This window comes from Muscardinus avellanarius (assembly GCF_963383645.1).
Source record: "Muscardinus avellanarius genome assembly, chromosome: 5".
Classification (NCBI taxonomy): domain Eukaryota; kingdom Metazoa; phylum Chordata; class Mammalia; order Rodentia; family Gliridae; genus Muscardinus; species Muscardinus avellanarius.
Window position 1 is genome coordinate 113211579 of NC_137790.1, and position 1127884 is coordinate 114339462.

The 1127884-nt window shown below is 39.1% G+C and overlaps 5 protein-coding genes across 7 annotated transcripts in view; 2 read left to right on the forward strand and 3 right to left on the reverse strand.

Annotated features, from left to right (window-relative positions):
* Positions 1 to 401932: 401932 nt before the first annotated feature.
* Positions 401933 to 971527, forward strand: B3GALNT1 (beta-1,3-N-acetylgalactosaminyltransferase 1 (Globoside blood group); the record flags this gene model as incomplete). Its single annotated transcript, XM_080695486.1, has 2 exons — positions 401933 to 401961; positions 970507 to 971527. The coding sequence occupies exon 2, from the start codon at positions 970532 to 970534 to the stop codon at positions 971525 to 971527; it is 996 nt and encodes a 331-aa protein (XP_080551612.1). The 5' UTR covers positions 401933 to 401961; positions 970507 to 970531.
* Positions 515628 to 526011, reverse strand: OTOL1 (otolin 1; the record flags this gene model as incomplete). The annotated part of the gene is made up of 4 exons (XM_080696884.1): positions 515628 to 516517; positions 517340 to 517411; positions 520542 to 520631; positions 525648 to 526011. The coding sequence occupies 4 exons, from the start codon at positions 526009 to 526011 to the stop codon at positions 515628 to 515630; spliced, it is 1416 nt and encodes a 471-aa protein (XP_080553010.1).
* SPTSSB (serine palmitoyltransferase small subunit B) lies at positions 687830 to 688060 on the forward strand (the record flags this gene model as incomplete). The annotated part of the gene is made up of 1 exon (XM_080695697.1): positions 687830 to 688060. One exon carries the CDS (start codon positions 687830 to 687832, stop codon positions 688058 to 688060), a length of 231 nt encoding a protein of 76 aa, XP_080551823.1.
* On the reverse strand, positions 789506 to 815564 carry NMD3 (NMD3 ribosome export adaptor; the record flags this gene model as incomplete). Of its 3 annotated transcripts, XM_080695539.1 has the most annotated exons (15): positions 789506 to 789636; positions 790120 to 790190; positions 790885 to 790991; positions 792551 to 792623; positions 793503 to 793615; positions 796803 to 796948; positions 798439 to 798556; positions 801762 to 801858; positions 802911 to 802989; positions 804568 to 804658; positions 804982 to 805110; positions 805906 to 805986; positions 810721 to 810817; positions 813556 to 813690; positions 815521 to 815564. In XM_080695539.1, the coding sequence occupies 15 exons, from the start codon at positions 815562 to 815564 to the stop codon at positions 789506 to 789508; spliced, it is 1512 nt and encodes a 503-aa protein (XP_080551665.1). The 3 variants fall into 3 exon arrangements, with proteins under 3 accessions (XP_080551665.1, XP_080551667.1, XP_080551666.1); XM_080695541.1 differs by lacking the exon at positions 813556 to 813690; XM_080695540.1 differs by lacking the exon at positions 805906 to 805986.
* Positions 971528 to 1004915: 33388 nt separating the features above from the next.
* Positions 1004916 to 1127884, reverse strand: part of PPM1L (protein phosphatase, Mg2+/Mn2+ dependent 1L) — a gene marked incomplete at both ends in the record, with an annotated part of 299492 nt that continues 176523 nt past the window's right edge. The window contains 3 exons of the mRNA XM_080695487.1: positions 1004916 to 1005262; positions 1011522 to 1011683; positions 1091360 to 1091534. Of these exons, the coding sequence (XP_080551613.1) occupies positions 1004916 to 1005262; positions 1011522 to 1011683; positions 1091360 to 1091534 (684 nt within the window). The remainder of the gene's footprint in view (positions 1005263 to 1011521; positions 1011684 to 1091359; positions 1091535 to 1127884) is intronic.

Here is a 1127884-nt window from a genome sequence, read left to right on the forward strand (position 1 = left end):
AGAACTTTTTAAACACCAAAATCCTTACTAAGGTTTAGAAACATTGGTGATCCTGGAAGTCTCTGATTTTATTGACTGTATTTTCTTTAGCAATCACTAAAAATTGGCATAATTGTGCTTAGCTTGGTTTTTTTTTGTAATATCTTGTTAATGGCAGCCAATAGCTGTCGACACATGTTTGTATTTTGATTATTTTATCTACTCATATAGATCTACTGGCTCAAAGAAACATGTGATCTGATTTCAAGTTATTTTAAAATATGCTTTTTAGCAAATATCTTGCCACAATATAACACATTTTACCAGTCTTTGACAAAGCTTCTATGACACTTACCACACCATTGCTAAATATTCCTATATTTTAGAATTTGTTATAGTATCAGCTCATTGCCAGTACAATTTTCTGTATTAAATGCTAGATTTTAAAATACAAAACTCTACAATCTGCCTTGTTGTATTTCTCCCTCAAATTGCAATCCAAAATGAGTCAGCACAGGGCTGCAGAAAGGGATATAAAGAGGCATTTTTGTTCCATGCAATTCTTAGGGACCTAGTCTTTTTCGTGTGCAGGTCTATAACTCTCTAGGGAGATGTTAACAAACTTTCTGGAAAAGGCCACTTTTTATTTTTTATTTTTAGGTTATAGAGTTTTAACCAAACTATGCAACTCAGCTAGTGTAGCAAGAAGCCAGCACTAATGAATAAACATGGGTCTGTTCCAATAAAATATTACAAAAATACATTTAAAAAAATCCAAACTTTATATCCAATAAAATATTTGCATTACAAGGTGACCAAATGGATTAAGGTCATGTATGTAGACAAGAGAATAAACATTGCATGAAATATTTTATGCCAGATTTTAAGAGTCAGGCCTAGAACCGGCATAGATCACTTATATCTATATTCTGTTACCTATAATCCAGTATCATGATTATTTGGCCATAGTCAAGACAAGGCTATTCATGCACAATGTGCCCAAATGTAAAAGGACAGAGTACAGAGTTAGCATGGTTCTGCTGTGCAGATAAAAAAAAAATACCCTAATATCCTCTAATATACTTTGAAATCATTGGTATTTTAGACAGCTGAACAATGTCAAAAGAGGGTTACATTAGTTTTCCACTTGTGGAAGTAGTCATTCTGGGGATGCTACATACGTTATATCTCCCTAAAAAAAAGGAATAGAATGTAAAACTTACGATTTTAGGTACCATGTTAAGCGTTTTAATATAATGGCCCCCCAATTTTGTTGATGGCATGCCTATAATGTATATTTGACCATTCCTATTACACAGAGAAAACTGAGGCTCAAGGAAATTTTATGACTTGTACAAAATTACAGCTAGTGCTGTATAGCTAGTGAACTAGGTTTTCTATATTTCTTAATCTAGCCTTATTTACTTTAAGCTATGAACAGCTCCTAGAAGAGTGGAAAACATACTTCTGGTCTTCCCTGCGGTTCTCCACAGCAAGGAATTTGACTTTAATAAAGAGGTGACAAATTTCTATAGGTACTTAGCATAAGAAATATTTTTACTCCAACATGTTCTATTTTTTCTTTTACTTTTTTCATACTTTTACTGCCACATTATGGTTTTACGTTACAATGTAGTTTATAGTGATAGTGACGTACATGCACACGGCACTTAAAAATAAATGAGGAGTTTGTAATCTTAATCCCCGAGCTTGGGAGGCTGAGACAGGAGGATCGCACGGGTTCAAAGCCAGCCTCAGCTACTTACTGAGGCTCTCAGCAACTTAGTGAGACCCTGTTTCCAAATAAAATATAAAATAGGGCTGGGAGTATAGCTCGGAGGTAGGAAGCCTCTGGGTTCCACCCCCAGTACCACCAATAAATAAATAAATAAATAAATAAATAAATAAATAAATAAGGAAAGTAATATTATGTAGGGAATACAAAGACAGTTAATACTTCAAAGGGAAATATTTTAGTTAAATATGCATTAAAATGATTTTTTGTTTGTTTGTTTTTGTTTTTGTTTTGGTGGTACTAGGGTGGAACCCAGAGGCTTTCTACCTCCGGGCTATACTCCCAGACCTATTTTTTATACTTTATTTGGAAATAGGGTCTCACTAAGTAGCTGAGGCTGGCTTCGAACCTCTGTGATCCTCCTGTCTCAGCCTCCCAAGCGCAGGGATTACAAGTGTGCACCACCACACCCGGTACGTTAAGTGTTTTAAACCAAGAAAATTCCTCTTTTTAAAAGACATTTTCCCTCTTGACTATTGTTACAGATAATCTTCCATGAGTTAGGATTCCTCAAATAATCATTGTTTCTTTGTAGTCAAATGATTTCTTTGGAATTACCTTCAAAGTAAAACCTTAGCTCATGCAATTCTGGTATTTTTACAAACTTTTCTGATATTTTTCAAGCATCTTTTGTTCTAATAATATCTATTGTGCACACTGAAAAACTATCCATTGCCCTCTGGGTGGCTCAGCTCATTGGGTGGAGAAATGATTTTGTTCTTAATCTTCAGCTGTTCCCCTGGGTTGGTAAACCTCAGGCAGTAATGTTGGATTAACAGGGGGCTTCAAAAATATCAGATAATTATTTCTGGAACCATGGATGTTACCTTTTATCAGAAAGTTTTTACAGATATAATAAAATTTAGGTGTTAAGATGAAGAGATTGTCTTAGATTATCTGGGTGGGCCCTAACTGGCGTTGCAAGTATCTTTTTTTAAGGTTTATAAAATAACCTTTATTTTGTAAAGTTAATATATGCACTACAGGAAACAAAACCACAAGAAGCAAAAAACAAAGTCATCCAGTCACGAGCAGCTTGATTGGCTGTGGCCTTCCACTCCTGTGTACACATACACAACATGCCATTTGTGTGATCAAGATCATAGTATGTATTGTGCTTTTCCACACATCAATATTCAACTCAAAATCTCAAAATTACAAGAGTATTTTCAATAACCAAGGATATAGTACACCAACACAACCTGTTAAAAAAGTAATTGCGACCCTGCCTTTCTCGGGATGAAAACTTTTCTGAAGATAGAAAGAGCAGTAGGCCATTGGATAGACATACTGGCATTGCAAGTATTCTTAAACGAGAAAGATTAGACAGACACATTGATAAGATAAGGCAATGTGAATACAGAGGTGGACACTACAGAGATATGGCCACACATCACCAAATCCAAAACCTCCGTATCTAGAAGAAAAGTAAAGGGATTTTTCTCTTACAGTATCTGGGGGAGTATAGACATTCTGATTCCATTTATATTGTTTAAAGCTACCAAGTTTGTGTCACAGCAAGCCACAGGAAACTAGTACAGTTGATAGGTGAGGAATCCCAGTGCAAGGACAAGATCTGGAGTGTAGCAAACCATGGAAAGGAAAAAAAATTCTCTCTTCTCAGAATGTATTGTTTCAATCCTTCCACTTTATTAATCTATATGCTTATTGATAAAAATTCTTAATGCCATCCTTAATGTCTGCCTTTCCTACAGCTTATTTTAGTGTTTTGAATAAAACAGCATTTTATTTATCTGCTATAACCCATTATTTGTGTACATTATCCAAATCATTCAACCATCAAACTGTGATTTTTCTAAGCAGTATGTTTATTCTGTCACTCAAACTTTCTTTTCTGCCTTTGTCATATGATCTATTTTCTCTATACAATTGATCAACATTTTCTTACTAATTCCTATGTTTTATTTCCTCATATTTCTTTTTTTTTAAAAAAAAAAAAAAAGAGTTCCCAGATGTGAGGGGGCGATCTGGCTGCAACATCTATCACCCCATTGATCGCCAGGGTTGAATTGGCTGATCTGGCTGTCTAGGTGGGTGTCCCCTTCCTCCCTCACCACTCCATGTGAGACCTTTCCCAAAGAGGAGGACCAGTCTTTGGTCAAGGGTATAAAGTAGCTGCACTCCCCTGCTAGAACCTCCAAACAAGCTCTCAAGGTCCATTTGTAGGAGAACGTAGAATAGTCAATCTTCCAAGACTCCAGACACACCCAAATGAGATGCCGCACATGGCAGTCTGCTTTCTTTAAAAATAAAAAAATAAAAAAATAAAAAGTTGAAAAAGAGTCCCACTGCTTGTGTCAAACAAAACAATCTAAATGTGGATTCTAATTTATATTCCCAATCTTACTTTTTTTAAACTTGTAAAGAAATTTTCAGACCTAGACAAACTGAGATTCCTGAGTATGATGATTAATCTTGATTTTCAATGAGATTGGATTGAAAGAGATCCAGAAAATTAATATAGCACAGTTGTGGGTATATCTGTGAGGATGTTTCTAGGGACTGTTGGTGAATGGGACAGGAAATTGAGGAAGGAGACCTACCCTTTATGTGGGCAACACCATCCAACAGAACTGGGAGAACATGCAGAACATAAGAGTCAGAGAAGTAAGCCTGACAGCATGCACAAGCCTGTTCTCCGTTAGGAGCATCTGTTTCTGCTGCTATCACCTTGGACACCAGACTCCAGCTTCTGTCTTTCAGCAGGGACTCACATTAACAAAACATCAGGTTTCTGCGCCTCTTCAGCCTGAAGAATGCCACTGTGAGATGATCCACCTTCTTATCATGTAAGCCAGTCTAATAAATCCCCTGTTAAAATTATGTGTGTATATGTATACATATTCCTATATCATCCTAAATATGCATACATATACACACAAGGATAACAAAAGATATATATATGTATATATTGTGTATATATATATATATGTATGTATGTACATATGTATTTTTGGCATATTTTCAGTCAGGATCCTATAGAGGAACAGAACCAATGTGTATACAAATGCATATGTCTATATGTATATGTGTGTGTGTGTTCTGTTCCTCTACAGAATCCTTACTGGAATAGCATGTAAAACCAAATATCTTTATATGCAATTCAATAAATGTCATCAAATGTAGAAAGCTATTGGTTAGAATTTCCTTAAATGTTTGCTCTGAATGACAATTTAGCAAAAACTTAACCTTTAAATTGCAATTCATTGTCATAATATGGAAAGCAAAATAAAGAACCATGACAAGACAGAATGGAGGAAATTCAGTTTCTAATCTTTCTTTCTTTATTTCTCTGTCATTTTTACTCTGTTTTTCCCTTAAGTCTAAATAGCCCTTATCACAGCGATTCTCCTAAGAATTAACAAAGAATGAAAGTAGGCCACTTGAAAGTACAAAGATATCAGAGACAGAGAGAGTTATAGAGGAAACTGAACCTCAGTATTTATCTTCTACTATCACTTCTTCTTTTTCTGGTATTAGATCCATTCTTCAACAAAAAGAAAACATCCCAAAGAATCACTGTTTACATATTTAATCTAAATGCTGTCTTCTATTTTATAATCTACATATTCACGGTACATGCATAGTATAACTTTGTGCCACAGAGAAATAACTATTATTAACGTTCCTGATATAGTCCAAAGAAATGTTCAGAAGAATAGACAGATATAAAGCAATACGTGTCTTGCTATGACTAAAGAGAGTGAGAAAATTCATATCTAAACTCATGCCAAAATTTGGCTGTGAAAGGCTAGATGTTACCCAGCTTGCAGCTCACTAGTTGGACCATTGACTTGTGGACACTGAGGAAAGATACTTGGAAACAAGCCGCAGGAGCTTCCTGGTGGTATCTGTTCTCCTTACCACCTAAGTCTCACAGATCAACACAAAGTGAGTCATGGAATGTTCTGGGTAGGTTGCATGCCATGAATTTACTCAAAGATGAAATTATCAAGCTCAGAAAACTTAAAGATATCTTGATAAGTAAAAATCACACTTGCTGACCTTTAACACAGACAGAAATGGTATCTTCTTTATACAGGCCCAAAACAAACCTCTCTGCTTGGAAGAAGGCTATACAAATACACTGGAAAAGGGTCTATAATAAATACAGTACCTCTGCTTACAAGATGTTTTAGAAACATGAAAAAAAATAACAGAAAATGTTCTCACAATAGCTTCCTTGACATGATGAAGAGGGAAATTTTAAATTTTGAGATTCATAAGTGATTTGTGAGTTGATAATAAAAATAATCAAGCAAATGTACTCAAATTTTTAACTGAATTTTACACATTTCCATAGCATGTGAGCTATCTACACTTGGCTTTTGACTAAGGTTTATCATCTATTACCCACTGACGACCTTTAAAATAAATATATACCAATAAAAAAGGAAAAACAAAAAAAGAGATTCTGTACAATTGCTACTAGGATATCAGTTATATATGGTACAAACTTAACATAAAGGTAACTGTGGTGTATTTTAATCATCCATTGTTGCTTTGTCTTAGTAACTTGCTATTTTAATGTATACATTATCATGATGAAAGAGTGCATGCTTTCAATGTAATGCTTCATTTTTATGTTAATCTATTTTTAACTATTACATAAAATTCACTTTATTTATTTGTTCTGATTTCTCTGACTGTGTCTGTGGTGTCAGTAATGCCACCACGTGGAAGCATATCTGGATGCTGTGTGGTAACTCTGACCGCCATCCAAGTCTCATGTGAAAGAAATGCCAGGGAAGTCAAACTCAAGGTCGGTGGAGCCAACAATTGGTAAAGGGAGATGATCAGAATAAAAAAGAGTACATATCCTAAGCCTTAATTTAATCTTTTTTTTTATTTTGTTTAAATTGAATTGGCTGTTTCAAGTTAATCCATGATTGTTAGCTAGAAACATCTTGAATCTGTTGCGGTATGATTTCATGTCTACTAAATGTGTATAACTCATAAAAAAGAAAGTGTCAGACCTGCTTATCTGATCAGTGTCTACTTAGTTAATTTTTATTCTTGCAGGTTGGAGACTAACAATGTAAACACTACTATCAAGTTATACAGTCTGGTGACTGCTCTGAAATCACATGCACTACAATAGCTGTGGGCATCTGCTAGTAAAAAAAGAAAATCACCCTTTGTCTATGTTCTTAATTTCTATAAGAGCAATAAAAGTTCTTTTCAGAAACAAGAGAAAAGTTTTTCAAATGTCACCTGTAAGTATATCTTCTTTGAGTATTTTGCTCCATTTTTTAATATTCTATTTCTAGATGTGTAAATATACTTATATGTGTGTGTTTGTGTGTATGTGTGTTTGTGTGTGTGTGTGTATTTATCAGTAACTTTTCCATCTTATAATACTAAGATATTTTTACTAATGGCATGGTACTATATCCAATGACTGTATTATACTATATTTTTCTGTTTCTAAACATACTTTTTAAGTTTCCATTGTTATACATTTACAGTGCATATGACTAAAAATATGCAAGAGATATCTTGTATATAATTCCTGCTTACCATTATCACTCAGAAAGAAATTCGAAAGGAAAACTACTGTATCAATGTTAATAAGTATAATTCTGTCAAAAGAATGAAATTATGTCATTTGCAGGGAAATGGATGGAGCTAGAGAATATTACACTAAGTAAGTTTAGCCAGCCACAGAAGTTCAAGGGTCTCATGTTTTCTCTCAGATGTGGAAGCCAGAGAGAAAATAGGAAACAAAGGGACCTCAGATAAATGAGAAGAGGGGCTGCTAGAATAATGGAAGGGGATTTGGGGAGGAAGTTGGAGAGGGGGAAAAAGGACAGTTAATGAAAAAAATTCAAATGATGCTATGTCTATATATGAATGTAGCACTATCAATCTCACATGTACAGAGAGGAAGGGGGCAGAATCAGGAGGAAAACATATCAAGTGCCATCTACATGAACATTTGTATCACTTTGAACCTCACCATAATGTGTAATTATGATGCACCAATAAAAGTATATTGAAAAAAAAAAGTTGCTCCTTCTCTCTTACTCTGCCTCCCACCAGCACACCCTGAATTCTCCAGACAAAATGTGGAGTAAAAGCTCTGAAACCTTTGGAACTGTGAGCAAATAAATGTTCCATCCTCTATAAGTTAAAAAAATAAAGTTGATGAAAACTTTTATTATATAATCATCAAAAATTTATCTTATACTTTTTTTCCTTTAGACATAGCACCCTCACTAACTTTTATGGTGACACAAAATCATCCCACATTAAGATCAAGGACACTGTTCTTTCCACTAATTAGCTGGAAGAAATCAGGTTTGAAGAGCTTCTTTATCTTGTTAAGAAACAATTAGTCTCCAAGAATGATATTTGGTACTCTGTGTTCACTGCTGGTTATAATCTCCATAAAAATTAGGTAGAAAATAGGTATTATTAATCAAGTATTATAGATAAGTAAATTGTGTCCCAGAAAGGTTAGGCAATTTATTTAAGGTCAAATCTAGTAATGGCAGAGCTGGAACTCATGCCCAAGGCCATCAGACACCCTGCAACACTGTTTTTATGAAAATATTGAAGACTGAAAGCATAGCCTTCAGTGGATGAAACATTAGACATGTATAAAGAGATATGTATGTGTGTGAGAGAGGAGAGTTATTCTCAGAAACCCTCAAATCTCACCTCTACACAACCATGCTCTATGGTAAATTATAATACTATGACTGTCAAAGATTTTAAGTGATGAATAAATCACACTCCAACAAGTCTCTTACTTCAAGATTAGCATGCCGTGATCTCTTCCATTTAATCCATCCTTAAATATTTATAGTTAAATTCAATGTTTAAATCTCTACAGATTTCCCTTACTATGGTGGTATACATACAATTGCTTATATACAGCATACACAATATATACACATAATTGCAATACACCAATAAAAGCTTTTTTTAATTCTGTGAATTTTCTATTTCAAGTACATATAAAAAATGTTCCTCCCAATTTTTTAAATTGTACTACATGGTGCATTCCAATCTATCCCATTGATTTATACATTTTTTCAACTAGTCTAAAAGGGTATTGATAGCATGTTAGCCTTTTCTATGTGTATTAAATGAAACTTTCTTAGAAAAATTTCCGTAAGTCATTTCAGCAAAAAATATTGACATTGGTATAAAATTTACTATCTTTTCCTGGACAAAAAAAAGCTCCAAATGAAATCTCAAAGATTAGTATATAACAATGGTTTTAGAAGTTTCAACACAGGATAAAAACCAGAATTGTACAATGTATTTTAGTTTACCTTCTAACTGGATTATTAGATATGCTTTGTGACCCACTTTCGTCTTGACAGATATGTTTTTGTGATTTGTACCTAGTTAAATCCTGTGCAGTTGAATCTGGTGAGGAAAACAAAAAATACAATGCTCATTTATTCCATCTGAATCACTATATAAGCCACTCCACCTAAAATAAAATTTGCTGAAAAAAAAACTTCAAAAGAGATATTTTAAAATATAATTTTTGAAATCTACCAAAATATCTTATAAATTAGTTATGGTAAAATATTTAGATCTTTCTATAGAGGAATTTATTCATCAATACTTAAATTTTTTTGCAAAAAAATCTATATTTTATTTTATTGGTGCACTATAGTTTCACATAATAATGTTGAATCATGTTGACAATGGCATATATTCACACATTACTTGGTGCCCTCCCCCCTCACTTTCCCTTTACCCTCCCTTCCAATATTGAGTGTCCAGGTTAACAATGTTATATTCACATGTATACACATATTTGAATGTATCTTTTCCAGTAATAAACCTCAGCATTCTTCCTATCATATCCTTCCTTTCTGGCTTCGCTGAGGTTTCCCTTCCATTATCTGGAGTCCCTCTGGTATCCCCAATACTCCCTAACTTGAGCATATTAGAGAAAACATACGTCCCTTCTCTTTCTGTACTTGACTAATCTCTAATAAAAGGCTAATATACAGAATATACAAAGAGCTCAATAGACTCTACACTAGCAAAACAACCCAATCAAGAAATGGGCAACTGAATTGAATAGATACTTTCCAAAAGAAGAGACATAAATGGTCAATAGATACATAAAAAATGTTCAACATCATTAGCCATCAGGGAGATGCAAATCAAAACTACGATGAGATTCCATATACCCTAATCTGAATGGCAAGCATAAAGAAGTCAAATAACAACAAATGCTGGTGGGGATGTGGGGAAAGAGGAACTCTTTTACACTGTTGGTGGGAGTGCAAACTATTTCACCCACTATGGAGATAAGTGTGGAAATTTTTTAAAAACTGGGAATGGATCCACCAATACCACTACTGGATATCTTTCTAAAGGGGTTTAAATCAGAGGACTTCAGTAACATATGCATACCCATGTTCATAGCAGCACAATTCATAATGGCCCAAATATGGAACCAACCTAGGTCTCCATCAACACATGAATGGATTGCAAAATTTTGGAAAATACATACAATGGAATTCTACTCAGCTATAAAGAAGAAGAAAATCATGTCATTTGCAAGAAGGTGGAAAGACCTGGAGAACATTATGTTAAGTGAAATTCTTTTAAAAGTACACAAAAATTAGAAGATGGAAAGACCTGGAGAATATTATATTAAGTGAGAACAGCCAAGCACAGAAAGAGAAGAGGCATATATTTTCTCTAATATGCTCAAGCTAAGGAGTATTAGGGATTCCAGAGGGACTCCAGATAATGGAGGAGAAACCTCAGAGAAACCAGAAAGGAAGGGTAGGGAAGAAGAAGACCGAGGTTAATTAATGTAAAAGCTACATTTGAATATGTGTACATATATGAATATAACATTGTTAACCTGGACACTCAGTATTGGGAGGGAAGAAAAAGGGGAAGCAGGGGTGGTGTGTGAGTTACCAAGTACCATGTGAATATATGCCATTGTCAACATGATTCATTTTATGATGTGAGACTATAGTGAACAAATAAAATAAAAAAGAAACAAAAGAAAAAATAAAGAAAAAAAGTACTCAAAAATTAGCCAGGCATGGTGATGCACAACTGTAATTTAGTATTTGGTAGTCTTAGACATGAAAATGGCAAGTTTAAGGACAGTCTAAGCAGGTAGTAAAAATTTGTTTTAAAATAAAAATAAAATAGGGCTAGTGGTATAGTTTGGAGGTTGAAAGCTACTGTATTCAATCTCTAGACCACAAAAAAAAAAAACATAAAAAATTTAGCTATATGGACATTATAAAGTTTCTTCTTTCTTTTAGAAATTTAATACTTTATTATAGGGGTTTGAATCCCTCAATAAACAAGCTGTTGTTGACATCAGAGTTTATCCTTAGGGAGCTACTTTCTCAAATAATAGATCAGGTTATTATTTCAACAACCGTCAATAGCAGATATTGGCATAAATGAACACATAAGGTTAAAAATAGTATTTAAGATTTATGGAGAACTGATTAGGTGCATACACTTTAAACTAATCTTATGAAGTTAGTATTATTGTTCTCTCCATGACATGGTGAGAAAACTGAGGCAAGATGTTTATAAAGTAATAATGGTTGCTATAATAAGCAAACTATAAAAGGGATGATGGCTCAAATAAAATAGAAGCTCATTTCTCTTTTACTTAAAATCCAGTCGGGGACGGGCGTGGTTGCGCACACTTGTAATCCCAGCGTTTAGGAGGCTGAGACAGGAGGATCGCACAGGTTCGAAGCCAGCCTCAGCTACTTAGTGGCTTTCAGCAACTTAGCGAGACCCTGTTTCCAAATAAAATATTTAAAAAAGGTCTGGGAGTATAGCCCAGAGGTAGAAAGCCTCTGGGTTCCACCCCTAGTACAACCAAAAAAAAAAAAAAAATTAAATAATAAAATAAAATAAAATTCAGTCGGGATTGGGAGATCTTGGGTGCTGGGTAATGAAAAGTTGATAACTCTTTTTAAGTGTTTGCAAAAGGGGAAGGAATTTAGAATATTAAAAGGGACATTCTTACTGAACGTGCCTGTAAGAGAAACCACATTTGTGCATACACCTCATTAACTAGAAGCCAAGCATACAGTCTTACCAATCTAAAAAATAAAAAAGTAATGGTGTCTCTTAGTATTCAAAGAAAGAAAAAGGAAGTGATTTGATGTTACCAGTTTCTATGTATAGAATCAACATATTTAAATAGACAAAATTATCTATTTTGTGATCATTAAAGCAATCAGTATTGGAAATTTAGAAAATAGAAAAATAACATTTTTGAAACCACCATTTTGAGAAAACCATTAGCATATTTTATGTTTCATTACATATTTCAGTACATATATTTATATAGTTGATATTGTCCTAATACATTCCATTTTTACAGTCATAAAATTATTTTAAAAGGGAACATAATATGTAATTTTATGGTATATATTAATATAGTAAGTAAATCTTCTATAGTTGAGAATTTAGGTTATCTCTAAACGTATCCTTTAATGAATAAGTCTGTCATGTTCATAATTACATTTTAGAAATATTATTTGAATGATAGTTTTTCATAATTTTGGTATCAAAATCCAAAGCTATAAAAGGTTTAAAAGTATATACCAAATAATTTCACATAACAACCATTAGAACTCTGATGTACCAGTTCTGTTTTTTTATAATTTTATCAACAGTATTATCATCCCTCATGGATATGTTTTATTAATTTTATAAATTAAGTAGAAAGTATTATACTACTTGATTATAACATTTTATTGCCAGTAGTGTCATCAAACATTTAGGGATGTTATTACAAACACTATGCATATATAAAATAGCTATATTTTTCTGTTTGTAAAATGTTTGATTTGTTATCTCAACTTCCAAGGATTATAGAATTTTAGACATTTAGACTTTCTTTTACAGCAGGCTTCAACTTTGCTGAATCCTGATTCTAGACTATCTTGAGCTATTTTATCATACTGAGTCTAAATTTCTTCTACCACAACAATTTGGATAAACTTTCACCCTAATAATCATTAAAATATGAAACATACATGTAAACCACAATTTTGTTTATAGTTAGCAACTAATAAGATTGTTCTTTCTTAGAAAAAATAAACAAGCATACAGTCTGTTTACCAGAAGTTAGCTCTTAATATTACCATGACTTTGCCACTGATCCATAAAGTTACAGTTATAAGCTTACTAGGCAGTAGGTAAACTATATTAACTCATGCAAAAAATATAAATGAAAAGTTTACAATCTGGTAACCATAACTTGATGACAAAATTACAAAATGGCCAAAATTTGTTCAGAAAATAAACCATTTTCAATGTTAAAGTATTAAACTCTGCCTTATTTTTCATGTCCACAGCATTGTCAGTCTCAATCTTCATTTATTCTATTCCAGATACATTGGTATTTAACAGGAGACTATCACAGTTAGTATTAAGATGCTCTAAACAAATGAATATAGATATTTGGCTCTTTTCCCTTAATATTTACATACTCCATTTCATTAGACAATTATGTTCTATGAACCTTAATCTCCTAATCATAGTATATTATATCTATATAAAATCTGGTTTTCTAAAAGCTCAGGTAAAAAATGTCCTAGTCAAAGCAATATTAATGCACATAAAAACTAATTGAAAAAATTAATATCTATTCCAAGTTAGAATAATAGAAACAACAAAAAGAATAATGGAAAATTTAAAACATGATGTAGTTAACATCAAGAAGTTGGATTCTTGAGCTGGGTGTGGTGGTGCACACCTATGATCCAAGTGCTTGGGAGGCTGAAACAGGAGGGTGTAGGTTCAAGGAAGGTTTCTGCAAATAGTGAGACTGTCATCAATCTAGCAATACCCAGTTTCCAAATAAGAAATAAAATTGTGTTGGGGATGTAGCTCAAAAGTACAATGCCTCTGGGTTCAATCCCCAATACCCCCAATACCACCACCAAAAAAGAAGAAGAAGCTGGTGTCTTCTGATTCTGACTCTGAAAGATAAAGTGACTTATCATCTCAGCAAGAATAATTATAAAAGTTAGGACACATATGTAACAAAGGTCTTACAAACACTATGCAACAACTAAGGCAGAGTTACTATTCTGGAAAAAACAAATGCATACAAAATGAGCTCTACATTCATGCTGGCTTTATTTCTGATGACATTTCTAAGTCATGACATAAAAAAAACAGAGCACGGTAGAGATCAACTGAGAAGAGAGAATAAACTCAGAGTTCAGAGTTGTCTAAATGACTGAGATTTGAGAAAAAGGAATCAGAGTAAATGAACCCAAAATATGTGTAAAAATGTTCCTTTGAACTCCTAAATACTAAGATGTGGAGAGTCCTAATCAATAACAGCCACTGGAAGACTTGAGACCATGGTAGAGACTTGGGAAGTTTTACAGTACTAGAGAATTACAAAGTGAAAAATCCTTGATTAATATCTTCAGCTTCCAGGTTATGCCTCCAGAAATCACATGAGTAACACTCATAGGAATAAAAACTGCATAGCAGGCATAAAGGCTAGTCACTGGAAATAAGAACTTTCCTCCTAAAGGTTAGTTTACCTTAAAAAAAAAAAACTTGAAAGTATGCCTCATTAGTAGCAATGAGGTCCACTGGTAATTTATCTATCTGCCAAATCAAAGCTTCACACTCTTCAGAGAATTATAAGAGAATCAAGATTCTTCACCATGAATATATCAATCAAAGTGTCCAATATGCAAACAAAATTCCTAGGCAAAAGAAAATTCAGGAAAAAGTAATTTATAATTAATAAATAAAACAGGTAAAAGAAACAACAAAAGTTAATTCAAGTATGGGAATGAGAAAAAGATAGGTACTTCAAAAATATATTATTATATTTGAAAATATATGAAACAATAGAAAATGAACACACTAGAAAAGTAAAATTAAGAATAGGAGCCTCATTTGATAGCTTTAACTGCACAATGGATGTGACACAAAATGTTATCATTTAATTTGAAGAAAATAATTAACCTAAAATTCAGAGAAATAAAAGCAGAGTATAAGAAACACATATAGCTGGTAGTGGTGGCACATGCCTGTAATCCCAGGGGTTGGGAGGCTGATACAGAAGGATCACAGATTCAAGGATAGCTTCAGCAAGTAATGAGACTCTCATCAACCTACTGAGACCATGTTTAAAAATAAAATAGGGCTGAGGGAGGTAGAATGCCCCTGTGTTCTATCCCTATTACCACAAGGGGAAAAAAGAATCAGGATACTATTTTAAGTACTAATATATGTCTAATAAGAATCTAAGAGAAGGGAAGAAGTACAAGAAAAATTACTTAAAGAAATAAAGGCAATCATTCAAAACACAAACAATAACAAATGCTGGCAAGGATGTGGAGAAGTGGAAACTCTAAAACATTGTTGGTGGGATTGCAAATTAGTGCAACAACTTTGGAAACAGTATGGAGAATCCTCAGAAGAATGGGAACAAATCTACCATTTGATCCAGCAATACCACTTCTGAGTATCCACCCAAAGGAAAGGAAACCAAACTACCAAACTAATGCACGTGTATCTATGTTCATAGCTGCACAATTCACCATAGCCAAACTGTGGAACCAGCCAAGATGTCCACCAACAGATGAATGGATTACCAAACTGTGGGATATGTACCCAATGGAATTTTACTCAGCCATAAAAAAAAAATACAATTGCAGTATTTTCAGGGAAATGGATGAATCTTGAGGACATTATGCTAAGTGAGATTAGTCAGTTGAAAAAAGTAAGGAATGGGATGCTTTCCCTAATATGTAAAAGCTAGGGTGAATGGGGTCATAGGAGAAACTCCAGGTGAAAAAGGAGATCCTATTGAGGAGCAAATAAGGCAACCTAACTGGTGATGGGAGGTGGGGAAAGGGAAACGCTTTAAACCACATAATGTACTTATTTATATCGAAGTCAACCATTAAACCAAGCATGGGAGGGATGTGGAGGGAGTGAGGTGGGGATTGGGTGGGGGCTGGTAGGTGATGTGTGCATTTATGTCTGCACAAGTTTTTTATCCCATTATGATGTATAAAAACAATGCATTAATAAAAATAAAAAATAAAGACTGAGAGTTTAAAATCATGTGGATAATAAAAAGCTCAATTTTAAGAGTCATCAAATTATAAACAGAATTACATGAAGAAATTGGCATATCACAGCATCAAAGCCAAAGAAAAAGAGGTTCACAGCAAAGAAGCAAAACAAGATAACAAATGTTGATTTAATAAAGAAGTATGAAATGTTCCACTTTTGGACAAGAACAGACAGGTAAAAACAGCAACATTTAAATAGTTCAGTTTTATTACTTTGTCAAACTTTTTTTTTCTCTTGTTCTTTTTCTCCATTTGACATCAATAAAAGTTTTTTTTGTTGTTGTTTGTTTGTTTGTTTGTTTGTTTGTTTGTTTTTTATGGTACTGGGGGTGGAACCCAGAGGCTTTTTATATCCGGGCTATACTCACAGACCTCTTTTATATTTTATTTGGAAACAGGCTAAAAGTTTTAAACATCATGAAATGATTTTGCCCAAAAATGGAGAACTGGCACCAAAATAAATGAAAACAGACAAACAAAAAAATACCCCAAAGGACACACAGAAAACCCTAAATAAACCCTCAAGTTTTACATATCACAAGAACCGCCAACTCAACCCCCATGCACCAATCCACCAACACAGAAGACCAACCGCCAATGACAGGGTTCACTACCTCTTCCATCCCCTGAATTCTCACATTATTTCCCAATTGCTAAAACCAAGGCAAAAACATCCTCTTAGTGGTTAGAAAGCATCAGTTGCTTAAGTGAATTCATGTCAGTGTTCCATTTATGGTTTTATAATAAAACAACTTTTAAGGGAAAAAAGTATGGAAGCTAGAAGATTGTCACAGATAACATTATCACTGCTATAATCTAATGCAACTCACCAAACAACTTGGAGGAAAAATGATTTATTTTCTCACAGTGTTTTGGAAAGTCTGGCTTCCAGAAGCTGATATCTGCAGAGGAAGGGGGAGATCAAGGCTCTGCTCTCATGAGAACAAGCAAGCAAGGGAATTCAAAGACACAAACACAATTCCTAGGGCCACACTCTCAGGGTCTACCTTCTCTAGCCACACTCCACTAGTTGAGGCTACAACCAGATAAATCCATTGATAAGATGATAACCCTCATGACTTAACTCTATCAGCCCTGAGCTCCTTAGAGCATATTCTATACCTGACAATAATGATAATTTAATCACATCTTAAAAGAAAATTTTAAAAAATGTAAGTTTAGATTTCTGTACCTAGCACAATTAGCTTTCAAAAAAAGAATGTTAAAAATTAAAACACCTCCAGTGAAATAATGAAAGAATTTGCTGTCAATAGACCATAAAATAAATCACTTTTTTATTTTTTTGTTTTTGGTACTGGGTATTGAATGTAGGATCAGTCTAACTCCGATCTAAACCCTTAGCACTATTTTATTTTATTTTTTTTAATTTTGAATCAGAGTATCAATAGTCCCAAGAATCTCCCTAAATTGTGGAGACTGGCCTCAAACCTGTGATCTGCCTGTCTCAGCCTCCCAAATATAGGGATTACAGTGTGTGCCATGAAACCCACTTGAAAATAATTTTAGAGGAATCAGAGAAATGAAGAGCACTAGACAGGGTAAATATGGGATTAAAATAAATAACCTTAACACACATATCATTATAAAATGAAACAAAGGAGATGATGAAGTAAATAAAAGAAACTCTCATAAGGTTTTTCATAGTTTGGAAAGTAAGAATGGTACTGGTTAACTATATTAGGTGCTATTTATAAAAATAAATTTTATCTCACTAAGAAAATATGAATCAAATCTTTCATTTTATATATGTGTATATATATCATACATATATAAAGTTGTAAAGATAGAAAAATATAGAAATAGAGACTGATAATAAAATAAATTCCATTTAAAATATAATAATAGTCTGTTGTATATTTAAAAAATGTATTCACCATGTCATTCTTACATAATTAGGCATATGGTATACAAACTGAAATATATAGTTTTAAAATATATTTGAAATTTTGTCAAAATCAGTTGAGAAGGGAAAGTCACCAGCTGCATTGTGATTCTTTTAGCTAGGTCTTGAGGATACCCTGTCTTTTCTAGTTTTACGTAATGACTTAATATTTTAATATGGTGATTTAAAAATGACATCTTAGCATTACATTTAAATCATACACACACACACACACACACACACACACACAACTTTCTAAAATGACACTTCTCTCTTCCTCTCTCTTCTTCTCTGTCTCCTTCTCTATGCCTTACCACTCCTTTATACCTGCTGTTACACACATGCTCCCTCCTTTATGAGTAGAAAATATAAAAATTTTAGTTCTTTTTTTTCCTGTTTGTACTTCTTTGATTTCCTTTTCTTGCCTTATCTCTCTGAATAGAGTCTCAAGTACTATATTGAAAAGAGGTGGTGATAATGTACATCTTTGTTTTGCTTCTGTTTTTAGGGAAAATTGTCACAGTTTTTCTCCACTTAATATGATGTTGGCTGTGGGCCTAATATAGATTGCCTTTATGATGTTGAGTTATATTCTTTCTATTTCAATTCTCTGAAGTGCTTTTAACATAAATGAATGTTGCATTTTGTCAAATGCTTTTTAGCATCTATTGAAATTATCATCAAATTTTTTGTCTTTGACTCTGTTTTTGTAATGAATTGCATGTGTTGATTTTCATATGTTGAACCAGTCTTTTTTTCTTGTGATGAGGCCTACTTGGTCATGGTGTAAGATTTCCTTGATGTGGTTTGGAATGCATGTTGCCTGTATTTTGCTTAGCAGTTTTCCATCTCAGATCATCAGTAATATATGCCTTTAGTTTTATTTCCTTGAGATGTTTACTTGGTTTTAGTATTAATGTGATGTTGGCTTTATAGAATATATTTGGGGAGTCTAGTTTCTATTTCACAAAATAGATTGAGGAATATTGGGATTAGCTCTTCTATAAAAGTTTTATAAAATTCACTTGGGAAATCATCTTATCCTGGGCTTTTGTTTGATGGTAGGCCCAATTGCTGCTTGGATCACTTTGATTGCTATTAGTTGGTTTAAACTTTTCATAGCTTCTTGACTCAGTTCAGAAAGGTTGTATTTATTTAGAAAGTTATCAAAGTTATCAATTTCTTCCAGGTTTTTCATTTTGTTGGTATATAGTTTTTCAAAGTAGTTTCTGATAATCTTCTGGATGTCTACACTGTTGGTCATAATATCTCCTTTTTTATCTCTTATCTTTATAATTTGGGCTGATTCTCTCTTTTTTGGTTATATTGGCTAGTGGTTTACCTATCTTGTTAATTTTTTTTTGAGAAACCAGCTTTTGGTTTTGTTGATTTTCTGTATTGTATTTTTTTATTCTCTAATATCATTGATTTCTGCTCTGAGTTTAATCATTCCCTGTCTTCTTCTAGCTTTAGAGTTAAACTATAAGGGCACAAGAAACTAACAGGCAGATCAATACATGCATTGCATTAAACTGAAGAGCTTCTGTAAAGCAAAGGAAACTATCAAGAACCTCAGCGAAAGGCCAACAGAATAGAAGAAAATTTTGCCAACTATCCCTCTATAGAGGACTAATATCTATAATTTACAAAGAACTCAAGAAACTCAGCACTAAGAAAACAAATAGTCCAATTAAAAACATGCAGGTGTACTAAATAGACACTTCACAAAAGAAGAAATTTAAATGGTCAATAAATGTTTGAAACAAATGTTCAACATCATTAGCAATCAGAGAGATGCAAATAAAAACTACCCTAAGATTTCATCTAACTCAAACTAGAATGTCAGTCATTCACAAAACAAACAACAAATGCCGGGGAGGATGTGAAGTAGGGGGATCTCTAATATTTTTGCTGGGATTACAAATTAGTGGCAACCACTTTGAAAAACAGTATGGAGTATCCTCAAAAGAAAGAGAAGGAACCTACTGTATTATTCAGCAATACCACTTCTGGGTATCTATCCAAAGAAAGTAAACCAAACTACCAAACTAATGCATTCTTATCTATGTTCACCGCTATCCAATTCACCATTGCCAAACTACGGAACCAGCCAAGATGTCCATCAACAGATGAATGGATTACAAAATTATGGGATATATACAAAATTGAATTTTACTCAGCTATAAAGAAGAACAAAATTACATCAATTGCAGGGGAATGGATGGAACTGAAGAATATTATGCTAAGTGAGATTAGTCAGTCACAAAAATAAGAAATCAGATGCTCTCCCTAATATGTGAAAGCTAGGGAGAAAATGGGTCATAGGAGGAACTCCAGACAAAGAAGGAGAAACTACACATGAGCAAATAAGGTAACACAACTGAGGGGGATTGGAAAAAAATTGGAAAATCCCTAATGTACATGATGTACATTCACAAACATATCAAAATCAATCACTAAGCCAAACATGAAAAGGATGGAAGAGGGAGGGAATGGAACGAGAATTGGGGAAGGACTAATTGGGTGTTGTGAGCATGTATGCCTCTAACATCTTGCATTGCATTAAGATGTACGACTACCATGCACCAATAAAAATTTTTATTTTAAATAATACTGATTAGCATTTTTATAATTTTTATTGGTGTATTATAGTCATAAATCTTAATGGTATACAAGATGTTAGAGGCATAAATGATAACAGAAATAATATATTTTTCAAAGAACATACTTTCTAAAAGGAAGCAAAACAATAGCCTATTTTATCCAGTTGTGTGCAGGTATTAATGGTGAAGTATGAGGTGCTATAGTCAGATGATTCCAAGCCCAGATCTCATTTCTACTATTCACTGAAAGTATGAACCATGGACAAATTTTACAACTATATGTCTTTCTTCTATAATATGAAAATAATCGTGCCAGCCACCTCGATTTTTAAATAAATTAAATGAAATAACATACCTAAATCGTTTAGCATAGAAGATGATGCATAGAGAGAGTTCAGCAAATGCATGAAATACATTATTATCTTCATATTTATATTTAAGATAATTAAATATGAATAAGCTCTTCATGTAAACATTAATCAATGAAATAGAGGATTAATAAAACATTTTAGGCCAGAAACATTTTTGTTAGTATGCATTGCAATTATGATGTGATTATACCTACTTATACTGGTCATTAAAAATATTAATAAAAGAGCACACATTTATACATGCACATTCATACACACATGCAAATTCAAAGCTGGCATAAGCAGCAAGATGAGATCGAGACCTGATTTATAACTGAGCCAGAAGTCTATATATTCTGCCAGGCACACTGATTTTAAGACCTCCTTAACTTCTCCATCTAATTAATTAAAATGCTAATACAGCAACTTTATGCAAAGGTGAAGAGTCATTAGTTAATATTTGCAAAGCATTCTGAAGTATTTTAAAAGCCTTACTGTGCTGTAAAAGAGAAAAGTTCATTGTTTCACATGTACAGCTCTTCATGCCATTTTACTGTGTTCTCTGTTTCTTGTGGCTGTAGCTTGTGTCAGATTGCCAAGGAAGTAGCGTTTTATAATAACCGTTCTCACTCATTAAGTGTCAGCTCCCCTTCCTAATAATTAGCCACTGTTCATAATAAAAGATAAACGAACATCTAATTGAACCTTAGTATAAAGCAGATGATGCTGCAATGAATGGAAGCAACTTTTGAAGGTTCTGTAACTTTTATTTAGGTGGGTGAATAGAAAAATCAAGAAAATGATTTCTGAAGCTAAGAATTTTGTCAAACCAGCCATGTTTCATTTCACTGGTAAGAGATAAAAAGACATTTTCTCTTTGCTGTTATTGTGCACAATCTCAGTACAGGGGTTCAAGAGTTCACTGGTTAGCAAGAGGATGAGATACAGGTTGAGCAGGAGTGGCTTCTTGTGTCTACGGGATTTAGGCTTCCGTGCTTGGAAGGAAGGAATATGTTCTCAACCATGGTGATGTGATTAATTCGTGTTTCTCTTCATTGAGTTTTTTTATTTTGAATGGAGCTTTTTATCGCCAGCCTTCTCCCTCATTTTACAAGAGAACTTACCTGTTTCCCGTTGGATTATAACATAGGTGAAAGTGGTAACTTAAATGTATTTAAATTGGCTGTCAAATCATGATTTGGTAAAAATCCATTAAAATAATCTCCCAAATGCCCTGATGCATTAAACATTTGCAAGTACACCTATATTGCAGGAAGGGAATGTGTTTATCTCTGTTTTATGAACAGTATTCAAAGGAAAAAAAAGGAGCCCAGAAATTGACAGCTGGTCCAGACTGAATTTTCACATACTGAGTATGTGCTTTCACCAAGCTTCTGTTCTGTTTGTATAGATAATAATGTGGCTCTTTAATTAGTTCTGGGAGGCATATATTGTAGGCTGAATGTTACCTGGAAAGTATTCAAAAGACGCAGGTTTTTATTTTATTTTTCTCTTTGGGAGAATATTCTTTAAGAAATGAGTTCCATATATTAGAAAACCTATTCTCTTCATAAAACATTAAAGGACTGCAACAATAAAATCTCTCTTTGCCATTCTGCTTAATTAAAATCTAGCTCTGGAACACTCGAGTGCATATAACTTAGAGTAGGTATGAAACTGCTAATAGGCAAACTAAAAAGTACCAAGAAAAATAAGATATCAGAGATCACTAATAGGCTCACTAATCACTAATAGTAAACGACCCCATGCAAGTATTCACGTGTATATTATGAATAACTCCCTCTCATATCGTTATGCATATCTTCACATAATGTGACTTATATATCTAATATTTGTTAAAGGAGACCAGCTATTAAAATACTTTTTTTTTGGTGGTACTGGGGTTCCTGGGAGCCCTTCTACCTCCAGGCTACACTCCCAGACTCATTTTTTATACTTTATGTGTGTGTGTGTGTGGTACTTGGGTTCCTGGAAACCCTTCTACCTTGGGGCTACACTCCCAGATTAATTTTTATACTTTTTTAAATTTGGAAACAGGGTCTCTTAAGCCATCATGGCTGGCTTCGAACATAAGCAATCCTCCTGTCTCTGCCTCCCAAGCGCAGGGATTACAAGAGTGAGCCACCACGCCCGGCTTTCATATTTTTTTTTTTGGAAACAGGATCTCCTAAGATAGCGAGCCTGGCTATGAACCTGTTCGATCCTCCTGTCTCGGCCTCCCAAGTGCGGGGATTACAAGCATGCACCACCATGCCAGGCTGTAAAATACATTTTTAAAATCACTAATTTCACTAAAGTCATTTAACAATACTAACAAATAAAAATAAATAGGTCCAGTATATCATGTCTTTAAGGTACCAGTAAATTGTTGCAATTGTTTAATTGTTGTATCTATAAAAGGTACCCAGAAAGTTACTGACTTTTTAATTTATGGCTAATATTTTTCTCTTTTGTTTGCAGTACTGGGGATGTAACCCAGGGGCATTCTACCTCTGAGCTACACCCCCAGCCCTATTTTTTATTGTTTATTTTGAAATAGGATCTCACGGTGTTGCAAAGGGCTGTTACTAAGTATCTGAGGCTGGCTGCAAACCATGAGCCTTCCAAGTACTGGGATTAAAAGTGTGCATCGCCATGCCCAGTTTATGGCTAATATTTTAAAAATATTTATATTATACTCATATTCATAATAGTCTGATTCGGTGCTACAGAAATTGCAAAGAAAAATAAGAAATGTCATCAATGATCTTAGATTATATGACAAGTATTCTAAATAACTAAATGGACATTTAATTGTTAAGAGATAGAAGGTTGTAGATTAGGGGAGAGTGAACATTTTCTACTGAGAATGAATGTTTAAAAACATAATTAAAAACATTTAGATAATAGCTGAAGATTTAGACTCATTGAATGAAGAAAAGCAAGTGACTGTGTTTACCTGAAATAGGCATAAGAAGGTGAATCATGGGGAGGAAGTTGAAATAGAACAGAGAAGTGGGAGTTGAAAACCAGATCAAGGAAAAATATTGAGTGTTTGACTAAGGCTTTAGAACTATATTTAATGGAGGAAAAAGATCTAAAAATGCTGTTCCCAGTGGCAAAAGTAATAGTGAAATTTTTAAGAAAGGGAAATGTTCTGAAACATGAGCTTGAGAGGCAAAACAAGCCTAGGTAAAATGAATCCATTACTTAAAATCTATTTACCTTGCCTAGGTAAACTCTTAAAGTATGTGAGTTACACATGTATCACCTACATGAATGATTTTTTAAAAAAAGTTTATGTACAAAACTTTTTATGTGTGTGTGTGGTACTGGGGATAAAACCCAGGGGCATCCAATCTCCAAGCTACACCCCCTTCCCTATTTTTTTTTATTCTTTATTTTGAAACAGTGTCTCACTGAGCTGTAAAGGGCCTCACTAAGTAGCCAAGGCTGTCTACAAAGCATGATCCTCCTGTCCCAGCCTCCCAAATGCTAGGATTCCAAGTGTGCACCACCAAGACCAGCTCAGAACTTTTTTCAAATAGAATCAGCATACAATAATCTCTATTCTGAAGGCAAATTATATGAAGGAAAAATAGTCAAACAAGAAACAGAAACTTAAATTATACAGTGATTGTAAAAACTAAATATAGTGCTAACAATTTTTTATTAGAAAAAAATTAAACTGAAATGTTATGGTGCTATTATTTGTAGTCAGAGTAGCACTCAATCTCTCCATTTTCCAGTTATATTGCGTGTTGTTTGTAGATAAGTGGATTAATATTTTACATGTATCTGCTTTGAAATTTTAGGTGCATCTCTAAGACTAGGAATCATGCTGTATGCTTCTTTTATATTCTACAGATATGACTAGCTTAACACTTTTTACAAAACAAATTTTCTATAAACTCTATATGCATTTCTGTAATTGTAAGAACATCAGAAGTCCTACCCACACCAAAATGTTCAGGCCTTACTTCACTGACTGACAATTATCTGGTTTTTACATGCTTAATAAAATGTAATTGCTATCCAGTGACACACTGAGCTTCTTTGGCCCGCTAACTCTTTAAAAAATATACACTGTAGAGGAGAAGAATTAGAACAAACTCTAGAAATTTCCTAGTACAGTAATTCACAAAGTGCCTTCTGTGAGAGGCAAGCCCTACAAACTATTTGAGAAAAAAGACTCTGTGGTCAAAAAGAGTTTGGGGGGTATTATTATAATATTTTCTTGCCAGTGGTAAACATGTACCACTATAGTGAAGAATCTGAGAAGATTGCTAGTGAAGAACATGGCTTTGTTTTCTTTAAATCCGTAGTTTTCAAAATTACTCAAAGAAGGTGTTTTCAATTTCCTTTAGTCATACTGATCCACAGAAACATATTAGGAAACACATAAATGCACATGCCTTGTTTCCTCGAGAAATACAGTATGAGAGTGAAGACCCCACATTTGCATTCAGATGGCCCTGTCATTCACAATCTCTGGCTTTAGAGAGGCCACATTAGTTTTCTAAGCATCTGCCTCCTCATCTTACACTGCAGATAATAAATGTACTTACTTTGTAAGGTTGTTACAAGAATTAAATATAAAGTGCTTGCCAGCTACCGGTTCATATGATGAATCGATAGCGTCAGATATGACAATTTCAGCAAGAAAGCAAGTATATCCAGGGATATGAGGCAAATTGGCCCAGGTGCTAGGAGCACTTCGCCAGCACAAACACCAGGCCCGTGTGTGTGCTTAGATTCCTAATCAATTATCAGCCATCTATACAAGCAAGGATATTTTATGGGTTATAGGACACAGAAAAATAAATACCATAATATGTATGGCTCATGAATTAGTAAAGTAAGCCTGGATCAGATATCCCCTGGGGCTTAATGAAGAGTAGGAAGGAGTTACGAGGAGGCAGAAAGGTTTCCAGATCCTGGCTTGCCTGGTAGGATGCAAGAACAACAGTAACAACAACAACAAAACCAGTTGCGTGGCTTAGGACATTGGGAACAATCTTTGTGTTCTTCACAATTTTATCCAGGCCCAATTCCATTAGGGATTTTCTTTTTTGTTTTTATCTAACAATGAGTGCTCTCACTCATGACTCTTTCAAAACTCATTGTTGCTCACAGACTCCTCTCTCTATTCCATATCTCAACTCTAACTTCCGGCTACTCAGGGTGGGATGGTGGGACATGGACTCCTCCAACTCATGTATATATGAGTTCAGGCCTGCTTCACAGTTTTGCTCACTGATTATATTGTGATCAGAATAATCTATCAGCCAGGTGGAGGCCTAGGCTGTTGGGGTGAGGCTGGAGAAGGTGTATTCCTGGGAAGAGCGGCCTTGGGCCCTTGAGGGTTATTATGGTTCTTCCTCCCCTGGCATGGTCTTTTGCTTCTGATCTTCATGATGGAAGCAGTGAAGCCTTGTGCTCTCCCTCTATCCAGTTTCTTCTGCCATGCCCTGAGATCCATGGTCCTGGCCTCAAATGGACTGCACCACCGAATTTTCAAAAAACATGGGCAAATAAATCTTCCTTTATCTAAGTTGTATGGCCGGGTCTTTGGATTATAGCTATGAAAATGGTAACTACTATACCTACCTTCTTTAGAAACAAACACATAGAAAATTTTCAAAGGCATTTAAGTGAGTAACCATAAACTCACCTAATAATTAACTATTGTTTCTTGGTATAGGTTTATTTTTTATTTATTGGTAGTGGGGATTAAATTCAGGGGTATTCTACATCCAAACACTTTTATTTTGAAACAGGGTCTCACTAAGTTGCTTGGCCTTGAACCTGTGATATTTCTGTCTCAGCCTCCCTAGTACTAGGATTATAAAAGTGGACAACCATGCCAAGCTTTTTTCTCTTTTAAGAAATAAGGTTATACAGATACAATAAGACCCCTGGTCTAACCACCCACTGCTTCTGTTTTCTCCCCTTCTTCCCTCTCTCTACCAGTAACCATTGTCAGGATGATGGGTTATTGTCCCTGTGAAGTTACATAAACCATTATTATCTATAAAGGTATTACTAATTAATATGTAGCTTTGCTTTGCATGCTTCACAACCACAAAGTTATCCATTCTGTTCTTTATCTCATCCCTTTCCCTCAATAATCTATTCATGTTAAGCAATGGATTGCATTCCACTATATTTATATACACAAAAATTATTCTCACTGTTTTCCTTTGTTAAAAAGTGTGAAAGTTCCTTTCATCATTTCCTAATTATACAACTTGCTGCAATGACCATTCTCACTAATGTAAAGAGTTATAGAACACAGCTACACATAGTGAGGCTTACCTTAAAAGTGTGAGGCAGAAACAAGCAGTACCTCGAACCTGAAACAAACGAGAGTTTGAAACAAAACAAATCTCATCATTCAACTGTGCATTCAATTTTGAAAAGCACTGACTTGCCTCCTCCTAACTTTAGGTACCACTATTACCAGCCATTCCACAGCTAGGTATTCTCACAAAAATGCAAGCATCTTTCTAGGAAGTGACATTGTAGGTATTTAGTAAATACAGATTTCAACTCTCCTATAAAACTGCTCTATAAAATAAATGTATCTATCTGCATAGCCAATAGTAATGTTTGATAGTTTCCAATTCTCCATATCCTGGACAAAAAAATACTATCGCCAAGTTTGCTATTTTTGAGATAATTTAATGGAAATGATATGTCAATACCATTTGTTGTCTTTTCTAGACCATTCATTGTTGTTTTACTTTAAATTTCCCTGATTACCTTAATGTTGAACATTGGTACAACTCACACCCCTTCATTTGTGAAATTTCCATTTATGTATGTGTCCATTTTTTTGAGGTATTTGTCTTTTTATTTTTAGACATTACTCTGTTGTGAATACTAGTATTTTTTCAACATACTATAATTATCTTTCCCCAGTAAGTGGTTTTGTTGTTGTTGTTTGTTTAATTTGTTCATAGCACCTATTGTTCATAGCACTCCACTCAGAATTGTTTAATAAGGTCAAGATTATTAGCTTTTTTCCTATGCTTTGAGATACTTTTATCATATTAAAAGAAATCTCTCTATGTCCACAAAACCACTACACTCCTTGTCTATTATTAAAAAGTCCGTTCTTTCCCCTTGGCATTGCTCTGCCTCCTGTTCAACACAGCAAACCTCTGCATAGGTACCTCAATTCTGATGAAATATTATTTCTGCTTCCCTGTAAATTTTAATTTAAAGTAGCTTTGTAATACAGTAGAACTCAGCTCAGGACTTATTTTGAGATTTACGTATCTTAAGACTATTTTGTGAAGTGCACACCAGTTCATTATATGGAATCTGTTCTGATTACATTACAGTGCACTGTGATGGTTAAGATTGCTACACAGAATGACTGCTGGCGATTTATTGGATTTATGTTTTCATTTGTACATGTTCCAACATGTTGGTGTGATTTAGTTCTAGAGGTATCTATTTTTTATTTTCTATTCCCAGGGATTGAACCCAGGGCCTCTCACATGCTAGGCAAGCACTCTATCACTGAGCTATATTCTCAGCCCTTTTTCTTTTGAGGCAAAAACTTGCTAAGTTGTTCAAGTTGGACTCAAACCTGCAATCCTCCTGCCTTAGCCTCTCAAGTGGCTGAGATTATAGGCATGCATCACCACACAAAGATACACATATCATTAAAGAGTAGGTAAATGCATTTGTGTGCTTCTATGTGTGTACGTGTGTGTGTGTGTGTGTGTGTGTGTGTGTGTGTGTGTGTTTCTGTGTGTATGGGCATGTGTGCAATCCTAAATTTTTGTAAAAGGGTATTGCTAAATTAAAGTGTGATGATGACCCCAAACTTGAGATCATCCAGTCTCAGTCTTCCATGTAATAGGACTTTAAGTGTGTGGTAAGTGTGTGCTACCACACTGAACACAAATGTATATTCTTAAAAGCCAATATGATCATGTCTTTCAATAAGTTAGTATTCTGTGTTTACATTTAAAATTTCCATTATTAAAATACACCTTTCAGTTATTTAGAATTTATTTTAGATTAAGCTTTTTACATTTTAACAAATTTTTAAAATTTATCAAAAAATACAATTATACCATCTATTTATTTAATGGTTAACCGTGGTACCAAGTCTTTGTCTTGTAAGCTTAAAACTAGTGTGCCCGTCTTTGTTCCATTTTGTCTTGACTGCTCTAAAATGAGAGTTTAATTGAAAAAATTCTAAACTAGAAATAATTTTTCTTCATCACTTTGAAAATAACTGATTCATTTTTGTCTAGTCTTTAAAGTTTAAATCTAAATTACCAAAGATCAATAGCAACAGTCTGCTTTTGTAAGACATATGCTACTCTCTCTCTAGAAAATAAACCAGTTCTGGTTCTGTAACAATTTGCAGTATGATGATGATCTGTCAAGTTATGGACTTATTTTCCTTTATTTGGCAAAGTATTCAAATGTTCTTTTCTGTGAAAATTCACATTTTTTCCAATTTTAGAAGACTCTGCCATTTATTATCTCCTCGGAGCTTACATTCTAAGTTCTTACTTCTATATTATGTGTCTTTTTTTCAATCAGAAATTTTTAAATCCTCTCCATCTACTATCCATGTCCCTTAAGTACTTTTCTATATTTTATTGTTCTCTCCTTTTCTTGTGTTTTTGCTGAATTCCCCAGAACTAGATTTTTGTTCATCGATTCTTTCTTTACTAATATTGAGTCTAGAGATTTTTTTCACCTATTCAATATAGCAGATTCCAAATACTATTAAATTGTGGACACAAATATAGGGATTGATATATATATATTTATGTATAGATACCTACATGGGTATATCAGTATATGTATATTTGTCTGTATACAGATATATTTTGTAGTTTTGCCCATTCTGCATCTTTATTTTTAATTTAATAAAATTATTTATACTTATTAATATTCTATATTTATTTTTCCCATTGTTCTGTAAAATTATCTTCATCTAGAGTGAGTTCAAGTTACTGGTTGTTTATTTTGTTAACTATATTAGATATATATTTTTTAAATTGAAGCTGTAGCCTTACTTTTAATGTGATGTATACTCGTTTGTCTTTCATATCTTTTGTTTAGATAAACTACCACTTTCTCTTTGCTCATGTGATCCTATAAGTGAGTTTTACAGTTCTGCCTTACAATGGCATTCCAGATATCCTTTCCCACAAGATTACTTGGAATATCTAAGCTCAAGTTGCTGGAGTCACAGGAGGAAGGCTGTAGTTTCTTAGATGCAGGGCTATGTCTTTCAAATCACATCCTTCAGTCCCCAACTTCTTACAAAGCTGTGCCCAGACAACAAGCTAACGATTTTTTTTTTCAGTTACCATTTCTGCATGTTCCTTCCCATATCCTGATTTCTATCTCTTGCCTTCCACCTCCCTCAACTCTAGTCTTACCAAGAGCTCTCTTTACTGTTCTCCAACCTGGAAGAACTGGTTTCCAGGCCCACTTGCCCTCTCTGTGGTTTGCATCTGGCAAGCCTACAGCTTTCATTCACTTAGAACTTTGCAAGTCTCTGTTCTGTTGCTAGCAATCAAAATATCTATTTTGGTTTTTTTTTTCTTTTGCTATGTTATATTTTATCTTTATTTTTATTTCACCTAACATTGTTATGGGCTTTGAGTAGCTGACTATACAAACATGAACTAAAGAAACCATCTTGTTCAGAAGAAATAACCTTTTCAATATGCATCATCCTACCACTTTTCTTGTTTATATTTTGTTTCCATATTAATCCAGATGATTTCTAAAAAAATGAAAAGATCTTCTCTCCCTACAAGGCAAGGGGTTAAAGAGGGTCATGAGCATTTGTTTTTTAATGTTTTTGTTCTAGTACAGGAAGGTAATAATACTCATTATATTTCACAGTTTTTTAAATTATGAGAATAAAGCAAGTTCCTAGCATAGCTCTAAAATTGCATCCTTATTATTAATCTTTTAATCAAATTTTCCTGTTCATGGTTTAATAAACATCCTCACATCTTTTTTATAAATAAACAACATGAATCAGCTCAACTATTAAAAATGCATTTTAGGAATTAAAATCTCACAACGGTTTCCTCAGTAACAATAAAAGAAAAAAAGAAAATCACTCATTTTTTTCTTTTACTTTATTCCTATGAACAATTTATAAACTATTTTTATTCATAGAACTATGAAGTAGTCATGTTGGAAGATATATATATATATATATATATATATATATATATATATATATTTTTTTTTTTTTTTTTTTTTTTTTTTTTTGGTGGTACTGGTCTTCCTGGAAGCACTTCTACCTCCGGGCTACACTCCCAGACCTATTTTATAATTTTTTAGTTTAGGAAACAAGGTCTCTTAAGGCAGCGCGCTGGCTTTGAACCTGCACAATCTTCCTGTCTCCACCTCCCAAGCGTGGGGATTACAAGCATGTGCCACCACACCTGGTTAGAAGAGATTTTAAGGATGACCTTTTTATACTCTCTCAATTTATAATGAACAAACCATTTGGAAGCAGTTTATTCAGCTAATGAGTGATAAAAGGAGTCTTAAATTCTTGCTTTATGTCTATAAAATACTATTTTTATTTGAGGTATTTTCTCTTATTTTAAAAACATAATTCTCACTGAATTCTATTGTTTTAGGAACCTGGAACAAAGATTTAGAATGTAAATTAAGGTAAAAGTAGGTGGATACAAAGTGATTTCACATCCATCCCACTGCTCTAATCTAAACTCTGAATATCAACCATTTATTTGTTTAAACAAAAAGATTAGTTCCTGCTTGCAAAATCACCATCCTATTTCCAGTTTTAACTTCATTCCAATTTTAACTTCATTCATATATTTCCAAGTATATTTAACTTTATTCTATCATTAAAGAATAAGAGATAATAAAATTTTATTCAAATTTATTACAAAACACAAATCAATTTATTTTGGCAGTACTAGGAATTGAACCCAGGGGCATTCTATCTTCAAGCAACAATCCCAGCCCTATGTTTTTATTCTTTATTTTGAAACAGGGTCTCAATGAGTTGCAAAGGGCCTCACTAAGTAGCTAAGGCTGTTCATAAACCATGATCTCCTGTCTCAGCCTCCCAAATGCTGAGATTTCAAGTGTGTGCCACCACCCAGGTTATAGATCAGTTTCAAGTCTTCCAGAAGATGTCCTATGTAGTGACAAAGGCAGTATCAAAAGTACTGAAATGGTACCTTAGAGAGAAAGCAGAAGTTACAATTATGTTTTTTCACTAATGTCTCTCCCCTTGTCTTACAGCTTTGTGAGATAAGAAAAATTGTGTGAATGGAGGATTCAAAATGGCGACTGAGGGACACAACAATTCTCAGTAGCTGAAACAAATAAAGTTCAACTACTTAGATAGCAGTGTCTTAATCAACAAAATAAATACATCCCAGGAACCAAAACATATCCAGGTACCTCAGCGGAGACTCTGAACTCGAAGAAGAAGAAGAAGAAGAAGAAGAAGGAGAAGAAGAAGAAGAAGGAGAAGGAGAAGGAGAAGGAGAAGGAGAAGGAGAAGAAGAAGAAGAAGAAGAAGAAGAAGAAGAAGAAGAAGAAGAAGAAGAAGAAGAAGAAGAAGAAGAAGAAAGATCGGGCACCAGACCTACTGCAGATACAATCGGGACCCCCCACGGCAGGCTGCCGGCCCACCCAAACTGCACTCCCGAGCTCTGACTGAAACCACCGCAGCAAGATAATCCAAGACGGAAAACGGACATAAAGCCTCACCTTAAGCAGCGAGCAGCACCCACGTCAGAATTCTGTGTGCTCACCAGCAACTGGATCACAACGGCACAGAAACTCCCACAGACGCCTTGACCAAGGAAGCCAGGTACCTGAGTGTGTCCAGGGAAAGGGCGGGTACTAGCGTGCGCCCCAGGCCCAGAACTGGCCCAGAGCATCTGTCCCACGCCTCAGAACACAGCACTGTCCTCACTCACCCTGTCTGCGCCCCGAACCCCCGCTAGTAGTCAGTGCCTGAGCCACCCCCCCCCTAAATCGGAGCCTACCATGTGTGCCTAGCTCCCGCCCCCCACTGGAGTCCAGATATCCACCTTGCCGGAGGCCTGCTTTCCAGGCGATGAAAGCTCTGTGCGCCCATGAGATCTCTTCAGGCACCCAGCTTCTATGGCCCGCAGGAGGCAGAGATCATTGCTGGACACCTCGCAGCGCCTGTGCCCCCCGGACACCTGTGCACCTATCCCGCACCCCTGGCCCACCACTGGGAGTTCCCGCCCACCCGGCAGCCTGATACTCAGTTCTAGTCTAAAACACAGCCCAATGCATCATGAAGGAGCATAGCAGTAAACACTAGGCAGCTGCACCCACCCACACCTGAGAAATAGCATCTCACCCAGCCTGCACTCTTGGAACTGGCAAAGCTCTGGAAGTAAGTGTGGGCATCCAGGAACAAGCAACACTTTGCCCAGGGCACATCTTGGGACCACACCGGCTAGCCCAGTTAGAGTTTCCAGAGACACAGGAAAATCCAACGAGACACAATATCTGCACAGGACCACAGGGGGAGGTTCCAAGTCTACTTTGGACACCCTCCGCTCCTGCTGTAGGGAAGCACAGGCCGGAGTCTAGGGCGGTGAGTGCAGAGGTGCTGACTACAGCTTGGAATTACGCAGAACCTGTGAATTGTACAGAATGTAATAACAGTGACACCAGACATCCTGACACATAAACCCAAAGCAGTTAAAGGAAAGAAAGGTGTCCAAACACTCAGAGTTACTTAAGAAGATAAAAATAGAGTACAAAGAAAACTAAGAGACACTGGATTATATTCTGAAATCTACCAAAGCAATCAGATACGCAAATATTATATGGATCTGACCCCATATTCGTAAATAAGTAGGACTGTGTTTTTTTTTTTAATGTTACTGTGGATGTTTTGTTTTGCTTTTACAGTGATTTTGTTTTGTTATGGTTATTGCTGTTTTATTTTTTCCCCATCCTGCTTTTACTTTAACTTGCTTTTTTATATATATTTGATAGTTTTCCTTGTTTTCTGATTTCATACAGCTGCTAGTTCCTTTTATTTTATTCTTGTCCTTTTTTCCTCTTTATTCCTCTTTCCTTCTTTTTTCATTCTCCTCCTTTGGTTTTTCCTTTCTTTTTCTTTGATTACATAATAGTCTTGGTATCTTGTGTGGATTTTTTTTATGTTTGTCTGTTCCTTCCATTACCCCTCTTACAAACTTCCCCACACTAACCTATACACTCTTCTCCCCCAAAACTTTCCCCCATAATATACCTCCTTATTTAATACTCAAAGTATTTCATATCTCCTTACTTACTCTACTAACGACAAGAGTCCTACTACTTAACTCTCTCTCATTCTCAGCAAGATATTACCTTATCATACTTAAAGTCTTTCTCAACCTAAACATATCCTCTACCTAATCCGACTCCTTTACCCATCACCCCAGCTCCTCCCACATCACCCACCCTCAACATAGGAAAAGCTCTGCTGACTTGCCAATACCCCTAAACTCCTAATATTAGGAATGGACTAAGCATAATACTCACGAACGATGGGTAGAAATCAGAAAAAAAAAAAAAAAACAGGACAGAGAATGCTACAAATATGAGAACCAGGAATTATAAAGAGACAGCAGAAATCATGAATACTGACCTACTAGAAATGCAAGAAGGGGAGTTCAGAATCTTGATGTACAATATGATGAAAGGATTTAAAACAAGTATAGAGGAGGTGAAAGGTGAGTTAGAAACACTAAAAAAGAATCAGAAAGAGGTCTGGAATGAAATGAAAGAGGCAATAAGTGAAATGAAGACAGCAATAGAAAGAAATTCTGGAAGATTAGATGAAATGGAAAACAGAATATCAATATTAGAAGACAGTACATCCCAAACCGAAAACACAGTCAGCAATATTCAGAAATCTTTACAGCAACAAAACCTAAACATCCAGCAAATATGGGATAATATGAAGTGTCCTAATTTATGGATAATAGGCATTGAAGAAGGGATAGAGGTGCAGACCAAGGGCATCTGTAATATCTTCAAGGAAATAATCTCAGAGAATTTTCCAAATATGGAAAGAGTCTTGGACCTTCATGTCCAGGATGCATACAGAATTCCCAAAGAAAGACCACTCCACGCCACATAATAACCAAAATGACCAATATAGAGGCTAAAGAAGGAATCTTAAAAGCAGTGAGAACAAAAGGACGGGTGACATATAGAGGCAAAACAATATGAATCACCCCAGACTATACAACCCAGGTCATGAATGCAAGAAGAGACCAGTACGACGTGATTCAGACCCTGGAAGAAAATAACTTCCAACCCAAACTAATCTACCCAGCAAAATTACTATTCAAGATCAATGGTGAAACCAAAGTCTTTCAGGATAAACAGAATCTCAAAAAATTCATGAATTCAAAGCCAACACTAGAGAACATTCTTAAAGAAATAAATCATAAGGAAGAAAAAAGAAGCAGACTTAAGAATCAGAGAAGAGAGGAAGTTAATAAGTGGGTCATTTAAGTAATGAAGAAAGATCAAACGACCCAAGAATAGACAGAACACAAATTGGCAGAAAAAAAATAATATTTCAATAATATCTCTTAATGTCAAAGGACTTAACTCACCAATCAAAAGACATAGACTGGCAATGTGGATTAGGAAACATAATCCAAACATATGCTGTCAGCAAGAAACTCACCTCACAGCCAAAGACATTCACAAGCTGAAAGTGAAAGGATGGAAAAAGATATACCATGCCAACGGTGACCAAGAAAAATCAGGGGTAGCAACCCTGATATCCAACAAAACAGACTTTAAAACACATCAAAAGAGACAAATCAGGGCACTTCCTTTTATTAAAAGGAACAATACACCAAGGAGATATAATAATAGTAAATATTTATGCCCCAAATGTAGGTGCAACCACATTTGTAAAACAAACCCTTCTGGACATAAGATCCCAAGTAGACCCAAATACAATAATTCTGGGAGACTTTAATACGCCTCTCACACCACTGGATCGATCCTCAAGGCAAAAGATAAGTAAAGACGCTTTAGAACTAAAGGAAAGCATAAACCAAATGGACCTAATAGACATTTTCAGATTATTTCAACCAGGAACTACAGAATACACATTCTTCTCAGCAGCCCATGGAACCTTCTCCAAAATAGACCACATCCTGGGACACAAAGAAAATACCAGCAAATTCAAAAATTGTTATATAATTCCTTGCATATTTTCAGACCACAATGGAATAAAAGTAGAAATCAACAACAGGAAACTCGAAAGAAAGTATTCAAATTCATGGAGAATGAATGATACACTATTGAATGATGAATGGGTAAGAGCAGAAATTAGGGAAGAAATAAAGAAATTTATGGAAACAAATGAAAACAGAGATACAACCTACCAAAATCGATGGGACACCATGAAGGCAGTATTGAGAGGAAAGTTTATTTCATTGAGTCCCCACATAAGAAGGACAGAGAACCACCAAGTAAAGAACCTAATGACACAATGCAAGGACCTAGAAATTCTGTAACAGTCTATTCCCAAAGGCAGCAGAAGGCAAGAAATCATTAAAATCAGAGCAGAAATAAATTAAATAGAGAACAAAAAACAATTCAAAGAATCAATAAAACAAAAAGTTGGTTCTTTGAAAAGATTAATAGAATTGATAAACCCCTGGCCAACCTAACCAAAAGAAAAAGAAAATCAACTCAAATTATCAAAATTAGAAATGAAAAAGGAGATATCACCACAGATAGTGAAGAAATTCAAAAGATTATCAGAAACTACTTTAAAAATTTATACTCCAATAGACTTGAAAACCTGGATGAAATTGACAGATTTCTAAGCACAGTTAACCTTCCTACACTCAACCAAGAGGACATAGCAAGCCTAAACCAACCAATAACAACCAAAGAAATAGAAACGGCAATAAAAATTCTTCCACCAAAGAAAAGCCCAGGCCCAGATGGGTTCCCAGCTGAATTCTACAAAACCTTCAGTAAACAACTAATATCAATACTTCATAACATGTTCCGGGAAATTGAAAGAGATGGAACTCTTCCAAATTCCTTCTATGAGGCCAGTATCACATTAATCCCCAAACCAAATAAAGATACTTCAAGAAAGGAAAACTACAGACCAATATCCTTAATGAACATAGATGCAAAAATTCTAAACAAAATACTAGCTATACGCATTCAAATCTATATCAAGAGAATAATACATCATGACCAAGTCGGTTTCATCCCAGAAAAACAAGGCTGATTCAACATACACAAATTAATACATGTTATTCACCACATAAATAGAACCAAGAACAAAAAGCACATCATCATAGCAATAGATGATGAAAAAGCATTGGACAAATCCAACACCCATTTATGTTAAAAACACTGCAAAAAATTAGGATAGAAGGAAAGTACTTCAACATCATTAAGACAATATACTGTAAACCCAAAGCCAACATTATATTGAATGGGGAAAAACTGCAAGTATTTCTGCTAAAGTCAGGAACAAGACAAGGATGCACACTATCACCACTCCTTTTCAATATAGTCCTTGAGACTCTTGCTGTAGCAATAAGACAAGAGAAGGAAATCAAAGGAATTCACATAGGAAGAGAGGAATTAAAATTATCCTTATTCGCAGATGGCATGATCCTTTATCTGGAAGACCCAAAGAACTCAACCAAAAGACTTCTGGAGCTGATTGACAAATTCAGCAAAGTCGCAGGATACAAAATCAACCTAAAGAAATCAGTGGCTTTTCTTTATGCCAACAATGAATCAACAATGAAAGAAACAAAGAAAACAATTCCATTCACTCTAACTTCAAAACCAATAAAATACCTAGGAATAAACCTAACACAAGATGTAAGAGACCTCTACAACAAAAACTATAAAACATTAAAGAAAGAAATTGAAGAAGACCTTGGAAGATGAAAAGATCTCCCGTGCTCATGGATAGGCAGAATAAATATCATCAAAATGGCCATTCTGCTAAAACTGATCTATAGATTCAATGCAATTCCCATTAAAATACCAACTACATTCTTCAGAGACCTAGGAAAATCAATCACGAACTTTATATGGAGAAAGAAAAGACCCAGAATAGCCAAAGCAATTCTCATGCAGGAGGCATCACAATTCCAGACTTCAAACTATACTATAGAGCAATAGTAGTAAAAACAGCATGGTACTGGCACAATAACAGATATACTGGCCAGTGGATTAGAATAGAAGATACAGAAACAAACCCACACATCTTTAGTCAATTAATCTTTGACAAAGGGGCCAAACACATACGCTGGAGAAAAGACAGCCTTTTCAACAAGTGCTGCTGGGAGAACTGGCTAACCATTTGTAAAAAGATGAATCTAAACCCCTATATCTCACCAAACACAGGAATCAACTCAAGATGGATCAAAGACTTAGAAATTAGACCTGATACTATGAAGTTAGTAGAGGAGAACACAGGTTCAACACTAACAACATATTGGCACAGGCAGTAACTTTCTCAACAAAACCCCCAAAGCTCAGGAAATTAAAGCAAGAATAAACAAGTGGGATAACATCAAACTAAAAAGTTTCTTCTCATCGAAGGAAACTATCAATAACCTAAAGAGGAAGCCTACAGAATGGGAAAGGATCTTTACCAGCCTGATACCAGATCTTTACCATTCTGATAGGGGGCTAATATCCAGAATATACAAAGAACTCAAAAGACTCTACACTAGCAAAACAAACAACCCAATCAAGAAATGGGCAAATGAACTAAATAGACACTTCACAAAAGAAGAGATACAAAGGGCCGATAGATACATGAAAATATCTTATTCATCATTGGCCATCAGGGAGATGCAAATCAAAACTACACTGAGATTCCACCTAACTCCAGTCAGAGTGGCAAGCATAAAGAAATCAAACAACAACAAATGCTGGCGAGGATGTGGGGAAAGAGGAACTCTTTTATACTGTTGGTGGGAATGCAACCTAGTTCAGCCAGTTTGGAGATCTGTGTAGAGATTCCTACGAAAGGTGGGAATAGATCCACCATATGATCCAGCTATACCACTCCTGGGTATCTTTCCAAAGGGGTTGAAATCAGAGAACTACAGCAACATATGCATACCTAGGTTCATAGCAGCACAATTTGTAATAGCCAAAATATGGAACCAACCCAGATCACCATCAACAGATGAATGGATAGCAAAACTATGGGAAATACACACAATGGAATTCTATTCAGCCATAAAGAAGAACAAAATTTTATCATTTGCAAGAAGATGGAAAGCTCTGGAGAACATTATGTCAAGTGAGATCAGCCATGCACAGAAAGAAAAGAGACCTATCTTTCCTCTAATATGCCCAAACTAGGGAACATAGGGTATACCAGCAGGACTCCAGATAATGGAAAGGAAATCTCAGCAAAGTTTGAATGGAAAGATAGAAGAAAAAGAAGGCTAAACTTGATTAATGAGGGTCTATGTCTGTATATGTGTAAAAGTATGAATATAACCTGATTACCCTGGACAACCATTGGTGGGAGGGGGGAAGGGAAAATGGGGGCGGGGGGGAGAGGGCACCAAATATAGTTTAAATGTATACTATTCATGTTCAATAAAAAAATTGTTAAAAAAAGAAAAATTCTCAACAATAAGAAACATGCAGGAGGGATTACAATCCCAGACTTCAAACTATACTATAGAGCAATAGTAGTAAAAACAGCATGTTACTGGCACAATAACAGATATACTGACCAGTGGATTAGAATAGAAGATACAGAAACAAATCCACACACCTACAGTCAATTAATCTTTGACAAAGGGGCCAAACTCATGTGCTGGAGAAAAGACAACCTTTTCAACAAATGGTGCTGGAAGAACTGGCTATGCATTTATAGAAAGATGAATCTAAACCCCTATATCTCACCAAACAAAGAAATCAACTCAAGATGGATCAAAGACTTAGAAATTAGACCTGATACTGTGAAGTTAGTAGAGGAAAGCATAGGTTCAACACTACAGCACATTGGCACAGGCAGTAACTTACTCAACAAAACCTCCAAAGCTCAGGATATTACACACAATGGAATTCTATTCAGCCATAAAGAACAAAATTATATCATTTGCAAGAAAATGGAAAGCCCTGGAGAACATTATGTTAAGTGAGATCAGCCAAACACAGAAGGAGAAGGTACATATGTTTCCTCTAATATGCCCAAACTAGGAAACACAGAGGATACCAGTGGGACTCCAGATAATGGAGGGGTAATATCAGCAAAGTTTGAATGGAAAGATAGGAGAGGAGGAAGGCTTATCTTGATTAGTGAGGTTCTACATCTGAATATGTATAAAATTATGAATATGACATGGTTAACCTGGACAACCATTGGTGGGAGGGGGGAAGGGAAAATGGGGGCAGGGGGGAGAGGGCACTAAATATAGTTTAAATGCATACTATTTATGTTCAATAAAAAAATTGTTAAAAAAAAGAAAAATTGTGTGGAGTTCAAGCTGCAGATAGATCAACAGCCACTACCTAGTGTAACTGGTATAAAAATGTCTGCCCATAACCTGCCATTGCTTTTATAGACCTCAGCATGCTGGTCCAAATTTTCAGAAGCAGAATTCATAATAGTTTCTTCATCAGGACAGTTGTTTTTTGCTGACTGGCATTAATTATTATAATAACCCACATAAAAGGCACAACATGGTTGCCATTATGTTCCTTCCTGTCACAAACAGGCTTTGGTTTGGACTTGATAAGCACATAAGAGAACATTATCTTAGGGCAGCTCATGAAATTTAACAAATAGAAACTAATTATTTTTTAATTAATGATTTTTTCTATTTCTGTAGATCTTATAAGGCATTTTTTAAGACAAAACTTATAGAGGCTAGAAATAGAAACAGAGAGAAATCTTATGTAACCACCACCTTAACAGAAGGAGGACAGCAGTAACGGACATACCAAAGAACATGGGAAAGTGTACAAAACTTAGCTCTACACATGCCAAGACCTCGCCCTCAGAGATGAAGGTCATGGCTGGCCTTGGTCAGTTTAAAACATTATTAATGCTGTCTTTGTAATGCTCAGTCTTATTTTCTAAGAAATTGCTTCATTTCACAGCACCAATTTACCATGAAAACTAGAAGAATGTATTACCCCAAAAGTCTCTCTTCTAATCCCAGGATCCATGCTTGTGCCAGATTTTTTATAATAGAGGGCAGATTCATAAAAAGTAAACAAGCAGAAATTTTATTCTCCTTGTAACCCAGAAAAAATTGCTTTGATTCTTAGAATCTTATGGAATGAAAATTACATAAGATCTACCCCACCAGGCTATTGTAAAGATCTGTACAGATGATACACATAAAAGAGTATTATATGAGCTGGGTGTGGTGGCTTATGCTCGTAATCCCATCATTTGAGAAGCTGAGACAGGAGAAGTGCAGTTTTTGGACAGTCTTAACTACTTAGTGAGGCCCTTTGCCACTCAGTGGGAGCCTGTTTCAAAGTAAAGAATAAAATATAGGGCTAAGGGTGTGGCTAAGAGGTAGAATGCCCCTGGGTTTCATCCCCAGTACCTAAAAACTAAAGAGTATTGTAAGTAGTAATGTCACATGATACTAGTCATGTATATACCAGCACAAATGTAAATTAGTATACCATCTCTGCACATTTAATATTTTCTTTAATTATGAATATCCAAATAGGTTTGAGAGCAATGACTAGTGACCAGGATCTAGAGGTTCTTTCCCCTAGCCACAGAAATAGGTATCTGCCTTCTGTACCTAGAAGTCTAACATTGTCTCTAAGCCAACACTAGTAAAATTCCATAGTTGGCAAGACAGGACATGAGAAGTGGCATGGAATCATTATAATGTATTCATCAACAAATAGAAAAAACAAGCTTGAACTGACTTAGGGACAAATTAATTTATTAGAGCAAGATGTAAACTGGCATTGGACATAGGTAAATGAAAGCACCAAAATTATATCCTAAATCTATTGCTTTCTAACTTTTGTTTCAGCCTGCTTCTGCATAAGCTTCTTTCTTAGGACTATTCTGTCCATATTGTGGGATTATGACCGGACTTTCATCCCCCTAGGTCCCTCATTTCACCAGAATGTGTACTCTATTTTTAATAGAAGAAAAGCTCCTATGGATAGTCTGCATTGAAGATATCTGGAAGGTGTGATTTGAATATGAGTAATTGAGAATAGAGAATAGATAGTTCTCCAGAGAAAATCAAGTTGCTGTTATGAGGAGAATGGAGAATGGATGCTAGTTACACAAAAACTACAGTTGTCCCCTTAATGCCCTAGTCTCCATCATTAGAAGCATCCTGGGTCCACTCCACTAAAGTTTTATCCCTCTAGAGCCCACTTTGTATTTGGATATTTGCTATTTCCAAAAATCATATTTGACTGCCAAGTATACAATTACCTTTATAGTTAACTCAGAGGCTTATATTAAACAATTTATACAGCAGCAGGTGTTGTATCATGAATAGAAGAAACAAACCCTACATACAGAATTTGACCTTGCCAGCTCCCACAGGAAAAGAAATCTGCTTTATGCACAGTTGAGGTTGAGCTGCATGATAATAATGTACCACACAATTGCTTGTGAGCTGTGCTAAATGCCAGGTTTTACAAGAGTCAGTATGATATTTCCCCTAGAAATGGAGCTGACAATTATTTTCAAATTTAATGCTAGTTAAAACTGATTGTTATAGAACAATTTCTCTGTATAGTTTTGGAAAGAAAAGTGGGTTTTCCTTGCAATAACCAGTTTACATAAAATCAGTGTATTTCTATATTTTACATTATTTTTTGTGGTGAAATGGCTCTGTGGAACTTTGGAAAAGGAAAATTGGTATCCAATCCCATGGTACAATTTGCAAGTCTATACTTGGTGAATTCTCTCACTACCAAGGGCTCAGTTGGCCTATATGCGAAACAGGAATGCCTTCTAACTAGTTCATTGTAGGAAGTTTAACCAAAGGATCTTTTGCAGATTTTCAATATAAACAAAGGTACTGGTATAAAATGCACAATAAACCTAAGATTATTACTGTAGGTTAGAAGTTAAATGTCTCCCCAAAGCTCATATGTTAAAGTCTCTGTCTTCAGGGTGGCACAACTAGCTGGTAGCGAGGCCTTGTAAAATGTCCTCATGTCCCTGGGGATGTACTCTCCAAAAGGATCGTGGAAACCAAGTCACTTCTTCGCTTTTAAGTAAGCCTTTGGCTCCAACATAAGTTCTCACCCTGATGTACCATATGGAAAAAAGAACTATAGTGCAACAAATGTTAGTTGTTGCACTGTGGTTGCTATTTCTACTAATTATAATATGTGTTATTTTGGTGTTTAGATTAAATGATAAATTCAAAAAATCTTTTTCATAGATGAGGTCATTGTTTAATAGAAAATCTCACCACTAAACAGATGCAAATCTATATAACAGAATAAAGATAAAGTAAATCTTACTCTCAATATAAGGTATAAGTTGCTCATAGATAATTATGCGGATATTTCCTAGCATGCGCAGTATGATTCTGTGAGGTCTGGGAACAGTTTATATAATTAACCTGCTTATTATTGAAACCTTTTCTGCCCATCTCAATGTACTCCTCTTGAATGCTCTGCCCTCTGAATGTCCCTTAACACACACACACACACACACACACATATATATATATATATATATATATATATATATATCCCTTAACATAAATATTTTTAATGTGGGTTTCAAATTTTAATGTTTAAATATTTCATGGTTTCAAGGCAGAAACACTGATATGAAGTATTTTCTTAATAAATTTGGCCAGACTACATAAATTTTATAATTGCACTTCATTAAGCTTCTAATAACTTGACATAAATGCCTTTTGACTATTCATATCTGACACTGTCCTAGGATCTCCCACTTGAACTATTTTTATTATATTTTACACATACTAATAAATGAAGTAGAAACATATATCTTTAGGCTAATAGAAAGTTAAAATCTAAGTGTTTAAGCATGACTTGAATTACAGACAGATTATGATGCCTTTCAACCTCAAAATGGATCTTTTTTTAACCTGAAGCCTCTCCAATTGTAAGTATTAGTTTTAATACTTTATAGTTTTGAAAGTATTCTGACATTTTAACGCATACTGTTCCATTCCGTAACTAATGTTTCCTCTGTTTTAGTTCAAGGGAACAGAAACCAATGAAGCAAGAAAGCCTCACTTTGGTGCTAAATCATGCTGTTCCTCGTCTCAGCACAAATTTGTCTACCCCGACACACACTTCTACAGCTCTCACTATCACAAGGATTCTATTGGTTTTTCTTTGGGGCTGTCTAGAATCAACTTTTAGGGCAAGTGTAACACCCATAATTAGTAAATACACACAGTTGTATTCTTGTAGAAGCTTGATGCCGAAAGTCTAATTTTGCTAATTTATATGCTATACTTCCTAAGTAGACATGATATGCCAGCACCAGATGTGAAAGCCTATAAATTACAACAAGACTCATCCCATTTTATGGAGTAAAACATAATAAAAATTCTATAAATAGGCAAGACAAAGTATTGAAAAAGCAGTTGCCCAAGCTGTGATACATGCACAATTGCCTATAGACCTTGTAATTCATGGAGGTGTTGAGTTTCAGCTCAAGCTTGGGGGCTTCTGGCCACTTGATCAGCATCTTGCCCTTAGGATTTCAGGCATCGTTAGCCAGCCCCCACAACTGTTATTAGCAGTTCCTTGGGGAAAAAAAAGTCTTCTAGTTTTCCTCTCAAGCTGAACTTTTTATGTAGAATCTGATTAACTAGTTACTGTTTCTTGCATGAAAAAATAAAGATAATATGGAAACTATACGTATTTTGTTATTGATACAATGTTGGAATGCCTTTTATAGAATGAGAGGTCATCAGTCTACCAGCCTGCAGATATTTTATTAATATATATTTCTTTATGCCTATAATAAAAAGAATATAAAATTAAGAGCACAAAGAGTTCTAGATTTAAGTCTTAACTCTGCAACCACAGAGCTGGGTAACTTTGGAGAATTGTATAATGTCTGTCATACTATAAAAGGTCCTGGATTTATATAGAAGTAAAGCAGGTGTGAATGCAGGCTCTCCTCTGACTCCTAAAAATACTGAGAATGCATTTGTTTTTATGCTCATGTGCCTTTTCAAAGATCTTAATAATTTAGTATTTTAAAAAGAAGAAAAGGACATTTTCTAATCATTCTAAAAGGCTGACTAAGCTGGATAGTGGTATACGTTGGCTCCAGAAATGATGTTATCTAGTTGGTCTTTTTTATTTGTCTTGATAATTGTAATGATGTTCTATAACATATTTGATCAACTGATACAATTGGTTTACTAATGTCTACCCATTTTTAAAAGCTTTGCTCCAGGGAAAATACTAGAAATAATGTGTGAATAAGATAGTCCCAAGCCTCGTCATTTTAAAAACAGTAAGCCAGGTGTGTCAGAGAATATATTAAAAATATTGATTAAACATGCTTGGGTTAGACTACATAAAAGTATCTTTAAGGGCCAAGAGCTATATTCATTTATAATTTTCCTGAAAAATACAATTTAACCACATCACTGACAGGTTTGTCAAGCAGAAGATAGTGAGTCAGCTAAGCAAACAAATACCATCTGAAAGCATCCTCCTTATGGTTTACTTATAAGTAAAATAACAGAAAAAAAAAAAGAAACCTGTGGACCTGTTTGGTGAAGCAATATTTCTAAAATTGAACTTTCTTAAATATCTTATATAATTTAACCCTTTTAAATGTCAACCATGCCTTGTTCTTCTGGGTTGTTTTGTTACTTGTGGGTTTGCTGATTGGTTTCTTTTAAAGTCACATTTTGTTAATGAGATATAACATGATACCTTTTGCTAATGAAAACTTGAGATCACTCAGGTAATCACAAGCCTTTGGTAGGCACTTTTCTTTATCATCAACAATGGCCAGCCGCTTTCCTGATTTGAAAAACTAAAAGAAAATCATTTGTTTTCTTTTTTGCTTATTTTATTTTAATTTATTTTAACTATCTCATATTTTTAGTTCCCTCATAAACTAGAAATCTAATATTATGGATAGAATATGTCTCTAGAATGAGGGGGCCAGAGGCAGAAATACAGGAGATGGAGGAACCAGAGAAAGAGATTTAAATAGAGATAGAAAGAGAAAATGTAACATTTTCTTTCAACAGTGGGAGAAAAAATAATCTAGCCTTTAATTCCAATATGTACTAGCCCTATTTCTGTTGGTATTTCCTTTTTACTCCTTGCATTAGGTGAAGAGTGTCAGTTTTCTAACCTATATGTGCTGCCATAAAAGTATCGCCACAGATTTTACTTTCTTCTACGGGTGTTGATAGAAGAAACGGGACAGATGCTTGAAGCCTAACACCAAGTCTCTGTCTACTCCTACTAACAGTGATAATCAACACAGTGACCACCCCAACCCTTTCTTCTCACCCCAAATGTTTAGCAAAAGAGCTTTGCATTGTGGCAGAAGAAAATAACCAATTTAGAAGGAAACCTTTCAAATCATGTTATATCTGTATATGAAGGTGTTACCACCAGTCGCACTGACATGTATGGGGAGGCAGGAGTGGGGTAGAGTATAAAGACAAATTCATCAATACAACATGTATATTCGTATCACATTGAATTTCACTGTGATGTATAATTACAATACACCAATAAAAATATTTTGATAAAGCTAAAATGCTCAGAAACACTAGATAATTATATCTTCAGCCCTTTCAATTTTTTATTTTGAAACAGGGTCTTGCTAAGATTCTGAGAGTCTCACTGAGCTGCTGAGACTGGCCTTGAACCTGTGATCCTCTTGTCTTAGCCTCCCAAGTACTGAGATTACAGGTGTACACCACTATGCCTGGAGGTTGGCAGTAAGTTTGAGTAGACTTTGCATAGGAAGAAATTATTACTCATCCTTGAATAAGCATTTATTCAGAACTGACATTTGCCCAAAACTACTGTGTGTAGACTCTTATTGGCTCCCCTAATTGTTCATCTAAAGTTATTAAAAATTTAGTCTCATATCCAATCCAGTACAATGTATAGCTGGCAAAAGCATCAACGTAGTGTTCTGTGTAGAGTGGAAAATGTGTTGGCACCAGAAATCCCATCACTGGAGAGTATCCCTGAGGTTTCAATTTCCTCTGAGTTTAAGCTAACTGGACAATAGGGTCAGGAATGTTCAGCAGTCTGGGCCACACCCATTTTCTTTAATGTGTAGTTCCTTAATACATTCAGGAAAGTCTAAGCTGTTTCAGGGTGAAACTATGTTGAGGAAAAAAAAAACTCATTGCCTACAGATTTCCATTTATGTACCCACACTCCACAAAGAACTCTAACATGTGCCTCACTGTAAAACTAGTAATGTTAGTGGGGAAGAAAAATGCTCATGTGTACCTTTCCAATAGCAAAAGCTCAAAGTATTTAATGGCATTTAAATGGCACATTTTTTTCTTGAATTATTTCTTTTCCTATCTAAAAGTAGATAGAGAAATAGATTTACATGAAGATAGATATTCTCTTCAGAATATTTTCCCAGTATATGTAAACATGAATTCTATTTTACATGAGGACTTTTTAAAAGATGATGAGGTAACCTAAGATGATTAGGTCTGCTTTACTCTTCCTCCCAGTAAACTCAAAGATATACGAGAATGTAAAAGTGTGCTAAAACTAATGTTTGTTTTTGTGTCTACAGAAAACACTCTAATGTGTAGAACATACAAAGAAATAGGCAGTACATAAAAATAAGCATAGCCGTCACCACTAAAAAAAATGTGGAGAATTTATCTACTCAATAACAAAAAATATGCTATTTTCAATTAAATAGTAGTTTACCCCAATGCTCTTAATTTTAACAAAATCATTTTCAGATCATAATTAACTAGAAATAAAACTGTCTAATTGCTAAATGATGTTCAATAATTTAAAGAATTTCTCATTCTTAAACATGGATATATTATTCATGAATTAAAATTTTATTTGTATATTTCAAGATGGATAAACAACAGGCAATATTTAAGAAATAATAGTGCATGATTGCTGAAAAACTGAGAGAAACTATAAACAAGTTTACTCATTTAAAAAATGGTCCTTGCCTGGCATGGTAGCATATTCCTATAATCCCAGTACTTGAGAGGCTGAGACAAGGGCCAGCCTCAGATACTTAGGGAGACCCACAGAAATTTAGTGAAACTCTTTCAAAATATTTTTTTAAAAATTTTAAAAGGGCTGGAGTATAGCTCAAAGGTGGAATGCCCTGGAGTCAATCTTCAGTATCACAAACTAAAACAACATAAGAAATGTGTGTTAAATAGGAAGGAACTTAAGCATGAGCAGGGTTGTAGTAAATATTTGTCAAGATCCATATACATTTCTCCTTTACTTATACTGTTATATTAACTTCAATTACAAACTTTGTCTTTTTCACACATATTGGTACATTATAGTCTCACATCCTAATGTAGATCATAGTGATGATGAACACATGCACAGAGCACTTGGTGTCTTTCTCCCACTCCCTGTTCCCTCCCCCAACTCCAGACATGCTCTTGAGATTGACATTGGTATTCTTAAATATGTGCAAAATGTCAGTGGAAGTGCTTCCTTCATTAATGCTTCCTCTCCCCCCCCACCCTCCCCTAGACCACCTTCATCTCTTCACTGGGGTCCCCTCCATATCTAAAGCCCCTCTTGTATTCTGATTACTTCCTAGCTTCTCTATGTGAGAGAAAATATATGATCCTTCACATTCTGCGACCAGTCATTCTCCAAGTCCATCTATTTTTCTGGAAATGACAAAATTGTGTTTTTCTTTATTGCTGAATAAGATTCATTGTATTTATATCCCAGTGTTTTGTAATCCATTCATCTGTTAGTGGACACCGAGGCTGGTTCCATAATTTGGCTATTATTAATTGATCTGCTATGATAAACATGAATATGCATGGATTACTATAATATTCTGACTTTACTCCCTTTTTAAAAATACCCAGGAGTGGTATAGCTGGATCACATAGTAGATTCATTCTCAGTTTTCTAAGGAATCTACATACTGATCTTTATAGTAGCTGCACTAATTAGCAATCCCATCAACAGCATATGAGTTCCTATTTCCACATATCCTTACCAGCATTTATTGTTGTTTGACTTTTTAATGACTGCCAATTTCTTATGTCTACCATGGCAAATTACCAAAAACATGGTGACATAAAATTACCAAAAGCAAACAAAAAATTCTCAGGACTGCAGATATAGCTCAGTAGTACAGCATCTGACTAGCATGTGTAAGGCCCTGGGTTCAATCACTGGCACAAGAAAAAAATCTTCCAAGTTCTAAGAGCCAGAATTCTTTCTTTAAAAATCTTTTTACATTTGTTGGTGCATTTTTTTATTTTTTTATTTTTTTTGGTGGTACTGGGGATGGAACCTTTCTACCTCCGGGATATACTCCTAGAACTATTTTGTATTTTTATTTGGAAACAGGGTCTCTTAAGCCAGGGAGGCTGGCTTCAAACCAGCGCAATCCTCCTGTCTCCGCCTCCCAAGCACAGGGATTACAAGCGTGCGCCACCATGCCCAGCTATTTGTTGGTGCATTTTAGTTTCATGTCACAATGTAGCTCTTTGTGATAGTGACAAACATGCACACAGCACTTTTATAATTGCTTTCCTTACAGATAAGATTTATGAATCTGTTTTTTTACACACAACGAAGTTTTACTCATCCATAACGAAGAACAAAATCATATCATTTTCAAAAAATAAATGAAACTAGAGAATGTGATGCTAATCTAGATTAGTCAGTCTCAGATAGTAAAAAGCTGTATGCTTTCACTAGTATGTGTAAATTAAAGAGATTTTGGGAAACAAAAAAGACTTCCAATAAATAAGGAGGGATACTAGAAGAATACTGGCAGGGAATTCAGAGAGGATGATGAGGAGGTGAAAGGAAAGAAATAAAGAAGACAGTTCAAATATTCCTATGTTCTAATAGAAAGTTATCAATTTCAGTATTATTTATGGGGAAAGAGAGGGAGTATGGAGAGACCCAAAGGGAAACACACAGTCAGAACTGTGTGCTGAGTGTAAGTTTCTATCACACTATGAACCCCATTATGGTGTATAATTACAATGTGCCATTAAAAAATATTTTAAATGTCTATAAGAAGGAAGTTCCTGTCTCCTGATACTGCAATACTGATAGCTGTTTTCAGAAGTGAGTCCCAGCATGTAGTGTGATTCCTAGCAAACATGAGAGAAAAGAGACCAGTGGTATTGCTTCTTTCTATAAAAAGTTCAGAGAATCTTACAGTCCCTACAAATAAACACCAATACAGGGTTTTAATGACTTCTCCTTAGCACCCATGCTTACAAAATATACACCCTCTCTGCTCATATACTGGTAAAGCTCATTGTATAAAGGCACATGTGCTCAACATAAAAAATGAGTAGTGCTTTTTTATATTAACAATGAAACATCCAAAGAGAAAATCAAAAAAATAATCTCATTTTAATAGCATTAAAATAATATATATACATACATTTCACTAATAGGCAGATATACTTGTATATATAAAGCTATAAAACACTGATACAAGGAGTTGAAAAGCTACACACAAATGAAGAGGAGATACTCTGTGTTCATAAATTAATTAATATATGAAGTTAATTTTTTCAAAATATTCATACTAATTTAAACAATTTAGATTCAAAACAACCTCTATCAAAATGTGAATGGCATTTCTTATAGGAATAATCAAAACAATCTCAAAATCAATACAGAAAAACAGAAGGATCCCAAATAGACCAAGCAATTTTAAGAAGAACAAAGCAGAATACATCATACTTTCTGATTTGAAAATAAATTACAAAACTATAGTCATAAAAACTGTATGGTACTGACATAAAAACAGATGCACCAACCACTGGAACAGAGAAAAGAATCCAGAAATAAACCCTGCATTTATAATAAATTAGTCTTTGACATGTGGGAAAAGAAAATATAATGGACAAAGTATAGTGTTTTTAATAAATGAGGTTAAGAAAACCAGATAACCACATGCAAAATAAAAATATATGAAATTGAATTTCTATCTTAAAGCATAAACAAAATCAACCTAAAAGGGGTTAAAGATTTAAACATAAGACTCAAAACTATAAAACTCCTAAAAATAAACAACATAAAATCTTTGTAGCCAGATGTGGTGACACACACACATAATCTCAATACTTGGGAGACAAAAAAAAACAGATCCTGGGTTTAAGGGTAGCCTCATAAACTTATTGAAAACCTGCTTTAGAATAAAAAATAGAAATGGGCTGATGTCACGCAGAGGTAGAATGTCTCTGGGTTCAGTCTCCAATATAAAAATAAATAAGTAAAACTGTATTTAAAAACAACCAAGTATCATGAGATAGGAAGGACACATGAGTCTTTGAGCTGCACTTTATATTGAATGGAGGGGCAGGAATGACACTCTGTTGAGATAAAAGAATAAAATTAATTAGTTAGTAGGTCTCATAGTACACTCCCAGTACTTGGAAGGCTGATGCAGGAAGACCACAAGTTTGAGACCAGCCTCAGCAACTTAGCAAGACCGTGTTTCAAAATGAAATATAAGAAGGACTATGGTTTAGCTTATAGAATGCATCTGGTTCCTGGGTTTAATGTTGAGTACAAAGAGAGAGAAAGAGAGGGGGAAAAAGTACTTGACCATGATTGTGCTGATGATTTTTAAAAACGGCACCAAAACACAGCAAACATCAAAGGAAAAATAGAAGCTGGATGTGGAGGCACACACTTGTAATCTCAGTACTTGGGAGGCTGAGACAGGAGGATCCGGGTTCTCAGCCAGCCTTGGCAACTTGTGAGACCCTCTGCAAATTAGACCGTGTTTTAAATTTTATTTATTTATTTATTTATTTATTTATTTATTTATTTATTTATTTTGGTGTTACTGGGATTCCTGGAGGCCCTTCTACCTCCGGGCTACACTCCCAGACCTATTTTATTTTTGGAAACGGTCTCTTAGGGCAGCATGGCTGGCTTAGAACCTGCGCGATCCTCCTGTCTCCGCCTCCCAAGCGCAGGGATTACCACTACGCCGGCCACTAGACACTGTTTTAAAATAAAGAATAAAACATCACTCTGGGGATGTAGCTCAGAGGTAGAATGTCCTGGGTTCAATCTCCAGTACTGCAAAAAAAAAAAAAAAAAAAAAAAAAAAGGAGAAAAATGGACAAGAGAGACCACTAGAAAAAAGTAAAAACTTTTGCACAGTAAAGGAAACAGTTAACAAAGTAAAAATACAACCTATAGAATTGGAGAAAATATTTACATATATATAATACTATATTATATATGGCATATATATATATATAAAATGTGAAAAATGATTGACATAAAGAATATATAATGATCCCCTACAACTCAATAATAAAAATTTGTATAATCCTATTAAAATATGGGCAAAAGACCTGAATAGTTATTTCTCTAAATAAGACATAAAATAGCTAACAGGCATCCAAGAAGATGTTCAACATCGTTAATCTTCCCAGCAATGCAAATCAAACCCTGATGGCCCATCGTCTGAAACTTGCTAATGTGGCTATCCTATATAAAGCACATACTGGTGAGAATGTGAAGAAAAAAACGCTCACATAATACTGCTGGGATGTGATTGATACTGAAAAATAACATGGAATTCCCTCAAAAGGTGAAAACAGGCCCTGTATATGACCCACCAAAACCACTCCCAGTTATCTATCCAAAAGAATCTGAAAACCAACTGAAGAGCTCAATCAATAAATGGGCACGTGAACCATGGGGATAGTTCTCAAAAGAAGAAATAAAAACAGCCAACAAATATATGAAAGTCATTTTAGCAATCCGGAAACACAAATCAAAACTACACTGAGACTTCATCTCACTCTAGTTAGAATGAAACTCTAATAATAAGCTGGACATCATGGCACAGCCTGTAATCCCAATTCTTGGGAGGCTGAGACAGGAGGATGGCAGGTTTGAAGCCAACCTTAGCAACTTATTGAGAACTTGTTTCAAAAAAAAAAAAAAAAATATATATATATATATATATATATATATATATATATATATTTGAGCTGGTGGCAAAGCTCAGAAGTAAAATGCCCCTTGGTTCAATATCCATTAACACACACACACACACACACACACACACACACACACAGAATACAAATAATAATAAAAATGAGGATGAAGATGAGGGTAAAAAGGAACTCATATACACTACTGGTGTGATCATAAATAATTAGAGCCACTGTGGAGATTAGTATGGAAGCTTCTCAAAAGACTAGGAGGAATGGAAGGACCATGTGACCAAGCCATTTCTCTTTTTGGTATCTTTCCAAAAACATTAAAGTCAGACTCCTAAAGCAATACATGCATACCCATGTTTATGAGAGCACAATTTACAATAACCAACTTATAGAACCAACCTAGGTGCCTGTCAGTAGTGAATGGATAAAGAGAATATGTGGTATATATACAGAACGGAATTTTTCTCAGCCATAAAGAAAACAAAATTATGTCACTTGCAGAAAAATGGATGGAACTGGAAAATATTATGTTAAGTGCAATCACCCATACTCAAAAACTTTAGGACCATATGTTTTCTCTCATTTGTAGAAGCTAGAGAGAAGAAAAAAGAAAACAAAAACAGAACCTCATAAAAATAGAAGAGAAACTCGTAGAGTGGTGGAAGGGGCTCAGGGGAGGGAAGGGGGAGAGAAGGAGTAGGTATAGAGAAGGAAATAGACCCAATATTGTTATGAATGTATCTCCATGAATCTCACTATCGTCTACAATTACAATGCACTAATATTTTTAAATTAAGATCTCAAAGATAACTGCTGCAATCTTAGATTTATTAAAACAGTATTTATAACAGAAAGATATAGAAAAAATGAATGTCCATAAGAAAATTATGGATGAAAAATATGATATATATAAAATGGAAAATTGTTTGGCTATGAAAAAGGTTATCTTTATATCTGCCACCATGGAGATGAACTTAGAAGGCATTATAAAAATGAATTAAGCTAGACACTGAATACTAAGTATTAAAAGTACTACTTACATCAGGAATCTAAATAATGAAACTTATACAAACAAAAATAAAAATGACAATTACCTTGGGCAGAAAAAAGGAAATATCAAGAAATAATGATCAAAGGGTACATTGTTTTAGTTATGCAAGATGAGTAAGTCCTAGAGATCCACTATACAGCATAGCACATGTAGCTAACAACGTTGTATTGTTTGCTTAAAAAATTAAGAAGGTAAATCATAACTTCATACCAAAAATATAAGAGACGAAACTTTTAGAGATGATAATACATTTGTGGCATTGTTTATGTGGGACTTATCTTCAAACTCGCTAAGGTGGATATATTAAGTATGTACCACTCTGGGTATGTCAATCAATCCTCAATAAAATAAAATAGTAACATAAAATACAATACACACCACCCATCATAACATAACTTTGTGTCTTTAGCCCATGGACCTGTCTGATTTTAGTTTTCTGGGGTTGATGTTAAGTTAAATTAAAACACAAATGCCAACTGGTTAGTATAGTGGCGGCTATATGCTTGTTATTTAACAACTGTTGTTATATTTTAAAAGGAGATGAGAATTAACAAAAAATATTTAACAAACTAACTGGGACATATGAAAGACTTGATTCCTATCAAAAGAGTTTTGGTATTTTTGCTCTAATGGCGATAGTCATGATGTTGAGGAAACAAAACTCTTCACACTAGGTTCCAGGCCTAGCATCCCTGCACATCACTTGCTCTCCTTGTAGAACTGGACAAGTCTCTGAACTTGACTTTCTGCATCTGTAAATGGAAACAGTGATGCCTATTTCCCAAAGCCCTGGGAGGAACAAATGAAGTCATGTTCATGATGGTGTTCCTTACACTCATTGTAAAGGTGCTCGAGCACCACCTCGCGGTATCTGATGGTACTGCTAGTGACAACCATTCCATGAGGTTTGAAGTCAGCAGAATTTCAATGTATCACTGGTAGATATAGGAATATTTGTCTTGTCTTGGGAAATTTTTTCAGCTATCAGTAATATTTGCTTTAACAATAAAGTAATTCAAAATCCAGGAATCATTTCCCATTGAAACAACACCTAAGGAAATGCATTTCGAAAGGACTTTTAGACAATAAATCTAAAACTCAAATTTTATCTGAAAGAATCTGTATATATGCAGTAGCTTTGCAAACAAAGGGATTTGGGCTGCAGAGCAAAGAGCTTCCTCTATTCGAGGAGAGGATAAAAAATGAAGGGGGTCGGGATCAGAGAAGCAAAATTGTTCTGGTTCCTGCCTCTCACTAACTGCAACCTTCAATAAAATGTGGTAGAGAAGTGTCCAAACTAATGCATAACTAGCATCCCAGCTTTCCTTTTCTCAGGAAACCTCAAGGACAAGTTTCCAGCCCATGGCTACTTAATAGCTTCTCTACCGTGCAGAGCGATGCTTTCCAGCAGCAACTGCTAAACAAATAAACACAGAATGGGCCCTGTGTGACCCCAAGCAAATCATTTAACCCCACTGAGCCTCGTTTTTCCATCAGCAAAATAATACTACCCCCTGCCCACCTCCAAAGTGCTGTTAAGATAAAGGAGCTGATTCTCCGGGAGCACAGGGCGTTCCCGAGATGAGACACAGGGCGTTCCAGAGATGAGACACGCTCTACAGACTCAAAGTGCAATCACTTAATAATTTAGACATTTCGTGCAGATTTTTTGTTTTGTTTTGTTTTTGAGACTGAGACATTGAGTGGTTGTTTTAGAGAAACATTTTTTTTTTCTTTTATATATTTTCACTTAAGTAAGAATGATCTGCACAAACTAAGGGCCTCATTCCACAGTAGCAGAGGCACAGCACACCAGGTAGGAACTGGAAAGCTCTCTCAGGAACCTGCCATCGCCAGGCACTAGGATTTAGCTTTCTCCCATTGCAGGAGATGGGTAAGATTTGTAGCCATTAAATAAATATTTATTGAGCCCAGACTTCCAGACAGAAAAATGTCTAAGCTCTAAGAACACCCAAAAACTGTAGATGGGTCTTGCTTTTAGAACAATATAATTAAGACATCAGATACATAAACAAATAGTTAAAACATAGAATGTGTTAGAATTATTTTCGAGGAGTAAAGGCAGCTTTATTTAGAATAATGGTTTATGAAAACATGACAGTGAAAGTCACTGGTTTATTGTTTGGTTGCTTTTATTTATTTTAATTCATAAGAGCCACACAAACAAATTATGGATGCTAGTAGTTATTTGGAGCATTTAATGACTGACCAATACCTGGTAATAGAAAAATCACTAATGAAACAAAATACTAGCCTATGATTTTGAAGACCCACGTTATGAGCTCAGTTTTTGGAAGGGGGTGAAGTATTCTGGGGATTTAACCCAGAGGCATTCTATCTTCAACTACATCCCCAGTCTTTTTTTATTTTTTATTTTGAAACAGAGTTTCACTAAGCAGCTGAGGCTGGTCTCAAATCTGTGATCTCCCTGTCTCAGTCTCCCAGGTACTGGGATTATAGGCACACACCACCATGAACAGCTCTGAGCCAGGACTAATGGAGTGAGCCCAAGATACTTCTATATCTTATGAAACATTTCGGACACTGTATTTTTTTCTTATTTGCCTTCCTTCCTATCTCAGAAACCTTGTGTCTTTAAATCATTTGAAGCAAAGAGAAATTTATATTGTTTTCTGATGGAAAAGCAACACTATTATTAGGTCACCTGAGAGGTTCACAGACCACTTTCTAGAAATGGAGATTTCAGACCGACCCTTTGTAAAGCAGCAAAAACCTGCTTGCATTGAAGCTTCTTTGCTTTCTGGAAGATATCTCAGCCCTGTCAAATGTTTTTATGGGTTAGAAAACAGATTAGTGTAAGTGGAATGGCAGAGCCAATGACATTACAGTATGTAAATGAAGGACCACGACAAAGTTTCCTGAAGGAAAATGGATTAACAAGTTGGCTAAATCGGCTAAGTATGAAAAATTGATCAACAAAGTACAAAATAATGAACAGCCCTAGGATATTTCCACTGCTCAAAAAAAAAGAAAACAGATTATTTTTCATTTCGAAATCTCTGTTGTTAACACTGAAAATACTTAGGCCTCTATGACCCTGAAGAAGTTTCAAGTCAAGACTTCCTAGCAGAACACAGCGCACAATGAAATAGTTCAGACTGCCAGCAAAGGGCTGGGGACTGACAAGAAGCAAGCTGCCTGCTGGGTTGAGAACTGTCAAAACTTCAAAGAGAACTTGTGTTTTAAACAAGCCATTAATTGAGGGTGGCAGGAGGAGAGTACTGGGTTCCTTTCTACCCTGAACTTCAACTTTGGATTTTGAAGGAGTAAAAGCAGCTTTATTTAGAATAATGGTTTAATCAAAGCCCCCATTTCTGTGAGCTCATGTCATTTTTCCTTTGCAGCCTGCTTAGCTTCCTAGCACATCAGAAACAAAAGGCTCTCCTGGCAGAACAGCCCTGACACAGCCCAACTGCCTCTCTGCCAGGCATCCTGTGAAGCCCTGTCTTCTGTTTCTGGGGATGGGTAACCCCAAACCCCACAGACAAGCACGGGCCACCAGCTGAGTGTCCAGCTACCAGGGACTCCTCTCCCCTCAGGAGATAATGGCTGCATTGCTTCAGATTCTCCTCTCAAGAGTTTGTAATTGACACTTCAAGTAATATCAAGCTCGAACTTGGTTTGTCAGCATGAATGTATTTTCTCTCCTTTTCAAAGAAAGGCTTAAAGCTCAGTAATTAAAATGCTGATTAACTCTTAAATACTGAAGTGTTTTATTCTGCTTCTGAAAACTTCATGCTTCAAGCTGTGATTTTTTTTTTTTTTTTATGGGGGACCAGGGGTGTTTCTTCTTATTTTCAAATGCAGGGCATTACGAAAAAGGGCAAGTGAAGCTCAATTGCATGCACCAGGGATGTTATGATCACAAATGAACCCCAAGGAGGAGCGTTAGTGCTGTGGAGCATAAACCTTTGCAAATGCCAGTGGCTGGGAGAGATTGGAGCGCTGACCTTCAGAGATGGCTGGGGGGAGAATGGCGGAGGGATGAGCTATAAAAGTAGGAATGAGCCAGATCACAGGAAGGAGCTGGATTGAATTCTAAGAGTAATAAAGAGACGGCCAAGGCTTTTAAATAGATCTCCATGTAATTTAATATTTATAAAAACATATTTTAAGATTTTAATATGCATCAATGTGCATATGATTAGCACATATTTGATGTGTACTGCATGCCAGGTAATGTTGTAAGAGCTTTACATAGTGCCTTATGAAATGGCAATGACTGTTCTTTCATTGTGGTAAGGAAACTGGAAGGAGAGAAGGTTGAGCAACTTGCTTCAAGTGGCACACCTTCTATAGGGAAAGCGGCAAAGCAAACCCATGCAACGTGATAGCAGCACTAATGCCTTAACCACCATGCTATACAGAATTCAACAGCAACCAGTCTCAGGTTACTGATATATTCTGCATCCCCTACAAAAACTACGCCCCCAAAGAACTGTTATAGAATTCGATCTACTTTTTAGTCTTAAAGATAGATGCTACTATTAAGTAAGGTAAATTCTGGACTGTCCATTAATTTCCAATTTCCCAGTGAATAAAGGAACTCGGGTCCTTGTAAGTGTGCAGTGGTACCTTGCATAAAATTTCTGTAGGAAGCATCTCAGAATACTAATGATGATGAAAATAACAACTCGCATACGTGAGGCAAGATCCTTTTTATCCACATGTCCCCTTTCACTTTCGGCTCTAATCGATAGTCATTGCTCAAGAATTTTTTGTTTTTGTTTGTTTAGAGTTTTTGTTTGTAGGGTTTTTTGCTTTGTTTTGTCTTTCGAGTCATTGTAAACTGTTATTAACTGTTATTTTCTGTCCTGGAGGTAGGCATCAATTTTGCTCTTCCTGGTCATTCTTTCACCAAATCTTCTCTTCCCCTTCGAATTCCCAGTTCTTTGGATGTTAGGTAAGCAGGTCTCATCTGCTATTCCTCCCTATTAAGTCATAGTGACCCACCTGAGACCTCACCTTAGAGACCCATTGCTTTGTCCTAGGCCATCAGATACTCCTATCTCCTCTACCAGCTTAGATTCTATTACTTGTTAGTCATGCTCTTATGCATACATTTGACTCTGTATTACACGTGCCTAAAAGTGCCATAGAATTATAATTTGCTTGTTACGTTTGTGATTCTTGGAAGTAGGCAAAGGGTTTTGTATCAAATGTCCTTCAAATTCCACTTCTGCCCCAAGTGAGTGTCCACAATAGCCTTCAGTAGATTATTTAGAAAATATAAAACAGCCTGAGCTCTACCCCAAATGGAGTTCATCAATCCTTAGGGGATAGGTGCAGTTTAAAGTGTCTTGAAATCTTCTTTATGTGCCTGACCTGTAGTCAAGTTTGAAGGACTATTCCCTGCTTTTACCACTTTAAGCTACTAACCTTGTATCACACTTGAAATAATAGAAATGATTAGAATGAGTTCCTTCACCTTCCCACAGCGTATCTACAAAACCCTGTCAATTTCATCACCACGTGATACCCTAATCTGCCCATCTCCATTGGAGATCTCACCATCCCCAGTGTCGCAAAACTAGCCCAAAATCTCATCCTGGCACACCTGATCACGAGCTTCCCACTGGCCTCCGAAATTCTCTATGTGTCCTTTGAAAGCAATACCAACCCAGCATCTAGACTGACTTCAGATGTTACAAAGATTCTTTTATTTTTCATTATCATATTAAGAATATAATCCAAGTCCTATTCCAAGTCTACGAGACCAGTGTGACCCGTCCCCTGGTTAATACCTACACCCTATTCATTGTGCGTCCCTCCACTCCCATCACAATGAAGCTCAAATGCAGCCCCCAGCACTCCATAGATGTGGAGACTCTAACTGCTTGCTAGGAAACCTATTTCCTCCTATTTCCTTTCTCACCATACCTTGACTTTTCCTTCTTAATATTTTTTCTATAACTATATTTGAAGTTTATGTTTAGACATATAATGACTTGCATGCTCCATGAGGTCAATAACCATGTTCTATTCTTTACCACTACATACTTTGGTCTCTGTATCATGATACAAAAGCAGTATGCATATAGAAAATGTGCAGTGTTGAAAAAATATAAATTGCCTTCAGCTGCTTTTTAGGAAATCTTGGCAATTTGCTAGAGTATTTCTGCTGATGCCTAATGATATTTTTTTAAAAAATTAAGCCAAAACAATTTCTTTAATATGATTATAATGTTGTCAAACTATATTAGAAGCACTTCAGATTGGATTATATAATCATTTGGGCCATGTGGAAAGTGTTCCTTCTCAAAATAATTCATGCAAAATTATCTTTCCTAATGCCCAGCTCAGTCTATTCTGCAACTTCAAAACATTCAGGCTCACATCAGAATATATTCCCATCAAATAAGTGGATTATGGTTATCTGTCACTTTCTACTTTGTGACTTGGATATGAAAAAAAGACCTATAGAACAATTCAGTTTTATTAGCCAATTCAAATGGACTGTCTTTAATTGTATCAAACATTTCATTGAAAGTATTTCCAATTACATGTAATTTTACCTAGAATTTAATTCCACCTTCGTTGATTTGTTCTTTCATTAATTTTTAAGTTGGATGCTGCATTTACTAACTTGCAGTTTACTTTTATATACTAACAATTAAAATTGTATGAATAACACATTAATTGGATTGGCAAGCTATATATAGCCTCTGTGCCAAATCCAGCCACGTTTTGTGACCTCAAGTTGATGAACAGTTTTTGTGTTTTATTGGGGGGTTTATTTGTATAACTGACAATTTTTATAGTATATAAATACATATACTTGTTGAACCACACAAAAATAATGCTTTAATATAGAAAAATACTGGATTATATATTTAAATGAATGAACTGCATATCTCAATAAGACTTTATCATACATATTTTTGACAAATAGTTTTAAAGGTTTATAAGTACAAAATAAAAAGAAATATGTATACAGAAAGAGAAGGGACATATGTTTTCTCTAATATTCCCAATCTGGGGAGTAGTAGTAATACCAGAGGAACTCCAGATGATGGAGGGGAAATCTCAGCAAAGTTTGAATGGAAAGATAGGAGAGGAAGAAAGCTGAGCTTGTTCAATGGAGGAACTATGTATGAATATGTATAAAAGCATACATACAACATGATTAACCTGGACACTATTGGGGGGGAGGGAAATGGAAGAGGAAGGGGATGAAGCACAAAGTAAATGTACACCACTCTCAATAGGTTCCACTTATAAAAAATAAAAATTAATAAAAAAGAATTCAAACTCTTCAAAAATAAATGCATACCCAATGGAAAAAAAAAGAAATATGTAATACATCACATTGAGCTAACAAAATATTTACTCTCTTGTCCTTTTGAGGCTACTACTTTACTAAATCCTGATTTAAGAAACACTTGGGGACTGGGTGAGGGCTGGCTCGGTGATGTGGGCATGTATGTCTACACAAGTTTTTTACCTCATTATGATGTATGAATACAATGGACCGATAAAAATATAAAAATAAATAAATAGCACCAAATTTAAACATTTTTTTCTCTAGGGAGGATTTGCATTTAGTTTTTCTAGACATCTGGGAACATATTTAACTTGAGACCAATTTAAACTAAATTTCTAGCTGAAGTCATGTTTTGGCTAGTTTAGGCTGTTATAACAAAGTGCCATAGACTGTCTGGTTTATAAATAGAATTTTGTTTTTAGTTCTGGGGGCTAGAAAGTCTAAGATAAAATTACCAGCAGATTTGATGTCTGGTGAGGTGCAGATTTTTTGTTGATAGACAGTGGATACCATGTTGTAGTGTTCGTGCATGGTGTAAGAGGCAAGGAAACTTTCTGGGGTCTCTTTCATAAGGGCATTAATTCCACTGATGAGGGCTCTGGTCTGACTATCCATTCTCTTTCTATAGGCTCTTTGTCTTAATGTCATTGCACTGGAGTTTAAGATTTCAATATATAAATTTGGGGAGTTGTAAACATTTAGTCCATAGACAATTCACATCATATTAATGTCTGTCCTGGGCTAGAAAGGCTCTGAAATAACATTTTCTTTTTCCACTCTACCCCAAGCCACGAATGATATAGGCACATTTTCCATCCACACTCCCTGCATTATAGGTATTCCCACAGATTACACTCTATTATCACCTCTCAAAAGATTCTAATTCATGCTGATAGTACCTCTAAATCAATCAGAATCAAAAGCCAGCTCCAAATGTACCAAAAGCTATTAATTAGACCAGAAACTTCATACGGCTAGAATAAAATCTTGGGTTAACTCTTCAATATATAGTTGCAGACATCAATTTCCTCAATAATACTGCTAAATCTCAGGAAATAAATCCATGAACCAATAATTGGTATGGCATCAAATTAAAATTTTCTGAACAGCCAAGGAAAGAAACATTCAAATATGAAGAAAGCCTATGGAGTGGGAGAAAGTCTTTGCCAGGTACTCCTCTAAAAGAGGATTAATATCCAGAATATATAATGAACTCAAATGACCTAACACCAGAAAAACAAGCAACCCAGTAAAGAAAAGTGGAAAATTGAACTAAATGAATATTTTAAATAGAAATGGCTAACAAGTACATAAAAAATGTTCAACATCCTTAACAATCAGAAAAATACAAATCAATACTACACTGAGTGTTATGGTTAGATATAGAGTATCCCCTGAAGGGCTCATGTATTAGTTTATGTAATTATGTCATGAAAGTCATAATATGATCAGTTGTAATCTCTCCTTGTTACTGAGCATGTAGGGTGTGGCTGGCTGGAGAAGGTGGGTCCTGGGGGTGTGGCCTTGAGGACTGTGCTATTGTCTTTGAATCCTCTTGCTTGCTACCTCTCTTGCTTCTGGCCTTGGTGATATGAAAGTAGAGCTCTTGCTCTCTCCTTCTCTATGTTTTCCGCTACAATGCCCTAAGCTCCACAGACCTCAGCCTCACATGGACTGAAACATAAAATCTCTAAAATCTGTGAGCATATCAATCGTTGTTCCTCTAAATTGCATGGTCAGTTGTTTTGGATTATAGAAGTAAGAATGTTGACTAAGACACTTAGATCCCATATAACTCCAGTTAGAATGGCAATAATAAATAATACAATTAACAATAAATTATGGTGAGGATGAAGAAATATTGACCATTTACATTTACCATCTATTCAGTAGGATTGTAAATTAGTACATCCTCTCTGGAAATCAGTATGGAGGATCCTCAAAAGTCTCAGAGAGGAATCAACATATGATCCAGATATACCACTCTTTAATATTATTTCAAAAGAATTAAAATTAAAATACTATAGTGATGCATATATAACCATGTTTACAGCAGCATAGTTCACATTAGCCAAGTTATTGAACCAACCTAGGTGCCCATTGACAGATGAATAAATAAAAAAGAGGCATATGCACAAAATGGAGTTTCACTCAGTCATAAAGAACAAAATTATGGTATTTTCAGGAAAATGATGGAATAAAGAAGATCATTAAAGTGACATAAGCCTAACTCAGGAAATCAGGTATTACATAGTTTCTCTCATATGTGGAAACTAAACAGAAAGAAATGAAAAAAGGGGGGGGGGCGGCAGAACCTCATGAAAATAGATAAGAGTCCAAGAGGGTAGTGAGAAGGAAATGAAGGAAAGAGGAAAAGAGAGGAAAAAAACAATCTGAATAATGACATGTTCATATATAAATATATCATTATGAATCTCACTATCTTATACAATTATAAAAGACCAATAAAAATTAAGCCAATCAATCAGAATCAGAAAGGGTACTCAGTGGTCAATAAATATCCCCAGGATATACAAATAAATTTGAAAAATTGGATGAAACAAACTGCTTTAGAAAGACAACTTGTTAAAACTGACAAAAGATAAAGTAGAAAATTACAAAATGAAATTTCACTTGGCCATGAAAAATAAAATTATTCCATTGGCAGAAAAATGTGTGGAACTAGAAAATATTATGCTGCCATATTAACCAGTCATAGAAAGTCAAGGGTTGAATCTTTTATCTCATCTGTGAATGTTAGATAGAAAACAGAAAACCAAAGGGACTTTAGATGAGGAAAGAGACCAGTAGAATATTGGAAGGGGACTGGGAGAGGAAGGTGGGAGTGTATAAAGGATAATTGACAAAGAAAATAGTTAAGTAATGCTATGTCCATACCAGTACCAATCACATTAACATGTAGGGACTGGAGATAGTGCAGTGGGATCCAGATAACTGAGTGATTTGTGCATGTATGCTCAAATCACTTTAAACCTCACTTTAAATGATGTATAATTACAATGCACCAATAAAATATTAAAAACAGAAACTCAAAACATACAAATACCCTGGTGAATACTTCATTTTAAATTTTTTCAAAAATATAACTCCTGAACCACCACATGGTTTTATCCCTGAATTCTCCCTAACACTTGTATAAGAAATAATAGTTTACTAACATAAACTATTTAAGTAAAGAAGAGAAGTCAGGTGTGATGGTGCACACTTGTAATCCCAGTATTTGGGAGGCTGAGACAGGAGGATCACAGTTTGTGGACAGCCTCAACTACTTAGTGAGGCCCTTTGCAACTCAGTGAGACCCTGTTTCAAAATAAAGAATAAAAAATAGGGCTGGCAGGGTCCAGTAGTATTGAGAGAGAGAGAGAGAGAGAGAGAGAGAGAGAGAGAGAGAGAGAGAAAGAGAAGAAAAACTCTCCATTTTTTAAAGCACTAGTACAATCTTGATTCCAAAAGCTTATGAGGACAAAAAAGCAGCATTTCAGACTAGTTTCTCTCATTAACATAGTGTCAAAAATCATAAGCAATTAGTAAATATAGCTCAGCCATACATACCAAGGATAATATATCATGACCAAGTAAAGCTCCTTCCAAGAAGGCAAGGATGATAACTCAATTGCAAGAAAAAATAAAGAAGATATTGTGTACCTGGGTTTGGAGATTGAAATGTTTATGATGTAATTTAAAAGTAATCTTAAAATTCTCATTCTGAACCAACTTGAAGTAAACCATATTGATAAAAGCCAAACAAACTAAAGCACCAGGACATGAATGCAATTCTAAAATACTTCCAGAGTATATTTGTATAAAGGTCTTAAGCCAAAATTTATTCTTAACAAGCAATCTCAAATTCAGGCCTAACTTGAGTCTGCTATTGAATTTTACCTCAAAAAATAAAAGTAACTGAAATAATATTTGCCTAAAAGTTTCTTTGGTTCCTTTTCAATGCATCTTTTTAAAAATAAATCCAACGATTAAGTCATCCTTCTAACTTTATAATATTTTAGTGAATTACAAAATTGTTCTAGGCCTTTACATGCAGAAAGGATGCTTACATGTTCACATTATCTGAGAGACATGATTCTACTTTTTGTCCAGTATCATTAAATGACCATATCATCAACTTCCTGTAGTATATCCAGGATTTAATATCTACCAACATAAAAACAGTTCCACATTTTAACATGCTTAAATCAGATAGATTAAATATTTCTTTCATTAGAAATATTCCAGGTTTGTGTTTCAAGCAAAGATGGTATGAATTAATTTAGTTATAAACTAAATTTCATTGCTCTCAAAAGAGACTACTTCAATAATAAAAGAAACTATTTCTCTGGAGTTAATTAATTGAATGATATATTATATAATCTAATTTTGACATAGTCACTAAAATTTTCCAGTAGGTTATTTCAAATATGAGTCTTCAAATCTTATTTAAAGTGATAAATCATAGTTAAGATCAATTTAATGGTTTATCTCATTAAGATTTTGAATAAAGTATTAATTGTAACATTGCAACTAACCAATTGAGAACTTTATGGCTACATATACTGTTGTTAATCAAGTTTTATTTTCTTCATTGGCCATAATAAAGCACTGAGACATCCCTTAAAATGTTCATAAACCTAATTCATATTTTTACTTGAAACATTTTTTCAATCATCTTGGGAAACTCATGTTTTAAACAGATTGAAGTATTGTCACCTAAAGTAATAAGCTCAAAAATTAGGGTAATACATTATGAAGCAGACAAATGCAATGCTTTTGATTAAAATAAAACATTCTTGAATACAAAAAAAGTGTGAAAAATTGATCTAACCCCAGTATCTAGTTCATTTTTACCAAGTTTATTTTGCTATGTGTAGAAGAAATAAATCAAGGAATATCTACTTAGAGGTAGACTCACATAAATAATAAATCTTTCAATTGTCTTTTTTAAAAAAATAGTCCAAAGACTATTTACCCATGAGCATGAATCTACCCATATGGGTGCTGACATCCTTAAGATGTCTGAGGATGTAGTAGAAAGGAAGACTGCATTTAAGGAGGCAAAGTTCACAAAGCAGAAGACAGATTAACTGGGACTTTAGAAGAAAATCATACCACAAGGGCACAGCAGGGTCATGTATTCAGGTGACAGGTTTAAAGCAGAAGAGTATAAAAGTGGTAACAGAAGCAAAAAGAAAATCAAAACTTGAGCCTAAGTCAATGCCTGTCAAATATCTTGTACTTCTTAGATTTTTTTAAATAAATATTGACTGAATAGATGTTTCTTCAACAAGTGAGTTAACTGATGAATGAAGGTACTACCACATCTTCTGTTTCCTAGGATACCAGGGTTTAGAGGAAAACATAAAGGGTCACAGAAACAAGAACAGTACGGTTCCCAATGGCCTGTTTCTAATTCATTCATTACGTCAGGAAAACAAGAATATATTCTAATAAATGAGAGAGAGAGAGAGAGAGAGAGAGAGAGAGAGAGAGAGAGAGACTGACTCAAGATGAAACCCAGGGCCTCATGCATGCTAGGCAAGTGCTGTACCACTGAGCTATAATCACAGCCCAAAAGCTGATAAACTGAAAATGGGAAAGGAGGCCTGAAAAGTGATAAGCTTGTAATTGGTGCTCAGAGATTTTTTGGTGGATATAGGCAATCTAAGAGGAAATGCCTTCAGAAGCAGAAAGACATTGCTCTTTGGGAAGACTGCTTCCTAAATACTCCCACAATACCTTTTTTTCTTTTTTATAATTTCATTGGTGCATTGTAATGATACACTCTTGTGGAATTCAAAGTGACGCAAACAGTCGTGCACATGGTGCGTTACTTACATACTCCACATCCCACCCCACTCTCTGCTGCTCCCGCTTCCCTCCTCGTACATGTTAGTAAGACTGGTAGAGATAACTTCATATATGAACTTATTATTTGAACTGTTTCTTTTAGCAATTCTCCTTTTCATTCTCCTTACCCACTCCCTGAATTCTTTTCCACCATTAGACTGGGCTCTCTCCCCCATAATACTCAAAGTGTACTCATCAACAAGGCTGCACCTTTCCTGACTGAAGGAACAGTGCCTGGCATTTCACCACCACTCTCCAGCACTTGCAAGGGAGCTTGGTTCATAGGATATGTAAGTAAAATGTGAGTAAAACAGTAAGAAAGAAGAGAGAAAGGTGAAGAGGGCACGGTAGGAAGGAGAGAGGAAGAGAGGACCAGTATAGCTAGGCAGAGAAAATGAGAGCTGGATGTACAACCACCCACCCACACTGCTCCTTACACTTCACCCATGAGTCACTGTCCAGGTGCTGGCAAAATACTCCCCTCCTGTCTCAACTCAAAACTGTGCAAGTTATCAATGGATACAGTGGCACACTTCTGTAATCCCAGTATTTAGGGCCTGAGACAGGAGGATTGCAGGTTCAAGCCCAGCCTCAGAAACTTAGCAAGACCCTATTTCAAATTTAAAAAAAGTAAAAAGGCTGGAGATTTAGCACAAAGGTAGAGTGCCTGGATTTAATCTTTTATAAAGCGTTTTATAAAAATATATAAGTATGAAAATCATAATTCTAAGGCTTCTGGATCAGTCTTGTATCATATTTTCTTTCTTATTTCCCTCTTAAATTCATTCCTTCCTGACAGATTTTGGACTTCAGTTAATGTTCTAAAACTTTTTAGTCACCAACATTATAATAAAACCATTAGTTTTATTAATTTTATTCATATTCCATGACCTTAAAAGTGATAAGATGTTACCTGTGAGAAAACCCTTATTCCATTTTCTTTTTAAAATAAAAAACGTTTCCAATGTGCACAGCTTCTGTTGAAACTCTTGCACCCCTAGGGAGCTTAAAATCTTAATTCCGTAACCTGAAGTTAATCACCAGTTCTCTTAGCACATTAATAATTGCTCTCCATAAACAGTCTAGTTTGCCCATATTTTTTCATAAAATAGACCCCTGGAATGAAAAAAATCTTAAAAATAGGAAATTGTATATCAATCTTAATTCAACTCTACCTTTATTTATGAGTATATGGGGAAAACAATTCAAAGTCCTTATCCTGTGCCTTGGTGATGAGGAAGCATGGTCTGAATCTTCTGTGTACTAAGTCAACTTGATAACCTGCCCAGCTTTCTACAAGGTTGACGGGGTATGGGTTCCTGTTAGAGAGGCTTTGGAAGTCTTGGAATCCTGCTTATCAACCATGAGAAGAAGTCCACATCATTTAAGTCTCAGTAGTATCTCAGATGAGGGAAAGTACATCCTAAGATCTACTTTGAGGTTGTTTTGAAATATGACCACATAAAATACGCTATGCATTTGTACACGTTTAGGTCTTTTAGTGAACACTGTACAGAGAAAGATTGTTTAAGAATTAGGAAAATAATGCCAAGTCAAAGTTGCCTCAAATCTCAGAGTATATGGCATTGATGGCTTTGGTGTAGGTTCTAGAAAGCTCAGACTTCAGGCAGAATAAAGTATGAAAACGTTAGGCTAGCTTCTACATCTAGAAATCATTCCTAAGGATAAACTTTTACTTATTTGATGTGAATCTTTTTATGTCTCCTAGAAACATGTTAGGACATTTCCTGGTCTGCTGGTCGCATCAAGTGATATACTCTAAAACAGTTAAAGGTTTGAAAGAAACAATTTACCAAACAATCATGTGTAATCTAGAGTAAAATTAGATTAAGTAGAAAACCATCTTTTCCAAATATATTTTCTATTAGAGAATTATATTTACTTTTATTTTTCCAGTAGTGGGGATAGAACTCAGGAGCATTCTACCTCCAAGTTATACACCCAGCCATATTTTTTATTCTTTATTTTGAAGCAGAGTCTCACTGAGTTGCAAACGGCCTAAGGAGATGAGGCTGTCCCAAACCATGATCCTTCTGTCTCAGCCCCCCCCCCAAATGCTGGGATGACAAGCATGAGCCACCAAGCCTGGCCTTGTATTTACTTTTCATATGATCTATTGCTTAGATGACAAATTAGAATCCCGATTTACTTTAAAAAGACTTCTAGCTTATAAATTTACAGAGATCTGATGATTTATCTGCTACTATTTTAACTATTGTCCAAGTCAATTTAAAGTTTACAATTATTTCAATTGTCAGGTGGTCTCGATCATTCGTGCCTGTAATCCAAGAGCTGAGAGGCTGAGACAGGAAGATCACAGGCTCAGAGACTCAGTAACTTAGCAAGGACTCTGTTACAAAATAAAATAATAAAAAGGGGGTTGGGGTATAGTTGAAGATATATTGCCCCTAGATTTAATCTTCAGTACCAAATATATATATATAGATAGATATATAGATAGATAGATAGATAGATAGATATTGATATATATATATATATAGTGATATATATCACTAAGAATTAATTTATGTCATCAGTATAAAGTAAAACACAATAGTTCACTTTTAACCTATAAATATAGATACTGAAGCAATACACCATTGCTTCTCATTGTCAAATCTCTTATTTCTTTATAGCATGGCTTTGTTCTAAATGCAGGAATTTTTTTTATTATTTTCACTGGCAATTTCATTCCTCTTAGAGCTACCTCTGTTCATTATTTCTACTCTGGTCTTTTCTAGTCTGTGCATTCAGGATTGAACACCTTTCAAAAAAAAGAAAAAAACTTTTTGAAAACTTTTCTATGTCTGAACAGTGGGCTTCCTTTTTAATGCCTCGGTCAACAGGACCCGGTGCTTAAAGGGGAGTTTACCTACTAAAATGTTCTCATTGAATTTGGCCACCATCCATGCTTCAAATGCCAGCAGCTCTTCATGAGCCATGGGTTGTCAGCTCATTTCAGCTAAAAATGATTCTTACAGTGGGTTTCTTCCATTAAGTATGTTTAAGAACCAGTTAATTGTCAGCATGGTGTTAAAAATAACTTTTCCAAAGGTTCTCCGATTGCATTAAAGCCCCGTGCTTGTCACTGTCATGAAAACCCAGGATACTTACTGCAGCCACGCGCCCCTCTGCAGCCGTCGCCTGTCCTTTCTGGCAGCTGATCCACTTTTAGAAATGACAGTGCTGCAGCGATCCCAGCCTCTCTAAGAACCGTCCTGCTTGGTTTCTTTTTACTTTTCACCACAGGGGGAGAAAATATTATCAGAGTTCTTTATCATTATTTTCATTGGTTTTAATCATCATTGTCAAGCCCTAGATGTTAGGCTATATGTATTTTCATGAGGTTGTAGGGGGGGAAAAAAATCCACAACCTAAACAAAAATAAACAAATCAAAGCCAAAAAAAAAAAAAAACAGTATCCACATCAGCACTTTTAATATAGCTCAAATTAGTTTAGCTATAGCTCAAAAAAGCTCTTCGTTGTTTCAGGTTGTTAACCACAATGTCTTATAAAATGAAGAATGTTTACTGTCGTTTTTTTTTTTTTTTTTTAAGCCATTTCTTCCTTTATGAATTTGGCAATGAAGACTTTCAAAGATACCAGCGCGGGTTTGTTATCGTGCACCAGCTCAAGCTGTCAGGCCTCATTACCTCCAAGACAAAAATTACAGACTAATGTATTAAATGCTTGAATAGGGACGCTGGGCTCCATCTGGGTTCCGCGGGCGAGGGACGGCACCAGCAGGCGGCCCCGGGAACTGCAGCGCCCCTCCTGCTCGGCTGCCCCGCTCCCAGCCGGCGCTGAGAAACATCCCAGGCAAACGCGAATTGCTGGATTTATTGCCAGCAGTACCAGCCGCGCTGCTGTTCCCGTGAATGCAGCGCATTCATTTTAACAAACCCCATTTCAAAGGGTCTGTCAGGAAGCAAACGCGCTTCTTATCTGGCTGAATATTAGCATTGCAGCTCCCAGCATCAATTTATCTCCTTTAAAAAGGGAACTAGAAGTCAATCTGAGGGGTTTGTTCAGATTCTATAAAACAAATTGCTTTCAATGACTGCATAGTGATGTCATCCTGGCTGAAGTGGATTGATTCTTTAAAAAAACATTTTTAATTTCCCGGTCCCCTTTTTTTAAAACAGAAAATTTATTTCCGGTTATGGTAGGTAAGTCCTTGAACACATTTTGTATCCCCAAAATAGAACAAATGAGGTCACGTTTTAAAGTCCTTGGAGCTCACAGTGATGGCGAACTCACTCTCTTTCCTGGTTCTTCAACTTTGATGCACAGTCCTCTGCAAACAAAACCTCAAATGACCCCCTCCTGGCTGAATTTAAGCCTGAAACTCCAACCCGGTTGCGCAGATTTACTGTTTATGGTGGACACCTGGGAGATTGCCGCCGGCTGGCAAAACAGAATGCATTGGTCTGTGCTTGGGGAATAGGGGGCTTCACCCTGAAGTCCACCAGGAAGCTGCCCAAGCATGCTTCTCCCATTTCCAACTGGAAGATCCCTAACATTACAAGGGCCTGGAAATTTGTGGGAAAGCTTTGACCACTTGGAGGAGAGGTAAAGCAGGAACAGTAACAACTTTACCAAGACACTGGCCCAGGTGGGAATCCTGCTCTGCTCTTGGTCTGTTCTGTGACCTAACCTCAGTTTTCTTTCCTGTAAAATGGAAGAAAGTAATGCCTACTTCAGAGAGCTGTTGGGAGAATTAAGAGAGAAAATACATGCAGTTCACTTAAAATATAGCTTTTTTCAGGTCTGTAATTTCAGGGGCTGAGACAGAAGGATTGCAGGTTTGAGGCCAATCTTAACTACGTAGAGAGACTTTGTTTTAGCTTGTTTTATATAAATTGATTGGTGCTTTGCAACCATATGTCATATTGAGATTTAATGTGATAGAAACATACATATAAAAAGGGCCACAAGTGTAGCTCAGAGGTAGAATGCCCGTGGGTTCAATCCCCAGTGGAGGGACATTGCAAAACAGAGCATGGAAGACTGACAAATTCAATGGGTGTTAGCTATGATTACTTGATTTTGAATACTTTTAATCTATTAAATATTTTGCTGAAGCATTGAGCTTTCTAGTCATCAAATAAAAATGTAGGCTATTATGACTACTTAAAGCAATTATTTCCTAAGATCTCTCTCTCTTTCCCTCTGCAGCTCTCTTTTGATCAATTACCTTAAATGTCTGCTCAGCTAAGAGCAGCTTCCAAGTCGTGAGGCTTTGGTGAGTGCAGCTCACGTGGATGTAAGTTTCACCTTTCCCTTCAAGGCCCTCTCCCCACTTCTACAATCAGTCAAAATGATAATGCAACTCTTTATTCTCCACTTAAATTTTCTTTTCTGCTATTATAAAACAGTGCATCCTAGTAGCTTCAAAGTGTTATCTAACATAACACTATGTGTGCGTGCGTGTATGTGTGTGTGTGTATTTTGGTACTGGGGGACTGAACCCAGGAATATTTGGCCTCTCAGATGAATCCACAGCCCTTTTTATTTTCATTTTGAAATGGGTCCTTTCTAATTTTCTGAGGCTGATCTCAGACTTTCAATACTCCTGTCTTGGCCCCCCAAGTACTGGAATTGGTGTGTAACACTGTGCCTGGCTAATATGTACTTTCTTAGTTGAGCAAAGTTTCCACCAGCATTCTCACTACTGTGATTCAAAATACCTGACAACCACAACTTAGGAGAAGGAAGATTTACTTGGTCACAGATTTCAGAGGTTGTTGTCCATGTTGGGCCAGGTGAAGTCTGCGGAGCTCAGGGTATGGTGGTGAGAAGCAGAGGAAACAGGAGCAGAGGCACTCTGTTCTCGCATCATAGAGGCCAGAAGCAGAGAGAGGATGGGCAAGATGGGCTGTGTGGTCCAGAAGGCCACACCCCCAGGGACCCCTCCTTAGCAGCCACACCCACCTTCAACATGGCTCCCTTGTCTATGACATTAGGTCTGGGAGACATTCTAATTCCAAACCTTAACAAGCACCTCTCTGGTGATCATAGGTCAGGTGCTACAACACATAATTAGGACATAGTCTCTTCTTTCCAGGAAGGTACATTCTTGGAAGGTTAAAATCAAATGATAACCTAATGAATGAAATATAAGATGAAATGGTACAATGGCCATGTGAGAAAAACAAAGTCCTAGCAAAATAATGAGATTGCATTTGTTGTGAGCCTTGATGACTTTGATAGGCTCCCTTGAAACTGGACAAAAAGTAGGATGGGTTTGGGGAAGAATATTTACAAAAGACAGGGGAACAATTTAAACAGAGTAGAATGATTATATAAGAAATAATAAAAAAAATATTAGTAGGTTGTATTGTAAAGGATTTTGAACACTTAGGTAAAATTGTTTGTCCTTAAATTATAAGCAAGGAACCAATGAGTCAGGAGTGGTGGCACACATTTGTAATTCCAGCACTTAGGAGCCTGAGACAGAAGAATCAGATTCAAAGCCAGGCCCTCCACAAAATAATGAGATACTGTTTCAAAACAAAGAATAAGGCTGGGACCTAAGCCTGCTCAACAGCAAGGCCAGGACAGGGGCCTGCATTACAGCAAAGGGCCAACGGGTCCCTGCAACCATGTGGTCAGGAAGCACTTGAAGCTGCCGCTGTTTCACCTCATCTCTCAGTGGATTCCCAGATCCAAGTGGCCTCTATTAAAAAAAATAGTTGTGAATGGATCCTCCAATCAAATTTACTCACCTTCTGGCTTTCAGGATTACAGTGCTGAATGAGAATCAGTGCTGAAAATAAAAGGACTTCTAAGGTAGAAAGAAATCGTAATTGATCAGATGTGAAGAAGTAGAAACTCTAATACATTGTTGACGGGATTGCAAATTAGTGCAACCACTTGGAAAACAGTATGGAAGATCCTCAGAAGATTGAATATGAACTTACCATATGATCCAGCAATACCACTTCTGAGAATCTATACAAAAGGATAAAAACCAAGCTACCGAAGTAATGCATGAGTATCTATGTCCATAGCTTCACAATTCATCATTGCCAAACTATGGAACCAGCCCAGATGTCTATCAAAAGATGAGTGGATTGCTATGGGATACGTACACAATAGAATTTTACTCAGCCATAAAGGAGAACAAAATTATGTCATTTACAGGGAAATGTAAGGAACTGGAAAACAGTATGCTATGTGAGATTAGTTAGTCACAAAAAGAAAGAAATCAGATGTTCTTCCTATTATGCAGAAGCAAGGGAGAAAATGGGTCATAGGAGGAACTCTAGAGGAAAAAGGTGAAACTACAGATGAGCAAATAAGGCGACCTCACTGAGGGGGATGGGGGAGGAAAATCAGGAGGCCCTTAAATGGTAGATTGTAGATTGGGCAGCAATGTGAAGAAGGTTTTATGGAAAGAGATCAAGTAGCAGAACACTAATAAAATCCTGTTACAGGCAATAATTAGTAAGAGGTTAAGCCATAAGCATCCAGATGATTCTACACAGGTCTCCTGGTAAAATACTGATTAGAGAACTTTGTCCAATTCGGTACTTAGCAGTTTTGAAGGAGATGACAAGTTCTCACTAAGTAACCAGGCAATCCCTTCCTTTCTTGGGGCCAACTTGTTTCGTGTTCTCATCCCTACATCGTAGCTCAAGTGTCTAAAAGGGATAAAGAAACTAGGGTATATGCACACAATGGTGTTTTTCTCAGCCAAGAAATACAAAGTTATGTCATCTGTAAGAAAATGGGTCTAACTAGAGAACGTCACGCTATGTGAGATCAGCCAGTCTCTGAAAGTCAAAGGTCATACGTTTTCACTCATTTGTGGAAGCCAGAGAGAAATCAGGAGAGAAAAGAGACTTGAGAGAAAAGAGGAGACCAGTAGAAAAGTGGAGGGGAATCTGGAGAGGAAAAAGCAGAGGTCTGAGGGAAGAAATAGACCCAATAATGTTATGTTCATGTATCAAGGCGTCATTTCCAAGCTCACTAACGTGTGTGGGAAGGGAGGAGGCGGAGTGAAGGGGGTGTGCAGGAAATACAGCAAGCGATGGGCACATGGAAATGTGTGGCTCTGACTTCCTATAATCTGTAGTCACAATTCACCAATATGCTTACTAAAAAAAAAATTTCAACCTAGAAAACAGAAGTACCTGAGATGGCAGCTATCTTTCAGCTGCTCCTCGAGTTCAGCTCAAGGAAGAGGGCCTGGCAGCCTCCGTCTTTCTGTCCCACAAAAGAAAGCTTGAGCAGTTTGTAACGGACTCTTTCCCAGACCAGAGGATGCTCTCAATGGCCTTCAAATAGGTAAATAATATTTTTCCTGATTTCCTTATTTTTTTGTTTTTGATCCCTAGAAAATCAGCAAAATATTCTACTTTTACAAAGTAGAACTTGTTTTCCCTCTAATGTCCTGAAAATGTTCTTTCAATGCAATATGTCACTATCACTATGAAGGACATTATGATGTGAGATAATAACACACCAATAAAGTTAAAAAATGAACATTAAAAATAATAATAATCATTTCAGTAGCCCCCTGAAGGAAAGTTTTGTGCAGGAATTACCATCCTGCCACGCAGATGGGAAAAACTGAGACAGAGAGGATGAGTGGCTTGCCTAAAGTCGTGCAGCAAGTTAGCTGTGGGCTGGTCCTCTTCGCTGCTCCCAGCCCCTTGGCGCGATGATGCCTGGCAGGGAGGATGCTGCCTGTGCTCTGCAGGAGATGAGTGAGCCCTGACACAAGGCCCACCTCCGAGAGAGAGCGGTAGATACACACCACATCCTGAATGCCTCAGAAGAGCGCTAATCTCAGACAGGAAGATTGTCGGGTTGTATTTCCATCTCTCTCTGCTTCTCACACTTAAAAACTTTTTTATAAAGTTCTAACTAAGGCCGGGCGTGGTGGCGCACGCTTGTAATCCCCACGCTTGGGAGGCAGAGACGGGAGGATCGCGCAGGTTCGAAGCCAGTCGCGCGCGCTGGCTTAGGAGACCCTGTTTCCAAATTTAAAAAAAGTAAATAAATAAATAAATAAATAAATAAAGTTCTAACTAATCTTTACCTACCCTGTAAATATGCCTTCCCTTCCTCACTAAAGCTGTCATTTATGTTGCATAAGATTTTCCCAATGAATAACATGCTTTTCAGAATCCGATCATATGTTTTTCTTATCTCATGGCTTTAACAATAATGTTTAATAATGTTTCATACAAAAATGCTTAGGTTCCAGTATATATATATATATATATATATATATATATATATATTAATTAGAAATAGTTTAGGCTATAAATAAGAGAAAACACAGCTATTGGGAACTTTAACAATAAAGATGCTTTTTGCTTAATAAGAGGCTTAGAAGTTTCTGAATTGATTAATCAACATAATTATGTCAAAAATACCCTGATTTCTATGTGACCACTTTTCCTTTAATGATGCTGCTTCTCACCTCATGGTGACAGAAAGGCTGCTGTACATCAGATATCACATCCCTGCTCAAGGAGGGGGAAAGTGAGAAGTATTAGTACCAGGAAATGACTATCATTCTCTCTCTCTCTCTCTCTCTCTCTCTCTCTCTCTCTCTCTCTCTCTCTCTCCCTCCCTCCCTCTCTCTCTCTCTCTGAAAAAAGAATCTTTACAAGGAGCATTTTATATTAATTTCATTGACTAGAATGGAATCATGCAACCACATCTAGCTGTATGACAAACTGGAAAGAGATTATTTGCAGAAGGAAGAAAGGAAGATAGAGATGAGAACCAAATGCCAGTCACAATTCTTGTCAGTCAGTGGTAAACTGCGGTGGGAGGTGGGGTTACGGGAGATTGAACCTAGGAGCATTCTATCTCTGAGCTATACTTCCAGTCCTTTTTTTCTTTAAAATTTGAAATAGGGTCCCACTATATTACTGCATGCTGGCCTCAAACTTGCAATCCTCCTGTCTCAGGCTCCAGGTATCCAGTGTACAGGTCTGTGCCACCACTTCTAGCTTCAGTGACAACCTTAAAGACACAGTAGTATGCATACTCTTTATTTAATTTATTTTGTAAACAACATTTCTAGTAAGGTAAAATAACCGGGAAAATTTCAGAGAAATGAAGAAATTGAGGGGAATAAATGGAGAAGTACTGGAGGGAAATGATTTAACAAAAAGAGAAAGATGATTTTAATGTGACAGGTTACACTAAAATGGTATCTTTTATGAGAAAAATTCCTCTGTACTTTCGATACATCCTATGAAAATCACCCAGAATAAAGGGTCATGTGACTGAGCTCATATTTTACAATTTATGTCTTTAATAGTAAAGTCACGGCTGGATTATTTTACATAGATGGTCTCACATACCATTACTTGGGCCCTCTCAGAAAAATAACCTGTAACTTTGCAATCACTTTCTAAAGCATTGGAAATGAATACAGGGGGACTCAATTGCTATCCTTAGCCTGATTCCAATACCTGCTGCAAGTGCACTAAGAGATTCTCAATGTCAGTGCCTAATTGAGGCCATGGCACACAAATGAGATCCTAGAAGTGAGAAATTGCCCCCCTGGGTGTCCCTAGCAAGAGGAACAACCAATTTATCAGGATCCAGTAGGACTAATATCAGCAAACATGCATGGCACAGTGCAAGAAAGCATTTGAAACGGCACCTCAGAGCCGATAATGTGACGATTTCCGATGGCTGCTGCCGCTCTGCCTTGGCGTTTTAATGAAAATGGTTTATTTTTCAACTGTACCCTGAGGCAAGTCAATCAAGGGTGGCACTGGGTTGCATTTCATAAATAAAATAATGACGTCTAGCATATCTTAATGCCAGGCATATGAAAGGTTATTTCTTCTTGTACCCCAAGCTCCAGAAAATGCAACAAGTTCCCCTGGGTAAAGGGAGAAGCCCGGCTGAGCCTCAGGTCCTCTGTAGTCTTCAGATTCACTCCCCGATGATGTGATCAGCGACAGAACACCAACCCACCAAGTCACTCTAGGGATGCTGCAGGCCCTGTCCTAAGCACTTTGTATGTGTCTCTTAATGTATTTTTCCCAATAGCTCTGAGAGGTAGACAACATCATCCCATTTTATGGATTAGGAAACTGAGGGTCAGAGATACTGAGTAACTTGTCCAGGGTAACATACCTTAAGTCATCGGTCACAAAGTTACCTTTGAGACTAGTTATATAACCAGCCCATTTCTATCAAAGCCACTGCACTTCTTACCATACTCTCAGGAACTGTTCTCTTCATTCTGGGAATACGAGAAACCTCTTAACCCAGTAAATAAAGGTATTTCTAGAGTTAAAGCGTGATTTGAATAGTCACAGGCTTGCCTTAAGGCAGATTCTTAATGATTATTGAATTGAAATGCACTCTCTATTTGCTTGTGCACTTCCTTTATTTTCCAAGTGGAGCTGCCTTATTAAAATGAAAATGAATCCAATGGGATGGGGGGTCACATTCTTGCACTAAGAAGCCTTCACATACCCTGTGACATGTGGAGTATCCTCTAACAAGGCAGACCCAGTGGTTACAGGCACCCAAGTGGAGTCAAACAGTTCATAGCTTAATTGCCTTCTAAGTTTTTATAGCACTAAGAAAAGTCTCGACCCTACCAAGCAAGCTGGCAGAAAAATATGTCTTCTTAAAGCCTTCTGACCTTGAAGCACTCATCTTAAAAAACTTCCTCCACCCACTGGCTTCTGTGTTTATCCATCATCCTGTGTGTGAAGGAAAATGAGTCTACCCAGACGAGTTATGCCAAAAGAATGCAAAAAAAAAAAAAAAAAACGCTCCGGTGTATTTGTAGCCTGTTTCTTTTTTCTTTAATTCAAAGGAATCTTATTGCAAAAGCCACAGGAAAGGCCACAATGCTAGTATTTCCAGAGCCTGATGGAATTCCATCTAGGGAATATCTGTGTACCAAACAGATAAACATTCATTTACAAAAAATTCATTAAATCTCATAACAATTATTGACTCAGTTTTACCTAAATTATAGTCAACTGTTAAAGTAAATATTCAAAATTTTAACAGGGTTGTTATCTCTTGTTCTTCACCTTTAAAATTTATTTTTAATTTCCATAGCCCAGAATATCACTATATGAACATACACATATGTATACACATATAACACACACACCATTCAAACATAAAGGACTTTGATGTCATTAAAAACAGCAACATTGAAGCCGGGCGTGGTGGCGCATGCTTGTAATCCCTGCACTTGAGAGGCTGAGACGGGAGGATCGCACAGGTTCAAAGCCAGCCTCAGCTACCTATTGAGGCTCTCAGCAACTTAGTGAGACCCTGTTTTCAAATAAAGTATAAAATAGAAATATACTCTGGAGGTAGAAAAACCCTGGGTTCCATCCCCAGAACCACCAAAAAATAAATAAATAAATAAAGCAACATTTTGGAGCTCTTAATTATGCCACATCTTATAATACGATTTCTTGCTAGCCACTGCTTATTTGACCCTGTTTCCTCTTGTGTCAAATTAAGAAAATAGCACCAACTACAATTAATTCTCATTGCTAACATAGATATGTTCTATAAAGTCACTGTGAATGTTGAATTAGCAAATACTGACTCACTGAACCTAGGGAAAATAGAGGGTTAGCTTTGTGAGCCTCTGGTCTCAACATCTTCATCCTCCATGAATATATAACCTTTTTTATGAGTACTTCTATTTTAAAAAATGTTGGTGATTTATTAACTTTGAACTTGTGACCAAACACTCCATAACTTATATCTAAATGGAGTGCATCTAGGACCTTTTCTATTTTTCTCAGCAAGACACATTACAGCCTGTTTGCTTTTAAGAACACAAGTCAACACTTCAGCGTTATGTTGTGGGGGTCACTTTAAATAGCAAAAGCATTATCAAAAAGCACAAATACGCAAAGCTGCCTCACTTAGGTAGAACATGAAGAGCTAATTTGCTTCAGTAGAAGAGCTGACACGGGAAGGCAGGACGAAGCCTTGGTCAACTCAGCTAGGAAGACACATACGGCCTACCCAAACCCCCACCTCTCTGTTGGCACTGTATAAGTCTGAGAAAGATCTTGAAAGTGCTAAGGATACTGATTTGGGACTTCTGATTAATTTTAACAAGTAGGAAAATTTGAAAATATGGAGTTTGTGAGTAGCCAGAATCAACTACACTTAGTGTACCAGTATTGGGAATGGCCTAGGAAGATTTGAGAAAGCTCTAATTATTAATGAATATATTTCAAAAATCATTTTGTAGAAGAGAAAGGGCAGACCTGTGGAAGGACTTGGTTTCTGCCAGGAAGCAAGCAGCTATTGTAACGTAAATTAACCCAGCTAATTAACCTAGCTAAAGGTAATTAACAAGTGGAAAGAGAAGGGGAGCTAAGACTTCCTCATTCTAAAGATGGGTTTATATAATAATTGGCATCTAGTTAGGATGGGAGGAGGGGATTGATATTCGTGAAAGGAGAAACCTGGGTATAGACCAAAAGTTCAGTGGGAAAATTAAGGGGAGGGACTTTACCTATGTCAGAGTTACATAGGACAAGCGAGATGCAGGATGTCTTATCTATAAAAAGGTTGTTCTGGGTTTTTGTATTTGGGTGAATTCATTCGAAACACCCCCATGCCACTCCTGAATGGCATGAGGCTGGAACTGTCTTCTGTATTTCTATCGTTTTAATAAATTCTTTAAATCTTCAGCAAGAGTCCTGGGCTATTGCATATTTGTCCTTAGCTCGGGACAAGAACCCACAGTTGAGGGGAATTGTTTCCGGGAGCCTAACAAAGGTCCCCGGGGACAGTTTCCCAAATCGTTACATCTTACATCACAACATCTTAGGAATATTGAAAACCAAATTCATATTTCCTTAGATAAAATTCTTTTGATATGACAGGAGTCCTGTTTTTTCCATTAATGTGTGAAAAGTATAAGGACCTCCTGTTCCACTGTCCACAGGACTTCAGGCCTTAGGAGATTGATGGAGGACATGGACGAAGCCTGAGGAACAAAAGGTTCCGAGAGAGTTAAGGTGATATGGCAAAAGGCCAAACTTTCTGAGACCCTTGGTTGATCTTGGTCTTTCCAGAATTTCACGCCCCCGGCCCACCAGTGAGAGCGGGAATTGGCCGCAATCACACTTTTCATACTCTTTAACTAGGTCTCTTTGTTCCCCCTTGCTCTTGTAATTTCCCTTTAATAACTGTATTTTGTAAGCACATGACATATGTTCTATATCAATCACTCTGTATTGTACTTTGATGTTTTCTTTCTCATGAAGTCATGATGTTAGCATAGATGAAAAAGGGTATAAAAACTTAGTCCTAGAGAATAAAGTTGTCAGTTGTCCATCAGGCAATTGTCCGTGTTTTCATTTCTGGGCAGCTGCTCATCAGGCAGCTGTTCATGTGTCCATTTCAGGTCTCTCTCTCCCAAGTACCGGAGACGAATCTCCACAGGAGATGGAGAGAAGGCATTGCTCAGCAATGCATGATGGGCAGGCTGACTTAAAAGGATCCCAAAGAAAAGGCTCTTTTTAAATTTCTGTCATATAGGTTCCAAGTGATTCCCACTCATCCCTTTACTCAGCAAACAACTGAATATTGTAGGAAACTTCCTGGGGAGCAGGTATGAAACAGAATGCAGTATTGGTGCTTCCTTTGAGGGTTGTTCTCAGCTTCCCAGAGTTGTACATAGGCCAAATGACCCCATAACTCTATCTGCTCATACAGAAAATGGCAATGCAGGCTGTGTCTGCTTTCATTTGCATCTTCTCAAACGAGTCTGTTTTCCTGGACAGATCACACTGAGAACAGGATGTGAGGAGGAAACCAAAAAATATCCTCCATTCCCTTGGTGTTGGTCTAATGCTGAAGTACATGTGAGATCAAGATGAAAATTGTCAAAGGATGTATTGATGTTGATATGCTGTTAATGGTGGGACCAAAGTTACAGCACTTCATAGGTCACCAGCTTCATAAGGGAGTTGTTTGTTTTCCTGAATGAATGCCCATGATGAGTAAGCATCACAGGCTGATTTGAAGAAAGCTAATGTCTTTAAGACTGGTATGTGCTCTCTGTTATAGTTTAAGGATTTGGGGCATCAAGAGGACTAGGTAACAGCATTTATCATGCCTCAGCAAACAGCCTAAGTTGAAATTTAGTGCTGATGCAAGTCATTCATATTCCCAGAATTGAACGTTTAATGTGTAAAATTAAGGAACAACAACACAAGTTCATTTGCAGACGATCTGCGTCTGAACCTCCAGGCGGTGAAAGTAATTCACCTCATCTCCAGCTCTCACTGTCAGTGGGGGTCGCGCCATCCATCATTCTAGTCAGTGTGTGACAGCCAGAGTTTAAACTGGCCTCAGAGTTGTGTTTTCATCTTCCTTTTCTTAACCCTAACCATCCAATTCTCAGGAGTTGTCAATACTGCATGTTTATTCTCGCTGTCAGTTTATTTTACTATGTCCTGTAGGTTTGTTGCGATCCAACATAAATTTCATGTTTTCTTTTAATTATGTAAAATGAAGGGGAAAAGAAATTGCCCTGTTTCTTCTCATGTTAGTAGAGTACTAGAGTATTGGTAGGTTCTCTGCATAGCAATGCCATAACTTTTCCTATATCTGTAAATATTAAATTTGAAGTGGAAGGATTCAATATTAGCATAATTGTTCATCTTCTCCTTTCTTATCAGTTTAGTAATATTTTATCAACATCATTCCTAAAGGTTCCCTGTTTATTTCAATATGCCACCAAAATTAGCTAAACTGTGTTTGAAATAATAACAACAAAGCCTGGTTCTTACCTTTCTTTAGATCTTTCCCACACTTCCCAATTGGCTGTTTCTTATTATGATTTAGGGAGTTAATCTTGATTGTTTCCGAATATGAAGTGCAGGAGAGGTTACAAGTAAGTAAAGCAACTTAAGTAAATATGATTCAGAAATAAAACCATGACCCAGAGCAGTAAATGGCTATCTGAGTATAGTCCTGCGTGTCAAAAAAAATTATTAACAATTTTTCTCAATTTCCAGAAAAACAACAGAGGAAGGAAGGAAGGTATGAGGGGAGCAAATTATTACCTCAATACTATTACAGAAAAAGATGAGCTTGAACATTTGTAAGAAATAAAGATCATCATCTTGGTGGTCCCTGATAAACACCAAATTGCTGCCTAAGCCCGAAGTGAGTTCTTATCTCAACACTTCTATCTCAAAATATTATTAGAGTCTATCACCAAAACCTGCAGATGCTTCTGAGTATTTTCTTTTAAAATGAACTTTCAGGCAATGTTTTCACAAACCTAACCAACGGAACAGTATTTGCACAAGACAAGATTGATGGGGATTTTTTTGGACTTTTTACACTGGACTAGAAGGTGATGTGGTTGTCCTGTGGATTTTGAAATGGGAAAGGGTTGTTGTTATCAGTATCACCTGCCTAATCCTGAGACAACATGTTCCAAGGGAATGAGGGCCAATCAGTCCATTCTTAAGCACTTATGAAGGATCTGATATGTTCTAGGTACTGTGCTCAAAGAAGGCTGGTATTTAAGAACCACAGGTCCATACTGTCAAACCGCAAGGGGTTCTAAGTGGAATTTGTTCTCTGTCCAATGATTCAAGATGCCACATGTTATCTCTCCTTTTAAATTCAGAGTGGAAAGAAAAGTCACATCACTTAATCCTCGTATCAGCCTTGATAGGAATATCATTGCATTTATGTAGATGAGAAAGCTGAGGCTCAAAGAGGCGATACAAATTTAATAAATGAGCCGGGCGTGGTGGCGCACACTTGTAATCCCCGCGCTTGGGAGGCTGAAACAGGAGGATCGCACAGGTTCAAAGCCAGCCTCGGCTACTTAGTGAGGCTTTGAGCAACTTAGTGAGACCCTGTTTCCAAATAAAGTATAAAAAAGGTCTGGGAGTATAGCCCAGAAGTAGAAAGCCTCTGGGTTCCACTCCTAGTACCACCAAAAAAAACCAAAAAAACAAAAAATAAATTTAATAAATGGCATGCAATTTACAGGTGAAAAAATTGAAAAGGAAACACAATTCAATACGAACTCCATACTATGCTACTCTTCCGGAATCTACTGTACTGCACCACACAACCTCATGTTCCTATCGGGAAGAGGATGTCTTTTTTCAGTGATTCAAGAAGACTGTTTTATTCTGCTTGCATGCTACAATAAAAGCAAAGAATGGCGTCATAGCTGGAAGACAGATTGAGCAAGTAAGCAAGTACTTCGAGTAAGGAAAAGAAAGGAGTAAATTTACATTTCTCTTATTTCTAGTTTTGCCAACGGCAGCTGAATCTATAATTATTTTCCCAGATATTTTGTTACAGTGGATTTTCCAGAAAAAGATACACCTATGAACTACAGAAACCTACAAAATCCTGAGGGGAAAAAATGGAGGGTGTTCCCTTCTAGGATACTGATGCGAACAATTCCCAAAGGCCCAGGGAAATAATTTGTGATACTATGTCTCACATACTTATGTATTTTGTTTCAGTGATTGCAAATACCTTTGAGTATAGACTCCCCAACATGTTCCACAAGTGTTTCTCTTCTGCATAAAACACAACTTGCCAGGCATGGAGGACGACATGGCTCACTGAAGCCAGCAGAAGTCATTGATTCCTGCATTTATTTCATCCAGATTTCAAATCTATTTTTTTATGCTGCTTGTCATATAGGGTTGACATGTGTCACAAGATGCTGCTACATGCTGAAGTGGTGCATAACTATGAGAAAAAATAAAGGAATGATACATGCATTTCATTATTATGCTTCGTGCCTTATTTACTGTGTACTTAGACGATTACCAAATTTCAACATTAAAGGGAGAAATATAAATAGAATAAAATTCATTTTCAGTTAGACTTGGAAAAGCTAATAAACAGCAAAAATCAAAACTCAAAGAAATCAGTCTCCCCTTAGTCCTTTTTTTTTTCCTTTGCTAATTTTAAGCATAAATTTAGAAAGCTAATAACCATCCCTGGTAGTAAACACCTATAGTCCCAGTACTTGAGAGGCTGAAACAGGAAGATTACCAGTTTGAGGCCAGCTTCAGCAACTTAGCTAGACTCTTAGTAACTTAGCAAGACTTTCTCTCAACATAAAAAATAAAAAGGGCTAGAGATATAGCTTGTAGGTAGAATACCCCTGGGTTCAATCCCCAGTAACAGAAAGAGATGAGAATAGCATCTCAGCTCTTCTTAATATCTCTGAATGTTAGATTTCAGTCCCCGAGATTCTCATCTAATTGTGGCGATGATTTTTTTGAGCTATCTAGGGATTCCTTCATTCACTAAAGATCAATTTTTCTCATCTTTTAAATCCTGCCTCCACTCTGGAAATTACTGTGGGCTAAAGAAAATAATGATGAAAACAGAGGTAAAAATGATTTTAATCCAATGCTACAACATTTATTCAAACATTCCTATAATAATATGGTGATAGGTATATGATAGACGGATATATAGACATAGACACGGATGTAACAATCTGCATTTTTAGATGAAACAGTATTGCTAAGATACGTCAGTAGGATAGCATTAGCACAAAGTCAGTATAGCAAGGCTTGCTGTAACCCGGACACTCATGGTATAGGAAGGAAATCTAGATAGATTAAAAGCCAAGAGAACTGTTACCATCTCTGCTTCACTATGAAAATATATAAAGTAGAAATAAAGACTTACATGCCACACTTGCCTTTTCTGTCCTGACAGGCGTGCGCGCATGCGTATGGACTCCTGTCCCATGCAGAAAGAGAGACATAGTGCTGACCCGATCTGCTCACTGGAAAAATGTCACGTGCAGAGTGGAAACAAATAGACAAAACCAAAGATGACTCAAATGTTACTAAAGTGAAGAAACGCAGCATTGCCTGTAGGAGTGTATTGGATACTATTTGTCTACATTATTGGAACATTCCTTCTAGACACTTGGATTTGAGTTATTCAGAGAGAAAATCTTTTTTCATTTATTCCACATGGCTTACCCAGCTCCGTATTTAGCACTTTCTAATGTCTTTTTGGGCTCAACTCTTGCCACTATGAAAATGCCATTTCATACGTTGTGACCCACGCTTTAGTTCTCCAGTCTCCCCATGCTGTCTTTGGAGACTGGCCTTTTTGGGGATTAGTTCCCCTTCATTCATGTCCCTGTACCTAGTCCTTCTTACCTTTACCTGGCTAACTCTGACTCGTCTTTTAGGTCTCTACTTCAATTTTTTTTTTCCACCTGAAAATTCTTTTCACTAAAAAAATAAATAATAAATACATACATACATACATACATTCTGTGTTTTTCCTAAGCAGGAAAACAAAATGGGGAATCCAGTTTCCGCCATTCTCACACAGAGCTCCACTGTTGGGAACATCGCTCCTTTGAATGCTTCTGTCTGTTTGGCTTAGTATGCTGTTTCTCACAATGAGCTTCCCTTAAGAAATATTTGCACAGGTTGGAAATCTATTCATTCTTTATGGTAATTAAGGATTATTTCAAGCCCAGTATGAGGTGGTGCAGGCTTATAATGCCAGTACTTGGGAGGCCAAGACAGGAGGATCGCAGGTTCGAAAACAGCCTCAGCAAGGAGTGAGACTCTTATCAACCTAGTGAGACCCTGTTTCAAAATAAAAATAAAATAGGGCTAGGGTGTAGCCCAAAGGTAGAATTACCTGGGATCCCAGTACCACAAGAAAATTACAATTAAAAAAGCCAATTTTGATGACATTCAGATTAGCGATCACAACTACCTGCTACAGATGTGTCATGTTCTGAATCTGACAGACTCAGCAACCTCTCCATATTCTGCTGAAAACTAGAGGCAGAGAGGGACAATAGCTTCATACTGCAGTCACGAGGAAAGCTCCCTTTTCACCTATTAGCCACTAACACAATTTCATGCACTGCCAGTCTTTAATCTGATTCTTATGGATATGGATAGAATATCAGTCTAACGCCAGGGTGCTACAGAAAAGAGCCCCACAAGATGCTATTATAGATGTAGATATTACTTCTACTGCAGCCTGAGCTTGAGTCCTTCAAAGTGGATAAAGCTTCCCCAAGTCAGCAAAAATATAGTGCTGATTTTTTTAAGAAAAAAAGCATTTCTAATATATTTTCACTAGATCAAGAGTAGAATAGACATTTTTTTTAAATCTTAATTCTTTTTTCTCAGAAAACAAGACCTGCAAAGGAGTATAAATGTGGCAATTCCTGAAGGAAGAAGAAAACCCTCTAAAAAGTTTTTCTTCTAAAAAGAAAACCCCTTGACATTTGCTATAATTATTGCCAGAGTAGAGCTATATTATAAAGCAGAGTGAGGGAAATAACTAAAATATGGACAATAAAACAATTTGGGGCTGGGCATGGTGGTACACGCTTGTAATCCCCGTGCTTGGGAGGCTGAGACAGGAGGATTGCACAGGTTCAAAGCCAGCCTCAGCTACTTAGTGAGGCTCTCAGCAACTTAGTGAGACCCTTTTTCCAAATAAAATATAAAATAGGTCTGAGCGTATAGCCCAGAGGTAAAAAGCCCCTGGGTTCCACCCCCAGTACCACCAAAAATAAAAATAAAAAATAAAAAAAAATGGACCAAAAATAATGCATTCACATTAGGTGTTTCAAGTTATTGCTGAATGATTTAATATTTAGGGTAAATGGTAACTGAATTTAATGCAGTTCAAACAAAATTAACCACACCAGCCAGTGCTGTGGCACATACCCATAACCCCAGTACATGGGAGGCTGAGACAGGAGGATTGCAACTTTGAAGCCAGCAGCACACAGTAACTTAGTAAGACATTGTTTCAAAAAGGAAATTATATATATATATATATATATATATATATATATATATATATATATATATATATATATATATCTCAGTGGGTGAATGCCCCTGCATTTAATCCCTAGTACCCAAACAAAAACAAAAACAAAAATAAAAAACAGAAAAACATCAAACACACTTGCTGGAAAGCAGGAAAAAATAAATCTTTAGATGAAGATTGTGTTGGAGCCCCCAAAATATGCATAGACACCCTGTTTATAAACCAAAATGAGCCAGATGTGGTGGCACACACTTGTAATCTCAGTCCTTGGGAGGCTGAGACAGGAGGATTACAAAATCATGGCCCATCTCATCTATTAAGTGAGGCCCTCCACAATTTAGTGAGACCTCCTGTCAAAATAAAGAATAAAACGTAGGCCTGGTGATGTAGCTCAGAGGTAGGATGCCCCTATTTTCAAACCCCAGTATCGCAAAAATAAATAAATAAATAGTCAGTCTTTGTGGTGCATGCCTGTAATCCTAGTATTTGAAAGCTGAAACAGGAGGATCACAGGTTCGAGAATAGTCTCAGCAAGTAGTGAGACTCTCATCAACCTACTGAGATCTTGTTTTAAATTAAAAACAAATAGGGTTCAGGTTCTAGCTTGGAGGTAGAATGCCCCTGAGCTCAACCCCCAGTACCAAAAAAAAGAAAAAAAAAAAAACCACAACAACAAAATGAAGTTTTTAAAAGGGTAAAAAAAAAAAAACACATCTTGCATCATTTTAAAATATTAAACTATGTTTGGTTGAAGAAATATATATAGCTGATTACATTATTATACAAATTTTAGATGAACATAACAGGAAATATTAAATGGTTTCTTCTGGGGGAAAAAAATCCCAAGAATTGAGGATAAAAAATGTTTCCCATCTATATCTATCTATCTATCTATCTATCTATCTATCTATCTATCTATCTATCTTTTCTTAAGCCATGTTTTTCCCCTTAACCACATGTATTGTGGCAGTCACTGTTAATCGCTGTACAATAGTCATTCGTAACTTGCTTCTAGGAGAACACTGGTTTTGTTCTGGACAGCAGTGTTTCCAGCTTCAAGTGGAGGATCTCAAAGAGGCATGAAAATCTTGTCCCTTGATTTTCTACCCCCTTCGCCCTGAAACCAGAGGAAGCATGTACTTTGCATAGGCATACACGGGCACGAGCATGTGTGTGTGTAACTGAGAACTTAATCCAGAGGCACGCTACCTCTGAACTTCACCCCCAGCCCTATTTTATTTTTTTATTTTAAAACAGGATCTCACTAAGTTGCAGAGAATCCTGCTATATTTTTGAGACCAGCCTCCAACCTGCGGTCCTCCAGTTTCAGCCTACCAAGTGCTGGGATTACAGGTGTGGAACACACCGAGCATCCTTCCTCTTCTCTTTTTCCATAAATCCAGACTGATGGATGGAACTGGAGCAACAATCTCCTATAAACATGAGAAGAGATGGAAAAAAAAAACCACAGAGACTTTGACCCTGACATTGTGGAGCTAGTACATCAAACAGAACCCTGGTCTCTTTTTAAGATCTCAAGTCTATTACTACAAGAAGCAACAGCATCAGCTCACTGCAGACCAGCTGAATCCAAATCAGCATGTTGACAAGATCGCCAGGACCTCATGCTCACATTGAATATGAGAATCGCTGCAGCATAAAAAGTGCTCCCACCTGTTTATGCTGCCTGTTACTAATGAGGTTATCTACAGCTGAAATCACACCTATACATACTTATATTACTTCTCAATTTTAAAAACTACCTAAAACTTAAATAGATGTATGATGTAATAATGAAAAGTTATTACATAAACTTTAAAAAACTATGGAGATCTGTGTGGAGATTCCTAAGAAAGGTGGGAATAGATCCACCATATGATCCAACTATACCACTCGGTATCTTTCCAAAGGGGTTGAATTCAGAGAACTACAGCAACATATGCATACCTATGTTCATAGCAGCACAATTTGTAATAGCCAAAATATGGAACCAACCCAGATCACCATCAACAGATGAATGGATAGCAAAACTGTGGGAAATACACACAATGGAATTCTATTCAGCCATAAAGAAGAACAAAATTATATCATTTGCAAGAAGATGGAAAGCCCTGGAGAGCATCATGTTAAGTGAGATCAGCCAAGCACAGAAGGAGAAGATACACATGTTTCCTCTAATATGCCCAAACTAGAAAACACAAAGGATACCAGTAGGACCCCAGATATTAGAGGGGAAATACTAGCTAAGTTTTAATGGAAAGATAGGAGAGGAGAAAGGCCGATCTTGATTAATGAGGGTCTACACCTGAACATGTGTAAAATTCTGAATAAGACATGGTTAACCTGGACAACCATTGGTGGGGGGGGAGAGAAAACGGGGGCGGGGGGGAGAGGGCACCAAATATAGTGTAAATGTATACTACTTATGTTCAATAAAAAATTGTTAAAAAAATACTTAGGGCTAGCTGGATGTGGGGGCACATGCCTGTAATCTTGGTTCTTAGGAGGCTGAGACAAGAGGATCACAGGTTTGAGGCCAGCAGCTTAATGAGACTCTGTTCCAAAATTTAAAAAAGAAAAAAAAAATTAAAGGTCTGGGGGTATATAACTTAGAGTTAGAATGTCCTTGGATCTCTCTCTCTCTCTCTCTCTCTCTCTCTCTCTCTCTCTCTCTCTGTCTCTCTCTCTCTCTCTCGTTTCTCTCTCTCTCTCCTCTCTCTCGTGTGTATATGTGTGTGTGTGCCAGCCCATTTTTTAAACTTCTCTAAAATTTTTCTTCTTTACTCTAGAACTAAATTGTATCAGATGTTGGCTCTTTGATAATGCTATCAATCAAAGTAGACTCTAAATATACACATTTTTTCCGCGGGTGTTTAAACAGTAGATGCTGACTATAAAGCACAGACTGAAATCACCTGCATTTGGTAAAAACAAGCTTCTGCCACCAGCCTTCTCCTTTCCTGCTCATTGCTCAATTGAACTGCTTATGGGTCCTGGCTCTGCTGTAAAGAAATGTTGGGCTCAAATCCCAGGATTGATTTCACTGCAACAGGATTGTCAGCTACAGAGTTCAGTAAAAATTTTCTTCCTTCTACACTTATTTAACTCGAAGGGTCTGAAGTCTTGGTCACTAAGAGTTTTGCACTAACACGAATTTCACAGGAGAAGTAAAGGATCAGAAAGAGGCCACTGAATCCATCAGCTTGTGCGCATATTCTAAACGTATCTGCAGGACTGAAAATGTTTCTATTTGATAAACCAAAAAGCTAGGCCATGTATTCTATACACATATTTTGCTAAATGTGCACACAAGGTTAAAATGTGAAATGAGGCTCAGGAAAATAACTTATGCGTGTAGTTGCCACCAAATAGCACACAGTGTCACTGGCATTAAGGTATCATGACTACATTTTCTAGAAAGAAGAGAAGAAAAGATTTTTAAAGTAGCTACACTTTTGTTTTCATTCCAGTACAAAAGATATTAGAATGGTTAGAACGTCATAAAAAATCCCATCTAAATAATTGTGTAAGGAAAAAAGGCATGTTGTGTTTTTTTTCTTATTTTAATTCATACTACCTTCAGTGCCTCTTCAAGTGGCTATTCTAAGTCTGTGGGGTATCTCCTACTTCACTGAGCCCTATCTCTTTGCTGGTCACTTAGTGTGTGTGTGTGTGTGTGTGTGTGTGTGTGTGTGTGTGTTTTAAGTTACATGTTGAACTTGCACCATTTCCAGTGCCTACAGAATTGCAGTGGCTCTGCTGTGCTTGGACTGCTGCAGTTGATCCATGGATGTGCAGGAATTCTCTCACTTTGCTTCTGAGAGAGGAGGTTTGAAAGGAGAAACCAGGACTGAATCAATAAATTGCCCTGGGGCTCAAAGGGATTAAAATGCATGACCTTGGACTCCTGCCCACAAACATTACCTGATTTTGGAGAAGCCTCTCACCTCACTGGGATCATGGTCCTCGCTGGAGTCTTAGTTTGGCTCCAGATTCCATGACCTCTGGGTCCCCTCGCACCCATCTTAGCCTTTGGCCCTCCCTGCTCTTCCTGGCTTCCTCTATGACCGTGGCCACCCCTCACTGTCCTGCAGGAGTGGAGAAAATGGGTTAGAGTCTCTCAGAGTATATGTTTCATAACAGTGAAAATCCAATTGTGTGGGCTGTTCTAGCATAATTATTTTTTAAAACTATGGGTAAGAGGCAGAATCTCCAGCCCAACTTTTAATGAGTGAGGGACTAAATTGTCATACCTTTAAGCAAGGCTCCAGTTCAGAAACAGGCTTTTCCTCCAAGATTAATTACCACTGTCTGACACTATTACCCATTGAAATGTTTTATAAGCCCACAATGCTGAGTTTCAAAAAGTGTCACACACCAGCAATTCCTATTACTGAAAACCTGAATATGACAATTGAATAGAGTGTTGACGGAAAGCTGCCCCCAGGTGTTTCTTACCTGGCCCAGCCAGCACCTCTGCAGGGATGATGGACGCCGTGCTGACCTTGGCAGGACTACCGAGGACATCCTTCTATTAGGCTCAGGCTTAAAAGAAAACAGAAAGGCTTCAGAGAAAACAGAAAATAAAGAAAGATTCTGTTGTCAACAACCAAATGTGCTGCTTAGTATCACCTTTTCTATTTCTTGACACACACATTTGCATAGCAATTGCCAGAGAAAATCTCTTTTTTCCCTTCTAATTGGATTGAATTGCTCCTAGATCTGTCTTCTAGTCCCCAAAAGCAATAATGAGGGGGTGGAATACCTTAGGCTAAAAGACAGAATTATTTAAGATACTCACAAACTGTAATGCCTAGGTGCTAGCTCACTCTCTCTCTCTCTTTTCCCTCCTTCTCTCCCCCTCCAGGAGCCTTCCCAGTCCTTTTTCTGTGTGAATTTCCTTAGTTATAATTTTGCTTACAGACTTTTTTCTATATTATTTATTATTATTATTATTATTATTATTGTTGTTGTTGTTGTTGTTGTTGTTATTCTTTTGAATGTGCAACTGTATGTATGTGGTAGTGAGCTGTGATAAAGCGCAGGTCAGGAGAAACAGCAGCCCCTACTTTAGAAGAGCGTTGCTGTATTTGTCTTTGGACTACACAAACGCTGGGTTTGGAAAAGAGAAAGGAAGACAGATACCTTTGGTCAGAACTCCTTAGTGCCCAGTTTAGTTAGGGATCTCCATTTTCCTTTCTTTGCCTTCTCAGCATCTTCCCTTTTTTTTTTTTTTTTTTTTTTGGTGGTACTGGGGTTCCTGGAAACCCTTCTACCTCTGAGATACACTCCCAGACACCTATATTTTATATTTTTATTTGGAAACAGGGTCTCTTAAGCCAGCAAGGCTGTCTTAGAACCTGCAGGATCCTCCTGTCTCTGCCTCCCAAGCGTGGGGATTACAAGCGTGTGCCACCACGCCGGGCTCTTCTCCCTTTTTTTACCTCTCCTCTCCATTCCTCTTTCACTTTCCCTTTATTTCCTTCCTTCCTACCTCCTTTCTTCTCTTCCTTTTTCCCTTTTCCTTATCAATTCTCTCCTATAAGTGGGGAAATTTATGGGCACATATGCCTCAAAAAGATTATGTAATGCACTGTCTCTGCCAAGGACTTTTCTGGATGTTTAAATTAACCAGCTAAACAACTATGAAACCTGAGATTCTGCTCCATTTGTATTTTTGAATGATTCTTGGGAGCAGGATGCCTTCCTACCCACTCTTAGCCCAATCTGTATAAGCAGTGTCCATTCTGCTAGATTACCTAGCATGTTGGAATCACAGGTGGTACCTGGAGTCCCTACCTACAGCCATTTTCTTTAGCATCTCATCACCTGACCAATCACACTACACAAACAGAAATGTGATCGTTCTTCTCTTCATTGGCAACTTCCTTATCATCCCTCTCACCCATGTCTTGTTTCCTCTGCTAGAGCAAGAAAGAAACACAGAACAGTGATGCTTATTGTATCAGAGTTATTTCAGAGGGCCATGAAATTCAAAGTTAATTAACAGTACAAACTAGATTAGGTCATGCAATTGGTATAATGTTGCTGTTTTGTTTCGTTTTGTTTTGGTAACTTTGTAGGTGACATGAACACTAAATGATTGCATTATGGTACATCAAAGCCAGAGTATGGGCCGGGCGTGGTGGCGCATGCTTGTAATCCCCGCGCTTGAGAGGTGGAGACAGGAGAATCGCGCAGGTGTGCAGGTTCGAAGCCAGCCGCACGCGTGCGGCTGGCTTAGGAGACCCTGTTTCCAAATAAAAATGTAAAAATAGGAAAAATAGGTCTGGAGTGTAGCCCAGAGGTAGAAGGGCTTCCAGGAACCCCAGTACCACCCAAAAAAAAAAAATTCCAGGGTATGCAATTATTCTGAGTTATAAACAATTCCATAAAGAAGGGCTTTTCTAAAGTCTATGTTATAAAAAGGGTAAAAGGAAAGTAAGATAAAATTTCCCCCAATATAGAGTATAATGAGACCTTTGGAGGGTAAGTCTATGCTGGAACAAGAAAGGTAAATTCTGGATTAAAAGGGAAAGGAGGTATTTATTTCCTACTTTTAACAAGTACTCACAAATAACCATAAATAAAGTGATAAGTCAATCAGAGTCTTTGTGCTTGGATAGTCTTATATTTGTTATCACAGAGATAAATAAAACAAATACACACCACTCATAATTTACAATGGGAAGGGGGGTAAGTATTCAAAAGAGAGATCATAAGTTATTAGATCAAAAAAGAGGAGATCTTGACCTATCTCATCAGAAAGAAGCATTCTAACTGTGATCCAAAGATGAACAGAGACCTTCACTAGGCAAAGAAGGAGTCAAGAAAAACAATCTTGGCAGATCTCTCAAATAGGCTGTGAGAAGGAGGAAAACCTAAGCTAGTTTAGGAATTGAAAACTCAGTGTGGTTCTGTTAATAATACCAGGGAAAGAGTGGATTTATATTAGGTAGACAAGGTAAGCAACAACCAAATCATAGATATCTTCTACCACAGATTCTGTCTTTAAAGAAGGAGCAGTTGGAAAATGGAATCATTTAAACCATTTGAGAACAAAAGTGACCACACCAACTGTAAAATTAAGAACAAATTAGATGAGAGAAAAATTGGATATAGCAAGCCCTTGGCAGACTCAATCTATACATACAATATTTATTTAGCAATTATTATGGTTTGGACTATAGTAGTGCATTTTAAGAGAGAGAACAGAAAACCTGGAAGATATTTAGCATGAAATATCTATGGTTTGATGAGGATTGAATATGGGCCATGGATAGATAGGAGCAGTTGAATATGGTGGGACTGTTTACTCAGACAGGGTTCACTCCAACAGAATTGTTAGGGATTCTATAGTTGACACACTGGATTTAGTGTAAAGTATATGTGTCAAGCAGACAATTTATCATGGAGTTTTAGAGTTCAAAGAAGAAGTTTGCCCTAGAGGTTTAAAATTGAAAATAGTTGGCATATAGGTGAATTGAAGCCTTGGTAAACAGTAAAGAGAAGAGATGGGGAATATTTAAAATAAGAAGTATTCTATCGCCGGGCGTGGTGGCGCACGCTTGTAATCCCTGCGCTTGGTAGGCAGAGACAGGAGGATCGCGCAGGTTCGAAGCCAGCCGCGGGCGCGCTGGCTTAGGAGACCCTGTTTCCAAATAAAAATGTAAAAATAGGTCTGGGAGTGTAGTCCGGAGATAGAAGGGCTTCCAGGAACCCCAGTACTACCAAAAAAAAAAAAAAAAAAGAAGTATTCTATCAAATGTTGTGTGCATGTATGAGCCTATAACTTGAACTTCATTAGGAGGTAAAATAACAATGCACCAACAAAACTGTATTTTAAAAAATGAGTATCATTCCAAATAAGAAGAAGTGTAAAATAATGGGTGGATTCTGGCTATAAATCACTGGAGGTGAGCATCCTTTTAGAATGAAAAGGGTTATACCTGGAAGGAAGAAAGTAATACAAATACATGCATACATGGGACATTCCAAGAGGATGGAAGTAAAATCATCATGAACAGAAATTTTACATATTTATATCCACCGAAACAAATAAAACTATAACAGATACAAGGTAGGAATCCAATAAATAAAGACAGACAGCACAACAATAAAGGAAGAATGAAAACAGTCTAATCTGACAGTGGATTTTTGAATGAGGCTTTGGGAAGACAATGCTTTCTTTAATATATGTATGTGGTTACCCATTTTGATAAAGGAGCCTTTGGGTAATTTGGGTAACTGAAGTGCTACAACATAATTATTCATCTGTATTTAAGACAATAAACACTGCTCTTTTACCATTTGAAAGGGCATTGGGAAATATTCAGAGAGAATGTTCCATTTAAAATTTTAATGAATTTTATTATATATCATATCAATAAAATGAACACATATTTCAGATATAAAAAGAAAAAGAAAACATCTGCCTTGGTTCATTTCATTTCTTATTTGCTCATGTATCACAAAATGTCAGTTAATTAAATATGCTCTAAAAGTCAAATTATCACTTTTCTTCAATTGAGGTTTTTATTTTAATATTCCACTCGAAAGCATATACTTTTGCTCAAGGTTGCTATTAGAGTAATAAATAAGACAATGCCCCCAAAGGAAAGAAGCCTGACGACATTACTTTCCTTGGAAAAAAATGTCAAAAATAATAAATTTTAAAACAAAGCTAGGGCCGGGCGTGGTGGTGCACGCTTGTAATCCCCGCGCTTGGGAGGCGGAGACAGGAGGATCGCGCAGGTTCGAAGCTAGCCGCGCTGGCGTAAGAGACCCTGTTTCAAAAATATAAAATATGTCTGGGAGTGTAGCCCGGAGGTAGAAGGGCTTCCAGGAACCCCAGTACCACCAAAATAAATAAATAAATAAATAAAATAAAACAAAGCTAGGCATGGGGCATGGTGGTGCAAACCTGTAATTTAGTACTTGGGAAACTGAGATCGGAGGATAACAGGTTTAAGAAGTAGCTCACCAACTTAGTAAAAAATGCTGTTTCAAAAAAATAAAATAAAATGAGCTAGGGATGAAGCTCAGAGATAGAATGCACATGGGTTTAACCTCCAGTACGAGAGAGAGAGAGAGAGAGAGAGAGAGAGAGAGAGAGAGAGAGAGAGAGAGAGAGAGAGAAAGGGAGATATATATTGGCTTTGTAAAAAAATATTATAGCTGGCTTAGCTGGCTTGGTGGTTCACACTTGTAATTCCAGTACTTAGGCGGCGGAGACAAGAGGATTGCAAATTGTGGCAAAGCTTCAGCTACTTAGTGAGCACCTCCACAACTCAGTGAGAACTTGTTTCAAAATAAAAAGTAATAATAATAAAAATAGAGCTGGGAATGTAGCTAGGAGGTAGAATTCTCCTGAGTTGAAACCCTGGCATCACAAAATAAAATGGTTTTTAATGACTAATAATTTCTTAGCCATATATATTTTGTACATACTCTAGTCCCACCTCAAGATAAACATTGTTCCAATGCTGACGGAAGAGATCAAATACAATCATTTATGAGTAGATGCTTGGTTATCTTGTGAGTGTACTCAGAGAAACAAGTTACATGTAGTAATACACTCTCCTATCATTTATGTCCCTTGCTCCTCCAGTCTATTCTCCAGACCACTGACCAAGGCAAGTTTTCTGCCATTTGACCATATTGATAAAAATAAACTGGAAAATACACACTAGAACATGAAAGTTTTTACTTGAGAAACTGAGACCACTAATTTAATATACAGCCAGCACCTAGCTTTTCCCTGTGTGTCTTTATTCCTCCTCATACACTGCATTAGTTTTGCTATTCTATTATATCCCAACCACTTTTTTAGGATATTATTTTTTTTTTGTATTAGAGATTGAGCCTAGGGACATTCTGTCTCCCAGCTATACCCTCAGTCCTTTTAAATTATTTATACTGAAACAGGGTATAATTGCTGAGAATTTCATTAAATTGTTGAAGCTGGCCTGGAACCTACCATCCTCCTGTTTCAGCCTCTTACGTACTGGGATTACAGGCATGTACCACCATGGCTGCCTTCCTAAGAATATATATATATATATATATATATATATATATATATATATATATTTACCTTTTCTGCTCCCTGCAATATTTAACATAATGTTGATCCCTTGTGTGTGTGTGTGTGTGTGTGTGTGTGTGTGTGTATATACTTAGGTTAAAGCATATTATTATATATTGTAATTACAAACAATAGATGAAAAAATCTTCAAATCAGGTTTAATAGTTTGAATTTAATGCTTGAGTATAAGTTAACTCTTGAACCAACCTTGAATAGTGCTGTTTGATATCAAATTCACCTTATGAAAAATATTCCCTTCCATATACCATAAATGTACTTTTTAAAAAAATTCTTCAAAAACTTATGAAAATAAAATAAACTTCCTCAAGTTATTTTCTTTTTTCAAGAAACAATCATATTCTAAAATCCTAAAAAATCAATATCCAGCCAGTAACTTTAAGATCACCCCTAGCCAATGGATGTGGGAGCCATCTCAGTGGTCCTGACTCCTCCACACACATTCTGCTCACATATCGGTTTCTCAGGACCTACGCAGACCAAATCTAACCCTTGCCTATAGCACATCAGCTGAATGGGTGAGCTCAGTTTCCTCAGCAATAACAAATGCTGTGGAATTTTAAAAATGACAAGAACATAAAAACTAGTTACACACACACACACACACACACACACACACACACATTGCCACATACACATTAAGGTTTGAGCAAGGTTTCAGTCAGCACTCCTACTGCTGTAATCCAAAACAACTGGCCACACACTAACAGTCAGGAAGATTTATTTGCTCACAATTCCAGAGATTTCAGAGGCACAGTCCATTTCAGGCTCGGTCTGTGGAGCTCAGGGCATGGCCCCATGAAGCAGAAAGATGAGACACCAAGGCTTTGCTGTCACATCATGGAGACTGGAAGCCAGAAAGAGAGAACAGCACAAGGAGAGACCATCTATAATCCCAAGGCCACACCTTCAGATACAGTTCCTTAGCTAAGTCCAGCCCCTACCATCATCTACATTTTTTTTTTTTTTGGTGGTACTGGGGGTGGAACCCAGAGGCTTTTTACCTCCTAGCTATACTTCCAGACCTATTTTATATTTTATTTGGAAACAAGGTCTCAATAAGTTGCTGAGAGCTTCACTAAATAGCTGAGGCTGGCTTCAAACCTGTGCAATCCTCCTGTCTCAGCCTCCCAAGCGCAGAGATTACAAGCATGCGCCACCATGCCTGGCTTGCATGTTTTTATGTGGTCTATAAGTACATTCTAAATAAAAACAAAAACAGATAGGATATTTGAGATAAGATTTACAGCTTTGAATTCTTATTTTTATTGATCACAGTACTTAGGAAAAAAGGTTTAAGGAGAAAAGTAGCATATGTGTACCTAAACAAAGAAATTTTCATTTTAGATTAGCATACCATTTCTTGTAAAAAACAGTATATTAAAAAAATAAAATATTAGGGAAGAGTTGAGAAACATAAGATCTTTTCGAATTGATTCCTCTGGGGCTTAATTTTTCCATTTGATTCTGCTCTTTCTTTATTTTCTGTTCCTAAGACCCCTTGATGACCAAAAAAAAAAAAAAAAAAAAAAAGTACTACTGACTCTCTTTCTAGAGTCTTCTGCCTTCCTCTCCGAGCCCCAAGAGTTGTGGTTGGGTTTCTCTCAGATCCAAAGCTCTGCTCTCTTTTGTATTAAGCCCGTTGCTTAATAGCCTAGTAATGAAACAAAATAAAAGGCCACCTATCTATTTTGAAAATAAGTTAAGGAATGTTGCATAGTAAACTGTTTTCCTGATTTTTGTTCTGGGTTTCTGTAAGGGACTGTCTAAAAGTTTGGTATTTACATTGATTCTTCACATTTGGTACCTTCTGAGAAGTCATGTTATATGTGTCTTCATTTGACTGGCCTTAATTTATGTCCTTGATAGTAAAACTGTAGTTGTAAGGACAGCACTTCCCTGTTCTCTGAGTTAGTCTAGTACTTGAAAACCTAAGGGGGAAGTGAGAACCCCTGAAGTCACAGCCAGCTGGTCAGAAGTAAAGGTAGGTTGGGTTCCCTGCAGCTCTTGCTGGTGTAGAAAGAGAAGGGAGTTGGGTGGGGGCTGTGCCTTCAACCTGTGGTGTCTACAGCTGTAGGCAGTTAGCATCAAAACTAAAGAACAGGGTAGTTAGCCAGTTGAGAAAAGGAAATACTAAGAACTTAATTATTAATTCTTATTCATGAAAAATTACATTAATCTTTTTTAAAGCATCCACCAAAAAAGAAAGCATTTTACTTGGAGCACATATTCCATTATTACATTCCATCTAAGGATTTGTTACTTATGTTGATTTATCTTTTTATCTTCTCCTTCTTTCATGAAAATGGAATAAATAACTCAATCTGAATTATACTCATTTTGTGATAAGGTATGCTGGTAACTGTGATTAGGGGCTCTGACACATTTATAAGAAAAAATTGTCAGCCTGACCTCAGCCACAGAAAGAAAGAATGACTTTCTTTAACTTATAATTTCTGACTTTTTGCATCCTTCTATTGTAAAAGAGCAATCTCCTGTTAGCTTAGATAATCCTCTTCAGTGTTCCTATGATTATATTTAATTTTCTCAGTAAATTCAGCTTCCATCATAAAGTTAACTGAAACTAAGTTTCAAATAAGTAAGCAGATGCCAGAATTTCCAGGTCTGAGTTGGGCAATTATACATCTGCATCATTTGTATTGCATGAAATTGGAGTGATCAATACACTTTTCAAAATTCTTATTGACAGTTCAATAAGGGAATACAATGTCTTTCTCTATAGATTAATGATAGTCAAAATAAGCAACAATTTAATAGCCATAATTTCACTCATCTCCATAAATAAATATCATAACTCTTTACTTAATTTGCCAATAATGCCTAATATGTAACATATAAATTTCTCCTGATGTTTTCTTTTCCTTAATGTTTTCTCTTGGCAATAAACTATTAATCTGTGACCTTTTTTACCGCTTTGCATTAAATTTGTTTGTGAATGTGTAAACACACATCTGAACACATATAACCATACCAGTCCCCTGAACCCTGAACCACATACATGCTCTGTGTCACCTGAGTACTTGGAGTAAGAAATCAAAACGAATTTTTTAAATTATTAAAATGCTAAAATCCCACACATTTAATACCAGGCCCCTGTCACAAGACTAAAAGATAATAATAAAATAACTTTTCTCTTTAATATCCTAAAATCTGGGTTTTGAAATATAATTCAGTGATTCTGAATAAGACCCTGGTAACTACAAACAATTTCTGTTTAACTATCGGTGCCTCTGTGGCATTCTTTTTCATTCCCTATTTCTCCATCAGAATACTCTGATGTGAACACATTTTTCTTTTATTTCTCAATGACAGACAACTATGAATTTGTCTGGAAATCTTATGGACACATACTGTTAAGAAAAAGCAGATATGTGAAGACGGAGGTAGGTTGTAAGATCAGGAGGATCCACAGAGAAATGGGCCATCTTTTGGAGAATCTGATAGCAAGAAAATTTAAGAAATTATTAGTTATTTCAAAGCCATAATGGAAGACACCAAACCTAAATTTTAATATGTTTTTCTTGTAAGTTTTTGCCTAAAAACCACTTTGATCAGTAGCCAAGAGCAAGAAATAAAGACATGTAAATAAGAAGTCAAAGTGATATTTTGACATCTCTCTTTTATATATGCTGAAAATAATATTTACCTGCTTTCATAAAATAATACACAATATCATCTACCCAATTCCCTACACGACTTTGACTCTAAATATGAACAACTATGCAAAGTTTTAGAATTTTTCATTTAATGTAACATGAATATCATACAATTTAAAACACTGTGCTGCTTTGTACATACTGGAAGCATTAACATTTTTCCTTTGCTACTATGTAAGCATTTGCATACTTACAATGTGAAAGCTGGAAATATTAAAAAACTTGAGTAATTTTGCTAAATTATAAACCATTCTGATTTAGAAAAATACTGAAATTAGGAGCTACCATTTTGATGCAAGGGGATTACAATAAATATTGGAAAAAGAGAATACCATCTCTTCTATGTTCCCAGAAGTTCTCCTCAATAAATTTCCCTCACAATGTTAGGAAGGAATAGCAAAACCAGCCTCACTCTGACACCAATTTCAAGTTCAGAGTCTCCAAGACCACCTTCAGGTTTGATCATTTACTACAAGGACTCATACAAATCATTGAAACTGTTATGCGTAAGGGCCATGTTTTATTACAGAGAGAAGATACAGGTTTAAATGAGTCAAGAGGAGAGTGACATGGGACATAGTCCAGAAACATTTCACATTCTTCCAGTGGAGTGTGGGCATCACTAACTTCCCAGAAGTGATGTGGGACCACACACATGGAGCATCACTATCCACAGAAATTCCCCAAGACTTGAGTGCAGAGTTCTTATGGAATGCTGGCATGGTCGATGGCCTACACTGCTGACCCTTAGAATCTTGGTCAAGATGACAACATGTAACCTAAAGCTTTCACAATTTGGCCATCTAGTGTGGCCCAAGGATGTCTAGTAGACAAAAATACTCCTATCCAGCAACACACTGTAAGGACTTTGAGTTATTTCTTGTCCACACTATAAGGACTTCAAGTCATTTCTCAGAAGCAAAGAACAAAATCCAGAGCTTTCTTTGGGTAATGTTCATTTTTTACTATATAGTCAGGAATATTTTGTTTTTATACAAATATTAATCTTGCTTGTAGAGCTTCAGAAAAAAATTTAAAATGTAATTACTCTTTAAAATGCATCTTTCAATTGCACGTACCTATTACAAAATAAAATAAAATAAAATTTGCATTTTAAAAAAAGGAGAAAAAATAGTATATCTGTTTGCTGTGGAGACAATATAATAAGTGAGCAGTGAAGAAGTAGCAGCTTAGTTTTCATATATTCTACCAAAGAATGAATGCTACATCATGGAGAATGTATAGCACTAATTTGCCTTAAAAGACACTTATGACTCTTAAGGAGCATGTGTAGAAGAAAATGATCCTCAACAAATCCACTTTTACCATGGTGTCATTAGATGGAAACAATGGCTACTTTTGCTTATTTGTACAAATTTCATATTTCAATAAACACTAATTGATTTTTTAAAATATTTATTTTTAGGGAAGAATGTTATATATAAATCCCTAATAGAGTTCATCTAAAGCTATGACAACTGGTCCCAAAGAACTCATGTATATCTCTGTGCTAATAGACAATTCATCGATATCATGAATACAAATTGAATTAAAACAATTCCAATCAAAAGAAATTGGGGAGTTGGGGTAGGGAGGATAAATCAAGGACTAATGACCCTAATACACCAATTCCTTCCGCAGAATAACCCATAGAGGAAGTATCATTATCATTGCAACACTGTGTTCTTCATACATATTTTATAAACTAAGTTTTTCACATACTTTAGAGGTTAGCAGTGCATTACATTTTTGTCTGCTGCTTGATTTAACAGAATGAAATGCCCTAAAGGCATTTATTAAAACCAGAAAGGGAAAAAAATCCGATTACTGTTAACCTCTGCCTGTAACTTACAAAGGCTTTCATAAAACAAGTATCAAAGTGCACTCCAATCACAAAGTGAAATATAAGTTATGCTGTCACTCACCGCTCAGTGTTATTTAACATTTAAACACTAACATTAAATAAGTCTGTGTCAGCTTAAACCATGACATCTGTATTCCAATTTCCAACTTTCCGAGTCCAAATACATTTATATTTTATAATCTCCAAGATTTACAAAGATTTGTCTTTTAGCAAATAATGAGTACTTTTTCTTTGGTCTACTTCTAAAGTAAACCTATGTAACATATGCTATGTGTAAAGTGCTTTGGAAAGCTGGCTGCCCAAATACTATCAACACGATAAGACAACTCTTGAGTGTTTTCATTACTGTGGTAACAAACATCAGCCTGACAAAAACGTCTTAGTGTCTCCGAGAGAAAAAGGCGAGGTCAGAATTTGTTGAGTTTAAAGTTTGGTTTCAGTTGGATCTTTTAATGTGAGGAAATTGATTATGAGCTTGCAAGGCTTATAATATCATAGTTTAGGATTGCTGAAAACAAGAGGGGGAGCGTTTTGAGACCAAAGATTTGGGGATTTGGGGCTTAACTGAATGGTGCTTCCTATTGAATAATTGATATGTCTTTTTATAGGTTTCTCTTTGCAAAAGTCTCCTGGAGCCGTGGAGTTATGTTCATGAAAGAACTAGAATAGGAAAATCATGTTAAGTAGACAGGAAGCTGCCTGGAGGTGGGTAGATTTGCTTATCAGTGTCTTAATAGTTGTTGAAGAAAGTAACAAAATTGCACTACAAAGTCTATTTCTTCAAAGAAGCACCTCAAATATGGAATTATAGCATAAAAATATAGCTCAACATTACCATTTTAAACAGTATAAAATATGAAAACTGAAACACATAATAGAGAAACTTGGCAGGAATTTCTAATATTCATAACAAATACACATTAACAAAAATATTGAGTCAAATTATATTTGACTACAAATGTCTTTATGCTGAGGCTGGCGAGGCTGCTCAGTGGTAGAATGCTTGCCTAATATGTGAGTTGCCCTAGGTTCAATCCACAGCAGCACATAAAAAGAAGAAAAAAGTCTGCTTTTAAAAATAGAACCTGACTAAATCACTTAGAAGAGCATGTATCATTGAATCTACTGGTTGCATAAAATGATGTTCAAAATGTCCTGCTGTAAAGAACTAATATGAGAAAGAAGGGTCAAATGAAATTAAGGAAAAAATTTGAAGGTGGAAAAGATGATATCTAAAAGTATAGAATGGATTATATAGACTGCATGACAGAAAGTTTCCTACTTGACAGAAATTTCAACGAAGGTGGTTATATAATTGGTAAGTGCCCTTAGTAGTCTAGTAAGGTAAACACTGAGTGAAGATAGAAGTCAGCCAGGTGTGGTGGCACACACTTGTGATCCCAGTACTTGGGAGGCTGAGACAGGAGGATCGCAGGTTCTCGGCCTGCCTTAGCTACTTAGTGAGGTCCTCTGCAACTTAGTGAGACCCTGTTTCAAAATAAAGAATAAAAATAGGACTGGGAGTGTAGCTCAGTGGTAGAAAGCCTCTGAGCTGCACCCCCAGTACTACAAAAAAATAAAAGTAAATAAAGAATATAAAAGACAGAAGTCTTTCCAGGCATCTTCTCTTCCCACCTGTTAAAGAAGACCTTTCTATGCTCCATAGAGCCCCCTTTGGGTTCCAATAAGGGATGTGTAAGAAGAAAGGAGAACTGGGGAAATGACCAAGTTCTAAATTTATTAAAAAGTGAATAAAAATATGCACTCAGGAGGAAAGAAAAAATTTTTTTCATAAAGACACCAATCCCACTCACAAGAACTTTACATTCATAACCTAATTACCTCCCAAAGCCCTCACTTCTTAATACCATCTCTTTAGGGAATAGTATTTTACACATATTCTATAGCAAAAGGAAAATGAGCAAGAGACACAGAGAAATAGGAAGGAGCTTAGGAAGAGAGACAGGCAAGAGGCAAAATTTTCAGACAAATTGTTAAGGAAACATTTCTATGGCAAGTGTGACTTGAGGAGACATATGTAAATGAGGATTTCTGCCACGTGATATATAGTGGTTTTTTAATCCCCATATTAACTGCAGACACACACACACACACACACACACACACACACACACACACACACAGATGAATTGTATTGCCAACATAGGACCAGACAGAAAAAAAAACATCTATGCAACAAAGAGGCAAGAAAAATTCAATCAACTATTATTGAGTTATTACAGGAAATGTGGCTACTCTTAAACAAAATGCATCACTCCTCAGGGCTTAGACAAAGAGGAGCACCTGAAAAGGCATTTCTAGATGATAACATTGAGAGGAAAAAGAGAACAAGTGTGTTGAAAGTGCTCTGTGTACTGAACACAGTAGTTTTGCCCCATTTTGCTGTTATCACAGTACCATGAAGTGTCAATATTCCCATATTACAAACAAGGAAACTGGACTCGTCAGCAACTCAGACACTGCATTATGCAACCTGAACTTCTTTCAAATGGATTCACTTCTCATAGAAACTGGTTCATGCAATGGGACAGGGACAAGGGAAAACAGTCAGCTTCCTCTGAATTTTTAATCACCAACCTCCACTCAGAACTTGTGTATTCTAAGTGTATCTGTCTCACCCTCAGGCAATCCCTCTCACAAAAGCCAGGAGTAATGGATGAGAAGGAGGCAATCAATTCATCTTGGGAAATAAGTTTTAGTTTGCAGGGGGGAAATAATTTCCAGTTTCTGTCACCAGTCTTCTTCCCTTACCCTTCATCCCCTCTTAGGTCTCCAGATGGTTATTATACCATCCACTGATAGCATAACGTGCAAGGTAATATTTATCCAGATCATTGATGACATTAAAGTTCAAAAGAAGAGCTCACTGAGGAAGGGAAGATAGAAGTCACACTGAAGAAAGTTTGAAGAAAGACTGCTGACAAGGAGTTCTAGAAAATGAAAAACCCCTCTAGTGATCACAAATCAAAGGGTATGAGGATAAAGTAGACAGAGGATTCAATTTCCATAATTTAATGCAGCTGTGGATAAAATTGACAGAATCATATACATTAGTGGAACTTATAAATACACTCATTATGAGAGAAAAGGTCACACTTTATTAAATTTCATCATAACCCAATTTATCATCCTTGTAAATAACACAAGTAAATATAAAAATTCAATGTGTGGTATTTGTATTTTATTTTAAAAGTGGATGCAAAAACTGATCACTAGTTTCTTAAAAATCACCTAGATAGCATTGCTTCTTGGTATCTTCTACTCCCCAGATAGAAAGTGCTTTACATATTTTAGAACCTAAAAGGGGAAAGGTCAGCACAGCTGATGCATAAGAAATGAAAGTGATCATTTGGTTGATAATGTGGGTAGATACCTCATTATGCAGGATCATGTGGGCCATTGTAAGGATTTTGGACTTTCTTGTAAGAGCAAGAGAAAGACACGTAGAGTTCTAATAAAAGAGTAACAACATTAGGTTTATATTTTGAAAGATCGTTCTGGCTGCTGTATAAATAATGGATTGAAAGGGGTAAAGTGTGGTCTTGTGGGAAGCATTGTGGGGACAATTTCAAAGTGTCAGGGAAAGGTGACATTGGCTCAAACTAGAGAGGTGCCAGGAGAGAGAGGAAAAAATGAAAACTCAGAATTTTAATTAGAAATTAGAATCCATTCCTCTTTGGTGGTTTTGTGGATATGGAAGGGGAGTAACAAAAGTTCTAAGAATGGAGCTGAGGCATGTAGCACAAACAGTTGAACCAATAGGGCTGCCATATGCTGAGGTAGCAAATGCTTGAGAAAGGTCATCAGCTCCCAGGATGCTGAGTTTGAGTTGCTTGAAAATCATACAAGGGCAGGTGTAATATAAGTAGATTAACAAGATTTTATATTCAGAGGCGAGGTAGGCGCTAGGGATAGGAGTTTAGAAGCCATCAACATACAGACAGAAATTGAACTTGTGCAAATAAATGTGAGTACCCAAATAGAGGGGAGACAGAATGACAAGAAATCTAACAAGAAGCCTGGGGAAGTCCAACACTCAGATGTAGAGGAGTTATAATAGAAAAACAGGAGTCACTGAAACTAGAATGTGACAATGCAGGGGATTTTAATATGTTATTTCAGCTAAATTATATTAAGTAGAAAATGGATATGCAGTTATGAAAATATTCACCCCAAAGAGAAATTAAGTCTGAGGGTCTTCTTAGATGGATTCATTTTTAAGGTAGCCCACACTAAGTTAGGTTTTCTAGAAAGCCTGTGTAAAAACATAACCCAGGAAAATTTGATTTTCAGAGAGTGCCATTCATTAATACTATCATAAAAATATGGAGTTTTGTTGGGGTGTAGCTTAGTGATGGAGCACTTGCCTAAAATACAGAAGATTCAATCCCCAACACTGCAAACGAATAAAAAAGAAAGATAGAAAAAATAAATATGAAACTAGTACCTTATTACTAAAATATGAATTTAATAGATCAAATAAAAATATAAATTTAAATATTTTATTTCCTTCCATTTAATGTTTTATCAAAGATAAAAAATAGTTGACTTTTGAGAAAATAAAAATTGTGGTATTTAGGGCTGAGAATATAGCTCAGTGTCAGAGTGCTTGCCTAGTATGTGCAAGGTCCTGGTGTTGATCCAACAAACTCGAAATACATAAAGTAAGTGATGATACTTCTTTTGTTTCAAAATAATATAAATAATTTTCAAAATCTCACTTTGCAGATGAGAATACAGTAGAATCTGTTTTTAGGTGATGTAATAAAATAAAATTATGAGAATGCGAGGAAAACAGCCAAATGCGACTATAATTGGTGCTACAGGATCCAAGAGAGTGGAGTCCTATCTTTACATAGAGAAGAGAAATCTTTACTTGAGGATTTAAGACTAGATGGCCGCTACTATTTATTTTAGCTTCATATCTGTAACTCAAAGGTAATATGACCTACAAAATAAAGCTAAGAAAGCCAAAATAAATATTATTCCATTTAGTTAGTATCCGGGTCACAGAAAGTATTCAATAAAGATTTTTTCCTTGAAGCATGAAATTCAAATGTTTTAAAAGGTGATTCCATTGGTAAATAGAAGAGTACTTTATCTTTTAAAATGCCATCAGGCTCCACAGAAGATCGTGGGGGAGATGAGTGAATAGGGTGAGCAAGATCCGTAGCACTGGATAAGACTCCAGAGTCAAATTCCAGCTCAGCCTTTCACCAGCATGGAACCTGGCTAGCTTAGTCCAACAACCCATTCCTCGATTTTCTTATTCATAAAATAGAGAAAGAAACAGTTATCTGTCTCAGTGAATCGTGTAAGAGTTGCATCAGCTAACATATGATGTAATATAAGTTCATGCAGATTTCTTAGATGTAAAGTACTAAAAAAAAGTCCTACCCAAAATAAGCTCTCAAAAAGGATAACCTTTTATTATCTATGTTTTAGCCAATTATTCTGTGGCAGCATATAAGGTACTGATTTTCCCATTAGTCTTGCTAGTATAGGAGAGAAAGAATGACAATTCTTTTTTACTTTTCTCTTAGAAGCACAGCCAAGTTTATAAAATCTAAGTAAGCTCATCATTATCCATTTCATTAAGGGAAGTTTTCAGTTGCTTTAAGATCCATAGGTACAAATAAAGAAAAAACTCAATGAATTCATTGATCATGCCATTAGTCACATAAATAAATTTAATTAGGTCTCCCTAGAAAGAGATTGGCAAGTATCTAGTGCTTAGACAGCTGGAAGGAAATGGAAGGATCTGAATAGAGCCAGCGATTGCCAAAGACCTGAGAAATGGAACCATATTCTACCAAGCCCATGATTTTCTCTTGGGTCCATACAGCAGCAGGAAAATGGAGAGCTGCTGAAGAGCTTAGAGGCTGAACACTGAGTCAGCCTAACAGCACTTGTTCTATCAGACCAAGCATGTTGTAGGTCCCAACTCCCAAATTTTTTTATGTCTGTGGCTAGACCAGAACATACTTATTCCCCACAAATATCAGAATCTTGACATTTAATTGTGACAAAGGTAGTAAAATAAGTAAGGTGGTTTTTTTGCCATTTGGGGGCACATAAATTCTGAGAAATTCTTATATGCCAATGAAGTTGTAGAAGGAGCCAGTAGTAAGTAGTGCAGAATGGCCTACCAATACTGCTATGTGGGAACTTAGAAACGACTTTAATTTTACTTGGAACATTATGCTAAGTGAGAGTGGAAAGTTGGATGTTCTTTCCTCATATGTGGAAGTTAGGGACAAATTGAGACAGAGAGGGGACTCCAGACAAAGAAGGAGAAACCTTAGTTGAGTGAAGAAGATGATCTAATGAAGAAAATGAAAGCGGGGAGAAGGAAACACCTCAATGGTCATGATGTACATACACAACTTATCAAAACCAATCGCTGTTGCTGATCATGGGAAGGAGGAGAGGAGAAGGGAATAGGGCAGAAACTGGGGGAGAGCTCAGTGAGTACTGTGTTCAGGTATGCCTCTATCACCCTGAATTTCCACAAGATTTATGATTGCAATGCACCAAAAATAAAGAAAAAATGAAAAAGTGTGTGCATAAGAGAAATTATATGTGTATTATGCTAGAACCAGGAAAAGTAGAAGTATCTGATATCTGTAAAGAGCTAAAAACACAAAAGCAGAAAATAGGTTTCCCCCCAAAAAATAACCAATGCATTAATCTTAACGTATCATTTTTCTTTCATACTCATCCTTAGTTGTCAGGAGTTCCACATTCAGTGGTATGAATGTAATGCTCCAATGTTAGGAATAACACTGTAGAAACATATTCTGATTCATTCCATCAGCTCGCAAAGAGACCCAGTTGAAATTATGAAAAGAGATTGTTGTGTAGTCTTCCTTGTGTGTAGCGACCAAATTCTCTTTATCCATCCATAAGCTGATGGACACATAGGTTGGGTCCATAATTTGGCTATTGTGAATTGTGCTATTACAAACATGAGTATCATGTTTCACTATAAACATGTATATAAACATGTATCACTATAGTATGTAACTTTATTTTAGAAAAATACTGAGGCGTTTTATAGCTGAATCATATGATTGTTTCATTCCTAGTTTCCTGAGGAGACTCCATGTTGATCTCCAGAGTTGTTGTTCTGATTTATAGCCCCACAAGCACATGTATAAAAGTTCCCATTTTCCCACATCTTCACCAGCATGTGTTATTGTTTGTATTCTTGATGATTGTCATTCTAACTAGGGTTAAATAAAATCTCAGTGTATGTCTTCTCTTCTGTGTAGAAACTAGAGAGAAAATAGAAAGATGTGGAATTTTAAATAACATGAAGATAGTCAACAAGTATAGTGGAAGAGGAATGGTACTGGGAGATGCAGAAGGGAAAAGGAGGACTGAGGAAGGAAACAGTTCAAATAATAATGCATCCATATAGGAAAGTATTATTACCAATTTCATTAACATGTATGGGGGTGGTGGAAGGAAAGACTCCAAGATGCATGTGCATGTGTGGTTGTATCACATTGATCATCACAATAATCTAGAGTTGCAACACGGTAATAAAAGTATAAACATAAAAAGAGAAAGAAATTGCTTATTGAAGGAAGTCTGCAGATCTTCAGCATAAGTTAGATCTCTTAAGCATACATGAGCTTCATTGACAATGTCAAAATATGTTAAAAAAAGACAAAATGTCTAGTTAAGACAGTTATTTTCAAGTCACAGCAGTAATAAATATTAAAATTGTGTGGTTCCCTGAAGCAGCAAATGCTATTGAGAAATTTAAGAATGACTGGTCTGACCTCTATGCCCTGGAATCTTCTAAGGATGGTTCTACTTTGTAACTTACACCAAAGACTTTTACTTCAAACTCAACTATGAAAATGCTTCATAGTAAAGTAGACAGCTAAGCCGGGCATTTATTTTAGTAGGCATTCAGAGCTAATATTTTTTAAGTACATTTAGTGATAGTAGTAGATACAAAAACTTTTATGTAGACAGAACTTCCCCATTTATTTGCATAGTTCTTTTTAAAAGATTGAGTTTAGCGTGGTGGCGCAGGCTTGTAATCCCTGCGCTTGGGAGGCTGAGACAGGAGGATTGCATTGGTTCGAAGCCAGCCTCAGCTGGCTTAAGAGACCCTGTTTCCAAATAAAATATAAAAAATAGGTCTGGAAATGTAGCCCGGAGGTAGAAGGCCCCTGGGTTCCATCCCCAGTACTACCAAAAAATAAATAAATAAATAAATAAATAAATAAATAAATAAATAAATAAAATAAAAGATTGAGTTTAGTAGACTGAACACTGACCTCATGCAGTCTCAAAAGTATTTGCAATATTTTTGTGTTCCATCTAAGTATTACCATAACGTTAAAATTTAGGTTAATATTTGCTGAAGTTCAATTCATAAGCAAAATCATATTTGAAAGGGTAGAACAATATTTGGAATGCTTCAAATTGTTATAATCATTGAGTACCATCACTTTTTTGCACATAATATTCTCACACTGCTTTTAGAAGAAAAAAAATGGTCCCCATTGATCCTTCAACTCGTCATCCCATGATATGTAACCAATATTGTTCTCCTGGTGGAATAAAGAATTTTGTGGTCATACCCAAAATTCTACACTCTTTCTTTATTTAGAGATGTTTAAAAAGGCAAAGCCAAGCAGCTTGTTGCTGGCCAACGAGAAAATGGGAAATGTTTTACTTGCTTTTCTCACATGGCTGTCTGTGGATGTCAGTCACCTCTACCACCAATTATTACATGTGCATCTTTTACATTTTCTGGTGAACCCTAAGCTTTGGGAGATTTCAGTGGCAATAAAAGGTTGAGGAATTTTCCACAAAATAATATTTTTCAAATATTACATCTTACCTTCTTTTTGTTTGTATTTATGTGCACCAGTTTTAATATAAAAGTAAATTGGTTTGATATCTGGGCCAAGATGGTATATTTTGAGAGCTCCCTCTTCTTGTATAAATGCACAAATTATAAATAAAATATCTTTAAGTATCCGTAAATACCTATTGTGCTTGAAAAGAACAAAACAATCTCTGTAGTTTAAGAGGAGTATGTCTGTCTTTATTTTTCTTTCTTCTTTTTTTCAATACTTCTTTTGGCACATTGCACTGATAAATCATAGTAAAATTCTAAGTGTGGTACCTGTTTTTATTCATAACTCTTTTATAAAGAATATGAATGTTAGGACAGAAGAAAAAGGAAAAAAAGGAAAAAGAAGAGTGAGAATTTTAGAAGAAGAAAGCAAAAGAAAGGAAAGCAAATAATTATACTGCATCATCCAGAGACTGTCCCCATTCAAGGTGCTTAAAGAAGAAATATTTGAAAGTTAAACTCATAAAATATACTAATGAAGTTTATGAAAACACCTTTATTATGAAAACTGGTACCCATAATCTGCAAATAAAATTTGTTTTCATCTAAGAAAATAGAAATTAAAAAATATGCAAAAATCTTTTATGTAAATATCTTTGAAAATCATAGTAAATGTACAAGTTTAAAACACACTATAAAATAAATTGAAAAGTTATGATAGGCAAAGAAATTATTAAATATAGAGTCAAATATTTAAAAGGCACAATTGGAGATTTTAAAATAAGCATTCATTGTAATTAATATTTTTAAATTTTTGTGAAAGGACATTCACAGTAACATTCTTTCACTGGAGTGAAAACATTAGCTCTTACGTGTTTTCCTATATTTAAATGTGTTTATTGGTTCATTTTAATTGCACATGGTAAAGAGATTCACAGTGATAGGTTCATATCTGCACATAACATTATTTTGTCTGTTCCCTTCTCTGTACCTTCCCTTTCTTTATCTTTGTATCTCGTTGTTTTTTTTTAAAAAGCATAGATGAGCTATAGCAGAATTGACTAATTCAAGCAGCAAACCAATGCATAGAAACTAAAACTGAAAATATATGTAATGGCTTGGTTTAGGATATTCCTCTAGCTCTCTTGGAAACAAGATAGCAGGGCTTGGTTGCTAAGGAGGGATTCATGAGAGTGTGTCCTTGAGGATTATATAGTGCCTTCTTCTCCTTTTCTTGTTCTGGCCTAAGTGGTATGAGAGTGGAGCGCTCTCTCTCTCTCTCTCTCTCTCTCTCTCTCTCTCTCTCTCTCTCTCTCTTCTCTCTCTCCCTCCCTCCCTCCCTCCCTCTCCCCCATTCTGGACTCCACAATGTGAGAGCAGAGCATTCTCTCTCTCTCTCCTTTCCATCACCATGCTGAGCTCCATAGACCCAGCCTGATATGGACTAATCTATAAAGCTCCAAAAACTCTAAGCAAATAAATCTTCCTTCCTCTAAGTTGGGTGGTCAATCATTTTGGATTATAGCAGTGAGAATATTGACTGAGACAGAAATAAGTACCAGAGGAGTGAGATCACTTCTAAGTCTAACCATGTAGATTGTGAGCTCTTGAAACCATTCTGTGAGAAGTTGGAAGAGTCAGAATATGGATAGAAAGCTAGATGGTAGAGATTGTGCTCAGGAGATTTCAGAGGGCAAAAAGGGCTGGAAAGAAAAACAGTAGAGGCCACAAGTGTTACATTTTAGCAAATAACTTACTGGCATTTTGCCTGTGTTCTGAAACTTTGTGTGAAGCTGTATTAAAGATAACAGGCTGATTAAGCTGGAGGAAGAAATCTCAAAACAGCAAAATGTCAAACTACATTATGGATATTGATGTTCACATTCAGCAAAATGTACACTGAACTTCAGAATCAGAGTAAAGCACAGAGATTTTATGAATTTGCAATTTGGCAAAAAAAAAAAAACATGTGTAAAGCTGTGGCCCAAAGAAAATGTTGTGGAAGAAAGTAAGATGGTTGAAAAGGAGGAAGAAGAAAGGGTGGCCATGATGGAGGCAAGGTCAGTAATGGACAGGATGGAAGCAGGGCCATAAGCATACTGGTAATTTTAAAGGGTCAAGTCGCCTGACTATCTTTCATGATGGCTGTCAATCCCATTTATATAATGCTTCCTTTGCTGGAAAAAAGTGTTCATAGAGTCCCCCTTCCCTTCCCAGATTTCAAAGAAAGGACTGGAAAGCCAGGAAATGTGTGGCAGGGTCAGAGTTCCTGTAAGCAGGCCCACATGTGGCAATTTGTGAAGCTGTGAGTGTAAAAGTAAGGTTAAAAAAAATTCTGAGATTTAGAAATTATAGAACTGTGGAATGACTGTGGGGAATGGCTGCAAGTTGTGAGCCCAGAGCCAAGGTGGACGAGAAAGTATTCCACAAATTCCATTCAAGGAGGCTGATGGGCAGAGCTGCCAAGTGCCCTTGGAAATCACATCTCACCACCAGGTTCCTCAGATACAGAAGAGGAGCTGCAGGATCAAATGCTCTCTTGCTCTGCTGGATTTCAGTAGTGTTTGATTCCATTCCTCCTTCTATGGCCTCCTAAATGCTGGGATTACAAGTATGTGCCACAACACCTGGCTATAGGATTTCTACTTAAATTAACGCTTAAGTACTTCATTAATATAAATTATATTATTGCCAATTCAGATAAAAATAAATGCTTCCCAATTTCTATGTAGCTTTCAGATATGAGAGAATACATAAAACTATTTGCTTTCTGAGACTGGCTAGTCTTGCTTGATAGCATAATATTTTCAAATTCCATTCACTTTTCTACAAATGGCATAATTTTGTTCTTTTTATGGCTGAGTAAAATTCTGTTATGTTTATATACCATAGTTCTGTAATCCATTCATTTGTTGATAAACATGTTGACTGGTTCCATAATTTGGCTTCTATAAACATGCATGTATTGCTCTAATATTCTGACTTCAATTCCTTTGGAAAGAAGCCAGCAGACCTCAGAGAGAAGAGCTGAGACTCCAATGGAATGATGGAAGTAGTAGGGGAGGAAAGAGTGGGGATAGAGACAAAAAAGAAGGTAGCAGTTTAATTAATGCAATGTGTGTTTATGGAATTAACAATGCTGACCTTAATGACACGAGGAGGGAAGAGAAGAGAGTTTGGGGTCCAAAGAGAAATACACCAAATGTTGTATGTATCCATATTCCTATCATTTTATGCCTCAATGTGATGTAGAATTAAAACACACCAATAAAATTATCTTAAAAAATAAAAATAGGTCCTCTGGATGAGCATCCATTGCTACCAATTGTTATAAAATTCAGGATGATTTTACTCTGGAATAAGGAAGTCAAATTTTCAACATTCTATGACCTTGCTAGTTTAATAATCCTATTTCCAAGGATTGATGGGCCTCTACTTTGTATTTTTAGCCTTTATCATAATTTCATCTAATAGTGGGTATGAAACTTACTTTCAATGAATAGAGTTCCCATTGCATTGTTAAATCTGAATGATGAACTGTGAAAGCCATTTCTTGTTTTCTGAGTACTTTACAAACACAGGAACTAACTGCTTTTCTCAATACAGCATGAAGGATACCAGCTGATAAATTAAGTGCTCTGACAGGCAAGAAGCTAGAGATGCCAATCTCTACCTGTCTGAGGTAATGATGCAAGAAGTATTATCCACTGTTGTTCCACCTGCCACGTGGTGTTAAAGCACCTGGGCCGAGGCAGGTCCTTAAGCTTATGAGATACATGAAATTCAGCCAGGCAATGGAAAATAAGAGAAATTATAAGGTAAAAGTCTGAAATACTTTCACTACATAGAAGCTGACCAATATTTGAACATTCTAGTTACCATGGTTTGATTTTTTATTATTTGTTATCTGTGTTATATTATTTGTAACCCCTAACATTTAATAATAATTAAAGAAATTAAATAAGAGAAATTCATAAACTTACATACACATATTTTAAAATCAGAAGAGCTTAAAAGCTTAAAATGTTTAAGCCAAATAAATTAGAAAAGAAATAATAAAGAGGAAAGTCTTAATTAAAACAGAGACTTATAAAATATTAGACTAATAAAACATGCAAACCTCTGGTAAAATTAGTCAAAGAAAAAAGTGAGAAGGTATACACACAAATAATATATACATATAAAATATAGAGTTTTTAAATAATTGTACTCATGGTTTATGATATTAAATTCAAAACACTGGAAAAAACAGATACTATTCTATAAATTATAATCCACTAAAACTAACATAAGAAACTAATATCTCAATAAATTTGTACATTACACAAAAAATGAAGTATGTAGTTAAAATTCTATATGTATGTACACATACATGCACAATATACTATACCCAGATCATTTTAAAGAAAATTAATGCAAATTATTTAAGAAAATTAAAAATAATGTCTTAAAGAATCTAATATAGAGAATGAAAAAATTAAGCTAATTTGGTATAGTTAATGTAACTGAGAAAAACAGCTAAAAATGATACCAAAAGAAAACTTTTAGAGCCTAATTATTTAGAAATATAAAGTCAAATCTAGTAATGTGTATATAAAACATCAATTATAATGCCCAGCATAGCAGTGCATGCCTGTAATCCCAGTACTTGGGAGTCTGAGACAGGAGGATCACAGATTTGCCACCAGTTTTAGCAACTTGTAAGGCCCTCTGTAAGTTACTGAAACCTTATTTCAAAATAAAGAATTAAAAATATGCCTGGGAATGTAGCTCAGAGGTAAAATGCCTCTGGGGTTCAATCCCTAGCACTGCAAAATAAATAAATAAAATAAATAAATAAATAAAAAATCAATTATGATAAGATGGGGTTAATCCAAGAAACAGTTGGATAATATAATTTATTTAAAAAATTAAACCCATAAAACAATGTCATTTATGTACATGCACACACATAGTTAAGATATATAAATTTGTAATCACATATATTATAGGTCATATATAATATTTAATAATACAGGACCATCTCAGGAACATGTTGACACTGGAGTAAAAGGGAGATACTGCAAATGAAGAATTGAGATGCTACTTTATTTACGTTTTTCTTTCTTAAAGAGGAGAGTTTGAAGCATATATGGCAAATGTTAACATCATCTTAAGTTTTGGTAGTAAACTCATGAATATGTGTTATTTTGTGCTTCTCAGCTCAAATGTGAACAACTGCAAATAAACATTTTGCATTTTTACATACTAGAAACGGTGAGAACTACTGAGCTTCACTGCTATATGATTACATAGGGAGCAGCAAATATATCTATTTGAATATCTTTGAGAAGATTCGGTTTCTCCAACCTGCTCATCTTCTATCTGAATATTCATCTGGCTGCCGATATTCCCTGGAACCAAACACCTATTTTCAACACTGCACTCCAGCCTCTCCTTACAATGTACTTGGTGTCTCATAGCCAAAGTAAAACTGCTACAAAAGAAATAGCCAGTTTTACCAAAGGCAAGGTTGGGCTAATAATTTTACTGTGTGTGGAATAGAAATAAGTATCCAGGGATTCTAACTGGACCTTTGTGTTTTCCAAGTACCTGTCTATCTGTTGTCTTCATATCTTGAACTTCTATTTTTCCAGTGACATGTTTCTTTGAATAACTAGATTATTCTGTGGCTTCGGCAGGTGCCATTTGTTAGTTCTCCTCTGTATGTTCTTACACTCCACTCTTGTCCACTCAGTAACTTCTCCCCCCTCACTGTCCATTTCCCATCTTCAAAAATATGTTGAGACCCTGCCCACACTCCCCCACTATTACCTGACCCCTCAATTCCTTTTGCCCAAATAGATGTCTACTTTATTATTTTTAAGTTTGTATTAGTGCATTATAGTCATGCATCTTAATGGAGAGCAAGATTGTAGGGGCATACAGGCATACTTTACCCGATTAGCCCCTACCCAATTACCCCGCCTCCCTCCTTCTCATGTTTGACTTAGTGATTGGTTTTGATATGTTTGTTAATGTGAATCATGAACATTAGGGAATTTCCCTCTTCCCCCCTCCCATCCCCTCAGTTAGGTTGCCTTATTTGTTCATCTATAGTATCTTCTTCATCTAGATTTTTTCCTATGGCCCATTTTCTCCCTAGCTTCCACATATTAGGGAGTTTGTCTGATTTCTTATTTTTTCTGAACATTTAGCATAATGTTCTTCAGTTCCATCCATTTCCCTGTAATGACATATTTGTGTTTTTCTGTATGGCTGAATAAAATTCCATTGTGTACATACCCCACAGTTTTGTAATCCATTCATCTATTGATGGACATCTTGACTGGCTGCATAGTTTGTCAATAGTGAATTGTGCAGTAATGAACATAGACATGCATGCATTAGTTTGGTAGTTTGGTTTGCATTATTTTGGGTAGATACCCAGAAGTGGTATTGCTGGGTCATATGGTAAGTTTGTTCCCATTCTTGTGAGGATCCTCCATACTGATTTCCAAATGGTTGCACTAATTTGCAATCCCACCAACAATGTATTAGTGTTCCCACTTCACATTCTCACCAGTATTTGTTGTTCTTTGTGTTTTGAATGATTGCCATTCTAGTTAGAATTAGGTGAAATCTAAGGGTAGTTTTGATTTGCATCTCTCTGTTAATGATGTTGAGCATTTTTTCAAGCATTTTTTGGCCATTTGAATTTCTTCTTTCATGAAGTGTCTATTTAGTTCATTTGCCTATTTATTTTTATTGTATTACTAGTTTTCTTAGTGCTGAGTTTCTTGAGTTCTCTAAGTAACCTAGATATTTTTCCTCAATCAGAGGAGTAGATGGCAAAAATCTTCTCCCATTGTTTTGTTTCTCAATTGAGGTTCTTGATAGTTTCCTTTGCTATACAGAAGCTCTTCAGTTTAATGGAATCCTATATATTAATTCACCTTTTAGTTTCTTGTGCCTTTAGGATTTTGTTGAGAAAGTTTTTAACCTATGCCTATGTGTTGCAATGTTGGACCTATGCCCTCTTCAAGGAGCCACAAGGTCTCTGGTCTAATTTCCAAGTCTTTGATCCATCTTGAATTGACTCTTGTGCAGGGTGAGAAAGTGGAATTTATTTCCATTTTTCTACATATGGTTAACCAGTTTTGCCAACACCATTTGTTGAACAGGCTATCTTTTATCCAGTGTATATTTTTGGCCCCATTGTAAAAAAAATCAATTGGCTGTAAGTGTGCAGATTGTTTCTAAGTCTTCTATTCTGCTATATTGGTCTATGTATCAGTTTTTGTGCCAGTACCATGCTGTTTTATTACTATGACTTTGTAGTATAGTTTAAAGTCAGATAATGTGATACCTCCCTACATGGCTTTTGTTGCTCAGAACTACTTTGACTATTCTGGGTTTTTGTTGTTTCAAGTAAATTTAGGACTGATTTTTTTATGTCTATAAGGGATGTTATTGGTAATTTAATGAGTATTGTATTGAATCTGTAAATCCTTTTGGAAGTATGGCCATATTGATTATATTTATTCTGCCTATCCATGAACATTAAAGATGTTTCCATCTTCTAAGCTCTTCCTCGATTTTTTTCAATGTTTTATAGTTTTTTGTGGAGGTCATCTACCTCCTTGTTTAAGTTTATTCCTAAGCATTTTATTATTTAATGAGATATCCTGAGTGGAAGTGTTTTCTGAATTTCTTTTTTGGTAGATTTATTGTTGGTATATATAAAATCTTTCAATATTTTAAGATTGATATTCCTTTTTTGGAGAACTGGATATGGAAGCCAGGGGCATTCTAACTCTGAGCCAGAGCTACAGCCCTATTTTTTGTTCTTTATTTGAAACAAGGTCTCACTGAGTTGGAAAGTGCCTCACTAAGTAGCTGAGGCTATCTGTGAACCAAGATCCTTCTGTCTCAGTCTCCCAAATTCTGGGATTACAAGTGTACGCCACCACACCCAGCTTAAGATTGATTTTGTATCCACATAACTTTGCTGAATTTGTTGATCAGATCTATTAGCCTTTTGGTTGAGTTTGTTGGGTCTTCTTAGTATCATGTCATCTGCAAATAGTAAAATTTTTAGTTCTTCTTTTCCTATTTGTACTCTTTTAATTTCCTTTTCTTGCCTTATTGCTCTAGCTAGAAGCTCAAGTACTGTATGTAAAAGAGGTGGTAATAATGGACATCCTTGTCTTGTTCCTGTTTTTAGAAGGAATTCTAGCAGTTTTTACCCATTTAATATGATGTTGGCTGCAGGCCTATTGTTGATTGCCTTTATGACATTGAGGTATATTTCTTTTATTCCAATTCTATACAGTGCTTTTAGCATAAATGAATGTTGTCACACATAAGTCCCCATACAATAATACTGGGAGACTTCAACATCCTTTTCATAGTGTGAGACCGATCTTCTAGACAAAAGGTCAGTAAAGATGCCTTAGACGTCAAGAATACCTTCAACCAAATGCGCCTATTAGATATATATAGAATATTCCTCCCCCCCTACAGCAGAGTTCATTTTTTACTTGGCTGCTCATGAAACCTTCTACAAAATAGATCAAATCCTGGGTCACAAAGTGAGCATTAGCAAATTCAAAAAAATGTGACATACTTCCTTGTGTCTTTTCAGACCATAATTAAATGAAACTAGAAATAAATTATAAGACCCAGAGAAACCACATAAACATGTGGAGACTAAACATCATACTGCTAAATGAAGAATGGGTGATAGAAGAGGTAAGGGGTAAAATCAAGAAATTTCTAGATGTCTACTTTATAAAATGTAATTATTGTTACAAAAAACTTCCCAGGGGGCAAAGGAACATGTTTCTTTGCCCTATTTAACCAAGTCAGTGTTTATTCCATAAAATAATATCAAATATTAGTATGTCAATTATATAATATATTATATTATTAATATGCATCTTTCATTTTAATATAAAAATTTTACCACCTAGTATTATTAGATGCAAAGTTAAAAGTGTCCTGAAATAATCCTACTAATAGGGTGTTCCATCCCCCAACATATTTGAGATCTTCGGATAAGACTTCCAGCCAAACAATGCTTCTAAATTATATAGCTATACCTCTTTTGAGGTAAAGAGATAGGCAAATAATTCAATCTCTTACAAGAATTTTTTTTTCCAAACCAGCTTACTTCTAACTATCTGATATCCTCACACACACTACATGGCTATGTTAATGAAGGATATCAGAGTATTATTTCAACCATTAGATCAGTAATTTCAAACCTGTAGACTATAGAACTAGCCAGTATTTTGTTTGGTTGTCTATTTAAAATAAAATTGAATATGCATTTAAATGAGGCATGTACTGGTCTGTACACACACACACACACACACACACACACACACACACACACACACAATCTCACTCTCCTCATTGCCCCAGTCCTCTATTTGATTTAAATAGTTATGTTCTGTTCCTGGGCCCCACAGGTAATTCAGGTTTACAACTCTGTATAAAATTCTCAGAAAACTGAAGCCAGAGCTTTTCAAACAAATACAGCCCTCAACAATGAGAAAAGAGTGACCTTCCATCTACATTATAAAGAAGTCTTAAGTGATACCTTCCTTTTACAGACACTAGTAAAACATAAAAGAAAATATGGGTCCAATAAGTCACAAGGCAGCTGCTGTTTTTGTGAGTACTCTGGACATTTTCAGGAGAACAGAGATTTCCTTTGTTCCTAGTCCAGAATGGATGATGAATCAACTTCAGATATTTAGATGTAAGAAAAAATGTTCTATTTTGTTGGAGAAGTCTAAGAGTTTCAGCTAGAATTGATGCATTCACCTTGAGATGTCTGCCACCTCCGCCTGCAGCAGCTGAGGGCCCGGTGCTCAGAGGAAAAGCCCGGCTGACAGAGCACAGCCCAGAAAAACCCATCTCAAGTTTTATGAGTTCTTAATAGTTTGAATCACTTGTAGGTATTTTAGGTGTTTTTAATACCTGCTGTCAGTTTGGAAGTGTTTCTTACTCCGCAACTGGATAAGGACAATAAACTTGTCATGCAGGCAAATAACTATTCAATCTATTATTAAAACATACAATCCTAATAAATGGGAAGCTATTTAGGTCAATAGCCCTTCTCTAATACTAATACTTTCAACAATAATATGTCCTGAAAAGTGTGTGTTATATGTTTATTTGTATATTTATTTAATTTTGGGTACTGGGATTGAACTCACAGGTATTCTACCTCTGAGATATATCCTCAGTCCTATTTTTTATTTTATTTTATTTTATTTTATTTTATTTTATTTTTTGCAATACTAGGAATCAAACTCAAGGACATCCTACATCTGAGCTACATCCACAGCCCTATTTTTATTTTTTATTTTTTAAACAGGGTCTTAACTAAATTGCAGAGGTCCTCACTAAGAGCTGAGGCTCACCACTAACCTGTTCTCCTCCTATCTCAGACTCCCAAGTACTAGGATTACAAGTGTGTGCCACCACACCTAGCTTTATTTTTTTATTTTGAAACAGAATCTTTCTAGGTTTCTGAGGTTCTCACCTCAGAAAGTCAGCCAAGGCTGACTTCAAACCTGTGATCCTCCTGTCTCTGCTTCATAAGTACTGGGATTACAAGCGTCTGCCGTCAAGTTTATACTCTTATTAAGTGAATTATCAGAACATAAATTGTGTGGTAATATTCTAGTACTCTTTCTAAACAACCAAAGGGAACAATAAAATATGGAAAGAGATTTATACTATAAGCTTTTAATACTGTTAGTATATATAGACATATTAATGAAAAAACAACTTTACAGAAATCAGTTACGATAAAAAACTGGCTAACTCCTTCCTTCCAGGAAAAAAGTAAATATAAATCCAAATGTTGTGTTCATGGGAAAATATGGTAATGGAACACACAATTTTCATTTTCAAACTCAGAATTTTATTTAGACATCCAACTCTCATTTTACGTACTGAAATATATTTGTTAAAATAATTGATATCTATTAAGTATCAAAATGGTGCCAGATAATGTTGTAAGCATTACAAATAGTAAGACCTCTTCATTATAATTCAGGCATAGAGCTAAGGTTTTTTCAAGACATTAACTCAGCCTAGCTAAGTACCCTTGAATATTAAATAAGACCTAGCACTCCGAATTAACTCATATGTAACTGGTATCTGTGAAGATTGGAAGAGGTTTGATCTGAACTATGTTTTAAATTAAGTTAATTTTATTTTTTAATTTTAATTTTATTTATATTGTTGGGGGTGGGGTTGGGGATAGAGCCCAGGGCATTTGACTTCCAAGCTACACCGTCTGCCCTATTTTTTATTCTTTATTTTTTGAAACATAATCTCACTAAGTTGCAGAGGGCCTCAACTAAGTAGCTGAGGCTGTTCACAAACCACAATCCTCTGGTCTCCGCCTCCCGAATCCGCGGGTTACAAATGTGCACCACCATGCCTGGCTTCCAATTTATATTTTAATGGTGCTTTTTTATTTTTACTTTTTTATTTTATTTTATTTTATTTTATTTAGTACTGGTTATCAAACCCAGAGGCATTTTATCTCCAAGTTGTAGACCCAGCCTTATTTTCATTTTTTTAAAATTTGAAACAAAATCTCACCAGTAGCCAGATTTCCTCCTGCATCCCACCAATTCATCTCTTCTTTCTCCCATACTTATCAATGAGACTGGTAATGATACCTTCACATTTGCACATATTCTTTGATTGTTTTCTTCCTCAACCTTCATTCTTCCCCTTTCCACATCCCTCTCCAATCCTCTTCCACTATTCTATTCATACTGAAGGCATCACAATACCTGATCTCAAATTATACTATAGAGTTCTAGTAACAAAAGAGCATGGTATTGGCACAAAAACAGACACATGACCCAAAGAATAGAACAGAAAATATACAGACAAATTTTTCTACTTAGAACCAGTTGAATTTTGATGAAAGAGCCAAAAACATACACTGAAGATACAATAATATTTGGAACAAATTACTTTGAGAAAACTGGATATTCATATCTAGAAGGATGAATTTAGACCCCTATCTCTTACCTAACACAAAATTCAACTCAAGAATGTTTACAGATCCAGAATGTAAACCAAAAACTTATTTACTAGAACAAAACAGAATCAGCTCTTCAGCATCTAGGTACTAAGAGATTTCTTCAATAAGACCCCAAATTTAAATGTCTAATTTTATACTCATTTACACAACCCAGTACAAGAAGTAGCTATGCTTGTCTCCCTTGATATCTGTGGGAGGATTCTTAGGGAATATGTATGAAAGGACTTATCTGTATGTTCTCAGATGTCCTTCAATTTCAGGGAACCCAGATTTGTTTCTCACAAAACCAAGGAGTAGCATCACATTTAGACTACAAATACATATAAAGACATATATATGTGTTTTTTTTTTTTTGAGGTATTAGGAACTAAACCCAGAAGCATTCTACCTCCGGGCTATACTTCCAGCCAATCCTATCATTTATTTTTATTTTTGGTCAAACAGGGTTTCACTAATTTTCAGAGGACCTCACTAAATAGCTGAGGCCAGCTGTGAACCTGTGATCCTCCTGTCTCGGTCTCCCAATTACTGGGATTAATAACCATGCACCACCACGCCCAGCTTAGACTACATAAATTTTAACTCAGTATTTATCTAGCCAGAGAATGAAAAGACAGTTTTCTTTGTAAGCTCTCCATACACTCACAATCTGTAGTAGAATTCTGTGAGCTCTGTCTATTCTGCCACATAAGACAACTCACCAGCCTCCAGAAATGACATGACCTCCCAGCTGCACCATTCTACTCCCCTTGAGTTGCCTTCTTCTTGCTCCACCGTCCCCCACCTTCCCTTTAGATAGACTGGGAAATATATTTTAAGTGGTGGGGAGTAGGTATGCATGTGTGAAATGAGAAATAATACAGGTCCTAGGACAAAAGAAAGCCAGCTGGGGTAGAGTATGGACTCAAGTACTGTATATTAATGGTACTTTACTTAGAATTCAGAGTGCAAGCGATTTTTTCCCTCAAACTCAAGCTTTAAGTCTCATAAAATTTCCCATTTTATAGTTAATTTTTTCAAACCACTAAAATCAGCTACTTGCAAAGAAAATTTTAAAGCTTTAAAATCCAGCAGTATCTGTACTCTATTTTTTACTTTTCTTCCCAAATAAAATATGCTTACTTGTTATTGACAATAGATCAGTCTGCCAAGAAATTTTTATCAGTTTTTCCCTCCTACTGACTTAGAATAAATGGAAAAAAAATAGAAGAAATCCACACTCTAATTTAGGTTCTCCACATAGTGCAATTTAGCCAACTGGACAAAAACTCATTCAGAGAAATCAAAGCTCACTTCAACTAACTATATATCACCGTATCTCCAGAATCACTCATCTCCTGTTTATGGTCACTTGTAGAAAAGTCTAAAGCTTTAAGATCAATTCTCCAGTTAAAAACAAAACAAAAACATTAAAACTCAAAGCTTGCTAGGGTGGTGATGTGCAGCTCTAATTACAGCATTTGGGAGGCTGAAAGCAGATTCTTACAGGTTGAAGGACAGCATTAGAAACCTAGCAAATTCTCAGAAACCTATTTAGAACCTGTTTCACAATAAAAATATAAAACGATTGGGAGTTTAGCTCAGAGGTAGGATATATCTGAGTTCAATTCCCAGTGCCACAACAGACAAAAAAACACCACCAAAAAACTCTAAAAATCTTTACATCCACTCAGGAAAGCACACACACACTCACACACACACACTCACACACACACACTCACACACACACACACACACACACATGCACGCGTGCACACACGTGTGTGTATGTGTATGTTGCCATTTTAAATACTAAATTTTATAGAAACACATATATATCTATGCCTATAAGTAGCACGATTTACAATAGCCAAGTTATAGAACCACCTAGGTGTCCACCACTAGATGAATGAATAAAGAAAAATTTTCTCAGCTGTGAAAAACAAAGTCATGTTACTTGCAGAAAAATTAATGGAACTAGAGATTATGTAAAGTGAGATCAGCCAGTTGTAAAAATCTTTGGTTATATGTTTTCTCTCTTATGTGAAAGCTGGAGAGAAAAATGTAAACAAAAGGGGCTTTATATAATTAAGGAGAATGACAAGTAGTAGTAGAGTGGAAGAGGACAGGTGGAGAAAGGGAGAGAGAAAGAAATAAAGAACTGATAAATAAAACAATTCAAACTATGCCATTCCCATAGAGTAAGGTCTCTCTATCATTTCACTAATGTGTGTGAGGTGGTGGGTGATGGGGGGATCTGAAGGGAATATACCAAGCCCTGTTTACATGTTTGTTTGTTTGTGTGACTTTGAACCTTACTATGATATATATTTGTAGTGTACCAAAAATGCATATAACTTTGACTTGATTATAACACATTGCACATTTGTACTAAATTATCATGATGCACCCCATAAAGATGTACAAATATTATGTCTCTCTTTTCTGAAAGGCAAATTTTTACTTTTTGCCAAAAGAGGATGCCACCCACAGAAGTCTGGTAAGCAAGTACCACTTTAAAAATAGTGTTAGGATAGAAATTTCTATTGTGAAATGGAAAAATGAGAAAAAAAGGAAAGTGTGATGGGTCCAAAGGAAGTCTGAAACTTAGATAGGCAAATTTCATGAGTTATTAAAGTTTGAAAAGGTCTTCCTTGGCTCCATACCCTACCTCCAGGGCTACAAAGGCAGAAGCCCTACTCTCTAGACCTTCTAATTATACCGAGGTGGCAACATCATCCTCACAACTCAGCAGGACTCTGTGCATATGGTGAGTTTACATAAAAGACTCACTTATGCTAAGAATTTTTGGGGACAGAAATTGTGCTCCCAGATTTCTTCCAGTCAGCCAAATCCCTATGGCTCATTGGGTATTGGTCTCACCCTTCAAAATACAGGGAAAATGAATACACAGACCATTGCACTCTGGACCTATGGTGGGAGAAGTAGCCCTGAGGATCTCCAAATCACATGCACAGTCCTTCTTCCCTAGTCTTAAAGTAATGTGTTCTCAAATAGACTCTACCCTTATGTAATGGATTAGATTTGAGGTGTCCCCAGCCTTCATGGAAGCAGGGTGGCAATGTTGAATGCAGAGCTTGGTTGTAACCTCAGCAGTGGACAAATCCATTGCATTTATCTGGGTGGTGGCCCAGGCTGGTAGGCTGTGGCTGGAGAAGGTGAAGCTCCGGAGCTGCGGCCGTGGGTGTTATATATGGTTCCTCTTCTCCTCGCTGCTCTCTTGCTTCTTCTCCATGATGTGAGAACAAATCCTTGTTCTGTCCCTCTCGCTGCTTCCTGTTACCACCATGCCTTAGGTCCCCGTCCCCCAGCCTCACATGGACTGAACCCCAACGTTTCCAAGGAAAACTGTGAACAAAAAAATCTCCCTTCCTCCATGTTATGTGGTCACGCTTTTAGATTATAGCTGTGAAAATTCTGATAAATACACTTAAGTGGAGACTCTAAAATTTCCAGCAGTCTTTCATTTTTGTCTTACTGTTTTCTTTAGTCTCATCTCCGTTCCTGGGTTTTGTTGAAATAGTTGATTAAATTCATATGTCACATCCCTATCAATCTCCTCATCAAACAGTCACTTGGCCACAGCTTGACTGCTCTGTTCCAAATATGCCTTTTCATTGTTTACAATATGAATAAGCTGAGAAATGTCTCAATCTCTAGATGTAGAATAATTTTTTGCTGAATTGTTTATTGAGTTTTTATCTTTTTTCTCACACATTTTATAATAAGAAATCTGGAGAAACCAAGTAGCTTTCTCAAAATTTTTGCTTAGCAATCTCCTCAGCTACAATTTCAATATCATTGCTCCAGGGTAGATGTTCCATAAAACACCAAAATAGGAATACAAATCATTCAAATGACTTGCCATTATAAATGAAGATTGTCTCTTTATTGTCCAATAACATATCCCTTATTTCCAGATGAACCCTCATCAGAATGGCCCTTACCATCTGTATCTATACCAAAATTTTCTTTATGATTACTAGGTATTCTCTAAGACAGAGCTTACATCTTTCCTATTTCTACAGTTTCATTGAAATAGCCTTTAAAAATAAACTCCCAGAGCCAAAAATGGTAGCACACACCTATAATCCTAGTACTTAGGAGGCAGAGACAGGAAGATCACAGATTTGAGGATAGCCTCAGCACTGTAGCAAGACTCTCAGTAAACTAGCAAGAACTGTTTAAAAACAAAAAATTAAAAGGACTTCGCATATAACCCAAAGGTAGAATGTCCTGGGATTTAATCCCAGTACCAGACAATAATAATAATAATAATAATAATAATAATAATAATAATAATATAATCAATTCCCAGCCAGATGTGGTGATGCACACCTGGAATTCCAATAAGAGGCTATGACAAGAGGATTTCAGCTTAGAGACCATCCTCAGCAATTTAGAGAAATCCTCTTTAAAAATAAAATGGATGGGGGCTGAAGAGTTAGTTCAAAGGTAGAATTTCCCTTGATTTAATCCTCAGTATCAAAAAAAAAAAAAGAAAGAAATCAATTCCCAGAAATCTAGGCATTTACTAGCTAGTGTGAAACCCAAAGCTCTTCTAGCATTTACCCATTACTCAATTCGTAAGTCATTTCTGTTTTTAGCCACAAGAACACTTCATTTTATTGTGCTTTTCTCTAATGAACTTCACAGATATCCTGGGTTTTTTAAATTGAAGGTTTATGAGAAACCTATGTCAAACAAGTATATTGAAACTATATTCTTTTCTTTGTTTGTTTGTGTGTGTGTGTGTGTGTGTGTGTGTGTGTGTGTGTGTGTGTGTGTGTTACTGGGATTTGAACCTAGGAGTGTTCTACCTCTGAGCTATACCCTAGCCCAGTTTTATTTTTCTATTTTAAACAAGGTCTCACTGCATTGATGAGAGCCTTGCTAAATTGCTCAGGTTGGCTACAAATCTGCAATCCCCCTGTCTCAGCCTCCTGAGTACTAGGATTAGAGGGTTGTGCTGCCACACTCAGCCTAAAACTATTTTTAATTGTTCCAATGATTGTTAGTATTTTTAGCAATAAATTTCTTTTAAATTAAGATATATATATATATATATATGTGTGTGTGTGTGTGTGTGTGTGTGTGTGTGTGTGTGTGTATGTGTGATTACAAGCTTAATAGACCATACTTCAGTGTAAATATATCTTTTATGGAAATATATCTTTTATGGAAAACAGAATATATAACTTGCTTTATTATAACCTTTATTGTGATGGTCTATAACTGAACTCATAATAATGCTTAATTATGTCTGTATTTGTTACAATAGCACTCATGCTTTTTGGTACCAGTTTCTGTCTTAGTTACTTTGGACTAATATATTAAAATATTACAGTCTGTGTAGCATTTAGAAAATAGCAATTAATTTCTCGCACTTTGAAGTATTGAAATCTAAGATCAGGGTGCTAGCATGGTTGGGTTTTGGTAAGGGACCTCTTTTGGGTGGCAGACTATAGTCATGTATCATGACATGGTGGAAAAAGAGCTGGAGTGCTTTCTAGCATTCCTTGGACAAGGGCACTGAACCTACTCATGTAGGCTTTGAATTAGTCATCTCCAAAAGGCCCCACCTTTTGACATATCATATTGGAGATTAGAATTTTGACTTACGCATTTGTAGGGACACAAGCATTGGGTCCATAACATGTGGTATATCTTTATCCATCCCTTTATTTTCATGTGTCTTTTAAAAATAGCATGTAGTTGAATCTTGTTTATTGATCTTCTGTGACAAACACTGTCTTTTAATTGGTAATTTTAGACTAGTGATTGGCAATAAAGTATTTAACAACATACTTAGATAAAAATCTACCTTATTTGTTACTAATTTCCATTTGTTGACTTTTTTCTTTCTTCCAATTTTTGTCTTTCTAATCTTTTTCTGTTATTTATGGATTTAATATGGGAATATTGTGATTCTATTTAATCTCCTTTTTAAAAAGTCATATTGGTCATATTTTTAGAAATATTTTAGTGATTGACATAGAGATTATAATATGTATTTACAAGTGATCCAAATTCACTTTCAAATAACACTATACTGCTTCATGGGTAGTGAAAATAATTGTCTTAGAGTAGAACAATTCTTCTCTTCCTCCCTCTTATAACTTATATCATTGTTGCCATTCACTTTACTGTATTTAAACATATGCAAGCATATGAATATGGCCATTGATAGTTAAATAGATTATTTCTTTTTTTTTTTTTTTTGGTGGTACTGGGGTTCCTAGAAGCCCTTCTACCTCTGGCTACACTCCCACGGGCTACACCCCCAGACCTATTTTTATACTTTTTTATGTGGAAACGGGGTCTCTTAAGCCAGCACGGCTGGCTTTGAACCTGCGTGATCCTCCTGTCTCTGCCTCCCAAGCGCGGGGATTACAAGTGTGCGCCACCACGCCTGGCCTTATATAGATTATTTCAATCATTATTTTTAACAAATTGTTGTCTATTAGATCAAGAGAAATAATTTTAAAAACTTGATTGTCCTTATCCAGTGCCATTTATGTATATAGACTTAGGTTTTCAACCTGTGTCATTTTTCTTTTCTCTGAAGAGCTTTTTCTAATGTTGCTTTTAAATACAGATTCCTGGAAATAAATGTCCTTAACTTGGCCTAAGAATGTCTTGATTTCTTTACTTTTGAAGGAAGGTTCTGCAGGGCTCAGCATTCTTAGATGGTGCTTTTTGTTTCTCTTCTCTCAATGCTTTGAATATTCCATCCCTTTCTCCTCAGGCTTGTGTGGTTTCTGAGAAGTGGGACGGTATTCTTACTATTTATTTTCTCTAAATAAGTTGGGTTTTTTCCCAACCAATTTTTTAATCTGATTTTCTGAAGTTTGAGTTGCATGGTTTAACAAGGAACGTGTGTGTGTGTGTGTGTGTGTGTGTGTGTGTGTGTGTGTCTTCTTATCCCATTTGTTATTCTCTAAGATATCTGATTCTGTGTGGTTTGATGTCTGACATTAATTTCTAGAAATTCTCATTATTATTATTTCAAATCCTGCTTTTCCTAGTATGACATTTACATTGTGCATATGTAACACCTTCTGTAGTTGTTCCATAGTCCTTGGATATTCTGTGGTTATTGTTTTCTCCAGGCTTTTTACCTTTGTTTTTCAGGTTCATAGTTTCTATTATGGCTTCAAGATCAGAGATCCTATCTTCAGATGTGTCTAGCCTCTTAAGAAGCCTAGGCATTTTTCCTTTGGATTACACTGTACTATAGTACAACTTTTTAATTTTTTCTTAGGATTTCCATCTCTCTGCTCACATTATTCATCTGTTCCTGAATTATGTTAACTTTTTTCATTACATCTCTTAGCCTATTAATTTTAATTCTTGGTCTAGCAATTTTTTTTTTTTTTTTTTTGGTGGTACTGGGGTTCCTGGAAGCCCTTCTATCTCCGGGCTACACTCCCAGACCTATTTTTACATTTTTATTTGGAAACAGGGTCTCCTAAGCCAGCGCGCGAGGCTAGCTTTGAACCTGCACGATCCTCCTGTCTCTGCCTCCCAAGCGCGGGGATTACAAGCGTGCGCCACCACGCCCGGCTTGGTCTAGCAATTTTAACAGACATTTCTGTTATACCTGACTCTGGTTCTGGGACTTTTTCAGCCGCTTCAAGCTGTTTCCAGCTTGTCTTGTAATGTTTTGTTGAAAGGCGGACATGATGTTGTAGGATCCATGTTATTTCAATTACAGCTCAGATTTTTCTGTCCATGAAGTAAAAACAAACACAGTAAAAGAGTGTTTTACCAACGTTGCAGTGAGGTGCTGGAGGAGGGGCAGTCAGCTCTTTGCACTCCTGTGATGAGCTCTGGGCTTTACATGAGTTTCTCCTGAACCTCCTCAGTGCTTCCTAGTTCTTTCCCCACTTCCACTTAGGTTGGATAGGATGGCTGAAAGCAGCTGGGTATTTTCTGATTCCCAGATCAGTTATGCTCTAGTAAATGTTTCTCTTGAAGACAGACTTTCTTTAGAAAAATAGAATACTCTGATGGGTTTCAAAATGGTTCATTTTCCTATCCCCTTGCCAGAAGCACGCAGGGAATTTTCTTCTACCAGTGCCTAAAAAGATCCTGCAGGTAAAATGCAAAACAGTGAGGGCCTTCTTCTTGCTGGATTCCTTGGAGTTTTAAACTCACACTTGCTCGCCCCCAACTTCCAACAATTTATTAATTATCGTTAAAAGTTTTCCCACCCAGGCACTTCAGAGGTTTTGGTTCACGAGTCTGTGTTCTGGTAAGTTCTGATTTGCTGTCCTGTGACCTCACTTCTCTCACAGATCTAAGAAGAGATGCTGATTTTTTGTTTGTTTACCTTGTATTTGCTGTTAGAATTGAGTGGAGAATTCCAAGCTCCTTAAATGCTTGAATGGGAACCAGAAATCTCTCTCAAGTCCTTGTTGTAACCACTTCATATGCAAGTCTAGTCTCAACAGTAAGAAAAATATCACATCAATACTCTATCCACTGCCTTCTTTTGGATTCTGTGTTTGTTCCTTGTCACCAAAAGACCCAAACCGGACATTGCTTGTCATGGTTTGGATCTTAAATGTCCTGGTCACTAGCCTATGCCTCTAATACCTAATATCTAATATCTAATGCCTTTAGTGTGTGAGGCCTAGTGGGAGGAAGTTATATGCCACTGAGGTCCTGCCTACTGAGATGCTGAGACCCCACTCTCTTCTCTCTCTCTCTCTCTCTCTCTCTCTCTCTCTCTCTCTCTCTCTCTCTCTCTCTCTACTATTTCTATAATCTCCATCTCTCTCCCCTTCCTAGCTACCATGAGGTGAGCAGCTTTTTTCTCAACCACATTCCCCACCATTTTGTTCTGCTTTGCGACTGGCCCAAAAATAATTGAGCCAAGTGACCAGAACTGAAACCACTCATCCCATTATTCAAAATAAAACTTTACTCCGTTTAAGTTGATTAGGTATTTTACCACCATGACAGACAGTAACTAACACACTGATTAATGTAGCTTTAAAATATTTATTGTGATGGGCTCCATATTTTTCTAAAAGTGCATTACTTTCTATTCTCTTTCTATGTCTCTTTCTGTCTTTGGTCTCTCCTTGTTTCAGTGTATCCTGCTATCCTGTTTTTCTCTTAAATGGACAGCCCTAATGATATCAAATTTCAATTCTCTACAGTACCTAATCTAGTTTGTGTTTGATAATCAGGGCTTTCTATAACACTAGCCTAAACTATCTTACCATAACTTCTTAACCTCTTACAATATCTCTAAAGTTTTCAGTTCTCTTTGTATGGACTTAATCCTATTCTCCAAATACCTCTTTTCTTCTCCCAACTAGTCACATATAATGTTCCTTTGACTTTTAAATATCATAAAACATATTTCATTTATTGAGGCCAATATCAAGCCTTTCTCAATGTCCCCAATACAATGTCCTCAATCTCTCCCTTGTCTAACACTTACAGCAGTAAATCTGTGTGATGAATGACACTTACTGACAACACAGTATGGACAAATGTTTCTCTACCTTTTTCCCAAACGTAATGCAAGTTTATCAATGCTCCTAATGAACCTTTATTATTTATTTTCTCTCCCATGCATATCTAGAACACATTTGGAATAGGATAGGCATAAAACAGTCTGTACACCAGTAAAAATTATGGAAGCCTAATTTTTAAAAGTAAAAATGCTCTTTTACCTTTGAAGCTTAATAACCCAAATATGTGGTTCAATAAATATGTATACATGAACTAAAAATGGGTATTCTTCAAACTAACAATCAGAAAATCGATGATTAAAGTTAAACATCTCCAAAAATAAGTGACATTTCTGCTAAGTACATAATTATATACATATTACTTAAAATCTAAAAGTTAACAAAATAATTTATTGTAATTACTATTCATTTTTTAAATTTTATATTATCTCATAGAATAAATAACTACCAAGTAAATAAACTAAAAAAATAGACATTATAATGTCTAATACTTCACCTTTGTGAAGTATACCTTTAGTGTCACAGTAATAAAACTAATTCTGAATATAGAATATAGCTCATATGATGAGCCTTCTAACCATTTTGGAAACCAATTTTGAACCAACCTTGATACCATGTAACAAAGTGAGTCACATTCATTTTTTTAAACTAAAATAGGATTTATTAGATCATTCTCTGCTTCTTTTAAAGTACCTATCTTTCTGGTATTTTTTCTGACAACTTTCTAAAGAAAAATTTAGCCTCCAATGATAAAGACATAACCTTCTGATGTGTCATAGAAAGAAAATGCATTTGCTACAATCAGAAAAAAAAATTTCAAAAGCAAAGTTTCCAAACCTTTCTTATTCTACTGGTTGAAATAGTAGTCTACAAAATGAGTGCTTGCAAAATGGGTAGGACTGGAAAGCGTTATGTTAAGTAAAATAAGCCAGACAAAGAAAGACAAGTGCCACTTGATCGTACTCATTTGTGGAAACAACAAAAAAAAGTTACTAAAGATTGGAAAAGATGTGCATGTGAAGATATAAAATGGTAGTTAAATTTGACTAGTGCATGCTGTATGCATGTATAAAAATATCACACTGAAACTTCATTAATATGAACAAGTAATGCATGCTAATAAATAAGACAACTACTTTAAACATGCACCTAATATGTAAATTAGGTTCAGTATGTTGAATAATTTAGATAATTGTGATCATGAACCATATATAATGTCATGGGAGGGTGCTATATCAAAATGTTTATAACATTGAAAACAAAATATTTCATACAATATTGTACAGAATAAATGGATGGATTTCAATTCTGTGCAAAGAGCAATATATGAGAGTAAAAATATTCTGATGTGATTTGTTTCCTCAACACTTTACTAAAAGACACATTTTATATTCACATAGAACATATAGAGCTAGGTGAAACCTAACATTATTTATGTGTATATTCAAGGAATGTCAGTTTATTTCCACCAACTAAAAGCCATTAGAATTGTTGTTGTTTAAGGAATAAGCCCCCCAGGTAGTCATATTTTAATATTATGGGAATACTTTCAGCTATAGCAATTTGAGCTAAGAGATTTTCATGCAGATGTTACTAATATATGATCAGAATTTCTGATCTAACCTTGGTGGGGTTTTTTTGTTTTTTTTTTGTTTGTTTGTTTGTTTTTTACTCTTGAGACCAGACTTTTACAAAGCAGCTTACAAAATTAGACCAGAATTGTAGTAATGATAATGGTAACTTATTTATAGGTACTTTTTTCAAGGCATTTAAATTGTGACAGTTCAATAAATAAAACTACATTTAAGACTACATTACTGCAATGGCAAAACAAAGATGAATAACACAAAGACTAAAATTTTCTCAAGCAATGACCTTCACCTTTGTGATTCCTCTGTTGTTACTGATTTAGCTAAGTATCTTTACATTCTGAAATAAATGGTTTATCATCTGTTGTTTAAGGTAGCATTTTCACAGGTTTTATATCATTATAGTAATTTTATCCTAGGTATTTACACAAGTTCTGTCGACATTTCAAAAAATTACTTGGAACTCTTGTTTCAAGTTCTAGGTACTGTTCATTCCCTATAATTGGAGAATTTTCTCCCAGATATCACCATAGCACTTAATTGTCCTCAGAACTCACTGCTTCAGCCACAGAAGGAGCTTTTTCAATGGACAACTTGTTTGTTTGTTTGTTTGTTTGTTTGTTTGTTTGTTTGTTTGCAGTACTGGGGATGGTACCCAGGGACATTCTACCTCCATGCTATACCCCAGCCCTGTTTGTTACTGTTTATTTTGAAACAGGGTCTCACTGAGTTGTAAAAGGCCTAACTAAGTAGCTGATGCTGTCCACAAACTATGATCCTCCTATGTCAGCCTCCCAAATTCTGGGTTAACAAGCATGAGCCACCATGCCTAGCTTTATACAACTTTGTTTGTTTGTTTGTTTGTTTGTTTGTTTGTGATACTGAGAATTGAATTCAGGGGCATTCTGCCTCTAAGCTACACTGTCAGCCTGCTTTTACTTTTATTTTGAAACAGGGTATACTAGGTTGATGAGAGTCTTATTCCTTGTTTAGGCTGTTCTTGATCCTGAGATCTTGCTATCTCAGCCTTGAGTACTGGACTTAAAGGCATGAGCCACCACACCTCGCTTAGAAAGCCTTATTAAAATCTCAACCTGAGAGACCAACTTCATCAAATAAGAGGCAGAATTGTGTCTAGCTAATGACTGCAGAAAACCATCATTAAAAGTAATCACGTCATTCTCCTCAGGCTCAAATACCTCAAGATTGTAACCCCCAGACCACCCAAAATACCTAATGCGTGTGACTACAGCTGAATGTAAAGGAATCAAGACAGAACATGATTTCACACAATATTGTACAGAATATTGTGGGGTCATTTCCTGCATGGACCCCACTGGACACATCTCACCTTGTCAAGATCACTGATCACCTATAAATTAACCAGCCAAATTGATCAGCAAACTCCTGTGGCTGTAGCTGAATTAATCTCTTCTTTTAGGAATTTGAGTGGAACTCATCAAGTCCATGAGTCTCTGACTGTGCTGAGACTGGGCCTAAAGAGTATCGTGGCCTACAGTCATAGACACTTTTTTGCCTGTACTGACTAAGAACTGTACATATCTAAGGAGGTTCCAGGAGACAAAGACAAAAGTCTGATTATATGAGACAGGTTAAATAAATCAGATCGATACATCTAGCATATGCCTTATTACAAAATGACAGCAGAAGATCAAAGAAAAACTTCTCCACATCACATACTAATCAAAATGACTAACTCAGAGTCAAAGAAAAGAATCTAACACATATTTATAACAACAAAAAAGGATGACATTCTGGTAAAATACAATAAGCATCACTCCACACTTTTCAACCCAAGTCATGAAAGACTGGTATGATGTACTTCAAACCTTGGAAGAAAACAATTTCCAACCAAGACTGCAAAGATAATTCAAGGTTGACAGAAATAAAAAAAACTGTCAAGACCATTGGGAATTAAAAAAATTCATGACTACCAAGCTGACGCTAGTAAAAATGCTTAAAGAAATAAAACACAAAGGAGAAACAAGAAATAAATACTAGAACCAGAGGAGGTGTGAATTCCACTGAATACACAACTAAACAAAGGAAAAATAACAGTATATCAAGCAGAAAATATAACTCAAAATAACACAAAATATAAAAATCATCTCTCAATAATAACATTGAATGTTAAAGGTCTAAACTCCCCAATTAAAAGGCAGAGACTGGCAATGTGGATTAAGGAACATAATCCAACTATATGATGCTTGCAAGAAACTCATTTTACAGGCAAAGATATCTATAAAGGTGAAAGGATAGAAAAATATATACTATGCAAATTAAAACCGAAAACAATCAAGGTACCAATGCTCATATCTAATAAAACAGACTTTAAAACTCATCAAAAAAGATAAAGGAAGTCACTTATTACTAATAAATGAAACAATCCAATGAAAAGATGTAATGCTAGTAAACATACCCCAAATGAGGACTTTTATGTACTAACTTGTATAAAACAAACTCTTTGAGACATTAGGTCTCAACTAGACCCAAATAAAATAATATTGGGAAACCTCAATAAAAGATGGTGGAGACATAAACACACACACACACACACACACACACACACACACACACACACACAATCACCCAATTATCCCTTACCCAATTCTTGCTCTATTCCCTTTCATTTTCCTCCTTCCCATGTTTGGCTTAGTGATTAATACATCATGTGCTTTGAGAGTTTCCCTCTTCTCCTTCCCATCCCCTCAGTTAGGTCACCTTATTTGCTCATCTATACAATGCTTTTCATACATAAAGCACACTATAAACCAAATGGCTAATAGACATATACAGAATATTCCAACCAACAATAGCTGAACATTTCTCTCAGCTGTTCATGGAACTTTCTCCAGATTAGACTATATTCTGGGCCATCAATCATGAACCAGCAAATATTTCTTTAAAAATGTAATATTATTCCTTGCATTTTTTTAGATCATAATGAAAAGAAAAATAGAAATCAACAAAAGGAAAACCAAAGAAATTACATAAATACAAGAATCCAAATGATACACTTTTAAATGATGTCTGGATCATAGAAGATATAAGGGTTAAAATTTTTGAAATCCTATAATGAAATGAAAATAGAAATACAAAATATCAAAATATGTGGGATACTTTGAAGGCAGTTTTAAGAAGAAAATATAAAGCACTGAGTACCTACATAAGAAAAACAGAAAGTCACCAAATTAACAACCTAAGGACACACTCCATGGCACTCAAAAACTGCTGCCTATAGTAGAAGGCAGGAGATAATTAAAACCAGAACAGAAACAAACAAAACAGAGAACAATTTAAAATAAATAAATAAATAAGCTAGTCCTTTGAAGAAATTAACAAGATTAATAAACTTTAGCCAACCTAACCAAAAGAAAGAATCTACCAAAATTATTAAAATTAGAAATGAAAAATTAAACCACCACAAACAATGGGGAGATCCAGAGAGTCATCAGAAACTATCTTGAAAATCAATACTCTAAAAACTGGAAAATACAGAAGGAATTAACAGATTTCTAGACACATGCAACCTACCTAATCTGAACCAAGAAGACAGAGAAAACCTAAATTGATCAATAGCAAGCAAAGAAATAGAAACAGCAATAAAAAGACTCCCACCAAAGAAAAGCCCAGGTCCACATGAATTCCCAGCTGAATTTAACAAAACTATTATAGAATAAATAACCCAATGCTTCCACAATTACTTCATGAAATTAAAAGATATGGAATTCTTATAGACTTTTTTTATGAGTCCAATATCACCTTATTAAAAAACCAAATTAAAATTCTTTAAGAAAAGAAAATCACAGAACAATATTCTTGATAAACATATATAGAAAAATTCAAATTAAAATAACTCAAAACCATTAAAAAATGTACACCATAACCAAGTTGGTTTCATTCCAGGGATGTAAGGCTGGTTCAACACATGCAAATCAATACCATTCACAATATCAATAGGACCAATAACAAAAATCACATGATATTCTCAAAAGATGTTAAAAAGGCATTTGACAAAATCCAATATGTATTCATTTAAAAAATACTTGAGAATATCAAAATAGAAGGAACTTGCCTCAGTATTATGAAGACAAAATGCAATAAATCTAAAGCCAACATTGTATTGAATGTGGAAAACCTGTAGGAATTTTCTTTAAGATCAGGAGCAAGACAAGGATGCCCCCTATTATCATTCCTATTCAATATACTATTCAAGGCTCTTGTCAGAGCAATGAGGCAAGAAAATAATATAAAAGAATTTAAATTTTAAAAGGAACTGAAATTTTTTCTATTTGCTGATGACATTTTTTTTTTTTTTTTTGGCGGGTCTGAGGGTGAAAACCAGGGGCATTTAATCTCCGAGCTACACCCCCTGCCCTATTTTTTTATTCTTTAATTTGAAACAGGGTCTCACTGAGTTGCAGAGGGCCTTACTACGTAGCTGAGGCTGTCCGCGAATCGCGATGCTCTGGTATCGGCCTCACGAATTCTGGGATTACAAGCGTGCACCACCACGCCTGGCTGATATGGTCCAATATTTAAAAAAAAAATAAACAAAACCATATTTAAAAGACCCCAAATTCAACCAAATGACTTCTAGAGATCGTTACAGTGGGACAGCAAAGCTGTACCATTGTGAGATGTAGCCGCCGTTTCTTGTTCCGACCTATTTTAGAAAAAGTATAGTCCGAACTCTTTTTTGCTGTAAGCTTTAGCAATTTTATTATTACAAAGGCCGAAAGAAGAAACAGAGATTAGAATAAAGAACTATGTCATAAAGAGTGTGACATAGTGAAGTGACTTGAAAATAAGTCACTGAAGTTTTTGGATATAAAACAATTTTTATAAAGAATTTTATCTTGCATCTTTGCTTAACCAATCATCTTTCTGACCCGACTAGATCCACTTCTCCAAGCAAGCCTTTTGATGTGGGGATTCACTATCTTACAACTGACCAAAAGTCTTCTTCCTGTAGGTGTAAACTCAAATCATTTATTTTTATATTTATTTATTTATTTATTTATTTATTTATTTACTTACTTATTTTGGTGGTACTGGGATTCCTGGAAGCCCTTCTACCTCCAGGCTACACTCCCAGACCTATTTTATACTTTTTTTTTTATATTTGGAAACAGGGTCTCTTAAGCCAGAGTGGCAGACTTGGAACCTGCGTGATCCTCCTGTCTCAGTCTCCCAAGCGCAGGGATTATAAGTGTGCGCCACCACGCCCAGCCTTAATTTTTTAACATTTATTTATAAAATTTTTTATTGGTGCATTGTAATCATACATCTTAATGGGATAAAAGACTTGTGTAGACATGCATGCACACATCACCCAATTAGCCCTTACCCATTTATTTTCATTGCCCTCTACCCATGCCAAATTTTCCACTAGATGTTAATCTCTAAAGACATTTTTGGTTAATTTATTAGTAAAATGTATTTAGTATACTTAGTAGACACTCAATATTTTTTGAATCAGATTTGTTTATGTATAATACTTGTGTTTGATATAACAAGTTATTCATCTAATTTCTGTTTTCAGTTTCTGGCAAGAAATTCAAGCCCCTTGAAATTTCCTGAGCGATCGAGTATCTTTGTTTTAAGAAGAAGATGCCTAATCTGAGCCCCTGAATAGCTTCAAGGTGGAGGTATTCACCACAGAGGCCAACCATATAATTAGAGGGTTGAGCCCATTAGTCCTGTCAACTTATGAGAAAGGGAGAGAAGCTGAAGACTAAGTTCATTCAAGTAGCTAAAGATTTCATCAATCCTACCTATGTAATGAATTCTCAAAAAAATAAAAAATGAAAATCCTTTAGACATGGTTACTAAGTGTGACTTTCTAGTTGATTAACACACAATGTGCGCCAGGAAAATAAATCACCCCAACTCCATGGGAAAGGGCAAGGGAGCTCAGTACTCAAGATTTTTCCAGACCTTCTTCTATCTGCATTCTACACAATAAAACTGTAATCATAATTATAGCAACTTCCTGAGTCTTGTGAGTCAAGTAGTTCTGGTGAAGTGTCAAGCCTACAGGGGACTGTGAGAAGGTCCTCTCTGATGGTCAGTTTGACAGAATTGCAGGTGGCCTTAGACCTCCAGAATCTGTGGCTATTGTCTAAAGTGAGGGCAGCCCTGTTGGAGATTGTGTTTTTCACTCTGGGGAGCCTGATATTAGCTCTGGGAGGTCAGCATCAGAGCTGCAATAAATTGTAGCACCTCAGTTGGAATTGAAACAAAATACTGTGGGTTAAAAAACAATTTAATTGCATTTACAAAAGGGTGTACATTTTACTTTTATGGCGTCTGCATCCAAGGCCCAGTTTCTCAATTCAACTAGTATGGCTCACAATTAATGCACTGCATAGTTTTTAAGCTAACACTTTAATAAAGTGACAGAGAAATTCAATACATGTATTTCTTTTTTCTGTACTGCTGAACATTTGCCCTTATTTATTTTAAGCCAATGATATATACATATATTTATTTCTCTGAGTAAGTAAAAAAGGAAAGGACATATGAATTAAAAAGATATCAGAAAGTAAAATTTTGAAAGGCATTGTTTAAGGGTAATTCATCCATCATTAATAGTGGATGAAATATATTGCCGCTCCATGGATGCACAATGGGACTCATTAATTTTATGTATTCCATGAAGAGTTTATTTTAGTAGTTTATGGGTTAGCAAGGATAAGCAAATTAAGCAAAACTGTAGGCAGAGAGAATGTAGGTGACTCCTAGTACACTTTGTTTTCATAAGCTGAGATAAGAATCCACAATAGAGGCAATCGATTATTTCAAAAGAAATTCAAATTCAGAAATCAATAGCGGCCTTTCCTTGCACAAAGGGAATTTCTCATAGCAGCAATCAGTAACTAGGGCAACTTCTAACCTGATGCATTTAGCCAAAATGATTTCAATTTCTATCTCCAAGTATACTTTAGTGCTTCTTTTCCATCTTATTACATTGAAAATTTTTCATTAGAGATTCAAGGCTTTTTAGAAGTGAAAGCCACCATAGAAATCACTAGGAGAGAGAACATCTGCTGGAGACACCTTATGAAGTTAAATTTGAATTCAGGTTTAAACATATAACAAGGGCGATTGTTATACTAAGAGAATAAATATAGGTGTTGAGCTTTGTTTTCTTAAGGGCTCTAAGTATTTATTACATTTTAGAAGTGCTGGGCAGATTTTGTCCTTATGCCACTATAATATAAAATATATTTGTTAGCAAATCGATAGTGCAAAGGAAGAAAATGCTGCTTCTACTGAACAATAAAGGACAGGACAACTGCTGTTTCAATCTCCACTTTAGCTGCACTGTTTGCATTCAAACAATGAACTGCTAATTACAAGTGATTGCCATGTATGCATAAAAACAAGTTTTAAAAATATACATTCTACCTTGTCCTTCCGGAATTGCATCAACAAAATAGTTTCATGCCCTTGAACATAATGTAACTGAATTATATGTTTAAAATACATTTGCTGCTTCTTAACGTCAGATTAACCTCTTAGCCGGTACAAATTAGTAAAGTATTTCAGTGTGTGAAAAAAAGCAGCAACTGGCTGGAAATCTTATCTTCATCACTATTTTTTTTTGGAGGGGTGGGAGAATTAATTTGAAATCTGAGATAATGTTATTTAAAGGAATCCAGATATAAACCCAAAGTAATTAACTCCAATTCCGATATCATATTTACAGGTCTACATCTTTCAACCTTTATAGAGACGAACCTTTAAAATGACTTTTGAAAATGAATAAATAAAATAACTGAGCAAATGCCCAAGATATAGTATACCTTCTAGGAAAGCAGATTTGTGTGCACGTGGAGGGGCATGGGTGGTAGTGGAGAATGAGCCAGAGGCGCTCAACTTCTGAGCTACTTCCCAGTCCTGTTTTATTTTTTTATTTTGAAACAGGGCCTTGCTAAGTTTCCGTGTTTGCTTTGAACCTGCACTCCTCCTGTCTCAGCCCTCCAAGTATAGAAAAGCGGATTTTTAAAACATCATATGCATTACAAAATTTCTCAAGGTGAGCACTATTGCTATTTTGAGCTGGATAATTCTTTGTCATGAGGAGAAGTGCTGCCCTATACATTAATGATGCTGAACAGCATCTATGGCCTCACCCCACAACTCATCAGTGGCCACTTCCTGCTTCAGACGAGCCACTGAGACAGCCAAAAATGTCTACAGACACTGCCAAATGTCCCTTACGGATGGGGACAAAAAGCATCCCCAGTTAAGATCAGTGAATGGTTGTGTGTGTGTGTGTGTGTGTGTGTGTGTGTGTTTTAATTACAAAGCACCAAATTCAATCTCCAGAGAGTCCAATTCAGTAAATCTGAAATGATTTCTTGTTTTATAAACATTCCTAATATTCTCATGTATGTAATCCCTGGACTTTATTTTGGGAACCACTAAATTTTTGTTTGTTTGTTTGTTTGCAAATTACATCGATGAGGAAGGAAAAGACATCCACATGAGTCTGACTGAGTAGGCAGCCATCTGACCTTGACAGACTTACTAGCTACCCAAAGCTAAGGAAACAGCAGGAGAGTCGGAAATGGCCTGCTACCAACCAGAAAACCTTGTATTTCAAGCATCACAGTGTACAGAATGCTTCCATGAGTTTTCCCAACAATCCTCAAAGAGAGGTAGGAAAGATATTTTACAAAGCGGCTTCCATAACCATTCTTTTTTTTTTAATTTTCATTAATTGGTTTATTAGAGAGTTTGTACATTTTATAAAATGTGTTTTGTTGGACATTTATACAATTTTAGGGATTACCTACAGGTATCTGTTTATTTTTTAAATTTGATGTTTATTTTTATTTTACTAATTTTTAAAATATAAAATGTTTATATCTTTACATCTCCCATACCCATTCTACTTCATTAGGGTTTATATTTCTAGTGTCTATGATGATGAAAAACAACACAGCAAAACTAACGGGCTCTTACAACTAAACGGCATCCCTAGAAGAAACAGCAGCAGACATTGGCTGCCTCACTTATAATTTCACAATCAAAATCAGGCCAAATTCAAAGCCTAAACAGTTTTATATGTAAATAGAATTTTTTCTATGATTTCTATGCCTCTTTTCTCTAGCAGGTATAAGTAAATCAGTTCACTACAAATGGGCATTAAGGAGTTATAAACTCAACTACAAATGTCATAGAATTACAGATATAATGAATAGATATAAACAAAGTTTTAGAAACAAATGTTGAGCTTTATCCTCTATCAAATAACTTTGGATTACAGCACTCATTTCAGTTAATATATCACCTTCTTTTCAGGTTAAGCTATATTTATTGTTGCTATTGTTATCTCTCGATAGTCACGTTACTCCTTATCTAGTTTATGGTCAAATAAATTCTTATTTTCCATGATCTACTGTCAGATCTATGCTGCACTATGAAGCTGACTTTTATAAACTAAATACAGGACTATATGTTTGTTCCTGTCAAATTTATCTTCTTGGTCAGACCCAAATACCCATTCTATATATAAACCAAATAGCCAAATTGGTGACAAGGTTGGATGTAAATTCTCCTAAAGCTTGATATAACCCCTATCTTTCCTTTTTATCTTCTTCCAAATCATTATTAAGAGTTATTTATACTTCTGAGATCCTCTGAGCAAGATGGAATCATAAGGACATGTCAGACAAATGGAGCAGCATCGTAAATAACCAAGTGGATCAGCCTAGAGTATCCTGGCTTTCAACAGCCCTCTAAATAATGTCAGAGAAAATGTATTCATGTACTTCACCACCAGCTTCCAGCTCATCATCTTTCCAGACTTACTTCACATCACTTCTTATCCTCTACTCTGTGTGGTCCATCTCCAGTTATTTAACAGGATATTCCTACCTCAAGTCTTTTATTCATTCCTTTGATTCATATATGCATAACCTTCCCAGTCTAACAGGTTGATAACAGGTGAGACCCTACTGACCTTTCAGTGTCCGACAAACCCAGCCATGTGCCGCATAATGCTTGCCATCACTACCTCCTTCACTGCCCACCCTTTCTGGAAAAAGCTCTCTCCTTCTACTAAAGTCACATAGCGATAGATGAATATATCACTTTCCAGTCATCATTTAAAATTACTTATTTGTACATCACATCCACCAAAAATCTAGCATAAAACTTCTTATTTATGGATTCTTTTGTTGATTTAAATTATGAATTGAAATGGCACCTCAAATTCAAAACATTTAAAAAGTAGAAAAAAGTTACCGCTACGGCTAGTACAAACTGAACTGCGAGCTTAACAGTAAAAATTAGTGACATAATAAAAAAAAGTATCTCATGAACAATACTGCATTGACAAGAAAAAGAAGTTTAAATATGTCTCTTCTAACTCAAAGTTTATACGTGAGATCAGTTGATCTCACTTTATTTTAACCATCTCTTCCTTCTTGGAATCTGCATTACTAGTTTCACTCTTTCAAATACAGGACATCACTAGAGGAAATAGAGTTTTCAGAAAAAGTACTTCAGTAATGATGCAAAGCCTGTAGTGGTTAAGAGGTAGAAAAGAGGGTTTGGGCCAAAACAGCAAGTTTTCAACCAGTCCTCAGGTCACTAATGCATTTCAGAGCCATTTGACCTGGAATAAGCCTGGTGATTCCAACTCCACCTACACAGAGATAAAACCATTTAAAGGGACTAAGCAACCTTTTCCCTGAAGTACTCCAATACACAAGAATCAATCACTTAAGTCACTTAAGTTAGATGAAAGATAAAAAGAAGCTCAGAACTTGAGCCAGAAATTATTACTCTCTTTCCATGCTAAAATACAATTTAAGCTAGAAGAAGCTTCTCATGAAAATCTAGAGCCAAAGTGATAAGTTTATCTGAATTCATCAAGTTTACCTAGTAAAATAATAGTCAAACACATTTTAACAAATACTATTATTGCAAAAATAACTATGTCACAAAAATATAGTCTATGTAACTCAAATGCATGTTCTTTTTATATTAAAAAATACTAAAATGGGAATATTTCTGTCTGAATAAGAATTTGAAAAGACTTCTACATTCATTACAATGAGGTAATCTTTATTATATTATCAAAATAAATCAACATGAATTAAAAATTGGTATCAAATATAAATATAGTAACAGGTCTATGAAAATATAATTTATATTTTTACAAAACTGGGGATTCAACCCAGGAGTATTCTATCTCCAAGCTATACCCTCACTGCTATTTTTTATTCTTCGTTTTGAAACAGGATCTCACTAAGTGGCAGAGGGCCTCACTAAATAGCTGAGGCTGGCCATGAACCCGTGATCCCCCTTTCTTAGCCTCCCAAGTACTGTGATTACAAGTATATGCCACAAAACCCAACTGAAAACATAGTTTACTATTGTATTCATTGAAATATATACATATATCATAGGTCCATATCAATGTAGCTCATATTACATGTATCTGAAATACACACATGCAAACGTTCGCGCGGGTATGCGGGTGTGCGCGAGCACACACACACACACACACACACACACACACACTACTGTGATGTGATACAAGTAACAGATGCTAAGAGCCCACAGTTCTCTATATTAAATTCACCATTCACCACGCCTGGCTCTAACTCACTGTATGCCTTCTGATCACTCTACCTCTAGTTCGTTTTCACCAGGGCTGGAGTCCAGATCAGTGGCAGAGCACTTGCCTAACATGCTGAGTTCTATTCCCAGCACCATGAACAAATAAAAATAAAAAGAAGGAAAGAAAGGACATAATTTTGTTTTTAAGTAGAAAAGAGACATGGCTAGACTACATGAACTTTGGACAAGGTGGGCTTCAAATGCGAATGATCTATGTCTCTAAATATAGACAAATACATCTTATAAAAAAAGGTTTACAGAGATAAGATGATTTACATCTTAATCATAAGATTGCTAAGTGTTTTCTTCTTATCACTAACATTTAAATCATAAAATATGTAGATAAATAAGAAATTAAAAGAAAACCTTAACCTAGACCCCAGCTCCCACCAATTGATTAATTCTTGTCTTCATTTTTTCCTTACATACAAAAGTATAGAAAATTAAACATTAGTCCATTGAACACATTATTTATGATCATCAGTTTGATGCCAGACACCATTATTAGGCAGCTGGAAATGAAATGATAATATCGATAGACCATCATAAATATTATAGATCTTGTAACTAGTGAAGAACACAGATAATAAAAACAAAGCACGACAGATACAGAATATGGGCAGAGTTCTGGAGGAGACTAATAGCGAGAGTGAGAAGAATATCTTTGAATACTTGGAATATTGAAAACAGGCTGAGCCAACAATGGTAAATGGTGATAGGACACACCCAGCAGAGGGATTAGCAGGAACAGAGGACCTGGGAAGGGGAGGGAATTAGTGTGTTGGTCATCTGTATCTATTTATTTACTATATAGGGGCATGGAGGAATGTATTATAACTTCTACAAATTGTATTATGAAGTAGTTCCTTTTATATTATAATAAGAAAGACTAGCAATGGAGCCACCATATGACCCAACTTTATCACTCCTTGGTATCTTCTTCAAAGAATTAAAGTCAGAATAATATAGTGATACATGCATACCCATGTTTATAACAAAATTAACAATAGCCATGTTATGGAACCAACCAACTGAGTCGTACATCAATAGGTAAATAAATAAAGAAATTTGTGATAGATTTACACAATAAAGTTTTACTCAGCCAAAAGAAGAAAGAAGTTATGTCATTTGTATGAAAACAGATAGAACTGAAGAACATCATGCCAAGTGAGATAAGACAGGCTCAGACAACCCAAGGCTGCATGTTTGCTCTCATATGTGGAAGACAGAGACAAAGAAGAAAGAAAAAGGACTCCATGGAAATTAGAAGAAAGACAATTAGAGTAGTGAAAGGGGAATGCAGAACGGGGGAGAAGAGAAAGAAGGTATAGGGAATGTCAAGCAGTGCTACGTGAATATATGTATCATTATGCATCTCACTATCATGTACAACTACAATTCACCCACAAAAACTTTAAAAGAAAACCGTATGGATTGGGAGTAGCTCCTGCCACTTATCTCAACTCCACTGGCCACACCCTTTGATTACTAAATCTTATTAATTTAAAGCACATTAACTGATGTTCACTAAATGATTAAAAGGTGGCAGCTAATCTTCTAAGGATATCTTGATTATTGATGGATTTAATCTTTACAACCTTCCTCTATTCAGGCATGAAAGTCTTATTACTATAATATTATATTTAACCCAAAGAGGTTATATACAGACTGAGCAACTTGCAAAGAAACACAGTAAAAATTCTAAGCAGCACTGTGGATCTAGGGCTGAGGTACTTCTCCACTGCTCCCCAAACATCTGTTAACTCCATCTTCTTGATTAATATTAAAAAAGTAAAGTATCTCATTAATAATTTAACATTGATATGCTCAAATCACATTATTTCTGATATATTGAGTTAAGCAAAACACTCTTTTTTTGGTACTGAGGATTGAACCCAGGGGCTTTCTACCTCTGAGCTACACTACCAGCCCTATTGTTTATTTTTTATTTTGAAACAGGGTCTTACTATGTTGGGGAGGGCCTCACTAAGTAGCTGAGGCTGGCTGAGAACCTGCGATCCTCTTGACTCAGCCTCCCAAGTACTGGGACTACAAGCGTGCGTCAGCATGCCTGGATCAAAATACAGTTTTGAAAGTTGACTTCATCTGTGTAATAGAAATAGAGGAAAGAAAAGGAGGAGGTAATACACCCTTGATGAAGAGCAAAGTAGTGAAATAAGATTAACATGTAGAAATAACCTTTGTTTCCTAATTAGAATTAAGAAATAACAGAGTAAGTCCATAGAGCATGAAAAGCCAACCCTTGATAATATCTGTTTTTCAGTGTAATGTAGAATCTATATCTAAAAAAATGAAATGAAATTACTGTTAATTTTTATCTCATTTAGTGAGTTTTATAACCAAAAGTATCCTGTACTATTAAGATGAACTAAGATTCTATTAATTTGGCAAGGATGATTTTAAAAATATCAATGGCTTAACAAAGTTTCCTTCACATTTAATTGTCATAGCATGATTATAAATATGAGTCCATTTCTTAGATGTATTCAATGGCTCTATTAATTTTCCCAAGGTATTGTTTTACAAATTTTTTAAAGTCAAATAATTCTTTTTAGAAATAATTGTATTGTTCTTATTCTAGTCAATTTTCATTTTCCTTCTTGTTATCTGGTTTAATTTCCATATACATTTTGTCAATGACTTTTTCTAGAGTTAAGTATCTTGCCAGTACACATTTTTGTGCTTTATACTATAAGTGTTATAAAAATATTATTTTTTACTTTATAATCATTTACTTTCTATGTGTTGTATATTGTCCTAGATTTTAACTAGATTGATCCTCAAAGATGTTAGAATAATGACCCACAGATGCTAACACTGAGAAAAGAGGGGCATTTGAGTAAGGGCTATTATTCATGAGTCATTAGCCATTTCCTAAATAATTGAACTCTAGATGAAGAAGGCGAAACCAACCATAGATGAGCAAATAAGGTGACCTGAAGGGGATGGGAGGGGGGAAGAGTGAAATTCCCTAATGTGTATGATGTATATTCAAACACAATTGCTAAGCCAAACATGAGAATTGGGGAAGGGCTAAATGTGTAATGTGTGCATGTATGCCTCTACCATCTTGTACCTCATTAAGATGTATAACAACCATGTACCAATAAAATAAATAAATAATTTTCACTTACAGTACCCATTGCTTTCCCATAAAATGTAATTTCAAAAAATGAAGACAATTAAAATGTGAGTAAAGAAAACCCTTGTTTTTACAGGGGTGAAATTATAGTCAAGACAATATGCCATTTTAAAGAAAAAAATAATAATATATTACATGTAAAACATAATAGTTTATTAAATATAATAATATATGAAATATATTAAACATAATATAGTACCTAATTGTTGTAGACAAATTCTACATTTAGCAATTAGGAAAATTACCCCTCAAACCTATAAAGCAGGACATTCTGAGGAGAAAGACGTTTCTGAGAAGGTGAGGAGGGGCCAGAGAGAAGGAGGTAGAAGGAGGTGTGTTTCTGCTGTGAAAAAAAGGTACAATGCAGAGCTTTGCTGCACAATAAACCAGATTCTCTAAGCAACTGAGTCAAAACCAAGCCATCATTCTACAAGATATACAGAAGAAAAACTCAAAGCTGCAAATTATGTGCAAGACCTGGAGCTGAGATAAATGCTTCTATTTTAGAACTATCCAATATCCTAATTCTGCAAATTGTTTGGGAGGAGCAACTAGACACATGGTTCCCAGGTGTCTAAATGAACACCAAGCTCATTATTGCTGGTTTTTCCTTCCACAGATGCGTTCTCTGCTTCAGGCTAAGCAGATTCCTAGCCCAACATAACACTGACATGGATGGAGAAGACCACTGTAATTAAAGAACTTTGAAGAATTTTCTGTTGAAGTTGACATTGTCACAATAAGTAACATCTCTGTCGAGTTATCAATAGCTAAAACTCTTGGTGATACAAGTCTGTCATCACAGTACTTTGGAGGCTTAGATAGGAAGATTACAGGTTTGAGGCAAACCTCAGCGAGTTAGCATGGTTCTCAGAGACTTACTGAGATAGTGTTTCAAGATAAAAAATAAAATAGGTATATCTCAAAGGTACAATGCTCCTGGTTTTGATCATTAGCACCAAAAAATAAAATAAAAATACGTAACTAAAAATTAAATTGTAGTGGTCCTCTAGAATAATACATAGCTCATTATATGAAAAGTGTAAAAAACAAAGATTTTTAATGAAATATCAGTACTGGAGTATCTGAGCAAACTAACTATAAATGCATCATATGCCCACTTCTATTTGAGTCCAACTTGAGGCACTTGCCAAATGTTGCCTCTGAGCCTTTCTGAGTATTAGGCACTGTGATCAGAGTCAGGCGTCACAGATGAAAAGGGTTCCATTGTCTCCTTCATACAACTCAACATATGTATGGACCAGGTAAGCAGATTGTTAAACTAGGAGAGCACATTGTTGGATTACTGTTGCACTGATTTGGAACTGCTTCTATATTGATTTAGCAGACACATTTTGTGTATGGACTGCATGATTCACAGTCACATATGCTCTATCTTGGCTTGTTCAATCACTCAATCCCTATTTATACACCGAGCTGTCTCCTAATACTTGAGATAAATAAAGGGTCCAGCTAAATTGAATCTCTCAAATTAGCCATGCCTTCAATTGTGCCCTGGCTTTACTAATACACTGTCTGATAAGGTTTGTTCTCCCTAGATTTTCTCCCTCATTTCTCCTTTAGCTCCCTATGATGTATTGTTTTCTAACACTGAATTAACTGGAAGGGCCACCAAATACCATAACCCATAAACTTTCGACTACTCAATATTTGAAAAAGTGTGGTTTGTGAACACCTTCACTCGAATCACTTGATTCCTACACCAGTATAATCAAAGTGTGTGTGTGTGTGTGTGTGTGTGTGTGTGTGTGTGTGTGCGTGTGTGTGTTGTAAGAGATACAGATGGGGAAATAGTGTATTCTTGGTGGAATGAGGGCCCTTAAGGCGATTTTTATACCTTCCAGGATTCCACACTCTCCATGATTTATCCTACTTCAATGGTTGTTTCTCTCTGAGGCTTGCTTGCTGGTTCTTTCTCATCCACTAACCACTGAAGCATTGTGAACATCACAGAGCCATTTAAATTTCTCTCTTTTCAGTGAATCATTTCTTATATTCTCCTGGTTTAAAATGTCATCTGGTCACTCTGAAATCTAAGGTTCCAGCTTGAATATTTTCCTTGAAATTCTGTTGCCTACTAGACATCTCTTCCGAATGTCTGATGTCCTTCCAATTCAGGGCACATTCAAATTTGAGCTTCTGATCTTCCTCTCCAAATATATGACTCCTTCAATCTTTTCCTATCCGAACCATGGCAATTTACCAACCCAGTCACTCAAGCCCAAAGTAGGCCCTGTCCTTCCTCCCCTTCACTGCCTATATTTTCTGATTTGTTCACTTCATAGTTCTTATTATGTTAACCATTTAGATCTGGACTGTCTCCAAAAGGCTCATGTGTTGAAGGCATGGTCCCCAACACAGCAATATTCAGAGGTAGGGTTTGGGGGAGGCAATTGTATTATAAGGGCTATATCCTTATCAGTGAATTAATGCACTGATAAATTCATAATTTGATGGCATTATTGGGAGGAGATGGAAACTCCAAAAGGAGGAGCCTAGTTGGATGAACTGGGTCCCTAGGAGTTTTCCTGCAAGGGCTTATTTGGACTCACAGTTTCAGAGGTTTTAGAGGTTCAGTTTGTGGTCAAATGGCTCCAAGAAAAAACATGGGCGCATGGAGGAGGGATACTGTTTTCTGCTCATGGCTTCTGGAAGCAGAGAGAGGGAGAGAGAGGGAGAGGAAGAGGGAGAGAGAGAGAAAGAGAGAGGAAGAGAAAGAGAGAGAGAGAGAGAGAGAGAGAGAGAGAGAGAGAGAGAGAGGAGAGCCATGTCAGAATTATTTCTTGCTATGCACTGAGTCTAGAATATCCCCTAAAAGGTTTACATGTTGAAAGGCAATATAATATTCAGATGTAAAAAGATGTAAAACAATCTAATCAGTACTCTAATCTCATCAGTTGATAAATACACTGAAGAATTAATCATTTGAATATGTCTCCCAAGTGGTAATTTAGATAGGTAAGGCATGGCTGAAGGATTTACTAACAAGAATTGATCGCTAGGGTGTGGCCTTAGAAACTATCTTTCCCTGGTTGCTTCCTATATCTCTGCTTCTTGCCAACCTTAAATTGAGAGCAGCTTTCCTCTGCCAGGCTGTGCTGCATGATATCTGCCTTGGAGTTGGCTGACTATGGACTATACCTTTGAAACCATGAGCCCAAGTGAACATTTCCTCCTCTGTGTTATTTATGTCAGTAATAGAAAAGCTACCTAACGTAGTTTTCAAGGTCAGGCTTCTAGTGACCCATCTCTGCCAGCCATCTTCCACTTCTGAACCTGTTGTACGGGACACATGCTTTCAACACAGGAGATTCGGGGGTAACATTTCAAATCCAAACCATAACGTTTAGACCACACTCTCACTGCCATGATGCTCTACCTGACTACAGACCTCACAGCAACAGATCCAGCTGACCATGGACTGAAACCTCTAGAAATGTGAACCAAAACAAGCTTTCCCTCCTTTAAGTTGTTTTCATCAGGTATTTAGTCCCTGTGACAAAAGGCTTTAAACAAGCTTTCCCTCCTTTAAGTTGTTTTTATCAGGTATTTAGTCCCTGTAACAAAAAGCTAACTAACACAATAACAGACTATGTTTACTTTGGTAAATATTTGTCACTGACAACCCAACTGGGACAATTATTACCTGACTTTTTTCTCACCAATAAATCTTTTGTTCCTGGATTAATGCTTTGTACCCAATAGGCATTCAATAATTAGTCACTGGACAAATAAATGGATCAGTGCTTAATGTATAGTAGGCATTTATAAATATATGGTGGAAAAATTATTTTTACCTAATCATCTTCAAGATAATAGATTGATTAGCAGTCTCCTAAATTCCTAAGGAGTGTTTCTACCCTGTATTTCCAGGATTACTTCCAACCTATCTTGTTTATCCATCTTCCAACTCCACATTATATTCCAATGTGGAAATCTATGAGAGAATAAATGTAAATTCAACTTCAGTAACTAATATCCAAGCGATAAGAGAAAGGCTAACATCATTAGCATCATCACTACCATCATTTTCAAGTTATTGATAAGACAAAATCAAACTGGAAAATTCTTGCTATAACAAGTAATCTGTGTATGTTCCCAGGGCAGAATATCTTATTAACTCTGAAAGATCTGTTGGAATTGGGCTGCGGCTTCTAAACTGCATATGTATTTGTTTGGCTCACACGGTCTTCTCAATTTCTAAAATGCAATGCTAATATTTAAACAGCAAGAGAAAGCATATAAAAAGTCAAAATGCCTTTCTATTCTAAAGGACTAATAGGTCCAGCAGTGTTGGGCCTGTGTCTTAGCACAGCAGTCATTGGTGGATGATCGATTAGCTGCCCCCCTCCTGATAGACAATTCTCTCTCCAGGTCGCCACAATTCAATTCAATTGCTATCCTGCCACATTCTCTAATTCACATTACTTCCCGAGTCCCTGTGGGCACAAAAGTTGGCAACTATGACTTGAGATCCCATATTCTTGCAAACAAAACTAATACTCAAGATTCAGTCTGCTTAGTCCTGTAAAACAAAGAATAAAATCTATAGGCTAAAATATTACCTCTCCAGGGGAAATCAAAGAGCTAAATGCTTTCTCAGATTTGGAGCTAATAATTTTGTAAAACAAACCAAGCAGAAGTGTTATGTTATATGCTAATGTTCTCTCATTTATGATATTCTGCAAGCAAAAAACAAAATATATTTTTTGTTGTTTTATCCAAATCAATGATAAGGATCCAGAAGGTGGGGAGCACATCCTATTACTTTCAAAGGAGTTCACTTTGAAAAATCCTTTTCCTCTTATATTCATCACACAGCATGCATTTGGTGACAGATGGTCATCCCAAGTGCTGTGGTCTGTCTCAATATATAATGAAAAATATATAAGCCTTCTGTTGCACAGCATAGGCGTAGGGCTTAAACACCTGTTTTAAATTGCTTTGATACCATAAACATTCTTGGAAATTGGAAAGCCCTCTGTTTTAAGAAAGTGAGAGGTGCCGCAGCCAACTACACTAAATTGAGTAGGCTTGATCCAATGAACAGTAAAAGAGAAAATTATGCCAGTAGGTATTGGCAAACAGGTAATGGTGGTAATGATATTGCTGAGTGAGAATGCAGTTACAATCTACTATTGAAGAAAACTTGTATGTCCTCAGAGTGTACCTAAAGTGATGCTGTATATTTTTTTCACCTTTCTCAAGTTTTCTTTTAACTGTAATTCCTCTGGAATGTTCCTTAGGAGGAAATGTGAGTAATGATGTTTTATATCTATTTAACAGAAACCTTAGTGACATTCCTTAATATTATTTATTTCTATTTTCATCAAATGATTATCATTATTGCACTCAAGAACCAAACCACTGCCAGGGGTGTGGTGGCGCACGCTTGTAATCCCCACGCTTGGGAGGCTGAGACAGGAGGATCGTGCAGGTTTGAAGCCAGCCTCAGCTACTTAGTGAGGCTCTCAGCAACTTTGTGAGACCCTGTTTACAGATAAAGTATAAAAAAAGGTCTGGAAGTATAGCCCAGAGGTAGAAAAGCCCCTGGGTTCTACCTCCAGTACCACAAAAACATTTAAAAAAATAAATAAATAAGAACCAAAACCACTAACATTTCTGCTCATTCCACCGTTCTGTAAGAAGAAGAGATCTTATTCCTTGTTCAGTCTGCAGCGAAGCTGTCACTGCACTTTCCTGATTCCTTCAAGGAAACATCTGCCTAGTTGACGCTCTCGTAAGGAAGATCTGTCAAATTACCGAAGAGCTGCACGTCATCCAGTAATTAACCTGGAAAGATTGTCTAGCAATGTCGGCGTGCCATCACAAGCAGATGCTGTTACCTTTACGTCTCTGAAAAAGAGGTCAAATGTTCTGAGACATAGTTTGCCTTTTGTCCCCTTTCATTTTGTACTGTATAAAAAATTTGAGATGGTTTTCAGTTACTGATTGACTGATTAGATCGTTTAAAGGCAGGCTTATCTTTAGTGTAATTATGCGATTGAGGCTGACTTCGAGATTGGAGAGCTGCAAATAGCTCTGTGGAATGCACGTCAGTTGACATCGCCTTGTGCATTCACGACAGATTTATATGAGCACTATAATCAGAGACCTGCCAAATACACGAAAATAAGTTCAATATTAACAAGCAAACTTTGGAAACTGATCTCATTTTCCACATACAAGCACTCAGTGTTAAAGAATCACATAGATCAGGCAGAATCAATTATAATATCTTGTGCCCCTGGGAAATATCTGAAGGACTGATGCTGGACCAATGACAATTTTAAGGAAATAGAAGAGCATATACTGAAATCAACAGGATCAAACACTACTCTTTATTTTTGGACCATCAATACACTTTCTGCCCTTACATAAATTACTTCTCAGCAAATCTAGGAATTATATTTAGGACTCAAACCTCTTTAGGCTCTTAGCTGTTAAACTTTAAGCCTATTAGAGTAAATGTTTACTGCAATTAAGAAATAAACTCTTGGTTTTTTTTTACTTAGAAATAATTTATGTGCTGGCTTTTTTTTTTAAAAAAAAAAAAGGTCTGAAATGAAATAGCAGCACCCCCTCGAATCTATATTCTCTCTCAAAAAAGAGATAAGCAGCAAACATTTTGTGCATATTTCCAGAATTGTCAATGTGTGAACTAGAGATTATAATGCACTCTGTTCTGCACGTTGCTACTTTTATTTAACCATATATGTAGGAGAGCATTTTTTACTACCATACAAAAGTTGACCTTCATTCTGTTTAATAGATATATACTATCCCACTGCTAAATGGCTATGCTGTAATTTATTTAGATAGTTTCTTACTGATGATTGTTTTGTTTGCCCCCCATTTGTGGTTGTTAAAACAATGCTGCGATAAAAAAGGAAGGGCTGTCAAACAGCGTTTCTTAAAATGGAATAAATTTCTTTGAGAAATCGTGGGAAATTACTCACATTTCTGCAACTGAGCAGAGCCAGGAAACATCTAGTGAGGAAGGCTAAAGAAGAAATGCTATTCCTGTGACTGCTTCAACGGCTTTTCGTTTATTGTCAGTTCAAGCACAAATTGTTTCCAAATATTCATTTAATGCTCTGTCTTTGAGGATCTTATCAGTCAGTTGCTATCATAAGCTAAGGAATCCCACTAACACTCAAAGCAAGACCATATGAAGTTTCTAAAGCTTCTTTTGGGGTGTGTGTGTGTGTGTGTGTGTGTGTGTGTGTGTGTGTCTGTCTCTGTGTTTTTCTGTCTATAAACCTACTCTCTATTTTTCTAAATAGACACTTCACAAAAGAAGAAATTCAAATGGCCAATAAATGCATGAAAAAATGCTCAACATCACTGGCAATCAGAGAGATGCAAATCAAAACTACCCTGAGATTTCACCTAACTCCAACTAGAATGGCCATCACTCAAAACACAAACAACAACAGATGCTGGCGAGGATGTGGAGAAGTGGGAACTCTAAGACATTGTTGGTGGGATTGCAAATTAGTGCAACCACTTTGGAAAATAGTATGGAGAATCCTCAGAAGAATGGGAACAAATCTTCCATTTGATCCAGCAATACCACTGTTGGGTATCTACCCAAAAGAAAAGAAACCAAACTACCAAACTAATGCATGTGTATCTATGTTCATAGCTGCACAATTCACCATAGCCAAACTATGGAACCAGCCAAGATGTCCATCAACAGATGAATGGATTATAAAACTGTGGGATATGTACACAATGGAATTTTACTCAGCCATCAAAAAAACTCAATTACATCATTTTCAGGGAAATGGATGGAACTGGAGGACATTATGCTAAGTGAGATTAGTCAGGCACAAAAAATAAGAAATCAGATGCTTTCCCTAATATGTGAGAGTTAGGGAGAAATGGGTCATAGGAGGAACTCTTGGAAGAGGATCAGTAACTTTTAACTCTGTTTACATTGTCTTTGGATATACAATATTTTTCTTATTTTTTAGGGAGTTTATTTACTCTTTTGTTGCCTGTGCCATTGAAATCATATCCAAGAAATCACTTCCAATTTCAATGTTGTGAGGTTTTATGACCCAGATTTTCTTCTAAAAGCTTATAGTATTAAGATTTATATTTAGGTCTTTTATCTATTTTGAGTTAATATTTGTATATGTGTTAGGTAAGGGTCCAATTTTATTCTTTTTCATTTATTATTATTTTTCAACAATATTTAGTTAAAAGACTAGTATTTCTTCCACCAAAAGTTCATGGAAACCTTGTCAAAAATAACTTGACAATGTATGGAAGAATTTATCTCTAGGCTTTTATTTAGCTCCAATGGTTTATATATCTGCCTTTAGAACAGTACTACACTGTTTCAATTATTGTAGCTTTATATGGTTTGAAATCAGAAAATATACATCTTCTAGCTTTGTTCTTCTTTGAGACTGTTTTGGGTATCTAGAGTCCATATTCCATATCAGGATAGATTTTTTCTGAAAAATAAATAAATAAATGTATGATAGTTTCACCTAAAAAAAAAAAGAAAAAAATATTCTCTGGTAAGAAAGAAAGCAAAAAGAAATATTGAAATGTTATCTTTAAGTCATCAAAAGTTTGGTACCAGACAAATGAAACTGTTATGTGAGATTATCAATGTTAATATTGTATAAATTGCTATAATACTAGATGTCAACCAGTAAGCCAAGCGTGGGAAGGAGGGATGGGGAGGGAATGGGGTGGGGATCGTGGTAGGAGCTAACTGGGCGAGATGTGCATGTATGTCTACAAAAGTATTTTCTTTATACCACTATGATGTATGAATACATTGCACCCATAAAAAATAAATTTAAAAAATAAATAAATAAATAAATAAATAAAAACTATATATAGAGCTGGAGATACACGTCAGTAGTACAGTACTTGCCTAAGGAGTGAGGCCCAGGTTTAATCTCAAATACTACATGCACACACACACACTCCATATATATACACACATATTTAAAGTTGACTTACAGAATATTACTATTATAATTTATTATATATAATACAATGAATATATAAACATATTAGATATGTCAATCCCCAAGTCAATATTTCTGCTAATATGTCAGTGATTTACTCATAGAAATTTTTAATGAGCACACAGCCTTTTAAAAGTATTTAATTAAGAAAATAATATAACGCCAGGCGTGGAGGCGTGCTTGGGATCCCCAAGCTTGGGAGGCGGAGACAGGAGGATTTCACAGTTTCGAAGTCAGCCTTGCTGGCTTAATAGACCCTGTTTCCAAATAAAAATATAAAATAGATTTGGGAGTGTAGCCCAGAGGCAGAAGGGTTTCCAGGAACCACAGTACCACCAAAAAAAGAGAAAAGAATTATTAAAATAGCACACACACACACACACACACACACACACACACATATATACTCAATTTGAATAGATTTGACGATCATTATTATTATTATTCTTTTATTACTTTTTGTAGTCCCCAAACTTCTATTATATACCTTTGGTATTGTAATTTATAAGTAGTTTGGTTCACAGAATCTTACAAAAGAGTGAAGAACTAATGATATGTAAATGAGAATGTGGACATACTCTGCCTATCTAAATAAACATTGAAGTGAAAATCAAAAAATATTCCTTCGATTTTTCAATGCCTCTTCAATTTATAAACCTGTTTTTCACCAAAATTTTCTGGTGTTTTTAAAGAAAATATTGGAAAGAGTTTGGGAGAAATTAGCTTGTAATTGTGATATTCATTTGTAAGTCAATAACATTTGTCTTGAAAGGTCCTCTTTTGTCTTCTTAGGATGGAACCCAGGGGCATTTGACCTCCAAGCTACACCCCCTGTCCTAATTTTTTTTTTATTCTTTGTTTTTAAAACAGGGTCTCACTAAGTTGCGGAAGGCCTCACTAAGTAGCTGAGGCTGTCTGCGAACGGTGATCCTCCAGGTCTCAGCCTCCCAAATGCCGGGTTCAGGTATCTTACAAACCTTGACCTTACCTTCTCCCAGCATCCAAGATCAACCATTCAGACAAATTCAGAGAGAGAAGGAGCTCTCCTTCTACCAAGCATTCTCGCTCCATCAGAGGCACTCTATGGAGTCAATTGTTTACTATGAATCTTCAAGTCAATATATCTGCTCATATGTCAGTGACTTACTCAGTTATAGAAATTTTTTAACAAGCATACAGCCTTTTAAAAGTATTTAACTAGAAAAAATAAATAAGCTTTTCAATATGCCTCTGGATGGTCAGCAGTTCATTGTTTTGGGCCACTGTATTTCCATTTTAGATCTGTACATTTATTTTCTGTGTGTGTGTACCTTGTGCTATAACGAGCATGCTTCTTTTACCACATACTTGATGATTTTCAAAGAAAGACATCAATTGTGACTTATTTGTAATAATCTCTTAACCCTAACTTTTCATTTGTTTTGCTTTCTAATTTTCCTCTTCCGCAAATCTCCAATTGTTTTACTTAGATATAAAATGTTCCCTGAAGAGCTAATTTATTAATGTTCGGAGCTGATATAATTGAGTCCTGAGGATTATTATCTCAGTGGTAACCCAGGCCAGTAGGAGGTGGCTAGAAGTGGGGCCCTGGGGCTGTGGCCTTGGAGGTGATCTCTAGTTTCTCCTCCCTATGCTCTCTCTTGCTTCTGGCCTCCATGATGTGAGGGTCCAGGAGCACAGCTCCTGTGCTCTCCTTCTTTCTGCCTCCCACCACCATGCTTTGAGATCTGTGGTCGCTGGCCTCATGTGGGTTGAACTTGAAACCATAAGAAAACAAAATTTTCCTCTATGTCAGATTATGGCTGTGAAAGGGCTGATCAGAACACCAGTGTTGATTAATCTCCTTCTGCTATATCTGTCTGTTATCTGAAGATCTGTGTAACCTTTGCTTTCAGTGTAACACACTGCCTGCCCTATGCACTGAATAGAATATAACACTTGTGTCTCTGAACTTCCCCCAACAACAACAGAACCCCTTTCTTTACCTCCTGACCTTTGGTTAAAGAGGACCTGAGTGGGAACACTGGGAGAAGTTATGACTCAAAGAAAGAAGGAAAATATCATGATCCTTTCAATGCACAATTTTTGAATGAAAAAAGAATATATATATATATATATATATATATATATATATATATATAGCCGGGCGTGGTGGCGCACGCTTTTAATCCCCGCGCTTGGGAGGCAGAGACAGGAGGATCGCGCAGGTTCAAAGCCAGCCATGCACGCTGGCTTAGGAGACCCTGTTTCCAAATAAAAATGTAAAAATAGGTCTGGGAGTGTAGCCCAGAGGTAGAAGGGCTTCCAGGAACCCCAGTACCACCAATAAAAAGTTTAAAAAGGAATATACATATATATATGTATATTCTTTTTATGTAATATATATTATTTATATATTATATATATTGTTTATATATAATATATATATTGTTTATATATAATATATATATATATATATATATATATATATATATATTTGTTTATAAACAGGATACCCTCTCTTACCATTTTTTCAGGATTCCTCTCATCAACCTGGGCTACATACTAGAACTACATGGTGAGGTTTTAAGATTCATCTGATTACAACACACCTCAGAATGATTAAATCATATTCCTGATAGGAAGGGTCCAGGCATCAGTAGCTTCTAAAACTACCCAGATGATTTCATTGTCATGCTGCCTTTGAGAAACAATGTTTGGAGTACAGTAAAACCATCATTAAATATAAAAATAAGGATTTTTGAGAGGAAAGCTATGCTCATTGGTAATAAATAGTCTAGAGATTTTAGTTAGAAAGGTGACATTTCATTAGCATTAGCTGAATGTCTGTGATATAAAAGTATAAAGATATATTGCATGATTGGAGATTAACTTTGATTCAGTGATACAAGATTAAATAAATATTTGGTCTCTGTTCCTCCTTCCTGACATAGAGCTCCTTAAATTCCTTGTAGACAGAAGCATTAGAAGAATCTTCTGTTCCAATATTGGTTTTTGACCCTGGTTTCTAATAGAGAGCTCTTAAGACTTTTTATAATTCCCTGTGTATAGGAGCTTTTGACATGGAGCTGCTAAATCCCTTGGAATTTCCTGGGTGATAGAAGATTGTTTTTTCTAAAGATGTGACTCTTAGTGGGTTTTTGGAGAGCCTTAGGATGGTGGCTGGCTGCCAAGAGAGTCAGTCATGTGATCAGAGAATTGGGACTTTTAGTCCCAATCCCAAACCTCTAGGGAAGGGAGAGGACTAAAGGTTGAGTTGATCACCAGTGAAAAATAATTTAATCAACCATACCAATGGACTCAAACCTTAAAAACCTAGAGATGGGGTTTGGATAGCTGAACCTGTGGGGAAGACTGACAGGTGGCTAGAAGAAGGCATGGGCCTCTGGGTCTGGGTACCTATCTGTTCCATCAAGCTTGCTCATCTTTATTTCTTTTATTCTGTATTTGTAATTCTTTATTACAAGTGGACACACATAGGTGAAGTGTTTCTATGAGTTCTGTGAGTTGCTCTAACAAAGTAAATTCAAGAAGGTGCTTATAGGAGCCCCAAGTTTACAGCCAGTTGGTCAGCAATGCAGATCACAATTCGAGACCTGCTACTGATCCTTAACGTGAAATTCGTCCTGTGGGACTGAGTCCTTTGCTCATGGGATCTGATGCTACATCCCAACAGTGTTACAACTGAATTGGGTTGAATAAGACACCAAGTGGCATGCACTGGAGAATGTCTTGGTGTGTAGGAGGCACCCCCCACATAACACACATACACACGTACACTTACATCCAGTATCAGAAGTACTGTGTTCAGTGGTAGAGCATAAGAAGGGAAAAAAGTTTTTCTTTTGTCAGATTTACATAAATCCTTGCTATATATTAGATATTAGGTGTGTATACCATAGATTAAAAAGAAATTAAGGCTCAGGTTACTTGACTAAAGCTAAAAAAATTAAGGTCAAACTCCAGGACAACAAAGCCCAGAGTTCGTAGTCTTTTGTGCTGTACTAGAATTCTATCATATTGCTGGCACAGGGTGGATGCTCATGACTACTACAAATATTATCTCATTTCAAGCTTCCTACGGGTGCCTGTCATTGGATTGCATATCTGGCTCCTGCAAATTCTCTCAGAAGGAAAATGAAGAAGGGAAGGAGTCCTGAACATCCACAGAATTCTATTTTCCTCAGATCATCCATTCAATCAACAAGGCTCTGTGTCTTCGACATTCTGATAACAGAAAACAATTCCTTCCTTTTGCAGGCTCCCTCTCACATCACTACTAAGTCTCTCAAGTCACGTCCACTTCAATTTCAATTTTACCCTAGGACACAAGCACCTCAGCATGGACATTTCAGCAGCATATCAATGATAGAAAATTTAACATCCTTTAAAAGAGAGCTGGATGAAAACGATAACTAAATGCTTTTCAGCACATCCATGAATCATCTGCTTTCAATGGAGTGATATTTTAGAATTGCCCACTCGAGTTGACACCAAGTCTGAATGGTGAGGTCTCACCCATTCTATGAAGATAAGTTCCAATGCCATCAGTCTCTTTATTGCAGGCTTAGCACTAATGAAATTATTTCTGCTGCTCCCTGGCATGGACAGATAGAAGAATGTTTTCCTTGAAAAATACCAGAAATTACTTAAAAGCATTAACTCCGTACTTTAACAAAGCCTAATAAGCTGCATACCCTAACTGTATCACTGTGGCTTCTCAGAGAACTGCAAAGATATGGGACTTAACATTATATTTTCAATATTCAGTAAAAGCCAGTAAGCTTTACTTGGAATTCTTTACAAACTCATCATTACCAATACATTGGGAAGATAATAGTGCACACTTTATGGATCTGTTGTAAAGATTAAATGAGCAACAAAGAAATTAAAGATGACTCAACAAATTATGTGGCACTTAAAAAAATTAAATTAGATTTTAGCATTTTCCCCAACTTTCTAATAACTTACTAAAATGTCCTTAGTTTAAAAACCTGAGATCAAATTTCACTTGTGAAAAAGATTCAAATAAAACTTCTCATCTTTATAAACAAAAAAATTCACTTCTTCCAAGCAATGAAAATTATAAAATCCATTGCATTTTCTCTCTTTACACTGAGTATATCTTTTCAAAGCAATATGAAGCAGTATATTAAAGAAGTATAAGGTTAATAGAATAGAAATAAAATAATCTCTAAAAAAGTAGAAAAATAGACATTTCTTGTTCTTGAACTCTGAGAGAAAAATAATCCATGTGTTAATACAAGATAAACTGAATGATCTTGACTACTCTGCTTTTAAATATATACATGACGGGGCGGGCGTGAGCGGGGCTCCCTTAGGCATGCTCCCCCCACCGGGAAGGCCCCAGAGGTCCTGGCGGGATGGCCCCGACCCCAGGCAGGTGGGCAGGCGCGGGCAGGGCACCCTTAGGCGACCCCCACCCACCCAGAAGGCCCTGGAGGTCCGGGCCGCATGGCCCCAACCCACGCTGGTCGGCGGGCACAGGCAGGGCACCCTCAGGTGACCCCACCCCCACCCCAACCCCACCAGGAAGACCCCGGAGGTCCCGGGCTGCAAAGCCCCTACCCAGGGCAGGTGGGCAGGTGTGGGCAGGGCACCCTTAGTAGACCCCCCTCCCACCCAGAAAGAAAAAAAAAAGTCATCGCTACCAAGTGCCTGATCCCCCATCCTCCCCAAACCACACATACTCTCTTCTCTTATTTTTTTTTTAAAAAAGGGAAATGATAAAAGAAAAATATTCGAGAGGGGTTAAGATGGCCCTGGCGGCAGCTAGAATATTGGAGATGAAGACAAAACATGTCCATCTGAACATTTGGAAAAATTCCCTGCGAAGGAGGACTGCTGCTTCTCTACATCTTTAAGAATCCTGGACATCGCCTGTAAGGAAAGAGTCTAGCGGAGACCTAGGAGGAAGGCGCTAGCGGCAGCAGTGGCCGAGATGGCAGTGAAGACTTGTATTTGGGAGAGGCAGACATCTGATCCAAACCACCCTGATCCTCTGAAGAAATTATCCCAAAGGTCAAATGCTACTGACGCGCATGCTTAGGAACACTGGACATTATGTGATATGGGAAAAGAGCTTGGGAAAGATTTGAAATAGTGGAGGTAGTCGCTTTGGCAGCAGCAAGTAGTCAGGGGAGGCAGAGATCTGACGTAATACACCTGGAACTTTTGAAGAAATTACCTCAGAGGCAGAATACTACCACCACACACCCTTGGGAAAGTGGGTCAACCCGCTGGGTGAAGAGGGTGCTCAGATCGGAGGCTGCCGAGGGGTGAGGCCGGTGCCGAGGCCAGGGAGGCTGGGATCAGAGCATGCTGTGAGGCAAGGCTGCTACTGAGTCCTTCGAGGCCAGGATTGGAGCCTGCTGAGGGGTTAGGCTGGTCCTGGGGTCAGCGAGGGCAGGATCAGAGCCTGCTGTGAGGCAAGGCTGGTGCTGGGGCCTCCAAGGCCGGGATTGGAGCCTGCCGAGGGGTTAGGCCAGTGCCGGGGTCAGCGAGACCAGGATCGGAGCCAGCTGTGAGGCAAGGCCAGTGTTGGGGCCTCCAAGTTCGGGATCGGAGCCAGCTGATGCATTAGGCCAGTGCCAGAGGCAGCGAGGCTAGGATCGGAACCTGCCACAAGGCAAGGCCAGTGCTGAGACCTCCGAGGCCTGGATTGGAGCCTGCTGAGGGGTTAAGCCAGTGCTGGGGCCATCAAGGCCAAGATCGGAGCCTGCTGTGAGGCAAGGCCAGTGCTGGGGCCTCCGAGGTCTGCATAGGAGCCTGCCAAGGGATTAGGCCGGTGCCGGGGCCAGCAAGGCCAGGATTAGAGCCTGCCTTGAGGTATGGCTGGTGCTGTGGTTTCCGACGCAGGGATCGGCACCAGCCGAGGGGTTAGGCTGGTGCCGGGGCCAGCAAGGTTGGGATTGGAGCCTGCTGTAAGGCAAGACCAGTGCTGGGACCTACAATGCTGGGATTGGAAACTGCTGTGAGGCAAGGACGGAGCTGGGACTTGCAAAATCCAGGATAGGAGCCTGCCGAGGGGTTAAACCGGTGCCAGGGTCAGCGAGGCCAGGATCGGAGCCTGTCATTAGACTAGGCCGGTGCTGGGGCCTCTGAGGCCAGGAAAGGAGCCAGCGAGGGTTAGTTTGGTGAGGGGGCCAGCGAGGCCAGGATCGGTCCCTCCCATGAGGCAAGGCCAGTGCTAGAGCCAGCGAGGTCGGGATCAGAGTCCTCCGGGTGGCCAGGCCACTATTGGGGCCATCAAGAGTGGGATCGGAACTTGCAATGCGGCATGCACAGAGAAATAGCACAGAAAATAAAATACAGATGCTTCCCCTAATTAGCAAGAACTAGGAGGAAAGGGGTAACAGGAGGAGGTCGAGTAGTAGAAAGGGCCCTATTAAGAAGCAATTAATGTGACCAATCAGAGGGGAGGGGATGGGGGAGGATGGAATCTCTTTAAAACTCATGAGGTGCATAAACAATTTTATTAAAGATAATCACCAATTAAGCATGGAATTGAAGGAGAGGGAGGGAATGGGATGGGGATTGGATGAGGGCTTATTGGATGATATGTGATTGTATATCCTCTCAAGTCTTGTATTCCAGAGTGATGTATGATTAAAAAATAATAATAATAAATAATTGCCACAAAAAATAAAAAATAAATATATACATGAAGAAAAAACAGGTAGACTATTAAATATATAGAACATCAGATAGATAGATGATAGATAGATAGATAAACATTTCTCATCCTGCTTCCCCTTTTGCTACTTGACATTTGTCCTTCATTTAAAAATAAGTATTATTGACATTATAATGTCAATAAATTTATTGTAAGCTGCCTCAATCTTCTTGAAAACTGGAATATAAATAGGTGCATAGATATATGCACAAAACTGTTCTCTTTATTCCTTATGTTTGTTTCAACTTCAGAAAATAAAAATTAAAACTAATTCTATACAGTAGACAGTAAGGTTATAATAGCAAAGAAGATAAGCAAATTATCCTGAGGATGACATTCTTGAGCATATCTTTTCTTTCCAGTTGGGCAACAACAGTAAGCCACTATTGTGTTTGCTTGGCCCCTTGGACATCTTGAGTGTGCCTGAAGATGCAGGAGCACTGAATGGTAGAGTCATTTATTCTTTTATATGATACTAGACATCTATACTTTCTGTTTAGTAGATAGAAGCGCTACTAGTCCAATACCTCCTATGTGCTGCACAAATACAGTTAATTTCATCATTCACTATCTCTGTATTTGCCAATTGACCAATGGTTAAAATTGATTCATAAGTATTTTTTAAGAAGTTTAAGAATATGAAAATTATGAACAGCAAAATAATAAAGTATTAATTAAATAAATTGAAAAAAAACAAATAAATGAAAAGATATCTTATGTTCATGAGCTAGAAGAAGTAAGATAGTTAAAATGCCCTAATAACCAAAGCCGCTTGCAGGTTCAATGCAAGGAAAAAAAATCCCGGTATTATTCTTCACAGAAAAAAAAAATATAAAATTTCTATGAAATCACAAGACCCCAAAAGCTCAAATAATCTTGAACAAAAAAAAAACAAAGGTGGAGGTATCATACTACCTGACTTCAAAATATATTACAAAGTTGTGGGGACTTTAAAAAGTATGATATTAGTATAAGAGAGAAAGAGATAGAGATAGAGATAGAGATAGAGATAGAGATAGAGATAGAGAGAGAGAGAGAGAGAGAGAGAGAGAGAGAGAGAGAGTTCCATGGGATAGAGTAGACAACTTGGAAATTATTCAGTGCATTTATAGCCAACTGATTTTTGACAAAAGATCAAAGAATACACTTTAGGGAAAGAATAAACTCTTCAATAAATGGCACTTGGAAAATTAGACATCCATATGTGAAAGAGTAATATTAGATTCTAATTTCATCTTAGATATAAAAATCAATGTAAAATGAATCAATGCTTTAGATGTAAAACCTGAAACTGTTACATTACTAGCAGAAAACAAAGGAGAAATATTTAGGATACATACCTGAACAAAAAACAAATTGGATATGACATCATATGAATAAACAACAAAAGCAAAGCAAAAATAGGCAAATGGAATTACATCAAATTAAAATGTTCTGAATAGGAAAGAAAGTAACTAGAATAAAAGTCAACCTAGAGAACAGGAGAAAATATTTGCAAAATATACATCTGACAAGGAGTTAATATCCAGAATTTATAAGGAACTCATTATCAAAAAAATCAGCTTAAAATGGGTTAACAACTTGATTGGACATTTCTTAAGAGAAGATAAACAAATAGTCAATAGGTATATGGAAAAATGCTTGAAATCACTAACCAACAAAAATGCAAATCAATGAGATCCCATCTAGCCCCATTTGGAATTACCATTATCAAAATGACAATCAATCAATCAATCAATCAATCAATAAATGCTGCCAAGGATGTAGGAAAAAACGAAACTCTTATATACACTTGATGGGAATGTAAATTAATATAGCAATTATGGGAAACTGTGTGAAGTTCTTCAAAACAATAAAATTAACCCTACTGTATGGTCCAACTATCTCAATACTCTAAGGAAATGGAATCAATATATTAAAGAGACCTGATAGGGGCCCATGATGGGGGCCCTGACAATGTCCATCAACTTTGTAACATGGATAACTTTGTAACATGTAACTTTGTAACATGGATAACATATCCATGTTATCCATGTGAATATGTTATATTCACAATAAAATCTTATTCAAAAATTAAAAAGATGAAACTTTGTAAACACTGAAATAACATGGTTGAACCTCAAGGACATTATTTTAAGTTAAATAATCCAGCCTGCATTGTCTCACTCATATGTAGAACCTAATGATGTTACAGACGTTATGAGTAGAACGGTGATTACCTGAGACTGGGGAGAGAAGGAGAGATCAGAAGGGAAGAGGTTAGTCGATTGGTCCAGTGTTACAGTTCGATAGGAGAAATAAGTGTTCTCTTCCAAAGTGGATGAACATGGTTAACAATAATACATTGCATGCTGCAAAACAACTAGAAAAGAGAATTCTGAGTGTACTCACCATAAAGAAATGATGAAAATTTAAGGTGTTGAATATGATAATTACTGATCTGATTGTTTTCTAATGTATTCATAAATCAAAACACTACATTATACCCATAAATAGTGTAATTATTGTGCAATCAAATATTAAAATAAATATTTGTAACACCCAAATTAGTACTCAGTGTTTTCATAGGGGTGAAGACATGCATAGTTTGTGACATGCTACTTTTGAGTAACCAGACACGCTTTCAAGGTTATGGTTGAAAAATGTGGCAGCCTGCTTTTTTATTTCACTCCCATATTGTAAACAAGTGTTCTTGCTTTGGCATACCTCACGTCTCTCAGTTTTGTGCTTATTGTTGGTGATTTTATTGTTTAAGATAATTTACAAGCACTGTGCCAAAGTTCTGTGTAATATTTATAACTGCAAGAAGGCTATCGTGTGCCTTAGGATTAACAACAACATCAAAACTTGTGTCAGAAAAGTTGGGTTCAAGGATGAGTTGTAGATGTAGAAGGTGTCTATGAGTTGCCTGTGAGTTCAGGATTCGTGAATTACTAACATAAATAAGATATCTTTAGACAGAGACAGGTAACAAAGAGTGGCATACTGATGATTCTTCAGAGTACTGGACCAGAGGTTTGTTGGAATTTAGCTGTTTCTTGCTGGAGCAACAGGACAATTTTTGCTAATTTGATGTTCATGATGACTTTTTAGAACATAATTACCCCAAATAATAAGAATAAATGTTATTGTCATTTCCTAGATATACTCATGCAAAAAAATGTTTGTGATAAATAATCTTATATGAGAAAAGACAAAAAAACATATATATATACATTAATAAACAGGATGGATTTCAATATTAATTTATTTGAAGAAAATTAAATGTAATAAAGAAAAGAGAGTTTGAAGAATGGGACAACTTGAGGTGAAAGTGTTGAAGAAATACAAGTAGAGGATGCAGTGTTTGTGTCACCTCCTGAATATATATTGTTCAATAGTATAGTAAGAGCTGGAAGTATGAATTTAGGTATTATTGGCAAATAGTTGTCATTTAAAGGTTAGACATTGAAGAATGTGGTTACCCAGCAAAAGGGGTACAGAACTGACAGCAGAGTCCTGGATAGAACAACATTAAGGACAAATATAAGAAAAAAGAAGGCAGAAAAGAAAATCCAGAAGGAATCTCCAGTTGAAGTACAATAGAAAAAGCAGGCAGCTATTCCAATGTAAATTAACCTAGCTAAAAGCAATTAAGCAGTCAATAGGAGAGGAGAACTAGGTCTGTCTCTCTCTATCTAAAGACAGATCTTAGTTGAGGAGAACTAGGCCTTTATCTAAAGATGATCTACAAGATTGGATAAGCTAGCTAAGATGGTAGGAGGGGGTCACTTTCATGAAAGGAGACACCCTGCCACCCCTTGCTGGGGGAGGTACCTTACAGGGTTAAGGGGAGGTACCTTACAGGGAAGTTCACCACCTCAGAATTACATAAACAAGATGGAAGTCATGGGTATAAAAATTCCGGTCCACGTATAAGCCCTTTGGTGTATTCATTTCGAGTCACCCCTCATGCCATTTTGGCATGGGGCTGTATTTCTATTTTCTGTATTTCTATCTTTCTAATAAACTTCTTTAAATCTTAAAAAAAGAAAAAAAAATAGGACGTAAAAATATCTTAATTCTCCCATAATATTAGAAGAAGGATGTAAAATTTGTCTACATCACAATAGTTTTTATCATTGCATACTTAGTCAATCACTACTGGTTTTAAATATTTGCCTCTATGAATGTGATTATTTGCTCTTGGAATTTTATACTGAAATAATTTTTATAATTTTATTAAGCCAACAAGTGTATTATAAAATAAATGAATGTTCTTTTGCTGCAAGTAAATTATTCACTGCTGTAAGTTGCTGAGGCCTTTAATTCTTGGGCAGTGCAAAGGAGTGTGGCCATTCCAGCCACTGCCACCAGCAGGTGGCATAGCCACAGCCCAGATGCCAGATGTGGCCTCCCAGCCCTTGACATTCTCAGTTGTTTTTGGCAGATGAGGTTACCTATTCCTAAATTAAGCAATGAAATGCTGATATATGGCCACAGTTACAGATGGGCAAGTACAATAAACGTAATGATAATTTTGTTTGTTTTCTATGCCTCTTATTATTCCCATTACACAACAGAACTTAGGGAAATTTTATTCATTTTAAATCATTTGTAGCTATAAACAATGGAAAGCTAGGCTTACTGCCATCCACTGCAGGCGTAGCTCAGAGCTCTAAAGATGAATGCAGTACCCTCACTCCATGCAGTGTTAGTTCTTGTGGAAAACAGAGGCTGGGCTGACGAACTTCTGAAAGGAAAATGTCTCCTACCTCTGCTAGAATCATCATGTAATCTTTGCTCTGCAACCCATCCCTAACCCACACAAGCTCAGTTACATGTTTAGAAGCTTTCTTCTATTTTCTCCTTCATATCAAGGACTGTGTAAAATGTATCTCTCTCTCCTCAGCAACTCAGCACAGTGGCCAGTAAATTGCAGATTCTCAATAAATGTTGAAAAAAAATTGCGCCATCAATTTAACTGCCCTGCGTTCTAAATATTGTGTGATTTAATGAGCTGTCCTGCCTTCTAAAGTGTTCTGCGTGTCATCCAGAAACTCTTATTCTATGAGTTTAATTAATTAATTAGACTTTGTGCTTTTGTTCATTTTTTTAAAGGTCAATACCTATTTTGCATCACCTAATATAGACAGGATTCCTAAGTCTGGAAGAGGAGCTATGGTAAAGATCTTGCCCATGAGGAAATGACAGACTAGTGGTTTGATGAATAATCAAGACAATTAAAAATATCAAAATAAGAACATAAGTGCCAAACATATGGGACACATTAAAAGTACAAAGCAGTTCAAAAGAATGAAAAATTGACAGGCGCATTAATCACTAGGAAAGGTTTATTTAAAAAGGCAGAATTTAGGCTAAATCTCAAAGAAAAGACATGGAAGATCATGGTGAAGTAACAAGTCAGAGCAAGGGTCCAGACCTGGCAGTGCACAGAATACACAATAACTGCCAAGGACTAATGACTAGAATAAATTGCTGAAGCAAAAGATCAATGTCTAAAAAAGAATGGCAAAGTGAGAAAGACAAGTTGGAGCCAGTTCTATAAAATTTCTTTTTCATGCCCCAACTCAGAGTTTCTTTTAAAGTGGCAGAATGACTGAGCGTTTTATAATTATTGAATTTGGAACAAAATGTCTTAAGATAGCTTGCAATAAAGGAGATGTTACTGAAGGCAATGCATCTAGTAAGAATATTGTTAACACAATCTAGGAATTAGGAATGGTTATGCAAATGGATAGAGTGTCTTGGCTGATTAAGCAGGGCTGAAAGAGGAAGACCTAGAAGATGGCCTGGAGGTTTGGATGAGGAGAGCTAGAGCAATAATGATTGACAGATATAATGGAGTCAGCATAGATCAAAAGGAAGCTGTTCGGAAAGGAAAGAAATTTTGGTAGACCCATAGACTCCGGTGTTATCAAAGCAGCTGGTACCAAGAAAGCCGGCATGTAGGATGCAGATCAGAACAGAAATTTTTCTGACCTTCTTGAAATAATATGGGCAACTGGATCTAGCTTCATGCTGTATGTATGTTTTGAGTAAAGCTGTGCTTTGAGGCATTTAATACATTTTGTTAATATTTTGAACTAATGTTTAAGAGGAATCTATATGTGTCCTTTTGAATCAAAGAAAAAAGGGCCAGTTTAGAAGCTTTAAAAAATTCTAAGCATCATCATTTCCCTGCATATTTACCCAGCAGAAACAATGAAAACAGCTACCGATAGAGAAGAAAATGTGGTTCCCAAGAGAAAACCAGGCTGCAGAGACCAGGGTATTTACTGCAGTGCTATACAGATCTGTCCTCTCGGGAGGCTCACAAGTTGCCTCTGTTCCCTCTTGGTTAAAGGCACTAATAGGCCAAACAATCTATAAATGTCTTCCTAGCTCTAATTCTTGTTTCTACCTAACTCTTCTCTACTGAAGCAACAGTATCATAGCTTTCAAGTTTCAGATAAAAGGACACAGAGCAAGAGATGAAAAGCTCTTGACATTAAGAGCTCCCTGTCCATCAGGTAAGCTGCCTCCTTAGACTTGTTTAACAAGCATTTCTATACCTCTGATGACAAAGAAAGTTACTAGATGGCTGTTTAACACATAATAGCATCAATGGAAAAGAGAATTCTACGGAAAATTGGTAATAACCTCTTCCGTATTTTAATTTTTTTCTTATTGTGACAAATTCTTCTGGGGAGAAGTAAATCCATATTGTATTATTACTATATTAATCAAAGAAAGGGGAACAATATACTATTGTGCTATCTTATTCCTGATTTTTTATATACATAATATACAAAATCTTACTGAATCCTCAAACATTGCCATGAAAAATAATTTTTTTTCTTTTAAATGAAGAAGCTGAAGGCTAAAATACTCGAGTAACTTTGTCAACTGTCATTTGGTTAGTATATGCTAGAACTGAGCTTTGAATGCAGATTTTATTCCAAATTCCTTTCCTTGCTGTATCTCTCTTATTCTTCCAATTTAATGAAATAATATTATTATAATATCAAAAATAAGTATTGGTCTTTGTCCCTAGTTTCTGTGCCTAGCTCTTAAAGCCCTTGTAATTTCTGAGGTGGCACGAGTACCTTTCGTATGGTAGTGATATGGCAGGTACCTAGGGAACTTGATATAGTTTAACAATGGAAGCTGATTGCCAAAATAAAAGTCAGGAATGATTAGAAGTCTGGAACTTTCAGCCCCACCCCTGACCTGTGGGGATGTGGGGAACAGAAGGAGCTGGAGATCGATTTAATCACCAGTGGCCTTGGGTTTAATCAAAGAAGACTTTTTAATGAAACCTCTGGGTAGTTCTCTAAATAGTAAGGCCCCCAGGATTCCAGACTGGTGAGCACACTGAAGTAGAGCACACACAGAGAAAGTGTAGAAGTTCTGTGAGGCTCCCAGGCCAGACCTTCCCCCGCACATCTCTGCCACATGGCTGTTTTTTAGTTGTTCTCCCTTTTAGAATGTTTCTACTTACTCTTAGACACTGTATGTTGAAAGTATGTAATTTGTTTTTCTGTTTTGTTTGTTTGTTTTAATAAGAACTTATATCTAAACTTTTGCCTTAAATCTCAGAGAAGACTTTGGACTTTTGAGCAAAGCTGGGACTCTTAAGATTATGGACACACTTGGAGATAGACTAAATGTATTTTTTTTGGGGGGGGGTGTCTGGGGATGGAACCCAGGGACATTCGACCTCCGAGTTAAACCCCCTACCCTATTTTTTACTCTTTATTTTGAAACCGGTCTCACTGAGTTGCAGAGGGCCTCACTGAGTAGCTGAGGCTGTCCACAAACTGCGATCCTCCGGTCTCAGCCTCCCGAATGCTGGGATCACAAGCGTGCGCCACCGCGCCCGGCTTGACTAAATGTATTTTGCACTATGAGATAGCCATGAGTTTGGGAAACAAAGTGTAGAATGTTATAGTTTAGATTTGAAATGTTCCCAAAGTCCGTTATGTTAAACAATGCAGTGAGGTCAGGAAGTAGAACATAGCTGGGGGAAGTAGCTCCCTAGGAGCATAGTTTTGGAAACTATATCTGTCTGTTACCATCCTCCCCTCTCTTCATTTCTCACTACCATAACTGAGAGTGGCTTTCCTCTGCCACATGTCCTGTGTCCACAGTTTCTGCCTTCAATACAACTGACTATGGACTCGGCCTCTGAAACTGTGAATGAAATAAGACTTTCCTCCTCTCAGTTGTGTTCATCAGGTATTTTGGTCATAGCAATTAAAAAGCTGACTAAAACAGGGCACTCCCTCCTAAGTCTTTTTTTTTTTTTTAATTGTGAAGCATTGAAATATTCATAAATAGTGTGGTTAGAGTGTTCAAGAATAAAGAAGCTTATGACAAGTATTTTAAAATTTTTCACAAATGTGACTTTTTTCCTTAAGCATATCATATTTTCCTATATATTTAAATAACTATATTGTGTGCACATAAATATTTTTAAAAAGCCTAGAGACATAGAGACACAAAACTTTAAAGAGAGCAGCTGAAGGACATGCCAATTCAATTAAAGATAAAATATTGTTTTACTACATGTAAAAATATTTTAAATACCATGTTTTGAAATATTCATGCTTTTATTCTTTTTTCCTAGAAATATTTCACTTTCTTTTTTTAAGATATAAAGCTTCAAAGCATTTAAAAATAAAAGTATATCTAGGGCATCAAAGCATTTTATGCAAAATACATTTTTAAATTATACAAGCCTTAATGAATAAGAAAGATATGAATTCAATCTTTGCTAAATTATATGTTACCTCAAAAATTATGGTGATAGTGCTAAATAAATATTTCTAAAAATAAAGTATTCAATACCCAATGAATTCTAAGTTTATGGTTCATCTTTGGGATTAATCACAGGTCAGAATTTTTTTACTTTCTTTTCACTCAAACATAAAAGTTGAGTTTATGAGTTTTTATGTTTGTGCCAAGGGATTTACATTTTGAGAATTTCTTTTTACTGTGTGGAGAATCTTGTCTTAAACTATCATTATATACCACTTGTCACTACCAACACTAGATGCAGTGGTGCCAGCTGTTCCTCAGATAAAAATCTCAGCTTCAGAATTTAAATGCTGACCATCCTAAAATTTCTGCACTGCTTATTAGGCTGTCAATTTGATTAGTAATGAGAATCTCTAGTGGGAAATAACTTTACCTCTATATATTGTATGCACTGGCATAACAGCCTTGTAAGTTTGGCAGGGACTGTCCCCCATCCCCGCCAGGCCTCTCTCTTACTTCCTTAGGTAAAGGCTCCATTCTCTCGGTTTGATTCCAGAACTCCAGATACCATATCATTGTCCCAGGTCTTAGTTGTTCTGTTTCTTTCCTTTAAGTAGATTTTTTTAAGTATTATTTTTAACATAATACTTCCATTTACAACTCATTGGCCAAAAATTTCCCATATAGCTGTCCAATATGTAACCATAAAGATAGAACAATAACATCTAGTTGGGTTTTGAGACACATGCCTGTAATCCCAGTATTTGGGAGGCTGATTCAGGAGGATAGCAGGCTTAAGACCAGCCTCAGAAAAGTAGGGAGGGCTTCAGAAACTTAGTGAGACCCTGTTTCCAAATAAAGAATAAAATAAGGCTGGAGGTGTAGCTCAGTTCAGTTCTCAGTACAAAGAAAGGAGGGAAGGAAGGGAGGGAAGGAGGGAGAAAAAAAGGGGAAGGAGGGAGATGATATCTATTGAGTTATTAGTCAGCAAAGCCACAGATAAGTGTAGGTTATCCATCTCCAATGGCAGTGAATCCAATTTTTAAATTTCATGTTCCATCCGACTCAGCCTTGACCCACATGACCGAGTACTTTGTCCTGTGAAGATAGCTAATGCTTGGTGGTGTGTCAGACGTGGAGGTTGGCCCGCACATCCAGCATCTCTCTTTTCTCCTGCTGCCTCTCTAAAAGTCTGGAAGCTGACACTTAATTTAGCTTTCACTCAAGGAGTCACTCACATGACAGCCCTGGACAGTTCTATAAGAGATTGTTTTTGAAAAAGTGCTTCCCTTTCTGAATAAAAAGATACGATCTCAGCAGGAGAATAACTTTGGCTTTTGTACAGTCTACTCTTTCAGAGCATCAATGTGAAATCTGCAACAGCCATCTTGAATCATAAGGGGAAAAAACACAACAAAGAATGTCAAGGTGGTAAAATGGAAAATGCCTAGTTCCCTGGTGACATTTTGAATCCATGCACCCGCCCCTGATTGCCCATTTTGTAATTATCATGTGAAAAATATTCAGTATGTAAGTTTTTCCACACCATTTTTCCATTACCTCAAATGTTTTCTTAAATATGTAGGTGGCTTAAAAATTTTCCTGATTCTAACCTTAGATATAATTTTAATACCAAGACCCACTAAAATCATTGTATTCTGTCCCATAGACTTCTTCCATTCCATCATCTCCTTCCTCAGTTCCCTCCAGAGGTCCTGCTGTCTCCCCACTGCTAAGCTTATCACAGTGACCACCATCACTGGCCACTGCTGGGCTTATTGCTTCTGTCACTTTTTGTGTGGGTCGGGTACCAAGACAAACCAAATAGGAGGTGCATCCTTCCCTTCCTCACCATCCCGAAGTGGCTGGCACTCCTTTGGAAATTGATACACGCACACACACACAGACACACACACAGAATGAGAGATGGCATCTCCATTGTTTTATGGTCCTCTTAGTCTTTGCAATTCATCATTTCATTTCACCATAATCTTTAGGATTCAAATTATCATTCCAGCTTTGAAAAAAAATTGCTTAAATTCAAGCAGCTGATGATCAGCCAAAGCAGAATTAAACACCAAATATGTCCCTATACCCTATATTTTTTCACTTACTTTATTTTCTTTACTGAAAAGTACACCATTTCTAATTCTAAGTTGATTACAAGTGAGATGAAAGAAAGACAAAATAGGAGAAGTTTAATGATTTTTAAAGCAGCAGGTAAGTAGCAAAAAAAGAAGACTAGACAAATTAGCCTAAGAACTCAGAGGAAGAATAAATGCCAAAAGGAAGATTAAAAATCACCAATAAGATAAGTCATAATTACTTTCCTAATAAGGTTCCAACTGTTTGTCACAGCTCATGTTGTTCTTTGAGTAGTTTTCTAGCAAGCACTACAGCCACGGAATGAACAGACGACTCAACCCTTTTCAGTCTGAGACTGATTTGCAGGAGAGATAATGTAAGTTGCAGGAACCTGAGGGAGAAAGCGAAAATTGTTGCAGAGCATTGGAGATAATGCTGATTGAATACCATTCATTCCAATATGACCTGTCTTTCATCTTAATAAAGAACTCTACAATTTATGGTAGCATGTTTCACAGAAGGAGGTACAGTTATTAAATAAATGTAGCTAATTAAGAATTCCATTTACTCGGGAGACAGTATTTTCCAGTGCAAAGGGTTTTGGACATGGGACTAGATTAATTTGTCCCTTCATTCAATAAACATTGAGTGTTCTTTTAACGTGAGGAACTGTGCTAGGATTTGAGCATTTGATATAAATGAGATCTTGTCTACTAAAATAAAAGAATAAAATCAGTAGGGAGAGTAAGAAGGGAAGGAAGGCAGGAAGGCAAGAAGGAAAGAACCTGACATAAATTTGATTAAATTACCAATTCTATTAGGTCCTATATTATGGTATAGAAAGAATTACCTTGTTTATTTATTTATTCAAGAGAGTATTAAAAATCAGGCCTGGAGGTAATACTATATTGAAAAAGTTACGTAAGATTTCTATCCTAACATATACCTTATGGTCTAGAAGAAGCAAGGAAGAGTAAATAATGTTTTAAAGGTGATGTGATTCCTGCCCTGATTTTGTTACATTATCATAAGTAGGTCACGTAATTACTAATTATGTGGGCTTCACTTTCTTGATATGTAAAATGAAGTACCTGTCCCTGTCTTTCCTAACTTTCTAGGTTGTTGAAAACATTACAGGAGATGTTTCTAAAATAGTTCTCTTTCAGGAGCTTATAAACCATTTTACAAATGCAAACAAAAGTTTTTCTGCCTGGTCATCCTCCACCCAAAGGAATTTAGTAATTGAACAGGAAAAGTATAGGCTAGCAAGGCGAGTTCTATATTACAACATGAACTTAGCATCAACAAACACTAAGAAACAGGGAGCAAATGTGAAAATAAACTTTCCCAGTTTTTGTCTGATGGCTGTTTGAATTGAAAGCCTTTGTTATAACATGTCATAACAAAAATATTCCTATCATAACATCCATATAAAAGACCATCTTCATGGATGACTCTGTGCAGGTTTAGCCCTGAACCTTCTTAAAAAACAATACCCCATTCAGCTTAAAATGTGGTTGTTGTGCTAAAGGACATAGATAGGATGACTAGATGGCACGTTTCCTGTGATTAGACTCACACACTTTCTATAAAATTTACTATCCACCACAAGGAAGACTCATGATCTTCAGATCAAACCCAGTTTCTTGAAGAACACAATGACATTTTGAAATTTACCAAAAAAAAATCATGGTGCATATTATGCTATTAATTTATCCTGAGTAGATCACTAAAACAGGATTCCTTGTCTCTCTCCTGGAGAGTTTATATTCCTTGAACATTGCTGGGAAGGCAGGGAAAGAGTTTAAGTGGTCTCAGTGCCTTTTTTAGACTTCTTAGCTGAAGACAACATGATTGTCACAAATACTCATATAGGAACTTGAAAAATTCAGTAACTTAGTTAACATTCTTGAATTAAAATTATTTCTATGTATTGAGTGGTAAAGAATTTAACAAAATATTTCTCTGCCTAATTAATAATGGTAAGGGGGCTCAGCTAATGGTTGTAATATTTGAGGGCCATTGGTCAAGCTACTAAAACTCTGAGCCTCAGGGATAATATCTGTGAAGTGAGATTCTGGGTGTAGCTGCAATTTTTCTGACTTATTTATTCCTTTCTTATTCCTCATCCTTGCTTTTCACCCTCTCCCCTGATTTCCTTGAATCACAGGCACCACTGATTGACTTGGCAAATAAGGGAAGAGTCATACGGACTATGTAGAAGGGAATGGCAGAAGCTCAACTCACAGCCTGGGAGCCAGTGACTTTCTGTTCTCAAGGGAGAGGTAAAGACTAGTCATGTTGATCAAGGTGGAAAGGAGTGATAGAAATTAAATGTAAAAAAAAAGCTGGAGTCAGAAATGCAGATATATAAGTAGCTTAAAGTACAGGACAGCATGTAGAAAAATCCTAGTCAATCCTGATCCTAAGACAGTGGCTTCTTGCCCTTGACCTTTTTCATACTTTTTCCTTAAAGTGAGAAGCCTGGGAGAAAGGGGAGGTTACTGCAAGAGGATGCAGATAAGTGCCCAGGTAGCTGATTCAAGAAAGAGTGCAAACTTGTTTTGTAATAACCTGTTTTGTCCTCAAAGCACTCTTACTGTTTTGTTTTTGATCAGTTTGAGGGGCTTATTGCTGGATTACACATAGTCTTGAAAACACTATATTGTTTTTTGAAGATTTAAAGAAGTTTATTAGAAAGATAGAAATACAGAAAATACAAATACAACTCCATACCAGACTAGCGTGGAGGGTGACTCGAAATGAATACACCAACAATAACTATATTGTATTCAAATATAAGTTGACACAGGGGAGGAAGAAAATTGCTGAATGAATTCAGATGAAAAAGAGTTTATATCCCAAGTAAAACACCAAGCAGGTGTCCCAGGAGGGCAGAACTCCAGGGTAGGGCTTCAGTAGGTAGAGATGAAGGAAAAGATGGATAAAAAGGAACGTAAAAGAGTAAAGAAAGTAAAAACCTCAAGAAGCAAGATTTTTGTTTGGTTTTGTGCAGAGTTTTATTTGCTTGTTTTGTTAGATTTTTGTTCTTGTTGGTTTGGGGGGGCTAGAGAGCAGGCGTACAGAAGAACCAGAGCTCCAAAGAGGAAAAATTGGAAGATGGGACTGAAAACCATTACTTACTAAAACTTAGTTAAAATGAAAGGTCTCGTTCTGATTGAGAGAATGAGGAGCTTAGCATAGACCTAAAGGTGAGTCAGTGCAGATCAATCCCTTAATTCCATTATAATCACAACATCTTTGGAGTTTATTAAACACAAGCCATTGAATGGATATTGGGCTAGATATTTAGAGAAACCAAGTATTTGCAGTACAGAGAAACCTCATTGCTTTAAACTAAACACTTTCACACAGAAACACAACTCGCTCCTGCAATGCAGTGCGCATGTGTCTCAAAGAGTATATTATATAGCTCAGAGAGCAGAAGTGGGAGGATCTCCCGCAACACATTAGTTGACAACTGGTTCCTTTCTATTTTTCTATTAGTCACATACAAAAATTCAAAATGGCTTGAAGATTTGGCATTCTTTGTTGTCTGGTTTTCATAAACTGGATGTTTTTTTTTTTTTTCTTTTTTTTGCGGTACTGGGGATGGAACCTAGGGGCATTCTACCTCCAAGCTATACCTCCGGCCCTATTTTTTATTCTGTCTTTTGAAACAGAGGCTCACTAACTTGCAGAGGTCCTCACTAAATAGCTGAGGCTGGCCACAAACCTGTGATCCTCTTTTCTCAGCCTCCCAGGTACTGGGATCACAAATGTGGGCCGCCACACTCGGCTATAAATTTCTGGTTTTTGAAAAGGAATTTTTGTAAACATGTAGTACGATTTTGAAGTTTTGAAAGCAAGCTTGGTAAAAATAGAGAAAGCTGAATTCAAATCTATCTCAGATGAGCAAAGACCAATGAAACTACTCTGACAAAACCAGAATGTTTTGTCCTATCATATTTGCATGAAATTACGAAGAATTAAAACCAGAAAAATTTATGCTATAAGGAGAACCTTAGCGATCCTTTTGTGCAAAGCTAGAAAGCCTAACAAAAATAAGAATTAAAATTACCCATAAATTTAAAATGATTTAGTTTTTCTTCCCACATTCTAAGCATTGAAATATTCTAATTTTCTTGAGTAATGATAACACACAGAGACACAGTCAGTAATATAGAGTAATAATTATTCCTTACCATTTTATGGTGATAGAAAGAAATTGTGTCCCATGAACAAGATAAATATGAGACCATGCCGATACATAGCAGTCTGAAAACAGTTGAACTCTTAAATTTTACCTCCATGTAGAAAGGTATCTTAACATTAACAGAATCTAATTGTTTTGATAATTTGGATATCATTAACTTGTATCATATTTAAAAATGAATTTGACATCTTTCTTTGCTATAGCATCACTAATACTTTGGATTCATTTATTTTTTATTTTTTATGCTTCCGTTGGTGCATTACAGTCTCACATCATATTATAGTTCCTAGTGATAGACACACATGCCCACAGAACATGATGAGTTTTCCCCCAAGCTCTTTCCCCACTCCCCCTTTTTCTGTACAAAATATAGATATCAGCATGGGTATTCTTAAGTATATGCATAATGTCAGTGAAAGTGTTTCCTTCATTCTTTGTTACAAAGTATTTCCTGAATCATATGAAATTTTTTTTGGTTTTGGTGGTACTGGGGTTCCTGGAAACCCTTCTACCTTCGGGCTACACTCCCAGACCCATTTTTATACTTTTTTATTTGGAAACAGGGTCTCTTAAGCCAGCGGGGCTGGCTTCGAACCAGCGCAATCCTTCTGTCTCTGCCTCCCAAGCGCAGGGATTATAAGCGTGCGACACCACTCCCGGCTGAATCATAGGAAATTTTAAAAGTTACAATAGAGCCGGGTGTGGTGGCGCATTCTTGTAATCCCAGCATTTGGGAGGCTGAGACCAGAGAATCGCAGTTCGCGGACAGCCTCAGCTACTAAGTGAGGCCCTCTGCAACTCAGTGAGACCCGGTTTAAAAAAAAAAAAAAATAGGGCAGGGGGTGTAGCTCGGAGGTCAAATGCCCCTGGGTTCCATCCCCAGACCCGCAAAAAAAAAAAAAAAAAAAGAAAAAGAAAATAAAAATAAAAATAAAAGTTACAATGGGAAGATTATTGAGTTATTATTTGTGGTTAATTCTTACTTTTGTTTTATCTTAAAAATTTAGTTGGGTTAGCCGGGCGTTGTGGCGCACGCTTGTAAACCCCCCCGCGCTTGGGAGCCAGAGACAGGAGGATCGTGCAGGTTCGAAGCCAGCCTCGCTGGTTTAAGAGACCCTGTTTCCAAATAAAAATATAAAAAAATAGGTGTCTGGGAGTGTAGCCCGGAGGTAGAAGGGTTTCCAGGAACCCCAGTACCATAAAAAAAAAAAATGTAGTTGGGTTAGAAATCCAAACTTGCTTGAGAAGTCAGATGTGGTGGTGCACACTTGTAATCCCAGTACTTGAGAGGCTGAGACAGGAGGATCTACTGCAGGAAAGATGGAAAAAGGCTCAGAAACATAACTAAATATGTTCTAATGGGAAAAATGGAAATAAAAGCAATTTTTAAGAAAGCACAAAACATAACTAAATATATTCTAATTGGAAAAATTAGAAATAAAACAAATTTTAGGGGAAAATTGATTTTTATTTTACCTTAACATTTTTATTTCAAATTGTTAAACAAGAAATATAAGCCAAAGTACTTTCTTTTCAATTAGTAAAATAGCTCATTTGCGCCACAGGATACATTTGTTCAATAGCAGATATAAATTGTACTCAAAATTAGGTTTGCAAGAAATGTCATGATACATTTTGCACTTAAAACTGAATCTGACTATAAGCACAATCCATGTAATTCACCGCATAAGTAGAATCAAAGACAAAATCACACGATCATTTCAAGATGCTGAAAAAGCATTTGACAAAATCCAATTTGACCCATTTATGCTAAAAGCACTGCAGAGAATCAGAATTGAAGGAACATAACTCAGTATCATAAAGGCAATCTACAATAGGCCCACAGCCAATATCATATTAAATGGGAAAAAACTGTGAGAATTCCTCCTAAAAACAGGAGCAAGACAAGGATGTTCCTTATCACTACTTCTTTTGAATATACTACTTGAGACTTTAGCCAGAGCAATAAGGCAAGTAAAGAAAATTAAAGGAGTACAAATAGGAAAAGAACTCAAACTTTCACTATTTGCAGATGACATGATACTATACCTATAAGACCCAACAAACTCAACCAAAAGGCTTATAGAACTGATCAGCAAATTCAGCAGTGTCTGAATACAAAATCAATCTTAAAAAATAGGAAGCTTTTCTGTTTATAAACCATAAATCCACTGAAAAAGAAATCCAGAAAATACTTCCACTCAGGATTTCCCACAAAAAAAGATAAAATACTCAGGAATAAACCAAGGATGTAAAAGACCTCCACAAAGAAAATTATAAAACATTGAAAAAAGAAATCAAAGAAGACCTTAGAAGATGGAAAGATATTCCATGTTCATATATAGGGAAAATAAATATCATCAAAATGGCCATACTTCCAAAAGTAATCTATAGATTCAATTCAATACCCATTAAATTACCAAGATCATTCATCACAGACATGGAAAAATCAGTCTTTAAGTTCATTTGGAAGAACAAAAAACTCAGAATAGCCAAAATATTTCTCAGCAACAAAACCCATGCAGGAGGAATCACAATACCTGACTTTAAACTATACTACAAAGTCATATTAATAAAAACACATGGTATTGACACAAAAACACATATATAGACCAATGGAGCAGAATAGAAGACTCAGAAACAAGACCACACACTTACAGCCAATTGATTTTTTTTTAATTTAAATTGATTTTATAATTTAAAGGATAAAATTAAGTTAATATCTTATTATTTGTTTTCACTGATAGTGACATAGAACAATCAGATTATCTTTTTAATATGAATTTTTTTAACAATTTTTTTTTATTGAACATAAATAGTATACATTTACACTATATTTGGTGCCCTCTCCCCCCCGCCCCCATTTTCTCCCCCCCCCACCAATGGTTGGCCAGGTTAACCATGTCTTATTCATAATTTTACACATGTTCAGGTGAAGATGCTCCTTAATCAAGATCGGCCTTTCTCCTCTCCTATCTTTCCATTAAAACTTAGCTAGTATTTCCCCTCTAATATCTGGGGTCCTACTGGTATCCTTTGTGTTTTCTAGTTTGGGCATATTAGAGGAAACATGTGTATCTTCTCCTTCTGTCCTTGGCTAATCTCACTTAACATGATGCTTTCCAGGGCTTTCCATCTTCTTGCAAATGATAAAATTTTGTTCTTCTTTATGGCTGAATAGAATTCCATTGTGTGTATTTCCCACAGTTTTGCTATCCATTCATCTGTTGATGGTGATCTGGGTTGGATCCATATTTTGGCTATTACAAACTGTGCTGCTATGAACATAGGTATGCATATGTTGCTGTATTTCTCTGAATTCAACCCTTTTGGAAAGATACCCAGGAGTGGTATAGCTGGATCATATGGTGGATCTATTCCCACCTTTCTTAGGAATCTCCACACAGATCTCCATAGTGGCTGAACTAGTTTGCACTCCCACCAACAGTGTAAAAGAGTTCCTCTTTCCCCACATCCTCGCCAGCATTTGTTGTTGTTTGATTTCTTTATGCTTGCTACTCTCACTGGGGTTAGATGGAATCTCAGTGTAGTTTTGATTTGCATCTCCCTGATGGCCAGTGATGAAGAACATCTTTTCATGTATCTATTAGCCCTTTGTATCTCTTCTTTTGTGAAGTGTCTATTTAGTTCATTTGCCCATTTCTTGATTGGGTTGTTTGTTTTGTTGGTGTAGAGCCTTTTGAGCTCTTTGTATACTCTGGATATTAGCCCCCTATCAGAATGGTGGCTGGTAAAGATCCTTTCCCATTCTGTAGGCTTCCTCTTTAGGTTATTGATAGTTTCCTTTGATGAGAAGAAACTTTTTAGTTTAATGTTATCCCACTTGTTTATTCTTGCTTTAATTTCCTGAGCTTTGGAGGTTTTGTTGAGAAAGTTACTGCCTGTGCCAATATGTTGTAGTGTTGAACCTATGTTCTCCTCTACTAACTTCACCGTCTCAGGTCTAATTTCTAAGTCTTTGATCCATCTTGAGTTGATTCCTGTGTTAGGTGAGATATAGGGGTTTAGATTCATCTTTTTACAAATGGTTAGCCAGTTCTCCCAGCAGCACTTGTTGAAAAGGCTGTCTTTTCTCCAGCGTATGTGTTTGGCCCCTTTGTCAAAGATTAATTGACTAAAGATGTGTGGGTTTGTTTCTGTATCTTCTATTCTAATCCACTGGTCAGTATATCTGTTTTTGTGCCAGTACCATGCTGTTTTTACTACTATTGCTCTATAGTATAGTTTGGAGTCTGGGATTTTTGACAAATGGACCAAATATACACTGGAAAAAAGATAGCCTGTTCAACAAATGGTGTTGGCAAAACTGGTAACCACATGCAGAAAAATGGAAATAAATCCCACTATCTCACCCTGCACAGGACTCAATTCAAGATGGATCAAAGACTTGGAAATTACACCAGAGACCTTGAGGCTCCTTATGAAAGCATATGCCCAACAGTGCAACACATAGGCACATCTAAAAAAAATTTCTCAACAAGACCCCATAGGCACAAGAAACTAAAAGGTGAATCAGTGCATGCTATTGCATGAAACTAAAGAGCTCCTGTACAGCAAAGCAAACTATCAAGTACCTCAACCAAGAGTCAACAGGATGGGAGATTTTTGCCAACTACTCCTCCGATAAAGGACTAATATCTAGAATATACTCAAGAAACTCAGAACTAAGAAAACAAATAATCTAATCAAAAAATGGGCAAGGGAACTAAATAGACACTTCAGGAAGGAAGAAATTCAAATGGCCAATAAATCCATAAAAAAATGCTCAACATCATTAGCAATCAGAGAGATGCAAATCAAAACTACCCTGAGATTTCACCTCACTCCAACTTTAATAGCAATAATTTAAAACACAAACATCAACAAATGCTGGTAAGGATGTGGCAAAGTGGGAACTCTAATACATTGTTGATGGTATTAAAAATTAGTGGAACCACTTTGGAAAACAGTATGGCAGATTCTCAGAAAAATGGGAACAAACTTACCATATGATCTAGCAATACCACTTTTGGGTATCTACCTAAAAGAATGGAAACCAAACTACCAAACAAATGCATGCGTATCTATGTTCATAGCTGCACAATTCACCTTTATCAACTATAAAGCCAGCCAAGATGTCCATCAACAGATGAATGGATTACAAAACTATGGAATATATACACAATAAAATTTTACTCAGCCATAAAGAAAAACACAATTACATCATTTACAGGGAAATAGATGGAACTGGAAGACATTATGCTAAGTGAGTTTAGTCAGTCACAAAAAATAAGAAATTGGATGCTCTCCCTAATATGCAAAAACTTGGAATGAATGAGTCATAGGAGGAACTCTAGACAAAAAAGGAGATATTCTAGCTCTGTAAATAAGGCGACCTAACTGAGGGGATGGAAGGGGGAAAGAGGGAAATTCTCTTAAGCACATGATGTACTTTAAAAAACATATCAAAGTCAATCACTAAGTCAAACATAACGGGTAAGGTTTAATTGGATGATGTGTGCATGTATGTCTCCACCATCTTGCATCCCATGAAGATGTATGACTGCAATGTACCAATTAAAAATAAAAAAGAATAGCATACAGATTTAAGAGGTGGGGAAGAAACATTCTCCAGAAAAGTTCTCAGGAGGGATCTATGATACTTCTTAGAAAATGTACCTAGGGATTTTCTTGACCTCCTGGTATAAAATGTAACTAATGGAGTTATGTATAACTTGTTGACATGGCATAATAAAATCCCTACTAAACTTAAAAAATGTCAATAGTGGGATTGACCTAATTTTCCCTAGAATTTCTCCTCACCTATTTGCTTCCTTTGCTATTTGAACTTCTCATATACATTTTATATTACCCTACATAGTTAGAATAAACCCAGACCACCATCAACAGATGAATGGATAGCAAAACTGTGTGAAATAAACTGTGATTATTTTAAAAAATAAAAAGACTAAAAAATAGGGCTTTGGATTTATCTCGGAGGCACAATGCCCCTGAGTTCCATCCCCAGTACTGCAAAATGATAATTAATAATAATAATAATAATAATAATAATTAAAGTAAAATAATAAAATAGGGCTGCCAGTGTAGCTCAGAGGTAGAATGCCCCTGGATTCAATCAGCAGTTCTTTAGTGAGACCCGGTTCAAAATAAGGAATAAAAAATAGGGCAGGGACTATAGCTCAGAGGTCCAATGCCACTGAGTTCCATCCCCAGACCTGTAAAAATAAATAAATAAATAAATAGATAGATAGATAGATAGATAAATTAATTAATTAATTAATTAAGCCAGGCATGGTGAGGCAAGCTTGTAATCCCAGCATTTGTTAGGCTGAGAAAAAATTATTATGGTTTGCAGACAGCATCAGCTACTTAGTGAGGCCCTTTGCAACTCAGTGAGACTCTGTTTCAAAATAAAGAATAAAAAATAGCCTGGAGGTGTAGCTTGGAGGTATAAAGCCCATGGGTTCCACCCCCAGCACTGCAATAAATAAATAAATAAATAAATAAATAAATAAATAAATAAATAAATAAATAAGTAAAATAAACAAATTAAGTTCTTTGAGGAGCAGTCTTCATCCTTCTATTTCTGAAATTCTAAATTAATGAAGGGAATTATACCAGATTATCCCAGGAAAGCCCCTTAAGTGAGGAGATGTATTAGGCTTGATTCCTTAGGCAAGGGGAGTTTGGAAAAATTTGTCTTGGGGTTTGAAAGTGTCACTACCAAAGTTCTGTGAATTTGCAGCAATGCAAATTGGCATTGTTTCAGGAAGGTATGCTTGTTTAGAGCCCTTGGCCGTAGGGAAAGGATCCTTCTAGTAACATATACTGAAGGGTCACCAATCACAGAAAGAAGATAACTCATCCATTAGATCTGTTTCCTTTTTTCAAGATGTGAAAATGGGGGAAGGGGTGGTCGAAGGAAACTGAAATTCAAATCAACCCCATGGAAGGAGAACTTACAGTCAGATTCAGTTTTAAGTGCAAAAAGTATTATGACATTTATTGCACACCTTATTTTGAGTACAATTCATATCTGCTTTTGAACAAAGGCATCCTGTGGCACAAATGAGCTATTTTACTAATTGACTAGAAAGTACTTTGGCTTATATTTCTTTTTTAACAATTTGAAACTAAAATGTTAGGATAAAATAAAAATCTACTTTTCTTTAAAAATTGCTTTTATTTTCATTTTTCCCATTAGAACATATTTAGTTATTATTATTATTATTATTTTATTTTTTGGGTGGTACCGGGGTTCCTGGAAGCCCTTCTACCTCCGGGCTTCACTCCCAGACCTATTTTATATTTTTTTGAAACAGGATCTCTTAAGCCAGCACAACTGGCTTCGAACCTGCGCGATCCTCCTGTCTCCACCTCCCAAGCGCAGGGATTACAAGCGTGCACCACCACGCCCAGCTTTTTAGTTATTTTTTTATGCTTTCTTCCATCTTTCCTTTTCTTGCAACAGGTGTAAAAATCGCTACATGATCAACACCAGTCTTTCTTGTACTGAGTATCACATACCCAGAAAAACCTCCCTTTTAACTTTTGATAAAGTGGCATGAGTTGCTTGAAAATGCTTATGATAGAAAATATATTAATTAAATAATCATGGATCATTTAACTAATATAAATCCTCTATAAACTGCTGGGAGAAGCCAACTCAAACCTGGAAGTCAACACTGCACAGTGAGGTCATGTTGCTCTGAGATCACCATTATGCTAAAGTTTTTGTTGGTTCCCTAAAAGATGCCTCTTTTTTTCTTTTTTTCCATAAATAAATAAATTTCCTATTTGTCCAGTTGATAAATTAGTTAATAGAAGAAAATTTATTGCTTGTTATTAAAAGATAACTGTTTAGTCACTAATTTGCAATGAGATCTTTGGTAATTTGCAATTTATTGGATGAACTTTGGTTTTCTTAACTGTACCAAAAATGAATATAGGCTTCCTAACATTCCATTAATATTTTACATTCAAATTCACAGAATAAACACTAACTCAGATAAACCACTCTACTCTCTGCTGTAAAAGGCCCAGCTGGAGAAGCCCAGACAGTGACGATGAAGCTGAGTCTATCTCATGGCATGAGAATATGATTCTTCTCCAAAGGCCGGGTAACCCTCCAAAAACATCTGAGGACCTCAACATTAGTCTCATTGCTCTAATAGTTTTTAAATGTTATTTTTCAGATACATTTATTGAATGTATTGAAATATTAAATGATAGAAAAATGTAGGAGAAAAAATAACCTAAAAGTTGGAAATAAGGCAAAATGCTGAGGATGATATTTTTATAATAGAACATGTTCTAATAATTTTATTCTATTACTTCTTACTTTCTTTAGAAAATGCCACTTATGCAAAAGTGATTCATCCCTAGGTATTTTACAACCCTGTAAAGTCAGAGGTTACTTTCTAGAATATTGATAACGGGTGACTTTTTACCCCTGGCCTAGTAGAGAAAATTACCCCAAAGTTTATGGTTGTGTTCTCCTATAGAATAAAAACCTTATTTTATCATTCTTTTTTCCCTGACTGTATAAATACCAGTTCCTCAGACTCTTCAAGACAATTCTTGCCATTTTCCTTGTTACCTCATCAATCAGTTAACTGAAACTTTAACCTATGCTGGTTTTCTCTTTTCATGGGGCTATTTTTAAGGGCGTAAGAATGGCATTAGAAGGGGGATGCTCCTTCCTTTGAGGGAGAACTGACCACATCCCCTCTGCAGGCCAGTTCTTCATGCCTCTACAGCTCCAACTTGTCAGAACTGGTTCCCCTAGATGGCATTAATTCCGTGTCCATATGACCTATAACTAAGGACTCTTGTTTCCCACTGCACTCAGTTCCCCAGTGCAGAGTCTACCTACACATAAAAGTCTTCTTATTTCTGTCAAGAATTGGCTGATCCCTCTCCCCTTAGTTTAAACTGAAACAAAGAGCAAATCTTGACAATTCACCCATTATAATAGTATCTCTTTTTATTTTTTATTTAACAGAAAACAGCTCATCTCCTTAGCAGTAAAGAATAAAGTGACAGAAAATAAATGAGTTTCTAAATTTAAAACAGGCATTTTGTTGCTAAAGCAACCAGAATCTACAATTATATAATGCAGATAATCTCTTACCATAAGAACACAACCAAATGTATGCTGAAAATGAACTAATCTCAGAAATTATAATTATTGGAAGAAATGAAGAAATAACATTTTACAATTTACTAAAGAGTATAATGTCATTTAAGGTGATAATCTGCTATTGTTCTTTTTATTTCATGAAAATAAAAACATTTTTTTCTAAATATGCCTTTAGACATAGAGGAGATAAAACATAGGGGACCCCAGAAGAAAATCACAAGTGATTTTTTAAGATCAGACACTTTTATCATATGGCAACAGTTGCTATGGCAACTCCAAGCTTTATTGACAATAAAGTTGACTCTGGTTTTCATTTTATTTGAAATTTAACATACATGAATAATAAGTCATGATCAAAATATTGTAATTATGTTCATAAATGCACAAATGTAACATCAAATTACAAAGAAGTTAATGACTAGTAAAGATAGTTTCAATTGAGATAGACCTAGTAACTGTCAGAAATTGTATAATGTGGGGGTTGTTTTAGTTTTTAACTGCTTGATTTTGTTTTAGATTTCTTTCTCTTCAGTATCTTTAATTCTTTCTTAAAATAAAGCATTCTCATTTCCTCTTATATTTTAATATTAAATTTTATGATAGAATTCAAGATTATGAGAAAATGGGGCAAAGGCTTATATATTCTATCCTCTCATAGCCCTACTAAATTGTAAGAGACTAAGGGTCTTATACTACTCATTTAAATTACCTGAAAATAATTTTTTCTCAAAATGTTCCTATTAATACCTTTGTTGAAACGTTTGACTTGGCACCAGAACAGTTAAGAAATTAAGATTAAAAAGCAAGTTTGCCCTTGATATTGATTACACAATATCTATACATTATTTTAGAGTAAAAGTTCATGTCTGATATTGTAGGAAATATTGTGTTTTGTTTAATTTTGCTTCTCTCCAAATGACCTATTGTCTGAGTTAAAAGCTCTCATCTGTGGCCTCATAGTAAAAGGTTCTGCTGCCTGAATTTGTGTAAATATTCTGAACTTTTCAATTGAGAAGTGAAGCATACTAAAAACATGTAAGAAAGAATAAAAATAATGAAAATCTCTTCTCCCTCTCTAACTCTTCTTTCTTTCATGAACAATTTAAGGTCAAGAGCCAATAGATTGGGTGAAGCAGAGTAGACATCCATACCCTTTCCAGGTGCAGAAAGAGGGAGGAAGCCAGAGTGGCTCAGAGTAGGGTTTAGGCTCTAGGGAGTGAACAGGAAAACTGCCTACAGTGGATTGTAGGAGTCCAGAGTGGATGAGAGGGACTACTGTATAGTTCAGAATGGATGAAGGAAGACAAGTGCACCAGGGTCAGAGCCCAGAAGTCATTTTGCTTCCCAGACATTAGATGAGCAGCTTTGGTCCCCCCAACACGGCTGCCACGACATGCTGCCTCACCACAGGCCCAAAGGCTAGAGGGCCAATCAAACGGGTTGAATCGCCAAAACTACAAGCCAGAATAAACCTAAGCTCTTTGCAAGTGGATTATATCAAATATTTGTTATTGTGATGAAAAGCTAACACAAGACAGTTATAAAGAAGGAAAAATCTGGATTGAACATTGTGATATTGAGTTGAATAGGATATTTAACTCAAGGCTTCTAATATAATGTAACAGATACAGAAAGGAACATAGGTACAAATGTATGTGTGTATATATTGTAGAAGAAAAATATCTTTCCCATCATTAGGTTCAAAACAAAAGATGGGTTAACAACACAAAAAACAAAAAAAATGGTAAAAAGATAGATTAACAAGACAAAAAATATATATTTCTTGTCAGAAACAGGAAACCCTAGGTACCACTTTAATGTTTCAGTTTGATGAAGAATGGACAGGCCCAGTGAAATATGATTGGAGGACAAAGGGGTATCATCCAATGAATGTAGAAAGGCCAGTTCAGTCTTCTGAGTACCTGTGTTTTCAGAGATAAGGAGGTTCCTTTTCCCTAAGTCTGAGCAGGGTGCCTCTCACATGAACATCTTATATCCTGCTTCAGAGGAGGAGGGCTGTCTCTCAAATGTTAAAGTGCTTTTTAAATTTTGGATAGCATGTTCTAAAAATATACATAGTAGACATTATGTTTATACATGTGTATGTATTATATATGTATATATTATGTTTATTCTTGTATAGGAGACCAAATCATACTATTACAAAACATGCCTCTTTGTCATAAGGATGATTTGTGGCTGTAAGAAAGTGTAGATACAGGAGAAGCTTTGAAAACAAAGTAGAAGTTAATTTTCTGTAAAAGAAATGTATATCTACAAAGCGAATCTCTATTTTTGAGGCCATTTCCCTGTCTTATACAGGAAGCAAAATGTGATTCTAAATAATTAGAGTCTCTTATTAGAGGATAAGACACTTATCTAAATCATAACAAATATTACCCTTATCTTTTATCTCTTTCCTTGTTTCTGCCCAGTGGCTGGGCATCCTTATTCTCTGATTTTTTTTTCCTTACAGTAGACAATGATATTTATGCCTGAATTTAAAGCCTCATCTCAGTGAATTGCTCATTTTTCTGGGTACCTCCCATGTATGCATGAGATATACATGCTATTAAACTTCTGTTCATTTTTTTCCTGTTACTCTCTCTGTTATATAAAGGTCTTCCTGACTTAAGAAATGTGTAAGGTGGAGAGAAATTTGTTGTCTTCCCCTAAATATATGTAAATATGTGTGTTAAGTTTTTCCTAGTTCTCACTGAGAGCAGTGATGCCTCAAAAATAATAAGTATATTGGTCTTTAAGTATCATTTTCCACTATTAAAAAATCAGGGTCCTCAAGGATAGGGTATGGAAAGTATGAAGGACAATCATATTGTGTGAGAAAGTAGAAAAATGTTTAGAAATCTAAAGGTACATATCAATAATAACAAATAAAAGCCAACTTGAAGTGACCCCCAGTGGACAAATTAGGACAATTTTAAGCATTAGATGAAGAAATTGTTTATCCATTCATATATGTGTAAGTAAATTGAAAGATTGACAAAATAGTGTATTTGCATAGTTTTAAAGTATATCTACTTAAAATCTTTTTTCCTTCTAATGGGAAATGTCATTTTAGAGAAGATGCCTGGCTGACATCATTGCAGGGAGTTCAAGGTAGCCCCAGATGGGGGACCTCTACTCAGAAGTTGAAATCTTTGACAAACATCTTAGAAAAGACTTTCAAGAAGTGTCATATTGAGGCACAAGAAGAGATTAATTAGGAAAGCAGGAAGCACACGTTCAAGGGAGGATGTGGGCTCCTTCAAGAGTCAAAAGTGTTTGGGGGAGAGATCTCTGGGGGAGGGTACTTGGGATTGAACCCAGGGTCATTCTATCTTTTAGCTACACTCCAGTTCTTTTTTTTTTTTTTTATTTTTATTTTGAAATAGGGTCTCACTAAGTTGTGGAAGGCCTCACTAAGTTTCTGAGGCTGGCCACAAACCTCCTAAATACTGGGATTACAAGTGTGTGCCACCATGCTCAGCTTCAGCTCTTCTTTTAAAGGATATTTTGTGTGAGGTGGACATGGAAGGTGTACTGGGATGGCACCAGATGGTTTATGGTTGCCTGTCTGCTTCTCCATTGTCTGATCAATTGATAATACTGAAGAGGTACCTTATATTATTGGTTTGGGGTCTCCTTTTACTCAATCTACCATAAAAATGCATGTATTCGTTGGCTAATTAAGAGGGCACAGTGAAATTTTTCTTAGTGGGTGAATTTCTGGTAATTTTAAGATTGTGAGTAAAGGTTTGTACATTACCAGAAATTTGGGAGTGACAGTCCTGGGAAAAAGCTGGCTTGGGAAGTGACAGGCCTGGGAGGAACACTCAACCTGGAGAATGATGGTATGAACTTCAGCACAAGTATTTTTTTTAAGTTATAGTCTCCTTTTCTTTTTTTATGTCTCTCATCTATCTATCATCTACCTATATCTAACGATCTTTTATTTCCTCATTCCATTCTTTACACCACTGCAATCAAATAATCAAAGAGAACATCATCTGATTTGGGCCAAAATAAAATTGTGTACCACCATTGGATTCCATGAGAAGAATACAGCATCACTTCTATGATGTGCTGCCAGAATGAGCGCGTTGCATCCAATCATGAGGAAGAATCAGACAAACCTAAATTGCAGGACATTCTATGAAATAACTGGCTGCATACTTTAATGTATCAAGGTCGTGAAAGTCAAAGACTTTGCAGACGTTCTGGAATGAAGGAACTAAAGGCAATGTGTGATTCTGAATGACATCAGTTTCTTTATGAAAGATATAACTGAGAAAATTAGTAAAATTGGAACAGGGTGTGAGAATTAAGCGGCATTCTTGCTTTCAAGAATTTGACTTTCAAGACTTTGATGGGTTTCTCTTAATATATAGGAGAATTTCTTTGTAGGACAGGGCATCCTGTCTAAAACAGTTGCAGGAATCTTTTGGGAGGTAAAGTTATTTTTACTCCATTAAAACTTTTCTGAAAGTTTAAGATTATTTTCAGATTATAAATATTGTACTTGAAAATATTTCAAAGCAAAAAGGAGCAATTGCTTTAATTTTCTTCCTTTAGTCTTTTCTCCAGTCCATCCCATCACCAAAATTATAGCACTATAAGAGTATTACATTGTGACTTCATGATAGGAGAAATAATTTATTTACCTAGATGTGACTACAAAATTTAAAATCTCAGGTCAATTTCTTTTACCTATCCACTTTTTGCTGTTATAAACCATAATGTTATTTTCACACTGTTGCTTCTGGCTCTTTGAAAATATTTAAGAAAAATACAGAGTGACATAAAATAGGATAAGCACTGAGCCTCTTGGAATGTTATGTTTTTACTGATGCTACAAATAGAAATTCATCATAACTGACCTCCATGACATATGTTGACAAACTTACTTGAAGGAAGAAATACTATGCTAGGACCTAAGTGTTTTGAGCATAGTCACCTATATCTGTAAACTCATAGTAACTATGTTGAAACAGCTTGATTCACATTTGTAAAAAGGGATTTATAGTGATCAATTGAAATGTGTTTTTTTTTTTTTTTTGGTGGTACTGGGGTTCCTGGAAGCCCTTCTACCTCTGGGCTACACTCCCAGACCTCCTATTTTATATTTTTATTTGGAAACAGGGTCTCTTAAACCAGCGCAGCTGGCTTTGAGCCTGTGCGATCCCCCTGCCTCTGCCTCCCAAGAGCGAGGATTACAAGCGTGCGCCACCACGCCCGGCATCAATTGAAAATTTAAGAGTCAGGAATAATTGTAGCCGGGCGTGGTGGCACACGCTTGTAATCCCCGCACTTGGGAGGCTGAGACAGGAGGATCGCAGGGGTTCGAAGCCAGCCTCAGCTACTTAGTGAGGCTTTCAGCAACTCAGTGAGACCCTGTTTCCAAATAAAATATAAAAAAAGTCTGGGAGTATAGCCCGGAGGTAGAAAGCCTCTGGGTTCCACCCCCAGTACTACCAGAAAAAAAAAAAAGAAGAATTGTAACAATAAGCAATTGAAAAGTTGCACCAAGATTAATCTCTTAAAACTAATTTCATATGTTTAAATGACAATATGGTACATATATATATATATATATATGCTGTGTTGTGTTACTTCTCTGTAGAAATTTTTATTTATGCCAAGTATTTGCTATCCTGTTTTTGTGTCAATATATCTAGCTGCAACATTCAGTAATTGACAAGTATTTCAGTAATTGAAAAGAAGTTATAATCTTTTAAAACTATGGGTTTAATTAATAAATTTGGGATATGTTTTGGTTCTGTGTGCTATATATTTCTTATAATTTTACATTAAAGGAAATGCTAAATTTAAAATTTTATTATATCTACCCAAAAGAATGAAAACCAAAATACCAAAGTAATGAAGGCCTATCTTTGTTCATAGCCTCACAACTCACAATTGCCAAACTATGAACACAGCCAAGATATCCATCACCATATGAATGGATTACTAAACTATGGGATTACCAAACTATGTACACAATGGAATTTTACTCATCCATTAAAAAGAACAAAATTATATCATTTACAGTGAAATAGATGGAACTGGAGAGCATTTTGCTAAGTGAGTTAGTCAGTCACAAAAAGTAAAAAATCAGATGCTCTCCCTAACTTTCGGAAGCTAGGGAGAAAATGGGTCATAGAAGGAACTCTAGACAAAGAAGGAGAAACCACAGATGAACAAATAAGGGAAGGGGGAATGGGAAGGGGGGAGAGAGAAATTCCCTGATATACATGATGTACATTCACAAACATATCAAAGTCAATCACTGAGCCAAACATGAAGAGGAGGGAGGGGGAGGAAATGGGGTGGGACTGGGGAAGGGCTAAGTGAGCCATATGAGCATATATGTCTCTACCATCTTGTACCCCATTAAGACGTACAACTACAATGCAGCAATACATTTTTTTAATATTTTATATATGTTTTCTCCATGCTTAAAATACCACAACTATTATGCTAAATTTCTGTAACCACCACAACCACAGGTGAGAATGCCAGTGTACTGAGGTGAGTCAGTCCACTTCCAGCTGTGAGATGGGAATGTGTGCTCTATTACTTCCAAGGAGGGTGTATTGATGTGGGACAATACGAACAAACAAATATTGTTAAATAAAAAGAATGAACAATGAGCACTTTGCTAATTTTGTAGGTATCTTTCCAAACATAACTTGGTAATTGGCATGAAAACATCTTAAGGTTTTTGTTATTTTTTGATATACTTTGATAATAAAAAAATTAGTTTTGATTTAAATCACTGAATGTTACTTTTACAGACATGAGTATGCGCGCGTGAGTGCGTGTGTGTGTGTGTGTGTGTGTGTGTGTGTGTGTGTCCGTAAGTGAGTAGAGGTAAGGGTAATTCCTCAAGTAGAATATTTCACAAGTGATGTTGTTTGTGTACATGGCCACATTTCACTTTTCTCCCTAATGTAATTGATGTTTGATAACTTATTTGCATATTCTACTTCTTAAAAGACAGTGACTTTTATCTGTTAAGAAGAAAGTTTCAAGATAAAACTTGAGAGTAAAGGAGAAATAACGAAAACTTAAAGAATCTGCGGCACATGCAGTAACACTGTGGACAAAAGCAGCTGCTGTCTCAGTGAGTTGAGATTAACGCAAACATAAAAGGATCACCTCTTGCCAGCTTTATTTGGAGAGTCCAGCCATCCATGTGTGATGGAATAAATTTAAAAGTCCAGATGATGTAGGAGATACTTGCAAGGATGGGCCAACACATTCAGTTAGCTTTCAAATTTATTTTCTCACACATGGACGACCATTCAGTTCAAACGAAAGCAGAGAAGCACAATTCATCTACAAATATGTCCAAGAAATGTTTGGTTTAGTTTCAGAAAATAGCTTTTTTTTTCTTTTCCCTTTTCTTATTTGCCTGGTGTGCTTTAAAAGAAGTACGCAGTATCCTAACTTTATAGCCTAGGTATTAGATGACCAGACACCAGATTCACATAGGCAGTATAAAATCAGAATCTTAATTTTTTTGTGTGTGTGTGGTACTGCAGATGGAACCCAGGGGCATTCTACCTCCCTCCGAGCTGCACCCCCAGCTTTATTTTTTTATTTTTTGTTTTGAAACAGGGTCCCACTGAGTTGCAAAGGGCCTCACTAAGTAGTAGCTGAGGCTGTCCTCGAGCCACGATCCTCCTGTCTCAGCCTCCCAAATGCTGGAATTACAAGCATGAGCCACTATGCCTGGCGAATCTTAATTTTTTTTTTTAAAGGCAGACATAATAAATACACACCAAGAACCAATAAAAGAAAATACAAAAATGTATTCTTAACGGGACTCTCCTACATAAAAGAGAATAAACTCAAGTGTGTAGAAAGATGTTTTACCACCTAATGGTAAAAATTCGCCTTAAAATTTGTGAAAACAAATTCAATAACTTTTAGAGACTCTCTACTGCAACATAGGATTTCTCTGTTTCAGTTGAATTTTGTTTGAGGTAGATCCCAGGTAAATGAGAAAGTGAAAGCATCCATAGTTGTTTATTTTAAAAAGAAAGATAAATGTACCTCAAAATCAAGCTGCATTAATAGGGAAGCGAGAAGTAATGCAGAAAAGAAATTTGTCTTTTTGTTAAACTAGATTTTAAAAATTCATTAAAAAGAATGCAAACCTTAAGAGACATTTTAAGAAAATTTTGGCTTGTTTTCTTGGTTGGTTGTTACATATTAAATTTTTACCTCCATGAATTAAAAAGAAAAAAAACTATTTTACCGTACCATAATTTAAAAACAGACTCATATGAAGAAAGAGACCAAAATGATTTTTTTTATTTAAAAGGAATCTAGAAAAAAAACAAGTGTCATTTTTATCAGTAAAATATATATCAAAATAAAGGGAATAATTGATAGTTCTCTAAATAATTTAATACAAACACTCACCAATGGTGTGTTCCTTTGAAAATTTGAAGTTACTTCTATAGGCTTATACTAATTAAATAGTTGCAGATAGAGGGTAAAATATGTTTATGGCCTGCATCACTCCCGATTTTTTTAAAAATTTATATTTTTAGTACCAAATTGTTTAATGATTGTTGTAATAGTCATTAGTTCTCCAGAAAGACAGAAACAATAGAATGGATAGATAGATATCAGAGGAGATTTATCAGGGCAATTGGTTTATGCAATTATGAACGATAAGAAGTCCTACAGTAGGCTATCAGAATTTTGACAGGATAACTCTTAGGTCTGAGCACTTGGTACTAATGTCCAAGGTGTACCAGCTCCAGAAGGGAGTTCATAAGCAGAGGCCTTTTTGTCCTAAGTCCCAAATGGATTGGGTGGTGCCCACCTGCAATGAATGAATAAGGATCCACCCACTAATTTGAATAACAATCTCTTCTAGAAACACCACAAACATACCCAGAAACTTTACACCTATCTGATTCTCACTTAATTCAGTTTAGTAGTCACCTAAAATAATTCATTATACCGTATCTAATATTCAAGGGATTATATGTAATTAATAATATTCCTGTCAATGACCACTTAAAGAATATATTTTAAATTCTGAAAAGACTAGGATATTTGACTTCCCAATGAAGTATTACATGGATGACAATTGAAAGTACCAACAGGACTACATATCTAGATAAATATAGTTCATATGTGTTACAAGATTAATGTGAAATTATTCAACATTATTTTATAACATTTAACCCAGTCAATTAATATTTACTATCTATTATATGTCATGACATATTTCTAGGTAGATCCTGAGTACAACAGAGAGAAAAATAGACTAGAGTTTACTTTCTAGGCACAAGTAGACAGCAGTCCATTGGATGTTAAGCTGAGCTCATTATTGTAGCTGACTGTCATGATGAAGTACTAGTACACAAATTCTCTGTGACAGAAGGATAATTTGAGATAAAGTACCATTTCTCACATATCAGCTATATATAGATATAAGACTAATAACTTTATTAAGAATCAATACACTTGGTATCTAATATTAACTTTCTATGTTTTATTTCTTTGACTCCAAAAATCACTTGAGCTTTCTGAACCACACCTTTTTCATCTCAAAAACAAAAATAATAATAGCCAAGTATAGGGGAAAACAAAATTTAAACATGCATGGACAGGAATATAGTAATTTATGTCCCATAGGTAACCAGTGAAATTTGAAGCTCAACCATGCTTTTGTAAAGAGCAATATAAGATTATTGATAGAATGTTTAGGTTCTTACATTGAGGTGATGTATTAAATGATACACAGAACCTAATTTTTGAGGCACGTTGATGTTATCAATGTTTCAAAATTTGAAATACACAGATCTGCCTTTAAGTTCTCTCTGACCAGCTGGGGTTGATCAATCATCAAATGATAATCATCAAATTATTTTTTAAAATAATCTGTTTTTATTTTTTTCTTATGTCCAATTCATTTTAACTTTGTTATAAAACTTGTGATTTTAGAGGATATAATTATAACCAAATTAGTTTATTTTCACTTAGCTATATCATGTCTTTATATTGGATCTGCATATATTGTGTTTTATTAAATTTATTTACTCTTAATACCTAAGAGTGTTGAGCAATTTTTTTTTTAGTGAAGAGAGAATTTGACCTACAATAGCACAATTAAATAAGCAAACATAGCCACTAAGACTTGTCACTAATTGCTCTCTTTTGAATACATCAGCTTCTTGGCTAATATTGTATTTAACCTCACTTTGTACTTGTTTCTATTCCTGTTCTCTTGTCCTATCGCGAAAAAGAAGTTTTTTGGTGCCCCAGCCCAAGTCCTGGAAGGCCCGGTGCCAGGCAGGAGGCCGAATGGCGTCCCGGGAGGCCTGGTACCAAGCAGGAGGCCTAGTTGCATATCCCGAGGAACTCAGCACCGCTGTATGCGCCAGGGCCATAGTGCACTAGAACAGCAGATCGATCCTGCTCTGTGGGGTGAGGCTGTGGGACTCCACTCTTGGAAGGGAGAAGAAAATTTATTGCTGCTGTGTGCCTGATACCACAACCACTTCAAACCACACATACTGTCTTCCTTTATTAAAAAAAAAAAAGAAAGAAAGAAAGAAAGAAAGAAAGAAAGAAAGAAAGAAAGAAAGAAAAAGAAAAAATATTGGAGAGGGGTCAAGATGGCCGTGGCAGCAGCCAGGATTCTGGAGATGCAGATAAAACATATCAAGTTAACCTGGAACTTTTGGAAAAATCCCCGTGAAGGGGGACTGCTTCTTCCTTACATGCTTAAGAATTCTGTACATCATCTGTAAGGAGAGAGCTCAGTGGAGAACTAGGAGGAAGGCGGCAGCGGCAGCTGTGGCTGTGGTGGCAGTAGAGGCAAGTATTTGGGAGAGGCAGAGATCTGATCCAACCCACCCTGATCTTCTGAAGAAATTGCCCCAAAGGTGGAATTCTACCGTCGTGCATGCTCAAGAATACTGGACAACATACAGTGTGGGAAAGTTTTGGGAAAGAATTGAGATAGTGGAAGCAGCAGCAATGGCAGCGGCCAGTACTCAGGAGAGGCAGAGATCTGATGCAACACACCTGGATCTTTTGAAGAAATAGCCCCAGAGGTAGAATGCTACCACTGTGCATGCTCGGAAACTTGGGACAACATGTTGTGTGAAGAGGGTGCTCAGAAGAGAACCGAGATGGCTGTGAGAGCGGCATCGGTGGTTAGCATTTGGTAGAGGCAGAGATTCAATCCAATCCACATCATAATTTGAAAGAAATATCCTCAAAAGTATACCGCTAATACCGCACATGCTTGGGAATTTTGGAAAACAAACTGTGTGGGAAAGGTGTTCAGGAAAGAACTGAGAGGCAGTGACAGCAGCAGCGGTGGTGGTGACCAGAGTTTGGAGGGGCACTCAGATCCAGTCCAGTCCACCGTGAACTTCTGAGGAAATCTCCCCAAAAGTAGACTGCTCCTCCCACACATGATCAGGATTTCTGGACAACATGCTAAGTGGTAAAAGGGTTTGGAGGGTATCAAAGGGAGCCCCACATGGTTGGGGTGGGCCACCACACTGCGAGTTCTGGGAGTCATCAGCCCTCATGGCCACCAAGCTCCTCTGCGCAGAGTGGGAGGCCAGTGTATGTATGGAGCAGCAGAGCCTGCTCTCTGGAGTGAAGCTGTGGACCTCTGCCTTTGGAGGGAGGACAATTTTTTATTGTCACTGGGTATCCGGGGTCCCAGCTTACACAAGACATGTACTGCTCCCTCATATTAAAAAAAAAAAAAAATTGAAGAATACCAGACATGGTGGCACATGCTTGTAATCTCTGTGCTTGGGTGTCAGAGACAGGATGATCGCGCAGGCTCGAGGCCAGCCTTGCTGGCTTGAGAGACCCTGTTTTCAAATAAAAATATATATATTAAAAAAAAAGCAGGTCCCTGGGAGTAAAGCCCAGCGGAGGAAAGATTTCCAGGAACCCAAGTACCACCAAGAAAAAAAAAAAAGTGGGAGAAAAAAGGGAACATCTGTAGAAGACCTGCTCATAGTGGCAGAGAACAGAGCCCGATACACAGCAAGACAGTAAGGCTGAAGGTGGGGCCTCAGAGGCCAGGATAGGAACCTGCCGGGTGGCTAGGCCAGTGCCGGGGCCAGTGAGTTTGGAATCGGAGCCTGCCATGAAGCAAGGCCTGTATTGGGGCCTCTGACGCCGGGAACAGAGCCTGCCAAGGGGTGAGGCCAGTGCTGAGGCCAGCGAGGCCAGGATCGGGGCCTGCCATGAGGCAAAGCTGATGCTGGGGCCTCCAAGGCTGGGATCGGAGCCTGCCAAGGGGGGAGGCCAGTGCCAGGTTCAGCGAGGCCAGTATCAGAGCCTGCTGTGAGGTAAGGCAGGCACTGGGGCTTCTGAGGCCGGGATCGGAGCCTGCCGAGGGGTGAGGCCAGTGCTGGTGCTAGCGAGGCCAGGATCAGGGCCTACTGTGAGGCAAGGCCAGTGCTGCGACCTCTGAGGCCGGGAGCAGAGCCTGCCAAGGGGTGAGGCTGGTGTTCGGGGCCAGCGAGGCCAGGATCAGAGCCTGCCATGACGCAGAACCTTTGCTGGGGCCTCAGAGGCAGAGATCAGAGCCTGCCGAGGGGTGTGGTTGGTGCTGGGGCCAGGGAGGCTGGGGATTGAGTCTGCCATGAGGCAAGGCCGGTGCCAGGGCCTCAGAGGCTGGGATCAGAGCCTGCCAAAGAGGGAAGCCAGTGCTGGGGCCTCGGAAGACAAGATCAGAGCCTGCCATGTGGTGAGGCTGGTATTGGGGTCAGCAAGGCCGGGATCAGTGCCTGCCATTTGGTGAGGCCGTAGCTGGAACCAGCAAGGCCGAGATAGGAGCTCGCCTAAAGACGAGGCCGATGCTGGGGCCTCCGAGGCTGAAATTGGAGCCTGCCACAAGACAAGGCTGGTACTGGAGCCAGCGAGGCTGGGAGCAGAGTCTACCGGGTGGCCAGGCCGGTGCCAGGGCCTTCAAGACTGGGATTGGAACTTGCTAAGCGGCATACACAAAGAAATATCACAGAAAATGAAAAAAAAATCTGATGCTTTCCCTAATATGCAAAACTAGGAAAAAGTGGGTAATAGGAGGGAATCTAATGGAAGAAGGGGCCCTATGGAGGAGCAATTAAGGTGACCAATGAGAGGGGATGGGATGGGGGAAGATGGAATCTCTTTAAGGCACATGATGTATGTAAATAAATACATCAATATTAAACACTAAATCAAGCATGGGATTGAGGGAAGGGGAGGGAATGGGATAGGGATTGGATAAAGGTTGATTGGATGATGTGTACTTGGATATCCTAACAAGTCTTGCATTCCATTGTGATGTTTGACTACAATGCACCAATAAAAATATATTAAAAAGAAAAAAGAAGTTTTCCCAGTGCTTTCCTTAATAGTTAGTGAAATATTTTAACAGAACAGAAAAGGAAGTAAAAAAAATGATAATTATTTCCCTCAAAATATATATGTCTTCTTCCATTGAGTATAAGATGGAAAATATGAATCTGCCATTTCTACATACATTTAACCATGAACACTGCAGTGCAGAGACTTATTCTAGTACTTTCATAATATAGTTTGCCTACAACATGGTCAATGAAGGTAAATCATGGCAAAGATAATGCCATGGTTCAATAAATACATATCACCATGAGAAGACAATACAAATACATTTTCTAAACCTTTGTGTACATATATGTCATCATGAGACTGAATTCTGCACAATGAAATGTAAACATAAGGGATGAAAGACCAGGCCCAACCTCTAAAATGTCACCCTCGTTATGAGTGGCCACGTGGAATGCATATGCCACTAACTCAACACTGAACTCTAACTCAAGCAAAAAATACATGCTACTGCATTAGAATGCTAGAATTTTGAGCCCGTTTTATAAAGCCTAATCTCACAAAAGAATAGGTAGTTTAGGAAAACATGAGCCAAATCAATAATCTGAAGCTCCCCTACAAAAGAAATCAAATGTTTCAATACTGAAAGAAATAAAAATCAACAGTATATTCTTCCTATGGGATTTAAGGACTGTTTTAACCAGATTTACTTTTCCCTTAATTGCTAACATCAGAACTCTATACTTTTGTAAGATATGAATCTACTCTGGTAATATCAAGATAGAGGTTTCCCCGTCTTCTCTTATGCATGGTCTCTATTCTCCTGGGCCTTAGGTGCTCCCATCTTTAAACTGAAGAGGCCCTGCAAAGTAATCTAATCTCTAAGGTTCACTCGAGGCCTGTCTCAACTATTTTATCATAATCTGCATTTTGTGTAGGTAATAGGATTTATAAAACTGAATAAACCAAGAAGTTTGCATAAACTCATTAAGGAAAATAGGCCAAGTCACAATACATGTTTTGGAAGAATTTTATGAGGATTTTAATAATATAAAAATGTGGATGTCTTCAAAGGCTTAAGGAAGCTTATTTTGCTTGCTAATTTTGAACAGAAATCTGATATTTAAAAAAAGAAAAATTTTCTTCAAAATCAGGCTAATTGTGTATTAAAGTATGTTATACTCATTCAATGCATTATCTAATACAGTTTAAACCATAGGAATCATGGAAAATATGTTTTGCAGCAAGAAAATGGAAAAAAATATGCTTAGGCTAGAGGACTGGACCATGGATGCACACTGCTTGGATTTGACACTCTAAGTTCTAATCTGACTAACAGGTGACATGACCTTGGCACAAGCTACATCATCTAACTATGCCCACTGTCTGCAGCCATGGACTGAGAAGTTTAATAATACCCGCTTCAGTGCACGTCCATCATGCATGTTAAGTAAGTTAATATATGTAAAGTACTTGGAACAATGCCTGCATATAGTTAGTGCAATTTAAATTTGATGTTATTGGGATGCTCTGAACTTATATCAAAAGTATATTCTATCTTCTCTAATTCAAATAGCTGTGTTCACAGCTATAAAATTTAAAATATTTAAGAAAATTTCACTCTATTATTTTCAAGTGCTATAAAAATAGTAAATTATGTATCATATAATGCCATTTTTTTTCTTTAAACTTATCCTTTGTAAATTGCTGAGTACATTAGTAATATTGGGCTAATTCAAGTTGGGATTCCCTCATTAAAACTGTTAGTATTTGGCCTAAAACAAAAGGTTTATTAATATAAATATATTCAGGAAGCTAAAATGAAAATAACCAACAGTGTATAGATGTGTATAAAGGTTCCTATTTCTTCATATTATTGTTAGCATTATTTATTGTTTGTATTTTTGATAATTGACATTCTAACTGTAGTTAGGTGGTTTAGTTTTATTTTATTTTACTTTTGTAGTAAGCATTGAACCCAGACACATTCTACCTCCCAGGCATGTTTAACCTCCAACTATATATTATATATTATACATATAAATATGTAAATATGTACTATATAAAATATATAAATATGTATTTATACATATATTTTTTGAAACAGAGTCTCCCAATTGGACAGTTGTTAATTTGAAGACTAATCAAATCCATTCTTACCTATACACTTTGAAAATGCCTTTACCCAGGTTATACATTTATATGATCAGTTTTTATGACAGTAAAAGCTTAGAAATGATCTAAAAATACCTCAGTGGAAGGAAGGGATAAACATTTGTAGCATCTTCAATAATTAATCACTTTAAAACTAAAAATGAATTATATAAATATATAACTATATATCAAAAGTATTAACCATAAAGTTAAACATAAATATATACTCAATATGATATTATTTACTTAAAGATTATAACAAAAATGATATACTATGTATTATTTAGAAATGTATTCATACGCAAAAAGTAAGGAAAAGCATGAGAATGTACCAAATGTATTATTCACCCCAGAAATCCCAATAAATATTTGAGAAGGCAAGCCAAGTCCAGACTTTATGCATTCAAGGATTCAGCCTACAGTCATATGAATATTGAAAAGAAAACGTTAAGTAACAAGCTGGTGATATCTAGGATATGTGAGCATTAATATAAAATTTCAAAAAGTGCTGAATTTGGTCTCCTTAGAAACCCATCATCTGAACTACTTCCAAACATGTCTGTCTCTGTCTCTATTTCTTATGCATTCTATTTCAGAGAAAATTATAGTAAAAACTTAAACATCAAATTGAACTAGTCAACATAAAGTATGAAAATACTGGATAGAACTAAAAGATATATCAGAAGGACCATTTCATTCTGTAAAACAGGCTGCAAAACACACCATTGCTTGTCTCTCAGGCTGACAGGCCATATTCAGGGTTCTTGTAACAAGTTTCCATAAATTTATCAATAAAAAATTGTTCTCTCACATGCAAAATTGAGGCCATACCATCCTAGATAGGAAGCAAAAAAAAATACTATTTTGTATAATTTATGTGAGTTTCCCTAAATTTATCCATTTCCTTTTGCTTTCTAAATTTTTGGTAAATCCAGTTGAAGATATAAAATCAGGGATCTCGATATTATAACCACTTTTAAAATCCCCATTATTCTAGCCAATTATTTACAATTGACATTAGTATTTGTTTTAATATAACAATCAGATTACAGATGGCTTTATTTATCTGCAGCAGAAGTTCGTTAAGATCACCATCTTTTCATTGTAATAATTAGTTTTGACAATTTGCAGATCAGTCTGAGGCAATTGATCAGCAATCATATACATTAAACCTTCAAATAATGCATTTATTAAATCAGACCAGCAAAAGCAATAGTTGCTCTTAACAGGACAAGGTAGCTAACTATGACTTAGCAAGGACAGACTCAAACATCCTGATGCTTGGGCCATGAGCATTAAGCTGCACCATTACAAGAACCGATCCATTCCTGGCATTATGGAGAGGCAACCCTTGTGGACACAGCATTATTGAGACCCCCAGTCCTGACTTACTACCTCAGCACTCTCCAAGGATGATTACCTCAAGCAATGAGGCGTAGCCAGTTTTCATGGAGCAATGTATAGTTCTGAATTCATTCGGCTGCAAAGGAGGTAAATTCTCCTACAGACTTGCCTGCAGGAAACTAGTCTTAGACAATTGCTACCTCTCATTACCAAGGTTAGAAGCCAGAACTAACTTCTCTGATAAGTTTACAGATAGAAACACTGGCATGTGACAGAGTCTAGGCCAATGTGGTACATTCAGAGAGCTTCTATTTGGGAATCAGAAACCTGAGTATGTGGCAGTGGTAAGTAACTTTTCTTTTACGCAGAATGGTGAAAGAAAAATCAAGCCTCCCAATCAGCATGAACACAGTTTCTGCTGTCTGATATCTAGTGTCTACAGTGCATATTGCAGTATGTTTCCCAATGGCAACAACAAAGCATGTGTGCTGAAGCAGTACTCATAGTACTGGGGAATATTTTCTCTGACTATACAGCTTCATAATATACAACCCTAATTTTCCTAGATATTATATAATCTACACAATAAAATTTAACAAATCCTCTTCTGTTTAAAAAATCTAAGTAGCTTCCCTTGTTTCTAACCAGAATTCTGACAGTTATTTTCAGGCATGGCTTCAAATACGATACCCATTAGAAAAGAGACATCTGAAAAATTAGTCACATGGATGGGTTGGATTTTGAGGTAATAAAGATCCAGCCTCCAGAAATCCAAGAAATATGGTGATTGAATAATTGATTAAATTATCACCTACAGTTAACTGGAGTAAATAATTAAATTGAAGGGTGCTCAGAGGACTGAGAAATCAATAACATGAGTGCCATAAAGAAGTAGCAGGCTGGAGTGGGAAACTCACCAAGAGATGTTGTGTGCATATATGACTATGGCTTTGAATCTCACTTTGATGCATAGTTACCTTGCACCAATGAAACTCTTAAAAAGGCAATACTAACTCTGTTAGGCAAACTGTCAATTTTTAATTATTCTAGAGAATCACAAATTATCATAAACTAAACAATATTCTCAACTCTAAGTACAGTGAGAACTTTTTATGATGAAGCTGTAAGAATTTCTTGATGCCTTGCAGTCATAGTACTAGTGCCATAAAAAATGAAGTGTATCGAATGCCATAATATGGACATATATCTTTGCCAGATTCTTTAGGTGAAATTCAGACAACCAACTAGGCAAGAGTAGAGCCCTAAGAATTGAAATGGGTTATCACAAGAGAATTCAAATGACTCTGAGCTGCTGGTTGTGACTGAGGCCCTCTTACCAGTAGAGGCTGTTTCTCTTCTTCCTTTCCTGAGCAACACGTCCCTCTGTAGACACCTGTCAATGTCCTGAACTAGGGCTTTGCCCTTGCGAATGAAAGCTGATCTTCACGTGCCATTTCCCTTCACTATCTGTAAATCTTGAACTAGAGTCAGCTCTTAGAGTAGAGGTGAGGTAGGAAGCAACTACATGTTCAACTCCAGGTGGAGAAACTTTATCCACCAAAAAACATGTTTCCTAATTACCATTAGTAATTATAGGATGAACTCTAACATCACACTAATCTGGAAAGAAAATTATTTTAAATAAGCTAAGTTTACCATGATGAGTACACTTTATTTGTTTAAGAAAGTAAAGAGATGTCTAAATGTTTGCCAGGTGGGTTGACTGAAGCCTGAATTCATAATGCTAAATAAAGTTAGAGAAAACTTATTTAATAATGCAGAATAAATACAAGGTCTTAGGGAGCTAGAAAAATTGAAGTGGCCTTGTCATGGGTAGACTTATCTTCATTCTCCTAGTAACTCCAAAAACCCCAAAATGTCTTCATGAAGGCACTGAAAGTGGCATTTCCTTGGAGAGCACTATTTAAAAGGACTGAGATGGCTCTTCACTGCTAGCTGAGAATAGGCATTTTTTGGTGATTTTGAAATGGGCTATTTATTGCAAAAGCAATGAGATTGTACCCCTTGGATGGTGAAGACAAAGTAGTGGTTGTAAACAGAAAGAAAAACGAGGGCACAGTCATATTAATAAAGAGCAGAATCTGTTTGGTTATAAGAATGAGCTGCCGGGTGTGGTGACTCACGCTTGTAATCCCTGCGCTTGGGAGGCTGAGACAGGAGGATCGCACAGGTTTGAAGCCAGCTTAGTGAGGCTCTCAGCAACTTAGTGAGACTCTGTTTCTGAATAAAATATAAAATAGGTCTGGGAGCATAGCCCGAAGGTAGAAAGCCCCTGGGTTCTACTCCCAGTGCCACAAAAAAAAAAAAAAATCAATGAGAAGGGTCTTATAATAACATCAAAATTCCTACTGTGAATTTTCTTTTATGGCTTTCCCAAATGGCACTTGTATCAAATAACTAGGCTAAATACGCAGTATAGAAAGGAACATATCCGGACTTTTCAGGGATTATTAGATACTTGCTTTAAACTCAGGCAGTTCCTAAAGACACAGAATATTGTCCTCTACTGGTGAGAATATTTTTATTAGTTATGCACAGAAATTATCTCAAGTGATTCTTATGGAACTCTTACCCCATTTGTTCCAGTAAGGAACCATCTCAAAACATAGTGGCTCACTACAACAATAATTGTTGTGCTCATAAATTTGCCACTTGGACAGGACTTGGCAGGGGAAGCTCCTCTCTGTTCTATTTAACACTCAGCGTCTGGGATCTGGAATGATTTGCAGGATCATTCACTCATAGGTCTGGCAGTTGGTGCTTGTTGTTGGCAGGAACCCTAGCCGGAGTTGTTGGCCAGGGCTCCTACATGTGACTGTTGGGTACAGCCTGGGCTTCCTCAAAACATGGTAGTCATGTTCCAACCACAGAAGCATTCCAAGAAAGAAAGAAAGAAAGAAAGCCAGGAGGAAGCTGTGTCTCCTTTCCTGTCACAGCCTTGGCAACAAACTTTGCCATTTTTGGCACATTCTACTTCTTAAAGCAGCCACGATTTCCAGTGAAGTTCCAGGGGCAGGGAGATAGACATTACACATCAATGGGTGAGTAACAAGATCTGGAAGGATCTGGAAGAACATATGGAGCCAGAGATGTAAGTCATCCATTTTAGGAAAAGATAGTTTCCACATAATCCTTCGGCTATTAATCCAGTTCCATAGCATATAGTTGCAATGCACATACTCTGTAGCTGGAGAACACCTCACATTGTTCCCCAGGTAAATGAAAAGGCATAGCTCATTATATACTTAACCATTCAACTCCTTCTACTGTGGCAGTTGGTTATCAAAGAATCATTCTCATTTAGGAACAAATAAGCACTGTCCCTGCTTGCCTGTTGGACCATAAATATGAGTAGCAGTTTATTACTCTCAATGAGGCCAACAATATACATTCACTGTTGTATCACTGGGCCAATAGACTCCCTGGCTCTCTGTCAGAATTTAATGTAAAAGACTTTTATTTCTAGTCATCTCATAGAACACTGTGCTGTCTGCTCTACTGATAATACTAATCTCTAAGTCCTGATGCTCATAAAAACTTCTCTATATTAAATGCCATGGAAACAGATGGGTGCTGTTAGCTTGCTATCACCATGAATATTGGGGGGCATAGTAGAAAACTACAATTCAGAAATGCAGGTTTTAAAGAGAAATGGTAGTCTCTTTGGCTAAAAGTGACCTTTATTGGCTTAATATCAGTCTCCATTAGAAACTGAAATGCAACTTTAATATACCGGGGCATGCTGCAGCTTTAGCTGCCTCTTAAGCACTGAACTTTAGGCTCCTAAGTTGAGCATGCTCTCCAGCACCACATCACCAACTTCAGATCCTGAGCAGGCAGGCTAATGGCTCAGTGTTTTTATTCCCACTGCAGTACCGTCTCTCTTCAACCCACTTCTGTGACCATGTGGAAAGAGTTTTATGACTCCTGGATCACAGAAAAAACTTTTCAAGTTTGGTCAACAGCGAGCTCTGCCCAACAGGCTGGCACCAGGTTAAAATGAACTTCTAGAGCCCTATAAGCCCACTTGGGATGCGGTGGAGAGATAATTCTCCTGGTGGGCAGCATGAGTGAGGACATTCTCTCACATATTGTGGTCCACTTTTCCTGGAAGGAGAGATTGCATGAGGAATGATTGAAAGGCAATGACTAATGGTTCGACCAGATGGTCTGAGACAAAGAGGTTTGGATATACCTCTCAGAATTAATTCAGAATTTGAGAGTATTTCTGTCCCATGCAAATGTTCAACAGAAAGTTCCCACTAAAAAAGGAGGCTCTCAATAATTAAATGGATATGTTGTTCTAACATGTAGATGCCAGTCAATGTTTTTCTCCAATCCCAGCAGTGTTTACTCAACATGGTCATTTAAACAGCCTCCATGGTGGCATAAGGGGGTTTTGAATAAGCTCAACAAATGGCTTTCTCCCCACAGAAGCTAACTTGGCTGTTATCACTACTGAGTGCCCCATTTTATTTCTACAGCCATTCCTGAGTCCCAGATAGGATATCATATCCTGAGAAGACCAGATAGTCAGTTGGCAGCAAGCTGATTATTTTGGACCCCTTCCTCACAATGGAGTTTTTTTCTTATTGGAATTAACACTTATTTTGAATTTGGATTTGCATTCTCTGCTTGCCACGCTTCACCAGCAACACCATCTGCTAACTTATTGAATGTCTAGTCATCATCAAGTTAGCACAAACAATATTACTTCTGACTAAGAAAGTTTAGGAAAGAAATAAGGTAACAGGTTGAAGTTCATGGGATTCACTGGTGTTATGCCAGGGAAACACCTAGACTTAGGGAATAGTGAAAAGCTGTTGTGCATCACCATGGAGAAAAAAAAGATTGTTTTAAAAACTCAGTAAATATATCAACTGGAAGGCTGAAATTTAGATGCTCTTTATAATATATGGCCTAGCGTTTGATGTTGTCCTCTCTGCCAGAATACAAAACCTATGATCCAGGAAATAAAAATAGGAATGGTTCATTTAATCTAAGAATCTGTTTAAAACAATGTTTATTTAAAATAAAGAGTTAGCCAGGCATGGTGGCGCACGCTTGTAATCCCCGCGCTTGGGAGGCGGAGACAGGCGGATCACGCAGGTTCGAAGCCAGACCGCTGGTTTAAGAGACCCTGTTTCCAAATAAAAATATAAAATAGGTCTGGGAGTGTAGCCCAGAGGTAGAAAGGTTTCCAGAAACCCCAGTACCACCAAAAAATCAAAAAATAAAAATAAAATAAAATAAAATAAAGAGTTAAATTACTAAACATTAAAGTATGTTTCTTAAGATAATTACATTCGGTCTTCCAAGCTCTGATTATAAAAATTTGTTCTCAATATTATTATAGTATTTACATATATATATATATATATATATATATATATATGTATGTATGTATGTCACAGAAATTATTAGGGTCATTCTATCTAGTAATTCAGACCTTGACACATAGTAGATTCTCAAATATTTATAGAATGAAAGACTTTTGAATAATAAATTTGTCCTGTAAATTTTCTATATTCTCCCTTAATAAAAATTTTACACATGTTCTCTGAAAGAACATATCTAATATGTTAATATATTGTTATTCAGCAGTTTCTACTCTATTCCTTCTCTTATAGTGATTGTCTCAATAATTTCTATAGCTATTTTAGATATTAATAAAAGGCATATCCTTTATTGGACTACTTGACCCATTTTTATTCCATGGAAATAAACTATATCTGATATTTATTATTATTTGCCATGAAACATATTTCTACTTGGGTCATAATGAGATGGTTCTAACAAGAAAAATATAATGACATAATTTATTTGAAAAAGGAAAAAATGCTGTTCAAAGGAAATAAATGGATTTTAGATAGATAGTAACTTAAATGTTTACTCTCCTTAGAACTGCAAAGTTTCTACCTTGTTCCTGGGTTTCATTTTTAACAGTTTGGTCTCACAAATTAATCAAAACTATCTTTTGCTTTTTGTCACAGACATTTTCTAATCCAATTCCTGTAATGGTAAAACGGTGGGAATCTCAAACACATATGGGCTTACATTGTTTTTAATGGGAGCTGATCTCATGAGGTGAAATTCTTGATTTCCCACCTGGCTACCAGAGAGAAAGAGAAGCATAGAAAAAAATAAATAAATAAAAATGGGGAATTAAACTCTTCATGTAAATTTGCACCAACTCTTCAGAGAGCTACCAATTTCATGCAACAAAAAATAACAGCCTGTGGATGAAACCAGTTCATACCCAAAGGGAAATACATATTAAAATATTTGTCTAAAGCTCAAATGGCTCAAAAAAATTCAAGTCATGGGAGTTTGACAACAAAACTAATAAAAGTAAACCATTTCAATGTTGTTGAATTATTTAAAAATGAAATATTTTCTAATTTTATTTATTCAAATAAAAGGAAAAAAGTATTCTGTATTATCTAAAGTTGTCATCACAAAATAATTCATAGGATAGTTCAAACAAACTATAGTCTCCTCTCTCTCTCTCTCTCTCTCTCTCTCTCTCTCTCTCTCTCTCTCTCTTAGTGCTGGGGATCAAGCCCAGAACAAATTGATAGCTTCTTGACACAGTGCATCAATCATAACCAGCCAAAATTCTATATTCTATTTTATTATTTTCCATACAAAATAATAGAAATAAAGAATAAAGCTCAAAAAAGAAAGATCCAGTTAGCAAATCTTTCTTACTTCAAATCAACATTGTTTTGCAAGCTAAACATTTTGACAACTTCAGAATTAAATGATTCTGATGATGTAAATTATGTATGTGATACAGCTCCTTATCCCTGTACTAGTCAATAATCAGATTTATTTCATTCACTTGGTATATATTCTAAATTAAAGCAGAAGAAAACACTATTAGAAATAAAGATACCTCCATCAAGAAATCCAGCAGAGAAAACTGTAAATAACTAAGAATAAGAAAACAAAGAATGAAGCTTGTCTGTAATAGAGCATAAGTCATGCTGTGAGAACTAATCAGCATATTCTAATTTGAGGATTAAGGAATATTACAAAGATGCACTGTTGTTAAACCCTAAACCCTAAGGCTGTTGTATATTACTATATGTTCCAAAATGTTTGATACAGTTCTTTGCATATGATAGTTACTCAATAGATAATTACTGAAAATTTTGTTTGAAAAAATAAATTATTTTAATCTAAGACAGACACATAATATTCAGAGTATATAAATAATGAATTTTCACAACAAAATCAATATATCTGACATAGCTGCTAATAGGCATGGTTACAATCTTCCAAAAATAATTTAAACATTGTTATTTTAAGCTGAAACAGGATTTATGGCAACCTATAGTTAAATAGATTTTTATTTTGGTTGCACTTCCAAGACATTTACATGTGGTGTACATTTTCTATTTACTTTTTTAAAGCCCTAAAAGCAAATATGTGATGAAACAGAGCCACTGATCCCACTATATTATTATCATGTTTTGCAAAGATTGAGAGCCATTCTTTAAAGAGGACAATATTGACCTGAAATTTCTTATCACTTAAGGGTGTAGCAACTTTAGTCCTGGCACAATGAATATTAGGATCCAATGTAATGTTTCCTGGCTGTGTCATCCAGGCTTATTTTTCTACAACTAATACCTAAGGTCATTAATTTATAAAGGGAAGAAGAATGCTATTTTGTTTGTTTACTTGTTTTATTGTGCTTTTTCCCTTACTTGCATTTCCAAATACCTTAACTAAGAAATTTTTCTTATTTATTTATTTTAGTAAAAGTTTATTTTGGCTCGCAGTTTTGAATTCTCCGGTCCATAAGTGATTGACTGTTGCCTTGGGGCCACCATATCTTGGTGGGATCTCAGGGCAGACTAAAACTACTCACCTGAAAACCATCAACTAAAAAGAGTGAGAAAGAAACCTGAGTCCCACAATCCCCATCAAGGGCACAGCTCCAGGGACCTGAAGACTTCCCACTAGGTCTACCTTTTAAAGGCCCCTCTACCTGCCAATAGTGGCACATAAGCCTTTGGGGGACATTTAAGATCCACACTGTAACACCTCTCTAAGCATATAAGAAGTCTTTACAGATTGTGTTAATATCTGATCTCTATGCCAGGAAGTATTTTCAGAGGTTAAAAAAAGAGTAAGACAGCTAAAAGTAATCCACTATGGTTATCATCATAGAATCCTGGCAGCTATTGTAGTACAATAGCAAGCCACCTTTATTACAGGGACCTTTTTGTTCTTAAAGAAACATTTTTTTAAAATATGACTTAAGAAATATGGTCCAGGCAGAGACTAATGAACAGAGTAAAGAATCTCTGCTTTCAAAGGCTAAATGTTCTCCTCAAAGTATACATTTTATCACTCCTGGTTGTCAAAGTTTCCGCATTTGACCTTTCAAATTTTCAGAAATGTGAAGGGACAAAGCTATCCCTACTAATCTTCCAATCTCACTGCACCTGCTGAAGCATCTTGGTATCCACCATTAGGGAGATCTATGATAGGAGGTGAAAATCAGTAGCTTATCTGAGAAGGGTTGCGCTCCCTCTTGTGATGATGGATGAAAGCTATTTCTTTGTTAGCAGCAATCCTCCTTTATTGTCATGCAAGTCCTGCAGTGGGGACCAACCATATTTTTTTTCCTCGTTTGCTCAAGTAAAATGACACATCCATTCCACCCGGGATAGATTGCTGCAAGAACTACTCCATGTTCCTAAAAATGTATTTCTATGTGTGTTGTAGAATCTCCCTTATGCTACTTCTGGCTAAATTTAGATATTGATTCTCCTTGAAAACACAAAAAGCATTTTAAATTCCCAAACTGGGAGACAGCATAACTAATTCTAGCTGTGTATACCTCTATTCAGTTAGGTGATTTTATAAAAGCAGTTGGATCACTGTGTGACAATTTTCTTTCTACTTATTTAAAAAGGCTAAAAATAGAGAATGCATATCACATGTAAAGGTCTGCGAAGAGCAATAAAAATAAAAAGCTATCTAACTATAGGCTGCCATAAATTCTGTTTCAGCTTTAGAAAAAAAGGAGAGAATGGTCAAACCAATCTTAGAAAATTCATGTCTGAATTGAAGCTACCATAATCAATAGCACTGAAGCAAGGAATAGACACTACCAGATGATTTGGCAATAGAGCTTTTATATTTGCACTGTTTTATCTAATTATCTTTTATATTGTCTTCCTAATATAAGCAAATAAATATCTTATCTTCCTATTTCACTGTTAATAAATTTTACATAGAAAAGAACTACAAAAATTCAACAAGAAAGGCTACAATCTAACCTCTATTTAATTATTTTGTTTTAGAATAACTTTTTATTACCCCAGACTGGCCAAAACACTTTATCCAAGAAACCCATTCCCATCTAGAACTTTAATAATTCATTGAATTTGGGAGAAATTATTTTATATTACATTTATTTTTATTTAAATTTAATTTAATGTGCATATTACACTAATTTAGGTATGCATGTTTATTATTTACAAATTAATATAACAACTCAAAAGAAGGTTAGTAACCATTCAAGATTTGCTTACTAAGAACTTGCTAAGAAAAAAGACAATTTTAAAAATGTTAATTGCTGTCCATCAAGAATACTATAGAATAAAGAGTAACAAGAATGAAAAATAGAATAAAAATAAAGGTAGCTAGTCATGAAAGGCCCAGGCTATTGAAAACATTGAAAGTCAAACCAGTTATCTAAAGTTAGATTTATATTCACTTTGCAGTCATGTTTACTTAAATTGATTAGAGAACAGGCTTACAGGTAATATCAGCCAACTAAGGTAATTTATTTGGGAAAAAAAGAAATAAGTTTAAGTCTGCATGATCCCATGTGAAAACAAGGACACATAAAAATGACAGATTTTGAGATAAAATTCGGGTTAATGGTAAATGATGCTGATAATAGCTAGTATTTATTGAAACTGTGTTTCAGACACTAAATATTCTATAAACATTACTTCTGTGCAACCAACCAGGTCTGGGAAGCTGTGGATTCATTCTGGTCCATCTGTAAAAGCAAGGCATTGACAGGGAGTGAGAATTGGCTTTATTCCAGCAGTAGCCAGTTGAAATAAGAGGCTGAATACAATAGGGTTTCTTGAGTGACTTCTTCAAGGGGCTTCCACACAGTGGACAGTCCCTGTCCAGTTTTTGTACCAAACAAGAACAAAGATGGTAGCATGCCAGAGCCTAGAGTAAGCAAAGGTGGCACCATGCCAGGGCACAGGGTTAACAGAGGTAGTGACATGCAGTGTTAAAAAGGGTGGCACCATGTTGGACAAGATGGATTCTCCAAAAAGATGCTCAGTTTCTCTTCATATAACAGTGGCATTCCACAGAGAGAGGAAAGAAGCCTGACTAGCACCATGTTATCGCTGTCCCTACAGTTACCTCATTGTTTCCTGAACACAAATTTAGGAAGTCTGTACTGATGCTATAAAAATTAAACTGCCCGAAGTCACACAGCGCACAGGCAGTAGAGCCAGTATTCAAACCCAGGAAGATTAGTTCCAGAAGCTGAAACTTTAATGATACTGAAATACTGCTTCTTAGGATAACTATGTAAATACTGTTGGTTTCCTCCGGGCTAATATAGAGACACCTAATCTTTGTAATATTGAACTTCTGCAATAGAATGTAATTTTTATAAACTCAAAGAAACAGTGTGTAAAGTGATTATCATCTCTCTATCTAAGGATGAAGTGCATTGTCACAGCCTCAACATTTGTTCTCTCTTTATCCTTCAGGTTTATCTGCCCTATGTTACTTTATCCCTTCTTCCCCAAATCAGGTTCAAATTAGAGGAATGAAAGAAGTCACAGAAGAAAGAAAATAATAATAAAATCTGAAGCAGGGAAACAGAAAACAGTACAGAAGGAGAGAAAATTCAAAAGTGATACATAGTGAGTCATCATTACCTACATATGCCTAGTCTTTTATATTTTATACCTTTTACTCAAGATTTTTTCTTACTTCCAGGAAGGTGGTGACCAAGAAAAGCAGTGTTTATGAGTCCTGCTAACACTCAATCTCTATTGCCACAAAATCAGCGCTTTACATAGCCAGAAAACACTATAAGTAGAGAAAAAAAAACCATAAATACAAGGGACAGAGAAAAATAAGTCTAGAAAAACAACCAGAGACCAGAAAAGAAACCTGCCCACCTTGTGGCAGCAGGTCTAGCACGAGCGCCATCTTGCCTCACAGCACCAGGCTCCAGAGAAGAAAGGTAAACAAGGAGCTAAGGCAAGCAGCTGCAGATCAGTCCATTGTAATACAGCAGTTCTTTCAGCACAAAGACCTTCTAAAACTTCCAGTGGCCAAGCTCATCATACCATCCAGGGATTCAGAGCAGAGCTCAAAACCAGAAAAGTAATATACCAACCTTGCTGGGCGTGGTGGCACACACTTGTAATCCCCGCACTTGGGAGGCAGAGACAGGAGGATCACACAGGTTCAAAGCCAGCTATGCTGGCTTAAGAAACTTTGTTTCCAAAAATAAAAATAGGTCTGGGAGTGTAGCCCGGAGGTAGAAGGGCTTCCAGGATCCCCAGTACCACCAAAAAAAAAAAAAAAAAAGAAAAGAAAGAAAAAAAAGAACTACACCAACCTCAAGGCTGAGGGCATGACGGTGGTGCTATATTGCCAGCAACAGCAGCGAGTTCACCATGCCTGTAAGAACTCCAGACAAGTGCACAACAAAACCATAAGTCAAATTGTGGTGCCTACAGACGATGTCCCATTGCTGCACCCACAGGGACTAGTGCAGCTTTGATAAACTCCCTGGGTCTGAGATCTCACAGTTCTACCCAGTGAAGGAATAGTGGTGGCAGAGATACCACACCCTAGTTGCAGCTCCCCATTTGAAAACGCCCAGCCAGACACCCCCAGGGTTTTGCCCAGCCTCGACTAACTCCCTGGGTCTGAGACTTTGTGATACAACCCAGTAAAGGAGTAGTGGTGACTGAGATTATCATATACTCCAGAGATCAGAACACCATAAGTGAAGTCATGGTGACCTTAGAAGAACCCAGAGAAGGCACAAACTTCTGAAATTATGGGAAGAAAAAACAACAATGGAGCAATGAGCTCCCATAACCCCACAATATCAGAACCTGATAACACAGAAATGCAGAGATCTCCAGAAGATCAAATCAGGAATGTAATTGTAGAATAATACAGGACTTTCTAAAAGAATTTAGAGAGAGTCTGAAAAAAATAAAGGATGCAATCATTGAAGTAAAGGCATCAATTCAAGTTATAAACAATCAATTGGACCACATGGAGAATAGAATTTCACTCCTAGAAGATGATCACTCCAAAAACAAATGCAAGTTTATAACTTAGAAAAAAATTGACAGCAGGAATTGGACATTGAAGAAATTTTGGTCCCATTTTAGGAGCGCTAACCTAAGAATAATCGTAACAGAGGAGGGAAAAGAAGGTGAAACCAAATGGATCAATAATCTCTTCGAAGAAGTAATAGCAGCAAATTTTCCAAACATAGAGCAACAGGTCAATACATAGGTCCAGGAAACTTATAGAACTCCCTTTAGACAAGATTAGAGAAAAGGTTCCCCATGCCATATAATAGTCAAAATTATAAGGAGAGAATCTTAAAGGCAACAAAAACAAAAGGCCAAGTGACATTCAGAGGCAAACCAATTAGAATCACTCCAGACTTCCCAAACCAAGTCATGAAAGCCAGAAGGGCTTGGAGTAACATATTCCAACCTCTAAAAGGAAACAACTTCCACCCAAAAATTTCCTACCCAGCAAAACTATCTTCCAAATTATATGGGGAAATAAGAAGCTTCCATGACAAACAGAAACTGAAGGAATTTATGTCTTCAAAAACAGTGATAGAGAAAATACTCAAAGAGATTAACTGCAAAGAAGAAATAGGTAATATGCACCAGAATCAGAGAAATAAAAATTTTCATCCAGCAAACAACTAAGCAAAGAAGAATGAACAGTATTTTAAACAGAAATAAAATCTTAACATGTTACAAATTAAAAATCATCTCTCAATAATCACATTAAATATAAATGGCCTCAACTCCACAATAAAAAGACATAAAGTGGCAATATGGATTAAAAACCAGAATTCATCTAACTGCTGCTTGTAAGAAAAACACCTTACAAGTAAAGATAATAATAAACTTAAGGTAAAGGGCTGGAGCAAGGTAATCCATGATAACAGAAATCAAAGGCAAGCAGGAATAGCAACTATGATATCAGACAAGTTAGACTTCAAGGCCAAACTTATTAGAAGAGACAGTGAAGCTCATATTTTACTGGTAAAAAGGAACAATTAAGCAAGAGGAAATAACAATAATCAACATCTATGCCCCAAACATAGATGGAGCTACTTTCATAAAACAAACTCTTTGTGACATTAAATAAGACCTAAATCCCAATACAATAATACTGGGAGATTCAACACCCCTCTCACACCATTAGACCGATCTTCCAGACAAAAGGTCAGTAAAGAGCTTCAGACCTAAAAAACACCATTAATCAAATGGACCTGTTGGACACATATAGGATATTTAACCCAACTGCAGCAGAATTTACATGTTTCTCAGCTGCTCATGGAACCTTCTCCAAAATAGGTCACATCCTGGGCCACAAAATGAGCACTAGCAAATTCAAAAGTGTTACATACTTCCCTGTGTCTTTTCAGACCATAATGGAATGAAACTAGAAATCAACTATAAGAAGACCCAGAGAAACCACATAAACATGTGGAGACTGAACATCACACTTCTGAATGAAGAATGGGTTATAGAAGATTTAAGAGGTGAAATTAAGAAATTTCTAGAAATAAAAATAGAGATACAACATATCAAAACCTCTGGGACACTTTGAAGGCAGTATTAAGAAGAAAATTTATAAGACTGAGTGCTCACATAAGAAAAACAAAAAAATCTTCAAATAAATAACCTAACTACACACCTCAAAGCACTTGAAAAACAGGAACTGTCTAGATAAATACAACTTTCCTAAACTGAGTCAAGAAGATGTAGAAAATTTAAACCAACCAATAGCCATCAAAGATATTGAAGCAGCAATAAAAAGCTTACCATCAAAGAAAAGCCCAGGACCAGATGGCTTTCCAAGTGAATTCTATAAAACCTTTAAAGAAGTGCTAACCCCAAGGCTCCTCCAACTATTTTTGAAATAGAAAAAAGTGGTACTCTCCCAAATGCATTCCATGAAGCCATCATCACACTAATACCAAAACCAAATAAAAACAGTTCAAGGAAGGAAAACTACAGGCCTATATCTCTGATGAATTTGGATACAAAACTACTAAACGAAATACTAGCAACATGCATTCAAAACCACATAAAGAAAATCATACACCATGACCAGGTAGGGTTCATCCCAGAGATGCAAGGCTGGTTCAAAAGTTATCTACAGATTTAACACAATGCCCATTAAATTACCAAGATTATTCCTCACAGACATAGAAAAATCAGTCTTTAAATTCTTTTGGAACAACAAAAACCCAGAATAGCCAAAGTAGTTCTCAGCAACAAAAAACAAGCAAGAGGAATTACAATACCTGACTTTAAACTATATTATGAATCCATTGTAATAAAAACAGCATAGTACTGGCACAAAAACAAATACATAGACAAATGAAGCAGAATAGAAGACCCAGAAACAAATCCACACACTTACAGCCAATTGATTTTTTACATAGGGGCCAAAAGCATACACTGGAAAAAAAGCCCGTTCAACAAATGATGTTGACAAAACTGGTTAGCCACATGAAAAAGTTGGAAATGAATCCCACTTCTCACCCTGCACAACACTTAACTCAAAACGGATCAAAGACTTGGAAATTAGACCAGAGACTTTGAAGCTCCTTGAAGTGGGCATAGGTCCAACAATGCAACACATAGGCATAGATAACAACTTTCTCATCAAAACCCCAAGGGCACAATAAACTAAAAGGCAAATCAATACATAGGGTTGCATGAAACTGAAGAGCTTCTGTTCAGCAAAGGAAACTGTCAAGAACCTCAATCGAGAGCCAACAGAATGGGAGAAGATTTTTTCCACCTACTCCTCAGATAGAGGACTAATATCTAGAATATGCAGAGAACTCAAAAAATTCAACACTAAAAGAAATAATCCAATAAAAATATGGGCAAATGAACTAAATAGGCACTTCATGAAAGAAGAAATTCAAATGGCCAATAAATGCATGAAAAAATGCTCAACATCTTTGGCAATCAGAGAGATGCAAATCAAAACTACCCTGAGATTTCACCTAACTCCAACTAGAATGGCAATCAATCAAAACACAAACAACAGATGCTGGCAAGGATGTGGAGAAGTGGGAACTCTAATACATTGTTGGTTGGATTGCAAATTAGTGCAACCACTTTGAAAAACAGTATGGAGAATCCTCAGAAAAATGGGAACAAATCTACCATTTGATCCAGCAATACTACTTCTGGGTATCTACCCAAAAGACAGGAAACCAAACTACCAAACTAATGCATGTGTATCTATGTTTATAGCTGCACAATTCACCATACCCAAACTATGGAAACATCCAAGATGACCATTAACAGGTGAATGAATTACAAAACTGTGGGATATGTACACAATGAAATTTTACTCAGCCATAAAAATAAACACAATTACATCATTTTCAGGGAAATGGATGGAACTGGAGGACATTATGCTAAGTGAAATTAGTCAGTCACAAAAAGTAAGGAATGGGATGCTTTCCCTAATATGTGAAAGCTAAGGAGAAATGGGTCATGAGAAGAACTCTAGATGAAAAAGGAAATCCTGTTAAGGAGAAAACAAGATAACCTAAATGAGGGGATGGGAGGGGGGAAGAAGGAAATTCTCTAAAACACACAATTTACTTAAACATATTGAAGTAAGCCAAGCATGGGAAGGAGGAATTGGGAGGGAATGAGATGGGAATTGGGTAGGGGCTAAATGGGCGATGTGTACATGTGTGTCCACAAAAGTCTTTTACCCCATTATGATGTATGAATAGAATGCACCAATAAAAATAATTTAAGATTTTTTCTTTAAGTAATTTATTATTGACTTGAAAAGTTCATTATTAAGTATATACCCCTAATATACTAAATAGCATGGATTCTACCCCAGGTCTCCCACTTTCTGAGTTTCTATAAATATTCCTGAACCAATATGAGAGCAACTTCTTTTAAGTGTTCTTCTTTGATACTTGTTATAGTTTGAATGTAAAATTTCCCTGGTTACTCAGGCCCTAAATGCCATCATGTTGGAAATGAGTTGCTAGGCATCTGGCCAGGTAAAGTGTGTGTGTGTGTGTGTGTGTGTGTGTGTGTGTGTGTGTGTGTGTGTTACTGAGGATTGAACTCAGACACTTTCTACCTCTGAGCTATACCCCCAGCCCAATTTTATTTTATTTTATTTTTATTTAATTTTTTGCAGTACTTGGGGCCGAACCCAGGGGCATTCTACCTCCAAGCTACACCTCAGCCCTATCTTTTATTATTTATTTTGAAACAGGGTCTCACTACGTTTCAGAGGGCCTCACTAAGTAGCTTAGGCTAGCCATGAACCTGTGATCCTCCTGTCTGAGCCTCCCAAGTTCTGAGATTACAAGCCTTGTTAATTTTTAAATTGAGAGTGGTCCTTCCCCATTCACTTCAAGCAAGCACATGTCAGTCTTCTCTGAAAAACACCCTCCAAGACACACTGGGTATTAATGTTCTACCAATTATCTGAATCCCTCAGTCAATTTGATACCCCAAACTAACCATCACACCTTCCTTTTCCACCCACCTTCTCCTCTTTCTCCACCACCTCCCTCACTATTTCATTATGTCTCTGTTTTTGAGAATGACCAATGCAGCCCTTATACAAAGCATCTGGTTAGCAAAGAAACAACTCTCTTTAGGATATTTTCTCCTTAGAATACAATAAGCATTTTGGGGGGGTCTGAGGATAGAACCCAGGGGCATTTAACCTCTGAGCTACACCCCCTGCCCTATTTTTTATTCTTTATTTTGAAACCGGGTTTCACTGAGTTGCAGAGGGCCTCACTAAGTAGCTGAGGCTGTCTGTGAACCGTGATCCTCCAGGTCTCAGCCTTCCAAATACTGGGATTACAAGTGCGAGCCACCACGCCCGGCATAATAAGCATTTTAAAAAGTATTGACTGCCACATATTTTTTTCTTGGGATCTATGCAAAAGTAAAGAGATCTTGCCTTAGGAAATCTTCAGTATGTAAGATATTTAACTTGAGAAACAAATGTGGGCATGCATGCTACTATCACTCTGAACAGCACTATGATATGAGACTACAAAGCACCAATAAAAGTATATAAAAAGTTAAATAAACATGATCCAACAGAATAAGATATTTTACTGATGATAATATTTCACTTTGGAAGAGACATGGAGAACCTAACATTCAAGCAGTGCTGGTGGCAGTACAAATTGATGCACATATTTTACAAATGATTTGGGAATAGTCATTTTTAAGATTCAAAAGGGAATATATAACTCAACTCAGGAATTGTACTTCTATGAATGAAATGAATGAATAATCGGAGATAAATATAAATAGTTAATTATGATATTGTGTATCACATAAATGTTTAGAATAGGGAAAAGCAAGAAACCATGTAAGTGTTCAAAAAGAAAATTCTTTTAATAATTTATGCTACATTCATACACAGGATACAGCTATATTTAAAATGACATTGTAGATCAGCGTTTTCCTAACCCTTTTATTGGTAAAGCCATTTTATGAAAACCCTCTTGCACATAGCTGCAATATACAAAATAGATACAGGAAGAGCTCTTCTATTTGAAATGGAGTGAGAAAATGGAGAAAATTTATCTCTGCTCTTATGACCTATTATGGCTTTTAAAACTTTAGTAAATCTCATTTCCATTTTTAACATGAGAAAATTTCAAAATAGAGGCCAAGAAACAAAAGAGAGCTGGAAAAAAAAAACTTGAGTATAAATAAATTTGTTCCAAAAACTAGGTAAAGGGCAATAAGGTCAGAATCAAATATCAGAAAATCACATCCTTTAGTACTGGACAAGAATCCTCTGCAGGGTCCAGAGGAGGGTAGCATACGGCCTGCTGCTTTCTGAGTGTTACAGCCCACCAGGTATGCCTCATCTCTGGCTCCATCTGGGAAGGCAATTACTAGTCCTTACCTTCCTGATTATAAATTTTTCAGACTAGGAACATTTTACTGTTATTGATTTCTTTCAGAGTATAACTTAATATTGTACCACCTTCCCCTACCAACCCAACACCCATCAAGGGTAATGTGAAAAATAATGAATAGAATTTTTAAAAAAAAAGAGTCTTCTAAGGCATAGACTCAAATCCTGGATTTCATCTCAGTCACTTTATTCATTTTTGTTCTTGATTCTTGATATTCTCAGGTTACTTTTTGTAGAACCAGTTATCCAAGTCACCTTATATGCTCTACTCCTACACAAAATCAGAAGTGACAGATCACCAAAAAAGTGCAACAGAGTGTTGGTGATTTCTGAGACTAAAGCCCAGAGGTCCTTGTGGTTCCTCCCTTGCTCTCTTGGATTGGTTGCTCTTGGGGAAGGCAAATTCCTTCTGCTGAGAACACTTAAAACTTGATACACGACATGGAGACAAGGTGAGGGCCCTAAACAACAGAAGTACCGATGTGCCTATTGCATAAGTATGCCTTCCTGGAAGGGAATCCTGCAGCCCCAGGCAAGCCTTCAGATGGCTACAGCCTCAGCAGATAGAACAATGAAATTGCATAAGGATCTAAAGTAAGAACTGGTGAACAGTCCTCCCAGAATCTCTGCCTCACAGAGACCAACAGTGATTGTGATTAAGCCACTCTCTTATTGTGGATATCTGTAGATAATTAAAACACTCTTGTCCAGATCAATTGTGACAAGGACTGTCTCTCTGAATCTCAGAGTGTCCCCAGGCTTCTCATACACAAGCCTGATGTGCACAGTAGAGCAAGGCCAGGCATCACTCCTGCCAGCGTTTGACCATCCCCTCCCTTGCACTATCATTTAAAAAGAAATTCTAGTCTCCTTATAAAACTGAAAGTTTTTCTTTCTATCTAACTCATATATTTAGCTTTCAGGTTTTGATCATCTGCCTTTCCAATAGTATTTGTTGCCTATACTTAAAATATACTAAAAGGAAGATCTGATTTAAAAAAAATATGAAAGAAAGACAGCCATGCATGGTACCACATACTTGCAATCTAAATAATTGTGAGACTGAGACAGGAGAATCACGGGTTCAAGGTCAGTCTCACCACAGTTTAACTAATCTCTCATCAACTTAGCAAGAACCTGCTTCAAAATAAAAAGTTCAGAATATAGTTTGGATGTAAAATGCCCCTGGGTTCAATTTTCATTACCAAATGGAGTAGGAGAGAGAGAGAGAAGAAAAGCAAGAAGAAAGGAAGGAAGGAAAGAAGAAAGGAAGGAAGGAAGGGAGGGAAGGAGGAAGGGAGGGAGGGAGGGAAGGAGGAAGGGAGGGAGGGAGGGAGGGAGGGAGGAAGGAAATTATGACTCATACAATGTTGGTGGGATTGTAAGTTAGTACAAATACTATGGAGATAAGTGTGAAGGTTCCTCAAAAGACTAAGAATGGAACCACCATATGACTTAGCTCTTCACTCCTCAGTATCTTTCCAAAAGAAAGCCAGAATACTACAGTTATATATGTTTATGGCTAAATTGAGTTAATTTAGGTGTCAATCAACAGATGAATGAATAAAGAAAAGTGGCATATATCCACAAAGGAATTTCACTAAGTCACAAAAAGCAAAGTTATCTCATTTGCAGAAAAATGAACAGAACTAGAGAATATTGTGCTAATTTAGACTAGCTCCTCTCAGAAAATCAAGGGTCATTTGCTTTTTCTCATATGTGGAAGCTAGAGAGAAACTAGAAAACAAAGAGAACTTCAGATAAATGAGGAAAAGATCAGTAGAATAGACGAAGGGGACTGAGGGGTGTATTTCTTTAACTCATTTTACTCTACATCCGTTTTGGTTAATACTAAAACCTTAGTCATATCCTCTTACTCTTCATCCCTGCCAGGTATTGAGAATTGCTAACTCAAAGCAATGGTTGAAGCAATTACATTTCAACAATTGCTGTTACATTTAAAATCTTAGAAATATACCTACACTACATTGTTGGATGCTGTCAGCTGATTTATTGCACAAATATATTTTTTCTTCTACACAAAACCTTCATAAAGTAAGATAATAACCATTACATTGTGAAGGAACTTATGTGATAATTTTTCTTCTTTTGTAAAACTCTTATCAAACAACCTTAGAGATGTTACTTTTTAAATTGGATAAGTAAGTGATCTGAATACAAGTAGTATGTCACTCATCTCATCCTTCTTAGATCTGTAAATGTGCTTGTGATAAACATTCTTTAAAAGCAATCCATATGGAAGGATGTGATGGAAACACAAATTCAGTGTAATGAATACGGGCGATACTGTGCCAGGTGATTGGGGAAAGCCCTTCTATGTAGCACTTAAACCGAAATCTAAATAGAAACACATTTAAACAAGCAGCATAGGTAATAAGAGCAGTCCATCCTCAGGAATATTTCATTAAAGGTCTACAGAGAATAAATTGACACATTCAAACGCCATGTACAGATCATAGAGAATGAGAGATGTGCGTGTCTGAGGTTGAAGACAGTCACCTCAGTACCCTGTAGAAGCCTTGAAGCTTTAAATCCAAATTCAACTGGAAGCCACTGAAGAAAATCAGGTAGACAACTACCTCAAGTAAATATTTTGTAAAAGAAATCATTCTGTCTCTCATGAAAAGAACATAAATGATATTAAAACAAATTTGGGAAAGTAGGGATGGCAAGAATGCATTTGGAGAAAGTAATTCAGAAATAAATTTCAATAATCCAAGCAAGAAATTAAAGACAGGGGCTTTTTAACTAAGGGTTTGGACGAAGAGGCAGAAAATGTGAATGAATCTAGAATTTTTTGGAGGTGGAATTGATATGGTTTGAGAAAAAAATTCAGAAAACTGAATAAAAAATATGGGTGTTTATCCAATTACTCTGTGTAGTAGTATTTCAGGTGATTTTTATTCTGACTTTTATTCTTTTTAGTCTAAAAAATGTACATAGTAAGCAATGGTAAGCAGGAAAACTGTCCTAATTTAATGTCCAATATGTCTTATGTCACATGATTGCAATAATGTAAAATTACAGCAAACCCTCCCTCAGGATGAGCACTGAAATATTCTCAATGGTTTGATAGTACTACAAAATGTTCTTTCTTTTTCCTCTTTGGTGTAAATTGGGCACCTCTTCTTCCTCCTTTAATTTCTGCATGTAATTTCCCCCTCATTTATACCTTACATTCATTCTGTCATACACTCAGCAACTACTTACTAACCATCTACTCTGCCAATCACTCTACTAGTGACTGGGGACACAGTGTCAATCACAACTAAAAACAATCCCTATTTTCATGCTACCAATTCTGGCATGGGAGAGAAGATATTAGGCAATAAACATGGCAAACAATTAAAATACAGTTTACTAAATGGTTATAAAGGTGGATGCAAGTGAACTTTTATACCACCAAATACAACTTTTCAAATGCAAACAAGGAATTAAACAATATGGACTAAAATGCCATTTTTCATTTCTTCTTTGACCCCACCACCCTAAAATTATAGTCTCTTAATCTGATCTTTGCTCTCAAAGCACTTTACTTATACAGCTGTAGAGCACTTACCTGGTTATATTAGAGTTGCTGAACATATTCATGTCCTTCATTTTAAGCCTGGATTTATAAATAGACAAAGTCTGGAAATAGTTGTAAAGAAACAATTGTTCTTATATTTAATAAAAAAAAAATATACCTTGAAGCTCCTTGAAGAGGGCATAGGTCCAACACTGCAACACATAGGCACAGATAAACACTTTCTCAACAAGACCCCAAAGGCACAACAAATTAAAAGGAGAATCAATACATGAAATTGCATGAAACTGAAGAGCTTCTGTTCAGCAAAGGAAACTGTCAAGAACCTCAATCGAGAGCCAACAGAATGGGAGAAGATTTTTTCCACCTACTCCTCAGATAGAGGACTAATATCTAGAATATACAGAGAACTCAAGAATCTCAACACTAAGAAAACAAAGCATCCAATAACAAAATGGGCAAACGAACTAAATAGACACTTCACGAAAGAAGAAGTTAAAATGGCCAATAAATGCATGAAAAAACGCTCAACATCACTGGCAATCAGAGAGATGCAAATCAAAACTACCCCGAGATTTCACCTAACTCCAACTAGGATGGCAATCATTCAAAACACAAACAACAACAGATGCTGGCAAGGATGTGGAGAAGTGGGAACTCTAAGACATTGTTGGTTGGATTGCAAATTAGTGCAACCACTTTGAAAAACAGTATGGAGAATCCTCAGAAAAATGGGAACAAATCTACCATTTGATCCAGCAATACCACTTCTGGGTATCTACCCAGAAGATAGGAAACCAAACTACCAAACTAATGCATGTGTATCTATGTTCACAGCTGCACAATTCACCATACCCAAACTATGGAACCAGCCAAGATGTCCATCAACAGATGAATGGATTATAAAACTGTGGGATATGTACACAATGAAATTTTACTCAGCAATTAAAAAACCTCAATTACATCATTTTCAGGGAAATGGATGGAACTGGAGGACATTGTGCTAAGTTAAATTAGTCAGTCACAAAAAATAAGAAATCAGATGCTTTCCCTAATATGTGAGAGTTAGGGAGAAATGTGTCATAGTAGGAACTCTAGATGAAAAAAGAAATCCTATAGAGGAGCAAACAAGGCAACCTAAAGGAGGAGAAAGGAGGGGGGAAGAAGAAAATCTCTAAAACACACAATTTACTTAAACATATCGAAGTCAACCACTAAGCCGAGCAAGGGAAGGAGGAATGAGGAGGGAATGGGATGGGAATTGGGTAGAGGTTAAATCAGTGATGTGTACATGTATGTACACACAAGTTTTTTACCCCAACATGATGTATGAATATAATGCACCAGTAAAAAATTTAAAATAAATAAAAATAAATATCAAAAACCTATTACCTCCAATACTCTTAAAATATAAGCATTATCTAGTATTAATTATATAATGTTCCTTACAAATCTTATGTCTCAAAACAAGACATATTTGTAAATATAACTTTCTATTTTGAAAATGTGTTTTTCATGAACATCCTCTTTTGCGCTTCACAAACTTAGTGATTCTTCCTTCTGACCACCTCTAGGTTCTAGATGAGAGAAATTTATAGGATGGGCAGAACTGATTTTAACACACATTTCACAAATAAGAGGCCATTCTGCCACCCATTGGCAACCAGTCACATCACAGTCTGGGAAGCTCAGGGAAGTGGGAGACTGCTTATCTGGGGCTATAAAAAAAGAACACAGGTGTCACTACACTAAACTTTTTGAATGATTTGAGATTTTCTCATGAATTATCTAACAGCTAGGTGAAGAAAACCATATGTATTCTGCCTGTCTTCTCTTTTAAACTGTGAAGTCCAAGCTTCTACATGAACTACAAATTAATGTTGTTTTTTAAAGAGTAGAACAAATGTGTTCACTTAATATTCATGACCCAGTTGGTAATGCATCTTAAAAATTAATAGTAAGGCTAGCATTGCATGTTTAATGAAAGGATTTGAACATTTCTTATAATGTGCAATGACTAAGTTTATTTTATGTAATAAAAGTAATTCACCAAGTACAGTATGATTAGCTGTTAGCTGGGAAGGGTACTCACAAATCCCCATGCTAGAGGAATTATGATTTGGGGGTAAGCTATTTCAAACCTCAATAACTTTGTTCCCTTTGGGTTATGGTAGAAATATGGTTTATTGATTTTTCTCAAAACATCTAGTGCTTTTCAATGAAGCAAAAGTTTCAAGTATCTTCATGCAGTAATTTCAAAACTCTTCTCAAACTATAAACAAAGTTTTTTTCCCTATATAGTTTAGTGATTATGAAGCAATACACATTATAATGAGGATCAGGTTCTCCATGACAGCAGAAAAGAAATGTAATTATAGATAAAAATCATCATCCAAAGTAATACCTTTCCCAGAGAGTCAGTAACAGGCTTATTTAGCACAAAGTTTATAACCATTCCTTTTACCATCAGGCATTTTTTTAAAAATATATGTTTGTACAATATTAAGGCATATTAAAACAAAAAGAGTGTACTTCATGTTAAGAATAAAGTCTTTATATAAGTAAAAGTTGCAATTACTTCACTAATTAAAAAATAATTGAAAATTTACCAGATATTTGTTAAAATAATGAAGTAAATGATTTTAAACTGCAAATAAAATGAACTATTATACCATTTTTTAGTATAGAGCGTATGATTGGTAACATAAGTTTGAATTTCTTGACACATTCTATAAACAGAAGCTAACAGTATTATGGTTGATTTTCATTTTTTCTTATTAAGCTTTTTGGTATACTGGACAAAAAGTTATTTTTCTAAAAAGTATTATCTTTAAGATATCCATAGTATATCAATATTACTTACAGTATTGTTATGTTAATCAAGTATTTTCCTTATAGATGATGCAAAAATTACTCTTACCTGTAACCAAATTAACACCAACACGGCAGGCAGCCAGGCTTTACATGTATTTAAAATAAGTAGAGTTGGTCATGATGGTGCATGCCCATAATCCCGGTACTCGGAAGGCTGAGACAGGAGAATCACAGGTTCAATGATAGTCTCAGCAAGTAGTAAAACTTTCATCAATCTAATGAGACCTTGTTTCAAAATAAAAAAATTAAAAAAGACTGGGGATGTAGCTCAGAAGTAGAATGCCTCTAAATTCAATCACTTGTTCAACAAAAGAAATGTATAAAATAAGTAGAAAACATATGTACCACGCTGAAAAGTTTTGCAATATAGTTTTAAAAAAGATATATGAACTTTATTTGACTGAGAAAACTAATACTTACAAATTTGCTATATTTATTTGTCATACATTGTGATACTTTATATAACCCATTTCTTTATTTTTACACAACTGCAATCCAAGTTTCTGCTTTAGCCCCTTAATCTATAACAGAATGCTGTGTCATAGGCTCATTTGAAATGATTGTCTGTCTTTCATTAGACAGCTTGTCTCATCTCTGTAAACAAAATACCTGGCAAGAACAATTTAGAGGAGGAAAGATTTATTTGCACTCATAGTTTTGGAAGTTCAATACATAGTTGGCTGGCTCCAATGTACAAACCATAGAAGTAAAGCATGGCAAAGGGATGCTCTCCTCATCTCTTAGTCTCTGGAAACAGGGAGAATTAAAAAGACAGGAACCAATCAGGGATCAATATAGTCCAAAAAGTCCCACAATCATTAATTTACCCCTCTAGCCATGCCTTACCTAAGTTATCACCCAATAAATCCACTCAAATTATTAATCCTTCAGTAGATTTATCTATTGATAAGATTAGAACCCTGATTTAATGATCTTACCTCAAAATATTAGATGTGCTTTGGAGATTTGCTTTCAACAAATGAGCCTTTGGGGGACGTGCCAAACCTGAGCCTTAGCCATCCTTCACAGTCCTTCATTCATCCAGCTTTTGTTTTTTAATATCTATTGAATAAAAGTCTTTATGAGGGCACAAAATCGGTTCTTCTTTCCCCCACTCCTCAGATGGTGCTGGCCACATTTTTAAAAAATCACTGGACAGGCCAGGTGTGGTGGCTCACGCTTGTAATCCCCACGCTCAGGAGGCGAAGACAGGAGGATCACGTAGGTTCGAAGCCAGCCACACTGGCTTAAGAGACCCTGTTTCCAAATAAAAATATATAAAAATAGGTCCGGGAGTGTAACCCAGAGGTAGAAGGGTTTCCAGGAACTCCAGTACCACCAAAATTAAATAAATAAATAAATCACTGGACACAATTATTTTAAATTAATATTTGTGTTTCATGAATCACTCAAAAATAACAGGTTCCTACTTGTGGTCTACAGTAAAACATTTAAATCATTTTATTTAATTTTTCTCATTATCTCACTTGCAGTACATCTACCACCAAAATCTTTCTTCTTTTTACATCTGAGTTTCCTAAAATGCTCTCAAACCTGACTTTAGCTCTCCATCTTTCCTCATCCTCCACCATCTCTCACCTTCTAAATCTCTAAAATTTCTAATCAGGGCTTCTTTCAATTCATTGGCTCTGTCCTAATTCTTCTCTAAAAAGTTTCAAAGGCAGATGTGAAAACACAGAATGAAGAGAGAAGATTGGTAAATCTCCTGTGCCTGCCCAAAGAGTTTTAGTTCATCCTTTCAAGAGTGATGGGCATTAAACACATATGAGTGACACTATGATGAAAACAATATTTTGTGAAGGGCAAATGGGTGATGTTTTGCAGAGATAACTGGAAGAAAGGAAAGGAATTTGAAACTAGAGGATTTAAAAGCAGGCTACTATAAAAATTAACAATGAGGTGATGAGCACTTGGTGAGGCAGAGCCCATAAAAATGAAAGAAAATTACTTTATTTAAAAATAAAGTAATTTTCCCTAAAATTTTATTAAATGTTGTAGTGAGCAATGAGGGAAAAAAGAAATCAAAGATGATTCCAGTTTCAAGCCTAGATGAATATAAAAATAGTACAAATATATATGGTATCCAATATTATGATCTCCATCCAGCTTTAATATTAGAAAATTATTATTATGCTTAATCAAATTGTATAAGTAAAACTCAACATATTTTCAATGCTTTGTTATAAATGTTATTAATGAATTTTTGTTAGTCCTGTATTCACTAGCAAAGTACATACTGAAATAGCAGTAAAAAAAAAAAAAAAGTGCAGATTTGGCCCAAAATGAGAAAGGTAAGAAAAACCACTAAATGCATGTGTATATATGTTCATAGCCACACAATTCACAATTGCCAAACTCTGGAACCAGCCAAGATGTCCATCAACAGATGGATGGATTACAAAAGTATGAGGTATGTACACAGTGGAATTTTACTCAGCCATGGATGGAACTGGAGAACATTTTGCTAAGTGATATTAGTCAGTCACAAAAAGTAAAAATTAGGATCCCTAATACGCAGAAGCTAGAGAGAAAAAAGGTCATAGGAAGAACTCTAAAGGAAGAAGAAGAAACCATAGATGAACAAATAAATTGATCTAACTGAGGGAGATTGGAGGGGAAGGAAGGAAATTCCCTAATGTACATGCTATACATTCACAAACATATAAAAGTCAATCAATAAGCCAAATATGAAAAGGAGGGAACGGGGAGAGAATTGGGTAAGGCTAACTGAGTGATGTGTGCATGTATGCCTCTACCATCTTGTACCCCATTAAGATGTATGACTACAGTGCACTAATAAAAAAAAAAATGTTGGTCTTTTGCCTGCAACTCGAAAGAAAGAGAAAGAAAGAAAGAAAGAAAGAAAGAAAGAAAGAAAGAAAGAAAGAAAGAAAGAAAGAAAGAAAGAAAGGGTCATTCCATTACTTGTTAATCTTACCAGAGGTTGCAATCTGATACAATCATTGTTCCGAGCACAATAAAATGGTCTTCCTGGATACACAATAATCGCTGTCTTTAATCCAAAGAGGAAGTCTTATGTGTTCCAAGAAAGTATTATATTTGGAAATAAATTCTTAAAATGCCAGTAACCTAAGTTTGTTGATGGGACAAGCCCCAAGGGATTTGTCTAATTGCAGCCCAACCTTGACCTACATGATGATATTTGTAATAAAAGAATATGTTTAGGAGTTTGATATGCACCACTAAATACTGGGAAGAAGGCCTAAGAAACTGGAGTGGAGTGAGGGAGGGCACTCAGAGAGTATCATTCTAGGCTGTGTGTGTGAGGCTGGCTGGGAGAATCTGTGTCCATTATGAAAGTATACTATAACAATAAAAATCTGATAATGTAGTAGGCTAGGAGGAATAAAAAAAGAGTCAAGCGTGGTGGCAAATGATTGTAATCCCAGTACTTGGAGGCTGAGACAGGAGGATCACGCATTCATAGCCAGCCTCAACTACTTAGTGAGGCCTTCTGCAATTTTCAAAATAAAGAATAAAAAATAGGGTTGGGAGTGTAGCTCACAGGTAGAATGGTACTGGGTTCAATCTCTAGTACCAAAAATAAATAAATTATCTAAGTTAATTAATTAATTAACAAGTGGAACAGAGAAATGAAGAAAGAATGAAGAAAATGTAACTTTAATATAGATGCCTATGACAGGATTTCCTACTATCCTTACTCCTTAGGCAGGACTGTTAGTCCCAACTCCCTAAGGAATTTGTAAGTCTTTAATAGTTATCTTGGGCACTCTTAACTATCCTTGAAGAGGAATTTATCAATCAGAAGACAGAGACCACACAAAAGATACAGAAAGGTGGCCAGATGCCATACTGAAAACACAAAATACCATAAACTATTAATTATCCAACCTAGAAATTGTTAAGCAGAAGTATCTGTTTGTCAGAGAACAAAAATCACACACACAAAAAGTAATTTCCTCAGGCATTATTAGCTATTCTACTTGTAAATAGTTTAAACAAAAAGGTACCTATTGATAAAATAGAGATGATCCCAGAAGGACCCCAGAAGATGACCAAAACACCCTAAATAACTTTGTTACTACAGGACTGATGTCATCCTTGCATCCTTCCTCCTACCCACCCTTCCCAAAAGTTGTCTATGAAAAATGAGCCATGAAACCTCAAATGAGCCTTTCTCTGCAGAGATGGTCTGTGTTCTCCCTTGAATGTATATTTCTCACTATCCTAAATAAATCTGTGTGCTGAAATTCTTTTCTGTCAAGTAATCCAAGGACTCTGCAGATTCTGAATTATGTTTTCTTCTTTTCCCCACTGGGAACCACTCTGAACCTTGCCCAGAATCAACCCTGCTTCTGTGGCAATACCATCAAACATCCTGAATGCATATTATCCTAAGTTATAAATTTAGAGTAATTGTTTCTGTCAGAATTTTTGCTGCTATGACCCAAAATTCCTGATGACAAAAACTTAGAGGAAGAAAGACTTACTTCCTCATAGTTCAGGAGATACCAGGGGTCCAGTCCATGTTATTCTGAGTAAAGTTTGTGAAGCTCAGGGCATAATAAAGGGGAGGAGAGGGAGAGAGAGAGAAGAGAGAGAGAGAGAGAGAGAGAGAGAGAGAGAGAGAGAGAGAGAGAGAGAGAGAGAGAGAGAGAGAGAGAAAGTATAGTAGTGACTTTGCAATGGGCTTACATAGTTAGGCAGAATTTTCCTTCCCAGGAAATCCTTCTCTGTATGCTTCCTGGTGAAGTTGATGTGCTACAAGAGAGTCTAGAGGGAGATTTTGAGGATAAAATTGAGCCAGCATAATTTTTTTTTCTTAGATGTTACTTATATTCTGACTCATGTTGTCATCAGGCAGCACCCAAATGTGCAGCTGCAACACCTTCAGCATCAGTAACTCCTAGGCCAGGCTGCAGAACAATGGGTCTCTTAACTTCCCCAAGACAACTGCACAATCAAAAAGTCAGAAGCAGTAAGAACTACACTTAACTATACTTATGTCTGGCCTCGTGGAGGCTTCTAGCTGGTCCTCACTTTATCTGAACTTATATCCATCACTGTTCCAAGTGCTTATATGGTGGACTTCAAGCTCATCATTGGATCAGATGTGAAAAGGATGATCCATACAAAGACTGCCTGACCAGATTCCACAATTACCCAAGATATAATCTATGGGTGGCTGTGTGTGTCTGCGTGTTTGTACCTTGTGGTTTTGCTTTTCTGACTAAACCTTGAGGAATTTATTTATTATCCAATCTACTTACATGAGTGCCAGTCTATTGGTGCATTCATTCAACTAAGAGATTTTTAGCCCCTCCCATGTGTCAAATACAGTCTAACCACTTGAAAAACTGGCAATATGCCAAGTAACAAGCCAAATGACCCTTCTCCGTCATGGAACTTCAATACTTAAAAGAAATTAGCAAATAAATGAGGCAGCATAAAATGTTTGATAGTCTAGTTTCCCATTACTACAATAATAAATTTAGTGACTTAAAGTAATACACATTTATTATATTTCTTTCTTTGTGTACATGGGGGGTGCTGGGAATTGAACCCAGTGGTATTCTACCTCCAAGATATATTCCCAGCTCTATTTTATTTTTATTTTTATTTTTGAAACAGGATCTTGCTAAGTTTCTGAGAGCCTCACTAACTTGCTCATGCTGGCTTCAAACCTGTGATCCTCCTTTCTCAGCCTTCCTTAGTAATGGAATTACAAGAATGTACCACCATGTCCAGCCTATTTCTGCGATCAGAAATCTAAAATGAGATCTGACTAAAATCCAAGTATTGGCAGGGCTATACTCCTTTCAGAATTTCTAAGAGGAAATTGTGTCCTTGCATTTTCTGGTTTCCAAAAACTGCCCACATCTCTTGATTCATGCCTCTGCAAACTATACCATTCCAACCTCTGTTTCCTTGAGTTAGATACCTCTGCCTGCCTCTTCTAATGACCACTGTAATTACATTGAGCCCACCAGGAAAAATCAAGATAATCTTTCTGCATGGTTTAGATTTAAAAGTTCACCTCAAATCATCCAGGTGTGGAGGTGGGATATAACTAAAGGAGAAAGGTGGCTGGAGAAATGGCCTTGTAAAATGTCTGTGCCCCTTCCCCAATTTCTGGCCACCATTAGCTGAAAGGGGCTTTTCCTTTTCCAGCAGGCCTTGTAATCATGCTGCCAAAACTGATGTGGGGATCAGTGAGGATGTTCCTCAGAAGACTGGAAATGGAACCACCCCCATATAACACAGTTAGACCACTCTTGGTTATTTATTTTATTTATTTATTTTTTTGCAGTACTTGGGATGGAACCCAGGGGCATTGTACCTCAGCCCTAATTTTTAGTATTTTTATTTTTTAAGTAGGGCTCACTGAGTTGTGAAGGGCCTCACTAAGTAGCTGAGGCTGTCCATGAACTGTGTTCCTCCAGTCTCTGCCTTCCAAATGCTGGGATTACAAGTATACACCATGACACCTGGCTTCTTGGTTATCTTTCCAAAGGAATTGAAGTCAGAATATTATAGCAATATGTGCATATCCATGTATATCCAGCACAATTCACAATAGCCAAATTATGGAACCAGCTTAGGTGTCCCTCCACAGATGAATAGATTATGAAACTGTGGCATATACACACAATGGAATTTTACTCAGCTAAAAAGAAGATCAAAAGTATGTCATTTGCAAGAAAATGAATGATCTGGAGAATATATGAGAAGTGAGATCAGCTAGTCTCAGAAAGTTAAAAAATATATCTTGTCTCTCATGTTTGTAAACTATAGAGAAATTGGGAAACAACAAGGACTTTATATAAAAGAATAGAAACTCCAGTAGATCTATAGAGGAGATCAAGGAGAGGGAGGTGGAAAGAGGGAGACTTGATAGTTTAAATAATGCTACGTACATATATTAAATCACCAATACCAATATCAATAACATGTATTGGGAATTGAAGGGAGAGGGGTGTGATCCAGAGAGAAACACATCGAGTATGGGTGTATTTATAATCTTATTACTCTGAATATCATTATGATGTATAACTACAATGCATCAGTAAAATTCATTTTTAAAAACAAATGAAATTAAATCTTGCTGCTTATCCATCCCTACCTTGGAGACAGCTGATCATGGAATAACTTCTGAAACCTCTAAACCTATGAGCCAATAAGCCTTTCTAAGTTGTGCTTGTAGGTATTTTGATCAGAGCAACAAAAAAAGCTAACTAAAATACATCCTATGTTGAGATCCTTCATCACACCGGCAAAAATCCCCTTTACTATAAAAGACAACATAATCACAAGTTTCTGGGATTAGGACATGAATTTCAGAGTGGGGATATTATTCATCCTATTCTAGATAATACTTTGTTTTGAAAAATAGGATAGTTTTTTTTATATATAGTGTGATAGGAGATATCCTCTCTTGAACAGTATCTTTCAAGCAGAAATGAGAATGACATGAAAACAGTCTTCTGACCTAGAGAGAGAGGTGTGACAGATCTAAAGGGAAAAAATGGATATGGTTGAGGAAGAAAAGAGTCACTTTATTTATTGTATTTTATTTTTATGTGGATCATAGTGAAAATGCCATAAATTCAGACTGTGCTTGGTGCCCTCTCCCACCCCCTACTTCCCCTTCCCCCTTCCAACAATGAGTCCAGGTTAACCATGCTACATTCATATTTTACACATATCCGGATGTAGCTCCTCAATTAATGAACCTCAGCCTTTTTTGTCTCCTACCCTTCTATTTCAGCTTTGGTGAGGTTTTCCTTCCATTATCTGGAGTCCCTCTGGTATTCCTAATAGTCCCTAGTTTGGGCATATTAGAGAAAACATATGTCCCTTCTCTTTCTGTGCTTGGCTGATCTCACTTAACATAATGTTCTCCGGGTCTTTTCACCTTCTTGTGAATGACATGATTTTGTTCTTCTTTATAGCTGAGTAGAATTCCATTGTGTGTGCTTTCCATAATTTTGCAACTCATTCATCTGTTGATGGAGACCTAGGTTGGTTCCATATTTGGGCCATTATGAATTGTAGATCCGTCATACTGAGCAGGATGGATGCACCGTAGGAGAAGACCTAAAGAGATATTATGCTACTGGGTGTGATGGTGCATACCTGTAATCAAAGTACAGGGTACTGGGAGGCTGAGACAAGAATATGAGCAGGTCTGAGGCCAGTCTCACCAATTTAAGGAGACTCTCAGCAACTTAGTGAGACCCTTTTTTAAAGTAAAACATTAAAATAAAATATGGCAGGAGGCTTGGTGGTAGAATGCTGCAGACTCCATCCTTTGTTCAAAAAAAAATTAAAGAGGTGTAGGTTTGGAAAGTAGATAGAGAGATACATCATCTGATGCACCATTTTAACAGATGCTGGTTTTCTGGCCAAACCAAAATGGTAAAATTGACTGAAAAAATCAAATAGAATTTATTTCTTATTTTCTAACCTTGTTTTAGGTTCATCATAGTTCAGTAAATACTAAATATTTTTATACCTGATTAATCATTTTCTAATATGTGAACTATGGAATCTCAGGTCACATTTAAGGCATTCTAAATCAGAATCTGCATTTAATATCACCAGATGACTCAGAGGCTCAAGTTTCAAGAATCATTATAGTATGCCTAGAATCTTTGCATGCAAGAGAGTAACTTAGCCCAGGATAGAGGTAATGGGGGTTAAAAGTATTCATATGCAGGGTATGTTTTAAATGTAGAAGCATAAAAACACTATTGGATTTGCTGGAAGTGAAGAGAGAAGAAAATGAATATCTGTAAGGATAGCATGTCATTTTGGGCCTGTGTAACTAGAGCTGATGGTATTGCTACTTACTGAGAATATTAAAGAGAGTCTGATATTGTTTTATCTGTTATGCTCTAGATGCCTACTTGATATCCACCTGGCAATGTAAGTTTTTCAGTTAGCAGTATTGTTATCAGAGCCACCCATAGAGTACTTGGAACCCCAGGAAAGTATATTTATTTCAAGTGAATCCAATCAGTCAACAATGAGCAATAAGTCTGTGAGTTCTAAATGAGAAAAAATATCAAGCAAATGGAATATTTTCCAGGATTCTTGTTCAATAAAAACTATCCAGTCCAACCCAAGAAAACTAGTTGACTTAATCTGGGTATATTCAGATGTTACATATCCCATTTTACATATGCCAATCAAGAAAGGTACACTGGCTTGGTTTTACAGGTCATTCATAACGCCTTTACTTTCTTCTGGGTATTTTGGGCCCAAGGTTGGTACTTCTTACTATGAATTTCAAAGATGAGCTTGGTATTGAAAGTGTAAGTTTACAAAATATGACGGCATAGTTGTTACTTAAAGTCCTGAGAAACTAAATTCCATCACTTTGTGAAAGACTGTAGACAAATATGACATGAGAGCCAAGAGAGGACCCCAGGAGCTTACCACCATGTAAAGGGCAGAAAAGAGGAAGACCAGCCATGGAAGGATCTGAGACAAAGTAGACAGTGAGGTCATCTGGCAGCCAAAAAGACCAGAGGACAAAATGTTTCAAACAGGAGGAAGTGGTCAAATGATGTCAAATGCTGTTGATAGGTTGAGTAAAATAAGGTACAAAATGTGTGCCATTTAATAATAAGTTCTAAATACAGGCTTTATATTACTGTGGCATTCCATAGGAGACCCCCTTTTTCCAATGCAAAGATGGGGCAGACTACAAAGTGAGCCAATGAGACTAATGTCCCACAAACTTCATGCAGGATTTATTTCATGTCTTTGGATCTTGAAGAAGATTCATAAGTATATGAATAAATTATAGAAACATCACAGATACCTGCACACCATTTTGATAACTAACTGGTTAGCAAACAAAAGGAGCTTAGGTAAGGAATCTTCTCTACTTTTTTATAGTTAAGATAAATTATGTATTAAAAGAGTACTGTGGTTTATTCTTTCTTTGAAATATAATTTGAAAGTGATTTTTTCTTAAATAAAAATAGTATCACCGGGCGTGGTGGCGCACGCTTGTAATCCTGTAATCCTAGCGCTTGGGAGGCAGAGACAGGAGGATTGCGCAGGTTCGAAGCCAGCTGCGCTGGCTTAAGAGACCCTGTTTCCAAATAAAAATATAAAATAGATCTGAGAGTGTAGCCCAGTGGTAGAAGGGTTTCCAGGAACTCCACTACCACCAAAAAAATAAAAAAAATAAAAATAAAATAAGAATAGTCTCTACTTTTGGGGAGAAGACAGGTCATTCACACTACGAAGTCTATTTTTAAATTTCTTTTCTTATTTTTTATTCCATTTGATTTTTAATGAGATGATGAAGAAGTGACATTTTGGAATGAAAAGAAAAAGAAAATGTAAGGGGTGGAAGCAGACACCAAAGATGTGTATCACTTCCTTGAAAATATTGCTGAAAAAAGAAGCAGAGAAATGTGGAGTGAAATATATGACCAAAATGAGCCTTTGTTAAAATAGGAATAATCCCAGTATTTACAATGAGGATGAGAATTACTCAACAATGAAGGAAAATTTGTTGACAGAGGAGAGAAAACAGAAAAATTTCTGGAGCCAAGTACTTAAGTTAACAAGAGGAATAAGATACAAGTGTAAGTTTAATCTTTGGCCTTAGAGAAGAGCAAGGTCACTTAAAATTCAAAGTCATATTTGTCACTAATTAAAGAATTGATGTTCTGTTTTTATATGTTGATATCTTGTGAGGTTTTTTTTTCACAGAAAGTTGTTTTTTAATAGCTAAGAGTGTGGCATATAGTTGAGCCCTTCAAGACATCGACAGGACTTAGTCTCTAAGGCTGAAAACAGCAAAGTGACTGAGAAAATCCCATCTTACAGGGGACCACAGTATGAGCCCAGCCAACTTTACCCCATGGAACCCCTTCCTGTGCTGTGAGCTTGCTTTCAAAGCATTTTAAAGAATAGCTTGTAACTTTATTACTCATTACATTTAACCCCCATGTGTTTGCTTTAAAATGCATATACTTTTAGAAAATAATAATTCTATAGAACTTTTGATCAATATTCTGAATAAATTCTGAATCAAAGCTGCTCTTTTCCACAACTCACATTTGCTGGATGCTAATTATCTGAGGACTTGCAAATTAAAATCAGGTAATTGCTGGGAAGAGAAGTAGAGAAATGTGGAGTGAAATATATGATCAAAGTAGAGCCTTTGTTAAAATAGAAATCACCCCGTTATTCATAATGAGGATGAAAATTACTCAACAGTGAAGGAATTTTGTTGACAGAGTAAATATAACAAAATGACTTCTGTATTTCCATAAAATTTTTTTCCTTATCAGCTTTGTCCTCACTGTGATCAAAATACTTGACAAACACAACACAGAAGAAAAAATTTATTTTGGGCTCAGAATTTAATTTTTTTAAAGTTTTTATTGGTGCATTGTAGTCATACATCTCAATGAGATAAAAGACTTGTGGAAATACATGCACACATCACCCAATTAGCCCTTACCCAATCCCCATCCCATTCCCTCCTCATCCTTCCTTCCTATGTTTGGCTTAGTGATTGCCTTTGATATGTTTAAGTAAATCATGTGTTTTAGAGAGTTTCCCTCTTCCCCCTTCCCATTTACTCAGTTAGGCAAAGCCTGAGTCTGTCTAAGCCTCTGCTATGTCCAACAGCAGACTCCACTCCCACGTTTTCCAGGTTGTATCTCAAAGTCTCAGACCCAGGGAGTTTATTGGGGCTGCACGAGTCCCTGTGGACAACAGGCTGGGCTTTTTCCCGCAGGAATCACGACTTCATTTATGGTGTTAATGAGCACCACTCTGTATCTCTGGAGGATATGGTAATAATCTCAGATCCAGGGAGTTTATCCCAGTTGCAGGAGTCCCTGGGTTCCCAGCGCTGGGAGTTCTCCTGCAGGGACCACAGTTTGATTTACGATTTTGATGCGCACTGGTCTGGATCTCCGGCAGGCATAGTGAGCCCAGCTGCTGATGACAAGATGGCACTGCCGTGGTGCCCTTGGCCACAAGGGATGCGGGTTTCTTCTCTGGTATTGAGTTCCGCTCTGGATTCCTGGAGGGCGTGGTGAGCTCGGCCGCTGGAAGTTGTAGCAGGTCTTTGTGCAGGAAGAACTGATGAATTACAACTGACTGATCTGCAGCTGTGCACTTCAGGTCTTTGTATTCCTTTTCATCTCTGGAGTCTGATGCTGTGAGGCAAGATGGCGTAGGCGCAGCACCCGCGGACACAAGGCGCGGGGGTTTTTTCTTCTGCTCTCTGCTTGGTCTTCTAGTCTTTTTTTTCTCCGTCCCTTGTATTTATCATTTTTATTCTTCTACTGCTAGTACTTGCTGGCTTTGTAGAGAGCTGTTTTTGAGGCCATGAAGACCAAGTGTCAGCAGGCCTTGTAAGCACTGGCTTCTCTCAGTCACCGTCTTCCTGGAAGTCCTCAGAATTTTAAAGGTTTCAGTGGTTTGATTGGCCTGCTCCCAGCAACAAAATAGTTTAGCAGTGATGTTTTAGATAATGGTGAAGGAGTAAAAATCAGTTCATCTCCCTGTGGTAGGAGCAGGGAATGTAAAGAGAAGCAGTCAAGGACAGATATAGTCCCCAAGGCCATGCGCCCAAGGAGCTACTTCTTCTAGCCAAATCCTACCTCTGAACCTGGTTGCATTGCCTAACAGATAAGCTTTTGGGGGAGGGGACATTTTAAATCCAACTATAATAAAATATATTTATTTTAAATCAACTATAATAAATAAGTTTATTCATATATTGCATAAAATATATCTGTCTGACAGGAGCATTGTTGAAGATAATATACAAGCACTTATTTGGTATTCCCTTTTATTAATTACTCATGCTTAATTGGTAGCTGAGTTGTACATTTTTCAAAACAGAATTAATAGGTCCAGGACAGTTAACACCTTACTATTTAAAGTTCTGTTTTGGTGTGGAGCTGGGAAAAAAATTGTGGGTGGTATTGATGCTGCTGGTTATGCAAATCAGAAAAGCAGGATAAGTGAGAGCCATATCATTTCTTTGATGGATAGAAATGGGCTTAGGGTTGACAGGCAATCTAAAAATTACTATTACCTCTCATTATACCCTTCCAAGCATTTCCGTTTGTGCAGAACGGGATTTTAAACATCTTGATCAAGCAACAGGAATCTGCCTCATCTCCTGACGCCGATGATCATCTGGCGGGGCAATATTGTTGCTTTAAATGGCATCCTGGTGCTGTTTTGAAACGGCATGAGGCATTATTCAAAAAGTGGGTTGTGACTGGAAGTAGCCAGCGAAAATTTAAAGGTAAGTATCATTTTTCCACTCATGAAATGATCAAAGACTTCACACAGAGATGTGCCTATGAGGGCTGATAGACAGTATAAGATTCACTCTGATCTTCTAACCTCAAGATGAAAATTTAAATATCTTCAGCCATCTTAGAGTCATAGAGCTGTAGGGCCTTAAAACCCTCCAGTTTCAAAATGTTCAAATAAGGGAGTGGAATCCCACATTGTGATGTTATACACCCACCATCACAAGGTAGTTGCTGGCTACGAAAGACATTTGGCATGAGTCACGGACCATTGCTCCTTCAGCCTCATGATTTAGGGCATAAACATGATCCATGTTTCATTGACCTGTAGATACAAATTCCTGTAGTTTTAAAAATGAATTTAGGACAATTTATTTAAAATACTTCAGGCCTTCTGGTAATAAAGTCATACCGATCTCAAAGTAGACTTAGGTGATTTGGGTAAGAATTTTCTCAGGCTCTCTAAGTTCAGTTTACTCATCTATAAAACATGGAAAATAATGTCTACCTTCCAAGCCAGTTAAAAGAGTTAATTGGATTATAATTGCAATCTGTTTAGTTCAGTGTGTGGTATAGAGCAAGCCTTCAATAAACGGTAATGAATGTTATTGTTGTCATCATCATCATTGTGCAAAAAGCAAAAAAATGTTATATCATGGATTCAAAAGCCTCAAAGAAACCTTCAAGAATTTGCATTCATCTCTCTTGTTTTTATGCACCAGGGTTTAAATTTCACTTGTGCTCTGAATCTCTTCTCAAATGATTCTAAGAAACAAGACAACAACACTTCTTAGCAGGTTAGTATGGCCATGTAAATAATGCTACTTAATTGTTATAGTTATGTATAGTTGTTTTTCACATGAGAAATTTCTACAATTCTAAATCACAGCAGCTGACAGCTTCTGGGGATAGTATCTTAATTAAGGATCATTGTGCAAAAATCTTTTCTCTGGCTTGTAAGGGGGAGTGAAGCTGTTGGGAGCAGGCAGAAATGTATTAGAGATGGCCAGAGAGCAAAGGGCTTTTGTAAGCTGAAGTGTTCTCCTTTTTGCCTAAGAAAGCCCTCTGATTAGACAGAAAACTGTCGCAGGAGCATAAAAGCCACTTTCAGCACCATGCGAGCTCTCTCTCTCTACTTCTTCTTTTGCTTTTTCTTCTTCTTCTTCTCTTTTAGTTAGACCAGTGAAATGAGAATGATTTTTCTCCAGTTGCAGCTGCCAATTATTTCAGAAGTAAAAATTCAAGAAAGTCAGCAATGAGTCTCAATCAGGAAAAGCTTGAGATGATATAATAAAGCTGTACCTAGAAGTGGGTACAGCTTACGACTGGCTTCAGGGTTCCACAGTAAGACTGGACTTGGAAGCGACTCAATGAAAGGGAACTCGAATATTGCTTACTTGGGAGTAATGCCTGAATATTAGTAACACAGTTCTATTGAGATTAGCTGTTGCTAAGTGGACCTGGTGGCACACACACCTATAATCTAAGCACTTAGGAGGCTGAAACGAGAGGATCACAGGTTCAAGTTCAGGTAACTTAGCAAAAGCCTGTTTCCATATAAAAATAAAATTGGGTTAGGGGTATAGCTCAAAGATAGGTTTCCCCTGAGTTTGAAACCTCAGCACCACAATAAATAAATAAATAAATAAATAAATAAATAAATAAATCAGGAGATAAAAATCACTGTGTTTCATCTGTTTTTGGTATAGACAACATAATAAAAATTGTGCCTTTTAAAGAAATAAGTTTGAACCAAAAAATAAACAAACAAGATCTCCCCCAAAATCCTAAGATTCAAAAAATAATCATATTTCTGGGACTGTCTCTAATTCATTTGTAGCAGAAAATCATCTGAGAGGCCCTGTGGGATTTGGAAGATATTTAGCCTTGACATCTGACCTAAATAGGCGCATAAAATGCTATACCAATACTTAAAAGCACATTCATTAGTATTTTAATCATTGATGATATAACAATTATAAAATTCCCAGTGCATACCAGGCACAATAACATGTTTCAAGATTATAGGAAGAAAATAACACATAATCCGTGGCCTTAGAAAGCTTAAAGGGAGGAAATTGAGTACTAAATGAGGCATATAATTTGTGTCATAAAATGCATTACAAAAGTATTTAAGATGGGACTCGAAGTAGTATATTTAAAATCTAACCAAGAAAACTAGGAAAATGAACATTTTAAGAAAAAGGCCTTGAGGTGGAAGAGAAGTTGGATTAACAGAACTGACAGAGGGCAAAAAAGCTTGACTGACGGGAGGGAAGAGAAGGAAGGGATGTGGCTAGACATGCAGGTGAATGAGAGAGCACACAGGCCATGTAAAAAAAAATGTGTCTGTGTTGTGTTGGGGATAAGCCCAGGGGCATTCTGCCTCCAAGCTATATCTCCAGCCCAAATTTATACTCTTTATTTTGAAACAGGGCTTCACTACGTTGTGGAGGGCCTCAGTAAGTAGTTAAGGCTGTCCACGAACCCAGATCCTCCTGTCTCAGCCTCCCAAGTATTGGGATTACAAATGTACATTACCACGCCTGGCTCAATGTAAAAAATTTTAAATTTATTTTAAATGTAATGGGAGTGACGTTGGATGTTTCTCAGCAGAGAGAATAAAAGCACTACATGTACATTTCAGAAAGAATAAATTGAAAAGGCCAGGCATAGTAGCGCATGCTTTTAATCCAGGAAGCCGAGACCAGAGGATTATGGTTTGAGGACACCTTCAGCTACTTGGTGAGGCCCTCTGTAACTTAGTGAGACCCTGTTTCAAAATAAAGAATACAAAATACAGCACGGGCTGTAGCTTGGAGGTCAAATGCCCCTTGGTTCCATTCCCAGACCTGCAAAAAAAAAAAAAAAAAGAGTAAGTTGAAACTATCCTATACAGAGCATAGCAGCAAATATAAGAGTATGCAAATATAAGAGTGTGCATGTACAAAAGTTAGTAGCCAAGTGTCATGGGGTCACAAGACCAGCCGGAGGCTTAACTTAGGAAACAGATGTGGAATGAAGTGGACACATTCAGGACTTACCCTAGAAGAAGTACCTGTAAGCCTGGTAATAGATTACATGTAGAGTGTCTATCCAAGAGCAAGTCATTAGAATCTCAGGTTTATGATTGGAATGACAAAAGTAAAAGATGATGCCATTTGCTGAGATGAAAACCACAATAAAGCCACAGGGTTGAAGAAACGTGAGAGTAAAAGAGAGTAAAGTCCAGTTAGCAGAATGCTTCATTGTTGACTACAAAAGGGAAATAGGAAAGAGTGATACCAGGGAAATAGAAAAATCCTTATGGGAGGAGAATAACTGTGTGTGTGTGTGTGTGTGTGTGTGTGTGTGTGTGTGGAGAGAGAGGGAGAGGGAGAGGGAGAGGGAGAGGGAGAGGGAGAGGGAGAGAGAGAGAGAGAGAGAGAGGGAGAGGGAGAGAGAGAGAGAGAGAGAGAGACTCTATAGAGGAGAGAGCCAGGCAGGCACAATGCTGCAGCCCTATAATCCCAGTGTATTTAGGGAGCTTAGAAAGGAGGATCACAGGTATACGCTGCTTATGTGTACTCTGTCTCTCTCTCTCTCTCACACACACACACATACACACAAACAGACACACACACACACACACACACACACACAACACCCACAACACACATTATTTCTCATGTGCTGAAGTAAGCTTATTTAGTTCAATTTCTTCCTGTCTTGAAAGATGGATGGCCTGCCTTTCATAATAATTTTAAGTATTTTTGTTATTATTGTTGCAAACTCTCTAAATGATAACAAAAACAGAATACCTGTCATCTTTGGTGCTGTAGCTTTTGCACACCGGGATCTTACAGCATCTAGAGTTGGCAGAGGGATTGTAAGAAATAGTCACCCAGACTGCATTTCGCTTTGGGCCTGGAGTTTCAAGTACACACTTCACATTGTGTGTCAAGAATATTGCCAGGGGTTGGAAACAGAATAGAAACAAAAGATAGCAAAACATAAGACATAGTCTTTGCTTGCTTGAGAAGATGATCCTAGCTAGACAAGAAGCTCTGATACAAATCTCCTGTGATTATCTGGGCGTGGTGGCGCACACTGTAATCCTTGGGCTTAGGAGGCAGAGACAGGAGGATCCTGCAGGTTCGAAGCCAGCCGCACTGGCTTAAGAGACCCTGTCTCAAAAAAAAAAAAAAAAAAAGTCTATTCATTTCAGTTTCCCACTTCTTTATTGGGTTGTTTTTCACAAAAGAAGAGATACAAATGGCCAATAGATACATGAAAAGATGTTCAACATCACTAGCCATCAGGAAGATGCAAATCAAAACTACACTGAGATTCCATCTAACCCCAATCAAAGTGGCAAACCTGAAGAAATCAAACAACAATTGCTGGCGAGGATGTGGGGAAAGAGGAACTCTTTTACACTGTTGGTGGGAGTGCATAGTAGTTCAGCCACTATGGAGATCTGTGTGAAGATTCCTTAGAAAACTGGGAATAGATCCACCATTTGACCCAGCTATACCACTACTGGGTATCTTTCCAAAGAAGTTGAAATCAGAGAACTATGTTAACATATGCATACCCATGTTCATAACAGCACAGTTTGTAATAGCCAAAATATGGAATCAACCTAGATCTCCATCAACAGATGAATGGATTGCAAAATTATGGGAAATACACACAATGGAATTCTATTCAGCTATAAAGAAAAATAAAGTAATAGCATTTGCAAGAAGATGGAGGGAGCTGGAGAACATTATGTTAAGTGAGATTAGTCAAGCACAGAAAGAGAAGGGACATATGTTTTCTCTAATATGTTCAAGCTAGGGAGTAGTGGTAATACCAGAGGGACTCCAGATGATGGAGGGGAAATATCAGCAAAGCGTGAATGGAAGGATAGGAGAGGAAGAAAGCTGAGGTTGTTCAATGGAGGAGCTACATACGAATATGTGTAATAGCATAAATACAACATGATTAACCTGGACACTCTCTATTGGGGGGGGAGGGAAATGGAGGAGGAAGAGCATGAAGCCCAATGTAAATGTATAGCACTCTCAATATGTTCTACTTATAAAAAATAAAAATTAAAAAAACAAATTAAAAAGTATAAAAATAGGTCTGGGAGTGTATCCTGGAGGTAGAAGGGTTTCCAGGAACCCCAGTACCACCAAATCTCCTGTGATTATAGTTAGAGATGACTCAGTCATTAAACAGGATTTCTTGGCGCTAGTGCGCTCTCGCTCTCTCGCTCTCTCTCTCTCTCTCTCTCTCTCTCTCCCTCTCTCTCCCTCTCTCCCTCTCCCTCTCCCTCTCCCTCTCCCTCTCCCTCTCCCTCTCCCTCTCCCTCTCCCTCTCCCTCTAACAATATCTGGCATTTCACATATTGAAAGTGAGAAGTTGGGAATGGGAGCGAGACCATTTTGCTGTTTCTGCATGCTCAGGACATTCCAAACTTATACTCTCTCTTCTTAGATAAATTGTGCTTAACATGATTGCCAATGATCATCTTTCTGCCAAATCTAATGGGCAATTCTCAGTTCTTTCACTCAGCTTATTAGAAACATTGTACACCGTTGATTACTCCACTCTTCCCAAAAATTCATTTGCACCAACTGCAACTGAGGAGACTCACACTCCATCCAGGAAATCCTAAAGAGAAGGAGGCACTGAGAAGTCAGCCGAGTCTTTATTCAGCTTCAGTAGAATGAGCACCCGAGGAGGCCTAACTGGCATTACTGATGGCATGTTCTGCTGTCCCCACAGATACATTATCTTTTTGTAAGCCTTCTATCTTAATCTCTTTTATAGGAATCTGCTTTTTAACCATTTGTGATCTTTAATCATTTCAAATTATGGGGGATCAAACTTTGAACCTTTTCTCTTTCAATACCAGTTTCTTAGGTGAATACTTATAGTAACATGGAAAGAATCACTTTGTAATGATTAGGAAAAAAAATAACCTGGTTTGCTTGTGATTTCCAAACTCATATCTCTAGACAACATCTCCCTTTGCAAAGAGAAACTACTCAATGTATCTTTCTTGGATGAGTAGATACATTGTGGGATAAATAAAAGGTGAATTTTAAGAGAAAAAAATATACTAATATGGTCAGAATCATATCAAATTCAAAAGCTGGTAGACTTTACCACCTTAAAAAAATATGATTCTTCTGAAAAAAAATCAAGAAATACAAATGCTGCTTCGGAGTACCCATAGTTGATGAACAACCAATACCACCTAATACAACACAGGCAAAAACCAGGTAGATTATTGACCTCTGCACTTGGTAGTGCACTGAACAGAGGCACGTAGGCACCACCTACCTAAGGAATAAGTTACTAGCTCATTGCCTAGCTAATGATGATAAGAACATACCAAAACCAAACTACTTAAAGGCTGGGGAGGGAGAGGGGGGTCAGAGTTCCACTCTCCAGAGTGAGTGCACATTGTTTTTTCTTCTCTTCTTTTTCTATTTCCTAATAATTTTGTAACAAAGACTTGTTAGAGCTTCAAAAAAAAAAATAAAAGGACATGGAAATTGGACCAATTTAACACCAATTGGTGACTATAAGATTTAAAAATATTCTGATGTTTTGTCAAACTTGGGTCATGGAAGTTTAATATGGTTTGTAAGTCACATCACAGATAAATTAGCATTATGATTTCCATCAACAAAGAACTATACAGAAGCTAACCATGGTTGCCAGAGTCACTATATTTGCCCTCCATAATACAATAAATGGTAAAAGAAGGACTTAGAAGTACATACTAACTTGTATAGAATGACAGCTGACTCCAAGAGAAGCAGCGAGTAGAAATCCAGGATGATATTTTTTTGGGGGGTAGTGATACTGGGATTCCTGGAAACCATTCTACCTTCGGGCTACATTCCAAGACACTATATATATATATATATATATATATATATATATATATATATATATATATAATTTGTTTTAATTTGGAAACAAGATCTCTTAAGCCAGCAAGGCTGGTTTCGAACCTGCGTGATCCTCCTGTCTCCGCCTCCCAAGCATGGGGATTATTAGCGTGTGCCACCATGCCCGGCCAGAATGATATTCTTAAAAGCACCAAAACCAGCAGGTTTTGAGCCTGTAAAGTATGTGAATTCAAATTGTTGGAGTGCCTGGGAGTACTTCTGTCCCAGATACTGTAATGTCACCTATTCACATCCCCAGGATACAAGGACTGGCTATCAGATGAGCAATTGGGATGGACCATACCCTCAACAGAGCTGCCATCTGTAACACATGAGGTCGCTTGGGAAAGCAAATAGAGATGTTAACAGAAAAGAATAACTGTCCAGGCATGGTGTCATGCACCAGAAATCCCAGTACTTGGAAGAATGAGACAGTAAGATTGAAGGTTCAAGACCAGCCTCAGCATCTTAATGAGACACTCAGCAACTTAACAAGACCCTTTTCAAACTAAAAAATAAAAAGTGTTGGGGTTGTAGCTCAGAGAGATTATGCTTCTGAGTTCAACCTCCAGTTCCAAGAGAAAGAAGGAAAAATAAAATGAGTTACTGAATGAAAGAACAGATTTGAAGAAAGAAAAAAGTTTTTTCCTGATTTCCCTCTGGGGCCCTGAGATCTCACAGAAGATATCACTGGGTGTAGGTAGAAAGTCCTGAGAAAACTTCCTGGGGTACTTGAGACTCAAAATGGTCCAGAAACAGTTAAATATTTTCCTGGGTAAAAGGATATTTTTCACGTGATCTAGGAAACAAGAATAATGAAGGGGCTTTAGGTCAAGCCACAGAGGATGTGGAGCACGTGATATTGCCTGTATGAGTGGTGGAGCCGGCTTGTCAGGAATGCTGCCAGTGGGTGCACAACCAGGGGCTTTCAGTGCAGGGCAGTGTTCATTAGGATGATTTTCAATTCTTAAGACTTTATGCCAACTTACAATATGGGGCTCTTATATGTTAAATTAATTTTTCTGCTGCACTTTCAAATAGAATAGTGAATTAGCCTATTTATTTGTTTTCTTTGTTTACTGGTGTTGTTGTATGCAATGCTTCTTGCCTTTTATATTAGAGAGGCAAGATAATTCCCAAGGAGAGCAAGTATGGGTCTGAGTGAAATGCCTCATTCCTGTTTTCTCCTTAGTGTTCTATGAAAATTAGCATCACCTCTCGATTTGGAAATCAATCTATGGAGTTTTTTACTGCTGTGCTCAGTACAAGGTCTCAAAAGATGCCCTTTTCACAGAGAGAACATAGCAGGTGCAAACAATAGCTGTTATTTTTCATGGACACCACTACTTTTTGAACAAACTACTTAAATTGTGCAAGGCCATTTTAAAAATATTTACTAATCAATTCTTTTTTATACTTTGTAAGCACTTTGACATATTATCAAATGTATGCCCAAGCAATGTGTATTTCTGCTCAACTCCTATAGAAATATAAATGGGCATTTAGCTCTCACTGAATTATGGGGACATAGCTATCTGTATCATATTCTCTCTTTTAGACTATAGAATTCCATTTATTTTTAAAAATTTTTTTATTTGTGTATTGTAGTTATACATCTTAGTGGAGTACAAGATGGTATAGGCATACAGGTACATATCACCGACTTAGCCCTTACCCAATTCTTACCCCATTTCCTCCCCCTTCCTTCCTTCTCATGTTTGGCTTAGTGATTGGCATTGATATGTTTGTGAATGTACATCATGTACGTTAGGTAATTTCTCTCTTCCCCCTTCCATCCCCCTAAGTTAGGTTGCCTTATTTGTTCATCTATAGTATCTCAAGTTCACACTCCTTTAAAAGAAGGTCTTCCACTCGCGCTCCAAGGTCCAAAGTCTGCTTGATGACTGCTTCCCGGGAATGGTGCCGCCTTCCCTTCATGTTGTTATGCAGCTCAATCTGCTCCAGCTCACTGCTGAATCTATTTAAATACCTTTCAGTTAGTTCACAAGCATCTTTCTTTGAATATCACACTTTTTTGAGATCCAGATGACTTTGAAACCACTGCAGTTTTTCACCAATAAGGTTGAGACGCAAGACCCTTTCATTCTTCAAATTTCTTTTTTTTTTTTTTTCTTGTTTGAGTCTCTCTTGTAAACTGAGCTTCTTTTCTAACTATATGGAAGAATGACTTTTTTCCCCTGTCCTGTATTTCTTCCCTTTGGTATTTTAGACATGGCAATGATCAGGAGATCGGACCCCCCACCCCATCCAGCCCTATGATCACAGGCTTTGAGATTCCAGACATTTTAAATGCAAATAATCTGAAAACTTTTCAGGATTGGGACTTTGATCTGAAGAAATTGCCAGATATTAAAATGAGAAAATGTTGTGCTAGTAACGCGGTACCTAAAAAGTGCAAGAGGAAAAATATTTTAACTAAAGACAAAGATTTAGGGGAAATAAAACTAAAAGGTGAATCAAGTAACTCAGATGAAGAAATGACACCAATGGCCCCATTGTCCTACTTGAGTTCAAAGTAAATTATGAGAACTCTGGGTCATACTCATCAATTGTAGCAAATACTTGTCTAGATAGAAAATTTTGCTATTTAATTATTTTACATGAGAGTCCCATTTGCAGTTTTAAAAAATGTTAAGTTTTTTAAAACCCCAGATTGCTTTTCATTTACATTAAGTTTGATAAAATAGAATATGTATTAGTTTTCATTTACTATAGTGAAATACCTAAAACTGGGTACTTATTAAAAAAAGTGGTTACTGCCTTTTGATCATATATGATTTTTCTTTTTCATTATGAAAAGTAATAGGTTCTGAGAGATTAAATTGATATGTAACTTAATATTTCAAATATCATAAAAATAAGGATGTTCTAGAATTTTTTCTCCACAAAACTCGTTAAATGCAAGTATTCTTTAGGTGGTTTTTTAAAGGAGGAAATACAAATATATTTCAATATTTTCAAGAAAAGGAAAAAATGAATGTATATTAACTAAATATCACATAAGGCTTCTTAATAGTTTATATTGTTATGACAATTTTACTCCTGAAAATTAAAATAAAATATATTTGTATAAAAAAGTTTTTTCCAAATAGCTGAGCCAAAGCATTCTAACTAGTATACTCTTTGCCACTGCCATAGCCCTTGGCTGTTTTTGCCACTAATTTTTTTTTAAATCTTACTTCGATAATTCCTAAAGTTCAAGTGCATTGTAATCAACTGCTTAACTTTGAAGAGTCTGATGCCTCACTCTCACTCTCAGACACTCAGATTTAATTGCTATGAGATGAGTGCTGGATATTGAGGTTTTCAAATCTCCCCCGGTGATGCCAACATACAGTAAATACTGGGAACCTCCATTCTCTATTGCCCTGTAGAGGACCAGTTATGAACAACTGGATATAAAAAGCCAGGTGTTTCTTTCTTAACCCTAACTAGGGAAGCATTGTTTTCTAGAGATTTAGACTGACTCCAAGCAGGAGCAGCTGAAATCTGGGAGGTTGATATAAGTAATGATTGCTTCATCCATGTGTTTGGAATTGTCAAGTGTATAATCCTGGGTTGAACACGGTAAATAGTATGGTTAGCTCTTCATAACTGAAGTCATCTCCACGGATATTCAAATTCTCTATAAAGAAGGAGCCAGACTCTGTCTGGTTTAGAATTCCCCTAAGTCCTAAAAGTAGGAATACTCCTCATTTATATATCATAACTCAAAAGGTGAGTTTTTCAAATATTCTTCTAGCATGAAAATGACCTGTCATAATATTTAAACATTGCCAGAAACTTCTGAAATAGCAAAGCCTCTTGGGAGCCCTGTGTATTTAAGACATTATTTGGAAAGTAGGCACCATTAGTGTACTGAGATACATATTTCAGATAATATTCATACAAAATTTATTATTGAATTTGCTACCTTATTTATGTCTTCTCTACAATCTTAATTTGTTTCTGGAACATATAAATACAAAGAAGTAAAAGAAAAACATCTGAAGCTATGATTGCTTTAATGAAGCTGGTCTTGACTTGCATGAAGGACTTCTGTTAAGTTTCACTACTGATTTATTGAAAACTTTTTAATTCTAAGTTAAGATTCAATTGGATGAGAATTCAAATTACAATTGATATCTTAGGAAAGTTATTAAATCAAACATAGAGAAACTCTACTGAGATGTAATGCTACCTTTCTTTGTATCAAATATGCCTGAAAAATGTATCCCATCTATGTTAGCAGTGAATAAAAGCAATCACTATGTGGAAGAACTGAGACAAAAGGTATCTGAAAAGGAAAAAGGATTTTTCTTCTAACACTAATTAATTCACACAGTCCCTTGAACTGGTGAGCAGCCCTTTTGTGGTTTGAATTAATTTTCTCTTGGGGGAAAAATACTTGCTACTATTTTATTTTAAGACTAGAAAAAAGAATCCTTCCATTTGGCCAGGAAAGTTCAAAACAATTAGAATGAATGTCTAAATGAGTAAGAAGTTAATTCTTTGTCTTTCTGGGGAAAATAATGTGCTGAATTAGAAGAAATAGATGGCTGGTGCTGTTTTAGAGAAGATAGGCACAATTGATTCTCAGTGAGAATTCTGCCAGAATGCTTAATCTAGTTACTGTGTGGTAAGACAAGAGACACATCTGGACTATCAAGAGCCTAATCATACTTCTTTGGTTTTTTTCCACACATATTTAGATTTTTCTGCATTAGCAGTAAATGCTTGAATAAAAGTTTAAAAAGTATTTCAAATGATGTGCTCTTTGAAATTAGTAATTTTATTATTTTATTTTTTTAGATAATTAAGATCAGGTAATTCACTTTTCAGAGTAAGTTTTAGTTATTCTCTAACTCATTAATTTTTTGAGAATTGTTCCTTTAGCATGGGTTTATAAGCATTTGTTCTTACTAAATTGTCAACATAGATGAAATCTTTATATGTCATGAACGTATGTGTTCTTCCCCACCTTGGTATTGAGGATTGAACACAGAGGCATTTTACCTCCTAGCTACACCCCTAACTTTTTTTTTAATTTTGTTTTTTTGAAACAGGGTCACATTAGGTTGCTGAGACTCTTGCTAAGTTTCTGAGGCTAGTTTTGAACCTGAAATCCCTCTGATTTGGACTCTCAAGTATTGGGATTACAGGTGGGCACCACCATGTCCAATGTATATCATCTGCCATCTTCATTTTAAAATTATAATGGTTACCTTGAATATGAATTAAAAGTTTTATACAAAAATCAATAATACAAAAAAGATTTTTTCAATAATTTAAATATTTTTCTTTTTATAATTTTTATTAGGGGTTATGGGGTAGGGGCTAACTGGGCGATGTGTGCATGTATGTCTACACAAGCTTTTTATTCCATTATGATGTATGAATACAGTGCACCAATAAAAAATAAAAAAATTTAAATCTGCAAGTATTAGATGTAGTGTCTTAATTTTATTTACATAACTACATCTTAGGTCAAGTGACCTGACCAAATTAGTCAAATTTTTTCTGTCTCCAAATTATTTCCCTAAATGATATACCCTATAGACTCATTATTGACATTCTCTTCCTCAAAAGTAAAGAAAATGTCTCAATGCTTTTCCTATAGGTAATAATAAACAAATATTGGAGTGTAAATGAATAGAGTCAGGCTTAGCATCTGAAGGGGATATAGATAAATTCATAGTTGTTGCTTTCTTTTAGCTATTAGGAATTAAATTACTTATTAAGAGATAAAATAATTATTCAAATATAATCTATCCAAATATTTAAGTATCCAGTCTTTTTCAGTTTGCAGATGACAAAATCATACCAAACATATTTAGATTTTGAAATGTCCTAGACCAGAAAAATAAGCTCCACAGGATAATGTTTTTTAAAAGAATAATCTATGTTTGCCTGACAAAAAAGCAAGTTCTATTTTCAGGAGAAAGAAACAAATAAAACAGGGAAAAACTTTCTCTACTTTTAAATTCTAAAAATATGGTTGCCTTTATGTTACCTTTATTCTGGGATGGAGGTACATTTCAAAATCAGAAGCTAGGGCTCCGGAGAGTCAACATCAATTGAAGAAACATTAGCACTTCTGATCTAGGCTGGAATTCACTACTAGTCTGTGTGGTTCTCCTGTGTTTCCAATGATTCTGAGAGACTCAGATTGTATATAGTAACTCAATCCATCTGCACACAAAACACAGACCATATTTATATCTACCAAAGACTATGTATACTTCAGGATGCAGATATAGATATAGATATAGATATAGATAGATATACATCCTGAAAACCAGAGACTATATATATATATATACACACACATATACACACATGTATGTATATGTATGTATGTATATATATGTATGTATGTGTGTGTGTGTATATATATATATATATACATATATATATATATATATATATATATATGTATATATATATATATATACTCCTGAAGTGAAAGAGATATTTTCTTTATCTTTTCTATTCCATAAAAAGGCCATGAGGATTAAATGACCTATATAATCATTTGCAAGTGATAATACAGTTGTTATTAAAGGTTTGTTTATGCATTTGTATACACAGGTATCCCTATAAACATGTATGCCTTACCCATGTGTGGTTTAATATTGTTGAATACCCTGGACTACGCTTAGTATAAAGAATTTATTTAAGTGTATAATCTTGCTGGAGAGAAAAGATTTGTTTTCAAAGGTCTCTTGGGATAGTCTGAGAGAATAAACTTTGGTAACATATAGAAGCAATTCAGATATACATGGCCACAGCAGTTTCTCCTGCTGTGTAGGTGTCTCATTACTGGAGTTCTGAGAAGCAAAAATTCAAGATTAAGGAACCTGTGCACTCTTCCCTAGGGCTTCCCTTTGCCCACTAGCTGGAGATAGTGCTAACAGCCCATATCATTTATATATGAATTCTCTCTCCCAATGCCTCCTCTGTGGTTTGCCATTCTCTTAACTCCTCTAATTATGACCAGAGTTTATTGTCCACCTGCCTGGCTTTCCTTCCTAAAAATTTCCTGCTTTAGTTTCTGTACTGTTATTTCCACTAAGTGACCTACATATTCTGAGAGGGTATCTTTGACATCTTTTATGATGGGTCTCAGTCTTGGCCCTCTTGGTCATGCTGAACTGGTAAGTGGGTGTCTTAGTTTTCATTCTTCCAGAAATAAACCCTGAGAAATCGATTCAAGTGAAAGTAGTTTACTGGGAGATTATGTCAGGAAATATTGACAGGGAAGTGTGGGAGTAAGAGAAGGGAAGCCAATAAAAGTGATTTATCAAGCAAACTGTCAATGGAGGTCAAAAGAGCCCACCTATTGGGAAATTTTAGAAGCAATATAGATCATTCCCTGCCCATAACCCACAAGGAAGCTGTGTTACACATCCAGCACAGCTTATTTTCAGGACATGGTAACTCCTCAGTGCTTCTGGCCTATCTGGAGTATGACCAGATCACACACTATTGTCTAGAGAAATCCCTTAGGCAAAATACTTGCAGTGGGAGAAAGGCAGATGTGCCCAGAAATGATGACTGCCAAGAGGACATGTAGAGGCACCAATGGCATTTGTTTTGATGGACAGATATTTGACTTTGGAGTTGACATCTCATGCTATGAACCGAATTGTGTCCAATCCCTTCAAATCATATCTTGAAGCTCTTTCTCCAGTAGGATGGTGTTTGAAAATGGTGTCTTTGAGGAGTTTAGATAAGTCATGAGAGTTTGGATCATGTGATGAGATTACTGTCCTTACAAGAGAAGACACCACAACTCTCTGCCACCTGAGCATGCAACAAGAAGGCAACCTTTTACAAACCAGAAGAGTTCTCACCAGGAGCTGAGTCTGTGAGTTGGGACTAACCTCAGACTCCCAGCCTCCAGAACTATGAGAGAGAGATGCCTGCTGCTTAGGTCAGCCTATGCTTTATGGTCACCCTAATGATCTCTTAGTAACTTTTGGCACTCTTCTTTTGAATCCTTGGGACTTTTATAAAGAAAGAAATCAGTACACCAAACTCTATTTCCCCATTGATGAGGCTAGAAAAACCTGTTGAGACTGAACTAAGCTGGGCATGGTGGCGCACGCTTGTAATCCCAGCATTTGGGAGGCTGAGACAGAAGGATCACAGTTTGCAGCCAGTGTTGGCTACTTACTGAGGCCCTTTGCAACTCAGTGAGACCCTGTTTCAAAATCAAGAATAACAAATAGGGCTGAGGCTGTAGCTCGGAGGTAGGATGCCCCTGGGTTCCATCCCTATTACCACATACACAAAAGAGAATGAACTAGATTTGTCCTGAACAAGTCTCCAGTGCTAAGAAGGGCAGTGAGTCTTCTAGAAAAAAATATTTTGAGTTATATTAGCTTGAGATAGATTTTATGCTCCAGACAAGATTTTGCAATAAATGAAAGTAATAAATTGTTGGCAAAATACATGGCCAATGCTGAAAGTCCAGCTCAGGCTCATCACAGAGGCACAGGTTTGGGTGTTGGGTGCGATGCCAGAGCATAACAATGTCAACTCTAAAGAGCCCCAAGAGGAGTAGAGCACCTCTTAAAGCCATGTGTTCATGCAGTGGACCAGGAAAGCACAGTTGCAAGTCATAGTATAACATGACAATAGCAGTACATTTGCAGGGATCCTGTGCTCTCCTGGTACCTCACCATCTACCCTGTTCCTCAAATACTCTAGTCTGACTTATTTCAAGATTAGGAGAAGGGAAATTTTTCACTTAAAAGACGATAGACTTAAGTAGAGCAGGGTGGTGCACAGCTATATATAGTCCCAGTTACTTGGAAGGCTGAAACAAGAAGATGGCAGGTTTGAGGCCACCCTCTGCAACTTAGAAAGATCATGTTTCAAATAAAATAAAATAAAATAAAATAAGTTGTTTGTAGCTAGGCATTGTACTTAAGAGGCTGAGAGAGAAGAATCAGGGTTTGAAGCAAGCCTCAACAACTTAGCAAGACCTTCAGCAATTTACTGAGTCCTTGTTTCAAAATAAAAAATAAAAATAGGGCTAGAGCCAAAGGTCAGAAGTATAACAGCCCTGGGTTCAAGCCCCAGTATCACAAAAATGGGAATTTGGTGTGGAGATCAGAGTTCAGAGATAGAATACCTCTGGATTCAATCACCAGTACCACCTTCCCCCAAAATACTAGACTTAAAGTTATTTAGTATAAGCCGGGTGTGGTGGTGCACTCTTGTAATCCCAGCACTTGGAGGCTGAGACAGGAGGATCATACAGGCTTAAAGCCGGCCTCGGACACTTAGGTTCTCAGCAACTTAGTGAGACCCTGTTTCCAAATAAAATATAAAAGAGATCTGGGAGGGTAGCCCAGAGTTAGAAAGCCTCTGGATTTCATCCCCAGTACAACAACAACAAAAAAGAAGTTATTTAGTATATGAGAGATTTAGTAATGGATTGGAAGATGGTAAAGAAATAGAGCTATAATTGAACTTTGAGTTTATGAGGCAGGCTGTACCAGTTAAATGAGGAAAATAATTTAGTTTTAATTCAGTGAATTTGATTATTTTGTCAGGCTTGAGGTAAATTGCAATGAGTGTGATAGTATGTTGTAATCCTGTGATGGTGTTTTATATGAGATATAAAGGCTTCGCTATGACCCCTTTGCATGTGCCAACACTCTGCAGGCATAATTAATTATAACGTGAACTCTAAAATTCTGATGTGGGATGGATGATTTTTATGAAGTACAAGGAAAATGCTCAGCAAGTATCCTTTATGCTGGCTCCATTAGGAGTTTTGAGAAGAATTTTAACAGCTGATTCCATAAAATGTGCAGGTTGAGCCATCAGTAACGATAATATTCCTGACAACTCTGCATGTAAGCACCCATTTCATTTTCTGAAGAGACAAGCACCTCTAACTTATCTGCATCTTCTCATTTTATTTTCCTTAGTGTCAGGTTTATAACAACACAGATTTTCATTTTGTCTCAGATGACATCCTAGTTCTACAACTTTTTTAAAGATTCTAGCTTTAGTTTAATTTGTGCCAGTAAAAAGCGTATTTCTATATTTTAGATAGTTGAATTGAAATTAAACTTGATCTTTAGCTTGAAATCTGTCTTCTATCTAGCGCTTGACCAGTTCCAGTTATATTTTGTGGAGGGTTCTAAACTATAGGGTTTTTCCTCTGACTTTATTATTTAAGTCACCTTTATTGAGGAGTAATTTATGTATAATAAGCTTTATCTATTTAAATTGTGCAATTTAGTTAAGTCTTGTCTGATGATTGTACACTAGAGAACTACAGATCATCTCCGTCACTGCCAGAGGTATTTGTGGCCCTTTTGCAGTACTTTCTTCCTCCACCGTCACCCCAGGAAACCACTGATTGACTTGATTTTTGCTGTTATACAGTAGCTTGCATTTTTTAGAATTTCATATACAAGGAATATTTGTATATTCAGCATATACTCATATACATTCAGTATATACGCATTACTGTCAGGCTTTGACTCTTCCTTTAACTTTTTAATGAAATGGAAAAGTAAAAGTTTAGTCTTAAAAGTTAAGGCTCTTAAATAAACATTGACAGTCTCCTGCTGGAGAATCATGATCAAATTTATGACTATCTGCTCTAGCGTATGCTGCTAATTTGAAGGATCATCATGTAAAATTCTCAAGGGAGAGGTTACTTGTGTCAAATAGTCAGATATAAAAATATTGAATGCATCTGTGTTTTCTCCACAAAATATCACATTTGGTGAAGAGCTTGAAATTTCACATACTTATGGATATTCAACTTTGCTTTTAGTTTCGGGTTGAAGTTTAATAACTTTTTTTTAGGGCTGAGTAGAATCTCATTGTGTCATTTGTAGGAAAATAGGTGGAACTAGAGATTAAGCTAAGTGAGAATGGCCAGTCTCAGAAAGTCAAGGGTTGTATGTTGGAAGAAAAAATATAAAAGGCTTCAGATAAAGGGATTGAAGAAGGGATGTAACAAGAAAGCAACCAAGGAGGACCGAGAAAGAAAATAATTTAAATAATTATTTGACAATATGTAAAAGTATTGCTAGTGGTTTCACTAGCATGTGCAGGGAAAGAGAAAGAGATAGCAGGCTGGGATGTGGAAGGAAGTATAGAAGGAACTCTATGTGTATATGTTTGGATCACATTGAACCTCACTGTGATACAGAATTATAATGCACTAATAAAAGTATAAAAAATGATCTGGGCATGGTGATGCAGGCTTGTAATTCCAGTACTTGGAGGCTGAAACAGGAGGATCGCTTTCGCGGACAACCTTAGCTACTTAGTGAGGCCCTCTGCAACTTAGTGGGACCCAATTTCAAAATAAGGAATAAAAAAATAGGGCTGGGGGTGTAGCTTGAAGGTAGAATGCTCCTGGGTTCCATCCCCAGTAACACAAAATTAATTAATTAATTAATTAATAAAGTATAAAAGTGGAAATCAAATGACTTCAATAAAGATGGTTATGTTAATGCTGTTTCTTCCTGAGAAAAATGCCAATTCATGGGATCTTGACCAGTGAATTTGTCACTTATTTTCTGTCATCACATTTATTATTTTTCCCAACTGCTGAACAAGTATATTGAATTGGTTTATATTAGCTGCAAATCTAGAGCCAATGACATGACTAATATAAACCATAATTAATATAAAAACATTATAAAATAATAGTATACATAATATAAAAATGTAAGTTTAATAACTTCTTCAAACTTTTTTAAAAAGGGAAAAAAATCAAGAAAATAAACAAGTATTTTGGTAAGACTTGCTACTCTGCATAATGTAACACTGTTTCAAGGTCCTATAAATGGTTCAAATTTTAGATCACAGACAGGAAAAGGAAGAGTAGTTCTTTGGAAATGAAAATCTAGTAGGACAGGATCACTTTACAGTGGCCAAACCTTTGTTACAATTAGAAGTTAACAAATTACTTTGCCACTAATAAAAATGGGTAGGTAATGTGTGAATTAGATTCTAGAAGGTGAAAGAGAAAAAGTGAGCAGATAATCACTAGATGCTACAGAAGCAAGGCTTGCTTATTTTTTAGAAACAAAAATAAAGAAGCAAATTATCTTGTAGAAAGAAGCTTGATATTAAGAATGAAAACAAGCATAACACAAGAAATCACCTGTGAAAGACTGATCACACCTGAAACACCATATTGCTACTAGTGGACATGAAAGGCAGAAATCTGTTAATGAATAATGTTAATATACATTATTTACATTAAAATTGTCTCAGTTTGTTGGTGTGACCAAACCTTAGAAGGTAATCCTGAAGAATAAAACAACATAAGAGTAGATATTTATATATTAGGTAAAGGTTCCATTTGATGCAATCATAAACCTTCAAGATACTTTTCTAAAGTCACTGAAACTATTTTAGGTAGTGTTCTGGTAATCTGCTAAAAGTAAACCATCAATGACTAGATATTACCCTTATCATCTCTGCAGTGAATGGAAACACCATGAATATAGACACATTTTAAGTAGAAGATTGACATTCAAGTCATGCTGTTGAGTTTATAAAAAACTCATAATAGAACTCATACTTTTTAAAGTTGTAGAGGAGCTTTATAATAAATTCTTAAATATACTAATTTTTGTGAGGTCTAGCAATTGAATAAACTTGTACAACTAAAATTCTACTAATAACCATCTGCTTTATATTACACAAGGAAATTATAAATACACACACACACACACACACACACACACACACACACACAAAAGTCAACTCTTTCTCCACAAACAAGACTTTTAAACAAAATAGTTCACAAAGGACTATGCAGATGTGACTAAAAATATGTAAAGATATTGAGTTTTTTGTTTTTTACTTTTATTTATAAGTGGAACCTATTGAAAATGGTATACATTTAGGCTGTGCTTGGTGCCCTCTCTCCTCTCTTCCCCCTCCCAACAATGAGTGTCCAGATTAACCATGCTATATTCATATTTTACACATATTTGGATATAGCTCCTCCATTAATCAACCTTAGCCTTCTTCCTCTCCTATCCTTCCATTCTAGCTTTGCTGAGGTTTCCCTCCATTATCTGGAGTCCTTTGGTATCCCCAATGCTCCCTAGTTTGGGCATATTAGAGAAAACATGTCTCTTCTCTTTCTGTGCTTGGCCGATCTCACTTAACATAATGTTCTCCAGATCTTTCCATTTTCTTGCAAATGTCATGATTTTGTTCTTCTTTAAGATATATCATGCCAATGGACACCAAAAATGGGCAGGGGTAACAATGCTGATATGTAATCACCATTTTTAAAATGTAGGCATGGCTAAACAAAAATAAGTGTGGTAAATTAGAATATATTTAACCTCAAGTAAATGAGAGCACACAAATAGAAACTCATGGTCACAGGCTTATCAAGGTGATATTTTAGTTTGACCTCTTAATCTTAGATGAGATGCAGTTTTATTTGACTTCAAAGTCTGTAGAAAGGTACACATAAGGTCCATTTCTTACTCTTATTATTTGATATTTACGTGTGCATCTAAATCAACATATCAAATGCTTCTTTTAAAACTACTTGAGCTGGGCATGGTGGTGCATGCTTGAAATCCTAGTACTTGGGAGACTGAGACGGGAGGATCACACAGGTTTCAAGTCAGCCTCAGCTACTTAGTGAGGCTCTCAGAAATTTAGTGAGACCCTGTTTCCAAATAAAATATAAAATAGGGCTGGGAGTATAGCCTGGAGGTAGAAAGCCCCTGGGTTCCACCCCCAGTACCAATAAATAAATTAAATAAATAAATAAATAAAGCTACTTTGAAATACAAATAGGTAAATATGTAACTTGACTGTTTTAGATCCCATAAACAATTACAAAAATTTAACTTATTTAATTATAAAACTCTATAATATGTGCAATCATTATCTCCATTCTATAGATAAGGAATTTAAGGATAACAGGCCAAATTGCTTGCTAAGTGTCAAACTACTGCTAAGAGACGCACCTTTCTTCACCAGCAAGTTCTCTCTAAAGTTACTATAGCTCTTCATGTTGAATTGCAGTTCCTAAGCATTTCTGGTGTGATCGCTGCTCTCTCATCCAATCCAGATTATTATATTTGTAGAAATTAGGCAAGAATAAAGAAGTGGTTATACTAATTTACAACCCCACCAATGCTGTATAAGTTCCTATTTCCTCACACCCTCACCAGCATTTTTAATTGCCTGTATTCATGATAATTGCCATTATAAGTAGAGTCAAATGGAATATTGGTGTAGTTTTGATTGGCATTTCCCTGATTGAAAAGAATATTGAACACTTTTTCATATATTCATTGGCCGCTTGTATTTCTTCTTTTGAGAAGTGTCAATTCAGTTACCTGGCATTTTTGTGTGTGTTTGTGTTACTGGGGTTGGAACCCAGAGGCTTTCAACATCCGGGCTATACTCCAAGATCTATTTTTTATAATATTTTATTTAAAACCAGGGTCTCACTAAGTTGTAGAGAGCCTAATTAACTAGCGGAGGCTGGCTTTGAACCTGTGTGATCCTCCTGTCTCAGCCTCCCAATTACGGGGATTTACAAGCATGTGCCACCACACCCGGCTACCTGTTTTTAATAGCTTGTATTTTTAGGTAATTTTAGTTATTTATATATTCTAGATATTAGTCTTTTATCAAAGAAGTAAGTGGCAAATATTTTCTCCCATTCTCCTTTTCTTCAGACTTCCACTTCAGACTGATTGTCCTTTTCTGTGCAAAAGCTTTTTAATTTGATACTATCCAATATATTAATTCTTGGTTTGATTTCTGGAGCTTTGGGGCTTTTATTGAGGAAATGTCTACCAGTGCATTATGAAGACCAGTATAGAGATTTCTCAACGGACTAAGAATGGATCCATCATATGACTCATCTATAACACATCTTGGTAAATTTCCAAAATAATTAACTTCATACATAATACTACAATGATGCCTTCATATTCACAAAAGCCAAATCATGAAAACAACCCAGGTGTCTATCAACAGAAGAACAGATAAAGAAAATACACAGAATGGAATATTTTACTCAGCCATAAAAAAGAGTAAAATTATGTATTTTGCAGAAAAATAGATGAAAATAGAGAATATTATGCTGAATGAAATAATCCAGCCTCAAAAAGTCAAAAGTTGTATGTTTTCTCTCATATGTAGAAGCTAGAGAGAAAATAGGAAGCAAAAGGGACTTCAGAAAAATGTGAAGATAAACCAGTAGAACAGTGTAAGGGAATAGTGAGGGAAGATGAATGGGAACCATTCAAATAATGTTGTTTAAATATAAAAGTATCACTACCAATCTCACTAACATGTGTGAGGAGGGAAGAGCTTGAACCAGGATGAGGTGCAGAAGGAAATACACCAAGAGCTATGTGCATGTATGTTTGTATCACTTTGAGCCTCACTATGATGTATAATCACAATGTACCAATGAAAGTATAAAATAAAGAAAGAACTAATAATGGTGGTCATGGTGGTCATGGTGATAATGGTGATGGTAGTAATGGTGATGGTTGTTATAATGTGATGTTAGTTGTGTGTATGTGTTGGCATAAGCAAAGTGGAGATCAATGTCACTTGGAACTTCAGGCACAGAATTTGGAGCATGGATAATTGCAGTTATTGAAAAACAGTCAGTTTATCCAGGAGTCAATACATTATTAGGTTTTCCTAATGACACCATGTATGTTATAAGTCATCAGTCTCACATGTGCAGACTTCATGAGACTACCATCTCCATCTTGTAGGACTTGGCATTAGCCAAGAACCGAGTCTAATTTTGAGGTGCACATCTATGTGGGGTGAAATTCTAGAAAATCCCAAACATGATTAATGAGTTGGAAGAAATTTTATGAGAAATTAACAAATTTAAAAATATGAATGGGAAATGTTTTAGGGTATTGCAGAGAAGAATATTTATTTCTACTGAGATCCAAACAAGAATTTCACGAAAGCAGCAATGGATGAAAAGTTAAGAAATGCAGATATAAAACGACTGTTGAAGCTTCAAAATAGTTTATAATTACTTCTTCCTACACTATTCTTATAGGTAATATCCTAGAATTACCTGCTAAACTTTGTTAAAGCAGCATCCTTTATAAGTTTTTCTGCTAATATGGATTTCCCCTTTGACACTCAAATTTGATTGAAAGAATCAGGTAATATTTCTCCCAGCCCACATACCTTTCAAAACCACATTTTGGAGAAATCCTTTAACCTTATGCAGACAAATTAAATTTTTGTTAAGATTGATTAAACCTATACCTCATTGCAAAAATATACATGCTTCATTAGACATACTTGTACACTGCACGTAATTAAGATAAGCGGTGGTATCCGAAACCAATGGGTAGGTCTTCTTCACACCAGAAAAGAAGACAACCTTCACCTGAAGGCTAGGGTCCTCGTGCAAGTCCTCAGTTGTTGTACTAAGTGGCTCTGAGGACCTAATGAACATATGCATCATGTGACCTTTTATATGCTAATCTGTTCATAGTTGTCACATTCTCCTTTGAAAGCTTTAAATAAACACACACTAAACACACACACACACACACACACACACACACACACACACACACTTTGTCTCTCTTTTTTCTTCTTAGGTGTTTTTTTTATTTTTGTTTTATTTATTTGTTGGTGGTACTGGAGATTGGACCCAGGGGTGTTCTACTTACAAGCTCTACCCCCAGACTTATTTCATTTTTCATTTTGAAACAAGGTCTTGCTTGGTTCCTAAGAGTCTCAATAAGTTGCTGAGGCTATCGTCAAACTTGCCACCTGCCTGTCTCCTCCCAAGTACTGGATTCACAAGCATGCTCCACCACACCTATCTCAAGGTGCCATAATTTACAATTGGGTCTTTGATATTTTTGGAGTTCCTCTGCTTTCATTCAATATACTCTACAAAATTTTAGCTTCTTCAATTTCTTGTTAAATTCAAAATTGTTTATGACTATTTGCTGGTCCTGAGGTCATTCATTCAATCATTTTATTGATTCCTTTGTATAAATTTTTGTCAATGGGATTTCAGTTCACTCCTCTAGGGCAATATGCTACTCCTTCTAGCCAAAAAAAAAAAAGACTTTTCTGAGATTTATAAGTCGGGTTACAAAAAGGAAGATACAGATAAATATATAACAAGAGATAGATGATGATAGATAAATAGATGATAGATAAATATATATACAAAGGTACAGTACTTTTCTATAAATGTGATTAGAGATTGCTGCCCTAAATCAGTCACATTTCCTGAGTGCTCTAAAATGCATTGCACAATGTGACATACACTAAGTCAGAGTCAGGAGCAAAAAGCTGCAGCCTCGTCTTTACCACTAAATTACTGAGTGACATTGGGCAGGTCATTGGATTGTCCTCTGACTTCATCTCCTTATCTATAAATGGATCTGTAAAAATACTTGTCCTTCTGTCTTCATGGAATATTTGTAAGTATGCAAAGGTAAATTTAATGTTAAAGATTCTATAAAAACATGTGCAAACTAAAAATATCATAAGCATATGATTATATCCCAACATTAAATCTAGAGGTAAAATTTAATATAAAACATTATGATTTCTTTCCTTCCTACCTACAAATCTTTCAAATAAGAGCAGTGCAAAATGAAGGAAATTCTTCAACATCAATTTTTATGCCTAAGGGGTTAAATACATTTGTTCTAAGTTTTTGACAAGCTTTAAGTGATAAGAACATATGAGTTTAATACTGTAGATATGAGGAAAATTTGAAGAGGTCTGAAGAAAAAGTGAAAATTGAAAGTAATTTACAAAACATATATTTCAGATGGAAATTTTTAATTAAATAAAATTTGAGTGATGAATAAAAACTTGATTATTGCTTCAACTAATATAAAACTGAATATTGAATTTTAATCTATGAATAAATTCTGTGCCTATGACTTTTTTGTTTTACTGTAAAATGCTTTGAGGTGCTTGCATGACAAGGTATCCCATAAATTATGCTGTGTAACTTCATACAGTATAGTCATTATCAGAACTGTTCAACTTCTTTTTTTCTTTTCTTTTGTAATTGAACAAAGAAGTCCGAAAAAACATAAAAGACACAGGTCAGGATAGGCTGCCATGACTATTTCATTTTAAAGAGTTGCCTTATAAATGGGAAAATGTGTCAGATTTATTGTACCCAGTATCATTAACTGCCCTGAGTTTGGGCAAGAGAATTCTAAAACATTTGTTGTTTTTGTTTTAAACAACGTTATTATAACATTTTTAGCATTCAACCTAAAATTATTTTAAAATTATTGACCTAATAAGGGATGTGTGAGCTGAGCATGGTGGCACATGCCTATAATCCCAGTACTTGGGAGGCTGAGATAGAAGGATCAAAAATTTATGGTCAGCCTTAGCTACTTAGTGAGGTTCTCTGCAACTTAATGAGACCCTATTTCATAATAAAAAAAAAATAGCGCTGGGAGGTAGAATGTTTCTAGATTCAACCCCTGGAAACAACAAAAATTAAATAAAAATAAAAAATAAAGAAATTCTCTGTGCATGTATGTCACTATCACTATCATGTGAGACTATAATGAACCAAAGAAAGTATTAAAGAGGAAAAAAGAAAATGTTTAAGTTCTTCACTCACCCCTCAGCTCTATGAAGTTTTGGGACATGGAATCAAAATTCACATGAAAATAACAGACATATAATGCTAATTTCCCAGATTTTTTACTGAGTATTAAAAATATCCAATTCTTTAAGAACATAATATCATAAGGCTTAAGAGCCTTAACCATAGATGGAACAGCACTGTCTTTTCACAGAGGAATTAATTTTCTGATATTCAAAGTGTTTCAGGAAGATAACTTTGAATGTTACCTTTTTGATAACCCTTAGAGAAAGTGTTATATTTGATAATTCCTCATTTAAGAAGATATGTAGAAAAAATAGCAAGTGTTGGCTAGGATGTAGAGAAATTGGACATAAAATGGTGCCACTATGGGAATTAGTAAGGTAGTTTCTCAAAAAGTATAAAATATAACTGCCATAAAATCATACTTGAATATATATATAATATTTTAAATTCATATATATATGAATTTAAATTCATATATATATATATATATATATATATATATATATATATATATATATCCAAAAGAATTTAAAACAGAGTCTCAAAGGTGAAGAGGGGAAAAAAGAGTTATTTAATGAGTATAGAATTTCATCTTTGAAAATTGAAAATATTCTGAAGATCTGCTATACAACAGTATGAATATACTTAACACCACCAAACTATACACTTAAAAAGGGTTAAGATGGTATTTTGGAATAAATGCTTGTGCCCTCCGCCAAAAATTTATTGAGATCATTACTCCTCATTACATGATATTTGGAGATAAGCCTTTGAAAGTTAATTTATAGACGAAGCCATAAGGATGAAGCCCTCATGAACAAAATTAGTCCCCTTACAAGGTTCATGAAAGAACTTGCTTCCTCTTCCAATTTTCCATTGATGTTAGAATACAACACAGAATGAGTAGTCTGTAAACCATACTGGCATCCTGATCAGAACAGTGAGACATAATTTTCTGTTGTTTCTAAATCAGACTGTCTTTGGTATTTGTTAGACCAACCTAAACTAGACACATGTTAAATCTTATGTCATGTGTTTTCACTGCAATTTTTAAAGAACATAAATAGGATCTATTACAATAACAATGCCATGTTTAATGCCAATTGCTGTTTCAACCACAAATATTATCTTGTATTAATCTCCTAAATTAATAATAGCAATCTAAAAATAAACAACTGAGATAAACAACTTTAAAACTTACCCCAAGAAACTAACAGACTTGATTAGAAAAAAAAAAGAAGCTATGGAGAGGAAAAAAGAATAATTTGGATGATGGTTAATAAATTATTTTAATAGTGTTTTAGACGTTACAAAGAAGAAAAGATATTAATAGCAGGGTTAAAGACAGTAGCCATCTGACTTTTTATATACAATTTTAATTATTTTATTGTGAACCAAATATTTTATAGTGAGTTATGGAATTAGAATTTAAAGAATCTTCTAATGAAACATTGTGCAATTTCTTGGTAGTTTAATTTACATATGTAGGTATAGAGATATATGAGACAATAATTTCTCAGTTATTATTTGTTATATTAATACATACAAATAATAAACATGTCAGAACTCAACTTTTAATTACTTTGTAATGCTTTTTTGGACCCTTTATTGCTTGATGTATTGTCTAGTATATAAAATATTATTAAGGAAATGATACCCTGCCTGCTTTAAGGAACCAGGACTTGTCAACCAAAGAGAATAAGAGAACTATGACATAAAACTTATTTTTGGAGAGATATTTTGAAAGAAAGAAGTAAATAGGAAGTTTATCTTTTCTTATGAGACAAAACACTGAACTTATAAGTAAGATATTGGACAGTTATAATAATTTATAGGTTATATGAAGATGCAATTGTTTGACATAACAAAATAACATTCAGGATGAGAAATTTAACAGTCTCTCAATCAACAGTTAAACATCTGCAGGAGTATGTATCCACCCCTGAATCTCTGTGGTCCACCTCATAGAATGCTGTGTCAAAGGACCTTGTCATATCATACTTTCTTGTAGGCACCTGTATTATCCCACATCTGACCTGAATGTCCTTGGAACTTCTCTTTTAATACCTGATAGGTCCTAGTTATTCCAGGATACTGGTTAAAGTATCCTGGAATTGAGACAAATGAACCTTACTGAGAATCACAGTTCTCTGATTCCCTGCCTTCATAATTCACCTACTGTCATATTTTCTCACGTTTTCATCTTAAAATTTTAAATGAGTTGCAGCTTTCTCCTCTATAAAGTATAGAAATTAACGACACATTCACGAGTTTCTTTTAATGTTGAAATTATATAAACATGTAAAATACTTTGAAGGAATAATAGATGTCATTGTTCCTTTTGAGTCTCAAAATAACTAGTATTCATAATTTTGCTATTGAGACAAAGATCTTGAAGTTCTTTTTACCCAGACCCTGTTTCAAAATAAAAACAAAATAGGGCTGGGGTGTATGTCAGAGGCAGAATGCTCCTGGGTTTAACCTCCTGTATCACAAAAGAAAAAAAAATACTGAAAAATAATAAAAATTACTTTAAAATCAGTATTAAATGCACTTTAAATACTAGCTTATTATTTTTATACTTTTATTTGTGTACTATAGTCTTACATCATAATGCAGTTCATAGCAATAATGGTAAACATGCACACAGCACTTGGAGAGGCCCCTCCCCATTCCTTCACACTCCCTGTCCCCATCCAAGAGATTGAGATAAGCATTGGCATTCTCACATATATGCATAATGTCAGTGGAAGTACTTTCTTCATTAATACCACCACCACCCTCCCCAAGACCACCTCCTTTGCACCACTGGAATTTTTAAATTGTTTAAGTCGTATAGTTTGTGGTACTTTGCTATGGCATGCCTAGCAAACTAATAAAAAGATACAATACTTCAACACTCTTAAATAAAATTAAATTATCCCTGTGGACTTTTATGAGATATTAGCTTATATCAAAGGTCAAGAGACACATAACAAAGAAATAAGACTCTTAAATTTATGGAATGCACCTAACTCCAGGCACCTGTGAAATTAAAGGACTTACACGATTGACCCACATGAAGGGGATCAAGTAAAGACAAACTATTAAGTTAAAAACTGCTGGGATCAAGATCTTTATGAGATGCTGTCCCATAACAAGAAGTTTAATATATATACCATTAAAGCAATAATTCAAAGTGAAAAAATGTCATGTAAAATGTAAAGAATATTTTGAGTATTAACATATACTTAAAAATTAAACAAAAATTAACTAGCAATAAAAGGTTCCTTATGGGTAAAGGACAAAATTACTCATTCTAATAAGTATGTAATTATATATACTCTAAATATTTAATGCATTAATTCAAAACACAGGCATTTACTGAAACTCCAATGCTCACTTAACATTCAAATTTTATCCACTTTTATTTTAATTAAATTTTACTAATCAATTTTCCTAAGTCCCTTCTAATAGGCATCACAGTTAGTGTTGTAAGGAGCATCTATGATAGTCTTTACTAAGCTATGACACTGAGAAGGGAGAACTTCTAAGCCACTGATAACGGTTCTATAGGTCTCAGCTGTGTACTTTGTAGATATGCAAAAGCTAGATGAACAAAGAAATATTAATCTGAAAATTTTTAATTTTATCTTTGTACACATATTCACAGGAAAAAAGCACTTTGGGAATTTTCTAATGCACCAATACTGTGCAATTTCTTTTTCATTGGTGCATTATAGTCTCACATCATATTGTAGATCATGTTGACAACGGCATACATTCACACAGTGCTTCCCTGCCTCCCTATTTCCCTCCCTTCCAATACCATGTGTCCTGATTGACAATGTTATATTCACATGTATACATATAGGTAGCATTTCCATTAATGAAGCTAGTCTTCCAGCTCCCCAACCCTTCCTCCCTGGCTCCACTAAAGATCTCCTTCATTATCTGGAGTCCCTCTGGTATCCCTAATGCTCCCTAGCTTCAACATATTAGAGAAAACATGTCCCTTCTCTGTTTTTTTTTTTTTTTTGTGTGTGTGGGGGGGGTCTGTGGATGGAATCCAGGGACATTCGACCTCCGAGCTATACCCCCTGCCCTATTTTGTATACTTTATTTTTTTGGTTTGTTTTTGGTTTTGTGTGTGTATGTTTGTTTGTTTGTTTGTTTGTTTTTGGTGGTGGTACTGGGGTTCCTGGAAGCCCTTCTACCTCTGGGCTACACTCCCAGACCTATTTTTACATTTTTTTTATTTGGAAACAGGGTCTCCTAAGCCAGCGCACGCAGCTGGCTTCGAACCTGTGCGATCCTCCTGTCTCTGCCTCCCAAGCGCGGGGATTACAAGCGTGTGCCACCATGCCCTGCCTTGTATTCTTCATTTTGAAACAGTCTCTCACATAGTTGCAGAGGGCCTCACTAAGTAGCTGAGGCTGTCCTCGAATGGTGGTCCTCTGGTCTCAGTCTCCTGAATGCTGAGATTACAAGTGTTTCTTATTCTGTGTTTGGCTAATCTCACTTAACATAATGTTCTCCAGGTCTTTCCATCTTCTTACAAGTGACATAATTTTGTTCTTCTTCACTGCAATTTTGCAAGGCCTTTTTCATCTGTTTATCACAAATACACAAAAATTCATACTCAAAATATTGCTATTAATGCATTCACTCTACATTTGCATAAATAATTTGGTCTTGATCAAAAAGAGCATGCCACTGATTCTTAGTCTAAGAAAATATATGAAAGACATACTTAAAAATATGAGTGTTTGCCAATGATTAAATGATATGTCTCAACTCCTGTCCTATTTTCAATAACAGTCATTGATACAATGATGATGGTTATTTCCAGATTTTCTCTGCTACTTCTTTTCTTAAGACATATTCCCCTCTTCTGATTTTTTACCATAATCAAATTTCAGTTTTCAACTTTCATTCCCATGCATATGTCATTACTAATGTAAAAGGTCTTGTTAATGGTGTAGAAGCAGCATAGTGTAGAGGTCTAAGTTTGTTTCCAACAAAAAAAAAGACCTGACATCTAATCTAGTTCCACAATTTTGATTTCGAATGGCAGGAAGAGCACATGTAAGAATAGAGAAGGAGAGTGCTGATTGCTGGAGAAAACAGATTGATACAATACAGACCATAGGAGACAAGAATGGTCTTCACCAATGAACACCACAGAACTCCAAATACAAAGCCTTATCACAATTGACTCCAGAAATGAATGAGTGATTCAAAATGAAGACACCTATCAGTATAATTATCTTACAAATTAAAGATAAAAAAAATCAAATGATTTTATTGCTGGATGATAACATGAACTTTTATTAAATGATTATCTAATTACATAGAAGTCAAATAGTAACAGAGAGAAATTACTTAGAGAGAGGTCTTACCATAATACAACAGCAAACTTTAAGTGATAAATTAATTACAATCACAAGTAAGAATGTATTACAAAACCACCATTCATAAGCACTGTTTTTGAAGTTCTAGCAATTATTATAAAAATAAAATTAATCAATCACTATTGATATTAGGAGAGAATAGAATGTTTTAGGGGTAACCGTATTCTAAAAACTATAGTTAGTAAAAAAAAATTCCTACAAAACTTAAATGGGAATTTGGTGAGATGGCTGGTTCAAGATAAAGGCATATAAATGCTCATCCCTCTGCTCCCACTGCATGTATATCTAAATGTATAAATGGGAGGAAATTTTATTCTTTACATCATCAAAATAATAAAATATATTTAACAATTAACAGACATGATTCACATAAAGAAAACTAGAAATCTAACTCAAAAATGTAAAATGAAATCTCAACAAATAGAAGAAGTATTTTTGACAATTAAATTCTAATGTAAAAATCATCACGCAGTGGAAAATGAACAGATTATTTTGGGGTTTTTGAGATAAGCTCTAGAAAGAGTAAAAATAAAAATGATTAACAATGCTTAATCCTGGGATGTGAAGTCTGAGGTGTGGAATGTGAGTAGAAATGGTGCTTTCTGATTTCCATTTAATTTTTTTTGTAGTGTTTCAATTCTTCATTTATCATGTTATTAATCTAGCAATAATTACTTAATTTCTTTGAGCAAAAATAACACACTTTTAAGCATGTCAGAAGTAAAATGTTAAACAATTACAGTTGTGATTTTAGAGATATAAAATAGCTGTGAGTTTTTATCTTTACTATCAAACTGCCTATTTTATTGTTTCTAAACTTTAAATAAGTACCTAAATTTAAAATCAGTTATTGCCACATACTTATATGGAATCTTGGACTTTGCATATTAAGAAATCTCACTAAGTTTCTGCAAGCCATATTTTCTTAATGAAAAAATTACCTCAAGTAGGTATGTGGATATTATGAGACAATACATATCTAGTTAAAGGCATATAAATGTTTAGCCTTCTGCTAAGCTTGTACATGTGCAATGTTTATTAGAGATTTGACACAGAGAAGTATTTGATAAATAAATTAAGAATGTGCTCTTTGCCTTTCTTACCAATCAGTTAACCATGTAGACTTATCAATAGTCAGCTATATGCCCTAATTAGCATCTATGATCCAGGAGTAATTATTAATAGTACCATTCACTTAAAAAATATACCAGTCTGGTAGAAAGCTCATCTAGTATGGTGTGCACGTATGTCACTATCACTATCAACTACATTATAATGTAAGACCATAATGTACAAATAAATGCATAAAAAGACAAGATAGAAGTATGAGAACATGAAGGAAGTAATATATACCTTTCAAGCTCATAAAGTATGCTCTGATGAGCAAAAAGTATTGATTATATAGAGTATATATATTTTTATATAAATCATACAATTATTGAAAGGTTCAACTCAGTCACATCTTTAAGAAACCAAGAATACAATTATTAGGGTATAAGTTTTATAACAGATAAGACTCCTGGGAAGATGGTGACCAAGAAAAGTGGGGCTTAAGAGCCCCACTAACAACTAATCTCCATTACCACAAAATCAGCGCCTTTCATAGCCAGAAAACACCATCATCAGAGAAACAAAAAAATCACCACGCTCCAGAGAGAAAGCAGACGGAGAACAGAGCTCAGAGCCACAGAGGAGAAACAGCGGCCTCACGCCCGAAGCCGCGGCAGCAGCGTCATACTGCCAGCGGCAGCAGCGTCATACTGCCGGCGGCAGCAGCGACTTCACTGGACAGCTACAGCAAGCCGAGGTGAGCCACTGCGGAACAGCAGGGCGAGATTTCTCGCTGCAGGTAAAATCTAAAGCTCCCAGTGGCTGAGCTCAGCACACGCTGCAGGGACTCAGAGTGGAACTCAAAACCAGAGAAGAAAAAATACGCCAGCCTCACGGCCAAGGGCGTAGCAGCGGTGCCATATTGCCACTGGCGGCAGCAGCAGAGAATTCACCGAATCCAGTACAGCTACATGTGCGTACTCAAGAACAGTGAGTCAAATTGCGGGCCACAGAGGACAAATCCCAGTACTGTACTCCCTGGGACTTGACCCAGTGGGGGAGGGGCAGTGGCAGAGATATCACACCATAGGAGAATGTGCAACCTGGCACCCCCCATAGTCTAAAGCAGCCTCTATTGACTCTCTGGGTCGGAGACTCTGTGATACAACCCAGTAAAGGAGTAGTGGGGTCTGAGATACTACAGACTCGAGAGCCAGAACACCTTAAGTGAAGTCATAGTGACCGAAGGGAAGAACCCAGAGAAGGCACAAACTTCCTAAATCATGGGAAAGAGGAATAATACTGGAGCAATGAATGCCCACAACCCCACAACATCAGAACCTGATAAAACAGAAAATCAGAGATTTCTAGAAGATCAAATCAGGAAAATAACTGTAGAAATAATAGAGGTGCTTCGAAAAGAACTCAGAGAGAGCCAAAAAGAGATAAAGGATGCAATTAATGAAGTAAAGGCCTCAATTCAAAGCACAAACAATCGATTAGACCACATGGAGAACAGAATCTCGCTCTTAGAAGATGATCATTCCAAAAATGAACGCATAGTTTCTAATCTAGGAAAAAATATCCGACAGCAGGAATCTGATATTGAAGAAATATGGGCCCATTTTAAGAGAGCTAACCTAAGAATAATTGGAATAGAGGAGGGAAAAGAAAGTGAAACCAAAGGGATCAACAATCTCTTCAAGGAAGTAATAGCAGAAAATTTTCCAAACATAGAGCAAGAGGTTGATACACAGGTCCAGGAAACTTATAGAACTCCCTTTAGACAGGATCGGAGAAGAGGATCCCCACACCACATAATTTTCAAAATGATCAATGTGGAAGCCAAGCAGAGAATCTTAAAGACAACAAAAACAAAGGGCCAAGTGACATTCAGAGGCAAACCAATTAGAATCACTCCAGACTTCCCAAACCAAGTTATGAGAGCCAGAAGGGCTTGGAGTAACATATTCCAAACTCTGAAAGAAAACAACTTCCAGCCAAAAATTTCCTACCCAGCAAAACTTTCTATCAAGTTAGATGGAGAAATAAGAAGCTTCCATGACAAACAGAAACTGAAGGAATTTATGTTTTCAAAACCAGCGCTAGAGAAAATACTCAAAGAGATTAACTACAAAGAAGAAATAGGTAATACACATCAGAACTAGAGAAACAAGATTTTCCATCCAACAGACAACTAAGATTGGTTATCTGTGGAGATTCATTATTTATGTTAATCTTTTACCTATCTGTAAAGGGTATTGTTTGCCTTTATTGTTGTTAATTTTTAGGATTTCTAGTTGGAATATTAATATACCTTCAGATATAGCATTTGGAAGTATTTTATCCCATTCTATTAGTAACTGTTAACTCTGTTTACATTGTCTTTGGATATACAATATTTTTTTCTATTTTTTAGGGAGTTTGTATACTCTTCTGTTGCCTGTGCCATTGAAATCATATCCAAGAAATCACTGCCAATTTCAATGTTGTGAGGTTTTATGACCCAGATTTTCTCCTAAAAGTTTATAGTCTTAAGATTTATATTTAGGTCTTTTATCTATTTTGAGTTAATATTTGTATATGGGATTAGGTAAGGGTCCAACTTTATTCTTTTCCATGTAATTATTATTTTTCAACAATATTTAGTTAAAAGATTATTATTTCTACCACCAAGTGTTCGTGGAAACCTTGTCAAAAATAGCTTGACAATATAGGGAAGAATTTAGCTCTAGGCTTTTATTTAACTCCAATGGTTTATATATCTGCCTTTAGAATAGTACTACACTGTTTCAATTATTGTAGCTTTATATGGTTTGAAATCAGAAAATATATATCTTCTAGCTTTGTTCTTTTTCAAGATCGTTTTGGGTATCTAGAGTCCATTTTCCATATTAGGATAGATTTTTTTTCCTGAAAAATAAATATATAAATATATGATAGTTTCACCTTAAAAAATAGAAAAAAAATATTCTCTGGTAAGAAAGAAAGCAAAAAGAAATATTGAAATGTTATCTTTAAGTCATCAAAAGCTTGGTATCAGACAAATGAAACTGTTATGTGAGATTATCATTTTTAATTTTGGATAAATTGCTATAATACTAGATGTCAACCACTAAGCCAAGCATGGGAGGGAGAGATGGGGAGAGAATGGGGTGGGGATCAGGTGGGGGCTGACGGGGCGATGTGTGCATGTATGTCTACAAAAGTTTGTATCCCAATATGATGTATGAATACAGTGCACCAATTAAAAAAAAGTTTTATAACATACAAATAAATTATTTTGAATTTAGATTTACTATTGAAACTTTAGAAAAGCTTGAGTTAAGTGGCTATGATTTTTTGTAATCAAAGAAAACTCTAGATCACCCTATGAAAGGAAATAAACGATTCCTTAGGAGATGCAGGATTAGGTACAAGTATTTCTGTGCTTTTCCTCCTGCCCAAGCAGCTCATTGTGCTTCTTTGAAGGATATTTCAGGTGAAAAATGTAAAATTAGCTTTCTTACTATGATGAAATCTTATGAACTTTCTTCTCATTTAAAAAAGATGCTATCTTTTGAAAGATCATACTATAATTTCTTATTTTAGATTGGTGAGACAGACAAAATTAGAGTTTTACTTGTGAATTTTTAACAGACCTATCTGTGATGTCTAATCACCCCAGACAAAGATATTATGTTCTAGCAAAGTTGTACTTTGGCAGTGCCTCTGAAATTCAGGTCATAGTAATTAGGACTCAATTTCCTAGCCAATATGCACACAACGACCAGCAACCGGAAAACCCCTGTTGACACTGGAGGAGCACAGCCACTCTCAATCTGTCATTTCTAGAGTGCCTGTGTCTCTCTTCCTCACACATAACTGTCTTCCAACTAAGTGCTGAAACACAGGCATCAGGCTGTCAGAGAATAACATCATAACTGGACAAAAGCAGGACCTGGTGGTGCACAGTAATAATCCCAGTACTTAGGAGGCTGAGACAGGAGGATCGCAGGTTCATGACCAGCCTCAGCTACTTAGTGAGGCCTCCGCAACTTAATGAGACCCTGTTTCCAAATAAAGAATTTTTAAAAGGGGGCTTTGGTTGAGCCGGGCTTAGTGGCGCACGCTTGTAATCCCCGCGCTTGGGAGGCAGAGACAGGAGGATCACGCAGGTTCGAAGCTAGCCGCGCACGCTGGCTTAGGAGACCCTGTTTCCAAATAAAAATGTAAAAATAGGTCTGGGAGTGTAGCCCGGAGGTAGAAGAGCTTCCAGGAACCCCAGTACCACCAAAAATAAATAAATAAATAATAAATAAATAAATAAAAAGGGGGCTTTGGGTGTAGCTCAGAGGTAGAATGCCCCTGGGTTCAATCCCCAGTACCCAGTAACACACACACACACACACACACACACACACACACACACACACACACACACAGTAGACAGTAACTTCAATGTCAATACTGAGGTACTGAAAGAGACTTTTTAGTGTGTGTGGTATTAAAGAGTCTCTTTTCCAAATTCCTAGTCATATTTAATATTTTTAATGTCTAAGAGAATGTTTGCTTTTGTAAGAAATCTTTTCACTCCCTTAAATATATCGTGGTTACTTTTGCCCCTAAATGCTTACTTCTAAAGTTCTTTCCAAAAGAAGTGCATTTATCCACGATATCTATCAGCTCTGTGTATGCTACTCACTTATTTCACACTTGATGTTTTTCGTGATCTATGCATAACTGAAATCTTACCAACCTTTTCCCCAGCCATATCACAGGCTGGACTCATCCAGCTCCGTCTCTGACATAAAAACCTACTGCCTGACACACTCTCTGGGCTTCTGTTTATCCAACTGGCAATCTTTGTGCTTAAAACAATACAACAGCATCCAGCCATGGTGATATATGCCTGAAATTCCAGCATTTGGGAGGTTGAGACAAGAGGATCACAGGTTCAAGGCCAATCTTAGCAAGTTAATGAGACTCTCAGCAACTTAGAGAGACACTGTTTCAAAATTAAAAATAGAAATGGCTGGGGGTGTAGCTCAAAAGTTGGATTTTCCTGGAGTCAATCCCCAGCACCATAAAGAAAAAGACTCAACTGCATCAGGCACTAACCAGCTTTTCATCCAACCCATTTCCTTTTTCCATTAGGCCTATGGCTGTTTCCTGTTTTCCAGGCTTTTCAGTAGTTTCTGAAGTTTGACCATATAATTGAGTTGCAAACAGTCAAACATAAATCAAAGTTATAGGTGGCATTTGGCCTACCCCATTACAAACCTCCTAGGTGCATTTCTCTGTGTTCCTTTTCTTCACCCACAACTTGAGTCAGAGAGTCACATCAACCTCTAAAGGCTAGAATTACAGACGGCAAAGTCGCAAGATGTATTCACCTTATAGGGAAAAAGCATTCTCTAACCAGAAATACCTGCTTTGAACTATTACACAAGTGTTCTGTCAATGTGTATTGTTTTTATCCACTGGCATGTTATAATCTTTGTTTTAACCATTGTCCTTACTCAAAAGGACAATGCAGAAATCGGTATCTGAAATATTGTTAACTAGTGACCCAGCAGTGGAGAGCAAAGGAATTGACAATGTAGGCTAAAAAGGCAGACTTGTGTTACACAATGGCAAAAGTTAAAACTGTCACCTGAAATAATCTGGAGTGCAAATATCATGCCTACTGAGCCTGTATCTCCATGAAAAAGATTGTAAAACATTAAAAGTGTGAATTACTTTTTCATTCTGCTTTGTGCAAAGTATATCAATAGATGTGTTAATGGAAGAATTAAGTGGTTTGAAGTAAAACTGAAGAAGAATATAGATAACCGAGAAATGTAAGGCATCCAAGGATTGGAAAGCTTAAATACTCAACTGAAATTATACCTCAAGGCAAAGAATAAAAGACTGAAATTTATTTTGGAGGACAACTCATTACGATATTTCAGTTCGGCAAGGTGTCTCAGCCCTGACAAAATCAAATTGGAAGCTTTTTTTCCCCTTGCAAGCCGATTTGTGTTCCGGGTGGCCTAAGAGAATCCCATCAAACTGAAAAATAGAGGCAAGATATACTGAAGCCCCTTCACAAGCACCACCAGGAAAACATATTGATCAAGCAAATAAATGTTTTGCATTCCACACTCATAGATTTTTATTGGTTAACTTTGTAATTTTATGTAATGATATAACACTTTAATTTCCTTTTCAATCAACGTTAGAGTATTTTTTTGGCATTCTGTTTTTATACTTTTATGGGTGTATTATAATTATATATTATAGAGTATAAAAAGTGATACAAACATAAAATCTGGAAATTACATAAATATTTTAGGGACCTGGGTTGAGGGATTTGAAAGCAGGTCTTGCAAAGCAAGGATCTGATTAATAATGGGCAAATCACAACCTAACGGCTTTGGAGGTTTGTGCAGAGCAACAGCTTCAGTGAAAAAGCTGTTGTTGATTAAATGCTATCAAGCCTTATAATACAGTAAAAAGGGAATTTTCAGAAATAACAACTAACTCATGTTTGGTCTTAGTATTGTGTAAATAGGAATGGGATATATGCTTATCTTCGTCATTAACTTTGAGAAAACAAGTTATATTCATAGGCGCAGAAAAGTATGTCCAAGTAAGGTTTAACATAGTCACAAGAAGTAACATTGGTTTTAGTTAATTCCTCAACCTACTCTAGAGGCTAGATCACGTATCCAGGAACAGGATCAATACAAACACACTTCTGCTTGGTAAATCACACTCATGTACTAAGTTTCCTTGTTAGGTGATTATTTATAGGACCATTTGACATAAAAGTGGCTTCATGACAGCATTTCAGTGTCTGAAGGTAATGCATGCAAGCTCTGCAACCTGGGAAAGTAACAAGAAAAGGATTATGATCAGAGTTTATAATTTATTTCTAAACCAAGAGTAGAAAGTGTCCACATTAAAACTAGACAATAAATCCAATTCCCAATGTGAAGAATTTGTAGGACATAATGTACTTAGTTTATCAGATGTTTTAGAAATAATATAGGCTCCAAAAATGAGGCTAAAGCGAACAATATATCTAGGGCAGCTCTGCTTTGAATCGTCACCAGTTAGCTTCATGACTTTATCAAGCAAGGAATCTGGCCTTACGGCATTGTCAGATTCTGTCAGTACATGAGCTGTAACATGAAGACATGTTTTGTGCTTTTATAAGCACAGTTTAAAGCAAGACCTGAGAACACTTGAGGGGAAAAAGAAAAGATGTTCAAATTCTTTCTTGGTAGTTAAGATTTAGGGTCTCAAACTGAGGCTTGTTCTTCCTCATGTAAAGATTTCTTCTTTTGTTTTGCTGTTTGTATACTCTTAATGGTGCTTTGTGATTAGATACCAGATTGAGATTGAAAGTGATATAAATACACACACACAGCACTTGGAGTGTTTCCCTCCTGATTCCGCTCTGCTCTCCTTTTCTTCTTTTCCATACATGTAAGTTAGACTTGCAATGAAATCTTCATGCATGGAGAGAATTATTTGAACTGATACTTCCTCCCCACCTCCTTTCCCAATGCCCTTCCATTATTCTACTAGTCTCTGTTCTCTGAAATCTCTTTTGGTCCTAATTCTCTAGCTTCCACATACGAGAGAAAACATACAACCTTTTGGCTTTCTGAGACTGGCTGGTCTCACTTAACATAATATTCTCTGAATCCATCCATTTTTATACAAATGAAAATTTTGTTCTTTATGGCTGAGTAAAATTCTATTGTGTTTATGTTTATATAACATATTTTCCTTATGTGTGTGTGTGTGTGTGTGTGTGTGTGTGTGTGTGTGTGGTACTGGGGATGGAATCCAGGGACTTTCCACCTCTGGATTCCATCCCCAAATCATTTTTACATTTTATTTGGAGATAGGGTCTCACTAAGTTGCTGAGGCTGGTTTTGAACTTGTGCAGTCCTCCTGTCTCAGCCTTCCAAGTACTGGGATTACAAGTGTGCGCCACCAGGCTTGGCATTTTTTTTTATTCATTCATTTATTGACAAGCAAAACTGTATCAAAATGAATCCCAGGTGATATCAGGTACTATCCTGAATGTAAGCATTAATTTCTGAAATAATAATATCCAATCCAGTTTACAGATAGTAGCCAGAAAATTTTTCATGCACAAATCCATCTGTTGGAAGTCTCCAAATATTTTCCTTTTAAATGAAAATGCCCCTGGGACTTTCTAATTATTGTTTACCCTTATCTTACTGCTCAGTAAATGTGGATTAGAGTCAGATGGTGAGGTTTTTTAAATTAGGTAGATTGGCAGCTAGATCTATACTCAACTGACAAAAGGTGAAATTTAAGAAGTAATGAGGTGGTGTCTTATTTGGGGCTATCATCAGAAAATACTATACAGAAATGTAATTTCTCACAGCTTTGGAAGCTGGAAGTCGAAGACTGGGGTGTCAGAATGATTGCACTCCAGTGAGAACTGTGGGTACTTGAGGACTGACTGTGAGGTCTGGCCATGAGCTCATGCCAGAGAACTCAGAACAAAGGATCAAAGAAGGAGAAATGTCCCCTGACCCTTGCCCTGCCGTGCGATGACTTGGCCACTAGTACACCAGTCAGTGGTTTACACAGCTACTCCTATTTCCACTCTTTCTTGACCCATAAAAGGCCCCTAGCCTGCAACGGGGCAGGCTCTGACTCTTGTGGGATATATTCCCAGTCAGATGCCTCCTTCTAGGTTTTATTCCTAAATAAAGCCTGTTTCCTGCTGTCAGGCTATGTTTGGTTTGGTTGGGTTCGTTTGTTTGTTTGTTTGTTTGTTTTGCCCCTATGTACTATAATAAGAACTCTTATAGTCTGTCTCTTGTATGTCCTCACATTAGACACACACACACACACACACACACACACACACACACACACAAACATCCTTAGTTCTCTACTTATCAGGAAATCAATACAATCACCTTCAATAACTCATTTAAATTTAATTATCCCCCAAAAGTCCCATCTTCAAATACCATCATGTTAAGAGTTATGAATTTAAATTTTAGATTTACAGGAAACAAAATTCAGTCCAAAGCAGGTGGCTTTCATTTGTATGCCATAAGTTTAAAAATCACATCTCCGGCTCTATTTTTGTTAAAATTATGTCACAATAGCAAACTACTATGAAAAGTACTTAGATGATTTCTTTAGTCCTTAGATTCCAATGTCCTTTACAAATACTAAAACCTCTCATACTAGATGATAGGTCTACATGACTTAGGGCTTTGGCTATCTGGCCTGTTATATTGTAGTCTATCTCAAAAACTGCTTAGTAGTTGAACCCAAGCAACTAAAATATCAGCTAACTCATTAAAAGAACATGATGAATGGAATTAGGGTTTTTTACTTAGAGTCTTGTGATGTAGCCAAACAAATCTCAAGAAAATTATAATCAGATACTAGATGCATCCTGTGGAGTTGCTAGTGATACAGAAAGCAGTATTGAGCTGGTAATTCTGGTGTACACATGTAATCCCAGTACTGGGGAGGCTGAGATTGGAAGATTGCAGGTTTAGAGCCAACCTCAGCAATTTAGTGAGACCTTATTTAAAATTAAAATATAAAATAGGGCTGCAGGTATAGCTCAGAAGTATAATGTCCCTGGGCTCAATCCCCAGTAACAAAAAAAAAAAAATACAAAATAATGGACCAGTATAAGGACCACTATCTTCATGTATATCATAAGATAACAAGTTTATGTTAGCAAATCTGGATACTTAAAGTAACAAAGCATCTAAGACACAGCTGGAAAAATTAAACAATAGCATGAGAATTAAAACATGGCATTCTGTGACTCTAGTCAGCCAGATTGTATTCTGTAGGTCTCAGGCAAAAGCCACCTATGTTACATAGTTGCCAGTTTGACCTAAATTCTTGGAAGTGGTACCTTTTCAAATGATTATCTGATTTTGGAGTATTCCTATGAACCATCCGTTTGAGGACTTCTTCCAGGATTATTCCAATAAGGTGATGATGGTTTATATTTATAAAATTGGTGGGCATAAATTAAGGATATACCATAGTAAAAAACCTTCAAAGTTTTACTTTAGGGTTAATGGTTAACAGTGGCTGGTAATGTCTGTCTCATGGAGATTAAAAGGCTTTCCATATTTAATATCTCTTTCAGAAAACCAAATATCTACATTTAAACTCATGCAAGGGTTTTAAAGAGAATATTGAAGACAGGCTGTCTGTACCTGGTGATGATAAAATTGAATGCACTGTCAAAGTCTTGTGCAACATTTGGTGATGTCTATTTGCAACTGGACAGAGCCTTGGATTAAATGTTATATTCCTAAATTCATGAATCAGCCTGATTCCAATCTGTTACAAAACAGCAATGATAAACATGATAAGGAATCAGCCTCACTATAATTAAGGCCAGTGAAAATATCTTAGAACACAGCCCTGAAAACTTGGACATTTTCGTTTTAGGATCTCATTTGTTTCTTCTACCTTTCTCATAGATGGAAGATAATAGAGACTATGAAGCTCTTTGGTAAGCATAAAGATTTTGATAATCTCTTAAGTGAAAGTCCCAGAAAAATAGATGCCTCATCACTAGAAAGACAGGAAACAAATATCAAGCAATCTTTCACAACTATCATATCTTCGTTTTCTGTCTGTGAAATCTCTAATCAATACTGAGATTAAACAAACGATGACCGTGACCTATTTAAAACTCACTGTGCGTCTTTGCTAAATAAGATATATTTGGGAATTTTCAAAGCTTTGGATTGCTGGACACAGCGCGTTAAGGGTCTTGATGAGAAGCTGTGAATGGTGGCTGCATTGGCTGTTTCACATTATTATCTCTCAAGAGCAAGAATGTTCTGGAGCATGCAGCTAAGTAAATTTTTGTCTGGTCTCGATATTGCTTAACATAGAAACAGGAAAGTAGGCTTGGTCTCAGTAGTACAGGGACAAGATATTATATATTGGTTTCCATTTTCAAGAACAAAGATTTCAGGAAAAATAAACTATGTCTAGAAAAAAACTTTGGGAGTAGTTCTTAGCATTGGAGCATATGAGAAATACATACATCAGAAGCCTAGTAATTTTATGAGATAAATGCATTACCAAAGAAGCTGAGCTTTTTATTAAAATATATGAATTTTCTCAATCATTTTTGGTACTTATATTTGTAACTAAACTTTATTTTATGTGTTTTTATTACAGCATTATAGTCTTATATCACATTGTAAAGCATGTTGACAATGATAGATATGCAAACAGCATTTGTGACACTCGCCATGTCCATTTCCCCCCCTTCCCAGTACACAGCACTGAGACTGACATTGGTATATTCACTTATGTACACATAGTCGATGGCAGTACTTCCATTAATGAACCACAATCTTTATTAAAGATCTTCCATACTGTAAGCTTTCTCTTCAGAAACTTGATGGTTTCTTTTGATTTGTAAAAACTCTTACATTTAATCCCATCCTACTTATTCGTGTTTTAATTTCCTGAGCTTTGAGAATCTGGTTGAAGAAATTTCTACCTGTGCCCATATGTTGATGTGTTAAATCTATGCCCTCTTCTAGTAGCCTCACAGTCTCTGGTCTAATTTCCAGGTCTTTGATTCATCTCTAGCTAACTCCAGTGCAGGGTGAGAGGTAAAGATTTAGTTCCATTTTTCTATAAATGCCTAACTACTTTTTCAAAAACCATTTGTTGATAAGGTTGTCTTTTTTCAAATGTGTTTGGCCCCTTTGTCAAAGATCAATTGACAGTAAGGATTTGTTTCTATGTCATCTATTCTGTTACATTGGTTTACTTGTCTGTTTTTGTGGCAATACCATGCTATTTTTATTTTGATAGATCTGTAGTATAATTTGAAGTAAGGAATTGGTATGCCTCCTGCAGGGTTCTTTTGGCAGTACCGGGAATGGGACCCAGGGGCATTTTACCTCCAAGCTACACCCCCAGCCCTATTTTTTAATTTTTATTTTGAAACAAGGTCTCACTGAGTTGCAAAGGGCCTCACTCAGGAGCTCAGCCTGGCTGCAAACCTTGATCCTTTTGTCTCAGCCTCCCAAATGTTGGTATTACATGAGTGCACCACCAAGCCCAGCTTTTTGCATGGTTCTTATTGTTGAGAATCTCTTTGGCTACTGTGGATCTTTTGTTTCTCCACATAAAATTTATGACTAATTTTTCTAGGTATATGAAGAATGGCATTGGTATATTGATAGGGATTACATTGGCTCTGTAGATCACTTTTGGTAGAATGGCCATTTTAATAATAATTAATCCCACCTATGCAAGAACAAGGGAGATCGTTCTATCTTTCAGGATCTTCTTTAATTTCTTTATTTAGCATTTTATAATTTTCATTGAAGAGATCTTTTATCTCGTTGGCTAAGTTTATTCCTAGGTATTTTTTGTGTTTTGAGGTTATTGGGAATAGATTTTTTTCTCTATTTCTTTAGCCATGGATTCATTATTGGCATATGGAAAAGCTGGTGGTTTTTTTAGGTTGATTTTGTATCCTGCTATTTTGCTAAATTTGTTAGTCAGCTCTAGTAGACTTTTGGTTGATTTTTTTTTTTTTTTTTGGTTGTACTGGGGATGGAACCCAGAGGCCTTCTACCTCCGGGTTACACTCCCAAACCTAACTTATATTTTATTTGGAAACAGTGTCTCACTAAGTTGCTGAGAGCCTCACTATGTAGCTGAGGCTGGCTTCGAACCTGCACGATCCTCCTGTCTCAGCCTCCCAAGCGCGGGGATTACAAGCATGTGCCACCACACCCGGCTCTTTTGGTTGAGTTTTTGATCTTCTAAAAATAAGATATATCATCTGCAAATAAAGGTAATTTTAATTATTTTTTCTGTTTGAATTCCTTTGATATTCTTCTACTGTCTTTTGCATTGGTAAGAGTCTTGAATATATTAAAAAGGAGTGGTGATAGTGAGCATCCTTGTCCTCTGTGGTAACAGATATTCCCCATTCAATATGATGTTGACCTTGAGTTTATTGTATATTGCCTTAATGATACTGAGATACTTTTCTTCTATTCAGATTTTCTGCAGTGTTTTTAACATAAATGGGTATTGGACTTTGTCAAATACTTTCCAGCATCTGCTTAGATTATCATGTGATGGACACCTAGGTTGCTTCCCTAATTTGGCTACTGTGAATTGTGTTATGAACATGGGTTTGCACATATTACTGTAATTCTCTGATTTTGAGACCTTTGGAAAGATACCCAGAAGAGATCTAGCTGGGTCATATAGTGGTTCCGGACTTCCGGGAAGATGGCGACCGAGAAAAGTGGGGCTTAAGAGCCCCGCTAACAACAAATCTCCATTACCACAAAATCAACGCCTTTCAAAGCCAGAAAACAACATCACCAGAGAAACAAAAAAAAATCACCAGACTCCAGAGAGAAAGCGGACTGAGAACAGAGCCACAGAGGAGATCCTCACGCTCAAGGACGTGGCTTCACGCCCAAGGACGCGGCAGCAGCGCCATACTGTGGGCGGCACCGGGGACAGCCACAGCAAGCCGAGGGGAGCCGCTGCGGAACAGCCAGGTGGGATTTCTGGGCACAGAGGGCATCTAAAGCTCCCAGTGGCTGAGCTCAGCACACGCTGCAGGGATTCAGAATGGAAATCAAAACCAAGGAAAAAAAAAAAACGCCAGCCCCATAGCCGAGGGCATAGCAGCGGCGCCATATTGCCACCGGCAGCAACAGCACCGAATTCACCGAATTCAGTACAGCTACATCTGCGTACTCAAGAACAGTGAGTCAAATTGTGGGCCACAGAGGAGAAATCCCAGTACTGTACTCACTGGGACTTGACCCAGTGGGAGAGGAGCGGTGGCAGAGATATCACACCATAGGAGAACGTGCAACCTGTCACCCCCCACAGTCTAAAGCAGCCTCTATCGACTCTCTGGGTCAGAGACTCTGTGATACAACCCAGTAAAGGAGTAGTGGGGTCTGAGATACTACTGACTCGAGATCCAGAGCACCTTAAGTGAAGTCATAGTGACCCAAGGGAAGAACCCAGAGAAGGCACAAACTTCCAAAATCATGGGAAAGAGGAATAATACTGGAGCAATGAATGCTCACAACCCCACAACATCAGAACCTGATAAAACATAAAATCAGAGATTTCTAGAAGATCAAATCAGGAAAATAACTGTAGAAATAATAGAGGTGCTTCGAAAAGAACTCAGAGAGAGCCAAAAGGAGATAAAGGATGCAATTAATGAAGTAAAGGCCTCAATTCAAAGCACAAACAATCGATTAGAACACATGGAGAACAGAATCTCGCTCTTAGAAGATGATCATTCCAAAAATGAACACATAGTTTCTAATCTAGGAAAAAATATCCGACAGCAGGAATCTGATATTGAAGAAATATGGGCCCATCTTAAGAGAGCTAACCTAAGAATAATTGGAATAGAGGAGGGAAAAGAAAGTGATACCAAAGGGATCAACAATCTCTTCAAGGAAGTAATAGCAGAAAATTTTCCAGACATAGAGCAAGAGGTCGATACGCAGGTCCAGGAAACGTATAGAACTCCCTTTAGACAGAATTGGAGAAGAGGATCCCCACGCCACATAATTGTCAAAATGACCAATGTGGAAGCCAAGCAGAGATTCTTAAAGGCAACAAAAGCAAAGGGCCAAGTGACATTCAGAGGCAAACCAATTAGAATCACTCCAGACTTCCCAAACCAAGTTATGAGAGCCAGAAGGGCTTGGAGTAACATATTCCAAACTCTGAAAGAAAACAACTTCCAGCCAAAAATTTCCTACCCAGCAAAACTTTCTATCAAGTTAGATGGAGAAATAAGAAGCTTCCATGACAAACAGAAACTGAAGGAATTTATGTTTTCAAAACCAGCGCTAGAGAAAATACTCAAAGAGATTAACTACAAAGAAGAAATAGGTAATACACATCAGAACTAGAGAAACAAGATTTTCCATCCAACAGACAACTAAGATTGGTTATCTGTGGAGATTCATTATTTATGTTAATCTTTTACCTATCTGTAAAGGGTATTGTTTGCCTTTATTGTTGTTAATTTTTAGGATTTCTAGTTGGAATATTAATATACCTTCAGATATAGCATTTGGAAATATTTTATCCCATTCTATTAGTAACTGTTAACTCTGTTTACATTGTCTTTGGATATACAATATGTTTTTTTATTTTTTAGGGAGTTTGTATACTCTTCTGTTGCCTGTGCCATTGAAATCATATCCAAGAAATCACTGCCAATTTCAATGTTGTGAGGTTTTATGACCCAGATTTTCTCCTAAAAGTTTATAGTCTTAAGATTTTTATTTAGGTCTTTTATCTATTTTGAGTTAATACTTGTATATGAGATTAGGTAAGGGTACAATTTTATTCTTTCTCATGTAATTATTATTTTTCAACAATATTTCGTTAAAAGATTATTATTCTCACCACCAAATGTTCGTGGAAACCTTGTCAAAAATAACTTGACAATATAGGGAAGAATTTAGCTCTAGGCTTTTATTTAACTCCAATGGTTTATATATCTGCCTTTAGAATAGTACTACACTGTTTCAATTATTGTAGCTTTATATGGTTTGAAATCAGAAAATATACATCTTCTAGCTTTGTTCTTTTTCAAGATCGTTGTGGGTACCTAGAGTCCATATTCCATATTAGGATAGATTTTTTTTCTGAAAAATAAATATATAAATATATGATAGTTTCACCTAAAAAATAGAAAAAATAGATTCTCTGGTAAGAAAGAAAGCAAAAAGAAATATTGAAATATTATCTTTAAGTCATCAAAAGCTTGGTATCAGACAAATGAAACTGTTATGTGAGATTATCATTTTTAATTTTGGATAAATTGCTATAATACTAGATGTCAATCACTAAGCCAAGCATGGGAGGGAGGGATAGGGAGAGAATGGGGTGGGGATCGGGTGGGGGCTGACTGGGCAATGTGTGCATGTATGTCTACAAAAGTATGTATCCCACTATGATGTATGAATACAGTGCACCAATTAAAAAATAAATAAATAAAAAAAAGAATAATATCTTTGAGGGTAGAAACATGGCTAGCAAAAATTTCTACCTTAAACTTTTTTGGATTTTTTCTTATATTTGTTTCACAGTTGTTCAGTGTAATGTAATCAGAAATATACTAGGTGATATTTTCATTAGAGTTATCTAGACAAAAAAGCTTAGACTCAGTTGACATGTATTTTTCTTCATGCTTGAATCTGAAAATAATACCTAGAGATGGAATAGCAATCTTTGCAACTACCAGAAACTATAAAACCAACGTGTTAAAGATTTGTATAAAATAGAGATTAAAGCTCAAAGAAGCTTTTATGGAAAAAATATACTGGCTCTATATTGAATTTTAAGACTTTCGTCACATTAAAAGTAGCAGTTTGATTTAAAAAAATATATATATAGTGGTTCCACTCACAACTTTTTTTTCTTTTTTTGGTGGTACTGGGGTTCATGGAAGCCCTTCAACCTCTGGGCTACACACTCCCAGGCCTATTTTTATTTTTTATTTTTTGTTTGGAAACAGGGTCTCTTAAGCCAGCGAGACTGGCTTCGAACCTGCTCGATCCTGCTGTCTCCACCTCCCAAGCACGGGGATTACAAGAGTGTGCCACAACGCCCAGCCTAATTTGTTTTATCTTAAAGACTGTTTTTTCAGTTATGAACGTTGCTACCACTGGCCTCCAGCACTTGTCCTTATAGTGTCCAAACATGGCCAGATGCAGTTCCTACTACCAGAATGTCTCTAGGGGCTATCTGCTACTTTATGTTTCTACTATATCTGATAGTAGTCCCCACCCCCACCTCCACAGGAGTGATATGAAAAGTCTCAGACTTCAGTGAGTTTGTTTCCTTACTACACAGGTCCCTGTGGCCCTGCAGTGTTCTCTTCTGCTGAAATGGCTTGTTAACCTATGGTCTTGGCAAGCGTCACTGCAGATTACTGCAGGAAGAGATGGCTTCAGCTGCAGTCACAAGGTCCAGGTTTATAATCTGGTCTTCCAGGTTCCTGTCAAGCATGGAATGAAATGCTGACCTTTTTCCATTTTGGTCTGTAGTCATCAGCCTTACAACAATCCACAGTTTCTTCCTGGAGGTCCTGGGGGCTGTAGTGCTTTCAGCCAGCACCTCCTGCATGGCCTGGCCACCATGACACTGTTGCTGCCACTTCTCTGTCCAGCAGGTGAGATGCATGAAGCTCTTTGCAGTCCTCTGCTCTTTCTTCTAGTTCTAATTCTGCCACTTTTCATCTTTCAGTGTTTGTTGTGTTTCTCTTACTGCTTTTCTTATTTTCAAGAAGCAGCCTTCCAGGTGATTGAGTTCCACGTCTCAGCACACTGAATCCTGCTGTCTCCCTCTATGTTACCATCTTCAGAATCCCTCATGCCTTAGCGTACTCCCTGTGTACAGTAAAATTGCATGAGCACAGAGTGACCGTGAGAGCTGTCCAACTCTGAAATACACATGCTCCAGTTCCCACTCCGGTGTGGCTGTGGGAGATCACAGACAAGGAAAAAATTCTCATCTGCTGAAGCTAACAACTATGGAAAACACTAAACAAAAAAAAATTTTCCAGAGGCCAGAATCAAATCTTTACTATACCTCTCCCTCTAAAGTCATCAATGTTGTGAACCAGAGACAATTCTTTCTTCTCCAGTATTCCACTTTGGTCATGGGAGTTTAGAGTGGTTATCTCTTCCCTGCTTTACCATTGCACATGGGGCAGGTGTAGAAGCTATGAGTGTATGTGTATGTGTGTGAGGGGCAGTTTGTCCTCATTTTTCTTTTTTTGTTCATAGACCACTGAACAGCATGGATCCATATGCAGATGTGAAAAAGAGGATGTTGCATTGCAAAGAGATCGGGAATTTGGATCTAGATGCTGCCTTGGGGTGTCTCCTTTAGGTAATGTACAAGCACAATTTCTTGTCCTTGTATCTGAATGAAAAATAAAACTTGTTTTTCCTTCTCCTGTGACAATAAATACAATACCTAACACAGAGAACACCTCTTGGCGCCAAAATGCGTGTGGATTTTTGCATACATACACCAACCATGCAGTTTTCTGGTGGAGACCAATTGTGCGTATTATATTCAATTCAATTTCAACTCTATAAGCCTTGAGATAGCATTGACCCCACAAGTTGAAGGCTCGTCTCATAAGAATTTTCCTGCTTCAGATGTCAATCATAAGCCTCAGGTGTGACCTCTGCTTCTGACCAACGGGATCTGAGTCAAGGTGACCATGATCTCATCCTTGTGTTCAATTATCTGGGTAGAGGACTCATAGGACTCAGGGGCACTCTACTCATATTTATTTGTTACCAAGGACATAAAAGAATGATATATTAAGAGGGCAAAGTCTGAGAATGCCAGTTCCTCCAGCCACTTCCCTTTGTTTGGCAACCTGGAAGCTCTCTGAACCCTGTCCTTTGGGTTTATATGGAAGCTTCATAATGTAGGCATGATCACTGCTGGCTACTGATGATCAGCTCAACTTTCAGCCTCTCCCCAACCCACAGGTCAGGGGATGAGACTGAAAATTCTAGCCTTCTAATCACATGATTGATTCTCCTGGGAACCAGAACCCATTCAGAGTCTATCCAGGAACCCACCCTCATTGAAACAAGATTTTCCTATCTTCCGGAGAATTCCAAGGGATTCAGAAGTTCTGTCAGATGCCCTAATCACTCAGAAAAGTATAAAGTCTCATGTACTTTGTGTTAAGAGCCAGCATGAAAGACTTAATATTAGAACAATACTCATCTACCAGAGTTTTAAAAGCTTGGACTCAGGAAATGGGGTAGATGACAAATATATTTTCTTATAGCACACTATGTTATTTAATATAGTTACTGAATTAATTTCTCTGTGCTATGTTGAGTAATATTGTCAAAATAAAATTAGGCACTTGCAAAAACATACTTTTAATGAAATATAAGTGTGAAACAACTATAAGTAGTTAATATACATATATTCATAGACACAGACACATAAGTGACATAACCAAAACAGCAAAATATAGCAGAGACTAGCCAGCTGTATACCAGACTTGTTTTCTCTTCTTTCTTTCTGAAAGGACTGCCTTTCAGCCCAACAGGAGGTTATGTATGGCCACTGAGTTCTATCTAGCCAAGGGAACATAAGCAGAACATAGGATGTTATTGGGCTGTCATGCACTTTCCACATAGGTTTTACTCTTTTCTCCTCTGTGATTTGACGCAAACAATCACAGTAATCTTAGAAATCATTTGGTGGCAGTGTCAACTATGTGACCAAATACTTGAAAGTACAACTTAGAGGAAGAAAGGTTTATTGGGGTTCATGGTTTTATTCCATAGAGCTGTCTCCAAAACATAAATGGTGGCTGTAGAAGGGCACTTGGCAAAATACTGTTCTCACATCATAAAGGCTGGGAGCAGAGAGAGAAAGAGGAGGGGCCCATGGACATGCAGTTCTCAAGATCACATTTCCAATGACCCACTTCCTCCAGCTTCACCCACCTGCCTATCTTATCACCCAATAAATCCGTGTATATTGTTAATCCATCAATGGATTTATCCACTGATGAGATTAAAACCCTCATGTTTCAATTATTTCACCTCTGAACACTTCACAGTGCTAATACTTGAGATTATCCAGGGAACATTTTATAACCAAACATAACAAGTAGAATTATAAAATGTAAGGATTCTCATTCCTAACCATAATCAGTACATGAAGAAAAACCACCTCTTAACAAGAAATATAAATTGAATTGTTTTATATACTAGAAATGCTCATGTCTTCTATTGAGCCACTAGAAATTTGCAAAAACATTTGTTATGGCAACTACTGTTAAGGGGCGACCACCAGAGAAGACCACTGAGACATAGCTTAAGCCAAATAGAAAGTCTTTATTAACTAGCCAGCGACTGAACTGCAGGGTGTTTAGTCCTGAGTGCAGCCCCAAGCTGTTTTTAGGGCTCTTTTTATATGTCAAAATCACAAGCTCAGGAGGGAAGGGTTTAGGTTCCCACAGAATGGACAATCAACATTTTTTTCCAAGCAGAAAGTACAGAAATCAGGAACAGCATTGTGCAGGAGCTCAACAATCCCTGTCTGTCCTTTCTATTGTCCACCTTTTGACTGTTTTAAGGATAGAAAGTTCTCAGTGGTCTTTGTTGCTCTGCAGGTGTAAGCCAAGCAGGAGTTACAGAAACCAAAGACAGTTACGCGTGTCTAGCAAGGTACCTGGTGATGAACCTTGGGTGCCTTGGGGCCAACTAGGGGAACATCATGGTGTTACCAAAGCTAAGGCCTAGGCTCACTTTATGAAACTACTACATGGTGTTACTGAAACTAAAGACTCACTTTCTCACACTACCACTATTAAAATTAATGGATCTGGTAACTGCTCATCAGGTCAGATTCAGGCTCATGAACATCTAATTTAGCAAACAGAAAAAGTAGGGTTTCTTCTCAGAGTTCCCAAAGCCATTGCCCCTATGCTTCATGCTGTGAATAACTAGACAGAGTGACTACTATTGTTTCATTTGGCATCCCTCTGCAAATAGACTATTCGACTCTAACAGGCAAGAATTGCATTTTGGATTTTTTTCTTGTAGTAGTCCCAATGGAACACAATGTGACCACTCAATAATATCCATTGAATTCAGTTTAATTTTTCAGTGCTTACATTCAAACACAAACTACTTTCTTAGTTGCCTGAGGCCCCTGAAACTTCTTTCAAGCAAAGACTGTGCCTTGCTGAAGTCCATCTATCTTGGGGGAAAGTAAGAATCTAAAGAAATTTCTAATGGAGAAAAACAACTGTTCAAATGACAGGTTAGTACTGAGCTGTCAAAATCCACAAAGTACTTCAGAAAAATCCTTAATTCTTCTAAGTTCTGTAAATACATGTTAGTCTCAGAGCAGAATATTCTGTTCACCCTGCCATGAATGTGAATATACATGGAAATTTCTATGTTTATGGCCACAGGAAATTATATTTACAAAATGACTTAAAAATCAATAGTCACTCAAATATAGTTCAAAAAACCCACATTCTCTATTTTCAACATATTTGCCATTACTTTCTAAGTAGGTTATTTTTTAAAAAAAATGGCACATTAATAGGTACCAAACAAAATACAAAATTAATACCAGATTAACTGGCTCTGGATTAGTTCTAATATTAGGAAAATGCAGCAAAAATTGATTTGTGATTATTTAGCCATTTGTGTAAGAGTGTGGTACCTCTAGAGTAAGGCAGAATGCTTTCCTTTTTTTTTTTTGTAGTTTAATAGCAGCCAAATATCCAAGTAAACAAAACTCCTTTAGTCACAACCTGTAAGCCTGTTTCTGCCTTGTTTATCAACCACAGAATCTAAGCTAACCATGCCTGTGTCAGCGTTGTAAGCAAGACAGCCAAGGAATGTCAGTGACTTTCTGTGCCTTTAACTGTACCACATTAGCCAAGAATAATTAGCGATGGTCTGAAAGGAATTGGATTTTTTAAGGCAACAATTCACACTTCAGCATTTATGCAAATTTGGGTAATTTAAATGTATGAGATGATTAAGAAAGAATCTTCTCTTTAATTCCCCAAGAGTGTGCATGTTCTTTTCTCCTTATGCAAATTTCGAGGATAGTCTGTTCTTTGATTCTTTTCTTAGATCACCACACTGCTTAAAAATAAAACATTATAAATATACACAATGGAATTGGAATCTAGTCTCTGACTTTATATGGGACTATGTAAACACTTAGCAAGAGTGGTATTTTGACTCTTGTTTAATTGTGGCATGCTTACATGGAAAATAGTGATGGAGAAAAATACAGAGGCAGATATCTATGGAAACTCTTTAGAACGATTTGTCAAGTCTGATAAATGTAGTGCCTGCATCTAAACTCTTAAGTGCCTTACTGCTTTGTGCCCTTGCATCAATTAACATTTAATTTGACTTTTTAACAACCTCACTTATCAATAGTTTTTCATGCCTATGAAGTTAACAAATGTTGGCTTTTCAAAGCTGACAGTTTATGATTACTTATAACCAACACAATTTCAGAGTAATGCAGTAAGAGATTAATGGACCACAGGGATGAAGTCGTCACAGGGCCTGCTATAAAAAGAGGGATGAGACTACAGTCATGGTAAATATCTTTGGGATAAATGTATTTGAAAATCAGCTAAACAAATGTCAAGAGAAAAAACCTTCATCTTCATTATATTAACAGTCCTTTTAATTGTATACTTCGGAAGTGATATAAGACCTTGTTTATACAGAATTCTGTTACTAAATACCATATCTAATATTGGAAGTGAGATGAAAACAGGTGTGTCAAGGAAAAGTTTTATTAAACAGCATGAAGAAAGCAATAACTTTATACGGGCGTGGTGGCGCACGCTTGTAATCCCCGCGCTTGGGAGGTGGAGACAGGAGGATCGCACAGGTTCGAAGCCAGCCGTGCGCTGGCTTAGGAGACCCTGTTTCCAAAATGAAAATGTAAAAATAGGTCTGAGAGTGTAGCCCCGAGGTAGAAGGGCTTCCAGGAACCCCAGTACCACCAAAAAAAAAAAAAAGAAAAGAAAGCAATAACTTTAGATTCAAATTAACAAAACAGTATCACTATTTTGCTGCAGGAAAAAACACTAAGTTTGATAATTACACACACACACACACACACACACACACACACACACACACAAAAGAGAAAGAGAGAGAGACAGCCTTGATGTTTTAGAAATCACTGCAAAAAAGTTGCAGTAATAAATTAGTTGATGGCTAAAGAGAGTGATTCAGCTGTCCTTTCAAGGATACTCAAACCCCTTTATATATCTAAAGAAAATGTTTGTGGTCTCATAACTTATAGTTCTCTTCAAATTTGACTGAAATAAAATTCCAAAGAATAACTGAATACCATTTGAAGCAAGAGGACTATCTGGCAATAGCTCTAATTTCTCTTCAGCTCGATATTTAGCCTCTTTCTTCCTCACTGGTCCAAACAGAGGCATATCATACCTCTGCCACAGCAAGATGTTCTCGCTGCTGTTTTTAAGCAGGCATCTCTGGCACAGGTGAGTGTAGATAATGACATTCAGTGATACTGCCTGTGTAGATTGTTCCTCCAATGGATTTATTTCCTGTTTAGATCTTACCCTTCAAATAGTTCTCTGAAGAGATAAGCCAAAACATATTATTGAAAGACCAAGATAAATTCTGTTCTACCATTTCATAGAGGAAATCTTTTTAGAGTAAGTGTTTTAGCATAATGAGTCTATGACAGTTGGAAAATTCAGGAATTTCACTACTTGAAGCTATGTGTCTAAATTTTATACAGGATATTTTCAAGCACACTCATATTTTTATCAGAGATGGCTGACGCCAATTTTAAAAAGTTTCAAAACTTAAAGATTTTAACTTTTCAGCCTTTCTGTCTTTTAATGTACATGAGAACAAGCTGATCTCAGTTTCTATCAAAATACCAAACTGTCATACTGGAAAGGAGTTCCCTTTCCTTATCTTAAAAAAAAAAGAAAAACTAACATTTTTATGAGTTAAGAAAGTAAAGTTAATTCAGACTGCATGTACCTCAAAGATAAATGACCAGAGCAAAAGGTAAAGATTTATATGGGTACTTGAATATCACATAGACAGACAGACAGACAGACAGACACACACACACACACACACACACACACACTCATATTCATATATATATATATATATATATATAATATATATATATACACATATATATGTATATATATATATATTCTATGTGTATATGTATATATGTGCATGTATATGTACTTATAAAATAATGCAATTTAAAGCATATGTATGCATATATGTAAACACACATTTTAAATTGTTTCATTTATAATACAAAACAAAGTTGCCATCACTCACTTTATAGTCAAATTTTTCCCATGTATTAGTCAGTTTTCTGTCACTGTGACAAAATACATGAAAAAAAAACTTAAATGAGAAAAAGTTAGTTTGGTTCATAGTTTCAAAAGTTTCACTTCGCCGGGCGTGGTGGCGCACGCTTGTAATCCCCGCACTTGGGAGGCGGAGACAGGAGGATCGCGCAGGTTCGAAGCCAGCCGCGCTGGCGTAAGAGACCCTGTCTCAAAAATATAAAATAGGTCTGGGAGTGTAGCCCAGAGGTAGAAGGGCTTCCAGGAACCCCAGAACCACCAAAAAAAGAAAATAAATAAATAAAATAAAGTAGATAAAAAAAAAAGTTTCACTTCATGCTCACCTGGCTTCATTGTTTCAGGGCCTGTGTTGAGGCAGAACTTCACTGTGGGAAGCACATAGTGGAACAAAGCTGCTCCCTTCATCAAAACCAGGAAAGAGGGAGAGGGAGATACCACAGAAGAAAAGAACAGTGGCAGAATACAGCATCCAGAGAATGTCCCCGGACCTGCCTCCTCCAACTAAGCCCCACCTCCTATGGCTTTCACCACCTACCAATAGCCCATGAATTCATAAATAGATTAGCATATTCATGAGGTCAGAGGCTTCATACTGCACTCACCTCCCAAATGTCCCATCTAAACACCACTGCATCAGGATCAAGTCTCCAACACAAGAATCTTAGAGGGACCTCCCAAATCCAAATTTTAATTCTAACCTTCAAGATCTATTCAATTAAAAATAACCTTTCAGTGCCCTTCCACTACCCTTCTGTACAAAACTTCCAGAGCTTTTTGTTTAAAAGGCTCACCTTTGTTCTAACGCATTGTTTTTACATGTCAATCCAAGCACAGATTTGCTAGATCTTCTTACTTTCCAATAAAAAATTGAAATCTCTAATTTCAGATGAAGTTTCCTAATTTTTACATCAGTGGGTGGTTTGTGACATCTGCTCTGAAGGAGATTGGAGTAGGCTGCAAAAATGTTCCTATCCCTGACACCCATGCAAATTTTCTTCCACCTCCAGAAGAATAGGATTCTCACCCAAGAAATGCACACTATCTACCAAGAAAAATCTCATTTACATATACAAACAACAAAAATTCCCCCCAAAATTACAAGTGAAAACAATAGATAGTAGCTGGGTGTGGTGACGCATGCTTACAATCCCAGAATCTGGAAGGCTGAAACAGGAGGATTGCAGGCTCACAGACAACCTCAGCAACTTAGTGAGGACATCCACAACTTAGTGAGACACTGTTTCAAACTTTCAAAATAAATAAATAAAAAGGGTTAGGAAAATAAAAAGTGCCAGGGGTCTTGCTTAGAAGTAAAATGTCCCTATATTCAATCCCTAATACCACACATACACACAAATTAATTAATTAATTAATTAATAAAACATAAGGTACCAAATCCTACAAACAAATGAAAACTTCTTTATTATTTCAGGAAAGTAAAAATAAAATTATTGGACTCTGGTCTGGAACCGGATAGACAGGGGCTCACAGTCCAGGAATCCGTGAGCGACCGGCAGGTACGGTCCCTGCCAGCAAGAGGTCGGCCATCGGGGTGGCCCTGGGGGAAGCTGCTATTTGTGAGGAATCTGAAAGAGGGAGAGAGCCAGGAGTAGCTGGAAGGAGAAAGCATAGGCAGCCAGGCATAATGATGGACACAAACACAGTGTGATTTCAGCGATGAGAGGTACCAGGAAGAAAATGCATCATGCTATGGACATGGAGTAACGGAGATGGAGTTCTTGGAGATGGCCAGGAAGAGTATCTTGGAGAAATGACTCTAAAGAGGCCATTTGTGTGACCTGAGAGGGCCCACCATGGATCTGCATTCCAGGCAAGAGCAACGGAGCCCACAAAGACTGTGCGGAGGGAATGAGCTTGGGAGTCGTTGAAGAGCGCAAGGCCACGTGGCTGCCGCACAGTGCAGGGCCACTGGAAGTCTGAGTTTTACAGCTTCAGTAGTCAAACAAATAGTGAAAAAATGGAGAACCAGCCACCACTGAGGAAGCGGTAAAGCTTCTATTTACAGAGAGCATTTGGCCTGAATTTAATTAAACCTCATCGCATCTATTAGTTCTGTGTCTTTAAAATTTGGCCTGGACTGACATATACAAGGATCAAATACAAAGGCTCACTGACATATGCAAGGATAATTTCTCTAGAAATTTCCAAGTGAAAGAGTCTCTCCTTCAATACCTCTCATAAACAAAGTGTCTTGTAGAAAGGCCATTGCCTCAGGTGGGTGTGGTGGCGCACACTTGTAATCCCAGCACTCAGGAGGCTGAGACCGAAGGGTCATGGTTCACAGACAGCCTCAGCTACTCAGTGAGGCTCTCTGCATATTAGTGAGACTCTGCTTCAAAAAAAAGAATAAAAAATAGGGCAGGAGGTATAGCTCGGAGGTTAAATGCCCCTGAATTCCATTCCTAGACCTGCAGAAAAAAAATAAAAAGAAACGCCATTGCCTTGCAACTGGAAACTGAGCTTCCCCAAGACCACGCAAAACAGCAAAATCCACATACAGATAGGGCCTCTTCAAACCACACATACTATCTTCTTTAAAAAAAAAATAAAGAAGAAGAAGAAGGAAAAAATATTGGAGAGGGGTCAAGATGGCCGCGGGAACTTGGGACAACATGCTGTGTGAAGAGGATGCTCTGAAAGGAACTGAAATGGCTGTGGCAGCGGCAGTGGTGGTCAGCATTTGGTAGAGGCAGAAATTCAGTCAAATCCACATCATAATTTTAAAGAAATATCCTCAAAGGTATACCGCTACTGCCACACATGCTCTGGAATTCTGGAAAACAATCCGTGTGGGAAAGGTGTTCGGGAGAGAACCGAGATAGCAGTGGCAGCAGTGGTGGTGATCAGAATTTGGAGGAGCAGACAGATCCAGTCCAGTCCACCATGAGCTGTTCCTTCCACACATGATCGGGAATTCTGAACAACATGCTAAGTGGTAAAAGGGTTTGGGGGGTTTCAGAGGGAGCCCGCATGGCCAGGATGGGCTACCACACTGTGGGGTCTGGGAGTCATCAGCCCTCATAGCCACCATGCTCCTCTGCAGAGAGTGGGAAGCCAAGGTACATGTGGAGCAGCAGAGCCTGCTCTCCAGAGTGAAACTGTGGACCTCGGCCTTTGGAGGGAGGACAAAATTCATTGCCACTGGGTACTTGGGGTCCCAGCTTTTGCAAACGACATGTATTGCTCTCTCATACTAAAAAAAAAAAAAAAAAAAAAAAAATTGAATAATGCCAGGCGTGGTAGCACACGCATGCAATCCCAGCACTTGGGAGGTGAAGACAGGATTGTGCAGGTTTGAGGCCAGCCTTGCTGGCTTGAGAGACCCTGTTTCCAAACAAAAATATATTTTTAAAAAAAGCAGGTCTCTGGGAGTAGAGCTCAGAGGTGAAAGGGTTTCCAGGAACCCAAGTACCATAAAAAAAGGAAGAAAAAAGGGAATATCTGTAGACAACCTGCTCATAGTGGCAGAGAACAGAGCCCGATGACAGCAAGACAGAAATGGTGGTGCTGGGGCCTCTGAGGCCAAGATAGGAGCCTGCCAGATGGCTAGGCCAGTGCCAGGGCCAATGAGGCTGGGATCAGAGCCTGCCATGAGACAAGGCTGGTATTGGAGCCAGTGAGGCTGGGATCAGAGTCTTCCGGGTGGCCAGGCCGGTGCTGGGGCCTTCAAGAGTGGGATTGGAACTTGCAAAGTGGCATACACAGAAAAATATCACAGAAAATAAAAAAATTGGATGCTTTCCCTAATATGCAAAACTAGGAAGAAATGGGTAATAGGAGGGAATCTAGTGGAAGAAGGAGCCCTATGGAGGAGCAATTAAGGTGACCAATCAGAGGGGATGGGATGGGGGAAGATGGAATCTCTTTAAAGAACATAATGTACATAAATAAATATATCAATGTTAAACACTAAATCAAGCATGGGAGTGAGGGAGGGGGAGGGAGTGGGATGGGAATTGGATAAAGGTTGATTGGATGACGTGTACTTGGATATCGTAACAAATCTTGTAATCCATTGTGATGTTTGACTACAATGCACCAATAAAAATATTTTTAAAAAATAAAAATAAAATTATTAAGTATAATTAACATAACTAGAGATTTGGAAGAATAGCAAAGAAGGAAAAACAAGATTAGGAGAAAAAATAAAGAGAAGCAAATAAATTGAATAAGCTAAAGAAACAAAAGAAGAAGAGGTTTTGGTGAAAAAATATAACAATTATGAGGGAGATATATATATATATATATATATATATATATAAATCATATATAAAATCTTATTATATGTATATATAATTTCTTCCAAAATTAACAGAAAAAGTAATGGACTAAATGGTTGAGAAATTTAAGCCAAAGGTAAATTGTTGAGCTGAAACATCAAACATGAATAATCATTAAACAATATAGAAAGACAAAATGTTAAAAAAATTGTTATAAAATTTTAAAGATATAAAATTATCCCTGAAACATCAGCAATAAAATGAAGATGGGCTCCAGATTAAGAGGCCAAAGGAGAATCATACTGACCTATAAAAAGAAAGATAATTTTCCCTGACATGAAAAAAATTTAAGACTTCAGATGGAAAGATCTTTGTAAGTAATTAAGTTAGATATAGCCTAGTGAAAATTTTGGCTTTCGAGGTTAAAGAGAAAATTTCAACACAATCCAGAAAGACAGAGCAAGTTCTTCCAAAAACTGTCATTAAAGGATGCCAAAAAAAAAAGAAGTGCATTATCGAAATTCAAGTTTAAGGAAAATATAAAGACATTTTTAGCAATTTTATCGTACAAGAATTCTTCTGAAATAATTCCCCTTGAGAAATTATTCAGCATTGCATTTTGCTAAAATAGAAACTAAATAAAAGAAAAATAAAGACATGATTCAATAATATAAACATAACACATATAAATATATTAATAATATAAATCCAAAGAACTATTTTTGGTTTGGGTTTTTGTGGTAATAGGGAATGAACTCAGTGGAATTCTACCTAAGAGCTATACCCACAGCCCTTTTTTTTCTATTATTTTCTTTGAAACAAGGTCCCACTAGATTTCTGAGAGTCTCACCTACTTGCAATCCTCCTGTCTCAGGCTCCCAAAACATGAGGGAATTACAAGTAAACAACTGTGCCCTACAAAAAAAAAAAAAAAAAAAAAAAAAAAATCCCAAATCCACAGTACAAAAAAGAAAAAAGAAGAAAACTGTAAAGCCTTGAGTATCAAAATATTTAAAAGTTTTTCAGATCATCCTAAAATTCAATGGGTTTGACAAGCACTTTCTCATTCAGTGGCCAGGAGGTAATTTGCATGTAGGGTTGAAACTTTGGGGAAAGATCAACTAGAAATCATAGATTTAAGAGCTTCATTCACCTGGCAGAACCTTTTATTTGGCCCAACATGATGGGATTTTGTTTAGTTTATTTTTTCCTAAGCATAACATAAAATAACTTTAGTAATTTCCAGTTTGCCAGAGGGCCCCATCACTTCCTATTGCTTGTGCAGATCCAATTTAATTAATTACCTCCCTATCGTCTGCTGTGAAGGGAAGTCAAATTTATGCCAGCAGGTCAGATTACCCAGGAAAAAGAGAGTCAAAGAGTCCTGCAGATGCTATTTTTTTTTGAGGGAGGGGGTACTGGGGATTGAACACAGGGGCATCTACCTCCAAGCTACCTCCTCAGCCCTTTTTAATTTTTATTTTCAAACTGGATTTCACTGAGTTGCTGAGTGTCTCACTAAGCTGATGAGTCTGACTTTAACCTGTGATCCTCATGTCTCAGTCTCCCAAGTACTAGGACTGTAGACAGGTGCCACCGTGCCGTGCCGGGCCACCTGCAGGTGCTTTAAATGAATAAGCAGTGGGCAGAACTCCAAGGAAAGGAAATGAGAAGGAAAGGTAGGAGAGGTAATAGGAGAAACCAGAAAATGACTGTCATTTCATTATATGAAATGAATACAAACAATATCTGTACATACAGCTAGAAGCTTAAATTAGTCATTCTTTAGTGGATCTGAAAGTCATCTCTGGTTGGAAAGGTTGAAAGGGATACAGTTAATGGCATTGTATTGTACTTATTTACGTACTGCACATCAGGAATATAAAATATTGGCAGGCGTAGACTGAGACCAGAGTGAATCATTAAATGCTTTGCATCTAGCAAATAAGATTTGTAAGTTTCTACCTTAAAGTGATTTAGCAAGGTGTAAGTTGTATCGCCAACTCCACTTTACCCTCAACTGTAGCAAACACCTGCTGTCTTAAATGGTAAGAGAGCTCTCTTTTGCATGTCTGATACTACTTTCTCGCTTAGAGATTGTTAAAGAGTGCCAAGCAGTGCCACCAGCCAGCAACTAAATTTTCACACAGACTCAGACCCCAAGGAAAATAAAGTAAGTTCTAGAATACCACTCCCTATTGATCAAACTCTTTTTTTTTTTAAGTTTATAGCAATTAAGGAAAATAGCCAGGCATGACCGAGCACACTTGTAATCCCAGTACTTGGAAGGCTGAGACAGGAGAATCACAGGTTTAAGGCCAGCCTCAGCTATTTAATGAGGTACTCCACAACTTAGTGAGATGCTGCTTCAAAATAAATAATAAAAATAGAGCTGGGGATGGCAAGGCAGAGAGGACAGTTCGTGATAACAATACTGAGCCAGTTTTTTTTTTTTTTATTTTATTGGTGCATTATATTCATACATCATTTTGGGGTAAAAAAAAAAAACTTGTGTGTACATACATGTACACATCACTGATTTAACCCCTACCCAATTCCAACCCCATTCCCTCCCCATCCCTTCTTCCCTTGATTGGCTTAGTGGTTGACTTCGATGTTTAAGTACATTATGTATTTTAGCCAGTTTTTAAAACAGCAGAGATACCCCCTAACACTGGACTTTTTGTTAAGCTGATAAGAAACATCCTTGAGGTTTAAACCATTATTGGTCATATTTCTTGTTTTGTTTGTCAAAATATTCCAATAAAATATTATATACTCCAGTAAAAATTTTTGCTGACTGCCAGCAGCCATTCTCCTATTGTCTTCTTGCATGAAAAGAGTTCCACTACAAGAATAAAAATATCTGAGACTTTCTTTCCCATCTTCACTTGTTCAATAATGAGTATAAAATGCCACCCTGCTCTCTCACTTCTCAGAGAAAGTTGATGAGGATGTTTCTTGTTAGAAGTTTCATCTTCCTAAAGAAGATGTACAAGAAGCCTTCACTGTCTTCTGATACTTTAATAGGCTGAGTGAAGATATGAACTTGTAGCTATGGCAACCATCTCGGTGTCATGAGCAAAAAACTAACAAACTAGAAAAAAGTGAGCCATGACACCTTTGAACAGTTTACCAATACTGGCATCACATGTCTGACTCTACTTGTGGTTATCTGAACAAAATAAAGCTCTAAATAACCCAGCCTTAGTTGCTCATTATATTATTGTAGGTGAAAGAATTTAACTGAAACACCTAATAGAGTAATTGTAAGAATTTAGTGAGAAGAGACACTGTGGAAAAGGTTAGTTAATATGGCTAGCGTCAGCCAGGTGTGGTGGCGTATGCTTGCTTGTAATCCCAGTTCTTGGGAGGCTGAGACAGGAGGATTGCAGATTCACGGTCAGATCCAGCTATTTAGTGAGGCCTTTCACAACTTAGTGAGACCCTGTTTCAAAGTAAAGAATAAAAAATGGGGCTAAGGGTGTAGCTTGGAAGTAGATTCCCCTGGGTTCAATCACCATTACTGAAAAAAAATATAGAACTAGTGTTAGTTAAGTATGTAATTTCTGGCCAGAAGTCATCTCTTTTTCTTACACTATCAGGCTCCTTGTATTGAAAAAGTGCTGTAAGTCTTTTTCACTTCAGTCACATAATCTGATGAAGAAGTGCTTTCTTCTAACCAGAGCCAAACTACTAGGTCACACTTGGACCAGGAGTAGAAATAAGTTCTAAGCTGAGCGAGGCATTGTGCTTCACCACAATGATTACATTCATTAGTCAAGTAATTCACACAAATACATTCTGTATCCAGAAACTCCAGGCAGGGCAATTTTAGGCTCAGGTGGAAAGCTTGCCTGAGAAAATAAAGCCAATACATATAATAAAAGCAGAAAAAGAAAAAGAGCTGATTGCATTCAAGTTCCTGCTTCTAGTCCTCTGGGTCCCCTAGCTGCCCTGCTATTGCCTTAGTGAAATGTAAAAATATGTATCTCATACTGGAAACTACCCTAGCATTTTATTTGTGTGTGTGTGTGTGTGTGTGTGTGTGTGTGTGTGTGTGTGTAGTACTGGGAGTGGAACCCAGGAGCTTTCTACCTCTGGGCTATACTCCCAGACCTATTTTATACTTTATTTGGAAACAGGGTCTCACTAAGTTGCTGAGAGCCTCACTAAGTAGCTGAGGCTGGCTTTTAATCTACGTGATCCTCCTGTCTCAGCCTCCCAAGCGTGGGGATTACAAGCGTGCGCCACCATACCCGGCCTACCCTAGCATTTTAGTGAGTTTCTTTCACTTGAGACCAGTAGAATTCTGATCAACACATTGGTTCGCTACCTTATAAAATCTCACTCATTCTGGATCAAATGCCACCTACTGACAATGCTAGTCCATCATCTCCTCAGCATCTTTACTATTTCAGGCACTATGATGAACATTACAGATATAAAAATGGCAGGCATATTCTTTGCCCTCAAGTTGCTTGCAGTCTTCAGACATATGTGTCATAATAATTAACAGAGTGTATTAACCCCTTGAAAGTGGCATGGGAATATAGGAAGGGGAGCAGGTAGGAAGGCTATTTACTCAAACCCAGGGCAGGGACTCAGCAACTAAGGAATGATTTTAGGAGGAAGCCAATCAAGAATAGTATGGAAAGACATGTGGAATTCAGCTACAGAGGTTTAATCAAAGAGGTAACTGGATCAGGTAAGTGTACAATTCCAATGACTTTAGTGACCATTTCAACAAGGGACAGAAGCAAACTTTACTTTAAAAACTTTGGGGCTGGGAGTGGTGGGGCACACTTGTAATCCCAGCATTCGGGAGGCTGAGACCGAAGGATCGCAGTTCGCGGACAGCCTCAGCTACTTAGTGAGGCCCTCTGCAACTCAGTGAGAGCCTGTTTCAAAATAAAGAATAAAACATAGAGCTGGGGGTGTAGCTTGGAGGTCGAATTCTTCTGAGCTTCATCCCCAGACCTGCAAAAAAAAAAAAAAAAAAAAAAAAAATTGGTTGACTCTTGATTTCATCACTAACTTGGGAAATAGAGAAAGAGAGCTCACTTGTGGAAGAAAAAATGATAAATTATGGACACGATGAGTTTCAAGTACCATTGAGATATTCAAGGGATGTAATAGGAACTTTGATATATGGGCTGAAACTAATTTTTACAAAAGCAGGTTAGCCTAGAAATATATATTAAGGACTTATCAGCATATAGATGACAACTGGAGCCATGAAAGTGAATGGCATCATGAGAAGAGAATGTAGAGGACAGAAAAGGTTCAGAAATTGAACCCTGGGGAACATATCATGGCTTGAAAACCAAGAGAGGAGAGTTTCAGAGGAAGAGTGGCCAATAATTTACACCCAGAGAGAGAGAAAGACTGTATGTGTCAAGTTAAAGTAGTTCTAAAGCATGTCCTTTGAATTTAGCAACAACCTTGACAATAGCAGATTCAGTTTGTAGAATAGGATGATCTGAATTAAAGAATGATATTCACATGTAAGACAAGACTATAAATTACTGTTACTTCTGTGAGATGTTTAGTTACCAAGGGAAGGAGAGAGATCAGGTGGCAAATTATTTGTGTGTGTTTTGTATAATATCAAAAAATACTTAAGTATATTTATATGTTTAGAGGAAGATTTCCTAACAAATATAAAAGATAAACCAGGTATAGTGGCAGACACCTGTAATTCCATTACCGAGGGGGCTGTGACAGGAGGATGACAAGCTTGAGGCTGACTTCAGCAATTCAGTAAGACCCTCAACAACTTAGGAAGACCCTATTTCAAACGAAAAAATAAAATAGGGCCAGGGATATAGCTCTCATAGAATTTCCCTGGGTTCAATCTCCATTACAGAAGAAGAAGAAGAAGAAGAAGAAGAAGAAGAAGAAGAAGAAGAAGAAGAAGGAGGAGGAGGAGGAGGAGGAGGAGGAGGAGGAGGAGGAGGAGGAGGAGGAGGAGGAGGAGGAGGAGGAGGACGACGACGACGACGACGAGGCGGAGGAGGAACCAAAGAAAGTGTCAAATGAATAAGATGCTAAGAGGAATCAGAAAAAGCTGGTTTCAGCAATTCCTCTTCCTCAACCTTTCAAAAGTTTACAAGATTCTACACTACTTATACCCCCATTTCCTTCCTCTTTTGGTACTCTCACACATGCTAAGCACACTCCATCTTTGCCTTATGTATAATTTTTTACTACTCCTAGAAAGTATGTCTCTCAAGTATTGTATCATTCATTCATTCAGGTCTCTGTTTGTTTCAGTCAACATTCTTACTTTTGTAATCCCAAACAACTGATCACACAGTTAATTATAAGGAAAAAGATTTATTTATTTGCTCGCAGTTTGAGAGAATTCAGGACTTAGTCCATGTGAAGCCAGGTCTGTGAAGCTCAGGGCATGGTGGCAGAAAGCAGAGGGGAGAGAGTGAGGGCTCTTCTCATATCATAGAGGACAGAAGTATTAGAGCAAGTAAGGGGAGTCAAAGACAAAAGCGCAGTCCCCAAGTCCACAGCCCCATGGACTCTCCTCCAGCCACAGCTCACCTGCCCAGGTTTCCACCAGCAAATCAATTGCAACCCTCATGAATTGTATCAAGTCTGAACATGAACCCATGAGCTCTTCAGGGGACATTCTATGCCATAACACGGCGAAAATGTCACTTTCCATCAGGACTCTATCATATGAAGTAGCATCTCCCTTGTTCTTATCACATTCTGACATACTATAAATCTGCTCATCTAATTTTTTATTGTTTACATTCTTCCTCTAAAATATAGATTCCAAACTGAAATTTTAACCAATTTCTTTTTTAATGACAAAATAGGTACGAAAAGAACATTTATATTGAATAAGAAAACAAATAATAACAAATTACAAATTTAAAGTTTAAAAATACCACAAACATAAAATCTTTAAGAAATTAAAAGTGATATTGGGGGGGGGGTTCAAGATGGCAGATAGACAAATTGCAAAGACTGAGAGTACTGTAAGAAAATCAATAAATAAATTTCCCCTATTCTTTCTGAGGCGAGAGGACCAAGCTGGTAACAACTAACAATAACAGAAATATTAAAGATCCCAAGCTAACAGTCTCTAATTACTAGAAACAGCACCTTTTGATAAACATAGTAGCCAAAAGCAAAGGGACAGGCCTTGAGGGAATTTGCTTCACAGCTCTATGGCCAATATAGATTTCTCTCCAATCTAAAACTTTGAGACACTGATCATCACAATTACAACCTATGCTAGTATACAGCCCCACTCACCATTCCCTGCAATTTCAGCCCTAGCCAGTGGCAAAGGAGGCCTGTGCCTACACAGTTTTTTGGGGTTTTTTTTATTTTTTTTTTTTTTGCTGTTTTTGTTGTTGTTTTGTTTTGTTTTGTATTAGTCTTTTATTTATTTTAATTTTTATGTGGAACATATTGAAAATGGCATACATTCAAACTGTGTTTGGTACCCTCTCCCACCCTCCATTTCCCTTCTCACCCAAATAATGAGTGTCCAGGTGAACCATGCTATATTTATACTTTTACATATATTCAAATGTATCTCCTCGATTAATCAACCTCAGCCTTTTTTGTCTCTTATCCTTCCATTCTGGCTTTGCTGAGGTTTCTCCTACATTATCTAGAGTTCTTCTGGTATTCCTAATATTCCCTATTTGGGGCATATTAGAGAAAACATATGTCTGTTCTCTTTCTGTGCTTGACTGATCTCACTTAACATAATGTTCTCCAGGTCTTTCCATCTTCTTGCAAATGACCTGATTTTGTTCTTTATAGCTCAGTAAAATTCCATTGTGTATATTTCCCATAGATTTTCAATCCATTCATCTGTTGATGGAGACCTAGGTTGGTTCTGTATTAAGACAAAGATGCCAATAATCACTCCTATCAATACAGTACTTGAAACTCTAGCCTCAGCAATATGACAGGAGAATGGAATCAAAAGTATAAAAACAAGAAAAGAACTGAAATTATTTTTTATTTGCTGATGACATCTTTTACTTAAAAGGTTCATTAATCAGAAGACTTCTAGAAGGATGAATAGCTTTAGCAAAGTAACCAGATACAAAAATCAACTTATAAAGTCATTAGCATTCATACACATCAACCATAAATACACTGAAAAAGAAATCCAGAAAAACAATTCCATTCACAGTAACCTTGAAAGAATAAAGTACTTAGGAATAAATTTAACCAGGGAAGTAAAGAGGCTCAACAATGAAAATTACAAAACACTTAAAAAGTCTAAAGAACATCCTAGAAAATGAAAAAAATCTCCAGTGCTTTTGGATAGGCAGAATAAATAAAACCAAATCACCATACTACCAAAAACATTCCACAAATTTAATGCATCCTCTATTGCAAAATACCAAATACCACGGTCATTCTTCACAGATCTAGAAAAATCAGTCATAAAATTCATATAGAAAAACAAAAGACTCAGAATAACCGAAGCAATTTTCAGCAATAAGAACCATGCTAGAGTCATCATAATATCTGATTTCAAATTATACTACTAAAAGATAGTAATACAAACAGCATGGTATTGACACAAAACAGGAACATAGCTTAATAGAACAAAAGACACATAAACAAAGTCTCAAATTTATTACCAGTTGATTTTTGTATAAAGGAGCCACATGGATATGCAGGACAAAAAGACAGACTGGTTAGCCATACGAGAAATGATGTGACTAAACCTCAGCATCCCACCCTGCACCAGTCAGAACAAGATACATCAAAGTCCTAGAAATTAGACCAGAAACAGAAACTACTAGAAATAAATACAGGATTAGCTCTTCACCATATAGGGAATCGTAGAGACTTCCTCAATAAGACCCAAAAGTTCAGGAAATTAAAACAATAATTTTATTTATTTATTTATTTATTTATTTATTTATTTATTTATTTATTTTGGTGGTACTGGGGTTCCTGGAAACCCTCCTATATCCGGGCTTCACTCCCAGACCTATTTTATATTTTTTAGGAAACAGGGTCTCTCAAGCCAGCGAGACTGCCTTCGAACCTGCACGATCCTCCTGTCTCCGCCTTCCAAAACAATAATTTATAAATAAGATGGCATTAAATTTAAAAAGCCTCCGCCAGGCATGGTGGTGCACACTTGTAATTCCCGTGCTTGGGAGGTGGAGACAGGAGGATCATGCAGGTTTGAAGCCAACCTTGCTGGCTTAAGAGACCCTGTTTCCAAATAAAAAAGTATAAAAATAGGTCTGGGAGTGTAGTCGAAGGTAGAAGGGTTTCCAGGAACTGCAGTACCACCAAAAAAAAAAAAAAAAAAAAAAAAAAATTAAAAAAGCTTCTGTGCAGCACAGTAAATCATCAAAGTCTAGAGAAAATGGGGGAAGATATTTGCTGACCACTCCTCTGATAAAAGAATAATATCTAGAATATACGAAACAATCAGTAAATTTAACACTAAAAAAGCAAATAACCCAATCCCAAAATAGGCAAGTGAACTGAATACACAAATGGCTGAGAAGTAGATAAAAAGCTTTCAACATCATTAGCTATTATGGAAACACAAATCAAAACTACTCTGAGATATAATTAACTCCAGTTAGAATGGCAGTCATCAAGAACATAAACAACAATAAATGCTGGTGAGGATGTGGGGAAATAGGAACTCTAATATGCTATTGGTGGGATTGCAAACTAATAGAGACACTATGGAGATCAATGTGGATGACTGGTGTTCTGGTTATTCTGAGTTGTCAAATTGACTGGATTATGAAAGAAACACATAGTATCATGTGACTTAGATGTGTAGTTTGCTTATGTAATGGCAAGTTGAAGCAGAAATACTGCCCTGAATGTAGCCATCATTGTTTCTTTTTTTTTTTTTTTTTTTTTTTTTTTTTGGTGGTACTGAGGATGGAACCCAGGGGCCTTCTACCTCCAGGCTACACTCCCAGACCTATATTATATTTTATTTGGAAACAGGGTCTCTTAAGCCAGATGAGACTGGCTTCAAACCTAAGTGATCCTCCTGTCTCAGCCTCCCAAGTGCAGGGATTACAAGCGTGCACCACCATGCCCAGCAGCATCATTGTTTCTAATGGCACAGGATAAAACAACATAAAGGCATGCATGATTTTTTTCTGAGAAAAGCATGTCTGCTCTTGCTTGGGTTATCCGCCTTCAGCTCATCCAGCTGGCCTCTCACCATTGTGTCTCAGAGAGTTTCCTGGCCTTTCCATCTTGGATTGGGACTGCATTAGTGGTAGCTCTGAATCTGAGGCTCTGGCTTTTCAGCCGCTCAACCAGCTGCTGGTTCCTCAGGCTCTGTTTGGACTACACTGCTTCAGACTGTAAGGTGATTTAGTAAATCCCCTTTTCCCACATACATATCCTATGAGTTCTATCACTCTAGTGAATCCTGACTAATACAATTGAGAATAAAACCAACATATCACCCAGTGATATCGCTCCTGAGCAACTTTCCATAAGAATTGAAATCTGAATATTATAGTGATGCATGCATATCCATCTTCATAGCAGCACAATTCACAATAGCCAAATTATAGAACCATCCTATATGTCCATCAACAGCGAATGAATCACAAAACTGTGGTATATATACACAGTGGAATTTTACTCAGGCATAAAGAAAAACAAATGTATGTTATTTGCAGGAAATAGATGGAATGCAAGGACATTATTCTAAGTGAGATTACTCAGTCTAAAGAAATAGTTGTATGCTTTACCTAATATATGGAAGCTAGACAGAAATTCAGAAATAAGGGTAATAGCGGGTAGAAGGGCAGAGACTCCAGTGGTGTGACAGAGGGTGTTTAGAGAAGGGAAAAAAGGGATTGAGATGTAAAGAGTGTTATAGTTGAGGTAATCCTACATATGTAAACAAAATCACTAATTGCAATCTCAAGGACATATGTGGAAGAAAATGGGAGGTGGTGAGCACTAGAAGAAAGTGCTCCAAGAGTTGTGGGCATGAATGTTTCTATCACTCTATACCCGGTATGATGTATAATTACAATGTACCTAATAAAAATATCAAAAAGGGATATTTGCATTAGAGAATTGGCATATTTGAGTAATACTTCAAGCATTCTAGTAAACTAAATCGGAAACAGAAACAATTACATAAAAATCAGATGTCTCTGAGGATAAGTCATTGTTGTAACACATGAGACAAAGTTTCAGAGCTACTATATATTTCCAGCCTTGTAACTTTCAATGATGATTTTTTAAAAATTAGAAAAATCACTTCCTGTTTTCCATTTTCTTTAGCGGTACTGGGGGGTGGAACTTAGGGACATTCTACCTCCAAGCTACACTTCCAGCCCTATTTTTTATTATTTGAAACGGAGTCTCTCTCAGTTTCAAAGGACCCCACTAAATAGCTGAGGCTGTCTAGATCCTCCTGTCTCAGCCTCCCAAATGTTAGGATTATAAGCATGTGCCATCACACCTGGATCCCATTTTCTATTTTAAGTTTTTAATCATTATTTCAAAAATAGGTATTTTAAAGATTAGAAAACACATTTAGGTATATTTTTATAGCCAGGCATGGTGACACACACTTGTAATTCCAGTACTTGGGAGGCTGAGACGAGAAGATTGCAGCCTTACAACCAGCTTCAGCAACTTAACAAGGCTCTCTTCAACTTAAAGAGATCCTGTTTCAAAATAAAAACTAAAAAGAACTGGGGGTATAGGTCAGAGGTATAATGTCCCTGAGTTCAATCCCCAGTAAAACATACACACACAAACACACACACACACACACACACACACACACACACACATGCACACACACACACACACACGCGCGCACACACACACTCACGATTTACTTGAATTTCAAAGTCCCAAATAACTTACTGAGTTAAATAAATTTTGTGTCTCAAAATATAAATGAAATATTTAGAATATTTCTCCATTTATGCTTTACACTGAAGAATGGTCATAAGACTAATATTGCCATAAATCTGGATTCAATTCAAAGAGCTTTCTTTTTTCTATAATATGTATTGCTATTCCACAATGTGTCATTCACAAAGTGTTTGTATTGGATACTGATTTCCAGAGTCTAAACAGTTGACTGTCACTCAACTAAATGATGAATAGGCAAATGAATTAGTTAAGGAAAAGGACGTATCAGAGAAGTTAAACTAGATTAGATGTGAGTTGAAAACATCAGAGTGTCAGATGGGGAGAAAAAGAAGGAAAGGCCCAAGAGCAGACTTCCAAAGGTAAGAGATTCCTAGCAATGGCATGACGAGAAACTGTGGTTAGAGCTGACAGCACTTAGAATTGACATCTCAGAATACATGGAGCATTCTGGTGCCCAAGGTGTAGAACCTGAAGCATGGTGAATGGGATGCTCTTTGGAGTTCAGGGACTCAGGAGGTTCTTTCACTAAGCTGCTGGATGCTAAGGCTCTGGTAATGGAGTTTCCCTGGGATAATAATGACAAGAAGTGCTGTATAGAAGCGACAGTGAATGAGCCCCACTCTTTAGCAGACTAGAGATGTCCAGGGAGTCAATGTTGACAGTAAGTGGTGGGGTGGAGGGTGGACACCAGAATGGGGGCCATGCAGTCGCACAGGGAAGACTGGGGGCAAGGTGAGTTTGATTGGCCTGAATTCTCTAGAGGAACAGCATGGTGATACCAACTAAGAAGCTGATAAGGCTAGCAGTTTTTAAAGTGTCTAAAATTTTTTTCTTTATGATTCAGATAAAAGTGATGAGATGGTATTTTGATGTCCTTGTAAAATGGAGTCCCTAGGAATCTGGCTATAATAAAAAATCTAACTCCACTCTCTTTTTTTACTTTTATTGGTACATTGGAATTATACATTGTAGTGAGATTCAAAGTGAAACATACGTACTTGCACATGGTGAATTAGCCTCCACATCCCACCCCTCCTACCCTCTGTCCGCCCAGTACGTGTTAGTGAGATCAGCAGAGATAGCTTTATATACAGACATAAAATTATTTTAACCGTTTCCTTCTTCTACCCTCTTTTTCCCTTTCTCACTTCTTTATGCCAACCCCCTTCCACTGTTCTACTGGTCTCTTTCATTTAACTGAAGTCCCCTTTGTTTCCTATTTTCTTTGTGTTTTTGTTGTTGTTGTTGTTGTTGTTGTTGTTGTTGTTTTGGTGGATCTGGGGATGGAACCCAGGGGCATTCGATCTCCAAGCTACACCTCCTGCCCTATTTTTTATTCTTTATTTCAAAACTGGGTCTCATTGAGTTGCAGAGGGCCTCTCTAAGTAGCTGAGGCTGTCCTTGAACCGAGATCCTCCGGTCTCAGCCTCCCAAATGCTGGGATTACAAGCGTGCTCCACCATGCCCAGCTTCCTATTTTCTTTCTAGCTTTCTCTCACATGTAGAAGCCAGAAAGAAAACAGGAAGCAGAGGGAACTTAAATAATGCAGAGAGGGACCTACATGTAGAATAGTTGAAAGGAGTCGGGGAGAGTGTTAGGAAGAGGAAGAATGAGGAATAAAGAAGGAAACTTCAAATAATAATGTATAATATGTGAAAATATCACTACCAGTTTCACTAACTAATGTGGGGAGAGATGGAGGTAGGGGAAGAGGAGGAAACTACACCTAGTACTCTGTGCATGTATGTTTGTATCACACAAATTCACTGTGATGTATAATTGCAATGAACTAAAAAAAATAATTTTAACAATAGTTGATTTATTCATTTTTTAAGAAGATACAACAAAGTGTCATTCCCTCTGGGTATAAGATGATGATGATGATGATGATGAGGAGGAGGAGGAGGAGGAGAAAGAAGAGGAGGAAGAAGAGAAGGAAGAGGAGGAGGAGGAGGAAAAAGAAGAGGAGGAGGAGGAGGAACCACTTTGAAAACAGCCCCCTGCATGTACTCTGTCTCATGTAGACTCTCAGAGGTCAAATCATGATGTGCAAACAGTAAAGCAGAGTATACAGACCACTTTAGAAAGATCAGTTTCTCTGAGCTACTTCCAGCCCTTTATAGAATTACTAAACAGAAGACTTACTTGAAGATCTCTGGAAGTTCATTCATTTTCTCTAAAAGCTCTGAGAATGCTCAGAAATCCAGTTTGAATGGGAACCCACCCATATATTTTATGCTGTTTTTCAGGCAGTTAGTCTAATTAAGCCTCCTAGGCAGGTTAGAGTCGCCCTGTGGAAACTAAATTGAGTTTAAATACAGAATTATCTCAAAATCTATGAGCTTTTGATTGATGCTTCAGTTAATTTTGACAGCTGAAGTGGCTTCCTGCTTCTCTTCACTTTAGGAAGACGAATAATTATGGAAATAACCTCATTAACTCTTTGATACTAGTCATTGTAATTTATATATAGCTGATACTTTAACTTAAGTCCTAGGAGAGAAAAATAATCACTCCATTAGGCATATATGCTGCAGACTTTTGTCTAGCCACTTTACTCTCATACCCGTAGGCAGTGCTAGAAATACTAAATTGTACGTCCAATGACAGAGGGGAGATTAAGAAAAAAAATTCTGTTCAGATGGATATAGGCCTCATCAGTACCAGGACTTCTTACATCTTAAGATTTTCTTATTTTAAATCTCAGTTTGGCAATAGATTTCATCCTCTGTACCCTCCTATCATCTCAGGCCAGAAAAGCAAGCATTCCGTCACCAGAATAAAATCTTTAAAGAAAGGATTACATGATGAGCCATCAGAAAGAATAATAATAAATAAATAAATGCAACTTGGAGAATGAAAATAAATACTTCCTAGGGTTCATTTCAAACAGAAAGAGGAGACTGGACTAGGAACCTAACCTAAGTGTGCAAATGAGGTTATCATCAATACAGCACCACCAATGTCTTCTAGGTTCAGTCATGCTAAATTGCTAAAACTCCTCCATGTCTTTAATTTTCTAACCCTCTACACACAAAAATGTTGCTCATTTCACTTTAGCAAAAGAAAGATATTCAGAGTGAAAATAGTTGAACAAGAACTCTCACACCTCATGCGTCATCTTCAGTTTCCTCAATTATGAAACAATATCAATAATAGTACCACCTACCAGAGGCCTGGAAATTATCTCAGGTGATTTTAGTGCATAGGAAAGTACTTTTTAAGTGAAAAATCACTAAATTAATAATTGTTGTTAAGAACAAATACTAGATAGATTTTACCATTAGGTCTCTGAATCCTTGGAAGTGCAACTGGGAATAAAGGAAAGAATTTTGAAGTCAAATTGTAAAGCTGTCGGGGCCCACTCGGCTGGACCGAGATGGCACCCAGGCTTGTTGCCAGCGTGGACTCAAGATGGCGCCTAGGCATGTTGCCAAGTCACGAGGCTCACGAGGCTGGCGGTGCCCTGAGCCTGCGCAGTGAGCCCGATCAGGCGTCCTATGGGTGATTAGTGACGCAGCGGCTCGTGCTACCACCAGTCTGCCTATGAGAGGGTTAGAAATGTGCATGCCCTAGCTGTGGGAAGCTTGAGGTTGGTGGAGTGATGAGGAAGGGGTTATGAGACTAATATATTTGCCTGCTGTGCGCATTGAGAAAAAACGCCGGGGAACGCAGGGGCACGCCGGGGAAGCATTAATGAGGAAGCATCGTCAACAGACTCGGCGTTTGTGTCTTCTTTCTTGGGGCTCTGCGGGCCGGAGCCCTAGGGACGCAACATAAAGCTATGCCAGGCGTGGTGACACACGCTTGTGATCCCCGCGCTTGGGAGGCATCGCGCAGGTTTGAAGCCAGCCGCACTGGCTTAAGAGACCCTGTTTCCAAATTTTAAAAAATATAAAAAATAGGTCTGGGAGTGTAGCCCAGAGTTAGAAGGGCTTCCAGGAACCCTGGCACCACCAAAAAAATAAAAAATAAAATAAATTGTAAAGCTATGGTTCCTTTCAAACTTCATTCAAATAGCAAAATCAAAAAGAAAAAAGTATATCTGTATCCCCACAAGGAATTTGGTGGAAAGTTTGGAGTAGTCCTGGTAGCCAAAGAACAACACTCAAGCCACCTCCATTGTTGTGATTCGTGGGCCTAACATCAGTGTCTAAGAGCAGAGGAGTACAGTGACTTCTTTCCTCCTCTGTCAACTATTACCCCTGTGTTTTCAGGCTGTTGATATGTTGTTATCACCTCAAACACCATTTTTCTAGATTAACCAATACTTTCATTAAGGGACTGTGTTGTTAAAGATAAGAAAAAAAATATTAAACAACTTTGTTCAACTGGAATTTTACTGTATATAAGATTCTACTCAATTTGTTAAATACCTCGACTTATATAAAGTAGAGTAGTTCTAAGAAATACCAGTGAGGATAGTATTTCCACAAAAATATTTAACTTGCTTTAGGCAACCATAAAAAAAATCACGGAAGTAGTAGAACTATGCATTAATGAACCATACAGAACATCAAAATCTCTTCATCGCATGAGAATTCTACTTAAGCAGAGAATTACAACTTCTAGTATATGGAAAGGAGTGTTGTTCTGGAGTCTAGATTGCTGGTTTTCCTTTTTTAGTTTTGTTAAAATACATGAGACAAAATCTTGCCAAATGCTATTTCTTTTCTCTGCCACTATATTGCCCTTCAGGAGGATTTTTTAATCCACCATTTTTCATGGACCTCAAAGCATCTGAAAAACAACAGTGTCTGTGTCTGTAAACATGCCTGGGTTTAAGACTCATTGTCATTGCATATCTACCTCCATATTCTTGAATCTTTACTTAATTTCCAAACCTGTGTTCTCAAAGGTCTACCTCTGCCACTAACTACATAGGTGACTATGTCGTTTATCTCTCCAGGCTCCAGTTTTCTCATAGGTATTAAATGATGGAATAACCTTTATGATCACGTACAACTCACAAACTAGTTTGTGAATTTAGCACCACCTCAATGATCAGAAAGGCACATGCAGGAATTTGGATCTGAAATATCTACAAAGACCTATGTATTGAAGACTCAGTCACCAGGAAGCATTGTGGAAGGCAGTTAGGTCAATGGAGGATGCTCTTGAAGGAGATATTGGGACCTGGACCCTTCCTCTCATCCCCCTGTCTTTTTTGCGGGCCACCATAAGGTGAGCAGGCTGCTTCTGCCACGCACTTCCACCATGATATCCTGTGCTGCTACAGGCCCAAAGCCCCAGGGCCAAGTGATCATAGGCTGAAACTGTCAGCCTAAATAAACCTTTTCCCTTGTTCAATTAATTATCTTAGGTATTCTGTCACCGTGATAGAAAGCAGCCTAATGGCACATCATAGCCAAAATAGCCAAAATGTAAAGTTAAATCTGTTAAAAACCTGTTGATTCTCAGGTATTTCCAATGTTGATACCACCCAGGGACCACCTCATGGTCATAGTTGATTTCTCATCATTCTGCTAATTCTAAGGCCACAATATGCATCACATGCCATGTCCCTCTTTCCCATCTTCTTTAGAGAAGATGAATCTTCATTGCCTTTCTTGGATTGTTTATATAGTTCCCAGCTAGCAGTTTCTGAAACCTCTGAGTGGCCATCCCAAAATCAAAGTCATCTTCCTCAGTCATTCATGTGATGATGCCATTCTGATGACAAATTATTTTCCACGTCACTCAGAAGCTTATATTTCTTATCCTGGCATGAAAGGCACTCAAAAAATTAAACTTACACTGATATTTTTATTTCTACCTACTCCTCATCTCATACAGGTTTACCATTCCCCAAGCAGGGGTAGGAGGAAGCACCGACATCTCCATGTGGCTGTGAAAATCCCGTGAGATAGTGCAGACAGCTCCAACCTAGAACAGCCTGTGCTGAAGGAGCTAGTGAGGCTGTCCTGCACCGCTTGGTGTTCATGACTGTTGCAATTACTGTCAACATGTCCTGTGCTTTCCCACATCTGCCTTCTCCCCACCTCATTGGCGCTCACCTAACTCTGTTTCCCTGGTGGTGTCTGTGAAGAGGCTTCTGTACATCTTGCCTAAATTCTCAGTTCAGTGGGACTATCTTGAGGCCATCTGGAATACAGGCATTTTTGCATGGAAAAGAAAAGCTTTCGATCTGATTCTGTCAGTTCTGAGACACTGTGCTTACCCGAACAATCACAAAGAGCTACTGCCCTCCACAATCACTTCAGTCTTTAATTCTTTGAGGTGAAGTCTAACACCCATTGAGTCTTCTGGTTTCCCAGTCTTTCAAGGCCTTCGCCACCAGGTTATCTATAATTCCTCGTTGGTTTTCATTGGCTGTTCCTGCAAACATATTTCTTGTAGAATTTCTACCAAATTAAATCCTGCCTAACTTTTATATACAACCCTCCTCTCTTCTGAAATCTTCCTCAAAATGTTTCAAAATGAATCCTCTTTTGCATTTTGTTCCATAGTATATCCCTTAAAAACATATCGCTTCAATGTTCACTGTGTCTTAGACTATAGACAATTCATTATTTTAATAGAAATATTTCTTTAAAAAAAAATATATATATATATATATGATATTGTTCTTCTTTATTGCTAAGTAGAATTCCATTGTGTGTATATGTCATAAGTTTGTAATTCATTCATCTGTTGATAGATATCTAGGTTGGTTACATATTTTGTGACCTGGAGAATATTATGTTAAGTGAGATTAGCCAGTCACAGAAGCTGAAAGGCCATATATTTTCTCTCATATGTGGAAGCTAGAGGATAATCAGGATACCAAAGGGACTTTAGAATAATGGAAGAGAAACTGCAGTGGAGCCAAGGAGAAGGTCAAGGGGAAGCGATGGTGAGAGAGAGAATCAATAAAGGAATCACTTTCATTTATGTAACGTACATATGTGAGAATATCAATGTCAATCTCAATATCCTGTACGGGGAAGAGGAAAGTGGAGAGGGAGCCAAGAGAAAACTCACCAATGTATGTATGTCACTATCACTATAAACTACATTATAATGCGAGAATGTAATCCACCAATAAATTATTTAAAAACAAAAAATTCCTATTATGTGGCTTCTACTGTTTAGGTTTTTCAATATGAAGTAGAAAATAACACAAAAAAACATGTTTTCTACTGGGCATGGTGGTACCCTCCTGTGATTCCCGTACTTGGGAGACGGAGACAGGAAGATCACAAGTTCCAGGCCAGCCTTAGCAACTTAGTGAGGGTTCAGAAACTTAGTGTAGTTCAGAAGTAGAAAATACCTGATTCCAATCCTCAATTCAGAAACAAACAAATATGTTTTCTGATTTTGTCAAGCTCACATTCTAATAGGAAGAGATGGATAATAAATAATAACTGCATATTCCAACAGTTGTTGCAAAGTGTCCAGGGCAGAAAGAGGAGGGCCCATTTTATCCATTCAGTCTCCTCTCAGGAAGCATCCTGTGTCCTGAGACATTCTCAGTCTCCTTCTCTTACCTCCTCACCTAACACAGTGTTTGCCATTGTGCACAATGGCTTTGTGTTGGATTGTACACACACTAGAGAAAACAATATTTGGGGCAAAATGCTTGGAACTTTTGCTTCAGTTGCCTCCTCTGAAAGAAAAAATTATTGAGATGTATTGGCATTTTATCTGGTAGATGAAATAATTTAGTAACCATACATTGCTGTGTCCTGGACAATGAATATTCTCCATCAGATGCCATTGTTTGTCAGGAACATTTTCATAAGTCTTTTATTAATTGACTTTTCTTTTACACATGAGCTGGAGAAAAAGTACATTTTAAAAGAATTCAATAAAATATTGCTATTCTGGGCCATCTATGGATACATGCAAATAATTTGGGTATATCAAACTAGACATTTTATGGCATTCATTTAAAACAGACTCACCTTGGAAAGTATTAAACTTTTCTAATAGATTCTAGGACATCAAAGGGTCAAAAACTTGATCCAAAAAGTATAATCATAAAAATCATACCTTTGTATGAGTAATTTAAAAATAGTGGAGACATAGAAGGAATTCCATACTAAGAAGGAAAAACAATAAATGATCAAATAAGGTGACCTAACTGAGGGGGATGGGAGGGGAGAAGAGGGAAATTCCCTAATGTACATGATGTACATTAACAGGCATATCAAAGTCAATCACTGAGCCAAACATAAGAAGGAGAGAGGGGGGAGGGATTGGGGTTGGAATTGGGGAAGGGCTAAATGAGTGACGTGTGCATGTATGCCTCTACCATCTTGTACTCCAGTAAGATGTATGACTACAATGCATCAATTAAAAAAATTTAAAATAATAACCAAGTTCACAAAAAGTAGCTAGACATATTCACATAAATAGTAACAGAAAAAACTACCATCCTATCCCAGAGGTTGTGATAGAAAAGACCTTAGATATTTCAGTCCAAACCTTTATTTTATAAATTAGACCCATAGAGAAGAAGTGACTTGCCAAATGTGTCACAAAGAGTTGGCAGAGTCAGCACCAACCTCCAGCTTCCAGCAGTCAGCATAATTCACAAGAGCCAATTTATGAAAAGAAAATAGGTGTCTGTCAACAAATGAATGGATAAAGAAAAGGTGGAGGCTTTTTTAAATTTAAGTACTAGGGATTGAACTGGAGATTCTCTCTCTGAGCTATGCCCTCAGCCCTATTTTTTATTATTTATTTTTAAACAGGGTCTCACTGAGTTGCAGAGGGCCTCACTAAACATCTAAGGCTGGCTGTGAACCTGTGATCCTCCTGTTTCAGCCTCCTAAGTACTAGGGTTACAAGCGTGCACCACCACGCCCAGCTACACAAAGAAGTTTTAATTAACCATAAAAAAATTATGTCATTTTCAAAAAAAATGAAGGAACTTGAAAATGTAATGCTACATGAGATCACTCAGCCTGATATAGTCACATGTGGAAGCCAGATAAAAATAGAAAAAAAAGAGGACTTCAGATAAAATAGGAAAGATACCAGTCAAATATTGGGAAGGACATAGAAAGAGGATGGGGAAAAAGAAAAAATGAAGGTGGAAATATATCAAATAATGTTATGTTCATATATGAAAGTATCATTACCCACTCACTAACATGTATGGTGCGGCAGGAGAAGTCAGATAAGACCCAGCAGAAAATACTCAGTTCTGTTTACAAATAGAAATATATTACTGTGAATCTATGCTGTATAATTACAACATAGCACTAAAATTATTTTTAAAAGAAGAGAAAAAATCTTTTCTTTTTCTGCCTTCTGATAGAAAGAAATCTGTTGCCTCACAGAAGAAAATTATTTCAGGCCACAACACCTTTCTAAAGTACACGTATGTATGCTTTGATAGTTTCCTGCCTTTGGGTAAATATATGGCATTATATTATGCATATGTTGTTACCTGAATGACTTGTTTGGGTGTTTACAGTTTTCCTTGAACTTGACTCCTATATGTTAAGCATGACAAACTGTTGTCCTGACCAACCCTTTCTGCAGGAACCTATCGCACATTCCAGGTCAACCCTAACTATTCTCTATTTCACAGCATTGCTAGAGACGGCCTCCCCCAACCAGAAACTCAGCACTAATAAAGAATGGAGTCTTGAGAAGGAACAGAGACTCAGATGGAGTGTAATATGGAGACTGAATCCCAGAGGAGAAAATCCAGTCAAATGCTGAGAAAAGAAAAACATCCTAAAACAAGAGTGAGCAACAGCCGGGAGAAAACACTATCACCACCCTGATAATGGAGCTTTCAGACCTGCTCTGGGGAAATTCAACAGCCCATCGGAGGGACAGGAAGCAGACCTGTGCAAAACCCTGTAACTAGCCAAGACAAATCGATGAGACATTTTCAGCATCTTCACTGCACACACGACGCCCGAGACGTTTACACTCCTTCCTCTTCTAAATTGTTTGGGAGTTTTATAATGAGAAAATATGAGAAATCACAAAAGTAATAAGCTCACTCTCATATAGCTGTGAGGAGAATAAAATAAGGCCACTTCATAAAATTCCTCCTTTATGATATTTCCCTTTCAAAAATACCAAAGAACCTCTTCAGAAATATTAGTTTGGCAAAGGTTAACTTGCATTTGTGTTGCCCTGAGTGAAATGAAAGTTATTTTATGCTAAAACATTTGAAAAATGATGAGCTAAGAAAATAATACGGGTCATAATCATATGTGTAATCGCGCAGACTTGGCATCCTCACCGCCACCACCCAAACCTGGCCACCAGCACCATTTCACTCATTTCCAAAAGCAATGCCTGGTTCCAACCCTGCCCTACTCTGGTTGGATTTGCAAATATAAATCAGATTACATCTCCCCCCTTTCCTCTTAGAAGAAAGCTAATCTTTCTGCCTCAGCCACGGGCCCTGGCTGATGTGTCCCGTCCTGGCCCTCTCCTGCCCATCCTCCATCCCCCATGCTCACCCTTCTCCTGCCTTTCTGGGATTGCTACTGTTCTTCAATATGCCCACCTACCCACTTCCTTCCCATCTCAGGGACTCTGCCCTTGGTGTTCCCTCTCCCTAGAACACTCTCCTCCCAGGTCTTTGCCTCTCTCTCTCTAATGCTCCTTATGTGAGGGGCCCTTTGCAAAAAGAAAGACCTTTTCTCAATCACTACCACCACCTCCCCTAAGTCTCCATCCCTCACCATCTCACCCAGCCCTTGTGCCCCATCGTACCTGTCACTCTCTGATGCTATTTTATGTACATTCCTATTTATTATTTAGCACTATCTTATCTCACTCTAATGTAGGCCCCAAGCAGCAGGAATTTACCTTATTCAACATTATTACTCCAAAGTCTGCAGTAAGGCCTGGCACATAATAGATAGATACTCTTTAAGTAGTTACAGAATGAATCAGTGAATAGGAAAAACAATAACTGCACAGGATATGTATTTATACTATTTTAATACTAACACACACACACACACACACACACACACAGCATAAACTCCACCAAATAAGTTTTATTTCCATTTTCTTATGTAAGGAGAAAAGAGTTCAGAGAGGTTGAGTAAATTTCACAAAGTTATACAGAAAACAAGTGGCTGAACCAATAATGAAATCCAAATCTAAGCCAGACATGGTAGTGCATGCTTGTAATCTCAGAATTTGGGAGTCTGAGACAAGAGGATTTCAGGCTTGAGACCAGTCTTCAAAACTTAGCAAGACCTTCAGCAACTTAGAAGACCCTGTTTCAAACAATAAGAAACAATAGGGGCTATAGTTTGGAAGAATAATACCCTGAAACTTAATCCCCAATACAAAAAATAAAATAGAAAAAATAAAAATCCAAATTTAAATGACTCACAGGTCTCTTTTCTATTATGCAATGTAACGTTTGAGTATGTCAATAAGTTAATAACAATTGTAGAAAATATTACAAGGTATTTCTCAAGTGCCAGAGACCTTCATACGTACTGTGTATATATTACCACTATTAATTCTTAAAACAACCTGGTACTTTACCTCATCTCATAAATATGAAAGCTGAGGCATAGAAGGGGTAAGTAATTTGCCCAAGATAATAGAGCCAGTAAGTGCAAAAACTGGGAGTCAAGAATCGGACACCTGGAGGTAGAATATGCTTTTCTAATTTTCAGGTATACATGTGAGCTCAAATGGATCATTTGTGTCATTTCTAGAGTGAGACAAGTAAGGCACAATGATGTAATTGTCTCTAGGCAGATCACTTTGTTTCCACAGTTATTTTCCTGATTGGATCTTCTGGAGATCTCTGAATTTCTCTGTTATCAGGTTCTGATAATAAGGGGTTGTGGGCATTCACTGCTCTATTGTTGTTCCTCTTTCCCATGATTTCAAAATTTTGTGCCTTCCCTGAACTACGACTTCACTTAGGATGCTCTGTATCTCGAGCCTGTGGTAATCTCAGCTGCCACTATTCCTTGGGTTGTATCACAGTCTCAGATCCAGGGAGTTTATTGAGGCTGTGTGAGACTGTGGGGGGGCCGGGCTGGGCGTTTTCCCATGGGGAGCTGAGAGTAGGGTGTGTGGTATCTCTGCCACTGCTACTCCTTCATTAGGTTGGACTGAAAAATCTCAGACCCAAGGTGATTATCAAAGCTGCGCAAGTCCCTGGGAGTGCAGTACAGGGATTTCTCCTTTAGGGGCCGCAATTTTACTCACGTTTATTGTGCACGTGATCAGGAGCTGTCGCAGGGCACGGTGAACTCGCCATCGCTGCTGGCAATATGGCTCCGCTGCCACGCCCTCGGCCATGAGGCTGGAGCTGCTGGCAATATGGCGCTGTTGTCACGTCCTTGGCTGTGAGGCTGGCGCTGCTGGCAGTATGGCGCCGCTGCCACGCCCTCGACCGTGAGGTTGGCATATTTCTTTTCTGGTTTTGAGCTGTGTTCTGAGTCCCTGGAAGGTGTGACGAGCTTGGCCACTGGGAGTTTTAGATGTTCTTTGCGCTGAAAGAACTGCTGAATTACACCCGAATGATATGCAGCTGCTCACTTCAGCTCCTTGTTTACCTTTCCTCTCTGGAGCCTGGTGCTGTGAGGGAAGATTGTGCCGGGGCTCTGCAAGCATATTGCAGGCTTGATTTCTTTTCTGGTCTCTGGTTATTCTTCTAGTCTTTTTTTTCTCTGTCCCTTGTGTTTACATTTTTATTTCTCGGTTGCTAGTGTTTTCTGGCTATGAAAAGCACTGATTTTGTGGCAATAGAGATCAAGTTTTAGTAGGACTCATAAATGCTGCTTTTCTCAGTCGCCATCTTCCCGGAAGTCTACTTTGCAAAGTTCCTACAGGGGCATTACTGCCACACCCACACTGTCTCAGAACCAGAACACATAGGAGAGCTAGGAAATACTTAAAAGAAGCTGAATACTACTATGCTGGGAGCAAAATATTAGGAATAATACATTTTTTTTTCTTTTGGTACAGAAGATTTAACCACTTTGGTGTTCTACCTCCAAGGTATAACCCCAGCCTTAATTTATTTATTTTAAAGCAGGTTTTGATAAGTTGCTGAGGGTCTCACTAAATTGCTGAGGCTGGCCGGCCTTGAGCTTATGGTCCTCCTGTCTCAGCCTCCCAAATACTGGGATTACAGGTGTGCTCCACCATGCTCAGCTTAGGTAATGTGTTTTTAAGCATTTCAATTTACAATTTACAAAGCATCTTGGCGGAAACTTTCCTGACTGATTTTTATGAAAAAAAATATTTATTTTAAATAAAATGTCATGTAAATCAACTTAACTTATTCCAAATTATTTCATGAATGAGTACCAGTGGCTGGATTCCATACCCATTTTCAAGACAAGAAAATTAAGGATAAGGAAGTTAATGGGCAAGTATCAAATATGTCCTCAAGACTCAAATCTAGATCATTTGTTCCAAAGCAACCCTTACTGAAGGGGAAAGTTTACAGGAAAGAATCAGTACCACTGTCCCGGGGTTCTATCTTTAGAAGGCTCTGTTTCCAAGACTCTCCCTTGGCTGCTGTATGGAAACTCAAAATTTGAAACATTCATTAAGTAGTAAGATTTAACTGTACTGCCAGTTTGCTTAAACTGCATAAACAGTTTGTATGATAAACACTCACTTTCTGTCTTAGAATCTAGAATTTTAGTGAGCTAAAGTTCCCTTGGGGTCAACCCCTTGCAAAATTTCTCCATCTTTACTCACATTCCTACCTGGACATATCATTGCACACAAGTGGTGCATTTGGGGTGTGTATGAAAATGTATTTCTACTATGTTTTCACTACCAAATTTTATGATCTTGGTCTTTCCTTATTGCCTTTATATAAGGCCAAAAAAGAGACTTTGACTACTTCAACAACTTTGAAGCCGACTCCAGGAATCTCACCAAAAGCATGACCTTTCCGACCAAATCCAGCCAACAGATCTTTATCAGTTTCCTCAATGAAGTTCAAACAACCATCATTAGGTACAAAAGCTGTGATTTCCTTGCTGTTCTAGAAGAATGTGTTGTATGTGAGCCCTCGCAGAAAGGACTGAACACAGACCTGTGCATGAAGTTCTTTAGACTCTGCTTGAGAAATCTGATTTTTCCCTTACTGTCCTGCTGTAAAATGCCATAACTGTGAGTATGATGTTGAAATCTGTGCATCCTTCTAGTGGCGCATTCACTGCGCAGGTGGTCTTGGAGGCCCTTGAGGTGAAAGGTCATAGGAGAATAAGAGGAGCTCTGACTAAGGTGAAGGAGACAGAGTAGAGTGAAGGCCCCACTGTGTACACACCTGAAAACCAAGAGACTCCCTGGGGCTGCATCAGATCTCACAATTTGCACCTGAAGTAGCACGCCAGCACCCATGGCATGAAATTTGCCGATACAAATAGTGGGGCTATGCCTCTAATAAAGAATTGTTAATAGTTTATTCCCTATCGGGCAAAGAGGCAGCTTAAGCAATTGAAGTATAAACTCCAACATTTTCCAAGAGAGTTAAAATTAGAGAGGAGAATTTGGCTTTCCTTGGATAAGACTCTGCATACTGATTAGCAGCCCAAAGAGGCAAATTTATTCAAATCTACCTCCCTAAAATAAATGTCATCCTCCCCAGGGGAGTAAAATGGTGTGGAACTATATATAGGGTATACCATTTAAAATTCCTTTTTCAGAAAAATTTCTCTCCACATTCCTTTGTATTAGATGTATTTTTAACCTGGAAGGCAGCTGAACCTTATTTTAAAAATGGTGGCTAACTAGCCACGCACCGTGGTGCATTCCAGTAAGCCCAGAACATGGAAGGCTGAGATAGAAGGATTGCAGTTTCAAGACCCGCCTTGGCAATTAGCAAGGCTCTACTTGAGAATAAATATAAGAAGGAAGGAGGCATAGCTCTGAGTTCAATTCCTAGGACAAAAAAAGTGATGACTAACTAATCTCTTGATTCTTACTGATACCATGTTGTGGAACCTATACATCTAAATGTGCAATTATGTCATGCAATCTTTTAATAGATATCTACTTCATGACAAACTCACTTTGGTATTTTAATGATCCAGATCAAGATCATTTCTAGCCCAAACACACACACACACACACACACACACACACACACACCCCTCTATCAGTGGATATTTGAAATCAGAAAACACTTAGGTAGATGTGCACTCTTTCCTCCCCTCAAAGACTTTTATATAAAAGGCCCAGTAGTGCCAGGTGCAGTGGTGCACACTTGTACTCCTAACACTCAAAAATCTGAGAAAGGAGGATCACAGGTTCAAGGCCAGCAAGCAGCAATTTAGTGAAACCCAATTTCAAAATAAAAAAGTAAATAAATAAAATAAGGCTGAGGTATAGCTCAAAGAGAATGCTCCAGAGTTCAACCCCCAGTACCACACACAAAAGACCCAGTATCCCAATGCTGTTATCACTATATTTATAGGACAGGGCTAAATTGTATCAACAGGAGAAATAACCTTTACATATATTTGAGTAAACTACTTTGTCTTGGAGGAAAAAAAAAAGGGGTGACCCGGTTGAAAAAGTGTACTCTTTCTTTACAAAGTTGAGAGAAAAAGTGGTTGTAAGTAAAGTTTATACCATTTCCTTCACACACAGAATCTACCTCTCCACTCTGCCTTTGGGGTCATCAAATACTGACTATAAAAGGAGAGTCAAGCCGGGCATGGTGGCGCATGCTTGTAATCCCTGAGCTTGGGAGGCAGAGACAGGAGGATTGCATAGGTTCGAAGCCAGCCGCGCTGGCTTAGGAGACCCTGTTTCCAAATAAAAATATAAAAATGGGTCTGGGAGTGTAACCCAGTGGTAGAAGGGTTTCCAGGAACCCCAGTACCACCAAAAAAAAAAAAAAGGAGAATCAAAGTCTAGTATTTACAAGTTACTAGAATATCCAGAAAGAGAGTGAAACTTTTCCTTCTTTGGTCAGAAGTAAAGTTTCCTGGGGAGTGCTAGGTCAGCAGACTCCATGAGTCCCCAAATAGAGCCTCTGGAGAAAGCAGGAACAATTGAGAAGAGATGGAAGTCAAAACAGGAAGCACAAAAAAAAAACCAGGAAGCACAGCACATGGCTCCCAAGTTTCTCATAGGTCTATGTTCAAAGTGCCTCCTTCCCAGTGCAATGCAACGATTTCCAAGGAAAGCTGGGAAATCAGCACATGTGTTGGAAAGAGTAGCTTACTGTTTCCAGTCATCTTATGAACGGTGTAGGTGGTGATGAGAAGACATTTTCCCTAATGAAATCAATGCTAAGTGGCCAGTGGCATTGATCTCCAAGGGCCACCAAGACTTTTCCTGGAACATAGGGGACAATTAGGTAAGTCTATCTGGACCAGAACTTTCTAAAAGTTAGAAAGCATATTTCTTCTTTCATAGACCATTTTTACTCCAGGTAAGGTAATTGCTTAACAATGGGTTTCTCAATGAATAAAAAAATTGATTCGATTCCTTTATCTGAAATGCTATCATCTCTGCCTCTATTTACGGCTGTTAAAAAATATACATTACATAAATCCTTGAAAAAAATTTTCATAATTTCCCTGCCTACATATAATTTCTCCTCATTAAACTAACCATTGTGTTTAATTATTTTGGTGGTAACTATACAAGCTTAAAATAAAGACATCTGAGCCAGGCATGGTGGTGCACATGGAAGGCTGAGACAGGAGGTTGTGGTTCACAAACAGCCTCAGCCACTTAGCAAGTTCCTTTGCAACTCAGTGAGACCCTGTTTCAAAATAAACAATAAAAAATAGGACTGGGGGTGTAGCCCCAAAGTGGAATGTCTCTGGGTTCCATCCTCAGTATCACACACACACACACACACACACACACACACACACACACACAAAGACTTCTGCTTTACCTTACATTAACCTTTTCCACCACTGAACCCAGGTCCTCAAAGATCAATACATCTCCTGCTATTTGGCTGGGTTGTGGTGTAAAGCATAGTATTCTTGCTTATTGGGAATTCAGATCATCTCAATTTGATTTTATACTCATGCACATGGTCTGCAGGCTATTTTCTCCTGTTTCTACTTCTCACATAATAGAGTTATCTTTAAATAACATCACAATATTCATCCCCATTCTATTGTGTAAAACAAATAATTACTGCCATACTTAATAAGTATTTTGTATAGTTGTAGCATAATATCACACCATATTTCTATTTCCTGCCACTAATAGCTACAATCTTTACTTTTATGAACATTTTTACTACTTGGGGGAAGATCTGTTTCTCCCACCCCTGGACTGGATGGATATGCTCATTTTATCTCTTAACCTGATGTTAGGTATCACGCTGAACTGGATGCACTCAGTGGGAATCCTGAAGATAAAGGTTGTCTCACTGGATAACTCGTTAATCCACATCAGCCAAAACACATCTTACTTCTCATTTGTAAAATTAGATTTTAAAACCTTCATCATTATTTATTAAGCATCCACTATACCCTGGGAACTTAATAAAAGAAACTGCATTCAAAGAGCTTAAAAATAAGATCTCACTTGCAGTAAGAGGACATGGTGGGAACTCTCACCCCAGGCTCACTCCATTTCCAGTGCTTTACATATTAAAAGGCACTAGTTTTATATGAGTTCAGACGCACAATTTGTAAGAGGCTAGCCCATGATTCCCTAAGAGAAAGGTTGTATCTCAGTAGCAAAAAGTGCCAGGATTAAAGACCCCACAGCTGGAACAGTCTAATAAGAGAGGAAAACAATTTTAGTAGTGATTGCAGAGCATTAAAAGTTTTCCAAGAGATGTTGTGTGCATATATGAATATATCACTTTGAATCTCGCTACAAAGTATAACTAAAAGGCACAATAGATAATTAAAATTTGAAAAAATATTTTGCATCGAGTAGAAGGCCCTTCCTTTTGCAGAGATATGAATAAGTTTTACACATCAAGATGAACACTGTAAATACTTTTCGTATTTTCTTTAAGAATCTTCTGGTTTGTAATCACACCAAGTACAATAACCACCAAGTCTATATTCAAGTCACAAAATTCCACCTAAAACAAATCATGACCAGACTCTTAAACAGGCATATTTAAAAACAAATTTGAATTTGTCTACTTTCCACTCCACGCCGAGGCAGATCTATTCTATCCTTAGCTGTCTTATGTTCAAATCAAGTCAAAGAGAAGTAGCATTATTTACATAATCAATTCATCAAAAAAATCCCTTTTAAATTTAAGAATTTATTTTTATTTTTGGTCCTTTTTTTCATCTGTTTGAATTTATCTTAATGAGTGGGGAGTTTTTGTTTTTCCTTGCTACACTTGATTTTACATTATCAACACCAGTGTGGCACGCATCAAATAATGCTAATAAATATCCATGGTAAAAATCATTTTTCTAAATTTACAGTCTTTTTCGTTGCCCTTTTAACTTACAGCTTATAAAAGTAGAAGCTATTTTTACTATTTCTGCTCCATTTGTTGCATAGTCATAGAATTTAGAACTCATGGGAACATTGAAAATCATATAATACGATCCATTCTTTTTCCAAATAAGAAAAAGAAAGACATTTAATAGCAGTGCAACATCCTGCGATCCCAAACCTGTTGTTCTTACTCCTTTATTACACCTTCTCCTGCCACAAAGTGTTCCTAAGGGGGATATTTTCACTTTATTCTCAACTGGAATTCATTGTTTTTTTTTTTTGAGGAGGGACATCCCTTAGAAAAAAATTAATTAATCTTGGTAATCAAAATCTAGTTCCCCAGAATTTGAAATTGCACATATATAAGAAATTTTGCTCAGGTAAATGACTTCCTATTAATTATCCTCTAAATACTCCTTCATGTTTATAGAAAGAAAAACAAAATTTTAGTTAAAACTCTAAGAAAGTATTTGCTATTTGCAAAATATAGCTTCAGATGAAATGTTATTTACTTTTTCAAATACAATTTGCAGCTACATATAAACACATTTTCAATTGCAATAGAAAGTTTAATATTTTTCATTTCCTTAAGTAAGATTCATAGTATATAGAGAAAAAAGTTTGAAAGGAGGTGTATTTTTTTTTTTCAGTACTGGGGATGAAACCCAGGGGCATTCTACCTAGGAGCTATACCCTCAGCCCTATTTTTTATTCTTTATTTTGAAACAGAGTCTCACTGAATTGCAAAGGGCCTCAGTAAGTAGCTGATGCTGTCCATGGACTGTCATCCTCCTGTCTCAACCTCCCAAATGCTGGATTGACTACAAGTGTACACCACCAGGCCCGGCTAGGAGGTGAACTTAAAAGATGTAGTTTTCTGCTGGGCCTAGTGGCGCAGACTTGTAATCCCCACACTTGGGAGGTGGAGACAGGAGGATTGCACAAGTTTGAGGCCAGCCTTGCTGGCTTAAGAGACCCTGTTTTTCCAAATAAAATCTAAAATACGTCTGGGAGTGTAGCCCAGAGGTAGAAAGGTTTCATCCCCATTACCACAAAAAAAAAAAAAGATGTAGTGTTCTATTTCCTTATAATGCTTTCCTCAAAATGAAGCATCATCGTGTATCAAATTTAAAAATTAGCACTAACTTTAAAAAGGCAGTTGATTGTGTGTGGCAAAATTATACTCCAGAAAGATATAAAATCATCTGATAAGTGTAAAAAAAATAGAGTTAGCATTAAAATCTGTAAAATAAATAATAAATAAATAAATAAATATCCAGGCATGGCAGCACAATTCTGTAATCCCAATACTTGGGAGACTGAGACAAGAATATCACAGGTTCGAGGTCAGCCTCTGCGATTTTGTGACAACTTGTTTCAAAATAGAAAGGGCTGGGGGTATAGCTCAGAGGTGGAATGCTCCTAGATTCAATAACCAGTACCAAAAATAAAACTATAAAACAAAAGTTGCTATAAACCAAATGTGCTTTATAGCATACCTATAAGCCCAGTACTTGGGAGGTTGAGCCAGGAAGATTGCAGGTTCAAAGCCAGCTTCAGTAATTTAGTGAGCAACTTAGTTAAGACCCCGTTTCCAAATAAAAAATAAAATAGGGCTGAGGGGATAGCTCAGAGGTAGACTGTCCTTGGAGGGGTCAATTTCCAGCAACACTCATTCCACACAAAAAATGCAATAAGCAATAGCAATGTTTTCTTACTGTTTCTGGTTTTCTGAATCAATAGAAAAATATTCATTATAAAAGGTCATATAAAGGAACATTTACTTATGAAAATAGTATTTCATTTAAAAATATAAGATTAACTGTTTTTGATGGCACATATTATTAGTATGGATTAAATATAAATTCATAAATCTTTACAAAAATAAACCTAAATGTAAGCCTCTTGAAGTCAAAATCTTATACCTGTCATATTTATGGTTGATAGTTTCAGGATCTAACATGAGTACCTGACATGCAGGAAGTGCCTAGAAAAATGTTTCCACAAATGTGAAAGAAAGTGAGGGTACTTTCTGTACCATCAGAATTCGTAATAACAAAATATAAGTTTCAGTAGAAGTAGGACTTACTAGATGGCATTCACTAACCTCTAGTCCTCTCCTGAGACCCAAAAGTTCAAGTTCCAATCTCCTTGCCCAGAAGCAATCCTCCTTGGCCAAGACCATGGGGCAGACACACTGTGGTTCTCCCTGTTCACACAGGACCGCACCGGTGCCTGGACTTGCACCTCAGAACTATCATCCCTTCTTGCTCTGCAACCAGGAACAACCAATGTACAGTGCTCACAATCTGCTTTCTCCCGTATTCTATAATGATGTTTTCTCAGTGAGGGTTTAACTAAATGTTTCCTTCCTGAAGATGACGTAGTGCTATCCTTCCAGCTTCTATTTTCTCACTACCAATCCACCATTAAGTCAATATTACATAATCTAGATTTCTGTTATAGAAGCACCCAGTTTTAGTATAAACTTCTATACCTACCAGGACAAGGCTTCAATAACCAAAAGTAAAAATAAAAAATCTATAAATGACAGCCTACAGACACAACAAAAAAATTCATTTCTCCTTCTTACTACATGTCCAATTTGAGTCAGCCTGGAGGCTCTGCCTGTTGTAACCACTCAATGAACCAGTCTTACAGAAACCAATTGTAACATATTTTTTCAAAGAGTGTGAGCCACACAAAGAATATAGCAGACCACCTGAGATATTAAAACTTCTACTTGCATTTCATTGACAAAAGCAAGTCCCATGGGAATACATAACTCAAAAAGGAGGGAAATCACACAAATTACTATCCTATCACTAACTAAATAGAAAATCAAACATATTTTGTGTACAATGTTGATAACTAAACATCTTTGAGAGTATATTAGTTGATTTTCCATTACTGTAACAAAATACCCAAGGCAGGCCTCAGACCCTCAGCAACTTAGAAAGCCCCTGTTTCAAAGTGAAAAAATAAAATAAAAGGGCTGGGAGTGTTGGACAGAGGTAGAATGAATCTAAGTTCGATCCTCAGTTGCAATAAATAAATAAATAAATATTCTGAATGAGCACCAAAAATGACAAATATTTCCTTCATAATCTAAAATGATTGTTCTCAAATATTGATTTTTTAGCTTAGTCTAAATTGAAGATAAAAAAACTATCGAGAACTCAATGAATCATGTTTCGTGTTGTAATTTTATTTCATGGTGGATGAACCCTAAAATATCCACCAATAATTGTAATTTTCTGATGTCCACATCTGTGTATAATCCCGTTCCCTATAACGTGAAGGGATACGTAATGTGGCTTTAATAAAATATATTAAAAATGGATTAATTTTTATCTTGTTTCATTAGTTTTATGTGTGTGTTTGGTACCAAGGATTGAGTCCACAAGTGTTCTGTCTCTGAGCTAAACTTCAGTCCTGTTTTAAATTCTATTCTGAAATAAGATCTAGCTAAGTGACTTACATACTCATCTCAAACCTGCTATTCTCCTTTCTCAGCTTCCCAAGCACATGTGTACACCACCATACCCACTTGTGTGTATTCTTTTAAGCTGCTAAATTTGTGATTTGTTACAAAACAATAGAAATTAATATACTTGCTTATTGCAATTCAACTTTACTAATTTTAATTTTGCATAATTTTCTTACTTTTTAATTAATGTTTTTTATTTGGGTAATTTTAAATGTACAGAAAAGTTGTAAGAATGACACAAGAAAAACCAATACACACTTTAACCGTATTAATCAATTGCTCACATTTTGCCCATTAGCTTTAGTGTCTACTTGCTTACATATGTATATGTGTAAGAATAAAAAGGTTTTCTGAGCCATGTGAGAATAAATTGGAAAAGTTACTTCTCTACCCTGAAACACTTCAGCATGTATTTTTCCCTCTTAAGAATTTACACAGATGTATGGATAGTCTGGTAAGGAACTTGCAGACCTTTTCCCAAAGGACTCCTTTCAAATATGCAATTCAGCCAGGCATGGTGGCGCACACTTGTAATCCCTGCGCTTGGGAGGTGGAGACAGGAGGATCACACAGGTTCTAAGTCAGCCTCAGCTACTTAGTGAGGGAAGCTCTCAGTAACTTAGTGAGACCCTGTTTCCAAATAAAATATAAAATAGGTCTGGGAGTATAGGCTGGAGGTAGAAAAGCTCCTGGGTTCCACCCCCAGTACCACAAAAAAATAAAAAATTAAAAATATAAAATATGCAATTCACTTCCTGACCTTCCGTTAGTTTATATACTGTTCAACCGTTTCTGTGTGTCATTTTGACATTCAACAGGCTTGTAGTTCATCTTCACTTTCATTGCAATTTGTGTTTTCCTGATACCTGATGATGTCAAGCACTTTTTCATGTACTGGGTACTAATATGTTCCATTGTGAGGTATCTGTCAAGTCTTTTACTCATTTTTGCATTGCATTGTTTTATTGCTGAATTGTTGGAAATGGTCATATGTTCCACATAGAAATTCTTCATCACATAGTGAAGATCAATGATGCAACCTCAAACATCAGCACATGGGAGGCTGAGACAGGAGAATCCCAAGTTTGAGACAGGCACATGGCAACTTACTGAGACTCTGTTTCTAAATGAAAAATATAAATGGTGAGGGGCATCGCTCAGAGATAGAATGTCTCTGGGTTCAACACCAGTACCACACAAAAAAGAAATTCACTACTTGTATGTTTTACAAATATTTCTCCAAATCTATGATTTGTCTATTTGTCTTAATAATCACTTAAGTTTTGAATTTGATAAGTCCAATTTATCAGCTTTTCTTTATGTTTATTACTTCCTTTATTTTTATTAAATTTTTCTTAAATCAAATGGGTGTTTTCTAGATATCTTGAATTATTTTCTATTCAATTATGAATATTAATGACAGCCTGGCGTGGTGGTGCACGCTTGTAATCCCCGCGCTTGGGAGGCGGAGACAGGAGGATCGCACAGGTTCGTAGCCAGCCTCGCTGGCTTCAGAGACCCTGTTTCCAAATAAAACTATAAAAATAGGTTTGGGAGTGTAGCCTGGAAGGAGAAGGGCATCCAGGAACCCTAGTACCACCAAAAAAAAAAAGAGAATATTAATGACTTAATAACATATTATAGTTAGAAATTATTGTTTCCATTTAGATTTTACATTTTGTCTAATCAATATTTTTTAACAAGAGGCTATTTTGAGCCCTAGAGGATATTCGGTAATTTCTGGAGACACTTGTGTTTGTCATAACTGGAGGAAAGGGGTGCTATTAGTACCAAGTAGTACAGGCAAAGGATGTTTCTGAGCATCTTCACAGGATAACCCCCTCCAATAAAGAATTATCCCTTCTAACCAGGCATGGTGGCACCTACCTGTAAAACTAACTACATGAGAGGCTGAGGCAGGAGGACTGCAGATTAGAGACCGGCCATTTTAATTAAGGAAGATTTTATCTCAAACAGAAATAAAGAGGGTTGGTGATATAGTTCAGATGTGGAGCACTTGTCTAACATGTGTAAGGCTCTGAGTTCAATCCCAACTATACTTCCCCCAGAAAAACTTTACGAAAATATCAGTGGTTACAAGACTGATAAACTCTTTTTTAATATCTAAGTTGAGGCAAAGAGAGAGGGAACAATGGAACATATACCTGTGTTTCATGAACTTATTGCTGAGATTAAGTAATGTTTGAGCCAAAGAATAGTAAATAATAGCATGATTCACGTTCAGGGTTGTAGGTTAAGCTGAGATCCCAAGGACTTCCCTGGTTATAGGACTCTAAGTCAATGCTTTCTGTGGCTAAAGAAACAAAAATGAGAGTAGATTTGCTTCTTATACAAGGAATCACATTAGTGAAGGGTTACTGCTCAAGCTAAATTAAAACAAATCAGTGACATTTTTCCCCTCATTATGTGCACAAATCTCCCATAAAAATCAATGAAAGCCACATCTGTGTAACTGAAATCAGAATACGGCTAATTCCAGCTCTAACTTGCCATCTCTTCCAGGGCTCATAAACCCCACAATCGTCGTTCAGGAACAGGAGGACCCTGTGATGAATACGGCAGCCAAGCCAAGTCCTGGATGAGTCACCAGACCACACTGTTCTCTGGTTTATTAGGCAGCTGAGGAATCTTAAGGTTCTGGATGCAGTCACAACTGGAGCAGGACTCCAGGGACTGGTCCTGAATCAAATGCAGAGCCGCTGCACTGAAGAAAACGCCTTCCTCCAATTACCAAAGTGGCCTATATTTACCATAAAACATAGGAAACTATAAATAAAAACACGATATATAACAAAAATGCACCAATAAATGGATGCTAAAAAGAGACATGAAGTACATAGCAAAAATATAAACTTGAGAGAAAAAGAAAAACGTATGCAGATAAGTTTTTAATAAGTAACGTTACTATATATTCTTGAACACAGAAAAAAAAAAATAGACCACCATGAAGTCATTATTTAGTAGCCACAACTATTAACTGTATGGCAAATTCTTCTTTAGGAGAAAGTTGCCTGTATGCTTTATTTTTCCTTTTACTTACTCAAGACCTAGCTTATATGCAATTTTGTACCCTTGCTCTTTTATGGAACATTTTCCTATGTCTTTATTTAATAATATTGAAGTATTTTTTTCCTGTGTACTTGCTATGGCTTAAATATACTGCACCCATCCCCAAAGGGTTCATGTGTGTTGGGAATTGGTAGTGCTGAGAGGTGGGATCTAGTGAGGAGTCCTTGGGTCACTGAGGGACCTGCTTTCCAAAGTACATAAAATAGATTTCATTGGCTCCTGGACGAGAGTGAGTCGTCATTAATACTGAGCCCACTCCACCGAATCACTTCTCATCCTCCCACATGTGTAATTCATCATGAGGTCCTCTGCACAACCAAGTTAATGCTGTCACCATGCTCTGAAACCTTCAGAACCATGAGCTAGATTAAATTCCTTTTCTCTTTATAAAGTTATCCTCTCTCCAGTATTTCATTAAAGTAACAATGATATACAATCAGTCACAAGGTTTTATTACAACTTAACCTTACCAATTATTTATTTTATGTTGGCCATCTAAGTTTCTTCTAATTTTTCAGCATTTCAGATAACACAATAGCAATTATGTTTGTGAAGATATATTTTCATAAATAATAACTCCAAAGTGGGTTTATTAGATTATACCATATAAAACTTAAAGACTATATATATATATATATATATATATATATATATATATATATATATATTGGAAACAATAAATTCTAATAACCTAGGCAGCCACTTGTAATTCCGGTACTTGGGAGGCTGAGACAAGAGAATTGCAGGGTTTCTGTCAGCCTTAGCTATGTAGTGATGTCCTCACAATTTAATGAGAACCTGTTTCAAAATAAAGAATAAGAAATAGAGCTGTAAGTAGAGCTGGAGGTATTACTCATAGGTAGAATCCCTTGGGTTCAATCCCTGATAGATATATAATAATAATAATAATAATAATAATAATAATAATAATGATGATGATGATGATAGATAGATATAGATATAGATATAAATATGGATAGATATATATATAGATATATATATGGATTCAAATATAGATATAGATATATATCCAAAAATATTTAAATGAAAGAAACCTGGATTCCAGTCAAAAGATGAATGAAGAAAATGTGGTATATATATATGCATACACAGTGAAATTTTATTTAGCCATAAAGAAGAGAAAATGGATGGAACTAGAAAATATTATGTTAAGTGAGATCAGCCAATCTCACAAAGTCAAATGTCATATATTTTCTCTCCTAATGCACAAAATAAAGATAAAATAGAAAACACAGGAACTTCAGATAAATAAGACCAATACACTAGTGAAAGGGGGTTGAGGATGGGAGGTGGGGAGAGGTAAAAGGAGGATTAAGGAAAGAAATAGACCAAATGATTTTATTTCCATATATAAAAGTACCACTACCAATCTCACTAAATTTATGGAGAGGGGAGAAAGCAGAGGAAATATAGCAAGCAATATATATTTCCAAGTGATATGTGCTATACCAGTGATACGCACATGTATGTTCCCATTCCACACATTTTATTATATTATACTGGCCCTGGAAGAAGAAAAGCAAACAAGATAAAATAAAGATGGTCTTTAGGAGACACAGTGAGGAGAAAGAATCTATGTAGGATGTTGAGAAAGAGAAATAAAAACCTTCATAGTGGCTCTAGAGGCCAAAGATCAAGATTAAGTTGCCCCCTTTCATCTATGGGCTCATCTTGAGGGCAGGGCCATATGTCAAATGTACTTTTATTCCACAGTAGAAAATTCATCATTTCTTCTATGGAAAACATTATGGTTTAAAAGTAAAATATCCCTTGTGCCTTATGCTTTGGAGGTAGCCATGATCAGAGGTGGGTCCCTGGGGGTCTTGGCATCTGGATTTGTTCCTCATCCCCTCCCTTGATCTCTATGCTCTCTGCCATCATGCACTAAAGACGTGTAGCCGGGTGTGTGTGTGTGTGTGTGTGTGTGTGTGTGTGTGTGTGTGTGTGTGGTACACAGAGATATAGATATATAGATATACTTATATATCCCAATATATCTGTAGGTATAGATAGAGATCTTTAGAACCATGAGCAAATCTTTCTTCCTCTACATTGTAGTCATTAGGCATTTGGGGGTCAAGCAATAAGAATGATGACTGAAATAGTAAATATACACTCTTCATTATCCTTTTGGAAATGATTTATTCAGTAATTCACCAAATATTTATAAAATGCCTACTCTGTGCACAGAACTGTTCTAGGAAAGCACTAGGACGACAGTGGTGACTAAAGCAGAGCCTCTGCCATTGCTCAGTGTAAGCGCAAATATTTATCTATAAAAACAAACAGGGTCCAGTTATTGTTTGCTAATTTAATTTCTTTTCATTCTGCATTGAATGACTATTTCCTTTGATAATTAAATATTTTTGTGCTCCTTTAAATCTTGTTGACTGATAAAGGTATTTCACTCTACTTACTCTAGTCATAACCCCGGTGGATTTTATTTTTGAAAAATTGACCAAAAAAATGTAAATTTTAACAATGTGGGTGAAAACCTCTTAGAAATAGTGTTCAAATATATTAATTTATTCTGGCCACAAAGCACAGCAACTGCAGTAGTAGCAGTTACTTATCTTTGGGCAACTTCTCAGGAAAAGCAAATACTCCATAACAAATATTTATTGACTGCCTACTCAGTGCCAGGCAATATTCTAGAAATGATAAATACAGGTGTGAGCCTGTTGACAGAGCTCCTGCCAACATAGGCCTGTTTATAGGCTAGTTAGAGTCAAAGGTGAAATGGTCAACAATTACAATGGAGCATAAAGTAATACTGGTATTAATAAGTGTCCTAAAAAAATAAGACAGGAAAATTGGATAACACATTGTTAAGTGTAGGGGTAATGAAATGATCAAGGCATTGAGTTTAGGGAGATAACACTTTGAGATGAAATTTAATGATGAGAAAGCAAGAAATTCAATGATTTAAGAAAATATCACCATAGGCAGGATAAAAAGCAAGTACACAGGATTCAAGACAGGACCAACTTTTGTTTTCTCAAAAATTAAATTAAAGTTAAAAAACCTGGAGATCACCTGAATTCTACAAAATCTTTACAAAAGAACTAAGCCCAATACTTCACAAGTTATTCCATGAGATTGAAAGAAACGGAATCCTTATAATCTCCCTCCATAAAGCCAGTATCACCTTAATACCAAGACTGAATAAAGATATCTCAAGAAAAGAAAATTACAGAACAATATCCTTGACAAACATAGAAGCAAAAATTCTAAACAAAATATTAGCAATATACATTCAAAACCAAGTCAAGAAACTGTACACCATGATCAAGTTGGTTTCATTGCAGAGATGCAAGACAGGTTCAACATACAGAAATCAATACATGTCATTCACCATATAAGTAGACATAAGGACAAAAATCACATTATCATCTCAATATATGCTGAAAAAAACATTTGACAAAATTCAACACCCATTCATGTTTTAAATAAAACACTGCAGAAAATTAGAATAGAAAAACTTACCTTAACATCATTAAGAAAATATGCAATATACCCAAAGCCAACACATATTAAATGAGAAAAAATTGCAAAAACTTTCTTTAAAATAAGGAACAGGAAAAGGATGCCTGTTATCACCATTCCTTTTCAATATAGTACTCAGTACTCTAGCTAGAGCAATAAGGCAAGAGAAGGATATCAAAGAAATGCAAATAGGAAAAGAAGAACTGAAATTATCTCTATTTGCAAATGACATGATCCTATATTTAGAAGATCCAATAAACTCAACCAAAAGACTTCTAGAACTGATTTAAAAATTCAGCAAAGTACTGGGATACAAAATCAATCTAAAAATATTAGTAGCTTTCCTATATGCCAATCATGAATCTACAGGGGAAAAAAAATCCAGAAAACAATTCCACTCACAAAAAACTCAAAAAAATAAAATATTTAGTAATAAATCCAACCAAGGTGGTAAAAGACCTCTACGATGAAAATTATAAAACATTAAAGAAAGACATTGAAGTGAAGAAGATTTTAGAAGATGGAAATATCTCCCATGCCCTTAGATAGGCAGAGTAAATATTATCAAAATGGTCATTTTACCTTTTCCTTTCAGCATTATTACAACTATGATTTAAAGACTTCACCACATAACCTAGAGGAAAGAATTACTTTTTTTATGGTTTCAGATTTAGTCCATATGAGGCCAAGGACTGTAGTTCTCAGGGCATGGCAGTGGTAGGAGGAGAGCAGGAGAGCGTATGGGCTGTGTTCTTTATATCATGAGTGAGAGAGAAGGAACCATATATAATTCCCAAGGTCACACCCCCAGGGATCCACCTCCTCTAGCCACAAGCTACATGCCCATGTTACCACACAGGTAAATCCATTAAAATGGATTTACCCACTGCTGAGATTACAACCCTGAAGACTCAATTACATCAACTCCAAACACCAATTTGTGAGCTCTTCAAGGGGTCAATCTATATCTAACTATAACACTACCAAAAGTAATCTACAGAGTCAATGTACTCTCTATGAAAATACCAACGACATTCTTCACATAGCTAGAAACATCAGTCCTAAATTTCATATAGAAAACAAAAGACTTATAATAGTCAGAGCAATTCTCAGTAATAAGAACCATATAAGAGGCATCACAATTCCTGACCTCACAAATAGAGTAAAAAAAAACAGAGCTATAGTAATAAAAGCAGTATGGCATGACACAAAAACCCACATATAGACCAATGGAACAGAAAAATAAGTGGTGGCCTGAAACAAGAAAGGTCCCAAAGTTTTAAATTACACATATTATTTTATAATGAACAATTATACTTTTCTAATTAAATAAAAGTTAAAAGCACAGAAACAACTTTAAAATCTCTGCAACAGTGCTCCATACCAATTTTAAAACCTTGCAATAAAAAGACTAAGGAAATATATATATACTCTTTTCTGACATGGAAAGAAATCCTCAGAACAATTTCTCTAGACCTCTGCAATTCACTGAGGTAAAATATAATAGATGCAATAAATGAAAATTATGATATAAATGGCAAGACATATAAAATAAATTCCCTATATGACTACAAAGATATGAAAATAATGCATAACTTTATCACCCAATTTGGAAGGATCAATACAAGAGACTGATAGAATTTTTATTGAAAGCTAGATTCCACATGAGAGTTATGTAATGAAGACCATGTTTAGAAAATGTACATTATAGAAAATGCACATAAATTTGCTTCATGAGTTCACAACTTAAAAGTAAAATGTGAAAGAAAACAAATATTAAATCTCTTTGAGAACATAAGCAATAGCTTTACTCCTAGCCTAGCAAAAATTCTAAAGGCTATAGGCACAAGAATTCATGCTGTATTAGAGATAAATGTCATAGATCAAACAAGAAAAATTTAGCATTTTTTCCAAATAATTATTATTATTATTATCAATGTTCACAATTAAAATATATTTCTAATAATAATACCTTTAATTTGTTCATCGTTGCTTTTTATAATCAGATTATTCCATATTTATTTATATCTTATTTTAATCACCACTAAGAAAATGAGGTTACTTAAGATTGCATGGAACACAAATGAATAAACTAACTTAGAGTATAGGAGTGAAAGCAATTCAGGACAGAAAAATAGTAATTCTACTAATAAAATTGCAGCACAAAATCTTGAACCCTACTTCCATATAAAGGGCTAGAGTTATGAACTGGGTTTGCATATACGAGTCATCACCATAAAAAGAAGATAAAATCATAAGATTTATAATCTCAATTAAAAACTAACTTTAAGTGAATATTCTCATACCTTGGATCCATGGAAACCTTATAACTGGTACATCTCTGACTACAAAGCATTCACTCACTTTGCAATGATGCTCTATTCCTTATAAATCTTTCCAACAGTGCACTCTTATCTTAAAATCCTGATCCCTTAACTTAGCTTATAAGTACCTTGCCACCTGGCTCTTACCTATTTTTCTAAAATCATCTCTTATTTCTTCCAACCTCCATTTTCTCTCTCCCATTGTATTATAAAATTTGAGTCTTGCAATGCACCAAAGTATCTTGCTCTAACCATCTATTCCGAATAGAAACGCCATCTTCATCCTAAGTCTTATTCAGCATCCTAACTCTTTAATCGTCATTTCCCTAGAAAATCCCATTTGGCTTACCTCCTCTCAGTCATGTATCTCCATATAACATTGCACAACTCACCTTTTTCCTGTTTCAGTCTTTATTATTCTTTAATCACTTTGCTTATTGCTAATTTTCTATCTCTACAGCTGCTTTGTACTTCAGGCTAATTGTTTCAAAGTGTGGTCCTTGGATCACATCTAGGATGCTTGCTAAAAATGCAGATTCCTGGATCCTAATCCCAGGTTTAATCAAAATCTTTAAGAATAGAATAATAAAATGTGTGCATTTTGTTTTATTGTTTGTTTGTAATATTGTTTGTAATGCTGAGATGAAACTCAGGACATAGGCATGCTAAGCAAATATTCTACCACTGAACTATACCCCATCCAAAGAACATGTTATTTTTAGAAACATCCTAGACCAATTCTGTCCCGTTGAAATATAATGTAAGCCATAAAGACACCTTACATATTATTAATTTTTGGCAGCCTCATTAAAAAAGATAAAATGAAACAGATATTTACTATAGCATTTAACCTAAGATATCCAAAATATTAATTTATAATATAAAATTATCACTAGGCATTTTACATTTTTACATATTCATTCTTAAAAATCCAGGATGTAATTTATATTTGCTCTATGTTTAACTTTTTAGTAGTTACATGTCAAGTGCTTTATAACCACAAATAGCAAGTGGCTACCATCTGGGGCAAGACAACCCTAAATGATTCTATGACCAGCACCTAAACTCTAATAAGAGTCTATAACTGTTCCTTTTATCTTTTTAACTTTCACATATATGCCAGGCATAAAATAGACAATCAATCTATTCTTATTTTCTGGATGTTTGTTAAATGCTACATTTTTTGGTAAAACAGAACATTAAAAAGCTACTAAAAATCAGAACAAAAAACAGTCTTTGAAAGTTTTGAACCTGAAATATGACAAGCTGCAATACAAATATTTAGTCTGGTTCCACATCCACTTCCACCTTGGCTGTCATCTTGTCCTAGTATAATGACTTTGAGCTCAAGGGTAAGGGCAACTTGAAAACACCTTGAGCTGAGAGAAGTTGGGATAAGAAAATGGGAAAAGCGTAGGAGGAACCTATACTTCCTACGTATCACCAAAGCTTATAAAGATAACAGACACATCTATGCTTGTATTTCCGAAGCATCCTCCTCTGTGACTTTCAGCTCCATCCATGAATTCATGTCACCTATTCTAACATGTTTCAGTGTCAAGGTGGATGATTATTTCCCCCAGAAAGAAAAGAAGTGAGAAATTATTATCTAAACAGTGAACTGTTAATTATCAGAGTCTGTTAAATCTCATTCAACCAGGGAAATTTCTGTTTTCTCACTTTCTGGGAAAAAAGAAAAAGCAGCACTGCGCTTATGTGATTTATAACAAAGAATCTCATTTTTTTCTAAATGTCAGCAGATACTTTTCAAGTCTACCCTGAAAGAGTAACACAGCAACCTTGAAAGAAGGAACTGAAGAATAGAAGCCCAGCTTGACCCTAACTTCATTATCTCTATTATTTTTAATGTGCAAAACAGCAGTATCAAGTAAGAATAGATTTTCTGCATCCTGTTGACTTCAATGTAAGAGGACAAAACTTGTCGTTTTCCATATAGTAATCCAATCCATGTCCTGGTTATGCTATTTGGGGATATTAAATACTTAAAATTAACATCTTTAAAGGTTCCATTAACATTTCTATATTCAAAGGGAGAGAAATCTATATAAAATGACCTGTGCTGCTTCAAGGGTCACCAGAGAAGAGAAAGAAATCAGAAATGCTCTCTCAAAGCCAACTCAGAAAACACTATGTGAAATTCCAGATCTACTTTGGTTGCTATCACCTAAACACACACTCCCCTACATTCTACAGCCTGCATATTTCCTGCACTTGAATTCTTTCTAATACATATATATATATATATATATATATATATATATATATATATATATATATATATGTATTATATATATATATATATATAGAGAGAGAGAGATAGATATAGATATAGATATAGATATAGATAGATATATATATGCTCCTGGATGATTAGAAATTTACTGAGAGTCAAATATTTCTTTATTACTGTTATCTATTCTATTGCCAGATTCTCCCAAATATTTTACCTAGATGATTCTGTTTTCTGAATTTGTGCCCAAATTTCTCAACTCCTTCTGTGTCCTCTTGGCCCTCTTTTGTTAATCCCAAGTCACCATCTGGGCCTAAAGGCTGAACAGTACAGTGTTTTTCATGGACTGCATCCAGCCTCCACCCTCCAGATGGCACCAAGAAGCTTGACTTCAGGAGTGCACCACACCGGTGAGGTTTCGAGCTGGACTTCCAGAAACACTGCAAATAAAGCCATCACTGAAGGCAAGGTGACAGAAGTACATCCATCAGAAAAAGCAGGAAAGTGCCTGTGCCACAAAACAAGCCAGGATTTTGTTTCTTCATGGCTAAATAGAATTCCATTTCATGTATAGACCACATTTTCTTTATCCAGTCATCTGTTGACACACACCTGGGTTGATTCCATAATTTGGCAATTGTGAATTGTGCTGCTATAAACAATGGCTATGCCTGTATCACTATAATATTCTAACTTTAATTCTTTAGGAAAGATGCCAGGGAATTATGTCATTTGACAAAAATGGATGGAACTGGAGAATATTATGCTATGTGAGATCAGCCAGTCTCAGAAAGTCAAGGGTGTTTTTTTTCTTTTCTCTCATATGTGAGAGTTAAAGAGAAACAGAAAACACAAGGGACTTTAATTACTGTAGAGAGACCTGTAGAATAGTTTAAGAGGGTTGGGGAGGGGAGAGTTAGGGAGAGGAAAGAGAGAACTGAATAAGGAAACCGTTGAAATAATACTATGGCGTCATGTGAGCATACCACTAACAACCTCACTAACTCCTATGGGGAGGAGAGGTGGAGAGCATGATGGGATGCGGAGGAAGATACACAGAGCTGTGTGCAGGCATGTATTTAACACACTGAACCTTACTGTGATTTACAATAACAATGCAATAATAATTTTAAAAATAAATAAAGGCATGGTGGAGAGCTCCTCAGACATACCCAAAGTTCCAGCCCAGGTTCTTCCTTCTGCTCCCAATGTGATTTCCAGCTCTTCATGGAGCAAGGCATGTGGCAGTGTGGTTGCCATAATGCTGGAGGACCTAACATCATGCAACAAGGCATTTACAGTAGCTTAGGTTAAGTTGAGGATTGTAGATCATCATTAAGATTCCACCCTTGATTCCTCCAATGGAAGCATATCAACCACTGCAACAAGGACTTAGAGGCTGGTTTTGCTAAAAGCTCTGCTATTTACTTGGACCTGCAGATGCCTGTAGGTGCCATGCCCAAGAGGAAACTAAAGGCAATACAGAAACTTTGCATCTCTAGCTCCATTTCTCATCTGTCTCCTTATTCTGAGACTCTCTCTTGCAGTCACCTAAGATGCTAGGAACATGTATAATTGACAAACATTTTATGAAGACTTTTTGCCCCTCAGACAACAGCAATGACCCATCTTGAGATAATGATCAACCATCTTACAGTTTGACCAAGACCAATTAACTATGCATGCTGCTTGAACCCCCTCTTCTGTTCCTTTCCTATATAAATGTGAAGTTCTTGTCACTATTCCCTGAGAGGGCTAAGTATGTTTAACCCTCATGTCTTCCCAATATAGCCATGTTGGATAAATTTCTTACCCGCGTTTTTACATTACCTTTCCATTTGATTCCTGGGGCAAGTGGCCAGACTTGATTCATTGGTACTCTCTAAGATAGGCCTCAGGCATAGGACTCTAATTACACCAGCTTTTCTCCAGTTCCTGTCACATAGGTGTTATTTTAAAACTTATATAAAATTGAATAATCTCTTTCTTAAGTAAAACTTATAAAAGAGTACATATATTTTTTGTAGTTCTGGAGATTGAACCCAAGGGCATTCTAATTCCAAGCTACACTCCCAGAACTATTTTATTTAGAAACAATCTCAATAAGTTGGTGAGAGCTGTTGCTGAGGCTGGCATCAAATCCCCGATTCTCCTGTTCCAGTTTACCAAGTGCTGGAATTATAGGCGTGAGCCACCATACCTAGAAGAGTACATACATTCCTAGAGTGAGCAATTAACTGCAAAGACTTATCCTCTAAAATGTGAATACAAATTGAGACCAAGGTAGGAAACAAGGACTGAGCAAAGTACGTGGTTGTAGAATTTATAAAGTGACGGGTAAGCAGAATTGCGTTTGGGAAGTGAAAGACAGCTGCAAAATATTAAAATGAATGTAAAGTAAGCTAAAAGTTCCGGCAAACACTCAGTCTTCCAAGAACCTTGGCAAGGGCAAAGAAAAGGGTGAAGTCTCTACTTAGAAGAAGATCTCAAAGTCCCAGAAGAGCTCTAAGAGCAAAGAGAACAGCATTTGTATAAGATAAAAATATGTCACCCAAAAAAATATGACTGTATGAGCCCAGAATATGCCAACTAAAATATGCCTATTTAGAAGGATTATGTTGGGCCAAGTATTTTGAGAAAAAACACACACAGAATCAACTCGAAATCACAGTAGAATTACCTTTTTATTAAAAAAAAAAAACTTCAGTTATAGGAGTATCTCCCTCTCTGTACCAAGAAAGGAAAGATGAAAAAAAAACCTCAAGATGCTCATATTCATGAAGAGGACACGGACTCAACTCTATACAATGAACTTGGTCTTGTTTGCCAGTCCTTTCATGATCACTCTCCACAACTGTGCTTCCCCACATCTTCCTTTGCTTTTTTAAAAGTTACTTATTTTCCCCCACTCCCATGTATATGTGAAATATAAATGCTGATAAATTTTTGTGTTTTCCTCTTGCTAGTATCCCTTTTGTTGCAGGTGTTTTTTATGCAAAAACATACAAGAGTAGAGGAAAAGAATTTCCCCTTCCCTACATGTAATTATGACAGAGAAATAATCCAATTTACTAATAAATATTAAACTACAGGGTTTTTTTTAAACATTTGTGAAACACAAAAACAATTGATTATGTGTATGTGCGCAAACAAAATTTTAATCTCCAATATATATAACAACCACTCAGGCAATGTGGTCTGACCAAAATATTAAACTCCTCTTTCCTCCCACAAAATTGTAAAACCATTAGGAAATTATAAAACCCTATTCAGAATTAAATTATGGTGAGGCATAGTGGCACAAGCCTGTAATCCCAGTACTTGTGAGGCTGAAAGGAGAATTACAGGTTAGAGGCTAACCTCATCAACTGAGTGAGACCTTCAGTAACTTAGTGAGACTATGTTTCAAAATAAAATGTAAAATAGGACTGAGAGTGAGGCTCAGAGGTAGAATGTCTCTGAGTTCAATCCACAGTCCCCCCAAATTAAAATTAAAATAATTAATCATGAACTTTTAAAAATGGATGACAATAAAAGGATTTCATATCAAAACCTATCAGATAGAGCTCAAATAATACCCAGAGGAAAATAAGTAGACTGAAATTTATTCAAAATAAAAGAAGGAAGAAAAAAATTAGTGCACCAAGCAGAATTCAATTAAAGAAGCCACATAAAGGAAAAATCAAATAAGCATAAATAAGAGAAAAGAAAATTAGCTTAGAGAAAACATCATATTTAATGTTGAAATATTCAAAGAGGCTGAATTAAACTCAGGAACATTATTTAACATTGTCCTGGAGATAATAGTCATTATGCAATGCTACAGAAAATATGAGGCATAAACATGGAAAGGGAAGATAATATTAATATAGTGGGGGATTATATGATTGTCTTAGTAGAATTCAAAAGGAGAGAGTATTCTAAGCAGACTTAGATCATGGAATAAACTATAACATGGTCTCAGTCTTTTTAAGAACTTTTATTACAATCATGATCAAGGTAGGTTCTTTATTCATTAACACTCCACACAGTTATAATATATCACACACAAATTTATGATTTTGGAGGAGAGAGAGAAAGAGAGAGATTAGTATAACCTGAAAGCAGGTCGGGTAGTTTATTTACCATGGGGCTCAGCTGGCTGTATTGGGTCTCAGGTCCCGGTCAGTGATGAATCTAGTCCACATCTTCAGGCCTAACCTTAACCAGTGCTCAGCCAGAACTGAAGGGGAGGACTTGCCCGATGACCACCAGCAGAGCCAGGTGAGCATTCAGCCACATTATCCCTGTTGGGCATGGCTAGGTGACAAGGCTCCTTGGCCGAAGACACTGCAGGTTTTCAGCCTCAGGTGCCAACAACTATAGTTCGCAGTTGCTAGGGACTCCATGTGGTTGTCAGGATGCTCCTGGTCAGCAGGCCTTAGGCCTTGCATCTCCTATCATGGCTGAGTGTTGCCCCTGATCCTTGGGTGTGCTGTACCATGCCTGTGTGTTCTCCTAGAGTCACGGGAGAGTCAGGAGTATGGTGAGCCACACCCAGGTATTAACTGAGAGCTAAGTTCCTCTTTGGTTTTAATAGAGTCCTTTAAAAAAAAACATGTGCTACAGAGAGAGAGAAAGAGAGAGACAGAGAGAGAGAGAGAGAGAGAGAGAGAGAGAGAGAGAGAGAGAGAGAGAGAGAGAGAGAGAAGAGAGAGATGAATTAGTCTTGTATAGGAAGCCATGCCTTTCTCTGACAATGTAGAGGAGGTAAGAATTTGGCTTTACCAAGGCCAGAGAGTTCACCCAATTGGTGTGCATTTTCTCTGTGAATTAGATGAGTGTCTGTTAAGAGAAGGGAAGCTGGAGGTTGAGCAGAGGACTTGAGATTTTGTGAAAATCTAGAATAACAACAAAGAGCCATACTTTCTGACCAAATATCCATATTTAAGATGAATCTATAGGCCATAAATTCAATGACAGATGCACAAGTTCTGCAGGGTTGTTTGTCCTAGAATTTTTATAGTGAGCCTAGTGGAGTGGAGTACAACAAATTGTTTTAAGACAAGGGAAAATTTTAATAATGGATGAAAGAAAGTGAAAATGATAGAGAACTAAAACAGTGCCATAATCATTGGTTTGCTTTGTCATTATCAATCTGCTAATGTTACCAAATTACTACAAGAAAGCAAAATGTCCCACCGTTATCTTTTCCTTTGTTCTTTTATTTTTGTCTGATTCACAGTATAAATTAGATATTAAAATTTACTTAGAACAATATTATTTTGTAAGTGCTGAGCCTGTACAATATGACTCTTACACTGAGGACAAAATGGATTAATTTGCATTATTTTAATTACATATACATGATTCTAACTAAGATTAAAAAAATCAGACAAGGCATTCTTCCTTTTAAGTGTGTAAACAAAATATGCAAATAGAATTATTAATTTTTTCTGAATCTACATTTTTATCATAGGTTATCCCAGCTACAGTATGACTGATCTAAACACCCACATATGTATGCACGCACACACACACACACAGACACACACACACACACCTCTACATACAAAAGGTAATGATGATGATGTTAATTGTACAATTAAATGTACTCACTTTCTTCATATCATTAGGCCACTATACTTATTTAAGCATGTCTTTCTCTATTTCTCTTTTCTTGCTACACATTGAGATTCAATTTTCTCTTGGTGATGAGTGTGACAATAATAGTCATAACTTTCTATTCTATTTGAAGGTGGTGGACATATGAGTGAGTTCACTGGGGCAATAATTTCTAATTTATGATAGAGGATTTATGTGCCCCAAACTCTCATTTCTGCTAAATGGATTTGTGTATATAACTCTTTCTGCAGTCCTTTGAATCTAGACATCAGAAACTGTGTTTTGCATCAAAGTTAATACAAGTTGGTGGAAATTTCCCAGGTCCACAAACACCAGAAACGCAAGAGAGAACAGGCTCGTTGCAATGCATCTGTAATTCCATCATCTCCTGTGAAACAATTTGTTGTAAATTCAAAGGTATGATCTGCGTTAGGGAGGCTCAAGATGCACTGTAAATTCAATCTCATGCTCTCTAATGGGAATTTATCCTAGAGATGAGTACGGTACCCGCTGCTTGGCTGTATAATTGAGTAGGGCAAAGTCTAACTGAAAAAAAATCTGCATTTAGATAGCCACACATATATAAGAAGTCAAGATGATATCGTATTTTTAGAGATGATATAATTTTCCATGAACAGGGAATTGTTTCAGTATTAATACCTCTTTTGGTAACATACCACAAAAACCATTTTCTCATACCTGCTTTGTAAGGCAATAGATAAACTAAAACAAATACTTGCTTTGGTTCAAAAATTGCAGCAGTTAATCACCTTGCTTTCTAAGGAATCTGTGAAGGCTGAAGTTGTTAAGACTACTTACTATATTCAAAATTTAATGTGGCTTATGAAATATAAATTTATGTGATATACTGCATCAAACTGATTGCTTGGAAATTTAGCCCTTTTACTGACTGATTTTACCTATTATGAGATAGCCTTGAAAAAAGTCACCATCTTTCGTTGTGGTTATTAATTTTACCCCCTGGAAACAAAGCTGCAAGTCAGCTATTCTTCCTCCCAAAACCACTGTGAGAGTGGTTTATATGCTATAGATCTAAGTATCTCTGAAAATGTGCAGAGTGTAGCCAGCCTCACTGCACAGATTGTGTAACTCACTGTCAGCCGGGGTTATCCTTGAACTCATTCAATTTCCTGCTGAGCTTTGCTACTCAAAGTGCATACCATAGGTAGCAGCATCGACATCAGCTTGGGAAACAAAGAATAAATGCAGGCTCCATATCAGCTCTATTGATCAGAATCTGCATCTTAACACACTCCTGAAATATTTGTCTATGTATTAAAGTTTGAGAAGTATGGTCTCAAAGCCCCTCCTGAGATTTCAAGAGAATTCCTAGGGGCTTAAGGCTCGCGGGCACTCACTCTGACTTCTTTACATTGATAATGTTCTCTCTGCATCTTGCAACTATTTCTCTTATCTCTTTTTCATTTTCTTCAAAAAGAAATTAAGTTCTTTTACTGATTTATCACACACACAACACACAACACACACACACACACACACCTTGTAAGTTCTTAAATTGATGTAAAGAACAAAATACAATGGGCAATTAAGGACCTTATTCTATTCAGCCTACTGGTACAGTGACATCATCCATTAAAGAGAAACATCTGAAAGAAAAAAGAAGGAAACAGTGGTTCTATAGAAGATGGTAAACAAGGCAGTCATCTGCAGGTGCTATGAGAATCATGAGCAGAAAGGTGGATGGTGTCTTGGGATATTCGAGGACAAGCTGTTCCTTGTGGCTAGACACTTCAGGAACACAAAACATGGAGGATTTCTTAATCATTACTGTTTTCCAGGCACACAGGACTCAGGTCAAGTTCAACACCGTCAAAGACAAATATCACTTGTTGCTAAAAATCCTAGCTGCAATTATAAATCTCCTGAGTAAGACAGAGCTGTGCCTAAGAAATAGTTTCTGGGGGAACTTGTTGAAATTTTTCTATAAAACAGGTTGAACCATTTGTTGAGAAGTGATGGAAAATGTCCGTTGCTTTGGAGTCCTAAGGATCAGACATCCTGAAAGAGAGATGTGAGCCAGACATGGCGGTGCACGCTTGTAATCTCAGCGCTTGGGAGGCTGAAACAGGAGGATCACACAGGTTCGAAGCCAGCCTCGGCTACTTAGTGAGGCTCTCAGCAACTTAGTGAGACCTTGTTTCCAAATAAAGTATAAAATAGGTCTGGGAGTGTAGCCCGGAGGTAGAAAAGTCCCTGGGTTCTACCCCCAGTACCACTGAGAGGGAGGGAGGGAGGGAGCGAGGGAGGGAGGAAAGAGAGAGAGAGAGAGAGAGAGAGAGAGAGAGAGAGAGAGAGAGAGAGAGAGAGAGAGAGAGAAAGAGAGGTACTTGAGCATCATGAAGCCGCTTGCACCAAAATGAACAACAGTTTAGATGTTACCTCTGGATCTCAGGATCCAGAGAAAGGACTATGCCTTTCTTTAGGATGTCCAGGGAATGGGCAACTCAAACCTGTAGACTTCATCCATTACTAAACAGAAAGTGACTTCCTTTTATACCTATATAACAAAAAAAGTACCTTCAGGTACCATGTCAATTTTCCAAAGAAGACTTTGTAAGAATTTGCTCCATAGCATCAAGCTGGTGGTTTCTAATTGTGTTTGGTAATATTGGCCTAAATGGACATAATCATCATCATCATTATTATTATTATCAAATATGACATTCCAGGAGTAGCCTTCATCACATAACCAATGATTTTAAATATATCCTCATACAAGGAGAATATATATTTATGGAACCCATTCAAATAACTCTTACTCTGAAAATAAGAAAGCATGTCACATATGAAGAAAATATGTTCTTTACAAATGTTTTGTTTCATCTTATAAAAGCATAATCTTCTACTAGTTATGAGGTATAGATAAGGTAAAAAGAGAAAGAAGTTTTTTATATATCCCCCAAAAAACATTATAGCATCGAGTATTCCAAGCGAGAGACTTCCGTGAAGATAGTGACAGAGAAAAGCAGCATTTAGGAGTCCCGCTAACAATCGATCTCTATTACCACAAAATCAGCGCCTTTCATAGCCACGCCTTTCATAGCCAGAAAATACCATCAGCAGAGAAATAAAAACTGTATATACAAGAGTATTCCAAGCACCAGTAATCCTTCAGCAGTTCATTTAGTGCTGTATGGTTAACTTTGATTCTACTAATCTGTGGTTTGACAGTTTCATAATCCCAAAGATTTTTCAATTAGAATTCTTGAATTACTGACCTTTTCCTGTAATATGATCTCAAAGATATTTAAACAATGTATTAGAGCAAAAAAAATATGTAGATGACAAATGACTTAAAATAGCTATGGCTAATATATTTGTTAATTAAATACCTCAAAGTAAAAGAAGAGGACTGAGGTTTTATAGAAGTAAGTAAACAGAAATCATCTGAGTCTTAAAAGAGCCAAAGAGAAGATGGTAGAGTAGCTTATCTCAGGAAGGACAAAAGTAAAATTTCTCTTTTGTGGTTATCCCAGAGCACAAAATAGATTGGAGCATTTCTTAGTCCTGGCTGCATTCTAAGAGCACAGGACTCGGGCAAAGGGCAATATTGTGATTTTTCTGGTCTTTGGGAAAGGTTTAGGGAGACAGGAAATATTCACAGAGGGTACAGCCTTCTCAACACAGCTATATTTCCCTTACAGTGTCACAGTTCTAATTATCCCCATTTTCCAATCAAAACAAATGTAGCTGATTGCCCTTCCCTGCTAATAAGTGCTTTGATCATTCTACCTTGGTGTTCAGTCATGGACCTGTCTCTGGGCTGCATTTGACTCCATTCCATTTTCTGCCAACTTTCCCTCAGGAGAAAATAAAATTACCACTTTCTTATGCAGAGAAATTTAACTCATTTTTTTTCTATCCAAATGCTCTGAGCCTCCCTCTGCAGAATAAAGATTTGGACAAAGCTCCAAAATTACTTTTTGCCAAGTCTGCAATAAACTTACACAATGTGGCACCCTCTGCCCTACCTTGTGTTGGAGAGAGTAGGAATGTTTTATTCTTCCAGTAACAATTCAATAATCCTAGAAAATTATATAAAACATAAAAGTCCCACTGGGAATTGGAGTAAAAAAAAAAAAAAACAGTTTATCATAGGAGCCTTTCTCCTCCCCTTTCTACAGAGGTACTTCATTCTTGTTTATCTCTTACACACTTCTCAAGTCACATAAACTACATTTTCCATACTCTAGCTGTCTCAAATTTCACCCCAAAGAAAACAAACGGAGGCACATTCTCTTTATTCTCAGAACTTTGAGAAATACCAACTCATAAATAAATTTTGTCAAACATTGTTCAAAGATAACCTTGGAAGCAGCCAAAAAAATGAGAACTAGCAACTGCAGTTTATCCCATTTGGTGTTGTCATGAGGAAGGAAGCCATCACTCTCCTCCCTTGCTCACTCGCCATCCATAAAAACAGGTCTTTTATGCTTGCTACTTAAATAAGATGCTGCCTTCTGGAATTCTGTCTCTCTTTCAATCCTTCAACAAGCCAGTGAGACATAACTGTTCTCCTCTTGATTTCCTCTCCTGTGGTAAGCAGAGTCCTGCAAGTGGTCCGCAGCTAGGTCTGAGACTAGGCAAAATAGTCAGTCATGGAGTTGGATGGGAAATCCACTTTGGCTTTTGGTCTACATAATATTCTACAATTTGGCTCAACCAGTAGTGTTGATTCTTTTCTATGGTTCAAGAACTCAGGAGATGAAGGGCATGTTTATTTCACATTCTTAAACCCAAGAATTGGTCTTTTCTACACCTAATTTTGACCAGTCCTTTGAAATTCCTTTGAATTTTTGTTTTAAATTCAGCTACTTGTGTGAACCTGTCAAAACTTAACACTCACAACTTGGAGGCTCATTTTGCTCCCATGGTTTTCCACTTTAGTAATGCTTATCTTCCCTTTGAGTTGTCTTTTGTCTCCACTACTACATTCACTATTTAATAATTCTTTAGCTGAATACTTAGCTCACAGAGCTTTTCCATAGTAACAAGTCACTTACTACTATATTCATTTAATACTAAAGTGTTAATCACTGGTTCGACATAAGGTTATATGCTTAGAATTTCATTAACAAAAGAATCTTCAAGATAAAAAAATGACTCACTGAAAATAAAATGTACCTCTTAACTGTTCATTTAAAAATCATATACGCATGTAATAATATTCATGGAAACTAGTATTAATAACTTATTGGGCTATGTCAGGCACTGTCTAAGTATTTATTGTGTATTAACTAACTAGATATTTCCTGTGTGGTAAATGTTTTAGTATTCAAAGTAACTACAGGGCTAAGAAACTAAATAATTTCCCAAGGGCCCTTCTCTTCTCTAAGACTCTTCAACTCCAAAGCTTTTTCTCTTCTTTTTCTCTCTCTCTCTATCTCTCCCTCTCTCTCTCTCTATCTCTCCCTCTCTCTCTCTCTCTCTCTCTATATATATATATATATAGAGAGAGAGAGAGATAGATATAGATATAGATATAGATATATAGATAGATATACATATATACATATATATATTAACCAAAATAAGGTTCTAAAAATGGGTTCATTTGTTCATTTCAGTTCTTACTCACTAAATATATTAAAATTTCTTATAATACTTTTTTGTTTATTGTATCCAGGTTGTAAAGAGTTTTTAACATAGATATAATTATTACTAAAGTATATGAATTATTATTCCAGAACCCAGAATTTTACTCTTATTTATAAAGTAATTGGTAACATTTAGGAATCAAAGACCAGAAGGGAAAAAAGTTAAAGAAAGCGCTGGAAAGACTTTGTCATTATGAGAAGATGGACATTACAAAAGGTTTGCACACGGATCCTATAATATGAATAAGGAATATTGTCCCACCAGGATGCAGGTCACAACTGGGCATCCCAGTATTCTTCCCTAGATAAATGATTCCCTAAGCAAAAATCTTGAATCCTTCCTTTTTAGGTGCTTAAAGATGATTGACCATCACCTTTATAATTTTTTATAAAAATATTCATACTATGTACAAATAAAAAAAGAAGAATTTTATGAAGTGAATTTAATTGTTTCCTAGAGGATTTTTTAACTTTCAGCTTACTAACTTAAATGAAGACATCAGAGTGTCTTAAAGAATACAGAGAATTTTTCAGGAAAATAAGTGTTAAAGTCAAGAAATGCTTCATATATGTTCCTAGCAACAGATTTACTACAATTTATTTTCTTTCTCTCCAGTGATTTGTTTTCATGGAGTTATCACCCACTGAAAAGTAATAGTTTCTAAGATAAGGGAATGACAGTTCTTTTGAAATCCCCACATGGCCATAGTTTGAAAATTTGAGAACCATTGCCTTAATACACAGCTAGCCATGAATTCTGTATTCTCACAAATACAGGGAAAATGTCCAATTGGAAAAAATACACAATTTTTCATTAAAACTCTCCAAAGTTGGTTAGATTGTGTTACTTAATGAACTTTTCAACACCTTAAGGAGTTCTCTTTGCTATCTCAAACCCCTGACCCAGTCAGCTTCTCTCTGATTAGAAAATTATCAGAATACCAAGCATGCTCTATTTGTGTTTCTTCCAAAATCATGTTATCCAGTCCCAAAACGTTGCATACCCTTTAAACATCAAATATCCCTAAATACGGATTGCTAGCCCTGGCCTTGCCACTGAGCTCCTAACTCATATATACAACTGATTATTCATATTTTTAAATGATTAGTACATTCCTCACACATAACCTATTCCAAACGAAAATATTGAATAAACTTCCATGAGCATATGCACACACAATTTTTCCCTGTTTTTTATTTCAGTACATAGTACCACCCAATTTGTGATGCCAAAAGCCTAGTAAGATTCCACAGTAAGATTCCTTTATGTGACATACACAGTTCTCTCAATTTTAACTCCAAAAAATGAACCAGTTCTACTTCTTTCTTTCCCTATTGATGTCACCCTGAGCCAAGCTACTTTCTACTTTCCCTAGGATGCCTAGATTCCTACAATAGTCTCCTAATTGATTTTTCTTCCTTCCATCTTTTAGCACTCTCCACCCTCACATTCTTCATACAGTCTCTCTCTCTCTCTCTCTCTCTCTCTCTCTCTCTCTCTCTCTCTCTCTCTCCTTTTCTGCATAGCAACCAGAGGCATATTTTCAAAATGCAAATTCAAGCGTGTTGTCCCCTACTTAATATCTTTCAGTTGCTTACATCACTTTTATAAAACATCTCCTTACCTACATAGTCCCTACCCAACCTATGGATTCAGCTCTCTGAACTTCTCTGTCTTCAACCACATTTCTTTAATAATACCCATATCATTCCTACCTGGGATCTATACATAGTTTACACTGACTACAGTTCTCTAACCTCAGACCTTAAAAAGATTGACTACTTCAAATAATTCAAAAGTGTGAATGACACATTCTCAGAAGAGTGCAACCCTGGTTACCCTATTTGAGATTTCTTTCCACTTCTGCTCAATGGTACATCACTCTGCATGATGGTTAACTTTGTTTCAACTTGAGTGGCCAAAGAAATGTCTGGATAGTTGATAAAATAATATCACTGGTGAATCTGTGAGAGTGTTTCTGGAAAATATCAGTATATAATATGCATGTATGTGGATTTGAGCATCTTATTGGTTCTGCTTTTCTGTCAAACCCTGACTAATGTCCTCTGTGTTAGTTTCTCTGTAAGATTTACCATAATTAACATTATTGTTATCAATTATTTGTTCATATTATATTGTCAGTGTCTCCCAATAAAATAAAATATCAATGCAAAACAGAACCAAACTTTACAAGACCTAATCTGTTTATCAATGCATATACAGAATCTTAAAGCAGTACCTAACATAGGATAAGTTCTCGCTAAATATAAGAAGTAGGTATGAAGATGGGCGAATAGACAAGTGAACAGATGGATGATCTCATTAAGTTGCTGAGGGTGTCACAAAGTTTCTGAGGCTGGCCTCAAACCTGTGGTCCTCCTATCTCAGTCTCTCAAGTACTAGGATTATCACAGGTTATTGTTCTAAACACTATGCCTAGCTCTACCATACCATTTTATGCCACTTTATGACTGACCACTAATAAAAGTAAGAAATTCTTCTTTTAGGAATAAGGTTAAAAAGAAGTTGCAGAAGAGCTTTCCCAAGAGAGGAAAGGAAGCAAGGGTACTACCTTCTTCCCACAAGAAGCCTAGAGATCACAGACAATTCCTACGTGTGATTTGAGGGTGTGGAGTACAGCTCATAAGGAGGAGCACAGCTCTGATGCTCATGCCGCCACCCTGAGCCAACCTGGAGAATCTTAAGTGATGTTACACTGCTGTATCTGGGAGAATCCATAAACCAAGAATGCTGGTGACCTTAGAGCTGGACATTGCAAGTGAATGGGCTGTTCCCAAGAGCCTCCAGAAGGAGCAAAGACCTGGCAACACCTTGAGCTTAATGCACAGAAGCTCATTTTGGGTTTTAGAACCACACACTGTAAGATCTGTAAGATAATATGCTGTTTTAAACCACTGATATTATGGTAACTTGTTACAGCAGCAATGGGCAACTAACAAGAGACTTCATACAGAAGGCTGGTGTGTGTGTGTGTGTGTGTGTGTGTGTGTGTGTGTGTGTGTGTGTGTCTCCTTCCCAGCTTTCATGAGCTGAGAAGTTTCCCTCTGCCATGCCCTTGCACCATTATCCTCTGCCTTACCCTGGGCCCCAAGCAGCCAACCTATGACACCAAGAACCAAAATAAATCTTTCTCTGTCTAAGTTGTTCCTGTCAGGTGTTTTGGTCACAGTGATAAAAATACAACTAACAAAAATATTTGTCAATCAAGAAGCCAGGTCACTCAGACCCACTGGGTATTGTTTTACCTCGGGGGGAAAAACACTCATGCTATGATACTTTTATTGAAGATGAATAATTATGTTCCTTATTTCACTAATGGTTTGTATTTTAATATGCATAAAATGAACAACCTATCTCTTCTGAATGTCTACTTTGTCCTGGGCATCTAATTTTATATTCATTAACTCCATTAATTCTCACTGGCACCCTAGAATCTCAAATCATTCATAGTCCCCATAGTTAACTGTCTGCATCTAACTTTCAAACTTTTATTCTCATAGAAAAATAATCTTTCTTAACAGTTGCTAGGTGAATGTTTTCAGCTGCATTAAATTAAATAGGAAATTCATTCATTTACACTTTCTACTTATTAGACTCTGTCTTAATGCTTCTTCTCCATTGGGGTAAAAATCCCTTACATTTTGATGAGTTCCTTCTACAGTGTGAAGAATAACCCTTCTTCCTTGCTTTTTCTTTCACCATAAAGTTGACCAAAAAGATCAGCACTCAAATAACTTTTTCTCAAAATACAGAACGTTTATCTTTCCCACCCACCCCTCAATCTTAGTTAATAAATGAAACAGTTAAGGAGACAGATCAAGGTTGGGCATATTTGGTAAAAGCTGAGTTTCTGTCAGTACAGCCAGAGTTCCTGAAGCTATTTTTCCTTTAATAGACGTGGGCCATCTGTGCATGTGCCTGAACAGTTTTTATTAAAATCCCCTTCACCATAAATGTATTTATCTACAAAGCACTTTGCAAAATAACCTCTCTTCTGAAGCATCGTTTAATAAATATAGCAAACACAGCCAAATTTTTAAAATAAACAACTATTATTATCCATGCTTTTATCTAAACAAATGCAGCTCCGTGTCTCTCTCAGTGTTGAAAGCAAGCCTTCTGAACACATTAGAATAGGTAGTACTTTTTAAGGAAACATTTTATTTTCGATGTGGCTGCCTGATTTTGATCCAAAGTAGATTCAGCTATTTCTATCACACAGTGAATTTTGTCACAGTAGTGTTACCTTTCAAGGTGATGCTAAAACTGACCATGAAATTTTAAAAAATACCTTTATTTCACCATTTAGACTCTTCTTGGTATTCTTTCTGGCCAAGATAATTCTATTTTTAGAAGATTTTTCTCCAAACTTTTTATGATTTGTAAATATCTGCAAAGAAAATAGACACATCCCATATATTTGCCAAATATTTATAAATAGGAGATCCACTGCCTGGGCTCAACTGTGCTTTTAGGATGATAATCCTATTGTTAAGTTTTAAAATATATTATTTTTTCTGTGCTTGAAACTTTTATTCTGTAGTAACAGTTGGCCTAATGCTAATATAGTTACCATTTTAGAGTTGATGGGTCTATTTTCTTTGCAGACATTTACAAATCATGAAAAATTTTGGAGGAAATTCTTCTAAAAAGAGAATTATCTTGGCCAGAAAGAATACCAAAGAAAGTCTAAATGGTGAAATAAAGGTATTTTTAAAATTTTCATGGTCAGTTTTAGCACCACCTTGAAAGGTGACACTCCTGTGACAGAAATCACTGTGTGTGATAGAAATAGCTGAATCTACTTTGGATCAAAAAACAACAGGCTGCTTAATCCTTGCTGACTTGCTGTTAATGAGAATTTTCTAATCATTATCAATTTTATTTTAAATGGTTTTAACCTACACTTCTAAGATTTACTTTTATTCCCCAAATATTGTTACCCAAAAAATTTTTAACAGTATACTTTAAAGAAGTGAATAAAAAATAATTTTAAAACCATAAGATCCATACTCACAAATACAGAATTTAGACTATAATTATATTAATTGGGAATCACTATAGAAAGAAGACAACCTTCCAACTAGTACTGTACATGCAGGCAAAATATTTGGGTACAATTGTAGCAGGTGAGCCCTAATCCTTATGTAAGGATTGATTCAAACTTTTTAACACCTGACAGAAGTTTACGATATTCAACTTGAAAAGATCTTAAGTAGTTCCTCCTAAAATTTATTTTGAAAACAAATTTGTCTTAGATACTTATGTATATGCATGAGATTTTTTTCTGAAGAAGTAGTTACATGATAAAAAAAATACATTTAAAATTGCTGTCACTTACTGAAAGATAGCATCTTAATAAATTTTCTAGGAATATATTAAATCACTATCCCCCAGAAGAAGATTATGTGTTTTATACAAAAATTATATCAGAAATTTCTAACAGTCCTCAGTTCTGAAGCTATAAACAGTCTCTTGAAGTGAGATGGGAGTGGCCAGCCCACAAAGCTTCTGAGAGCCTTTGTTCAGACTGAAGGCAGAGGAAGGGGCTAGGAGTAGGAAAAGAAAAAATCTTTTAAAATAAGATGCCATTAAACAGCATAAGCAAATCTCCACTCCATTCTTGATTATACTTTTTATAGTTTTACTTGCCTATAGGCAACTATGATCTGAAAATATTAAAAGGAAAATTTCTGAAACACAGATTTAGTAAATTTTAAATAACTTATCATAGTACAGTACAGTTGTTCTATTTTAATGACAACCATTATTGTTAAACTTTTATTGTCCTAATGTATGCTAAAATGCCAGAGTAAATTTGATCATAGGTATATATATGGTTAGGAAAAATATACTATCATAAGTTTCAGTACTATATGTGGTTTTAAGCATCCACCAGGGATCATGGAACACATGCCCTTCAATTAATGGGGAACACTCTACAAATAGAGTATTCCTCATTATTATATATTAAATATAGGTTATAATATATTAAAATATCACTGGTGTGGTGGTACACAGCTGTAACTCCAGTACTTGGAAGGCTGAGACAGGAGAATGACAGGTTCAAACTCAGCAACACAGCGAGACTCTTAGTAACCTAGCTAAACCCAGTTTCAAAACAACAATGAAAAGAGCTGGGAGTGTATCTCAGAAGTATACTCCCCTGTATTCAATCCCCAGTACCACAAAAATTTAAAAAGCTGCTATATTAAAATATGCTAGGGATGTAGCTCAGTGGTAGGACATTTGCCTGACATACATGAGGCCCTGAGTTCAATCTCCTAAAAGAATACTGCAGTGACATTTGTATTGTAGACTTTCCCTCACAATAGTAAGTGCCCCAATATCTCCAGAAAGAAGAATATACAGCATCCAAATGATAATAATTGAATAAACTTATTGATATTAACAAATTCCTAATTATCAGCACATTTGTGTTCTGAGAGAGATCTATCAAATTCTATGTATTTTGCCATGTAACTGGATTCTCAATTCCTCTTCTATGTGTGTGGAGTGGGGGTATTAGAGACTGAACCCAGGAACATTTTTTCTCTGAGCTACACATCCATCCTATTTTATTTTCTATTTTGAAACAGGATTTCCCTAGGGGGATTCAAAATGGCGACTGAGGGACACAGCACTTCTCAGTAGCTGAAACAAATAAAGTTCAACTACTTAGAAAGCAGTGTCTTAATCAACAAAATAAATACATCCCAGGAACCAAAACAGATCCAGTTACCTCAGCTGAAACTCTGAACTCGAAGAAGAAGAAGAAGAAGAAGAAGAAGAAGAAGAAGAAGAAGAAGAAGAAGAAGGAGGAGGAGGAGGAGGAGGAGGAGGAGGAGGAGGAGGAGGAGGAGGAGGAGGAGGAGGAGGAGGAGAAGGAGAAGGAGAAGGAGAAGGAGAAGGAGAAGGAGAAGGAGAAGGAGAAGGAGAAGGAGAAGGAGAAGGAGAAGGAGAAGGAGAAGGAGAAGGCAGAGGAGGAGGAGGAGGAGGACAAAGATCGGGCACCAGACCTACTGCAGATACAATCGGGATCCCCACCAGCGGGCTGCCGGCCCACCCAAACTGCACTCCAAGCTCTGACTGAAACCACCGCAGCAAGATAATCCGAGACGGAAAACGGACATAGAGCATCACCTTATGCAGCGAGCAGCACCCACGTCAGAATTTTGTGTGCTCACCAGAAACTGGTTCACAATGGCACAGAGACTCCCACGGACGCCTTGACCAAGGAAGCCAGGTACCTGAGTGCGTCAGGGGTAAGTGCGGGTACTAGCGTGCGCCTCAGGCCCAGCACTGGCCCAGAGCATCTGTCCCACGCCTCAGAACCCAGCACTGTCCTCGTGCACCCTGTCTGTGCCCCGGACCCCCACTAGTAGTCAGTGCCTGTGCCACCCCCACCCCTAAATCGGAGCCTACCTTGTGTGCCTAGCTCCCGCCCCCCACTGGATCCCAGACACCCACCTTGCTGGAGGCCTGCTTTCCAGGCGGCGAAAGCTCTGTGCGCCTGTGAGATCTCTTTGGGCATCCAGCTTCTACGGCCGCGGGAGGCAGAGATCATTGGTGGACACCTCGCAGCGCCTGTGCCCCCTGGATAACTGTGCACCTATCCCGTGCCCCTGGCCCACCGCTGGGAGTTCCCGCCCACCCGGCAGCCTGATACTCAGTTCTAGTCTAATACACAGCCCAATGCACCATGGAGGAACATAGCAGCAAGAACTAGGCAGCTGCACCCACCCACACCTGGGTCCAGTAATAGCAGCGCACCCAGCCTGCACTCTTGGAACTGGCAAAGCTCTGTCAGTAAGTGTAGGCATCCAGGAACCAGCAACCCTTTGCCCAGGGCACATCTTGGGACCACACCGGCTAGCCCAGTTAGAATTTCCAGAGACACAGGAAAATCCAACGAGACACAATATCTACACAGGACCGCAGGGGGAGATTCCAAGTCTACTTTGGACACCCTCCACTCCTGCTGTAGGGAAGCACAGGCCGGAGTCTAGGTTGGTGAGTGCAGAGGTGCTGACTACAGCTTGGAATTACGCAGAACCTGGGAATCATACAGAAGCTAATAACAGTGACACCAGACATCCTGACACATAAACTCAAAGCAGTTAAAGGAAAGAAAGGTGTCCAAACACTCAGAGTGACCTAAGAAGATAAAAATAGAGTACAAAAAAAACTAAGAGACACTGGATTATATTCTAAAAACTACCAAGGCAATCAGATACGCAAATATTATATGGATCTGACCCCATATTCGTAAATAAATAGGACTTTTTTTTTGTTTACTGTTACTGTGGATGTTTTGTTTTGCTTTTACAGTGCGTTTGTTTTGTTATGGTTATTGCTGTTTTATTTTTTTCCACATCCTTCTTTTACTTTAACTTGTTTTATATATATATTTGATAGTTTTCCTTGTTTTCTGATTTCACACAGCTGCTAGTTCCTTTTATTTTATTCTTGTCCTTTTTTCCTCTTCCTCTTTCCTTCTTTTTTTCATTCTCCTCCTTTGATTGGTTTTTCCTTCTTTTTCTTAGCGGCTAGTTCCTTTTATTTTATTCTTGTCCTTTTTTCCTCTTCCTCTTTCCTTCTTTTTTTCATTCTCCTCCTTTGATTGGTTCTTCCTTCTTTTTCTTGATTGCTAGTTCCTTTTATTTTATTCTTGTCCTTTTTTCCTCTTCCTCTTTCCTTCTTTTTTTCATTCTCCTCCTTTGATTGGTTTTTCCTTCTTTTTTATTGGATTACATAATAGTCTTGGTATCTTGTGTGGATTATTTTTTTTATGTTTGTCTGCTCCTTCCATTACCCCTCTTACAAACTTCCCCACACTAACTTATACACTCTTCTCCCCCAAAACTTTTCCCCATAATATACCTCCTTGTTTAATACTCAAAGTATTTCATATCTCCTTACTTACTCTACTAACGACAAGAGTCCTGCTAGTTAACTCTCTCTCATTCTCAGCAAGATATTACCTTATCATACTTAAAGTCTTTCTCAACCTAAACATATCCTCTACTTAATCCGACTCCTTTACCCATAACCCCAGCTCCTCCCACATCACCCAACCTCAACACAGGAAAAGCTCTGCTGACTTGCCAATACCCCTAAACTCCTAATATTAGGAATGGACTAAGCATAGTACTCACGAACGATGGGTAGAAATCAGAAAAACAGGACAGAGAATGCTACAAATATGAGAACCAGGAATTATGAAGAGACAGCAGAAATCACGAATACTGACCTACTAGAAATGCAAGAAGGGGAGTTCAGAATCTTGATGTACAATATGATGAAAGGATTTAAAACAAGTATAGAGGAGGTGAAAGGTGAGTTAGAAACATGAAAAAAGAATCAAAAAGAGGTCTGGAATGAAATGAAAGAGGCAATAAGTGAAATGAAGACAGCAATAGAAAGAAATTCTGGAAGATTAGATGAAATGGAAAACAGAATATCAATATTAGAAAACAGTACATCCCAAACCGAAAACACAGTCAGCGATATACAGAAATCTTTACAGAAACAAAACCTAAACATCCAGCAAATATGGGATAATATGAAGCATCCTAATTTACAGATAATAGGCATTGAAGAAGGGATAGAGGTACAGACCAAAGGCATCTGTAATATCTTCAAGGAAATAATCTCAGATAATTTTTCAAATATGGAAAGAGACTTGGACCTTCATGTCCAGGAGGCATACAGAACTCCACTGAGACAGGACCAAAGAAAGACCACTCCACGCCACATAATAACCAAAATGACCAATATAGAGGCTAAGGAAGGAATCTTAAAAGCAGTGAGAACAAAAGGACAGGTGACATATAGAGGCAAAACAATACGAATCACCCCAGACTATACAACCCAGGTCATGAATGCTAGGAGAGACTGGTACGACGTGATTCAGACCCTAGAAGAAAATAACTTCCAACCCAAACTAATCTATCCAGCAAAACTACTATTCAAGATCAATGGGGAAACCAAAGTCTTCCAGGATAAACAGAATCCCAAAAAATTCATGAATTCAAAGCCAACACTAGAGAAAATTCTTAAAGAAATAAACCATAAGGAAGAAAAAAGAAGCAGACTTCAGAAACAGAGAAGAGAGGAAGTTAATAAGTGGGCCATTTAAGTAAAGAAGAAAGATCAAACCCCCCAAGAGTAGACAGAACACAAAATGGCAGAAAACAAAAATCATATTTCAATAATATCTCTTAATGTCAAAGGACTTAACTCACCAATCAAAAGACATAGACTGGCAATGTGGATTAGGAAACATAATCCAAACATATGCTGTCTGCAAGAAACTCACCTCACAGCCAAAGACGTTCACAGGCTGAAGGTGAAAGGATGGAAAAAGATATACCATGCCAACAGTGACCAAAACAAAGCAGGTGGTAGAAACCCTGATATCCAACAAAACAGACTTTAAACTACAACACATCAAAAGAGACAAATCAGGGCACTTCATTTTATTAAAAGGAACAATACACCAAGAAGATATAATGATAGTAAATACTTATGTCCCAAATGTGGGTACAACCACATTTGTAAAACAAACCCTTCTGGACATAAGATCCCAAGTAGACCCAAATACAATAATTCTGGAAGACTTTAATACGCCTCTCACACCACTGGATTGATCTTCAAGGCAAAAGATGAGTAAAGACGCTTTAGAACTAAAGGACAAGGATGCCCACTATCACCACTCCTTTTCAATATAGTCCTTGAGACTCTTGCTGTAGCAATAAGACAAGAGAAGAAAATCAAAGGAATTCACATAGGAAGAGAGGAATTAAAATTATCCTTATTTTCAGATGACATGATCTTTTATCTGGAAGACCCAAAGAACTCAACCAAAAGACTTCTGGAGCTGATTGACAAATTCAGCAAAGTCGCAGTATACAAAATCAACCTAAAGAAATCAGTGGCTTTTCTTTATGCCAACAACGAATCCACAATGAAAGAAACAAAGAAAACAATTCCATTCACTATAACCTCAAAACCAATAAAATACCTAGGAATAAACCTAACCCAAGACGTAAAAGACCTCTACAACAAAAACTATAAAACACTAAAGAAAGAAATTGAAGAAGACCTTGGAAGATGGAAAGATCTCCCGTGCTCATGGATAGGCAGAATAAATATCATCAAAATGGCCATTCTGCCAAAACTGATCTATAGATTCAATGCAATTCCCATTAAAATACCAGTGACATTCTTCAGAGACCTAGAAAAATCAATCATGAACTTTATATGGAGAAAGAAAAGACCTAGAATAGCCAAAGCAATTCTCAACAATAAGAAACATGCAGGAGGCATTACAATCCCAGACTTCAAACTATACTATAGAGCAATAGTAGTAAAAACAGCATGGTACTGGCACAATAACAGATATGCTGACCAGTGGATTAGAGTAGAAGATACAGAAACAAACCCACACAACTTTAGTCAATTAATCTTTGACAAAGGGGCCAAACACATATGCTGGAGAAAAGACAGCCTTTTCAACAAGTGCTGATGGGAGAACTGGCTAACCATTTGTAAAAAGATGAATCTAAACCCCTATATCTCACCAAACACAGGAATCAACTCAAGATGGATCAAAGACTGAGAAATTAGACCTGAGACTGTGAAGTTAGTAGAGGAGAGCATAGGTTCAACACTACAACATATTGGCACAGGCAGTAACTTTCTCAACAAAACCTCCAAAGCTCAGGAAATTAAAGCAAGAATAAACAAGTGGGATAACATCAAACTAAAAAGTTTCTTCTCATCAAAGGAAACTATCAATAACCTAAAGAGGAAGCCGACAGAATGGGAAAGTATCTTTACCATCCACCAGTCTGATAGGGGGCTAATATCCAGAATATACAAAGAGCTCAAAAAACTCTAAACTAGCAAAACAAACAACCCAATCAAGAAATGGGCAAATGAACTAAATAGACACTTCACAAAAGAAGAGATACAAAGGGCCAATAGATACATGAAAAGATGCTCTTCATCACTGGCCATCAGGGAGATGCAAATCAAAACTACACTGAGATTCCATCTAACCCCAGTCAGAGTGGCAAGCATAAATAAATCAAACAACAACAAATGCTGGCGAGGATGTGGGAAATGAAGAACTCTTTTACACTGTTGGTGGGAATGCAAACTAGTTCAACCACTATGGAGATCTGTGTGGAGATTCCTAAGAAAGGTGGGAATAGATCCACCATATGATCCAGCTATGCCACTCCTGGGTATCTTTCCAAAGGGGTTGAATTCAGAGAAATACAGCAACATATGCATACCTATGTTCATAGCAGCACAATTTGTAATAGCCAAAATATGGAACCAACCCAGATCTCCATCAACAGATGAATGGATAGCAAAATGTTGGGAAATACACACAATGGAATTCCATTCAGCCATAAAGAAGAACAAAATTATATCATTTGCAAGAAGATGGAAAGCCCTGGAGAACGTTATGTTAAGTGAGATCAACCAAGCACAGAAGGAGAAGATACATATGTTTCCTCTAATATGCCCAAACTAGGAAACACAGAGGATACCAGTGGGACTCCAGATAATGGAGGGGAAATATCACAAAAGTTTGAATGGAAAGATAGGAGAGGAGGAAGGCTTATCTTGATTAATGAGGGTCTACACCTGAATATGTGTAAAATTATGAATATGACATGGTTAACCTGGACAACCATTGGTGAGAGGGGTGAAGGGAAAATGGGGGTGGGGGGAGGGCACCAAATATAGTTTAAATGTATACTATTTATGTTCAATAAAAAATTGTTAAATAAAAAAACAGAATTTCTCTAAATTACTATACACTCCTGACCTCGAAACTATGATCCGTCTGTCTCAGCCTCCCAAGTCCTGAAATTACATGTGTGTGCTACCATGCCTGGCTGAAACCCCTTCAACTTCAATTGCCACACCCAGGTGTCTATATTACTCCTCACATTTTAATTTCTGCTTAGCTTCCCTCCTCTGCCCTATTCATTTCTTCTCTCCTTTCGCTGTTTTTCTATTTTTCTTAATTTTATTCCCAGTTCAATTTAACATACACTCATTAATTCATAATCTACTTGCCCTATTGTATATTATTCTCCACTCATATTCCCCTTTGAGTAGTAGAATGGTAGAGATGATCAATAATTACTTTTATAGTATATGTTGATATATGGTTTATTCTTAAACTTCCATTATTAATTGCAGGAACCATATCCTTTAAAGAGTTATTGGGGGTTGTATTAACACCTTGATTACACTGATTGTATGCTCAGAAGCTAAGTTGTACCTTAAACTCAAGACTTATTATAAATATCTAATTATTTTCCATAAGACTCCCACATAAAAAGATGAAGATGAATTCAACAGATGTGAAAAATCTAACACTTCTGAAAACATGGGGAAAGAGACTAATAAGATACATTCAAACCTTTACAGCCTTCAATAACTGAATCTTATTATGTCAAGGTAGAGAAATTTCCAGAGAGATAATTCAGAAAATTGGTTATTAAAAAGATCAGAGAACTAAAAGAAGACTTAAGGAATGAGTTCTGAAAGAATATACAGGATATAAAAGAACATTTGAAACAAGAGATTGTGGCTTTGAAGAGGAACCAAACATAAATACTGACCAAAATGAAGAACATAATAAATCAAACAAAAGAATTGTAAAAAGTACAGCCCCAATACTATACACCACATAGAAAACTTATCTTCATGTATCAAAGACAGAGTACATAATCTAGAACACTAGGTAATAAAGAAAAGACAATGATCAGAAGATTCAAGAAATATAACACAGTGTCAAGAGATCAAAACTAAAGGTAATTGACGTTGAAGAAAGCCTCAAGATACAAACCAAGATTGCTGTTTAGCAAAGCTAGCCTTAAGAATCAAAGAAGAACTAAAAATCTTCAAAGATAAGCATAAACTAAAAGAATACATTACTACTAAGCCAGCACTACAGAAGAGTCTTAAATAACATGCAGATAAGAAATTAAAAATAACTTCAGATACAGAAAAGGGATGAATCCCATTAGAAGAGTAATTAAGCAAAGGAGAACAAAACAAGTTTAATCAGTAGATATAAATCAGAATGGCAGAAAATAACAAACTCTCCATTATCTCACTGAATGTAAATGGTCTCCACAATTAAATGACATAGACTGGCAACAAAATAATTTTTTTTTAAATCCAACTATATGGTGTTTAAAAGAGACTCACCTTAAATGCAAAGATATCACAAACTAAAGGTGAAAGAATGTAAAAAAAATATTTCATGCAAATATAGACCAAAACAAGATGGAATAGCAACTGTCATTTCTGACAAAGCAGACTTCCAACCAAAGCCTTCAGACAAAGAGGGTCATTTTATACTGGTAAAGGGAACAATCCAACAAGAAAATATAATGATAATAACATTTGTGTCTCAAATTCTGGTGTCTCTATCTAAAACACTATATGTTTGAGCTGAACATGGTGGCACACTCTTGTAATCCCAACACTCTGGAGGCTGAGACAGGAGAATCGCACAGGTGTGAAGCCAGCCTCAGCAACTTAGTGAGACCCTGTTTCCAAATAAAGTATAAAATAGGTCTGGGAGTATAGCCCGGAGGTAGAAAAGCCCCTGGGTTTCACCCCCAATACAATAAATAAATAAATAAATAAATAAATAGCACTGTACTTTCATATTATTTATTTTTATACTGTGTGAGTGCAGTGTCCATTTCCAAAGATACATTATATACACACACATTTATACAGTCAGAACATCAAAAGTTTGATCTTTGGTGGCCATGTGAACTACTCTTCAAAAAACAATCAAATTCAAAGACTAGGAAACTTGTTTTCTATGGGTCCAGATTGTCATTTTTGGTGGTGGTGATTTTTACTTTGTGGGATATAAGTTTCTGCAGAACTATTCAATTCTTCCAAGGTAACAACAAAAGCATCCACAGCAATACATAAGACAGTGATGGCAGCAGTGTTACCACACAACTTAACAAACCCAGAAAGTGGTTTGGATTTGGCCCAGAGGTCACAGCTGGGTGACCCCTGTTCTAACTCATTTTGCTCATTGTCATTAATAATATTTATACTCCTGTATGATCTATAACTATTAGTGAAGTATGAGATACAGTTTTGGTTAAAACTTCAAAAAGATAAATAACTTCCAATGGCAAATTATATATCAAACACAAAAATTGTTATAAATCACATAATCGTATCCATTAGACATGGTATGAGCAAAGTTGTTTTTTTCTTCAAGGAACCTGTAGATGCCATGTATTCAAATGCTAAGTAAACTCAATAGAGTATAAAGCAATAATAAAATCTTACATTTTTTACTACAGCACAGATTATAACTTAAGGACACTGTTGAAAGCTAATTACACTAAGGTAATAAAAATATTACACAATGAAACAGTAAATATTGACATATAAAACCAGAAGAATTTATGAAACTATAAAATATGTTCACTCTTACCACAAACCCTAATGCAGTATATTGAACAGATAATAAAATTTTGAGTAGCTAATAAAAGGTAATTGTTTAGCTTTAATAACTTGTAAGCTACACTCCTTTGAGTAAGAAATTTTTTATCAGCACTAAGCTCAGTATTCTAGCTTATTAGTAGTTTTTGCTTAGTCATGATTTCAGTGATTTTTATATCCTTGTGCACTAAAACTATTGTGAAGGATTTCTGTGCATCTCAATTGACAAGAGAAATATTGTTTACCTTGATTTGCTTTCCTTGCAAGTTTGCAGAGAGCGCCGAAGCAAATTATCACAATTCAAGGCTATCTTTGGGTCATACTAAAACGTTTAAAACTTAACAGAAATTTAATAATTTTCATGTTGGAGAAAATGTCAGATAGTAAGCAATAGCGATTCAGGAAATATATATCATTTTTAAGGAATTTGGAAAAATATATATTGTTTTTAAGGAGCAATTTCTTAAGTATATAACAATTTTCTTCAGAATTCTATGTGAAAATACATACCTGAAATAAAATGTTTGAAGTGCAGTGATAGGAAAAGTTTAACTAGGGGATGTTAGATAACTCTAAGTAACTAAAGGGCCATCTTGTCAAATACCTTGATGGACAAAGTGATAGCAAGAAACCACCAAGGTGAAAACAAGTTCAACCACAATGTTCAAAAGATGGTTTCTAAAAAATAGTCTATTATTACAGTGTCCCCAAACACTTTCATTTGTAGCATCTTCACTCAGCCAACAAAAGATGACAAGTAAAAGCTGTGGCACAGACAGATGCCATTTTTATTTTTTTCTGGATCAGACCTCAGGCAGCGTATGTCAGTTTTCGTCTCTTGTTCTGAAATTGTCTGAAGAGTTTCATATCTTCCTTTGACATCCCATTTCAGCATTGCACTCTCATGTAATGTGACCATAGCATTTTCCTAAGAGACAGCCAGATTATCAGGGCGGTCTACAAATTTGAGTTTCCCTATAGTAAGGACTCTGCTAAATACTTTTGGATTGAATGTGCTTAGAATCATTAAATGGTATATTTTGAATTTTGAAGAACACACTAGTTACTTATAACTTAAATCTTACTTCTATGAGGTTTGCCAAGTTATATCTGTCAAATAACCACCTCAGTGCCCCAGCAGGACTTTGAGAACCTCATATCTATAATTTGAAAACATATCAGCTGCATTGATCTATATATTCTTATGACAATAAAGGGATGAAAACCAAGTCCTATCCTCAGGCTGAAATTAAAATTCTAAGAAGTTTAACTCTTAAAAAAGGTAGAAAACTCTTCATCAAAACATCGGCATAAATATTAATAATTCATCTGGTATAATGAAAAGGGTCAGGGAACAGAACAGCAAATCTTACAGAAAATATTTAAAATAGTGCAGTTGGTTTGATCATATAAAAGATAGAAAAAATACACATAAAAAATTTGAAAGCAAATGGCAAATGAGGGGCATACATACAAAATTACACAGTATATCTATTAAATATATGCAGATTATATAATATGTGTATAATATTTATTTAATAAATCAAATATGTCTCTTTATAAAATGGTCTATTTAAATAGCTCATAATAATAAGGTATCAAATAGAAAAAGTCCATAATCATTAAAAAACATTTTAAAATACAAATTAAAATAAAAATGAGATATTATTTTATAATTATCTTAGAGGCAAATATTAAAGACACTGGGAAAATGTCCAAAGTTGATACCAGAGTGAAGTATAATATACTTCAGAGTAAAAATATCATTAACATGAATCAAAAATTTATTTATTTTTTATTGAAAGTAAATATTATACATTTAATCTGTATTTAGTGCCCTCTCCCCTCCCTCATTTTCCCTTCCCCCCTCCCGATACTTAACACCCAGGCTAACCTTGCTATATTCGTACTTTTACACCTATTTGGAAATAGCCGCTCATCAATCAAGTTCAGCCTCCTTCCTCTCTTAGCTTTCCATTCAAACTTTGCTGAGATTTCCCTTCCATTATCTGGAGTCCCTCTGGTATCCCCAATGCTCACTCGTTTGGGCATATTAGAGGAAACATATGTCCCTTCTCTTTCTGTGTTTGGCTGATCTCACTTAACATAATGCTTTCCAGCACTTTTCATCTCTTTATGAATGACGTGATTTTGTTCTTCTTTATAGCTGAATAGAATTCCATTGTGTGTATTTCCCATAACTTTGCAAACCATTTATCTGTTGATGGGGGCCTAGGTTGTTTCCAAATTTTGGCTATTACAAATTGTGCTGCTATGAACATAGGTATGCATATGTTGCTGTAGTTCTCTGTTTTAAACAGGAGTGGTAAAGCTGGATCGTATGGTGGATCTATTCCCAGTTTTCTAAGGAATCTCCACACAGATCTCCAGAGTGGCTGAACTAGTTTGCACTCCCACCAACAATGTAAAAGTGTTCCTCTTTTCCCACATCCTCGCCAGCATTTGCTGTTGTTTGATTCCTTTATGCTTGTCAATCTGACTGGGATTAGATGGAATCTCAGTGTAGTTTTGATTTGCATCTCCCTGATGGCTAATGATGAAGAACATCTTTTCATGAATCTATTGGCCATCTGTATCTCTTCTCTTGTCTATTCAATTCGATTGCCCATTTCTTGATTGGGTTGTATGTTTTGCTAGTGCAGAGTCTTTTGAGCTCTTTGTATATTCTGGATATTAGACCCCTATCAAAGTGGTGACTGTTAAAGATCTTCTCCCATTCTATAGGCTTCCTCTTTGGTCACATATCAGAATACAGTAAAGTCCATGTGAAGACCTGGCATCTGAGAGTACATCTGTATTAACAGTCTGGAGAGTGCCCTTTTGTGTGTAACTAGACATAATAGTTCACTCGAAGAGCTTAATTACAGAAGCATAGATGCATTTGTTTGTTCAGAATGTCCAATATGCTTTATGAAAAGTAGCCACATTGCCAAGCCTATTAAAACACATCAAAATTAAAATATTATTTACTCTCTGGGTACAGTGTTAACATCCACAGAAATTAACAAGAGCATACTTTGATTAGTGCAGGCATAATAACACTTTTCCTTGCATATATTGAACAAGGTTCTTCCTCAAGCATAGATACTGTTAATACTTCCTCCAGCAGCAATCAAGACATTCTTACCAACACTGAAACACCTATACAGCTTTTCTAGAAATGAGACAATGAAGTAAATATTTTATAATACTAATTTTCTTATTCATGTGCAAAATTTTTGGATAGATGGTAACTTTTTATATGACACTGACATGTCTTACATTGTATGATATTCTTTAGCATATTAAAATATTAAGACTGTATGAATTATGTAGGTACTTTTGGAATCTACAAGAAATGAAATTTTACCAAATTCTATAAAAAGAAAATTGTTTTTGTTTGGTTTGGTTTGGTTTGGTTTGGTATGGGGATTATGAAGGACATTCTACCTCATAACTATACCTTTAGCCCTTTATTTGTTGCAGTTGTTGTTGTTGTTGTTGTTGTTGTTTATTTGTGTGTTTGTTTGTTTTGAAATGGGATCTCCCTAGGTTGTTGAGTCTCACTATGTTTGTGATCCTCCTGTCTCAGCCTCCAAAGTACTGGGATTACAGGCATGGGCCACCACACCCAGCAGAGAAAATTGAATTTGACTAAAAGTTGATGAATAAAGAAAATCATGTTATGATTTTTTTTAATTTTCTTAGTGATTAGAACTTTTATTATGCATAATCAATTAATCAAGCTTCTAAGCAAATGTTACATAATGCAGTCTTTACTTAGCTTAGCAATTTCTCATTGCAATTTTATAGCTAATTATTTTGTTAGGTTAACTATATACAAGATTTTAAGCAATACCCTTTATGATTTTGAAAAATACATTTTAACATGGAACTCTAGACAGTTACCTTTTAAATTCTGAGGAAAAGCCATGTTTAGGATTAAGTTTGCCAAAATAATGTTTCATTAATATTCTTTTCTATTGAAAAGAATATTAATGGAAGTTGGGCAATATAGTCAAGGTTTAAAGAAGTTAAAGTGTATAGGTTGAGATATTTGGGTTTTAGGAAATGTTATAGTAAATTATTCCATTTCTTGAATATTGGAGGATCCAAGAAATAATGGTGTGTTGCATCTTTTTTGTGTTACTGGGGGGTGGATTTTTAGAGAATATTTGCAGAGTTACAATAATATAAATGATTATTGTTTCATTCTGATCTGGCTCAGAAAGACAAGGTAAGAGATAGATGAGTGAGGTAGGAGAGCTAAATGCTTATCTACCTGGAGGGAAAATCTCAGCAAAGCTTGAACGGAAGGATAGGAGAGGAAGAAAGCTGAGGTTGTTCAGTGGAGGAACTACATACAAATATGTGTAATAGCATAAATACAACCTGGTTAACCTAGACACTTTCTATTGGGGGTGGAGGGAAAAGGAGGGGGAAGGGCATGAAGCACAATGTAAATGTACACCACTCTCAATATGTTCCACTTATAAAAAAATAAAAATTAAATAAATAAATAAATAAATAAATAAATGCTTGTCAACCATAACACATAATCAATAGTTTTAAATCTTTAAATAAGTACATATTTTAAATAAAAGTTAAAACCAAATAAAATTTACCAAAACAAATAAGAAGAGTAAAAATTACTCCTTAGCTCCTTCATGGCTTCAAGTATAATTCCAGCTGTCACCTTATCACCTGATCCCAATTTCTAATTCAGGAGACAAGCACAAATTACCAATGGATACACCATATAAAATGAAATTTACCTTCACAGACTCTGCTCATTCTCAAATTGGCACTCCTGGTACACACTCCATTACTTACCTACACTAAAACTGAATGTAATTTTGTGTAAGTAGAACCATAGCCTTGAGAAAGTCCTAGAAACCTTGGCAGAAATTAAAAACAATGACTCATTTTTTTCTACTTTATGAAAATCTGATCTGTCTAGTTTTCAGTGGATACATGCTAACTTGATAATTTCCTTTGTGGAACAAAGAAAAATAGTGGTGAGCTGGGGGACAGAAACAGAACAAAAAGAATGTTTTTTGTTTCCTTTTATACTGAATCTTATAGAACAAAAAAAAAGTGAAACTATAACAGAGGCCATATGCCTCATACCCACTGGCAAATAGGTGAAATATTTCCATTTAAGCATCACCACGTGGGAGGAGATACCTGGCCACAAACTGAGGCAGACTGGTCCCCTGACAAAGGAGTCTCTGCTAGACACCATCCAAATCTGTGCTGTCTTTGTTTTTGAAATGGCTTTCACTGTAATCAAAATTATTATTGGGAAATATTATTAAAAAAATTAAAGTTGAGCTGGGCATGGTGGCACACACCTGTAATTCCAATACTTAGGAGACTGAGACAGGAGGATCACAGATTCACAGCTAGTCTCAGCAACTTAGTGAGGCCCTCAGCAACTTAGTGTGTCCCTGTAATAAGTCAAAGTTAACAGGGATGGGAATATAGCTCAGATGCAAAATGCCCTTGGGTTCAATTCCCAGTAACATAAATAAATAATAAATTACCTAATTAATCAAAGTTAAATAGTAATTACAGCTAGCACTAAGATTATCACTTACTCAGCAGGGTGTGGTGGTGCACACCTGTAATCTCAGTACTTGAAAGGCTGAGGCAGGCAGATCACACAATTGATGACAACCTCAGAAATTCAGGGAGATACTCATCAACTTAGTGAGTTCCTCAGTAACTTAGCAAGACTGTTTTAAAATGAAAGCAAAAGTCTTGAAGGAGTAGTTTAAAAGTAGAATGTTTTGGGGGTTTAATTCCCAGTACCAAAAAAGGTAAAGAATGCCGGTCATGGTGGTGCACACTTGTAATCCCCGAGCTTGGGAGGCTGAGACAGGAGGATTGCACAGGTTTGAAGCCAGCCTCAGCTACTTGGTGAAGCTCCCGGCAACTTAGTGAGACTCTGTTTCCAAATAAAATATAAAATAGGTCTGGGAGTATAGCTTGGAGGTAGAAAGCCTCTGGGTTCCACCCCCAGTACCACCAAAAAATAAAAAAAAGAAGGTAAAAAACATAAACAGAACAAGGTATCCCTTACTCATTTCTTCCACGAGCATACATTGAATGCTTATTCTGTGCAGGCTCTGTTCTACATACTAGATGGAAACACTACCCTTGGGAGCTTTACATGACAGCAGAAGTAGCCCAGGAGGAACTCTAGATGAAGAAGGAGATCCTATAGAGGAGAAAATAAGGCGACCTAACTGAGGGGATGGGAGGGGGGAAGAGGGAAACTCTAAAGCACATGATGTACTTAAACAAACACATCAAAGTCAATCACCAAGCCAAGCATGGGAAGGAGGGAGGAGGAGGGAATGGAACAGGAATTGGGTAAGGGCTAACTGGGTGATATGTGGATGTATGTCTCCACCATCTTTTATCCCATAAGATGTATGAATACAATGCACCAATAAAAATTAAAAAAAAAAACATATATGCCCAGTGGTGAGAAGCACCATGACTCCTAAGGCAATCTCAGTGATAGAAATCGAGAGTGGAGTAGTTCTCTTGCCTATAGGGTAGCCAATAGAGACTTTTCTAACAAAGTGACATTTGAACAATAATTCACTCAATTCCGACCAATCCTTGCCCAGACACACAAATGTCTCTGGACTAATTCCAGCCCTTACTGCCCTCTATGCAACCTTCCCTTAGTTCTCCTTTGGGGAAACTCCTGAGTCTCTGCCAAGGTGAAGTTTCTCCTTGGTCATCAAGTTTAATAAATCTAACATATCTGATTAGCAAGTTTCCCCCATTCAAATGCAGAGTGCCCTTGGGTTCTGTACAGGTTTCACTACAGGAATTCTGACAATTGTCATTTCTCAATACATAGATGACACAGAATACCACATAACTGGACAAAATCACCCAGAAGTCAGTGAACTAAAAGATGTTACGAGGCCTGAAAAGAAAGTCCTGGAACCCTGCAGTACTTAGGAGTTCACATCAAAGATGGAAGCCAGCGAGAGAACTGAGAAAGAATTAGGGAGGTTGAAGGAGAAACAAGAGACTGCATCCCAGAAAGGGGAAAAGAATTTAAATGTTATTCTTCAAAAGAAATTATCTCTAAAAATTTAGCAAGAACTGAAAGTAGAAATATATTGCCATCAAATGGCAATAAAAAGCAAGGCTCGGTGGCTGCCTCTAATTCCAGTACTTGAAAGATGGAGACAGAAGGATTTCAGGTTCAAGGACAGCCTTAGCAATTTAGAGAGACTCCTAGAAACCTAATGAGACCCCGTTCTGAAACAAAACAAAAAGTAAAAAAGGGCTCTGGGTGTAGCTTGGAGTTAAAATGCCTCTGGTTCCAATCCCCAGTACACAAAAAATAAAATAAAAGTCAATAAGAACAAAATATGTAAAATACCTTGGACCCATGGATATTGACACATAGAAATAGCTTGAAAAATATTCATACAATTAATTCTAGACAGAATGATAAAATGCCAGAGCATATAGAAATAGCTCTAAATTAAAAGATTTTAGGATTGTGATTTTCAATCCCCTCTTTCTCCTCTTGGTTGACTGTGCTCTCAGCGTTTACACATTCCTCTCCTTCTTCAGCCCTGTTTGTTTTGTCCTTAATTAGTCTTCTTTCTTCTCTGCTTGTTCTGCTCCTTCTGAGTTCCCAGATTTGTGGATAACCTTCAAGAATCATTTCACATACCAATTCTACCCAGCCTTCTCTGAATCCACAGAAAGTAACCATTTGTTCTCTGAAGTACCACAATATTTGAACTCTAGCCTCCTCGTTTTAAACACTCTCCTAAGTTTGTAATTATTTTTATGTATAAATTTTCTCTCCAATTAAACGGTCTGAGTGAACAGGCCATGTTGGAGTCAACTTTGAATTCTCCATAGCAAATTACACAGTCTCTCAACCAATAAATACTGAAGTGTTTAAGGTAGGGGGAAAATGTGGAAAGAGGAAGGAAAAAGTTCACATGGTGTTCCAGCCACATGTAAAGGTATTACTACCAGTCTCACAAACAGCTATAGGGAGGAAGAAAAGGGAATGGGATAGATGCAGAGGTTATTAGAAGTGATGTGTGCATGTATACTTGTATCTCTTTGATATATAGTGTATATCTCACTATGGCATAATTACAATGCACCAATAAAAGTATGAAAAAGAATTGTAACCAAAGTTTTAAGGGGAGAATTCAAATATTGACCTTTACCCATCATAGAGTAGACTTTTATACTCAGTATAGTGCATGGACAGATGTCGTGTGTTAGACCGATGGCTTTCTTTTCCCCTTCATGGTTTGTATACATATTTTAGGTAAGGAACTTTCTAGCATAACATCAATTTTCTTAGCACTGAGTTCTTTATTTTCCCATGAAATGGTTTTACTCCCTGAAGCACATCCTTAAAGTATCTTGACTCTGCGTGTAATGTTTAGATTGTTTTATAAACCAATTTTAGGCCTATGATATATTTGTGCCATTTGTCTGAAAATACAATATTTTCAAATTAGCATAAGTTGACCCGAATATTTTCCCAAACTGAGCAGTACCATAATTTCAAATTTAGCCAGTAACTATTTTAAAGTCCTGAATATCTTCCTAGATTAGATTAGTTCATATTGAAATATACTTTTCAAAGGATGCATGTTTTAATTCAGAGATTAAGAAAACAGATTTTCTAAAAGCCAGTCTTATAACTTGTCTTCCCTGGCAACCTCACACATGGTGATATCAATTTTTACATTCATTTATCAACTGCCCTGGTCCCACATCCCACCTCTTGGGATATTCAGAATACACCTTTAATCTTCAAGAGAATGCTACTATAATTTAAACTTTGGAAAGAAAAGAAGAAAAACTGTATTCTCCAGAATGCTCCAGACATCAGACTCTCTGATTCCTCATACCAAAGAGTAGGAGGGCAGAGTTCCCTGAAGGTGCTGTAAGGAAGTGGGGGCTTGAGCAAAATGAAATATCACAGGAGCTAAGGAGACTTTGGTTGATATTTGAGTTTGAGAGCTGAAGTTCAAAGTGGCATTTTCACAATTTAAGCTGCATATTTAAGGAGGAAAAAGAAGAAAACGTCAAGCACTGAAAATCGAAATCCTCCCATGAACAGTCATTCTATTTGAAAAATTAGAGGCTTGTCAAATAACAGCCATAACATTTACGAACATGTGGGGACAGAGTAAATTAAATGACAAAATGTGTGCGAAATTTTTTGGTCCTTCCCACTAAGTGGAATAGACACACCAGTGGGTTGTCTTGTACTTTTCACGCTAAAGACTTGCTGAACAAGCTTTAACTCTGAATCCAGATCTCTGTGTGAAGAAGTTAATAGCAACTCTGATATAACAGGCATGTACAATCTTTGGAAATAGATAACAGTAGTTGATGGCTGTGCATTTTAAACCCTTTCAACATTTTTAGACCCTCAGTGGAACTCTAAGTACCTATCATCTACAGGTCATAAGATAATGGAAATAAACTACAAGTAAAATTTTGTGCAGATATACCCATATACACAGACATAAATATAGGTATATATGCAGTATATATGTGTTTTGTTGTTTGCTTTTGCAGTGCTGGTAGTCAAACCCACTGCCTTGTACATACTAGGTTCTACCACTGGACTACATACCCAGGCCATTTTATATGTTCAATCTAGACAAAAATTGAATATATTTATTTGAAATTGGACACAGCCATAAGCACCAGTAGGCTTTTAATTGTCTTCATCTATTGCCTCGTTCTAATAAATACCGTTTTTATAAAACACCTGTGCTCTTTAAAGGTTTAAGTGATATTGGTGTCAGAAAGCAGCATAATCAGCTAGCAAGTAAAAGCAACTTTGTGATGAGTTTCCCCTGTGAAGCAATAAAAGCCCGTGCAGTAGGAGGCTAAAACCTTGGAAAGAAAATGTCAAGTTGAGAAATGCTTTGACATAAAGATAATGCACAAATAAAAGGAAAGAATACTTGGAGAGAGGAGACAATTGAAAGAAAAACAATTTATGTGTAATATAGAAGCTTCTGTATACACTTAAAGCATAACGGGGCTGGTAAAGGTTTCAGAAAATGATGAAATATTTTGTTGATCGCATAGAAGAAAAGAAAACCTCAATGAAAAATCACCATTTGGAATGCCAAATTCAAACCAGCTCCAAACTTTTATGTTATATGGAACTCTATAAAATTTAAATTTATAGTGTGGTAAGCAGAACAGTGGGCCCCACAAAGGAGACCACATCCTAATCTCTAGAACCAGTGGACATTTTATCTTGCCTGGCAAGGGAGATTTTTTTCAATATGATTAAATTAAGAACCTGGAAATGTGGTATATATTCTGCATTATCTGAGTAGCGTCAATCTAAGTACCTGGATATTTAAAAGCAGAGAACTTTCTCTAGCCAGAGTCCAAGGGAAATTTAATCACAGAGGAATGAACAAGGAGATACAGCATTGCTGGCTTTGAAGGGGAATGGGAGCCAAGGAATTCAGGTGACATGTAGAAGCTGGAAGAAGAAGAAAGAGAGAAAGAGAGAAAAAGAGAGAGAAGAAAGAAAGAAAGAAAGAGAAAGAAAGAAAGAAAAAAAGAAAGAAAGAAAGAAAGAAAGAAAGAAAGAAAGAAAGAAAGAAAGAAAGAAAGAAAGAAGCCAAAATCCCAGAAAGAAATTCAGTCCTTGAATTTCAGTCCTCTAACATCTTGGCCTTAACGCAGTAAGACCTATGACTTTTGACCTCTAGAACTGTAAGTGAATACATTTGTGTTATTTTAAGCCACTGAGTTTGTGGTAATTTGTCATATGCTCCAAGTTTCTCTGTGTTATGGTTTGGAGCTAGAATGTCCTCAGGTATTGGCAATGCAAAATGTTCCGAGGTGAAATAATTGGATCATGAGAGTTCTAATTTCATCAGTGAATAAATCCATTCACAGGTGAGTACTTTGAATGTGTTTGTTGGGTGGTAGTGTAGGCAGGTGGGGTGTGGCTGGAGGAGGTGTGTCTTTGAGGGTGTGGTCTTGGGGACTGCATATGCCCATGGCCCCTCCCGGACACCCCCTCTCTGCTTCCTGCCTCCATGATGTGAAAGGAGCGCCCCTCCATGCACCCTGTCTCTACCACCACCATTTACACTTCAGAGCTGACCCTATGGACTGAAATCCCTGAAACCATGAGTCCCGATAAATGTTTCTTCTTCTTCTAAATATTGTGTGTCAGATATTTAGTTCACCACAGTGAGAATGCTAATGGTAATACTATAGCAATGAAAAATTAATAAACATAGTAAATTCCAGAACATATATTTTAAGGTACAATTTTTTTTAATTATACATTAATAAAGAAAAATTTTAAGTAGCTAACTCAATTATAGAGTGGCCTATCGTATGGCATATAAAATATGAGATAAAAATAGCTTGGGGAAATAAAGAAACTTACATATCGTTTTGGAAGTAGCCCAATTACCTATGTCCTCTTAGATGGAGAGCCAAGCAAATATGTTCTAATATGAAAAAGATGCCTAAATTTTATGTGAAGGTAAGATTAAATTAAATTTGATAAAATTTAATTTAAATTTGATAACGTGGGCCCCTATATAAAAGCAGCCACATTGTTCCATTCTATTTAGAATTAAGTACAAACAATTCTATAGCATAGCCTAACAGGTCCTATAGTATCTGAGCTTTAGAACCATGGTTTCTTGGTCTCTCTAAGCATCAACCTCCCTAATATATTTTCTTTTCTTTTCTTTTCTTTGGTGCTTGAGGTTGAAGGCAGGGGCACTCTGTCTCTGAGCTACACTCAAAGCTTTTATTTATTTATTTATTTTATTTTATTTTATTTTATTTTATTTTATTTTGAAGCAGGTTTTCACTAAGCTGCTCAAGATCTCACTAAGTTACTAAGGCTAGCCTTGAACCTGCTATCCTCCTGTCTCAAGCCTCCCAGAAACTGAGATTACAGGCCTGTGTAATCCTACTTTATTTTTTTTTTATTCTGAACTATGCAAATCACTCACTCCAGTGGTTTTTCACTTTGTTTCTCTGCCTGAGATGTGTGGGAAAGCATTGTGTGGAGTTCAGATACACAGACCCAGCACCCAGGGAAACAAGGGCATCAGTAACACAAGCCTTCAAAGAGAAGCCTGCAAGCTCACCAGAACCAGCTCGATGCCATCAGAAGTATGCAGAGCTCAGAATGAGTAAATGAGCCAGGGAAGAAGAATAAAAGCAGCATGACTCTAAATGTTGGCCATGATTTATAAGAGGCCTCATTTCAGTCAGGCAGCCAAGCTTTTATCGGGCGATCCACTTTTAATCCAGCTTTTGCTAATGTTAAAAAAAAAAATTGACCCTAGATATCTAAGGAGACCTATTTTCATCTGTCTAAACTATTTCATAAAACGTGTTTGCTTTTCCCATTGGTTTCTAAACTGCATGATCAATGACTGATATTAAGCATGCAGATAATAAAATCTTTACAATTGCTTAAATATGGTTACTATTTCTCTGTTGACCGTTACTAAATGATCCAAAGTCACTGAAAAATGAAATATGAAATGTCAATTTTTAAAAAATCATTTTTTATTATCTTAGTCTCCCCGTGGATTTTTTCCCCCTTCTCTGTTGGTAAAACTAGGAAGGGATAGATCACTATATAAACTATCTGGAAAAATATTATTCTGCAATAACCTAAATTGAAATGAGATTTTATCACTTGATGTTACACTCAAAGTCCAAAAAAGATGTGAAGGAGTTAGTACTAGTCCTTTGGCCTTTGTTAGTCTTCAGAAACTTGAAGATAAATGGATGTCTGAGTAGAGTTTGTAGAAGGAAGTTGTTGCTTGAACAAACACCGTGACATGACACCTTAAATGTAGAAGGTGTCCTTCAGCATCTTTAGTCATGGAACTGGGGAGACCCAATGACCAAAGGCATGGAAATTCCACAGCCTATTTGTTCCTAATAGGAGTTGACTAAGGGAAAGAACCTACAGATGTGTTCTTTGATGATGAGCACTAAGAAATAACCATAGAAAAGTGGCAGGGTGACAGAACTCACAGATAGGGGTAAGAAGGAAAATTTCTGTATACTGTCTGGGTCTAGTTTGAATCTCTTTTCCAAAAGTGAAACAGATCCACAGGTATACACACTTTGTGTGTCCAGAGGATCTTCTTCCAAAGGTAAATGCAGTAATGAAACAGTGGATATTTCCAGAAGCCTAAGGAACAAGAGTAGATAGGCATCTCACAATTAACTAAGTTATCTAGTGAACACGGTAACCAGAAGTTGACTTCCAAGACACTAGTGATGAGATATGATCTGTCCCCAAACTAAACCATGAATTGTACAAAGATCCAGCCCAACCCTCTGCTTCAGACCCCTTACCATACACATCACTGACCCCATGAGATAGTGAGGGAAGAAGGAGAGAAAGACACTGAGACAGGGACCTCATGACCCAGCAGTGCTGGGAACAAAACAGTGACAGTCATCTATTTCCAAACTGGGCTAGAAAAACACAGTCAAACTTGATGGGCCTCAGAACAACTGTGTTTTAAGCTAGAAATAAAAAAATAATAATCTTCTGAAGATCATTAATGAAGACTCAAGAAAAAAAAGCTCTTAGAAAAAAATGGATTTCTATTTTGCATATATCTGATATGAATCTATCAAATAAATACATACATGCATATATACATATTACTATTAAGTTCTAGCATCTCTTCCAAAACTAAAACTTTCATTTTCCAAATAGGCCAAAATTTGGAGAAATTACATAGATAATTTTCAGCTAAGTCATATTTGAATATCAGTTCTTTCCCCATGAATTAAGTACCATCTACGTTCCAACCTTGGCCAAATCATGGTTCCTGGTTTTTTATATTTATAATTAGGAAGTTGAACCTAATGGTCTAAATTCTCTCCCAACTCAATAATTGAATGATAAGGTAGAAAATTCCTCTCAGGTCTTTGCTTAGAATCAAGTTCATAAAGCCTTTAAGAAATATGGGACTGGTTTTCTTCCAGAAATGTAACTATCCCATGATTCAGAAATATCGAAACAATTTTTCTTGAAGGTATTTGTGATGCAACTATTCTATAACTTGATCTGAGTTTTTTTTAACAGTCTTTGTCTGATCCAGGATTAATTCATAAATGAATCAAGAAAAATGGGTTCTCACCAACAGGCCTCCTAAATGACATAAATGACAGAATGTCATTTGCCAGTTTTCTCAACAGAATGGCATATTAATGCAGGTTTTATTCCTTACATAAGACTTTCCTCTCCTAAGTTAGTTTCCCCCTGGAAAGATAAATGCTGTTGTTTGTTTTGCTTAGTAAAGATTTCCTAGGATTAGTAGCAGTTCCAGTATTAGCAAATTTGAAATACTGTATAAATCCCCAGAGCAGCTACTCTTTAAGTCTTTAAAATCAGAAGAGGCTAAGTCTCTCTTAAATCTCACAGAATGTGATTCCTGGTGATTTACTGTAACTCCCAATGCAGCCAAGTAGTGTCAATGCATTTTGTTTGAAAAGATTTCTTATGAAGGTGCAGTGATCCTGTCCCAATATGCAGTTCTGTTCACACTACTACAGGGTTCAGAGGAGTGGTAGGCATTCAGTGTTGTAAAGTGTTCTTGAAGCAATAGAAAAGCCCCAAAAATGTCATAATTTTCTATGGGGATAATTTCTATGCCACACTGACACTTTTAAATGTTTTCAATAGTGTTGATTTATTGGAAAGCTTAGAAAGGTAGTGCTTAGAACCAGCTTTCCCCATAAAATCTCAGTGACAGAGAATAACTTTTACATCTTTCAAACTGTCCATTGTGAAAGATTTTTTCATTACGATGAAAGTGTTTAGAGGTTTTTGATTTAATGTAGAATGATAACTCCCTTGAGTCTCAGACTTTCAGAAAGAACAAACAATAAGATGAACCTGTCCCCCAAGTGAGTTCTACAATAGAATCTTTTTGACTATCCACGGTGACAGAGTTCTGCCCAGGTTGCTTGAGTTCTATAATGAGAAATTCCAATTCTCATAAATTCAAGTTTTTTTTTATAAACACATTGCTTTGACCTTGTGTTTTCATAACAGAAAAAAACCTGTCACTCAGCTTTATTCATCACTGCTATTGAGGTTAATTTGGGCAGTATTCTCTTTAACTTTTGCAGTGAGAAAACACAAGGCCACTCCTAGAAACTTAACAAGATACTCTGATAAACTAACCTTAGAGTGCCATCATGTTTGAAGAGCATGAAAGTGGGAAGTAAAAAGAGTATACTCGGGGCCGGGATGTAGCTCAGTGGCAAAGCGCCTGCTTTGCAGGTGTGGCGCTCTGGGTTCGATCCCCGGTTCCAAAACAGACACACACAAAAAAGAGCCCCTTTAAAAAAATAAGCTAAGAACAAACAAACAACAAAAAAGAGTATACTACAGTGCCTGGAAATCTTAGAGATGGGTGTTTTAATAAGTTTTTTCAGTTAAAATTGGGGTACTACACAAATATAGTTAAAATTAAGAGTGGTTCCTTTAAAAATACCAATTTGTAATAACTCTCCTACCTCCTTTACATTCTCTAAGATGACCTTCTAGCTCCCTTTGCCTGAGTACCTTCTCTCAAACACCTGTTAAGGGAGGAGATAAACCTGGAATGAAGTGGCCAGCCATTCTGCTTTGTTCTGGATTAAGGCATTCCCTGGGCTGCCAGACTTTTGATGTTATGGCCAGGACGGAAAACCAAATGGGTTGGTAAGCATGCAGAAGTTTCCCGACTTTACTGTGCCTCCAATTTCCTGTAGGGATTGTTAAAACACAGACTTCTAGAACCCAGCTCCAGAACTTTTTATTCATATGATCTGAGGTAGGCCTGAAATTTGCATTTCCTACACATCCCCATGTGATGCTGATACTGCTTGCCCAAAAGCCATACTTGGAGAAACAACATGTCAGCACTTTCCTGGCCATAAACTGATCGGTCCCAGTGTGCACAGTTGATCCAAGCTGATCTTAGTAGAATGTCTCTCAAGAGAATTTGGCACCATGGCTCAGGGTATTGTACATTTTGCTCTACATCCAACACCAGGTACATAGAGAAAGATGGGTGTTGTGAGATGGTCTTGATACTTGACTATTTCCAGCTCCTTATTTCACCTCAATTGGGCTCAGCTGCACCTGCAGCCCTCCAGTTCCATGAGGTTCTCTTATTCTCTGCGGATATTAATTGCTGGTTTTGACTTTAGCTACTTTGAGCAGCTTATATGACATGAGCCAACATATCCCTGATTAAGATGAAAATACTCCAAATAATGGCAGGCTACAAATGGGGAAAACAATCTAAGTTCAATAAAATAGTGTATTGACTCTGAGAAACTTTATTTTATTCTATAAATTTTTAAACGGAGAAACCATTCTCATCATTCATATCATGACAGAGCTTGCAAATTTGATACATTTCTTACAGGAATGCCTCAAATAAAAAAAAGAAGTCCCTAAGGAAAGAAGTAAAAAGAAAAACTACCAACTCAGGTCAGTTAAAGATGGCCAAACAAGAAATTTATCACAAAAAACACAAGAGTTAGAATTTTTTAGTAAATGATGAATTAGGCTAAGTAGATTGGCATTCTATAGAATTTTATAGGCAACTCCTACGTAGAAAAACTGAGAATATTATGGGGTTTGAGAGAATTAGTTATATTTGTTTTAACTTATACATAAAAACATAACAATTATACATGTCAAGAGAATACAGTGTGATGTTTCAATATATGTATACATTATATAAGGCTTAAATCTGGTGAAACATAGTTACCTATCTCTTTGGACATTATGGTGAGAACATTCAAAACTTTTTCTTGTAGCTTTTAGAACTATACAGCATGTAATTGTTACATATAATAATCCTAATGCGAAATAGCACACCAGAAGGTTATGTTTTCTCAATGAGAATAGTATTTCTTTATTTATTTATTTGTTTATTTACTTTTGTCATACTAAGAATCAAACCCAGGGCCTCCAAGCAATACAAGCATTCTAGCTCTGAGCTATATCCTTTGCCCCAGAAACATGTTTTAAAGCCTATTGAAAATTTTTCATTTAAATAAAATTTATTTTAATTGTTGCATAGAAATTTTATATTTTAGTTTTGTACCATGTAATATATATATATATATATATATATATATATATATATACATACATTGCATAATTTTGAAAATTATATCCTCCAATATTTATCATTTCTCTGTCATTAAAACTTTCAAAGTTTTTTCTTGTAGACTTTTGAAATATATAGTACATTATTGTTGGGTAGAGTTAACCCACTGTATTAGCACACAGAACTTCTTACTTCAACATTACCCATTGGCCAACCTTTCCCATCACTGCCTCTCATCCCATTTATGTCCCCAGCCTCTGGTAGCCACCATTCTACAGGCAATGTCTGAGATCAACTTTTAAAGATTTCCTATGTGAGTTGGGATCATGTGGTACTTGTCTTTCTCTGACTGGTCTAAATCACTTGGCTTGATGATCTGCAGTTCCATCCGTGATGTCATGCATGTGGAATTTCAATATATTTTATCAATAAAAAGTATTCCATCATGTATATATACCATATTTTCTTTATCCATTCATTAGTTGACAGGTACTTAGGTTACTTCTATTTCTTGGCTATTGTGAATAGTATAATAAGCATGGAATGAATTTTATATACATCTAATATAAACTCCTAACGTCTATATATGATGATAATCTTCTGCTCTTTTGTAATGGTAACTACTTTTTATTATTCTCTTGCCAATTTGCTATTTCATTGGCCGATGCTTTTATATCTTTCAGAAATCTATGATAGTTACCATCATTGTCTCTTTTTAAACAGAGGCTTATTTAGGATGGCAAAGAGTACGTGTTCAAGGGAAAATGTGGGCCATCTCCAGAGTGAGACATGCAGTCTAGTGTCATGTTTTATTTTAATGAAAAACTTCCAGAATTTTGCAGTCGAGTATGTTAAAGAAATGTCAATCTATTCATGTGTCACCAACAATGAAAAAACTCCAAACTGTCCTACTAAATGTTAAATTACATTAACATGTTAAACTTGATATCAAATAATTCCTATATTTCAAGTAAATTTTACATATGTGTGTGTACATATATTTTTATTGAAAAGAACTGTGGGGATAAAAATCCACTCTTGCCTACCCATTACTCTACCTCTCTTAACTAGCAACAAAAATACCATCTTGTTCTTAAAGAAGACAATTTCAAAATGTCCCCCAATAAAGCCTTTCTAATACTTCACAGAATTCACCTTCAGGAAATGTCTTCATCGCTTTTCTAAACCTTTATCCTGCATTTTAGTTTGTTTCTTTTAATCTAGGAACAAGAGATCGGGAGCTCTGAATGACTAAAACATGTTCTTGAAAACCACCACAGTTTGTCTTTTTTCATATTCTCTTTGATACTTTAGTCTTGCAATCTTCTGAAACGACCTCATGTTTTGTGTTGCTTATTCAGTCTAAGACTACCAGTGTCCAGATTTCTTGATGTGTTAACTAACATTTAGTGATCTATTCTCCTCAATACAATCTTTTCTGCTATGGGTCCCTAGTTTAGTCTTCTTTGCATATTAAATACCTAAAAAGCCTCTTCGCAAGTGTGACCACTGGCTTGTCTCTTTCAAACTGTTCTTCCTAGTATAACTGCATGGGTTCACCCACTTTTTCTGAGTGATTTTGATTTCCTATTATGTCCTCTAACAGACCACCTACCATCTCCTCAATTCATGTTCCTGAAACATCCCAAAATATAACAAGTTTATTTTCTTTCCCATGATCCAAATAAACATACTATGATTTTCCAAAGTTCTGGATTTAGAATTGCTTCCTAAAATGTTATTTGTGACACACTCACAACTCAGAATACCAGAACTCACAGATATAAACACAGCGTTTGTTAAGCATATTTACAGTGTGGAGAATGATTACTGCTTTGTCATTTAAGCTATAATCTGCTTTAGTCCTCTATTTCTCTCTTTTAGAACTATTTATCAGAGTAATCCTCATCCAGTTTCATTACATCCTCATTAGTACATGTCTGTTATCTCCTTCCTGCCAAATCAAGAGTAAAGGTTCTTTCGGTTTTATGATCCCTGTGGGCAAATGTCATTCTTGGCTGAACACATCCAGTGCCCATAAGGTTCTAATAGTTGAAGTGCTTAAAGCACCTGCCATCCATCAAGGTTTATGATGCAGTTACCATAGCTACCAAAACCCCATGCATTCTTGATCACATAAGATCTCTTCTGTAGGAGAGGGAGAGGGAGGGGAGGTTTGCTAGGGAATTGTTCACATGAATTCAGGTCCAACTGAACAATTAAAAACAGGCAAGAAATGGTATAAAATGTAAGTAAAGTACAACAATAAATTCAGGGCCTCCAAAATATGCTGAGGCCAAATCAAGCTGATACTGGCTTGAAATAGATGGAAAGAAACAAGTCCATGTTGCCTCCCTTTATACTGCATCATGTCAGCATATGGCAAGGAGTATAATTTTTAAGACTTCCTTGGAGATAGCCTTTGGAAAAAAAATGTACTGGAGTACATAACTTTTAATCAAAAGTTACTGTGGAAGCCTTTTTCTTTTCCCAAAGAAAGTTTGCTTTTAAATAACAATACTAGAGTTGTATTTTATACCAAGCCTTTCATCCAAGAAGCACATAATGCTCTATAAACGTATTAATCTTCACAACCTTCCTGTAAAGCACAGGGGTAGCAAACTCCCCAGATGCGCATATTGAATTTTTAAAAAGCAGTTTAAGTTGAATCAATAGTCTATTCAGAATGGAAGGTTAAAAAGGTAGGCCTTGCACTGTGTCTTAATAATCAAAGTCCAGTAGGAATTTATTAGGCTGTGACAAAAGAAAAAGAAAGAAAAAAGTAAGCTTTTATACATTGCCTATGTGGCTTATACTGAATGCTACCTTCCACATTTTCAGTAGCATTAAAATGTAGAGAGTAATTTAATATTACTAATTTCAGTATGTCTGTTTGCAAATAGGAGGTAAACATTACCTAATCTAAGAATGACTTCCCATTTGGAAAATAAGAATCTATTATTTCACCATGCTACTGTTTTGAAAATAAAATTTTACAAAAATTCAAACTGAATTATTAAAATATCAAACATTCTGCTACATATTTAGGTAATCTTCATATTCTGTTCCAGTAGTTCCATTATGAGGATTATTTCTATTCCTAGGAGAGAAGGAGCAATTAAAATAAAGATTTATGCTATATTTTACAGAATTAGATATAAACACTAAGTAGTAAACAGTGAAAATATTTAACTAAACAAGAAGATTAAATATTATAAAGTGAATTGATTTGCTTATTTACCACTTAACTATACATCTCCTACTTTCCAGGGACAAGAAATATAAAGACAAAAGACATACTGTTATAAATGTCCTCCCTAACTTAGAATGGGCTGCGGTCTGCCGTAGAGCAAAAGCGATCGTTAATGTCCTGAGAAGGGTGTGCATGGGAGGAACGTCATCTTAAGGAAAGAATGTTCAAATTTTCAGTGGGGAAAATGAATGTGAAGAGTATTTCCCATAGTTTAAGTGAGACCTTATAAATTGAGTAGTGTTTGGCAGGTAGATTGAATATCAATAACACTAGTGAAAAAGTAGGGCCAGTACAGTGAGAGCCAGGAGTATTCAGGTCAACATTGTAAGACTGAGTTGAGGCAGTAGCTCTGGAAGGAAGAAGAGAATGGCTGGCTGAACCAAGGGGATGCAGTGAGTGGGCTGAAATTGTTTATCAGTCAGGATTCTCACTATTGTGACTCAAAATACCTTATAACAGCAACTTAAAAGAAGAAAGATTTATTTGTTCACAGTTCTGGAGATCTTAGAGGTCCCTGTTAGCCTGGGTCACATCTGTGGAGCTCAAATATGGCAGTGGGAAGCAGAGAAAGCACAAGCAGAAAGACTTTGTTCTCACATCATGGAGGTCAGATGCAGAGAGAGAGAAAAGGGAGGGGACATGAGGCATACGTAGACCCCAAAGCCACACACCCAGAGACCCCGTCTCTGCAACCAAGCCCTGCCTCCAACATGGCCATTCTAAATCCAAACCATTGCTGGGCGTGGTAGCGCACGCTTGTAATCCCTGCGCTTGGGAGGCAGAGACTGGAGGATCACGCAGGTTTGAAGCCAGCCGCGCTGGTTTAAGAGATCCTGTTTCCAAATAAAAATATAAAATAGGTCTGGGAGTGTTACCCAGAGGTAGAAGGGTTTCCAGGAACCCCAGTACCACCAAAAATAAATAAATAAGTAAATAAATAAATAAATAAATCCAAACCATAACAAGGGGCAAAAAAGAGTCTCAAAATTCTGATTTAGGAACCAGAAGGGTAAAATAAGGAATCCAAAACAAAACAAAGCTGTAAGATGTGAGAATAGTGTCATTTAGTCATAGATTTTGGGCTCGTGGTAAGTTGGATTCAAAGTCTGTGCCAAGAGCGACAGACATGAGGGTTGTGGCAGCCATCACTAGAGAGGATGCGTGTAGAATTCAAAAAGAAGAGCAAGGGCTGAGCCATATGTACTGACACACTAAGTATAGGCAGAGGAAAATGAGCCCCAAGAAACATCTCTGTAGAGAGAAAACCTGAAAAGAAACCAGAGGATTGAGCAACCTACATGCATGAGGATATTTTCCAGAGCAGGTCATATAGACTAAGGAGGCAGAAATCTGGATAGAACATCTTTAAAAGTGAATGAGAGCATAAATGGCAATGAGAGTTTAACTCTGAAGAGAAAGGGAATCAATTGGAGTAGAGAATAGGATTACAAAATATGTTTAAGGTGGAGACTCATGTAGACGTTCGGAAGACTGAAACTGATGTCATTGAGAGAAAAACTAAAATTATAGAGAAAGGTAATAAATGCTGAAATGAAGCAGCTTTTCTCACTTTTTTTAACTCTTCTTCTTGGATGTTTTATTTGTATTTCAGGGTGTGGTTTATTTTATAGTTTAGGAATAATTACTTGAATCTGAAAGGCAACTTACAACTTTTTAAATACTTTTCCTGGCCGGGCGTGGTGGCCCGCGCTTGGGAGGCTGAGACAGGAGGATCGCGCGGCATGCGCTGGCTTAGGAGACCCTGTTTCCAAATAAAAATATAAAAATATGTGTCTGGAACTCCATTACCACCAAAATAATAATAATAATAATAATAATAATAATAATAATAATAATTAATAATAATAATAATAATAATAATAATAATAATACTTTTCCTGGTGCTTTGTAATTACTCATCATAGTGAGGTTCAAAGTGTTACAAACACACACGCACACAGCACTCAGTGTTTTTCCTCAGATCCCACTTGCTCCCCACTCTCTGTCCATATCAGTGATACCTCCAGATATGGACACAGCATTATTTGAAGTACTCTCTTCACCAGTTCTTCTTTTATCCACCTCCTCCCCTTAGTCCCCTTACACTATCCTACTAGTCACTGCCTTCAATTATCTAAATAAAGATCCTTTGTTTCCTATTTCATCTCTAGCTTCCACATATGAGATAAATTTTTCCATTCCTAACTCACTGAGACTGGCTGGGCTCACTTAGCATAATGTCCTCCACTTCCATCCATTTTTTTGCAAATGACATCATTTTATTCTTCTTTATGGCTGAGTAAAATTCTTTTTTTTTTTTTTTGGTGGTACTGGGGTTCCTGGAAGCCCTTCTACCTCCGGGCTACACTCCCAGACCTATTTTTTATACTTTTTTATTTGGAAACAGGGTCTCCTAAGCCAGCGCTCGCGGCTGGCTTCGAACCTGCGCGATCCTCCTGTCTCTGCCTCCCAAGCGCGGGGATTACAAGCGTGCGCCACCACGCCCGGCTGGCTGAGTAAAATTCTATTGTGTGTATGTGCCATATTTTTGTTATCCATCCGTCTGTTTGTTGACAGACACCTAGGTTGATTCATAAGGTGGCTATGATGAATTGTGCTGCTTTAAACACGGATAGGCATTTTGACAAATGGCCTATTTGTATGGAGACCAAAAAAAAAAAAAAAATTAAGAGACACTTTAAAAAGGTTTTAAGGTTCTTAATGGGGTTCATCTTGAAGAGTTTGCTACAGAGCCCCATATGTTAGACAATGGCATTCAGCGAAGAATGTGTTTCTTGCCCTCCTACTCGGGAGCCACTCTTCCCAACTGCGTCGCACTAACCACTGTCCTCATAGTGGAGCAGCCCAAGAGCAGGAGTCTCAAATCAGAAGCGACCAACAATGCAGTCCCAGTCCAGGATGGAAAGGCCAGGAAACCCTGGGGAAATGCTGGTGAAAGTCCAGTTCTAAGAGCAAAAGGGCTGAAGTCCAGTAGTCCAGGTGAGAGCAGATGCACCTTCCTCAGGAAGAACCACACCTGCCTTCAGGTTGCTTCCTCCTCCTTCTTCTCCAGGTCTCCCACCAATCAGAAACAATGCAGCCCAGATTTGGGGCAGGATTTTCCCTTCCACTGCTATTCCACGTGCCAGTCTTCTCATCAACACACCCAAAGTCACTTAACCTGAGATGTTTCGAAGTCTAGTCAAGATGATAACACAGATTAAACATCAAATCGTTTATCTTTTTTAATTTTATTTTTAATATTTATTTATTTGTCTATTTATTTGGAAACAGGCTGGGGGTGAAAGGTACTGTGTTGCCCAGGCTGGCTTCACAATCCTGGACTCCAGCAATCTCCTGCCTCAGCCTCCCAAGTAGCTGGGACTACAGGTATGCAGCACTACACCCCGTGTGTCTCATTTTATGACTTTTATTCTGGACGAATTAACAACATCCTTTCTTCACATTTAAATGTGACTTCACCAGGCCCGGGGTGGCAGGGCACCCGTACTCAGGAGGCTGATTAGGAGGATCACAAGTTTGAGGCCAGTCTCAGCAATTTAGTGAGACTCTCAGCAACTTAGCAAGACCCTATTTCAAAACAAATAAAAAGGGTTGGAGGGCTGGGTGTGGTGGTGCATGCCTGTAATCCCGGTATTTGGGAAGCTGAGACAGGATGATCTCAGGTTCTAAAACAGCTTCAGCAAGCAGTGAAACTCTAATCATCCTCATCACATATTAGAGACTCCAGTTCTGGCTCGGAATCTGTTACCAGCCTGACATCTCTTGTATGATTTAGTTCCTAGGATTGCAAGTCAGTAAAAAAGAGAATCTTGGAAATCAACTTTTCTTAGATAAGCAATCTCTTACCTAGAATAATAGAGAATTTATTTAATTTAGATTCCACTTAGTAGATTTGAGAGAATTTGCATTGGTTTAATGATTTTAGTCTTCTTTTACCTTACTGAACAAAGCCTCTAAAATTCAGATGAGTCCTTTGATAAAATTTTATAATAAAAAATCCTAATAAGACTATGTAATATTTGCATAAGCTAAGAGAAAAGTGGAAGACATAAAGTTTAATATGTTATTATGTCAACTTTGTAAATCAAAACTTTTGTCAAAGGAAATATTGAAGGGAAATTTATAAAAAAGTTAATTATGGTGTGTGTGTGTGTGTGTGTATGTGTGTGTGTGTGTAAGAACTAAACCCAGAAATGTTCTACCTCTGAGCTATACTCCTAGCCCTATTTGAAACAGGTTCTCTTTAAGTTTATCAGTCGATGACCTCAAACCTGCAATTGTCCTGTCTCAGCTTCCCAATTACTGGGATTACGGTGTGTGCCAGCATGCCTGGCATAACAAGTGATTTTGAAAAAGCCAGTTTTTAACTTACACTTTTCAATTTTGATCAAACTTTCCAGAATAAATATTAATCTTATAATAACTTTGTAAGCTTTTTTTAAAGAAGAAATTGACAAAGATAAAGAAAAAATGAGATGAATAAAGAGGTGAAGTTAAAGGGCAGAGAAGGGGGAAGGGAAGGTACACTTTTGTGCAATAGAACAAGGACTCACAAACCACCACAACACACAGGAATAAGCATGGGAGCAGATGACCGCAGGCCATGGTGTTCTACCGATCATCCGATCATGTTTTACACACAAATAACTCTGTGTTTAAACCCTAAAAGAAAGTTGTTGTAACTTCTCAAGTTACGACGTTTACCTTTTATTCAGAGCAATGTAATCCTGTGGGAATGAAAAACACCTCACCTTGGGAAACCACAATCAATCGGGGTCCTTCTAATGTTGGGAAAGAAAATTTTGGACAGGGTAACATTTTCAGACTGAAGATGTTATGGGCTACAAATGTTATCTGGAATAAAATGTTATGTTCATGAATAAAATAAATAATAAAACAATCTTAAATTTGGCATGCGCTCTACTTGGGAACTTTTTTTGAAATCTGCCAATACATTCATACAGTTGACATTTTGCAGACCAAGAAAATTAGAAGTCATTGATCTAGCCATAATATTACATATTGATCATCACATTCTATGCCAGAGGCTTCTCTTTTTCTGTTTTATAAATCCTTTGACAGAAACACGTCCCCACCAAGAAATAACTCCCCCCAAATCCTTCACCATTCCGGCTATAAATAGAGAAAACCTTCATTGCCAAGTGCAGGCAAAAACGGTTTCATTTTGTGTGGTCCAGCCAACTGCAGCTCCATTGCACTACGAGTTATAAAAATATATTTCATTTTTATTATTTAGCACTGAAGCACAATGGAAACTTGGAGCTGCAATCAGCATCATCTAATTTTTCTTGAGCTCATTTAAAATTGGAATAGAAAAATCACACTCAATATTTCACCATTTGCCTGGACCACTTTCATTTTTCCTTTGGGAAGAAAAAAAGAGAAGGTATATATTCAAATAATTGCAACACTATCTTAGGAATTGAAATAACTGAAACAAAGCTTTCTAATGTTTTAGATCTCTGCAGTTTTCTTGATATATAGGGCCGTGCTTTTTTCTATTAAGTACTAGGCTTATGTATACTTTTCTAATCAACTCAGCCATGTAGGCAACCCTAAGCTGAAAAAATACTGAAGAAATATACATATATTTACTCTATGACTGTTATAGATAGAGAATGGCTGGGTTTGAAACTGAATTATTTAGAATATATTTGGTTTAAAACAAGCCTAGAGAACATTTGCTTACAACCAGAATACTATTTAAATTTATCTTACTACTTAAAGAAATTCTTCAAAAAAATGCCCTGATCTGATACATTTAAATAAATGCCACAGTACATATTGGTTAGAAATTTTTATTCTATTGAGGAAAATTTTTGATCTTCATCAAATTGATAAAAATACAAGAAAATAGTTTTCTTGAGACCTGAATAGGATTTCCACTCAGAATTGAAAAATCTATAACTAAATGAATAATAATTTTGTTGCATAATCCAGTACCCTTACTATAAAAAATGGTTTCTCTAGGCAATCAATAAGAAACATAAATCCTTTTCATCTGAGGACCAAGGAACTTGCCCACATCCAAGAAGTGAAAAGAAATTTATGTTTTAATAATTATACTGACTTTATTCTCCAAGATATAATATACTAGGCTGGTAATATAGAAAATAATTCTAGATTTGATTATTTGAAACATGTAGTAGAAAAGGAGATATGAAAAAGATAGTTGAAATAAGTTAACAGGCCAATACTTGATTTTTTATTTATATAAAGGTTGGTTTTGTAGTCAACTATTTTTTAAGAGAATGTCTAAATTAGATACTCATCCAAATATATTTTCATGATATTAATTTTCTTTCATTTTTTGTGGAACTGGGGATTGAACCCAGGGGCATTCTACCTCTGAGCTATACCATTCTTTTATTTAAAGAATAAAAAAGGAATATTTTCTTTTGAAACTGGGTCTCACTAAGTAGCCGAGGCTGGTGCAAGCCTTCAATCCTCCAGTCTCAGCCTCCCAAGTACTGGAATTACAAGCATGTGTCACCACAGCTGACTATGACATCAATTTTCTTATAAAACCAAATCCAAGGGATTTTTTTCCGAAGAAAATATTTTAATTATATATTTTTGATTATAGAGCAAGAAGCATATTTTAGATAATGGGTGGGAACCTTCTCTCTGACTCCTAATTGTCTTCTGAAACTAGCAGGCATTAATCATAAGTAGGTCCCTTTACCTGTGAAAGGCCTATATTCTTGTTTGTCCTTAAACACCACCTAAATGTAACACTGATGCCTATCTAAATGTAACAGTGTTGTATTGTTTTCTTTTCACAGCAAATTTTCAACTACAGCCACTATTAAGAGATGAACTGTAGCTGGGCATGGTGGTGCACCCTTGTAATCTCAGCATTTGGGAGACTGAGACTGGAGGATCATGGTTCGTGGACAGCCTCAGCTACTTAGTGAGGCCCTCTGCAACTCAGTGAGACCCTGTTTCAAAAAAAAATTTTTAAAGGTTAAAAAAATAGGGCTGGGGGTATAGCTTGGAGGTTACAATGCCCCTGGGTTCCATCCCCAGTGCCCCCTTTCCCCCAAAAAAGAGAGAGAGATGAACTGTTTTTCTTCCATGAAGTTTTTTCAATAACTCAAGGCAACATCCATTCTTACTTCTGGCCTCTTCTGGCAATTTTCCTTTGTTCACACACACAAAGCAATATACCATGCGATCTTAGGCTTTTTGTAGTTAAAACATGTGGCAAGCCGGGCGTGGTGGCACACGCTTGTAATCCCTGTGCTTGGGAAGCAAAGACAGGAGGATTATGCAGGTTTGAAGCCAGCCTCGCTGGTTTAATAGACCCTGTTTTCAAATAAAAATATAAAATAGATCTGGGAGAGTAGCCCAGAGGTAGAAGGGTTCCATCCCCAGTACCACCAAAAAAAAAAAAAAATGTGGCAATAAAATTATTAGTTTTTTGTTATTGTTGTTCTTTTCTGATGCTGAGAATTGAACCCACGGGCAATCTACCTCTGAGCTTCACCCCTGCCCTATTTCATTTATTTATTTTTTTGAAATAGGGTTTTGCTAAGTTGCGAGGGCCTCTAAAATTGCAAAGGCTAACTTCAAATCCACAGTCTTCTTGTCTCAGCTTCCAAAGTACAGGTATTACAGGCAAGCACCCCCACACTCAGCTGATTATTAGTTTTTATTAAAGTCTGTCTTACTTGTCTTTTATAAGTGTATCTTTTGATGCTGCCTTTTGCAAATTGAAGCAATAAAAACAAATGATTGAAATTTATTTTAAAACAAAAAATGTTATTTTATAGAAAATGTGTACTCATACTGTACATTTTATGAAGTATAAAGAAGAAAATACTCTCTACTCTTATTACGCTGAGTGAACTATATCTTTTCAAACTCTTTTCTATATACATTTAAATGTAACGATATTATTTTTCTTCCTTTTAATTTTGTTCAGTCAGTAGTAGATAATGGGCAAGAACAAAGACCCCAAATTATACTACACTATTGTGTAGATATGTTATTTAGTTAGTTCCTTTTTGGTGGATAAGTGAATTATTCTCTAGTTTTAAGAATGTTACTATGGGGCTTCTACATGTATGCCCACCATTTTTTTAGAATAAACTCTGAAAGCTGAGCACTAAATACAATAAAGTGTAAGTACTTGGTGCATAGTAAGTACTCAGTTAAGTTTAGTTACATAGCTGAAATTGCTAGATAAAAGAAATTGTATATTTCATTCATTGTTTAAATGGCCATCTATAAATTCTAATCAATTTATACACAATAAAAGTGTATAAAGAAGACACTGACTTCTTTTTTTAGTACTGGGGATGGAATTCAGGGGCATTCTACCTCCAAGCTACACCCTAAGCCCTATTTTTTTATTCTTTATTTTGAAACAGGGTCTCACTGAGTTGCAAAGGGCCTCACTAAGATGCTGAGGCTGTCCGCAAACCACAATCCTCCTGTCTCAGCCTCCCAAATGCTGGGATTACAAGCGTGCACCACCACATGTGGTGATATTTGTGATATTTGATTATTGTGGTAAGTATTACTACTGCTCACCAGTGTTGCCAGTTCCCCTCTCCTTCCAGGTTTGTCCTCCCTCTGGGAAATACCTGAAGCCTGTTGACTGCCTTTGGTCAATAAATGTGAAATGACCTGTGTGGGGCTGACGATGTGGCTCGGCGGTAGAACATGCAGCTAGCATGCATGAGTCTCTGGGTTCCATCACCATCACCAAGGCAGAAAGAAAAGAAAGAGACAGAGAGAAAGGAGGGAAAGAGGGAGGAAAACTTAATCATTCTAGATGGAACCACTGAAGAGCTCTTCGGCTGGCTTCTCTATCACACTGCCTCAGACAGTCACATCTTCCAGATGATGTTTCCACGGGAAGACAGATTCACTAAGTTGCAGGTTAGGGAACAATTGTTCCAAAGAGTCCTCCAGACCTGCAGAGGACTACAGACTAAGAACAATTTTGTTGCTCTAAGTCCCTAAAATCCAGATGTTGTCTATTGCCTCAGCATAATCTAACCTATCTGACATAATTGCCTAGAAGCTGAAAAGTTCTTAACATCTAATTGTTTTAGTTATTACTAGTATTACGTGCCGGAGCCAGCCGGCAAGAGTACGGGTTCTGAAGTGAGGCGTGAGGATGAAGAGTTATTAATCCTAACGTGGGGGAGCCGCCAGCCTACTATCTCTACTGTTCGACCCCTGTTCGTGGGTCAATATTTCCTACAGGTCGACGACTATGCCTGGGTCAGTATTCTCTATCATGCAGACGCTCCTGGCCAATGCAGCTTCTGGGTCAATCTCGTCTTTATTGCGCCGACACCGACTTTGTTTTTCCAGAGGTATTTATACACAGCTACAAGTCAATCAACATTCTCATGCTACCACCACCAAAATACAATAAAGACCAATACAAAACGCACACATTACAGATAAGTCAATCAGTACCCTCATATCATCACCACCTGATCTTCTTTCAAACCTCTTTGAACTTTCCATAACCCCAAAATCTTGTTGACTCTGGGTGAAAGACAGTCAGCTGAGTCAGAGACACCAATCTCGGGGAAGGCCTTAATGGCTCCCAACAATTACGCATCCTTTTATATAATTTTTTTTTTTGCGGGTCTGGGGACGGAACCCAGGGGCATTTGACCTCCGAGCTACAGCCCCTGCCCTATTTTTTATTCTTTACTTTAAAGCCGGGTCTCACTGGAGGATCGCGGTTCACGGACATCCTCAGCTACTTAGTGAGGCCCTCTGCAACTCAGTGAGACCCTTTTATATAATTTTAAGTGGAGGAAGGAACTGCCTAATATTTTTCTAGAGAAGTATTTTTTTTTTAGGTGGTACTAGGGATTGAAGCCAGGGGCACTCTGCCACTGAGCTACACCCCCAGCCCTATTTTTTATTCTTTATTTTGAAACAAGGTCTCACTAAGTTGCGGATAACCTCACTAAGTAGCTGAGGCTGTCCTTGAACCCTGACCCTCCTGTCTCAACCTCCCAAGTAGCGGGGTTACAAGCATGCACCATCATGCCTGGCTGATTTTTAAACATTAACATGACATTCAGGAATTCTGTGACAATTGAGAAATAACTAAAAATAAATAATCTCTGAGGCATTTATGAGCTGGCAAAGCATATAAGAATATATATGTCAAAATATTAAACTCCCCTCTTGTGAAACTAGCATATTTTTATTATCTAATGTATACTTGGAATGCTATGTTTGTTAGATCATCCTTTTTTTTTTTTTTGGTCTCTTTGGTCTTTATTTTATTTTATTTTATTTTGGTGGAGGAAATAATAATCTTTTAATTAAATATTGTTGAAAAATAATAATTACATGAAAAAGAATAAAATTGGACCCTTACCTAATCCCATATACAAATATTAACTCAAAATAGATAAAAGACCTAAATAAAAATCTTAAGACTATAAACTTTTATAAGAAAATCTGGGTCATAAAACCTCACAACGTTGAAATTGGCAGTGATTTCTTGGATATGATTTCAATGGCACAGGCAACAGAAGGGTAAACAAACTCCCTAAAAAATTTAAAAAAAATTATTGTATATCCAAAGACAATGTAAACAGAGTTAAAAGTTACTGATAGAATGGGATAAAATATTTCCAAATGCTATATCTGAAGGTATATTAATATTCCAACTAGAAATCCTAAAAATTAGCAACAATAAAAGCAAACAATACAATTTAGAGATAGGTAAGAGACTAACATAAATAATGAATCTCTACAGATAACTAATCTTAGTTGTCTGTTGGATGGAAAATCTTGTTTCTCTCCCTCCCCGTCCCTCCCTCACTTGCTTGGCTTAGTAGATCATCCTTGAATACTTAGTTAACTATCTTTTGAAAGGAATGCTGGAATAAAGAAGTCAAACTTATTTTTGTTCTCTACCCAAGCAGTGTTCCATGAGACTACAAAATAACTGGGCAGAATACACTGAATTATCTTATTTCAGAAGAAATGATTAATAGCAAACAGCTAGAGTTAAGCCAATTACAAGTATTTTCCGCCAAGGTGATTGCTGGTACATCTACTGATAAAATCCACCAGCTCCAGGCACATTTTATAAGGCCAGTTCTCATCTAGGTGTGACAGACTGAATCTTTGAACATCATCATTAAAATCAATGGGAGCTCTAACAGAGTCAGAAGTGTGGAATTGGGTGCCCCGGCTCTGAAACTGCTGAGGCTCATTTAATCCCACTGTTCATTTTGCAAGCAAGATGATTTATCCCATTTGACAGAGCAATCCAAAGGCTTTCTCTAGTCCAGACTATTCGGCCCTGAACTGAACGTTACAAAAAAACAGATACCTGCATAGTATATTATATTTTCCTGCTCCTGTCCACTCCCTTCCACATGAGAGGCACTAGTTTTAGCCATGTCAGGATGGAGGATTCATTACCAAGAAATAATCCCAGTGTGCCCTAAATATATGGCTCCCACTGAGGAGAAAGCACTTCTTAGTTACACAGCAAACGGGCAACCAAGAAGATTGGCTTGTTTCTCCACTGCCCTGGTAGCTAGCCCAGGGTGCAGCCAAAACATGCAGGCTCTTTGCCATTCTCAATTTATTTGGGAATCTTGTAGCCAGGTAAATCAACCAAGAAATGAATGAGTACTGAAGACCCAGAGAGAGAAAAATATCAAGGAAGAACTTCTGTGTGATTTTAAAATTCAAAGATAGATCTTAAAATTTAGGGGTGTTTTCATTGTCAGATGTGAGTAATTTGGGAATTATATAGTATTTTCAGAGTTATAAGTCCTCTCAGTGATGAATTCACAGTTTTGTTATTTTTCCAGTCTATAACATGTTGTTATAAGTGAAAATGTCAATAAAAATTCATCACTGAATAAGAAACTAATTAAAAATAGAGATATATGACAAGCAAGCCCCAATTTTTTCATTATTCATTTCAAGGGACATACAGCTACTCAAACTGCTGTGAAGGTTTCTCAATACTCACTGCACAGCAGTGTTTATCTGAATCTCACACTGGAGAAGGGCAGCTTTAAGGAACTTAACTGGGCTCCAGTTCAAAATAAATAACTATGGTAGGTTTGTTTATTCATATCCTCTCTCTCTCTCTCTCTCTCTCTCTCTCTCTCTCTCTCTCTCTCTCTCCTCTTTCTTTCTTTCTCTCCCCATGTCTTTCTTTCTCTATATTTATTTTTATTTTATATATTTTAACCTGATCTTACTACTGATAGAATTCAAATCCAAAATCACTAATTTAGTTCTATTTCTTCCAGAATATACAAGTACACTTGCTAAATGTACGTGGGGCTCCATTTGTCTGGCTGCTCCTTCATCCAGCAGTTTACTGAACACGGCTCTGTGCTGGTGTCTGCTGGGACATATGAAGAAATGGCACAGTTGCTGCCCCAAGGAACTCCCAGTGTAATCAAGTTGATAACTGCTAACCTTAGTGGGCCCCTGCCTGTGGTTTCATTTTCCACAGCTTCATTAACCCTAGACCAACCTTGATCCGAAAGTATTGCATAGAAAGTTCTAGAAATAAACATCTTAGGAGTTTTAAATAAATTCCCATTGACAGTTTATTATTGTATTTTTCTGTTTTATCGTTAGTTTTTATTGTTAATCTTTTACTATGACTAATAAATTATAAATTAAACTAATCATATGTTTAAAATATATGAATATCCTCTCCTTCCCCCATCTTTCTTTCTCTATATTTATTTTTATTTTATATATCATTAACCTGATGTTACTACTGATAGAATTCAAATCCAAAATCACTAATTTAGTTCTATTTCTTCCAGAATATACAAGTACATTTGCTAAATGTATGTGGGGCTCCATTTTGTCTGCTGCTCCTTCATCCAGCAGTTTACTGAACCCCTCTGCCCCTTTTCATACACATCTGGCCCTTTTTATTTTGAAACAGGGTTTCACTAACTTGCTGGAGACCTTGCTACATTGCTGAGGCTGGTCTCAATCCTACGATCCCAATGTCAGCCTCCCAAGTACTGGGATTACAGGAGTGCATGACTAAGTCCAGCTGCACTTATTCACTTTTTACTTTTTGTCAAGAATTTCATAACTCTGAGATTAACATATGTAAAAGTTAATTTAGGTGATCATTGCTTTGTATTATGCTAAATTCCTGTGTCTATTTCTTTTGGGCACAACTGTCTTATTTCCACTAAGTACCTCTTTTTATATCTACCTACTATACTCTCAAAGTGTTAATGACCAACTCCTCCCTGTGTATCTTCCCAGAAAACTTCTAGAAACAATGAAATAAAGAATAATAGTGGTTCAACCAGACTATTGGCAAAGGGGCTAGACATCTACCAAATCTATCAGCTGTGATCCATCCTGTTCAAATTTCTTTCATGAAATTTATTGGAGTAGCCTTTCTAGGTAATCAGAATGTCTCTTTCTCTTTATTTATAAGGGCTGAAATTTATCAAGAATCTTAAGTATTTTTTAATATTCTTCATTTAATAAAATAGCCCAAATATTATTTACAGAATTAAATTTAATTTGAGACATGATATATAGAGAATGGAACTTAAAAAAATAACTTCAGGAACTCATAAACAACTTGTTTTGACATGTCACCATATGGCACAAACCAACATGCCTGTGCTACGGTTGATAATGAATCCTTAGATCATAATTTTTTTCACATGGATTTATATCATCAATACATATGTAGTTACTGACAAGTGTCTGAAAAGGCTAAGCCTGCCAAAGACACATGAAAGCACTCACAAAAATAAGACTATAAAACGGCAGCTTTTGACACACAGCTTATACCACAAAGAGTCTGCCATGCGACTCTGACCCAATAATTTCACTCCAGATCAGCCTTCAGCAAACAGACCAACTTCTGGAATCTCCTCTTCAGTTCCTGGACTTGTTTTGTTATATTTGTCTCTAATTTGTAGCTTCTTTATAGTTTGTTTTTTTGAAGTGCTCTAATAATAGGATTTGTATATTGTCTGGTATACTTGTTTGGAATAAATTGTTAGAAGTGTTAGTCTAGTATACTTGTTAGAATTGTTAGTTCAAATTGTTAGCGTGAAGTGTATCGTATAATGTTCATTCATAGCTAATTAGCTTTGACAAAGCGGCTGCCTAGCATCTGAAACTAGCTTAACTTAGACAATTTTATCAATAATTTTCTTCATGTTATAATCTTTAAGTGGTCAATAAACCTTGTGACATTGTGGAAAGAAACAAATTGTGTGTGATGTGACATTGTTTTAAAACCTCGTGGCCATTGCTTGCCACACCTAATACAGGTGAGATGATGAACATCTCACTTTCTTTGTAAGTTTTACAATAAATTTGTTCTGCTCAACAAATTTTGACCTAAATCAACATTTTCTGGGTCAGAATTTTAGAAATTAAACTCTAAAATCATAAAGAGAGCTTCTAAGAACAGTATCGTTTTAAAGCTCAATTTTGCTACAGAGAAGCCAAAAGGGTATTAAAAATAGTCTGTTTTTAAGTCCAATATATTGTTTAATGTCTAAAAGTCAGAAGCTTTAGCATTCTGGCATTTTATATGTAATTTATACAAGAAGACAATAGGAAAGAAAAGCTAAACTGTACCCCTCACTCCACACTGTTGGTTCAGGCATTTTATGTTGACCATAAACTTACTCCCAACATAGATAACTTCAGTAACTTTTTTAAAACTTCTTCACTAAAGCTAGCTATAATCTCCACTGAAATAGTTGCCCTGGCTTTGTTTACCACGTGGATAAATTCAACCATAACTAATCCCTATTATCAACCAATAATGTATTATTCTCAGAAATTAACAACCTCATTAATCCCCTATATATCTTCCACTATTTTACTCAATTTAAAAACATTCACAGATACCTCACTTTGCTGAAGTTACATATGCCTCACACATGTTTCACCAAGTTTAGTCACAGGTGAGTGTTATGAGGTGATTGGGACTTGTACGAAATGAAACGTGATATCCGAACAAATCTGTTCCTCTCTAGAGGCCCAGGGAGTCCTCAGCCTTCTAAATTAGTCTACACAGGAATAGAGTAAGTTAAAAACGTATGCCCTTCTACATCTTGAATTTCAGTGTCTGCTCCAAATGGACCTGGGAAAAGCTTATTCTAACTGCTCAGGAACATTGTATTTTTTGTTCCTTTACACTGACATCAATGACTATATCTCTTTTACAAATCTCCAAGTCCAAAAGCTTCCTTGGTGTTTCACACCACCACAAAACAGGCCTGTCAAAATGCCCCAGATTTTTCTTGTTAAAAATTAAAAGACAGATGAGACTGCAAGTCCTTGCCTTTGTATTCCCTTTCTGGCATTGTAATTCCATTTTCCATTTTTAATTTTCCTGCTACCTCTGAGCTATAACCATTCTTTTTACTTTCTCCTGCTTCTCCAGATATGATTGATCTATATAACTTCTTATATACTGCTTTTATTAATTAAATTTTGCCTGGCATCCTTTTGTTGAGAAAACTTGAATGAGCTCAACTCAAAATTAAGCTCAACATTCAGTAGCACTTTTACTGAATCAGAATGTACTAATGATACCTATGGATAATACTTATTGGACATAAGTTTGGTATAGAAAAAATTAAGTTGTTTTTGGGGGGGCTTTATTTTCTTTTTGTGGTACTGGGAATAGAACCCAAGGGCATTCTACCTCTGAGCTATATCTCCCAGCCCTATGTTATTTTTTGTTTTCAAACAGGATCTCACTAGGTCGCTGAGAGTCTCACTACTTGCTGAGGCTGTCCTCAAACCTGTGATCATCCTGCCTCAGCCTCCCAAATACTTTACACATGTATACCACCATGCTTGACTAAGTTGTTTTTTTTTAATAAAGCCTACTTCTAGAATAAAAGAATATTATTGAAAATAGTTAATATTGCTCATATGTGACAGATACTCTAATATTCTGTCGAGATGGTGTCTTTGTATAGAAGATCCCTTTATTGTGTTACATGAACCAGTTTGTCACTATTGTGCCTTGTTAGGTAGTATCCTACCCTGTCTCCTTGTGTTAAAAGACATTGTAAGAAGTGTGTGTGGTGTGTGTGTGTGTGTGTGTGTGTGTGTGTGTGTGTGTGTGTTGCTGGGGATTGAACACAGGAGCATTCTAACCCCCAGCCCATTTCTATTTTTTGTTTTTAAACAGGTTCTTATTAGGTTGCTACTAATTCTTATTAGTCTTGCTACATTGCTAAGGCTATCCTAGAATCTGCAATTCTCCTGAATCACACTCCCAAGTTTGAAGATCACAGGCATGCTCCACCACACCAGACTCAAAAGACACCCTTCTTATGTACAATTTATAATAATTTTAAGATGATAAAATACACAGTAAACATCTTTTATGTAGAAATTAGATTTGCATGCCAAGTGTGGTATACACACTGATATTCCACATGCTTGAGAGGCTGAGACAGGAGGATCACAGGTTCGAGGATAGTCTTAGCAACTTAGCTAGACTTCCAGCAATCTAGTAAGACCCTGCTTCAGAACAAAAAATAAAACTGGCTGATGGTGCAGCTAGGAGGGAGAATGCCCCTGGGTTCAATACCCAGTGGAAAGAAGGAAGGAAGGAAGGAAGCCAATCATATGATTCTTAGCTACTTTCATAAACCATCATCATCTCTTCAGTGGGGAGTTCTCATTGTGCCAAGCTACTGAGAGTTGGCACCGTGGCTAGGGCAGTCATCCCTCTACCCCACATTAAAAAAATAAACTTAAATCGGCGTTGTCACATAATTTAACAGTCATCAGAAATGTCCCCATGATGTTGGAAACACTACTGCTCTCTCCATATAACCATGGGCACATTGCCTGTTTTAGAAAATAAACAAATTTGATATCCCTTCATTAACACATGATACCCTGAAAACAATTATACTTTGAATATATTGTATATGAATGCATGTAAACATATCCCTTTTTCCACTATTAACAAAAATCTGTCTGAAAATTTTTCAGAGTAAAGCCAAAATATTGGGGTATCAGGAATCAAAGATCTTTTTTTCTCATTAAACATTATCTCTTGTAATAGTATGCTTTATCATTATTTTCATATTCAGGAAATGTTCCCTTCACATTTTAAGGAAAAATATGGCATATTTTTTCTGTTCCAAATTTTAGTTATAAAAGTAAAAATCTTTGAGATAAATAAAAAATATTATTCTGCCATGCCATAAATATTCAACTGGCCTCACCACCACACCTCTGGCCTTGTTTCTGTGGTCTTTGTCTCTACCCTACAGTCCACAAGGAACTTAACACAGCTGCCTTTCTACCTCCTTGAAGGTGCTCATCAGAGTGAAAATTATGTCTCAGGGTCTTCGAATATATTTAGGAGCCTAGAATTACTTTCTAAGCTTCACCAGTGTGATCACAGACTGAGAAAATACCAATTTTCCCCAGGCAAAATCCTAATCCTCTTCTTGAGAATATCCTATTCACTTTTATATCAATCCTTAAATTCCCAACTCTAAAACTTAATCATTGTCAAATCGAAATATGTGGATGAGAGAATTACTCAAATGTGAAAATTAGCCATGGTCCAAATAAATATTATTTATCAACAATATATTTTGGGGGGTTATTGATGCTCACTATTATTTTGTGAATATCTGGAATATTAAAGTTTATAATATACATGAAAGCCAGGTGCATTGGTGAATACCTGTAACCCCAGTACTTGGGAGGCTGAGACAGGAGGATTGCAGATTCATATCCAGCCTCAGCAAGCTCATGAGCCCTCTGCAACTCAGTGAGACCCTGTTTCAAAATAAAGTTAAAATAAGCCTGGAGCTCAGAGATACAATGCCTCTGGGTTCAGTCCCTACTACCATGAAAAAAAAAATGTACTTTCAAGCATTTTATACATTGAAAAAGCATCATTTGGGGTTTTATGGGTGCCTGGCACTTATTTGAACTAATATATTTGTAATTTATAAAGAAAGGAAAAATAAGACTAATAGATCCCTTTCATCTTTATTTATTTATTTATTTATTTTTATGTGGAACATATTAAAAATGGCATACATTCAGACTGTGCTTGGTCCCCTTCCTCCCCCCACTTCTCTTTCCCCCCCCCAACAATGAGTGTCCAGGTTGGCCATGCTATATTCATACTTTTACACGTATTCAGATATAGCTCCTCCATTAATCAACCTCAGCCTTTTTCCCCTCCTATTATTCCATTCTAGATTTGCTGAGGTTTCCCATTCATTACCTGAAGTCTCTCTGCTATTCCTAATACTCCCTGGTTTGGGCATATTAGAAAAAACATATGTCCCTTCCCTTTCTGTGCTTGGCTGATCTCACTTAACATAATGTTTTCCAGGTCTTTCCATCTTCTTGCGAATGTTATGATTTTCTTCTTTATAGCTGAGTAGAATTTCCCAGTCAAGAAATGGGCAAGTGAACTGAATAGACACTTCACAAAAGAAGAGATACAAATGGCCAATAGATACATGAAAAGATGTTCGACATCATTAATCATCAGGGAGATGCAAATCAAAACTATGCTGAGATTCCATCTAACCCCAATCAGAGTGGCAAGCATAAAGATTTCAAATAACAACAAATGCTGGTGAGGATGTGGGGAAAGAGGAACTCTTTTACACTGTTGGTGGGAATGCAGACTAGTCCAGCCACTATGGAGATCATTGTGGAGATTCCTTAGAAAACTGGGAATGGACCCACCATATGATCTGGCTACACCACTCCTGGGTATTTATCCAAAGGGGTTGAAATCAGAGAACTACAGTAACATACAGTAACATATGCATACCCATGTTCATATCAACACAATTCATAATAGCCAAAATATAGAACCAACATAGGTCTCCATCAACAGATGAATGGATTGCAAAATTATAGGAAGTACACACAATGGAATTCTACCCAGCTATAAAGAAGAGAATCATATCATCCTTTCATCTTTTATAAATATAACGAGCAGAAACAGTGAGGAAGCATCTAAGTTGCTGAGGGTCTAGAAATCATCACACAGTTTCGATTTCAGGTATTCTTAAACACGAAGATAGGAAGATCTGGAGTATCATTTTGGCAACCCCACTTTGGAGAAAATAATGAAATTCTGCCCAGCCCTAGGAGACAGCCTAAAATTTTAGAGCCATGTGATAGAGTCAATATGAAATTTTACTTGCCACATTTAATATTAGTTTCTAGATTTATTTCAGAAAAAATTCAAATATAATAAATTTTTAAAATTCAATTAAGCATGTTGACAAATACCTGTAATTCCAGTACCTATGAAGCTGAGACAGGAGAATTGCAGGTTTGAGGGCGTTCTCTGCCACTTTGGGAGATTCTCAGCAATTTAATGAGACTCTGTTTCAAAATTTAAAAAAAAAATGGGATGGAGGTAAAGGTAGAATTCACCTGGGTCCAGTCTGCAATACAAAAAAAAAAGAAAAAAATTAACTTTCATGCAGATGGGAAATGATTATACAAACAGCAATATATGCAGGTAACTTTTTCTAGAGATTTACATATTTTTCAGCATTGCAAAGATGTTGGTTATGTGATATTTTTCTCCTCAGAGATACTCAGTGTTGCTTTGCTTTGTTTTGATGTGTGTGTGTGTGTGTGTGTGTGTGTGTGTGTGTGTGTGTGTGTTACTGGGGATTGAACCCAGGAGCAGTTTACATCTAAACTACACCCTCGGCCCCCCCTTTTTATTTTGAAATAGAATCCCACCAAGTTGCTAAGGATCTGATTAAGCTGCTGGGGCTGATCTTGAACTTGTGGTCCTCCTGTCTCAGCCCTCCAAGTACTGGGATTATAGGTGTGCATCATCACAGCTATATGCTATTGGATATTCCTTAAAAACACTAAGATGGATCTTTCTAATGAAGGACATACGGTCTCCAAGATCCTATTCTGTATACCACCGTGGTATAGGGGAACCATTTTTAAAACTCTTTTTAGCAAATGTGACAAATACACTTTATTTGCCAGCCATGAGATCACAAGGATTTGGGGACATTAAAGAACAGAATTGGACATGTAGAACATTAGAAGTCATGTGTAAATTAATGAACCATAGTTACAATACAATTTAACTATTCAAAGTTCTTTGATAGTTATCAGATAAAGAAAAGAAATATGCAGATCCTATTGGGCACTGTTTCATTTATTTCACTGTAATTCTTGAAAATGCCAGCTCTGTTTAATTTCTATTTCTAGTTATGAAGTAGGGCCCTAGGTTAACTCTATTATTTTCTCTTTATCACAAAGACAAGCTCTACAATGACTTCTTTGTCTTTTGGGAGCACTTTACCCTTAAACTTTTATTTTTAAATTAAATTAACATCCCGGAAATCTATTTAAGACTACATACATGACAAATTGCACCCCAGCCCCAATGCCAGCATCTGCATATCTACTCCAGTTCTTCTATAATTGGGACTCACTCAGAAGTTCTCTCTTTATCTTCACCAATTAGCTGGATGCCAGTGCTTAGGCATCCCTTTAGTAGGTAAAAGAACAGGAAATTCAATGCATTGTGAAAAAGACTAAGATAACCAGCTCCTGAATGGATGCCACGTCTGCTTTTGCCTCTGCTGCTTCTCGAAGATGCTGAGACCCACAATGCTGTGTATTAATTAGTCTTGCTAAGAAATTACCAGATGCATTCATAAATCTTTATAGTATAAAGGTGGATGAAGATGCTAAGTAACAGTATTATTGCCCAGTCGGCTCTCTCTCTGCTGGAGACTACTGATGCTTTGGTCCATGTGATGGAGAACAGCCCAGCTGACCTCTCACTGTGCACTTCAGGTACCCGTGAGGATGGCTTTACCTGGTGACAACACGCACTTTAGAATTTCACAGAATGGGATAAATCCTGATATGAAACTTCTCTAATCCTCAGTGAAATGTCATATATGGTTCATAGTGTTGTTGTGAGAATTCAATGAACTAAGGTATCTGAAAACATTTACTACAAGGTAAATTTCTGATTATATATTTCCAAAGTACATTACACCCAGCCAACTCTGGGAAGGTGAGTATAACAAGAAGGGCAGGGCAAGATACCTGAACCTTAATAGGCCAACATGGCTTGCCCCATCAGCAGTATCTGTCATTAGAAGAAAAAAAAAGCAGAAAACTTAATTAAAAGAAGGCCACATCAACCAATTAATCTTTCCTGAAATAGGCATTTTATGGTCATAAGGCGGTATAAATATTTGGAGAGAAAATTTTGGTGAAGACTCACAGTGCTCTTAACATCTCCAAATCTCGCAAAGCACAATTCCCCATCAGCTATCATTTCAAAAGCTGTCTGCCGGCCTCATCACACTGAAAAGCTGGTTCCACCTTCAAGCTCTAGACTCCTAGAGTAGCTGCAACGTCTTTGAGGATGGCCCAGGAGCTTCCCACAAATTCTGGGCTGTTGCCTAGAAACCACACATCGTTTCCGGGCAAATGAAGAAGTCGTCGGCATCCCTTCTTGGGCCACCTGCCATGCCAGCTCTCCTCAGTAGTTCCCAAGGGCTCTTCCTTTCCTGGAGGCAGGCATAAAAGCAGATTGAAACAGACTCCAAAACTCAGGCCGCCTTTCCTGCCTGCTCACCCTGTCTGCCACCGGGAATGCGCTTTCACTGGCAGTGCTGGCCACGCTGAGCCAGGCCCACGAAGACCCTTCATCAGAGTTTGTTGAATGAATGAGTTTCACTCGTGGTCACTGGAATGAGATCCAACCAGGTGTGAATCATGGCCCGGCCCTTTATTTTCTTGGAATTCTGTCAAAGGGAGACTCTAATCCAATTAGGAAATCAATATCCAGAAAATATCAGAGCTGTTTTAGCCATGCTGGTTTTGTTCAAGGTTATTATTCTATGGCATTTTTAATGCTTTCATATGACATTAAAACAATACTAGTGAGATGAAAAAAACTAAAATTAATGAACAGATTGACGTGACATAATACCAAATACAAAGAGGCTCAGAAAATAACAAAATTAATTTGAAAAGTTACTGCATTTTCAATCTTCTAAAACCATAAACTAATGGCTTATGTAAAAGGGACAAAAAGACCTTTAGAAAGGACAAGTAAACTTAATATAATTTTGAAAATCCTCTTTCTGAGATATTTGTTTTTAAAAGAATGAGGCTTAAGTTAACCTTAAGTGTTGTTATAACACCAAAACAATTTAAAAAATTAATGCCTTAATTTGGGCAAAATCAAATTTGATTATCTTGGGCCCTGATGGACTCCTTCATTTCTCACTGTAGGAAGCAGAGAATGAAATCATGCATACCAAATCAATCTCTCTAATTGCCTTGGTCACCATCACATGCCATTTGGACAGGAGTCTTGCTAAATAGCATTGAAAAACCAAATAAGATATGACATTGAGAGTAATCCAACTCTGTGTCTTCACCCATGCCAGTGTGATTTGAAGGGCAGCAGTCTGTTTTTGTAAATTCTAAAGATGTCCAAAGTGATGGAGAGTAGGAAAATATCTACAAACTTTTTTGAATGTCAGATCCAGAAATGCCCTTTGGAGATCACTAGTCCTGGTGCTTCAATTTCTAGAGAGTTAACGTTCCCAGTTAGGCTCCCTCTCTGTGAACCCACAACATAAGGATGTTCACCCTTGTGGTGGTAACTATTAGCTGGCTACAGACTCTGTGCATAATATATGTAGTGTAGCTAGCTAGATGATAGATATCCATACATATTATAATTTTGTTTATTCTTCTTTTTTCCTTGTCCATTTTCTGGTTCCCTGACACAAACACATGTACCATACCACACCATGAGCAATTGTTTTTAAATTCTTTGGCCACATTATTCATAGATGTGGTTCTGATCCAAGTCAGTAATTCCAATTAGAATGGCAATCATCAAGACAATAAACAGTAGTAAATGCTGGCAAGGAAATGGGGAAAAGAAATTCTTACACATTGTTAGTATGATGGCAAATTAGTACAGCCTCTATGGAGATCAGTGTGGAGGTTCCTCAGAAGACTCGAAATGGAACCACTATATGACCAAGATGTGCCACTCACCAATATTCTTCCAAAATAATTAAAGTCAGAATACAATACTAAATGAGTGTCTTATGCACATATGTCTCTACCATCTTATACTCAATTAAGATGTATCATTACAATGTATCAATAAAAATACTATAATAAAACATGCATATCCATGTTTATAGCAGCACAATTCACAACAGGCAAACTATGGGATGAACCTAGGTATCTGTCAACAGGTGAATGGATAAAGAAAATGTGACATAGACATACAATACAATTTTACTCAAAAATATGTCAATTGCAGGAAAATGGATGGAACTAGAAAATATTATGCTAAGTGGCATCAGTCAGACTCAGAAAATCCAGAGTTATTTGTTTTCTCTCATATGCAGAAGCTAACGAGAAAATATGAAACAAAAGACTTCAGATGAATGAAAAGGGAAACCAATAAAATACTGGAAATGGATGGGGGGGGAGAGATAGAGTGGGGAAAAGGAGAACTAATGAAGGAAATGGTCCAAATAATGCTGTGTCTATCTATGATGATATCACTAGCAGTCTCACTAACATGTATAAGGAGCAGGGAAGTGGGGTGGGATCCAGAGGGAAACACACTAAGTTCTAAGTTCTGTGTGCATGCATGTTGCATCACTTTGAACCTATTATGACACATAATTACAATGCACCAACCAAAATATATATATATTTTTTAAAAACTTGGTTGAACTATATTACAGAGGGTTTAAATAATTGCCATATTTTGAATTTGCACCAGCAATCACAGTGATGCTTTGGAATTCTCCTGAGTCCTTTCCTTCCATCCAGGCTCTAATTTGGGGGTGGGGAGGTAGGTGCCTTTCTCAGTGTGGTGCTGGCTGGGAGAGTAGATGTGGGAACTGTCACTAGAGTCTTGGCACCAGCATTGCCCAGTAGCATCTGCAGAGCAACACTGCCATCTGCTGTGGGGACCTTTAGATCAACTGAAGAAAAACCTGCCAAATACAGTGGGGTGCCTTTGTTCTTCAAAATGCAAGTCAAACTGCAATTAATCAACATTTATTAAAATTAATTCTAAAACGTTCATTAACTTTTAAGGGAATTACAAAGCACAAGGCATTACTGAATGTCTACATGAAGTGTTCTCTCCAGGAGAGAGAATAATACATTAATAGGATGGGAGGTGCTAAATCTGGGGGCCTCAGATGCTCTAGAAGCACTTATGTTGCTGCTTAGTAAGTTTTTTATTGTTGTGACCAAAATAAGCCAAATTTAGAGGAAGAAAGGTTTATTGGCTCACAGTTTTAGAAGTTTCAGTGATTGGTCCTTGACCTCAGAGGCCAGGCGTTCAGGTCGTGGCAAAGGAGGAAAAGACCTCTCACCTCCTGGCACTCAGGAAGTAGGGAGATGGTAGATAGATGAGAGAAACAGACAGACAGACAAGAGGGAGCTGGGAAAAGACAATCCCCAAGGTCATGGCCCTCAGTAACCTTCTCAAGCAACATCCTACTTCCAAATTTGGCTACATGTCCTAACATATGAGATTTCATGGGGAATATTTTATATCCAAACCATTGCAGTTTTTTATAAGCAAAATTCTTAATCCACCCTTTAGTTAGGCCTTCAGAAAACCCACAATGAAAACTTGCACATTATCTGTCAGATGTGTTAACCCACAATAGTCTACACATAACGTGCTATCTCAGCCATTCCCAGCAAGGACATTCTAACCAAGTCTCATTAGCTAGCGGATCTGAGATCTGTTTAATAATGTCCTCAGAAAGCCAGGTGTGGTGTCAAATGCCTGTAATCCAAGTACTTTGGGGGCGAAGACAGGAGGATAGAAGGTTCAAAGCCAGCCTCAGCAACTTAGTTAGACCCTCAGCAACTCGGTAAGACCGCATTTCAAAATTTTTATTTTTTATTTATGTGTTTTATACATTTGTTGGTGTATTATAGTTTCACATCATAATGTAGTTCACAGTGATAGTGGCATGGATGCATACAGGCCTTGGTGGAATTTCCTGGCTCCCTCCCTTCCCCCCTCTTCTCTATAGAGGATATTGAGATTGGCCTTGGTGTTCTCACATATGTGCATAATGTCAACAGAAGTGTTTCTTTCACTGATTCTCCTCCTCCTTCCTCCCCACCCCTCCCCTAAACCACCTCCCTCACTCAGCTGGGATTTCTCCTCCATTATCTGAAGCCCCTCTTTTATCCCAGGTGCTCCCTAGCTTCTGCATATGATAAAAAATACATGACCCCTCACTTTCTATGACTCGCTAATCTCAATTAACATCATGTTCTCCAGGTTCATACATTTTCCTGCAAATGACATAATTTTGTTCTTCCTTATTGCTGAGTGGAATACCATTGTGTGTATATCCCACAATTTTGTGATACACTCATCTGTTGATGGACACCTAGGTTGGCTTCATAATTTGGCCATTATTAATGGTGTTGCTATAAACATAAATACACATGTTTCACTATAAAAAAATAATTTAAAGAGCTATAGATAAGGCTCAGAGATAGAAAGCTCCTAGGCTCAGTCCCTAGTACAAAAACAACAAAAATGTCCTCAAAGAGCAGGACCTCAGAGTACTGATGACTTAGTCTTTATATCATCTTATATTTACCTCTTGGAAACATCAATAAATATATATATTCAAGCTCCCTGCTGAGGTTAATCTGTATAGAATCCTCAATATATTTTAGAACCATAACCAAACCTGAGGTTCTTTTCCCCTACATATGTAATTCTATTTTTGTAGACTTATAGAGAGAATTTTACTTCTCTTTCTTCTTAGAGGTAAAATATTCAAAGATCTGGACATAAAAGAATAAACTGTTAAAGGTGGACAGAGCAGGAATAGAAAGAAAAACGGGATTTTCATTGCTTGGGATTTTTTAGTTTAAGCCTCAGAAGTTATACAACAGCGCCACCCTAGGGCCCTTTGTGGAACAACAGGCTGGTCTTTAGGAGCCCAGTTTTCCCAAGGGTTGGCCCTGCTTTCTTACACAAGGCAGTTGTGCCAGAGGGTTAACCTGGCACATAATGTCGTAGTGTTTTAGTATTTACTTGTTTATTTTATTTCTTTTTTTTTTTTGCGTGTCTGTAGATGTAACCCAGAGGCATTTGACCTCCGACCTATACCCCCTGCCCTATTTTTTATTCTTTATTTTGAAACAGGGTCTAAGTTGCGAAGAGCCTCACTAAAGTAGCTGAGGTTGGCCAGGAACCGCGATCCTCTGGTCTCAGCCTCCCGAATGCTGGGATTACAAGCGTGCGCCACCACGCCCGGCTCTTGTTTATTTTATTTCTAAAGGTAAAATATCTTGAAAATACTATGTTGAGATACCAGAAACTCTAATTTTTTCTTTTTGTACTGGGAATGGGACCCAGAGACATTTTACCTCCAAACTACACCTACACGCTGATTTTATTATCTTATTTCGAAACAGGGTCTCTGTAAGTTGCAGAGGGCCTCACTAAGTAGCTGAGGCTGGCCCCAGACTTGAGATCCTCCTGTCTCAAGCTCTCAAGTACTGGGATTACAAGCCTGTGCCACCACACCCAGCTAGAAACTGCTATTTTATCAATCAAAGGTAGCTAACTAATATTTTGACTGGTTGATTTGTTTATTTTATGTTAAGAGGAGTTGAACTCAAGGGCATTCTGCTTCTGACCTACACCCTCAGCCCTTTTTATTTTTTATTTTGAAACATGGCCTCTTTAAGTTGCTGAAGCTAGGCTCAAATTTGTCACGCTCCTGTCTCAGCTTCCCAAGTATTGAGATTCCAGGCGTGCACCACCACCCTAGGCTGTGACTAGTCTGTCGGAGGATTTGGGTCAGCTCCTAACTATGCATGAACCCAAGACCTCCCTGGGTTTCACTTTCCATCTGTACAATGAATAGGTTGACCTATAAATCTCTACCATCCAATGCAGCAGCCAGTAGTTACAAGTGGGTATTTAAATAAAAATTTAGGCTAATTAAAATTAAATAATTTTTTACATTCAGATCATACATTATATTAGTCACATTTACATAGACACACCTGGCTAGTGGCTACCAAACTGGGCAACAGTGCAGACTGAGCCTCATAGCAGAACATTCTGTGGAACAGCCCTGGCCTATGCTTCCTTCCTTCCAAACTGAATCTACATGCTTACTGCAAAAACATTTAGGGCCCAATTTGATCAAGGTAAACCCATACAAACAATATCAGAAAAGCAAAATAGAGAAGAGAAAGAAAGTGAGGTTCCAGCTGGGGGTGGTAACACATGCCTGTAATCCAGTACTTGGGAAGCTGAAACAAGATTGCACGTTCGAGGCCAGCCTCAGCAACTTAAGGAGAGCCTAATTCAATTTTTAAATGAAGCTGGGCATGGTGGTACACGCTCATAATCCCAGCAATTGAGAGGCTGAGACAGGAGGATCACAGCTTGTGGACAGCCTAGCTACTTAGTGAGGCCCTTTGCAACTCAGTGAGACCCTGTTTCAAAATAAATACTTAAAAATAAGGCTGGGTGTGTAGCTTGAAGGTAGAATGCCCCTGGGTTCCATCCCCAGTACTGCAATTTTTTTTTTTTTTTTTTTTTTTTTTTTTTTCTGGGCATGGTGGCGCTTGTAATCCCAGCGCTTCGGAGGCTGAGGCAAGAGGATGCACAGGTTCAAAGCCACTCTCAGCTACTTAGTGATGCTCTCAGCAACATAGTGAGACCCTGTTTCCAAATAAAGTACAAAATAGGTCTGGGAGTATAGCTCAGAGGTAGAAAACACCCTGGGTTCCACCCCCAGTACCACCAAAAAAAATTTTTTTTAATGAAAAGGATTTGAGGTGTAGCTTGGAGGTACATGCTTCTGGGTTCAATCCCCAGCACGAAACACACACACACACACACACACACACACACACACACACACGTCCCAGTTCTAGACTTCCTGGTATCTTCATTGCTGCTGTTATCTGACAAGCCACTCATGTTTTAATTCCAGTCTTCAAACCAACTCATCTGCAAAATGAGAAGAAATCAAATGCCCGCATCCACAGTCAGCATTGCAAACAAGGGAGGAACTAATGTGCCGCATAAATTTTCAATGGTGACAGCTCAGGAAGAATTTGCTGCCTTTCTGAGTTAGCGTGTACAGCACAGCCCGCGCGGCCGGCTGCCCGCTTGTGTTAAGGAGATTTAGGTGATTTTCTACCATTGCACATTGAAGGTGTTTCCTAACAAATCAGCCATGGGCTGGATATTACAACAACTCTGGCGGGTCCCGACTTGGAGGCGCTCCAGAGAGCAAGATGCTGGGCCGGGAGGTGCCTGCACATGCGCATCCTGTGGCCCAAGCTGCGCGGTCCTGAGATGCTACTGAGATGCCCCTGGCTGCAAAGCCGCGCTCAGCTCGGCGCTTGGCTCCAGCCAGCACGGTCCCCGCCAGGGACCTGGCCAGCATTCAGAGCTGCTGCTATTTGTTGGCTTTTCCAAATGTTCCCCTTTGTCAGAGTGGAAAGTGTGGTGGGGGAAACTGTGGCATCACTAAGACCCGGGGCCCTTTTCTTTCCTTAGAGTTCAACACCTGAAGGAAAAAGGAAACCCGATGCAGACGTCTAGAGGGTGCGGGTCCCGTGGAAAGGACCATGGGCCCATGCTTTGAGCACAGCACTGGCCTCTTTAAAAGTTGAAGTCAATAGTGCTTCACCTTTCCCACATGTTTCAAGCGGTGATCTGTAAGGTGAGGTAGACTGTGGAAGAGGTCACCAAAGTGTCATCCCCCTCCCTCCCTCCCCCAGGTAAGGGATCCCTGTTAACCTTTCTGGAACACAGCCAGGCTGGACGAACATAATGTTCCCTGCCACCCAGGGCTGGATTTGGATTTGGGAGACGGCTCGCAGGGAGGTGCGAGTTGGTAAAGTGAGTTGGGGGAAGTGGGGCGAGGGCCAGGGTTAAAGACCCCTAAGGCACACCCACAACTGGGCACACTACGCTGGGTAGTGTGGCCCAGAGAGCCAGCCGCAATTGTAGTGGGGTGGGGGGTCTTTTAGATCAATAGCAGCTGGTGAACTGTCTTGTGGACACAAAAAAAACAGACTGGGTGCACAGCAGCTGTGTCCCCCATGCAGGGTGGGCTGTGCCCCTCAGTCCTTGCAGTCACTCACAATGGAGAAGGGACAGGGTGGGTCTGTTGACACTGTGTGGATCGCAAAAGACAGCGATAGCCATTCAAACCTTCAAGCCTTCTTTTTTCTTCTCAAGCACACAGCTGAAAAAGCAAACTGCTGACTGTCATGTCAGGTCCTACTGAGGTTTGGTGAAAGGCACTTGGGTTACCCAGATGTTCTCCCCATGGAAAGTCAGCAAGAGTGCCCAGTTTTCTGTAGAAGAGGCAGAAACACCTACATGAACCTGGGGAGGCTTACTCCCTGTGAAGTCCAGTGTGTTCCTGCAGGGCGGAGGTCCAGTAGGGCATCCTGCCCAGTGAGTACTGCACTTTCTCACAGCCTCAAGTTCTCCTGCCTTTCCCTGATCTCACCAAGAAAGGACAAGTCAGCCACTCACAGAGGCACAAACCTATAACCCAGTACTTTGGAAGGCTGAGACAGGATGATCACAGGTTGGAGGCCAGCCTCATCAACTCAACAGGCGCCCAGCAACCTGCAAGACACTGCTTCAAAATAATGTGGTTTGTTTGTTTGTTGTTGAGGGGTTGTTTTTGTTGTTGTTGAAACAAATTTTCATATGTTATTGAAACAATGTCTTGCTAAATTGCTGAGGCTGCTCTTCAACCTATAATCCTCCTGCCTAAGCTTCCTAAGTGTTGGGATTACAGGTAGGCACCACCAAGCCTGGCTTCAAATGAAATATTTTAAAAGTAAATTTATTTTGGTACTGGCGATGGAACCCAGGGGCATCCTACTTCCGAGCTATACCGCCCCCCAGCCCTATTTTTTATTCTTTACTTTGAAACAGGGTCTCACTGAGTTGCAAAGGGCCTCACTAAGTAGCTGAGGCTGGCCATGAACCACGATCCTCCTGAATGCTGGGATTACAAGTGTACGCCATCATGCCCAGTTAAAAGTAAAAAATTTTAAGGTGTGGAGTATAGCTCAGAGGTAGAATGCCCCTGTGTTCAATCCCCAGCACTTCAAAAAATAAATAAAGGGGGCAGGTTCGTAGTACTGGAAGATGCAAACACAGCTGTGCAGTGAGCTTTGAGGGGTCTACTCAGAGCATTTTTATATCCAGACATTAGAGACTCACGGTTTTAATTATCGGAAAATAAAAAAGGTAAAGTAGAGACAGAAAGAACATGGCCACAATCATGTGCAGACCTGGACGTCCTCCAAATGCCGGCACTATGCCCTGCCCCCACTGCGGAGAGAGCGCCAGGATTAAAGCTGCACAGGCCACAGCCAGGGATGAAGAGGTGAGGTCCAGTGTCCTCCTTCATCCAGGCTACAGATGAGTTCCCCTGCTGTGCCTGGCCTTGACACACAGGCAGGCATGCAGGAACCGCCCAGCTAAAATAGCGCAAAAATGGCCTTGCTGGTGACTCCGCTTTCTAATTCAGTTTTAAAGGCTTCATCTCTCCCTGATATCATTAGTTTTGACAGAAACTGTTTCTTTAATCCACCAGGTTGTTGAATTCAGTGAAAATAAAACAGAGAGGATAGACACGGATTGTGTGCAGCCAGGGGTTGCTTGCTTTTGCTGTTCCCTTTGCCTACTGTGGCCGTAGGATTCCCTTCCTAAGCCTTCTTCCCCCTTTTCCATTGAATAACATTAAAACCACATTAGAAAATACTCACACTACTGTTCTCATCAAGGAAAACACAAGCCAACTATAAAACTGGCATATCAGTCAGATTCATGTTACTATGACAAAATAGCAGAGGACAGATATTTCTGAAGTAAAAAGAGGCATGTTTGGGCTCACAGTTCTGGAGGTTCAAGTCCAAGATCTAGTAGATTATGAGTTGGGCCTATTGTGAGGGTGGCTAATCATAATGGAAACATATGGCCAAACGTTTTTAACCAGAGGAGGGGGGAGATTACAAGCAGGGTTCCACATTCCCCTTTAAGGACACCTCCGCTGACCTAAATAGAAACTTCCCTAGGCCCCAGCTCTTAAAGGCCATAGCACTCCTAATACCACCACCCTGGAGACAAAACCTTTAGCACATGGGCCTTTGGGGGATATCAAACATTGAAACTTTAGAAGAGAATAGAGAATGGTCTCCTGTTGCTAACCTCATCTCTGTATCTAGGCTAACCTGAGTCAACTGAGTAAACCTTTAATAAAAACCCAATATTAAGTAATAATACTCAGCTATGTGATATCTGCCCTAAACAGCGTTCAAAGTTGGATTAAAGGGAGTTGGATTACTGGGGATATGACAATCAAGAGCATGAGGGAGTCAAGAGCAGAATTCAAGCGGACATCTCTGGCCCAGGGAGATGGTTGCACAATATAGAAAGGGCATCCTAAACATCATGAATGGGATTGGAGAAGACGGGCATGGTGGCATACATCTGTAATTCTAGTACTTGGAAGGCTGAGACAGGAGGATCACAGGTTCAAGTCCAACATCAACAACTTTATGAGGCCCTGAACAACTTAGTGAGACCCTGTTTCAAAATTTAAAAAATAAAAATAAAAAGGGATAGAGTTGTAGCTCAGAGGTAAAATGCCCTGGATTCAATCCCCAGATCCACAGAGAAATAAAAGAAGAAAAAGAAAGAATGGGGTCGGGTACAGTCAGTCCTCAAATGGAACAAAAAGTCTGTATTTGGGATGAAATTCCAAGAGATAAAATGCCTTATTATTTACTAAAATAAATTATATGTGTAGTATTCTTGCTTAGTGGTTTTTATTACATCCATTCATCAAGAGAGAATTTTCACATAAAGATCTGTGGCCTCTTCTTCCCCAGATTATTGAATGAGATGCCTCAGAATCTCCATTACAGAACCCTGTTCTAGATGGAAAAAGGAGAAAGGCATATGTCTCCCTGAGATAAATCGCTAGGCTTGTGACAGTGACAATCTAGAATCACTACTGTTCGAGTAGAGACCATTTCGGCAAAATGCTGTTTCTTTTCAAAATGTATTGAGGTGCTAATCTGACATTTCTAGGCGTGTCCCTTCTTCATGCTCTTCTTTATCCAAGTATAACACGCGCCCCTTGGTGCGGTCCTCTGGAGTCAATCTTCATCTCTCGGCTGCTTATCCCTTCATTTTCCTTAGGCAGATAATCAGAGTGGCTGTCAATCTCCCAGGCGGGAAATCATTCAGGAGCAACACTGAAAATAGAGGTGTTGTCTCTTCTCCGGAGGGATGGGAAGAACAAAGGTTAAACAACACCACCCCCGCTGTCCAAGTGTCCTGAGCTCCTCTGTCTCCAATAAAAGTACCCGTGGCTTTGAATGGCATCTGTGAGGACTTAAATTGTGGTGTAGCGCTTCCCCAGACATGGCAAATCCCGTATTTTTTTTTTCTTTGAACCACAGGGAATTTGTACTTGTTCACATTGTAAAAGCTCTCCTCTTCTCTATACAGGTAAATACTTAAGATGAATGTAATCTTCTTCACTAGAATAAGTACCAGCAAAGAGATTTACACATCTGTTTCATTCTACAAAGAATATTATTTATGTGCATGTCCTTTTATTTCCCTGGCTCAATTCTTTATGCACAAATGTGAGAGGCGGGTCTGGAGGCAGTGGTTAAAAGAGTGCAGTAAAGCTGAAGAACACTTAACTGAAACGCATTCCTTTCTGATTTGAGATGTCCTCCTCTAGGAGTTAGAATCTGACTCTGCACCTGCTGGGAGAATGCAGGTGCATTAACTGTGCCTGTAGGAAGCACTGAACCTTGGCTTCGCTTCCTGCTGGATCTTCCTAAGGAGCTGAAGTAGGGCAGCAGCCCCAGAGAAGAGTGTCAGTTCCCCTTCATTGCAACTTGCTCTTACACACTTACTGTTTGCTCTCTGTTTTGGGGAGGGGGGCATGTAAAGACCAAGCACCCCCCCACACTGCACAATTGGTTTTTTTTCCTGTAATCTGGGGCCGTGCTGCTCATGGAGGTCCAGTTATTTTTTAGAGTAAATCTATAGAGGAGACAGCTATGCACTGTCTGCAGCTAACTGGAGAATCAGAGTGGGAAAACTCAGGAGCTTGCTGTGAAATCACCACGAACTCTCTGGAGCTCATTATTTGCATGAGAAGCAGAAAGCAGAGCACAGTGAATAAAGAAGAAGGAATGTAGCCACGTCTTTCTAGTGCCTTCTCTCTACCTTGTCCTCCATAGAAGGCTAGAGTTAAACGTCAACACAGCAGGACCAGTTCTCTATTCTCCTTTTAGAATTAGGTTTCAAGGGATTTCATTGTGAGTGTTCTTTTTTCCTACAATACAGGTTGTTCAGAAAACTCACACAAAGCCATTTTCTCCATTCTTTTCTTGAATTGAGTGGCCCCAGACTAATACAAATTATTTTGTATAAATGTTATGGTGATGCAATGAGGTAAAGCTAGCTAGACTGTCCTCCTTCCTTTGGATGGGCTTGTTTGCTTTGCATAGAAGATTGGGGTAATCATGCAATTTACGGGCCAAGCGTGGTACTAGGCAGCATAAGTTTGCAACCACTTTGAGTGTTCCAAGCAACTACCATAAGACAGAATAAAATCTATCTAGCTTTATGGTAGAGAAACTGAGACTCCTAGAGGTTAAATTATTGCTTGAGATCTCAGGACTGAAGCAGTGGCTATGGAACTTGAACCCTGGTCAGGTGACCCCAATGCGCATAGAAAATCCACTACACTCTACAACACCACTAAAATGGAAGGAAGACCCCTTAGGAAGTATGGCACACTCGTGTACATTTCCCTTCCCTCTTCATCTCACAGATGGACAGACCCAAAATAAATAACTAGCTTCTTCAAAGGTCCTTCAGTCAAAAAACGCAGGGAAGAGATAAGCAGATCAGTATTTGCTAACAAACAATATATTCTATACCACCCTCAAGAAAGTGTGTGTTACATACTCGCATGAGGGTGTACACCAATTATATCCTTTCATTCTTTCCAGAAAGTATCTGACCAAGAAACACCCAGGTTAGTGTTATTTTCCATTCACTTCTTTAAATTCCAGTGGAAGAGCAAAAACTTATCGCAGAGTGCCAGAAGTGGGTAGATTACACACAATTCAACCCTAAGAGTCTGTCTAATCAATGTGCTGGCCCATATTTTCCACATTTTATGGGACAGCAGGGAAAATTGTTGAGAAGAGCCAATTTGCAGCTGTGTTCTTAATTACGCCTTCTATGTGAAAGGAGGCAAAATTTTCAGCAAGAGACTGCAGCTGCATTGGTAAGGCAGGAAGACTCAGTGTTTATAGCAGATAACTGAGTGCCAGAAAGGTCCCAGATTCCAAGGTGGACTGTGCGACCACCTCTCGGCGTGGCCGGGTCAAACCACTTGACTCCTTTGTGCCCAAGTGGAGCCCACTGCCAAATCGTATTGGAGCCATAGGAGCTGACTGCAGGACAGATGCTCGATGCGGGTAGAACTTTTCTGGATAATTATATCCCCCCCAAGTCACTGTCACTTGCAAAACAGTGGAGTTCAAAAGTTTCTGCCTGTGCTGAGTATCTGTGAGCAGTTAGCACTGCTGAGTCAGAATTGTCTCTTTCACACATGGGCAATTTACTCTGGGCCACTTGGGAAGGAAAAGTGTAGGGTCCTGGTACTGATTTGCACCAGGTGGAGCGAGAAGAATCGAAGCCCATGAATGTAACTGTATTTTTCTATAACTGAACTTAATTTCTCTTAAGATCCCCCGTCCTCAAGGAGAAGGGAGAGGACATTTCAGAGACTACCCTATTTTTCCTTTGATCGTACACATATCAGACCATTTATATTGTTTGCAACAATTCTTTGGAATAGCTGCTGCTTCCTAGTCTCCATGTCTACAAGTAACATCATTCCTATGCTGTGTCACCTGTATGTATGGGTGGTCATTTTTGAGTTATCCTTTGCTTCCTAAAGCATGGTTCCTTCCATCAAGTGCTCCTCTTTATGCCTCTGGAGCACGGTCAGAGTTCTGTTGTTATAAAAACAAGGCTATTTGAGGCTCTTCGCCTCTCTTGGGCTTCTCTGAGGAACAAGGATTAGTTTACTGCTCCCTCATCACTTTGGCACTGGGAGAAGCTTCTGGTTCCCATAAGTAAGCAGCCATGGGTCCCCTCTCTTCTCGGCACTCCCCAGTGCTATCCAAATTCCTGTCCCCTGCCCTGCCCTGAGTGTGAGGAGAAATGGCAAAGGTCACAAAGAACATCTTTCAGAAGCACAAATAATCTCTTCTCTTATATTTACCCTCCAATTCTCTGACTCTTTATTTCAGGAAAATTTCCTCTGAGCTTTGGGAGAAAGAGAAATTTCTCTGGATATTTTCTAACTTCCAAGCCCTTTGGAGCCTGTGGTTTCTGTTTCTGGCTTAATGTTTCTATCAGAGGATGTTTTCTGATTCATACAGAAAAGAAAGTGGAACAATTCAAACCACATGGGTCAATATTTCAAACCCTTCCATCCTAACATCAAGTTTATTGGTTTTATCCTGAATGTACTTGGGAAAATTTATCTATTTTCATTCTTTCCCAAACTCTGCCAAGTGAAAAGATTTATGATGATATTTCCTTAGCACCTGGAGGCCTTCTCTCCTACCTGTATGTACTGGACAGGTGCACAGATTGTTAAAATATTGACATCTTTCATACTGATTGGATAACAGTGGCTGTCCAAAACCACAAATATTGACCTGCTATTCTGTCAGCTCCCGTGCCTCTTAAGGAATAAAATGTGGCACATGGAGGAGATATAAGACTTTTACTCTGGCACTGTAATGAGTATCCGCTCTCACTGTGCATTACCAGTTGCTAAACATCCTGAGTTTCACTCCTGACTACTATGTCCTTGAGACTTAGAAGGGGCAGAGTCTGGGTGACAGTTCCCGAATGGCCTGGCACTCAGAGGTGTGTATCCTTCCTTCAGGTAGGGTTGTCTGGGCCTGTGGGTTATTATTGAGCTGCTGGATGGGAACCCCCACTGATGAAACTAGAGAGCCCTATTTATTTATTTTTTTTGTGTGTACTGGGAATTAAACCTAGGGAACATCTATCTCTGAGCTATACCTCCAGCCCTATTTTTTTATTCTTTATTTTGAAACAGGGTCTCACTATGTTGTGGAATACCTCCCTAAGTAGCTGAGGCTGGCCATGAACCTGAGATCCTCCTGCCTCAAGCTCTCAAGTACTGGTATTACAAGCATGTGACACCATGCCCAGCTTAGAGAGCCCTATTGTGATGACTGGTCCTCCCTCAGTGGGCACCAGAGATGGTGTCTGAACCAACAAATTCAGCCTGATCTTCTACTGGCCATGATCACATGACTTTGACCAAGGATTGAATCTACGAATTTTTTCATCTATTTAGCAGAGAGTAATAACTCCTGTATCCTTGTAATAAAATATAAATTTAACAACTTTCCTTCCTCCCTTCCTGTCTAATTGGATCCAAAACTAGGTGTGGTGGAGCAGGAGTGCAGGATGAGTACAGAAGAACACAGCTGTACTCAGGATGACAGAAACTGGGTGATAAAGTGGCCGGTCATGTGGCCTGGCCAAGAGGAAAAGAAAGCCCCCACAGATGATAGCACTAGCCCTCTGAGGTGTGAACTCTGAGTGGGGTAAGAAGTTCTCTTATACAGAGTCCTGACTATACAGAGGGTAGTTGATCAAATAAATCAAAGATAGATAGATAAATATAGGTATAGGAGAAAGAAAATAATAAAAGTCAAGTTCTTCACTGTTGAAGAAGGGAGTCATAAATATAGAAGGAGATACAACCTTGTAATGAATAAACCTTGTAATTTGAACTGAATAGACACTTCTTAAAAGAAGAAATACAATCAGCCAGTAAACATATGGGAAAAAAATGTTTGGCATCATTAGCAATCAAGAAAATGCAAATTAAAATTACACTGAAATTTCATCTAACTCTAATTAGAATGGCAATTATCAAGAATACAAATAGTAAATGCTATCAAGGATATGTGGAAATAGGAACTCTTATACACTGTTGGTGGGATTGTAAATTAATAGAACCACTATTAATGGAGATTCCTCAAAAGATGAGAAGTAGAATCACCATGTGATCCAAGTATACATTCCTTGATATTTTTCCCAAAAAATTCAAATTAGAATATTATACTGATACATGTATATCCATGTTTATAGCAGCACAATTCACAATATACAAATTATGGAACCAAACTAATGTCTATCAACAAATGAATGGTTTAAGAAAATGTGGTATATACACACAATGGAATTTTACTTAGCCATAAAGGAGAATAAAATTATGTTATTTTCAGGAAAATGAATAGAACTGGAGAATATTATGCTAAGTGAGATCAACCCGTTTCAGAAAATTAAGGGGCATGTTATTTCTTCATGTGTTGAAGCTAGAGAAAAAATAGGAAACATAAAAAGACTTCAGATAAACATTTAGAAATAACAGTAGAAGAATGGATGAGGATTGGGGATTAGAGATAGGGAAAGGGAAAGGAGGATTGAGGGAGGAAACAGTTCAAATAATCTTTTGACAATATATAAAGCATTACTACCAGTTTCGTTAGCGTGTACACAGAGGGAGAAGGGGGAGCAGGCTGGAATGTGGAGACAAGTACATCAAGACTGGTATACGTATGTGTTTGTATACATTGAATCTCGCTATGATATACAATTACGATGCACCTTTTGAGTATATTTTTTAAAAAGAAAAAGAATTGGAAATATTAGTATAACCCTCAGGTTTCTATTACACTATTATATATATGTATAAGTATATACATAAATATGTATTTGCATATTCTGACACACACATGAATATGTATTGCATAGTTCTACAAAATAAAGAGGTCTGAGAGTGGGGCCGACCTCAAAAGCAGTGAGCACACCAAGTCACAGACCTTGGTTTCTAAATACCATTCTCTACTAAAAGAAAGTAGAATCACACCATGTGCTGTGCACATATGTATTTGTATCACTTTGAACCTATAATGTATAATTACAATTTGCCAATAAAAGTATATTTTAAAATAACCCATTTAGCTGTTAATTACACATCAGTGAATGAAAAACCAGTAGGTGAAATTTAATAAGAAGTGAAATATTTCCAAAGACTGGAAGTACTACAAAATATAAATTATTTATAAAGAAAAAAAATAGTGATTCCACAGTAGATAAACGTGATAAATCCCACCTCAAAGTAAAGATTAAAGTTAACATTGCCGGGTGTATTCATTTCAAGTCACCCCTCCATGCCAGTCTTGTATGGAGCTGTATTTCTATTTTCTGTATTTCTATCTTTCTAATAAACTTCTTTAAATCTTCAAAAAAAAAAGTTAACATTGCCAACACAGGAGCAAATAAAGTTTATATCACACCTGACAGGATGCAATGAAAAGAACACAGGATCACTTCTGTGATATAAATACCAAAAATACATAAACTAAATTTTTTTATAAGGAAACATCAGACAAATCCAGATGAGGGGTTTAAAAACACAAGTTGTGTGTTATCTTGAAAAGTAACAAGGTCAGAGATAGGCTGACAGTTTCAGATTGAAGAAGATTTTTTAAATGACAACTAAGTGCAATGTACAATTCTAAACTAGACCCTACAGCTTTAAAGGGCATTATTAGGACAACTGGCATAACCTTGAATAAGGTCAGAGGATTAGATAGGAGTAATACATCAATGTCAAATTCCTGGCTTTGATGGTTAGAGTGTGGTTTTGTAGAAAAATATCTTTTTTATAGGGAATATAAACTAGATATTAGGGTGGAGAAGATTCCTATCATCAACTTACTCTGAAAGTATTAAAGGAAAAGAATTCCTTGGTTGTTGCAGTTTTTCCTATAAATTGAAATTGTTTAAGATTTAATCCAGGTGTAATGGCACACGCCAGTAATCCAAGTTCTTAAGAGACTGAGACAACAGGAGAATCATAGTTTTGAGGCAAGACTTATCAACTTACTTAAGTCTTTATTTTAAAACAAAAATAAAAAGGGCTGGGGGAATATCTCAGAGATAGAATGCCCCTGGATTCAATCTGTAGTACAAAAACAGAGATAATCTTACTTAACATAATGTTATCTAGATCATTCCACTCTCTTGCAAATGATGTAATTTTATTTTTCTTTATTGCTGAGTAGAATTTTATTGTGTATATTTTCATAATTTTGTAATCCATCTCATCTCTTGATGGACATCTAGGTTGGTTCCATAGTTTGGCTATGGTGAACTATGCTTCTATGAACATAGGTCTGCATATATTACTGTAGCTCTCTGGTTTCAACCCCTTTGGTCAACCCCTTTGGAAAGATAGACAGTAGTGATATAGCCAGATTGTATGGTGGATCCATTCCTAGTTTTCTAAAGACTTGGAGAACATTATGCCAAGTGAGATTAGCCAATCATAGAAAGTGAAGGGTCATTATGTTTTCTTTAATATGTATAGGATAGACTTCCCGGAAGATGGTGACCAAGAAAAGCGGGGCTTAAGAGCCCCGCTAACAACCAATCTCCATTACCACAAAATCAGTGCCTTTTATAGCCAGAAAACACCATCACCAGAGAAACAAAAAAATCACCAGGCTCCAGAGAGAAAGCGGACTGATAACAGAGCTCAGAGCCACAGAGGAGATACACCAGCCTCATGCCCGAGGACACGGCAGCAGCACCATACTGCCGGCAGCAGCGGCGACTTCACCAGACAGCTACAGCAAGCCCAGGTGAGTCGCTGCTGAACAGCCAGGCGGAATCTTTCGGCGCAGGGAGCATCTAAAGCTCCCAGTGGCTGAGCTCAGCACACACTGCAGGGACTCAGAGTGGAACTCAAAACCAGAGAAGAAAAAATACGCCAGCCTCACAGCCGAGGGCATGGCAGCAGCACCATATTGCCACCGGTGGCAGCAGCAGTGAATTCACTGAGTCCAGTACAGCTACATCTGCGTACTCAAGAATAGTGAGTCAAATTGCAGGCCAGAGAGGAGAAATCCCAGTACTGTACTCCCTGGGACTTGACCCAGTGGAGGAGTGGCGGTGGCAGAGATATTACACCATAGGAGAACGTGCAACCTGGCACCCCCCCATAGTCTAAAGCAGCCTCTATCGACTCCCTGGGCCGGAGACTCAGTGATACAACCCAGTAAAGGAGTAGTGGGGTCTGAGATACTACAGACTCGAGATCCAGAGCACCTTAAGCGAAGTCATAGTGACCCAAGGGAAGAACCCAGAGAAGGTACAAACTTCCTAAATCATGGGAAAGAGGAATAACACTGGAGCAATAAATGCCCACAACCCCACAACATCAGAACCCGATAAAACAGAAAATCAGAGATTTCTAGAAGAGCAAATCAGGAAAATAACTGTAGAAATAATAGAGGTGCTTCGAAAAGAACTCAGAGAGAGACAAAAGGAGATAAAGGATGCAATTAATGAAGTAAAGGCCTCAATTCAAAGCACAAACAACCGATTAGAACACATGGAGAACAGAATCTTGCTCTTAGAAGATGATCATTCCAAAAATGAATGCATAGTTTCTAATCTAGAAAAAAATATCCGACAGCAGGAATCTGATATTGAAGAAATATGGGCCCATTTTAAGAGAGCTAACCTAAGAATAATTGGAATAGAGGAGGGAAAAGAAAGTGAAACCAAAGGGATCAACAATCTCTTCAAGGAAGTAATAGCAGAAAATTTTCCAGACATAAAGCAAGAGGTTGATACACAGGTCCAGGAAACTTATAGAACTCCCTTTAGACAGGATCGGAGAAGAGGATCCCCACACCACATAATTGTCAAAATGATCAATGTGGAAGCCAAGCAGAGAATCTTAAAGGCAACAAAAACAAAGGGCCAAGTGACATTCAGAGGCAAACCAATTAGAATCACTCCAGACTTCCCAAACCAAGTTATGAGAGCCAGAAGGGCTTGGAGTAACATATTCCAAACTCTGAAAGAAAACAACTTCCAGCCAAAAATTTCCTACCCAGCAAAACTTTCTATCAAATTAGATGGAGAAATAAGAAGCTTCCATGACAAACAGAAACTGAAGGAATTTATGTCTTCAAAACCAGCACTAGAGAAAATACTCAAAGAGATTAACTACAAAGAAGAAATAGGTAACACACACCAGAACCATAGAAACAAGATTTTCCATCCAACAGACAACTAAGATTGGTTATCTGTGGAGATTCATTATTTATGTTAGTCTTTTACCTATCTCTAAAGGGTATTGTTTGCCTTTATTGTTGTTAATTTTTGGGATTTCTAGTTGGAATATTAATATACCTTCAGATATAGCATTTGTGAAATATTTTATCCCATTCTATTAGTAACTTTTAACTCTGTTTACATTGTCTTTGGATATACAATATTTTTTAGGGAGTTTGTATACTCTTCTGTTGCCTGTGCCATTGAAATCATATCCAAGAAATCACTGCCAATTTCAATGTTGTGAGGTTTTATGACCCAGATTTTCTCCTAAAAGTTTATAGTCTTAAGATTTATATTTAGGTCTTTTATCTATTTTGAGTTAATATTTGTATATGGGATTAGGTAAGGGTCCAATTTTATTCTTTTCCATGTAATTATTATTTTTCAACAATATTTAGTTAAATGATTATTTTTCCACCACCAAATGTTCGTGGAAACCTTGTCAAAAATAACTTGACAATATAGGGAAGAATTTAGCTCTAGGCTTTTATTTAACTCCAATGGTTTATATATCTGCCTTTAGAATAGTACTACACTGTTTCAATTATTGTAGCTTTATATGGTTTGAAATCAGAAAATATATATCTTCTAGCTTTGTTCTTTTTCAAGATCGTTTTGGGTATCTAGAGTCCATATTCCATATTAGGATAGATTTTTTTTTCTGAAAAATAAATAGATAAATATATGATAGTTTCACCTAAAAAAATAGAAAAAAAATATTCTCTGGTAAGAAAGAAAGTAGAGAGAAATATTGAAATGTTATCTTTAAGTCATCAAAAGTTTGGTATCAGACAAATGAAACTTTTATGTGAGATTATCATTTTTAATTTTGGATAAATTGCTATAATACTAGATGTCAACCACTAAGCCAAGCATGGGAGGGAGGGATGGGGAGAGAATGGGGTGGGGATTGGGTGGGGGCTGACTGGGCGATATGTGCATGTATGTCTACAAAAGTTTGTATCCCACTATGATGTATGAATACAGTGCACCAATAAAAAAAGAAAAAAAATATGTATAGGATAGAGAATGACTGGGATACAAGAGACTCCAGATGATAAGAAAGCTCATGGAAACTAGGGTGGAAATATAAGGGTAGAGGTGGAGGAAGTCTTAGTTTCATTAATAGAAACACTACCATAGACCATGTGTATACATGTGAATATATACCAACATCAATTTGGGTACTCCATATTGGGAGGGAGGGAATTGGGGAGGGTGCACCAAGAGATTAGGCATGTCTATCATTATCAACAAGATATTTAAAGTAAAAGATAAGAAACAAAGTAAAGCATAATGTATAATATTAAGAATGAACACAAAAAATGTTTAGAAAGAACTAGAACTGTGTGACAGTTGCTCCAAGATGTATATGTGATGAACCATCTGTCCCCTTGCTCTGTCAAAACAGATGAGCTTCTTGACTACATTGCCTCACCCAAACACATATTTTCAAAAAGAAAGGGAGAAATATAGAGAACCAAAGATAAAATAAAAAGATTGTTTCTAGCACTTAGAGGCTGTACCTTGGCATTATTTTAAACAGTTATAATGGGCTTCTCTCGCATTATGAATTAGAAACAGGAAGCATGGGAGATGTGTCTTCGAAGCTAGAAGATTAAAATGTGCTCTAATAATGGTTCAAAGATATATCACTGTTAGGTATCTCCCAGAAACAAAATCAGTTAAAAGCAGCAATCCTAGCAATATTGGAGTTAATTATCTTTTCACCAACATACCAGCAAGAGCAATCTGACTTCTACTTACTTGCAGAACCCCTATATCTGAAAGATCCTTTAATTGCGCACACAGCTTATGCAAGGCAAAACCCAGTCCAATTCTCACATCTATTACCACAAGAAGAACTTCAAATTACTTTCCATGCCTGAATAGAGAAACTGTCTGAAAATGCTGACCCTAAACTTTTTCCTTTCTAATGGTAAAGAAATTGAAACCAATCCAGTAGAGGTGTCAAATAGAAAGAGAAATAAATTAACAAAGCACAGTGCGTTGGTTAAGAACACAAAGCCGAGAGCTAGACCTCACCAACTTTAGCTCTACCACGATAGTGCTGTGTAATTTTGAGAAAATGATTTGACCTCTCTGTGCTTCAAGTGTCTCATCTGCAAATTGGGGATGAGTATAGTAACTACTCTATATATCCTTTACAGGACTTAATGTGTTACTTTATGCCAAGTACTTCAAAGACTAATTGGTTGATGACAAGTAATTAATAAATGCCAGTTACTATATAAGTTGCTATGTATGACTTTGGTATATGATAGAACCACTGACCCCCTCAAAACTGAGTTCTAAGGTTCTCTACAGCTATCAAATAAAACCACCACTTTATACATTTTTATGTACTTTTGTTAATTTTTGAAAATGCTACCACCAGCTGATCCAAAATGTATTATTTTCTCTAAGAATGTTTAAAATTCAGTCTAACTTAATGGAGTGAAAAGAAAATGGCAGCCCATTGGTTTTAAGCTTTGGAACAGAAAAATACTTGAATGTCTAATTCAGAAGCTTCAGATAAGACCCTTACTGATGCCGTTGATGAAGACGTTTTGCACTTGTTCCTTCACTGGATATGTACATGAACTAGTAAGACAGAGCAGGCCAACCAGTGCATGGCATCTTTTATAGATGAGGAAATCAATGTTAAAACCAGGGGAGTAAACCTTCCCTGGCCACATGGAGCAGAGTTAGAATATGATCCAAGTTTGTCTGTAATTTGAAATCAGACTCTAAATACAAATCAAAGATCTCCAACGTGGAAAACATATGCCATGAAGATTTGGTGTTGCTCACACACAATTTAGTGTGGCTGTGAGTCTACTCCAATTCCACCTCCGTATGTTCAACAGAAATGCTTTCTTGCCAGAGGCACCTTCCATTTCTTTTTTATTTTCGGTACTTGAGATTAAACCATTCCACCTCTGAGCAATAGCCCCAGCCTTATTTTATTTTTTATTTTAAAACAAGTTCTCACTAAGTTGCAGAGGCTCTCACAAGTTGCTGAGGCTAGCCACAAGCTTGCGATCCTCCTGTCTCAGCCTCCCAAGTACTGGGATTACAAGCATGTTGCCACCATGCCTGGATAAGGCATCATCCATTTCCGCAGATCTTTAGAAAGGCTCCCAACAAAATTGCATTGAAGAGTTGTTCACACTCTTTCACATTTACAGCCAAATATCCCAATAGACACAACATTAAGGTTTGGCTAAGATTGTCCTCTAGAAAAGCTCATGTGTCTGCAATGCAGAAACATTCAGAGGTGAATTATTTGAACCAGGGATTTGACTTCAAGTTTGGGTGGTAACCATAGGTGGGGGTGGTGGCTGAGGAGGTGGGTTGTTGGAGTGTGGCCTTGTGGACTAGACCTGACCCTACCTGAGCTCCTGAGCTCCTGTCCTCTTCTCTTCTCTTCTCTTCTCTTCTCTTCTCTTCTCTTCTCTTCTCTTCTCTTCTCTTCTCTCTCTCTCTCTCTCTCTCTCTCTCTCTCTCTCTCTCTCGTCTGCTTCCCAGCTGCCATGAGCTGGGCAGCTCTCCTTCACCTGTCCTGACACCATGGTGTTTCTACTTGGGGCCAGCCAACCATGAACTAAGCCTCTGAAACCATGCACCAAACAAATCTTTCTTTCTAGATCATTCTTGTCAAATATTTTGGTCATGAAATCTAACTGATGCACCAGTAAAATCAAATGTTACTCAAAGAAGGTCAATTTTACTGCTTTCAGTGATTTAACTAGTTGTGTTAAATCAAGAAAGACACATTAGTGGAAAAAAATTACAGCAATTTAGTCTAGTGAAAAAAATTACAGTAATATTTAAACTGAACTGTTCAAATTTTGGGGGGGTTTAAGTATTATGATTATTTTGACCAATAAGGTCAGTAAATATGGACAATTTTATCTGTACATAAAGAAAAGTAACAATAACATATGTTCCCAAGAATACTTTAACATTGATCTCACATAGTGATCATAGTGATGAGAATAATCTTTTTAATTTCAACATGAGACACATCCTCCCATATCTAAAAATCACAAATAGGAAGAAGAGAGAACCTGACAATAATAACAGAAACCTTATTCTTTATATTAACACAAGATTTCTCTCACAACATTGCCATTAATTTTGTTTAACTAAGAATGATTCTCAAGGTAAATGAGTCTATTATATCAAGATTAAAAGAAGAGAAAACCAAGAAATTATACAATAAGAGGTAGGCACTTGTAATATATAAAAATATGACAGAGTCAGGCATGGTAGCACGCCATAATTCCACTACTTGGGAAGCTATGATAGGAGAATCTTAGGTTCAAGAACAGCCTTCAAATGTAGTGAGACCCTCAGCAATGTAATGAGACTTTGTTTCAAAAAAATCTTTAAAAAGGTTGTGGGTGTAGCTCAGAGGTAGAATGTTCCTGATTTAATCCTCAAAACCAAGTAAAAAAATAAAAAAATGATAGTATGCTGAGTGTGATATTGCACACTTTTAATCCGAGTACTTGGGAGCGTAAAGGAGGAGATTTTGGTAGGTTTGAGGTCATCCTCAGCAACTTGGTAAAGGCTTCAGCAACTTACTGAGGACTTGTTTCAAAGTAGAAAATAAAATAGAGCTGGGTATGTAACTTGAAGTCCTGGGTTAAGCCTCCTGTACCAAAAAGAGTAAAATAATTTTCTAGAGGAAAAATATGAAAAACAGTTTAAAGAGAATAGAAATAAGAAAAATATTTCAACCCATATATTCAATTAGGAAATGTCTAAGCCAGGCAAGGTGGTGCATGATTGTAATCCCAGGACTTGGGAGGCTGAAACAGGAGGACTATAGGCTAGAGGACAGCTTCAGCAAGTAATGGGACTCTCATCAACCTATTGAGACCTTATTTCAAAGTAAAAATGAAATAGGGCTTTGGGGTATAGCTTGGAGGAAGAATTCCTTTGGGTTCAATCCCAAATACCAAAAAAAAAAGAAAAAAATATTTATAAGGTTCAAAGAATTTCTACCACTTATAAGCAAAGAAACTTAGTTTAAAAATTTGGAAATCAATGTTTTACAATTTTCTTTGTAGAGGTCTTTTACCTCCAAGGAAGACCTGAGAATATGGAAAAATCTTCCATGTTCATGAATAGGCGCAATAAATATCATCAAAATGGCTATACTTCCAAAAGAGATCTATAAATTCAATGCAATATCAATTAAATTACCAAGGTCATTTCTCACAGACATAGAAAAATCAGTCCTTAAATTCATTTGGAATAACAAAAAACCTAGAATAGCCAAAGTAGTTCTCAGCAACAAAATCCATGCAGGAGGAATCACAATACCTGACTTTAAACTATGCTACAAAGCCGTAGTAATAAAAACAGCATGGTACAAAAACAGATACATAGACCAATGGAGCAGAATAGCAGATTAAGAAACAAATCTGCACACTTATAGTCAACTGAGTTTTGATAAAGGGGCCAAAAACATACACTGGAAAAAAAATGGAAATAAATCCCACTTTCTCACCCTGCATAAGAGTCAATTCAAGATAGATCAAAGATTTGGAAATTAGACCAGAGAACTTGAGGCTCCTTGAAGAGAGCATAGGTTCAACCCTGTAATACATAGCCACAGACAAAAACTTTCTCAATGAGACCCCAAAGGCACAAGAAACTGAAAGGCAGATCAATACGTGGGATTGCATGAAACTAAAGAGCTTCTGTACAGCAAAGGAAACTATCAAGAACTTAAACTGAAAGCTGGGCATGGTGGCCCACACTTGTAATCCCTGCAGTTGGGAGGCTGAGACAGGAGGATTGCACAAGTTTGAAGCCAGCCTCGGCTACTTAGTGAGGCTCTCAGCAACTTAGTGAGACCCTCTTTCCAAATAAAATATAAAATAGGTCTGGGAGTATAGCCTGGAGGTAGAAAGCCCCTGAGTTTCACCCTCAGTACCACCAAAAAAAAAAAAAAAAAAAAAAAAAAAAACCTTCAATCGAGAGCCAACAGAATAGAAAAATATTTTTGCCAACTACTCCTTCGATAGAGGACTAATATCTAGAATATACAAGGAACTCAAGAAACTCAGCACTAAGAAAACAAATAACCCAATTAAAAAATGGGCAAGGGAACTAGATAGACACTTCTTGAAGGAAAAAATTCAAATGGCCAATAAATGCATGAAAAAAAATGCTCAACATCTTTAGCAATCAGAGAGATGCAAATCAAAACTACCCTGAGATGTCACCTAACTCCAACTAGAATGGCAATCATTCAAAACACAAACAACAAGCAATGCTGGCAAGGATGTGCAGAAGTGGCAACTCTAAAGCATTGTTGGTGGGTTTGCAAATTAGTGCAACCACTTTGGAAAATAGTATGAAGGATCCTCAGAAGAATAAGAACAAACTTACCATATGATCCATCAATATCACTTCTGGGTATCTACCCAAAAGAATGGAAACCAAACTACCAAAAGAATGCATGTGTGTCTATGTTCATAGCTGCACAATTCACCATTGCCAAACTATGGAACCAGCCAAGATGTCCATCAATAGATGAATGGATTACAAAAGTATGAAATAAAGAAAAACACATTACATCATTTACAGAGAAATGGATGGAACTAGATAATATTATGCTAAGTGAGATTAGTCAATCACAGAAAATAAGAAATTGAATGATCTCCCTAATACGCAGAAGCTAGGGAGAAAATCGGTCATAGAAGGAACTCTAGATAAAGGAGATACTATAGATGAGCAAATAAGATGACCTAACTGAGGGGATGACAGGAGGAAGAGGGAAATTCTCTAATGCACATGGTGTACTTTAACAAAATTATCAATATCAATAACTAAGCCAAACATAAGAAGGAGGGAGAGTGAGGAAATGGGGCAGAAATTGGGTAAGGGCCAATTGGCTGATGTGTGCATGTATGCCTCTAAGATCTTTTACCCCACTAAGATGTAAGACTACAATGTACCAATAAAATTTTCTAAATGGCAATCATTATGAGTATTCAATTAGAGAACATTTGAATGAACCATAAACACGTGAAAAATTGTTCAGCTTCACCAGCCATCAAAGATATGCAAATTGAAACTAAATTGAAGTATTATTTTTCACCTGTATAAGAGTAATACATAGCAGACATGTATGACATTTTAGTGAAAGTATGAAATGTTATATCAGTTTGGGAAAATGATTTGGAGATACTAATTAAAATTATAAATATGTACCTTCTAAGCTCTAGAAATCTCGCCTCTATAAAAATAAAAGCACCAATAAGTAGATAAATAGATAACTTAGGCATTGGTTTTCTATTACTCTAACAGATTACCAAAAATCTAGTGGCTAATAATAATACAAATATTTTAGAACAGCATAAATATAATTCTGGAGGTCAGAAGTCCTTAAATCAAGGTGTCAGCAGGATTTCCTGTCTCTTCCAGATTTCTGAGGCCAGCCACTGGCATTCTTTGGCTCATAGACAGTTCTTTGCATCAATCTACCTCCATTTCTGCTGCTGCCTCTCCTTTTCTGACTCAACAGCTTGGACCTCTCTTACACGGACCCTTGTGATCACCTGGATAATCTCACCATGGCAAAATTCTTAAAGTCTACATAGACCCCTTTTTGCTATGCAAGAGACAATGTAAAGGCTCCAGGAGTTAAAATGTGGACATTTGTGGGAGACTGTTATTCTGCCTACTGGATTAATACACCACACACACACACACACACACACACACACACACACACACACACACACACTATTCAAAAGTAATTCAAGGGCAATCAACTCTCCATGACAAAGAAAATAAAGTTGGATTCTCCCTACATACCATAACTTAATTCTAAGGAGATTAAATACAGTAGAGCACAAAAAAAATGAATTTAAGAAAAAATACCTCAATAAAAGTCTTAGGGAAGTGATTCTTAATAAACACAAAATGACACAATATTTGTACTTCTGAGAATATATCCTACAGGAACTCAGACATAAGTGCCCGAGGAGACATGTACCAGTATTTTTATTATAGCAAGATTTGTAGTTTTCAAAAATTTATAATCTCCTAAATATTCATTAGTAGGGTAATGGATGAATAAAATATGATATATCATATTATGGAATATTCTATAGAAGTTAAATAGGGAGAGGAAAATAACTATAGCTAGTTATCTGAAACTATATTGAATAAGAAAAATAATTTTATTCTTATGGTCAAAACCCAGACACAGCACTCTTTCATTCAGAACAGCTAATGTCTGTACAGTGGTTTGTATGTCCCTTTGTGACCTGGTCCTCCACGTCTTTCTGATTGTATTCATGGTGCAGTTTGCTCCAGCAGCACGGGCCTCCTGGCAGACCCTAAACCTAAAAAACTTAGGGCTTTTGTGTTAGATGTTTTCTCTTCCCACCAATTTCCCTCATCATCAAATTTTAGTCAAATTCCTCCTAATCAGTAAGACCTGTCTTAACCACGCAAATTAAAATTGCAACTCAACTTCTCCTGACTCAGCACTCCCAAATCTCTTTTCCTGTTTGACTGCTTTTTTTTTCTATACTACTTACCAATTTGTAACACACCTAATAATCCAATTTTTATCATGTCTGTTATCTTACTGGCTATGTCCCCTGACTGTAGCATAAGCCCCATGAGGACTAACAGATGTTTACTAAGTCCTGGAATGGGGCACAATGTAGGTTACTGAGCATACAGGATACATAGTTTAAAAAAAAACAACACTGAATACCAATAGTAGAAAAGTAAAAGAGTAAGCCAGACATGGTGCTACATGCTTGTAATCCCAGTACTTGTGAGGCTGAGAGAGGAGCATCACAGGTTTGCGGCCAGCCTCAGCTAGTGAGTTCTTCCTCAATTTAGTGAGATCCTGTCTCAAAAAAAAAAAAAAGAATAAAAATTAGGGCTAGAGATCTAGTACCACAAAAGAAAAGTGAGAGAGTGAATTCTTACTGTAAAATATCATGAAGCTGTTTTAAAGGCATAGGAGGATTGAGGCAGAAATGTTTCAAATACTGTGACAATATGTGAAGGCATTACCAACAAATTTACTAACTTGTATGGAGAAGAAGGACGAGGTGGGGGTTGGGATGTGGAGAGAAATACACCACAAATTGTGTGCGTGTGTGTTTGTATCATATTAAACCTCACTGTGATGTATAATTGCAATGCATTAACAAAGGTATATTTTGAAATATGAGTTATAGCTATATCCACTGATTTGAAAGAAGTTTGTGATTGTGGACATAGGTATTGGTCTAGTTAGAAGCAGCTAAAAATTAAATTAATTTTAAAAATCAATAAAATAAAAAACCGAGAACATAATATTAAGTAATTACATCAGCTACAAAGATATATTATTACTGTGGTGTTTTAAACTTTTGAGTGGATATAGCCAATGATTAAAAATAACTTGAACACATGAAAATATTGATTATGTTTCTGTGGGCACATTCTGTCTCATATTTCTTGTTTCTTTAATAAGATTTGTAATAAAGCAACATTTTTAAAAAAGAAGAAAAGAGAGTTCTTGACCTTTTATATTTTCACAAAGGACTTCTAAAAAGAAGCATTTTCATTGATTTTTTGAAATGGAAACTACTTCCCATTAATGAATCTTTTTCACATGCAAACATATTCATATCTCATTCCATCTTCTCTGAGCATTATTAAATGAATATTTCCCAAAATAAACCTCTAATACACAGTACAAACCTGCCACTTGAGCCTACTTAGCATTGGTAACAGTAAAAACAGGTTCACCCAGTTTCTTTCTCAGTAATATTGTTATGCTATTTTATATAAGCAATTACTGTTAAAATTGCTTTCTGTAAGTTTGTATTATGGTTTTTGTTTAGCAAAATAAAAGAAGTCTTAATACACCAGTGGAACAAGTATTGTTAGCCTCCTCTCAGAAATGAAAAGAGACGCGTCCAGTGACTACCCAAGGTCACCCAAGGAGAATGGGGCCTAATCACACTGACCTCTGCTTCAGTGTTCTCCCATATAAAACTCTGGCAGTCACAATCCTGGAGCAGCTTTAAAAAGAATTAATGAAATATTTTTTCAGGACATTCCAGCCTTCAGCTGAGGTGATCATTCATCAATTGCTTTTCCCTGGAGATAGGAGAAAAATTGGATTTCATAACCACAAAATCATAGTCACCTCCCAAAAGTCACTAGTGGGAACAAAGACTGATGCTGCATGCTAAATGTTTGTGTTCCCCCAAAATGCACATGTTGAAATCCTAACCCCCAAGGCGATTCTTTTAGGAGCTATGGCCTTTGAAGAGTAATTAGGTCATGAGAGATCTACCTCATAAATGGGACCCCTGAGAGTCCTCTTGAACCTTCCACTGTGTGAGGCTACTTCAAGAAAGCAGCCATCTATAAACCAAGAAGTGAGGGCACTAGACACTGAATCTGCTGGCACCTTGAACTTACACTCCTGTAAGAGATAAATGTTTGTTGCTTAAGCCACCTGGTCTATGGATTTTTATTGTCAGCCTAAACTGATTAAATCAATCAGGATACCCAGGTGTGGTGATGGTGGGAGACTGAGACAGGAGGATCGCAGGTTCAAGGACAGCCTCAGCAAATAGTGAGACTCTCATCAAACTAGCAAGACCCTTTTTCAAAATAAAAATTAAAAATAGGGCTGGGAATGTAGCTCAGATGTAGAATGCCCCTGGGTTCTGTCAGGTTAGTTACAATGTCATCCACATCATCATCATAATAATAATAATTAATAACCACCAGAAGGTGGTTGATGGCAAACACAAACATTATCATGCAATATATGTTGCTAAAAAGCAGGCAAATTGTTTTATACCATTTATTAAGTTTCTACCCATATATTAAAGATGCCCTACTGTTCTTTTTATTTATTTTTCAATTAAAAGTAATTAATATGAAGGCAACTTTTCCTTTTGTTTTCCAGAGTAAAGTTATAGAAAGAACAAGTCATTGGGAAAGACCAAGAATAAAAGGCAAAAAAAAAAACAAAAGGAGTGAGCAAGTGTGATCAGAGCAGTGTTATCCATAGTGTGCTGCTACCTTCAGTATAAATCTGATCCAGTTGCCCTACTTTACTTGGTTATGTTTCTCTTTAGACATGCTTGGCCAGTGCTGGTTCTCTCCACTCTCATTTTCTGCTGGTGAAGGTCAGTCTCCATTTGTGAGATGGGTGACTTGCTACAAAGTGATTGTCACCATATAAAAAAAAAAGAGTGGTATCGCTGGGTCATATGGTGGTTCCAATCCTAGTCTTTGAGGAACCTCCATACTGATCTTCATAGTGGTTATACTAATTAGCAATGCCACCAACAGTGTCTCACAGTTTCTATTTGTCCACATCCTTATCAGTATTTGTGAATGTTTATATTCTTGATTATTGCCACTCTAATTGAAGTTAGGTGGAATCTCAGGGTAGTTTTGACTTGCATTTCCCTAATTGCTAATGATGTTAAACCTTTTCCATATATGTATTGGCTGATTATATTTATTCTTTTGACAAGTGTTAGTTCAACTGCCCACTTTTTATTGGTTTTTCTTTTGGTTTGCTTCTTTATGTTAAGTTTTTGGTGCAATTCACAATAGCTACATTGTGGAAACAGCCTACGTGTCTGTCAACAGATAAATGGATAAACAAAATGTATGCAGACAATAGAATTTTACTCAGCCAAATAAAACAAAATTATTTCATTTGCAGGAAAATGGATGGAACTAGAGAACATCATGCTAACTGAGATCAGCCATTCTCAGAAAGTCAAGGAATTGTATGCTTGATCTCATATGTGGAAGCTACAGAGAAAATAAGAAACAAAAAGGACTTCAGACAAATGAGTAGAGGACCAAATAGAATAGTGGAAGGGAATGGGGAGGAGTAATCAAGGGAAAAAGGAGAATTGATGAAGGGAACAGTTCAAATAGTGCTATGTTCATATATTAAAGGATTACTACCAATCTCACTAACATGTGCACAAGGCAGAGAGTAGGGAGGATCAGCCATTCCGAGATTTGCAGACCCTGGCCTCACATGGACTGAACTTTGAAATCTCTAAAAAACTGAGAAAGTAAGTCTCTCTTTCTCTAAATTGTATGGTCAGGCTCTTTGGATTATAGCATGAGAACCTTGAGTAAGACAGAAATCAGTACCAGTGAAATGGGGTCAATGCCATGCCTAAATCTGACCATGTGTTTTGTGAGTCCTTGAAACTTGTTTATGTGAGAAAATTGGAAGAACCAGAGGGCTGATAAGAATAAATATGGTAGATTTCAGGAGATTTCAGAGGGCAAAGGGAACTCCATAGAAATATAGAGTAGAAGTCACATGTTACATTCTGGCAAAGAACTTATTAGCATTTTGTCAGTGTCCTGAGACATTGTGTAAAGCTAAATATAAAGATTGTGGATTGATTACATTGGCATAAGAAATATCAAAATAGCAAAGTATCCAAACTGCGTTATGGATATTGATGTCTGCATTAATCCAATTGCACAGTGAATTTCAGAAGCAGAAAACAAAGTAGAGAAACTTTTAAGCTGGGCTTGGTGGCACAAGCTTGTAATCCCAGCATTCGTGAGGCTGAGACCGGAGGATCATGGTTCGCAGACAGCCTCAGTTACCTATTAAGGCCCTCTGCAACTCAGTGAGACCTGGTTTCAAAATAAAGAATAAAAAATAGGGCAGGGGTGTAGCTCAGAGGTAGAATGCTCCTGGGTTCTATCCCCAGAACCACAATTAAAAAAAAAAAAAGTAGAGAGGCTTTTATAGATTTTCAGTTTGTCCATAAAGACATGTAGAAAGCTGGGTCTCAAAGAGATGGTGCTATGAGAAAAGGTAAAATGCCTGAAAGGAAATTGAATGTTTTACATAAGAACAAATATGAAATGTGGTCAGGGTAGTTGAAGCCCAAGAGTGGAACCATGGTAAAAAGGGCCCAGTGGTGGTGACTACAATTTAAAAGGGCCCAGTGGTGTTAGCCAGGATTGAGACAGGCCTAGAGGTAGCCAGAACTGAGAGGCACAGCAGTGTCATCTATGATTGAGACAGACCCGGTAGTAGCTATGATTGACTACCGCTCCTGCTGGTGGTTGATTTGGGTGCTCAGAAAAGACTAGCTTTTCTGGTAAAAGTGGTCATCAAGGCCTGCCCCCAGGTTTCAAAGGAAGGTCTGGGAAGCCAGGCAACTTGCATAGGGTCAGAAACCCTGCAAGCAGGCACAAATGGTGCAATCTCTGAATCAGTAAGAATGAAGAAAAGATTGCCAAAAAATAATAATAATAATTTAGAAATGCCAGAAACATAGAATTACAGAAAGGGAAGACTGCAAACTGGAAGTCAGCAGTTCAGCCAGGCTGGAAGAATAAGTATGCCAATCATCACAATCAACCAGGTCACAGGTGTGGGGCTGCCCAAGGCCCGTTGAACATCACATCTCACCACCAGTGTGCCCTGGGTGCCAGACGTGAAGCTGTAGGATCAAATGCTTGCCCTGCTGAATTTCAATCGTTTTTGGCCATGCCATTTCTTTTTTCTATGGTCCTGGTCCTCCCTTTTGGAATGCAAACATTTACTCTGTGCCACTGTGTTAGATTCATGTAACTTGCTTTTTATTTTCTTTTACAGGGCTTCAGAGCTAAAAGTTTGCATTGAGTCTCACAGATTTTCGACTTTGGACGTTTGAGTGATACTAGAACTGTTGAGATTATGCAAACTCTTTGAGATAGACTAAATGTATTTTTCTTTCTGAAATGGGTGTAAGCTCTTCAGGGACCAGTGTTAAAATATTTTACTTAGATATATATAATGTCCCCTGAAGAGCTCATGTCAAATTTGATGGAATTAAATAATAATGGTTATAATTTCATCACTGTATGAATCCACTGTGAAGGGTTTCCTGAGCAATAATTTAGGCAAGCGGGGTGTGGCTGGAGAAGGTGGATCTCAGGGGTGTGACCCTAGGGATTGTGCTTTTGACTTTGAACTCCCTTGCTGCTTTCCCACTCTCCATCTCTCTGCTTCCTGCCACCATGTTCTGAGATCTGCAGACCCTGGCCTCACATGGACTGAACTCTGAAATCTCAAAAAAATAAATGGTGAGTAAATAAATCATCTTCCCTCTAGGTTGTAGGATCACAGCAGTGAGAACGTTGACCAAGACAGATTCAGATGAGAACACTCAAGCGCCGTGTGTGTGTGTGTGTGTGTGTGTGTGTGTGTGTATGTTTCTGCCACTTTGAACCTTACTATGATATATAATTACAACATAGCAAAAAAGTATATTTTTAAAAAAGAATAATGAAGGAGCCTCATCTAGTGACAAAATTTTCATTGCCAATTAACTTTAATACCACTACCAGCCTGTGCCACAAACTGAGGACAGAAGAGGTGAATAGGTACAGATGAAAAAAGAATCTCAGAGTACAGAATTTCATGGTATAGTTATACCAATGATACTCAAAATTTTTTTCTTTAATACTTTTATTGATGCATCACAATTATACATCTTAGTGAAATTCAAAGTGATATAAACATACATGTGCACATGTCTTGGTATGTTTCCTATAGATTTCATCTTGATCACTCCCTTTCTATACTTATTAGTGATATTTGAAGTGATGCTTTTATATGAGGACATACATATAAGTGACACCTTTATATAAAGACAGTTTATTGAAACTGTTTTTTTTTTTCTCAGCCCTCCTTTTTCTGCTGTCCTCCTCCATTTCTCTATCCCCTTCCACTATTCTACTGGTCTCCTCAATTATCTGAAATCTTTTTGTTTCCTATTTTCTCTCTCACTTCCACATAGTAGAGAAAACATTCAACCCTTTTGTCTTAGATTTCTCACTGTTGTATCCCAGTAAACCTGACCATGCAACTTAGACTGAGGATGATTTATTTTCTCATGGTTTTTAGAGATCTCAAAGATGGTCCATGTGAAGTTTGAGTGTGGAACTTCCATACCAGTAGGAAGCAGAGAGAGGAAGAGCATACAGGCTCTGCTCCTCTTATGGAAGTTGGAAGCAAAAGACAGACAGACAGACAGAGAGCACAAAATTCAAAGATAAAAGCACAATTCCTTAAGATTTCACCCTCATGGACCCACCTCCCGCAGCCACACCCCACTGGCCTAAGATACCACTCAGATAAAAATCCATTATAGTGGATTTATCCACCGATCAGACCACAACCCTTGCAACTTGATTCTTGAGCATTAATGCATGAGTTCTTTAAGGACCACTCTATATCTAACCTCAATACTCTTGACCTTCTAAGACTGGCCAGTCTCAGCATAATATCCTCTATTTCCAATCACTTTCCTGAAAATGACATAATTTTATTCTTTATGGCAGAGTAAAATTATATTGTGTGCATATACCACATTTTCTTTATCCATTTATCTGTTAGCAGACATCAAGGCAGCTTCTGTAATTTGGCTATTGTGAATTGTGCTTCTATAAACATGGCTTTGCATATATCACTATAGTATTCTGACTTTAAGTCCTTTACTGAGACCACATAAAACTATAGCACATTTTTCAGTGCATATATTGGCTTCCTATAACTAGATAGCTACTTTACACTTTCATAAGTAATCCATATCACCCTTCTCTGTCCAAAAACATTAAACTTTTTTCTCTAAAGTTAGGTAAGAGAGTTTGTACAAAGTCTGTGAAATGAAAGCCATGTGAAACCAAGAGGACTTAGGGCAAATCAAGAATGATGAAGTGTCAGATTTTAGCCCCAAGAAAATGTTATAAAAATTCTACCAAACAACTTTCCAAAGAGGCTATAAAACTATACACTCCTGCCTACTTAAGAACACCCTCTGCACCACCCCCTGGCTATACACACATTCAGAAATGTGGGCAGCTGCCTGTGGGTGATGTGATGACAATGGAGATGGTTTTTTAATGGCTTTGGCTTGTTCAGGGTTGACTCATTTTATATTGAGCTGGACCTTTAAAACATCTGTAAGTTACCACTTCCATTTTATGGAGAAGATATTTAGCTGAACATATTACAAATGTAATACTAAATGGTAGAAGAGCCATGAAAAATAAAACTTATAGTTATGGAGGATGTATTTCAATGGCGATAAATATATTCACATCATTTGATTTTATAGAAAAGTGAAAATTCTCTAAAATTAATTTGCTGAATAAAATAGAATATCTACAAAGTATACCCTATTAAAAACTCTTTTTTCTGTTACTATAAACAAAACTCTAATAAGATCAAGAAGGTAAAGTTCCTTCTTTGACAAAATTGAGCACATGGTGAGGCCTGGGGGGCGGGAGAGGAGAGTCAAAGGATTCAGTCCCAGCCCAGGGTATGATGCTGGTCAGAGTAAATAAACCTTAAAAGAGAAAAGGGGGTCTTATTCATTTATTTAGGTACTGGGATTAACCACAGAGGCATTCTACTGCCAAGCTACACCCCAGCCCTTTTTATTTTCATTTTGAAACAGGGTCTCCTGTTAAGTTACTGAGGGTCTCACTAAGTTGCTGAGGCTGGCCTTGAACCTGCTATTCTCTGCCTCAGCCTCCCAAATGCTAAAATTATTGGCATATTCCACTGTGCCCAGCTAAGAAAGGATTATTTTATCTATAGTTTTAGATGTCTCAGTCCATGGCTAGTCAGCCCTATTGTTTCAGTGAGGTGATACACCTTGTTGAAGGTGGAGAAAGAAGTTCACCTTCTTGGAATCTAGAATGCAAGGAGAATAAGCCCAGAATTCATGGTCCACCCTTACAAAAATATAAAAGCTCCCACCAGGCCTTTTAAAAATGACTCCATCTCCCAGCAGTGCTAAGATGAGGACAAGTCCAACAGTTATCTAAGGACATTCCAGATCTAAACACTAGCCTTAGCCTAGCTCCACTTCTACATGCAGGTAAGATACATTTTTTTTTACCTGAATGTAAGTTTCTACATTTATATGATAAGAGAGGAACTGAAAAAACCCCTAAGATTGCTATGAAGTTGAAATTATAATTAAATTTGATTTTTAAAAAGATTCACAAATGTATGGATCACTATTTGAGAACTAAAACTTTCACTATTTGCAGATGACATGATACTTACTTAGAAGACCCAAAAACTCAACCAAAAGACTTACAGAACTGATCAATAAATTCAGCCAAGTGTCTGGATACAAAATCAATCTTAAAAAATCAAAGGCTTTTCTGTATACCAACCATAAATCCATTGAAACAGAAATTCAGAAACCACTTCCACTCAGAATTTACCACAAAAAACTAAAATATTTAGGAATAGACATAACCAAGGAGGTAAAAGACCTCTACAAAGAAAGTTATAAAACATTGAAAAAAGAAATCAAAGAAGATCTTAGAAGATGAAAAGATCTTCCATGTTCATGGATAGGCACAATAAGTATCAAAATGGCCATACTTCCAAAAGTGATCTGTAGATTCAGTGCAACCCATTAAATTACCAAGATAATTTCTAACAGGTATAGAAAAATCAGTCCTTAAATTCATTTGGAACAACAAAAGAACCAGAATAGCCAAAGTAGTTCTCAGCAACAAAAACCATGCAGGAGGAATCACAAAACCTGACTTTAAACTATACTACAAAGCCATTGTAATAAAAACAGCATAGTACTGGCACAAAAACAGATACATAGACCAATGCGGCAGAATAGAAGACTCAGAAACAAATTCACACACTTACAGCCAATTGATTTTTGCTAAAGGGATCAAAAACATACACCAGAAAAAAGATAGCCTGTTCAACAAATGGTGTTGACAAAACTGGTTAATCATATACAAAAAAATGGAAATAAATTCCACTTTCTCACCCTGCACAAGAGTCTATTCAAGATGGATCAAAGACTTGGAAATTAGACCAGAGTCCTTGAAGCTCCTTGAAGAGGGCATAGGTCCAACACTGCAACACATAGGCACAGATAAAAACTTTCTCAACAAGACCCCGAAGGCACAACAAACTAAAAGGGGAATCAATATGTGAGACTGCATGAAACTAAAGAGCTTCTGTTCAGCAGAAAACTCTCAAGAACCTCAATCAAGGGCCAACAGAATGGGAGAAGATTTTTGCCACCTACACCACTGATAGAGGACTAATATCTAGAATATACAGAGAACTCAAGAAACTTAACATTAAAAAAAAACAAATAACCAATCAAAACTGGGCAAACGAACTAAATAGACACTTCACAAAAGAAGAAATTCAAATGGCCGATAAATTTATGAAAAAATGCTCAACATCATTGGCAATCAGAGAGATGAAAATAAAAACTACCCTGAGATTTCACCTAACTCCATTTAGAATGGTAATCATTCAAAACACAAAGAACAACAAATGCTGGCAAGGATGTGGAAAAGTGGGAATTCTAAAACATTGTTGGTGGGATTGCAAATTAGTGCAACCACTTTGGAAAACAGTATGGAGAATCCTCAGAAGAATGGGAACGAACTTACCATTTGATCCAGCAATACCACTTCTGGGTATCTACCCAAAAGAAAAGAAACCAAACTACCAAACTAATGCACGTGTATCTATGTTCATAGCTGTACAATTCACCATCGCCAAACTATGGAACCAGCCAAGATGTCCATCAACAGATGAATGGATTGTAAAACTGTGGGATATGTACACAATGGAATTTTACTCAGCCATAAAGAAAAACACAATTACATTATTTACAGGGAAATGGATAGAACTGGAGGACATTATGCTAAGTGAGATTAGTCAGTCACAAAAAAAGATTAAATCAGATACTTTCCCTAATATGCAAAAAAGATTAAATCAGATACTTTCCCTAATATGCAAAAAAGATGAAATCAGATACTTTCCCTAATATGCAAAAGCTAAGACGAAATGGGTCATAGGAGGAACTCTAAATGAAGAAAGAGATCCTATAGAGGAGCAAATAAGGCAACCTAACTGAGGGTATGAGAGGAAGGAAGAATGCACATGATATACTTAAACAAACATATCAAAGTCAACCACTAAGCCAAGCATGGGAAGAAGTATTGATAAGGGAAAGGGCCAGGGATTGGTTAGGGGCTAACTGGATGATGTGTTCATGTATGTCTACACTAGTCTTTTATCCCATTATGATGTATGAATATAATGCACCAATAAAAAAATAAATTAAAAATTTAAAAAGTATCACAGAAAATTTTTGAAGCACACAAGTTTTTAAACACCAAATGGGAAAATGAAATAAAACAGCTAGAACATTTATTAGTGATTGCATAATATCATATTCTCACTTATTAAAATTAAAACAAAGTTCAAATGACATAATAATGATAATAATAATAATAATAATACAATAATGTGGCTTATATCTTTATGCCAGTTTATAACTTTAAAACTCACCTAGCCCTCCCAATATGTATATTATTGTTCCTCTTTGGTTTGTGTTTTTTGTTCTGGTTTGGTTTGGTTTGGTTTTGGTCTTGGTTTGGTGTGTGTGTGTGTGTGTGTGTGTGTGTGTGTGTGTTTAAAAGTGTTTAAGAAAAAGTAACAATAGTAGGTGAGATTCTGAAGAAGTTGTAATCCTTCTGTCTTACTAGTGGGAGTATAAAATGGTAAGGTCACTGTAAAAAAAATAGTATAGTATTTCCTCAAAAACTAAATGCAGAACTAAAATAGAGTCAAACAATTCCATTTCTATATGCTTAAAAAAATTATAAAGAAGACTAAAACAGATGTACACACACCCATGCTCACAGCAACATTAGTCACAAGAGGCACAAAGTGAAAACAACCCAAATACCATTAATAGATGAATGGATGAGCAAAGTGTGGTATACAAATATAAAGAAATAGTATTCAGCTTTGAAAGGAAGAAAATTCTGACACATGCTATACACCATATAATGGTTTGGATTTATAACAACCCCTAGCCCTCACTGAAACAAGGTATCAATGTTGGAAGTGAGGCTTGGTTGCTAAGAAGGGGTTCCTGGGTGCCTGACCTTGGAGATTATATGATTATATAAGGTCTGTCCTCTCACTGCATGATTCTCTCTCTCTCTCTCTCTCTCTCTCTCTCTCTCTCTCTCTCTCGACTGCAGCTTATCCACTGCCACATTTGCCTAAGTAAATAACTTAAAGTGATCATCTCTCTCATTCTCTCTCTGTATCTCGTGTGTTTATGTGTGTTTGTGTGTGTGTGCGCGCTCGTGCATGCACACACATGTATGTGAGATATACTATTCTGTTATTTCTCTGAAATACTCTTGGTTAATATAGCACTTAAAATCTTAAATAAAAGTGAATTCTTAAAGAAAACTAATGTTTTTAATATTCTCCAGTAGAGAAATGAAAATTAAAAACTACATTAAGATACCATTATAGAGCTATCAAGATAGCTAAAATGAAAAATAGTGATAACACTAAATGTTAGCAAGGATGCAAAGAAACTGATGAGTCATATGTTGCTGTTAGGAATGTAAAATAGCAAAACCATTCTAGATAACTCAACAGTTTCTTTCAAAACTAAAAATGGGCCTGGCATAGTGGCTCTCATATTATTTGAGCTGTTTTCTTCTTCAGTCTTCCTTTTTTCTCTCCATGCCTCTCACTCCCAATCTCCTTCCTCTTTTCTGCTGGTGTCTCTATTTACCTTAAGTCCCCTCATTTCCTTTTTTCTCTTCAACTTTTACACATGAGAATAAATATTTGAGCCTTGACTTTCTGAGACTGGCTGATATCACTTACCATAATATTCTCTAGTACTATACATTTTCCCAAAAATGACATAATCTTTTTCTTTATGGCTGAGTAGATTCCATTGTGTGTATATATCACATTTCCTTTATCTACTCATCAATTGACAGACACCTAATTTGGCTTAAGAATTTAACTACTGTGAATTGTATGCTATAAACATGAGTATGCATGTATCACTTTGGAAAATATTTTAAGTGGTGGCTTCATCTCTGGTCTTTTAAAGAAACTCTATACTGATCTCCATAGTGGTTGTTCCAATTTACAATCCCACCAAGAGTAAATAAGAGTTGTCATTTCCCTACATCCTTTGCAGCATTTATTATTGTTTGCATTACTATCAACCTTACTAAATCTACAAGGAGGGGAAGTGAGGGAATTCAGAGAGATATGTAATGATATGCACATATGCATTTATATCACTTTGAATCTCATTACAATATATAATTACAATGCACCGATGAAAGTATTTTTTTAATAAGTAAAAATAGAAACAACAATAAAATACAGTTTGAGGCCAGCATGGGCAACCTAGTGAGAGCTTGTTTCAATATTTTTTAAGGGGCTGAGAATGCAGCTTAAGGATAGAGTGCCGGTGGGTTCAATCCTCAGTGCTACAGAAAACCTTCTTAGAACATCAAAACTGAAACTGATTACATGATTCAGCAAGTGTGCTCTTGAGAATTTATCCCAGAAGACTTATTTTATGGAGGTGCTTATACACAAATGTTCATGTTCTTTGCTTTAGCCCCAAACTGGAAACCACTCAGTGGATCAACAAACTATAGTACATTATACCATGGAATACTACTGAACAGGCCAGGAATTATTGCTGTATGTGTCAGCTAGAATGAACCTTAAATATGAAGAAAGTAAATATCAAGAGAATAGTATATGATTTCATTTCTGTAAAAATCATTAAATCACCTAATTATAGAAATGAGGACTAGCTTGGTGGTTGGCAGGGATTAGGAATAGGGAAAAAGCAGATATAATCACATGCAGAGGCATAAGAAATTCTTATAGTGATGTTCAGTTGAGACTCTTGATTGTGGTGGATACACAAAGTTAGACATGTGATTAAGTTACACAGTTGTACACATACACTGCATGTATAACTTGTAAAATCTGAGTAAGTTCATGGATGTGCCAATATTATATTCTTAAAGTTGGTATTGTCCTATAGTTGTGGAATATTGGCATTGAAGGTATGAATGGGGCACTTGGGACTTCTCAGTACATTTCCATGTAACTTTATATGAATTTATAATTCCCAATTTTAAAAAATTTACCTAATAAAACACCTTTTTTAAAAAGCAAAAATTTTCAACATCATTAGCAATCAGAGAGATGCAAATTTAAACTACATTGAGATTCCACCTAACCCCAACTAGAATGGAAGTCATCAAAAATACAAAGAATAATAAATGGTGGTACAAATCTGGAAAAACAAGAACTCTTGTACATTGTTGGTAAGATTTCAAATTAGTGCAATTGCTCTATATATCAATGTGAAGATTTGTCAGAAGATTGGTAATGGAACTATCATATGATCCAGCTATATCAGTCCTTTGTATCTTTCCAAAGGGATTGGAGCCAGAGTAATATAGTGATTCATGCATATCTGTTTATAGCAGCACAATTCACAGTAACCAAATTATGGAACCAGCTTAGGTGTCCATCAACAGATGAATGAATTATAAAATTATGAAATATATGTACAATGAAATTATACTCAGCCATAAAGAACAAAATTATGTCATTTTCAGAAAAATGGATAGAACTAGAAAATATTGTACTAAGTCACATCAGCTGGCCAGTCACAATAAAAAAGAAGAATCATTTGTTTAGCCTCATATGTGGAAGCTAGGGAGAAATTGGGATACAAAAGTGATTCCAGAAAATGTGAAGAAACCCCAGTGTAGCAATGGAGAGAGTCTAGGGGAGAAAAGCAAGTGGGGAAAGAGTTTTCTTGACACTATAACCATATACAAATTATCAATATTATGCCGATATTATGCCAATTTCAATATCATGTCCAAGGAAACTGGGATGGGAGCTGGGGAAAGCTCACCAAATGCTGTGTGCATATATGTATCCATCACTCTGAACTTCATTATGATGTATGATTTCTATCTCAATCAACAGTCTCTCTGTTTTGACCCAAAAAACTGACCACACAACTTAGAGGAAGAAAGATTTATTTGCTCATAGTACTGGAGATTTAAGAGGTTCGGTTTGTGTTGAGATGAGTCTGCAGACTTCAGGGTTTGGCAGCGGAGGAAGACATGGAAAGAGTAAGAGCTCTGCTACCATATATAGATGCCAGAAGCGAGAAAGAACGCAAAAGGATGAGGAATCACGTATAATCCCAAGGCCACACCCCCATGGACCCCTCCTTATCAATAATACCCCAGGTTCAATATAGCTGCTAGGTTTCTATGAGGTCTTAGGGGATGTTCTAAATGTAAATTATTATAACTACTATGCATCAATCGTATTTTTAAATGTTAATATATGTTTCTCAATTCTTTATCCTATTCTTTATCTGAATAAATTTTTTATTTCTTCTATAAACATGCAGTTTTCCCTATTCACTTTAAGACCAATTGTTTGTCCATTTAACTTTCTAACAATTTATTTCCCAAACAATAAATGCCTATGTAATGAAATAAAATTATCAGGAGGCAAATTTACATATATACTGTTTACAGGTTTGTGAAATGTGTCTATATGAAAGTTATAAAGCCTAATGAACAAAATAGTCAGTTTTCTCATGCAAATAATGTGATTCTATTATTTTAACAGTTTATGGCTCCCTAAAAGAAAAGCAAGCATGGGATCCCATATGCCACAGAACATCCCACCACCAGACATCTTTATCCACTGAGTTGGTACCCTTTCAATACAGAATTGATGAACAATCATTGCAGACAATCTTACTAAGCTACTTTGCATATTTATGAAGACCCTGTAGATTAATAAACTGTTGGATGGTAATGAAAGTTTATGAAGATCACTAGAAATATCAGAATAGCACTAAAGACACAATAAAACTTTGCAATTATCATTTAATTCCAAACCCATCTAAAATATTAGCCCTTTCTCACTTATAACAAAATCCAGTTTTTTATTCAGCGTCCTATTTATCTAATATTTAGTTGACTATATTGAAGTCTTGCCATGGCTTTTGTGTATGCAATAAATTTAAAGGTTTTAGTTTTCATTTTTTTCTACTTTTTTTTAATTTACTTTTTGTACTTAGAATTTAACTCAGGGGCATTCTATCTCCAAGCCGCACTCCAAATCCTTTTCATCTTCTGTTTTCAAATAGTGTCTTACTAAGTTGTTGAGGCTGGCCTCAAATCTTATCCTCCTATCTCTGTCTCCTAATTACGGGGATTGCAGATGTGTGCCACCAAACACAGTTTAGGTTTAATTTTTTGGAAGTTGACTTTTACTCTTTTCAGCTATACATATAAAAATTGATGGATAATTAGAAAGAAAAAAGGACAATGGTAGCTATAACTAAAAATATTGCACCATACCAATAAAACTGCAATAACACTCCTCCCAAAGCAAAAATACACAGTATCACACCGTGGTTTGTTACCAGCTAGCACATCATATTCTTTTGTTTTAAGCAGATTTTTACCACTTTAGAGCTTGCCTCTGTAGTGGCAATTATAGCAGGATTTTTTCATATTATACCAACAAAAAGAAATTGATGTGTTTTAATGATAGATTTTGAAGGAAGGATTCTAAAAATTGCTTGTGGGACTCCAGTTATAGCCTGGCTCTTTTCCCTCCACCAGTGACATCTACCTCCTTCCCCCATTCACAAGTCTGTTATGATCCACATGATCTCTCTGTGGATCATGGGACATTGGGACAACCTGCACCCATTTTCATGGTTGAGAAAGTTTGGAAAAGATAAATATCTAAAGCTATACTATAATCCCAGCCTATTATATAATATGTGGTTGTTAAAATGATTTATGCAAAAATCAAAAAAGTGTTTCTAAAAGTGTATTTTGACCTTGAAATAACTTACATCCGTAGGAGTTGCCCTTGACAAAATCATAGTGGAATTAAAATCTCTGCCTAACCACAAAATTGAGGTGAATATATTTTCCCTTTTTAAAAAAAATAGTCAAGCACTGTCTGAATGTATGCCATTTTCAATATGACCCACATAAAAATAAAAAATAAACCACCAAAAAAATAAAATAAAATGAATATGTTGTGTAAAAAATAGCCACTGCTTTTATACAGAGATGTACTCTATAAACCCAGCCAAAACTACTTATAAATCAAACTACCATAACCAAAATCTTTTTATATATATCCATATCTAACAATGAATGGATGAAGTTTGAGGCAGTTGAAGACAGAGAGAAAAAATGAGAAGAAAAACAGGTGCTATATTTTGTGTCTCTTGCTTTAGAGCCAAATTAAGTGATTTTTGAGAAGGCTCAGTTCATTGTTCATATTAAAGTAGGTGCTTCTCTCTCATATGAAGCTTTTACATCAAATCATGCAATCGAACCAGATTGACCTTCCAATATATCAGGTATAGAAGGATCCATAATTCACTTTCTTGATGATAATGATTTTTAACTTTACTAATATATGCCTTCTCTCTTTAATCACTTAAAATTGAGTAGGGTGCCGGGCGTGGTGGCACACGCTTGTAATCCCAGCATTTTGGAGGCTGAGACCAGAGGATCGTGGTTCGCCAACAGGATCAACTACTTAGTGAGGCCCTCTGCAACTTAGTGAGAACCTGTTTCAAAATAAAGTATTAAAAAATAGACCAGGGGATGTAGCTCGAAGGTCAAATGCCCCTGTGTTTCATCCCCAGACCAGCAAAAAAAAAAAAAAAAGAGTAGGAAAAGTTAACATCTTATAAATTTAAATACATCGTAAGAATAATATTTTCTGCTTAAATTCTATTTAAACAAATTGAGCCCTTTAGTTTCAACAAATCTTTTTTTTTTTTCTTGGTGGTACTGGGGTTCCTGGAAGCCCGTCTACCTCTGGGCTACACTCCCAGACCTATTTTATATTTTTTATTTGGAAACAGGGTCTATTAAGCCAGCGTAGCTGGCTTGGTACCTGCGCGATCCTCCTGTCTCTGTCTCCCAAGTGCGGGGATTACAAGCCTGCGCCACCATGCCCGGCTCAACAAATCATTTTCAAATAACTATTGTAACACCTTTATGTTATATAGGTTCAATGTCATTGTCTATCTTTTATAGATAAAGAATCTGAGGCCCTAGAAATTAAGTGATTTCACAAAACAACAGAACTAATTAACAATAGATTTATAATAAAAGCATAATATCCCATCCACCATCACTGTGCTTACTCAGAAATACTGTTTGCAAACACATTGCTAAATAAAGTTTATCCTAATTTTAAAAGTGTCTTTCCAAACAAAAGTCCATAGCATATATCACCTATTTGAAACTTTAGCTTGATAACCTCCATTGTATGTTATTACTGTTAGTACCTGCAATATACTCTTAAATTTATCTTTAATTAATTCAGAGGAAATCTTTGAACAGACACTTTTTTTAATGACTTTAATTGATTCCGAAGCCAATTATGCCTTATTTTTAGTCTCCTGCAGAGCCCAATTCTTAATTTCTTTTTGTGAAGCTTAACCATTTGTAAGAACCTTCTTTGACTATTTAGAAGCTGGATGTACACCCTTGATGAAAGAAATTAAGACAGCCTCAGAACTGACACCACTTACACAGAGACACCACTCACATGGAAAGTGAAGTCCTGAGGTTATTAGGAAATGTTAGAAAAATCATGACCTGATAATTTTCTAGCCAATGACAATGTAATACCCCATGGGAAAGATGGTCTTTTCTACTTCATACAAATGAGTCTTATATGTTAGCAATAGTTCTGTAGAAATAATCAAATACCTAGAAGATAATTAGCTAAACAAGAAAAGTATATAAAAATTTTAAATAGCTCTAAAATGGGAAGTTTCAATACCAAAAGTTAAAAGGAACATTGGCAACAGATGAGATAAAAATGAATTCATATCTTTAATTTATAAAGACCTCTTTTAAATGAATAAGAAAACAGTTGGGAAAAGAAAAATGAAGATTCTAAATGGAAACATTTCAAGAAAACTTATTAAGAGCACATAGAAAATGTTCAACCTTATTAATATTCAAAGAATGTTGGCAAGACTGTGGTGCTACCCAATGGCATTGGGGGCTGGAAAAATCCTTTAGAAAAGGAACATGCAGATATGTAGTAAGGGGAATACAAATGTTTATGGCATTTGGACCTAATCTCCCTACTCTTCACACTATAGCCTAGATGTAGCACACTCCGAGGTCACTGACGCATCCCCCATCCCAATCCTTCTCTGCAGGACAAAGTGTAGCTACCTGTCATGACTCTTTCCAAGAAGAAGTCCACTGAGTGCACCTTTACTCTTCCTTCTTCCTATAGTAAACAGGAAAGCTGGAGCTGTTTCTGTAGCAGACATTTTCTGGACATCAAAGGAAAAAACAAAAATATTATAGAAATATTGGTCTTGAAATCACTGAACCACCAAATCAATGTCAACAGCTATGCATAACTTCCAAAGCTCGCTATGTTCAAAAAACAAATACTTTTTTGTGTGAGCCACTTAAGGATACATAAAGGAATACATTAAACAGAAGGAAAAAGTGATATACTTATGGCTACTTAGAGTAAGATAGTTTCATAAGAGTGAAAAAAGTAAATAAAACTGTTTCTAATAATGGAGAGGTGTTCAGGAAATGCAAATCAGATTTCATCGATCAATCTGAATATCTTGGTGTGTCAGATGGATTATATTTCAGACCTCAATTTTTTTTCTGTATTGCCTTCCTAAGCCATAAGAATTTGCAGTTTTTTCTCAACACAAAAGCAGTTCTATTTCCTTCTTGATTCTGAGTTCAGCCTTGGACAATGAAATGTCACAGAGCCTGACATAAGTAGTCTTGGAAAGTATTTCTACAATTTACTCTTCTTTACATTATCATCTCGGCCATCTCCAAGAGAGTGATTCCAGGCTGTCATGTTGGCATGGAGACACATGGAGTCGAGCCAGGTCTTCACAGTTGTCTGAGTTGAGACCATTATAAAACATCTGACAACCTTGGCCACAGGAGGCAGTTATGCCCAGATCAGCAGAGCTGCCAAGATGGCCCACAGCTGACACAAGAGGAAACCCAGTGCCATCAACTGAGTCCATCCCCGAGGAGCTAACTCCAGAGACCTATGAAGTCAGTAGATATTTACTGTTGCATATCACTAACGTTTTGCAGTTGCCTATTACACAGTATTTCTGTGGCAATAGATAAGAGATAAAGTGTTTATAAGTTGCTAAATAGGTATTCATCCACTTAATATTCATTGATTATACCTAATATATCAGGTATTACATTCAGTGAAAAGAGGCAGGATACTGAATTGTATTACCCTGGGAAAACGAACTTGAAAATAACACTCATGTGTATAGAGGAAGTAAAGGCCATAGGTTTTGTTTGTTTGTTTGTTTGTTTGTTTTGTTTTGTTTTGTTTTTTGCGGTACTGGGGTTCCTGGAAGTCCTATCTCCGGGCTACACTCGCAGACCTATTTTATATTTTTTATTTGGAAACAGAGTCTCTTAAGCCAGCGGGGCTGGCTCCGAACCAGCGCAATCCTCCTGTCTCCACCTCCCAAGCGCGGGGATTACAAGCGTGCGCCACCACGACCGGCCAAGGTTTTTTTAAGGATGGGTTGATTTTGTCTTTCTTTAAAATGACTTCTCAGACACCATGTTTGTAGGCTGGTAGCATGCACAGGATAAAGGGTGTTATGGATTGGATATTAAATGTCCCCCAGAGAAGCCAATATGTTAAGCAGTACAGCCAAGTTCAGAGATCTGGCATATGGGCATTTGGCAGGTGGATAACTTGGCGTGTGGCCTTGGACACTGAACCTGTTCCACATATCAGAGAAAACAAACAAAAACTTTCTGAGACTGCCTATACTCCACCTAATAGTCTCTAGTTCCATCCATTTCCCTGCAAATGATATAAATTTTGTTCTTCTTTTTGGCTGAGTAAAATGTCATTGTGTATTTTTTAAGCCTCAGTGCAGCAGAATGATCTGGTAGGAAAAAAGAAACTGGGAGAACAAAAAGTGTTTGAAAAAAATGAGACAGGTCTGTGAAAGGAGGCTGGGTGTGGGTAATGCAAAGTAACCTTGAATTGTGCTGCTACTCATTATTATATGTCTCAAAGGGAAAGTTATGTTTGATCATTTTAAAAAGCATTTTGAAGTGGCAGCAGAGAAGAATTTATATAAAAGTAATACCTTGATGATTATCTTAATTATTGGTATTTCTGAAGAGCTTTATTTTTTAAATTCCTTTTTAATTTATTTGGGGTTCAGCATAGATTCAGGAATACATGGAAAATTTAAGTATCAGGAATAAAGAGATAATAATATAAACCAAAAATGCCCAAATGAGAAAAAATTTAAGTTATTTTCATGTACTCAATTTACAATTATAACTTTAATTAGAACATCTTAACTGCTCCATTACTTGATGTAGCTATTTTCCTACATCTATTTTTGCTGCCTTAATAGATTCTGCCCTAAATTGTAAATTCCCTAGTATCACTTTGGGAATAAAATAACCCAAAGAATGGATCAAACCAGAAATACATACATAAAAAATAATGGCAATTTTGGTTAAAACATGATTTAACTCCCTACCCCTGGTGCTGCCCTATTTTCCATGGAACTACAGAAGGGATTTTTTTTAAAGCATACTGAGAAAAAAGCTGATATAAATGATTTAAGAACTAGTTTAACTTTGATAATTATGGAATCAAAAGTCTTAAATGGATTTTTTGTTTGTTTGTTTTTGTTCTTTGTGCTTAGTTGGGGGTGTGATTTTGGACTGGGTATGAAACCCAGAGGCATCCTACCACCAGGCTATCTACCTCCAGCCCTTTTTTAATTTATTTGAAATAGGGTCTCAGTGTCACTAAGTTGCAGAAAGTCTCACTAAGTTTCTGAGAAGTGATTGAGGCCACAAACCTGCAATTCTCCTGTCTCAGCCTCCCAAGCACTGGGATTACAACTCCCTGCTAAATATCTTAGTTTTGAAAAAAAAATATGGAATGAGGTTGAATATTATTGACAACCACCATTTCTTTGACGTTACCAAAGCAAAGCATAACTTCTCTCAGGATCCCATTCCCTCTCAGTACATTTGGTGGGATTGGTAGTGATACCTTCATATATGGACACAGTAATTCTTTGAATGGTGTCCTTCACTCTCCTTTTTCCCTCCTCCCTCCCCCAATCCCCTTTCATTATTCTACTGATCACTTTCCTCGTTTATCTAAAATTCATCTTGTTTCCTGTTTTAAGGACTTTTTTAAAGTGGCAAAAAAAGGATGTGTCCTTTAGACAAAGCCATAGTGTCAGCTGCAAATGCCCCTCCTCAATGTTTCATCAGAAGCTTGGTAAGCAGGAATGGGGGAACTTCTAAACAAGGTGGGGAGCCTTTTGGGTTTCATCCTCTGTGTGAGAAGGCAGAGCAGACTGGGTTCTGACTCTGCTGAGAAATCCAGAAGGGCAGAGAGTAACTACTTTAGTGGGGGTCAAGAAGAGTTACCATTCATCGCAACTAGCCTGAAGTATTTCCATTTAATTGCTTTGGTTGTGTGCAAGTAAGAGCCAGCTTGAGGTCAGCATCAGCCCAGTCCAGTGAACAGAGAAAGATTGCAGGGAAAGAAGCTGGAGGTGAGGTTGAGAAGTCCTGGAGCACAGAGCCGTGCCCTCAATATCCTGTGGAATCCATCTTCTCCTTCTCCCCCTCCCAAGGTTACTAAGGTTGCTACGCAAAGACCGGCTACAACCTCCAGCAGCTGAGCTCACCACACCCTCAAGAGATCCAGAGCGGAGCTCAACTGCAGAAAAGAAACCCTCCAGCGAGGCTGAGGGCACTACAGCGGTGCCATCTTGCCAGAGGTGGCTGAGCTCACAATACGCACCAGACAACCAGACCAGCACACACCAAAATCATTAGTGAAACTGAGGCTGAAAAAAAAACCCTAGAGTAGTGTCAACCTGACCAGCTCACATCAGTACATTTCAAGCAGAAAATTTATTGTATCCTAACCCCTTGTCTCACAGCTTTTCTGCTTTTCTTTGTTAAGCATAACAAAAAGCTGTGCCAAGCACAGTAGAATGCGCCTGTAATCCCAATACCTGGGAGGCTGAGACAGAATGATCACAGGTTCAAGGCCAAAAGCAATCGGTGAGACTCCATTTCAAATTAAAAAACAAAATAAAACAGGACTGGGGGTATAGCTCAGAAGTAGAGTGCCCCTGGGTTCAACTCCCCAGTATCATAAGTAAATAATAAATAAATAGATAAATAAATTTTAAAAATTAGTTCAAGTTGAGGAAAAAATGGTAAAAGAAAAAAGGAAGACTTTTCTACTAAAAGGTGCTAGCAGAGGGAAAAAAATGACAAATCAATTTTTACTTGTAAAGAAGAAGATTCATTTCTGAACTAAAATCAGATTAGTTCTACAAACTTAAATTGTAGGCGAGTTCCGGGAAGATAGTAACTGAGAAAAGCAGCACTTATGAGTCCTGCTGCACTTGATCTCCATTGCCTCAAAAACAACGCTCTACAAAGCCACAAAATACTATCAGTTGAGGAATAAAAACAATAAATATAATGGACAAAAAAAGAGAAGACTAGAAGACCGACCAGAGAGAAGAAAAGAAACCTGCCCACCTTGCAGCAGCAGGTGCCACACCAGTGCCATCTTGCCTCACAGCACCAGACTTCAGAGACAAAAAGGCAAACAAGGACCTGAAGTGAAAAGCTGCAGATCAATTTGTTGTAATTCATCAGTTTTTCCTGCGCAAAGACCGGCTACAACCTCCAGCAGCTGAGCTCACCACACCCTCAAGGGATCCAGAGCAGAGCTCAACTGCAGAAAAGAAACCCTTCAGCGAGGCTGAGGGCACCGCAGTGGTGCCATCTTGCCAGAGGTGGCTGAGCTCACCATAACCACCAGAGATCCAGACCAGCACACACCAAAATCATTAGTGAAACTGTGGTCCCCATAGGAGAACTCCCAGCGCTGCACCCTCAGGAACTCACGCAGCAGTGATAAACTCCCTGGGTCTGAGATTTTGCAGTTCAATCCAGTGAAGAAGTAGTGGGGGCAGAGATTACCACACCCTTCAGATATCCAAGAGTGGCACTCAGTAACACCATAAGTGAAGTCATAGTTCCCTCCAGCCCGGAGCCCCCAGGGACTCCTGCAGCCCCGATGAACTCCATGGGTCTGAGACTTTACAATACAACCAGAGAAGGTGGGAGGGGTGTCTGCTGTTGGACATAGTAGAGGCTCAGACAGACTCAGGCTCTGATCAGTGGAAAGTGTAAGGAGAGACTTACACTTAACACTAAACCCAACTACTAGTATCTCGAGGATCACCAGAGACTTCCCAATCATGGTGAACAGAGAGAAGTAAGACTAGCCCAGCCCTAGCTATGGAGAACAGAGACTCCTACATTGAGTTTGGTCTCAGAGGCATACTCCACCAATGAAGGCAGGAAGAGACCAAAACTCCAAATGTGTGGAAAACATGGAGGGTGACCTGCACTTAATACTAAATCCAGCTCCATTGATATCAACCATCTGCATAGACTGAGAAAGACTCAGACAACCAGACTCACAGTGGAAAAGGTGAGGTGGCACTCGGTATCTGCACAGAGAGAGACTGCAGAGTATCTATCTGCACAATAGCCATTTATTTTAGAGTTGCATTAATTTGTTTCTGGGATTGTTTTGTTTTGTTTTTTTCTTTCTGTGTATATGAATGTGTATGCCTGGTTGTTTTTTTAACCCTCTTCCCAAACCCTCTCTCAAGCTTCTTCCTTTGTACATACCTACTCTCTTCTCTCTATTCCTTTTCTATCTTTATTCTTCTTTATATCTCTCCCATGTCTTGTATTAAATCACTTTATATCACTGTACCAGAAACTCTCCATTAGTAGTGGGGGCAGAGATTACCACACCCTTCAGATATCCAAGAGTGGCACTCAATAACACCATAAGTGAAGTCATAGTTCCCTCCAGCCCGGAGTCCCCAGGCACTCCTGCAGCCCCGATGAACTCCATGGGTCTGAGACTTTACAATACAACCAGAGAAGGTGGGAGGGTCTACTACTACATATTTACTATCCCTAATCTCTAGTATATACTACCTTACTAAACTCATACTCTCATTCTATTTGAGACTTTACCCTATCTGAGACTTTACCCTATTCTTCCACTTATTCTTCATTTCCTTCCTTACTCAACCTTCACTGTTGAATACAATACAGCTTGCCCTTGGATACACCAGCTGACAGCTAGAAACTGAGAGAAATCTATCAAAACCAACAGATACAAACTTCTGAAATCAAGAGAAGGAGGAATAACAATGAGCTCCCATAACCCCACAATAACAGAAACTGATAACACAGAATTGCAGGGATCTCCAGAAGGTCAAATCAGGAATGTAACTGTAGAAATAATAAAAACTCCCGAATAGAATTTATAGTCTGAAATAAATAAAGGATGCAGTAATTGAAGTAAAGGCATCTTCTCAAACTATAAACAATCAATTAGACCACATGGAGAATAGAATCTCACTCCTAGAAGATGATCACTCCAAAAATGAATGTATAGTTTATAACTTAGAAAAAACAATTCGACAGCAGGAATTGAACACTGAAGAAATATGGGACCATCTTAAAAGAGGTAAACTAAGAATAATTGGCATAGAGGAATGAAAAGAAGGTGAAACCAAAGGGATCAATAATCTTTTCAAAGAAGTAATAGCAGAAAATTTGCCAAACTTGGAGCAAGAGGTTAATACGCAGGTACAGAAAACTTATAGAACTCCCTTTAGACAAGATTAGAGAAAAGGTTCCCCGTGCCACATAATAGTAAAAATTACCAATGTAGAAGCTAGGGAGAGAATCTTAAATGCAATAAAAACAAAAGGCCAAGTGACATTCAGAGGCAAACCAATTAAAATCACTCCAGACTTCTCAAACCAAGTCATAAAGCCAGAAGGGCCTGAAGTAACATATTCCAAACTCTAAAAGAAAACAATTTGCAGACAAAAATTTTCTACCCAGCAAAACTATCTATCAAATAGATGGGGAAATAAATATCTTTCATGACAAACAGAAGTTGAAGACATTTATGTCTTCAAAACCAGCATTAGAGAAAATACTCAAAGAGATTAACTACAAAGAATAAATAAGTAATACATGCCAGAACCAGAGAAACAAGAATTTCTGTCCAGCAGACAACAAAGCAAAGAAAAACAAACAGTATTTCAAAGAGAAATAAAATCTCAACATGTTAGGAATTAAAAATCATCTCTCAATAATCACACTGAATGTAAATAGCCTCAAATCCTCAATAAAAAGACATAGTTTTAAAATGGATTAAAAACCAGAACTCATCTATATTTTGCTTACATGAAACTCACCTTATGAGTAAAGATAGTAACAAACTTTAGGTAAAGGGCTGGAACAAGGTAATCCATGCCAAAAGAACTTGAAGACAAGCAGGAGTAGGAACTATATCAGACAAGTTGGACTTCAAGCCCAAGCTTATTAGAAAAGACAAAGAAGATCATTTTGTACTGGTAAAAGAAACAATCCAGCAAGAGGAAATAATGGCAATCAACATTTGTTCTCCAAACATAGGTGCCGCTACTTTCATAAAAACAAAAACACTTCTAAATGAAGAATGGGTCATAGAAGAAGTAAGGGGTAAAATTAAGAAATTTCTAGAAACAAAAGTAGAAATGCAACATATCAAAACCTCTGGAATACTTTGCAGGCAATATTAAGAGGAAGGTTTAGAGCACTGAGTGCTCACATAAGAAAAACAGAAAATCATCAAATAAATAACCTAATGACACACTTCAAAGCCCTTGAAAAACAGGAACAATCTAACCCCAAAGCCAGTCAAAGACAGAAAATTATTAAAATCAGAGCAGGAATCAATGAAATAGTGAATAAAAAAAATACAGAAAATCAACAAAACCAAAAGCTTGTTTCTTGAAAAAAATAACAAGATAGATAAACTGCTAGCCACCCTAACTAAAAAAAGAGAGACTACTGACAGTGTAGAAATCCAGAGGATTATCAGAAACTACTTTGAAAAACTATACTCCAACAAAATGGAAAATCTGGAGGAAGCTGACAACTTTCTAAATAAATACAAACTTCCTAAACTGAGTCAAGAAGATATATAAAATTTAAACCAAACAATAGCAATGTAAGCGATGAAAACAGCAATAAAGAGCTTACCATCAAAGAAAAGAACATGACCAGATGGTTTCCCAAGTGAATTTTATAAAAACCTTTATAGAAGAGTTAATCCTGATACTCCTCAATCTATTTCATGAAATGGGAAAAAATGGAACTCTCCTAAATACATTCTATGAATCCAATATCTCATTAATACCAAAACCAAATAGAGACAGTTCAAGGAAGAAAAACTTCAGGCCTATATCTTTGATTAACTTAGATGCAAAACTGCTAAACAAAATACTAGCAACATGCATTCAAAACCATATCAAGAATATCATACACCATGACCAGGTAGGGTTCATCCCAGGGATGCAAGGCTGGTTCAACATACAAAAATCAATCTATGTAATTCATCATATAGACAGAACCAAAAACAAAAATCACATGATCATTTCACTAGACACTGAAAAAGCATTTGATAAAACCCAACATCCACTTTTTTTGGGGGGTCTGGGGGTGGAACCCAGGGGCATTCAACCTCTAAGCTACACCCCCTGCCCTATTTTTTATTCTTTATTTTGAAACCAATTCTCACTGAGTTGCAGAGGGCCTCACTAAGTAGCTGAGGCTGTCCGCGAACCACAATCCTCCGGTCTCAGCCTCCCAAATGCTGGGATTACAAGTGTGCGCCACCACACCTGGCTCCAATATCCATTTATAATAAAAGCACTTTGGAGAATCAGAATAGAAGGATCACACCACACCATCATAAAGGCAATCTGCAATAAGCCCACAGCTAACATCATATTAAATGGGGAAAAACATAGAGAATTCTCTCTAAAAACAGGAACAAGACAAGGATGCCCATTATCACCACTTCTCTTCAATATAGTACCTGAGACTCTAGCCAGAGCAATAGTCAAGGAAAGAAAATCAAAGGAGTACAAATAGGAAAAGAAGAACTCAATTTTCACAATTTGTAGATGACATGATACTAAGAAGACTCAACAAACTCAACCAAAAGGCTAATAGAACTGATCAACAAATTCAGCAAAGTGTCTGGATAAAAAATAAATCTTAGACTTCCAGGAAGATGGTGACCAAGAAAAGCAGCACTTACGAGTCCTGCTAAAACTCGATCTCTGTTGCCACAAAATCAGTGCTTTTCATAGCCAGGAAACACCATCAGCAGAGAAATTAAAAATATAAACACAAGAGATGGAGTAAAAAAAAAAAACTAGAAGAACAACCAGAGACCAGAAATCAAGCCCACAATGTGGCAGTGGAGCCGAGCCGAGCCGGCACCATCTTCTTTCACAGCACCAGGCTCCAGAGAGGAAAGGTAAACAAGGAGCTGAGGTGAGCAGCTGTGGATCATTCGGGTGTAATTCAGCAGTTCTTTCAGTGGAATGAATGTCTAAAACTCCCAGTGGTGAAGCTCATCACGCCTTCCAGGGACTCAGTACAGAGCTCAAAACCAGAAAAGAGATACGCCAGCCTCACAGCCAAGGGTGTGGCAGTGGCACCATATTGCCAGCAGCTCCAGCCTCAAGGCTGAGGGCATGGCAACAGCTCCATATTGTCAGCAGGGACAGCGAGTTCACCCACCCAGGACAGCTCCTCATCTGCGCGCATAATAGCTGTGAGTGAAATTGCGGCCCCTAAAGGAGAAATCTCTGTACTGCACTCCCAGGGACTTGTGCAGCTTTGATAACCTCCTTGGGTCTGATATTTTGCAGTCCAACCCAGTGAAGGAGTAGCAGTGGCAGAGATACCACACCCTACTCACAGCTCTCTGTGCGAAAATGCTCAGCCTGGCACCCCCACTGTCTCGCGTAGCCTCAATTAACTTCCTGGGTCTGAGACTTTGCAATACAACCCAGTGAAGGAGTAGTGGTGACTGAGATTACAACAGAAGAAGTAGTGGTGACTGAGATTACAACAGACTCAAGATACAGAGCACCCTAAGTGAAGTCGTAGTGACCCAGGGAAGGCACAAAATTCTGAAATCATGGGAAAAAGGAACAACAATAGAGCAATGAATGCCACAACCCCACAACATCAGAACCTGATAACATAGAAATTCAGAGATCTCTAGAAGATCAAATCAGGAATATAACTGTAGAAATAATGCAGGACTTTTGGAAAGACTTTAGAGAGAGTCTAAAAGAAATAAAGGACGTAATCATTGAGGTAAAGGCCTCAATTAAAAGTATAAACAATCAATTAGACCACATGGAGAACAGAATCTTGATCCTAGAAGATGATCACTCCAAAACTGAATGCATAATTTCTAACTTAGAAAAAAAAATCTGACAGCAGGAATCTGACAATGAAGAAATATGGGCCCATTTTAAGAGAGCTAACCTAAGAATAATCAGAATAGAGTAGGGAAAAGAAGGTGAAACCAAAGAGATCAATAATCTCTTCACAGAAATAATAGCAGAAAATTTTCCAAACATAGAGCAAGAGGTTTATACACAGGTCCAGGAAACTTATAGAACTCCCTCTAGACAGGATCGGAGAAGAGGATCCCCATGCCACATATTTGTCAAAATGACCAATGTGGAAGCCAAGCAGAGAATCTTAAAGGCAACAAAAACAAAGGGCCAAGTGACATTCAGAGGCAAACCAATTAGAATCACTCCAGATTTCCCAAAACAGATCATGAAAGTCAGAAGGGCTTGGAGTAACATATTCCAAATTCTGAAAGAAAACAACTTCCAGCCAAAAATTTCCTATCCAGCAAAACTGTCTATCAAATTAGATGGGGAAATAAGAAGCTTCCATGACAAACAGAAACTAAAGGAATTTATGTCTTCAAAACCAGCGCTAGAGAAAATACTCAAAGAGATTAACTACAAAGAAGAAATAGGTAACACACACCAGAACCAGAGAAACAAGATTTACCATCCAGCAGACAACTAAGCAAAGAAGAATATATTTATGTGTTTATAGGTTAAAATCTTTGGAGATTCATTATTTACTTCAGTCTTTTGCCTATTTCTAAACTGTATTTCTAAATTGTATTGTTTGCTTTTATTGTTGCTAATTTTTAGGATCTATATTTGGAATATTAATATACCTTCAGATATAGCATTTGGAAATATTTTATCTCATTCTATCAGTAACTTTTAACTCTGTTTACATTGTCATTGAATGTACAATATTTTTTATTTTTTAGGAAGTTTGTTTATTCTTTTGTTGCCTGTCCCTTCAAAATCATATCCAAGAAATCACTGCCAATTTTAATGTTGTGAAGTGTTATGACCCAGGTTTTCTTCTAAAAGTTTATAGTCTTAAGATTTGCATTTAGGTCTTTTATCTATTTCGAGTTAATATTTGTATATGGTGTTAGGTAAGGGTTCAATTTTATTCTTTCTCATGTAATTATTATTTTTCAACAATATTTAGTGAAAAGATTGTTATTTCCTTCACTAAATGTTCTTGGAAACTTTGTCAAAATAACTTGACCTTATATGGAAGAATTTATTTCTAGGCTTTTTATTTTACTCCACTGGTTTATATATCTACCTTTATAGCAGTACTACACTGTTTCAATTATTGTAGCTCTATAAGGTTTGAAATCAGAAAATGTACATCTTCTAGCTTTATTCTTTTTCAAGATTGTTTTGGGTATTTAGAGTTCATATTTCATGTTAGGGTAGATTTTCTCTGAAAAAAATGTACGATAGTTTTACCTTAAAAAAAAGAAAAAAATATCTTCTGGTAAGAAAGAAAGCAGAAAGAAATACTGAAATGTTATCTCTAAGTGATCAAAAGTTTGATATCAGAAAAAATGAATTTGTTATGTGAGATTATCATTGTTAATTTTGGATAAATTGCTATAATATTAGATGTCAACCATTAAACCAAGCATAGGAAGGAGGAATGGGGAGGGAATGGGGTGGGGGTTGGGTAGGGGCTAACTGGGTGATATGTGCATGTATGTCTACACAAGTTTTTATCCCATTGTGATGTATGAATACAGTGCACCAATAAAAAATGAAAAAAACAAAAACAAAAACAAAATAAATCTTAAAAAATCAGAAACTTTTTTGTGCACCAACCATAAATCCACTGAAAAAGAAATTCAGAAGCCACTTCCACTCAGGATTTTTCACAAAAAAAAAATAAAATACCTCGGAATAAACTTAACCAAGGAGGTAAAAGTTATCTACAAGGAAAATTATAAAACAAACAAACAAACAAACAAAAAGAAATCAAAGAAGATCTTAGAAGATGGAAAGATCTTCCATGTTCATGAATAGGCACAATAAATATCATCAAAATGGCCATACTTCCAAAAGTGATCTACAGATTCAATGCAATGCCATTAATTTACCGAGGTCATTCCTCAAAGACATAGAAAAATCAGTCCTTAAATTCATTTGGAACAACAAAAGAACCAGAATAGCCAAAGTAGTTCTCAGCAACAAAACTACAGGAGGAATCACAAAACCTGACTTTAAACTATACTACAAAGTCATTATAATAAAAACAACATGGTACTGGCACAAAAACAGATACATAGACCAATGGAGCAGAAGAGAAGACTCAAAAACAAATTCATACACTTATAGCCAATTGATTTTGATACACTGGAAAAAAGATAGCCTGTTCAACAAATGGCATTGGCAAAACTGGTTAACTATATGCAAAAAAAATGGAAATAAATCTCACTTACTCATCATGCACAAGAGTCAATTCAAGATGGATCAGACTTGGAAATTAGACCAGAGACCTTGAGGCTCCTTGAAGAGGGCATAGGTTCAACACTGCAACACATAGGCACAGATAAAAACTTTCTCAAAAAGACCCAAAGGCACAAGAAACTAAAAAGAGAATTAATAGGTAGATTTGCATGAAACTGAAGAGCTTCTGTACAGCAAAGGAAACTGTGAAGAACCTCAATCGAGAGCCAACAGAATGGGAGAGTTTTACCACCTACTCCTCCAATAGAGGACTAATATCTAGAACATACAGAGAACTCAAGAAACTCAGCACTAAGAAAACACATAACCCAATCAAAAATGGGCATGGGAATTAATTGAAACTTAACAAAAGAAATTTAAATGGCCAATAAATTCATAAAACATGCTCAACATCATTGGCATCAGAGAGATGCAAATAAAAACTACCCTGAGATTTCACCTAACTCCAACTAGAATGGCAATCATTCAAAACACAAACAACAACAGATGCTGGAGAGGATGTGTGGAAGTGGGAACTCTAAAACATTGTTAGTGGGATTGCAAATTAGTGCAACCACTTGGGAAAACAGTATGGAGGATCCTCAGAAGAATGGGAACAAATTTACCATTTGATCCAGCAATACCACTGCTGAGTATCTACCTGAAAGAATGGAAACCAAACTACCAAACTAATGCATATTTATCTATGTTCATAGCTGCACAATTCACCATAGCCAAACTATGGAACCAGCCAGTATGTCCATCAACAAATGAATGGATTACAAAACTGTGGGATATGTACACAATGAAATTTTACTCAGCCATAAAGAATTACATCATTTACAGGAAAATGGATGAAACTGGAGGACAATATGCTAAGTGAGATTGGTCCATCACAAAAAACATGAAATTGGATGCTTTCCCTAATATGCAAAAGCTAAGGAGAAATGGGTAACAGAAGGAACTCTAGATGAAGAAGGAGATCCTATAGAGGAGCAAATAAGGTGACCTAACTGAGGGGATAGAAGGGGGGGAAGAAGGAAACTCTTCAAAGCATATGAAGTACTTAAACATATCAAAGTCAACCACTAAGCCAAGCATGGGAAAGAGGGATGGGAAGGGAATGGGGTGGATATCGGGTATCGGCTAATTGGATGATGTGTGCATGTATATCTTCACAAGTCTTATCCCATTAAGATGTATGACTACCATGCACCAATAAAAAATTTTTAAAAATTGTTTGTAGGCATGCATTTTACTTAAGTCTGAGCAGAAACGTTCACTTAAATCACACACATTTTTACTCTGTGGCAGAAGAAAAGCATCTTCCACTAAATGAATTGTCAGTGGAGGCAAAAACAGAACTGCATTTTAAGTGTGTCTCTCAAATCATTTGTTCAATCTACAAGAAAAACAGCATGAGAATTTAAAAGCATTTCAAGGTTATAAACCCCAGGAATGCTTGCCTGACCGTGCCAGAAGATGAAGTTGTTTAGCTGCCAAAATGATATTTTTTAAATATTTTAATGGCTTTAGGCAAAATATACAGCCTCCATTCATCTTCACGTGGCTCATATCCCTCCACCTCTCCTTGGAGTCACTCCGTTCTTTCCTGCCTGGTCAGTGAAATCATTTGAGCTTCAAAAGAGGAAAGTTTCTGCCTTACAATAACAGAGATGGATTCCATCTAAATTCAAACAACTCTAAGTCAAAAACTTTACTCCAACATGCACTAGCTTAGGGACTGTGGATATAGTGCTTCTGAACCTCAAAGAGGTGCTATCGGTAAAATGTATTTAATATCTATTTTAACCAGGTCACTTGGAAGTTAAATCGGATTCTCTGTTCAAGGAACCCAGCACAGGGGGATGGCCCAGGAAAATTACCATCCTTCCTTCACTTCACTTTTTTATTGCCAAGTTCATTAGTTGAGAAAATAGAGTTGTATAAATAACTGTTCATTGTATATTGCTGGCTTTTCTTTTAGATGTTTTCAAAGCTTTGACAAAATTACATTAGGGAAAATTCCACCTAATTATAAATAATAACCAAAAATTGAGTTGACCTCAATTAAAATTATTTCATCCAAGACTCTTCAAAGCATTAAAGTTAATATATGTAATAATAGCATAATTAAAAAGTCAAAAGTCTTGTAATTGCCTTGTTTTTACATCAAGTAAAGGTAAATGCATAAAATTTCATAATTCTCTCCAAAGGACGGTGTTTACCTTTCCTTGGCCTCATCAAATTTTGTTTTTCACTGTCACATCATGGTCCTTTTTAAAATTATTACTTCAGTAACAAAACTTCAAAGTGATTAAGCTTTGTCTCTCAATGAGGGGTTTCATTGTTGGCTTTGCCATGAAATTATACATACTGATTAGCACTGATGACTCTCCAATAGTTATGATGTTTACTGATAGATCAAATCTGAGATGAAGATCATGCTTCTGGTGATAAAAGTAGGAATTTAAAGAAGAGTCAGAGCATCTCAGAAATTGGTATGATCCACGCAGTTGCCTAGTCCAATCATGCATTTGTGTGCAAACCCCTGAATCAAACCCCTGATAAATTATCATCCACTTTATAATTGGAAATTTCCAGTAAAAAAAAAAAAGAAAAGAAATCACCAGGACCTTGAGCATACAATTAAAGTTTCTGAAAAGTGTGACTTTTGAATTTTCTTATATTGGACTGAAATGAACTGATCATTTGAAATGCCCCCTCCAGTCTTGGCCATGTAAGCCTTGTTCATTATTTCATTAGTGCTTTGTAATTACACATTATAGGAAGATTTAAAGTGATACATTCATATATGTGCACATTACATTATTTGGTTTGTTTCCTTCTTTCTAACTTCCCCCGCTTCTCTTCCCCACTGCCCTTCTGCTATTCTACTGGTCTCTCCCCTAATTTTCTTCTTTTAATAAATTTTTATTGATGCATAATAGTCATACATCTTAATGGGATTAAAAAAAAAACTTGTGGGGATTTACATGCATACATCACCCAATCACCCCTTACCCAATCCCTAACCCTTTCCCCTCTCCCTCTTTCCCAGGTTTAGTTTCCTGATTAACTTTAATATGTTTAAGTATTGTGTGCATTAAAGAGTTTCCCTCTTCCCCCTTCCATCCTCTCAGATAGGTCACCTTAATTGCTCCTCTATAGTAACCCTTCTTTGTACTGAGTTCCTCCTGTTACCTATTTCTCCCCAGTTTTCGCACATTAGGAAAAGCATTTGATTTCTTATTTTTTGTGACATTTCACTGTAAATGCATATTTTTTCTCTCTTATGGCTGGGCAAAATTCCACTGTGTACACATCCCATAGATTGGTAATCTGCTCATCTGTTGAAGTACACCTTGGCTGGTTCCACAGTTCGTCAATGGTGAACTGTGCAGCTATGAACATGGTTGCTCATGCATTAGTTTGGCATTTTGGTTTTCATTCTTTCTGGTAGATACCCAGAGGTGGTATTGCTGGATCATATGGTCAGATCATTTGCCTTCTTCTGGGGATCTTCCATGCTGTTTTCCAAAGTGGTTGCACCAACTTGCAATCCCACCAACAATGTATTAGAGCTTTTATTTCTCCCCATCGGATCAATTAAAGTTTATTTTCTTCCTTGGAAGTTCTTCTTTTAATTTTCACACTTATTCCCACTTACTGAAATCCCGAAAGCCAAAAGGTGAGTAACTTCGACAAAATGACCCACTCACAACCAATTTTTTTTAATAGAGATCACTTGGATCTGGGAATCTGCTGAGAGATGAGGTGAGGCAGTGGCAGCTTCTAGTGCTTCCTGTCCACATGATTAGAGGGCCCCTCTGGCCCTTTGCTATGGAGCAGGACCCGGTCCCAGCCCTGCCATGTGAGAGGCTCCGGGCTCAGCCTCACTGGCTCCAGCTCCAGCCCCAGTGCACAACAGGTTCCAGTCCACTTCACCGTAGGCAGGACATCTACAGAGGTTCCCATTTTTTCTCCCATAATTTTTTTTTAAGCAGGAGAAAACAGCACTTGTTTTGCAGAAGCTGAGAACCCAAATTCATTTTTTTTTTTTTTTTTTTGGTTGTACTGCAGTTCCTGATAGCCCTTCTACCTCCAGGCTACACTCCCAGACCTATTTTATTTTTGGAAACAGGGTCTCTTAGGCCAGCGCAGCTGGCTTCTAACCTGCGCAATCCTCCTGTCTCTGCCTCCCAAGCGCAGGGATTATAAGCGCCATCATGCCCAGCCTGGGAGCCCGAATTCTTATCAGCAATAAATTTTATCTCCCCACCTAAAGCGAAGGCCCATAGCCTAAAGGGAAGGCCCACAGCCTAATTTTCTTAAAGTCTTTTATCTTTCCTTTTCACGAGAGAGAGAGAGAGAGAGAGAGAGAGAGAGAGAGAGAGAGAGAGAGAAGAAGCTTATCTCACTAAGCATGATTTTCTCCAGTTTCATTCATTTTATGGCAAATAGCATAATTTTGTGCTTTTTCATGACTGAGTAAAACTCTATTGTGTGCAAAAAACACAATTTTTTTATTCATTCATCTGTTGACAGATGTTGGGATTGGTCCTATAACTTAGCTATTGTGAATTATGCTGCTGTAAACATGAGTACACATGTATCACTATAGTATTCTGACTTTTACAATTTTTAGAAAGATGCCCAGGAGTGGTATAAATGAGTCATGTGATAGTTTCATTCTTAGTCTTTTGAAAAACTTCCATACCGATCTCTATAGTGGTTGTACTAACTTACAATTCACCAATAGTGTATAAGTGTTTCTGTTTCCTCACATCCTTGCTAGCACTTGTTATTCATATTCTTTGATGACTGCCATTCTACCTGGAGTGAGATGAATCTCAGTGTGGTTTTGATTTGCATCTCTCTGATTGTTAAGAATGTTGAACATTTTTTCATATATGTATTGGTCATTTTTATTTCTTTTTTGAGAAATATTTAGCTCAATTTTTCATTTATTAATTAAATTTTTTGGGTTTGTTTTGGGGGTGTTTTTTGAGTTCTTTATACATTCTGGGCATTAATTCTCTGTCAAAGAAGTAGCTGGCAAAGACTCTCATTCTACAGGCTCTGTCTTCACATCTGCTAGTAATTGCAAAGTCTCTGATCTAATTCATATGTCTTTGGTCCACTTTGAGTTGCATAGAATTGCTATGGCTATCCTGGGTCTTTTGTTCTTCCATATGAGTTTTAGGACTTATTTGTTCTAGTTTCTGAGCAATTCCATTGGTATTCTGATACGGATCACATTGAATCTCAGGTTGCTTGGGTACATGTCCATTTTTTACAGTATTTATTCTGCTTTGACAATATTTATTCCAAGATCATAGGAGGTCTTTCCATCTTCTAATGTCTTCTTCAATTTCTTTCTTCAGTGTTCTATAATTTTATTTGTAGAGATCCTTTGTCTCCTTGATTAGATTTATTTCTAGTTATTTTGAGGCTATTATAAATAGAATTATTTTCTTCCTTTTTCAGCAGATACATTATTGGTATATAGAAAAGCTATTAATTTTTATAATGTTGATTTTTTTTATTCTACTACTTTATCAATTCTAGAAGTCTTCTTGTGGAGCTTTTTTAAATTTTTTTATTGGTGCATTTTATTCATACACCTTTTTTTTTTTTTTTTTTGCGGGCCTGGGGGTGAAACCCAAGGGCATTTGACCTTCGAGCTACACCCCCTGCCCTATTTTTTATTCTTTGGTTTGAAACCAGGTCTCACTGAGTTGCAGAGGGCCTCATTAAGTAGCTGAGGCTGTCCACGAACCGAGATCCTCTGGTCTCAGCCTCCAAAATGCTGGGATTACAAGCGTGCGCCACCACGCCCGGCTTTATTCATACATCTTAATGGGATGCAAGATGGTGGAGACACTTGTGGAGCTTTTGTTCGTTTGTTTGGTTGATTGGTTTTCCTCTGCATAGAATAATTTCCTCTGCAAAAAGAGATAATTTAATTTGTTTTCCTATATGTATTCCTTTAATTTTCTTCTTTTGCCTAATTCCTCTGGCCAAACTTTTAAGCGCTCTATTGAGCAGGAATGTCTTGAGCCTTAGTGTCTTGTTCTGATTTTAGGAGAAATATTGTGTATAGACCCACTGATATTTTATCTGCTTAAAGGATCCTCAGAATTGATCCCTGCCAAAGGCTGTGTGTGTGTGTGTGTGTGTGTGTGTGTGTGTGTGTGTGTGCATGCACACATGTGTGTTTAATTTTCTTATTAACTCAATCTGGAATAAGAAAAAAATTCTTCTTCAATGTTGCTGAAAATGTGTCTGGAGAAAATGGGGCTCCTAATTCATTATGTAAAAATATAATTTTTTTTTCTAAAAAGCTCCTGAATGTTCTTCAAAAATGAATAAACTGCCTGGGTCTGATGGAACATACTTATAATTCTAGCTGCTCAGAAGGTTGAGTCAGGAGGATCTCTTGCTTGAGTCATGCTACCACTTAGCTTAGTCGTAGCTCAGTGATATATCATTGGCCTAGCATGTGTGAGGCCCTGGATTTCACACACACGCACGTGCGCGTGCACACACACAGAAGAAGGAGGAGGAGGAGGAGATGAAGGAGAAGGAGGAGAAGGAGGAGGAGGAGGAGGAGGAGGAGGAGGAGGAGGAGGAGGAGGAGGAGAAGTGTAGGAGGAGGAGGAGGAGGAGAAGGAGAAGGAGGAGGAGAAGGAGAAGGAGAAGGAGAAGGAGAAGGAGAAGGAGAAGGAGAAGGAGAAGGAGAAGAAGGGAGTTCTGGAAAAGAATCTGAGGACTCACGTGAACTGTGATGATCTTTGTGATGACAGTTCTATTAAGCAGGCCCAATGCTAAATGCCTGCGTATACATCACCAACACAGCAGGTACTATCACCATTCCCTTAATAATGAGAATGAGACATAGAGAGGTAAATTGTCCAAACTTATACTACCATTGGAGGAGGCAAGATTTTGACACTATCAGTTGGATCCTAGAACGCACTCTCTTCGCCTCTATGCAATTAGTGGCTTTCTCAGCCTCTGGAGTTAAAAGTTTCTAGCTTGTTTTCTGATTTCTTATTTTCAGAGACTACCTATGCAGTCAATAATCTATTTCTATTTTTCCATCTAGCATCCATTAGTTAAGCATGTTTTCATACCTTCGTCAGGAGAGTTGCTGAAGACTGTCTCAGCAGTATAGATGATGCCAATGCCAGGCAAAGTTACAAAATTTATGCATCCTTCTCTCTACCTAGTCACACCTTCCTCCACCTTACCCTAGAGAAGTGTACTTGAGCAGTTGTTGGGACATTGAACTCCTTAGACTGTTACTGGGCTGCTGATTCATTATAGATTGTTTCTTTTATATTCTTGAAGCCTAGTGCAAACAATTCAAATCAATCCTCAGTTCACAAACCAAGCAAACTTTTTCTCAAGTGGTAAGATCCAGAAAAAGAATAAGCCTACCCACAGCACACGGGTCACTTTCTCAATATCCAGATACAAACACACATTCATTCACATGTGAGAATAAATGAAAACAAAACATGTTAAATCTGAAATAGCATATACCATTTAGGCTATAGCCTCCAACTTGGGCAATCTGAGGAGCAGCATGAATGGAATTAGTTGACTTTTAATTTTTAGCTCAGAGCCTGTTAGATGTACTCCTATTAGCAAGAATCAATATTAAGAAATTTTACTCAGAAGGTTTCACACTCAAAATAATAGTTTATTGTTCTCTCATACAAAATTCAAAATGGTTAGGTAGTTTACTTCATTAAACTGTCAGCTGTCCAAATTTCCTCTACCTTTTATTCTGCCCTATTTTCAACAGGCTTCAATCTCAAGGACTAAGCATACCAAATTTAATTCCATTCATTGGTAAGGAAAAAGAGAAAGATATTTTCTTTCTCTTTCAGGATTTAGCAAGATGGTGAACCCATTGTTTCTATATCCTCCCACTTGCAAGCACTTGAATTTGTGGCCTATACACAAATGCACTGGAAGCTGGAAGGTATCACTTCCAGCTAGAAGCCATGTTTGCAGCTTAATATTACTGTGTAATAAGGAAGAATAGATATTAAGACTTGGTAACAACCTAGGTCTCTGATTCGTTGTGGCAGAACTGTTTTTCTTTGGACATTATCAAGAAAGCATGTTTTCTTGAATGTTGTGGCAGCTTGCATGATATGATGAAAGAATACAGCCAGCATAATAATAATAAAGACTGTTTCAGTCAGCATTCTCACTATGGTGATCCAAACACCTGACATGCACATCTTAGATAAAGAAAGATTTATTTGCTTACATATCAGAATATTCCATATTATGCTGGCTGCCAGTCAGGAGCCAGGGCTACAAGTATTCAGGACATCATATAGAGAAGCAGAGAGAAAAAGGGCAAAGCTTGTTATCAGCTCATGAAAGCAGGAAAGAAAGGAGAATCAAGAAGCCATAGCATCTGGCCTGGGAAAAGACTGTCCCCGGCCACCCCCTTCCCCAGCAACCAAGTCCTGACTACAACATGGCTGCCTTGTCTATCACATGAGGTCTGGGGGATATTTTAAATACAAACCATAGTAGACACAATGTAAAAAAATTTTTTAAAAATAGCAGAATAATAAAACTAGAAACGGGGGGATTGTTTTTGTTTGTTTTGTTTTTGTTTGGTGGTACTGGGGTTCCTGGAAACCCTTCTACCTCCAGGCTACACTCCCAGACCTATTTTTTGGGGGGGGTCTGGGGGTAGAACCCAGGGGCATTCAACCCCCAAGCTACACCCTCTGCCCTATTTTTTTTCTTTATTTTGAAACCGGGTCTCACTGAGTTGCAGAGGGCCTCACTAAGTAGCTGAGGCTGTCTGCTAACCACGATCCTCCTGTCTCTGCTTCCCAAGCGCGGGAATTAAAAGCCTGCACCACCACGCCCGGCTGAAACCTGGTATTTCTAATACTGGTGTCACTCAACCTGTGGACCACCTATTATGAGATAATAAATTTTCCTACTGACTGAATTAGGATTCTCATTGACTGAGCTGAAAGAACCCTGACTAGCAGGAAAACCAAAATCCAAACAAAATGAGGGAATAAAATTGGCGACTAGACATCAGTTACCTCATAATAATTTATAAATGAGGGCTTTAATTTATCTTATAAGATAGATCAAACTCCTCAAAAAATTCTTAGTGACTCCAAAAATGCTAGGAAGTAGTTTCCTATAGAAATGCTTTACATCATCTGTTTTTGGAAACATCTAATCCGATGCACATAGGTTGAGCTGCTGTGTGTTGAATTACAGTTTCTCTAAGCATGGTACACAGTTATATTTCTTAATTAGAGAGGTTCATTGTGATCTCTAAGTCTATAAAAATTGCTCAATGGCTTGGTTTTAAGTAGTGTTCACTGAAGCTATAAAAGTGTGAATAATAACCTAAAATAATCATCACTACACGGTAAGAACATCACCTAATCTCAGCACAAAGCATAAAAGTACAAGAAGGATCAGGAAATGTGATGTTCTGCCATGCTATGTAAAGTTCTACAGCTAGTTAAATATCCGCACAAAATACTCTGCATTTAAGCTATTCTAAATTTAAACATAATTCTATAACCAAGTTTTACTTACAAGTTTAGGCTTTAGACAGAACCATATTTACAGTTTCATTGCAAAGATTGAATTATGCTTTTCCCTCGCATGGAATTATGCTTTCCCCTCACATGGGGAAAATGACTACTTCTGTCACCTGAGCAGTTGTAAGAAACACACTGTTTGAACAAACAGAACATAAAAATGTGTCAGTAACACAGCGATTTTATGTATCTACACTGTAAAACACTCACCCTGTTCTCCATCCCCTTCTGATACCCTACAAAATATGTGTTCTCACATTTAAAGTAATAGTGCTTTAAATATGGTCACTCTAATATTGTCTAGATGACTAGTATTTGGAATCTTCAAACTATGATAGCTTGAATTATAATCTCTCCCCCAACAATCTAACTTCAAGTCAAGCATTGCTGATCATTGCTCTGTGTGCATTTCTAATATCAGTTCTCCTAGTGTGCATGAAAGACAATCTGAGAAGGTACATCTCCCAACCTTGTCATTTTCAGGAAAATGGATGGAAATTGAGAATCTTATGCTTAGTGAGGTTAGTCGGTCCCAGAAAGAAAAGGGCCATATATTTTCACTCATGTGGAAGCTAGAGAGAAATGGATAAGCAAAGAGTATTTCAGTAAATAAAGTGGAATGGGGGAAGATATTTTAAACTAGTATTTTAAAGATAAAATACTAATGGAATGGGGGGAGAGGACCTGAAAAGGGAGTTGGGGAGGAAGAGAAAAGGGAGATCTGATGATAGAAACTATTCAAATAATCCTTTGTTCATACAGGAAGTTATCTGTATTGATGTAAATATTATCTATGGAGAGGTGGAGATGCAGGGAGGGAAACACATAACAAATATTGTGTCCATAGTTTCTGTCGCTCTGACCCTATTATGTTTAATAACAATGCACCAAAAACACCTCCCTTGAAATCTACTGTTCTGATCACACTTGTGAGAGATACTGTAGGTTATTTAAGATTTTTTATAAACACAAATGCTTTTCTATTTCATAGTAGATTGACTCTATTAGCAAAGGTTCCTGCTGTTTTCCCACATCCTTTCCCAATGGAAAGAAGCATACAGTCATCCTTCAGTATCTGTGGGAGATCGATTCCCAGACCCCCTGTAGATACTAAAATCTATAAATGATCAAGTTTCTTACATAAAATGGCATGATATTTGCACATAACCTGCATGCATCATCAAGTATGCTTTAAATCAGCTCTAGCGTACTTACACAATGTAAACAAAATGTAAGTAGTTGTTAAACTATTTTGAGGGGGTAATGATAAGAAAACATCTATACACATTCAGTATAGGCTCATCTTTTCTTTTATATATATATATTTTATTGGTGCGTTATAGTCTCACATCATAATGTTGATCATGTTGAAAATGGCATATTTTCACACAGTACTTGGTGAACCCCTCCCACCTCCCCATCTCCCTCCCAATACTGAGTGTACAGGTTAACAATGTTATATTCACATATGTACACATAGTCACAGAAAGTGTTTCCATTAATGAACCTCAGCCTTCTTCCTCCCATCCCCTTCCTCCCTGGCTCCACTAAGGATCTCCTCCATTATCTGGAGTCCCTCTGGTATCCCAAATACTCCCTAGCTCAAGCATATTAGGGAAAACATATGTCCTTTGTCTTTCTGTGCTTGACTAATCTCACTTAACATAATGTTCTCCAGGTCTTTCCATCTTTGTATAAATGATATAGTTTTGTTCTACTTTACTGCTGAATAGAATTCCATTTATGTATTTCCCATAATTTTGTAATCCATTCATCTGTTGATGGACACCTAGGTTGGTTCCATAGTTTGACTATTGTGAATTGTACTACTATGAACATGGGTATGCATATGTTACTAAAGTTCTCTGATTTCAACCCCTTCTGAACAATACACAGTAGTGGTATAGCTAGATCTTATGGTGGATCCATTCCCAGTTTTCTAAGGAATCTCCACACTGATCTCCATAGTGACTGCACTAGTTTGCATTCCCACCAACAGTATAGAAGATTTCCTATTTCTCCATATCCTCGCCAGCATTTGTTGTTATTTGACTTCTTTATGTTTGCCACTCTCATTGGGGTTAGATGGAATCTCAGTGTAGTTTTGATTTGCATCTCTCTGATTGCTAATGATGTTGAACATTTTTTATGTATCTGTTGGCCATTTGTATATCTTCTTTTATGATATATCTATTCAATTCAGTTGCCCAGTTCTTAACTGGATTATTTGTTTTGCTAGTATACAGTCTTTTAAGCTCTTTGTATATTCTGAATATTAGCCCCCTATCAGAGGAATAGCTGGTAAGGGTTTTCTTCCATTCCGTAGGCTTTCTCTTTAGATTCTTGATGATTTCCTTTGATGAGCAGAAGCTTTTTAGTTTTCTATCATCCCACTTGTTAACTCTTGTTTTAATTTTCTGAGCTTTGGAGGTCTTGTTGAGGAAGTTACTACCTGTTCCAATATGTTGAATTGTGAACTTATGCCCTCGTCTAATAGCTTTGCAGTCTCTGGTCTGATTTCCAGGTCTTCAATCCATCTCGAGCTGATTTCTGTGCAGGGTGAGAGGTAAGGATTTAGTTCCATTTTTCTACAAATGGATAACCAGTTATCCCACCACCATTTGTTGAAAAGGCTGTTTTTTTTTTTTTTTCCGGTGTATGAATTTGGCCCTTTGTCAAAGATTATCTTTGTTTGCAGACAATATGATCCTATATTTATAAGACCCAAAAAACTCAACCAAAAGACTACTGGAGCTGATTGACCAATTCAGCAAAGTAGCAGGATACAAAATCAAGCTAAAGAAATCAGTAGTTTTTCTATATGCCAACAATGAATCCAAAAAGAAATAGAGAAAATAAATCCATAACTTCAAAACCAATAAAATACTTAGAAATAAACTTAACCAAAGATGCAAAAGACCTCTACAATTAACATGATAAAACATTAGAGAAAAGAACTGAAGAAGATTTTGGAAGATGGAAAGATCTCCCTTGTTCATGGATAGGCAGAATAAATATCATCAAAATGGCCATTCTGCCAAAAGTGATCTACAGAATCAATGCAATTTCTATCAAAATACTAATGACATTCTTCATAGACCTAGAAAAGTTAGTCATTAATTTCATATAAAGAAACAAAAGACCCAGAATAGCCAAAGCAATTCTCAGCAATAAGAACCATGTGGGAGGCATCACAATTCCTGACTTCAAATTATACTACAGAGCAATAGTCATTAAAACAGCATGGTATTGGCACTAAAGCAGGCACACAGACCAATGCAACAGAATACAAGATAAAGAAACAAACCCAGCCACTGATAGTCATCTTTTCTATTTTTTATATATGTTTGGTTGAAGCCGCAAGTGCACAACTTTCAGATACAGACCCTGACCACTTCTTACCTCCACAACTTGCTTTGGAAATGAAATTTGAGTGAATGTGACATATCACCTCCAAGAAAAAACTTCTAGAGGAATTGCAAGTTTCTTTATTCACCTGAACTTCATACCTTCACCATGACAACATTGTCCTAAATAATGACTGCTCCTTCCATGTAGGTCCCAGAATAAAAGGGTACACATGGGACAGAGTTGACTGCACTACACACATTTCTAGAAACTAGATAGAAGAACCAAGCAGAGCCAAGCATGAATAAAAAACAATGCCTATCACTGTATCAGCCCTTAGTATTTGAGGGTTGTCACTATAGAAAGAGCTAATGTATACCCAAATCTTCAGGAAGCATTTAAGTGGATATAGTAAATCTAACCTTCAATTCATCCTTTTGGACCTAAGACTGAATAATTAGTTGACCAGAAAACAATCAATTGAAAACTCAAAACTCCATTTTCTTCTTTACACTTTAACAGGATTTTTTTCTTCTCTCTTATTGGTAGAGCTGAATAGCCCAAAACTATTATATAAATCTTTGAGCAAGTAAAGGTAAGGAAAGGGGAAAAGCTACTAAAAAGCTCAAAATCCTATCTTCATCATACTATAGAGCCAAACTCAACACAAAATCCAGTTCCTTACATTTTAATTTTTATTGATTTTTATTTTCTTTATTTTGCGATGCTAGATATGAGCTTTTAATCTATCCATTTTAATTTTAAGCTATCTCTTAGCTCCTCTTCCTTCATAGCATCTGGGTATGAAGCTTCCTATGTTCTATTACAAACATCTTTAATGATACTGTCACATTCATCTCTGTGTGAATTCCCCTCGTGTTCATCAGTACCATGCACAAAATAGGAGAGAGAGAGAAAGATTGAGAGATTCAGTCAGCCTGACCAGTTGACCAGTGGCATAAGACTTTAAGTACACCATTTCTGGAATAATCTATTTTACTGTATTCTCATCAAATATGATCCACACAATTCCAACCATATCCCATTATTTGTAGTTCTCCAAATTAACTGATCTCTTTTTCCAAAATTTGAAATTCTATGTATAGGAGCCTCTTCCAGGAATGGCTTTCCTTTCTTCTTCACATGACAAGTACTTGATAGATCTTTTGAGACAGTTTAATGCCATCTCCTATCTTTTTCACTCAATTGCCAGCTCCATGAAGACAGAAATGCATCAGTCCTGTTCAAAGCTGTGTCTTCAGTATGTTGTCTGATGCCTGGCAGGAGGTAGGCAAAATTCAATAAATATTCAATGAATGGATAAGCAAATCAATCCAGAAGATACCCTGACTCTCCCAGACTCCTTGCAACCTCTCTTCTTTTCTATTATAATTAAAAGATATATGCTGGGTATGGTGGCACAAACCTGTTATCACAGTTCTTGGGAAACTAAAACAGGAGGATCATAAGTTCAAGGTCAGCAGGGCACAGTAACTTAGAGAGACCTACCTGTTCCAAAATTTAAAATGTAGGGCTGGGGATATATCTCAATGATAGAACACCACTGGGTTCCATCTCCAGTACTGCAATAAATAAATAGATAAATAAGTAAACAAATCAATATTTTGAGGAATTAACAAAACTGTATGATTATCTGTTGTAGCACCTGGTAGCTAACAATAAGTGCTAATGGAGTGAAATAATTCATAGCAGAAATAGACTTGAATTCATAAATCTGAGCATTGATTTTAGACTTGGGATTGAATAGTCCAGTTTGCTTAGGTTGGACATCTTTTAGAGTACAATCTCAGGGCAGAGATATGTAGACACTCCTTGGATATGGCTAGGCACATACTCCCCTCTCCAAATAGTTTTTCCAGTCCCTCTTTCTCATCATAAATTGCTTTCATTGATCTTACCTCTTAGATTCCTGCTTTTTTTATCATAGTTTTTAATATCATATTAAATCATTCTGCTGCCACAAGAAGTTAGACTCTGCTTTCAATCTACAATCACTAAATGTTTAAGTATGCTTTGCAATGCTCCAGTTAATTATTACTGCAATGCTAGCACCACTTCTAGAATGATAGCCTCCCCAGAACATTGTACCATAGGATTCCGAAAAAGCCAATCATTTCAAAGTTCTAAAACTAGTGATCCAGGTATGGTCTTATGTACCTTAATCATTTTTAGGAATTAATCATTTATTGTAAATATATTTCTTTCTTTGTCCAACATCTCTTAAAGCAAACTGTCTCAAATTCAAGAATAACTTTGAGAACTGACAGCATAATTGGATGTTAGAGATATAAAATAAACATTTCATTAGCCATCCTTTTTTTGTGATACTAAAGATTTAACCCAAGGTACATCCTCAGCCCTATTTTATTTTGAAACAGGGTCTCACCAGGTTAATCAGTCTCACTACTTGCTGAAGCTGTTCTTGAACCTGCAACCTTCCTGTCTAAGCCTCCAAAATTCTGAGATTACAGGCATATGCCATTATGCCCAGCTTTTTTTAGTACCTGGAATTAAAACAAGAGACACTCTACCACTGAGTTATATACCCATCCCCCTTTTTATTAAGTAGAGTCTTGCTCAGTTGCAGAGGGTCTTGCTAAACTACTAAGGCTAGCCTTAAACCTGTATTCCTCCTGCTTCAGCCTGTTGAGTACTGGGATTACAGACTTGCACAGCCAAGCCTAGCATCCAGCCCTTTTTAAATTTGCATTTTGAGATATGGTCTCATTAAGTTGCCCAGGCTGGCCTCAAGCTTGCAATCCTCTGTCTTACCCTTCCTACTGGCCAGAATATCAGTGTGCATCACTGTGCCTAGCTCATTGGCCATTCTTGTCCCCCAATTTCCTTCAAAAATATTCTCCATCAGTTTTCTAATTCCTTAAATACCATCAGCAGTTATTCTGTCTGCCTTATCTCCTCTTTAAAGCAGCTGGGGAATAATATGTAACAAAGGATTTTCAATCACATATAACTTTCTTTTTTAGATACGAATTTTAGTCCTACCAAGACAGGAAGCCAGCAAGAGAGCTTACGTTTAAGGATTTTGGAAATCCAAGGGAATGAATAAAAGTGAGAAGGATCAGAAGGCAACCTTGCCTTATTCAGAGAAAATTTTTAAAATAGAAATGAATTAATGCTTTGGTATTTGTCTGCAGACAATCTAAAGAACTCCTATAAATCAATAACAAAAAGACAGACAATCCAATAAAATTTGGAAATAAAATGAGCAACCACTTCCCATAAGATACACTAGTAGCCAATCGGCATAGACAATCAGATCTTCAACATTTGGAGTACGACTGATCCACACAATGTGAGTGATCTCCCAGAAAGAGTGTCAAGGGAAGAAATCAGGAATGAAAGAGCACAACTGCAGGATTCCATTTATATGAAGCTCAAAAGCATGCAAAGTTAACCTATGTAATAGATATCAAAGTGGTAAGGTGGATTGAGTTGACAAAAAGTGAACACAAGGAAGCCTCCCAGGTACTAAAAGTTTTCCATATCACAATACAGTGGTAATTTCATGAGCATAGCAATATGTTTAAAGACATCAAGCTGTGCATGCAATACTTCTGTTCTTTTTATTCAGATATATCACATTCTATTTTTTTAATTTGTTGGAACGTGAATGCTACCATCTGTGGGTCCTGGGGCCACACATTTCTAGGTATACAAATCAGACTTTGAATTTTCTTCTCTCAGGAGAAACTGGTGAGGTTATTACCAACATGTTTCCAGGCTCAGATGAGAGATATGCCTTTCTCTCCTTTGGTCCTTGACTCTACTAGGTTTCCACTTCTGATTTCCCTATAGAGTTCTTTAGTCTTCTTCCCCCATATCAATCCATGGTCTTAGGAAGAAAATTTAGAGTCCCACAAGGTAATACCCAATTGTGAAAATGTTGTTCTTGGATTTTTTTTTTTTTTTTGCTTAACATTTTTCTCTTGCTGAGACTGAACCTTTTGGAATCAATTGCTCACCTGGTACTCCTTGGGGTAGTTAAATAAGAACATCAATCAACCACCTTGCTGAATTAAGTGTTTTCTTGGTTTCTCCAATAATAGCCATGGCAGTGAGGTCTTTGCCATCCCTGTGATGAAAAGAAGAACCTCTGCCTTTACTTATCTGTGTCTTCTATTCAACTGTGAATTCCTTGGAGACAAGAAATTATCTCGTTTATCTTTGTGTCCCTGGCATTGAGCCTAGTGCCTGGTGCATAGTAGGTGCTCATTAATTTTTCTTGAATGAAAATGAATGAGAAAGACCTTCACAAAACCTTTTACCAGAGGCAATTTTAACTTGCATTCAACATCCAAGGCAAGTGGGTGTGCTGCTTTGGCAATAGCTCTGACATTGAATAATCTGGATGTTCCAGATTTCTTGTTGCTCATTTATCCTGGGGAAGGGGGGGGGGGGGCGAGCAGGAGAGGATGGTGTTTGCAGGCGAGGCAGACATATCACAGACTCATCACCCTGTGAGACGGATCAGATGAGGCGGCGGCAAGACCAAGGCCACCTGCCCTGCTGCTGTCTTCTGACTGCTGATGTTGCCTTAATCACTGAGCCGATGCAATTTCCTGCTGCTAACCTCGCTATGGTCCACTGGGAGGTCTCGTTTGTCACTGTCAGTACCTTTCAGATCAGCAAAACATCCATCTTGAGGTGGGTCCTCACACAGTGCCTTGCATGGGTGTAAAGTAGCACATGGCCAGTGTGGCAACCCAATTCAGCGACCCTGGGCGTCTAAATACAGAAGCAGAGCCATGCATTTTGGTAGATTAAGTCTATTAGCAGTGATTTTGAGGAAAGTGTCAATCCTGATATCATTTCAACAGAGTAACACTTAATTTTTATGTGTTCCTCGGCAACCAAACCACTATATATCTGTGAAATTCAGATGTGCTATGGGAAGGCACTAAGTGCATAACAGTAATGCAACTCACACTACTGTCTCTGATCCCACTCTGAGCCAAAGCAGTCTGGATTTTAACTTTTTCTTCCACCTGTAAGCCTTTCAGTTAAATTTCATACATACCTGATGGTAAAAAGAATTCTGAGCCCTACACAAAACATGCATACTCCCTTATATTTCACTCAAGCATGGCTTTCTTATTTACTTAACAAATACTTCTTTAGCATTTGCTATGTATCAGATATACTTCTAAGATTTTTGCAAACAAATAATGCAGCTGTGGCATCTAAATCTATTGATAAAGAAACTGAGGCACAGATGGACTCAATGTCTTACCCAGGGCCATATCACTAGTACATGAAATTCTAACCAAGTACATCCAGTTCCTGAGTCCATGCTCTTAACCATCATGGACAGATCACAGAAGATCTCTGAGTCTAAATGCTAGGCCAAAAGTTTCCAATAGTTTTCTGACTCTAATTTGTTCATTTACTTATTACTATGGCCAGATAATAGAGGATCTTTGTATCTAAATGTCAGGCCAAAAGTTTCCAATAGTATTCTGACATGAATTTTTTCATTCCTTATTCTTTCATCCCTAGCTCAAAACAAAGGAGAGGCAGGGGTGAGGGAATAAATAGTGGTTGATAAGTCATACGTTTTACATCTCAAGTTTTACATCTCATCATCATGTTTTGGATCTTCAGAAGCAGACATGAAGACAGACTTCTGGGTGCAGAATAAACTCCTGTGATGACAGAAAGAGAAGGCAGACTTGAGCAGGAAGATGCTAAACTGGAATAAAGCTCACAACACCTTAACCAAACAACAAGGAGCTCTGGAGTGAATGTGGACTGTCATGGTGACCTCAAAGGCCTAAAACACTGGGACCTTAGATACTGAACTTACTGAGTTAGCAGATTCTGCCCAGAGAAGGGCAAAACCTCAAAAAAGACTGTTCTGCGCAGCAAAGGAAACCATCAGTCTGAAAAGAGAGCCTACGGAATGGAAAGAGTCTGGAGAGCTTACAAAATGAAAAAAACTTTTGCCTACCAGAAGATAGATGGCTAGACTATATAAATAACTTAAAAACTTAACACTAAAAGAATCAAAATAGACAATTAAACTGAACAGACATGTCCCAAAAGAAAAAATACAAGTGGCCAACAAGTTCATTTTAAAATGTCCCACATCATTAACAATCGGAAATGCAAATCAAAACTACACTGAAATTCCACCTAACTCTAGCAATCATTAAAATTACAAACAATAATCCAGGCATGGTGGTGCACACTTGTAATCCCCGCACTTGGGAGGCTGAGACAGGAGGATCGCACAGGTTCGAAGCCAACCTCAGCTACTTAGTGAGGCTCTCAGCAACTTAGTGAGACCCTGTTTCCAAATAAAATATAAAATAGATCTGGGAGTATAGCCTGAAGGTAGAAAAGCTCCAGGGTTCCACCCCCCAGTACCACCAAAAAAAAAAAATACAAACAATAATAAATGTTGGTGAATATGGGAGAAAATAGGAAGTCTCATACACTGTTGGTGAGACTGCAAATTATACAGTCTCTATGGAGTAGGGAAGGTCCTCAAAATATTAGAAATGAAATCATCATATGACCCAGATATAGCACTCCTCAGAATCTTAACAAAAGAATTAAAGTCAAATTATTATAGTAATACACACATATCCATGTTTATAGTAGCACGATTCACAGTAGCCAAGTTATATAACCAACCTAGGTATATATCAACAGATAAATAGATACAAAAAGTGTGGTATATACACACAATGGAATTTGAATCTGACACAAAGAACAGAAGTATGTCCAGTGCAAGAAAATGAATGGAACTAGAGTATATTATGATAAGTGAGAGCAGCCAGTCTCAGAAAGTCAAGTGTCTTATATTTCTCTCCTATGTCGAAACTAAAGAGAAAACGGAAAACAAAAGGGACTTTAGATAAATGAGGAGAAAGACCTGTAAAATAGTGAAAGGGGATCGAAAGAGAGAAGTGGACAGGAAAAGGAAAAAGGAGAACTGATGCAGGAATCAGCTCAAATAGTGCTGTGTCCATATATGAAGTATCACTGCCAACCTCACTAACGTGTGCGGGTGAGATGGGATCTGGAGGGAAACACCAAGTGTTGTGTGCATGGATGTTTGTATCTCTTTGAACCTCATTCTCACGTATAATTATAACACACCAATAAAAGTGTAAAAATAATAAAACTTTAAAAAAAGAGATTGCTCTGTTGGTGAAGCAGACCCTGAAAAAAGGTAACAGCAGGAGTATGTCTGCCAAGAACAATCCCCACAGCAGGGCTGGTCTTTCCTGGAAAAGGATCCAGACATTTTCAAGTCTACTAAACTCAGAGAAAACAGTCAAGTCTTTACAATAGCCTAAAAGTGCTTTGCAATATGGAACTCTATTGTTTATCGGGCTTCACCCTCCCTCCTTCTTGTACCCTTGCTCACGCTGCCACAGATGCACTGGCCTCCTTGCCACGTGAGCTCTTATCTCAGGGATTTTGTTCTTGTGTCCCCCTCTGTTTTCTCAGAAAACAACTTGACTCACTCTTTTACCTTCTTTGCATCTCAGCTTAAATATTGCATCCTCAATGGGGCTTTTTCCAAGGAGGAGCAGTCCTCCTCACCACACTGTGCTCCCAATTTTTTACCCACTTCATTTTTCTCCCAAGCATTTATTATATTCTACCATGGTATCCAGGCAAAATCTTACAGGTGGTTTATTTATTCTTTTCATCAGTTCTGTGAAGATAGAAGTTTTTTCCTTCTCCTATTTTGCTTGCTGATTTATCCTCAGTACCAAAGGCAAGAGTCTGGCAAACAATAAACCTAATGAATTAATAAAGATGCAGAGAGCAAGAAACTGAGACTTCTATCTCTTCAGCATCTTCTACAACTTCAGGATAAGAAAGATAGCACCAAAAGTATTTCCTGTCCCAGAAGGAAGCACCATAAATATGCTAATCTCTCAGCCTATCTCTATTAGATTCAATCAAGTTCTTTTGTGATTGTTTTGTTGATTGTTTTGTATTTTTTGTTTTGATTTTTTTATTTTTGTCACTGGGAATTGAATCCAGGAGCATTCTGCTTCTGACTTACACTTTCAGCCTTTTTTATTTTTTTTATTTTGGAAAAGGGTCTCACCAAGTTACAGAGGCTAGCCTCGGACCTAAAATCTTCCTGTTTTAGCTTCCCAAGTACTGGGATTACAGATGTGTACCACCATACCCTACAAGATGCAATGTAATTTTTACTTCAAACAACAATAAACACACTGTTATTCCAGTTCTTAAAACAAGAACTCCTACACAATATTTCTGCCGAATTTACTTGGATCATATACCAGGCTGATCAGAGCACCCACCGAAGGTCTCCCTTATCAGCAAAGCCCAGAGAAGCTACTGGGTTCTGCCTGCAGTTTTATGAGCCCCCTTGAATCCCCTACTGAGATATTGATGGGTTCTGGCCCCCCTCTAATTCTCCTTCCCATTTAGGTTCTGCCTTGAGAATGTGTAACTACCAATCCTTTTCCTGTTCTACCAGACTTTTACCAGCCAAGCTTTTGAATAAACTCTACTCTCAGTTAAGAATAAAAGTGAGCTTTAGATTTATATTACATGAGTCCATGGATCCCTCCTTTCCAGATGGGTATCCTTTGGCATGTGGCTGAACCACTCTATGCTTTAGCTTCTCCATGTAAAACAGGTCACTTGAAGTACCTTAGATACCTAAAGCCTTACGCTCGGCACATTGTTAAGATCCAGGAAAAAGCAGTTATTACTCCATAAATCCCAGTGTCTCTCTTGCCTGCCTTGTCATTGGTAGCTGTATTGCTCCCAATTTCCTCTTCACCCTCGATCCTTCCAAGCCTTAAAGAATTCTTAAACCCTGGCCTTCTTGCTACATTTCAAAATCTCTTCTAAGTGAGCTTGCAGTTATAAAATGTAACAAGTCTTGGGCCTCAAAATGATCCATTTGGGGCCAGGTAAAAGATAAGAATAGATTGAGCCTCTACTCAGAAGAAGTATCATTTCCAAGCCTGTCACAGTGGTGCACACCTGTAATTCTAATAGTACTTGAAGGCTGAGACAGGAAGATTGCAGGTTCAATAAAGATCAGCCTTGGAAACTTATTGAGACTCTCGGCAGTTTAATGCGACCTGTTACAAAACAAAAAATACTAAAAAAGACTGGTAGTGTAGCTCAGAAGTAGAACATCCCTGAATCCAATCCTCAGTACTACTACTACTACTACTACTACTACTACTACTACTACTACTACTACACACACACACACACACACACACACACACACACACACACACACGAGGCATTCTATCCTAACAATAGAATACATGCTTCCCATAGTTTAAAGTTTTTCATTGCAATCCCCACTCGTGTGATCAAAAACCCTATTTCTTTTTCTCTTTTTTTTTTTTTCAGTACTGGGGATGGAACTCAGGGGCATTCTACCTCTAAGCTACACCCCCAGCCCTACTTTTTATTATTTATTCTGAAACAGGGTCTCACTGAGTTGCAAAGGGCCTCACCAAGTAGATGAGGCTGTCTGTGAACCGTGATCCTCCTGTCTCAGCCTCCCAAATGCTGGGATTACAAGGATGTGCCACCACGCCCAGCTATTTCTTGACAGAAAAAAAAACTGTATGACTCACTGAAACATGATGAAATATCTGTCCCTAGTTACTTCCAGTTGCCCTCTCTGCTTTCTGGCTGCCATGAGATGAGCGGCTGTCCTCGGCCACACACCGTGTCACCATGACAGCTGCCTTGGAATCAGCCAACTATGGACTGTATTCTGAAATCATGAGCCCAAATAAACCTTTCATCTGGTATTTTGGTCACAATGATGAAAAAAATCTTCCAAAAACAGTATCATCTTGAATACTATTAATCTTCATTCACTAAATATGTAATTAATATGCTGGCACTGGGAATAGAATGATGAACAGGAAAAATCCCTAACTTCATGGAAATTACTCTCTATGGGGAACAGAAAATAAACGGGATCAATATATGAAACACCCAGAATATTAGATGGTGGTGCTTACTATGGAGAAAAACAAAGCATGGATGAGTCTTGGCATGTGGACTGCAATTTAAAATTGATGGTCCAAGAAGGCCATAAAAGTTTGAGAAAGAAGACAGGACAGGGCCATCTAGACAAAATGGCACATGAAAATTCGTGCATGCAAAGGTGTCTGGTGGGTTTAAGAAGAAGCACTAAGGACAACGCTCAGAGAGAGAATGGAGAAGATAGCAGGAAATCAAGACAGAGGGCAAGCAAGAGACAAGACTACACAGGCTTCTCTGGTCTTAGTAAGAATGTGGCTTCCCTCTGAATGAGGTCAGAGCTTTAAAATTCTCTGAGCAGAGGGATAAGATGAACCAACTTCTTTTTTTTTAACAGGATTGTTTTGATTGAAGGGGATAAGGGCAGAAAAACATGATACTGACTTTAGATCTAAGTAAGAGGGACCTCTGCTCCAGGTCCACACTTTGCATACAATAAGCATATAAGATATACATTTTTTTTTTTTTGCAGTACTGGGGATGGAACCCAGGAGCATTGTACCTATGAGCTACACCTCTCAGCTTTATTTTTTAGTCTTTTTTATTTTTGAAACAGGGTCTCACTGAGTTGTGAAGAGCCTCACTAAGTAGCTGAGGCTGTCTGAGAACCACGATCCTTCAGTCTCAGCCTCCCAAATGCTGGAATTACAAGCATGTGCCACCACGCCCAGCAGATATACATTTCTTATAGTAACCAGGGACTCTTTATTAGGGATTTAGACACTGTTCTGGTATGGCAAAATCTGCAATCATCACATGCCTCCCTCCCATGGCGTCTCAGGTGCCCTGGGAAGCTCACTGGAGCCTCCTCTTACTGTATGTGCATCAAACAAATGGTGACCTTTGGGTTCCATTAAAAGAGAGGTTGTACTGCTACAGACATGGGTGTGGCCACTGCTTTGGAGTATGGAAGGAGTTGAGCAATGGGTGTGTGATTTAAGAGAAACACAACTTATCAAGTCTTTTCTCTGGAAAGCATAAATGACATAAGAAAGTGTTATATCTTAATTATGCTGAGAATCTCTTCTCTTTCTTCTTTGTTCCACCCCATTGTTCTTGAAATACTCACAAATTGCATGGCATTTGCAAATGATGCACACCTAATAGCTAAAAGACATTATTCAATATTAAACAAGTCATATTAATCTAATTTATAGTTATACAAGTACAGATAGAAAACTAATGGTGGACCTAGCTTCTAGAATATTATTTTAAGAGACAGTGAAAGGGCAATATAAATGATCATTGGTTTATATGATGAAGTTTGAATATTTTTACTTGTCTAAAATATGACAATGTGCCTTATGTAATCCTCATTAGAATATTTAAACATGATATATAAAATTTCTGGTTCATTTCCAAGCCTTATTGTCAATTCAGCTGACCAAAGTTTTCCAAGTTGAAATTAATTTTTAAAAAAAAACTAATATAATGACTCAACAAAAGTGATAAAATTTTATGAAACTGTCAACTGAACAGGAATTGCTATAAAAATCTGCTTATATTTGCATCATATATGCATATTGTTTTGAAATTGAATTTTTTAAATAATATCTATAGAATAAATACATAGTAATTCATGAATTAATATCTTTATTTTTTTATTTTTTTATTTTTTTATTTTTTTATTTTAACAATTTTTTATTGAACATAAATAGTATACATTTAAACTATATTTGGTGCCCTCTCCCCTCCGCCCCCGTTTTCCCTTCCCCCCTCCCACCAATGGTTGTCCAGGTTAAACATGTCTTATTCATAATTTTACACATGTTCAGGTGTAGACCCTCATTAATCAGGATCAACCTTCCTTCTCTCCTATCTTTCCATTCAAACTTAGCTAGTATTTCCCCTCTAATATCTGGAGTCCCACTGGTATCCTTTGTGTTTCCTAGTTTGGGCATATTAGAGGAAACATATGTATCTTCTCCTTCTGTGCTTGGCTGATCTCACTTAACATAATGTTCTCCAGGGCTTTCCATCTGCTTGCAAATGATATAATTTTGTTCTTCTTTATGGCTGAATAGAATTCCATTGTGTGTATTTCCCAAAGTTTTGTTATCCATTCATCTGTTGATGAAGATCTGGGCTGGTTCCATATTTTGGCTATTACAAATTGTGCTGCTATGAACATAGGTATGCATATGTTGCTGTATTTCTCTGAATTCTACCCCTTTGGAGAGATACCCAGGAGTGGTATAGCTGGATCATATGGTGGATCTATTCCCACCTTTCTTGGGAATCTCCACATAGATCTCCATAGTGGTTGAACTAGTTTGCATTCCCACCAACAGTGTAAAAGAGTTCTTCGTTCCCCACATCCTCGCCAGCATTTGTTGTTGTTTGATTTCTTTATGCTTGCCACTCTGACTGGGGTTAGATGGAATCTCAGTGTAGTTTTGATTTGCATCTCCCTGATGGCCAGTGATGAAGAGCATCTTTTCATGTATCTATTGGCCCTTTGTATCTCTTCTTTTGTGAAGTGTCTATTTAGTTCATTTGCCCATTTCTTGATTGGGTTGTTTGTTTTGCTAGTGTAGAGTCTTTTGAGCTCTTTGTATATTCTGGATATTAGCCCCCTATCAGAATGGCGGATGGTAAAGATCCTTTCCCATTCTGTAGGCATATTATATGTTTCCTTTAGGTTATTGATAGTTTCCTTTGATGAGAAGAAACTTTTTAGTTTGATGCTATCCCACTTGTTTATTCTTGCTTTAATTTCCTGAGCTTTGGAGGTTTTGTTGAGAAAGTTACTGCCTGTGCCAATATGTTGTAGTGTTGAACCTATGCTCTCCTCTACTAACTTCACAGTCTCAGGTCTAATTTCTAAGTCTTTGATCCATCTTGAGTTGATTCCTGTGTTTGGTGAGATATAGGGGTTTAGATTCATCTTTTTACAAATGGTTAGCCAGTTCTCCCAGCAGCACTTGTTGAAAAGGCTGTCTTTTCTCCAGCATATGTGTTTGGCCCCTTTGTCAAAGATTAATTGACTAAAGTTGTGTGGGTTTGCCAGTACCATGCTGTTTTTACTACTATTGCTCTATAGTATAGTTTGAAGTCTGGGATTGTAATGCCTCCTGCATGTTTCTTATTGTTGAGAATTGCTTTGGCTATTCTAGGTCTTTTCTTTCTCCATATAAAGTTCATGATTGATTTTTCTAGGTCTCTGAAGAATGTCACTGGTATTTTAATGGGAATTGCATTAAACCTATAGATCAGTTTTGGCAGAATGGCCATTTTGATGATATTTACTCTGCCTATCCATGAGCACGGGAGATCTTTCCATCTTCCAAGGTCTTCTTCAATTTCTTTCTTTAATGTTTTACAGTTTTTGTTGTAGAGATCTTTTACATCTTGGGTTAGGTTTATTCCTAGGTATTTTATTGGTTTTGAGGTTATAGTGAATGGAATTGTTGTTTTTATTTCTTTCATTGTGGATTCGTTGTTGGCATAAAGAAAAGCCACTGATTTCTTTAGGTTGATTTTGTAACCTGCGACTTTGCTGAATTTGTCAATCAGCTCGAGAAGTCTTTTGGTTGAGTTCTTTGGGTCTTCCAGATAAAAGATCATGTCATCTGTGAATAAGGATAATTTTAATTCCTCTCTTCCTATGTGAATTCCTTTGATTTCCTTCTCTTGTCTGATTGCTGCAGCAAGAGTCTTAAGGACTATATTGAAAAGGAGTGGTGATAGTGGGCATCCTTGTCTTGTTCCTGACTGTAGTGGAAATTCTTGCAGTTTTTCCCCATTCAATATAATGTTGGCTTTGGGTTTACAGTATATTGCCTTAATGATGTTGAAGTACTTTCCTTCTATCCCAATATATTGCAGTGTTTCTAACATAAATAGGTTTTGGATTTTGTCGAATGCTTTTTCAGCATCTATTGCTATCATGATGTGGTTTTTGTTCTTGGTTCTATTTATGTGGTGAATAACATGTATTGATTTGCATATGTTGAACCAGCCTTGTTTTTCTGGGATGAAACCGACTTGGTCATGATGTATTATTTTCTTGATATAGTTTTGAATGCGTATAGCTAGTATTTTGTTTAGAATTTTTGCATCTATGTTCATTAAGGATATTGGTCTGTAGTTTTCCTTTCTTGAGGTGTCTTTATTTGGTTTGGGGATAAATGTGATACTGGCCTCATAGAAAGAATTTGGGAGAGTTCCATCTCTTTCAACTTCCCGGAACATGTTATGTAGTATTGGTATTAGTTGTTCACTGAAGGTTTTGTAGAATTCAGCTGGAAACCCATCTGGGCCTGGGCTTTTCTTTGGTGGAAGAATTTTTATTGCCGTTTCTATTTCTTTGATTGTTATTGGTTGGTTTAGGCTTGCTATGTCCTCTTGGTTGAGTGTAGGAAGGTTAACTGTGCTTAGAAATCTGTCAATTTCATCCAGGTTTTCAAATCTATTGGAGTATAAATTTTTAAAGTAGTTTCTGATAATCTTTTGAATTTCTTCACTATCTGTGGTGATATCTCCTTTTTCATTTCTAATTTTAATAATTTGAGTTGATTCTCTTTTTCTTTTGATTAGGTTGGCCAGGGGTTTATCAATTCTATTAATCTTTTCAAAGAACCAACTTTTTGTTTTATTGATTCATTGAATTGTTTTTTTGTTCTCTATTTCATTTATTTCTACTCTAATTTTGATGATTTCTTGCCTTCTGCTGGCTTTGGGAATAGACTGTTGCAGAATTTCTAGATCCTTGAGTTGTGTCATTAGGTTCTTTACTTGGTGGTTCTCTGTCCTTCTTATGTGGGCACTCAATGCAATAAACTTTCCTCTTAGTACTGCCTTCATGGTGTCCCATAGATTTTGGTAGGTTGTGTCTCTGTTTTCGTTTGTTTCCATAAATTTCTTTATTTCTTCCCTAATTTCTGCTCTTACCCATTCTTCATTCAATAGTGTATCATTCATTCTCCATGAATTTGAATACTTTCTTTCGAGTTTCCTGTTGTTGATTTCTACTTTTATTCTTTTGTGGTCTGAAAAGATGCAAGGAACTATATAACATTTTTTGAATTTGCTGGTATTTTCTTTGTGTTCCAGGATGTGATCTATTTTGGAGAAGGTTCCATGGGCTGCTCAGAAGAAAAGTGTATTCTGTAGTTCCTGGTTGAAATAATCTGAAAATGTCTATTAGGTCCATTTGGTTTATGCTTTCCTTTAGTTCTAAAGTGTCTTTACTCATCTTTTACCTTGAAGATCAATCCAGTGGTGTGAGTGGTGTATTAAAGTCTCCCAGAATTATTGTATTTGGGTCTACTTGGGATCTTATGTCCAGAAGGGTTTGTTTTACAAATGTGGTTGCACCCACATTTGGGGAATAAATATTAACTATCATTATATCTTCTTGGTGTATTGTTCCTTTTAATAAAAGGAAGTGTCCTGATTTGTCTCTTTTGATGTGTTTTAGTTTAAAGTCTGTTTGTTGGATATCAGGGTTGCTACCCCTGCTCTTTTTTGGTCACTGGTGGCATGGTATATCTTTTTCCATCCTTTCACCTTCAGCCTGTGAATGTCTTTGGCTGTGAGGTGAGTTTCTTGCAGACAGCATATATTTGGATTATGTTTCCTAATCCACATTGCCAGTCTATGTCTTTTGATTGGTGAGTTAAGTCCTTTGACATTAAGAGATATTATTGAAATATGATTTTTGTTTTCTGCCATTTTGTGTTCTGTCTACTCTTGGGTGGTTTGGTCTTTCTTCTTTACTTAAATGGCCCACTTATTAACTTCCTCTCTTCTATGCTTCTGAAGTCTGCTTCTTTTTTCTTCCTTATGGTTTATTTCTTTAAGAATTTTCTCTAGTGTTGGCTTTGAATTTATGAATTTTTTGAGATTCTGTTTATCTTGAAAGACTTTGGTTTCACCATTGATCTTGAATAGTAGTTTTGCTGGATAGATTAGTTTGGGTTGGAATTTATTTTCTTCCAGGGTCTGAATCATGTCGTACCAGTCTCTCCTAGCATTCCTGACCTGGGTTGTATAGTCTGGGGTAATTCTTATTGTTTTGCCTCTATATGTCCTTCCTTAGCGTCTATATTGGTCATTTTGGTTATTATGTGGCGTGGAGTGGTTTTTCTTTGGTCCTGTCTCAGTGGAGTTCTGTATGCCTCCTGGACTTGAAGGTTCAAGTCTCTTTCCATATTTGGAAAATTCTCTGAGATTATTTCCTTGAAGATATTACAGATGCCCTTGGTCTGTACCTCTATCCCTTCCTCAATGCCTATTATTCGTAAATTAGGACGCTTCATATTATCCCATAATTGCTGGATGTTTAGGTTTTGTTGCTGTAAAGATTTCTGTATATCGCTGACTGTGTTTTCGGTTTGAGATGTACTGTCTTCTAATATTGATATTCTGTTTTCCATTTTATCTAATCTTCCAGAATTTCTTTCTATTGCTGTCTTCATTTCACTTATTGCCTCTTTCATTTCATTCCAGACCTCTTTCTGATTCTTTTTTAGTGTTTCTAATTCACCTTTAACCTCCTCTATACTTGTTTTAAATCCTTTCATCATATTGAACATCAAGATTCTGAACTCCCCTTCTTGCATTTCTAGTAGGTCAGTATTCGTGATTTCTGCAGTCTCTTCATAATTCCTGGTTCTCATATTTATAGCATTCTCTGTCCTGTTTTTCTGATTTCTACCCATCGTTCGTGAGTACTATGCTTAGTCTAATCTTAATATTAGGAGATTAGGGGTATTGGCAAGTCAGCAGAGCCTTTCCAGTGTTGATGGTGGGTGATGTGGGAGGAGCTGGGGTGATTGGTAAAGGAGTTGGATTAGGTAGAGGATATGTTTAGGTTGAGAAAGACTTTAAGTATGATAAGGTTATATCTTGCTAGGAATGAGAGAGAGTTAACTAATAGGACTCTTGTTGTTAGTAGAGTAATTATGGATATAAGAAATACTTTGAGTATTAAACCAGGAGGTATATTATGGGGAAAAGTTTTTGGGGGAAAACGTATGTAGGTTCGTGTGGGAAGGTTTGTAAATAGGGGTGGTGGAAGGAGCAGAAAAACATAAAAAAAAAAATCCACACAAGATACCAAGACTATTGTGTAATTCAAGAAAAAGAATGGAAAACCCAATCAAAGGAGGTGAACGAAAAAAGGAGGGAAAGAGGAAGAAAGAGGAAAAAAGAACAAGAGTAAAATAAAAGGAACTATCCACTGTGTGATATCAGAAAATAAGGTAAACTATCCAATATATATATATATATATATATATATATATATATATATATATATATATATATTTAAAAAAAAAGTTAAAGTAAAAAAGTGTGGGTTAAGAAAAAAAATAAAACAGCAATATCCATACCAAAACAAAAGCACTGTAAAAGCAAAATAAAACAGAACATCCACATTAAAAGTAAAACAAACAGTCCTACTTATTTACGCATATAGAGTCAGGTCCATATATTATGTGTGTATCTGATTGCTTTGGTAGCTTTCAGAATATAATCCAATGTCTCTTAGTTTTCTTTGTACTCTATTTTTATCTTCTTAGGTCACTCTGGGTGTTTGGATACCTTTCTCTCCTTTAACTGCTTTAGGTTTATGTGTCCGGATGTCTGAGTTCAATGTTATTTGTTTCTGTACAATTCACAGGTTCTACAAAATTCCAAACTGTAGTCAGCCCCTCTGCACTCACCACCCTAGACTCCTGCCTGTGCTTCCCTACAGCAGGGGTGGAGGATGACCAAAGTATTATTGGAACCTCCCCCTGAGGTCCTGTGCAGATATTGTGGCCCGATGGATTTTCCTGTGTCTCTGGAAATTCCAGCTGGGCTAGCCGGTGTGGTCCCAAAGTGTACCCTGGGCAAAGGGATGCCGGTTCCTGGATGCCCACACTTACTTCCAGAGCTCTGCCTATTCCGAGAGTGCAGTCTAGGTGCGCTACTTTTACTGGACCCAGGTGTGAGTGGGTGCAGCTGCCTATTGCTGCTGGTATGCTCTTCCAAGGTGTATTGAGCTGTGTTCTCGCTTAGAACTAAGCATCTGGCTACCAGGTGGGTGGGAACACCCAGCGGTGGGCCAGGGGTGCAGGATAGGTGCTCACAGGTCCAGGTGCACAGGCAGTGCGCGGTGGCCAGCAATGGTCTCTGCCTCCCGCAGGACGTAGAAGGTGGGGGTGCCCCAAGGAGATTTCCAGGGCACACAGGGCTTTCGCAGCCTGGAAGGCAGGCTCTGGCAAGGTGGCGGGGGCTAGACACACAGGCAGGCTCCGATTTAGGTGTGGCAGTGGCACAGGCACTGACTACTAGCAGGGGACCGGGGCGCAGACAAGGTGCACGAGGAGAGTGCTGTGTTCTGAGGCTTGGGCCAGTGCTGGGGGGGTTGGGGCTGTGGCGCACGCTAGGACCCGCACTTTCCCTGGGCGCGCTCAGGTACCTGACTTCCTTGGTTCAGGCTTCTGTGGGAGACTTTGTGTTGTGATCCAGGTGCTGGTGAGCACACAGAATTCTGACGTGGGTGCTGCTCGCTGCTTAAGATGAGGTCCTAGGTGCGTTTTCAGTCCCGAATTATCTTGCCGCGGTAATTTCAGGCAGGCAGCTGCGCAAGCAGTTGCGCAAGCAGCCTGCCGCCGCCGCCGGGCGTTCCGATAGTATCTGCAGCAGGTCTGGTGTCCGATCTTTGTTCTTCTTCTTCTTCAAGTTCAGGGTTCTGCCGAAGTACCTGGATCTGTTTTGGTTCCTGGTATGTATTTATTTTGTTGATTAAGACACTGCTTTCTAAGTATTTGAACTTTATTTGCTTCAGCTACTGAGAAGTGCTGTGTCCCTCAGTCGCCATTTTGAATATATATATATATATATATATATATATATATATCTTTATTTTATTATTTATCCAATCCTAACTTTCTCATCAATCACACATGCACAATAGTAAATCAGTCTTCTTTGATATTTTGTTTACTGTTGGTCATATTTTAAATAAAAAAGCATATATTTCAAAGTAAGAAAAATGAACATATTTAAATAGTTGTCTGTTCGATTGATTTATAAGTTTTAAACATTTAGAAATGTTCTGTTGAACCCCATTTGCATTTTAGCCCTGCGCCTCTTATACGTTATAGGAACCCATTAAGGACATTATTGCAATAAACTAGGCAATGAATTATGGTAGGTTGATGAGGGTTGTGGCCATGAAATTGTGAGAAGTCACAGAACTCTAGATCAATTCTGAAAGAAGCATTATAAATATTTCTTGCAGCTGGGCATAGTGACACATACTTGTAATCCCAGCATTTGGGAGGCTGAGACAGGAGGATTGGGGTTCATGACCAACCTCAGCTACTTAGTGAGGCCATTTGCAACTCAGTGAGACCCTGTTTCAAAATAAAGAATAAAAAAATAGGGCTTGGAGTGTAGCTTGGAGATAGAATGCCCCTGGGTTCCATCCCCCAGTACTGCAAAAAAAAAAAAAAAAAAAAAAAATCTGGCCTGGTGTTGTGGCACATACCTGTAATCCCAGTACTTGGGAGACTGAGACTGAAGAATCCATTCAAGGCCAGCCTTAGCAACTTAGTGAGACACAGTTTCAAAGTAAAAAATAAAAAAGGCTTGGGGTGTAGCTCAAAGTTAGAATGCCCCTGGGTTTGATCCTTTAGTACCCAAAAAAAAAAAAAAACAAAGGAAAGTATTTCTGTCAGATTTATTTAAGTGCACAAGAGGAGAGCTAAATGAAACATTTTTTGGCCTTAGCAAATGGACAGAGGTTGTCACTGTTAGTTAAGGAAGAATGTAGGCGGAGCAGTCTGGAAATTTCAGAAGTTGAATTTCTTCATAGTAAGCCCGAGGTGTGAGTTTAACTCTCAGATATTTATGTAGTTTAGTACTCAGGGCTGGCATTTATGTATATGTATTTGGTGGTCATGTCTAAGCATAGAGTACCCACCATGTTTTCTTTTGTTTGTTTGCTTGCTTACTGGCTTTTAACAAAAGAGGAGACTATGTATTGAAAGATGAGAAAAACTGGCTCTTTACCCTCATGGCAGAGAGTAAAGAACCTAGACTTACCTCCCAAAGTCATTTCCCAAGCAACTGCTTTGATTAAGATACCCTGGGAAAAGCTCATACGTACCATGAATCTCAGATACTGGTCCTGACTCTTAACTTCAGACTTTCTGCAAAACGTCCACCACAAACACAGGTGTGACACTGTCTGGTCTGAAAAGTCCCACACATGCATAGTTGCTTTTCACTGGCTCTCTGCACAGTTGCCTTTTTCATGAAATGCTCTGATGTCGTTGTTTTTCTTCATCTTCCCAGGGCAGTAGGCTGTCAAACTCCCAGAACTGATCCAACCCAATGGTGGAGACAATACAAAGAAAAACTAAACATCTAAGCATAAAAACCAGAGACAAAATTCTAAATTCCTGTATCTCTTCACTCCCTAATCCTTACATTCAAAAGGAAAGAAAATTTTGAATTGTAAACATCACTGTTTTAATCTCTTGCAAATTATCTTATACTTCCTCTGACAAATACAAGCACAGCCACTACTCAAGTAATATTTCAATCTAAACAAAAAAATAACTGTTAAAGGAAGAGAGAAATGTCTGCAGTGAACTTTACCTCAGCCATCTAGGAAATCCTTGGATGAGGAATTAATGCAACATTTCTAAAATTAATATCCTACAGAACTTTGTACCACAGGGTATTATTCAATGAGCTCTAAACCTGATGGGGTCCTGCCCGTCAGTGGCGGGGCTGATCAGGAAGGTTGAGTGCCGACGGTTTAAACACAAACACACACAAGCTGGGAGTCAAGTCAAGCAGGATCTCATTTATTCCTCTCCAAACAATGTATGTATAGCACAAAACCACGAGGGGAATTTCCAATGGGGAAATAGCCTAGCCTATTGGGATAAAGATCACTAGCACGTAGTTCACAGCCAATCCCAGGCCATTCATGTGTGAGAAAGCTCCTTTAAATGGAAAAACTACTCAATCTCCCCACCCATAATGAATGGGGAAACCATGCCTTTGTAACTTCCTCCTGACGTGTCTTAGCCCCTCTTCTGGGGAAGTTCTTAAACTTTGCCTAAGGCCTAGCCTGCAGGCCTCTCAGGCCGAGGGAGGCTGCATCTCTTTAGGCGCTGTATGTACACGCCCCAACATAAACCCATGAAACACATAGGATCATTGAATGAAATGAAATTAATCTAATTTCACTTCTGTGGGAATATCAGAGACTACACTAACATGCTTTATGAATCTTTAGGACATACATAGAGAATACAGCACTTCCAAAATTTACTTGATGTGCACCCTGATTTTTCTCTAGTCATTCATAACAGCATCCAGAAATGATATTCCTCTGGACACAGATTAGAAAACATTGTTCCACACTGCATAAGGATGAGAATCTCAAACATGAATGTTTGTCCAAGTCAGCAGAGCAAGGCCAGAAATTTCCTCATCGCTCACTCCTTGGCTTGATGCACTAAGATTTGCAGATTTGCCTAACTATACCTTCATAGAACTATGTTCAGTTTGAATCTAATAAATTCACTTTTGTAAAAATCAAGCTGCTAAATTATCCAATATTCACAGTTATTAAACATTCACATTGCAAATGAATTCCCAAGCCCCCACCTGTTCCAGCAATGTTATCACTGAATAACTGGAATTAATTACTATAGAGATGACGATAATGATGCTAAAGAATTTATCCTAATTAAATGTTCTATCATGAAGAAAGGGCTGGAATTTAGATCAATAATGATTTGATTCGCTTCTTTAATCTTTTGGGGATATTCAGTTCTTGTAGGCACAATAATTGGATAAATGGTTGTATCAATCCTATGACAGAGCAATATCTTTATCACTTCTTTTTGACATTTTACCCAATACCTTACCTACATAACATAGGTTATATGGACCAATACTTATATATAATAGAAGATATTTTGGTTAGTCTTTACCACGCTTCCTGTGAGTTTTTCCTGCATTAAACTCACTTGAGAATAGTCATCTTTGGTTGGAAAATCAGAAACTGAAAAAGACATGTCATCAGCTATTAGCCTCACATTCCAAAGAAAGAAGTTACACACAGTTATATGAGATAAAATAAAGATATTCAGAAGAATACATTTATTAGTTGTAAATCTCATTCATATATTCCATACAAATATTATTTCAAATGGCATGAGGAATAACATTATAATGCTAAATGAAAATTGTCAGCTACAAAGTTAGTAAACATATGTTCTTAAATATGGATAAATATTTTTAAGGAGATGCCTTAAGATAGAGGAATAGCAATTTAATCAGCATTATGCAATGATTCAACTTTGTTATTTTTATAATCATGAAATATGGATGTTATTGTTAAAAATGCTACTCTGTTAACTGACTTATTCCACTAACCCCAACTATACTCTTTTTGTGTGTGTGTGTGTGTGTGTGTGTGTGGTACTGGGGTTCCTGGAAACCCTTCTACCTCCGGGTTACACTCCCAGACCTATTTTTATAATTTTATTTGGAAACAGGGTCTCTTGAGCCAGCGCGGCTGGCTTCTAACCTGCACGATCCTCCTGTCTTCACTTCCCAAGCGCGGGGATTACAAGCGTGCACCACCACTACCGGCTCCAACTATACTCTTCAAGACCCATTTTTTCTTTCTCTTTTTGTGGGTCTAGGGATTGAACCAGAGGCATTCTACCTCTGAGCTACATCTTCACATCTATTTTATATTTAACTTTGAAACAGGGTCTCACTAAGTTACTGAGGCAGGCTTCAAATTTGCAATCTTCCAGGTGTGTACCACAGCTTCTAGCTCAAAACTCGAATTTATGGTGATATTCCAGAAGTTTCCTCTGAGTACAAAAGAAAGCCAGTAAAAACACTATCATCCTCAGTGCTGGTATACACCCCATTCCAATCCTTTGACACTTCCAGCCATACTTGGTCTCCTACACTTAATTTGAGGATGATGAGGAGAGAGGCCTGGTCTATTTCCTGGCCATAGAGGGTTTCTCTGGACTTGAACTGCTTCTTATTCTGGGCCACCAGGCTGATTCGAGCAGGTCGGCCCCTCACGGTCACGTGGTAGGAAAAAACATATGTCCCAGGAATACTGCAGTTAAATTTCCCAGTGACAGGGCTGTAATCTCCTTGGTCGTTAGCGAGAACCTTGTCAAATTTGATAGGGATGTTGGGAGCGGGGAATGGCTTTGATAAGGCAGCACTGAAAGCTGACTGCCGGGCTCTGGGCACATCGCCCTTAGATCCCTTGAAGCCTCGAGAGCCCTTCTTCCCAATAGGACCTCGGACCCCTTTGCTCCCAAGCTCACCCTTTGGCCCAGCTGGTCCAACAAGGCCAGGAGGACCTACCTCCCCCTTTTCTCCTCTACCACCTGGATCGCCTTTGGCCCCAGGCAGACCACCTGGGCCCCTTGGGCCCTCCATCCCAGGGTCTCCCTTCTCTCCTTTCATCCCCTCCTCACCTTTTTGCCCTTTTCCTCCCAGCCCGCCATGATTTCCACAGCAGCCTTTCTGCCCCATCTCCCCCTTCTCTCCCTTGGCCCCAGGCCCTCCGTTCAGGCCTGGGGAGCCCACAGGCCCCGGGTCTCCTTTGTCTCCTTTGGTGCCGTTTCCACACGGGTCCCCCTTTGCGCCTTTTTGCCCTTCGGCTCCTGCCAAGCCGACGTTTCCTTTATCCCCCTTGAGACCAAGTCCACCTGAAATGTAAAATTAAGACAATGTTCAAGATCATATAACCTAGAGACAGTATGCTATTACTACAGAGCTTCAAATATTGGAATTAAAACCTGCTAACTTGGACCTGGTTTTCGGGTTTCCTAGGTTGTGCCTAGGAACCATAAATTCAATGAGTATTTTATAACATGCCACACACTCAGAAAGGGGAAAGTCAATGTTTCCAAGAAACAATAGTTTATTTTCATAATTTACATAGGTAGTCTGTTCTTACTTTGAAGATAATAAAAATATTTGAACTAGAGTTGCCTCCTGTATTCCATTACGCTTTGTATTTTGAATCAACTCAAGCATTCTAAATCTCCAAACCATCCATCCAAACCCCAAATCTTACCAGGATAGAGAGTGAAGCCCAGAAATATTCAGGAAATTTTTTTTTTTTCCATTTCAGCTCAACAGAGAGGGAAAGCTCAGATATTTTTACCTAGTCTCTAAACTCCTAGATTTACTCCAATCAGCACACTGAATTATTGGAAGCATGATACTGATTTATATGTCCATCTCAACTTTCTGAAAACTTTCAGTACAAAAAGAGATTAACGCCGGGCGTGGTGCCGCACCCTTGTAATCCCGCATTTGGGAGGCGGAGACAGGAGGATCACGCAGCAGTTTCGAAGCCAGCCTCGCTGGCTTAAGAGATACTGTTTCCAAATAGGTCTGGGACTGTAGACCGGAGGTAGAAGGGTTTCCTGGAACCCCAGTACCACCAAAAAAAAGAGAGAGAGCGGAGATAATTGCCTTATTACATTTATGACTCCACACAATAGAGGTAGTTCGTACTATACCTTGTTCTCCTGGTTTTCCTGGATATCCTGGAACCCCACTCATTCCTTGGTCCCCACGTTCTCCCTTTAGTCCTAAAATGATACCAAGATTAACTTTTTTCCACTATATAATTTTTGATATACCTAAAAATATATATTTCACATCCATGTCACATTTCAGTGTTTCTTCTAACCAATATGGTTTAAAGGTAAAACAACATGGAGAAAGAATTTACTGAAGATCATTAGGAGTGTTTAATTCTAACTAAAATGGTAAACCATTTAAAGGGAATCAAAAGGCAATACCAAACTAGGAACGTGGACACACACCTGTAATCCCAGTTCTTGGGCACCGAGACAAGAGGATCGTTAATTCAAGCCCAACCTCAAACCTTAGTGAGACCCTTAGGAACTTAGTGAGACCCTTTCTCAAAATAAAAAGGGTTGAAATTGTAGCTCAGAGGTAGAATTCCCCTGGGTTTAATCCCTAGCACACACACAAAAAAAATCATTGTCAATCCCTTCAAGTACAATTCACTCTACATCTCATAAAACTCATCACACCCTGCTTATATTACATATATTTGTGTTTATGTTTATTGTAGTCAGCTTTTTCATGGCTGTGACCTTAATACCTGACAAGCACAATTTAGAGGAATAAAGGTTTATTGGCTCATGGTTTGGGTATTTCAGAGGTCAGTCCATGGTTAGCCAGCTCTAAAGCAGAAGCAACTGGCTGCAGGGCCTCAAGGCATGTTGGAGAAAAAATCGACTCTCACCCCATGGTGGCAGGAAGGAGAAAGAGAGAGGGAGTTAAGGAGAGAGAGAGAGAGAGAGAGAGAGAGAGAGAGAGAGAGAGAGAGAGAGAGAGAGAGAGTGTTGTGTCCCTGGACACAGTCCCCAAGGCCATATGCCCCAGTGATCCATTTCCAGCCACTCTACCTCGAACCTGGCTTCATTTTCATTGCCTAACAAGTGAGCTTTTCTGGGGGACATTTTATATCCAACTTTAATAATTAAAAAATAGTGAAAAGGCTGGGTGTTCAGATACTTGCCGTACCATCATAACATAGATTTTATATTGGGCCTGAGTAGAAGTTCCTCCTGCTACAGTAGAACTATACTGTTACAGACTCATTTCATTGTAAATGGCAATAGCTAATTTGTATGGAGAATTTATTGTTCCAAGCTCTTATGAGTTTAAATTATGTTTTTAATATTTATTTACTCATATGTTTACTAAATAAAATTTTCAGTTGATATTAATACCACCTCTTATATAACAGGATGGTTCATATAACAACACATTTCATCCATTACAGAGTTTATAGCATCTTCCCATCAAGAACAGTTGGGAAGATATTTTTGTGATGACTTTTATCACAGAAGAAATTGAAGTGTGGAAAAAAAGTTTATGTTTATACAGACTAACATGACCGCATATAACCTTGTTTGTCACCAGTCTGACAATTCTAATATTTATGATATGACTAACACTTTCCACTTCCTTTTTGTCAAGGAGAAGGAAATCCTAGATCAAATATAAAATGATAAGAATAAGTTCCCTCTAATTTCACAAAACCAACTAAAGAAATCCCACCATAGGTCACCTTAAGAATCTAACTCTTCTGTGACTGTTCCAACTATAACACAAAATTTGGAAATTAACTCAGAGATCCAGGAAAATATTTGGGTGCATTTTGAAAGACCCATACTCTGAATGGAAGTGAAAGACCCATTCCAGTCCCAATCCTTGTCAATCATCGAAGATTGACCTTCATTCAAGGATTTGGGGTTCTCAAGTTTATTTAAGGGGTTTAACTACTTACACTGAATTTACTCAATCAAATACTGCTTAACCAGAAAGCAGTCATTCAACTCATTTATTTCTCTTAACTTTCAGTCTTAACCAAGAGTCCAAGCTAAGTCTGAAAGTAAAAGGAAAGTAGAGTTGCCACTTTATATAGAGACTGGCTGAATGAATTTCTACTTTGATCCTCCATCAAAGCATATTCTTAAGAACCTTATGGTACTTCCCCGTATTTTCTTCTACTTCCAGAAGTCAAGCTTCCAGAATGTATGAATCACTGGGGAGGCTCATCACTCATCTTTCTTTCACAGGGTTTTCTGCTAGCATAATTCAGCGACAAAAGGATTAAATGCTTCCGAGAATAAAAATTGCATCACTGACAAGAGCAAAGTAGTTCTCTCTTACCTTAGCATCTTTTGTCAGTAATTACTGCACTGAATGTTCCAGCAGAAATGACTTAGGCAGTTCCCAAGCCATGTGGAGAGTGATATATAGATGATATTAGGTCTTTTGACGTGTGACACTGAGGCTAAAACATTGAACTTGATGGATAGATGGTATTTCTATACAGGCTGCCAGTATCCACTGAGGAATTTCTCAATGTCCTAGGGAATCTGTAATCTTTCCTCAGTCCCTACAAGCACTTAACCAACAGGGATTTCCTGGGGTATAAAGCCTTCTTTACTGTTACACTTATGGAATTATAAAATTTCTGAGCTGGAAAAGATCTATGAAAGTCTTCAAAACTATAAATAGTTGTTGATAGTAAATAGCCTAGAAATATCTATTCTGTTGTCCTCAATTTCCAGGCAAGATAAAGTCTCTGTTCTCAGCTTAATACTTCTGTTTTCAGTTATGTTTCTGCTCTCCATCAACTGCCTCTAGTTGCAGAGTGACCCACAGTAAATACTGAACTCTCTTTAGAAAGTAGGCAATACCCCTACGCTAACAGTCTAGAGCTTTGCCTGCTTTCATCGGTTCTATCTAGTATGAAATTAATTGCACTGAAAGAAAGAGCCCACATAGAGTGTATAGTAAAGGACCCTTCTTCCCCTGAGACTGACTGTGGCTTGTAGTCACTGGGTCAGCCAGGTAGCCAATGAAAAACAGAAAAACTGTGTGTGTGTGTGTGTGTGTGTGTGTGTGTGTGTGTGTGTGTGTGTGCAAGAGAGAGAGAGAGAGAGAGAGAGAGAGAGAGAGAGAGAGAGAGAGATGTTCCCAGATCCTTTTCAAATTTCTTAATTGGCTACTTATAAAGTTAATAGTTCTATTTTAAACTAGCTAATTATATTCTTTACATTTCTTAAAAAATTGACCCACCTTCAGGAACCTAATGACTTTGCAAATTACTCTCCTTAAAAATGATACAGAATACCCGTGAAGTTCTCATATGAAATGAAATGAATTACCTACCCTTTTCTCCTTTCTGGCCTTTTGAGCCTTGAGGTCCAATGACTCCTGGTGGTCCTGGAATCCCCATATTACCATCCTCTCCTTTAGGACCTAAAAGTGGGGTTTTAAGACCATCAAGACAGAAAAGTTCTCTGTTGAAATTCATTAGTTTCAGAGAGCAGGGAAATAGTCATTTTATTGAAACCAATAACTGTCAATGTCCTAATGATAAAATCTGTAGAAAACCACCTGCTATAGAGTTCTAAGGCAAAGATACTTTTGCCTGATTTGCAATTCTGTACTACCTGAATAGATAAATTGGGCCTATTAGTACTTGTCACTGTATTCATGACAGTGATCAAATGATTCAGGGAAGCAGCGCTGTATCAAACAAGAACAGAATGATTATCTGACACTTATGCTCATATGGACCACACTTTCAAATTAGAAGCAACAACATGGTACCTAGCACTTTTAGATGACCCTTTCATTCACTTAGAAGCCATTTTTGAGGATTTCTATACACAAACCACCCTACTAGGTGTTAGGAATAAACCATCAGTCTGTCAACAGTCCCTAACCCCACAAAGATGGAATTCTATGAAGGATAAACATTGAATAAACAATCATGCAAGTGAGTCAAAATTGCCACACTTCAGGTGATGGTACCAAAAAAAAAAAAAAATTGGAAAAGTCCTATTTTAAGAATGGTAAAAAGAACCTAACTTACAGTTATGTAATCACTCCCTGAGAAAATGGCATTAAGCAAGGACCCAAGTAATACACTAGGATTTCCTGAAGAAAAACAAAAATAGCAGGTGATTATTTACATAAAAACAAGAATTTTTTTTTTAAGTGGTGTTTTTAAATAACAGGAAAATAAGAGCTGGGCATGGTGGTACATGCCTGTAATCTTTTTTTTTTCTTTTTTTGCGGGTCTGGGGATGGAACCCAGGGGCATTTGACCTCTGAGCTTCACCCCCTGCCCTATTTTTTATTCTTTATTTTGAAACTGGGTCTCACTTAGTTACAGAGGGCCTCACTAAGTAGCTGAGGCTGTCCGCGAACCGCGATCCTCCAGGTCTCAGCCTCCCTAATGCTGAGATTACAAGCATGTGCCACCACGCCCGGCTACATGCCTGTAATCTTAGTACTTGGGAAGCTGAGACAGGAAGATCGCAAGTTCAAAGCTATCTTTAGCAACTTAGTGAGACCCTATTTCAAAATAAAAAACAAAAATGGCTGGGAGTGTAGCTCAGAGGTAGAAAAGGCCTGGACTTTTCTACCCACTTTGGTATTTTCTACCCAATACCAAAATAAAAAAAAAAAAAGTGGAAGTTGTGCTCAAGGCTGAGAGGAGACTGAGAGGCAGGTAGTGGTGAGATCAAGGCTCAAACCTCATTGTTCTCCCTGACCGTCCAAGCACTGCAGTTCCTCTGTCTCATCTAAACCACACAGGCACCTGAACCGAGGGTAATTATCCTTTCTGCATCTCCCATTGTGTTTTGAGGCATAAGACTCGCTTCCCAATTGGAACGATGTAGGGCCCACTTCTTTGAAAGTCATATCAGTAAGTGTACCTGATGAAATTATATCTCATCTTAATTAATATAATTAAGGCTGATGGAATGGAGGATATTATATTTAATAGAATTCCTCTCTTAAAGGATGTTGTATTTGTTTGGAAGGAAATCTTTAATAAATTGCTCACAATGGAGGTTAAGGAGGAGGCAGGCTCAGATGACCACAGGCGATGTTTAAGCTCCTCTGCCTGGAGAAGACAAGGATTGCAGGAGTAGAGGAACAGAGAGAGAAGAGGCCAAGGAAGAGCGACAGGAGCAAGGAAGATGGCCAACTACAATTTACAATGCAATGTCTCCCCGGCCAAGGCCTCCAAAGCTCCGATGTGGTTATACTTTTAAGGGAAATGTGCCCAGGCTGGCGTAGAGGGCACACAACTGCACATGAGGACATGAGGGGAGGAAGGTTCCCCTTATATCTAGGTATGATGGACATCTATGTTTGATTTGTGTAAACACCGCAGGGCTAAACATAAAGGCTGAGGCTTCAAGGTACACAAATTGGCTTGTGTTTTTTGGTTTTTGGTTTTCAGTTTTTCGTTTTTTGTTTTGTGATACTAGGGATGGAACCCAGGGGCATTCTACCTCCAAGCTACACCCTCAGTCTTATTTTTTCTTCTTTATGTTGAAACAGGGTCTCACTGAGTTGTAAAGGGACTCATTAAATAGTAGCTGAGGCTGTTTGCGAACCACGATCCTCCTGACTCAGCCTCCCAGATGCTGGGATTACAAGCGTCCGCCACCACGCCATGCTTAGAAATTGGTTTTGATTCCAGTTTCTATACTTACATGTTCTATAATGTCTAGTTTTTCAAAACACCCCTTAAACTTTGATGAGATCATCAGGTTAAATGTAATATTTTAACCTTTTTACAAGTATTAGAAATGCTACTAAAAGTCTAACTATTCATGACATGGAGTACCTATTATTATAATTGAACTAAAGAGAGAAACCAGAGATAAAACTTTAAATAAATGGAATTTTACCTGTTCTGGCTATTAGATATATCTGAATACTCCAAGATATGTTTCTTCTGAAGCTTTATAAAGTTAGACTCATGACTTCTAAAAGTACATGGTGGTACACATATTAAATACCAGTACTTGGGAAGCTGAGAAAAGAGAATCTCAGTTTAAGGCCAGCCTCAGCAACATCATGAAAACTTGTAGATGATAGACTGAAGGTGCCAAGGTTCAACTCCCAGTACCACATACACAGAAAAGTAGATAATGCAAAATGTGATGACTATTTTATGTGTGTGTTTGTGTGTTCATGTGACCAAGGACTAAAAATTAATGAAGAAAAATTAGAACGGTTGGATTTGAGTATGTTTATTTTTCTTTTTCACATTTTGTTCAATGCTGCTCTTATGCTAGATTTCTTATGAGAGGAAGAAAGAGAGAAAAAAGAAGAGAGGGAGAAAAGGGCCAGAGGAGAGGAAGAAATGATGTCTTCTAAAACACTAGTAAAGCTGGAATAAATACCTCTGAATCTCAAAAATAGAATCCTCTCATACAGGTTCAGAGCATTCCATAAGACAGAATCATACTCCTACCATGGCTCACTGGAAAAATGAGAATAGTTTATTGAACATTTATTTTCTTCCAGGCACCACACTGAATTCTTGAATGTATTACCTCCTTACTGATGATTCCAATGTCATTTTTATCCAATTTTACAATTTTGAAAACTGAAATGTAAATAAGTAATGATGCTTCCCTATGTTTAAGACCACAATAGACTCCATATTCTGAGCCATTAAGCACTTTGTTTTATGGCAGAACCAGACTGAGACAGATGGACTCTCCAGCAGGGTAACAACTTCACTTACCTTCAAAGCACTTGTCACATGAATTCATTTCTTTTTATCTGGCACTGAGAATTGAACTCAGGGTTTCTCTACCTCCGAGCTACACCCTTCCAGCCCTATTTTATTTTTTTTACTTTCAAACAGGATCTCCCTAAATTGCTGAGGCTGGCCTCAAACCTACGATCCTCCTATCTCACCCTCCCAAGTATTGGGATTACAGGCATGGCCACCGTGCCTGGTGACATATGGATTTAGAAGAGAGGGTGGGTCAGAATAACCCAGTCAATCCCACCATTGGATGAAATAAAAAGACCTGATGTCGCAGACCTCAGAGCTTGAAAAGCAGCTCAGCAGACAGCTGTGCTACTTGTCTTTGTTTGTAGGGTTTCCATGCCCAAGCAGCTTGCCAGCTGAATATGAGGCTAGGAGAAGTTCTGGTAAATATGACTTTCCCAGACTCATGGCTTTTCCAATAACATCTTAGCAACCCTGTAATCTTGGCGCCCCAGGCCACCCCCATCTCCTTTACCCCTTAATTCAGCTCTGTATAAATACTGGGCATATTTCTCAAAAGATCCCTACAATGGGAGAAAATGAATGAAAAGCTTGTGAAGATGCAAAATTACTGATTTCATAACTTTAAATTCTTTGGACAAAATGCAGCAAAGATTTGCATATATATATTTTTTCTTTAGGAAGGGTGAATTTGAAATTGACATCCTGATCTTAATTTTACCTTGAATTCTCACCACTATGTGACATGTAAAAGTCAAAATGCATTACAATAAAAATGAGAGTATAGTCATTATGTATATATTAAAGACATCTGAAATTTTGAAATACATAACCCACAGCGTTCAATGGAGAAAATTGCCGGGCAAGGATGCAGTGTTGCTTTAGAATTTCAATGAGAAGCAAACTGAATCCCACACTTCATTCTCCACCTCACAGGCATCCCATTTCTAATCCTAACTACAAATAACACTCAAAAAATCCATCAGTCAGCACACATTCTTACCAAGCAATGGAATTTTCATCTAACTTTTTAAATCAGCCGTTAATGAAAAGACTGTCCTGGTAATAAGCCTGTACAACATGTAGGGCTTTAGCGCCAGTGCTGGAGTTGGAAGCCTCTACCTTGGCTCCAGCGAGCCCTGCCCAATAGAACTTTCTGCAATGATAAAAATGTCCTGTAATATTGGTGATCCTCAATAAAATAGCCACTGGCCACACGTGGCTCTTGGGCATTTGAAATGCAGCTGTGATCATTGTGCTGAATTTCTTATCTTATTTAATTTTAATTTATTATTTATTAATAACCACACATGTGGCTGGTGGCTACCACATCGGGCAGCACAGCAGTCATCTTCAAGTGTCACAGTGTTACATCCAGGCCTGTTGCCATTCGCATGACTGTATAGATAGTTCTGGCACAATTCCATGCCCTGACCCATCTCTCCAAAGATGTACAAGTGAGGAAAGAGGGGAGGGGGAAAGGAGGCTTAAGAAAGGAAACATACCAAATAATATTATGTTCAAATATGAAGATATTACTCCCAACCTTCCTAGCATGTATGGAAAGGAAGAGAGAACCACACCGAAAGATGTCGTATATGCATCTGTCAATGAGTCACTTTGAATCTCACCATGATGTATTCTATGGCACCAATAAAATTCTACAAAAAAAAGAAGGAGATGTACAGATAAGGAACATGGTTCTCTGTATTTTCAAATACCTGGTTTTCCAGTCTTTCCAGGTTCTCCTTTCTGTCCAGCAACGGGTAAACAGCAATGGCAGCAATTCAAAATGAAGCCATCTGTGTCTAGAGTAAAGTTCTCAGAGGGAGAGAGAGTGGCAGTGCCCAGGGCTGACTCCAGTGCTGGAGGGCCAGTGAGCGGCTGTGCCGTCGCAGGCATGTCTCTGGAGGGTTTTCCCTCTTCTGCTGCAGGTGAACCACTGGATGGCTTCAGGACACTGGGCATCTCTTTTCCCTCAGATTTCTTCGTAAATTTGGCATATGGTGTGGTCTTTGCTACTGTATCTATACCAACAATAGCCAAAATAGATAAAAGGGCACAAAGCCAAGGAAACATCCACATAGTTGAGGCTAGAAGGAAAACAGGAATAGGAAAATATACACATTTTATATGAGTTTCAAATGAAAAGACTATGTGACATAGACAGATACTTTCATGAAAGAAAAATATGCATATATAAACCAGAAAAACAAACAGTATTATGCACAATATAGAATAATATACTGTTGATACATTTTATATGCAAATGTGTGCTTGAATCAGAGCAGAATATTTTATTTACTGGAAGTATTTATGATAGGAACACTTTGCCGCAGATCTCCTTTCTGGTGGTTTTCTCAGTGTTACATGTTCTAAAGCTGTGTTCTCAATCCTTCAAATTATCTTGCCAAATAGCAAACATAATCTATAATAAATGCAACATGACTTAATGGCTTATGTACCCTGTGGAAAACAAATATGTCTAATTTCTTGACTGACCTTACTCAGATTTATAGGAATCAAATACATCTGTATTAGATGGAGATGAAAAATATTGAGCTGAATAGTTTATTCCAGCAAACTCAATTATTTCAAGAAAAAATACTGGCGAAATAGTCTTTAAATCTACAAGGGATAATGGTCCTGTTGTGAGAGCACTCTCTTGGAATCTATTATAATAAATGGAGAGAGAGAGACAAATGAAAAATCATAAATTTGAATATATGATGTTCTTAGATTCTTTATATGACACTTAACTCTCCAACTCTTTGCTCTATAATTTGGGAAATTTTTTCTGAAAATTCACATTTACCTTTGTATTATTTCAATGGATCAAAGTGTGGTTATTCTTATTAAGGTTTTTTTTAATTAATATACAAAGCAATATGATATAAGGTCCCCAGTGAGGTGAAATAGTGATAGTTCACAGTATTTTACTCCCTATCAACTGCCAGCAGCCTAGTGTCTATTAACAAACAGCTAGCCAAGGTTAGAAATAAGTGGTTTTTGATAAAAAGGAAGGAGTAATTAGATTAATTAGTAACAAAATAAAGGGAAGGAAAATAAATATATGTTTTTTTAAAACCTACTACCTGTGAGTCCCTTCAGTTCAATCAGTTCTCAAAATAGCCATGCCAGGTAGGTGACATATTGTTATTCATTTTCACAGATGAGGAAGCAGGCACCAAGGGGTTACAGACCTTGCCCAAGGTCACATAACCAGTAAAGTATGGATTTAGGACTTAAATCCAAGTCTCTTTAATTTCAAATCCTAAACCCTCTCTACAAATCATGTGGCATTTACAAGGATGGGATTAAAGAACAATAAATCCAAGGGTAGCTCAATGGAACGGAGCTGTGGAGGAGACGGATATAAATCAAAGCAGATGAGAAAAGACAAAGATAGGATGCTTCCTTTCCAAAATCATATAAAAATGTTAACTTTCCTTCAAGTTGTCTTTGCTACCGTATTCATCTATGCGACCGATATTTAGGGAATATCAAGAATTCCTCAAGGGTTGAGAAACTGAATGTCATGACGCCAAGCATAAACCCTTGTCTCTGTCCTTTGGGAGATTATTGACTCATAAAGAGAGATAAAGGGAAACAAGAGCAAAGAGAGGATATGTGAAGGAGAGCGGATCGCACGGCCTCTGTCTCAACACAGACCCCTCTCACCATGCCCAACGCCTCCCAGCACCAGTGCTGGAAACACAGTTACCATGCATCAGCCAGCCGAATCCAGCCCCAGCAAAAACCAGACAGTGGAATATTGTTTACATTTAAAATAACTGAACTTTCATTAGCTCATACAATTACATTCAATAAAGCAATCATTTATTCAACAAATGAGTATTTGAACACTTAAGGAGTCCTGCACCAGCTCCTAGAATAGGAAGATAAAACCCAGCTCCATTCCTAAGGGATACTTTTCTGCAGTAAACATCCAAATAGCAGGCCCACATCTTTAGGCTATAGATAAATAGATCGGCAAAAGGCCCCAAGTGAAATATTATTAGTGGCTTCTAGAAGAAGCATTGGGGTTTGCAGAATGCTGATAGTTAATGCTCCAGGATATTTACTATGTAAAAGGGAGGTCATGTGGGAAAATAACCTTTCTTTTTTTCCTTGCTAGAATGTACCTGTGTTATTCATCCATATATTGGAGGCATGCTTTGACTCTGCAAGCATATACTGTAATGGGACCTTAGTACACCAGTACTGAGGGGGCCGAGCAAGAGATAGGCTGAGGGACAAAGAAGAAAGCAATCAGAATTGAGAATCTGGCAGGCATTGTTCCCCAGGTATGCCACACAAGAACCACTCAAGATACGTCTTACGGTGCCCACTTAATGGGCTATAAAATAGAAGCAGAGAAGATAAGTAGCCTTCCCAGAATCTCAGTGCTAGGAAGAAGTGGAAATAGGGTTCAAATATAGATCCACTGGACCCTTAAAGTCTGCCCACACACTTCCCACTGTGGCAGGCCACGGGTCGGGGGAAGGGTCCTGAGTGATTGGAGATGCTGCAGAACTCAAGTGAAATGGAGCCTAACTCTGAGCCATTTGGTTGAGGGAAGTGGCTTCATGCAGACAGGAACTGGGAAACTAATGGAAGAAATGAAAAAGGGGGGGGGGAGTAAAAGGTCCAACTCTGACAATGGAACACATTGCTGCTGGACAAACACGGTTACAGAGCAAATACAGCACATCTGAGAAGAGGCTGAAGGATTACAGAAAGCAATGACCGGAGCCAACTGGTATGAGGAAGGCGCTCAGTGCCCCTGTCTGAGGCATGAATTCTCCTCATCTATGCCTCTCTTGAATTATGAGTGCCTGCTTCTCAGTTTAAATGTCGACGTTAGCAGAGAATGTCAGTATTTAAAGACGATGATAAGTGTTTTACTCTTCCCTTATTGGAATCAAAATGCCTGCGACATAAAGGAGGAAAAGTTTATTTGGCTCACAGTGTGAGATCAGACGACCTGCACCAATCCCACAAGATATGTTCCAGTTGCTGTGTAACAAGTTAGCTCAAACTCAGTGTCTTAAAACAATGGCCATTGTATTTCTTTTTATAGGGGAAGATGTTGTTATTGCTGTTCTTATTGTTGTCATCGTTATTGTTATTGTTACTGTTGTGTGGTACTGGGAATTGAACCCAGGAGCATTCTACCTCTGAGCCAAACCCCAAGTACTTCTTATTTTTTATTTTGAGACAGGTTTTGCTAAATTGCTGAGGCTGACCTTGAACCTTCAATCATCCTGTCTCAGCCTCCCAAGTACTGAGATTACAGACAGGATTGCGTCACTGCACCAAGCTACAGCCATGTTATTATACTAATAATTTTGTGTGTCAGAAATTCAGGCCTGGATAGGCAAGCTGATTCTTCTGCTCTGTCATTCAGTAGTCTTCATCAGAAGGATGGGCTAGTTGGGAGAGGATTACCTACACGTGTGCTGCCTTGATAGAAATAGAAAGAAGCTGAGCTCATCTGGTACTATCAACTAGAGAGGTTGATGGCCTCTCCAGTTTGCCAGTCTCAATACTCGAACTTCTTCCATCATGGCTTAGGGCTCCCAAAGAGAAGGTTCCCACAACATGGAACCTGATAATTTATCAAGGTTCTGCCTAAAAAAAAACAGCACAGCAACACTTACATTGAATTCTGTAGTCAAAGCAATCACAGAGGCTAGTCAAACTCAAATGGAAGAGACATAGATCTCACTTCTCAATGGGAGGAAAGCCAATTTCCAACCATCTTGAATCTACCACAGAAGCACCAACACTGATTCTGTAAGCCACTGAATTTTAGTGAATTTAGGTAGAAAAAAGTTATATCAAGACTTCCAACTTTGAGCCCAACACTGTTTTTGCTGCCATTGAGACAAAACTGGCTCAGCAAGCTCCAATGAGAACCATCTCATCTTTCCCTCAGCAGCAACTCTTTGAACTTCTCAGTTGCCACTCAGCTTCCAAACCCTAAAGGTCTCATACGTGGAAACTGTTCAAACAGACATCGGGCTATCCCTCACTGAGTTGTTATTAGAAGGTGTGTGTGTGTGTGTGTGTGTGTGTGTGTGTGTGTGTGGTGCTGGGCCCATACTAGGCAAGTGCTCTACCACTGAGCTATGATTATCGATTAGATATGGAAGGGTAGAAGTAAAATACTTGAATCATAAGGGCTCTCATTTCATCAGGGGATAAATCTTTGGTTAATTACTAATTTGCATGTATTTACTGGGTGATAACATGGATGGGCAGAACATGGCTGGAGGAGAACGGTCACTGGCAGGATGGCCTTGTGGACATACATGTCTCTTGTCCCCTCCCCTTGGTCTCTCTCTGCTCCCAGCCTCCGTGATATGAGAGCAGCGTTCCTCTGCCCACAATGCCATCACTGCCTCCAACACTTATGCTTTGGAGTCAGTCCTACAAACTAAAATCATGAGCCCCAGTAAATCTTAAATCTTTCCTCCTCTAAGTTGTTTCTGTTAAGTGTTTTGGTCAGAGGGACAGGAAACTTGACTAAAACATCTACATCCCCATCTGTGAAAAAGAATCTTTGAAGATTTTTTTTTTTTAGTATCCTTTCTAACTCTGACATTGATGTGGTGTTACAACAGTGGGCACTCATCAGTACACAAAAAGTAGCTAATTTAATCATTTTTTTTCAAATTTAGGGAGCATTATGTTTATTCTAATGATGTATTCTTCTCTCTAATTAAAAAAATGCCCAACTATCTACCCAAATGAACAAAAACAAGCTACCAGAGTAATGCATGCATATCTATGTTTATAGCTACAAAATTCCCAGTTGCCAAACTATGAAAGCAGCTGAGATGTCCATCAACAGACGAATTAATTACAAAACTACAGGATATGTATACAATCAAATTCTAATCAGTCATAAAGAACAAAATTATGTCATTTGCAGGGAAATTGATGGGACTGGGGAACATTATGCTAAGTGAGATTAGTCAGTCACAAAAAGTGAAAAGTCAAATGTTCTCCCTCCCTTCTATGCAGAAGCTAGAGAGAAAACGAGACATAGGAGGGAATCCAGACAAAGGAGAAGCCTTAGATGAGTAAAGAGTCAACCTAACTAAGGGAAGAGAGAAGAGGAAAACACCTCAGTGACAGCATAACATACACAAATTCATCAGTCACTCACTGTGCTGAGCACAGGAAGAAGGGAAGGAAAGGGTGGGAACCGGGGAAGGGCTAAATAAGAACTGTGTGCATGTATGCCTCTACCACCCAGAACTTCAGCAAGATGTATAATTACATGCACCAATAAAGTAAAAGTAAAAAAAGAAGATGCTCAAGATTGGGAGGACATCCCTTGAAGATTTGCTAGTTCGTTTTCCAGTTGCAGTAAGGTGTTTATATTGACCTACTAGTATACATTGGTAAGATGAGTGACCATTTTTATGTTGAGATTAGGACCATGAATTACAAAAAAAAAAAAACTGTAATAGCTGACTATCAAATAATAGAGTATAGAGACTATCTGTAGATAGTCCTGAGTTCAAGGTTCAGATCTTCTACTTACTAATTGTTTTATTTAGAGAAAGTTACTGTATATTTTTTTTAATTTTGGTACCTCCTTTCTAAAATGGAAATAATAATATGCTATGATTTGGATACAGAGTGGCCCCCAAAGCCTCATGTTGAAAACATGGTCATGAATGTGACAGATTCAGCAGTGGGACTTTGGAGAAGTGATTGCTTCTTGAGGGCTCTGAGCTCATCAGTGGACTAATGCATTGGTGGCCGAAGGGACCACTAGGAGGTGGGACCTAGTTGAAAGAAGCAGATCATTAGGAGCCTTTCCTAGAGAAGTTCATTCCTATTCATATTCTCTCTCTCTCTCTCTCTCTCTCTCTCTCTCTCTCTCTCTCTCTCTCTCTCTCTCCCTCCCTCCCTCCCTCCCCTTTTCTTTCTCTCTCTTTTCTTCCTGGCTGTCATGTACCAGCTTTTCTCTGCCTTACCCTTCTTCCGTGATGTTCTGCCTTATCTCAGGCCCAGAGCAAAGGATCTAGCTGATCATGGGCTGAAAACTCTGAAACTGAGCCAAAGTAAATCTTTCCTCCTGTAAGTTGTTCTTATCGGGTATTTTGGTCACAGTGATGAAAAACTCACACGTAATAGCAGCTTCATCTTGTATGAGGCCATTACTATTAGCAATTTAATGAGATGATGGATGGAAACTTTTCATTATCATGCACTCAGTAACTGTTGAGGCTGTGTGTGTGTGTGTGTGTGTGTGTGTGTGTGTGTGTGTGTAGATTACATCTCATAAAGTTAACTAACTAGCCACAAATAATATTTTAAACAGAGACTTTTTTTTTCTATTCTCATATTATGCTGGGTTGCCTTTGGACATTTGGAACTGTTCCCATACCCTGCATTCCTTCCCTGAGATCTCAGGGGCTCAAATCCTGGGAACTCCATTTCCCAGATACCTTGCCATCACAGTTCCACTTTAGTTTTCACCAAGCAGAAAAACTTACAGGGGGGTGTGAGACATAAAGCAGGAGCCATCATCCTCTTGTACACAGCAGCCCGAAGTCTTGCGTATCCTGCAGCTCCTGCCCTGGACAGCAGTCCCAGCATTCTGATTCTCTGGAAGCTAGAGGCAGCCCTCTCTGGCCCTTACTCCTCCCCGTTTGTTTCACTCAGCATTCTCACTGCTGTGACCCAAAATGCCTGAGGACAACAACTAAGGGGAAGAAAGGTTTATTTGCTTGTGGTTCTGGAGGCTTCAGTCCATGTTAGGCTAGGTCACCTCTGTAGAGCTCAGAGCCTGGCCACAGGCAGCATAAAGCCAGAAAGGGGCATGTGGACATAAATAGTCCCTAAGGCCACACCCTAGTGATAGTTCTCCACTAGCCACACCCTACCTGCCTGCCTGAACACCCACAAACACATTGACTCATCAGATAATTTATTCACTGATGATATAAGAGCTCTCATAATCCCATTATTTCACCTCTGAACATTTTTTGTTGTGAATACATGAGCTTTTCCTGGGGACATTCTATATCTCAACCATAATACCCTTCAATGATTGAATAAGCACCTAATTAGCTATCTTAAATCTCTTTCTGCTTGACATACCCAGAGTGGCTCCAGACTAAATCCTATTATCATATCTTCTTCTCCATTTAATTTTACCTCCACCTCTCTTATTATAAACTCCCAACCTGCCTGCCTTGTTCTGTCTTGTATATAATTCTGCATTCTCTTTTTTTCTTAACTCATCCATCCTCATCTTTATCTACTAAAAAATTGTCAAAAGATTCTCCCACAATGTTTAAGCCTTCAAATATATCATCCATACCAGTATTGTATCCCAGTTGTATTCTCGCTGGCAATTCTCATAGAAACATGATGACTTTTGAAATAATTTTAGGCACACAGCTATGTGTGTATATATTGTACAGGCTACAACAGTGGTGGCGTTTTTTGCCTTAAGGAGTATGTTCTTCCCTTTTTAATTACAGAGAGTTATACAGTGGACCTTTATGTCTATAGCTTCCTTTTGCTATTTGATTGACTACGTTTAATTTCTCTCCATGATTCATTTAGACCAGTATCTTATGCTGTGCTACTTTCCATGCTCCTATGTCTCTTTCTCCCTCTCTCTCTCTTCCCCTCCCTCCCTTTTTTCCTTCCTCCTTCCCTCCCTTTTATTCATTCAATATTTATTATAGACCTACTCTCTGGCAGATACTGCATCATATGCAGAAATTATAGAACAAAATATCTGCTCTCATAGAGACTTCATTCCAATGGGAGTAACAAATATCAGATGACAAGCAAGTAAATATTGCAAACTGGAATGATGGAGAAAATAAGTATGGATAATTGATAAAGAGCAACAATGAGCGGGGCATGGTGGAACACGCCTGTAATCTCAGTGTTTGGAGACTGAGAAAGGAGGATCACAGGTTCAAGACCAAACTCAGCAACTTAGTGAGACCCTCATCAACTTAGCAAGACCCTGTTTACAATTAAAAATAAAAAATGGTTGGGGGTATAGCTCAGTGATAGAATGCCCTTGGGTTCAATCCCCAATAGCAGAAGAAAAAAAGAACAAGGAAAGCTTCTTTCAGAGGTGGTAGAGGAAACCTATCTGAGAAAGCAGCACTTGACTGATAGAAAAGGTCCGAGGAAAGGGCCTGAGAAATCAAAAGCAACCAGCTTCTGAAAAAGAACAAAGAGAAGACTCAGGGCTTTCCAACTAGCAGGATGCAGAGGTGCCTTTAGACAAGAGGGAGGAGTGAGGCCAGTATGCAGTATATGCCTTGGGTGTATGGAGTGAGAGGGAGAGAGATCAGGGTGGTTGTCTAGGGCACATTAAGCTGCAGGCCACCCTAAGCATTTGAGGTTTATTCTACAGGACATAAGAAGTCACCAAAAGTTAAAACCAGGAAGAGATTTTATGTGCTGTGTAGCTGTAAAGTGCCACCCTGGACAGTGTGGAGAGTGGCTGCAAAAAGGACAAAGCAATACGCAGTGAGAGCAACTGGAGGATATTGTGTTGTCCAGGCAGGAGATGATGGCGCTTATAACAGTCTACTGATGTTATTTCAAAATACAAGATTGACTCAGAGCCAGGAGCGGTGATGCACACCTGTACTCCCATTACTTAGGAGGCTGGAGGATCCTCGAGACAGGAGGATCCAGATTTGAGGATCCAGGTTCAACTACTTAGTGAGGCTCTCACAACTTAGTAAGACCCTGCTTCAAAATAAAGAATAAAAAATCAGGCTGGTGGTGTAGCTCAAAGGTAAAATGCTTCAATTTGATAAAAGGTAGAAGCATTCAATTTCCAGTAAACATGCTTACATACACACACACACACACACACACACACAATCATCCCATTCTTGCAAATAATTATTATTTCTATCTGAAAAGGGCAACTTCAACCCAGTTAAAATTAAGATTTAACTTCCTATTTTGACTGTACAGAGTTTCTTGGAATTTCTGTTTAATTGATATAATCTTGAAAACATGCAGATAAGAAAAAAGCATAGAATAAATTTAACATAGGGAAATTTTTCTGAAGAAATGGCTAATAATTATTTTCTTTTGGAAGTACGGGTTGAGGTTTGGATGTTGGTCACAGTTCATGTTTAAAACATAGAATAAAGCCAAGCATAGAAGTGCATGCCTTTAATCCCACGACTTGGTTCAAGGCCAACAATTTAGCAAGACTGTTTCAAAATAAAAATTAAAATGCACTGGGGGTGCAGCTAAGTAGTAGAGTGCCCCTGAGTTCAATCCCAGCACCACAAAAAGCAAAAACTATACACTGAATCAGAGGTAATTTTGTACCAGACAGGACAACATAGACATAAAAATATTTACATAGAAATGGAAATTAACAGGCGGGCGTGGTGGCGCACATTTGTAATCCCTTCGCTTGGGAGGCAGAGACAGGAGGATCCCGCTGGTTCTAAGTCAGCCCCGCTGGCTTAAGAGACCCTGTTTCCAAAAATAAAAAAGTACAAAATAGGTCTGGGGGTGTAGCCCGGAGTTAGAAGGGCTTCCAGGAACCCCAGTACCACCACCAAACAAACAAACAAAAAAAAAAAAGAAGAGTGACTTAGCCGGGCGTGGTGGTGCACGCTTGTAATCCCCGCGCTTGGGAGGCGGAGACAAGGAGGATCGCGCAGGTTCGAAGCCAGCCACGCGTGCTGGCTTAGGAGACCCTGTTTCAAAAATATAAAATAGGTCTGTCAGTGTAGCCCGGAGGTAGAGGGGCTTCCAGGAACCCCAGTACCACCAAAAAAAAAAAAAAAGGAAGAAAAAGAAAAGAAAGAAATGGAAATTAACAGTCTAAGACGATAATAATTCTTAGCTTATCTGAGTGGGTTTGGGGAGTTCAGGGAAGTCTTAGTTTCAGATTCTTATAAAACATCTTGAGTGAGATGAGCCTGATTGGAATGAAGGGCTTTCTCTGTATGAGGATGTGGAAGGGAAAGGACCTATTATGAGAAGCCTGAGCCCTAGTCGATCCAGGATGGCTTCTGGCTTGTGCGGAGGATGTTGGAGGCCCCCTGCGTCTCTCTCATTTAAATAAAGAATCCAGAGTGAGGTTGAAAGTCAGGAGCATCAGCCAAACCAGATCTTTGATGTCACATCCATTTCAGGCATGTTCACCCTCTGGATGAAGGTCCCATGAGAACACATTACACAAGGCTGTCCAGGAGAGAACAGGAAGAAGCCTTTTCTGCTGCTATAGCCGCCTTTTTCCTCCCAGAGCTGCACATCCAGTGCTCTTGGTACTGTGTTTGCAAACCACAAGAGAGTTTTTGATGAGCTACTTCCTCCTGCCTCAGTTCTAGTCAAGTCAGACAGGCAGATATTCTAGATCTCAGCTCTTGAGTTCATTCACTTATACATATTGGTATTGGGGATTGAACCCAAGGATATTCTACCTCTGAGTACACTTTTTTTTAAGATTTAAAGAAGTTTATTAAAGAGATAGAAATATAGAAAATAGAAATACAGCCCATGCCAGAATGGCATGGAGGGGTGACTCGAATGAATACACCCTGAGTACATTTTTAACCCTTTTTAACTTTTATTTTGAAACAAGGTTTCACTAAGTTACCGCATGCTGACCTCAACCCTGAAATAGAATTTTCTAATCTCAACCTCCCAAATACTGGGATCACAGGCATGCATGATGACACCTGGCTTCTCATTTTATTTTTAAAGAGCAGTTCCCATAGTGGTTGTCATCAGCTCTGATAGGCTTTGTACAACCTTTTGTGTTGATAGAAACAGCAGAAGCATCAGAGTTTCTATTGGCCCGTAGGAGGATATTTCTTCCTACGTCTAAATGAGTGAACCTATTACAACTTTATTAAGTACAGTGGATATATAACATTATATTCTACTGAGTTAAATGCTTCCTGTAGTTGACAAGCATGCAGTAAAATAAAAACATATTCTCAGCATTTTTTGCCCGATGGAAAGGAATTGATTTTGCTTTAGAGTATCGCATCATAAAGAGTGCAGCTGCTAATGTAGATGCATTTTCCTTCTATGCATGTCCATGCCATTCCTTTCTCAGTCCCTCCTCTTCTCATCCCACTCTGCTGTAAATCAGAGTAGTAAATCAGGAAGCCAAACATTACAAGTGTCAGTCAAGACCCATGGCATAGGGTGGGGTATGGAAAAGGAATTGCACTTACCAGAATAATCAAGCCAGGGCAGGACCCAGTAATAATTCAGGTGACTAGTTGATGAAAAAAATGAAGTCACCTGCCTGGATGTGTAGGTAGATAACAGTGTATATTAGATTTAGGCACAAAAGTAAGCCCTGCCTCCAGCTATGGAGAACAGTATGGAGGTTCCTCAAAAGACTGAGAAAGAAACTACTACTTGACCCAGCTATACCACTCCTCAGTGTCTTTCCAAAAGAATTAAAGTCAGAATACTATAGTGATGCATGCGTGTCTATGTTTAGAGAAGCACAAATTGCAACAGCCAAATTATGGGACCAACCTAGGTGTCCATCAACAGATAAATGGATGAGGAAAATGTGGGCATTTATATAGAATGGTGCACCGAGTGATGTGTACATGTACATTTGTAACACTTTGGATCTCACTATGATGTATAATTACCATTGCACCAGTACAAGTATTTTAAAAAATTTAAAAAGGCAAATGTGAAATATACACACAATGATATTCTACTCAGCAATAAAGAAAAACAAAATCATGTAATCTGCTGAAAAACGGATGGAACTAGAGAATATTAGGCTAAGTGAAATCAGCCAGCCTCAGAAAGTCAAGATCCTGTTTTCTCTTTTACGTGGAAGCTAGAGTGAAATTATGAAACAAATGAAAACATTTCAGATAACTGAGAAAGAGACCAGTAAAATAGTGGGAAGAGATTGAGGGAGGAGAGAAGAAGGATAAAGGAGACTCGATGAAGAAAACAGTTCAAATAATGCAATGTCCTTATATGAAAGTGTCACTACCAATCTCACTAACACATACAGGGATGGGGAGGGGTGACGTGTGGAGGAAAACACACCTAGTGCTGTGTGCACCCAGCTTTGTGTCACTTTGAACCTCACCGTGGTGTATAATTACAATGCACCAGTACAAGTATTTTTAAATCGGATTAAGCAAAGGCAAGAAAAATTATTACCACTTGGTTTCATCTTTTTCTTTTCTTCACAGTGATTCTAAGAATGTCTACTGTGTCGGTTTTCTTTTTTTAAAGATTGAGAACTAAAGGAGTTGGGAAAAGAAGCAGAACAAATGAATCTGTGACTGTGCCTCTGGATAATGAACCTGAAGTCAATTTTGCAGGCAGATATATTCCACTGGTTGTAAAACAGCAGCGGGAGCTGTGTGAGCTGTGTGTGAAAGCAAAAGAAGGCTTATGTGGGAACTCTCTCTCTCTTCTTGCTACTTAATTCTTCTGTGAACCTGGAACTGCTCTAAAAAGTAAAGTCCATTAATTTTAAAAAGAAAGAAAGGAATGAAGTCTGACCATGTGGATTGATTGGTTCCCTTATTTGTTTATAATTACCTATCAATGTTGTTTTGCAAATGTGGATTTGAAATTTAATATATGTCCATCATATATTGTCGAATCTTGAGATATTAACCAAAACCCATGATGGATCCAAACCAGGATACATATTAGAAATCTATTCTATGATGTAGATATTTCACTGAGATTTTATACTTCCTTCATATAAAATATGTATACAGTCTTTAAGCATAACCAGACCTAAACAAATCTCTTCACTTTTGTGGATAACAAGCAAAAGGATTATTGTTGATGGTTCCTCAGCAGGAAATTATTATGGGAAAGAAGTGGGAGTGAGTTCACTCCTATCATCCCGACCATCAAAGTGAGCCAGTCTCCCTGAGGGGTGGTTCTTAAAAAGCTTCAGGATGCTGGGTCTAACAGATGAGTGAGCTTTAAAGAAAAGGAGTTTGTCTCTGAAGCAAAAGATGGTATTTGTACTAGGTGATGGATATGGAATTTTCATCATGAGTAGCTTGCTATTTGTTGATAGTCTGGCTTCTTCAGTGTTGAAAGATGGGTGCTGATTTCTTGAATCAGCATATTTCCATGCTTATGTATAAGGAACTCAGATATGAAGTATAACTATTAAAGATGTGGCATGAAATAATTCTTTTATTATAAGAATGTTTCTAGTTACTAAACTTCCCTTTGTCTTTCATTTTGGCAATGTGTAGTATCAGAGAGAGAGAGAGAGAGAGAGAGAGAGAGAGAGAGAGAGAGAGAGAGAGAGAGAGAGAGAGAGAGAGAGAGAGAGAAAGCCGAGTGTGATGGTACACACTTGTAATTCCAGCATTTGGGAGGCTGAGACAGGAGGATCATGGTTCATGGGCAGTCTCAGCTACTTAGTGAGGTCCTTTGCAACTCAGTGAGATCCTGTTTCAAAATAAAGAATAAAAAATAGGGCTGGAAGTGTAGCTCAGAGGTAGAGGTAGAATGTCCCTGGATTCCATCCCAAGTACTACAAAAAGAGAAAGAAATCTAAACCCACTCCATGCTCAGTGTATATTTTGTTGACATTATATGTGTGTATATATATATATATATATTTCCAAAAGAAGTTATTTTTTCTACTGCCTCCCTACTTTGCTCTTATCTCATTAACACATCATGAATCTGTATTCCCAAAATGGAGTTGTTCTGAGCCGGGGTCTCTGCCTAGCACATGAACCTGGAGTCAGTCCCTGCCCACCAGGACTCAGAATCCTTGCATTAAAATAAAGGGTTTAGGCTAGATAAAGATATCTTTAAACCCTTTTCTAGCTCTAAAGTATTAACATTCTTTTCCCAACAAATCCTGGCTAGTCACAGGGCATGCTAGAGAACTAAATATTGTTTTGTCTTCATTGTCAAATGGCCCACAGCCTTCCAGGACTTTAGAGCCAGTTCATGGACATCCTGTGGCAGTAGCTCACATATCCTTTTAGAGGTCAAGGGCCCTCCTAGAGAGAGCTGAGAATCCCAAAATAAAAGATCTGATAAGAATCAGGTTTGGTATCAGCCCAAAGAAGAACAGAAGGGAGTCTGTCCCTGAAAAAGCTACCGAGAGACTAATGCATCACATGAAAAACAGCACTAACTTCCTCTTGCAGGACAGCCTTGCTATTTAATACCCCTAAACACCAAGGACAAAGAATGGCATTGTATAAGCACTGTAACTCAAGCAATTAGCCAGGTAATGGTCTGTGGGGTTCATTATAGCAGAATGTCAATTAAAACACTTGGAAGGAGATTATGCAAAACGCTTCCATTTCTAATCTTATAAGCTACCCAGTAAGACTAAATTATAGTAAATGTCATATTACTACAGTAGGTAAATGAAAATAAAATTCTTTTTCTAATATGAACTCATGTCTGATGTCTTATAACACCCCCCAAATTGAAAGAGCAGCCAAGTGTCTAGTCTTTTTTCTGCAATTAAAAAAAAATGGGATAAATAATGTCAGGTTTGAATTGAATATCTACTTTTCTACCTTGGCCTAATTAAATAGTTCCTTGCATATTTGTATATTTCTAGTTAATTGCTTTCTAAAAATTTAAAACTATACTTTCTAGTTTTATTCTGGGTTTCTGCTTATGAACTTGAGGAAGGAGTGAGAGAAATATGAATTTCACAAGAAAAATTGTTTCGTAGAAAAATCTTTAGATGAGATTTCTTCTGTTAATGACTTGCCTGAATGCTCACAGAAGCATAGCATTTCTTTTTTTTTTCCTTTTTCAGTGCAGATGTTTTTAGAAAAACTGATTCCTTCAAAATAGAAAATAAATGACAGGCTTTCTTTATGAAATTTCAAAACACAAATAGCATTTGGCATCCAAATAGATGACCATAATGATTTTCTCTGAATAATGATGGAAAGAACATAATATATAAAAATTAGTTTCTGTCCTAAAAACCCTCAAGTTTAACATTGCAGTTAATTTTTATTCATGAATTATAAATCCTTTACAAGAGAGTGAAAATAAAATGACCAATAGATCTACAAATGTAATGTTTCACAAATTCTGTTATAGGAAATTAAACTCATATTAAATTTTCATTATTATTCATAATTGTTCTGTAAAATACCACAGGCATTACATATTATAAAAAGGAAATTTTCTTTTTTCTTTACCAAATAATTGTTAAAATAGAAACTACATTCTTAATGCAATGGCCTATGATCTTGACTGAAGATAACCTACTATTATCATCTAAACAAAACTTGATTTTTAAGATCATTGCATATCATCAATAAAAGGTAATTAATTATTGCATGGTAACCAGAAATATGTAATTTCACCCCAGTAATCCCAATACATTAGAATTTTTTCTCCTACTTATTTCACAGATTTTCACAAATTTAATAACTTTAAAATTAAGAATGATTTTATATCACATGCTTCAGACTTCCACATTTCAAAAATCAATACAGAAAATAGATTTACTATCACAGAGGAATAACGGCCTTTTCTCAATTGCAGACTTTTACCATTTCTGTTTATATTCTTATTTCCTTGAGGTAAATGATGTTAACAAGACCTTTATATGATTGGATCTTATTGCAGAAGGCTCAATGGAAGATAAAATAAATCAATGTTTGTAATTATCTCCTACCTTATGAATGTTTCCCTATCAGCAATCCTTCTCCTGTATAGCACATTGAAAGTCCTATCTCATTTATCACTAGACAGGGGTCTGCTTTATTTCCTTCAGTTTCTGTGTGTACCCAATGAGAGGTGAGTGCCCTGTAATAAGGGGAGTGGTAACTTCCCAGGCCCTGGGGAAAGGCTCTGAAATCCAATGAAATGCAAATTACTTGAGAATGTCAAAGTCTTAGCTTTTCCCTGGCCTGAATTTGTCAAGTATTCTTCTAGTTTACAAGACCGTCTTTCATTTTAATACACTGCAACTCTCATGTTCAGTGCGCATTGCAGTTTTCTGGAGAATTGCTGATGTAATCTGTTATTTGGGTGATATTTGGGTGTTTAGAGAAATCTGTTTCCATTTCTGAGTGAGCCCTTACCTCAGGAAAATAGACACATGGGGAATATTTCTGAATGAACCCCCCCCCACCGCCTTCCCTTCAATGGGAGGGCCTACCATCCATTGAGAATTGACCAAGACTTATTATTAAGTTAGGATCCACATTTTCTCTCTGCAAGGGGAGTATCAGAAAGCACTTGAGGAGTGCTTTTTTTTTTAAGTTATTTGGGGCCAGGTTCATTTCTAAGAAGATATCCTTGCTATTATTTAGGAGCTACAATAAGATAATTCCAAGGGCTTATAAATTACAAAAATACTATTGGCTTCTTGATAGATCATTCATTCATTCAACAGTATTCATGAGAACCTACCAAATGTCAAACCCTATTCTAGATGCTGGACATAGAACAGGAGAAAGATGCACGGGTCTCTGTTTTCATGGCAATTATAGCTTAATGGAAAACATAACCAAAACTTAACATACAAATACGTAAACAGTAAATATTTTAAAAACAGTAAATATTTTTAAAACTTTATAACTTAGATTTTATATGTCCCCCAGACCTCATGGGCTGGAAGCAGCCATATTGAAGGCAAGACTTGGTTACTGGGGAAGGGTCCCTTGGAGTGTGGCCAGGATGGTGTTTTCCACAGACCAGTAGTTGCAGCATCCTGTTTTGTTCTCTCCCAGCCACCATGAGCTGACACAAGCTCTTACCCTTCTCCCTCTGCTCCCCACCATTATGCCCTGAGGACCTGAAGCCCTGGTAGAAGCCACTGAAACATACTAAAATCTCCAGAACCATCAGAGAATTTTGCTTCTTCTAAATTATGTGTATCAGGCATTAGATTATAACAGTGAGAATGCTGACTGAAACAAAAATTAATAAGAATTATGCATTGACTAAGATAAAGTGAAAGAATAAAGGGACTGGGTGCTGAAAGAAGGGTTTTCTAACAAGCTGATCTCCAAACTGCTACATTTTGAATGACAAAGTTACCATGTAGGTAAAAAAAATTTTCAGAAAAGAGAAAAAAGCATCCCAATCACAGAAACCCTAAGGTGGCTACAAGAGTATTATTTTCCTCCAAAAAAATAAATAAATAAAAACAAATTAAATCCCAGACAAGCAAAACGTGATGTGATTGAATTTATTAGCATATACAATATTTGGCCTAGAAAAGAGAGCTGATCATACATCAAAATAGAGAAAAGAGAGGGTGCAATGTAGAACATGGACAGAATTACCACCCATCCAGACAGTCTCAAGGAGTTTGAGCCAATGGAACATGACCATTCCAGACTAATTAGGGAGTAGATCGCCATTATGAGCTGGATGTAGCTGATTAGTTTAACCAGATGCCATGAAATATTTGATTAATGCAAATCCTCTCCTTATGATTTTACACTCCTCAAAGTGCTTTCTGATTCTCCCCTTGCAGAGAAAAAATCTGGATCCTAAGAAATCAAAGAGCTTGACATCATGACTGTTTATGGTAGGTTCCAAAACGGATTCAGCTTCCCTTGTTGCATAGGAATGAGTGCTCTGGTCATACTGATCATCTGCAGCAGCCCAGGCAGTTATATCTTTCATTGTAAATTCTTGAGCATTCCAGAAAGTATCTACCTCCTCAATTTAGTGTCTCTGAAGACCCTATCACTGCTGGATACAGATATGTTCAAATTTAATCAGGTCACTACCAAGGTATCCCCACCTGGACCCAGAAAAGCAATGGCCCTCTATTAGCAGCCAGTGCCTCTATGCTGAGGGTATGCCTATGGCTAATTAAGCAGGTCAACATTTGATTCTGAGATACTTGGCGGGCAAATATTAATTTCTTCATCTAGGAAGTAGGAAGCAGGGCTAGGTCTCTTTTCATAGATTTTTAATTATACAAGCAATATATCAATGAATTTTCTCTGTAAACACAAAACATTATGGAGAACAGCTGCGGTCTCCTTCTCCTGCTGCCTTGAGGTGAGGCTTATTATCATGTATGAATTTTTCCAAACATCTCAAGCATTAACATTATATGTTAATGTTAAGCATTAACATATATATCCATAAAAATAGGCAAGATTGTTCACTTGATGTTTAACAAATAGTTTCACTTTGTATATCTTATGTAACTTGCTTTTACTAAGGTGTAAGTCTTGGAAATTTTCCATATCAGAGCATATAGATCTTCCTTCATCTCCATAATTGTTACACAGATTTCCATGATACAAATGTGCTAAACTTTTGTTGGCTGTCCATCAGTTGAAGGCGATTTAATCTCTTTCCAATGTTTAGCCTCTACAAAATGTTGCAATAACTATGTACACAGAAAAATGTGCAAACCAAAGAGAGTTTGTCTAGAATAGCTCCGGAAAAGAGGACTATCAGCTGATAGCATCTGAGTCTAGCTCACCTAAGTCAGTAAGTGGACCACCCAATCAGAGTCATGGAAGTATATATTAAAAATAAAGCCAACTGGCTGGGTGGTATACTCCAGCTTCAGAAACTGAGACAGGAAGATGGAAAGTTCAGTCAGCCTCAGCAATTTAGTGAGGCTCTCAGCAACTTAGTGAGACCCCTTGGTTCAATCCTCACCAGAAAGGGAAGAGAGAGAGAGGGGAGAGGAGAGAGAGAAAAGAAGAGAGATAGAGAGAGAGAGAGAATGGAGAGAGAAGAGAAGTAAAGGAAGAAGGAGAAGAAAAAGGGGAGGAGGAGGAAGAGAAAGAAGAAGGAGAAGGAGGAGAAGGAGAAGGAGAAAGAGGAGAAGGAGAAGAGGAGGAAGAGGAGGAGGAGAATAGAGGAGAGGAAGGAAGGAACAAAGGAAGGAATGAAAAAAGAGCTGGGCATAGTGGAAAGCTGAGATAGAGGATCACAGGTTCAAGGCCAGCTTCAGCAACTTAGCAAGACCCAGTTTTAAAATAAAAATAAAAAGTGTTGTTGGTGTGCTTGTAGGTGGAGTATCCCTGGGTTTAATTTCTAGTACAAGAAAAAAAGAAAGAAAAGAAAAAACTTAAGTGAGAACAAAATTAAAATAAAGAAAAAGGCAGCTTCTCTGTTCCGAGCTCAGAATCTGAGCCATTTATCTATGAATGTGGGAACCAGAAGTTGCTTTTATTTTTCAGGATTTAGCTACTGTTTATTTTATATTATTTTATTTTATTTTACTTTTTAATATATTTTATTGGTGTATTGTAGTCAAACATCTCAATGGCATACAAGACTTGTGAGGATATACAAGCACACATCATCCAATTAGCCTTTATCAAATCCCCATCCCATTCCCTCTCCCTCCCTCGATCCCCTGCTTGATTTAGTGATTGACTTTGATATATTTAAGTATATCATGTGCTTTAAAGAGATTCCATCTTCCCCATCCTATCCCCTCTGATAGGTTGCCTTAATTGCTCCTCCATACCGCCCTTTCTTCAACTAGATTTTCTCCTTTAACCCATTTCTTCCTAGTTTTTGCATATTAGGGAAAGCATCTGATTGCTTATTTTCTGTGATATTTCTCTGTGGATGCCGCATTGCAGGCTCTGATCCCACTCTTGAAGGCCCCGGCAAGATGCCAGAATTGGAGCCTGCCGAGGGGTGAGGCCGGTGCCGGGGCCAGCGAGGCCGGGATCAGAGCCTGCCGTGAGGCAAGGCTGGTGCTGGGGCCCATGAGGCGGGGATTGGAGAAGTTAGATTTTATAGATGCATTTTAGATGGTTTTTTCAACTAAAATTGAAAACCATTGGACTAGGGGACTCTAAGGTAACTTCTACTATAAAAATATAGCAAAATGCCCAGTTAACCAATCACTTCCATTTGCTGGACATTTTGTTAAGAACTTTACACATGTTTTCTATTGAACAATAAATTTCACGGTCCAAATACAGAGCTGCCTTGCAATGAAATCTGGATTTCCATCCAGATTTGTGTCTACTAAGATACATGAGCGCCCATATACACAGTTCTTCACGCTCAAGTAAGCTGTACCTCAAGAGTCCTCTTTTATCCCAAACTCTGGCCTGGGACTGTGGTCTTCATCCATCTCTGCTTCCATCTGCTCTCCCTGAGACCTGGTTCTGATGAGTTCTGTCTCCCTAATGCATGCCGCCCCCTGCTGGAGGATGACTGGCCTACTGCGCTGACAGTCATTTTTCTGCCTACAGTTATTACTAAATGTAACATCTACAACCAGTGTCATTGGAGATGAGGAGAGGAAAAAAATCTAAATGACCAATGACCCATATCTATTGTGGGCCAGGAAAGTTACAGAGGAGCTGTAAACACAAACAAGTGATAAAACCATCTGAGACCAGTACTATTATTCCCACTTCATAGATAAGAACCCCAAGCAAATAAGAGTTATTTTTTCTCAAACCAGACATGATGGTGCATGCCTGCAAACCAGTACTTGGGAGGCTGAAACAAGAGGCACAACAGGTTTGAGGCCAGCCTCAGAAACTTAGCAAGATCCTGAGCAATTTAGTGAAACCCTATATCAAAATAAAAAGGGCTGGAGGTATAGATCAGAGGTAGAATGCCCCTGGGTTCAATCCCCAGTACCCTCTAAAAATATTGCTCAAGATAACTGAGCAGGGAGGGATAGACCCAGCATTCAACCCCAAGTCTGTCTGGTGCCAAAGCCTAGCTTGCCAGTCTGTTTTATACCATTTTCCTTCTCTAATCCACGTGTCTGTGATTTTTATTCTTCTCTCTTCCTGGGTATTTACACAGGCTTTATTGCTGAAGTACAAGAACAACCTTGAGCATGAAGTTTAAAGGAGTGTGGGTCATGGAAATCTCCATCAATTCGTTTAAGTGTTCAGCAGGCCGCACACATTATGCTGAGTCACGTTAGGAATTCATGCCAACCTATAATTCTTTACACTCCCTGGCATGCTGGCACTGGATGGATTTATGTGCCACTAAACTTAGAGAGCTTAAAACACTTCATTGCCTGAGCCCTCAGTAATGCTGATAAAATATATGTAGCTGCACTTATAAATCATTATCTTTACTTGCATTTAATAAAATTGAAAATAATGTTTTCCAAGAAGTTGTTGGACAGTTTCACTTCACCATTGACTGGTTCGGTCCCTTTTAATGCACCATATCCCTACACTGTTATCAGCTTTGCAACTATAGTAGATTATTTCATTAGGGTCATTTTTATTAAAATATTTTAAGATAAAATTAAGAGAATTTCTATCATTTATATGCTAGGCCAAATTCAGTTGAATGAAAAATGCCCTTTCTGTGAACTGAATAATTTTGTCACCACTGCCCCCTTTGTATGTTGAACCTTAATTCTCAACGTGATTGTACTAAAGTGGAGGTTTGGGAAGATAATTAGGTCATGAAGGTGAAGTCCTTGTGAATACGGTTAGTGGCCTTGTAAAAAAAAAAGACATGAGATCAGGCATAGTGGTATACACCTATAATTTCCAGCTACATGGAAGGCTAAGGCAGGCTTTCAAGTATGAGGCTAACCTGGGCAATTTAGCTCATTGTACCTCTAGGTTAAATTCCAGAGAATCTCAATCTCAATCTCTCTCTCTCTCTCTCTCTCTCTCTCTCTCTCTCTCTCTCTCTCTCTCTCTCTCTCTCTCTCTCTCTCTCTCTCTCTCTCTCTCTCTCCCTCTCTCTCTCTCTCTCTCTCTTCTTCTTTATCCCTCCGTGTTTACTATGGGAGAAATTATTTTTACCAAGAGCCAAATTACCTAGCACTTTACCCTTAGACCTCCTAACCTCCAGAACTATGAAAAGCATATTTCTGTAGTTGAAGCTGCCAGGTCTGTGTTGTTTTTGTGAGCAGCCTGTTATAGTTAGTTATAAAATGACCCCTGAAGAGCTCGTACATCGGTATTCAGAGTTTATGTACTTGAGTCTTGAGGGCTACAATCTCATCAGTAGACAAATCCACTGTAATGGGAATCCAGACTGGGATGTGTGGCTGGAGATGGTGGGTCCCAGGTGCATGCTTATAGCGATTGCACCTGTGTCTGTGACTCCTCTGGCTTGCTCCCTCTCTTGCGTCCAGCCTCCATGATGGGAGAACGAAGGCTTGTGTTCTTCCTCCCTTCCTAGGCCTCTGGCTGCCACGTCCTGAGATCTGTGGTCCCCAGTCCCACATGGACTGAACCTTAAAATCTCCAAGGAAACTGTTAGCAAATAAATCATTCTTCCTCTATGTTACTTTGTCAGATCTTTGGATTATCTCGGTGAGAATGCTGACTAAAACACAACCCAAGTTGCCTAAGACAGTTCTTGTTCTTTGATCTGTAAACTAAAGGAGGTAGGAGTGAAGTACCTTGATGCCTACAAATTATTTTTAACAGTCCCAAAAAGTTAAAGACAGATAAAACAAAAAGGGCACAATGTTAACAATTACTGTGTTTAAGTAAAAAACATGTGAGTACTCATTCTACTATTTTTCTTTAGACTTCATGCTTTGAAAACAAAACACTGGGATATTAGTAAGATTGCTGTATAACAGACATCTCTTAAAATGTAGTTGCTTACAAAGAACAGTATTTGTTTATTTCTCTTACAGGTTGACAAGGTGGCTAGGAAGCTCTATTTCAAGGTATAGGACAGGTTTATTTCTTCTCTGCATGTCTTATATTGGGACCAGTAGCTACCCACTGTATGCTCAATTTGTAACAGATTGCAGAGTTCAAGAAGGTGAGAGGACCAGACAATGTCTCCAGATGAGAATCTGTTCAGTCACATGTTTCCATAATCTATTAACCAAAGCAAAATACATGGTCAATCCCAACATCGGGTCTGGGATTATGCCAGTGTGAACCATAACAAGTGTGTGTGGAGGGTGGAGGGAGTAGTTGTTAGTTAGTTGTACAATCTATGTCAAGGTAAACATTTCTTTTTCTTTTTCTTTTTTTTTTACTGAGGATTGAACTCAGGGGCATCCTACCACAGCCCTTTTTATTTTGTATTTTGAAACAGGGTCTTGCTAAGTGGCTGAATTTCTCACCAAATTCCTGAGGCTAACCTCAAACTTGCAATCCTCCTGTCTCACCCTCCCAAGTACTGAAATTATAGGTGTGCACCACTGTTCCCAGCAGGGTAAACATTTCTTAAGTATCAAAAGAAAACCAACATCAGCAGAAGAGAAAGAGAGTATTTATATCTAAAACAAGCCTCACTGGAGAAATCAGGTTACAAAGTACAGTCTGATGGAGGTAGGAAAATGTATAGATGCTCCTATTAACTTTTCTTGAAAATAGAATGTGTGTAGTCAGGTAAGTGATGGTAATAAGGAGGTGCTTCATTACATACCACTGGCTTTCTGGCCACTTGTGAGCTCAGAGAATGTGGGCTAAAGCAGCTTCTCTAATTCACCATCCCTGCAGCGGGATATCCACCAGGTGCTCTGGAATAAAATTCAATCTGACTTATAACTTACTTTGCAATAAACTGTGCTTTCCCTACAATGAAGCATCTTAACCTGAAAATTGTATTTGCACTAATACAGTCTCTAAATAATACCTTTTCTTTAATGCCCTCACAATAAAAGTCCTACAGAAGTGTGTGTGTGTATGTATAGATAGATAGATAGATAGATAGATAGATAGATAGATAGATAGATAGAGATAGATAGATATATTGTTTTGACTTGCTAGGGTCAAACCCAGGGTCTTATGTATGCAAGACAAGTACTCTGCCCTAAGGTGTACATACAACTCATATGTATTAATTTTTTAAAAAGATGTGTGTGTCAAGGTGAAATTCAAATTAGAAGCAACAGAATATGACTTCATAAAATATTTTGTGTTCTTCAGGGTAGCATTTGCATGCAACAAAATTTCCTGAGAAAGCAACAAAAGAGCTAGAATAAAGATTCTTTTATAAAACAGCTACATCAGGAGGTGGATTATGTTCCTGACCCTGGACTCAGGGAGCTTGTCAGCTTTTTCTTTTAAGTCATTCGGGCCTGTTGGGCTTCAGTCCAGAAAATCTCTCTGCTTTAGTTCACTCTGTCTCTTCCTAACCTTTAATCCCAGATGTGTATCTCATGTAACAGGTCTGCACACTTGACCCTAACTTCTTTGATCAAACACAAATGAGAAAGTAGTTAAAGGAGAAAGCTTCTTTATTCAATGTACCATGGAAAATCTTCATATTTCAGAGCCCTTTGTTTTAACAATATAAATTCCCCTTAAATTTGCCTGCTTAAAAATTAAGGTTTCATTTTAATTTCTTGTGCCTTTGGGATCTTGTGGAGGAAGTTTTTACCCATGCCTATGTGTTGGAGTGTTGGTCCCATGTCCTCTTCAAGTAGCTGCAAGGTCTCTGGTCTAATTTCTACGTCTTTGATCCATCTTGAATTATTTGGGATTGCATTAAACTGAAGAGATTCTGTGAAACAAAGGAAACTATCAAGAACCTCAACAGAGAGCTGAAAAAATGGGAGGAGATTTTTGCCAGCTACTCCTCTGATAGAGGACTAATAGCTAGAATATAGAGAGAACTCAGGAAACTCACCTGCAAAAAAAAACCCACATATAATCCTGTCAAAAACAGGCAAGTGAACTAAATAGACACTTCATACACACAAAAAAATACAAATGGCAAATAAATGTATGAAAATGCTCAATATAATTAGCAATAAGAAAGGTACAAATCAAAACTACCCTGAGATTTAATCTAACCTCAATTAGAATGGCAACCATTAAAAACACAAACAACAACAAATGCTGGCAAGGATGTGGAGAAGTAGAAATTATAATATATTGTTGGTAGTATTGCAAATTAGAACAACCACTTTGGAAAACAGTGTGGAGGATCTTCAGAAGAATGGGAATGAACCTACCAGCAATACCACTCCTGGGTATCTACCCAAAAGGATGGAAACCAAACTACCAGTATCTATGTTTATAGCGGCACAACTCAAAATTGCCAAACTATGGAACCAGCTGAGATGTCCATTAACAGATGAATGGGTTACAATGCTATGGGATATGTACAAAATAGAATTCTACTCAGCTATAAAGAAGAACAAAATTATGTCACATGCAAGGAAATGGATAGAGCTGGACAACATTATGCTAAGTGAGATTAGTCAGTCACAAAAAGTGAAAAGTCAAATGTTCTTCCATATATGCAGAAGCTAGAGAGAAAATGACACATAGGAGAACTCCAGACAAAGGAGAAACCTTAGCTGAATGAAGGTGACCTAACTGAGGGAATGGTAGGGGGGAGAGGGAAACATCTCAACGAACATGGTGTACAGACATGAACTTATCAAAGTCAATCACTATGCTGAGCATGGGAAGGAGAGAAGGGGAAGAGAATAGGGTGGGAACTGGGCGAGGGCTCAATGAGTGCTGTGTGCACGTAAGCCTCTATCACCCTGAACTTCCGCATGATGTACGATTACAATGCACCAATAAAATAAAATAAAAATTAAAGTTTCATGGTATTTCAAAAGTCCCAAACTATGTGAAGTTAATGTTATTCTTTATAATATTCTGATTGCTATGAAGTTTTATCTTCCCTCTTATTAAAAATATTGTTGCAAAAAAAATTCATTTGTTTCCAGCTCTGAGAAAATTATGAATCTTAGAGTGGAAAATTTAAATGGTAGAGAGATTCCTTTTATTTTGTAATTCCATGTGTAAATAAAGTCAAAATTGAACAACAAGACATTTCACTATACTTGTTCATCTTTCAAGTTGACGGCCAGAAGAAAAGAATGATTATCTTTTTGGTTGCTTCAAACTTTTTCTAAAAAATCTATTTAGCTTTTTTCCCATTGATTCAAGCAATAAAATACCTAATGTTCCTTGAACAACTTAAATTTGAAAATTCTTTTTGCTTCCTGAAAAATATTCAAGTTTTATAACATTGAAGTTTTTTTCAATAAAGTAGAGTTCCAGAATATAGGCAAATCTCCCACTAGGGACCTTTGAAATATTGGAATATATCAGCAATTCAATTTAAACACTAAAAATAGTTTTTTTATATTGTACATTCTTCTAAAGTCTGATAGATTTACATGTTTCTGCCATAAAACGAATTAATATTTGCTAGGATGCATCCATCACTAATATACACAATATCTAAGTATCTGTTTGACATGGTAAGATGCCAATTAAAGTGAAAAAAACCTTTTCAGTTATTTGAATTCAATCAGAGCAGTGACTGTGTACATATGGAAATAGTCCTTTTGTTTTGTGACTGCAAAACAACCCCAACCATAAAATAATGAATCAAAAGTCTGCATGAGATCACTGGGCACAGTGGCGTGGAGCTTGGAGGCTCCCGGTGCTTGAAAGGCTGAGACAGGAGAATCACAGGTTCAAAGCCAGCCTCAACCACTTTGTTAACCCCTATTTCAATAAAATTGAAATAAAAATAATAAAATAATAAAAATAAAATAAGGCTGGGTTGTGACACCGAGGTAAAATATCCCTGGGTTCAATCCCTAGTACGACAAAAAACTGAGAAATGTATAAACTGATTTTTCCTCAGGTCCTAAGTCGCCTTAAGAGTAGCTGCTGCAGAGAGGTTAGGGAGGGGGAGATAGCTCCGTGGTAGAGTACTGGGGTAGCACACATGAGGCTCTGGGTTCAAATCTACCGCTGTAAAAAGAAAACAATCCCTAGCACTGTAAAAAGAAAAAAGAAAGGAAAGAAAGAACGCGACTGTATTTGCTTTCACATCTGTACCCTGAGCCTCCTGTCCCCACTCCTTCTGGGCCCTACCTCTGCTTCTCTGTCAGTGGAGGACGAGGGACAACTGGGAAACTAGAAAGAGACATTCATACACACAAGTCTGGGGAAGGAAGTCCAGATAGATAGGCACCAGGGGAATTCTACTGCTGAGTTAGACCCCCATCCCTTTTTATTTTTTACTTTGAAACAGAATCTTGTGTGCTGGGCATGGTGGAGCACGCTTGTAATCCCTGTGCTTGGGAGACAGAGACAAGAGGATCGTGCTGTTTTGAAGCCAGCCTCGCTGGCTTAAGAGACCCTGTTTCCAAATAAAAAGTATAAAATAGGCCTGGGAGTGTAGCCCGGAGGTAGAAGGGCTTCCAGGAACCCCAGTACCACCAAAAAAAAGAATGAAAAGAAAAGAAATAGAATCTTGCTAAATTAATTACCAAAAGCTGACCTCAGACCTGCAATCCTCCTGTGCTAAGATTTACATGTTTCTGCAATAAAACCAATTAATATTTGCTAGGATGCGTCCATCACTAATATACATCAATATCTAAGTATCTGTTTGACATGGTAAGATGCCTCCTAAGTACTAGGATTAAAGGCATGTTCCTTGGTACCCAGCTGAATATGTATTATCTAAAAGGACCCTGGCTTTCTCTCATGCACACTGAGAACTAGGGTGAGTTAGTGTGATAAACAGAGAGCTACTTTCTTGCACATAAGCCTGGACAGTTGCTCCTGGGGAGGCTAATCACACAAGCAACCTAAGCAAAGTAAACAAGCAAATACCGATAATGTCCCTGCTTCTGCGACCTAACACAGAAGACTCCTCTCTCAGTGATGACTGGGGCAGAAATGTGGGCCCTAAGGAACATCACAGATCACTCATCTAGCCGGCCACCACTAGACAAAAAGCTGCTTGGTGAGAGACAGAGATGCAACTTGTTCCAGCCTATTGTCACTGAATTCTTCTTGGAAAGGACACTGATCTCTTGTAAGCTTTCCCCAATAAATCATATGTTTTGCACTTAGTCTCTGAGAACTTTAGCCTTTCAAACTGATGAGCCCAGCAGGATGCCAGAGAAATCCCCCTGAGCATCCAGCCTATGGCAATTAAAAAGGGGATCCTAGACAGCCTTCCACCTCTATGTGAGGGGATAAGGTGACTGTTACCGGTGCCCAGAGGCAGCCATATGGATACCGTGATACCCCACAAGCACCCCTAAGTATGGGGAAATACTGTTGCTCATGGGCAAGCACTATAGTCTAAAGACAAAAGAAAGAGCGATGTAACGTAATAGCGGCTGTTGGGTGGGCCCTGCTCATGGCAGTGCAGTCAGCGATGGAGGCAGAGCCACAGGCCCAAGTCCATGCTCAGCAACCACAGGAGCAATTAAAGCTTCAGTGTGACGGTGCTCAACCCAAGCAGGGACTGCTGAGCAGTGGCTTAGTCATGTGAGGAGTGCTCATGAAAACTCGGAAGCTCTGGCAGATGCTTTGCTAAAGTCAAATCTAAACAATTACCATAAGCTAGAGCAAGGTAAATTGGAACCCTAGAACCAGCACCTAGGATGAAGGGTAAAAGGATGGGACTGAGCTGATTGAGGTGCCATTACCAGGAGCTGGAGAGTTCACAACAAAAAAGGTAGAGACAGATCTGCCACTTCTGGTGGGAGTGGATATTGAGAACCTGCCTCCTCCTGACCAGTGCTTTTCTCCCTGAAAGATTATCCTGCTGCTGAATTGGCAGAACTAGGGGAGAATGCCAGGCAGAAAGCCAGGAAAAAATGTAGCCAGACAATCAGGAACTATGATACATGCCTGTAATCCCAGCTACTTGGGAGGCTGAGGCAGGAAGATCATGGGTTTGAGGCCAGATTCAGCAACTTAGTGAGATCCTATTTCAATAAAAGATAAAAATATTTCAATAAAAAATAAAAAGGGATAGTGCTGTAGCTTGAAGGCAGAACATCCCTGGCTTCAAACCCCAGTGCCAATAATACAAGTAATGAAGATGACGATGATGGTGATGATGATGATGATGATGATGATGGTGATGGTGGTGGTGGTGATGATGGTGGTGACGATGATGATGATGGTGATGTTGGTGGTAGTGGTGATGATGGTGATGATGTTGATGATGGTGATGATGATGATGATGATGCAAGAAATCTGTTGCAGTTTTGGGATACTGATGCTGAAAACATTCTCATATCAGGGAGTGAAATTGGTAAAATTGTCATCACCACCACCCTCCTGGTCAGCAACAGTTATATTCATCTGTTAATGTGAACTGGGTCATCTCTTTATTATCCATTAGGCAATTATTAAGTTCCCTGTTGAAATACTTGGCCCAATATGGGGATGTTAAGCATGGAACCACCACCCTAATAGCAGTCCATGGAAGAACTGCAGGGCCTGCTGAGAGAGAAGTATAAAACAGGCTGACTGACTGATGTTGGTCTGACAAGAAAACACTCAGAGCAGGAATGAAGCTCGCCGTTCTCCACAGGGCCCCGGGGCAATGTTCAGGAGCTCTCGTGTCAACCCCGAGCCCTTTCATGGACCTTTCTGCTTCCCAAGAAATACAGGCTGAAGATCAGCGAGAAAGTGAAAAGATTCAGAAGCAAAGGACATGGACTATGGATCAGAAGGCAGAGAAAAGAGAGCAAAGGAAGTGCAAGGGGTCCAATGAGGAAAGCCAGCAACGACTCATCTGCACACGGAAAGGGAGGCATTGGACTTACTCTGAGGACATTTATATCACCCAGCTGCTTGTCTCGGGATGGTGGTGGCCGCTCCAGCCTGGTGGACAAAACTTGACACTGTATTGATGGTTGATGTGATGTAACTTCTGAATCTTTTCCCACCAAGACTCGGTGATTCATATAGTTATAGCACATCTCCGATAGAGAGGACAGGCCATCAACCCCTCCAAACTGCAGGCACCTGGGCTGTCTGACAAGTACTCAGGGGTCCTCTTGGGCACTGCTGCTATGGATAAAGCCCAAGTTTTCCTCCCCTAGGTCATAGGCCTTCTTGGGACTGTTGCAATACTGATGTTCCTCCATCACTTACTTGGCACATGTTAAAATCATTGTATGATTTAGAGAAAAACAAAAGCCCTATGGGGCTGGTAACCTGAATGTCTGAAGGCTTTTTCCCAAGTAAAAATAGTTATTTTGCAATTACAAGGCTTGGGCATATTAGTCTAGGACAGCCCTATAAATCAGATGTCTTTAGCTGCCCTGAGGGTTTGAGTAGGTCCAATGGCAACAGCAGACCAGTAAACAAATCCCCTTAATGTCTCAGTGCGCTGATGGCTCCCTCAGTTCTTTATCTTCCCAGAATAAAGATTTCAGAAGAGACACATGGAGAGGAAAAGCATGAAGTTTATTTAGCGAAGTGAGTGGGGCTGTGTTGGGATGGTAGAGATTAGCTCCTGAGAATCATGGAGAAGGCAATTCTGGGAGTGGAAACAGAATTGTCAGGGCATCTTCCATGTGATGTGTTCTGAAATCCAGTCTGAAAACCTCTCTTCTCACACAGTATACATTTGGGGCACTTACTCCTATTTTCATACCACAAGTTAATGCGCCTGCATTAAATTCTCCACGTTAGAAAGTTCCCCATTAGTGCCTACGTGAAACTCATGGGGACTGGGGAGTCTAAAACTGCACTGCAAGTGATATTAAAATGACATGGTCATTGCCAGAAGTTACTTTCGGGCAAGCTCAGGGATTGGTACCATTCATCAAGTCTGGCCTCACTGATGTGTTCACTTCCTGATATTGCTGCAGTCCTTTAACCACAGCTGGGTGGAGAGTGTCTGCCTCCCGTCTCCTGCAGGCTGGCCTGACTCATGCTTGGGTCCATTCGATCCTTTCCCACTGCCCTGCTTATCTCTCACCCAACTGCCTAACATTAGGACCTTGGTCACAGCTATGGGAGGGGATAAAAAGACATTTAGAAATGACTGCAATCGTCAAGTATGGTGCCACACATTTGTAATCCCAGTACTTGAGAGGCTGAGACAGGAAGATTGCAAGTTTTCGGCCAGCATCAGCAACCTTGTGAGGCCCTCTGCAACTTGGCGAGACCCTGTTACAAAATAAAAATAAAATCAGGCTGGGAGTATAGCTCAGAGGTAGAATGCCCCTGAGTTAAAAAAAAAAAAGAAAAAACAATTACTGCCACATTTGAAATTGAGTGTGTATCATGGTAACAGACAGCCATGTTTTTCTGCCAGACAACAAAGATGAGATAAATAAAATAAGTGGGATGGATGAATGTTATGCCAGGCTGATGATGTAATTGCTGTTTGTATAGAAAGATAGGTCATAGGTCAAAGGTGAGTGTGGGGTACATGCCAGTAATCCCAGCTACTCAGAACACCAAGTCAGGAGGATTACAAATTCAAGGCCAACTGGAGTGACGTAGTGAGACTCTGTCATCAAATTAAATAAAAAGGGCTGAAGGTATTGCTCAGTAATTGAGGCTTGCCCAGCATGTGCAAGGCTTTGGGCTCAATTCCCAGTACTAAAAAAGAAAAGAAAAGAGAGGTCACAAGGAAAAGACATTTCTCTGGCCCACAGAAAGCTCTGTCTGTCTGTCTGCTGTGTGTTTCTGTGACTCTTCCTTCACCTGTTCCATTAGGCAGCCATGACCAAGGGCTCAAGTGATGGGGTGAGCCTCTTGAGGGAGGCCACTTGCACAACAGTGGCAGGTTGAATTCTTTGAACCCTTGCCCCCATCAAAAGACTGTAGCACACATGGGACTGCCCACACTTGCAGAGGTCACAGAGAAGCCTTAGGTGTGCGGCATCCCTCTGGGCATGACAGTGACTAGGACACACTTTGCTGACCACAGGGTGCAAGAATGAACTGAGGCTTTGAATATACATTGGCATTTTCACTTACCTTATTACCCCACCCAGCTGCAGCAGGACTGAGTGCATGAATTAATGAGTGAGTGGCCTGAAAAAATACAGCAACTAAACATGGAAGGTATGGCCTTGGCTTTGTGGACCAAGTGACTTCAGATGGCCTTCAGGACCATCATTGAACATGACTCCATTACTCGGCCCAGTGCCTGCCTAGGTTGACACAAGACCCTGAGAATACCATCTCGACCCAAATGATGATGCTTAAGAACACCTGTACTCCACAAATGGATACATGATGCTGCCACTGCCACAGGACCTTCCGCTGAGCACCACATAGACTGCTGGCCTTGGAGATGGCAAAGAGGACCTCAGCGGTGTGGGTTTCTAGGCTCATGGAGAAAAGGACCAATGAGACCAGAAATATGGTATTGTAAACCTGGGCCTGGAACACAGGCTTGCACTATTCTATTCAGAATGATTAGGTTAGTTATGTATTGTTGAATAATAAAGATTCACCTCTGTTAACACTCACTGACAATGTCTTATATGTTATCCTTTGAGCTAATCTGTTGCAGAATGGGCAAATACTCTAATAGAGATACAGAACAGAACAGATTGTTGGGTGTACATCGAACTGCCCCTGTCCTCTTCCACTGGTCTCCTGCGGCACCTAAGGGACACAGCTGCTTAAGTGCCCAGACTTAAATGTAGATGTGCCTTAAATTAAGGATGCCAGATATTATGTCTTTTGCTTGATGTGTGAACAAATGCACATTCTAAACCTTTGCTAGGGTGCAGTGTGTTTGAGAACTTGGGATAGCTAAATGCAAACACAAGTGGAAATGAAAACATTCTCTATAGAACAAAACAATGGCAGTAACACTTCACCCTCTATAAGTAGGGGTTGGATCCTAGGATCAATGTAATTTGACCCTAGTACTCACAGACACAGACTACTAAGAATGGCAAATCCAAGCAACACTCGTGAGATCTATCCCCCCCCTTGAGGGTGCTTAAGGAAAGTGGCACTCACAAGTGGCCGTACCTGCCTTATAATTTATTTGAGTGAGTGCCTTGGAAATAAGTGTATATGCCAGCCTAATATTTCCTACATAATCCATGACCCCTACTATTTGAGACCTAGTAAAATCTAAACTCACTGCTGCTGCCTTAAACAACGCTCACAGGGCCAGAACTTTGCTTAATAAAGAAACTTCCCAAATGTGGAAGGTGCTTCAGAGTAGGACTGTGCTAGATATGTTAACTGCAGCACAGGGTGGTACCTGAGCCCTCATTAAAAAAGAATGTTGGAGCTGGGCATGGTGGTGCACGCTTGTAATCCCAGCACTTGGGAGGCTGAGACTGGAGGATTGCACAGGTTCAAAGCCAGCCTCAGCTACTTAGTGAGACTCTCAACAACTTAGTGAGACCCTGTTTCCAAACAAAGTATAAAATAGGTCTGGGAGTATAGCCTGGAGGTAGAAAAGCCCCTGGGTTCCACATCAGTACCACAAAAAAAAAAAAAATTTTGTGCACATAACCCTTATAATTATCATAAAGTATCTTTGGCTCCACATAAGTTGCAAACTCATAACTACTATCACAGGTAAACTTAATATTGATCCTATTTCCTCTTGGTTATAATTTCTTCTTGCTACCTGGAGGTATGTTGTATTCAGTCGACTTGCTCTCATAGAAGGGCTTATCACATTCTGTTGCTCTCCATATGGCTGTTGTGAGATTTAGCTACATTTGTGCATCCTGAGGGACAGTGAGAAAGATAGGAATAAGATTATAAAAGCACTCATCCAGGCATGGCGGCGCATGCTTGCAATCCCTGCACTTGGGAGGCGGAGACAGGAGGATCGCACAGGCTCGAAGCCAACCACGCTGGCTTAAGAGACCCTGTTTCCAAAAATAAAAAAGTATAAAATAGGTCTGGGAGTGTAGCCCGGAGGTAGAAGGGCTTCCAGGAACCCCAGTACCACCAAAAAAAAAAAAAAAAGATTATAAAGGCATTCAGACACATGGGGTGGAGTGTATCATTCCTAAAGAAGAGGAAGATAGTGAATATCTTGTCCCTAAATGTCCACTTTCTGCTCCCCAAAACCTAGCCAAATTGGAGAAACAACGAGAGCAAGCCCGGGCTGGAAAGTCAGATATATATTATCTTGAAGAACACTGGCTTTCTCTAAGGCACACTGGGAACCAGGGCAAGCTGACATTATCTATAGAGAGCTACTTTGTTTTGTACTTGGGAATTGAGCACAGAGGCATTCTACCTCTGAGCTACACCCCTAGCCCTTCTCTTTTTACTCTATTTGTCATTTATGATGACATTATATTACCTCTCTCTTCCTTAATACCTCCTGTCTACTAACTTTTTTTATTTCTTCTAGCCCACCTCAGGCCAAGTTCAGCCTCCTTCTCTCTTGTGCTCTCTTACAACTCCTGCCTCTTGCAATGGGATGATATAACCAAACATAGATCCTTCAACTTCTGGCTTTCTGGCTCCCACAACACTGAGAACTAAATATCTACTGTCTGTAAATTACTCTGAGATAATTCCTCTGTCTATGTATTTCTGGTATAGCAACACAAAACTCTTATCCAAGGCCAAGAATAGCTCTTAAAAGCTGCCCTTTTGTAAGAGAAATTCACATCTATAAAAGAACGCTCCAACATTTTAGAGTGCCAAGAAATGGGACTTTTCACCAATAGTGTAATCCCAAACCCCATTCTATAATTGGAAAAAAAATACCTTTTCCTAGAATTTTTCTCTTGAGATATTTCTAAGGACCACCAGCATAGATTACTTAGTGTTAGTTCTTGGTTATTACTATCTGATTCTTTTCAAAGAGTCCAGCAGTGCCTGAGATTTCTGCCCAGAGCAATCAGAATCATCCAGACCAATTTGCTACTGTAGTTCTTCTCTCATTGCTGGGCCAGGTAAGTTCAAACATGAGCTATACTCTGTGCCCAGAATCAATTCCCCTCAGAACTGCTCTAAGCCTGGCCCATCTACACCCCTTTGACTTTTCAAAAGTACAACTAAAAGCAAGCTCTCCTAACAAAAGTTCTCAAATTCTTAATTATTCAATCTTAAATGAACCCAAGTAAAGGACAATAATAGTCCTGATTAAATATCTTTTGGGAAAAACTACTTCTTTCCCCTCTTTTAGAAGTAAAATATGTACATATAATTGGCATTGCTAAACAGCACACAATACATCATTCTGATCCAAGGTAACCTCAGACTTTTATCTGAGAGCAATGAGGGGGTATTTACTTATCTTACATACCTGGAATGAAAGGGCCCATTCTGAAGAATTTCCTTAACAAATGTAAGTCAGTTCAAAAGCACTTTGTAAAACTAGACTGCCAATAATCCTGAAAGGAGCAGAGTCTTTAGTAAATCTCTTAAGAGGTAATATTCCTACTATATAGGTCATTTTAAATGTAAAAACAACTAGCTAAACATTTACCTATTATAAAAATAATTGAGGGACTTTTTACACATTTTATACACTTATTTTTTAAATAAATGCTATCTGGTGTTGGTGCAAATTTTAAAATATACAAAGTATATTTATTATATACCTTGTTCTTCCCAGAAACAGTTACTTTTCATGGCATTTTGTAATTCCTTCTAGAGATTATGGAAGAATCAAGATAGCATAATAACATAATATTTTTTAAGACCTCTGATCAACTTCTCTTTCAAATTAAAACTGACTTACCATATGCTGTTCTTGTCTTCCAATTTCTATATTTTCTTCAACCTGCTACCTTCCTATCAATTCCACTTCTTTTACTGCAAAATAGTGACTGTCTTACTTAATAGTGCCTTTGTTTTACAGAATGGGGAAGTTATATTTTTATTGGATTTTACACAATTAGTTGTTTTCTTTATCTCCTATATTTTTTTACTTACTCTGATTTTTAAGTTTTCTTGAGATGATCCACTTCTGTACAAATAGGACGTATACAGAATCAAGAACTGTGAAGGGTCTAAGATTTTAACCTACTTGCAAACTAGCACATTAGCCTCCCACAGTCTAATAGACTCTGGTAGAAGAAATGAGACTCCTGGGTCAGAGACAAAGGACAATTTATTGCTCAGAGCAATGGCAATAATCAGAGCATCTACATCTGTGCCAGCTTCCCAAACCTTGATCTCTACAGTATGGCATCCAGAGGGCAAGAGGCACCCGCCCGAATCTTCTAGAATGGGAAGTCAACTTATCCGACCTTTGCTCCTGGAGATTTCTTTATTACACTGAATAGTGAGCACAGTCTTTATCTTCCAAGCCTGTTTATCACACAAACATCCTTGAAAAGATAGTTCATAACAAAGGCAGTCAATTTCTCTGCACACAAGATTGCAGAAATGTCAAAGGCAAATGAAGAGTTTTCTCCAAGTGTAAAATGTGCTACACACTGGTAAGTGTATAATCCCTTCATTAACAAGCTCTTTTGACCACCTACTTTTTTCCAGGGTTCATAACAGGTGTCCATTAAAAGAAATAATGTATACGAAGAAAGTTTTAAATTGTGGGAAAAGAAGAGTTCACTATTTTCCTACTTCTGTAGTTGATATTTTTTACTGTTTGCCAATAGTAGTCATTGTATCCATTTCTCTCAACATCTATATTGATCTTTTACCATGACGGGTTTAGCTAAAGAGTCAGAGAATTAAAGCTTTGGGCTTTGTTTTCATTTGCACAAAACAGATTAACTTCTTTCTGCCTTCAGCCAGCTTTCCTGGGACTTTTAATCCTCTCCTTTTATAATGGGATAGAGAAAAGAACTGGTTAGGCTGGAATTCAAAAAGGCAGGGATTCTCAATTGTCAAATTAAATAATACTTGAAGACATTAAGAAATATTAAACACTAGGCTCATCTAGTGGATTGCTTTCTAATTTAAACTAACCCATTTTATTTTTCCAGGTTTTAATATGATACAGATATTATATGTTATATAATGAATAAGTTACTGTAACAGTATTTTAACATAAATTTATGTAAAAAATGTTCAAAATAAATAAATTGTTATGCAAATTCATAAATGATATCTAAATAGTTTATATATACCAAATTTCTAAAGTACCTTAAAGAATAGAGAATATAAATTATTCTATTCTTGTTATTGCTTATTTTCTCTATTTTTGTAGCTTATTGAAATATAACTGACATGTAGTAATTTGCACATACGTAAAGCATATAATTTGAAGAGTGTTAATATATAGATATATCCATAAAACCATCACCAAAATCAAGATGAACATTCACTCCCAAAAGTATACAGGTATTTATTTCTAATTCTTTCTTCCCTCTACTCCCATCCCCAGGCAACTAGACACATCTTCACTTCCTACAATTATAATTGCATAGAAGAAATAAATGTACTAGTTTTTGACTGGCTTCTTTCACCAGCGTAATATTTTTGCTTAAATTTATTTATGTTTGTATCTTTATCAACAATTATCTTTTGCTGACTAGAATTCTACTATATATGTATATGTGTATGGGGTATGTATCCCACAATTTTTATCCATTCCCTTGTTGATGGACATTAGTATAAGTTGCAGTTTAGAATTATCCAAAATATTATAAATATTATCATACACGATTTTTAACATGGACATACATCATCATTTCTTTTAGTTAGTAATAGTCGATCAGTTGAACGACAATGTATATATGTATGCTTAACTTTTTCATAGGCCACATTTTCCAAAGTTATTGTACCCTTTTATATTCTCATGAGCACACACCATGAGAGCTCCAGTTCTTCTACACCCTTATCAATTCCTAATACAGCTGTACCTTTTAATTTTGGCCATCTAGTAGGTATGTGGCAGTATCTAGTTGCAGTTTTGTTGTTGTTGTTGTTGGGTGTTGGGTGTGTGTGGGTATGTGGTACTGGGGATTGTGCCCAACACAGATCAGCTCAGACCATTTTATACACTAAGAGTTCAGAATGTTCCTTCTCATCAAATAACTTTTTTTTGATATGTCAGCAAGTTCCTAAAATGGTCACCACAGTAAAAATGGAGTCGCTACTGTCAGTTTTCACTCACCAACAGCCAAACTTTAAAAATGCATGGAGCAAGGCATATAAGGAGTGTGCAGAGCTCCCCTGCCCTCTCTGGGCATTTCATCCTCCAGGTGAGGTAGGAAAAAAGAAAAAAGGATAGGTAGAAAGGAGACCAAAAGGAAGGAAATAAAACCGTAATTACAAATCTCAGAAGCTCCAAGAACACTCCTATCTTAACTTCCCAAGATTGTTTTTTTTTTTAGCTCTAAATTCTTAAAAAGCCTAAATTCTTAGAGTATTGTGAACCTAGATGCTTAATACCTACATGCATTGCTAGTTTACACAAGGTAGATTCTTTAGATTAAGTAAAGCCAAAGGAAAATATTATTAGAGACCTATGATGTTGGTATATCCCAAAGTTGTCTATAGATTAGATGACATTAACCTAGAGATTCTGAAAGAACCAAATCATCTTTTTCTGCTCTAAACTCTGTTCTCTCACTAAGAAAATTGAACAGGCTGCTCATCTGCTTCCCGGGGCCTCTGTGGTCAGAGCCACTTTGGGATGGTTGCCTATTTGCTTCTCAAGGCCAAAGGCACATGGGTGAAATCATCTGGGTAATATTCTGAAGAAGAGGATAGGTGGGCAGGGCCATCTGGTGCTTCGGGGCCATCAGTAGAGTGCAGGACTACCCAGATGTTTTCTAGGGTTATCATCAAGTTGATCTTCTCAAGGTCTGCCACTCAGCTGCTTCCCGAGGACATGGAAGTGTGGTGGGGCCTCCTGCCTGGTTTGCAGGACTGGGTTAGCCGGATTGTTCAGGATAGCTATCAGGTTACTTCAAAGTAATGTAGAAATCATTCTTCATTTATGAGTTGTACCAAAAAAAAGAAAGAAAGAAAGAAAGAAAAGGCCAGATCTGACCTACACACTGTAGTTTGTCTAACCTGGTCTAGGACTGATTTGACTCCTTTCTTGATGCCCTGGTAGTACAAAGTTCTTTCCAGTCCAGCCAGTAGAAACAATCTATAATTGGCACTCTGTGAGCTCCAGGTACTGCCTGATCCTTCCTGGATAAACATTAGAGAGTCAGATCACCAGTACTCTGCCCTTCTACTACATATGCATTGGCCTCCATAAACTATAAACCCAGTATCCTTAACTAAGGCAACCTGCCAGATTCTCTTTGGGCTCTCTTCACTACAGTGAAGCCTAGAAACTATTTTTATCCTGTAAACTTGAGCAATTACAGAGCTCACATTGTGTTTTCTCAGAAATCACTCTCCTGTTCTGCACACTGCCCAATACTAGATAATCATAGTTTTAATATATTGCCTGATTATGTACCTGTTGAACATAAATATTTTCCCTAGTGATACCTTACAGACAGAATTGGGCATCAGGAACATCATTTTAATGTTTATTTATAGAGAACTAAATGTCAATGTAAGCGCAAACAAAAGCACCCGTTTACTTGTGTTCCTACAACTTATGTAAAGCAAATTATGCTCATAAATTGCATAAACCACCAGAAGACAATATATCCTTAGGACAACATTTTTTAAAATAAAGTTTATGTATAAGTATAATTTAAAAAAAAATAACTGTTATTCAATGACAAATTTTATTCAGTTACAATATTTTATGACAATTAGGAAATTGTCAAAAATAATAATAATGATAAGATAAAGCTACAGAATGTTGGGGTCTGCTCAAACTGCCAGACAGAACTTCCGATGAATCAGCTACATGTAGCGCCGAGCAGATACAGAGGGCGTAACTACTCTCCTTGCCCCCGCTAGCCCAATTTGGTAATGTTGAGCCTTATTGGCTCAACTAATGCTTCCGTGCTCGTGAACCCCTCGTGCATTGGATAATGATTGGCTCTAAGAGTAACCTTTAGCTTGATAGATTAGAAGAGTTTCCTGTTGGAAATCCCCCTTGCGGGTTTTTTTTTGCTTTAAATTGGGTTGCCTGAAGAAAATAAACGAGATCCTGCTTGACACGACTCCCAGCTGGTGTGTTTCTGTTCCGGCCGTTGGCACCCACCATCCTGCTCAGCCCCCACCGCTGACGGGCTAGACCCGTCAACAGAATATGCCTCACCCAGCCAATATGACTAGAAAATCTTCATATTTGCTTAATTTTTTTGTGATACTGTATATGGAACCCAGGGGCATTCTATTTCTGAGCTACACTCCCAGCCCTGGTTTTTTTTTTTTTTTTTTTTTTTTGGTGGTACTGGGGTTCCTGGAAGCCCTTCTACCTCTGGGCTACATTCCCAGACCTATTTTATATTTTTGAAACAGGGTCTCTTACGCCAGGGCGGCTGGCTTCGAACCTGCGCGATCCTCCTGTCTCCGCCTCCCAAGCGCGAGGATTACAAGCGTGTGCTACCACGCCCGGCTTTCTTCTTTATTTTGAAGCGGGGTCTGACTGAGTTGCAAAGGTCCTCACTAAGTAGCTGAGGCTGTGCACAAACCACAATCCTCCTGTCTCAGACTCCCAAATGCTGAGATTACAAGCATGTGGCACCAAGCCCAGCTTACTTAATTTTTTTAAGTGTGAGTCTTTCAACAAATTGATAATTAATCATTACATTCAGAACAACAACATTTAAAGAAAAATAAAATAGAATTTCACTTATTTATTTAAAAACTAGAACAGCAACTTTCATATTATATTCTTAAAGCCTTTAAATGTGTAGAGTAAATAAATTTAACTTCTATAGGTTTTTTAAGCACCATTAGCTAATTGCTTTAAATACCTCTAATGACTTCTTTCAGACTTTGTTTAGAATGCCAATTATTCCAAATGGCATGTTCACTATAATTTTAAGTCACCCTCTGTTTTAAAAACTATTTCAACTTGTGGTGATATTACTTTCTAGCAATTAAGCTAAAAATGTGCCTTAAATATTCAATACTAAGATCCAAGTTACATGAGAAATAACATTTCATCCACAAACTTTCAAGAATAGTTTAAAATTTAACTGACTAACCAGACTTCTTCTACCAAGTGAAAATAATAATAATCATGATTATCTTGAGAAAAGTCTCCCGTTAAAATGCTAATTCTAACTTGTGATAAATTTATACAAGTATACTTCATTTGAGGATATTAAACGTCATTCTAGTTCTAACCAAATACTATAACTTCATATTTTTATTTAACAACAATGAGGAGCCTGTGTGATGGTACACCACTGCAATTAATCCCAGTACTTGGGAGCCTGAAACAAGAGAATCTCAGGTTCACCATCAGCTTCAGCTACTTAGTGAGGCCCTCCACAACTTAATGAGACTGTTTTAAAATAAATAAAAAATAGGGCTGGGGGTATATCTCAAAGGTAGGATGCCCCTGGATTCAATCCTCCACACTATAAAAAAAACAATAACAATAAGCATTCTTTTTCACAAAGTTTAATTTAGCTCATGTTAGACAATCTTGGAAGCAAGCAAGTATAAAAATGTCTATGTCCTGTCTCCATGTAGCTTGTAATCTAATTATAAAATAAGGCCTATAAACATAAGAAATTAAACAATAGAGATAATTGAGTAGATATAATGAGCAATTTATTATTTCATCCATTCTTTTAAAATCTACTATACCAAGAATTTTGCACATATTATGCCGAATTCCCTCAAAAGTTATTTGGGAATAGAAAATTAAGCAGAATTCTTCAGTTTCAGATAACATCTCTCTCTCTCTCTCTCTCTCTCTCTCTCTCTCTCTCTCTCTCTCCCTCCCTCTCTCCCTCCCTCTCTCCCTCCCTCCCCTCTCCTCTCCTCTCCCCATCCCCCCCAGGTTACCTTTATTTTTATCAAGTTAAGAGACTACTCCAATCAGAGTCATCTTGGTGTACCCTTAAAACTCTATCAGAGAAAAAATAGATTTTCTTTTTCTACTTCATGTAAAAATAAGAACAAAGACAAAAAAAAAAAAAATACCTAAAGGCTGGGTACCATGTATCTTGTAGCTTGTTAATAAAAGCTATATTTGTACCATGTGCAAGATCCTGGGTTACATCCCCAGCGCTAGGAAAAAAAAAAAAGGCTAAGGTAAAAATTTTGACTGTCCACACTTACATCAAATATTCATTCTAGAGTGATTACTGTGGCCATAAAGATAAACTACCATTGGTCCAGGCAAAGGGATTATTTTTTCCCACCCATAGGACCAACACAGTAAAATCACTTAAAGATATACTTACAATTAGCAATACATTATCAATTTTTTAAAGAGAGCAAATCATTTGTCTCACTTTCTCAATTTGTCTAATTTAATATGAGCGTTAGTCAAATTTCCATTGCTATGACAAAAAAAAAAAAAAAAACAGCTTGAAAGGAGGAAGGGTTTATTTTGGTTTATGATTTCAGAGGTTTCAGTCCTCAATGTCTTATCTCTGCGCCTCTGGGCCTGTGGTGGCAAAGCACATCCTGGAGGGACTGCAAAACAGAATACCACCTTATGGTAATTGGGAACAAAGAGAAAGTGAGAGGAAGTGGCCAGGGTCCCAGTACCCCTTTCAAGGGCACGCCCCCAATTACCTAATTTTCTTCCACTAGCCCCACCTCTTAAAGGTTCCACCACATGCAAATAGCACCAGAGGCAGGGGCCACACCTTTAACAAGTGAGCCTCTAGAGGACATTCCAGATCCAAACTATAGGCCTGTTTCTGTACCCCTAGGTTTCTTGTAAAATGGGTGTAAGATCTCAAAGGAGGGTTAACACACTATGGTCCATGGGCCAGTTCAAACCCATTGCTTTGTAAATAAAGTTTTATAGCAGCAAAGCTAAACTACTTACATAAGACAGTATGTTGATAGTTTTTTATAGACAATTTTCTATATTTCTTTTCATGCTACAGCCGTGCAGTTGAGCAGTTGTGACAGAAATTATATGATCCAAAGCCTAAAATATTTACTGTTAGATGCTTTGTTTATTTCCTGTTAGATGCTTGAAGGTTACTCATCTAGATGTTTCATTATATTTAATTCAATTTTTTAGTCCATAGTAACTTAGATACATGATGTGCCGTTTTTGCATCATATTATGAAGCACCTAATTGTTGGTTTCCCCACACCTTAAAAAGTTAAACATAAGATGCCACATGACCTAGCAATTTTACTCCTAGGCACATAGCCAAGAAAACTGGAAACACATCTCCACACAAAACCATGTACATAAATCCCCAGAGAAGCATTATTCACAATATTCAAAAATTGAAACAACCCAAATATCCATTAATTAAATAATGGATAAAGAAAAATGTGATACATCCATATAGTGGTAAGTTATTCAACTACTGAAGTGAATGAGAGGCTGATACAGGCTATGATATGAGTGATCATATCAGCATTATAGTAACTGAAAGAAGCCGTATTATATCATTCCTTTCACATGAAATGTCTAGACTAAGCAAACCCATAGAGACAGGAAGTAGATTAGCGGTGGCCAAATGCTGGTGGGAGGAAGCGATGGGAAATTATTGCTAGGAAATACAGAGTTTCTTTTTGAGGTGATTAAAAATGTTCTGGAATGGAGCCGGTCCCAGTGGCACACGCTTGTCATCCCATCATTCACGAGGCTGAGACTAGAGGATCGCAGTTCACAGACAGCCTCAGCTACTTAGTGAGGCCCTCTGCAACTCAGTGAGACCCTGTTTCAAAATAAAGAATAAAAAATAGGACTGGGGGTATAGCTCAGAGGTAGAATGCCCCTGAGTTCGATCCCCAGACCCACAAAAAAAAAAAAAAATGTTCTGTAATGAGATAGTTGCTTAAAATTTTTTTACAGAAGGCCATCACTTTGGACTTCCCGCACTAAGCCCAACAGACCAAACCAAAATGAAGTCACTCATGCTGAAGTTCCATGAGACCAAGCCAAAATTAAGGTTTTTATCTGACCTTCCAAGAAATCAGGAAAGAAAGAGATAACAGTTAAATGTTCAAATAACCCAGCTGTAGCTTACAGGGAGAGTAACTTTGGACCCCATCTGCTATCATTCTTGCTCTGCTTCTGACGCCCTTTTCCTGCCTATAAAGCCAAGGCCCTCTGTTCATCTGGCTGGAAGACTCATTCTGCTTTATATAAAGAGGTGTTGCCCAATTCAAGCATTACAAATAAGAGCCAATTAAGTCCTTTCAACAAACTTGTTATAATTTTGTCTTTTAACATAATGGCTGATGGTTGCACAACACTGTGACTGTAATAAACACCACCGGATAGACTTCCGGGAAGATGGCAACCGAAGGAAGGAGCACCTACCAGTCCTGCTGACACCCATCTCCATGGCCTCAAAGACAGCGTTCTACAAAGCCAGAAAATACTATCCGTACAGGACTAAATGATAGATACAAGGGACAGGCTTAAAGAAGTTTAGAAGACCAATCAGAGAGAAGAAAAGACACCTGCCCAGGGCAGGAATTAGGTAAGGGCTAAATGGGTGATGTGTACATGTGTGTCTCTACCATCTTGTATCCCATTAAGATGTATGACTGCAATGCACCAATAAAAAAATTAAAGAAAAAAACACTGAATCATACACTTTAAAGGGTGAATCATAGTGCATATTATTTCTAAACAAAACTGTTGTTTTAAAAAGAGAAAGATTAAACACGAGGGTTCAGATTTGCATTAGTCTCATGTATCCATTATGAAATTCCCCATCACTGTTTTTCCTTACACTTTCATTATTTATACATGATTTTTGCCTATAAATGCAATTTCACTGGAAGTTGCAAAATAGTGACTTTCTAATCCTACCATTCTTTCTGCATCTGTTGTCTGTAATTTTTCTTTAAAGAACTTTCCCCATCAACTATTCAAGTAAACAATTTACACAGGTAAAGCTGGAAGAGCTTGGTTCTTTTACTTTTTCAGCTTTTCAGAGAAACAACTGGTGCTCTGGCAACCTCCAGTGGTGAGTAGTGAGAGTTCCTTGTATGAGCTGGTATCATTATACTTCGGTTGTATATATGTGCTGTGTTCAATTAAATGCTGTCATTCTTTTTGATGCTTAAATTGCCTCACCCACTGGGAGCTTCTTTCTAGTTGTCCTATGCCCTTTTTTGTGACTTCATTACAATTTTAGCATGACAAACTTATTGATACATACGTCACATTTATAGAATTCACCAATTTGAAGTGCACAATTCTCCAGGAGTGGTGGTGCACACCTGTAATCCCAGTACGTAGAAGACTGAGGCAAGAGGATCTCAGGTCTGAGGCCAGCCCCAACCACTTAGTGAGATACTATTTCAAAATAAAAAATGAAAAAGGCTGGGGGTAAATCTCAGAAGTAGACTATCCCTGGGTTCAAATCTCAGTCAGTCTTAAAATTATAACGATTAATTAGCTAATTAATTATTAAAGTATACAATTCAATCATTTTGGTATATTAGCAGAACTGAGTGGCCATCACCATGATGAATTTTAGAACATTTTTTATTTCCCCAAAAAGAAACTCCATACCTGTCAAAAGTAACTCCATATTTTCCCAATCCTCACTCCACTCTCTGCCTTGAGCAACCACTAATCTACTATCTGACGCCACAGAATGTCCTGTCGTAGAGATTACATATGAACAGATTCATAACAATGTGTTGTCTTTTGTCTCCCTTTTTCATTTAACATGTCGTCATGATTCATTCCCACTGGAGTATATATCACTACTTGCTTTATTTCTTTTAATGGTTAAAATATTTCATAATAATATATAATAAATAATAATAATAAATAAATGCTAAAATTAATAATAAATAAATAATAAAATAAATAATAAATGCATAATAATAATAAATGCTAAAATTTATTTTCCCATTTTCCAAATGATGGGCACTTGGATTAACTCCATTTTTTACTATTTTGAATAATGCTGTTATGAACACTTATTACAGGTTCTTATGTGGACATGCTGTCAGTTCTCTTGGGGCAAATATTTCCTTTCATTTATCTTTTCATTTTCTTAATAGTGTCCTTTGAGACCCATGAGTTTTTAATTTTGGTAAACCTAATCGATCTACTTTTTCTTTTGTTGCTTGTGTTGTGGGTGTCATGACTAAGAAACCATTACCCACTTCAAGATCACATATTTATGTTTTCTTCTAGGAGTTTCACATCTCTATTTCTGACAGATGTGTGGACCACTAACAATTCAACATAGCAGCCTAGCATAGGGAATTTGGACAAAAAAGCAGGAATGCTAGATGATGCCTTACAGAGGCAGGCAGAATAGCAGCAGGGTCCAACACCCAGTGCCTTGCAGCAGTGGTGAAGCAGAGGTGCTCAGGGCCCTGTACAAGCAGCAGTGTGCTTCCCGGAGGTCGTTCTCAGGTACCCTCTTGGTCATGGCCCTAAATGACTTGTCTGCCATTCTGCTGGCTTCATGGGCCTGTTTCCTACCCTTCCTCTTCTAGAAGCAACCCCATAGTTTTCCAATGAAATCCTTTTCTGCCTTATCAACTCTACCTGGTGAACTGTCTTCTATTTCTTTTATTTTTTAATTGCAGAAATGAATGGTGACTTCCCGAAATTTATTAAATAAATCAAAATTGTTCCAATAAAATGTAAATTAGCTTGACGACTGCTTAGAAGCAAGAACTCAGAGGTTGTTTGGCAAGGAGAAGAAGTTAAAATTGCGGTGATCTTTGGCATAACACACTTGTCAGCTTTAATACCCAATTTATTCCCACTCCTTGTTTCTAATAACCACTTAATCACAAAAATGTGCATTAGAATAACCTTTAAGACAGCTGGAGGTCTCACTACTAACTTAATCTTTGTGTAAAATTTCCTTGTACTTAATAATTTTGCAGCCCATTGGAAGCCAAAGCTCTTCCTCAAGGTTTTTGCTAATTCTGAAGCATCTAGTATCTGCCTGGCCTTCCCCTGCCTCTGACCTCTGAGGTCCTTACATTCTAACCCATCCCACCAACTCTGACTCAGTTTTAGCCCTTTCCACATAACAAGCTTCTGTGACACTTATAGATTTGACTGCATCTTTGGGGGATTCCCACAGAAGGACTGCATCAAGAATGATGGGTTTTTTGTTTTGTTTTGTTTTGTTTTGATTTTTCTTGTGGTTTGGTTTGGTGCGAGGAATTAAACCCAGGGCCTGCCAAATGCTGAGCAGGCAACCTACCACGGCACCTTACCTCAGCAATGCTCTCAATCTTCAGTCAAAGACTTATCATTTTGTTGGCTCTGAATACTTCTCTTTCTACTAAACAAATAAGTTATGGCCATTTCTCTGAAGCTTTGGGACCCATGAACACCCAAAGATTTATGGTTTCTTTTTCTAAACAATAGCAATTACTGTGTCATGGTAGAACAGCTGATTCTGTAAAGGGTCTAGAGAAATCTCCAAATGGAGAAAGAGGGACCTACTACTCAGGACCAATAGGGTCTTGGCTTTACAACTCAAAATAATTTTCAGTTGGAAACATAAAGATTTATTTATGAAAGCAAGAAAAACATATTCAGGGGAGGATGTGAGCCATCTCCAAAGAGAGAGAGATGCATTTATTGGTTTCTGGCTCTTCTTCTAAAGGAAAGTTGGTGAACTGTGGGTGTGGAAAGGCATGGTATCTGGTCATCTACTGTGTCCTTAGGCTCATCCTGGTCACCATCATCTGATCAAGATAAGCTGGAAAGTCCTCTAAACTATAGATTTGTCAAGATACTGTTTCTTATCGTGTTCAGGGTAATTAGTAGATTTTCTTAGATAACTTTAAAGTTTACAGATTTTCCAGGAGTTTGGGAAAGACGGGCCTGGGAGAAAGATTTGGTATGGAGAGTAAGGTTTGAGGAACTTTAGTGCCAAGCTTTTATATTTTCTACCTTTTTCACTTCTTCTGTCCTGGCTCAATTGTATCTTGTTTTTGTTGTTCTTGCACCACTTCTTTGCCCTGACTCTCCCCAATCTATCAGAAGCATCCTGTGGACTTAAAAAGAATTAGAATTAGCCAGGCATGGTGGCGCACACTTGTAATCCCAGCACTTGGGAGGCTGAGACAGGAGGATCATGCAGGTTCAAAGCCAGCCTCAGCTACTTAGTGAGGCTCTCAGCAACTTAGCAAGACCCTGTTTTCAAATAAAATATAAAATAGGTCTGGGAGTATAGCCCAGAGGTAGAAGGCCCCTGGGTTCCATCTCCCCCCTCCAAAAAAAAAATTAGAATTAGAAAGACAACTATATAAAAACAAAACAACTTAGTAGTAGTTTTTTTATATTTTTCTTACTTTTTTTCTACTTTATATCTAAAGTATGTTAAGTGTCAAAACAGAAAGGCCTTAAAAGAAGTGGGGCACGGAATTTAATCTGTAATACTTTATTAGAAAGAAAACTGAAGGAGAGGCAGGCAATTACACTCTTGCATCTCTGTGGGGACTAAATGAAATTGAGCCAGGTGGGGCGGTGACAGGAGGAGATGGACTGCTGGAGCATCACCTGGAGGGGGTAAGGGAGGGGCTGAATCTTGGGGTGGGCGAGTGGGTGGAAAGTAAAAGGACATCGCCGTACAGAGAAGCCAGGTTTCCAGAGCACATTCCACAAGGAGCCGCAGTACTCAGTAGCTCCTGACTATGCTGAGGGATTGGTTCAGTTTTCTTCCCATGGAAGACAGAAGAGGGCTTGTGGGTCAATAGGACGGTTATCTGGTATATCCCATTCAAAATGTGCCTATAGACACTGCCCTTTTTCAAAAGCCCAGGATTTGCAGAAGTTCCCCAGAAAGAGAAGTTTTGGGGCTATGTTTTGTTTGTTTGTTTGTTTGTTTGTTTGTGGCTTTCTTTGCTATTGGGGATTGAACCCAAAAGCATATTATGTCTGAGCTACACACCCAGCCCTATTTTATTTATTTTGAAACAGGGTCTCACTAAGTTGCTGAGAGCCTTTCTACATTGCAGAGGCAGACCTCAAACCTGTGATCCTCTTCTTTCAGCCTTCTAAGTACTATGACTGCAGGCATATACCATCATGCCTCTCAAGAGAGATTTTTTTTTTATTTTTTGGTGGTACTGGGAGTGGAACCCAGGGGCTTTCTACCTCTGGGCTATACTCCCAGACCTATTTTATATTTTTATTTGGAAACAGGATCTCACTAAGTTACCGAGAGCCTCGCTAAGTAGCTGAGGCTGGCTTCGAACCTGTGCGATCCTCCTTTCTCAGCCTCCCAAGCGCGGGGATTACAAGCATGCACCACCACGCCCAGCTTCAAGAGAGATTCTTAACACCAAGAAAAGAGTTAAAGTTATGAAATTCCAACTCACTAATTTTCACATTTAGAAAAAGAATGTAACAGGACAAAATTCATTCTGTGGGCACACTTACCAAAGTGTTATTCCCAAGAAAGACAATTCTCTCTAAGAATTTTTGAGTCACTTCTTAATGTTGCAGCATTTTCCTGCAGTAATCGCCAGCAGAATGATCATCACTCGATTTGCCAAATTCAAATAATTCTATGGCAAACAACACCAGAATTATCCAGGGCTCTGAATTGAATATGAATCAAGTTTGTTTTATCCCACATCAGAGAGGGTTTCTTCAGCAAAGCCTGACTCATCATGCTATCTTTGTTAGCAAGGAAGGAACTACTAATCCAGATTCCTATTTCAAGGTTGTCTAAACAAAGTAACACTGAGATTTCTTCCTTATTGCCAGGAATTTATACATCACTATCTCCTTGGCTTTCCCATTCCCAGGGCAGCAGAAAGCGTGAGCATTTAGCCTTCTCCAGCAGCAGCTTGGTCAAAGAGCTTGCAATCTTTTAGCAGCATCCATAGTCATCATTGCAGAGCCTCGTATTAAAGATTTATATAAGCATGTGGCCAAACGTATTTGCCAAGTAAGTCGAGCCATAAATGAGCTCTCTTCTAAGAGTAGATTTACTTTCTCTCGAAAAAGGAAAACTTCCATCTTGACATTTAATCACTTGTCACCAGCTTTGCTCTTGGAAAAGCAAGCAAACTATGGAATAGACAACAACATGGTTTCTGGCTCTCGCTTCTTGACAAAAGCTCTGGGAAAGATGCCTCAGTTCTGAATTTAACACTTCTCATACAGTAAGCAAAACTTCTCTCAGGATTCTTGATGAGGTATTAGATGCTATCACATGCCCATGTCAAAATGCAATGCATTTTGGATCCCAGGTTCAAGATTAGGCTCAGCAACTTAGTGAGGCCCTCGTCAACTTAGTGAGACCCTATCTTCAAGTTAAAAATTAAATAGGGGTGTGGGTATATCTCAGAGGTAGAAGGCCTCTGGGTTCAATCCCCAGTACCATTAAAAAAAAAATGTGAGTCCCCGACACCTCATATGTCACCAAGAAGTAGAGCTGGGTAGTGCCGAGCACTGTTGAAGCCCTATCTGTACTCAGGGAACCAAGATTCTTTCAGGCAAAGTTTTGCATGACTTAAAAATACTGTTATTTAACATTTCCCCCCAAAAAAAAGTTTACAAATGGAACTTCTTTGATGGCTTCAATATGAACAAGACAGAAACAAACAAAAAAACAGGAGCTGACTTTCCTGAAACACATCATTAGTTATATTGAAGAAACTAGCATGACAACTCTAGGAAAGTTGTGAGGCATAGGGGAAATGTCACAATTACATGGAGAATCGTATTAGGTAGGAGAGACACTGCCTCAATTGTTCCCCTGCTCCAAGCTACTCCGTCCTGGCTCTTTGCAGGACACATGGCTTCATCAAGATCTCTCTAGATGTGTGAGTGTGGTTTGTTTGCTATCCGGTGTAACTGGCATTTTAGGAGATGTAAAGACAAGGCCTTTATTTGGGGTCAGATTCAAAAGTGTGTAAATTCATAGCCATTACAAATCAAGTATTTTCCACCAAAAGAAAATATGCACCCTCCGAAGAATTTCAGAATGGTCAGACATAAAGTAAATCCTCCATTTTGATTGGAATTTGGTATCAGATTGGCAAAAACCCAGCTAAACACACACACACACCAAAAAAAAAAAAAAAATTGCCAGCTCTTGTGTTGGTGATAACAGAAAAAGCCAATGAAATGTAAATTTTACCATTTTACTCCCACGAGTGTCTCAAAACATAGGCCTTGTCTCATTCCTGCTAGGCTGAATAATGAACTGAATTTTCTTTTATAGATAGTGTTTTAGTCAAAATTCTCACCACTGTATCCTGATAACCACAACTTAGAGGAAGGAATAGTATTTACTTACAGATCTGGAGATGTCAGTAAATATATGGACTGTATACATAGAGTTCATTTTATGCCAACTGCCAAGCAGGAGCCTGGGCTGCAGGTTCTCAAAGCATGATGATGGGGAGCACAGAAAGCAAAATGTCAGAGAGAAAGGGTCATAGCTAGATGTTGCACCTTGGCAGGGTACACATACACATGCGTGTGCGCACACACACACTCACGCACACACACTGTATTCTAGCATGTCTACAAGATTTGAGGCCAGATTCAGAAGCTTAGAGAGACTCGGCTATTTAGCGAGACCCTATTTCAAAATTAAAAAAATAAAAAAGAATTGGAGTATAGCTCAGAAGTAGAATGTTCCTGGGTTCAACCTCCACTACAAAAAAAAAAAAAATGTAGTTTTTCTTCCAGTTCTGATCCTTATGCCTGGCCCTCCTCATACTGAATCCCATATTAAAGAGAAAATGAGAATGGAAATTGGGTACCAAAACCCTATCTGAATCCATAATATTTGTATGTATTTGCCAAAAGCAAATGTAACACTTTAACTATCTGTCACTGAATTAAAAGTGTATTGCTTTGCAATAAATACATGCAGATGCATGTGCTAACCAGAGGCGGAAGTACATCTGCAGGTGGCAGACACAACTTCAGACCTGGGGGAGCGGCTTATTGGGAAGAGGAGAGGGGTGAACAGAAGAAGGTTCATGTTGGGGGACTAAGGTGGGTATCTGTTTCCTTCTGCTTGTTTTCAGGCACACTATGAGTTAAAGATATTTCTAAATCAAACACAGGCAAATTGACAGCCCAATGCAATGCCCTTTTTGGAACCAACCAACTGAATCATTAGAAAACAGATTTCTTCTGTTTTATTTCATGTTTCTCAAAAATGACACCTAGTTTATAGTGGCAAATTGTTTTCAAATGATTGGTTCTCTGGGAGCAATAATGCATGAATTCTGTGTTTGAAGATTAATATTATTTTCCACTCCATCTCTCTCACTGTAGAAAATGGTGACGGTGGTACATGTTGCAGCAGGCTGGAAACTTTGCTCACACCCGGCCATCTGCGCCTGGATCCATTTCAGAGCTCTTTTAAGAGAGTCTGGATGAAGAGAGGAGGTTTGTTTAAAACACTTCGTGGAGCTGCAAGACCAGTAATCATTTGGGTAGTGCTTAATACAGGAACAGGGTTATAGGCCCCCAGACAGCTCATGAGAGAACCTGTAATAGTAAATTAGAAATCACACACCTGAAAGAAACAGAACAATAAATGCTATTATAAAAGTGACTTCAAGAAACTCTCCATTCCCCCAAAAGAGAGGGATCTTAATGGCTTCTTATATTTATCAACATATGCTCTCATGTAGCAAAGATGTTGTGGATTTAGAGCAAAAATATGAATCAAAATATGTGAAAGAAGATTGTGAGTAAATACTGTACGCCACTGCTTTGTGGTGTTAGCAAAGACAATAGACTTTATGAAAAGTGAGAAAATTTTAAGTAAATAAGTTATGTGAGGTTTTTTCCTTACAAATTTCCTAATAACGGAGAGAAAAAAGGCAATGAGTTGCAAAATTCGATTAAAAAATTTAAGAGATGAAAAAGTATGATTAATTTAATGTTCAAATAATAATGGTGGCACCCACTTGTAATCCCAGCACTTGAGAGGCTGAGACAGGACATCCTCAGCTACTACTTAGTGAGGCCCTTCACAACTCAGTGAGACCCTGCTTCAAAATAATAAATAGAAAAACTCGGATCTATCTACGCAAGATCGCGGCCAAACAGGAAATGCTCAGGAACTCTGGACAACATACTATGTAAGAAAAAGTTTCGCGAAGATGGACTAAACTGGCAGCAGCCGCAGCAGCCAGTATTCAAGAGAGGCAGACAGATCAAATCCAATCCACCTTGAATTTTTGAAGAAATCTTCCCAAAAGTAAACTGCTCCTGCCACAGATGTGCAGAAATTCTGGACAACATACTATGTAAGAAAAATGTCTGGGGCAAGTCGGAGGGAGCCCCGCCCATATTGCTGGGCCAGCTCGCTGTGCCGGGTGTCCCAGGAGACCTCAGCTCATGGCCCCGCATTCATCTGCGCTGCGCTGGGGTCCAGGGTGTGCTTGGAGCAGCGGATCCTGCTCTCCGTGGTGAGGCTGCAAGCCTCCACTTTCAGTGGAGAAATAAAATCCATTGCTGCTAGGGAATTAGGCTCCCAGCTTCTGCAAATGACACATGCTATTTTCTCCTACTTAAATATATAGATATAGATACAAATATAGATATAGATAATATAGATATATGTATATGTATGTATATATATACATATATACATATATACATATATATATATATATATATATATATATATATATATAGAGAGAGAGAGAGAGAGAGAGAGAGAGAGAGAGAGAGAGAGAGGGAGATGACCTCTGTAAACATCCTGCCCACAGTGACGGACCAGAGCCCACCATGTGGCGAGGCTGGGTCTGGAGCCAGCGAGGCCAGGCCTGGAGCCTATTGCACGACAGGCTTGGAACTGGGGCCTGCTCCACAGCAAAGGGCCAGCAGTTTTCTTCAGCTGTGTGGCCAGGAAGCACTAGAAGCACTACACGCTGTCTCACCTAATCTCTCAGCAGATTTCCAGACCCAAGTGACCTCTATTAGAAAAAAATGGTTGTGAGTGGATCATCTTGATCATCTTGTCAAAGTTACTCACCTTCTGGCTTTCAGGTTTTCAGTAAGTGGGAATAAGTGGAGAAATAGAAGCCCTAATATATTGTTGGTGGGATTGCAAGTTGGTGCAACCACTTTGGAGAACAGTATAGAAGATCCTCAGAAGAAAAATGAATTTGCCATATGATCCAGCAATACCACCTTTGGGTATCTACCAAAAAGAGTGAAAACCAAAATACCAAACTAATGCATGAACGACCATGTTCATAGATGCACAGTTCATCATTGCCAAACTGTGGAACCAGCCAAGATGTCCTTCAACGAATGAGTGGATTTCAAAACTATGGGATGTGTACACAATGGAATTTTGTCCAGCCATAAGGGAGAACAAAATTATGGCATTTAAAGTGAAATGTCACAAAAAATAGAAATCAGATGCTTTTCTTAATGTGCAAAATATTAGGGAGAAATGGGTAACAGGAGGAACTCTAGATGAAAAAGGGACCCTATAGAGGAGCAATGAAAGTGACACATCTGAGGGGATAAGAGGGAGGATAAGGGAAACTCTTTAAAGCACATGATGTACTTAAACATATCAGAGTCAATCAGGAAACCAAGCATGGGTAGGAGGGAGGGGGAGGGAAGAGGTTAGAGATAGGTAGGGGCTGATTGGGTGATATGTGCATGTGTATCTCCACAAGTTTTTTCCCATTGAGATGTATGACTACAATGCACCAATAAAAATTTATTTTAAAAAATTTTTAAATAATAATAATTAATAAAAAATAGGACTGGGGGTATAGCTTGGAGGTAGAATGCCTCTGGGTTCCATCCCCAGTACCACAAACAAACAAACAAAAAGCAATGTTTTGCTTGCAGTAGATTTGGATACAGTTTAAGCATATTCCCTGAGTTCATTCATGTGTTAAAATCTACTCCTTATTCTGAGCAATTAAGAAGGTGGAAACTTGAACCCTTGCTATGGTGTGTGACAGGGTTAGATAAGGGTTATCTAACCCTTATTTTTGGATAAAATAAGGGTTTCAGGGTGGGATTCCCATGATTGAATCCTCCTGGCTTTAAAGAAGAAGGATAGAAACCACAAGACACACACACACACACACACCCTTGTGCTGTCTCTGCTCAAGGGATGCCCTGCACCATCTTGAGACTCTACCAGCAAGAAAGGCATCGCCACCCACAGCCTTTCAAACTTGTGCCAGAACCATGATCCAAATGAAAACTTTTTTATAAAAAAAAAAAAACTTACCCAGTTTCCAGGTGTGGTGGCGCATGCCCATAACCCCAGTACCTGGGAGGCTGAAGGCCAGCCTCTGCAACTTAGAAAGACCCTGTTTCAAAAAAAAAAAAAAAATTAAAAGGCTATAGGTAAAAAATAAAAGGGGTGAAGTTCAGAGGTACAGAGCCCCTGGATTCAATCCCCAGTACCAGGAAAAAAGAAAAGAAAAAGAAAAACTTACCTGGTTATTATTATTATTATTTATTTTATTGAAAGTAAATGTTATACATTTAATATGTATTTGGTGCTCTCTCCCCCCTTCCTTTCCCTTCCCCCCTCCCGATACTTAATACCCAGGCTAACCTTGCTATATTCGTACTTTTACACCTATTTGGAAATAGCCACTCATCAATCAAGTTCAGCCTCCTTCCTCTCTTAGTTTTCCATTCAAACTTTGCTGAGATTTCCCTTCCATTATCTGGAGTCCCTCTGGTATCCCCAATGCTCACTCGTTTGGGCATATTAGAGGAAATATATGTCCCTTCTCTTTCTGTGTTTGGCTGATCTCACTTAACATAATTCTTTCCAGCCCTTTCCATCTTCTTACAAATGACGTGATTTTGTTCTTCTTTATAGCTGAAGAGAATTCCATCGTGTGTATTTCCCATAACTTTGCAAACCATTCATCTGTTGATGGGGGCCTAGGTTGTTTCCAAATTTTGGCTATTACAAATTGTGCTGCTATGAACATAGGTATGCATATGTTGCTGTAGTTCTCTGTTTTCAACCCCTTTGGAAAAATACCCAGGAGTGGTAAAGCTGGATCGTATGGTGGATCTATTCCCAGTTTTCTAAGGAATCTCCACACAGATCTCCATAGTGACTGAACTAGTTTGCACTCCCACCAACAATGTAAAAGAGTTCCTCTTTCCCCACATCCTCACCAGCATTTATTATTGTTTGATTTCTTTATGCTTGCCAATCTGACTGGGGTTAGATGGAATCTCAGTGTAGTTTTGATTTGCATCTCCCTGATGGCTAATGATGAAGAACATCTTTTCATGAATCTATTGGCCATTTGTATCTCCTCTTTTGAAAAGTATCTAAACCCCTATATCTCACCATGCACAGGAATCAACTCGAGATGGATCAGAGACTTAGAAATCAGACCAGAGACTGTGAAGTTATTAGAGGAGAACATAGGCTCATCACTACAACAAATAGGCACAGGCAGTAACTTTCTCAACAAAACCTCCAAAGCTCAGGAAATTAAAGCAAGAATCAACAAGTGGAATGGCATCAAACTAAAAAGTTTCTTCTCATCAAAGGAAACCATCAAGAACCTAAAGAGGAAGCCGACAGAATGGGAGAAGATCTTTACCAGCCACCACTCTGATAGGGGGCTAATATCCAGAATATACAAAGAGCTCAAAAGACTGTGCACTAGCAAAACAAACAATCCAATCAAGTGGCCCCATGCAGGTACTGCACCTTAAGCGCTCTTCTTTGGTCCCAGAGTTGAATCGGCCCACCTTGCACACACTGGCACTCACATATATCGTACTCACTGTGTGCTCGCTGGGTCCGTGGCTCCTCTAGATTCATGCTGGCAGTCCAATCTGTGGCTCTGAAGCTCTGGCAGCTCTCCCGTATCCTGCTGACTTTTTGCTTTCTCGGTGAGCAGGTCCACTTCCCGGTCCCTGCCGATCTCCAGGCATGTCTGCGGGGCCGCCTTTGTTGAGTTGCCACTCAGGAGCTCCAGTTAGCTAGCAACTTCAGGTATTGGAACTCTCTGGTCACTTTCAGACTTTAGAGCTTCTCTGGGAATGTTAAAGACCCAAAAGTCCTGTTTGGGCCAGTGGTCCTGAGGCCACTGTGCCTGCACCTGCACTCGGCCAGCCGCCAATTCTTCAGCTCACTATCTGCTTTCTTTGTGTGTTGTGGTGAATCTTGCAGCTCAGTTGCTGGATTTTTTCTGCCGGACTCCCCAAGTCTGTTTTGGATCGTCCGTTTAATTTTTTCTTTATTAAGACACTTCTGTCTCAGTAGTTGAACTTAGTTTGCTTCAGCTAGTGAGGGACACTGCGCCTCTCCATCGCCATCTTGGAAACTGTGATATAATTATTAACAACAGAAAATGAACCAATACAGTGCTCAGTCATTAAGTAACTAATAATTACTGTTATGTTTTTGACAAGTTGGAGACTGAATCCTCTGTTTTACTATTTGCACATATAGTCCCCATTTGCCATTAAAATACATACACTTTTTAAGAAAAAAGATGGTTGAGATGCCCAGCAGAATAGTCTGCCTCCTCTTTTCTAAGATTATTTTGCCAGATTCCATTTGGATTGGAATATGTATTACAGTCATCCCCCTTATACACAGATTCACTTCCCACAGTCTTAATTACCTGAAGTCAACTCAACTCGAAACTATTCCGTGGAAATCTCTAGAGGGCAATAATCCATATTATTCCAGTTCCTTAATAGTTATTGTTGTTAATCTCTTACTGTTAGAAAGTCAGGCAGAAAGAGCAAGAGTTGAGGAGGATCCCTGACAGGAGGTCGCTCATCCTCAAGGATGGAGAACCCCACCACACCCCTTCCTCATGCCCAGTAGTACGTTCTCGAGTCTGAAAGGGACCAGGTGCAACCTGCGCAAGGGGCCGCCCAGCTTTGGAGCATGCGCAGAGCACTAAGCCTGTGACTTTTACTGATGGGTGGGATATTCCAACATGGTGGGAATGAAACGGATACCCTAAGCTGTGACTCCAAATAGCACGAACTGTCCCCAGATACATAATACATGAAGGGGAATTTTCAGACGAGATCTAAAACTCGCTATGTGGAAAACGCCACTGATGTCCCCACTGTGGAAGGGACCACTCCGTGATACTCTTCATGGAATGAATTCCCTTTCTTCTAACATGGCCTCCACTTGGATAACTGGGCATTTATTTCACTAGATAATCTCTTATGCTTATCCTATCCCTGTTTCCTGGATGAATCTTTCTTTTAGGAAGACAAGGACTGAGGGAACTCTCTCTTGGTAACATTACTCTAAGTTAAGCTTCATTTCTAGTGTGTTTGTGTAGAAAAACACCGGTGTCTATAGGGTATGGTGCTATCTGCAATTCTGTCATCTGCTGGGGCTCTTGGAAGTTTACCCACGCATGTGAGGGAAATACTCCAGTGTGCTGTACCAGAGCACTATTCTACACACTAGCTGTCTTCAACAATAGAAACTTACTGCCCCAGGGTTCTAGAGGTCAGAAGTCCAGGACCAAGCATCAATAGGGCTGGTTCCTTCTGAAGGCTGTGAGGGGGACCGTGTCCCTTGCCATTCCCCTGTCGATTCCTGATGCTCCTTGACTTGTAGAACCATCGCCCTGACTCCTATCCTGGTCTGCATGTGGCCATCTCCCTGTGTGCATGTCTGTGTCAAAATGCCTTTTTTTTTTTTTAATAAGAACACCAGGCAGATTGGACTGGAGCCCTCCCTTCTCCATGATGTCCTTGTACTACCTACACCTGCAATGACACTCTTTTCAAGGGGCTCACATTCTGAGTAAGGGAATTCAGACTTTAATATATGGGTGTTGTATGATGTGGGTCGACCCATAACAGGTTATAACACTATCATTATTCCCATGACTTTTCTGGATCACAAACTCCAAAGGAAACGAGTAAGATCTAATTATATACCTGATTGTCAGCGTTTTTACATCACACAGAGCCTACACTGAGCAAGAATATGTAACCTGCTACCTACAGAGTAGCAACTTTTATTTTCAGGATTTTATCTGATTGCTTAAAGTAAAAACCACGTTAACTATTATCTTAAATGGATTGTTTACTTTCATCTGTCACAACTAATAGTTTCGCTAAAAATCACTGGGCTTTTAGACACTCCGCAAAGGAAATTCTTCAAATGGCATAGCTGATCAAAAGCCTTACAATGAGCTTCAACTAAATACGTGAGCAGCTTGATGTTGTTCTAAACAGACAGCCAAACACAGAGGCTGGAAATTATTTTTTTTGGTGACTAAACTTGGGGAGGTAGAGGTTTTAAGTAATGATTTTCTTTTTCAACTTTTTGAAGAAGTGATGTATACCTGATTCTTTTTTTTTTAATAGCGAAGAAAAAGTGAGTGAAAGATCTGCATAAAAAAAAAAAAAAAAAAAAAACTACAGTCCACCTGTCTGTACCTCCCAGCCACCCAGTTTCCCTCTGTGGAGGCAAAACCTTTGGACTTAAAACCACTGATACAGATAAACTCACACAAAAGCTGCAGACCACCCTGTGCCTGGCCTTTTTTCTCTTTACTTTGTATCTTGAGGGTCCCGACAGGTCAACAGCGGTGTCAGCAGCCAGAACAGCAGTGTCACGGTGTCCTGGGGTCGGGGTTCCTCTTTGATTGAGGATGAGGAACACAGGGTCATCACAGTAGGTAGCACGCCCTCCTCGGCCTGCCACGGGGCCTCACCTCTGCTGGAGCCGGGAGGCAGGAGCCTTCCTACAGCACAGCACCAACAGAGACCCAGAGACGTCCAGGCTTTCAGCAGCATGGATGCACCGGAGAAGCGGTTTGGTCACTGGTGGTTGAAAACATAATAATAAGGTTCAGAAATTGTTTCTCCGCCCAGGTTCCTTTCCCAGTTCTTTGCTCCTAAATTCAAGCTTCTAGCTGAAAATTACTAGAGAGAGAGACAGACAGACTAGAAATTGAGCCCAGGAGCATTCTACCTGTGAGCAACATCATATATATATATATATATATATATATATATATATATATATATATATATATAATTTTTTTTTGCAGGTCTGGGGATATAACCCAGGGGCATTCGACCTCCAAGCTATACCTCCTGCCCTATTTTTTGTTCTTTATTTTGAAATAGGGTCTCACTAAGTTGCAGAACGCCTCACTAAATAGCTGAGGCTGTCTGCGAACCGCGATCCTCAGGTCTCAGCCTCCCGAATGCTGGGATTACAAGCGTGCGCCACCAACACCCAGCTATGATTTTATTTTTTAAGAGAGTATTGCTGAGTTGCTGGGGGCCTGCAATCTTCCTATCTTTCCCAGGTACTGGGATTATAAGTATGTACTTCTATACCCAGCATATTTAAAGTGGACTATTTCCCCTTGCTAATGCTCTTCTTTTTAAAATTATTTCATTCCATTCTATTTTACTCTGCCTTATTACTTTAGTAATAAATCAAAGCAGTACAAAAGATCTAATGTCTTATAAAAGTGCTGGATAACAGATTCTTTTCCCCCTTTTTTTTTTTTTGTGGTACTGAAGATTGAATTCAGGGGAATTTTAACTCCAAGCTACCTCCCCAGCCCTATCTTATTTTTTTTTATTTTGAAACAGATTGCTGAGAGTCTCACTAAACTGTTGAGACTAGACTGCAACTTGTGATCCTTTGGTCTCAGACTCTCAAGTACTGAGATTACAACCGTTCACCACTACATTCAGTATAATAGATTCTCGTATTTGCTTGGAAAGATACAGATTTTTAAAGGTGCTTTTCAATTTTAAGACAATCTTTTTTCCTACCGAAACAACTTGCAAATTCTTACACGCTCTAGTCCTTTAAAGCGTTTTCACGATTTGAGTTACTCAATACAACCGACGAAAGCTATGCAATCTCCTGTGTCAAATCGTTCAACACATAGAAAATTTAAAAATTCTTTTTTCTATGTTATCCTATTTTTAATCACACAAGGAATGCATGTGCATTATATATTTTTAAGTCAAGACAAGCACACCACATTTAGTTATCCATAACCAGAGCTGATATTTTGGCGTGTACACTCTCAGACTTTCTCGTGCACAAGATATATGTTTTTCAGGGCCTCGCACACGCAGGGCAAGTACTGCGCCACTGAGCTACTTTCCCAGACATAAACTGATGCTCTCAGAGACTCAGGATCACACCACACACACACTAACTGAGGGGCTGCCTTTTCCACCTCACCGTACGTGCTGAACGTTTCTGTGCTGTTATTCTACAGCACAATTGCTAATAGTTACAGTGACTCCATCATCCAGCCAGAATGCGATTTATTTCAAATCCTCTGTTGTTGAACATTGAGGTGGTCTGTAGTTGTTAAGCACTCGCAACAATGTTGGGATGCGTACACCTTGACTATTTTTTTGCTCATTCTGTGAAATTACTCCCCAAAGTAATGTGTTTTTAGCAGTTAGGAACATAGATCTTTTGGAGAATCTGATAGGTTTTGAACTTCTCCCAAGGAAAAAAAGAGAAGAGCAAATAACACTCAAACGTTTTCGTATAATTTAGGAACTCGTTCTCCTAATGAAATTCAAATTGAGAACCCAGTGCAGTTTTGGATCTTTACCAATTACTTAATGGCCTTTATGCTCACAATTCCATCTCACCCTCAACTTTATTTATTTTTGCTGATTTAATAGAAGTAAAATGTATACCACTTTTTCCTTAATTTGTGTTTTATATTTTGGGGTTTTAGTTGCTAATAAAATTATAACACTTTTTTATTTACTTTTTTGTTTTGTTTGTTTGCTTGCTTGTTTTGTGGTACTGGGGATTGAACCTAGATAGGTCTGTTATTTTTCTTTTTGTTTTTGTTTTTAGACAAACAGGGTTTTAAATAGGGTCTTGCTAAGTTTCTGATAGTCTTGCTAGGTTGCTGAGGCTGTCCTCAAACCTGTGATCCTCCTGTCTCAGCTTCCCAAGTACTGGGATTACAGGTGTGCACCACCATGCCCAGACTTGAACACATCTTTTCAGAACTTGATTGGTCACACATTTTTACAATGCCTATTAAAGCAGTTCACCTAGTGATTCACGTTTTTAATATTAAATTTGCAATGTTATCACAATGCTATCCGATCAAATGATAAATTGGAAACATCCAATTCCTCCTAGGCAATCCCTGGGCCTTAAAGGAATGATCTTCAGTAAATAATTTTAATGTGTCATGTCTAATGTTTGCCACTAGAGGACAATATTGGCTCAACTATCCTCTGGTTTCCAGGCTCTCCCGCTGTTCAACTTAATTTTCGAGAGAAAGACTTTTTCTGGAAAAATACCATGTAAAGAGTAAAGATAAATACCTCATTAAATATGTAATAAATTATTATATAAAAACATTACTATAATTTTCTATTCACTTTCTTTCAACACATGAAAATATGTAATTACAATCATGCCAATACTTCAAATGAAAACCGCGGCTATACTAGCACTCATTACTACACCGTTATATGTATCATTGCTTATAGAAGGGTTTTTACAGTACTATTTATAATCAAAACTTCATAAACAGGGAGCGCAAACTAAAGAGAAGCAATTCACTTCCAAAAAGCCAAACTTGGGAGGCCATCAAGCTGAATCTTGATCCAAATGTTTTGTCCCCTTGGCTGGCAAAATAAAGCCTGGATTTGTTTCCAATTTCATAAAGATTTACTGATGGCCTACACTTGCAGGGCATTCTGGGTGCCAAAGCCATTATAATGGACTCAAGGAGTCTCCACCGAGCTCCAAGGCAGGCAGGGAGAATGAAGAAATGTGTGTGTCTTCCATACACGTCAGGATGTGAGGGGTATTGCGGAGGGGACGTAACATCCTGGGAGAGGCAGGGAGGCAACTTACTTAAGGTGTGTGACACTGGGGGTTAAACCCTGGTGAGCTACATCCCCAGCCCTTTTTATATTTTTTTTTATTTATTTTCAATTTATTTATTTTTTTTTAGTTTTTATTGGTGCATTATATTCATATTGGGGTAAAAAAAAAAAAACTTGTGTGTACAGACATGTACACATCACTGATTTAACCCTTACCCGATTCCAACCCCATTCCCTCCCCATCCCTCCATCCCTTGCTTGGCTTAGTGTTATATTTTATTTTGAAATGGGGTCTTGCTACCTTGCTGAGGCTGGCCTCAAGCCTGGGATCCTCCTGTCTCAGCCTCCCAAGTACTAGGATTACAGGAGTGTACTTCAGCACCCACTTTTAGCCAGCTGCTTTGAGGAAGAAGTGAGCCATTGTCCAAAGCTGAGGGCAAGGACTGGCCCCCGAAATTAGCAGGATGGGGCTCCAGGTGACCTTGACAAGAGCAAGTTTGTAAGTGGCAGGACAGGAGCTGATCAGAGGGCTACATAGAGTAAGAACGGCAGGGAAGATAGCAAGGGTAACAGGTATTTTAAGGACTCCTAGTAGAAAGGGGACCTGGAAATGAAGCAATACGGAGTGACACGGGCTCAAGGGGGCGTTTTCAAAAGATGCAGAAATGATGGCATGACTTCATGCTATCAGCAAACAAGAGGGAAAACTGGAGGTTGAAGAAAAGATGGGAGGTTTTCCAAAGATTGTCCTTAAAAAGACGAAGAGATGGGAGCTAAGGGAGAAGATGGGAAATAGCCACCTTCAATGCATGGCCAAATACCTGAGCCAAGAATCCAGAAGGGAGGGGATACTTTTGACTAAGAAAATAAGGGCACTGAGAGCACGGTGGTACCCACCTGTAAGCCCGGTACTTGGGAGACCGAGACAGGAGGATTGCAGGTTAAAGGTTAGCCTCTGCAATTTAGCAGGACCCTCAGGAACTCAGCAAGATACTGTTTCAAAATTTTTTAAAAATAAAATAACTGGGGGTATAGCTCAGAGATAGAATGCCCCTGGGCTCAATCTCACGCATGATGACGATGATGATGATGGAGATGATGATGATGATGGCGGGACGGTGGTCCACACCTGTAATCCCAGTACTCGGGAGGCTGAGACAGGAGGATTGCAGGTTTGTGGCCAGCCTCAACAACTTAGCAAGGCTCTCTGCAACTTGGTGAGATCCTGTTTCAAAATAAAATACAAAATAGGACTTGAAGTGCAGCTCAAAGGTAAAATGTCCCTGGGTTCAATTCCCAGCAGCACAAATAATAATAATAATAATAATAATAATAATAATAATAATAATGTACACCAAACAATTTTGTTGTTCTGTTTTCGGTACTGGCAGTTGAATCCAGGGACATTCTACATGTTTATTTTTTTTCTTGTCTTTTTGGCCTGGGGTTCGAACCCAGGGCGGGGCACTTGCTAGGCAAGTGCTTTGCCACTGAGCTACATCCCAGCCAGGACATTCTACTTCTAAGCTATACCCTCAACCCTTGTTATTTTTTATTTTGAAGCAGAGTCTCACCAAATTGCTGAGACTGACCTCAAACTTGTGATCCTCCTATCTCAGCCTCCAGGGTACTTGGGATTATAGGTGTACGCCACCATACCCATACCTGGCTCAATGTTTATTTGCCAACTTTTAAAAGAAAAAAAAAAATGTTCTCATCTCCTCAGGGCCTTCCAGTGGCCTGCATCCTCACCACCATTATGTATTAAGAGTTTAAACCACTGTTACTAATTTGACAAAATAAAATGATACTTATTGTTGTTTTTTCATTCATATATCTTTTTAATAACACAGTGAGATAATGTTTCACATATCAAAAAGGAAAGCAAAAAATAAAGGCCTCTGACTCCAAAGGCCTTTATTCTGTATTTGATTGGCAAACGTGCCGTATAGGAGCTGTTTGTAAGTTAACGCCCTGTGTAACTAACTGAGTTGGACTGTTCGGCGGTCTGATTACTGGGATCCAGAAGTCACTGTCTTATCCTGGCCAGGGATTCATGTCTCCTGCTGTAGCAGAGAAACCCTCCAAACAGTTCCCCTGGGCTCCGGCCTGGTGAGCTGCAGAAAATAAACAATAAAAAGATAATCACCAGGGAGGGCTCAAAATAGAGTACAGTATTTCTACAATTTGACAACAACTTTCAAATATTTCCAAAGAATGTCTTGTTTTGGACTTAGGATACAGGGGCTGCTCTGCGTGGATCACACCCTGGCACCACTCTGGCCGCTGCTGGAATGTCACCGCCCAGCCCGGGGCCAGACATGGGGCCTGGGTCACTGTCATCCTCTCTCTGTTTGCTTTGCTTGTCGCTGGTCCCGCATTCCTGGAGTTCTATGGAGTGTAGTTTTGCCTGCTGGGTTTGCTGGCTTTTCCAGTAGCACCCGGATCAGGGCTCACGGGCCAGCTGGCCGCAGGATCTACTGAGCAAATAAATTGATGTGAACAGATTATAATGGAAAAGGAGGGAAGAGAGCGTGGCCGCTGACAGCAGTCGTGCAACTTGGGAGTCATGCTTACACTACAAAGGTTATTGTTGCTTATCTAAAATTCACACTTAGCTGGGCCGCCTGTACTTCAGTTGGCAGATGTATTCTAAATGTTGACAGAGCCCCCAGCCGTGGTAGGGCTCTGGGTGCCGGTGCCCATGCATGGAACTGGGCGTAGCAGGACACGATGGGAAGAGGGCTGCAGCCAAGCTCGGGTAGCCCGCTGATCAACAGTATGGCCGCTGAGTGTTGGTTTTAGGAAATTTACTCTCTCATGAGCTAGGAAAGAAGGAAAGAAGAAAAGAAAAGGAAAGAAAAGAAAAGAAAAGAAAAGAAAAGAAAAGAAAAGAAACAAAGGAAGGAAGGAAGGAAGGAAGGAAGGAAGGAAGGAAGGAGGGAAGGAAGGAAGATAAAGAGAAAGGAGAGAGGAAGAAGGAAGGAAGGAAGGAAGGAAGGAAGGAAGGAAGGAAGGAAGGAAGGAAGGAAGGAAGGAGAGAGGGAGGGAGGGAGGGAGGGAGGGAGGGAGACACAACTGTTTGCTCAGTAAATGCTGTGCATCAAATACAGGGCTCACGTATTAAAGTTTTCCACAGTGGGACAAACTGTCCCATAGCTCATTTTTCCTCATCCTTCTCAAAAATACCATCCACAGCCGGGCATGGTGGCTCACGCTTATAATCCCAGCATTTGGGAGGCTGAGACAGGAGGATCACCTCCTGCAGGCAGCCTCAGCTAATACTTAGTGAGGGCCTTTGCAACTCAAGTGAGACCCTGTTTCAAAAAAATAAAATAAAATACCTTTCATGACTTCCTGAGACTGGGTGATCTCATGAGGAGAGAGACCGGCAGAATAGTGGAAAGGGATTGGGGAGAAGAAGAGATGGGAAGAAGGAGGATTGAGAAAAGAAAGAGTTCAAATAAGCTCTGTCCATACATGAAGGTATCACTACAGTTTCATTAACACTGTGGAAGGGGGGGGGGTGCCCAAGAAGTCCTCCAAGTGAGGTATGCACGTGTGTTTGCATCACTGAATCACGCTGGGACGTTTAATTACAATGTGCCACGAAAACTATTTTAAAAGAATACAGTCCACTCATTCTTGCCCAGAATCATGACAGTCAGTTCTTACAGCTGAAGGACAGGTGAGTCCACAGAAAGGATTTGTTTATACTTGAAACATCTCTCAACCCAACAGTTCCTGAAGGGCTTTCCTTAACTCCTCGCACAATTCTCTCAGCGTAACTTTAGATCACAGTCTCACACATTTGAATTGTTTCTAGATATTCTATTATCCTCATCAGTAAGACATCTTCATATTTAAAATATGTCTATTTCAAAGCCGGGCCTGGTGGCGCACACTTGTAATCCCAGTGCTTGGGAGGCTGAGACAGAAGGATCGCAGGTTCCAAGCCAGCCTCAGCTACTGAGTGAGGCTCTCAGGAACGTAGTGAGACCCTGTTTCCAAATAAAGTATAAAATAGGTCTGGAAGTATAGCCCAGAGGTAGAAAAGCCCCTGGGTTCTACCCCCAGTACCACCAAAAAAAAAAAAAAAAAAATAGGGGTTAGGGTTAGGGTTAGGGTTAGGGTTAGGGGCTAGGGGTTAGGGTTAGGGTTAGGAGTTAGGGGTTAGGGTTAGGGTTAGGAGTTAGGGGTTAGGGTTATTTCAGCCAGGTGCAGTGGCACACACCTGTGATCCCAGTACTGAGAAAAGAGGATCCCAGGTTCAAGGACAGAACAGGGTAACTTGGTGAGACCTTGTTTCAAAATAAAAAGTGAAATAGGGCTGGGGATTTAGCTCAGTGATAGAATCCTTGAGTTCACTCCTCAGGACCACAGCAAGAAAAAAAAAAAAAGAGAGGGAGGGGGGAGAGAGTGAGAGCAAGAGCGAGAGCGAAATGAGGGAAGGAAGGAAGGAAGGAAGGAAGGGAGGGAGGAAGTCTCTACCTGGTAAATATTTTTGATTCTCTCAATGAGGCCACCTTTTCTTTCTTGCCTGGTTCTTTATCTGTCCAATGAGAACCACTTAGTTAACATCATGTTACTTCCAACTCTATAAGCCATCTATTTTCTTCCATGGGGGGAGGAGAATTTGTAAAATGTAAACAGTATAAGTTCATTAACAATCTCTAACAAGAGTCAATAAAGTTTGAGATCCTTCCCAGGAGGCCTGTACTCTTTTTTAAATAACCATTTTATTTTAGAATAATTTTATTCTAAATAAATTTAGAATAATTTTAGATTTGCAGAAATGCTATAAAGATAGTACAGAATCCCCAGTACCCTGTACCCAGTTTCCATCACTGTTAATGTTTTATATATTTTATATGACTTCAGAACACATACATTTTCACAGTGAAGCTACTAAACATAACCAAAAGGACTTTTGCTTTTTGTTTTTTGGGTTTTTGTTTTGTTTTTGTATGTTTGTTTGTTTGCTTTTACAATACTGGGGATTGAGCCCAGGAACATTCTATCACCAAGCTACACACCCACAGCCCTGTTTTTTTTGTTTTTTTTTGTTTTGTTTTGTTTTGTTTTTTTTTAAACAAGGTCTCACTAAGTTGCAGAGGGCCTCACTAAGTAGCTGAGGCTGAGCAAGAACTTGCGATCCTCCTGTCTCAGCCTCCCAAGTACTGGGATTATAAGCATGTGCCACCACGCCCGGGTCCAACAAGACCTTTAACAAAACTACAACCTTCAGAACTAGTCCCTACCACTAGTCCCTTCAGAAGCTTTGTTTAGGGGCTGGGGACAGAACTGAGCAGTAGAGCCTTTAACTAGCACACGGAAATCCCTGCAGTCGGTCCCCAGCATCCTTAGCCCTGGGCTTCCTCAGTCTCTGCCACCCACACCCTTACCTATCTGGATCAGCTCAGTGCAATCACTCATTTTCTATAGTGAAAACAGATCCAAAGAGGAACACAGCTGCCCAGCTCAGCCAGGGCTTCTCATGTGGGGGCAGCGCTTGGCCTTGTCTGGAGACAGTTTTGGTTGTCACAGCTAAGGAGGTGCTCCTGGCATGATGGAGTGAAGCCATAAGTGCTGCTCAGTATCCTAAAACTCATAGAAGTCCCCACAAAAGGAAGCGATCATAGTCGGCAGGGCTGGAAGGCCAGCTCTGGCTCCCCTAACCACCCATCACTGCCCAACTCTGACTTGTTTCTGTGGTGCTGGGAATTGAACCCAGAGGTGTTCTACCTCCAAGTTACACCTCCAGCCCTTTTGATTTTTCATTTTGAAACAGGGTCTCACTAAGTTGCTGAGGGCCTTCCTAAGTTTTTGAGGCTGGCCGTGGACCTGGGATCCTTAGGCCTCAGCCTCCCAAATGCTAGGATGACACACATGTGCCACCACGCCCGGCTAGCAAAACTCTTAAATTCTGTGATTACACAACAACAGTATAATTGAGGTCTACTTGGACACCACTCTGAACTCATTACATGGTTTTGCAACTTAGAAATTAATGAAGCTCTAAAAAAAGTTTACTTTGCCAGACATAGTGGTACATGTCTATAATCCCAATACTCGGGAAGCTGTGACAGGAGGATTGCAGGTTCAAAGCCAGCCTCAGCAACTCAGCAGGACCATCACAACTTAGAGAGACGCTGTTTCAAAATAAAAAGGACTGGGGGTGTAGCTCAAAAGAAGAACACTCCCCAGTATCAAAAAAAAAAAAAAAATTGACTTTAGGGTCAGACTTAAAGGCAACTGGAATATAAAGATGGTCCCATGGAAAACCAGAAATATATCTCTTCAGTATTCTCTAAAATGTAATTCCTTTATGTCATGGTCCAAATGCAGGTTGGAAGAGAATTTTCAAGATATGCAATAGAGCTACAGACAGATTTATTTAGGAGGTTGACATGATCTCATTGACGGACAGCTGTTGAATGATACATACCCATACCATTGTTTTGGCATTTGTTTTTGTGTTTTAGCTTCTGACAGAATTTTTCATTTTATTACGAATCTCAGTGTGAGTAGAATAAAATCCATTACCAAAGAATGTTTTTCTCTAGACAGTTTTTTGTTTGTTTTTGTTTTTTGCGGTACTAGGGATAGAACCCAGGGGCCTTCTACCTCTGAGCTACACCTCCAGCCCTACTTTTTTATTCTTTATTTTGAAGCAGGGCCTCACTGAGTTGCAAAGGACCTCAGTAAGTAGCTGAGGCTGTCTGCGAACCGCGATCCTCCTGTCTCAGCCTCCCGAATGCTGGGATTACAAACGTGAGCCACCATGCCCGGCTCTAGACTTCTTTTGATCAGTCTAAAAATATATTCTGGAAGCTGGTTGTGGTGGCGCACACCTGTAATCCCAGCATTTGGGAAGCTGAGACCGGAGGATCGCGGTTCTCAGACAGCCTCAGCTACTTAGTGAGGCCCTCTGCAACTTAGTGAGACCCTCTTTCTAAATAAAGAATAAAAAAAAATGGGGCAGGGGATGTAGCTCAGAGGTCAAATGCCCCTGGGTTCCATCCCCAGACCCACAAAATAAATAATAATAATAATAATAATAATAATAATAATAATATAAATAAAAAAATAAAAATATATTCTGTAAGCTAACAAAATACATAGGCACCAATTTCCTGGACTCATAGTACTCTGAGATTTATGGGATCTTTAAAGATTTCAAGCTTGGAGGAAACAGACCTTCAGAGTGAAAGTGAGGGAGATTGTGGAGTTTTCCCATTTAAAGCTATGGTCCCTCCTTCCTTCCCTGATTGTCTTCTTTCTCCTTATTTCTCTTCTTTCTTATTCCCAGCCCCACCCCTTGACACAGGTCCTTTTCCCACTGCTAGGCAAAGCACCACCCTCCTATTCTTTTTTTTTCCGGAAACAGAATTTTAAATTCCTTTTAAGAGGAGTTCACCAACTTTTAGCCCCCAGATTACCGATGCACCTTCAACATTCCAAAGAAGCCTTTTCATTATCTCATGAATAATCAAAAAACCCACCTAACCAGTTCCTCCACATTTTGATATGGAGCCACAGCCAGCCAGCCGCCTGGGACTTGAGGCTGCAAGAAAAAGCCCTGATGGGGACGGGCGCAGGGGAGTCAGTTTGGAAAGTAATGACGCGTGGAATCCGTGGAATCCGGGGCAAAACAAAGGACGTTTGGGGGCTCCAAGGCTGGCATTATTAATGAAGTAGACTCATTTTATGTGGTAGCAAGCACACATCCTTAATTACTTTAATGATCCCTGAGACCATACAGTGAGGATACACCCGCCTCTTTTAAAAGGCAAGCCTTGCCCTGTGAACTGCAGCACATAAAACCAGACTCAGCTGGCTTCTTTTAAAAATGAGTCTGCAAGTAAAATTGCCTAATCCCGTAAAGCTGGACTATGACTCAATTTCATTTTAATTTCTTTGGGAAGCCTTCCAAACACTGATGTCGTTTTTGGCACAAATAGTCATTTGCAAGGTCATGGGTATGAACAAAAGAAATGGCTTCTGCATTATTTGTCGTTTCCAGGTAGCAAATGTCCTTTCAGGTATTGATTAGATGTCAGAGGAAAGTTGAAGATTATCTCTAGATGCGTACTATTAAAGTTTCAAGTAATATATACCAGGTGAAGAGATTTGTATAATGACCTTTGTATGCACCATTTAAAAAAGTCATCGTTAAGCACGATAAGTTTTATTTAATTCAATTGATAAAATAGCCAGTACTTGCCAGACTTGGTGGTGCATGTCTGTTGTCTCAGTACTTGGGAGGCTGAGAAAGGAAAGTTGCAGGTTTGAGGCCAGCCTCAGCAATTTAGCAAGATCTTATTTCAAAACAGAAAATAAAAAAGGCTGCGGTGTAGTTTGGAGGTAGAGTGCCCCTTGGTTCAATTCTAGTACCAAAATAATGATGATGATGGCAATGACATTCATTGCATTTGGTATTTAGCAGGTTCTTTTCAATAACTGCACAACAGTTTCAATGTCTTCTTTGTAGGACCCAGAGCCACATTCAATGAGAATGAATTTCTGCTTTGGTACCACTGTAGCTCTAAAGGCGTAAAAGGTTATGAAAAAATAGTAAATCATGTTTCTAGATATATATGTGTAAAAGAAAAAACAAGCCTAAATAGAAGCGGTAATCTCCTCCTGATCAGGCATACTTAAGCCCCTTTGTTAAGCATCCCTGAAGCCTAATGTAATGGTTAGCCAAGGTGCAAAATGTCACAGAGAAAGCCACCAATTTTTAGGAACAGGAAATTTTCAGTCATTTTCTTTTTATTTCAAAATCTACTTTTTTATAGCAAAGAAATACAAAGTACAAATCTTTCTCTATAATCTCCTGTATTTCTTGGTTGGTACATGTTTTAGTAGTGTGTGTGTGTGTGTGTGTGTGTGTGTGTGTGTGTGTGTGTGTGTTACTGGGAATTAAACACCCAAGAACATTCTACTTCTGAGTTACAACCCCAGCCCTTTTTAATTTTACTTGGAAACAAGGTCTCATTGAAATTGCAGTGGGCCTCGCTAAGCTGGCTAGGAAGCTGTCCTCCTGTCTCAGTCTCCCAAAGAACCAGGATGAGAAAAATGCACCGCCACATTTAGCCATTTTATTTATTATTATTATTATTATTATTATTATTATTGGTGGTGGTGGTACTGGGGTTCCTGGGAGCCCTTCATACTCCGGGCTACACTCCCAGACCTATTTTATATTTTTATTTGGAAACAGGGTCTCCTAAGCCAGCGCAGGCGGCTGGCTTCGAACCTGCACGATCCTCCTGTCTCTGCCTCCCAAGCGCAGGGATTCCAAGCGTGCGCCACCATGCCCGGCACATTTAGCCATTTTAACATTCTTTTTTTTTTTAACAATTCTAACAATTTATGTCAAACAAGTATCCAAGACAATAGACAAATTCCATCATTTGAGCACTTCAAATAATTAGTGAATAACAAACTACAAATGAGCAGTAAGAGGGATAACAAACCAAGTCCAGTAATGGGAGAGGAGATTCTAAAGTTGGTCCGGATGTCAAGAAGGCTGAAGAGCCGGGCGTGGTGGCGCACGGTTGTAATCCCCGCGCTTGGGAGGCTGAGACAGGAGGATCGCGCAGGTTCGAAGCCAGCCTTGCTGGCTTAAGAGACCCTGTTTCCAAATAAAATATAAAATAGGTCTGGGAGTGTAGCCTGGAGGTAGAAGGCCCCTGGGTTCCATCCTCAGTAGCACAGAAGAAGAAGAAGAAGAAGAAGAAGAAGAAGAAGAAGAAGAAGAAGAAGGAGGAGGAGGAGGAGGAGGAGGAGGAGGAGGAGGAGGAGGAGGAGGAGGAGGAGGAGGAGGAGGAGGAGGGAGGAGGGAGGAGGAGGAGGAGGAGGAAGAAGGAGGAGGAGGAGGAGGAGGAGGAAGAAGAAGGAGGAGGAGGAGGAGGAGGAAGAAGGAGGAGGAGGAGGAGGAGGAGGAGGAGGAGGAGGAGGCGGTGAAAGAGTCACAAAGTGAAGTCACTGGATTGGAGTTGTAGCACGTAGACTCATCCTGGCATAAGCAAGAGCTCTGTACGCGGTGTGTCAAAAAGGCTGCCCTTTTAGAGGGCTTCTGTAGGGGCTGGCAGGCTCGACAAGGCTAATCAAGCCTTACCAGATACTTGTCAGCAAGTACAGGTGTGTTGATGGTGTCAGCCCACCGTAGTTTTGTTATGCAGGAAGAAGTTTATGACCCAGGGGTCCATTATCAACTGCAGCACACGGCGTATTGGTCTGCGCTGTCCAAACAAGTTGTTTCTGTTTCTGAAGTTGCCTGTGTTCCATGCTCTGTATCCCAGTTCTGTAGCCGCCTTAACCTCCAGCCCTTTGTATTTTTTATTTTTGAAACAGGGTCTCTCTAAATTCCTGAGGGTTTGGTTAAATTCCTGAGGCTGGCCTCAGGCTTGCACTCCTCCTGCCTCGGGCTCCCGAATAGTGGGATTACAGGTGTTCGCGTGTGGCTTCTTTCTAACTCTGATCTCTTCTTTGGGGGTCCAGGTGGTGGACAAAAGGAGAAGAGTCAGTAAGGTGATGGTGACTTTGAAGACCTCTAGAAATAAAAAAGAGCTTTTCTTCTGGGAAGAAAGATACTACTGGCCCTTAAGCACTTCTTTTTTAAAAAATTTTTATTGAACATAAATGTTATACATTTAAACTGTACTTGGTGCCCTCTCCCCCACCCGCCCCTGTTTTCCCTTCCCCCCTCCCACCAATGGTTGTCCAGGGTAACCATGCCATATTCATACTTTTACACATATTCGGATGTAGACCCTCATTAATCAAGTTCAGCCTTCCTCCTCCTCTCCTATCTTTCCACTCAAACTTTGCTGGTATTTCCCCTCCATTATCTGGGGTACCACTGGTCTCCCACTCTCTGATCACAGCTGTATTGGTGCTTCTGCCGTTACAGAGTCGTGTTCACCAGCCCATACCCGACAGCTGGATGCTTGGGCACAAATTCCAGCTGGGACCTTTAGGCAAAGCACTTAGATTTTTCTGGGCCCCAGTTTTTCTTCTGACAAAGGAGGATAATAATTGACCCTCCAGGTAGCTAACTGGAGATGAGCAGGGCAGGGAGAGAAATGAGACAGGAGGAGCCTTCCTGAGAAGAGATGGAGATTGTCCCCACACTGCTGTGGTGGAGATTGCCCCACCAGCCCATTACATTCCATTTTAATATTCTTACCAGGAAAAAACATCTGCATGTTCTTATCTATCCCACCGTACACAGGCATGTGTGCACACACACCCATACCTCAGACTGAGTTCAGAAAAAATCATATCTTAATCTTATTTATTTATTTATTTATTTATTTTGGTGGCACTGGGGATAGAACCCTTCTACCTCCGGGCTACACTCCCAGACCTATTTTATAACCTGTTTTATATTTTATTTGGAAACAGGGTCTCTTTAAGCCAGCGAGGCTGGCTTCAAACCTGCGTGATCCTCCTGTCCCCGCCTCCCAAGCGCGAGGATTACAAGCGTGTGCCACCACGCCCGGCTTATCTTAATTTTTGTGTATGTGTGTGGATCTAGGGATGGAACCCAGGGGAATTTGACCTCTTAGCTACACCCCCTGCCCTATTTTTTATTCTTTATTTTGAAACCGGGTCTCACTGAGTTGCAGAGGGCCTTACTAAGTAGCTGAGGCTGTCCACGAACCGCGATCCTCCTGTCTCAGCCTCCCGAATGCTAGGATTACAAGCGTGCACCACCACGCCCGGCTTATCTTAATCATTTTTAACCTTCCAAAATCCTTATTCTACTATTGTGTAGACAATAGCTGCTTGGTAAATGCTTATTAAGTTTGTTTGTTTGAACTTGAGTTTGTTTTAATAACTTGAAATTTTAGCTCAGATTCTCTGTAGAAATAAAACATGGAGCTAATACATGGTAAACCTGAAACAGTCAAATCTTTTTTAAAAACAAAAGCATTTGTCATTAGCATTTGTTAATTTTTGTTGTTCTGGGATTCACAAATTTAAAGAGTTAAAAAAATGAAATTTAAATAGTTAATTAAAATTTCCTTCTCAAATAATAGAGATTTCTTAATAAAATATCTCAAGGACTCCAAAAATGTATAGTACATTGACATAGTATACAGACTAAATTTTATTTGTAATCAGTTTTATTGCTATACCTAGGTTTGGTAGAAAATTTTCTGATAAGTCAATATGGCAAATTTATCGGGTTTTAGATTCCCAATTCAAAATTTAAAGCCATGTTGACAAAAGGTATGTAAAAAAACTGATTGATGAAATTTCTGATTAAATTAGTGTTGGGTGAGGTTTTTTTGTTTTTGGGTTTTTTTTGTTGTTGTTGTTTTGGTTTTTTTTTTTTTTTTTTTTGTCTTCCTTGTTAATATCTTACCACTGAAGGCTCAGTGCAGAAAGGTTGAATTTAATTGTGTTACAGGTTCAGAAAGTATGGCCTTTCCTCTCAGGGTGATTTCCTTTAATTAAAGAGATAAGTGTTACATTTTTTTAAATCAAGAGTGGACTCCAAATTAAAGACCTAGGGAAGGCAATGTACAAATGGGATGAAGATAAAGGGATACAGCTTTGATGTCTCAAAGTAACTAAAAGAGAAGAAAGAAAAGGAGAAAGGGAGCAAGGCAGAGAGAAACACAGCAAAGAAGTATAACAAATTTGAATTGAAATGAAGAAAATATAGAATTTTGTGAACTTAAAAACACATCCACAGGGGCTCTGTGTGTGTGTGTGTGTGTGTGTGTGTGTGTGTGTGTGTGTGTATGTATGTGTGTGTGTGCGTGTGTGTGTGTGTTACTAGGGATTGAACCTGAGAGCATTCTACTTTCAAACTATATCCCCAGCCCTATTTTATTTTGAAACAAAGGTCTTGCTATACTGCCAAGGATCTTACTAAGTTGCTATGTCTGGCTTCCAACCTGCAATCCTCCTGTCTCAGCCTCCTAAGTGCTTGGATTCCAGGCCTGCGCCACCACACCTGGCTGGGGCTGTCCTTCTTCATGTGGCTGCCCCGAAGCACCTGTCACGCTGCTTTGCTGTCTGTTCTTCTGACAGAACGACCCAGGGCTTCTCAAAACTGGACAGGCACCCAGATCCTCTGGAGACCTCGTTCCGATGCAGATTGGCCCTGGGTGGCACGAGGGGACCTGAGAGACTAGTTTTGCACCCTCGCAGATGACAGTGCTGTACAGCCTCATGCTGTGGATAGTGAAGTGTCAGTTGTCACCCAAGGCAAGGAACTGGTTTTCTTGTCTCTGGATACAAAATGGGGCTTCTCAAGCTTGTCACTGCTGACACCAGGGATTGGACCGCTCATTGTCAGGAGGGTTCTCCTGTGCCTTAGGCTGCTTAGCTCCAGCTCTGGCCTCTCCCCATGGGGTGCCAGGAGCATCCCCGCCCCTAATTTTGTCATTTAAAAAGGTGTCCTAGGTGGAACATATTGAGAGTGGTGTACATTTACATTGTGCTCCATGCCCTTCCCCCTCCCTTTCCCTCCCCCCCAATAGAGTGTCCAGGTTAATCATGTTGTATTTATGCTATTACACATATTCGTATGTAGCTCCTCCATTGAACAACCTCGGCTTTCTTCCTCTCCTATCCTTCCGTTCAAGCTTTGCTGAGATTTCCCCTCCATCATCTGGAATCCCCCTGGTATTACCACTACTCCCTAGCTTGAACATATTAGAGAAAACATATGTCCCTTCTCTTTCTGTGCTTGACTAATCTTACTTAACATAATGTTCTCTAGTTCCTTCCATCTTCTTGCAAATGCTATGTTCCACTTATAAAAAAATAAAATAAAAATTAGGTTGAAAACAAAACAAAACAAAACAAAATAACTGAACACACAGCTTAAACACGTATTTCTTTGCACACAGTTTTTGGAAATTTTTAGGGTTTAGTCCAGGTTAGTCTGGGTCTGTGAAGCTCAGGATGTGGCAGGAAGCAGAGGGAGAAGGAGCTTAGGTTTTGTTCTTATATCATGGAGGCCAAAAACAGAGCAATCAAGGGAATTCAAGTATAAAAGTATAGTCCCCTAAGGCTATTCCCCCCAGAGATCCAACTTATCCAGCTATACCCTTTGTGCCTAAGTACCACCCATTAAATTTATTAAAATGAATTTGTCTACTGATAAGATAAACCCCTCATCACTTAATGATACCAAATATGAACTCCAGTAAATGAGCTTTTCAGGAGATACTCTATGTCTAACCACATCAGCCAGCTGGGAAGCTCTGCTTTAGAAGTCATACTGAGGAGATAGAAAGGAAATAGACAGGGAAAAGGCCTCGGTAGAAAAAGTTAATTTCCTGAGTTTCCTGAGGGGCAAGGAATATCTGAAATTCCAAAGGCTCAGAGATAAGAAGGACCAGAGCTTCACAAAGCCATCTGTTTACTAATCAACAAACCCAGGAGCCCCTCACTGAGTCTGACAGGAGACTCTTCAAAGGACTTGCAAATACCCTATGCAAATCCTGAGAGCTGCTTCCCAGAATTCCTGGGATTCCCAACGCCACCATAACCAAAAAGAGGACTCGCAGACTTCGGGTAAAGGCCCTAGTCAGCCAGCAAATTGGGTTTTTCCCCCTCGGGACCCCCTCCCCTTTTGGGGAGCTGTTCTCTCCCTCGCAGGTCGTGTTAGCCCTGAGAGAAGGCAGAGTGCATCTGAGGGTACGTGGCTTGGGCGACTCTCGAGTAGTGACCTGAAGGCCTCTGCTGGACATCAAGGCTGACCAGGGCCCCTAGGGGTGACCTGCATCTCTTTTCTGGCAGATCGCATGGACTCTGGGAGAAAGTAGTTTGCAACTGACGGCACTTGGCTCAGACAACACTCGGTAGTGACCTAAAGGCAGCTACTGGACATCAGAGACCCGACAGCCCGAGTGGTGTTCTGCCACTTTCCTATTTCTTTCTGGCAGATTGTGTGGACTTTGGAAGAAAGCTGCCTGTAATTGAAGGCATTAGGCTTGGGCTACTCCCAAGTAATGTCCTGAAGGCAGCGGCTGGACATCAGAGACCCGACAGCCCCTTTGGGGTGTTCAGCCATCTTCCTTATTCCCTGCTGCTTCCAATAAACCTTTTACTCTCCCTCCTGAGGCCTGCGGGTGTCATTCTTCGCTCACCGTAGACAAGAACCCTGTAAGGAAATGTCAAGTTTCTTCTCAAGGAACTCCGTTTCATCTATGATGAAACTCCAGGTTTCTTCTCAGGAAACCCCCCTGTTTCATCTTGGGGACTCAGAAGAAACCCCATTTCAATATTTAGAGGCCATGTTTATTCTGGGTTGGCCTGCATGTTGTTTCTATTGACTGAACCTGAAATTTTACACTTGAAAGACTATGGCAGAGTTTTAAGGAAAATGAGTAGAAAATAAATATTTATTTTAGGAGCACTTTTGAAAATACTTTTTGAGGATTCTTCACAGTCTTAAGCAAAGAATTATTTTGGTCTGTGTCTGTGGTTTTGTCACTGCAGGAGTTCCCAATTCGTTAATTATATCTGAGAAAAACTTCCAATGTAGTAGTTTCTTTTTTATTCAAAGATTATTTGTGCTATTTGAGGGTAAGTACTGGAACTTTATTGTCTTTGCTTCGCCTATGTTTGTACAGCTATGTGTACAACAACTTAATGAATAATAAAAAATAAAAGCATGAAAAAAAAGGTGTCCTAGGAAGCCAGGTGTGGTGGCACACATCTGCAATCCTAGTACTTGGGAGGCTGAGACAGGAAGATCACAGGCTTGAGGCCAACCTCAGCTACTTAGTGAGACCCTGTTTCAAAATAAGAAATAAAAAATAGGGCTGGGGCTGGAGTTAGAATGCCCCTGGGTTCCATTCCCAGTTCCACAAAAAAATTAATTAATTAAAAATATTAAAAAACAGAAAGTAAAGAGAACTGGAGCTATTGGTCAAACGTGGAACGCCCCTGACTTCAATCCCCAGTACCACCAAAAAAATAAATAAAAATTTATTAAATAAATAAAAAATCTAGAAATTCATGATATTCCTATTTTCTTCCTGAACAAAATCTGAAAAAGAAGACGTGCTGGGAACATTTTAGGGGAAAGGGCTTCTGGACAAAGTACATGCATCTTTGTAAGAACAACTTGATGTTTCACAACTTCTAACATCAATGCTGTACCCACTTTGACCCTAATCCACCCTCTGTCTTCCTTTAGAGCGGACAGTGGGGCCAGCGCCTCTTGTGAAAACATCATGACTCTCAGCTGTTGCCTGGCCTCCTCCAGCACAGCCTGCCATCCGTCCAAGGTTTCCAAGGTCCACTTGTGGCAGAGCCAGCAGGATCACAGAACCTTTGTGACAGTCACAGGAGTAAAAGGCTTTGTACCTATTCTTGGGTTTTGGGTGCAGTTTAAACTAGTAGAAATTTTTACTGTTTTCAGTCATGTTAAGGCAGACCCAGAAAAAAAAAGCATTGTGTTAATATCAAAATTACGGTGGATCTTTGAGATCTGGTCCCATCTTGTACTTATAGAAGCAAACAGCAAGTAATTTTTTTAGAAAACTTCAAAAAGATTGGAGATGGTGGCACAGCCCATTCAGTAAGTTTTATTTTCTTCTTCCTACGAAAAAGGTCAATATGAATACAGTTTCTTTTGTTTGTTGTTTTTGTTTTGGTACTGGGGATTGAATCCAGGAGCATTCTATACCTCCCAGTGACACCAGCAGGGATTTTTACTTTTTATTTTGAAACAGGGTCTCAGTGAGTTGCAGAGGGCCTCACTAAGTATGTGAGGCTGGCCATGGACCTCGATCCTCCTATCTCAGCCTCCCAAATGCTGGGATTACAAGCGTGATCCACCACACCCGGCTCCATGAGCATATTTCTTTCGATTTGGCTAAGTTTCAGTAACATATAAAAAATGGCGAGATAATGCATTTTCCTAAGAAAGGCTAAGGAAATGAATCTCGTTTTATTCCTCTCAGTTTAACGAAAGCCAAATTCAGCAAAGAATTTTGCAAATACTGTAAATTCCATGAGAGGGCAACACGAGGCTGCCACATAAATGGTGCAGCGTTTCAAAAGATGGGCAATCCTCTCTTTAACCTCGAGAGCTGCATTTCACTCTCAAAACACTGCTCCAGGAATGGACTTTGAGAATCACTGCCAGGAAGTCCGAGCTCCGTGAAGCCTTCCCATGACAATCATAGCTAAGCGTTGCGGATGAAATGTGTTTGGTGTGTGAGGGGAGAAGTACTTCCCCCACCACAACCACACAAACAGAAAAACAGAAAAACCGTGGATTCTTGTCCTAAGCTAAGAATAAATATGCATAGCTTGGACAGTTGCTGAAGACTTAAAGAAGTTTACAGGATATAGATATAGCCCAGTGCCCCAGAGAGAGAGAGGGGCACATGGGGGGCAATCCCAGTGGAATAGACCACAGAACTCCAGTTTACTAAGCATTTTTATCTCGCCCAAGTCCCGGGCAGGTCCTTCGATCCGTAGATATGCTACCCTATCTCTAGCCCAGTCTCCAACCGGATTTGGGGTGGGAGGGGGTAGCAGTCCTATCTCCAAATACAGGCCCCTAACTTTTGTCTTTTGTTTCCCTCCCAAGATGTGTTAAATTGTTTCTCCAGGGTCTGGGATTTTCTCCCATCACTCAGGCAATTTGTTTTTCCTTAGAAATGTAAAGAAGCCCTTTCCTGGCTCCAGCTTTCTTCCTTCTCTTTAGAAATGTTAAAAAAACAAAACAAACAAAAAAAAAAACCCTTCCCTGACTCTATCCTTTCTTTAGTATACACAATATTTTCAAAATTGGAAATCTTTCCCAATACTGATACATTAATACATTTTAAAACCTCTTCCCAATACTAGTACACTAAGGATCAAACAAACTAAAGAACAGAAGAGCTGAAGATTGACCTTGGCAAATGCCTTAGCCTCTTCTGATCTTCGTGTCCACATCTGTAAAACGGATCTAACGCAATCTGCACTTACCATGGAAGGTGCCAATTCCCAGTTGATAACATGTCTGTACATAAAGGATTTTAAGATCTGATTAAAAACACAATTATTTCAGATAGACTGCTGTGTTACTTGTTTAAAGCCAAGATTATCAAGACAACACTACTTTTTTTCTCCCCCTTTGGTACTAGAGAAAGAGCCCAGAGAAGTTCTACCACTGAGCTTGTTCTACCACCAAATGCCCCCCACACACACATTTTTTTGTGGTACTGGGGATGGAACCCAGGGCTTTCTACCTCCAGGCTATACTCCCAGACCTATTTTATGCTTTATTTGGAAACAGGGTCTCACTAAGTTGCTGAGAGCCCCACTAAGTAGCTGAGGCTGGCTTTAAACCTGTGCAATCCTCCTGCCTCAGCCTCCCAAGTGTGGGAATTACAAGCGTGCACCATCATGCCCCTCCCTTTTTTTAAACAGAGTATTGTTAAGTTGCCAACACTGACCTAGAACCTGTAATCCTCCTGTGTCAGCCTCCCAAGTACTGGGATTATAGACATGTGCCATTGCACCTGGCTAAAACAGCATGTTTTAAGAGCATAAAGTAGGAGATAAGCAATCGCCTGCAGTAACAGTCCCTAAAACCAAGATGTAGAAGGAAATCAAGACAAGCAACTCAAGGAAATTAATGTAAAACCATTTTCTGACCGCAGCTTCCCCTGGAAAGGGTTATAGACCACTTCAAGACATGACTCAACACTGCTTAGGTCTGGGTGGGCATGCTCTGTAAGAGATGAGGGGCTGGGCACGGTGGTACATGCCTGTAATCCCACTACTTGGGAGGCTGAGACAGGAAGATCACAGGCTTGAGTCAAGCCTCAGCAGCTTAATGAGACCCTCGGCAACTTAGCAATAGTAAGACTCTGTTTCAAACCAGGGCTGAGAATGTGGCTCAAAGGTAGAATTCCCCTGGCTTCAATCCCTAGTAACACAGGAGAGAGAGAGAGAGAGACAGAGAGAGAGACAGACAGAGCGACAGAGAGACAGAAGACAGAGGATGGAGTTTTCATGTATACATACCTGATACCAATAACATAAGTACAGCATAGATTAAAATCATACATTTTAAAATGCCTTGTGTACAGAGAAAAATACACCCAAGCATGTGTACACGTGTGCATGTATACATGTGTGCGTGTATGTTTGCATCACTTCAAATCTCACCATGATGTATAATTACATTGTGCCAGTAAAATTATAAATAAAATAAAAATGCCTCATGATGTAACTAATTTTGGTCTTTTATGAAAATTATGTTATACCGATTATTTTCTAGCTTTTCACTTTAATGGTAGAAACTTTAGGTATTGCTAAGTCATGACAGTTCCTGATAATAATACCTGTGGGTATAAATAATTCAACCATGAGAAACTTGCTTTTGTATATCATACTTAAGAACAACTCTGTACACTGTACTGGAGTTTGCGATTTTATGTAGCTATACTACTTTACAGTTTAAGATCCAATGTATATTTCTTCTCGTTTATTAATCTCCAGAACTAATTTTCAAAGCATTCTGAAATTCCATCATTCAAAGTTCTTTGCTGATAAGAGGACAGTTTTTTTTTCACCAGTTCCAAAATATATATTAAATATATGCTGAATATACAAAATATATATTAAAGAACAATAAATAAAATAGCTGAAGAGTCTCATTAAGTTCCTTACTGATAAGTCATCAATAAGGGCCATTAAATATGTCACAAGGTGAGACCATGTATTGAATCTAAATCATAAAATGAACTTGCAAAGAGGGACCACGGGAAATAAAGATCTGTCTAGTATTTCACACAAATATTCTATTTTCCTGAGACAGGGCAAGAAACCATCCCATTTTAGAAAATTCATCAGATGGGGAGGAATAAAATATGTAACCCTTAGTCAGAGTCATAATAAACTTAACCCTTGAGGGGAAAAAAACAAAGCAATGTTCAACCTGGGCTCATCCACCTGCTAAGTCAATATTTGCACATTCAAAACTTGCAGGTATCAAATGTACATATTTGCTTTAAAAGTAATTTTCAGAGCTGGAAAATATTCTATTCTTAGTGACAGCCATTTGATATTGACTGACATTCCTTCCACCATAAATGAAAATCTCTCAAGAGAATTTTGAATTCGCACATTTAAAGCTTCTTAACCATCGTGCTGAGAAACCCACAGCTGCAAACAAGAGGGTTCTGATGTCTCTGAGGGCCACTGCCCTTCAGGTAGCTACACTTTTGATTTGATTCTGAGGGCTGACCCCGGAAAAGTGTGAAAGAAAGTTCTTCAGAAGAAATGAGAAAAATGGGAGCAAGCCAGAGAGAGAGGAAGAGAGAGAGAGAGGGGGGGGGGATTCTGTTGATAGAAATTTAAGCTTATTATATAATTTGGCTATTGTGAACTGTGCTGCTATAAGCATGATTATGCACGGATCGCTATACTATTCTGATTTCAATTCTTTTGGAAAGATACTACAGAGTGGCATAGTTGGGTCATATGGTGGTTCCATCCCTAGTCTTTTGAAAACCCACGATGTATATTTACTCAGCCATAAAGAAGAGTAAAATTATGTAATTTTCAGGAAAATGGATGAAACGAAAGGACATTTTGCTAAGTGAAATCAGCCAGTCTCAGAAAGTCAAGGATTGTATGATTCCTCTCAAATGTGGAAACTGTAGAGGAAACAGAAAACAAAAGGGATGTCAGATAAATGTAGAGAGGGACCGTTAGACTAGTGGGAGGGGTTGGGGGGAGATGAGAAGGGTGAAAAAGAAACAGTTCAAAGAGTGTCATATCCAGATAAGAAAGTATCACTACCAACCTCGCTAAAATATACAGGAGGAAGAAGCTGGAGTCCTGGGGTGGGGCCTGGAGGGAATCACACCAAGGACTGTGTACATGTATGTTTGTGCCACATTGCTCCTCACTATGATGTAGAATTAGAATTAGAATATACATTATTCTATTTAAAAATTCTATTAAAATTATATTTGTAATAGAAAGCAAGCTACAGGGCAGGCACCAGAAATAAAGGCATAAGGTCCTATTGAAAGATTGAACTGGGGGTGTTGGGGCTTGGGGAGACCGCGAAGGAGGCAAAACACCCACCAAGGTAACAAAAATCTGCTTTGATCTGAAAGAACTCGGCACCTTCGGGGTTCGGGGTGAGATCAGTGGGCGGGGGAAGGGACCGATGAGCCATCTGGCTGGAGAGTCCCGCTGCATGGTCCGGATTGGCCGCTGAGTCGCCCACGTGCTGGGCTGGAAATAATCTTGTTTTTAAGCCTTGTTTTTATGCCGGTATTTTGGGGGGTGGGACCAAGCATGGGAACACCAATTCTCTCCCGACATCTGTAGTCTCCTGATCTCAAGTGTGTCTCCTGAATTTGGAGTCTCGAAGCACCTGGACTCTTTCCATATCTCAGCTTTCAGGGTTTTGCCTCCTGTCCCCGCTGCAAGATCACGTGGGGAAGGGGAGGTACCCGACTTATCACTTATAAGTATGGATCCTATTTCAAGAATAATCAACAGCATGTTTAAAACTAGAGCTATCATAGACACACCAGTCCCCTTTGCAGCTCTGGAGTTAGCAGGCCCTTTTACAGGGCTCTTTGGTGTATGGCTACAGGAAGTTATAACATCAATAACATCATCTACCACCTTCTCCTAGGCTCCATCTAAACACACACACACACACACACACACACACACACACACACATATGTGAAAACAATGGCCCAACCTCTTCAGACCCTGTGATATATTAACTTTGTACGTAACAATTTAGGGGGTGGCACTGGAGATTGAACCAGCCCTTTTTCATTTTTAATTTTGAAACGGGTTCTCACTATACTGCTGAGAGTCTTTGCTAAGTTGCTGAGGCTGGCCTTGAACCTGCCATTCTCCTGTCTGAGCCTCCCAAGTACTGGGATTCCAGGTGGCACCACCATCCAGCTGCATAACAAACTTTTAAGACCAATTTTTAGCTGTAGGTGAGGCCTTGCCTTCATGTAGTCCTTGCCAAGCCACTCTCTGCTCTAACAGGACACCTATCTTAGACCATTTGTGATGGGAAAAAAAAAAAAAAAAAGTACCGGAGGCTTAGTGATTGATCCAGAATAGAAATTTATTTTCTCACAGTTCTGGAGGCCAGAAAGTCCAAGATGGAGGTACAGTGTTTAGGGAAGGCCCGTTTCTCCCAAATGGTACCACTTAGATGTCTTCCCACAGGCAGGGACAGAAGGGAAATGGGGGGTGAGTACTGTGCTCACAGCTCCCTCCCGCGCTCTAAGCAGGCACTAACCTGTCCACGAAGGCGGAGCCCTCCTGCCTCCTGCCTCCTGCCTCCTCAGGCCCACCGTGAGATTCTCAGCGCGTGGATTTCGGGGACACGCGGACCACAGCTCGCCCTCCCAGCCCAGGAAAGCCAGGTCATCGCCTGGTTGGCGCCTCCGGGCCCTCAGCCCAGTGACCTGCGCACTAGATCTGAGTGGGCTCCACCGGCCTGAGCAGGCTCCGTGACATTCCCATCGCAGGCTGGTCAGCAAGAAAGCTATTTCACCAAGTCTGCAAACATCAGGATTGCCCACAGTGATCTGACCCTTGCAGAAAGTTTAACCAAGGAAATGCGCCTTCAGTGCGAGCTCCCCTCTCAGCCATCACTTCCAACCCCGCGCCTCCTGGCGGGTTCCCGGGCCCTGCGCAGGGTCAGGGTAAGCCCGGAGCTGAAACCCGCTCGCCCGCAGGCATCTCACAGCACGTGTCACCCAAGTGTTTCTCTGTTTCCTCAAGCTTGGGGAAATGCTACAAAGCAACTCGATCGTCCAGAATGTAAGTTTTATGTCAGTGGCTTTACAGAGCAGCCCAGACAGTTTGGTCAGGTGAAGGCAGGCAGAATTCCAGTGGCGAGGAGAGAGACTAGATTCAATGGGTCAGAGACCATTGATGAAGCTGCCGTGCAGGGGTAAGGTCGAAGGGCACCGTGCTGCACACCTGTGGCCCAGGGGAGAGGCCAAGACAGGAGGACCACAGGATGGAGGCCAGTTAGAGCAATTTGGAAAGGCCCAAAAAAAGTCAGAAGCCCAGGGCATGTAACTCAGAGGTAGAATGCCCCTGGGTTCAATCCCTAGTACAAAAAAAAAAAAAAAAAAAAAAGAAAAAGAAGAAAAAGAAAGAAAGAAAGAAAGAAAGAAAGAAAGAAAGAAAGAAAAGAAAGAGAAGAAGCCTTATAGCATCAGAGCAGGAAGTATTGGAAAGCAATCAGCTTGTCAAAGAACAAAATTTTAACAAATTGCGTTTAAAGATCTGCTTGGCTTTTTAAAAAAGCAACTTGTGAATAGGGGAACATCCCATCTATGAAGCTGCCACTCCAAGGAGTGAGAAGAAGGGTGGCTTTGTAGGTAGAAGGCTGAAGAAAGAAGAAAATAAAAATAAATGGTAAATTCAATCTCTCTCTCTCTCTCTCTCTCTCTCTCTCTCTCTCTCTCTCTCTCTCTCTCGGTAATCTAAGCATTCTATCTTTAAGTTACATCCCAACCCTTGATTTTTTTTTTTTTTTCCGCTTTGAAACAGGGTCTTGCTAAGTTGCTGAGGCTGGCCTTGAACCTATGATCATCCTTCCTCAGCCTCCTAAGTACTGGAATTACAGGCCTGTGCCGCTGCACCCAGCTGTGAGGTTTTGTTTTGTTTTTTCATTTACCTTTCTCATAGGGTTAAAGCAGGAGGGACTTTCTCAATAGGCTGTCTCAGTTTGACTGGGCCCCTTTGAATTGGATATTGTGAATCTCCTGTTTAGGGAGAAACCAGCCCATTGCTAAATTCAATAAGATTACCTGGCACTTAGCATATGTGACTCCCTGGTTTAGTCTGGTCTATTGAGGCCTATTGCAGGAACTCAGCCCCAAAAGTCAGTCTCCCATACATTTTATTTAGCTATTTAACAACCAGGTAGCTAGTATGATTCTGTAGCAGGGAAATCGCCAGGGTCTAAACAAAAAATAGAGAAAATTCAGAAATATAAAGGCTTAACAAAAGAACCCACAAGAACATCACAGAATGGATAGATGATGAAGGTGATGCTTCAGCCAGGTATGGTAGCACACACCTGTAATCTCAGTACCTGAGAAGCTGGGACAGGAGGATCACAGGTTCAAGAGCAGCCTCAGCAACTTAGTAATGTTTCAAAATAAAAAATAAAGGGGGCAAAAAGTATACCTCAGAGGTAGAACAACCCTGGGTTCAATCCCCAGTACCAAAAAAAGGAGGGGGGGGAGAATGAGTCTTCAAACCCTGGTAATGTTGCCAGGAGCAGAAACCCTTTGATTTCATGTAAATTATTTCCAAAGGGGCTGACAATCTCTGCTCCCCAAAGCATAAATAACAGTTGTCTGAAAGGTGAGCCCTACTGTCCCCAGTTCATCCAAAAAGTATTTTTTTAGTACTTTTGATGTACTTGGTATTAGGAAGTCAGAAACAACAAGATAAGGTCAGGATCATATAGAAATTAACCAACTAGTCCTATGCCTTACAAGGAATTATTTTGGTTTTATTTGTTTATTTATTTACTTACTTATTTGGTACTGAGGATTGAATCCAGACTCTGAGCTACACCCAAGTTCTTTTAATTAATTTTATTTGGCAACAGGGTCTGGCTAATAATTGCTGAGGTCTCGCTAAGTTGCCGAGACTGGCCTCAAACATTCAATCTTCCTGTCTCAGCCTCTCAAGTACTGGAATTACAAACATGCACCACCAGACCCTGCTTCCTCAAGTCTAAAATACAAAGTTGTCATTCAGTTTTCATTGTCCCATAACCAGTTACTATGTAAATTTCATTAGATAAAAGTATGCTGTCGTTAAGCCATCACTAGCTATGGCTAATGTATAAATACTTATTTATTTATTTTATTTTATTTATTTTATTTTTTTGTGTGTGTGGGTCTGGGGATGGAACCCAGGGGCATTTGACCTCCGAGCTAAAGCCCCTGCCCTAATTTTTATTATTTATTTTTTGAAACCGGGTCTCACTGAGTTGCAGAGGGCCTCACTAAGTAGCTGAGGCTATCCGCGAACCGCGATCCTCCGGGTCTCAGCCTCCCGAATGCTGGGATTACAAGCATGCGCCACCACGCCCGGCTTGTAAAAATACTTATTATGATCCAATTTCTAGCTGTCTAAGAGAACACAAAGCCTTAAAAACATCATTTCATTTCAAATGCTGGAATTTCAGACATCACAGAGGACCAGAAGCAATGGTCCTTCACAGCTCTGCTGAGAGTATAATTCCCAAACTGGGCATGGCGGCACATCTCACTACTTGAGAAGCTAAGACAGGAGGATTGTAGGTTCAAGTCCAGCCTCAGCAACTCAGCTAGACCTTATTTCAAAATAAAAAATAAAAAGGGCTAGAGGTATAACTGGGAAGTAGAATACCACTGGATTTAATACCTACTGCCAAAAGAAGGAAAAAAAGTAGAATTCTCAGTATTTCTCAGATGCAGTTTTGCACACCACCGGAAGTACAGGGAAATATGCTAGGCTCTACTCAGAGCTGAAAGTCCCAGGGCACATTGTTTTGGAACATCTAATTACTTTAGGATTTGAGGTGATATATTCTTTTGACATAGTTTACATCAAAACCCTCACACCAATACATTATGTAGGAGAATATAAGTTTCGCATTAATTTTTCATTTTAAACAGGGCACTTAAAGTTAAATTAAGTGCTGGATGTTCGAAAAGGGACTGGGTGAGAGGAGAGAAGGTAAGTACGGCACAAAGCTCAGGAACCCTGATGCCCAACCTAATTCCTCACAAAACTTGGGATGAAAGGAAACGCCCAGGACCACTCGGTGAGATCCAAAACCCAGCCTTCTTGGACATCAGTATGTTTTTTTGTTCTTTTCCATTCTCTTTAACTTTCAGGGGAGACTTATATGTGCGTTAGAATTCTGAGCCTATTTGGTACAGGTTATAAACTCAATAGCTCTCTGAAATCAAAGAAAGAGCCATGAATAGAACGACCGCACACCAGCTGGCCCTGATGTGCGAGGCTAGGACAGCTGTGAAGAAGGTGTCCTCATACACGGAGCCTAGGGCGCCTGCCCCTCGCTGCTGCCTAGGGTGCTGACGCACCTCCGCCAAGACGTCAGGCCTTTGAAGACTCAGTGACCCCACTTTTTGGCCTTCTGGGATGTCTGTGTAAATCCTGGCACAAAGTGAGCCATCTCCATGGTAACCATAGATAAATCTAGACATAAGAGTGGCTTTGGAGCTCTTAAACTGAAAGGAAAAAAATCTGCCTTAAGTTATATGACTTTTTGCTGATAAAATGATGGATTCAAGAGAGTAAACATAAAATTACTCAAATCAATAGTCATTTCTACTTTTCTCTAATCTAGAGGTTCAGCTTTGACCTTTCCACAATCTTCCTGAAGCTTGTCTTTGTTTTCAAAGATTATTCTTGGCGGTGAAGATTTAAGAATGGTTTACCATGACCCGGGGGTGAGGAGCGACTTTTCCAAGCACTGCTGATTTTTCTAATCATTACACTTCTACCTTCCCCATTCCCACTCCAATTTATCAACTTCCACATTTATAAATCAACCTGCTTAACCTTGGATGAAAAAAGGTCTTTCCTACCTAAAAACTTTTCAAGATATTTTAGCATAGAAACGGATTCTAAGCAAAACCGATATACCACATGAAGTCTTCTCAAGGGGTAGAGGAGTCACAATGACTCCAAAAGTAGAATTTGAAAACTGTTACCTTTCAAAGATCTTAGAATATAAACAGAAAAAAAATTCTCTATTTTGGTTTCTTTCTTTACTGAGACACTACTATATTTTAAATTAATTATAAATAAAAATTATATTTTTAATTAATTATAAATAAATAGAAACCAAATTAATTATAAATAAATAGAAACCAAAATCCTAACAAATCCAGAATTCTCATTTTCAAAATGTTCATCTAATTACTATAATAAGAAGTAAAGAGACCATTCATAACTCATACGGAATGTTAAGTTTGACATCTCCTTCAAAATTGGAAAACTGCACATGAAATAAAATACTATAGCTAGGCATGGTGGTATATACCTATAATCCCAGTACTTGGGAGGCTGAGATGGGGGGATCATAGTTACAAGGCCAGCAGTGCCCAGAAACTTAGCAAGACCCTGATCAAAATAAGAAATGAAATAGGGCTGGGAGTGTAGCTCAGAGGTCCCTGGGTTCAATCCCCAGTGCCAAAATAAACAAATGAATAAAATAGTATAATTTTGTTCCTGAGACAGACTCAAAGAAACAATCTGGTGAGCCACCACTGTTAGGAATTACAGAGAAAAGAGGGGGCTTCAGCCGGGTGTGATTCATTTCCTAACTCAGCCTTGGATCCTGCCTGCCCGCTTCATTTGGGCTCATCATTAGCTCTTACTCCTGTAACTCCGTTAATTCTGGACCTTCAGTTCCAGAGCACGCACTGAAAGCAGGTAGGTCCTCCTCACTCCCAGAAAGCAGTGCACACAGGTACTGAGATGAGACCCTGCAAAACCCAGGACTTCCTAGTTGTCACTTTGAACGTGAGCTTGTCTCCACAATTTCTTTCAATCAGAAATAGCAGTATGAGCTGTCTCCCAAGCATCTAGCTCTCCAGGAGTGTCAGGCTTGGGCTGAATCACAAGAAGCACGAAAACACAGGGGGAGACACCTGGCCAGGAGATCGTGCAGAACAGTCAGGAGGTCACTGCTCATTGACCACATTTGTGTCAGCCAGTTCTCACTAAGAGAGAGGAGTTACGCGATGTAAGATTGTGATAGTAAGAGTAGAAATGGAGAAAGCCAAGACTTCGTCTTGCTCTGCTGGCCCCGACTGATCCGTCTATTGGTATAGTCTCCTTCTCAGGCTCCTCTCCCATTTCCTTCTCCAGTCGCTGGGCAGTCACTCTAACTCTGTGTGTGTGTGTGTGTGTGTGTGTGTGTGTGTGTGTACATGTGTGTACATGTGCGTGCACTCAGGGACATTCAAACTCTGAGCTATACCCCAACCCTATTTTACTGCATTTTTTAAATTTTGAAATGAAGTCTCCCTTGAACTGTTGGCCTCGAACCTGTGATCCCAAGTAGTGGGATTACAGGTGCGTGCCCCTGTGCTCAGCTACCGGTTTGTGTCATTGTTGTTTGTTTTGAGACTGGCTTTTCCTCTGTTGCCCAGGATAGTCTCAACTTCCTAGGCTCAATCAAGCAATCCTCCTGCCTCTGCCCCTCAAGCAGCTGACTCTACAGAGGTGCCCCACTGCATTCTAATGTATTGAATATGTTCATTTTGTTTATATATGTTCTCACAAATGGGTATTTTGGCTTTGTGTACACGTGTTTCACTTTTTTTTTTCAGTACTAAGGATGGAACATTCTGCCTCCGAGCTGCACCCCCAGCTCTATTTTTTATTCTTTATTTTGAAACAGGGTCTCACTGAGTTGCAGAGGGCCTTACTAAGTAGCCGAGGCTGTCCACAAACTGTGATCCTCCTGACTCAGCCTCCCAAATGCTGGGATTACAAGTATGGGCCACCACCCCCGGCTCCACATATTTCACTTTAATTTCCATAAATCAAGTGCTAGTTTTCTGTTTCATGGTGTCTTGCACACTTTTCACTGAGCACTGCACTGGGATTTCAGGTCTATCGCCTTGCTTTCTCTACCTGCAGCTGTTGCTTCTCATATTTCATGGTGTGAATTTGCCACATATACCTCCATGTGGGGCCCTTGCCTGTCCTCAGTTCTCTGAATAACACTCATCCTAGAACATGTGCTCTTTGTGGGCCTGTGTAAGAACACACACACACACACACACACACACACAAACACACACCACTAGACACATTGCTGAGTCATAATCAATTTTCTTTGCTGAAGATAAATCCTCAATTTTTACTTGAAGTTAATTTTTGCCATCTGATTTGTGATTATGAAGATGGGTTTTCATTACTGTAATCCCATTACTGTGCACACCTGTAATCCCAGTATTTGAGAGGCTAAAAAAAATATATGAAAGTTCAAGGTCAGTGTGCATGTGGCAACTTAGATCCTGTTTCCAAAATAAAATAGGGCTGGGGGTATAGCTCAGAGGTAACACACCCTTGGGTTCAATCCCTAGTACCACAAATAAAAGTCCTTCTTTAGAAAAGAGAGCTACCGAAGAAACCGTATTTCAAAATAAAACAATGAAAAGGAGTGATGGTGTAGATCACAGGTAGAAAGCCCCCTGGATTGAATCCCCAGTACTGCAAAATAAATAATAACTCCTTCCCTATCTCTAGGCTGCATGCAAAGATACAGTTTGCATTGTATCTTTTCACAATGCAAATTTCTATTGACTTCTCACATTTAGGAAGCTGTGATGGCTGAATGCCTTCCTGTCCTTACACAGAGCTTTGCTGGGGTCGGCGTGCCTTCCAGGTAAGCCAGACTCACCTCTGGATCCTCTGCCTGGACTGGGCAGGTCTAAAAAAGATCTGCAGCTGAAAGACCCTGGACTGCCCCTGTGGTCCCCACCCATCTTCATCCCAGATCTCAGGCCTTTGTCTGCTCTCTCATGGTCACAAGACATCACACAAAGAAACTTTACATTTTGCCTGCAGCCCATTCATGTCCTCATTGATAAAGAATAGGAAAAATGCAATAGAAATGGAATATCAGCCAAAGCACACTCAGGATCCCACCGGGCGCACACAGCCACCCACTGAGTATGCGTGAGGCATTGACCTGGACATGTCCTGTGGCATTAGCCTCAGTCTCCCGAAGCATTTAAGCAGGCACATGAGTACCCTAGAGTTTGTAAGCTCCTGCGATGCCTCCGGAACTTCCTGTGGCCAGACACAGCAGGTGACAGCTGGTTACAATTGGGAGATTGCTTATTTCCCAAGAGCACAAAACTCCCTCTGCTCCAGAAGGAGAAGAACTGTGGGTGGAAATGGCCAGATGACTGTGGATAGCGCTTTACAACTTTATAAAATCTAGATATGTAGGACATGAGCCTGCCTTGGTGCTGCTGAGTCTGATCAAGTGTCAAAAAACAATTCCCAAGAAACACCAAATCAGACACACATGTTCAACCAAAGCCCAGCGAGGCAACTAGGAAAATCCAGAATAAAAAACCCTTTAGGATGAAGAGTAAATAAATTGCAAAGGGGAAGAAAACAAGAGACTCTTCAAATGATACATCAAAAGTGATTTCAGCCGGGCGTGGTGGCGCACGCTTGTAATCCCCGTGCTTGGGAGGCGGAGACAGGAGGATCGCGCTGGTTCAAAGCCAGCCTCTCTGGCTTAAGAGACTCTGTTTCCACATAAAAATGTTAAAAAATAGGTCTGGGAGTGTAGCCCGTGGGAGTGTATCCCGGAGGTAGAAGGGCTTCCAGGAACCCCAGTACCACAAAAAAAAAAAAAAAAAAGTGATTTCAGAAGTGATTCAACCAACAAAGTATATAGCTCTTGTTTGGACTGGCAAAAAACATTAATGAGACGGGGATGATAGGAATATAAAGTATTTCAATTATGTTTTTAAAATAATTTTATGTGCACAGAAATATTAATGAATTTCTTGATATGACATCTAGGGTTTGCTTTAAAATAATCTAGTGGCAAGGAGGAGGGGTGGGGATATGAAACTGAGGAGGTGAAACAGCACAGCCAGGACCAAACCCGGATATGCTGGTGCCCCATAGAATAGCGCGTGCCTTTCCAAAGACGGGATGCTCTGCTTCAGTGAGGTAGCCTAAGAACCATGGGAAGACCATGTCTGATGGTTATAAGGGGCGCAGGAGCAGACATGCGCTCCCAGGAGGAGGATCTGCTTCCATTGCAGAGGACAACTGGAGAGGGTGTTATTTGGACTAAGAGTTGTTCAGAAGGAAGCTGGTGAGGCCCTCTACAACATAGTGAGACCTTGTTTCAAAATAAAGAATAAAAAATTGGGGTCGAGGGTATAGCTCAAAGGTAAAATGCCCTGGGTTCAATCCCCGGCAGAAAGAAAGAAAGGAAAGGAAGGGAGGGAGGAATGAAGGGAAGAAGGAAGGAAGGAAGGAAAGGAAGAAAGGAAGGAAAAGAAAAAGGAAGGAAGGAAGGAAAGAAGGAAGGAAGGAAGGGAAGGAAGGAAGAAAGAAAGGAAGGAAAAGAAAAAGGAAGGAAGGAAAGAAAGGAAGAAAGAAACCCACCGAGTGGGTGAGTACAAGCAGTCAAGGAAGACCACAAGAAGAGGTTCAGTTTTTTGGCTGCGATATGCTACTCACTCATACCCTGCAAAGTCTTAAACCTGTTCAGAAAGCTCGGTGGACATTCAGTGAGGTGGCAGGTGTGGAAGAGGGAGCTCAGACAGGAGGCTTCTGCAGAGGGGTAAGACATGGCTGAGCTCACAGCTGCCCAGGTGCAGCTGAGGAAATGAGCTTTTATGACCCAAGCAGCCAGGTGAGCAGCATTCGGGCTCTGAAGCAAATTGGCAGGAATGGGCTCAACATGAGCCAGCGTACCAGCACACAGAATATAGGAAATGTGTGTGTTTTAACCACATTTTTAAATATAAAAGAGGCCAAGCGTGCTGGCGTACGCTTATAATCCCAGAATTTTGGAGGCTGAGACAGGAGGATGAGGATCACGGTTCATGGACAGCCTCAGCTACTTACTGAGGCCCTCTGCAACTGAGACCCTGTTTCAAAATAAAGAATAAAAAATAGGAATAAGGGTGTAGCTTGGAGGTAGAATGCTCCTGAGTTTAATCCCCAGTTCTGAAAAAGAAGAAAGAAAGAAAGAAAGAAAGAAAGAAAGAAAGAAAGAAAGAAAGAAAGAAAAGCCACTTCACAGTGGCATATCCTAGAATCCCAAGGACTCAGGAGACTCAGTCAGGAGGATTCCAAATATGAGGCTAGCATGGGCAATTTAGTGAGACCCTGTTTCAAAATGAAAAGTTAAAAAGACTGAGGATATAGCTCAGTAGTAGAGTATTCCTGGATTCATCCACAGAGGAAGGAAGGAAGGAAGGAAGGAAGGAAGGAAGGAAGGAAGGAAGGAAGGAAGGAAGGGCGGGCAGGCAACCCTAAATCCAGAATGAGCTTTAATTTACCAGCTGGGCAATCTTGAGCAAATTATTCCACCTAGCAGAATGTCAGTGATTTGCAATTTTCTCACTTGTCAAACTGTAGTCTACTTTGTTTTGTTACAAAGATCAGCACAAACATTTGGAAAGTCTTGGGAATACGGCAGGCTCTTAATACAGAATTTATAACAGCATATAACAGACACCATTATTCCTATTAATTCTGCAAAGATGTAAATTATTTAAGCAAAAACAGAAGACATAATCCTTGATTCTAGAATGTTCATGTTGTACCATTTTATTAAAGATGTTGTTGCGCTGCTCTTTCTGGCAAATTCCTCCCTTTAATCTTAGATAGCAGCCACAGAAGTAGCTAGCAGTTTAAAGCTATGCCTTAAGCATTGATCTGATCATGAAACTGCCTAGGACAATTACATAAGCTTCTGACTGAATATTTTCTGTATATATTCACCCAGAAGAAAAAACTTATATAATTTGGCATATGCAAAATCCATCAGCTCTTGAAAATTTATGCATATACATGGAAAGGGTGTGTGTGTGTGTGTGTGTGTGTGTGTGTCTTTGTGTTGATAGTAGAATTGAACCCAGGGGCCTTGAACCCCTATGCTTCACCCCAAGCCCCTTTTATTTTATTTTACTTTGAACCACAGTCTTGCTAAGTTACTAAGGGTCTCAATAAATTGCTGAGGCTAGCCTAGAACCTTCAGTCCTCCATCTCGACCTCCCAGGTACTGGGTTCACAGGCTGTACCGTCACACCCCCTGAGAGGTATATTTCTCATTAATATCACATATCCAACCTTCTCTCCTGAATGACGGCAGGAATGCAGCTCTTCTCCCCTCTTTGCCTTCTCAGCAATTCTCCCCTCTCTCCTTATATGCTGTTTCTTTGTCACTGATTACTAAATTATTCCCTGGGCATAAAATATGCCCTGGTATTATGCCTTTAAAAAAAAAAAAAGTCAGGCATGATGGGAGGCTGAGACAGGAGGATCATAAGTCCAAGGCCAGCCACAGCAATTTAGCAAGACCCTGTTTCAAATTTAAAAAAAAAAAAATAGGCAAGGGTGTAGCTCAGAGGTAGAATGCCCCTGAGTTTAACCTCCAGCACCAGAAAGAAAAACCAAAAAACAAAAACAAAATCTTCCTTTGACTCTGTGACCCATTTAGCTCCCGGCCCATTCTTAGCTCCATTTATGGCAAAACCCCAAAGGATTGGTTAATTCTCATTTCTATTCTCTCTCCAAACCACTCTTTCATCCCACCCCACCCATGCAACCACTCTTATCAAGGATCTTCAACCATCCCGGAACCTGATGGTCAGGACTTCTTCCTCGTCCAGCCTGCCCTCTCGCTCCGCGTCTCTTTATATTTTTGTTGGTGCAGTGCAATTGTATATCATGGTAAGGTCCAAAGTGATAGAAACACAGTAATTGGTGTGTTTCTATCCAGATCCTTACATGTTAGTAAGGTTGGTAGCGACACCTTCGCAGATGGACATCGAATTGTTTGAAATATTCCTTCATTGATTCTTTTTTGTTCCTCCTCCAATCCCCTTCCACTATGCTCTGGTCTCTCTCTTCATTTAGCTAAAGTTCCTTTTGTTTCACAATTTCTTTCTGGCTTCCCCATATGAGAGAAAACACAAGATCCTTGACTTTCTGAGACTGGCTGATCGCACTTAGGATAATATTCTCTAGTTCCGTCCATTTTTCTACAAATGACATAATTTTGATTTTCTTTATGATTGACTAAAATTCCTTTGGGCATATATAACTTGTTTTCTTTATCCCATTATCTGCTAATGGACACCAAGCTTAGTTTCATGATGTGACTATTATGAATCACGCTGCTATAAATATGGGTGTGCATGTATCACTAAAGTGTTCTGCCTTTAATTCTCTTGGAAAGATAACTGGATAAAGCTACCTGTTGCTCCAGTCTGACTTAGCTGCCCACGCTCCTCTTCACAAGTCACATTTCCTCTCAGCACTGGTGACTTCTCATTCCTAATTTTCTAATTTCAATTGACTTGGTGTTATAGTTAGATATAAATGTCCTCTAAAGAGTTCATTTATTAGTTAATATTCAGGGTTGATATAGTTGAGTCATGAGGGTTGTAATCCTAGAAATAGATAAGTCCATTATAATGGATTTACTTGGGTGGTACCCAGTAGGCTAATAGGGTGAGACTGGAGGAGGTGGGCCCTTGTGTGGCCTTGGGGATTATAAATATGGTTCCTCCTCCTCTGCCTCTATGATTGATCCCTAGCCTCCCATGGACTGAGCCCAAACTGTAAGAAAATAAATCTTCTTTCCTCTAAGTCACAAGGTCAGTCTTTTAGATTATGGCTTCAAGAATACTGACAGATACACTTGATTTCTTCTATGCCCAAACGCTAATTATAGAAGCCCTGGACTACGTCTTCAGCCCTCTTCTCTTTGCTAGTTCCCCTCCACCCAAGCCCCACACCCACCATAGCTCTCTGTTAGGCCATGGTTTAAATGTTACCTATTCACCACTGAACAACCATACATTTATCTACAGAGTTGATTTTTTTTCCCTGAACTCTGACCCCATAAATGCAATTATTTAACCAACATACACATTTGGGTGTCAAAGTGAATGTGCCTGCCATTAACAGATGAATGGATTACATAATATGGGAAATATACACAATAGAATTCTACTCAGCAATAAAGAAAAATAAAATTATATCATTTGCAAGAAAATGGAAAGATCTGCAGAACATTATGTTAAGTGAGATTAGCCAATCACAGAGAGTGAAGGGTGATATGTTCTCTTTAATATGTGCAGGATAGGAAGTAATTGGGATACAAGTGAGACTCCAGATAATGAGGAGAAAGCTCAAAGGAGCCAGGCAGGAGACATAAGGGTAGGGGTGAAATAAGACTCAGGTTCATTAATAGAAATCCTACCACAGACTGTGTGTATACATGTGACTATTATACCAACATCAATCTGGGTACTCTGTATTGGGAAGGAGGGAAATGGGGAGGGGCACCAAGAACACGTGCATGTATGTCATTGTCAACACGATTTACATTGCGATGTGAGACTATCATTCGCCAACAAAAGCACAGAAATAAAATAAAATAAAAAATATAAATAAAAAGTATATCTTAAGGACATGTGTAAGGAGTAGGGAGACCTAAAAAGAGCAGTATTTTTCCCAAGTTATGAAGGTGTCACTACCCCTCTCACTAACATTTTCGAAGATGGAGGATCTGGGTATCATTCTAAACCTGACTCACTATGATGTGTAATTACAATGCACTACTAAAAGTATAAAAAATTCCTTTAACATGCTTAGGTCCTGTGAACTACTCAACATGGTACAGACACCAAGCTGAGTGCTGACAAAGGATGAGACATGACCCCAGTCAGCAAGAAACTGGACAGCACAGTATAAATTCATCGATTCTGCCTCGCTACTGACCTTGACATCTGGTACTTACTGGTCGCCAAGTCATCCACACCTGGAGACTCGACTTCTTGCCTGAAGTTTTTAGTTTTTTTATATGTCACATGGGGAAAATAACATAACCTATGAGAAAGTTGTTATATAAATAGCTTAATAGTAGAATCCATTAAACTTCCATCATAACAAATCATTTTCTTCATATGATTGTTATGAGAATCAAAGAAAGCAATATATATGTATATATATATATGAAAGTGAAGATTTCAGAGCCCAGCACATAGGTGCAATATCGCCTATAATCTCAGTATTTGGGATGCTAAAATAGGAGGATTGAAGGTTTGAAGCCCCCCTCTACAACTTGGTGAAACCCTCAGCAACTTACTGAGCACACTGCTTTAAAATAGAAAATAAAAAGGACCAGGGGTGTAGCCTTGAGTTAGCATGCCTCTGGATTTGGAAGGAAGGAAGGAAGGAAGGAAGGAAGGAAGGAAGGAAGGAAGAAGGGAGGGAGGGAGGGAGGGAGGGAAGGAAGGAAGGAAGGAAGGAAGGAAGGAAGGAAGGAAAGGAAGGAGGGAGGGAGGGAGGGAAGGAAGGAAGGAAGGAAGGAAGGAAAGGAAGGAAGGAGGGAGGGAGGGAAGGAAGGAAGGAAGGAAGGAAGGAAGAAGGAAGGAAGGAAGGAAGGAAGGAAGGAAGGAAAAAGGAAGGAAGGAAGGAAGAAGGAAGGAAGGAAGGAAAGAAGGAAGGAAGGAAGGAGGAAGGAAGGAAGGAAGGAAGGAAGGAAGAAGGAAGGAAGGAAGGAAGGAAGGAGGGAGGGAAGGAAGGAAGGAAGGAAGGAGGGAGGGAAGGAAGGAAGGAAGGAAGGAAAGGAAGGAGGGAGGGAGGGAAGGAAGGAAGGAAGGAAGAAGGAAGGAAGGAAGGAAGGAAGAAGGAAGGAAGGAAAGAAGGAAGGAAGGAAGGAGGAAGGAAGGAAGGAAGGAAGGAAGAAGGAAGGAAGGAAAGAAGGAAGGAAGGAAGGAGGAAGGAAGGAAGGAAGGAAGGAAGGAAGAAGGAAGGAAGGAAGGAAGGAGGGAGGGAAGGAAGGAAGGAAGGAAGGAAAGGAAGGAGGGAGGGAGGGAGGGAAGGAAGGAAGGAAGGAAGAAGGAAGGAAGGAAGGAAGGAAGAAGGAAGGAAGGAAAGAAGGAAGGAAGGAAAGAAGGAAGGAAGGAAGGCAGAAGGAAGGAAGGAAAGAAGGAGGAAGGAAGGAAGGAAGGAAAGAAGGAAGGAAGGAAGAAGGAAGGAAGGAAGAAGGAAGGAAGGAAGGAAAGAAGGAAGGAAGGAAGGAAGGAAGAAGGAAGGAAGGAAAGAAGGAAGGAGGAAGGAAGGAAAGAAGGAAGGAGGAAGGAAGGAAGGAAGGAAGGAAGGAGGAAGGAAGGAAGGAAGAAGGAAGGAAGGAAGAAGGAAGGAAGGAAGGAAGGAGGAAGGAAGGAAGAAGGAAGGAAAGAAGGAAGGAAGGAAGGAAGGAAGGGAGGAAGGAAGGAAGGAAGGAAGAAAGAAGGAAGGAAAGAAGGAAGGAAGGAAGGAAGGGAGGAAGGAAGGAAGGAAGGAAGGAAAGAAGGAAGGAAGGAGGAAGGAAGGAAGGAAGGAAAGAAGGAAGGAAGGAGGAAGGAAGGAAGGAAGGAAGGAAGGAGGAAGGAAGGAAGGCAGAAGGAAGGAAGGAAGGCAGGCAGGCAGGCAGGCAGGCAGGCAGTAAAGGTTCACTTTCAAACAAATGTCAAAAAGTATAGTGTTATTCAGATTTTAAATTCCAAGTGTCTTTCTTTAGCCCTAGAATGAGGAGAGAGACATGTAAATAAATATGGGAATTATATAAGACTTAAGAGTTGTACATAAAGTAAGTTCTCCCAGGTCTCTTCTGTCCGGAATGTAATGATGTCTCCTGACTCATTTACATCACAATCTTCTCGCCGACCGTAGTCCTTTTTGGAGAGGGCTACTGGAGATTGAACTTAGGGGAATTCTATTCTAGCTACACCTCTAGCCTTTTTATTTTTTCTTTTAAACAGTGCCTCACTAAGTTGCTGAGGCTGGCCTTGAGCCTGAGATCCTCCTGTCTCAGCCTCCCATGTACTGTGATCATAGGTGTATTCCACTGCACCCAGCTGATTATAATATTTTCTTAGACAGTCTACTTTGCTTCACAGTACATAGTATACACATAAATACTTTTTTAAAAAAAAATTTTTGAATTCACATAAATTATTGAAAAAAATGAAACTATCAAATTTCGCATCAAATCCTGAGGTATGTGATAAAGTGTATCATTTCTAGGCCATAGACAAAGACACTGAGACCCAGGGCCATTGTAAAATCCATAACTGGGAAGCAGTAGGGTGGTGGTGTAAGCTGAATAATAAGACCCTTCCTTCTCTCCATTTTCCAGTTTTCCTACAGGCCTTACGGCATTCAGCCTGAACGGCATTCTGAACAAGGGATATTTTCCTGAACATGCTTCCCTCATTCTTTGTTATTTGTTTATTTCTTTTTGTTTTCTTTTGTTGCTGAGTATTAAAGCCAGGGGCATTCTGTCTCTGAGCTACACTACACCTCAGCCCTTTTTTATCTTTTATTTCTTCTTTCTTTTCTTTCTTTCTTTCTCTCTTTCTTTCTTTCTTTCTTTCTTTCTAGTACTTGGGATTGAACACAAGGACATTTTACCTCCAAGCTTCACCCCCAGTTCTCTTTATTTTGAAATAGAGTCTCAGTAGGTTGCAGAGGGCCTGAGTAAATAGCTGAGGCTAGCCTCGAAACCTGATCCTCCTGTCTCAGCCTCTTAAGAACTAGGATTACAAGCACCGACTTTTTATCTTTTTTTCTTTTTCTTTTGTGGTACTAGTACTGAAGATGGAACCCAGGAACATTCTACCTTCAAATTACACCCCCAGCCCTATTTTTTTATTCTTTATTTTGCAACAAGTTCTCAATGAGTTGCAAAGGGCCTCACTAAGTAGCTGAGGCTGTCTGCAAACCCGGATCCTCCCAGCCTCACAAATGCTGGGATGACAAGTGTGCACAACCACGCCCAGCTTATCTTTTATTTTGAAACAGTTTCCCTAAGTGGCCAAGGACCTCACCAATGCTAAGGCTGGTCTCAAACCTGCAACCCTCCTATCTCAGCCTTCCAAATATTGGGATTATAGGTGTATGTGACCACACCTGGCTTGCCTTGTTCTTGAGAAGGAAAAGGAGTATCTTTAAAGGACATATTTACCTATACCCATGTCTTCAACTATTTTAAAATGAAAATAGCCCTCTGTGTATCTCCCTTGCTTTATTTTTAATGGCAAACTTTTCTATTTTACTCAGATTCTATAAATAATAAATTATTATCTTCAGAAATATAAAGAGGATTTGATTTTTTCGTACTATGGAAATTCCACAACAAGGCAAACATTAACTTTATATTTTAATGCTCCCTTGACACCCCCTCCCCAACTCCCTTGATAGAGCATAGAAAGGACAGATTCTGTGTCAGGATCTTCCAAGATCAGGGAAAGAAATATCAAGCCCTCTTTCACTGATGGAGAAGCAGACTCAGCGAGGGCAAGATGCCTACACTGACACGGCTGATGTGTGGCAGAGCCAGGTTCAACAGAGGCTCATCCTGTTCCATGCCCATCCTCGCTGCCCTGGCCACTGGGAAAGACAAAGCGTCTCTCCTCGAATGTCTTCACAGACACTCTGCCATCTAACCCAGACCCTCACTTTGATCCAACCCTTGGCTCAGCCTCACAAACCCACCTACTCCACCTGTAAAACTAAGGCCCAGCCAAGGGTGACCCTAGAGTAGGGCTGAATTCTTGGATTTTATGGTTCTAGGTCTTTCTCCATCAAGGATGAACCAGGATCAGAGCAAGACCTAATGCCGAGCCAGGCGCAGAAGCACACTCCTGAAATACCAGTACTTGGAGGCTGAGACAGGAGAATTGTAGGTTCAAGTCCTGCCCCAGCAGCTGGGTGAGACTCTCGGCAACTCAGCAAGATTCTGTTGAAAAATAAGAAATTAGAAAATAGGGCTGGGGGTGTAGCACAGTCGAGCACCCCTGGGTTCAATGCCCTGTACCAAACAAAAACAAAAACCTAGTGCCAAACACGACAGGACTCTAGTCAGAATCAAAAGCAAACTGAACTCCAAAAATGTTGGAAGCAGAGGGTCTTCAACAAAAAGACCAGGCTCTGCTCCCAAGTCCCTTGCTTGCCAGCAGCAGGACACTAAGTCATCTCACTCTTCTGAGCCCCAGCTTCTTATTCTGGACAATGTAGACAATACAACCTTCAGGCTATCTAAAAGCATTATAATAATGATCAAAGCAGGGGGGACAGCCCAGGTATCTCTTAGCAGGAAAATGAGTAAATAAGGTATGGTATGTCGATACAATAGAATATTACTCAGAAACAAAAGGGAACAAATTACTTTGCAGGCCAAAGCACCACTGAACCTCAAGAGCATTGTGCTAAGGAGACTAGGCCAGGCGCAGAAGACTGCAGCAGTCCACTTACATGAAGCTCATGGCAGGCAAGCAAGTGTGGGTGTGAGGGACGGGCAAGGAAGGCATTGAGAAGGGACAGGAGGAGACTTGCTGGGTGATGGAAATAGTCTACATATTGATAGAAATGTATGCATCTTTGAAGGCTGATGTAATACACACAATTAAGACATACACATTTCATCATACGTAAACAATACCTCCATTTCACAAAGATAATAGAATTTTAAAACTTTGGTAAATGGAAGAGCTCTGTAAAAATGTCATCAGTCGCCGGGCGTGGTGGCGCACGCTTGTAATCCCCGCGCTTGGGAGGCAGAGACAGAAGGATCGCGCAGGTTCGAAGCTAGCCCCGCGCGCTGGCTTAGGAGACCCTGTTTCCAAATAAAAATGCAAAAGTAGGTCTGGGAGTGTAGCCCGGAGGTAGAAGGGCTTCCAGGAACCCCAGTACCACCAAAAAAAAAAAAAAAAAAAAATGTCATCAGTCCTCATTACATCACTGCTTGATCACACACCGCTTAGGACTAACTTGTCATGGCTAAAAAAAAAAAAATGCACTAAACTGTAATTGCTTTTGTATTATTCTTCAGAGCTTATGGTTGGATCTGAAAATACTGAATATAGGGATTTCTGATGGAATCGAGAGGCACACACATAAAGCAGCAACACTAAGCTTGGAAATAATAATTCAAAGCCGGGCGTGGTGGCGCACGCTTGTAATCCCCGCGCTCGGGAGGTGGAGACAGGAGGATCGCGCAGGTTTGAAGCCAGCCTTGCTGGCTCTAGAGACCCTGTTTCCAAATAAAAAAAAAAATACATATAAAAATAAATCTGGGAGTGTAGCCTGGAGGTAGAAGGGTTTCCAGGAACCCCAGTACCACACACACAAAAAGAAATAATAATTCATGTTCTAATAGTGAAAGGGCAGACAGGCCATTTCACGGCACATACACACTTTCTTCCCAGACTCCCTAAATTTTTTTTTTTTTTACAGAAAACTGAAATAATTGAATTTATTTTGCCCAACATCTGTGCCTTTTTTTTATTTTTATTTTTTGCAGCTTTAACAAATCTTTATTACAAAATCAGTAGGAAATAGAGCAGTAAGAAATAGAGAAGGAAAGCCGGGCGTGGTGGCGCACACTTGTAATCCCCGCGCTTGGGAGGCAGAGACAAGAGGATTGCGCAGGTTCGAAGCCAGCCGCATGCGCTGGCTTAGAAGACCCTGTTTCCAAAATAAAAATGTAAAAAAAAAAAAAAATAGGTCTGGGAGTGTAGCCCAGAGGTAGAAGGGCTTCCAGGAACCCCAGTACCACCAAAAAAAAAAAAAAAAAGAAAAGAAATAGAGAAGGAAAAAGCAGCATGCTGACCTGCATGCTGGAGAGCCCCAAAATGGAACTCTGGACTGTTTTTGGAACCCCAACCTTTACATAAATTTTGTTTTTTATTTAATTTATTTTTATTGGTGCATTGTAATCATACATCACATTGGAATACAAGACTTGAGAGGATATACAAGCACACATCATCCAATTAGCCCTCATCCAGCCCCCATCCCATCCCTCCCCCTCCCTCGATCCCATGCTTGTTTGGTGATTAACTTTGATACATATGTTTATGTACCTCCTGCTTTTTTTTTTTTTTTTTTTTTGGTGGTACTGGGGTTCCTGGAAGCCCTTCTACCTCCGGGCTACACTCCCAGACCTATTTTTACATTTGTATTTGGAAACAGGGTCTCCTAAGCCAGCGCGCGGGGCTGGCTTTGAACCTGTGCGATCCTCCTGTCTCTGCCTCCCAAGCGCGGGGATTTACAAGCGTGCGCCACCACGCCCGGCGTACCTCCTGCTTTTTAAAGAGGCTCCATCCTCCCCTATTCCATACCCTCTGGATTGGTCACCTTAATTGCTTCACTATAGGGCCCTTTCTATAGCTCGACCTCTTCCTATTGCCCGTTTCCTCCTAGTTATTGCTGATTAGGGGAAGCATCTGGTTTTTATTTTCTGCGATATTTCTCTGTGCATGCCGCGTTGCAAGTACCGATCCCACTCTTGACGGCCCCAGTAGTGGCCTGACTACCCAGTGGACTGATCCAGACCTCACTGCCTCAAGCAGCGGCCTTGCCTCATGGGAGGCCCCGATTCTGGCCTTGCTGGCCCCCACACCGGCCTAACCCCTTGGCTGGCTCCAATCCTGGCCTTGGTGGCCCCAGCATCGGCCTAGCCTCAAGGCAAGCTCCGTCCCAGCCTCACTGACCCTGGCACTGGCCTCACCCCCGACAGACTCCTCTCCTGGCCTCGGAGGCCCCAACCCCGGCCTTGCCTCATGGCAGGCTATGATCCCGGCCTCCCTGGCCTCAGCTCCCTGGCCTAACCCCTCGACAGGCTCCGATCCTGGCCTCGGAGGCCTCAGTAGCGGCCTTGCCTCATGGCAGGCTCCAATGCCGGCCGCTGGCCCCGGCACCGGCCTAACCCCTTGGCAGGCTCCAATCCCGGCCTCGGAGGCCCCAGCACCGGCCTTGCCTCACGACAGGCTCCGATTCTGACCTTGCTGGCCCCAGAACTGGCCTAACCCCTCAGCAGGCTCGGATCCCAGCCTCGGAGGCTGCAGTACCGGCCTTGCCTCACGACAGGCTCCAATGCCAGCCGTTGGCCCCGGCACCGACCTAACCCCTCGGCAGGCTTCAATCCCAGCCTTGGAGGCCCCAGCACCGGCCTAACCCCTTGGCAGGCTCCGATCCTGGCCCCGAAGGCCTCAGTAGCGAACTTGCCTCACAGAAGGCTCCGATGCCGGCCACTGACCCCGGCACCGGCCTAACTCCTGCGACCCGGCCCCGGTTTCTCAGGGGCTCCGGCATGCTCTGCCTGACCCCCGCTCGGGGCCCAGGGCTTTGCGGCCAGGTCCCGGTTTCTCCAGGGGTCCAGCGTGCTCCGCGTGGTCCGGCCCAGGGACCAGAGTCCTGCGACCCGGGCCCCTAAATTTCTATAGAAAAGGGATATAGCTAGGTAAAAAAAATAGATCAAGAAAAACAAGTAGCAATACAAAAAATATAATAGCCATTTGTTTGGGGTATATTGGCCTCTGGAAATGTACTTGTTTTTTTGTTTTTTTTTTTTTTTACAATAGCCCTACAAAGCTGGTAGCATTGTCTCCATCTCAAAGATAAGAAAATAAAGGTTCAGAAGTGTATCAGTATTGGAAAATTTGCTCTGATATTAATTTCCAAAATCTAAAAAGCAGTCAGAGCCTGGTGCTGCTCAGGCACTCGGTCAGGGAGGGGATAGCTGTTACCCTGCAGAGCTCCCCTCTCTTTATGCCCTTTGTCCTAATGTTTACCAATAGTATAAAGCCTTTAGCCTTAAAAATACATAAAGACATTGAAAACTCTAAAATCACACTGACTGTCTGGTGCATTTCAGAGCGATAAAGATAGCAAAAGCCTTATGTCTTGCTCTTAGAGACTACACACAGCTACACTGGCTATAATTTGTACCTCTATTTCCCTCCTATTCTTTGGGACCCAAAAAGGTAAACTATATGTGCTGCTTCAAAGCACCTATCATTGTTGGGCAACCAATACAGCCCAATACAACAGAGGTAAACACCAGGTAGATTATTGACTTAATAATTTCACTGCCCAGAGACAAAAAGGCAGCACCTGGCCAAAAAAATTTTTAATTACTAGCCCTTGCTTTGTAATGTTGATAAAAAAAAATATACCTATACAAAATCTTCATTTAAAGGCTGAGGATGAATAAGGGCTCAGAGTTCCATTCTTCGGACTCTCCAGCATGCCCGAAGCATGCCCTTCCCTTTCTATTTCCTACTGGTTTTGTATTAAAGACTTGACAAAGCTGCACCAAGCTATTAGTTTTAATTTCCCAGTTCAACAAATTTTAGTAGAACTGAGGAAAAGACCCACAGCACTATTGTGACTGTAATCAGGAGGACTAAGTTACTTGCAGTAAAATATGTATCAGGATTCAAATTTTTGTCTGTCTGACTTCATAGTTTCTGGGTCAGTTATATCAGTAGTTAAGTTAATCCTATCACACAATAGTCATTAATAGTATACATCTAACCCCTATAGAGTTCTCATCCACTGGCAGGCACTTATTTATTAACCCATTAAATGCTTAAAACTAGGTAAGAGGTGGATATCACCAGCAGCCTGGTTTTACAAATGAAGGGGAAAAAAAGAAGTTAAAGTTCTCTCATGGGGCACACAAACTGTACAGCAGAGGCAGCCTGGGTTCCAAGGCCACACCACCAGACCGAACCGTTAAGACCACCAACCACTGCACTGGCTTTTCTCAAGGCCAGTGAATGGGTGCTGGCCTTGGAGAATCCCCAATGCAAAGCATAATGCAACCAGAAGCTGGTCCTGGATTGTAAAACATCATACATCTTTTACTTCTAATTTCTAAGAGCAGTAGGGACTATCACTATAACCACAATAGTTACAAAAAACATATAAATTTATGTCTTTGTTTACAAGTACATGAAAAGGTCACAAGGTTAGAACATGATGCCTTAATGATGGACCATCTCATTTATGTGTGTGTGTGTGTGTGTGTGTGTGTGTGTGTGTGTGTGTTTGTGTTACTAGAGATTGAACCTAGAGGCATTCTACCTCAGTGTTATAACCAGCCCTATTTTTAAAAACGGGATCTCATTAGGTTGCTGAAACTCTTACTACATTACCCAGGTTGACCTTGAACCTGCAATCCTCCTGTCTTAACCACCCAAGTACTGGGATTACAGGCATGCAACACCACACCCAAAACAACCATCTCTTAAAATTTTTATTCATCTAGCCCAGTGGCTCTCCCCAACTCCTTCAAAGGATGTGTCAGATCTCCAGTGTAATGGCTCACTAAAATAATGGGAGTAGAAGGAGGGGAAGGGCAAAGGGAAGAAAGACTGAGACTTCAAGGAAAGAAGAAACCGATATTGCTGATACTTTCCATCCTCTTCCTCCTAGAGAATTACTAATCTAAGGTTCATATTTCTATAAAGAGTTCTCAAACTTTAGCATGTTCCAGAGTCACCTGGGGCAGGGAATTTCTCTCAAGTTCCCAGGTGGGATGGCTTGGTTGTAGATCGTCCACTAGAAGAGCTCATTTGTTGGCAAGGCAGAAATGTTCAGAGAGGAAGTAACTGAATCAGGGCTCTAGCCTCATCAGTGGAGGAGTCCATTGATGGATTAAGAATGTGAATGGATTTATCAAATGGTGACAGTGTACAGGTGAAGTATGGATGGAGGAGGTTGATCACTGGGGAGCAAAGGCTTGGGAATTCTATCTATCCCTGGTCCCTTTGTCCCTGCTTCCCAGCTGCAGTAAGCTAAGCAGCTTTCCTTTGACATGCCCCACCACCATGATGTCTTTGAATTGGAGCCAGTTGACCATGGACCAAACCTCTGAAATCATGAGCCAAGTATATCTTTCCTCCTCCAAGTTATTCTTGCCAGATATTTTGGTCATAGCAACAAAAAGAGCTAACCAAAACACCAAGTGCGGCTAACAATGCTGCACTGGGGCCCCATATCAATAACCCCTGCCCTATAATATGAATCCCTACCAACCACATCTCTGCTTAAGTAGCTCCAACCACAAGTGACACAGAAGTAAAACTTACACTGCCCACTACACAGCAGGAAGTTACTATTTCCTATGTTGACAGTGAGGAAATGCTGCCAAATATTAAGTATAAAAATGCTTTTTAATAATAAATTCTAAACATGTTATTTCTGAAATTAAAGAAAACAGAAACATCTATACCACACTGGAAAAGTAATAATAATAATAATAATAATAATAATAATAATAATAATGAAAGTCATTCGATCTTTTAATGTAATTACCAGAAAGCACAGTTCAAAACTGTTCGAGCATGAGGTTTGTGCCTCATCAGGAGAAAAGCCCTGTGGATGCGGAAGTAAATATGCAGGTTCTGCATAAATGTTGACAGCCCAGGTCTCAGCTGAGCTCAGTTAGCTTAACAAGTCTCTAGCTCCAGCTCACAGTCAGGGGCAGGGATCAATACCTGCTCCTTGATGCTTTTCCGCTAGTCTGCAGACTCTCTTTGCAAAAGTGATTAAGAATGGGCAAGGGTCAACATTGCGGAAGACATGCCCCATGCTGCCTGCTCATTAGAGCTCCCTACAGTTATAAGGCCAAGTGGCAATATTTTAGAGGCTTTCCGCATTTTTCTGGGGTTGTCTTAGGGCTTTTCTACCCCTTAGTTTATTACAAACTACCAAATCCCAGATGTGAAAGAGGTTGTAACAATCTCATGATTTTACTTCCCAATAGCCTATGTTGTAAGGATCTTTCCTACTATATATATTATATTATATATTTTTTTATATTTTTATATTTTTATATTATATATAATTATTATATTTTATACATAATTATTATATTTTATATATAATTATTATATATTATATTATATTATATATATTATTTATATATATATATATATTTTTTTTTTTTTTTTGAGATGGGTTTCCGCTAGGCCACCCAGGTTGGCCTCAAACTCGGGTGTGATGGCAGCCAACCTAGGGACCTACCTACATCCCTACTGGCTACATTCAGTCACTGACCTGCATAAGAAATAAGCAGACAATGTAAAAAGGAGAAATAAATTTAATACAGTTTGATCAAACTGGGGAAAAAGCAGCTAGACCCTTCTCCATCAGTCCTACGGAAGCAATTACAATTCCCAGAAACAAAAGCCAGGAGCTATACAGCCAGATTCAGCTAGGCTGTGCAAGCCAGAGAATACGTCAGTTTTGGCGTCCTTGGCACCTGTGTGGGCCAGGGGTTAATTATTTTAGCTTTCATTCTCAGCATGAAGAAGTTGAGAAGCTAAAACAACTTAATTTCAAAGGGGCTCTGTTTCATAAGGGCTCAAATGATCCTCTTCCCTTTGCCACCCAGGTAGTGGGATTACAGGCTTGTACCGCCAGGACTGGCTCTTTCCTATAATAGTTTAAGAGACATAAATATGACAGTCTTCAAGCCAGAAATGAAGACCAAGATCTTCCAGGACTTCCCTGTGAAAGTGACCTTGCCGGGCTCCCACAGTGCTTCATCTTGGGACATCACTGGTGCTTCATACAAGTCCTTTAAAACCATGGGGCCTGCGGCACCTCTGAAGGGTCAAGACGGGCTCAGCTAACTAACTAACCTCCGCCAAAGTGGAAACTCCACGAGTGGAGGAAATCGGCCTGCGTTTGTTACCACTGCCTGCCAGATCAGATGCAGCAGGACCTGGGTGCTCAATAAAAGTTTTTTGGATAAACTAGCTGTCAGATAGGCCACCACAGGCACTCACAACTGTAATAGGAATCGGGCAACTTTCCAGAACAATCCTAAGTGGTGTGTTCTACTGCTGAGGGTCCTATGAGGCTTCAAAGACACAAACTTTTGACTTCAGACTAAAAGGAACTATGTTTGGTACCTAAAATACTTGCTAGCGGCACCAAAAGGACACTTCGGGGGTGGGGGGGGGAAGAAAAAGTATAAAGTGGTAAATGTAAATATGAGTGTTGTAAAATGTTTTAAATTTTTAATATTAGTTGGATCCTAGCAAAGCTTATTTGTTATTTCTGCAGGGCTGGGAATTGAACCCATGGCCTTGCCTCTATGAGGCAAACACTCCAACACTGAGCCATGCCCCACTCCCGCAGACCTCTCTATATATGGACATGAAATCTACTCACAAAGAAAATTGTTAACCCATTTAATTCTACATTGTAATTTTACCATTAAAAAATCGCTATCAACTTCAGTATTAAATAAGAAAGAAACCAATTGACCACTGAACACTTGTTCTGTGCAAGGCGGGGGGGAAAGGCTCTTAACATTTTCTTCCTTATAGCATCAACATGTGCTATATTCAGGTCACCTAGATATCCAGAAATCTGTTGAAACCAACAGGAAGCCAATCAGGTAAACAGGTAAAGTGTGTGTGTGTGTGTGTGTGTGTGTGTGTGTGTGTGTGTGTGTGTGTGTGTGTGTTGGGATTGAATTCCCAGGGACACTCTACCACTGAGTAAATATATTTTTGGTTTTTGTTTGTTTATCCAGTATTGAGGACTGAACCCAGGGACTTGCGCATGCCAGGCAAATGCTCTACCATTGAGCTACATCCTCAGACCTTAGTTTTTATTTTGGGACAAGGTCTCAGTGAATCTCACAGACTGGCCTTGAATCTGCAATATTCCTCTATCAGGTATCTTCCCAGGTAGCTGAGATTATAAGCATACAGTCAATCAGGTAACTTTTGTGTCAAATATAAATTAAATGACACAACAATTAAAAAGTAAATTGCAAACACCTACCACAACCATTTGTGCATGTGTTAAATGTCAGGAACTCAAGAAAATGAACATGAAAATTAGTACATCAGAGTAATAAAGATGTTTCCCAGTCTAGTCAGGGATAACTATAGCAGGTGAACATATAGTTTTACATAACGATAGCAGATGAACATTGATTATTTCCTCCTGGACAAAAAGTCAACTAGAAAGACTGCGAATAACTTTTAGAAGATTTCCGGAGGGTACGGATGATTGTCCCATTCTTCACGAGGGGTCAGAGGTCTAAAATTGCCCCCAAAGTATAGGAGGGCTCAAATAAAAGTATACTTTTTTTTTTTTACCAGAATGGCTAAAAAGCGGAATGTCATTAGATTGCTGTCTCCCATCTCTCATTTTCTGCCCTGTCTTTCTCCCTCGCCAAGCTGCATTTCATTCCACTTTCCATCTTAAAGGTGACAGTTGTCTGTTTTCTTGCCTCTCGGTATTTTTACAATGTCTCCATTCTCATTTCTTTCAGTTTTTCCTCCTTTCTATTTTTCCTCCCCTACTGACAATAACATGGAAATAAACCACTCAATTTTATAGTCCTTGATTGGAAAAGTTTCATAGTTCTCTCTTACAAATGCTTTTCCTTTTTCCACATGCTTTACAACATCGAGGTCTTATAATTAATAAAATTGTCTTGAAATCTACTACATCCAGTGAAACTTAATGTAAACTCCCATGGAAAAAAATAATTTTAAGGTGAACTCGTACACAGCATGATCTTTTGCAACCATGAAGGAGTAATGCACACTACAAAGGTATGTGCCTAGGTATGCTTGGCCACTTGTGAAGCTAATCATTGGAATCTTTTAAAAATGGACATAATGCTGTACGTGGTGGTTCATGCCAGTAATCCCAGCACTTGGGAGGCTGAGGCAGGAGAATCACAATTTGAGGGTAGCCTCAGCAATTTAGCAAGACCATGTTTCAAAAATAAAAGGAGAATGGGGTGTAACCAGTATAGAAAAAGTACTGCCATTGAGATATAAAATGACTCATTTCTAGCACTACTGCATTGTTTCAGAATAAGAGAATGAAAACCTGAGCCAGAAAAAAAGAAAACATTTTAAAGAAAAAAAGCACAAATAGTCTTACTCTAGGGCATTTTTCAAAGGTAAAGAGAAATTCTATCCCTAGTGGTTCATTTTGTTTCAACTATTGATCTAGACCTTAATTGCTCCTTCCTTTCTTAGAATCGATTTCAGAATCAGAGGGACTTGCCACTTCTTCGTTTGTTTATCCCTCAAATGCCTTCAGAGACAGCATTCTTCAGAGAATGCATTCGGAGACTGGTGGGCAGAGGGCAACGCTGGCATCTCCTTGCCTCCACGGCTTCTAAACTTAGAGAGAGCTCAGAGAGCCAAGGGCCTCCGAAGGGAGGACACAAATGCTGATGCATTGCTTATAAACATCAAGGAACAATAACTGTGTCCAAGATTCTGTGCAACTTCAGGGCCACTCTCGGGTCCTTTTGAGACCATCAGAACCACCACAGGGACAAAGGGCAGATGCACTCCAGGGCCTTCACTCGCAGCTTGTTAGTTATTAAAAGCATGATGTGTGCAGCCAGGCCTGGTGGAGCACCTCTGTCATCCCAGTCCTTGGGAGACTGAGACAGGAGGATCACAGGTTCCAAGACAGCCTCAGCAACTTAGTGAAACCCTGTTTAAAAAAAAAAAAAATTAGCCAGGTGTGGTGGCGCATGCTTGTAATCCCCATGCTTGGGAGGTGGAGACAGGAGGATCGCGCAGGTTCGAAGCCAGCCGGGCTGGCTTAAGAGACCCTGTTTCCAAAAATAAAATAGGTCTGGGAGTGTAACCCGGAGGTAGAAGGGCTTCCAGGAATCCCAGTACCACCAAAATTAAATAAATAAATAAATAAATAAATAAATAAGCATGGTATGTGGTTTACCTGCCTCTCTTCCCTCAGGGGCTTATTGACTAGTAAGAGCACATTATGCTCCCTTCTCCATCCCTCACTCACCAGCTTATCAGCTTCAGAAACCAGGTACACCAGTAAAGCCAGGACGCCCTCACCATGACAGCCAGGGACAGCAGCACAAACAAAAAGCTGGTGGGAGTCACGGAAACAATGGCTCCCCAGGACTTGTGTTTCCTGCCTGATTTGTGTTTCTTTTCACTCCCCACCAGGTGTGCTCCCCACCAGGTGTGCTCCTGACAGCTACAAGGCCAAGGCATTGCAGGGCCTGCTTTCTTCAGACATTACAGCATCCTCACAGGCAGCTGCAAATCCCATTCTGAAGCATACCTAAGGCCTAGCGCCCTCACTCTACCCCTCGGCTCTCATATAAATCACAGCCTCTTCTCAAGCCAGCTTGACACTGTTGTGAACACCTATCCTCTCTTCTGCTAAGCCGGAAGTCCCAGTGAAGAGTCCTGTTCCCTCACAGTTGTGTTTCTGTTTTATCCTTATGGAGAGAACAAGAACCCACCCAAATTCCTGAGTTGGTGAATCGGTCCTCAAAATCAGGTCCTTCATTGCTAAAGCCTCAGAGGGTCACTCGGGCTCTGTTTTCCTGGGACTTGGAAAATCCTTCGTCCTCAGCAGAACTTAGGTTTAGGTTTTCACTCTCCTGGTCACTCCAGAAACCTCTCAAAAAGATTTCTGACTGAGCCCTCCCTCCACGCAATGTGTTGTATTTAAGCAGCCACCACAGAAAAACACCTCTCACCCTCCCTTGGAAGCTGGACACAAGGACCCAGAAACCATCATCTGTCATTTACTGATTTATGGGCAGTCAAGTTGAAAAAAATTAAACCCTGTTTGTTTTTATTTTGTTTTGTGTGTGGTGGTGGCGGTACTGGAGATTGAATCCAGAGACGTTCTACTTTCAAGCATACCCTAGCCTTATTTTTTTATGTTGAAACAGGGCCTTGCTAAGTGGCTGAGGCTGTCCTCAAACCCGCAGTTCTCTTTACCCTGCCTCCCAAGTACCGGGCTCACAGGTGTGTACTATATCTAGCTAAACTCTTCTGAGTTTCATTTAATTTTCTTCTGAACTAAATTTGAATATTGACCTTGGAAATACAACTTCATAACAAAATCCTTCTTTCCCACTGTTTGCCACTTCTATTTAGAAGAAATTGCTCTATTTCCTCCAAATAAACTCAATGACCAATATTAATGGACAGACAGGGACAATGCGAAATTAAACCCAAGCAGTTCAAATATTTTCCTATAAAACTCATGTTACCTCCTACCTAATTTTACCAGAGCTGTTGACAAGTTATAAATGAAAACTTGTGTGAGGTTATCACTCATTAGCTAGATATCCTAAGCAATTTGCCCAATCCAGCCTCATATTTAGAATTTGAGCTTGTAGCTCAGCAAAATCACACATTTTATGGACCTCTAGAATGCTGTCAATATAGCAAACACAAATGCCATTTACATCCACATGCGCCAGGGTCTGTCTCCTGGTCTTTGTCACCATTAATCTGATGCTGAAACAGTTGGTCGGATAATAACATGCGGTGAGCAGTGGTTCAGCTCATATCTTCATCTGTAAGTTCTTTTGTTCCAGAAATCCTCTGTCCTATTTTAGTACATTTTATTTGCTCCAATTTTCCTGTGCAGGTATTTTCCTTTTAGGATAAGAGAAAAATGGTTTTTCCTATAGAGAAGAACTGTTGCCTCTAACCCCAGCTACTCAGTAGACTGAGGCAAGAGGCTCAAAGTTCAAGGCCAGCCTGGGCGGATTTAGTGAGATGCTGTCTCAAAATACAATTTAAAAGGGGAGTAAAGGCTGGGGATGTGGCTCAGTGCTTTGATTCCAAGTACTTCAAAAAAATATTGTCATAGAGCTGGGCGTGGTGGTGCACGCTTGTAATCCCAGCATTTGGGAGGCTGAGACTGGAGGATCGTGGTTCGCAGACAGCCTCAGCTACTTAGTGAGGCCCTCTGCAACTTAGTGAGACCCTGTCTCAAAATAAAGAATAAAAACTAGGGAAGGGGGTGTAGCTCGAGGGTCAAATCCCCCAGGGTTCCATCCCTAGACCCGAAAAAAAAATTATATATATTGTCATAGTCTTCAATTTGGCTTCCTTAGGCAATATTTTTATGTAATATAAAGTTATTTATTTTCATCATTTGTGCTTCTCAGGTCCAGGAAAATACAATCATTCACCCAGTTCAGACCTGAAGGGCATTGGTCAGCCATAGTGGTCCCCGACACATCTCAGTGGCTGACACCCTTGCTACCACACAGCTCTCTCACTGCACGTCCTGCTTTTCTTGTTAACTTCTCAGGAGGCCTCCTTTCCCCTGGAATGAGGGTTGTGTAACCAGAAACACCCAGCCAGGACAGCACTCTCCTCCTGGCCCATCTGGTTACCTCGCCTTGGCAGTAGCTTCTGGATGGTAATGTCAACCCCAGTCAACATTCGGCACTCCCTGCTCTCCTTCCAGGTGTGGTGATCTGCACTGCTCAGCCCCTCCCAAGATTCTCCATGTTCAACCAGACACTGGACCCTAGGCTCAGTTCTAAAGCCTGAAATAGAGATGACATTTCAAAAGGAGTAAACTCGCCAATGAGAAATGAAAGAAGGAAAGAAAAGAAGTTTACTACATCTTTAACTTGGCGCGCACACGCACGTGTGTGTGTGTGTGTGTGTGTGTGTGTGTGTGTGTGTACTGGGGATTGAATCCAATGGCATTATACCATCAAGCTACACCCCTAGGCCCCCTTTTTTTCAGGGTCTTGCAAATTTTGAAACAGGATCTTGCAAATTTTCTGAGAATCTTGCTAGTTAAGTTACTGAAGTTGGCTGAGAACTTGTGACCCTCCTGTCTCAGTCTCCCAAATACTGGGATTACAGGTGTGTGTCAACATGCTTATCCTTGAAGTTAATCTCTAGGAGTCAGATCTTGACTGGGAAGAGATTATTGTATCTTCTCATCAGTGTCACTGAAGTGTGGCATTGAGATAACTCTAAGTTTCCACCCCAAATGTTCCCAGTACTTGAGAGGCTGAGACAGGAGGGTCAAGTTTGAAACCAGCCTCAGCAAGGTAGCAAAGCCCTCAGCAAGTTATTGAAACCCTCCCTGTTTCAAAATAAAAAATAAGGCTGAGAGTAGTGCTCAGAGGTAGCACAGCACTGGGTTCAATCCCCAAAACAATATGCACACATGTGCACATACACACACACACACACACACACACACACACACACACACTAAATGGAAGGAATAAGGGAAGGAAGAAGGAAGGAAGGAAGGAAGGAAGGAAGGAAGGAAGGAAGGAAGGAAGGAAGGAAGAAAAAAAGGAGGACATCTCCTGAGTGAAACCCTTCTTTTAGTCCTAAAGGAGCTGGATAATATGACAATATACATTTTTAATGTAATTCAATAAAAATCACTTAGTGCAACTCTTTTTTTTCTCTAGATCTTCTCTATATTTTTCTTGACTTAAAAGCTTTTAGTATTAGTACATTACTAGGGGAAAATGTTGAATCGTACTCTGATTTTTTTATTTGACATTGACGAGTATCTTCAATGATGTAAATTAACCTTCTTGGCCTTTATATATTATCCATAAGTAAACTTGCCTATTAAGTGGGGTTAATATTTATTCTGTTTTCTTAATGGTAAGCAACAGTAAAAAGAAAATGATACGATGAACTTTCTGTAGATACAAAAGTGGTATTTTTAGTTCACTTCAGTGAGCACAGAAATTGTAGACCATAATTTAGGATACTATCCCAGTCCTGCTATAGAAGATTGCTGCTCCAGGTAGCTTCTAAAAAAATTGTATCTCACACAGAAATGATTGTAGCAAAGTAATATATGATAACATGAAGAAAAATATATTTAATAATAGAAATATGTAGGACATCTTTTAAAATATCATATGATTTTTATCTTTGGTTCTGTTTATGTGCTGAATTACATGGAGTGATTTTTGTATACTGAACCAGCCTTGCATCCTTGGGATGAACCCTAACTGGTTCATTTTCTTGATATGGTTTTGAATGTGTGTTGCTAGTATTTTTTTAGCAGTTTTGCATCCAACTTCATCAAAGATATAGGTCTTTATAAAGATATAGCTGTCTTTATTTGGTTTGGGTATTAATGTGATGTTGGTTTCATAGAATGTATTTGGGAGAGTCCTGTTTTTTATTTCACAAAATAGATTGAGGAGTATTAGTATTAGCTCTTCTATAAAGGTTTTATAAAATTCACTTGGGAAACAATTTGGTCCTGGGCTTTTCTTTGATGGTAGGCTCTTCATTGCTGTTTCAGTCTCTTTGATTGCTATTGGTTGGTTTAAATTTTCTAAATCTTCTTGGCTCAGTTTAAGAAGATTATATTTATCTAGAAAGTTGTCAATGTCTTCTAGATTTTCCATTTTGTTGGAGTATAGTTTTTCAAAGTAGTTTCTGATAATCCTCTGGATTTCTACACTGTCAGCAGTAATATCTCCTTTTTTATCTCTTACCTTCAATAAACACTAAAATAGCATTTGACAAAATCCAACATCCATTTATGCAAAAAGCACTGCAGAGAATCAGAATATAAGGAAACGTACTTCAACATCATAAAGGCAATCTACAATAGGCCCACAGCCAACATCATATTAAATGGAAGGAAACTTTGAGAATTTCCCCTAAAAACAGAAACAGGCCAAGGATGTCCATTATCACCACTTTTTTTCAATATAGTAGTTGAGACTCTAGCCAGAGCAATAAGGCAAGAAAAGGAAATCAAAGGAGGACAAATAGGAAAAGAACTCAAACTTACACGTTTTGCAGATGATATGATACTATACTTGGAAGACCCAACAAACTCAACCAAAAGGCTCATAGAACTGATCAACAAATTCAGCATGGTGTCTGAATACAAAATCAATCTTAAAAATTCGAAGCTTTTCTGTATACCAACCATAAAGTCACTGAAAAAGAAATCCAGAAAACATTTCCACTCAGGATTTCCCACACAAAAAAATAAAATACTTAGGAATAAACTTAACCAAGGACATAAAAGACATCTACAAAGAAAATTATAAAACATTAAAAAAGGAAACCAAAGAAAACCTTAGAAGATGGAAAGATCTTCCATGTTCATGAATAAGCAGAATAAATATCATTAAAATAGCCATACTTTCAAAGTTACCTACAGATTCAATGCAATACTTATTAAATTACCAAGATCATTTCTTATAGACATAGAAAAATCAGTCCTTAAATTCATTTGGAACAACAACAAAAAAAAAAAATAGCCAAAGTAGTTCTCAGCAACAAAAACCATACAGGAGAAATCACAATACCTGACTTTAACTTATACTACAAAGCCATAGTAATAAAAACAGCACAGTACTGGCACAAAAACAGATACATAGACCAATGAGGGAGAATAGAAGACTCAGAAACAAATTCACACACTTACAGCCAATTGATTTCTGACAAAGGAGACAAAAACATACACTGGAAAAAAGATAGGCTGTTCAAAAAATGGTGTTGGGAAAACTGATTAACCATATGCAGAAAAATGGAAATAAATCCCACTTTCTAACTTTGCACAAGAGTCAATTCAAGATGATTAATGATTTGGAAATTAGACCAGAGATCTTGAGGCTCTTTGAAGAGAGCAGAGGTCCAACGCTCCAACACAAAGGCATAGGTAAAAACTTTCCCAACAAGACCCCAAAGACACAAAAAACTAAAAGGCTAATCCTTACATGGGATTGCATGAAACTTAAAAGCTTCTGTACAGAAAAAAAAAAAACTATCAAGAACCTCAACCTAGAGCCAACAGAATGGGAGAAGATTTTTCCCAACTGCTCCTCCAATAGAGGACTAATATCTAGAATATACAGAAAACTCAAGAAACTCAACACTAAGAAAACAAATAACCCAATCAAAAATGGGCAAGAGAACTAGAAACTTCATGAAGGAAGAAATTCCAATGGCCAATAAATCCATGAAAACATGCTCAACATCATTAGCAATCAGAGAGATGCAAATCAAAACTACCCTGAGATTTCGCCTAACTCCAACTAGAATTGCAGTCATTCAAAACACAACAACAAATGATGGCGAGGATGTGGAGAACTGGGAACTATAAAACATTGTTGGTGGGGTTGCAAATTAGTGCAATCACTTTGAAAACAGTATGGAGGATCCTCAGAAGAAGGAGAATGAACTTACTATGATCCAGCAATACCACTCCTGGGTATCTACCCAAAAGAAAGGAAACCAAACTACCAAACTAATGCATGTGTATCTATGTTCATAGCTGCATAGTCACCATTGCCAAACTATGGAACCAGCCAAGATGTCCATCAAGAGATGAATGGATTACAAAACTATGGAATATGTACAAATGAAATCTTATTCAGCCATAAAAAATTACATTATTTACACCAAAATGTATGGAACTGGAGGACATTATGCTAGGTGAGATTAGTCAGTCACAAAAAATAAGAAATCGGATGTTCTCCCTAATATGTGGAAGCTAGGGAGAAAATGGGTCATAGGAGGAACTCTAGATTGAAGGAGGAGATATTATAGATGAGCAAATAAGGTGACCTAACTGGGGATGGGAGGAGGGAAGAGGGAAATTCTCTAATGCACATGATGTACTTTAACAAACATATCAGTGTCAATCACTAAGCCAAACATGAGAAGGAGGGAGGGGCAGGGAATGGGTAAGGGCTAATTGGGTGGTGTGTGCATATATGTCTCCATCATCTTATACCCCATTAAGATGTATGACTACAATGCACCAATAAATTTTTTAAAATACCTTACATAAAAAAAAAAGAAATACGAGCCAGGCGTGGTGGTGCACACTTGTAATCCCCGCTCTTGGGAGGTAGAAACAGGAGGATCGCACAAGTTCAAAGTCAGCCTCACTGCCTTATGACACCCTGTTTCCAAATAAAAATATAAAATAGGTCTGGGAGTATAGCCCAGAGAAGGGTTCCATCCCCAGTACAACCAAAAATAAAAAATAAAAAAAAAGAAATATGAAATATGTAGGGTGGCTAGAGAGGAGGTAGCTGACAAGTCTCCTGAATCTTCTACAGCCAGTATTGTTTTAAAAAAAATTTTAAACAAGGCATCATTAAAGTAAATCAAATACAGAAGTTAGTAATTGTCATGGGTTAAGATAGGGACATGTGACAAACTTAGAGAAAGGAAGGATTAAGCATTACTGGGTGGCGAAGACATCAAAGACCACACTTTATTAATTACATCAGATCCCTTGAAACCGTCAGCTTGTGAACAAATTCCATCCAGCCAAATACTGTGTATTCAGCGTGGACCAGTCCAAGATGTTAATCTTAGCATGTGGTTCTCAGATGACTGTCAACACAGTAGCCTAGTGCTGGAAGTGGGCACAGGAGAATGGGAAGTGATTGCTTATGGGTGTGTGTTTCTTTCAGGGGTCATGAAAATGTTCTGAATCAGTAGTGATGATGGTTAAACAACTCTGTGAACTTACTGAAAAGTACATTATAAACAAGTGAATTGTATGATATGTCAATTTTGTAACAATAACACTGCTTTAAAGAGTATAAATAAGCCAGGCTTGGTGGTGCACACCTGTAATCCCAGTACTCAAGAGGCTGAGACAGAAGGATCACAGGTTGAAGGACAGCCTCAGCAATGGAGCAAAGCTTTCAACAATTTAGCCAGACCCTGTTTCAGAATAAAAAAAAAAAAAAAAGGGCTGGGGTTATAGATCAGAGATAGAATGCCTCTGGTTTCAATCGTGTGTGTGTGTGTGTGTGTGTGTGTGTGTGTGTGTGTGTGTGTGTAAGAGAAAGAGACTGAAAATAATAGGTAGAAGAATATAACAGCTATTTATAAATTTATAATGGTTTTTATTTGGTTGCTAGTTCTGGCGAGATGCTATTTTAATTCACAGAGGTGATGTTCTTTTTTTTTTTTACCTTGAAGAGCAAAACCAGGGCATTGCGCTTCCAAAGCCAGCGCTTTACCACTGAGCTACATCCCAGCCCAACAGAGGTGATGGTATGTCATGACCTGCCTGTTTTTACAAAGTCTAGTGCTACAGGGAAAATTTTCTCTGGTGACTATTGTCTACATTACATTCCCAAGGTGCTTTCCACCGAGCTGTGGTATGAATTTAAAATACAGATACTTAGATCAAAAATTGAAGAGTTGGACAGAAGAACCCTGGCTTTATTTCCAGTTATCCTGTTTCCATGAACTTCTTTTTCTATTGTTTAGTCTTGTCCTCCGAATCGCCTTTTTGCCTGATTTTGTTATTTCTTCTTTTTCACTCTGCATTTGCTCTTTTCATCTTTAATAGCAACCTTGACGGGAAAGTTTAATTTGACAGGAATTAAAATAAGGCCTTTACAGTAAAGGCCAATTTCTCCACAGAAAAATGTCATGACACCCAAGCAGTTACGGCTTCTCACAGTACATAAGAGTCAGAGAAGGATGTTTTGTTGGAGGTGAGCTTTCCGTGGGAACGAAAATGAGGGGCTGCTGGGGTTTTGTTCCTCCTTTCTCGTTACCCAGCTGTTCATTATACCTGAGGAGTATCACCCACTGACAAAGGAGGGGCTCGCTGCCGAAACCAGGGCCTTTGGGGAACCAGTAAGTCTCTTAGCAAAGGACATGCAAAAGCTGTTCTGGAAAGTGATCTATTATATGCCAGAACCCAAAGTAACAGTTTGACCATTTTAGCTCTTTTTGTTTTGGCTTGGTTTTCCTTTTGCTGTTGCTCTGGGGAGGGGAATTGCTTCGGTTTTTGCAGAGCTGGGATTGAACCCAGGGCGCTGTGCAGACCAGGCAAGGGCTGTGCATGCTGAGCTGCAGCCCAACCCTTTTGCCGCTCTAGACTCCAACTCTAGGTAGGTTAGATATGGAGAGATCCATCAGTCTCATTAATCAGCCAATCTCCTCCCTCTCTCTCTCTCTCTCTCTATCTCTCTCTATCTCTCTCTCTCTCTCTCTCTCTCTCTCTCTCTCTCTCTCTCTCTCTCTCATGCTCACGCAGGTGCTTGCGCTTTCAAAACAGGATTTTTTCTTTATTTTTTTGCATGTGGGATGGAACCCAGGGGCTTTTTACCTCTGGGCTCTACCCCTAGCCCTATTTTATAGTTTATTTGGAAACAGGGTCTCACTAATTTGCTGAGAGCCTCACTAAGTAGCTGAGGCTGGCTTTGAACTTGTGCGATCCTCCTGTCTCAGCCTCCCAAGCGCATGGATTACAAGCGTGCACCACCACGCCCGGCTTAATCTAATTTCTTTTTCAAAATCTGAAGATTCTTTTTTAAAAAAATTAATTTATTATATATATATTTATTCATTCATTCATTTTGTGGCACTGGGGGTTGAACCCAGGGGCATTCTACCTCCAAGCTATACCTCCAGCCTTATTTTATTTTTATTTCGAAACAGGGTCTCACTAGGTTAATGAGAATCTCACTAAGTTGCTGAGGCTGTCCTTGAACCTGCAATTTCCCTGTCTCTGCCTCCTAAGTACTGGGATTAAAGCATGTGCCACCATGCCTGACTTTACCTCTGTTTTAATAAGAGTCTTTTAAAATGTGGGAAATGCAAGCTGGATGTGGTGATACACAACTTTAATATCAGTATTTAGGAGGCTGAGACAGGAAAATGGCAGGTAGGAGGCCAGCCTCAGCAATTTAGTGAAACCCTGTTTCAAAATAAAAAATAATTAAAAAAAATAAAATAAAAAGGACTAGGATGTAGCTGGGAGGTAGAATTCACCTGGATTAAATTTCCAGCACCGAAAACAGAAATTGGGAAGGGCAGTGTCCTGCCTCTCAGTATGTGATGCTGTATTAAAGATGTTTTCTCTTGGTCTGGAGCATTAGGATAAGCAAAGTTAATTGAGTCAATTAAGTCATAGTTACTGGCTGCAAAAAGGGTACAAGAGAGAAAAGGAGGAAGAAAGGGAGGAGGGAAAGAGGAGATGATAATCTCTTCATCCTGAGAGACTAGTTAAAAATCATATGTGTTATAAAAGAGAGAAAAAAGAAACAAAAGAGACTTCAGATCATTGAGGAGGGCGACCAGAAGAAGAGCGGGAGGGAGCCAGGGCCGGGGAGGAAGTGCGGAGAGGAGAGCAGTGGAGGAGGCAGTGCAGATCATGTCCTATCCATAGGAAGGTTTCAGCAGCAATCTCACTGCCAGGTACGGGGGCGAGGAGCGGGTTTGTGAGGGGGACCCAGTGGTGTGGGCATGCATGCTTGTATCTCTTCAAACCTCATTATGATATAATTACAATGCACCAATAAAAGTAATAAAAAAGAAAAAAGAAAAATCTCAAAATTAGCAACGACAATAATAACAAAAGTAAAGCGTGCATTAAGCATCTTCTAAGGGCCAGATGGCTGCTTTAACTGCATTGTGTGGGTTACCTCGAATTCTCAAAACAGTAGTGACGCTCAGCGGACACTCACTCAGTGCCGGGCACTCTTCGGCATGCCCCGTGTATGTTAACTGAAATCTCTGGGTGTATTTGGTGTCCTTAGAGAGCTTAACATTTTCCTTGTCAAGTTTCTCAGTGGCCGAGGTAGAATTTAAATGTGGGGAACCTGACTGACACCTCTTGCCTAAGCCTGCACAGCCCCCTCTCAGAGAAGTATCCCAGAGCAAGACATGAGGAATGGAAACTCATTTAAGTGAGTTCACTGGGCACTGGACAGGGTGTAAACACGAGCTTTCAGCTTTTAAAGCTGTGTCACCTTAAGAGTTACAACCTCTCTGGTCCTTGGTTTACTGTCTGTAAAACGGAGATAAAACCTTTCTCCTTGTGAACTTGTAAGGAAAAGGAATGACTTGTCAATGTCAATGGCGGATCTCCAGGAACCATCATTACTTCCTGTCTCTTGCTTCCTTTTTTGAGCTTCACGGTGAGCTGAGAGGCCCCAGCCATTATAAGACTGCTGTCATATCTTTCCTAACCCAACAGGGCTAATTAAAGAAGAAAATTACAAATCTGTGTTGATAAAAACTAAAACACAAGAATTGATAATAAGAGGGGCCATCGAGACAGAATTATCCACTCAGTCTGAGAAAACAAGATAAATATAAGATTATTATTAGGCATTTTCTCATGCTGGCCAGAGGAAATTCAGATGAGCTCCTTAAACTGATCACTGTATCCCAGTGATTTATTCTAGAACCTGGGTTCAGACATGCTAGGGTTCAGTTTTGTAGCTACTTGGAACAACCTCTAACCCCAGGCAATCAACTAATTTCCTGACACATTTCTGGACATAAAAGTGCGTCCTGATGTCCATCAACCAAATAATGAATAGGTAAAATGTGGAATACACACATAATAGGATATTATTCGGGCCTAAAAAGGAAAGAAATTTTGATATACACTGCAATGCAGATGAACTTTGAGAACATTTTGCTCGGTGACAGCCACCAAAGGCAAATACCAAAAGGTATTTACACTTACACGAGAAGGCAGAGTGCTCCAAATCACAAACAAAAGAAGTAGATGGTGGTTTCCTGAAGCTGGGGACAGGAAGGAAGAGGGAGCTGTTGTTTAATAGGTCTAGAGTTTCACTTTTTGTTTGTTTTGATTTTTTGATACAGGGGATTGAACCTAGGGTCATTTTACTTCTGAGCTACACCCCTGAACTTTTTATTTCTTATTTTGAAACAAGTTCTTGCTAAATTGCGAGGCTGGCCTCCAACCTGTAATTCTCCTGTCTCATCTTGCCAAGTATTTGGATTACAGACATGTGCCACCACATCTAGTTCAGTTTTATTTAATTTTTTTTTTTTTTTTTTTTGTAGTATTGGGGATGAAACCCAGGGACATGTGCCATCACGCCCGGCTCTAAGTTTTAATTTTACAGTATGAAAAGAATTGCACGGATGGATGGTAGTGATGTTGACAGCATTATATATGTACTTAATATCATTAAACTGCACATTTTAAATTGGACAAGATGATAAATTTTAAGTTGCATGCATTGTACCACAATAAAAATATGATCAGCCAAGTGTGGTGGCACACACCTGTAATCCCAGTACTTCTGAGTCCCTGAGACAGGAAGAGCTCACGTTCGAGGGTCAGTCTGAGTAGCAATACCCTCAGCAACTTAGGGAGACCCTATTTCAAAAGACTGGGGGTATAGCTCAGAGGTAGAATGCTCCTGGGTTCAGGCCTCAGTATAATCATCATCATCATCATCATCATCATCATCATCATCAGGCTGGGGGTATAGCTCAGAGGTAGAATACTCCTGGGTTCAGTCCAAAGACTAATAATTGATAATAATAATATCACACAAAATATACATGAGAATGTGAATAATGTGACATAAGCATCACTATAAAAGGATTAAAGATTAAACAACAATTATTACATAATTCATAATAGAGGAAAAGACCATCTCTGTATGTGAAATTCCAAATTAGTGAAAAAATATTTTTGTTGTATTCCCAAGTTTTAATAGTTCAACCAAAGAGTTTAACCACAGATCCTTGTTTATTTCTTATTTTGTTTTGGTACTGGGGATTGAACCTGTTATGGTGAAATATGTTTAGTGTGTGCGGGGAGAAATAATTCCCCCAATACAATCACACAAACAGAAAAACTGCAGGTTCTTGTCCTGAGCTAAGGATAAGTATACATAGCTCGGACACTTGCTGAAGATTTAAAGAAGTTTATTAAAAAGATAGAAATACAGAAGAGAGTTAAAGCCCCATGACATTCAGAAATGGCATGGGGGGGGGGCGACTCGAGTAAATACACTCAATGTTCTTATCCTGACCAAGACTGTGGCAGGTCCTGTGATATGTAGATATGTTGCCCTGTCTCTAGCCCAGTTTTCTTCTGTCTCCATCCCAGCCGGATCTGCCCCTCAGAGGCAGGGGGGACAGCCCTGTCTGGGGCACAGACCTTTACACCTTTTGTTACCCTCCCAAGATGTGTTAAGTTGCTTCTCTGGGATCTGGGATTTCCTCCCATCCTTGAGGCAGTTTGTCTCTCTTTAGAAATGTAAAGAGGCCCTTTTCCCTGGCTCCTGGCTTTCTTTACTTCTGTTTAGAAATGTAAAAAGGCCCTTCTTCCTGACACTCCTGGCTTTCTTTAGTACAAACGATATATTTTCAAAATTGGAAATCTTTCCCAATACTGGTACATTAATACATTTTGAAACCTTTTCCCAATACTAGTACAGAACCCATTGATGCCCCCAGCCATTTTTATTTCTTTTGTTTTAAAACAGGCTCTCACTAGGTTGCTGGAAGCCTCACTAAGTTGCTGTGGCTGGCCTCAAACTTTCAATCCTCCTGTCTCAGCCTCTCGAGTATGGAGATTTTAGGCGGGTGCCGCTGTGCCCAGCTCACAGACCCTTTCACACGGATGTCAGCCCTCACCTGTGCACACTGGGCAAAACATCCTACCACTGAGCCACGTGCCTCGCCCTTGGGCCATCTCACTCTCACACTTCAGTCTGTCTTGGTTAACCAATTACCAATTCCAGTTGCTGTTACAAATTAACCCTTATTGTCAGTGACTGGAAAAGGTGGCTCTCATCAGGCACACACTGAGGACTGCATCAGACAAATGGAAACTAAAGATACAGCTTAAACCCAGCTACAAGAAAAAAACTTATTTAGAACATAGAATTAAATATATATTCTGTGTGTGTGTGTGTGTGTGTGTGTGTGTGTGTGTGTGTGGCGCACTGGGGATGCAACCCAGAGGCATTCTATCTCTGAGCTACCCCCAAACCTACTTTTTATTTCTTATTTTGAAACAGGGTCTCACTGAGTTGCAAAGGGCCTAAGTAGCTGAGGCTGGCTGCCAACCTCGATCCTTCTGTCTCAGCCTCCCATATACTGGAATTACATGCGTGCGCCACCACGCCTGGCTGAAAATATATATTCTTCATCTACAGCTGTGCTACCCATTACAGTTTCACTGAATTAACCCAACTTTCACCAAGACATGGAAGCAGACTTTTCAGGCTCCAAAAGTTTGTATATTCTTTTTTTTTTTTTTTTGGCATAAAAACTACAGCAATCATTTTATTCTATCAAAGTTCTTAGCAACGTGCCCAGTGCTTATGTCGCCTGTCTAGAATAAATGAACACATGTCCATGATATAGCTCCACTTGTTCAGTATGAACATCATATTTGACATCATTCAAATATAAAGGGATTTGTTTGGGGGCCTCCAAAATGATTTCTCAAGAGTGAAAGTTCAACAAGATGTATATTTATCTGGTGATTTCCACATACCTTCATAGCACCTGCATATAACAGCTGGCTTAAGATCGAGGATCCACAACGTAAAGAATCATGGGTGATGTGGTCAAAAGAGGGATTGCAGAAAGTTGGAAACCATTCAGTGAGACCACCATCAAGCAAAGAGCAGTCAGGGGGCTGCCTGAGAGGTGCATAACCAGTTGGTGACTGAAGACCAGAGCGTGTGGGCTCCCCAACCCAAGAGCATCCCTTCCAAAGCCTCTACAGTTCTGCTGTACATGAGGCAGAGCTCCACTCTGGCAGAGCCGTGGTATCTTGAAGTTGTCATAAAAATGAATGCTACTCACATAACAAGGTTTTAAGGAAAAAAAGAAGGGTTAATGTATGCATTGTGAAGCCAAACCAGAAAGAAAGAAAATTTCCCGCTGATTTTTGTTCTGACTTATAACTATCCACATCTATTACTAGTTTTCTTTCTTTCCCCTCTGATAACAATATTAACAAAGAAGGATAAGAGTAAGTAAGGAGAAATGTGGCTGATACAGCTAAGAGGAGTCTCTTTTTTCCTTGATTCTGTTGACTTTTTGTTTTCTTCTTTATCTTGCTTAAGTAGATATGACTGATAAGTTGGGTCCCTCCCCCAAGTGATCTCACAGCGGAACTCCGGAAGCCAGAAGCGGAAGCCAGAAGCGGTCGCGAGACTCCAAACATCGCCAGACTCCAGATGTTGCAAGAGAATCGGCATACCTATAAAACATCGGTGCCTCTGATCCACCACGTGACTCAGCCAGCCGATCAGGACTATGTGCAACTCTCCAGACGTGTGGCCTGTGGGTCCCTTTCCCCCAGCCGGCTGACTCTCCAGAGGGTACTAGGGTTGGGGCCTAATAAAACAGCGGTCTCTGATAACCCGGTTGGTGTTTTTACCTCCCTCCTAAACCCCCTAACTCTATTTTCAACTATTCAATGACTACCCAAAGGAAGATGTTTTATGTACAGATAGTCTTAGAGGCTGCTTGAAAATAGATGCTGCAGAAAATCTCCTGTTAAACTGGTCTTGTTGATGCTCCTGGAATCTCTTGCTAAGATGGGAGTAAATTTTTAAGTGCAAGAATTGTGCCTGTGAGGAATCTCTTGGAATTGTTAATGACTCATGGAGACATCCAGAGTAGTCCCTTAATGGAATGCTACTTTTCTAATTTTTAGAACAAACTACTGATTCTAATTTATTAAAGTGTGATCTTTATTCTAATATTAAATTCTAGAATTTTTAAAGGGTAGATTCTATCCCCAATGAAGTGGCTCTGCAAATGGATTTTCACATCATCTCCTTTCTCCTTTCTGGAATTCTAAGCTTCAAAAGCATCCCAAACAACTTTTTGGGGGTCCTAAAAATAGCTTTATACACAGTGATAGTGACTTTTTGAAGTTTTCTACTTCGACAGCATGTATTCTTTAGTTACTTTGCAACAGTAGCTTTATGATAATGATGATCAAAGGCCTGACTCAAAATGTTCCCTTGATACAACTATCATTACTTTATTTTCTTACATTATGAATGATTCTTCCTGGTTCTACGAATCTAATTCCCCTCTGCATAAGCCATATGTTAATCATTGGTTATTTTGCAAACTCCAGTAACCAGCTCAAGTGGTTCACACTTGTAATCCCAGCGCTTGGGAGGCTGAGACAGGAAGAGCACACAGGTTCAAAGCCAGCCTCGGCTATTTAGTGAAGCTCTCAGCAGCTTAATGAGACCCTGTTTCCAAATAAAATATAAAAATAGGTCTGGGAGTATAGCCCGGAGGTAGAAAAGCCCCTGGATTTCACCTCCAGTACCATAAATAAATAAATAAATAAATAAATAAATAAAATCAATTGCTGAGACTAGCCTCAAATCGATCTTCAGCAGGCAAGATGGCACATACTTGTAATCCCAGTACTAAAACCGGAGGATCACAGGTCCATGAATTTGTAATCCCAGTACTAAGACTGAAGGATCACAGGCTCATGAACAGCCTCCGCTACTTAGTGAGGCCTTCCACAATTTATTGAGAACTGTTTCAAAATAAAAAATAAAAATAGGGCTGGAGGTGTAGCTCAGAGGTAGAATGCTTCTGGGTTCCATCACCAGTACCACAAAAAAAAAAAAAAAAAAAAATAGTAAAGAAAAGAAAAAAGAGTGATCCTCCTGTCTCAGCCTCCTAAGTGCTGAGACTACAGGCTTGTGCAGTCACACCCAGCTTCTCTTTTCCTCATTTGTTTCTTGATCTCTTCAGAGAGTAAGGTTTTTTTATTGATCAAGTTTCCTGGGTGTTTTTTTGTTTGTTTGTTTGTTTGTTTTTTGGTGGTACTGGGGTTCCTGGAAGCCCTTCTGCCTCCGGGCTACACTCCCAGACCTATTTTTACATTTTCATTAGGAAACAGGGTCTCCTAAGCCAGCGCGGCTGGCTTCGAACCTGCACGATCCGCCTGTCTGCTTCCCAAGCACAGGGATTACAAGCGTGCGCCACCACGACCGGCGTTTCCTGGGTTTTTAAATTTTTCTATGTCATTAATTTTTGCTTCAATATTAACAATTCTTCAGTTTTCTTACATTTCTTGGTTTGTACATTGTTTTGTAATAAATACATTTAATGTCATGGATAACTTTCCTATCGTCTCCCACACAATTTATGTACAGCTTTTGTTTTTCTTCTTTCTAAAGAGTTTGTGAAGCCAGGGTGGTGGTGCATGCTTATAATCCCAACATTTGAGAGGCTGAGACAGGAGGATCGCAGTTTGTGGACAGTCTCAGCTACTTTGTGACGTCCTTTGCAACTCAATGAGACTCTGTTTCAAAATAAAAAATAAAAAAAAAATAGGGATGGGGGTGTAGCTTGGAAGTAGAATGCCTCTGTGTTCCATCCCCAGTACCACAAAATAAAAAAGTTTGTGATTTCCTATTCCTGTATCTCGTAAATATGCTAATCAAATATTTTTAATTATTTAAGAATATAGAAATGTTAACTACCCTGATTTGATCTCTACATACTGTATATACATGTGTTAAATTATCACACTGTATGCCATAAATCTGTACAATTAAAATCTTTTTTTTTTTTTTTTTTTTTTTGGTGGTACTGAGGTTCCTGGAAGCCCTTCTACCTCCGGGCTACACTCCCAGACCTATTTTTACATTTTTATTTGGAAACAGGGTCTCCTAAGCCAGCGAGCGAGGCTGGCTTCGAATCTGTGCGATCCTCCTGTCTCTGCCTCCCAAGCGTGGGGATTACAAGCGTGCGCCACCACACCCAGCTAAAATCATTTTAAATTTTTGTAATTTCCCATTTGTGTCCCCCTTTAGAAGGGGGCACAAATTAAACCAGGTGGGGGGATTTTCTACTACTGACCTACATCCCAGACTTTATTTATTTTTTTTTTTACTTTTGATACAAAGTCTTCCTAAAACTTGCCCAGGCTGGCCTTGAACTTGCCATTCTCCACCTCAGACTACCAAGTAGCTGAAATTACAGGCCTGCACCATGGAGCCCAGATGAGGTAAGCTTTAATTCAGATTTAAAGCAGGTGTGTGTGTGCGGGGTGTGTGTGTGTGTGTGTGTGTGTGTGTGTGTGTGTGTGTGCGTGTGTGTATTCTGTTATTGTCAGTGTCTTGGTACTAGGAATTGAACCTAAGGACATTCTACCCTGAGCTACACCCCCAGCCTCATTTTATTTTTTATTTGAAACAGGGTCTCAACTAAGTTCCTGAGATCCTCCCTAAATTGTTGAAGCTGGCCTAGACCCTATGATCCTCCTGTTTCAGCCTCCCAAATATTGGGATTACGGGTGTGTGCCACCACAGCCCAGCAAGTTAAAACACCCTTACATTTCCAGTTGTGTGCCAATCAGGGGAAGTTTCTGTTATTATGTCATCATTATATTTTGATGGGTGATGTAATCCATATGGTTTCTTCCTTTTAAGTTGTGATGGCCTTTGTATTGTGACTTAGTTCTGTGTTTGTATGGAAAATATAGAGCATCTATTTTCTATTTGGGTCTGCAAATATACACATGAAGGGATGTGTGTTTCTATTTCCTACACGGCATCATGGCGAACCATCAATGGCCTGAATACTCCAGTTTCTCCCAACCTCCAGCTAGAGCAGTTGCGAGGTTTCCTCTCCATTTCACAAACCTTTGGCAGGAAGATCTGCTTCTGTTCTGTACATTCCGCAAACGTACAATCACAGTCGAGGGTGTGTGTGTGTATGTGTGCGTCATACTCTAATGGAGAAACTCGATCATGAATAATAAGATCTAGAAACTAGTATAAATGGTATTGGCCTGGACGCGCATGCGCTTGGTGACCCTAGTCAAGTCCTTTCTCGGGATTTCCATTTCTTCCTTTGTATGCCCCGGGTGAGCATAGCTGACAACATTCCAAGGTGTGCTGGAGGCAGCCAAGAGATAAGGGGTAAAGAAATAAAAATGCATACTAGAGATGAGGTGGTTGCTAATATACAAAAGAGCCCAAGAAGAAAAAATAATATCTGTGTCAAATGGCTAATGCAACCTGCCTGCAGGTTTCTACAGGTTCCCTCGCCCTTCCCCCACGCGCCTTCAGCTCGCGGGGGACCCCTCCCTGCGGCACCCAGCGCAGCGGTCCAGGAGCGCGGGCCTCCGCTCCGCAGCCCGGGCAGCCGGCGCCGGCGCTGAGCAGGAGGAAGATGCTGCCCAAGTCTCCTCACCCAAAAGATCCAGGGGCTGAATCTGGGCCCGGAGGCACGGGGTGGGAAGCCTCCGGGTCCCCGGCGCCCCTAGCGAGCCGCCGCGGCTTCAGATTTCATCTCACCCCTGGGTAGAGACGAGCCTGGCGGGTTCTGCGCGCCCTGCGCCCCCGCCGGCCCGGGGGACCCTTGGGCGCCTCTGCACCGCAGGGACCCGGGTCCCAGGCGCCCTCCCGCCGCAGCCCACGAGTTCCACGCGCTCGTGAGTGAGCGGACCCAAGCTCCCCAGGCACAGTCCTTCATCTACCCACCCCTGGGGGGCGAGGGGGGCAGGTTTTCAACCATTAACCTCGGGCCACCTGGGAAAGGTGGCGGGGTGGAGGGAGTGGGGCGGGGTGTTTTGCGGGTTCCAAGGCCCCCCCACATTTACTGCCGATGCTGAAAGGGCTTGCTTTCTTCGGTTTTCCACAAACAGATGCAAAGGTGGGGGAGGCGGGGGTGCCTACCCCCCGACTGCTGCCCCGGCCGAGCCCGGGCTGGCTGGGCAGCTCGATGCGGAGTTTCAGACCGCAGCGTGCGAGCTGCGCCCAGTGGTCCTCAGACTGGAGGATGCTCGGCGCCGGCTTCCCCCGGGCGGTCAAGGTCGGCTCACCTCTGCACCTCCCGGGTATCCTCCTCCAGTCCTCCATCACCCTTCCCCGCAAAGACGTTCCCCGAGGCTAGAGTGGGGCCCCGGCCCGGCGAGGGGGAGGGCGCCCGGCTCTCCCCTCCTCCCACCCCCGCGGGCTCGGCTGGGGTTTTACTGCAGCAGCGGAGGTGACAGCGACGCCTTGGCCGGCGCGGTGCTCTCCGAGCCCGGGTCTCCCCCGCCCCGGGAAGGCACCCCCTCTGGAGAGCCTAACCCCCACCCCCGGGAAGTATGAAGAAGCCTCAGAACACCGAATGCTAAACTGTGGACGTGGCGGGGCTGCATCCACCGAGGACCAGCCGCGCCTCCCAGGACCGAGCGGCGGCCAGTGGGAAGTTGGGACCGTGGAGCCCGGGGGAGGGGAGCGGCGCAGTCGGCCTTGTCTTCTGGAAGGAGTCGCTGGGAGCGGTGCTGTCCGACGCAAGTTTGCGTAAGAGTGTTTTCCTTTTGTCAATAATTAATCGCCGGAATCGGCCTGGCAGAATTGGAGTTTTAGCAATCGTGCGGAGGGCGGGGCTGTGCGCCCAGCTCCGCGGGCTTCCGAGGCGCCCCGCGCAGTGAGAGCTCGCTGCAGCCCCGGGAGGAGCCCAGGCATCCTGCTCACCTCCAGCCGCAGCGAGGCACCTGCAACCCGAGGTCCATCCAGCCTGGAGGTGAGCAGCTTCCCAGACACCCACCTGAACTGCAGAGTAGCTTTAGTGGGGTAGATTCCTGTCTATGAGGGAGGGGGGGGTCGATACTGTGCTTTACTGCAATTAAACGGATTATTATCTAGCTGCATTACAGTTTTAAGAATCGAATGGATTTTTCCACTTGTCTTTTACCGTGTTGGGAACTTAAGATATTTCATTCAGCAGAAGCCAAACTTTTATAATGAAACTTTTCCAGCCCAAAGAAAATACTTTTCTTATTGTTTATCTTTGCATAGGCCATTAATAACTATTCAGGAAAGTGTCTGCGGGATGTGCTTAGTTTTCTTCAGAAATATTCATCTTTGTCTGTTTTCATGCTCTGTATAGTACTCGGCTTCCCCATAAACTACATCCGGCACTAGCACAAACAAGTCGACCGCGAAAAAGGTGAAGAATTCCCAAGAAGGGAGGCATTTTAACATTTTATCGTGCATTTAACATTCTATCGTTACACAAGTACATACTTTCCCAAGGATGCTTAATTGAGCATCTATAAGTATGTGGGTAATTTTGCCATGGGGGTGAGAAAGGGATGAGAAGGAAGAGATTTCGGTGAGTTTCTAGACTTGTTTAACCTACAATGGCATTCAACTGGTTGTCAGTTCATAGAGGAGCCCAGCTCATGCTTCAGAAACGAATTTAAGGGATTGTTAAATGTAACACCTAAAAGCCAAATAAAGAAATCAGGGAGGTTGGGAAGACTGTTTTTCTAAAAGATTGGTGACACCATACTTATTTTGAATGAAATAAAAATTTAAAAATAGGTGGCCATTTTTGCTGGTGAAATTTTAAAATGTATTCATAAAACTGTTAACGTTTCAATAGTTTGATTTCTACCTTTTAATTATTCCTATGCTTCTGAAAATACCCATCATTTTGTTGACTTTTAATAGATGTAATGACTTTGCATGCAGATTTCTAAACCACCAACAATAAACTTTATTATGAAATGTGCCAAACACACTGATTATTCAAGTATTCCCATACAGCTATTTAATAACAATAAATTAAAATGGGTTGCCAAGCCAACTGCACAGTTAAGAATTTTACTTGATATGAAGCTGAAAATCAACCACTGGTATTTTTTATTCTACTATTTATAAATTTTCAAAGATTTTTATAAAAACTATCCACAACATTTCTATTGCCAATTGTCTCATTATGTTAGCATAAGTCGTTTTACCACCAAACAGACAAGAATCAGAATCTTCATTAAAAATGATTCAAATGGGACTCAACTTCTAGAGTAAAGATGTGAAAACTCCTGCGGACCCACACTTTATGAAACTGGTCAAAATTGTCTCTGGACGTTATCCTGAAAGAATACAGCAAATGGAGAAATTTCATTCAAGGCATCCATAGAATTTCAGGAGGAACAAGAGTGTATGATGATGGAGACACACCCATGTTCCTGCCCTCCCCAGCTGGGTGTGCTGTTGCTCAGCTCTTGAAAGATTCACCGGCCCCGCTCAGCCTGGATCCGGATCTAGAACCACAGATTTCCAGGAGAAGCCGGCCCCTTCCTAACAATTCTCATCCCCTTCGGCTTCCTGTTAGGCATGCTTTATTTGGGGCAAAATCAACTGAGAAATTTGAGGCTCTTTTCCCTACGCCCACCCCCTCATAAAGGCAGAATATGAAGAACTCAACGACAAAAAGACAATTCATTTTAAAATAGGCAAAAGATTTGAGTCAATGTTTTCCCAACAAATGCATGAAAAGGTGCTTACTATCATTAGTTGTTAGGGAAATGAAAATCAAAACCACAATGAAATACCACTTCACACTGAACTAAATGGTCACAACCAAAAAGACATATAATAAAAAGTGGTGGAGAAGATATAGAGAAAGTGGGGCTAGGTGTAGCACTTGCTTAGCGTGAGCAAGGCTCTGGGTTCAATTGCCAGGACACACAAAAAAGAAATATATATCAGACAGAGAGACAGACAGACATCAGATATTTCTGGTGAAAATGTAAAACAACATAGCTGTATGGAAGACAGTTGATAATTTCCCCAAAAGTTCACAGAATTACCAAATTACACAGCAATCCCATTTCTGGGAATATGTGCAAAGAATTGAAAACTTACATCTATGAGAGAACTAGTACACAAATATTCATAGCAGCGTTTTTCATTGTGGACCAGAAAGTTGTTTCCAGATACAACACCAGCAGCCACTGAATGACGAATGGATACATGAAACGTGGCGTGCAATAGAAGAATGGAGTATTAATCAGCAATAAAAAGGATGTAGCTGAAACATGCTTCAGTGTGGATGAGCATTTTGAAAAGATTATGCTGAATAAAAGAAGACCATACATATTGGTACAACATATCCACAACTGCCAAATCCATAGGTACAGAAAATAGATTACTTGTTGCTGAGGGCGGGAGTGAGAAGTAGAGTCAGGGAGAAATGGAGAATAACTGCTTAAGGGTACAGGACGTCTTTCAGGGATGCTGCAAATGGTCTAAAATTGAATGTGGTGATGGTGAACCCCATCTAAGTATCTGCTACTAAATATCTACTGAATTGTATACTGTAAGTTAGGTAAATTGTGTGGTATTTCTCAATAAAGCAGTGTTTTGTAAAGTATCCAAAGTACTAAAAGAACAAATGAGCTTAGAACTTGAAGTTCATAAATTTTCAAGTACCACTAGACCAATAGTTAGTAGGACAATTTTTTTTTCGAAGACCACATTACAATATAAGAATTTAAAGCGGCACAGGTGTCACACACCCTGTGTGCTTTGCATGTGTTTATACACCTGCCCAACCTTTCTTTTATGTAGAAGTAAGGCAGATGTCATTAATCCAGTCCCAAAGGGAATTTGCTTGCAAGGGACCCACCCATTCATTATGTTAAACCAGGACCTGTGAAGCCAGTCGTTCCTCCTGCTCTTAGATAAGTCTAGTCCTTTATCTGTTCTTCAGGGCATTTGTTGAGGTTGTTATGACCCATATTGGATGAGAAAGTTAGGTGCCGGAATCTCAGCAAAGAGCAGAGTCATTTTCCATACAGATTGGCCCAGTGAGGGGCAGTCACTGCGGTCCCCACCCCCAGCATCCTGCCATGTCCTCACTCCCCTGTCCATCCCTCACATTGTGAGTTCCCACAGGTATCCTGTCCTGTACTAAGACTCACGGAATGGTGGGTGGTGTCCGCAAATGGTAGTATAAAACTGGCGAGTGTCAGTCCCATGGTGCGGGGACAAAGTTGAGCTGCTGCCAGAAGAGTTGTGGATACGCTGGGCCCAGCTGGACCTGAGTTTTAGGATGCAAGTCTGCCTGCTTCAGGGAGATGCGGGGATTTTCCATTCTCACCAGCACAGGCTTATCCTTCCATATATATGTTTTGGAAAGCACACCATGCGGATGGAAATAGGTTCCACGCAGTCTTCTTTATTTTCTCCTCAAATATTTATTTAGTTATCACATTTATTGAATCATTTTGGTACCAATCAACAAATGTCAATCTCATTATATTTCAATTCCCATAGTTTTTGAGTCTAATTCTAGACATTCCACTTATTGGCTTGTCATTTCTAAACTAAAATGCTATTTTTAAATTATAGTGTATTACATGCAACACAATATGTAATAAGTAACGTAATGTAATATAACAAAATAAAATTTACCGTGCAGCAAGATCAGAAGAAAACAAATCTATGCAAGATCAGAAGAAGTCAATATTATTTTCTAATTTTAAAAAAAATTGTAAAAGAATAGCTGGGCATGGTGGCATACTCTTGTAATTCCAGCATTCGGGAGGCTGAGACAGGAGGATCTGAGTTCATGACCGGCCTCAGCTGCTTAGTGAGGCCCTTTGCAATTCACTGAGACCCTGTTTCAAAATAAAAAATAAAAAGTAGAACTAGGGGTGTAACTGGAAGGCAGGGTGTCCCTGGGTTCCATTCCCAGTACCACAAAAATAAAAATAAAAAAGAATTTGATAATAGATGAACACTGCTGCAACATGAAAAATTATATACCTAAAAATAAAAAGCATAATTATAAAACTTTAATAATTATGGCACTAAATGCAGGACAAGATGAAGATGTCTAATATAATGTTAAATAAAAGCTATTACTTACTGTTGTTATTTAAGTACTGATGAATTCAATTAGAAGAGTATCTTATTCTTCTGAATGTCTGTGTAATTTTCCAATAAATGAGTTTATTGGAAAATATAGGGCCTTGCCAAGTTGCTGAGGCTGTCCTCCAACCTGAGATCCTCCTGTCCAGCTTCTCAAGTACTGGTTTAGAGACCTGAGCCAACATGCCCAGCTACACCCCCAGCCCTTTTTATTAAAAAAAAAAAATTAAACAGGGTCTCCCTATGTTGCTGAGTCTCACTAAATTGGTGAGGCTGCCCTTGAATCAGTTCCCTTCCTGTCTTAGCCTCCCAAGAACTGGGATTATGGGTGTGAACCACCATGCCAGGCTCAATTAGAGGGTTTCTGTAGAATAATCTTGAATGCTCAACCATTTGTTTATAAACTAAATACATGAAGATAAACTTGATCACAGTGATTTTTTTAAAGTATGGCTTTCAATGTGATCAAGAATTCATTTTTTCAACAGATATTTATTGCACATGTACACTGTTCTATGATTTTATTTATTTATTTATTTATTTATTTATTTATTTTGCAGTACTAGGAATGAAACCCAGGGGCATTGTACCTCTGAGCTACACCCCCAGCCCTATTTTTTAGTATTATTTATTTACTTATTTATTTATTTTTGTGTGTGGTACTGGGAGTGGAACCCAGGGGCTTTTCTACCTCTGGATTTTACTCCCAGACCTATTTTATATTTTATTTGGAAACAGGATCTCACTAAGTTGCTGAGAGCCTCACTAAGTAGCTGAGGCTGGCCTCGAAACCATGTGATCCTCCATTCTCAGCCTCCCAAGTGCTGGGATTACAAGCGTGCACCACCATGCCAGGCTAGTCTTTTTATTTTTTGAAACAGGGTCACACTAAGTTGCGAAGGACCTTGCTAAGTAGCTGGGGCTCTCTGTGAACTGTAATCCTCCCGTCTCCACCTCCCGAATACTAGAATTACAAACATGACCACCACATTGAGCCTTCTATGATACTTTTAGGCATAGATAACTAATAAACATAACAGACAACAATGCCTGCCTTAAATGAACTTAAATTATAGCAGCGGTGTCACAGATTAATAACAACAATAATAAAAATGAAAATGTAGTATATGAGAAAAAGATCTGAGCTCTGGAGAAAAGAAAGAGAAGCGAAGGAGGTAAAATTTTAAATTTTAGGATCAGATGCCGGGCGTGGTTAAATTTTAGGATCGCGCAGGTTCGAAGCCAGCCGCGCGCGCTGGCTTAGGAGACCCTGTTTCCAAATAAAAATGTAAAAATAGGTCTTGGAGTGTAGCCCGGAGGTAGAAGGGCTTCCAGGAACCCCAGTACCACCAAAAATAAATAAATAAATAAATAAATAAATAAATAAATAAATAAATAAATTGTAGGATCAGATTAGGAAGAAGTATTCTATAATTATGTAATGTAAAGATCATGCACAAACCTGGCCACTGGAACGCTAAGATGAGTCACAAGGATTATCAGCTGCAGAGGAGCTTCTCTCTTCCCCTGAGAACTTTGGCTTCCCCTTCTCATTTGCTTAAACCACCAGCATTATTTTGCTGCCTAGATATCCCATCATTTTGTTTAGGAAAATATTATATCCTCAAGACATTCCAAGCAGGCACAAGCAAGACCAGCCAGCATCTGCCCCAAAGAATTACAACATAAACAGTGTTGTATATAACAAGAATTCACATTCAGGGAAATCATGGGCCAGGCTTTCAGTTTCCTTTAGGTCCTTTTTCTTTTTCTTGTCCATAAATTCTTGGCGTCCTCTGAGGAATTGTGTGTAAATAATTAAGATCTGTTTCCCTAACAGCAAGAAGAGTAAGAGTGGGAGAGAAGTCAAGGGAAGAAAAATGTAAGGGCCACTCTGGAAAAATGAAAGAGAACAGGTCCCTGTCCAGGCTGGTGAGAGGGAAAGCGAGCAAAGACCCAGAGTCTGCACCTCACTAGAGGGGCCCCGAATTTCCACTTAGGCACCTGCTTTAAAAGGTGCTAGAAGTCAGGCGTGATTGTACACACCTGTAATTCCAGTACTTGGGAGGCTGAGACAGGAGGATCTCAAGTGCAAGGCCAGCCTCAGCAACTCAGCAGGATCCTACTTCAAAATTAAAGTTTAGCCGGGCGTGGTGGCGCATGCTTGTAATCCCCGCGCTTGGGAGGAGGAGACAGGAGGATCGCGCAGGTTCGAAGCCAGCCGCACTGGTTTAAGAGAACCTGTTTCCAAATAAAAATATAAAAGAGATCAGGGAGTGTAACCCATAGGTGGAAGGGCTTCCAGGAACCCCAGTACCACCAGAAAGAAAGAAAGAAAGAAAGAAAGAAAGAAAGAAAGAAAGAAAGAAAGAAAGAAAGAAAGGATAGAAAGAAAAATTTTTTTGGTGGTACTGGGGATGGAACCCAGAGGCTTTCTACCTCTGGGCTATACTCTCAGACCCATTTTATATTTTTATTTAGAAACAGGGTCTCACTAAGTTGCTGAGAGCCTCACTAAGTAGCTGAGGCTGGCTTCGAACCTGTGCGATCCTCCTGTCTCAGCCTCCCAAGTGCTGGGATTACAAGTGTGCGCCACCACGCCCGGCTGAAAAGAACATTTTTTGAAAAAAAGAACCCTGTGTATTTTTGGTTTCTTTTTTGTTGTTGTTGTTGTTTTGTTTATGGTGGTATTGGGGGTGGAACCCAGAGGATTTCTACCTCTGGGGTATACTCCCTGTTTCCAAATAGGTCTGGGAGTATAGCCTGCAGGTAGAAGGGTTCCATCTGCAGTACCACCAAAAAAAAACAAGAACTGATCCTGACACCCACTCCTGTGAGCCTCCTTCCATGCCTGGAGTGTCCAGCATTTCCCTGTCATGGCACCGCCTGTGTCCTTCTCCTTGAGAAAGTGGCCTGAAGGTGGTGATTATGTCTACCTTGCTGAAGTTCATGTCCCTCCAGGATCCTTGCTAAATTAGCCCTTCCTCCTTTACCCTTGGTTGAGGCTGCCGGCGAACCGGGATCCTCCAGTCTCAGCCTCCCGAATGCTGGGACTACAAGTGTGCGCCATCACGCCTGGCGCTTTATAAGTTTAATAGCTGTAAATCCAGCACAATATCTACACAAACATATACAGATATTTCCTTACTTGGTGGCTATTAATCATCGGCCAAATGAGCAAGCAAAGTAAGTCTTTGGCCCTGGGATAGTAATAGCATCAAGATCTCGAGAAATTTTTCATCTACCATCTCCATATCCTCTACCATCCTCCCACAGAACACACAAGCAGGGTACTTGTCAGAACCCAGCACAGTGCTAGGCTCACATTAGCAGCTCAATAAATAATTGCAGGATGAATAGGGAAGGTCTTGAGTTAACTTAAAATTTAGTTTTAATGCAATCATCAGAAAGGTGATTTGTAGCTGGGCATGGTGGTGCATGCTTGTAATCCTAGTACTTGGGAGGCTGAGACAGGAGGATCGCAGGTTCACATCACTTTCTGAAACTTAGTGAATCCTGTTTCAAAATAAAGAATAAAAAACAAATCTGGGTGTGGTGGTACACGCTTGTGATCCCAGCATTTGGGAGGCTGAGACAGGAGGATATGGGTTCACGGCCAGCCTCAGCTATTTAGTGAGGCCCTTTGCAACTCAGTGAGACTCTATTTTAAAATAAAGAATAAAAATATAGGGCTAGGGGAATTCAGAGGTAGAATTCCCCTGGATTCTATCCCCAGTACCTAAAGAAAGAAAAAAAAGAATAAAAAGTAGGGCTGGGGGTATAACTTGGAGGTAGAATGCCCCTGGGTTCAACTCCAGGACTGCAAAAATAGGAAGAAAGAAAGGAAAGAAGGAAGGAGGGACGGAAGGAAAGAAGAATAAAAATAGGGCTGAGGGTATAGCTCAGAGGTAGTATGCCCCTGGGTTCAATCCCACGTACACACAAAAAGAATGGTGATTTTTAAAAACTATGTAGGAACATAAGAAAAATACTTCTGAGAAAATTTAATTGAAAAAGTTAGAATATAGACTTACACATACATGATGATTACAACCAAATTTTTTAAAATGCATAGAAAAATTTAAAATGCCAACAAAATACATTTTTAGGATGGTAAAAGCATGTGCATAGGTATTTGTATAATGTTTTATAATTTTATTGAGTTGTTTAGTTTTATTTTTATAATAGCAGTTGTTTCAACAGTAGTAAAAACTATTAATAGATAAAAAAAACTCTTCCTTTTGTTGACTAACCAACACTTATTTGCAGAGCAACAATATTTCTCCTAAAGTTGTCAACATACTCTTCCAACTTAGCTACTATCTTTATTTCATGTGCCTTCGCTAATATTAAATTAATATACAAAAATCAATATTTGTACTTCTGATAGTCATGAAGGTCTCATTAACTGGACTATTCTTAGAACAATTTTTAAGTGTATGATACTATCAAAGGAGGAACATTATTTGTCTCATAATAAGGACCTCTCTCACTTGATCTATTATTATTATTAGCTGTAGTAGTAGTACTGGAGGTTGAACACAGAGTCATTCTATCTCCAAGGTATGACCCCAGCTCTTTTCATTTTTTAACTTTGAAATAGGTTCTGGCTAAGTTGCCGAGACTGGCCTCAAATCTATGATCCTCCTATTTCTGCCTCTCAAGTGCTGGGATTATAGGCATGCACCACCACACCTGGCTGAAGACCTATATTTATTCAGAGAGGTTAAATAATAAAATAGTATTTCTAAAAATTTACATTTGTTCTCTTCTGAAAGCTTTTTTTTTTTTTTTTCCAGTACTTGGGATGGAACCCAGGGGCATTCTACCTCTGAGTGACACCTCCAGCCCTATTTTTTATTCTTTATTTTGAAACAGGGTCTCACTGAGTTGCAAAGGACCTCACTAAGTAGCTGAGGCTGTCCTCAAACCACAATCCTCCTGTCTCAGCCTCCCAAATGCTGGGATAACAAGAGTGCGACACCACTCCCGGCCTTCTGAAAGCTTTTAAGATAAGCATAATGCTTCCAACCAGAATAAATACAAAATTTAGAAATAAATAATATAAAGCTTTTTACATAATATTTAGCAGCCACAATCTAAGGAACATTACATAATTGATTCTTTATTTTTATTTATGTATTTATTTATTTATTTATTTATTTATTTGAGGGTCTGGGGATGGAACCCAGGGGCATTTGACCTCCGAGCTATACCCCCTGCCCTATTTTTTATTCTTTATTTTGAAACAGGGTGTCACTAAGTTGCAGAGGGCCTCACTAAGTAGCTGAGGCTGTCCGCGAACCGCGATGCTCCGGTCTAAGCCTCCCAAATGCTGGGATTACAAGCGTGCGCCACCACGCCCGGCTGATTCTCTATTTTAAAAATGTAAAATAAATTAATTCTGCTACTTTTTTGTGGTACTGGGGATGGAACCCAGGGGCATTCTACCTCCAAGCTATGCCCCGGGCCCTATTTTTTTATTCTTTATTTTTGAAACAAGGTCTCATTGGGTTGCAAAGGGCCTCACTAAGTAGCTGAGGCTGTCTTCGAACTGTGATCCTCCTGTCTCAGCCTCCCAAATTCTGGGATTACAAGCATGAGCCACCATGCCTGGTTTCATTCTACCACTTTAAAGTAAAATATATATAACCAGCGTGTGTGTGTGTGTGTGTGTGTGTGTGTGTGTGTGTGTGTGTGAATACTGAGAGGCATATGTTTTTACATATTACTACTAGCATCAGTCCAATAGAAAATTCAACAATTTCTTACAGTCCAGGCCCTCTAATAACCAAGCACATTCTTTCTCCTAATCACTATATTAAGTGTACGGAAGTGCTTGATTTCCACAGGCTTTGTGAATAACATATGTTAAATAGCCCAGTTTCTCTTGCAATTCTTTTAAAAAGTCATTGCACCAACTGGTCACGTAACCTCTTACTCCAGTTATCTGTAACCACAAACGAGGCAGCTATTTAAGAGAGAACAAGCTGTAACCTGATCGATACCACTCTAGCATTTATTAATTATAATAATTATTATATATATATAATAATTATATATAATATATATAATATATAATATATTATATATAATATAATATAGATATAATATACATTATATATACATATAATATATAATATATATAATATAATATAGATATAATATATATAATATATAATAATAATATTATATATATAATAATTATATATAATTAGCAATAGATTCTAATGTGCTGCTTGTTTAAAGAACTTTTTAAAAAACAATTCTAATAATTATGGTTTCTTGGAAAGACTCTTAACGGAACAGCTAATGCTGTGGAGGACACATTTGCTCTTTAGGAAATCGTGGTTAAGGAACAGAGTTAAAAACTTGTGAAAGTTGGTGTGGCTGGGCATGCGGTGGGGCTGGACGGTGGTGCCCCTACCTCTGACTTCATGTGGAGCGGTAGCAGTGAGAGGGTCTCTTTAATCTTTGGATTTGGCAGGATGCTTGAGAAAACAGGGTCCCATGGTTCGATGTTTTCCTAAGAATAATAAACTGTCTCTCCTTTCTCTCTTTTTTTTCTTTTTCATACTGGAGATTGAACCGAGGTGTGTGTGTTCCACCACCAACCTATGCCTTCATTCCTTTTTATTTTGTATTTTGAAACAGGCTCTCCTTAAGTTCCTGAGACTGCCCTTGAACTTTCAATCCTTCTGTCTCAGCCTCCCAAGTACTGGGATTATAAGCATATGCTACCACGCCCAGTATGTCTTTTCTTTATTAACTAATCTATTGAAAAATAATTTTATGAACTTAGAGGAATTTTGTTGGTAGAAAAATTAGGTACAGAAAAAAGACATAACTGACTCTATTCCTCCAGTTATCAGCTTTTCTTCCTGCTCAATGATTGGGCACTTGGCCCTTAAAATTTTAATCAGATGTTTTATTGCCTAAAATTTTGTATTCAGAAAAATCAATCAGGTTGGCCTAGTTCTGGTTTTTTGTTTTGTTTGGTTTGGTTTGGTTTGGTTTGGTTTGGTGGTACTGGGGATGGTGGAACCCAGGCACCTTCTATCTCCGGGCTACACTCCCAGACCTATTTTATATGTATATATTTGGAAACAGGGTCTCTTAAGCCAGCAGAGGCAATACTCCAATCCTCTTGTCTCAGCCTCCCAAGTGTGGGATTTACAAGCATGTGCCACCATGCCCAGCATCTAGTTCTGGTTTTGATGGGCAGGAAAATCAGGTTATAATTTAGGACAAACCAAAAATCATTCCACAGGTCTCCTCCTTTCAGGAAAACAGCCAGGAGGCAGACACAACCCTGAGCCACTGTGACCTGCTAATTTCCTTCGGTGAATTCATCCCTCAGACTCAGAAAAGACACTACTTCACACACATATACCACATGTCCCTGAGGGTCCACAGAATCACCTGAAAAGAACTGCTTAGAAAAAGGAAAATGAGAGAAAGAAGTAATAATTGGTTTGCACCCTTCCCTAGACCAAGAACTATTAAACATCTTTTATCAATGTGCTGTAGTTTAATCTTTAAAACAATGCAGAAGTGATTAGTCATCCCTGTGTTTCTGAGCACACAACCAACATTCACAGGTCAGACAACTTCTTCAACAGCACAAGAGCAGGGTCACTGCTACTTCAAAACTACTGTTTACTAAGGCAAAAAAGTTGTCAACAAAATCAGTTATTCGCCCCTGCAATATTTAATTTTACCTTAGTAATAGAATCTTTAAAATTGACGAAATTGTAGTCATCTCTTTGTTTTGTTTTGGTACTGGGGATTGAACTTCAGGGCATTTTAGCTACACCCCTAGCCCTTTTTTATTTTTTAAATAGGTTCTTACTAAATTAATGAAGCTGGCTTCCAACGTGTGATCCTCCTGTTTCAGTGTCCCACAGTAATGGATAGTAATCTGGGGAGGGGGTACTAGGGTTTGAACCCAGGAGCATTCTACTTCTGAGCTACACTTCCAGCCCTATTTTATATTTGTTTGTTTATTTATTTATTTATTTTTGTTTGTTTGTTGTTTAGTGGTGCTGGGGTTCCTGGAAACCCTTCTACCTCCAGGCACCTATTTTTTATATTTTTTTAAATTTGGAAACAGGGTCACTTAAGCTAGCGAGGGTAGCTTCGAACCTGCGCAATCCTCCTGTCTCCGCCTCCCAAACGCGGGGATTACAAGCGTGCCCCACCACGCCCGGCTATTTGTTTATTTTTTAGTTTTAGTTTTCCTTATTCATATTTGTTTCATTTTTTAGTTTGAAACAAGGCCTCATTAAATTGCTGGAGACCACCTTAAGTTGCTAAAGGTGGCCTCAAACCTGAGGTCCTCCTGCCTCAGCCTTATAAATACTAGGATTACAGGAGCGTATCATCGTACTCTGCTTTTTAAAGCCTTCCTCCAGATTCATGGCAACTTCAGTTTTTCATGGCATATTTAGTTTCTGCTTGAACCATTTTCCTAATGAAGCGCTGATAATCTAAGTATCCCACTCCTCTTTATTATTATCTCTCTAGTGGAGCAAGGGCATTGAACACGGGACCTGGCAGGTGCTAGGCAGGTGTGCCGCCACCACTGAGCTCACATGAGTCTTTTTTACTTGAGCTTCTGAAGCCAAATTTCCCCCCATCTTAGCCTTGGGGTATTAACCTTTTTAATAAAAGCGGGACCTTTTATTATTTCCCTCATAATTTTACCCTAAGACACACACACAGGACACACACACACACACACACACACACACATTTTTAATTGGTACATTGTAATTAGACATCACGGCAAGGTTCAAAGCAACACAAACATACATTGGTGTGTTTTGCTCCATAACATTATTGAACTGTTTCCTTCCTCAGTTATTCCTTTATCCTCTCCGGACATGCCGCACACACCCCCATCCCCTTCCAATAATCTACTGGTCTCTCCCCTCATTTATCTAGAGTCCTTTCTGTTTCCTATTTTCTCTCTCGCTTCCACATAGGACAGAAAATATACATCCCCTGACTTTCTGAGATTGGCTGACCTCGCTTCGTTCCATTTTCCTGCAAATTACATAACTGTGTTATTTATGGCTGAGTAAAACTCCATTGCATATAAACGTTTTCGTTCTCCATTGACTTGTTGACACTCAGGTGGATTCCATAGTTGGGCTATTGTGACTCATGCTGCTATAAGCCTGGGTATGCAGGTATCCCTAAAGGATTCTGACGGTCTTGAACACTGCAGTCTGCTGACTTTGGTGCTCCTACCCTATAATTTAAAGTTATTTGTAAATTTGACCATCTATGACCTAATTCAAATAGGAAAAAAAGTTGCTCCAATGGTTTGGAATTAATGCAGAGCTCTGGACTCACTACTGAAGACAACTCCCAATTTTTATGATGCTTTACTAGTTACAAAATACTTTCACAAATATGATCACGTTTGACACTATTTTTACTATAATCTCATTAAACACTCCCATGAATATAATCTTATTTAATTTTCATGACTGCCCTATACATAAGACATTATTATTGTGTTACAAGGGAGGGGGAAAGACTGTTGGATGTGAAACAGCTAATAAATGACAAGACAAGAAACTTCAGTACTTCTATTTCCACTGAATTTCAAAGAGAACTTTTCATTATTTTTTCTGATTTACTTTTTGCTGCTGGAATTGAGCCCAGGGCCTTTCACATGCTAAGCACATACTACTGCTGAGTTATACTCCCGTCCCCAAAGTCAAACACAGAGATTTACTTAATCTCCTTTTACTTAATCTTTTATCCTCCAGTTTTGGTTTTGCCCTATGATATTAATAGTAACTAGTTAAGCTCAATAATCACTTTCTACAAACAAAACCTAACTCAGAAACCCAATGCACAATGGAGATTAAAAGCAGACTACTAGCTGGGCATGGTGGTGCATGCCTGTGATCCCAGTACTTGGGAGGCTTGGACAGGAGGATCACAGGTTCAAGGCCACCCTCAGCAACATAGTGAGACCTTGTTTTGAAATAAAAATAAATAATAAAAGGTCTATGGTGTAGCTCAGAGGTAGAATACCCCTGGGTTCAATCCCCAATACAAAAAAAAAAAAAAAAAAATGCAGGCTGTTCTAATGGAAGTGGGGACTAAGGGTGTTTTTATACCCTGCCCTTTGTCCTACCCCCAGGCCTCCTCAGCCCCAGAACCTACAATGCCTTAGAGTCCTCAGCATACAACTGGGAAATCACCAGTCAGTGACATGTTCATGAACTGGGAACTTCTCTAAAAATAATTTTTAAAAAAGAGTAGCTTATGCCTTATTTTTATAATACATTCTAGATTCTTATGGGAAATTATTGGTCTAAATGGTTTAAGGACATTTTAAGTGGAAGAGAAGTGTTTTAAAATTACAGTCATCTTTGCCTCTATTTAATTCAAAGCTTTGTTTCACAGATGAGGAAAAAGTCACCCAGAAAAGAGAAGTAACCCACACAGGATCACCCCAAGGGGGAGAGGAGCTGGGGACAAGGCCTGGGCCTTCCTGGGAAGGTAAATTCTGGTGAGGTTATGGTGTCTTGCTTTTAGCACTCTGATCATTTTCTTTTGATGGAAAGATGATATCTTTAACATCTTCGTGTTAAAGATGAAGTTTCTAGTTCTCCATTAAGCAACCAGCAAACTATTATATTGGCATTTTAGATTGTATTAGGCTTTTTTTTTTTTTTATCACTGTGACCAAAACATCCAACAGGAGCAACTTATAGGGGGAAGGTTTGTTTAGGCTCATGATATAAGAGGCTCATTCCATACCTGGTCTGAAACACCATGCCACCGGGCATTGGAAAACTGCCCAACCTACAGTGGCTACAGAGCAACAAGAGGCCAGAAACAGACTAGCCCTCGAGGCTCCTCCCTTAATGACCTCTGGCCCCCAAACCCTGCCAAGCCCCCCGCTGAGTCTCCCTGCATTGCCAGGAGAATGGGCTTTTCTGGGGTACATTCACTATTCAGTCCATAACAAAGATGACAGGAGGCGTATTATGTGACAACTAGCTTTAGTTACTAGGCCTTGAAACAGTGCCTTTTAGTTTATAGACATTGCAGCCTCCATCAAAACCTATGCAGAAAAATGATCATCTATGAAAAATTTGCAAGGGTTTCATAGATTACACACACACACACACACACACACACACACACACACACACACACCACAAGTTCCTGACCTCCAGATTAAAAGGTCCTTGGTCTGGAAGCTGATTCCAGTACAAGTACCAAGGACAGAATTGCATAGCACCCACTGCTACCTTATCACAAGCGTGCTGGTGGAGACTGCTTCTGTTTCAGCATCCTTCGGTTTTTTGTTTTTTTTTTCAATGAAGCACCATCTTATTCCAGAAGGACTATGGTACCAGGAAGTAACATATCTTTTAATAAGCATTTAATTAACTAGATGGGGCAAATTAAGGAAAAAATACAGTGAAGTGAATACATTATCTTCCAAAATAGTTAACAATAAGTGAGGATGCTCAGTCTCACAAGTACTGAAGTCACAGGCATGAGCCATGCCCAGCTCCAGCTACCAATATACCCAGATCCCTTCTGTCAGACTGAGGCAGGTGCTTAGCGGGTGTGCTTATAACACACCTGCACCCTCCCACTGTCCCTTGGATAGGTTTCAGAAGAATTCTCCAATATAGCAATGATCACTAAGGATGAGGGACAGGCTTACAGAGACTAAAACAGAGTCCTCAGAAACAAACATAGGCAGGAGTTTCTCTAGACACTGTGGTGGGATGGCTGTAAGGGGCTGACAAAGAGAATCAAAGAGCTTGACAGTCACCTAGAAGGGTATAGAAAATGGCTGAAAGTAGTTTCAGCCAAAAGATTTACCTGCTTCAGCAGTCCTATTTAGGTGTTCTAGGACTAGAGTCTTAAGAACCCTCTTCAATAGCAGGCAGCATATCATCAGATTCATAATCCCCTAAAAATTGCACTAGACGAAGTTACTAAAATTTCACTGATGCTCAAAGTTATCCTCAGCAGGTCAACTCTCCAGAGTTTGACGGCTTTCAGTTTTTCTCTTGCATCCTGAAAGCAATGAGGAGGGAACCCCAACTGGGACCTGATGATTGGTATTTGAAGGCTTTTGGGGTTGTTTACTCAGCTGTGGATGGTACATCCAGGAGATTTGCCCACACTAGTAACACCCCACTCCAACCAGAGACTGTCAATGCCTTTTTATGACTATTAAAAATGTCCTTAAAACTGGGCGTGGTGGCGCACCCTTGTAATCCCCGCGCTTGGGAGGCGAAGACAGGAGGATCGTGCAGGTTCGAAGCCAGCCGCGCTGGCTTAAGAGACCCTGTTTCCAAATAAAAAATATAAAAAAATAGGTGTCTGGGAGTGTAGTCCAGAGGTAGAAGGGCTTCCAGGAACCCCAGTACCACCAAAAAAAGAATGTCCGTCAGAATGTTTTTGTTATGGTTTGAGGTGTTGCCATAGATTTACCGTGGGTTCTTTTTCTCAGCCCTTATAGAAATAATGAACTGGGAATCTCAGACTTGAAATTAAAGTGAGATTTGTTAGAAGCAGGAAAGAAACAGTGCTGCACTGGAAGATAATATAGCTGAATGCTTGAGGGAGACACTGAGACCCCCCTGGACCCCCCTTCTTAAATAGGGTGTATCCTATCTGGTCTTCCTTATCTGGATTGCTATGGCAACAGGCCAATAGCCCACTTTATCAGCATCTACATGAAAAGATCATGTTTCTTTCATCTTTTCCCAAGCCTTCTAAACTTTAACATTTTTATTTTTGTTACCAAACTAAATAATAGGCCTGTCTTGTTCTTTAGTCTGTTCTTTGTTCTGATATCATCCATGACCACATGAGGGGATGCATGGCGGGCGTTTTGTTTCTTTCTTTGTTTGTTTGTTTACTTTTCTGTGGGGTCTGTAACTTTTAGATTTTAGTGTCAACTTATCTCACTTCCATGCTGATAGTAAGAACCTGCCTGTTTTAACCTTTTAAATGCCTGCTTTGCTCTGGGACAGGCGTGGTATAAACTCGTCTACCCATAACTAGATCAGTTTTAGTATTTTTTTTTCTTTTTTTGTGTGTGTGGTACTGGGATGGAACCCAGGGGTGTTTCTATCTCCGAGCTATACTCCCAGACCTACTTTATATTTTATTTGGAAACTGGGTCACACTAAGTTGTTGAGAGCCTCACTAAGTCTCTGAGGCTGGCTTGGAACCTACATGATCCTCCTGTCTCGGCCTCCCAAGTACTGGGATTACAAGTGTGTGCCAACACACCCCGCTCACTTTAACTTTTTTAAGTGTCCAGTTTAGTAGTGTCGAATATATTCACAATCTCCAGAACTTTATCATCTGGCAGAACTGTGAAACTTCATACTCATTAAACGACAATTCCACATTTCCCCAACCTGCCTGTGTAGCTGTGTTCTACTTTCTGTTTCTATGAGTTTAGCCACTCTGTTCTTTGTTCTGATATCATCCATATCACATAGAGGTAAAATCATAGAGTATTTTCTTTCATGGGTGTCCTATTTCACTTCTACCACAAGACTCACTTATCTTCTAAGATGTGCTAGAACTCCCCTGTGTTTTAAGGGTCAATAATATTCCATTTCATGTACATATCACTTTTTATTTATTGATTATTTGATGACAGATCTTTGGGTTGCTTCCACCTTTTGACTACTATAAATATTGCTGCTATAATCATGGTTATACAGCTAGTGATTTTTTTTTTTTTGCAGTACTAGAAATTGAACCCCAGGCTTTTTACCTCACAGCTACACCCACAGCCCTATTTATTTTTTATTCCTTATTTTGAAACAGGCTCTCACTAAGTTGCAGAGGGCCTCACTAAGTCGCTGAGGCTGGCTGCGAACCTGTGATCCTCCTGTCTCAGACTACCAAGTACTGGGATTAAGAGCATGCACAATCATACCCGGTACCATTTAGTGACTTTTTAAAAAGTAACTTCTAAGCCGGGCGTGGTGGCGCACACTTGTAATTCCCGCGCTTGGGAGGCAGAGACAGGAGGATCGCACAGGTTCGAAGCCAGCCGCGCACGCTGGCTTAGGAGACCGTTTCCAAATAAAAATGTAAAAATAGGTCTGGGAGTGTAGCCCGGAGGTAGAAGGGCTTCCAGGAACCCTAGTACCACCAAAAAAAAAAAGTAACTTCTAATGAGAGATGGATGCATTACAGGTTCAAGGTCAGAAGCATGAGTTAATTTAGTGAGACCCCACTTAAAAAAAATAAATAAGTGCTATGGTTATAGCTCAGAGGTAGAACACACCTTGATTCAATCCCCATGATCACACACACACACACACACACACACACACACACACACACCTTTCTAATGACTGAAACAGTTTTATTATTGCAGTTTTGTTCACTCTTCTTTTTTTTTTTTTTTTTTTTTTGGTGGTACTGGGGGTGGAACCCAGAGGCTTTCTACCTCTGGGCTATACTCCCAGACCTATTTTATATTTATTTAGAAACAAGGTCTCACTAAGTTGCTGAGAGCCTCACTAAGTAGCCGAGGCTGGCTTCAAACCTGTGCGATCCTCCTGTCTCAGCCTCTCAAGCGCAGGGATTACAACATGAGCCACCACACCCGGCTCACTCTTTCTTCTTAAAGTCCACTTGGCAGCCCTTGACCACCATATGTCCAGAAGTGAAAAACCACTCAGAAGCTAAACTCTTTCCTCTTTTCTGCTTTATAGAGTAAAAGGATTTTTTATTAAGTAAAATAAACCAGGCATGATGGTGCAAGCCTATAATCCTAGTATTTGGGAGGCCGAGCCAGGAGGACCATAGGTTTGAGGTCAGTCTCAGCAACTTAAAAGACCCTCAACAACTTTAAGACTCTATTTCAAAATAAAAATGAAATGGTGCAGAGGGGGTAGCTCAGAGGTAGAACATCCCAGGTTCAATCCCCAGAACCACAAAAAATAAAATAGTAATAAAGAAGCTCATCCTAAAAAATGCATTGTAGCTAAACCTTGGGCCAGAACCCATCCGTCCATTCCAGCACTGACAGCCCATTCCTTTTTCCATGTGAAGGAAAGGACATGAGAATAAGACAAGATATATCCCCTTCTACCTCATTACAGATTATCTCTCCTCACATTCATAACATCTCAGTGACAATATACTTGTCACTCACTTTAGTTTCAAAATAATACTTTGAGAGTCACACAACAGTGTAACTGAACTCATCTGGATTTAGCATATACTAAATTATTGTGAAAATTTCATTTAAGGTCAGATTCCAACTGTACTTTCCAAGCCAGAAGTCCTTCCTTCCTGACTTTCCCTGGAATATGCCAGAATGTGTCCATACACGAGAACTGCGTGGTAGTGACTGCAGTCACTCAGCATGGCCCACCTCGCACAGCCACACAGCTGACGGATGGGTTTTCTGTTGTTTTGCTTTTGTTTGTGTTAATGAAACTTAGAGGCGATAAGTTTGGTTCAGATACACACAAAACACACCGCATCAGCTTGGCTACACCATTGGTGATAATTTTTCCTTTTAATCCATTATTTAAGTAACTTGTTTCTAACTACAAGGTTACAAAACGTAATTAGAGTAACCTAGTTGACTAACTGAAGTACACACTGATTTATAGTTGTTTGTTTCTTCCTCTCTGGGGAGTCTATGAAATTACATGATTTATTATGAATGTGTAAAGAAGGCCCCTTAATTATACCATGGTTGTTTAATTTTCTACCTTATCTTTAATTTACCACAAACCTTTGGTTGCTTTTATAGCTTAACTCTAAAGATGTGGGCTTCTCTTCTCACTTTTAGTATTCTCTCCACTGGAAACAGGAAGAACTGATTGCCAAAGAAAGGTTGGCAAGTATTCTAAGATGGAAAGGGAATTTTCAGGAACCTATGAGCAGGGATGAATCTTCCCATGGAGCACAGCAAACAATGGGACACCCACAGAAAAATTAGAGCCAGTCATCATGTGCCTAATTGTTACACAGATAGGATGTAAGATTCTGACCTTAATCACACAGACAAACCACTCTGGTATCTCTGATGCAATAATGCATAAGAAATTGTGTGTTTGTGTCTCTGTGAGTCACATTGTGCTCACATGAAGAACCAGTTTGCAACTAGGTCCCCAAGAGAAGAACCACCACAGAAGTGCACAACCAACGCAATAGTAGGTAGTGTCCCTGTCCAAGACACGTTTGAAAATTTGCTTAGCAATTGTAATGCTCCCAATAGTGGTTTGTGGTAATGGCTGCCTCATGAGTTTGTTTGTTTGTTTGTTTGTTTGTTTGTTTGTTTATTTATTTATTTATTATAATGTACTAAAAAATGCAATTGGCAAAAGATAAAAAAGAGCCAAATTTTTCCCTATAAAATATATAAACCACTCCATTCTTGACATAATCATTACAGAATATTCCACAAAGTAATCATTATAGGATGTTTCTTGAGTCCATAGCTTAGCAAAATCTTATATACAGTTTAAGCTTGTACCAATCTACATGTAAAAACAAAAGATACTACTATTGCTATGACTTGTTATTCCTTCTAGAGAGCCAAAAACCTGTCCCTACACACCTTACCGTAACAATGAGACAGGCTCAGAGGTGATTCTAAATTATCTTCAGTTTACACACAGAGAAACTATAACATAGAAAGAGTTTGAAACTTGCCCAAGGATGCACAGTCAAATAAATAACTAGAAAGAAAGCAAGAGAAGTGTGGGGGGTGGGGGGGGGGGAGAAGAGGGAGAATTTTAGTAGACTTCAGGCCTCCTGACACACCCAGCCTGATTTTTTTTCTCACTGAAACCACTTTTCTGAGCTGGGTGTGGTGGCACAGGCCTATAAGCCTAGTACTTAGGAGGCTGAGACAAGAGGATCACAGGTTCAAGGACACCCTCAGCAAGTGTGAAAATCTCATCAACCTAGTAAGACCCTGTTTCAAAATAAAAATAAAAAGCCAGGCGTGGTGGCACATGCTTGTAATCCCTGCTGAGACAGGAGGATCGCACGGGTTCGAAGCCAGCCTCAGCTACTTAGTGAGGCTCTCAGCAACTTAGTGAGACCCTGTTTCCAAATAAAACATTTTTAAAAAGGTCTGGGAGTATAGCCTGGAGGTAGAAAGGCTCTGGGTTCCACCCCCAGTACCACCAAAAAAATAAAAAATAGATAAATAAATAAAAAATAAAATAGGGCTGGGGTTGTAGCTCAGAGATAAAATGTCCTGGGGCATAAACCCCAGTACCACAATCAATCAATAAACAAAATAAAACCACTCTTCTACCAACTAACCTTATATTGTATTATTTGTCTAGAATAAGCACTTCTAAAAGCCATTTTAGAGGGATTTAAACCCACTTTACAAGTGTCTCACTCTTCACAGGGTCTATGAAGTTTTAACATTAGGAAAAACTCAGAGTGCTTGTCGCATACTTTTTAAAAGTAGCTTGATCTCCCTCCATCCTTCAAACAGACAGATGGTATACTGAATTGGCAGAAGATAATCTGTCAAAATTTATTGCCCAGGTAGGGTGTGGTGGCACGTGCCTATAATCCTAGTACTTGGGAGGCTGAGACGGGAGAATTGCAGGTTTGCAGCTGGCTTCAGCTACTTAGTGGGGCCTTCTGCAACTCAGTAAGACCCTGTTTCAAAAACTAAAAAGATGAAAGAAGAAAGAAAGAAAGAAAGAAAGAAAGAAAGAAAGAAAGAAAGAAAGAAAGAAAGAAAGAAAGGTGGGTGGAAGAAGAAATCTGTGTGGTAGGTCATAATTGGAATTTTTAAGAAAAAATAACAGAATAGGGCACAATAGAATGAATATAACAGTTGGGAATAAAACATATCAGCATATACCTCACAATATTATTTTAAGAGATATTTGTTTCAGTTGTATAACAATGGATCTATGTATACCTTGGATCACAATGAAAACTATTTTTCTCCTATTGCATTTTAAATGCTTAAGCCAGTCCCTGGCAAAAGAGTATTATTTACCTGTGTACAAGAGTTAGTGGGGAAAATTTTTCAGAAGAAAAAAAACGGAATAAGCAAAGTCCATTGGTTTTTAGAACAAAGAAAAATCTGTACTTTTTAAGACTTTTCTAATTATTTTTTTTCTTTGAAATTTTGAAATAAGCTTAGTTTTTAGGCCAGATTTTAGAAGCTAGACATGGTGGTGCACATTTGTAATCTCAGTACACAAGAAGTTGAGACAGGAGGATTCCAGGTTCAAGGCCAGCCCTAATAACATAGGCGAGAACCCTATTTCAAAATAAAATAAAAAGGATGAGGGTGTAGCTCAGAAGTAGAATGCCCCTGGGTTCAATCCCTAGTACTACAGAGAGGTAAAGAGAGATAAAAGAGGAAGCAGAGGAGGTACAGGAGCAAGAAGATGGACAGAGAGTTCCATCTTCCACGTAGGTATCCTGTACCTAGCTCCGGTTTCATCTGGGTACCCTGTACCAGTTTCCTCTATTAAATTCTTATATTAGTGTGAGAGATTTGTTCAATTAATGAAACAATATTGATATATTATTATTTTCCTACTTTATTCAGGTTTCCTTAGTTTTCACCAAATGTCCTTCTTCTGGTCCAGGATTCCACCTGGGATACCACATTACATTTAGCCATCAGGTTTCCTTAAACTCTTCTGAGCTTTTGGGATGGCTGAGAGTTTTTAGAAGTGCTGGTCAGGTATCCAGTAGGAGGCTCTTTTGCTGGAATTCATCTGTTTTTTCACGATTAGCTATATGGGTTATTGAGAGGAAGACTCCAGAGGTGAGGTGCCATTTCCACATCATGGTCATGGACACATGTTATCCACATGACTAAGCACTGTCCATGGCCTTGAGCGATGGGTAGCACTTGTCCATCTTCCCCACTGAAAATTTTTTCAGAATTCCCTACTCTACTCCTTGGAAAGAAATCACTATGCTCCTAATTTTTTCTTTTATGAATGAATAAATGAATGAACTTAAAAGATTTGTATTTGAGTAAATCTGACTGAGCTCTTTTCAAAGATATTTACTTGTAAATACAGACACGGTCTCTTTTTACTTTTTTATACTTTTATTGGTGCATTGTAATTATACATCATAGTGAAATTCAAAGTCATGCAGACATACGTGCACACAGCCCTCGAAGTGTCTCCTTGACGTCCCTCCCCCTCCCTCGTACATCTAGTGACATCGGTGGTGATGCTTCCATATATGGACACAGCATCATTTAGGCTGTTTCCTTCCTCAGCCCTCCCCACCTGCCCCAGTCTTCTTCCATAGTCTATTGGTCATCGCTCTCCTGACTTATCTCAAGTCCTTTTGTTTCCTATTTTTCTCTCTAGCTTCCATATATGAGATAAAAGCATCAGACCCTTGACTTTCTGTGACTGGCCGATCTCAGCATAATCTCCGTTTTCATCCATTTCCCTGCAAATGACCTAATTTTGTTCTTCTATATGACTGAGTAAAGCTCCATTGTGTGTATATACCACGTGTTCTTTACCTAGTCATCTGCTGACGGACACCTATGCTGGTTCCATGACTCGGCTGTTGTGACTTGTGCTGCTATAAACACCAGTATGCACGTGTCACAATAGCACTCTGACTTTAAGCCTGTGGGAAAGATTCCATGAACTCTTTGTACATACATCTCTCTGCAATAGGCAGGACACTTTTATCACTTCTCAGATTTCAAGTTTTGAAGCTAAAGCACAAAAAGAGCTGAGTGATTGATAGAGAATTAAAAAGGAGTCAGGAAGACCTAGCCCCACATCACTGGGGTCCTTGTGACTTTCCAGCTCCTGATTCTGATGTTCTACAAGTAAACTGAACCCAAAGCATATTAGGTCTTTCTCCTCTACCCCCCCCTCCAAGAAGGGAAGCTAATTTTTACAAAGAAATCTTTTCCTAAGGAACCAATAATAGGATGTACATTTTTTTTAAGGCAGGAGAGGGCTGCAAGATCAGGTGTCCTGCAGTATTCCTGAGTAAACGCTGCCCTCCCAGATTCCTTCAGCTCATCTTTCATTGCAGTTGCCTAACTTTTTACCGCTCCTATTCCCAACAATAGAAAACAACCACCAAGAACTTCCCGAACAAGCCCAGCAGCCGCCCCTCCTACCTGCTCCCCAAACAGTGCTCTCCCTGCAAGGGCCACCGCAGCACGCAGACCTGGCTTTCCCATCCTTTCAACCAGAACCAAGTTTTGCCCTGAATAACGTGGGTCTCACGGCTTCTCCTTCTCAGCCTGGGAGAGAGATGAAGCTTTATATCATAGGTCTAGTGAGAGAAAAAAATGTGTTGGTCAAAGGGTAATGACATTCAGAAATTAAAAAGTAGCCAGTGACTCTCCATTCAATTGAGAACTAACCTCTCGGGGGACTTCCAAGTCCTTAACACTTTCCAGTTTCCTAGTATCCCTATTCATTCAGTGGGTACTATTTAGGATTTGGTCTCTTCTTCCGGTTCTCAAGTCTCTTTCATAATCCATCTCCCTTCCTCCCCCGAACCTGGCCAAGTTCTGCTTTGGGACTGTCACCCGTGCTCAGAGGGATGTTACTTAGGATGTTACTTGGGTTTCACCAGTTCCCGATTTGCAGTAAATAAGCATCCAGCCTTTCAGAATCTGAACTATACAACATCAGGAAAAAGTCTCCTATAAGGAAGGGGCGCAAGGCCTGGGGAAACCGAGAGAGGCGGGGCGGAAGCCTGCCAGGTCCCCTGCACACTTGGCTCCACCATCCCTCCACAGGTGGATGATCACTACCCTAAAAACTAAAAACACAGAAAATCTCCACCCAAATCTCTGCTTCATGCTCCAATCTCAATTCATAGGCTATGACTCCATGCTAAGCCCACAAGGATCAGTCATTTAAACTTGCTTTTAGAAACCAAGTTAGCATCAGGTTAATATTACCCCATAGGTCCTTTCCTTTAAAATAAGTGATTTGGCCGGGCATGGTGGCACACACCTGTAATCCCAGTACTTGGGAGGCCAATACATACATGAGAAAATATCTTTTAAAAAATATATAACTAACCCAGGTATGGTGGCACACGCTTGTAATCCCAGCATTTGGGAAGCTGAGACTGGAGGATCACTATTCTTGGAGAGCCTCAGCTACTTAGTGAGGCTCTTTGCAACTCAGTGAGACCCTGTTCCAAAATAAAGAATAAAATAATAGGGCTGGGGGTGTAGCTCAGAGGTAGAATGCCCCTGGGTTCCATCCCCAGTCCACAAAACAAACAAACAAACAAACCAAAAACCACTAAAATGAAGAGATTCATGTGTGCCTGAATAAAGTAAATGTTTCAAGTCCTTTACTGGGATATGGTATTTAGTCTTGAAAGAAGTTAATTTCACATTCATTGTGAACATTCAAGACTTTAAGATGTTTGCTGTCATCTAGTTCTAAGTTACTTCCAGATAATTAATTCCATGGCAGTCCTGGCATCTTATTCCCCCCCACAGTGTGGCTACTCAGCTCCCTGTCATTCCCCACCTGCAGCTCCCTCCCGCCTGCCCCGCCCTCAGGGAGCAGAGCGTTTGCTGCTGGCAGTGCCTGTGGGGACAGAGTCCTCCTGAGACCCTTGCTACTCAGAAGCTATGGAGTCACAGTTGACACATGTTTGTTGAATGAACAAATGAATTCTCCTACCCAAGGGACTCATCGAATTGTCTAAAGTGGTTTTTTTTATTGTGCATGTAGTCTCATAGGAGCTAATAAAATGAATTTACCAGGAAGGAGAATTACATTACCAAAGCAAATCCGGAATCTAAAAATAGGGCACATTCTAACAATAGATTATAGCAGATGGCTTACCAACAATAACCAACTCTCCATCTTCTCACCTTTTCACAATAAGAAACAATAAATAAATAATCTTAAAATTGCTTTTCATCAGTAGAGAAAGAATGGATCAAAGAAAAGGGGACCATCAATTGCTTTACTGACTTTTAGACTTTATGAGATCAAAGTGAAAGCCCATTTCACATTTCAGAGCTAGCTACCTAGAAGGATAAGAAATGAGAGATTGTGGAAACAGTCAAGAGAAAAAAATTTAGCCTTCACTCTCTAAATTCTCAACATTATGAATGTATATTTAAAATGACCAAGCCAGGCATGATGATGCACACTTCTAATCCCAGTACTTGAAAGGCTGAGACAGAAAAATCACAAGTTTAAGGACAGTCCTAGCAAGTACCAAGGATCTCATCAACCCAGGGAGACCCTGTTTCAAACTAAAAATAAGGTGGAGATGGGGACGGATTAGCTTGTAGGTAGAATGTCCCTGGGTTTAATTCCCGGGATAGATAGATGATAGATAGACAGATAGATAGATAGATAGATAGATAGATAGATAGATAGATAGATAGATAGACAGATAGATGATAGATATAAAATAAATAAATAAATGGCCAGATTTCAAATCATTGCAGATTTGCAGTGTTTGTGACTAAGGTCTTATTGTGTATCTCCTTTCATGTAATAAATATTGATATGCTTTTTATCTATTATTTCCTGAACTGGTTGATGGACTTTCAGCAGTTTAAAACAACAAACACTAAGCCGAGCGTGGTAGCCAAGCTATATGAAACTCAGTAACGCTAACTGTGCCCCACTTACACTGGGACAGTAAGCAAGTTGGCTATTTGTCATTCCCTGATTATTATCTTTATGCCAGGAACTCTCTCAGGATCCAGTGGCTAAGGACCTGTGAGGGTCTTTCTATAGCCTAAGGAGCCCATAGTCTTAGCAAAATCATCTTGTTTTTACTCAAAAAAGGACTAACCCATTTTATCTACATCTACAAAAACTCAAACTAAGCAACAAATATACCACTTAAGATCATAATATTGGAAATATCATAAATATGGAAATAATTATGTTTTTAGAGGCCTGTTCTTTTGAGAAAAGTAACAGGTTAATGATTACAGGTTATAAAAACATATATGCAGATATCAAAATACATATATAAACAATATATGAGCTCTAGATTTTGATTCCCAACAGACTTAATGTGCCTGTATAAATTTTGTTAAAATATCTGCAGAACTGAAAATTTAATGAGTTAAAAGAAAAATATTTTTTTCAGTTCAGAAAGCAGGAATGGTCTTCAACAAAATGACTTGGGATTGGGATGGTAAAATTTATTCACGCGGATTTCGATGGTGTGGCATGATCACATTCTTAGCAGTAAGAAGAGACACAAAGGTGAGCCGGTGTTCCCAGAAACACCCCATACCTGTGTCTAGATAGGTCTGCAAGATCTTCCCAGGAAGTGTATTGAGAAATGATAGGAGCTTTTCTTCCTGGGAAGTTTTACATGTAGTTTTAGCTAAAACCCAACAAAACACTCTGCTGAAGTTTTTATAAGTTCCGTACTCCAGAACCAAATGACTACCCAAAGGTACTCTTTGAGCTTCCCATCTGTTTTGGGGTCCCTAAGACCATGGAATTCAAAATGGTACTCAGAGCTTAGATATATAACAGCAAAACTATAGACAGCAGGCGCACTGGGGCAGGAAGACACAGCTGGCCCCTGGAGAAGTTCATGCACAGGTCTCTGTAGCTCGGCTGAGGATGCTCCCTTCCCCATCAGTAAAAATTGCAGTGATACATGGATGATACCCAATCCGCCACAGTACCTCTTAGGATTCTTCAGCTCTTATAATGACATAAAAACAACTCACCTTCACAGAAACCATTCTTCCAATTTTGAATTTTGTTCTTTTCCTGGGCTATTAACACATGGCACAGTACACTCTGGTCCTTGTCTGATCCTGTGATCCCACCGGATCACAAAGGTAAACAGCAGATTCTCTACCATGTGCTATGTTGCTAAGCTTTAATGTTTAATAGGTTAGGAGTGTTACATACATTTTTTGCCTACAATAGGTTCAGCTTATGAGGTGTTTATTACAATGTAGCTCCACTATTTGAAGAGCATCTGTATGTGCAATGGTTTTGCCCAGGGAAGCCCATTTGTCTTTGTGCTCAAATACATTAGAGCTGGTGACATGGACACCCCTCTGCCTGGAAATTTTCAGAACTTCAGATTACCAAATATAGTAAATGTTCATCATAAATGACATGGTTCGCACTGTCTGGCCACAGTGAATCATCTTTATCTTTTAGCAAACGGAGAGAACATTCCAAAAGCCAAGTTCTCAGAGTCTAGTAAAGGACCAAACTTGCAAGCGGACCCTTTTAAAGATAGCAGGCTCAGGCTTTTCTGCATACCATTTCTTAAGTCTTCTGCCAGAATATATGTTGTCAGGTATAGAAAAGTGCACCTCTCTCTCCTTGTGTACATGACTAAGGAAAATGTGATTGCGTTCCATTTTTAGATGCCATTATCACAAAAATTACTACTAGCAGCTATTGTTTTTAGATATTACTATTACTGATAATATTGCTGTGAGTTTTAGTAATAATTATTAACAGTCATGGCATTATTTTCTATAATCAATACATCATAAATATTATAATATTCATATATTACCTAATATTCACATTCTATATGGTATTTAATTAACAAGTCTATTCAATGATCTTTAGCATTCTTAAGATTTCAACATGCTGAGATTACAAAAATTTAAGGATATTCTGTGTTTGGTTCCTTACTTTATTTTTCTTCTACTTCTTTGTCTTCTCTAGCAGGACAGACCTGAAGGACCCAACCATGGATGTCAGACGTGTGAAGGAGTATTTCTCCTGGCTCTACTATCAATACCAAATCATCAGCTGCTGTGCTGTCTTGGAGCCCTGGGAGCGATCTATGTTCAATACCATCTTGCTAACCATTTTTGCTATGGTGGTTTACACTGCCTATGTCTTCATCCCCATCCACATTCGCCTGGCTTGGGAATTTTTCTCAAAAATATGTGGCTATCACAGTACAATTTCTAACTGATCTTGTTTGCGTTCTGTGAAGCAGCTTTGCATATTTATGTTGTTTATAACTTATGGATATAGGAGACTACTGTGTCGCCTTTCACTGTCCAACCTGCAAGGCACCCTTCTCTATGCGCTCCTCTATCTGACTTGGAGTGTGAGTTGGAGAGCTCTCTGGTGTCTTTTGTACATGCTACGTTACGCATCAGAACATAAAAAATACAATGCCTTTACCTCACACCATGTTCGCTCAGTGCAAATCTGACTTTAATTTTTTTTTAATCAGGACAATTTCATATAAAATTTTTCTGAAAAATAAGCTCATAAGAAACATGCCAGAATCATATTTAAATAGTCCCTTTGATAGCTATTCTATACTGACGGATATATTACACAACAAATCTTCGCAGGCTACCATCAAAAGTATCCTACCCTTGTTTACAATGTACAAAAACGTGTAAATAAATTATATGGACTCCCTAAAGTCTTATTTTCTAACAAAATGCTGATACTTAGCATTCTTTTACTTAAAATCCAAGAGAATAGTCCAGAGACAATTATTTTCTTTCAGACACAGTTTGTGAACTGTTTTTAAATGCCTCTGAACTCTGGCTTTAAAACAGTTTAAATTAACAATGTTTATTTTTGATAAACAAGTATTAAAGAACAATAATTTAAGTTTAAGAAAAAAGCATAATCAAAGTAAGTTCAGATAATTTAAATATGGTGACTTTTGATGTTACCTTGCCTTTCAGGATGCTGGGGGAAAAGAGAAAAGAAATTGCTCTTTTTCTGTGCATTCACTCAGTGGAGGAAAAAAATAAAAAGCATGTATCAGGCTACAGGAAGAAAAGCTAATAAATAGGCTGGAAGTAATATTCTACCAGCAGGAACTCAACAGCAGCAGCTAAATGTTTTGACATAGCAGTTCCTTTGTGGAACAGAAACAACATTCATTAAATTTCCTTCAAAATATTTATCTTAGAAGCAAATATATGTTTTAATTATACTTCTGAATGAAATGTGAATGCCAAAGACCAAGCCTTACAGCTTTTCTTTCTTTCCAATAAATATTAATGTTAGAGGGTAAATATTATTCTAGGGGGCAAAAATGTAAATAGGTTTTGGACAATATTTGCACGTTTGTGTTAGGGGAAAATATTCCAAGGAGAACTAGAAAGGAAGATAGATGTTCGGCATGCCGATTTAACTAGTATGCTTGTTAATTAAAAAAAAAACATGTTATGAAGAGAAATCAGATTCTGAAAATGTATTTGTTGACTTTTACAAAATAAAATTGGTTTTATACATAAGATACCCAGTGGGATTGGTCTTGGCGCACAGTCTAAGTGGTATGCCGGGTCTCCCCACTTGTTCATCCAATGTAGCAACTTCTCAGGGTCTTCCCCAAACATGGCCAAGTAGGTATTATGATCTCCTCGCTAACAGGGAAGGAGCCTGGAGCTTAGAAAAGTCACTTTTCTTGTTCAAGGTCAGCTAGCTAGGCAGCATAGCAAGGAAGCAAATCCAGGCCAGGACCACATTGGACTGTGTGAATCTGCCACATAAAAACCCACGAGACAAGATGAAAGTGGATGGGATGGGGGCCGCCAACATGTTCAAAAGCAGAATTCCATTCAATAAGGAGGGTAAGAGCATAAAAAGATGGCCAAGGTTGGAAGAACACCACGCCTGGGGTCCAGGGTCACGTGTGCTGCTACACCTGGGGTACTGTTTCCCCATTTTTACACTTCTCAGTCTCACATGCTACTTTGAAGGGTTGCTTTCACTTTTAAATATTTAACAGAGGATTCTCAGTCAAGCGTGAACTTGGATGCGTTCCCAGTTCACAATGATTCAACACGCTTCCATACGCAGACCCCTGCTGAGGACTCTTGGAATTCAATCACAGAGATATGGCATTGACCTTCTCAAAAATCCTCCTGCTGAAAATAAGGAGATTAAAATAAACATGAATAGATGCTGTTAAGCTTAATAAAGGATTGTTGCAATGCCCTGCCCCAGGATGTCACTTTAAAAGTAAACATTACCTCTGAACCATAAAAAATAATGAATATAGGATCCAAAATATAATCAAATATAGTTGAGTGGAGGCAACCCCCAAGTGTACAGGAGGAAAAAAAAGCAAGCTCCCCCTGGCCTGCCTGTTCCACTGGTTTTCTCGACTAGGCAGAGACACACACTTCACCTTGACCACAGTTAGCCTTGATTAGAAACTCTTTCTGTGTGCTTTTCCTTGCTTCTCTTACTTGTGTTGTGTGTGTGTGTGTGTGTGTGTGTGTGTGTGTGTGTGTACGCACGCACATGAGTGTTACTGGGGATCAAACACCCAAGGGCATTCTACCTCCAAGCTACACCCCAGACCTATTTTACTTTATTTTATTTTAAAACAAGGTCTCACTAGGTTGATGAGAGTCTCACCACTTTCTGAGGCTGACATTGAACCTGCGATCCTCCTGTGTCAGCCTCTCAAGTATTAGGATCACAGGTCACGCCACTGCGTGTGGCTCTTACTTGTGCATTTCAACTGTGTATTTCAATGGTGTGTACAGAGCTGTAAAAATAAGAAAAGCCAAAAAGTCTGTGGTTTCAATGGGCTTTAGGAATCATAAAATAGTCTTTCCCTGTTATTGTCCAAGACAATAGTTTCTTTTATTCACTCATGCAACAAAAAATACAAAATGCCAAGGAAGCAATGTTAACATAATGCCATCACTGATTTGTTTAAAAATCACTATCCACATTTTTCTACTTCTTTCTTTTTCTATCACTAATATGTTCAGGCTTTGTCACTAGCATACTCCTGGAAAGCAAGAGATCGGTTCTTATTTCCTTTTGGTGTTTTGTTTTATGTGTACGTGTGAGGTGTGTGTGTGTATGTGCTACTGGGGATTGAACCAGGGGCATTCTACTTCCCAGCTACACCCCACCCCTTTTTACTTTTTTATTTTGAAACAAGGTCTTGCTAGGTTGCTGAGAATCTCTACATTGCAGAGACTGACCTTGAATCTGAGATCCTCCAGACTTAATCTCCCAAATCCTAAGATTATAGGTGTGTTCCACTATGCCCTGCTGATCTGTTCTTATTTCTGAGTCTCTAGTATTTAGCCCATCGGTTGACATAGGACTTAGCAGACATAAACCTTAAGGAACATTAGTTTTTCATACCCTGGGCCCACACAAAAATAGAAATGTTCAGTATTTGTACTAGGCCAAGCTTGGGATGAACAGTTTCTAACTATGAATCAAAACTGAAGCTTGGCACACACCTGTAATCCCAGTACCTGAGACAAGAGAATCCCAGGCTCAAGGCCAACCTTGGCAACTTAGCAACTGTCTAAAATAAAAAATAAAAAGGGACAGAGTACAACTCAGAAGTATAATACCCTTAAGTCCAATCTCTAGTACACACACACACACACACACACACACACACACACACTTACACCCACTCATTTAATAAATTTACTAAAAGTCAACCAGGTATTAACTGATAGCTAAAAGGTTGGAGAGATGAATAAATGTGTGAAGAAAGTATTACAAACTAAGTGACAGGTATTCTGGTATTTTTAAAATTCTCTTAACTTTGCACATTTGAAAAATTTTATTATCCTTTTCCCCTCACTTTCTTTTTCCAAGTGCTGGGGATTGATCCCAGGGCCTTGCATATGCTAGGTGAGCTCTCTACTACTGAGTCACATCCCCAGCCAGCCAGGCTTCAAGCATTTTCTCAGTATAGGCTGGGTCCTGTTCACTGGCTGGACTGGAAAGCAAGTCCAAACAGAGTGTCCAGGAGATGGACCCAGGTGCCCTTTTGCAGCCAGCTCTCAACTTGCATTTATTTCCTTGGCCCAGGATGAAAACAAATCACTCTGCTTTTTTGTGGCGGATATGTGTAGTACTGAAGATTGAACCCAGAAGCATTAAACCTCTGAGCTACACCCCCAGCCCTTTTAAATTTTTTACTTTGAAACAGGATCTTGCTAAGTTGCCAAGGCTGGCTTCAAATCTGCAATCTTACCTGTCTCAGCCTCCCAAGTACCAGTATTACAGGCATGAGCCACCACATCCACCTCACTCTGCTTTTTCATAAAAGGTGTCTTGAGACTCAAGGTTTACTCAAAGTAAATGGTTTCAAGGTTTCTTCTCCAGGACACACTAAATGTTGCATTTATAATGGTAATAGACCTTATTTATGAAGTTGAGAAATGTTCTCTGAAACAAATTAAAGTCCTACTATTATTAGTTTTGAGTCAACAAATAATAATTATATACATTTATGGGGTACAATGTGATGCTTTGATAACACTTTTCTTTCTTTTTTCTTGGTGAGACATTTGAGATTTACACTCAGAAATTTTAAAATACACTATACATTATTACTAGCCATAGTCACCGGGTTGTACAATAAGTCTCAAACCAAGGTTTTTGGTGATAGGTTGGGTTCCCCCCACATGTGATCCTGCAGCATGGAGAGGAGTAAGAATAAAAAGCCTGGACATAAAGGACTTCCGACCATTTACCAGACCACTTACAAAAGTTGCTGATCGTTATTGGGCCATGGCAACTCATTATCCAGCTTGTAATTAAGCCAGACTTTTGTGAAATAGAAGATTAACCATTCTGGGCATAATTCTCCTGCTAAACTCAAAGTCTGGAGATTAGCAAGAAGACGACCCAGCAGGGACTGGGAATGTATTTTGGAAGTTTGGCTTCCCATAATTGGTCCGCGGGTGAGAACGAGTAACAGGATACAGGCATCCCTGATAATCCTGTTCAATGTCCAGGAATGGGGTTCTTGACCCAAAGACCCAGTCGTCACCGGGGTCTTAGTAGATGAGTGGTCCCAGTAGACCGGAGGTCCCAGTGGGCCGGAGGACAAGGGTCCCCAAGCGCTTGGAATTTGGTCCCAGTTGACCAGTAGCAGACCCAAGTCTAGAGGCAAAAAGCTGGAACCCACTGACCAAGGAAAGAGGCTTACCCAGTGCAGGAGCGGGGAGCAGATCGGTGGCAGCCAGAGCAGAGCGGGAAACCAGAGTGCGGATTCAGTGCATGGTGGCTGCAGGCTGGTTTCTGGCAGCCAGGCCGGCGGAGGTGCCTACTGAAGCCACGGTGGGGAGGTTTCAGCGGGAACAGGAGGACTGAGCTGGAAAGGTGGTGGCAGGCCAAGTGCATGGCTTTTAGGTGCAGGACAGGGCCCAAGCAGCTATGAGGCACATGCAGCAGGTGCCAAGGCTGAGCCACAAGGTCCAAGCAGTGGGTGGCACTGGCTCCTGCAGCAGGCAGCTGGGCAGGCAGGGTGTGGCTGTGGGGCCAAGCCACATGGGCGAGCGGCTGGTGGGTCGAAGAGTCCAGGGCTCAAAAAGAGAAAAAAAAAAAGGGGAAAAATACAAAAAATCCTGGGTCTCTGCACCAAATGTAACATTGAAAATTGAGCTAGGGAATTCGCGAAGGAGATAAACACCAGCCAGGTTATCAAAAGAGGTTTTATTCGGCACCTTCGGGGAAAAGTCTGCCAGCTGTGGGGAAAGGGACCAACAAGCCCTGCATCCAGAGAGTCATGCATAGTCCCAGTTGGCAGGTGGAGTCATGTAGTGGGGCGGAAGTACCCATGTTAACAGTGTGGGAATGCAGATTCTCTCATGATGCCTGGAGTCTGCCTTGCGATACCTGGGATCTCGAGGCAGGTGGATTTTCGTGATATCTCCGCTTCTGGCTTCTGGGGTTCTGCCTCCTGTCCCCACTGCAGGGTCACGTGGGGGGGACCCGACCTATCATTTGGGTTTGTAATCCTTGACTGGATTACTTTGAATGTCTTCTGATAGATACTAATAGAGAAGAGCTGAAGTTCCCATGGCTTAAGAAACTATACTGTTAGGTCCTGTCTCTCTTAAAATCCAATTACTTATTTCCTTTTTCATTTTATTGACTAACTTGTGGTTCTTCTTTTCCTAATGTCTCTCTAACTTTCCTGTCCTGCCTATAGATCTCCTGAATTTACCCTCTACCAGGTGGCCTCATTAACCTTTCTTAAACGGAATTTTTTATCATTTCATTCCTTGTTTTTAAAATACCATTTTGTCTTTATTGAAGCTACTATTCGCCATAAATACCAATAGAGCACCATTCTCCACTTCACCAAATCTACATCATCAGTTCTCAGAGACAAAATCTAAGCATTGCTAAAACACCCTTTGCCCTTAAACATGTTCAGATTTCCTGAAATGAATGTCAATGTTATAAAACTGAGAAGACGGAATTGAATACAGCTCACTGAATTGGAAATATTAATATATATTTGTGTCATTTTATTTGTCATGAACTGCTACTGATTTTTAAAACAATGTCCTCAATTTTGAACACATCATTTTCATTGTGGCCACTTCACATGGATCTTTTTGTGTTGCCCTCCCTTTTTTCCCCTGAGAGGATTATCTTTAATATAAAATTTCGAGAAGTGTTTCCTCTCCTGAGGGAGGTTGAAAGTATGTGGTGGTCACTGAATTGATTCTAAGAAACATACATGAATGAGATAGAAATAGATACAAAAATATCCCTGAATTTATCATACAACCTGATAGGCAAGATGACCAATAAAAGCAAACAAAATATTTAAGATATTTATAAAATTTGAGCTGGGCATGGTGCTGCATACCTGTAATCACAGTACTTCAGAGGCAGAGGACCACAGGTGTTAGGCCAACCTCAGCAATTTAGAGAGACCTTCAGCAACTTATGGAGCCCTCATTTCTAAAGAAAAAAATTAAAAAGGATTGGGGTGTAGCTCAGAGCTTGAATGCCCCTAGGTTCAATCCCTAGTACTTAAAAAAAAATAGATATTTATGGCTTTGGGTAAAGTCTCATAAAAGAACAAACCCTGAGAGAAAACAGCAGATGGTGGGAGGGATGAAGCACTTGAAGGCCTCACATCTCTCTGGCATCATTAGAGGCAGGACTTCTGGCCAGAGAGTTATGACATCATTCACATCATCATGTCACTCACCACCCACAAGATCCCTGGGCTGCAGTGTAGAAGCTGAGGAAGGAGGCCTGTGCAACTTTTGCAGACAAGAGCTGGGCAAAGGTGGTGGCCTTGAAGTCAGAGAGAGATGGAGGGGATGATGATATATTTTGAACCTAGAAAGTTAGTAGTTTTGCTAATAGCTTGGCCCAAAGGAAATGATTCCATTAAATACAAAAAAAATTTTTTTTAACTCACCCTAAGGAAACTTCCTCCTCATTCTGGGAAAGTTATTTCCAAAAATTATACAGCTCCTTTTAAGACAGGATAGAACCTTTTTCACAGGTTGAAAAGAAAACACTTCATACATTTTTTACCACTTTCCTAGTTTATAAAGCTTCACTGTATCCCATCAAGAGTCTTTATATCAGATTGGAAGAAAGAAGTCTGATTTTCCATCATGAAAAGAAATATATTTCTCTAAGTACTTTGCACCATCAAAACCAAAGCCTATCAGCAGCATGACTGTTCTGTGATATTGAACTATTCAGAGTTATAAGAGGCTCTGAGAGCAAAGCTCAAGGGTTCTCTTTGATTCGTTCCTGATTTATGCTTATAATAAAAGTAATTGTACCAGTATAGGGAATGACCTAGGAAGATTTGAGAAAGCTATGATTATTAACATATTCCAAATATTGGGTGAGGGGCAAATCTGTGAAAGGACTTGGATCTGCCTAGAAGCGGCAATTATTCCAATGTAAATTAACCTAGCTAGAGGTAATTAGCAAGTTTATAGGAGAGGGGAACTAGGACTTCCCCATCCTCATTCTAAAGACAGGTTTACATAATAATTGTGTAATCTAGCTAGGATGGGAGGAGGGGTCAAGTAAAAGGAGACGCCTTGCCACACCTTGCTGGGGGAAGAAACTTACAGGGACATTTACTATGTCAGAATTATGTAAACAAGATGGAGGTCATGGGTATAAAAAGTTTGGCCTACATGTTGTATCTTTGGTGGGGCAGTGATTTGAACCCCCCCCATGCCAGAATGGCATGGGGCTGTAACTATCTTCTGTATTTCTATCTTTTTAATAAACTTTTTAAAATCTTCAGCAAGAGTCTGGGCTAATGTGTATTCACCCTTATCTCAGGACAAGAAACCGCAGTTTTTCTGTTTTGGGGGGGTTTTGTTGTGGTTTGAGGGAAATTGTGTATGGGACCCTAATAGGGGTTCCTGGGGACAGTTTCCCCAATACCATAACATTCCCAAACTGTAACATATTTGGCACCCAACGTCTTGGGGCAATGTGGGGCATGTGGCTCTGTACTTTTCACAGGACTTTTTGGCCAGTGAGTCAGTGGGCAGCAGCAGCTTTAGCTCCAGCTGTAGAGATGTTGAGCTTTAAAACAACTATAGAGCAGTCTTTGAATCACAGCATCTCTGAAAGTGAATTCCAGGGCATCTCGCCAGTGGCCTGAAAGCCACTGCATCTTGAATGTCAGTAACCCTCCCCAAAACACCAATGGGCTCTCTGGAACTTTGGAGACCCCCCTGCCATGGACTAGCTATGGCAGAATCTCCAGGGGAGGAGAACATTCCCCATTAAATAGCATAGGCTTGATAGGCCCAATGAGTGCCCATCCATTCTGCCCACATCACAGACGGCATGCTCTTTTAAAAGCCCTATACAAAGTTAAATCTAAAAAGAGAAAGGTCCATGGCCCACCTTCAGAAAACTCCCCAAACAGGAGCCACCAGCCAACACCCATTTCTAAATAGCAGTGAGATTTTTTCCCAGCAATGTGAAACAGGTTCTAGGGAGATAAGCTAAAGAAGGGTAAATGGACAGAGAAAGCTCCCAAAACAGGAGATGCCAGCCAGCACCCATTTCTAAAATGGTAGTGAGTTTTCTTTCAGTGGTTAGAAACAGGTACTAGGGAGATAAACTAGCTTACTTTTGGCAGCATTGTCTAGGAAGTGTGGCCATTAGCAACTGCGGCCAGGTGCACCCTGTTGGTCTGTGAACTATGGCAGTTCATAGTCCTCAGCAGCATCGGAAGCCTGAATGGGTAAGCTTCTCCAAGAGCTCAATAAAAAGCCTGAGTCAAAAGTTTTAACCATATAACTGCCTGGCAGGCTTGCTAGGTGAACGGCCACACCCAGGAGGCATTGTCTGGCATTCAGCAGGCAGTTACAGCTCCATTTGCATAAGAAAGCCCTCACAGGAAGAAGCTCAGGAGGAGGCCACGCCCAACTGCATGGCAGCTCAGGATTCTTAGACACTCCAAAAATTACAGAATATTTTCAGGGAAGCAAATTAATAAGGGTATTTTTTTAATGGCAACATTTTCAGCTAGAAACTCTCATTGAGAGGAGGAATAGGTAGGAGGGGCAATGCAGGGCAGAATGGAGGGTGGCTAAAGTTCAAGCTTGCATTGCCCTTCTGGTGGACTGCGAGGCCACTCTCATGGCTCCATGCACACAGGCATCCCAGCTAGACGCCCCCAGATGGGCTACTAGTTTTAGGGAATGCAGGAAACTTCATCCAGACAGAGAAGGGCCACACAGCTCAATCAGACAGGGAAATATGGAGCAAGGGGAAAGGGTGGCAAAGCCCCTTCCCATTTAATACCCTCCCAGTAGGCAGCAAACTGATGGGAGGCCCACACAGACACAGGGTGCAGGGACAGGAGGATGACCTTCTGAGCACAAAATACCTCTGTATGTCTTGAGATGAGATTCCAGCAATATCCTAAATGCTAGGGTAATTGGTTTTAGATTGGGAAGCTCTGGGAAGGGGGGGTGACCTTGCCCAGACAGGCCACTAAAACCCCACCCTCTCTCTCTCTCTCTCAGATGGGATCCCAGCAATCCAAATTGAAAGCCAAATCTCCACTCGCATGTGTTCTCCAAAACTGGGAAAAGTTTGATCCCAAAACGCTAAAAAAAGCTCTCATTTTTTTCTGCACCCAAGTATGGCCACAGTATGTGCTGGGGGATAGAGACACATGGCTCCATAAAGAGGTTTAAATTATAACACTATTCAGCAACTAGATCTATTTTGTAAAAAGGAGGAAAGATAGATGGAAGTAGCTTATCTTCAGCTGTTCTTTAACCTTCAAGACCACCCAGATTTCTTTAATGATTGCAGGGTTGAAACAATTGTGGCAGCCTTGGCTACAGTAGGGTAGGGAGGGAGACTATAGAGTTCGATCAGTCCATATGCAGTTCTTTCTTAAGGGCTGAGTGTAAGGCTACATCACCAACTCAAACAATAGGTGCTGGCAGTCTTAGTCAATTTTTTTATCCGGTAGAAGGGGAGGCCATTCTTAAGATAAAGACTACTACTACAGGCTGCCAATTCTGTTTAACAGGGACTTGAAAATGGAAAGACAGAGGGGCAAAAGCCATGAAAGAAGTCTGGCTAAGCACAGAAGCCGAGGCTCAAGTCTTTAGGGGTGGAGAGCAAGGGCATCTCTGATGTAACTGCCCTCAACCACGAGGCCAAAAAGGCCCTCCAAGGCCTGGCTCACAGGACAAGGGGGACCATTAAATGGCTGAGCGCTCCCAGTTCCGGAGGGAACTGGGGTCCCCAGACCTAGGTTCCCAGTGATTCCTCCCAACTCCCACCACCTGATTTAAGACAAGAGCCTTAGGCGATCACAGTGAGATCTCACAAGGACAGATTGAAGGCGTTACCCTCCTTTCCCAGACAAAGGTCCAAAAGCTTAGCTAGGGTGAAAGGCAGATCAGGCCAGCCCCCAAACTATTTTTTTTACCCAATACTCAGCCTGCAGCCTGCGGCCTCCAGGATGACCTCCATTTCTCCCATTCTCAGTTAAACTAGAGATTTCAGCTCCTCTCAGGAAACCAACTTCTTTTTATTCTTTTTGCTGGCTACACTAAAGTTATTGCTCAAAGTTTTTTTTTTTTTAATCTCAGTCTTAGCTAAAAGGATAACATCAGAAAAGCTGTCCAATTAGACTTCTAAGATGTGATTAAATAAAGTTCTTTTCTTTGACACAATGTTTTAAGACACTAGGGATGCTTATATTATGTCGTGGGTTTCTGTGGTAATTTATAATACAGTTTTTAAGGTGTGTGATCAAATAGGATATGCATTGTCTTTTTTATTTTATTCTTTTTGAAAAACTAAGGTTTTAAGGTGCTAGTGATATTTACCTAATCTTAACTTTCCATGGTAATCTATAATTCAATAAAATGCTCTTAATTTCATAAGATTTAAAGTAACACTTAAGTCTTTTAAATTGTTTTTTTTAATTGCTGGTATATGAACAACATTATTAAATGGTATGATTTTGGGGGGGGTTGCTTGTATGTAACAACAAAAGACAGATGTAGAGAGTCTATAGATGTATTTCTTTATATTTTGGCAAATACAGAGAAAGGAAATTTTGTGAGATTAATAAAGCACATTGTAAGGTTTATCCTAAGATTGTCCCAAATGGGAAACAAAGGACCAAGATAGACAAATCAGAGGGTTAAAATAAGTTGTAAAGCATTGATGGAATGTTTGTTTGTTTGTAAGTTTTATCCTAAGATTGTCCCAAATAGGAAAGAAAGGACCAGGGTAGAAAAATCAGAGGGTTAAAGCAAGTTGCAGAGTGTTTGTGGTAGTTGCAGAATGTTTGTGGTATGTTTGTTTGCATATGTAATGGAGATGGATTATTAAAAGGGCATAGTTTTCTAATAAGCCTACCACTTGTATATTCCCAAAAGAAAAGTGCTAGAGTTCAAAAACAGGGTGTACTATGGATAGGAAAGGCTGGAGGATTACTTTTGGCAATTAAATCATGAGACCCCAAAGTCTGTAATAATTCTTTAAAACTGGCTTCAAGATTGTTTACTGGAAAAAAATTTACAGGAGACTGAGTCATATTATACAGAGATTCAAAATTTGCCTAATAAATTAATTCCAAAAAATAGCTTGTTAAGTCCACTAGGCAAGCAATCTAGAGACACATCTCCAGGTGAAGATTGGCAGCTTGGTTTCACTCACATGCCAGGGGAAACTTTTAGGTCTTTTCTGACTAGGACATAGTCCTAGATGACAATGTTACCCTATTGTCAGGTGCCACCGCCCTTTCTCGGCATATGCGTGCATGACAATGCTCGTATGATCGGCAAAATGCTTCACAGAGCAAGCCCGGAGAAGGAAGCATCATCTCTGGCAAAATTACTCCTTGCTCTTAGATTTCTATACTAATAAGCTCCAATGATGTAAAACAGGATCCCAAGAATTAGGACTGTGGAAGAAGTTGTGTCCGTGAAAGATAAATCTTCTAGTAAAATGTCTGAGCCCTCAGACTTTCTCTGCATTGCTAAAGCACAATCAGAATTGAGGGGCTGGAGAAAGGCTGCAAAATTCCTCTTGGCCTTTCCGCAGGCAGGTCCTTTGATCTACAGATTAGCTCCCAACACCTCTCTGCCAGCAGAGGAAGTTGCAAACACAAAGTTCCTACCTTTTGCCCCACTCTCCAAAGAGATGTAAAATTGTCTCTCTGGAATCTGGGCCATCTGCCCTCTTAGAGATGCTAATAAGCTCTTTCCTAGCTTTGACTTAACAAAAGCCTACCGTTTGTGACTCAGCAGCAGGATAGTAAAAAAACCAAAAGTCTGCAATAAAAACTGGCTTCAAGATTATTCATTAAAGAACAATTATAGAAATCCAATCACCTGTGTTATAATGCTTTTGGCCCTATCTACTAACTGTAATATAAGTGTTGCCTCATAGGCAGAGCAGACAGGACCGGACAAATTCTCACCATAGCCCTCTGGACTTTGCCAGGCAGAAGAGGGCATGGACTAAGCCCTAGGGACAAAAGACTCCGAAAGGATTAAAAGAGATCCTAGAAGACTGAATTTCTCCAAAACGGACTTTGGGTGTGACCCCCGCCTTTGTGGACTCCTTTCCGGACTCTGGACCTTGTCTCCTAGGGTTCACCTGTGAGGCCAGAAACCTGATTTCAATCACAAAAGCCAAGGGGGCTGACTGTAATTGCCAGGTCCCAGATGAATCTTAAACTGTGACACCATGGATCTTCTTTTATCCTGTTTATCTTGTTTACACTTAATGCCTCACTATTGTCCTTTGGTGTTTACACTGGAAATAAGGGTATAAGTACTAGTTATGAAAATTAAAACTTTGTTAGCTGCAAAAGAGGCAGGTGTCCATGTCAGTCATTTCAGATTTTTCCCAGAGAGGAATCTCCACTTTTAGCGCCATAAACAGAAACTTTAAGGAGTTTATTTCATAAAAAGGGAAAAATTGCTGTAGAAAAGTCTCTGCAGAACTACAACTGAAGCCTTTGCCCACCATTCTGAGAATCTCAGTCCCGAACAGACTCAGTGCCAGATTTATTGTGCCCAGTGATGAGCAGCCCGTCGCAGTCAGGGTACCAGCAAGTTAAGTAAATTCCAAACAATGCCAGAGGAAAAGGGTAAATTCTGTTTTGTCCAGGTGACCTTGTACTCATCAAATCATCTAAAATCTTTATTCCAAAGCCTATTTCAGGTCTCCACAGTACTAATTTCTGGATTCACATCGTGCAAAATAAACTAAGTATATCCCAACTTTGTGTGTTTTAGCCAAAGTCAGCAAAACAGGTTTTAACTTCTCAATTTTAAGTGCTATTTTTTGGGTTTTCATGGTTAACCTGTATTGTGAATGTTGTCTCATAGGGTTAAAGCTTTCTGACATCAGATGGTGTTACAGACAGAACCTGACAAAGACATCTACCAAAGCCCTTTGGATTGTCAAAGAGACACACCATACGGACCCATCTGATTCCCCCATGCCAATTACATACGCCTGTACCCTAAGCTGGGGCCCTCTTACATCACCCCTGTTTAGCCTGAAGAAGCTCGATTAGCCATCGCCCTTATTCCTTTGCTATGGGTACAAGTATGTAATAATAATAATGGGAGAAAATTGATGGAAATTGAGTTCATGTTAAATGGCTGTAAAACTGTAAATGTCAAAATGTATTTTCTGTATCTACCTTTGGCCTGACAGGTGTCAGGAAGTTACTAGACAGAGGGGGGAATGTACCAGTATTGGGAATAACCTATGAAGATTTGAGAAAGCTGTGATTATTAATATATTCCAAATATTGGGTGAAGGGCAAATCTGTAAAAGAACTTGGTTTCTGCCTAGAAGCAGGCAATTATTATAATGCAAATTAACCTAGCTAGAGGTAATTAGCAAGTCTATAGGAGAGGGAAACTAGGACTTCCCCATCCTTATTCTAAAGACAGGTTTACATAATAATTGTGTAATCTAGCTAGGATGGGAGGAGGGGTCAAGTAAAAGGAGACGCCTTGCCACACCTTGCTGGGAGAGGAAACTTACAGGGATGTTTACTATGTCAGAATTATGTAAACAAGATGGAGGTCATGGGTATAAAAAGTTTGGCCTATGTGTTGTATCTATGGTGGGGCATTGATTTGAACCTCCCCCCCATACCATTCTGGCATGGGGCTGTAACTATCTTCTGTATTTCTATCTTTTTAATAAACTTCTTTAAATCTTCAGCAAGAGTCTGGGCTAATGTGTTCTCACCATTAGCTCAAGACAAGAACCTGTGGTTTTTCTGGGTTTTGGGTTTTGTTTTGGTTTGAGGGAAATTGTGCATCGGACCCTAACAGGGGTCCCCGGGGACAGTTTCTCCAAATCCATAACATTACCAAACCATAACAGTAATGATGTTAGAAATACTTAATGACAGGAATGGGGGGCAGGGATGACTAATTTTTAATTTTAATTATTGCCCAAAAATATAAAAAATGGGAAGCAGAAGGAATTCTAAAATAAAATTACAGTTTTCTTTAGCAGAGTGACAAAGATTATTTATACAGTTTTTCTAATTGATACTGAAGATTGAACCCAGGGGCATTCTACATCCAAGCTACACTCCCAGCCCTTTATGATATATATTATATATATTTATGATACATATATAATACACACACAGATAGATATAGATATAGATATAGATATAGATATAGATATAGATATATGGTACTGGGATTGAACAAAGGGTCATTCTACCTCTGAGCTACAACCCAAGCCCTATTTTATTTATTTTGAAACAGGATCTCCTAAGTTGCAGAGGGCCTCACTAAGTAACTGGGGCTGGCCACAAACCCACAATCCTCCCATCCTAACCTTCAAAGTACTGGGATTACAAGCGTGCATCCACCACTACACCCAGCTATGTTTTATATTTTGAAACAGGGTCTTTCTGAGTTGTCAAGGCTGGCCTCAAACTCATGATCCTCCTTTCTTAGCCTTCCACATACTAGGATTACAGGTGTGGGCCACCACACTGTAATGGCAAAAGTAAAAAGGAAGCAAACTGGAAAGAAAGGAGAGAAATATAGATTTAAAATTTAGAAACTTCATTATCCCCTGCAAGGTCTGTTCTTTCTCAGATAAAAGCTCTTAATAGGTCACACTTGTAATCACAATGGCCTGTCTTCCCACCTGAAATTCCTGTGATGTGTGGTAAACTAATCCCAAAAGTCTGACCTTGGGTGGAGCCCAGGCCTCACCTAGCACCTGACCACATTGCATACCTTGCATACCAGATAGCTAACTGCAGGTTTCTGCTTCTGTAAACCCACTTGCTTATTTTTGCATAATAGATGGCTCACCCCCTTGTGGTTTTCTCCCTTATATACCCCTACCCCTAGACAGTTCAGATGCCCCTCTACTCAGATTTCTAGACTGAGGATACTGCTGCTGACCAGCTAATAAAGGCTTCAATTGGCACATTCCCTTGGACTCTCAAGTCTCTCATTTCTGGCTAAATCTGCATACAACAATACCCAGCTCTTTGTTTTTTCCAAGTTCCATTTCATTAGGTGGTACCTAGCATGACTGACTCCATCCTGGTTTGATCTGATCTTTTGAAGACTGGTGAAAGAGCTGAGTTCAAACAATGGCCTCCCATGAACTTTAACATAAGTACATTGCATTTTTTTCTCTGGTTTCATTTATCAAAAGACTTCTTTGAGCTCATATATTTTTCCTAACATGAGCTATATATTAATGTTATACATCTTTGCTTGTATTAATATTTCAGTTTCTTTTCATAAAAGAATTTACTTTTTTTTTCAAGGTTAAAATAAATCTGCTGAATAACCAGGCATCTGATCTCTCTATCTTCCTCATTCCTCAATGGCCTGCCCAGGAATATCCCCTCTGACTTACCACATACCCAGCCCTGCTCCATCACTACTTATGGAGACTCAACAGCCTCATCTGGAAAAGTGTGAAATGAGCCAGGCACACTGGCCCTGGCCTGTAATCACAGTACTTGGAAGACTGAAACAGGAGGATCACTGGTTTGAGACCAGCCTCAGCAACTTAGCAAGACCCTGTTTTAAAATAAAAAAGGGCTGGAGGTCTAGTTTGGAAGTTCAATTCTTAGAACAAAAAAAAAAAAAAAAAAAAAAAAAGAGGAATTTCTCCACTCAGATTCTATGAAATTCTAGTGAGTGGAGCATTGCAGCTGTTACAGATTGGGAGAATATCGTTGTGGGGAAACTGTTCCCAGGAACCCCTGCTAGGGTCCCAGACATACTTTCCCTTAAACCACAACAAACCCAAAACGACCAAAAACAGGGGGAAAAAAACCCGTGGGTTCTTATCCTAAGCTAAGAATTGATATGGTTTGAGAGAATGTGGTTGCGGGGAAACTGTTCCCAGGGACGCCTGTTAGGGTCCAAGACACAATTTCCCCCAACCCATAACAAAACCCAAAATGACCCAAAACAAAAAAACTGCAGGTTCTTGTCCTGAGCTAAGGATAAATATTCATAGCTCAAACACTTGCTGAAGATTTAAAGAAGTTTATTAGAAAGATAGAAATACAGAGGATAGATACAGCTCCATACCAGCAGACTGGCATGGAGAGGTGACTCGAATGAATACACCAAAGGGATCACACGGGGACTCAACCTTTTTTATACCCATGACCTCCATCTTGTTTGCATAATTCTGACATAGTGAACGTCCCTGTAAGGTACCTTCCCCAGCAAGGTGTGGCAAGGTGTCTCCTTTCATGAAGCTTGACCCCTCCTACCATCTTAGCTAGCTTATCCAATCATGTAGATCTGTCTTTAGATAGAGAAAGGCCTAATTCTCCTCTCCTAAGATCTGTCTTTAGATAGAGACAGACCTAGTTCTCCTCTTCTATTGACTTGTTAATTGCTTTTAGCTAGGTTAATTTACATTGGAATAGTTGCCTGCTTTTAGGCAGAAACCAAGTCCTTGCACAGATTTGCCCCTCACCCAATTTTTGAAATATATTAATAATCATAGCTTTCTCAGATCTTTCTAGGCCATTCCCAATACTGGTACAGAATAAATATGCATAGCTTGGACAGTTGCTGAAGATTTAAAGAAGTTTATTAAAAAGATAGAAATACAGGAGATAGTCACAGCCCTGTGCCCAAGAGAGAGGCACAAGGGGGCAATTTGAATGAATATACCAAAGAACTCCAGTTTACTGAGTGTTTTTATCCTGATCAAGTCTGCAGCAGGTCCTTTGATCTGTAGATATGCTGCCCTGTCTTCTAGCCCAGTTTTTCTGCTATCTCCAGCCGGATTTGGGGCGGCCCTATCTCCAAATACAGGCCTCTACCTTTTGTTCTCCTCTCAAGATGTGTTAAATTGTTTCTTCAGGATCTGGGATTTCTGCCCATCCCTCAGGCCATCGTTCTCTTCCTTAGAAATGTAAAGAAACCTCTTCCCTGGCTCAGGCTTTTTTTCCTTCTCTTTAGAAATGTAAATTATAAGTCCCTTCTCCCTACCAGTCCTGGCTTTCTTTAGTATCAACGATATATTTTCAAAATTGGAAATCTTTCCCGATACTGGTACATTAATACATTTTAAAACCTCTTCCCAATACTAGTACAGCAGCTTTCTTCCTGGTCTCACTAACTAATTCATTTCTAGCAACCAGAGAAATGTTGCTGCTCTGGGACTGAACCACCAGATTTTGGCTCTGGAGGTACATTAGAACCATGGGGAATCTCTAAAAATTACTGATGCCTGACCTGACCCTATTCAGAAAATTTAAATTGGGACTTTTGGGAAAGGGCTCCCAACATAGTCTTAAAAAGCTCTCCAGGTGATTCTAGCATTGGGTCAAGACTGAAAATGGCTTTATCAGGCCTGAGTCATTGAAATCCAACATGGAACTGGTCCTCCACCTCCTCTCTTCCCTCTTCCACTTGCTGGGTTCTCTGACCATGTCTATACCAAGGCCAAGCCACTACTGTTTCTCTACAATTATTCTTTTTGTGTGGATGTGTGTGTCTATGTGTGGTACTGGGGATGGAACCCGGGGTCATTCTACCTCTGAACTATACTCCCAATCCATTTTTTATTCTTTATTTTGAAAGAGGGTCTCATTCAGTTGCAAAGGGCCTCACTAAGTAGCTGAGGCTGTCGGGAAACCTGTGATCCTCCTGTCTCAGCCTCCTAAATGCTGGGATTACAAGCATGCAACACCACACCTGGCTCTAGAATTGTTCTTGATCATAGCAAAATACCAGTTCCCAACTGTGCTTCAGTAAAAGTGGTAAGTCGGGTCCCTGTCCTCCCCCATGTGATCTCGCAGTGGGGACAGGAGGCAAACCCTGAAAGCGGAGATATCGTGAGAGTCCAGGTGCCTCGAGATTCCAGGTATCGCAAGACATACTTGAGATCACGAGACTACAGATATTGTAAGAGAATCTGCATTCCCATGCTTAAGCTTAGTCCCACCCCCCAAAATACCCACTTAAAAGCAGAACCACTTCCACCCCGCTGGGTGGGTGACTCTGCCTAACCAGGGGCAACCCTACAGACATGTGGCTCATCAATCCCTTCAGCCAAGACCAGCTGACCCTACCCCAGAGGTGCTGATTAAAAGCAGATTCTGTACACTGCTGGCTCCATGGCCCCATCTCAGCATCTGCCACAAGCCCAGCGGCCATTTTAATTCCACCATTTTACCTGCCAGCTGCCAGTGCTGCACACAACAGGCACCTCTGCTGCATGCCCTGTGCTGCGTGCCCTGCACCACATGCCCTGGCTCCACCATGCCCCAGCTCTGCTATTCCTCAGTGCTACTTCCACTCCAGTAAGCTTCCTCTCCTTCCCTTGCTCAGCAGGTTCTGGCTTCTCACCACTCCCAGACTTGGGCTCATGGATGGTAAAATCCAAACATTTGGTGACCGTTGTCCCCTGGGCAGACAGGTCGCCCTTTGGTCTTGTGAAGAGAGTGGAGACATCCTTCTCCTCCAGGACCCCCATTTCTGAACACTAAGCAGAATTATCGGGGATGCTTGTTTCCTGTTTTTTGTTCTCGCCCACAAACCAATTATGAGGAGCCTATTCTCCAAAATAGATTCCTAGTCCCCACTAGGTCATGTTCTTGTTAATCTCCAAACTCTGGGGTTGGCCGGGGGAATTGTGTCCGGAGCAGCTAATTTTTTTTCTGTACAAAGGTCTGGCCTACTTACAAGTTAGGTAGTGGTTCACGGTGGCTGGAATTTGGTAGTCTAAATTTTAGGATATTGACCGATCACAGTAACTTTTGTAAATGGTCCAGTAAATAGTAAGAAGTGCTTTATATTCAGGCTTTTCTTTGTATGCATTCCTGGCTTTCTCTTCCCACCCCACCACCGCTCTACTGCCCAAGTCATGCTGGCCAGGGATTCCCACCAGTTGCAGTCACCACCTTGGTCGCCACTTGGCAGCTCCCAGGTGCCACCTGGACTTTCTGGATTACAGGCCCCCAATTCTGCTGACTCACAGTTGCCATTTTTTAGTGACATGTGGATGCCAGAGTCTGACCCGGCTGAGTTACAGGCCCCATTTTTTGAGGACCCTGATCCACAGGATCTCTCCTCACCACCATGGCCACCATCCTATTCCGGGGCAGCCTCCCACGCTAACCCACTCCTTTCCTACCCACCAAATAAGAGGACACTTGCCAGGACAGGAATGGCAAGTCAACTTCACCCATATGCCACCTCACAAAAAACTAAAATATCTTCTTACCATGGTCAATACCCTAACTGGATGGGTAGAGGCTTTTCCCTTGAAGGATGAGACGGCCAGTACGGTGGCCAATGTTCTATGCTCGGACATCATCCCTCGGTTTGGACTCCCTAATTCCTTGTAGTCTGATAATGGACCAGCTTTTATCTCTAAGGTTTTTATCTTTTATCTCAACAGGTGGCACAAGCCCTTGGCATTTCTTGGAAGTTCCACACCCCATCTCGACTGCAGTCATCAGGAAAGGTAGAAAAAATGAATGGGATTCTTAAAAAAAAAAAAAAAAAAACATCTAACAAAACTCTCTCTGGAGCTGCGGGTATCATGGCCCAAACTCCTGCCACTGGCTCTGGCCCATGTGAGGGCCACCTCTAGAAGCCCCACCTTCATGAGCCCCTTTGAATTGCTCTTTTTTACTTAATCACACTCTCCCTTTGGACACCCCATCCTTTGGATTCCTATCTCCCTTACTTGTCTTTTCTCAGGCACCTTCTTAGGGAACATGCTGACCAGTATCTTCCCCAAACTGGGACTGAAGAAGCAGCTCCACACCCGGCAGTCAAGGCTTTTAAGCCAAGGGATTAAGTCCTCCTCAAGTTGCTTCAACCAAAACATCACCAACCACGGTGGACTGGGCCTTTTACAGTGATCCTCACCACACCTACTGCAGCCAAACTGCTTGGGGACTCCAACTAGCATCACTTTACTTGGCTAAAAAGGGCTCTGTTACAACAGCCTTATGAAAAATTCTCTTGTTCAATCTTGGGGCCCACTAAGCTTCATTTTTCTTGGCATAATTCTCTTTAGTGTTTTTATTTTAGCAGATCCACTTGTTTATATAGTACAGTGCTCTCCCTCTCTGGATGCCAGACAGCCATAAGTATTAAAATCTCTAAAATTTGTTACTGATGCTTCTGACCCAATAGCATGTTTTCATTTGACCAGACTGACCCACACCCACTCACTGCTAAAAAGAGTAGCATGTGTCTCAGGGAAAATGCTGTTATTAATAATTCTGGTCTAATGAAGAAAAACTGCTAAAAGTTTTTCTTTCTCAGAAAAAATGCTGCTATTATATTAATAAATCTAGTGACAATCTACCTCATATCTGGAACAGCTCTAAGGGCCAGCAGCTGCTGGGCTCCTTCCCTTCGGGGCAAAGGCCAATAACTGATGGGTTCCTGCCTTTCCCAGGACCCACTCTCATGATATGCCTTTTCTTTAATAGCGCCTCATTTGTTAAAGTCTATCTGAATGCGCATTACTAAGCTGTCCAGGATACCCTTTGACTCCTGCTTCAGCCATACTCCCACCTGCCCACTTCTGGAGGACCCCACCTCTCCTGGCCAAGGGGCCCCCTACAATGCCCCCTGTCAGCAGGAAGTAGCTTGGACTCGGTCTCCACCAATAATTCCCAAAAGGCCAGGATGATAAATTGGGTCCCTCCCCTCCTCTAAGTTATCTCACAGTGGGGACAGGAGGTGAATCTTGGAAGCGGAGATATCACAAGAGTCCAGGTGCCTCAAAACTCCAAGCTCCACGAGACATACTGGAGATCACAAGACTACAAATGTTGGGAGAGAATCGGTATTCCCATGCTTAGTCCCACCCCCCAAAATACTGGCTTAAAAGCAGAACTACTGCTACGCCAGGTGAATGACTGAGCCAGCTGATCAGGTCTACTGGGCAACCCTCCAGACATGTGGCTCATCGATCCCTTCCCCCATGACCGGCTGACCCATCCCCAAAGGTGCTGATTAAAAGCCGATTCAGTACATCACTGGCTGACTGCCTCCTTTGTAATCTCCCCAAATCTTTACAAAAAGTATTTGCCATGGCCAAATAGCTTGAAGTGCTGAGTAGTTAACATGCATTCCCCACTGGGTTCTGTTCCACACTTCATAACGTATCACTAAAGAGCCAGAAAATACCAGGACATACACTCACAGGCATATAGTGCTGAAGTACACTGGGTCTGCAGTGGCTGAGCTTGGCAGAGCTTTTTCATTTGCAATCTGAGTATAAGATCATGTCACAATAATTTGGTTAAACCAGAGAGTGTGGTCAGCGCTATTGCAGAACAAGCCATGCTTTTTGCATCCCACAGTGAAGCTGTGGGCACCTGCACTATCACAACAGCATCCTTATTGTTAAGCATGCAAAGAATCTCTCTTATGTGCCTCAGGCTTGTAGTCTACTATCCTGGATGTTTTTCAGAAATTTCCCCAGGTTCACATCTGCTGCCCACTGCCACAGTGTTCCTGTCACCAACTGCTCAAGGGGTGGCTCTCTCAATCCCTGCCTGGGGGCTTTCCCTTCCTCACTGTTATGGTGCCGGAACTGTTCCCAGGGCCTTATTGGGCTCCCAAAACTGCTATGGTGAGAGATGTATAGGTGCAGGTTCTTGTTCTGAGCTAGATATAGAAAACACTAACTCGAACTCTGTAAGCTTAAACAATTTTATTTTACAAAGATGGAAAGATAGGACAGAGTAAAGCACTACACCATAAAGAGTGACATAGTGGGGTGACTTGATAAGAAGTCACCAGAGGCTTCTGGACCCAGGATATTTGCACAGTCTTATAGTATCTCCCTCATGGTGGTTATCAATTATGAAAAGAGGAGAAACAACTTTGCAGCAGAGAAACTCACCAGATACCACTGTAACCGAGTCATCAAGGTCAATGCTCTGTTGTCAAGACATCTCAGCAGACAGCTATGGTGCACTGAGAGGGACACTACATCATCTGTGCAGTGTTTCTGTCAAGAACGTGCGAAGCCTCTATTTAATTATGAGATAGCATCAGATAAACCAAATCGTGAGACAATCTGCAAACACTCATTAAAAGTGTTAAGGTCATGAAAAACAAGGAAAGATTGAGAATTTTCACAGTTTGGAGGAGATAAAGGAGATCATCAACTGCAATGTGGGACACTGAATTGAACCCAGAACAACAACAACAAAGGATAATAAGGGAAAAGCTGGAGAAATACAAATAGGATCTATAGTTCCCTCAATAGTGCCCAATATCAGTTTCCTGGTTTTGATAATCATTCTATGGCTATTCCAACATGTTGGTAATTAGAAAAAGCTGGGTGAAGGTAGTTGGAAATTCTCTGTATTGCTTTTGCAACTCTTTGGTAAGTCTAACATTACTCAAAATTAAAATGTAAAAAAAACAAAAAAAAAGACATAATCAGGACAGATTTTTTCATCTTAAGAGAGGAAAAGTTTAAAATCTTTAGGACTATCTTTAAGGACCAGCCACATCCACTGGGAAAAGCTCTTCAAAAACATGTGCATATTGAAGCTGGGTGTGGTGGCGCACACTTGTAATCCCCGTGCTTTGGAGGTGGAGACATGAGGATCACGCAGGTTCGAAGCCAGCTGCACTGGCTTAAGAGACCCTGTTTCCAATATAACTGGGATCCTTCTATAGGGCTGTTTCTTACCATATTGTGGATTTGTGCCCCTCAATGTGTCTACTGTGGGGATCATGTCATGGGTCAGCATGATAACTCTGTGGGTTCTTGCCTTTCATAGTGAAAAGAATTTTAACACTTACAAAGCGGGGATGGCTTGGTCACATGGGATGGTGGCCTCTTCTCTTTGAAGCTTTCTGGTTCACAAAAGGTGAGAATTCCTTGGAGTGAAGACAGGAAGTCAGAACTGCCAGGGGCTCTTTAACAAATGGTGTGGGAACAAGGCTGGTAGTGCATCTTGTAATCCTAGTGCTTGGGAGGCTGAGACAGGAGGATCACAGGTTCACAGCCAGCCTCAACAACTTGTGAGATCCTCTGCAAATTAGTGAGACTCTGTTTCAAAATAAGGAATAAAATAGATGTGGGGGTATAGCTCGGAGGTACAATGCCTCTGGGTTCAATCCCCAGTACCACAAAAAAAGGGCTGAAATTGGGGGGGTGGTATCTTCCTAGAGGCAGACCAAAGATGAAGCTCTAATCACCTCAGGAATTTCCTGAGTTAGCCCATTATGATTTAAAAGTACGGGCCTGAGCTGGGTGTGGTGGGGCATGCTTGTAATCCCAGCATTCAGGAGGCTGAGGCCAGAGGACAAACAGCCTCAGCTACTTAATGAGGCCCTCTGAAACTTAGTAAGACCCTGTTTCAAAATAGGGCAGGGGGTGTAGCTCAGAGGACATATGCCCCTGAGTTCCATCCCCAGACCCGCAAAAACATAAAATAAAATAAAAATAAAATAAAATAAAATAAAATAAATAGCCAGGCGTGGTGGCACACGCTTGTAATCCCCGCGCTTGGGAGGCAGAGACAGGAGGATGGCGCAGGTTCGAAGCCAGCCACACTGGCTTAGAAGACCCTGTTTCCAAAAATAAAATAGGTCTGGGAGTGTAGCCCGGAGATAGACGGGCTTCCAGGAACCCCAGTACCACCAAAAATAAAAATAAAAATAAAAATAAATTAAAAAAAATAAAAGAATGAGCCTGGCTCTTTTTTTTTTTTAAAGAATAAGCTCTATTAAACTTAAGAGTTCAGATTTTAAAATCACATTTTCCTTTCCTTCCCAATATGCTTCCTTTCTAAATAAAATTTTATTTTTTCTATTTTACCTCATCAATCATGTACCAGTATTGGGAAGAGGCGTCAAAATGTATTAATGTAATGTATAATGTATTGGGAAATAGTTTCAATTTTCAAAACATATCTGAAAATAACTTTGGTAGTAAAAAACCAGGAGCTTCAAGGAAAGGGCTGCAGATTTCCAGCACCAAGGGTAATTAGCAAGAGAATAGAAGAAGCCCAAAAGTCTAGGGTCTTTTTACACTTCTAAGAGAAGCAAACTTCCTTAAGGATATGGGGGAATCCCAGATTACGGATAAGCAATTTAACACATTTTGGAGTGTAGCAAAAGGTATGGGGTCTGTGCCAGGAGACGCAGGTCTACAAGGAGGAATTGCCACATAAAGAGCCCTGCCCCAGGGATCTAGTTGGGTCAGAAAACTGGTTATAAAATACTCTGTATCCAGGAATCTTCAGTGACTTCAAGTCACCCCTCTACACTATCTCAGGTTAGGGATAGTATAAGGCTGTATTAAACTATATTCTATCTTTCCATCTTTGTAATAATAAAGTGGCTCTAGCAAGAGTTCTGACCAGTGTATTTTTCTATACCTAGTTCAGAACAAGAATGTGCGGTTACATCTCTCTCTATCACAGGAACAGTTCCGGGAGCCCAACAGGGTTCCTGGAGCAGTTCACCAACCATAACAAATCATAGTTCCAGAGGTTGTGTGGATCCCAGTCTAGTCACAGCTTTGCCCCTACTCTGTTGTCAATGCACTCAGGATATACCTGAAGCCACCTTAATCATGTGCTGAGGTACAGGAAGGTATGATCCCAGACTCAAACTTAGTAAGACCTTCAGCAACTTAACAAGACCCTGTTTCAAAATGAAAAATCAAAAGGGCTGAGGGAATAGATCAGAGGCTGAAGGGAAAAAAGTTAATCTTATGTGTATTTTTTCCCATCAATTACTTTCAAAACAAATAGCATTTTAAGGGGATCAGTTCCTTTCAATATATCAGTAATGGATCACAAGGAAAGATCTAGAAACCAACACATTCCTGGCACTTATACCACCTAAGTGAGTAACATCAGGGTAATACATTTATGAGGTCATTATGTGCCACACAATCACCACAGTGGCTACCTTGCTCAGCTTTGTACAAATGTGACTGGACAAAAAGGGCTCAAGCCACAGTGTTAACTAGGGACCAAGTAACTTGGAAGATTAACATCATATAAGTCTGATGAGGCCCAGATGGCCACAGGAAGTTGAAGCCTCCCTCCAGAAGAAGTATTTTCCCTAGCCTGAGGACGAGGAGGTCTAAGCCATGGGGCACCCCATGCTGAAGATCAGTCCTTATTGTACCAGTATTTGGGATGGCCTAGGAAGATCTGAGAAAGCTCTGATTATTAATAGATATATTTAAAAAATAATTGTGTCAAAATGGCGGCAGACCTGGGGAAAGAAAGACTTGGTTTTGGTTTCAGTCAGGAAGCAAACAGCTATTGAAACTTAAATTAACCTAGCTAAAGGTAATTAGCAAGTTTATAGGAGAGGAGAACTAGGACTTACTCATCCTCATTTTAAAGACAGGATTACATAATAATTGGATAATCTAGCTAGGATGGAAGGAGGGGTCGACCTTTGTGAAAGGAGACATCTTGTCTGGGGAGGAACCTTACAGGAATGTTTACTATGTCAGAATTATATAAACAAGATGGAGGTCATGGGTATAAATGGTCTGGTCCACATGTTGTGTCTTTGGTGGGACATTCACTCAAACCCCCCCATGCCATTTAAGAATGGCACAGGGCTGTAACTATCTTCTGTATTTCTATCATTTTAATAAACTTCTTTAAATCTTCAGCAAGAGTCCGGGCTAATGTGTATTTATACTTAGCTCAGGACAAGAACTCACGGTTTTTCTGTTTTTGTTTGTGTGTGTGTGTGTGTGTGTGTGTGTGTGTGTGTGTGTGTGTGTGTGTTGAGGGAAATTGTGTCTGGAATCCTAACAGGGGTCCTCGGGGATAGTTTCCCCAAAACTGTAACATATTCTCAAACCATAACATCAGCTTCAAAACCGTAACACTTATCAGCAGCAGATGGGAGCTGTGTGGAGACTGTCTTCTCTCCACTCCCACAGTGTGCTCCCCCACTCTAGGCTCAATTGCCTTTGTTCCCATGCTGGAAAGTAGGGCTGAGAGCATGGCAATCTTTAAACTGGGGAAAGCTCACTTTATCCAGAGTTGCAAATGGCAGGGTTGGGGGTTATATCAGAAATACCTTGAGAACCATGAGAGATTATTTAAATATTTTATTCCTATATGACTAATACACTTTTAAAGAAATAACAGCTGAGTTTGGTGGTGCATGCCTATAATCCCAGGACTTGGGAGGCTGAGGAGGACCACAGGTTTGAGGCAACTTGATGAGCCCCTGTTTGAAAATAAAAAATAAAATTGGGCTGTGTGTTATCTCAAAGGTAGAATGTCATTGGATTCCATCCTAGTAACACACACACACACACACACACACACACACACACACACACACGGCAGGCTTTGGCTTCTGCAAACCTGAGACTAAACTTTGATTCCTGTGCTTCTTATGAACTATGTAGGAGACCTTGGGCATTTCACTTCTCCAAGCCCCTGTTGTCCATGTTAAAGATGGTATTGCTCTTGAGGCAGGATAGAAGAAGTAAGATACTAGACAGAAAGGAGCTTAATTGAGAAGGAAAGAGAAAATATAGTTTTTCTTAGCTTCACCTTATAGAGCCTATTCACTCTTAGATAAAAATCTCTTTATGGACAACACTTTTAATTATAATAGCAGACCTGGCCTTTCCTTTTCATAGGCAAAGGTCTTCAATAGGCCTGGCCTATATACTTTTATTAATAATAGCCCATATGGCCTGTCCTTTACTTGGGTTCTCAAAAATAAGTCTGGCCTACACTTTTAATCACAACAGCCTAGCTTCACACCTGAAATTCCTGAGACACTAGATCCAAAAGAGAAAGTTTTATCTTTTGTTGAGACCCATACCCCATCTTCTTACCTCAACTTCCTGGGAGAAAAAATAATCCCCAAAGAATTTTCACCTTTTGTGGAACCCAACACCTACCAATAAAATGGAAAGAACCTAAAAAGTCAAAGAAAAGAGCCCGGCCATCCCATTACCTCATTCCCACCAGGTGCCTCTAGCCACTCCCCCCACTCCTTGTGTCTTCTATAAGAAGAGGATTGCAAAGATCCCAAGGGCCTCTCATGCTTTCAATGTAGCCTGCACTCTCTCTTAAACATGCTCTCAGTCCTACTTTCCAGCATGGGAACAAAGGCAATTGAGCCTAGAGTGGGGGAGCACACTGTGGGAGTGGAGAGAAGACAGTCTTATCATCAACCTCTCCACACAGCTCCCATTTACCCTTAATAAACTTCTGTCTTTGTCTCTGACCAGAGCTTGCTGGAATTCTTTTTACCATAGAAGCCAAGGACTCTGAGGATCCTGAGGTAAGTTTCCATCCCCAAACCTGGGAACTTCTTAGAACTCTTCATGGAATTATCGTGTTTCTCCTTGTTAGTGCTATTATTATTAATTACAATTGTTTCATGAGATTAGATTTTGTTTTAGTCAGCATCGCTGTGACCAAACTGCATGATGGACACAACTTATAGGCAAAAGGCTTTTTGGCTCATGTCTAGAGATTTTGGTCCATGATCAACCAGTTGATGATAGCAGAACCAATTGGCAGAGAAAATACACTCTCAGATCACAATGACTATAAACAGAGGGAGCAAGAGAACAAGACTAGAACACATATTGACCCTAAGGCCACACTTCCATTACCCCACCTTCTCCAGCCATACCCTGTCTCTGAACTTTCCCTCACTGGGGTCATGCTATCCACACATGAACTTTTGAGGAGAACATTCTAAACCTAAACCTCAGCAGGTTTACTCTAAAAATAGCCAAGTAGGCTGCTTTGTCTATGTCATAGTTCTTTGTTTGTTAAACACCGCCACTTGTCTCTTGGGTTCTGCCTCCTCCACAATTCTCTGAACCTTGGGAAGGCTTACCCCTGTCAACTGTGTCAACAGCCTCCTTTGCCTCCCAGCTCCAGATAGGAAGGACCCAGTGCCAATTAGGTTATAAAAGAGAGAGTTCATTACACCACCAGACCAAAGTTAGGACAGTTCCTGAAAGTCTCTGGCCCCAAACTCCACGTGAGCTCCCATTTTGTAGAGTTGTGACAAATGGCAAAAGCAGGCAGGTGGGCTGACAGAAGTTGAAACGTGATAGTTAGTGATTGCAGGAATGCTTGTGGAAGTTGGGTACTGGGAGGGCAAGAGAGGAAAATTCCTGAGCAGGTTTTTTAACTATGTGACCTTCTACAAGGCTAGATATGACCTTTCTCTATCTACAAGAGGTTGCCTGGATATCTGGCCCTTTACAGGCCATTTATCTGTAGTTACATTGCTTTTTAATTTTTACTGGAGGAGGGATAAGTTTCAGCCTTTCATTTTAGTAAATCTTATTATTCTACCATAAGGATATTGGCAGGTGTGAAGAGAATAAAGGCAAAATAAAGTTCCCTCTTCACCAGGAAGCCACTGCTTCGATGCCCCTTTTCCAAAGACCACAGCTTTGATCTCAGTCCTCTCTGGGTTCTGGAAAGCCCTCCTTCCCATTGCTTCTTCAGGCCTCCCCAAGCTTGCTAGTGCTAGGGTTCTGTACTGGAAAACCTTGGGTTGTTTTTCCTTACTCTGTAAACTACCCGTTCCTTAAACTCCTCAGATTACCCACATAGAATGCAGCATCTCTTTCCTCCCAGACACCTCTGTGCTCCCTCTTCCCTGGGGTGGCTCCAGTGAGGTAACCCAGTTGTATGGAGACAGCTCCACTGTGAGAAACTTTAGAATTTCCTCCAAATTCCAACAGATCTGCCTCATGCTCAGGCACCACAGGGAGAATGCTACACTGCTCCATCTCAGGGAGATGGAAAAAAATCCCTCTGCTGCTTGTCTGAAATTTCATCATTGTGGTAATTGTAGTTCACTTACTGATGGTTATACAAGCTGGAAATTTTCTAGTTAGAGGTTATAATTTCAAACCAGTTATTCAGAACTTATCTGCAAAGGCAAAGGATAAAATCTTTGAAAACATAGTTTTCTCATGCCTGAAGTTGCTTGCCGAAAACTGTACAGATTCCTCCTCCCCATCCTACCCTCGCCCCAACTGTGAGGATCAGCCATTGGACTAAAACATAGCCACAACTGGACCAATAATCCTGCCTCTCATATAGCTTCTCACCTACCTCTAAAAATGCCACTATCCTGTTCAAAATCCTGTGGTAGACACCCATATTATTTAACCATCATTGAACTTACTCTGTGCCAGGTAATGGTCTAAGAAAGTTATTAATTAATATTAATTCATTTGATCACAATCCCCATAGAATACCCACTTGCGAGATAAGGAAACAGAGGCATGGAGATACTAGGTAAATTGTGCCCAGGGTACATGGAGAGGAAATGATAGCACCAGCAGTGAAGCCCAGAGTCTGGATCCTTAGTCTGTGCCTTGACTGCTGTACTCTGAAGCCTTGTTGTCTAATTAGTGCTAACTTCCTGCCAGACTTTTACATTGCTCCACAGATAGACCTTGTAATTTTCCCCAGATTTGACTCACTTCACCCCATCTTTACATCATCAACTCAGTGGCCATTCAAACAACAAAATTTATCCAACACTTGTGATGCCACAGCCTAGTGAAGACTGATATTATAAAAGAATCCATCATCGAGGCCAACCTCAGCAACTTAGAGAAAGATCCAAAATAAAAAGAAAAAAGAGAAAGGAAGGAAGACAAAGGAAGAAGAAAGTAAGGGAGGGAGGGAAGAAGGAAGAAAGGAAGGAAGGAAGGAAGGAAGCAAGCAAGCAAGCATGTAGATCAAAGGTAGAATGCCCCTGGTTCAATCATGAGCACCAAAAAACCCATCAACAGGGAAATGAATAAATAAATGTGCAATGAAATAATATATAGCAATGAGAATGAACAAATCTTAACCACAGGCAGTAGAATCACTCAGCCAGAGAAGGCTGAGGCTATAAATGCAGATGCAGGAGCAGTGGTGTAAGCTAAGGGTTGACACCCTCAGAGAGGTGCTGGAGACCAGGGTGACTCAGGCACCCTGCCCATCTCTCCTGGCTGTTCCTAGCTCCTGGGGAATGATGTCATAATGGCTCTTCACATCACCTTCCTGGGTTATTGCTTTTTCAAGTAGCCCAGTGTACTGTTTGCTACCTTGCAGTTCATCTGGTTCTCCTGAAATAATAAGTAGAAAGATGGCTCAATCCTCCTTACAAGTTTAAAAAAGAAAAAGCCTGAAGCAGTGAGATAAACATTGAAGCCCTGTGTCTTACTAAAGCAACCCATGACAGTTGTTAGCATTTCACAACCTGTCCTGCCCACAGGACATACAACCCAGCCATACGGCTCTTGTAATAAACCTAATGAATTAGTGGGAAATAACAAGAATCCACACTACAGGAAAATTAAGGAGAAAAAATGGTGATAAATTAAGATTAAATGTCTTTGCACTTTACAAAATCTTACATTTGCCCACTTTTTGTGTATCCAAAATTTTTAAAGAGAGTATGGATTATTGCCACCAGTTCAATAATTACTATTCCCATTTGTTTTCTTGCTACACTACTCTTTATATTTGGTACTTTGCCTAATCAAACAGTCATTTATATCAAAATTAAGGCTGTTAAGATGTAAAAGAATTAAAGATTTTGGCCGGGCGTGGTGGTGCATGCTTGTAATCCCCGTGCTTGGGAGGCAGAGACAGGAGGATCACGCAGGTTTGAAGCCAGTTGTGCTGGCTTAAGAGACCCTGTTTCCAAATAAAAAAGTATAAAATAGGTCTGGGAGTGTAACCTGGAGGTAGAAAGGTAGAAGGGTTTCTAGGAACCCCAGTACCACTAAAAAAAATAAAAAAAATTAAAAATAAAGATTTTGATAATAAAACTACCACTTAATTAGTTGATACAAATCAATTTAAATATAGGAGTGCAGGCTGGGGATTAAAACCAGGAGCATTCTACCTCCAAGCTACACTTGCAGCCCTTTTTTATTTTTTAGTTGGAAACAGGAAATCGGTAAGTTTCTGAGGGTCTCACTAAGTTGCTGAGGCTGGTCTCAAACCTGCACTCCTCCTGTCTCAGTCTCCCAATTTCTGGGATCATAGGCCCATGCCACCACCCCTAACTAGATCTAAATATTTTGCATAAATTTAAAATTACTTTAAAATCTACACATCTATAGAAATTCTCATGCTATCAAGTACTTTTTTGCGGTATTGGGGATGGAATTCTGGAGCATTCTATCTCCAAGCTACACCCCTCAGCCCTATGTTTTATTCTTTATTTTAAAACAGGGTCTCATTGAGTTGCAAAGGGCCTAACTAGCTGAGGCTATCCACAAACCACAATCCTCCTGTCTCAGCCTCGCAAATGCTGGAATTACAAGCATGCATCACCATGCCTGGCTTAAGTACATTATTTTTTAAGAAAGAAATAAAACTCAAACACAAAGAGATGCATACTCTATGGATTAACTACTTTAATATTCAAAAAATAGTGCTTGGGAGGCTGAGACAGGAGTATTGTACAGGTTCAAAGGTAGCCTCAGCTACTTAGTGAGGCTCTCAGCAACTTAGTGAGACCCTGTTTCCAAATAAAGTATAAAATAGGTCTGGGAGTATAGCCTGTAGGTAGAAAAGCCCCTGGGTTCCACCTCCAGTACTACAAAAATATTCAAAAAATGGGCAAAATTACTCTGTGCTGCCTGAAATCAAACTAATTATTTACCTTTGAAAGTGCAAAGTAACGAGAAGGAAGAATGATGGGACTTTGAGAGTCCTAGTAATATTTTGTTCTTGATCTGGGTGCTGGTTATAGGTAAGTGCTTCATGTATAAAACTTTATGAAGGGCTCAGTGTAGCCCAGTGGTTGCACACTTACCTAACATGCATGAATCTCTGAGTTTGATTCCCAACGCCACACACACACACACACACACACACACACACACACACATACACACACACTTTACCCACAAATTTGTAACTGATCATTTGAGAGCCAAATATATGCCATTTACTCTATTTAGCTCTTTCCACGTAGTGTTGTTCTTATCTTCACAAAACCTCTAAACTACGTATTTTTATAAACAGTTTCTCATCTCCTGCCTCTTCCAGTGTTTTGCTTTTCTCTATCCAAATAGCGTTATTTCCTTCCAAGGACTTGACACAAGTTTTTCATTGTCTGTCCCCTGTCTAAATATATAGGTAATGGGGGTGTGGCCTTTTTATTCACCACTATAGCTCTTGTGCTGGCCCAGTGTCTGGAACATCAAACAACAAACAGATCTTCGGGAGGTGTTAACATAGCCAAATATGTGAGCACCTGATGTATGCGGGTTTGAATGTGGGGGTGGGGACGTGTTAGTTAGTAGGGATTGAACCACTGAACCCAGGGGCATTCTACCTCTGAACTATACTCCAAATATTGTTGGTTTTTTTTTTTTTTTTTTGAAACAGGGTATTGCTAAGTTACTGAGACTTGCCTCAAACCTCTGCTCATCCTCTCAGCCTCTCAAGTACTGTGATTACAGGTGGCATTGCCACTCCCAGCTTGAGCATCTAACATTTGTAAAGACAAAGAATCTAGTGTGAGCAGGGCAACCACAGGTGAAACTGATTTGAGTTGATGAGACATCTTCTCTAAAACTCCCAGGATGGCTGGCAGGCTAGAAAAGGAGAGAAACATCCTTTCTGTGCTCATGGGAGGATTCACAGGTTGGGATGGGTTGGCTCACTGTACAAACAAAAGGCCAATGGGCCAGAAGCATGGGAGCAGGAAGCTGAAGAACGCACATTGCCCTACATACTTCTGCCTCTGTGACTTTTCCCCTGCCAAAGTCTCTTCCTAGAAGGCTAGGAAGTCTGATGAGCATTTAAGATTTATCTCAAATTTCAATCTCTTCAGGAAACTTCTTCTGAGGACTCCAGCCAGAATGTGGGTGCAATAGTACTTCTATCACCCTCTTTGAAAGCCTCAGAAGAATTTATGCTTCTTTTGTGACATTGTCTGTCTTCTACTTGTTATTGTGATTTTATATGCCTATACTAATTTTCCCATCTATAAAAGACATTAAACACATGTGTGCACACACACACACACACACACACACACACACACAAAGTGTTTTATCTTTATCACCTTCCATTCCATTGTTGGCACAGATGCCTTGCCCACATTGTCCATCTAGACATACTCTGGCATTTGTGAGGAGCCTGGGCACACTTTGAGTGTGAATTAAGGGGGGGTAAGAAGGACCTATCAGAAAACTTGTAGATGAAAGCAACAAAGAAGCTGCCTGACTGTGACTTCAACAGTAAAGTTTCTCTCATATAGCCAAAACCTTGGCTATTCCTGATGACTGGCTTAGCTACACACCTACACCTGAACCTATATCTCAGCATTCTTTACAATTTGACTTTTGCCTTTGTTGCCATCTCCCTATGGGTATGAAATGGCTTTTGCATTTCTAGACAACTTATTCACTTTGAGGCATGAAGAAAGAAGAATGGAGAAGAGCATAACCATATATATGTTCCCCTTTTACAGAGAAAGTCAAAATTCCTGGAGTCACCAGCATGCTCTGCCTCCATTTCATTGGTCAGAACTCAGTTACAAGGCCAGAAATAAAAGAAGCTAAGAAATAAGGAAATGCGAGGACCTCTGGGAAGATGCCAACTGAGGAAAGCAGCTCAATTCAGTCTTGCTGACACTCAATCTTTATTGCCATGAAAAGATCATCTTGACAAGAGAAAGAAACAGCAAAAAATTTAAAGGTGACTAAAGCCAGCAAAGTGCTCCCCCCACCTACCCTAGGGAACAGTTGCAACATCTTACCTAACCATTACAGGACTATGGGCACTGCAACCTCCAGAGATCCCCAGCAAAAAGCCAACAACTTGATGTGAAGTAAGCAGCCACAGCTCTTTAGAATTGTAACAGTCCATAGGGCACAGTGCTCTAGGGATGGCCACAGACCACCCAATTGTGGTGACCTGGGAGAAGTCAGACCAACCCAGCACTATCTATAGAGAACATGGATGACCATATATACGCTGGGTCCGGTCCCAGTAGCACCTGTCACCTAAGTAAGTAGGGAAAGACACAGACTCAGGATCTGTGGAAAGTGTAGAGACCTGGATTTCCACTGGATCTGGTCCCAGTAATACCATCCACCTGTGTAGACAGAGACTGAGGGACAGGCCCTCTAGAGAGCTCAGAGACCCAGGCTTGCTGTGAGATAGGCACCAGTGGCACTTGGCTCCTACACAGATAGCACAGATAAAGAGAGACATCAGGCCAAGGTCCCAAACATTGAAGGAGACCAAAAAGAGGGACTACAATCTGACATCACTGCTATAGGTTACAGAGAAAATGAGAGTGTTTGGAATATGCTCAAGAACCTACTATAGAAAGTGAACCTTAAATGGCTGAAAGAATCCACCTAGACCCAGAAGGACTGCAGAGGCCAAGTCTGCTCTGTACTGATATATTTTTATGGTTTTTAAATTTAGTTGTTGTTTCATTTTGGTTTTTTGGGGGGAGAGTATGCTTGTTTGTTTGATTTCTTCCCCATCTCTTTTACAAGCTTCTTCTCTCTTTTATATCTACTCTCTTCTACCCATCTCTTTTTTCTTTTCTTTATCTTGTATTAAAATTCACATCATATCACTATACCTAAATACACTGATTACTAGAATATCCTATATATTCACTATTTCTAATCTCTACTCTATATTATCTTACTACACTCAAACTCTCATTCTACTTGATCCTATCTGCTACTTTACCCTTCTTGCATTTATACTTCTATCTCCCTCCTCATTCAATCTTCACCATAGAATACAGTACAACTTGCCCTTATATATACCAGCTGACACCTAAAGAGTGAGAGAGAACTATCAAAAGCCACAAGGATGAAAACTTAAGAAATCTGAAATCATGAGAAGGAGGAATAGCAAGAAAGTAATGGGTTCCCACAACCCCACAATAACAGAACCACCAATATAGAATTGCAGAGATTGCCAGAAGGGAAAATGATAATGTTAACTGTATAAATACAGGATTTATGAAAAGAATTTAGAGAGAGACTGAAAGAAATGAAAGAACAAATAAACAAAGAATCTGACACCTTGAAAAGGAATCAGAAAGACACTCTGAATGAGGTAAAGGATGCAATAACTGAAGTGAAGGCATTAATACAAACTATAAACAGTAGATTAGACCATATGGAATTAGAATCTCATCTTAGAAGATGACCACTCCAAAAATTAATTAGTATTTAATTTAGAAAAAGCAATTTGACAGCATGAATTGGACATTGAAAAGATATGGGCCAATTTTAAAAGAACTAACCTAAGAATAATAGGCATAGAAGAAGGAGTAGGAGCTGAAACCAAAGGAATAAACAATCTTTTCAAAGAAATAATATCAGAAAATTCTCCAAACATAGAGAAAGGTCAATACACAGGTTCAAGAAATAAACAGAAGTTCTTTTAGACAAGATCAGAGGAAAAAGTTCACCATGCCACATAATAGTCTGACTAACATAGAGGCCATGTACAGAATCTTAAAGGTCACAAAAGCAAAAGACCATGTGACATTCAGAGGCTAAACAATGAGAATCACCCCAGAATTCCCAAACCAAGTCATGAAAGCCAGGAGGGCCTGGAGAAGCATATATCAAACTCTGAAATAAAACAACCTGCAGCCCAAAATTTTCTTCCCACAAAAAAATCTCTAAAATTCAATGGAGAAATAAAAATCTCCCATGACAAACAGAAGCTTAAAAAATTTGTCTTCCAAACTAGCACTAGATAAAATACTCTAAGAGATTTAATACAAAGAAGAAATCATTAGTAAATGCCAGAACCAGAGAAACAATAATTTCCATCAAACAAACAACTAAGCAAAGAAGAACAAACACTACCTTAAGCAGAAGTTAAAAATAAAAATATCATGTATTAAAAACCATCTCTCAATAATCACACTGAACATAAATGGCCTCAACTCCCTAATAAAAAGACATAAGGTGGCAAAATGGATCAAAAACCAGAATCCTTCTATCTGCTTCCTGTAAGAAACACACCTTAAAAGTAAAGATAGTCACAAACTAAAGGTGAAGGGATGGAGCAAAGTAATCCATGCCAATGAAATTCAAAGACAAGAAGGAGTAACAACTAGGATATCAGACAAATTAGATTTCAAACCTAAGCTTATTCTAAGAGACAAAGTAGGTGTTTTTTTGTTTGTTTGTTTGTTTTTTTGTTTTTTTACTGGTAAAAGAAACAATACAACAAGGAAAAATAACGATAATCAACATTTATGCCCCAAACTTAGGTACAGTCACTTTCTTAAAATAAACTCTTTGTGACATTAAATCATACATAGATCCCAATACAATAATACTGGGCAACTTCAACACTCCTCTCACACCACTAAACCAATCTTCCAGACAAAAGGTCAGTAAAGATGCCTCAGACCTAAAGAACACCATAAATCAAATGGATCGATTAGACACATCCAGAATATTTTACCCAGCTACAGCAGAATTCACATTTTTCTCAGCTGTTCATGGAACCTTCTCCATAATAGCTCACATCTTGGGCCACAAAGTGAGCACTAGCAAATTCAAAAAATGTGACATACTTCCATGTTTTTTCACACCATAATGGAATGGAACTAGAAATCTACTATAAGAAAACCCAGAGAAACCACATAAACATGTGGAGACTGAACATCACAGTGCTGAATGAAGACTGGTTCATAAAAGAAGTAAGGGGTGAAATCAAGAAATTCCTAGAAACAAACAAAAATAGAGGCATGACATATCAAAATCTCTGGGACACCAGAGGCAGTATTAAGAGTAAAATTCATAGCACAGAGTGCCCACATAAGAAGAACGGAAAATAACCAAATTAATAAGCTAATGACATACCTCAAAGCCTTTGAAAAACAGAAACAGTCTAACCCAAAGCCAGTAGAAGACAGAAAATTATTAAAAAACAGAACAGAAATCAATGAAGTAGAGAATAAAGAAAATACAGAAAACCAACCAAACCAAAAGCTGGTTTCTTGAAAAAATAAGCAAGATAGATAAATCACTAGCCAACCAAAACAAAAGAGAGAATCAATCAAAATTACTAAAATCGATGGTGGAAAAGGATATTTTACCACCAACAGCAAAGAAATCCAGAGACTTATCAGAAACTACTTTAAAAATCTATACTCCAACAAAATGGAAAATCTAAAAGAAATTGAAAAATTTCTAGATACATACAACCTTCCTAAACTGAGTAAAGATATTAAAAAAAATTAAGCCTACCTATATCAAAGAAATTGAGGCAGCAATAAAGAGCCTACCATCAAACAAAAGCCCAAGACCAGATGGTTTCCCAAGTGAATTTTATAAAGCCTTTATAGAAGAGCTAGTCTCAATACTTTTCAATCTATTTCATAAAATAGAAAGCAATAGGACTCTCCCAAATACATTCTATAAAGCCAACATCACATTAATACCAAAAACAAGTAAGGACAGCTCAAGAAAATTATAGGCCTATATCACTGATGAAATTAAACACAAAACTGGTAAACAAAATACTAGCAACACACATTCAAAACCACATCAAGGAAATCACACACCATGACCAAGTAGGGCTCATCCCAGAGATGCAAGGCTGGTTTAACATACAAAAACAATCCATGTAATTCAGCACATAAACAGAACCAAAGACAAAATTCACATTATTTCAATAGACTCTAAAAAAGCATTCAATAAAATTCAACACCCATTTTTGCTAAAAGTGCTGCAGAGAATCAAAATAGAACATACCTCAACATCATAAAGACAATATACAATAGGCCCACAGCCAACATCATACTAATTGGGGAATTACTGCAAGAATTCCCCCTAAAAACAGGAACCAGACAAGGATGTCCATTATCACCACTTCTGTTTATAGTATTTGAGATACTAGTATTTGAGACTTTTGCTAGAGCAATAAGGCAAGAGAAAAATATCAAATGAGAACAAATAGGAAAAGAACTAAAACTATCCCCATTTGCAGAGGACATGATTCTAGACTTAGTAGATCCAAAAAAAACCTCAACCAAAAAGCTTATAGAACTGATCAACAAATTCAGCAAAGCGTCTGAATACAAAATCAATTTTAAAAAATCAGAAGCTTTCCTGTATATCAACTATAAATCCTTTCAAAAAGAAATTCAGAAAACACTTCACTCAGGATATCCCACAAAAAAAATGAAATACTTAGGAATAAACCTAATCAAGGAGCTAAAAGACCTCTACAAGGAAAATTATAAAACACTAAAGAAAGAAATTGAAGAAGACCTTAGGTGAAAGAAAACTCTTCCATGCTCTTGGATAGGCAAAATAAATATAAAAATGGCCATTCTTTCAAATTCAATGCAATTTTCATTAAAATATCATGGTAATTTCTCATAGATATAGAAAAAATCAGCCCTTAAACAACAACAACAACAAAAAAAAACCCAAAATAGCCAAAGTAGTTCTTAGCAACAAGAACTATATAGGAGGCATCACAATACCTGACTATTGCAAACTATACTACAAAGCCATAGTAATAAAAACAGCATAGGATTGGCACAAAAAACAGACACATAGACCAATGGAGCAGAATAGAAGACTCAGAAACAAATCTACACATGGCCAACTGATTTTTGACAAAGGGGCCAAAAACATACATTGAAAAATGGATAGCCTCAGCCAGACATAGTAGCACACACTTGTAATCCCAGCATTCAGTAGCCTGAGACCAGAGGATCATGGTTTGCAGACAGCCTCAGCTACTTAGTGAGGGCCTCTGCAACTCAGTGAGACCCAGTTTCAAAATAAAGAAAAAAAAAAAAAATAGGGCAGTGAGTGTAGCTCGGAGGTCAAATGCCCCTAGGTTCCATCCCCAGACCTGCAAAAAAAAAAAAAAAGGATAGCCTCTTCAACAAATGGTGCTGGCAAAACTGGTTAGCCATGTGAAGAAAAATGTAAATAACCCCCATTTCTCATCTTGCACAAGAGTCAATTCAAGATGGTTCAAAGACTTGGAAATCAGACCAAAGACCATCCAGCTCCCTGAAGAGGGCATAGGTCCATCCAACACTGCAACACAGACATAGCTAAGAAACTTTCTCAACAAGACCCCAAAGAAATTAAAAGGAGGATCAATATGTGGGGTTGCATTAAACTGAAAAGTTTCTGTACAACAAAGGAAACTATCAAGAACCTCAATAGAGGGCCAACAGAATGGGAGAAAAATTTTGCTAACAATTCCTCCAATAGAGGACTAATATCTACAATATACAGAAAACTCAAGAAACTCACCATTAAGAAAACAAATAACCCAATCAAAACATAGGTAAGTGAACTAAATAAACACTTCACAAAATAAGAAATTCAAATGGCCAATAAATATACAAAAAAATGTTCAACATCATTAGCAATCAGAGAGATGCAAATCAAAACTACCCTGAGATTTCACCTAACTCCAATTAGAATAGCAACCATTAAAAACACAAACAAGCCAGGCGTGGTGGCACACACTTGTAATCCCTGCACTTGGGAGGCTAAGACAGGAGGACTGCACAGGTTCAAAGCCAGCCTCAGCTACTTAGTGAGGCTCTCAGCAATTTAGTGAGACCCTGTTTCCAAATAAAATATAAAATAGGTATGGGAGTATAGCCCAGAGGTAGAAAAGCCCCTGGGTTCCACCCCCAGTACCACTAAATAAGTAAATAAATAAATAAATACACAAACAACAACAAGTGGTAACTCTAATGCATTGCTGGTGGGATTGCAATTAGTGCAACCACTTTGCAAAACAGTATGGAGGATCCTCAGAAGAAAGGGAATGAACCTGCCATATGATCCGGCAATACCAATTCTGGGTATCTACCCAAAAGAATGGAAACCAAACTACCAAGCTAATGCATGCATATTGTTCATAGCCACACAATTCACAATTCTCAAACTATGAAATAAGCCAAGATGTCTATCAACAGATGAATGAATTACAAAACTATAAGATATGTACAAACTGAATTTTACTCAGCCATAAGAAAGAACAAAATTATGTCATTTACAGGGAAATGAATGTAACTGGAGAACATTATGCTAAGTGAGATTAGTCAGTCGCAAAAAGTAAATATCTGATATTCTCTCTAATATGCGGAAGCTAGGGATAAAATGGGTTACAGAAGGAACTCTAGATGAAAAAGAATAAATCATAGATGAGCAAATAAAGTGACCTGAGGGGAATGGAAGAGAGAAGAGAGAAATTTCCTAATGTACATGATGTACATTCACAAAATCAAAGTTAAACACTAAGCCACATATGAGAAGGAGGAAGGGGGGAAGCAATGGAGAGGGAATTGGGGAAGGGCTAAACGAGTGATGTATTCATATATGCCTTTACCATCTTGTACCCCATTAAGATGTATGACTACAATACACCAATAAAAATAAATAAATAAATAAATAAGACTCCAGAAAAAAGAAGGAAATAAGGGAATATGATTAACAATTTTGCATAGACCTGGCTCTGGCCATATTACCACCACAGAAGGCTTAGAAGTCACTGAAAAGAGGACTGCTTCATAGAGTGGGAAATATTTTAGCCTTAGGGGTGAGCTTTGCCAAAGATGAAATTACATGACAAAAACTAAACTATAAATCTTGACCCCATGTCTACAAAATATGAATAAGTAAAAAAGGCAAATGATTTCAGTACAGATGCATCTTCTATGTATATTAATCCCTAGGATACCCTTCATTTTCACATAGGAATATGTCTTCTATTGTTTTTGAATCATGTGACATATTTAACTCTATTAGTTTTTTTTCAATCCTGAAGATTGAATGCAGGGGCATTCTACCTCCAACCTAGCACTTTTTATTTTTCATTTTGAAACAAGTCTTACTAAGTTGTTGAGAGTCTTGCTAAATTGGTCAGGCTGGCCTCAAACCTGCAATCCTTTTATCTCAGCCTCTCAAGTACTGGGATTACAGTCATGTACCATCATGCCCAGCTGTGTGTGTGTGTGTGTGTGTGTGTGTGTGTGTGTGTGTGTGTGTGCATGTGCGTGTGACTAGAGGTAGAATCCAGGGTTATTCTACATCCAAGGTATACCCTCAGCCCTTTTTAAATTTTTTTATTTGAAACAGTGTCTAGCTAGGTTGCTGAGGCTCTCACTAAGTTGTGATCCTCCATATTCAGCTTTATTTTTTTTTATTTTAAAACACGCCCTCAAACCTGATACAATTTGCCTTTCTTAATTGTACCATCAGGGTGATTATGGTTTCATTATGGTGAAAGGCATTGATTGAAACTTCCTTTAACATAAATCAGAGATGGGCTAAAATTTGCCAAGTGTATTTATTCATAATTTATAGCTTTTGTAGTTCCCAAATGCACTTGAGATCATTTACAATGGAAATATATAGTCATATTAATTAAAAGAAAAACAGAAGTAAGCCAGGTGTGGTGGTGCATGCTTGTAATCCTAGTACTTGAGAGGCTGAAACAGAAGAATCACAGGTTTGCAGCCAGCCTCAGCTACTTAGTGAGGCACTCACAACCTAATGAGACCCCTTTTCAAAATAAATAATAACCAGGTGTGGTGGTGCACACTTGTAATTCCAGTACTTGGGAAGCTGAGACAGGAGGATTGCAGGTTCGCCATCAGCCTCAACTACTTAGTGAAGCTCTATGCAATTTAGTGAGACCCTGTTTCAAAATAAAGAATAAAATAGGGCTGGGGGTGTAGCTCAGAGAAAGAATGCCACTGAGTTGAATCCCCAGTATCACACACACACACACACACACACACACACACACACACACAAGAATAAGAGCTGGGCGTGGTGGCACATGCTTGTAATCCTGGCATTCAAGAGGCTGAGACTGGAGGATCACGGTTTGCAGACAGCCGCAGCTACTTAGTGAGGCCCTCTGTAACTTAGTGAGACCCTGTTTCAAAATAAAAGAAAAAAAATATGGCAGGGGTTGTAGCTCAGAGTTCAAATGCCCCTGGGTTCCATTCCCAGACCCACACACACACACACACACACAAAAAAAAAAAAAAGGAATAAAAAATAGGGCTGGGGATATAGCTTGCAGATAGAATATCCCTGGGGTTCTATTCCTGCTAAAACACACACACACACACACACACACACACACACACACACAGAGAGAGAGAGAGAGAGAGAGAGAGAGAGAGAGAGAGAGAGAGAGAGAGAACCATAAGTAATATTTTGACTATCTTTAAGATACTTATTTTCAGAGCATAAAATTTGGCTCAAAAGAAAAAGGCACACCAAGAGGGGGAAAAAACAAACAACAACATAAAAAAAACCCTGGTGCAAAGCTCTCATCGTGGGATCAAATAAACCACATGAGTTCTTTCATCAATAAATAAGAATCTACTTAACAAATATGGTGAAGGACTCAAAATGCCTCAAATATCACACATGCTGTGTGGCTACAGAAATAGCTCTGGCAATGGCCTGGGGAGCATCTCACCCAGCAAGGTCAACAGACACGGATTAAAGCTAGCCATTGCAATCTGCATGGGATGCTACGAGAACCTTCCTGAAGTCGAGAGTACGGTCACAGCTCCAGATGGAGAAGCAGTAACTTCCCTGGGTGAATGTCCTGGAGGCTCGAGCCAGAGCATGCCACCTGCCCAGAATGCCTGTCCCCAAGGTGAAAAGCAAGTACAGTTTGTATTGAATTTTGTGTAAATTTTTAATTGCTTTCTTTTTAGAGAGTGGCATCATATTTGGGGCATTTCAAGTACAGAAATGCATTAAGTTTGTAATGATTAGATACATTCCTAAAATTAAAATAGATTATGGGTGATATAAAATATAAAACAGGGACTATGCCGCCTTATTTAAGAGCTGTTCACATAGCCTGGGGTTTTAAGACTGCATGGCTAATTAACATTTGGATCAATCTGATGGGGGCGGTATTTTTAGTATACTTTTATTGGTACGTTGTTTAACTAGACATCATGTTGAGGTTCTGTGTGATATAAAAATACATGCACACAGCACTTGGTTTAATTCCCTCCATATCTCACCCCACTCCCCCTTCCTTCCTCCACATACATGTTAGTGAGATTGGTAGTGATACCTTTATAAATGGACATCACACTATTTGAACTGTTTCCTTCCTTTATCCTCCTTTTCCTTCTCCCCACCCCTCTTCTCCAAGCCTCTTCCACTATTCTACTGGTCTTTCTCCTCATTTATCTGAAGTCCATATGCCCCAGCTATACCACTCCTCCTCAGTAATTTTCCAAAAGAGAATACTCCAATGATGCATGCACACACATGTTTAAAGCACACAGTTCACAATAGCCAATTATAGTATCAACCTAGGTGTCCATCAACAGATGAATGATTAAAGAAACTGTGGAATATACACACAATAAAATTCTACTCATTAGTAAAGAACAAAATTATGTCATCAGGAAAGTGGATGGAAGGAGAGAATACTATGCTAAGTGAGATCAGCCAGCTTCAGAAAGTCAAGGGTTGTACATTTTCTCTCATATGTGGAAGATAGAAAATAGGAAACCAAAAGGACTTTGAGGCCCTTGGTTGATGGAGGGGGATGGTCCCAGATTAGCAGGTGAGCACAATATATCCACAGTGGTCCTTATAAGAAGGAGGCAGAAGGTGTCAGAGCAGAGGCAACCCAATATCAGAAGCAGAGACTAAACTGATATGCTTTAAAGATGAAAGAAGGGGAAGTCAAAGAATGAAGAAAACCACCATAAAGTGAAAGTGGCAAGGAAATGTGTTCTTTTCTGAGAGCCACCAGAAATGCCCAGTCCTGCTAATACCTTGACTTCAGCCAGTGAAACTGACCTGGGACTTCAGGCCCTCAGAACTGGAGAGGATAAATTTGTGTCATTTTCAGCCACCAAGATTGTAGAAATTCATTACAGCAGAAGTGGGAAGCTAACACACTCCTTTATCCTCCCTCCTTATCTGACACTGTGGACCACCCCATGCCTAGGCTCATTCGGGGGCAAGGAAGGGCAAGGCAGTGGGTGTGGGTTTCTGTCTGGGCACACAGGAGCAAGAGTGAGCCACCAGCACCTATGTTAAGAGTTGAGCCAGAAATGAGACATTGAAATTCACTGGTCCTGGAGCCATGTGGTGCTGAGAGCAGAAAACCTCGTTTCCAAGCTGCTTCTTCAATGGATGGGAAGAAATCAGACACTCTGCTTGTTTTTCAAGGAAACCAATTTATCTGCCCATAAATTTTAGAAGGAACACCAGACATGGATTCTTCAATAGTAAGGGAGATTCATTACTTGCAGGCAGTGTCTTCAAAGACCAGTTTTATAGAGATGTTATTAAATTCTCAAGAAAAAAGACAGCATACTGTTCAATCACAGCCCAGAGAGAGCTGTCTTTAAGAGCATGACAAACTGACTCAGAGTTATGTTATTTGTGGTTCTCCAGCTTCAAGGGAAACTGACCTATACCTGAAGAAAAGTTGGCTTTAAAAACCACTGCATTCATAGTGACTTTTAATTATTTTTTAACAGACAATAATTGAGCAGGCATTTGCCTGTGTGGGTGGGACCTTTATAAGTAGCTACTAAGTCTTGTCATTATATTATAACAAGAAAGAGGGATTTGGAAAGCTTCTAATGTAAAGTAGTCCCGTGCATCAACTCCAGGTAGCTCAATTCTATACTCCATGGTACAGGATTTCTATTGTGGCTCTTGATGTGTTTAGTGAGGAGACTGAGTAATCTGATAGGTTTATATGAATTAGAAAAAAATTATATTTGCATATTGCATGTCTTTTTAAAAAAATAAAGTGTTGATGGTCATAGAGTTGACCACACTCCTGGAAAATCCTAACAACTCATTTTTCTGCTAAAAATGGATGAATATCCAAACATGATCTGTAACCACCTTGAAATCCTAGACCCTCCTTTTACAATGCCCTAATACTAGGGGTAGAAATGTCAGGCAGAAATTAATATTTATCTCCTCCTATTGGCCTCTGTCGCTCTCCCTGCTCCCATACTTCCGGAGTATGTATCTGGATCTTAGTTCCTAGAATTAGAATTGCAGAAAATATTTAATCTCTTTATTACTTATAAATTACTTTATGTTGTCATATTTATTTATTCATGTAATATTTATTTATTTTGGTACTGGGCATTAAGCCCAGGGAATTCTACCTCTGAGTTTCAACCCCAGCTCTTTTTATTTTGAATCAGGGCCCATCCTAGTTGCTGAGGGTCTAAGTGGCTGAGGCTGCCTCTACCTTCAAAATACTGGGGTTACAGGTGTACACCACCACATCTAGCTTCTTTATACTTTCAACTCAGTTTCCATGCTATTTTGAGCTTCCATCCAGCTGAGCAAGGAGAAAGCACAGCCTCGGGCCTCTGGTTGAACCTGTGGTCCCAGAACCTCAGGCAGTGGGGAAGCTTCCTAGGCAGATAGCAAGCCATCATCCCCAGGGGAAGCCTCTAGACCATCAGGATCTTTCTACTGCTCCCTAATCTGTCTGGTAAGAGTCTCCACAAACCCACCCATGCAGCCTTTCTGACTCTGGACTCTGGTGTCTCACCCCCCCACCCCGAGCCCTGGCAAGGAGTTAAGTAACAGTGCCACAGCAGGTGAGAGAGAGGTACATCCACTGAGCCTGGGTTCAGAGTCCAGCTCTGCTGCCTGCCAGCTGTGAGACCAGAAAACCATCTAACCTCCTCATGTCTCACTGCCTTCAGTTTTAAGCTAGGGATATAATCTCTAACTCAAAGGGTTATTGTGAAAATAAAATATAGGCCAAGCATTGAGAACAGCGTCTGCACATGAGAACCCCAGGCGTCACCACTCACTGAACGTGAACGATCCGTGAGGGGAAGGCATGCCAACTCAGCTGCGCCTGGTGTGGAAGGAGTCGGGTGGACACTGACAGATGCAAGGCATGTGTCTTCTCTTCTCTGTTCTCATGCTCCCTCTTTCTAGCCCTGTGAAAACCCAATGCATTCTCTCTCTCTCTCTCTCTCTCTCTCTCTCTCTCTCTCTCTCTCTCTCTCTCTCTCTCTCTCTCCCCTCTCTCCCCCTTTCTCTGTCTCTTCAGAGAAATCGCTTTCTCTGGCCCACACTCTTCCCATCTATGTTTCCAAAGCCAGGAAGACATTCTGATTTTCTTTCAACCATATACCCCATGAAATTAAAGAAAATGCTTTATCTGCTTGAATGAAAGAAAACGAAAGGAGGGATTACAGATTACAGATGAAAAGCAAAAGTTAAAAATTGCCAAATCTCATCTCACCCCAAAAGCTAAACCTCGTTATTATTATTTTTTTAACTTTTGGTTTTACATGAATAAGTCTTATGGTTGTGGAAAATTATAGAAATTTTTCTCGAACTCACAATATGAAATGAAACTTATGCCCGTTCACATGTCAGCTGAATCTAATCAGTGGTGACTAATGGCTCTGTCACCACATTGGCCATGCTGGTCAGAGGGTTTCCTCCTGGCTCTCTTAGAAAGGATGGGCCTGGCTCTTGGATAGCCACACCATTGCAGTCCTATCAGCAAACAATTTGCCTTCTTTGATAAGGGCTCTACTCTAGTCTTAGGAACACACGGCCCACACTGAAACATACCACATTCATTTTCTGAACAGAGGTGAGGCAAGAGTTCTAGGAGAATTCCCTGGCAGAGCAGACCACACAGTAAACTTCCCCTTCTCCACCCTCCCTCCCACTTGCCCAGCTAGTTGCCAGCCTCCTATTCATCAGCCAGAGCCTGCTGGGTTTCTTTGTCAAAAGACACACCCAGGAAGGCTCATTTACCCACATCCAGTTATACCAGCCCTGCTGCCAGCTGAAACCTCCTCTTTCTTCATTTCCATCAAGAGCCCTAAAATCTGGACTAAAAATTAAGTGGGCTTCTGTTGGGACAGCAACACCAGAACTGACAACCTCACACTAACATTTATGAAAAAATCATTAAACACTCCATTTCAAAATGGACCTGCAGTTGGCGTTTTACTTTAAGTGAGATGTATTTTCTTCTTCTTACTTTGTCCAGTCATTGTGTTGCTTACAAGGGGAGATGGTGAACTACCTCACCAGCAAAGATTTCTTTCCTTTGATGTAAATACTTTCCAAGGTTCAATATTATCCTACACTTGCATGACAAGTATTAGCAAGGACTGAAAATGACAGAATGTGGATGTAAGAGCCCTGAGTGGAAGACCTAACATCTGCATCCCAACTCATTGCCTAGTTACTGTTCATCCTTGGGCAAGTAAGACACTCAGTCTGGATCCAGTTTCCAAGTCTATATGTTATACTTTTTAAATATTTTGTATCCTACAATATGCCTTATAGTAGCCTATTCATTGTCATTCATTGTCCACTTTTTAGGAGAGAAGATACTACCTCAAATAAAGAGCCAGCCTTTTTGCCCAAACATACCTCGTGTGTGTGTGTGTGTGTGTGTGTGTGTGTGTGTGTGTGTGTATGAATTGAATCCAGGGGCATTTCATCTCTGAACTACAATTCCAGCCCCAAACTTGTAATCCTCCAGTCTCAGTCTCCCAAGTAACTGGAATTACAGGCATGTGCTACCATGCCCAGCTTAAGATGAAGAGGCTTCAAAATGTATTAATGTACCAGTATTGGGAAATATTTTCAATTTTCAAAAATATATCTTTGGTAATTAAAAAAAAAAGTCAGGAGCTTCAAGGGAAGGGCTGCAGATTTCCAGGCACCAAGGGTAATTAGCAAGAGAATAGGAGGCCAAAAGCCTAGGGCCTTTTTACATTTCTAAGAGAAGCAAACCTCATCAAGGATGTGGAGGAATCCCAGACTCCAGATAAGCAACTTAACACATTTTGGAGTGTAACAAAAGGCATAGGGGAGAGCTGGTCTATCAAAAGACCTGCCCCCACATTGCCCTGGATAAAGGGCAGATCTAGTAGGGTCAGAAGACTGGTTATAAAAATACTCTGTGTCTAGGAATCAGCAGTGACTTTGTTTCACTCTGTGGCATAGTGCTTTACTCTAAACTCTAGCTTTCCCTCATTCTAATGGTGCCATAACAATTACAACCTGTATTTCTATCTTTGTAATAATAAACTCATTTAAGTCTTCAGCAAGAGTCTAGACTGGTGTATATTTATCCTAAGTCTGAACAAGAACCCGCAGTTTATGGGAACAGTCTCTGGGAGCCTAACAGAGGTCCCCGGAAACAGTTCCCCCAAACCATAACAGTTCCAAAACTGTAACAGTTTGGCACCCATGCAGGGCTATCTTTTCTGTGGTAATCTATAATATAGTTATTAAATTATATGATCAAATATGATATGCACTGTCTATGTTTTTATTCCTTTTGCAAAATTAATGTTTTAAGGTGTTGGTGATGTTTACCTAATGTCTTAACTTTCCATGGTAATCTGTAATTCAATTATTAAGTTGGGAAAATGTAAAATGCAATGCTTTAAAATGCTCTTAACTTCATAAGGTTTAAAGTAACACTTAAGTTACTTTAAATGGGTCTTTAAATTGTTGGTGTATGAACAACATTGTGAAATGATATTGTTTTTGGTTTAGCTTGTATGTAAAAACAAGAGACAGATGTAAAAAGTGTATGGGGGTAAAGTTTTTGGTAAATACAAAGAAAGGAAATTTTGTAAGGACAAGAAAGCATTTTGTAAGGTTTACCATAAGATCCTCCCAAATGGGAAAGAAAGAACCAGGATAAAAATCAGAGGGTTAAAGCAAGTCGTAAAGCATTTGTGGTATGCAGGGGTGTACTATGGATAGTAGGGGCTGGTGGATTACTTCTGACAATAAAATCTGGACACCCCAAAGTCTGCAATGGAAAATACTTAAAACTCTCCATCAGATACATCACTTGGAGAGAGATAATTCTTTAAAACTGGCTTCAAGGTTGTGTACTAGAAAACAGTTACAGGAGACTATGAGTTATATCATATAGGGATATGAAATTTGTCTCAGAATTAATCTCAAAAATAGCTTGTTAAGACCACCAGGCAAGCAATCTAGATGCAAATATCCAGAGAAGATTGGAGCTTGATTTCACTCACATACCAGGGGGGAAAAGGCACCGGGCAGAAAGGGCAAGTGGGATTTTACTCCCAATGGCCCTGATGAGGATTCACAGTATGCCTGGTCAATTAAATCTCACTCCATTTAAAAAGTTGTATGGGTGATCTTTTCTAACTGGGACATAGTCCTAGATATAGAATCTTAAGTATTAACAACTATGTTACCCAATTGGCAGTGTAGCAGCAAGTTTTAAGTAAACTCCAAATAGTGCTGGAGGAGAAGGGGGAATCTTTGTTTTATCCAGATGACCTGGGACTAATAAAATCTTTATTTAAATTACCCCAAAGCCTATTTCAGGTCTCCACAGTACTATTTTCTGGATTCACATGGCACAAAGTATACTAAATACATATCACTTTTGTATGTTTAACTCTAAGTCAACAAAACAGGTTTTAACTTCTCATTTAATTGGTTTAGGATATCAAAAGACAAACAAACCTTAATCTAACATCCTTTTTAGGTTTGAATGGTTATAATTCTCATAAAAAGTTCAAATGGTGGGAAACCCCATTCCAACCTCGATAATTGTCCCAGGAGACTGTTTGCGTGTGGAACCCATGCTGTGTAATCTTTTTTTTTTTTTTTTTTTTTGCGGGTTCTTGGGATGGAACCCAGAAGCATACAACCTCCAAGCTACACCCCCTGCCCATTTTTTTTTCTTTATTTTGAAACAGGGTCTCATTAAGTTGCAGAGGGCCTCACTAAGTAGTGGCTGAGGTTGTCCGCAAACCGTGATCCTCCGGTCTCAGCCTCCCTAATGCTGGGATTACAAGCATGCGCCTCCACGCCTGGCTCCCCTCCCTCTTAATACCTTCTTTTACAAAATTTAACTCGCATGCATTTCACAACTGGACCACAGAAATATTAGGATTGGGTCCACTTTACAGAGGAGGAAATGGAAGCACACAGAGATAAAGAATCTGCAGTGGTGCAAAAAATTAAACTATGGTCATTTAATGATCATCTACTCGGCACCCCAGGGGCTCCCATAGGGCTATGAGAATGAATAAGAAGTTGCCTTGTACGACATCTGCCACAATTCCCTCTCGCTCCCCATGCTATCCCCCACCCTGTACTTCACACACTCCTGGAGGCCTGTCCATGCTGTGTAATCTTGAACGCAATCATACTACAGACAGTCTGGTCCCCGTGTCAGACTTACATCTCCCCTTAGGCTAGCTGGTTTTCTGTTTTAATTTTTCTTATTCCATCATCCCTAAAGACTTACAAGGCTGCTGTTATGTTGACAAACTCGGTATGATTTTACCTACTCCACCATTATCCCCCATTTACAAGTCCCTTTTTTCTTTACCTCCTGATTGTTAATGCCCTTTACACAGCCGTAGAGATGCAAGACACTCACCCTTCTGACCCCCTCAATGCCAAGCATTGTGGCAAAGGTGCCTGGTGCTACCCTCAGTCCCTCAGCCCTGCTATGGGCAAGGATGCTGAGACTCCTGGAGAAGCTGATGGGCCAACTCTATCTGGATGCTGTCTCCCCCACCTTCTGCATTTTTTTATTTTAATTTTTTTATTGGTGCACTGTATTCATACATCATAATAGGATAAAAAAAAAAACTATTGTACACATACATGCACACATCACCCAGTTAGCCCCTACCTGATCCCCACCCCATTCCCTCCCCATCCCTCCATCCCAAGCTTGGCTTAGTGGTTGACATCTAGTATTATAGCAATTTATCCAAAATTAACAATGATAATCTCACATTACAGTTTCATTTGTCTGATACCAAGCTTTTGATGACTTAAAGATAACATTTCAATATTTCTTTTTGCTTTCTTTCTTAACAGAGAATATTTTTTCTTTTTTTTTTAGGTGAAACTATCATACATTTCTTTATTGATTTTTCAGAGAAAATCTATCCTAATATGAAATATGGACTCTAGATACCCAAAACGATCTTGAAAAAGAACAAAGCTAGAAGATATATATTTTCTGATTTCAAACCATATAAAGCTACAATAATTGAAACAGTGTAGTACTGTTCTAAAGGCAGATATATAAAACATTGGAGTTAAATAAAAGCCTAGAGATAATTTCTTCCATATCTTGTCAAGTTATTTTTGACAAGGTTTCCATGAACATTTGGTGGAAGAAATCTTTTAACTAAATATTGTTAAAAAATAATAATTACATGAAAAAGAATAAAATTGGACCCTTACCTAACACCATATACAAATATTAACTCAAAATAGGTAAAAGACCTAAATATAAATCATAAGACTATAAACTTTTAGAAGAAAATCTGGGTCATAAAACCTCACAACATTGAAATTGGCAGTGATTTCTTGGATATGATTTCAATGGCACAGGCAACAGAAGGGTAAACAAACTCCCTAAAAAATAAAAATAAAAATTGTATATCCAAAGACAATGTAAACAGAGTTAAAAGTTACTGATAGAATGGGATAAAATATTTCCAAATGCTATATCTGAAGGTATATTAATATTCCAACTAGAAATCCTAAAAATTAGCAACAATAAAAGCAAACAATACAATTTAGAAATAGGTAAAAGACTAACATAAATATTGAATCTTCACAGATAACCAATCTTAGTTGTCTGTTGTATGGAAACTCTTGTTTCTCTGGTTCTGGTGTGTGTTACCTATTTCTTCTTTGTAGTTAATCTCTTTGAGTATTTTCTCTAGCGCTGGTTTTGAAGACATAAATTCCCTGAGTTTCTGTTTGTCATGGAAGCTTCTTATTTCCCCATCTAATTTGATAGAAAGTTTTGCTGGGTAGGAAATTTTTGGCTGGAAGTTGTTTTCTTTCAGACTTTGGAATATGTTACTCCAAGCCCTTCTGGCTCTCATGACTTGGTTTGGGAAGTCTGGAGTGATTCTAATTGGTTTGCCTCTGAAGGTCACTTGGCCCTTTGTTTTTGTTGCCTTTAAGATTCTCTGCTTGGCTTCCACAGTGGTCATTTTGACAATTATGTGGCGTGGAGATCCTCTTCTCTGATCCACTCTAACGGGAGTTCTATAAGTTTCCTGGACCTGTGTATCGACCTCTTGCTCTATGTTTGGAAAATTTTCTGCTATTATTTCCTTGAAAAGATTGTTAATCCCTTTGGTTTCACTTTCTTTTCTCTCCTCTATTCCAATTATTCTTAGGTTAGCTCTCTTAAAATGGGCCCATATTTCTTCAATATCAGATTCCTGCTGTCAGATATTTTTTTCTAAATTAGAAACTATGCATTCATTTTTGGAATGATCATCTTCTAAGAGCGAGATTCTATTTTCCATGTGGTCTAATCGGTTGTTTGTACTGTGAATTGAGGCCTTTACTTCATTAATTGCATTCTTTATCTCTTTTTGGCTGTCTCTGAATTCTTTTCAAAACACCTCTATTATTTCTACAGTTATTTTCCTGATTTGATCTTCTAGAAATCTCTGAATTTCTGTTCTATCAGGTTCTGATGTTGTGGGGTTGTGGGCATTCACTGTTCCATTGTTATTTCTCTTTCCCATGATTTCAGAAGTTTGTGCCTTCTCTGGGTTCTTCCCTTGGGTCACTACGACTTCTCTTAAGATGCTCTGGTTCTCAAGTCTGTAGTATCTCAGTCCCCACTACTCCTTTACTGGGTTGTATCGCAGAGTCTCAGACCCAGGGAGTCAATCGAGGCTGATTTAGACCATGGGGGGTGCCAGTTTGGGTGTTCTCCTATGGTGTGATATCTCTGCCACTGCCACTCCCCCACCTGGGTCAAGTCCCTGGGAGTACAGTACTGGGATTTCTCCTCTAGGGGCCACAGTTTGACTCACTGTTGTTGAGTGCGCCAATGGAGCTGTAGTGGACTCTGTGAATTCGCTGCTTCTGCTGCCAATGGCAATATGGTGCCACTGCCACGCCCTCGGCCGTGAGGTGGCATATTTCTTCTCTGGTTTTGAGCTCCGCTCTGAGTCCCTGCAGGGTGTGCTGAGCCCAGCCACTGGGAGCTTTAGATGCTCCCTGCGCCAAAATATCTGTCGAATTCTGCCCGGCTGTTCACAGCGGCTCACCTCGGCTCGCTGTACACCACTCCTCTGGAGCCTGGTGGGCTGTTGAGTGCATTGGTCTGTAGCCATAGGTGAATTCGCCGCTGCTGCCGGCGGTAAGGCGCTGCTGCCGCGTCCTTGGGCGTGAGGCCGGCGTATGTCCTCTGTGGCTCTGGGCTCCATTCTGAGTCCCCCTCCTCTCTGGGGCCTGGTGCTGCAAGGGAAGATGGAGCCCGCTCCGTGCCATGGTTCCAGCCGCAGCACTGTGGTCTGGTTTCTTTCTGGTGTCTCGTTTTTCAAGCCCTCTTTTTCTCTGTCCCTTGTAATTACATTTTTTGTTTCTCTGCTGATGGAGTTTTCTGGCTATGAAAGGCGCTGCTTTTGTGGTAATAGAGATTAGTTGTTAGCGGGGCTCGTAAGCCCCGCTTTTCTCCATCGCCATTTTCCTGGAAGTCTCTGGGATGGCTCTTTCTTTGAAGCTTCTTGGTTCACCAAAAGTGGGAATTTTTTTTTGTGACAAGACTCCTCAGGAGTGGAGACAGAAAGTCAGGGCTGCTGGGATCCAGGTGTTCTTTAATAAAGGTGTGACTTTTCTGAAGATCCTCCTAGAGGCAATCAAAACTTTGGCAAAAGGTGAAGCTCTTCCAGGTTTAACTGACTCAGGAATTTTCTGAGCAAGCTCATTATGATTTAACAGTATGGGGCCTGGCATTTTTAAAGAATAACCAAGCTCTGTTAAACTAAAGATTTCAGATTTTAAAGCCATATATTTTCTTTTTTTTCCAATGTGTCTCCTTTTTTACCTCAAATTTTATTTCTTCTATTCCACCTCCTGAGTAGAAGTATCTCATTCACCCCCTCAAACCATGCCCCATCTCCAAACCTTGCTGCACAGAGAACACACTTCCAACAAATGAGCTGTTGGGGGAACATCCCAGACCCAAATAAAAAAGGGGGGACAGCATGCCAGGCGTGGTGGCGCACACTTGTAATCCCCGCACTTGGAAGGTGGAGACAGGAGAATTGTGCAGGTCGAAGCCAACTTCGCTGGCTTAAGAGACCCTGTTTCCAAATAAAAATATAAAAATATGTCTGGGAGTGTAGCCCAGAGGTAGAAGGGTTCCATCCCCAGTACCACAAAAGGGGGGTGGGGGCAGCAAGTTGTCAGATGCATTTGTGTTATGGATCACTTCCAACCTCCAAAGACCCATAAGATCAGAGGGGCTGGTATCAGGACAAAGAATTTCAACACGCAAAAAGAATTTCAACACAAAGGTGAAAGAAAAGCCAAAAGCAAAGAAGCTATTGTCACTTCTGGTTTACTCTCTGGGACGATGTCAGCACACAGGGTGTTATTTCAGAAAAACCCTGCATACAAGAACTGGCTACTAATGGCAGAAAGCACCAAAAGACTTAAGAAAGAAGCAAGTCTATAACAGAACAATAGCAGAGGTGTGCTGTGAGAGAGAAAAAAACTATTTATGTCCATCTAAGTTGTATTATAAAAATGGAAACCACTTCTTGGATTGCCTCTTTCTGGCAGGCAGCCACAATGGCTCCATCCTGCCCCTCTGACTTGCTGGATCACTTCCTCCCTGGAGCCTTTGCACCTGGGGTTCCCTCCCTCTCTCTGAGATGTCCACTTCTGAGGGAGCCCTTTATTTACCATCCTATTAAACAGATCTATGCTTGCCCACATCTATCTCCCCAACCTACTCCTCCCGGTGTTATACTCAAAGTCCGGGACCCCTGGGGAAGAGAGACGACCACCACACACAATAATGCAAAGGCAGGAAGGGGGGTTTATTGAGGGACTAGCTCGAGCTAGGGTCCAAGTCCTTCCAATGCAAATGGAGTCTTGACAAGGACCCCGAGTCTTTGTTCCAAGGCAGTTTTATACATTTCAGTTACTCGGGCTGTTATTTACAAAGGAGTTATCTTTAGACCAAAAGGAATTTTTACTGCTGTTATCACAAACAATGGACAGGATACTTGGTGACTCCCATTTGGTTCATGCCTCCTGGGGTTGGTTGGGACTTTTTCATCCTGACCCAGGTGCCAAAACAGGCACTTAACTGTTAGTTGTATTCCTGGGAAACTGAAACTTTGGCCTAGCGTATTTGCTGTATGGATGAAGCCTGTCATGGCCCCACTTTGGCCCCACTTGAGTCTTACACTGGGACTTCCCCACCTGAAAGTAGGAATGGCCACCCTACCACATCTCCCCAACCTACTCCTCCTGAGATCTCCCCACCTGACAGTAGGAATGGCCGGCCCTACTTGCACAAAGAACCTTGGTCCATCTGATCCCTCTAATTCGCCTGCAGCCCAGCCAGGCCAACCAGAGTCCTGACCATGGTGCTCCAAAATATATCTTCAGCTCATTCCCTCTGTCCTCACCTCTGCCTACTGCAGCCATATCCTTTGTGCCTGGCCTGAATGCAGTGGCCCCATAACTGGCCTCCCTGCTTCTAACCTTGTCTCTCTCCACATCATTCCATGTCACATTCAGAAAACATTTTTAAAATAAAAATTGAGCCTTTCATCTCCACCTTTTACATCTTCAGTGGCCTCAGAAGTCTTCACCTCAGCCCTGGAGATCTGCGGGAACACCGCTAAGCACTCCACCTCACAGCACACCGCCCTCCCCACACTCTGACCTGACGACCAGTTACCTTCCTTTACCTTCCTGCCTCAGGGCCTTGGCTCTTCCTCTAGCTGGGACAATCTCCCTGATATCTTAATGTGGATTGTTCCTTTTCATCCTTTAGGCCTACCTGAAATGTTATCACTTTGGATAAAGTCCTACCTAAAACACTCTTCCTCACAAACAGTTCCTCCTTTGCCTTTTTTTTTAATAGCACTTACTGTGACAAAATTGCCAGTTGACCTGTTTAGTGTGGATTATCTAGTCTCTCCTCCAGATGCACACTTATGTAAGCTCTCAGGAATCAGGTCTGGGTGCCCCCAACACTCAGGCAATATCTGGCTCAGAGATACTCAGAAACTGTTGAACAGAAGAATGAATGAATGGACACCTTGAAAACCACTTAAGCAGCAGGGCCTGGTAGCACCCCCCCTGTAACCCCAGGATTTGGGAGGCTGAGACAAGAGGGTTGCAAGTTCAAGGCCAGCCTTGACAACTTACCCAGCTGTTTTAAAATTAAAAGGGTTGGAGGTATTGCTCAGTAGCTGAATATCCCTGTGTTCAATTCCTAGAACAAGAAAAAAGGAAGGAAGGAAGGAAGAAAGGAAGGCAGGAAGGAAGGAAGGAAGGAAGGAAGGGAGGGAGGGAGGGAGAGAATACACTTTCTGAAAGGATCCTTTTCCTCTAGTCTGAGTTTCCTCTCCTGTGAAATGAAGCTGTTGAGTAAGGCAATCTCCAGGGTTCCTTAAAGTCTAAATATCTGAGATTCTTTCTATAATTGAATATGTACTCTATAGTTAGTTTGGTAAGGAGATACTTTCTCCACAGACAGTTAAGGGCCATTTTGGTCTTCTAAAGTGTCAATTAGTATCTGCAAAGATAGAACAACACTTCATTAGTTAACAGTGTGCTTAACAGTTGTTAATAAAGTGAGATAGGACCAAGTAAAGTGAGTCCCTCCCTTGAAACAAATATTGGGATAAAGTGCCTGTGCCAGAGCCTATTTATATCTGCCATTTAGTTTTCCTTCAGTTTGGCTCCTCTGGGCTCTAGCTCAATGAATAAATGCAAGAAAATACAGAATCAAGACTCTGTTAACTGCAAATGTTTGTCATGTTCCTACTGGAGGCAATAGTCACTATTGGCAATGGTACATGGTTTTTTATTTCAATTCATTTTTTAAGTTCTTCCTGACACCCTGCCCCACCCCAAAAAACAAGAAAAATTTTAATTTTTGCAGGAAAAAAATAAGAAAAAATTTAATTTTGCAGGTACCCAGCTTAGTGCCTCCAGGAAAAGGGCAGTAGGACCCAGGAGTTCAAGAAAAACTCTCCTATCCCAGGGAGAGCTCCCTTTGAAGAACTGTGAAGCAACTTGAAGCTTCAAAATAAGCACATTTCAAGCCAGTCCCCAAGGCCCATTTTGCTAAATACAAGCACATCTAGTTTAGAGGATAAAAGCATGAAAAATAGGCTTTGGGGGAAAAGTAGACGTTTGATTAAGAAAATATTAACTAAAATGAAAATCTGAGATGTCCATGGAAAACAGAAAACGTTCTTACTCTCTTCTGTACTTTCTAAATCAAATCATCTTTCAGTTTCACTTCAGAAGTCACCTCTTCCAAGAAATTTCTCCCCAGCCACCCCTGCCACTTTAAAATCTCCTTCCTCTAAATCAGCACACTTTGCATGAAGTTGCTCTATGCATTCAACTCAGTCATGACAGATCATTGTTTATATCTGCTCACCTCCCAGTGAACAAAGTACCATTCTCTGTGGGGGCCTAGTGGGCAAGAATGTCTTCTTACTCAAAAAAGGCCTAACAGTGCGCATTTTATTCAAGTCACTATTGTCTTTATCCAAGTTATTGATAAGAGAAAGACATTTCTATGTATTTTCATGAGCATTTTTGCTCACCACTTAGGTTTTTCTTTAATCTTTTATTTTGAAATAATTATAGACTTTTAGTTGCAAAAACCTACATAAAGTTCTCATTGTACCCTTTACCCATCCTCCCTTAATGATAATACCTGGCCATATCAAAACAGGAAAATGATATTGGTATAACATTATAACAATAGGCTATGTTCAGAGCTCGCCAGCTTTTACATGCACTCATTTGTGTGCATACGTATGGTTCTCTGTGGTTTTATCCCAGCTATGTTAGGCATCTTTCTGTTCCTATAACAAAATGCCTGAGATAATCAAGCATGGTTTCATGCTCACAGTGGTTGGCTCATGGTTTCAGCCCACAGTGGTTGGCCCCATTGCTTTGAGGTCTGAGGTAGGTGAGTACATCATGACAGGGAGCACTTAGCAGGACAATGCCACTCACCTCATGGCTGTGAAGTGGAAAAAAGAGTAAGGAAGAAACTGGGGTCCCACAATCCTTTTAAAGAGCACACCCCCAGTGACCAGAGACTTCCCATGGGCCCCACTCTTAACATCTCCCTCACCTCTAGCCCTAATCAAGAGTAAGTACTGAGCTGGGCATGGTGGTGTACACCTGTAATACTAGTACTTTAAAGGCTAAGACAGGAACACTGCAGGTTCGCGGCCAGACTTAGTAACTTAGTGAAACACTTAGCAACACAGAACTTGTTTTAAAATAAAAAGGGTTGAGGATGTAGCTCAGAGTTAGACCGTCTCTAGATTCAGTCCTCCATACCACACACATATACACAAAAAGATTCTGTCCCTCAAAATCTCCCTTTATACTCTGACCCACCATTGTTGAACGAGCTATCTTTTTCCCAGTTTTTGCTTTCAGCCCCTTTGTAAAAAATCAATTGGCTATAAGTGTGCAGATTTGTTTCTGCGTCTTCTGTTCTGCTCCATTAGTCTATGTATCTGTGTTTGTGATAGTACCATGCTGTTTTTATTACTATGGCTTAGTAGTATATGTTAAAGTCAGATATTGTGATTTTTCCTGCATAGTTTTTGTTGCTGAGAAATACTTTGGTTATTCTGGGTTTTTTGTTGTTCCAAATAAATTTAAGGACTGATTTTTCTGTCTGTAAGAAATGACCTTGGTAATTTAATTGGTATTGCATTGAATCTGTAGATCACTTTTGAAAGTACGGCTACTTTGATGATATTTATTCTGCTTATTCATGAACATGAAAGATTTTTCCATTTTCTAAGGTCTTCTTTGATTTCTTTTTGCAATGTTTTGTAATTTTCTTTGTAGAGATCTTTTACCTCCTGGGTTAAGTTTTTCCTAAGTATTTTATTTTTTGTGGGATATTCTGAGTGGAAGTGTTTTCTGGATTTCCTTTTCAGTGGATTTATGGTTGGTATACAGAAAGCCTTCTGATTTTTTAAGATTGGTTTTGTATCCAGACACCATGCTGAATTTGTTAATCAGTTCTATAAGCCTTTTGGTTGAGTTTGTTGGGTATTCTAAGTATAGTATCATGTCATCTGCAAATAGTGAAAGTTTGAGTTCTTCTTTTCCTATTTGTATTCATTTGATTTTCTTTTCTTGCCTTATTGTTCTGGCTAGAGTCTCAAGTACTATTTTGAAAAGAAGTGGTGATAATAGACATCCTTGTGTTATTCCTGTCTTTAGAGGGAATTCTCACAGTTTTTCTCCACTTAATAATATGTTGTCTGAGGACCTATTGTAGATTGCCTTTATGATGTTGAGGTATGTTCCTTCTATTCTGATTCTCTGCTGTACTTTTATCGTAAAGACGACTAATACAAATAACCCAATCAAAAAAAATAAGTGAATTAAATAGACACTTCATGAAAGAAGAAATTCAAATGGCCAATAAATGTATAAAAAATGCTTACTATCAGTAGCAATCAGAGAGATGCAAATAAAAACTACCCTGAGATTTCACTGAACTCCAACTAGAATGACAATCATTCAAAACACAAACAACAAATGCTGGCAAGGATGTGGAGAAGTGGGAGCTCTAATACATTGTTGGTGAGACTACAAATTAGTACAACCAATTTGGAAAACTGTATGGAGGTTCCTCAGAAGAATGGGAACAAATTTTACCATATGATCTAGCAATACCACTTCTGGGTATCTACCCAAAAGAATGGAAACCAAACTACCAAAGTAGTGCATGCATATATATGTTTATAGCTGCACAATTCAAAATTGCCAAACTATGGAACCAGCCAAGATGTCCATCAACAGATGAATGAATTACAAAACTGTGGGATATGTACATATGGAATTTTACTCAGCCATAAAGAAAAACACAATTACATCATTTACAGGGAAATGGATGGAACTGGAGGACATTATGCTAAGTGAAATTAGTCAGTCACAAAAAAAACAAGAAATTGGATGCTCTCCTTAATATGCGGAAGCTAGGGAAAAAATGGGTCATAAGAGAAACTCTAGACAAAGAAGGATATATTATAAATAAGCAAATAAGGCAACCTAACTGGGGGAGGGGGTGGAAGGAAGGAAGAGGGAAATTCTCAAATGTTCATGGTGTACATTAACAAAATATATCAAAGTCAATCACTAAGCCAAACATGAGAAGGAGGGAAGTGGAGGGAATGGGTTGGGAATTGGGTAAGGGTTAACTGGATGATGTGTGTATGTATGCCTCTACCATCTTGTACTACATTAAGATGTATGACTACAATGCATCAAAAAAAATTAAAAATAAGAAAATCTGAGATATCCACAGAAAACTTTCTTCTGTACTCTCTTCTGTATTTTCAAAATCAAATCATCTTTCAACTTTACTTTTTATTTTGAAACAGGTTCTCTTTAAATTGCTGAGGCTAAGATGGGTATGGTGCCACATGCTTGTAATTCTAGTACTTGGGAGGCTGAGACAGGAGGATTGCAGGTTCAAAGACAACCTCGGCAACTTAGTGAGGCCCTTTTCAACTTAGTGAGACCGTTTCCAAATAAGAAATAAAATCAGGCTGGTAGTTTAGCTCAGAGGTAGAATGCTTCTGAGTTCAATCCCCAGTGCCACAAAAAAAAAAAAAAAAAAAAATTGCTGAGCCTGGCCTTGAATCTGCGATCCTCCTGTCTCAGCCTCCCAAGTACTGGCATTACAGGCGTGTGCCATCACACTCAACTCCTCTTATTATTTTCAATTTCATTAACCCATCATATTGCTTTTAAAAAATCTCAAACTTACCATTTGATCTGGCAATACCACTTCTGGGTATCTACCCAAAAGAAAGGAAACCAAACTACCAAACTAATGCATGTGTATCTATGTTCATAGCTCCACAATTCACCATAGCCAAACTATGGAAACTGCCAAGATGCCATCAACAGATGAATGAATTACAAAACTGGGATATGCACAAAATGGAATTTACTCAGCCATAAAGAAAAACAATTACATCATTTACAGGGAAATGGATGAAACTGGAGGACATTATGCTAAGTGATATTAGTCAGTCACAAAAAATAAGAGATTGATGCTCTTCCTAATATGCAGAAGCTAAGGAGAAAATGGGAGAAACTCTAGATGAAGGAGATACTATTGATGAGCAAATAAGGTGACTTAACTGAAGGAATGGGGGAGATAAATTCTCTAATGCATGTGATGTACTTTAACAAACATATCAGTGTCAATCACTAAGCCAAACATGAGAAGGAGGGAGGAGGAGGGAATGGAGTGGGAATTGGGTAAGGGCTAACTGGGTGATGTGTGCATGTACATCTCCACTAAGTTGTATCCCATTAAGATGTATGACTTCAATGCACCAATAAAAATTGAAAAAATATATATTTCCTGAGCCAGGTGTGGTGGTGCATGCTTGTAATCCCAGTACTTGGGAGGCTGAGATAGGAGGATCCCAGTTTGTGTCCAGCCTTAGCTACTTAGTGAGGCCCTCTGCGACTTAGTGAGACCCTGTTTCAAAATAAAGAATAAAAAATAGGGTGTATCCCAGAGGTAGATTGCCCCTGGGGTTTCATCCTCAGTACCAAAAAAAAATTTCTGTGGAGAGACTTAGGAGAATTTTATTGTCTAAATTAGTAAAATGATTGTGTAAATTCCAATATATCTATTATGAAAATAATTTAAATTATAGGAATATGAGCAAATAGTGTGATATAGTTAGGTAAAAAAGTCATATAAAGAACTAAGTATATCAAAAGGGAATAAATTAAAAGTTCCTAACAGTTATTTCTGGGCAATAGGAATATAAATGATTTTATCTTGATCTTCACATTTTTGTGATTACTGCACAGTAACAAAATATCAACCTTAAAAATGAGAAAACTACCAACTTGTTCTATCTGTCCATGGATAAACAATAAAAAAATAAAGCTTCAAGTGTACTCAATGTAGCAAGGAATTCAGCAATATCGATGTTAATCATCTACTGTTTCTCATAACTGACAGATAATAAACAGTTTTATTGCAATTTCAAAAGTCAGCAGAGGAGATACTGAGTAGCAGAGGGCTCTGGCAATCTCTACACTAGTTATTAAAATCCTGAATAATTAAGCAGTCTCTGAGATGGCAGAAAGCAAAATAATTAGAGAAAAGGCCTCAAAGAATCAGATTATCATCACTGAAAGCTATGGGCATTCCTGTTAGGTAACTAGACAGAGCAAGGGAGAGGGGGAAGGATTGGGGCTCACCCGACCTGGGCACTGAAGGACCCAGCCCATAAACCTGCCTCCTTCATGGCCAGGCACTTCTTCTTAAATCTAAGAGGTACCAGGTGTGACTGGGTAGGAGCATGCGCAGAGCACTGAGCCTGTGGGTTTCACTTAAGTATCCGTAGAAAAGCTTCCAATGAGGCGGAAACAGCCCGGACACACTACACTGTGGCACAAGTGGGGGTTGTGATCTCTCCGAGTGCATACACCAGAGGGAGAAGGTTTCCAAACTGAGTGAAACTCACCCCATGGGGAACTCACCACCGTGTCCCACTCCAGGAACGCGTTCCACTCTTTCTCTGGAGTGTAACCCCTTTGCCACTGCCTTCTCTTACTGTACCCCACTTCCCTACAGCAGCCTCTTACATTTCACTACTCGTGCCTTCCATGCCAAGCCTTTCTTTCGGGGACAGAGGAGATACCCACCCGCTGACACTTGCACACCTACCCCTCCGCCTGCCCCAAGGCCTCCAGAGGAAGGTCTTACCCATTGTCAGATGAGGAACCCGCGGCCTGGACCAAGGTTCAGTCAGCCTGTGACTTCCCCTCTGCCCACGGAAGGCCCACACAGCAGCACCCCTCTCTACCAAGGCCAGCGGCTCACCGTGCTCATGGGATGATATATAGTTATCAAACTGGACTATTTGAATAAGCCTCCCTTTCAAGCTTCTTTGGCTGGATCATTTTCTTCTTGCAGAACTTGAAGCAATCCTAAAAGAAAGAAAAAAAAGCCAAAGCTCATTTCCTGAGAATCTAGACTTTTCTTGAACAAATGAAAGGCAAAGCGCTGTGGGGAAGGAATATGCTTGCAAGGGGAGGTGGTCCTGGGGCAAGCGCCCCTCCTCACGGCCCTCTGTCCATGCTGTCTCAGCGGAGCTCCCTAGTGGACAGGACTGAGGCTCACAGAAGGTTGGAGCTTCGCCTTGGTCACTGGATTTATTCATTATTCATATGGGTTTGGTTGGCTTCCAGTAGGTCATATCCATGGAGAGAATCAACGATGAGAGGCCAGCGCCACAGAAAGGCTCCACAAGGCACAGGGCTGGCCAAATGCCAGCCAAGCACAGTTATTTTTGTTTTCTTTTAAAGAATGAAAATGAATGACAGCCGAGATTTCCAGGCTGAGATTTCCATTATATGTTTCTGATATGTGCTATGCACTTTGCATGTATACACGACCCTATTTAATTGATTCTAAGAGATGCAGACTTTTTTGGGATTTTTTTTTTTTTTTTTTTCGGTACTAGGGATGGCACCCAGGGGCATTTTCTCTCCAAGCTACACCTCCCAGCCCTATTTTTTTATTCCTTATTTTGAAACAAGGTCTCACTGAGTTGCAAAGGGCCTCGCTATGGAACCTTTTTCTTGCCAGGCCAAGCTGGAGGGTGTTTTTATCTGTCAGGCATCTTGCTTTCCAGTCCTAAACTGCTCAGCACTCTGCACTTGGTTTTGTTTGTATGTTTTGTGGTACTAGAGATTAAACCAGGGTCGTTCCACCTTTGAGCTATACCTCCCTGCCCTTTTTTATCTTTTATTTTGAAACAGGGTCTAGGTTATCAAGCTCTGGCCTCAAATCCGTAATCTTTCTCCTGTCTTAGCCTCCCAGGCGCTGGGATTACAGGCATACGCCACTTATACTTTGTTCTTAAATGTTATTTCCATTCATTCATCACTTCATATTTCTAGAAGGATTTAAGGTAATTGTAACAATCCATGAAATCCAACATGAACTAAAGAATGAGTTGATCTTTATTCAATGGCCAACATAAAAACCATGATCAGTAATCATTGTCCCAGGTCACAGCTTATTAGACTGAAAGTAAACAAACTATTCAAGACAACTACCACTAATGCCAGTGTGAAAGTCAAAAGAAAAAAAAATACACTTTCAAGCTGGGCATGCACGTTTGTAATCCCAGCATTCAGGAGGCTGAGACCGGAGGATCGTGGTTCACGAACAGCCTCAGCTACTTAGTGAGGCCCTCTGCAACTTAGTGAGACCCTGTTTCAAAATAAAGAATAAAAACAGGGCAGGGGTGTAGAGAAGTCAAATGCCCCTAGGTTCCATCCCCAGACATGAAAAAAAAAAAAAAAAAAAAAAAAAAAAAAAAAAAAAAACTTTCTCCTGAAAGCCAAGAGGCCCAGTGTAATAAGATGAGCAATGGCCTCCACGTTTCTAAGGGACTAGACAAAAGCCGCAGAACAGAGGAGTCAGTGCACCGACTGGAGCCAGACTGCCTGGCTTCCACAGTTATGCAACCAGCCTGGGCCTGGGTTTATTCATCTGTGAATGGGGAATGAGGAACACATGGAGGATTAAAGAGATAATGGGGGCAAAGCCTTTGTGACAGTGTCACGTGTAAGAAGTGCTGTACTGCGTGAGCTAGTGTCATTATCAGCTTGGTTTTCAACATCCTCCGCACCTCCTGCCTTTGTAAGGGCTGCTCCCCTGCCTGGCCCTCTCTCTCCGTGACACACCCCTTCCCCTCCTTCAAGCCTTTACTCTCAGCTCACTTTCTCAGCCTGGCCTTCCCACACCATATTTAGAACTGAGATGTTTTTCTACCTGCCTCCCAACCCGGCAGCCTACATCCCCAACCCCAGTGTAATTTTCTCTACAGACTTCTCAAGCTCAAGTAAACATTTGCTCCCTTTCCTTTGCTTTTGTTTTACTATCGTCTTCCATGAAATGAGAGAAACTTTTTGTTTTCTTCACTCCTCTTTTCCCAACAGCTAGAACAACCCAATAAACAGCTGTTGAATAAATGAATGAACAATCAATCAATCGACAAGCTTAACCCACTACAGCCAAGTGCATGAACCCCTCAAAATTTCTGTAAATGTAAGAAATGTAAGCCAGTCACCCAAAAGGTGAAACAGTAAGTTTTCTAGACTTTCCAACCCTCTGGTAACAATTGGGGGGTGGGTGGGGGGGGAAACCTCTGAAAAATCTTAGGAAATGTTGTGGTGACAAAGGTAATTCTATTGAGATTTCTAGTGGCAAGTACTATTTTATACTCTTCAAATGAGTTTAGAATTAATGATTTACAGTCACTTTCTGCAGGGCATGGCTAGAGGAATAGTCAAATACAGAGTAAAGCATTACAGGAATCAAATCGCCCCTGTCAATTCTTTTTAATTTTAACAGAAACAGAAACCCATGAAAAGTATACATACAATTCTTAATGCAGCCCATCCAAATAAATCACAGGTTTAATTTTCAGCTTCTCTTCTGATAGCAAAACAAACACAGGAAAGCCAGTTATTGGTCCCTGGCTTACTTCATGGGTTGCAGAAACTCAAAATGTTATGCTTCCTAACACAAGTGCAAGTGTGAAATGCACAGAACTTGGGAAGATGCATGTGGGAAGACCCTGGAAGAGGTGGGGCTTCTGTTTAGTAACCGCAGGTGTGTGCCTGCACTGGTCTCGGGGGTGAAAGGTCATCCTCTCAACCAGTGAGAAGCAATCTAGCAGAACCGAAAACGTGCCACGGAAAGGGTGTCACAGGTAGATAGGGTGAGTCAGGCCCCAGGTGGAGCTGGGAAATTCACTCAGGGCTGGTCATCCAAACCTGATGAAATACCAACCTCACATGTGTAACAGCCGTTTCTGTCCGCCACTCCTTTGCCAAATAATAGAGATTTGTGTGCCTGCTTTCCCAGGCTCAAGTATGAGAGCCAGTGATATTTCCATAATAAATGAAGTGGGGGGGATCGGTGTGTGCCAGGCACACACTCTACCACTGAGCTATATTCCCAGCCCATGACCTTTTAAATAAGGTATTCGCAGAGAGTTGAATTAAAGCTGAAGCTTCATTCTACTGTGTTTGTTGCTTTTGTATATGTTGATTGTAACCTGAGCACAGACTTCATGGGTTTTTGAGACCACTGACTGGGACTGAGCAGGGGTGTGTGTGTGTGTGTGTGTGTGTGTGTGTGTGTGTGTGTGTGTATGTGTGTGTGTGTTACTGGGGATGAAACCCAGGTTCACTCTACCTCTGAGCTACACCTCTAGCCCTAATTTTTATTCCTAATTTTGAAACAGGGTCTCAGTGAGTTGCAGAGGGCCTCACTAAGTAGCTGATCCTCCTGTTTCAGCCTCCCAAATGCTGGAATTACAAGTGTATGCCACTGAGCAGGGATTTCTGAACCCTGCCTGTGCTTCAAGGCCCACACAGGCTTTTCATGACTTTATCCCACACGGGCCTAACCCTTTTCCATATAAGTCTTTTACTCTAGTCCTTGAATTCAAATTCACACCATCCCCCTCCCCCAGTGTGATTCTTCTCTTGCATCTAGGCTACAGTTTTCTCAAGAAGAAAGGATTACATTTTTTATGTGTGTGTATGTGTGTGTGTGTGTGTGTGTTTTATTGGGGATGGAACCCAGGGGCATTCTACCTCTGAACCACACCCCCAGCCATATTTCTTATTCTTTATTTTGAAACAAGGTCTCACTAAGTTGCAGAGGGCCTCACTAAGTAGCTGAGGCTGGCTGTGAACATGCGATCCTCCTGTCTCAGCCTCCCAAGCACTGGAGTTACAAGTGTGCACCACCACGCCCAGGGAATTATAATTTTAATTTTTTTTTGAATGCACAGAACTAGGCACCATTGTACTTTAAGCAACCCAACCTATCCAAGCAAAGAGATCCCTGGACATTAACTCTTTCACCACAAAGCTCTTGGATCCATTCACTGCCTTTCTTAATTTGCAGTTCCTTTTCTACAACTTCCAGATTTATTTCTTCCCAGTATTGCCCCTCAATGTTGAAAACTGTCCCACACTGGAGATCCCGCTGGATCTGAAGTGAATTTTCCTTTCCTTAAATTCAACTCCCTGTTTCTGTCTGGCTCTGTCTACCCAGGCACTTCTTCCAGGAGATCAGTCTAGGCTCCTAGGATCCAGCCCGTTATCAGCAGATGCACAAGGCCACCGATGAGCTCATCTAGGCTCCCTGAGAGAGAGCTGGACAGGCTGCAGTCTTGAGTAGAGAGAGGAGGGAACGCAGCGCTGCCCCCTGCCTGCTGTTTCTGCCATCGCCAGCAGCAGCACCTTTCCATGGGTGCTCACCTCTCAGGTGAGCCGAGAGGAATAGCCGGACTCAGCTCACAGCCATCTGAAGCAACACTTGACTTGTCAGGAACAGCAGAAAAAAAACGAGGGAACAAGTTACAAAAATGGAAAGACTGTAAGCTGCCCCAAGGTAAGAGCTATGTATGCTTTATTCATAACTGCATCTTCAGGACACATCAGAGCCTAACATGTTAGCAGACTCCCAATAAATTTGTTGGAATAATTAATAAGGAAAATAATGGTTCTTTTCATCTCCATCTTACTGTCCTTTGAGGGAGTTAACACATTTTATTCTACTCATGATAGAAAGTTTTGCAAGCATAGAAGTCCATAAAACAAGTGTCACATAGACTTTCCTCTCAAGAAGCTTACAGCTCCCCTTAAGCACACCAGCAACAACATTTCACAATGCTTTTATATATAAAGTTTGGCTGGAGATAGGGGTAAAGTGCTCTGACACACAGATAACCCTTCATGGAGTGATTCATTCTGTCAAGTTGAAAACCTGCAGCAGAAAAAAGAGTGACATTTGAGCTGGGTCTTGAAATAGGAGGTGGTATTTCAAGGAAACATGTAATGATGAGAATAAAACTGACCTCACAATTAGGGCTCTGTGAAGGACAGCCCCAGCTTCAGAAAAGAGACTCTGGTGCTCCTTAGAGCTGATTGCCTACAGCAGTCCTCTATCACAGGTGTGACACAACCAGCGATGCCACAGCATCATCTCAGGAATAGAGATGGAAGTAGGTCTATCCCACAAGGCCTGCCAATGGCTCCTGCAACTCAGCCTGAAAGATCCCTCCGCACACTGCTCAGTCTGGAGCTCTTTTCGAAGTCTGAGCTTTCTGGGTGGCCCTGGCCATCTGAGTCTGGCTGTGTGAGTCAGAACCTTGCTGAAGTCTGGTGCTCAGGGAGGGCCTCAACCTGAGTTTTCTGTGGAGACTCCAACCCCTAAGGCCATTAGAAGGCAGGGCTTTCCTGGAAATCCAGGCAGGCCTGCGTGCATGGGTGTAGACCTAAACTACTCTTTTACCCACAGAACAAAGCCCATATTAGAAGAGTAAATTCATGCATGACCTAAAAAGACTTACTAAGTAGATTTAACATTTATTTAACTCCTATGGGGAAGCTATAGGGATTTATTAAAGCCAGAAGTCATTTATTAAAGCCACATGGCTTACCTTGACTATTTGGAAGAGAAAATAGCAACTTCTACAAGCAAGCATCAGTTATGCAAAATTAAAGAAGAAATAAGACCACAAGCAGCATCAAGTTCCAGTGAAGACCCAGAGGAAGCACCCCAGGCCATCAATCAGGGTGCCCTGGCTCCAGCAGGAGCATCATGGCTATCTACTATGAACAATCATGATGTTTCTGTTAATTAAATAAATATTATCAATAGGATATTATTGTAACAAAGGAAAAGTCCACTTGCTAAAGGAAACTGAACCTGATTTAAGCTCTGCATTATGAACCAGAACCAGTCACCAAAACATCTTGCATTGTACAAAAGATACTTCCCTACCCCTCATTGTGTACGATGCTCATAATCTCTGCTGAGGTAGACAGGTAAAATATTAACAGAGAAGTTACCTGCAATCCCAGGTCTCACAGCAAAGTAGGAGCCAACCCTAAGAATGCTGATTCCCAACCTGTGGCTTCCTAATCAGGTCAAGTGTGGAAAACAAGTCCACTGATTTTATTTAGCTATCTCCAGATGTCATCTGTCAGGTGTTTCTGAGTTCCTTTGATGACAAATTTGATCTCATTTTTTAACTTTTTAAATTTCCATCCTGCCGGGCGTGGTGGCGCACACTTGTAATCCCTGCACTTGGGAGGCAGAGACAGGAGGATCGCGCAGGTTCGAAGTAGCCGCGCTGGCTTAAGAGACCCGGTTTCCAAATAAAAATATAAAAATTGGCCTGGGAGTGTAGCCTGGAGGTAGAAGGGTTTCCAGGAACCCCAGTACCACAAAAAAATTAAAAAATTAAAAATAAATAAATAAATGTCCATCCTTCATGAAAATGCTTTGAGAAGTATTTGAAACGCACCATTCTCATCTCTGTTTCTTTTGTTTATAATGCATACACCCTTTTGCATATGGTAAAAGGAATAGAAAGCAAGCTATTCTTACATTAGGGTTCTAAAAGACCCACGTTACAAAATGTATGACTGTAGGAACAATTCAGCACAGCTGAGATGTGTGTGTTTCTGTGTGTGTGTGTGTGTGTGTGTGTGTGTGTGTGTGTGCTTGCACATGTGTTACTAAGGATTGAGCCCAGGGCATTCTACCTCTAAGCTACTCCCCAACCCTAATTTTTGTTTGTTTAAACAGGGTCTCGCTAAATTACTGGGCACTAGCCTCATATCTGTGATCTTCTTGTCTCAGCCTCCCAAGTACTGGGATTACAGATGTGAGCCACCACTCTTGGCTATAACCGAAACTTCTAAAAACTTCCATATATTCCTTTAAAAAGTGAATAAAGATGTCTGTGAAGCCCTTACCTGTCTGTAGTTGTATGGAGCATGCCCAGTACCCCAGGCCGAGCAAGCAGGCCCTCCTGGAGGCTGGTACACGGGTCCCCAGCGTTTTCAGACTGGCCTCACTGTCCCTTACTTCTGTTTACCCGCATGCTCACCTCCGCCTCAAGACAGGATGCGTGCTATTTTCCCCACTTAGTGTCCCACTTGTAGTGTTGCCTTGTCTGAGTCCCAGCTCTGGTTTCTGTTATTCATTAGTACAAGCTTGAAAATACCCATAGTGCCAGGCGTGGTGACGCACACTTGTAATCCCAGCATTTGAGAAGCTGAGACAGGAGGATGGCAGTTTGCGGACAACCTCAGCTACTTAGTGAGGCCCTTTGGAGCTCAGTGAGATGTTTTAAATAAAGAATAAAAAATAGGGCTGAAGGTGTAGCGCAGAGATAGAATGCCCCTGGGTTCCCTCTCCAGTACCACACACACACACACAAAAAAAAAATAACTATAGGCCTACATGTTGGGTAATAAATTTACACTAAAATCAGAGGGACCAATGAAAAACCCAGCAAACAGCTTAATGAAACTTGACAGCAGGCATCAAACAAAAATGTTCTTTTGTTAAATACATTTGGCTAGAATAAGAAAGGTCTCTAGATTTCTATACATAGGATACTTGTTTTTGCCCTAACAAACCCAAAGTATCCTTTCAGTAAGCTTGTATCTTTCTTTTTATTTTTTTTTAATTTGTTTTACTTTTTGTGGCATGGGGGATGGAACCCAGGGACATTCTACCTTCGAGCTACAACCCCTGCCCTATTTTTTATTTTGAAACAGGGTCTCACTACGTTGCACAAGACCTCACTAAATAACTGAAGCTGGCCTTGAATTTGCAATCCTTCTGTCTCAGCCTCCCAAGTACTGGGATTACAACCAGGCCAGGCAATAAACTTATCTTTCTAACACCTCATTTACTGTCCTGAAACATGTATCTTTCTTTCTTTTATTTATTTATTTATTTTTTTTTTTTTTTTTGTGGTACTGGGGTTTCTGGAAGCCCTTCTACCTCCGGACTACACTCCCAGACCTATTTTATTTTTGGAAACAAGGTCTCTTAAGCCAGCGAGGCTGACTTCGAACCTGCGCGATCCTCCTATCTCCGCCTCCCAAGCACGGAGATTACAAGCATCTTTCTAACACCTCATTTACTATCCTGAAACAAAATTTATAAATGTCTTACTTAATTTCTGGACCCACCAACAACAATATATGTATCTTAGCATAAAAGACGGGAGTAGCAAGATGCTGGCATCTACATGGAGAATCATCCCAGTGTGAGAAGAAGAATGCAGGACATTTAGCTGTGCTCTGTTAGCGACTCACATGTAACCAATGACCTTGCTCCTGGTATGCCTTTCTGAAGTAATGAATGATTCTTAGTAAAGTTCCATGAAAAACAAAATACAGGCTTCTCTTGGTTTACATCATCACTATATTCTTAAAGTATTCAATGTTTATTATAAAATCTCCACTACTTTGTGTAGATATGTAAATAGAGTTAGGTAGTAGTCTTAATTATATAAGTAAGTAAGTTCCAGGGGGTAAGGACAACTTTGCTTTCAGAGGACTGCTGTGTGTATCCACAGCTTCCTGGGCAATCAACGTCAATATTCCTGACAACAAAAATACCCCACAAAGTTGCAAAACATCCCCTAGACCGTGATAACACTCCACTGAGAACCACTGCTATTGGGCTTCAGAGAGCCTTAATCATGGGCTTCAGAGAAACATAATAATGGGAGCTGGGAGGAGGGAAACAAGGACTGAACCCTTTTCCCCAAGGAGTTTCTTGAAGAACCATGGCTTTACTACATGGCCAGCCACAGGAACTTAGCAAGGATCTCCACTAATTAGTGAGATCCTGTTTTAAAAGAAAAATTTAGGTGTAGATCAGAGGCAGAATGCCTCTAGGTTCAATACCACACCAAAAAATTATTATTTTGCAACATACTTTATTTTTTGGGAACTGTGGGTATTGATTATGTTTAAATAGTGTATTCAATAGTGAAATCAAACTGAATACCAACTATAAGTGAACAGCAATCAGAAGCTTCTAGGGACGTTTTCTAAAGAAGGAAAGCCTAATATTTGACTATGTCTCTCAGTGCATCAATAATACAGAAATGATGCTACTTCTAAGAAGACTCGAGGGAGTTTGAGCTAATAGAAGCCTTTCCAGGATAATCAGACATCACAGACCTCACAGCTGCAGTCTGGACCTCGCTAGAGCAATTCAGAATACGTGGTTTTTAAAAGTCTCACATTTGGAGTCCAGGTAGTTGCTTGGAAGTCAGCTTTATGGTCCTTGGACATATTAATTCACAAACAAATGTATCTTTCAACAGCCATAAGTGTCTATGCAGCCATTTCCCCCAAAGGAAATGGGATTTGTAGTTCAGTCCAAAAATAAGCAGACATTTTGGTTACTCTCCATTATCAATTCAGTATATGAAATCAAAGCAGTAAGATGTTTATCCATTATTTTCCAAACCTACAGGTTTTTAAAACATTGAAAGATATGTTTAAGTTGAAAAGTCTACATTTTCAAGTTTACGTCTTCCAAATCTGACTTTAAGTCATAACCCAGTTTTCACTAGCAAATACATAGAAGACACATTATTCAGAGATTAGTGCGACTGAATATGTTCTGATCTCTACCTCAAACGAAAGAAATAAACTCAAGTAAATAATTACAGAAGAACTGGTCACTGCTACAGAACCACAAAGGAAAGATACTTCACTCAGCCTAGGACTTTAAGAGCAGCTTCTGGGAGATGGATTATCGGGAGGCCAGTATTATCTTCTTAATTACACTGTCAATACATTTGTATTTTACCAGCTTTTAAGATACATATAAAGATATGCTTCTGATTTTCAGAATTATCAGGCATTGGTGCCACCTGGTGGCCATTTTTAATAAACCTGCTGTTTGAAAGAATGGGGATTTTTCTTCACTTAAAGAAAAAAAAAAAGCCTGGCTTGGTGGCACAGGCTTGTAATCCCCACACTTGGGAGGCTGAGACAGGAGAATCACGCAGGTTAGAAGCCAGCCTCAGCTGGCTTAAGAGACCCTGTTTCCAAATAAAATATAAAATAGGTCTGGGAGTGTAGCCCGGAGGTGGGAGGCCCCTGGGTTCCATCCCCAGTACCACCAAAAAAAAAAAAAAAAAAGCTTGTAAGCCCAGCATTTGGGAGGCTAACACAGGAGGATTGCAGTTCACAGACAGCGTCAGCTACTTAGTGAGACCCTTTGCAACTCAGTAAGACCCTGTTTAAAAACTAAAAAAAAAAAATTTTAAAGCGGGGCATGGTGGCACAGGCACAAGCCTGTAATCTCAGTATTTGGGAGGATGAGACAGGAGGATTTCAGGTTCAAGGCCAGCCACAGGAACTTAGCAAGGATCTCCACTAATTAGTGAGATCCTGTTTTAAAAGAAAAATGTAGGTGTAGATCAGAGGCAGAATGCCTCTAGGTTCAATACCACACCAAAAAATTATTATTTTGCAACATACTTTATTAATTTTTATTTTCTGGAACTTTGGGTTCTAATGCATCAGTTCACTCAGCGTACATCTGCCCGAGTCACATCAAATGGTCACACTTCTTCTTTACTCAATTTTTGAATGGGTTAAAACAGTTACCACATTGTTTGTAAAATGAGTACTTGACAGTGGGATTACAAAGAAGACAAGAAAAGCAAAGATAAAAATAATATGAATATACACTGATCTGAAAGAGAGTCCCAAATAAATAGCAAGTCATAGGGAAGATACTGATAATATAATAAAATAAATATAGTTAGAGTATTGCTTTATACTTACCAAGCTGGCAAAAGTTAAGGGAAAAGTCTTGATGTAAAAGAGTAAGGAAATAGAAACCTTTGTGTACATGTGGTAGGAAAGTTATCTAGCAAAAATCCTTAGTTAAATATAGGTATATCATACAACCCAGAAATCCCATTCCTGGGTGTATTAGTTACATTTTGCTATGTAATAGAGTAGCCGGAGATTTAGTGGACTCAAACAATAATGCTATCTCAGAGTTTCTGTGTGCCAGGGAGCCAGAATCTGAGAATCTGAAGTCTGTAATCAAGGATCAGGGCTGCAATCAGGGTGGGCTGGTGCTGCAGTCACCTCAAGGGGCAGTGTGCCAATCAGCAGATTATCAGAAGATACATTTCCACTTACTTGGTGGCTGGCAGACCTTACCAGCTGTTGGCCAGAGTCAGCAGTTACTTGCCATCTGGCCCTCCAAAGATCAGTTCACAGCAGAGAAGTTTGCTTCCTTAAGAGCAAGAGCTCCCAAAAATGAGAATTTGAAACATGGCAAGCAGGACAGAAGTCAAAATGTTCTGTAAACTAATCTTGAAAATGGTATCTCAGCCAGGCGTGGTGGTGCATGCTTGTGATCCCAGTTCTTGAAGGGCTGAGACAAAAAGATCATAGGTTCAAGGACGGCCTCAGCAATATAGCAAGACTCTCAGGAACCATGCAAGACCCTATTAAAACAAAAAATAAAATAGGCCTGGCAATGTAGCTCAGAGGCAGAATGTCTCCAGGTGTGGTGCCGCACGCTTGTAATCCCCATCCTTGGGAGGCAGAGACATAAAATGATATGACGAGTCTCTCTTCTTGATAAATTCATTCATATACCTAGAGTAAAACTAAGTAATATTCTTTATGCTACACCATAGATGTGCTGCTAAACTGTCCATGATTTAATCAGATGGGAGTGCCAGATCAGGTATAGACATCACCAGACCCATTGCCCATGTTAAACTATCTCTCACTGTGACACATTTTGAAATACAAAAATAAAAATAAAAATAAAATACCAAGACAAATTTCTGTTAATAAGAAAAAAAAAGCCTTCACAGCCAGGGGCACTGGCAGACACCTATAATCCAGTACTTATAAGGCTAAGACAAGAGGATTCCAGGTTGGAGGCCAGTGCAGTAACTCAGAGAGACCCTGTTTCAAAATAAAAAAGGCTAAGGGTGTAGCTGAGAGGTATAATTGCCCTGCATTCAATCTCCAGTCTCTCTCTCTCTCTCTCTCTCTCTCTCTCTCTCTCTCTCTCTCTCTCTCTCTCTCTCTCATAGAATCATGAGGGGAACACTGGTGATGTTACCATCACTGAAACAGGTTAGAGTCCAAAGCTGTTAGATGATTTGATTCCCTAAGCCAATAAGTCTCCACCCAACTTTTATGAGCTTCAACTTATTCTCAAATATATGACACCACAGAAGCACATTATTGTGAACAATCCTAATAACAAAAAAAACACTTTCATTTCCTAACATAGAAATCTTTCTAAATTGCCCAAAGTGAAAATAGCTAGTCCTCTGTTGCCATCTCTCTAATAACCACCCATAAAATAAGAAAAATAAAGATGTCTTTTCCCTTTTCCCTTGTCTAATACCCTCCTCCCCACTTTTGCTAACATCAACAGTTTTAATTAAAAATAATTAAATAATTAAATAATTAAAGCCCTTTTGTTGAACACCTCTAAATAAATTACAATGAAAAGAACTGAATAAACACACAGATATACATCACTTTTCTGTCACATTAACTTTTCTCTAAAGAACATCTCAAATACCAGGAATGAATAGGTTACCCAACAGAATGTGTCAAAATTCACTCAAGTGTCTTTAAAAAGAATAACAGCAAAGGAAGGTTTATTTCCCTTAATATTACCTGTTATACATGGCAACGTTTTTAATTCTTACTTTTTTATTTTTAGATAACTGTAGATTCACAGGAAATTGAAAAAATGTACAAAGGCATCCAAATGTATTCTTTACCCAGCCTCCTCCAGTGTATAACTAGGCTGCTCAATTTGAAGCAGGGCTGGCAACAGGTGAAGCCAGGTCTTCTTAGTTCTCTTCCCCTCCAGACACCTTCCGGAGCACAAATCAAAGCCATCAAACCTGTGATTTATGTAGAAAGGAGAATGTATAGGAATGACTCAAATGTAACTTTCATGTTTCAATAGCAGCAAAAGTCAGACTGCTGCAAGGAATTTTATAGAGTATATCTACTGCCATCTTTCCAGTTGGTGTTTGGGAAGATGGGATTGCCTATTTCTATAACCAAAGCAAGCACTACACATCAACAACTGCTCTGTGAAGTAATTTTTGTGTGTGTGGTACTGGGGTTCCTGGAAGCCCTTCTACCTCCAGGCTACACTCCCAGACCTATTTTTACATTTTTTTTATTTGGAAACAGGGTCTCCTAAGCCAGCACTCACGGCTGGCTTCAAACCTGAGCGACCCTCCTGTCTCTGCCTCCCAAGCACGGGGATTAAAAGTGTGCGCCACCACGCCCGGCTGTGAAGTAAATTTTAAAGATGCAGACAATCAGAGCAAAGTAAATTGGAACCCTTCTGGAGATAATTCACCATTCTATATGTCATTAAGAACATTTGTGCTGGGCCTGGTGGTGCATGCCTGCAATCCCAGTACTTGGGAGACTGAGATAGAAGAATTGTAGGTTTGTGGACAGCCTCAGCAACTTACTGCGGCTCTGTTTTAAAGTTAAAAAATAAAATAAAATAAAATTGGACTGGGATATAATTCATAGGTAGAATGCCCCTGGGTTCAATTCCCAGTAATACACACACACACACACACACACACACACACACACGCACATTTTGGATTCGTGGGAAGTCAAAATGTGTCAAAACTGATGGGAATTTGGAAAAGGTTGATTCCAACCCTCATAGGTACCTCTGAAGGTTCGAGACTTCAGTGGAGGAAGTTACTTCCCCAGGGTGCTCAGCAGATGAAAGTGTATGGAGTCCCTCTATTGGAGGATTTGAAAGATTACATCCTAGTATCTGTGGTCTTTACTAAAATGTCCTGGTTAGGAAGTAGTAGGGCATCCCCTCTTGGTTCATACAGAAAAATTCCATCTTGTATTGGGGTCTTTGCCTAACTTGCCAATATCTTTGAAGAGTAGACAATACTTACATCTTGTGATTTAAGCCCAAATGCCTGTAAATGCAACATTCACAGGCACTAACACTACTAATCTTACTTTTTGGTTTAAAGATAAAAGAAAACCACAGCAGGCTTAACTTCCTATTTTTTTTTTTTTTTAGTATTTTATTTTTATTTTTATTTTTTTTTTGATTTAGCAATTCTTTTTTTTATAACAATTTTTTATTGAACATATATAGTATACATTTACACTATATTTGGTGCCCTTTCCCCCCCCCGCCCCCATTTTCCCTTCCCCCCTCCCACCAATGGTTGTCCAGGTTAACCATGTCTTATTCATAATTTTACACATGTTCAAGTGTAGACCCTTATTAATCAAGACCGGCCTTCCTCCTCTCCTATCTTACCATCCAAACTTAGCTGGTATTTCCCCTTCAATATCTGGAGTCCCACTGATGTTCTATGTGTTTCCTAGTTTGGGCATATTAGAGGAAACATATGTATCTTCTTCTTCTGTGCTTGGCTGATCTCACTTAACATAATGTTCTCCAGGGCTTTCCATCTTCTTGCAAATGATATAATTTTGTTCTTCTTTATGGCTGAATAGAATTCCATTGTGTGTATTTCCCACAGTTTTGCTATCCATTCATCTGTTGATGGTGATCTGGGTTGGTTCCATATTTTGGCTATTACAAATTGTGCTGCTATGAACATAGGTATGCATATGTTGCTGTAGTTCTCTGAATTCAACCCCTTTGGAAAGATACCCAGGAGTGGTATAGCTGGATCATATGGTGGATCTATTCCCACCTTTCTTAGGAATCTCCACACAGATCTCCATAGTGGTTGAACTAGTTTGCATTCCCACCAACAGTGTAAAAGAGTTCCTCTTTCCCCACATCCTCGCCAGCATTTGTTGTTATTTGATTTCTTTATGCTTGCTACTCTGACTGGGGTTAGATGGAATCTCAGTGTAGTTTTGATTTGCATCTCCCTGATGGCCAGTGATGAAGAACATCTTTTCATGTATCTATTAGCCCTTTGTATCTCTTCTTTTGTGAAGTGTCTATTTAGTTCATTTGCCCATTTCTTGATTGGGTTGTTTGTTTTGCTAGTGTAGAGTCTTTTGAGCTCTTTGTATACTCTGGATATTAGCCCCCTATCAGAATGGTGGCTGGTAAAGATCCTTTCCCATTCTGTAGGCTTTCTCTTTAGGTTATTGATAGTTTCCTTTGATGAGAAGAAACTTTTTAGTTTGATGTTATCCCACTTGTTTATTCTTGCTTTAATTTCCTGAGCTTTGGAGGTTTTGTTGAGAAAGTTACTGCCTGTGCCAATATGTTGTAGTGTTGAACCTATGCTCTCCTCTACTAGCTTCACAGTCTCAGGTCTAATTTCTAAGTCTTTGATCCATCTTGAGTTGATTCCTGTGTTTGGTGAGATATAGGGGTTTAGATTCATCTTTTTACAAATGGTTAGCCAGTTCTCCCAGCACCACTTGTTGAAAAGGCTGTCTTTTCTCCAGCGTATGTGTTTGGCCCCTTTGTCAAAGATTAATTGACTAAAGATGTGTGGGTTTGTTTCTGTATCTTCTATTCTAATCCACTGGTCAGTATATCTGTTTTTGTGCCAGTACCATGCTGTTTTTACTACTATTGCTCTATAGTATAGTTTGAAGTCTGGGATTGTAATGCCTCCTGCGTGTTTCTTGTTGTTGAGAATTGCTTTGGCTATTCTAGGTCTTTTCTTTCTCCATATGAAATTCATGATTGATTTTTCTAGGTCTCTGAAGAATGTCATTGGTATTTTAATGGGAATTGCATTGAACCTATAGATCAGTTTTGGCAGAATGGCCATTTTGATGATATTTATTCTGCCTATCCATGAGCACGGGAGATCTTTCCATCTTCCAAGGTCTTCTTCAATTTCTTTCTTTAATGTTTTATAGTTTTTATTGTAGAGGTCTTTTACATCTTGGGTTAGGTTTATTCCTAGGTATTTTATTGGTTTTGAGGTTATAGTGAATGGAATTGTTGTTTTTATTTCTTTCATTGTGGATTCGTTGTTGGCATAAAGGAAAGCCACTGATTTCTTTAGGTTGATTTTGTAACCTGCGACTTTGCTGAATTTGTCAATCAGGTCCAGAAGTCTTTTGGTTGAGTTCTTTGGGTCTTCCAGATAAAGGATCATGTCATCTGCGAATAAGGATAATTTTAATTCCTCTCTTCCTATGTGAATTCCTTTGATTTCCTTCTCTTGTCTGATTGCTGCAGCAAGAGTCTCAAGGACTATGTTGAAAAGGAGTGGTGATAGTGGGCATCCTTGTCTTGTTCCTGACTGTAGCGGAAATTCTTGCAGTTTTTCCCCATTCAATATAATGTTGGCTTTGGGTTTGCAGTATATTGCCTTAATGATGTTGAAGTACTTTCCTTCTATCCCAATTTTTTGCAGTGTTTTTAACATAAATGGGTGTTGGATTTTGTCGAATGCTTTTTCAGCATCTATTGCTATGATGATGTGGTTTTTGTTCTTGGTTCTATTTATGTGGTGAATAACATGTATTGATTTGCATATGTTGAACCAGCCTTGTTTTTCTGGGATGAAACCGACTTGGTCATGATGTATTATTCTCTTGATATAGTTTTGAATGCGTATAGCTAGTATTTTGTTTAGAATTTTTGCATCTATGTTCATTAAGGATATTGGTCTGTAGTTTTCCTTTCTTGAGGTATCTTTATTTGGTTTGGGGATTAATGTGATACTGGCCTCATAGAAGGAATTTGGAAGAGTTCCATCTCTTTCAATTTCCCGGAACATGTTATGTAGTATTGGTATTAGTTGTTCACTGAAGGTTTTGTAGAATTCAGCTGGGAACCCATCTGGGCCTGGGCTTTTCTTTGGTGGAAGAATTTTTATTGCCATTTCTATTTCTTTGGTTGTTATTGGTTGGTTTAGGCTTGCTATGTCCTCTTGGCTAAGTGTAGGAAGGTTAACTGTGTTTAGAAATCTATCAATTTCTTCCAGGTTTTCAAGTCTATTGGAGTATAAATTTTTAAAGTAGTTTCTGATAATATTTTGAATTTCTTCACCATCTGTGGTGATATCTCCTTTTTCATTTCTAATTTTGATAATTTGAGTTGATTCTCTTTTTCTTTTGGTTAGGTTGGCCAGGGGTTTATCAATTCTATTAATCTTTTCAAAGAACCAACTTTTTGTTTTATTGATTCTCTGAATTGTTTTTTTGTTCTCTATTTCATTTATTTCTGCTCTAATTTTGATGATTTCTTGCCTTCTGCTGGCTTTGGGAATAGACTGTTGCAGAATTTCTAGATCCTTGAGTTGTGTCATTAGGTTCTTTACTTGGTGGTTCTCCGTCCTTTTTATGTGGGCACTCAATGCAATAAACTTTCCTCTTAGTACTGCCTTCATGGTGTCCCATAGGTTTTGGTAGGTTGTGTCTCTGTTTTCGTTTGTTTCCATAAATTTCTTTATTTCTTCCCTAATTTCTGCTCTTACCCATTCGTCATTCAATAGTGTATCATTCATTCTCCATGAATTTGAATACTTTCTTTTGAGTTTTCTGTTGTTGATTTCTACTTTTATTCCGTTGTGGTCTGAAAAGATGCAAGGGATTATATTACATTTTTTGAATTTGCTGATATTTTCTTTGTGTCCCAGGATGTGATCAATTTTGGAGAAGGTTCCATGGGCTGCTGAGAAGAAAGTGTATTCTGTAGTTCCTGGTTGAAATACTCTGAAAATGTCTATTAGGTCCATTTGGTTTATGGTTTCCTTTAGATCTAAAACGTCTTTACTCATCTTTTGCCTTGAAGATCGATCCAGTGGTGTGAGAGGCGTATTAAAGTCTCCCAGAATTATTGTATTTGGGTCTACTTGGGATCTTATGTCCAGAAGGGTTTGTTTTACAAATGTGGTTGCACCCATATTTGGGGCATAAATATTTACTATGGTTATATCTTCTTGGTATATTGTTCCTTTTAGTAAAAGGAGGTGCCCTGATTTGTCTCTTTTGATGTGTTTTAGTTTAAAGTCTGTTTTGTTGGATATTAGGGTTGCTACCCCTGCTCTTTTTTGGTCACTGGTGGCATGGTATATCTTTTTCCATCCTTTCACCTTCAGCCTGTGAATGTCTTTGGCTGTGAGGTGTGTTTCTTGCAGACAGCATATATTTGGATTATGTTTCCTAATCCACATTGCCAGTCTATGTCTTTTGATTGGTGAGTTAAGTCCTTTGACATTAAGAGATATTATTGAAATATGATTTTTGTTTTCTGCCATTTTGTGTTCTGTCTACTCTTGGGTGGTGTGATCTTTCGTCTTTACTTAAGTGGTCCACTTATTAACTTCCTCTCTTCTCTGATTCTGAAGTCTGTTTCTTTTTTCTTCCTTATGGTTTATTTCTTTAAGAATTTTCTCTAGTGTTGGCTTTGAATTCATGAATTTTTTGAGATTCTGTTTATCTTGAAAGACTTTGACTTCCCCATTGATCTTGAATAGTAGTTTTGCTGGATAGATTAATTTGGGCTGGAAGTTATTTTCTTCCAGGGTCTGAATCACGTCGTACCAGTCTCTCCTAGCATTCCTAACCTGGGTTGTATAGTCTGGCGTGATTCTTATTGTTTTGCCTCTATATGTCACCCGTCCTTTTGTTCTCGCTGCTTTTAAGATTCCTTCCTTAGCCTCTATATTGGTCATTTTAGTTATTATGTGGCGTGGAGTGGTCTTTCTTTGGTTTTGTCTCAGTGGAGTTCTGTATGCCTCCTGGACTTGAAGATCGAAGTCTCTTTCCATATTTGGAAAATTCTCTGAGATTATTTCCTTGAAGATATTACAGATGCCCTTGGTCTGTACCTCTATCCCTTCCTCAATGCCTATTATCCGTAAATTAGGGCGCTTCATATTATCCCATAATTGCTGGATGTTTAGGTTTTGTTGCTGTAAAGCTTTCTGTATATCGCTGACTGTGTTTTCGGTTTGGGATGTACTGTCTTCTAATATTGATACTCTGTTTTCCATTTCATCTAATCTTCCAGAGTTTCTTTCAATTGCTGTCTTCATTTCACTTATTGCCTCTTTCATTTCATTCCAGACATCTTTTTGATTCTTTTTTAGTGTTTCTAATTCACCTTTAACCTCCTCTATGCTAGTTTTAAATCCTCTCATCATATTGAACAACAAGATTCTGAACTCCCCTTCTTGCATTTCTAGTAGGTCAGTATTCGTGATTTCTGCTGTCTCTTCATAATTCCTGGTTCTCATATTTGTAGCGTTCTCTGTCCTGTTTTTCTGGTTTCTACCCATCGTTCGTGAGTATTATGCTTAGTCAAATCTTAATGTTAGGAGTTGGGGTATCGGCTAGTCAGCAGAGCCTTTCCAGTGTTGAGGATGGGTGATGTGGGAGGAGCTGGGGTGATTGGTATAGGAGTCGGATTAGGTAGAGGATATGTTTAGGTTGAGAAAGACTTTAAGTATGGTAAGGTGAAATCTTGCTGGGAATGAGAGAGAGTTAACTACTAGGACTCTTGTCGTTCGTGTAGTAATTATGGATGTAAGAAATACTTAGAGTATTAGACCAGGAGGTATATTATGTGGAAAAGTTTTGGGGGAGAAAAGTATGTAGGGTTAGTATGGGAAGGTTTGTAAATAGGGGTGATGGAAGGAGCAGACAGACATAAAAAAAGAATAGAAAAAAAAAATCCACAGAAGATACCAAGACTATTATGTAATCCAGGAAAAAGGGAGGAAAACCAATCAAAGGAGGAGAATGAAGATAAAGGAGGGATAGAGGAAGAAAGAGGAAAAAAGAACAAGAATAAAATAAAAGGAACTAGCAGTTGTGTGAAATAAAAAGATAAGGCAAACTATCCAATATAAATATAAAAAAACAACATGTGAAATTAAGAGAAGTGTGGGTTAAAAGAAAAAAAATAAAACAGCAATAACGATACCAAAACAAAAGCACTGTAAAAGCAAAATAAAACAAAACATCCACATTAAAAGTAAAATAAACAGACCTCCTTATTTACGCATATGGGGTCAGGTCTATATAATATGTGCGTATCTGATTGTTTTGGTAGCTTTCAGAATGCCATCCAATGTCTCTTAGTTTTCTTTGTACTCTATTTTTTATCTTCTTAGGTCACTCTGGGTGTTTGGACACCTTCTCTCCTTTAGCTGCTTTAGGTTTATGTGTCTGGATGCCTGGTTTCACTTTTATTTGATTCTGTACAATTCACAGGTTCTGCGAAATTCTAACCTGTGGTCAGTACCTCTGCACTCACCACCCTAGACTCCAGCCTGTGCTTCCCTACAACATGGGTGGAGAATGACCAAGGTATAATTAGAACCTCCCCCTGAGGTCCTGTGCAGATATTGTGGCTCGATGGATTTTCCTGTGTCTCTGGGAGTTCCAGCTGGGTTAGCTGGTGTGGTCCCAAGATGTACCCTGGGCAAATGGATGCTGGTTCCTGGATGCCCACACTTACTGCCAGAGCTCTGCCTATTCCAAGAGTGCAGGCTGGGTGTGCTGCTTTTACTGGACCCGGGAGTGAGTGGATGCAGCTGTCTGTTGCTGCTGGTATGCTCTTCCAAGGTGTGTTGAGCTGAGTTCTCGCTTAGAACTAAGGATCTGGCTACCAGAAGGGTGGGAACACCCAGCGGTGGGCCAGGAGTGCAGGACAGGTGCTCAAGGATCCAGTTCGTGGTGCCCAGTAGTGGTCTCTGCCTCCCGTGGGATGTAGAAACTGGAGGTGCCCCAAGGAGATTTCCAGTTTACACAGGGCTTTCGCAGCCTGGAAGGCAGTCTCTGGCAAGGTGGCGGGGGGGCTAGACACCCAGGGAAACTCTAATTTAGTGGAGAGGGTGGCACAAGCTCAGCCACCTGCTAGCAGGGGACCGGGGCGCAGACAAGGTGCGCAGAGGGGAGTGCTTGGGTCTGAGGCTAGGGCGTGCTGGGGATTTGGGTGCAGTGCACGCTAGTGTCTGCACTTCCCTGGGCGCCCGCAGGTACCTGTCTTCCTTGGTTCAGGATTCGTGGGAGTCTCTATGCTGTTGTGATCCAGTCGCTGGTGGGCACACAGAATTCTGACGTGGGTGCTGCTCGCTGTTTTCAGTCCCGGATTATCTTACTGCGGGACTATCGGGACTATCGGGCAGGCAGCTCCGCGGGCCCGCGAAAGCAGCCCTCCGCTGCCGCTCAGCGTTCCGATCCGATTGTGTCTGCAGCTGGTCCGGTGTCCGATCTGTGTTCTTCTTCAAGTTCAGAGTTCCCCCGAGGTACCAGAGGTACCAGGATTTGTTTTGGTTCCTGGTATGTATTTATTTTGTTGATTAAGACACAGCTTTCTAAGTATTTGAACTTTATTTGCTTCAGCTACTGAGGAGTGCTGTGTCCCTCAGTCGCCATTTTGAAAAAACTCCCTTAACTTCCTATTTACAGGCTATTTTGCAGTGTTTTTGGTCCCTGAATTTTAAAGTGGAGTATTCTCTTCGTCTGATATGGAAAAGCAATATTTTGCCCTACTGTTTTGTATAAAGATGAAAGCATGAACATTCTGCAGACAAATATGGTCATAAGTCACACTGATTACCTTTAAGATGTTTTAAAGTTAGTGAACCAAGAGTAGTTTCAGATTAGCAGAAATACTTAAAGAGCTTTAAGCTTTAAAAGTTGAAATAAAAAAGTAAGTCAATGTTTAATAATTTCTAATTCCTGAAATAGAGATAAAATAAGTTTGAATAAACAGAAAATTATAGAAATGACAGCTCATTGAAGATACCAATTTTAATTATAATTATTTTCCTTAGGCCATTGATAATTAAGATTTCATCAATTTTATCTACTATAATTCTAGCATATAGTTGGATCAAATATAAATTTTGATAAGTTGTTACACTTTAACACCAGATGGATTCACAAAGTAAAATAATGTTTCATAGTCTTTATTTTTTTTATATTTTCACTTTTGTAAAAGTGCTTAAAATCTGTATTGTTTATATATCTTTGGGCATTTTGTATCTAGCTATAATGAAAATAAGTAGCACTGAGGTTCTCAAGCATAAAGAGAGAGAAAGAAGAGAGGGGGGGGAGGAGGGAGGGAGATCGATGCAGAGAGTATCAGTTAGCTACTAAAAACAATGCTTCATAAGAAACCACCCCAAATCTCAATGGCTTAAGACAATAATCATTTATTCTCACATGATTTGTCCGGGGCGACACTGCTTCCAACATTCCATTCTGAGCCTACTTCAGGAGGCAATGAAGACCCAGAGCATGTTGTTCTAGTGGTCATGGTAGAAGAACAGGAGTATAAGCACAAGTAAACAACTGCATTTGAACCCTTTGCTCTTACCAGGTCACTATAACCTCCTCCATCAAAACAACATGCAAAACCAAACCCAAAGCAAAGGGGCAGAGAAAAAAAATTCCACCCACCACGAGGACAAGGCAAATAGCTTTATAGTACCACAGAGGAATGAAGAATTTTGACAGACAATTTAGTCTACCATACAAAAGACATGCTAGCTCCTAAAATATTTCCTCTATCCAAAAGTATCTTTGCTTAAGCCTTCAGTCCCTGACAAAAATGAAAATACTCTGGAGTAGCAATGTATCCCAGAACTTATTTATCCCTTATTATGAATATCAGATATTTCCAATAAAAAGAGATAAAGGAAAAACACAGAGAAGCCAAATAGTAAGGAATTAGAATAACAACTCTAAACAAACTTTTGCTGTACCACAAATTTACCTAGTATCAGAATCTACTTATCATGAGCCGGGTGTGGTGGCGCACGCTTGTAATCCCCATGCTTGGGAGGCCGAGACAGGAGGATTGCACAGGTTCAAAGCCAGCCTCAGCTACTTAGTGAGGCTCTCAGCAACTTAGTGAGACCCTGTTTCCAAATAAAATATAAAAAATAGGTCTGGGAGCATAGCCAGGAGGTAGAAAGCCTCTGGGTTCCACCCCCAGTACCACCAAAAAAAAAAAAAAAAAAAGAATCTACTTAATCATGAAAGGCAAAATGGCCAAAACAGAACTGTAGTGCACAGACTGTATAAAAACTCTTTTTAAGACAGAATCCTGCATTCTAAACCAACCGGTGTCACCTCCACAGCACTCTTTTATGCTGATACTCTTTTTTTTTCTTTGTAAATGAAAATTTATTCCACAAGAGAAATATATTAATATGGAAATTATTAATATAATAATACAGAAATCCATTATGGACATTAACATACCAGCAGGAGTTCATTGATCAGATTAGCTAGTCATCAATTTGCCAAATATAGTATTCTCCTGACATTAAAGGACTGGGGCTCAAGACCTACATATTTTTTAAATTTATTTTTATTGATGCATTGTAATCATACATCACATTGGAAAATAAGACTTGAGAGGATATGCAAGCACACATCATCCAGTTAGCCCTCATCCAGCCCCCATCCCATTCCCTCCCCCTCCCTCGATCCCATGCTTGTTTGGTGATTAACTTTGATACATATGTTTATGTACCTCCTGCTTTTTAAAGAGGCTCCATCCTCCCCTATTTCATACCCTCTGATTGGTCACCTTAATTGCTTCACTATAGGGCCCTTTCTATAGCTCGACCTCTTCCTGTTGCCCCTTTCCTCCTAGTTATTGCTGATTAAGGGAAGCATCTAGTTTTAATTTTCTGCGATATTTCTCTGTGCATGCTGCGTTGCAAATACCGATCCCTCTCTTGACGGCCCCAGTTGTGGCCTGGCTACCCGGTGGACTGATCCAGACCTTGCTGGCTCAAGCAGCAGCTTTGCCTCATGGGAGGCCCCAATTCTGGTCTCTCTGGCCCCAACACTGGCCTAACCCCTTGGCTGGCTCTGATCCCGGCCTCGAAGGCCTCATTAGCGGCCTTGCCTCATGGAAGGCTCCGATGCCTGCCGCTGGCCCCGGCACCGGCCTAACCCCTCAGCAGGCTCTGATCCCGGCCTCGGAGGCCCCAGCACCGGCCTTGCCTCATGGCAGGCTCCGATCCGGCCTCGCTGGCCCCAGCACCGGCCTAACCCCTCGGCAGGCTCCGATCCCGGCCTCGGAGGCCTCAATAGCGGCCTTGCCTCATGGCAGGCTCCAATCCTGGCCTCGCTGGCCCCAGCACCGTCCTAACCCCTCGGCAGGCTCCAATCCCGGCCTCGCTGGTCCCAGCAGCGTCCTAACCCCTCGGCAGGCTCCAATCCCAGCCTCTAAGGCCCCAGCACCGGCCTTGCCTCACAGGAGGCTCCAATCCCGGCCTCGCTGGTCCCAGCAGCGTCCTAACCCCTCAGCAGGCTCCGATCCCAGCCTCGGAGGCCCCAGTACCGGCCTTGCCTCACGGCAGGCTCCAATCCCAGCCTTGTTGGTCCCAGCTCTGGCCTAACCCCTCAGCAGGCTCTGATCCTGGACTCAAAGGCCCCAGCACCAGCCTTGCCTCACGGCATGATCCGATCCTGGCTTCACTGGCCCCAGCACCTGCCTAACCACTTGGCAGGCTCTGATTCTGTCCTCGGAGGCTCCAGCACTGGCCTTGCCTCACGACAGGCTCCAATCCCAGCTTTGCTATGTCCGTCGCTGGCCTCTCTCCTTGGCAGGCTCTAATCCGAGCACCCTCTTCGCCCAACCATTTGTCCCACATTCTCGAGGGTGTGTGGTGGTAGCATTCTGCCTCTGGGGTCATTACTTCAAAGGTTCCAGGTGTAATGCATCAGATCTCTGCCTCCCCTGAGTACTGGCCACTGCTATTGCCACTGCCTCCACCATTTCAAATCTTTCCCAAGCTCTTTTTCCACTCTGAATGTTGTCCAGTGTTCCTAAGCATGCACGACGGTATGCTGATACTCTTGAATACAATATTACCTGACTTACCTCAGCCTTTGTTGGGCAGTTCACCCATCATTACTCTCATCCAAAAGTAGAAAAACTCTCTGACACACTTTGTACTTACTGAATGTTGCCCAGTGGTTTTTCCTTCTTACAGGCTACCTCTCCATACAGGTCATTTGTGTTCACTGTCCACACAACTATTTCCAAATAGCATATGTGCCATTACATACTATAAAGAACTCTAGAGAAAGAAAATAATTTATGATGTATTAAACTGGAGTTTGTACTACTACTACTACTACTACTACTACTACTACTACTACTACATCATATTTTTGTGGTTAAGCTAATTATATAAAATTTACCAACATACAGAATTAGATGTAGATTTTGCTTCTATAAACAATATGAAGTCTTGACTGAGATGGATAATGGGTCAAAGTCCCATTTACCTTCTCTCCAAAGCCATATAAATTTGCTTGATTTTTTACTTTATGGACAAAGAATTTTTAAAGCAAAGCTACAGGCAACTAAGACCCATTTTTCAAAGGTGATTCAAGTCAGATTGTACTGCTAAATGTACTTGAGAACCTATATATTGTACTACATTTATGTTGCCCTGAAGAAATACATAGTCTATTTGGAGAGAAAGACAAATACATATAAAAATAGTAATGATTCAGGAAGCTTATAAAAACTAACCAAGTAGGACAGATGGTAACAGCCACAAATTCAACAAACAGAACACTGTGGACTGGAGCTCACCTGAGTTAAGCCTAGAAAATATTAAGGGAAAAGAGAGTGAGTACATGCCAAGCATCCGGGGCAATAAAAGACACTCATAAACTACCACATGGTATCCCTTCTTCCTTCTTTCTTTCTTCTTTCTTTCTTTCTTTCTTTCTTTCTTTCTTTCTTTCTTTCCTTTTCTTTCTTCTTTCTTTTCCTTTTTGCAGGTCTGGGGATGGAACCCAGGGGCATTTGACCTCCAAGTTACATCCCCTGCCCTATTTTTTTATTCTTTATTTTGAAAGAGGGTCTCACTAAGCTCGCAGTAGCTGAGGCTGTCTGCAAATCGAGGTCCTCCGGTCTCAGCCTCCCGAATGCTGGGATTACAAGCGTGCACCACCACACCGGGCTCTAGGCACATCCTTTCTGAAGAGGACTTTATAACAATAAGTACTGAGATTCTTATATGCTCTTTGACACAAGCCATTTTTTCTCTACTTATATATTGTGAGATTATGAGAAATATGAACAGATTATTATTGGAAAAGAAGAAAAAGCCCTAAATGTCACAGATTGGTTAATTAAATGTTGGTAGATCAGCCCAATCTGTGTATCAACCACAATTCTGTGTATCAACCACAAACCCGTAGTGGCATGTAAGTCTACTGCCCATGTGTCTGGGGCCAGTGGGGTTGGCTAAGTACTTCTGCTACCTCAGGTAGGCTTGCTCACAGGCGGAGGGGTGGCCAGCTTCCACTAGGATGATGGGAAACTTGGCTCTGTGCCACTCGTCTCTCTTCCTCTAACATTCAACCAAGCATGTTCTCACAGCTATGACAGAGGCCTAAGAGAAAGAATACAAGCTTTCTTGAGGCCTGGACTCAGAACTTTTACCTTGTTCTAACCCCCAAAGGCCAGAGCACAAGTTAAAGGGCACTGACGTTACATCAGATACCCAAATCTGCTGTTTTATAAAATAGTTCTACTGCAACACACAGACAGTCCTTTTCATTCACATCATCAACGGCCCTTCATGCTATAGCAACGGAGTTGAGTAGCTGTGATAGACTATATAACCTGCAAAACCTTAAATGTTTATCTGGTCCTACCATGAGCTATAGGATAAAAGGCATGGACACAGGAAAGAATGAAGACTCAGAGCTATTTGAGGAATATTGTTTTATTATTAAATGTTTATTAAGAATTTCAATGACTTTGAAAAGACTTACAAAGTAATATTAATTAGTAAGTCACAAAACTCAACATACATTATGATCTCACTTCTACATAATCATATATAAATAAATTGCATATATTGCATATACTTAATTCACATTACAAAAATTATTTTCATGTACATATTTTAAAGGCAAGCCACAGACTGGGAGAAAAATATCTATAAAAGATATAACTAGTGGAGGACCATTACTCAAAATATATAAGAACTTTAAACTCTCTAAGGCCAGACACATTGGCACACACTTCTAACACCAGCTACTCAGAAGGCTGATGCAGGAGGATCACAAGTTCAATGACAGGCTGATCAACTTAGAGAAACCCTGTCTCAAAATAAAATTTAAAAAGCTGGATATACAGCTCAGTTGTAGAATACTCTTGAAATTCAAACATCAGTAATGAAAAAAAATCAACAATAAAAAGATCCCATTTAAAAATAAATAGCCCACCTAAGGGAGCAAATACAAGATGGGTCTGCAGCAGCTTATCATGACACAATGTAAGGAAATGCTCACTATACACATATATAAACACACACACACACATACACACACACACCACCACCACCACCACCACCACCGGTGAGAATCAAAAGAGCATGGGAGATAAATGAAAGAGTTCCCAAAGGCCAAAGCCAGAACAATTCAAACAAACAAATAACTAATGTATATCTAATTATAACCTAAAATAGTAAAGGTCATACTGCTATGCATAACTGAATACATTAAATGAAAGATAAATCTTCCATGAAGAAAAATTCCAATAATTCATGTGGGTAGCATAACTCACTGCCTTGTAGGTGTGGGCTGTACACAGTGATTTACTTCTGAAGTGCACAGTAAGGAAAGAAGAAAACAAGACTACCTTTTTTTTTTTTTTTTTTTTTTGGTGGTAGTACTGGGAATGGAACCCAGGGGCCCTCAACCTCTGGGCTACACTCCCAGACCTATTTTATATTTTATTTGGAGACAGGGTCTCTTAAGCCAGCTGAGACTGGCTTCGAACCTGCACAATCCTCCTGTCTCGGCCTCCCAAGCGCAGGGATTACAAATGTGCGTCACCACGCCCGGCTACAAGACTACATTTCAATGGAGAAGCCCGATAAATACTACCTTGGTCAATTGACCAAGTTCAATATCAACTGTGATAAGTAATGTTGATGTATGTGCTCTCTATACGATGTCATGAAAATGACACTGCCTCTGTGGTCTTCCTCCCAATAACTCAGAACCCAAGTTTTATAAGAAAAAACATCAGACAAATCTCAACAGCAGGGCATCCTGTAAATATGACTAGTACTCCTCAAAAACATAAGGTTACCCATCATTAGTAAAAGTCTGAGAGACTGCCATTATCAAGAGAAATATGACAACAAACTGTAATATAATACCCTGGGTAAGGTTCTGGAAAAGAAAGAAAATAGAACTTGGGAACACTATATAAACTGAGCTTTAATTAATAATAATTTATCAATATAGGTTTAATAATTATAAGAAAAGTATGATATAAAATGTTCATGGACAAACAGGATAGGAAATATGAAAATCCCTATACTGTCTTGATTTTTTTCTATAAATCTAAAACTCTTTAAAACTTCTGGGAAGATGGCGACCGAGAAAAGCGGGGCTTAAAAGCCCCGCTAACAACAAATCTCCATTACCACAAAATCAGCGCCTTTCATAGCCAGAAAACACCATCACCAGTGAAACAAAAAATCACCAGGCTCCAGAGAGAAAGCAGACTGAGAACAGAGCCACAGAGGAGATAACCGGCCTCACGCCCGAGGACGCGGCAGACGCGGCAGCAGCGCCATACTGCCAGTGGCACCGGCGAATTCACGGGACGGCTACAGCAAGCCGAGGTGAGCCACTGCGGAACAGCCAGGCGGGATTTCTCCGCGCAGAGAGCATCTAAAGCTCCCAGTGGCCAAGCTCAGCACACGCTGCAGGGATTCAGAGTGGAAATCAAAACCAAGAAGAAAACCACCAGTCCTACAGCCGAGGGCGTAGCAGCGGTGCCATATTGCCACCAGCGGCAGCAGCACCGAATTCAGCAAGGCCAGTACAGCTACATCTGTGAACTCAAGAACAGTGAGTCAAATTGCGGGCCACAGAGGAGAAATCCCAGTACTGTACTCCCTGGGACTTGACCCAGTGGGGGAGGGGCGGTGGCAGAGATATCACACCATAGGAGAACATGCAACCTGGCACCCCCCACAGTCTAAAGCAGCCTCTATCGACTCTCTGGGTAGGAGACTCTGTGATACAACCCAGTAAAGGAGTAGTGGGGTCTGAGATACTACTGACTCGAGATCCAGAACACCTTAAGTGAAGTCATAGTGACCCAAGGGAAGAACCCAGAGAAGGCAGAAACTTCCGAAACCATGGGAAAGAGGAATAATACTGGAGCAATAAATGCCCACAACCCCACAACATCAGAACCCGATAAAACTGAAAATCAGAGATTTCTAGAAGATCAAATCAGGAAAATAACTGTAGAAATAATAGAGGTGCTTCGAAAAGAACTCAGAGAGAGCCAAAAAGAGATAAAGGATGCAATTAATGAAGTAAAGGCCTCAATTCAAAGCACAAACAACCGATTAGAACACATGGAGAACAGAATCTCGCTCTTAGAAGATGATCATTCCAAAAATGAACGCATAGTTTCTAATCTAGAAAAAAATATCCGACAGCAGGAATCTGATATTGAAGAAATATGGGCCCATTTTAAGAGAGCTAACCTAAGAATAATTGGAATAGAGGAGGGAAAAGAAAGTGAAACCAAAGGGATCAACAATCTCTTCAAGGAAGTAATAGCAGAAAATTTTCCAAACATAGAGCAAGAGGTTGATACACAGGTCCAGGAAACTTATAGAACCCCCTTTAGACAGGATCGGAGAAGAGGATCCCCACGCCACATAATTGTCAAAATGACCACTGTGGAAGCCAAGCAGAGAATCTTAAAGGCAACAAAAACAAAGGGCCAAGTGACATTCAGAGGCAAACCAATTAGAATCACTCCAGACTTCCCAAACCAAGTCATGAGAGCCAGAAGGGCTTGGAGTAACATATTCCAAACTCTGAAAGAAAACAACTTCCAGCCAAAAATTTCCTACCCAGCAAAACTTTCTATCAAATTAGATGGAGAAATAAGAAGCTTCCATGACAAACAAACTGAAGGAATTTATGTCTTCAAAACCAGCACTAGAGAAAATACTCAAAGAGATTAACTACAAAGAAGAAATAGGTAACACACTCCAGAACTAGAGAAACAAGATTTTCCATCCAACAGACAACTGAGATTGGTTATCTGTGGAGATTCATTATTTATGTTAGTCTTTTACCTATCTCTAAAGGGTATTGTTTGCCTTTATTGTTGTTAATTTCTAGGATTTCTAGTTGGAATATTAATATACCTTCAGATATAGCATTTGGAAATATTTTATCCCATTCTATTAGTAACTGTTAACTCTGTTTACATTGTCTTTGGATATACAATATTTTTTTTATTTTTAGGGAGTTTGTATACTCCTCTGTTGCCTGTGCCATTGAAATCATATCCAAGAAATCACTGCCAATTTCAATGTTGTGAGGTTTAATGACCCAGATTTTCTTCTAAAAGTTTATAGTCTTAAGATTTATATTTAGGTCTTTTATCTATTTTGAGTTAATATTTGTATATGGGATTAGGTAAGGGTCCAATTTTATTCTTTTCCATGTAATTATTATTTTTTAACAATATTTAGTTAAAAGATTAATATTTCCACCACCAAATGTTCGTGGAAACCTTGTCAAAAATAACTTGACAATATAGGGAAGAATTTAGCTCTAGGCTTTTAAACTCCAATGGTTTATATATCTGCCTTTAGAATAGTACTACACTGTTTCAATTATTGTAGCTTTATATGGTTTGAAATCAGAAAATATATATCTTCTAGCTTTGTTCTTTTTCAAGATCGTTTTGGGTACCTAGAGTCCATATTCCATATTAGGATAGATTTTTTTTCTGAAAAATAAATATATAAATATATGATAGTTTCACCTAAAAAAATAGAAAAAAATATTCTCTGGTAAGAAAGAAAGCAAAAAGAAATATTGAAATGTTATCTTTAAGTCATCAAAAGCTTGGTATCAGACAAATGAAACTGTTATGTGAGATTATCATTTTTAATTTTAGATAAATTGTCATAATACTAGATGTCAACTACTAAGCCAAGCATGGGAGGGAGGGATAGGGAGAGAATGGGGTGGGGATTGGGTGGGGGCTGACTGGGAAAAGTGTGCATGTATGTCTACAAAAGTATGTATCCTACTATGATGTATGAATACAGTGCACCAATAAAATAATTAATTAAAAAAATAAATAAATAAAAAATAAAACTCTTTAAAAAGTTCATTAAGAAAGAAATATACCAAAATATTGTTATAATCTCCTTGTGATGAAATTATGGATAATTAATTATCCTTTGTCTTTCCAGAACCATGTACAATATACATTTTGTAGAACAAGCTCTATCTGCCATAAAGTGTATGCATACAATATTTTTCTCAACTTAGGTACTAAATAGTAAGATTGCACTTATAAATTCTACAAACAGATGCTGTTTACTGAATAATGTGTCACATACTGAGTGCACTAAACATTTTTTTTAGCAATACTGTGTCATGAACGGTATTTTTAAAAAATGAGCAAACAGATGTTCAGAAAATTTAAGTCACATGGCAAGACATGGCAGTTAAGGTGACTGCAAACCATGTTTTACCATAACAACCTGTCTAGAAAAATTAATTGTTTACCACTTCATAAACTAGTACTAATACCTACATTATCTTAAAGTACTTCACAACAATGCTGGGACGTAGGTTATAAATACCTGCATTTATGTGATTCTGTCAGGAGAAAAATGTGATGAATAACTACAATACCACAGAAACACAGTGGCTGACCCAGATTACTAATAACTTTTAAGAATAGATCTTGTTTTTGTCCAAAAGACTACCAGAATCATGACTCTTTCTTAGACAATAAGGCAATTCTTTCAAAATATATGAAGTCAAAGAATTAAAATTGAATATTCTTACTACACTATTTTGTAGTAAGAAGACACTTAAACTGATTCCTTGCTCTCTGCAACCCTCCACCCTACTGACTGGTCAGGTTACTACTTTTTATGAAACCATTTTATGATTCTTTAAATCAAAGATGACTGAACTCACTGCCCTCCCCTCATGAAGGAACATAAGCCAAGAGCAGAATGCAGGTAGGACCTCAGCAACAGAAATCAAAAACCTGCCCAAAGAATTACACTATAGCAGCATCCAAGACAAGATCAAATACATGAAGGAAAAAACAGGATCCAGCTTGAAGGAGCATCCATTGGTCAATTCTGGGATGTGAATGTCACAATAAAATTTAAAACAAGGCCAGGCAGGTGAGGCATGCCTGAAATTCTAGCTACTCTGGAGGCTGAGACAGGAAGATGTTAAGTTCAAAAGCAGCCTGGGCAACTTAGTGAGACCTTGCCTCAAAATAAATAAATAAATAAATAAGGCTGGGAAGAGGTAGACAGGTCCAGGGCTCAATTTCCAGTACCCCTCTCCTCCCCCAAAAAGAGTTAGCACAAGAGACTAGGAATGGATATTTATGTCCCTCCAAAATTATTATGTTGAAACTTTAATCCTAAAGTGATGAATAGTATTTGGAGGTGAGACCTTTGGGAGGTAATGAAGACACTGATGGAGTTAGTATACTTGACTCAGCCTGCTTCCCCTCTCATCTCTGACATAGTTTTATTTCCTCTCACTCTGCTCTCTACCATATGAAGACACAGCAAGAAGTGGGCCATCTGCACATCTGGAAGGCCTTATCCTAAATTTTCTGCCTCCAGACCTGTGATAAGTACGTGTCTGCTGTGTAAGTTGCCCAGTTCGTGGTATTCTGTTAAAAAAGGCCAAACTAGGACACAAACCAATTTTTAAAAATTGACCAAGAATTTAAACAGCCATTTTATCAAAGATATAAACAGTAAGCACGCAAAAAGATGCTTATTATTAGCCACTAGGGAAATGCATATTAAAATCACAAAGATACCACCAACCTATTAGGATGGCCTTAAAAAACAAAAAACTGACACCACCAAGGGCCAGCAAGGATGTAGTTACGGAAACTCTCATATGCTGCTATTGGGAATGCACAGTGGCACCGACTATATAGCTATTCTGGGAAAGCTTGGCAAATTTTTATAAAGTTGATGTACACTATGGGATCTATCACATTTCTAGTTATTTAGTAACACAAATAAAAGCGGGCATAGAAATGGTCATAGATTTACTACTAATCATCAAAAAATAAAAACTCAAATATGCCTCAAAAGAGAAATAAACTGACATATCTGTTATATTACTCAAAAATAAAAAGGAACCAACTCTTGATACACACAACACTGGATGAATCTCAATTGCTAAGTGAAAGAAACATACTAAGCCGGGTGTGGCGGCACACTTGTAATTCCTATGCTTGGGAGGCGGAGACAGGAGGATGGCACAGGTTCTAAGCTTAAGAGACTCTGTTTCCAAATAAAAAGGAAGTATAAAATAGGTCTGGGAGTGTAGCCTGGAGGTAGAAGGGCTTCCAGAAACCCCAGTACCACCAAAAAAAAAAAAAAAAAAAAAAAAAAGCTACATACTAGCGAGGTGTGGGGGCACATACTTGTAATCCCAATACATGGAAGGCTGACAGGAGGATCACAGCCAGCCTCAGCTACTTAGTGAGGCCCTCTGCAACTCAGTGAGACCTTGTTTCAAAACAAAGAAGAAAAAAATAGAGCTGAGGGTGTAGCTTGGATGTAGAATGCCCTTGGGTTCATCCCCAGCACCACCAAAAAAATAAATAAATAAACCTACATATTACATGGTCCCATTTATTTAGTTTGGAAGATACAAACTCTGAAGATATAAAGTTACCAGTAGAGCCAGGCGTGGCGCACGCTTGTAATCCCTGCGCTTGGGAGGCTGAGACAGGAGGATCGCACAGGTTCGAAGCCAGCCTCAGCTACTTATTAAGGCTCTCAGCAACTTAGTGAGACCCTGTTTCCAAATAAAAAGTATAAAATGGGTCTGGGAGTGTAGCCCGGAGGTAGAAGGGCTTCCAGGAACCCCAGTTCCACCAAAATAAATAAATAAAGTTACCAGTAGAACTGATACAGGAGAGGTTTGTACACAAAGGGTTGGCATAAAGGAGTTTTTTTGGGGGGTTGATAAAATTGCCCTGCATTTTTATTGAGTATATAATCTATATGTTGAAATTCGGGCTTGCACATCAAAGAGCAGATTTTACTGTCTGTAAATTGAAGATAATTTTTTTTTAAAGTGAAAATTGATGATCATAAACAATTAAAATTTTTGCTGAATTAGGTAGAAATTCTAGAGTCTACACTGATAGGAAAAACAAATGACTAGCAGGTCCTTGTGCATGCTAGGCAAGTGCTTTACCACTGAGCTAGACCACATCCTATACCTACTCTTAAGATGGTGGAGTAAAAAATTACTAAGAGGGAAAAATAAATAAATGAACCAAAATGTTTGTATTTTTACAATTCTGGGTAAAGGGTATGCAGGAATTCTTTGAAGTATTCTTACAACTTTTTCTAAGTCTGAAGTTATAGAAAATTTTTGTTATTTAAAAAGTAAATGTCCCCTAGGCTAGCAAAAACAGGTCAAGTAGGATAGAAATATAATACCAAGTAATCTTGGGATGAAATCAACATGAATACACCAACATTAACTCCAGGGATAATTCTGAAATCAACTCAGTACTGACCAGGAAGGTATATCCCAGCACATAGGCTGGACTTCCTAAATTTGTGTTGTACTGTGTTAAAGAATCAGCTACATGCTGCTACATATTACTCTGTGCTTCAACTCTTCTTGCTCAGTAGTGACTTCTGACTTAAAACAGGAGCTTCAAGTGCAGATCTAGCTACATAATAATTTGTAATCATATATATATATATAGATAGATAGATAGATAGATAGATAGATAGATATAGATATTGATATAGTTTTTTTTTTTTTTTTTTTTTTTTTTTTTTTTTTTTTGCAGTACTGAGAATGGAACCCAGGGGCATTCTACCTCCAAGCTAAACCTCCAGCCCAGTTTTATTCTTTATTTCAAAACAAGGTCTAAGTTGCAGAAAGCCTCAATAAATAGCTGAGGCTGTCCTTGAACCAAGATCCTCCTTTCTCCACCTCTCAAGTATTGGGATTACAAGCATGAACCACCATGCTGGGCTTAATTGTATTTATAAATTTGGTTATTAATAAATACAAGCCATCCCAACCTATATCCACTCTGGGACAAAACTAAAAGTGTAGGACCCACAAGCTTCTTAAGTATGGGAACCATACTCTAAAATGGTAGATTATCAAGGTTGCTTAAATCCGTATAAACTCTTGGATTAATACCCTCCTTTCTTGCTCCTTTGCCTTGTTACAGCCGTTTTTTCTTTCTTTCTTTTCTTTTTCTTTTTTTTTTTCTGTAAAGAATAAGTTTTTACACTGACAAAGATAAAAATAAAAAATAATACTGCAGGGCACAGAAATATTTGTAATTCCAGCAATGCAAGAGACAGAGGATTCAAGTTCAGGACCAGCTTGAGCAACTCAGTAAAACCCTAGTCTAAAAATAAAACTTTTTAAAAAGGCTAGGGGAGAAGCTCAGTGGTAGAGTACTTACCTAATATATGTGAGGCTCTGGGTTTAATCCCCAGCACTGCAAATAAACAAGACTAAAGAGAGTAGGAAATAAAAATTTTCAGGCAAATATCATGACACGCACTTACCTAACAACTCCACTTTGGAAAATTAAATGAAATACTTTCTCATGTAAATATGACAAAGATGCAGATACAGTCATTTCAAAGACACAAAACAGGGGAAGGCTGTTTTTATTCTCACTTTTCAAAACCTTGAAATGAATTACAAACAAGAATTTTCTGTGGTCATTCTCACCTATTAAGAGTTAAGCCATCCCTACCAGTTTATCAGTAAGAATAACTTTGAAAGCCACAACTCCAACTGAATATGCAGTTATTGCCATAGAAATTCAGGCCATAAATTACAACTTCAAAATCAGGCAGCTTAATCTTCAAAATGGAAAACATCCCATTTGGCATGTGCTCATCTCAGAGCACCTAGTTTGGCATATTTAATAAGTACAATTACAGAAAGACATTCAGAACACATTAAAACCCTGGTCAAGTGTTGCCTTAATGAGCTTGTGTGGGATAAAAGACAGTAGTGAAAGCTAGATACCTTTCATGCTGGATTAGCAGCAGAAGTCTTACTTCTCTAGACCTAAAGCTTAAGAAGCTTTCTAAAAAGATTTATGAATGTTCACAATGATGGTGCCAATGTTCTGAATGTACTAGAAATCCTGAGTTCCCATAATCACATATGCACTGATGAAGAAACGACAGTGTTGTGAGATCCTTGGTGGAACAAACTCACTTTTAGTCCTGTGAAATGAACACAAGGGATTCTACCTCTGAGATATGCCCCTAGCCCTTTTATATTTTCAAACAGGATCCTACTAGTTGCCGGGGCTGCCCTCAAATATGCAATCCTCTTGTCTCAGCGCCCAAGTACTGAGCATACAGGTGTGCACCACCACACCTTACTCACACTTTTATCTTGACCACAGCTCTTTACCTCAGTTCTCCACCATTACCCCTGTGCTCAGGGTGGTTATCCATTGATGAGATCCCAAGAGTCTCAGTTCTAGATACTCAATACAGTATCTCACGTGGTTATCAAATACCAAAACTGGAAGCCACTGGATAAGAATAGGGAAAGCTGTCCATTTTGCCTTAAGAAGAATTTGCAAAGCTCTTCTTTCAGATGTGCAAATTATCCCTCATTTAAATCTGACTCATGGTTTTATAAAGTAATGCCTCATTTTATTATTTTATTATCACCTATATGATGGAATCTAATATTCTTTTTGATGGTGGTATATGTTCAAGATGGAAACCTAAAAAACTGCTTCCTTCTCAATTTGTAAACCAAAATTTCCAGAGCAAACTCCTTGATATGACAGACACTTTTATGAAATAAGCAGGCTATTGCCATAAGCTGTTGTCCCAAGTAAAAATAATAAAAGAGCTATTGTTTAACCTTTAAATAATTTGTCTACTTGCTGCAAATCTCTAAACATTTAAAATATTTCTATTATAAATAAATATAAGATAACCCTCAACATAAAAGCTTTTGCAAGGCTGGGATGTAGCTCAGTGACAGGGTGCCTGTGTAGCAAGTTCGAGGCCCTGGGTTTGATTCCCAGCATGCAAAGAAAAGAAAAAGAAAAAATATTTTGAAAAATGTAATTTTATTAAGAAGTAAGACTCCTGAATGTCCAATGATAAACTGAACTCCAATTTCCCTATCCCAAGGGCACAAAAATGATCTAAAGTGAATCAAAGTGCATAAGTTCATGTGAAAAATGATCTTTTATATGCCCTCTGCATATGCTCATAAAGCAGTCAAAAGAGAAAGAATGTAAAAGCTTATTTTATGCTTGAATGTTTAATGAACATCCAAGGAATCAAAACATTTAAATCCAGCAATGCGGTATGGAAAAATACTACAGTGCTTTAAACAGAAAAAGCAAAGTGATAAAAATTATACATATAAAATGGCCTAAATATCAGTAAATAATTACATTCCCTCTAATCTTTTATACCTAAAACTTTAAAACCATCAGATTATTTTTAGTACTTTGAGGGAGCAATAAAATTTGTCATTTATTCAGGTTTAAAACAAATTCCTTTCAAAATATGGACGCACAGAAGGAATACACAGTAGAGATGATTTTGTCCAACTTCCTAGCCCAGACACGCCAGTCTATAACATGATCTCATCATGTCATCATCGATGCGCCTTCTTCTCCAGTGGCATCTTGGGAAATATGAAGGTCTTCAAGCATCTCGGCCAGACTGATTCGAGGTGCTCCTTCATCATCTGTATCACTTTCCACAGGGATAGTGGAATCTAGGAAAAAATACAGGGGATTTCAAATAAATACAAATCAAGAATTACACAATACCTGTCCCCACCATCATTAGTATTATTTTACTGTTGTATTAAAAGCTCTTTTAGAATTGCAGGTTCAAGGACAGCCTCAGCAAGTAGTGAGATTCTTAGGAATCTAGCAAGACCCTGTTTCAAAATAAAAATAAAAGCTCTTGTATCTTATTCAAATATCCACTGAATGAATGCTCTGGGTAAATATATAAATAAATGTCCACCATTATGGGAGGCTAACAAACTAAGTCATGCCAGGATGAAAATGTCATATAGCAAACAACATTCAGTAAGTTTTACTGTTCCGTAAGTGTACTTTGTTTTATGAAAGCTAGGCTACAGTAGTTTAAAAAAAAAAAAAAGAAAGGTCATTTATAAGAATAAAAGTTTAAGTTACCAAAATACTGTCATTTTTATTATTTATGACTTCAATACGCCTAAAACACCAACCTCTATAAATGTTGACATTTTTTCTAATTGCCTCATCTTCTTCAAGATCTTCAAGGAAATCTTGGTACTGTCTGTAGGATAAAGAATATTTAAATATTTCACTTTCAAAAAGAAAACGTTTTCTTCATTTTCAGCACTATAAAGTATTAAATGCTTCAAGTATTAAAATCTTAAAAAGGTCAAAATATGGATGCTGATTAAATACTAACAGGCTGGAAAAAATATTTTCTTTCAAAATTACATGCTATAAAACATCTGAACATAAAGTGATGTTAAATATAAGATAATAAGAGGATACCCCCACTTCCACATCCCCTACAAAAAATTTTGTAGCAAAGCTGAAATATATAAATTTAAGTCTACAGATAAAATAGTCAAATATAAACTTATAATATCTGATTCATTGAACATGTTAAATATCCATATTCATGTAAAATTAATCATGAGAAATATTTCATGAGATATTTTAAACTCAAACCATAAGTATTCATCTGCTACTTGTGAAACCCACAAGGTAAATACTTTAATGTATTTTAATTTTCCAAATGAATTATTCACACTAACACTAAAATTATAAGGTCCATGAATAATAAATATGTTTAAATGTCATTACATCATTTCATACCAATTCCTTATCAATACCTTGAAAAATATCCAAAATTAGTACTAAATGCAATAATCAACTGTATGTGGTGCCTATTTCAACATAAAACAATTTATCAAAAGAACTTTGACACAATATATAAGGTTAAAGATAAATGGAACCTTTCATCATCTGTGTCCATGTTTTCTCGATCTCTTGCGAGTTCTTTCAGTTTCCAGTTTCTTCGACGCTGACGTTTAGTACGGTCATAGCTCTTCTTGATTAATACCTGTAGGAGAAACATCTGCAAAGTTATAAATCACAAGAACTACACTGTAGATTCACAAAATCCAATAAAGTTAAAAAATAAAATGTTACAGGGATGCCAGGGATATCACCAAAGTGATATAACTGAGGTGATACCTCAGCAGATAGGTCTAAAGATCAACAGGTAGTAACAAAAAGATTTCTTAAAAACTTCCATGTACTTATGTCAGAACAAATGTGAGCATTATTTACATTAACTGTTATAGTTACTAAAAATTTCCAGACTGAATATTAAACTTAATACCAAAAACTTCCAATTCTTTTTTAATCAAAATTTCCATTTTCAGCTACCATTCATACAAATCATTCTGAAACATGAATAAGCATTTAAAAAACTATAACTTTCACCCAGTACATTTTAGAACACTTTACTAATTGCAAAATGAATAAGTGAAAATCACCTCACACAACACAAAACCTCATATGCCCTCCTTGATCCCTCTATGACCTTGTCAGAATTATCTGTTTTGATTTATACTCTTCTATTTCATCATTTGCTATTGAAATAAAGCACAACAGGTGATGTGCTAGCGGGGATCCTTCTTTCACTATGAATTTATTTTGGCCCACAGCTAAGAAAACCAGTGTTAAACATTTTAAAAGATTAAGCAAGTAAGAAATAGGATCTTTCACACTGATTTCATTCACTGTTCACAATTCTTAAACTATGTTAAAATTTATCAGACTTCACAAGTAATGTCTTTATTCAAGACTTCAAACTGTGAGGATTATTTTCAACTACAATTGATGTCGAATAATTGTCTTAACTCTAAATGCCTTCTTTAGCAGAAAATAAACATGAAATAAGAATTTGAACTGAATAAATTTTAAAGGCCATTATCTAACTGTAAACTTATTTTTGTTTACAGATATCAAATATTTTGACAAAGAATGGAAATTTGGTTAACAAGAACAATAACACTGAATAAATCTGATTTATTCCACCAGGAAAAATTTAAAGACTTCTTAACTATGATTGCAAAGAAATCTTTAAATTGTTTTTTATTTTCAGAAGTGTGAATTCATGTGTCTCTCTCCTAAGAGTTACATCCATCCTTTTTAAAAGAGGATAAAAGCTAGCGTGGTGGCGCACGCTTGTAATTCCCGCACTTGGGAGGCAGAGACAGGAGGATCGTGCAGGTTCCAAGCCAGCCACAGTGGCTTGAGAGACCCTGTTTCCAAATAAAAAGTATAAAATAGGTCAAGGAGTGTAGCCCGGAGGTAGAAGAGTTCCAGGAACCCCAGTACCACCGGGGAAAAAAAAAAAAAACAGGAAGAAAGAAAAATGAGCCGGGCGTGGTGGCGCACGCTTGTAATCCCCGTGCTTGGTTGGCAGAGACAGGAGGATCGCGCAGGTTCGAAGCCAGCCGTGCGCGCTGGCTTAGGAGACCCTGTTTCCAAATAAAAATGTAAAAATAGGTCTGGGAGTGTAGCCCGGAGGTAGAAGGGCTTCCAGGAACCCCAGTACCACCAAAAAAAAAAAAAAAAAAAAAAAAAAGAAAGAAAAATGTAAAGCCTTACCACATCAGGAACTCTATCTGATTTCATTTTGTTGACATGTTCATCATTTAAGTTACAGTTGGCCAAATCAAATCTGAAATATAAGCGAAGAAAAAAAATTAGTGGCTATTTTTCTTTGCAAGTAGCTTTTTATTTTAGTCAAACATTCAGTATGTTTCCCACTTTAAAATTTTTGCCATTTTTTATATATGAACATGTTCCTACAGATTCCACAGATCTATCCCTGAGCTTTGCATGTTATCCATTTTTGTCTACCTGACCATATACTTGTTAGAGACACAAAATAGACTTACATATCAGTCTAACTTCAGGATTTCACTGAGTGGTTCCACCTAGTTTATTAAATAAACAAAAACCCCTCATTTTGTAGTATAAGAAACCCAAACTCTAAGTACAAATGCAATGTTTAAGGCACACTGGTAAGCTTTGATTCATAAAAGACTGTTCTATGCCTTATCTGGGAGTGGTGTTACAGGTCTGTAATCCTAGTACTTGGGAGGCTAAGATAGGAGGACTGCGGATTCACAGCCAGCCTCAGCTATTTAATGAGACCCTGTTTCCAAATAATAAAATAAAAAGGGCTGGGGATGCAGCTTGGAGGTAGGTTCACTCCCCAATACCAGGGGGGGTGGGGTGGGGGGAGACTGTTCTATTCCTTTATATACCCTCTTAAAACTATCTGAGCAGCAGCATATGCACAATAAGTAAAATTACTAACGCCCTCCAAAAGCTGCAAAATCTTCCAAAAAATGACTCTTAGATGAGTCAATATGGAACTACTATGAACCTTTGCTGTCCAATCTAGTTTTAGTTATCAATAATAAAATGAGTTATAAGGTTCCTAAAAATATTTATGGAATGAAGAACTTTAGTACTTGGGTAGCTTTACTGATCTCCAAATAATATTTGCAATGTTAATTGGCATTTTAAAATACTATAAAATAATACAAACCCCAACACCAGGTCTCCAGGATTTAGAAGATGTCCCAAATGAGTGCGACAAAAATACTGTTTATCTGTATTCATTTCAGATGTCTTCTGTACCCAGACTTCCCCAAGGGTATGCTTAACAGAAAAGAAAATGTACTCTTCAATAATCTAAACATAACTCAAGACACATCTCAAAGAAAAAAATAAATACAATATTGATTTTTGGTTTTCCAATTTTCATTTTAAAGACAAGAATAGATTTTTTTTTTATTTTTCGGATCTCTGAAACACTGCCAAAATTAAAGAAAAAGATTAGGAAGAAAAAAAATCACAAAAATAAACAATTTTTGTTAAGATTTCATCCAAGCCTTTATAAAACACTAATGATATCCTCTGAAAAAGAAATAAATAGAATTTTCAAAATACAGTACTTTCACAGGAGAAATGGCCACTACAGACTAAGCAAACAAGAGTTAACTGAATAAGCAGGAGAATCTTTTTCTTTTTTTGTGGTACTGGGGATGGAACCCAGGGGCACTCTACCTCTGAGCAACACACCCAGGCCTATTTTTTATTCTTTATTTTGAAACAGAGTCTCACTGAGTTGCACAGGACCTGACTAAGTAGCTGAGGCTGTCTGTGAACTGCGATCCTCCTGTCTCAGCAGCTTCCCAAATGCTGGGATGACAAGCCTGCACCACCATGCCCAGCAAGCAAGAGAAACTTCAAGCAAGAAAATATTCCAAGCAAACGTTTTACACAAACGGTTCCAAGAAAAACAAGGTTCAGACAAAATAACCTGAAAGCTCAAATAGCACACCACTGAAGAACCCAAGTCTTTTTGGGGTTACCTGCTAGTTTGAAATATAATTATTTTACAAAACTACTTGCTACAGAAACAATAGCCCTAATATGAATTTATACTCGAAAAATGTTAATAAGACTTTACAAGCACCTATAAATTACATTCAAATTTCCAGGCTGAATTAAGTATATAGTATATAATAAATTTTTAGTAATACCGATAGACCAAGCAAAGTGAGACCAAGAGCAAAAAATAAAAATTAGTGGCAGAATTAAGACTCTCAAAACAGAGATAAAAGAAGAGGCTATAGAAAAGTCGAAATAAAAGTCTAATATTTATAATTTTTTTAAAAAGCGAATTACCCAGGATAGACTAAACTATGTTAACCAGATTCACGACCTCGCTCTTAATACTGCTTCTATTTGTAAGACTCAAGAGCCCATCCTAGCTTTTCTTTTCTTTTTGAAAATCAAATAGATCTGTTCTATATCTATTACAAATGTTTGCTCTTAATTATTTAATTTTTTATTCAAAATAAGCACATAAGAAGTAATCTGGTAATCTGTCTCCCATTTCCATTGAGTTTTTGTTTTTTTTCAAATCAAGTTATTTTTGTCACAAGAAACAATATTACCTTAAAGGACATGAGCATCCTTATCCTCAGTGCCTAAATTGGGTATCTCTACATTCTACTTCACACTACAAGAAAACAGACTTCTATCCTTGAAGAAATACTTGAATTCAGATGTGGATTAAAAAACCGTTTACACAAGGTGATTTTAGAACACCTCAATGCTATGTTGTGCCAGAAAGCAAGAATGCTTTCAAAGACAGAGAGCCATGTCAAAAGAACACAGAACCATTCTGAAGGGACTCCCATAGGCTAAATTTGGGGCAATTTGAGTGCTTAAAAAAATTTGAATATTTCTTTCTTTTTTTTTATGAGAAAAGAAAGACCCAGGAGGAGAAAAGAAATAGAGTAAATGCATATAACATAATATGATCATAGTAATAATCAGAGAATGAGGTGCTGCCAAAAACAAAAATATGTCTAAACTGATTTTCACCAACTCTTATACCAACTCCTTATTCTAGAAATTTAACATGGTAAGGGAGAAATAATTAAAAATTAGTATATTAAAAATCTCAGGGAAACTAAATAGCCCTAAGAGGTAATGGAAAGGTCTCCCATAATAAATACCAGCTAATAAAGAAATTAAAAAATACAAGGTTCACCATTGTGTAACTCTAAATAATTTAGGCAAGAATTATCAACAGATGTTAAAGCTTAAAAAAAGAGAATAGAAATTTGTTACTTATATATTATTGCAGTTATTACTCCACAGGTTGCTAGTCACAAGGGGAAAACATCAAACTATTACAATAGGGGGGTCTGTCAATCACCATTCTAACCAATGAAACAGTTATTATTTCCTTGTTGATATAATATTAAAAAACACATATGGCATCATCTCTTGAATATTCTGACAAAAAAAAGTTTAACCTAAATTTAGCCAAACCTTTACATCTATTTTCCATTTAAGAGAAAATATAAGCGATAAATAGATAAAAGTCCAATTTGTCTAAGAAAGAATTATGAATAAAAGGGGGAGGGGACTATTATAAAAATTTCAGAAGTGCAAAAATCACATTTTTTTTTTTTTTTTTGGTGGTACTAGGGGTAGAACCCAGAGGTTTTCTACCTCCGGGCTATACTCCCAGACCTATTTTATTTGGAAACAGGGTCTCACTAAGTGCTGAGAGCCTCACTAAGTAGCTGAGGCTGGCTTCAAACCTGTTCAATTCTCCTGTCTCAGACTCCCAAGCAAGAGGATTACAAGCATTCGTTACCACGCCCGGCTCAATAATCACACATTTTAACCTGTAATCTCCAGTTGGAGACAGTTTGAACAAACAGAAGACACTTTTGGAACAAATGAGAAAACCTAAATAGAAATAGAGACTAAATAGTTTGTAGGTATGAGATACTGATTATGTAGAAAAATATCCCTCAGTTTTAAGAATGCATACTAAAATATTTAGCATTTAGTAATAATTTTTAAAAAATTAAAGTCAGCCATTTGTTCCACCTCTATAAAATAAAAAAAATGTATTTTATAGAAATGAAGTAGAAATTCTAACTTTTTTCCAATACAAAAGAAAAAAACAAAACTTCCGAGGCAGTTTGAGTGTGATAAATTTTACTACAAGGATCTCATGTTAAAACACACACACACACGCAGACACATAATGCATTTAACCTAACATAGTGCTAGCTTTATGTAGAATCCACATTTTGGAAGGAAGAAAAGGGAACACACTCCATATTTGGGAGGTCCACATCTGGAGGGAAGGGAAGGGAAGAGGAATGAGATTACCAAAAAGAAAAAAATTGGTGGGTAGGATATAGCTTAGCTTTTCTGGTATCATTCTAGCACCTGAATTGCACTTTTGAAGGGAGGGCAGGGAGGGGATGAGATGACCAAAAATAAAAATGGTGGGTAAGATATAGCTTACCTTTTTTGATATCATTCCAGCACCTGCATTGCGTTTTAAATCTCGAACTATGCTGCAATCCATCACAATAAACTCTTCTAGCTGTTTAGGGTGGCATAAACTATTGAAAGGATGACTCCAGAAAGTGCTACCATCAATATCTGCAACTAATAATAAGCACAGAACACAAAAACATAAAAGAGCGGGTGTATTTCAAAAAGTTATCAAATGTGTTAACTAGTGCAAAGATAGTATTTATCAACTGGAAAACATCAGGTCAAAAGAGCTACAATGCCCACTTGCTCTGAGCAATCACCATTTATTTCTGTAAATCTGTCCCAAACTACTCACAGCACAAGTGAAATGCTAAGTGTCAAATATACTTTAAGTAGTTACTATAATTAGAATGCCAAAGAGCTAAGTGTCTTTTAAATAAGATTTAGTCAGTTGTATAGCTGTTCCATGTGCTAGCATTTTATCTTAAAAACATATGCGTGTCTTACATTTTTAGTTTATGGGAAATAAAGCCTGGTTATACCTGACAAAGAAGCTCCACCATAACACTGCAATAGACCCTTAATTGATTAATTGTAACTGATAAGGATAATGAATAATCTGGAAAATATCAAAATAAACTCAATTTTTCATAACAGAAAACTTACATTACAGGGAACATGAAAAACATCAAGTAGGAGATACAGCTAAATGCTGAAACACCTATCAATGAGGTCTTCTTTAAACAATAATTTTCATAGACAGATGTAGTGGTCCATGCCTGTAATCCCAGTACTTCGGAAGCTGAGACAGAAGGATCACAGATTTGCAGCCAGCCTCAGAAATTTCGAGAAACCCTCTGCAAGTTAGTGAAACTTGTTTCAAAATAAAAAAAATTAAAAATAAAAAAAAGCCTACGCTATCGCTCAGAGGTAAAATGACCTTGGGTTTAATCTCTAGTACCCCTCACACACACACACACACACACACACACACACACACTTTAAAAAAAAAAAATTTTAGAGCTGGGCGTGGTGGCACATGCTTGTAATCCCAGCATTTGGGAGGCGGAGACCAGAGGATCCTGGTTCCTGGACAGCCTCAGCTACTTAGCAAGCCCTTTGCAACTCAGTGAGACCTGTTTCAAAATAAAGAGTAAAAAATAGGGATGGGGGGTGTAGCTGGGAAGTACAATGCCCCTGGGTTCCACCCCCAATACACACACACACACACAAAAAAAAAAATTTTTTTAATCTAAAATGATAAAATTAGTTAAAATTAATATTAAAAATAAATGTTTCACTGAATCACAAAGTTAAAATATTCCAAATTTCAAGATACCTGTTAAATACAAAAAGTTGGAGCAATAAATTAAATAGTCACAAAAATTAAGTGAGATAACTCAATTTCAGTAAAAAAAATCTAATGGAATAAAAACTAGAAAATTTGTTAAAGTTCATAAAATTGTTTCTTTAAATACAAAATACAAGGTAACTAATCAAATGCTTTACAATTTCACAATGTTTTATAAATACTAAATAATAGTACAAATTTTAATTGGCCTTTACAATATTATAAAAAATGATAAAATTAACAACATAAATTGTCAATGCTTGCTATAAAAGAAAAAAATGTCAAGGCAAATATAGTTTCCAAAACTTACCTTGTAGGGTGTTTGGATCTATGAGATGGATAGCGCTGGTTACTCGAATACACACACATATCTGGCTCATATTTCCCAAGCTTTGTGCCAGTTTTGGAGAGAGACAGACAACATTATCCTAGATATAAGAAAGAATATTTAAAATTAGGCAAATCCTATGTAACAGTCTCCAACAAGTACTCTTCCAAGTAAACCCAATCCAACTGTACTTACTCAACCAACATGTTAGTTTTCAATTCTTACACCTGATATAACAGAAAGCCTAAAGAAAAGATCCAGACCTTAAAAAACTGAAAATAAGCTACACTTTAAGACATATCGCCTTAACTAAAATGCTTTGCAAAATCCAGAGACCAGATATAGCTCAGTGGTGGAGCACTTACCTAGCATGTGTGAGGCCATGGTTTCAATCCCCAGTACCAGCAAAAAATAAAAAAAGCTTTTTTTTTTTTAATATCTAGGGCCCATGCCAGACTATTTTTAAGTTCATTCCAATTTTATTACAGTATAAATGTATACCAAAATGTAAATGTTAGTACAGTGTACATGCTAAAAGTATAACATCAGGAGTAAAGTGATTTTTAAACTTTAGCTGTGAATTCTTCCAATATCCATAAAAAATAAATTAAATGGCCACATGTACAACATGTATCAAAGATTTAATATCCAAAAAAGGTATGTCAAAGTCTACATGTATACTGGGAAATATACTGTAATTGTCTATTTCTAACCTAGAGTAGAACACAAAGAGGATCTTGGTTATATTTTAATCTAAACCCTTCCACTAAAGGAACATTCTGTGCATAGTAACCCCTCTCCAATCCTTGGTTTTTAATTCAAAACTTCCAAAATTAAAATAGGTTTGCCCTCTGTAGCCAAATATTCCACACTTGCAGATTCAACCAACCACACATCAAAAATATAAAAATAAAAACTGCACCTGTACTTAACACATATATTTTCTCATGTCATCGGCCTAAACAATATGGAATAACAACCATTTACATACCTATCACACCATTTTATATAAGGTACTTGAGCATTCTGAGACTTTGGTATCCACAGAGGGATTAGGGAACCAATCCCCTATAGGTACCAAGAGATGGCTATATTTTCCATTGTATAATCCACCAGTTACTTATGAGTTACTCAAAACAATACATAGGCTTAAATATATTATCATACCTAAATTCCTATTTCCCAGAGTTTGTGCCAGGGAAACGTTCACTGTTCTAAAGTAGAGGTTGGCAAAAAACGGCACCCAGGACAAATTTGGCGCACTGCTGATTATTTGTAAAATGTGCCAGGAACAAAAGCCATGTGGCCATTCATTTATATATTAACAGCTACTTTGACACAAAACCAATAAAGCTAATTAGTTGGCAAGAGAGACTATGTGGCTTTAAAGGGGAAAAAAATCTACTAAGCAGCCGTTAACAAGAAACATTTATTGACCTTATTTTAAGGTATCATTTCATACATAGTATTATATAATTAGGTAAACAACTTTAAAGCTTTAGAGTCACAAACCTGGCTGCAAATCTTTGCTTTATTATTTTGTGGCCATGTAACTTTGGGCAAATCATATAACCTCCCCAAGTTTCAATTTTCTCATTTTCAAAATGCTCTATCTTTGCCGGATGTGGTGGCGCAAGCCTTTAATTTCAGTACTTGGAAGGCTGACACAGGAAGACTGCAAGTTCAAGACCAGCCTCCGCAACGTAGTGAGACTCAACAATCTGGTATGACCTTGTTTCAAATAAAAAATAATAGCTGGGTGTGGTATACACCTGTGTATGCACACCTGTAATCCTAGAGATGCTGATAGGATTGTGGGTTCAAAGCCAGCCTCAGCAATTTAGCGAGGCTCTCAGCAACTTAGGGAGACCCTATTTCCAAATAAAAGATAAAATTGGTCTGGGGTGTAGCCCAGAGGTTCAAAGTCCCTGGGGTTCCATCCCAAGTAGCACAATTAAAATTATATATATATAGTTTACCTCGGTTAATATGAGATGAACAAAGTGAAAAATATCTAGAATGGTTACAATAGATTATGGCAGTTATCATTAGTGATTTAACATTAACAAGTAACTTCCTACATGGTAGATACTTCTAGCTACATAATCTTTAGTATATAATCTGTACAATAGAGGCTCAATAACTATTCTCTAAATTCATTTATATTTTTAAAGTGGGGTTTTATTTTAGTACAGTTAAATGAAATAATAATCTATGTATTTTTTTTGTGTGTGGTACTGGGAATGGACCCAGGGGCATTCTACCTCCAAGCTCCACCCCAGCCCTATTTTTTATTCTCCATTTGAAACAGGGTCTCACTAAGTTGCAGAGAACCTCAGTAAGTAGCTGAGGCTGTCCACGAACCATGATCCTCCGGTCTCAGCCTCCCCAATACTGGGATTATAAGCATGTACCACCATGCCCAGCTAATAATCTACATTTTAAATACTCTATTCAGATTATGTTTTCAAGTACAAATGATTCCATCACCTCATTTCCAGAATACTGCTTAATCCTGCCAAAATTCTGTTGGTACATGGTCCAAAGTGGCTCACTAATGATTTATAAATGTTATTTGTTGTAATTTAAAGTTTTATAGAGCAGTCACATGTCCACTAGGATAACAAATTTCAAAAAATATACTTTCAAGAACTGCAACCAGATCTTTTCATCTTAATACACCAAAAATGAAAACCATGCCAATTCTTAAATAGAAGCTTGACTACTCTTTTAAGTCCTTTTTTTTGGCGTGTCTGGGGATGGAACCCAGGGGTATGTGACCTCCAAGCTACACCTCCTACCTTACTTTTTATCCTTTATTTTGAAATAGGGTCTCACTAAGTTGCAGAGAGCCTCAGTAAGTAGCTGAGGCTGTCCGCGAACCACGATCATCCGGTCTCAGCTTCCCAAATGCTGAGATTACAAGCGTGTGCCACCACACCCGGCTCCTTTTAAATCTTTTAATAAGGTTAAATGTGTCAGAAATCATTCAAGGACCACCTCTATATAAAACCAGAAACTAAAAATTACATGTCCACCTGTATTCTTTTTGTGTGTGTAGGTATGTGGTGCTGGAAATTGAACCCAGGGGCATTCTACCTCCAAGCTATACCCTCAGCCTGATTTTTTTATTTTTTATTTTGAAAGAGGGTCTAAGTTGCAGAGGGCCTAAGTAGCTGAGGTTGGCTGCAAACCTGCGATCCTCCTGTCTCAGCCTACCAAGTACTGGGACTACAAGTGTACAATACCACGCCCAGCTCTACTTGTATTCTTATAGATATGGATTAATTAAATGAAAAAAATACCTTGCATATTGGAACAATTTCCACAGAGAAAGTACTTTTGTAATTGTATGTGTTACTGTGGATATCCTGAGAGATCAGTCTTTGTGATGCTTTGTATCTATTTAAAGAAAAAAAAAAGTTAGCAATAACAGAAAGTCAAAGGTCCTTACTATATATAGGGGTGTGTGTGTGTGTGTGTGTGTGTGTGTGTGTGTGTATGTATATATATATATATATATATATATATATATATGGATATATAATATATATAATACCTACACATATACTAAGGCTTAGTATAGACTTAGGAACTCAGTTTTCGCCAAGTTAAATTATCACTGTCCAAGGTCTAAAACAGCTTTCTGATGTGTAATATGATAAAGCTAATTTTATCTACTTGTATTTCAAAAAACTTCATCAGTATGACTATATTTCTTTTCATCTTTATCTACTAAAGCCTCCAAAATGTGCTATATGCTCAGTCCCATCTACCCTCTAAGTAACATCCACTAAAAGCCACTAATGCACACCACCAGATCTTTGTTCATACTAATGTCACGTTTAATGTAAACTCCACCTATGAAAAATTCCCTTATATTTGGACCCTAAGTCCTACTTCCTCTATGGATTCTCTACCCAAAGCCCTCTTTCCCCCAATCTTCCCTTTCTCTTCTCATTTAAATATAGGTGACTGCTACACATGCTGATAATCCCAGTATTACCTATAATCCCAGTATTTGGGAGGCCAAGACAGGAGGATTACAGGTTGCAGGCCAGCCTCCGTAATTTAGCAAGGCCCTCAGCAACATAGTGAGATTCCGTTTCAAATATAAAAAATAAAAAATAAAAAATAAAATAGGGCTGGGGTGAAACTCAGAGGTAAATTGTCCACCTGGGTTCAATCCCCAGTGCCACAAAAAATAAAAATAAAAAAAGAATATAATTGATAAATGGTTAAGCACTATAATACTTATCATCATAAAGTCAGGTCTAGCTCCCCCCCCAAAATTCTTACCTTTAAGAAAGCTAACCAAATAAATGCTTGCTGCTTATATAAATACTGACTATAATTTTACATTATTTTAATGTAAGGCCTAAGCCCGAAGAATAGTAGTTGCCTTCATGCATTCTTGGGGCTTGGATTTATTGACATTTAGGTTCACTACATACCTACAAGGAACTGTGCACTGAAGAAATTCCACCATCTTCTGAGCATGTTGTTTTGAGGAATAATAAAAATCGAGGCCATCTTTAAAAAAAAGCCACATGAAAAAAGATTTTTCTCTACTAACATGACTATATCACATAATAAATTCATATTTGACAAAACCAAATCAGAAGATATTTAAAATATTATAGCCACAGAAATTAGAAATATAATTTATGGTTTGTTTGGCAAAAGAACAGTAAACTCTAATAAGAACCAGATTCATAATTTTTATTTTAGGCAAAATAATAATAATTCAGGACCAAGGGAGTGAAAAGACAAAGTACAACTGGGCATGATGGTACATCCTTATAATTCCAGATACTTAGGGGACTGAGGCAGGATAATTACCAGTTCGAAGCCAACCTGGCCAACTTAAACTCTGTCTCAAAATAAAGTAAAATTAAATCTTAAAAGGACTAGGAGCCGCGCGTGGTGGTGCACGCTTGTAATCCCCGCGCTTGGGAGGCGGAGACAGGAGGATCATGCAGGTTCGAAGCCAGCCTCAGCTACTTAGTGAGGCTCTCAGCAACTTAGTGAGGCCCTGTTTCCAAATAAAATATAAAATAGGTCTTGGAGTATATCCCGGAGGTAGAAGGCTTTCCAGAAACCCCAGTAGTACCCCCCCCCAAAAATAAAAAAAAGGACTAGGAACCAGGCATGCTGGCACAAGCTTTGAATTCGAGTAATTGGGAGGCTGAAACAGGAAGGTCACAGGTTCAACGGTTATTAGTCTCAGCAACTTAGTGAGTGCCTATTTCAATAATAATAATAATAACAATAATAATAATAATAATAAAATAGGCCTAAGGTGTAGCTCAAGGGTAGAATGTTCCTGGGTTCAATTCCCAGTACTACCAAAAAAAAAAAAAAAAAAAAAAAAAAGAAAGAAAGAAAGAAAAAAAGGACTGGCATGTAGCTCAGTGGTAGCATTTGCTTAGCGTGCAGCAGATTCTGGGCTCAATCCCTAACACTGTAAAATAAATAAAAATAATATATATAAAAAGTGGAACATCAGAAAGACAAAAAGAATAATTTACATAATAAAACAATCTATCAAGAAGGTAACAGAAATCATCTAATTCAGATACATTAAATAATGTATACATTAAACTTAGTATATCCTGTACTAAGATTTTAAAAAATGAGATTAATATACCTAGGAGCAGATACAAAATAAATTATAAAAGACACATGAATAGCCCAGGCTTGGTAGTACATCCCTTTAATCCCAGTATTTGGGAGGCAGAGAAAGTAGGATCAAAGGTTGAAGGCCTGCCTCATTAATTTAGCAATATCCTGCTTCAAAAAAATTTTAAAAAGGGAGCTGGGAATATAGCTGAGGTAGAATGCCCAGTACTACAGATACATATTATATATGTGAATGAGAGAGAAAGAAAATAATAGACAATCCACAGTAAAGATAAACAAAAAATGGCAAATATATATATAAAGATATTAGCTGTCATTATCAAGGAAACACAAATTAAAATGAGATGTAATTATTCTGTCTATTCTATTGGAATAGCAAAAACTACAAAGGCCAACAGTCCTCCCCAATACTGACAAGTATTGACAAATGAAATCTTCCAAGCGACACAAATACTAATTTTAACTCACCATGAATCTCTTTGATACGAAGTGTATTCTGATGCATGCCATATTTCAGAATTAACTGTTCCAGATAATAGAATGTTTTTTTGTGCAAAGTCTAAATATAAAAGCATTATTAGATCAATTAACTAAATGCCAAAGCCATTTATAAATACAGTACACATATGCCATCTATAGGTAAAGCACACTGATTTTTTCAAACAAAAACAACCTTTAAAGATTACTTGTAATGTAACATAATGTTCTATTTTCAAAGATGAATGTTCCAGGGACCTAGAATCCCTGGTACTTAAAGAATTTGAAAAGAAAGGAAAAGAAAAATTTTTACTAGCTATTTATAACTAACAAAAATACAACATTTAAGATTTACTTGAACTGGGATGGGGAAGAATTACCACATTTAAATCTTTTTCTCATTACCTTTTGCCTGACTTGAATCACAGCCTTCCAGAAATCCTTAGCTTCTACTCTGTGGCAATCTCCACACATTTGGGACTGAACAATATAATCTACTACAAACACCTGCTGAAGGATAGCACCATTCATCACCTGAAAAGACAAAAATTATATGCCTTCATTCTAACAGTTATGTGTAATCGTAAATATTTTTTCTTAACCTTAATAATTTGTTTAAATCTTTTATACATGTTCCAATGACATTAACCAGTCAAATTTAATGTCATAAAATATAAGTCATTATTCAAGGAAGGTATACAGGTTTTAATTCCTATGATTATACTAACATTTCCAACTTCCCTTTAGTTAAGGTGAATATAAGAGTATTTCCTATAGAACTATATACATGTGTATTTGCATGTATATGTGTATATATGTACTTTTTTTTACTAGAAATACACACATATATGTGCAGAATTCAACCATGAAAGAAAAAAAATAAAAAAATATAATCTTTAATTTAATGGTTCCCAAACATAGCCAATCAGAAACCACCTGGGAAGCCTCTTAAATATAGAGAGGGGTTGGGTGTAAAGCTCAGTAGGTAAAGCCTTTGCCTAGAATGCACAAGACCCTACTGAGTTCAATCCCCAGGAAGGAAAAGGGAGAAGTTAATTAATTCCTGGACCTCACATTCAGAGATTCTGTTTCAGCTACTGTGAGAATCACTACCTTACACCATGACTTTACTTCAGTCCTTTTTTTAAAAATTTTGATTATCTAACCCAGTAACAAGCAGTGGCTACTCTTTCTAGTGACTAATCATGTGTATACATGATCAAAGAGTCCACTTTTTAACCTATTTTAGCCATAAAGTAACTTACCACTAGGTCCTCATTCTCACTACCTGTACTTTTAACCATGCCTAGAAAATAATGTACAGCTTACCTCTTTCTGAACAGTCAATTTAACTTTAAGTCTCTTAGAATGGGGTTCAGTCCAAACAAAGCCTGCATCTACAAGCCGTACCTTTCAATAAAACAGAAAGAAATATAAGTGCCCACCAAAGAAGGAAAAAGATGAAAGAATAATTAACAGGCTGCCTAAGATGTAAGGTTTAGCACCATTACCACATAAACATCATTACAAAGAGTCTCATCATCAGAGGTATGGCAACAACAGCAGCAAATAAAAGAATAATCCAATGGCTCTATTAATGCAACTGATAAAATTCAAAGAATTAACCATTTGAATAATAAAAAAATTCCTTTTAAGAAAGTATACTGCTCTTAAATGGAAATTTTGTATTTTTAAAAGAGCAAAGAATTGGTGACCTCATTATCTAGGAGAAACTGGTGAACATAATTTTCTACTAGGATTATCCACTCTATACTATAGCCTACAGGTTATATTTGACAATTTCTTTTGTTTAGTTTTGGAGGCACTAGGGATTGAACCCAGAAGAATCTACCTCTGAGCTATACCACCAGCCCTATTTTTATTTTTTATTTTTAAATGGGGCCTCATTAAGTTCCAGAAAGGCCTCATAAGGTTGCTGAGGCTAGCTGCAAACCTGTAATCCTCTTATCTCAGTCTCCCAAGTACTGGGATCACAATTGTGCACAACCATGCCCAGCCTTGTTTTATTTTGTTTTAAAGAATGGACATTCAAGCCAAGAGTGGTGGTGCATGCTTGCAATTCCAGTACTTGGGAGGCTGAGATAGGAGGATTGCAGATTCTCGGCCAGTCTCAGCAAGTTAGTGAGGCCCTCTGCAACTTAATGAAACCCCATTTTAAAATAAAAAATAAAAGGAAAAAAGAAAAAAAGAAAAAGGACATTCATTATTGGAAGTTTCACATACTGAATACTGAACTCACAATCAATCATCTCACTGCTAAATCTGCGGCATCTACAAGGGTCAAGAACAGTTTGCTATATGTGAACAACTGAATACTGGACAGAATGAGTATTTGGGGCCAAGAGGAGTGTGAGAACAAAAATGAACATTGTTTTAATCATTTGAGGAGCTGTAGATAACATCAACTACAAGGAACTGGAAATAACAAAACCAAATCAAAGGGCAATTTAGGCAATAGAATCTACAGGATTTAATAACAACTGGATATGGCAAAGAGGAAGAGAACAAGCTCTAGAATAACACTCAAGTGCCCAGCTTGGGCAACCAAGTAGTACAAATTTTCTGACACAAACAATAGATTCCAGGAGGAAGAGAGTACATTTGGTTTCAGTCATTTGAGCTTAAAGAGGGCATCTAAGATAGCTCTTCAGTGGTTAGTATGATACATACTGTCCTGGAGATCTGTGGTGAAATTTGGGCTGTATCTACGTATTTGGGAAAATATGAGCAAGCAGATATTTTTATGAAATACTGTCTGCTAAGAACTAGTCTAAAACACTAGCATACATGTAGAGAGTAAAACCTCCCTCATATGACTCTAAAGCAAAACCCAGTAGTCGACAAGCTGCCAAGTACAGAGAATAACAGGCAGCTTCCTATTCCCTCAGTTTCATCTGCAGGAGTCAAAGTGCCACCCCTCCCTGGGGCTCCAACTGCTATCTGCAGGAAAGCAGAGAGGGTCCTTGACGACCACCTCAGCACTCCTCATCAGGGTACCTCCACACTAGCTGGTTCTTAGACAAACACAACTCATCACCTTATTGGTCCCTTTATCCTTTACTGTAGGGGTCCCAGAGATCTCGGCTGCCCCTCATTTCCCACTTTACAATTTTCATATGGTTCCACACAGTCCCTATTATATCCCCAGCAAACAAACTCCTCCCACATCCTGAAACCCTTTTATTCTGCCCTCTAGAATATTCACTAACAACAAAACTCCTAAGTCCTCAACCACTTTGCTGAGCATTCCCTTCACTTTCTAGCTCCTAACTCCAAGCGATGACTGATTTTTCTCTCTTTTTTTTTTCCCTATCACTGAACCAGGAGTCAGACAGGTGTCTTCTTGCTAATGCCAGAATATTCTCCCTGGCTCTTTCTTCACTACGGCCTGAATCTCAAGTCATCAGACTCTACCAACTTTTACTCCCATTGGTATAGTTATCTGTTAATGCTTGTATCATTTGCTCTCATTTCTCAAAGATTTTTGCTCCTGGCTCTCACTCTTTCCAACACTGGCACTTAGCAATTTCATTGGCCATACAGATGATCCCCGCATATTCTGACTTTTCCATTCTTTGATTCCATATTCCTCTAAGATCTTTTTCTCCTTCCTATCTTAGCTACTCATATCCCTTCATTACCAATAACTACAATCTCTCCAAAATCTTAATTCCAAATAGCCTACGTTGCCAGGCGTGGTAGCGCACGCTTGTAATCCCCGTGCTTGGGAGGTGAAGACAGGAGGATCGTGCTGGTTCGGAGCCAGCCTCGCTGGCTTAAGAGACCCTGTTTCCAAATAAAATATAAAATGAGTCTGGGAGTGTAGCCCAGAGGTAAAAGGGCTTCCAGGAACCCCAGTACCACACACACACACACACACACACACACACACACACACACACACACACACAAAGCCTACACAGTGTCTACTTCCCCAGTTCATTCCCCCTAATTCTCAGGCACCAAAAATCCTTCAATCCAAGGCAACAGAAAATTCACTCATCACAGCACCTTTTCATCATCTCTCATCCTCATCTACTCACTGCCATCCTATCCCAATTAATGTCAAAACCAATAATCAAATGATTTCCATATACAAACTCTAAACTACCTTGGTCCCTCTGCTTCGTCTTAGTCACTATACTGAACCATACTTAGTTAACTCCAATGCTCTGCCTGGTCTACACATTACATATGCAGCTAATGGGGTTAGAGAAATAAACACATACCTGCTGACTAGTCTGTGTGTGTGTGTGTGGTGGGGGGTGGTACTGGTGACTGAACCTAGGGCCATTCTCTGAGCTACACCCAGCCCTATTTTTATTTATTTTGAAACAGGACCTCACTAAATTGCAGAGGGCCTCAAGAGGTTGCTGAGGCTGGCCACAAACCTGTGATACTCTTATCACAGGTTTGTTAAGTACTATGATTACAAGTGTGTGCTATCATGCTCGGCTCTGACTAAAGTTTAAATTTCTAACATTTAAATGTTAGCACAAGTGCACTCTCTCTCTCCCCTAGAGTACTACCTATCTTAAGAAATGTGCCCCTTCCCCAATTCCTCTAGCTATTGCCCCATTACTGTGTCCTTTGGCAGCAGATTTCTAACTGCTATACTTGCTGCCTCCAATTTCTTCTCCCACTCTTTCATTTCCATTCAAATTATGTCTTTACTGCCACCAATAAACAGAAATTGTTCATCAGTTACCAAGGACCTATACACTGTTCAATCAAACTCACTCCTTGACCCATCAGGTAGAATGTACACAGCAGTATCTCCCTTCTTAAAACATTTCCTAAGCCAGGTGTGGTGATGCACACTAGTAATGCCAGTTTAGGACAAGAGGATCACAGCTTCAGTCAGCCTCAGCAACAAAAGTTCAGCCTCAGTAACTGAGTAAGACCCTTTTTCAAAACAAAAAAAATGAGAGCTGGGGGGTGTAACTCAGAGATAGAATGTCCCTGGAGTCAAGTCCCCGGTACCACATTAAAAAAAAAAAAAAAGAGCTGGGCGTGGTGGCACATGCTTGTAATCCCAGCATTCAGGAAGCTGAGACTAGAGGACTGTGGTTCGCGGACAGCCTCAGCTACTTAGTGAGGCCCTCTACAACTCAGTTAGACCCGGTTTCAAAATAAAGAATTAAAAATAGGGCAGGGAGTGTAGCTCAGAGGTCAAATGCCCCTGGGTTCCATCCCCAGAAAGACTCTAGAACTTAAAAATTACTTCTAGGGTGTGAGAATGCCAAGAACAGGAAGAAAAGAAGATAAGGATTTAAAAAACTGAAAGGAAAAATAAAAGGCAAGGTAAGAGGGTCAACATTTGCCTAACAAAATTTCAGGATAGGAAGAGTGTAAAGGGAAAAAATAAAAAACTATTACATGAAATTTCATCACAGCATAAAAAAGAATTGGAAAAGTTTTCAAACTGAAAGACTTCAATTAAAAATATACATGGTAGAAGTGAGTCGTAAAAGTTAATATAAAGAAAACTGAAAGTAAGCCAGGTGTGATGGCACTTGCCTGTAATCCCCATATTTCAGAGGCTAAGAGGATCACAGGTATGAGGCCAGCCTGAGCAATTTAGTGAGACCTTCTTTGGAAATTAAAATAAAAAGGTCTGGGGGTGTAACATAGTGGTAGAATACTCCTGGGCTCAATCCCCAGTACCTCCCCCAAAAATAAACCACACACAAAGAAAAAAGAAGAAAATTGAAAGCATATGTAAAGAGGACTCTAAAGAAATGAGAGTTGGTTTTTTTGGAGACATAAACAGCACAGTCCTTATACAACCTACTAAATTATCTCTAATAATGGTTTTATACATTTTCAGGTAAATATTACACACAAGAGGTTCTCAATAAATAACGAATGAGTTGATTCTATAATTATTTTAAAGCAAAAGATAATTTCATTTTCATAAAATGTATCGTATATCATACATGTTTATATTATATATGTTATATATAAAAATCACTACAAATGGAAACACTTGTAGTAGATTCTATCAGTAACAATAGTGGCATTTAATGGCTACTTTTGAAAAATCCACTCATAGAAGAACTTTTTGACAAGAGCTTTTAGGAAAAGGGTACGTAAAACACTTACTTTAGCTGTTTGACCTACCTTACTCAGAGGGGCTTTAATTTTTTTCAAACACAAAGCAAGAAGTTCCCTGGATTCTAGAGCACACTGTACCCAAGTTCCTGGTGGCTGAAAATATCTAAAAAAGAAAATAACAGATTGAAATCCGGTACCTCTCAAGAAAAATGGAAAATTCTACCTGAATATGCTGATATACTACTGATTATTAACCAAAATTATACTACACAGTCTGCTCTGAAGCACTACCCTGAACAGTTCAGAAAACTCTCAATTAGGCCTGGGACTATAGCTCAGTGATAAAGCACCTGCCTAGCATTCTTGGGGTCCTAGGTTCAATCCCTAGCCCCACAAGAAAAAGAATTTTCTCAATAAAGGTACTGCCTGAGAACATCAATCTGAGATACCTACTGAAGTGGTCTTATTACATCAGTTACTAGTACAAATTCCACTAAGGAAGACAAAAAGCCCAAAAGTCCCTTTAGGCTTTTAAAAGAAAGGTTAGAATCATCTCAGAATGGCACTAAAATCATTTATTCTACACTTCTAAAATACTTGATAACTGCTTGTTTCTCATATACACACGCACAAAGGTAAATTAGTACCTCATAACACTAAGATCAGCAACAGTTTACACTATTCACTTATATTTTAAGCCCTTTTCTTTTTTTTTATATTTTATTTGGAAACAGGGTCTCACTAAGTTGCTGAGAGCCTCACCAAGTAGCTGAGGCTGGCTTCAAACCTGTGCGATCCTCCTGTCTCAGCCTCCCAAGCGCAGGGATTACAAGCATGCGCCACCACGCTCGGCGCCCTTTTCAAATTTTAAATTGTGAAACTCAAGTTTTAAAATCAAGTAAAGCGGGGTGTATTCATTTCGAGTCACCCCCTCATGCCATTTTGGCATGGGGCTGTATTTCTATTTTCTGTATTTCTGTCTTTCTAATAAACTTCTTTAAATCTTAAAAAAAAAAAATCAAGTAAAGTGTCACTAAATTAAAATTTAAGTTCCTTATGTATGTGCATTAAGTGTTTTTGCCAGTCTTTCAAGGACTGACTATAGTCCTTGGCACACAGTAGGTGCTTAATATATGATTATAAATACATAATACTTCTGAAAGTACTATTTGAATGACTTTGGCCATGACATCAAATAACTGAACATTTTGATAGTTGAATTTCAAATAGTTGAATTTTTCAAAGTTCTATCAAAAACAGGTTCCCCTTTGCTTTTGAACACACTTTAGAGTTAAAAAGGACTTAACATATCATCTAATAAAATCCCTTCATTCTTAAAGGAAACAGGCCCAGAGACTAAGATTCAAACAGCTAATTCTGTGAGAAACCCAAGGTAAACGAGGCCTACAGACTCTGTCCAGTGCTTTTAAAACTCTACCACACTTTTTAATAGTAAATGTTTATAACAGATTAAGCCTCATACCTGCCAAGCCTGCACACTATAAATTCCCTAATACACAGAATTTCATGTGTTTGTATTTATGAATATGGAAGTATTTTTCTGAGAAGATAAGTTCAAATTCTCCAAAGAGTTTTTGAACCAACTCCTCATACACACAAAGAAGCACTAGAGTCCTAACCTCTTTGGTAACTCACAGGCATGTAGTTTTACATTCACAGGTCAGTTTTATTACTCAGTGTTCTACTAGATATAAGCTGCTTTTGCCAACAACTAAAGAAAATAAAGAATGAAACATGAGCCAGGCGTGACGGCACATGCCTGTAATCCCAGTACTGGGGAAGCTGAGTCAGGAGAATCGCAGGTTTAAAACCAGCCTTAGCAACATGGCGAGACTCAACAACTGAGCAAGATCCTGTTTAAAAAAAAAAAAAAAAAACCTAGAAAAATAAAACAAAATGGGAGTAGAGGGGAGAGCATGGGGACATAGCTCAGAAGTAGAATGCCCTGTATTTTTCTTTTTGATGGTACTGGGGATTAAACCCAGAGGCATTCTACCTGAACTACAACCCCAGTCCTTTTTTTTCTTTTTTTTTTGCGGGTCTGGAGGTGGAACCCAGGGGATTAAGACCTCCAAGCTACACCTCCTGCCCTATTTCTTTTTCTTTATTTTGAAACCAGGTCTGAGTTGCAGAGGGCCTCACTAAGTAGCTAAGGCTGTCCGCGAACTGCGATCCTCTGGTCTCAACCTCCCAAATGCTGGGATTACAGGCGTGCGCCACCACGCCCGGCTTTTTTTTTTAAACAAGATCTCACTTATGTTACCATGGCTGTCCTGAAATAATTTTTAAAATATACTGTTAAGATACTTTTTGTGTGTACTGGTGATTGGACCCAAGGGCACTCTACTTATGAACTACACCCCCAGCCTTATTTTATTTTGAAATAGGGTCTCACTAAACTGCAGAGGGCCTCAGTAAGTTGCTAAAGCTGGCCGCAAACTTGCAATCCTCCAGTCTCAGACTCCCAATAACTGGGATTACAATCATGCTCCACCATGCCCAGCCTGCTAAAATACTTTAACATAGGTGCTTTTTTAAATTATGCATAGCTTCTAAAAACTTAAATAAAAAAACTCATGGTAATAAAGAGTAATATGTCCTTCATAATCTGCTCTTGTCTTTATAAACATCAACTCTTACAAACTATATACATCAAATCAAATTCATTAATAGAAAAGTTAAACACCTTTACATTATAAGACTAGTAGAGCAAACTATAACGTACACTATAATATTGCAAATTCTAAAATTCTTGGCAACATCAACATAAATCAATGACACGTGTTTTACTGTGTACATCTTTGGTATAATTTCCGCATATTTCAGTGGCTCTTATATAGAAATCAAATTTCAGTAGGGTAAAAGAGTAATTCACTGTACCTCTGACATTGTTTGCAGAAGGATATGGAGACCTGTTTCGGAATACCTTGGCTGATGTCTACTTTACTTCGCAAACAGGCCACACAAATATTGGCAGGATTTGGACTAATCGGAACACCACATTCGCAGCACAAGCTTTAATATAGAAAGGATAAATTTTGCTAATTAGATTTTATTAACATCCTAGTTAAATTTTTAAAATTACCAAACAACAAACCCGTCAAGTTAGGCCATATTCCGAGCCCTTAACAACAACAAAAAAGACAAATAAGCTTGCAATATTGGAGAGGAAAAAAAAAGTATGGCTATAATTCTGAAAATACTTAAAATATCATAGGCAGACTTCCCAAAGCTCTAGATAGAGTGGGCATCATCGAACACACATCATGCAATGACAGAAATGCTGTTTTGGTCATTTCAACAGGGAGGCCACAAGTGGCAACTGGGCCATCTGCAGTGACTGACTAGTGCACTGAGAAACTCTTAATTAGAATTTTATTTCAATTCACACTTAAATAGCTAGAACAAGTCTAAATAATCATTTCCTATGAAAAACAAATGTTATGTTACATTAAAAGAAATGGAGAGGTAATGGAAGAAAATACAAAACTTGTACTGCTACTCTCAATTTCAAATACTTACTATTCCCTACCACATTCAACCAAGGCCACCCACAAAAGTAACCATAATTATTTGATAATTTTCCATGCAGACACGAATGTCCACATTAAATTTTACCAATATACAAACTTACAATAAGTTTCACAACTGCAAATATAACAGTAAAGAAAAATCTGGAGAGCACTATTCATCATTTTTTTCTGAAAACTGAAAAAGAAATTAATGGAGCAAACAGAACATCAATGGCAAATTTTATATCAAGAATAAGATCAGTTTGCTCTTAGTACTAAACCTTTAAAAATGTATCTGACTAGATGATCCTCCATTTGTTCTGAATACTATCTCTGTACTGTGCCATTAATTCATTTACTAAAGCCTACAGACCTCTTAAAGTATGGTTCTCTCTTACAAACACACACACACACACACACACACACACACACACACTACAGCCACACTTAACTATCTCTGATAAAACATTTCTTAAAGTTTTATTTATGAAAAATGTATAACCTCTGGGCTATATCAACACAAACTGATAGCTAAATCATTGGTAGTTATAATTAAACAGAAATGGGCAATATCCTAAAAGAGGATATTTTTTTAAAAGCACAGGAACTAACAAACTATACTTAACCCAGGGCAGATTGTTTTTTTTTTTTTAAAACAGGACATGAAGTGTATCTATCAGGTCTAGTGATTCAAAATAAATGATGATAATATCATAGTTCTAGGTGTATTGGATTCAGAAAATTAAGAAACACATGAACCAATGTTTTCTGAAAGAAACAGTCAATAACTTCCAATAGTAGCCACTAGCCAGCCACATGTGGCTAGTGGGCATATGAACTGTGATTAGTTTGACAGCCATTGAGTATTCCAATTGAATTTACTTTTAAACTTTTGGATGTTACCAAAATTAAGTTTCAAAACAACATAAGCAATGATCTTCTGTTCAGCCATTTCATATAAAAGGAGGGCACTGTGAAACCCTCCCTCTTCAGATCATGGCAACTTTAATCTATCCCACAAGCATAGCCACTAAAATCTATTATCAGAAGAAAATGTGGTAGTCAAATGGGAACTTAAAAGCCACATCTGGCTAGGGACTATATGTTGGAGCCGTCTATAAGAATAAAGCAAAAATTTGCTAGAATAAATTTTTACAACTATAAACGAATTTGATTTATACGGAAACAAGACTTCCATTTTTTCCCATTTATGACCAAAAAAAAAGCCCTCTTTCCCCAGCACCAAAAGTTTTCCCGAGTTAAGATGGTTCAGTTTTACAGACACACTTTAAGATCTCAAAGTGTAAAGGGACAGGGAAGGGTCGCGACTCACATGTGTGCAGGGCTGCACTCGGTGGCTTCTGTCATATACTCCATTGTTCTGGATACCTTAATTTAAAACATAAAAATAAAAATGATAGAGGCAAATCATTCGCCTAGTCCCCTCCACCTGAAAGCCTCCCTCCTGCCTCTGGGAGTAAGTCTACGGTCTCACAGGAAGCTGTAAGGTGGGACACCAACTCCACGTGGTAACTTTCTTGGAATCAAGACCGATTCCGGTCCTCATCGGCAAGACCCTGGGCCACCGCCCTCTGGGGCCGACCGCAGCCTCCCCTGCAGGACCGAGCCCAGCTGCGCGGACCACCCTCCGCGCGCCTCACCTGCCCCGCACTCCCGGCCCGGACCCCGACGCGCGGCGGCCGGCGGCGGTCTGCGCATGCGCCGCACGCACGCACGCACGTGACCTGGGGCGCCCGAACTTAGAGCCCACCTCGCCCCCTCCTCTTGCACTCTGTTCACTCCTGCAGCCCGGTCTCGGCCCCTGAAACCTAATTAAACCTCCGGGACTGACCTAAATAGATGGAAAACTTGCAACAAGTCCAATTCCACCTTTCCGTCAGTAACCACCACTACCGGCCCGGCTTCAGGGAAGATCTCGCGAGATGACTTGGAATCCCGTGGGCTGAGGAAGGCGGGTGTGGGCGGGAAAGGGGAGGAGCCTGTGGGAGAGAGGGCGGGGCGAGGGAGGCTCCCGAGGTGCGTGATGGTTTCCATCCCCCTGAGTTCCCTCCAAGCTAACCCTGTTTATAAATGTCTGGTCAGATGTCTCAAGTAGGAGCTAGCTTCGCTGTTAAATGATTATTTTATAGAAAGGTTCATTGTAAACAGTACATTACACTAAGAGAGCAGAGCCTTTGTTAAGTTTTATACACTATCACTGCTCAAATGATTATTTGTTGAAAAGCTGAATGATGTAAGGCATAATTATCTCCGTGGTCTGTTAGTTTTAGAGTAATTATTACTAGAATGTACTTCCTAATAGTGTGCTTAAGATTTTCTTATGACTTCATTGCTTCCTCTTAGAACAGCGGAGACCATGCCTGTTCTTTTCATGACAGTTCTTCAAATATTTGACAAACACAACCATTTCTTTTCCTAAGTCTTCTCAGCCCAAATTTCAAGTAATGAGCAAGGACAGTTTACAGATGATGAGAAAAGAAGACCTCTTATCTTTTCTTGTCCAGGACAAAGTAGGATACTCCAATCCATCCTTCTAAAATTTAATTCCAGTTTTGTCATACTCTCCTGCTTTTAACCTTTCAATGTTCTCTGATCACCGTCAGAATTATTTCCAATTTCTTTGCATGGAAAGAAAACCCTCAGGATCTGCTGCCCACATACCCTGCCACACTCAAGTACACAGCCATACACACCAGTTGTCAGGTCTTCCCAGGAATTAGCCTACCTTTCCTATGCCTGAGACCCTCAGCTTTTTAAACCTGTACTGGTTTCCTGTGTACTAGTTTTCTATGTGGCTTTAACAAATTGCCACAAATTTAGTTGGTTTAAAAAACAAACATTTAACCTCTCACAGTGCTGTTGGGCACAAGTCTAAAATAGATTGGTGAGGCCACATTCCTTTCAGAGGCTCTTTGAGAGAATCCACTTCCTTAACCTTTTCCAGTTCTAGAATCTGCCCACATTCCCTGGCTTGTGATCCCACATCAATTTGCTGTTGAATCCCATTCTCTGACCTACCTACCTTCCAACTGAACAATCCGAAATAATCCTCCCTATCTCAAGATCTTTAATTCACATTAAAATTTGCAAAATCCTTTTTACCATGTAAAATAAGCTATCCATAGATTTCAGGAAGTAGCATCTGAACACCTTTGGTGAGCCATTATCCTTCTTACCACACATCCCTCTTCTGACTCCCTCCTATGGACCAGTGGAGTTAGATGCCTTTATATGTGGTTCTGTTGTAACACTTTTCATTGGAGGCATACACCTATATACATGTGTTTTGAGTTGGGTCACAAATTTCCTACTCTGCATGTCCTGCAATGTCAAATCCCTGGAAAACAATTTGGGACTTGTGCTAAGTATGGCCTGGAACAAAGCAGACCCTTGATACACATTGGCAACTTACCCATCTCAAACTCACTGAAAACATGGTTTTTCGTCCCATTTTATTTTTAATTCATACTGTCTATGACTTCAACCAAACAGCACTGGAAATACAGCTGTGATTAAACAAGTTGTGTCTGTTGCTCACTGAAGTAGGCACAAACACATACCATGGAAATTGTAGTATATCTCCCCGAGAGGGTATGCTATTGTTTGTAAGTAGTTTCCCTCCTCCAAAGCTGGTGTTGAAATGTGGCCCTCAGTGTCATAGTGTTAAGATACGTAGGAAACTTTGAGAGGTGTGGGTCACAAGGGTATTAATGATGCTTTCACAGAGTTAGTTAATTCTTGAGGAAATGAGTTCTCACTATTCTGAGACTGAATGAATCACTACAAGAGCAAAATGTTCTAAAATGAGGCCACCCCTTGTGTATTGTCTCTTCTACACATATCCACATGCCCTTCTGCATTCTCACCATGTTATAAAACAGTATGAGGCCCTTACCAGATGTGACTACTCTTCTAGCCCCAGACTATAAGCCACAATAAACCTATATTTTATATAAGTTACCCAGTCTTGGGTTCTCTATGACAGCAATAGAAAACAGACTAAGTCTGGATAAACAAGCAAGCCAGGCATGGTGGGGCACGCTTGTAATCCCAGCATTAGGCAGGCTGAGATAGGAGGATCACAGTTTGGGGACAGCCTCAGCTACTTAGTGAGGCCCTTTGCAACTCAGTGAGATCCTATTTAAGAATAAAGAATAAGTAGACCCCTGAAGAAACCGGGGCCCGGTTGCAAGGCCCTGGGCCCCGGGTAGGGGTCAGGCAGGGCATGCCGGAGCCCGGAAGAGCCGGGGCCCGGGTCGCAGGACTCTGGGCCCCAGAAGGGATCGCGCAGAGCACACCAGACCCCCAGAGAAACCGGGCCCGGTCTCAAGGCCCTGGGTCCCGGGCGGGGGTCAGGCGGGGCACGCCGGAACCCTGGAAGAGCCAGGGCCCAGAGCGACCTGGGCCCCGGGCGGAGTCGTGCGGAGCATGCTGGACCCCCGAGGAAACCAGGCCAGGGTCATAGTGCCACTGAGTGCCTGATCGCACAACCTCCTCACACCACACATACTGTCTTCTCTTTAAAAAAAAAAATAAAGGGAAAAGAAAAGGAAAAAAGAAAAATATCGGAGAGGGGTCAAGAAGGCTGTGGCGGATGCCAGGATACTGGAGATGCAGACAAAACGTATCCAAATGAACTGGAACTTTTGGAAAAATTCCCCACGAAGGAGGACTGCTTCTCTACATTCTTAAGAATCTTGGACATCACCTGTAAGGAGAGAGACTTTAGCGGAGACCTAGGAGGAAGGCGGTGTTGGAAGCTGTCTCCGCGATGGCGGTGGAGACTTGTATTCAGGAGAGGCAGAAATCGGATCCTACCAACCTTATTTTTTGGAGAAATTACACCAAATGTCGAATGCTACCGTCATGCATGCTTAGGAACACTGGACAATATTCAGAGTGGAAAAAGAGCTTGGGAAAGATTTGAAATGGTGGAGGCAGTGGCAATGGCAGTGGCCAGTACTCAGGGGAGGCAGAGATCTGATGCATAACACCTGGAACTTTTGAAGTAATAACCCCAGAGGCAGAATGCTACCACCACGCACCCTTGAGAATGTGGGACAAATGGCTGGGCGAAGAGGGTGCTCAGATTGGAGCCTGCCGAGGGGTGAGGCCAGCAACGGAGACAGCAAAGCTGGGATTGGAAACCTGCCTTGAGGCAAGGCCAGTGTTGGCGTCTCCGAGGCCAGGATCTGAGCCTGCCGAGGGGTTAGGCCAGTGCTGGGGCCAGCGAGGCTAGGATTGGAGCCTGCAGTGAGGCAAGGCTGGTGCTGGGGCCTCCAAGGCCGGGATCGGAACCTGCCGAGGGGTTAGGCCGGTGCTGAGGCCAGTGAGGCCGGGATCAGAGCCTGCCATGAGGCAAGGCCAGTGTTGGGGCCTCCGAGGCCAGGATCAGAGCCTGCTGAGGAGTAGGTCGGTGACAGGGCCAGCGGCTGGCATCGGAGCCTGCCTTGAGGCAAGGCCGCTACTGAGGCCACCGAGGCCATGATCGGAACCAGCCAAGCAGTTAGGCCAGTGTGGGGGCCAGCGAGGCCAGAATCAGGGCCTCCCATGAGGCAAGGCCGCTGCCTGAGCCAGCGAGGTCTGGATCAGTCCACCGGGTAGCCAGGCCACTACTGGGGCCATCAAGAGTGGGATTGGTACTTACAGCGTGGCATGCACAGAGAAATATCGCAGAAAATAAAAACCAGATGCTTCCCCTAATCAGCAATAACTAGGAGGAAAGGGGCAACAGGAAGTGGTCGAGTTATAGAAAGGGCCCTATAGCGAAGCAATTAGAGTGACCAATCAGAGGGTATGGGATAGGGGAGGATGGAGCCTCTTTAAAACACAGGAGGTACATAAACAAATGTGTCAAAGTTAATCACCAAATAAGCATGGGATTGAGGGAGGGGGAGGGAAAGGGATGGGGACTGGATGAGGGGTAATTGGATGATGTGTGCTTGTATATCCTCTCAAGTCTTGTATTCCAATGTGATATATGATTACAATGCACCAATAAAAACAAATTTAAAAAAATAAAGAATAAGAAATAGGGCAGGGGTTGTAGCTCAGAGGTCAAATGCCCCTGGGTTCCCTCCCCAGGATCACACACAAAAAAATTCATAATCATTATCCAACCTCTAAAAAAATTCAATTTCTAAAATAAAAACAACATGGATTTTACTTGAGAGGCTGAGACAGGAGGATCACAGGTTTAAGGTCAGCCTCAGAAACTTAGCAAGACCCTAATTCAAAATTAAAAAGTGAAAAATGACTGTATAAAACATGTATATTTGTATTATTACAAATATATATATTACATCTTTTAGAGCAAGATCTACATGATCTTTTTCAACCAATTATATTAGTAAATATAAATACATATTTTAATCTCTTTTGTTTTAGATTTTAATATAACTTCCTTGGAAACATAAGCTAATTAATGAGATTTTATACAGAGCTTCCACATGCATAGTGTGATACTTTTCACTCTATCAAATGTGATAGCACATTTGGGGATATGATTAGAACACTGTAGGTAGCAGGAAAGGTCTATTAGTGTGTACTCTCAGAATCAGTACCAGGGGAGAAGGAACAGAGGGTAACTGGACAGAGAGGAGAGCTCTGTTGGCCTGCAGTGTGATGAGGGCCTCAGCCAGCTCAGGGGGAGCTCTGAATCCAATTTGACCATTGAGAGCATTCCTCAGGAACGTTGACCTTTAGTCATTGATGAGCCGTTAGACCTGACTGCCCCAGGAAAAGGAGGTAATCCTTGACGTTTCTCTTTTCAGCCAAAGCATTCTCAGCAATGGATGGAGCAGAAATTTCTGCCCACGGTACACCTGTCTGGAGAGGAATAAGCTTTTCATTCCTGCTGAGGGTCCCAAGCTGACTTTCCAAAATGTCTGGTGGCTAGCTGGTTTATTTTGGGATAGTTCTCCATTTAACTCTGATTTCCCAGTGAATCTCTCAGCCAAATAAAGAGCATTCACACCTATCATCACTGATTCCATTCAAGAGCTGACAAGGTTGCTTGCAATTATGTGAAAATAATACCAACAATTCTCTGAAGGCTAGAAATGTAAAATAATCTCTCCTTTGAAATAGCAAGAGATTTCATGTTAATCTAGGTCAAAGTCACCAAAATTGGGTAACTTTCGCATACTCTTAAGATGTTTATTATAAATATTAAGGATAACTTAATAACATAAAATTACTATTTAGTAATTGTTATGAAGAAACATTCTGAAAATTTCCTCCTATATTACAAATAATGTACATTTTTAAGTGAAAGGCAGAAAAACTTTGTTCAAAGAAAGTTATTACTACTGAAGAAATAATACAAGAAATATTTTGCAGAATAGAAGAATATGAATTTACAAACTGAAATGATTCATCATAGTGTCAACAAAATGGATATAAATAAGTAACTATAAGTGGTCATTTTAGAAATTGGTGACAAAATGATGATCCTAGAAGTTTCTAGAGAGAACAAACAATTCACATACAGAACTGGGAATGAAACCTAAGGCCTTATGCATGCTGACTAAACAAGTACTCTACCTCTAAGCTATACAACTCAATAATGACATTTTCAACCACACAAAGTTACATCCTTTTGAGGAAGCTACTGGAGGATATAAACCAAGAAAAGAGAAGATAGAAACAGTTTCCAGAAAATAGGAGAGAAGATAAGTAAGATATCAAGGTGACAGCTATGGGCTGCACTGAAGGGATCCCAGTTCAGCTGGAGCAGTCAGGTGGCTCTGAGAGAGACTTCATGAAGAATACAAAAATTGATAACATTTATAATGTTTCTGACTATCTCGACAAGGAGATTTAGACAATTGGCAAAGCGTTTCATGCTGATAACAGAATTCTATAAACATACCTATACATATACATTTAACAATTATTCTATTATACTAAATAGAACAATTCTTCAAAAACCACAGAGTTCCACAATTCACTTAATATAAAATAGATAGTTTGAGTAGCCAACAAAATTGAATTTATAATTCTAAAATCTGTCCGTCTCCTTTGTACCCTCTCCCCAATATCTCTAAGTCCAGATGATTTAAGTAGAGAGCTATAACAAATGTTTAAAGAATTAATCTTAATTCTAAATTATCTCTTTCAGGAAATAGAAGAGAAAGGAGCGCTTCTCAGTTTACACACTAAAACTACTACTATCCTAATATAAAAATCAGACAAAAACTACAAATGCTATTATAAACAATAATAAAAGAAAATATAATAGCTAAAATAATTTTGGAAAAACAAAAGAAGAGATGTAGGCAAACCAGTCAACCTGATCTTAAGACTAATGGGGCTAAAGTAATCAAGACTGAGTAGTATTGCTAGAAAAATAGACACACAGATCAGTAGAAGAGAATAGAAAACCCAGAATAGACTCTTCACAAACATGTTCATTTGATTTTTTACAGAGTGCAAAAGCAATTCAATGGAGGAAATGTGGTCTTTTCAATAAATGGTGTTGAAGCAAGTGGATATTCATCAGCAAAATAAAAAACATCTCATGCATTATATAAAAATTAACTCAAAATGGTTCCCGGAATAATGGCAAATGTAAAACTATAAAAATTTTCAAATAAAACATTGGAGAAGATCTTTACCATTTAGGATTAGGCAAAGCATTTTTATACTAAACTCCAAAAACATGATATACAAAAGAAAAATTGATAGGCTGGATTTCATAAAAAAAATTAAGACTTTGGGGCTTGTTAATTTCCTGATAAGAGAATAAAAAGAAAAGCTACAGAGTGGAAGAAAATATGTGCAAACCTTCTCTAGCAAAGAACTAGCATCTGAATATATTAAGAACTCTCAAAATTTAACAGTAAGTCAAACAATACAAGTAGAAAATGAACAAAGACACGAAGGGACATTCCACTGAAGAATGTATACAGATGTCAAACAACCATGTGTGAAGATGGCTAATTGATCATTAGAGATACATAAAGTCACATTGAAATATCGCACCCATTTATCAGAATGGCTAAAATAAAACATAGTGACCCCACCCAATGCTGGCAATGATGCAGAGAAGAAGCTCACTCTTTCATGGTTGGGGGTAGCAATGAGTATAGCCACCCTAGAAAACAATTTGGCATTTTCTTTAAACATGTAACTACCATATGATCTAGTAATTATGTTCCTAGGCATCCATCCCAGTGAAATGAAAATTTACATAGAAAAACCTGAAGCCAGGTGGTGGTTTATGCCTGTAAAAACCTGTACATGCATGTATGTTATAAGCAGTTTTGTTCGTAATAGTCAAAATAGGAAACAACCCATGTAATGTTCAACAAGTAAATGTTTCAACAAACTGTAGTACATCCCTACCATAGAATACTGTTCCACAATAAAAATAAACAAATTATTGGTATAAGTGGGAGCCTAAATGAATTAACCTTCAGAAAATTATACCAAAAAACCCCCAAAATCCAAAAGATTATATAATATATGAATGCATTTATATAATATTCTTGAAATGACAAGATGACAGAAAGGAGGATGGATTAGTGGTTCCCAGAAGTTAAGAAGGAGGAGAGGGTGCAAGAATGGGGAGTAACTTGAGGAATCCTTATTGTGATGGAAATGTTTAATAGTTTAGCTGTATCAATGTCAACATCTAATGATATTTTGTTATAGTTTCACAAGATGTTAACACTGGGGAAACTGGGCAAAACGTAGAGGGGATCTCTTTGTATTATTTCCACAACTGTATTTGAACCTACAATTATCTCAAAACTTAAACTTCTTTTAAGAATAAAAATTTCTGGTTAAAGAAAGCAATCCCATGGTTTTATTATCCATACCAATTATTTTCACAAGGCTTTAACATTTCTGTTTCCACTTTTGAATCACTGATTAATCCCATTCACACCCATCTTCTCCCACCAGGGCAGCTAGAAAGACATAACTTTGGCCAGCAGAAAATGTCAAGAGAAACTGTATTGGGCAACCTTCCAGGAAAGTTTTAGCTCTCTCCATAAAAAGCTCAGGTTCAGAGGATACATCGTTTTGTCCTCGCTCTGCTCTTCCATGCTTCTGTCTCTTCTCAGTCTGGAATACAAATGTGATACCCAGAGGTGCAGAGCCAAAAAAAAAAAAAGCCAGAAGGCAATAAGGGCAAGGGCAGACAGCTAAGAAAGAGCTACATCCTAACGGGATCATTATGCAGAGGAACCAATCCTGGGCTGTCCACATTTAGAGTCTTTCTATTTAAGAAAAAAAAAAAAACCTTTATTTGCTTAAGCCACTGTTGGCCAGGTTTTCTATTATTTGTTGCCAAACACATGTCTAATAGACTCTGACACCCGCAGGAGATTCTTAGCAGGGCCAACATCCGTTGCCTGCATTACAAGACTGTTGTGAGGATGAAAAGCATCAGAGCTGCTTAATATTCTTGGTGTGTTTCAGAAACGAAATTGCTGATACCGCCCTTTCCTTTCTCCCCAGCAGCTCATGTTTCTTATTCTCCTCAGGTTGGTCTGAATTTGTATTATAATCAGACTCTTGCCAGTCACTCTCCTAATTGAATCAGTCTTTTGTTGCAGCTCAAACAGCTCAGAAATTTTTTTTAATGGTCTTTCTAAACCACCGCAGCCCAAAGCCTCGACTCCTCGACCCCAGAGCACTTACTGTCTACACTCCCAATTGCCAATTCATCATGCACTGACCCATGATACTTCTCATACAGCTGTCATGGAATAATCGATGCTTAGAGCTGGAAGGAACTTCAGAGAGCATCTTCTCCAACTCTTGTGGCTTAACTCTTGGATTTTCCTTTACCTATTCATGAGTTTACAGCTATCTTCCCAACTGGATATTAAGCTCCTAGTGTGAAAAAAAGATAAGGAATAAATTGTTCATTGAATTCCCTACTACATGCTAGACCTCGTATACATTCAATTTAAATTTTCACAACAATCATCCGAGTGGGAACTAATTCCCATTTGACAGGTAAAAAGCCTGAAATTTAGAGAAGTTGAAACTTAGCAAAGGTAAGATACCTTGAAATATATTCGGGCACAGGTTTAAGTCTTGCCTCTTCTCAGGCTGATAAGTCACAAGGATTTTGCTTTCTGGAATCTTTCAACCTTTAAACGTCAAAAAATTCTGCATTCTGTTCATAGGCTTTCTCTTTCGTACGAGATTTAAAATGTATCGAGGGGCCAGGATGTAGCTCAGTGCAAAGCACATGTTTTGCAGGTGTGGCGCTCTCGGTTCGATCCCTGGTTCCAAAAAGAGACCAAAAAAAAAAAAAAAAGAACCCCTTTAAAATATATTGAATAGTCAAATAAGGCAATGCTTTTTTGTTTTTTATAATATGGAGTGTGTGTGTGTGTTTTCAGGGATAAAAACCAGGGTCTCCCTCATGCTAGATAAGTGCTCTACCACTGAGTTACATCTCAGCCCTGTTAATATTTTTTAAATGCAGTACTGAAGGATTCATAGAACAAAAAAGATTGTACTGGTTTTTTCTAGTGGAAAAATGATTAGTTATCTATTAAATGTCATGATACATTATATAGACTATATATAGTATATATGTTCTTTGTCATACTATATATAGTACATATAAATCAGTCTGAATAGTAACAGAGTCAGAAGAGTTAAGAAGTCTAATAGCTGGCTGTTCTAGGTAAATTTTATTAGACTATTTTTAGGCAGAGGTAATGTGTCTAATTAATATTTATGAATGTAAAATAGGAAATCCTACATGGCCATGGCAGCATCCATCCAGTGGTTCTTCAGAATGAGTATGTATATTATTATATAGTATATATATATTAGTTATCATACTATATATAGTATATATAATATATCATCTGAATAGTATATATATATATGTATTTAGATAATATTTATGTATCTGAATAGTAAAAGAAGTGCTTTGTAGACAATAACTTTGTAAGCTATTTGAGAGATGACTTGTACCACTAAAAATAAAATAGAAAGTCAGAAAAATACATTTTAATAATACTAAGCTTCCAAGAAATATCAACAGCTTTTGATTCCACTCACTAAGCCAATTGTATCTGTTATTTTTTTTATTTGGAACATTTCATTTTTTAATCTCAGTCTCGTAGATTTTTAATTTCTGGAGCTTGAAGATGGTGGGTCCATTACAGTTGTGCAGAGCTTCCTTAGTATCAGATTGTCAGTTAGAATGTAGGTTTAGTTTTTCTTTAATGCCATTGTTATTGTTTAGATAATAAGAAAAATATTAAGGTAATTGACTTTAAACTGTTTTTCTCCTAAATTCACATTTTACAGGGTTTTTTTTTGTTTTGTTTTGTTTTGTTGGTGGTACTGGGGTTCCTGGAAACCCTTCTCCGGGGTACACTCCCAGACCTATTTTATATTTTTATTTGGAAACAGGGTCTCTTAAGCCAGCGAGGCTGGCTTCGAACCTGTGCAATCCTCCTGTCTCTGCCTCCCAAGCATGAGGATTACAAGCGTGCGCCACCACGCCCGGCTACAGTTCTTTTCAATTACTTTTTTTTTTTTTCACCAGTACAGTCCTTTATTTCTGGTATATCACTTTATATTTGAAGCATATAATCTTTTCATTTTTTTAGGGATACTGGAGATGGAACCCAGGGGCATTCTACCTCCAAGATACACACTTATGTATTTTATATTCTTTTTTTATTATTTATCTTATTATTATTTTTTGGTGGTACTGGGGTTCCTGGAAACCCTTCTACCTCCTGGCTACACTCCCAGACACCTATTTTTTTTATTTGGAAACAGGGTCTCTTAAGCCAGCTGGCTTTGAACCTGCGCGATCATCCTGTCTTCACCTCCCAAGCCCCGGGATTACAAGTGTGCGCCACCACACCCGGCATCTTTTTTTTGAAACAGGGTCTCACTGAGTTGTGAAGGGCCTTGCTAAGTAGCTGAGGCTGTTGCTAACCAGGACCCTCCAGTCTCTGCCTCCCGAATGCTGGGATTGCAAGCGTGTTCCACCTACTCTTGGCCGTTATCTTTTCATTTTTAAAAGGTATAATTTTACATTTTTTATTTTATTTTCTATTCCTCTATATGTGTGTGTGTGTGTGTGTGTGTGTGTGTGTGTGTGTGTGTGTGTTGTGCTGGGGATTGAGCCCAGGGGCATTCTACCTCTGAGCTACATCCCCAGCCCATTTTATTTTTTATTTGGAAACAGGATCTCACTAAGTTGCTGAGAACTACACTAAATTGCTGAGACTGGCTTTGAACTTGTGATCCTATTGTCTCAGCCTTCCAAATATTGGGATTACTGGCATGTGTCATCATGCCTGGCTTACATTTTTCATTTTTAAACAAGTTTTCTCATAATTGTATATGCACGCTTTTAATTAATGTACTTTTATATGTACCTTTGGGAACATATCTTTACCTATGTAATCAGTGTTTGCAACTTTCTGATTGCATACTGTTTATATCTGTGGACTCTAGTTAATAAAGTGAATCCCACTTAAAAAAAAAAATACATCTTCATAGCATGAGCCCACACAGGTGAATTATGCATGATTTTACCTACATTTCAGAGGATAGGGACCATCCCTCATACATCCTCTGAATATATAGGGTATGGTTGTTTTTTGGGGTTTTTTTGTGTGGTACTGGGGTTCCTGGAAGCCCATCTACCTCCGGGCTACACTCCCAGACCTATTTTTATATTTTTATTGGAAACAGGGTCTCTTAAACCAACAAGGCTGGCTTCAAACCAGTGGGATCCTCCTGTCTCCGCCCCCCAAGTGCGGGGATTACAAGTGTGCGCCACCACGCCCGGCTGGTAAAAATTTTTAATGAATGAGTGTTTCCTTTAAGGGCAGTTGACTGACATGCTTCTTTGTGTTTCTCCAATGTCTTGCTAAAGAAAACGTGTATTGAAGAGAGCCCCGCTAACAACCAATCTCCATTACCACAAAATCAGCACCTTTCATAGCCAGAAAACACCATCACCAGAAAAACAAAAAAACCACCAGGCTCCAGAGAGAAAGCTGACTGAGAACAGAGCTCAGAGCCACAGAGGAGATACACGCGCCCGAGGACGCGGCAGCAGCACCATACTGCCGGCAGCAGCAGCGAACTCTCCGGACGGCTACAGCAAGCCAAGGTGAGCCTCTGCGGAACAGCCAGGCGGGATCTTTCGGTGCAGAGAGCATTTAAAGCTCCCAGTGGCTGAGCTCAGCACACGCTGCAGGGACTCAAAGTGGAACGCAAAACCAGAGAAGAAAAAATACGCCAGCCTCATGGCCGAGGGCGTGGCAGCGGCGCCATATTGTCACCAGCGGCGGAGGCAGCAGTGAATTCACCGAGTCCAGTACAGCTACATCTGCGTACTCAAGAACAGTGAGTCAAATTGCGGGCCACAGAGGAGAAATCCCAGTACTGTACTCCCTGGGACTTGACCCAGTGAGGGAGTGGCGGTGGCAGAGATATCACGCCATAGGAGAACGTGCAACCTGGCACCCCCCAGAGTTTAAAGCAGCCTCTGTCGACTCCCGTAGTGGGGTCTGAGATACTACAGACTCGAGATACAGAGCAGCTTAAGTGAAGTCATAGTGACCCAAGGGAAGAACCCAGAGAAGGCACAAACCTCCGAAATCATGGGAAAGAGGAATAACAATGGAGCAATGAATGCCCACAATCCCACAACATCAGAACCCGATAAAACAGAAATTCAGAGATTTCTAGAAGATCAAATCAGGAAAATAACTTTAGAAATAATAGAGGTGTTTCGAAAAGAATTCAGAGAGAGCCAAAAAGAGATAAAGGATGCAATTAATGAAGTAAAGGCCTCAATTCAAAGTACAAACAACCGATTAGACCACATGGAGAATAGAATCTCGCTCTTAGAAGATGAGCAATCCAAAAATGAACGCATAGTTTCTAATATAGAAAAAAAAATCAGAGAGCAGGAATCTGACATTGAAGAAATATGGGCCCATTTTAAGAGAGCTAACTTAAGAATAATTGGAATAGAGGAGGGAAAAGAAAGTGAAACCAAAGGGATCAACAATCTCTTCAAGGAAGTAATAGCAGAAAATTTTCCAAACATAGAGCAAGAGGTTGATACACAGATCCAGGAAACTTATAGAAATCCCTTTAGACAGGATCGGAGAAGAGGATCCCCACGCCACATAATTGTCAAAATGACCAATGTGGAAGCCAAGCAGAGAATCTTAAAGGCAACAAAAACAAAGGGCCAAGTGACATTCAGAGGCAAACCAATTAGAATCACTCCAGACTCCCCAAACCAAGTCATGAGAGCCAGAAGGGCTTGGAGTAACATATTCCAAACTCTGAAAGAAAACAACTTCCAGCCAAAAATTTCCTATCCAGCAAAACTTTCTATCAAATTAGATGGAGAAATAAGAAGCTTCCATGACAAACAGAAACTGAAGGAATTTATGTCTTCAAAACCAGCGCTAGAGAAAATACTCAAAGAGATTAACTACAAAGAAGAAATAGGTAACACACACCAGAACCAGAGAAATGCAGATACCAGCTGCAGCCACGCCCTCTCGGCATCTGCATTCGAGCAGTTCATAGGCGAGTCTCAAACGTGAGAAATAAGCCCCGAGAGAAGGTGTGGTTGCTGGCCAAAAAACTCCTCCACTCTTAGATATTCTTTCATAACTATTATTCTTTTAGTAATGATTCTTTTAACTTTCCACATGAAATTGCTCCGGTGGAAAAAAGATTAGGACTGTGAGAGAAATTGAATTAATGTAAACTTTCAGCCTTGCTCAAATGGTAATTAGATGAGCCTTGTTCAAATGGTAATTAGCAGCATTCCAGTCCACCTTTGACCTTCAAGGCCTGGAGTTACAGCAACACCACCTGGTTAAAAATAGCTATGTCAAAACAAAGGACAGATAAAACAGAGGTGTAAAGATGAAAGAAAGAAAGAAAATATGGTGAGAATAAGAAAGTATTTTGTATGAAGAAGAGCTTATCCTGAGATTGGCCCGAATGGGAAAGAGAGAATTAGGGTAATCAGAAAAGAAAAGAAAGTTGCAGAGGGTTAGTGATAGGAATATGGATTATTAAAAGAGGAAAAATGCTCAGCTGCTAGAGAAATATATCTGACAACTAAATCTAAAGACCTCATGTTATTTTTTGGTATTTACCTGCTAAACTGTGTCATGAGTTTGTTTAAGTTTTCAGACAGAGGATAGTATTGCAGACAAAATCCAACAGACATTCATCGAAAGCTGGAATCTCGGACTTCGTCCCCCATTTTAGATAAAGGAGGACATTGGACTAAGCCCTAGGAACGAGAGCTCCGAAAGGGTTAAAGAAAACTCTTAAAAAACAAACTGGACTCTTCAAATGATTTTGGATGTGACTTTTGGCCAAATGGAAGCCTCTGCAGCTGCAAGGCCGAGGGGGGCTGGGCTCCGGAGCACAGGACCCACCTGAGATAATGGGACTGATCTTAATCACAAAGACCTGGGATATCCCAGGTCTTACTTTTGTCTTGTTCAGGGTTGGTAATTTGCATGTGTATCTCTCTTTTGTACCTTGGGTGTTTTGCACTTCCTTTTTACTAGAAATTCACTGGGAGAGGGGAATATATAAAAAATCTTGTGTCCAAAATAAAGTGTTCAATTGCACAAGAAGCATTGATCCATGTCAGGTTCTTTTCCAAAAGCGCCGATCATAGGATTATTTTCCTAGGAAAGAACCGCTACAGATAAGAATCTGTAGTACGTCACTCTATCTTTCCCCACCTTTACTGAGACCCTCGACCGCGAGCAAACTCGGGCCCCACTGGACTAGCTGGCTTTCAACAGAGAAACAAGACTTTCCATCCAACAGACAACTAAGATTGGTTATCTGTGGAGATTCATTATTTATGTTAGTCTTTTACCTATCTCTAAATTGTATTGTTTGCCTTTATTGTTGTTAATTTTTAGGATTTCTAGTTGGAATATTAATATACCTTCAGATATAGCATTTGGAAATATTTTATCCAATTCCATTAGTAACTTTTAACTCTGTTTACATTGTCTTTGGATATACAATATTTTTTTATTTTTTAGGGAGTTTGTATATTCTTCTGTTTCCTGTGCCATGGAAATCATATCCAAGAAATCACTGCCAATTTCAATGTTGTGAGATTTTATGACCCAGATTTTCTTCTAAAAGTTTATAGTCTTAAGATTTATATTTAGGCCTTTTATCTATTTTGAGTTAATATTTGTATATGGTGTTAGGTAAGGATCCAATTTTATTCTTTTCCATGTAATTATTATTTTTCAACAATATTTAGTTAAAAGATTATTATTTCCACCACCAAATGTTTGTGGAAACCTTGTCAAAAATAACTTGACAATATAGGGAAGAATTTAGCTCTAGGCTTGTATTTAACTCCAATGGTTTATATATCTGCCTTTAGAACAGTACTACACTGTTTTAATTATTGTAGCCTTATATGGTTTGAAATCAGAAAATATATATCTTCTAGCTTTGTTCTTTTTCAAGATCGTTTTGGTTATCTAGAGTCCATATTCCATATTAGGATAGATTTTTTTCTGAAAAATAAATATATAAATATATGATAGTTTCACCTAAAAAAAACAGAAAAAAAATATCCTCTGGCAAGAAAGAAAGCAAAAAGAAATATTGAAATGTTATCTTTAAGTCATCAAAAGCTTGGTATCAGACAAATGAAACTGTTATGCGAGATTATCATTTTTAATTTTGGATAAATTGCTATATTACTAGATGTCAACCACTAAGCCAAGCATGGGAAGGAGGGATGGGGAGGGAATGGGTTGGGGATTGGGTGGGGGCTGACTGGGCGATGTGTGCATGTATGTCTACAAAAGTATGTATCCCACTATGATGTATGAATACAGTGCACCAATAAAATAAAATAAAATAAAATAAATATGACTATTCAAAAAAGAATAAGAAATTAAAAAAATAAAAAAGAGAAAAAGAAAAAAAAAGAAAACGTGTATTGATTGGCATGAGTTTTCAAAGAAGAAAAGGGAGAAATGATGAAGAAAATAGTTCAAATAATGCTATGTTCATATATGATGTTATCATACCAATCTCACTAACATGTATGGCAGAGGGGGTCAGGGTGGACAGAATGGGATCCGGAGGTGAAGAGAGCCAGACACATAATGTGTTTTCTGACAGGCTAATTGCTAAACTCTGAGAACAGCTATGACCTTGAGCATAGCTGGGGAAATCCTGAAGATGGGTTCCGGTAAAGTCTGGAGGCTTGCCCAGTGTCTTGGAGTGCAGTTTTGCCTCGCTGGAAAACAGCAGGTGCCCTTACAGATTACTTTGTGAAGACTTACCTTACCTAGTTCTTCTTCTTCAATCTTTCTTTGATGCAGGTCCTTTTATGTTTGTGTATGAAGACTTCTCTGTTGTTTTGACACTGTGAGATCTCTAATTTGCATATATAGTTACTATATTCTGAATAAAGTCAGAGTGGCAAGTGGCCTTCTCCCCACCTGTCTGTGAGTTTCTCAATCGGAGATCACCCATCTCTAAGATGAACAAGTGAAAAGTGTAACGGACCATAACAGGAGGGAATGGAGAACCAGACTCAGGAACCAGCCTGAAACATTACACAAAATCACAGGGCAGGGCCAACTCGCCCAGTCAAGGACACACAGATGTCGCTCTTGCTGGACGCACATTACAGACTGAGCCAGAAGCACCAGCTAGCTCTGCTCACAGACGGCCCCTTCTCCACGGGGCGCTCAGCTGAGGGGCCACCTACACAGTCTCCCTGCTTCTTTGCATCATTAGCTCAGAGGTTCAGGTTAGGTACCTCTAATTAACTGAGCTTACATCATGTGAGTGGATAAAGAAGATTGGGCAGGAACTACAGATGGAAAGAGAGTCCAGCCACCACTTCCTATTGCCAGTCTCTTTCTCGATAAGAGACTGGCAATTTTCTTTTCTTTTCTTTCTTTTCAGTTCTGGGGATCAAACCCAGGGCCTTAGGCATACTGGGCAAACGCTCTACCACTGAGCTACACTCCAGCCCTCTTGCGAATTTTCTTTTTTTTTTTTTTCCTTTTGGGTGGTACTGGGGTTCCTGGAAGCCCTTCTACCTCCAAGCTACACTCCCAGACCTATTTTATATTTTTATTTGGAAACAGGGTCTCTTAAGCCAGCAAGGCTGGCTTCAAACCTGCGCTATCCTCCTGTCTCCACCTCCCAAGCACGGGGATTACAAGCGTGCGCCACCACGCCCGGCCTCTCTCGCTAATTTTCAAATCACCTCCTCCTCCTTTTCTTTTCCCCTTCCAAGTTTAGAATCCATAAGCAAGCTTAGTAATTTGTACATTCACTGCCCAAAGTAACACAGTCAGGAGAGTTAAGAAGTCTAATAGCTGACAGAGGTAATGTGTCTAATTCATTTTTATGAATGTAAAATAGAAAATCCTAGATGACCATGGCTGCACTCATCCAATAGTTCTTCAAGATTCAGAATTAGCTCCTGAACAGAGGCTGTCTATGCCTTGAAAAACCAACTAAAATCTGAAGCCATGTGGCATGAGTTTCCTTTGGTGCTGTGCAGGCCCACAGTTCCTGGGTCCATGGGAGACACTGCCAGGGAAGGCTCTTCTCCAGCAACTTTTGATCCACCAGAGTTAGTGCTCAAAAGCTTAGGGAAAGCAAGCCAGTTCTTGGGTAGACTCATTAATTTTCTTAGAAAACTTCCAAGATGGTAAGTGGCAGCCCAGAATTTGATATTTGTGAATTGCTTGTGAAGGCATGTCACAGCCTTAATTTCACATAAAATTAAATCCTTTTAGCTGCAAAAATGTTTACGTTTATTCAGAATACAAATCCCTTCTTTAAAATTAAATTAATTGCTGAAATTCAGAGGTTTTTAAAATAAAATTCATTAATGGCAGTGAAGATTATAGACAACAAAGAATTTTCACACATACTAAATTTCAAAAGACTGTCGGATTTAGACTCAATTACCATTGATTAAACATATATGGTATATCAAGCACTGTTCTTGACAAGTTTGCAAACACTATCTTAGCTGTTAGAGTTACAAATATTATCTTAACTGTCAGGATAAATATTACAAACATTATCTTTAGTACCACTATAAATCCAATGAACTAGATTCAATCCCACTTAATTGATAAAAAAAAACAAACTCAAAACCAATGGGACTTCCAGAGATCACAAAGCTAGTAGGCAATAAGCCAAGTTTGAGTCCAGGACAAGTTTCAAGATGAAAGAGTAGATAGATTAATTTTGGGAAGGAACATATAACTTCTAGCATTATTGTGCAGGGTCAAATATTATGAAAAAAGTCAAATATTATGAATTAAGGGATGATATTTCACTGAGTTATTGCAAGTTGGCGTCCTATCATTCAAAACTAGTTGAAGGGAAGGATATGTCCAAAGCAAATGAAAATTTCACCAAATAAAACAATGCCCCAAAATGATGAAAGATAGCTAGATATAAATCTTTTCATAGCTCAGTACTTAGGGTTAGAAGGCAAAAAATAAATACCACATACAAAATGATGTAAAACGATATTGTCTTATTATGTCAATTAGGTAGTCAATGACTAGAAGAAATTTTTGCAGTCCTTTTTTTTTCCTCCTTTGAACTCATGATTTCTCTATGTATTCCTTGCCCTCATAAGTATATTCAGGTTGACCCGACTGCATTCATCTTGAGTGTAACTATCATGATTGCCCTGAGCAACCATCATCTGTTTTTTCCCACGTCGTTCCCCAACATACTACAAATAGAACAAAACTATTATAAAGGAGCTCTATGATCAAAATGTGTCTGACATCCCTGATATTATCCTGAGATAAATCAGGTAAACTGGCTTGAATAAAATCTAATCATTATAGAAATCCTTTCCTTATGATCCAGACTGTGGGTATCTTCCTTGCTGCTTCCCAAGACAAGCTTCTATGTGTAAATCTCCTGCCTTTCATTGCACACTGTGCAACCCTAGACCGTTCTCTCTCTCTCTCTCTCTCTCTCTCTCTCTCTCTCTCTCTCTCTCTCTCTCTCTGGATGATTCCAGAAAAATAAGGTGGTCTGTGTCATAGATGCATTACCATGATCTCCAGGGCCAAATGGGTAACATATTCTTGTTCTAGCTCCACAGCTTAGAATTTAGGAGTGATGTACATGCAGTCACATGTCTATAGAAATTCTATGACTTTGCGCAGGGCATGATGGTGCATGCTTGTAATCCCCGCTCTTGGGAGACGGAGACAGGAGGATCACGCAGGTTCGAAGCCAGCCTCACTGGCTTAAGAGACCCTGTTTCCAAATAAAAATATAAAAATAGGTCTGGGAGTGTAGCCCGGAGGTAGAAGGGTTTCCAGGAACCCCAGTACCACAAGAAAGAAAGAAAGAAAGAAAGAAAGAAAGAAAGAAAGAAAGAAAGAAAGAAAGAAAGAAAGAAAGAAAGAAAGAAAGAGAAAGGGAAAGTCTATGACTCTGATTACTGATTAGTGACTCCTTTCAAAAGAGATGGGTAGATCCATCTTGGTTCCCATCCTTGATCAAAGTGTAAGGCTTATAGGAACCTTCAAGGAAGCCTCTGTTTCTCTCACATTAATCTAATAGGCTACTTATTTAGAAATGTCCACATATTTTTTTTTTTTTTTTGGTGTGTGTGGGTCTGGGGATGGAACCCAGATGGATGGAACCCAGGGGCACTTGACCTCCAAGCTACACCCCCCTGCTGGGATTATAAGAGTGCGCCACAACGCCCGGCTTCATGTCCACATATTCTTAACGAAATTTTTCTAAGTAACTCACATAGAAAGAAAAGTCTAGGGCAAAAGAAGCATACAATTATGCTAGGTGTAGGAAAAGAAACCCTTCAAAACTAATTTGACATCAATTTGAAGATCTAGGTATAGGTATACGATAATTAATAATCTCCAGAAAATATTTTTACTTGAACCACATAATAATGTTAAATTAACTCCTACTCAGCATAAAGCTGCTCTTTGCCTTTCCTTGCGTTTATGGCTGATGGATCCCTTGCTCCATTTCCCCCATTCATTTAACCTCTTATCCATATCTTTTACTAACATACACTCTTTTTCTCTTCATTTCATTAGCTTGCAGCTATCTCCTTTCTATGGCTCTAGGCCAAAGAGAAAAAGCAAACAAGGTTATTATGTCTTTGAAATTTTTAGCCGGGCGTGGTGGCGTACGCTTGTAATCCCCATGCTCGGGAGGCAGAGACAGGAGGATCGCACAGGTTCGAAGCCAGCCGTGCTGGCTTAAGAGACCCTGTTTCCAAGTAAAAAAAAATATTTAAAAAATAGGTCTGGGAGTGTAACCCAGAGGTAGAAGGGCTTCCAGGAACCCCAGTACCACAAAAAAAAAAAAAAAGAAAGAAAAAATTTTAAAAGGCTATGTCATTCTTATTTTTAAAGTCATATGGAGCCGGGCGTGGTGGTGCACTCTTGTAATCCCCGCGCTTGGGAGGCAGAGACAGGAGGATCGCGCAGGTTCGAAGCCAGCCGCGGGAGCTGGCTTAGGAGACCCTGTTTCCAAATAAAAAAATGTAAAAATAGGTCTGGGAGTGTAGCCCGGAGGTCGAAGGGCTTCCAGGAACCCCAGTACCACCAAAATAAAGAAAAAAAGTCATATGGAGACAATGTTAAATTTTATTGGATACATTACTTTTTGACATAATTTAGCTTCATGAAAAGTTTAGGTATTTTTAAGATTAAAACATATTTGGCAAGGTTTTTCTTGCAACCATTTTATGGCTTGTGTAGCCTACCACTAATGTTGTTTTTGTGTAGAAAGTATTGAGTTACAAAAGGAATAAAATTCCCAGCACAGGGTCCCATGGAGAGAGAATGGGATTTTATTACTTGTCCTACTGGTTTCTACTCCACAACGGCTTCAAATGTAATTAAATTAGTCAACCTACTTTTACTTTGGAATTGTCATTTGGATCAATTTTATTTTTTCTAAATGTAGGAACTGAGCTTTTTAAAAGTTTTAAAGTAAACTCCATGCTAAAATGCAACACTTAAAGAAAAGTGAACAGACCTTAAGTTGTAAAATTAGATAAATATTCACAAAGTGAAGACACTGCATAGCACTCAGGCAAGAAAAGAACATGACCAGAACCTCAGTGCCCCGGGCCCCAACCCCAAAAGGTAACGCTATCCTGACTTTTTTTTTGAAAAAATTTTTATTGGAACATAATAATTATATGTAATAGCAGGATTCATTGTGACATATTCATAACTATCCTGGCTTTTATACTGGATTACTTTTGCCTACTTTGAACTTTATATAATGCATACACACAGCTGTAAAACACTGAGTCTGACTTCTTTCATTCAACATTTTATTTGCAAGATTCATCTGTACTTATACATGTAACAATAGTTTGTTCTTATTATTGAATATATCATAATTTATTTATTCCCTCTATTATCAATGAACTTTTGGGTTGCTTCCATTTCAAGGCTATAATTAATAATAATAATTGTTTAATAATAATAATAATAATAATAATAATAATAATAATATGTGTGTGTGGTACTAGGGATTGAATCTAAGGGCATTCTACCTCCAAGCTAAACTCCCAGCTCTATTTTATTTTTTAAATTTGGAAACAATTTGGCTGAGTTGCTAAGCCTCTCCCTTAGATGCTGAGACTGGTCTTGAATCTACAATCCTCCTGTTTCAGCTTCCCATGTACTGAGATTACAGGTGTACAACACTATGCCTGGCTTTAGGGCTGTTAATAATATTGCTGTTGTGGACATTCTTGTATATGTCTTTGCTGAATATATATATGAATATTTCTTTTGGACACTGATCTAGGACTTGAATGCCACATCATGGGGGTTCATGTGGTATTGGGCATCTTTTTATTTGGTAGGTTCTGTAATGTGCTCTATTTGGCTCCTCCTAGTCTTATAAGCCAATTTTTAAATTTTCAAAAATTTCATGACCTCTTATTAAACATCATTATTAAAAATTAGACTACATAAATTTAAGTTTAAGCAAATATAATAATTATTTGGAATTCATTGCCTCCTTACTATATTTGGCTGTCATCTCTGCTCTTAAGATTATATTAGCCAAGTGTGGTGGTGAATACCTGCAATCTCAGTACTCAGGAGGCTGAGACAAGAGGATTACAGGTTCAAAGCCAGCCTCAGCAACTCAGCGAAACTCTCAGCAAACTAGCAAGACCCTATTTCAAAAACAAAAAAAAAATGAGAAAGGACTGTGGTGTGACTTGGAGGTAGAACACCCTTCGGTTCAACCCCCAGGAAAACACACACACACACACACACACACACTTGTGTCCAAATGATAGAAATATTATATAATGATGTACCCTTATGAATGCATCTCTTCAGCACTGTTAGGTACATAACTAGAAAGGGCTATTCAGGGCTTAATTTGTTGCTTTGTTGCTTTGTATAGATTTAAGAAAGTGCTAGAGAGCAGGCACAGGGGCACACACTTGTAAACCCAGAAACACAGGATCTAAGGCAGGGGCTAGCAAGTTTGAGGCCAGTGTGGACAATTTAATGAAACTCTTTTTATGTAAAAAATAAAAAGAACTGGAAGTGTAACTCAGTAGTAGAACGCCCCTGGACTCAATCCCAATTTTGAAAAAAAAAAGAGAGAGAGAGAGAGAAAAGTGATGAAGAAAATGGAAATTCTTAATACTACAGATTAAAGGTGTCATGTTTATAGCTCTCTTAAGTAGCAAAAAATTGTTAGAGCATGGTTGAATTGCAACATTAGATATGGATATATAAGTTTAACAAAAATCAACAAAAGCATTTGGTAAGAATCAGGAAATAATCAAGAGTCTAAAAAGAAAGCCCACAGAATGGGAAAAAATGCTTGCAAGCTACTGCTCTGATAGAGGATGAATATATAAAATATAAAAAGAAATTTTAAAAATAATTCAATCAAAAATGAGAAATTGAACAAAACTGATCATTCTCAAAAGAAAAAATACAATCAACCAATAAATATATGAAAAGAATATTCTATCAATTAGGAAAATGCAAATCAAAACTACATAATTCCAGCCGGGTGTGGTGGCGCACGCTTGTAATCCCTGCGCTTGGGAGGCGGAGACAGGAGGATCATGCAGGTTCGAAGCCAGGCGTGCTGGCTTAGGAGACCCTGTTTCCAAATAAAAATATATTAAAAATAGGTCTGGGAGTGTAGCCCGGAGGTAGAAGGGCTTCCAGGAACCCCAGTACCACCAAAAACAAACAAACAAACAAACAAACAAAAACTACAGAATTCTATCTCATTTGAGTTAAAATGGCGATCATCAATAATATAAACACCAACAAATTCTGGTAAGAATGTGGGCAGACAGGAACTCTTAGACACTGTTCAGGGGACTGCAAATTAGTACAGCCACTATGGAGATCATTATGGTGTTTCTCAAGAGTCTAGGAATGGAACTACCATATGATTTAGCTATCCACTCAGTATTCTTCCAAAAGAATTAAAGTCATAATATTATAGCAATACATGTATATACACCTTCATAGCAGCATGATTCACAATTGCCAAATTATAGAACCAACCCAGGTATCCATCAACAGATAAATGGATAAAGAAAATGTGGTATATATGCGCAATAGAATTCTACTCAGCCATAAAGAATAAAATTATGTCAGTTTCAGGAAAATGGATGGAACTACAGAATATTATGCTAATTGAGATCAGCCAGTCTTAGAAAGTCAAGGACCATGTGTTTCACTCATGTGGAAGCTAGAGAGAAATAGAAAACATAGGGACTTTAAATAATGTGGAGCCAGTCATGGTGGCACACACCAGTACTTGGTAATCCCAGGAATCCCAATACTTGTAAGGCTGAGACAGGAAGATCAAAGGTTCAGGGCCAAATGGGGAGATGAGGTGGCACCAGGTGCTATGTGAATATATGTCATTATCAACATAATTTATGTTGTGATGTGAGACTATAATGCACCAGTAAAATCATATTTAAAATAAGGTTCAAGGTCAGCCTTAGCAAGTAGTGAGACTCATCAACCTTCTGAGACTCTGTTTTAAAATAAAAATTAAAAAGGGCTAGAGATGTAGCTCAGAGGTAGAATGTCCCCAGATTCAATCCCCAGTACCACACACACACACACACACACACACACAAAAAAAAAAATAATAATAATAATAATAATATTAATATGTAGAGATAACCTGAAGAATAGTGGAAGGGGATTGGGAGAGGGAATTGGGGAGCAGAAATAGGAGGACTGAGGAAGAAAACAGTTCAGATAACACTACAGAAATATATGAAGGTATCGCTATCAATTTCACTAACATTCATTGGGAGGAAGGGGTGGGGAGTGGGGTGGGATATGGAGGGATTCACACCAAGACATGTGCGTGTGTGTTAGTCTCACATTGAACCTCACTATTATGTATAATTGCAATGCACTAATAAAATTAGTAAAAAAAATTCAATGAACAATATGGAATTTACAATAAAAAGTATTTTATATTTTAGTATTTTAAATTTGTGCTGAACACACACACATACACACACACACACACACACACACACACTTTCTCTTCTAGAAAGCCTGTTACCTGTTGTTAAACATTTAATATCTGGTTGTAGTGCTATCTGTCACATTGTGTTGCTGAGGCTAGCTCTGAACTTTAAACCTTCCTGTTTCAGACTCCCAAGTACTAAAATTATATGTATACACCACCGCTCCCATCTTATATGTGAATTTTGTTTTCTTAAAGGTACTGGGGATTGAACCCAGGGGCATTCTACATTTGAGCTATACCTCCAGCACGCACTCCCCTTTTTATGGAAACAGAGCCTCACTAAGTTGCTAAGGCTGGCTATGAACCTGTGATCCTCCTGGCTCAGCCTCCCAAGTACTGGGATTACATGTGCCACTATGCCCAGCTGTGACTCTTATAGGACAGTTTATACACAAGAGGCAATGTATTTTGTTTATTTATTTTTTATTGGTGCACTGTAATTATACTAATTCATATTTCATAGTGATAATATTCATATATGCACACAACAATATTTGGTCTGTTTACTTTCCCAAGCCTTCCCTACTCACCTTCCTTCCCCAGGCCCCTCCCACTACTTTACTGGCCTCTCTCCTAATTTTCATGAGATCGCTTTTCTTTCCTTTTTCCTCTGTAGTTTCTACATGTGGGAGAAAACATGGAACCCTTAATTTTCTGAGTAGCTTATCTCACATTGCAGGATGTTCTCCAGTTCCATATATTTTCCTGCAAATGACATAATTTCATTCTTCTTTATGGCTGAATAAACTTCACTGTGTATGTACATATATGTATACATGTATATATACACACACAACATTTTTGTTCTCCATTCATCTATTGACGAACACCTAGGTTGGTTCCATAATTTGGTGTCTCAGTCAAAATTCTCACTGCTATATTCAAAAAAACTGCAGGGCATCGTGGTGCACGCTTGTAATCCCCACGTTTGGGAGGCGGAGACAGGAGGATCCCGCAGATTCTAAGCCAGCCGCGCTGGTTTAAGAGACGCTGTTTCCAAATAAAAATATAAAATAAGTCTGGGAGTGTAGCCCGGAGGTAGAAGGGTTTCCAGTAACCCCAGTACCACCAAAATAATAAAATAAAATAAAATAACTGACCATACAACTTAAAAGAAGGAAGATTTATTTGCTTGTGGTTCCCTTGGAGATTTTGGGTTCAGTCCATGTCAGGTCAGGTTTGCGGAGCTCAGGGCATGGCAGCAGGAAGCAGAGAGGAGAGTATGGGTCCACCCTTACATCATGGAAACCTAAAGCAGAGAGAGAAAACAGGGGAGAAACTTTCTATAATGCCAAAACCACGTTTTCTTCTTAGCAAACATGCTCCAGGGATTCCAGCCTTGCCACATGTTGCCTGACTTCCAAGCCCTCATTCTTTTCATTCAACTTACTTTCTTCCATGACATCATTTCTGGGCCCCAATTTTACACATGCTTTTCTGGCCAAATTATAAATCTATAAAATCTCTGTGCTTTACTTTCTGCTCCCAAAATTCAGTGTACAATTTTCTCAATGCAGGCATCATTATCCACAATGCAGTTTGGATGCTTTGCTATTTTGAGATTTCCTCTACCAGCTTAATCATTCTATCATTTTTTTGTTTGTTTTGTTTTTGCTTTTGGTGGTACTGGGGTTCCTGGAAGCCCTTCTACCTCCGGGCTACACTCCCAGACCTATTTTTATATTTTTATTGGAAACAGGGTCTCTTAAACCAGAGAGACTAGCTTCGAACCTACGCAATCCTCCTGTCTCTGCCTCCCAAGCGCGGGGATTACAAACATGCGCCACCATGCCCAGCTCATTCTATCATTTTTAAATTGGCCTCACACAATTTCTGGACACAGGCAAAATACCAGTAAGTTCTTTTCCAGAATGTAACACATATGGCCTCTACTCCATTTTTCTATGGTGTCCTATTTGCCTTCCAAAATCTCCTGAGCACAGTCTCTACATCCACCTTCTATCCACATCCTGACCCTTTCAATTTCTTCTCACAAATCAATTCCAAAGACTTGAAAAACACATAGTCAGTCTTAGCTATGGCAGTGACCCCACTCTGATACCAATTTTGGTCCTGGTCAGCATTCTCACCACTATAACACAATAAGCCTGGCTACACACAATGTAGAGAAAGGAAGATTTATTTGCTCATAGTGTCTAAAGATTTTAGAGGTTCATTCCATGTCAGGCTAGGTCTGCAGAGCTCAGGGCATGGTGGCGAAAAGCAAAGAGAGGGAGAGTGATGGTTCCATTCTCATATCGTGGAGGATGGAAACAGAGAAAGCAGAGGGAGGAGAAACTTTATATAATCCCCAAGGCTACACTCTCAGGGACCCCTCCTTAGCAACCAAGCCCTGCTTCCACCATTACTATCTTGTTTCCACGAAGGTTAGGGGGACATTCTAATTCCAATTCATTCCACTTGGCTGTTTCAAATAATGTAGCTATAAACATGGATATGCATATATTACTATAGTATTCTGACTTTAGTTATTTTGGGAAGATACTGAGTGGTACAGCTGAGTCATGTGGTGGTTTCATTCTTAGTCTTTTGAGGAACCACCATGCTGATTTTTATAGTGGTTGTACTAATTTACAATCCCACAAACAGTATTTTAGAGTTCATTTTCCCCCAGTACTCACTAGCATTTATTATTATTCATATTCTAGGTGGTTGTCATTCTAACTAGAGTGAGATGAAATCTCAGTGTAGGTTTGATTTGTATTTCCTTGACTGCTAAGTGTGGTGAACATTTTTTTTTTCATATACCTATTGACCATTTGTATTTCTTCTTTTGAGAAATTTTTTTAGTTCAATTGCTCATTTATTCACTGGGTTATTTGGAAGTTGTTTTTATTTTTGTTTTGTGTGTGTTTTGTATTTTTAATGATTGCACATATACTAAAATCAGAACAATATTTTTGGGTTTTTTTTAGATATTTATATATTCTAGATATTAATCCCTTTTTGAAGGAGTAGCTGGCAAAGATTTTCTCCCATTCTGTTTAGCCCTCCCTTCATGCCCTTGAATGTATTCTTTGTTTTGTAGATTTTTAATTTGATGCCATATCATTTAATAGTTCACCATTATTTTCTGGGGTTTTTTTTTGGTGCATTATATTCATACAACTTATTGGGGTAAGAAACTTGTGTGTACAAACATGTACTCATCGCTGATTTAACCCCTACCCAAATCCCACCCCATTCCCTCCCCGTCCCTCCCTCCCTTTCTTGGCTTAGTGATTGACTTCAATATGTTTAAGTACATTGTGTGCTTTAGAGATTTTCCTCCTCCCCCTCCTTTCTCCTCCTTTAGGTTGTCTTTTTTGCTCCTCTTTTCTCCCTAACTCTCACATATTAGGGAAAGCATCTGATTTCTTATTTTTTGTGCCTGACTAATCTCACTTAGCATAATGTCCTCCAGTTCCATCCATTTCCCTGAAAATGATGTAATTGAGGTTTTTTTTTGATGGCTGAGTAAAATTCCATTGTGTACATATCCCACAGTTTTGTAATCCATTCATCTGTTGATGGACATCTTGGCTGGTTCCATAGTTTGGCTATGGTGAATTGTGCAGCTATGAACATAGATACACATGCATTAGTTTGGTAGTTTGGTTTCTTTTCTTTTGGGTAGATACCCAACAGTGGTATTGCTGGATCAAATGGTAGGTTTGTTCCCATTCTTCTGAGGATTCTCCATACTGTTTTCCAAAGTGGTTGCACTAATTTGCAATCCCACCAACAATGTCTTAGAGTTCCAACTTCTCCACATCCTCGCCAGCATCTGTTGTTGTTTGTGTTTTGAATGATGGCCATTCTATTTGGAGTTAGGTGAAATCTCAGGGTAGTTTTGATTTGCATCTCTCTGATTGCCAGTGATGTTGAGCATTTTTTCATGCATTTATTGGCCATTTGAATTTCTTCTTTTGTGAAGTGTCTATTTAATTCATTTGCTCATTTTGTTATTGGATGCTTTGTTTTCTTAGTGTTGAGTTTCTTGAGTTCTCTGTATATTCTAGATATTAGTCCTCTATCAGTGGTGTAGGTGGCAAAAATCTTCTCCCATTCTGTTGGCTCTCGATTGAGGTTCTTGACAGTTTCCTTTGCGGAACAGAAGCTCTTCAGTTTCATGCAATTCCATGTATTGATTCTCCTTTTAATTTGTTGTGCCTTTGGGGTCTTGTTGAGGAAATGTTTGTCTGTGCCTATGTGTTGTAGTGTTGGACCTATGCCCTCTTCAAGGAGCTTCAAAGTCTCTGGTTTAATTTCCAAGTCTTTGATCCATCGTGAGTTGACTTTTGTACAGGGTGAAAAAGTGGGATTAACATCCAATTTTCTGCATATGGTTAACCAGTTTTGCCAACACCATTTGTTGAAGAGGCTATCTTTTTTCCAGTGTATGTTTTTGGCCCCTTTGTCAAAAATCAATTGGCTGAAAGTGTGTGGACTTGTTTCTGGGTCTTCTATTTGGCCCCATTGGTCTATATATCTGTTATTTTGCCAGTACCATGCTGTTTTTATTACAATGGCTTTGTAGTATAGTTTAAAGTCAGGTATTGTGATTCCTCCTGCATGGTTTTTGTTGCTGAGAACTACCTTGGCTATTCTGGGCTTTTTGTTATTCCAGATAAATTTAAGGACTGATTTTTCTATGTCTGTGAGGAATGATCTTGGTAGTTTAATGGGCATTGCATTAAATCTGTAGATCACTTTTGGGAGGATGGCCATTTTAATGATATTTATTCTGCCAATACATGAACATGGAAGATCTTTCCACCTTCTAAGATCTTCTTCGATTTCTTTTTTCAGTGTTTTATAATTTTCTTTGTAGAGATCTTTTACCTCCTTGGTCAAGTTTATTCCTAGGTATTTTATTTTTTTGTGGGAGATCCTGAGTGGGAGTGTTTTCTGAATTTCTTTTTCAGTGGATTTATGGTTGGTGTACAGGAAAGCTTCTGACTTTTTAAGATTGATTTTGTATCCAGATACCTTGCTGAATTTGTTGATCAGTTCTATAAGCCTTTTGGTTGAGTTTGTTGGGTTTTCTAAATATAGTATCATGTCATCTGCAAATAGTGAAAGCTTAAGTTCTTCTTTTCCTATTTGTACTCCTTTGATTTCCTTTTCTTGCCTTATTCCTCTGGCTAGAGTCTCTAGTACTATATTGAAGAGAAGTGGTGATAGTGGACATCCTTGTCTCATTCCAGTTTTTAGGGGGAATTCTTGAAGTTTTCCCCCATTTAATATGATGTTGGCAGTGGGCTTATTGTAGATTGCCTTAATAATGTTGAGTTATGTTCCTTCTATTCCAATTCTCTGCAGTGTTTTTATCATAAATGGATGTTGAATTTTATCAAATGCTTTTTCAGCATCTATTGAGATGATCATGTGGTTTTTGTCTTTGATTCTGTTTATATGATGAATTACATGGATTGATTTTTGTATATTGAACCAGCCTTGCATCCCTGGGATGAACCCTACCTGGTCATGGTGAATGATTTTCTTGATGTGGTTTTGAATGCGTGTTGCTAGTATTTTGTTTAATAGTTTTGCATCCAAGTTCATCAGAGATATAGGCCTGTAGTTTTCCTTCCTTGAACTGTCTTTATTCGGTTTGGGTATTAGTGTGATGTTGGCTTCATAGAATGTATTTGGGAGAGTCCCAGTTTTTTCTATTTCCCGAAATAGTTTGAGTAGTATTGGGATTAGCTTTTCTATAAAGGTTTTATAGAATTCACTTGGGAAACCATCTGGTCCTGGGCTTTTCTTTGATGGTAAGCTCTTTATTGCTGTTTCAATCTCTTTGATTGTTATTGGTTGGTTTAAGTGTTCTATATCTTCTTGACTCAGTTTAAGAAGGTTGTATTTATCTAGGAAGTTGTCGATTTCCTCCAGATTTTCCATTTTGTTGGAGTATAGTTTTTCAAAGTAGTTTCTGATAATCCTCTGGAATTTTATGCTGTCAGTAGTAATGTCTCCTTTTTCATCCCTTATCTTCATAATTTGGGTTGATTCTCTCTTTTTTTTCTTTTTTTTTTTTTTTTTTGGTGGTACTGGGGTTCCTGGAAGCCCTTCTACCTCTGGGCTACACTCCCAGACCTCTTTTTACATTTTTTATATTTGGAAACAGGGTCTCCTAAGCCAGCGCGCGCGGCTGGCTTCGAACCTGCGCGATCCTCCTGTCTCTGCCTCCCAAGCGCGGGGATTACAAGCGTGCGCCACCACGCCCTGCCCTCTCTTTTTTTTTTTTTTTTTTTTTTTTAGTTAGGTTGGCTAGGGGTTTATCAATCTTGTTAATTTTTTCAAGAAACCAGCTTTTGGTTTTTTTGATTTTCTGTATTGTTTTTTTATTCTTTATTTCGTTAATTTCTGCTCTAATTTTAATAATTTCCCGTCTTCTGCTGGCTTTGGGGTTCAATTGTTCCTGCTTTTTAAGGGCTTTGAGGTGTGTCATAAGGCTATTTATCTGAAGATTTTCTGTTTTTCTTATGTGAGCACTCAGTGATATAAATTTTACTCTTAATACTGCCTTCAAAGTGTCCCAGAGGTTTTGATATGTTGTTTCTTTATTTTCATTTGTTTCTAGAAATTTCTTGATTTCACCTCTTATATCTTCTATGACCCATTCTTCATTCAGAAGTGTGGTGTTCAGTCTCCACATGTTTATGTTGTTTCTCTGGGTCTTCTTATAGTTGATTTCTAGTTTCATTCCATTATGGTCTGAAATGACACAGGGAAGTATGTAACATTTTTTAAATTTGCTAGTGCTCATTTTGTGTCCCAGGATGTGATCTATTTTGGAGAAGGTTCCATGAGCAGCTGAGAAAAATGTAAACTCTGCTGTAGTTGAGTGAAATATTCTATATGTGTCCAACAGGTCCAATTGTTTAATGGTGTTCTTTAGTTCTGAGACATCTTTACTGACCCTTTGTCTGGAAGATCGGTCTAGTATTGTGAGAGGTGTGTTGAAGTCTCCCAGTATTATTGTGTTGGGATTTATGTGTGACTTCATGTCACAAAGAGTTTGATTTATGAAAGTAGCTGCCCCTATGTTTGGGGCATAGATGTTGATTATTGTTATTTCCTCTTGCTGGACTATTCCTTTTACCAGTAAAATGTGACCTTCTTTGTCTCTTCTAATAAGTTTGGGTTTGAAGTCTAACTTGTCTGATATCATAGTTGCTACTCCTGCTTGTCTTTAGTACCATTAGCATGGATTACCTTGCTCCAGCCCTTTACCTTGAGTTTGTTTCTATCTTTACTTGTAAGGTGTGTTTCTTGTAAGCAGCAGATGGATGGATTCTGGCTTTTAATCCATTTTGCTACTTTATGTCTTTTTATTGGGGAGTTGAGGCCGTTTACATTCAGTGTGATTATAGAGAGATAATTTTTAATTCCCAACATGTTAAGATCTTATTTCTGTTTGAGATACTGTTTATTCTTCTTTGCTTAGTTGTCTGCTGGATGGGAATTCTTGTTTCTTTGGTTCTGGCGTGTATTACCCATTTCCTCTTTGCAGTTACTCTCCTTCAGTATTTTCTCTAGCGCTGGTTTTGAAGACATAAATTCCTTCAGTTGCTGTTTGTCATGGAAGCTTCTTATTTCCCCATCTAATTTGATGGATAGTTTTGCTGGATAGGAAATTTTTGGCTGGAAGTTGTTTTCTTTCAGTTTGGAATATGTTACTCCATGCCCTTCTGGCTTTCATAGCTTGGTTTGGGAAGTCTGGAGTGATTCTAATAGGTTTGCCTCTGTATGTCACATGGCCCTTTGTTTTTGTTGCCTTTAAGATTCTCTCCTTGGCTTCCACATTAGTCATTTTGACAACTATGTGGCATGGAGATCCTCTTCTCTGATCCTGTCTAAAGGGAGTTCTATAAGTTTCCTGGACCTGTGTATCGACCTCTTGCTCTATGTTTGGAAAATTTTCTGCTATTACTACCTTGAAGAGATTGTTGATCCCTTTGGTTTCACCTTCTTTTCCCTCCTCTATTCCAATTATTCTTAGGTTAGCTCTCTTAAAATGGGCCCATATTTCTTCAATGTCAGATTCCTACTGTCAGGATTTTTTTTCTAAATTAGAAACTATGCGTTCATTTTTGGAATGATCATCTTCAAGAAGCGAGATTCTATTCTCCATGTGGTCTAATTGGTTGTTTATACTTTGAATTGAGGCTTTACTTCATTGATTGCATCCTTTATCTCTTTTTGACTCTCTCTAAATTCTTTTCAAAAGTCCTCTATTATTTCTAAAGTTATTTTCCTAATTTGATCTTCTAGAGATCTTTGGATTTCTGTGTTATCAGATTCTGATGTTGTGGGGTTGTGGGCATTCACTGTTCCATTGTTATTTCTCTTTTCCATGATTTTGGAGGTTTGTGCCTTCTCTGGGTTCTTCCCTGAGTCACTACGAGTTCACTTAAGATGCTCTGGATCTCGAGTCTGTGGTATCTCAGTCACCACTACTCCTTTACTGGGTTGTATCACAAAGTCTCAGACCCAGGGAGTCAATCAAGGCTGCTTAGACCGTGGGGGGTGCCAAGTTGGGCGTTCACCAGCGGGGAGTTGTGACTATAGTATGATATCTCTGCCACTGCCACTCCCCCACTGGGCTGCACTGCTAAAATCTCTGACCCAGAGAGACTATCTGCGCAAGTCCCTGGGAGTGCAGTACTGGGATTTCTCCCCTAGGGGCCGCAATTTGACTCATGGTTGTTGAGTGCGCTGATGGAGCTGTAGTGAACTCGGTGGATTCGCTGCTGCTGCCACTGGCGATATGGCACCACTGTCACGCCCTCGGCCGTGATGCAGCGTATTTCTTCTCTGGTTTTGAGCTCCACTCTGAGTCCCTGCCAGGTGTGCTGTGCCCGGCCCTTGGGAGCTTTAGATGTTCCCTGCGCCAAAAAAACTGCTGACTGCCACCTGGCTGTTCAGCACCTGCTCACCTCAGCTCACTGTCCACCCCTCCTCTCTGGAGCCTGGTGGCTGGTTGAGTGCGTTGGTCTTCAGCCGTCCAGTGAGCTCGCCGTTGCTGCTGGCAGTAAGACGCTGCTCTCGCGTCCTCGGCTGTGAGGTTGGTGTAGTTCTTCTCTGGTTTTGAGCTCCGCTGAGTCCCTGCGGGGTGTGCTGATCCCGGCCCTTGGGAGCTTTAGACACTCCTTGCACCGGAGAAACTACTGACTGCTGTCCAGCTGTTCAGTTGTGGCTCACCTCGGCTCGCTGTCCACCCCTCCTCTCAGGCACCTGGTGGCTGGTTGAGTGGATTGTTCTAGGGCCGTCCGTTGAACTCGCTGCTGCCGCCAGCAGTAAGACGCTACTTCTGCATCCTAGGCCGCGAGGCCAGAGTACCTCCTCTCTGGATTTGAGCTCTGTTTTGAGTCTCCCTCCTCTATGGAGCCTGGTGCTGCTAGGGGAGATGTAGGCCGCACCGCTCCGGCCACTCTGCGCCGTGGCTCTGGCTGCTCTGCACCACGGCTCTGGCCACTCCGGCCACTCCGGCCGCTCTGCACCACGGCTCCGCGGCTCAGGCTGCTCCCTGCCGCGGATCTGGCCACTCCGGCCGCTCCGGCCTTTCCGCGACACGGCTCTGGCTGCTCCGGCTGTTCTGGCCGCTCCACTCCGGCTGCTCTGGCCGCTCTGCTCCGCGGCTCCGGCCACTCCGTGCCGTGGCTCTGGCTGCTCCGGCTGCTCCGGCTGCTTCACGCCACGGCTCCGACTACTCCACACTGCAGCTCTGGCTGCTCCGGCTGCTCTGGCCACTCCACGCAAGGGCAGGCACGGCACTTTGGACTGTTTTTTTTTTCTGGTGTCTTTTTTTTCCAGCCCTTTTTCTCTGTCCCTTGTATTTACCCTTTTTATTTCTTTGCTGGTGGTGTTTTCTGGCTCTGAAAGGCACTGGTTTTGTGGTAATAGAGTTCGATTGTTAGCGGGACTTGTAAGTGCCGCTTTCCTCCATCGCTATCTTCCCAGAAGTCCATTATTTTCTGAACTATAGAAGTTCTATTAGGAAGCCACTGCACCACAGGGGAAATGTTTCCCCTGTGTTTTCTTCTAGAACATGCAAAGTTTCCAAGCTAATTCCCAAGTTTTGGATTGACTTTGAATTGAATTTATTGTGGGGTTAGAGATCTAATTTCATTCTTCTACATATTGATATCCAGTTTCCCCAGAACCATTTGGTGAAAAGGCTGTCTTTTTCTCTAGCTCCTCCATTAAAAAGTTAACTGGCTCTAAGTGGGAAGATTTGTTTATCTTCTGTTTATTCCGTTGGTCTATGTGTTTATTTTTATGCTGGCACCATGCAGTTTTGTTTCAATACCTCTGTAGCATAACTTGAAGTCAGGAATTGTGATGCCTCCAAAAATGGTTAGAATTGCTTTAGCTATCCTGGATCTTTCTTCTTCCATGAGAATTTAAAAACTTTTTTTTTCTAGTTCTGTAAAAAATACTATTGGTAGCCGGGTGTAGTGGCGCATGCTTGTAATCCCAGTATTCGGGAGCCTGAGACTGGAGGATCATGGTTCGCAGACAGCCTCAGCTACTTAGTGAGGCCCTCTGCAAGTTAGTGAGACCCTGTTTCAAAATAAAGAGTAAAAAATAGGGCAGGGGGTGTAGCTCGAAGGTCAAATGCCCTTAAGTTCCATTTCCAGACCCGCACACACAAAAAAATACTATTGGTATCTTGATGAGAATTGCATTGAATCATATGCACTCCCCTCTCTTTGCTTTTCAACACCATGCCCTACAACTGAATTATATATTGCTTTTGATAAAATGACTATTTCAACAATATTCATTCTGGCCATCCAAGAACATGAAAGATCTTTCTATCCTCTAGTGTCTTCTTTGGTTTCTTTTTTAGTGTTCCATAATTTTTTTTGTGTGTGTGGGGGGGGTCTGGGGATGGAACCCAGGGGCATTCGACCTCCGGGCTACACCCATGCCCTATTTTTTATTCTTTATTTTGAAACAGGGTCTCACTGAGTTGCAGAGGGCTTCACTAAGTAGCTGAGGCTGTCCGCGAACCGCAATCCTCCAGTCTCAGCCTCCCGAATGCTAGGATTACAAGTGTGCGCCACCATGCCCAGCTCTAGTGTAATATAATTTTAATTGTACAGGGATTTCACCTCATTTGTTAAATTTATTTGCATGTATTTAATATTTTAATCTTTTATGAATGAAATTGTTCTCCTGATTTCTTTCCCAGTGTATTTACTATTGTATATAAAAGCTATTGATTTTTATGTGTTGATTTTGTATCCTGAAAGCAATGGTTTTTGGCATTTTATAGACATTTTGCCATTATAGTCATCTTAGTAAATCACCCAAAAGAGATTTTATTTCAATTAGTTAGATAACTTATCTCTCCTCATATCTACAGTGCTTATTGATTGCTACTATAAACAAGACCCTAGCTGGCTTCTGAGTGTGTATCTCCATCCCAGATAAACTCTATACATTCAATTATTTTATAATTTTATCTCTTTTTCAAGAACATTAACTCTAAAAGGTCATAAAATAAGCACTTCTGTCTTCCTTTTTAGATATTTATCATTAGATCTGATAATTTTACAAACTATTTTCTTTCATAATATTAAAACAAATCTTCATAAAATGAAAAAAGATTTTTTGATAACACATATATATTATTAACATGTCAATATTTTCTTGTAAAAGCTTACCAGTAAAACTAGATTGAGTGGCCAGCACTTTTTTTTTAATAGAGAAAACCACACTTTGGTGACTAGACAACTGGTTGTTTCTATTTACAGGATAATACATCTTGAGAGAATCCAAGTAAACAAAATCCTTTCATGAATACATAAATTATGAAGGAATAAATTTCTTAATTCTACAATTGATTCTGTTTTTAAAAATAAAAGCAAAAGCCCCACGTCCTAATTGTATATGTGGAATATTTTATGAAAGTCTTATTCTTTCACTGTGACTTTAGAGAGAATACAACCTTCCACCAGAGGGCATCTTTACCCCATTTGGTCTTTTGTAAAAAAATAATCTTTTGCTTAATGTTATTTTAATTTTTAACTATACCTGACCCTAAGGAGAAAGTTGAAAAATTATCCCAATGCTAAAAGGGTTCTTAAAGAATATCTCTCTCTCAATCTCTCTCTCTCTCTCTCTCTCTCTCTCTCTCTCTCTCTCTTTCTCCTTAACAGTTCTAGTAGTAATAACTGTTCCTCTTACAAAATTCTCCCTGTAGGTAAAATATTCTTTTTTACCCCCACTTTACCATAAAAGAAAATTTATTTCAGTGTTCAAATTGAGAAATATGAATATAATTGATACTAAGTATATCTACTACTATAGACTCTGTGAAAATAGAGTGATGAAAAAATTATAAAAAATAGCATTCTACTCAATACAAAAATCACATATTTGAATGTAACATAAAATAAATTTAAAATGTGAATAGTAAACTAGAAAAATATTGTCACAAATATGAAAATATCTCATTCAGACACACAAAGTACTCAGCTTCCAGCAAAAGCAGGCACAAATAAACAGATAATTAAATGAATTTTATTGATAATTTGGAAAGCAAATATTATGATACGTACACTTTTTTAACCAGAAAAGTTAGGAAAAATTGACAAATGTTTGTGAGTAGGAAGAGATACATGCCCTTTTATGCTCTGTTGTCAGGAGATGAATGTACATTTTTCAGAAAGCAATTTGGTGATATATGTTAAGAATCTTCAAAATTACAGTCTGGCTATAAATGAAAAAAAAGAAAAGTTAAATTCTAAGAAACTATCTTTAATACATTATCTGGACATAAAGCTTAGATGTTGGTTACTAACACCATTTTCTACTAGAAGGAACTAGGGTTCTTAAAAAAAAATGGATAGGCCAGGAAAGGAACAAGGTGAGCCTGGAACATCTCATTACCTCAACAAGTAAAAAGCTGTCCAAAAATATAAAACATTACGGGAAGGTCACAGGAACAAAAGCCAGCTTGAAGGGACTCCTGCTTGTCAAGTCAGACAATTTAAGTACCAACCATTGAAAGAGAGTATTTCATGAGTCCATGCTGATAATATATAGACAAATGTTTAAATAACTCTTGCTTACATAAGCATTTCGAGTGCCGACGAACAAATGCAAAAGGAGTGCTTGAATTGAAACATCCTCATTTGTCAACTAATACAGTAAAAATCTGTTTAGGTAAAAATTTTCAGTAGATGCTAAATCTAGAGGAAAATTTTTGACTAAAAGTAAGATACTCACATGTCTTATGGTGCCATTCCACAAATTTCTTATTAGTAACAAGGTAAGAGATGATTCACTCTAATACAACAATTCAAACAACACCTTGACCAGGAGATCAGAACTGATGTTGCAGACGAGGGTTGTACACCTCTGAGGTGGCTCTGAGGACACAGCTTCACGTATGGACTATTCTGACCAGGACGCATAATCTGAAACTAACTGTGGGAGATACTGAACAACCCCCAATTAAGAAATAGACTAGTTTTTTTGTTGTTGTTGTTGTTGTTGTTGTTGTTGTTGTTTTTTTTAAAGAGACTACTGCCGGGCGTGGTGGCGCACGCTTGTAATCCCCGCGCTTGGGAGGCAGAGACACGAGGATCGCGCAGGTTCGAAGCCAGCCGCGCGCTGGCTTAGGAGACCCTGTTTCCAAATAAAGATGTAAAAATAGGTCTGGGAGTGTAGCCCGGAGGTAGAAGGGCTTCCAGGAACCCCAGTACCACAAAAAAAAAAAGAGAGAGAGAGAGAGACTACTTTCTCAAAAATGTCATAAAAGACAATGAAGAGCTAAGGAAATATTGCATATTGGTGGACACTAAAGAGACGTGACAACTAAGTGAAGTATAATACCTGATCTTACACTGGATCTTCTGCAGGAGAGGAAAGCATGCTAGAAAATACATTATCAGGCCAATTGACAAAATTGGAAAAAGGATGGTAGATTATGAAAAATAATTGTATCAATGTAAAGTCTACTAAAATTGTTAATGGTGCTATGGTTATGTTAGAGATATACCTTTATTCTTAGTAAATTCAGACTGAAATATTAGGGGGAATGTGGTAGGAAAACAACAAAAAAAGTGTGTGTTTTACCTCTATGTTGTTAGAAGGAACTAACAACAGTTCAGACCCCCCCAAAAAAAATTGATGTTTTGGTATAATGCTATGGCATTCTAAAATCATTGACTTTTTCTCTAAAATCACCTATAGCTCTTATTTACCTCTTCCCTCTAAAGAGGTGTGTGTGTGTGTGTGTGTTACTGGGGATTGAACACAGGGGCATTCCACTTCCAAGCTACACTCCCAGCCGTGTTTACTTTTTCTTTATAAACATTGCTAAGGCTGTTCAGCTATCTAGGTCTTCTTTGAGCTCCCACTTTGGGCGACTCAGATGCACTTGCAAATTAATTAATTTGTATGCTTTTTCTCCTGTCAATCTGTCTTTTGTCAGTTTGTTTTATAGAGTCAAAATATAAACTCTTCAAAAACTGGAGAGAAAGTTTACTCTACCTCTATACAACCCGCCCATACAACATACAAAAATTCCTTCAAGCTGAAAGCATGTGTGTTATAGTAGATGCAGTAGAAAAAAAAGAAAATCTTACCTGAGTTTTACCTGGGTAACTATAGCACAGCCTCACAAGAAAACAATTTGCATTTAGCTCCCTCTGAGGGAGTTTCTTTTTTGAGAGAAGATTGGCTCTTTAGGGAGGTACAGACTGAACTTTTGTACATTCTCCTCTATGAAAGTTTCCAAACAGGAAGGAGACCGCCCGTTAGCATCAGGATAAAAATTTTAAAAAATAGAACTTTCCCTATTTTCCCACTGATGCCCTAAATGCTCCATCCATGATTTTTTGGTATATAAACATTTCAAGGTACACCCATGCATGTAAATAAACCTCATCTTTTCTCTTGTTAATCACTTCTCAGTTAATTTCCAGGCCCCAACCACTTGATATGTGAATGTGTTGTGGGTGAGGGAATGACTACATTTTTTTTCTTGTCTTCTCTGGCCCCAGACTTTTGCTTTTGATGAATTATTTCTTTCTAAGGTGTCCCACTGTGGGTGCTGCTTATCTTGTCTGGAGCAGGAACCCAGACATAGGTCATATCTCCTTTTTCTTGACTTCCTTCTAGAGCATAAAATAAAAGGTTGGGAAAATAAAATTTCTACTAAGAAGTTCCTACTATTTCTCCACATTCATGCAGAAAGGAAGACACAAACTTATTACTGAGTAAGTACAGCAAAGTACAATGTGTATAGGTAGTCTATAAATAACCACGAAGTCAGAGTAAAATTTCACATGATTAATTCAGCAAAGCAGGCTAGAGAATAATAAAACTTTTCTTATCACCTTCAGAGTCAAATATAGATAGATGCCACTTAATAATGCGGATCTGTTCTGAGAACTCTTTAGGCAATTTCAACACTGTGTAAATATCATAAAATATACTTCCCTAGACTAAAATGGCTATAACTTTACTAGGTGATTTATTATGGGATTTATTATTGGCCCAAACATCATTATGTGTTAAAGATGTACTTCTAGAATAAGTCCAGAAATGTGTGTTGATATTTCTAGTGACTATGAGGCCTGGGCCTTGGAAACATTTTAGAATTCTAGAGATTTACCTATGTTCTCAAAAGATAGAGTAAGGTACTCAGGCTCATTCCAATTCCAAGTAGATAAAACCATTTCTTTTTCTTTTTCCTTTTTCTTTTCTTTATTTTCTTTTTTTTTCATTTTTTTTAAATTTTTGCTTTGTTTTTGTTGTTTTGTTTTGTTGGTGGAACGGTACTAGGGATTGAACCCAGGGGCGCTCTACCACTGAGTTGCATCCCCAGCCCTTTTCATTTTTTATTAAGACAGAGTCTCACTGAGTTGCCACAGCTAGCCTCAAACTCATAATCCTATTTCAGCCCCCCCAGCATCTAGGGGTGCAGTCATGCACTGCAGGTCCTAAGTCCCTCATATATTTATATTTTTGCAGAGCATGTAGCTTTCTACCCATGACCAGGCTTTGGAGCAGCAAAGACATTTCCACTCCTCATAAGCTTTAATGTTATTCTTCTACACCTGTGGGCATGGACTCCAGATCCCATCCTTTATCTGCAGAGGAAAGTGGGCAGAGACTGAGATTTAAATCTTTCCCCTTCTTCCATGCCCAGCAATCCTTGAGGAGACGAAAGAGAGAAGGAAAGAGAAGGGGAGGATGGAGGGGGGGAGAGAGAGAGACAGAGACAGAGAGAGACAGAGAGACAGAGAGAAGAAGGAGGAGGAGGAGGAGGAGGAGGAGGAGGAGGAGGAAGAGGAAGAGGAAGAGGAGGAGGAGGAGGAGGAGGAGGAAGAGGAGGAGGAAGAGGAGGAGGAGCAGGAGGAGGAAGAGGAGGAGGAGGAGGAATAGAGGAGAGAAGAGAGGGAAGAGAGGGATTAGTTATATGAATGATGCCATTTTTCCTTCAACAGCCCCCTCAGAAAGTAGAAACGGCAACATTAAATTTTGGGGTTAACTTTTGTTTTCTGTATTTTTATTTCTTTCTTCTAATATATCTGTTTTTTTACATTTTATCCATAAATGATGTATGTCTTATATTTGTTAACGAGTGAAGAAATACCATAGCCACATAAGAAAGTAACAAAGATTTTTGGTTTTACTAGCCAGAGGAATTAAAAACATATTGCAATAGCTGGCTGAGTAGTAGTTCACATTGACAACCACATTCAGGGTTGAATTTTTACCTAAGTATACTCCTAATTTTTTTCATTGTCTTAAAAAATTGTGTACTTGCGGCCGGGCGTGGTAGCGCACACCTGTAATCCCCGGGCTTGGGAGGCGGAGACAGGAGGATCGCGCAGGTTCGAAGCCAGCTGCGTGCGGCTGGCTTAGGAGACCCTGTTTCCAAATAAAAAACTATAAAATAGGTCTGGGAGTATAGCCCGGAGGTAGAAGGGCTTCCAGGAACCCCAGTACCATAAAAAAAAAAATTGTGTACTTGCCAGGCGCGGTGGTTCACGCTTGTAATTCCAGCATTCGGGAGGAGAGACAGAAGGATCTCTGTTGGTGGACAGCCTCAGCTACTCAGTGAGGTCCTCCACAACTTAGTGAGATGCTGTTTCAAAATAAAGAATTAAAAAAAAAAGGGCAGGGGGTGTAGCTCGGAGGTCAAATGCCCCTGGATTTCATTTCCAGACCCACAAAAAGAATTGTATACTCAAAGAGTGAAGAGATAAAGCTCAGAAAGCAAATGTACACTATGTGACATAAATATTAACCACTACAGGAATAATTGCATACAGATGAAGCTGTCTTTCTTATTGTCATTACAAGTCCAAAATGATTGCCTGTCATATTCCAGAAAGTGCTGTCCAAAGACCGCAATAATTATCAAATTTTTAGATAAATTATAGAATTTTCAAGGGTAGGGGAGATTGGTATGACTCATTCATGGTTCATGAAAGACAATCACTAGATGTTGACCATTAATCTGTCAGAAGCTTCTTGCTGACTTTAGGGGAAGCTATTTATCTTCCTTCAAAATGCAATTCAGTTTAGACATGCAATAAAACTTACGAGTTTAACCAAGTGGGAGACAGTCAAAACCCTGAATTTCTTTAATTAGCTTCCAAATAAACTGCCTACAACTGTCAGCCTGAAGGCTGCTGTCTTAGTTTTGTGTTGCCATAACAAAATACCTGCAACTGATCACTTCATAAAGAAAGAAGGTTTATTTAGGTCACCATCCTGAAGGTCTAGGAGAATAGCGTCAGCACGCTGGTGAGGGTCTCCTGACTGCGCCACAGCGTGGCAGAGAAGTGAAAAGAGAAAGGGCTACAGCAGTCCTGTGTCAGCCTCCAAAGTACTGGCATTACAGGTGTGCATCACCATGCCTGGCTTTAATTGTTCTCACTTTATTTCATTTTATTATGTTTATTTATTTATTTATTTATTTATTTATTTATTTATTTATTTTGGTGGTACTGGGGGTGGAACCCAGGGGCTTTCTACCTCCGGGCTATACTCCCAGACCTTTTTATATTTTTTATTTGGAAACAGGGTCTCATTAATTTGCTGAAAGCCTCACTAAGTAGCTGAGGCTGGCTTCGAACCCATGCGATCCTCCTGTCTCAGCCTCCCAAGCGTGGGGATTACAAGCATGCACCACCACACCCGGCTCTAATTGTTCTCACTTTAATCATCAAAATAGTCAGACACAGTGGTACCAGTACCTGGGAGGCCAAGACAGGAGGATTATAGATTTGAGGCTAGCCTCAGCAATTGCAACCCTCAGCAACTTAGGGAGACCCTGTTTCAAAATAAAAAAAAATTAAAAAGAGCTGGGGATATAGCTCAGAGGTAGAATGCCTCTGGTTTCAATCCCGAATACCAAATAAATAAATAAATAAAATTAAAAATTAAATAATCATCAGAACAATCCTGTGAAATAGATAGTATTTTAGTTTCTCTATCACGACATTAAAGATTACTCCCAGATTTAACAGTTAAAAGCAATGACTATAATGTCTGATTAACCACAAATAGGACCTAAGAAAATATATGTGATTACAAAATTTAAATGCTGATATGTATATTTCTTATCCAAATGATGCCCTGTGAAAAAGTCTCGTATATATATACATATTTATGAAGAATGTAAGATATGAACATTATTCTAGAAATAAGAGTGTTTTCCATATAAATGACCTCCATCCACCACCACCTGTTCTCACAGTAGATGTAGTGTTTGGCAAGCTGAGAGCATCATCTTTCAGTTTACCTCTTTTCTTTCTCTTGTTTATTTTATGTTTCCTTCATTCTCTCTTCCAAATAAAATTAATTTAAAAATACCACTTGAATTTTATAAGCCCAATTGTGTTCTTGGGGTATTCTACATGATTAGAAAATAAAACGCATCCTATTTTTATAGTAACATTTCAGAGGAAGTTAAATGATAGTATAATAAAAAAAGATAAATTTCAATTCTACCCTCTTCCATAATGCAAATTAAATAGTTGACTGCAGTACACATGGAACATCTGCTAACCCAAATTAAAATGAACAAGAATCTAAATTAGAATTACATTTTCCATCTAATCATATAGAAGACTAAACCTATTATGAGCTGGATATTCTTAGTGTTTTTATGGGATTGCCTATTAGTGAGCTTAGTACAGTAAATTGAAGCAATAACTAAATAGTATCCCAGGGACCTGAAGGAGTGAATGGCTTCCTTGTTGCTTAATTAACAGCTAGGCAGAGTCACCAGGCGACACTAATTTAGTAATAACAACAAAAGGTACAGATTTGTTCTAAATGTCAAGCCATTATTGGTTACAGTCCTTAAGTTAAACTATTTCACATTTTCTTGCTTTAGTTATCATGTTATTAAATTTATTTCTTCAATATGCACATATATTATCAAGGTTATTTCAAAGTCATTTTTGGATTCTATATTCTAGATTTCCTATAAAATAATAGAAAACAAAATAATTTTTAAAACATCTCACCATCAAACATTTGAAAGCCTGGAAGAAAGAGGGAAAACACAATGCTAATTTCTTTTTAGAGAATGCAGACTGCTGCTGGTCTCTCCCTTCCTTCCCACGATCCTCCCCGTTGGCTCATGTAATTGCCACTAGGGTGATAATATTTAATTGATCTCAGTGACCTTTTGACTTTCTTCCTTTTGAATAATTTTTTATCATTATTAAAAAAAAACTACTCCCCTCAGCAGCACATATATCAAAGTTAGAGCCAAGCTCAAAAGATTTGCATCACCCCAATCCCAGCATAACATAAAAATTACTGAAGTATGCCACATTTTTACACTGCTAAAAGTCAAAGAAATGGTACATATCTGTAGGAATTATTTTTAATTGTATGTAACAGGAAAACTAAATAATGTTTTAAATAAATTATAGCAATTATTTTTCATGATTCTTCAAAGGAACTATCAAAGATTCAGGTATCTTTCTGCTCTAGCATCACTAGTGTGTAGTTTTCATACTTATGATATTTCATGATGCCAAGAGAGCTCCTTCTCTTTCACCATGTTTCTACATTTCAAGAAGGGATAATGAGAAAGAAGAAAGGTAAAAAGCCTACAGCAATTTAGAGAGCTTTCCTAAACATCCTACATAATCAACTTACTTCTCCTTGGCTAGAGCAGCTATATGACCACCTCTGAGAGACCAAGAAATGGGGTTTCTAAGATATATAGACTCCCATCAAAACCAAAATGAAGTCCTGATAGTAAGAAAGAAGAGAGAAATTTATACCAGGAAGGCAACTTTCATTGCCTGCTACCCAGGATAAAGGAAAGACTTGAGGACATCATCGTCAATGCAGAGGAGAGAGGCAAAGAGGTTAGTAATTTCAAAGATAAAACAAGAAAGATAACCGAACATAAAATACAATTATGCCCTTGATATAAATCTCAATAAACAGAACAGGAAAAGTACTTTTAGAAATAATATATATTTTTTGTGGTGCTGGGGGTGGAACCCAGGGGCTTTCTACCTCTGGGCTATACTCCCAGACCTATTTTATATTTTATTTGGAAGCAGGGTCTCACTAAGTTGCTGAGAGCCTCACTAAGTAGCTGGGGCTGGCTTCGAACCTGTGCGATCCTCCTGTCTCAGCCTCCCAAGCGCAGGGATTACAAGTGTATGCCACCAAACCCAGCTAGAAATAATATTTTACTATTATTGCTCTGTAGTATAATTTGAAGTCAGGGATTGTGGTGCCTCCTGCATGGTTCTTATTGCTGAGAATTCCGTTGGCTATTCTGGGTCTTTCGTTTCTCCATATAAAATTCATGACTGATTTGTCTAGGTCTCTGAAGAATGTCACTGGTATTTTAATGGAAATTGCATTGAATCTATAGATCACTCTTGGAAGAATGGCCATTTGATGATATTTATACTGCCTATCCATGAGCACTGGAGATCTTTCCATCTTCCAAGGTCTTCTTCAACTTCTTTCTTTAATGTTTTATAGTTTTCATTGTAGAGGTCTTTGGTTAGGTTTATTCCTAGGTATTTTATTGGTTTTGATGTTATTGTGAATGGGATTGTTTTCTTTTTTTTTTTTTTTGGTGCACTGTATTCATACATCATAGTGGGATACAAACTTTTGTAGACATACATGCACACATCGCCCAGTCAGCCCCCACCCGATCCCCACCCCATTCTCTCCCCATCCCTCCCTCCCATGCTTGGCTTAGTGGTTGACATCTAGTATTATAGCAATTTATCCAAAATTAAAAATGATAATCTCACATAACAGTTTCATTTGTCTGATACCAAGCTTTTGATGACTTAAAGATAACTTTTCAATATTTCTTTTTGCTTTCTTTCTTACCAGAGAATATTTTTTTCTATTTTTTTAGGTGAAACTATCATATATTTATATATTTATTTTTTAGAAAAAAATCTATCCTAATATGGAATATGGACTCTAGATACCCAAAACAAACTTGAAAAAGAACAAAGCTAGAAGATGTATATTTTCTGATTTCAAACCTTATAAAGCTACAATAATTGAAACAGTGTAGTACTGTTCTAAAGGCAGATATATAAACCATTGGAGTTAAATAAAAGCCTAGAGCTAAATTCTTCCCTATATTGTCAAGTTATTTTTGACAAGGTTTCCATGAACATTTGGTGGTGGAAATAATAATCTTTTAACTAAATATTGTTGAAACATAATAATTACATGGAAAAGAATAAAATTGGACCCTTACCTAATCCCATATACAAATATTAACTCAAAATAGATAAAAGACCTAAATATAAATCTTAAGACTATAAATTTTTAGAAGAAAATCTGGGTCATAAAACCTCACAACATTGAAATTGGCAGTGCTTTCTTGGCTATGATTTCAATGGCACAGGCAACAGAAGAGTATACAAACTCCCTAAAAAATAACAAAATATTGTATATCCAAAGACAATGTAAACAGAGTTAAAAGTTACTAATAGAATTGGATAAAATATTTCCAAATGCTATATCTGAAGGTGTATTAATATTTCAACTAGACATCCTAAAAATTAACAACAATAAAGGCAAACAATACCATTTAGAGATAGGTAAAAGACTAACATAAATAATGGATCTCCACAGATAACCAATCTTAGTTGTCTGTTGTATGGAAAATCTTGTTTCTCTGGTTCTGGTGTGTGTTACCTATTTCTTCTTGTAGTTAATCTCTTTGAGTATTTTCTCTAGCGCTGGTTTTGAAGACATAAATTCCTTCAGTTTCTGTTTGTCGTGGAAGCTTCTTATTTTTCCATCTAATTTGATAGAAAGTTTTGCTGGGTAGAAAATTTTTGGCTGGAAGTTGTTTTCTTTCAGAGTTTGGAATATGTTACTCCAAGCCCTTCTGGCTCTCATGACTTGGTTTGGGAAGTCTGGAGTGATTCTAATTGGTTTGCCTCTGAATGTCAGTTGGCCCTTTGTTTTTGTTGCCTTTAAGATTCTCTGCTTGGCTTCCACATTGGTCATTTTGACAATTATGTGGCATGGGGATCCTCTTCTCTGATCCTGTCTAAAGGGAGTTCTATAAGTTTCCTGGACCTGTGTATCAACCTCTTGCTCTATGTTTGGAAAATTTTCTGCTATTACTTCCTTGAAGAGATTGTTGATCCCTTTGGTTTCACTTTCTTTTCCCTCCTCTATTCCAATTATTCTTAGGTTAGCTCTCTTAAAATGGGCCCATATTTCTTCAATGTCAGATTCCTGCTGTTGGATATTTTTTTCTAGATTAGATACTATGCGTTCATTTTTTGAGTGATCATCTTCTAAGAGCGAGATTCTGTTCTCCATGTGGTCTAATCGGTTGTTCATGCTTTGAATTGAGGCCTTTACTTCATTAATTGCATCCTTTATCTCTTTTTGGCTCTCTCTGAATTCTTTTCGAAGCACCTCTATTATTTCTACAGTTATTTTCCTGATTTGATCTTCTAGAAATCTCTGATTTTCTGTTTTATCGGGTTCTGATGTTGTGAAGTTGTGGGCATTTATTGCTCCAGTATTATTCCTCTTTCCCATGATTTAGGAAGTTTGTGCCTTCTCTGGGTTCTTCCCTTGGGTCACTATGACTTCGCTTAAGGTGCTCTGGATCTCGAGTCTGTAGTATCTCTGACCCCACTACTCCTTTACTGGGTTGTATCACAGAGTCTCCGACCCAGGGAGTCAATAGAGGCTGCTTTAGACTGTGGGGGGTGCCAGGTTGCACGTTTTCCTATGGTGTAATATCTCTGCCACCTCCACTCCCCCACTGGGTCAAGTCCCAGGGAGTACAGTACTGAGATTTCTCCTCTGTGGCCCGCAATTTGACTCACTGTTCTTGAGTACACAGATGTAGCTGTACTGGACTCGGTGAATTCACTGCTGCTGCCGCCGGTGGCAATATGGCGCCGCTGCCATGCCCTCAGCCGTGATGCTGGCGTATTTTTTCTTCTCTGGTTTTGAGTTCCACTCTGAGTCCCTGCAGCGTGTGCTGAGCTCAGCCACTGGGAGCTTTAGATGCTCCCTGTGCCGAAAGATCCCGCCTGGCTGTTCCGCAGTGGCTCACCTCGGCTTGCTGTAGCCGACTGATGAATTCGCCGCTGCTGCTGGCAGTATGGCGCTGCTGCCACGTCCTCGGGCGTGAGGCTAGTGTATCTCCTCTGTGGCTCTGAGCTCTGTTCTCAGTCAGCTTTCTCTCTGGAGGCTGGTGATTTTTTTGTTTCTCTGGTGATGGTGTTTTCTGGCTATGAAAGTCGCTGATTTTGTGGTAATCGAGATTGGTTGTTAGCGGGGCTCTTAAGCCCTGTTTTTCTCAGTCGCCATCTTGGATTGTTTTCTTTATTTCTTTCATTATGCATTCATTATTGGCACACGAAACACAAATTATTTCTTTAGGTTGATTTTGAATAATGCAACTTTGCTGAGTTGGTTAACAGTCTTTTGGTTGAGTTCTTTGGGTCTTCTACATAAAGAATCATGTCATCAAGCCAGGCATGGTGGCACACGCTTGTAATCCCAGCATTAGGGAGGCTGAGACCTGAGGATCACGGTTCGCGGACAGCCTCAGCTACTTAGTGAGGCCATCTGCAACTCAGTGAGACCTAGTTTCAAAATAAAGAATTAAAAAATAGGGGTGGGGGTGTAGCTTGGAGGTCAAATGCCCCTGGGTTCAATCCCCAGGCCCGCAAAAAAAAAAAAAAAAGAATCATGTCATCTGCAATCAAGGATAATTTTTTGGGTGGTTGGTACTGGAGGTAGAACCCAAGAACTTTTCTACCTCTGGGCTATACTCCCAGACCTATTTTATACTTTATTTGGAAACAGTATCTCACTAGGTTGTTGAGAGCCTCACTAAGTAGCTGAGGCTGGCTTTAAAGCTGTGAGATCCTCCTGTCTCAGCCTCCCAAGGGCTAGGATTACAAGCGTGCGCCACCATGCCCAGCAAACAAGGAAATTTTTAATTTCTCTTTCCTTATTTGAATTTTTTTTATATCCTCCTCTTGTCTAATTAATGTGGCAAGAGTCTCGAGGACTATATTGAAAAGGAGTGGTGTTAGTGGGCATCCTTGTCTTGTTCCTGATTTTAGAGGAAATTCTTGTAGTTTCTCCCCATTTAATATGATGTTGGCTTTGTATTTATTTTATATTTCCTTAATGATGTTGAAATATGTTCCTTATATTCCAATTTTCTGCAGTGTTTTAACATAATAGGTGTTGAATTTTGTCAAATGCTTTTTCAGCATTTATTGATATGATCATATAGTTTTTGTTCTCATTTCTATTTATGTGGTGAATAACAGATATTGATTTGCATATGTTGAACCAGCCTTGTTTTTCTGGGATGAAACCAACTTGATTATGGTGTACAATTTTCTTGATATGCTTTTGAATGCATATAGCTAGTATTTTGTTTAGAATTTTTGCATCTATGTTCATCAACAGGCATACAGACCAATGAAATAGAATAGAAGATACAGAAATAATCCCACACACTTATAGTCAATTGATCTTTGACAAAAGGGCCAAACTCATACGCTGGAGAAAAGACAGCCTTTTCAACAGATGGTGCTGGGAGAACTGGCTATCCATTTGTAGAAAGATGGAACTAAATTCTTACCTCTCACCATGTACAAGAATCAACTCAAAATGGATGAAAGACTTGGATATTAGACCATAGACGATGAAGCTATTAGAGGAGGGTACAGGCTCAACATTCCAACATATAGGAACAGGTAGTAACTTTCTCAACAAGACCTCCAAAGTACAGGAAACTAAAACAAGAATTAACAAGTGGGATGGCATCAAACTAAAAAGTTTCTGCTCATCAAAGGAAACTGTCAAGAACCTATAGAGGAAGCCTACAGAATGGGAGAAGATCTTTACCAGCCACCACTCTGTTAGAGGGCTAATATCCAGAATATACAAAGAGCTCAAAAGACTCTATACTAGCAAAACACATAACCCAATCAAGAAATGAGCAACTGAAATGAATAGACATTTCACAAAATAAGAGATACAAATGGCTAATAGATACATGAAAAAAATGTTCAATAGCATTAGCCATCAGGGAGATGCAAATCAAAACTACTCTGAGATTCCATCTAATTCCAATCAATGCAGCAAGCATAAAGACATCAAATAACAACAAATGCTAGCAAGGATGTGGGGAAAGAAAAACTCTTTTACATTGTTGGTGGGAGTGCAAACTAGTTTGGCGTGGAGATTCCTTAGAATACTGAGAATGAATCCACCATATGATCCAGCTATACCACTTCTGGGTATCTTTCCAAAGTGTTGAAATCAGAGAACTACAGTAACATATGCATGCCCATGTTCATAGCAGCGTAATTTGTAATAGCCAAAATATGGAACCGACCTAGGTCTCTATCAACAGATGGATTGCAAAATCATGGAAAATACACACAATGGAATTATACTCAGCAATAAGGAAGAACAAAATCACATTATTTGCAAGAAGATAGAAAGACCTGGAGAACATTATGTTAAGTGATATCAGCCAACGACAGAAAGAGAAGGGACATATGTTTTCTTTAATATGCTCAAACTAGGGAGTGTTAGGGATATCAGAGGTACTCCAGATAATGAAGGGGAAACCTCAGCAAGGCTAGAATGGAAGGGTAGGAAAGGAAGAAGTCTGAGGTTGATTAATGGAGGAGCTACATTCAAATATGTACATAAGTGTGAATGTAGCATGGTCAACCTAGACACTCATTGTTGGGAGAGTGAGAAGGGGAATTGGGGAGGGGAGGGCACCAAGCACTGTGTAAAAAGTATGCCTTTTCCTATATGATCCACATAAAAATAAAAATAAAATAAATAAAATTTAAAGACAAAGAAATACCCTGAATCTATAGTTTAGTAGGGAGTGCTGTAAGGAAAAAAATTAATGTAGATAAAATTACAGTCTGATAAAGTTATAAAATTATTGAAGCTTAAGAATTTTAAAAAAAATATTTGAGACTCCATGGTGCCTTAGGAGGCAGCCAGAGAAGGCTTTGGGGAGCCCTGAGAATGAACATCCTGACAACATACCCTGATGAGCCACACCTGCCACGTTGAAACCCCAAGGACATGTTCAATCACAAGAATCTGACATGTCCTTGAAGGTCCCCTTAGGACCCAGGAGATGACCAAACCACCCAAGCTATCTTGTGACTACTGTGCTGATGTCATCTTCACACACCTCCTCCTACCTTACCCTCACAAAAGCTTCCTATAAAAGAGGAGCCATGAACCCCCAAATGCATCTCTCACTCTGGAGATGGCCTGCATTCTCCCTTGAATGTGTACTTCTTGCTTTTCTAAATGAACCTGTCTATACCTTTACCCTTTATCTTGGAAATTCTTTTCTAATCCACAGTGTGTACCACAACTTCAAGCAAACAAAGTCATTTATAAAAGAAAAAAGTTAAACTAGTCCTCAGACATCGATATGGCAAACTCCAATGACAAAAAAAAATATAGCACTATCAAGTACTGAAAGAAAGAGGAATTCAAGAGGCTTTATTCAGCTGAGAAATCAGTCATGAAATCAAACAACAGACACTTTCAAAGACCAGAGAACTCAGAAAATATAGCACAGTTATGGACTGAAATGAACCTTCAAAGTCCATATGCTGAAGTCTTAACTGCTAATGTGATTATATTGGAGATAGAGCCTTTAAGGAGGAAAGTAGGGTTAAATGAGGCCAAGGGGGGAGGCCAAATCAAAGAGAATTGATATCATTATAAAAAGAAAAGGATATTAGAGCTCACTCTCTGCAGAGGCACAGAAGAAAGGCCATGTGGGGACCCAGAAAGAAGGTATCCATTTGGAGACTGGAAGTGACCCCTCACTAGAATTCTAACCCTTATGACTCTTGATCTTGGATTCTAGCCCCAGGAACTGTGAAAAAATAAAATTTCTGTTTGTGTAGGGAGGATGGTACTTGGGATTGAACTAAAGGGCACTTTACCTCTGAGCCTTACCCCAACTCTATTCTATTTTTTATTTTTAAGCATAAATCTCACTAAGTTGCTGAGGTTGGCCTCGAACCCACAATCCTTCTGTCTCAGCTTCCCAAGTACTGAGATAACTGTCATGTGCCCTCATGCCCAGGTAAAATTTCTGTCTTTAAAACACTTCATCGAAAGATTCAAAATGGCGACTGAGGGACACAGCACTTCTCAGTAGCTGAAATAAATAAAGTTCAACTACTTAGAAGGCAGTGTCTTAACCAATAAAATAAATATAGCCCAGGAACCAAAACAGATCCAGGTACCTCGGCGGAAGGAATCCAGAAACCCTGAACTCAAGATTCACTGAAGAAAAAAAAAAGAAGAAGAAAGTTTGGGCATCAGACCTGCTGCAGACACAATCGGGGCACCCGCCGGCGCCAGCGCGGGCTGCTGGCCCAAACTGCATTCCCTAGTCCTGACTGATACCACTGTGGCAAAATAAACCAAGAGACTGAAAATGGTCATAGAGCTTCATCTTAAGCAGTGAGAGGCACCCACACCAGAATCCTGTGTGCTCACCAAAGGTGGGACGACAGCAGCACAGTGAGTCCTTCAGACTGGTGGTGGACCCGGTGTGTGAGCTGGGGGCCCGAGGATATCTCACGGGTGCACAGAGCTTTGGCTGCCAGGGAAGCAGGCGGGGCCCCTGAGGTAAGTGTGTGGGGTCTAGGCTCACAACGTGAGAGCCGAGTTTAGGGGTGGGGGTGGCACAGGCACAGGCAACTAGCAGGGGTCCTTGGGTGCAGACAGGATGCACGAGGACAGTGCTGGGTTCTGGGGTAGGGGACAGGCACCCAGGGCCAGTGCTGGACCTGGAGCGCACACTAAGACCCGCAGTTTCTGTGGGTGCACTCAGATACCTGGCTTCCTTGACCCAGCAAGAATTAATAAGTGGGATCTCTTCAAACTAAAAAGTTTCTTCTCATCAACATCACTAGCCATCAGGGAGATGCAAATCAAAACTACTCTGAGATTCCATCTAACCCCGATCAGAGTGGCAAACATAAAGAAATCAAAGAACAACAATTGCTGGTGAGGATGTGGGGAAAGAGGAACTCTTTTACACTGTTGGTGGGAGTGCAAAGTAGTTCAGCCACTATGGAAATCAGTATGGAGATTCCTTAGAAAACTGGGAATAGATCCACCATTTGATCTGGCTATACCACTCCTGGGTATCTTTCCAAAGGGGTTGAAATCAGAGAATTACGTTAACATATGCATACCCATGTTCATAGCAGCACAGTTTGTAATAGCCAAAATATGGAACCAACCTAGATCTCCATCAACAGATGAATGGATTGCAAAATTATGGGAAATACACACAATGGAATTCTATTCAGCTATAAAGAAAAATAAAATAATAGCATTTGCAAGAAGATGGAAGGAACTAGAGAACATTATGTTAAGTGAGATTAGTCAAGCACAGAAAGAGAAGGGACATATGTTTTCTCTAATATGCCCAAGATAGGGAGTAGTGGTAATACCAGAGGGACTCCAGATGATGAAGGGGAAATCTCAGCAAAGCTTGAATGGAAGGATAGGAGAGGAAGAAAGCCGAGGTGTTCAATGGAGGAGCTACATACGAATATGTGTAATAGTATAAATAAAACATGATTAAACCAGACACTCTCTTTTTTGGGGGGAGGGGGAGGGAGGGTGAAGGGCATGAAGCACAATGTAAATGTATACCACTCTCAATATGTTCCACTTATAAAAAAATAAAAATTAAATTAAATATATATAAATATATAAATACATTAATATATATATATAAATATATATATATATATATTATAAAACACTTCATCAGAAAGTTGAAAAACAGCAGATCAGAGGAACCCATGGTACCATAGTAGCTCCTGAGAGTGAATTAAAACATAGGCTCTAGCTGGTAGGCAACTCTGAAATAGCAACTGGGCAAAAACAAAAAAATATTCATCTCTAGACTAGAAATATGGTTAACAAAAGAATCACTTGGCAGCAGTATCAGGTAGGCTGTGGCCCACTGAGAAAGAGAAAGATCTCTCCCACAAGTCAAAAGACAATTTCTCCCAAGCTTAAGAAAAATAGAAGTTTACCAACATATACGCAATCTGGGCAAAGAATAAGCTCAAAAAAGCTGAGCCAAACCCAGCTGGGGAAAGGTCCTGAAGGATGAGCAAATAAGGCTACCTAACAGAAGGGGCTAGGAGGGGGAAGAAGAAAATTCCCTAAAGTACATGATGTATATGCACAAATATCAGTCAAGCACTAAGCCAAACATGAGAAGGAGGGAGGGGGAGGGAATGGGGTGGGAATAGGGGAAGGGCTAAATGAGAGATGTGTGCATGTATGCCTCAACCATCCTGTACCCCATTAAGATGTATGACTACACTTCCGGGAAGATGGCGATGGAGAAAAGCAGCGTCTACGAGCCCCGCTAACAACCAATCTCTATTACCACAAAATCAGCGCCTTTCATAGCCAGAAAACACCATCAGCAGAGAACAATAAATGTAAATACAAGGGACAGAGGAAAAAGAGGGCTGGAAAAATGAGACACGAGAAAGAAACCAGCCTGCAATGCTGCGGCCAGAGCCACGGTGCGGAGAGGCGTGGGCACCATCTTCCCTTGCAGCACCAGGCCCCAGAGAGGAGGGAAACTCAGAACGGAGCTCAGAGCCAGAGAGGAGATATGGCAGCCTCACTGACGAGGACGTGGCAGCAGCGCCATACTGCCATTGGTAGCAGCGAGCTCACCAGATGGCTCCAGACCAGCACACTCAACAGCACACCAGGCTCCAGAGAGGAGCAATGGACAGCGAGCCGAGGTGAGTGGCTGTGGTACATCCGGGCAGAATTTGGCAGATTTTTCGGCACAGAGAACGTCTAAAGCTCCCAGGGTCTTGGCTCAGCACACCCTGCAGGGACTCAGAGCGGAGCTCAAAACCAGAGAAGAAATACACCTGCCTCACGGCCGAGGGCATGGCAGTGGTGCCATATTGCCAGCAGTGGCAGCAGCAGTGAATTCACTGAGTCCACTACAGCTCCATCAGCACACTAAACAATAGTGAGTCAAATTGCGGCCCCTAGAGGAGAAATCCCAGTACTGCACTCCCAGGGACTTGACCCAGTGAGGGAATGGCAGTGGCAGAGATATCACACCATAGTCACAACTCCACGCAGGAGAATGCCCAACCTGACACCTCCCATGGTCTAAAGCAGCCTCAACTGACTCGCTGGGTCTGAGACTTTGCGACACAACCCAGTAAAGGAGTAGTGGTGACTGAGATACCACAGACTTGAGATCCAGAGCACCTTAAGTGAAGTCGTAGTGACCCAGGGAAGAACACAGAGAAGGCACAAACTTCCAAAATCATGGGAAAGAGGAATAACAATGGAGCAATGAATGCCCACGACCCCACAACATCAGAACCTGATAAAACAGAAACTCAGAGATTTCTAGATCAAATCAGGAAAATAACTGTAGAAATAATAGAGGTGTTTCAAAAAGAATGCAGAGAGAGCCAAAAAGAGATAAAGGATGCAATCAATGAAGTAAAGCCTCAATTCAAAGTATAATCAACCAATTAGACCACATGGAGAATAGAATCTCGCTCCTAGAAGATGATCACTCCAAAAATGAACGCATAGTTTCTAATTTAGAAAAAAAATCCAACAGCAGGAATCTGACATTGAAGAAATATGGGCCCATTTTAAGAGAGCTAACCTAAGAATAATTGGAATAGAGGAGGGAAAAGAAAGTGAAACCAAAGGGATCAACAATCTCTTCAAGGAAGTAATAGCAGAAAATTTTCCAAACATAGAGCAAGAGGTTGATACACAGGTCCAGGAAACTTATAGAACTCCCTTTAGACAGGATCAGAGAAGAGGATCCCCATGCCACATAATTGTCAAAATGACCAATGTGGAAGCCAAGCAGAGAATCTTAAAGGCAACAAAAACAAAGGGCCAACTGACATTCAGAGGCAAACCAATTAGAATCACTCCAGACTTCCCAAACCAAGTCATGAGAGCCAGAAGGGCTTGGAGTAACATATTCCAAACTCTGAAAGAAAACAACTTTCAGTCAAAAATTTCCTACTCAGCAAAACTTTCTATCAAATTAGATGGAGAAATAAGAAGCTTCCATGACAAACAGAAACTGAAGGAATTTATGTCTTCAAAACCAGCACTAGAGAAAATACTCAAAGAGATTAACTACAAAGAAGAAATAGGTAACACACACCAGAACCAGAGAAACAAGAGTTTCCATACAACAGACAACTAAGATTGGTTTTTTTGAAGATTCATTATTTATGTTAGTCTTTTACCTATTTCTAAATTGTATTGTTTGCTTTTATTGTTGCTAATTTTTAGGATGTCTAGTTGGAATATTAATATACCTTCAGATATAGCATTTGGAAATATTTTATCCCATTCTATCAGTAACTTTTAGCTTTGTTTACATTGTCTTTGGATATACAATATTTTTTTTATTTTTTAGTGAGTTTGTTTACCCTTCTTTTGCCTGTACCATTGAAATCATATCCAAGAAATCACTGCCAATTTCAATGTTGTGAGGTTTTATGACCCAGATTTTCTTCTAAAAGTTTATAGTCTTAAGATTTATATTTAATTCTTTTATCTATTTTGAGTTAATATTTGTATATGGTGTTAGGTAAGGGTCCAATTTTATTCTTTTTCATGTAATTATTATTTTTCAACAATATTTAGTTAAAAGATTATTATTTCCACCACCAAATGTCCATCGAAACCTTGTCAAAAATAACTTGACAATATATGGAAGAATTTTCCTCTAGGCTTTTATTTAGCTCAAGTGGTTTATATATCTGCCTTTAGAACAGTACTACACTGTTTCAATTATTGTAGCTTTATAAGGTTTGAAATCAGAAAATATACATCTTCTAACTTTGTTCTTTTTCAAGATCACTTTGGGTATCTAGAGTCCATATTTCATATTAGGATAGATTTTTTTCTGAAAAATAAATAAATAAATAAATAAATAAATAAATAAATAAATAAATGTGTGATTGTTTCACCTAAAAAAAAAAGAAAAATATCCTCTGGTAAGAAAGAAAGTAAAAAGAAATATTGAAAAGTTATCTTTAAGTCATCAAAAGCTTGGTATCAGACAAATGAAACTGTTATGTGAGATTATCATTTTTAATTTTGGATAAATTGCTATAATACTAGATGTCAACCACTAAGCCAAGCATGCGAAGGAGGGTTGGGGAGGGAACGGGGTGGGGATCAGGTAGGGGCTAACTGGGCGATGTGTGCATGTATGTCTACAAAAGTTTTTTTTTATCCCATTATGATGTATGAATACAGTACACCAATAAAAAAAAGTATGACTACAATGCACCAATAAAATAAGGGGAAAAAAAGAAAAAAGAAAAGGTCCTGGAGTCTTTCTGCATGAGGAAGACTCAGCATTCTCCATGCAGACGTACATAAAGCTGGAACATACAGTCAGCTTGAAGAGAATCTTTCGACTTTCCCAGCCAGTGGGAACTAGTCATCTCTGCAAGTTTCTATTGTTTTTTGGAGCTCTTTATTTACTTATTTTCTTATTCTTTTTCTCTCCCCCCATTCTTTTATTTTACTCTTTTTGCAACAAAAACTGTTCCTTCAAATATGACAGTCTGATTTTTGGAATGAGGATTGTGGCTAACTGTGGAGGGGAACTGGTGCAGATCAAGTTCTGATGGAAACTAGACACCCCCTTGCCACTTATCCCAAGCCCAGAAAAGGCTGTAGCATAAACTGATGGATTCCACACACCTCCCCTAAGCGTAAGATCAGGGACTCCCGGAGTGAGTTCAGGTCAATCCATAGAGCAGGGAAAGGAGCTGGCCAGCCGTCCTGCCAGACTTGCTGAACTTGAAATCTTGTCTGAAATGGACAGCAACACCTACCCTTCTCCCTGGATCAGCAGGGGTGGCCAGGTAAGAGGGGCTTGAATTCAGCATACTGATTAGCCAAAAACGTTTGGCCAAATACAGTCAGCTCAGAGCCACAAAGACCATGATGTTTACATCACAGACACACCTACACAGTAGGGAGTGCCACTCCCCACCGGGGGGGGGGGGGGGGGGACATTTTTTTAAAATCAGGAACAAGACAAGAATGCCCACTATCACCACTTCTATTCAATGTAGTATTTAAAATTTTAGTCAGAACAGTTATACAAGAGAATGAAATTAAAGGAATACATATGGGGAAAGAAGAAATAAGATTATGTCTATTTGGAGATGACATGATCCTATACTTAGGAGCCATAAAAAAAACACAATTACATCATTTTCAGGGAAGTGGATGGAACTGGAGGACATTATGCTAAGCAAGATTAGTCAGTCATAAAAAATAAGAAATGGGATGCTTTCCCTAATATGTGAAAGCTAAGAAGAAATGGGTCATAGGAGGAACTCTAGATGAAAAAGGAAATCCTATAGAGGAGCAAACAAGACAACCTAAATAAGGGGATGGGAAGGGGGGAAGAAGGAAGTTCTCTAAAACACACAATGTACTTAAACATATGGAAGTCAACCACTAAGCAGAGCAAGGGAAGGAGGGATGGGGAAGGAATGGAGCTGGAATTGGGTAGAGGCTAAATGGGCAATGTGTACATGTATGTCCACATAAGTGTTTTACCCCATTATGATGTATGAATATAATGCACCAATAAAAAAAATTTTTAAAAACTACTTAGTGAGGCCCTTTGCAACTCAGTGAGACGAGACCCAATTTCAAAATAAAGAATAAAAAATAGGGGGTGTAGCTCATATGTAGAATGCCCCTGGGTTTCATCCCTAGTACTGACAAAAAAAAATGTGTGGTCATATCAACAGGTGCAGAAAACCCCTTTGACAAAATCCAACACCCATTCATATTAAAAACACAGAAGAAATTAGGGATAGAAGAAACTTACCTCAATATCCTAAGGGTAGTATATGATAAACCCAAAGCCAACATCATACTGAATGAGGAAAGACTGAAAGTATTCCCTTTAAAATTAGGAACAAGACCAGGATGCCCACTATCACCATGCCTATTTAGTAATTGAACATCTAACCAGAGCAATAAGGCAAGAAAAGAAAATTAAAGGGCTACAAATAGGGAAAGAAGAACTGTATGTATCAATGCTGATGGCATGGTCCTATACTTAGAAGGTCCGAAAAACTCAACCAGAGGCTATCTAGAGATAATAAACAAATTCAGCAAAGTACCTGGGTACAAAATCTTTTCAGCACTTTAATGTTTGTCTTTTGTCATTGGTGCCTGCACAGCACCTCTGTTCTTCACACCAAATCCTCCTGCAACTGTGCTGTTCTTTATACCACACACCCCTGTCACAGGAGGCCTGGGCCAGGCAGAGGATTCTTCCTACCCACTGGCCAATGGCCCAGCAGCTGCCAAGCGCTGACAGGGAGCCTTTTCAAAACTAAAAACTACCAACTTAACACTTCATATTGTTCTCCCCTCCTCTACTTAAAAATTACCTCTTAAAAAGCCATGCCAGGTTTTACCAGAAATATTTAACATCTTGTCAGCATTTTCAACTTCAATTATCATTCAAACACTTCACAGCAATCAGAGTGAATCAGCAATGGTGCATACATCACCCCATCGTTGTTAACTATACTGATTATTCACGTCCACATATTTTCCATGACTTTTCTCTGGATTCAGACCATCAGTGTCCTGTATGCTGATTCACTGATCTGCTTACCTCCCAAGGAGGTCAGAAGCTCAGCCTCTACATTACATCCAATTCAATGAACTACCATGTCCTAAGACACTATGGGTAAACATGGGTTTGGTCATGTGACTTACCTGATCAAAAATCTTTGTTGAGCTGGATGTTATGGCATGCAGCTGAAATCCCAGTACTAGGGAGGCTAGACAGGAGGATCATAGTTTCCAGGCCATCCTCAGCAACTTAGTGAGACTCTTAGCAGCTTAGTGAGACTGTTTCAAAATAAAAAAGGGCTGGGGTATAGCTCAGAGGTAGAATTTCCAGGGTTCAATCCCCAGTACCCCCACACAAACATACACCGATTTTTGATGCTTTCCCATTGCAGAAGAATTCACACCAGCTGCCTCTCAAGGCATGCCCGCCTCTGTGACACATCTGCTTCACAACCACCACAAAACCCTGCCCTTCATTCCACACTCCCCATCTCCAAGCGCCATTCAAGTTACTTCTAATATACTGAGTGTTCTCCAACCATAGCTTTCCTAGACCCCTGTCTCAGTGGATCCCTTCTCCACATTCCAGGAACAATTATTTTTTGTAGCTCTTATCACAATCTTTCTTGTGATATATGTCCATATCTATAGCTATATATCCTACAATTGTGTGGATATATGTGTGTGTGTTTGTGTAATGTGTGTGTGTGTGTATTATATATTTAAATTTCTCTCATCCAATTTAAACCTAGGGGCCAAAATTAATGTTCAACCATCTTCTCCTTCCTACGCTCCCTATCTTACTTCTTTAGGATACTTTACCTGCTCAGACCTTTTAAACTCTTACTTTTAATAACAGCTGATTAGAGCAGAAATAGATACTTGACCTTAGCTAGGCCAATCAGATTCTCTCCTTCTGAATTTGGAAGTGGGATACACAAACATGCACACACACACACACACACACACACACACACACACAATCTAGTTGGAAGTTTATGTGACTTAAGGGCTGATGATTTCATCTGGGGGCAAGGCTCTTATGGGTCAGGTACAAACTGGTAAGAGAAAAGAAAAAGAGGCTTATAAAAAACAGAATGAGGCAGAAATATGGCAGAAACAAGATTCTGCACAGAGAGAAAACAGAAATGGAAGAAGATGAATGGATTGAGGGAAGAAAAGAAGATGTCTGAATTCTATCTCCAATGAGGCCCAACATCTTCTTGTCTTAGGTTCTGTAAGATTTCTCTGTACCAATGCCCTTCAATAAGTAATTCTGAGTTCCCTGCACCTAGGTTAATACAACCTAACACTATGAATTTTTCAGTAAATGTTGATTAAATTGGACTGTTGGGCCGGGCATGGTGGCACACACTTGTATTCCCAACATTTGGGAGGCAGATACCAGAGGATAGCAGTTTGTGGACAGCCTCAGCTACTTAGCAAGGGCCTTTGCAACTCATTGAGACCCTGTTTCAAAAAATAAAAAGACTAAAAAATAGGACCGGGGATGTAGTTCGGAGGTAACATTCTACCTCCCCTGGGTTCTATCCCCAGTACCGCAAAAAAAAAAAAAAAAAGAAAAGAAAAGAAAAGAAAAGAAAAGAAAAGAAAATGGACTGTTAAGTAGTGTTAGATTAAGTATCATTTTCAACTGCACTGGGACCAGGCCTCTGGAATACAAGATGCTCTTGTCCCATGGACAACGGCTTCTAGTTTTTTTCCACTGAACTGATCTAACATAGTGGATAGAACCATGTTCACTGTTGTAAAATATATTACAGATTTTACATTAAAAAGTCAGGAGTCATTTCTCCAAAGCAATATACCTTTATTACCTATGTTATTAAATGAATGGTTCTATATTTTATATATTATTTCAGGCTTTCAGTAATGTCAGGGTTAACTTAATATTGATTGACAGAGTGAGCACCATTACTGGAAGCCTATGTATAAAATACTTATAAGCACAAACTATGTATTGAGTTAGTCATAGGAGATTTGATAAAATATATGGAATTCTATTTTTACCAATCTCCTTAATCAGTCCAAAGTACAACTCACATTATCATTGGGTTCTGCCTCTCAGGTCAAAATTGACCTAAAGGAAAATTTGACCATTATTAGACATTTCCATTTTGAAACCCATTCCTGAACTGGAATAAATAAATTAGAGACGAATAAGTGCTAAAACAAGAAACACTTCAAACACAAAATTTAGTTTGTATTCAACATAGAGGCTGTATTACTAGAAACAAATCTTAAAAACATGCGTCATACTGATTTTTGAATGTGCTATTAAATGTCCGTGGGATCAGAAACGTAACAGCATACCTGTGCAGTGATGCATTCCCTTCATCACAATGAGAAGAATTTAGAAAATAGCTTGATTATTTCATTGAAAGAACAGGTAGTTTTTTCCATATTTTCATCCTTTCCTCTTTCAAAATAAATTTAATTAATTTATTTACTGACTTGTTTATTTTTGTAGTACTGGGGATTGAACCCAGGAACATTCTGCCTCTGAACTATACCCCCTAGCCCTATTTTACTTTATTTTTAAAAAAAATATGAAACAGGGTCTCACTAAGTTAACACATGCAAGCCTCGACCCTGAGATTCTTCTGTCTCTGCTTCCCGAGTACCGCGATTACAGGTGTGTGCCAATGCTCCCTATTTCAAATCTATTTTTATATGAACATGTATGTGACTAGTTATACAGAGCAGAGTGAAATACAAAACCTATCCAGATCACTTAGGTCAAAGAAATGGAAAATATTAACTTTTTTTTTTTTTTTACAATGGGGCCTCACTAGATTGATAAGAGTCTTACTACTTCCTGAGGCTGTCCTCAAACCTGTAATCCTCCTGTGTCAGCCTCCCAAGCACTAGGATTACAAGCATGTGCCACTATGCCCAGCAATGTTAGCTCTTATTTCATTTCACCTTTCATAGGAAAATGAGTCCTCTAAAATACTGAAGGTTAGTGAACACTGCAAGAGTTGCTGTTGAGTAAGAAATCAAAAAATGATTTTAATCTCCTAAAAGATATATGGGATTTATTCATGAAAAGCAAAGAAATTCAATAATGAAAATTGAATAATTAATTAAATAATCTGTATGAAATAAGAATAATCAAAATTAGTCTGTCCTTTCTCTGTATATATTTCACCAGTCATATTACTTAGTTTTTCCTCTTATTAAAGGAAGATGGTACAGCATTAAAAGGTCAGTTAAGTAAGCTCTGGAGTATTATGCAATGGAACATTAATCGAACAATATAAATCCATTTAACTTATATAAACAGAGACGAAGTACTTTGATATATTATTAAGTAAGTGGCTGAGATGGAGCTCAACGGCAAAGCACTTACCTTGCAAATGCACCACCCTGGGTTCAATCCCCAGTTCCAAAAAGACAAAAAAAAAAAAAAAGTTAAGAGCAATAATATTAAATAAATAAAAATAACACCAGACACTTATAATATGATTTTGACTACGTAATGAATATCTACTCATAGAAGAAAGACTGGAAGAAAATATACAAAAATATAGGAATTGTAGGCACCACTGAAGATTGATTTTTTTGTGTGTATGTGTGGTACTGACATTCTACCTCCAAGATACAGCCCCAGCCCAATTTTTTTTTTTTTTTTTCAGTACTGGGGATGGAACCCAGGAGAATTCTACCTCTGAGCTGCACCTCAACCCTTATTTTTAACTCTTTATTTTGAAACAGGGTCTCACTGAGTTACAGGAGTTGCAAAGGGCCTCATTAAGCAGCTGAGGCTGTCCTCAAACCGTGATCCTCCTGCCTCGGCCTCCCAAATGCTGGGATTACAAGCCTGCGCCACCACACCTGGCTCAGCCCTATTTTTTATTCTTTGTTTTGAAACAGGATCTCACTAAGCTGCAAAGGGGCTCACTAAGTGGCTGAGGCTGTCCACAAACTTGCAATCCTCCTGTTTTAGCCTCACAAGTACTGGGATTATAGGCATGTGCCACCAAATCTAGCTTTTTCCCTCTGTTTCTAAACTTTACAACTTCTTCTTAATGAAGAATTAAGGAATTAATGGAAAAAAGCTGGATAATGTGATCACAAATTTTGTCCTTTAATGATAAGATGCGCAACAAAAAAAAGGTTTTAAATTTTTCTCCATGATTAATCTGATTTTTGAAATAATTCATCACACAATGGACAAGAAGAAAAAGCTAAATTTTATTTCAACTTCATAAACATAGTCCAACCCACTATTAAACTGTACTTTTTATGTAACTCAGTCTTTGCCTGGATGATACAAGGAATGGATATTATTTTGGAGCTGCACAGCTATTCCCAGATTCTCTCCAAAATGGGCTATGGTCTACCAATGAGCACCAAAGATTTCATTACCTCATGACCAGGAGAGGGAGCCCTGGTCCTAGGAAGCCCCTGTGTCCTCCATATTCTCAAAGGTGTAAGATGAAGTGGTTGGTTGCTACTCCCTGAATCAACTCCCCTTGGGGCTCCGGGACCATCCTGCTGCTCTTGCTTACCAAAGTCTGCAACTGCTGGCACTGTGCTAAGTTTTCCTTGGCTCAGTCAAGACAATGATCTCCTTTGACACTCAGCTTTTAGTGGCATAGCTGAGCGGTGAAGTCAAAGCTCACCTGAAGCTAGCTCTGCCTCCAGATTTTTAAGAAAACCTTAATTAATATCCCCTTATTGTTTAAGCCAGTTCCAGTTTATGTGCTTTGAAGCATAGACTTGGAATTTATTTCAATTTCATTATTTTATTCACTTATCTCTGCTACAATAAGCCAGCATGTTTAAAAATGCATTGCAAGCTCTTATAAGAGAACAAAAAGGAAATGATCCTGTAGTGTCTTCATCTGTTTTTCTGTTGCTATAACAATATATCTGAAACTGGAATAATTTATAAAGTGTAGACACTTGAGCCAGGCATGGTGATGCATACCTGGGTTCCCAATACTTGGAAAGCTAAGAAAGGAGGATCACAGATTCAAGGCCAGCTTCAGCAAATTAGCAAGGAGGCCCTCCACCACTTAGTAAGACCTTGTTTCAAAAATAAAGGTTAAAAAATAGGGCTGAGAATGTAGCTTGGAGGTGGAATGCCCCTGGGTTCCATCCCCAGCAACACACACACACACACACACACACACACACACACACACACACACACACACAGGCTAGGAGTGTAGAATACACCTGAATTCAATCCTCGGTACCCCAAACAAACAAGAATAGACAGGGAGCGATGATGGTACCTGGAGAGATACAGACACTGTACCTGAACCTAAGAATTTCCTCAAGGAATGCAGGAAATTGGCACTTTTTTTTTGCAAAATATGGTTCATGCCTCCTTGACCAACCCTTCGAAGACTTGCCAGAGCATAATCAAGGCTTCCTGTGTGGATTAGTTGCCTGGAGCTGCCATAACAAAACAGCATAACAAAGTACTTCCTCCAAGTCCTGAGGTGAAGGTGTGGGCAGGTTGGTTTCCTCTCTTGATGTCCGAGCGCCTTCTCACTGTGTCCGCACATGCCCGTCCCCAGTCATGGCGTGTCTGGTGTCTGTCACTGTCTGAGTCCTGGCCTCCAGTCAGCTGGATCATCCTAACATCAGTCACATTCTGAGGCACCAGGTGTTAGGTCTTGTCTTCAATGTGTGAAGTGTGAGGGGGACGCGGTGGCGGCACCTCTGCTGTCCCGCCCTTGCTGAGTGCCCTCCCCCTGGCTGACCCCAAACTCTGTACAGGGAGCAGCCATGTGCCACTCATGGCCGGACCCCCAGACACGCACCCACCACCACTGGCTTCAGAAAGTGACTTGAAAGCGCCAACACACTCCAAACATGGAGAGAAACATATTCACAAAACAGGTTTCTACTGGACCAGAAACAGATGTCTGGGAACAAATTCCAGTCCACAGATGTCTTGTTTGTTTGTTTCTTTGTTTCTTTGTTTGTTCTGTGGTACTAGGAATTGAACTAGAAGCATTCTACCTTCAAACTACATACCCAGCCCGATTTTATTTCTTATTTGGAGACAAAGTCTCACTAGGCTGATGAAAGTCTCACTACTTAATCCTCCTGTCTCAGCCTCCCAACTACTGGGATTATAGGTGTGCACCACTATGCCAGGCTCTTCCTTTTCCTTTTTTTTTTTTTTTTTTTTTGTGTGTGTGTGTGGTACTGGGGATTGAACCCAGGGGCATTCTACCTCTGAGCTATCTTCCTAGCCCTATTTTTTATTCTGTATTTTGAAACAGAGTCTCATTAAGTTGCAGAGGGCCTTACTAAGTAGCTGAGGCTGGCCGAAAACCTGTGATCCTCCTTTCTCAGCCTCTCAAGTCCTGGGATTACAAGTGTGTGTCACCACACCCTGATTCCATAGATGTTTTTATAGTTGGTCTGATGCATTCAAAATCATACATCCTGCCGGACGTGGTGGCGCACGCTTGTAATCCCCGCTCTTGAGGAGGATCCCGCAGGTTCGAAGCCAGCCACGCTGGCTTAAGAGACCCTGTTTCCAAATAAAAAAGTATAAAAATAGGTACGGGGAGTGTAACCCGGAGGTAGAAGGGTTTCCAGGAACCCCAGTACCACCACCAAAAAAAAAAAAAAAAAACATCACACTGTGTGTGTGTGTGTGTGTGTGTGTGTGTGCGCGTGTGTGTGTTGTTGAGAATTGATACCAAGGGGTATTCTACTTCTGAGCTATATTGCCAGCCTTATTTTGTTTTTATTTGGAAACAGAATCTTACTAAATTGGGGAGGTCCTCACCATTTTGCTGATGCTGTCCTCAAACCTGAGATTCAATCTTCCTGTCTCAGTCTCCCGAGTACTAGGATTACAGGCATGTGCCACCATGTCCAGCCTCACACTCCTTTTTAAATACCATTTGTTAAAATACTAGGTTATTTGTTCTACAGAATGTCCCAGATGCAAAACTTGACCTGTTTCTTTGTCACAGCTTTGTTTGGTTTATTCCTCAGGCCCTATACTTCCTATGAGCCTGTAGATTGACTGAAAGCCATGCTGTTCAATGTTACCTTCTACAAAAGGACACAATCTTTACCTATGATGTCCAACAGAGTGGCTACCAGTCCCATGTGGCTAGTGAGGCCTTGAAGTAACTGAGGAACTGAATCTAAATGTTTAATGTATTTAAATGTTTGGATTTTTTTGTTGTTGTTGTTGCAGTACTGGGGATGGTACCCAGGGGCATTCTTCCTCTGAGCTACACCCCCAGCCCTATTTTTCATTTTTTATTTTGAAACAAGGTCTCACTGAGTTATGGAGGTCCTAAGTACCTGAGGCTGGCTGCAAACCGCAATCCTCCTGTCTCAGCCTCCCAAATGCTAGGATTACAAGCATGCACCACCATGCCCAGCTGAATGTTTGGATTTAGTCACATTTGGCTAATGGCTATAATATTTGATAGAATTTTTATTTGATTTAGGTTTAATTTTTTTAGGTTAGCACTCCTTCCGAGATGGAATATGTATTTACTACTAAAGCCCATCATGTAACATGTAATCCTTGTTTATATGTATTTGAATGTTCAAATTTAAATAGTCACATTTGGCCACAGTACTTGATAGAGTTTTGATTAGATTAATGTTTATTTATTTATTTTTATTTTTTTATTTTTAAGGCAGCACTCCTTCAGAGATGGAATGTGTGTTTCCTATTAAAGCCCATCCTGTATCCGGGCTTGGTGGTGCACACTTGTCATTCCAGTACTTGAGAGGCTGAGACAGGAGGATCACATGTTTGCAGCCAGCTTTAGCAACTTAGAGAAGCCATCTGCAAATTAGTGAGATCCTGTTCCCAAATTTAAAAACAAAAAGGGCTGGGGCACAGCTCAGGGGTAGTATGCCCTGGATTCTATCCCCAGTACCAAATTAATTAATTAGTTAACTAATGAATAAAGCCCATCTTGTGACATGCAATGTATAATTGTCCCCCTTCAATCATTCGAAGTGTGACCTCCGAGTCAGGTGTTGTCAGCATGACAACACCACTTAAAATTCCCATCGGCACTCCACGTTATGATTAGCAACATGTAGTGGCTTAGATCTGTTATTTCCTAAAAGGTTTCAAAATGGAAGTTTTATAATTCTTTTATTCCTGTATTCATTATTTGGAATTCTTTTATGAAAAAAATCTATGCTTTATTATTTCCCTTAGTTTCCAGGGTAACGACAGTATAACTACTCAAGTTGCTGAGCCAGGTCCCCATCTTCACTCTCACAGTCTGTAGGACAGACTTCATTTGCTTGCGTTGCCCACTTGGAGCCTGCAGACATTTAAGTTTGCAAACTCTAGAAAAGGGCCTGTGGTGCGAGCCATATCCATTTTAGTTTTGTCTTCCACAAATCGTGACTAAAATAAACCAATCAGGGTATTTCCCTATGCTATAGTTTCTCCACCTGGAAATTTGGAATAATAATAACTGTCCCAAAGATAGCAATAACAGAATTAGCTAGAACCTTGTTTAAGTCCTGGTATTCCTATTATTACGACCACTGCATTCTACCTTCTTTATAAAACTTTATCCTACGGTGGTATATTTTTTATGCTTGAGTGACTTTTACTGACCAGTCTCTCACATTCTATGTGATAGTTAGATAAATAGATGGATAGGAGCCCTTCTACCTCCGGGCTACACTCCCAGACCTATTTTATAATTTTTTATTTGGAAACAGGGTCTCTTAAGCCAGCACAGCTGGCTTTGAACCTGCGCGATCCTCCTGTCTCCGCCTTCCAAGCACAGGGATTACAAGGGTGCGCCACCACACCCGACGCTTAAAGCACTTGTTTTATGTACAAGGTCCTGGATCCAATCTCTAGCACCACAAAAATAAAATAAAATAAAATAAAGCTAAGTAATAAAATTACTAATAAGACTTTAAAGTTATAAAATATCTTCTAGATTGAGTCAACTGTTATTTTATGGATGATCAAAATAACATAAAATATTTTGATGAAAAAGTAACAAAAATTATGTTGGCTCTTCAACTTTAATTTTATTTATTTATTCATTTTGGTGGTACTGGGGGTGGAACCCAGAGGCTTTCTACCTCCAGGCTATACTCCCAGACCCATTTTATATTTTATTTGGAAACAGGGTCTCACTAAGTAGCTGAGGCTGGCTTCGAACCCGTGTGATCCTCCTGTCTCAGCCTCACAAGCAATGGGATTACATTGTGCACCACCACGCCTGGCTCTTCTTCATCTCTTATTGAACTAGGGGTGTGGTTTTTTTTGTTTTTGTTTGTTTCTTTGCACTAGAGTTTGAACCAGGGCATTTTACCTCGGAACTATTTGGGGGAGGGGAATAATGGGAGTTGAACTCAGGAGCATTATACCTCTGAGCTCTACCCCAATCCCTTTTTATTTTTAATTTTCAAACAAGGCCCTGCTAAGTTGCTGAGGCTGGCCTCAAACCTGCAATCCTCCTGTCTCAGCCTCCCAAGTACTAGGATTACAGGTGTGCATCACAGTACCGGGGCTAGATAAAACTTTTAAAATGCTTCCTTTCACTAGTCCCTAACCTCCTAGAGGTTCCATCAACTTCCATTAGTGCCGTGAGCAGGAGACCAAGCCCTCACTATACAGGCTCTTGGGGGACATTCAAGATCCAAACTCTAGCAGCGAACAAAAAGACAAAGGAGGAAGTTCTGGGGTCCCATAATCCCCTTTGAGAGCACCCCACACACGCTGACCATCAAACCTTTCACTAGACTCCGCCCCTTACGTTCCCACCACCTCCCGGTGAGACCAGGGTAGTATTTCACTGGGTCTCCAGGCTGAATCTCATTCAGGTCTCAGAGGACAGAGATGATGCGGGGCAAGACTGCTTGATGGCTGGTGGTGTCTGGTTGCTCAGGCATAAAATGTGTTTTTCTGTCAGCCGGGCATGGTGGCGCACACTTGTAATCCCTGCACTTGGGAGGATCACGCTGGTTCGAAGCCAGCCTCACTGGTTTAAGAGACCCTTTTTCCAAATAAAAATATAAAATAGGTCTGGGAGTGTAGCCCGGAGGTCGAAGGGTTTCCAGGAACCCCAGTACCACCAAAAAAAAAAAAAAAAAATGTGTTTTTCTCTCTTTTTTGTGTGTGGTGCTAGCAGCCATTGATGCTTGGTGTTTAACAGTTCATTAGGGACTGAAAAATGTTGGTATTCAAATTCTATTATTTCTTCTTCAGTTATTTGGTGGAAAGATTCTATAAAGAAAAACTTTACCTTATCTACTATTTGTCTACCTAGTGGTACAGTTTACATAGGAAAGGCAGAATAAATGTTTAACTGTTTTACCAGTTTCTAAAATAAAGAGTTGGTTCCCAACATCCTTCATTGTTAACTATGTTAGTGAGTAAACGATTTGGTGTTTTTCCCTGGGTAGCTAAAGGATTTTTATTTCATTTCCTTTAAAATACAAAAGATATAAAAGTGGGGCTTTATTATGGAAATTTAGTCACATCATAGAGGCTGAGAAGTCCCATGATATGAATTATGTAAGCCGGAGAGCCAGGAAAGCTGGTGGTATAATTCAGTCCACGTCCAAAAGACTGAAAACCTGGGAAGGAGGGCACTGATGTAAGTCTCAAGAGCACAAAGACCCCAGGGCCAGAGTTCCAGTGTCCAAAGACAGGGGCAGATGAGTGTTTCAGTTCAAGAATGAGGAGCAAATGTACCCTTCCTCCTCCTGTTGTTCTGTCTGAGCCCTCAACAGTTGCATGGTGTCAGTCCAGAACCATTTTTTTCTAGCTCTGTGAAGCATGTCTTTGGTGTTTTAATAGGTATTGCATTAAATCTGCCTATAACTTGTGGTAGACGACCATTTGGATAATATTTATTCTGCCTATCCGAGAATATGGGAGGTTTTTCCATAATCTAAGGTTTTCTTCAATTTGTTTCTTTAGTGTTCTATAATTTTCATGGTAAAGGATTTTTAATTCCTTGGTTAGATTCATAGCTAAGTATTTTTAGGCTATTGTGAATGAAATTGTTCCACAGAATTCTTTTCTCAGTGAATTCATAGTTGATGTATAGAGTTATTAGTTTTTACATTGATTTTGTATTTGGCTTCTTTGCTGAGTTTATCAATTCTAAAAGTAAAAAGTTTTATCTTATTTGTGGAAGCTAGAGAGAAAATAGGAAACATAAGGAACTTTAAATAATGCAAAAAAAGGAGAGAGAGAGAGAAAGAGAGAGAGATCTGTATAGTAGTTGAAGAGGGTTAGAGGAGAGAGTTAAAGATGGGAAGAGGGAAGATTGAGGATAAAAGAGTTCAAATAATACTATGGCACTATACAAAGCTATTACTAGCAATCTCACTAACTAATGTGGTAAGGGAGAAGGAGAGCAGGTTGATGTGTGAAGGAAAATACATAAAGAGTTGTATGTGTTGCAGGGGATAGGTTGGGGGGGGAAGGTGTGTGAGGTGAAATAATCCCCCCCCACCACCAGACACACAGAGACAAACAGAAAAACCGTGGATTCTTGTCCTAAGCTAAGAATAAGTATTCATCGCTTGGACAGCTGCTGCAGATTTAAAGAAGTTTATTAAAAAGATAGAAATATAGAGATAGTTACAGCCCTGTGCCGGAGCAAGGCACAAGGGGGCAATTCGAACGAAAATGCCAATGAACTCCAGTTTACTGAATTTTTATCCTGTCTAAGTCAAGCAGGTCCCTTTGATTTTTGGAGATCATGTTACACCTTATCGCCCGCCCCAGCTCTGCTTCTGTTATCTCTCCAGCCGAATTTATGGCCTAAAGGGGGAGACATCTCTGTCTCCAAACACAGGCCCAGATTTATGGCCTGAGAGGGAGGCATCTCTGTCTCCAGACACAGGCTTTTACCTTTCGTCTTCTCCCCCAAAATGTGTTAAATTGTTCTTAGGAATGCAAGGACATGTTAGCTTAACCCTGGCTTTCTTAGTAAAGAAGACATATTTCAAGATTGGACATCTTTCCCAGTATTGACACATTAATACATTTTAAACTCTCTTCCCAATACCAGTACATTCCCCCCTCTGTCTAGTAACTTCCTGACATCTGTCAGGCCAAAGGTAGGTACAGAAAATACATTTTGACATTCAGAATTTTACAACCATTTAACATGAGCTAAGTTTTCTTCAATGTCACCCCATTATGATTACATACATACATGTACCCCAAGCAAAGGAATCCGACGACTCATCGAGCTGCTTCGAGCTGAACAGGGGCCATGTAAGGGGGCCCCGGCCTAGGGTACATATGTATGAAATTGGCATGGGGAGATCAGATGGGTCCATGTGGTGTGTGTCTATGACGAGTCAAAGGCCTCGGTAGATGTCTGCCAGGTTTTGTCTGTCAGAAAGCTTTGATCCTATGAGATAATATTTAACAATATAGGTTAATAACATAGCATTTAAATGAGAAATTAAAACTTTTATTGACTTAGACTGAAATACACAAAAGTGGGATGTATTAAGTTTATTTTGCACCACGTGAATCCAGATATTAGTATTGTGGAGACCTGAAATAGGCTTTAGAATAAAGATTTTAGATGATTTGATGAATACCAGTTCACCTGGACAAAACAGAATTTACCCTTTTCCTCTGGCACTGTTTGAAGTTTACTTAAAACTTATTGGTCAGATGACAATAGGGTAACATTGGTATCTAGGACTAAGTCCCAGTCAGAAAAGATCTAAAAGTTTCCCTTGGCATGAGTGAAACCAAGGTGTTAATTTTTACCTGGATATGTGCTCCTCAATTGCTTTTGTGTTTGGTGGGCTTAACAAGCTATTTTTAGGGTTACCTCTAAGACCAATTTTACATCTCAGCACAATGTGACTGATAGTTTTCCATAACTTTTTACAGTAAACAATCTTAAATGTAGGTTTTAAAGAATTATTATAGACTTTGGGGTCTCCCAATTTTATGGCAAAAAGTAATCCTCTAGCCTTTATATCCATAGTATATCCCTGCTGGTGAACTTTAGTATTGCCTTTTAATAATCCATCTTCATCACATGCCCAAACATATCACAAACACTGTTTTGCAACTTATCACACACCTTTTGCAATGTGCTTTAACCTTCTTGTTTTATCCTGTTTTTTTACTTTTCCCATCTGAGACAATCTTGGGATAAAACTTACAACCAAACAAATTTCATCCATGCTTTATACCTTGCTTTAACCCTCTAACCTTTTATCTGGTCCTTTGTTTCCCTTAGGGACAACCTTAGGACAAGCCTCACAACATGCTTTCTTAGTTTCACAAAACCTTCTTTCTCTGTATTTACCAACATATAAAGAAATACATAGACTTTTTAAATCTGTCTTTTGTTGTTACATACAAGCAAACCCCACAAAAAAGCATATCACTTAATAATGTTGTTCATATATCAGCAGTTAAAGAAACCCATTTAAAAGACTTAAGTGTTACTTTAAAACTCATGAAGTTAATAGCATTTTAAAGCATTGCATTTAGCATTTTTAACTTAATTGAACTATAGATTACATGGAAAATTAAGACATTAGATAAGTATCACTAGCACCTTAAAACCTTAATTTTGCAAAAGGAGTAATATTAAAGACACTGTATATTTTATTTGACCACACACCTTAAAACTGTAGTAAATTACCACAGAAATTTACGACATCATAAAAGCATTCCTAGTGTCTTAAAACATTGATTTTGTCAAAGAAAATAACTTCATTTAATCACCTCTCACAAGAGTCTAATTGGACAACTTTTCTGAAGTAACCATTTTAGCTAAGACTGATTGAGATAAAAATATCTTTGAGCAATAACTTTAGTGCAACCAGCAAAAGAGAAAAAAAACTTTGTTATCAGAGGAGCTGAATTTCCTGGTGTGGCTAAGAACATAGAATGGAAGGTCATTCTAAACACCTCTGCAGGCTGAGTAAACAGATGGCTCAGGGCTGGTCTGTAATGACTCCACACCCTGGCTACGCTTTTGGTCCTTGGGCCGGGAAAGAAGGACACTGCCTCAGATCTGGCCTCCGGGATTTTACTGCGTGATCACCTAGGGCTCTTTTAGTTAACTCAGGTGGTGGTAAGTGGGAGGACTCACTGGGAACGTAGGTCTGAGGACCCCAATTCCCTCCGGAACTGGGGGCGCTCAACCGTTTAATGGTCCCCCTTTGCACTATGAGCCAGGCCTCAGAGGTCCTTTATGGCCTCCTGGTTGAGAGCATTTCCTTCAGAGTTGCTCTTGCTTTTCCACCTTAAATAGACTGGAGCCTAGGCTTTTGCGAGCAGCCAGAATCCTTAAATGGCTTTTGTCCATCTATCTTTCCCTTTTCAAGTCTCTGTTAAACCAAATTGGCAGCCTGAAGTATTAGTCTGTCTGAGGATGGCCTTCCCTTCTACTGGGTAAAGAATTAACTAATAACGTTAGCATCTATTCTTTTGAGTAGGTGTTATAGCCTTATATTTAATCCTCATGAAAGAATTGCATGTGGACAGATCGAACCATGAACTTTCTTTTCTCCAGGCCCGTAGGCAAAACCGATTGGAAACTAATTTGGCAGCACTAAGACCCTGCGGATCCCAGGCTGCTGAAGCTGCACCTGCAATGTACTGGCTTTACCTTGGTTAGGCTCAAGAACTTTTGCCTTTTGCGAGTTGTTCCTTTCTAGCAAGGGGTTGGGGGCTACAAGTGGCACTGCCAGTTCCCCTGTGGGCATATTTTGTCTATTTTCTGATTACCCATTTGTGGAGGCCGCAAAATAATCATTCCCTATTGCTTTAGCCTTTTTCTATACACCCTATCCCTTTCTATAGACGTCAGAGTTTGTTCAAGAAGTAATCTAACATCTCTCCAAGTAAGATCATACAATGAACTGAGTAATTTGAATGCCTTTATGTAATGGTCAGGGTCAGTAGTATAATTTCCCAAGTCCTTTTTAATTTCTTTCAGTTCTGCAAGGAGAAAGGCTGATGGACTCCCTTCAACCCGTTTCTCCCCCCTCCTATCATCACAAGAGGAAACATTCCTCCTCGCCCCTGAACCTCGGGCACCCCCTGGGTCTCCCGCATATCAGAGTTGCTACCCTGAGGTGGAGGGGCCTTTGTCTGGTTTGATCCCGTGGGCATGAGAGGGGGTCCTGTGGCTCCTATAAAGCCCTCTTCCTGATTGTTCTGTCCCGTTTGTGCTTTAGATTCTGTTTTAGCCAAAGCTGCCACAATAGCCTCAACCTTGCACCTTTTAAGTAACTCTGGGTGTTCCCGTAAGTAGAAAAACAATTGAAGATAAGCTATCTCTGTCCATTTACCCTCCTTTCTACAGAATAGGTCCAATTGCCTTAAAATCTTGTAATTGAAACTTCCCTGTGGGGGCCACGTGTCTTCGTCCCCTAGCGCGTACTGCGGCCATACTTGGGTGCAAAAAAATATGAGAGCTTTCTTCTTTAGCATCTTAGGGTCACACTTCTCCCAATTTTGGAGAACACATGCGAGTGGAGATCCAGATTCCACCTTGGAGTGCTGGGAACCCATCTGAGAGGGAAAAGGGTGTGGTTTAGTGTCCTGTCTGAGTGGAGGTCGTCCCCTCCTCCCCCAGAGCTATGCACTCAAACCGAAAATCCCGGCGTTTAGGACATGCTTGGAATCTCGTTTTAAGACAGAGAAGTTTACGGTGCGCAGAAGGTTGTCCTTCTGACCCTGCACCCTGTGAAAGTGGGGGCCTAGAGGGTGGCCTCATTTCCCACGCTTTGCTGCCCACCGGGAGGGTCTTAAATGGGAAGAGGCTTTGCCACCCTTTCCCCTTGCCCATATTCCCCTGTCCGATCGAGCTGCTTGGCCCGTTCTCTGTCCGATGAGACTTCCTATCCTAAAGCCATGGGTACAGCTGTGGACGTCCAGCTGTCCCGTCCGTGGAGAAGCACAGGGCAGTACCTTCCACCAAAAACCGGAATGGATATGGAGATTTAGCCCCCTTACTCCTGTTCCATTCCCCGCACTTTCACAGTGCCCCCCTTTTCCCGATGGGGTGTCTACTGCCATTTTTCACCAAAAAAAATGGTCTTCCTACTGTGTTTTCCTGTATTCACTTCACTCATTCAAGGCCTAAAATCCCACGCCCGGCCAGCAGCTGGGCGTTGCCTTTCTTTGAGCTGCCTCCTCAGAGGGCTTTTCCATGCAAATTGAGTTTTCCCTGCCGGTTGAATGTCAAACAATTCCTGCTGAGTGCTGCAGTCACCTAGCGGACTTGCTTGACTGAAACTTTTTCCTCTTTTTGACCTCTTAAAAAAACTTAACCCTTCATGTTCCGAAATTTAAGACTATTACACGTGGCTCCAGTTGCCAATGGCAACGTTACCTAGACGCTGTCTCTTAAAACAAAATGCGCTAGCTTATCTTCCTAGAATCTGTTTCAAACTACAGAAAAAAACTACCATTCACTAGCTTGAGTCTCCTGTTTGGAGGGAGAGCTTTCTCAAGGTGGGCCATGGGCATTTTTAGATTTCACTTTGTATAGGGATCTTAACAGTGTCCCATCCGTGATGTGGGCCTAATAGATGGGCACTCATTGGGCCCGACAAGACAATAGCGGTTTCCGAGAAGCCTCAATAAGGACCAAGCACTGGCCCTGCACCCCCTACGTAGGCATAGGCAGCAAAGATCTTACCCCCGTAGGGTGCGGATCTCAGATCACGTACTGGCCGCCACTAAGCCTTGTAGTAGGCCGGGAGGAGGTTCTCAGTCCTCTATCGTCCCCTACACTATTTAATGGGAAATTTTCCCTTCCCCTGGAGATTCTGCCGTAGCTAGGCCGTGGCAGGGGGGTCTCCATGGTCCCAGAGAGCTCATTGGCGCCAGCAATCCAGTCATCCTCTGAGATCTGGTCCCATTTTAGGGAAGGTTACTGACCTTCAAGATGCAGTGGCTTTAGAACCACCGTCGGCTGGGCTGGAGTCACCTGCAGCTGTAGATATCCCCACGTTGGGCGCCAAATATGTTGCAGGGGATAGGTTGGGGGGGGGAAAGGTGTGTGAGGTGAAATAATCCCCCCCACCACCAGACACACAGAGACAAACAGAAAAACCGTGGATTCTTGTCCTAAGCTAAGAATAAGTATTCATCGCTTGGACAGCTGCTGCAGATTTAAAGAAGTTTATTAAAAAGATAGAAATATAGAGATAGTTACAGCCCTGTGCCGGAGCAAGGCACAAGGGGGCTATTCGAACGAAAATGCCAATGAACTCCAGTTTACTGAATTTTTATCCTGTCTAAGTCAAGCAGGTCCCTTTGATTTTTGGAGATCATGTTACACCTTATCGCCCGCCCCAGCTCTGCTTCTGTTATCTCTCCAGCCGAATTTATGGCCTAAAGGGGGAGACATCTCTGTCTCCAAACACAGGCCCAGATTTATGGCCTGAGAGGGAGGCATCTCTGTCTCCAGACACAGGCTTTTACCTTTCGTCTTCTCCCCCAAAATGTGTTAAATTGTTCTTAGGAATGCAGGACATGTTAGCTTAACCCTGGCTTTCTTAGTAAAGAAGACATATTTCAAGATTGGACATCTTTCCCAGTATTGACACATTAATACATTTTAAACTCTCTTCCCAATACCAGTATAGTATGCATGTATATTTTTAAACATATTGAACCCCACTATGATATATAATTGCAATGCACCAATAACATAAATGTATCCATAAAATAATTTTTCAAAAAAGAAAATATGAAGTATAATAATTTTACTAGACTACATCTCAGTGATGGTCATTCTGAGTCCGTTTTATCAGATAATCTGAGTACCATTTCTATATTTCCACTTCAGTTCTTATTTTACTTCAGCTTCTCCCCAAATTATATATTTCAGTATACTTTTTGCCAAGATTTTCTTCAGGTATTCTAACTATACATGCTGCAACTTCTTTTTCCTATTTCTCTCTCTCTCTGTCTCTATCTCTTTCTCTCTCCCTTTCTCTATCTCTTTCTTATTCTCTCTCTCTTTTTCCCTTTTCATTACTATTCTTTCTTTTGGATTTTTAAAAATTTTTCTTCTTTTCAGCTTCAGTTTCTCTTGAGGCATTATTTTTTCTATTTTACTCTAATTTTAGTACTACATTTCTTTTATTTTTTTTTATTTTTTACTTTTTGGTGGCACTGGGGTTCCTGGAAGTCCTTCTACCTCCGGGCTACACTCCCAGACCTATTTTATACTTTTTATTTGGAAACAGGGTCTCTTAAGCGAGCACGGCTAGCTTCAAACCTGCGCGATCTTCCTGTCTGCCTCCCAAGCACGGGGATTACAAGCGTGCGCCACCACGCCCGGCAATACTACATTTCTTAATAATTTCATTTTAATTCTTTCCTGAGCTTTATCACCTCAAATAAAGTTGTCTTTTTTGTGTGTGCATGTGTGTGTTTTACTGAGGATCGAGCCCAGGGGCATTCTACCTCCAAGCTATGTCTGCAGCCCTATTTTATTTTCTTTTTGAAACAGGGCCTAAGTTGCTCTGGCTGGCCTCAAACCTGCCATCTTCTATCTCTGCTTCCCAAGAACTGGAATAACCAGTTTGTACCAGTATTGGGAAGAGGCTTCAAAATGTATTAATGTACCAGTTTGGGAAAGATTTTCAAATTTTCAAATATATCTTTGGTAGTAAAAGAAGCCAGGAGCTTCAGAGAAAGGGGCTGCAGGATTCCAGGCACCAAGGGTGATTAGCAAAGACAACAGATAGCTTCAGGGCCTTTTTCACTGTAAAGATGAGGAGATAGAAAGGAAATAGGCAGATAGGGAAAAGACCTCAGTAGGAAAAAAAAAAAAACTTAATTTCCTGAGGGGCAAGGGGCCAAGGTTCAGAGATAAGAAGGACCAAAGCTTCACAAAGCCATTGGATTACTAATCAACAAACCCAGGAGACATCACTGGAGCAAGTTGACACTTTACTGAAAGGAGACTCTTCAAAGGACATGCAAATTCTGAGAGCTGCTTCCCAGAATTCCTGGGATCCCAAACTCACCACAACCAAAAGAAAACATGCAAACATTGGCAAAATGCCTAGCGCAGCCACCAAATTGGGTTTTTCCCTCTCGGGGACCCCCTCCCTTTTGGGGAGCTTTTCTCTCGCGCGCAGGTCGTGTTAGCCTTGAGAGAAGGTGAAGTGCAACTCAAGGCATTTGGAACGGGCAGCTCTCGGGTAGTGACCTGAAGGCCTCTGCTGGACATCAAGGCTGACCAGGGCCCCAAGGGGTGACCTGCACTTTTCTGGCAGATTGCATGGACCCTGGGAGAAAGTAGTTTGCAACTGATGGCACTTGGCTCAGGCTACACTCGGGTAGTGACCTAAAGGCAGCTACTGGACACCAGAGCCCCGACAGCCCCTTTGGGGTGTTCGGCCACTTTCCCTATTCCTTTCTGGCAGATTGCATGGTCTCTGGAAGAAAGCAGCCTGTAATTGAAGGCACTTGGCTTGGGCTACTCCCAAGTAATGTCCTGAAGGCAGCTGCTGGACCCCAAAGGTCCAACAGCCCCTTTGGGGTGTTCAGCCATCTTTCCTTACTCCCTGCTGCTTCCAATAAACCATTTACTCCTCTTCCTGAGGTCTGCGGGTGTCATTCTTCACTCACCGTAGACAAGAACCCGGTAAGGAAACGCCAAGTTTCTTCTAAAGAAACTCCGTTTCATCTTTGATCAAACACCAGATTTCTTCTCAAGAAACCCCCTGTTTCATCTTGGGGGGCCCAGAAGAACCCCCGTTTCAAAGATAAGATTTCCCAAAGAAGTGGAAGATTGCCATAAACCTTCAGGAGATCCCAGACTCCAATAATCATGGGAGAATGCCCTAAGCCTTCAAAAGATACCAGAATCTGGTGATCAAATAACACATTTTAGGGTGTAACAAGAGGCTTGGGGTCTGTACCAGAAACAGGACAGACCGGCAGGAAGGAATCCCCCACATCAAAAGGGCTGGCCCTAGATGGGGCGGATCTCATTGGGTTAGGAGACTGGCTGTAAGAATACTCTGTGTCCAGGAATCTTCAGTGAATTCGTTGGAACTACCACCACCACCATCCCCATTTAGGAATGGCATGGGGCTGTGACTGCCTTTTTTTTTTTTTATCTTTTTAATAAACTTTAAATCTTCAGCCAGAGTCCGGGCTATCGCATATTTATCCTCAGCTCAGAACAAAAACCTGTGGTTCTTTGGGAATTGTTCCCAGGGGCCTTACAAAGGTCCCTGGGGACAGTTTCCCAAACCATAACAGTCTAAACTGTAACATAGTTGTCTGCCACCATAACTGGCTTATTCTAATTTTTTTTTCTGTATCACTTTCTTAGCATCTACTAACTTGTTTTGAAATATTAGAATATAGTTTATATCAGCTTTATGGAAACATATTTTTGATGTTTTCATTATCTATAGGAATATTATTCTTTTTTTCTTTATAACTTTGATGAACTTTGACCTCCATATTTTCTGTTGCTCAGTGTTTATGTCAAAGTAGTTTTCTTGAGTTTTGAGAAGGGAAGATATGATTTGGGATAACTTTTTGGAGTTCAATTTTCTAGCCAAACTCTGATAGCTTTCTATTCAAAGCTTACAATTCTAGCTAATACCATAGCACATGCCTGTAATCCCAATACTTGAGAGGCTGAAACAAGAGGATTGCAAGTCTAAGGCCAGACTGTGTTAACTTAGGGAGACTGTTTCAATATAAAAAATAAAATAGGGCTGGGGAAGCTGGGCATATAGGTGCACCCTTGTAATCCCAGTGTGTGGAATCTGAAGAGGATAGTAGGTTTGTGGCCAGCCTCGGCTACTTAGGAGGCCCTCTGCAACTTAGTGAGACCCTGTTTCAAAATAATAATAAAAAATTGGGCTGGGGGTGTAACTCAGAGGTAGAATGCCATTGGGTTTAATACCTGGTACTACAAAAGAAAAAAACAGAGAAATAAAAATAAGCTAAAAATATGTGCCTGGGGTGAAGAAAAAACAGGAAGAAAAATTTTCTCTTTTTATTTTTTACTGGTGTATTATAGTCACACATCTTAATGGAGTACGAGATGATATAGGCACACATGCACACATGACTCATTTAGCCCTTCCCCAAGTCCCCCATTCCCTTCCCCTCCCTCCTTCTCATGTTTGGCTTAGTGATTAACTTTGATATGTTTGTTAATGCACATTATGTACATTAGGAAATTTCCCTCTCCCACCCCCATTCTCCTCAGTTAGGCCTCCTTATTTGCTCATCTCTTGTTTCTCCTTCTTTGTCTAGAGCTGCTTCTATGGCTTTTTTACTCCCTAGCTTCTGCAAATTAGAGAGAACATCCAACTTTTTACTTTTTTTGTTGTATGCAGGTTCAGAGAGAAATGAGAGACTAGAGAATCCAGGGGTCTTTCCAATAGGAAGCCTTTATGAGCTGTCCAGCAGCAGCACCCTTAGCACAGAAGTTTGGCTGTAGGGACTCACAGCAGGAATCTTTTATACTAACAAGGGACCAATCAGGTCCTTATACATGTAACCCAATCACCAGGTGAGCTATCTCAAACAAGCCAAATACAGAAGCCAAAAAGCTGCTAGCAGGGGGCTAGGGCAGGAACACACAGCTGCAAGCCATATATGGTGACTACTGAGGCCAAAGGGAATGTTGCAGTTAGCCAGATCCCGTTTGACAAGAACAGCATGTTTTAGCTTACGGGAATTTAGTTACACAAAATGGAGTTAAACCTTGAACAAACAACTCTATACTAGCACAGAGCCCAAATAAAGCAAAAGATATGGGAGCCATCTGTGTAACCCTGTCCACAGAATACCTAGCTGACTGTTTTCCCTCCTTTTTTCTAAATTATCTTGTAACTGTTTAATCTTATACGCTAGCTTAGGCAGTTTCGGTGGCGGACATTCAAATAAGACTTCAAAACGGGTAATTTCCTTTACATAAAGAGTACACTGAGCCGGGCGTGGTGGCGCACGCTTGTAATCCCATTGCTTGGGAGGCTGAGACAGGAGATCACACAGGTTCGAAGCCAGCTCAGCTACTTGGTGAGGCTCTCAGCAACTTAGTGAGACCCTGTTTCCAAATAAAGTATAAAATAGGTCTGGGAGCATAGCCCGGAGGTAAAAAAGCTCCTGGGTTTCACCCCTAGTACCACGAAAAATAATAAATAAATAATGAGTATACTGTACCCGGAGGGGGGCAAAGAGGAGGAACTCTACCCAAATACTGCCAGTCTCCAAAATCAACTTAGTGAGGACTTTTTTGAGGGTTCCGTTCATCCTTTCCACTTGTCCTGAACTCTGGGGTCTGTAAGCGCAGTGGAGCTTATCTTGCAGTGAAGGCTGGGACATTGTTGGACCCCAGTGGAGTTTGGGGGCAGCCCCCATGACACCAGGAATTTACTTGAACACAGATGAAGCATCTTGACACGATGTCTCGGATAAGCTGTCGTAGCTTGCTAATGTAATAGTCCTTTTTTAAGAGTTCATAAAGCTTAGTCTCTCTCAGGTGAGTAGAATAATAGAATTTTTGGACTATGGTTCTTCCCAGGGCCTCAGGGATATAAATCTGTCCATTTGGCAGCATGGCCCATCCCATGCTTGCGTTAATCTTTGCTCCCTTGTCTTGCAACTTCTTGGCATCCCGTTCTGAATAGTGTGGGCATGCCAGGAGAAGGCGGTCTGGAACTGCAGGCAGGATTTTTAATGGCCTCACTGGTTTTAGGGCTACTTCTTTTTGATCAGCCACATTATTTCCCTGGGCCTCAAAGGAATTATCTTTCTGGTGAGCTCGACAGTGGATGATGGCCGCCTTTTTGGGGAGCCAGAGGGCTTCCAGAAGTGCCAGAATTTCAGGGATATTTTTTGATGTCTTTTCCCCGTGAAGTCAGGAGTCCCCGTTCTTTATATATGGACCCATGGACATGGGCAGTGGCAAACGCATATAGACTCTGTATAGACATTAATGATCTTGTTTCTGCCATACCAAAGAGCTTGTGTCAGAGCATCCAATATACAGTGGCAATTAATAAACATCTTTATTCGCTGAGGAATAGGGCCATCGTAAGAAAAAATGCGGCCAAAACAGTAGCAAAATCTGGCAGGGCAAGTATTTAATCCCAGGGATCCATTTCCAGCATCCAAGATGCATGGCGGTGAGAAAGTCTCTCCAAGGGTCTTGGCAGCCCCAGCCCTGTGGCCTGGCTAACTGCAATGGGTAGCGTGCTCACTCTTCCAGCCTGGCTCTAGGGCATATAGCTTGCACCCTTTCCTCCCAATCATTCCACATTTCTGGCCTTTCTAAGTCCCAGGCGATTTTTTGGCAATCTCGGCCTCAGCTTCACAGTTTTACAAAGTGCCCATTTAGATCTCCTTGCAGGGATTCTGAACCTGCCACACACTGCCTGGCTTCCCCAACCTTCCTTTGAAATCTGGGCGGGGAGCCTTCATGGCCTCCTTTTTTCATCAAAGCTGATGAGATAGACTGCCAACAGAAATGGTCTTCCCGTCCTCTTTAATCTTTGACACCAGGCCCTTCCTGGTCACAACCATGAGGCCTGTCTCAATCCTGACCACCTCTGGGTTTGCCTTAATCTGGCCACTTCCAGATTCTTTCCAATCATAGCCACTGCTTCATCCTTCCTTTCAGCCATATTGCTTTCTTCCACAGTGTATCTCTCTGAGCCCCAGCCTTACACATGCCTTTCCAGTCAAAGTGCAAATCTATAAAATCTCTGCTTTACGCTCCTGAAATCTGGTGTACAAATTCAGTGTACTGAACACAGACATCAGTATCCATACTGCAGTTTGAGTATTTTGTTGTTTTGAGATTTCCTCTGTGAGTTTATTAGTTGGTCCATCAATAAATTCAGCCTCACACAAAGTTGCAGGACATGGGAGTAAGTTCTTTGCCAAAGCATAACACACATGGCCTCTACTCCATTTTTCTATGGAGTTATCTTTACCCTCCAAAATCTCCTGAGCACAGGCTCTACTATCTGCCTTTCTAGCCACATTTTGGTCCTTCCAATTTCTTCTCACACACCAGTTCCAAAGATTCACAATCTACGTGGTCAGACTTCGATATAGCAGCAGTCCCGCTCCCATTACCAAATTCTGTGTTCATCAGCATTTTCACAGCCATCATCTAAAAGACTTGACCATGTAACTTAGAGGAAAGATTTATTTGCTCATGATTTTGGGATTCAGTCCATGTGAGTAGGGACTGCGGATTCCCAGGGCATGGTGGCAGAAGGAAACGGAGTCAGGGAGAACTCAAGGCTTTGCTCGCACATCATGGAGGCCAAAAGCAAGAGAGAGAGCAGAAGGAGGAAGAACACATGTAGTCCCCAGGGACCCACCTTCTCCAGTTACACACTCTACTGGCCTAGGCCACTGCCCACATAAATCCATTACAATGGATTCATCTACTGCTGGGATTACAACCCTCATGACTCAATTACATCAACTCCAAACACCGATTTAGGAGCTCTTCAAGGGGCCGTTCTATATCTAACTATAACAATTATATACAGCAGAAATTTATTCCTTGCCATTTTGAAAGCTGGAAGTCCAAGCCCAGCATGATCCGGTGCTGGTGCAGGTCCTCTGCTAGGTTTTAGACTGACCACTTCCTCACATGGTGGAAAGGGAGCAAAAGAACTCTCTTGGGTTCCTGGGGTAAGGACACTAATTCCATTCATGAGGGCTCCGCCCTCACAACCTTATTACTTCTCAAAGGGCTTGTCTCCTGTTACCATCACATTAGGAGTTAGGGTTTCAAGATGCAAATTTTCAGGAGATGTCCACACTCAGTCCACTCAGCCGATCGCAAAAGAAAGCAGATGAGAGAAAGGCCAGGTGGGGAAAAAAGCAAACCAAATAGAGCAGACATGAATTCCAGGTTCCTATTTCACCACTACATCAGATACCTGGTATCTGCCCAGAGACTCAGGAGGGAGAAAAACTGGTCCAAAGACTGGGAGAAAAAGAAAATTAAGGACTAAAAGATCTTTGCCTCTCCATCTCCAGCCTTATCTTCTAAAGTGAAATCAAGACTGAGACATCAGGAGTAAAAAATTGCTGCCTGGCCAGGCGTGGTGGCGCATGCTTGTAATCCCCGCGCTTCGGAGGCGGAGACAGGAGGATCGCGCTGATTCGAAGCCAGCCACACTGGCTTGAGAGACCCTGTTTCCAAATAAAAATATAAAAATAGGTCTGGGAGTGTAGCCCGGAGGTAGAAGGGCTTCCGGGAACCCCAGTACCACCAAAAAAAAAAAAAAAAAAAAAAAAAAAAAAAAAAAAAAAAAAAAAAAAAATTGTGCCTGGGGAACGAAAAACAACAAAACAAAATAAAACAAAAATCAGAGCTAATGCTGAGTTTTAAGAGAGGGTATGCTGCTGAAAACTATTTTGCTACTTTTTTGGAAGACAACTTGGATTGGATTCTCCAGTAAACTGAAGATATGATAGTCATTCGTCATATGAGCTTTTAAAATATTTGGAAATGTTCTGTGTAAATGGACACAGAGAGGTTACCTATGGAATTTCACAAAATCAAAGTAGGCCAGGTAAAAGGCGCACTTTAGAAGCAAATGCTTTAAAAACTAAGTAATTGGCTCCGCTTGAGAATGATTAGCTATTTGAAATAACTTTGGTCAGTGAAAATATAACTGGCAGGAGTAGTGAGAAAGTTTGAATCCCGCAAAGATTTGTTTTCAGAGGAATACAAGTTTATATAATATAATCAATTTGCTCTCAGTTGTTACTGAGGTTTTTGTTTGTTTGTTTTGTCTTGTTTTGTTTTGTTGTGGTAATGGGATTGAACCCATCCCTTTTATTTTTTACTTAAAATAGGATCTTATTGCAATCTTCATGTCTCAGCCTCACAAATACTGAGATTATGGAGATGTATCACCATGCCCAGCTATTTTTTGTTGTTGTTGTTTATTGTTTTACTACTTTTCAACTTTTGTCATGGTGGGAGGAGGATATATCTCAGTGTGAGAGTTCTTACCTAGTATGCATAAGTTCCCTGGGTTTGATTCCTAGTTCAAGAGAAAAGGAATCTTTTAATTTTAATGTATTTTTATTGTTTCATTATACATCATAATAATGCTCAGAGTGATAGAAACATATATGCCCTCTGGATGCCACCCCATTCCCCCCACCTCTCTGTGCACATTACTGACACTGGTATTGATAATTGTGTATATGTACATAGCATTATTTGAACTTTTTCTTCATCAAGTCTCCCCCGCTTCACCCCTGCCACCTTCTTCTCTTAAGCCCTTTCCACTATTTTACTGGAATCTCTCCTCATTTATCTGAAATCCCTCTTGTTTTCTGGTTTCTCTTTGGAAGTTTTTAATTTTTAAGATGAACAGAACAATAAATCAGCTTAGGGTTTGAAAACCAAATTATTTGAAACTAAAAACCTCAAGTCTTTTGTCATATTCTTTTTTATTTTTTTGTGGTGCTGGGGTTGAATCCAGGGGCATTCTACCTCTAAGCTACACTCCCAGCCTGATTTTATATTATTTATTTAAAACAGGGTCTCACTAAGTTGTGGAGAGACTCACTAAGTAGCTGAGACTCAATAAGTAGCTGGCCACAAACCTGGATCCTCCTGTCTCGGCCTCCCAAGTATTGGGATTACAAGCATACGCCATCACACCTGGATTTTTTTGGTCATATTCTTAATAAAATCTTTCCAGAACTGGGCATGTTACGACATACCCATAATCCTAGTATCTGGGAGGCTGAGACAGGAGGATCAAAGGTTTTTGGCCAGCCTCAGCAATTTAGCAAGACCCTCTGTAATTTAGTGAGACCCTGTTTCAAAATAAAATAAAAAAGGACTGGGGTGTAGCTCAGAGGTAGAACACCCCTGGATTCAATCCCCAGTACCAAAAAATAAATTAAATAAAATAATTCTGGAGAATATACATATATTCATAAGTACAAATACCTATCTTACTTGAAAACTTCTAAGAAAGTATGAAATTAAAAATCAATATAAGCCGGGCATGGTGGCTCACACTTGTAATCCCAGTACTTGGGACGCCGAGACAGGAGGATCTGGGTTTATAGCCAGTCACAGCTACTTAGTGAGACCCTGTTTCAAAAATAAAGAATAAAAAATTGGGCTGGGGGTGTAGCTCAGAGGTAGAATGCCCCTGGGTTCCATCCCTTCCATCCCCAGTACCACACATAAACAAACAAACAAACAAATAAATAAATAAATAAATGTGAATGTACATGCTTAAAGTTGCACCTGAGATGGGTTTTCTATTGCAATTTATTTTCAGGTGAGAGAAAAATCCCTCCAGAGAATTAATTGTATTTTCTCTTTTTTGATGAGAAAAGTTGGCATTTGTTTTTTTGTTTTGAGGGTCTGGGGATGGAACCCAGGGGCATTTGACCTCTGAGCTACACCCCTTGCCCTATTTTTTATTCTTTATTTGAAACCAGGTCTCACTGAGTTGCAGAGGGCCTCACTAAGTAGCTGAGGCTGTCTGCAAACCAAGATTCTCCAGGTCTCGGCTTCCGAATGCTGGGATTACAAGCGTGCGCCACCACGCCCGGCTTGGCATTTGTTTTGCCCTCCTTAGGGGCAAAGAATCTTTCTGAAGTAGGTCTGGGTTTTTTTAAAAAATAATAACTTCATTTTCTCTTGGACATTCAAGTTCTAAAATACAGTATTCCTGACTTATTGACTGGACTGTCAGGGGAAAACAGGTGTCCAGCAGGTCCACCAGGAAGAACATCCAATTTTGCATCTGCCCAAGTGATGAAAACTGCTTCAAAGGTTTTCTTGAAGGTCATTCAAGTGACTGGTTTTACCCAGGGGGGGGGGGACCTCTTAGTTCTTATTCGTCCTCTATAGCCTTTGAATCCTGCTTCTTTAGTTTATACACGTGATTAGGTCCTGGTTAGTTACAGTCATCAGACACTAGTGATTGTTAAATGCATCCCAGTTTCAGAGATGTTAAAAAAGAAAATAAAGATATAACTTAGAAGCAACATATTTTCAGATGTGCCTCCAAAGAGAAAGGTCACTTGAGATGCATGTTAAAAAGGACTGAGCCATGTGATAATCATGAGGAAAGTGATCTAGGCAGAGGGCACGGAAAGTGCCAATATCAAAAGGTAGGAGAGTTTGGCCTGTCCGACAGAAGGAAGGCTGTTGCTGCTGGAGGAAGGAGCAAACACCAAAAAGAGGAAGGGCCAGAGGAAACAAGGCTAGGTTTTGTTTTGTTTGTTTTGTTTTGCAGTTCTGGAGATGGAACCCATGAGCATTCTACCTGGGAGCTACACCCCCAGCCCTATTCTTTATTCTTTATTTTGAAGAGTTGCACTGAGTTGCAAAGGACCTCAATAAGTAGTTGAATGCTGGGATTACAAGCATGCACCACCATGCCCAGCTAAGGAGTCTTTTTTTTCTTTTTTTTTGCAGGTCTGGGGATAGAACCCAGGGGCATTTAACCTACGAGCTACACCCCCGGCCCTATTTTTTATTCTTTATTTTGAAACAGGGTCTCACTAAGTTCCAGAGGGCCTCACTAAGTAGCTGAGGTTGTCCGCGAACCGCGATCCTCCAGTCTCAGCCTCCCGAATGCTGGGATTACAAATGTGCACCACCATGCCCAGCAGGAGTCTATTTTAATGCTGGTATCAAATGATAAAATGAGATGCTATCCAAGGAAAGACATTGCACATTGGATGTGTGCGTGTGCGTGTGCATGTGAGTGTGTGTGTTATTATCTGTCCTATGTTTAACTTGGCTTTTCTTGTCCTTGCACCCAAAATACTTTAGAGGAAAAAGACGCTCTGGGGCTCACAGTTGCAGTGGTTTCAGTCTGGCAGCACCACATCAGGGCATCCAGAAGTGCGGCAGACTGACTCAATCGGAATGGCCACTGAAGTCCACTCGAGATCGATTTATCTCAGAAAGATGGGCAAGGATTCGGGTGCCATTCTGCAGCCACCTATCTGCAGCGATTCTTTCCCTTCTGTGAAATAAATTTCTTTAAGTTCCTATTCACGGCGCTCCGGGAAAGAATCTGACATGGACAAAAGCTTCTTGAGCAATTGACACTTTATTACAAGAACCCAGAAAATTTATATCCTTCACCAGTGAGATTAATAGTAGAAAAAAGAGAGGAGTGCAATCACTGCAAAACAATAGTGAATGACATGTAAACAAAGTAAAAAAAACTAGTCCAGCATTCAAGAGATTAGCTCCGGATCTTCTCCGGATCTTGCGGCAGATCCAGCTGCCCTTGCAGACAGGCAGTTCCAAAGGGAAAATTCCAGAAGACACAGGCACGCCCAGGGCTTGGAGAATAGGCCTCTCATGGAATCTTCTTTAACTTTTTTGGAACTTTCCATCTCTAGGGCTTAGTCCATATGGCAGGCATGGGGAGATATGGCGATCCAGGAGGATGCGATGGAAGTCTCCCAGGTGTCGTCCGCATTGCCTTCTAAAGTCTGAAAGCTTAAGCAAGCTCACAACACAGTTTGGCAGATAACCACCAAAAAATAACATGAAGTTTTTAGATTTAGTTGTCAGATGTACTTCCCTAGCTGCAGAGCACTTTTCTTCAAACGATAGGCTTATTAGAAGACTATTCATCTTATAAATAATCCATATTTCTATCACAGATCCTTTGCAATATCCTTTTCTGTTCTGATTACCCTGATTCTCTCTTTCCCATTTGGGACAATCTTAGGATAAGCTCTTCTTCATATAAAAATCCTTTCTTACTCTCACCATATTTCCTTTCTTACACACTTACACATTTATTATATCTGTCCTTTGTTCTGACATATCCATTTCTTAGCCACATGGCGCCTCCCTGTCTTGGGCAGCGCTCATACTGGGTGTAAAGGTCAAGAATCTTCCTAGCCTTCAGCTCTATTGTATTGGGCAGTATTAGCTGCTCATAAACTAGGTTGCTTTGATGTCACACACAAAGTTTATCTTCTCTGTATCTAGGCAGGATCACAAGGAGAGGGGTAAACAGAGGCACCGGGTTGCCTCCCTTTTAGGGCTTTTATTGTAAGTTAATGATTAGGATGAAGGTCAGAGATAGAGGGGAAATCTGCATTTGTAATTACTGTGACTGGAATGCTGCCACTGCATCTGAATTCTAACTAGATTTTATTACCATTTGAGCAAAGCCGAGGATGTTTAGAGGCTTAGACAAATTACCAGAAAGTTTATTTTCCACGGACTCAGTTTCTCTCACAGTCCTGATCTTACATCACCGGAGCAATTCGTGTGGAAAGTTAAAAGAATCATTACCAAAAGAATAATAGTTATGAAAGAATACTAAGAGTGGGGGAGTACTTTGGCCAGAGACAACACTTCCTCTCGGGCCTTCGCTCATGTTGAAGCTCAGCCAATTAACTGCGTGGGAGACCATCACACAGATGCTGAGCAGAAGCAAGTAATCTCGGCACAGAAGCAGAACAAGAAGAGGTGTTGGGGGTGGGTATAGTTACCATGGCCACATGCCCCACCGCTCAACCCTCCTGCATTGGGGACATGCTTCCAAACTATGGGCCTTTTGGGAGACATTCCAAACACAATACATCTAAAAACTGCCAAATGAGTTTTACTAAAGCTAAATATCTTGTGTGTGTGGAGGGGACATTGTTTGTTTGTGGTACTTGGGTTTGAACCCAAGTTTTCTACCTCTGAGCTATACCCCAGCCCTATTTTAATTGAACTTGACTTATTATATGTATGCGTGTGTGGTACTGAGGATCGAACCCAGGGGAATTCTACCTCTGAGCTATATCCCCGGTCCTATTTTATTTTTTGATCTTAAAACAGGGTCTCACTAAATTGCCAAGGCTGGCTTTGAACCTATGATTCTCCTTTCTCAGCCTCCCAAATACTGGGATTACAGGTGGCCATAGTGCCCATCTTATCATATTTTTTTAAATTAATTAAATAATTAAGCTCTGTAAAAATCTCAGGGAAGTCCAAGCAGCTTTCGAATGTTAAGTCCCTAACCCCTTGAATTTTGCTACACGAATAACATTTAGAGTCATTATTTGTAGTATAGCTCCTAATCTCTTGCACATATTTCTATTAAATGGAAGTCAGAATTTGGGACTCCCAGGACCCAGAGGCCCTGACCTCCATATCTGCTGCATGCTTAGGTTCACAGATGGTCCACTGCACACAGGCCTGCAGCTGAGAGGACAAGTTAGAACTGATGTTCATCGCATGTTCCACTAACCCAGCTGTGAGCCCTGGGACAGGACTGTGTCCACCAGAGGGCTTTTTCTAATTCACACAGTCATCAGGTGACCTAACTTTGGCCTGCCCCTCACCCCATCCTTTATCTCTTTAGGTTTTGTAAATAATTTTTTGTATAACACTTTATAGTTTTCAGAGGGCCTTTTATATTAGCTCTTATTACATAGGTAATCTTGTTATCCCAGTTCTATACAGTGTGCCAAGGGCCTGGGAGGCCAAATGCTGGGCCCAGGGTTTTCCACTGATGATGGCAGAATCGATCTGAGTCACTGGTCTTCAGCCTCTTTGCTGGATGTCAAGGGTCTCATTCTGCATCCTGCTGCCAAGTGCGATTACAGCAGCTGGAGCCACAGCCTGGCTTAGCTGGCGATCCAGGCTTGGATGCTCCAGGGACTTCACTAGTCATAGAAAGGGCTTCTAGGTTATTTTATTCTCCACACTTGAATTTCTGCTGGGCTGGCTTTTCTCCCCCTTTCCTGCCTGTTTGCAAATAGAGCCACTGCTTCAACCAATGCTGTATTATTTCAAAAAACAATCCCCATCTTTTTCATTGTCACGTAAACTTTACTTCTCATAGTTTTTATGCTGGAGAATGGAAGTGTGCTGAACAAAGCCAAATAAAGACAATGAAATAGTCCAGATTTTTCAAATAGGTAGTCCTGCTTCCTACAGTTGTTTGAAGACCTTCCTTTGGCTCTCACTGTGGAACTCACCAGGAGTTGCAGAGTTAGCTCTATGCGGCTTGAGAATTTCCGGACCTCTCCTATCAACCCACTGTAGATGGTGCTCACCTTTCTATCCCAGGGTGGAGTGTTCAGGAACCAAGGTATGATTTCTCTCCAAATCATCCTAGACCCATTTCCTAGTTCAGAATCCCATAAACTCCCTTTTATATTGCGATCTTCCTCTTTATCAGCAGGCAGTGATACTCTCATTTTAGTTTTTTTTTCCCAACACTTGTTAATTTCAAAGTCAGAAAAATATTAGGGTAGTTGCTTCTAATGCAGATGGAAACCAAAATGTGGACAAGAAAGCTTTCACTCACTGGGCATGATAGTGCATGCCTATAATCCCAATACTTGGGAGGATGAGACAGGAAGATCATAGATACCAGGCCAGGCCAGGCAACTTAGCAAGACTTTGTCTCAAAATAAAAAATAAATTTTTGCCAAACATGGTGGTACTTAAATGCTTGTAATTCCAGCATTTGGGAGGCTGAGACAGGAGGATCATGGTTCATGAACAGCCTCAGCTACTTAGTGAGGTCGTTTGCAACTCAGTGAGATGCTATTTCAAAATAAAGAATAAAAAATAGGGCTGTAGGTGTACCATACACACACAAAAAAAATTTAGAAAGGGAGAGTGGTACAACTTAGTGGTAGAGTGCCCCTGGATTCAATCCCCAATGGAAGGAAGGAAAGAAAGATGGACGGAAGGTTGATTTCCCTTACTGACACAAGTAGAAAACAATGACAATGCAGTAAATTTTAAATGTTATTCCAAGATTATCTTTAAAATATCCCTTTTTAGCTGAGCATGGTAGTACATGCTTGTAATCCCAGTACTTGGGAGGCTGAGACAGGAGGATCAGGGTTTGAGGCTAGCCTCAGCTACTACTGAGGCCCTCTGCAACTTAGTGAGACGCTGTTTCAAAATAAAAAATAAAAAATATAGCTGGGGTGAAGCTCGAAGGTAGAATGCACCTGGGTTCAGTTGCGGTTCTGCAAAAAACAAAAACAAATAAACAAAATAGCCCTTATTTTATGGAATTATGATGGTAACATCAGAGGCTTCTAGTTTCGCTCTGTTTTATTTTGTTTTGTGTGTGTATGTGCACGTGTGTTATTTTTTGCTTTGAAACAGGGTCTCTTTAGGTTGCTAAGAGTCTGCTAAATTGTTGAATCTATCCTTGAACCTGCAATGTTCTCATCTCAGTCTCCCAAGTACTGGGGTTATAGGCCTGCACCACCACACCCGGCCCTTTTTATTTTGAAACAGGGTTTCACTAAGTTTCTGAGGCTGTCCTTGAACCTGATTCTCTGGTCTCATCCTCTCATGTACTGAGATTAGAGGCCTGTGCCACTGAGCGAGCCTGGCTGAGTTTTTGGCCTTGTTGGTGATGTCTTCCCTTGGCAGAATAAGCTTTTAAGTAAGAAGAATAGAGAATAAAATCATCATTTTGAAAGACGTCGCCTTTTATCCCCTCATTTATGTTGAACTGAGGTTAAATTCAGCAATTTGTGATCTTCACTGGAAGTAAGACTAAATTATAATACCTGCCCCAATTTGCTGAATCTAGTAACTGGGAGCTAGGCATGGTGGCGCAGACTTGTAATCCCAGTACTTGGGGGGCAGAGACAGGATAATCGCAGGTTCGTGGCTAGCCTCAGCTACTTAGTGAGGCCCTCCACAATTTAGTGAGACCCTGTTTCAAAATAAAGAATAAAAAATAGGGCTGAAGTTATATCTCAGAGTTAGAATGTCCCTGAGTTCAATCCCAGTAACATACACACACACACACACACACACACACACACACACACACAAATTAATAATAATAATAATAATAATAATAATAATAATAATGACATGCCTTTAGGAAGAAGGAAAAAGAAATTTGATTGATTTGGTAGCAAATTAGAGAAGCCAGTGAACTTAAGAGTTTAACATTAAACCCTGGATTCTCCCTGAACAAAAGACTCAAGTCTCTTTTAACAATTCGCCCTTCAGGGTCAGGTGGGCTTGTCAGAAGAGACACAATTTATGTCTGAGTTGTCCTTGAGTTAGTGCTTCCTGGGGCACACAGGTGCCTGGTCTTCACTCGTTGGACAGTTAAGAGCCTATTATTTGTTAACAAGGAGAGGCAAAGAGGGGCAGGAGGAAAAGAGAGGAGGGAAAGTGTCAGCTTCGAAACAGGCCCTGTGGGTCAGAAGGCCAGGGTTAGGTGAAGGCCACTGTTATATGTTCTCCACTGTCAATATCTACTTTTCATATCTAAGGAATGCGCACCCAGAGGGAAGATTCAGAATGATAGAGCTTGTTTTGTTCTTTTGTTTTTGCCTATTGCCAATTTTCTTTCTGGGCCTCTAGGGTTTTGTCATTTATTTACAAAGAAAGCAATGCAACAGCGGGGTAAAGGGAAAGGCACATCTCCAAGGGCAATAATAACTAGGATGGTTCAGCAACTTGGAGAGTCCTATGCATTCCACCCAAGGACTTAAGTGGAGAAGGTGACCAAACACACAAAGGGGTCACTGTGGTCCACAGCAGGCTGAGCTCCTGGAAGATAGACCCAGCCATCGACTGCACCGGTTGAGGATGCCAAAGTCTGGGCTATTCTAGCCAAACTATTTCCTTTCAGCCTGAAGAGTGAATTGGAAAAAGAGACAGAGTGAGTAAATACGTAAGATTTATCCCTGGGGGGAGTATGTTGCCCACACAGGCAGGAGAGACTCTCGCTACTTCAGAACACTGTTCTATCCAGGTGTGATGGGCCCAGGCTTTCACTCCAGCAGACTTTTTAGGGATGTGTGAGCAGTCACAAGCACATCCCAGGGTCCTTTCCACTTCATTCCTCATTGCTATTCAGGTCTGTATCTTTTTCATGTTTTGAGCAGGACCTGGAAGAAATAGAAAAGTGATTGCAAGCTTAATAGGGACTTGAAAGAAGCACACTCATATCAGCAGTTAATATTTGCACATCCGGTAGCAGTTTGGGGAGTGTTTTTTGTTTGTTTTCTATCTTTTCTATCACCCATATTCCCTTTCTCCAGGGCACCAGGAAAACTCTGCTTTACATTATTTTATGGGTGCTCATGAGCTTACTCTGGGATCTACCTGCTTCCAGAGGAGAGGCAATTGGCTACATCTTATCCCACTGTGGCTGGGACAGCACATGATTGCCACCTCTTTCTCTCAGTCACAGCCTGTATTAAAGCCGAAATCTCAAGGACATGTTTGAGGTCCTTAGCTTCAGGGATGAGGAGCCCTCTCTCTTTCTAAATAGCTTCACAAGTATATACTAATATGAAAGCATATTTTGAATCAGTGTGAAGGTTTACCTCCTTTCCTTTCAACAGTCTGACAGTTTTTGTCAGAACTATTAGCTTGGCCTTTTGAGTGGATGCTTAAGGCAATAAAGCGTCAGCTTCCAGCACCTGTTGTCCAATGCCCACGCTGTACCCAGTTATCCGCTAATCATTGTCCATGAAGCTGTTCTCATTGGTGAAAAAGTCCCAGTCTGCCTCTGCTATGGGCTGCCCAGACAAGTCCAACCTGCTAGAGTAAACAGTGTTCAAATCTCCAGGCAATCACGTTGTACTGATCCATCATCGCTTGCTGGCGACAGAGTCACTGGCTTTAGGGCGAACATAGTCTTAAGGCTGACATTTGGGTTGTCTAAAACCTGTCTAGAATTTGGTTGCCTGGAATCTTCCCATTTTCTCAGTACTAGGCCAATAACCATCCTTCTGTTCTAATAGGACCAGTCCTTGGTGAGGAATAAACACAGTTATAGGTTGCCTTAAACTTTTCACCCTCCAATAAGTGACAAATGGCAGCTACTGTTCAACAGCAGGAAAATCATCCTTTTGCCGAGTGGTCCAGCTGCTTTGAAAAGTAGGCTACAGGCCACACCAATTTTCTAATACCTAAAATGCTTCTGGAGTTGTGCCTTGTTATCCATGTTCGTACAACTTAAACTCCTTTTTTAAGTCAAGCAGATTTAGTACAACGGCTGTCATAAAGCTTGTTTTTTTTAATACAGTTTGCCACTCAGAGGCCCAAGTCAAAGGCTCTGTCTCTGATTGTTGTTGTTAGTTTTTTTGTTTTGTTTTAAAGTCTCATACAGGGGTTTTCCTATCAGTCCAAAATGTGGAATCTAAATAAACAATCTTGCCATTTCCAGGAATTCATATAACTTATCTCAATCTCTGGCTTCTCCAATGCTCAAAATAGCCCATTTCTGATCTGACATCAGACATTAGGTACCTGGGCTAATCTGAAACCATTGATTCAAGGCCAACCTCAACTTCGTAAGGCCCTGTTTTAAAATAAAAAATAAAGAGAGCTGGGGGTAGCCGGGGATGGTGGCACATGCTTGTAATCCCAGCATTTGGGAGGCTGAGACAGGAGGATCTGGGTTCACAGCCAGCCTCAGCTACTTAGTGGAGCCCTTTGCAGCTCAGTTGAGACCCTGTTTCAAAATAAAGAATAAAAAATAGGGCTGGGTTTATACCTCAGAGGTAGAATGTTCCTGGGTTTCATCCCCAGAACCACACACACACACTAAAAGAGGGCTGGGTTTGTAACTCAGATGTAGAATGCCCCTGGGTTCAATCCTGTGTGTGTGCGCGCATGTCTCTGTGTGTGTGTGTGTGTGTGTGTGTGTGTGTGTGTGTGTGTATCATATAAACAATTTATAAGACTATCAAAAGCGAAAAGCCTAAATACACCAAATGGTGTCTAATACATCAAGTGGTGTCTAAATACACCATGAAATCAGACATACTACGCAGCAGTGACAAGGAGTGAGGTTATATAAGTGTCACGGTTAAATCTCTCCATGGCAAAGTACTAGGTGAAAGGAATAAATTAACTACCTGGTGAGGCATAGTAAATTATGCCATAGCAGCTTAAGACAATAAAAGAATGTTTATTGTCTCCCAGCTGGGGCACAGAAAGCAAAAAGAGGTTCAGGAAGCTGCTGTCGAGGTGGTAGCCACAGCCCAGCATCACAAGGGTCCCTGGAGGCAGATCGGCTCCAGATCATCTGCCTTGGGACTATTTTCAGATCTTAGCTGGCTGTTGATAGCTTTTTTTTTTTTTTTTTTTTTTTTTTTTTTTTTTTTTTCCTTCTCCATGGAGCTACTTACAAGGTAATAGTTCACATCCTCTACAGTAAGGAGAGAGAGAGACAGAGACAGAGAGAGACAGAGACAGAGAGCAAGAGAGAGACAGAGAGAACCAGACAGGAAAGAGAGAAAGGAAACCAGACAGAATCACAGTCTTTTTGTACCTGATCTCGGAAGTGACATACTATCACTTTCCCGGTCACTAAGTCTCGCCCCTCTCCTTTATGCAGAAATACAGCTCTCAAGGAGCAGCACAGCAAGCTGGAGGCAGTGGTTCCCTCAGGAAAGTATGGAACATGAACATCAGGGGAAGGGCAGGTGGGGGGGGTGGGCAGGGAAGGAATGGTGTTAAGAGGGACTACCACACTTACACTTTATTTGCATTGTTAGTTTTTTGGGTTTTTTGGTGTTTGTTTGTTTGTTTGTTTGGTGGCACTGGGGTTCCTGGAAGCCCTTCTACCTCCGAGCTACACTCCCAGACCTATTTTATTTTTGGAAACAAGGTCTCTTAAGCCAGCACGGCTGGCTTCGAACCTGCGCAATCGTCCTGTCTCCGCCTCCCAAGAGTGGGGATTACAAGCATGGGCCACCACGCCCCGCCATGCATTGTTAGTTTTGTTCTACCAAAACATACTACAATATCACATGTGTAATTGAAAATATATAAACACAAGTTGAGACCTGATGTGGTGTTACAGACCTGTAATACCAGCACTTGAGAGGCTGAGACAGGAAGATCACAGGTTTGAGACCAGCCTCAGCAACTAAGCAAGACCCTGTTTCAAAATAAAAAAATATAAAGGGCTGGGAGGGTATGGCTCAGAACACCCCTGGGTTCAATCCCTGGTGCTAACCACCCCCCCCAAAAAAAAAACTAATTCAGAAAAATCTTTACTGGATTAAATAAAATATTCTCATTTGTTAAGCCCCCCAAATTATAAAGGAATAAAAATGTAATGATCTTTAAAATCTTCTGTTATTGTAAGAAGATCCTTAATAATATTCATAGCTAATATGGCAGGTTTTGTATGACAATGAAATAAAGCAGTAGAAATCTTTTAGTTTGGAATTGCTCATGTAGATTTAATGTATGTCTAGTAGTGACTTTTAAGATTTTGCTCTATTTGCTGTCAGCCGGGAAAAGGAGGGCAAAGGGCAGGAGTTACATGGAGAGCCTCTTGAGACTGCAATTTTCGAAGAGAAATTTTTGAGGAAGCTTTTTTTTTTTGCATAGCCCTGAGATGAGATTTTTTTTCACCGATATGCCTAGAGGCCCTTAGGAAGGAAAATGAGCTATTTTGCATATAAGACAAAGATGATAATGCTATATTAACACCTTTATGATATTTAATATGTGCCAGGCTCTGGGCTAAGAGCTTTATAATTTAATCCTGACACTTCTGTGAAAAAGGCACTGTAATTACCCCATATTTCAAACGAAGATGAGAGGCAAGATAAATGGTTTCAGGTCACACAGGAGAAAGTGGTTAAGCTGAGGCTCAAGTTCTCACTCTGGTCTCCAGACTGATTCTGGTCTCCAGAGTAGGAGCTGAATAGACGACCAGCGGGGTAGGAAGTGATAATGAAACAAATTACATCTTTCTGCATCTGCACAAATCCAGAGCACGTTCCTTTCTTCAAAGACTGAGGTCTAGCACCCAGAATACACCAGCACTCCAGCATAGAGGCCAGCCCTGGTGTTTGTATTTATATGATTCAAGTGAGAGATTCCTGGGTCAACAAGTAAGAAATCGACTGTTTCCTTCCATCCAGGTTTACTAATCAAGACCAACAATAAATCAAATGCATTTTACCTATTGGAAGACTGTAATTTAAGCAGAATAAATAGATTATTGAGCCAGGTGAAGTGGTATAAATAACAGTAATCCCAGTACTTGGGAGGCTGAGGAAGAAGATCACAGGTTGAAGCCATCTTTTATTTTTTACAGAGTGGTTTTGGTACCAATTTGGTACTTTCATTCCATATGTTTCCCTAGGGTTATTTATGTTCTATAGTAGGGTTTTACTTTCAATTTTTGCTGATTTAATATGCAAAATGTTTACATGATTCTAAAGTCAAACCATATTAAAGTCCAGAGAAGTTATACACCTTCATTTCCAACCTTTTAATTTTTTTCAGTTTATCTTTCATTACTTTAAGTTTTTATTTTTTATTTATTTGCAGTAATAGATATTGAATCCGAGGATACTCTACCACTGAACTGCAGCCCCATCATCATCATCATCATCATCATCATCATCATCAACATCATCATCAACATCATCATCAACATCATCATCATCATCATCATCATCATCATCATCATCATCACTGGACAGGATCTTGCTAAATTTTCCAGGCTGGACTAAAACTTTTGATTCTCCTGCCTCAGCCTCCCAAATTACTGGGATTACAGCAGAGAGTACCACCATGCCCAGGTATATTTTATGTGTGTGTGTGTGTGTGTGTGTGTGTGTGTGTGTGTGTATTCTTTTCTCCTTTTTCTTCCAAAAATGTTCATAATTTATAAATTTATATATTCGCTTATATCTTGCTTTTTTTCACTTAACAAAATATTCCTTAGAAATAATCCATGTCAGTTCCTAGCTATGTTTACTACATAGTACTCTATTATTTGCATGTGCCATTAAGTTGTTTCCTATTTATTTTTTGTATACTTAATTGGTGCATTGTAATTATACATCACAGTGAAGTTCAAAGTCATACAAACAAACATGTGTCCCTTCAGGTCCCGCCCCATGACCCACCTACATAATAGTGAGCTTGGTGGTGATACTCATAATGGGCATAACAGAATGTGAACCATTTTTTTCATCAGTTGTTCCTCTTCCCCTCTTTATCTCCCTCCCATCATTCCATTCCCATCTCCTCAATTATCTAAAGTCCCTTCTGTTTCCTATCTTCTCTCCAGCTTCTATATGAGAACAAACATATGACCTTTGATTTTATAGACTGGCTGATTTTTTTTTTTTTTTTTTTTTTTTTTTTTTTTTGCGGTACTAGGGATGAAACCCAGGGGCATTCTACCTTCAAGCCACACACCCCCATTCCTATTTTTTTATTCTTCATTTTGAAACAGGGTCTCACTGAGTTATAAAAGGCCTCCCTAAGTAGTTGAGGCTGTCTAGGAACTGTGATCCTTCTGTCTCAGCCTCCAAAATGCTGGGATTACAAACTTGTACCACCACACCCAGCATGGCTGATCTTACTTAGCATAATATTCTCTACTTGCATCCATTTTCATGCAAATTGCATCATTTTGCAATTAAAATATATTTGTTTAAACTTATCTCTACTGAGGATAATTCTAGAAATTTTTATTTTCCTAAGAAATAATTTATTTCAACTAAGTTTTCAAAAGTTGTACAAAGTAATTTCTTAAACTTGAATTTTTTTTTTGTTTCAATGTTTATGTCTCCTTTATTGTTTAAAAAAAATCTTCCAAGCCAGGTGTGGTGGTGCATGTTTGTAATCCTAGGACTTGGGAGGCGGAGACAGAAGGATCACAGGTTTGAGAATTGCTCAGCAAGTAGTGAAACTCTCATCAACCTAGAGAGACCCTGTTTCAAATTTAAAAATAAGGCTAGGGTATATCTTGGAAGCAGAATGCCCCTGGGTTCGATCCCCCATACCACACACAAACAAAAATAATATACAATAAAATAAAAAATAAGAATCTTCCAAAGTGTAAATTTTTATATTAGCTAATAGCTTGAATGAAAAAAAATGATATTTGGGAAAGGTATGATGTCAGAACATGGGCTAATGGGAACATCTTATGGAGGAACACATGGAGTCTTGTGAGAAAGCTTCAAAAAGGACAGAGGTCTTTCACTGGGTGTGCCTTGGACCAAGATGTGGCCTTGTCTGTGTTCTCATACTTCCTGCCAAATCAGTATGTTTTAATCAGCCCTAGAAAAATGTATATTCCTTGTAACCAGACAGATTTTGTGGCAGAAGACCTTGACTTGACTATTTCTGAGAATGTAATCCATTGTGCTATGTGCATAGTGCTGTCGTGTAGGCTGTAACCTTTAATAGCCTAATGGCGAATCCCAGAATAAATTGGCTAATGCATCAAGACTTAGTCTGTCTCATCTATCCGGCTCCGTGGTCCAGATTCAAAACCGACTTTGAGAGCAGTGATCTATAGGTATTCTTGTTCTTTTTTATTTTTCATGTCTTCCCCTTCATTTTATAGTTGTTGCTGCTGCTGTTTTTGACTGCCTGATCAAAGTTAACTGGTGGTTTGTTCATTTATTTACTTTTTTCCAGAAAATTATTCAGTTTTATTATTCATATTTTCCAAAAGATTTATAATTCCTTCATTTTTCTTTTGTAATCATTAATTTCTGCTTTAAAATCTTACTTATCTTATTATTATTTTCCTTTGGTTTATTTCATTGTTACTGTTCGAAATGGATTTTAAGGAAGCAACAAATAAAAACTCATGAAAACAAAAGTAACTTGGCAAGGCAATTTATTTCTGCACCGAAGGGTGCAAGCACACTGGATGGGAAGTCCACTCAGTCTTTTATTCCCCAATGTGAAGGTTACTATGCCATTTTTGCATTGGCTGGAGTGTGACTTCTGCAGTCTAATTCGGTTGGGTAGTTTTCACTGGACAAATTTTACAAAAGGAGAAACCTGAAACCAGTACATCTGAGAGTGAACGATGTAGACCCATGTACAAAGTTACAAAATGAATACCTAGGCAACAGTTCCAAAGTGGAAGCCTGCCAGTTTCTATGTGATCCTGTAATTTTGCAAGAAAATATTATGTTGCTGTCTTATAATTTCCCCCTTTTCTATTATATACTTTTATTATTTTCTTTAAATTCTGTTTACATGAGTTGACTGTCACAAATGGGTTTGCAAGTAGAAAAATATTAACATGGTACGAGCGTGGAGGCTGTTTAATAATGGCTATCTCTATACATCTCTGGACTAATTGATTATACAGCATCCTATCAAAATCATTATTTCAATTATAATGATAAGGAATGTCAGAGAATATGTCATTATTCCCTTCCATTTATCAAACCATTTTTTCATTAGATTAGTAACGAGATTGGCTATTCTTGAATTTTCAGTGAGTTCATTCACAGGATTATTAATCTTTGTAAAGTTCATCTATTTCCCATGTCATCTGGCTTGGTAGCATCTAATTTTTTAGCTATTTCTTCTATAGCATCTTTAGTAGAGCTGACAAATCTTTACTGATAGTAATACAATTAATCCACTCTACATTTTATTTGTGTGTGTGTGTGTGTGTGTGTGTGTGTGTGTGTGTGTGTGTGTGTGAGTGACTGGGGATGGAACCCAGGGGCTTTTCTACCTCCAGGCTATACTCCCAGACCTATTTTATACTTTATTTGGAAACAGGGTCTCACTAAGTTGCTGAGAGCCTCACTAAGTAGCTGAGGCTGGCTTTGAACCTGTGAAATACTCCTGTCTCCGTCTCTCAAGGGCAGGGATTATAAGCATGAGCCACCATGCCTGGCCACTCTACATTTTAAAACCAAAAAACCTAACATACAATTTAGCATATCAACTACTAATACCCTGTCCATTAGTACTAATAATTTGCTTATTATAAGGGTATTCACAATTATCTGTTTTTTGTTTTTACATATTTGGCAGAACTATCTGTAAATCAAGCATCTTGTTTCTCCTTTAGGTATCCAGTGGTCCTGGTCATGCAAAATCTCAAGAGGGACAAGTTTAGTTTGATAGCATTTTATAATTATTCAGAAGTCTTGGACATTGATGGCATATTATTTCTTCTGTGAGCCTAAAAGCAGAAGTACCATTATAAATTATCATGTAAAATAGAGAAAAATCCAAAGTCAAAGATATCTAGTTGAAGTATGTGGGTATGTTTGTTTTGGGATTTTTTGTTTGTTTTTGTTTTCTTTTGTTAAGTTTTTTTTTTTTCTTTTGCTGTACTAGGGATTGAAAACCCAGGAGCATTCTACCTCTGAGCTATGCTTCAGCCCTATTTTTTTATTCATTATTCTAAAATGGTCTTACTAAGTTGTGGAGGGCCTCACTAAGTACCTGAGGAAAACACAAATATGAACCTAAAAATAAATCTATTACTACTAACAATTTCTATGTTTAAAGCTTTGTATTTTAGAAGATACTAAGGAAACAGAAATAAACTTAACTTACAAAGAGTTGCATAAAATTAGCTTAACCTTTAATCTGATGGGCAATTGTATCTCTCTTATAGAATAATAAAGCATTTATTCAATTAAAGTAAACAGATATAAGCCAGTTCTTAAATGATGAATTGAATGGTACTAAACATATAGATGGCAAAAATTTAGATAACTTCATTATTTTATATTATTAAGCTTTAGATACAATACATATTGCATAAAGAGATCACTTATTGGATACCTAATATGTCTATAAAACATAAATATTTAACTTTATAAGCTTTTATGGAACATGTAAATAAAACTCATCTATTGTCACAGATATATAAAGTGTCAAGTATACTATAGTAACTCAAATTAATAATTGCTCATTTATCTTGAGTTATAAAGTAATCATTTAACAGGCTGTAAAACACAGACATTCAAACCCTGACTCTGCTAAGGTACGGTGACCAATGGTCTAATCAATAAAATACCTTAATAAAGATCTAAAATATTTGTTTAAGCTAGTTCTTAGTAAATTGTTACCTAGAGCAAATTTTTTTTAAAAAAACATTGTTTTAAAGAAAACACAAGAAATTTCTTAATAAAATGCAAAAAAAAATTGACTTCTGGGAAGATGGTGACTGAGAAAAGCAGTATTTACAAGTCACGCTAACAATCTATCTCTGCTACCACAAAATCAGTGCTTTTCATAGCCAGAAAACATTATCAGCAGAGATATGAAAACTGTAAATACAAGGGACAGAGAAAAAGAAGACTAGAAGAACAACCAGAGACCAGAAAAGAAGCCAGCCCACATTGCGACAGCGGAGCCACGCCAGCACCATCTTGCCTCGCAGCACCAGGCTCCAGAGAAGAAAGGGACTCAGAACAGAGCTCAAAACCAGAAAAGAAATACGCCAGCCTCACGGCTGAGGGCGCAGCAGCAGCACAATATTGCCAGTAGCAGCAGCAGCAGCAGCAAGTTCACCGCGCTCACAAAGCTCCAGATCAGTGCACTCAACAACCCACCAGGCTCCAAGAAATCACTGCCAACTTTAATGTTGTGAAGTTTTATGACCCAGGTTTTCTTCTAAAAGTTTATAGTCTTAAGATTTACATTTAGGTCTTTTATCTACTTTGAGTTAATATTTGTATATGGTATTAGGTAAGGGTGCAATTATTATTCTTTTTCATGTAGTTATTATTTTTCAACAATATTTAGTGAAAAGATTATTATTTCTGTCACCAAATGTTCTTGGAAACCTTGTCAAAAATAACTTGACCATATATGGAAGAAAAAAAACCAAATATATGAAAGTTAATCAGGAAACCAAGCATGGGAAGGAGGGAGAGGGAGGGAAGGGTTAGGGATTGGGTAGGGGCTGATTGGGTGATGTGTGCATGTATATCTCCACAAGTTTTTTTTTATCCCATTAAGATGTATGACTACAGTGCACCAATAAAAATTTATTTAAAAAGATATAAAAGCCAACAATTATACATCAATGACAAAAAACAATAGAAAAAAGGAATAAGAAAGAGAATAGAAAAAATAAAGCATGAAAAGAAAAGAACTAGCAACAGTGTGAGACAACAAAGCAAAATAAACAACCAAACCAACAAAAAACCCAAATAAAAGAAAGAAAAGAAAAAAAGCAAAACAGAACAAAGAAAAACCCAGTCCTACTAATTTACAAATATGGGGCTGGGCCTGTATAATATTTGTATGGCTGATCACTGTGGTAGATTATGGAGTATATTCCAATGTCTCTTATTTACTCTGTACTCTATTGTCAGCTTTTGAAACCAGTCTCTCCCTGAACCCCTCTCTCACCTCTGACAGCTTTGTGTGGAGAGCATCTAATATAGACTTGGCACGACCCACTGTGGCCCTATGCAGGTACTGTGCCTTGAGCACCTTTTCTGTGTCTCTGGAGGTTTTAACTGGACTAGCCTGCCAAGTCCCGCAGGAGTCCCATGGCTTCTCTGGGTACACATGATTACCTGGCTGCCCTGTTCCAGGTCTCTGGAGAGCTCATTGTGACACTGGGTCCTGCAGCTTCTCTGGACACACAAGGTTGCCTGGTCCTGCTCTTGGTCTCTGGAGGGCTCACTGTGCTGCTGGGTCCCACGGCTTTTCTGGGCACACACGGTTACTTGGTCTTGCTCTGGGTTTCTGGAAGGCTCACTGTGCCCCTGGGGTTGCAGCCTCTGGTGAGCACACAGGCTTTTGACTTAGGCACCACTCACCACTTAAGATGTTGGAGGTCTGTGGCTGCTTTCAAGCACTTGGATTATTTTTCTGGATTTCTTGGGGCTACTGCACTGGTGTCAGCCTGAGCCGGGACTGGCAACTGGTCCACGTCCACAGCAGGTCCATTGCACATTTGGGCTTTTTGCAGTAGATCACACAGTTCAGAGTTGCTGGATTCCTTTTGCCATGGTTCCTGTTTCTGTTTTGGTTCATAAGCTGTATGTATTTTGTTTGTCTAGATGCTGCCTTCTCAGTAGTTGAACTTTATTTGTTTCAGCTATAAAGATGTGCTGCGTCCCGCAGTCACCATTTTGAATCTCTGAAGCCTTTTAAAATTTTGAAACAGGGTCTTGCCCCATCCATCAAATTCAGTAAGACAGGAGGCACTGGGGAGAAATGCTGAGGAGAACGAAGATGTGAACAGTCAACGACGAAATAAGATAACAAGTCATCAATTAGAAATAAACTCCAGCTGTTTCTAAGCAAAATAAATTGTCAAACCTTTCCATCAAGTGGAAGATGACAAAGTTACAATGAGATTTTGAAGAAAATATATTTTAAAATTTACCTAAGCAATTAGTATCAGCCTTCCCTATAAATGAGAAATCTGCACTGATTTGATACATTTTAATCTCTTTAAATTTGTCTGCAGACAAATTTTAAATCACAATATAATGTTTCCTAAAAAAGGTGATGCCTAGTTCAAAATTATCATTAAACTCCCCAACTTATGATCATATGTTTGGAAAACTGCCAGGAAGTCTAATCACCTGACTGATAAAATAGTATCTAAATGTGAAATGTAACCCTTTGATTCACGCTTTTCTTCTAGAATTAGTGGGTAGTGCTAGATTTGCAAATTCGTTTTGCTTCTATGAACTAGACAACTAGCCCAAACATTAATAAAGCTATTCCACTAAATTCCACACATATCTATGGAAGATACAGCTTAGTAAGGCAGAGTGATAGGGCCCTGGTTTCTTCCCTAAGATGTCTCATAATCACCTGGTGGAGATACTTGTAAACACGTAGTGAGGGAAGTGAAAGAATGCTCACAGGATTATAACCAGGCTGCGGTAGCGAGGGGAAGGAACGAGTGAGAACAAGAGCTGCAATTAGCATACATGTAGGGCATTATGAATCAACATGAAGTTGTCTGAATCAGGTTCTGAGAACCAATCTAATGTTTTGATCAGCATCAACTCAGTCTCTCTTGCTAAAGCACAGAGTACAACTCTTCTTCTTAGTTTGTCTGCTGTGGCCACATATCTGCAGATCCTTCCACTGAGAGGCAGCATTTATTTGCCTATCCCTTGAATCTGGAGCGACCTCCCCATAAGTTGATCTATAGAATGTGGCATATGTGATGTTGTATGACTCTCAAGGAACATAAGAAGTCTGACAGTTTCCGCCTTTGGTCTCCTGCACGTGGCTCACAGACCAGCCACACAGTTCATGGGAGGATGAGAGGCCACGTGGAGATGTGTGTGAGGCTACCTGGAGCCTTAACCCAGTTGAGTCCAGTTCAGAGGTCAGCAGACTCCAACCTGTGGGCAATGCCTATGTTTCTGTAAGGCCCTCAAGCTAGAATCACTTAGGGGTATTATTTTTTTATTTTATTTTATTTATTTTATTTTATTTTTTTGGTGGCACTGGGGGTGGAACCCAGAGGCTTTCTACCTCCAGGCTATACTTCCAGACCTATTTTATACTTTATTTGGAAACAGGGTCTCACTAAGTTGCTGAGAGCCTCACTAAGTAGCTGAGGCTGGCTTTGAACCTGTGTGATCCTCCTGTCTCAGCCTCCCAAGCTCGGGGATGATAAGCGTGTGTCACCACGCCCGGCTTCACTTAAGAGTTTTAATGACTTATCACAAATAAAATAAGTAACAAAGAATATGTAACCAAGACTGTAAGATTTATATTGCTAACCCTGCTAGACAGCTTTCATCTCTGTGATCGATAGCTGAGTACAACAGCTCAGAGGGGGAAAGATTGGTTTTTGGCTCACAGTTGGAGGTTTCAGTGCAAGGTGTGCTGGCTCCAAGGCAGAAACAGAATGGCAGAGGAAAGCTGCTCAGCTCATGGCAACTGGGAAAGAGAAAGTATGAGGAAGTGGCCAGAAACAGATACAGTTCCTAAGGGCATGTCCTCAGTGAACCTTCTTTAACCTTCTCCCCTCCCTTCCTCCACCTGTGACCACCCCCCGTAAGTCCATTTGTTGTAGATATTCTCTGAAATGATCAACCCAAGGCCAGTTAGAGTGTAAAAGAGGAAGTTTATTACAGAGACAGGCTGAGGTTAGACTACTTCCTGAAAGTCCCCAGCCATGAGATCCATGTGACTTGTGACAAAGGGTGGAAGTAGGTATGCAGGCTTACAGGGGTTGATATGTTACAGTGATTGAAGTTGGGTGTGGGGAGAAGAAGGAGGGTAAATTTCTGAGCAAGTTATTGACATATGTGTCTTTGACAAGCAGTTGCCTAGACCTGTCTTCCCACAAGTGGTTTATTTGAAGTTACATTCTTAGCTTAGGAGTTTTCTTGTCCCTCCCCAGCTCAGCAAACTGATGCTGGCAAAGACAGTGCCCTGCAAGTATATGAGATCAGCCCCTCCCTCTAGGCAACCCTGAAATAAGACCAGCAGGGAGTCCCTTCCCAGTATAAACAAAGCATCAGCCTGATAAGAGGATCAAGACAACTTAAGCACTTTTCTGGTTTTTATAACACAGGCCTGCTAGGTGTAATTCCCCTTTTTCTCCTCTCTGAGTTACTTGGCCAAAGGTAGAAATGTCTATGGCCCAGGAGCTAGAAATCCAGACTTAACTACCTGCACTATCTGGCTGATTAAAAAGAGACCCACCACCAATCCCATTTATAGGCCTCTGGTCTCCAAAGTTTCCTTTATCTCTAAAATCTAGCTGTGGGAAACACTCTTCTGCAGCGCCGAGGAAGGGGGAAATGAAATTTCATCCTTTTATTTTAATAACCTTTGGGGTCTATTTCACATTTCAGCAACCATGGATTAACCCACTGATGACGTCAGGCCACTCACAGTCTAATCACTTCCCTAAAGCCCCACTCCTGAACACTGCTGCATTGAGACTAACCTTCAACACAAGAGGCTTTGGGGGCCATTCCTTCACAAAATCATAGCAATTACAATGACCTGATCTAAGCTTACAAAAATAAAAGATTTCTTTGGGCTCACAGGTTGGAGGTTCAGTCCATGGTTGGGGCTCAAGGTGAGGCAGCACTCCATGGGAGGGAGTATGCAGAGAAGCAAGTCCTCTGTCTCATGGCTGGAAGAAAGCACAAGAGAGAGGAAAGATGAATCCTACAGTTCCCCTGTGATAGACATGCCCTCAGGCCCCACTTGTTTTTGTTTGTGTTTTGTTTTTTTGTTTTGTTGGTGGTACTGGGGTTCCTGGAAACCCTTCTACTTCTGGGCTATAATCCCAGACCTGTTTTATATTTTATTTGGAGACAGGGTCTCTTAAACCAGCTGAGGCTGGCTTCGAACCTGCACAATCTTCCTGTCTCAGCCTCCCAAGCGTGGGGATTACAAGCGTGTGCCACCATGCCCGGCTCAATATCCATATTTTTGAATGCAATTAAATTTTGAAATGTCTTGCTCTTCAGCACTTAATAACAAAGAAAAAGGATACTGACTTAAAATAATCTCTTAAAGGTTTTGGAACTTTTTTTCTCACTTATTTCATTTGTTAATTTGTGAGGTGTTCTTTGTTTGTTTGTTTTGTTTTATTTTTCCTCCAATTTGCTGTCTATGGTTCAATTTTGCATTCTAGAGAGGCTTTGACAGCTATGAACACATATACCTGCTAGATATTTAAGGACACCAAAACATTTTAGAAACAGGTATTGGAATACAACTACTCTAAAATTAAAAGAACAAAATTTGTAAAATGTAATGTTAATGTCCTGAAGCATCCTTCCAGATACAGAGGTCTCTTTTCTTAGTATATTGGTCTACTTGCAATGGAACCTGCCTGGTCTTATAATTAACTGATATCCTTTACCTAGTGAGGTGAGGGTTAGGCACAGAGCAGTGTAGTAAGCCCTTTACCCTGTTTGAAGGGCACAACCACCTACTCATGTGGGAACAGGAAAAAGAATCATAGTCATGATTGAGATTCAAATATTTAAACAGTGCCAACTAATTCCTAGACTTACACTGCTATTATCTAAACTCAGTTCTGTTGTGCAACAATTTGACCCCTTCCTTTATTCCTAGTACTTTTAGGGAAACTTCACATAACCACAAGTGATTTTTTTTTTTTTTTTTTTTTTTTTTTTTTTGGTGGTACTGGGGTTCCTGGAAGGCCTTCTACTTCTGGAATACACTCCCAGACCTATTTTTTTTATACTTTTTATTTGGAAACAGGGCCTCTTAAGCCAGCACAGCTGGTTTCGAACCTGCGCAATCCTCCTGTCTCCGCCTCCCAAGTGCGGGGATTACAGGCATGCAACACCATGCCCGGCCCCATAAGTGATTCTTAAATGTACATTTCACTCTCCTGTTCTTTTTCCTCTTGCTGCAACAAGACGACTTTGATAAGAAGCAGTTGAACCAAGGGACCTATAGCCCAACAGAATTGAGCCATGTGTCTAGACCTGATGAGGATCACCGTTGTAGATGGTGTTCATAGCTAAGCTGAGGTAGTAAATACATGACACAGACCTACTTTATTTTGAACAAAGGAACAGTACAATTAATTCTACACACCTAAATTTGCATTTGGCTTAGCGTAGTGTTATAGCTGCTTTCGAAACACTCTTTCCTATACCCCTGCTCCACTTCCTGGTAACCATATCATTGCCTCGTAGCTTTTTCTTGCATCTTGAGCAGTCCTATGCTTGCTTGTGACCCAAAGAATGTGGCAAAAATATGCTGCATATTATTTCTTATTTTTGGTAGTAGGGATTGAATCCAGTGACATTCTACCTCTGAGTCATACACCACCCTTTTTTTTTTTTTAAACATGGCTTTGCTAAGTTGCTGAGGATAGCCTCAAATCTGCAATCATCCATTCTCAGCTTCCCAAATATTGGGATCACAGGAGTGCACCACCATGCCCAGCTATGGAGACTTTTGAGTCTAGCTTCTGTCTTGAAGCTTCTGTCTTGGACTCGGAATGCTGGCTATGATTAATTCAAGTCAAATGACAGACATAAAAGTATATGCTAATTTTCTGATGCAAACAAAAAGCCATCGATATGATCCATTGTCTTGGACTTACTGGAAACCATCCTTTTTTGAGCAGTGGGTATACAGACTGTTTACAACACTACATTTGTCTATGGAATAGATAAAATCCTTTGAGAGAATTCTCAAGGGATGTGAAAGGGATGTGTGAGGTGCAATGATCATTGTTAGAGTACTTGTACAGAGCACCTGCCTGGCTGGACTTAGGAACTTACATACATTAGATATTTATAATAAACTTATACCCATAGATCTTTAAAACATAAATCAGAGACCCGAAGCCTAGAGGCAAAGATTACATACCAAATTACATATTCTTGGTTTATTTCTATGATTAAAATGGACATGGAATATTGTATACCAGTATTAGGAATGGCCTAGGAAGATTTGAGAAAGATCTGATTATTAATAGACGTATTTCAGAAATAATTGTGTCAAAATGGCAGACCTGGAGAGAGAAAGGCTTGGCTTCCTCAGGAAGCAAACAGCTATTGAAACTTAGATTGACTTAGCTAAAAGTAATTAGCAAGTCAGTAGGAGAGGGGAACTAGGACTTTCTCTGTCTAAAGACAGATCTACAGGATTAGATAAGCTAGCTAGGATGGGAGGAGACACCTTGCCACACCTTGCTGGGGGAGGTACCTTACAGGGTTAAGGGGAAGTACCTTACAGGGACATTTACTAAGTCAGAATTACGTAAACAAGATGGAGGTCATGGGTATAAAATGTCCGGTCCATGTGCTGTATCTTTGGGTGGATTCATTCGAACCCACCCCCCGCCCATGCGATTCTGGCATGGGGCTGTAACTATATTCTGTATTTCTATCTTTTTAGTAAACTTCTTTAAATCTTAAGCAAGAGTCTGGGCTAAAGTGTTTTTACCCTTAGCTCAGGACAAGAACCCGCGTTTGTTTTTTTTTTGTTTGTTTTGTTTTGTTTTTCTGTGTTTTGGGTTTTGTGGTGGTTTGAGGGAAATTGTGTCTGGAACCCTAACATGGATCCCTGGAGACAGTTTCCCCAAAACCATATTCCCACACCATAACATATTTCACCATAACATATTGGACCAATTACATCCAGGTAAACACTGGAAACTCCTAGATTTTTTTTTTTCTCAAATCTTCTTCTTAAAAGGTATCTCACAAAATCCTAAGGAAAACACCACTGTTTTTGGTAGAACTATCCACAAAAACTCTAAAGTGGCCCAAACACCACAGAAAGCACAACCCTCCTGCCTTTGAGTGGTGCTAGTATTCAATTCAGTTATGATGCATTTTGTGCTGTGTGATCTGAAGTCACAGGTGCCAGGAAGATACAGGTGATTATTGCTCTCCCCATCTTGGTGCCTGGATTTGCCTCCCAAGGCTCACAACTGATATCCTGATACTGAGGCAGGGTAGGACCAGGGAACAGGAAGCATTAAAACAGCTATCTGCACCCCTCTTTCTGTGAGATTAGGGAGGTGAGCAGGCAGGGGAGAGACTGATGGCGCCAGGAAATCAGGGCCCTGGCCAGCCCATGGATAATCATTCAAATTAAGGATCAAAACTGTGCAAAAGTTATTGGTCCCCAAAACCTCAAGAAGGTTTAAACTCCCATTCCCCAAGTGCTTCAGGACTTCAAGGCCACTCTCTTTCTGGGGACCCCCCTCTTTGGGGGGAAGCTGCTTTGTCCTCTATCTTTCCCTACCTTAAAATAAACCTTTATATTTCTATACCCTTTGCTAGTCCTTGTGATCAAGTAGAATACAAGAAGTAAAATATTAGATAGAAAGAAGATGAATTGGGAAGGAAAGAAAAATATAGTTTTAAAGTCCAATATGTTACGGTGAAATATGTTCTGGTGTGGGAATGTTATGGTTTCGGGGAAATTGTCCCCAAGGACCCCTGTTAAGGTCCCGGACACAATTTCCCTCAAACCACAACAAAACCCAAAAAACAGAAAAACCGTGGGTTCTTGTCCTGAGCTAAGGATAAGTATACATTGCTCAGGCACTTGCTGAAGATTTAAAGAGGTTTATTAAAAAGATAGAAATACAGAAGATAGTTACAGCCCCATGCCCTGGGTATGGTCTGAGCCAATTTACCACCCAAAGATACAGCACCAGACTTTTATACCCATGACCTCCATCTTGTTTACGTAATTCTGATTTAGTAAATGTCCCTGTAAGTTTCCTCCCCCAGCAAGATGTGACAAGGTGTTCCCTTTCACGAAGGTTGACCCCTCCTCCCATCCTAGCTAGTTTATCTAATCCTGTAGATCTGTCTTTAGACAGAGAAAGGCCTAGTTCCCCTCTCCTATTGACTTGCTAATTACTTTTAGCTAAGTCAATCTAAGTTTCAATAGCTATTTGCTTCCTGAGGAAGCCAAGCCTTTCTCTCTCCAGGTCTGCCATTTTGACACAATTATTTCTGAAATATATCTATTAATAATCAGAGCTTTCTCAAATCTTCCTAAGCCATTCCCAATACTGGTACACTATAGGGTATGTTCTGTCTTAGGCAGAAGCCTCAATGAGCCACATCCTTAATCACAATGGCCCAGCTCCCCACTTGAGATTTCTAGGATGCTTAGTAACACAAAGGGTCCACCAGGAGGACAAAGGTCAGACATCATCTGCCTGCCACCACTCCTTTTTGCCAGGAGAACCTGAAGATTAAGAGGAAGTGCAGACCACACTGTGGGACCCCACCTGCCCCCTTGTAGAGGTTCTATAAAAGAACTGAAAAAGCCACAAAGACTCTTTGGCTTGGATGCTCTCCACCTCTTAACATGGCTTGCCTTTCCCCTCAGATCCCTCACTTTCTTTTCTCTGACTGGCACATGCTGAAGATCTTTTCTGCTAAATAAGCCAAGAACCCTACAGAATTATCATGTTTTCCCATGACACTTGGACTTCATTCATTGAGATTCATTCTAATAAGAGGGGACACCCCATTTCAATTTTCATGCATGGGCTGGGAAAAATAGAAGGATAAGTTGAAAAGGGAGGGGAAAAACTATTCCGTGGCTTCTGCTACATGTTCTTACGTCTCAGATTGGGCTCCCCCCCCCTCCCCTGGGTCTGGGGATGGAACCCCGGGGGCATTAGACCTCTGAGCTACACCCCTGCCCTTTTTTTTTTCTTTTTTTATTCTTTATTTTGAAACAGAGTCTAAGTTGCAGAGGGCCTCACTAAGTAACAGGCTGTCTGCGAACTATGATCCTCCTGCCTCAGGCTCCCAAATGCTGGGATTACAAGCGCGTGCCACCTCCCTAGCCAAATTGGGCTTTTTAATCCCACATGGTTTATATTTGAACTTAATCTGTGCTGTGCCTCTTAAAAGCAAACAAGGCACAGCAGTTGGAGGGGGGGATGATCAGATGAAAATCCCCAAAGGGCAGAGATAAGCCTCCCTGCTGCAGCACCAGTTTGCACATGATGACTGCCTGGACACATACCCAGCCTCCCAGCTCTGAAGCATCCCAGAAATCTCAGGTTGGGAGTTGGGCTATTGTGACTAAGGGTGTGGCTCATCTGAGGCTTCTGCATAAGACAGAACAAGGCCAGCCCTTCAGGGATAGCCAGGGAACCTGGGGCAGGGTTGGGGAAGCAGCTGGGATACACTGGGGAGCTGTGTCCCAGCAGAATCAGCCAGTGAAAGCTGGTGGCCTGCCTACAAGGTCCCCCGGCCTCTAGCACCTAGATGGGGGGACCCCGCCTTGGGCCATGCTTAGAGGCTCTGGTGGCACCCTACCACCACTGCCGCTGGTGTGTGGACCCTATAGCTGAGGCATGCACAAACAGGGTCACTTGGGAATTTGAACCCCGCAGCCTCACAAGAAAAGCAGGGGCAGCCACCCAAGGGGATCAAATTGTATCCGGCCCCAGCAGAGTCCTGCCTGCAGTCAGAAGGCTGTTTCTAGCAGCTAGCTATACAAATAAACAGATGTTGAAGCCTTAGCTCAGAAAACATAAAGAACTGAGCTGCCTGGTTCACCTGGACTCTAAAATTTTGGGAGAGCTCCCATTGGTCAGTTTCTAGATATGGGGGTGGGGTTAAGTCTCCACCCCACGTGGTGTGGTGGGAAGAACAAAGAGTTGTCCACCATCCCAAATTTAATATGCTTGAGAAGGGAGGTATCTGCCTTTACCCCTGGAAGAGGCAAGTGGTCCCTCCCCTGGGTGACTGTTAACCGCTCATCCCTAGGCTTCTGATGCTGCAGATCAAGCTCACCAAAGATGCTTAAGTTTAAATGTTTCTTATAAAAGCTCGTAAGATAATTATATTTTCTAATATGATTTGTTCTCTTATACAATAAAAGCCAATTTTAAGATTATAGGAAGAAGAAGAAAAAAAACCAGTCTTCTTAAGCAAGCATCTATACAAGTTTACTGCAACTATAGATTTTATTACAGGAAATACACCCATTTGAGTTTTTTGAGTTCATGAGTTTTTACAAATTTTTCCCCTGGATTTGCATGCATGTATTTTCTGTTTTGATTCATTTTTGTTTTCTCTCTGATTTATTTTTATTTTGCCTAGCTAGAGCCTTTATCTTTTTTGATTTTTTTCTCTTGCTGTCTTTACCCAGCAGCTATTCAAGGATTAATTCTCCAATTAGTATCAGTATGTTGCTTGTTGTGTCCGGTGTGTAATATGTCTGTCTCCATGGTACCACAAATTAGCATATTAATAAAGCTGTAAAGTTTTGATGCAGGGAATGAGACAAGCAGGCCAAGTAAAAAGCAAGAGGCACTTTATTCTGCACTCCCGGGCGATGTTCACCAACCCAATGGTGAAGCCAGTGAGGCGTGCACCTAGGATTCGCAGGTTGAAACTTTTTATGGGGCTGTTTTTTGAGGGAAAGGGAGAGCGGGCAGTTGGGGCCTTTGGGGGTAGGTAGGTCATTGTTTCTTAAGCAGTGGTCCGTATCAAAGTTCTTGGAACTAGGTGACACCTGTGTCAGGAACTGGGTGGCACAGGTGTTTGAGGTTGTACACATCAGCCAGGGCAGTAGGTCATTGGTTTAACTGCAGTTATGTGTATCAGCCAACTGGAACTTTCAGGGGTGGGGGCCTGCCAATATCTCTGCTTCAACCTAACAAAAGTAAGCAGTCATAAAATTCTTAAAAAAGCATAAAATCAAATGCTTCCGAGTTCATATGACTTAAATAGATCTAACAACTGAGTAAATTTAAGATTTGTTCATGATAGTAAAATAAAATGTTCTAAAATTATTAACACATGCCCTTTTTTTAATCAAGATTAATTTTACCTTTGTAGAATGTTTCCAAATACAATGTTTATTGGTTTTAAAGGTTTTTCTTTGGCAAGAAAAAATTTTTTAAGACACTAATGATGTTTATCTGCCATCTTAATTTTCAAGAATAATCTAGCTGGGTGTGGTGGCTCCCACTTGTAATCCCAGCATTCGGAAGCAGAGACTGGAGGATCACAGTTCGCAGAGAGCCTCAGCTACTTAGTGAGACTTCACAATTCAGTGAGAACCTGTTTCAAAAAATAAAAAAGACTAAAAAAATCGGGCCGGGGATGTAGCTCGGAGGTTGAATGCCCCTGGGTTCCATCCCCAGTACTGCAAAATCATCATCATCATCATCATCATCATCATCATCTATAATTTAACTACTAAATTAAATTGGTAAATACAAAATGTCATTAGTGCTTTAAAGTGTTCTTTGTTTCTGAGGATCTAAACTAACAGTTGCGTCTAATTAAATAGGCTTCTAAGTTGTGGTATATAAAATATATTGTAAAATTGCTTTGTTTTGGGGTCTTTACTGGAAGACAACAAAAGTTGGTGGAAATCGGAGTTCAGGTCAATGTGTAATTTTTTGTACATTACCTTGATAGAAGCAACTATGTATTTTTTTCCTGAGTACCTTAAAATTTTATTTTATGTTTTTATTTTTATTTTTTTTAATTTTTTATTGGTGCACTGTATTCATACATCATAGTGGGATACAAAAAACTTTTGTAGACATTCCTGCACACATCGCCCAGTCAGCCCCCACCTGATCCCCATCCCATTCCCTCCCCATCCCTCCTTCCCATGCTTGGCTTAGTGGTTGACATCTAGTATTATAGCAATTCATCCAAAATTAAAAATGATAATCTCACGTAACAGTTTCATTTGTCTGATACCAAGCTTTTGATAACTTAAAGATAACATTTTAATATTTCTTTTTGCTTTCTTTCTTACCAGAGAATTTTTTCTTTTTTTTTTTTTTTTAGGTGAAACTATCATATATTTATATATTTATTTTTCAGAAAAAAAATCTATCCTAATATGGAATATGGACTCTAGATACCCAAAACGATCTTGAAAAAAAACAAAGCTAGAAGATATATATTTTCTAATTTCAAACAATATAAAGCTACAATAAATGAAACAGTGTAGTACTGTTCTAAAGGCAGATATATAAACCATTGGAGTTAAATAAAAGCCTAGAGCTACATTCTTCCATATATTGTCAAGTTATTTTTGACAAGGTTTCCATGAACATTTGGTGGTGGAAATAATAATCTTTTAACTAAATATTGTTGAAAAATAATAATTACATGAGCTGGGCGTGGTGGCGCACGCTTGTAATCCCCGCACTTGGGAGGCAGAAACAGGAGGATCGCACAGGTTCAAAGCCAGCCGCGCTGGCTTAAGAGACCCTGTTTCCAAATAAAAAAGCATAAAAATAGGTCTGGGAGTGTAGCCCGGAAGTAGAAGGGCTTCCAGAAACCCCAGTACCACAAAATAATAATAATAATAATAATAATAATAATAATAATAATTACATGAAAAAGAATAAAATTGGACCCTTACCGAACACCATATACAAATATTAACTCAAAATAGATAAAAGACCTAAATATAAATCTTAAGACTACAAACTTTTAGAAGAAAATCTGGGTCATAAAACCTCACAACATTGAAATTGGCAGTGATTTCTTGGATATGATTTCAATGGCACAGGCAACAAAAGGGTATACAAACTCCCTAAAAAATAAAATATTTTTTATCCAAAAACAATGTAAGCAGAGTTAAAAGTTACTGATTGAATGGGATAAAATATTTCCAAATGCTATATCTGAAGGTATATTAATATTCCAACTAGAAATTCTAAAAATTAACAATAAAAGCAAACAATACAATTTAGAGATAGGTATAAGACTAACATAAATAATGAATCTCCACAGATAACTAATCTTATTTGTCTGTTGGATGGAAACTCTTGTTTCTCTGGTTCTGGTGTGTGTTACCTATTTCTTCTTTGTAGTTAATCTCTTGAGCATTTTCTCTAGCGCTGGTTTTGAAGACATAAATTCCTTCAGTTTCTGTTTGTCATGGAAGCTTCTTATTTCTCCATCTAATTTGATAGAAAGTTTTGCTGGGTAGGAAATTTTTGGCTGGAAGTTGTTTTCTTTCAGAGTTTGGAATATGTTACTCCAAGCCCTTCTGGCTCTCATGACTTGGTTTGGGAAGTCTGGAGTGATTCTAATTGGTTTGCCTCTGAATGTCACTTGGCCCTTTGCTTTTGTTGCCTTTAAGATTCTCTGTTTGGCTTCCACATTGGTCATTTTGACAATTATGTGGCGTGGGGATCCTCTTCTCTGATCCTCTCTAAAGAGAGTTCTATAAGTTTCCTGGACCTGTGTATCAACCTCTTGCTCTATGTTTGGAAAATTTTCTGCTATTACTTCCTTGAAGATATTGTTGATCCCTTTGGTTTCACCTTCTTTTCCATCCTCTATTCTAATTATTCTTAGGTTAGCTCTCTTAAAATGGGCCCATATTTCATCAATGTCAGATTCCTGCTGTCGGATTTTTTTTTTTCTAAATTAGAAACTATGCGTTCATTTTTGGAGTGATCATCTTCTAAGAGCGAGATTCTGTTCTCCATGTGGTCTAATCGGTTGTTTGTACTTTGAATTGAGGCCTTTACTTCATTCATTGCATCCTTTATCTCTTTTTGGCTCTCTCTAAGTTCTTTTCGAAGCACCTCTATTATTTCTAAAGTTATTTTTCTGGTTTGATCTTCTAGAAATCTCTGATTTTCTGTTTTATCGGGTTCTGATGTTGTGGGATTGTGGGCATTCATTGCTCCATTGTTATTCCTCTTTCCCATGATTTCGGAAGTTTGTGCCTTCTCTGGGTTCTTCCCTTGGGTCACTACAACTTCACTTAAGATGCTCTGGATCTCGAGTCTGTGGTATCTCAGTCACCACTACTCCTTAACTGGGTTGTATCGCAAAGTCTCAGACCTAGGGAGTCAATAGAGGCTGCTTTAAACTATGGGGGATGCCAGGTTGCTCATTCTCCTATGGTGTGATATCTCTGCCACCACCACTCTCCCACTGGGTCAAGTCCCAGTGAGTACAGTACTGGGATTTCTCCTCTGGGGCCTGCAATTTGACTCACTGTTTTTGAGTACGCAGATGGAGCTGTAGTGGACTCGGTGAATTCGCTGCTGCTGCTGCTGCTGCCACACTCTCGGCCGTGAGGCTGGCGTATTTCTTCTCTGTTTTTGAACTCTGCTCTGAGTCCCTGCAGTGTGTGCTGAGCCCAGCCACTTGGAGTTTTAGATGCTCCCTGCACCGAAAAATCTGCCAAATCCCGCCGGGCTCTTCCGCAGCGGCTCACCTCGGCTCGCTGTCCGCCGTTCCTCTCTGGAGCCTGGTGGGCTGTTGAGTGCATTGGTCTGTAGCCGTCCGGTGAGCTCGCTGCTGCCGCAGGCAGTAAGGCGCTACTGCTGCGTCCTCGGCCGTGAAGCTGGTGTATCTCCTCTGTGGCTCTGAGCTCTGTTATGAGACCCCCTCCTCTCTGGGGCTGGTGATTTTTTTGTTTCTCTGGTGATGGTTTTTTCTGGCTATGAAAGGCGCTGATTTTGTGGTAATAGAGATTCGTTGTTAGCGGGACTCTTAAGCCCCACTTCTCTCGGTCGCCATCTTCCTGGAAGTCCTCTAAAAATTTTAAAATAATGATAAGACTAATTAAATACTCCTTAACAATATTTAGCTGATAAGAGCTAAAGATGCTGGGTATCCTGAGCTTTATTCCCTTACTGGAAACTGTCTTAGAAATACTAAACAGAGAGACTCCCTACACTTCCCTTAGGCAACAAAGAGAGGTCCCAGGTGGCAACACAATTTGCATTTACCATGGCACACTCAGGCTCATGGCCATCAGGATCTAGTCTCACAGCTCACTGACAACCCACTACACATACATCACATGTATCTGGCAGTCACGACTAGGTGTCAGCTCTTTGTCATGCTGGTAAGCATAGATAAACCCAGTAGATGCCCCCCGTTTATGGCCATGCATTAGCAAGTGCCAGGTAGTCCGGAGGGGACAAGTTGCACAGTAAAAGAACTAAAAGGATGCTTTGATTTCTCCTCTGTCTCTCAGGTGGGAAATGGCCCATCTGCTGAACCTGCCAGCACCCCATTAAATTTCTAGTCTTTTCTGTGCCTGAATTTGATAGTATAGACCAAAAGACAGAAAGGATGGCCACCAGAAATAAACATATTTTGTGACAATAACTTGCAGCTACCCAGAGTATGCCCTGGGAGCCTCCAGCATATACTCTGCTAAAAGGAGGATCACCAGAAAGAAAATGTCCTCTGTGCTTCGAAGGAAGCCAAGTGGTCAGTGAGACAGAGACCCATCCTGAAAGATGGCACAACTGGTAGAGGTAAAACTTCACCAAGTCCCTAAGAGTAACCCTGAGGAAACTTGCCTGACCTTAACAACAAAAATGTTAGAAAAACATGCTTGCCCAACTTTGGGCTAACTACTTGGTCTTAAACATCCAGTGGAAAAATATAACCAAAACAAATGTGCCATTCTAGAAAAGAGAGTCATATTCATGGAGCCATTTAAAAAACCACTCATATAATATACCTGTCCTCTGACTTTGGCTCCCCCTTATATTCTACAGTATAATTTATAGTGGTATTTCTGCTTTTAGGCTCACAAAAAAATCAGATATGACACCGACTGTCCAAAACTTCCCTCCAGTTAAGCCATTATAAGACACTATAAAATTGAACTGGTCATTCTTGAGATTCAGGACCAGGACCATAAGAAATGACACAAAGTGGAGATTTCTATTTCTGTAAGCTCCTAGAGGATCTGAGTCCTGTTCAAAATCCTATAGACTAAAAGCTTGCTTCAGCTAAGTTAAAATCAAGTTTTTTTCAGGCTTTGTGCCACAAATCTTTTAACAATGTTATATATGTAATGACTCATGGTCTATTGCAAATGGGTTGGTTATCTGGTCTCCAATTTAAAATACTAACAGGTAGATGGTCCAAGGAAATGGGGTATGAAAAAAACATTATGGCGAGATATCTGAATTATTGTATAATGTACTAATGTAGTAGTTTTTCATGTAGATACCTACTGAACCACCATGAATGGCTGAGCCAAGTTCACCAATCTCCTTCAGCCTTCCGGCTTCAGATGATTATGAGAACAAAACATCATATGAAGAATTCTTTCTTCTACAGTCCTCTAGATCATCCATCCCCTGAGACCCTAAACTGCAATACCCTGACAGCGACCCCTACCAGCTCAAAGCAGTTAGAGCAGTCGTCACCCCATTTCCCTAATAGCAGTTAGGGTGATATCATCAGAGGGGAGACATGAGGTGGGACAGAGGCCCTGGGAACAGGAAGCATTAAAACAGCCATCTGTACCCCCTTCGTGTGAGGTTGGGGAGGTGAGTAGGAAGGTGGGGGACTGATGGGGCCTGGGAATTAGGGTCCTGGCCAGCCCATAGATAACCATTCAAATTAAGGATGGAAACTATGCAAAATCATTGGTCCCCAAACTCCAATTCTGACCAATCATAAAAGAACATACAGAAAACCTCAGGAAGGTTTAAAAGCTCATTCGCCAAGGGCTTCAAGGTCATTCTCTTTTCAGGACACTCCCTTTGGGGAAGGGCTTTTTGTCCTCTATCTTTCCCTAGGTTAAAATAAACTTATATTTCCATACCCTTTGCTAGTCCTTGAACTTCATTTGTGGAGATATGTTGGACAAGAACCGTAATAAGAGAAGACACTCCCACTTCAATTTCTTGCACTGAACGTGAACACCCACACAGTGGAGAAGAGACTGAGGCAGGAGCCCAGCGAGGTTCTTAAAGGTGATGCTTGGGTAGAAGCCGAGAGACAAGGCAGAAGAATAAAGTCTCTTCACAGATCTCCTTCCAAGGTGAACAACGCACTTTAACTGCGAGAGAAAACAGAAACAAAATACGGACTAACTGCTGTTCTGCTTCTGCATCTTGCTTATGCTAGGCAAAACAAATCTCACGCTCACCCTGCCCTTCTGAAAGTTAAGTTAGAAATTGTATAAAAGAGCTTGCACGTTCTTAGCTCAGGGCACAGACCTAGAGTTTTGCTCTCTGAGCCTCACCAGTAAATAAAAAGGCCTGCTGTATCCCTCTCTTTCTTTCTTTCTTTCTTTCTTTCTTTCTTTCTTTCTTTCTTTCTTTCTTTCTTCCGGCACTGGGAGTGGAACCCAGGGCCATTCTACCTCCGAGTTACAGCCCTAGCCCTATTTTTTTATTCTTTATTTCAAAACAAGGTCTCACTGAGTTGCAAAGGGCCTCACTAGGTAGCTGAGGCTGTCCTCAAACCTGGATCCTCCTGTCTCAGCCTCCCAGATGCTGGGATTTCAAGTTTGCGCCACCACACCTGGCTTAACCAAAGCCTCCTGCAACAGGACAACTGATCAAAGCTGATAAATGATTACTTTCTGACAATGAGGATGATTCTTCCCGCAAATTAACACTGCAGTCTGATGGTAGAACCGCTATCCATCACATCCCTCTCTCCTGTCACCTCACAGCACAAATGAATCTCAAAACTCATCTTGCCTAGCTGGGTGTGACACATATCTGTACTTAGGAGGCTGAGGTAGGACAATCTCAGGTTTGAGACCAGCCTTGGCGACTTAGTGAGACTCTTATCATCTCAGTGAGATGCTGTTTCAAAATAAAAAAAATTAAAAGAGCTGGGGTTGTAGCTCAGAGGGTGAATGTTCCTGGGCTCAATCCCCAGTATGAAAGAAGGAAGGAAGAAAAGGAGGGGGAAAAGAAAGGAAGGTTGTTCTTGTCTACTTGAAGTATCTCTCTTGTTCCCCGGTCTAGCCTAGACGCCTTTATCAGCGCCTTGTACAGCTGGACTCTCAGAGATTGGTGTGCATGCCCAAGGCTGATCATATTAGCCCGTTTACAGGACATCTCGCTAAGATGCCCTTTTGAGATTCTTGGCAATGTTGTTTTTCATAATTGCACTTAAGTCTTGTGAAACCTCTGCTGTTGCAAGGACTTCAGACTTTCTCCCTCCAAGTCTCCTTGTGACAAAAGTTGTAACTACAAAATAGAGACACTGTTTATACTTTATTTTTTTCAGTGCTGGGGGTTGATCACAGGGGCATTCTTTCTACCTCTGAGCTACACCCCCTGTCCTATTTTTTATTCTTTATTTTGAAACAGGGTCTCACTAAGTTGCAGAAAGCTCCACTAAGTAGCTGAGGCTGGCAGTGAGCCTGGGATCCTCCTGTCTCAGCCTCTCAAGTACTGGTATTACAAGCCTGCATCACCACGCCAGGCAGTCCATGCTTATTTATAGTAGAGAACTCTGGAGGACAGCTCTTTACCCTAGTGATCATAGTATTGAGATGACTGGTATTATGTGTTCAATATGTAATGTTATATTTTCCCTAGTTAAAAAACATTAGAAAAGCGCCATGTAACCTATGAAGGATAGTGGCCATCAAATCTGTACTAGTATTGGGAAGAGGCTTAAAATGTATTAATGTATCAGTATTGGGAAAGATTTCCAATTTTGAAAATATATCATTTGTACTAAAGAAAGCCAGGACTGGCAGGAAGAAGGGACTTGTAATTTACATTTCTAAAGAGAAGGAAAGAAAACCGGAGCCAGGGAAGAGGTCTCTTTACATTTCTAAGGAGAGACAGATGGCCTAAGGGATGGGAGGAAATCCCAGATCCTAGAGAAGCAATTTAACACATCTTGGGAGGGTAGCAAAAGGTGTAGAGGTCTGTGTTCGGAGATGGAGACAGCAGAAAACTGGGCTAGAGATAGGACAGCATATCTACAGATCAAAGGACCTGCCGCAGACTTGGTCAATATAAAAACACTCAGTATACTGGAGTTCTTTGGTATATTCATTCGAGTTGCCCCCTTGTGCCACTCTCAGGCACAGGGCTGTAACTATCTCCTGTATTTCTATCTTTTTAATAAACTTCTTTATATCTTCAGCAACTGTCCAAGCTATGCATATTTATTCTTAGTTTAGGACAAGAACCTGCGGGGTTTTTTTTTTCTGTTTTTCTGTTTGTGTGGTTGTGTTGGGGGAATTACTTCTCCCCTCACACACCGAACACATTTCACCACAACAAAATCAAGCCTCTACATCTCTCCTCCAACTTATAGAAAATCTTAGAACCAAAGAAAAATAACAGTAGGAGGACAAAAAAGTCAGATATATTGAGAAACTTGAAAAAGATAAAGCCATGAAAACAAAAGGCTGAATGCTTTTCTACATTAAAAAAAAGACAAACATAAAATTCATGAATCATGATCAGATCGTCCACAAAGCCAGTATATAAGAATGGTCTAGGTATTAGGTGATATTGGATTATCGTATTTATGTATTTATTTATTTATTTATTATTGTGATACTGGGGGTAGAACCCAGAGGCTTTCTACCTCCGGGCTTTACTCCCAGACCTTTTTTTTAAATATTTTATTTGGAAACAGGGTCTCACTAAGTCGTGGAGGCTGGCTTCGAACCTGCCCGGTTCTCCTGTCTCAGCCTCCCAAGGGCGGGGATTACAAGCAGGGCCCACCACGCCCAGCGAACTATCGTTTTTTTAGATGCGATGATTCATTGTGGTTGTGCAGAAGTCGTCTTTGGTCTTAAGAAATGCAGTCTGAAGTATTTTGGAGAGAAAGGGTCAACGATGTGTTTACTGAACTATTCTTCAGTATATTCACAGTCCCACAGCCAAATGACCAGAGGGAGTAATTGTTTTCGGATGGCAGTAGGACAGGGGCCCTGCGGCGGAAAAAATAAATAAATAAATAAATAAAGTTTTTCCCTCTTAATTCAACTAACTCCACCCAAAGACTGGTATGAGCGGAATCCGTGTACAAGGCTCAGATGCCAGGAAGCCGAGGGAGGCTTGCGCGCTGGCCACTCAGAGTGGAGAAGACCTTCCTTAACTGTCCAGACCAGAGCACGCTTTCAAGAGGCATTTCCAGAGAGCTAGCAACTCCGGCCACTCAGAGCATCGTAACCTGAAATGTCCTCATCCTCCATCTCCCCCCATCAGCTCTGGAAGGAGAATGCGCCTTTCTTCCCAGAGAGCAAATTCCTCCCAAGGCTTCTTCATTCCTAAGTAGCTCTGTGTGGAGTTCAACTAGAAAATCCTTTCGGGACTGCCTTTTAGGGGGGGGGGGCAGAGGGTAGGGAGCGAAGGGTTTGTAAGGGATTGATCCGAGCCTTGGTGAGCCACAGAGGCGCCCGACCTCCGCCAGCCACTCTGCAGGGGCGCAGGGGTCTGTGACGCTGGGGGGCGAGCTGCGGAGCGCGGGGCTGGGGGTGGGGGTTTTGGGATGCGGAGCGCAGGGCCGTGGGGCGCAGGGCTGGGGATGGGGGTTCAAGGATGCGGAGCGCAGGGCTGGGGATGGGGGTTCAAGGATGCGGGGCGCAGGGCCGTGGGGCGCAGGGCTGGGGATGGGGGTTCAAGGATGCGGGGCGCAGGGCCGTGGGGCGCAGGGCTGGGGATGGGGGTTCAAGGATGCGGGGCGCAGGGCCGTGGGGCGCAGGGCTGCGGGTGCCGGAGTGTTGCAGGGCTGAGGGGCTGCGGGGCTGCGGGGCGCGGGTGCAGGAGTGGCGCAGGGCTGCAGGGGTGCGGGCTGCGTGCGTGCTTGCGCGCGTGCGTGCGGCCGGGGGGCGGGAGCGGGGAGCTCGCCGCGCCGGAGGTGAGAGTCGGCGGCGGTGCGGGAGCTGGGCGGGGACGGCCCTGGAGAGCCGAGCCGGCCGCGCACCCCTTCCCCGCCCTGGGCCGCCCTGGGAGGCGGGCGCCGAGGACCGGGCTGGAGGAGGCCCCGGGAGGGCGGCGGGGCGGGGACCGGGCAGGCCTGGGCGGGCGCATCCTGCATCGGGAGGAGGTGGGGAAGGGCCGGGCTGCGGAGGGAGGAACCCGGGACTGGGCAAGGGAGTGGCAGAATTGGACTGGGAGAGGAGGAGGAGGAGAGGGAGAAGCCCGCGGGGCGCCGGCTCCACGGGGCGATCCCGCGCAGGCAGGTCCGAGACCCGAGGGCTCCATGGCGGCGCCTCCCGAGCCGCGAGCAGCGGTGGGCAGAAGCGCAGGTAGCCCTCGGGCCGCATCGCTCCCTTTCAGGTCTTCCCTCCGGGTCCAGGGGTGGGTTTTTTGGTCTCGTTTTGTTTTTGTTTGCTTTGGTTTTTTTTTTTTCCGAGCAGAGATGAGGCTTTTCCTCTGTGTAGTTTGCAGAGTGAGCCAGCCTTTAGGAGGTGTCTGTTTTGTTAGGGAAAGCTCCCACCAGGAACGCAGTTGCCACGCCGGGTGCTGTTTTCTGTTTTCAGGGACAAGGCGGATTTGAGGTGGCAGCCTTTAGCCCGGATCCAGTTAGTGTTTGGGCTGTCCTTGGGTTGGGAGCTGAGCCTGTGTTCTCTGAATGCATTGATACCTGATAAAGAAAAAAAGACACAGATTACCGAACTTGTCTACAGAATGGGGCCTAAGTATTTAATACTCAGAGATAAGATTCTGTGGCTTTTCTTTCTCTCTTAGATTAAAAGGTTCCTTCAGAATGAGCTCCAGCTCTAAAAATAATCGGTTACCAAAACGCATTTAAATATAATTTCAGATTAGAGCCAAGGCTTTCCAAAAATAAAAAAGTATTGATAACAGTTTGCACCTATAACTGTTTGCCAAGTATAGAACATTGATTTTTTAGATGTCATAGTGGCACTATTGTTAATAATATCTCTTTTCTTCTCTTCAGCAGTTCACAGCAAATCTGAATGTTTTAAAGCATGGAATACAGAAAACCATAGAAAAAATCTTAAGCTTGTGATTGAAGCTCATCTGAAAATTTGCAGGTAAATTTGTCTTATTTTAATATATAAATTATCTTAATTGGCTTAAAATGCCCATTGTATAGCACCTTTACTGGGTTTTTAGGTGTCGCCAACGCAGCTTCCGAGTTCTCAATGGTATAGTCTAATATGTTTCCTTTCCCAGAGGGTTTGAAGAGTTGAGTTCTAGGAGACCATTTTGGATAATACATATTTTTCTAAAATTTAATTCTTGTTAAAGCACCATGGTAGTTTTCAGGAAAACTTGTAACTCCGTGAACCTAATTTGGTGGGTCATATTTCTCAAGTTCAAACTCAACTCATTTCACATGAACGGTTTGCCGCCCTGTGCTCAACCCCCAGCTCTGTTCTGTGTCATCTACCATTAGATGATACAGGTAAAATCTTGTTTTAGTAAAAATCCTTTTTACTGTATAATGTCCAGGCCAAAGATGCTTTTCTGTGGCAGCTTTTGGAAACACTGGTCACCTTGCTTCCTGTGTGTCAGGTTCCTACCCTATACCACATAGCCACACTCCACAGAGCCTTATGAAAGAGGTTAACATGCGGGGTCAAACAGGAGACTCTCTTTCTTTTTTAAAGAACAGGTATTTTATTTATTTATTTATTTTTAATTATTTTATTTTTTTTTTTTGGTGGTACTGGGTTCCTGGAAACCATCTCCCTCCGGGCTACACTCCCAGACCTATTTTATTCTTTTTTATTTGGAAACAGGGTCTCTTAGGCTGGCTTTGAACCTGTGCGATCCTCCTGTCTCTGCCTCCCAAGCTGGGGGATTACAAGTGTGCGCCACCACGCCCGGCTTTTTTTTCTTTTTAATATAGTTTTGTTGGTGCATTGTAGTCACACATCTTAATGGAATAAAAAACTTGTGGAGATAGACATGCACACATCACCCAATTAGCCTTTATCCAATCCCCATCCCATTCCTCTCCCCTCCCTCGTTCCCACGCTTGATTTAGTGATTGATATGTTTGTTAAAGTACATCATGTGCTTTGAAGAGTTTCATCTTCCCCCCTTTCATTCCCTCAGATAGGGCACCTTAATTGCTCTTCTATGGGGCCCCTACTTCAACTAGAGTTCCTCCTATTACCCATTCCTCCCAAGTTTTCGCATCTTAGGGAAAGCATCTGATTTCTTATTTTTTGTGACATTTCCCTGTAGATGCCATAATTTTGTTCTCCTTTATGGCTGGGTACAATTCCATTGTGTACATGTCCCATAGTTTTGTAATCCACTCATGTGTTGATGGGCATCTTGGCTGGTTCTGTAGTTTGGTAATAATGAATTGTGCAGCTATGAACATAGATACTCATGCATTGGCTTGGTAGTTTGGTTTTCATTTTTATGGGTAGAGACCCATAAGTGGTGTTGCTGGATCAATGGTAAGTTTGTTTTCATTCTTTTGAGGATCTTTCATGATGTTTTTCAAAGTGATTCCATTAATTTGCAGTCCCGCCAATATTGTATTAGAGTTTCTACTTCTCCACACACCCGATCAATTACAGTTTATCTCTTCCTTGAAAGCCATACTTTTATTTTCCACACTATTTCCCATTTGCTGAAATTATGACAGCCAGGTGAGTGACTTTCACAAGATGATCCACTCACACACAATGTTTTAATAGAGGTCACCTGGATCTGGGGATCTGCTGAGAGATGGAGCAAGGCAGTGGCAGCTTCAAGCGCTTCCTGACTGCATGATTGCAGAGACCGCTGGCCCTTTGCTGTGCATCAGGCCTCAGCACCAGCCTCACTGCTCAGTAGGCTCTGATCCCGGCCCCACTGACCCTGGCACTGGCCTCGCCGCTCTGCAGGCTAAACAGGAGATTTTTGCTCTTGCACAAACAGATATTTTCAAAAGTTGTATTTCTGCGGCAGACAGCCCTTTTGGGATTTTGAGTAATGGTGGTGGTTTTTTCTGTTTTGTTTTTGTTTGTTTGTTTTTGCAGTACTGGGGATGGAACCCAGGGGCATTCTACCTACGAGCTATACCCTCAGCCCTATTTTTTATTTTTGAAACAGGGTCTCACTGAGTTGTGTAGGGCCTTACTAAGTAGCTGAGGCTGTCTACGAACTGCAGTCCTCCAGTCTCACCCTCCCCCATGCTGGTATTACAAGCGTGCGCCACCATGCCCGGCTAGGAATGGTGTTATTTTAATAAAGTTTGCATATTATAAGTATTGTTTGCTTCTGTTGTGAGGACTTTGTGAATTAGAAAAGGGAAGATGAGGGTATGAGCTAGAATTATGGCAATTTGTAGGGGTCACATCTCTTGATGAGGAAGAAGTCACAGAACATCTCTAGGCGGGGTATCTAGAGCTACAGAATGGAAGGTTCGTGCTCCTTGAAGCCTGAGACCTTAGGGAGCAAACACCAGAAAGACAGGGCAGATTATAAGAGTTCCCACTCCATGTTCTGACCCTGAAACTAGAAAGCCCGGACCTTCGCCCACCTGTTGCACCCAAAGGCCAATAATACCAAACCCTGCCCACCCTTCAGGAGCTGTTTTAGATAGGGAACATATTACCAATTTGAATAGGGTCCCCTTTTCAGTAGCCCTTTGTAGGCATGAAGAAACAAAGAGAAGAGAGAACTTTGGAGATTTAATTGCTGCCCCGGCGAATGCCATCTCATGGGATGAGAACAAACCTTGCCAGGCTAGTGCCTGTTGTAAATACAGTCAGCCTAACTAGGTCTGTAGGTTCCATATCCTCAGATTCAATCAACCATGGGTTAAAAATATTCAGAAGAAAACTGTGTCTGTCCTAAACACATAGAGACCTTTTCTTGACATTTTTCTCTCAACTATTTACAGAGCATTTACTTGTATTAGGTGTATTATAAGTCATCTAGAGATGATTTAAAGTATGGGAAAGGATGCATATAGGTTGTATCCAAATACCATGCTACTCATTTAAGGAACTTGAGCACCATGGATTTGAGGATCTGCAGGAAATACTGCTGCACCCATTTGTATAATGGTCCTTGGCTCTGTTTTCTATACAAAGGCAGATTCGAATAGCTAGGATAGAGGCTGTCTGGACTATAAGGAAAATATTTACTATCTGGCTTTTTATGGAAAGCAGAAAGTTTGCCCACTCCTAGGCTAGACATGAATTTCCAAGTTGTGCATTTTGAACAGGCTCTCCTAAGTTAGGGTAAAGAAGCATTGTTGTTAAAACATTTCACAACTCTGCAGCCACTCACCCCCAGCATGAGAGCTCAAATTAAATTTCATATCTAGAACTATATTTGACTACCGTTTTGGTTACAGACTTTGTTTTTGAAAATGTATTATTGAGGCCGGGCGTGGTGGCGCACGCTTGTAATCCCCGCGCTTGGGAGGCAGAGACAGGAGAATCTCGCAGGTTCGAAGCCAGCTGCGCGCGCTGGCTTAGAAGACCCTGTTTCCAAATAAAAATGTAAAAAATAGGTCTGGGAGTGTAGCCCGGAGGTAGAAGGGCTTCCAGGAACCCCAGTACCACCACCACCACCAAAAAAAAAAAATGTATTATTGAGGCCAGGCGTGGTGGCGCACGCTTGTAATCCCAGCATTTGGGAGGCTGAGACAGGAGGATCGCGGTTCGAGGACAGCCTCAGCTACTACTTAGTGAGGCCCTTTGCAACTCAGTGAGACCCTGTTTCAAAATAAAGAATAAGCCGGGCATGGTGGCGCATGCTTGTAATCCCCGTGCTTGGGAGGCTGAGACAGGAGGATCGTGCAGGTTCAAAGCCAGCCTCAGCTGGCTTAAGAGACCCTGTTTCCAAATAAAATATAAAATAGGTCTGGGAGTGTAGCCCAGAGGTAGAAGGCCCCTGGGTTCCTTCCCCAGTACCACACACACACAAAAAAAAAAAAAAAAAAGAAAAGAAAAAGAAAAAAAGAAAAGAAACCAAATGAAGAATAAAAAATAGGGCTGGGGGTGTAGGTCAGAGGTAGAATGCCCCTGGGTTCCACCCCTAGTACTGGAAAGAAAGAAAGAAAGAAAGAAAGAAAGAAAGAAAGAAAGAAAGAAAGAAAGAATTATTGACCCTTATCTCATGAGAGTATTAAATAGTTCTTTATACTGGTACATCTCTGACATTTGCACCCTTATTGGGCATCAACATATTCTAAGAGTGCAGCTCAGCTTCCTGCCCAGGACACTGGTTACTAATCTAGAGATCACTGAGCTGGAAGGTCTCCCCTCACCATCTCCAGAAGGGCTTCACGCGTGAGATTTGTTTACACTAGGGTGAATCTTCCACCATGCTCTGTGTGCAGTGTCAGCAACGTAAGGGTGGGTCTTGCCTTCCCCTCTGCTGCCTCAGCCTCTGGCAGGCCTGGCTTGTCAAGCGAGTGAAATACTCTCAAGATAACTAAGGGGGAAGGCAATTGATGTTTTACACAGATAGACAAGAATGGCAGAGATCTGTAATAATCCTAATTTAGAGCGACGATGAAATGTTAACTGGAGCAGCTTCCCCTGTGGTCTTCTTCTAAGGGGTCCAGTTGTTTATAACAAGCCAAGACGATAGCCCAGCTTTCAGGAGTGTCTTGCTGCTGTTGAGTCCGGCGTGTGCTTTTGCTGCAGTTCTCCTGGCCTCCCTGGCCCAGTCATCCTGTTTGTCTTTCCCACTGGCTGCTCTTACTCTTCAGTCCCTGCCCAGGAATCTCAAGAGGCTTTGGGGTCCAGGGCGAGGATGGGCTCCTACTCCGGCATTGCTTTAGCAGGAGGAGCATGGTATTCAGAGTTGAGACTTGAGTTTCAGTTGCAGGTCCATGAACCCCGGTCTCTGAAAAAATGGGATTGTTACTAACACTCATTTAATGGTGTTGCAAAATGTGCTTTATAAATTTCCGTAGAAGTGCTACAGACTTCTCTAGTTCAAAGCCCACTTTGCCTTTAAAAACAATGTTTGCATAAAATCTTAATCTCTATTGCAGATTATTAATAGAGAGTGTTTTGTTGTTGTTGGATGCAAATGCGCATAGGTCAGAAGCAAAAGGAAAATTGCAGCTGAATTTCTCTTCTCAAATTCTGCTGCTCTAGGTTGCTCCTCATTTTCTCAGCCTAAAGACCCTGCATGCCACAAACCCCATGTCTTTATAGATGGTTCCCAGATACAGGGGATGTTTTATCTACAAGAAAGTACCTTGTTTGTAAACAGTATATAATGTCTTTTTAAATACTTTAAAAGCCCAGGTCTTCTAGCTCAGCATGCCGAGGCTACAGGCTTCTGTTTCCATGAGGCTTGAATAAAAGACATCCTCCTTCAAATCTCAAAATACACCTGAGGGTGGTGTGCTGCAGGCAGCTGGGGTTTCAAGAGCAGAATTGGGAAATGGCAATATAATGAAGGTGTGTATACTCACTATCTACTGAAAATGTCTAGCTACTGCAGTGCTGCCCAGTGTGGGGTTGTCCCTTAAACTCAATGAATACTTCAAATTCATTCTTAAAAATTAAGCAAAAATGAAACCTGGTTATGGTGGATCTGCCAATTTTAAAACTATCTAGTCATTATATTCACTTTTTGTTTTTTTGGGGTTTTTTGCTGTTCTGGGGATGAAACCCAGGGGCATTCTACCTCCGAGCTATACCCCCTGCCTTATTTTTTTATTATTTATTTTGAAACCGGGTCTCACTGAGTTGCAGAGGACCTCACTAAGTAGCTGAGGCTGTCAGCAAACCGCGATCCTCCGGTCTCAGCCTCCATGCCCAGCTTTTTTTTGTGTGTGTGTGGGGGGGTACTGGGGATGGAACCCTTCTACCTCTGGGCTACACTCCCAGACCTATTTTATATTTTTTATTTGGAAACAGGGTCTCTTAAGCCAGAGAGGCTGGCTTCAAACCTGCGTGATCCTCCTGTCTCCGCCTCCCAAACGCGGGGATTACAAGCGTGTGCCACCACGCCCGGCTATATATTCACTTTTTAAAAAATTTTTTGTTCAAAAGAAACTTTCAGTGCCCAGCTCTCTTCAGAGAAGCTAATTCTTGGCTGTTAACTAAGACTTCCCTTGACTTTCTGGTAGAGAAACCTTACTGAAAGTTGGGCTGAGGTTAGTTGAACGAAGGTTCCTAGGGAGTCTGCTTTTGTATTTGAGTGTTCACTAATGTTTACAGAAGCTAAGCAACTTACCTCGGTTTATTTGGGATATAAATTCATTAACAGTACTTTCCAATTTCTCTGTGACCTTGAGAGGGAAGCCTGTTGAACATTGAGAACTTGGGAGAGTTGAGCATGATTGACGTGGAGATGGAATGGTATCTGTATTTAGGATTTCCCTTTGAAGTGTCTGGGTCATCTTTTACAACTCTTCATCCCCAAGCAATAGGTGACTGCCCTGCCTGGAAGAAAGTTTGAAGATGCCCAGCCAGTGGGATAAAGCAAGTTAGGAGGGAAGCATTGCCTGCCGTGGTTAGACTCAACTTGGAGCATGAGGACTCCAGGTTCCCAGGGCAGCTCGTGGGCTCTGAGACCCCAAGGAGCTGGTCACTAGATCTCAGGCTCCCTAGCTCAAGGGTAAGTGTTATTATTTAGAGATTACTTCAGTGGGTTGTTTTAACACACAAATGGAAATATGAAAACTTATTATGGTGGCAGGACCAAGCAAGCACCATTGCCAAAATTATGGAGAGGGGAGAGTGAAGAAGTTAGATACAGTAGAAAGCAGGTTCTTTTTAATATTAAGACTTCCTTTCACCTGACAGAGTGCAGCATATTTTATTCTTAATCATTACTAAATTAGGCTAATCTACTAATTGCTGTTCATTTAGTAAATAAAATTTGATCCCATATACAGGTCCAGTTGTTCTTTAAAACAAGGGGAAAAATGTAAACCTTATTAAACATGCAGTCTTCAAATAAAGTAGCCCAATGCCATATTATTTTAAGCTCCAGTTAGAAAAGGTGCACATAGCCGGGCGTGGTGGCGCACGCTTGTATTCCCCGCTCTTGGGAGGTGGAGACAGGAGGATCGTGCAGGTTTGTAGTCAGCTTTGCTGGCTTAGGAGACCCTGTTTCCAAATAAATAAAAAAAATATAAAATAGGTCTGGGAATGTAGCCCGGAGGTAGAAGGGTTTCCAGGAACCCCAGTACCACCAAAAAAACAAAAAGGTGCACATAATTGTAGTTCTCTTACTGCTAGACATCTCAAAAAGTAAAAAGCGATGGGGTGTGGTAGAATGCACCGGGTTCTATCCCCCAGTACTGAAGGGAAAGAGAGAGAGAGAGAGAGAGAGAGAGAGAGAGAGAGAGAGAGAGAGAGAGAGAGAAGGGGGTAGGGAGAGAGAACATAGGCAAGTAAGAATGAGTTAGAGGGAGCGCAGAGTTCAGGACCACCCACTTTGCTCTGTGCCAGCCCCAGGCCAATAGTCATTTCCTGAAGTCCCCCAGAAAGCCTGTGAAGAGAGTAGCGGTCTCCTCACTTTACAGATGAAGGTAATGAAGCTGAAAAAGGTTAAGTAATTTGTCCCAGTGAGTATATGATGCTTCTCAAACTTCAGTATGTCCGCAAATCACCTGGAGATCTTGTTAAAAAGATTCTGATTTAGAAGATCTGGTGTGGAGCCTGGTGCTATACTCCCAGACCTATTTTATATTTTATTTGGAAACAAGGTCTCACTGAGTTGCTGAGCACCTCACTAAGTAGCTGAGGCTGGCTTTGAACCTGTGAGATCCTCCTATCTCAGCCTCCCAACCATGGGGATTACAAGCGTGCGTCACCACGCCCGGCAGACCTACTTTATTCATTTTGGAGCTATTGCCAGTGGAATTGTTTTCCACATTTCTTTTTCAGTGCATTCATGGTTGGTGTTTTAAAAAGCTAATCATTTTTAAGTTGATTTTTGTATCTGGCTACTGTTTTTTTTTTTTTTTTTTTGTATTGTAAATTGAACATAGGGCTTTCTACCTCTGAGCTACATCCCTAGTCCTATTTTATTTATTTTTAAATTTTGAAACAGGGTCTTACCAAGTTGCCAAGGGCCTCACTAAATTGCTGAGGTGATCCGTGAATCTACAATCCTCCTGTCTCAGCCTTAAGTACTAGGATTACAAGTGTACACCATCATGCCTGGCTTGTATTTGACTACTTTGCTGAATTTGTTTATCAACTCTAGGCATGTTCTGGTTGATTTTATTAGGTCTTCTCAGTATGGCATCATACTATCTGCAAATGAAGAAAATTTTATTTCTTCTTCTTCTTCTTCTTCCTACTATTATTATTATTATTATTATTATTATTATTATTATTACTACTACAGTACTGGGTATGGAACCCAGGGGCATTCTACCTTCGAGCCACACCCCTAGCTCTATTTCTGATTCTTTATTTTGAAACAGGGTCTTTCTGAGTTGCAGAGGGCCTTACTAAGTAGCCAAGGCTCTCCACAAACTGTGATTCTCCTGTCTCAGCCTCCCAAATACTGGGATTATAAGTATGCACCATCAAACCCAGCTTTTCTTATTTTTATCTCTTTAATTTCCTTTTTTGTCTTATTACTCTGGCTAGAATTTCAAGTATTATATTGAATAGAAGTGATAGTGGGCATTCTTGTTCCTGATTTTAAAAGGAATTTTTTCAGCTTTCCTTCAGTGAGTATGATCTTGTCTTTGGGCTTATCGTATATTAAGTAAGCATAATTTTAACAAATTCAGGAGTTTTCTTTTGGATTCAGTTTATTCTCGGAAATATTTATTACATGGATGAGATCAAGTCCATTACTAAACCATCTGAACAGTACACCATTTTCCACCAAGCACCTGCCATGTGCTGGACACTGGGGATATAACAGTGAACAGGAAGGATCAGGTCTTTTTCCTGCTCAACTTCACATCCTCTAGAAGGGCACAGACAATAAACAGATGAGTAGATTGTTTTTTTTTTTTAATTTTCCATAGAGGATTAAATGCCCAGAAGGAAATAACAGGGATATAATAGAAAACAGGGCTTGAGAAAAGTGATCAAGGAAGGACTCTCTGAAATGACATTTTACTGAGCTCTGAAGCATGAGAAGAAGCCAGCCTTCCCAAGAATCTGTTAGATGGAGGCCATTTGCAGAATTCAAAAAGGGAGAGAATTTGAGATTCAGAGATCAGAAAGGAAGTCTTTCTGGTTAAAATAGGGTTGGAAAGGGTGAGCAAATAAGATGGGGGCTTTTTTACACCAATAGTGAGATATTTGATAGGTCTTCACCAAAAACGTTAACACTCTTATAGTTAAGCTTTCATTATTTTCATGCTTTTTCGCATTTATTGAATTTCTTCTAATAAACATATATCTGCAGTTAAAATTTTTATATGGAGGCGACCCCCCCATCCGAAGGCCCCGGAGGTCTGGGCCGCATGGCCCCGACCCCAGGCAGGGTAGTGGAAACCCCCCTAAAAAAATAAAATAATTAAAAAATAATAAAATAAATAAATTTTTATATGTCTTTAAATTTTTTATTTTATTTTTTGTGGTACTGGGGATTGAACCCAGGACCTCAGCATGCTAGGCAAGCACTCTGTCACTAAGCTATACCCCATTCCTTTTTATATATCTTTGCAAAAAATTAAATTTGATGTTCTTTGGCAGAAAATAGCCGACATCTTTGCACCCCATGAAAAATTTTCAGATTATTTTGGCTTAAATAATTGTTCCTTTGCTTTCTTTTTGTTTGCTTCTCAGAATGTATTCCTTCCATCTCCACTTATTTTGTGGTGCTTATCATATTTTTGATGTAAAATAAAGGTATATATCTGTACACATTATTAGTTACTAGTTATTGTATTTATTTATTTATTTATTTATTTATTTATATTTGGTGGTAGTGGGGTTCCTGGAAGCCCTTCTACCTCCGGGCTACACTCCCAGACCTATTTTATACTTTTTTATTTTTGGAAACAGGGTCTCTTAAGCCAGCGCGGTTGGCTTGGAACCTGCACAATCCTCCTGTCTCTGCCTCCCAAGTGTGGGGGATTACAAGCGTGGGCCACCACGCCCGCTTAGTTATTGTTTTGAATAACTCATGTTTCAGGTGTTGAGAGTGCGACTCTAATGTTTCTGTTTAGTAAAGATAGTAGGTAAGGGTGTGATACTACTTTACGGTTTGTATCAAAGTTCACAGTTCATAAGAAATTAAAAACCAAATCTCAAAGAAGCTCTTTCTAAAAGGGCTCCTTAGGATGGGAAGAGCAGTGGCCAAACAGCCAGACTCCTAGGGTTTAGTGGCCAAGAACATGGGATTTGGAGTCTTGTGTGCATTTTCTTCCACCAATTTCAAGCTGTGGCTTTGGGCAAGTTACTGACTCTCCCTAGGTCTCAGCTTCCTCATCTGTTAAGTGGGGATAGTAAAGATTTTTTCAGGACCTAAATTTGTGGACTCTTGTGTAGATTATAAGAGCTAGTGCCTGGGAGCTGTTACTACTGATCTCACCACACGCTGGCCTCAGGTGCAGACACCTGCTCGCTCTGGCTACAACAGTAATGAGTGGCAGAATGACCATGGGGCCTGCCAAGCTTTTTTAACATTTCAATGAAGTATCATTTACAAAAAGAAAAGTGAATACGTTGTGAGATAAATTATCTGAGTGAACACATCTGTAGCCCCATTTAGATCAAGAAACAGTGCATAATCAGCATCCTAGAAAGACCCCTCATTCCTCTATTTCCCTGAAGGGAACCAAAGGCCTGAACTCTTAACACTAGAGTTTCATTTTTGTGCTTTCAACTTTGTATAAATGGAATGGAGATGTCTACTCTTTATGTATCTGGCTTCTTTTGCTCTAAGTTATGGTTGAGAGATTACCCATATTATTTAAATTGGTAGGTTGCATATTTATCTCTTCTGCCATGAGAGATATTTGAGCCGTGTCCATTGTTGGGGCTGTCCTCACTAGTGAGACTCTCATACATTTTTTTTTCAGGGAACGTCCCTTAATTAAGAGGACTTGAGCCCTCTTTGCATATTTCTTTAAATCATTATACACACACACACACACACACACACACACACACACACACACATACACACACACACATTTTAATGCTAGGTGTTCTCTCTGGAGTGGGATTTCTGTAATTCCGGGTACATATGTTTGGCTTTAATGAATAATATCAAAGCAAGCAAAACAGTTTCACTTACTTCAAAATACTACTTAAATTTTTATTTGTTTAATAATTCACACGAAAAAAGTCTTTACACCCGGGCGTGGTGGCACACGCTTGTAATCCCAGCATTTGGGAGGCTGAGACAGGAGGATCGTGGTTCATGGACAGCCTCAACAACTTAGTGAGTAACAACTACTTAGTGAGGCCCTTTGCAACTCAGTGAGACCCTGTTTCAAAATAAAGAATAAAAAGTAGGGCTGGGGGCATAACCCGAAGGTAGAATGCCCCTGGGTTCCGTCCCCAGTACCGCAAAAAAAGAAAAAAAAAAAAGATCTTTCAGTTGAATAAATACAAGGATGTCTGAATTTCCCAAAATAATTTCCTTCCTGCCAGAGGTTCTGAAAATTAAACTAGATTCTTGATTCAGATAAGTCTGAGAGACATTGCCTATTATTCTTGTCTCAGAGAATATACACTAATATGTTATCATAATAGTTTTGTTTGAATGACCGAATTGTGTTGGTCCCCGGCATCTTCTGAGTCTGTGACCCCTATAGTATTGCAGATACAGTTGTAGACATAGTGTTCTAGACAGTGTGGCCTCGGGGTGGGCTGGGCAGTGTAAAGAGAGCAGCATCTTTGATAATTAACTGGGCGGCTGGGTCCTTCTGTGAGGATGGTGTTTCATCTGATGGTCGAAGCATTGGCACACAGTAATCTCGAGGCTCGCAGCCTGTTTTGTCTCTGGAGATCTTTGGGGCTCTTCTAGGATTTGAGGTGTTTCTTTCGCTGTTATGGATCAACACCTAAGTCACCAAGTAATGCCTGGCGGCCCACCGCGTGCCCATAGTGCTAGACTTGTGAGGCAGAGAATTGTCTGGTCAGTGGAAATTGTTTATAATCTAGTCAATGAATCCATAGATAGTTACTGTACTCACAAAGCTTATCTTTTTATGAAATAAAAATTATTTTAAGTTATAATCTTGACAATGTGTGATGATGCTAAGAAGTCAGTAATCGAATACTAGTCTTCCCTAGTGGGCCATATTATTTTAGCTTATGTTTTGCTCATCAGTATAATAGGTTCTTTTTTCAGTCATTCAAAGATATAGGACAGTCTTAGTTTTCTTTGTATAAATATAAGGGTACGCCTATATTTCCATCACACCAAACTAACAGCTATTTATATTTATATTATTATAACAACTGTTCTAATTTTATAGTATTTTCAGCCAATGTGTTTTTGCGTTCTTTCATTCTTCCACAGATTGATTCCCTACACTACTACGTGTAGTAGGTTTTCCTGTCATCTGCTTAAAAATAGTTATGTATACATCTAACAAGGACTAAGGCTCTTCGCTTTCGTAGCAAATGTCCAATGAGTAGTTAAAAGCAGGACTAAAAATTTGGCACCTCTCTCTCCATTTAGCGTCCATTTCCTTTGCTCTGAGTCAGCTAGGATTCCAGGAACAGCAGGGCTGACAGATAAAGATCTTGTAGTAATGGAAGTTACTCTCAGGCAAGAGCAGCAGGCCCCTGGAGCCGAGCCGACCCTCCTGAGATGACGATGGGTCAGTTGGGACCAAGATCCCCTGCTTTGGCAGTTTGCAAACCTCCAGCTCTTGCCCTTTCCCATCCATAAAACTCTAAAGTCCTCAACAGTTCTGAAAAGGCAGGGCTTGAAGGCATGGTCCCTTTTCTTCTCAGCACAGCAGCGCCGACTAAAGCTCCTTGTATGCTTTTAATCATTACCTTTTTGTGTTTTTTTTTTTTTGTGGTACTGGGTATGGAACCCAGGGTCATTCTACCTCCAAGCCACACACCCAGACCTATTTATTTATTTGGTGGTACTGGGGTTCCTGGAAACCCTTCTACCTCTGGCCTACACTCCCAGACCTATTTTTGTATTTTTTATTTTTTTATTTGGAAATAGGGTCTCTTAAGCCAGCACAGCTGGCTTCGAACCTGTGCGATCCTCCTGTCTCCGCCTCCCAAGCACTGGGATTACAAGAGTGGGCCACCACGCCCGGCTTCCTTTTACATTTTTTATTTTGAAAAAAATACAAATATGATTTTACTTTATCCACATTTATTTCTACTCTACCTTTCACTGAGCCTTTTCCCCATTGGTTTATGAAGTCATCTCTCATTTACCAAGTCTCCGGTGTGTTTGAATGTATTTCTGGGCTTCTTATTGATTATCTAATCTCTTTACTTCTCGGTTTTAATTACTATAGCTCTGATATGATTTGATAACACCCAGCCAACCGCCACCCCAGCCTTGTTTTCTGTCTTCAAAATTGTCTTGGTTATTCGTGGACCATTATGTTCCTGCAAACTTTAGGCTCTGTTTGTTAAGTTACTTTTAAAATCCTATGATTTTATCGGTTAACTTGGGGAAGTAGAATCTTTACTCTTGAGTTTTCCCATCCCTGAACATGTTATCTTTCTCCGTTTATTCACATTTTTTTATTTTTTACATTCTTCAGAAAATTGTTCTAGTTTTTAATTTTCTATATCAGGGGTTGGGACATTCCTTGTTTGCTTTATTTGCCATTTGCCATTTTTGTTGCTGAATTTTTCTGCGGTGCTTCACTACTATGCTACATCCCCAGTACTTTCTATTTTTCATTTTTGAGACAGGGTCTGGCTCAGTTCCCCAGGCCAGCCTCCAACTTGCAATTCTTCTGCCTCAGCCTCTCTAGTTGCTGGAATTACAGTTGTATGCCACTGCACCTGGCTTAGATTTTGTTTAATGTATATGATTATATATTGAGCTCTCATATACAGCATCTTGGTAAACCTATTCATTTTTTGTTTGCTTGGTTTTTTTTTTTTTTTTTTTTTTGCGGTACTAGGGATAGAACCCAGGGGCATTCTACCTCTGAGCTACACCCCCACCCCTATTTTTCATGCTTTATTTTGAAACAGGGTCTCACTGAGTTGCAAAGGGCCTCACTAAGTAGCTGAGGCTGTCCACAAACCCCGATCCTCCTGTCTCAGCCTTCTAAGTGCTGGGATTAGATGAGTGAGCCACCATGCCCAGCTCCTATTCATTTTTAAACATTATCTTTCCCTCCCTTGAATTTTCTTCATGAATGATTATACAGTGTGAAAATAATGGCTAGTGAGATAGTACACGCCTGTAATCCCAGTACTTGGTAAAACTGACAGGAGGATTGCAGGTTTGAGGACAGCCTCAGTAACATACCAAGACCCTGTTTCAAAGCTAAATATATAAATAAATAGGGCTGGGGGGTGTGGCTCAGAGGTAGAATCCCTGTAGGTTTAATCCCTAGTACCACAAAAACAACAACAACAAAACAAAACAAAAGAAGAAGGAAAGAACAGAAAAGGAAAATAATGGCAATTTTTTCTTCGCTTAAGCAATTTTATGTCTTGTTTTCTTTCTTGGTGTAATGGATAGTAAAGATCTCTAGAATGACACTGGATGGTAGGGGTGATAGTGGCCATCCTTTGAGACTTTAATGGAAATGTTTCTAAAGTTTGATCCTTGAGATTGCCGTAGTTTCTTTAACAGATTAAGGGACTGTCCTCCTATTCCTAATACTTGGTGGTTCTGTGATAATCATGTTTATCATTTTTATTTCATTTTTCTGCTTTATGGTTCCTTTTCTCATGTTTTCTTTGTAATAACATTGGATCCTTTAAAAATTTCTTGAGGTAAATATTTATTATGACTTATTGTTTCTGTTAGTTTTTTCATAGCAGTGACTAAAATGCCTGACAAGACCAGCTTAGAGGAGGAAAGGTGTATGTGGTTCACAGTGTCAAAGGTTCAGTCCTTGGTCGACTGCACGGCAGAAGCATTATGGCAACAGGGCATGGTGGAAAAAAGCTGATTAGTTCATGGCAGCTAGGAAGCAGAGAGAGAGGAAGGGACCAGCGACAGGTGTAGCCCCCAGGGCCACACCACCAGTGACCTACGTCCTCTAGTCCTCTAGCTATATCCCACCTGCCTATACGTACCACCCAGTCAACCCATTCAAATTATTACCCTATCAGTGGATGTTTTAGAGCCCTAATTCAGTTATTTCACCTCTGAACACTGCCCCTTTGCCAACATTTGAGCTCTTATGGGGAATAGTCTATAGCCAAACCATAACATTTATTTATTTTCAATCTGTCTTTTCCTAAGTACATTATTTATTATGGTGATGAAAGAAGCTGGAATCAAAATCTGTATGCTATATAATTGCATACTGTACCATGTGACATTCTGGTCAAGACAACTATAAGGACCAAAACAAAAACAAAACGAAAACCAGATTAGCAGTTTTGTGGGGATGGGTGGAAGAATTTCTTAAAAGAAGACCAAGTGGAATTTCTGTTGTAGTGGAACTATTTTCTGCCCTGATTGTGATGGTGGTTACATGACTGGAAATAAAAATAAAATAAATAAAAATAAAAAGCACAGTAAAAAGGATAATTTTTTGTTGTGTGTATGTGTGTAGTATTGGAGATTGAACCCAGGGGCATTTTACCTCTGAGCTATACTTCTAGCCCTATTTTATTTATTATCTTGAAATAACAGGGTCTTCTCTAAGTTGTGGAGTGTTTCAGCCAGCATTCTTGCAGCTGTAATATAAGGGATTGACCACCTAACTTAGAGGACTTTTTTCTTATGATTTCAGGCTCAGTCCATGTGAGGCTGGGAACCTTGGATTTCAGGGTATGGCAGCTGGAGGTGGAGGGAGAATACATGGCTGTATCCTTACATCATAGAGGCTGGAGTGAGGGGGAGAGAGAAAGAGAGGAAGGGAGAGAGAGGGGGGAGGAGGAACCATTTATACAGTCCCCAAGGCAGAGCTCCCAGGACCGCCTCCTCCAGCCATACCCTACTAGCCTACCAGGTACCACTCAGGTAAATTCCTTACAATGGCTTTTATTCACTGATGGGATTACAACCCTCATGACTGCACTACATCAGCCCTGAATATTAACAAATGAACTCTCTAGGTGACATTTTATATCTAACTATAGCATAGAGGGCCTCACTAAGTTACTGAGGCCAACCATGAATCTGGGATCCTCCAGTCTCAGTCTCCCAAGTTACTGGGATTACAAGTGTGTGCCACCATATCTGGCTAATGAGGTAAATGTTACTGTATGTTAATTATATGTCAGTAAAAGAAAATCAAGTGAAAAGTGAATACAAAAATGTAAAGTAATTCCATTATTTTAAGAAGTTGATATTTGCTGGACATGGTGGCACACGCTTGTAATCTCAGTACTTGGGAGGCTGGGACAGGAGGATGGCGGTTTGTAGGCAGCTTCAGCTACTTAGTGAGGCCCTCTGCAACTTAGTGAAATCTTATTTCAAAATAAAGAATTAAAGCCGGGCGTGGTGGCGCACGCTTGTAATCCCCGCCCTTGGGAGGCAGAGACAGGAGGATCACGCAGGTTCAAAGCCAGCCTCACTGGCCTAGGAGACCCTGTTTCCAAATAAAAAAATATAAAAAATAAGTCTGGGAGTGTAACCCAGAGGTAGAAGGGTTTCCAGGAACCCCAGTACCACCAAATAAATAAATAAATAAATAAATAAATAAATAAATAAATAAATAGAATTTAAAAGTAAGGCTGAGGTGTAGCTCGGAGGTAGAATGCCTCTTAGATTCCATCCTCAGTACCACACAAAAAAGTTATTTTCTGTAAGGACTGGGTTAGTTTATCAGTTTGTTTTTTATATTATTATTGTTGTTGTTATTATTATTATTATTATTATTATTATTATTAGTGGTGGTACTGGGGTTCCTGGAAACCCTTCTACCTCCGGGCTACACTCCCAGACCTATTTTATGTTTTTTTTAAATTTGGAAACAGGGTCTCTTAAGCCAGCGCGGATGGCTTCGAACCTGCGCGATCCTCCTGTCTCTGCCTCCCAAGCGAGGAGATTACAAGCGTGGGTCACCACGCCTAGCTGTTTTTGAATTTTTAAAGTGGCACTTTTAAAAATAGTTTCAGAGTCAAAATAATATAAAGAGGTGTTGCATCAGAAAGTATTGCTCTCACCCCTTTTCTAATCAATTCCGTTCTCGCCTCCCCACCATGTGTGTCTTTCTGTTCTTTCTCTCATGAACATTTAAATATATTTTTTATTTCTTCTTCCTTTCTAACACAAAAAGCACATTATAAACATTGTTTCACATCTCACTTCTTCACTAATATGTTCTAGAAATCATCCTGTGTCAGACACACATAGCATCTTTGTTCTTTTCTTTATATCAGCTACATAATTGTGTGAATATATGTGGCTCGTTAATGTGTAGAATCTTTATTAGTGGTGCCTTTGAGTTTTACTAATTATTCTCTATAACAGTGTTGCATTGAATAACTTTATATACATAAATCATTTTGTGCACATGCAGTTGTGTCTGAAATTCCAGGATCAGAATAACTGAAAAAATTGTATTATCATTTGAATATATATTTCCATTGTCTTCTATAGAAGTATTGCCATTTTCTCCAGCAGAAATTGAGAGAAGGAATTATTGTATTTTTTAGTTCTTTGTTTTTTTTCCCACTGAATTATTTTAAAGTAAATACAGATTGTCTTGACCTTCCACTCCTAAATACATCAATATATGACTCACAAAAGCAGGACACTAAAATTATACTTATTAGCTTGATGGATAATTTATATAATCATAAAATTATTTCATTTTAAGTGTATAGTTTAGTGATGCTTACTGAATTTAGATCTGTGTAACTATTACCACAATCAAATTTTAAAATATTTTCATCATCTTAAAAAGTTTCCTCATGCCCATATGGAGTCAGTCCCTGATACATGGCCAGACAACCACTGATTTACTGTTTATAGATTTTCCCTTCCTAGATATTTCATGTAAGTGGAGTCATACAATATATAATCTTTAGTTCTTGGCTTCTTTTACTTATTTTGTTTTGTTTTGTTTTGTACTAGGGATTTAACCCAGGGTCATTCTACCTCTGAGCTACACCCTTGGTCATTTTTTCCTTTATTTTTATTTTACTTTGAAACAGTCTTGCTAAACTGCCGAGGGTTTTGCTACTTTGCTCAGACTGGCCTCGAATTTGCAATCCTCCTATCTCAGTCTCAAGTACTGGGATTACAGGTGACTAATCCAGACCCACTCATAGCAACTATGTTAATCTCGACTGGACCCAAAAGAATTCTGCTTCTGATCCACACCCCTAGTCTTATTTATTTATTTTTTTTGACACTAAGTTGTGGAGGGCCTCACTAAATTGCTGAGGCTGGCTGTGAACCTGCGATCTTCTTGTCTCAGTCTCCCAACTAATTAGTTTTTTTGTGTATACTAGGGATTGAACCCAGAGTGTTGTTTCCTAATTTCTAAATATTTTGTGTTGCTTTGTTTTAGGCCTGCATCTTTTAAGAAGTATATGGCAGAATTTTAAGCCAATCTGTGAGGGCCTCTGTTCTTCAGTAGGTGAGTTGTTCACCCTATAATGATATTTACTTTTACTTTGCTGCCTTTGTTTTTATTTGCCATGCACTCTCTTTTTTCCACCTCTTTTCTTACCTTGCACTGAATGTAGAGCTCACTTTGTTTCTTTTATTTCCTGGTTTGGAGGGTCTGTGCTTCACATCTGTTCTTTCAGTGGTCACTCCGAAGGCTAATATTCATTCTTAAATGAATTTTTTTAGCAAAATATTAAGGTCTGTCAATATCTCCTTATTCCTCCTGAACCATCTAAGAATGTCAGCACATTTTAATTTTTCTCTGAAACATCTTTTTTCAGCCACTGTATCTTTAGTACTTGATAGTGTGTGGGCTTTATCTGATCTGCTTGAAAATGTCTTTATTTCAGTTTCATTTGAATTTTCTAAAATTCATCTGCAAAACAGGTATATCTTACCTACCACATGGGGTTATTATTATTATTGTGTGTGTGTATGTGTGTAAAACATCATTATTAACTAATATAAATTGTTTGATTTTGATTTATATTAACATTATAGTATTTTGGATTTTTGCCGGGGTGGGGGGTACTAGGGATTTAACCCAGGGGTGTTCTACCTCTGCACTATACCCCAGCACGTGTGTGTGTGTGTGTGTGTGTGTGTGTGTGTGTGTGTGTGTGTAGCGTGTGTTTTCTTTTCAAACAGTCTCCCTGAGTTGCTGAAGCTGGCCTCAAACCTACAATCCTACTGTCTCAGCCTCCCAAGTACTGATATTACAGGCATTTGCCACCATGGATTTTTAAAAATCATTCCTGACTGTTGAAATAATATATATTGAAATAATGGAGAATAATAACCAATAAAAATGTCATATATACATAATCACACTTTTGGGGAAAAGTTAGGACAAGAAAAAACTCTGGATCCCAACTGCTGGATTAAGAACACTACTATTCAGTGGAACTTTGAATCATGCAGGCATGAAATCCATATTTTTGGCTTTGTTTTATTTATAAAATCAATACATGAATAGTTTGGAAAAACCCAAATTATACATATATAATATGGAAATATGTATAATATGGATACATATTGTATACACGTATCAAATTACAACACTGCAAACCATAAATAAGTATAAATATTATATCAATTAAAATTTTTTTAAAATTAAAGATTTGATACTTTATTTGTTTATTTATTTGTTTATTTATTTTGTGGTACTGACTGGGAATGGAACCCAGGGACATTCCACCTCCGAGCTACACCCCCAGCCCTATTTTTTATTTTTCTTTCCCTTTCTTTCTTTCTTTCTTTCTTTCTTTCTTTCTTTCCTTCTTTCTCTATTTCTTTATTTCTTTATTTTGGTGGTACTGGGGTTCCTGGAAACCCTTCTACCTCCGGGCTACACTCCCAGACCTATTTTTTATACTTTTTTATTTGGAAACAGGGTCTCTTAAGCCAGCGTGGCTGGCTTCGAACCTACACGATCCTCCTGTCTCCACCTCCCAAGTGCGGGGATTACAAGCGTGCACCACCATACCCAGCTATTTTTTATTTTTGAAACAGTTTTATTTTTGAAACTCTCTGAGTTGCAAACGGCCTCACTAAGTAGCTGAGGCTGGCTGCGAACCGCGATCCTCCTGTCTCAGCCTCCCAAATGCTGGGTGTACAAGCGTGTGCCACCACACCCGGCTGATAAATACTTTTAAATTGCCCCCTAAGAAAGTGCATGAGAATGCCCAAAGGAATGCCCTTGTATCGCTTTTTTATAAAGTTCTAGTGTGAGACTTCTTTGTAATAGTTCTGCTTGTAAACTTGAACCTTGTGTTACCTCTCCATCTCAACAAAGGACCTTCTAAGAAGGGACGATGTATTTAGGCTCACAGTTCCAGTCCCTGGCCCACTGTTGCTAAGTACATCACGGCAGGAGCACTGGCAGAAGAGGCCTGCTCACCCCGAGGTGGCTGAGAAGCAATCGGAGGGACGGAGGGCCCTTGAGAGGCGGCCCAGGGCCAGCTGAAGGTACCACCACCTTCCTGGAGCCTTTGGGGGACCATCAAGATCCAAACTATAACAAACATCTTTGCTTAAAAAATTATTTTTTATTTGTCTTTTTTTGAGAATTGACACTTTGGTCAGTCTCTCTTTGTTTTCTTTTTCTTCTTCATTTGTAAGAACATTTTTTTATTGATCTTATAAATTCTGTCATTAAATCGCAGGTATTTTTCCCACTGCTTTTTCAAATGTTTCAGTCTTGTTTGCATTTGTTTTTACTTTTCAACTTTAAGGATATTTTGAAATGTTTAATTATACTTTCCTTATGATTTCTGAATTGTTTTCTTAACAGTGAAGTAGTTGAAAGGTCTTTTCACTTCTCAAGATTATTAAAATGTTTATATTTTAGTGTTTCTATAGGTTCATTGTTTTCCTGTCTTTGTATCTTTAATCCCTGTGAAGTGTTTTTTGGCATAAAAAGTAGTATGTGTTGGTTTCTCCCTGTTTTTCACATTCTTCTTTGATTTTTTTTTTTTTTTTTTTTTTTTTTTTTTTTTTTTTGGTGGTACTGGGGTTCCTGGAAACCCTTCTACCTCTGGGCTACACACCCAGACCTGTTTTTTATACTTTTTTATTTGGAAACAGGGTTTCTTAAGCCAGCGAGGCTGGCTTCAAACCTGTGCGATCCTCCTGTCTCTGCCTCCCAAGCGCGGGGATTACAAGCGTGCGCCACCACGCCCGGCTCCTTCTTTGATTTTTAAACTTGACTAGGGGAAAAAACTAAAATATGGGCAAATGTCAGTGCAGCAAGTGGTGAGCCGGCTCCTCACTGCCTGTCCGCTTATTAGCACGTCTTGGGTTCTCGAGAGGGGAGGCAGGTCTGTTCAGAGGCAGAGGCGGGCCAGGAAGGATGACGGCACTTGCACATCAGGGCTGCCTCCTACGAATATGTGTATGCAACAGAGGATTAAAGTGAGCAGTACCGGTAGAGTTTCCTGTTTTACTTCTTTTAAGGACCCAGGTTTTTTTTTGTTTGTTTGTTTGGTTTTTTACCTGAACTATTTTTTTTTAATTGGTGCACTGTATTCATACATCATACTGGGATACAAACTTTTGTAGACATACATGCACACATCGCCCAGTCAGCCCCCACCCGATCCCCACCCCATTCTCTCCCCATCCCTCCCTCCCATGCTTGGCTTAGTGGTTGACATCTAGTATTATAGCAATTTATCCAAAATTAAAAATGATAATCTCACATAACAGTTTCATTTGTCTGATACCAAGCTTTTGATGACTTAAAGATAACATTTCAATATTTCTTTTTACTTTCTTTCTTACCAGAGAATATTTTTTTCTATTTTTTTAGGTGAAACTATCATATATTTATATATTTATTTTTCAGAAAAAAAATCTATCCTAATATGGAATATGGACTCCAGATACCCAAAACGATCTTGAAAAAGAACAAAGCTAGAAGATGTATATTTTCTGATTTCAAACCATATAAAGCTACAATAATTGAAACAGTGTAGTACTATTCTAAAGGCAGATATATAAACCATTGGAGTTAAATAAAAGCCTAGAGCTAAATTCTTCCCTATATTGTCAAGTAATTTTTGACAAGGTTTCCACGAACATTTGGTGGTGGAAATAATAATCTTTTAACTAGATATTGTTGAAAAATAATAATTACATGGAAAAGAATAAAATTGGACCTTTACCTAATCCCATATACAAATATTAACTCAAAATAGATAAAAGACCTAGATATAAATCTTAAGAATATAAATTTTTAGGAGAAAATCTGGGTCATAAAACCTCACAACACTGAAATTGGCAATGATTTCTTGGATATGATTTCAATGGCACAGGCAACAGAAGAGTATACAAACTCCCTAAAAGATAAAAAAAAATATTGTATATCCAAGGACAATGTAAACAGAGTTAAAAGTTACTAATAGGATGGGATAAAATATTTCCAAATGCTATATCTGAAGGTATATTAATATTTTAACTAGACATCCTAAAAATTAATAACAATAAAGGCAAACAATACAATTTAGAGATAGGTAAAAGACTAACATAAGTAATGAATCTCCACAGATAACCAATCTTAGTTGTCTGTTGGATGGAAACTCTTGTTTCTCTGGTTCTGGTGTGTGTTACCTATTTCTTCTTTGTAGTTAATCTCTTTGAGTATTTTCTCTAGTGCTGGTTTTGAAGACAAAAATTCCTTCAGTTTCTGTTTGTCATGGAAGCTTCTTATTTCTCCATCTAATTTGATAGAAAGTTTTGCTGGGTAGGAAATTTTTGGCTGGAAGTTGTTTTCTTTCAGAGTTTGGAATATGTTACTCCAAGCCCTTCTGGCTCTCATGACTTGGTTTGGGAAGTCTGGAGTGATTCTAATTGGTTTGCCTCTGAATGTCACTTGGCCCTTTGCTTTTGTTGCCTTTAAGATTCTCTGCTTGGCTTCCACATTGGTCATTTTAACAATTATGTGGCGTGGGGACCCTCTTCTCCGATCCTGTCTAAAGGGAGTTCTATAGGTTTCCTGGATCTGTGTATCGACCTCTTGCTCTATGTTTGGAAAATTTTCTGCTATTACTTCCTTGAAGAGATTGTTGATCCCTTTGGTTTTACTTTCTTTTCCCTCCTCTATTCCAATTATTCTTAGGTTAGCTCTCTTAAAATGGGCCCATATTTCTTCAATATCAGCTTCCTGCTGTCAGATATTTTTTTCTACATTAGAAACTATGCGTTCATTTTTGGAATGATCATCTTCTAAGAGCGAGATTCTGTTCCCCGTGTGGTCTAATCGGATGTTTGTGCTTTGAATTGAGGCCTTTACTTCATTAATTGCATCCTTTATCTCTTTTTGGCTCTCTCTGAGTTCTTTTCGAAGCACTTCTATTATTTCTACAGTTATTTTCCTGATTTGATCTTCTAGAAATCTCTGATTTTCTGTTTTATCAGGTTCTGATGTTGTGGGGTTGTGGGCATTCATTGCTCCAGTGTTATTCCTCTTTCCCATGATTTCAGAAGTTTGTGCCTTCTCTGGGTTCTTCCCTTGGGTCACTATGACTTCGCTTAAGGTGCTCTGGATCTCGAGTCAGTAGTATCTCAGACCCCACTACTCCTTTACTGGGTTGTATCACAGAGTCTCCGACCCAGAGTGTCGATAGAGGCTGCTTTAGACTGTGGGGGTGCCAGGTTGCACGTTCTCCTATGGTGTCATATCTCTGCCACCGCCCCTCCCCCACTGGGTCAAGTCCCAGGGAGTACAGTACTGGGATTTCTCCTCTGTGGCCCGCAATTTGACTCACTGTTCTTGAGTACGCAGATGTAGCTGTACTGGACTTGGTGAATTCGCTGCTGCTGCCGCCAGTGGCAATATGGCACCGCTGCTACGCCCTCGGCAGTGAAGCTGGTGTATTTCTTCTTGGTTTTGAGTTCCAATCTGAATCCCTGCAGCGTGTGCTGAGCTCAGCCACTGGGAGCTTTAGATGCTCCCTGCACCGAGAGATCCTGCCTGGCTGTTCCGCAGCGGCTCAGGCTTGCTGTAGCCGTCCGGTGAATTCGCCGCTGCCGCCAGCAGTAAAGCGCTGCTGCCGCGTCCTCAGGCTTGAGGCTGGTGTATCCCCTCTGTGGCTCTGAGCTCTGTTCTCAGTCCACTTTCTCTCTGGAGCCTGGTGATTTTGTGATTTTTTTGTTTCTCTGGTGATGGTGTTTTCTGGCTATGAAAGGTGCTGATTTTGTGGTAATGGAGGTTGGTTGTTAGCGGGGCTCTTAAGCCCCGCTTTTCTCGGTCGCCATCTTCCAGGACCCAGGTTTTTAAATCAAGAGAAGTAGGATGTGGTAGGGTGACAGAAGGTACCAGGTGTCGAGGGAACTTAGATACATGTGGATTTTTCTTCAGATCAAAGCCAGGGGTTTGCATACCTCAGTTTACCACTGAGCTACATCCCCATCCTGAGAGAATGAGAGAGAGAGAGAGAGAGAGAGAGAGAGAGAGAGTGTGTGTGTGTGTGTGTCTAGGGATTAAACTTCACCTGGGGCATTCCACCCCTGAGCATATCCCTAGCCCTTATTTATTTGTTTTTGTTTTTGAAGCAGGAACTTGCTAGGCTAAGAGTCCCACTACATTGCTGAGGCTGTCCTTGAACTTGGAATCCTCCTGGCTCAGCCTCCCAAGTACTGGGATTATAGGCATGAGCCACCATGCCCAGCTGGTTATGTGTTTTTAAGTCATAAATCTGTACCACTTTTGAATACCAAGTGTACTTTTTCAATGATGACGCCATGAACTATGTTCTATAGAAAAGCAGTATTTCTTTAATTTTGTATTTCAACATATGTTCTAGTTCAGAGAAAGCAACCAGAAGTGAGGAGTTGTTTCCCTTCCCGTCTCTGACTCCTGATCCCTTGACTCATCGGCACATGTTATTTTCTTACATGTCTTACAGAAATTTCAGGCATTATTTTTGGTAACTACATGCTGGTGAATGGTTCACTTGGTGAAACTGAAGGTTTTTCACTCAGGAGAAATCAAGAAGAAGGTAAGAAATAGTAATGTATTTGTGGATCTGAAATGTACTTTTTTCAAGCAGTAAAAATTCATCAAGATTATTTCTTTAGGGTAATCCCTTCTTCTTCCTCCTCTTCCTCTTCCTCCTCCTTCTCCTTCTTCTTCTTCTCCTTCTTCTCCTTCTTCTTTTTGTACTAAGGATTGAACCCAGAGGCATTCTACCTCTGAGCTCTACCCCAGCCCTATTTATTTATTTTTATTTTGAAACAGGGTCTTGCTAGGTTGCTGAGTTTCACTACCAACTGAGACAGTCCTCAAACTTAAAATCTTTCTGTCTAAGCCTCCTAAGTACTGGGATTATAGGCATGAGCCACTGCACCCAGCTAGGATAAATCCTTTTGACAATCAAAATCAAATTAGAGAACACAGATAGGATGGAGTAGATGCAAGGGAGGAAGCACAGCGGGAGATCGGCCTCTTTGCTGAGTACCTGACACAGGCCGGACACTCTGCATACATGGTCACTCCTTTGCACTGCATTGGTGTCTTCAGCATAGAGGCCAGAAACGGGCTCTGGGGGTCATGACGTGCCCCTCCCCTGGTTGGTGAAGGACAGAATTCAAGCGCGAATTGTGGTCTTTCTGCCCTTAGAGCCACCTGTGTTGTAGGGCACCTAAAATCTGTTTTGGCCAATGCTTTTAAGATCTGTCTCACTTTTGGACTCAGTTGTTTACACAATAGATAAAATAACCCTCATCACATTTTCACACTTAGAAACCATGACTGACAGGATATATCAAAATGACTTTTATGATAAGATTTGCTTGCTGTTACTGAAGAGTAGCAGGACCTCCATCACCCGTATGCCCCTCCCTCAAGACGCTTCCCTCTTGTATATTTGAAACTTGTAATATGCCAGTATTATATGTTTAGCATGTTAGGCATGAAATTGCCATCTGACAGCTGTTGCAGTGAGTGTCTAAATTGTCAGCAGCTACGATGCACGTGGTGTCCCCGAGGCTGTGCAGCGTCTGCGGTCAAGTGAGGAGGACATGAGCAATGGTGGTGTTGGTGGCCTCCATCATTTTCATTCTAGAATATCCTGTGTCGGGTTTTCCCAGGGACCACTCATGGCTGCTAGGGAGTAGCAGAGGATGGAAAGTGGATGGAGACCCACTTTTTGTCCTTATTCAAATGCAGCAGCACAGTAAACCGTGTCCGCTGCACTCCTGCTCTGGGCCTCCCTCACCGTCTTTAACTGGTGAGAAAAATTGTCTTTACCCACAAGGTCAGTAGACTAGAAGTGAAGACACACTGGAAAGTGTTTGCAAAAGCATTCCATCTCATGTGCGACTTAAAACACAGAAAGCCCTAGTAGAGATTAAAAAAGATTACCATGGCCAATGGAAGCTGGTGAGTATGGCCAGATGGAGGTGGCAGGGAGTCTTGGGATCTGGTGATCTTCATGCATGTGAAGAAGGAGGAGCTGTGTGCAGAGACCCTGAGCTTGACCCTTCTTAGACCAGCCTTCCCATGTGACGTTAAGGTTCACCCTCCACAGCCAATTCTGAGTTCCCAGACGCCACTGCCCAGATGAATGTGGGTGAAAGGTGCCTGTCTAGGGGGCCTCCTCCGCTGCTGATCTGACCCTTCCCTGCAGTTCCTTTGCATGTGATGCCCTGCATCTCCGTCCTTATTCTGGCTGGAGGTTCTTGGGAAAAATAAGTGTTCTTTCTAGAAGGTTTCCTCCCATGATCCTGATCTGCTGTGTGATTTCTGAATAGACTGGAATGAGAAATGTGTGAAAACTCAGTACTAAGGACTTCTTTAATTGAAGTACCTGCTGTCCAAACTGAGCACTGAGTTTAGCCAATGAAGTAAAAGGGAGGGGGGCTGGGATGGTGTTTGGGACAAGTAAATGCTATTTCATAGTCCGCTTGAGAGGTAGTTATCCTGTGTGTGTCTTAAGGACTAACCTTCCAGATGAAGTCTACCTATCTGTCCCATAGGCCACCATGAATTATTGCCACAGGGGCTTTCTTATTCCACATTTGCATCAGATCGCACATCTGAGAAAGACATGTTGATAGGAATACCTCCTTACATTAAATCCTTTACTTTTTACCACAGTTGTAAAGAATAAACATAATTTTATTTTTATTATAGATTAATTTTTAATTTGCCATTCATTATTCATCTCTTTCTGTCCTTCCAGGAATCTAGGAAAAAACACATTTGGTAATTTGTGTAGAACATTATGTATTCACTTCACAATATTTAAAGGATATGTCTTAACCCCAGTCTTGATGTAAAAAGCTAAAATACATTTTTGGTTGTTGGTATCCCTCTGCTTATAGTTAAATGACATGAAGTAGATTCAGGTCAGGATTTTTCATTTTGCTTTGGAGTTTTCGTTTTCCTTGTCTTTCTCCAGGATTCAGTAGTCAGGTGTCAATGGAAAGCATACTTGGGTTGATGGAACACTAACTCGATCTCTGATCAATCTTCCAGAACCTGTGCTTCCCAGCTGCTGTGGATGGCTCTGGCTCTCTTGACTGCCCTTCCCGGTAGGATGTCACTGAGATCCCTCAAATGGAGCCTGCTGCTGCTGTCGCTTCTGAGCTTCCTGGTGATGTGGTACCTCAGCCTGCCCCACTACAACGTGATAGAACGCGTGAACTGGATGTACTTCTACGAGTATGAGCCCATTTACAGACAAGACTTCCGCTTCACGCTTCGAGAGCATTCAAACTGCTCTCATCAGAACCCATTTCTGGTCATCCTGGTGACCTCACACCCCTCAGATGTGAAAGCCAGGCAGGCCATTAGGGTTACTTGGGGTGAAAAAAAGTCTTGGTGGGGATATGAAGTTCTTACATTTTTCCTATTGGGCCAACAAGCTGAAAGGGAAGACAAAATGTTAGCATTGTCCTTGGAGGACGAACACCTTCTTTACGGTGATATAATACGACAAGACTTTTTAGACACATATAATAACCTGACCTTAAAAACCATTATGGCATTCAGGTGGGTGACCGAGTTTTGCCCCAATGCCAAATACGTTATGAAGACAGACACTGATGTTTTCATCAATACTGGCAATTTAGTGAAGTATCTTTTAAACTTAAATCATTCAGAGAAGTTTTTCACAGGTTATCCTCTAATTGATAACTATTCCTATAGAGGATTTTACCAAAAAACCCACATCTCCTACCAGGAGTATCCCTTCAAGGTGTTCCCTCCCTATTGCAGTGGCTTGGGTTATATAATGTCCAGAGATTTGGTGCCAAAGATCTATGAGATGATGGGCCATGTAAAACCCATCAAGTTTGAAGATGTTTATGTCGGAATCTGTTTGAATTTGTTAAAAGTGGACATTCATATTCCAGAGGACACAAACCTTTTCTTCTTGTATAGAATCCACTTGGATGTCTGTCAGCTCAGACGTGTGATTGCAGCCCATGGCTTTTCTTCCAAGGAAATCATTACATTTTGGCAGGTTATGCTGAGGAACACCACATGCCATTATTAACCTGACACTTGACCGAAAGCCTAGAGAAGGGCAGGACGCGATGTGAAAAGTGTGAGCGTTGGTGCTGCGGAAAATCCATAGAATGCTCCGTGTGCTGGCTCACGCTGAGCCCAGACGCATGGGAAGCCCATGGACTAGAGACAGGATGGCTACACTTTGCTAATGACTTATTTAAACAAAATTCAAATCAGATCCTTTGAAGATGGTATAGGACTAAACATCTTAAAGAGGAATCAGTGGGTCTGTTTTGTTTTTGCCAATGAAAATTAAAACGACCAAACAAATTCTATAGACTAGAAGTTCTTCAGAGGGTGTTTCTGAGTTGTAAGCTCATTAGTCCATCACAACAGAGAAGTGTGGAATTCTATTTAGCGTGTATCTTACATGAATTGTCAGTTCTTAAAAAATATGTAGTATGGAAAAAAACTTCACTGAAGTTATACTAACAAAATTCTGTTTGTGGTCAGAAGGTACTTCAAGATGTTACAGTATTACCAATTATTATTTGACATTACTTCAAAATTTCTGAGTGTTTAAATGTTTTGATGGTTTAATACTGTATAAATAGAGTAATAGTGAATCCCCTTTTACATTTGAACTTTGTTCCAGTTATTTGATCAGTTCTTTATTGATAGCCCCCATTAATGTGAAGCCACGGGTCATTATTGAGTATCAGTAATCTCTTGGACTGTGTTGCATATTTTACTGTGATAATTTAGAAAAGAATTAAAGTAAAAAATGTGAGTTATTGTCTTTTTCAATATACTCTCTGGTGTTTTGTTTATTTACTTTTGTTTTTTAAGCATCTTAAAATATTTTTAATCCTCTAGTAATTGTGGTTGACAATGGACATGCTGAAAACATAATTCAACTAATTCTTAGAATTTTAAGTACTTCTAAAAAAAAGTAACCTTTAAACGACATTCAAATTAAAAATGTATTCAGAGCAAAACAATATTTCACAGGATTAAATTTTGCCATTAATTATGAATGTACGTATCAGAAAGATTAAAATTTGCTTCTTTCTGCCATTAACACAACTATTCTGCTTAGATAGTATTGCTTAATTATTCCAGTAGTCATGGAAATGTTCCAGCACATATCTGAGTGTGGGGAACAAATCAGGAATCCAGAAGGGTTTTTTTTTGTTTTGTTTTGTTTTTGTTTTTGTTTTTGTGTGTGTGTGTTACTGGGGTTCCTGGAAGCCCTTCTACCTCCAGGCTACACTCCCAGACCTATTTTATTTTTTTTGGAAACAGGGTCTCCTAAGCCAGAGTGGCTGGCTCTTCAAACCTGTGCAATCCTCCTGTCTCCACTTCCCAAGCGTGGGAATTACAAGCGTGCGCCACCACGCCCGGACTCCAGAAGTTTTTAAAATATATTTTTATTGGTGCGTTGTAGTTATACATCTCAATGGGAAAAAAAAAACTTGTGGAGATACACATGCACACATCACCCAGTCAGCCCCTACTCAATCTCTAACCCCTTCCCTCCCTCTCCCTCCTACCCATGCTTGGCTTCCTGATTGACTCTGATATGTTTAAGTACATCATGTGCTTTAAAGAGTTTCCCTCTTCCTCCCTCTTATCCCCTCACATATGTCACTTTCATTGCTCCTCTATAGGGTCCCTTCTTCATCTAGAGTTCCTCCTGTTACCCATTTCTCCCTAATATTTTTCACATTAAGAAAAGCATCTGATTTCTTACTTTTTGTGTGTGACATTTCACTGGAAATGCCATAATTTTGTTCTCCCTTATGGCTGAGCAAAATTCCATTGTGTACATATCCCATAGTTTTGAAATCCACTCATTCGTTGAAGGACATCTTGGCTGGTTCCACAGTTTGGCAATGGTGAACTGTGCAGCTATGAACATGGTCGTTCATGCATTAGTTTGGTATTTTGGTTTTCACTCTTTTTGGTAGATACCCAGAGGTGGTATTGCTGGATCTTATGGTAAGTTCATTTTCCTTCTTCTGAGGATCTTCTATACTGTTCTCCAAAGTGGTTGCACCAACTTGCAATCCCACCAACAATGTATTGGAGCTTCTATTTCTCCACTTATTCCCACTTACTGAAAACCTGAAAGCCAGAAGGTAACTTTGACAAGATGATCCACTCACAACCAATTATTTTTAAATAGAGGTCACTTGGGTCTGGAAATGTGCTGTGAGATTAGGTGAGGAAGAGGCAGCTTCTATTGCTTTCTGGCCACACAGTTGAAGAAACCGCTGGCCCTTTGCTATGAAGCAGGCCCCAGTTCTAGGCCTGCCGTGCAACAGGCTCCGAGCCTGGCCCCTTGCTGGCTCCAAACCCAGCCTCACCGTCCAGCAGGCTCTGGTTACTGTCACTGTGGGCATGACGTTTACAGAGGTTCCTATTTTCCTCCATATATATATACACACACACACATACACACACACACACACACACACACACACACACATTTTCGTAGGAGAAAACAGCGCGTGTCATTTGCAGAAGCTGAGAGCCCAATTCCCTAGCAGCAATGGATTTTATCTCCCCACTGAAAGTGGAGGCTCGCAGCCTCACCATGGAGAGCGGGATCCGCTGCTCCAAGCACACCCTGACCCGCAGCACAGCGCAGAGGAGTGCAGTGGCCATGAGCTGAGGTCTCCCGGGACCTCCAGCACAGCAGATCAGCCCAGCAATATGAGCGGGGCTCCCTCCAACTTGTCCCAGACATTTTTCTTACATAGTATGTTGTCCAGAATTCCTGCACATGTGCGGCAAGAGCAGTCTACTTTGGGGAAGATATTTTCAAAAATTCAAGGTGGACTGGATTGGATCTGTCTGCCTCTCCCAAATACTCGCCACTGCTGCTACCGCCATTTTGGTCCGTCTCTGCAAAACTTTTTCTTACATCATATGTTGTTCAGAGTTCCTGAGCATGTGGGCAAGAACAGTCTACTTTTGCAGAGATTTCTTCAAAAATTCAAGATGGATTTGGTTGGATCTGTCTGCCTCTCCTGAATACTGGCCGCCACTGCCTTCTTGGTCTCTCCTAGAGTTGTTAAGTATTCCTGTGCATGTGTGGCAGGAGCAGTCTGCTTTCTGATCTTTTCTGGGATATCCCTCCAAAATCACTTTTCTTGCAGTGGCGGGAGCCACGATGCAGTCTTGCTCTAATTCCCCCATTTTCCACTCTCCTATACTTCAGATAGGATGTGGTGACTGGAAATGTTTCTGTGTGTTGTCCCATTCAGCTATTAAATCAAAATCTGTTGTCCAGGGTTTCTCAGGGGTATGCATATCCTATTCGACTGCTACTAATCAATACCACTGTGGTTGTGGTCGCCATTGCAGCTAAACTACAGCCACCGCCATCTTCCTCCCTCTTCAATATTTCTTAATAAAAGAAAACAGCTGGGCGTAGTAGCACACGCTTGTAATCCCCGCATTTGGGAGGCAGAGACAGGAGGATCGCGCAGGTTCCAAGCCAGCCGCGCTGGCTTAAGAGATCCTGTTTCCAAATAAAAAAGTATAAAAAATACGTCTGGGAGTGTGGCCTGGAGGTAGAAGGGTTCTAGAAACCCCAGCACCACCAAAAAGAAAAGAAAAGAAAAGGAAAAAAAGGAAAGAAAGAAAGAAAGAAAGAAAGAAAGAAAGAAAGAAAGAAAGAAAGAAAACAGTACACATCTTTTTCAGGAGTTGGGGGCCCAAATACTTAGTAGCAATGTGTTTTATCTCCCCTCCAAGAGCGGAGGCTCACAGCTTCACCATGGAGAGTGGGTTCTGCTGCTCTGAGCGCACCAGCCCTAGCGCTGTGCAGAGGAGCTGGCGGCCAGGAGCGCCCTGGGCTCCTGGGACACAGGGTGCCAGCTGACCCGACTATGTAGTGCTCCATCTGACGCGTCCCAAACATTTTTCTTACATAGTATGTTGTCCAGAGTTTCTGAGCATGTGGAGCAGGAGCAGTCTTTTTTTTTTTTTGCGGGGGGGGGGTGTTATTGAGGGAGGATTTCTCTAACAGTTCAAGGCAGGTTGGATTGGTTTTATACTGGCTACCGCTGCCGCCGCCGTCTCCACCATCTTAGTCCGTCTCTTCTTTCTTATATTTTAGTTAGGAAGTCATGGCTATAAATGTCTCTGTATATTGTCCCAATCAGATATTAAACCAAAATCTGATGTCCGGGTTTCTCAGAGGAACACCTGTCCTATTTGGCCGCTGCCAGCTATTGTTGCTGCGGCCTGGGACCGCGGCCGCCTCCATCTTCCTGGAAATCCATTTATTTATTGTTAGTTAATTTTTTTTTTCACGGTACTGGGAATGAAACTCAGGAGCATTCTGCCTCTGAGCTGCAACCTCAGCCCTCTTTTATTCTTTTATTTTGAAACAGAGTCTCACTAAGTTGCTGAGGCTGGCCTCAAATCTGCAATCCTCTCAGCCTCCCAAGTACTGGAATTACAAACGTGCACCACCACATGCAGCGCCCCCCCTCCCCTTCCCGTGTTTTTAGATGACACTTCATCTGTTTCATTTTTCCACCTGGAATTTAGGGATACTATAAAATGTAGATTTCCTTTTAAAAAGGACTCTGAAAGCACAAAAGAATGGAGCAAACTGGATGGCCAGAGCCTTGTTAAGAGTATTGTACATCAGTATTTGAATTGGAAAGAGAAGATTAAAGGCCCAGGTTGCACTGTTGATCTGCTCCATCTGTCTTCTTATTTACAATCAAGTTGGGAATAAAGAGAAGGAAAAAAAAGAGAAAACAGCTGTGGCTGTTACTAGCTTGACATCAAGTGAAAGGCCAGAAACATCGTCTGAAGTCTAGCCTGAGTTAAATCCCATGTGCTTCAAAGAGGTGGTGATGTGTCCTTAGGATGTGGGACCAGTAGGTCAGAGGGGACTCCTTGCCTCAGTATTCCTTGGATTATGCAACTTTCTGTTAGGTTTGATATAGGACAAGTAGTTGTTTTCTTAATTATATGAGAGCAAAAGATCAAATCCTTTGGCGGGACGTATAAACTTAAAAGTATGTAGTGAGCTCTTGTAAAACTCAAATGTATATAGTTTTCCCATATGAAAAAAATCCAACCAGTTAAAACCACTGTAATGCGTGGTTCTCTATAACAAAGCTATCTCTTTTTACCGGGGCTCAGACCTGATCCAGTTACAGTAAGATTAATTAAATGAAACACCCTGTGGAATCAGTCGGCACCCTTGTTAATCCCCATCCACACAGGAGTCCCTTTAAGACCAACGATGGCGGCTATTTCTGATCTATGATTAGACTTGATCAGTTTTGCAGATTATATGGATGCCTGGGAAGCTAACGCAAAGGATTTTTAGAGAGAACTTTTAAAAGAAAAAATAATTTTCCTTCACTCTAAGAAAGGACCCAAAAACCAGACCCAAGGTTTAAGAGATTTTTCTTTCTGAGCTTAAGATTCCCTCCTATAACATCTCTAAAAACAATTATGGAAAACAGTTGTGTCGTGATAGGCTTTGTTTTTAACTACACATTTCTTATCTTGAACTTTCAGATAGTAAGTAGTAACTATTGTTATAGTCACAAGCTGTGGTGGTTAACCAAATCAACAGGTTTTTAAATTTCAGCTCAGCTGGGCATGGTGGCACACGCTAGTTGTAACTCCAGCATTTGGGAGGCTGAGACCAGAGGATCACGGTTCGCGGACAGCCTCAACTACTTAATGAGGCCCTCCACAACTTAGTGAGACCCTGTTTCAAAAATAAAGAATAAAAAATAGGGCTGGGGTGTAGCTTGGAGGTAGAATGCCCCTGGGTTCTATCCCCAGTACTGCAATAAATACATAAATTTCAGCTCATGTATATAAGTCTCACCTACCAGAGGCTGATTCCATCCGTCTCCCACACCTCTCCCATCCCAGGGTCACACAGTTTCTGCCTCACTTACTTTCCTTCTCCATAAGTATTGAGTTTGTGCCTCTTCCAGCCTCCAGCACATTAGTTAGCTTTTGTTGGACTGTGCTGTAAAAATTCCCAAGGCTCTGAAGTTGAGGACAACCGCATTTTCTTTTTTTTTTTTAATTTTTTTTTTATTGGTGCACTGTATTCATACATCATAGTGGGATACAAACTTTTGTAGACATACATGCACACATCGCCCAGTCAGCCCCCACCCGATCCCCACCCCATTCTCTCCCCATCCCTCCCTCCCATGCTTGGCTTAGTGGTTGACATCTAGAATTACAGCAATTTATCCAAAATTAAAAATGATAACCTCACATAACAGTTTCATTTGTCTGATACCAAGCTTTTGATAACTTAAAGATAACATTTCAATATTTCTTTTTACTTTCTTTCTTACCAGAGAATATTATTTTTCTATTTTTTTTAGGTGAAACTATCATATATTTATATATTTATTTTTCAGAAAAAAAATCTATCCTAATATGGAATATGGACTCTAGATACCCAAAACGATCTCGAAAAAGAACAAAGCTAGAAGATATATATTTTCTAATTTCAAACAATATAAAGCTACAATAATTGAAACAGTGTAGTACTGTTCTAAAGGCAGATATATAAACCATTGGAGTTAAATAAAAGCCTAGAGCTACATTCTTCCATATATTGTCAAGTTATTTTTGACAAGGTTTCCACGAACATTTGGTGGTGGAAATATTAATCTTTTAACTAAATATTGTTGAAACATAATAATTACATGGAAAAGAATAAAGTTGGAACCTTACCTAATCCCATATACAAATATTAACTCAAAATAGATAAAAGACCTAAATATAAATCTTAAGACTATAAACTTTTAGGAGAAAATCTGGGTCATAAAACCCCACAACATTGAAATTGGCAATGATTTCTTGGATATGATTTCAATGGCACAGGCAACAGAAGAGTATACAAACTCCCTAAAAAATAAAAAAATATTGTATATCCAAAGACAATGTAAACAGAGTTAACAGTTACTAATAGAATGGGATAAAATATTTCCAAATGCTATATATGAAGGTATATTAATATTCAAACTAGAAATCCTAAAAATTAACAACAATAAAGGCAAACAATACCATTTAGAGATAGGTAAAAGACTAACATAAGTAATGAATCTCCAAGATAACCAATCTTAGTTGTCTGTTGGATGGAAAATTCTGGTTCTGGTGTGTGTTACCTCTTTCTTCTTTGTAGTTAATCTCTTGAGCATTTTCTCTAGTGCTGGTTTTGAAGACATAAATTCCTTCAGTTTCTGTTTGTCATGAAGCTTCTTATTTCTCCATCTAATTTGATAGAAAGTTTTGCTGGGTAGGAAATTTTTGGCTGGAAGTTGTTTTCTTTCAGAGTTTGGAATATGTTACTCCAAGCCCTTCTGGCTCTCATGACTTGGTTTGGGAAGTCTGGAGTGATTCTAATTGGTTTGCCTCTGAATGCCACTTGGCCCTTTGTTTTTGTTGCCTTTAAGATTCTCTGCTTGGCTTCCACATTGGTCATTTTGACAATTATGTGGCGTGGGGACCCTCTTCTCCGATCCTGTCTAAAGGGAGTTCTATAAGTTTCCTGGACCTGTGTATCAACCTCTTGCTCTATGTTTGGAAAATTTTCTGCTATTACTTCCTTGAAGAGATTGTTGATCCCTTTGGTTTCACTTTCTTTTCCCTCCTCTATTCCAATTATTCTTAGGTTAGCTCTCTTAAAATGGGCCCATATTTCTTCAATATCAGCTTCCTGCTGTCAGATATTTTTTCCTAGATTAGAAACTATGCGTTCATTTTTGGAATGATCATCTTCTAAGAGCGAGATTCTGTTCTCCATGTGGTCTAATCGGTTGTTTGTGCTTTGAATTGAGGCCTTTACTTCATTAATTGCATCCTTTATCTCTTTTTGGCTCTCTCTGAGTTCTTTTCGAAGCACCTCTATTATTTCTACAGTTATTTTCCTGATTTGATCTTCTAGAAATCTCTGATTTTCTGTTTTATCAGGTTCTGATGTTGTGGGGTTGTGGGCATTCATTGCTCCAGTATTATTCCTCTTTCCCATGATTTCGGAAGTTTGTGCCTTCTCTGGCTTCTTCCCTTGGGTCACTATGACTTCACTTAAGGTGTTCTGGATCTCGAGTCAGTAGTATCTCAGACCCCACTACTCCTTTACTGGGTTGTATCACAGAGTCTCTGGCCCAGAGAGTCGATAGAGACTGCTTTAGACTGTGGGGGGTGCCAGGTTGCACGTTCTCCTATGGTGTGATATCTCTGCCACCGCCACTCCCCCACTGGGTCAAGTCCCAGGGAGTACAGTACTGGGATTTCTCCTCTGTGGCCCGCAATTTGACTCACTGTTCTTGAGTACGCAGATGTAGCTGTACTGGACTCGGTGAATTTGCTGCTGCTGCCGCCAGTGGCAATATGGCGCCGCTGCTACGCCCTCGGCCATGAGGCTGGCATATTTCTTCTTGGTGTTGATTTCGACTCTGAATCCCTGCAGCGTGTGCTGAGCTCAGCCACTGGGAGCTTTAGATTTTACCTGCGGCGAGAAATCCCGCCTGGCTGCTCCGCAGCGGCTCACCTCGGCTTGCTGTGGACGTCTGGTGAATTCACCGCTGCCGCCGGCAGTATGGCGCTGCTGCCGCATCCTCGGGCGTGAGGCCAGTGTATCTCCTCTGTGGCTCTGAGCTCTGTTCTCAGTCCGCTTTCTCTCTGGAGCCTGGTGATTTTTTGTTTCTCTGGTGATGGTGTTTTCTGGCTATGAAAGGCGCTGATTTTGTGGTAATGGAGATTGGTTGTTAGCGGGGCTCTTAAGCCCCGCTTTTCTCGGTCGCCATCTTCCCGGAAGTCTCTGCATTTTCTTTAAACATAAGTTGTGTGCCACTGGGTTGGCTGAGACCTCTGCTCCGTTTGTCTTCTCATTCCAGGACGTGGTATAACGGGCAGCCCCTGCGTGGAACACACCATTCTTTAGAGGAAAAAAAGTAGCTGGTGGCAGTGCCATGACTCCTATATATACTGGCCAAAACAGCCCCATGCTACACCTGTGCTCAGTGGTCAGTGGGTGGAGAAGTGCGTTTCTCTCACACAAGTGACTCCTGCTGCAGCCTGCAGGGCTGTGCGGCTCTCCAGAAGAATGGGGAATGAGTAGTTTGGGGCAGCTCTGTAATCTGCCATAACTCATGTGTGAAAGGATGTTCTGATTTGGATCTTAAATGGTCCTAGAAGGCCCATGTACTCAAGGCTGGCAACCAAAGTTTTAACACATGGGCTGTCACTCCTGGGAGATGGTGGAATTTCCTGGAGGTCTGGCTCTGCGGGAGAAAGTTAGGTCATTGGGAAGATGCCTTTGGAGGGGATATTGGACCCTGGCCACTTCCCCCCTCTCTCTTTGTTCCCTGGATCTCATGAAGTAAACAGCCCTCTTCTGCCACAAGCTTCTGACATGGTATCTTGCATTGCCACAGACTCCAAAGCAACAGAACCAAGGGATTATGAACTGACACTAAAACTATGAGCCAAAATAAATCTTTTCTCCTTTTTCTCAGGTATGTTGTCACAACAATGAAAAACCGACTAATACAGATTCTAAGACTGGCACAAACAGACAAGAGAGTGTTTTTTCTTTTTCTTTTTTTTTTTTTTTTTAATGGCAGTACTAGAAGTAGAACCCTGGGGTACTCTACCACTGAGCTACCATGCCAGCCTTTTTTTTTTTTTTTTTTTTTTTGTGGGTCTGGGGATAGAACCCAGGAGCATTTGACCTCTGAGCCACATCCCCTGCCCTATTTTATTCTTTATTTTGAAACAGGGTCTCACTAAGTTATGGAGGGCCTCACTAAGTAGCTGAGGCTGTCTGCAAACTGCAATCCTCCCAAATGCTGGGATTACAAGCGTGCACCACCACGCCCATCTTAGCCATTTTTATTCTTTATTTCGAGACAGGGTATCACTAAATTGTCCAGGCTGGCCTCAGACTTGCCATCCTCCTGCCTCAGCTGGAATTACAGTTGTGCCCTGCCAAGACTTTGCTGCCCACCCCATCTCGGCATCTACATGTGTGAGAATCCATGTAGTCATAGGCGATTCTCAAAGTGAGAAATAAGCCCCGAGAGAAGGTGTGGTCGCTGGCAAAAAGTATTCTCCACTCTTAGATATTCTTTCATAACTACTATTCTTTTAGTAATGATTCTTTTAACTTTCCACATGAAATTGCTCCGGTGGAAAAAAGATCAGGACTGTGAGTGAAAATTGAATCCATGTCCTTCCAGTAAACTTTCAGCCTTGCTCAAATGGTAATTAGATGAGCCTTGTTCAAATGGTAATTAGAAGCAGCATTCCAGTCCACCTTCGACCTTCAATACAGCGACACCACCTGGTTAAAAACAGCTATGTCAAAACAAAGGACAAATAAAAATAGATGTGTAAAGATGAAAGAAAGAAAATATGGTGAGAATAAGAAAGTATTTTGTATGAAGAAGAGCTTATCCTGAGATTGGCCCGAATGGGAAAGAGAGAATTAGGGTAATCAGAAAAGAAAAGAAAGTTGCAGAAGGTTAGTGATAGGAATATGGATTATCAAAAGAAGGAAAATGCTCAGCTGCTAGAGAAATATATCTGACAACTAAATCTAAAGACCTCATGTTATTTCTTGGTGTTTACCTGCTAAACTGTGTCATGAGTTTGTTTAAGTTTTCAGACAGCGGATAGTATTGCAGACAAAATCCAGCAGACATTCATCGAAATTCCTTAAATCATCATAAAGGAACACGAATTTTCCTTACGATAACTATATGAAAGCTGGAATCTCGGACTTCGTCCCCCATTATATATAAAGGAGAACATTGGACTAAGCCCTAGGAATGAGCTCCGAAAGGGTTAAAGAAAACTCTTAAAAAACAAACTGGATTCTTCAACAAGTGATTTTTGGGTGTGACTTTTAGCCAAATAGAAGCCTCTGCAGCTGCAAGGCCAAAGGGGGCTGGGCTCCGGAGCACAAGGCCCACCTGAGATAATGGGACTGATCTTAATCACAAAGACCTGGAATATCCCAGGCCTTACTTTTGTCTTGTTCAGGGTTGGTAATTTGCATGCGTATCTCTCTTTTGTACCTTGGGTGTTTTGCACTTCTTTTTACTAGAAATTCACTGGGAGAGGGGAAAATATAAAAAATCTTGTGTCCAAAATAAAGTGTTCGATTGCACAAGAAGCATCGACCCATGTCAGGTTCTTTTTAAAAGCGCCGATCATAGGATTATTTTCCTAGGAAAGAACCGCTACAGATAAGAATCTGTAGAAAATCACTCTGTCCTTCCCCACCTTTACTGAGACCCTCGACCGCGAGCAAACTCGAGCCCCATTGGACTAGCTGGCTTTCGGCAGTGCCCCGCCAGGTCCAACTGATGGCGTGTCCCTGGCTCTCTTGGAATTGGGGCTTTGGGCTTCTGGCCCCTCCCCAGAGAGACCTGCTATTTCATCCTCTATCTTTCCTTAGCTCTGCCCCGAAAGGTCTGGACATGATTGTGTTCTCACCATCTCTCCAGATGCAGAGCACCAGGGGAGACATAAGTTATTAAAACAAACTTCTGAGCATGAGGTGGGGATGTAGCCCTATTCTCCAGGCCTCATAGACATTTTTGAATGGAGAGAAAGAAAGGTATAGGAATGGGGCTGGCTTTGAGGGGAGGAGAAGGCTGAATATAGGCACTGTGGCAAGCTTATCCTGCCGTCTTTGGGGTTCTTGTATCTTTTAATCCACTACAACAGAATACCTTTATATTAAATCAAATCTCTCTGTGTGTATATATAATATAAAATGTATATACTTATTAAACAATTATAAGTTATGATATATTAATAAATTACAATTTATTTTTGTGGTACTGGAGATGGAACCCAGGGCATTCTACCTCCGAGCTACAACCCATTCCTATTTTTTAGTCTATTTTTATTTTTTATTGTTTTGAAACAGGGTCTCACTGAGTCACAAAAGGCCTCACTAAGTAGCTGAGGCTGTCCACGAACCATGTTCCTCTGGCCTCTGCCTCCTGAATGCTGGAATTACAAATGTGCACCACCATGCATGGCTCAAATTTTAATAATTTAAAAATGATAAGTTATAATGATGAATTATATTAAATAATTTAAAATATGTTAAATATATATCATCTGTATTTTGTATGTGCGTAAGCCAAAGACCAGCTCTCACTGGGACGCCTTCACCCTCTCCATCAGCTTCCTGGTTGTTCCTCATTGGTGAATGTGGGACCAGACCTTCACAGGAGTCCATAGAAATAGGGGGCATATGCTGGTGTTTATATAAAGAGTTATAAGCCAAGAGTGGTGGCACTTGCCTATAATCCCAGCACTTGGAAGGCTGAGACGGGAGAATCACTGGCTCAAGGCCAACATTAGCAATTTAACAAGACCCTCTTTTATAATCAAAAAAATATTTTTAAAGAGGCTAGGGGTGCAGCTCAGAGGTAGACTGACCCTTGGTTCAAACCCCAACACCAAAAAAATTTTGTTTTGTTATTAGCTTAAATTTATTTAAAATAGGCTGGGCGTGGTGGCACACGCTTGCAATCCCAGCATTCGGGAGGCTGAGACCGGAGGATCACGGTTTGCGGACAGCCTCAGCTACTTAGTAAGGCCCTCTGCAACTTAGTGAGACCCTGTTTCAAAATAAAGAATAAAAAATAAGGCAGGGGTGTAGCTTGGAGGTTGAATGCCCCTGGGTTCCATCCCCAGACCCGCAAAAAAAAAAAAAAAAGATGTATTTAAAATAAAAAGTTGGCCGGGCGTGGTGGCGCTCGCTTGTAATCCCCGCGCTTGGGAGGCAGAGACAGGAGGATCGCGCAGGTTCGAAGCCAGCCACGTGTGCTGGCTTAGGAGACCCTGTTTCCAAATAAAAATGTAAAAATAGGTTTGGGAGTGTAGCCCGGAGGTAGAAGGGCTTCCAGGAACCCCAGTACCACCAAAAAAATAAAATAAAAATAAAAAAATAAAAAGTTGAAGATGGACATGGTGGGAGACAGGAGGATCACGCAGGTTCGAAGCCAGCCACGCTGGCTTAAGAGACCCTGTTTCCAAATAAAAAGTATAAAATAGGTCTGGGAGTATAGCCCGGAGGTAGAAGGGCTTCCAGGAACCCCAGTACCACCAAAAAATAAAATAAAATAAAAAGTTGAAAGGTATGTGTCCAGACACCTCCAAATCCTCCATCCTTCCGCTGGTCAGTATCTAAATGGAATGTTTCGCAGCACAGTATATACAACACTGCAGGAGGGCCACCAAGCCGCGCCCTCAGTTCCAGGGTCAGTGCCTTGCGATTCTCCTGCGTCGGCTCCTGCCCTCAAGCTGCCTTTTTGCTGTGGCCCCTTCCCGGCAGTGGCCCTTGCAGCCTGTGGCAGTGTTACCTCATGCTTTTCTTAGTTGATGGTGCTGTCAACCTAAAATCATTGCTTTAAAGGAAATAAGAAAATCGTTATTAGTATGGGTAATAGTTATGGGCTACGAGTGATTGTGGCCCAGGAGCATGGATTTGGGTTACCTTGAATGATGTGTTCTGCCATGGAAGAGATTTCACATTGGTGGAGGCATTAGGCAGATCGGCTACCGCAAAGGGAGATCTTTTCTATAGATTTAGACTTTACAACATTCTTAGCCTCAGGATTCTTAGCCTATGGGTCTGCTTTCATTTCCCTCCCAAAGCCTAAGATAAGGTTGTGAAGTTAAGAATTTCACGTAGTTTGGAAATCTTAAAGGGTAAGTACTAGCTAAGGAGGCTGAGATCTCCGAAGTCAAGATCTGACCCTGCTGCTCCTAGGCACCTGTCAATCATTTCTTGCAGCAGAACACATGCATGAGCTCCTCTTTACACCTCCCACCCACAGAACTCAGGACACCCCCCCTTGTGCTGGGCATGGTGCACACACACCCATACTTGGGAGGCTGAGACAGGAGGGTCACAGGTTGGAGTCCAGCCTCAGCAACCAAGGGCTAGTGGTGTGGCTTGCATCTTGATCTTTTGGAATGTGTGCCACCCTTAAGAGGTCTAACTGGCCTGAAACACTGCTGGCGGAGGCCAGGCCAGCAGCCTGGAGCAGGAGGTGCCCGGCCCATTCCCTGAGCTCCAGCTGAGGCCCAGGCATGGAGCAAAGTCATTTTGGAGCCTACACACAGTTTGCTTGGGACCACCACTGAAGGCCTCATAAACTCACAGAACCTAAGAAATCATAGCTTTTGCATTACACTACCAAGTTGTGGGGTGGTTTGTTATACAGAGATAATAAAAACATTTCTCACTGAGGAAATTTCCCTCAGCTAAGGTTCTCCAAAAGCCCCAGACCAAGCCTTCTCCCCAACATCTGGCTATTATACCCGGGCTTTACACCTGGCGCCCAGTGCTGGTTTGTTGACCAAGACAACAGGGTGTGTCGAGCCATGCATGTTTGGAGTTTCGCTTGCGCGTTGCACCCTCCATACTTGAGGCCCTCACCCCTGCGTGTGGTCAGGAGGGCCCTGCCAGTGGTGGTGAGTGGGCAGATGTGAAGAGAGAACTCAGACCTAGTTCCTAAACAGCAGAAAGTGCTGGGGGAGGTTTCTGCTGGAGGACAGACCCCAGCCCCAGTGAGCAGGCCTCATAGGTGCCTTGGAAATGGGGGAAACAAGAAATGCCTTCTCTCCTTGCACCTCTGCAAGAGACTGCCTTCCTTCCATTTCAGGCAGCCGAGGTTGCACCTGCTGGGGTGGAGAAAAAGGAGCCCCAGGCATGGGTGGCAGGCGGCGCCCTGTGAAGTCTGCCTGTCTCGCAGTGAAGCCTGCCCAGTGAGGAACCAGGTCTTTGCTTTGGGGACCAGAGAAGCCAAGGTCCCCAAAGCGTGGAAACAACCCAAACACGGTCTCATTCGTTTCAAGAAAGTTTATTGCAATCATGACCAAAACTGGTTCTTTATTTGTTAATACTCTGCACAAATTTCATCCAACTTAGCACAAAGAGAGATTGTGCAAGCTGGAAAGCAGGTTGGGCAGTCCACTTAGCGCAGAGCGTGGCTGGCTGTCAGGATCTCAGGTCTGGGGCAGTGATTTCAGCCAGGCCATGGCTTACCAGGTGGCTCCCAGCACGACTGGCCAAGCCAGCGCTCAGTCTCATTAGCAGTGGTCAGAGTGGCAAGGTGGCAAGGCTCCTTGGCAGAGACAGCTGTGACCATTGGATCCCAGGTGCTGACAGTTAACAGCCCTCGGGTTGTTGGGGGCTCACATTGGTGATCAAGGCGTTGAGGCTGGGCGGCAGCATGGCACCCGCACTTTGACTATTCTGCCCAGAACTTACACCCTGTACTGGGCGCCAGTGTGTTGACCGAGATACCAGGGCGTGCCGCGCCATGCATGTTTGGAGTTAGGCTTGTGCATTGCACACCCTGTGTGAGCCGTGCTGCGGGGGTTAAGCCTCTCTTTGGCATTAGAGGAGCTCATTTTTTATGTGTACGCCATACACATTGCTTGCCTTTTATTGCATACTCACTGAATATCATCGGGGAAGATTTTGGGACAGACAGTAACAGCATTCACTTGGCCCTCTTCAGAACCAAGGTGCTGGAGTGGGCGCATGGTCAATTCACAAGAAAACAACTAGTGTTCTGAACACGGTCCTGTGGTCCTTCCCTCCTTCAAGTAACCTTGAAGCTAATTTATTCAAAGCAAACTTTCTCAAGGTTTCAAGGCAAGAATAGTTGAAAGTCGTTCAACAGAGGTCACTTTGGAGCTGGGCGTGGTGGCGCACGCTTGTAATTCCAGAATGTGGGAGGCTGAGACAGGAGGATCGAGGTTCTCGGACAGCCTCATTTACTTAGTGAGGCCCTTTGAAACTTGGTGAGACTCTGTTTCAAAATTTAAAAGGAGCCGGGCGTGGTGGCGCAAGCTTGTAATCCCAGCATTCGGGAGGCTGAGACCAGAGGATCGCGGTTTGCGGACAGCCTCAGCTACTTAGTGAGGCCCTTCGCAACTTAGTGAGACCCTGTTTCAAAATAAAGGATAAAAAACTAGGACAGAGGGTATAGCTCGGAGATCAAATGCCCCTGGGTTCCATCCCCAAACACACACACACACACACACACACACACACACACACACACACACACACATTAAAAAGGGCTAAAAAATAGGGCTGGGGTGTAGTTTGGAGTTATAATGCCCCTGGGTTCCATCCCCAGCACTCAAAAAAAAAAAAAAAAAAAAATTGAAAGCATACAGAGTGGGCAATTATTCTCTTGTTCACCAAACAACTTTCTTTTTAAAAATGTCTACTTCTAGCCAGGCGTGGTGGCGCACACTTGTGATCCTCGCGCTTGAGAGGCTGAGACAGGAGGATCGCACAGGTTCAAAGCCAGCCTCAGCTACTTAGTGAGGCTCTCAGCAACTTAGTGAGACCCTGTTTCCAAATAAAATATAAAAAAACATAGGTCTGGGAGTATAGCCCGGAGGTAGAAAGCCTCTGGGTTCCACCCCCAGTGCCACCAAAAATAAAAAATAAATAAATAAATAAAAATGTCTACTTCTGAGAATTGTTTCATCTGCTAACTCCATGTATGTGGCCAATACAAGTTGCCATGTTAGCACAATGTGGCCCAAGTCACAGAGACTCTCCTCTCTCCCAGGATCTCAAAGCCCTGGAGACATTGCACTGGGCAGTCATAGTCCATCCCAAAGAATTTAGAATTAGGACTATGGGACCCAAGTTAAATCTGGGCATCCTCTCAAACTAAGGAGATAGAAATCTGGGAGAGTTTGATATTAGCTATTTTTAAAATAGACGTTATTTTTAGACCAGTTTTAGATGCATAAAAATATTGAGCAGAAAATAGAGAAATGCCCCTATGCTCCGTTCTCACACATAGGCATGGCCTTACTCGCTATCAACATCCTGCCGCAGAGCATCACATTTATTACACTTGACAAACTCACACAGACACATCATTATACTTAAGTCTACAGTGGATGGTTGGTGAATTCATTATCAGAGTCCTAGGCCAGAGGCTTGACTCTGGGCAGCCGTCAGACCCTGCCACTTTCCCCCCCTGAAAAACAAATGGAAAAGTAATAGTGAAAAAAAAAAAAAAAGGAATTTTAATCAATGTAGCCGCACTGGGAAGACAAAGAGAATCCGCGTCCTGAGCCTTCAAGGAGCTGACAGTGACTCAGGTTTATAGGGGAACCATGCAGGGCTGGGAGCTTTCGCCGCTGCCAAAGCTTGATGGTGGTCAGGCGTGGTCTGGTCCTTGATTAGCTCAACACGGGTCAAGCGGGCACTGCTTTGACTCTTGTCACAAGATCATCTATCTGTCAAACCTGTTGTTCCTGGAATCCAAGGTGAATGCAGAAGAGAATGGCTCAGGACAACTCAGCAGGAGGAAAAATAAAACAAGTCAGAAAGGTAAGGCTCTTATAAGGTAATCTCTTCCTTGAGTCTTGCTTCTTCTGAGAGAAAGAATTCAAATAGAAGCACAAAATAGGGAAGATCAGAGGTTCTCTAGGGAAGAAGGGGCACAGTGTGAAAGAAGACGGTGGTGAAGGGGTCGCGTTCCAGAGAAAGGGTTGGGGTTTTGCTCCAGAGAAAGGCTGTGGCACAGTCTGTTTCCAGGAGAAGGAAGCAGTGGGCACTGAGTTCTCTACATGGGGGCTTTATTCAGTCAGCAAACTTCCCCTTCAGGTATGTGCATTCACAGGTCACTGTCTGTTTTTACTGGTGCAGTTTTCATGTTGGGAACTTTCTCACTAGTGCCCAAGTGAAACCCTGGAGAGGGCAGCATCTCAAACCGTGATCGCAGCTGGGCAGTGAATCTCCTCGTCTGTCTCCTGAGAGCTGGCTCGATCCTCTCTCCTGTTCCTCCCCTGGCCCTGCTCATCTCTAATCTAACCTCTAACACCATCTCTGGGAAGACCTCTGAGCTGGAGTCTTGAGCTCATGAAAGGCCAGTCACAGAAACAGGAAATGCTTCTGTTCAGTTGGTCTCCAGCCAGGGCCAGTTCTCCTTCTCCATCACAATGGGACTGAGACTGCGTACTCTTCCATTCTGGCCTTAAAAAACTTAACACTAAAATGAATAAATAAAATTGGCAAGTGAACTGAATAGATATTTATTAAAAGAAGAAATACAAATGGTCAATAAATATTTGAAAAGGCTGGGCATGGTGGCACATGCTTGTAATCCCAGTATTTGAGAGGCTGAGACAAGAGGATCACAGGTACACAGCCAACCTCAGCTACTTAGTGACGTCCTTTGCAACTTAGCAAAACTGTTTCAAAATAAAGAATTAAAAATAAGACTGAAGGTGTTACTCAGAGGTAGAATGCCCCTGGGTTCCATCCCCAATGCCACAAAATAAATAAGTAAATAAACAAATGAATGAAATAATAGTCAACATCTTTAGCAATTAGGGAAATGCAAATCAAAACCACACCGAGATTCTATCTAACTCCAGTTAGAATGGCTATCATCAAAAATACTAACAACCTGGGCATGGTCGCACACACTTGTAATCCCAGCATTTGGGAGGCTGAGACAGGAGGATTGCAGTTCGTGGAACTGCAGACAGCCTCTACTACTTAGTGAGGCCGTTTGCAACTCAGTGAGACCCTGTTTCAAAATAAAAGAATAAAAAGTAGGGCTAGGAGTGTAGCTCAGAGGTAGGATGCTTCTGGGTTCCACCCATAGTACTGCAAAATAAATAAATAAAATAAAATAACATAAACAATAATAAATACTGGCAAGGATGTGGTAAAACAGGAACTCTTACACACTGTTGGGGGACTGCAAACTAGTACAGCCATTATGGAGATAAGTGTGGCGGTTTCTCAGAAGACTTGGAATGGAATGCACTCCTGGGCATCTTTTCAAAGGAACTGAAATCAGAATATTATAGTGATACTTGCATATCCATATTCATAGCAGCACATTTTACAATAGCCAAATTATGGAACCAGTCTATGTGACCATCAGGATTTGAATGGCTCACAAAACGACAGTAAATACACACCATGGAATTTTACTCAGCCGTTAAAAAGAGCCTCCCAAATGCTGGGATTACAAGCGTGCACCACCACGCCCAGCTTCCCAACTACATTAAAAAAAAAAAAAAAAAAGACTTTCGTCCCTGGGGAATGTTTGGTCCATTTTTTATCTAAAGTAGTTCTCAAGGTGATGCTAAGTGCCATCCGGTTCCTTATTTTCTCTTTCACACATCTATGGCTCTGGGCTTCCTTTGAGTTTGCTATTCACTACATTAGCATTTTGTTTAATTTCCTTCTGTCTTCTATCTTTTTTATTATTTTTTCAATTCTTTCAGGGTTCCTCAACCTTGGTGTGACTGACATTCACAGATTGTACTTTCTTTGCATTTAGCTTTCTTGTGGCTTGCTGATCTTCTGGGTTCTCTATGTTGATATTTTCATTAAATTTGAGAACGGTATTATGGCCGTTATTTCTTTAAATCTGTTTATGCCCTATTCTTACTCTTGTCTCTTTCTGACATTTGGATAACATGTACCTTATTTCACAGTGTCTTATAAGCCCCTGACATTTTGTTAATTTTCATTTAAAAATTTCCTCATCTTTTTTTAGATTGGGTAATTTATATTCATCAAGTTCACCAATTCCTATTTTTGCCATTTCTAAGTTCTGCTAAACTCATCCAGTGAATTTTTTTTTATTTCAGTTCTGTATCATGTTCCAGAATTTCCATTTTTAATTCTTCATTTTTCTCGAGATTCTTTATCAATATTTCATTAAGACCATAGTTGCCTTTAAGTCTTCGAACACACTTAGCTGTTGTAAATGTTCAATTTGTTGGTTGCTATTGACTCTTTTTTCTTAACCAGTGGCCACACTTCTCTGCTTCTTTACATGCCTGGTAATTTTTCGATGACACATTGTCCTAGATAGTGGGAGTTTGCAAAAATGTAAATATTTAGGGATATTGCAAAAATGTAAATATTTAGGATCCCATTATCTCCCTCTGAAGAGTTTTGGTCCACAGAGCAGTTCTAGCTGCTCATCTTGAGTGTGGGTTTTTCTGGGTGGGGTGGGGGAAAGGAATGGTTTGTTCAACCCCATCAAGGGAGGCCTAAGGAGTTTCCCACTCTCCTTAAACTGCTGGAAGCCAATTTCCCAATCCTGTCTCCTTTGTGGGTATTATCAGCACTTGTTTACAGGTTTGATTAGGTTAGGTCTGTGGTAGGCCTTACGCAAGTGGTCCTTCCTCCTGAAGCACAGCCTTTCCAGGTGTCTCCGCCAGGTGTCTAGGGCGTTAGCAATGCGCAGTGCTCAACCCCTCATGTGTAGACACTGGTCTTCATCCCTGGCAGCCACCTTCTGTTAAGGCCTGGGTGGTTTCTTTTTTTTTTTGGTGGCACTGGGGTTCCTGGAAGTCCTTCTACCTCCGGGCTACACTCCCACGGGCTACACTCCCAGACCTATTTTTACATTTTTATTTGGAAACAGGGTCTCATAAACCAGTGTGGCTGGCTTCGAACCTGCGTGATCCTCCTGTCTCCACCTCCCAAGCACAGGGATTACAAGTGTGCGCCACCACGCCCGGCTGCCTGGGTGGTTTCACCCTGAGCACAGACAGTGAAGCCCTCAACCAAGGACTCACGAGGAAGCCGCACAAGAGTTTAGGAAGCCCTGCTGCGTGCAGCTCTCAGCTCGCCCCCGGCTCTGATTTCCACGTCCTCCATCAGGTCCAGCTCTGCTCAGACTCCGGCTCCCTGCAGAGACGCTGAAGGGACCGTGAGCCCTTCTCTCAAGGATTGCTGTCTTGTACTGCCTGGCAACAGGCGCTCATCTGTTTTGTCCCTTTTTGTAGCTTATAGTGCTTGGCCTTAGCACAATTCAAGTCAATCTATTATAGCTGGAAGAGGTGCCTTTCGGATGCCTTGGTGGGTGTTGAATGAACTGATGTGCACTGATCCTAATGCTCCACTTAACTACTTATGTCCTTTGAGCCTAGCATGTTGGCGCACACCTGTATTCCCCGTATTTGGAGGCTGGAAAGGGAGGATCACAGGTGTGAGGACAGCTTCAGCAACTTAGCGAGACCATTTCAAAATAAAAAATAAAATAGGGTTATGAGTGTAGCTTAGAAGTAGAATGTCCCTAGATTCAATCCTCTGTACCGCCATCCTCCAAAATAACCCTCAAAACACATTGTCCTTGGATTCCAAGAGGCACTAACAAAATCCTTATCTAAAGCCTCTAGTTTCTACTTACGTTACCAGAACCTGCTGCTGTTACTGTCACCAGAGGAGTCCCCAAGAGGAAGCCCTGGGCTCAGGATGTGGCCCTTGGCCCAGTGACGGGAATGCATTTCAGCGTGTGCCAGTCAGAGACACAGACAAGATTTACTTAAGAAAGCAGACGCACCTCCAGGGAAGAACTCGGGCCACCTCTAGAGTGGGAGACGGCAGCCCCTCGCTCCGGGGTGTTACTATTTATAGAGGGATGCTAGCTGGACCAGGTGGCGTCAGTAGAGTTCCATCATTCAGTGCCGTGGGCCCTGCCCTCCTGTCGTGACGCTTTCGCCGGTAAGGGTGTGGGGTCAAGAACCAGGGCTGCACTCGGTACTTACTGTTTTGTATTCCAGGGGTGCTTCCTCCCCAGGTAAATTGTCACTACTATATTTCTAAATACAATGAAAGGAAGTGATAGGGAGATGAGGGAGGGAGGGAGAGAGAGAGAGAGAGAGAGAGAGAGAGAGAGAGAGAGAGAGAGAGAGAGAAAGAGAGAGAGAGAGAGAGAATGAATGAATACGAGTAGCCCATCTCCATAAGTGAAAGTCGGGTATATGGCTCTTGATTCCCGTATTCACAGGCTGGGACTGGTGTTGGAGTTCATAATCTTTATTCTAATAGGAATAACAACATTTTCTAATCACTCCTCTCATTTCTATGCTAGAAAATTTCTACCTGGAGAAAGTGGTGATTAGGATTTGAGGGCTTCAGTTTTTATACTGGGGCATCTAGTATTATTTTTACAGAAATGGGGAAAACAAGCCCAGACCATCCTTTTCTGCTTTGTTGTCTACACACTTGGCACGCTGGTGGCTGGCCTTTGTGGTTCCTCGTCAAGATCCCAGACCCTGTTCACATGCAAGCATTTCATCTTCAGAATACCTAAAGAGAGGATTACCTGTGTGCACATATGTGTATATGTGAAGTTCTATTTTATTCTGCTCCAAATTCTACAATGTTCCTTCTCACATTTTTTGAAAACATTTGCAGATGAATATTCAATTCTGAACCTGTTTCTTAAAGTATGACCATGCCATGTGGCTGGAGTCTACATATATACAGAATGAATCTAACTTCATTACCTATTACTGACTACAAAGCTGGGCAAAAATTGTGTTGAGCTAACAGTAAACATTTTTTTGTTGTTGCACATATTCATATACATTTGTGTGTGTGTGTGTGTGTGTGTGTGTGTGTGTGTGTGTGTGTGTGGTACTGGGGTTCCTGGAAGCCCTTCTACCTCAGGGCTACACTCCCAGACCTATTTTATATTTTTATTTGGAAACAGGGTCTCTTAAACCAGCGAGGCTGGCTTCAAACCAGCCTCTTTTTTTTTTCTACCAGAAAAAAAAACATTTTTAATTTTTATTTTTTTTAAGTTTACTTTTTTTTTTTTTTTTTGGTGGTACTGGGGGTGGAATCCAGAGGCTTTCTACCTACCTCCGGGCTATACTCCCAGGCCTATTTTCTATTTTATTTGGAAACAGGGTCTCACTAAGTTGCTGAGAGCCTCACTAAGTAGCTGAGGCTGGCTTTGAACCTGCGCGATCCTCCTGTCTCAGCCTCCCAAGTGTGGGGTTTGTTAAGTAAAATAAAAAATGTGAAGTAAAATAAAAAAATATGTGGGTACGGCGGAGTGTGAAAATATACCAGAGAAGTTCGGTACACATGGCATGTAAAGTTTTAATTGCACGGCTCTCCCCGGGATCAGGGGGAGATACCGTGGGGACCGCGCCTGTCCAAAGCTAGAGGAGGCGGGCTCTCCTTTTCAGGGTATGCATCTCGCGAGATGGGGGGTTTACTTGCGGGAACGCCCAATTCTCGCGGGGGGGGGGGGGTTCGGCCCCCCTTGCCTGTGCAGAGGTCATGTGACACAAAGTCACACTAGTGCAGGACCCAACTTATCAGGAATTACAAGCGTGCACCACCATGCCTGGCCATATACATTTTTAAAATGACCTTGTTTTGAAGCAGAGCCAGGCCTCCCTGTTCTACCTGAAAGTACCAAGACTACATAACACCCACCTCTCTCTTCTATTACATTTTGGTCTCACACTCTGCCTATGAACTGGCTTTCTGCTTTTTCTGTAGAACCCAAACCCAATAGTTACTCCATTTCAAAAGCATAAAATTCTAGGAGGTACTTTAGATTGGAAAAGAAATTTAATCAAAGGAAAAGAAGAGCAGCAGTCCCATGTGTAAAGTTTAATAACTTTAATGTGTTTATTTTTGCTTTAATCTTGTCATCAAGGGTGAGATTTTAGCTGTTCATTTTGTATACAACAACATAGAACTAGTGATTGCATGAGTGCATTCGTCTCTACAGTGCTAACTGGACCCTACCACACGTTAAAGGGACCCGAATGATACGCCATGCGTCGTGAGTGACCATGCATGCCACGCTGAGCTCATCTACAGGCGGTGCTCCACACACGGACGCTCAACAGCATCGGGAGCTGCGGGGATCTGTCAGGTTCTGCTGTATTCACGGATGCTTTCTAGGGACCAGCTTACCAGAAAGCCTGATGGATCTGAGCCATCGTTTTGACCCAAGAGTTAGACTTGTGATTTGTTATATGCAACCTAAGATTCCTAAAAGAAAACATTGAAAAGAAATCATGAATCCCAGTACTTTCCTTTATACATAGATAACCTTTGTGTTTTGTTTTGTTTTGTTTTTTTTTGGTAGTACTGGGGATGGAACCCAGGGGCCTTCTACCTCCGGGCTACACTCCCAGACCTATTTTATATTTTATTTAGAAACAGGGTCTCTTAAGTCAGCCGAGGCTGGCTTCGAACCTGTGCCATCCTCCTGTCTCAGCCTCCCAAGTGCCGGGATTACAAGCGTGCGCCACCACGCCCGGCAACAACCCTTGTGATTTTTAAAGTAGCAATAAAATGCTGATGGAAAAATGTCTAAGCCAGGTTCTAAATCCAGGATGGTAAAAGATGATAACTTTTGGTATCACTCATGAGAAATACTAGATTATGGCATTTTTCTTCCTCGTTTCCCTTTCTTTCCCCACCCCATCCTTTCCTCCTCTTCTTTCTTAATAAATGGGCTCCATCTGTGGTTTTGGTCCTATCAAATCAGGGATTGGTTTGTCTTAAATTTCCTTTTACATGTTCTCATAATTAAAAACAAAACAATAAAAAGCCAAATTCTGTTGGCAATGAGATGCCATCAGTTTCTTATCCCTTACTCTGTATTGTGTATAGGGAAAGAATTTTCCTAATTCGGTAAGATGCTAATGGTTTAGGGAAAATGGCCAGGCAGGCACAGAATTTAGAAAGCAATGGCTTTTGTGGTTAAATATAAAACCTTGATATTTAGGTTGTCTTTTATTTTCCATACAGAAAATAGTTGTTGCTATTTCTGTTCAAAATATAAACTTAAATTCCATGTCAAGTCCTTGGAATGTGTAATGAGACCAAATTTGTGATTTTTAAAAAAATCTGGCTCTATGTGGGGAAGAAAATAGACCAAATATTATATGCATATGTGCGTCTATTTCTATGAATCTATCATGTACAATTACAATGCACCAATAAAGTTTTTTTTTTTAAATCTGGCTCCAGTCTTCTGTTTGTCAAGAAATAATTGTCCTTGTGAAATATCTTAATTTTCTATATAATGAATTAGCTAATTTATATAATCAGGAATAATGGTAATAAATATTCTTATTCTGGGATCTCTTCGGGGGCATGAGAATATTACACTGTGTAGTCTCTTGGGAACAAATATAAAAATAGGCCCTAGAATGGGGGATGTGGTGGTGGTGGGGGAGAGAGAGAGAGAGAGAGAGAGAGAGAGAGAGAGAGAGAGAGAGAGAGATTTTGATTCTCATTCTTCATTTTTTTCTGGAGGGACAAACAAGCTGGCTTCAGCCAGGCCCTGTGGAGCCCCTGCACAGCGGCCATCCCGCCTGGAGGCTTGTCCTCTTATTACCTGTCCATCATTAAGTTAGATGATCCATAATTTAAAATGTGTTCATGCAGAAGCAAAGGCAGAAGAAATAGTCAAGGCATCAGGGGTGGAAACATTTAGATACCCAAATATTAAAATCATAAAAGGTTACCAGAAAGTTGGATTATTGTTGAACTTTACAGCAGATAGGTTATACTGTCCCTCCTTTGGGACAGCCCTATCCCGGTCCTGGTCCTCATAGACTCTATGTCTCAACTAACTCCCCCTCCACCCTTGGGGAAGCAGATGACCTAGTTACACAGAGTAATGGCCTAATATAGGTCGTTTGGGTGTGGGCAAGATATTCCCAATCTCTTACTCTTTACTCTCTCCTATGTGTAGGGATGAATTATTAATTTTTTCCTATCCTTAAAAACATAAGCCCTTTGGAGAAAATCACGAAAGATGCTAATTTTCATTAGCATCAGCCAATACCAAGTGCTTAGTCTCTGTGAGGCCTCCACAGCTATTGGCTCCAGGTTGGTAGTGATGACGCTGAGTGTCACTCTGGGTGCAGTCAGTCACTGCCTGGCACATAGCAGGTATTTAGAAAAAGAAAAAAATACACAAGCAAAACCCAGTAACTTGCCCAATGAAATCTTTTCATAACATAAATCAATCTGTTATAAATGCAAAGATGCTTATATTTAAATAAACCTCATACACTTTGCTTGCAGGATTTATGTATATGAACAGAGCTCACATTGGGGTCTTTTGGAATTCCACTGTTTTGTGAAAATTTTCCAGGTTTGTCCGAATCATCATTCTTCTCAACTCACTAACATTTCTTGTTTGTTTTTTCTTTTCCTGGGCTGCCCAAGGGAACGTTGAGAGGTGTTAATAAATAGACTTCAACTTTACAATCGAGGTAAAATTATTTAACTGCTGTCAATCAAAATCATTTACCTCAGAAACTCAAAATAATGTAGTAGACATTAATGTTCAGATGTAGTTCAGAGAAATTAAGGGCAAACAGTTCTTCCTAGGAGAGAAGCAAAAGTTGTTTTTCCATTGTTATATTTATCATTCTTCTTTCTCAACAAATGTCTGAGATAAAAAAATATAAGTAAGATGATAAATATTTAAAGGTTTAGTTGTAGCCTTGGAATCTAAATAAGAGTATTCTTGCTTCAGATCCCAAGGTTCTAGATTCTAGATTTTCCCCATGTAGCATAATTACACTAAGCAGTCACCATTTTCCATTATATACACTAATATGAAGGGAATTTAAAACGTATTTAAGAAGCATTATTCTCTTGGGCTAAAGATGGGTAATACATCATTTCTTCAGAATTAAATTTTTTAGAGTAATTTTACAGGCCACATCACCCTTTGCATTATATGAAGCAAGAGCATTAAGTGACCCTGCAGTTCATCTTTTGAAAAGCTGCCTGCTGTAAATCGGGTACTCACTGGTATTCATATTGGCATTTGGAAAATTACTAGCATGTGGCTATCACTGTGTCTAAGTTTTTCGTGAGCACTCTAAATTGAAGGGCCAACCATTTGGTCTACTTTGGTTATCTTTTAAGATTCTAAAAGGAGGGTATTTCCTTTTTGGAAATGCAAAATTCCTAGGGTTCAGAGTAAAGCCATGTTCGGGATTTGGACAGTGAATATAGCCTGACACCGTGAGAGTGTTCAGGAGGGCAATAAATGACACCATGTCTATCTTTCTTTAGTGGGAAAAAATGGAACAGGGACTACAATTTTACCACTTTTCACAATTGAAAAATACAGGCTTCCCTCTTAAAGTCTTGGCTAATGCTTTTTAAAGTGGTAACAACTGCCTTCCGCTGAGCTATATGCCAGTGTCCGAAATCACTGTTAGATAAAACCTGTGCTCAAGGGAAAAGCCTGTAATCTCTGTTTCTGGTAACCGTGTTTACATTTTTCCTATCTGGCTATCCTAAAGGTTTTCCTCCCTCTAATTCTGACTATTCTATTTTTTTTTGCTTCCACAAAAACACATTTTTAAATTCTGACTTGTCCAGTTATAACAAACATTTTGAAACAACGCACGCTATTACATTTAGCTTCTGGACTGCCTTGGGTCAGAAGGTGAAGAAAGAATAAGTCTGGCTGAGTCTCTTTCCTGCAGATGCAGCAACCAACCCAGGCGGCTTTTCCTGTCTCTCCTCAACTCCCCAGCCCACCCCACAACCTGCCACCAACACCTTTACAGAAAGCTGCTGGGCTCAGAGATGAGTTGGCCTTTGGAGAGTTTCAAAATTAATTGGCTGGGTATGGTGTCACATGCTTGTAATCTCAGCTACTGGGAAGGCTGAGGCAGAAGGATTGTAGGTTTGAGGCCAGCCTGGGCAATTAAGCAAGGCCTTGTTTCAAAATAAAAGACCTGGGGGGTGTAGCTCAGTGGTAGAATGTTTGTGGAGCATGTGCAAGGCTCTGGGTTCGATCCTTAGTACAAGGCAAAAAAAAAAAAAAAAAAAAAAAGACAACGGATTTGGCAAATGTCAGAAATTTGTGGTTAGATAATGACAGATTAGGCCCTCTAGAATAGATGGAACTCGACTCATTCCTTTGCTACACGCATGCTTTTTGTTGAAGTTTTTTTTTTTTTTTTTTTTTGGTGGTACTGGGGTTCCCGGAAGCCCTTCTACCTCCGGGCTACACTCCCAGACCTATTTTATATTTTTGAAACAGGGTCTCTTACGCCTGCGCGGCTGGCTTCGAACCTGCGCGATCCTCCTGTCTCCGCCTCCCAAGCGCGGGGATTACAAGCGTGCACCACCACGCCCGGCTTTGTTGAAGTTTTGAACGGTAAAAATGCCTGCAATGATTTGTCAGAGTGAGCCGTTCCCGCGTGTTCTCAAAGTCCTTAACTTGGATTTACTAGTGTGATTGTACATATATGATGGTGTGGTTATTACTACTAAACACGTAAAATATCATAAGCCCTTGATTTAATTGTTTGTAGCTTAATGGTGGTAAAAAGGAAAATAATACAGAAAGCATGAACATTACTAGGAATCAGCAAAAAATTTACATATTAGAAAAACGTATTTAGAAGCTCATCGAATAGATCCTCATGGTACCCACTGTCCCCTCTCCTTTGCAATATTCCACCTAGCCTAAGGTCTCTTTTAGTTTCTTACAATTTTAGGTTAAGTCCAGTGGGTGGACAGATTCCGGAATACTGGGTGTATTTTTAACTTCCTCTATCCTAAGTTAATTTTGTACCATATTTCACCCAGTACTTGGAGGCTATCTGTCACAGCTTTCCAAACAATTGCTTAGGCCCAGAGTATTGAGGAACTATAGTGATACCTTACATTTTAGGCAAGTGATAACTTGCCAAATTTAACTATATACGCAAAATGTGGAAGGGAGAAGGGAGGATGACGTGGGACACGAATTTTTGGAAATAGGAACTCTAGTTGATTTCAGATTACTTCAATCCAGACAGAACATCAGAAAGACAATAAGTAGGTACCAAAAATGTACATTTCCATTATTATACAACAGGTAGTTAACTTTAAACATTTAATCAAAATTTCAAATGTGAACTAAAATCAAATATAAGCTTTCCCTTTTATTATTTTCTTTCTATATTTGTTGTTACCACATAGTAATGAAACAAAAACATTTTGATTTAATTTGGAAAGCAAAGATAACTGCAACTGGAAGCTCTTGGAATGAATTTGACAACTGCCCAGCTCTGGCAAAGCTCTTGCTTCTAAGTCTCATAAGGAAGAGAGATTTACATTTTCAAACATTATTGTTGGACTTCACAACCAACTAGAGGCTGCTGGTGATCACAGTACATCACACTGTTCTCAAACTGCTTCTACGACAAGCCAGCCTCTTACATGAAAGGATTAGTCGTCCTGAACTGCAACCCGTATCGCTACCAGAGTCAGGGTGAATGAGAAAACAGTATTTCAATATACCAGAACTCCACAAAAGAGTGTTCTGTGAAATAAGAGTTCTTTGGAATGTGGGGTGTTATTTGCCGGGTGTGGCGATGGACTCCTGTAGTCCCAATACTTGGGAGGCTGAGAAAGGAGGACCATAGTTTTGAGGCCAGTATGTAGTAACTTAGTAAGACTTAGTCTCAAAGTAAAATAATATAGGACTGGGGGTATCACCAAGAGGTAGAACGTCCCTGGGTTCAATCCCTAATACCACAAAAGCAAAATAAGACAAACTAAACACAAGCAAGCTAACCAACCAGTCAGAAAACTCAGATGTTACTCAAAACAGTTTCTGTGGTCAAATTAATTTGAAAATCATTGAGTTAACAGAAATTACATATGTGGTTTGTTTTTCCCTCCCCTGTGGGGTACTTAAATTAGAGCCTTCAATGAGTTTATATGTCCTTTCTAAGAAAATGTGTGTTTCCCAAACTTCTTTGACGCTGAAACCTATCTGGGAGAGCAGCTTTAGAACGTGTGTGCTTTGGAACACTCTCTGGGGGACACTGGATTCTGTGCCTTCTGCAGTGTTCAGATGACTAGCTCAGAAGTCTAGATAATGATTTAATTCAGATGCGATGAAATAGGCCCTGGGAAGGTACCTAACAGACATGCCATTTTCCCAGAGGTGGACAGGGAATGCTGGTGTGACGTACTAAGGCAATTTTGGGATACTATTAAGGAAAAATCACTCTAATGATGGATCAAATGGAGGGAAAAATTTTTCTAAAATTGCTAAAAAATAGAGCTCTGTACAGAGTATGTTTGCCTATGCTTTCAAATGTACAATAAAATTTATCCTTTCTGGATATAAGCCTTACATTGACATAGTTACAGGAGTTAGTTCTGCCAACAATTCATGGGGGGGGAGACCCCAGGTAAATCAAGGTATACCTGGCAAAGGAAAATGAACACTTTGTCTGTGGACCTCTCGTGCATTTCAGTGGCCCAATCCAGTTGTGTGGCCAGTTTCCTAGGATCTCATAAAAAATCATGCCATTGCTGTCTTGCAATCCTGTTTGCAATTTGTGCAAAATGTCAAAATCATTACACGTGTATGCAAGGCGTGTTTCAAATTAGCCAGTTTGTACACGCTTCTTTACTCAGCACTCTGTGTAACACTATTCACGTATACAAGATTCGAGAGGCCAATATCTTCAGTCCACAGCCAGGGTTAGGATGCAGCCACTGGTTGCCAGTAATGGGTACGGGTGCACACAACCACTCTGTGTTAGAACAGCAACTCAGAGCTAATTGTCTTGGGCAAGCTGGTCACATTAAAAAAAAAAAAAAAAGAATTCAGGTTTTGGGAACTAGCTTTGGAGCTTTCTATAAGTATACTTGTTTCTGTAATTAAAGAAGTGTAAATACAGCAGGGCATGGTGGCGCACGCTTGTAATCCCCGCGCTTGGGAGGCTGAGACAGGAGGATCCCACAGGATCAAAGCCAGCCTCAACTACTTAGTGACGCTCTCAGCAACCTAGTGAGATCCTGTTACCAAATAAAGTATAAAATAGGTCTGGGAGTATAGCCCGGAGGTAGAAAGCCCTTGGGTTCCATCCCCAGTAACACACACACACACACACACACACACACACACACACACACACACAGTGTAAATACAGCGAATTAAAAACAAGTTTTCCCTTCCCCGCTTCACACTGCCAGTGCAGTAGCTGCAGAGCAGTAAATTAATAAGGACCCAGGCTTGGCATCTTTCTGGGGGCCCAGAAGCAAGTCATTCAAAGCTTCTCTTCCAAAACACTATAAACCCATCCTAAAATTTGGCACCATGGGGACTATTGGCAATTTGAACTTAGGCTAGCTACGAAGTCCGGGCAGTCTCAGGTGACAGTTCCCACGCTTTGGCAGTGCTGTTTAGGGAAGCTTCACAAGCAAACTTCTCAAATCAACTTCCCTATGGACTAGAGTCAGCTTTCCTGAGCCTCCAGAGCAGGGAACAGCCAGGGCCCAGAGTCTGCAGACCCCCAGCAGCTGGAAGGGTCAGGGAAGAAGTGCTGCAGGAGGAGGGAAGAAGAAGAGTACCTCCAGTTTACATATCGCTATTAGTCAAACTACTATTTTGCCTAGAACTTCTATCTTTAAAATAATCTACAAGCATGTTGGGGGGGGCAGGAAGAGTATGAGATATATATTCTATGAATTGATTCTACAAAGAAAACTTTGGAAGATGCCCTGAGGACTCAGCATTATCCATTAAGAAATTTTGCTTGGTGAATAAACACCAAATTTACTAATTTGGTAGTTTTCCCATTTCATCTTTACCAAAATATTACTATTAATAAAATGTGTAATTTCAAGTAGCTTCCTTGTTATGCATTTTTGGGCTAAGCGACAATGAGGAGAGTTGGCTGTGGACTGCACAACCGGACCTTCAGTTAGATGGTGGTGGGCAGCAGTGACTGTTTGGGGTCAGGACGCCCTAAGTCTCCAAGCAAACCCAGCCCCTGGCCTGACTGTCCACCACAGATCCCAACCGGCACCTGTCTCTTACATCTCCCTTCTCACCCTCACACCCAATACACATATTCAAGTGTCCAGTGTTTCTTAAGGGGCAAATGTTTGAATCTAAAATGGTAGCTGATATTTTGTACTAAGACATTCTATGTCTAAAAAAAATTTTGTAAATAACCAAGACTCTAATTCTAATGTTTAAAATACAGAGTACAAAATAAGCACATCTCTTGGGAAAATATTATTAGTTCTCACTGGGGTCAAAGAAAGGCAAGTTCTCAGAAGGATCAAGACAGACTGCAGCACAAGGCCATCCTTCCACTCTCTCCTGGAAAGCTCTGTAGCTGAAGGCAGGCAGGGGCGGTACTGTGGGTCAGAGCTGACCAGGGAACAGGCCCCTGAGGCTGTAAGGGCACATGCTCACCAGAAAGAACAAACCAGGTACCCTGGGGGTGTGGATGCAACAAAAATCTTATTTGACTGCTGGACCCAGCCTTTTCTTTAACTTCCACTGAGGCTGGTATTAGGAAACAGAAAAGCAAGCCAGGGGCCGAAATCACTCTGGGCCACCAGAGCGATACCCAGGGTTCTTGCTTGAATTCCCAGCCAAGAGTCCCTCTGCTCTCCTCCCTTGGGGCTAGGAGGGCCAGCTGGTGTTTGCCCGAGGAAGGCTAACCAGTGTGGACGAGGGTTTGCAACTAAATGTGAAAAGCTGCTGCCTTTGCAGTGGCAAGCAGTGGCCTGTCCCGGTAGTTCACCACCGACTCCCAAAGTGGCGGAGGCTGGGAGCTGTTTCTGGCTTCAAGGAACGCACATGCAGTTCTAGGTTGCTGCTTCCAAATGCTGCTTGGGAGAGGCTTGCGTGTTAGGAAGCTAGGGGCGGGGAAGAACTGTGCCAGGTCCGGCAGCTGGGGCTCAGGTGCTAATGTCAACAGCTCACTACTTTCTCTCCCAGTGCAAAGAGCCGACTTCCCAGGGGACACGATTCCTTCGGTGCAGTTTCCCTCTATCTACTCTGAAGACTGGAAGTAATTAGGGTGTCATGATTGCTTTTTTTTTCATTTCTCCTAATGTGGTTTCTTGGTAAGACAAGAACTGTGGTTGTCTGGTGGTGAAGTTAACAGCTGCCTATTACATACAGTGGTGTGTTAGCAAAGGTAAGGTCGTGCATGTTTAGGAGAAATATCCAGGCTGGTCAGGTGATATGCAAAGTCTATTTAACTAATAAAAGGAGCAAGGGGAAAGGGTCGGGTCTGCCTCTGCATGCGGGCGCTGGCTCTTCCCTTGCTCTGGCTTCCTACAGCCCAGGGGCAGCCCACAAACAAGCCCTCCACATCTGCTTCTGGGCTCAGAGGAAAAGGAGAAATTCTAGGACCCCTCTGCCCGTCAGGGGGGGCCTGCACACTGGCCCTAACGCTGTGGCCTGTCTCCCCAGCACTGCTGCGAGGGCTCTCCACAGATCTTGAAAAGAATCTTGAAAAGGGAAATCCACCCCGCACCTGCCGTTCATTCCACAGGGGTGGGTTGGTCTACAGCTACCTACCTATATATAATAGACATAAAAGAGTTGGGAAAACATGAAGAAACTGTTTTCTAGCCTCTCACTACACTGGCCAGGGGCACTCTCTGTTCATCACTGAATACAGACCTAAGACCAGCAGGGAGGGGGATTCCGCGTCTGGGAGGGGTGGTCCTAATTACAACGCCCACACCTTTTGCTACATTATCAGAGAGCAGGGTGTCCACAGTCCTTGAGTCTGAGGCAGCTGCGTCCCCAAAGGGCTCACTGCTCTTCAGTTTTGCTGCTATTCCGGAACTTCACCACCATGACTGTAATATTGTCAGGGCAGCCTCTGTAAAACGACTGCAGCACGATGCTCTTGGCCCCGAAGTGGGGTTCATCTAAGCGCTCCTTGATGAACCGCACGGCCTCTTCGTTGCTGAAAGCATCCCACAGGCCGTCCGACGCCAGGATCATGAACTCGGGCTGGAGCTTGTCCAGGTCGAAGGTCAGGATATCTGGGTCTGGGATGACCACGTTGAGATTTTTCAGCGGATAATCCCCCAGGGACCGAGACATGGCCAGGATTCCCTGCACCCTCCAGGAGCCATTGAAACTGATGAAGCCACCTGGAAAGACAGAATGAGCCTGTTAGCTTGTCCAGCTGCGTGGAAGTCGCCACAGGCATGTCCTGCTCGTGAGGCTCAGAGTCCCCACCAGCAGGTCTCATCCTGCGGGCCGCGAAGGCTCCTAAGAGCATCAGTAAGGGCACTGAAGGTAGGAGAGAGGCAAGGGAAAGGCATCGGTTTTAACTTCACAGCACTGCGGCAGCTCAGTGACTGACAGACGGCTCTCAGGTGGGGATCTGAGAGAGCAGCAGAGGGATGCCCCAGAGGCATCACCGGAATAATCGTTTAGCCCAAGGCCATGATTCGCTGTGTCTATATATAGCTCTCAAAAGAGCCCCCAGCAGATTCAGGACTAAGGAGAAGCACATTTTAGCACACCAGCTACAGGCCGGTCGACTGCTCAGATTTGATGCCTGGCTCCGCCCTTCTAGTTCTTGTAACTTTGAATGAGAAATTCTCTCTGTCTGATTCTCTGTCTCCCTAATGGCAAATGGGGACATCATCTACTCCACTGTGTCATGAGAAATAAAGGAGTTATTCCGCATCAATAATTTAACATACTGCCTGGACATAATACTGGACTCAATAATGTTATTTATTAGCTGGGTGTAATGGGCATGCCCATAATTCTAGTACTTGTGAGGCTGAGACAGGATGATCATGTGTTCAAGGCCAGCCTCAGCAACTTAGTGAGACCCTGTTTTAAAGTAAAAAATAAAAAAGGACTAGGTATGTCCCCAGATTAAGTCCCCAGTTTAAAAAAAGAAAGAATATTGATAATGTTATTTATAATTTTTTCCCTTTAACGAAGTAGAATCTTGTTCATTTACATATTTTAGATATTTAATAAATATTTACAGGTAGAATTTATTAGTTATCTAAAAATTAACACATAACTATACTAAGTAAAAATAGTCAATATCAACTCATTGTTTATTAAATATCTAGTATGCGATGTTATGTAAGAGCTGGACCTTTCTTTAAAAAAGTAGATAATCGGGTAGGAGAGAGCGGCCACATACTACTGCAGGCTACAAGCATAAAGTGGTTTTCTTCCAAGAAGACCAGTGGTAGCTAAGTGCCAATCCTGGGTGTGAGGAGCAGGGAGGACGAAGCCCTGAAGCTGGGCTCTGGAGGATGAAGAGGGTCCTGGGAGACCATGCTGGGAGGTGCGGTCAGGTGGGCGGAAGCACTGGGTCTGTGGTCAGACCGTCCTTGCCTCAATTCTGCTCTCACATGCACTCGCCGTGCCCGTGGGCACACAAGCTTGGCTGAAGTTCAGTTCTTTGACTGTACAATGAGCGCTAACATGGTCCTCATAAGACAAGAGCACATGTATGGAAGGCCAGCGGTAGCCAGAGTGGCGAATGACCCTGACTTATTGTCATGCTAAGCAGGAGGGGGACAGATGTTCTGAAAAGAGGACTGGAGTCAGAGAAAGCACACAGAAAGACAGTAAGACTAATCATCGTTCACTAAGCCTTCCTAAAAAATACACCCTGGCCAAATTCCCTAAAAGAACAGAGCAGATACAATTCTCCCTGGAGGTGGTGTCCAAATTTGCTTAGATGAAGAATAACCATTGCTGGATGTGGTGGTGCACACCCATAATCCCAGTGCTTGGGAGGCTGAGACTGCAAGACAGCAGGTTCAAGGCCGGCCTAAGCAACTTCGTGAAATCTTTGGCAATTTAGTGAAATCCTGTTTCAAAATAATAACAATAGCCAGGCGTGGTGGTGCACGCTTGTAATCCTAGCATTCGGGAGGCTGAGACAGAAGCATTGTGGTTCACGGCCAGCCTCAACTACTTAGTGAGGCCCTTTGCAATTCAGTGAGACTCTGTTTCAAAGTAAAGAATAAAAAATAGGGCTGGGGTGTAGCTCAGAGGTAGAATGCCCTTGGGTTCCATCCCCAGTACCACACATGTATTAGTATCGGGAAGAGGTTTCAAAATGTATTTATGTACCAGTATTGGGAAAGATTTCCAATTTTGTAGTAAAGGAAGCCAGGAGCGCCAGGAAAAAGGGCCTCTTTACATTTCTAAAGAGAGACAAACTGCCTCAAGGATAGGAGGAAATCCCAGATCCCCAGGAGCAACTTAACACATCTTGGGAGTGTAACAAAAGGTGTGGATGTCTGTGCCCCAGACAGGGCTGCCTTGGAGAAGGGCAGATATGGCTGGGATGGAGACAGCAGATACCTGGGCTAGGGCAGCATATCTACATATCAAAGTGTACTAGTATTGGGAAGAGGTTTTAAAATTTATTAATATATCAGTATTGGGAAAGATTTCCAATTTTAAAAATATATCTTCCTTACTAAGAAAGCCAGGGCTAGCTAGCAGGAAGAAGGGGACTTGTAATTTACATTTTAAAGGAAGGAAGGCTGGAGCCAGGAAAGAAGGTTTCTTTACATTTCTAAAACAATTTCACACATTCTGGGGGGATAAGACAAAAGGTAGAGGCCTGTGTTTGGAGACAGGACTGCTCCCCCCACCCCTCCCCAAATCCGGCTGCAGAGACAGCAGAAGCAAAGCAGGGGCTGGAGATAAGGGGTAGCATTATCTCCAGATCAAAGGACCTGCCTTGGACTTGGTTGGGATAAAACACTTATTAAACTGGAGTTCTATGGCATTTTCATTCGAATTGCCCCCCTGTGCCCCACTCTGACACAGGGCTGTAACTATTCCTATATTTCTATCTTTTTAAAAAACATCTTTAAATCTTCAGCAGCTGTCCAAGCCATGAATATTTATTCTTAGCTTAGGACAAGAATCCACGGTTTTTCTGTTTGTCTGTTTGTGTGGTGGTGGTGGGGGAATTACTTCTCCCCACGCACACACCATGCACATTTCACCCGCGACAAAAGGACCTGCCCCAGACTTGGTCAGGATAAGAACACTCAGCATGCAGGGACTGTTGGTGAATTCGCTCGAATTGGCCCCCCCCACCCTTCGTGCCATTTCTGAATGCCATGGGGCTTTAACTGTCTTCTGTATTTTTATCTTTTTAATAAACTTCTTTAAATCTTCAGCAAGTGTCCGGGCTATGTATATTTATCCTTAGCTCAGGACAAGAACCTGCAGTTTTACTGTTTGTGTGGTTGTGTTGGGGGAATTATTTCTCCCCTCACACACCGAACATGTTTTACCGTAACAACACACACACACACACACACACACACAAAATAAAAAATAAAAAAAGGCTGGAGTATAGCTCAGAGGTAGGAAGCTAAGTTCAAAAAAAAAAAAAAAAGAACCACTCTAGGGCAGGAGAGGGCTGTAGGTGGTAGGTATGACAGGGAAAGAGAGAGTGCATAAAATGGCAATAACATCTCAAAAGACAGTGCTGGATACTAAGATGACATCTCCACGGGCATCATGTAGACATTCCTGCTGTGCTTATGCAAGTGGTCTACCTGTACCTGAAGGTAGGCTCACAGTGACTCTTATGGGGAACAGTACCTTTGTATGTAAAGGCATTAGAGGACTTTTCTCATCCTGCCTGGTTCACATCAAAGCTTGAGAAGCTGCAAAATCATTGGTCCGCCTCATCAACAGAAGACTCGACTACAGCTTTCACTCAAAATTATTCTGCAGCTCAGCCAGGCATGGTGGCGGCAATCTATAATCCCAGTACTTGGGAGGAGGATCCCAGGTTCAAGGCCAGCCTCAGCAACTTAGCAAGACTCTCAGCAACTTAGTGAGAGACCCTGTTTAAAAATAAAACACAAGATGCCAGGCGTGGTGGCGCACGCTTGTCATCCCTGTGTTTGGGAGGTGGAGACAGGAGGATCACGCAGGTTCGAAGCTGGCCTCGCTGGCTTAAGAGACCCTGTTTCCAAATAAAAATATAAAAAAATAGGTCTGGGAGTGTAGCCTGGAAGTAGAAGGGTTTCCAGGAACCCCAGTACCACCAAAATAAATAAATAAATAAATGAAATAAAATAAAATAAAATAAAAAAATAAAAAACAAGAAGGGCTGGTTGTGTAACTTAGGTCCAGTTTCAGGCTGGGGGTGTAGCTATGAGGAAGAATGGCCCTGGGCCCAGACTCCAGACCACAAACAAACCCTGTCACTCTCTGAAACTTGTTAGATGAATTTGGTTCTTATTTCAGACCCCCCCACCCCCCATAAGCTAAGTCTCCTGAAAGGCCCTGGTCTGACCATCCCCCTCTGACCAAACCTGGTCAATTACCTGGGAAACCTGTCCTCTCCAGGTGCCCTTGGCCAATCAGTGAAAGGGACATTCCCCGCTGACCCCAAGCCAATTACCTGGCTGCACGACCCCCTCCCATGGGACTCTAGCCAATTAGTTCAAAGGGCATTTCTCCTAGCCTATTAGCCCCCAATCTGTAACCCCAAGCCCCTATATAACCCTGATCCCAGCACATGCTCTCTCTCTTCCCGGATTCTTCTTTCTCTCTCCCCCTCTGTCTGCCTGTCTCTTTCTCTCTCTCTTCCTTTCATACTGGCCCCTCCAATAAATCTCTTGGCTACAAGGTGGTCTCTGGTGTGATCAAACTTTGTCCTTCCAAAACTCCTCATCCCCCTCACCGGCTCTGTGTCACCTCAGCCATGATGACCTTGTGATAAACTTTATCCTGACTGACTTTTATTTTGTTGTTTTTGGTAATGTACAGAGATGAACAAGACCAAGTTCTTGCCTGCAAAGAGTTCACAAGCCGGGCGTGGTGGCACAGGCTCATAACCTCAGGATTCAGGAGGCAGAGATAGGAGAATGACAGGTTCGAGGCGACCCTTAGCAATTTAGTTTTTTTTTTGGTGGTACTGGGGTTCCTGGAAGCCCTTCTACCTCCGGGCAACACTACCAGACCTATTTTATACATTTTTATTTGGAAACAGGGTCTCCTAAGCCAGAGAGGCTGGCTTCAAACCTGTGCGACCCTCCTGTCTCTGCCTCCCAAGCGCGGGGATTACAAGCGTGTGCCACCATGCCCAGCAAGCCTTAGCAATTTAGTGATACATTTATTTATTTATTTATTTATTTATTTATTATTTTTTGGTGGTATTGGGGTTCCTGGAAGCCCTTCTACCTCCGGGCTACACTCCCAGACCTATTTTTATATTTTTTATTTGGAAAGAGGGTCTCTTAAGCCAGCGCGGCTGGCTTCGAACCTGCGCGATCCTCCTGTCTCCGCCTCCCAAGTGCCAGGATTACAAGCGTGCGCCACCACGCCTGGCTTGAGACTCTGTTTTAGAATAAAACATAAAAAGGGTTGGACTGTAGCTCAGAAGTAGAATGTCCCTAGGTTCAATCTCCAGTAGGAAGAAAAAAAAAAAAAAGAGTTCATAGTCACGAAGGCAAGACAGGTCAGAGAGCCAGGTACACGTGCGACCGAGCGTGAGGTCCACTCAGTGTGCGGAGGAGAGACAGGAGCACCGACCCAGACGGGAGCCCTGGCCTCAGTGACATGGGCCGCCTCCAGAAGGACACCCTGAGACTGAATCTTTGTGTGTGTGTGTGTGGCACTGGGGATTGAACTCGGGGTCATTCTACCTCCAAGTCACACCCCCAGCACTATTTTAAATTTTGAAATGGTTGAGGGTTGCCTCGAAGTACCAGGATTACAGGTGTCACCACACGCCTGGCTGAAGCTGAATCTTAGGGGAAAAGTAACTGTCATTCACTGGAGAGTGGGAACGGCAGTTGCAGAGACACAGGTGTCAGAAGCAAAGTTCCTTTGGAGAGTGGCTGGTCTCTGGCATGGCTGGAGGGAAGCAGGTTCCAGAATAGGGTGAGAATGGGGCGGGAGGCAGAGCCCAGGGAGCTTTCTTTTGGGTGGCCTTGAGAAATTAAACCTTGAGGCATTCTACCAGTCCTTTTTATTCTTCTTCTTCTTTTTTTTTATTGTGAAGCAGGGTCTTGCTAAGTTTCAGAAGATATCATGAAATTATGAGGCTGGCCTTGAATCTGTGATCCTCTTGACTCGGCCTCCCAAGTACTGAGATTACATATGTGTGCCATCGTGCCTGGCTCTAAAGATTTTACTAACACGCTAGAAAAGGGCTCCTTTGGAATCTTTGGCCATGAAGAGGGGCAAATTCAGTGGCTGCTTATATGGTAGGAAACATCACCCCGTCAAGCTACAGCTACCATGGTAACAGGACTGACTAGTTACCTGGCCAGTCCTGACCAGTCCCTGGGTAACTCAGTGTTTATGCCCCGGAGCTCTCCCAGCAAGCACCTCGCCCACGAGAAGCGGGCAGGCGCTCCTTGGCGGCGGCCACAAGCTTACCCGCTCTCTTTATCCTCTTTCTCTCCTTCAGTTGGTAAGGCTTGTGATCGTGAGACAATGGAATGGCGTTCCCGTCTTTGTCACACAGGACGCCTCTGGAGTCACCGACATTGGCCACGGTAAGGTCTTTATCTGACAGCAGAGCAATCAAACAGGTTGTGCCTGAAAACGAGAGAGAGAGGGACAGGGAGGTCAGCCATGCACGGAGGCTCAGTGGCTTCTCTTGGTTTCCAGAATCTTCCATAATTAAAACTGCTCCTGCTGGCTGGGCGTGGTGGTGCACACTTGTAATCCACCACCCCCCCTCCCCGCTTGGGAGGTGGAGACAGGAGGATCGCGCAGGTTCAAGCCAGCTGTGCTGGCTTAAGAGACCCTGTTTTAATATATTTAAAAAAAAAAAAAGGTCTGGGAGTATAGCCCGGAGGTAGAAGGGCTTCCAGGAACCCCAGTGCCACCAAACAACAACAACAACAACAACAACAACAACAACAACAAAAAACTGCTCCTGCTGGGTGAGAATTTTATTCCGGCTAACCTTGGAATGATCAGTGTTCGTTCAACATTGATCAAATCTGACAGCTGATTTTCTTTACCATGTTAGAGTGTCAATAGAATAGATTAGGATTGCTTGTCATTTTTCTAAATCACTTTGTCTCTGCTACTTTTAATTTAAAATCACCATATTTTAGAGGATTAGGGGAAAATCAAAATGAGTTGGAAGCCTCAGACAACTGGTACATTTTCTTATGTGCATGGTACCGGAGACTGAACTCAGAGGTGTTCTACCACTGAGCTACATTCCCAACCCTTTTCAAAAAATGTGAAAAGAGCCGGGTGTGGTGGCACACGCTTGTAATCCCAGAACTTGGGGGTCCGAGACGGAGGATTGCGTAGGTTAGAAGCCAGCCTTAGCTATTTAGTAAGACTCTCAGCAACTTAGAGAAACCCTATTTCCAAATAAAATATAAAAGGAGTGTAGCCTGCAGGTAGAAAGCCCCTGGGTTCCATTCCCAGTATTTCAAAAAAAATGTTGAAATAGAGTCTATGGCCTCGAGCCTTTTGTCCCAGCATCCCAAGTACTGGGGTTACAGGGTTGCGCCACTGCATCCTGCATGACTGGTAGATATTTCCAGTGTCTCATCGGTGCTGAGTCTCTAAGAAATCCTAGTGGGAAGTGGGAAGGTTGAGGGTGGTGGGTCCTCAGGTAGGAAGAGCCGGGAGATGGCAGATGCCAACAGCTGTATCCTGCGGTGCTGTGATGGAGCTGCTGGTGCCAGGAAAGGCCGCGGCTGCCCATACAGAGTCTGACAGGACGACTACAGGCCAGAAACAGGGCAGCTCCGGGTGTGATGGAGGCAGGCCATCCAGGCAGAGGCAAAGCTGCTGACCACCTGCCTGGCCCACACGGGACAGGAAAGGCCAGGATCGCCTCATTCTTTGGGGAAAAGCAAAAGGCTAAAAGCAAGTAGAGCTGGACACTGTGTCCAGGTGAGGCCTGGTCCATCCCTTTCCCTCCTCTCCTCCCTTCTGACCACGTCACTACTAAGAGATTGTGAAATGGAGAAAACATTATTTGAACAGTTTCCTTCATCGAGTCTCCTGTGCATACAAAGTTATCAATAGCCACGAGCAGGATGGGACGAGGAGGGAAACACCAAGGGCCGTGCGCACGTACGTTCCGTCGCTCTAACCTCATGGGGACGTACAGCTAGAAACGCCAGTGAAAGGATATTTCAGAACGTTGTGAAGTGCACAACTTGTTCGTCTCTGGCCTCAAACTGGTAACTCCTTTACTTGTTAAAATTGTCCTTGAATCTCATTAACATTTCACTCCTCTTTTTTTTTTTTTTTGGTGGTACCGGGGTTCCTGGAAGCCCTTCTTCCTCCGGGCTACACTCCCTGACCTATTTTATATTTTTGAAACAGGGTCTCTTACGCCAGCACGGCTGGCTTCGAACCTGCGCCATCCTCCTGTCTCCGCCTCCCAAGCACGGGGATTACAAGCGTGCGCCACCACGCCCGGCAACATTTCACTCCTCTTTAAAAGGTCATATCCCCTAACAAGAACGTAAACTGCATCTAAATAGATTTTTAGCCTTCATGGAACAATAGTAAAGACTGGATTCTTAAAAGAAGCACAAAGAATAAGTATAGGCCGAGATCAAGAACAGGGAGAACAGTTAGAACAAGTAGAAGCCGAGTAGAAGCCGGGCGTGGTGGCGCGCGCTTGTCATCCCAGCATTCGGGAGGCTGAGGCCAGAGGATCGAGGTTCGCGACAGCCTCAGCTACTTAGTGAGGCCCTCCGCAACTTAGGGAGACCCGGTTTCAAAATAAAGAGTAAAAAAAAAATAGGGCAGGGGGTGTAGCTTGGAGGTTGAATGCCCCTGGGTTCCATCCCCAAACCCACCCCCCCCACACACACACACAAAAGTAATATATATGGTTATATTTCTGGTTGAAATTTAATTCTTAAACCTACCCAGCTCAAAACTGGCTGAATCGAAAATGAAGAAAGATGAAATGCTGGTTAACTCAGGATTTCTAATAGGAAAAGCCTCGTGAAAACAGAGAAAGATAAGGATTGATCTCTCCAGGGTTATCTAGGCAAATTTTGTACCTTAAAAAAAAAAAAAACAGCTATAAAATGACACTGTGAACACAAGCACTTTTAAAACAACTAGTGATTGTTATTCTCAGTTTTTGTATTGGTTACATTTGGCCTGCAATAATTTTCACTTCATTCTAAAATATATAATTAGGTCAATCTGTCTGACATAATCAGAGCATCAGATTCTCCCACAAGGCACTCCCCCTCCTCCCCTTTCTCTCTCATATGCTAGAGATTGAACCCACGGGCGCTCTATCTCTGAGCTACACACCCAACCCTTCTAATTTTTTTTAGTTTGAGACTGCCTCCCTAAGTTGCTGAGGTCAGCCTCAAACCTGTGATCCTCCTGTGTCAGCCTCCCTAGTACCAAGATTACAGGCGTGCTACCACACCCGGCTATGAGGCGCATTCTTAAGTTTGAAATGTGAAACAGAAACATCGCTTTATTGGCCATCACGCAGCTTATGAGCACTGTATCACCTCTCGGAGCCGCCTTTCTCTGCAGGACCCCTTCCCTCCCCTCCTGACGGCAGCTGCCACACCACTTAAGTCTCCGTGGCTGGCCTGGCTGACACTCCTGAGGTCCACACAGTTCTGAGTGGGTGTTTCTTTCTGCCTATACTGCTAGGACCCAGGGAAAGGCTGTGGGGCCGCCATGTGAGAAGGCAAATGATCCACTGGGTGCCTTCCCCACCCCTATTTCAACCGGGGAAGTTCTACATCTGTTAGCTGTATTGAACGATTATATAAGATTTCTTTCCTTTTTTTTTTTTTGGAGTTATTACTGCTGCTAGGAAAAAAAAAAACCTGAAATTTAATCCTTTCTGTGATTAAGAATCACTGAAGTGTTTTAAGCAGGATAGTAACATAATGAGATTTTCCTTTCGAATAGCATCTCAAAGCTGGGCGTGGTGGTGCTTGTCTGTAATTCCAGTACTTGGAAGGCTGAGACAGGAGGATCACAGGTTTGAGGCTAGCCTCAGCCACCTAGTGAGACTCTCAGCAACTTAGGAAGACCCTGTCTCAAAATAAAAAAGAAAATATATATATTTTTAAAAGGTGCTAGGGTGTAGCTAGGAGGTAGAATGTCCCTGAATTCAACCTCTAGTGTGTAAAAAAAAAAAAAAAAAAAAAAAAAAAAAAATCATTCCCGTGGCGCTGTAGAGTATAAGTCAAAGTCAAAGCCATAAACCAGAAGCAATAAGGAGAGAGGTAGAGTTGGTAATGATCTGAATTAATGTAGTAAAAACAGAAGGCAGATTTTTTAACCAGGAGGGGAGGTCACAGAGAATGAGGGAACGGTGGGGAAGGGGAGTCTAGGATATCGCCTTGTACCTGGATGGGGAAGGACTCAGGGGACTCTGTGGACAAGGACTCAGGGGACATCTACCAGGGGCTTCTGGGAAAGGCTGTCTCTTTCACGAAAAGAGGCACACAGCAGAAAAGGCCCATTTCCTTGCTCAGTATGGGCCCTCAAGAAAGGGGGTGTATGCTTCAGGCTCAAGGCAAGTGGGGCTGGCGGTACAAAGAGGCAGGAGCCGAGGCTCTGCAAACACCCAGGCCCTTCAGGACCAGCCTGGAACCCTGTGTTTGTATTCTGTGAGACGGGAAGTCTTCTCTGTGAGAGGGTTTTTGTGTCAGATTTGTTGGTGATGTTCCTGCGATGGTCTGATTTGGGACATCTGGTCCTCTAAGGGGCTTACTGATGAGAGGCCGAGCGGGCAGCTGCTTTGCTGTGCTCACATGCTGTTGGGTATACTGAACATTTATGACCTGGTTTTTGGAGGGAGGGTACTAGAGACTGAACCCAGGGGCATTCTACCTCTGAGATAAACCCCTAGCCTTTTATTTTTTATTTTGAAACAAGTCTTGTTCTTGCTGAGAGTTACCAAGGGTATTTGCTAAGGGTCTCCCTAAACTGTTGAGGCTGGTTTTAAACCTGTGATCCTCCTGCCTCAGCCTCCCAAGTACTGGGATGACAGGTGTGTGTCACTGCACCTGGTAAGTGATTTGACTTTGATGCTTCAGAAAATGACATGCTGCTCTTCTCAGGTGCTCCAGCCAGAAACCTAGGAGTTACCCTCAGCTTTTCTCTTCTCCTCATTCCTGACTTTCAGTGTGTCATTCAGTTCTGTCACCCTCATCTCTACGACGTACTATAAACTTCCTGTCTCTTTCTCTCGTTGCATAGGCTCTAGTCCAGGCGTCACTTAGGGAAATGAGAAATGACAGTGGTAGGTCAGTGTCCCTCTCTCTCGCTCAAGGCCTCCCTACTGATGCCCACATGGGGTGAGCTGTTGGTCAATGCCGGGCCTTTTCACTTCCTGTTCCTTTTGCCTGTTACATCATCCTGTCGTTGACACTGACTGACTAATGCATATGGCGATGTCTCAGCAAGTACAGCATCTTCAGAGAGGGCCTCTCTAATAAGGATCGTGTCTCCTCTTCATTTCCTTGATAGTCCTCACACACACAGTCATGCAGACACCTTGTTTGTTAAAGTATTTTTAAATTTTTATCGGTACACTATAATTGTGCACGATAGTGAGATTTACTGGGATACAGTAATATGTGCACATACCATCATCACTGGCTCCCCCCTTTTCTTCTCCCCCTGTTTCCCTTCCAGTGCTCTGATGGTCTTTGTCCTAATTTTCAGGAGTCCCTTTTCTTTCTATTTTTCTCTCTAGCTTCCACATAAGAGAAAAAACATGCAGCCCTTGATTTTCTGAGTCTGGCTGATCTCAGCATAATGTTCTTCAATTCTTTCCATTTTTTCTGAAAATGACATATTTTGTTCTTTTTTTATGGCTGAGCAAAACTCTGGTGTGCATATATGCCACATTTTCTTTATCCATTCATCTGCTGATGGACACCTAGTTTGGTTCCATAATTTGGCTACTGTGAATTGTGCTGCTATAAACTTGGGTGTGCACGTATCACTACAAAATTCTAATTTTAAATCTTTCAGAAAGATACTGAGGAGTGATAAGGCCGGTTGGTATGGTAGTTCCATTCCTAGTCCTTTAAAGAACCTTCATACTAATATTCATAGTTGTACTAATTTATAATCCCACCAATAGTATATGTGTTTTTTTTCTTTTTTCTTTTTTCTTTTTTTGGGTCTAGGGATGGAACCCAGGGGCTTTCGACCTCCGAGCTACACCGTCTGCCCTATATATTTTTTTTATTCTTTATTTTGAAACAAAGTCCCACTGAGTTGCAGAGGGCCTCACTAAGTAGCTGAGGCTGTCCGCGAACCACGATCCTCCAGTCTCAACCTCTCGAATGCTGGGATTACAAGTGTGCGCCACCACACCCAGCGTATGTGTTTCTTTTAATTAATGTCGATCTTCCCCAATAGAACATAAACTTCACAAGGGTAGAGGTATTGCTTGCTTGCTTTTCCTATTATCACGGTGATGTCTGAAATTATCATCTCCATAAAATGGCCAGAATACACCTTTAAATCAGCAATGATGATTTAAATACAACACCTTGATGATTCGGTCTACGCTGCCTGTAGGCTGTATCCTGCCCCCTCGCCAAGGGATAGGGTAGCTGATGAGAACTGCAGCAGAATAGTGTATTAAGAAGGTTCTATTTCACACAGAGCCTAGCAGCAATAATAGCAATATTAACAACATATCTGAGGCCACAGGATAATACTGAGCAGACGTTAGGGTCTTCTTCCATCAAGACCCGAGGTGCCAGGATGGCAAACCATCTTTGTGGGCTTCCACACCAATACTAGTAGTGAGGCTTATGTGAGTGTCCTGGGCTGGGCTTGGACAGAGGGTCCCCCAAATGGCACCTCCCTGGGTATCCCTTTGTAACTGAAGCTGTTTCCCTTCACCATATGCTGAAGAGCAGAAGGGCAGGAATAACATCTGGTAAGAAGAAACAGATCTAGAGCCAGGTGTGGTGGCTTGCAGGTTCCAAGACAGCCTCAGCAACTTAAACCATTTCAAAATAAAAAATAAAACAGGGCTGGGGAGGGTGGATGCAGCTTAGAGGTAGATGAACCCATGTACCAAAACCAAAACAAAACAAAACAAAAAAACCCCAGGCATATTACAAATGACAATATTCTTTTCCTCTGACGGTCTCTTCCCCAGCAGACACAGTCATCGATACAATAAGATGACTAGAAGAAATGAGAACCAATGTGTAGTACCAGAAAGAGCTTTTCCACAAGTGAAGTGTAGTACCTTAAATAAGAAAAAAAGAATTCTCTGTAATGGAGAGGAGAACCATAATTCAAGCTTTCTGAATTTGATGGGGTATTTATTTAATTTCCATACTTCAGCAGAGTTAAGCGTAGATCTATCAACTGATTCTAATGAAAACTATTTGAAATCTGAAATATTTTTTTAACTCACACTTCAACTATCATAATAGTAATGTTCACTTCACATTAGGGTGCAGCTCATGGGCACTGATCTTTTTTCAGGTTGAGACAGGAGGATCGTAGGTTCAAGGACAGCCTCAGCAAGCAGTGAGACTCTTATCAACCTAGTGAGACCCTAGTTCAAATTAAAAATAAAATAGGGCTAGGGGTGTAGCTCACAGGTAGAATGCCTTTCAGTTCAATCCCCGGTATCCCAAAGAATAAACTTGTAAAAAAAGACCTGCTTCCTATTAAGCTGTTCACATGGACCGGGGAGTCTTACCAAGCCACACAGGTCCTCTCGCAGCAGGAGCCTATGTCTGTGCCCTCTGGGCAGAACTGTCTGGAGGAACAAACAAGCCGACTAGCTTTGTGATATTCTCATAACTACTGCTGGCTTTTAGTTCAGATGTTAGCAATGTCTTAAAATTAATTTATAATTACATAACCAAACTGAACTCTAAAAATTAATTTCATGGTCGCTTTAATTCTTCCTACCAGAGGAGGACTGGCTATGCCTTTCACACCGTCGTGTTATTTTGAGGGTTCTTTTCAGTGTGATGTCTCACTTCTCTCTAGGGTTCCCCCCAAATTACTAGTACTGGCTCTGCCTCTTTGTGAATGCTATGAGACTGCGGGTATAACAGGAAATTCCCAAACTGAGTTTTATTAAAAAGGGCATTTTCTTTTAATGAAACGCAGAGAGGAGAAAGGCAGAGGGAAGAAAAGGGGAATAAAAACAGCCTGGAAACAAGAGGCACAGCCTGATTCATCTGATTCTTAAGCTGGGCGTGGTGGCGCACGCTTGTAATCCCAGCATTTGGGAGGCTGAGACAGGAGGATCGCGGACAGCCTCAGCTACTACTTAGTGAGGCCCTTTGTAACTCAGTGAGACCCTGTTTCAAAATAAAGAATAAAAAATAGGGCTGGGGGTGTAGCTCAGAGGTAGAATGCTCCTGGGTTCCATCCCCAGTACCGCCAAAAAAAAAAAAAAAAAATTATACTTTCAGGTGGGCTGTACACCTGTAATCCCAGTACATTGGAGGCTAAAACGGGAGTATAGCAGGTTCAAGGCCAGCCTCAGCAACTTACCTTGTTTCAAAAATGAAAGGGCTGGGGTTTAGCTTATCTAAGAGGTGGAATGCCCTGGGTTTATTCCCAGGTACCACCAAAACCAAAACAACAACAACAAAAGCTTTGTTTTTCTTTGAGTACGGAATCAACCCTCTTCCCTATCGTTTCAACCAAGAGTAAACCTGGCCTTGGAGGTTACTAAGTTAGCCTAACTGAAGCCAGTACAGCTGTGATTCTGTTAACACAGTCCTGTGCTGGCGGGAGCTAGTGGGGGCCGTGACTCAGGTCCCGCGCCTTTTCACTCTCCGGGCCTCATCTCTCCGTTGGAGGCACTTATTGTCCCAGGGAAGATTAGGATTGCTATGGCTGAAAGGCAAAGAAAAGTTTTAAAGAGATTGTGGAAACTCAGAAAGAGACAATATTCTGAAGAGAAAAATATGTTTGAGTATCCATTAGCCGAAGTCCCGCACCGTTCAGCCCATAGGTTTATGAAGATCAAGCTGTGGGACATTGAGTTTTCCTGCCCATGAGTCTTTTTTGTTTCTTTGTTTGTTTGTTTTGTTTTTACTGCAGATTGAACCCAGGGGTATTCTGCATCTGAGCCACACTCCTAGCCATTTTAATTATTCTTATTTGTTTATTTTCAAGCAGAGTCTCACTAAGTTGTCGAGACTGGCCTTAAAATTGGGATCCTCCTGTCTCAGCCTCCTCAGTACTGGGATTACAGGTGTGTACCACCACTCCTGGCCCCATAAATCTTTTCTTCCTGTTCTCCCTGGCCAGGTGGCAGGGTGGTGAGTATGGGGGAGAGAGACAGGAGAGACAAAACAAGAGGGAGTTTTGGATGGCGGGATCTCCAAGAATTATGTGGAGCTCAAAGAACAGAAGATTCACACTTGCTTCCTAAGGCCTGCCCAAGAAACCAGAAACCTGCCCCGGTGTGGAATGTGTGCACCTTTCAACCACATGGGGACCCCGGGTCACCCCAGCAGATGCCTCGAACTGAGATCCTCCTGTCTCAGCCTCCCAAGCACTGGGATTGCAAGTGTGCACCACCATGCCCGGCTTCAGGCTGTATTTTTACATGTTGATTTTGTGGCTATGTGATGTGTGTGTTTATGTATGTCTACTGCATACCGCGTATCTTGAATTTTTCAGGGCTAGAAATTATGAAATTCAATTTAAAAAATAAAACAAATGTCGACAATATCAGACAACCAAGCATGACTTCCCTGGCCAGAGTCTGTGCAGATACATTACTTAAGAATTCCAGCTAGAAGGCAAAACAGTCCCAAAGCTGAGTTTGCCCCTGTGAAGCAGGCCACTGGCGGGTCCTGTAGTTTCATGCAAATTATTTCCAGATGATCTTTTTCATCCAAACAGAACACTGACACTTATATCCCCACCCAAAGGAGCACAGCAAGGATTGTACAATTATGTACACTTAAGATAATGAACCCTAAGCAGATTAGAGGTCAATCTGATACAATAATTATCAATTATCCAGCTAGTTTGAGGCTCCACAGACTGTAAGAGCGACAGTAAAGCTATATCTCCAGGAAGGCTGCTGCCCCGATGACCTGATAAAATCCTGAATTTAATTCCATCTGGCTGCAGACCAAAAAGAAATATTCAATCTATACATCCATAACTGAGAAAATACAACCACGGTATTTTATGAAGGTGGCCCTGTTTCTTTTGTTTCTCTTGCACACCTCTAGCTCTTATATCTAATCATCTAGGACTGTGTGTGTGTGTGTGTGTGTGTGTGTGTGTGTGCACGCGCTTTAAATGCACTGACTTGATGATCTATATTCCTTGCCCTGATACTCAGTGCCTACCACATCTGAAACACCAGGCTCGGTCCTGGTCCTGAGGCAATACAGATGAATGAGACACGGTCCTTGATTCCGGTGCTCTAAATGGACACTTAGAACCCAGCCTGGCAACTGTGCTGAGGAAGCCTGGGCGTGTGGGCAGGTGATGGAAGCGACTTGGCTCAGTCTGAGGGGAGGTGCAGGCTGGTGGAGACAATCGCAGGGAGGGGCCCAGAGGAAGCCAGGCATTAGCTCTCTCTTGCAAATGCAACACAGAAAGAAGTTCACATGGCTCTTGGTACAAAGGAGGAGGTAAAGAAAGAATCTGCAAAATAAAAATGAATGAAAAAGCCAGGCATGGTGGTATATACTTGTAATCCCAGTAGTTCAGAAGCAGAGACAGGAGACTTTCCGGTTCTAGGACAGCTTCAGCAACTTAGTGAGACCCTGTTTCAGAATAAAAAAAAAAAAATAGCCGGGCGTGGTGGTGCGCGCTTGTAATCCCCATGCTTGGGAGGTGAGACAGGAGGATCGCGCAGGTTAGAAGTCAGCCGTGCTGGCTTCAGAGAGACCCTGTTTCCAAATAAAAATGTAAAATAGGTCTGGGAGTGGAGCCCAGAAGTAGAAGGGCTTCCAGGAACCCCAGTACCACCAAAATAAATAAATAAATAAATAAATAAATAAATAAATAAATAAATAAATAAAATAAAAATAGTACTGGGTGGGAGTGTCGCTCAGAGGTAGAATGGCCCTGTGCTCATCCCACAGTATCACAAATAAAGAGGATTTTTTTATATTTCACTTTCAAAATAAAGAATAGGACATATGCTTGTTTATGCTCTTTGACTCAAATATTGTCAAATCTTGAGTTTTGTTTTAAGGAAATAATTGAGTTTTATAAACAAGTAATGCTCTCAGAATTCTTTTGAATAGGAAACCAATGGAAATAGCTAAAATGAGTAGATAGAGGATAACATGCATTATAAAATGTCCAAATAAGCTTCTGAAGAACATGTATTATCATGGGAAAGTACTTATGTCAAGTGAAATAGGAAATAAAAACTGCACATAAAAATTTAAAAATATATTAACATTTTACTTAAAAGAATTGTAAAAATTATTTCAAATGCATTTAATTAAATATATATGTAAATATATATGTCAAAAATATAAGAAAACAAAAAGTAATGTTAGTTATTCAAATTTATCTAAAAATTTAAAGGTTTTTCTGAATGTTTCCAAGTTTTCTAGATATACTCGGACTCATTTATAGAAACTTTACTCCTGCCAAACCTAATGCTTTCTACTTCTACATCCCGTGGGTTTTAGGAACTTTCCCCCTTCCTGCTTCTACCATGCTCTAGAATGACTGGACAGGAATTTTTGTTGAATTCAGTTTTCTTCACTAAACCAAGCTGTCATATTGGTAAATTACGACTACAGTTATGCAAATGAGATGTTGATAAGCAAAGGCCTGAGAAGCAGGTGCCACAGGCCCCACCCAGATGGGAGGCTTAGAGGGCCCCGGCCTGCTGACACTGCTGACACTGCACCTCCGTGATGCCACCATGCCCCAGGGTAGGAACTGCTGCTCGGGAGGGGACAGAGGGTGGCCACGGAAGGCAGGGGAAGTGGCAGAGGCCACGGGAACTGGCTCAGGAAACACATGCACAGGGGTCTTTGAACGGGAGAGCCACGTTGTACAGGGGAGGGTGGTGAGTATATTCCTGAAAGGGACACTTGCCGAGTGGATGTCGCAGAACAGGCACAGAGGGTGGTGAGGAATGGGAAGATTATTATTTACAAGATGCTGGAATCTCAAAGCAGATGTCAAGTCACAGTCACTGCAATGAGCCAGGCACTCCACTTTGCAGCTCATGCAGACCTCACCTCATAGAGTTTCACAAAAATTCTATAAAGGGCATATGATCATCATCATTACCCTCTTTCCTCCATTCGACCAACAGGGAACAGTAGTTTTGAAGTTCACACAGCTTTGAAGCGGAAGAACTAGATTTTGAACCCAAGTCTGATACCCCAAATCAAGCTTTAAAGAATTCCTGCAAGGCACAGAACCGTATTAAAGTGTGGAGAGAAGCCGGACATGGTAGCACATGCCTGTAATCCCAGCATTCGGGAGGCTGAAACAGGAGGATCCGGATTTGAGGACAACCTCAGCTACTCAGTGAGACCCTGGTTCAAAATAAAAATAAAATAATAGGGCTGAGGGTGTAGCTTGGAGGTAGAATGCCCTTGGGTTCCATTCCCAGTACTTCAAAAAAAAAAAAAAAAAAAAGGTGAAGAGGAGGCAGTTGATTTGGGCAGCAAGTGTTTTATTTAAACATTCTTTTAGAAAAGTTTATATTTGCTTCCACTAAAAAAATGAAGGCAATATATAAACTAGATAGTTGGGCACAGTGGCACATGCCTGTAATACCAGTACTCCGGAGGCTAAGATAGGAGGACTGACTGAAGGTTTGAGGCCAGCCTCAGCAATTTAGTGAGACCCTGTTTCAAAGAAAAAAATTAAATTTATAAAAGGGCTGGGGATGTAGCTCAGAGGTAGAATGCTCCTGGGTTCAATCTCCCATACCATATAAATATATATATTTCATTAGATGTTCAAAATACCCTTCTGGTATAATATATAAGTGTCGTATAATGTATTTTTAATTGTATTTGAATTCATAGCTGAACTGGAAGATAAGTATGTGATTTCCCTGGAGAGCAGAGACAACAAAAAAGTGGAAATCCCTAGGGTTAAGTGAACCACAGTTGCTGCTTACTTTAGAAACACACCACCAGACCGTACACTCTCCTAGCTTCACAAGACGGTCAGTGTGTGTGTGTGTGTGTGTGTGTGTGTGTGTGTGTGTGTGTGTGTCTTGGGGTATTTAGAGTACAAGGATTCCAGTGCATCCGGGTTAGACAGTCTTCAGAGTTCGCAAAGTGATACCACACGCTTCTCACAAGGACTCTGACTATATTACTAATTTTTATTTAGCAAACGAGGCAGCCGGCTCAAGGATTGAGAAACCAGTTCCGGATCGGCGGCTGCTTTGCCACAGAAGCAGAACTTAGCATATCAGCGGCACCCACCAGACCTGGAGCCTCTGAGGAGTAAAACGTAAAGCCGCTGATTTCCAAGTGTGCAAGTATCCAAGTAACTTAGTAGTTACAGTCCCGAGAGTTTAAATGGACACTTAAGGCTTGAGCTACGTGATCACAAGGATCCAGGAGCTGGCTGGATTGGCTGAGAACAAGGAGATTCTGTAATTAGATAGGGAAGACTGCTCCAAGTAGGCCTAAGTCCCCTCTGGACCTCAGCTGCTTCACATGTAGACTGCAAGAGGCATCCTTTGAACTAAAAGGAAGAGCCCTGGGAGGGGCCCAGCCTCCGTTTGTTTATCTTAACACTACTCTCAGGACCCCTGGAAAGCCCTCCTTCTGGCCGACAGCTCAGAGCTTCTCACAGACCCACTGGCCTCTGGAGCCACTGTTACACTGTTTTCTGGAGATAGTTTTTTCACCTATCACAGCCTGCTTTCCAGGCAAATGTAGTCAATCTCTGACTTGAATAAAAAATAAGGGTTTTAACCACTAAGTGGGATTAATGTCACTGAATTTTGTTTAGAGTTCCCACTAGGGAAATATGTCTCTACCTATTTTACTTTTTGGAGCTCCTGAATTAAAAAAAAAACAAAAAAAAACAAAAAAACCTTTGGGAAGCCTGGTGCGGTGGTGCATGCTTGTAATCCCAGTACTTGAGAGGATGAGACAGAAGGATCGCAGGTTTCTGGCCAGACTCGGCTACTTAGTGAGGACCTCCGTAGGTTAGTGAGACCTTGTTTCAAAATAAAGAAATAAAATAGGGCTGGGGGTGTAGCTTGGAGGTAGAAAGCCCCTGGGTTCAATTCCCAGTGCTGGGGAAAAAAAAAAAAAGCCTTTGGGAGCTTCTCTTAAGGATGGAGGGGAAAAGGGTGTCTCCCTACATGGTTCCCTAGTCGGTGTGGCCTCATATGGCTCCTGGAGGAGTTAGAGGTTCCAAAAAGGCACTATTCCTGATCTGCTGGGCTTCTGCAGCTCTGGAGGCAACAGGAGTTCTGCTGAGCTTAGAATGATGTTTGGATTGCCTCTCTAGTAACCTGCTAGCTAGCCTGCTGGGTGAAGTTATTTTTCATCCAGTGGACACTTAACACGCACTTTTTGCTTGAGTAGGTGCTGGGGACTTGGAAATAAAAGATGCAGTCAGTAGGTGAAGAAGTCACAGTTTAATGGGAAAGAAAGGTAGGACAAAAAACAACAATTCCATTATGATTGAAATTGACAGTGGTTAGATGCCAGCCTGCAGTGGTGTGAGGAGTTTCTTGAGCTAAGTTTTGACTGATGGGTAGAAATAGCCAAGAAAAGTGGGTGGGGAGGATGGATGTGTGTAAGTATATATGTATGTGTTTTACATGTGCAGTAGGGGATGGGAAGCTGGATAAATAAATGAACAAGAAGGGGATTATTTTTCTCTTCCATACTATATATATACATATATATTCTTCACCTATTTTATTTTTCAGTACCCAGGGGCATTCTATCTCCAAGCTATACTCTCAGCCCCATTTTTTATTTTTATTTGAAACAGGGTCTAAGCTGTGGAGGGCCTAAGTAGCTGAGGCTGGCAATGAACCTCTGATCCTCCTATCTCAGCCTCCCAAGTACTGGGATTACAAGTATGGGTCACCAAGCCCAGCCCTATTTTACTTTTTATTTTGAAGCAGGGTCTTGCTAAATTACTGAGGGCCTCACTAAATTACTGTGGCTGGCTGTGAACTTGGGATCCTCCTGTCTCATCCTTGAAAGTACTGGGATTACAAGTGTACTCCATTATGTCCAGCTAACTTTTTTTTTTTTTTTCAGTATTGGGGATGGCACCCAGGGGCATTCTACCTCCCAGCTACACCCCTGGTTCTATATTTTAGTCTTTTTTATTTTTTGAAACAGGGTCTCACTAAGTTGCAAAGGGCCTCACTAAGTAGCCGTGGCTGTCTGTGAACCCCGATTCTCCAGTCTCCACCTCCCGAATGCTGGGATTATAAGCATGTGCCACCACATCCGGCCTTTCCAGCTAACTTTTATATGCTTTTTTTTCTTTGGTTGTTGTTTGTTTGTTTTGAGGTACTGGGGATGGACTCCAGGGGCATTCTACCTCCAAGCTACACCCCCTGCCCTATTGTGTATTCTTGACTGTTTTTTCTTTATCTTTTTTCTTTTTTTTGTAGTACTGGGGGTGGAACCTAGGGGCTTTTCTACCTCTGGGCTATACTCTCAGACCTATTTCATATTTTATTTGGAAACAGGGTCTCACTAAATTGCTGAGGCTGGCTTCAAAGTTGTGTCATCCTCCTGTCTCAGCCTCCCAAGTGCTGGGATTACAAGTGTGCACCACCATGCCTGGGTTGATTTTTTTGAAACAGGGTCTCACTCAGCTGCAGAGGTCCTCACTATGTAGCTGAGGCTGTATGAGAACTGTGATCCTATGGTATCAGCTTCCTGAATGCTGGGATTATAAGCATGTGCCACCATGCCTGTCTTCCAGCCCTATTTTTTATTTCTTATTTTTGAAACAGGGTCTTTCTGAGTTGCAAAGGGACTCACTAAGTAGCTGAGGCTGTCCTCAAACCCAGATCCTCCTATCTTAGTCTCCTATATGTTGGGATTACAGGCATGCAATGCCACACCAGGCCTTTTTATATGTTATTTAAATGATGATGACTAGGAGATCTGACTCAACATGAATCCAAATATGTCAAACCTGAATATAGAAATAACTGACATTAAGAAGTATCAATGCTCTTAAAAATAAGTGAGTTGCTAAACCGGGCATGGTGGAACATGCTTGTAATCCCAGTACTTGGGAGGCTGAGACAGGAAGATCTGGGTTCGTGGCCAGCCTAAGCTACTGAGGGAGGCCTGCCACAACTTAGTGAGACCCTGTTTCAAACCAAAGAGTTAAAAATAGGGCTGGGGGTATATTTTGAAGGTAGAAAGCCCCTGAATTCCATTCCCAGTAACACACAGAATAACAGAGTTGCAAATATTAACAGAGATCTATACATCATTTAAGAAAGTTGTGTTTACAGCCAGGCGTGGTGGCGCACGCTTGTAATCCCAGCATTAGGGAGGCTGAGACCGGAGGATTGCGGTTCGTGGACAGCCTCAGCTACTTAGTGAGGCCTTCTGCAACTCAGTGAGACCCGGTTTCAAAATAAAGAATAAAAATAGGGCAGGGGGTGTAGCTTGGAGGTCAAATGCCCCTGGGTTCCATCCCCAGACCCGTGTTTTTCGTGTTTAGAAAGAAAACACGAAAAAGCCAAATCTCACCCTGACTTTAGAATGTTCACAAATTATTCATATGAAATTTTCTGATTACTTAATTGATAGTGAAGATTTTGACCATATGCTGTAGTGCCCAATTATAGCACTGTAGAAAGTAAATTACCATACTTGATTTTCTCTTACTTTATTTTCCGTTCACATGTTTAACCTTATGGAGAGTCAGGAATTATGTTGCGGTTACTTGCCTGCAAGTCGAAACTGATGTGCAATGGAAAATTCCCAGCCATATGGGTCTTAAGAACACGTTACAGCAGTCACTTGATTACGATGGCTGAATGACATCTAGTTGAGTTTTTAAAACAGAGAAGTAATGCCTTAGTACGACTGAAGAATTAAACCTCTAAGGCCATAATTTAGAAATAATTATCAAACTATGTATTGTACTTAAAAATTCTAATTAAAATGATGAAGTATCACTTCTTGAAAGAAATATCTTAATCTAAAGAAGAAAGCAGAGTTGTCTGGGGATAAAAACTATATTTCACTACATATTAGCAACTGGCCAGCTAATATTTTCCACACTATGATCATGAATGGTGGCAAATTCTCGTGGCTTAGAGAGGACACACAAATGGAATGATACATCTCAGACCCAAACTGAGTATATTTATACCCCGTTTCCAAAGGGGAAAAATGTTGTTTGATCCAAGACCACTTTGGAAAGCCAACTTTTAGAGATTCTAAGGCTTGCAGAAATCAGACTATATCATTTACATTGAAGAAGCTTATTTGATTTAGATTCTACTTTGATCAACAGATGGGAAACAGGTTTATCAATGTTTTCTACCTAAACTTGTCAAATGGCAGAATTATTATAATTTAAAACATGATGAGGTACCGGGCATGGTGGCACACTCCTGTAATCCTAGTACTTGAGAAATTGAGATAGGATGGCAGATTCAAGGCCAGCCACAGCAACTTACAGAGACCCGTGACAACTTAGCAAGAATCTGTTCCAAAATAAAAAAATAAAAAGGGCTGAGGGTTAGCTCAGAGGTAGAATACTCCTGGGTTCAATCTCCAGTACCAAAAAATAACAAAATAAAATAAATGCAAGTGAGCCAATTCCTAGTATGGGAGTGAGAGTCGAGAGACACTGAAAAGGAAGAGGAAGAAAACTCAGAGAAGCCTGGAACATGCACACTTCAACAAAATCTCCTCCAAGCTCCGTAATATCTTGAATGGCATATGTCTTGGCTTAAGCATCAAACTCTACAACTATAAATGCAAAATTTATCATTTGCCAAAGGACAATAAGAACAGCTTGAGTTTATTGAGCACCTATATTGTACTGGGCCTGGTTTACACTCATCACATAATCCTCACATCGATTCTAAATAATCTCATTATCCCTGTCTTGCAGATGGAGGAACTAAGACAAAAGAGGGTTTTTCATCTGCCCAACGTCACACGGGTAGTGAGAAGAAAAGATGGGATTTGAAGCAGCTACTTTGGCTCCAAGGCCCATGTGACTGATGTGATAGGATCTGCACTGTTTTAGGTTGTGTTTCTTCCCTATATTACTAGTCCATATATACAATGATAACAAGTCACTTCCCCAGTAGTGAATAGCATATCAATAAAGATATGTCAAGTCGGTAAGTATATCACATGAAAAGGATGATCAAGAAAAATGTTTCCAAGCCGGGCATTGTGGCGCACGCTTGTAATCCCTGGGCTTGGGAGGCGGAGACAGGAGGATCACACAGGTTTGAAGCCAGCCGTGCTGGCTTAAGAGACCCTGTTTCCAAATAAAAATATAAAAAATAGCCAGGCATGGTGGTGCACGCTTGTAATCCCCGCGCTTGAGAGGCGGAGACAGGAGGATCCCACAGGTTCGAAGCCAGCCATGAGCGCTGGCTTAGGAGACCCTGTTTCCAAATAAAAAGGTATAAAAATAGGTCTAGAAGTGTAGCCCGGAGGCAGAAGGGTTTCCAGGAAGCCCAGGACCACCAAAAAAATAAAAAATTATATATATATAAAATAGGTGTCTGGGAGTGTAGCCTGGAGGTAGAAGGGTTTCCAGGAACTCCAGTACCACGGGGAAAAAAAAAAAAAGAAAAGAAAAATGTTTCCTTCTACCAACTTGAATAACTAATGTTGAATAATTAATAATTAAAGTGATTTTTAAAATTTATCACAAAACAGTTCAAAGCAGATTCTGATCATCTCTTTCTTAGAAAGCTGTATCATAGCTTGATTTAGAATTGATGGTATATTATTTCCCCTTAGTTTTTGCAGTTGCTCGTAATCAAAATAAGAGAAGACATCTCACTGATGGGAGGCAACCAACCAATGTGGAACTCAGTGGCCTGAACTAACCATGATCTTTGCAGAATATGTTTGGCTACGAAAAGGACATAATAGTGTTCCAACCACAAGAATGTCCTAGAGATGAGTGTCCAGCAACTGGGAAAATCAGAACAGCCTGGGCCACTCTAACCGGTGTTCCTGGTGAGGGCTGTTGTCTACAATCACACATGACCTGAATTTATTTAGTTGGGAAATAAGCTAATCATTCTGACATGGTTAAGTTTTGACCTTGTACTTCCGGTCCTGTGCATGTCATTTGATTCTTGCATCTCCTGTTCTTTTTATTCATTTGTTCAGCAAGGTTTCTACATTAACAAAAAAGAGAGGTTGTAATTCTAGCTAGGTGCCTTTAGGCAAACGATCTCCCTTCATTTGGTTTCAGTAATATCAAATCCATATCACTGCCCAATGAGTGTTTTTTATGGTTTTCTTTCCAAGTCACTGAAAAGAAGCCATAATCTCCACTGTCATACAACTGTGCGATCTCCCTCAACTTTCTGCTTTTTTTGGTACCTTACTTCTTGCTTTATCAAAGAACGTCTGTTTCTTCCAATCTTTGGAACTTTTCAATAATACCATCTTTTCATCTGTCTGAATTTCTGATGGAAGGAAAGTTACTGGTCATTTATAGCCATTTCTAAAGGTATTAAAATAGAATGGTTCTGAATCATTTGGGTCCCCTTTCAGGAGTGGGTGGGTGGGAAGAGGAGTCTTTGAAGCCTACTTATCTAAAATTTCTTTCCCCTTCTTGCTTAGAAGTCTTCTGTGATATCCCATTCATTTTTCTAAGTTCTGGTGGATTACACTGAAGACATCTATCACAGGAAGAACTTCTGGGGCCTTCCTTTTGCTCAAGGGAGGTTGTTTCTATAATCTCTGTTGTGATTATGATACAGTAGGAAAATAGGCATCTCTCTGCTTTTATTACACACAACCCAAGATCTTTTATTTTATTTTTTTTGGTGGTACTAGGGATGGAAACCTTCTACCTCTGGGATACACTCCCAGACCTATTTTATATTTTTATTTGAAAATTAGGGTCTCTTAAGCCAGAGAGGATGGCTTCGAACCTGTGTGATCCTCCTGTCTCCACCTCCCAAGTGCAGGGATTACAAGTGTGCACCGCCATAACCTAAGATCTTGGTGTATGGATGTAATATATGAGGAAGGGGATACATATAAACCAAATGAAGGGAGAGGCTTTGGGAATCACATTTATAAGCTAAAGTACTGGGATTCCTGGCCCACCTGGAAGTCTGGCTCTAATTCTCTAATTGACAAAACACACAAGTTCCCACTTTTGTATCTCCTGAATAATAGATGTGAATATAATGGAGAGAGAAGGAGGTCACTTAGTCTAGCAGTGTTTCTATCACAAGATGCCTGAAATTGGATAACTTATAAAGAGCAGTTCTGGATATTGTGGTTTTTTTTTTCCCATGGCATCCTTGCATGGAGAGAAAGATGGAATGACCAAACAAAAAACCCCAAATGTGTATGGGTGTACCAACACTGTGTATAGAAGAGATGTAAGAGCGAAAGGCACTAGGAAGCTCCTCTCAACCTCTTTTACAAGGTCATCAATCCCATTCTCTTGGTAGCAGGGATTGAACCCAGACTCATCCCACCTCCAAGCCTTACCTCCCAACCCTTCTTATTTTTTTAATTTTGAAACAGGGTCTCACTAAGTTGCTGAGGTTGGCCTCATACCAGTGATCCTCCTGTCTCAGTCTCCCAAGTACTTGGGATAACAGGTCACCACTCTTAACTACTTCCTAAAGGCCCTGCCTCTTAGTACTATCACACTGGTGGTTAAATCTCAACATATGAATTTTGAGTGAACACATTCAGACTAGGAATGATGGGAGAGGGGTTACTGTAAAATGGAAAATAGCAAGACAGCAAAACGTAAGGTTTTGTCTGAAAAAGCTTAGTCGGTTCCCATGGCTAATATAAGGTCAAGAAAGCTTCCCACATCTTCATTCAGCTTTAGGTTGACTCTTTTCTCAATGGGTTGGTGGGGTCATCTGATACCAAGAATATAATCAAGTTATAACAGTTTATAAAACAGGCCAGTTAAAGGCTAAAGGCTTGCTCTCTTTTCATTTCTCTGTCAGGACTATCCCAGCAAAGAAGGGAGAAATTGGTGTGTGTGTGTGTGTGTGTGTGTGTGTGTGTGTGTGTGTGTATGCGTGTTAAGAGTAATGGTACGAGCTGGGCGTGGGGGTGCATGCTTGTAATCCCAGCGCTTGGGAGGCTGAGACAGGAGGACCGCGCAGGTTCGAAGCCAGCCTCAGCTACTTAGTGAGGCTCTCAGCAACTTAGTGAGACCTTGTTTCCAAATAAAAATATAAAATAGGTCTGGGAGTATAGCCTGGAGGTAGAAAGTCCCTGGGTTCTATCTCCAGTACCAAAACAAACAAACAAAAGTAATGGTACTACATCTTGGCAATTGTGAATTGTACAGCTATAAACATAGACACGCATGCATTACTCTAGTAGTTTGGCTTCCATTCTTTTGGGTAGATACCCAGGAATGGTATAGCGGCATATGGTAGGTTCATTCCCTTTCTTCTGAGGCTCCTCCACACTGTTTTCCAAAGTAGTTGCACTAATTTGCAGTCTCATTAACTGTATATCAGAGTCCCTACTTCTCCACATCCTTGCCAGCATTTGCTACTGCTTGTGGTTTTACTTTAAATTAATTTAATTTTTTTTTTTTTGCAGTACTGGGGATGGAAGCCAGGTGCATTCTACTTCTGAGCTACACCCCCAGCCCTATTTTTTATTCTTTATTTTGAAATAGGGTCTCACTGAGTTGCAAAGGGCCTCACTAGGTAGCTGAGGCTGTCCGCAAATTTGGATCTTCCTGTCTCGGCCTCCCAAATGCTGGGATTACAAGCGTGTGCCACCATGCCCAGCTCTCTTGTGCTTTTAATAACTGTGATTCTAATTGGAATTAGGTGAAATCTCAGGGTAGTTTTGATTTGCATCTCTCTGAAGGAAGATTAATGATGTTGAACATTTTTTCACACATTATTGGCCATTTGTATTTCTTTTGTGAAGTATCTATTTAGTTCACTTGCTCCTTTTTGTGACTGGTATTTGTTTTATTGGTGGTAAGTTTATTGAGTTCTCTATGTATTCTGGGTATTAGTCTTCTCAGAAGAGTAGCTGGCAAAAATCTCCCATTCAGTCCACTCTCTGTTGAGGTTCTTGATAGTTTCCTTTGCTGTACAGAAGCTCTTCAGTTTAATGCAATCCCATGTATTGGTCTGCCTTTTAATTTCTTGTGCTTTTGGGGTCTTGTTGAGACCTGTGCTTGTGTGTTGAAGTGTTGGACCTATGCTCTCTTCAAGGAACTGCAAGGTCTCTCTCTGTTGTGATTTCCAAGTCTCTGATCTATTTTCAGTTGACTTTTGTGCAGGTAAAGAAAGTGAGGTTTATTTCCATTTTTCTGCGTATGGTTAACCAGTTTTGCCAACACCATTTGTTAAAGAGGCTATTTTGGCCCCTTTGTCAAAAATCAATTGGCTTTAATTGTGTAAGTGTGCAGATTTGCTTCTGATGTTTTGTGTTTTTTTTTTTGTTTTTTTTTTTTTTTGGTGGTACTGGGGTTCCTGGAAACCTTCCTACCTCTGGGCTATACTCCCAGACCTATTTTTATACTTTTTAAAATTTGGAAACAGGGTCTTTTAAGCCAGTGTGGCTCGTTTAGAACCTGAGCAATCATCCTGTCTCTGCCTCTCCCGCGTGGGGATTACAAGCGTGCGCCACCACGCCCGGCTGTTTCTGAGTCTTTTATTCTGCTCCATTGGTCTATGTGTCTGTTTTTGTGCCAGTATCATGCTGTTTTTATTACTATGGCTTTGTACTATAGTTTGAAGTCAGGTATTGTGAAAAGCTTAAGATTTTTTAAGATTGATTTTGTATCCAGACACTTGCTAAATTTGTTGATCAGTTCCAAAAGCCTTTTGTTTGAGATTATTTGTTCTTCTAAGTATATCACTGGCAAATAGAGATGGTTTCAGTTCTTCTTTTCTTATTTGTACTCCGTTGCCAAACTATGAAAGCAGCCAAGATGTCCATGAACAGATGAATGGATTACAAAACTATGGAATATATACACAATGGAATTTTACTCAGCCATAAGGAAGAACAAAATTATGTCATCTGCAGGGAAATGGATGGAACTGGAGAACATTATGCCAAGTGAGATTAGTCAGTCACAAAAGGTAAAACGTCAGATGTTCACCCTAATATGCAGAAGCTAGAGGAAGGACTCCAGACAAAGGAAGAGAAAACCTTAGTTGATTGAAGAAGGTGACCTAATGAGAGAGATGGAAGGGGGGAAGAGAGAGATACCTTAATGGACATGATGTACATACACAAATTTACCAAAGCCAATCACTGTGTTGAGCACAGGAAGGAGGAGAGAGAGAGGAAATAAGGCAGGAATTAGGGGAGGAATGGTGAGTGCTGTGTGCATGTATGCCTCTATCACCCTGAACTTAATCAAGATATATGATTACAAGGTAACAGCAAAAAAAAAAAAAAAAAAAAAAAAAAAAGTTATGGTAGAGGGGAAGGTAGTTCTCATAAAGTAGTATTTATAAAATTGAGATATTGGCACTAGTGACAGAAAAAAAAGCCATAAAAAATGGTAGTATGTTAAAATTTTATTTTGGGGGCTGTAAATGAGAATATGTATTTTTTTCTTTCAGTGCTGGAAATCAAACCCCGAGCCTTACACATGCTAGCTAGTCTAGGAATAGATACTTTGGGCATTATTTTGAAGCCTCTTTTAAATTTTCGGACATGACTTCTGATATTAATAGTAAAAATAAAAGATCCTCCTTGCATATGGCTTTCTTTCACTTAGCTTGTTTATTTGAATTTTCTGACATACTTATAAAATTTAGGCTGACTTAGCTCTGCTTCTATTCTGGCATCATCAGTGAAGACTCTGAGCTTTGCAGTGAGACAGGCTGGGGTTTCACATCTAAGCTCCACGCTCGCTCGTTGTCCTGGCAAATGATTACTTCTGAGAAGCAAACCTTCTTCATTTGTTTGCAAAGTGGCCTGTTTCTCATAACTGCCTGAGAGGGTCAAACAAAACTGATGTAAAAGGCGAGCCACAATGTGTGCTTGGTAAAGCGATTTCCTTACACGTCAGGCTTTAAATCCCCCCACCTTTTCATATCTGAGCTGTCATCAGACTACGGTTCCCTTTTTTTTTTTTTTTTTTTTTTTGGGTTTGCCTGTGTGCTAGCTCTGACATTAGAATCAAAGTGAGAAAACAGTAAGCATCACAATCCCTATAAATGCTCAAAGGCGGTGGGGCTGTCAAACCCAAGTGTGTGAACTGTGATGGATTAGCCCTCTGTAGTACAGATGACCTTCCTGACTCCACACGGGCCACAGTTCATCAGGATTACTGCTGTTACACTGAGTTGCATGTTAAGGAGGATGATCCCAGTAATTAAAATTTTATAGGGCATGCATACGGGCATTCTGTCAACATCCCGATAAGCTTTTATTAATGGCTGTATCAGGCTTACGGTACGGTACCCTCTCCTAACATTCTGCCATCTGGGAGAGTCTTTTTGTCTTCGGTGTCAAGTTCATTCATGTGTGGGGGTGATAGGACATGGAATGGTAATGAGATCCCGCCTTGCAGTACCGCCGAGATTCTCAACAACAATTTACGTTGGCCCAGTACTTTTTGAGTTGACTTTGAGCTGATTTTCCCTTGGATTTCTGGGCCTTTTCCCCCTTTTCTCCTCTCCATAGTCTCCTCAGTGTCCTTTTATGCTTTGCAGAAGCTTCTTCCTCCACTTGTTCTCTGGGGTGCTGTTCTTGGTCCCCTTTCTGGTCTCCAGATACACATACTTGCCTAGGATATCGCACCAGGGCCCACTTCTTGAGCCACACCCACCTGTATTGTTATGCCTACCACATCTTATTTCCAGTCTTAATGGGGCCTCTGCATTCCATTTTCCTGAAGGGACCTCAAACTTGAACTGTCAGAAAGTAATTTGCCTTGGACTTGCTTCTTCCTTCATATATCCTGACTCAAAGAGTGGCTTCAACATTTATCCGAATCCAGAGACTTGGGTGTTAAGTCCGACTCCTCTCTCTATGCCCAGAGCTAGGTAAGTCTCGCTAATTCCATCACTTCATGACCTCTGAGATCCCCCTTCCTCTTGGTCACTGTGTAATTATGAGAAGAGCACAGTGGTTAAAAGCACAGGCCCTGGGTCACATTCTTAGTACAACTACTTAACAGCTGTGGCGCTGACTGAGCCAGGATCTGAGGCTTTCTAAACCCCAGTTCTCCAGCTGTAAAATGGGGATAACATCTAGTTTGATTTTTGACCCCAATGATGCTTGGTACCTGGGCCATGGGGAGCCCTCCAGATGATTATGTTTTATTCAGTTTCTCATTTCTTCTCGGCGCAACTGAGAAGGACAAACTGAAGCACACATGAGATTTGCCGGGGGGGGGGGGGCTTGTTGACCCCTAGATTTGTTAGACCCCATCCCAGATAATTTGCATTTCTAATGCAAATTTCTAATTTGCAATTTCTAATGCCTAGCCAGGGTAGATTTTCTTTTAAAGGATCCAATTGAGAAAATACTTTAGACTTAAAAGCATGAGCAAGTTGAGAGTAAAAGGAGAAAAATACTTAAAAAAGAAAACTGGACTCACTATAATATCAAACAAAATAACACTTCAGATAGAAATTATAACTAGAGCCAGGGGGCCAGGTACTTGGAAGACTGAGACAGGAGGATCACAGGCTGGAGATGAGCCTCAGTAATACAGTGAGAATCTTAGCAATCTAGTAAGACGCTGTTTCAAACAAAAACAAACAAATAAACAAAAAGGGCTGGGGTATAGCTTGGAGGCAGAATGCCCCTAGATTTAGTCCCCAGTAACACACACACACACACACACACACACACACACACACACACACACGTGTGCATGTGTGTCACATGCATGTGAGCAAAAAGAGGAAAGAAATTAAATTATAACTAGAGACAAAAATGAATTTTGGGGGACAAGGAAGTGGGATTTGGGTCTCATTAAGTTGCTTAGCTGGACTTGAACCTGTGATTCTCCAGCCTCAGCCTCCCAAGCACTGGGCTTACAGGCGTGGGCTAGTAGGCCAGGCAAAATATGATATTTAAAAATGATAAACAGGTAAATTTATCAGGGAGATAAAACAATTATAGATATGTATGCACGTGACAACAGAGCTCGATAATACAAGTAGCAAAAACTGACAGAACTGAAGGGAGAAATAGGCAATTAAATAATAATAGAAGATGATTTTGAACTAATACTTTGAATGCTTAGCAGCACTAAGCAGAAGATCAAAGAGGAAACAGAAGAGCTCAACGATATCCTAAACCACTAATGACCTAACAGACATCTGTAGAACCCTCCACCCAACAACAGCAAAATACAAATTTTCATCAAGTATAAATAGAGCATTCTCCAGGACATGCTATATGTCAAACCATAAAACAAAGCTCAGTAAATATAAAAGGAGTAGAATCTTACAAAGTTTATTCTCTGTCCACAAAAGAATAAATAGAAATCAAGAACAGGCACAGCGGAACATGCCTGTAAATTCCTGGACTCGGAGGCTGAAGCAGAACTGCAAATTCAGGGTTGGCGTGGACAACTTAGTGAGACTGCCTCAAAATGAAAAATAAAACTCGGTGGTAAAGCATCCCTGGGTTCAATACCTAGTACAACAAACAAACAAACAAGAATAAATTTGGGAAATTCAACAACATATAAAAAATAATGAACACAATTCTAAATAACCAATGTATCAAAGAAATCACAAGAGAAATTAGAAAATACTTTGAGATGAGTGAAAGTTAATCACAATCATACTTAAGTGGTTTTATAGCTATCAATATCTATACAACAAAGAAAAATGTCAAACAAAAAATAAGCTCCCAGCTAAGGAACTAAAAAAAGAGCAGGTTAAACCCAAGATAAGATAGGAAATAAAAAAGTTTAGGGCAAAAACAAAGTATAAAAAAATAGTAGTATAGCCGGGCATGATAGTGCACGCTTGTAATCCCAACATTCGGGAGGCTGAGACAGGAGGATTGCGGTTCGAGGACAGCCTCACAGCTACTTAGTGAGTCCCTTTGCAACTCAGTGAGACCCTGTTTCAAACTAAAGAATAAAAAATAGGACTGGGGGTGTAGTTTGTAGGTAGAATGCTCCTGGGTTCCATCCCCAGTAGCGCAGAAAATAAGAAACTTAATGGTGGTAATAGTTATACAACTGTGAATATACCACAAATCACTGAATGTACACTTTAAAGGCATACATTTTATGGTCTATGAATTATATATTTAAAAAACTGTTTTATATACCCCAAACTACTTATATATGTGAATACATAAGCATGTGTACTGTGAATTACTCGAGTTTCTCCTGAGAGCCTAAATTTCCCTTCCCACAAAGCAAAAGAAAACTGAAGCGGTCAGGCATGGTAACCTGGGCGGGCCAGCTGTGCGCCTGCGAGAGCCTGTGTTCACCAGCCCGGCGCTCCTCGGGTGTGCACACTGGCCGTCTGAAGGGTCGCCCTTACTCTGGACTGTTCCTTCTGTGGAGAGGCTGCCTCCGTTCAGCCTCCGTTCTAGCCTCTACCTGTGCAGAAGAGCAGGACCATGTTTATTTAAGTCAAAGGGAGAAGAAGAATGCACCCTCAGTAATAGCGTCCACAGTTCAAGTCTGGATGGCAAAGTGATCACTGTGAGACGAAACGAAAAGGCCCCATAAGTCATTAAGTTGCCAGTTTTGTGAAGTCTTAGGCAGCGCAGTCAGGAAACTTAATTCCTAAACACAATATCTTTGGGGAGCCCCTACATCTTCTTAATGTTTATCCCACAAAGGTATCGAACAATTCATTTCTGAAAACTAAGGACAACAATAAAAAAAAAAATCGTTACTGGAGCTCAAACCCCAGGGCTTTCTACCTCTGATCTACACACCCAGCCCTTTTTATTTATTATTATTTTGAAGCAGAACCTCATTAAATTGCTGGGGCTGGCCTTGAACCTGAGATCCGCCTGTTTTAGTCTCCCAATACTGTGATTACATACATTGGGCAGTTTCTTTCTTTTTTAAATGCAAACTGCCTATGTTGGAACACAGGTTTGGGATATAGAAGAGTAGAAAAAGAGCTGGGTGTGGTGGCACATGCCTTTAATCCCAGTACTTGGGAGGCTGAAACAGAAGGATCACAGGCTTGTGCCCAGCCTCAGCAACTTAGTGAGACCCTGTTTCAAAATAAAAGAATAAAATAGGGCTGGGGGTATAGCTCAGAGGTAGAATGCCCCTGGGTTCCATCCCCAGTACTACCAAAAATTAAATGAAATAAAAAATAAAACAAAATAGGACTGGGGGTATAGCTCAGATGTAGAAAGCCTTGGTTTCAATCCCCAGGACAAAGAGGAGGAGGAAGGAGGAGGAGGAGAAAAGGTTGGCATTTGCTTAGCCCCCTGCCTGCTTTCTTTCTCCTTCCCCCATTTCAGCTGTGACCCATGGATTTTGGTAGGATTCTATTTCTACTTGAAAATCTAAACACTGAAAAACAAATCCCTTTTGATGACTAACTTATTTTTATCATGTCGATCTAAGTTTGTCCCCCGTTAAAACTGCCCAGGTGTGCTGAAGCTATGTAGGGAACCTATTTTAAAGGCAAATTGTCAACATTCTGTTTAACACAACCATTTCTAGACAAAAGCTACGGTACAAGCGTAAAATGCTCTAATTACAAAACTCTGGAAGCATCAGCCACAGAAACAGCTGCAGGCATTAGTGACAAATGGCTATTTTGTACACTTGGCACTTTCAATGTTTCGGGATGGTATTTCTGAAATTATATTCAACCAACTATTAGGACAAATAAATGCTGCACTTAGAAAAAGAAAACACAAAAGAAATCATCAGTGGCCTGTCTCAAATTTGTAGGGAAATGTGGACCTAAAAACCCAGTAGCTTTCTCTGCTACTTGCTTTCCTTGTAAGTAATAATTCAAAAACCAGTTAAAAAGATGCTTGTTATATCTGAATGGCAGTTTAATGACTTACACAGAGAATCAACCTCTACTGAAACCGAAGATTTTATTTATTATGGATGTTGATGGATGTGTATGAGAGAACGGAGAGAGCGGGTGTATGGGACAGAGAAAGGAAGAGACTCCAGCATCGACCTTTTCTCCCTGCCACCTCTGAGCTGCTTGTGCAAGAGCAGGGCGATTGCCATATGGTCACCACCATTTAATAGTGAGCTCCTCAAAGAAAAAGACTGCATTTTCTCTTTGTAGGCATGGGACGTGGCACAGCTACTGCTCAATAAAGGTGGAAGGAAGGAAGGAAAGAAGGAAAGAAGAAAGGAAGAAAGGAGGGAGGGAAGGAGGGAAGGAAAGAAGGAAGGAAGGAAGGGTGGGTTCTTGATATGTGACTGTTATTACAGTCTCAACAACCAGTCCCTGGCACTTGATGAGGGCTTTTCTTGGTGACAGGGCAGAGAGGACTGTCTAGAATGAATATTTAAGCTATCACAAGCTTCTTTCTTTTTCATGTGAAAGAAGATATCTCTAGCCCATACCCAGAAACTGATAACTCTATGAAAATGTGAGGAAAGGGAAGAAAGGAAGGGCCCCAAGCCAGGCTGGCAGCTGACGCTGTTCAGCAGGGAGACATAATGACAAAATCTGTATTTATTTTCCACTGCTGTGTAACAACTTGCAGCGGAATTAGTAGTTTCAAAGAACCCAAATTTATGATCACACAACTTCCACGGGTTTCAGGAGTCTGGACACGGTTCTGCTGAGTTCTCTGTTCAGTTTGCCAAGGGTGCAATGAGAGAGTCAACAGATTTGTGGTTCTCATCTGGAATTCGGGGTCCTCTTCCAAGCCATTCAGGTTGTTGGAAGAATTTGATTCCTTGATGTTGTAGGTCTCCATTTTCTTGTTTTGGCAGAGGGTCCCTCTTAGTTCCTAAAGGATACCTTCCACTGTTCCTAGCCAGAAGATGGCAGCTTCAAAAAGAGCAGGAGTAGGAGAGTTGTAAAATGTGACATCGTCACTGGATGACCATCGCCTTGCTCACAGCGTAACCCAGTCAAGAGCCTCCAGCCCAGCACATCACCAAGTGCACCCCCTGGTTAAGGGGCTGCAATCTGTGGGGTCACTCTTTGTGCGCATATGTGGCACTGGGGATTGAACCCGGGGTGCTCTACAACTGAGCTACATGCCCAGTGCTATTTTAGGTCTCACTAAACTGCAGAGGGCCTGGCAAAGTTGCTAAGGCTGGCCGAGAACCTGCGATCTTCCTGTCTCAGCCTCTCAAGTACTGGGATTACGGGTGTGTGTGCCACCACACCCAGTTCGGGGTCACCTTAAGAATTCTGATTACTGTAGAAAATTTTGGCAAGTACTAAAAGAGGGCTGACTCAACTGTCAGTTTAATAGAAAAGGGTATAGATTTTTCTCTTGTGATTGTTCCAGATTGTTATTAGTCATTAAGAAGGGCTTCTCTGGCTATAGGTCAGGAATACAAAAAATTAATGTATGGAAGGACTCTAGGTAAATGAGAAAGGAGAGCAATAGGTGGTCAAAGTTATGGGATATAAAACTTTTCTCCACTTCCAACAAAAGAAAAGCCTCTTGATTTTTCCTATCATGGATTCTAAGATGTAACAACAACAACAACAACAACAACAACAACAACAACAACAACAACAACAACAAATCAATTATGTAGCTTTAAAGCCACAAAAGGCAACCGAAGTACACGGATGAAAGCTAAGGATGCCGGCTGGGACTGGGAAGCCTACGGTGCGCCCCCACCTGACCTCCGCCCTCCCCAGCCCCCGCCGCAGTCACTCTGATCGCTCCCTTGCTTTTCTTTATGATTTAATCACACATGCGCGTGATCAGATCTCTAAACAATATTTAATTTTGTCATGTCTTAACTTTACAGAAACAGAATTCTTCTGAATGTATTCAACTTATTTTTCATTTAATATTATGTTCTTGAAACTTACCCAGGCTGAAATATGTAGCTATGGTTCACTCATTTTCACCAATGTATAGTAATCTAATCTTTATATAGTCCATATTTTATCCACCCATCTTCCTGCTGATGAATATTTGTTTCCAGTTTTTTTCTCATTATAAACAAATGACCCTGGGTGTTTTTATATAGTTTTTCTAATGGAAATATATAAATTCCTCTAAGAAATATATGTAGAAATGGATATGCTGGGTTATTGTATACGCACAGTTTCAACTTTACTAGATAATGGCTGATTGCTTTCCAAGGCGATCATACTAAGTCACATGCTCAGTGGCAGGCTTCTTACTGCTCCAGAGACTCAGAGACACTTTACATCGCTTGCTGACTTCTTAATTTTTGTTAATCTGATGTGGGCTAAATGCTAAATAACTTACTGGTGATCTTAATTTGCATTTCCCTGATTAGTTGATGAGGTTTCGCATCTTTTTAATGAATATTCCTATTCCCTCTTCTCTGAAATGCCTGCTAATGTTAGGTCAGGTTCCTCAATAGGCTTCCTCAGAAATAAAGTTATACTTTTGATTCCTACTTGACTGCCATCTTATGCATTTAAGAGGAGGAAAATAAAGTATTATTTTAGATGTCCTGCTTAAAAAAATAGTGAAAAGTTTGACAACAGGACTTAAATACATATTCAAATATTTTGAAATATGTCACAACATGTCACAGTTGGCTTGGCACAAGCTTTTAGAGAAAAGGGCGACTTGTTACCTGACATATCATCTTGCTGTGCATTCCTGTGATCCTGGTAGATGAAAGCCATTCAGCAGCTGCTCAACTAACTGAGCTGACTGGTGCCGTGTAACACAAACCCACTCAAATGTGTTTGGGAATTTGTTCTATACACACAATCTTTACTACTAAATGGCACTTTGATTCTGTTTTATTTCTGAATGGATTGCCAAGCTTGTAGCATCGAAAAACCAGTAAATGAACTCACCAAAATGTGCCTCGGATTTCTCTTAGTGTTTTAAGAACCAGAATTGCCAGGCATGGTGGTATATGTCTGTAATCCCAGTAACTTAGAAGACTGAGACAGGATGTGCACAGTTTTGAGGATAGCCTCAGTAATGTAGCAAGACTCTCAGCAAAATGCCAAGATCCTGTTTCAAAACAAAAAAATGAATAAAGGGCAGGTGTGTAGCTTGGAGGTAGAATGCTCTGGGTTCCATTCCTAGTATTCTTTCCCCCAAAGAACCAGAATTACCAAAGATTTCTCAATTTGGATTGAGACTTTGAGCATCATAAACAGTATTTTCTAAAATGGATAATCAATTGACCAGATTCATCAAGTAATCTTATCCTGTACTTCAATGTTTCCCAAAGTGGTTTCCAGAAAGTGCCAATTCAGGCCGGGCGTGGTGGTGCATGCTTGGAATTGGTTCTCAGACTCAGCTACTTAGCGAGGCCCTTCGCAACGCAGGGAGACCCTGTTTCAAAAACTAAAAGACTAAAAAATAAGGCTGGGCCGGGCGTGGTGGCGCACGCTTGTAATCCCCGCGCTTGAGAGGCAGAGACAGGAGGATCGCGCAGGTTCGAAGCCAGCCGCGCACGCTGGTTTAGGAGACCCTGTTTTTAAATAAAAATGTAAAAATAGGTCTGGGAGTGTAGCCCGGAGGTAGAAGGGCTTCCAGGAACCCCAGTACCACCAAAATAAATAAATAAATAAATTAATAAATAAATAAAATAAATAAGGCTGGGAGTGTAGCTCAGAGGTAGAATGCCCCTGGGTTCCATCCCCAGTACCGAAAGAAAAGAAAAAAAAAAGAGGAAGAAGAAAAAGTGTCAATTCAGCTGGAATGTAAGCAGGAGTTACTCAGTAAAAATATTCATATTTGGAAAATACCAAATTATCAAAATTAAATTATGTCTTTGCAGAGCCTTTCATGTACCTTCACTTGGTGGATGCTAAGAGGGCTGTGGCCTGCAATGGACAGCAAATTTAGCTTCCCCAGGAGTCAAGGGTCAGCATGGAAGCACCTCTGCCGCTGCTCTCAGTCCCTCAACTTCCAACTGTAATGTGATCCTTTACTTCTTAATCTTTCTGATCATGAAGTGATATTTTTAAGATATACTGTTATTGGACTTAAGCTTTATATGTTTTTTAATGATTGAACCATGCAAAATAAAACTCACTATCTTAAAGCATATTCACAATCCTAAAACTCTACAAAGTACCTTTTTAAGAAAACATGTTTCAACTTCATTAAAATGCTAATTAAATCTAACCAAACTAATTAAATGTTCTTTGTCATCAACTATAGTTTAAGAGAATATATTAAGCCCCAATTTTTAAAAAATCCCAAAGCAATAATTTTGGAATTCTTTTTTTAAAAATATAAATTCTATCTTTCATGTAAATAGAAAGATTAAAGAAAATAAGAAAACCATTTTATATGATACAATTACTGTTGAGTAAACAAAATACATCTGAAGGTTTCTATCATAAAGTTCTTATTTAAAGTCAATTTGTAAAATAAAACTACTTTTTAAATTGGCCTGTTAGGATCCTTGGTGTATAGGTGAGATCTTGTACTTGTGACCCATTGTGGAGAGTTCTTCTATCAAGAAGACTCTTGCTGAGGATTCGCTGACAGAAGGCACAGTCTCTGAGGAGGCCCACACACTCACGTACGACTGGAATGCAGATTCAATCTGCTTAATGATCTGCCCAGTTTAAGATTGACAGCTGAACTGTCAGGCTGTATTTCCCATTTGTGCTTTTCTAAAGAGTCAATGACTTGCTTTTAACTAACTTGAAGCTATACTAGGTGAGGGTGGCTGGAGAAATTTTCCAAAATGTCTTGTGTAAATTCAAATTGAGGTTCTGTGTAAATGGCTCTTGAGTGTCACAAGATTGTTATTTGGTTTTGTTTTGGTAATGGAGGTTGAACTCAGAGGCATTCTCCCTATGAGCCACATCCCCAATCCTATTATGTTTTTATTTGATCAGAAACGCTCACTGAGTTCCTGAGGAATCTTGCTAAATATGTGAGGCTGGCCTGGAACCTGCCATTCTCCTGCCTCAGCCTCCCAGTCATGGGATCGCATACATGTACCACCACGCCAAGCTAGGAAATAATTTTTGAGTTGCAAAAACTCCCCCTTCATGTTTCCCACACTCTGAATTCCCCTATCAGTGTTGGCAGTCAACAGCCACACAGAACATGGGAGACACTGGCTTCTTGCATCTGTAGAGGAAACCTTAGCAGCAGGTTAAGCTGTGTCTGCCCCAGGTCTGTCAAATAAATGCGTCTCATTTATTCCTACAAAGACAGGTTGGCATGTCAGTGCTGAGGACAGAACAGGACAGGGAAGAAGATTTAAGTGTGCGCACTGCCCTTTGTTTGACTTCTGAATTGCTGTCAATCTCCGGTGACAATTCTGGCCTTAATAAAACTGTAACACAATAGTCATATGGGGCAACTTTACCTCCTGGGTTGGCATATACTTCTGCGGATAGGACACTGTGGATCACTCACTGCTATAGCACTGGGAAGCTGGTGGTTTATTCAACTAGCTACTAAAACCTGGGGCAGCTTTGGAGAATAGGAAATTTACTAACAAAGGAAAATGTTACTGAAGATCCAGTCAGCACAAGTAAGTCAAGTGGAGATATTCAGACTCTTAATTGGTCTAAAGTGAGAAAACACGACATGTTGCTATAATCGAATCATCCTCAAACTCCTTGGAGTTTCTGATAATTTCCTATTTATTGCATATTGTGACATTCTATCTTGTTAAATTTCATAATGCCACTAGTTTAAACCACTTCTTAACTTGAAATCATTTGGGGGGAAATTTCATTTTTATGTGTGTGGAAGAGTACTGGGGATTGAACCTGGGGCATTCTACCTCCAAGTTATACCCCCAGCTTTTTTTTTCTATATATTTATTTATTTGAAACAGGGCCTTGATAAGTTGCTGAGAGCCTCACTAAACTTACAAGACTGATCTTGAACCTGCAACCCTGTCCCGAAGTGCTGGGATTACAGGTGTGTAGCATTAAGCCCAGCTCAGAATTTCATTAAGATGGCACATCTTCAATTCCCTTTATAAAATGTCATATGTGAAAATAAAGTATGTGAATCACCACCATCAATGGTTCTATTTTAATAAATAATGAGATTTTCCACAAGCCCATTCATTTCTAGCTAGAAATATTAGTGGAAATTATTTATTTGTTTATTTACTTATTTGGGGGTACTGAGGATGGAACCCAGAGGCATTCTACCTCCAAGCTATACCCTAAGCCCTAATTTTTATTCTTTATTTTGAAACAGGGTCTCACTGAGTTGCAAAGGGCCTCAGTAAGTAGCTGAGGCTGTCCATGAATGGTGATCCTCCTGTCTCAGCCTCCCAAATGCTGGGATTACAAGTGTGTGCCACCACACCCGGCTCAGTGGAATAATTTATAATAAGTTCTTTTATGGTTTGGCAAGACAAGCATAAACAAAAGCAAAAAAGACTCTTCAAAAATCGTTTTGTCTAGACAACATTACAAAGATTATCTAAAAACCTAACGAACAGAATTTTCTTTAAATGAATACCCAATCCACGAGAAAACACTGTTCTCTTAAAGACCCACTCACTGGCTAATTCTCTCAAAAAATATCCAAACCATGAATATACTGTCATAATCAGACTACTCTAAATAGAACAGGGAATTAGTAGTTTGTCCTTGAAAAGGTGATAATCCCCCAACTTGGTTTCCTACCATGGTGGCTTACACTCTGGTCTTATTCATCCCTCTCCCCTGAAAACCTGTGTGTATTATGTCTAGCCCTCTAATGGGGACATGATGAAATCACATTATCCTTCAGGAAGCAGTTCCTCATCTGTCTCATCAGCCCTATTTAGAACTGGCTGCCAGACACTTCTGCCTGGGTGCCTGTGAGCACCTGAAACCCGATTTAACATCTCCCTCCATCTCTCCCAACCTGTCCTTTACTTAGGGTTCTGGGTCTTAGTTATGGCATCATTACTCACACACCCATTACCTAACTTAGAAATCTGAGACAATTTATCACACTGTAGTAGAATTCTATGTTTGTGTGTGTTTTATCCACAAGACAGCAAGTTCTTCAGGAGAGTAAATAGGCCTAGCCTGGGATACAGTGTCATGCAATCACACATACATAGAGAAGTGTCTGATACTGATGGAGATCATGAGTTTGATGTAGTTAACTACCAGAGATAATACATTAAAAAAAAAAAAAAAAAACAGTGCCTAGAGGGCTTCCAAAGGAACAACAGTGTTGGCAACTGGATAAGTGGTTATCCACTCTGCATGGGATCTTGATAAAAGTTAGTATAAATAGTGAATCCCCATTCGTCTCATAATGCCAAATGTCACACGGGATATGCCTGCATCTTTTGGTGACTTGCTGCCCATGAAGGTGTCAGCAGGACTGTTCTCAGGAACACTCAGGCCACAACTCTCCTTTCCATAGGAGCCCCCCCCCCCAAACTGGAGATTCTGGGCACCTCTCATTTTTCAAGGTGGGGTATATTTTCACAAGGACATGCAATTAAAAAGCAAAGGCCAGGCTGGCTGGGGGTAATTCACAATGTCCATCTGTTCTAATGAATAAAAATGCCTCATCTTAACTCAAGTTCTGTGTGGGGCAGTACTGGGCTTGGAGGCTGCCCATACACATGCTGGGCAGGTTTTAATTAGCCAGTCCAAACAACAGCTAGCTTGGAAAATGATTTGTGCTGAAGAGTTAAAGCAAAAGAGAACCACCAAATTCAGCTGGACAAAAAGCCTCAGAGCTAAAATATTTATTCAGACATGAACCAGAAGGGCCCAGACCTGGCTCAGCTGTGTGCCACAAGAAAGCCTTTGTCTGGAGAAGGGTCCCAGGTGGTAGGTGTCAGAGCTAACGCAGGGGATTAAATTAGTGAACACAGCTGAAGCAGATAAGTAATGACCAGGTTAGAGATGAGGCTTGGATCTTCTGATCAACACGTTTAGCACCAGCATTAGCAGAATACATCTGCTGGAGAATCTCCTTTAGGATTTCAGGTCACAATTGAAAAATTGTTTTTTACTACAACTGAATCAGTTGCACAATTGCGTTTCAGTCTGGAAGTGAAAGAAGAATCACCAGCGCCATTGTACAAAGGAGACAGGGTCTGCAACAGGATATTAAGGTCAAATGGCCAAAATCTAGGAAGCAGGATCTAGTATAGTACATGATTATTTTATTTTAAATTTTATTTATTCATTTTTCCTGGGGTTTTAACCCAGGGGCATTCTACCTCTGAGCCATCCCCTCAGCCCTATAATTTTTTTAAAAAGTTATTTATTTATTTATTTGTGGTACTGGGAGTGGAACCCAGGGGCTTTCTACCTCTGGGCCAAACTCCCAGACCTATTTTATATTTTATTTGGAAACAGGGTCTCTCTAAATTGCTGAGAGCCTCACTCAGTAGCTGAGGCTGGCTTCGAACCTGTGCGATCCTCCTGTCTCAGCCACTCAAGCGCGGGGATTACAAGCGTGCGCCACCACGCCCGGCTTTTTAAAAAAAAATTTAAAACAGAATCTCATTAAGTTTAGGCTACCCTCAAAGCCATGATTCTCCTGTCTCGGCCTTACATAATTATTAATTAAAAATGTATATTATGATGTTTTTAATGTGTGTGTGTGTGAGGGGTGTTAGAGAATTTATTAAAATGGGTTTCAATTCACTGCCCTTATTCTTCCTTCTGACAACTGCCTTCCACACACACCTAAAATATGTGGTGCTTCCTAATTTATAACCATGACCTTTCCCTGTGGAACAGCTCCTTTCTTTGCCAGTTCCTATATATGGAAGTAGAGCTGCCTGTGCAGACCACCAGAGAAACTCATGCACACATATTTGGCACTGGGGATGGATCCCAGGGGCATTCTACCTCCAAGTTACACCCCAGCCCTTTTTATTTTTATTTTTTGTTTTGAAACAAGTTCTTGGCCTTAACCTGCAATCCTCCTATCTCAGCCTCCCAAATACTGGGTTTACAGGCACATGCCACCACGCCCGGCTTCAGGCACACTGCTATTGCTCCATGACTGCCAGGATTCAGGTGCTTGGAGGTCACCCAATATAACCCCCACACATCCCAAACCAAACAATGAAGACGAGATCACAAATGTGAAAAGCTGGTGTGAGTACTAGTTTCTACGACTACTAAAACTCTTGACTTGAAAAGGCAAGTGTTATTATTTGGCTTTATCGGCCTGTAAGTGTGAATTTGTTCCTTAAAAAACAGAGACATAAAAACAAACAACATGCATATCTAAGATTTGGGAGCTGATGTCAGAAATAATTACTTCGGTTAAAATGGCACAGTGAATTTGAAGATCTTGTGTCATATATTTTTAGGAAAACATGAATCACAGTTCACAATGCTTCCTGTACTTAAGTAACGGTTGTACAACAAGCCAAAAATGTTTGGTTTTAAAGAACAAAGGACTTCCACTGTAGGGCAGATAGTGTGTAGCGGGTTCTGGGCTTTGCTTTTATCACCTAGTTGAATTTAAAAGAAAAAAAGAAAGCTTCTTGGGAGGAGTGGAATAGGACAGTCTATATATAGCCTTAATATCTCACCACCTTTTCTGACTCAGACTAATTTGCTGCCAGAAGCCAGGGAGGGGAGCGCAACAAGTGAAATGGATAGGCTCACCGCGTTTAAGAGGAGGCCGCAGAGAGGCGGGTGTTTAATGCTGAGCGTGAGTGATGAGTGAGAAGAGGGATTAGGCAGCAAATCTGGGAGGACGGAGATTCTTTTTTTTTTTTTTCTTTTGTACTGGAGATGGAACCTACATGCACCTCCAACTTACACCCCCAATCCTTTTTATTTTTTTATTTTGAAACAGTCTTGCTAAATTGCTGAGGCTGGCCTTAAACCTGTAATCCTCCTGTCTTAGCTTCCCAAGTGCTGGTATTGTAGGAGGCTGGCTATGATAGGGATTTTTTATTTTTTTGGGGGCGGGTCTGGGGATGGAACACAGGGGCATTCGACTTCCGAGCTACACCCCTGCCCTATTTTGTTTTTTATTCTTTATTTTGAAACCGGGTCTCACTGAGTTGCAAAGGGCCTCACTAAGTATCTGAGGCTGTCCGTGAACCGCGATCATCAGATCTCAGCCTCCCGAATGCTGAGATTACAAGCCTGCGCCACCACGCCCAGCTGATAGGGATTCTTAAAACATCATTTTTATTTGAGATGTTGATGATTGAGGTATAAAGCTGATTTGCATCCTATTTAAAAAACAAACAAACAAACACTATCTCTAAGTGACATGGGTAAGCAAAGATCTTCCTGGTAACTGATGATGAAACCCCAGAGAAAGATAATATTAGTATTGACTAATCAAAGAGTCATTTGCTAATTAAAGATTTGCTTGCAAAAGGAGATTTTATGGGACAACAGCCTCTCACCACCGGCACTGGCTGCTCCTCGGCTTCTGTGGTTTCTTCCTTGTGGTCCCCATCTTAACGTGAGGCACCTTAGAGTTCACGCCACAGAACTCCTCAGTTACATCCAAGCTGGTTTTACTCAGTGTATTGGCTTTAAGTAGTATCTATAGGCTAATAATTTATAAACATTTATTTCCAGCCTTCATCTTTCCCTCAAACTTCAGACTTAAGTGTTAAAACTACCTACTCAACCTCACATGGCTACTCAGACTTGACACATCCAATCTAAGCCCCATTTGCTGTACTACTTGAGGCAGCAGACAGCAGCTCCATCCAGACAGCCCTTCCAACCCCACACTGCAGTCGTTCTTGACTCTTTTCTCTGACATTTCCCATCTGACCCATTAGAAATCACCACCAGCCTTCACAAAGAGCCTAGAATCTGACTGCTTCTCAGACCTCACAGATAATTTGGTCTTGGCCACCATCCTCTCTCCTGCCTCATCTTCCTCCCTCCACCGTCTCCCTTCTATGGTCTGTTATTCATTCAGCTGCCAAGGATACCATCTCCACTGTATGTTAGAGGGCGTCACTCCTTGACTCGGGACCCTCCAGGATCCCATCAGTCTACAGACTGGCCCGCGGTCAGTGCCCGCCCCACTGTTCCTCTTACCGACTCTACCCCCGGTCCCACCCTCTTGCTCACCATCCTCCAGCCACACTGGCCTCCTTGCTCTTCCCCAAACCCATCGCAGTACTTCCACATCTGGACCTTTGCATCTTGTGGCCAGATGTCAACTTCCGTGTGGTGCATCCCTTGACAACACGCATGGCGTCACAGTCCAGTGCCAGTCAGCGCTCCTTTCACCCTCACATTGCTGTTTTTTCCACCCTTAACGCCACCTGCTAGATTACATATTTATTTGTTATTGATGCATCTGTATTCCCGCATTACAGTGTATGTCTGTGGGTGTGGGGAGTTTGTTCTGGTCACTGCCAAGTCCCTATTGTCTAGAATGGAACCAATGACAGGTGCTCAATAGTAGTGGATGATGAGAGGAGTTAAGTAGAAGTGGCACATGCTCCTAAGGGAAGAAGGGAAAGAGTCGTGTTGCAGGGGTAGGTTCTAAGGAGTTTGTGACAGCGGTACACATCAAGGCAAAGGGGAAAAATGGGATTCTGAGGAAAGCCAATTATTTAAAAACATTTTCACCTCACCTTAAGCATTATTATGTTTACTTAAAGAACTTAAAAATTATTGTTGACTGTGGTAAAAAACATAATATGAAATCTGTTCTCCTTACCATTAATGGTAAACTATATTCACACTGTTGTATAATGGATCTGTATAACTTTTTCGTCATGGAAAACTTAAACTCTATACCCAACAACCTCCTGTCTCTCCCCATCCTAACACACACACACACACACACACACACACACCATCTGACTTTCTTTTCACATGATTTTGACTTCCATGATTCTTTCTTTCTTTCTTTCTTTCTTTCTTTCTTTCTTTCTTTCTTTCTTTCTTTCTTCTTTCTTTCTTTTTGGTGGTAGTGGGGGTGGAACCCAGAGGCTTTTTACCTCTGGTCTATACTCCTAGACCTATTTTCTATTTTATTTGGAAACAGGGTCTCACTAAGTTGCTGAGAGCCTCACTAAGTAGCGGAGGCTGGCTTCAAACCTGCGTGATCCTCCTGTCTCAGCCTCCCAAGCACTGGGATTACAAGCGTGTGCCACCACGCCCGGCGATTTCTTATTTCAAACAAGTGAAATCATACAGTATTTGTCCTTTAATGGTTGGTTTATTTCACTCAGCATAATAGCCTCAAGGTTCATCCACACTGTAGCATGTGACAAGATTTCCTTCCTTTTTAAAGCTAAATAATATTTCATTAGTTGTATGACCACATATTTTTTATTCACGCATCTGTCATTGGACACTTAGGCTGTCTCTACCTTTAGGCTATTACAGATAAGGCTGCAACAAACATCACTGTACAAATACCTCTTCAGGATTCCCCTTCCAATTCTTTTGGTTATATATCTAGGAGCAGGATTGTTGGATCACGTGGTAGTTCTTTTTTTTCGAGGCACTTCCATACTGTTTCCTTTAGCAGTTATACTATTTTACATTCCTACTAGCAGTAAACTGTGGTCCCATTTCTCCATATCCTTGGAAATACTTGTTATTTTCTGCTTTCTTCAATATTCGCCATTCTAATGTGTGAAATGACATCTCGCTGTGGTTTTGACCTGAATTTCTCTTCCAGTGATGAGCAATGTTGAGCATCTTTTCGTATTCTTGTTGGCCATTTGTATATCTTCTCTAGATAAATAATATTTGGATCTTTTGCCCATTTTTAATTGGGTTATTTTGTTGTTGTTTGAGTTATATCAGATATATGGCTTGCAATTATTTTCTTCTACTCTGAAGGTCGCCTTTTCTCTCTGTTGATTATTTCCTTCGAGGGGCAGAGAGTTGTAAGTTTGATGCAGTTCCACTTGTCCATTTTACTTCTGTTGCCTGTGCTTTTGATGTCATATCCAAGAAATCATTGCCAAATTCAAAGTCATAAAACTTTCCCTCTATGTCTTCTTCTAGTAGTTTTATGGTTTTAGGTTTAAAGTACATTTTTAATAAATAGTTACATAAGCAGTAGTTAATACTTAAGCTTATCTTTGGTGGTCAGCTTAATTCAGCTGGGAAAATTCTAATGTTATTTATGGTGGTTTGAGTACACTTTAAAAATCTGTTAGTTTATCAGTGCTTCATTTATAGCTTCTGAGTCTGTGGTCATAGGCAGGAGGACATCCTCTAAGCTGCAACTGTCAATAAAGTGTCCCGATTTCTTCTGGTGCTTTTGTAGTTTCATTTTTTCGCTTTAATCTTTGCTCCTTTGAAAATTGACTTCATCCTGACTCATTTTTGCATAAATTCTATTTATCCTGTCTTTCCAGGCCCAGTCTAAAGAATAAAAGCTAACCTTTATGGAGTCTAGGTCCACAAGATTAATTTTGCTTCCTTTAAAACTAGAGCTTACATTGTTCTAAGTCCTCCTCACACCGTAAGTCATTTAGTACTCACAAAAGAGCCTTCTTTGAAGTATATCTACTGCTTCTGCTTCACAAATGAGGAAACTGAGTCACAGAGAGCTTAGTGGATAACCGGCCCAAGGTCATTCAACAACAGAGTGCCAGCGTTTAAACAAACAGGCAGGGTTGGTTCTAGATCCTGTTTTTAATCCTATGTTACACTGTCCTCTCAAATGCCTCTTTTTCTACACCTTCCTACTCTGAGGTTGGGAATCCTCTCTCTTCCCCATAACTCCAGAAAACCAGTGCCTCTCATGATATAGTCACTTAAAAAAAAAATTCAGCTACTTTAAAAGATATCTAATTTACCTTATATTTTTCACAGAAACAAGCACTGTGCTATTAACAAATATTCCTTAAGTGGATGAATAAATTAGAAAGATGCTTAAATATACTTTAGGGAGGAAATATATTAATTATGTTAGGAGTGGTTGCTAGAAGATCCTTTTCCAGCCCTAAATTCTAACAGGAGGGAGAAGAAAGAGCCTGAGACCACTGATGGCCAGTGAAGCTTTGGTAGGAAGGGAAAAAAAAAAGCTCTGTGGGTCTTTATTCACAATTCAATTTTGTTTTTACAGTTAGGCCTGATGTATAAACAAACACTACCATTTCCTGTATTCTGCTAGCATTGAGAAAAACTTATTTGCTTTAAAACTTCAGCCTTTTGGTTCCTTGGGTGTTTTCTTAAAATCTAGTCCCTAGGATGCTCTGAGAATTGGCTAAAAAACTGGTCCGTGATTACTAGAAAAATAACAACTGACAGAACAATTAAAGGTTCCTAGACTTAATTAAAGGTGTAGCTATTTATATACAGTCTTAAGCCTCAACAGTGTGAAGTAGACTCAAGTTATGTTTCTGAAATTAAGCTCCTGGAGAGTGTTTAAAAGCCACCTGAGCCGGGCGTGGTGGGCCCGCTTGTAATCCCTGCGCTTGGGGGGCAGAGACAGGAGGATCGCGCTGGTTCGGAGCCAGCCTCCCTGGCTTAAGAGACCCTGTTTCCAAATAAAAAGTATAAAATAGGTCTGGGAGTGTAGCCCGGAGGTAGAAGGGTTTCCAGGAACCCCAGTACCACACACACACACACACACACACACACACACACACACAAAAAAAAAAAAATATCCACCTGAATCTTAGGAATTAATATTAGTTCTTTAGTGATCTTGTGTTCTGATTTTCCTAAAAGGAAGCTCCAAACATAGCCTTTAACGTCATCACTCACTGATGGATTAAAGAGGTTCCAGCAGATGTTATCTCTGAGCTATGTCAGATGTTTACAGAAAACTAATCCAATGGCCTATTAAGGAATGTACTGTCAGCACAGTGCTACTGGGGATAAATTTCTAAAAGTGATTATAGTGAATCTGGGACCAACCCAAACGATTATAATTAATTTTAAATGTCTCCAGTACATCTGTAACAATTACAAAATGCTAGATATTAAGAAATAGTCTTTATTAAAAGAATCAATATAAGTAATTCAGAAATGGCCTGGTGTGATGCTTCAGGCCTGTAATCCCAGTACTTGAGATGCTGAGATAGGAGGATCAAGGCCAGGTTCGGCAACTTAGAGACCTTCAGCAACTTAGCAAGGAGACCTTGTTTCAAAATAAAAAAATAAAAATAGAGTGGGGTATGTAACTCAGAATACTCTTTTGTTCCATCCCTAGTACCATTTTTAAAAAGTCATAAATGTAAAAAAAAAAAAAAAACAATAAAAACCTATTCCACTTAGAATGTATTTTCAAACATCTCTCTCTCTTTTTTTTTTTTTTTTTTTTTTAAGTTTGATGGCCTTCCTTCCCTTCATTTTCCTTGCTCTCTCTTATGTATCTGACCCTGCATACTGGGCAGATGTTTTGTTTCTATTTTACTGGTAGCTTTCTGAAACTCACTGCTTCCGTAGCTTCGGACGTATGCACGTTCCTGAATTGCTTCTGATGCTACCTCATCAGCTCCTGAGCAGGACCAAGTTCTGTTCCCATGTTTGGTGAGTCTTCTTCAAGATTCACTTTTTGCTTCCCACCCTTAGGTGCTTTTCTCTTTAATGTCTATTTTGAATCACACCTCCAACTTTGAACTCTTTATTGGAAATGTGAATCTCTGTATCTGGAGTTCTGACCTCCAATTTCTGACTCTTAATCTCAAATTTCTTAAAGCATAAATGTATTTGAATATTTCATCACCATCTTAAACTGAACACGCCCCTAAACAGAACTTGCTATCCCACAGAATTGTCTCTTTCTGTGGCATACTTATTCAGTTGTCTATTCACATGGCAAATGTTTGCTGAATATCACATATGTGCTGGATTCTGTGGCTACAAAGGAAAACTCACAGTTGTTGCTCTGGACTATCTAGAGTCTTGGGGAAAAATACCTGTAAATCAGGACTTAGAATCACAAGACCGGGAAACCCTGACACTGCCACTCTGAGGGTTATGAGTATATTGTACTTTTTAAGGTAGTAGTTAGAATTAGGCTGCACATTCTCTCTGGATTCTGGGAAGGACAGTTCTGGTAAGCTAGAGAAAGCTTTGTTCCTGGTGACGTTCTAAACACAGAAAAATGACCCAAACTATAGGTGTTTCAGAGTAAGATACTGGCATTATAAACTGGCCCTGTGAACAAAACACTGAAAGTCACTAACTGATCTCAGTTGAACTCTGGAGAATTATAAGAACTTGCATTTTTCCTGAGGTCAGAGTGAGAGCAGTAAGGTAGTTGTAACTTAAAACAACAAGACAAAAAAATGATTCTGCCCATCGCAGCAGCGATCTCTTAGAGCATGGAAGCAGCCGCCACAGCAGGGGTGAGAAGGCTGGAGAAAATGCCGAGCCCAGGGGAAGCAGTGTCCTGGGCACAATGGCAGGACTTAGGAGATTCAGGGTTCCCTCACACACGGGGTGTCATGGCACAATTGTCTGGATTCACAAACATGTGTTAGGAGCCTCCAGTAGATTGGGGTAGGGAAATAAGGCTTACCAAGGGCAATCACGGTAAGATCTTAAGCTTTCCTAGACTACAGCTCTGGAATGACTGTCTGCAATAGAGAGCCAGCCCAGCCATCTGCAAGTAATGTGGCCTTGAGCAAGGCACCTACCTTTTCCATGCCTCAATCTCGCCTAAAGAAAATGCACATGTTGGTTGCTCTTTCCTCCTAAGGGTGCATGATACTCCATACAAGATGCACAAAAGCATGCAGGCAATAGAACGTGCTTAAAAATGTAGGTCACTGTCAGTGATTCTATACTTTATCCTACACTGGACCAAAATATCATTTGTTTTGCCAAAGAAAGTAGCAATGATGTAAAACTTTCAGCGGCCTTTACTGAAAAAAATATGGTTGCCTTACAACCAGCTTTTTTCTTTTCACTGTTAAAAACTGAAATCCATTCTCTGACTAGGTCAAGTTCTTTATTAAAAAGCTATGTATCCCAGTAGAATAATGGATGGAGACTGGCAAGAGACATGCGGAGGGGCAAAAGGGGGATTGAGGAGGAAAATCATTCAAATAATGCCATGGCAATATCAGAAGGCGTTGCTACCAATTTCACTAACATGTACAGGGAGGTAGTAGGCGGAGCAGAGTGGAATGTGGAAAAAATCACACCGAGACCCGTGTGCATGTATTCCTGTATCACACTGAATTGCACCATATGCATAATTGTAATGTAGTAATAAAAACATTTTTAAAAGCTATCTATCTTTGTAACTCACTATTAATAAATACAAGTATGAAATAACTTTCAGGTCAGCCTCAACAGTTCTAGGCTTATCAGGATAATTTTACTTTCTACCCTTAAAAAATGATCCCTGTGTTTTGGCGATATAATAAAAATATTTCTTTTTATTATAAAATTTATACTAAAGAAGTGACTTTTAACACATTTTCTATTCTAATATATTTATTTATTCTTGCACAATTTCTTAAAATGTCTCTCAGTGTCTCAAAGTCTCCACAAACATATCTTCAAAGATGCTTGTCAAAACTTGCCCTCAGAAAAGTCTTAATGAATTCTGTGACCCTGATGAAGGTGATGATAAGCTTTCTGTTTTCCTGCAAAAGACAAAATGGGAAAGACGCTGGGTTCTGGGCAGGGGTCGCGCGCGGCGCACAAAAGCTGGGGCCTGGGTCGCGGGACCCTGGGCCCCGGGCCGAACTGTGCGTAGCACGCCAGACCCCTGGAGAAACCAGGCCCAGTAAGACGCTGGGTTCTGGGCGGGGGTCGCGGGCGGGGCACGCCTAATGGGGCCCGGGTCGCGGGACTCTGGGCCCCAGCCGAACTGCGCGTAGCACGCCAGACCCCTGGAGAAACCAGGCCCAGAAAGACGCTGGGTTCTGGGCGGGGGTCGCGGGCTGGGCACGCCAGATGGGGCCCGGGTCGCGGGACTCTGGGCCCCAGACCGAACTGCGCATAGCACGCCAGACCCCTGGAGAAACCAGACCCAGTAAGACGCTGGGTTCTGGGCAGGGGTCGCGGGCTGGGCACGCCAGATGGGGCCCGGGTCGCGGGACTCTGGGCCCCAGGCCGAACTGCGAGTAGCACGCCAGACCCCTGGAGAAACAAGGCCCAGTAAGACGCTGGGTTCTGGGCGGGGTCGAGCACAGGGCACGCCAGCTGGGGCCCGGATCGCAGGACTCTGGGTCCCAGCCGAACTGCGAGTAGCACGCCAGACCCCTGGAGAAACCGGGCCCAGAACAGAAAAAGATAAAGAAAAATATCGGAGAGGTGGTAAGAAAGCCGTTATGGATGCCAGGACACTGGAGATGCAGACGAAACTTATCTAAATGCACTGGAACTTATGGAAAAATTCGCCGTGAAAGAGGACTGCTATTTCTCTATATTGTTAAGAATCTCAGACATCACATATAAGGAGAGAGTTTAGCGGAGACCAAGGAGAAATGCGGTGTTGAAAGAATTCTTCGCGATGGTGGTAGAGACTTGTATTCAGGAGAAGCAGAAACCGGATCTTACCAACTTTATTTTTTTGGAGAAATTACACCAAATGTCGAATGCTACCATCACGCATGCTTAGGAACACTGGACAACATTCAGAGTGGAAAAAGAGCCTGGGAAGGATTTGAAACGGTGGAGGCAGTGGCAATGCCAGTGGCCAATATTCGGGGGAGGCAGAGATCTGATACATTACAACTGGATCCTTTGAAATACTAACCACAGAGACAGTGATCGGAACCTGCTGAGGGGTTAGGCGGGCGCCGGGGCCAGTGGCCGACATCGGAGCTTGCTGTGAGGCAAGGCCACTACTGAGGCCTCCGTGGCCGGGATTGGAACCTGCAGAGGGGTTAGACTGATGCTGGGGCCAGCGAGGCCGGCATTGGAGCCTGCCATGATGCAAGGCTTGTGCTAGGGCCTCCGAGGTCGGGTCCGGAACTTGCTGAGGGGTTAGGCCGGTGCTGGGGTCAGTGAGGCCGGCATCGGAGCCTGCCGTGAAGCAAAGCCGGTACTGGGGCCTCCGAAACCAGGATAAGAGCCTGCCGAGGGGTTAGGCCGGTGCTGGGGCCTCCGAGGCCAGGATAAGAGCCTGCTGAGGGGTTAGGCCGGTGCTGGGGCTGGTGAGGACGGCATCGGAGCCTGCCTTGAGGCATGACCAGTGCTGGGGCCTCCGAGGCCAGGATCGGAGCATGCCGAGGGGTTAGGCCGCTGCTGGGGCCAGCGAGGCCAGCATCGGAGCCTGCCTTGAGGCAAGGCCGGTACTGGGGCCTCCGAGGCCAGGACAAGAGCCTGCTGAGGGGTTAGGCCGGTGCTGGGGCCAGCAAGGCCGGCATCGGAGCCTGCCTTGAGGCATGACCAGTGCTGGGGCCTCCGAGGCCGGGATCGGAGCCTGCCGAGGGGTTAGGCCGCTGCTGGGGCCAGCGAGGCCGGCATCGGAGCCTGCCTTGAGGCAAGGCCGGTACTGGGGCCTCCGAGGCTGATATCGGAGCCTGCCGAGGGGTTAGGCCGCTGCTGGGGCCAGTGAGGCCGGCATCGGAGCCTGCCGTGAGGCAAGGCTGGTTCTGGGGCCTCCGAGGCCAGGATAAGAGCCTGCTGAGGGGTTAGGCCGGTGCTGGGGCCAGTGAGGCCGGCATCGGAGCCTGCCGTGAGGCAAGGCCGGTGCTGGGGCCTCCGAGGCCAGGATAAGAGCCTGCTGAGGGGTTAGGCCGGTGCTGGGGCCAGCGAGGCCGGCATCGGAGCCTGCCTTGAGGCATGACCAGTGCTGGGGCCTCCGAGGCCAGGATCGGAGCATGCCGAGGGGTTAGGCCGGTGCTGGGGCCAGCGAGGCCGGCATCGGAGCCTGCCTTGAGGCAAGGCCGGTACTGGGGCCTCCGAGGCCAGGACAAGAGCCTGCTGAGGGGTTAGGCCGGTGCTGGGGCCAGCAAGGCCGGCATCGGAGCCTGCCTTGAGGCATGACCAGTGCTGGGGCCTCCGAGGCCGGGATCGGAGCCTGCCGAGGGGTTAGGCCGCTGCTGGGGCCAGTGAGGCCGGCATCGGAGCCTGCCTTGAGGCAAGGCCGGTACTGGGGCCTCCGAGGCTGGGATCGGAGCCTGCCGAGGGGTTAGGCCGCTGCTGGGGCCAGTGAGGCCGGCATCGGAGCCTGCCGTGAGGCAAGGCCGGTTCTGGGGCCTCCGAGGCCAGGATAAGAGCCTGCTGAGGGGTTAGGCCGGTGCTGGGGCCAGCGAGGCCGGCATCGGAGCCTGCCTTGAGGCATGACCAGTGCTGGGGCCTCCGAGGCCAGGATCGGAGCATGCCGAGGGGTTAGGCCGCTGCTGGGGCCAGCGAGGCCGGCATCGGAGCCTGCCTTGCGGCAAGGCCGGTACTGGGGCCTCTGAGGCCAGGACAAGAGCCTGCCGAGGGGTTAGGCCGGTGCTGGGGCCAGCGAGGCCGGCATCGGAGCCTGCCTTGAGGCAAGGCCGGTACTGGGGCCTCTGAGGCCGGGATCGGAGCCTGCCGAGGGGTTAGGCCGCTGCTGGGGCCAGTGAGGCCGGCATCGGAGCCTGCTGTGAGGCAAGGCCGGTACTGGGGCCTCCGAGGCCAGGTTGAGAGCTTGCCGAGGGGTTAGGCCGGTGCTGGGGCCAACGAGGCCGGCAGCGGAGCCTGCCGTGAGGCATGCCTAGTGCTGGGGCCTCCGAGGCCGGGATCGGAGCATGCCGAGGGGGTAGGCCGGTGCTGGGGCCAGCGAGGCCGGCATCGGAGCCTGCCTTGAGGCAAGGCCGCTGCTGGGGCCAGCGAGGCCGGCATCGGAGCCTGCCTTGAGGCAAGGCCGGTACTGGGGCCTCCGAGGCTGGGATCGGAGCCTGCCGAGGGGTTAGGCCGCTGCTGGGGCCAGTGAGGCCGGCATCGGAGCCTGCCGTGAGGCAAGGCCGGTTCTGGGGCCTCCGAGGCCAGGATAAGAGCCTGCTGAGGGGTTAGGCCGGTGCTGGGGCCAGCGAGGCCGGCATCGGAGCCTGCCTTGAGGCATGACCAGTGCTGGGGCCTCCGAGGCCAGGATCGGAGCATGCCGAGGGGTTAGGCCGCTGCTGGGGCCAGCGAGGCCGGCATCGGAGCCTGCCTTGCGGCAAGGCCGGTACTGGGGCCTCTGAGGCCAGGACAAGAGCCTGCCGAGGGGTTAGGCCGGTGCTGGGGCCAGCGAGGCCGGCATCGGAGCCTGCCTTGAGGCAAGGCCGGTACTGGGGCCTCTGAGGCCGGGATCGGAGCCTGCCGAGGGGTTAGGCCGCTGCTGGGGCCAGTGAGGCCGGCATCGGAGCCTGCCGTGAGGCAAGGCCGGTACTGGGGCCTCCGAGGCCAGGATAAGAGCCTGCTGAGGGGTTAGGCCGGTGCTGGGGCCAGCGAGGCCGGCATCGGAGCCTGCTGTGAGGCAAGGCCGGTACTGGGGCCTCCGAGGCCAGGTTGAGAGCTTGCCGAGGGGTTAGGCCGGTGCTGGGGCCAACGAGGCCGGCAGCGGAGCCTGCCGTGAGGCATGCCTAGTGCTGGGGCCTCCGAGGCCGGGATCGGAGCATGCCGAGGGGGTAGGCCGGTGCTGGGGCCAGCGAGGCCGGCATCGGAGCCTGCCTTGAGGCAAGGCCGGTACTGGGGCCTCCGAGGCCAGGATAAGAGCCTGCCAAGGGGCTAGGCCGGTGCTGGGGCCAGCGAGGCCGGCATCGGAGCCTGCCTTGAGGCATGACCAGGGCTGGGTCCTTCGAGGCCGGGATCGGAGCCTGCCGAGGGGTTAGGCCGGTGCTGGGGCCAGCGAGACCGGCATCGGAGCCCGCCGTGAGGCAAGGCCGGTACTGGGGCCTCCGAGGCCAGGATAAGAGCCTGCCGAGGGGTTAGGCCAGTGCTGGGGCCAGTGAGGCCGGCATCGGAGCCTGTCTTGAGGCAAGGCCGGTACTGGGGCCTCTAGGCCAGGATAAGAGCCTGCCGAGGGGTTAGGCCGGTGCTGGGGCCAGCGAGGCCGGCATCGGAGCCTGCCGTGAGGCAAGGCCGGTACTGGGGCCTCCGAGGCCAGGATAAGAGCTTGCTGAGGGGTTAGGCCGGTGCTGGGGCCAACGAGGCCGGCAGCGGAGCCTGCCGTGAGGCATGCCCAGTGCTGGGGCCTCCGAGGCCGGGATCGGAGCATGCCGAGGGGGTAGGCTGGTGCTGGGGCCAGCGAGGCCGGCATCGGAGCCTGCCGTGAGGCAAGGCCGGTACTGGGGCCTCCGAGGCCAGGATAAGAGCCTGCCAAGGGGTTAGGCCGGTGCTGGGGCCAGCGAGGCCGGCATCGGAGCCTGCCTTGAGGCATGACCAGTGCTGGGGCCTCCGAGGCCGGGATCGGAGCCTGCCGAGGGGTTAGGCCGCTGCTGGGGCCAACGAGGCCGGCAGCGGAGCCTGCCGTGAGGCAAGGCCGGTACTGGGGCCTCCGAGGCCAGGACAAGAGCCTGCCGAGGGGTTAGGCCGGTGCTGGGGCCAGCGAGGCCGGCATCGGAGCCTGCCGTGAGGCAAGGCCGGTACTGGGGCCTCTGAGGCCGGGATCGGAGCCTGCCGAGGGGTTAGGCCGCTGCTGGGGCCAGTGAGGCCGGCATCGGAGCCTGCCGTGAGGCAAGGCCGGTACTGGGGCCTCCGAGGCCAGGATAAGAGCCTGCTGAGGGGTTAGGCCGGTGCTGGGGCCAGCGAGGCTGGCATCGGAACCTGCCGTGAGGCAAGGCCGGTACTGGGGCCTCGAGGCCAGGATAAGAGCCTGCCGAGGGGTTAGGCCGGTGCTGGGGCCAGCAAGGCCGGCATCGGAGCCTACTGTGAGGCAAGGCCGGTACTGGGGCCTCCGAGGCCAGGATAAGAGCTTGCCGAGAGGTTAGGCCAGTGCTGGGGCCAGCGAGGCCGGCATCGGAGCCTGCCGTGAGGTAAGGCCGGTACTGGGGCCTCCGAGGCCGGGATCTGAGCATGCCGAGGGGTTAGGCCGGTGCTGGGGCCAGCGAGGCCGGCATCGGAGCCTGCCGTGAGGCAAGGCCGGTACTGGGGCCTCTGAGGCCAGGATAAGAGCCTGTCAAGGGGTTAGGCCGGTGCTGGGGCCAGTGAGGCCGGCATCGGAGCCTGCCGTGAGGCATTACCAGTGTTGGGGCCTCCGAGGCCAGGATTGGAATCCTGCCAAGGGGTTAGACCGGTGCAGGGGCCAATGGCCAGCTTCGGAGCCTGGCGTGAGGCAAGTTCACTCCTGTGGCCTCCAAGGTCGGGACCAAAGCCAGCTTAGGGGTTTGACCGGTTCAGGGGCCAGCGAGACCAGAACTGGGTCCTCCCATGAGGCAAGGCCGCTGCGTGAGCCAGCGAGGTCTGGATCAGTCCACTGAGTAGCCAGGCCACTACTGGGACCATCAAGAGTGGGATTGGTACTTGCAACGCAGCATGCACAGAGAAATATCGCAGAAAATATAAATCAGATGCTTCTCTTAATCAGCAATAACTAGGAGGAAAAGGGCAACAGGAAGAGGTTGAGCTATAGAAAGGGCCCTATAGTGAAGCAACTAATGTGACGAATCAGAGGGTATGTAATACTGGAGGACGGAGCCTCTTTAAAATGCAGGAGGTACATAAACAAATGTATCAAAGTAAATCACCAAAGAAGTGTGGGATGGAGGGAGGGGGAGGGAATGGGATGGGGGCTGGAGGAGGGCTAATTGGATGATGTGTGCTTGTATATCCTCTCAAGTCTTGTACTCCAATGTGATTGATATATGACTACAATGCACCAATTTAAAAAATAAATTAATTAAAAAAAAATAAAATAAATACAGAAGCCATTTAAAAAAAAAAAAGACAAAATGGGAGCAAAAGGGAGAGACATACAAGGATGACAATAATAATTACCATGTGAGATTAAGTATTCTTTATGTTTTTGTTCCTATCCTAATAATTTGTATGTATTTTTATGTTTGGCAAATAAATACATACTCTTGCAGAGGTGATAATAAAAACATAACAATAGTAAGGCACAGATGCTAAACAATTAGAACAGATGAAGGCTGTAAACAACTGGAATAGTGAATCCCAGGTGAAAAATCCTGTTAGGACTAAACATGGTGTTTATGGTCATTTCAACACAATTCTGAACACTTTCATTATGTTGTTCTTATGTGAAAATGGAATGTGGAAGTGTCTTCTAACAGACAGACATTTCTCCAGTACTGTTATTTGTTTTAAAATGCCAAAGTTATTTGTCTAGTCAAAGTAATTTGTATAGTAAGAGCTCTCATTTACATGTTACTTTCCTTCTACTATATTTTCCAAATAGATTCTGTGATATACTTTTCTGAGCCTTTTCATCAAACCTATTTCCTTTTGTATACAAAGATTCAGACCTGGATCCTGCCTGGTAGGGTTTTTAGCAGTTGTAAGTCCTGGTAGGCTCTTTAGGACATACATAATTTTATCTTGAGACTGTTAGCCACAGGCTGTCCTTGTTTAATCTAGAAGAAAGGAAGCAATTTATAATACTGGAAAGAAACCTGCAAAATATATGCGCTTCTTTGCTTCCTGCTTGTCCAACTGACAGAGGCCCCTGCCCCCAGCTCTTGCCTCCACTGCCATTGAGAAAATTTTAGAGCCGGAATGAAGCCAACCATCAAGACCGAAGTTCTCTCAGAACTGCTCAGGTCTATCACCAAGCTGTCCTTAAGGCGACAATGAAGGTAGTCATTAAACCAATCCATTTGGTCTCTGCCAGTGTGACTGCCTGGAACTGCCAACACTTTTTATTAATTCTTATGCATCCATAACAGATGGGCAAGTATCCACCAAGTGGTTTCCTAATGTGGTTTCCCATGTTGTCATCCACATTTCTGCCAACAGCATTGTCATGGTGTTGACCTCCCTTTCCCAATGCTCAGAAACTCCAGCCATCTCCAGTGAGTTGTATAACATATTTGGGAATAGTTCAACATTTAATAACTGGTTGGAAGCAGAATCTACCTCCTGCAACAGAAATTGAAAAGTCCAGATGCTCACTTTCCCCACCTCCCTTGCCAGCTAGGATGTGGCAAGTGGCAGAGGCCTGGCCAACCAAATCTCCTGGCCTGAAACTCTCAATACAGAGCTAAAGGCGAAAGGTTGCAGGAATGGGTAAGAAGAAGTCTTCTCAGCCAGATTTCAGGAGAGGCAATGGCATCAAGTGTCTAGCACCAAATGTTGGTAATAGAAGCTGCAAAAGCAGAGCCCTATTGGACTAGTTTAGGGCTGATATTTAACTGCAGTTCACAACTCTGGTCTTCTCTATTCTAGCACATTTTCAAGCCTGATTCTCCAGCCATCCCAGAAGATTTGCATTCTACCCAACTGCCTTCCAATGAGTTTTTTCTGCTCCAATCAGTTAAAGACTGTTTCTGTTGGTTTTAGTGAAAAAAGTTACAATCAAGTCCAAAGTGTTATTGGCAACTCTTCATTGATGTCTCCTGTATCCTTTCAAATTCTAAGTGCAACAGAAACTCCCTTACCCATCGTATTTGAAACCAGTAGTTTGTCCAATGCCCAAGTTCATGATCATCTTTTTGCATAAACCACATCCATCAGGTATTATCTGGGACAGTGCTTCTCAAAATGATCACCCAGGGCTAGTAGTATCAACACCACTGGAAACTTGTTAGAAATGCACATTTCAGAGCACACCCTAGATATACTGAATCAGAAACTGTACAGTAGGGCCTGGCCCTTCCGGTGACCTTGATGCACGCTAAAGATTGAAAACCAATGATCTCAGATGACCAGTGCCAACTTCACAAAATTGAAGCAAAATGTCACCCTTTTAATGACTAGTGTAGAAGCATTCTATGAAAAGATAACTTCTATATATTTACATATTTTTTCTTATTCATTCATTCATTCATTCATTCATCCATTCATCTATTTAACATTCTAAACTACTTAGCATGCATTATTAAATAAAAATGACAGTCCCAGTAAAACTGACATTCCAGTGACGTACACACTGCAGAGCAGCTCTCTTCTGTGAGTTCTACTCTCTGTGGGTATCAGACATCATGTGTGACTCAGGAACCAGATATTTTCAGCTACTCTGATTGTACAAGTCAATTAAACAGAACTTGGTTGAGAGAACTCCAAAAACAGATTTAATTTTTAAAAATATATTGGCTTAAGAAGCCAGGTATGATGGTACATCCTGTAATTCCAGTACTTTCGAGGCTGAGATAAGAGGATCGCAGGTTTGAAGCCAGCCTCAGTATGGTAGTGAGGCTGTCAGCAACTTAGTGAGATCCTGCTTCAAAATGAAAAATAAAATCGGATTATGCTAAGTGAGATTAGTCAGTCACAAAATGTAAGAAACCGGATACTCTCCCTACTATGCGAAAGTTAGAGAGAAAAAGGGACAGAGGAGGAACTCTAGATGAAAGGGAGAAACCATAGATGAGAAGATAAGGAGACCTAGCTGTGGGTGATGGGAAGGGGTAAAAGGGAAATTCCCTAATGTACATGATGTACATTCACAAACATATTAAAGTCAATCAGTAAGCCAAACATGAGAAGGAGGGAGGAGGAGGGAATGGGGTGGGAATTGGAGAAGGGCTAAATGAGTGATATATGCATGTATGCCTCTACCATCTTGTACCCCAGTAAGATGCACCAATAAAAAATAAAAATCAAAATTTATCATTTAAAAATAAATAATTTTAAGGATATTTATGGAGTGTATACAATATTTTAACACTGATAAATTATCTTAAATAAATGTTAAGAATAAAATTTTCTCCACATTAGTATCAAGATCTTTATAATAATTTGGAAATGTAAATATATCAAAGGTTTTGAATACAAAATAATAACATTTTGATTAAAAAAAATAAAATCGGGCTCAAGGGTGTAGCTTACAGGTAGAATGCCTCTGGGTTCAATTTCCAACACCCCCCACACACACACCAAAAAAAAAATCTATGTCTATCTATCAGCTTAAATGAAACCACCATATGACACAGCTATACCACATCTCTTTACAAAACAACTGAAGTCATTACTATAGTGACACATACATACTCATCTTATTGCAGTGCAATTCACAATAGCCAAATTATGGAACCAACCTCAGTGTCCATCAACAGATGAATGGATAAAGAAAATGTGGTATGTGTGTGTATATATAAATATATATAATTTTTGTTTTTATGCTTGTTTTCTTTTGTAAATATACTTTTATCGGCATATCATAGTCTCACATCATAATGTAGTTCAGAGTGACCTACACACAGCACTTGGTGAGCCCCTCCTACTCTCTACTCTTCTCCATATATGATATTGAGACTGGCACTGATAATTTCACATAAGTACAAGATGTCAATGGCAGGGTTTCCTCCATTAATTCCCCCCTAGGTCCCCTCCACAGCTCCAATGGGGTTTCTCCTCCTTTGATCTAAAGTCCCTCTTGTATCTAGATTACTTCCGAAGCTTCCACATATGACCCTTCACTTTCTGTGACTGGCTAATCTCACTTAACATAATGTTTTCTGGGCCATCCATTTTCCTGCAAATGACATAATTTTGTTCTTCTTTATTGCTGTGTAGAATACTATTGTGTGTATATATCTCATAGTTTTGTAGTCCATTCATCTGTTGATGGACACCTGGGTTGGTTCTACCTGGAATTTTACTCAGCCATACAGAACAAAATTATGACATTTGCAGGAAAATGGCTGGAAATAGACAATATCATGTTAAGTGAGATGAGGCAGTCTCAGAAAGTCAAAGATTGAATGTTTCCTTTCATGTGTGGAAGCTAGAGAGGAAATAGAAAAAAAGAGGAATTTCAGAGAAAAGAGGAGAGAGACGACTAGAATAGTGAAGGGGACTGGGGGAGGGAGTCAGAGAAGAGAGAGGAGAGAGAAACTGTTCAAATAATCCATGACGATATCCAAAGGTATCACAACCAGTTTCACTAACGTGCAGGGAAGGGGGAGGGGAATGTGATGGACTGCAGAGGGAGACACACCATGTGATGTGTGCATGTGTGAAGCACTCAGAAACGATGATGTGTAATTACAGTGCACCGATAACAGTACAAAACAAAATATAGTCACTTATTCATTTCTCTTCTCATAATTTTTACTTTAGATTTGACCAATTGTTTCTATTGTTATCAGCAGTGAAAAGTTAGAGCAACCTGAGGTCTTAACAATAAATGGGTGATTAGTAAGAAATAGGAATTTACTGGAATTATTGAAATAGTCAAGATTAGTGGGTAGTTTAAATAATATATAATTACATATATATATATATATATATGTAGGAAAGAGATTCTGAAAATATATATTGCATGGGCAAAATGGTAACCATCTTTACACAGAATAATTAATTTCTTTTGATTTTTATATTTTCTGAGTTTATAAGCTTCAACATTTTTATAATATATGAAATGAAACATTAAAAATAAACTATATATCTTCCAAATCTAAAAGTAAAGAGATTTCATGATGTTTTCTTTTTCTTTTCTTTTCTTTTCTTTTTTTTTTTTTTTTTTTTGTAGTACTAGGGATTGAACCCAGGGGCAGATGTTAGGACAGTCACCTCCGACTGCCAGGCTTGTGCCATGGAGGTCATTCTACCTCTGGGTTACAGCCTCAGCCCTTTTTATATTTTTGTTTTGAAACATAATCTTGCTAAGTTGCTGAGGGTGATCTTGAACCTGTGATCATCCTAACCCAGCCTCCCAAGTACTGAGATGACAGGTATGTGCCACCTTACCCAGCTAGGTTATTCTTTTTTTTTTTTTTTTTTTTTTTTTTTTTGTGGTACGGGGGTGGAACCCAGAGGCTTTCTACCTCCAGGCTATACTCCCAGATCTATTTTCTATTTTATTTGGAAACAGGGTCTCACTAAGTTGCTGAGAGCCTCACTAAGTAACTGAGGCTGGCTTTGAACCTGCACAATCCTCCTGTCTCAGCCTCCCAAGTGCGGGGATTACAAGTGTGTGCCACCATGCCCAGCTCCCAGCTAGGTTATTCTTATTAGACATTTTATTTTTCTAGCTAATCTTTTATTTTGAATCACAGAAGTTGTCCCAACTAATCCTCAGTGGACTGCTGGGTGATTACCAGTGATTTTTAATCTTTAGTTTATTCCAATTATTGCCTATTCAGTCTGTAGACCGTTTGACTTTATGCTATTACAAATGGACCACATACTTCCTTTCACGCCTCTCTTGGTAGCCTGGTCAGCTCCTTTGCCTAGTACACTCATGTGCTATTTTACGGCACCAATAGGATGATAATCAATAGGAGATTATCATGTGAGTGCCATCGAGTGTGCTTACACAGACGAAGATGGCTATGAGGTCCGCCACAGGCCATCTAATCTTTGAGATCACCATTGTATGCACACTCTCGTCAATGACTAACAAGGAGTTCACAGAGCATGACCCTCCGTGGCCCAGTCCTGGAGGTCAGGCATACCAGCCCTGGAGGTGACTGTCCTAACACCTGCCCTACAGTCTCCATCCTGGGAAGTGATACAAAGTCCCAGGAGGGCACATTTGGCTGCAAAGAAGGCTGGGAATCATTTTTATTCATTGTGTCCAAACGAAAATCAGAGGTTCCAAGAAATTAGGATGGGTAACCAGCAATCTCCAGCTCAGACAGCAATCCCCAAAAGGAGGTTATACTCAGGGTTCCCCCAAAAGATAACCATGTTGCATGTCCCTGTTTATCTCTGTCATTGCAAAAAGTCCAATCCTCCCTCACTGCCTCATCTCAGTTTGGTTCTATACATACCCCTAAGCTCCAGTTTCCCATTTTTTTTCCTTTCCCTACTCGCTTCCCAATCTTCCCACTGTGTCTACTACAATTTCTTTCTCTTCCTCTTCATCTTTGGGAGGGGGCACTGGAGATTGAACCCAGGGGCATTCTACCTCCCAGCTACATCCCTAGCCATTTTATTTTTATTTTGAAACAGTGTTCCACTAAGTTGCTGAGGCTGGCCTCAAACCTGCCACCCTCCTGTCAGCCTCCTAAGTACTGAGATTACAGGCATGCACTACCTGGACAGGCTCACGACAACTTCTTATCAGCAAAATAACAAAACCCACTTTTTATTTTATTTTATTTTTTATTTTTATTTTTTTGTGATACTGGGGGTGGAACCCAGAGGCTTTTTACCTCCGGGCTATGCTCCCAGACCTATTTTATATTTTATTTGGAAACAGGGTTTCACTAAGTTGCTTGAGAGCCTCACTCAGTAGCTGAGAATGGCTTCGAACCTGTGCGATCCTCCTGTCTCAGCCTCCCAAACGTGGGGATTATAAGCGTGCACCACCACGCCCGGCTCAAAACCTACTTTTTAAAAAAACATTTTCTTTGTCTTGCTTTAACTGAAGCCTGGCTGGGGACACCACTTCTCCTGAGCCTTCTTAAGTGATGATTTTTCTCATACCCATATATTTTATTTTATTTTATTTTTTTCAGTACTGGGGATGGGACCCCGGGGCATTCGACCTCCGAGCTACACCCCCAGCTCTATTTCTTTTTATTCTTTATTTTGATACAGGGTTTCACTGAGTTGTGGAGGCCTCACTAAGCAGCTGAGGCTGTCTGCAAACTGCGATCCTCCTGTCTCAGCCTCCCAAATGCCGGGATTACAAGCGTGCACCACCACGCCTGGCTCATGTACACACATTAAACCAAAGGATTTAAGAGCAGGGCAGGCTCCTCACAGCTCCTCAATACTGCTTCCACACCACACCACACCACACCACACCACACCACACCACACCACACCACACCACACCACACACCACACCACCTCCTCCTGCAAACACACAGCTCCTCTGAAGCCGGTATGGTCCAACTATCCAAGCCCCACTTCTCTCGGCAATTATCTCCATTCCTCCTGGTTTCACCTCCTTATTCACTTGCTAACAGGTTAGCACCTCTTTCATTTTTTCCAACACTGCAAATATCACCATCCAGATAAACCATCTGCTAGAATCTCTGCTGCCACTTGGTTCCTTGAACCACCTTGGATTTTTTTTTTTTTTTTTTTTTTTTAGGTACTGGAGATTGAATCCAGGGATGTTCTACTTAAAAAAAAAAAAAAAAAAAAAAAAAAAAAGGGCTTAGCTGGGCGTGGTGGCGCACGCTTGTAATCCCCACGCTTGGGAGGCGGAGACAGGAGGATCGCGCAGGTTCGAAGCCAGCCGCGAGCGCTGTTGTTTATTTGGAAACCCTGTTTCCAAATAAAAATAATATAAAATAGGTCTGGGAGTGCAGCCCGGAGGTAGAAGGGTTTCCAGGAACCCCAGTACTACCAAAAAAAAAAAAAAAAAAAAAAAAAAGGTCTTGCTAAATTTCTGAGACTGGCCTCAAGCTTGCAATCCTCCTTCCCGTTAGAGTGCCAGACCACTCTCACCAACACCTGGACTCCATCAGTTCTTGTGACTGCGGCCCCAGCACACGTCCAAGTCCTCGTTCCTCTGCTCTGCCCATCTGCAAGGCTCCTCCCTTGTCCTCCCTTGGTTTCCTTGTCTGAAAAACTCGAACTCTGGTTAAATCCAACTCTCTTCTGACTTTATGCCTGTGCTTGGTAAACATAATTTTGATTTTTCTAAATTTAGGATTATTGCTGGGCGTGGCAGCACACGCTTATAATCCCCGTGCTTGGAAGGCTGAGACAGGAGGATCACGCAGGTTCAAAGCCAGCCTCAGCTGGCTTAAGAGACCCTGTTTCCAAATAAAATATAAAATAGGTCTGGAAGTGTAGCCCGGAGGTAGAAGTCCCCTGGGTTCCACCCCCAGTACCACCAAGGGAAAAAAAAAGTAAATTTAGGATTATTAACCCCAGGTTAAATTCATCTTTACTGTATTTTCCTAGATAATTCAGTCTTTCATTCTGACTTGACTATTTCATCCATCTCCCTCTTTTTTCAAATTTCTAACACCCCTTCCCCGGCGTCGCTGGAAACCCATGATCTCACCTACTCTACTAAGAGGCGCAAACAGAGGCACCCAAGGTGTCTTCCAAGGTCGATCTATCGACCCACAGACCCCAAACCACTCTTGGCCCCTTTCCCCTGTCCTCGCCCCCCTCATCTCCTCAGGAGCTCTGGTCTGTCGCTGTTCTCTCTCTCTCACACCCACAACCTCTCCCGTTCCTGGGAATCATTCCATTTGCACATTAACACGCTCTTCCATCTTGAAGAAAACACTCTACCTCATGCCACAAACTCTCTGGCCACTGTACATTTCTTTGCAAACCTTTAAAGCACATTGCAAGAAAACTTTGTCTTTAACTGAAAGTTTTCACTTTCTTATCTTCCACAATTTCCTCCTAACCCACTTCAAAGAGGCTTTGTGGAGGGATCTTGTGAAACTTGTGAACAGATGGATTCCCAGGACCCCGAACTGTGCCTGCCTGGCACATAGTAGGCACACTAGGTTCACAATAAGTATTTTTTAAATAAAGGAATAAAATTTATTGATATATTGAAGGTTTTTATTCCCCCCCCCCGGTACTGGGGATAGAACCAGGGGCATTCTACCTCCAGCTATACCCCTAGCCCCATATTTATTCTTTATTTTGAAACAGGGTCTCACTGAGTTGCAAAAGGCCTCAATAAGTAGCTGAGGCTGGCCAAGAACCGCGATCCTCCTGTCTCGGCCTCCCACATGCTGGAATTATAAGCATGCACCACCATGCCTGGCAAAGCTTGTTTTAACACATTAATTATTAGAAAAAATAGTACATCCTCCCCCAAGGAAATCTTAAACAAAATTTGCAAAAGAGACCTGAAAAAGTGTCAGAATGCATTTGCTCCTGTGCATGAAGAAAGAAATGACTCAAAGTGAAATTAAATAAACAGTAAAAATAAAAAGGGGGGAATGGAGGTGGGGCAAGGGAGCAGGGTTTGTGTAGCAGCCTGTCCTGGGAGAACAATGAAGCTCTAGGGAAGAACTATTAGCTGCTCTATGTCCACAAATGACTTTATTAATACTGGCTCTTTTACACAGGATACGAACAAAGAGTCTGCAGACACCCCCCCCCCCAGGCCTGGGGATGGAACCCAAGGACATTTGACCTCCAAGCTACACCCCTGCCCTATTTTTTTATTCTTTATTTTGAAACAGGGTCTCACTAAGTTGCGGAGGGCCTCACTAAGTAGCTGAGGCTGTCTGCAAACCCTGATCCTCCGGTTTCAGCCTCTCGAATGCCGGGATTACAAGCGTGCGCCACCACGCCCGGCTTTGCAGACTCCATTTTCATGTAGTTGCTGACAAGCCTTGGGATATTATAGCAAGGTGTCCCCTAAGACCACTAAATACTGTAGTATTTTGTTTTCATTAAGTATCCCCAAGTACGTTTACCCATTAGTAAATAGTAATCCTATCCAGTAATAATTCCAGAATGACTAATACATACCAGGCACTGTCTATAATTCTATATCTTCATATACAGAACAAAACGAAGGAGTAAAACCTCATTGTAACACCAGTGTGTGTATCACTCCAAGGGCTGCTGATGCGGAAATTGCGGGGTCTTAAAACTCTAGTATTTGAAAATGAAACAGTAGGTCTTGATGTTTTGAGTAAAAACCATTCAAAATGGACTCAGAAAGACTCAGGTCTCTTACCTGAATTTAATCCTTTACCTTCATTTACCAGACTCTAGGGCAGCGGTTCTACATGGAGGCGTTCTGAGTATTTGTGGGACATTTTTGGTTGTCCTAAACTGTGGGTGCAACTGGGATGTGCTTGGCAGGGGTCAGGGATACTAGAGATTCTGCAGTGTGATGGATAGTTCCCCAAAACAATGACATTCCCACATCCCACACAACTTTCAAATAACAGAGGTGAAAAAGCTGTTCATAATCATAGGAGCCTTCTGTTCTGCTGGTAAACAGAGTATTTTGGGAATAGATTACGCCCTGAATTCTGCAGGAATGTAACCACTGTATAAATTAGAGGAGCTTGTATTTTTGTTTTACTTAGAACTTTACAGTTATTTGCATGTTGGGAAAATCACTTTCCTGATGGCACCACCATTCATCATGCTTAAATTGTCAAAATCATTGTGCTGCTGGGCATGGTGGCACATGGCTGTAATCCCAGTACATGGGAGGCTGAGACAGGAAGACTAAGGTTTGAGGCCAGCCTCAGCAACTTAGTGAGACCGTGTCTAAATAAAAAATAAAACAGGGCTAGATATAATGCTCCTGGGTTCAATTCCCCACGTGCACACGCATACACACACACACACACACACACACACACACTCTATTAGTCTGCACTTGCACCTGTTGTAGTTATGGAGATGTAACAAGCACTGAAGTGCAAGAATTTGACTTCTAGTGTATTGTTGGTACCTGAATATTTTCACATTGAATTTTTCACATTGAAATGCATACAGTATTACTTTCCCTTTTCCCCCCCTTTATATTGTTAGGGCATTTCATCAAATTTTTAAAAACATAGCCAGGTGTGGTAGCGGACGCTTGTAATCCCCGCGCTTGGGAGGCTGAGAAAGGAGGATCACAGGTTCACAGTCGCTTCAGATAATTTAGTGAGACCTTGTTTAAAAATAAAGAATAATAATTTAAAAATAGGGCTTGGAGTGTAGCTCAGAGGTAGAATGCCTTTGGGTTCAATCCCTATTATCACAAAAAAAAAAAGAAAGAGAAAATAAAATATTGGCTTTGTTACAGGTGAATAATTACTACTTTAGAGTATTAATAAAAGAAAAATAAATATTCATATTATCTTTTCCTAAGACTTTCCACCAACAGAGGAACTTATAGGGCGATTATCACGTTGGATTTATAGATGAAGGAGAAATGTGCAGGTATTAATAGGAAAGGCAGGACTTCAACAAGGAGCACTGAAGACCTTTATACTCATGCTGTCAGATTTTCCTATGGAATTGTTCAGTTTGTTTCAGTCTGTTTCCCTCTTTCTTTCCCAGACTTTGATCTGTTCTATAAAAGACTCATGTCTTCTCCCCTTTTATGATGAAAATATTTTTCTAGTTAAGATTATGGTGAGTAAAGTGTTACAGTCCTTAAAACCTGCTGTTGATGAGCTATGTATAACGAGCTTATGAACCAGTTCCCCGCGACCTCTTCTCAAGCATGAAGAATCATACAGACATCTCTGGCTGACTGTACGACTGCTATCAATTCTGATCACTGGAAGCAGGCTAGTAGAGTGTAAATGGCTGCTCCCAGGGAAGCTTTGGTAGTTCAAGACAGGCTGTTCTATTCTGGCAAGTTGTTCTGAGGTCCTGAGAAAGTCACTTCACTTTCCCATCAATTAGTTCCCCTAACCAAAAAGGAAGATTAGAAAACACTCTATTTCTTTTTTTTTTTTTATTGCCAATTCTAGTAACACACACACACACACACACACACACCAAATTAGAAACATGTTTTCCCTTTGCTCCCTACCCTGGGATGCTCAGCTAAGCTAAGGTGATCAGTTAAGCAGCTTGAGGATCTCAGAGGAAAGATATTTCATTCTCTGTGTTTAATTATTGACTCGAACAGACAGACTTTAAAAGCCAAGAAAATCTGATATTTAACATCTGCTTCTAAAAGGTAGAAATCTATAGCAGCTGTGAGATGGTTCTATCATTTTTTAAAAATTTCACTCAAGGTCAAACGTGTTCCCATTTCAAGAACATGGTTGATTTTCTGATATCACTCACTAATTTCTTAACCTACTGTCTCCAGATCTCACCTTCCTGTGAACATCATACAGACATCAGTGACTGAGCCAGGCGTGGTGACACCTGCTTGTCATCCCAGCATTCAGGAGGATTGCAGTTCACAGACAGTCTCAGCTACTTAGCGAGGCCCTCTGCAACTTAGTGAGACCCTGTTTCAAAATAAAGAATAAAAATTAGGGCTGAGGGTGTAGCTTGGAGGTAGAATGCCTCTAGGTTCCATCCCCAGGACTGTAAAACAAAACAAAACAACAAAAAAACATCAGTAACTCAAATAACATGCTCTCAACAGATCCTGCACTTACAGACACTCCTCCACGTGACTCTGCAAATCAACAAGGGGTGCCCGATGAGCTTGGTCACCCCATGGCATCTACCCTCTCTGTTCTCTCTTGTCAGGTTCTCCCTAGTCACCAATCCTGTGGTCATGTGGTTGCCACTCTTGGCAGTGTCTACTCTAGAAATATCATGATTTCCCTCTCAATCCTGAACTCTTTTTTGAGGATCTGCCTCTTTCGGAGTGAGGAAAAGAAACTTCACAGCTGATAGGACCCACAGAGTCAATCCATAGGATGGGTGGAGCCAATCAGACCGCCGGGTTCAAGGATTTAAAACAGGAAATGAAGTGAAGCTGGTAGCCCAGTGTGACAATTAAAAAAAGAGGTTCCAAATCCTTTGACACTCCTCTCTCAAAGAGGTAGAGTCTCTGTTCTTTCCCCTTAAATCTGGGCAGGACTTTGATTTCTTCTACCAGCAGAATTTGACAGAAGATATTCCACAGTCTAGGTCAACACAAGTTCATGCTGCTTATACCTGGCTCTGCAGGAATGACCATTCTCTGGACATGGCCTCTTATGGACACTTCCTCTCAACACTGCACTGCCATGTAAAATTCTGACCATAATTGATCCCTATGCTAATGGGCCCATGTGAAGGCACTCTGGCCAACAGACCCAGTGACGATCAATCTTTTAGCCAATCCTGCCAACACACTAAAAACAGGAATGAAAAAGCTAACTTGAAAGTAGATCTTCCCAACAGGTACAACAGATCCTAAACCACCTACTGACTTCTGACACTTCCTAGTTCTGTTGCCCACTGCTGCACTATTTGTACAAGATATTCTATCTAAACTGGACACCAGGCCTTTGCCTCACATCTTCGTCTCTCTTAACCTGAAACAGCTTTGCTCTGTTACATTGCAATAGGTTTTTATGAAAAGCTGACATCTGATGAGGGCAAATGACCCAAGTACCTTCCATTCGGCCCTACCTCTTAAAGGGTCCACCATTTCAACACAACCATCATGGAAAACGGGCTACCAGGACATGAACCTCTGCAGACCAACCATGCTCAGACCATCACGGTTACTCTCTGGTGTCTCCTGTCAGGCTTGTGGGGCCCAGGTAATGAGCAGGTTTATGGCCCAGACACCACATGGCACTCCATCAGTAATACCTCTGCTTCCAAGAAACTTCTGCTTTCAGAGTCTGACAAACTGGTCTCCACCAATATTTTAAGATAGATTTGGAGGAAGATTGTTTTGAATTGAATTGTTCAATTCCTAGGCTGGAATATGCTGGTTTTCATAAGTTGAATAGTTTTTGCCATATATTATCTTACTAAATGTTGCTCAATCTGTCAGAAAGCTTTGAGATACATTTATAATTATTTGGGGTTCCCTGAGATCCTGTGCCATCAACATAGGCATCTAAATAAAATAAAATGAAAAATATACATTAACACCACTTGGAGAATATTTATCTGTTTAGAGTTTAGAATGACTGTCCTTGAATTTTAAAATTTATTTTTTGGTGAGAGGAAATAGTGAAGAAAGGAATGAAAGGGTAAAAATATTAATATAGTATTATTAGTAAAAAATACTTAAGCTTCTTTGTATACCTATCACTTTGGGTAAGTAAACAAAAAATACTTGTTCATCAAGTAATTAGGACACTTTAGAAACCTCTGCAAAAGACAAATCACCAGTGCTATATGAGAGAATGTTACTGGCTAAAGGTCAACACCAGTCAATACATGTTATCTCTACTTGCTGGGAGGAAAAAGAACGTATTTTATTAGAGCCAAAGAGAAACAAAGTTCCTGCATGGCAATGAGAACAGCAGTTTTTGAGTTTCAAGCATGGGTATTAGAGAACAAACAAGTTATTAAAAATTCATTTTCACTATATAATAGTGTGATGAGACATTGCCTATTAGATCACACCACATTTTAATGAGGTCCTTTCATGTGCTTTAATAGAAAACTATTTGTGATAATGTCTAAGCCAGTCTTGCCTCTAAAAAATTATTCTCTTAAGTGTCATGTCTCAATCTTGGCAGAGTACCGGAGTCACTTGGGGAAAGTTAAAAAATACTGATGCCTGGGTCCCACTGCTCAAGAAATTCTAATCTAATAGGTCTGGATGTAGCCTGGGCATCAGTCTATAAAATAATTTTAATATGCCACAAAGGTTGGGAACTATCCATCTACAGTAGGTTCTCAACCTTGGTACTACTGACATTTTGGGCCAGATAAATTTTGCTGTGGGGGCTGTCCTTACATCGTACAATGTTTATCAGCATCCTTGGGCTCTGTCCACTAAATGCCACCAGCTCTCCTTCCCACTTCTCCCCCCTCAGTGGTGACAACCCAAAATACCTCCAGAGAAGACAAACGTCCCATGGAGGTAGAAGAGGAAATTGCCCCTGATAGGAATCACTGCTATGAAAGAAAGAATATTATAGTAAATCAACTTTCATGGTTAGAAAATAATTCCTAACAAAAGGCGGGCAAAATAGAATCTTAACTTGAGATTCTAGTAAGTAGAAACCAGTGGGCACCAGCAAACACTGTTTTGATTAAAATCTATGAAAATCAACCAAGTGCCCCCCAGTACTCAGGGATAAAGGTAATGCTAAGAATATCACTTCAAAGTACTCATTTAAAAATTAGCACAACTGGAGCTAGTCAGGGATTTACAGATTACAAGTGGATTTGACTCATCTGTCGTATTTGACCTTGTTTCATTTTATAAAGCTTTCATGTTACCAAAAAAAGAAAATGAAAATCTGCTAAAATCTTGTCAACAAGCAACTATTTTTAGACAAACTCATTTTCTTTGGTGGCTCTGGAATACTGATTTCCCCTACAGGGGTAGCTTTAAAAGGAGCTACAGTCAACTGAAAAGGCCTAAATGACTAATAGCAAAATGGGTCCATTAACATCTCTAATTGTACTTTGAGCCCTAGACCTTCCTGCATTTTATTTGCAAATGCAATTATTCCACGCTGATATACTTCACTTTTTTTTTTTTTTTGGTACACATGGAACCCAGGGACATTCTACTTCTGAACTATAGCCCCAGGCCTATTTTATTCTATTATGAAACAGGGTTTCACCAAGTCCCTAAGGCTGGCTGTGAACCTGTGATCCTCCTGTCTCTGCTCCCCAAGTACTAGGATTACAAGTATATATGGACAGACATTATCTGAACTGTTTCCTTCCTCAACTCTCCTTCTGCCCCACTCCACTTCACCCTCCCTTTCCCCTTCCCACTATTCTACTGGTCTCTCCTCATTTATCTAAAGATAAGTGAAGATATTGTTTCTTATATTCTTATATCCTTTTTAGCTTCCACAAATGAGATAAAGCATATAACTCTTGACTTTCAGACTGGCAGATCTCATTTAGCATATTTTCTTCTCTTCTCTTTTTTTTTTTTTTTTTTTTTTTTTGGTACTGGGGATAGAACCTAGGGGCATTCTATCTCTGAGCGACATCCCCAGCCCTATTTTTTTTTTTTTTTATTCTTTGTTTTGAAACAGGGTCTGACTGAGTTGCAAAGGGCCTCACTAAGTAGCTGAGGCTGTCTTTGAACCTGCACAATCCTCCTGTCTCAGCCTCCCAAATGTTGGGATTATAAGTGTGCAACACCACACCTATTTCAAACAAACAAACAAAAGAAATTTAAAAAAAAAGGACTGGGGGTATAGCTTGGAATGCCCCTGGGTTTAATTCCCAGCACCACGAAAAAATTAAAAAAGTAATTTGTGTTACCTCCCTCTTTGAGTAAGAGAAACTGAGATGAGAGAATAAAAAGCCCCAACTCAGGTAAGAAAGACACAGATCTTACATGATGCATTCAGAGAGATAGCAGTCAAAGATGAACAATCAATTCAAAGGACGCACACTCTAACTCGACTGTCCTTCCCCATCTGGACTCTCAGCAACTCGCCAGAAGCTGGTACACAGTAAATGTTTGTAGTGAATGAACAGTGACTTTTCTGCAGTTGACTTAGCGTTCCCTTGGGTTGATCTCAGAGCCATAGGGCTCATTCAGGAGCTTCTCAAGGCCATATACTGCAGAGATTCTTCATCAAGTCAGCCTCATCAGAAATGGCCCATGTCACATAGCCTTGCGACCAGGACATTAAGAAACACAAAGAGAATTCTTCATTAAGAAACACAAAGAGAATTCTTCTGGTCATTAGAAGGTGGCTTGAAAACTGTGTTTTGTGAGGCAATTTACCAGATGAGATTTCAGGTGTCTAGTGATGGAATTTCGTATCTTGGGAAATGACACTGAACTATGATCAGAATCCTGAGAGTTGCGGGTCAGCCAGGAGGCCCGTTCTGCTCACCTCCCACTACTACGAGCAGAGGATACAGCAGAGACTGTGGCACCTAAAAAATGATCTTTTCTGTGTGAACTGAAAGTCTTCACTATTAACTTGGATCTCATTAAATTTATTACAAGCATTCACACTAGGTCTACAGATTTAGGTTACAAAATCCTGGTTGCATGGAAAGGAAGAGATATGGATAGCACCGGCATCCTGTCTCTGGCCACCAACCCGCTCTAAATTGTGACCGCCTGTCTCAATTATTTTCCTTAAAGTGTACACATTTTCTCCAGTTCTTATAATCAAATACTACATCAGAAACAGCTAGGAACATTACTTCCCTTGTGGCAAACAACGACAGCTTGATTAGAAAGAGAAACCGAACTCTACCTCAAGTTAATCACTGGGGTGGCTCTTCCTAAGTCCAAACTCAGTGTGAGCTTGACAAAGTTCTTTAAAATTTTAAATTTTATTCTGCCCCTCCCAAAACTTGGATTAATACATGTTTAGAGACGATATAAAGTTTTCTATTTAAAAATTACAGCCAGGTGTGGTGGTGCACGCTTGTAATCCCCACGCTTGGGAGGCTGAGACAGGAGGATCGCACAGGTTCGAATCCAGCCTCAGCTACTGAGTGAGGCTCTCAGCAACTTAATGAGACCCTATTTCCAAATAAAGTATAAGATAGGTCTGGGAGTATAGCCCAAAGGTAGAAAGCCCCTGGGTTCCACCCTTAGTACTACTAAAATAAAATAAAAATTACAAAGTTTGGGAATGTGAGCTTAAAAGAAAAGAAAAAAAACTTCATCACTTTTACAAGATTCAGTCTGAATTATCATTTTCTTTTTCTATGTTGGTATCTTATAAGCAAACAGACAATGCTAATGTAACATTAATGTAAGCCAATTAAAGCAAACTAATTTTAGACGTACTCAGAGGGCAGCACTAGATGGAGAGGAGGCGATCCACATAAGTAGTCACAAAAGCAAAGAGGAAAAATGCAGTTCTCAGAGCCAGCCTTTCGAAATGCGGCCGACATTACAGTTCAAGGTGGACATTTCAAGACTTACGGCTTCTCATGGTTTTCTGATTCCTTTAAGAACTCCTTCCAAATCCCAAACCCAATTTCTTCCTCCTCTGATGTTCTCTATACCACTCATTCTGCTGTCCAAATTGAGTTACCTGTTTCTCCCAGCTGTCTCCCTGCCCTCCCACCACAGGTACACACGAGCACACACAAAAAACATAGGTATGTGCATGCACACACACTGGCACTCAAGCACATGCTCTCTCCCTGGAGAGAAGGGCCACACAGTCACAAGCCTCCCCCGTGGCTTGTGAACCACAGTGTGGGTTGGGTACCTGTGAACCGCCATGAAGGCAGCTGTTTATTTTGTAGATGGCAAAGACATTTTGTTTAGTTACTGTCCCCATCACCAAAAGATAATTTGCTTCTTAAAACCTGTGACAGCCGGGCGTGGTGGCGCACGCTTGTAATCCCCGCGCTTGGGAGGCAGAGACAGGAGGGTCACGCAGGTTCAGAGCCAGCTGTGCTGGCTTAAGAGACCCTGTTTCAAAAAAAAAAAAAAAAAAATATATAAAATAGGTCTGGGAGTGTAGCCCGGAGGTAGAAGGGTTTCCAGGAACCCTAGTAACACCAAAAAACCAACCAACCAACCAACCAACCAACCAACAAAAAAAAGCAAAACCCTGTGACATAAAAAATAAAAGTAAAAAATTATAACTGAAATTTATTTATTTATTTATTTTTAAATTTTTTTTATTTTTATTTTTTATTTTTTATTTTTTTGCAGGTCTGGGGATGGAACCCAGGGGCATTTGACCTCCGAGCTACACCCCCTGCCCTACTTTTTTTTTTATTCTTTATTTTTGAAACCGGGTGGGTCTCACTGAGTTGCAGAGAGCCTCACTAAGTAGCTGAGGCTGTCCACGAACCGCGATCCTCTGGTCTCAGCCATCCAAATGCTGGGATTACAAGCGTGCGCCACCATGCCCGGCTATTACTGAAATTTAAATAATCTTGGTTTAAAAGACAGTTATTAGCTGGGCGTGGTGGCACACTCCTCTATTCCCAATTCTTGTGAGGCTGAGATAAGTTTGAGGCTGACAGAGCAATTTAGAAAGACCCTCAGTAACTTAGGGAGACACTTTCAAAATTCGGGAGGCCAAGACAGGAGGATCAGGTTTGCAGAGGCCCTTTGCAACTCTGCGAGACCCTGTTTCAAATTAAAGAATAAAAATAGGGCTGGGGGTGTAGATTGGAGGTAGTATGCCCCTGGTTTCCATCTTCAGAACTGTAATTAAAAAAAATAAAGATAAAAATGGGTGGGGGGTGTAGCTTGGAGGTAGAATGCATATCCACGTTCATAGCAGCACAATATACAAAAGTCAAATTATGGAACCAGTCTAGGTGTCCGTCCATAGGTGAATGGATCACAAAACTTTAGTATATACACAATGGAATTTTACTCAGCCATAAAGAAGAACAAAATTACTTTATTTGCAGGAAAATGAGTGGAACTTGAGAATATTATACTAAGCAAGTTTAGCCAGTCTCAAAAGATGAGTAGATGTATGTTTTATAGGTAGAAGCTAAAGAGATATTCAGGAATAAGGGCAACATCAGAAGAGCAGAGACCCCAAAGGAGTGACGGAGGGGGGTTAGGGAAGTGAAGAAGGGGGACAGGGATGTAATCATAAAGAATGTAAGAGCTGAAATAATGCTACAAATGAACACAAAAATTACCAACTCTAATCTCAGAAACATGCACAGAGGAGGTGAGAGGGAGAACCCCACCAGGAGTCCTGTGCATGTATTTTTCTGGCACTCTGAACCCCAAAATGATGTAAAATTACAATGTGCCAAACAATAATAATTAATAATAATAATAATGATAAGAAGAAGAATGATGGCTGGAGTGTAGCTGAGAGGTAGAATGCCCCCTGCCCCTCTATACCTCAATGTGATGTAAAATTACCATGTATCAAACAATAATCACCACCACCACCATCATCATCATCATCATCATCATCATCATCATAATCATCATGGGAGCTGGGAGTATAGCTCAGAGGTAGAATGCCTCATGCCCCTGGGTTTTAATCCCCAGCACCAAAAAATAAAAGGTATTGGCCAGAAAGATATTCTCAGTTTGTAACTGAATTTTGATGACCTGTATTCCTCCTCTTTTTCTATTGTTACATAGCTAATAACTGACTACATTTTTTCCCCTACATTTTTGTTAGTAATACTGCCATTCTCATTTTTCCATAGATTAACACCGCCCCCCCAAATTTAGGGATTCTACATGGCTAGAGGAATTGAAATCTGAATAACCATGCTATTGGCCGGGCGTGGTGGCGCACGCTTGTAATCCCCGCGCTTGGGAGGCGGAGACAAGGAGGACCGCACAGGTTCGAAGCCATCCACGCTGGCTTAAGAGACCCTGTTTCCAATTTAAAAAATATATTAAAAAATAGGTCTGGGAGTGTAGCCCAGAGGTTAGAAGGGCTTCCAGGAACCCCAGTGCCACCAAAAAAAAAAAAAAAAAAAAAAGAATAACTATGCTAAAAATATGAAAAGGTTATAGGCATGGTCACTGCAGTGCACTTACTCAAGGACAGTCTAGTTGTTACAACTTGCATTTATGAGTAGTTCTAAGTCCATGAATAAGTATGATTGCATTTCAGTTGTTAAATTTTTTAAACAGATGCAAAATTGGGCATAAATGATTAAAACCCAGTAGAGAAAAATAACTACAAGTAAATACACTAAAGATGGTAGCTATGTTTCAGTGGTAGGATCAGAGATTAGCCTTTTCCTTTTTTGCCATACTTGAAAGACATTCTATTTGTACTTATATTACTCTTATAAGGGAAAATAAATTTAAAATAAAAAATTAAAATAAATAAATAATAAATAAATTTAATTTTTTAACAGAAAACTGGAAGCTGGCGACAGAAGTTACTAAGTGAATACTGACGTTCCTTCATAACTTTCTTTCGAGTCCCTGTTTTTCTCTTCCTTTCCGTCCTTCAGTTCCCGCCAGTGAGCCCCTGGAGAGGATCTCTTTTGAGCCCAGACAAGGGGTCCTGATTGAAGATATGAAGTAAGAAAACTTAGCGTCACTTTTTCTGTTAGGACCCATTTGAAAAACATACTGAGAAATTCACTACTAGAGTAGAGAACTTCCTGCAAATGCCTTTCACTGCATTTCTTTATATTCTTAGAGAACCTGGAAGGGCCCTAAATAATTGACACTCTCCTGGGTTTGTTTTCTGGATGCGCATTCAGTTTCTTTCCTAGGCCAGTAAATGGCTTTCCTTTTGAGATCACTGATTTCTTTCTATGACATTACTGGCTCAATTAAAACACAGGTGGAACTTTCAGCTATCATCTGTTTTAAGAGGTATAAGTTCAATAGGTGGTAACCCTTGAGCTACGTCCTAAATTGCTAACAGCACATTCCTCGGCCTTTTTAAAAGCTTTTTCTCTAAAAAAAAAGTACATTATAGCGCTCAGTGTGTTTTTGTGGCAGAGAGCTCTGTGTAGGTTCAGCTCTCAGGAATGTCTAATGTAGAGCTGCATCAAGGAATCACAAAGCAAGGGCTGAAAAATTAATACTGCTCCTCCTTTCTCACCTCCCCTGGGGAAGCTGTAGGTGACTGTCTGACACCTATAAATGGAGGTGCAGGTCCCCAGCGTTAACTGAGTTCCAAATAAATATGACGGAACAGGAGATCTATGCAGCAACATAGGTGACAACTGCAAAGTACGCAGCGAGATGCATCCATTGGGATTCTTCACACTGTAGGTAGATTCAGCTCTTCCCAAAGGGGGTAAAATGCAGATCTTTACTCCTGTTTCTAGATTCCTACCATTCCCTGGGTTTAGGGCTCTTGTATCTGCAACAGAAACTATTACTCTCAAATAAATGGGCCTTCTCTCCTCATAATTCCACCAACGAGAGGCATTGCAAACCATACCACTTTATCTTTAACAAGGGAAAAGGGAGGTTATTTATTCATGTCCAAACTGAAAAGAAAAATAAAAAGTTTGAGATTACTTACCAAAACATAGATAATATACTAGCATAAAAATAACATGCAGAAAGATTCCTTGTCCTTGTCAACCTTTTAACCTTTGTGTATGATGACAAGAATATTTACTTCAGTGATGCTTTCCGAGGCAGTGTAATGTGCTATTATGACTTCTTTTTCATTTTCAAGGAATGAAATAAAAAATGCATTCCTTGGAAATGTCTCTGTGCTATTAAAATATCTATGGACTTTTACCTCAATTAAGATAAAAAACATTAATAGATGAAATATAAACTGTCCATTGCTCCCTACTCCAGATTTTTCTTAGCATTAATACATTCTAATAAAAGAGTCTAAACTGTCTTAATGAGGATCCATGAATGATAGCTCACATCCTCTTCTTCCAAAACCTAGGTTTGTCTGACTTGCAGGGTTTCACTCCATCCCACCAATGAAAGTATGCCTGGGCATATTCATGTTCAGATGCTTAAAGCTGAGCTACTGTCTCCTTAGCAGTTCTCACGTGGGCTGTGTCAGAGAAGATAAGGGCGATGGGGCAAACAAAGCCCACAGCTCATGCAACCTTGAGAAAACAGAGCTTCCCGTCATCAAGAGACCAGAAGTGTAGCTCCAGGACTAGAAGACACTGATGACGGCCTGTTCAGGCCGTCAGTTTATAGGAAAATGGGCTGTGGGAATTTTTGTTGACTTAGGCAAAGTACCATAGTCACATATTTGGTCGGCAGCAGAGCCAGGAAAAGAATATGAGTCTTTGGGTTCCATGGCTTCCTTTTCAGTTTCACAAAATATCTTTATTCTTATAATCATCAGAGCTTAAAACATTTGGATGAAAAGCTGATGTTATGGTTTAATTGTGTAGGCTCTCCCCTCCCTAGCCAATTTATATGTTAAAATGCAATCTCCACAATGATGGAATGTGGCCTCATTATAGTATGGGAGAAGAGCCCTCACAGAGATCCCTCACCCCTGCCATATAACATTATGGGGGAAAGCCAGCTGTCTACAAGGAAGGAGGCCCTCAACGGACACTGAACCTGCCGGTACCTCCATCTTGGACTTCCCAGGCTCCAGGACTGTGAAAATAAATTTCTATTTTTATAAGCCACCCAATCTATTGTATTTTGTTATGGCAGCCTGAATGGACAAAAACTCTGGTTGTTTTTATATACAGAGTATAATGAATATTATTGAGTATTTTGTGACTCAAGGTCACCATCCTGAGGATCACTGATGTCAACTCTATACTGTAGAGTGCATGAATGCTGGCATGCCCTTGAGTACGGTGCACTGTTGGGGATTTGAGAGCTGCTTTATGGATTCCTCTTTGCTCTCATTCCTGGCTTTTCTCAGTGTTACTGCTAAAGTTTCTTCTCTTATTCCCACCTTATAATTCTAATCCTTTTTTTTTTTTTTGTGGTACTGGGGTTGGAACCCAGAGGCTTCCTACCTCCAGGCTATATTCCCAGACCTTTTTTTTTTTTTTTTTTTAGTATATTTTATTTGGAAACAGGGTCTCACTAAGTTGCTGAGAGCCTCACTAAGTAGCTGAGGCTGGATTCGAACCTGTGAGATCCGCCTGTCTCAGCCTCCCAAGCGCGGGGATTACAAGCGTGCGCCACCACGCCCAGCTTTATAATTCTAATTCTAAACTCTATGTTTCCTGAAGTCTATTCTCTAATATAGAACACAGACAAATGCACACCATAATTTTTGCAATAATATTCACAGTAGCAAAACAAAACAAAAATATTAATGTCCAATATAGGAGAATATTTAGTGAGCAGTAATTTCAGGTAGAATATTACATAGCCATTAAATTCTCTTACACAAAGGAGATTTAATGAAATGAGGAAGTGCTTATGTAATAATGTCAAGGAAAGAAAGCAAGACATAAAATTAGAAGATACCAACCACATTTAAAAAATTCTTAGCATGAAGGAAATATATAAAAATGTCTAAAATGAGAAGATTATTAATAATTCTCTGATTAACTAGTCTACACCATTTACTTATTTCTGCAATTAAAGTATGACACTTAAATTCAGAAATAGAATTTTGAAAAGAAAGTATTACACTGGAAAATATAACCTAACTAGTGAGAACTACATAAGATAAAAATTTATGGGTTCTAGTGAGGACTAACAGTATCTATTGTATGAACTCGTTCACAAATTTCCAGATGTGACCTGCTTGCACACACGTGGTTTTTGCTTACTTTCTGTTCTTTGCTGAATTTCAAGTTTCTGGACAGTTTAATTGTGGATGGGCAGAACATTAAGGTTCATTATGTATGTAAAGGAGAAGGGAGGACACGGGGAGAAGGAAAACAGAAATGTGGGAGCAGGGGCAGTTCGGAGCCAATGTTCTTAGACAAGTGTCTTAGGACTTTTCTTTTCATTAAATTTTAGAAGTTTAGGAGTCGCAGATGGTGAGAACTGTCATTAAATCACTCAGGCTGAGGTATCAGTGGATAAGTACTAAAGACAAATGAACCTCTCTAGAGAGTAGGATACTTTCTAGCTAACAACTTCTTCCTACAACTGGGAGAGCTGAATTCAGAATATGAAGAAGTCAACACTGGAGAGCATGAAAGGAAGATAAGCAGTTAATAAAAAATAAGTGTTTCAGTGTAGGAGGGTTGTATTTCATGTCATTGTAGGCTATTGCCAATTTTCTATTCTAATTTCTTGTTATTGTGATGAATCTTTTTCTATTAAATAGCAATATCCTTTCTTATTCCCCCCCCACCCCCCAGTTTGACTGAAATCATTAATAGGTGAGTTAAGAGGAGAAGACACAGTGACCCTCACCCATCCATTCACACCCCCCCAACTGCTGCCGCACCAGTTCCTGCAGGGACGCCCACAGGCCGACTGAGTGCAGAGGGATGATGGCAGACAGCCACTTCACTTCTCAATGACCCTGGGAATCATCTGTAAACCTTCTGTCTGCCTCCCAAACACTACGTCCCAAGTGGCTGGAGGGAGAGATAAGACCCAGATCTGTTCTCACCAGGCACAAGTGCAGTATGATTCCTAAGCACCCTCCAAGCATGATATATTTTATTATTAGAATAACTCTATGAAATGATTACCCAATCTTATACAAGAAGAGAGGCTCTAAGAGATTAACTCGATGAAGATCACAGCAGAATTAAGCTAGAGGGAGGACCTAGAACATAAATTCTTTAACTCGTAATCCTGTTTATTTCCACTGCTTTCTGCAGCAGAATTTATTTTGCATGTGTATTGTATGATATTTATTGGTATGGCATGGTAGGGATGGAACCCCGTGGCAAGCTACATTCCCAGCCCTTTGATTTTTTTATTTTGGAACAGGATCACCCTAAGTTGCTGAGGGTTTCCCAAAGTTGCTGAGACTGGCCTTGAACCTGCAATTCTCTTGTCTCAGTCTCCTAAGCACTGGCATTACAGGTGTGAGCCACCATGCCAAGCCATGCTGCAGAGTTTATAGATAAATTCTGCAGCAAAGTATTTTCCCTTAACAGTCATGTGCAAATACATGTACACTTCTGAGGACCAGTAGATGCTTACCAACAGTTCAGAAGAGTGGAAAATTATCCCTGAAGAAGAAAAGATGGAGTGGCGGGAGGTTATGGCTGACGTTCATTCCCACCTTGGTATTACTTGTGCCCCTTCACTCACTAGAATGTCCTCCCCTAAAGAAATGCATACAAAACTTGAGCCACGTGCACTATTTTTGACCCCACAGCTCAGTCTTTAATTGCATTTCAATATTAGAGGGTGTGCTGAGTCTCAAATTTCTTAGGATTTTTCTTCTACAGCCCATACATGTAAATTTTGGCTCTCTAGCTACACTGGAAACAAGATCTGTTTTCTACAGCTAGTATATCCTCCCACCCCCATCTTTCTCATACCATTTCCTCTTTCTCCTAACTGCCTTGTAGTCCAGGGCTCAGTATGTAACAAATGCTCACTAAACAATTGAGAAGCTGCATTAGTGTGGTGAAAGCACAGCTTGATTAGTGATCAGGAGATTAGGAGCCCAGCCCCAAAAGTAACTGTTATTTCAAGTAAATCTATGGGTGTCAGTTTTCTCACCATAAAATGGGTATAAGGGCAAAAATAGGTGGAATATGTGAGTTCTATGATCTCTTAAGAGGCTATGAGTATTTAAATGTTTAGATAGAGGCTGATTGCAATCTTACTCTATTCCATCAAGTATATGAGAGAAGATGAATACAATCCCTAAAAGAAGAACATTAAAATCCAGACAAATACAGAGACCAAATAATTATCCATACAACAGAAGAAAGCCACTGTGCCTGGAAATTAATCAAAGCAAAGGCAAGTCTCAATGATAATGAGAGAGTAGAGATGTCCTAAGCAAGGCTAGAAATGTGAGTCCTGCTTGAGAACACGTGTAGGGGCTAGAGAGGGCAAAAGAAATGGGAAATGCTTACTAACTAGAAAAACTAGAAAGCAGCATGTTTTGGCTTTATTCTTTAATTTCACTCTTCTCTTTGCTATAAAAGCTCAAAATCCAATGTTAAGAATGTCAGCATTGAGATTGTTTACATTATGTTGAAGAAAATAAAATGCATCCTAAAAACATATTTGTGGAAATAAAAACAGAAATTCCTGATATTAAAATAGGGACCATTGTTGGTCATGGTGATGTATGCTTGTAATCCCAGTACACGGGAGGCTGAGACAGGAAGATCATAGGTTTGAGGCCAGCAGTATGCAGTAACTTAGTGAGATCCTGTTTCAAAAATAAAAATAAGGCCGGATATGTAGCTCAGAAGCAGAATATCCCTGGGTTCAATCTCCCATTGAACACACCACACACACACACACACACACACACACACACACAGAGAGAGAGAGAGAGAAAAGAAGGCTGGCTGAAAGAAAAAAAAAGAGAGAGAGACCAAAACATTTAACAATTCAATACCAATATCCCTATACTTTTTCTTCTTTTCTTTTGGTAGAGGGAGAAGTATAGCAAATTTAATCAGGGTATATCTGCAGTATAGATTTAGTTTCATTAAATATTTAAATAAACTCATGTAATATTGCACCAGATTCATTCAAAGTGGGTGTTAGTTAACAGACTAATGATAAAAATGGAGTTATAGGAAGGTCTATGCACAATTTCATTAATTAGCCCACTCAGATGGTATGAACTCACAGCATACAGCGAACCGAATCTCTGTGGCATTAGGGGAAAAGTTTCATTTGAGTTGCTAACAAACAACAACAACAACAACAACAACAAGCTGAATTCAGTCTTAAAATGTCAAGGGGGAACCGGGTGTGGTGGTGCACGCTGTAATCCCAGCATTTGGGAGGCTGAAAACGGAGGATAGCAATTTGCGGACAGCTCAGCTACTTAGTGAGGCCCTTTGCAACTCAGTAAGACACTGTTTCAAAATAAAGAGAAAAAAAAAAATAGGGCAGGGGGTGTAGCTCGGAGGTAAAAGGCCTCTGGGTTCCATTCCTAGAACCACAAAAAAATAAAAAAAAGAAAGAAAAGAAATAGCAAACACTTATAGAGATTTGATATTTAAGAGCTATTTTGAGAAATCTCCTGAAAAAGTTTTGATACTAAAACTGCAGAGAAAAAGCTTACTATTAATCCATGTTATATAACTTTGAATTCAGTTTGCCCTTAACCTACCTCAGAAAAAGGTCTAAATTTATCCAAGATCTATACATACATTTTGCAGGGGGGAAAAAAGTGTGTGGTGTGTTTATTAAAAATGAACGTACCTGCTTCATCATAGGATGCAGTCAGTTTTTCTAGCATTTCTCGGTCAATTGACAGGATCTGCTGTTCAAGGATGGTCTGGTAAGACAGCACACTATTTCCTTTGTCTTTCTCGTAGTCCTGAAGATGCTGTTTAAGGGCCTCTGGGAGTCGAGATTTTACATATTCGGCTGCAGTCTACAGATAAAACAGAGAATCCCATTAGTACTTCCTATCCTAGGCTTTTAACTCAACCCGAGGTACTAGAAAGAAAATTCAAAGCGCTGTGGAGTCAACTGTCCAGACAAGCATGTCCTTGTCATTGTGACTTTTAAAGACTCCATTGCACCCAGTAAGGTGGATCTTCAAAAGACAGAATCGCATACCTCTCAGTTTCCCACCAAATTTAAAGGCATAAAAGATAACAGATTTGGTTTGCCAGTCATGGAGCCAGCATTCAGAACTTCAACTATTCCGGCGAATTCTAAAGATCCCATGATAATCACTTTGCTGGATACAAGTTTGGATTCTTTAAGATAGTCACTCATTTCAGTGGTGACCCCGTCTTGCTGTGGGGTTCTCTAAGGTTTCCATAGGAAGGCTTGTGAACTGAGTAGAAAGGAGTGCTTTCGGGTAGGCTAATGGTATAAAATGAAATAAATGAGACTTAACACAAATCTCCCTTAACCTGGAAAAAAGAACTATTCACTTACATGTCTTAATCTTCATATATGTGTGTGTGTGTGAAGAATGATTATATATAGTAAGATATATTAGTGTATATATACACACACACACACACACACACACACACACACACACACACACACATATATCATTCTTATTTTGTTTTTGGTGTTTTTTTATTCCTTTGCTTCTAGACTACCTGTACAACATATTCCTAACTAATGACATCTGCAATTATATGCAGTGATTTGCAATCAGGTAGGCGAATTGGAAGGAAGACATATAAAAGGTTCTTTCCCAAAGATTCTGATCGGCTTCTCTGGTGGGCTGGAGGGGTCACATACTCTTTTCCCTCCCAGTTGAGAATCACTGCCATAGCTAAGTGGAAGTTTATGGGAGAAATTAAATGACAGAATGGTATGTATAAACGAGGAGTTTGGCACCTCCTTAGAATACAGCCATGCTTCATCTGCACAGTGTCTAAAGGTGATGAACTAATAAATGAATATAATATGTTCTTTAAAATTATGTTCATAACCTCTAAATTATGTTTTCAAAGAAACTGATAAAAAGAATCATCTCTGTGCCATGAACCTAGAGTAAAACAAAGGTCCGAGCCAGGCATGGTGGCACACGCTTATAATCCCCGGGGTTGGAAGGCAGAGACAGGAGGATCGCGCAGGTTCAAAGCCAGCCTTGCTGGCTTAAGAGACCCTGTTTTCAAATAAAAAAGTATAAAAATAGGTCTGGGAGTGTAGCCCAGAGGTAGAAGGGTCTCCAGAAACCCCAGTACCACCCCCAAAAAGTTAAAACAAAGGTCCACCTATACAGCTTAATTCTTAAAAAGTTCAATACAGTTAGTAATTGTATAGTTCAAAATAAGTGTGACATACAAGTAAACAAAAAGATATCTCATGTTCATGGGTTGGAAGAATCAGTATTGTTAAAATATTCATACTAGCCAGGCATGGTGGTGCACGCTTGTAATCCCCATACTTGGGAGGCTGAGACAGGAGGATCACAGGTTCCCAGCCAGGCTCAGCAACCTAAACAGGTCCTGTTTCAAAATAAAAAATAAAAAGCGTTGGGGGTATAGCTCAGAGGTAGAATGTCCCTGCGTTTAATCCCTAGGAAAAATTACTGTTTGGGGCCATATCCTTCATATCGTTCAATGTGTGGCACAAACGCTCTTTATTCCATTCATGTTGCCTAATTTTCCTCCTGTGAACATCTACCGTAGGGATGTAGCCCTGTGGTAGAACATTTGCGTAGTATGTGCAAGGGCCCCCACCCCGAGTTCATTTCCTCAAGAAAAAAAACAAAACCAAAAAAGCAATAGCAATTAAGGGGGGGGGGCTTCTGATGTAATTAACTGAACTAAAAATATTTTACCCTGGCTGGGCCTGGTGATCCATGTTTGTAATCCCAGTGCTTAGGAAGCTGAAACAGAAGGGATCACAAGTTTGAGGACAGCCTCAGCAAGTAGTGAGACTCTCATCAACCTAGCAAGATCCTGTTTCAAAATAAAAATAAAATCGAGCTGGAGGTATAGCTTAGAGATAGAATGCCTCTGGGTCCAATCCCTACTACGACCAACAATTATTTTCATTCCATTATGATTTTTATTTTTATTTAATATTGTACATGTCATAATTGTGGAATTTTAAAAAAGGGTTTTGCTTCCTCCTTCTTAATTAAATGTTCTTTTTCATTACCAATTCTAAGATTTAGCATATATGTGTAAATTCATAAGAGTTTTAGGTATGGTGTTCAAAAGAAAGTAAGTTCTCTTATAAATCCATTACCAAGAAGATATTTTTAAAAACAGAAAATTTATTTTTGTTTGTTTTATTTTGTGGTGCTGGGGATAGAACCCAGGGATCTTCAACCTTTGGACTATACTCCCAGTCCTTTTATATTTTATTTGGAAACAGGGTCTCACTATGTTGCCGAGAGCCTCACTAAGTAGTAGCTGAGGCTAGCTTTGAACCTGTGTGATTCTCCTGTCTCAGCCTCCCAACTATGGGGATTACAAGCTTGTGCCATCGTTATGTTTGTAAAAGGTTGTGTTGTAAATGTTGGTGCCGATACAGGGAGTCAATTTCAAAGTAACTTTGAAAAACCAGTAGGTCTGATTTTGAGATAAAAAATCCTGGGGAAAGCATCTGAAGAAGAAATTCTTACTTTTTGCATCAAGGACTGTCTTGTGTGTTTTGAAAAGATAGTTTTAGAATTTTAATATCTTTAAAATAGAATAATTTTATGTTACCCCTCTTTTATTTAACACAATATGTACACACACAACTGTAATCGGAGCACAGAGAAATTCTCAAGTTCCACTCAATAGAATGGGGTAAATAACTGCAGTCTTTTGTTGATATTTACACCACATATGTGCCTAACACACAATGCTACAGCTTCTGTGCTATGTTGACTGTGAACAGGCACAAGCTTCTAAGCCTGGACCAAAAGGAGGATAAGACAGAGGGGCTGATCTGTGCACCACGTTCAGGATGAATTTTCACACTCAGATGGTAGTTTGGCTCTCAGGGCAGCTGATCAAGGGCCTTCTCAGTGAGGGGACTTTGGCTTGAGGAAACAGACAGGGAGGTGAGGTAGGCAATCAATTCCGCAAATTCTTCCGAGTAGAAGAATGGCTGAATTTTGGGAAATGGTAACTCGGGGATGATGGTTAGGTATTCATAAGATAAAGCAGAGATCAACATGGCAGTCTTTCAAAATACGTGCCAGAGCAAGACAGAGGAGAGAAGAGGGTGATATTTCATTGCCGGCAAGGTTTCCCTGACCTTGACGGGAGGTGAGTTGTGTACGCTGATTTGGCAGTAGCCAGCACAGAGGCTGCACATTAATTTTCTCAGGTCCACCTTGGAATCCATCTTTCTTGTGGTAACATATCATTAACTTTGGACAGCGGCTCTTTGGCTCCAGGCACTTTAAAACAAAGTTAGAGTGAGTGCCCTTGCTCGCCTGGACAAGGACATCAAGCAAGGAAGTTATTCCTCTCTCTGCCTGCCAAGAGTGTCACTTCTTGCCATTTTTAGTCAGTGCCACTTCTAACCTGGAGAGGTTATTTAAATAAAAAAGCGTCTTTGAGAAGCCACCCTGCACTCCTGAATTCATAATTTTGCCTCAAGAAGACACATTTGATTCCTTCAAAAGCTGGCACCAGGAAAAAGTCCTAGCATTAGCTAGAAGCATATAGATGAAACCTTATGCCTATGAGAGATGTAATCTTGCTGTGCAGGACCAAGGACAAGGCATGCAAATGGTGGTCATCTGTGGCGAAGTGACCACCGCAGAGGGTGCGGTGTGCACCTTGAGAAGGAACTGAGGTCACTTCCTTACTACAGAGGCTGTAGTAAGGTCACCTCCTTACTACAGAGGCTCCGGCTTCCGATTAAGCATCAGTGACGGCTGCTAAGTTACAAACTATGCAGGACAAGTCTCATGTGATAAACCTTTAAGAACCTGATCAATCATCTAATTGATATTATTCAGGGGTTATATTCACATGGCAGTACCAAGCATGCCAGAGTATGAAAATATAACTCAAATCCCACTGGCTGTAGCATGGCTCTCTAACTGCAGATGGCTGCTTTTATACATAAAAACAAAATTACTTCCCTTTTTTACATCCCAACTCTCTAATTGCAGTAAGATATAATTAGCCCAGGTATCAAATTGTTCAGCCATGTGGTTCATTTTTCTTAACTTACTATTTTGGTTAAATCTATATTCCAAGCTCAGCGCGGTGGAACACACCTGTAATCCTGGTACTTTGAAGGTGGAGACAGGAGGATTAAAGGTTTGAAGCCAGCATATGGTAATTTAGTGACACCTTGTTCATAATAAAATAGGGCTAGGGGTGCAGCTCCGTGCTAGAATGCCCCTGGGTTCAATCTCCAGTACATCCCTCCTCAACCTCCATTCCAATTCTAAGGGCGTTAAATATTTGCTTACAATCTGAAAAAATAAAGGTGAAGTGTTTTTCCAACTATCAAAGCGACAGCAAGTGAATTTCAATATTCTAGGGAAAGATTGGGGACTCAGCAGAAAAGGTTACCCTAGTTTCATGGTACCTTTCTTAATTTTTGTTTTTAAAGTGTGTTCACACACATGCACACACACACACACACACACACACACACACACACACACACTTCTCCTAAGAGATAGCAGCATAAAAACAACCTTCAGTGGACTTTTCCAAAAATCTGTTCAGCAAAGAGAACTTGGCTAGAGCAGTCTAGATACATTTTTGTGATGGGTGAGTTTCTATCTTTTTTAGCAGTTACATAGAGAAGTAAGAAACCATTTCACATGCCATATACTGGAGCTCTATAGGAGAAAAATGCAAAATAATATTTATTTATGGAAAGAAATAGGTTTCATATTTCAAAGAAAAATATGGTTAATCGCTGATAAAATTTCTTCCATTTCTAAATCTTGGGCTATATTAGCACTTCATAACTTTCATAAATGCTATTCAAATGTATTCTATAAAGTTCCATGCATAAAATGCTCTTGGGAGATTCAGGAAGCCAGTGGGACTGTTATAAATGAATTCTAAAATACACAAGTTATTCATCAAAAAGACAGAATTCTGTGGCTCTGACAGTAGAACAGCCCCTTGGGGTTGGTAGCCAAACACACAAAAAAAGTTCTTGGGTTGCTACTGATACAGGAGTAGTGCCAGAAGACTCCTCCCGGGCCTCACTGGGCATCTGCCCATGGCTACCTGTTAAGCTGTTTAGCATGTACCTTCAGCAAGCACGAGTGGCCTGGGTGGCAGGGAAGCTCCAGACCAAGGCTAGCTGGGTTGATATCCCCGATCTAAGAAGGCTTTAAGAAGTGCCTTCAAAACTAGTACTAGTGTTAGGCTCCTTGTGTGTGCACAGTGAGGGTGTGGGGAAGGGTTGGTCTTTCTGTCCAGGGAGCTGGTAACTGCCTTATTTAGTGTGAAGTAAGTAACTCAGAGAGAACTCCTACCCGCAAGCCATTTCCCCCTTCCAGCTTTATTTGATGCCTGAAATGCTATCATTAGAGCTTTGATCTTTGCTTAATGCCTGCTCTTCCCCTATCGAAGGCAAACGTTTCAAGGGAGACAATGCACTCAGTAATGTTAGGCCTCAGTGCAGGCAAGTCGATCAGATCTCTGCCTGTAGGGAGGTGGGTAGAGAAGCTGTGGGGCAGGCGGCTGTAAAATGGGGAAGTGAGGACCAGGAGAGGGACAAACCGTAGTTACTCTGCCGTTTAACTTGCTGTGGAGGGAAACACCAAGCTCTGAGTACTTGAAATTTTTGTGACTCTTCTCCATGTCTGCCTCTTCCTTCATGGTCTAGCATCAAAGCTTGTTTGAGGTGAATCCAAGAAATTGAACTTAATTTGTTGCATCTGCCCGTGGCTAAATAAAGAATATACAGTAGCATCTGATGCCAGCAAATGTTTTTAAAGCTTCTCCTGTACAAACAGGAGCCATCTCTTGGGTTGCAAAAGCAGTTTCTCAGATTCAAAGCTACTGCTCACGTGCACTATCACAACACTGTCTTCCACTCTGAACTAGAGCGCTTCCACGAGGCCTCTCCACTAGCCTAAGAGCAACTAGCCTGCAGGATCAAAGCGTTTCACATCTGGGCAGTTCCCTAGCACTTAATCCCAGATAGGCGTACCAGAAGAAAAGAATGGGAGTGGGTGCTTTAAACCCAGGCCTAATACTCTATGGGTGATTCTACATGACCACAGAGAAAGATAAAAAGGACCAGGCTCACAGTGTTTCTTCTCATCATTCTGACATGTGCCTCTCTTCTGCCATAAAGCATAAAAATATCATACTATTTTACGTTTTTTTTGTAAGCACCGTGCTGGAGATCAAACCCAGGGCCTTGCACATACGAGACAAGTGCTCTAGCACTGAGCAACATCGCCAGCCCCCATGCTATTTTATACTTCCTGAACACGCATCTTATTTAATACCACAGCAAACCAGTTAGAGGGACTTAGTTTGGACAGAATTGGAGTCTACTGCGTCTTATACTAAGAATGTGTTTCCTAATATTTTAAAATTGTTAAGCCGGGGCACATGCTTGTAATCCCAGCATTTGGGAGGCTGAGACAGGAGGATCGCGGTCTTAGGACAGCCTACTTAGGCCCTTTGCAACTCAGTGAGACCCTGTTTCAAAATAAAGAATAAAAAATAGGGTGGAAGTGTAGCTTGGAGGTAGAATGCCCCTGGATTCCATCTCTAGTACTACAAAAAAAAAAAAAAAAAGTTTCTGTGTAACTGTGAACTTTACTAAAAAAAAGACCTTTGGGAGCAACAGACCCTTTTCCACCTGGGAAACAGACAGACAGACAGATACACACACACACACACACACACACACACACACACAAAATGTAATGTCCTGTTTTGGGAACCCAGGCATGAAGTTATTAAACAGGGTCACAGGGAAACCTCATTAGATTTAAGTCCAGGAAGGGTGAGAAGACAGGGCTTCAGTTTTCTCTCCAAAATTAGATGGCTGGACTTGATCAGTGTTTCTCTAGGGACAGTATTTCAAGCAACTGCTTCAGAGTCACCTTAGCAGGTGACTTTTTAATTAATTATTTATTTATTTTGCGGTGCTGAGGATGGAACCCAGGGGCCTTCTACCTCTGGGCTACACTCCCAGACCTATTTTATATTTTTATTTGGAAACAGGGTCTCACTAAGTTGCTGAGAGCCTCACTAAGCAGCTGAGGCTGGCTTCGAACCTGTGCAATCCTCCTGTCTCAGCCTCTCAAGCACTGGGATTACAAGTGTGCACCACCACGCCTGGTCAGGTGACTTCTTTAAAAATGAAGATTCATGAGTCCACATTTATGAAATCAAAATTTTTTTTTGTGTGTGTAGGTCTCTAGAATCTGCTTTTTAAACTTGCAGTATATTTTAACAGATTCACTAAAAGTTGGAACACCATTGTAACCCCTCAAGATTCTGATTTGATAAAGACATGTATTTTTACCAAACTTCATGACAAATTCTGATATATATATCTAGGGTTGTACTAGACCTTCTGCAACAACACACCTTCTGCATCTACTTGGACTGGGTTTGGCAAGTAAATATTTTTAATTCTTGTTAAAAAAAAAAACCTTGACAGTATGTAGTGGCATTGCTACACGGCCTCAGTGCCACAGGCTTTGTATTTGTTTTTTTAATCATTTAAAATTGCCAGTCTGCTCAGCCTCAGAAAGGCCAAGCCCTCCCCTGGAAGCAGGCTAACTGATCACCAGTACTTCTGATGCCAGAGAGCACCTGGAACCCTTTCCCAGCAGCTTGTGGGCAATCAAGCGAGTTTCCACAAGCTGTGTGAAACGGGCCACAGGAAGACTGCGGTCCTACACCCTGACAACGCAGGACACTGGGTGGCCCCTACCAGGCACTGCAGAGGAATTCAGAATCCTGGAGCCCTGCAGCAGAACGCAGCAGAAAGGAAAAGAAATTGGCATCGCCAGCAATGTGGTGGTAACTTTGTGTACAGGGTTTGAAAGGGGACCTTATTTTAGCAAGAGAAAAACAGGGTACCTAAAAGCTGTAATTTCAGCAGTGAATGCACCTGCTTATGTCAATATAAAATGACACATATTACAATCTGAATGGGCAAAAAGTTGATGGGCTTTATAAAGAAACAGATATATTTGCCTCCAACTTCTCGGTCAACTCCAAAAGACAACAGCCAGACAGGCAGCACATGGCCACACAGGAGGACATCCTTTCCACTGCAGTCTGTGGTCTTCTGCGTGCCAGGCTGTGCTGGGGCGAGGTACGAAACTGAGCATGCGCCTGCTATCCTGGCGCTCATGGCGATTTAAGTATCAAGATTCTTTGAGGGAAAACAACAAAGAACCCTAAACAGCCTGTTGTGAGGTAGGTAGCAGGCGAAGCTTCCCTGAGAGTGGTGCTTGACTCGAGATCTCAAAACTGATTAGGCTCACAAGCAAAGGGATGATGGCATAGAAAAGGCAACACGGGCAAGAACAGCAGATTACACTCATGTGAATTTTCAAAAAATGCAGATAAGCCGGGCATGGTGGCGCATGCTTGTAATCCCTGCCCTTGGGAGGCTGAGGCAGGAGGATCACACAGGTTCTAACCCAGCCTCAGCTACTTGGTGAGGCTCTCAGCAACAGTGAGACCCTGTTGCCAAATAATTGTTTCTCATATATAAGTACATACAGCTTATAATGTAAACTCAACAAAGTGCTTTATAAATTCTTAATACCCCAGAGGTTTTCCCTAAGCGTTCCGTTTCTTTCCACGTGACCACACAATCTAAAACATTAGAGTCTTAGAAATTGTAGCTAAGTAGCGATCCTCAGAGAAAGGGCTAGATAAAAATGCAACCAGACATTAAAAGGGGCAGCTGCATTACAGGATGTAAGACTAAAAGCAAAAAAAAAAAAAAAAAAAAAATGTTAGTAAGGATTCAAAAAACAATGGACAATTGGGAATGCCCCATAAAAATTAACTTCATATTCTCCAAATGTCATTTGTCAGAAACCACATAATCACAAGAAAATGAGCAGGGATCCAAATAGATATGTAGTTTGAATTAGGATTCACAGTAGATTGACAAGGGAATAAAAATCCATAATTATAGAAATACACAGCTGTTCCAACCTTAGAAAATAAAGAATTGCTTAGTGAAGACTAGTGTCTCTGAAATGACAAAAGAAAAAAAAAAATAACAAAAAGCCCCAAGACCCACATCTGTGGTGGAGCAATGTCTCCGAAACTTAATGTCCTACATCCAAATAATTCATATCCTAGAGATTGTTGCAACAAAAAAATCCCCAAATCTCAAAAATTATTATGGAAACGGATAGACTGGAAAAATATAAACTTTACCACCTACAAATATCAATTAGTACTCTTTTATTTCCTAAGGTAGTACTTGTGATTCTTTTTCAAAAGAAATTGTGTTGACTTAAATGCCTTACAATCAAGGGATCATTAAGTAAATCAACGTGACTTATTAAATACATGCGACAAACTTAGAAAATCCATGTTTTTTTCCAGCACAAATTATATGTCCATATCCAGGTAATTAAATAGTGAAGGTTAAAAAAACTTTAGAAAACAAGTGGCTGGCCATTTTTGCATTGGACAACTATTTATAAAGTAAGTTGCCAAACTGGGCATATAATCCCAGTACTTGGGAGGCTGAGACAGGACAATTACAGGTTCAGATCCAACCTCAGTAACTTAGTGATGCTCTCAGCAACCTGATGAGACCCTGTTCCAAATAAAAAATAAAGTGGGCTGATGCCGGGCATGGTGGCACACACTTGAAATCCCAGTACTTGGGAGGCTGAGACAGGAGGATCGCGCAGGTTCGAAGCCTGCCTCAGCCACTTAGTCAGGCTCTCAGCAACTTGATGAGATCCTGTTTCTAAATAAAATATTAAAAGAAGAGATCTGGGAGTATAGCCCAGAGGTAGAAAAGTCCCTGGGTTCCACCCCCAGTACCACAAAAATAAATACATAAATAAATAAATAAAGTGTGCTGGGGGTGTAGTTTGAAGGTAGAATGCCCTGGAGTTCAATCCCTAGCAACACAATAAAATAATGAAATAAAATAAGAAATAAACAATAAACTGCCAACTCTGAAATCTTACCTTCCAGTGAAGTACAAAACTGTATCTCATAACAAATTTCAATATACTCTAGCAGTATTCTTCCCAAGAGCTAGGTAAATTTGAAGTCCTTTCTAGCTCTTTAGCTAAAGAGAAAAATAAGTTTGGCTGTGATGTGTATGTCCTATATAATTTTCAAATGAAAATTTTCTAAATAATAGCTCAATTGCATAATGAGTGCCATCGGGGAATGAGGGGTTTCACATAAGCGAGTGTCTCATTTAACTCAACTTTACTACTCTAAGTGATTTATTAATTTATATTAATTGTAAAAAGTAATGAGTTTCACTGACATCTGATGAGATTCCAATCGTCAATTCTTTCATTCCCTGAGCTATTAAGGTCCTATTCAGGAATCAGTGCCTGTGCCAGTACCTTGACTTGGCCCACGTGCTTTCCTCTGGTGGTGTCCAAGTTCCAGGTCCTAGATACATTTTGAGTTGCCCTCCCCTTTCTTGCTTCCTCCCATCCTCTATCTCCTCCTTAATAGTCTCTCTCCTACTTTCAGGTCTTTTCCTGTTCTTTATTTAGTTTCCATATGTGAGAGAAAAATGTATTATTTTTCTTTCTGTGTCTGGCTTACTTTGCTTAACAATGATGGCCACCAGTTGCATGCATTTTTCTGCAAATAGGATAATTTCATTCTTTATGGCTGAGCAATACTGTGTGTGTGTGTGTGTGTGTGTGTGTGTGTGTGTGTGTGTGATGTTTTCTTTATCCACTCATCTGTTGGCATAGGCTGGTCCCACAATTTGGCTACTGTGAATAGTGCTCAGTGAGCATGGATATGAAGGACCCCTTCTGAATGCTCACTTCATTTCCTCAGGGATATACGCAGGGAAGAGTAAAGCTGGATCATATCATATGGGAGTTCTTCGTTTTGGTTTTTTGAGGACCTGCTATACTGTTTTTCTCCATTCCCAGCAACAAGTGTGTAAGGGTTCCTCTTTCCCCATATTTTGGCATTTGTTTTTGTTTGTTTGCTTGATTGATAATAGTTGTTTTGACTGGGGTGATAAGGAATCTTAACAAAGTTTTGGTCTTCATTTTTCTGATGACTAAAGATGTCGACCATGTCATTTTTTTCATATAATTATTGGCCATTTGTACTTCTTTTGAGAAATGTCTCTTCATATAATTTGCCCACTTATTGGATGGAATACTTGTTCTTTTGTTGGTAATTTTTATTTCCTTATATATTCTGGATATTAATCCTGTCAGATACATAGCTGGCAAAAAGTTTACCCTATTCTGTAAGTTTTCCCTTTACTCTGTTATTCCTTTGCTGTGTAGAAGCTTTTTAATTTGATGAAGGCCCATTTGTCAATTCTTTTATTTCCTGAGCTATTAAATTCCTATTCAGAAAAATCAATGCCTGTGCCAATAGCTTGAAGCATTTCCCCTTATGTTTTCCTCTACTAGTTGCAAACTTTCAGGTCATGGATCTTTTATCCACTTTGAGTTGATTTCTGTTCAGGGTGATTCACGGGGATACAGTCTCAATCTTCTGCATGTGGATAATCAGTTTCCCCAGCACCATTTGTTAAATATCTATCTTGAAAATATATTTTTTGATAGAAGTGTCCCCAAAGTAAAACACATACTTTCACAGGTTTTTCAAAGAGAAAGCATAAAAAAAAAAATCAAGCATTTTCTTGGTGAGTTAATGCCATCACTGGAACATGAAGGGAACATTGTAATATGCATGTCTCCCACACAGGAGTTTGATTCCCACATCAAATCACCCTGATTGCTGTGAGATGCTCTGGGTTCTCCTCCACAGGCAGATAACCTTGCGGTTAAGAGGCTACTACATGCACAAGTATCTAGCCTCAAGACTTGGAAAATGTTTAACCTTCTTATTAATGTACAAGGCCTCTGTCATTTTCACCTTAGACTTTTTCTGTTTACTTTTTAGTTCATTATCGGGCTCTAGATGTAAGGGGGAAAAACCTATCCTTTAGATAAATAGAGCATAAGAAGTACACCAATGTGAATACTGAATAAATGCCTCCTTTTCATTAAGTCATTAAGAATTTCCCTTTACATTCACATATTCTAAGAATATCCACTAAAATGGCATGAATAAACTTCATAGTTATGTTTATAATGTACATGAATGTGTTGATTAACATAAAGAACTCATAGGAAAATCTAAATGGAGTTTGCATGTTTTGTCTCATACCTAAATATTCATTATTTGGAACAAGACTGATAGAAACTTTGGTACTTTAGCACTTTGTACAGATGCCAGGCATCTGTACAAAGTAGTAGATGCTCAAAAAGCACTTCTGGAGTCAATATACTTCTGGAATCTACCAAGAAACTATGGAAATGTCTGTATTAATGATCAGTAAGCATCTTTACTTCCATCTGGTTTTTTAGTTAAGTGTGCACCTGTGGCTATCCTTTTCTCCACCAGATGGCATCGATGAATCGAGCAAAACACCTCTGCTAACATGGGGGAAACTAAGAAAGAGAGAAGGTTATCCTCTTGTCCATCAAACCAGCAGCTGTCAAAACCCACAACTAGGAAAGGCAGGAGGCTGGCTGAGCTGGTTACGAAGCCAGCCTCATAAGTCATTCTTTCAATCTTTTATTCAGTGTTTATTATGCTTCAAGCACTATGCTGAATACAGAGCTAAAAGAAACAGGCCTTGTCCTCAAAGAGCTTATGATTGAAAAGAAAGTAGATAACTTATAAATAAGTAGGAAAGTGCACAAGAAATTATCTGAGAAGGCTTGGAAACACCATTTCAGAAGGAATAAGTGAGCCACATCTTGAGGGATAGAAAGAGCTTGATGGGCCAAGTGGAAATCCAGACAGACGGACCACAATCCACACGTACACACAGGCATGCAAAAAGAAACTGCACTTGAGGCTACAATTGAGATACAGGGTGGGAAGGTTACTGGCTTGTATTCAAAAGTGTGTGTGTGTGTGTGTGTGTGTGTGTGTGTGCGTGCATGTGTGTGTGTGTTTGGAGAGAAGAAAAGGTGTGAAGAACTATGAGCAGGTTGGAGCCACAGAGGGATACTTAGGAATTTTAATTCTATGATAATAACAACAATAATAATCAATAGCCAATATTTATTGAAAACTTTCTGTATGGTGAACACTAGACTAAGAAGTTAAGTGCATTATCTTATTTACTCCTCATTAATGACTTTAAAATGTGTACTAATTTTATCTGGGTGTGGTGGTGTACCCCTGTATTCCCAGAGAATGGAGAAGCAATGGCAGGAGGACTGCAAGTCTGAGGCCTTCCTGGGCAACTTAAGGAGGCCCTGAGCAACTTAGTAAAACCCTGTCCAAAGAAATAAAAAAGGGCTGGGGGTATAGGTTTGAGGGAGAGTGCCCCAGGGTCAATCCCCAGCACCCCAAAATTAAAAAAGCAAAAGGGCTGAAGACAAAATTAAAAGGCCAGGGGATGTAGCTCATTGGTAGAGCACCCCTGTGTTCTAGCCTCAGTATTGCAAAACAAACAAACAAACAAACAAACAAACCCATTTTATACCCATTTTCTCAGTTCTGCCATTACTCTGCCTTGAGTTCCTGCCTTGAACCTGCTCTAATAAAAAAGTCTCTCCCCATATGCATCTGCTTGAAAAATCGTGGGCTGGGCATGCTTTCCTTGAGCCATTCATTCTATTCCATAGTGAACCATGAAGCAATAAAATCCTTTGTTATTCCAGCTTCCAGAGGGAGTTCTGAACATGACTAGGAAACCAGTCGCACTGCAGTCCACTAGTTCTGTGGCTGTGTGGCTGTGTGCACCTGGAGATTCTCCTTAACCTCGTGGCCTGTGCCCTCATCTTGAAATAGATTTTGAAATTTCCCTTCTGTCAAATTTTATTCTGTGAAATTTATTTAGATATTTATTTCCCTCTATTATGCCACCCCATGTTGGAGGGACTAAATGAGTAGAGTAAGGCCAAAGAACCTATAAAGCTGAAATTTTGAAATTTAACCATAATATTGACAGACTAATTCAGAGGAAAAATAATGGTCCATAGGTCCTATTATGACTTTGTTTTGCATCTATCACATTAAGTGGTAATCTCTCAAAGTTAAATTGTAGAAGCTTAACAAACAGAAGGCATATTGATTTTCCAGAAGGTTAAAAATATGCTCATATTTTCATGTATCATTAGAACAGAAGTTTCTCTAAAACCTCTACATGAACTTTAGTGACTTAGCAGCCATCAATTGGCAGTGTGAAGCCATTACTGAATTAACAACCAGCTAAGACATCAGATGGCTTCAAATTCCTGCTGTCACATTAGTGACAATGAACAAATCCATTTATTAAATAACAGCAATTCTCTTGCTGAGCCTTAACTAAGGTAGCAAAACGAGACCCAGTGTGACTGATTTTCAACATTACAAGAGTGTAGCAATAATAAGTCATGATAGAAAAGATGAAGCAGGAACAAACTTGTGTGAAAATCTTGTCAATAATTTAAAAACACTTAAGATTTAGCTGGGCGTGGTGGCGCACCCTTGGAATCCCCGCACTTGGGAGGCTGAGACAGGAGGATTGCCCAGGTTCGAAGCCAGCCTCTGCTGGTTTAAGAGACCCTGTTTCCAAATAAAATATAAAATAGGTCTGGGAGTGTAGCCTGGAGGTAGAAGGCCCCTGGGTTCCATCCTCAGTACCACAAAACAAATAAAAACACTTAAGATTTTAGGGCAAGCACTGTTGATGCCAATCTTTTATTTTTTTATTTTTATTTATTTTTATTTTTTTGTGGTACTGGGGATGGAACCCAGGGGCTTTCTACCTCTGGGCTATACCCTGAGACTTATATTTTATTTGGACACAGGGTCTCACTAAGTTGCTGAGAGCCTCACTTGGTAGCTGAGGCTGGCTTCGAACCTGCGTGATCCTCCTGTCTCAGCCTCCCAAGCGCGGGATTACAAGCGTGCGCCACCATGCCCGGCCGATGCCAATCTCTTAAAAAAAATGTTTAAGTAACTTAAACCACACACTCTTAATTTTGCATGGATCATACCTATGAAAAATATGTTGAACAGTAATTTAAACAGTAAAATAAACACACTCAGAAAGTATCCTGAACTTGTAGCATAACAAGTCTTACCATTCAATGACTCTTTATGCTAATTTATTGCACTTTAGGGCATAAAACATTTGGGAATCAGATAAATATGGAATTTTAAAAATAGTACAGAGTGTTGAAATGCTTTAGCCAGACAATAGGTGTTTTATTCCTATTGTGGCAAAGGCTTCCCTTATGTAATTTTGTTTTCTTTCATCACTAAAATGAAAGGAATGATAAATGAGAAGGGTTTTAATTCAGAGATGACTATGAAATGAATTTAAATTATCTTACTAGCGCCTAGGAAACACACTTTATTAAATTTATTCACAGAGTTTACTTCTCTTTTAATTCTATGATACTATGTAAATACTCAGAGATTTAATTATTTCAAACAAAAACATACTAGCTAGGATTCAATGTAAAAAAATGAATTGAGATATTTTAGTGAACATGATAAAAATGTTTGTAAGTGCTTACACTTATTGCACATTACTTTAAGTCAGGCATTGAGCTAAAAACCACACATGAATGATCTCAGACAAAAATTAGGAGGGGAAAAAAATCCAGTTGGCCAGCACAAAATTCATTCTACTTTATTCTATATACTGCATAATTATTAGTATATATGGGGCTCCACCTCTGAAATGAAAAGAAATACTAGAAAATAATTTAAATAGTCATGATCAATAACATAATTATAATAGTGACAAATATATTAAGCTCTCCTAGAAAGAAAATATAACATTAGGTAGGCTTTATTAAGTCCATTTGGAAAACAAATCTCAATTATTTATAATGCTTCATATTTTAAGCTGTTTTGCATTACAATGCTTCCACCATTAACTAACCTGGTATAAATTACACAAGCAAGATATCTCGTATGTTAAGAAACAAAGCTTACAGTGCCGAAACTGTATTTCACAATATGCCTTTGAGAATATTAAAAGAATACTAAGCACCTCAGAAACTTACTTCACTTAGCTGTTTTAAAAAGATACTGCATAAGTTCTTCATGTGTCATTAGACATCTATGGTTGAATGAATCTTGGGCCATTAAAACAATGTCAAGAAATTCAATTACTAGCATGTATTGGGAGGGTGGACTGAGCAGCAGGATGGAGTTAGGAGGGAACCACACTACTAGATGCTCTGTGTATATATAAATACATCACTTCGATTCTTACTATGTTGTGTATTATTATTTATTATTTTGTAGCAACAAAATTCTTTTTTTTTTTTTTGGTGGTGGTACTGGGAATGGAAGCCATCCCCAAGTCCTGTTTTATTTTTCACTTGGAAACAGGGTCTTGCTGAGTTGCTAAGAGCTTAGCTAAGTGGCTGAGACTGGCTTTGAACCTGTGGTCCTCTTGTCTACCTCCCAAGTACTAGGATTGCAGGCATGTTCAAAATTCTAGAACAATAAAAAACAAAAAGAAATTCAATTAAAAATTCTCCCCAACTCCCCACACAACACTCTTAGTTATAATAAAGAAGGTGGGATTTGTCAAGGAACCCAGATAGAAAGAAAAAACAGATGATTACTGAGTGTCATAGTACACACCTATCTATACTATGTGTACTATACACCTGTAATCCCAGTACTTAGAAGGCTGAGACAGGAGGTTTGTGGCCAGCCTCAGCAATTTAATGAAACTCTGATCAACTCAGACCTTGTTTCATAATATAAAATAAAAACGCGGGGGGGGGGGGGTTGCTCAAAGGTAGAATGTCCCTGGGTTCCATCTCCAGTACAAAAAAATCCAAACCCACTTAGATCAAGGATGCACTTCAAAGCCCCGCCACAGCTTTGACCCAGGCGAATCCTAGCTCACTGCCACATATTTAAATGTGTTTCTTCTGCAGGGCCTGCCTGCAGTCAGGTGCAGACTTGGGGGAGCAGTGGCGACCGACCGGACAGAGCAACTGGTACCTCCACAAGTTTACTAGATTTGTCAAAATATTTTCTGACTTTTCTACAGTGCAATGAAAAATGCATTCTTTAGGAGCAGATTGAGTTCAAGGGCCTGATGATATTTTCTAGCAGTGAAGCAGCTAGTAATTAAATATCAAGGAGTTAATGGCCTGGCTGACTCAATGAGCTTTGATTTGGTGCAATTAGGACTCCTCGGGCTGAAGCTCATTCTCCCCTCAGGTTCCTGGGGTGCACAGACAGCTTCCGGCCCCAGGACAAGCCAGCTGGGAAGACAAACAGGGGCTCTGCGGCATCCTCTAGTTATGCAAGGCTAGTTCAATATGGCCTGAGCATATGCTACCTTTGCATTTTCCAACGCCTCTGCTGCACTGCAGCGTTTCTGGCCAGCAAACTCAATTGCTGGATCGCTCCTTTTTTGATTATACTAAACCAAACACAAGAAAGCGGCATTTACACACACGACGGATGTATGTACCCGCCACTCTCTTTGGTCCTCTCCAGAAAGGTTACCCTTGCTGATGCAAATTACACCATTCTTGAAAGAGGAGGGAGAGTGTGTAGAGATCTGATTAATAGACCAGAATCTACACTGCATCCTGCAGGATGAGAGAATTAAATGATTGCCAATATAAAGTTCACGGGAGTCATTATGTATGATTAAAAGGAGTGGAATAGTCCTTGAAGAATATCCATTCTCATGGCTTTAAAGATTAAAAAAAAAAAAGGAAACTGTATTATCAATTTTCTCATTTGCTTTGTGCAGTGAGAGCTGAGAGGGCCTCTCCCAAGGCTCGGTCACCAAAGGAATGAGACGGCAGGTATGAGAAAGCAGAGAGAAGCAGGCTAGATGCTCCCGGGTTCTCTGTGTGGTCCCAGTGCTTGCCTGCCCTTCAGCGAGCAACCCTCAGGTCTTCCCTCACCAGGGTAATATGGATTGGGTTGCACCTGCAGGGTTTGGGTACATAAAGGCTTTGTCTTTGGATAAATGTTTTGTTCCTGCCTTGCTATATATATATAGTAGGGAGAACGGCATACAGCCATCAAAAGGGATGATGTAAGAAACATTTTTGTTGTCACTGTTTGTTTGCTTTTGTGTGTGTGTGTGGTATTGGTGATTGAACCCGGGGGCATTCTACCTCCAAGCTACACTCCAAGTCCATTTTATTTTGAAACAAAGTCTTGCTGAGTACTGAGGGTCTCACTAAGTTGCTGAAGCTGGCCTTGAACCTGCCATCCTCCTGTCTCAACTTCCCAAGTACTTAGATTGCAAGTGTGCACCACCACACCTAATGATGTTAAATATTTATATTATTTTGAGATGAGGAAAAGTTCACCTGGTTGTCCTATAGTGTAATCCCATATACACCTAAAATAAGGATGTATATACCATTATAAAGGACCATTGTCAATAGCAGTGCTCTTAGGGTAGAAAAATTACATTATTACATTATAAATTTTTTCCTTCTCTAAATTTTCTGTATTTTTAAAATTTCTCCAATGAATACATATCACTTTTATAAAGACAGAAGGAAAGGAGCAAAGAGGAAGACAGAATGACAGATTATCCCTTCTCTGCCAGAGAAGAAAAGGGAACAAGGGGATACTGGATGTGTAATCTTCTCCCGAATTAGCTACCTAAGCATTAACTTCCCAATCTTCTGACTTTGGGCACAGCAGGAAACCTACTAAAAAAGTATCTGGGGTGGGGAGGAACGGAGGAGGCAAACTTATAACCCACAGAAAAGCAAAGTCTAAGAATAAAAGACATGGCAAGTTGTTTTACACAAATACCAGCACAAGAGAGGCATGTCTTGAGGTATCTTGTTTTGAACCTAGCTCACTGGTTTCTTTTTTTTTTTTAATTTATCATTTAGACTTATTTTTCATATTTTCAACGTGTCAACTTTCATTTAAAATGAATAATGTGCTAAAGTTGAAAATATTTGCTCGTGCAACCCTCCAGCATTAAAAGGAAAAAAAAAAAAGACAAATTCCCTTTACCAGTAGGATTAATGGCATATGGTAATTACACTATTAGGGTGAATGATCCATAATAGCAAAAACTTCCATTAAACACATTCCTCAAGAGGCACTTTTATTAAAGAGAAATTCAGTCATTTAAAATTCATAAACAAAAAGTCGTGTATCAAACTCCTTCATTATGCAACCAGGTTGTCTGAAGTCATTTGTTCCACCATTCCTGGCCCAGGAACATTCCAGAGGAAGAGAGAAAGCTCATTTATATCCAGGCAAGAGACAACATATTTGCAGATGCAGTGCTTGAAGCTTTGGATTCAGAAAAGACTGTCAGGGCAACTAAAAGAATGTTGATTTCCATTTGTGTGCTGCAGATTCTTGGTCAGATGTAGCTCGCGCGCCCCCAACCCCCAGCTGCCAAGTCTCCCATTTCTCCAGATAACAAGAGGGTAAAAGGGAAGGTGATGGGAAACACTTGAAGAGGGATGATGGAAAATTATGGTAAAAAGCAAGAAATGCCCCAAACAAGAAGCCTCTGGCTCTCCTCTTCCCTTAGAAGCACTTCACAGCACGCATCCATAGACATCTGAGGACACATGTCTGCTTACTTTACTTTTGTTCAATTTCATGTTCAATGCCTTCTTTTATTTTACTGGTGAATTGTAGCTAGACATCATAGTAGATTAAAAGCGATAACTCCAGACATGCTGGCAGCCTGTGTTGTGTGCTTTCCCTTCAGTTCCCACTCGCTCCCCTTCCTCCCCAGAGAGAGCTTTACATGGATGCTACTAACTTCATATATGAATAGTTATTTGAATAGTTACTTCATCAGATCTCCCCTTTCTCTTCTCTCACTCCCTCTCTCTCCAGCTTCCCTCCCCCATTCCACTATCACTCATTTATTTGAGGTCTTTATTTCCCAGTTTCTCTCTAGCATCTACAGATGGGTAAAAACAATGGCCTTTCACTTTCTGTGACTGGCTAATTTCATTAAGCATAATATTCTTGAGTTCTCTTCATTTTCCTACAAATGATATAAGACCCCCCAAAACCCAGAGAATAAAAACAAAAATCAATAAATGGATTGTATTAGATTAAAAAGCTTTATGCAGCAAAGAAAAACTATCCAGAACCTAAACAGAGAGCTTACAGAATGGGAGGGAATCTTCACCAGCTACCTTTCAAATAGAGGATTAATATCTAGAATATATAAAGAGCTTAAAAAGTCAATACATAACATTATAAAATAGTCATTGGATCTGAAAAGACACTTCTAAAAAGAAGAAATACAAATGGCCAATAAATATATGAAAAAATGTTCAACATCACTAGCAGTCAGGGAAATACAAATCAAAACTACACTGAGATTCCCGGTTAGAATGGTAATTCTCAAGAATACAAACAACAATAAATGCTGGTGAGAATGTGGTGAAATAGGAACTTTTATACATTACTGGTGAGACTGCAAATTAGTATTGCCACTATGGAAGTTCCTAAAAAAAAAACTGGAAAGGAACCACCTTACAACCCAGCCATATCATTGTTGGGGATCTTCCCAAAGGCACTGAAATCAGATTAGTATAAGGACTCATTCATTTCTGTGTTTATAGCAGCCAAACTTCGGAACCAGCCTAGGTGTCCATCAACAGATTAATGGATTATGAAATTATAGAATATACACACAGTGAAATTGTACTCAGCCATAAAACACTGCCTTGTTTTCTATTAAGCCTAATTTTATAAAAATTTTAAAACTTTTCTAGAAATAGATATAAATCCCACATAAATATAAAAAATAATTTAAGTAACGGCATCTTAAATCATAATGAAATAAAAATAAATTGTTTTCTGTGATATTTCTATCAACAAACAGACATCTTGGTTCTCTATAAAAATGGTATACAAAGACTAAAATATTTTAATATAAGGTTTTATTAGAAAACATGATGTACAGATGTGCCTCACTTTCTCAATTGTAACAAAATTTGAATAGAAACTGAATTCATGTTAAACACAACCCCTCATGGATCTCTGTTTTTTTTCCCCCTTGTTGTGGTACTGGGGATTGAACCCTAGAGCTTTGTGCATGCCAGGAAAACTCTTTACCACTGAGTTACATCCCTAGCCCACCTCTCTGGGTTCCATTCTGTCTGTCTTAAAAGGGGAAAGAATTAGTATTTACTAGAAACCTACCATAATAGGCAATAGTATGTTTATCATTTCATAACTTTTATCATTTTATTCTCATAGCCATTAGTATATGGATAGTGAGGAAACTGAAGAATTAAAAAAATTTTAAATTCCGCTAGGGTCACTTAGCAATGAATAATAGAACTAAAATTCAAATCCAGTTTTCTCCTGTGTTCAAAGACATACTTTTCTAATATGTATGACTGTCTGAATACCTCCATTAGTGGCAGTCACATCATAAAACTTTCACCCAACCAGATACACAGGGAAGATACTATGCATCTTGACCTAAGCGTAAATGAACTTTAGGAGGTTTGACAGGCTAAGGTCAGTCACAAATATCAAGGTCAAAAACAAATGGCAATCATACTCATTCACTGAAAGTGAAGAATTTTATTATTTAAGAAAGTCTAACTGTTGCAAGATTACATCATTTTATCCCTCAACAATCCTGAGAAACAGTAACTAGGGAAACTGAGGTGACTGATAAAACGACTTACCCAAGGATGACCAAGGTGGCCAAAGAAAAGTCAGAAACCAAAGTTCTTAGCACAATGGCCTCTGCTGCTACTTCCTGTATCATTCAGCATTCAGGAAATATTATTTATGAAATAAAACTTAAAACTGATATTCTGAACAGGTGTTTCCATGTAGCCTACACTTTAACCAAGTATTATATCACAGGGTAAAATAGGCTTTTTCTCAACCCATCCATCTGTAGTCAAACTAAGTTGTTCTGTTTTCAGAAATTGCTCAGACTCAGTCACATTTTTGCTTCCTTCAAGATCTTAGATAATTTGCTTTGGAGAAAACATTGTTATTGGTAAAACTCTTCCTAACCAAAAGGACTTTCCTCATTCATCCTTCTGACCCCTCTGGGTCCCTGCTTTGACAGAGAATAACGGAACAAAGAGACTAATCACAGAAAATGAAGGAGAAAACACAAAAACCGGAGGCCTGAGTCCTCTGCAAGGCCTCTAGGTTTGCATAACAAACTGACGACACGAGAGAGAATAACAGACACACATCCCTATGCCAATAACACGATGTCTCCCAACGCAGCCCTTGTAAACAAATTCTAAGCTCTACCCTGAGCAAAGGGTCAAGCACCAGTGGAAGAAGAACACAGCATCCTGAAAGAGGCTCGCGCACAGCACAGCCCTGGGAAATAGGACCTCCTCATCAAGATGATATTCAGCTGGACATTAACTGCTGTGTCACTGGGAATACATGTGAACTGTAAACTTGGATAAATGGTGGGACTCACCCTTTACATTTCTCCTACTGAGAGTGTCTTCCCCCAGACCCCAAACTAAGTTAAGAGACCCTTGACCTCCTCCATCCTGTTCTTTTTCTTCTTGCAAGCACTTAGCACAATTTACAATCAGACATGTAAGTGTTTGGTGTCTGTTTCCCCCATCAGATTGCAAGCTGTTTGTTTAGTTCACCAGTGTAGACCTTCTGGCTAGCACAGTACCAGGGAAAAATAGTAAGTATTCAGGAAATAATTGCCAAATGAACTGAACAGATGGATGAGGACTTGTGGGTATCAGCTGAGGAGTACAGCTTCCCATTTGATTTCTCTTCTCCATCAATTTCTCCAGCCCTTGTGTGAAGAAAGTGCTTCTTTGAGTGAGGTATGAAATGGGCGATGAGTTTATGCACATGGCAAAGTACCATAACCACAAAAACCTCCTACTCTGATTCTGTGGACATGGTGTATGACTGTACAAATTGCAGGCTGCCTAAACCAAAAGGGAGAGGATTTCTGACTCCCTTGGCAACTATCATTTTTCATTTCAAATATCTGTCCCCTGCTGTCTCAATTATTGCCATTTACACATTTAGCTAAGAAAGCATCACACATTGGAAGCTGTGTATTATTAACAATTTTACCTTAACTATGTAACAAAGTATGCATTAACTAAACTCAGAGCAGTCACCCAGATTAGCCTTTATAAGTCTCTAGCAAGCTCTCTCTGTTTCAGGAAGGACAGACAATTTTATTCTCTGTTCCATCTCATTCTATCTTTCTACCTCCTTAGGACAAAGGGACTTAATCCTCTACATTTGTGTAGCACTTTATATTCACAAAATACTTTTTTCAAGGGTCTGTTAAATTAGAATTTCAACTGGGTTCTTTGGACCTTTCCTGAAGTTCCAGGCTCATATGCAAGTTAGTAAAAGACGTATTTTGCAGGTCACTCTGGATTTTACAAAATCTTAGCCCACATCCAAACTGAGAGTCACAAGTATAGTAATTAAGGGAGAGTTTCTGAGGCCGGTTTCTCTGGGGAAGCAGTGTGTTGTCCAGCCCTTCTCACGTGTAGCAGGGGAAGGGGGAAGCAGTGTAGGCCAATTAGAAGAGAGAGCCTCAAAGGATCACTTGAGAAGCCTGGTATGTGCCTCCATAGCTGGAGAACGTGAGGGATATGTGTCTAACTCCTACCTGCAGACACTGAAGAACAAAAGCTGGAGAGGTGGGAAATTGAGGTGACATATACACTGGCCTCCACACACAGGACCTGACCTTTCAAGAATCTCCAGTACTTCCTGTGAGTTGATGCAGAGCAGTAGGGAGAAGACCTGGTTTGACTCCTCTTAGACCTTGCCTGAGAAGCCTGCTTAGAGGGAGTGAAAGGAACTCACCATGGAATCTTTATGAAACAAGCTGAAAACAGGAGGTGAGGAAAATACATTGTTTCCTATTATGGTTTGGCTTCGGAGGGTCCTCCAAGTCCTCATGCCTTAGGCGATGCAGCTAGACCACTGGAGCCATGGCCTCAAGGGCAATAGCTATCCCTGGCTGCTCCCCCACCACTCTTCTGGCCACCATGACTAAGTAGCTGTCCTCAGTCACACCTTGTTGCCATGGTATTTCTGCCTTGGAGCCTGACAACCATGGACTAAACCCCTGAAACTGTGAGCCAAAATAAACTTTTCCTCCTCTAAGTTGTTTTTATTGGGTATTTTGGTCACAATAACTTAAACGCTAAGTAAAACATAAGTAAATAAAAATGAAGGAGGTAAGCATGGCTGAAAACCACACACAAGACACCAGAAGATGGAGTTAGCTTTACTCTTCTTTGACAAGAAGAAGCCACTGTGTCACTCTGTGTCAAGTATGCTCCTTCCTGTTCCTCCATTTTCCTTTCCCCACTTTTCCTTCTTTCCAGCATAGATTGTGGCAGAATTCAACACTCTGACTTTCAAACAGAAACTTAATGTAAGGTTTACAGCTGGCAAAGGCCTTAGCCGGGGAAGGAAAACAGGGAGATTTAGCATCAAATCACACTTCCAAGTTTTAATTACTTCATGATCCTGATTGTTCTGCTGGACTACAAATCTGTCACCCTTCCAGTACTCCGAATCTCTCTTTTAAATGATTTTCTAGATGAAAGGGACCGAATTCACTTGGTATCTCCCAATAGGAAACTAGATTAAGTAACCTCTAATTTCACTTTTACCTCTAATATCTATGATTCTAAAATAGGTCACTAATTGGTTTATTGCTGGCTTGTGGTATGAAATGGAGCCATAGCTGCTGAGCTCCCACCCCTTGCTGTAGTATGCGGTCACTCCTCCTGCAGTAGTACTGATCAGGAAGCCCCCAAACCAAATAAATCGACTGAACAACATAGCCACTGCCTGACAAAGAGCGGGGAAATCGGTACAATAAATACACATAGTCACCACTTAAAACCAGCCAGTAGTGAACAGTTTTATTTGACCAGTAACAGGGAGATACAGAGGCAAACAGCTTTTCTTATTGACATGGTAATCACGCATACACACACAGACACACACACACACACACACACACACACACACACACTGAAAATGACAGATTCCATGGAAAAAAACAAAAATTTCATAATATCAAAATCACATAACATATACCAGTTTTACCACCAACATGAATATGTCTTTAATTTAAAAAGAAAATTCATCACCATTAGAATACAGATAAATCTGTAAAGGAAGAAAAATAAAATTTTATGTAGATGATTTTCTAGGCCTGAAATGTAGTTGTTCAAACAGTTCCTTTATGTTACCACTTTGTGAGCGCTACCCAGTTTATATCCACAGCATGCATTAAATACCCATCATATCACACCACAACTTCAAAGACACAACTAGAAATTATTTTGCTTCTCTGACTGTACTTTCTTGAGAGAGCTTCTGGTTAGAAGAGATAACCCTACCTGACTTTGATTATGGGCCTTTGCTGATGTTAGTGTATTAAAGTAATACAGGTTAGGGTTTTTTTTAATCTTTACTTGCAGTCCTGGGATGATCCTTGTACATACATCTAGAAAAGGAAAAGATGCAGAAAAAAGCCTCCTACCCCATCATCCCTCAAAGCTTGATTTGTGCACTGCCCACCCATTTATTTTAGGTAGAAAACCTAATAGCTCTAGCTTTCTTGATTCATCTTCAAAACAGATATAATACCTACTAGGAAGCATCCTGGGAGAATCAATGATTATTTATAGGGCTGTAACAAGCTCCTTGGAAGATTCTTGAAACAGAACAAGCACAAGTGTCTTGCCTCTTAAAGCCCCTCTATAAATTCAGGCTCTTCCTATTCAGCAACCCAAGCAAGTCAGGAGGTCTCAGGAAGATGCTGTCATGATAATCTAGTTGGGTCAGAATGCAGCCCTGTGACATTAGTACCTTAGCTTTGTACCCGCCACTAGGCCACCACTGGCACAGCACACTTATCACAGAACCCAGAAAAGATTTACTCAAACTGAGACAAACATTCCCCTATTTGGTTGGAGAGCCCATGGCCAGACTGGTAGCAGAATTCTTTTGCCATCGGGTCAATCTAATATGTACTTTTGCGCAGCTGTTGTGAGGAGATCTAACAGGTCCTAAACTCTTTGTGCGGATACTAGCTTAAGGAAACAAAGCAACAGAGAATGACCACACATGGGTAAGTGATCTGAAAAAGAAGTTCTGGTTCCAGTCCTACCATTTATTAGCCTTAAAAAATATATCAAATAGAATAGTTTTCTCAGTCCTGTCATCTTCAAACAAGGGCCTGGCTAAATGTCTATAAACTTCATTTCTCAAATTCTATATTCTAATCAAGACTTAAAATATCCGTGTAACCTATTAAGGTTTTGAAATCATAGTAAGACTAGCCAGAGTCCTCCAGAAATGGAGGAATTAGCTGAATTACAACATGAATCAGCAGAAGAAGAGAAACCAGAGGAAGGGGGCAGAGGTACAGGACCAGTCTCTTTGGCTGTATCTATAGCAGGTCATTGAAGGAGCCCTTGTCTAAAAGCTCCTGACACAGGATACATCTCTCTCATTCTACCTCCCTCCAAACTGCCTCCATTCTTACTATCAAAAGTATTCCCTTGTGCTAGAATTCTTAATCTGGACATTTGTGGCTCTAAGATTAGCTTGCTTTATACTTAGAGGAGGCTTAATCCCCTTCCAGTATCAACTCTCTTGAGAATACCTTTGGAATAATAGGATCTCAATGAGGAGAACTCGAAGGTGGGGGTCTCTGTCTCCTCTCTGGCCTTCCCCCTAACTAGCTCTTCAACTCTGGAGCAGCAACTTTCCTCCATGTATGGTGTGGTCTGAATCTAGAATGTCCCCAAAGACTCATGTGGTGAAGGCTTGGTCTCCCGGGCAGCCATGTTTGTGATGTGGCTTTTGGAGAAGACTCTGACTTCATCAGTGGATTAATCCATTGGTAGCCAAATGGACTTCTGGGGGGGCTGGGAACTGCAGATGGTGAGACATGATTGGAGGAAGTAAGTCAGTAGGGGCAGGCCCTGGAAGGTATTTCTTGTCCCCTCCACCTCACCCTCTCTCTTTCTCTCCCTCCCTCCTAGCTTCCTTGAGCTGAGTAGCTTTCTTTTGCTATACCCTCTGGCGCTATAATCTGCCTAGCCTATGGGCTGAAATTTCTGAAACTATGAATTGAAATTAATCTTTCTTCCTTTAGGTTGTTTATGCCAGGTATTTTGGTCACAGTGACAAAACACTGACCATCACAGTAGACCTTATCTTTCTCTTTAAAATACCTGCTTGATTTAATTGAGTAAATTCTCAATTGAGGAAACTATATGGGATACCAGGTAGAACTAAACCTTCAGGTCCTCTAAAAACATAAGGTAGGGTTATTTTTATCCTTATTAATAGAACAGATGCAAGGGCTTTTTAAGATGATGAATTATGAGTTTGGAATCTAACTTCCAGTAATGGTAAACCAGTTTGCAGCAAAAACAAGTACCCTCTGGAGAACACAAGGACTTATTCAATAAATACTCTGGAGCTACTGTAGAAATTTAAGACCAAAATTTTGTTAATGAGGATGGAATTTGAAAAATATGTCAAAATCAACTGAATCGTTATTTGTCGCCCAGATGGCTAACTTAAGGTAAAAGTACATTTTATTTTTATCTATATACTCTGTAACATGCCAATACTAAATAAATTTTAAAAACCTCTCAAACATTTCATGATTCCTACTGCCAAAACTCACTGGCAGTACAAATTAGAATGGGAAGTTCAATTTTGTGCATGCAAATGTGACACTTTTAAATAGAGGTTTTAGTGACTGGTAAATCAGATTTGCAGAGCAGCGGCAATTGAAAATGGTCGTGACCACTTCATTTGATAATAACATGTAGTCAGAATCCTAAGAGCTCATTTCAGTGATTAGGAATAGCTTCTTCGTTTTCTGCTTCTTACAGGTTGAGTTTAGACAGATGCCATACACTCCAAGAGGGAACATAAAACAAACAGAAAAGAAGAGTCATTCTGCATACTTTTGCTGAGCTGGATAAAAAGGAACCGCTAACATTTCTGCAATGAGGTTTTATGTCAGTAAAGAACTGACAGAAGGACAACATATCTGAAAGGAAATCTAAAGGTGAATTATTTCCTATCATCAGACATAGGTCAGAATTTGGCCTGTAATCTTAGTCTCATTTTACTGTATATCTGTATTACTATATATCTCATATCTGACCTCTCTGTCACCTGGGGAAAAGTTGCCCTATTACACAACTGCTTCTCTATGATAAGCCATTAAGTGTAATACACGAATGTGCTATGTATTACACTTAGCTTGAGGAGGCATATGGCAAGGATCGAAATAGCAAATGTTTTCCAAGCACTAACTACTCATAGGATGCTTCATTCTTCAAACCCTGAAGCTCCATGACTTACTAAACTATTTCAGATTCTCCTAGAGAGCAAGGAGGCAGGCACTGATTCCACATGTGGAAGCTATCCCATCCACTATCACTATTTTTCTACTTAATGCTCTAGTGCCTGTTCCAATATTCTTTGATGTCATGTCATTCGAGAGCAATAGTAAGAGAAGAATAAACCTATTCTTAAAGTGGTGCTGTAAGTTGAGCCCATTTAAGAAACCAACTGCATATGCCATTCAATGATCGCCAACTTCCTAAAATAAGACCACATTTTCTAACGCACCTTGACTGATTAGAACAACTTCTAAACCCTTCCCGTGAGATTCAGGAAATAAAACATACAGTGTTTATGAAGTCCTTTCGGAATGATAAAATATTAATTCAGATATATCTTCAAATGAAAATAAGGCAGGAATCAACTCAACTGGTCTTTGTAAAGTGTGACCTGTTCCAATTTCTTGACCAGCCTTAACAAACATTGCCCAAATTCCATGATTACGCATTACTGTGATATCTATTGTTAGGTCCTGAAATGCAGAGTACCCTCATTTTAAAATAAGCTTTGTAAGTAAATATGGAAAAAATCATTTTTTTGAAATTGGACTTTTTTCTTTGTTCCATGAGGTCAGTCTTAATGTAACTTGCCTCAAGTTCTAGTTACTGTATTCTATATCAACTTCAACTGAATAGGCTTTAATTTCATCCCAGAAAAGGGGGAAATCAATACCATTACTACTTTATTCACTGGCAAAAAAAAAAAAAAAAAAAAAAGCCTAATATTTAGGTACTTGAACTTATATTGCCCAAATTTCTTTCTTTTTTTTTTTTTTTTTTTTTTTTTTTGGTGGTACTGGAGATGGAACCCTTCTACCTCTGGGCTACACTCCCAGACCTATTTTATATTTTTTTATTTGGAAACAGGGTCTCTTAAGCCAGCTGAGGCTGGCTTTGAACCTGCACGATCCTCCTGTCTCTGCCTCCCAAGCGGGGGGATTACAAGTGTGCACCACCACACCCAGCATATTGCCCAAATTTCACTACTAGGGATGTAGTCAACCTCTCTTTATCACATGCTTTTTTTAAAAATTGCATTTGTCATAACTATGATTATATTCCTTTGCCTGACACAGTGCCCTACACATGCATGGATTTCAAAAACATTAAATAATTTTTGTTTACTGCAAATTCTAAAATTACATAAAGCTTTTCACTTTTAACTGCTGTGGGAACCATGAGTCTCATGAGAAATGACATCACAGTAGACACTGACATACCCAATTCAACCTGTGTCATGTTAAGTATCTGTTAGAATGGTATGGTTCAAAGAATATAAAAGAATGAGATCTCATCCAGCTAAAACATCTTTAGACTCAGATGGAAGTAAGTTTATATAAGTTAGGAGCCAAAAAGTTTCTAGACCTGGCAGGTGATGTGGACTTTCATGTGTAGCCATTAGGACTCAGTAATGTGTAAATAATCCAATCCAGGGACACATGATATAGAAGCTGAGATGGCTGTTTTCAAGTCCCTAAACTAAGTATAAAATGGGCTTTATGAGCACCATCTAGGGAGCACAACATCTAATCAGCAACAGATGGAAATCTCTGGTCATTAGTAACCTCTGTATACTGAGAAATCACCCTAAATTACTTGACATTTGGTGGTTCTCTTAGTTGGCGATTGTTCTAAACATTAGACCAACATTATTCAAAGGTCCTTAAAATTAATATTAAGCTTTGTCTGGTTATATATAAAGAGGAAGAAAATAGAGTTAGAGGCAGAATTTTTTAAAGCCTAAAGAAGAACTAGGCTTTTGGGTTTAAAATCTTAAAAACACTAACAGCCAGGTGTGGTGGCTCACACTTGTATTCCCAGCATTTGGGAGGCTGAGATAGGAGGATCCAGGTTCATGGACAGCCTCAGATACTACTTAGTGAGGCCCTTTGCAACTCAGTGAGACCCTGTTTCAAAGTAAAGAATAAAAAATAGGGCTGGGGGTATAGCTCAGAGGTAGAATGTCCCTGGGTTCCATTCCCAGTACCGCAAAAAAACAAAAAACAAAAAACTAATAGTTGGTTTTTAAAATCAAAATAAAACCTCTGACTAGTTTTTTGTCACACAGACACACACACACAAATCACCCTCAAAAACATAAAAAATCTCACTTGTTCCTCTGTTTCAGTGAATATTAGGACGATGGAGACATTCTAATATTCAGCCCTGATTGGCCAGTCACAATTGGCCAACACGCATCATCTAGTGATTATAAAGGTGGAATCAGAATTATGCAGGCGGGAAGGTGCAGGTGCTATCAGAATTCTGCAGGAGGGAATATTAAATATCAATTTTTGTTGGTTTTGTTTTCTGATATTCTTTATAGAATCATACTCTAGTGAAAAACAGGGATTGTCTACATTTCAGGAGTTTCAGTGAATTTGACTGGAGTAATTCTCAAAAGGAGAATTTCGAATTTCTCTTTTTAGCAAAACTGGAGTAAGAAAAGAGTGTTTTGTAAATTTCTGATTTAGGCTAAGCAAGACAGGTCTGGAAAGCTGAATAAAAATACAACATAAGGCTCTCCTAGTCAACACTGCTGCTGCCTCACTGGTGTGACAATCTTAAAATGCGGGCCATATAATTTTATCATTTTAGCTGCTAGAGGGCACTCACTATGCAAATTTCCACACTGCAGGGGGATCATGCTATAATTAGTTTCCAGTATATAAAGGTCTGGGGGATGAGTACAATGACTGCATAACATTAGCATTTTGAGACAGAGATTTCCTCACCATCCATCTTTCTATTGCTAAGAGATGTCCAAAGCAAAATTTAAAGAGAGAGAGAGAGAGAGAGAGAGAGAGTGTGTGTGTGTGTGTGTGTGTGTGTGTGTGTGAGTGAGGGGGGGAGGGGGAGAGGAGACAGACAGGCAGACACAGAGAGGTGTCGGAAGAGAAAGAGAACCTTTTTGTTGTTGTTACCGCTGACATCTACACATTTGCATGGCTTATGATAAGCCTTGTCATGATAACCTCACAAAAAATTGTAAAAAAATATAAAAAGAGCAGGTAACAGAATTCTCTGTGGCAGCATGTGGAAAGGTAATCACCAGGTTCGCTGTCTGAAGGACATGTGCAGTCCATTCTTGGGGGATAGGAGATTATATACTGCACTCCTAAAAGCTAAGTCCTTCTTATGGGAAGGAAAAGTAAACAGGGTTGGACAAGGTCCTCAGGTTTTATCTATTTAGAGCTTCTGGATGGGCCATTAAAGCCCACTGTAAAAGAAAAGACCAAGAAAGGTCCTTCCATAGAGAGATGAGGCACTGGAAGCCTGGGAAGGAGAAGGGCAAGCGGGGTGCAGCCAGTCCTTGCAATCTTGGGGGCGTGGCCCTTATGCCATGGAACTTCCAGAGATGGCAGGGTGTTCTCCAATGGAGAGGTCACTGGCTGGCTTAGAGCGTTCTGCCAGTGGTTGGCACTGTGGAACCTGCCTGCAGAGACAAAGACTCTGGGGTAGACACTTTTGAGAGCCATTCAACTGGAGCAGTGGAGTGCCATCTCGGCCTTGCCAAAGTGAACAGAAGAAGCCACAGTGACCAATATGTGCTTCTGGGACCCACGTGAGCCTTTAAGGCCAGGAAAACACAGTGTGTGAGAGAGGCAGAGAGAGTGGGAGAATTTGAGAACCTCAATAATGACTGACCAGTGAGAAGGGCTCAAAACTTGATTTCGTTTGAATAATACAAATAGACTCAAGTAATATTTTCTTCAGTTCAAGTCTCATAAAACAATCCAGAGCAGCCATTTGTGTCTACTTGTATGTTAACTTTAAAATGAAAAACAGGAGCAGTAGATGACATGCTGATGTGGCTATTTATAAAAGAAGAATGTTTTGCCAGTCTAAAAGCACACTATTGCACTTTTAACATTGGTTTAACAATATACAATATGTGCAACAGATATCCTCTCCCTTTCCAAAGCCTTCCTGCATCCATGAGCCTACCCAGCCAGACTTATGATGCCCATGGTTTTTGTTTCTTTTTTTTAAGATGGGTGTGGTGGCACACATCTGTAATCACATCACTTGGGAGGCTGAGAGAGGAGGATCACAGGTTTGAGTTCAAAGATAGGGTGTCCCTGAGTTCAATCGGGGAGGGAGAAGAGGAGGAGGAGGAGGAGGAGGAGGAGGAGGAGGAGGAGGAGGAGGAGGAGGAGGAGGAGGAAGAGGAAAAGGAAGAGGAGAAAAGAAGTTGCCCTAAGTCATTATCTTAGTCTGAGAAGATGTGCAATCATTTCAGTAAGCATTGCAGTATTTATAAACCACCCCATCTCTTTAATCTGTTTCAGGTCTCGCAATGTACTCAAAACTTCGTCTATTTTTCAAATGTAAACATTATTATACTTCTAAATCTAACGGTCTAGCCAGGTGTAGTGGTGCAAGCTTGTAATTCCAGTTCTTGGGAGGCTGAGACAGGAGGATCACAGGTTTGAAGCCAACCTCAGCAACTTAGTGATGCCCTCAAAAACCTAGAGAGACCCTGTTTCAAAATAAAAAATAAAAGAGGGCTGAGGGTGTAGCTCGGAGGTAAAATGCCCCTGGGTTCAATCCCAGTATCACAATCAATTGATCAATAAAATACTGAGCATGGCATTTTGAAATTTAATGCTATTACCTAATGTTATTTATTGCATCTAAATTTTTTTAACATTAGCAAACTTGTCAGTAATAAGCCTTTTCTCTTTTCTGGAAAAAAAATAACTCCAAGCAACACTATTTTATTGGCCACTAGACCCATGAAATAACACATTTCTTATTGTTCCACAGCAGTCATATTAATGGTAGACTGCTAATGGTACTTAAAGTATCATTTTCCAAAATAATTACTTGAAATTATAAAAATATCTAATTATTTAAAAATTTGCTGTAGATATTTTATGTCAAACAAGAACTGTGTGTGTGTGTGTGTGTGTGTGTGTGTGTGTGTGTGTGTGTGTGTGTGTGTGAGTGTGTGTGTGGTACTGGGGATAGAACCCAGGGGCATTCTATCTCCAAGCTATACCCTAGCCCTATTTTTTATTCTTTATTTTGAAACAAGGTCTCACTGAGTTGCAAAAGGCCTAAGTAGCTGAGGCTGTCCGTGAACCATGATCTTCCTCTCAGCCTCCCAAGTACTAGGATTACAAGTGTGTGCCACCACACCTGGTTCTCAAACAAGAACTTTTAAGAAAAAATAATTTAACCCATAACTTCTCTATTATATTAGAATATTTAGACATAAGTTTACTTTTTAGATTCAGCTTTTTTTTCACACCTTAAATACATCTTTAAGACTTCCCTAATCCTATTCTGAACTTTTATTTACCATGATGCTTTGAAACATAAATTTCCAAATAGATTAGAGCATAAATTTTAAAAAAGGTTTAGCATGCTGCTTTTCCAAAGTAATATATAGAGAAATTTTGATTGCCCATAAGTTATTCCGGATTTATGCAGTGATTCTTTATTTAGCAATTATTTATTAAGTTTCTACTATGTCCCAGATGCTACAGGGCTATGTATTCAGCATATATAACAGTAAGTAAAACAGAGTTCTTGCCCTCAAAGAGCTTTCAGTCTGGGGGAAAAATGAGAGAGCCAGCCATCAGTCATCAAAAGGGGTTGTAAGCATGACAGTAGAAGTGAAGTTTGTCTAGAGGAGGGCGACTGAGCCAGCGTCTGCCAGTGAAAATGCCCCGAGCAGGTGAGTGCCAAGGCTGAAGAGGGTTAGTGTGAAAATGTGCGTGTGCAGGGGGTTAGAAGGAGGGCACAGAGGCATCAGGACAAGAAACAGGGTAAGGAGGAGGAGGGAGTTTACTAGGTGATTCAAATGGTGAAGGCCATAATAAATTATACTTCCAGCCTGGCATGGTGGTACACGCATGGAATCCCAGTACCTGGGAGGCTGAGACAGGAGCATCCGGTTTCAAGGCCAGCCTCAGCCACTTAGTGAGGCCTTCTACAACTTATAAAGTTGTAGAAGATAAAATAAAGAATAAAAAAATCAGGCTGGGGGTGTAGCTCAGAGGTAGAATGCCCCTGGGTACAATACCTGGCACCATAAAATACGTGTGTGTGTGTTTATAAAGTTTTTATACACACACACACTTTTATTAGTTTGTTGTAATTGTACATCATAGTGAGGTTCAAAGTGATGTAAACATACATGCACATTTCACTTGATGTATTTCCTCCTACATCTCATCCTACTCTCCCCTCCTATTGCCCCGTAAGCGTTAGTGAGATTGGTAGTGGTGTCTTTACTTACGGTGTCTTTACGTATAGACATAGCATCATTTGAACTGTTCCCTTCTTCAATCCTACTCTTCATCCTCCTTAGCTTCCTCCCCTCAGTCCCCTTCCATTATTCTACTAGTTTGTCTCCCCATTTACCTTAAGTCGCTTTTGTTTCCTGTTTTCATTCTAATTTCCACATACAAGAGAAAATGTACGGCCCTTGACTTTCTGAGACTGGCTGCTCTTACTCAGCATAATACCTCTAGTTCTATTCATTTTTCTGCAAATGACATGCTTTTGTTTTTCTCTGCGGCTGAGTAAAAGTCCATTGTATGTATATACAACATTTTCTTTATCCAATCATCTATTAAGGGACACCTAGGTTGGTTCCATAATTTTGCTGTTATGAATTATGGTGCTATAAACACATGTATCACTATAGAATTCTGCCATTAATGCTTTTGGAAAGATACTGAGGAAAGGTATAGCTGGGTCCATTCCTAGTATTTACAGATTCCTTCATACTGATCTCCATAGTGATTGTACTAATTTACAATTCCAATAACAGTATATATAAGCTTTTGTGCTAATCCAGTACTGTTTTTATTACTTTGGTTCTGTAGTATAGTTTGAAATCAGGTACTATGATGCTTCCATCATGGTTGTTAAATACTTAGGAATAAATCTAGCCAAGGAGGTAAAAAACTTCTATAATCAAAGTTATAGAACATTAAGAAAGAAATTCTAAGTCTTCATTCTTCTTGGAAGATGAAAAAACCCTCCCACATTCTTGGATGGGCAGAATAAATGCTATCAAAATGGCTATCCCACGAAAAGCTATCTACAGGTTCACTGAAATCCCTATCAAAATACCAATGTCATTCTTCACAGAGCTAGAAAAAGCAGGTCTAGAATTCAAATGGGAGGCTTTAAATTCTGATGCATAACAACCTTCATTTGTTTTGGTCTGAAATATACCTAGAATTTTATTACAAAAATCAAAAGGAACACAAATTGTAAATTAATATCTTCTTCATAATTCAGGCCTAGCACATTGTTAATATGCCCTATCACACAGGAATGCCTTCAGGGTCTACTGGGACCTGTTATACCTATATTAAATGATCCCTAACTGGCCTTCCTTTAAGATTATGTCTTTTTTCATATGGTCATCTCCCTTCTAATCTGCTCTCAGTGTTTCTGCATAGAGGAGTCCTTTTCCAGCTGCCCTTTTGCTTTTAGTAGATGTTGATATAGAAAACAGATAACCAAGCTTATTAAAACCATGTCTAAATAAGAATACACACACTCTGAGTGAGGCTGGAGAAATTCTGCTGTGCCCAAAGCATCTGAGTAAAACAGAACCTTAAATCTGTTTTACCATCCAGAGATCACTCTTCTTACTGTCCATTGAATTGTTAATTAGAGATGATTAAGGTAAAAAAATGCAAAGTCTAGAAAGACCAACACTAAAAGTAGAAACACTTTCACTCTATAGGTTACATAACACATTAAGTTGAGCCGAATCTACAGAACTA